The following is a 1153433-nucleotide window of genomic DNA, read 5'->3' as shown; positions in this document are numbered from 1 at the left end:
TAAGTGCAATTTCAGTGACATCTGATTAGAACCTAAATACTAAATGGTTGGAGAAACTGGAAGTGAAATCTTTTTAACGCATCTAGGATGTAACTGGGGGTCATGAAGAATGTTAAAAGGGACATTAATAAAATCACTTTGCAGAGCAAAACAATCAAGGAGGATTTGCCAGGAATTAGGCCAACATGATGAAGCATAACAGGGACAAAAATTACGAGTTTATTTATTAGATATAACGCAGAGTGGTTAATGAGGGCTCCTATCAAGGACTGATAAATTTTAAATCATCAGTACAACTACTGCATATTCAATCCCTTTTTAACTGCCTCTTGATTTTAAATTCACCCTCTGTTGCAATCATTGTTACAGGTCTTGTCTGCTTACTGAAATAGCTAATAAAAGCTAATAAATATCTCAAACTAATATTTATTCCAAAGAACTCACACACGTGCTTCATATTTATGTGATTTCACTGGGAACCAGAGTGAGAGGAATAGCGAATTAACTAGCCATCCCAATGGGGTGAATAAATTCTTCCAGTAGGCCTGGAAACCATTAAGTCCCAGGAAAGAGTTTATTTACTAAAGAGTAACTTAGAAAAGTTCATTCATCTCCCATGGGTAAGTAGTCTGCTCCCAAGAAGTAATAGATTTACCATGGGTCACCTTGGCATCGAGTTCATTTCATTTTACCACTTAAAATTTTTTTAGAATAAACATCTGCTCCCGATGGACAACTTACCCAAGTTAACTATGAGAATGGGAGCAATTAGCCACAGGAAGTCATTACCCAGAGAGGTTGGATAGTTTGGCAAACTAAGCAATGAATATTCAGCATAAGCGCAGGCTACTGATTTACTTCATGACCTCGATCGAATCAATGCTTCCTTTTTTCTCAGGCGTCCCACAGCGCGCTGCCCTCCAGCCCCAGAGTCTACTCACAGAGTCAACTGTTACGGTTGAGTCCAATGAGGGTCTGATCTGGCATGACATTGAATGGGCTCAGGCCTGTATTATCCTTAATTCAACTTGATCTGCTATCTCCAGTGTTTATATGACCCATTCGAAAGGTTCATTAAATGTAGACTCCATGCCGGTTACCTTGTTACCCCCCAAATCCTGGGTCTGGACTGGGACCAGGAAAGCCACAGCCTTCCCAGGTGTTTTCACAATGTTTTTGGTGCCTTTCAAATTCTAAACGTTCTCATTTTCAAGACCCAATCCAAAAGCAAACCTCCCTCGGCAACTCTCCTCATAAAGCTCATGTAAGAAATGTTAAATTGCTGGTAAAACTCTATAAAAACAATGGAAAAAAAACCCAGAAAAATTCAATTACTCATTATTTGTTTACAACAAAGACCCAAGAAGTGAAAGTCCATGAACTGTGAAAGAACTTCACAGCTCTTCTAGAATACTCATAGGACTAAATACAAACTGAAATCTATTCCAGGAGACCTACATTTAACTAGAAAAACACAGTCTGTAAAATATTTATTTGACCTAGGATGCCCTTTTGACCCCCTTAAAATAAATCTGATAAAATTTTCATTTACTCTCCATCTCCAACCCTCACAGGACAACGTATTTTCCTTTGAGGCTGGAGTAATAGAGGCATGTGAAAGAACTTTCAGGTCTCAGTGAATTGGATCTGCTTAGTGAGGAGAGCTCACTAAACTAAATATTCCCTCCCTGACCCTAGGCAGGCTCTCCTCTTGCTGATTCCACAACATCCTGTTTCCATATCCTACTTGGTGGTATTGTCTTTTCACTAAAAATATGGGTCACAGTTTCAATCATTATGCACAATAAGGTATTTTGAATAAATATTTGGCTATACAGATGGATACAAGGAGAAAGAGAAAAAGTGAATGTAAATATATTTCCACTATGTCAGGTAGTAAAGTATTTGGTAATATTTGGAATATCTTTTCATAGAATAAGAAAAACTATATATCACTGCAAACATAATAAATTCATGTTTTTAAAGCCTAAAAGTGCATTTAATTGGATTGCACTGTTGATACAGTTAAAGTGTTTTGCACACAGTAAGCACTCAATAAATATGACAATGAATGTTAGTTCAGTTTTGAAATAATGAAAATCACAAATGACAGGACAGATATAGGTTTATGATTTTAAAAATGACTATCTGGTAAGAGTAAAACGTTTTCATCTTAATATTCATGCACATTCCTCCAATGCGTAAAATGGGTTACCACTGAAATTTACTATCCCTCTCAATATGCTTGAAAACTGAACTTTTATTTTGTGTATTTGACCACTGTACACATTTTTAAGACACTTGTTAACCTACAAAATTGATTGGAAATCTTTTTTAAAATTTATTTTAGTCCTGTTTACTTGAACTTTGTCCATGGAAATTTTAAATCACTGAATGACACTAGCTTTGTTAAAAAGGTCACCTAAAATCCATTGCAGATATTTCGCTTAAAACTTGCCACTCTCTTTTAGAAGACATTGTTTCTCTCTTTCCCCATGATTTTTGGACTAAAAATGCTTTGGTTTTCATCCACGCAGCCAGCTTATGTTTTGAAGCATGTAGGTAGAAACATATCTTAGTCACTTGAAGTTTTACAAATAAGCCTTGATTGCATACATCATCCTTACATGTGCAAAACACATTCTTCTTGGAATAACAGAATGCAATCAGTTTCTCAATATGAAAAAGAAAACCTCAATTACTTATCAAAGAAGTCTTTGACTGGAGGGATTCCACTGAGAGGTTAAAGAATACGCTATATCGTGGATCTAGAGTTGAGTATTAAAATACTCAATACCCAGAATAAAGGACTCAGTGATAGGTAGAGCATGGCACCCAGAGTTTTTGCATGGCTGCAGTGTCCTGGAACAGAAAATACTGAAAGGTAGGAAATAGGGAATGGGAAACAGATATATGATGGGAAGAGAATGGCATTGATGAGAAATTGAAGAATGTCGGTTTATTTTATCAGGAAAAAGGGAACAGACATTCAGAAATGACAAATTGAAATAAATGCTTTCAATATTGCACTCCAGGAGGCAGAGCCTGGGACTCGGGCAGTGCTGAAAGTCATGGGAAACAGTGTCAATCAAAACAGCACGTAACCAGTCATGTCTCACAGCGCAACCAGTATCCTGCCACTCTCCAGTCCCACTATCTGTGTTCTACAAATGCTGGGATAAATAAGGATCTTTAGAGGGACAGAGGAAGTCAACATCTGAAATTTACTCTGAATTGGCTAAAGACATGTGGCCAGAAAAAGCAAAATGTTGAGAAGCTTTTTTTTGAGGTTTCCAAGCAGCTACTTCTTCTTCAAATGGATGCTAATGCTCCCTTCTGGTAAATATAAGCACAATCCAGACAGTGAGGGTATTATGTCACCATAAGTTTGGATTTTGATGGAAGAGCAATTCAGAAAAGACACCTGAGAGAGCTGGTTGGTAGGCCTATCACACATCAGGCTCAGCAGCTGCAGAGGACTGCATGAAAACTGGAGCTTTTGTTCGTAATGGTGCTAACCAGAGCCTTAAAATTGAAGATACCCACTGCCGGCAACTGAAGATTTCCCAAGGAAGATTCACCAGCTGCAACAAAGGGCTAGTAGGGTGCTTTCTGGTAAAATTTGCTTCAAAGAAATCAATGCATCTCATATATTTTAATGAACAGTAGCTGCCTGAATCAATCACTTTAACTGATTTTATATTCATTTGACACCTCTCATTTTTAATGCTTATATTGGCTAACTTGCTTCAGTGACCAATAGAAGTGTGTACATTTCAACTTACCTAACTAGAATTTATTCAGATGAGTTGGCCTAATTGTGTGTTGAGAGCCTACATATACAATGTAAATCAAATGGAACTCCTTTCCCACAAGAATGACTTAAGTTAGGGTCAAGGAAAGAGTGAGAGAGATCACCATTTTATTTCTATCCCAATGTGGTAAAAGCCAAAATCAAATTGCCATTGATTCAAACAAAGAAAAGGGTATCGTTAGAGAGTTTGGAGTCAAAGTTAGGATATCTATTGCTAATGGAAAAGATGATTGGAACCAACAAGTTATAATGCAACGACGCTCTGAAAAAGAAAAGAAAATATCTGTATGACATTTTCTGTCTGGGGAAAAACAGCTCAGGCAATGGAGCATACATTTGGATAGCTGGGCTGAGGGGGTGGGGGGTGGGGGGGGGGGAGAGAGAGAGAGAGAGAGAGAGAGAGAGAGAGAGAGAGAGAGAGAGAGAGAGAGAGAGAGAGAGAGAGAGAGAGAGAGAGAGAGAGAGAGAGAGAGAGAGAGAGAGAGAGAGAGAGAGAGAGAGAGAGAGAGAGAGAGAGAGAGAGAGAGAGAGAGAGAGAGAGAGAGAATGAACCTATAACGGCATGAGGTTTTAAGGATCACAAAGGGATGGAGTCTCCCATCAATTAGTCAGTGTTATTTACTGAGTGCTTACTATGTGCAGAACACAGTACTAAGCACTTGAGAAGTACGACCCCCCTTCTAGACTATGAGCCTGTTGTTGGGTAGGGACTGTCTCTATATGTTGCCAACTTGTACTTCCCAAGCGCTTAGTACAGTGCTCTGCACATGATTAAATACGATTGATAATAATTGTATTATTATTTATTCGCATTTAATATAATACTAGTATTATTATTTTATAATAATATTACATTATTATTGTATATTATTGTTTTATTATTTTATTTTAATAAATTAGATTATTAAATTATTTATTAAATTATTATTTATTAAACTATTTTATTATTATATTATGTTATTTTATTATTATATTGCAATAATGCTATTATTGTTATTATTATTATTATTAAATTAAGTGCTCAATAAATACAACTGAATGAATGTTAGACCTGTTCCCCGCCCTCGATGAGCTTACAGTCTAGAGGGGGAGACAGATATTAACATAAATAAATTAGGGATATGTACATAACTGCTGTAGGGCTGAGGGTGGGGTGAAAATCAAGTGCTTAAAGGGTACTGAGTCACATAAGGAGTAACAGACAAAACTAAGCTCTGAGACTTCAGACCTGAGAACCTGCCTGGTGCAATTGATTATCATGATAGTGGTCTCTGTTTCATCACTCTCGCTCTTTTCTGCCAGTGATATATCTGCTGTGGCACAGAGTTTTATAATCTGTACTTGCTTCTAACTTAATCCTCTGGGTAAACAACCATCCCAGAAGCCACTGCCTACTTTCCTCTACAGTTCCCTGTAAGTGTGTACTTTCCACTGGTCATTCCCTGATAGTTCTCCCTGCTGATTTCCAGGCTTTCAAGTCCAGCCTCCCACCAGCATCCCACTGCCTCTCTCTGCCTGAGTCTGCCCTGTAATTGGCTGCGTTTCAGATGATCAATCAATCAATCAATCAATCGTATTTATTGAGCGCTTACTATGTGCAGAGCACTGTACTAAGCGCTTGGGAAGTACAAATTGGCATCACATAGAGACAGTCCCTACCCAACAGTGGGCTCACAGTCTAAAAGGGGGAGACAGAGAACAGAACCAAACATACCAACAAAATAAAATAAGTAGGATAGAAATGTACAAGTAAAATAAATAAATAGAGTAATAAATATGTACAACCATATATACATATATACAGGTGCTGTGGGGAAGGGAAGGAGGTAAGACGGGGGGATGGAGAGGGGGACGAGGGGGAGAGGAAAGAAGGGGCTCAGTCTGGGAAGGCCTCCTGGAGGAGGTGAGCTCTCAGCAGGGCCTTGAAGGGAGGAAGAGAGCTAGCTTGGCGGATGGGCAGAGGGAGGGCATTCCAGGCCCGGGGGATGACGTGGGCCGGGGGTCGATGGCGGGACAGGCGAGAGCGAGGTACAGTGAGGAGATTAGTGGTGGAGGAGCGGAGGGTGCGGGCTGGGCAGTAGAAGGAGAGAAGGGAGGTGAGGTAGGAGGGGGCGAGGTGATGGACAGCCTGTGGACACCAAGTGAGTGACTGACATCATCTGTAAACCAGCTTTCTCTCTGGCAGAGGTGCAAAGGAGAGAGAAATTTCCCTTCTCACACCCTTACCTATATATAGCCTACTCGGACAGTTACAAAAACTTCTACAGCTAACTCCAGTAGACAACTGTGCATAATCACACGTGAGATTTCCAGATATCCTTCACTCCACATGCTATTGAACATCACACATTCTCTTACAAACCATTAGATGAGAATGTTAGTGAGAATAAACACTATTGAAGAGAAAAATACTCTTTTCTCTATGACATATAAAATGCCAACAACTTGCTTTTATGATTTTGCTTTGACCCTTTCCAAATGGGGCACACTTCTTAATTCAATCAAGCAATGGCATTTGCTGAATGCCTACTATGTGCAGTGCTCTGTACTAAACACATGGGAGAGTGCAGTATAATAGAGTTGGTAGACCTGATCCCTGTCCTCAGAGAGTTTACAATCTAGTTCAAAATGAAATTGAATGCGGAATAGTTGGCAGTTTTAATAGGGTTTTGGCAATCATAGTAGAGTCTCTAAGAGAGCTGGACCTCTATATTTCTTGGGTGCCTATACTATCCAACTATATCTTGTCTGTGGTGGGCAAAGCCAACGTGAGCCTAAAAGCTAATCGGAAAAAGGGGGTTTGGGAATCCCGGCCTTTGGTCACACTGGGTACCTCTACTATTACTAATAATAGTACTTATTAAGTGCTTACTATTTGCCAAGCTCTGTTCTAAGCACTGGGGTAGCACTGTGGGACACAGTCCCTGTCCCACATGGGGCTAAGCCACATTTAGTGGTAAAGCTTGAGAAGCTCTGTGATGGTTCAAAATAAGCACTTTTTAGCAACACTACACATGATAAATATGAATAATAAAGCATTTTTTTCCTTTATTGTTTGCTGTATTAGTATTAATGAGAAAAAAATATGATTTTTTTGTGTGGTTCACTGTCAGGTAAGCTAAGTTTCCTTACTCTTCATAGAATTGCTTTTCATTTAGGGGTAGTATTACAGACAAAAAATAAATAAAATCACAACAAAATTAGGAGTAAAATATAAGTAATTCTCAACAATGAAGAGCACAGGGTATGGCTGAATGGGAAGTGTGACAGCAATATACCTTCATCCAATTTCCACAGTGGTAGATACCATTGGTGGCCAGACAGCCCAACCACTTTGAAATCACTAGTGATGGGTTGATAATAGACCATGCTTTGCAAAGCTATTTACTAAATATGCAGCATAGTATTCCTCATATTAAGCTTAGATACTCAAAACCATGATTGATAAGGGACAGCTGTCTCTTTTTCTTTTTCTCTCTTTTCTGGAGAGAGAGAGAGTTGTGTATGTGTGCTTCACATAGTAAACTATTCCTTACCCATCATTACACACACATACACTCACACACACGTAAAACATATAGATGTTGAAATGTATGTTGTAAATTTTTTTACTTCTGTAAATACCCATAGCTATTATCATCCATGGCCATTTTGATCCGAACTGATACTGGTTCATTATCTAGCATTTATGAAATGTGGCAATCCTGAAAGAATTTTTCAGTGATGTTCAGAGGTCATGACCCAACACAAACAGCAGAATCTCATTTTTGCTTTGACCTTGGATGCTATTCAAAAACCTCTTGAATTGTAAAGGAAGTTTGTGAGAGTGAATCAATTTTATGGCTCTTTCGAATTTGAGACTTCTGTTCATAAAGATGAGTTAAGCAGTAAGCATGCATTTTGAAAAGAGAAAATGTCCCTGAAATACTTTTGTTCTAGGAGTAAAAAGCAAGCAGCGAAGATTCTAGGACTACTAGGACAAAAAAAAAAGCCCCCAATTAAAAAGAGATTAAAAAAATGATTGCGAATATGTATGGAGTTAGTAGAGGTGAATGATGATTGATTCTGCCATAGGAAGACATTATAAAATAGGTAATCTGTGACTCTAATCTCCCATAAATGGCAATATATGTTCAGCAATTATGGATATTTAGATTAACATTTTCTCAGTTTCATTTCTTATTAAAATAGTAATGAAGGTAATTTTCCATTGAATTAAAATAAGCTGTAAGCAGCGCTTCATGGATCATAGTGCACTTTAATGATAAGGTCTCCTATTACTAACAGGGTGAGAGTGATTCCGCAGGATGGCAAATCTGATAAATCCATCAATATCCATTTGCAGTAGTTAGAGGAAGTTAGTAATTTGTCAACAATAATCAGCATTATTTACTGAAATTTTACCCCCATTTTTGTTGAAGAATTCCGGACAGAGTTTTACTTGAATTGAGTAATGGGTGATTTTTTTTAACCTTCTACTTGGCTAATTGCCTCTTTTTAATTAGTTGTGCTTTGTACTCGAAGACACAACTGACATGAAATTCACTTATGAGTGTGAGTGCTGCCCTAAAGGCCAATCAATGTGGGACCCGAAGTCCTGGCCACATTGTGCACACAAAAACACTGTCCCTTGAATTATTGTGTCTGTTTAAACAGTAACTGTGCAGAAAGAGGTTAGGGATCTAATTTGCTACCTCTTCAAAGGCTTCAGTCTTCATGGTTGTACTATGTCCTCAAATCGAATGCTGACCAAAGTCACTGTTTAATCAATATTACAATTGCAGAGAATATCAACAGAGACTAGTTGGCAGGGAATGTGTCTTACGCTTCTATTGTATTTTCCTAGGGATACAAGTTCAGATACAGCGCATGGTTTCTACTAGGGACTAAATAAATACAGTTATTACTACTACAATGGCTGTACCACTACCATAATGAACTCTTACTTTTTTCCCCGCCACAAAGTCCAAGACTGAGATTTCCAGAATGTTTTAAAAAACCAGTAATACTTAAAGCTGCAAAAGCTCAGCTTGAGTGCCTGATTACAAAATCTACTATCCAAATGCTGGGAACAACAAGGCAGCCCTGAGCCTAAGACTTTTGCTGTGAGAAAAGTGTGGAAAAGACTCAGAACTGCAATAAACCAAATTAGATCATTCTTGCCTGTTTTAGCAGGGGTACTGAAAGCTGTAATAATTCCAAATCAGATCACTCTTGCCGCTTTTAGCAAGGGTCCTGAATAAACATTGAAAATATCTTCTACCGAGGTCATAGGCAAGAACAGATCAGGAAGCACCAGCAGGACAAAAAGACTTTTCCCAGGGACAGTCCCTTAGAAAACAACAGCTACGTGCAGCAATGCACCTATAGTGACAATAAGAATAATAATTATTATATTTGTTAAGTGCTTACTGTAGAGGAGGTAAACTCCTCAATGGCTTCTGGCAGCTATAGGTAAAGCAATAGTATTAAATTAGCGCTTACTGTTACCAAACCAAACCACTGTACTAAGAACTTGGGGGAGTTCAGAGAGTTAGTAAATCTATCAATCAATACTATTTATAGAGCAATCACTGTGTGCAGAGTACTGTACTAAATGCTTGGAAGGTTACAATATATCAGAGTTTTGGTAGTCACAATCCCCACCCATAAGGAGCTTACAATATAAAGGGGAAGACATCCATAATTTATTTTAATGTCTAAGTAGATAAGTGCCGTGGGGCTGAGGTTGAGGGAAAATCAAATCCTTAAGGGTACAAATCCAAATGCAAGGGTGACCTAAAAGGGAGAGGGAGTAAGGAAAACTATGTCTTAATCAGGGAAGGTCTCTTGGAGGAGATGTGATTTTAAGAAGACCTTGAAGGTGGGGACAGTGATGGTCTGTCAGATATGAAGGAGGTAGGAGTTCCCAATGAGATGGAGCACACGGTGAGATAAAAAGAATCTTGGCTCAAAAGGAAGTTTGCAATCTAGCAGAAGAGACAGATACTAAAAGAAATTACAAAAAGGGGAAGGTGTAAAGCTAAAAATATGTACATAAGTGCTGTTGACAGGGGAAGAGTGGTGAGGAGTGAGCGCCCGAATGCTTCGGTGAGGCAAAAGTTGCTGAAGTAGCAGCAGAAAGGGATATAAGGTGTGAAGACAAGAGGTTAATCAGGAAACTCTTCCTTGAGGAGATGTATTTTCAGGAGATGGGGAGAGCTGCGGTCTGCTAGACGGGAAAGAGGAAGGAGTCCCAGACAACAGGGAGAGAGAGAAGCAGCATGACCTAGTGAATAGAGCATGAGTCTGCTCTGTGACCTTGGGCAAGTCACTTCACTTCTCTGTGCCTCAGTTCCCTCCTCTGTAAAATGGGGATTAAGACAGTGAGCCCCTTGTGAGACAGGGACTGTGTCTGACCTGATTACCTGAAGCAGCGTGGCTCAGTGGAAAAGAGCCTGGGCTTTGGAGTCAGAGGTCATGGGTTCAAATCCCAGCTCTGCCAATTGTCAGCTGTGTGACTTTGGGCAAGTCACTTCACTTCCCTGTACCTCAGTTACCTCATCTGTAAAATGGGAATTAAGACTGTGAGCCCCCTGTGGGACAACCTGATCACCTTGTAACCTGCCCAGTGCTTAGAACTGTGCTTTGCACATAGTAAGCACTTAAGAAATGCCATTATTATTATTATTAATATTATCTACCCCAGTGCCTAGAGCACTTAAATACCGCATTACCACTATGATGGTGTGACCAAGAAATTGGCAGCAAGAAAGGTGAGAACAAGGGACAGTGAATGGTTTGGTTGAATTCTGGGGCTTTCCTTTCTAGCAATTTCTTGACAGCATTCAACCAAAAGAATTTCACAACTCACCGCTTTAACTGTGATTTAGCCACTAAGAGTATGGATTCCCTGATGCAGTGCAATACAGCAAAGAAATGCATCATTAACTTGCAAGTTTCCAGTATGTGGTTCACCAGAAAAAGGCACTAGGTAAGTAGCCAGTAAGTGGAAAATGCATAAATAATACCAGATAATGCTGATGATTTGAAATAGGTAGCAAGAAAAATGAGATTATTTCTTTCTTTGTGACCTACAGCCATTACTGTATCTGCAGTTCAATAACCTAGAAAGAGTCCTTGGCACAGAGTTAACCATGTAGTAAGGGCTTAATAATACCCCATTATGTGTAAAACCAACCTTCACCTCAGAGGATCCATTCACCTCTCTGGCCACTCCCTGCATATTTGGCTTTCAATGTATTTTTATGTGAATAGGAAGATCACCATGTATTAGAAAACTCGATTATCCCAGTGTGCTTTTTACCCAGAATTGTAAATTGGGCATCTATAAATGGTGCAGTAACTCTTTAAGGTCAATATGGTACAATTGAATATATTGAAATTGTGTAGAGGGCCACATTACAGATTTTCCCCAGGTGTCTGCAGTACCAATACCAGGTATTAGAGAGAGCTGAATATGAGGTCCCAGGTCTAAGCAATAAAACACTTTTCCAAGGAATGGGAACTCACCCATGTTAAAACTGAATAGGTTGTGTAATGAGCTACATTATATTGGACTCTGCGAATTTCAGAGTGAATACAAACGCCTACAGAATCCTGCTCAATTTATGGGCTGACATACAGTTTATACTCAACAAAATTCTGAGAGAAGAAATTAGTAAAGTCTTGTCTGACATTCATAGTATGAGCTAATTCCTGCGCATAACTGTTATTTAACTAAAAATCATAGCTTTACAAAGCTGGAACATTTTCGGACTCATTAGCTAGCAAATGCATGTGTCTCCATTATAAAAGACCAAAAGGAGGCAAATTGGTTTCTGTGCACTTATTTACATTTATTATAGATGAGCATATAAAACCTGTCTATAAATCAGGATTTGAATTTTACTATAATTGTGCTTTTCAAAGTAGATAATTAAATTGCTATGTCTTTGGGAAAAGGTCAGTCTGTCGGGATAGCATAGATTAATCTCTCTAGGGCATTTGCCCTTATTAACCATGAATCGTTGTTTCATAAGCTTGAAGTCTTGGCTGGATTCCATCTCCCCTAAAATACTTTGGAAATTACAGGAATTCGCTAAGAACTACTTTAGTAGTTTGACTTAATCACCAATTAACCTGAATGAGCACCTTTGTGCTCCAGCTAACCAGAGCTGGGAGAGTATATTTAGAAATAGACAGAGAGGTAGAAAAACCTAATCGTTCCTTTAAAAGACCCATTTCCTTGGGTGGGAGTAGCAGAGCTGGAGCTTAACTGTTGGGTTAGATGCGGTTTTGGCTGGGGCAATTTTTACGTCATTTGTCATGTTATTTGGACTGGATTGTGGGAAAGATCAGGAAGGAAAAATTCATGATTTACCAAAGGAGGCTGTCTCCTGTGGCAACAAAGCTATCATAAATCCTGAGTGGGACAGAGACTGATCTCATTATCATGTCCTTACTACCATGCTTAACAAAGATGGACACATTAGGAAATGTTTAATAAATATCATACTAATAACATTGAAGTGGAGGGTCTGTACTGTTACGTGGATGATCTGGACCAAAATTGTACAGTTATCCAAAATAACTGGGTGATTCCCCATCTTTCCACTTTATTTGCTCAGGTAGGTAGATTCCAAGAGGGCAAGTGGTAAGAACAATATAGAGAAGCACCATGGCCTAGTGGATAGACATGGGCCTGTGAGTTAGAAGGACCTGGGTTCTAATCCTGCCTCCACCACTTGTAACTGTGTGACCCTGGGCAAGTCATTTCACTTCTCTTTGCCTCATCGACATCATGTGCAAAATGGGGTGAAAACTATGAGCCCCATGTGGAATATGGACTGGGTTTACTCTGATTATCTTATATCTACCCCAGGATCTGACTTAACACCATCAAAAAGTATTAATTGCTTTATGAGGGACACTGTACTAAGTCTGGGAAAGAATACGCAGGTGGGAATTAAACAAGCAGTAACTATATTACAGTGTGAGATCTATTAGTGAGGGAAATGATGTCTCCATGTCTTTTATTGATAATAATGAGCCTGTTTTTGCCCCTTGAGCTGTGGGAGAATGGGCTGTCCTGAGATACATTCACTCCTCATCACAGATATGTACCTGTAGACTTAAAGCATCATTTGGTTAGGGGAGGACTGGGACCAGAAGTGGATTGGTGTTGAATAGGCAGCAATTGAAAGAACACAAGAAGCAGCATAGTCTAGTGGATAGAGTATGTGCCCAGGAGTCAGAAGGACCTGGGTTCTAATCCCAGCCCCACCACTGGTCTGCTGTGTCATGTTGAGCAAGTCAATCCACTTCTCTGCACCTCAATTACTCATCTGACAAATGGGGATTAAAACCCTAAACCCTATGTTCTGAGTCCAACCTGATGACCTTGTATCAACCCCAGAGCTTAGAACAGTGCCTGGCACATAGTAAGTTCTTAAAAAAAATACCATAAACTGTTCCCCAATGCCCCCCCAAAAAACAGCAGCATCCTAAGGAGTAATTTCCACTTTCAGCAGTCACATACCTTCTATAGAGAGTAAGGGTTGGGGACAAAGAGGTAGTTTCCCTCCTTAATTTCCTTGGGATGCCCAGCTGCACCTGTCAACAACTCCAGCAGGAAGATTGGTATCAACAAGAATCCCTTTAATCTATGGAGCACTTCTATTCTTTAAAAAGATTTTCTTATCACTTATTTGTCCTCACGTTATCCCCAAGAGGGAAGGAGAAGAAGGGGGAGAGAGAGGAAAAGGGAGAAAGAGAGAGACAGGTAAGACATTTCCTATTTTGGTCTGAGGAAATTAAGCATCGGAGACATTTAGCAACTGTCCTAATTCCCAGTGCAGTGCTCCTTTTGGTAGACAACGAACCCTTCTGCACTAGCCATTATTCTAGTAATGGGCCTCCATGTGCACATTATAACCGAAGCCTTTGACGAGATTTCTATTTGAAATATCACACGTGTACGTGTAGTTCATTATAGATCAGGTCAGAACTGGCAAAGTGGAATATTGAGGACATTTTCCTTGTCAACTATTTTTCTCTCAATCATCTGAGTGTTTGAGGATAAAACATTTCTTTCCCTGAATTATTCAAGTTGTTGTCTCAATTCGCTACTTTCCGGTTCACGGTAAAACTGACCTATTTAGATGAATATCCGCTAACACTGACCTCTCACATAACCTTCACTGTCATTTTCACAACATTAAAAGCATTTTTCCAAAGGTGAAAAAATCTTTATGCAATGTCTCAAAAAGATTTCTGACCTAAACATATGGTAGGTCATTACTAAGCAGGCTCATTTCATGGGCAGGGAGGGATTGGTAGTTTGTAAACCCAGGATAGTGTTCTAAAATGGATGTGTGTTTCTGGATTACCCTTCAAGGCTTCATTGCAACAGAGCAGCTGGTGGCTTGTAATAACTTTCTGTGGTCTCTCTGGGAGATGAAAGAGGATTTTCCTTGACTTAATATTTGAAGATCGAGATGATACCCCATGTCCTATCGCCTGCTCCGTGCATACTGGTATGAACAGTAGGAGACATAACAGCAAACTTGTCTAGACCATCAGAAATGTCAGCATCTAAGAATATGCATTCTGAGAGAAAAAATGCCCTAGGAAATTAAAGCAAGTCTTGTGTTTTCCATTCATTTACTGGCACAAGAGCCACAAATAATTTGATTTTCAATGATTTTCCATTGTAAGCTATTAGGGATGCTTTCCTCAACGTAAGTAGACATAAATAAAAAGAAATCTCCTAGAAGTTCTCATCTTTTAAATGATTGCTTATTATACACTCACCTGTCAGCAGGAAGAAAACAGCATTGAGTATATCTGAGTACTAGTGGAAAGAGCAATCTTAGTTTTACTACGTATATCATTTTCAGAAATATACACAGTTTACAAAATTGCTGTCTGACACTTCTTTCCATGCTGAAGTGAAGAATCCTCCATGGTAGAAAGCATAGGTTTAATCCCATCTGCCATATTTTAACTCATCACCACATTATATTTAGTAGATGCCGCCTTTTATCACTTGTTGACAGGACGGATTTTTTTTTAACTGACATTTATTACTTTTGAAACTTTATTCCTGGTTGGTTGCCAGGCTACTCCGAAAATATGTGAAGTAATGCTGAGAGCTATTCCAGTTAGATTTAGGAACCATAATAGCTAGCTGCTGTAGCTGTGAAGAAAAAGTTTGATCGAACCGTCCTCCTGTTAGGAGCCACGTTTTCCTTTGCTGCCTCCCTTTGACTTGTCAAGGGAATTAAAGGGTTAACCCAAAACAGTTCTGCAGCCCTGCTCAGCTCCTGGGTGAGTCTGAATTTTTCAACTGACCATCACCTCCAAGAAATTCTACCTGGAAAAGGTAAATGTCTCCAAAATATTTGTCACTTCCACTTGATTCATTGATTATAAGCAAAAATAACACTGCATAAGAGTCACTTGGAGACATCATAAAGAATAATAAAGGCTGTCTATAAATAGAAATATTTGGCTCTCACATGGATTTCTGCAAAAGGATATTTCCTATGCCCAGTGCTTTAGTCCAGCAACAAAAGCCCCTGAACGGTTAAGAGTCCCAGTACAAATCTGGCCGAGAGAAAGATGGCCAAGGTCTTCAATAATGATAATTCCAGATTCAAGAGGTTGTGGCTGTAATACTACTACTACTACTACTAATAATAATAAGCAGTCACTGTGCTAAGACGAAAAACATGAGAAACAGCATGGCTTATTGGAAAGAGCACAGGATTGGGAGTCAGGAGACCTGAGCTCTAACCTCTGGTCTGCCACTTGCCTGCTTTGTGACTGTGAGCAAGACTCTTGAATTCTCTATGCCTCAGTTTTATCAACTCTAAAATGTGGATAAATACCTATCCTCCTTCCCATTTAGACTGTGAGCCCTGTGGAATAGAGATTATGTCTGATCTGATTGCATTGCCCCCGAGGCTTAGTTCAGTGCTTGGCACATAGTAAGTGCTTAACAAATACTATAATTATTATCGTTATTATCAATATTATTATTATTATCATCAGAGAGCTCTTCCCTCAACACACACATAAAACACACAGCACTCGTGACCTAGGAAATAGGGAACCTTATTCCCATTTCACAGATGAAATGAAGTGACTTAACCAAGACCACACAGCAATAAAATGGCAGAGTTGAGATTAAAACCCACGTTTCCCGGTTCCCAGCTCAAAGTACTTTCCATTAGGCCCTACTGCCTCCTAGGCCCTGTCAGCTATTGATAATGTTGTTGTCAGGAAGATTATTAATAAGTCCCTTTCTCCACCAACTTTAAAGTGATGCAGACTAGGAGTGTGCTTTTCTTTGCCCTCCTACTCTTGACTTGTAACAATTTTTGAGTGGCTAATTATGTACTTTTCACCGCAGCCCAGCCCTAAGATGACATATACGTTTCTAGTCCATTTCTACAGGAATGCCCTCCCCACACCCACAGGTAAACTTTAAACAGTTCAAAATGATTTAATTGCAAAGTGCTTCTTATTCACTCAAATCAGAGATACGCAAACACAAGTGATTTGCACATTCCAGATCATCCTTAACACCATGAAAAAAATTCTAGCACTCCTATGCTAAATTAGGGTCTGAAAAAATGCATTCATGCTCTAGATCGATTCTAATCTCTTTCAATACTCCTCCCATTCCCCTACATCAGATCATGTATTCTAGTTTGAATGTGTAATGGCATTAGCCTTAAGTATGTAATGATTCAGTCATTCATATAATGTGCCTAGATCTCCACCTAAAATTCAATTGTTCACATTGAAGAGGCCAGTGGACTTACTGTGCCTTCATTCATTCATTCAATCGTATTTATTGAATGCTTACTGTGTGCAGAACACTGTACTAAGCGCTTCGGAAGTACAAGTTGGCAACTTATAGAGACGGTCCCTACCCAACAACATGTACCATGGTACATGGTCTTCTTGACTGAGGCTGAGGGCTAAGAAACTTGTCAAGGACATTTATGAAAGAATGATCACCTTCAGTTAGTTCTTCCAAGGTGCAAGAGAAGAGGCCCAAGTCATCATCTTCTGTATTGGGAAACCTCAGTAGCTTCTATATAAGCTTCTAACAGCCTCTATGCAGCAGGGATTTAAAGCTAAATAATCACTCTAATTGGTTCAGTTGAGGGCATATTTATTTACTTCCTCCTCTTTTGCATTCTGGTCATATTTAGGATACTACAAGAACCCACCCAACTTGGGCTTGAAAGACCCTTGGATTATGGTAACTTCCTTATTATAAAGAACCCTATGGGATTGATGAAATCCTTCCATTAGTCTAAAAAGTCTTTATACTGAAGACCTAAAGAAAGTCACTAAAAACAAACACAAAACAAAGCTGCTAATCCACTCGTTGTGCCCCACTCTCATCTCTCCCACCTCTAGCCTCTTGCACTCACCCTCCCCCCTATCTGGGACTCCCCATTCCCACCTAATGGATCACTTAATACTAATAATGATGGCATTTGTTAAGTGCTTACTATGTGCAAAGCACTGTTCTAAGCACTGGACACTGTTCTACTTCTCTCCCATTCTTTGAAGTCCTTCCAAAATCACAGCTCCTGGAAATTTTAATCTTTTTGAATTGCAAGTCTCCCCAGTTTATATCTCCCCTACTGCTATTTCAGCATTTTCTCATCATCTAGCCACAGGTATAAACCGTCCTCCCATCCGGACCATAGTACCTATGGACATAGCTTCATAATTCATTATTTCTTCCTACAGGTAATATATTTTAGCCTATCTTCCCCAAGTTGAGGGGAGAGGTCACACCTACTAAGTCCATTGCACTCCTCAAAGCATTTAGGACAGTGTTCTGTACAGAGGTTGCTCAGTACTTTTTGGTTGATTAGACAAAAGAATGTCAAAACACAATCATCTCCTCAACTTTATTTTCACTGAGGAAGTTTAGTGCTGTTCCGGAGCACTAAAGTCTTAACCCAGCATCACACTGCATTATAGTAAGCTGGAACCACTATTCCCAGGCTTCACCTCTTAGCACACACCCCAGCTCAACGCTAACCATAACCTACCTATCTTGTTCTGTGATTGAAGTTGTGAGATTTAGTCCAGATTTTGGAGCAGTTGCTGATTGGATTTAATTCATTCATTTTCAACAATGTCCCATTTCTACCATTTATAACCATGATGTGTTGCAGAACAGGTGCAGATAAATAAAGCAGAGAATTACTAACTTCTAATTCAGGCTCCAGCTCTGAAGAGACCTGTGTGATTTCACACAAGGTAGCTAAATGTTCAGATTCCCCTCATCTGCACAATGGGGCTATTAAGACTCCCACCTCAAAATGATGTTGTGAAAGATAGCAAGTGAAAATGAGTGTCAAAACAATCAGAGGGTACAAAGCATAAACATTATATAAAAGAATCCATCAGCAGAGCTAGCCAATAAAATGACAACTCCTCAGGGGAGGATACACTCCCTGGGATGGGAAAGAGGGAGAGCAAGTCTTCACAAGATAAAACCACCGAGCCCCTGAAATTAAAACATGAAAGTAATAGTCATTGGGGGGAATCTATCAAATAACAATATTCTTAGGGAGACTCCCTACTTCGGGCAAACATTTTGCCCCTGAACTAAAAAATATGCTTGAAAACAGATGATTTGAAGGGCCTCTGAAGACAACCAGGTTGCACCATATGCCTAACACTGGTTAAAAAGTTGAGGCTGTTAGGCTCAATGTTTCACGTTACTGATCGAAGACTGAAGAAACTGGAAAGTTCAAGAAAACATGATTCCATTGGAAATTCCCTGAAAGTCCAAATCGTTTCTAGATCTCTTTTTCAAACCACTCATCCCAAAGGACTTCTCAAAAACAAGTGAAATATATGGCCCTCCATGTTGGCTGCTTTCCATGGTTCATTTTTTTTTTAATGATATTTTTATGGTATACTATGTGCCAGACACTATTTTAAGCATGGGTAGATACAGTCCCCGTCCCACATGGGGCTCACAATCCTAATCCCCATTTTACGGATGAGGTAACAGGCACAGAGAAGTGATTGCCCAAGGTCCTTCTGACTTCTATCTACTAGGTCATGCTGCTTCCCATGACCAGTGAACTAAAGCTGGTTTAAATCCCAGGGCTGTATGAATATTGTCCGTTTTTTTTTCCTCAAGTTTCCCAGGTATTATGGGAAACTAATACAGCATGAGTCAGTGGAAAACCCTGGGCTTGGGAGTCTTAGTTCGTAGGTTCTAATTCCGGCTCTGCCACTTGTCAGCTGTGTAACCATGGGCAAGTCACAACTTCCCTGTGCCTCAGTTACCTCATCTGTAAATGGGGATTAAGACTGTGAGCCTCACGTGGGACAACCTAATTACCTTACATCTTCCCCAGTGCTTAGAACAGTGCTTGGCATGTAGTAAGCTCTTAACAAATACTATCATTATTATTATTAATACCACCTGAATCACTTGTCCTTTAGCTATGAAACATCCCAAGAAGCAGTGACACTGTGACATTCACCTCAGTCCAAAAGGCAGGAACTGATTACATTGTTTTTTGTGGTTCTCAGCATTTCTCCACTGAGGGCAGAGCAAAGGATACAGGACCAGAAGCTAGAAAACATGGATAATGTTTCCAGGGCAAGGTTGTTTTGGGTTTTTTGTTTGCTATTTAAGCACTTATTTTTTACACTGTTTTAAATGTTGGGGTAGATACAAGTTAATTGTCGGACACAGTCTCTGTCCCGCTTGAAGCTCACAATCTAAGTAGGTTGGAGAACTAGAAGTTCAAGCTTCTGAATGAGAATCAGAGGCCAGAAATCACCAAGAGTCATATCTTATCAACAGTCTTTCCAGGGCTTGGCTTAGATCTGCCCAAGGTTGTGAGGTGAGAAAATTAGGACCTAAAATGTGAATGGGATGGTACAGCTAAGAATGTAGCATGCTCCCACTTTTCTTTTTCACTTTTTCCTTTTTTCCGTCCAAGAGAGCGTTCAAGTCTAATTCTTAAACAATTATTTCTCATCAAATTCAAATGCCCCCGAAGATGTCTGATGAGAGGAATGACCTGGTTCAGAGTGATACCATCAGGGGCACATTTCCCAAGAGATTCTTTGGAAAGGATGGGAAAGGAAGCAGATGTTTTCCATCGGCAACTAATGCTGGAGAGCTACTCTTACTCCCTCACTAACCACATGCTCTAGGCCGTAATCATGTGCTCCCTTCTTCTGCTTTCATAGACACAGCAGCATGTAATAATTCAAATTCTGTCTTGTTGACACAGCTTGCTTCAGCTGTTCACATAGCAAATTGTTTGTTCACTGAAACTGAAGACACAGCAGCTCTTTGTGGAGTGACTAAAAGGAGCTGCTGATTTCAGGATGATGTTTGCCATCGAATGTGCTGGTTTTCAGGGTCCAGAAACATTGTGCTAATATGTTTAAACTATTTAGAAAGCTGTTACATATGGAACATTTCCACTGCTGCCATTAATATTACTTTCATTAGCCAAAATAGGGCTCCTAAAGTCATTTGGGAAGTGTTTTTTCCATGAGCTATCAAGCCTCCACGCCTGTGAATTAAATGGTTTGCTTTATAGCTTTCAGTCAGAAAAGGGTACCATTTCTAGATATGCACAACCATAGACCACTGGCCAAGTAAAGCCTATCATTTAGGGAACGTGGCAAATATATTGTTTGCAAGAGGCAAGCGTCAGGCAGACAGGTATTATTCAATTTGTTACTGGCCTATTGGAAAGAGCATGGGATTGAGATTCAGAAAACACAGGTTTTAGATCAGGTAAATGCACTGTGCCTCAGTTTCTCCATCTATAAAATGGGAATAAGGTACCTGATCACCATTCCATTCAGACTGCAAGCACTCTGTGAACAACAGACTGTCTGACCTAATTATCTTCAATTACCCCAGTGCCAAGCACAGAGATTGACATGTTAAACTCTTAATACCACTGTTATTGCTATTAAGATGTTATCACTAAATAAGCTATGGATTTCCTAAGGACAGGTGCTTTTTGCTATGGGAAAAAAAAGAATATCATGACTCCTTTGAATGCAATACAAATCTAAGCTTATTCATTTTTTTCCTAAGGATTCTGCCTACCAACCTAGGCATTTCATCATATTAGAATGATATTAAACTGATATTTTAGTCTAAGGTATGTTTAAATTGCAACTGAAACTGCAAAGGACATTTTAGTGCAATCATCTTTCCAAATAATTTCAAATCATTTGCAAAGGTGACACCCACTGTCTAGCTTTCTAGAAAGGTCTGAGCAAGGTAAAATGAATCTGTCTCAGAAGAACTGGGCTACCTGTGTTTAGGCACAGCATTGCCTCTAAGGTTAAAAAAAAGACAAAACCTTTTTTCTAGTTTAGTACTAATGTTTTTACCTCTCTTCTGGTTTTACCCCATAGAGATTAGTTCCTTTGTCTCAGGGGAGAGCCTGGCCCAGGGACTATTCAGGAAATGGAAGGTTAAGGGCTTTTTCTCCCTCTCCATCTAACATGGCAGGAAGATGAAGTCCATCCAGGTTACCTCAGGGGGTGGGAAAACTCTATGGATTGTCTTCTGGAAGTATACAGGTCAGTAAAGATGTACGTCTTAGAACCATCTACCACAGATCTATGAACCGAGATCAGTGAAATGACTGAGGTACGTATCAACCTGGGAAAACCTACACCAAGTCAAATAATAGTAATAATAATAATAATAATAACTGCGGAATTTGTTAGGCATTTACTATATGACAAGAACTGTATTAAGGACTGGGGTAGATAAAGGATAATCAGATCCCACATGGGGCTCTCAGAATAAGTAGGAGGGACAATAAGCGGAACAGTTGAAGATGAACTCTATCACTCTAATGTTGAGGCAGCATGTTGGCCAACAATGTCCCACTTGCCAAAAGTGTATAAAACTGAAACAAAATGGACAGCATAGCCTTTGGGAGGCTGTCAGAGAGGTGGTGTCAACCTAGCATTAAATTCCAGAGAAAATTGAAAATCTACAGAGCACTAGAGTTTCACACCTACCACAGCCATCTCTCGTATCTGATTTCTTGAGAGGTGTCATCTACAAGTCATCCATCACGTAAATGGCAAGGCAGGATGACTGAACATTAAGGTCCGGGAATGCAACACGTATATCAGTAACCAAGTAATGATCGCTGAAATTAAACTCTATTGACAAACAGAGGCCAGCTGTTGGGTGAAAGAATTTCAACCAGGGGCAAGGGAAAGTCAATCACAAGCAGTTTCAAGTAATATGGTTGGGAGCTGATGGGAGAAAACAAGTTCCATTTGAAGTGTAACGATCATACATAGGAAACTCCAGTGAGATATTTATCAGTGGGAGGGTGCTTGAAAATGCAATGCATGAGTGACAATCCCTTATACACTGTACTATAGACTGTGAGCTCATTGTGGGTCGGGAATATGTCTACCAACTCTGTTGTACTGCCTTTTCCCAAACACCTAGTGCGGTGCTCTGCTTAAGGTAGGCACTCAGGGAATACGATTAATTGATTTTATGCACGTAAAGATTGACTCTTGTTGCACTATTTGCTATGCAGTGTCTGGCGTTCTTTTTATCTCATCTTTACATTCTTAATATGTTGCACACCTGCATTCCTTGTCTATTCTCCTGCAGGACAGTGTCTGGCAGGGACAATGAAGTGAGAGCAATGCTGTGCAAGCCACCAGCACTACAATTAATTAGTCTGGCAGGTTCATCTGTCGCAGTCCTGGGACTCAACCATCATTCCTGATGGAAGCTCCCACCCACGGTGCTCTTTCAAAGCATCAGTTCGAAGAGAGAGTCACCCTAATTCTACTTTCTGTACACCAGGCTAATGTGCCTTCCGCTGCTGTATCCCTACTGTCCAAAGCTACACCACTGTGTGAGGATCTATTTCGTTGTGAATGTTTTCTGGCCCTTCTTTTTCCAGTTAACCCACCTCGGATTGCCACGGTCCATTTTCCTCATGATTCACCCAACCAAATTGTGTGGTGATAAGCATTTCTAGGGAGTCACTGGTCTGAGTGCTTAGAGGAGGAGCATGGCCTGAAAGAGCCTGGGTCTGGAAATTGGAGGGAATAATAATATAATAATAATAATAATTATTATTATTATTATTATTATTACTAATTCTAATCCCAGATCCACCACTTGCTGGCTGTGTGAACTTGGGCAGTTCACTTAATAATAATAATGATGGCATTTGTAAAGCGCTTACTATGTGCAAAGCACTGTTGTAAGAGCTGAGGGGAGTACAAGGTGATCAGGTTGTCCCACAGGGGGGCTCACAGTCTTAATCCCCATTTTACAGATGAGGGAACTCAGGCTCAGAGAAGTCAAGTGACTTGTCCAAAGTCACACAGCTGACAAGTGGTGGAGCCGGGATTAGAACCATGACCTCTGACTCCCAAGCTCATGCTCTTTCCACTAAGCCACACTGCTTCTCAGTTCCTCATCTGAAAATGGAGTTAAGTACCTGTTTGCTCTTTCCTTGAGACTGTTAACCCCATAAGGGTGGGGCAGAGACTGTGTCCATCCTGACCATCTTTTCATTCGTTCAATCATATTCAATGAGGACTTACTGTGTGCAGAGCACTGTACTAAGCGCTTGGGAAGTTGGCAACATATAGAGACGGTCCCTACCCAACAGCGGGCTCACAGTCTAGAAGGGGGAGACAGACAACAAAACAAAACATATTAACAAAATAAAATAAATAGAATAAATATGTACAAGTAAAATAGAGTAATAAATATGTACAAACATATATACAGGTATATATCTTGTATCTATCCCAGTGCTTAGTTTAGTGCTTAGTTCAGTGGGCTCCTTTAGACTGTGAGCCCACTGTTGGGTAGGGACTGTCTCTATATGTTGCCAACTTGTACTTTCCAAGCACTTAGTACAGTGCTCTGCACACAGTAAGCACTCAATAAATACGATTGATTGATTGTTTAGTACACAATAAGCACTTAGCAAATGCCATTATCATTATTACTACCAGGAACACACTGTTTGTGATCCTGCTTTTCTGTATGCTAACTATGGCTTGAAAGTGGCCTTGTTATAACGTGTCTGGTAGTAATCAGCAATGAGGTGACTCTTGAACAAATCCTTTTCAAATCAAGAGTTCAAGGGACAGAGTTGAAAACAGCACTAGGAGGCAACAAACTGAAGGACCATATTTATTACCTATGTGCAGAGTGTAAATGGCCAGTGGTCATGCATGAGTCTTTTCAGTCATACCCCCACACAGAGACAGGAGAAACCCACATGTGGCATGAAGCCTCTACATTCATAAACACCCGTATATTCTCACACTCACAGATTTGATATTCACCATATCTCACGAGAGGAAGACAGACACTCATTACAGCTTGAAAGTGGTAGGCCCAAAACAAAACAAAAATCTTCCCCCAGCTGGAAAACAGAATTCACTACTGCCAGAAGTCATGGAATCTATGATTACTGGTAGATTCAAAAGTGGATTGGATAATTTAGTGGACATAATAGGTTTAAAGAGGGAAAGTTAGGAACAGAGAGGCAAAAGTTAAGGATAATTGCTGACACATCCTTAAATATTAAGATGGATGTCAAGGATGGCAGCCATCCCTCTACACTTCTCAGCATCCTGTGGCTGCTCTTAAGAGTCCCTGAACATTGGACTGGATAATCCACTGGTATTTTTTAAGCTCTTTTTGTCTTCTACTGCCAAGCACTGCAGATGTTCAAGATTACTATGTACTTGTATATGCAAACACATACAGCTCAGGATTAAAGTGTGGGAGAGATGTCAGGAATATAAACAAAACATAACTCATTACTAGCTAGACCAGTGTGGGGAATCTCAAAAGAAATTTAAAAATCTCTGTCTTTTTCCATATACGTCACTTTAATCTCCTTGAAGGCAGGGATTTTCATTCATTCCTTCAATCATATTTATTGAGCACTTACTGTGTGCAGAGCACTGTACTAAGCGCTTGGGAAGTACAAGTTGGCAACATATAGAGACGGTCCCTACCCAACAGCGGGCTCACAGTCTAGAAGGGGGAGACAGACAACAAAACAAAACTTGTAGGCAGGTGTCAAAGTCCTCAGAACAAATAGGATTAAAGCTATATTCATTCATTCAATCGCATTTATTGAGCACTTACTGTGTGCAGAGCACTGTACCAAGCGCTTGGGAAGTACAAGTTGGCAACATATAGAGACGGTCCCTACCCAACAGCGGGTTCACAGTCTAGAAGGGGGAGACAGAGAACAAAACAAAACTTGCAGGCAGGTGTCAAAGGCCTCAGAACAAATAGGATTAAAGCTGTATGTACATTTCTCCCAAACACTTACTATAGTGTTCTGCATAGCCTCATGGGAAAAGCACAGGCCTGGGAGCCAGAAGACCTGGGCAAGCAATTATTATTATTATTCTTGTTATTATTATTATTTTCATTTGGCATTTATTAAGCATGTATGTGCCAAGTTTTGTACTAAGTGCTGGGGTAAATACAAGATAATCAGATCAGGTGGAGTCCTTGTTCCATACTAGTCCCACAAGCCAAAAAGGGAAGGAGAACTGGTATTTTTTATCACCAGTTGACATATGAAGAAACTGAGGCACAAAAGTTAAGGGACTTTTCCAAGGTCACATAGCAAGGAAGTGGTTGAACCAGGACTAGAGCCCAGATTTTCTGACTTCAAGATGCTCACGATCTCTCCACTAAGCCCTACCCAAAAACGGAATCACAGTCTAGAAGTGGGGGAGACTGACATCAAAACAAGTAAACAGGCAGCAACAGCATCAATGTAAATATAAATATAAAACCCAGCTCCCCTGGCTCCTAGGCCCGTGCTCTATCCACTGGGCCAAGCTGCTTCCCTCTCCTGTAAAATGAAGATAAAATAAGTATTCTTGTTCTTATTTAAGACTGGGAGCCCTATGTGGCACAGGAATTGTGTCTGCCCTGATTATGCAAATATTAAGTGCTTACCCACTGTTGGGTAGAGACTGTCTCTATATGTTGCCAACTTGTACCTCCCAAGTGCTTAGTACAGTGCTCTGCACACAGTAAGCGCTCAATAAATACGATTTATTAATAAATAATAATTATATTAATTTATTAATATTAATATGATATTGTTAATATGATATTATTAATTAAATAACGATAGATTAATAAATGCCATTATTATTATCTCATATCTAAACCAGTGCTTAGTACAACACATGGTACACAGTAAGTGTTAAAAAAATACCACAATTATTGATCGATCAATTTATTAATGTTCTACTTGGACCCACTTTCATCCATTTTGCTTAAGTGCTTGACCATTGTTACAGCCTGCTAAGTACATTTTCACAATTAGCTATGCATAGCATTTAATATTTATTAATATAAATGATTTATATACATCAATTATATGCTTTACTTGAAGGAAAGTATAGGTCAAGTACAGATGGGGGCTTGTTTACAAGCAGAGAAATTGGCAGGAACTGTGTCTGCCCTGATTATCTTGAATCTATAGTCAGTCAATTGTATTTACTGAGCATTTACTGTGCAGAGCACTGTACTAAGCACTTGGGAGAGTACTGTATAACAATACAACAGACACATTCCCTGCCCACAATAAGCTTACTGTCTAGTAAGTCTATACCAGTCTAATAATCTCTATACCAGCACTTAATTTGGTGCTTGGCACATGGGGCATGCTTAACAAACAGCTGTGCAGAGTATTTACTATTTATTTATATGGAGGATTTATACATATTTATTCAGCAATTGTATGCTTTATTCTAAAAAAATTCAGGCCAAGTACAGAGATGGAACTTGTTTAAAAGCAGAGGAATTGTCAGAAAGTGGAGATCTTTGGGGGATACTGGCCTAGTGACAAGAGCACAGGCTCGGGAGTCAGAGGACGTGGGTTCTAATCCTAGCTCCGCCACCTGCTGCTGTGTGACCATGGGCAAATCACTTAACTTCTCTGGGCCTCAGCTCCCTCATCTGTAAAATGGGGGTAAGACTGTGAGCCCCACGTGGGACAACCTGATTACCTTGTAACTCCCCCAGCGCTTAGAACAGTACTAGACACATAATAAGTGCTTAACAAATACCATAATAACTTAGCTCAGTGGAAAGAGCATGGGCTTTGGAGTCAGAGGTCATGGGTTCAAATCCCGACTCTGCCACTTGTCAGCTGTGTGACTTTGGACAAGCCACTTAACTTCTCTGTGCCTCAGTTACCTCATCTGTAAAATGGGGATTAAGGCTGTGAGCCTCCCGTGGGACAACCTGATCACCTTGTAACCTCCCCAGCGCTTAGAACAGTGCTTTGCACATAGTAAGTGCTTAATAAATGCCATCATTATAAATAATGATAATTGTATCTACTTTTTAACAAGATTTCATTCTGCTTCCTTCTCAAGATGAATCTGATGAGGTTTCTCCAGCCATTCCATCAAGATCTGTACCCTTTAAGCACTTTCCTCGCCCTCTCAGCCCCACAGTACTTATGTAAATACCGTTAATTTATTTATTTACATTATCTTCCCCCCGCTCCCACACACACTCGATTGTAAGGTCCTTGTGGGCAGATGAACATGTCTACCAACTCTTATTTCACTGTCCTCTCCCAAGTGCTGAGTACAGTGTTCTGCACACAGTAGAAACTCAGTAAACACCAATTATTGATCTAGATTTATTCACTCCTGCATGCACCCTTTCACATTCACAAAGCAACGTTCTTAATCTGAATGGTCTTCAGTTTTCCTGGATTTATTTTGCCTTCCCTATTTAACGAATACTGTCTCAGACTTCATTCTGAAGGAGAATACCGAGGCCACCCCATGCATCGGTAATGTTTATATAAGTTCCTTCAACTCTAAACTGCATGCCTACAATGGATACCTCAGCCATAGCCAGCCTGAAAGAGTTAATGTTCAAGGCTGATCTATTCCAACATACTGTAATTGCTACTGATTACTTTTATGTTGTAATGAAGCAATAATGATCAAAGCATGGGGCATTTCTTAGGGATTCATGACTGGCTAGGTTTGCCGCGGGCCATTAACCCCGGTCATTAATTCCTCTGGAAATGCATTGTGCTGAGGTCGTTGTTGTTAATAAGTCGAGCTATATGAAAACATTTACACACTCTGTGAAGTGAAACTGTTGATTATTTTCTGCCTGTGCAAGTTTGGCGATGGAAAATCTTAGACTCGTGAAGTTTGACCGCTACCGGCAGTAAAATACCTAATTGTTCAGTGGGGTAGAACGCCAGGTAAAGCCACTGTCTTCTTTCCCAATTTGCAGTGGGTGAACATGTGTGCAAATGTTTCCATGCATTTTTATTTGTACACACATATTGATTAGCTGCATCTTCATATTGAGAGACTATTTTGCTTCTCACTGCAGGAGTTTAAAGGCATCCCTGCTCTTTCTAGTTGTAATTAAACCAAAATATCAATGTTCATTTTGTTCCTCTAGATATTTGTTCCATCCCAGTACTAATGGGAGTATGAGAAGGAATAATAATTCTTTCATGAATTAATTCACCACTCATTAGCCAATCAAAAATGTAGGGTTGTTTTGGTGCCTGATTAAATGTTCTTAAAATAATGCCAGTAGATTCACAGACATAACTGTGCAATACAGTTTATTTTTACTTTAAATATTTCTTATTCATCATCAGAGTCTCCCCTGAAATGAGCAATAATCTGGAGTATGACAGATGCTGGAAAATATATTGTTTTCTAAAAACTAAATTCTGCAGATCATAATATTGGCTCTAGGTAAACTACAATGCAACTGTAGGTCTTAGGGCTCTTTAGGGGTTCTAGCAATTCATTCCAGTTTCCACCTTCTTCCTCATCCTCTACATATAATATGTTTCATATAATCCCTCTGTACATAGCATTATTTTACGTGCTAAGAAATATCTGTTACAACCTTTAGTCACATACTATGGCAAAGGCACAATCCCATAGATGTCCTCTCCATTCTGCACTTCTATTCCTAAAAAATAACCAGGCAACACTAAATAGTGAATTAATTCAGCCAGATAAGACAGTCACTTATAGTTTGCAATTACCAGTATTGTAAATAGCTGTTAAGAATTTGTCATTTCCTATCAAACCTGTACACTTGGCAGCCTTAGTAACAGCACAAACATTTCCTGTATTTAAATGTATTTTTCCACTAGAATCGCTGATTCCTTTAAACTTTCAAAGAATTTACGTTGGAGAAAGATATCACACATAGGAAAAATTGTGACAGGGTTGATAAGTGATTTGTTAACCTCTGGACAATTTGTGGGAGAAAGAAACAGGATTTAGCCTTGTTTGTTAATAAGGCCCAGAGCATACAGAGGCTAAGTCTGCATGGGGACAAAATCAATTCGTTTGGAAAAATAACTCCAAGCCCACCAATGGATGCCACTTCAGCACCCCCACACACAAAAAAATAGCATTGTTAATATGTTTGTCTTTCTTCATCTGGCCAGGGCAGCTGAAAATAGCATGCGTGAGTCTGTGCTCCAGTGAGCCATTGGTTACTTACATTCCTGATTGATGGACGGATGCTGTCTAGGAATGCTGGATGTTCTCTTCTCTTCTGGTGACTCCACAACTAGCCTGCCACAAGGCTCCCAAGGGCTGTGCTCGAGAGGAAGGACCGGGCTGGAGGCTGCAAAAGTCCAAAACATTATCATATGATAATCTGGGGGACAGGCCTGAGGGTCAGACTAATATTTTATCATTTCTTTACTGACATTCAGGTCTTTATGATGTTTTCTCCCAAAATCTGATGTGATCCTGGGGTTTAGCTTCCACTGTGCATTATAGGGTATAAAACGAGTAGCTCCACTGTAAGATATATTTCCTCAAACGATACACTTCCCCTAGGTTGCTCGGGTACTAGATGACATCAAATTTCAATAATCAACAGAGAGAAAGAGGGCAAAGCCTGCACCTGAGAAATGATGAGTGAACATTTCTTGCCCAAGTTCCTACCAGGGAAGCAGCATGGCTTATGGAAAGAGCACGGGCTTGGGAGTCAGAGATCATGGGTTCTAATTCTGACTCCACCACTTAGCTGTGTGACTTTGGGCAAGTCGCTTAACTTCCCTGGGCTTCAGTTACCTCATCTGTAAAAGGGGGATTTAAGACTGGGAGCCCCACGTGGGACAACCTGATTACCTTGTATCTACCTCTGTGCTTAGAACAGTGCTTGGCACATAGTAAGTGCTTAACAAATACCATCATTATTATTATTACTACCAACGAGCTGTCTAGACTCCCCTATTTTTGAGTTCCATGATCTACAGTAACATCCTTCTAGACTGTGAGCCCACTGTTGGGTAGGGACTGTCTCTATATGTTGCCAACTTATATTTCCCAAGCGCTTAGTACAGTGCTCTGCACACAGTAAGCGCTCAATAAATACGATTGATTGATCCTTACTGCCTTTCATTAGCCATCTCACAACTGGCCTCAAACCCAATACTCAATAGTCCCAGAGCATCTCTTAATGTAGTAAAAACAACACAGATATAGTACAAAAGCTATTACCATATACTTTATCGCAGAGTCCAAAAACACATCTCTCTAGTATTATGTATCCTTATTACGTTTAGGATATACTCAGTGAAAACTCATAAGTATTACAATTACAGTGATTTTGATCGAGTGTGCGCATACATTTCTGAGCAGGCAGGTTTCAAATAACATTACCCACAATTACAGAAAAACCTGAATTACTGGAATTTCCATCTTATGTCCAAATAATTGAGTATTTACCTCATTTGCCTGTTTTTATTTTAACCATATAGGTAATCATTTTTCAGTTTATGAAATCCACAGTTAAATCTGCAGTCCAAAACAGCAGTAATTGGAAAGGGATAAAACAATACACACAGGAAATGTTTGCAATAAAAATCACTGAAGTTGCTAACTGTGAGTGCTTTGCATTGAATGGTATATCATTAGTAACTTTATACAAGTAATTGAGGGTTATTAGTGGCTGCTGTGTCCTGTGTGGGTTGACTTTCTTTCAAAATTCACAGCACTTACATTTTAAGAGAATTATGTAAGTGTATGCATTATTATGTGAATGATCAGTAAATATTCTGTGCACTCTTTAGACCCCACGTAATTCGTAAATAAATCAGTAAAATGATGCTACTTCTATCAAGTCACTTTCGGCTGAGAAGAAAAAGGTCCCTGTAGCAGTAATCAGAATCTAAGATGTCCTGAATATGTACATATAAATTCTGATTGTATGCTGCGCTATCAAGAAAGCTCAGCTGAATACAACACCTGGACAGCTTAAAAGTGGTGGTGTGAAAATGGAAACATTTTTCCATCATCAGTTTGAATGAGTTTCTGCTCCAGGGAGTCCTAAAGCCAGGATATAGAGTACAGGACCTAACATCCTAGCAATAGGAGTTAATTTTCCTGTTATATTCCACTCTTGTCAGACTTTCTAAAGTAGATGTTAAATTCAGGACTTCAGAATCAAAGAAGGATGCTATAATCATGGAGGCAAAACAGAGATGAATGTGGGTCTCTCTAAAAGGATAAGCAGTAAAATGAGAAAGCTGAAGAATTGATGCTTCCCAGAACGCACTTCATTACTTTTCTGAACTTTGTCAACGTGATGGATATAAATTATGAAGGAAAGGGTCCAAGCACCCCCTGGTCATTTTTCCCCCCACCAATCGGATTTGCCCAGCTTAATCCTGACTTGCTTAGTTTTGAGAGCTGGGTTTTCCCAAACCCATACCTGAGCTCAATTAATTTGCTGAAGTCTCACTGGTAACCCCTTACCATCACCTAACATTTGATCCTATTTCACCCAATCTTGATTGCCTGAGTGTCTGAAATTGAGAAGCAGGGCGTCCTGGAGGATAGAGCAAGGGTCTAGGAGTCATTCATTCATTCATTTATTCATTCATATTTATTGAGCACTTACTATGTGCAGAGCACTGCACTAAGCGCTTGGGAAGTACAAGTTGGCAACATACAGAGACGGTCCCTACCCAACAACAGGCTCACAGTCTAGAAGGGGGAGACAGACAAGACAAAACATGTGGACACGTGTCAAGTCATCAATCAATCAACCATATTTATTGAGCGCTTACTGTATGCAGAGCACTGTACTAAGCGCTTGGGAAGTACAAGTTGGCAACATATAGAGACAGTCCCTACCCAACAGTGGGCTCACAGTCTAAAAGGGGGAGACAGAGAACAAAACCAAACATACTAACAAAATAAAATAAATGGAATAGATATGTACAAGTAAAATAAATAAATAAATAAATAGAATAATAAATATGTACAAACATATATACATACATACATCAGAATAAATAGAAATAAAACTAGATGCACATCAGCTTAAAAGAGTCAGAAGGACCTGGGTTCTAATTTGGGTCTGCCACTTGTCTGCTGTGCAACAGTGAGCAAGTCACTTTACTTCTCTGTGCCTCAGTTCCCTCATCAGTAATACAGAGATTAAGACTGTGAGCCCCATGCGGGACAGGGACTGTGTTCAACCTGATTATTTTGTATCATCCCCAGCACTTAGTACAGTGCCTGGCATAGAGTAAGTGCTTACTCCCTGACCTCATCCTGCTTGCTCCTCCCCAGCTCCGCAAGTGCTCAAAAAGGCTTGCTCCTTCCACTCCTGGACTCTAATTAAATTTCTCATACTATGTCATTAAGTGAAAAGAGAATTCATGATGCAAATAAATAATCATGGGACCTTCATAATTCATTTTCACTGTAATTACTTGCAGGGATGTGTTTATATTGTGATAAACTCTAAAGAGACAGACACCTTTCAGCCAGGGTCACTATTGAGACAGGTAAAAAATTAAATGCTTCCCCACATACAATCCAAGCCATCAGACCAGGTTCTGTGTGTGAATCTTCCTCTAGAAAGACAAAACATGTTGTTGCTTAAATAAGCACTGGTTGCAGGGTCTAGAATTGGGACTGATGCAGATTTCCTTCATTTTTTTTTTTAGACCTCTGAGTGAAATGAATCCAAAATATGGAAAACCCTTGTAGTATAAGAAGTTATTTTAAAAATGTACATCTCTGTAATGCACGAAAATATTTCTGGCGACACGTCTGCACTGTGACTTCAGGCCACCGGATAAAAGCAGCTGTGCCACTGTAGAATACAAGGAGATCCATCTTAAAACTTTAATTAAAGAATAATCTGTCACTGACAAATTACCAAGGGGTGAACATGGCATTCATAGCCTCTGCACATAATTTCAAAGAACACAAGACACCAAGAGATCTGCCTATTTATTCGTAATTAACAGATAATGATAGAATAATTGATGGGAAGCATTTTCGAGAACTTTTCCTGTACTAAGAGATTAAACAGAAATTACACTGCAGAGAGATGTCAAAACCCACTCTGTTGCTCAGTCAGGGGTTTTAAGAAAATATACAGGCACCCAATCAGTTTTCCCTTCTCTGTATCCATTCTCTTCTTCCACTGTGCCCTAGCTATGAATCTTTATTCCCTCAAAATAACCTATTCATGGTGGCATGATCTAGATCTCTCTAGCCACCGACTTCTTGCTCAAACCATTATCTTGCCTGGAATTCTCTCCCCCTTAAAATCTAGCAGTTCGCAGCCATCTTCCAAGCCCATCTGAAGCACATCTCCTTCAGGGGTCTTTCCCTGATTAATTTCTCTTCTCCCAATTATGTATTCCCAATAGTTGCCACTTCAATACTTCTGTGCTGTGTATGCACTCATGTACTTAGTATTTTTTTATGGTATTTATTAAGGGCATACTCTGTGCCAGACTCATCATATTTACACATCTTAAATGCTATATTACTTAAGCACAGTCATCTACATATCCCCTTTCCCATCTTCCTCTTTTTCAGTATATTAATAATAATAATAATAGTATCTGTTAAGCACTTACTATGTGCCAAGCACTGTTCTAAGCGCTGGGGTAAATATAAGGTGATCAAATTGTCCCACGTGGGGCTCACAGTCTCAATCCCCATTTTACAGATGAGGTGACTGAAGCACAGAGAAGTTAAGTGGCTTGCCCAAGGTCACACGGCAGACAAGTGGCAGAGCGGGATTAGAACCCACATCCTCTGACTCCCAAGCCCATGCTCTTTCCACTAAGCCATGCTGCTTCTCTACTTAAGTAGAGAATTAAGTAGAGAGCTTAATTTAGCTTCTCTAAATTACTTAAATATCTTTCTATACTAATAGATTGTAAATTCCTTGAGGGCAAGGATCATTTTTCTAATTGTATTGTACTCTTCTAAGCACAGTAAGCACCCAAAAATACTGATTAAATGACTGATAGGTTGAATGGAATCATTTAAACAGGGTGTAATTGTCATCATCAAAAAGGAAAAAAATCAAAGGTTTGTGTGAACAGGAAGGATGAATATTTCCCCGCCCTAAGAAGTTTACTGTTCTCATTTAAACCTATAATCCTTAAATCCATAACTGATACAAAGGAACATTCTAACTGAACAAGTTCATAAATTAAATTATAAATAAATGTTTGAACATATTAAATATAAACAGAGGCCAAAAGACTACCAGATAAGGATTTAACCCGCAGAAGTGCTGAAAGCAGAAATACTCTTCTTTGATATGGGTAAACTTCCTGAGGGAAACTATTTTTTTTCTAACAGGGTATGGAACAAACGTTATATTTTGTGTGTGCCCTGAAAAGTGCACTGAACTAAATATTGTGGTGTCGTAGTAGAGAAAGGTGATAAACAACTCCAAATCACATCACATTCTTTTCATGTGGTTCTGGCTATGGAGTGACAACCTCAAACTGTCACTCAATGATGTGGTCTTTAAAAGACAGTGCTTTGCACATAGTAAGCGCTTAACAAATGCCATCATTATTAAAAGAGCCCAGCAGGAAGGAGGAGATTCCGGAAGACCCAGCTACCAAAAGCCATTATCCAAGGATACACCTTTGCAAAGTTGTCATCCTAACTCAAAGCTTTTTTAAGGAGGACCATTAGCAACATTTGCAAATACTGAGAGGCCTTTGGCCAACCCATAGAAACAGCAATTTGTTGGGTAGCATGCATTATGTATGTTAAGGAGAATGACGGTAATATCACACTGAATCTTTTGCAGAATTAAGGTGTGGTCCCCGGTGGGAATCCTGACTTACCCTTGAGACCCCACTGTGTTACTGCAAACAAGGGCACTGCTTCTGAGCCTTGGGACTCAGTAGTAGCAGTTGAGGCAAACAGGGATTTGGAATTTGGAACCCTACTTGTTCAATCTCTCATCCTATCCCGACTGGATTACTGCATCAGCCTCCTCTCTGATCTCCCATCCTCCTGTCTCTCCCCACTTCAGTCTATACTTCACGCCACTGCCTGGATCATCTTTGTGCAGAAACTTTCTGGGCATGTTACTCCCCTCCTCAAAAATCTCCAGTGGCTACCAATCAACCTACACATCAGGCAAAAACTCCTCACTCTCGGCTTCAAGGCTGTCCATCACCTCGCCCCCTCCTACCTCACCTTCCTTCTTGAGCAATCTGAGGAGAGATAATCAGTAATATTTATTGAGCACTTCTGTGTGCAGAGCACTGCACTAAACACTTGAGAGTGTACAATGTAACAGAATTGGTAGACATGTTTATGGATGAGGAAGAAGCACACAGGGAACTAGGATCTACAGAGAAATTCTGCGGGCAGGAGGGCCCGGCCTTTCTTTTCTTTCCTTTCCTTTTTTTGTTTCTTTTCTTTTCTCTTTTCTTTTTTTCTTTTCTTTTCTTTCCTCTTTTCCTTCCCTTTCCCTCTTTTCTCTTCTCTTTTCTTTCCCTTTTTCCTTTCTTTCCCTTTTCTTTCCTTTTTATTTTCCTTTCTTTCCCTTTTCTTTCCTTTTTATTTTCTTTTCTTTCCCTTTTCCTTTCCTTTCTTTTCTTTTCTTTCCCGTTTCTCTTCTTTTTCTTTCCCTTTCCTTTTCTTTCCCTTTTCTTTCCTCCTTTCCTTTCCTTCCCTTCCCCTTTTCTTCCTTCCCCTTTCTTTTTCCCTTTCCTTTTTCTCTTTTCTCTTCTTTCTTTTCTTTTTCTTTTCTTTTTCTTTTCTTTTCCTTTCCTTTCTTTCCCTTTTTCTTTCTTTCCCTTTTTCTTTCTTTCCCTTTTTCTTTCTTTCCCTTTTTCTTTCTTTCCCTTTTCCTTTCTTTCCCTTTTCCTTTCTTTTCTTTCCCTTTTCTTTTCTTTTCCTTTCTTTTCTTTTCTTTCCCTTTTCTTTCCTTTTCTTTTCTTTTTCCCTTTTCTTTTCTTTCCCTTTTCTCTTCTTTTTCTTTCCCTTTTCTTTCCTTTTCTTTCCCTTTTCTTCCCTTTTCTTTCCCTTCTCTTTTCTTTTTCCCTTTTTCTTTTCTTTTCTTTCCCTTTTCTTTTTTCATTCCCTTTTCTTTTCTTTCCCTTTTCTCTTTCCCTTTTCTCATTCCCTTTCCCATCAGCTGTATAACCTTGGGGAAGTCACTTCACTTCTCCAGGCCTCAGTTACCTCATCTGGAAGATGGGAATTAAAACTGTGAGCCCCACAGAGGACAATCTGCTTACCCTGTATTCACCCCAGCACTTAGAACAGTGCTTGGCACGTAGTAAGTGCTTAACAAATACCACCATTATTATTATTATTATTATTATTATTATTACAGGAAAGGCCGGGGCACATTTATCAAGCCACTGGACTAAGCAATTGCTCATTAACACTAACCAGGAATGATTGAAATTGCAAACATCTCATGTGATCTGTTCTAACAGGTGTGCTGCTGTATTCATCACTGCCTTTGGCATATGTGTGACTTTTCTGCACATGAGTGTGTGGTAGGATATCAAATATGCCTCAGGGGACCCATAAAAATCAACATTACTATGGGCCACTGTCCATAACCCAAGGACATTTTTCTCAAGTTAATGGCCACTGAGTCCCTATAAGTCATAGGGATCTGAGTAGCCATAACACTTCATCATTTTATCCACTTGGCTGCTGTTGAATACCTCCAGCAGCATTCTTTGCCAGCGCTCCTGGTTCATCCTATACATTCTACTTTCACATTGATTCTCATAGAATATTAATGAGTGCAGGAAAGTAGCTGAGGTGGATCACTGGTAGGAAAGGAATTAGGAAACTCATTGAGTATTTAACAAGCTACCAGTCGAGCACAAACGAAACGGTGAAATAGCTTCTCTAGTTTATTTTCTTCAAAAATAACTACATTCTCCATTTAAAAGGAAGCAGAGCATTCTATCTGGTTGCATCTGGTGGTACTTCATCTTTGTTTCTAATCTTAAGTAATCATTCTGCTTTTAATTAAAAAGCTGATTTTAGGTGGCTAACAAGTTTAAGGGGTTTATAATGTACTGTACATGATTATTTGAAAATGACACCCTATTGACTTCTGTGGGGGGAAAGATATGCATTAGGAGAGTGCTACTTACTGTTGTGTTAATTCTTTGATAATTAAGTCAGGCCCTGCAGATTATAACTACAAATAACAGTTTCCTTGCTATGATTTACATTATTTACATTTCAGCTGTTACTGCTGCGGCTCTATTCTTAACTCCAGCCTTTCCAGTCTATAGCTGGAACTTTTCTAACTCACATGGCCTATTCTAACCTACTTTGGTGGTCTTCTTCCCCACTAACATTATGAAACATAGTGCAGTGATTAAGCAAAGAAGCTGGGAGTCTAATCTCATATGCTGAGCATGTAAAATTCTCTAGGGGTTGCTAAAGGCCCATTTCTGTTTACCTACCTAGGATTTATGTTTTTAAAAAAGTCTAGTTGTCATGACCCCTCTTCCCCGTTTCTCCTGCAACTGAGTATTTGAAGTAACCGTATTTCCATATTCCAGGTGGGTTGCCCGAATTACACTCTGCATCCCTTGTTGGCCACCCAATTAACTCTCACTGAAGTGACCTGCTTCTCCCACATAAACTGGCATCTTGTGGCCCTGGAGAGGCAAAAGACCGAAACTACTGGCAAGATTTAGTATCTCATCACTCACACATTAAGCCGCTTGCATGTTAAAGGCAGTGCTAAATATAGTAGCTCTCCGCCTAGATGTTCACTCGGATAAGTGAAGTCAAGGACTCTAGGGTCCAACACCACCAGGGAAGAAGGTGGTTCAGAAAGAGAACTTCTGGAGTGGATGACATTTTTGCCCTTTTACAATTCTCTCTCTCTTTTTTATGGTATGTGTTCAGCGGTTAATACATATCAGGCACTGTACTAAGCACTGGAGCAGATACAAACTAATCAGATTGAAAGAAGTCCCTGTCCCACATGGGGCTCACAGTCTTAATGCCCATTTTATAGAGGAGGAAACTGAAGCGCAGAGGAGTGAAGTGACTTGCCCAACATCACATGGCGGACAAGTGGCAGAGCCGGGATTAAAACCCAGGTTCTTCTGACTCCTAGGCTCATGCTCTATTCATCTTGTCCCAAGCCTGCAACAGTAAAATGTCCATTTTCTTGAGGCCAAGAAAACTTGAGGCCTGGAGAGGCAGGAGAGACACCGGGACGGCAGCTTTCTGGGGGTGGCGGAGCCCAGAGAGGGGTAAACTCTAAAAATTGGCAATCCTGGATCACCCAACCACTTCAACCATCCCTAAAACCAACTCTGCTCCTAATTACGCAAGTCTTCAATTACTCTATTGTCTTTCACATATTTACTCCAGAAATAAACACGTTTTTCAGTAGTAGTTACCTCACTTCTACACGCAGAAAAAACACACTCAACTGAAGTTGGTCATACAAATGGAGGGACAGACTAGGTCTAAATAATAGTCGATGGACAAAGCTTTAGCTCACTTATTGTTAAGAGAAATCCTTTTATTATAGCCCAGAGATTCTGCAAACTTCTTTCCTACTTCAGCCCTACTCTGAGGCCCCACAACATTCTCCTTCTTTCTCAACTCCCTCCCTCCCTCTCAAAGATTATACCAGATTCTTTGTGCAGTTGGTAAAGGGAAAGGGATAGTGATGTCTTTTCTTGTTCAATTAGGAGATGGGAGGTTACCAGAGAGAGGTTGGCAACAAGGTGCTAACATGTTAATATAGGGAGTCATTTTGTTAGGCAGATAGAAGAGGGGAGTGGTGGAGCTGGCACGTAATAGTATTACATTTTTGTGGAAGTGAGTCAGTCCTAAGGGCTATTCATTCTGACAGAAGGCCTTCTACTATTGTTTTGCTTTTTTCCTCTTGCACTTAAAGCGATTATAAAATTTTGTTAGAAAAAAAGATAAAAATTAAAAACATCAGCCTCTGATAGAAAAATTTTGCATGCTGCCAAACATTGCTGTGTATCTAATTTTATCCTTGCACTTTATCATTCAGTTTTCCAGTTCAATTGCTTCTTGAAATGAAACCAACCTCAGGTCACAAATATGAAACTTGGAAGCAGCGAAGAAGAACTAGACAAAGTTCAGATTCTCGTAATGCTAATTTCCTTCGCTTGGCAAAACTTCTGGTGAATTCAACTGGCTTTCAGAGAGATTCGAATATAGGTTATTTAAACAATGGAAATTCACCAAGCAGAGTTGGTTCATAATTGACAAAGCATTTCAAAGGTTAGATTCTAATTTCTAAATCACAGCTCCACTATTCAGAGATACACAGTTCAGCTCACTGTGTCCCACCAGGGCTCACAAGAGAAGACCATGGCTTCACCAGTGCAGCCCTTTAATGTCATTTTCATCAAGAGGGAGGAATGGTGCCCCGGATGGGATACGATAGACCTGGGCAAAACAAAATTTGCTCTTTTATGAAGAGTTCCATTCCCTGGTTCGTTTCAAGCTATAGGCATCAGCTTTAGTCAGAGATTTACTTTTAATTAAATTACATTAATAAAAGTCCATCTCAGCTACACAAGACTCTATAAAGGTGTTCGATAAAGGCCTGATATTGCTTTGTTAATTAATTCCCAGTGAGAAAGCCTCCAAATGATGACATTTTTCCATGGCATGCTGATCCTACATAATAGGCCATCATTTCAGCAAGACCAAAACTATTATCTACAAGGTTTGTAATGCTCAGTGGTTTCTGCTATTGAGATTTTTAATTTATATATAATACTGACAAAGCATATTGTACATTCTGAGGTCAATCAAATTAAGAATTCCACCCCAAAATAATAACCCTGGACTGTTTATGAAATCTCATCCAGCACAGTCATTAAACAAGAATTGAATTATGGAGATTACGGTTCCACTATTAGAAATATTTGCTCTGTTTTAATTGCTTTTATAAGTTATAGATCATTTTTCCATCTCAAAGTTAAAATCAGTACAGCAAAAATAGCAATGCCGGCGGCTTTTTCAGGCACTACAGCAAAATAGGCTCATTTTCCAAGTCTTCCTGCCTTTTAATTGCATAGTTAAGCTATTTAAAGTTAAATTAAGGCTAACGGTGATGGTTCTTTAGGATAATCTTTTAAGCACTAACTCTCCTTCCCAGAAATGTAAATTTTGAAAAGCAATTGAAAGTGGCTAAAATATTATCTGATTTCATATGCAATTGCCGTCAGTATTTTGGGACAATAGTTACAGCCACAAAGAAAAAATATTGCCAAATAATTGATTACAAATGGATCTCTGTCCCTCAGATTAAATGTTCATGTACCAATGTACTATAGCACATAGTTTAATTCTTTGTTCTTAGTACGGTATTTGTTTACATATCCTTACCTATATACACACTAGTGTCAACACCGATAAGACTGTAAGCTCCCTGGTGAAGGGGTCAGTGATGGTTTACTTCCCTTTACAGTGCAGTGCCCCAACAAGCATGAGAACAAAAAAAAGGGGGAAACCCAAAACAAGATGTCCAGTAGTTTGCAGAAATGATCTCATGTGCCTATTTGGAAAGGCCATTTTTCCCTTATTTACACAAATTAAGGACCATTGACAAATTATAATCAAATCCCAACCTGTTTAAGTCAAAACTGGTTTCTTTCATTTACAGAGTTCTATTGTGACACTTATCTGAAGTCTATAATAGAACAGAAAAATCGAATATTTTTATGGTATTTGTTTAGTGCTTACAATGTGCCAGGCACTGTTCTAACAACTAGGGTTAATACAAGTTATTTAGTTTGGACTCTGAGCCCCACATGGGACAAGGACTAAGTAATAATAATAACATAATAATAGCATTTATTAAGCACTTACTTCGTGCAAAGCACTGTTCTAAGCGCTGGGGAGGTTACAAGGTGATGAGGTTGTTCCACGGGGGGCTCACAGTCTTCATCCCCATTTTACAGATGAGGGAACCGAGGCCCAGAGAAGTGAAGTGACTTGCCCAAAGTCACACAGCTGACAAATGGAGGAGCCGGCATTTGAACCCATGACCTCTGACTCCAAAGCCTGTGCTCTTTCCACTGAGCCACCCTGCTTCTCTTCAGTGCTTCTCACTGTAGAAGTGAGAATGTGTTAATACCCGTTTTACAGTTGAGGAAACTGAGGCACAGAGAATTAAGTGACTTGCCCAAGGTCACCCAGCAGGCAAATGGCCGATCCAGGACTAGGACCTAAGTGTTCTGACACCTAGGCTTGAGATCTTTTTGATAGGCCATGATGCTTCCCAGGAAGTATCTTGGTTTGAAATCCTTGGAGGAAGGTGTCTCAACTCATCTCTCTCATTCTACCCAAAATCTGCCTCCAAATCCTGCCAGTTCTGCCTTTAGAAGAGAACTAGAATCCACCCTTTCCTCTGCATATAATAATAAATAATGATGGCATTTATTAAGTGCTTACTATGTGCAAAGCACTGTTCTAAGCGCTGGGGAGGTTACAAGGTGATCAGGTTGTCCCACGGGGGGCTCACAATCTTAACCCCCATATTACAGATGAGGGAACTGAGGCACAGAGAAGTCAAGTGACTTGCCCAAAGTCACACAGCTGACAATTGGCGGAGCCGGGATTTGAACCCATGACCTCTGACTCCAAAGCCCGGGCTCTTTCCACTGAGCCACGCTGCTTCTCTGCATCTAAACTACTACTACCATGCTGATACATATGCTTATCATTTCCCTCCCTAATGCATCAGCCTCCTCACTGACCTTGCTGCCTCTTGTCTCTCTATGCTTCCTTCTACTGACTGGATCATTTTCCTTAAAAATCCTTCAGTCCATATCTCCCCACTCCTCAAAAACCTCCAATGGCTGCCCGTCCACCTCTACATCAAACAGAAACTCCTCACCATTGATTTTATGGGACTCAATCACCTTGTTCCCTCCTACCTTACTTCACTGATCTCCTACTACAACCCAATCCGTACATTCTGCTCTTCTAACACCATCATCAATCGTATTTATTGAGCGCTTACTATGTACAGAGCACTGTACTAGGCGCTTGGGAAGTACAAATTGGCAACATATAGAGACAGTTCCTACCCAACAGTGGGCTCACCGTCTAAAAGGGGGAGACAGAGAACAAAACTAAACGTACTAACAAAATAAAATAAATAGAATAGATACTTTGATCTCATCAGTCTCACCATTGAACCCATGTCCACATTCTCCACTGGATTTGGAACTCCCTTCCCCTTTAATATCCAACAGTCCACACTGCTCTCTCCACAATCAAAACCCTCCTAAAAAATCACACCTCTTCCAAAAGCCTTCCCTGACCAAGCCCTCTTTCCCTCTATCTGCACGCCCCTCTGAATCAATTACAAACTTGGTTGTGTACCCCTTAAGCACTTTGACACTCAACCTAGGCCCCAGCCTTTATGAACATATTCTTACACTTTACTCTTCTCCACTCTCTCAAATTTATTTTAATGTCTGTCTCCTGTAGCCTGTAAGCTTCTTATGGGCAAGGACTTGTCTGCTGTGTGACCTTGAGCAAGCCACTGAACTTCTAGACTGTGAGCCTGCTGCTGGGTAGGGACTGTCTCTATTTGTTGCCGATTTGTACTTCCCAAGTGCTTAGTACAGTGCTCTGCACACAGTAAGTGCTCAATAAATATGATTGAATGAATGAACTTCTCTGTGCTTCAGTTACCTCATCTGTAAAATGGGGATTAAGACTTTGAGTCCCATATGGGACAACCTGATTACCTTGTTGTCCCAGATTTTAGAACAGTGCTTGGTACATAGTAAGTGCTTAACAAATACCATAATTATTGTCATTACCACTTCTATCATATTTTCTCAAGTGTTCACTGTAGTACTCTGCATAGTTTTGTTATTATTATTATGTACTTGTTAAGAGTTTACTATGTGCCAAGCACTCTTATAATCTCTGGGGTAGCTACAAGTTAATTAGGTAGGGACCGTCTCTATATGTTGCCAATTTGTACTTCCCAAGTGCTTAGTACAGTGCTCTGCACACAGTAAGCGCTCAATAAATATGATTGATTGATTAATCAGGTTGGACACAGTCCCAGTCACATATGGGGCTCACACTCTTAATCCCCATTTTACAGATGAAGTAATTGAGGCCTAGAGAAGTTAAGTGATTTGGCCAAATCACATGGCAGACATGTGGCAGAACTGGGATTAGATATGTTTCTGATATTCATGGCATGCTTTTTAACTCTTTTAGGGTTTTTTTTGTGCTTTATCTATCTTTTGGGATACTTCACTGGATGGGCTCACTAATACTCTTAAAGATAGGAATAAGGCTCCAAGTGACCTTTTCAAACTGGAAAAAAAGGGGCTTGCAAAGTCAGGATGAAATACAATAGTGGCCAGTGACTGGAGAGGTGAAAAACCGACACAAATATAGTACAGGGAAAAGCTGGGTGCCAGGAACAAATACAGAAGCAAAGGACCTGAGGGGCTTAGATGACAAGACGCTAAATAGGAGTAAGCCAAAAAACACTGTTATTAAATTGTCTTACAGAGAACTAGAGGTAGAAACATGAGTGTGATTCAGGAAGTAATCTTTCCACCCTCAGTCCTTTCTTGGGTTATAGTACCTAGTATTGTTTGCTGCACTTCAAAGAGGGATATGAAGAGAAAGGATACGAGCAACAGAAACAATTAGTGGCTTGGAAAATAGGTCCTCTGAAGAACATTAATAAGAATTGGGATTTTTTTTAGACTAGTGATGATTTTAAGTGTTTATTATATGTCAAGCACCGTGCTGAGTCCTAATCACATTGGACACAGTCCTTGTGCCTTCCAGGGCTCTCAGTCTTGGTGACGGAACAGGTTTTTAATTCTTGAGAAAACAGAGGCACAGGAAAGGTAAATGACTTGACTAAGGTCACACAGCAGACAAGTGATGGAGCTGGGACTAGGACTGAGTCCCCTGACTCCCAGTCCATGCTCATTCCACTAGGACTAGAGAAGTGAAAACTAAAAGATGTCCCAAAGGCTGTCTCCAAGCAGTTTGGCTATAAAAGGTGTTTGCTCGAGAATCTTTCCCAACAGGGTAACCTGTTTTATGTTTCTTCGGCCTCACTTCCTGTTTTTAATGTCTCCCAGTACTTATCTCAACACTTTGCCCACAGAGGTTACCCAAAAACTATTATGTATCAAATGATTGACTGCTTTGGATCTTCATTTCTTAATAACTACTACAAGGAAGAGCAAAAGAATTAGCCAAGGAACGCTATCAACTGATTAAAAAATTGATATGTTAAGTTTTAATCATTTCTATTTTTGAGAGTCGGCTTTATATCATTTCCTGGAACTCAAGTATTACTATATTCTAGCACATTCCGTCTTCTTTCAGTGTTAGATTGTTATCCGGCAAACATTCAAAAGCAACGTGAGGAAAATGACTGAACTTGAGTTTCATTCAAAGACTAAAATGTTATCATTTACCTTAACAATGGCTGGAGTGCATTGACTATTCTAATTTTCTCCTTAGGTTTGTGCAAAAAAAAATGGTCCTAAAACTTCAGGTTCACTTTTTGGCATGGAAACTGTGTGGAGTGAAACTATTTCTTGGCTAAGATTGGGGAGTTTAAGGAGAAAGGATTCAATATATTTTTTTTGCCACTGAGATCTCAGAAATAGGGGCAGTTTCCATACGATATGAACAGTGCTCTAGCACATAGTAAGTGCTTATCAAATACCATAATTATTATTATATATTAAAATATATATATTTGGAGTCGGAGAACACATTGAGGAGCAGCAGGGACCAGAGGAAAGAGCAGGGGCCTCAGAGTCAAAGGTCCTGGGTTCTAGTCTTGGGCCTGCTAGTTGCCTGCTGTGTGACCTGGGGCAAATCACTTAACTTCTCTGTGCCTCAGTTTTCTCATCTGTAAAGCAAGGATTTGATTTGCCTGTTCTTCTTCCTACCTAGACTGTGAGCCCTACTTGGGACACCGACAGTGCCTGACCTGTTTAATTTGTTTCTACCCCACCATATAAAAATAATAATCATGGTATTTGTTAAGCACTTTCTATGTGCCAAGCACTGTTCTAAGAGCTGGGGTAGATACAAAGTAATCAGGTTGTCCCACACGGGGCTTACAGTTTCAATCTCCATTTTACAGATGAGGTAACAGGCACGGAGAAGTTAGGTGACTTGCCCAAGGTCACAAAACAGACAACTGGTGGAGGCAAGATTAGAACCCATGACCTCTGTCTTCTTTGAGCTCCGGAGAATGATACTACATCATTTCCCGCTAGTTTCCTCTTCGTGATTATCACCTTACTGCCTCCTGAAACTGAATCCTCCACTGTCTGGCTACCCACAAACCAACTTCTACTATCCTCCAAAAACATCCACCAAGAGACTGTAGCATTCAGGTTGGAAGAGTATGGGCTGGCTCACTCTCTGCTCCTCCTCCCTTCCCTTTTTCCCTGATTCCCAACTTTAAGAGCTCGCCATCTGGGGTGTCATCAAGGAGACTGGCTGTTTAGCTGCTCTACACCGGAGCAGTAGGGTTAGCCACTCTCTCCAGGTAACCTACCCTGTTGAATTCTTCCCTTTGGGCTCATTAGGGCTTTTTGATTTCTATTTTAGGCCCCTTTCTTACCTCCACCTGCCCAGTGTTCAGTATTTTTTTTACAAGTTTTGAAAGAATCAAATTGTTCCTGAAAGTTGGGAAATGGTGTCATTCATTCAATTGTATTTATTGAGCGCATACTGTGTGCAGAGCACTGTACTAAGCGCTTGGGAAGTACAAGTTGGCAACATATAGAGACGGTCCCTACCCAACAGCGGGCTCACAGTCTAGAAGGAGGAGACAGACAACAAAACAAAACATGTGGACAGGGGTCAAGTCATCAGAATAAATAGAAGTAAAGCTAGATGCACATCATTAACAAAATAAAAAGAATAGTAAATATGTGCAAGTAAAATAGAGTAATAAATCTGTACAAACATATATACAGGTGCTGTGAGGAGGGGAAGGAGGTAGGGTGGGGGATGGAGAGGGGGAGAGGAAAGAGGGGGCTCATTTTGGGAAGGCCTCCTGTGTCAGTGTCAGAGAGTAACACAATCTACATCCCTGTTTGGGAATTCCTCCTACCACTGCTGGGAGGTTTTTACAATCATTTCTCCCCCTAATGTTATAAAAATAATACTTCATTTTTTTCCTGGAGTGGAGGCTTGTTGCTGATTTCTAGTGACTACCCGAATATATTGATGCTATTAATATTTTTCCACATTTAGAGTTCAGAACACTTCACTGTACAAGATGGAATACTTTACCAGGGGAATTATTTTTAGCCTAGTTCAAAACTACTTAGCTACTGGAATACATTTCCTAAATATTAGTCATCCTGGGATATAAAAGACTATTTGGAGGGAATGGTGTTCAACTACTGGTCATTTTTATGGTAATAATAGTGATAAGAATGACATTTGTTAAGCACTAACTATATAACAAGCACTGGGGTACTAGAAAATGTGTCTTGCCTAATGCTGTGGAGTTGACTCTGACCCATAGCGATGCCATGGACACATCTCTTCCAGAATGCCCCACCTCTATATGCAATCATTCTGGTAGTGCATCCATAGAGTTTTCTTGGTAAAAATAAGTGGTTTATCATTGCCTCCGTTCGCACAGTCAACTGGAGTCTCCATCCTCAACTCTCTCTCTCATGCTGCTGCTGCCCAGCACAAGTGAGTTTTGACTTGTAGCAGATTGCTTTCCAACCGCTAGCCACTGCCCAAGGTAAGAATGGAATAATAATAATAGTACTTGCTAAGTGCTTACTATGTTCCAAACACTGTATCGGAGATTATCAGGTTGTCCCACACGGGGCTCACAGTCTTAATTCCCATTTTACAGATGAGGTTACTGAAGCATATAGAAGTTAAATGTCTTGCCCAAAGTCACACAGCTGACAAGCAGCAGAGCTGGGATTAGAACCCATGACCTCTGGCCCCCAAGCCCTTGCTCTTTCCAATAAGCCACGCTGCTTCCCCAACATATGCCTCTGCTTGACTCTCCCTTCCATGGTCGAGACTGGTACAATATGGGAAACTCTCCAGGTACAACCCTGAGAGGGTACTACAGAACTACTATATACCAAATATCAATTACTTGGGTAAATGGCATTTGTTAAACACTGGAGTAGATACAAGATAATCTACTCACCTGAGGCTTACAGAAGGAGGAGGGAGATCAGATATTTAAATCCCCATTTTACAAATGAAAAAACTGAGCCAAAGTTGCCCAAAGTTAAATAGCAAGTTAGTGGCAGAGCCAGGATTAGAACCTAGGTCTCCTGACCCACAGTCCTCTTTCCCCCTAGGCTTCAACTGAGTATTTTTCTTGTTCAAGAGAAAATAACAACACTGTAAGGTTAAATTTTGAGGCTACCGAAGGATAGTAGCTGCAATATAAAGGAACATTCCTCCATTCTTTCCCTTTCTTCAGCCATTACGCACTGCTAAAAGCCCTTTTAGGATTTAGGACAGATTAAGGGATTGCACTAGTTAGATCCCTATATCCCCTATTTAGACAACATCCCTTCCCCTCCCAGGCCTTCCCTAACAGACTTAAACTGCATTGCTGGGAGCTCTACATTCTCCTCCTCCTGGTTGAAACCAATTAAGGAGGAATCTTTGTCTCCCAAGCCTGTACTAGGAGAGAAAGAGAGAGAATATATAACCAGCTAGCTTGGATTCCATGCATACCACCATTCATATTTGAATGATCTTGCTGAATAAGAGCAAATTTCCATCTTCCATTTTTATTAACCAGAAACTATCTATTTCCAAGAGCTATTACAGCTGTGAGTCACTCTTGCTGAAGACTGGAAATAGGATAGCTTGTGTTAGGCACTGCATGAAATTAGCTGGTGACAACATTGTAAACTTACATTTGCAAATGTAGAAGAAAAATCTTAAGACAGCCAGTATCCAATCTACAAAATAGATAAGAAAAGGCAAGTCCTTGAAGAGATTCCAGATTAATGAGGCAGTCTCCTTGAAGGCACACTCCCTGAAGAGTGAGGAGAACCCAATTCAACTTCACCTCTGCTCCACCACAGGGCTGAGACAAAAACTCGGGTTTTATGATTCCTAGCCCCATTTTTCTTTCCATTAAAATGTGCTGCTTTGGAAAAACATTTAACTCCCCTTTCTGTAGGCATTCTCTCCCACATTCCCCTCCTCTATACATGAACCTGCAAAGAGGCCACCTGTGGTGGTTAAACATCCTATTCCCAAACAGGAGGGAGAAGAGACTCTCAAAGACTGAAGAGAGAGTTATACATCTCATGAAGTAAAGGAAAATCTGTGTGATTCACTATCCTTTGTTTCATATCAAAGTCCCACAAAAAACTCAGAAAATCTCACTAATCTGAGCTATTGCAATCCTCAGATCAATGAATCTGCCCTCAAATTAGTAAGGAAAGTAAAAAGCATATGTCTGCCTCCAGCATTTTCACCCTGAGTTCTTTTAGGAGTGCTAATTCCCATGCAAACACAATAGGTTACATCATTCATCATAGATCATCATCATTAATGATACTTATTGCAAGTCTACTCTCTGCAAAGTGCTGAACTAAACACTTGGGAGCCTAAAGCAGGAGAAAAAAACAATCTTTGCCTTCTAGGGCCTTCCAATCCAAAGGAGAGGCTGGTAGATTCAATTATTTACAAATAATTGGAAGGAAAAATGGAGATATAATAGGAGCAAAGAGAGTTATTTGCTGGCTGCAAGGTTCTACCCAGAACCCTCCTCCTTTTTATCTGTTTTCTTCACCAGCTACTCTCAGCCCACACTCTACCTCCTCTTAAATGTTTCCAAGTACATTTAAGTACAAGCACTGTGCTAAACGCTGGGACAAATAAAAGATAAGTAGAAAAGATACAATCCCTAACCCACACAGGGTTCTTACCATGAAAAGGGAGGGGGAGCAGGTAATTTATCCCCCTTTTACAAGTGAGGGTATTGGAGTACAGGGTGATTAAGCACACCTGGAAGGGTGTACACTCCAAGTACATTCCAAGCGCTTAGTACAGTGTTCTGCACACAGTAAGCACTCATTAAATATGATCGGATGAATGAATGGGTGGATGAAATGAACCTTGAGAAGGTTCCCTAGCTGTCCTGTCCCTAGCTCTCACCTCTCTCTCTGTTCGGGCTCCTCACTTTCCTACTGCTATCCTATCATCTTTTTGCTGCTTTATCACAGGACATTTTCAGCTGCTTACAAGTTGAAAGCCAGCTATAATGAAATAGCAATTGCAGGAGCAATTCCCTCCTAAGCTTCCCACTCCCTCCCTCCCCATGGAATGTAGAAGAGAACTGGGACAGGAGTAAAAAAGTAGCTGGGTTGCATTTAATGGATGGGAACTGGGGATGGTGGGAGTGGCTGAATGGATTTCTGTTGCTTCGGCCAAGGTCAGCACTGAGTTAGGGACAAGAGATCTCCATCTCTTCCATTCCAGTCTAAACTGTGCTACCCTCCCTCCTGAGCTCCTGCCAAAGCAGCAAACCAAATAAATCAGTGGTATTTTAATAATAATAATAATGATGTTGGTATTTTTTTAAGCATTTACTATGTGCCAAGCACTGTTCTAAGCATCGGGGTAGATACAAGGTAATCAGGTTGTCCCACGTGGGGCTCACAGTCTTCATCCCCATTTACAGATGATGTAACTGAGGCACAGAGAAGTTATGTGACTGGCCCAAGGTCACACAGCTGACAAGTGGCAGAGGCGGGATTTTTGAGCATTTGCTGTGTGCAGAGCATTGTAGCATGCACTTAGGAGAGTACAATAAATACAGTTGATAGACGTGATCACGTCACTGACTGGAAAGTGGCTTGATGGAGGTGTGGGGAAGAAAGGATGGAGAGGAAAATGTCTTCCAAGCAGGGATTGGACGTAATATCAAGTGGGGCTTAAGGATCAATCAATTAATGGTATGTATTGAGAGCTTACTATCCACAGAACACTGTACTAAGTGCTTGGGAAAGTACAACAGAATTAACAGAGACAATTCCCTGCCATAACAAGTTTAGAGTCTAGAGGATCCTGGGCTATGTCAGCAATTAGTTTCTTATGTAACTCTGAATTTCATGTATTGTGGTCAATTAGAACTGGGTTGAAACTGCACATAAATTCACTGTGTTTGCGTTCAAAAACTCTAGTTTTGTAGAATTACATGTATAGGGCACAGAGAAATCACCTGATTGGTTCCTCTGCCACCAGTAAGAGGGGATTCAGATGGTCAGGTTTTAAAATATTTAAAATGATGACAATATAACTACCAGGAGCTCTACTAGAAACTATAGTATGGGATATAATTACAATGTATCTACACAGCTACTCAAGATAATCACGGCTAATTAGAAATTATGATTCATTAAAATGGCATGCTTTTCCATCAAAATATGTGCACATTACATTCATTTTATTAACCCCCAAAATTCTATATCTGTAAATCAGGAAGACCCATATTATTTATAATATTTTTATTAAGCCTATTCATTTAGGAAATCAGTACCTCCAGCAGAAGCTTAAAGGTTATTCAGAGTAGCAAAATGCATAAAAAAGTTAAACACATATAATTAAGTGTTGTTAAATTCAGCATTAAACTTTTGCTCTGCTATTCAGTGAATTTTCAAAAATCAATTATTTACTTGGGCTTGTCAAACAGAGACTGAAGAGGTTCTCCTGGAATTTTCCAGATAATTTCAATATTGAAACAGCCCTGGGTAACAAAGTATTCTTGATTTTTAAATATTTGCTCTGTCATCAATTTAATTATGCTAAATAACTATGATAATCACAGCAATTAATTCAGATAGCCATTCATTGAGGAATCTGGAGTTTAATTCTCCGAGATTTGGAAGGCGTGTAATTTCAACTCTATTAAACTGGTAGGGCAAAGGGGTGGAAACACATGACTAACACCATTTCCATACACATCTTTTCCCATGGAGCCCAAAGTTTATAGACTCTTCAAGTTAATACAATGTTATACCTGTCGTAAAACGGGAGATAAGACTCACTGCATTTTATAATGATGGATGGAGAAGTGAGAGGAAAGTGTCAAGGGCAAAGGAGAGAGTGAAAGATAGATGATGAGGGATGGGAAATACTGGTAGTGGGGGATAATATGCAGCTAATGGGGCAGCCTGGGGAGTGGCAATTAGGAGAGAAGTTGCTCTCCATTCAAGTGGAGGCTCTGGGAAAATTGGGATACCATCAGGCAGTTTCAGGAATAACTGCTAACCCCGAAACCCTGAAGTATGGAACTATCTCGGCATAGTCACAGTTTGGATAGGATTGCCCATCTCACATAGTTCTGTTAAGTCACACCCACATGTGAGGTCTATAGCATTAATGATATTTATAGAACAGCCAGTGTGAATCACTCTACTGAGCACTTAGGAAAGGTAAAGAGAAGCAGGAGACATTTTCCTTGACAACAAGGAGGTTTCACTCAAAAAGAAGTTCTTACTGTAAATAGTGTTGCTTTCAAAAATTAAAAAATTGAATTAAGGTTACACTTCAGAAAACCCTCTTATAGAACTGGAAGCATTATACACCATACTACAATTATATTATTGTAGGTATACAAAGGTATCCATATTTATTGTCTGGCAGTTCAGGGAGAGAGCATTCCACCATCAGACAATGGCAGAAGTCATTTTATCACCGTGCGTATTTTAACTCTATCCCACCTTCTCTTGTACAGTGAGATTTGTAAACCTGGGAATGTCTAGTTGGAAACCAATTATTTTACTGTGCATTTTCCCTTCACACATCGCTGCTGCTGGAGATGCTGATAATAAAGGCCATGGCATGAATTATTGCTATTTTTAGAGGTAGATTGACACTGGTTACTGTACAAGATAAGTGGTTCAGTGAACAGTTCTGTCCCTGGGCTCCTTATTTACTATTTGGAGTTGCAATATATTTTGGTTAAATATGTTCTTTGGTTTGCTCCAGCTGCCTGAAGTCCTGCTTGACTGGGGAGAGCGAACTCTGAGCTCACCGTTCTATTTGGAGGAGATTCAGGGACTCTTGGAGACCATGAAATTTCAAATTGCTCTGTCGAAAGGTTTCCTTTGGCACTGCAATTGCATGAGCAATTCCCCACCATGAAAATTCTCAGCTCTCTAAGTCCAAGTGCTCCACTATGGAAATGCCATTGGTGCCTCAATTCCCTCCCCTCTCCCCCAACCCCCAGAGTGGCAATATGGTATGGCTCCATCCAACTGGACTTTGTGACTTCTTTCAGACGGGTCATATGAATAAGTCCTATTTGAATATACTATTTCTGGTGTCCTTTAGTAGAATTTGGGGAGTCATTTATCGGTACGGGGAAGCCTCTGGTTAAATTAAAAGGTCCTCGTGGGGAGGGAATTTGTCTACCTAAATTATACTCTCCCAAGTACCTTGGGGGTTAAGACTGTGAGCCCCCCGTGGGACAACCTGATCACCTTGTAACCTTCCCAGCGCTTAGAACAGTGCTTTGCACATAGTAAGCGCTTAATGCCATTAAAAATAAGTACCTAGTGGTCTACACACAGTTACTGATTGAATGATTGAAAGGTATATCAGGTTGAAAAAAGAATCCAGAGGTCAAAAAGCACATCCTCACTCTAGTTTCCCATGCCCCTGTTACTTTTTCAAACTTGGGTGTGTCAGATCAATTGAACACACCTGGTTCTGATAATGCATAAGAATACCGGCATTTAAGGGGAGTGGGATGGGGATGCTAGATTATGTTTTTATGCAGCTAATTATGGAATAGTTCTACAGTTCATACTAGGAGTAGAATTTCTCAGGGCAGTCAAGGCTGCTTAGAATCTATTGGAGCTTAGGTGAAATCTTTTGGGATACCAGCAGATTCAATGGGGATAATTTTCTATAGTGGCCTTCTCCTTTTCTGTATCTTTACAGCAAAATAAAAAAAACCCCAACATGTCTGTTAGGAACAGTTTATATCCACTCTGTGGCTGATGTAATGTATTGTCAACTTTTAATTCCATTTATTCTTTGCAGGCCTGCAGTTGAAATAATTGAATTGGCTTCTAGAATGCATTTTTAATATGATGCTATTGGGAAAACTTTTGGGGAGGTAAATAACAGCCATAATAAGCCCTAGAAGACTGCTGGTGGATAGCAAATATATTGGCTAGCAATCTGTAATTGCAATGAGTGAGTCCATTTGCTGGTTCTGGCAGTTTTGGCCCCTCTGCAAACAGCTCCCTAGAATGACCCTAGCTATTCCTGTATTAGATTAGCCTACCTCCCCAAGAAATTGCTTTCAGTTGTGATTCAGAATGCTTCTTTATTGAATTCTAAAATGCTTCTGCTCTTTCTATTGTTCAGTGTTACAGAAATTATTAGAACCATTTTTGTTTGTTTTTTATACTGTTGTTATTTCTATTGTTCAGGGTTACAAAGTTATTAGGAACATTTTTGTTTGTTTTCTTTTACTGTTCCCACAGCAGACTGAAGTAGTAACAAGAGGCATGAATGCACTATTATTTTCATAAACTAATCCCACTGTAAGTGGCAATGTTGATCATTGGAATTGTTTTTAAAAAAAAATGTGTTTAAAAAATATGATTTAATTACTACAGCATTTTATGCCCTGGAATTCACAGACTCTCTTATTCAGTTAGCAAATATGTCTTTCATTATAAGCAGAGAACTGGTCTTCATAATGAACTCTTTAGCGCTGAATAAATAAATAAAAGTAACGGTCAATGCATACAAACCACCTGAAAGGTAGTAGCAGCATTTCTTGTAGGCATCATACTAGGTGCTTGGGAAATGCAGAATAACTGTGACATGTTCCCTGACCACAGGTAGTAGTAGTAGAAGAAGAGGAAATAATAATAATAATGGCATTTATTAAGCATTTACTATGTGCAAAGCACTGTTTGAAGTGTTGGGGAGGTTACAAGGTGATCAGGTTGTCCCACGGGGGGCTCGCAGTCTTAATCCCCATTTTACAGATGAGGTCACTGAGGCACAGAGAAGTTGAGTGACTTGCACAAAGTCACACAGCTGACAAGTGGCGGAGCCGGGATTTGAACCCATGACCTCTGACTCCAAAGCCCGGGCTCTTTCCACTGAGCCATGCTGCTTAATAATATTTATTAAGTGCTTATGGAGGTCAGAGTACAGCAGCAAGCACTAGGCAGTAATGCAGATGTGGAAATTAGACTTGGTCCTTGGCTCTCAAAATCAATCAATCGTATTTATTGAGCGCTTACTGTGTGCAGAGCACTGTACTAAGAGCTTGGGAAGTACAAGTTGGCAACATATAGAGACAGTCCCTACCCAACAGTGGGCTCACAGTCTAATAGTGGGCTCACAGTCTAAAAGGACTCCCATTTATCCTATACCATATTGATTACTGCATCAGCTTCCTTGGTCACTTCCCTGACTCCACGTCTCTCTCCACTCCAGTCCACACTTCACTCTGCTGCCCAGATCATTTTTCTACAAAAATGTACAGGCCAGGTTTCCTCACTCCTCCAGAACCTGCAGTGGTTTCCCATCTACCTTCACATCAAACAGAAAGTCCTCACCATTGGCTTTAAAGCACTCAATCACTTTGCACCCCCCTACCTAACCTCACTACTCTCTTAATGCAACCCAGCCCGCACACTTCGGTTCTCCAATGCTAACCTTCTTACCTTGATCTCGTCTATCTCACCACCAACCTCTCACCCGTGTCATTCATTCAATCGTATTTATTGAGCACTTACTGTGTGCAGAGCACCGTACTAAGTGCTTGGGAAGTACAAGTGGGCAACATATAGAGACGGCCCCTACCCAACAGTGGGCTCACAGTCTAGAAGGGGGGGGGACAGAGAACAAAACAAAACATATTAACAAAATAAAATAGAATAAATATGTACAAATAGAGTAATAAATATGTACAATCATATATACAGGTGCTGTGGGGAGGGGAAGGAGGTAAGGGGGGGGGATGGGGAGGGGGAGCAGGGGATGTCCTTTCTGTCGCCTGGAATGCCCTTCCTCCTAATAATATCCTACAAACAACTACTCTCCCCCTTTTCAAAGCCTTATTGAAGAAACTTCTCCTCCAAGAGGCCTTCCCCGACTAAGCCATCCTTTCCTCTGTTCCCACTCCCTTCTGTGTCACCCTAACTTGTTCCCTTTATTCATGGCCTAGTGGATAGAACATGACAGGCCTGGAAATCCTAATCCCAGCTCTGCCACTTGTCTATGGTGTAACCTTGGGCAAACCACTTCTCTGTCAGTCATGTGTAAAATGAGGATTAAGATTGTGAGGCCCATATAGGACAGGGACTGTGTCCAACCTTATTCTCTTGTATCTACCCTGGGACTTAGAATAGTGCTTGACACATAGCAAAAGTTTAACATACTATAATAATAATAATAATAATAATAATAATAATTTTGGTATTTGTTAAGCACTTACTACATGCCAGGCATTGTACAAAGTGCTGGGGAGGTTACAAGCAAGTCTGATTGGATGCAGGCCCTGTCCCAAGTGGGGTTCACAATCTCAATCCCCATTTTACAGATGAGGTAACTGAGGCATAGAGAAGTGAAGTGACTTGCCCGAGGTCACACAACAGACAAGTGTCAGAGCCAGAATTAGAACCCATGACCTTCTGACTCTCAGGCCTGTGGTCTATCTGCTAAGGATACTATCATCATCGTTATTATTATTATTAGCATTCCCCCAACCCAGCCCCACAGCACTTACGTAAATATCTATAATTTACTTATTTATATTAATGTCTGGACTGTAACTTCACTGTGGCCAGGGAATGTGTCTGTAATATTGTTATATTGTTCTCTCCCAAGTGCTTAGTGCTGTGCTCTGCATACAGTAAGTACTCAAAAAATATGACCGCCTGACCGACTGAATAGTGGGGACAAGGGAATGGCAATTTAAGGAGTTTAGCCTAGAAGGGATGAAAGAAACATCAAAATATTTACAACCAGAATGGACAAAATCAATCAACTGAGGTGAGGTGTGCCTCCATGAGTATGCAATTTATTTTTCTTGTGCTTATTTTTTTTCAGTACAAATTTTCAGCTGACTTTAACAGACATGTAAGGAAGGAACCAGAAACTCCAGCTAGGAAAGGCAGCCACAGTATGTTACTTGCCCAGGTTTATGCTATGCTATAATATCAGGGATGGTCAAATATAATGTCCATAATTGAATTTAGATGAAAGAATATTTGAGAAGAATGCATCTACTAAAAAAAATTAATTAAGGATATGGTTCATTGTTTAATCTGTGAGCCATTTATTTATTTGGGCTCTATGGATATCAGAATGCTGCCTAATTTAACATAACGTGATTGACAAAGGACATCCTTATTTTTGACATCTACCTTCCTGGAAAAGCTAAGCATTATGGATATTAAATGGATATCAAATGGCATTGCTATACTACAAAAAGTCCTTATGTTATACTATTTCATTGTATATGAGTTTGATCATCAATCTTTTGATAAATGCGTAATTGTAGAACAAGTTTATAATATAGTGATGCAATGTGATGGAACTCATAGGATAAGCGGTTAGAACACCAGCCCTATCACTGATCTATCACATTCTTGTTTGTTCAGAATTTCAATTACCAATCTCATTGAGGATATATCAGCCTGACGCTCGGTATCAGTAAGTACATACAAGATCCGGATGAGTTCATGCCCAGAATCTTATTAAAAATCTTCTTTTGTATCTTTTATAGAACAAAGCGAGGTAATATGCAAGTGAAAGGAAACTAGATTTCAATAAAAGCCTTCAGATTAAATTTATTAGGCTCTAGTATATCAATCTCAGAAGGTGCATACCAAAGATTTATATCACACCAATATTAACATTATAGAGAATATCAACAATCCAATACCTAAAATATCCTCATTCATGAAGTTAGATGAGAAATGGCAATGTCGGCAATTATGAGGACAAGGACACATATTTACTTATTAAAACAAATATTCAGGGCCCAGAAGATAGGAGGGACAATGCTACTGCCCCAAAGAGATAATTTAATGGATGAAATCGAGACAGTCTGCTTAGAAGATGCTCGCCTATCTTTCTTTTTGAAAACAGAAATTCTCTTCCTTAGAACATCAAAAGAGGAATTGTTTGAGATATGAGTCCTCAGATTTTTGTGAGGATTCTTTCAGCCTGGTGCGGTAGCTAATAATGGCTTCATGCTGACTTTGCGACATGTCGGAGGAGAAGTTGAACTGTGGTTCACACAAAGAATTTTCTAAATATGAAAAGAAAAGGGAGTTTATCTTTCCTTCTATTGATAAGGGAACTTTTATTTTTAGATCTCCTAAACAGAACTCCGTTGAAGAAAAACTACTCAATTAAATGAAGAGGATTACGTGGAACAAGAAGGAATGATTGAGAAAACGGTTTAAATGAATCCTTGGGAGCTGCTATTTTCCTTCAATCACACGCATTCCCGAAATAGGTAACATGGCTGCCTGCCTTCCCCCTATTGGAATCTCGATTGCAAAGGCACACGATGGATGTGATCGTTTTAAAAGCCACATATACATATCAGAATCAGAAAGCCCTGGATCCTAATCCTGACTCTGCCATTTTCCTGTTAAGTGACTTCCCCAAGTTCATCCAACTCCTCTGTGCCTCAGTTACCTCATCTGTAAAATGGAGGTTGAGACTGTGATCCCCATGTTGGGACTTGGACTTTGTCCAACCTGACTAGCTTGTGTCTATCCCAGTGCCTAGTAGGGTGCCCAGCACATAGTAACTTGGAACACGCTATTCATTCACTGCATCCCCTGTTCATTCATTCATTCAATCGTATTTATTGAGCGCTTACTGTATGCAGAGCACTGTACTAAGTGCTTGGGAAGTACAAGTCGGCAACGTATAGAGATGGGCTCACAGTCTAGAAGGGGGACACAGACAACAAAACAAAACAATGTTCCAATGAGAACATGACTGTCAGGAGAGTTCTCCCCCTTCTCGACCGTGAGCCCATTGTTGGGTAGGGACCGTCTCTATATGTTGCCAACTTGTACTTCCTAAATGCTTAGTACAGTGCTCTGCACACAGTAAGTGCTCAGTAAATATGACTGAATGAAATGAATGAATGAGAGGGCGAATGTCGCTGCTCAAAACACTTTCACTTAAGACAATTTCTCCCCTAATGTTCCAGTCCTCTAATCTCAGGATTAAGGCTCACCCTTCCTTCCCAATCAATCAATCGTATTTATTGGAGAGTCCAATAAATAAGTCCAACGGGAGAGTCCGACATGTTAATGATGAATTTTGTCAGTCCTGCATCCTGCCGTGACTCATGTATGAGTAACGTATACGAGGAAGCAGTGTGGCCTAGGGGGGAGGGCCCAGACTTGGGAGCCTGAAGACCCGGTTCTGCCACTTGTCTACCGTGTGAACTTGGGTAAGTCACTTCTTTGAGCCATAGTTACCTCATCTGTAAAATGGGGATTATGCCTGTGAGCTCTATTTGGGACAAGGACTGTGTCTAACCCGATTATCTAGTAACTACCCCAGCGTTTAGTAAGCACGGTAAGCACTTAGCAAATACCATAAAAAAGTGCTTAACAAATTCCATTTTAAAAGGAATGACTAAAAGTTTACTCAAGAGGGAGTAGATACTCTCTCTTCCCATACTGCCAAGGAAGCACCGCTCCTGAGTTTTCAGTGATAATAATAATAACGATAGCATTTATTAAGCATGTACTATGTGCAAAGCACTGTTCTAAGCACTGGGGAGGTTACAAGGTGATCAGGTTGTCCCACGTGGGGCTCACAGTCTTCATCCCCCTTTTACAGATGAGGGAACTGAGGCCCAGAGAAGTGAAGTGACTTTCCCAAAGTCACACAGCAGACAATTGGCAGAGCCGGGATTTGAACCCATGACCTCTGGCTCCAAAGCCCGGGCTCTTTCCACTGAGCCACACTGCTTCTCTGTAACATTGAGCTGGGCTGGATCATTTTCTGTTTAAGTAATAAATCCTTCTTTGATTAATTTTTTTGAGAACCAAAGCCACTGAAGTAACTAGAAATGACTCTACTGTCATTTTATGCTACTGGACAAAAACCTGCTCGACTGGAATGTAAAGAGCAATTTAGCATGATGATATTTAAAATGCTTCAGTAGCTGAAGACAAGAATGCTTCTTTTACCAGTCCAGCCAAAGATCCATTCTTTACAAAATCATTTGTCCTTGGTGTTAATTAGTGCAAATGTGAACAAAAGGACTGTCACCGGCAGACCCCTTTCTGGCCTCCTCAGTGGTAGGCACTTCCCCAACAGACACCAGACAAAGAGATACGTAACATCACAAGAGTCATGCCACGCAGGCGGCTTGATGCAATGCTGCCCTACCTGGCATTTTGCAAAAGTATGCCTAATTCACCTGATCCTAGACAGTTTCTCTGGAGATGACTCCCGATCCACCAGCCTGTTCCAGATCCCCTTCTAGATCCCCCTGAACACAAACGGCCCTTTCAAGCCACAAAACTCCGAAACACACACGAGGCAGGAGGAGGATGGGTCCTTAAAGATAAAACAGGATTTAAAGCATCAGGCGCCAAATCCGGACTGGACGAAAGGAAAACCAGATGGAAATCAGACCAGTTGTCTCCCTATTCCTTGATCTCTTCTCCAGCTTGACAATAGAAATGGTATTCACTGAGCATCCATCTGTAGTTCACTTATTAGATCTGTAATTATTTTGTTAATGTCTGTCTCCCCCTCTAGACTGTAAGTAAGCTCACTGTGGGCAGGCAATGCGTCTGTTAAATTGTTATATTGTACTCTCCCAAGTGCTTAGTACAGTGCTCTACACACAATAAGTGCTAACTACATATGTTTGACTGACTGACTGACTAAATGATGCACTGTACTAAGTACTTGAGAAAGTACAACAGACATGCAGGGCACATTTCCTACCTATAAATTGCTTATATTCTAACACAAGAAGATAGACATAAAATATGAGTGAATTCACTAAAATATGGGACACTGCACTTGTTCTCCAGACCACTGCTCACTTGATTTTCATCCTAGCCCTCCAGTCCTAGCTTCCCCAACTCCCTAGGCTATTTCTCTCTGGATGCTTCACTACCACCACAATTGTCCCATCTTCCCAACTCCTGATATTTGACCTACCATATCACCTTAGCTTTAGGCTGAATTACTGAAGATTGTTTTGCCTAGGACCTGATGATTTGATTACGCATGCATAATGCACAATAGCATCTTTGTCATCTAGCTGCCTCCACTGTCATTCACAATGAAGAACAGAAGAGCATTTATCAGAATGCCTCTGATAAGACAGCACTCCAAATTTCATAATTTTTGAGTGCTTACTGTGTGCAGAGCACTGTATAAGCACTTGGAAGTGGACAATACAACAGAGTTGGTGAAGGAAAAAATTCTCTTAAATGAGTTAACTGCATTCTGAGCAAGATTCTCCCTTTCACACCAGGCAAGGCACACATTCTGGGACTGAAAGCAAACAATCTTTATCTTTCCCCATCCTCTCTTTCACCCAGAATTGTTTGTCAGTTTTAGGTCATATTTTGTGTACATTGAGCAGACTCCTACAGACGGAAGAAAGTCAAGATTGTGCCCAGGTTACTATGCATACATTTTATTAGTCCCCCTGGATCCTTATCACCTTTCCCTGAACTGAATACCTCTAAAAAGCTGGAGTTTGGGGATCAACCACAGACATGGAAAGTTCTACAACATTCGAATGATTATCTCATGTAAGCGTATTTTTTCTTTGGCCATCTTTTACCAATATTTCCATTTGCTTTTTTCCACCCAGCCCATTCCCCACCCTCCTCTCCAAGCACCAACTTAGCCTCTGCATAAGTTCACCAAGTTTTTCAAAAGTAGTTTTCTGGATGTTAATTTTTCACATTATAATTTATTAATTTTCCTTCATATTACCTGACATTGACATGCTTAATATCTTTCTTTTTCCTGCGAGTTGCTCAAATGAAATCTTTAGAAAGGTTCAATTTTACAAAAAAAAAAAAAAGATTAACAAGACTAAATCTATGCCCCTTTAGAAAAGGAAAAAGAAACGTATAGTGAACTTCAAAGAAATCACATACCGTGCAGTGAACTGCAGACAGATACTTTGAAAAATGACTCCAATACAAAAACGTCAATGAAAATCCTTCTTTCTAATGTTCACAAAGAATTCATAAAGCGTGCAACTTTCTGTTGCTTAGAAAAAATGTATTAAGAAAAGGGTGAGTTATTTTTACCCATTGATACAAGTACAATACAGTTTCCTAAACTTACAATGTATATATGGTATTATGAACCAAAGTGAATCCCTCTGGTTACGCTGGCAACATTCACTTTCCTATAACATGGGTTAACCATGAATTGTTGCCAGCGTTCTTTAGCAGAAAATGGATTTAATAAGATAGTGTGATGAGTAATTGAATCAGAAAATAGTGGACTAAATGTTCCTTAAATTAAATAGGTGTTGGAGGCGAGGATGAAATCAAAATATTTCGAGTAGGAATTCAACTGCAATCAACTTTGAACTTGAGTATTTAATAATAATAATAATAATGTTGGTATTTGTTAAGCACTTACTATGTGCAAAGCACTGTTCTAAGTGCTGGGGTAGATACAAGGTAATCAGGTTGTCCCACGTGGGGCTCACAGTCTTCATCCCCATTTTACAGATGGGGGAACTGAGGCCCAGAGAAGTGAAGTGACTTGCCCAAAGTCACACAGCTGACAAGTGGTGGAGCCGGGATTTGAACCCACAACCTCTGACTCCAAAGCCCGTGTTCTTTTCCTTTGAGCCACGCTGCTTCTCTAAAGTCACTCAATGTCAAAGATGGGAATAAACAGACATCAGCTGTGTCCAGACTCAATTCTAACCCTTACATAAGAGTTTTCAGAACAGATTCAGGGGATAAATCAGAGAACTCAGTCGTGGAATGTATAGGAGGGTTAGAAAGATAAAGAATGAAAATCGAGGTCAACAAAAGCAATATAATGAGTACAACAAAAAGGAAAGAAGGAAGAGTCAGTCCTCTAATACAAAACAGAAAGGTCGACCGATTCAAAGACTTAGGAACAGCCTTTAGTTGAATTTGAAAAAATAGATCAAGTCATGCTGTAAAGCGTAAGACAGACCCCGAAGACATTCACTGAAATCTACTGGACAACAGAAGGTTAAAAAGAAAAAGATCCTGCTGAAAACCAAAATGCCAGTACAGCGTGAAGTTCAATCACAGCATATGCTGCCCTCTATGGAGGGGAAATGAAGGCAGTGCTGAAAAGGCAGAGAATTGAAAATAAAAGGCCGCTCACTTCTACTCTGGACCCTAGCCTCAGGAGAGCCGGAACCAATTTGTATCGAATGGCACACGAATGAATTTGGGAGTCAGAGGCCAGCATTGGCACATGAATTCATTCTTCTCATTGATCACTGGAAAAGGATACCAGAAATAACCTTCTCGCCATCGACCCCCGGCCCACGTCATCCCCCGGGCCTGGAATGCCCTCCCTCTGCCCCTCCGCCAAGCTAGCTCTCTTCCTCCCTTCAAGGCCCTGCTGAGAGCTCACCTCCTCCAGGAGGCCTTCCCAAACTGAGCCCCTTCCTTCCTCTCCCCCTCGTCCCTCTCTCCATCCCCCCATCTTACCTCCTTCCCTTCCCCACAGCACCTGTATATATGTATATATGGTTGCACATATTTATTACTCTATTTATTTTACTTGTACATTTCTATCCTATTTATTTTATTTTGTTGGTATGTTTGGTTTTGTTCTCTGTCTCCCCCTTTTAGACTGTGAGCCCACTGTTGGGTAGGGACTGTCTCTATGTGTTGCCAATTTGTACTTCCCAAGCGCTTAGTACAGTGCTCTGCACATAGTAAGCGCTCAATAAATACGATTGATTGATTGATTGATTCTCATCCTTGATACCGTTTTACCCTAACCCAATGATTTTCATCGGTATTATTTAAGATTCTGGGGTAGAACCGTAAAATGTAATTGAACAATATAAAAAAATGATGATTTTTGAAGGCTGTTCTTTGATAGGTTCATGAGGCTGGTATTAAACGCTTCACACTGAAAAGGTTACATTTTACATGGAAGTGTAAATTACACACTCGTCAGTGGTGATTTCCTGCTATGGAAATCAGCCAAGACCCGGATCCAGAACATTTTTGTACTCTAATGCGCAGAACTCTTTTGGAACTATACCACTAAAGTTTAAAAGTGGCATAGAAAGTGAAATGAAGTCTACATAGGAGAAATCCATGTAACAAGTGGAGAAGCAGCGTAACTTAGTGGTTAGAGCTCAGAACTGTGAGTCAGAAAAACCTGGGTTCTAATCTCGGCTCTGCTTCTTGTCTTCTGTGTGATCTTGGGCAAGTCATTTCACTTCTCTGTGCCTCAGTTACCTCATCTGTAAAATGGGGATTAAGACTGTGAGCCCCATGTGGGCCATGGACTGTGTCCATTCTGATTAGCTTGTACCTACCTCGGCGCTTACTGGGGTGTCTGGCACATAGTAGGCACGGAGAAGCAGCGTGGCTCAGTGGAAAGAGCACAGGCTTGGGAGTCAGAGGTCATGGGTTCGAATTCCGACTCCACCACTTGTCAGCTGTGTGACTTTGGGCAAGCCACTTAACTTCTCTGTGCCTCAGTGACCTCATCTGTAAAATGGGGAGCCCCAAGTGGGACAACCTGATCACCTTGTACACCCCCCAGCGCTTAGAACGGTGCTTTGCACATACTAAGCGCTTAACACAATTATTATTAATAACTACCATAAAAAAATAGACCTTGCCCTGCTTCTGCTCTCATTCTTATCTTTTCATAGATATGGAGTTAATCTGGTCCCTTCTTTTTTGAGAAAATTTCTGCCAACCTTAGACAAACCCATCTGCGATAGGAAGAGTGAGAAAGCCGATGAGCCACCCAAGCTCCCTATTGCCAGTGACATGAAGGTACGTGTTTTTCTGCCATCTGCCATCTTAGCTTGCATTCCCCAAATCACAGTTAGCCTTCCAGTAACATAGCAGCAGAGTCGATTTGAGGGATGCGTTGTGATGGCAACTCCTTGGGTCATCAAGGTCAAGGGGCCAAATTTCCATCCCTGCCTTAGAAGTGGATCCTGAGGTTCCCTATCTCTCTCTCACACCCTGATAAGGCTGGGGTTTGGTTGGCCTCAGTTGCAGGTCTGTGTATTGGGTATCACGGCCATGCATGAAAGGAAGAGTGGAACTATCTTTTGCTATGGTAGTGCATTCCCTAAACCACCCTCTCACAGATTGGGATTGGGACAACATGAAAAGCAGGAACCAAGGTTTCCCAGATTCAATCTGGGAAGGGACACTTCAAGAAAGGCAACCACTGACATAGTGGTCATGTAATTCCATCTTCGCAAGGATGCTGACTTCATGTTTCAACTGTGCTCTCTGGAGTCTGAAGTGTGAAAACACTGAACCTAATGAAGCCCTTAAACTCTAAAGTCTCTAACCAAAATTTCTGGGGCTGAAGACGTGTGTTGCCTTTCAGACTAGATGGCACTTATTCTGTGCCATTCCTTATCACCCTGGGCAACAGTCTCAATTATAGTCAAAGTGTTTCATGGAGCTGTATTTGAAGGTTTTAAAAAAATGGATTTGGAAGCTGATGTTAAGAAACAACAAAATGAAAGTCAGTTTAAATATGATCAAAGCCGCATTCCAGCGAGGACTAGATTGAACCAAGAGGAGTTCAGTCATCTATTTTTATGATACAGAACTAATTGTGATAGAGCAATGCTATCAGAAGTATCATCTTTATGCCAACACTTAATACCTATCACTTGAGCAGATTGAGCAGCTAAGACAATTAGGCCAGCACTTAGAGAAACTAGGGGCAATTAGGCGTTTTCATGAAAACTGAAAACTCTACCCTTTTTCCTGGTAATGTAATTCTTTAGCAGAAGGAGGGCACAGGACCTTCTGACATCAGGTACAACATAGCTATTACAGTGATAAGAAAGCACAACAGAAAATTTTGCTGGCTAATAGCTTGCTTTTTTTTCCTCTACTTTCCAAGCCATTCTCAGCAACACATGTGTAGTAAAAATGTGTCACAGTACCCATATGTACAGCTTTCAATAAGATTTCTCCTAAAGATCTTTTTTGAGCTCCCTCTCCTCTTCCTGTGACCAAATATCTGAAAAACCAAAGCTTATGTCTTGCTGTGTTCTCTTCCCTGAATCATTCATCCAAGTGTGTAACTCCTCTGGGAAGAAAACACGAGTTAATGGTCAAGGATGATTTCAAGGTTGCAGACACTCAAGGTGAATAGAAGTCTGAGTTCAGAAAGAACAGATAGAGTTGTTTTTGAGACTTCAGCTCTTGCCCGAAAGAAGTAATTCTGGGTTCGTTCGTGTCTTAAGCTCCTCTGGGATCTGTGTGTTTGGATGAGCTGTTCAGAATTCAGAGCAAGACCGAAACACATCCAGAATGACTTCATCAACCCACTTTCCCCTTTGGATCCTCCGGCCCAGATTTTGCCTATCTGGCACAGGTTTATGCAGTGCCTCTGTTCCCTTTTCCTTGAGGGGGGTATGAGTCATTCTGACCCTGTAGTAAGGAAAAAGTAGACCCAAACTTAAGCTGTCTCTTCTTAATTTAAACATTCCAGTAACATTTCATATTTGAGTAAACATGAGATTTCCAGCTTTTGTGAGCCTGAACTGTCATGACCATTGCCACAGGGCAGAAGAAACACGGTTATCACAACCCCCATCCCAGAACAGGGTGTGGGCCCAGCTGGTGTGGATGAATTCCAGCTCTGAATTCAGCGGGGCACACTCCAGGACACACTCTGCTGCTTCCCTAGGACCACATGGAGGGGTTTTTTTTGCAATAGAAGGGTTAGAGTTGACCACAATCAGTTTTTCACTGCACTATCTGACCCATAACTGACCATTCCCAGTTTCAGCCCTGCCCACGTCTGACAGCAACGAGAATACCGGAACCTGATTTGCCCAAACATCTGGTAATAAATAAATAAAAAGATTTGCTTTAGGCAGGGAAAATTTGTAAAGTGGGAAAAGTTTGTGTTTGTTGGGAAGGGAGTATTGGGGAGGGAGAAAAGAGGTGCAGGTATATTCTTCCTTGTAAAGGATGCGTATGTGTCTCCGTGTTATCATTTCCTGCTGTCTCTGGGACTACCCACTGCCTTGTCAACTGGGCCCTTGAACCACATTCTCTTTAAAAAATAGTAATATTTCTTAGTTTGATCTGAAAATGGTTCATGTAAGATGGTGGGAGGAATGTGGATGGAATAGTTGTATTCAAGTCAGTGGAGGGATTTTTATGAGAACATTAGCTGATCATTCTTATCTGCCAAGGAATTAAGGTATCAAAGAGAGAGATTAGACATTAATAAGAACTTAGTCATGAGATGTGCTGATGTAGCAATTGCCACAAAAATACAAATTGGCAAGTCTATGGTGTTTCCAGTGACACTGTGTGGTCCCTTCTAGACTGTGAGCCTGTTGTTGGGTAGGGACCGTCTCTATATGTTGCCGACTTGTACTTCCCAAGTGCTCAGTACAGCGCTATGCACACAGTAAGCACTCAATAAATATGATTGAATGAATGAATGAATCCAAAGGCTAGACAGTGAAAAAACAGGATAGAAAGAGCATTGATCCTTTTGAAATGTGGGGCTGGAAAAGGCTTTTGTGAATACCATATGCTGCCCAAAAAACAAACAAGTGGATTTTGGAGTAAATTAAGCCAAAGTGGTCTTTGGAAGGCCAAATGACTCGACTTAGATTAGCATATTTTGGACATATAATCAGGAGGACTAATTCTCCGGAGAAGACACTAGTGCTAGGAAGAGTCCAGGGAAAACACGGAAGAGGCAGACCAGCAGCTAGATAAATAGAGACCATAACAATGATAATGGAAGAACCGTTAGAAAGGTTACGGTTTATGGCAGAGGACAGGACGTTCTGGAGAAAATATATCCATAGAGTCTCTATGAATCAGAAATGACTCGACAGCACTTGATTATAATAAAGGAACTATCAGGGAGATGAAATACCAGAAGAGGCAGCTGAGGAAGTTTGAATTCAACATTCCTTAGAACTTTTACAAAATGGAGGACATCATTCCTTATGTTGCTATAGACAAGGTTCTCAAGCATTAATTATTTCCATTTTTCTTTTTTGGAAATTGAATTTCAATACTCATTCATTCATTCATTCAATCGTATTTAATGATATGTGAACCAGACATTAAGTCTATAACCTGCATCCTACCCAGAGATTACAGAATAAGTAATATGGCCAAATGGAAAGATCGCAGGATTGAGAGTCAAGACACATGGAGAAGCAGTGTGGCCTAGTGGATAGAGCATGGGTCTGGGAGTAAGAAGGACCTGGGTTCTCATCCCAGCTCTGCCACGTGTCTGCTGTGCAACCTTGGGCAAGCCACTTCATTTCTCTGGGCCTCAGTTACCTAATCTGTAAAATAGGGATTGGATGGGTTCTGAAGAGCGTGTGTCCATGGAATCACTATGGGTCAGAAATGACTTGACCGCATTTGAAGAAGATGAAGAAAATGAGGATTAAGATTGTGAGTCCCCTTGTGGGACAGGGGCTGCATCCAATCCAATTTGCTTGTATCCATTATAACACTTACAACACTGCCTGGCACATAGTAAGCACTTAACAAATACCATTGCAATAATAACAATTAATAATAATAATAATCTTGTCTCTGTAACTTGCCTGCTTGGCCTCAATTTCTAAATCTTTAAAATGGGAATTAAATATCTGTTCTTCCACTTCCTTTGACTGAGCCCCATGTGGGTTAGGATCTCTGTTCAATGTGATTGTCTTGTATCTACCCCGGCACAATGCTTGGCACACAGTAAGCTTTTAACAAATGCCACAATTACTTCATTTTATACACAAAATATGCATTATATAATAAGTAATATGTATATAATGTAATTGTAAAGTAATGTATCCAGGCCTTACCCTGAAGCTGAAAAAAAGATGAACAAGTTTAAAAATGGTGAATTTTCAGTCATTCATTCAATCGTATTTCTTGAATGCTTACTGTGTGCAGAGCACTGTACTAAGCACTTAGAAAATATGTTTCCACCAGGTGACCTTTAGCATGTTAGGCGAACGTGACAGCCACTACACTACGGAAACCACGTATTTTCTGGACTTGATAACGTCTGTGTTACTTATCAACATGGATCCTTTCAGGCTGTGTCACAGTAGAAAGAGTGAAAGAGAAAAGTAAAAATGTAGTAAACTGAGTAATTTATGAAGAAATCATCCTTTTTTGTAGATATTTCAGAGTTGACTTCCCTGATATTTTGCACACCTTCATTGAATTTTCCCTGTATTTTTGAAGACATTCTCTTTCTTCATTACCATTTCCTTCTCCACCCAGAATGTCTGTTTGATTTCAAACTTATTGGCCTAATGCTGACTGCTGTCTGGGCATTTCTACTAAAGAACTTAATCCAAACCATTAGAGCAGAAAGGCAAATTTGCCCAACTAACTTCTGTTTGCTCTTTTTCTTTGCTTGCCATGCAGACACAATTAGGACTTGGAAAGAGACATCCTGGGATAAATAACACTATTTCTTTGGCTGTACTTGCTGCATATAATGCAGACAATCTTACTGACTTTCAGGGCAATATAGAGGTGGAAAATGGAGGAAGAAAAAGAGAGAAAGGGAAGGAAGAGATGAATAGGGAGGTGGCTAGACAAGAGAGAGGTAAGAGAAGTGGGGCCAGGATAAAAAAGAGGAAGGGGAAGAGCAGGGGTATGACCTCATGGAACGAGCATAAGTCTGAGCATCAGGAGATATGGATTCTATTCCAAGATCTACAACTGGTCTGCTGCGTAACCTTTTTTCATGGTATTTGTTTGGCACTTACTATGTATCAAACACTATTATAAGAACTTGGGCAGGTACAGGTTAATTAGACCACTTAACCTCTCTATACTTGAGTTCCCTCATCTGTTACGTAGGTACAGATACTTGCTCTCCCTGCCTCTTAGATAATGAGCCCTTTATGAGACAGGAACTGTGTCTAATATGATGATGGTTTACCTAGTCCAGAGCTCTGCACCCAGAAAATGCTTAATACATTAATAATATTAATGATATAATTATTATGACAATGATTTTGTCTCTACCCATGTTATTTATCCAACTGAATTTCCTAGTAGAAACTTCTCATTAAGCCACCATTCCACTGAGTGAAAAACAAAGTAGAAATTGCAACGCACATACACAGCCAATAATATCTAAGTGGATTATGTTCATTTTTATCAAACTGCCTTGCCATTCATCTATCAACGCATCCCAGACTGAGCTCCCTTTTTCCTCTCCTCCTCCCCATCCTCCCTGCCCCACCTCCTTCCCCTCCCCACAGCACCTGTACATATGTTTCACAGATTTATTACTCTATTTTACTTGTACATATTTACTATTCTATTTATTTTGTTAATGATGTGTATCTAGCTTTATTTTTATTGATTCTGGTGACTTGACACCTGTCCACATGTTTTGTTTTGTTGTCTGTCTCCCCCTTCTAGACTGTAAGCCTGTTGTTGGGTAGGGACCGTCTCTATATGTTGCCAACCTGTACTTCCCAAGCACTTAGTACAGTGCTCTACACACAGTAAGCGCTCAATAAATATCATTGAATGAATGAATCCCTAAGTGTGTCAAACTGAGCTCAAGTTTCTACATTGTGTATTCCTCCCGGAAGGTTTACATGTGACTCGACTCATTAGCTAAGGAAACAGAAAAGAGCTGTCAACCTACCTGGCCAAGATGTAGCCACAGCTTTGCCCCCAAAATCACCTTTGCCTTTCTAAATCCCAATTCACCCCTTAGAAAGTGAGGAGGGGATGCCTTGCTATTTATAAAGAGGAGTATTGGTTTATTGGATTAAACCAGTTTGACACGATGCTATAGCAGAAGGATTAAATCTAAGTCTGAAAAATTTTAAAAATCCATTTAACAGCCTGGTCATACACTGCAGTCAGGGCCTAAACCGAGCTTCTACAAAAGGAGAAAAAATGGTAATGCAGCTAATCAATTACCCCCATATTACAATCTGGAACATATCAGGGGTAATTTTATTCTGTGTTCATTCATTCATTCAATAGTGTTTATTGAGTGCTTACTGTGTGCAGAGCACTGTACTAAGCGCTTGGGAAGTACAAGTTAGCCACATATAGAGGCGGTCCCTATCCAGCAACGGGCTCACAGTCTAGAAGGGGGGAGACAGACAACAAAACGAAGCATGTGGACAGGTGTCAAGTCATCAGAAAAAATAGAATTAAAGCTAAATGCACATCATTAACAAAATAGATGGAATGGGAAATACATACAAGTAAAATAAATAGAGTAATAAATCTGTACAAATACAAGTACAGGTGCTGTTGTGGGGGGAAGGAGGCAGGGTGGGGGGAGGAGAGGAAAAAGGGGGCTCAGTCTGGGAAGGCCTCTTGGAGGAGGTGAGCTCTCAGTAGGGTTTTGAAGAGAGGAATAGAGCTAGCTTGGCAGATGTGTGGAGGGAGGGCATTCCAGGCCAGGGGAAGGTTCCTGATGCTCCTGGTGATGCGGAAAAATCTAATCAATATCATGGTTTATGTAGTTAATAAAATGGTATACCTTTAGACTGAACTAAAAGGTTTATAAAAAATGTTCAGTGAAATATATGCCTTGTAAAATTTGTGTGCAGATGTTCTCAGAAACATTAAGAATTAAACTAAGGCCATCAGGAGAATCTAGGTAACAGGGACTAAGGTTAAGTGTTCTGTTTCAGTGAAGAGGTAGAAACTTTGCTTTTGTGATGAAAAAAACTGAATGTGGTTCTAATGAAAGTAGAGGGGAAAACTGCCTCCAGTTTAAATGTCCCAAATACCCTCAATAATATTTAAAGCGGAATAGCTTTTGTGGAGGAGAAAAGCTTCCTTAGAGACCATATCAGGAATGTTTAAGTCTTCTCACATAATCCCCAGGAAAACTGGGAATTAAATAAGCATTTAAACCTCAGAACTTCTCTTCTTACATGGCCTGTCAGCAATTCCCATTGCTTGAAGGACAGAGTAGTCTGTCCTTCACTATACGACATGGATATTTCATACTCCCCTCTGGAAGAAATGAAACTCCTTAAAAAATATGTGTGCCCAAATCCAGAAGGCCATGAAATTTGTCATGTTAATATGCAATGCCTGACCCAGATTATACATTTCATTCAATTCAGTTTAAAGATGATCTCTTTCCCTTTTGTGGCCCTGTGCTTTCAGTTACAAAAAGAGAAAGAACTGATGGTAAATCATCTAAACTATAAACGCTCCAATGACCTGACCTCTAAATGCTGAGTTAAAGAATACATTTTCCAAATTTGGCACAGGGATTTTGAGAGACTGTGTGACTCCTGTGGGACATTAAGAAGAATCTCATGCATAAACTCCACCCGTATAAAATACTTTGAAAATTAGTCTATAAACTGATCCAGGCTTAACACTCTGCCTTTCTTCCTCATTGGATCTTTCTGAAGCAAAACTAGTTCTCTTCCATTTCCTTCACCTTGAACTTCAGTCTGTAGCGTTAAGCTTCTATGCAGAATTAATGTTCCTGATTTCCACAAACATGTTGGAAATACACACACACACACACACACACACACACACACACACACACACACACACACAGAACAACCAGTTGTCTGTATTTCCAGACCATAGCGGGCAGAGGTAAAAATTAGGTTTTCATACTGGACGTCTATCGTGTTGACATGGAAGTAATATGATGATAAGGGAGTATAAAGTACATGTATAAATAGCTGGTTGTTCAAATTTCAAGATGTACTGGACACCTTTGGATCTATTTTCACTTAAGTACCTGGCGTTTAAAATGTATTTCTCCCTGTGATACAACACTGCTACACAGTAACCTCACAGCAATTGCAATAAAATATAAATCTCAACTTTGTCAAAGGAGAGTACAACAATAACAGGACAAAACTGCTTGCAATTGGCTTTTTACAGTTGGCCAACACAAAAGGAAATAATTGGCTAAACACAATAAGCTAGATTTAGAAAACGTGCACACAGGAAGTATATATTACATATGTATGTACACATTTATATACATATAGATATGTATGTGCTGCTAAAACAGTTCATACTGCTGAGAAATGGATTTGTGCAGGTCAAAGGCAGTGCACATTTATAATGTTTTTTCTGTTTTCTAAGTTTCACATAGCACATTCTTTCATCCCTTTGCCTTTTTTTAATAAAATCAAAGACCTAGCTTTTCATCTATAATGGTTCCATTTCTTTTTAAAACCCAGAGTAATTTTTGATGGAAACAAAGATGACGATTAACAAAATGCAGTGGGAGACTGTGGTAATAGGTTTGTCACTTTTCTTTTCAGTGTTCTCCAGGGTTGTTGTAAAAAGGAATCAGCTACCTCTCAGCAAAACGCACCAGGCAAACCCAGAGGCCAACTGGAGAGAGGAGGTGAAGGCAAACCATTGTTTAAACATGGCTCCTCCAGCCTGCCTACTGGGATGGGGCAGAAAAAAGAAAAGTTGTCAGGAGGGCACAGGGAAGAGAAACCCAGTATTTGCTTTTCAAAGGTTAGGTCTTCTCAGCTGTAAATGAAGTGGAAAGTTGGCCATCTCCGATCAACTTGAGCTGTTCAGACAGTCCAATATGATCATTCACAGCAAACAGTTTGCTGAAATCAGTGAATTCTGAAGCAAGAGGAATGGATTGGCTTTAGTTTTCCTTTTGCCTTTGATAGGTAGAAGTAACGGCATTTGTTAGGTGTTCATTGGGTGCAATGCACTGTACTAAGTGCTTGTAGCCAGGAATAGGGAGAGATTTTACAGACCAATGCATTTGACTGGGGGTTGGGGAAGCAGAGTGCAGAGCTGAACAATTCCTGAGGGGTGAAGTATTTTTCCAGTGGTCAACAGGGGACCATTTTTAGACAGGTGAGGCTAGCTGTCCAGTTAATATTCCTTTTCACATCTTCCTGAAAAATTTGGGAGCAGCTTTTGAATCCAAATCTAGGAATCCTGCTACTATACTACTACTACTACTAATAATAATGATATTTGTTAAGCATTTAGTCTTAATCCCCATTTTACAGATGAGGGAACTGAGGCACAGAGAAGTTAAGTCCCAAAATCACCCAGCTGATAAGTGGCAGAACTGGGATTGGAACCCATGACCTCTGACTCCTAAGACCATGCTCTTTCCACGAAGGCTTCTCCACAGATGCAATTCCTCCCAACCTGTTCCGCGTGGAAAGAATTCAACACTGGACAAGAAAGACTTTTGGGGTCAAATACTTCCTGTGGGAGGGATTGGCTTAGATCCTTCAAAATAATTGTGGTTTTAAGCACTTACTATGTGCCAGGCACTGTACTAAGTGTTGGGGTGGATACGAGCAAATTGGGTTGGATATCCTATCCTGCATGAGATTCACAGTCTTAATCCCCATTTTACAGATGAGGTCACCGAAGCACAGAGAAGTTAAGCAACTTGCCCAAGCTGCCACAGCAGACAAGTGGCAGAGCTGGGATTAGAACCCATAACCCTCTGACTCCCAGGGCCATTCTCTATCCACTATAGAGAAGCAGCATGGCTCAGTGGAAGAAAGCCCGGGCTTTGGAGTCAGAGGTCATGGGTTCAAATCCTGGCTCCACCAATTGTCAGCTGTGTGACTTTGGACAAGTCACTTAACTTCTCTGTGCCTCAGTTACCTCATCTATAAAATGGGGATTAAGACTGTGAGCCCCCTGTGGGACAACCTGATCACCTTGTAACCTCCCTAGTGCTTAGAACAGTGTTTTGCACATAGGAAGCGCTTAATAAATGCAATGATTATTATTATTATTATTCTTACCATGCTGCTTCATGGAAAACAGGTGCCTGTTGAGTCAGCCTTGACATCATCTCATAGTGAAAAACAGCTTCCCTGATGAAATTCATGTCTAATTTAATAAAGTTACAGCTGAATAGTATTTATTCCATTACTCCCTCTTTATGTCCATTTCACCTACAGAATCTTGGCACTCCCAGCATAATTGTATTAGGAATGGTAACAAAGACAGTTAGTTTCGATAGAAGACCAAATGACCCAATTTCTGCTGCTAAGTGCTTTCGACTGCTGTAATTTGTGAACACTGGTTTGGTCCTCCATGTATTTCCAAATCCCCTCCTCGGACTTTTATCCCACTCAGATCATAAACCCTCTAAGAAAGCTAATTCTAGTCCTAATCCTTGTCCCTGGTGCCTTAAATGCAGTGTAGAGCTGATTATGGTTCAGGAAGTGACTGTAGGTCACTCTCCCTAGGTGGGACTGCATTTAAGTCATTCCAGAGAATAAGAGTGCCCTTAAAGTTCTTCCTAATGTCTAACCTAAATGTTCCCTGCTGCCACTCAAGTCCATTTTCCCCTTTCATTAGTGAAAACCAACAACTGCTGCTCAAGAACTATCTAAGATTTCTCTTCACAACAGGAACCCTTTCTGCTCCTCCCAGGAAATCTCATTTGAGTCTTCTTTCTTCTCCAGCCTAAATAACCTCATTTCCTTGAGCTCCTCTTCAAATGGCAGGGGTATTTTTAAGTCCAATTTATAATTAAAAAACCGTGAAACTTTTAACAGCCCCTGACTAAAGACTTGTTGTACAAGATAACGAGCTCTTGGGTTCACTTTTATAACTGAATTTTATAAATATTAGTTCAGTGCTTTCTATGTCGCAGGCACTGTATTAAGCACTGGGGAAGATACAAGGTCAGACACAGTCCATGTCCCCTGTGGGGCTCAAAGTCTTAATCCCCATTTTACGGATGAGGTAACTGAGGGACAGAGAAGTGAAGTTACTTGCCCAAGGTGACACAACAGAGAAGTGGAGGAGTGAGAACTGGAACCCAGGTTCTTCAAACTCCCGGGCCACTAGGCCACTCTGCTCATTGCTGATAGATAGGTAACTAACCTATTTTTCCATGCTATATGTCATGTATTCATCAATCGATACTATTTCTTGAATGCTTTATGGTGTGCAGACTACCATACTAAGTGCTTAATTAAGTACAATAGAATAGACCTGTTATATAATAATAAATAATGATGGCATTTGTTAAACGCTTACCATGTGCCAAGCACTGTTCTAAGCGGTGGGGAGGATACAAGGTGATCAGGTTGTCCCATGTGGGGCTTACAATCTTCATCCTTACTTCACAGATGAGGGAACTGAGGCACAGAGAAGTTAAGTGACTTGCCCAAGGTCACACAGCTGACAATTGGCCGAGCTGGGATTTGAACCCATGACCTCTGACTCCCAAGCCCTTGCTCTTTCCACTGAGCTATGCTGCTTGCAGTCTAAAGAGAAAGTCAAAGATTGAAATATATAACAAATAGGGAAAATAGTAGAGAATGAGGATATGTACGTAAGTGCTATGGAGTTGGGGTATCAAAGTGCACAAGGGGTACAGAGATAAGTGCATGGGCAACAGAAAGGAGGGTGGAATGGGGAAATGAGGGCTGAGTCAGGGATGGCCTCTTGGAGGAAATGGAATTCATTCAACTGTATTTATTGAGCGCTTACTGTGTGTAGAGCACTGTACTAAGCGCTTGGGAAGTACAAGTTGGCAACACATAGAGACGGTCCCTACCCAACAGTGGGCTCACAGTCTAGAAGGGGGAGACGGAGAACAAAACAAAACATATTAACAAAATAAAATAAATAGAATATGTACAAGTAAAATAGAGTAATAAATACATGCAAAAGATCACTATGGCTTAATTATGAAGTGGGATTTGTGCCCTGCCAAGCACAAAATGAGAGTCAAAGGTCATAGTGGAGAAGCAGTGAGGCCTAGTGGAAATACCAAATGCCTGAGAGTCAGAATAACACATGTTCCCTTTCTAGATACCACAGTGAAGGTTCAACATGAATCAGAGCCAGCTTACGGGGTCCACTGGAGTCAGGCATGTGAAAGCCCCGGTGAGCATAAACGTCAGTTCCTCCCTCCCTAGGGTCCAAGAATGTGACCGGATCTCTGTGCACATCCCTTTCCCACTTCTGGGCTCTGCTCCTTAACCCTGAGTCACAACTGTAACACAGTTAAGTACAGGAATGCAGGTAGTGCCATAGGTTAAGCTAATGTTGGCCCCACTGGAGGTCATGGAGAATGTCTCTAGGCAATTGCCCAGTTTACCCAGGGGTTAAAGTGGTCCTGGCATGGAGAACAGAGTTGCCACTAGGATAGAGGTGAAATTGCTCCTCCACCACATTAGGTTAAGTTGGCAGCTTTCCAAGCCTCTAAATCAAGTCCCCCTGCTCCCACATAGGCAATCGGCCATTGTGTATTTTTATTCGACAATGAACAGGGGCTCTTCCTTTTTTCTCCAATCTGTTCAATCCCTTACCCTTCCCTACAATTCTGCCAGCCTTTCAGTCTCCTCTCTTGGATTCTCTGCGGTTGCTTTCCATGTAAATAGGTCCGTTGAAGGATACAGCTTGGAATTTCCATGAGAATGCAGCCATGAAAGCAAAGACCTAAATTGGCTTTTGCATCCACCAGCACTCATGAGTGCAAGCAACACTTCCAGCAGCCTCTGAGCCTGCAGAGTGACTACTTACATTCCCTTGCTTTTCTCATTAAATAGCTTCAAGGTGAATGAATGTGTGTTCCTAAATTTATCTCCCTGTTTTAAATCCTGCCCGTTTGGAACCATCTCACAGTCAGTCCATTGATAGCATCTTGACTGATACACAGTTGGAAATTTTCCCCTTAAGCATTTAATGACATTTTTCTTTAATACTCTGACTCCTTCAATTCCCTCTTCCTAGGCAGCCCAACACCCTCTAGCCTGATTTACACCAGGATACTGGCTTTTCTTTTCTTTTCTGGGTCCAGATTTTATGAAGGTCACAGTGAGCAGTTACTTCCCCCATGTGCTTATTCAATATTGCAGAAGTTACAGCATATCTCCATTTGAGTTTATTATTTTGTGATTTGAGTCCGGCCTGCTCTGGCTGCGTGATTTATCCCTTGCCCACCCCAAAGTGTGAATATTGCTGGTGTCTATGTAGTTCTCTCTGTGTGTAAATGTGATTTTTCTGAGGCTTTTAAAAATGCCGTTTGCTTTTTGCTGTCTGGCACTCTGGTGACCGTGAGTAAAGAATGACTTTCAGTCACCTCCTTTGCTACTATTCAAACATTCCAAATCACTTTTTACCCCACAACCCTACATCTTCCCGTTTTGAATTGACCAGTTCCTCTAGCTCTCTCGCTTTGGATTCTTCTAATATAATATTAATAATAATAATAGTATTTATTAAGAGCTTACTATGTGCCAAGCACTGTACGGAGTGCTGGAGTGGATAATCAGGCCCCACATGGAGTTCGCCATCTGAATCAGAGGAAGTACTGGTATTGAATCCCCATTTTGCAGATGAGGGAACTGAGGCATAGAAGTTAAGTAACCTGCCTAAGGTCACACAATCGACAAGTGGCAGAGATGGGTTTAGAACCCAAGTCTTCTGGCTCCCAGGCCGTTGCTCTTCCACTAAGTCATGCTGTTTCTGATGATATCTATTCAACTCCACGGCTAGGAAACTGGACAGGGTCAAAGCTGGTTTATATTTGTATTTCTAATTAGGGATTGTTTATACTGGGTTGCTCATTAGAAGGGGTAGGGCAAAAGCACACTCAAACGGAACAAAATCTGAATGGATGCTAAGCACAGCAAACTGGTATGAAAGACAGGATGGACAAAGGCACCATATATGATAGATGATGCCCGACATTCTTTCAGAGATGTAAAATTGCTCTGACTTAATTGCTCCCATGAACAATGAACAACATTCCCAGAGAAGATGCATTAGGTACGTAAGAATAATTGTGAGCATCATGACCATGACAGAGCTCTTGGCTGTGTCTGCTGAATATTCACACTCTTCCCAGTAGTGGGTTCAAAGACCAATTCTGCTCTCTGCCAGTAAGTTTCTGCCAACTGAAACTGATGAGATGAACCAAGAGGCACATACATGACACATAAAATATCAGTTTGCATATACCCTTTTACACTACAATTAACATTCACAGGTTTGAAAAATTAAAGCTGAAGTGATTGCTTATCCCCAGAAGCAGATACCACAAAAATTTATTTTTGTTAGTGCATTTAGTCTTTCTCTGACAGTCCTCTGACCTAGAGTTTATATTGGGTAAGATTTGGGGGATAGAATAAAATCTGTCATTAAATACTGACTAACGGACTGATTGGCAGACATTGTCAATTCTTAATACTTGTGATTTTGTACTCCTATTGAGACTTTAAAAAAATCTCCATAGCAGCTGCTAGCCATCATTTTACAAGGAGCCTATGAGAAGATTTTTGCTATGTAACTTGACCTGATACAAAAGGGTAAATCTTAAATAAAAAGAGTGGAAACAGACTGTCTAGTGCTGGCTCACCAAGATTTACTTCAAGAAGAGATTTTGATTCATAGTTTCCTTCCTCATTTTAATATTCTCATAAAGCTTCTTCACTGTCAAAAACCAGTTCAAAATCTGAAGACTCAGCCTGAACACAATCTCTGTAACTTTGTTTGGAAATCTTCTTGAGAACAGAGACTTATCATTATTATTATTATCATTATTACTATTATTATTATTATCATTTGTTGAGCCCTTACAATGTTTAAAGCACTGCTCTAAGCACTGGGATAGATACAAGTAAATTAGGCCAGACACAGTCCCTGTCCCACAAGGGACTCACCATCTAAGAGGGAGGGGGGTTAGGTATTGAATTCCCATTTCGTAAATGAGGAAACAGAGGTACAGAAAAGTTAAATGACCCGCACAGCAGGCAACTGACAGAGCCGGGATTACAACCCAGGTCCTCTGACTCTAAGATCCATGCTCTTTTCACTAGGCCAGGGAACTCCTTATTTGATATTCAAGTAACGAGAAAATTTCTAGACATGTGGTTTTTCTCAATGACTATTACTATTTGGGGGAGAATAACATTGCAGCTCAAACTCCATAATAAAAAAAAACAGTTGTGTGAGCTTAGAGAAAATTTAAAATGCTTTCTAATTTGAATTGCTTATATCTAATCCCATATTTCTCTTTATTCAATGTTTGAGAATGATCTCTGTACAGTTCTCAGTTGAGCTCGTAGAAGAGAACATCACAGACTATCATCTAAAATGCACAAGTCTGGAGCCAAAGTCCTCTCGCAAGTTTTAAAAGGTTAAAATATATTCAAGAATGAACTCACTCCTAGAGCAGAGAGTTCGGCAAGGGTGGGAGAGGGGAAAGAGACCAAAAGGGACCAGTCCTAACTCAGACTTTTATTCTGAGAGATGAACACAAATTTGTGGGTTCTGGGGCTCAGCAACACCATCTCAAGAGCTGTAAATTAAAGAGTAAAGTCAGTCAGTCAGTCAATTGTATTTTTTGAGCACTTAACTGTGTGCAGAACACCGAACTAAGTGTTTGGAAGAGTGCAATATAACAATAAATAGGCATATTCCCTGTCCAAAACGAGTTTACAGTCTAGACAAAAGTCCTTCAACTTCCTTCCTGCTTATCCCTCTCTGAGTTTTCTTTAATCAAGGAGTTGGTCCGTTGCTGGGAATGGTCTATGTTCCATTCCCAGGTGCTCAACACCATACTGTATACATGGGATGTGATCCATGAAATGCTACTTACTGGTTGATTGGTAGTAAACTTTTGGAACTGCATGGAAAAGCAGTCAGAAGAAAGACCATCACAGCTCTAGCATTCAAGGTCGAATTATCCACTATTATTCAGGAATACCCCCACAAACATGATGATGATAATAGTAATGATGATGGCATTTATTAAGTGCTTATTATGTGCAAAGTACTGTTCTAAGCGCTGGGGAGGTTACAAGCTGATCAAGTTGTCCCACTGTGGGGCTCACAGTCTTAGTCCCCATTTTAGAGATGAGGTGACTGAGGCCCAGGGAAGTGAAGTGACTTTCCCAAAGTCACACAGCTGACAAGTGGCGGAGCAGGGATTTGAACCCATGACCTCTGTAAGCCCGTTGTTGGGTAGGGACCGTCTCCATATGTTGCCAACTTGTACTTCCCAAGCGCTTAGTACAGTGCTCTGCAAACAGTAAGTGCTCAATAAATATGATTGAATGAATGAATGAATGAATGAATGACCTCTGACTCCAAAGCCCTTGCTCTTTCCACTGAGCCTTGCTGCTTCTCTCTGCCCCCCATTACACAACCTCAGGTCCCCAACCTCTGGGAACTATGAGAAAAAGAAAAGAAAAAGAAAAAGAAAAAGAAAGGAGGGAGGGAGGGAGGAAAGAAGGAAGGAAGGAAGGAGGGAAGGAAGGAAGGAAGGAAGGAATGAAGGAAGGAAGGAAGGAAGGAAGGAAGGAAGGAAGGAAGGAAGGAAGGAAGGGAGAAAGAAAGAGAGAAAGAAAGAGAGAGAAAGAGAGAGAAAGAGAGAAAGAGAGAAAGAGAGAAAGAGAGAAAGAGAGAAAGAAAGAAAGAAAAAGAAAGAGAGAGAGAAAGAGAGAAAGAAAGAAAAAGGAAGAAAGAAAGAAGGAAAGAAGGAAAGAAAGAAAGAAAGAAAGAAAGAAAAAGAAAGAAAGAAAGAAAGAAAGAAAGAAAGAAAGAAAAAGGAAAGGAAAGAAAGAAAGAAAAAGGAAAGGAAAGAAAAAGAAAAGAATATACGTTGCCAACTTGTACTTCCCAAGCGCTTAGTACAGTGCTCTGCACACAGTAAGCGGTCAATAAATACGATTGATTGATTGATTGATCTCCCCACCTTTGCCAGGTGGAAGCCTGTAGAAGTTTCCTTCCATGAGCTTCTCTATTCTTAGGCAGGGAAATGGGCGATTTTTAATAAAACCTAAGCCCAATATGTGTTTGCATTTTTAAGTGTGTATGGCCTGTTGCATCAGTGGATGTCCGGGAAGACAACCATCTCATGGTTCCTCCATCCATCCCGTTACTACTGTCAGAGACAAACTTCTGGATTGGATAGGCATTGTTTCTGTTCCAGTGCTGGCACTGCTCTTGGTCTTCTAGGGCTAGAATGGGGAATCAGGAGCAGACATCTATGGCGATGATGATGTGGTATTCACATCTCTATGCCCTTAAAATCAGAATAAGGGGCTCTTTTCATCCTTCAGTAATTAAGAGTGCAAGCATATAGCGGCTGAGTGATTCTCTTGAGAAAAGCACCATACTTCGTTACATACCAATTTGCTGAAGTTGTTTTGGTGGTATTAAAATCTAACAAATCATGGTAATTCCTTTGGGGGTAAGTTTTTTTTAAGTCCACTAGCAGATAAATAAAAGTCTTTAAGATATGAGGCCAGTTCTTTGAGAAAAATTACTGATTGCATTTCTGATGTGCTTAGTACAATGCTAGCTTTGGGCAAAGCACTATACTAAGAACTGGGGAGAGTTATATGGAAACCTAAAAGAATTATCAAGATAAGTCAGTCTTTGAACACTTTTTCTCTGAAATAACCAGTTAACTGAGGGAACAAGTTTTTCAACGAACCACAGAGATATCTGCCACAGTCCTCTACTTCACTCTGCTAGTTTGGACTTGGCCTTATGGAATTTAAAATCCCTTCAAACCCTCTGCTCACTTAGGGAAGCTACTTTTTAAAACCAGAGCCAAATAGGCAAAAAATCTGAAATCTAGGAATGAAGAATTCTAAAATCCAGATGAATGGATCACCTGCATTTTTGACTCCAGTCTCAGGAGCTGAACCAGGGAGTTATTTTAAATTATCTTTATAACTTGAATGTCAGACTCGGGAGAAATGCCTTGAAATGGGATCATCCAGCCTTTCCTTTCCTGGGCAAGCTGGATGCACCTTGCCTTAACCTTAGTTTGGCCCAGTTACAGGCTCTAGAGAGAACTTTCAAGGGCTTTAAAACCATTTTTCTGAAGGTAAAAAGATCAAGTAAGCATATTCAAAATTGCAACTTTTCTTCCAGTGAACAGTGCAGGCTAGGACCTCAGAGACGAGTCTGTACTCTGCTTCTAAGATCAGTAGGTGCGGCCCTTCATGAATGAGAAAGTGAGTTTTCTAAAAAAAAAAAAAAAAAAAAAAAGAAAGGGCACCAACGAGAATGTCTTCAATATAAATGGACCAGGGGTCAGCAGTTGCAAGCTTTAGCAAAGCGCACAGAATATTAAGTCTGCCGCTCACCCCAAAGAGTCCTTGTTGGCCGTATTTTGCAGAGGTCACCAAAAATTCCATTATCACATTGAGCGCCAGAGAGGCTACCCAAATGTTCAAAAGACACTAGGTAAATATCCTTCTAAAGATGCAGTGTTCTTGCTCTGTAAATAGTGACGTGATTAAGAAAGGATGTTAAGGTTTCCTGGGACACACAAAAATCCATAAACTGAAAAACAAACAGTTGAAAAATAATCCATCTCCTTTGTTTTTCCACAATATTGCCTCTGATAAAGCATGGCTATTCACCAGAGCCTCTGTTTGCAGAGAACACCCAGTAAAGGAGCATTTCTTAACTGCCAATCTGGTTATGAACAGGGTTTTAACAATTCTCCTGTTCATTTACTGTGACTGCTACCTCATTGTTAGCAATTTCTGCCTGTAGAATTACTAAATAAAAAAGTAAAATGTTTAGCCCTGGTTTTTAAGATTTGAGTTTGTTAATGCAAGGCAAAATGGTTGTTTATGGGAATTAATTACCTGTGCCACATTAAGGATACTTAGTTTTGATTTGGGAACAGTAATCAGTTGCTCCTCAGATTTGTATTGGTAAAACGATTCCTTTGCTATGCAAGCAAATATGAAACATTAACCCATGATCCAATTTTCTCCCAACCACAGTTTGAGCTAATCCTCGCATTGGCTTTCATGTCCTAAATTTGGGCTGCTTAGCAAGCCAGTCCGTGTTTGAAATAACTGTTAGACCATATCCAGACCTTTACTAACTGCTTTCTGCTCAGTTGTTCAATATTCCAAATTCAAAAATTCAAATGGTGCTAAAATGCTTTCAACCATTTCATTCACATTTACTCATTTAAAAATAGTCAGTCCTTGTCTGTGTCAAAAGTGGTCACATGAGAGTGGGTTGTAGTTCACATCCGACAGCCTAATAACAATTAAGTTCTTAGTAAGTTAAAAGAGCTGTGGTAAAGACTGGCGATAGATAGTCCTATTCTTCCTCCTACTTAGACTGTGACTCTGGAACCTAATTATCATGTTTCTACCCCAGTGCTTAATACATCACCAATGGCATATACTGAGCACTGCCTGTGCACAGAGCACTGTACTAAACACTTGGGAGAGTACAACACAACAGAGTTGACAGACACGTTCCCTGCTCACAGTGAGCTTACAATTCTTGGCATAGAGTAAGTGCTTAACAAATACCACAATCATTATCATTCTATGGAATAATCAGAACCAGTTCCTGTCCCGCACAGGACTCACAGTCCAAAAGGGAGAGGGAGAAGGTATCTTGTTCCTATTTTACAGACAGGGCAACAGGCACAGACAAGTTGGTGACTGACCTAAAGCCGTAGGACAGTTAGCTAGTACCAGAACTTTAGGCTCCTAATTCCCAGGCCTGTGTTCTTTTCAGTGGACTACACTGGCTCCCTATGCTGGCTTATTCCTGTCCACCACAGTTAGCTTTACAGAGCTCTGATTCCCCCGACTCTTTTATAATAATAATATTAATAGCATTTATTATGCGCTTACTATGTGTCAGGCACTATACTAAGCATTGGGATGGATATAAGCCAATCGGGTTGGATGCAGTCCCTATCCTGCATGGGGCTCACAGTCTTAATCCCCATTATACAAATGAGGTAGCTGAGGCAGAGAGAAGTGAAGTGACTTGGCCAAGGCCACACAGAAGACAAGTGGGGAAGCCGGGTTTAGAACCCAGCTCCTTCGGATGCCCAGGTCCGTGCTTTATCCACTACACCATGTTGTTTCCTCTAATCTATGACTAGGGGTAATGTTCCTCCAAAGAAGCAGTCAGGTGAGCTCGATACCCTACACTGGGGCAGTGAATGCTCTCTGTAGTTCCCACAGTAGGAGGGAGCCCAGTTTTCTGGTGTGGTTTGGCTTTGCCAAGACTCCTGGGGAAGTCAGTAGGGCTAGGACAACCCAACCAAACTGGCAACAGATTTGGCATCTGGACTGGCTGCAGATGGCCAGTAATAATGGCATATCTATTCAGTGTCTAGGAAGATTGGAGACTAACTTGTCATTTTTCCCTACCTCCCAGAAACTGATTTTCTGCCCAAGTGCCTGTCCCTTCCCAAGTGAGCCTGAAGACAAAGGCAATGGGGGAGCAGACTAGCACATAGATCCGATATATTCATAGATAAATCACCAGAATGCAGGCAAATGTTCTTTCAAACCTGAATAGATGCTAAATTCTCTAGAATGCAGTACACTCTCCCCAAAATAATCTTCACATATTCCACCTCATTTCTTCTTTGGAAATGAGGAACTCATTTGGAATTTGGAACAGGGTGAGGAACTCCTCACCCTGGGCTTCAAGGCTCTCCATCACCTCGCCCCCTCCTACCTCACCTCCCTTCTCTCCTTCTACTGCCCAGCCCGCACCCTCCGCTCCTCTGCCGCTAATCTCCTCACTGTACCTCGTTCTCGCCTGTCCCGCCGTCGACCCCCGGCCCACGTCATCCCCCGGGCCTGGAATGCCCTCCCTCTGCCCCTCCGCCAAGTTAGCTCTCTTCCTCCCTTCAAGGCCCTGCTGAGAGCTCACCTCCTCCAGGAGGCCTTCCCAGACTGAGCCCCTTCCTTCCTCTCCCCCTCGCCCCCCTCTCCATCCCCCCATCTTACCTCCTTCCCTTCCCCACAGCACCTGTATATATGTATATATGGTTGTACATATTTATTACTCTATTTATTTATTTATTTATTTATTTATTTTACTTGTACATTTCTATCCTATTTATTTAATTTTGTTGGTATGTTTGGTTCTGTTCTCTGTCTCCCCCTTTTAGACTGTGAGCCCACTGTTGGGTAGGGACTGTCTCTATGTGTTGCCAATTTGTACTTCCCAAGCGCTTAGTACAGTGCTCTGCACATAGTAAGCGCTCAATAAATACGATTGATTGATTGATTGATTCTTTTCTGTCTCACCCCAATATGAAAAGAATCCCACAGAAGAAATTATATTAAAAGGCTGACATTTTTCCCCATCACCCTATATATTCCTTATCATCATGCATTACAACATACAACTAATCCTCAGAAAAACATGGTGGTGGGCAGAATTTCCTGATAAGATAAATGTCAGCATTTAAACAAATATATCACACCACGACAGGCTTTATTTAGGCATTTTCATCTGATTTCAGAGAGACTGCAGCTTCAGAAACATTTCAATTAACAATAAGAATGTAAGAACCAACTATGGTCATGGTAAGCAGATGAGAGGAAGCCAGAGTTTCATTCTTGTGCCATCTCGTAGTTCTGTGCCTATTAATGGGTGTGACTGATTTAGGACTAGCAAGATCAGACACTTGGACACATGACCCAAAATTTAACCCACTTCCTGTTTGTGGAAAATCCTTGAAAGTTGCATAACTCTTTCAGGTTACTCTTAAAAAAACACCTCAATTTTACTCTCTTCCATTATTATCCCCCAGGGTACAATTTCTAATTACTCAAGATATGCAAGTAGCAAAATCTAAGACTAGTTCAGTATAAATACTAAGCATTCTGAACCACTAACTAAATTACACCAAAGGCAAGAGCCAGCATTTTCTGGAAAATAAAACATCATTTTTGAACCCTATTCTCCAGAATGCAACCTACTCCCTGGAATAAATTAGATACCAATGGAACCTACATTTATTCATGTAGTCAGCAGGGTACCTCTTAATGAAGAGGCAATTTACTAAATTGAACCATAAGGGTCCGAAAGAGTTAATGCAGCGTCTTACAATGTCCATCTTGCTCTCTGGGACTGATTTAGGCAATGCCCAGTTCGTAGATGGTCATAGAAAATATGTGTCAGTGATACTATTTTCCCTTCCTTTAGATGGCTCTTCCAACATGCTTTCGAAACATTAATCACTGTTTGGTCACTTGAGGGGATCCTTCCATTTCTTCCACATCCTGCCCTCTATAGTGGCCTTTAGACGGAATAAGTCCAAGCAGATTCTGGTTTGTTTGTCCCTGCTGTGGTATTTTTCGTGTGAGAAAATTTCCTCTGCTGTTTGATTCGATTTCACCCACTACTAGTCCAATCTCCTTTTACTCACCCAGGAAGCCTCATCAGAGCACAAAACACCCTTTGAAGTCAGAGGGAGCTCCGCACTTGATTGCCTCCATTATGTGAGCTTCACGGAGATATCCAGGCCAACAGCTGAGGGAGGGAACCATGTCTTCTCTCTGTTCTTCCCCCACCCATACACCTGGTACAATGCCAGGGACTGAGAAGGTACTCAATAAATGTTAACTGAATGAATGAATGGAGCCCAATGTGAAAATGCCAGTACCTAAAAATAAAGGATTAACATTCCCATTTCCAACTTGTGCCAACTGCAGGCTGGTTCTGATAAAGTAACGAGGCACTGAGAATAAAAGTAATTGTGAGTGGGACAAGTAATCTGTTTCTCCCTAGAAAGGGAGAGGTTCTGTTTATTTCTGGAATATGCAATATGTCTGGAATATGTCTTATTTATTTCTGCCAGTATTTCTCATGTGTCCTGAATCAGCAAAATAATGTTGGAAACACAGTGGAGGAGATAAAGTAAAACTAGAGTTCATGAAGTATAAAGAAAGACTTGCGAAAGAAAGAAGCAAGTAAATGGAAGCGGTGAAACCAATAACCATTTCTTCCATCAAGCACTTCCCAACAGGCAATTTATTGTCGACACTATAAGTGTTTCAAAAACTACTGGAAATCAAATGTTAAAAACGAGTAGTACAGAAAGGTGACACCAAGACACAAAAGATGCCATCAAGACACAATTTGCAAATGAAAATTTAACTAGTCTGAGAAACATGAAAGGGAAAGAAGGCTAAATTCATGGCAGGGATCTGTTTCCTTTTATACAAAAGCTATAGTGGCCAGTTATCTGGCATTATACTGGGCATTCTGGTGTTTGGTACTGGATGTTTTTGGCACCTAGTCTCCATCCACCCCTGTTCCCACTGCCAAGTTAAACGGCTCAGATGTTAGGCCAGCCTTCACTGGCTTGAGAGAGAAACACAAGAGCACTGAAGCAGTTTAGTGCATCAGAGATCCCCCGATGCATGCTTGCTATTTGTTTGGGCCAATTCAGCTCTAATAGAACAGACATCCACAAAATGGCAACCATGTGACCTCATCACATCATCCCGTAGTTTGTTCACTATCATATGCATCTAAAAAGCTGGTTGTTTGGAGTGCTGTCACTGGCTAATGTAGCTTGAGAAAGGACTAGAATCATGGAAATTTCAGAGAAAAGAAACGTGGAATACGTGAAGAAAGTTTCAGCCTCGTGCTCGCTGCTTGGAATACTTCCTATCTAGATCTACCTAAACTTGTCTTTAGCTTTTGTTTATGAATCAGAGTTACAACACTAGCTGGTAACCCCTACTAGGTGGAGCTAGGGACAAGCAGAATTCCATTTTCTACCCCTACAACTGGGCCATTGTATTCCAATAAAGTGGCCTTCATGGTCACCCAAAAGACTTGTCCCCTACTCTCTACTCGGATCCTCTTAAGGTTTTAAATGATCTGGACAAGTATCTCAGCTCTCCATCCTACTCCACTGCCCATCAACTATGCTTCAGAAACATTGATTTTCTGTCTCTGTAACAATTCAAAATTTAGGGCTTGATTGGGTATGGGTTTTCAGACATAGGCTTAGTGATTAAAATCTCTTATTTGAATGGAAGCTTTCTACTCAGGAGCTCGCACACTTTCCAGAAATGAGTTCCATCAATTTCCTTAAAAGATAGATTTCATAGCAAATGCCATTATCCCCTTTTTAAACTCATTGCACATTAGACATCCATTTGCTTTTTGGAAATGAAATGGGAGAAAATGCATTCTAAAGAAGATCATAACTCTTCATTCATTTGACCACACACTTTGCCTCTCTTTAAGTCTGTTTGCAGAAATTAAAAAGGGTACATATTTTACCTCAATAAGAGCCTTGCCTTTTTGAGAGAACAAAACGTGAGGCAGAAACTGGAAAAACCTCTATTTGTTGGGCAAAAAGCAAGAAGTAGTGTTTCACAGCTAGGGTAAGATTCTTCAGTCTATCTCTCACTATTAGGGTGGTTTAGCTACTGTAAGGAACCCGGAGAAGAGTAGAGTTCATATTTCAATCTTCCAAGTCTTTCTACTTACTCAATTTGTAAGGATGGCTTAGCATGAGAAAAGTGGAGAGGGGGGGATTTAGGAGTGTTTGAGCATGCTCTTAATTCAACATTTTCTGGCCACAACCCATGTCTTTTCCGTTCCCTGCTAGTGACTGCAAACTAGTTTAAATTTGAATTGAAAGAAGAATTAGAATGATCCTATTTCACTTTAAATATGAATTTCATTTCATTTTCAAAAGATCTAATTAAAGCGTTCATATTCTGGAAAAATTCCCAGTGGAATAAAAATCAGAAAATATAAATGTAAAGGAAGATTAAATGCCTATACATGCAAAGTTTGGTTAAGTAGCAACTAAGGATAGGCATAATAGCCATCGATATAAACACTTAAAAAGCATAAACACCTTAAGGAACAAGGAATTATTTACCCATGAGGAAAACTCACTTGAAATTGAAGGGTGTATCTGCATGACAAATCCCTTACCTTCCTGGTTATAATTACTTTCACAAGCACCTCAGCATTCCAATGTACCTGCTTATTTATTCATGATTCATTCATCTCTTTAGTTTTTTAAATCTCTTATCTACTATACTGTATACGTATCCATCACTTTATATCTGATTGTCTTCTCCATTAAATTGCAAATTTCTGGAATGGAAAATCTGCGTTTACTTTTATTCATCTTGGCACAGCTCCACTACCTAGTCCAGGATAATGCCCTGCATAGTGTAGCTGCTCAATAAATCTAGACAATGAAAATAACAATATGAAGTATGTAGCTATATAATCCAGATAAACATCAATAACAATATGCATTGCTTTATTTAATGAAGTATTTTTTCCAAATCACTCTTTTTTTAAAAAAATGGTATCTATTAAGCATTTATTACGTGCCAAGAAATGCAGCATTAAGCCCTGGGGTAGAGACAAGATAATCAGGTTGGACACAATTCCTGTCTCACAAGGGGCTCGCAGTCTAAATATGAGGGTAGGGATTAACCCCCATTTTACAGATGAGCAAACTGAGGCCAGGGGAAGTGAAGTGACTTGCCCAAGATCACACAACAGGGAATTGACAGAACTTGGATTAGAACTCAGGTCCTCTGACTCCCAGTGCTCTTTCCACTAAGCAAAGCTGCTCTTGCCTTTAGGTTTTTATTTTGTTCAAATTTTTTTATCATTTTGATATGTTAAAAATTATTATTCCATTCCTTATAACTAGCTGATATTCCCTGTGCCATGGCTTTTGTGTCTGATTTATACCTGACTTTTTCATAATCAGTACAGGAAGATGACTTCGATTGAATATCCACCTGCAACTCACACACTTACATTTCACAGAATGTTCAGTGACACAGAGGGAGAACACTAACAAAGCCAACCTCAGTTTTATTCTACTGTAAACTCCTGGCCAATACTTTCTCTCCTTTTGGCCAAGTGTTCTGCACACAGTAAGCGCTCAATAAATACGACTGAATGAATGAACAAGAGTCAAATATTTCCAAAGTGAAAAAATGGAAACCTAAAAGCAAGGTAATATTTGGATTCAAAGGTTTAGACACTGTAGACCAAAGGCCTAGGATCAAAAACTCAGCTCTTTCAATTTATAAAGGAAGGCTGTGAGATTTTTCAAACTCCAAAACCATGAACTGGAGAGAAAAATAACTACGGTTATTAACATTTTAAGGGAAAATAGAAATGCAGAATTGTTACCAGGGAGATGGGAGAATGGATCAGGGACGTGACAAGGGCAGTGGGAATGCAGAAAAAAGAAAGCAGTATGTTGCATTCTCAAGACATAGAGGCAATATGAACTGACTTCAGAGGACTAAAAACATATCCAAATAAAGAAAACGTTATTACTGTCCTCGAGAAAGGAAACTTCTCTTCTGAGATTATCTGTCGGCTTCCTGTCTCTTCTGCACTCCCAGTCCATGCTTCATTCTGCTATCCAGATCATTTTCCTAAGAAACCTTTCAGTGCATGTCTCCTCGCTCCTCAAGGGCCTCCATTGGGTTTCCCCTCCACATCAAAAAGAAAGTCCTTAAGGTTGGCTTTAAAGCTCTCAGTCAGCTCACCCACTCCTATCTAAATTTGCTTATTTTCTGCCACAATCTAATCACACACACTGCTCCTGCAAAGTCAGCCTACTCACAGTACTTCAATCTCATCTATCTCCCTGCTGACCCCTTGCCCACATCCTCCCTTTGGACTGCAATTCCCTTCCCCTTCGTATGCCACTGTCCCTTATTCTCTCCACCTTCATAGCCTTATCTCCTCCAAGATGCCTTCCCCAAGTAAGTCTCATTTCCCTTACTCCCTCTCCCTTCTGGGTCACCTTAGCACTTGGATCTGTATCCTTTAAGCACTTAATATACACCCCGCCCCCTCAGCCTTACAGCAGTTATGCATATATCTGTAATTTCTTTTAATGCCTGTTTTCCCTTGTAAACTGTAAGCTCCTGATGGGTGGGGAACAAGAGTTTAGTACAGTACTCTGCCCGCAGTAAGCACTCAATAAATAGAGAAGCAGCACGGCATAGTGGCTAGAGCCCTGGCCTGGGAGTTAGAAGGTCATGGGTTCTAATCCGCCTCCACCACTTGTCTGCTGTGGGACCTTGGGGCAAGTCACTTCACTTCTCTGGGCCTCAGTTTCCTCATCTGTAAAATGAAGATTGAGACTGTGAACCCCACGTGGGACAGGGACTGTGTCCAACCCAATTTGCTTGTATCAACCCCAGCGCTTAGTACAGTGCCTGGCCCTCAGTAAGCACTTTACAAATACCACAATTATTAATAAATACCACTGACTGATTGACTAATCCCTCTGCTTTCCTACTGCTTGTCCTCACTTGTTCACTCTGGTATTTTTCCCTATTTGTGCTCCTGTTTAACCTGCTGCCCACACTGCAATCACTGGTGTTGTTTTCTCTTTGTTTGGTGGTGTAATTTTATTGAAGCTTGTGCTCTAAGAGAGTCACATCATTTCTAACAGGCACATCAACCTGCTTATGCAACATCTCAGTTGTCTGCAGTTAGACCATAACTACTGAGGTTTTCTTTGATTGTGGCTTTAAAAAATGCTTCTTCTGTCTTCCTTGTTTTAGGTCTCCCCATTCCAAATTGCCATTGAGCAAGTGCTTGAGTACCCTGCTCCCTGACTTCTTTTCACTCCCATGCAACAAAGATGTGACATAGGACACATTACTTCCAATCTGCAGGTGATCCTGTCTACCATTGATGTTATTATGATCTTTAGAAGACATAGGAGAAATTTCTCTGCTGTAACTGAGTCCCTCCTACTCTCATTCTGTAATCACCTGACATTTTGTATAGGCTTCAGAATCATTACAACCCCAACGTTTTTTAAGTTCCTTCACTAAATTCTCCAAGAAATTCAGGTAACATTCCATTCCATAGAAAGAGAAAAAGGTAGTGAATAGCCACAACAAGGCTTTTATGAGTCTATACAACATAGATGTATTTCTCAAAGTGTTTACAGTACCTATTCTTTCAATGTAAATGTTCAACATTTCACAACCAACTGAGCATATCATCGTCAGAAGCAAAAAGCAATAGAGAACATGCCTTGAATGATAGAACTGAGAAGCTGTTTCAGTATTATGAAATCGTTCTATAAGTTTTCACAGTGTATAATCACAGAAATTAGAAATTGAAAATACTAGGGCAGTATGGTCGAAGAGAGAAAAACCAGATAACTGAAGGCAAGAGATGTGAACTGTAGCTCCAATTTGGCCATTCACATTTTGTTTGATGTTAAGTCATCCCTCAAGTATTTTGGGGCCTCTCTAAAAGGCAGACCCAAATACCTATTCCCTTCTCACCAGCCAAGATTGTTGGCAAGACTGTTGAGGTTATATACAATGTGGAAAGAACAGAAGGAAAGGCTAATATGAAATCTGCTGTCATAATTCTGAACCATGAAGATACCCTCTAGAAGCCAAACTAGAATATGTTACAAAGGAAATCAAATTTCTTTGTGTAGACAAGAGATATAGCTAACATTTAGAATTTTGCTATGACCTACGAAAGATTGATGAATCTGATTGTGAAGGTGATGAGGATGATGAAAACAATGATCTCCTTGAAGAGGGAGGAGATATCTCTTTCTATTTTCACAGTCAAGAGACTCTCTTGGAGGTGAGGTCAAGATTAACCCTTCTTCCCTCTTTGGTCAGGAAAAGGATGGGTTATTAAAGACTTACAGGATTTTCAGTGTCAGGGATACAGTCAAATTTCACAGCCATGAAATAAAAAATAGATGAAAATAGGTGGCTTTGTAAAGCTGTAACTAGGAAAGTTAAAGGGTAAAATGATATAATACAATCTATGTCTCAGTGCTGGATGAATAAAGCAGACTGAATAAAATTTGACCTAAATTAGCCAGAGAAGCCTGCCAGTTGTGCAGTATTTCATTAGTTGACTAGGAGACCATGTGCCTGATGTGGCACAGACTCTTGTAGGCATTGGAAGCATTTTTTGTAATGATAATATTAATAATAATAATAATAATAATTGTGGTGTTTGTTGAGTGCTTAGTTGGGCCAATCACTTCACAAAGCAGTGGGGTGGATACATGATAATCAAGTTAGATACAGGCCTGCCCCACAAGCGGCTCACGGTCTAAGTGAAAGGGGGAACAGGTATTCTTTTTTTATACTAAGTAATAATAATAATAATAATGATGGTATTTCTTAAGTGCTTACTATGTGCCCAGCACCAGGGGACAAGAAATGAGTCTCTTTTTAGTAGACAAACTTACAAATACTTTCTCAAAAATAATTTGGGCCATAAAACTCTCATTTGGGATGCAACATTTGAATAATCTTATTCAAACTTCAACCCACATACCAACACCCACGCAAATCTAGAAGGTTTTTTTTTTTTTCCCCTCTTAGCCCCTTGGCAGGGATTACCAAGGGAAATGTATGCAAAGTAGTTTGAATTTAGGGGAAAGTGAGACTGAACTATGCCGAGATTTAAAAATGAGAATCTTTACAGTTGAGAAAAATATGCTGGCAGTGTTCTTCATTTTTGGCTTCCAGAATCAGTCTCATGCAAATACTCTGCAGATAAATTATCTAAATTCCATCATCTAAAATCATTTACAAAAAGTTAAATATCCCCTGTTTATTAATACCTTGTTCAGTGCTAAAAGGATTCCGCCTTGATTTATCTAAAACAGAAGTTTGAAAGTATTTTAAAAGTTTTAAAATTCAAATTATTCCTTCTCATTTTTTAAAGCATGTATTATGGAAAAAAATAGATGATCAGCATCAAAAGGCTAGACTGTCTTTGATCTTCAAAGAGCAAGCGGTGTGTTTGTTCTGTAAGACTTGTAATAAATGAGAAGAGCCTTTCTTGGATTTCTCGAGGTAAGTAATGTTGTTCTAAATTACTTTTGAGCATATAGGCTGCTGTTAACAATCCAAATTGAGTTTTTCTGATGAACTGGTTGATTGGTATTGAAAAAGATTGCTTATGTGTTGTAGCTTTCGACTCTTTATCTGGTTACAAGTCATCAAGAATAAAGCACTGAAATCCAAAGATGGAAATGGAAGGAAAAGATGGTACTCAGATTTTCTCCATTCGTAGACTTGCCTAACTGCATAGATTAACCAGCATCCCTGGTTTATATAAATCATGGCTCCAACGCTCGCCATTTAACCTCAGATCTAACCTTGGTATTTCCCTTTCTTTGTTCCTCCATTCATCCCCATATTTCTTATTCATCACATCCATATCAACATTCTTTCTACCTCATTTAGTTTAACAATGTCGCCAGTCACTGTTTCTACATTTATCTGCCCAGAATCGCTTACTCATCTGGCTGCCTTTACGTATTTTGTGACTAATTGGAAATCACTGGGACTATGTCACCCAGAGCCATGGGCACTTTGGATTGCTTGCTTTTTCTAAAATTTCCAGTCACACCCAGTTCTGTTTTAATTCATGTTGACTTGACACATTTTGGGCAAGATTCCTGTTAGCCCTGTTGTTGGTCCAGTGGAAAGAGCATTGCCCTGGGTTCTACACTCAATTCTGCTAGCTACTGGCTACTGTGGGCCAAAACAACCCAGGCAGTTGGGAGTGAGCTGCATCCCTAGCCACCTTCTTAAATGTTGTACTAAGTACCCCAGGAAGAATGTGACTGGCAGGGATAAAAGAGGGTAAGAGCGCACGAACCACTGATAGTACAATCAATTTCTCTGTGTTGAATTCTCAGGTCTGATGGTTCATCGATCAATCCTGATGAAGTCTCGATCATCCCGTCATCAGACCCCACTTAGAGAACGATGGACATTTTGGATAATGAAGTTCCACGATGTCGGAAAAAATAGTTTGCTCGTATGTGCTAGTAGTGTGCATGGCATCAGGTCGGGTGTGAACTCCCTTAGGGAGTTTTGTTTAAGTGCAAGGATGCAGCCTCATATTAGAAGATGGCAGGGAGTCAGTGTGGTCCTAATGGAAAGAGCATATGCTTGGGAGTGAGAAGACCCAAGTTCTAATTCCAGCACTGCCACTGGTCTGCTGCATGAGCTTCGGTGAAGTCACTTAACTTCTCTGTGCCTAGACTATAAGCTCCTGGAGAACTGGAATCATGTCTACCAATTCTATTGTATTGTGATCTTTCAAGCACTTAGTAGAATGTTCTGCAAACAGTCAATGCTCAATAAATATCACTGATGGAAGGAATGAATTCCTCACTGGTACAATGTGGAAGACAATTACTTCTTTCCCCTCCTCTTAGACTTTGCCAATCAGAAAAAGACATCTAAGAAAACATGATTCTTGCCTCCATACCCTGCAAGTCAGGTCGTGGACTTTCACCAACAAGGAAATAAGTTTCCTGTGGTTAAAAAGTACTCTGTCACTATAAAGGTGAAGAGGAAAAGAGGTGATCAGATATCAAATAATGGTTTGCATTTCAAATTGTGTGTAATTTTTTTTTGTAACAAAGTATGGAAACCAATTAGGTTTAAACTGATCTTCTTTTTCAACTAATCTCTATTATATACTACTGAGCCCCACTTTAATTTTGACTTCCAAGATTCACCTCAAACTCAAACTCAGTTCTCCAAGCACAACATCAATTAGCGTACTCCCAAATTTAGAACAATAATTACATGCACCTTCCAACATTTTTCTCCCTTCCTTTTCTTTAGTTCCTCTGCCCTCAGCTTGGGTCTGCTATGGCATCTAAAATCCTTGCTCCACTTTGAGATCTCTTCCTGTGAAGCAACATGGCCTAATGGATAGAGCACAGACCCGGCAGTCAAAAGGACCTGGGTTCTAATTCCAGTTCAACCACTTGTCGGCTGTGTGACATGGCCAAGTTGCTTCATTTCTCTGTGTCTCAATTACCTCACCTGAAAAATGGGGATTAAGACTGTGAGCCCCCATATGGGTCAGGGACCATGTCAGACTTTTCATTCAATCATATTTATTGAGCACTTACTGTGTGCAGAGCACTGAACTAAGTGCTTGGGAAGTACAAGTTGGTAACATACAGAGACGGCCCCTACCCAATAGCGGGCTCATAGTCTAGAAGGGACTTGATTAGGTTGTATCTACCCCAGTGCTTAGTAAAATGCTAGGAACATATTAAGAGCTTAACAAATACCATTGTCATTATTGTATTCTAATTCTTACTCTAATAATGATGGCATTTATTAAGCGCTTACTATGTGCAAAGCACTGTTCTAAGTGCTGGGGAGGTTACAAGGTGATCAGATTGTCCCACGGGGGGCTCACAGTCTTAATCCTCATTTTACAGTTGAGGTAACTGAGGCCCAGGGAAGTTAAGTGACTTGCCCAAAGTCACACAGCTGACAATTGGCAGAGCCGGGATTTGAACCCATGACCTCTGACTCCAAAGCCCGGGCTCTTTCCACTAAGCCACACTGCTTCCTCTAGACTCTAAAATGTACTCAGTAGACAGTACAGAAAGGTATCTTGGGCATAGTGGATAGAGCCCGGCACTGGGAGTCAGAAGGTCATGGGGTCTAATTTTGGCTCCACTACTTGTTTTCTGTGTGACCTTGGGCAAGCCACTTCACTTTTCTGTGCCTCAGTTATCCATAAAATGGGGATTAAGACTGTAAGACCCAGGTGCGACAGGGACTGTGTCCAACCTGATTTGTTTGTGTCCACTCCAGCACTTAATACAGTGCCTGCCCCACAGTAAGCACTTAATAAATACCACAATTATTCTTATCATTAATATCCCTGTAGTTTCCTGACACTTTCTTTCATTTTGCCACATTTTCTTATTCCTTTTGACTACTATCCTCCTAAAGTAAAATCAATTCTCTCCCACATGTTTATGAGAAGCATCGAGTTGTTACCATCACAAGCTGGCCTTCCAATCCTGCATTTGACATTAAATATACTTGGATTCACGGCATGTAGGTGGTAGCAAAAAATCTGCATTGTCTTTTACTACTGATCCCAGAGCAGGATTCAATTATTTGACATAGTGGGGGGGGGGGGGGGGGGGGGGGGGATAAAATAAATTGTCAGATGTGGTGAGAGCAGACAGAATTTGGCATAGTTTCAATTAGTTCTGGGCAAAAAAGGACATTGAAATTTTACTAACCAAAATGAGGTTCTGACCGGCAGAGATGTCTTTAATTCTAAGAAACACTGCGTCAAGAATTTATTATTCCATGTGGCTGTCATTTCTTTTTCTCATTAAATTAAAGCAAAATGACAGAAATAAACTTCTGTATTTGTTTGGGAAGCTCTCAGACTCTCCCAGAGGAGTTGTCAGGGAAGAGACCGATTGGATTGAGCTCTCTCAGAGTCTACTCTAATAGGATTCTTATGTGGAGGAAAAAGCAACAATTAAAAAGGGAACAATGCATTCCCTCACCCCACAACCAGCAAGAGAAGTCATGGTTGGACTGGAAATAGTTAAGTCCAAGCCAAGAGATACCAAATAGCAAAAGCAATCATCCCTAATAGCCCTCAAATTCTCTGGGGGACAATGCTTGCAGAGAGACCTAGCGGGAATGACACTTTTTTTTTTTTAAGCATTTGTGTTCTGGTAGAACTGTACTTACAATTGTGCTTCCCAATTTCCTCTAAAAGACTCTCCTGAGGAACTTTCTGAAGTCTAGAGGAAAATAAACAAAAGGTTCTTGTGCTTTATTAGAGAAAAGCATGTTATTAGAAAAAAAAATCTTGAGAGGAAAAAAAAAATATATGGGGCTCCTAAGGCAAGGAGAAGAAATTGTATAGGAAAACTGAGTTTCTTAATGATCACAGGATCACAGGATGGCTGTTGTTTATTTGCGTTTCATTCTTAAGGCAGTGAAATTTTCAAAAGAGCTCACGTACTTTATATGATGAGGTTTGTATTGGAATACCCTTCCATTCTGAACTTGCTTTCTGTTTCTCCTTTAGTAGAATGATCCCTGGAAATAAATCTATTTTTATAGGCCTTGAGAAGTGGTTCTAAAGCTGGTTGTTTTTTGGGGATGTGATCTAACTTGTCCTCATCCTAGAGAAGAAAGGAGAGGTGTACAGACACTGTTTGCTTTCCATTCTTAAGTGAGTTGTTAAGCGCTACACATTGAAACCCCTGACAGTGACAAAGAAAGTCTGGGACTACTCAAGGAGTACAGCAAGGGCAGTGATCCCAAGACAAACAGGTGTCCATTACGTGATTCTGTGAGTCTTTGTAAGGTCAGACTATAGCCGCATGAGTAATCCTATTTGTTGTCCCAGACATAAATCAACATGTAATTCCTTTTCTAATTATTTGTTGAGTCTCGCTTTCGGTTTTACTGAGGACTTTGAACTCAGAAAGGCTTTAGAGGGAAAAGCCATAACAGCACCTTAATTAGGTCACATTTGTTCTTTAACTAGTTATCCAGGAAATTATTTACACAAGTGATATATCACAGCCTGCAGACCTTTTAAGAAAAAGAGCAGACATATTTACTTATCCATGCCTACATGATGCAACCTAGACTTTTTCTCATTTTCAGATGGGGAAAAAAAATCTTGACCTTTCTTGTAATGTCATAATATTTTTTAAAAATTTTTTGTTGCATTTTTTGATCCCTTGTGTGGTGGAAAGCACTGCATTCAATGCTGGGGGAAAATATATAGTCAAGGTCCACAGCCTACAAGGTTTTCAGTTTTGTAAAGAGAAGGCGTGCCAATAGATGTATAAAGCAAAGAGACAAAAGGAACAAGAAGTCATAATGTTCCAATTAATAATACTACTAATAATGGCATTTATTAAGCACTTATTATGTGCAAAGCACTGTTCTAAGTGCTGCAGAGGTTACAAGGTGATCAGGTTGTCCCATGGGGGGTTCACAGTCTTAATCCCCATTTTACAGATGAGGTAACTGAGGCACAGAGAAGTTAAGTGACTTGCCCAAAGTCACACAGCTGACTATTAGAGGAGCCAGGTTTTGCACCCAGGACCTCTGACTCCAAAGCCCGTGCTCTTTCCACTGAGCCATGATGCATCAATTGTGATGGCTCTCCCCACTGTCAGAGTAGGAAAATTGTCCAGAGAGAAATGGGCATAACAGACATTATTACATGGCAAGAGATGTAGAGGACTAGAGGGGGATAGAATGGGTTAATGTAAGAATTTGTGATTTTTGAACTTGATGCGTTAGAAATTTAAACCTCTGAGGACAAATTCCTTGTGGGCAGGGATTGTGTCTACTTTGTTATATTGCACTCTCAATCAATGAACGTAAATATCATTGATTGATTAATCATTGATTGGAGGTGATATTCAGAGCAATAGGAAAGGAACTGACACTTGAGATATTTAGGACAAACTGAAGAATAGAGAAGCTAGTGGAGGGTAATTCTTGGTCACGGAGGGCCAATCGTAACAGTAATAACTGTGTTATGTATTTGTTAAGCATTTTTTTAAGGGCATTTATTAAGTGCTTACTATGTACGAGGCACTGTTCTAAGCTCTGGGGAGGTTACAAGGTGATCAGGTTGTCCCACGGCGGGCTCACAGTCTTAATCCCCATTTTACAGATGAGGTAACTGAGGCACAGAGAAGTTAAGTGACTTGCCCAAAGTCACACAGCTGACAATTGGCAGAGCTGGGATTTGAACCCATGACCTCTGATTCCAAAGCCCGTTCTCTTTCCACTGAGCCACGCATGCACTGTACTACTTGTTGGGGTAGATTCAAGGCAATCAAGTCAGACACATTCCCTATTGTACTCTCCCAAGCGTTTAGTCCAGTGCTTTGCACACAGTAAGCACTCAATAAATATGATTGAATTAATGAATTCCCTATCCTGCATGGGGCTCACAACCTAAGAAAGACAGAGAACAGATTTTTAATTCCCATTTTACAGGTGAGGAAATGGAGGCACATACTACCCATAGTCATGTGGCAAGTGAATGGATTAGAGCCCAGGTCTTCTGACTCCGGGGCCCATTCTCTTTCCTTTAGGCCTTGCTGCTTTACAAAAGCAATGATGGATTTCAAGAGGAAGAGTTGATATTGAAATAGAGCCTATTGCTGACCTGACAAAATGCTGCCTGACAACCAGGTGCTAATATAATTTCTGTTGGAAAAATTATTCTGGAAAATATAGCTTTGTTACCATCTCAGAAACAAATTGAAATGTCCATTCAAACCAATTTGATCTGTCAGGTTTATTCCCACTGGCCAGTTGAAACACAATCCTAAGAAGATTAATTTGTTGGTTTTGGTTTTTCTTAATTTGAAACTTTTCATCCATAATAGATTAGTGATTCATGGATTTGTATACATGAATTGATTAAATCAATTGTATTAGCATATTATATGAAACGGCATGGAATAATGGGTAGAGCAAAGGCTGGGGAATCAGAAGGTCATGCGTTCTAATCTCAGCGCCATCACTTGTTAGCTGTGTGACCTTGGGCAAATCATTTCACTTCTCTATGCCTCAGTTCCCTCATCTGTAAAATGGGGATTGAGACTGTGAGCCCCACATGGGACAGGGATTGTGTTCACCCCGATTTGCTTGCATCTACCCCAGAACTTAGTACAGTGCTCAGCACAAAGTAAGCCCTTAACAAAGACCCTCATTATTTTTATTATTAAATGGGAGTGAGTAATCAGAATTCTTGAGGTAAACCAGGGTGTCAATAAAAATGACAGTTTATCAAAATTCAGATGCATCTCACTATATTTTCAGTGACATAAAGTTTCCTGAACCTAAGGTAAATGATATGATTACTTGTTGGGTTTGCCTAGAATTCTGCAATTTTTAGTTTCCTTGTAGAGAAAAAATATGATTTATACCATATATACCCAGGTTCATGTATTCCTAAGTTATTTATTTCACTGTTATAAATCTGAAAAGTAATTTGCAAAATATACAAATTTTCTAACCACTTGATTCATAGCCGTTGAATCAGCTAGCTCGAATATCAACTGGGTGGCAATTCAGGGAAAGTCAATAATATCCTGATGATCTAATCCTTTGTGTCCTAAATTTTTTTGCTGAAATATTTGTGCAGTAAAGATGCTAATGAATATGCATAATTTCAGCATCACAGTCTTTTTATGAGGCTGACAGTATTTTTTTGAACTCCTAGGAAATCTTCAAAAGAAAATGTTAGTTTATCTCAATCAATGATTTCCCACCAGCTTTAAAATTGTTCTTTATAAACTGTTTGATCTGGTTTCTCGGTTTACAGTAATTGTCATTATTTATTAGATTAATGTTGTAAGCACATTATTGATTCTTTGTGCTATGCTCTTCGTAAAATATAGTTTACTATAAAGTGGAGCAGTAAAAATGGGAAAGGAAAAACTCTCAATTTCATAATGTCTCTAAAATCCCACCCACTGCCATTTCTGCATCTTCTAGTACAACTGTAGAACATAGATTTTTTTTATTCCATTGTCACTGGCATTACACTATCGAATATATTTGCATTCATTATCTTATTTAGGCACGTTTCCATCTATCAAAGAGTTTCATATCATAAAACTTGTCCTTTCTGTCTGTAGCAGGAACAGAACCCACATACTTTGTATGGTGTGCCGTATATTCTTTCTGTTTGTTTTGTTTAGTTTTTTATAGTATTTGCCAAGTGCTTAAGTTAATTAATTAATGATGGCATTTGTTCTATGAGCTGAGCACTCTTCTAAGTGCAGGTCCATGTCCCACATGGGGTTCACAACATTAATTCCCATTTTATAATAATAATAATAATAATGGCATTTATTAAGCACTTACTATGTGCAAAGCACTGTTCTAAGCACTGGGGAGGTTACAAGGAGATCAGGTTGTCCCATGGGGGGCTCACAGTCTTAATCCCCATTTTACAGTTGAGATAACTGAGGCCCAGAGAAGTTAAGTGACTTGCCCAAAGTCACACAGCTGACAATTGGCAGAGCCTGGATTTGAACCCATGACCTCTGACTCCAAAGCCCATTCTCATTCCACTGAGCCACGCTGCTTCTCCCAGCGATGCTGAGATGAGGTAACTGAGGCACAGACAAGTGACATGCCCAAGGTCACCCAGCAGACAAGTGGCAGAGCTGGGATTAGAACACTGGTCCTTTATATTTATATGTCCTTCGGCCTCCCAGGCTCTTGAACTATCCACTAGGCAAACACTGGTTCTGTTCAGTATGAATAGCTTAGAAAATTGTTTCAAAATAAAGAATCCTTCAGGTGGATTATTATCACTCATTTTTTCCCTTTCAATATTACAGCTCTATTTCTATACTTGGCTAGATTTCCAGTTGCTCCATTCACACCATTATCTGAGACTCCATGAAATTTAAGTGGTATAGCATTAGTAAGCTAAGAGAACAGCAGAAGACAGATTTATCTGTCAGGCAGCAATCAGAAATGGTGTAGCTACCTCAGACCAGAGGGTTTAGTAAGAAAATAGACCGTGAACCCGTTGTTGGGTAAGGATTGTCTCTATCTGTTACCAAATTTTACTTTCCAAAGGCTTAGTACAGTGCTCTGCACACAGTAAGCGCTCAATAAATATGATTGAGTGAAAATAATGCAATAAGAGACAGACAGAACAAAATGCAGCAAGGGGCAACCTTCACCCATACACAGTGAGGAAGGGATTGCCATCTTGGATTGGTAATTCATTCATTCAATCATATTTATTGAGCGCTTACTGTGTGCACAGCACTGTACTAAGCGCTTACGCAAGTCTTACCACACAAACACATTGAATAAAAAAAAATTGTCTCTCGACTGTAAACTTACTATGGGCAGGAAATGAAGCTATCAACTGTATCATATTGTTCTCTCCCAAGTGCTTAGTACAATGCTCTGCACACAGTAACTGCTCAATACAGTTGATTTATCTCACTATCACTAGTGTTATAAAAGTTAAAGAGATAGATATACCATAGGTACCTATGCCTATATAAATGTGTACACAAACGTAACTAAGGATATATGAATTTAATTTTAGTATTTCAATTTATTCTGCAGAAGTAGCTTGCAAGGTGTTTTCTTACATAGAAGATATTTCCTAATGTGAATTCCTTTCAGTTGACATCCAGGGGTCCAGTGAACTAAAATGTTTTTTTCCTAAGAATTGCTTTTTGATCATTTCAATTCAAGGGTCAATGTATATGATATGCATTTTGGGGAAAAAGAAGATAAATATGGACTAATACACTTGGACCCAGAAAGCTAAAAATTGTAAGCAATTTTCTAGGCATAAGAATCAAAATCTATCTGCATCTAGTCTCTAAGGAACGAGTATCTACTCATTTACTCTTTTCTATTCCTTATTCTAAAACTCAAGGAATGATCATAATAATTGCATTCCTCCAGTTCTATTAAGATCAGAGCTATACATGTACTCCAGCACCTGCTATTTCCATGCTAATTTAATTTTTAATTAGAAAGGCAATCAATTAATCATATCAACGGACTAATTTTTAGGCAAAACGCTTGTCACTATTTTTTTTTTATAAAAGTTAGCAATTAGATTTTCCTAAAATAACGACTTAAGAATCAGGCGGCCATTCCATGAAATGTCTAGTGAGGAGTACTTGAAATGGCAAAGGAGGAAATACCCATATATTGTTTTCACTAACCTGAATAAACCACTTCATTTCACTTCAAAATTGAGACCACTAATAATAATAATTGCGGTATATTTTAAGTGCTTACTATATGCCAAGCATCATGCCATACAATCAGACTGGACACAGCCCCCACTCAATAATTCATTCATTCATTCATTCAATTCTACTTATTGAGCACTTACTGTGTGCAGAGCACTGTACTAAGCTCTTGGCAAGTTCAATACGGCAATGAAGAGAGACAATTCCTGCCCCCAGCTGATGCACAGGGAGAGAGAGGAGGTATTTAATCCCCATTTTACAGATGAGGAAACTGAAGCACAGAGCAGTCAAGCGACTTGCCCAAGATGATACAGCAGACTAATAATGAAGCTGGGATTTGAACTCAGATCTCTTGACTCACTGTCTCGTGATCTTTGCTACTCGGCCACACTGCCATGACCATGACTATCCAACACCTACTGAGACAGACCAGTACCCTGGGCAAACAGGTAATTTTTCCAAGGTCTGATGATGACAATGGTACTTGTTAAGTGCTTCTTATGTGCCAAGCACTTTTCTAAGGACTGGGGTAGTTACAAGTTAATCAGGTTAGACACAGTCACTGTCCCACACGGGGCTCAAACTCTTAATCACCATTTTACAGGTGAGGTAACTGAGGCCCAGAGAATTTAAGGGACTTGCCCGAGGTCACACAGAAGACATGTGGTGGAGCCAGGATTAGAAGCCAGGACCTCGGCTGACTGAAGATTGTTGGGCCTTCAAGAATCGGGGGTGACACTGAGCAACTAGTTTCCATCCCTTATTCACCTCAAAAAGATTACCTCAGGTCTTAGTAGAGCAATTCCTTTAAACTAAGACCCTCCCAGAACTTCTGGGGAGCAGAAGATCAGGCTTCTCTGGAGGTGCTTGAAGGATATGATGAGAACCAGAAGCTCTATCAGCCGTGTCATGTACAAAAATGTTTTACTACAGCAGATGTGCCATGGGACCATGGACATTCTAAAAAAAAAAAAAGATTTTAAAATGAAAATGCACTTAATTCAGAAGAAGGAATGGTTTTGGTGAGCTTAGAAATGGAAGGCACACATACACATACACACACATTTGTTCCCATGCATAGGGTGGTATGGTCATATGGGGCACGCAAAGGGGCTACTTTCTTATTTTCTGTCTTTGCGGTGGGAAAAAAAAATCACTACCCGTTTATCTGTTTGGTGTTTGTCATACAGAAAGGAATTCATGATAAGGCAGGTGAGGTGTGTGGACAGAGCTGAGGGAGGAGATAATTGCCTCAGAAAATAGGAGACCTGGGTGAAAAGAGTTAAATAAATAACCCCAGAGATACCACTGTGTCTATATTGTTGGATAGACTTATACTGATATTGCAGTAGTCCCTACTTAGTGGGTGGAGCTTTAATATTTATGCTGTCTTCCTTTTTGTATATTTAACCACAATCCCTACTTTGAGTAAAATATCTGTCCTTCTAAAAGCTTCTTAAAATACTACATCCCTTCTACCAGGTTGAAAATTCCTCAGCCAAATTGCCAGACTCAATTATTCCTTCTCTTTATTTATTCCTATATCTCACCTTTTCCAGTAATGAGATCATATTTGTAAAGTGTTCAGAATATGTGGTTTGGAATTTATATGAATAAAAATTTAATTATTATGATAGTAATGAGCATTGCATCCTTTCTCCTCTCCTATGACCCTGCAATTACTCCTTTCGCTTCTTAATTTTTACACCATTTACCTTATTACAGAGAGTTTTATTACCCTTTTCATCCTGGCTTCACACATTCAGTTATTGAAATCTTTCTTGCACATTTTCCTGTCAAGTTAATCAACGAGGAAAGGCTCCGGGTTGAGAATTAATTGGCTTAGAGAAAAGCCATCTTTGTTGGCTCAGAAGCATAAAGTAGTAAGTTCTGAGAAGATGGATTCTAAGCAAGGTAAGTAATCTGATATACTTGTGATTTTTTTTCTGTTGATTTGAGACCCTCTTCTGTGTTATCAATTGAGAACCTTCTGGCAGGAGTGTATTTTCTAAATACTGGTTTGTTTGATGTACAAGATTCAGTCAGCCAGTCGATGGTATTTTTAATTCAGATTATTGGTATTATTGATTCAGACATTCATTGTTAGTTAATCCTACCCATCCCCAGCCTGACCATTTTTCTAAGTCTTTGTTCACTTTGTGCTTTGCTGTACTTGTCAGTCAATGATTTATAAATACAAACAAATTATTTAAAGGTATATTGATGTTCTGGTTACGGTGGCAACTGGCACCCAAAATTAGCCAAGAGCCAATCTCATTTCAGAGCTATATGCAAACTTCCAAATGCTTATATAATATATAGATGACCTAGATGAACTAGGAGAGTTCATAAGCTACATCGAACAGAAGGAGAGTGATAGTCACCACTCCATTTCAATTGTTGAAAAGTGTATGGTCCAAAGAAATATGTAGTCATGCATATACTGACCTATACAGGTATTATATGTGTTTCTTTCTCATTCATCTCCTATATTTCTATACATACATTACCCTTTCAGAGCTATGCACCTTCATATATAAAAATGATAGTGTTGGTGCATTTCGTGAGAACGCTCAATGTGCACTAAAAAAATAATTTAATGCTGTGGGAGTTCACATACTATTCAGATGAGCAAATTGCAGGACTAAACTCCCTTGTGCATTTGTTTTAGCTGTGGCCTCCGGAATGTTTTCTGCATTCAAAAGATGAATCCATCTTCCTCACTAAAACAATAAAAATTTCTCCTTTAAATGTGCTTCCAGGGTCTTTTGACAATCTCTCTGATATTGGACAGTAACATCTCTTACTCGAGCGGCCGTCCAAGTGAAACACATGTCATTGTTTCTTCAAAGAGACAAGCGGCTGAAAGGTCCAAAACCACCCTCACTGTACATGAGCAATTTGGACCATAAGGAGTCCAAACATACCTGAATTTTTTGAAGCATATCAAAATGCTGTCAATACAGAAGCGCCACATTTTGTTGAGCACAGTGAAACTTATTGGACTCTGCTGAATTCATTCTTACAGCTGTGCAATGATAATGATAAACTTCCTTCATTATTATTGTGTTTCGACTTCTGCTAGCACAAGTGCACAAAATCCAGATCAATGCTAGCCATAATTATTGCTGTAGCTGTGTTACCTTGAGCCCCCAGGGTCACACCAAAGATGGGCATTTTATATAGATTTTTAAAGGCTGCCATTGTTTTATTCTCTGAGCCTTTAATTTTACTCGAGGAACATTCCTAAGAGTGAAGCAATAATTAATACTAAAGTTTAGATTAATGATGTTGTAATCTTAACTGAGCTCCTTTTTAAGGTCTACTTTTCATCTAGGCAGAATTAAAGAAATAATTTTATCAACAATTTCTATGGGGATATCAAAATTTATAAAAACATGCAGCATATTTCTTTATTAACTACCACTTTCAAGTCTCCTAATAAGTAGAATATGCATCGCAACTAAATTTAATACAGTTATTTATTTACTTAATGGAATATTCTTGATTAGAATAACAGATTTCTATCCCCACACCCATATTTCATATTCCCTCAGTGTGTTCCCAGTTGCATTTCCAATCCTTATTTCTAGACATCTTAACTTTAATCATGTTCATTTCAGCTCTGTGATCTGAATACCAATGACTTATTTTGCAACACAGGCAGATGAAGAACATTTTCCTTTTCCTCTTCTTCCCAGTCAAGCTTCTTATTCTGCCAATCCATCTTACCAGGATAACAATAGATCAAGTTCATTTTTAAATTAGTTGTGAAACTCTTATAGGCCTTGATGTTCAGGCTCTGGGAGAACACCACTTGGGCGCTTTGAATACCAGAAGCACCCAAGTGGAGGTGTTTTTTGCTTTCTAATTTGTCAAGGGAACCAATGACATTTAAAATCTCCCATAAATCAAGATGCAGCAGTCCTCTGTTATGGATATAATAACTCAAGAAGCTATTAACCAAAGAGAGCATGGGACACATTTATCTCTCATGGATCATGTCTACTAACATTACCATATTGTACTCTCTCTAGTGCTTAGTCCAGTGCTCTGCACAAAGTGCTCAATAAATATCACTGATCTACTTATCAATCAATCAATAAATTGTATTTATTGAGCGCTTACTGTGTGCAGAGCACTGTACCCAGCACTTGGGAGAGTACACTAGAACAGAGTTGGTATACACATTTCCTGCCCACGATGAGCTCACAGTCTAGAGAGGGGGATAGACATTAATATAAATAGAGAATCAGTATGGCTTGGTGGAAAGAGCACATGCTTGGGAGTCAGCGGTCATGGGTTCTAATCCCACCTCCGCCACTTAATAATAATGATGGCATTTGTTAAGCGCTTACTATGTGTGAAGCACTGTTCTAAGCACTGGGGGGGATACAAGGTGATCAGAATGTCCCAAGTGGGGCTCACAGTCTTAATCACATTTTACAGATGAGGTAACTGAGTCTCAGTGAAGTGACTTGCCCAAAGTCACACAGCTGACAAGTGGTGGTGCCGGGATTAGAACCCATGACCTCTGACTCCCAAGTCTGTGCTCTTTCCACTGAGCCATGCGCCACTTATCTACTGTGTGACCTTGGGCAAGTCACTTAACTTCTCTGTGCCTCAGTTACCCCATATTATTATTATTATTATTAAATTACAGATATGTACATAAGTGCTGTGGGGCTGAGGATGGTGGCACTGTCTACAGTGATAGGAAAGTCAGGGGACTGTTGAGACTGATGGGTTCCTGATGCTTTTTCTTGCCTTGGTAACTTTTGTGCCCATGTGAACAAAAGTGTTTCCCAAATCTATCAATCAATTTTATGTTTTGAGTGCTTACTATGTGTAAAATTATTGGGAGAGTATAATATAACTGTTTGTAGACACAGTCCGTGCCCATAATGACAAAAGAACAATAAGGGCTTCCCTGCCTGCCCCTGCTACATCCTCTGCTTCTGAACGGGGAGGTTGGAGGGGGAGATGGTCTGCAGTCAGAAGGTTCTTCACTTGCTATTGGGAAATTTAGGGACAGTGCACAGCAATGACCTAAATTTAATCGTGCCCTTAAAGTCCTTAAAATATTTCAATTCCCATCAAAATGGCACTCTCTCCTCCCACCTTGCAGGGTGCTTTTCAAATGAGGCACCTGTTTTACTGTAGGACAAGTTGAAGAGGAGGGTGTGAGGAGAAAAGGGAGCAAGAAAGGGAGCCTTTCCTTCCTCTCTCACTTCTCTGCTTTCCCCCTTTCTGCCCCTCTCTTCACTTTTCTTCTGCCCTTCTCATTTTTCCCCATTTTCCACTTTCCTGCTTCTTTTCCATTCCCCTCTCCTCTTTCTCCCTTTTTTTCCTCCCTTTTTCCTTGATTCTCTCTATCCTCCTTAGTACTTCTTTCTTCCTGCCCCCACATCAGATTACCTGGAGAAGGGGAAAGGGGCCAGAGGGACTGTCAGCTTTAGAGCTCTGTGGCAGTAGGAGGCAAGTAAGGAGGAAAGAAGGGAAGAGTTGTAGTTTTTAGAAAATTTCTAGTTGTCCTCCGTGTCCCTCCCTCCCCCGATCCTGGGTTTGGCTGCCCTGCAGAGCTCCATGCCTGATTTCTGGTCACTCAGGGCACCAACTTGAGTCCAACTGTCATATTATAGTTTGTAAAATTATGTCAATTAAAAGTTTAAAGGTCAGTAAATTTTTACATGCTGGTTGTCAAAACCTTTCTCAGCAGTGGGCCACCCTGACAGGCAGAGATCCAGAAAGGTCAAAGTCCCGACTGAGGAGGAGGTGGGCAACACCCTTGGGGCTGCCATACTAGTTTTGATATTTCATCCCCTTCAGCAGAGACCATGGAACAGATAAAGGAGTCCTCCACAACCCCAGAGGTCTGGGGCTGTGAACTCAAAGGCAAAGAGCATGTCTTGTTCTTCCTGTTCGGGTCTCATATGATGGTGATGGAGACCCCCATTACAAAAGATCACTGGGCCTCTATCCAGGCAGGAAGTTGTTGGGACTGAAAAACGTATGTGAAGGAATTGAACCTAGTACTTGGCGGTGTCATTCACGGTTTCTCATCCCTGCCTGTGATGCTCCCACTGAGCTAATGGGGACAGTTTGTTATGGCCCTTTTAGAGCCAGGATGACAACAGTATAAGCCAATGCGGTGTCAGAGGGTTCCTCCGGTGCTGCTTTGGTCCTTCTTGCCCACATTAGCCAGCTATTTCGAGGTTCCTTCTGAATCTGTCCACCATGCAAGAGGCCCCTTTATCTCAGTCAGAGATCTTTACCACTGATGGCAGAACCCCATCAGAAATTCTCCTACTTCTGCCTTCACCTCTACCCCCACTGCGGTAGGGCGAGTCTGGAACCCTCAATAAAGCTTGTCGCACACAGTGGAGACTGAGTCAATATTGTTGACTGACTGTCAGACTGATTGAAAGTCATCTGAAGCAGATGTCATGATTACTCCAGAGAGCACCTCTGCTCACTAGCTGTGACAGTTTCCTTGGCAGCAGAATCCAGGAATAGCAAAAAGTATAGGCACTGTAAAATTACGTCAACTGCCCCCCTCCCCAGGGGACTTTCATGTCTGTTCATCTATAAATGGGATGCACTAACACTGACTCAGTTTATTTTAGGAACATATTCTGACAACTGTGTACTTTAACATCATTTTAAATATGAAAAATTTGTTTTTCAATATGAAAATTTTGAACTGACAGTAATGCATGCAGTTCTCCTACAGTTTGGGGATTGTGCTTTTGCCAAATGACACATTATGAGGAACTTACACTGTAGAATTTAAGATATTTGAAGGAAGGGACTTGTATATGTGCCCACAGAGGCGTGTGTCCCAGAATTTTGGTCCAACACCCTGGTGCACACTATCCAAGCAGACCCACATAGTTCCCTAATTCTCTAGCAGCATCCTAGCCAAAGCAAATAGCAAAAACTCACGTTAAAGGAGGGCTAAGTGCATTATTTTCTTTGACCCTCACCCCTGTCTCAAAGACCAAGCCAATATGTCAAAAAAAAAACCAACCACACAGGAAAAAATGTACAGAATTTGCATGCTTCTCACAGGCCTCGCGGTGCCCGCTTCAGTGGCTATCGAACAACAGGGAACTATGACACTGCTTTTGATTCCACCCCAGATTTTCTTGGGTAAGATTTCATTTGAATGGTGCTGCTGGTTGTCTGAAAGGCTGCTTGATTAGTAGTAGCTGGGGTTGGAATGTGCTTGGCCTTTTTCCCTTGACCTTCTGCTGACAGATCTGGAGTATGGGGAGTTGGCTAAACTCAGCTACCACTCAGAGCAAAGGTTGGACAGTTAGGCTGATTTCCAAATTATGCATTTAGTCCTGTATTGTAATTTACTTTTAAATGGTCGCCTGGGTAAAAAGTGCATTATTTTCAGGCAGTTTTTTTCAGATGTCAATGCAAGCGGACAGTTACAGCTCAGTCTCCAATTACCCCCAAATCTAGGTCATGAACAAGAGGGTGCAGCCTCCTCTCAAACTTTTATGAAACTGCGCCCAACATCCAATTTGTATGACAACCATTTTACATGGGATTTAGCAGTCGGAGGAAACGCCCGTCTAGACTGTTAGCTCTCTACTCACTCTGTTGAATTGTACCCTCCCAAGCCCTTAGTACAGTGCTCCAGACACAAGTGCTCAATAAATACCACTGATGCAAATCAGGAAGCAGCTGAGGAGTTTGAGGTTTGGCCAGTTGGTTTCAGCACATTATGTGGTGGAGAGTAGGGAGAGTGAGGAAAGGGTTGACTTTCTGGATTCACCATTTGGACAATCTCTTGATTCAGTACAATTGGAATACAGTAGAATCCACTTGATGGCCCTGGCAGTAGAGCCAGAGAATCAGCTTCAGCTAGCAGAGGTGGAGAAGAGAAAACCAAGAAAGGGCAGCTATTCCTCAGAACCCCTCATAATTAGTATGCTTAAGCAGCTTCAGGCTCTTGTGAATGTGGAGGGATCCTGGGTTCCAGCACTTAGTACAGTGCCTCTGGCGTTTTCTGTAGTGTCTGGTACATAGTAAGTGCTTAATAATAATAATGATGATGGTATTTGTTAAGCGCTTACTATGTGCCAAGCACTGTTCTAAGCACTGGGGTAGATGCAAGGTAATCAGGTTGTCCCACAAGGGTTCACAGTCTTAATCCCCATTTTACAGAGGAGGTGACTGAGGCGCAGAGAAGTTAAGTGACTTGCCCCAAATCACCCAACTGACAAAAGGCAGAGTCAGAATTAGAACCCATTACCTCTGACTCCCAAGCCTGTGCTCTTTCCACTAAGCCACGAAATGCCATCATTATTGAATGGAATTGGTAGGCAGGCCATGAAACCTATGAAAAGTGCTCATCTGGGCCAACTGCAATCACAGTTTTGTCCTACTTTGCCACATGAGGTTCTCTTTACCAGCACCTGAATGAGATCACCAGCATTAGGAAGTCATCAGTTTATAATGACTTTTAATCTGATCTAAGCCAGAGTTGAACTAGTGACCCAGAGGTGAAAGACTTTGTCTTTCTTTTCTCATTTCTTCATACATTCATTCATTCAAATGCATTTATTGAGCACTTACTATGAGCAAATCACTGTACTAGACTCTTGAGAGAGTACAATATAACACTAAACAGACACATTCCCTGTCCACAGTGAGCTCCACTAGGGTTGTCTACTTGCACATTACATTGCAGTAATAATAATAATAATGGTATTTGTTAAGTATGTTAAGTGCTTACTATGTGCCAAGCACTGTTCTAAGTGATAAACAGTAGAACTATTTAGAAATGGAATATATTACCTCAGTATTTTAAGGGACTTTTTATATATTGGCTACCAAGTGGGTCTCTCATTACTTTCTTCAATGAATTATTTCAGAAATACATTAATATAAAGAACTCTGCAAAGATGGAAAGATATATTATGGAAAGGAAGGATTTAGAGGATTGGTCTACCCAATTATTTAGTAAAACCTAATTGGCTATTCTTTATACTGCATTGTGTTAATGAAAAGGATGGACAATGATACAGCAAAAAAAATTATGGGCTCATAAGGCGTGCAAACCATCTCAAAGTTTCTGAAGTCCAGCAGCTAGCTAAACTAAAGATCACACTCTCGTTGATATTATGACTGGTATAAGCTGAATTTATCATTGAAGAACAGAACTATTATGAGCAAAAGTCACACTGAAGAAGTAAGGAACAAAAGTAAGAAGCCAAGTCTTCTGGGTTTGAAGTATTTCTGCACATAGAGCTCCTCTTAACTAGAAAAAGAGTTTGAGGTGAGAAAATGTGCTTTGAGGATAGATCGGGTGGCCTAACATTTCCTAGAGGGAGATAACATAATTAGAATGAACTCAATGATCAGATGTTTCTAAAAATGCCTGAAAATCCTTGGAGTGAGAAGATTTGATTCTATCACTCCTTATTTACAAGCACATATTTCAGATTTCGAAAGTCTATTTTTAAATATTTCACTGCCAATTTTACTCCCACTTTGAAGTATGCTGAAATTATTGTGCTTCTTAACCGATCTTTTTCTTCCTACTGCTCCCATATTTGCAGATAGTTTGCATTTTGTCTTCCCCATTAGTGTTTAAATTCCTTATAGGCAGGGAACAAATGTTTCGCTTGTGGTGCTTTCCCAAGCATTTAGTTTTGTATTCTGCATTCAGTAGACACTCAACAAATCAATCAATCAGTGGTATCTATTGAGCACTATTACTACTACTACTACTAATGGGTGTGTTGCTTTACCACTTGTTGAGTTACTGGCATACCTCACCCTCCATCAAACATTTATACATTTGTCAAAGTATAGAATTCACTTTTGTAAGGTCCCAGTCAGGAAAATAACCAAAAAACCCCAGACCCCAGAAGACTAACTGAATAAAAAGATTTTATATTAAAGGCACACATTTCTGAACACCTACATACTTTCTTCTCTCATTTCTCACCTTTCCAATATTTTTTTTTAAATTTCCATCTTCTAAAAGAGGTAGGGAAGAAATCTTTGGAGACGACTGTAAAAAGTTTCTTTAAACTGAATCTTTAAGAGGTAGTCAAGAAATGAGTTAACCTTAGGCTTTAAAAGGTATCCAAATCCAACAAAACTGCCAAATCTAGAAAATGAATGAAAATAAGGATAGCAGCACATTTCTTGACTCTTGACATTTTCACATAAAGATGTCAAAATTGTCCAAAGGTAATTTACCCAGCCTGAAATGACTGCCACCTCTTTTTGTTGCTCAAAGACAAGTTTGCAATTAAAGTTTGAGCAAAATACTTAGCCCTTGGAAAATAATAAAATATATTACACACCCTCCCACCTGGTATTACACCATGCATAGCAATAATGAAGACAGATTAGTGCTATTTATTTACTGACACTGACAAGAGTAGCTTGTCTGTTCTTCTATTTTATCATTAAAGTGTTGTTTTTCCATTACATGGTCCCAAGATAGAGCCCTGTAATGGTGAGTACAAAAAAATGTGTTTCAATAGCATTCATGAACTGGATTACACTGACAAAACCCAGGAAAATTCAAACAATGCTGACATCTGTCCTTTAGTTAGTATTGAATGGAAATAAAGAAAGCTCTGAAAAGTCATTGGTCGTGAAAAAATGTCATAGATATATTTCTCTTACTTGTTTGATTATGTTGGCCTTCTTTCCTCTGTTTTAATATCTGGTAAGACAGTGTGGTGATTGTTATGGTTTGACTATGGAAAATGAAAAAAGTTTGCAGCTTGGAAGATGAGAGGAGACATGATTAGAGCTTAGAAATCAAAATGACTGGATCAGGAGTTGCTGTTTTCCAAATCCTTTCCATTGAAGTTTGAAGGTGAGTAGCCTCATGAGGTACGAAAGAAGCCTCTTTGCCCTGTCCCATTAAATTCATTTTCTTGGGGAACTGTTCAGGTAGAAACCATCAGTAGGTTTGAAAAGGTTGTAAATACATTTATGGATGGTAGCCAGTTCATAATGAAGTAGTGGAGAATTAGGGCTAACTTTTAAAAGTTCTACACAACATTAAGTTGAGCTTTAGCTCAATATAATTGATGGTGCTAAGCTCCAGTATCATAGATAAGTCTTTAAACTTAAATGTTATTTAACAAGAAAATTACCTAGTTGGATGGATAAGAAGGGTTTAGATAGATTCATGACTGTTAAGTTTATGAAGGATTCTTAAAGGGAAACGTTAGGCATGTTGAAAGAAGTAGCAGGCCACAGTGGATAGAGCATGGGCCTGGAAATCAGAAGGTCATGGGTTCTAATGCCAGCTATGACACTTGTCTGCTGTGTGACCTTGAACAAGTCACTTCACTTCTCTGTGCCTCAGTTACCTCATCTGTAAAATGGGGATCAAGACTGATCCCCACATGAGACAGGAGCTGATTCCACCTCCATTCGCTTGAATCCACCTAGCACTTAGTACAGTGCCTGGCACATAGTAAGCAGTTAACAAATACTGTTATTATTATTATTATTATCATTATTATTATTATGTCACATTCTTAACTGCGAAGTTGTGTGTCAAGGAAGTCTACCATAACACCAAATGTTCTTTCAAATACTGGCTAGTCTGGCCCTGGAGGAGTTTTAATGCACTTAGAGACTGTTGTTTTGTGTGCTATGAATTCCTTTATTTATTTATTTTAACAAGTCCATTCTAGACTGTGAGCCCATTGTTGGGACCATCTCTATATGTTGCCAACTTGTCCTTCCCAAGCGCTTAGTACAGTGCTCTGCACACAGTAAGCACTCAATAACTATGATTGAATGAATGAACAAATTAGTCATTTATGCATGTGCACAGTAACATGCTGACTGGAAAATAATTACTTGTATGAACATATGAGAATGCAACATTTATCCTCCAGGGCATACTATTTTGAGTAAAATATTTATTTTTCTACTCTAGCAACAAAAATATTCCTATAGAAAGTTTGAATTCCCTGAACATTACTGAGACCTGATTAGGGAATTGAAATCTGAATTACCTCTTCTTCAGTTTGTTTTAATCTGCTGGAATAAGTTTGGTTTTTAATTGGCTAAGCAGTATTTTGTGTTAGTTTTCTTTCTAAGTTGGGCAGTCTCAAAAAATTGGAGATAATAAACAAAATAAACTATGTTTTGTGCTCCCTCTGCTGGACCCTCAGAACAAGATAATTGTCCATTTACAAATGATTCATCAAAATCCTTCCTTAATGACCTCAGTATTTCCAGCTGTTCCACACCCACTTATAGGCTAGAAGAGAAATAGCTAGTAGGCTATACATAACAAGCTAAGGCAGATAACTTAAAAAGTACCACATTTACCTTTTAAGTTTGATCAGGAATTACTTTTAGGTTATCGCAACTCTATGTAGACACCAATTAGTCTTACAGTATTTTCTTTATATGATGCAATTTATGTGTCCTTTATTTACGCCCACACTGATGGCTATTTTGGAAAGTAAATGCTGAGGAATCAGGGATCCAGACTGTTTAACTTGTATTCCATGGGGTGAAGCGTGAGCGCCAAATACACAAATGATGGTGTCACCAAGAAACTAAACCCGAAGGAAACGAGATATTTACTGAAGACTTTTACAAATCCTCCAGAAATCTACTAGTCCAAACTCAATGCTACCATTTAATGGGAAATATTGGAGCAAGATCATTGGCTTATTTAAATAATAATGATAATGATATTTGTTGAGCCCTTGTTATGTGCCAGGCATTGCGCTGGGGTGAATACAAGCAAATCAGGTTGGATACAGTACCTGTCCCATGTGGGGCTCACAGTCTCAATTCCCATTTTACAGATGAGAGGACTGAAGCACAGAGAAGAAAAGTGACTTGTCCAAGGTCACACAGCAGAAAAGTGACCTTCTGGCCCCCAGGCCTGTGCTCTATTCACTACACCAAGCTGTTTACTGACTTGATAGAGAACTCTGTTAAGCAAGGATGGTAAATGAGAAGGTGGTGATAACAATAAGCTGATGTTATATGAATAGAACAACATGAATCTAGAAATGTTATTACTTTAGAGGATCTTTTAAGCTAATCCCTTTGCTGTCAGGGTAATGTGCATTTTTTTATTCCTGTGAAATTCCTTTCCATCAGGCTTTGCAATTGTTTAAATTTTCTGTTATATGTGGAAAAGCAGCTTGGCTCAGAGGAAAGAGCCCAGGTTTGGGAGTCAGAGGTCATGGGTTCTAATCCAGGCTCCACCACTTGTCAGTTTTGTGACTTTGGGCAAGTCACTTCACTTCTCTGCACCTCGGTAACCCATCTGTAAAATAGGGATTAAGACTGTGAGCCCTACATGAGACAACCTGATCCCTGCAGCACTTAGAACAGTGCTTAGCACATGGTAAGCACTTAAATACTATTCTGGTTATTATTGTTATTATTATTATCATCATTATTGAATGCAGGTATTTCTAATGACTGGGAAAAATGCTTTGTTGAAATGGATCTTGTTTTAGGAGATAGGTGTCCATTCCATGAAAATTAACATGACATCCCAAGAGCATTGGCCTAGTAATCAGAGGACCTAGGTTCTAATCCCAGCTCTGCCACTTGTCTGTTGTGTAACCTTGGGCAAGTCACAACTTCTCTGTGCCTCAGTTCCCTCATCTGTAAAATGAGGATTAAGACTGTGAGCCCCATGTGTGAACTAGATTGTCTCCAATCTGATTATCCTCTACCTATCCCAGCACTTCATACATTTCCTGGCACACAATAAGTGCTTAACAAATACCATTAAAAAAGTTTTCATTGGTATTATTATTTTTAAGATATATTTTCCAGAGGATTTACCCTAACATCAAATAGCAAGAGAGTATTTTTCATTTTCAGGGGTTACTTTCACTTAAGAATGGAAATTGGGAATTTCCTCTTGGAGAGTTATTCAATGAAAACTTGGTCCTTTTAAAGGAGGGTATTAATATCCTTGAAATTTCTCCTTCATATATTGGGAAATTATTTTTATCACTATTATTATCATCATTATTACTGATAATGACGATAAGTATAATATGCCTACTAAGTGCTCAACTAAATGATAGTACTATTGTATTTGTTCAGTACTTACTGTGTGTCAAGCCCTGCTATTACACTGGGGCAGTTACAGTTTAATCAGATTGGTCAGAGTCCCTGTCCCATATGAAGCTCACAGTTTACATTGGAGGGAAAAAAATTAATGAATCCCCATTTTATGAATGAGGAAACTGAGTCACAGAGAAGTGAAATGACTTGCCCGATATCACACATCAGACAAGTGGCAGAACTGGGATTCATTCATTCAATCATATTTATTGAGAGATTACTGTGTGGCAAGCACTGTACTAAGCACTGGGGAGGGTACAATGCAACCGTAAAGAGACACATTTCCTCCCCACAATGACCTTACGGTCTAGAGAGGGAGACCAGCATTAAATAAATAAATAAGTTACATATCTGTACATAAGTGATGTGGGGCTGGGGAAGGGGGATGAATGAAGGGTGCAAGTCAGGGCGATGCGGAAGGGAGCTGAAGAAAAGAAAAAGAGGGCTTATTCAGGGAAGGCCTCTTGGAGATGTGCCTTCAGTAAGGCTTTGAAAGGGGAGAGAGTAATTATCTGCTGGATTTGAGGAGGCAGGGTGTTTCAGGCCCTGAGCTGCCATCATAAAGCATCCTTTAAGTGCTTTTGGGCAGTCAGAGATTTGAGGGGGGAATCTGGCCAGTCAGCTGAGAATATGTCTCTTTCTAACTCATGATTCTGAAAGTGTTGGCTTCATCCCTGGGCAAAGAGTCTAAAACCAAACTGTCTACAACCCAGCCACATCTTCTGAACCATTCCCACTATCCGCCACTTGAATTTGGCCTGAAGTAAAATAAAATAAAAATGAAGGAACAAGACACAGAGGTAGTGGGAGGTTCCAAAAGAGACTGAGACAAATAATATATAGGGTAGTAAATAGAAACAGGATTGTTTAGCTGAAAGAAGGGAGAAGCGTGACAGGGAGAAGGGTAAGATTCAGTTAAATGACTGTGGAGGAGAAGGATTAGAACCCAAGTCCTCTGATTCATTCATTCATTCATATTTATTGAGTGCTTACTGTGTGCAGAGCAGTGTATTAAGCGCTTGGGAAGTACAAGTTTGCAACATATAGAGACGGTCCCTATCCAACAGCGGGCTCACAGTCTAAAAGGGGGAGACAGACAACAAAACATATAAAGCAAATAAAATAAATAGAATATGTACAAGTAAAATAGAGTAACAAATATGTACAAACATATTTACATATATACAGGTGCTGTGGGGAGGGGAAGGAGGTAAGGCGGGGGAATGGGGAGGGCGAGGAGGGGGAGAGGAAGGAGGGGGCTCAGTCTGGGATTTGTGGGTGGGGAGATTGCCAGTCTATCAAATATGACAGGGGAGGGAGTTCCAGGGCAGAAGGAGGTTGTGGGCAAGGGGTCAGCAGTATGATTAATGAGATTGAGATACAATGCATAGTTTGACATAGGAGGAGCAAAGTTTGTGGGGTGGATTGTAGTAAGAGGAGATCATGGAGGTAAGACAAGACAGGGAGAGTTAATGAAAAAGAGTTTCTGTTTGATGTGGAAGGGGTTAGGTAACCACCTGTTCTTGAAGAATGGGGAGATGTGGACTGCATGGTTGTTGTTGTTTTTTTTTTTAAAAAAAGAGACCAGACAGTAGAGGGAAGTATAGACTGGAGCAGAGAAAGACATGAGGCAGGAAGGTCACCTAGGAGATTGATGCAGAAGTCAAGGCAAGATATAAGTCTGGTGCTGTTTCCACTAGGCTGAGCTGTTCCTCATGGTAAATATAGAAATCGTAGGAAACACTTGCACTTTCAGGCCTACATAATTAGAGTAGACAGTCCTGATGAGAAGAAATACCAATCAACCACTGATGAGCTCTAAAAGTTGCAAGGGGAAAATGAATCCTCAAGAAATGTATTCTTTCTTAGGTTATCCTGGTATTTATGAATTTTTTTAAGAAAGATGAGAAATATGCATGTTGCTTGCTTAATTCCTCAGTGGATTCTATTTTGGGTGGCATTCAATCTTTTTTTCAGTAAGTGTGAAATGCATGGAATCACTCAAAAAATAAACTATAAGGCATGCATGTCTTTAGAGGAGAAGTGAGGTATTCCAGTGTCTCCAAATGGCAGAGCACACCAACATAATGAGGCGTGACACATAATTATCTGCCTGGGAAGTTTCAAATAGCACAGTTTTACTGTGCCGTAATGATCTATGTTTTATTTAGTTTCACCCCTCCACACAAGAGTGGATCTATGTCTGTTTATTTGGGCAGCATTGGGATATCAGACTTCATTATCAAAAGCATTTTTGCTGAAAGGAAAATGTTACAGGTACTGAACTCCTAGGAATGAAAATGAGCTCCTCCTCCTCTATTTCACACAGTCCTATGAAATGATTCAGTCCATATCTATAAATCATGTATCCACAGTAGCCTCAACAGTAATAATAATGACAATAATGCTATGTGCTAAGTGCGGGGCAAAATAATCTGAGGAAATACAGTTCCTATTCCATTTGTAACTCATGAGCTAAGAAACGGGGAGAACAGGTAGTCTGCTCCATTTTCTAGGTAAGGAATTTGAAACTCAGAGTAGATAAATCACATGTCTAAAGTTCCCAACAAGGCTAAGTGGTAGAGCTGGGATTGGAACCCAGGTATTCTGATTCCCAAAGGTTATTCTGACTCCCAGCCCCATGCTCTTATCACCAGGCAATCTGCTTCCTTTGGCAAACTTGTTGGGAATAATTCCTGATATTAAATTCCACAAGGAATGTAACAATTATAAAAATAATAATAATGATAGTATTTGCTAAGTACTTACTAAGTGTCAAGCACTGTTCTAAGCACTGGGGTTGAGATAAAATAATCAGATTGGACATAGTCCCTTTCCCACATGGGGCTCACAATCTTAATCCCCATTTTAAAGATGAGGTGACTGAGGCCCAGAGAAGTGAAATGACTTGCCCAGGGTCACATAGCAGACAAGTAGCAAAGCCACGATTAGGACCCAGGTCTTTCAGACTTCCATCAGGCCATGCTGCTTCCCATATGCAGAAGGCAATGCTCCTGTCCCTGAGAGGCTTGCAATTTAGAAGAAGAATCTTCATGTAGGAAGATTTTAGTCTTGTGGCCAGCAGAATAAATGCATAAAGGAAAAAAAGACAGTAAAACCTAAACAGCATATTGTGCTTCCAGAGTCTTCCGTGGTTGGAAGGAAATGCCCTCACCTGGTCTAAGAGTCTCCGGCTTGTTTTTATGTCATATTTTTTAGCAATGGTCTAACTGCATAATGTACAGCATGAAGTCCTGCTCACATGGTAGTTGGGCTTTCAGAAAGGAGGAAGGACACTGCCCAAGCCATAAAGATCACACCTTAGCAACACCATTGGTAGGCACCTTCTAATTTCCCCATTTCTTTTTTTAATAGTTCCATTTTTATTGGGGAAAGACCCCAATTTCACCATGAGTCTCAGAAAGAGGCCAGAACTTAACTTTTACTAGCAAAACTAGGAAAACAGCAATCACCAGAGCATTCAGAGTTCAGCAGGGCAGTCTCCCGTTAGCTCAATTGCACCCGCCTGTGTTGTATAATCTAGAATTTAGTAAAAACATGACTTTTTAAGAACCATGCATGTGCTTTGAAATGTCTATACTGCAGCCTTGGAGGTTTGCCATCTCTTCCAAACTAGCAGGCCGAAAAAAGTTGGCTCTAGAAAGGAAGTGAATCAAGACGATAATCCAAAGGAATCAAAGTGGTTGTAAGCAGGTGATTAATGTAAACACCCTTCTATTTGTTCATTGTGGTTTTGATGTTGAAGAAATCGTTTAAATATGTTGCCTGGCTACATGGTATCCTATTTCTGACCTGGGGAAATAAATATCGGCACCCAAACCTATATGGTTTGAATTTACGTGTAAACCACCACGAGAAATAATAAGGAAAGGTTTATGTGAGAGGGTGATATTTGATCATTTAATTTTTAAATACCAATCCAGTCCAGACCGGACCATTTGACAGGTGTGAAAGATCAACAGCTGTAGAAACAGACTGTCTACTACATTAAAGTTCCACACCTGCATGTAGAGTCACTCATCCTTACAATGAACTTTGTACTTTCTAATCTAAACTTATTATTTTTTTAAAGCGCCTTGCTACTGTTTCCTTAGTAAGCAATGATAGTAATTAAGACCAGTACGTCTCTTTCAGGCCTAAAGGAACACCAGTAGTAAAGTTGCAAAATATATAGTCTCAACTTTAATTGGCTAGATTTGCAATTCTTCTACTGTACATGATGAAATGCTACCAAATGAAAAAAGCAGCAGTAAATTCTTGTTATTGCTCAGGAAATTGCTGCAGCACTTAGCTTTAAATGCAATTCAAAGTGAAATGCTATTAATAAAAAGGCTCCTGACAGGAAAAGTTTATTTTAGTATGGTATAATGTAACTTAATGTAACACTGGAATTTCTGGGGTCTGTGGTGGACTATCTGCAGAGCAGGAAATGACTTGCACTAGGGGAAACTTGAAAATAATTGAGATCAGTTAGGAGAGATGGGGAACACAGAGCTTAGTTTGTTAGAATGAACTAGTAGTCCCACAGGATGTTCACTAAACAGCTAAGGGAAAGGATCTGAAATGTCATTCATAGCGCAATTCTAAATAGCTCACAGCTATGGAAGAATTTGGTCTGTTTCTTTTGAGAGCAATGAATGACAAATGCCAGATACTGTTTTGTGAAATGTGAAAGAAAGGAACAAAAAGTTTAAACCCAACCACATGTCTGTTGCTAGCCAGAAGAGAAAAATTGAGGCTGTAATCATATCGCCTCCAAGAGATCTTCCCCGACTAAACCCTCATTTACCCTACTCCTTCTCCCCTCTGAGTCACCCTTGCACTTGGATTTGTCCCCTTTATTTAGCCCACCCTCAGCCCCACAGCAGTTATACGCGTATCCGTGATTTATTTTCTTGTCGGTCTCCCCCTTTGGACTGTAAGCTTCTTCTGGAGCATTAAGTCAAGAGAAGCAGCAGCTCCTGATTGATTGATTAACTGATAGTATTCTATTATAAAAGGGAACACCCCTCTTGTATTTTCGGTAGTGATAGGCCACTATGTCCAACATTTTGCACCGTGGGGTTGCTTGTTGGTTTTAAGGGTGCAGTTGGTAGATATTGAACAGACTGTCTTTGTGCAGTCTTCTCAGGAATGCACACTCCTGTGGTCCCCATTTCTTAAAATGCCATTGTGAAATATCACAGCCACATCTATCATACAAAACTTTAAGGTCTTTACTACTTTCTCAACCCAGTGGAATTTAATGTGGAAATGTACATGCGATTTAAATAATCTCTCTGTGAGAATGAGGAGAGACTCGGGGATTTTCAGTGATGTTCTTAATCTGCTGAGTTCCTTTGAAGATTAGAAACATTGTGTAACATGAACCTCCTGGTCTTGTGTTGCACCCTTAAGCAACTGCTTTGACAGATCAGCAGAGTGCTGTCTAATCAAGCTTGATGTTCCCAGTCACTACATTCTGTCAGTGTCCCAGTTGACTATTTTAAAATATCTTGAACTTACAGCATGTCTTGCTACCCAAGAACTCTAAGTCTTTTCACATAAATAACCTGTTAGGCTGTGATATTTCGGCAATTTGGAGATACCGTTGGGCAGGAAATGTTTCCTTCTATCGATACTAACATGAAGTGTGATATCTCCAGAAGTGCTACCATGTGCCGCTGGTTTCCTTCCAATCCAGACACCCAGAGCTCAGGCCAATACTAGACATCCAGGGACTCCAGAAGATCCAAATCTCAGGTAAAATGGAGTCTTCCCCTGCACTTGAGAAGGTCTCCTGGATCATCCTGGGACTCAAGACAGCTATCATGGGCCCTGGGGTTTATCTTGGGGATGCCCAATCCATGCTTTGGGATCATATGAAGGGCTGGGCATGTTTGGAGGGATGGAAATGGTGGGCTGGATTAAATGTCACTCTGTACTTATAAAACTTAGACTACTTTAACTCTTAGAGTTCACCCACTTATATAAACCATGATTTGCGCTTTTGCAAAACAATAGGTTAAGGAAAACTAGCGTTGTATTACCCACCTCAGCCATACCTTAAATAATTTGGTAAGGACTTTAACCAATTCTTCTCTAGCCGTCTGAAACACCTCAATAGAAAGCCTATCAAAGCCAGGTGCCTTATTTTTGGCAAAAGAGAAGAAGATTTGAAGGGTTTATTATTAAAAATTAAGGAGCAGAGCAAAAATATGGGCCTTCATTTGAATGTCAAGAAAACATAGATCATGACAACTGGAAGTTTTAACACACTTACAGCAGATGGAGAGAAGACTGAAATAGTCGACAATTTTTCCCTCCTGAGATCAATAATCGATAATAAAAGAACCAGTAATCAAGAAATGCAATGAAGATTAATGTTAGGAAGATGTGCTATGAGAACCTGGAAAAAAATCACGAAATATGCTGATGTAACAACTGACACAAAAATACAAATTGCCAATTCTATGGTGTTTCCAAGCAACAATGTATAGGACCAAAAGCGGGACAGTGAAAAACCAGGATAGAAAGATTATCAATTATTTTTAAATGTGGTGTTCTAGAAGGCTTTTGTGAATACCTTGGACTTCCAGAAAAACAAACAAATGGATTTTGGAGAAAATTAAGATAACCAAATAACTCGACTCAGATTAGCATATTTTGGACACATCATCAGAAGGACTAATTCTCTGGAGAAGACACTAATGTTAGTAAAAGTCCAGGAAAAATGTGGAAGAGGCAGACCAGCACCTTGGATGGAAAGCATAACAATGATAACAGGAGAACCAAGCGCTTAGTACAGTGCAAGTGCTTAGTACAGTGCCAAGCACTTAGTGCAGTGCTCTGCACACAGTAAGTGCTCAATAAGTACGATTGAATGAATTAGCAAGATTTTGGATCATGGCATGAGATAGGACATTCTGGAGAAAATATACCCACAGAGTCGCTATGAATTGGAAATGATTCGACGGCACTTGATAATGATAATATTGCTCAGGGTATCTGATGCAGTTTACTGACACACGAGCACATGCACAAACGTTCTTCTGACAACACGTTGTGCTGTACTCAGAGAGGGTCACGTTATCAGAAGAACAATACCTAATACTGCACTTACATTCTAGCCAAAACCCAGAGTGAAAACACATGCTCTGGCAACACATGGATCTCATTCATGCTCATTCCATCATGGTCAGATAACTATGGACTCGGGGCACTATGATCAAACTAATTTTACAGGTGAAGAAACTGAGTCTCACAAGATTTAGTAGCTTATGTGCAGACACTCATCCAGAAAGTGACAGAGGCCCAAAATAAAGACTACCCTTTGAATGATAAAGTGTCAAAATTTGGATGACTTCCTCTATCAGTAGAAAATCCTGCTACAAAAGCAATGCAGACTTGTGTTTTCAGATTTTTAAATTCAATCTGTGCTATCAATGTGTGACCATATGGGGAAACCCCCACCCCACTAATTTCTTAATTTCATATTTCTAAGAACTATATACAGGTCAGTCTGAATCCTCAGAGGCAGGTTCTTTCACCTTGATCATCGAGGGATTCAAAAGCCTGTGGGTTCTAAAAAATTCAATTCATTAAAGAAAATTGAATTGCTCCAACAATTTACTTGCACCAATCTGAGTCGTTGCTCTGAAAAAGCTCCGAGCTAGTCCACGGGGCCGATTTCTGGCTTTGCTCCTGACCGCTTGAACAATTGGTCTCAGTTTTAATAAGCTTCACTGTTTGGGCTAGTGCCTACTAGTAAAATCCCATTTCGCTGATTAGTTAGATGAAGTATGAAAGAACTCAAATAACACTAAATAGAAAAAAACTTAATTGAACATAGTCACATCAAACAAGCCATACCTATGGCATCATGACATCTCAAGTTCACTTACAGAGACACAGTCAAAAGACAGACCAAAAACCATATTTTTCCTTCCTTATGGAAATAATAAATGTTTACGCTTTGAATGGGAAAATTCACCGCAGATTAATGTAATCAATTAACCCATACTTTATAAAAACCATAATATTGAGACCAAACACAAACCTTGGCAGTGCTGTCATTGAGTCACTAAGGATATGATTTTATCTCCCTGATGCTTGGTGATTTTCCAAGGGATCAAAACATAACCCTGGCCATTTTTCAGAAGATGTTGAACTTCTACTACACATAATTCTATTTTTAGTCAAGAAAATTTTAGTAAAGATGACAATTATGGTAATTTCATTCTAACAGATAGGAATGTAAGATCCCAGTTCAAGGTCAATTTACAAGGATCCTGATTTTCCAAACCAACTTTTTAAATTTTTTCTTTATAAATTCAACTCTCTTGTAATGTAACCCAAGGTTTAAATGATGAAAAGAATAAGGGAAGTAATTTTTAATGTTTTTTATTTCCAAAAGGGAAGTATAAAATTCTTCTAGTTCCAGGTATCTGGAGAGCTCTCATTTCTATAAATGTGGGCTATGATAAGAACATAGATAGTTACAGTGCATAGATAGATACAGGCCCCCAACTCTCCTGTCAAAGACACACTTCAAAGGGGACTCCTGCTTATAAGGACCTATTTTAAGGATATTTTGACATTCATGAACAATCTATCCATAAAGGTTTCATGAATAACGTATTTTATACATTACATATTAACATTTCACTACTTTCCTCTAAGCTCTGACCATTTCCTCTTCACTTGTTTTCTCTATCTACTCTCCTGACCTAATTAGGCTTCCATAGGAAGTCACACATACACACCAATTAGTATGTTATCGTAACCATCAGTTTCCATTCAAATTAAAATTAGACCCCCCAAAGATAAAGTCTGTCCTTTGGTTTGATAGTGTGGGCCATTTGATCAAAAAGGTCAAAGTCCTAACTTGTTTCTGCCAATTCAATATTTCCTTCCTGCCGATTTCACATTAAGGTGCTAAACTATGATTTATGTTTCAAATCCTTTTATACTATTTTATTGTTCAGAGTTCAGGAGCACTGATCCTTGGAAGAAGCAAGCCTGGAATCCGATTTACTTCTCACTTCCTGTTTATTAGCCACGTACCAACATTGTGGTTTCTGTGTGGTCTATAAATCTTAGAAGTACCTTCTGTTTCAAGTTTTTTTGGACATTCCACTTCTGAACAGTTAAAAAAAAATAGCATTTTGAGGTAAGAAATTAAAGCTGCTTTTGGTAACACAAACTCCTGAGAAAAATCTACCTTTCCAGTCATCAACATAATTAGTCATTCCTCAGGTGCCAGATATTTAAGTGCAATAACTTGTAAGGAAGTGGAAATCAAAACCTAATGGTCTTCTTCCAAAGGCTGGTCTTTTTTCACACTGCCTAATTTTTGAAAGGAACAGTTCTGACTCACAGAGGGCTTGCAGGCCAACGAGACTTTCAAATTGAAAAGACAAGACAGGAAAATGAGAGCAACATTCAAAATCCCTAACCACCTTACTGCATGGCGAAGGCACAGTGTCAAACATGTGGGTGGGCCAGAGTCTTATTTCATCAATTCAGAGGCAATAGATGATTGGTGATGCATGATAGACAGAATCGGTTCATCACTTCCTTTCACGGAGGCTTAAACCCAAACCAAGTCCAAAATTGTCTCAGGCCATGCATTTACCGGATAAGCACATAAAGATACTTTTGATTCCTCTAAGGGAAAATGTTCTCTTACTTAGGTCAACGATGTGGATATCAGTAATGGATTGCAAGCAAGAAAAATGGAGGATCATTCACTTTGAAAAGCTGCCCAAGGAATTTTAAGACATCATCAATGATTCACTGGAGCAATTTCTCCTGCCTGGATTTTTCTTTTTCTTTTTTCAAATTTAGAGTTTTTTCTTTGTAATAGAGATTTTTAAATACGTGATGTCAAATGATCTGATACAGAGTCAACTGTAATAATGGAAGTTCGTATTGATAAGAGTAGGCACTCATAGAAGGGGAAACAAGTATGGCCATATATTTGTCCATAAACCTGCTCCCCAATCCTTTTCCAAAAATGATATAATTTAAACAGATGGGAACAAACCTATTAGCACAACTCTATCTCCCACTCCCAAACGACATATTGTTGACTCACAACAAGAGATGCTATTGCGTAAAGACAAAATTTGTGAGAAAATTCTCGTCTGAAAACTAAAACAGTGATGGCATTTTTTAAATCCCATACAAAATGTTACCTAAAACGTTGTCTCTTTTGTTTTCAAGAGAAAACACATTTTCTATGAAGTGAACAAAGCCTGTTCAGTTCTCAGAGACTAACAGTTGTTCTCAGCACCCTGGAGTAACTGCCCTTTCTATGAACAGTTTGTCTTGATCCCAAGCCAAAGAAAACACTTGAAATTTAAGTTCTTTGGTTCAAATATTTCAGTATTCTTTCCCAGTAGGTTTTTGGGGCCTTTCAATAGTGTTTTATTAGGACTATAGGTGCATTGTTCGTGGTGGGTCTTGAAAATGTCTATAAGAACAAATGGTCTTATAAGACTGCTCTCCCAGGATTCTTGCTCTAATACTGAGGTCAAAGTCTGCAGACTTTTGAAAAGCTCCAAAACCAAGCACTTTCATATATTCCTTTTCTTACATTGCCACGAATTGCTTGTATTTTGGCTTTAGTGACTATTCTCAAAAATTCCGTTACGGTTGGTCCTATTGTCAGCGTCCCAAAGTCTACTAATAAGCTTCTCATACTTCATGTGTTTCATTATTGGGCATTAAGCTGAGCAACTTCTTACATTAAACCAGAAATTTATATTAAACCAAGCTCACTTTCAGGAAAGCTCTAATCTCTCTGGTACTTACTTTCCATACCTCTAATATGGGACTGCTTTAATGTGCAATCTATCAGTTTCATGGGGATATATTAGAAATAACGAAAACAATTTCAGAACCCTTCGATGGACTTGGACAAAGGGCACTACGGGGGAGACTAAACAAGTAACCGATGCACAGGGAAAATCTGCACAGGGAAAAATGAGTTTGAAAGAATTTTGCAGACTACATATTTCCTAGCAGCCCTAATAAAATCCATTTCAGTAGCCCGCTAGCAGTAGGGAAACGGCCTATAGCATTTGATCTTAGTACTGTTTGCCACAATTTATCACAAAAAGACTGAAATCTATTGGTCTGAGGTCATGCGGGCAGGACTTTTCTATGAAACACTGATTTTTTGTGTGTGTTGCTTGGCCTGTGGGCAAGGGGGGTGGGGGAGTAAAAATTAACTCTGAGAATGGGGCCTGGGCACTTATATTTATAATAATAATGACAAAACATTTTTCAGTGCTTGCTCTGTGCCAAGCACTGAACTAAGCAGTGGGGTAGATTCAGGATAATCAGTTCCCACCTGGGGCTCACAGTCTAAGTAGAAGGGAGAACAGATATTGAATCCCCATTTTGCAGCTGAGAGAACAGAGGCACAGAGAAGTTGTGACTTGCCCCAAATCACACAGCGGATACATGGTGAAGCTGGCATTAGAGCCCAGGTCCTCTGACTCTATCCACTTGGTCATGCTGTTTCTTGACAACTTGAGAAGGGGGATCAGTCCAAGAATACCCTGTCTCCCCAAACTGCTATTGATAACTTGCCCACTATCCTAATTCAGTTCTTGCTCAAATAGCTGTACTTTTGTTCCTTCCCCGAGTTTATATGACAAAGGTATGTTTCATGTTCATTATCTCAGTGTGATTAAATGGCATTGAAATAGACGTTGTCTCATCAACATTGAAAACTCCTCACTAGGAAGCAGAAGAGATTCCTTAACTCGATTCTATGTTCCTTCTTATTAATTGACCTCCCCTTCAAACAGCCATAAATCAACTAATGTGATCTACAATCTGGAGGAATTAGCAAGGCCCACCTGAATAGTGTATCCATCCAAAAAGAGTCTCTCTGCCTGACAATCAACAAATTACCAGGGTTAGATAGGAATCCATTATCACTTTGGAAGAGAGAAGACAAAGCAGTCTCTTTCCATTCTTGCTCCAAAGGCATGACTCCCAGTTGTTTGTCTTCTCTTCCTTAAAAGTCTTTGAGGCTTTGTGAAATTCTCTGCCCCTCTGAATCTTTCATTTTTCCTGAATCTACATAATCTAAAAGCTGTTTACTTTATCTTGAGTTCTCTCAGAAATGCACAACAAAATGGTCATTCTCTGTATGATCAATTTCTTCAGCATGATCGGGTTCATGCTGAACAATCAGCCATGAGGCAATGCTTGGCTGGGAATGTCACATAGGAAGAATGGATGGTAGAAGGACAAGTTGTGATGCATGCTATGTTTTAAAGACATAAATAATATGGCATAGTAGTTGTGGGCAAGAAAGGTGTCTGCCAACTCTGTTATACTGTACTGTCCTAAGTGCTTAAAACAGTGCTCTGCACACAGTAAGCACTCAATAAATATAACCAATTGATTGATAGTAGCAGCAAGCAGGAAGGGATTGACTTGATATATCACAATCAGGAAAGGAATTGAGCTATTTGGCCAAGACTGAAAGATTGGGAGACCAAGAGGCACATTTTAAAAATGACAACAGGCACCGCAATTGGTAAGCACCCTCATCATCATCATCATCATCAGTTGTATTTATTGAGCGCTTACTATGTGCAGAGCACTGTACTAAGCGCTTGGGAAGTACAAATTGGCAACATATAGAGACAGTCCCTACCCAAGAGTGGGCTCACAGTCTAAAAAGAAGCAAGAAGCAGTGAACAATCTTTCCATGCACCTCATGTGGAATCGCATGTCAATCGCATATCTGGCTAAACTCTTACTGTGCACTAATCTCTTACTATTTGCTAAAGCCCGAGGTAAAATGAAAGATAATCAGACCTGACAAGGTCCCCGGCCCACATGGGGTTCACAGTCTAAGAGGGAGGGGGAATAGCTATTCAATCTCCATATTACAGATGAGGAAACTGAGGCACAAAGAAGATGAGTTGCCCAAGGTGATTCAGCAGTTAAGAGGTGGAGCCAGGATTAAAGCCCAGGAGCTGAACCTCAAGCCCTATTCTCTTGCCACTAAGCCACACTGCTTCACACCCACTACATGACAGATCCTTTCCATAAAAAAAAACCTTATACATGAATTTGAAGAACAGTTGTGGGCACGCATTTAAGTAGATAAATATATGCTTTTAAAAGGAGATCCACTTTAACATTTGATAATGGAGTCTTTGTCTTAGAGGTGGGCAAAATAAAGTCTGCAGACCACAACTAGCTCACAAAGGGATATAATCTAGCCTGTGTATTAGATCCAGTCTGGCTCTGGCATGGGGGATCATGTAGGAGGATGGGGGGCTAGTGATTGCATCCATCGTTGTCTGATAGCCAGGGCTCTGGGAGTTAAGTAGCCTCCCCTCTAGAGTTAAAGCCACCTCCTCTACCTACTCCGGTTACATTCTGAAGATCAGGAAGACTTGGGGTACAGCTCTCAAGCATCTGAAAATAGTTTAAGTCAAAATAACTGCAGTGCCCCGATTTAGATCATGAACAGAGTGCCAGGAGTAAAAACCCATCTGCTCTAAGCAAAGGCGGTAAAGGCTGAAGTAGCAGAAATAGTTGATGTGTTTTCAGGCCACCTGCAAAGGTTTTCTGATTATTTGACTTATTCTGCACAGTTTAAATTCTATAGTAGCCCAACATGTGTCTCATTTTCCTGGAAGGAATAATCCCAGACAGTCAGCCTTTGTCATTTAGCAATGAGGATAATATCAGTGGAAGGAAATGCACTGCATCACACACAAAACAGTAGTTTGCCTTATTATCAAAATACTTCACGCTTGTGCAATACAATGAACTGATGCCCTAATCAGACAATACAATTTGCATCATGGTTCACTTATCTGGTGAAAAGAAGAGAAACAGCTTCTAAATGTAATCTTGATAAAAGATTTTTAAGAGGCTTTAAATGTAATACTAATTATTTAAGTTATTGTAGGCTGAATCAAAATTACTATAAATGTCCCTAGTTAATTCCATGTTTCTTTCTGTGACTCAATAAAAATATTCTCTTTTGCTAGATGGGAATATTTTAACTGTACCACACGTCTTAGGCCCAACATCAAACTAGATCAGATTTCTTTTTAATTGATTTCAAAATTTACAACCAAATCACTTGGCGTATTTCTTCATCAGGTGAATATCATTGAATAAATATAGAAATATGAATTTCAAGAAAAGGAGAATTTTAACTACCTGATAAAATACTGAATGATTCCTTGACACTGACCTTTGTGGTGGCTGAAGCGTGGAAGTAGAGGGTCAGGAACTTTCCAAGCTGGTCCTCATTCACATGGTTGTGAATTTTTATTAGGAAGCATTTGTTCATTGGCATCCAGGCATCTGGAGTGAACAGAGATATCAGGTTAGCAGCCAGCGGCCATTCCAGTTCATTCAGCCATGCTTTTGTTGCAGACTGGCAACATTCATTCATTCAATCGAATTCATTGAGCACTTACTGTGTGCAGAGCACTGTACTTAGCGCTTGGGAAGTACAAATTGGCAACATATAGAGATGGTCCCTACCTAACAGTGGACTCACAGTCTAGAAGCATCTCCAACCACAATAAGCAGATAACATGGAAAAAGTTGGTCAGTGATGCCAGCCCAAGTGCCTTTTGGACCTGATTTGACTTTTCCTACTTACCCATATCCCAGTCCAGATCTGCACTCCTAAGGTAGCCTCTGAAGATGCCTAAACTTTGGAGACATGGTCCAGAAAACTTCGTGACAAAGCAGCAATCCACTGTACGTGGTCTCTGCATTAGCAACTGGGGCAAGAACTCTGGCTTCCTAGGGTTTCTATGGATTGAAGAGGAAGAGATGATTTTTCCCTATGGAACTGCTACCCTACGAGCTTACTCTCCCTAATCATCGGCTTCCTGGCCACTCTGTCCTAGAGAAAACTAAATAAATGGAGGTTTTTGTCCCAGGTTCTGCTGCTGTCCACAACGGGCATTCAGAGATCACAATCCCCAGACTCCAATTGCTTCCAGAAGCACCAGGGGTGGGGGCAGAGGACAAGCCTTTTGAGTGTATCAAAATATCAGGTGGCATACTAGAAACACTTTTACCTACCTAATTTCATCATGAGTTTCTATCCCATGGATGTTTATACGAAAATTAATTGCAGGCATTTTATGAAACATCTCTTATTTCTACCTTGTCCCCATGTTGGCCAGGGAAAAATAAAGTTATATACCATCATCCTGTACATCGTGTCACTCGTAGGCCAATGTGAAAGATGTTTGAGTCCTAATTCAGTAAGCTGTCAAAGTGTACGTTTGCATCTGTCAGAATACTGGACAGACCGTGGTTGGATAAACTCTACTGAGACACTAGTTTTGTCCCTCACTCTGGGATTTCTCTGGAATTCCAGGTTGCTATACTAGACACAGGGTTAGGATCTACATGTGCCTAAGGCTACAGTGGGCTCTGATGAAGGCTCTTTGGACCACAGAAGGGGAAAGTTACAGGCCCAGCACTCTTCACTTTGACATTTGCTCAAGTGAAAAATGGCCAGTCTGGGAATTATGCCCCATTAACCTCACTAATGTTTCACCTTATTGGACTTAGGCTGGTCATAGTGAATGGACCACGTTAAATGCTTCATTGCGGAAACCAGCAAGTGTTGAAGTCAACCAATCCCACAGGGGTTTAAAAAGTTATTCCCATGAGTGTTTCCTTACCTCATAAATCAACTAAACCTCCCTCTGTCAACTGAAGAGAAGTAAAATGTAGCTTTATTTGTCTTTCTTCCTATATAAATAATCCATTCTATCTAAGTTTCAAAGTGAATGGATTCTAAACCAGCCAGTTTCAAATGGAAAAAGAAGTCATTTTAATTCTGAAGTAAATTGGGCAGGTACCCTCTCATTTCTGATGGCTTTTTTCTCATTAGTGCCAGTGAATTCTCCCCAAGAGAATTATCTTAATTCATCTTAAAAGAAAAGAAGAGAGGGGCAGTAAATCCCCATCTACTCCACCCACCTCTAAGCATCCAAATTTACCTGGCTTGGAGGAATCATAGCCCTGTCAATCTATTTATTTCTATCCTTGAAAATAATTGAGGCTGTAATGAGGAGAAGAAGAAGTGGAAAGAGTAACATATCTAATCCAAACCTAGACTATTGAACATATCAAAGTATTAGTCCACTGCACATTGCTGTAATCGATTGTAGTGGTGGTGCTTGCAGTTAACACTATGCCACCACTTCCATGCTTCAGGAGGTTTATAACTTGGCTATAAACATTTGCTCTGAACTGATCTGCACATTGAAGGTGTCAGCCTTTGAGAAAATTGCTTTCATCAAATTGGAAAAAAAGAAAATCAGTCAGGACTTTTTCTCCTGTAATACTGTTCAGTTTGTGTTTTTCTTCTAGCCAACATGCACCATAAAAAAGAAGCTTCATTAGAAGTTTTTTATATGCATGAAGCATAATAAAATGGCTATTTAATAATAAGCTTGGAAAACAATGCCATTATAATGTTCTTAAATCTTCCAGATGATCCATTTATTTTCCCACCAGTACTTATACAGTGCTGAAGCTGCATGAATCGTTATCAGGCAAGAGCACAATCAATTCCTCAAAATCATCAGGGTCTTTGATAATCCAGTAACTGAAAGGATAAATTTTCAATATCCCCAAATTCTACAACTTTCAATTCTGATAAACTCTAAGCGTGGGTACAATTGTGTTTGCTTGTGTCTATAGTCTATTCAGTTTGAGAGGGAGGGAGAGTTGTTTTACAATGAAGATATTCATCTTTCTCATTTTGTAATCGGAAAGCAAACCCAGTCTATGTCCTATATCATACCCAAAACTCTTCAGAAATAACACCTCCTCTAATATGCCTTCCCTGACTAATTCCCAGCATCCCAAGTCATATAAACCCATTCGTCTTTTCGAGCATTTAGGTACAACTTATATGCATCCTCAGAACTTTTGTATATATGTTTGGTCAATTGTATTTTCAACAATCTATTTCTATTACTCTGCTTCCAAATGCTTTGATGTCTGTTTCCTCCATTATTGTGAGAGCATCTTGTGGGCACTTTCTTGTTTTGTACTTTTGAAGCACTTAGTACACTGCATTGCTTCCAGGAAGTGCTCCACAAATTCTGACTCTTCTCACCACTGTCATGTAGTAAATATGGTCATGGGTTCAAATTCTGACTCCGCCACTTGTCAGCTGTGTGATTTTGAGCAAGTCACAACTTCCCTGGGCCTCAGTTCCCTCATCTGTAAAATGGGGATGAAGACTGTGAGCCCCCTGGGGGACAATCTGATCACCTTGTAACCTTTCCAGCGCTTAGAACAGTGCTTTGAACATAGTAGGAACTTAATAAATGTCATCATTATAATAATTATTATTATTATTACTAAATAGCCTGAGGATCATAGTGAATTTCACAGGAAGTCAAACATACTTGGCTCTTCCCAAGAGACTGGGCTGTTGAAGGTGTCAGGTGCTTTTGTAAGGTCAATAAAGCAGCATGGCCTAGTGGATCCGAGCATGGGCCAGTGGGTCAGCAAGTCTTGAGTTCTAATCCTGGCTCCGCCACTTTTCTGATGTGTGAATTTGGGCAGGTCTCTTCACTTCTCTGTGCTTCAGTTACCTTATCTGTAAAAAAAAATAAGGATTAAGAGTATTAGTCCAATGTGAGACAGGGACTATGCCCAACCTGATAAACTTGTATCCACCCCAGCACTTATAACAGTGCTTAGCACACAGTGCTTAACAAGTACAATAATAATAACAACAACAACAATAATAATAATAATAATAATAATAATAATAATACAGTAGAGGTCTTGCTGATGCTCTTTACCCTTTTCCTAGATTTGTCTCACTGCATAGATCACATCTTGTGTGATTATAATCATTATCACCACCAGTATTTACTGAATGCCTACAGGTTACATAGCATTGTATTGCTCGCTTGGGGCACATAGAATGAGGGAAGACTTGCTTCATACCCTTAAGTTTGCAATTTAGTGGGAAGAATTTACAAATGGAGCAGAAATGAAAATATAAAGGTCCATTGTATAAGGGTCCATGGAATTGGCAACTTCAATTGATCAATCAATTGTATTTATTTAGCTCTTACTGTGTGCAAAGCATTGTACTAAGCACTTGGCAGAGTACAATATAATAGAGTTGGTAGACACTTTCCCTGCCCAGTTTACATGCAAACACAAAAGCTGGGAGGATGACGTGTTAACACAAGCCATGTGAGTCCCTTTCCGTAATTAGATATTAAAGTTGAAGCTGATTTCTAGTTAGGATTAAAACAAAATAGTTTTCCCCGGCTGAATTTTTGGTTCTCCACATCAGTGCCATGCAACCATCAAGTCACCACACTCTGCTCTTCTCCCTAAACCAAAGAAGGGGGTTCCTTTGCCTAATCAAAACCCACAGTCAATATAAAGTTCCATGAAAAGTAACCACCTCTCTTATTTTGGGGATCAGCTAACCGCAGGCTTCCTCTGTATTACATAATAATTTCTGGATCTGATTTAGCTCTTAGATTCCCTCCTGAAATCATTCTGACAACATTGAATTTTCCAGCATCCTCTCTAGCTAAATATTTAAAATCAAACACAAAGTTACTGGCTTTCTTATTTGATTTGCTCTACCATCTGCCATATCCCTAACTGCACTCAACATCTTGTTTGCCAGTGTGTTTCATCAATCAATCAATCAATCATCAAATGGTATTTCTTGGGCATTTACCATAACCAGAACACAGGACTCAGTTCTTGGGAAATTACAATATGATATAGTTGGCAGACATGATCCCTGCACACAAGTTGCTTAGAGACTAGAAGGGGTGACAGACATTGAAGTAAATTACAAAAAATGGGAAATGGCAGAGTGTAAGGCTATCTCCGAAAGTGCTATGGGGTTGAGGGTGAGGTGACTACCAAATGCTTAAGGGGTAAAGATCTGAGTGCATAGGCAATGCAGAGGGGAAGGCTGGTTAGCGGAAATGAGGGCTTAGTTAGGGAAATACTCTTGGAAGAGATGTGATTTGAGGAGGGCTTTGAAAGTGGGGCGAGTGGTGATCTGTCCAGTATAATGGGGGAGGGAGTACCATTCACTCATTCAATCGTATTTATTGAGCGCTTACTGTGTGCAGAGCACTGTACTAAGCAGCTGGGAAGTACAAGTTGGCAACATATAGAGATGGTCCCTACTCAACAATGGGCTCAGAGAGAGATGATATGAGCAGGATAGACAAGACTGAAGTACACGGAGGAGGTTGACATTAGAGAAACAAAGCATATAGGTAGGGCTGTAGTAGATCAGCGAGGTAAGATAGGAGGAAGAGAACTGAGTGATTGCTCTCAAGTGATGGTCAGGGTTTTTTTTTCCCCAGATGCAGAGGTGGTTGGGCAACCATTGAAGGTTTCTGAGGAATGGGGAGCTATGGACTGAACTTTTTTTGAAGAAAAATGATACAAAAAAATCAAGATGATAGAAATGATAGAAAAAAAATCAAGTAAGGACTGGAGAGGGGAGAGACAGGAGGCAGGTTTGTCAGCGAGGAGGCTGATGCAGCAGTCATGTTACAGTTTGACAAGAAGCAATGAGTTTTATTCCCTCTTCCATTTATGGCTACCATGCATTAAACTTTCTTCAGAATCACCACTTCAGCATTTAGTACAAACTACAGGTTAGTTCATAGATACAGAAGGTTAGCAACATTCAAGTTCACCAGTGATGTCACCTTTGTCCTTTTTCTATAGGACCTTAAATCTGCTCCAGCTTCTAAAATATGACATTAACAACTTTAGTTTTAGTTTGACTCTAAGGGCAGTTAAAAGCTGCATCATTTGTGAAATTAACCTAATAGACTGTAAGCTCCTTAAGGGCCAAGTAGCATGGCTTGTATTCTCCCAGATTCTCAATACAGAGCTCTGCACACAATAGGCAATCAGTAAATACTGATCGATCGACTGCTAATACATGCTCAGTTCTGCCATCATATGTGCTTTTCCTATGCTGTTAAAGAATAAGGGAACATCATTCAAAAATGCAAGCCAACAGTGAAGCTGTAGATTGCATAGATTCTGACAAGGTACTTATTATAACACAAGCTTTCCTTAACTTGGAATTTGTCAAGAATGCAAACTCTGTTGTTCATTCATTCGATCGTAGTTATTGAGCACTTACTGTGTGCAAAGCATTGTCCTAGGTGCTTGAGAGAGTACAATATAACAAACACACTCCTGCCCACAGTGAGCTCACAGTCTAGAGGGACTACATAATAGGAGAGTTGGTTAAACATAGCATTCATTTTTATCTAAAATAAAAACAGCTGAATGTATGATTTTGAGGGGTTTTATTCTGTTTTTCACTTAAAGCCTAGTATAAAAGCATTAGATGAATAAGGACTGAAAGGTGGGGACCAGATGATAAGCACATGGCTACCAGTCAAAAACACAGAAGCCCTATTCTTCAAACTCAGTACCAAGTGGTGATTATGGCCTATTTATCTGGGTACCATTTTTTTGATAGTTAAATATAGAGGGGTGAAATTAAAGCTTTGAGAAGGTGTTTTATTTTTGTTTGTTTTCAGCAGCCTCTATACTGCTTTAAAAGGGAGGAAATGGTACATGCTATGGTTTTCCCTTGGATCAGCTAATCTCCCGCAGCTCTAATGGGCACCATTAAAGAAATCATTTCCACTGCTTGTTTATTCTGCTTCTTGCTTAAAAGGAAAATAAATGAAATCAGTACCAAAGAGACCTGAATGAACCCAGGTAGGAACGCTGGGAGTCAGAATAGGTAGGAAAACAATTTTATTCACATAGCTATGTTTAATACGGCATTAGACATTTTCTTGGGGAAATCAGCCTGAGGCCCCCACTCTCATAATAAATTCCCTTTTGAAGTAGTAGTACAGTAAACTAGCTTTCATGCTCATCTTTATCACAGAACCTTTTGTCTTACCTTCCAGTGTCTACAGACTATGTATTTAATTGAATAATAATAATAATGATTATAGTATTTGTTAAGCACTTACTACGTGTCAAGCACTGTTCTAAGCACTGGGGTAAATGCAAGGTAATCAGATTGTCCCACTCTGTGAGGCTCACAGTCTCAATCCCCATTTTACAGATGAGGTAACTGAGGCACAGAGAAGTTAAGTGACTTGCCAAAGGTCACACAGCAGACAAGGGGCAAAACCAGGATCGGAACCCACGACCTCTGGCTTCCAAGCCAATGCTCTTGCCACTAAGCCAGGCTGCTCCTCATAATCGTAATAATGGTATTTATTAAGCACTTATGTGTCAGGCACTGTACAAAGGACTAGGGTGGATACAAGGGAAGCAGCGTGGCTCAGTGGAAAGAGTGCGGGCTTTGGAGTCAGAGGTCATGGGTTCAAATCCCAGCCCTGCCACTTGTCAGCTGTGTGACTTTGGGCAAGTCACTTAAGTTCTCTGGGCCTCAGTTAACTCATCTGCAAAATGGGGATTAAAACTGTGAGCCCCCCGTGGGACAACTTGTTCACCTTGTAACCTCCCCAGCGCTTAGAGCAGTGCTTTGCACATAGTAAGCGCTTAATAAATGCTATCATTATTATTATTATTATTACAAGCAAATCGGGTTGGACACAGTCCCTGTCCCACATGGGGTCACAGCACAGTCCCTGTCCCACGTGGTGTCACAGCCTCAATTCCCATTTTACAGATGAGGTAACTGAGGCACAGAGAAGTGAAGTGACTTGCCCAAGGTCCCACAGCAGACAAGTGGTGGAGCCAGGAGTCGAACCTAGGACCTCCTGAGTCCCAGGCCAGTGGTCTATCCATTACACCATGCACAGTTAAGCGCACTTTAACTCATCTCTCCATTCCCCAGCTCCTGTCATCAACCAGGACTAAAAACAGGTGTTCATCCTCTCCACCTCTTATTCTTACTTCAGCCCAAGTCGTCTCTTTTCTTTTAAACAATGGCTTGCTCTGCTCAACAGTGAATGACCGCAGACAACTTTTGCTTCTATCCAGGTTAACAATAATAATAACTGTGGTATTTAAGTCCTTACAATGTGCCAAGCACAGTACTAAGTGCTGAGGTAGGTAGAAGATAATTGAGTCAGGCTACTGAGGTAGTCCTAAATAAGTGAATTATAGACTATAGTCATCTCCCACTTCCTTCTGCTTCATCCTGACTTGTTCCCTGTGCTCTTCTTCCTTCCCAGCTCCACATCCTTTTTTTTTTTTTTGTATAAACCCAACCCTTGCTGACACAGGCATCTCCCCTTGGCCATCCCGAAGATGCTCCCGCAGGAGCGAATCCCGATTAGTCCCCATACTGTCCATCAGGTTCTGGGGCCTTCTATGATTAAGTTCTAGGCCAGAGGGAGGACTTTAACATTTACCCTTGTTGCTGCCTGTACCTAAACCAATACTGATTAGCCTACTTATCATCATGCAGCTAATGGGCTTTTTTATTGTCCACCAGATTAACACTATTTTATAATAGGCAATAATATTACGGTATTTGCACATTAGCTTAGTATGAGAAGTTGCAGGTTGAAATGTTCATGACTCTTCAGAAAGCAACCAATCCATTATCCAAGCAATACGACTCTCATAATATATAAACATTAGCAGCAGCTTATGCCATTAAGCAAATACACTGATTTGAATTTAATTCCTCAATGCCCCTTTTGTTTTTATCTATGTAGATTTTTCTGAGACAATTAAAGGGTGGTTATTTTTAGGAACATTTCCATAAAAATTGCACAGTGGGAGCTCATATTTATTCCCCCTCAATAGCATCTACATTGAATTTTCTTATCTTAACTATTTTCCTTCATTTAAAGTCACAACCTTTTTTTTTTTCCACAACTACAGTAATTCTAGTATAATGGAAATGGGTCCCCAGTATATTGGATGGTTTTGCTGAAAGTGTCTTAAACTTTTTTTTTAAACTCTGAGTGTTTTTCTCAGTACTAGAATAACACTCTCAGAATGATAGGTTTGAAACACTTGAGGGATGTTGTTCATTTTCTGCCTCCATGTTAAACTACCTGCTGCAGACCATTTATTCAAGCAGTAATTACTGAACAGCAATGGTTTGCCTGGGAGACTGCAATGAAAAGTAAAATATATGGTCCCAGAACCTTAGTAGCTTCCAAGCTAAAAGGTCAATCAATCAATCAATCAGTAGTATGTATTGAGCACTTAGGTGTTTATTACTGCCTGGGAGAGTAATAATAATAATAATGATGACAATAATAATAATAATAATAATAATGGAATTGGTTACATACTTACTATGTGCCAAGCACTCTAATAATTGCTGGAGAAGATACAGGGTAATCAAGTTCCTCATAGGGCTTGCAGAGCAAGTAGGAGGGGAATAGGTATTGGATCCCAATTTTGCGGATGAGGGAAATGAGACACGGAAGAAATAAAGTGACCTGACCAAGATCACATAGCAGGTAAGTGGTGCAGCTGGGATTAGAACCCAGGTCTTTGGCTCCCAGCGCTTAACAAATGCCATCATTATTATTATTATTATTTTTCACTAGGCCACACTGCTTCTACACCATAGTTGGTGGACCCGTTCCCTGGCCATGACGAGCTTACAGTGTAGAGACTGAGACAGACATTAATCTAAATAAATTATGGACATGCACAGGAGTACTACGGGGCTGAGGGTGGGATGAATATCAAGTCCTTAAAGGGTACAGATATAAGTACCTAAATGGGGAAAGACGGCTTTATCAGGGGAGGCCCCACTGAAGAAGAATTGACCTTAAAAAGGATTTGAAGGGCGGGAGAGTGGTGGTCTAGAGCATATGGAGGTGGAGGGAGTTCCAAGCCAGAGTAAGGAAATGGGAAGGGAGTTGGTGGTGAGACAGATAAAATATGGGCAGTGAAGTGCGTGGGCTGAGCTCAAATAGGAGATCGGTGAGTTTAGGTCGGAGTGGGAAAGCTGCCTGAGTACTTTAAAGCAGATGGTAAGGATGGCAAAGATAATGGATAATCAATCTACTAGTTTTATCATCATCATCAGTGGTTTTGAGTGCTTACTATGTAGAATCCTGTACTAAGCACTTGGGAGAATACAGCAGTAGACAAGTGTTGGTTAGCCTGCTTCCTGCCCACAATGAGTTTACAATCTAGAGAACAGGCTTAACATTCATTCATTCTTTCAATCATATTTATTGAGCGCTTACTGTGTGCAGAGCACTGTACTAAGTGCTTGGGAAGTACAAATCGGCACCATATAGAGACGGTCCCTACGCAACAGTGGGCTCACAGTCTAGAAGGAGACAAACAACAAAACAAAACAAGTAGACAGGTGCCAATACTGTCAGAATAAATGGAATTATAGCTATATACACATCAATATAGCTATATACACGTCTACAGTCTAGTTTTATAAGTGCTTAGGATAGTGCTCTGCACACAGTGAGCACTCAATAAATACGATTGATCGATTGTGTTGAGGATACAGCAAATGGCCATACTTTCATAGAAAATCAATCACAGTATTAAGGTATTGGGGTAAAAATCAATCAATCATATTTATTGAGCGCTTACTGTGTGCAGAGCACTGTACCAAGCGCTTGGGAAGTACAAGTTGGCAACATATAGAGACAGTCCCTACCCAACAGTGGGCTCACATCTAAAAACCAAAAAGGAAGACAGGGTTCCCTGTTGCACAATGAACCTGATAAACACAGATATACAAATAGTGAGAGTAGGCAATAATAGAACTTCGACTGATAGTAGCAGGAGTATGGTGAGGTGTGTAGATACAATTAATCTCGGCTATTCTTAGTTCCCCTGTTTTTCAATCTTGGCTGTATTGTGGGACCCTGCTGGTGTATCAAGCAACAATAACTTGAGTCTTTACAACTTGTCATCTGTGAAGGCTTGCAAAGGGTAGTGGATAGGGAACAGTGATTCAGTAATTGCTCACGTGGACTAACTTGATTGGGGTTGATGTGCTGAAGAGACTAGCCCGGACCCTGACCATTCAAGAACCACTCAGTATGAAATAACTCATGACAAAGTTTCATCGTTCTTCTTGGTGGCTATCTAGTTGACACAAGAACCAAAGTATCGCCTAAACAGGACTGCGTATTTGCCATCCTGATGGTGGACTCTCAAATCCAGCAATGGCTTGTGGGGCCACCTGGGGGTCTTGGGAAGGGCCCAGGTAGGCCTTAAAGGATGTACTTTAATCACTCAGTGGTATTCATACAGTACTTACTACTGTATGCAGAGCACTGTATTGAGCGCTTGAGAGAGTACAGCGCAATAAAGTTGGTCAACACACTCCTAAGAATATACAGGGGAATACAGACACTAACCTGAGGAATAATGCACCTTGGGCTAGCTTCCATTTTTCGTGCCTCCTCCCACAACCTTCCTGCTTCTGGGTGCTGAAAAGATTCATAATCTCTCAAAGATTTTCCACACTGACTGTAGCTCTAGGAAGGCCCTGGAATTATTGCTGTGCCCTACTAGAGAGGAGGTAAACTGCGAAAGGAATATTCTCATCCGGGAGAACCCTGACTCGAGGTTAGGATCAGAGTACTTCCTTTAGAACAATTCTAGGCCTTCTTCGCCAATTCCCTCTGTTGCATAGCTCATAGCAATGAGGTCTACCTGGAGTTCAGCATTATGATGCTGTTGCCTTTGATCAAAATTCCATCATGTTTCCTTACTAGTGGAAGCCACAGCAAAAAATCCAATTAGGTTCTTTGTGAAGACACTGAGTTACTCTATCTCTGAGCAGAGCTAGAATTTAATAGACTATGCCTTTCCTGATGGAAAATGTCACATGTACAAGTACTTAAATGGGCTCTAATCAGGGACCCTCTCATTTACTCCATATCATTCTAACTTGCATAAGTTCATTTATCATCAATGACCTTCTGGATGCTGTTTTCCAAAGATGTTTACATTTTCGCTTTACTTAATGCTCATTCCTAACGCAGGCCCTTTCAACGCATCCCTCATTTAACACGATCCCTGTGTTGGGAGGCTCTTTGAGCGTTGTGAACATTTAGTATTTCTAATCTCAGCTGATGGATGACAATGTTCTTTCCAGAATATTGCACATTTGTGTTACATTCTGCTTCAAGGCTTCAACAAATCACAGTTTTTTTCATTTTCTTATTGTATCTGTAGTATAGCGTGACATCAGTGCCTACAGTTTGCAACCCCACTTCTCTAGCTTTCATTTTGCAGTGTTTTTCCTTGTATTGTGCAATAGAGTCCGGCAGTTTCAGGCACTGTTGAATTAATGATAAAGCACGAACCTGGGAGTCAGAAGGTCATGGGTTCTAATCCTGGCTTGGCTATTTGTCTGCTGTGTGACCCTGGACAAGTAACTTTACCTCTCTGTGCCTCAGTTTTCTAATCTTGCCTATGCTTTATCCACTATACAGTCATATCACACAGCCTTGATGTATCAGTGGTACTGATCTTTGGGAATGTCCCTTTTTCCTTATTTTCTGCAGCTGGTGGGCTCACCAATTTTCATTTCTAATATGTTCAGTATGAACAATTTTCAGGTAATCGTTCCTTTTCCTCTCCTCCTCCTCCCCATCGCCCCCACTCCCTCTGCCCTACTTCCTTCCCCTCCCCACAGCACTTACGTATATTTGTACATATTTTTTACTCTAGTTTATTAATGATGTGTATATAGCTATAATTCTATTTATTCTGATGGTATTGACACCTGTCCACATGTTTTGTTTTTTGTCTGTCTCCCCCTTCTAGACTATGAGTCCATTGTTGGGTAGGGATCATCTCTATATGTTGTCGATCTGTACTTCCCAAGCACTTAGTACAGTGCTCTGCACACAGTAAGCGCTCAATAAATATAATTGAATGAATGAATGTGTAAGGTGAGAAAAGGGAAACTATTCTGAGGACCATCATGATTTCACTTAGATTTTTTTCCCATTTGATTTTCTCAACAAAACACCAAGGTCAATGGACAAACGGAGGTAAGGGGAAGTGAAATTTCTTGTCAAGAAGATAAATCAAACAAATTACAGAACTGAAAGGTTAGAAAATTATTTAAACATCTGAGTGAAGTCTTCGGGGACTAATAAACATTTTTTCTATGATGAAATGCAATGATAAGACTTTCTTTTATGAAAGATGAGGCTGATGATATCTTTCAATTGCCTTAATGTGTGTTTTGAAAATTAAAAATGTTCTCTACTGCAAAGGAATGCAAGGTTTTATTATAAAAATGAAATCTCTTATGAACATCACCATCATTCTGTAAACAATGAGGTTTCCATGAAGCATGAAATGTATTTCAAAGCACATCAGAAATGCTGTAACAAACTACAATTACATTGTCCTATGGCTTCCCTCAACTAAATATATTCAGTTTCAAGATGAAAGCCATTGCTTATGACATTCAGTTTAATCATAAACCAATACTAAACTTGTTAGTGCAGTGTTTCATATTGTTACTGCTCTGAATCTTTTTAAAAAATGCAGCAGCCAGCCCATCTTAATTAAAAAAACAAAACAACTAAAAAACCCCACCTATCCTTTAGAGAAATTAGCTTCAAATTTGGGATTTACTCTTGCCAGTGGCAAATGTTAATGAGAAATAAAGCAAAACACGAGTTATCTCTGTGGCAATAGGGATTCTGTTCTACTTGTACCTTGTGGTTTTAAACATAAATAGCTGTATATTTATGCTTAATGGTATTTATTGAGTGCTTACTACGTGCAGAGCACTATGCTCAGCACATGGGAGATTACAATATGGAAGAGTTGGTAGACACATTCCCTGCCCAAAATATGCTTACTGTCTAGAGGGGGAGAAAAACAATAATATAAATAATGTATAATACATAATTTAAAGGTATATATGTAGTTTAAAGATATATACACAAATATGTACATACACCTGCATTATATATATATATACATATATATATATGTATATATATATATATATATATAAATAATAAAAAGTTAAAGAGGAGCAGAGGACATTGGGTTTCTTTTAAGTTCAATTCTCATTTGTCCAGATGCCCAATACTCATTAAAAGTACGTATTTTTTTCATTCATTTTTATGGCCATATTGCCAGGTGGATACCTGGAAGAGAGAGGACATGCAATAATCTTAGGATAAGTCATGTGTTTCCCATTTAATGGACCATTACATGAATCCTGGGGTAGATGATGGAGTGGGACTTCAAAAAAAGAAGTTTCACTGTCACACTCTTTCAACCCTTGGTCTCTCAGCAGAAGATATCAACAGTATCAGTACGTGGACACCTGTCCAGAAGGGAGAGAGCAGAGATTGCTAACTTATTTCCAAGTGTTACCAAGCTGGTATCAAAAAGCAGAATCTCTTGGTTATTACCATCTTAGATCAGATTCAAACTGGTAGCTCAACGCTAAAAGGTTTAACCTATAGCCTTATAACCCTATGCCTCTGCTGCTCTCTCCCAAGAGGCAGTTTTTAATTAGTGGTGCAGGGGAAAAGATTAGAAATCCCTGAATTTCAGCAGATTTCCTCTGGTGAGCTTTTCCCTTACAGAATCTGATTTTCATTCTTTCAAGTGTAATCTCTTTGTTCATTTCAGCAGAGTCCACGCTAGCAAATGAGTTGGGTGCTTCTGGTCCCAAACAACACTTTGGGGGCAATTATCTATCTATTTTAGCAAGAGAGACCCAGATAATTGTGGTGAATATTGGACCCATGGCAGTTGAACTCTGGGGCAATTTGAGGAGCAGTTGGCTTCCTGCATGCTCCTTAGTAATTCCCAGCCATGTTTACAAATAAATGAAACAGAAGGGGTTTTTAGACACCTTTGATCCCTGTTCATCTCAAAGGCAGTAGTTGGATCTGTTGAGATGATAATAAGTGGTGACCAAGTTGCCTTGTATGACTGAGGTCACGGGAATCATAAGTGCCTTGGCTCCAATCAATCGTATTTATTGAGAGCTTACTATGTGCAGAGCACTGTACTAAGCGCTTGGGAAGTACAAATTGGCAACATATAGAGACAGTCCCTACCCAACAGTGGGCTCACAGTCTCAAAGGGGGAGACAGAGAACAAAACCAAACATACTAACAAAATAAAATAAATAGGATAGATATGTACAAGTAAAATAAATAAATAAATAGAGTAATAAATAGGTACAAACATGTATACATATATGCAGGTGCTGTGGGGAAGGGCTCCACTGCCTTTGGGTTGCAGGGAATGTTGAAGGTTGCCCCCATAGTGAAAACAGAAAGACCTTTGGAGGCCTTCAGGGGACTCACAGCGTCCTTTCACTCATCCCTCTATTATTCATTCATTCAATCATATTTATTGAGCGCTTACTGTGTGCAGAGCACTGTACTAAGCACTTGGGAAGTACAAGTCGGTAACACATAGAGACAGCCCTTACCCAACAAGGGGCTCACAGTCTAGAAGCGGGAGACGGACAACAAAACAAAACATGTAGACTGGTGTCAAAATGGCTAATGCTAATGTTGTAGCTAATGCTTCCAATATTTACTCAGCTCTGTCAGGGAGGGAGATTTGGGGATTGAGACCTAAGGTGGTTACAACTTGCTTGCCAGGAGGAAAATTTGGCTAGAGATTTCTGAGAGTCTTAGGTGGGTTAACATGGGTAAATAAACTTGAGTCTGAAAATAAGCATCTTAAGCAGGGAAGCACGGAAGGAGAACAGGCCTGGGAGTTAAAGAACCTGGGTTCTAATCCCACACCTACCACTTTCCTGTTGTGTGACTCTGGACAAGTCACTTAACTGCTTGGTGCCTCAGTTTCCTCATCTGCAAAGTGGCGATTCAATTCTTGTTTTCCCACCTACTTAGATTGTGAGTCCCACATAGGACAGAGCCTGTGTCCAACCTGATGTAACGGATATACTTCTGTACCTTAGCTTAGTATATCAATCATATTTAGTGCGGAGAACTGTACTAAGCATTTGGGAGAGTACAATACAAGAGTTGGTAGATGCATTCCCCGCTCACAACTAGCTAGTGCTTGTCACATAGTAAGTTAATACCACTATTATTATTATCACTATTATTATGAAACCCAAGAACTCAGCAAAAGAAAACCCTGGAAGCATGACAGCTTTGCCTATGGAGGGCATCTGCATTGACTGTCAAAATTAATACATCTTCAAAATTATTTATACATCTTACTTCAAGTTTCAAATCAGGGAACTGAGTTCGTCTCACTCCGCTCCTACCAATCTCATTCTTTTTATAATTATAAAATTACCATCTGTGCCCTTTATATTGCCCCAAATCAGGGGCAGTGCCCCCTGCCTTTAATGAAATAATGTTTTAATAACAAAAAAATCCAATTTAGCTATCACCGGTTTAGCTCTATTTACTGTGTTAATGGTGTAATAGCTTTGCTGTTTAACATTTTTTAGATCCTGAGAGAATTGGTGGGAGTGAGAGGGTCAAAGATTTGATCCCTGGAGAAAGATACTCAATGCATATAATGTTTTGTGAGATAAACTCTAAAAAGATCCTTTGCCAGTGAATGGGCCGACCCCAGGATTCTCAGAACCACTGTGGATTGCAAACCTTCCCAGGTCTTCTTGGGTCTCTATAGGGTTAATTGAGAAGAATTCATCCAGAAAGAGATGAAATCCATATGCTCTACTAGGAAGACCTTGCAAGGTTTTCTTATAGAATCCCTTCTCTGTGTACCAGGACCATCTTTGGAGAGAGGAAAAAAAAAACAACTATATTGCAGATGGCGAGGTTCATACTGGAAAAAAAAATTCCACTCTACCAGTGGAGCAAAGCATATGTTCTAAATCAATACCTTATGTAGTAAGAGCAGAGAAATGAAAGGTTTTAAAGAGAGTTATCTGCATTCAAAGCAACAATGAAATTAGTTAATATGCTTGCAAATTTTTCTTTTACCTTATATACATGAAATGGCATTTTTTTTTTTTTTTTGGTTAGCGTATCCACTAAAATCCAGTGTTGTATTCAAAGTAAAGCTAATTTGCATTGGCAGAGTGACTTAACTCACTGGTTCATTATTACTTTGTAAGCAGGTGTGCCAGCGACTGCAAATAAATGCTTGCTGATGGAATCTCAGCAGGGTTTCTGATGAGTTTTCATTTTGTTGAACCCAACCCAGGAAATTACTGTGCAAAAAGCTTCACTATTAGTTCGTTGCCTGAAATATCATTTAGCTACACCTGGCCAAATCCATGGCAATTATACTAACTATATATAGAGGACATTCCAAAAATCCCATCGGCTTTTTAAAATAATTGTCTTAAATTTATCTCTGCAACAGGAAAACATAAATAAACCATCACATGAAAATTAACAATATACACACTTCCTAAGGAGCCCAATATAGAACATACCTAAATGAGGTATTAAGTCATTTTTTTCCCACAAATTTCACAATTGTTCAGGGAGACAATTTGAAGATTCAAATGAAAATAAACTAATGACTAAGAGCTTTCAGTCCAATATATCTCTTTATGTTCAGAAATCATGTCATGTGAAAGTGGCATTATGAACCCAATAATCCTAATTATGCCAAGTTGCAAGTAACTAGTTCACATAAACAGCAAGATAGCTCAGCTACCCAAAAATACATCAAGATATGTCAACAGTTTGGGGATTTTAAAAATAATGCTGTAGTATACAGAAAAACAAACAGACTTTTTAAAATTGTATTTGCCAAGTTTTTTTTTCTATTTGAGTGAATATTTTTAACAAACAATATAAAATTGTGCTTTATAGGAGAGAGAAAACTGATCTCTATTTAAACTAGACTAGTCTGCTTCCATATGCCAAATATCAGTAGAAGGGATGGAAGGATTGAGTGTTTGTATGTAATGAATATATTCTTCTAAGTATACTACATCCCTATCAAACTCTCCCATCTTTAACAGCAAGTTGCAATTTGCATTTGAATGTAAAGTATTCATTTCCATGTGTGCTTTGGTTAATGTTGAGTACTCTAGTAAACATGCCATTCTAACAGCTGAAAAATAATAATATCAAGAAAATACTTGTCTGCCATATGGACTTCACTGGAAGGTGTAGGACACCAGTTTAAAATGTTTGTATCTGAATACTGTTGAAAGCACTTATCTACGGCACAAAGACAAGAAGTAGAATATAAAGTATGTTCTACTTTATGTTTGCACATATTTATTACTCTATTTATTTTACTTGTACATATCTATTCTATTTTGTTAATATGTTTTGTTTTGTTCTCTGTCTCCCCCTTCTAGACTGTGAGCCCACTATTGGGTAGGGACCATCTCTATATGTTGCCAACTTGTACTTCCCAAGCGCTTAGTACAGTGCTCTGCACACAGTAAGCGCTCAGTAAATACGATTGATTGATTGATACAGTATATAGAAGGAAATTATTTGAAAACTATTGAAAGATGAAATTTTGAAAGCTTCATAACTTGAAGCAATTGTAAACCAACCTATGTCCCAGAAGACTCCAAAACACTACCCGTTTATGGATTGGGCATTTGGAAATGACTAGAGAGAAAGGTCCCTAATGAAATTCATTACTTCTCCTGAAGTACTTCTTCGGTACTTGGAGAAGCAGCATGGCTCAGCGGAAAGAGCATGGGCTTTGGAGTCAGAGGTCATAGGTTCAAATCCCAGCTCTGCCAGCTGTCAGCTCTGCGACTTTGGGCAAGTCAGTTAACTTATCTGTGCCTCAGTTACCTCATCTGTAAAATGGGGATTAAAACTGTGAGCCCCTGTGGGACAACCTGATCACCTTGTAACCTCCCCAGCACTTAGAACAGTGCTTTGCACATAGTAAGTGCTGAACAAATACCACTATTATTATTATTATTCTCCAGATATTATTTTGGAAAGCACAATCCCAGTGTAATAGCTCAGAAGGTACAGAAATATTATTATGCGACAATGAACAAATACCCCATGGGATAAGGTATAAAATTTCATGCCTTTCTGCAAACCTATAGCTGAATAGTAAATGCCAAAGGAAAAAAAAAAAAGAACATTCCAAGCAGAGAAATGAATTCCAAGCCTCACTGAAAAGACTTCGAGGCTTAAAGCATGAAGACTTGGTTCAGTCCAATTAAGTGAAATTCTGCTCCAGAGAAACATTTATACCATATGTGTTGGCCTCCAGACTTGAAATTCCAGTTTTTCTCTAAAACTTGTTGCCCTCCTTCTTGCTATCTGCTCTCTCCTGATCCAACTGCTTGAAAAGATGAGACCCATAGGGAAGCCAAAGCCTCAGTGGTTCTCTCTCCACCTACCTTGCCCCATTCAGGTTTCCATCCTACAGCTCTCAAAGGTTCTGTAACCAGTCTCAATGAACAAACAAAACAAAAACCTAGTTTGCTATAATCTCTATTGACAAAATAAATCATGTATTTCCTCCTCAAAAATTGAAGTGGGGAAATTCTCCCTGCTGGAGAGCTGCCCAGGATACAGGTCCTTGCTGCTGGTGAAACTGCCTCTAAAGTGTTTGAACAGAGTTCACAGGGGATTCTGGTAAAACTGTTTTAGAAAGCCAGATGCACTTTCCATGAGAAGACCAGTTCTTGCAGCTGAATAAGAGACTAGGTTGAATTGATACTACTAAATCTAGAGAAATAATGGACACTCCTCTGTGCCTTAGTTACCTCATCTGTAAAATAGGAGTGAAGACTATGAGCCTTATCTGGGATGGGGACAGTGTCCAAACTGATGCCCTTGTATCTATCCCAGTGCTTAGTATAGTGCCTGGCACGTAATAAGTACTTAACCAGTACCATGGAAAAAAAATTGGGATTTGGAACAGTGGGAAGGATGAAGAACAGGAAAATGAGAAAGGGTTATTGGAGTGACTGGAGTGGCAGGAAACTGACTCTATTGACCTGAGGAAACTAACTCAGTGATGTCAATCTGAAATGTTTGGAATGAGGGGAGAGACATAGCAGAAAAGGGAGAGTTGGATTTAGGTCATTTCACCCTTGGGCCTTTCATCCCTCGCTAATATATTTGTGGAAAAGAAGGAAAATATTTAAAACTGTAACATGACTATATTAGAATCTGGGATTGGGAGGAGAAATCCAAGTAAACTGGAATGATATACCAAAAACAGTAGATGCTATTTAATTTTGTTGAAACTAAAACTATATGATTTCTCTGTTAGAAGGGGATGGGACACAATTTTCTATTCCTCCCTCCAACCTCAGCCCATATATAATCTTCTCTCACTCTACTTCTTTGATTCTTCTAAAACCCTCTGATTTCCATTTCGCACAATTAAAACAAGATGTGATTTAGGGTTTTTTTTTTTTTTTAGTGAACATTGTTTCAGTTTCCTTTGTTTAAAATCACTTAAACAGACACCTTGCAAAATCTGTTCCTCTTCTTTAAGACTCCCCTATCTGGTGCTTTCTCTCTTGTGAGAGAATTTCCCTCGATTTACTATAAACCAAACAACAAAGAATAGGCAGCTGTGACCACACTCTGCCCATGCCAAGTTCTGTCCCAATTAGTCTCATTCCCACTGAACAGTTTATTGGGTGTTTGTTTGGAAGTGGCCACGAGAGATGTACCATTAGTCCACCTGCAGTGTCAAAATCCTAAACTTAATTTCCCAGTATGTGCGCAAAGAGAGAAAATATGCAAACTCCACTGTGTAAAGATCACACTTCTTCTTACAGTGCAGCTTTGAACGCCTTTAAATATTCCTATTTTACACAATATTGCCATTATAAAAAAAATTGCATTTAGACATTTCTGAGGTTAGTGTAATGGATGTGATGATGAGGAATTAGAAAGAGAATCACTTGATGCCTTGAAGAGCTACCCTCAGGAAGATCAGAAATAAAGGAGTCAATCAATAACTAAGTCTGCCTCAGATGCAGATCCTCATAAATCGCCTAAAACATTTTTTTATCATGTCTTCTGGGGGCTGTCCTGCTAAAAATATAGCTAACCCAGAAAAGCAACTAAACGTCTCTCTTAAATTGCTCTGTTTTGTTTGCATGGCTGCGTGTTCTTAATAACAAAAAATAATTTGATCTTTTTTAAGTGGAAATCACTGTTGTGCTCAATCACATTTCACGGTCCGCAATTCTCACATTCATCTTCTTCCAGATGTGATTATGTAGGATGGGTGCTAACTTTTCTTGTGGGCAACAAGGGCTCAAGATTTTCAGTTGAATTTGCTTTTCTGTGGCTCTCCTGGGATTGGGATTGGAGGGTGGTCTAGCTGAACTAAATACAGGTGAGTAGCCTCTAAAGAGAAGCATTCTCTTGGGCTGGCAGTAGCAGCCCTGAACTCCTCTTGCAGTTCAGCTGATATACCCTGGGGAATCTCCCCATATTCCTTTGTTCTCTAGTTCATCAGGTGTGGTGTAGACATCTGTTCCCACCTCCAACAATGTTCCTGAAAGATGACCTGGTCTGTTAACTCCAAAAATGGTCATGCCCTGAATAGAAATACTTCACAGAGCCAGATTTGAAAAGCTTTCGTGATTAGCAATGGGCAGAGTTCAAAAGGTTTTATCTTTTGGTTTGGTTCAGATGAGCAGCCAAGATACATGTTTATGATTTTCATTAGGCCTCCAGGATCATGATCCAAAACCACATTGCTTTTTTGTCTTCACTCCAGAGAACCTCTCACCAACTGTAATACAGTTGTCAACAGGAGGTCTGAAATCTCTATGACCCTGAGAAGTGATTCAAAGTGTAACTGTCCTTTGGCTTTTCCTAACTTCCATTTTCCTTATGCATACAGCCCACCCACTGCACTTTTATACATATCTATTTACATAATCTTGTTACTGGTCCATTTCTCCATTTTCTTCTTCTTCTAATCTAGAAAGTATTTTGTCTCACTCAGATTATAAACTCACTGAGGACAGGGATCATTCTTACTTCTCTTGTATTCTCTTAGGAGCTTTCTGCAGTGCTTGACCCAAAGAAGACACTCATTTAATACTATCAGCTTCAAATAATACTACCATCAACAAGAAAGTCTCTCAGAATGAGTGAGAATTTGACAAGGATATCCCTTATTGCATGTCAATCCCCAAAAGTTTTGTCTTGCTTCTAATTAATAATAATAATAATAATAATAATAATGGTATTTGTTATGTGCTTGCTATGTACCAAGTACTGTTCTAAGCACTGGGGTAGATACAAGGTAATCAGGTTGTTCCTCGTGGGGCTCACAATCTTAATCCCCATTTTACAGATGAGGTAACTGAGGCACTGAGAAGTTAAGTGGCTTGCCCAATGTCACACAGCAGACAAATGGTGGAGCCAGGATTAGAACCCACATCCTCTGACTCCCAAGCCTGTGCTCTTACCACTGAGCCACGCTGCTTCTCCATTCATTGAGAGTTTTTATCATATCAATTTGGCTTATACTTGGCAGTTTCAAGATGCATCAGTGACTGGGAAAATACACCAAAGTGCGGGCTCAGACAATTTATAGTTTACAAGTCGGTGGCAAAGCCAGGCAGGCAAGTGGGTACCAGAAGTTCAATTTCACTCAGATGTGAAAATAACACTGCTAAACTGGAGAAGCTGCCAGAATCCAACAGAATGGTAATAGGTAAACAATTTCAAAAAATTTGTAATGTGCATAACAAATGCCAGGCACTGTTCTCAGTACTGAGGTAGATACAACTGAGTCAGCTTGGACACATTCCCTATCCCAGATGGGGCTCAAGGTCTAAGTAGAAAGAAGAACAGGCATTGAATCCCCCTTTTATAGGTGAGGAAATGGGCAAGGAGCAGTTAAGTGACTAGAGAAGCAGCATGGCTCAGTGGAAAGAGCAAAGGCTTTGGAGTCAGAGGTCATGGGTTCAAATTCTGGCTCTGCCAATTGTCAGCTGTGTGACTTTGGGTAAGTCACTTAACTTCTCTGTGCCTCAGTTACCTCATCTGTAAAATGGGGATTAAGACTCTGAGCCCCCCATGGGACAACCTGATCACCTTGTAACCTCCCCAGCGCTTAGAACAGTGTTTTGCACATAGTAAGCACTTAATGAATGTCATTATTACTATTATTATTATTTGCCCAAGGTCACACGCAGGCAATTAGCAGAGCCAGGATTAGAATGCAGGTCCTCTGATTGCCAGGCCTGTGCCCTTTCCACTCTTACTGAGAGCCAGGCCGACTCCTTCGGACCCTCAATGGGGAGCTGACGGTGGGGAACTTTAGACCCATGGCTGACTCATCAGACCCTTCTCCAACTACCTACCAGGGAGATGATATCTAGCTGTTCATTCATCAGCCTGGACCATACCTTGTCTGAAAACCCAGCTAATAACCTGACCATAGAAGGGCTATCTGCCACAGAGGTGAGAACTAACTGTTCACACATAAACACAGACATCTAATCCACATGAAAATTTGCCTATTTACTTTAAAAGAGCCCCCTGGGTTGGGTTGGGAGCCGCTGGGTGTTTTCCTTTTCACCACCTGAAGAACCTGCAATTCAGTCCTGCTGGAAACCCAGATTAAGCTTCCACTGCTTTGAACGGTTCTCTCAAAGCACTCTGTTCTCACAATGTCTCTTCACTTCCTTTCCTCTTATCACCCCCAAATCCTTGTCATCCTTACCCATTGCTGTCCCACAGCTCCCTCCCCCCTTGTTGGCCACCATCAGCTCACTCCCGTTCAAACACTCCCCACCTCTCTCACTCAAGAAATACCATTGATTGACCGATGGATTAATCAATCAGCTCTCAGACTCCTACAAACTTTACTAAATCTCGTACTACAACCCAAACCGCACAATTCACTGCTCTAACACCATCCTCTGTACCTTGATCTTGTTTATCCCACCACCAACCCCATGCCCACGTTCTTCCTTAGGCCTGGAATTTCCTCCCCCTTCCTAACAGGCAGTCTATCACTTTCCCCACCTTCAAAAGCCTCCTAAGCAAACATCTTCTCTAAGAGGTCTTCCCAGTCTAAACCCTTTATTTCACCTATCCTCCCTGCCCTCCGGGTATGCAGTTAGCTGTGTACACCTTAAAGCACTTTGGTATTTACCTCAAACCCACAATAATAATGTAAATATTATTAGACTCTACTGTATCCCCTATCTGTAGGCTATTTTAATGTCTGTCTTCCCCCTCGCCCCTCCGTAGACTTTAAGCTCCTGGTGGACAGGGATTGCATCTACCAATTCTGTTGTATTCTACTCTCCTAAGTACTTAGTGCACTCTCTGCACACTGTAAGTGCTCAGTACATAGCACTAATTACTTGTCTCCCTCTAATGGACTGTAAAATCCTTGAGAGGCAGGGATTATACCTTCCAATTCTACTGTACTCGCCCAAGCCCCAACTATAATACTCTGCACACAGAAAGCACTCCATAATTACCTTTCAGATTGCATGTATGCACACGTTATGCAGTTATATACATATATATATATATATATATGCATATATATGTTCTTTGTTGTTGATGACATTTCTGCTCAATCATTCAATGGTATTTACTGAGCACTTACTGTGTGCAGAGCACTGTATTAAGCACTTGGCAAACCACAACAGAGTTGGTAGAACATATTCCCTACCCACAGTGAGCTTATGGTCTAGAGGGGGGACACAGACATTAATATGTAGAGGTCATTTACAAATATAGATCTGATCGTGAGAGCTTCATAAATATGTGTTTTGCATTTGGCTGCTATCCCCAATGTGTAACTTCTTCCACATCAGTGCTTAAAACTGTGCTTGGCACAGAGTAAGCACTTAAATACCATCGTTATTTTGTGCATTTAAAGATTGTCCCTTGCTACACTGTTATACTGACTACCCACAGTGCTGAGTGTCATTGTCAGTGTCTACTCAAAGTTTCTGTTCTAGGATATTCTCTCCATTTCTAATGACCTTCTGCTGCTGTCACCTGTCTACTGTTCTGTTTAGCTCACTATGTCTTCAAAGTGTTTCTTCTGTTCACCCTATTTGTGGTTATTGCCATTTTAGCTCACCAAAGAGCAACCGGGTATCTTGCTCCCATATAATAATGATAATAATCGTGGTATTTGTTAAGCATTTACTATGTTCCAGGCACTGTACTAAGTGCCGGGGTAGATACAGGGTAAACAGGTTGGACACAATCCCTGCCCCACACAGGGTTCACAATCTTAATCTCCATTTTATAGATGAGGTAACTGAGGCACAGGGAAGCCAAATGACTTGCCCAAGGTCACACAGCAGACAGCTGGTGAAGCAGGGATTAGAACCCATGTCCTTCTGACTCCCAAGCCCATGCCCTCCCCATTAGACCACACTGCTTCTCTTTCTAGCAAAAGTGTGATGTGTTGATCATTGCTCTGAGGTTGGAGGACTGGATGCTTCCTGGACTCCATTGTGTGTGATTTCATCTGGAGAGGAGCACCACTGGGTCTGCATCCTCCTCAGGGAGTAGAAGGGTGAGCTAAAATGGTGAAATTAATTCTAATTTGAGTCACTGTGCCTTTGTTCCTAAGTCAGTGGGGAGCAACACAGAGTTTCCTCTTACTCGGGCAGTGAGTCAGAAGAACCCAACAGCTGGTGGAAGCTGGAAGGGGAGCGGAGAAGGTGGAGGCTGAGGTGAAGGTTCCGTATAATCTCACGCTATCAGACATTGCAAGAATCACAAATGCAGTTAGCACCAAGTCACATCAATCTTAAAATCCCTTGGCTCCTGTCCTCTGCTCTACAGCCCAGGCATACTCCAAACAGACCTCTGGGATGCTGAGGTGGTCACCATTAGCATTGTCATTTTGAAACATCTGGTAAACCTAAAGAACGAAAGCTCCTTCTCTATAAGAACTCTCGCTGTAGGATGAGAGAGAGATAAACCCACAAAGGGGAAAAATAAAGCTGTCAAAGGGGGGATTGCTATAGCAACCAGATAAGAACAAATTTTGGCATAGAAAGCAACCTGATTATTTCTCTCCTTTTAATCAAAATTATATATCATCAAGTTCAGTAACAGAACAATTGGAAACAGTAAAACGTTATGTCTTATTGAATTTAAAAATACATTCCATACACATTTCAGGTTTTAGGTTTAACTCTTTCACTCCCAATGGTAGGTAAACCTAGTCAGCCAAAACGTGGTATAGTTTGTTTCTAAACAATGTGGAGTTTCACTGGCAACAGCCAGCTTTGCTTTTCTCACTGAATGGCCTAAATTGGTGCGTAGAAGTCACGAAGGGGCAGTCGGATGACAGAATTTCTATGGGGACACAATTATCAGCCATTAAGTACATTAAGGTCAGTATAGCTCAGTGGAAGGAGCCCGGGCTTTGGAGTCAGAGGTCATGGGTTCAAATCCCAGCTCCGCCACTTGTCAGCTGTGTGACTTTGGGCAAGTCACTTCACTTCTCTGGGCCTCAGTTACCTCATCTGTAAAATGGGGATGAAGACTGTGAGCCCCAAGTGGGGCAACTTGATTACCTTGTAATCTCCCCAGTGCTTAAGACAGTGCTTTGCACATAGTAAGCGCTTAATAAATGCCATCATTATTATATCCTTCCTAGAAATGTATAATAAATTTAATCCAGCTTTTTGTAATTTTTCAGATCATCAGAACTTCTTCCTCAAAATAGTCATCCCAATTTCCAATGCATATTTATTTTCCTCCCTGGGTGTATATTAGGTGCTCCAGAAAGTCCATTAACTTCAAACCATCTGAGAGCTGTGGAGCACCTTGCCCCTTCTTAAAGTGCCTTAACACAGTTTTGCTGTACCTCCTCTGATACCATGTTTCTTAGCTTGGTCTGCAAGCTCCATTCCAAATATCAGTAAACTTCCTGTCAGGAGGAACTTACAAGGTCCTACTGGCATAATCCATGCTTTGCTACAAGCTACGGGCTACACTAAATGACAGGTATGCTGAGCTGAAAGAGGAATATGCAAGGCCAGAGGACGGAAAAAGAACAGTTTTCTAAACACAGTGAAATACTGTCTCAAACCACGTGATGTAGCAGCAGATTAAGGGAGCAGAGAGGCCATCAGGAGAGGGTATGCACTAGCTTACCAAGAGCAGGATACTAAGAGGTAGGCTCAAGAACCGATTGGTGCTGTAAGCATTAAAATCTACCAGGTATCAAGGAATGAACTTATCTTACAAAAAATGTTGAATGAACTATTGGTCCCTTATGAATCTTTCCAGCCATGCCTGGATATGGTCTCACCATTAGGACTACGAAGGACCTAGATTATATGTCCCCCTCATCCCCCTCTCCATCCCCCCCCCCCATCTTACCTCCTTCCCTTCCCCGCAGCACCTGTATATATGTTTGTACATATTTATTACCCTATTTATTTATTTTACTTGTACATATCTGTTCTATTTATTTTATTTTGTTAATATGTTTGGTTTTGTTCTCTGTCTCCCCCTTTTAGACTGTGAGCCCACTGTTGGGTAGGGACTGTCTCTATATGTTGCCAATTTGTACTTCCCAAGCGCTTAGTACAGTGCTCTGCACATAGTAAGCGCTCAATAAATACGATTGATGATGATGATATGTTGCCTCTCCCTCTACGTTCTTGTTCGGGTTCTGGAACACTGTACAGCCCTGGTTGACAACATATTACTACTACTAATAATAATTATGGTATATGTTAAGCACTTACTGTGAGCCAAGCACTGTTCTAAGCACTGGGGTAGATACAAGGTAATCTGGTTACCTCATGGTCCCACATGAGGCTCACAGTCTCAATCCCCATTTTACAGATGAGGTAACTGAGGCACAGGGAAAGTAAGTGATGTGCCCATGGTCACACAGCAGACAAGTAACAGAGACAGGATTGGAACCCACTACTTCTGACTCCCAAGCCTGTGCTTTTTCCACTAGGCCATGCTGCCAACTTGTACTTCCCAAGTGCTTAGTACAGTGCTCTTCACTCAGTAAGTGCTCAATAAATATGATTGAATTGAATGAATGAATGAATGCTGCTTCTCCACTCATTACATTGATTTTCTAAGTCCTTTTTTCTTTGGGTGGGGGCAGAGCTAGACTTGGAATTCTGATTAAGGAAATAAAACAAAAATCATAAAGTCCTCAAATTATTCAACCTGAAAAAAATATAAGTATAATAAAAATGTGCCTGGTCTTTGCCAGCTATCTTCAAGACACCAGTAAGAAGTCTAGAAAGCTTCACCACTGATGTTTTTCAGCAGAAACCAAACGAAAATGCATATCCTGATTTCAAGGTTGTTTCAGCGGACATTCTACAGCCATTTGAAGGGATTAGAGCAATTTATAGATTGTAGGCCTCACGTACTGAGACTTCAAGTACACCCCAAGGCTTTTCACAAAACCTACCCTAGCTTGCTACACTTCTGAGAAACAATCACAGTGATAGCCTTACTTAGCGTGAAGGAAAAGATCAGTATAAATTTGGGAGGATAGTTTCGTAAAATGATACATGGGCCAAAGCAGAAGAGGCTCTCTCCAATATTTCACTGAGTTTAAGGCTGAGTTGACTTTAACTTTGCCTCTTTTTTTTTTCCTTCCTGATCTTTGATAGATTGAAAACTCCTTGAGAACAGGGATCTTCAAGCTCTGGTGTACCTCCCAAGCAGTGATTGACAAGTATAATAATCCGCACAAGGCAGGTGATCAATAAATACTAATAAGTAGTTCTTTAGCCTTTTTTTCCTCCACACTCCAATTTTCCTTTCCACAACTCAGTCAAAAGATGGAGTAAAGAAGGTCCAATGACGGATATAGACTAATGGATAGGATTTAATCCAGCCTCAAAATTTGATTTATTATTTATTATTTATTTATTTAGAGAGCAAAAATATAAGGCATGGAGGAGTAAGACTTTTTCCTATTCAGGAGTATAGTCTCATTTCAAGCTGGGAAAAATTGACCTTGTGGTATTATGAACAGAGAGATTTGTTAAAAAAAAAAAAAAAGCTTCCACAGAGTGTGAAATTCTTGGTCCACAAACGGACCATGCAGAATGCACTGTGGGGACAGAGATGACTGGCTTTATCAAGCCACAATTGATTTTCTAGTACAGGTGAATTAGCCATTTTAACAGAACCTCCCTAAAATTTATACCTGGATGGATGACATGGATTTTCTGAAGTACTAAAAAGTAGAAAAACAGCTATAAAAATATATAAAAATCCAAAAGTCCATCCTGGGGGAAACGAGGATTTAACAAATCATTTATAATTTAGTTTATCCTGCAGACCGCTAGGCACAGCAGTATCTATGATTACAAGATTTAGTTTCTCTCATTTTGTAAGCTCCTTCTCCTGTGTTTTCCCTTCAGGATGATTCCATCTTTTATCTTGAACTAACTTATGATTGATGTATTCTGCTGGGTTTTCTTTTTGTGTGTGTGTGTGTGTGTGTGTGTGTGTGTGTGTGCTTCAGTATCTGAAGGGGATTTTCTCCTTGCTAATGCTTTGATGTAAAGTTCAGGTGATTTTAATTTTACTGCAACTTCTTAGTTGCACTTAGTGTCCTAGTTGAATGTTAGTGGAAGAACAAAAATCATGTTCTTTCATGTCTCCTCCTGCCTCATTCTTTTGCAAAGCTTCCACAGTTTAAATTGCTTCGCTGGGGAGTGTTCTGTATTTTTTCCCCTTTAGAAATATTTGGATGTCTAATAGATTTATGCAATGTTTATACAAGACCAAGGACACTTCAGAATAAAATTGAATCAGTGTAAGTACACTGAAAAAAAAATGTAACATGAAGGTAACATGACAAGTGCCGATTGTAAAAAAATACTTTTTTCAAAGAAAGCAATTTTTTTTTGAAAGCCAAGCATTCTGGTTAAGGATCCTTTCTTGTTGGGGATGTGGAAATGTTACTGTAAGCATGTCTTACACAATAGGGCTCTAGGAATAGCTTGGTGATTAAGCCAAGGGAAGTTATAGGAAAGAATCAAGGGGAAAGTGTGGGGAATCATTCGCAGGATTATCCCCGCCCCTGAAGATGACAATGTTGAAAGTTAAGATGATATGTCTGGGTAAGACCTTGCACTGCAACTGAGGATCCTCACTGCTTCTTCTAAGTGTACAGTACAAGAAGACTTTCAGTGTGACCAACCCAATGAAACTGCTCCATTGGATCAAGGCTTGCGTGCTTAACTGTATTCAAGACTTGTTCATTAAAGTTTTTCCTGTGACCATAACTCCAAATGAAATCTCCTGAGTCTGTAAACTGCTGAATGCTGGACATGTCAAACTATTTTTGTGATGATGATGGTAAGCTTGTCTCTAGACTGTAAGCTCATTGTTGGCAGAGAACATGTCTACCAACTCTGATGTATTGTAATCTCCAAAGCACTTAGTATAGTGTTCTGCACAAAATAAGTACTCACAAAATACTACTGATATGAAGTGATAGTTTCACAAGAGAACATTTTCTCTATGATGGCAGGGCATGGTTTCAGTCACTGAGAACTAAGTCTGTACTTATCCATCATCACCAGTCTGAGCGCAGAGGGGTAAGTTTCCCGAGAGGAAGCAAGAAATCTCAGTCCCTTTCCAACTTGCCTGCAGAAATATGTACTGGCAAAACAGACAGACTCATCAGGCCCATGTGACTTAGACATTAAAAAGACATTAAAAAGCAAAAACTTGTTTTAATGTCATAAATGAGGAGAGAGAATCTGCACGTATGTCATTCAACTATAATGTGGCTCAGAATTAGAAGCAAAGAAAGGGTGAGGTGCAGGACTACATGTCACCACCAGCACAACATAGACTTTTGAGGTTTATGGTGGGTTTTCTCAGAATTACACTCTTTCAGAAGTAGAGGCTGTTCAGTTGGCTGTTTGCAATAAATGTCCTGATATTTTACCATATTTTAATGGTATTTGTTAATCACTTCCTATGTGCCAGGCACTGTACTAGGCGTCAGAGTAAATATAAGATAATCAGGTTGGACAAAGTCTGCATTCAACATAGAACTCACAAAATTAATCCCTATTTTACAGCTGAGACAACTGAGCCACAGAGAAACTGTGACTTGTCCAAGGTCATAAAACAGACAAGTGGAGGAGGCAGCATTGAGAAGCAGCGTGGTTTACTGAGAAGCAGCATGGCTTAATGGAAAGAGCACAGGTTTGGGAGTCAGAGGACATTGGTTCTAATCCCATCACCGCCACTTGTCGCTGTGTGACCTTGGGCAAGCCACTTAATCTCTCTGTGTCTCAGTTACCTCATCTGTAACATGGGGATTAAGACTGTGAACCCCACATAGGACAACCTGATTACCTTGTATCCACCCCAGTGCTTGGCACATAAGTGCTTAACAAATACCATAATCATAATAATAATAATGATGGCTTGGTTAAGTGGTTACTATGTGCAAAGCTGTTCTAAGCACTGGGGGGATACAGGGTGATCAGGTTGTCCCATGTGGGGCTCACAATCTTAATCCCCATTTTACAGATGAGGTAACAGGCTCAGAAAAGTTAAGCGACTTGCCCAAGGTCACAGCAGCCATGTGGCAGAGACAGGATTCGAACCCATGAACTCCGACTCCCAAGCCCGGGCTCTTTCCACTGAGCCACACTTCTTGGGAGTCAGAGGATGTGGGTTCTAATCCCAGCTCTACCACTTGTCTCTACCACTGGGCAAACCACTTAATCCCTCTGTGTCTCAGTTACCTCATCTGTAACAAGGGGATTAAGACTGTGAACCCCACATAGGACAACCTGATTACCTTGTACCTATCCCAGTGCTTAGAGCAGTGCTTGGCACGTAATAATAATAATGATAACAACCCATTCATTCATGCAACCCACATATTCAATCCCTCACTAACTCCTGTTGGTCCCACCTCCACAACACCATTAAAATCCACCCTTTCCTCCATCCAAACTGATACCAGAGTTATACAATCACTCATCCTATCACAACTGGATTACTGTATCAGCCTCCTTACTGACCTCCCATTCTCCTGCCTCTCCCCACTCCAGTCCATATTTCACTCTGCTTCCTGGAACATTTTTCTACAAAAACATTTAGGAAACATCACCCCACTCCTCAAAAAACTCCAGTGGTTGCCCATCCACCTCCGCATCAAAAAACCCACCTCACCATTGGCTTTAAAGCACTCAATCATCCTGGCCCCTGTTATCTCACCTCACTACTCTTCTACTACAACCCAGCCCACACACTTTTCTCCTCTAATGCTAACTTTCTCACTGTACCTCAATCTCGTCTATCTCTCCACTGACCCCTCACTCATATCCTGCCTCTGTCCTGGAACGCCCTCCCTTCTCAAATCTGACAGACAATTACTCTCCCCTCCTTCAAAGCCTTATTAAGGCCACATTTCCTTCAAGAGATCTTCCCTAAGCCCCCCCCGTTCCTCTTCTCTCACTCCTTTCTGCATCACCTTGACTTGCTCCCTTTGTTCATCCCTCTCCCAGCCCCACAGCAGTTATGTACATATCTGTAATTTACGTATATTAATGTCTGTCTCCCCCACACACCTTAGAATGTAAGCTTGTTGTGGGCAGGGATTGTGTCTGTTTACTTTCGTATGGTACTCTCCCAAGCACTTAGTACAGTGCACTGCACACAGTGAACGCTCAATAAATATGAAAGAAATACGATTGAATAAATGAACCCAGCTCCTCTGACTCACAGGCCCAGCAACCGTTTGGACTGTAAATATATTTTCCATTTGGACTTCATTTTTCATCTGACCTCTTTCTGGCTCCACCCCCTTATGGTATCTATATCTTTCAGAGAAAAAGGGATTCTGTTAGTGAGGTAGATTGGATTTTTTTTTTTTATAAAGAATAAGTGGGTCTCCCAAACCAAATGCCAAATATTGTCTTCTGTGTGTCACAGCAGGGTCCAAGCAAACTAATTCACTGAGGATGTACTGCAGTCTCTGGGCTGGCAAAAGACCACAAAAATCAATAATACATTTAATGTCGATGTGTTCCAAGCTTTGCCCAACTACAGGATACATTGGCAACTTGCTAGAAGCCTCAGGCCTGGACATAATTCATATGAAATGGAGAATTCGCTCAGCCCAAAGAAACAATTTCACACATGGGCCAAACATCACCTTCCCCTCTTCTAATCTTTAGGAGGAACATTTACTAAAAGCTGAGTCCACACACTCGCTACAGAATTGCCCATTTGATCATGTGCAATATTGATCAAATGTCTGTATTAGGACAGAGATAAATACGGCTAACTCCACAAGGAGCAGGGCATCCTGAGCACCGTAACAGCCATTTTGCATTTGCATTTTCACCCAGTCTCCTAATCCATTGGGGATTTTTAAATTTTGGTTTTTCATTCAGTTTTTAATTTAGAATACTGCAAAGGCCAAAAGGTCACTCATTCTACAACACAGCTTAGCTTCACCCAGCCCACACAACACTGTTTCATTCGGCAAAACTGTCTTTTTCTTCCTCCGTTTAGGTGATCTATATAAAAGTAGCATGGCTGCCTCAGAGGAGGCACAACAAGTTGTGATGTTTCACTGGGTAACCAGCTGGGGGAACAGAGTCTAATCCTGCAAAACTGCCACAATAGTAAAGGAGCTTGCGACAGTGTTAGCACTGAAAGAGATTGTGACATTGTAACACTAAACCGGGAGGCAGGACTGGAACTGGACTTCCCCAACCCTCACCCGAATCCTCTCTAGCATCAAGAAGTGGGTACACCCCTTGAGGATTGCAGCTGAGTCACACAACAAAGAAGGAAGGGAGAACTCCATAAATGGTTAACTGGAAACTCTCTGGAACTCAATCTCCTCAATTCACTCTCCTTAATCTCAGAAAACACACCGGTCTGAAACAAAGATTTGAAGTATGAACATCTGAAATATTTTAGAGAAGCAGCATGGCCTCGTGGAAAGAGCACAGACCTGCCTGTCAGAGGACCAGGGTTCTAATCCCAACTCCATCATTTGTCTACTGTGCTACCTGCGTGGCTCACTGCAAAGAGCCCGGGCTTTGGAGTCAGAGGTCATGGGTTCAAATCCCAGCTCTGCCAATTGTCAGCTGTGTGACTTTGGGCAAGTCACTTCACTTCTCCGTGCCTCAGTTACCTCATCTGTAAAGTGGCGGTTAAGACTGTGAGCCCCCCATGGGACAACCTGATCACCTTGTAACCTCCCCAGCGCTTAGAACAGTGCTTTGCACGTAGTAAGTGCTCAATAAATGCCATTATTATTGTTATTATTAACTTCTCTCTGCCTCAGTTCCCTCATCTGCAAAACGGAGATTTAATATCTGTTCCTGAACTGTAAAATTAGGATTCAGACTGTGAACTCCATGTGGGACAGGGACTGTGTCCAACCTGATAAACTTGCATCTATCCCAGTGCTTAGTATAGTGCCTTTACTAACAAATAACATTAAACAAGTGCCATTAAAAAAATCCTTAGTAAGAAATTCATGCCAAAACTCATATTTCCTTGATAATTCCTAAACAAAAGAATTGAATACAGGTATGTCAGAAGTGGCGTACAAAATACATTTTCTTCCACTCACCATATCTAAGTTTTATTACCAGTGATCCAGTTTGAGTCTATATTCTAGGAGCAACATCAGTGAAAACACTGAGAGGCTTTTTTCTTGAAAAAATTGAGACCACCCAATTCTTAATTGCTCTAAGCACTGATTCAGCTTCACTCATCTACATTTTACAAGCTTTACTGACCTCTGAGAACTCAATTTATCCCTAACAACCCTCAGAGTACATATTTGGGGGTCATTGTGTGGGAAGTCTGTCTGGACAAACCATGCACATATTTTCTCCGACTACATTTCAACAAAATGAGTAATCCCAACTTTAGTTACCAATAAAGTCTTGTGATTAAGCAGATTCATTACTCATTTCCTTCATTATTTGTGACTGTTAGTCCCAGGCACATTTCTGCTTCTATTGTTAGCTTTACATGCCTTAGATTCAAAGACTTTACATTTTATGAGAAACAAAAATTTACAACCCAAGTTTCTCTGCATTCATCTCTCCCATAAACTTTAGGAAGTTCATTTCCCAAAATTGCAGTTTGAGCAATAAGTAGCTATGAAGAAGGCTGTTGGATCTGATGACTTGAGAATAAAATCATCCCTCAAATTCTAAATGATAAATTAATACAAAGAGTAACAGGCAATGTAAATAAATGATTTTGGGAATGCTTGTCCTTTTCTTCTGTAAAGACACAGGAGAGACAGTAGGAAAGGAAAATAAGAATAACTAGAGAGGCTTCACCGTAGTATTTCTTGCATTTCATTCATTCATTCTACCTCTTCCCTCCCTCTTACATTGTAGCTCAGTACCACACAAGAAATAAACATTCTGAAAGAATATTTAAACATAAAGAAAGCTGATAAATCCCCAACTAAATGGGATCGAAGAAGCCACCCATAGTCTTCCAGACCCTTGAGAGAATTATTTTCAATGCTAAATGTTCCCACATATCCCCCCTGTTTTGCAGGACACTGGGGAAAAGCCCATATAATAATAATAATAATTTTGGTATTTGTTAAGCGCTATGTGTCAAGCACTGTTCTAAGCGCTGGGGGACATACAAGGTAGCTTGTACCTGTAATTACCTGATACAAGGTAATCAGGTTGTCCCACATGGGGCACAGTCTTAATCCCCATTTTGCAGATGAGGGAACTGAGGCACAGAGAAGTTAGGTGATTTGCCCAAAGCACATAGCTGGTAAGTGGCGGAGGCGGGATTAGAACCCAGGACCTCTGACTCCCAAGCCCACACTCTTTCCACTGAGCCATGCTGCTTCTGTATGACCATATGAAAAATAGGTCAGAAGTGGAGAATGCCACCAATGTACTTCTCCCTTGCCTTATCCTCCATGCTCCCCCAATTTTAAAAGTGAAAAAGAAAAGAAAATCTTGACTTTCTCCAAATGGAAGCAGGATTTTTGACTTCTTTGCTGAGTTGGGAAAAAGGTAAGGGAGTTTTTTTTTTTAAGGATGAGGCATGTTGGAAAGCCACATTTGAAATATAAATGGAGTTTTTATTTTATGGTATCTGTTAAGTGCTTACTATGTGTCCAACACTGTTCTAAGCACTGGAGTAGGTAAATCAGCCATGGTCCCTGTCTCAAAATTGCTCCCAGTTTTAATAAAAGGAAGAAGAGGTATTTCATCCCCATTTTATAGTAAAGGAAGCAGAAGCACAGATAAATTAGGTGACTTGTCCAAGGTTACATGGCAGACAAGTGGCAGAGGTGGGATTAGAACACAGATCCTCTGATTCACAGGCCCATGCTGTTTTTACTAAACCACACTGCTTCCTTATTACCACAGTGTAGCAAAGTATAGCATGTTGTTTCTCCCATTCTCTGATGAAAGAAAAAGCCAAAGCTAATAATCACAAACGTTCATATTTCTACTGAATAGCTCTATCCCATACTGTTCATTCATTTACAAATCCAGATCTTGGGGATCCACAGGAATCATTTTTGAACTTTCAGATATCATACAGTGAAGACTGTCGTATTACATTGCAGAACTCTCTATTAACAATGACATTTTAAGGGTCAATAGCTTTTATACTATTGTGTATCTGTTGGTACCCAACTCCTGAATTAGTCCTTTAATCCCTTGGTTCAAACATTTCCAGTCAAATGGAAAATTTAGCCTCATTTCTAACTGGCGTTTAAACTATTTGAACAAAATCGGATGTTTTGTCTATAGAGTTTTCTACCCGCAGCCAAGTATCATCAAAATTAGGTGTTACTTGCTTCAGAACTGAACAGAACTGAAGCCCTTATATTGAAGGTCTGAAGTTTCTTTGTATACATTATTTCGTCTCCTGCAGTAGTACATGATGTTTAGTTGATCTGTCAAAGTATTTCTTTCATCACATTTTAGCTGTCTATTTTTGTGCGAGACTTCATAGTTGAGCTGCTACTGATGCAAAGAAATCTTATATGCAATTTCCATCCCATTAGCAGTTCCACAGGAGATAATCCTAATTCTAGCCTCACAGCAAATCACATCAGCTGAGTTGCAGTTTGATCTTCTGTTCATATGTCTTCTGACCCTTTGTGACATTTCAGTCACCTCCTTGTTTTTGCTTTTCCATTTGCTTAGGGGCGTCATGGAATTGTGGGAACATGCTGGAACAGAATTGGATACCATCTTAATTCCACTGCAATACTGTAACAGAGGAGCAGTGTTGTCTAGCAGAAAGAGCACAGGCCTGAGAGTCAGAGGACCTGGGTTCTAATCTTTGCTCTGTCAGTTGCCTGCCATACAACCTTGGGACTCAGTTTCCTTATTTGTAAAATGGGGATTAAATGTCTGTTCTCTCTTCAACTGTGAGACCAAGTAGGACTATGACTGCATTTGATACGATAATCTTCTAACAGCTCCAGGGATTAGTTCAGGGTTTGGCATGTATTAAGTGCTTAACAAATATCTCCGTTATGATGATATTGAGGCTGATGGGCTGGGGTCTGTTCTGCATTGACTGGGAATCCTCCAGGGCACAGGAGAGTTGAGACAATCTCCATCCCAGAAAATTTATTAAAGAACACAAATTCCATTTCTGCCTCACGATATAAATTAACCCCTGTGAGTCTTAACCCCCTTTGGGATGTGAGAACCAAGGGACGTGGCTAAGAGACTTTCCAGTCTGTTCACAGATAGGCTACCGCCAGTCATTTTAACCCCACAGCTTTCAGTACAGCCAACATGGTGATATAAAACAAATGTCTTGCTAAAACGTTCCTATACAGATGCAGTCCAACTGAAAGATATTGTGATCCCCGAAGGTAAGTATCATGTTATTCCTTGCCAAAGTAGTTAATGCCATTTGGTAGAATTGACTTAATCTCATTAACTATCATTGAATCCATAGGAGGGGCAGGTATACAAATATGCTATTACGTATTAGACAGCTATACTATTATCAATAACCAATGATAATATTCATATAGCACTGCTTATTCTCCAGGCCCTTCTTGTGTTCATATTTTAATTATCTTGTCAATTTCATTCCCTTCATTGTGAGGTGGATGGGATTGCTGATTTAGGTTTTAGACTGATAGAAGCCACCAGTTTGCCACTCCTTTCCTAGAAGTCTTTCCTCAATTTCCTTCAGATGTGTTCCTGAAAAACAAGCCATCCAAAAAACTAGAACTCTCTGGCACTGTATCCTTAATGTGCTTAATGACAGTGTACTGCTTAATCCCATTCACTCTAGTCCCAAATGCTTCTCAGTTTGACAGGTCACAAGTGGCATTTATATACTATACACGTGGCAAATGAGCTGACATTCCTATTGCAGTTCTAATAAGTCCAATTGGAAGGCAAAGAAGAACTGAGAAACATTCATAACTAAATAATTTTTTAAAAAGTTTTACAGCTCTAGTCATTACCAGAATATAGTCTTGGAGGCTGCAAATATGTTCATACTTTAGAGGAAAGCGTTTGGAAATTAAGTTCTTCCTTTGTACCCTTGCCAAGACTTCAATTTCTGTTTGATGCCATCACTAACACCTAAAACAGCAGGGAACATTTGGAGCCAGGCTGTGACAAGATGACAACAGATCCAAAATGCACAAGACGTGGGTGAGCTTAAATCTGGCAGTTGTAAGTTGAGGTCTTCCCTTCCATTCACCTTTATAAATTGAAATCCTTCCATAGTGAATATCTGACATCACTAAATCACTGTACTGGAGCCAAATTTTGAGAAGTGAAAATGAGAGCAAAAAGAAAAACGTTGGAAGGCAAAATGGAATAGCCAATCGTATCGCTTTCCAAAAAAAATAATTCAGTTTGTATCTTCCCACTCCACAAAAACCTCAAATGGTTGTCTATCCTATTCCACATCAAGCACAATTCCGTACCATAGGCTATTATGCAATCAGCTCTGTCCCTCCTAGTAATAATTAATTATGGTATTTGTTAAGCACCAGGCACTCTAGTTTATCTTTTGTTATAACCTAATCTGCTCCCTTTATTCCTCTAATGCCATCCTAGTCTCTGTACCTTGACCCTTTTGCCCAAATCGTCAATCAGTGGCATTTATCTAGCACTTACTGTGTGAGAGCATGAAGTACTTTATGCTTGGGAGAGAACAACTGAACAAAATTGGTAGACATGTTCCCTGCCCACTAGGATTTCATGGCCTAGAGGGGCATGTCCATAAATGCTGTGGGGTTGAGGGTGGGGTGAATAAAGGACATGGGATCTAACAACCTCATTTGGGAAATGGGCTGTGTCCAACCTGATTAGCTTCTATCTACCCCAGTGACACACAGTAGGCATTTAACAAATGCCATAAAAAATAAACAAAATAAAGAGAACGAATCCAAGTGCAGGACACAACACAATAGAGTTGGTAGACGCAATTGGAGGGATAACCAAGGAACATGCCTGGACTTTCCCTATTAAAATGAGAAGGCTTAATGAATTTCCTAAACGCTTAACCTCTTCCTTCCAAAGAGCCCTAGACCCATCCCTGCCAGTTTAGCCTAGATCCAAAATGCCTGCCTAGAGGGTTTTCTCTATTTTCTCCTCTAACTGTCTTAGGACATGATCCAGGTCTTTAAGATGGACATTTCAGTGCCTTATTCAGTAATACCTTCCACCGAGTAGACTGCCAACAAATCCAACTGAAAATCAAAATAACCCTCAATAGTATTTCTCTCTCCAGTCCGTACTTCACTCTGATGTCTCCACTGGCATTTTTGTGTCTAAACTGTGGACTGATATTGCTTTTCAGTGCAACTTCTACTAGACACAGAGATGGTCCTTTCATTATGGTGAAGTACCTCAATATTCATCTGAGAAATAAGTAATTCATCAATTACCAGGAGCTGAGATCATTTGGAGCTTGGGATATTTAAGGGGACATATAGAGGGCACAGGGCTATGTTAGGCCCTTGATAAAAGTAATAATAATTATGATATTTGTTAAGTGCTTACCACGTGCCAGCCACTGTACTACGTGCTGGGGTGGATACAAGCAAATTAGGTTGGACCCAGTCCCTGTCGCACATAGGGCTCACAGTCTCAACCCCATTTTACAGATGAGGTAACTGAGGCACAGAGAAGTAAAGCAACTTGCCCAAGGTCACACAGCAGACAAGTGGTGGAGTCAGAATTAGAACTCATGACCTTATGGCTCCCAGGCCCATGCTTTATCCACTTCACCTTACTGCTTCTTGATTTGAGACTAAGCAAGCAATCTGTTGGTTCAAAACAAAGTTAGCTAATCCTAAATAATAATAAAACAAGACAAAGACCACCACTAAACGTGGGACCTATTTACAGTGCAAAGGGGCTCTTTATCCTAATACTAACGCCGATGATAATATTTCTGAAGGACAATAGATTTTCACGTCAGGATTAAAGTTTTTATGTATGAATTACTTAACTCATGCTCAAAAGTTGATTCCCTTGAATCAGTCCTCTAAAATCTTACAAGAAAATCATCTTGTCCTTTATTTATTCTGCTGAACCCCTGGGGTTTTAGCAGATTGCTTCTCTAGGGTTACAGTTTTTTCCTTCCAGACTTTCTATTTCCAAAGTCATTTGATCAGATTTACCAGAAAAGAAGGGAACTTGGGAGTGAAGAGGTTAGTTATGCAGTTCAATGGCTTGATAAATTTTTATTGCATTATCCAGCTTGACCCCTGGCTCTCCTAGCCATTTCAGTGATTTTTTTTTTCCACAAACTCCAAATGCAATTGGATTTTGAGTCAGTTGTGTTTGAGCACACAAAGTTTACATGATTTTGTTCCATCCCTCAGAACTGCAAAGTATTGAATGTTTCTGCTCCCTGCCTAGCTGTTTAGAGTAAAGAAATGCACATTTCTCCTCCATTCTGGTAAACTGGATGCATCAGATTTTGCAAAATCATATCCTCATCCCTTTTTTCTGCTGCTGCATCTAATTTTGCTAGCAATCCTAGAACTACGATGAATACTGGTTCCTGGTTGTTAGTTACGGTCACTATAGGCAGAGAATATGCCTATCAACTCTGCTATATTGTACTCTCCCATGCAATTTAAATATTTACTGTGTGCAGAGAATTGTTCTAATAGGATTGATAATGTGCTAACTTCAGACTGGCCCTGGGCAAAATAGCGACTAAATGTATAATTTCTACTGAAAAAAATGGTCTCCCAGAAACAAGGTTGCCTTGTGCAGAGAGATCTGTAGATATATGGAGCTGAACAGGGGCTCAGTGGAAAGAGCATGGGCTTGGGAGTTAGAGGTCATAGGTTCTAATCCCATCTCCACCACTTATCACCTGTGTAACTTTGGGCAAGTCACAACTTCGCTGGGCCTCAGTTACCTCATCTGTAAAATGGGGATTAAGACTGTGAACCCTAAAGGGGACAACCTCATTACCTTGTATCCACCCCAGTGCTTGGCACACAGTAAGCACTTAAATACCATCACTATTATTATTATCTCATTGTCAGTAATGTCAAAGGTCAGCAATCTCTATTAAAATAATAATGAAAATAATGCTAATTGTTAAATGGACAACCTGAACACCTTGTAACTTACCCAGCACTTAGAACAGTGCTTTGCACATAGTAAGCGCTTAATAAATGCCATTATTATTAGTAGTAGTAGTATGTGCCAGACACTGTACTAAGCACTTGGGTGGATACAAGCAAATTGGTTTAACACAGTCCCTGTTCCACATGGGGCTCATTGTCTTAACCCCGTTTTACAGATGAGGTAACTGAGGCACAGAAAAATTAAGTGACTTGCCCAAGGTCAAACAGCAGACAAGAGTTGGCTAGCAGGTGCCTCAAAGGCTCACCAGCTTGTCTCACACAATCTCTGGACTATTCTTGTGCAAGAACTGCCCCTGACTAGGGTTGATCAAGTTCAAGTACAAATCACCTTTGTTTCTTTTGGCCATTCAGTCACCACAGCCAACTGAGGTGTCACCACAGCCAACTGAGGTGTCACAACTGGGAGTGAATGATGGTCCCAGAACAGATGCTAACACAATTTGCACCCAATCTAAGAGGCACCAATCCTTGCTCAAGAAGGACTCAAAACATAAAAAGGTTGGGGAGGGGACAGGGAATATCCCCCAAAATAGTCAGCCCTAATGGGCAGTGTATGGGCCGAGGTATCAGAAGGACCAGGGTTCGAATCCCAGCTCTGCCACTTGTCTGCTTTGTGACCTTGGGCAAGTCACTTAACTTCTTCTTGCCTCAGTTCCCTCTTTTGTAAGATGGGTTTAAGACTGTGAGCCCTATTGCGGGACAAGGAGTGTGTCCAACCCAATTAGCATGTATCTACCCCAGCCTCTAATACAGTGCTTGGCACATAGTAAGCGCTTAACCAATTAGGAAATTCTGTATCCAGAAAGTATTAAGTTCAACAAGGAGTTGGATATATTGATGGAAGAGAAGTTTCCTTGCTTGAAGGACTCAAAACATAAAAAGGTTGGGGAGGGGACAGGGAATATCCCCCCAAATAGTCAGCCTAATGGATAGTGTATAGGCCTAGGTATCGGAAGGACCAGGGTTTGAATCCCAGCTCTGCCACTTGTCTGCTTTGTGACCTTGGGCAAGTCACTTAACTTCTCCTTGCCTCAGTTCCCTCTTTTGTTAGATGGGTTTAAGACTGTGAGCCCTATTGTGGGACAGGGAGTGTGTCCAACCCAATTAGCATGTATCTACCCCAGCCTCTAATACAGTGCTTGGCACATAGTAAGCGCTTAACCAATTTTATTAGGAAATTCTGTATCCAGAAAGTATTAAGTTCCACAAGGAGTTGGACATATTGATGGAAGAGAAGTTTGTAAATGGTAATAAAAAGAAAATTTGGGAATGATAAGCAGGCCCATCCAAAACTATGTGGGAGAAATAAAAGAAGAGCAAGCATTACTCTGTTCTTCTAAGCATCCCTTTGTGTCACTGGTAGAGACAGCGACAGGGTTTACCTGGACAGAATGGACCACTGGTGTCACTTATAATGGCTTGGCTCTTGTTCTGATATTTCGATCTGGAAACTAGTTTGGAGGAAGGAGTTAGGCATTTTCTGAGGTAGGAGAAGGAAGCTTTAGGTAATGAAAGAGTAAAAATAAATTATGGAGAAGAAGAAAGGAGCCAAGATGATTATACTGGGTTCTGAATAAGCAGAGGAAAAAAAGGACAGTTATACTCTAATTGTAATTGCAAATGTATTTTCTTTATAGTTTCTACAGATTCTATTTTCATTTAAACTGCCTTAATCTGTCTTCCTGCTGTGACCTATTTCCAGCAATGCATACTTAGTATAAAAATAGTTGATCAAATCATATCACAACTGAAGCTACTCCTTGTCGAGTAGAAATATGTACTTTTATGTAACATTAAAATCAGCTCTCCTTTAACTAATTATTTCATTTCCATAATATACTTGAAAAAATCATTTTATTTTGCACACATATCTAAGAAATGTTTAACAATAAACTGTAGTAGTTACTCTTCCCAACAATGCTGTTGTCATACCATCACATTTTGGGCAAAATGTAATTTAAATATGGATGTTTTAATTTTTTTTTCCATTCAGGTATACTTTTGAGAGGGTGTTTCCCAGTGACAATACACATTCTGGGCATGAATCGGCACAGAGCAAACCTAAGTGTTGGCCCAAACCAATGCCTGCTGAAAATAATCCAGGTAGAAATATCTGCTGCTTCTGAAGTAAGACACTGTCTACCTCAGGACTGAGGACAAAAATGAACACTGGGATGTTATCCCCATTCTCTGCTCTGATACCTCTGGGTTGCCAGAAGTGAGTGTTATATTGGGGTGAATCTTCACCGAGCTGCAGACTGCAGAAGAAAAGACTACTGAGGGGGTACAGGGATGCGGTGGCCCAGTTTTCCACTTACTGAAATAAGTTTTATAAAACAGGTTAAGCAACCACCTTCTCCTGTCCAGGTAGGTAGAGTCGGTGGCATCACTCCCTGGGCAACAGTTTGTTGAGGCCCCAGGAAAGGGTTCAGATAATGGCCTTTCAGTGCTGACAGGACCGATTCTTTCTCTACGAGTGGCCTTGGGATTTTGTTGAATTTTACCAGGAAGTGAACATGTGGCTGAATGAATGCCAAAGTGAGGCATTCATTTGGTGAGGACACAGATTTTTAGATGGAAGTATAGCTGCAGGGTACTCTAAACCAGATTGAAGGCTGCAGGGAGGACTAGACACATTCCCCCATCCTCTCCAGAGACTCTGCTCTCAAAATTCCTGTCTCCACAGGCACAACTTCCAAAATTGAGGCCAGCCCGTAGTAGACATGGACTGATCTTAGAGGGTTTGTTGATGAACTTTCAAATGTGATGACTGATAATAATAATTGCGGCATTTTTTAAGTGCTTACTATGTGCCAAGCACTGCAGTAAGGGCTGGGGTAACACAAGCTTAATTAGGTGAGACACCTTTCCTGTTCCACATGGGGCTCACAGTCTAAATAGGAAGGAGAACAGGTATTGAATCCCTATTTTACAGATGAGAAAACTGAGGCACAGACAAGTTAAGTGAGTTGCCCACAGCAGGCAAGTGGCACAGATGGGATGAGAACTCAGGCTCGTGCTCTTTCTGGGAGGCCATTTACTTCTGGACTATGGTAGGACCCGATCTTACAGCCATGAAGAAATTGGATGTCAATACAGTTTTGCTATTTAGAAGTAAGCTTGACACCCTAATGCCCTCACCTTCTTTCAGTCTTCCAAAGATGAGCTGACCTTCTTGGCACGAATGAACAGAATTCACAGGTGTCCAAATTAAATGGTGCAAATGGGAAACTCTGATCATGTGTAGGCTTATAACAGTCTTCAACAGGCTTAGTGTTTTAGACTGTGAGCCCACTGTTGGGTAAGGACTGTCTCTATATGTTGCCAACTTGTACTTCCCAAGAGCTTAGTACAGTGCTCTGAACACAGTAAGCGCTCAATAAACACAATTGATTGATTGTTTACTATCATAAGCCCCACTTGGAGATCTCCCCCCTAGCCCCACAGTATCAGATGCTTGACCTATGAGCCCTTAACCAAGAATCTGACTCCGTTTTTAATTCGGGCACTCAAATGACATGTTCCAAAAGTAAAACCAAACACCACTGCTTCAGTGGAAAGCTTTGTTTTATACTAAAATAGGGGTTAGGCACAAAAGCAAGCATACACGTACACACACACACACACACACACACACACACACACACACAGTACAACACCTATAGTTACCAATACAACTGGCTTTCCCCAAGTCTTTGTGAAAATGATCCTACGTTTCTAAATTTGCTCCTCAAAGTTGCTATTTGTTTTTCAAGAAATGTCAAACTTCCAGCTAATAAGAAATGCAAGTTTGGGTTTTTTTGATGTAGTTAATGAAGCAATATCCTTTCACATCTCTGAGATAAACTCTAGGTCAAAAGCATACAAATTAGCATAACATTCATATTAATACATTTCAGAATCAGATACAGAAGGAGCTGTTACTCTGATATCTGTGCAATCAAAAGACATCTAATTTTCAAAGGGGATTTGGGTGCTCATTACGGTGATGGATGACAGTTCAGCAAACATCACCACTTTTCCAAGATTTCTCTCACTCAGTTTTTTTCCTTTTTGGTCTTGGTGAGTGGCATTTTGGTTTCTCTTGTTTTACTGTTTACATGGGGTTGCTTTATTCCCTCTGCTTTGGTTGTGACTCCCTTGGTTTATTTTCTTCTTCCTCCTCCTCCCTTTCTTCCCTTTGCGTGGTTTCTCTAGTACTTTTGCACACTGGTATCCCCTACATTTATTCTGGTCTGGTAATGGTTATGTTCCTTACACAACTTTGTCGATGCTCTTTTAAGATAAATGTCATTAGGATCCGTCATCGCTATGGAAATGAACTGATTGGGTGGGGGGAAAAATAGTCCCCTTGAAACAGAGATATTGATGAGGCACAGATTCACATATAAGGACTCCCATGCAGTTCACATGAGACCTTACAGTATGGTGGCATCATGCTAGGCATAGAAAGGCTGAAGAAACTGGGTGAGCTCCCCAAAGAAGTAACATGCTCTCAGAGAAGCTGGCAGGACTTCCAGGCGGTGATCGCAAGACAAAAGAGTTGCCTTGTAGATCAGGGCACCTCCTAGACCCAAGGCCAAGATTGTGTCCAGAGGGATTGTCCCAGCGGCCAGCTCAGTGGAAAGACCATAGGGTCAAGGATAGCCACTGGGACCAAGTTGATGATGGCATGGGTGTGTCCTTTGGTTCACAGGGGTCATAAGGTGGAGAGTGTTAGATTGCAGCATGGCTCAATGGAAAGAGCACGGGCTTTGGAGTCAGTGGTCATGGGTTCAAATCCCAGCTCCACCAATTGTCAGCTGTGTGACTTTGGGCAAGTATATGTCCAAGACTGAACTCCTTATCTTTCCTCCCAAACCCGGCCCTCTCCCTGACTTTCCCATCACTGTTGACGGCACTACCACCCTTCCCATCTCACAAACCCGCAACCTTGGTGTCGTCCTCGACTCGGCTCTCTCGTTCACCCCTCACATCCAATCCGTCACCAAAACCTGCCGGTCTCACCTTCGCAACATTGCCAAGATCCACCCTTTCCTCTCCATCCAAACTGCTACCCTGCAGGTTCAATCTCTCATCCTATCCCGACTGGATTACTGCATCAGCCTCCTCTCTGATCGCCCATCCTCCTGTCTCTCCCCACTTCAATCTATATTCCATGCTGCTGCCGGGATCGTCTTTGTGCAGAAACACTCTGGGCATGTTACTCCCCTCCTCAAAAATCTCCAGTGGCTACCAATCAACCTATGCATCAGGCAAAGACTCCCCACTCTTGACTTCAAGGCTGTCCATCACCTCGCCCCCTCCTACCTCACCTCCCTTCTCTCCTTCTATGGCCCAGCCTGCACCCTCCACTCCTCTGCCACTAACCTCCTCACTGTGCCTCGTTCTTGCTTGTCCCACCATCGACCTCCAGCCCACATCCTTCCCCTGGCCTGGAATGCCCTCCCTCCACACATCCGCCAAGCTAGCCCTCTTCCTCTCTTCAAAGCCCTACTGAGAGCTCACCTCCTCTAGGAGGCCTTCCCTGACTGAGCCCCCTCCTTCCTCTCCCCCTCCTCATCCCCCCGCCTTACCTACTTCCCCTCCCCACAGCACCGGTATATATGTATACATGTTTGTACACATTTATTACTCTATTTTACTTGTACATATTTATTCTATTTATTTTATTTTGTTAATATGTTTCGTTGTCTGTCTCTCCCTTCCAGACTGGGAGCCCATTGTTGGGTAGGGACCGCCTCTATTTGTTGCCAACTTGTACTTCCCAAGCGCTCACTACAGTGCTTTGCACACAGTAAGTGCTCAATAAATATGACTGAATGAATGAACTTAACTTCTCTGTGCTTCAGTTACCTCAACTGTAAAATGGGGATTAAGACTGTGAGCCCCCCGTGGGACAACCTGATCACCTTGTAGCCTCCCCAGCACTTAGAACAGTGCTTTGCACAAAGTAAGCACTTAATAAACACCATTATTATTATTATTGTTTGGAATTGCAAGGTAGCAGAACAATGACTGAAGCTGGGTTGGGATTTTGCAAGGCAGCCAATCAGGTCCTTTTTTGAAGGTGGGCTAGACAATTGCCTGGAAGGATAGTGACAACAATTTCCCAATAGGCAAAGACACTGCTTCACTATTTCACAACAACCAAACCAATAATTGATGAGGCAGTGGGGTCTAGTGGGAAGGGCATGGGGCTTGGAGACAAAGGGTATGGATTCTTATTTTAATACTCATCTCTCCCTCTATGCCCAGAACTCCTTGTGGGTAGGGAATATGTCAGTAATCAGTTGTATTGTACTCTCTCAAGTGCTTAGTAGAGTGTTTTGCATACAAGTGCTCAATAAACAACATTGATAAATAGATGTCTTCGGATATTTTCAACAAGGAAAAGAGTAATTGTATGTATTGTGCACATAGTTAATAAGAGAAGGGGGTGGGCAACAATGTTGAAGGCAGCTGAGAGGTCAAGGAGGATTAGGATGGAGCAGAGACCATCGGACAAGTCACTTCACTTCTCTGTCCCTCAGTTATCTCATCTGTAAAATGGAGATTGAGACTGTGACCCTCACATTGGATGGGGACTGTATCCAGTCTGAGTTGCTTGTATCCATCCCAGTGCTTAGTACAGTGTCAGGCATGTGGCTTAGTGGCAAAAGCCAGGGCTTGGGAATCATAGGATGTGGGTTCTAATCCCAGCTCTGCCACTTATCTGCTGTGTGACCTTGGGCAAGCCACTTAACTTCCTTGTGCCTCAGTTACCTCATCTGGAAAATGGAGATTAAGTCTCTGAGCCCCACGTGGGACAACCTGATTGCCTTGTATCTACCCCGGCACTTAGAACAGTGCTTGGAACATAGTAAGCACTTAACAAATACCATTATTACTTCTAGACGGTGAGCTCGTTGTTGGGTAGGGACTGTCTCTGTTGCTGAATTGTACTTTCCCTGCGCTTAGTACAGTGCTCTGCACACAGTCAGCACTCAATAAATACGACTGAATGAATAGTAAATGCTTAACAAATACCGCAATTATTGTAATTATTATTCAGTAAATATTATTGATGTTGCTAACTTTGATAATGGGGAGAATAGCCTGTATATCACAATGTAGAGCCTAGTATTGTAAGGCAGAAAGATTCCATGGGAAAAATAAGGGAAATGGAAAAGCAACCATTAATGACATTTAAGTGTCGTGGTTGTCTGGGCTAGTGATCTAGGCTCCATAAAGCACAAAAAGGAGGTCAGGCCATTTGGCCGAGAAGCAGAATGACCTAGAAGAGAGAGCACAGTCCTGGGAATCAGGTCAACTGGGGGCTATTCCTGGATCTACCACTTGTCTGCTGGGTGACCTTGGATAAAGTCACAACTTCTCTGTGCTTCAGTTTCCTCATCTGTAAAATGGGGATTAAAGACCTGTTCACCCTCCTCTGTAGCCTCTTCTTGGGACAGGGACTGTGTCTGATGAGATTGTTTTCTATCTACCCCAGCTCTTAGTAAATACCACAATTGCTGTTGTAATGACTAGTCTCCAGGTTTGGTGTCCATTTTAAAAGAAAGGCTAACTAAGGAACAGTGAAGTATCACTAGGAAAGAAATGAGGAGCATCATGAAAACAAAAAGCCCTAAACAAAAGCTAAGAGAAGTGAGAGAACTGGTTAAGTAAAAATTGAGATGAATCCTTTCAAGTTTCAGAACAAAATGGGGCACATGCGAAGTAAAGCTTAAGCAAAAGGTGAGTATGGCACTAAAAGCAGAAGAAAAACATGAAAAATGAGTAGAGAAGAGGCAGACTGTAGCCCACATTAAGCACCATCTAAATCAGGGCTTGATCGTTTTTGCCCTCGCTCTCAGTCAGCATTTTATAGATTAGCTAGACTCAAGCCAATGCAGTGACTGCTCTAAAGACCTGTGTATCTCATTAGCAACAAGAGGAAAACTGCAGGAGGGGATACAATATTCGGAAAAATGGACCTGCCCTCTGAGAGTGATTCCACCAGCATGGCTACCCTGAAAATAGATCTTTTCATCCAATATAGTCTCTCAGGATAGCCTCCTCTCCTCTCACTGGATTCTTTATGGGCTTCCTCACTACTATAAATTCAACAGGAATTTGTCAAATCTAGAGTCTGGAAACAATATAGAAAACATGACACTAATGTGTTACAAATAGCTAGGCTCACATTGGAAGTATTCTGAAAAGACCAAATTGTCAGGATGTAAAAGGTCATTGGGATTCTTAATCATTAGGCAGTATATGTCTGACTTGTTTCAGATTCATTCCTTTTTCGCCGATGGCTGCCCCTGAAATATCCAGTACTGGGAGATCTTTTTTCAGTGCAATTCAATTCCTGAGGAAGGTGTTCTTCATCCAATGCAATAATATCCAGCCTCTACCCCTTATTATAATGGTCTTCATTCTCAGAAGCACACAATGGGGAAACCAACAATTATTCTAAACTGTAAAACACTGTGACCCCATTTCTATTAAAAAAATATATCCCAGCATTTCAGGAAATTGGATGTGGATCCTAAAGGGTTTGGCTGCTCTGTGTTCACAGTTAAATTTAGGAAGAAAAAAAAAAAGGCCAGAGGTAGGTGTGGTGAATGTCATTACTGTGGGATCAGAGGGGAAGAGAGAAAGGATGCTTGATGCAGGGAGATTTGTGGTGAGCCCAGAACAAGCTGCCTTAATAATAATAATAATGGCATTTATTAAGCACTATGTGCAAAGCATTGTTCTAAGCACTGGGGAAATTACAAGGTCATCAGGACGTCCCAAAGGGGGCTCACAGTCTGAATCCCCATTTTACAGATGAGGTAACTGTGGCCCAGAGAAGTTAAGTGACTTGCCCAGTCACACAGCTGACAATTGGCAGAGCTAGGATTTGAACCCAGGACCTCTGACTCCAAAGCCCATGCTCTTTCCACTGAGCCATGCTGCTTCTCTTACCTTGCCTTACCAGTGAATGTCTGTGACCCCGCGGACAACAACAAAGAAGAGATTGGTGAAGGCCCTGATGGACTTTACTTGACAGGTGATTGTTGGGCTACTGGGGCAGAGCATGGAGGGAGGTCTGGCCTTCTCTCCCTGCTCTACTCAGTAATGGGCCTGGATCAATGACTGCCATATAGAGCCATAGCTGATAAAAGACTGTCGTTTTAAACCGCCTGAAGCAAGAGAAGCAAGTATTCAGGAAAGAAGTGAGCCAACAGGACAAGCATGCAGAGGAGAAGCATTCAAGCAGAAGCAGCAGGAACAGCAAAAGCAGCATTCAAGAAAGAAGAAGCATTTGGCAGAATGGGTTCCCTTGACCCGCAGACTGGTACTGGATGCTTGTTTGAGCGGAGTGAGTGAGAGTGTGCATATGTCACTCCCCTGCACGTTGGAGTAAAAAACCTTTCCATAGTAACCTTGGTGGTGTGGTCTGACTGCCTATGTGTCACCGAGGCTACACCAGGGGGAGGCTTGTGACAAGACGCACTCAGAGTGATGAGGAAATCCATGTTTCCATTTCTCAACTGGGTAATGACATTAAAAATAACGACCAGGGGTCCAAAAAAATGTGCCATCTGAGGATGAAGAGATGTAAAGAACTCAGTAGTTAAGTGTTTACCTTGTATCAACCCCAGGGCTTTGAACAGTGCTCGACACAAGTTGATCAGGTTGGACACAGTCCCTGTCCCACATGGGGCTCACAGTCTAAGAAAGAAGGAAAACAAGTACTGAATCGCCATTTTACAATCCAGGGAAGTGAGGCACAGAGAAGCGGCTAGAGCACGGGCCCGGGAGTCGGAAAGACCTGGATTCTAATTCTGGCTCTGCCAATTAATCAATCAATCGTATTTACTGAGCGCTTACTGTGTGCAGAGCACTGTACTAAGTGCTTGGGAAGTACAAGTTGGCAACATATAGAGACAGTCCCTACCCAACAGTGGCCTCACAGTCTAAAACGGGGAGACAGAGAACAAAACCAAACATACTAACAAAATAAAATAAATAGAATAGATATGTACAAGTAAAACAAATAAATAGAGTAATAAATATGTACAAACTGCCACTTGCTGCTGTGTGACCTTGAGCAATTCACAACTTCTCTGTGTCTCAGTTCCTTCATTAGTGAAATGGGGATTAAGACCATTCGGGACATGGACTGTGTCCAACTTGATTAACTTTTTTTTTTTTTAAATGGCACTTGTTTAGTTCTTTCTGTGCGTCAAACACTGTTTTAAGCACTGAGATAGATACTAGTGAACCAGGTTGGACACAGTCCCTGTCCCTCATGGCGCTCACAGCTTAAGTAGGAACTTGGATCTATCTCAACACTTAGTACAATGCCTGGCACATAGTAGTGCTTAACCAATACCATAATAGATAGATAGATAATACTAATAATAATGTTGGTATTTGTTAAGCGCTTACTATGTGCAAAGCACTGTTCTAAGCGCTGGAGATATAGATATACACCAAGTCCTCTGCAATTCAGCTATTAGTTTAATGCTAAAATCTGCATATATGGGGTGGACGATAATTATAATAATGATGGCACTTGTTAAGCGCCCACTATGGTGAAGCACTGTCCTAAGCACTGGGGGGATACAAGGTGATCGGGTTGTCCTACTAGGGCCTCACAGTCTTCATCCCCATTTTACAGATGAGGTAACTGAGGCCCAGAGAAGTTAAGTGACTTGCCCAAAGTCACACGGCTGACAATTGGTGGAGTCGGGATTTGAACCCATGACCTCTGACTCTAAAGTCCAGGCTCTTTCCACTGAGCCACGGTATGTGTAGTGTCCTGGTTGTGGGTAGCTTACATAAGAAATGATTGCCACATAATCTACTGTTCGTCAGAAGTTAAAAGCTAAAAGTTCATAGAAAATGAACACAAACTATTTTATTCCCTAATTCTTTTTCTTTAAAGTTGCATTTCTGCTTCAGAAGGCAAATTGGTCTCACGATATAGGCACTTACATTCACTTCAATTTAAACTGCGATGCAATTCCTGACTAGGCTAAATAGATATGGGCTAGAAATGTGTCTTCTCAGCCTGAAAGAATCTCCTGCTTATTTCTGAAGGTATGGATATATGATGTTTGCATTGGTTTATCTTTCTTACAGAAGTTACCATTTTCCCAGAGTATTGTACCATCTTCCTTGGACTGTAAACAACCAGAATTATATAAATTATAAAAAGAGCACCCTGGCCTGGTGGAAAGAGTCCAGGACTGGGAGTCGGAGGACCTGGTTTCTAATCCCAGCTCTGCCCCATGTCTGCTGTGTGACCTTGGGTAAGTCACTGAAATTCTCTGTGGCTTGGTTTCCTCAATTGTAAAGTGGGGATTAAGTATCTGTTTTTCTTACTAAGTAATCCCTGTCCCACCTAGGGCTCAGAGTCTGTGTCCAACTTGGCGCTGTAAGCTCATTGTGGGCAGGGAATGTCACTGTTTATTTTTGTGTTGTACTTCCCCAAGCACTTAGTACAGCGTTCTGCACACAGTAAGTGCTCAAAAAATACGATTGAATGAATGAATGAATTAACTTTATCCACCCTAGCACTTTGAACAGTGCTTGACCCATAGGTACACGCTTAAATACCATGAAAATATATTGTCTTGATTGATATATTTACTTATATTTTGTAACTTTTCAAAACACTATCCATTGTTTTAATTTTGATATTTTGGGGGGATAGTACAGAGAAATAGTTAACCATTTATTTCCCTTGATTAGAAATACAGATTTTAATCTATAGTAAAACTACTTGGGAGAAATAGCATCATGAACTATTCTTGTAACTTGCACAATTTAGGTAGAGTTCAGCTACAGGCTGGAAGAGACAATGACTTCCCTCAGTGAACGAGAACAGTTTTCCCAAAGGCAGATCAGCAGACAATTAGATTCCCTAGTAATGGTGTTACATGAAAATGAGAACTAAATAACACTTAGAGATGCAGTATAGCCTAGTGGAAAGGGCACGGGCCTGCCAGTCAAAGGACCTGGTTTCTAATCCCGGCTCCACCACTTATTTGCTGTTTGACCTTGGGCAAATCGCTTACCTTCTCTATGCTTCAGTTTCCTCATCTGTAAAATGGGAATTAAGACTGTGAACCCAACATGGGACATGGATTGGGTCCAAGCTGATAAACTTTTATCTACCTTAGTGCTTATGATGGACATAATAAACATTTATATATCATTATTATTTTTTAGTCCTGTAAAGAATGCACAGATATGATTAAAATTTAAATTTAACAATATAAAATCAATATGAGTTAAATAATTCAGTTGCTTGCTCTTAGAGTAAAATTAGACCCTAAGAAATAAAAATCATAACAAAATTCTAACAGGTTGCTTCTTTCAAAATAATTAGCTTCTTTGAAAACTGCTTTATTTCTTATCCCAGTATGAGAACTTTGATGGGCAAATTAAGGAGGAGGAAATGAGGGGAAAATAATGCGCTAAGAATCACTTCAAACTATTTTGGAATTTAAAAGCATTTGTTGTCAGAGATTAGATAACAATCTTTGTTGTAGTTTGGGTAAGGGCTTTGTCATAACCGATGAAGTTCCCTTCATAACCTAAAACCTCTCATGAATATTCATTTGAATTCCAAAGAGAACCTCATTATCTCATCCAAAAAAGGAATTAATGATCCTTAATAGTACTGACACTTTGTCTTTGTCCTTTCCCTAACTATGCAAGAGACTTTAAGTGTACAGATGTTATGGCTAATTCTTTGACCTCTAAAGACTCATATCTGACCATGCTCTCAAAAAAAAAAAAAAGGCTCCATCTTCATTGAGCTTCCTAGTCATTTTTTAGACATTTGACAGGGGAAAGTAGCTCTTGATCATAATAAATTTACATGTATAAAATGCACAACCATTTCTTTTTCCAGGAGCAATTTTCTAGAGAAAAAAATTAATAACTCACTTCTGCCGTTTTAGAAAAATGGCTGCTACCATGGAAATATTGACCACTGTCCCCATTTTACTTTTAGGCTTGAGGAGCTCTTTCCAAGGTTTTCTTCTTTCTTTTGTTACTACCAGATCTACCACTAGTAATAGTAATGATGGTCTTCATTAAGTACTTAAATTTGTTCCAAGCACTGCACTAATTGCTAGGATAGAGACAAGATCACCAGATCATTCACAGTCCATATCCCATGAGGGGTCAACAGTCCAAGAGGGAAGAAGGGAGGACAGGCGCTTTATCCTTGTTTTACAAATGAGGAAATTTGAAGCACAGGGAAATTCCACTTCCCCCAGATCACACAGAAGGCAAGAGTAGGAGCCAGGACTAGAATGTGGGTGTCTCTACTCAGGATCCCATGCTGTTTCCATTAGACCACACTACCTTCCCTTCACAAAAATGTTATAACACTTTCTACAAGCCATCTCTTTGCTAGAGCTGCCACAGTCCACCTTGATTAGGTTGAACCTATGTCCTGCTGAACCCAAATAAATTGAAAGTTGTTGGACATGATCCTGCGTAGTTTCAGAAAAAACAAAATTGTGTTTGAATTGGAACCATCAGGGATAACTGCCCACCTTCATTCCATCAATCCTTTACTGCTCTTTTGCCCTTTAAATGCACTGACTTCTGGATCTGGGATGGAGACATTTAGATTGGTTTCAATTTAGATACTAGAGGATCCTAGGAGTTGTAATATCATCACTCCAAAGTGGTGGGGGAATGTAGACCAGAAGGCTCATGTCGATTTTCTGAGATATTTTTCCTGCATTTGCTGCTCTCCCTCTTTACTCTGCATTCAGCCACAGAAATCCCATTTTGGAGACTTAATGCCAAAGAAAATCTAAGACACTGGTAGACACCTTCCCAGCTCAAGGGGAAGAGTCAAGTTCCTTAAGTCATTTGAAACCAACACCCAACAAATCAACTTTATCACCCAATGAGTTATGATTCTGTAGTCTTTAGGTCGTACCAATGTTAGTTTACAATTTCGCTGGATGATTCTACAGGGTTGGTCCCAAGCAACCCATTATATTCAAAATTTCATATATTCAAGGTATGCCACATTTTATATCCTTAGGCATTATAGATTCATGAGCATTATGCAAAACATTGCTAGGATAATTTGCACAATGGGGGTTCAGTTTTTAATAAAAGTAACTCTTATTTTTAATTATAGCAATTAAGATCATCTTACTGTCAGACAGAATATAGCTTCCCAGATTTGAAGATTGGCTCTGATGAGTCTACAGGGCTTAGAAGATATTTCACATATCTCTTACTACAAAGGGGAATTTCCCCATTTCAGGACTATTAGTTTATCCTCTATAGTGGACAGAGAAACAAAAATTGTAAATGCCTCCTGATATGGATTTGCCTAGAGAGGTCATATTTGAATCATTGTTTAAAAGAAATAACAAAACAGTAAGGTAAAGACTAGAGCTTAGCTGAAAATATTTGTCACCATAGCCTACCATATAAATCAATGACATATTTTGAACAAATTTCAGATTCCTTCTTTTGTCCCTTTTCACATGATTGACTCAAACACACACTACATAAAGGGATTAAAACAGTCTCAAATACTAACCTTTAATATGACACATAAGCTTCTGGTGCAGATCTAATTAAACTCAAAAACTTCTAATATTTTCACTGACATCATTTATGTTGTAATTAACACTTTTTACCGGGAAAGAAGCTTGTTTTCAGATGAAGCCTTTCATCTTGTTGTGATTAAATCTACACAACTTAAATAATAAAACCATAATTAGAGAAATTTCCCAACCACAAGTTTGTACATGAGCCCTCTCTACACCTGACTGAAAACAAAAGGTAATTAAATGCAGGCGTAAAGAAGATTGCAAAATCGTGGAATGCTGTTTAATGTTTCTATCTTTTCTGTATATTTAAACTATTTGCAGTTTGGAAAGCTGTTTACATGATGCCATTATTATAAACTTATAAAATGTATATTTTGAGCAGATGGTGCAGCTAACCACTACAGTGAGAAATTTGAGGACTACGTATAAATATTATAGTTACACCTGGAAGCCTGCACAGTTATCTAAAAGAAGGTGTCAATTGAGAGGGCTTGTCCTCTAGAGGAACTAAAGCATGCCTCTTTTCTTTATGAGAATCAAGAGACATTTTAGCCCCTACTGGAGTACCTAAGTACTTAGAGGATTAGGAATATGAACACAGATAAAGGAATAGGCTGAAATAAATAATAGTGATAATAATAATGGCATTTATTAAGCACCTATTATGTGCAAAGCACTGTTCTAAGTGCTGGGGAGGTTACAAGGTGATCAGGTTATCCCACGGGGGACTCACAGTCTTAATTCCCATTTTACAGATGAGGGAACTGAAGCACAGAGAAGTTAAGTGACTTGCCCAAAGTCACACAGCTGACAATTGGCAGAGCCGGAATTTGAACCCATGACCTCTGACTCCAAAGCCTGGGCTCTTTCCACTGAGCCACACTGCTTTTCGTGAGGAGAATACCATGAGGAGATGAGGGATTAGCCAGGCAAGTCTTCCTGGATGATACTTTATTAGAACTTTGAAAACAGGGAGAGTGGTGGACTTATGGATATGAAAATACGTGGACTGTTTCACAGACGTGTCTGTCATTTGAGGAGTGTACAGTGAATGCACTCAACATGAAAATGCATAATGAAAAATTCTGCTTACCCAATGACAAACACAGAGAGCTGGTTATGAGTCTCTGCCAGAACATGTTGCTCTCTTGTCATTGGGTGAATTAGGCAGTAGAATTTAATGATAATGTCAAGTTCATTCATTCAATCGCATTTATTGAGCGCTTACTGTGTGCAGAGCACTGTACTAAGCACTTGGGAAGTACAAGTTGGCAACATATACAGATGGTCCCTACCCAGCAGCAAGCTCACAGTCTAGAAACTCCAAACCAAACCAAATCAAGGTTCAAACCAAAGCTCCACAGAGCAAGTGTAGCATCAACCTTGTTCATGGCCTAGAGGTCTAGACATAAGCACTGCATCTGACTCCTAGAAAAATGCCATCATTACTTATCACCATCGAAAATAGCACCCGGTAACTGCCTAATGACATCTTTCCCTTATGCCACCATGGGTCCCTACTCTCCACACGTTCCGTGCACACCGGCAAGGGATAAAAGTTTGTGCCAGATTGGGAAGAAATGGTGCTCCCACGTTCTCGCAGTCTCCTCTACTGCCAAGTAAAGCACAGAAGCAGTATGGCTTAGTGGCAAAAGCCAGGGCTTTGGAGTTAAATGATGTGTAACCCTGGCTCCGCCACTTGTCTGCTGTGTGACCTTGGGCAAGTCATTTAACTTCTCTGTGCTTCAGTTACCTCATCTGTAAAATGGGGATTAAGACTATGAGCCCCACATGGGACAACCAGATTACCTTGTATCTACTCCAGCGCTTAAAACAGAGCTTGGCACATAGTAAGCACTTAAGAAATCCTATTATTATTATTATTATCTTCTTTCTTCTAGCTACTAAGCTCCCGAACTAACTAGAATGCTAAACCCATATTTGACCCATTCAAAATTCATGCTTAATAGTTAATCTTTCCAAAGCAGCTATTTTAAAAAGCAACTGAAAGCCTTGTCTCATTTTGAATAATATAGAATCAGCTTTTGGAATAAAGACATTTCTTTTTCTGAACTTCTGCCTTTTTCCGCTCCACACCCTTTTAAGCTGTTCTCTAGGCAAATTTCCTTGTGGGGTTCACAGAAGCTACAGCTCGTGAACAACTCCGAGATCTGAAACAAGGTGAACAATGACCTCTCAGATCTCTGGAGAGACAGTTCTATCTGGTTTATATTTACTCCACGTAGAGCTATCTACTCTGAGCTGGGCCTCAGGGCAGAGGTACAGTACTAAATAGCATCCATTTTTTAATGGAATATGCTGGTTTCCTCTTACCATTACCTTATCATACACATCAATCTTTTAAAAGCCCCTAAGATCTTTGATGTTGATTTGTGGCTTCTGAGTGTTCATTTTAGGTGTTCTAAGGCCATTAGGCTCTGAGGAGCCCAATTTAGGAATGCACTGCCTACCTTAATAGGCCAAAGGGCCATAAAAGATGTCACTATTGTTACATTTACTCAGGGTGGAAAAGGCTGGGTTTTTTTAGCCACAAAACCCAAAGAGGAAATGTTACCATCGGTGACATTTACCCTAATGGGGCAAAGGATGTGATGCATGTATTCATTGTTGGATACTATACAGAGGGTTATTTATTCAGTTTAGAACAATGTGACCAGTGTTAGTGTGGGTGTTAGCGATCTGAGCAGAATGAGGATAGCCCAGTAGATACACTGTTGGGAAGTATGGCTCCCAGTGGACCCAACTGCATATTAACATGGACTAGAAGCAGCACCTCACGTAAAACTCCTCTCATTCCTTCCATGCAGCCTATTAAAAAAAAGCCACTGTCCTAAACTTTCCCATAAATTGATTGAACTATTCCAGGCCACTCAAAAAGCATTGACAGATACCTGTCCCAGTCATTACAATGAAGGGCCAAAATAGAGAAATATAATTTGGCATTGTCCTCTATTCATTTGTCATTCAACCCACGTAATCTGTCACCAAATTCTATCTCTTCTACCTTCACAATACCACTAAAATCCACCCATTCCTTGACATCCATCCAAGCACTTGTTCTAGTCCACCTTGACTACTGCACCAACTGACCTTGCTACCTCTCATCTCTCCCCACTCTAGTACTACTTCATTCTGCTGCCCAGATCATTTTTATAAAACAAAACAAACCCACCAGTCAACAAACAAACAAACAAAAATCCTGTCTATGACTCCTCAGGAAACTCCAGTGATTGCTTATCTACCTCCGCATTAAGCATAAACTCCTTATCATTGCCTTTAAGGCACTCAATCAGCTAGCTCGCTCCTATCTTACCTCACTGATTTCATGCTACAACCCAACCCACACCTTTGGCTCCTCCAAAGCCAGCTTACTCACTGTACCTCAATTTCCTCTATCTCACCACCAATCTCCACTCCTAAATCCTCCCTCTGTCCTGGAACTCCCTCCCACAACTCACCCCACTGTCAAAGCCTTATGATAATCACATATCCTCCAAGAGGTCTTCCCCAACTAAGCCCTCCTCCCCTCCAAAACCAACTTCCTCTCCCTTCTGCAATGCCTTTGCATTTATATCTACAATCTTTAAGCACCTGATATTCATCCCTCCCTCAGTCCCAAGGCACTTATGTACATCGGCATAATGGATTTTAACATCCAACTACCCACTCTAGACTGTAATCTCTTGGTGGATAGGAAACATATCAATTCTGTGGCACTGTACTCTCCCAAGTCCTCTGCATTAATGCCACTGTTTGATTGAGATAAAATAGGGCACAGAATGATGTTAATGAAATCAGCTGGTACAGTCATTTGTAACTATTACTAACAGAAAAGCAGCATTGCCTAGTGGCAAGAGCCCAGCCCTGGGATGCAGAGGACCTGGGTTTTAATTCTGGCTCCATCACTTATGTGCTATATGACTTCGGGGCACAGAGAATTTAGGTGATTTGCCCAGTTTCCTCATCAGTAAAATCGGGATGAAATCCTACTTTCTACTTAGACTGTAAGCCCCATATGGGAAGAGACTGTGTCTGTACTTAGTACAGTACTTGGCACACAGTAAGCACTTAAGCACCATAAAAAAATAAATTACAGGCATATTTTATATGCTCTCACAAGGGGATTTTACCTTTCTAATGAAGGTAGGCATCGGTCCATTAAAAATGACAAATGCAATTTTAATGTATTTCCAGTGGAACTTGTTGACTCTGTAAAAGCAGCAGGGAAAAAGTAAGGATGGGAAGAGTTGTTTTAGCTTCCAAAAGTTCCCAATTAACCCTCTAGGAATAACTGAAGTACTCACTGGAGAGTCTGACTTCATCATATTACCCACCATAAAAGAATCTTGCCCAAAGCTTGCTCTGATCTTTTGTTTATCAGTGTCAAGTCACATAAACCAAAGCTTTATTGGTCTTGAGAAGTCTTCCTTTGAGTAAGCTTAGATTACTATTCTTTAGAAGGATGAATAAGAGCTTGGACACACAAAGAAAAACAAAAACAACCACTTAAAGATTTCTTTGAGAAGATTTAATGGAAAAAAAAAGCAAATAAGGATTTTAAACCTCATGTCCTCTACCCAACCGCAACCTAAATTCAACACTTTTAGGGCATGGGAAAAGCAACGCATGATACTAATCCCCATCTTTTCTGGCTATGATGACAAAATGGCCTAGAGTCATGTAGCAAACCAAAAACACTATGTTCTGGTCCCTTTGTCATCTATGAGTTAGCTAAGCAAGACTGCACTTCACAATGAGCTAATGTGCAAACTACTATCAATAGAGTTAATTACAAGGCAGACCTGTCTCAAGGGCAGACTCCATCACCAGAAGGAATCATCATCATCGAGTTCAAACAAAGGATGATCTCTATCTCCATGTGGGGAAAAATCAGGGGTCATGTCTAATAATTCTATGATACTTTATTAATTGCAGTACAATGCTCCACACATAAATGACACAACAAACATGCTTGATGGATCAAATTTGGGGCATGCACAGAAAGCATCTAGAAGAGTACTGATTGCTGTCAATTTCAGGGTTTTCCCAATGAGTTAGGGTAACCAAAAGTCATTTTATTCATTCAATTGTATTTATTGAGTGCTTATTATATACAGAGCACTGTACTAAGCACTTGACGGGGGGACAGACATTACCTCACCCTCCTTACCTTCTTTAAATATCTCACTCTTCAAGCCCTATTCCTTTGTTTCCTCTCTTCTTTTTATAACAATAATAATGATGATGGTATTTGTTAAGCGCTTACCAAGTGCCAAGTGCTGTTCTAAGCGCTGGGGGAGTGACAAGGTAATCAGGTTGTCCTACATGAACCTCAGTCTCAATCCCCATTTTACAGATGAGGGAACTGAGGCTTAGAGAACTGAACTGACTTGCCCAAAGTCACACAGCTTATAAGTGGGGGAGTGAGGATTAGAACCCATGACCTCTGACGCCCAAGCCTGTGCTCTTTCCACTAAGTCACGCTGCTTCTGTTTTGTACCCTGTCCACATACATCACTCTTTCTTTGACTTCACTTCTCCGCCTTTCCTTGATTTTTCCCTATAATGTACCCAATCTCCAAGGGACACAACTTAGCACGACTTTGGGTTTTCAGTTCTGCCAAGAATATCAACAGTATATAAATTCCAGCTTTATAAATATTATAGGACATAGGAGTTTCATGGGAATGCTGCAACTTTAAAAACATTTTAGAGAAAATACAAATAATGGCATGAGTGGGCTACATAATCAAACTGGCAACATTGGGCACATTTTTTGCCCCTTCTGAGAACTACTTGCTGAGTCCTCTGTTTTGTTTTTTTAATTGAAACAGGTGATCTCTTACCTATGCAGTGAGGGCACTGCCTGGAAGGACTCAGGGATTGCAGTGATTGTTTGATGCCTTTTTACGGTATTTGTTAAGTGTTTGTGTGTCAGGCACTGGCATAGACACAAGCTAGTCACATGGGGCTCACAATCTTAGTCCCTGTTTTACAGGTGACGTAGCTGAGGCACAGAAAAGTTAAGTGACCTGCCCAAGGTCACACAGCAGACAAGGGGAGAGCCGGGATTAGAACCTTCAGGTCCTCCTGACTTCCAAGCCCATGATCTACTAGGCAATATTGTTTAGACTTGAAGAACAACATTCCAGAGTCCTGGGGATCATGGTTTGTGGGACATTCCTCTTAAGGCTCAGAGGAATATTTTTGAAATGTGCCATTTCCTTGAATGTTTTGGAAAGTAAGTCACCAGAAGAACCCAAACATGTTGGCTAAGAAAGTTTGCAGTCCAGATCGGGCTGATGGACTTCATTATTAGGAAAAGAAAAATTACATTTTTGTATCTAGTGGCAGCCTAATTCTCCAGTATCACCATAGGGGTTGCAAACAAGGCTTTCTCTTTGGGCAAAAAGAATGGAAGCAGAAATCACTCTGTCCCCTGACAATTCACGACTAGGGATTGTTGAATCTTTTTGTCTTCCAGACAGTCCCACAACCCCATTTTGTTGCTCCCACACCTATGACTTGTGTCTCACCCTCTGGCGTACAGGTAGCTTTGAGACTTCAAGATACACCTCGTACTTTTGACAACATCCACTCCCTTCTCAGTGTATAGACAGATCTCCTGCCCGGACCCTCTCCTGCAGCTCAAGTCCCCACAGCATTTATGTATATTTGCATATATATCCATAATTCTATTTATTTATATTGATGCCTACTTGTTTTGATGTCTATCTGCCCCCAACCCCCCAGACTATGAGCCCGTTGTGGGCAGGGATTCTCTCTATTGTATATTGTACCTTCCAAGCACTTAGTACAGTGCTCTGCACACAGTAAGCACCCAAATATGATTGAATGAATGACCACCTGAAAAATCATTCAATCATTTATTGAGCACTTACTGTGTGCTGAGCACTGTACTAGCCACTTGGGAAATATAAGCCAGCAACATATAGAGATGGTTCCTACCCCAATAACGGGCACACAGTCTAGAAGGGGAGACAGACAAAACAAAACATGTAGATAGGTGTCAAATCAGTTCAGGGAGAATTACAGTTGGAGGATTTTGGTCACTGCTTTAGCACTCTTTGGGGGACTTCTGCTCCTTCCACCACTGGGACCTTTCCAGAGGTCTTGTGGTAGTATTGCATCCCAAGGGAGTGTGTCTTTAAAGCCTTCTTTCATTTGCAAATGAGCTACCAGTGGCTTTTCCCATAATTTAACTGTAGTACATTCTTCTCCTGATGCTTGGCACATAAAGAGTGCTTAACCAATGCCCAAATACTTATCACCACTGGTATTTATTGAGCACTTACTGTGTGTAGAGCACCGTACTAAGTGCTTGGGAGTATAACGATCAGTATTAGTTCTACTACTATTTTGTCTGTGTTAACCCTCATTGGTCAATACTCAGTAGGGAGAACCAATATTTTAGTTCTCAGTTCCCACAAATGATCCCCAATGGAGAAACCTGGGCAGGTCACAATTATTTTTAAAAAGTGAAAGGAAATGAATGCGATCTTGGGCAGCTCACTTCTCTGTGTTTCAGTTCCCTCATTTGTAAAACGGGGATAATACTGTGATCCCCATGTGGGACATGGACTGCGTCCAACCTGATTAGCTTGTATCTACTCCAGTGCTTAGTACAGTTCCTGGCACAGAGTAAATGCTTAACAAATACCATTTAAAAAAAAGTGGGAAGAAGATAAACGCAGAAGGACAATGCAATTCAGGAATTCACCAGAATTGACTGGTTGCTATTTCTTCTGCTAGTGGCTTCTTCTGCAGGTGGCCTAGGAGAAGAGGAAGGGTGGATTTGGGGAGGGGGCAATTAATCCTTCCCTCAACTCTGGGGGCTGGTCCGCTTTTTCCCTTTCCTTGGCCCTTAGAATAAATTGGGGGGAAACTTGCACTGATATTAACAAAACCCAAGTTACCTTACTATATTAACTCTGAAAAATGGTATCATTAAACTTTAATCCATTACTATAATATGTGCGGGGTAATCTGAGAAAATGGTATACCTTTCATAATAGAAAAAGATTAACTCACTTAAAATGATGGTTGCTCTCTAAGTAAACTCCCTGATAGCAATGACCCCATAGACATTTCTGAATTGTACTTTTAGAAGTTTGATAAAATCTTCAAGGATTTCAATATAAAAATAGCAGAATCCAGATGAATCCTTATGAAGCTTTATATACTATGAGCAATGAAGGCTTGTAAATTTCAGAATGCATTTATATTTAAATGCAGATATTGCTTTTTCTCCTGAATAGCTCAAAGCATACATTAGTAATAAAGCAGTTAACTCTCTCATCACTAACACTGAACTTCTCCAGAAGGTATATGAGATTGACAAGGAAGTGGCAGACAGCTAAAATGAGAAAGAGATCCGTACTTGAGGGAAAATGACCTTGGACTTTCTGTAATAGTGAGCATGCAATTCAAATTCTACAATCCTGCCATAGTTTGCCATATTATTCTCCATTCTGATATCTTTCTGGGTTCAATTTCCTGGTTATGAATCTGCAAGATGAACGTTCAGCAATGAATGAGTCCTTTCCCCTCTTCCTCTCCTAAAGACTCTTTCTCCTTCTGCCTGGGAGGGTGAGAGCATTGGAGCCTAAAGTAGAAAAGGCTCAGCCATGGACTATGGCAAAAGTGGGAAAAAGAGAGTGGAATGCTATTCCCACATCTCACCACCCTCGACATTGCGGTGTTGAACTGGGCTACAATACAATGTTGGCTTTTCTTAGGTCTCTACAGGAGGTCTCTTTTAGCCTTACTCTCCAGTTCCTGTCAGCAGTGAAAGTGAAATAATTATAAATAGCTGCAGTGTTATTTGTTAAGCACTTACTGTGCTAAGGGCAAGACAATCAGGTCAGAAAAAAAAAATCCCTGAACTACAAGAGGCTCCCCAGAAAAGCAGCATGGCTTAGTGGAAAGAGCACAGGCTTGTGAATCAGAGGGTTCTAATACCAGCTCTGTCACTTGTCTGCTGTGTGACCTTGGGCAAGCCACTTAACTTCTTTGTGCCTCAGTTTCCTCATCTGTAAAATGGGGATTAAGACTGTGAGCCCCACGTGGGACAACCTGATTACCTTGTAGCTACCCCATTGCTTAGAATAGTGTTGGGCACATAGTAAGCACTTAATAAATACCATAATCATTATTATGATTTAATCACTTTACAGATGAGGAAACTAAGGCAAAGAAAAGTTAAAGTTGCTTTCCCCAGCTCACACAACAGGCAAGTGGCAGAGGTATAATTAGGACCCAGTTCTCCTGATATCCAGCCCTGCACTCTTTCAGTCTCTCCCTGTTGCATTCAGTTGGTGCCATTTTCTTCCTTTATTAGTCTCATTATTCCTCTCTGCTCAGACCACGCAAGGGAATTTTTATGAAGATTTGGGATATGGGAGGATGGATGCTTGGGCTCAGGGACCAGGATGGTTATTGGTTGGCAGAACAAAGGGAGAGAAAACTGTTTTCCCTAGCAACAGTGAGTCACAACAGGAAGATGACGCGATTCAAGTTGCCCAGCCTGAGAGGAGAAAGAAAGAGGGAACCTTGAACATCTCAATACAAGTTTTCTATAAAATAAAATATTATGTTACTACAATAGAACATGGACTTTTTTTAATAACCAAAATTTAACAAGGCCTTCCTCAAAATAAGTCTGTGTCATCCGCCCCTCAACTTCCCCACCAGCACCTGGCCAAAAGCTCCTAGGGAAACAGCCCCACAGCCTCAGGAGCCTAGGACACATGTGAAAATTCCCTCTGGCCACTCCCTTCTAAAGCATAGACCTCCTCCAAATGAAGAGCATGGATGAAGTTGTCTCTGAGCTGATGGAAAATAGAGCACCTTCCAACATTTGCCTAAAGCACCAGAGGGATAGATAGGAAGCTGTGATCCATAGGCTGTAGGAAAACTAGAGAAGGTGAGAGAGACTCTACTAATTGAAGTTAAAATCTTGAGACAGTAAAGCTTTTATTGTCTACTACAACACTAAGAAAATGGTTGGCATATAGTGTTTTACAAATACCACTATTACTATTATTATTATTATTATTAATAAGATTGCCTACCCAAATCTGGTGATTTGAACCAAAACTGTGAACATCTAAATTTAAAATTTGAGATCCATTGAAATCTAAGGGTTGGAATGAATGGTGCTTTTTGAGCACTTGTGCAGAGCACTATAATAGCACATAGGAGAGTACAATACAATAGAGTTGGGAGACCATTCTTGTACATGAGTGAAGAATTAAATGCCAAATGGGACAGAGTTCAAAGCACTGAGTTGTGTAATTTTCTCTGCCTAAGTCAAAGGATTACTTATCTAAATTTTAGTCTTCCACCTATTCCAGTGCTTAGAACAGTGCCTTACACATAGTAAGCGCTTAATAAATGCCATTATTATTATTACTCAATGCCTCTCCCACTCCTCTCTATTTCCACATATGACTTAGAATTTGTGCATAATCAAAAGGTTGAAAGAGACAATTTGGCATTCTAAAGCAGTGGTGTTAAAGGAAATAGTGCCTGATGAATTCAGAATATGCAATCAAAGCTTCTGAGAAAACAATTAAGGCAAGGAATTTTCTAAGCCTAGAATTTTAAAACAATCAATGGTATTTATTGAGCACTTACTGTGTGCAGAGCTCTGTGCTAAGTACTTAGGAGGTTGCAATGCAACTGAGATGGTAGCCATCTTCCCTGCCCAAATGTCTGTCCATATGGGACTTCCTGAATGCTACCTTCTCTTTATTTAAGCCTTTCCTAGACTGAAGGATGCTATTCTTTTAAGATTATTTTTGGATCATTCCAGTGTCGTATACCACCAAAAAGATTTAAATGTTGGATAAGAGGAAATTGAACATCAGAGGAGATAAGTGGGAGAACACATTTTTCAGGGTGCAGTAATACAATTCTATTCCTGGATATTGATTAGACAAGAATCTATATGATTGACAGTCACCTCCCTGAAGGCCTGGTTCTCTTCAATGTTTTCTCTTTCACAGTGTTAACCTTCCTGGACTCTGGAGATAGATAACATGAGGTTCCCTGGGCATTAACAGCAGGGAAGGAAGGGAGAGTTGAGAACAGGAAAAGCCTGAAATACTCAATACCAATTAGGGAAAACAAAGTTTTCTAGGGTAGATATAGGCTTCACAAACATTAGTCTACATAATGCCCTGGCCAAGTAATATTTTCCAGAAAATTAAAAAAAAATGCACTTGACCCCCATCTGAAACAGAAATTTGGTGACTACCCACTTCTACTCCAGCTCCTGGCCAAAGATTGTTGGTTGCCTCAGAAATCATTTGCCTTAAGCCAATGCTAGTGTAGGAGAAGAGGACTTATGACTCTCAGCAGAATCACTAGTTAAAATCATTCTTACATCCAACACCATCATACTCTTTCTCTCATGTAGTTTTTGGACCGGTCCCCTAAGAAAGTTTTACTCCCTCGGAATCACTCTTAGGAAGGTTTTATTTCCTTAGTGTAATTGCATCTGTTTCTCCCCCCAGGATGTTTCTACTTTTCAAATAAAAATTCATAGATGTAACTTTCCACTTGAGACCTGATTCTTTTTCCTAGGAAGAGTTCTTGTGTTGTAGATGACAAATGTGTTTATTACATTTTCTGGATCCAACCATTGCTTATTAGCCTTTGGGAACATTTACAAGGATGAGAAAGGAAAAAAAAAAAGACAGTCCCTGCTATTAGTACTTAGGATCTAAGAATCTGAGATAATATTTCAAATGCGAGAGAGAGAGAGAGAGAGAGAGAGAGAGAGAGAGAGAGAGAGAGAGAGAGTATATGACAGAGAATGTTGCCTTTTACATATTTACCACAAGGAGACAGCAATTCCATCATCTCTGCCATTTGGGGAGGTCTCTGCTTTATTTAATGAATTTTCATTTTTATCTCATTATTTCTTTAGTGACAGAAACCTGTGCATTAAAAAGAGTGTAAAGGGGTGGCTCACCATTCTCGGTAAGCTCCAGGCAAGCTACTTAATCAATTAGGTGTCAACAGATTTCGTAATTATACTAGGGTCATAACCTTTTGTGAAGACTTTCAGAATCCAGGGGAGGTGGTGCATAACTCACAGCAGGGAAAAATCCTGGTCTTTAATTGGTACATTTCATACCCAGCAGTTGAATTGACTAAAAAGGATCCATCATGAGAGAAAACAGAAAGGTATGAAGCTTCAGGAGTAGTCCCTCTACTGGTATGTGAAATAGAACAAGGGAAATAAGAGTACAAATATGAGAATGGATGCCATGTGGACACTGTCACAAGCCATCGGTTCGTACCAAACAGGACTTTTCTGGACCAGAGGAGCCTCACTGACATCCTTGTGTTTTATTCTAAGATTGTGAGCCCCTGGAGGGCCTGGGATCATGTCTAACTTTCACTTGTGTATTTTTCCCCCGCCCCAGTGCTTAGTACAGAGCTCTACACACACTAGTTGTTTAATAAATACTATTGCTATTAGTAATAATAATAATGATGGCATTTATTAAGTGCTTACTATGTTCCAAGCACTGTTCTAAGTGCTGGGGAGGTTACAAGGTGATCAGGTTGTCCCACAGGGGACACACATTAATCCCCATTTTACAGATGAGGGAACTGAGGCCCAGAAAAGTGAAGTGATTTGCCCAAAGCCACACAGCTGACAATTGGCAGAGCTGGGATTTGAACCCATGACATGACTCCGAAGCCAGGGCTCTTTCCACTGAGCCACGCTGCTTCTACTACTATAGTAGTACAGTAATACTACTACTATTACTCCTCCTACTACTACTATGTTGCCAATTTGTACTTCCCAAGCACTTAGTACAGTGCTCTGCACACAGTAAGCACTCAATAAATATGATTGAATGAATGAATAAATAAATACTAGAGTCCAACTGTACCACCAACCAAGGTTACTGTGGAAAGTTTGTTGTTGTTTTTTTACCCAATGTTGCCAATGTGCAAGGGAGTGACATACACACACATTCTCAATTCCTCCACTCCACCAAGGATCCAATACCAGTCTGCTGGCCAAAGGAGTCCATTCTGCTGATCCCATGGCAGAAGACTGGGAGAAGTTCCAGCGACATGGACCGCTGAAGCTGCAAACCTCCTCCACATCATCATCATCATCAATCACATTTATTGAGCACTTACTATGTGCAGAGCACTGTACTAAGTGCTTGGGAAGTACAAATTGGCAACATATAGAGACAGTCCCTACCCAACAGTGGGCTCACAGTCCACCTCCCCAAACGCTGCTTCCCTCTCCGCTTCCGAGGGCTGCCGCTTCTTTCTTGAATGCTACTCTCCTTGTTCTCCTGCTTTTTCTGCTGTTCCTGATTCTCCTTCCTCGAATGCTGCTCCTCCTGTTTGCTAGCTTCTCTCCATGTGCTTACTCGCAATTCAAAACGACCAGCTTTTATCTGTCTTAGGCATCACAGCTGTGGCACTACTAGGCAGTCAGAGAAGCAGTGTGGCTCAGTGGAAAGAGCCCGGGCTTTGGAGTCAGAGGTCATGGGTTAAAATCCCGGCTCCGCCCCTGGTCAGCTGTGTGACTTTGGGCAAGTCACTTAACTTCTCTGTGCCTCAGTTACCTCATCTGTAAAATGGGGATTAGGTCTGTGAGCCCCACGTGGGACAACTTGATTACTTTGTATCTACCCCAGCACTTAGAACAGTGTTTCGTACATAGTAAGCACTTAATACATGCCATCATTATTATTATTATCAATAGGTCCAGGCCCATTAATGGGTAGATCAGGGAGAGAAGGCCCCACCTCCCTCTCTGCTCTGCCCCCACAGGTCGGCAGCCACCTGTCCTCCTCAATTAGAGTCCATAAGCACCTTTACGGGTCTCGACTGTGTTTGTTGTTCATGGGATCATGAACAGTCACTAGTAAGGCAGCTTGTTGTGGACTCACCACAGACATCAGAAACAAGAGCAAGAAGAGGGGAAAAAATGGTACAGAAACAAAAATAAAACTAGTGAGAAAGTTCTCTGATCAAGTAGAAAGTTGATGCTCTCTTCCTCACACTGTACCAAGGTGGTCTTGGAAGGTGATATGTTTAGTGTGCATTTCCCCCACCCCATGGTTGCCCAAATCCTATTTCACTGATCTGTTGCTATTCACAATGGCTTTTCCTTGATGAATTTCGTGACACAAGCAGTTTCATTTTTCCATTTCAAATGGCCATTATCCAGGTCCTGGTCATATCCTGACTGGCTACTTCATCAGCCACTGATCTCTCTGTCTCACCATTCCTTTTTCCAGCCCATTCTTCACGCCACTGCCCAAATAGTTTTTCTAAAGCTTTTGTTCAGAACGCCTCAAAAACCTTCATTGGTTTCCCACTCCTCTCACATCAATCTGAAGTTTTGATTCACTCAATCAGCTCTCTCCCTCCTACTTATTCATTCTTCTCCCACTACACCCCATCGCCCTGTTCTTGTGTCATCCAGCAGACTTCTTCCACACGTCCTCTCCCAGTCTGTAACTCCTTCCTCCTTTGCCCAGTGTGAAAGGGGACCCTCTGACCAATGCAGAATACTCTTTCCCAATCTTTAAAGCCCCTCCAAAAGTACATACTCTCCAGGAGACTTCCTTGATTATTTTCCCAACTCTCCATTCTATATTCCTTCTTAACACCATAGGGCCATCTAAGCACTAGGTGATGCCCTACCCCAACTTAGCACTTACATGCATATATTTATGACTTTATTAATTCCTTCTACTTATGATATGCCTTAGTGTCTGCCTGCTCCATTAGATAATAAGCTTCTTGAAGGCAGGGTTCAGATCTGCCCATTCCGTTGTACCCTTCCAATTTTCCAGTACAGTGTTCTGCACACAGAAGGTGCTCAATTGACTGATTCAGAATTGACTGATTCAGAATTTATTTTGGCAAATTCACCATGAGAATTTCAAAATAGGGTTTGGTTTACACTGGTGGCGCTTCCATTATTTAGGATATGTGAAACTGTTGTAAGTTTTGAAATAACGAGAAAAAAACCACATTACTCATAAAAACATATGGTAGAATTGGACTAATTTTCTCCCTTTAAAAAAAAAAAAAGACTCTCAACCCACCTAAATCACTCTTGTTTTCAGAGTCATAACACTGCTTTTATTTACACAGATGCCTGTCCTACGCACTCCTTGAAATTAATTCAGCCCTGGTTGAACTGCCAGTCTGTACCCCGATGCTACTAAGCATTTTTAGTATATATTTGGATGATGGAATAGAGATTGCACTCATTAATGTTACCAATGGCAGTTTCTAAACAGGACAAAAACAATGCTTGTTGAAAAGAAAAACATCCCCCTTTAAAAACCAATAAAGTGCCTCATCTTCAGTTTCAAGGGGAGAAAACTTGCAGCTATTTGGTTCGACACAATTTACATGTACTAACCAACCCAGACAAGGATTTTTGGCAGTGAAATTTGTATGCTGTATGTGGCTGCTTGGACCCGGCATCTTCAACTGATGAAAGTTGATCAAAGTGTTGCGTTTTGTGCTGTTTCTTTCTATGCTTCATCGCTACACCATCCTAACTTAAGTTCCCTCTAGGCAGCAGCTAAGTGGAAGAAACAGGACCGGGGGCTGGAAAATGAAAATTATCGACCAGGATGACTTCAGGCCTCACAAGACAAGATCTGAGCAGCATTTTATGGAATGTCACGCAAAAGTTTTTCGCTCTGTCTGTAGGCACACTTTGCTAAAATGTTGACATGACGGAACATTTTATTTGCCTCAGGTAAAAGATCCCATGTCAACAAGCTTCTCAAAAAGATGCCTTACTCAAGCTGAGACAGCAAAGAATCAATTGTGTTTATTGAGTGCTTACTGTGCACAGAACACTGTACTAAATGATTGAGAGAGTACAATATAACAGAGTTAGTATCAGGAAGGGAGGATTAGTAGGACCAGGTAAAAATTCAGAGGGATCCCTTCACACTGAAGAATTGGACTAGCCATAAATAGAGGAAAGGGGATGAAGAAACAACAATAAGAGAAAACAAACTTAGAGAGGAAAAAATGAAGTGCCCAAATAGAAGATAGAGCAGTGTGGGCTTGGAGCAAGTGTAGCAAGAAAAGACTGGGGATGAGACGTTCACAGTGGATTTTCAGTGGAGTGAGAAGCAAAGATGAGCCAGGCATGTATGAATAGAAGTTTGATAACCAGGAACTAAACCTCCCAAGATGCTCAACAATTATGAAGTCTTCAATAATAATAATAATAATGATAGCATTTATTGAGCACTTACTATGTGCAAAACACTGTTCTAAAAGCTGGGGAGGTTACAAGATGATGAGGTTGTCCCACTGGGGGCTCACAGTCTTAATCCCCATTTTACAGAGGAGGGAACTGAGGCCCAGAGAAGTTAAGTGACTTGCCCAAAGTCACACAGCTGACAAGTGGCGGAGCCGGGATTTGAACCATGACCTCTGACTCCAAAGCCCGTGCTTTTTCCACTGAGCCATGCTGTTTCCCAATGGAAGATTTCACTGTGGGGTTCCTCAACTGAAGTATGATGACCACCAATGATAATTTTGAGTGTTTGCTGTGGATGAAGCATTGCACTTCAATCTTGGTCCAATACAACAAAGTTGATAGACACATTCCCTACACCCAACGAGCTTACAGTCTAGAGAGGGAAAAGGACATTAATATAAATAATTCACAGTATATAATTTATAGATACATACGCAAGTGCCATATAGAGAATTTTTGAGAAAATCTGGACAACAGCAACAAAAATGAGTAAAGTTTCGGAAAGTAGCCCTTCCAAAGCAAGGCTCAAAGATACTGTTTAGAAAAAAGCTTACCTCAGAGGGGTTAAGGAGGAGGGAAAGTGGGAGACAACTTAATAACAGTCTTCAGTTCAATGAAAGGATATTATACATGTATGGAGAGCAATTTTCTCTGTCCACCAGTCACAAAACAAAAAGGAATGGGCATGAATTGCAGCAAGCAAGACTTAGGTACTTCATGAAGAATTTGCTGGCTGAGGGTGTATGAAGTAAAACGTCCCTTTGAGAGGGAAATCTTTCTGAGTGCATGTTTTTCTGAGACAGAAACATTGTCAACCTAATTTTCAGTGCAATGAGTGGATCATTTACAATGCTGTTCTGAACGCCGTTTGAAAGGATTAGTTTAAATCTGTTACACTAAGCTGGACAAACAAGCCTTTTGGGGACTGAGAATCTAAGTTGCTGGCATAGTTTGTGATTGATCCAGAGAAGCAGCGTGGCTCAGTGGAAAGAGCACAGGCTTTGGAGTCAGAGGTCATGGGTTCGAATCCTGGCTCTGCCAATTGCCAGCTGTGTGACTTTGGGCAAGTCACAACTTCTCTGTGCCTCAGTTCCCTCATCTGTAAAATGGGGATTAAGACTGTGAGCCCCCTGTGGGACAACCTGATCACCCTGTAACCTCCCCAGCGCTTAGAACAGTGCTTTGCACATAATAAGCACTTAATAAATGCCATCATTATTATTATCATTATTATCTAAGAGAGTCTATTTTCAAAATGTTGCCTAAGTATTCTGCCAGAGCTTCCCATTTTCATTTTCTGAAGAAGGCTGGTGTATAGCATAGCTCAAACATTTTGTTCATTATGCATTCAGAAGGGAACTACTTTGTTGCTCAGAAACGCTGTGGAGTTAACGTACAGATCAGTCTATCTAATTTCCAGGTAAACACTGCAGGTAGGTGGGGAGGTTTCGACCAGTGATGGAAGTAGGCAGGTACAAGCTACGAGTCAGCTCATGTGTGGGGACAGAGGGAGTGGTCCTTCCCTTTTAATCCACTGGCCATTTCTGTCCTGCCCCCCAACTCCTCCCCACTCTCAGAGAGCCAGGTCATTGTTACCACCACCACCTCCTTCCATAACCCCTGCACCAATGAGAAAGCCACATTATCACCTGGGGCTTTTCTTTTTAGAACTATTTTTTTCTACTTCTAGCACTGGCTTTAAGGTAAATTTTGTGGGTTAGTGCAATACTGGCATTTTGATAACCTCCTTAGTGTTCAGCAGCTACAGACATAATCTGAGATTTACTAACAGTAGCATCATCTTTGGTTCATTGCTCTGCACAGAGGAGGTCCTCAATGAATGATGGTTGAGGTGATCCCTCTCCAAGTCTTAGTTTTCATCATTTTTTCCTCTAAAGCTTTTAAATTTTAAAGCCAAATTTTTAATTAAAAAATTTGTCATTTCATTTTCCCCTCTGAACTCTAAGCTCACTACGGGCAGCAAACGTGACTACTTCCCTACTTTATCTTAGCTAGCATGCTAGTTACAGTAGCACAAACACTCTATTACAAGATTGACTCTGTGAAGATTATCCATTTGAGTAGCAAAGTCAAAAGCATGGCTGTGCTTGGTCCCCATGGCCATGATACTTCTTCTGTACAAGAAGTTCCTGCTTTTTCCCCAATGAACCTGTCCCTGCTCCCTCCAAAACCACACTCTCTTCTTTGAGGCCACTTTTCTGGCTTACTCTCCTGGTTTTCTTCATCATCAAAACCATTGACGTAACATCTACCATGTGAACGATACTTTATGGAGTACTTAGGAATATAGGAAGAAAAATGGTTCCTCCCTCCCCACAGTTCCTCCCCATCAGGAGCTCAAAGTGAGGGCAGGAAGACAAACAAAGAAGACATTTGTAATGCAATATTTGAGAAAATAGGTGGGCAGGGAATATATCTACCAACTCCGTTGCATTGTACTCTCACAAGCAGTTAGTACAGTGCTCTGCACACAGTAAACGCTTAATGATTGGTTGATTGAACTAACAATTGCCAAGATCACTCAGAATAGCATGGTGGTCCCCTCCCCTTCTCTCTCATCCAACAAGTAGAAAAAAGTAGAATCATCCAAAGTTCTAAGTTTTATGAAGACCACAGTCATTCATGTGGCCTCCATTTCTGTGGGCTGTAGATGATATTTTTGGGCTGGGAGACTCAATAAATCAGTCAGTAGTATTTACTGAGCTCTTACTCTGCCAAGACACTGTGCTAAATTACTAGGAGAATAAAATAGAGTTGGTAGCTTATTTGTTTTCCAGGTATTTACAACCTCAAGGGCTTGAAGTCTCTGTACAGGCCAAAAGCAGTGGCAGAGAGGTTAGATCACACTGACGGCTTTCAGCTTCCCATCTCCAAGACCTCTCCTTCCTCGTTTCCTCTTCCTCTTGTAAGCAGCACCCCCACAGCCAACCACTACTTGGGAACCATCACCAAATCAACCGGTGGCTTTGGAAATGGAGACTAAGTTGGATATAATGTCTGCTTGCCATGTAGATACTTGTATAAAAGTACACTGCTTCCCTCTATATTCTTATTCTGTTCATTCTATCATTTTGGCTAACAGAAGTCAAATATCACTGTACACCTACCCTTCCAATTTTATATTTAGACAAAGTAGCCCCCTCCCTCTCTCCGCCGCCCACCTCCAAATAAACCACCATTCCCTTTTCATTTTCAAAAGGAAAGAAACTTTAAAACTATTTCATGTGCCTGGGGTCTCAACTTCTAACCTCATGAATCGCCCCCCGATGCCACCTCCCCCCACCCCCAAAAAAAACCTATTTCAGAAATTCTGCCTTGATTGCTGGGCTTTTATTCATTAAAGCATTAGGGAACTAGTGTGCCTGTGGGCAAAACGCTACAAATAAGGCATCTTCTTTTTTCAAAGTTCATAATGTGAGTGTGAACCATACATCTAAGAGTCTTTTTCTACTTTGCCCACAGGCACAGTGGGATAATATTGAAATGATTAAGTTCATTCTACTGTCAAGCACTTTTAAATGCAGTTTGCTCAACAGGAAAAACACATACACACACACACACACACACACACACACACCCCACACACATACACGGTATTTAACTGCAGAATGCAATTCACACCAATGCTAGAGGTGCATGTGGTCAAGTAGATTACTGTTTTTTAGATTACTAGACATTTCAAGTTGAAAAAGGCCATGTCACAGCAATGGAACAGGCCAGTTTAAACATCTTCACTAAATCAACTTTGACTATGGTTCTGGTCCTTTTGTGTTTAACTGTCATAAATTTAGAGTGCACCTTAATCCTTGCTTTCATTCCGGCACCTGCACAGGCACATTCAAAAGCATTTTTAATTTCACATTACACTCCTCCGGCTTGTTTTGATTAATGGTGTACTGGCAGATTCTCACCTCTTTCTCAGCTAATTAGAATAATTTTGCTATTGAGAAGAACAACATGGAGATAGAAGTAGAACAATGTCAGGACGGTACAGAGCAGTTCCTTTGCACTCAGGATAATGATTTACTATGGAACGGATCTTTTTTATACAAGCGTTCATTCTTCCTGCAATTTCAAAAAATGCTGATGCATTAGTGAAAATTGGGTCAAGATTTCCCTAATTTATGCTTAAACTGCCAATGCCAACCACAGAGCTTTATATAACCTCAGGAGCTACAGACTGAAATTTAGGGTTCAATTTCCATTTACCTAATGTTCACGTTCTTTGGTAATAAAGACATGTCTGTTGAGGACATCTGTTACTATTTGGTAACCTCTAATTTTTATGTAAAATAATGGAGTTCATCTCTGTAAGATTAGAGGTTATGGGATGGATCTTTAAATTGCTTTGGCTTCCCTGCTGAAACATCCTGCCAGCCAATCTAATGTGTGCTCAGAAGTCCCAGTGGTGTGAAATTCTCTAGCTAAAATTTTTTAAACCCACTAATTTGACACTTTGCTCACTGAACTGCTGAAGATCTGTCACTGTCTGCTTTGATTTGGCTAATCTTTTTTTTTTTGCATTGAAATGAAATTTGTATGAAATGAAGAGGAACTGGCCACTAATTATACAGTGGAAAACATGTGCTTTGCCAAAGAAGAGTACAAATTAACAAAAAAATGTGTCCGAGCCAAAAGCACGCCCTCAAATTCTACTATTGCCATTCTGGTTTAAAATGTTTTTCCTTTAGAGATTCTGATGCAACAACCTCCCATCCCAGCTGAGAGCATTTAGATATCACAGAAAATGCATCTGAGAAAACCATTATCTGCCAACTTCAAGGTTGGCAACAATGAAGTCTTCTTTTTTTCCCTCCTGTCTCCCTTCAGCTCCTTGTTAATAGAATTTATGAATCTCCTGGGTATTATTTTAGCTGAATATCCTATATTTGCTATGCCAAGGAATGTCTGAAGTGAAAAAGGCTATCATTTTATTCAGCTTTCAACAAAAAAAGCAACCTTGCCAGTAAATCACTGAACGAAACTACCAACTTCCTATGACATGCATGAATAACGCTGTTGCAGTCTGCTCACCGGAAAGATTAGAATGTATGGGAATAAAACCCCGTAAGAAAATGTCTAGAAACCTGGGCAGAGAACTCCATCAAAATCAATTTCTCCGGTTTGACAGCTGAGTACTTTGAAATGTTCTAACAGGAAGCAAACGAATCAGATTTCCTTCCGACTTGCTTTGAGAGGAGAGGAAAAAGGAGGTGGGGAAGTTGGGGGGAGTACTGACAGCCGACCTTACCTGCTTTTGTTTCTTGTCATTAATTTCAAGAATAGATGTGGGACCCTTTTAAGTGGTAAAAGGGAAAATGGAAAGTCTAACTGAGATAGTGAGGGGATAGAAAGTATTATGGGCCCAATAAGACCTGTAGATACTCTTGGTGATTCAGTTATACTTTCTCACAGGTGTGAGAGGAGTCCAAATATTTTTCTGAGTGCTGAGTGAAGGAAAGCGGGGGTAGCCCAAATGTTTGCTCATTTCTTATTGCTAAAAATAGGACAAATAGTTTGGATTACTCCAAAAAAAATTGGCAAGTAGGTTTTTGAAAGAGTGTGGAGATGAAATCTTCCAACCTTACTCTGTCAATAGCCATAACTCAGTAGACCCTCATGAAAGAAACAAAATACCTACAAATCTCTGGAGCAATTTGGTCTCTAGAGCAACCTAAGGAATGAAGAGAGTTTTCTTAGGTGAATGTGCCATCAGAGATGCAGGCAGAATTGCCTCTCCTTCAAAGTCTAGAGTAGATTGGGTCCAAATAATGGTTCAAAAAGCAATGAAAGGTATCTAAGAAAAATGTAACAAATGTACAATTCTTATGCCGCTTGTCAAATAAAGGCAGTTTTTCTCTGATTTTCTAGAAAATGAAGTCCATCCAGAGGTATTCAGAAGCCCAAATAGAGAGCGGTGTGTGTCATCGGGCCCCGGGGACTGACACAAGTGGCACCCTATGTCCTGCCTTTCCCCCAGGGCTGCCCAATCATGCATCCCATGGGTTCACACCTGATGCCATGGTTTCAGAGTTCTCAGCTACACTCTACCTTCTAGACAATGAGCCCGTTGTTGGGTAAGGATTGTCTCTACCGGCTTGTTCTGAGACTTCCTAGGAGGATCTAATAGAAACTAGATGCAGTGTTTTCATCATTTGCAGCTTTCTTTAATGTTCCTCATTTTGATTTCCCAGTTCACTTTGATTACACTCGCAATAGGTTTTGAATGCTTACAGCTCTCTATAAAAATAAGGAAACTTGATTCCATTTTTCCTTTACTGCTCTCAGGGCTCTGTTTTTGAAACGTGGATTAATCAATCATCCAAAAGATTAAAGGCCACTTATGCACAATAAACTGCTTCTGGCTGTCACGAATCACGTTTTCTAGATTTAGTGGTAAAGGCTGTAAATTGTCAGTCATGTTATTACACAAATAAATCAGATAGTTATTTAAAATTGATTAGCTGATTCCCATTTTTAGGAACAAATTGTTGCTCTTGTCAATTTTTCTCCCTTTCCTGACCAGATGATTCAGCTGTGCTCCAAATGAATGATTGCACCACTGAAGTACCCAAGGCCATGATAATGCACTCAACCATTTCCTTGCACATCAACATTCTTTCAGGTCTGTAAAACCACATTCTGCCTCCACATGAATTCAACAGTGGTAAATTTTTTTGTTCCTCCTCTAAGTAGGCTGACTGATACAGTAATTGTCCCAGGTGTTGAAGCTAATAAATTTTAATAACATAATTGCATGATATTTCCTGAATTTAAACGATGGAGACATGTCAGGACAGTTCCAAACGAAACACCTTGCAGATGGGCTCCCATAGTTAGCTTGGTCCCTTAGGTACTCAATGACAAAATCCATTTATATAAAGAAATAAACGTTTTAATGAGAAGGAATATGAACTATACGTGTTTGTGGGTTCACAGACATTGAGATAAACTATTTGTGGAAGGATATGTCTGCTATTTATTTATATAGTACTTTGAAGATGAAAAGAACAATGTATGTACTGAGTATTATTAGGAAGAAAAAACTAGGATGATGATGACCATCAGCTTTTTTTCCATTACAAACAGTTAACAAAGACTTACTTTCTAAATAAGTGAGTCACTGTTTTCCTAGAAATGTCCATTTTTGCCCAAACCAAATGCTCCATTTATTCATCCCCACTCCAAGACCCATAGGACTTATGTGCATATCTGTAATTTATTTATTCTTATTTACTCATATCAATGTCTCTCCCTCTAGACTGTAAGCTCACTGTGGGCAGGGGATGTGTCTGTTTATTGTTATATTGTACTCTCCCAAGTGCTTAGTACAGTGCTTTTGCATATAGTAAGCTCTCAATAAACATGATTGAATGCTTTGTGGGTAGTAAGCACTCAGTAAATACCATTAATTCATGGATTGATTAAGAGGCCATTAGTAGAGTTGAGAATGCTGGTCAGCATGAATGAACTAGGATTGCCTAGTAGGGACCCCCTGGTACAGGGCCAAGGAAGAGAGAACTCCAGATTGACTCCTTTGACCACATATGCTGGAGAATAGTTCTTACCCAAAGGGAAATAGGAAGGTGGATCCCAAAGAAGCAGTATGACCCAAGGAAAAGGGCATGGATCTGGAAGACAGGAGACCTGGGTTCTAATCCAGACTCCACCACTTGTCAGCTCTTATCTAGGACAATTCATTTAACTCTTCTGTACATCAGTTATCCCTTCTATAAAATGAGTATTTGATACCTTTCCCCCATGATGATGAGAGCCACTGGGACAAGATTGTGTCCAGACTGATTTTTTTTTTTTTTTTATAGGAGAAGCAGCGTGCCTCAGTGGAAAGAGCCCGGGCTTGGGAGTCAGAGGTCATGGGTTCTACTCCAGGATCTGCCACTTGTCAGCTGCGTGACTTTGGGCAAGTCACTTAACTTCTCTGTGTCTCAGTTACCTCATCTGTAAAAAGGGGATTAAGACTGTGAGCCCCAAGTGGGACAACCTGGTTCCTTGGTATCCCCCACCCAGTGCTTAGAACAGTGCTTGGCACATAGTAAGTGCTTAACAAATACCATCATTACTATTACTATTTACCACACTGCTCAGTAAAGTGGTTGGCCCAAAGCACTTGACAGATGCTATTAAAGAAATGGAAAAGGGACTGATCTGGTTTAGTAGGAGTGATACTGTTTAGTGGCAAGTCCCTGAATCTACAGCAATTAATCAACACTATGATATAAGGATCCTTCATCAATGTCTGAACCTGTATCTCCTGAGGGAGATCAACAACTAGATCTTTGCAATCTTCCAGAGGACCACTGCTCTTCTTGAGGCTAGTTACTGGCTAGCTCTCTTCCTCCCTTCAAGGGCCTACTGAGAGCACACCTCTTCCAGGAGGCCTTCCCAGACTGAGCCCCCTCCTTCCACTTCCCCTCTTCCCCCTCCCCATCCCCCCGCCTTACCTCCTTCCCCTCCCCACAGCACCTGTATATATGTTTGTATGTATTATTCTATTTCATTTGTACATGTTTATTCTATTTATTTTATTGATATGTTTTGTTTTATGTCTCCCCCTTCTAGACTGTGAGCCCACTGTTGGGTAGGGACCATCTCTATATGTTGCCAACTTGTACTTCCCAAGTGCTTAGCACAGTGCTCTGCACACTAAGTGCTCAATAAATACGATTGAATGAATGGCTTGCTGGAACCATCAGCATGTAGCCTGGCTCCTAGAACACTGGTTTTGTTTTTGGTATTTGTTAAGCACTTACTATGTGCAAGGTACTGTACTAAGCACTGTAGTAGATACAAGGTAATCATTTTGGACACAGTCCACGTCCCATATGAGGCTCTGAGTCTTAATCTCCTTTATACAGATGAGGTAACTGAGGTACAGAGTAGGTAAGTGACGTGCTCAAGGTCACACAGGAGACAAGTAGTGGAGCCTGGATTAGAATCCAGGTCCTGAGGTTGATTGGATTAGGTTAACTGGCCTGACTGTCCTACTAAAACTCCATAAAAAATCATCCTTATCTCATGTTTACAAGTGGACACTCCCACTGATGGAATCTCAGGGCCCAACAACGGCCCTTTTTCTGAGTAGGGGGTGAAGAGGTCAGCTAAATGTTTGTCAAGAATAGCTAGGTCCCCTATCTAGAAGAATGCTCACATGGGAATTATTAATAATAATAGTGATAATAGTACATATATTTGTTAAGCACTTATTCAAGAACAGCTACATCCCTTATCTAGAAGAATGCTCACACGAGAATTATTAATAATAATAGTGATAATAGTACATATATTTGTTAAGCACTGCTCTAAGCACTGAGGTAGATAGCAGTTAATTAGGTTAGTGATAGTCCCTATCCAATATGGGATTCACAGTCTATGTAAGAGAGAAACCAGGTATTGAATCCCCATTTTACAATTGAGGAAACTCTAATACAGAAGTGATTTGTCCAAGATCACACAACAGGCAAGTGGCAGAGTTGGGATTGAAACCCAGGTCCTTTATTAATAATAATGATAATGGCATTTATTAAGTGCTTACTATGTGCAAAGCACTGTTCTAAGCGCTGGGGGGGATAGAAGGTGATCAGATTATCCCATGTGGGGCTCAGTCTTAATCCTCATTTTACAGATGAGGCAACTGAGGCACAGAGAAGTTAAGTGACTTGCCCAAAGTCACACAGCTCACAAGTGGCAGAGCCGGGATAAGAGCCCACGACCTCTGGCTCCCAAGCCCGAGCTCTTTCCACTGAGCCATGCTGCTTCTCTACCAGACCCATGCTTTTCTAGTAGGCCACACTACTTTCCAATTGCTTAATCAAAAAAAATCTTTAATTTAAAAGTGGGTTTACATAATCAGCACTATAATCCTTAGAATGCCATGTGCTCACCTTTTAAAAAGACGACATCTACCTGCCTCTTTTTTTATATCTTCATACGAGAGCTGAGAGAAATGCAGTAGACTGAAAAAATAAAGCTCCCATCACATTGTGAGAGATTTCCCTTGAACAAAAGTTTCTACTTTATTTCCCTTGAACAAAAGTGCTACAATGCCTTGATGATTAAAAAGTCTCTACCACAAACTTTCTGAAGGTTGTTCTTTTTATCTGTATTAATATCTTCTCCTTGGGTGAACTGTTTCATATGGATTATTTTCCCAGTGAAATAAAATAGCCCCTTGGTTGAAGAAAAAAAAAAACCTTGTTGTTATTCTTAATTCTTATACCAACATTTGCTTTAGTAATATCATAATGAAAGCTCATTTATAAAACCCAGCTGGGGGAAAAAATCCCTTCAAAACTTCAGCAAAAAATGTACACCACCAACCAAGCTTACTGGAACAGATTCGTTCCTTTCCCCCCACTCACCCCACCCAGACAAAAAATTATTTGTTATCTCCATAACACTCTTTTAAGGGACACGAAGCAGAGCTATTTGCCAAGGTTAGCTAAAGTTTCATTTTTATTCCTTCTGCCTTGATACCTTTGAAAGTTGAGAGATTAAAAAATGAGCATTCAGAATTTTCTTTCCACTTTAAGACACAATCCTCAAAAGCCAAAGTGCAGAGTCTTAACCACCTGAAAGGAGGAGTCGCAAGACAGCAACCAGGATTTATGCCAGGACATCGGTTTGCCAAAGCCCAAGGCCTGTATCGCACCTGGCTTGGCCCAGTACTCTCTTCAGAAACAACTCAGAGAGGCCAAAAGGAGGCCTTCAAACAACAAGCAATTAACATCCTTCCATCTCTGGAGCCTCAAGGAACTCTGACTTTGTCAGGTGCTTTCCCCTAGAAGATTTTCTCTAACGATTTGCCAGGCTCCATTACCTGCAGGTTTCACTAGAAGGGGTCTCAGTGGTCTGTAGCTTTTTGAAAAACAGTTTAAGATTATTTTTCAAATCATTCCAGAAGAAAAACTAAATCAAAACAGAGCACCAAACATCAACCTCGGAATGCCAATTTCTGCATAGGGTCAAGGCAGCGTGTGTTTGTGCAGCAGACAATGAGAGATTCAGATGGCTGCCCACTGTTTAGTTCTTGGACTATCATGCCAAACTGAGGTCGACTCATTAATCTTATTTTTTTTTAAGATTCCAAATTGACACCCTTATACAATTTTGCAGTTACAGACATGATTAATAGGTTTCACCAGTGCTAACCTAATCACTCTGACACTAAAGACACAAGCATTATCGAAGATAAAGCATGGAGCCTAGACTACTTCCCTTTCAGGTAGCAATCTGCCATTGGGGGAGGCAGCGGTTAGGATCCACAGAGTGACAAATAGCTCTGGCCAGAATGAAAATCTCCTTATCCCCCTTCCAGCTCGTATCTTCAGGGGTAATATCAAGAAGTTGTCCACTTGCATATTCTCATATGTGCTGATTACGGCCCTAGAACTCTTATATGAGGAAATCTTCAGATGGCCAAATCTACCTGAGTTTCTGCCTTTAGCTTCCAAATATTGACCGTTTCACTATATGGTAGAATACGTTTCTCTGCCCTTTTGGTGAATGTTGTGGAGATCATCCCTGACAATCCACCAGATACTGAAACTATGCTACGCTCATACTCTTCAATTTCTATCGCTTATAATCCCATTTCTTTTATGGAAGGAATCTAATACAATCGGGAATTATTTAAATCAATATCAATCATTCTCTGCTGCCTGCAGAGTTCAACCCCTCTAAAATTAGGGAGTTAACTCTAGTATACTTTGAACATGAAGTACATTTTATTCATTATAAATCAACTTGTCAGAAGATGCCTGTACTTTCTGTTAAAAGTCACATGGACAACCCATTTGAAACAAAAAAACAATTTAAGTGTTCATAGTGTTAACTCTATATTCAATCCCATCACTTTTATAATAAAACCATCACACCTGTAATTTACTCAAAAAATGAGTTTGCCAGTTTCAAGAAAAATATTTTCTTTCCTTTTGTAAATGTGCTAATATTTCATTATGCTGTTAAAAAAGACATTCTAACCTTCTTTAGGGTCTCTTCTTGGGGTTTTTTGCCACCACTGAGTTTTTATTATGCAAATTATTGCAATCTGGTTAGCTCCTTCCTTATTTTTTCTTAACAAAAGGGGTCTGCAAGTGCTAATCAAAATGCTGCAATTTACATATTAATGAAGTTTTCATAATGGCATTTCCTTCATGCACCGGGCTAGCGGAAAGGGGACTTTTTCCTCCCCTTTGCATCAGGCAATCCCTGAATTTTGTTTCTTATGATGTACCAGAAGTGCATTTTTAAAACTTTCAGAGCTAATGACAAAGTGTAGTCATTTATATATTTTAAATTGGCCTAGAGATTCAGCCCACAACCTGAACTTAAAACAAATCACACATGAAGCCCAGTGACGCTAATTGTTAGTACACTCTCACTTCAAGACACAGTTGCAATCATACTGGAAAATGCTAAGGACACATTTTCCAGTGAGGATGCTGTGCACAATCAAAGTTGTTAATCGTTTTCAAGTAAAGAAAGAAAAAAATCCACAGAGAAATGAGATGATAAGTAGTGTTCAAAAGCCATATAAAAAGTGTCCAGCTGTTTTCAAAGAGAAAAGGGGATATCATGGTGACAGTTTATCTTTCTTACGCTCGACTCCACAACCAATTAATGATCACGAGTTCATTTCCCCTTTAATAATCCCAATTTCCCTCCAAGTAATGGATGTGGAGTCTACTTTTGAGGACTTAATATCTCTAGAGACATTTATTACAAATGTTCTTGGATTAATTAAGTTTTTTAAATATATAAAAATAACTGAACGAAATGCCTAAATAAAAAAGAACAGAATTTAAATCATACTAATGGTGAGGTCTATCATCTTAAAGACTTAGTAGTAGAAATTGCAGTAGCAGTAACAGCATTTACTGAGCAACCACTGTAAGCAATGCGCTCACTTTACTAAGCACTTGGGAAGTTCAAAATAAAGCAAGCGACATTCCATTCCCAAGGAGCTTGCATTCTCATGGAAGGTGTTTAGGATCACTAGAGTACATGCCATTCAAGGCAAGGATGAATAAAGAACAGGAAGGAAGGAATGATTCACCTGGGAGAGTGCATTGCAGTAGCGGCAGCCTAACCAGGATTTCTAATCCTCATTCCTCGTATCATTAGTAAAGGTAATCTCTCGGCACCTTGGCTTTCTCACCCACGGGGATGTGTCTACCAACTCTATTAAACTGTCCTCTCCCAAGTTCTTAGAGCAGTGAGTGCTTACCGTGTGCAGAACACTGTACTAAGTGCTTAGGAGAGTACAATACAATAAGGTTGGTAGATACATTTTCTGCCCCAGAAGAAACTAATAGTCTAGAGGGGAGAAACAGACATTAATGTAAATAAATAAATTCCAGATGTGTACTTGAGAAGCAGCGTGGCTCAGTGGAAAGAGCACGGGCTTTGGAGTCAGAGGTCATGGGTTCAATTCCCAGCTCCTCCAACTGTCGGCTGTGTGACTTTGGGCAACTTCTCTGGGCCTCAGTTACCTCATCAGTAAAGTGGGGATTAAGACTGTGAGCCCCCCATGGGACAACCCGATCACCTTTGTAACCTCCCCAGTGCTTAGAACAGTGCTTTAAACATAGTAAGCATTTAATAAATGCCATTATTATTATGATTATTATTATTAAGTTTCCTGAGGCTGAGGAAGGGGTGGATAAAGGGTGCAAATCCAAGTGCAAGGGCAATACAGAAGGGAGTGGGAGAAGAAAGAGGAAATGGGGGCTTAGTTGAGGAAGACCTCTTGAAGGAGACGTGCTTTTACTAAGGCTCTGAAGACCAAGAGAGTGATCATCTGTTAGATAGGATGAGGAAGGGAGTTCCAGGCCAGAGTGGATCAGTAGCGAGGTTGACAAGACTGAGGTTCTGTGAGTAGACAGGCCTGGTAGGAGCCAAGGGTGAGGGCTAGGTTGTACTAGGAAATCAGGGAGGTAAGGAAGGAGGAGGTTAGTAATAGTAAGGTAGTGGGACTAAATCAGGAAATTCATGCTTCCCAAGACCCTTGAAATGCTCATTAAATAAGGGAACAATGATGGGATAGATGCCAGAATCTATTTTATTTTATACATTCTAATAGCTGGACAATATGGAGCCACAAATCTTTACCTCCAGAGAGCAGTCTGAATAATAACTGTGGAAAAGGCATTTGCTCTTCAGTCCTGAGGGAAGAGCCAACTCTGGTAGAGAAATGATGGAAAGGTGCCCCAGAAAGTGGAACAACAAGCTATGCCATACTTCCTCTCACAGCAGGGCAACAACAGCAATTCAATTGGATTATAGAACACCATGCCAAGAGCCATTAGGCCAATTATTGACTTGAGCCTCCAAGTGCTGACTCGTAGGCACATGAAGGCACTTTCAGTCACATCTGGCCATTTGGGTCTGCATGTTGGCACCTGCGGGCACATGCTGATTGGGAAAGAGATGGGTGTCTACTCCTGTCTATTTAACCAGAGTCCTTAGTGTAGGGTTAGTTGTTAAATGAAGAAGAATCCTTAAAACTGAATGAAATGCTCAGCTGGGAGATCACAGTTCAAACGGCCTATTTTGGGGGATTTGTTTTTCCTCTTTCTCCTTCCATGTCCTGACTCATGAATAGATCCAACTTACCTCCAGGCCTTTGAGCCTTCAATTAGTCACATTCATTCACTGACTGTAGCCGAGGCCACTCCATCGAAATCGTATTCAAAGGGCCCAGCCCACTTGCTAGAAGACCAGTTTGGGTGAAAGTGGACAAATGACTTCCTTTAAGGGAAACTGACTTCTCCCATCTACAGGTAGACTGGGGCTTCTTCATGACAAGGAATAATTGGACTAATATTGAACTGCTTAACCACAAATCTAATGCATGCTCCAAACATTATTACAGGATTACTTAGGAATCTTTAAAGATTAATACAGTAACTAAAACTGGGGTGCTTTTTTGATCACCTTCAGGAATTCAACCCAGTGATACCCATTGACTCTACTAATGATGATGGTATTTGTTAAGCGCTTACAATATGCGAGGCACTGTACAAATGCATTTCTACTCATTTGTTGTTTCTTGCTTTCCATTGAAACTCTGAGCAACTCTTTGCTATTGGCTTGGTTCTTTTATGTTATTTCACAAAGCAAATATATAATTTTGAGCAACAGACACCTAATCTAATTGTTACATTGGGCTGGTTTCTGATATCACTTCAATCACTGAATGTATAAACCTTTGCGTATTCCCGAAGAGGACGAGTCTCTAGACTTGTTTTAAACCTCTTCCGAAACACAATGAACATGCTTTAGTTGAAAAGAGGAAGGGTTAGGAGAATCATGGCAGAAGAGTGTTGTTCCAACTGCTAAAACAAGCTAAACCTCAGTTGCTAAAACAGCTGGTTTCATAGTGGAAACCTGATGCTATTATAACCTGCTTATCTTGTCATTTTCATAGTAGAAGTGTTATTTATTGAGCATCTTCTGGGGGAAATACACTGAGGTCCTACAAGTTTTCTTTCACACGTGGCAGATAGTGGTACAGCCAGGGCAAGGGTGTAGCAGGAATGCCACAGGTGCCAACTCTTTTGAGAGGCAGAGAGACTAACCCAGTCTTATATGAATTTGAAAAAAATATAAATCTGCAGGTCTAAATAAATACACATAAATTTGTTTCAATTTGTATCTTTTTCCTATACTACTTGTTGGCTTAGATGGAGGGAGATGAGATTTCTGGATAGTTGGAGAGAGAAACCAAGGAGAGATGAAAGCTGCACACGGATATGAGAAGGATAAAATAACAATTTTGGTAAGGGTTCAATCAGAGCTGTGGTCCAGTGGAGATCCTGTATGGACTCTCTGGTTCATGACCTGCCTGGTCAATATTGCCTTATAGAAGCTTCCAGAATTCTGGTCACTTTAGGTGGATAGGGTGGGGAGGAAGGAAGGGAAGAAAGGAACAAATGTAATGATAAATACATTTATTTCGACCTATAGATTTTGTAATATAGGTACTTCCCCCACAGCCAACTGCCTTGTGGGCCTGCATTGTGGTTCCTTCATCCAAAATAACACAGGGCGTTTGCAAAATTGATTAATTTTTCCTTAGTTTCACAGCATGTAGTAAAGTATATAACTTGTGTGGTTAGAGGTTTGGACGGAATACAACTTTCATTTTATCCAGGAAGTACCCCTGCTTTTCTAGTGATTTCACTTCAAAGAAGCTGGTATTGTTTTACTTAAGATATTTTTTCCCCCAAAATACTCCTTAAAGCATAGAATTTCTTAGATGCAAGGCCTGTGTATTGCTATAGCACCATTATTATGGGACTGATGAAGGTAAAGTCAGATGATTCAAAGAGCAAGCAGGGGTCTCTGAGCATATATGCAAGAGTCACTTGCTTTTAAGCCTCCTGAATCTTTGCAGATAACTAAAACAACAGATTAACCCCATCAAAATCTTCATCAGTGAGTAGTAGATCTCATAGCAGTTGTCCTTTAATTTGCCTATCTAATTAGCCATTTTCTTTCTTATAAATGAGAAAAAAGGTTCTCTTTTGTCAGGTTTTCTGCATAATGTTGGGTATCATCACTCTCTAAACACATCTTGGCAGCATGTTTGCTAAAGCAATTATCCCCAGCAAACAAAGGGTATGCATTTGCACAAATCCTTGAAAAAGCTTTCAGCTTTGGACAACCTTTCAATGAATTATTTGTATAGGTGTAAACATTCAAAGACAATCTGGTAAAATGCCAGACAACAGCCAATTTTGATGTTACCATAGCTTAATAACAAGGGCATTATTAATTACTATTATTACTGCTCCATGTTAGTAGAATACCAACAATGGTCCCAGACTTTTACTGAACATGTAATTTGTCATGGTCACTGTCTGATGTGGTTACAATTTAAATTTGAAACATGGATATGCTGAAAGAAGTCTGGAGCTGGGCAAATGGCCTGGAGTCAAGATGGGGGTCACGTTACAGTAGCTAAACTTTGGCTGACTTTCTCTGCTATTACCCAATCTGCAGTTTAGATTGTGTTTAGCATTGGGAGAAGTCAGGAGAGTGCTAAAAGCTGAGCAGGACCTTGCAGGGGCCACTGAAATACCAAGACTCCATCAGGTTAAGGTCAGCAGCAGCACATGTACTGTCTTATTAATGACTCAGAAGTCACTATTTGGGTGGGTTAGTCATTCATTTGGGGATTCTGCCCTGCCGCCAGACAGGCATAAAGTAGACTATAGCAAGGCAGAGGAGTTGGGATAGGCTAGGCTCCCTCAGTTGTGACGGTGATGGTAGCAACTGCATTGCTAAGCAGAAGGAAGAGGAGCAAGAAGGAGGAAGGAGAAAAGTAGTCCTACCCTTTTTCGTCATTGGCTTCCACCACCATTTTCTTTATAATTGAAGTATACTTTCTAGGCTGGAAATGGGAGTTTGAGGCAACTGAAATCCACTATATGACGGGGCTGGAAACTCCCGTCCTTGGCCAAGAATGACTAATTACCCATGTCCAAGTGGTTTATTGGTCATAATTGACATCATTGCCGCCGCTCTTAGCTGCTTACCCCATTAAGCAGTGCCCATGGCTGCCTGGCTTGAGGCAGGAGTACAGGTGGACAGCAATTGCTTCTGGCCTGGAGAGAAATGCTGGGGCTGCATGGGTCAGGCCAGGATGCAGTAACAAACATCAAGGAAAAAGATTTAAGTCCCTCAGAACTTTATACTTTCCCAGCCCCTCCTCGTTCTGGTCATTTTCTCTCTCTCCCTTTGTTTCCCTTTCCTTCCTCTCTACCCTAAAGTGACCAGAATTCTGGAAGCTGCTAAAAGACAACCTTGACCCAGCAGGTCATGAACCACGACGGTCCATAGAATATCTCCACTGGACCACAGGTCTGATTGAACCCCGACCAAAATCATTATTTTATCCTTCATGTCAGCACCTAGCTTTCATTTCTCCTTGGTTTCCTCTCTCAAACTACCCAGAATGTGGGCTGGGGGCCAGGGGTCGACGGTGGGATGCGTTGAACATGCAGTCTTAAGAACGTCTCACAGCAAGGTTCAAGACAGGATGTGAGGGAAATCAAGGCCTCGGATTCACACAGAAATAAACCCGACACCAGAGATCGCTCAGAGATGGCGTAGGGTCTGAGGTGGTGTTACTGAACAGCTCGATAGTTTTACCCACGTAAGCACCATCACTGCAATAAAAGATCTGCACTACAGGACTGAGATGCTGGAGGTTTAGGGGAGGGACACGGATCAGTGAGAAAGAGTTCTTGGAATTTGAGAGCCCTTCCTACTACGTCTGTTCTGGGCTGACAAATCTGCTGGTCTCTGAGTGTTAAAGGGAGGTCTCAAACCTCAGCTGTAACTCAGCAATGCCAGCAGCCACTGGGATACAAGTCCTTTGACACCATGATCAGCAGCATCAGCAGCTTCAGCTCTGATTGAGCGTTTATCGTGTGCTAAGCACTTTCTGGGAGCATAAATGAAGAGGACAGTGGTATCCTCGAGAAGCTTACAATAAGAATGGAAGTGCAAATGATTTAAAGTCAAAGCAAGGAATTAGAGAAGGAATAAGCAAATGGGAAGCAGTGTGGCTCAGTGGAAAGAGCCCTGGCTTTGGAGTCAGAGGCCGTGGGTTCAAATCCCGGCTCCGCCACTTGTCAGCTGCGTGACTTTGGGCAAGTCACTTCACTTCTCTGGGCCTCAGTTCCCTCATCTGTAAAATGAGGGTGAAGACTGTGAGCCCCTTGTGGGACAACCTGATTACCTTGTATCTACCCCAGCACTTAGAACAGTGCTTTGCACATAGTAAGCGCTTAACAAATACTAACATTATTATTATTATTATTATATATATGTATCCATTTATATATCCATTCATTTTTATTTATATATATATATCATTAGTGGGAAGATGGGGTAAACAAGATGAGGTCCTGCAGAGATAGGTACAAGTTAATCAGGTCCCATATGGGGCTTAAATTCTAAGTAGGGGGGAGAACAAACATTGAATCCCCATTTTGCAGATGAGGGAATTGAGGTACAGAGAAGTTAAGTGACTTGCCCAAAGTCACACAACTGACAGTTGGCAGAGCCGTGATTTGAACCCATGACCTCTGACTCCAAAGCCCATGCTCTTTCCACTGAGCTACGCTGCCTCTAATGTAAGGGGATACTTGAAACAACACTGGGGTTTGCTCCCTTTTCTCAACCCTACAGCACCTATGTACAAATACAAAATTTATTTATATTAATATGTGTCCCCCCCTCTAGACTGTAACCTCACTGCTGGCAGTGAACTTGTCCACCAACTCTGTTATATTGTACACCCCCAAACACTTTGAACAGTGCTCTGCTTGCAGTAAGTGCTCAAAACAACTGATTGAGCATAGGCACTGAACATTTTGAAGCCATCTCCAGGTTAACAAACCTTGACTAACCCTCAGGAATAAAGCTATGCCCAGAGCACTTTTTTTTAGCACTGCTTTCATACTTCTTATACAGCACTAACTTCAAGATAATGCTGTAAAGTTTACTTGGGTTAAACAAAGGACTGTCTCTCTTCATCCTTTGAAGTCTTTGGACCTAGTTGAATAAAAGTGATTAAAGCCCAATTTATCAGATCTACTTATCGCAAGACAGATCTTTGGTGTGCTCACACTGGATGCCTTTTTACTGTATAGGATGTGAGATAGCACTGGAAATGAGGTATTTTAATACACATGCACGCGAAAACATCTAGCTCAGATTGTTTTATAGATACACATGTATGTTGCATTTTGAAACATGTATCACTTACAATATAGTCATATAATTTTGGATATTAGGAACAAATAAATACATTTTCTTTCCTATGGGAAGTTCTGTTTCCTCTTTACTATTCTATTTATTTTGTTAATGATGTGCATATAGCTTTAGTTCTATTTGTTCTGATGATTTTGACACCTATCTACATGTTTTCTTTTGTTGTCTGTCTCCCCCTTCTAGACTGTGAGCCCGTTGTCGGGTAGCGACTGTCTCTATATGTTGCCGACTTGTACTTCCCAAATGGTTAGTACAGTGCTCTGCACACAGTAAACACTCAATAAATGCGATTGAATGAATGAATCTTGCACTTCACTCAATTTTCATTGATCCAATTTAGAAAGCTAGCTGTGTTTACCATTTCTTCTTTTTTTACAACAGACTCGTGACTGCTCAATGAGCTTCCTATCCTTTAAGGATTTTTGGATGCCAGAATTAGGCATTTCAGGGGTTGGCAATTCATTATTCTTGATTTCATCCCCCTCCCCCCCCAATTTTCTCCCCAGATTAATGGGAGAATTGCTCAAGGTTTCCTGGGAAAGATCATTTGAAACCTCATATCTGTAACTGGGAAGGGGCAGGGGAGTAATTAGTAGTTGGTGGAGCAGCTTGCTAAATACCTTTTCACCCTGGGGAATCCAAGACTCAGTGCACAAGTTCTGCACTGAGTGTACTTCTGCACAAGAAACATCACAGATTAGTGGATAGAGAACAGGCTTGGGAGTAAGAAGGACCTCGGTTATAATCCCTGCTCCACCACTTGCCTGCTGTGTGACCTTGGGCAAGTCCCTTCATTTCTCGGCACCTCAGTTTCCTCATCTGTAAAATGGGGATTAAGACTGTGAGCCCCATGTTGGACTGTGTCCAACTCGATTTGCTTGTATCTACCCCAGTGCTTAGTACAAAATAATGATGATAATAATAATGATGGTATTTGCTAAGCGTTTACCATGTGCAAGGCACTGTTCTAAGCACTGGGGAGGTTACAAAGTGATCAGGTTGCGCCACGTGGGGCTCACAGTCTTAATCCCCATTTTATAGATGAGGTAACTGAGGCACAGAGAAGTTAAGTGGCTTGCCCAAAGTCACACAGCTGACAGGCGGCGGATCTGGGATTTGAACCCATGACCTCTGACTCCAAAGCCCGGGCTCTTTCCACTGAGCCACGCAGCTGAATGGTCTGCTTGCCTCCTGCCTCTAAACTATTGCCTTCCACTAAACCAACATCATCATGTCTTGGCACTCATATCTGGAAAGCTTGGCTAAAACACACATTTAATACCCATCACAAATTATATACAAACTATGATATAATTACAATTGCTTGATTAAAATAATAATAATAATGATATTTGTTAAGCACTTATTATATGCCAGGCTCTATTCTAAGTGCTGAGGTGGATATAAGCAAATCAGGTCCCTGTCCCACGTGGGGCTCTCAGTCAATTCTCACTTTACAGATGAGGTATCTGAGGCACAGAGAAGTGAAGTGACTTGCCCAAGGTCACACAGCATACAAGTGGCAGCGCCGGGGTTGAGTCCCAGGTCCATGCTGTTTCCACTAACCCATGCTGCTTCTCTTAAGTATACAATGATTTCAGAGAGTGTCACCGGGTATTCGATTAATCACAGTCACCTCAGTTTCCTAGAAAAATGTTCCACACAGGATGTTGAACACTTTTTATGAGTTCAAAAGGAGACAGTCTTAACCTGGTTTTCATTCTGGATACTAGTCTAGCTATGTCCCCCCAGAATCCTTTGTCTTTGGAGAATCTTCTTTTTATTATTTTATCTGCCCCCTGTTTGTGATGGAGGCCAAAACAAATGTTTTTAACTTACGCTGTATATGGTTTTTATATCCAAAAATACATTCACTTCAACTAAATTCCCTTTTCCCTCCTTTGTTGGATGGCAGTGGAGGTTCTAATGAGCTCAGTCCCCTGGGAAGGATTTTAATAGTTCTTTGCTCTTCCCATGATGGCCATGTTTATGCTAAGTTTTGATACTTTATACAGGACTCAGAGTAATTAGCATTCAAATGGCCCAGTGATTTCCTTTTCAGTGTGCGGATTGTCTATTTCCAGCCTCAGGAATGGATCGTGTGAGTTAGAGTTCATAATAATCAAGACAGATTAACAATTCAAATACCAAATTAAGCATCCAGATAAAAGAATTAGACTCATCCATGTCACTGGCAGGTTCTACAGTCTGTAGTGAGTTATATTTTTTTTTTAAAAGCGTGCTTATATGCTTAATGGTCTAGAAACAAGCTCAAGGAACTTGCATGGGAGATAACCAACATGAGACTAGAGTGATAGTGAATGACAAACAGGACTACTTCTTAGGCTTAACTAAAACTTTGCAATACGGTTATTGATAAAAGTCCAGAAGAATTGAATTTCTCTCTTCAAAGGCCTGACTGATATATGTCTCAGGGTATAAAAGGAATTATCTAACAATGAATCGCTCTTAATTATTTCCAGTTAAGCTTAAAGAACTGTGACAACTTTCAAAAGCCTTTAAGTCTTTGAATTTCATTCATTTGCATATATATATTATATGCACACATAGATATACATGCATATACAAATGTACATATAAATTCAAATGAAATTATATGATAATAATTAAATACATATATTTCATTCAGCAGTAAAGTCAAGAAATGAGGGCAGGGGGAGAATAGGAAGAGGAGCAAGGGTCTCATGAACAAGGTCTCAGAAGAACCTTTTATCCAATTTCATCTGAAATTTGTAAATAGACAAAAGGTCTTACTAAACTTCCCTATACAACCCTTATGACATAATCAAAGACCCAAAATAAGTGGAAAATAATAGCAAGAGGGCAAAAAACAAAAAAGATGATACCAAATATTGCCTAATAAATCAAACATATGCATAGTAAAATCAGAGCTGGGAAATCAACATTACAATTAAGAGCTAGAATAAGATATAGAAAGCCTATTAAATTTTGTGTGGAATGCTTACTAAAAGTTGTGAATGAAGTACCAGAAAAAAAACTGTAAAAGACATTTTTTCTACATTGATGCATTATCCACCTAGCACGATTATATTTTTAACAAAATTAAACAAATACCATAGTGTACACTTATGGCTTTTGGCTGGTTAATGAAAAACTTAATTTGTGCCAATTTCTCCAAGATTAGTTGTGTGTGCAATACACTGTACATGGGGTTTACCCACTATGTCAAGAGCCAAGTGAAAAGTACAATGTTGAAATAAAAGTGATCTTGAAAATTGCTTTCTGCAAAAGTAGCTTCAGTGGAACACTATCGCTAGGTCTGTAAATAGGGTCAAGGGTCTCAAGCAAGAAGTAACAGAGAGCTATAAATAGATCAAATTTTGGGAATGAATACTGGAGGGTATTAAAGGGATCAGAAATCTGGAAAGGTCTTGTCAACCAGCAAGGTCCAAACTGCTGTTTTTATTTAAAGCCACAATCCCAGGTAACATCAATAAGGCTGTGGAACCCCTATAGTTACTGTAAAGAACTCAGATATTGATGAAAAACAAGCTCCTCTGGTCCTGAAAGCCAGTAATCTAACAATGAAATCTAGAAATGTCCCTTTCTTCAGACACTCATCACTAGCAGGCTCCAATCATTCTGTTGTAGGATGACTCTAGTCGGTAACAGGAGGAATTTAGAAGGAAGAACAGGAATTATATCTGCCTCCTGGAGAGCTTAGAGGGTGGAAGAGGAAGTCAGAAACAAAAATGCAGTGTATAATTAACAGAAATAGGGAAACACAGCAAGGACACCAAAACCTGAAGCACATCAGTCTCAGACACAGAGATATACTACAAGCGCTGAGAGCACTTGCCCTCAGAAATACACCTTTCTAAGCTCTTGTTGGTTACCCTAGTACCTGGGCTCTGTATTTTGATTCCTATGGACACTAATGACCTTACAAAAAGTTTTGAAGACAGAGAAATAACATAAAAATAACCTACAAGAGGAGGAAACTGTCTAGTTTCTACAATTTGTCTTGGAGAAAATAAGGAGAGATTTCCCAAAGCATAAATACTTAATGGGAGAAAAAAACTTGTAAAGAAGTATGATATGAGACTGTGAGCCCACTGTTGGGTTGGGACTGTCTCTATATGTTGCCAACTTGTACTTCCCAAGCGCTTAGTACAGTGCTCTGCACACAGTAAGCGCTCAATAAATACGATTGATGATATGAAAGGCAACAAGGCAAAAAATGAAGTCAAATTTAGGGTTAGACATGCAATGACAGGATATACCCGACCAGGAAGGAATAGGTGCAATAAATTCACCATTCCTGCTGAGCACACATTCTAGAAAAGAGAATATAACGAGGCAACTGTATGATTCAATAGCATACATGCCTGTACATATGCATAGTTGGAGGTGTTGGTAAAGAGAAGCCCAGACAATATATAATTTGTTTCAGAAATCAAGAAAAAAAACCCTTTCAGTTTCTACAGAAGATTCAACCTTGTTTTCTGTTATAGAAAATTCCTTCTGATCTTTAAATGTCCATTAAATGATCTCCTTGGAAAAGTAGTAGAAACCATATCACTGGAATCATTTCAACTTGGTTAGAGAAAATATTCAAGAAATGCCCTAGGGAACTGTCAATATCACTCTACACATTTGCAGATTCCTCTCTTTTGTTGTGTAATTTTTAAATAGTCAATATCTCCTCAAGCTTTGATTCATTCAGTGTGTTCAATGTTTTATGGCTGCTATTTTCATTTTCATCAAAAGGATCCCTAAACAGACACAAAACGTTTGAGGCTCCTTGTCTATCTCTGTTTTGTAAACTTTAAAGATTTATTTTGTTCACTTGCGTATGGGACCTGATTTTCCTTTCCAAGTTTCAAAGCTTCCAAGAGAAGCAGCTTGGCCTTGGCCTAGTGGATAAATCATGGGACTGGAAGGTAGAAGGACCTAGGTTCTAATCCCAGCTCTTCCACTTGTCTGTCTTGTGACCTTGGACAAGTCACTTCACTTCTCTGTGCCTAAATGACTTCATCTGTAAAAAAGGGATTAAGATTGTGAGCCTCATATGGGACATGTACTGTGTCCAACTTGATTAGCTTGTATCTACACCAGTGCTTAGTACTGTGACTAGCACATAGTAAATACTTAATGAACACCATAAAAAAAAAAGTTGTAATGATCAATTTGGCCCCACGCATGGATTGTCCTTTAAAAACCAAATTTCTGTTTTTTATGATAATAATAATAATAATTAGTTTTTTAATCACCTGTTGAATGCAGATATAGCTATAAGATCTAATCTGCAGGCCTTCCTACACCACTGATGTCCCTATTGTGCAGGCAGGGAGGGATGGGGGAAGGGAATATGGGTATGTTTTCCTGGATAAATGGACATTTGACTACTTTAAAAAACACCAGGGAGCACTGTGTGAGTTTATTTCATTCTCCATTTTAAATTTAAGTTTTTAGTAGTAAAATAAGTTTTGGCTGAAGATTAGTTGAACTATCTGTATATATTTCCTGTAAGTTCTTACACCTGATTTTATAATTCTATTTCATGTTTCTATCTTGGTTCTAAATTCCCACTGAATCAATTACAAGTTGACAGGTGTGCCTGGGAAGCAGCATCACCTAATAATAATAATAGTATTCATTAAGTGTTTATTAAGTGCCAGGCACTGTACTAAGCAGTGGAAAGAGCACAGGCCCAGGAGTGGGATTCATTTAATCATATTTATTGAGCACTTACTGTGTGTAGAGCACTGTAACCTGGATTGTAATCCTAATTCCACCTCTGGTCTGCCATGTGACCTAGGACAAGCCACAAATTTGCTGTGCCTCAGTTTCCTTATCTGTAAAATGGGGATTAAATCCTACTCCACTTAGACTGTGAACCCTATGTGGGACAAGGACTGTGTCCAAAATTATTGTCTTGTATCCACCCCAGGGCTTAGAACATTGCTCAACACATAATAAGCATTTAAAAACACCACTGTTATCAAACTATGTGGTGATCAGGAATGCAGAGCAGGCATTCTTGAGTTGTCAGATACATTTGAAAATTAGCTAGTGAACATCATTATCTACATTTTCAAACACTAAACAGAATTTGGAGATGTTAAAAAATTGACTCAGTTTGTGGCTGAAGCATAAAATCAGTCTTAACCCTACAATAATCTGTACAATACTGAACAGTTTACTAGTTGAGATGAATTTGAAACTTTTCAAGAAGTCATGGCTTCTGTTGATTTGTACTTCAGTTTGTCAGGAAATGCACCCTGATAGCCTGAATAGGCATACAAGCCTAGGCATTTCAATCCTGCAGCCCACAGAACTGCGAGCTCTGGGGACTTTTGCCCTGTAACTCCAAATCATTTTCTGCTACTGTAGCATAACCTTTCCATTTCCTGTGTACACTCCAAACTTATAAATTCACACACCCACTCTATCAATTGCAGAGAAACTTCAAGAGATCAAGGACTTTTCTATTACTACCCTTCCTTCCCTGAATAAAAGGGAATGACCATGAAAACCTATACTTTTTAATTATGTGATGTACTAATTGTTCAATTTTGATTTCTTTTTCTTATTCTGTGGTGTAGTTTTCCAATTGCATTGTGTTGCAGAAACCTGTCAATTTGTAAAAGTGAAGTTCACTCCTTATCTGGAGATAACCAGATAATTAAGAGATAAATGATTCCCACTCTTGTTACAGTGATCCCTAGAATGCATTTAATAAGGACTTCATCTTCAAACACTATTTCATTCTGTCCAGAGACTCTGGGAGAGAAGTAGAGGCATCCTCTTGACGGGGTATTCCAACTAAATGAATGTGGAATTATTGGTGTTGTATCATCTGGGTTGTGCCCAAAGGACATCTACTTTACCATCTTCCACAAATGGATATGTCTGCCTGGAGAAATCAGCCCTACAGTAGCAGGAATTATTGACTAGAGTATTCCAATCCCTGCCTACCCTCTTGGGTAGATGTGGCTATATGTCTGTATCATCCCCTTTTCCTGATGGAACATGGAAACAAATGATTTGAAAAAGGTCAGAGAAAAACAGTCGCAAGGTCCACCTTATTCTCCTTCCCTGGAGTGCCAATTGAGAATGCCACCTACATACTTACTCTGCACATTATTGAAAATGTCAAAGACCAGATTTTGACTAAAACTGAGCCAGTCTCCTACTGTTATTTGAGGTTGGCTCTACTCAAAGCTTGCTTGACTCCCTGTTGTTGCTCCTTAGATCCACCACTAATTTTCAGTACGTACAAACCCTTTTAAACCTTTTATCACTGCCGACATCTCGCCCACATCCTGAAATGCCCTCCCATTTCATATCCAAGAGATGATCATTCTCTCCACCATCAAATCCTTACTAAAAGCACATTTCCTCCAAGAGGTGTGGCCTAGTGGATAAAGCATAGGCTTAGGATTCAGAATGACCTCGGTTCCAAACCCAGCTCTGCCACTTGTCTGCTGTGTGACCTTGCCCAAGCCCCTTCACTTCTCTGTGCTTCAGTTCCCAAATCTGTAAAATGAGAATTAAGACAGTGAGCCCAAATTGGGACATGGACTGTGTATCTACCCCAGCACTTATTAGATTATCTGGCACATAATAAGCACTTAACAAATATCATTAAAAAACAAACTACTCTCTCAATCCCAGGTCTTTTCCCTCAATTGTGAAGAACTCGTCAAAATCCTTCAATTCAAAATCTTAGTAATGAGAAGCTTTTAAAGAATTCTACAGAGAACAAATAATGGAAGGGAACAATGTTCTCATTGAAGGATTAATAAAAATAAGTCAACTTACAGAAGTGAGGTACAAATAAATCCACACTTACCCCTCACCTATTTCATCAAGAACCTTCATATAAAGTAATATCATAGTGTACCAGTCCGTTCACCAGCAGTAGAGTATGCTCACAAAAAATAAAGCTAGCATAGTCTAGTGAAAATCATGCAGATTTTGGGAGTCTGGTGACCCAGAGAATTCTCTCACCCAGCTCTGCCACTGGCCTCCTGTGTGATTTTGGACAAGTTACTCAAACTCTCTGGGCTCCAGCTTCCTCCTGTCTAAAATGGCCGTAAAATTCCTATTCTCTCTCCCTCAGATTGTGAATCCTGTATGAAACAAAGATGATGTCTAATCTGATTCTCTTCTATCTGCCCCAGCACCAAGTGTACAGTAAGAACTATTTGCAGAATCAGGGTTATTGGGATACAGATGACTGGCCACAATTATGCAAACAGGAAGGTGGGCTACATAAAAGACACAAAACTTAAAGATAGATTGGTTGAGTATTAAAATTAGCATCATGTGCACCCAAAGCAGCACATACTGTGGATTCAAGACTGGCTTGTGTGTCCCCTAGGTAGTAAAGTGAGTGTGGGCAGTCAGGATGTGTACACAGCTGTAGTAAACTCTCAGCTATCCCATCCCCATTAACACCCCCATACACACACACACACACAAAAAAAAAAAAAAAGACAAAAAAAAAGGGGAAACCAATTTTTACTAAGGATCAAAAGGCAACCTGATTTGGTTTCTGCTTCATGGACCCCTGGACCCCCATCTTTTCCTGCAACTCAAATCATGCAGGAGGTAGATTATTTTCAGCCCATTCTTGCTCCAAGCCCCAGGCTTCTAGAAAAAGAGTGTGCCATGAACTACGTCTGTGTACAGTATGCCATAAATACACTTCTGAGCATCAGGTTCTTCCCAGGTGGCTCAAAAAGAGCTTTCTACTGAAAACGCCATTAAAAGCACGATGGTCTGATGTAGCTGTACTAGTTTTGATGGATTATTCAGATTCAAGAAAGAATCTAGCTGCATTTAGCCTCTGTATTATTGCAGCCCTAAATTATAAGGGGGGAAATCTCATTTTTAGTGTAAGACATTAATGGGTCATAAATTATTGCTGGGCAGGAAAAGCCTATTTGAATGCCAAGTCTTAGTTAACAATAGCTGGAATCGCCAGTCCTCAGAGTCTAGTCATAATTCACTTCCTCCCCACGTAAGTTGATGGCCATTTCTACGTGAGAAGAGGAAGGGTATGATTTGGAAATGGCTTCTGTATAAAGTTGCTTTTGCACACACCTGCTAGCCATACCACATATAGAAAGCAAGAGATAGATGATGTTCTGTTTTAAAGTCCTTTATTGCACAAGTACCTCAATTTCTATCTTCTCTTTGCCAACTTTTCTGGCCTATAAAAGCCTAGGCTCAAGTGTATTCACTGAGAGCTGCGTCTGAATTTTTTTTTTCCCCTGAATAAAAATTGGCTGGGTAGGTCCAGCTCTTATTGCTCAGACTATTTATTTCCAAGGCTAAGGAAAGAAGTTAGGAAATTGGACTTTCAATACAGGATTCGATTAAAAAAAAAAGGGCATTAAATGTGACATCCCCATACAGGTCTTCTTGGTTCCAGGAAAAATTGGCAACCAGTTATTCCAGAAAAAAACAGGGAGTAACAGATAGAAGTTGATAGATATTGGTGATGCCGAGTCGGGGGGGAAGGGAGGGAAACTTTGACTTTTAAGTGTTTGTACAGGGAGGAGAGGGGATAGATGAGGAAGCAGAGAGGGGGAAGTAGAGAAAAAGTGGAGAGGCAACTGTGGAGGAAGCTTGGCTCGGGAAAAGGTTTTCACCTCATCCTGAACACTTAGTTCTTTCAGTAGTATTTATTGAGTGCCTATTCCGGGCAGAGCACTATACAAACACATTTGTAAGCTCTCTGTCCGCAGGAAACCAACTCTGTTGTATTGTACTCTCCTAGCACTTAGTACAGTGCTCTGCATGTAGTAAGCACTCAATAAATACCATCCACTGGAGAGTACAATAGAGTTAATGTACCTGACCCTTGTCTCCTTGGTGCTTACAATAGTGTGTGTGGGACAATTAGATTATCTATTAAATTGACACAAAAATTAATTTTTCATTTTCCAATCCCTAGGCTGACCCAGAAACGTTTTGTCCTCTTCCAATTCTCTGATCTTCTCATTACTCTCCCTTCTCACCTGCAAGAGTTCTAGATGGGCTTAAACTGTGTGTTTGTCCTAAATCATCTGCTATATCTGCAGGAAGCAACATGTTCTGACTGGGGCAAAGAAAAGTGTTTAAGATGACACAAATGAATGAGACAATTACCTCATCTCCCATGCTTTTCACCCTGATTCTCCCCTTCTCCCCTTCCAAGTCTTTCTCTGTCATTTCCTTGACTTTCCTAATTACCACTTAAAAAGGTAGGGAGATTATGCACAAGGTCTCAGTTTTTAAGATCCTATTTCTTAGGAGTGTTAGACACCTTATTATTATCAGTCTCTATAACACTCCAGGTTATTAAACTATTAGGTGAATGCAAAGGAACATTTTCACTTTTGCTATACATTAATATTATCACGAGGTACACTTAAGAATTATATAGCTATTTCAAGCACCACCAAATGCTGCTTCCATACAAATCAGTCAGAACTATTTTTATTTCTTCCTCAACCCTAAAGCAAATTTAAAACCTAAGGATATTTTGATAATTATGCCAGATAGTAATGATCTTCAATTTCAGCCTTATTTACCATACTTGGTGTCTTCTCTAAGTTTTAGTCCAAAATAGCCTCTAACCATCTAGGTTGTTCAATGAAGTATAGCAGAAAGCAATCCCAAAATAGCTCTCAAAATACATTCTCTTCTTTCACTGCATGCCAATCAAGAGCCAAGCAATTAAAATCCTGCCAGGATCAAAGAACGTCCCTTGTTACAGCCTCTGCCAATCTATAAAAACATTTCCTCCTCTCCTTTCTTTAACAGCCCTGGCAACTCACACTCCAACAACTCCAAGAATCAAATTATCTTTATTGTTTTTAACTTCTGTCCAAATAGATGTCAGCCAAGGCCTTGCTGTCAAATAGATCCCAACTCCAAAGGGTCCCCGCCCCAAACTCCTCTGTTTTCCTTTTCTTAACAAGACACCTGTCCTAGTGTCTGGGTTGTGTGATTATGTAGATAGATAGGTAGACAGAGACAGACATATATATAGATATGTCAACCCTATTTATTGAGCACTTGTGTGCAGAGCACTATATTAGGAGCTTGGGAAAGTACAACAAAATAACAGGTTCCCTGCCCACAATGAGCTTACAGCCTAGAGCAGGAGACAGACATTAATATAAATAAATTATGGACATATGCAAGGGTGCCATGAGGCTGGTGAATCAAAGGAGCAAGTTAGGGTGACAGAAAGGAGCAGGAAAGGAGGAAATGCGGGCTTAGTCAGGGAAGGCCTCTCGGAGGAGATGTGCCTTCAATAAGGCTCTGATGGTGGGGTGGGTAGTTTGTCAGTTGTTTGTACTTCCCAAGCGCTTAGTACAGTGCTCTGCACACAGTAAGCACTCAATAAATACGATTGATGATTGATGATGAAAGGAGATGGCATTTCAGGCCAGAAGCAAGATATGGGTGAGAGGTCGGCAGCGAGATAGTCAAGATCAAGGAACAGTGAGTAGGTTGGCATTAAGAGGAGCAAAGTGTGTGGCATTGCTGGTAGTAGACAAGGAGTGAGGTTAGGAAGGGGCAAACATACCTCTACACACACACACACACACACACACACACACACACACACACACAATATATTTGCAGTTTTGTTTCTGGAATGAAACTTTTACAATTATTGTAAAGGATGCAGTTTCCACAGTCATCAGTTCTTTCTAGCAACCCTGGCTGGAGATTTTCTCTGCCTGTCCGTTTCAGTAGGAACAGTATCTCTTAAGTGCTTACTGAGCACTGACGCCAGCACTGGAAGAGATTATCCAGGTTGGAATTCCGCATAGTCTTCTCCCTCGTGGGGCTCACAATCTAATGGGATTCTGTGCCCGTGGTCCTGTGATAATCTCTGAAACCAAGCCTATGCTAACATCAGCTTCAACTAGTTAGAGGGGAGCAGCATGGCCTAGGAGAAAGAACACAAACCTGGGAGTCGGAGGATCTGGGTTCTAATCCTTGCTCTGGGACTTGCCTGATGGGTGACCTAGGACATATCACAACCTCCCTGTGCCTCAGTTACTACATCTGTAAAATGGGAGTGAAATTCTTGTGCTCCCTCCCTCTTAGACTTTGAGCCTCACGTGGGACGGGGACTAGTGACCAAAATGCTTAAATTCAATCAACCACAGATTTAGGACAGTGCTTGGCACCTAGTAAGCACTTAAATCCCCAAATTGTCACTATTATTACTTGAAGGGTTATTGAGCTTTCTTATTAATCATCTAAAGCCCTGGCTAAACTATCCTCTAATCTCTCCAGAAATCCACTGAACCTGCTGATATAGGCGGTATGCAATACTATTATACCATTCCATTCAAGGACGCGGCCTGACCTTGGGCAACTCACTTGACTTCTCTGGGCCTCAGTTTCTTTATATGTAAAAAGGGCATTAAATACCTCATCTCTCTCCCTCCAACTGTAAGCCCCAAGTGTGACAGAGACAACTGTGTCTGAGTTGACTGCATCAACCCCATTGCCTAGGTACAGGGCTGGGCACAAAAGCATGTAAATATCACCATCATTACAGTACACCCACACACAAAACTCTGGCTCAACCAGAATTTGGCAACACTTGTGAAGTAGGGGCCCATAGGGAAACTTTGCCAAACCCCTGTGGAATACATGGAAGAGCCAATGTGTGTGCCCACATATAGGGCTCTCCGGTTAAGTTATTCCTGGGACAGCTTTGCCCTTCCCTAGTAAGCCATATGCCCGTGCATGAACACATTTAATTGAATTCTTATACTCCACTCTGCCTTTTCATCATTCGTACAACTTTCTTGGACCAGAGTCAAACCTCATGTAACTTCAGCAGTCCGTTGGAATAGTCTGGTAATACAGGATTCAGATTGGACCCATAATATCTTTCCTCCAGGCCAGTAGTCACTTGCATCAATTTAACATCCCCCTGCCAGCCATTATTTTCAACGGGCCTTTTGGTTTAGAGAAAATTGACAGCCAGTGAACCCAGAAAAACCCAGGACTAGCAGGTATTGTGTGTGGGGACTCTGAATTTCCAGCATATGTTCAGGCTGGAGAGGGGAGCACTTATGTCCATATGTATAATTTGGTTTTACTACTTATTAATTATTATTTTATTATTTATCTATTAATGCCGGTTTCCCCCTCTAGACTTTAAGCTTGTTGTAGGCAGGGAATGTGTCTGTTTACTGTGGTATTGTACTCTCCCAAGCACTTAAAGTACTCTGCATGCAATAAGTGCTCAATAAATGTGATTCAATGAGTGAATGACAAAAGAGACGGCAGAGATCAATCAATGGTATTTATGAGTGCTTTCCAAGTACTGTACACTGTGCTAAGCACCTGGGAGAGTACAACACAACAATCAGGGGACACATTCTCTGCCCATAAGCTTAGAGTCTAAAGGGGAGACAGACATTAATACAAATAATTTATAATATGCAATTTGCAGATATGTACCTAAGTGTTGTGGGGTTGGGTGTAAGGCAAATATCAATTGTCCAAAGGTCACAGACCCAAATCCATAGATGACACAAAAGGAGAGTGAGCCAGGGAAAATAATATTGAATGATTATTCTCCAAAATCCTTGATCATCAAGTTCACTTTAGTTTATCTCGGTATTATGAAGTTCTACTGTAGTCTAGGCTAGGCCAGCAAGGCATACTATCACAAGCTTCATGTCTCCTTTTCCTGCCCTTCAAATGTTGTGACTGCAAAAGCTGAAATGATTAATGACAGGTTTGATTCTGGGAGGTAATTACAGGAAGTCACAAGAAGTTTGAGACTTTGGGGATAAAAGTTGATTGAGATGAATCTGAAAGTTTTGGTGTTGAAGTCAATATCTGACAGCGATAACGTGCTCATCATGGACATTTTGAAATAGAATGAAGAAAAGTTAAGCCTCAAAGAGTCTGCTGCAGCTCAATCATTAACCCCTCGGCTACCAAGATGAGGTGCATGTCCTGTGTTGAAAGCGTGTTGTGATTTTACAAGACTAATTATTCCTACCCCTATAATTTGCTTCTGTTTCACATCTCTACTCCAAATTGTAGTTCATTGTATATCCCCTCAAAGCGTGTCATTTTCACTCACACTAAGTTTCATGGATAACTAAATATATGGGTGTTTTTTTTTTAAAAAAAAAATCTAACTAGAACAAATTTCACTAGGCTGATTTTCTCCTTGAGGGTACCATAAAGAGAAATGGGGAGAAACAAAAACTAAAATATTATGACTTTCCTCCAACTGTTCAAAGATATTTTATAATAATAAAGTGAAATGAAGAGAAGTTAAGTGACTTGCCCGTGGTCACACAGCAGGTAAGTGGCAGAGCCAGTATCAAAACCCAGGCCCTCTGTCTTGCAGGTGCCAGCTCTTAGAGAAGCAGTGTGGCTCAGTGGAAAGAGCACGGCCTGTGGAGTCAGAGGTCACGGGTTTGAATCCCGGTTCTGCTAATCATCAGCTGTGTGACTTTGGGCAAGTCACTTAACTTCTCTGGGCCTCAGTTCCCTCATCTGTAAAATGGGGATTAAGACTGCGAACCCCCCATGGAACAACCTGATCACCTTGTAACCTCCCCAGCATTTAGAAGAGTGCTTTGCACCTAGTAAGCGCTTAATAAATGCCATTATTATTATTTCCCCTGGACTACACTATATAGATGAATAACCCTGGGCACACACTTTATAATTTTTCTAAGTGGCATCAGATAGTAAGGGTCTATCCATGGAAAAAAGTAAAGATTCCCGCTCACAGTCCTTTGATGAGCCAGGAACAAGGTTAGTGTGGCAGGCACTGACTATTTAGGGGAACTTTTCTAGTCTTCCCCTCAACCAGGATGTGCAACATGGTCTCAAATAGGGCTGCTCAGAACCCCAGCCTGCAGTCAAGCCCTGATGATGCCTTATCTGTGAACGAATGACCAAAATCCTACGCCGCCTCCTTGCCTGAAGCCTTTGATTTAGTGGTCTCTCGCCATCAGTAGGACACACACTTGTTTTTCTAGTCATGGTGATGGCTTCCCCAGAGTCATCCACACTCCCTCATCCAGTCCTCTTGCTATCTGCAACACACCCTGTGAGACAGATTATTGACTTCAGAGGTTCAGTCTGTGGCACTGGGACCGCTTAACTCTGTGTACCTTTGGCTGGAGCAGGCCTAGCTATGTCCTTGATGGCTTTTTGTACAGTTCTAAGTGTGCAACTCATATCCGCTATGTAAAAGTTAGGGTCTTTAAATATTTAATCAAATTCAAGTCATAAACATTTATCCACTTGCCTGAAAGCTATGGCAGTAGAGATCGTGAGAAAGGCTTGCCAAAATCACTGGCTGACAAAGAGGATGTCCTGTAGAGACTGGCGAGGAGGGTTGTAGGCTTGTTGGGAAGGGGAGAGGCTCAGTCACACAATATTTGAAGATAAGGAAATTTAGGGCTGCATGTTTACAAACAAATGTTTACAAATGTTTCAACTTTGCCTTTGAAATCCATATTTTCATTTCATCCCGAGCCCCTGAGAAACATGACCCTCAGAATATGAGTTAAACCATATTCAACCTCAAAAAGATGCTTTTCCTCTATGTAGACACATCCAAGACGAGTTAGACAATATATAGTACAATATTTTATGTGCAAAACAGAAGTTTTACTTACTGAATATAAATTATATGGAAAATCATTATCTGTTAACAGTGACAAGTTTTTAGTCAGACCTATTATCATTCCAAAAGCCTTGGCTGTGGCCTCTCTATAGCTAATGCAATCAATTACATCCACTGCACAATTTAACAGGCCCATATAGAATTTGTTGTGATGTCTTCCAGTAAATCAGGAAAAGAGTTTATAAATCAACTACTGCAAACGGCTATGCTGGTTCTTAACATACCTTGAAAGCTACTGCCAAAAACATGCTTTACTTAATAAAATACAAAATTTTCTTTTTAACAACTTGCCTCATTGCATAATTTTATTGCGGGGGTGGGCATAAGGGAGGAGTAAAACAATTTGCTATGAAGAATCATCCAATAATGGATCTATCACAGAAGGAAATTTTAGTGAGGTAAACAATCCCAGTTATATAATTGGTTAAAAGAGAAGCAGCGTGGCCTACGGTACATAGCATGGGCCTGAGTTCAAAATAACCTGGGCTCCAATCCCGGCTCTGCCACTTGTCTGCTGTTTGACACTGGGCAAATCACTTAACTTCCCTGTGCCTCAGTTACCTCATCTGTAAAATGATAATTAAGACTGTGAGTCCCGTGTGGGACAGACTATGTCCAACCTGAGAAACTTGTATCTGGCTCAGCGCTTAGTACAGTGCTCAGCACATGGTAAGCATTTAACAAATTCCTTTAAAAAAATGAAACCTATAAGGTTCAATGCCCAACTACTTGAAATGGAAAGGTGGAGCCATATTGGAGATCCAAGTCTAAATTCCCAAACCCAAATTAGCCCCAGCCTGGTTTTGCTTAGAAACATGCAACTGTCTGCCCACATATAGGTGTTGCAACATGTATAGGAAACTCTTTTCTATTTCCTTTTTCTCTTCTACACCAACATTTTTTTGCTTTTTACCCTCTTCTGTCTCCCTAACCTCACTGATCTCTTATTACAAGTAACATTCATACTTTGGTCCTCTAAGACCAACCTACTCTCTATACCTTGAACTCCAACTATCTGGCTAACAACCCTTTGTCCACATTCTTCCTCAGACCTGAAACTTCCTACTTAATACCCAACAATCCTTCAGTCTCCCCAATTTCAAAACACTCCTAACAAAAAAAAAATCACATCCCCAATAGGCCTCCTGAGACTAAACCTTTATTTCTCCTCTGCAAATCCCACTCTGCATCAACTATGCACTTAATTGTGTGCCTCAAACACTTTGATACTCATCCCAGCCCCAAAGTAATAATAATAATGATGGTATTTGTTAAGCTCTTACTATGTGCAAAGCATTACACAAATAGTTGTATACTCTATTTATCAGATCCCTAATCTATTTTAACGTCCATCTGCCCCTCAGAGTGATGTAGCTTACAGTTTACAATGGTGTAATACTTTCCCAAGTGCTTAGTAAAGTGCTCAGTAAAGTGCTCTGCCCACAATATGCCCTAAATAAATACCACTGATTTTCTGTCTCCCTTACACACATTCTTTCTTCTTCTCCCACTCCCTTCTGTGTCACCCTTGCAGTAGAATCTGCTCCCTTTATTCATCCTTCCCTCAGCCCCACAGATCTTATGTCCATATTGGTAATTCATTTATTTATATTCCCTTCTCCCTGTCTCCCCTTCTAGACTGCAGGCCCCTGATGGGCAGTGAATAAGTCTAACAACTCTGTTTATTATACTCTCCCAAGTGCTGAGTATAGTTTTCTGTGCACATTAAACACAAATAAAATTGATTGATTTTCTTATCTGCACTCTGGTTGGGTCTGTTCTAATTTATGAAAGAAAGTTGCCACAAAAAAAAAAGAAAAATGAAGGGAGGGGGAACATTCTCTTGGGACAAGCCTCCATTTAAATGAGTCTCTTGGGATCCGGAGCCAGTGTCTATACCTCAGCTGCTGGTACTGAAATAGACTTCCTAAATACTTCCTTTTCAGTCCACTACAGATCCTGCCAACACCAATTCCTCTCTCCTTTTTCCCCCCCTCAAATAGGCAGAGCACTAGAATAAACAGTATTTAAAATAACTTTCCAAAATGAATGCAGAAAAATCCTTTAAAAATTACTAAAGACTCATGGAAACCAATATTCCATAAATATATTCAATTATCCAACTATGCATACATTTGCTATGTTATTGATGAGCTTTCATAAGGCTTTTGTAACTGTTGTGCTCTCACTCGTGAATTAAAAACTTACCAACAGCTCATTGAGTAAATAATTTATTCTCAGTCTAACGATTAGGCTGCAATTTCTCATGTCTTGATATAAATGTTCAGCATACACCAGTTCACAAACATCCTAATTTTATAACTTCTCTTAGAATGTAAAGTACTATCCATTTATTTAGGTTTTAGAGGTGAGTTGAAAACAGAGCACGTTATTTCAAACTTGTTTTCCGGAGAAATGCCATTTCGTATGGGTATGTAAACATGGAATTCCTTTTTGTTCTTTTCCAATAACCATGAAAAAGTAGTTTTCGCCCATTTTTATATCCAATTTTTGTAGCAAAAAGAGAAATTCATTTTGTGGGAGGAGTTCAAAGGCAGCCAGAAGGAGATGACTGGAGACACAGATTGGTTAATTTCATCCCTCCATTTTCCCACCACATATCCAAGATTCTCATTTTGAGTCTGTTGAGGGAAAGGGACTGTGTTTAATTTCCAACTGTGTATTCTCTCCCAGCGCTTAGTACAGGGCTCTGCATCCAATAAACACTTAATAAATACTCCTGCTATTCCCCTCCAATGCTGTAACTAGCATCCTCAAGAACAGTGCAACCATCTGAAGATGAAGCAGTGTGGCTCAGTGGAAAGAGAATGTGCTTTGGAGTCAGAGGTCATGGGTTCAAATTCTGGCTCTGCCAATTGTCCGCTGTGTGACTTTGGGCAAGTCACTTAACTTCTCTGTGCCTCAGTTACCTCATCTGGAAAATATGGATTAAGACTGTGAGCCCTCCGTGGGACAACTTGATCACCTCGTAATCTCCCCAGCACTTAGAACAGTGCTTTGCACATAGCAAGTGCTTAATAAATGCCATTATTATTATTATATTATCTGCAAAACTGCTCCCCCCAAAGATTTCCTTTTGGCTTGTCAGCTAGTTAATGAAAAAGCCACCCTTACTGCTTTGCACTCAAAATCTCAATGATTGCTTGCTGGACACAAGACATTCATTCAATCATATTTATTGAGCACTTACTGTGTGCAGAGCACTGTACTAAGACATCTAAACTGTTGACGTATGTGCCGAGTGGTTTAAAACTATGCCTGACAATTCTGAGCTGCATTTCTCTGAAAAACAAATTAAAAAAAGCATTTGTGCTTTTTTTAAAAAAAATCTGGGATTATTCTGAATTCTGCGTTAGTAAGGGTCAGAATAAGTTATATATTTCTGTTAGCACATACTGCTCTTTATAGTCTGTGAATTGAATCATGCGATCATTCCATGTATAAATGGCAAAATTATTCATTCTACAAGTTGGTGTTCTCTCGAAGATAGAGATCATAAATAACTTTTATATTTTGTCAAACACACACTCACCATTTTTGTTTCATTAGCAGGCTTCTGCAGTTTGAAATCAGATGTTACATTTTCCCAAATCATGTTCTAATAGAACCCGTAATGGTTCATTTGTAAAAATACATTAAGATTCTGCTCAATACACACCACCATCAATTTTCCACCCTTGTCATCGTTGGAGTTATTTAAAAATTAAGTGTAACTTTGGTGGCAGATTCTGTCCTAATAATCTCAAGGACTTTTGTGCTCTCTTTGTGGGATTCAGTTTTCCGATCCTTTATCCATCCAGCCTTAGAGTTGTCTAATTAATCAATCTCTCCTCATTTGCAGAATTCCTTGACAGCGTTTGTAATAATAATAATAATCATAAGGATGGTATTTGTTAAGTGCTCACTATGTGCCAAGCACTGTTCTAAGCACATGGAGGTGGGGGAATACAAGGGAATTAGGTTTCCCCACATGGGGCTCATAGTCTTAACCCCCATTTTACAGATGAGGTAAATGAGGCCCAGAGAAGTTAAGTGACTTGCCCAAAGTCACACAGCTAAGTGGAGGAGTCAGGATTAGAACTCATGACCTCTAACTCCCAAGCCCATGCTCTTTCCAGTGAGCCATGCTGCTTCATACAAAGAACTTTGTATCCAAAGTCTTAATGAAAGCCTACGATTTTGTCTACATACTTCAGGTTTAAAGTGATTCATGATCACTATTGAGTATTCACTGCTATTTAAAAACTCAATTTTACCTGTACTTTAAACATTTTAAGATGCAAGTCAACAAGGCCTGTAGCTTTACATGTATCATGTTTATTCGAGCATTATTCACCAACAAGCTCTTATGCTAGCTTTAAAATTTGGGGTATTTGTTAAGCACTTACTATGTGCCAGGCACTTTACTATGTATTGGTGTGGACACAAGTAAATTGGGTTGACACAAATGAGGGTCATAATCTCAAACCCTAGTTCCAAAAGAGGTAACTGAGGCCCCCAAGAAGTGAACTGATTTGCCCAAGGTCACACAGCAGACAAGAGGTGGAGGTAAGACTAGAACCCATGACCTTCTGACACCCAGGCCCGTGGCTGGCCATGCTGCTTCTCATTCAGCTTTATTTTTGGTTCTCCCAATTCTATTGTTTTCCTATCCCTCTATCTCCAGTGCACTACTTTTTAAATATAAAGGTTATAGAAAAATAAATTAAAAGGGCTTCCTCTTAGTTGTCACTGGCTCTGAATCTTTGACCCTTCCCAGTAAAGAGGGAGCCCCTTTTGCTGGCTTATTTTTATTCCCAATACAGTCAGATTTTTTTCACCCTTTTCTTTTTAAGTTTTGGGTCATTTTCTGCATCATCTTGAATCACTCCCACAAACTTTTCCCCTTTTTTAAAAAGACATTTTGCTGATACTCTGCACTCATTTCTATTTGGGATGGCATTTATACCTTTTACAGTTTACTACTCTAGGTCTTTGTATTCCTTCCACTTTTTGGAGAATGCGGAGGCATTTTTCCTGTGTTTTTAATATTGTTTAATATATCCATCCTATCTACCCCAGCTCTTAGTAAGGCTTACTGTGTCCCACAGCCTATAAAGAAATAGCACTAGTATTATTACTATTATTATATGAGAATAAGCATGCTGGACTGCCAGTGTAGCACCAGACGTGTTAGTAGTATGAGGATGGCTGCAGCTGCACTATAAAACCCAACCAATGGTATTTCATTCATTCAATCGAATTTATTGAGCGCTTACTGTGTGCAGAGCACTGTACTAAGCACTTGGGAACTACAAGTCAGCAACACATAGAGATGGTCCCTACCCAATAACAGGCTTACTGTACTAAGTGCTTATACTAATGGAGGAATGCAAGTGCCTGCTAGGGTCCAAGCACTAATAAACATTGCAGTAGATAGAAAATCTGGTTTAACACAGTCTCTGCCCTTCATAGAGGTCACAGCCTACATAAAAGGGAGAACAGGTGTTTAATCCCCATTTTACCACTGAGAAAACTGAGGCATCAAGAAATTAGGTGACCTACATTGTGGACAGACGCAAATCCAGTTTGCTGTGGTTTGTTTTCCTAACCCCTAGGAGAGGATGGCATAGGTTATTTTGACTCATTAATGAATAATGATCATTTTGATTTTTTTCTGCTGTCTGGATCATTAAACAAAAAAGTTGAGTCCACCTTGCCCCGCTGCTCAAAGTCTAGTGGTAGCCAAACCAATCCTACACAAAACAGAAACTCCTTATTAGCTTTAAAGCACTCCTTCTCTTACCTCTCTAACTTCCTATTACAACCCAGAATACACACTTTGAGATATAGCGTGTAAACTGGTGTTGGAGGAGCAAACACATCCATCTAGCCACTGCCCCTTTGCCCATGTCCTCCCTTTGGCCTGGAACTCCATTTCCCTTCACATACAACAGATCGCCAATCTTCCCGCCTTGAGCGCCTTAATAAAAAAAAAATCACGTTTCTTCCAAGAGGCCTTCCACAAATTAACCCTCTTTTTTTTTCCTCCCCCTTTTAATGGCACTTGTTAAGTACTTACTGTGAACCAGTCACTATACTAAGTATTGGGGTAGGTACAAGGTATTTTATCTTGGACACATAAGACTCACAACCTAAGTCCCCTATTCCTCCTACTGCATTTGGATCTGTACCCTTTAAGCACTTGATATTCACCCCTTCCTCAGCCCCAAAGCACTTTGGCACATAGCTGTAATTTAGTGTTTATCTCCCCCTCTAGACTGCAAGCTCCTTGGGGGCAGGGAATTATCTACAAACTCTGTAGTATAGTACTCTCCCAAGCACTTAATACAGTGCTCTGCATGCAGTAGGCACTTAATAAATACCATTACTACACCACTTAGGTGCCTTCTATGTGCCAAGCAATGTGCTAAGACTAGCACAGACTAAGCCCCCTTTTCCCTTAGCTCCCCCTCCCCTCCATGTCACCTTGACTCGCTCCCTTTGCTCTATCCCCCCTCCCTGCCCCACATCACTTATGTATATGTACATATCTATAATTCTATTTTATATTGATGCTTATTTACTTGTTTCGATTTCTGTCTCCCCCCTTCTAGACTCTAAGCTCACTGTGGGCAGGGATTGTCTCTATTGCTGAATTGTCCTTTACAAGCACTTAGTACAGTGCTCTGCACACAGTAAACACTCAATAAGTACAATTGAATGAATGAAAGTGCTGGGATAGACACAAGAAAATCAGGAGAACGAGCATTTAACCTTCATTTTACAGATGAAAAAAAATTAGACATAGTGAAGTGACTTGTAAAAGGCCAGTGAGCAGGTACCTGGTGAAGCCAGATTTAGAACCCAGGTTTCCTGATTCCCAGGTCTGAATTCTTTCCAGAATGTTATGCTGTTTCCCCAAGGAAGCAGCTACTGCAGATGTTTGAGGAGAGTAAACACCATTTAGTTGATGAGGTGGGGGAGTTTTCCTTGAAGCCATGGGCAGGATAAATCCTCAAGAAATCAACTTTTGACATTGAAAGCCAGTCAGTCAATGAATGGTGTTTATTCAGGAGCACTGTTGCCTAGTGGAAAGAGCTCAGGCCTGAAAGTCATCTGACATGGGTTCTAATCCTAGCTCTGCCATTTGCCTGCTGTGTTACCTTAGGCAAATCACTTCATTCTCTGTGCCTCAGTTTCTTCACCTATGAAAGGGGAATTGATATTAATATTCCCCCCTACCTTAGGCAAATCACTTGATTCTCTGTGCCTCAGTTTCTTCACCTATGAAAGGGGAATTGATATTAATATCCCTCCTACTTAGATTATGAGCCCCATGTGGGAAAGGACTGTGTCCAATCTGATTAACTTTATCCTGTTGCTTGAAACATGGCAGTTAAAAAACAAAAGACTAAAATGATAATATAATTCAGGGCATCCTCTGTGCAGAGCTCATTATTAAGTGTTCGGGAAAGTACAATAAAGCTAATAGATGCAATTTCTTCCTTCCAGGAATTTACAATCCAGGGGGAACGTCATGGCCTCCTTCTAAGCTCACTGCTATCTGGGTCATCAAGAACAGGCACAATTCACTTTCAACACATCACTGTGATCTTGCTGAAAATTTTTCCCTTTTCATCCCTAACTTCCCCAGTCTCAAGGCAGGGAAATCTTGGTGGCGTCTCCCCTCTACATTTCAAGTCCTATGGTCCAGTTACAAGAACCACCCTACTCTACTGTCATCCAGCGAGTAAGGTCATGATGAGTTGTACTGATGTATTGGGTTTCTTCCCCTAAAATTGTCAAGTAAACAGAAGTCAGCTAACAGTGAGACATGAATATCTGTCATGTTGAACTGAGCCAGCGAGAACCTCACCTTGCCACCTATCTATCCATCACCTGCCAAGGAGCTGTTGCAATTTGTTCACAGTCAACAGAGAAAGAAATCTAACCTCAGCCAGATGAGGAAGATGCAAGAGTTACAGACAATTGACAAATGACTCTGGAATGAGAATGTATAAAGAAATAGCCTACAGTATGCTATTATGTCATGACATAAATATATGGCCTCTTCCCCCAATTGATGCTAGAGGCAAATGAACTATGTTGCTGCCACTAGAGTCATTTCTCATCTACCATACTTTTGTGCCTCTCTTTCCGCTTACGCTAGTGATATAGAAAGAATTATAATACGAATATTGACAATGAAGAGTATATATTCCAGTTCAGTTACTTTAGATTCATCCAGAAAGGGTAAGTATATATTAAATCATCGTATGTTTGCAACTTCAAATGAATACTCTTTGATTTATCTACAGTATACTTTTTCAATCATATGCTATATTCAAACATCTAGGAGTTGTTACTTGAACACTTTCTCACTGCTGATCTAAGGTCATTGATTCATTTGAAAACATTCACCATATACGGCCTATCACATTGAAAATTATGGTGTGGGGATAGGTTGGAAGATGTGGACACTGGAAAATGGGAAAATAGTTAATCCCAAACCACACAAATGCTTTCATGCAAGTATGAGGGCCTAAAAAAAGTGAAATTTCTTGTTAGCCCGTAAGAACCTTGATAGAGTCTTCACCTATGAGATGGCAGAGTCAAACGCTGATGAACCACAATCCACCAACCTATACAGTTTACTGATTGGAGAGAGATAGTGGAGATATGGCCCACTGAATGAAAAAGCACAAAAAAAGCTTAAGGTAGAATTCCAAACTTACTAAGTATTTAGAAGAAATCTACTTTAGACCTCCTAGCTACGAGGTAAATGAGAGAAATGTTAGAAAGAGTTGAAAAAGCTACAAAGCTAGAGTTGGTAGTAATAATGAGAATTTGGTATTCACTCCCCATCAGCCCCATAGTACTTACGTACATGTCTATAAATTATTTATTCATATTAACGCCCACCTCCCCCTCTAGACTGAAAGTTTGTTGTGGGCAGGGAACATGTCTACTAACTCTGGTGCATTGTACTCTCTCAAGGACTTAGTACAGTGCTCTGTACACAGTAAATGTTCAGTAAATGTCACTGATCAATCGTATTTATTGAGCACTTACTGTGTGCAGAGCACTGTACTAAGTGCTTGGGAAGTACAAGTTGGCAACCTATAGAGACAGTCCCTACCCAGCAGTGGGCTCACAGTCTAAAAGGGGGAGACAGAGAACAAAACCAAACATACTAACAAAATAAAATAAATAGAATAGATATGTACAAGTATTATCTTCATGGAACAGGGGATTTGGCCACCAAATGGAGCTCCTAAGCCCTTTAAGGGCAGGGATTCTGTCTACCAGCTCTATTTGTGCTCTCCCAAGTGCTTAGCACAGTGCTCTGCACACAGTAAGCTCTCAATAGAGTGAATAAAGGTAAGATCCATTTGCCAGAACAAATTTGGATTTGCATACTGTACCATCTTTAGAGCTACTGGACAAGCAAGTCAGAGCTAACCTATGACTTTCTGGTGGCCAAGAAGAATCCCTGTTCCAAAGGTTTAACTCAATCTTTCAGTATGACTCCACAGAATCAACTGAACAGAAGCAAGACCCCATTCATCCCCCTTTCACTCCCCAGCAATGTGGAATAGATTGGACAGAAAGATCTGACCTGGCCAACCACACCCTCATGAACCTTGATGAACTTAGCTAACTAATTTCCAGAGCTCAGATATATTGATGGTATCAAAGCTCCTTGTGGACAAGGGAATATGTCTACAAACTATTTTATTGCACTTTCCTGAGTATTTAATACAGTGCCCTGCGCACAGTAAGTTTTTGATACTTGCCATGGAGTGATTTTTTTTCCTCTGCCTTACAGCAAGGATTATGTCAGACATACTTAATTGTGGTCCCAGGCCACAGTCGGATGCAGGGAAAATTCAGTAGCTAATATAGTAGTCCTCTGGTAAGGACCTCACCAGCAGTGAAATCTCAAAGAGACTATTTTGCAGTTGAAAGATGTTCAGAGACTTAAAACATTGTCGGAAATAGACAATTGCTGTCTTTTAATGTGTTTAGGATATGTCTGCTGCACTCCAAGATCCCAAGGAAATTCAAGTTGCATCCCTGTCATACGACTAGCCCCTGAAGCCAGGGAAGAAACTGGAGTGAATGGGGATGGGTGGTAGAAATGGGAGATATCCAAAAGGCAGATTCACTATATGGATGGTGTTCAATAATACTCTCTCATCAGCAAGAATTCTCTTCTGCATTTCTCTTTGTCCCAGAACAATTTGTTTCCTTATATGGTTATACAATTAGCTAGAATTAAAATGAGTGTTATGTCTTGAAAACAAAACTAAATTAAATGGTAATGCCACAATCCATCAATTACAGTGGGGCAACTCATGCCTTTAAGTGGTTCAGTAGGAAAATATCTTGTTGGATTAATAATATATTTAATGCGGCACTCTCACCATTACAACAGGCAAGAAAATATTGTTTTTGTTTAATCTCCAGTCATCACTGCTTGGAATTTTTAATAATCAGAATTATTGTGTTTTACCACTCATGGAATAGGGAACGCAATCACATAGTCATCTTTATTAAACACAAAACCATTCAAAATATTAAATTCAAAGAGGCACCAAGAGGAAGACAACTTCGCTTACGTGGTGTTATGCAATAAATATGAGGAGAAATATGTTGAAGACACCCCAGTGCCTACAACATATTCAATAATAAAGCACTTGTAAGTTAATATTCAGTTTGGTTTGCACCATTTTCCTTTACACCCCTTGACTTGATTTTCAGTTTGGATCTGTAGTCTTTGACAACGGCCAGCTGGGCCACATGTCAGCAGGCGGTAAGGTGCAGTTTAAAGTCAAAAAGAGTTAGTTATCCAAAGGCAGTAGTTTCCCAGCAGGTTTTTTTTTTTCATTTCTTACTTTACTACCAGAACTGTTTGCCCCCTTTCTCACTATTGTTTTCAATATCACATAAAGCAGCACTTAGCTCAGTCAGGAGAAACAAACTGCTCTGCTGTACATGATACATGCAAGTCTTCAAGGCCCTAAGGTGTCCTTCTTAGAAATATCTTCAGATGAATATAACCACTACTTCGGGCAGTGTTTTATTAGTTGTGTTACATTTCTTTCAAATTCAAATGTGAATCCATCAAATTTGAAGCCATGTGGGTTTTTTTTCCCCAAATATTTGGGAGGTTTCTTTCAAAGGAAATCGCTCAGCCTGGGTAATTCACAGAGAGATGTTTTAAGGCAGAGCACTGGCTTTGGAGTGAGAGGTCATGGGTTCAAATCCTGGCTCTGCCAATTGTCAGCTGTGAGACTTTGGGCAAGTCACTTCACTTCTCTTTGCCTCAGTTACCTCATCTGTAAAATGGGGACTAAGACTGTGAGCCCCCCGTGGGGCAACCTGATCACCTTGTAACCTCCCCAGCACTTAAAACAGTGCTTTGCACATAGTAAGCACTTAATAAATGCCATGTGGGTGGGATCTTGGGGCTACCAATGAATGGGAATGGACCACAGACTTCCAGACTCACCCAGAGGAAGGAGTACACTATGAATGCTTGCTCTAATATTCTTACTGCATCCCCTGAAAAGCAGCACTGCCTATTGCAAAGAACAGCCTGGCCCAGCACCTCCACTTGTTGCTGTGTGACCTTGGGAAAAATCACTTTAATTCTCTGTTTCAGTTTCCTCATCTGTAAAACAGGGATTAAGACTGAGTAGGATGTGAGACAGGAACTATGTCCGCCCAATTACCTCACATCTACCCCAGCGTTTAGTCTAATACCGTTCAAAAAATAAAAAAAAATTGATTTTAGGTCACCTAGAGTGATATCAAAGGGAGGCTTTTTTATCTTTAATTAAAGAACGGTAAAGAGACAGAGACAAAAGAAAAATACTCACCATGAAAAGGAAGTTAACATGATTTTATTGAACTGGCTGGATTCCTAGCTTCCTTCTAAACAAAGCAATAACCATCACTCACATTACCTTACGTGATTAATTCTCAAGACTAAACTGCAGATCCCTCACTTTCCATCTATGGGTATCTCTTAGATTAGTGATTAACTGTTTTTCCCAGAATGGCTGTCCTCTCTTGAAGCATTATGATTTCCCCTTCCCCACTTGAAACTAGCAGTCAATGCTGCAGAGGATGGTAAGGCAATAAAACCATTGCTACTCTGGGGACACTCACCATGGCAATTGAGCACCCAGGGAACATAGCTATAACTGCTCAAGGTTAGAGAATGATATTTATTAAGCGCTCACTATGTGCCAAACACTGTTCTAAGTGCTGGGGTAGACACAAGGTGATCAGGTTGTCCCATGTGGGGCTCACAGTCTTAGTCCCCATTTTACCGGTGAGGTAACTGAGGCACAGAGAAGTTAAGTGACCAAAGTCACACAGCTAAGTGTCAGCCCCTCCTACTAAATTGACAATTCCTTAAGGGCAGGAATCCTGTCTATTCGACTGTACTCTCCCAAGCATGTAGAGCAGTGCCCTGCACAGAGCAGGCATTCAAACACTATTGATTGATAAAGTGACTGAGGCAAAACTTAATGGTTGAAGCACGGCTTAGAGATAGGCGCTGAATATACTTTATTTTGGAGAGGTCTTCCCTCTTCACAATGGGACTAACAGGTTTAGGGTTTGTAAAATCTAACATTGGGCCTTCCAAATCTCTTTAACAACAGTCTGGTGATGTCACAGCTGCCCTTGAAGAAGTACTTTGCCATCATCATCATCATAAATTGCGGTATTTGTTAAGCCCTTACTATGAGCCAGGCAGTGTACACAAGCAAATCAGGTTGGACAAAGGCCCCTGTCCCACGTGGGGCTCACAGTCTTAATTCCCACTTTACAGATGAGGTAACAAGCACAGAGAAGTTAAGTGACTTGCCCAAGGGCACACAGACAAGTGCCATGCTGCTTCATCGTAACTGAATTTAACCTAATGACAAACACAAATTAAGAACAATGTTTCTACAAAGATTTAGACAAACTCATCATCAGAGTGCCTACCTCATATAAACTAAGTGTAAAGGATTTTAATGGAGTGGGTAACAATGCCCACATCCGGAATAAAGTCATTTGGGTCCATGGGATTGACTAACAACAACAGCACTGGCCTTTCTAGGCGGAGTGAATGCACCAAACATTGTGTCATGAGCCCAAACATCTTCTATCTGCATCCCCCAAATTAAACAGGCATCTGATTGTCTTTACCATAGTGCAGCAGAGGGACCTCAAGAATAACAGCAGCCTTGTCTGGACAGTCCACTGTTTTAAATGATCCAAGCTTTCATTGCCTGTATAACCTTTACCTCGAAAAGTTGCCTCCAAACTACCTGGACAGTTAAATGCTTAATCACTTACATATTCGGCTTCACGATTCATCTTTGCAGTAACTGCCACCCATTAACAGTTATCCTAAGTTTTGGGCAGGGTGGGGAGGGTTGCATCATGCAAGATGCCTCCCACCCCCCAGAAAACTAACATCATTTTCCAGATAATATTTATTGAGCACATACTGTGTGCAGAACACGTTGTTTATGTGAGGTACAAACTGTAAACTTCAGGGGCCCATTTACTGTCATAACATAGAAGATGAATATGGAAAATACCTAAACCTAGAACTTCAGTTTCTTCTTATAATAAACATGTATGTATATTTGTATACATATATGTGTTGTTTCAGGTGCAGTACAGATCAACAAAAGCTATAAAATAAGTATTTCCATCCCAACACCTTAAATGAGGAACTCAGAAATTCATTAAAATATTCTGCTTTATGATTTCTATAAAGTTTTCGATTGAGAAGCATTTCCATACAGAGGTCAACTGCACCTTTAAAAATATACATATATTTTTAATGATTTTTTCCAGTTCCTGAAAATAGAAAAATGCCTACTTTAATTGCTCCAATCTTTGCATCGCTATAGTGCTCTCCCCCTTGATTGTTCTTAATCTCCATTTTGGGCTATACCTCAGTCAGAGAAGCTGCAGAGTCCATAAACATAGAATTATGTCCATCAATCATTCAGTGCTTGACACAAAGTCATCACTTAAATGCCATAAGAAATTTAAAAATGGCATTTTAGACTGTGAGCCCACTGTTGGGTAGGGACTGTCTCTATATGTTGCCAACTTGTACTTCCCAAGCGCTTAGTACAGTGCTCTGCACACAGTAAGCACTCAATAAATACGATTGATTGATTGATTGAGCACAGTATTCAGAGCACTGTAATAGTAATAATGGTATTTGTTAAGTGCCAAGCACTGTTCCAAGTGCTGACATAGATACAGGGTTATCAGGCTGTCCCACATGGGGCTCACAGTCTTAATCCCCATTTTACAGATCAGGTAACTGAGGCACAGAGAAGTTAAGTGACTTGCCCAAAATCTCACAGCTGACAAGTGGTGGAACTGAGATTAGAACCCACTACCTCTGACTCCCAAGCCTTTGCTCTTTCCACTAAGCCACACTGCTTCTCACTAAGCACTTGGGATAGTATAGATTAAGCTTGTTGTGAACGGGGAATGTGTCTATCAACTCTGTTATATTTTACTCTCCCAAGCACTAAGTACAGTGTTCTGCACACGGTAAACACTAGACTAAACCAGGTGTGGGCAGGGATCGCCTCTCTTTACTGCTGAATTGTACTTTCCAAGCGCTTAGTACAGTGCTCTACACACAGTATGTGCTCAATAAATATGATTGATGGCTATAAAAGCAATGGAGTTGGTAGGCACGATCCCTGCCCACCAATAGTTTCAAGGGATTTGTGCATGTGTGCAGTCAGATGAAACAACAGGATGATAAAAAGTCAAACTCCTCCCATATCCTTACAAGTGGTAAAGTCAAAGAAACTCAAACCAGGGCCAGAACTGTCGTCCCTACTGTTTTTTTATCCTTAAACTGGGAACTGAATCCAAGCTATAAATTCAACTTTGCCTATAAAATCATTTAAACCTGTAAAATGACCTTCTCAGATTTTCTCTTTTGTAGTAAGTCAGTTTGGAATTGTTTCTGGGCTATCAGCTAGTTGTTTTGTTTCTTAAGCTTTGGATCTAGACAGAGTAGAATCTTATCCAAATGATGGCCCAAAGCAGCAATTCAACCAATGCAATTTAATAATGACAATTGGAGTGGATGTTTATACAAAGAACAGATATAAATTGCAATTATGAGTGAGTACTCAAGAGTAACTCAATGATTATCCTCCATCAAACATTCAGTTTCACAACTGGCGAGAAAGGAGTTCTTCCTACCAAGAGTCCAAGAACAAAATGAGGATCCCTAAGAGCAGTTGTGCTTCTACCACAATGAGCCCCATGGTTTATGATACGTGATCTTCCTTCAAAATATATACTGAGAAAGATGCATGTACAGAGGGATGTGTGATTGGCCAAGAACAATACAGGAACTAGAATTCCATTTCTCCTCAATCTGGAACTTCATCTTAAGTGAGTCACTGGGAATTCCAAGAAAGACAATTTCCCTATTGTTGCCATAGCACTTGAGAATGAGGGACCAAGTTGCAAAAAGGCTGATCTTTTTGGTCCCAGAGAATAATTCAGTTTTTCATTTTTGTTGCCTGGCAGAAATATGGACCTCGGATGAATGAACCAAATCTTTTCCCCCTCTTGAGCAGCTCTGTCTTCATAAGGCAAGCAGGTCAAGCAGAGAAAAAAAATCCATTGAAATTATTGACATGGCCACATTTCTACATGCAGCAAGCCCAAGGCTAAACTATCCAAGTTTTAGTGTTTCAGCCAAGGAGATGAAATAATATCCCATCTTTAGAAGCCTGCCTCATCAATGCAAAATTCTTAAGCTTTTTCCACACTCCCCCATCCCTGTCACCCCCAAGATTCCCTGCCGGGATTTTCTCAGAGCAATCTCTCATAATTTATGCCTCATATTAACTACCTTCCCCCCCTTCCTCCACCCAATACTGCTGTGAGTTTGCCACATGCAGACACATTTACTGGCTGCATAAGATGATAAGGTACATCAGGGGGGTGGGATCGAGGTGTGACTGACTAACCACCAGGTGACAAAGACCCAGCTTCATGCGTTACTATATTTCTAAAGCTGTCTCTTTTCTCATCTACTCTGCCAAACCCAGGCAGAGTATATTCCTACTCTATGGTCTCTTGACTCCCAAGTCCCTAGGACAATTCAACCATCCTCTCGAGATCCCCCTATAGACTGGACCCTTCACTCTCCAAGCCCCAGGGCTCCCCTTGTCACTGGCCTTTTCACACTCAAAGGCACAAGGACAATTCAACCAACTCCTCTGGGTATCACCAGATTAAATTGTTATTGCTGTCACCAATGCCCTCCTCCTGTCAGCCCAACCCAGTCTTCCTCTCGCATCACACCTCCTCCACCAATCAATCGTATTTATCGAGTGCTTACTGTGTGCAGAGCACTGTACTAAGCGCTTGGGAAGTACAAATTGGCAACATATAGAGACAGTCCCTACGCAACAGTGGGCTCACCACCCAACTTCTCCCCTCCCTTTGTGCGGCCCCCACTCCTCTTCCCTGCTTCATCTCTGTAATCCATCCTAGTGCCAACCACTGTTACCCTCACTGGGACCCCACCCTTCATCCCCCTCCCTTTCCATGGGCCCCATCAACTCCCTCTCATCCAATCCTCCTCATCTTTTGCACCCCCCCAGCCCTCCTCCCCACTCCATCCCTGTCATCCTGTCCCAGCACCACCCCTCTTCCCCCTCCCCTCACACCGGCCCCTGTTAACTCACTCCCATCCAAACCATACCCATCCTATGTACTGTCAACTCCCCCACTACTTCCTCTAGAGCTTCTTTCAAGTGTGGCCTGTGGAATTCCTGCTCCATCATGCCTTTCCTTCATTGTTGAGCTGTTCCTGTCTCAGTCAATCCTTCTCCTTGCCAACACTGAAACCTGACTCTCCCAAGGCAACACGGTCTCCCCTGCTGCTCTCTCCAGAGGGCCCTCATTTTCTCCCACTCTCCCAGACTCACCAGGAAAGGAGGTGGTGTTGGCTTCCTTCGCACACCCCAATGCCGCTTTCGCACCATTCCACCTCCCCCATCCCTTTATATCCCTTTCTTTGAAGCCCCTACCACCCTCTCCATATTCTAGTATCTGTCACCTTTCATCTCCCAGGTCCCACCTCAAACTCCTTTTTGATCCCTTTCTCACATTTCTTCTCATTCTCACATTGATCTTTGGGTACTTCAATATCCACATAATAATAACAATAATGGTATTTGTTAAGCACTTACTATGTGCCAGGCATTATACTGAGCACCGGGGTGGATACAAGCAGATGGAGTTGGACACAGTCGCTGTCCCATGTGGGGCTAAGTCTCAATCCCCATCTTACAGATGGGGTAACAGCACAGAGAAGTGAGGAGACTTTCCCAAGGTCACACAGCAGACAAATCACAGTGCCAGGATTAGAACCCATGACCCACTGACTTTCAGGCCCATGCTCTATCCACTACGCCATGCTGCTTCCCTAGCTTGACCATTTTTGAAATGTATTTAACAAGGGAACACACACATGGAAGAAAGAAGGACCCCTTAGGAAAGGGAAGGACCAGTGATGGGGTATGTTTCAAACACTCATCACCTTCTCTGAGACACTTTGGAAATGCACTCCAGTATATCAAATATGTAATAAGTTATATGTTCATTTAATTATAAAATATGATATAATATATAAAAATAATCTTACCACACAGGGCAAGTGAAGCTGTAGATGTCCGGTTGGTCAGATTAAATTTGCGCAATTGCGATAACCTGTTTTGGGCTCCCAAATATATTTTTGAATGGGCAGTTTGGCCACTTTAAAACACATTAATCGGGTTATTGCCAACTTGCCTCTTCATTTTTGTTCTGGGCTGGCATAGCCCGAGAGGCTGGAAGGAAAGAAGGATTTTCTAAAAATATTTAGCCTTTCATCCAGAGAGTACTGGGTCTATTTCCCAGAAGGGACCAGTCCTTTGTTTCTGGAATACAGTAAGGAATCATATGGCTGCATCCTGATAATGCATTCCCCATCATGACTAGGAGAAAAGCTGTTTTTATAAATCCACCTAACACACGGGCAACAACAAAGCTTTTCATTTCTATACACAGACTGCCTACCCGCTGTTGCGCGAGAGCAAGCAGCAAACGCTGGTACAGGTGGCTCCTCCACAACTGGGCACATAGAATGGCTAAGTCATTTTCTGATTGTGAAATAACATGCAATGTCAGACTCTCAACACCATCTGTGTCACTCACTGCCATGGCTTCCGGCAGAATTGCCAGCAGTCTGGGCCTGGCGCCTCATTGCCGGAGAAGTCGCAGGAAGACGTACTTGGCAGCAGTGGCAAGGCTTAAATCTGTTCCTGGTATTGAACCTGACATATGCCCCGAGGCAGAACCTGGGGAGTGCACCCTAATTACATCTCCAGCTGGCTGCTAAATCTGAATCATAAAGGGAATGTTATCATTTTAGTGGGGTAGCAGTCAGTTTGCAGGAGTTGTTTTCAAGCCAAGAATAAAACATTTATATTTTAGAAAACAACTGTGCAGATTTCCTAAGCCTAAAGATACTGCACTATTTCCACATCCTTTTTGGGTTCAAAGCTGTTGATTGTCATGTATCCTTCCTCACAGCTACTTGGACCTCTCAACCTCCACTACTCCTTCTGGAAAATGGTGTTCAGGCTTGCCATCTGACTTCCTGCCTGGACTTGATCACGGGCAGTTCAGATGGATTTATGAATGAATTGGTGGGGGTTACCTCTACAGCTAAAGTATCTGCAACCCTGGAACAACAGGTGGTGGTAGTCCTTCATTAGCCATTTCTGCTCAATCTCCAAATTTACTTTCTCCTTCCAAATTCTACAAGACAGCCAGCCTTATCCATATTTAGAGTCTTGCTGAAAGCTCACTTCTCCAGCATACCTGTCCTGGTTAATTCTCAGCTTCCTCTAGCACATTTAAATGCAAACTCATCAGCTACCTCTAGCACATTTAAATTTATTTAGATCCCTGAAGGAGATGTCTACTCCTGCTGCTTCCCCTTCCTTCCCTCCGATTCTCTCGGTGACCTCTCAAATCTGGCTTTTACCCCCTTCATTATAAGGGAACTGCCCTTTCAATAAAATCACCCCGATCTCCTTCTTGCCAGATCATCATCATCAATCGTATTTATTGAGTGCTTACTATGTGCAGAGCACTGTACTAAGCGCTTGGGAAGTACAAATTGGCAACAAAATCCAATGGCCTTTACTTCATCCTAATCTCCCCGACCTCTCAGCTGCCTTAGACACTGTGAACCAACCCCATTCTCCTTGAAACATTGCCTAACCTTGGCTTTACTGACACTGTCCTCTCTCTGACCACTTAATCCCAATTTCTTTTGTGAATTTGTCCTCTGCTTCACACCCTCTGTGGAAGTTCCTCAAGGAGAAGTTCTGGGTCCACTTCTAAACCCCCACTCCCTTAGACAACTCATTCACTCCCATGGCATCAACTACTCTGTCCCTCCAGCCCTGATGTCTCTCCTATCCTACAGTCTTATTTTCTCCTGCCTTCAGGACATCACTACTTGAACGTCCCACTCACACTTCAAATTTTAACATGTTGAAAACAAAACTCTTCATTGTCCCATCCAAACCCAGTCCTCCCTGTGACTTTCCCATCACTGTACACAGCACCACTATTCTCCCTATCCTTTGTCTTTTAACTTTTGCATTATCCTTGACTTCTCTCCCATTCAACCCACATACTCTATCACCAAATCCTGTCAGTTATACCTTCACAACATTGCTAAAATCCACCTTTTCCTCTCGAAACTACTAGTGATGATCATCATTTTACAACTCAAATAATGCATCAGCCTCCGTGCTGACCTCCCCGCCTCCTTTTTGTCCCCACTCTGGCCCTCACTTCATTCTGCTTTCCAGATCAGTTTTCTAAGAAGAAAAGAAAGAAAGAAAGAAAGAAAAAAAGACATTCAATCTATACTGCCCCACTCCTTAATCTCCAGTGGTTGGCAATCCATGTCCACAAAGAGAAACTCCTTAACAAGGCTTAAAAGCACTCACCATCTCCAATCTTTAGGCAAATCATTTCACTTCTCTGTGCCTCAGTTCCCTCATATGCAAAATGGGATTTCAATACCTGTTCTTCTTAGACTGGGAGCCCCGTGTGGGCCTGGATTACCTTGTATCTACCCCAGCATTTAGTACAGTGCTTGGCACATAATACGCACTTAAATACGACAATTATTATTTCTCATTGGTTCCCTACTAAAACCCAGCATACTCACTTTGCTCCTCTAACACATATCTATTCACTTCATCTTGATTTCACCTGTATCACCACCTACCCCTCACCTATATCCTGCCTTGAATGTCCTCAGCCTTTGTAGCCAACAGGTCATCATTCTCCCCACTTTAAAAGTCTTATTGTAAATCTCATCTTCTCCAAGAGGCCTTCCCCAACTAAGCCCTCATTTCTCCTGCTCCTTCTCCCTTTTATGTCACCTTTGCACTTGTATCTGTTCCATTTAAGCACTCGACATTTACCCCACCTTCAGGCCCACAGCACATATGCATGTATCTGTAATTTGAATGCCAGTTCCCCCCACAAGTCTGTAAATTCCTCGTGGGCAGGGAATATGACTACCCCCTCTGCTGTATCATATTATCCCAACTGCCTAATATAGTGTTCTGCACACAGTAAGCCTTCAAATATCATTGATCAATTTTCAAGGGTGAAACTCGGGGGTAGAGCGATTCATTCGTGGAAGGAGAAATGTTTGGCAAGGATTTATACGTATTCGGGCCTTATCTGCTATTTCCATAATCCATATTGAGCATCCCCCATTAGTATGGAGAAGTGAAAATGTAGTTCAGCTTCTTGGCTGTTGCTTCCAAAGTGGCTCTTATTAATGAAAATGGAAGTACCTTTGAAGGGAGTAGTTAGCATTTGTAAATATGCTAATGAATACAAGGTAAATTGCTCTGCCATGAAGTCCACATCTTGAATTACTTGACTGAGCCAAAAACAACGGGACCCCCCTGTGTTAATCCTGTGGGATACACACACTCTCTGGCAAATGAGAGCCAACAGACAGGGCACGATCAGTCACAACAGTGCTAAGAAAGTATTTGTGCTGCCCCCAGTTCATAATAGCAGGTGATGTCATTAGTCCACACAGTGCTTGTTTGAAACCTAAACAGGTACAGCAATTCACCATTAAGATCAATCTATTACTGAATTATGAGAAAGACTGAATTTAGCAACAAATCTGTGCCAACATTACTTCTAGCAGCAGTAGGTTTTCAGCAGCAGATTGGCACGGTGACAGAGTCCGTAATTTTCACAGTATGTGTTGGTTGATTTGTCATGCACACTGATTGCTTGGCACATTGGCTGCGTCCTGAGTTGCCTCAAAATGTCAGAGAATACATCTGAGGACTTGTCAAGCACGGTCTGAGCAAGCTACACCACACCGCACATTGGCTGAGTTCAGAGCCGACCTCTGCGCTCACTGCAGGAAAGTGTGAGAGGGTTCAGTCGACAGAGACGGGACCTCGCTGGGCTCCGGAGCCCTTCTGACTCTGCCGACAAGACCTAATTCCCCTTCAAGGGACTGCACTGACGCTGCCGTGAGAAAATGGGATTTCATTGAAGTACAAATCGTGTCAGCAAAGGACTTGTTCACTTCTAAAAATCAACCCCTTGTGTAATATTTTGCATACCCAGAAGCAAGCCGCATGAAAAACGAGAAATAGGGAACAAAGGGAGCTATATTGGAGGAATAAATTAAATGACAGAAAACTGGCCCCACCTTCTCTAACCCATATTTGGTCTTCTCCAATCTAGTTATGAAAAATGGATTCAAACCTCTAGTTATGTCCCCGGCTATATTGCATTCATTCAATCGTATTAAGCGCTGTGTGCAGAGCACTGTACTAAGCGCTTGGAAATTACAAGCCGGAAACATATAGAGATGGTCCCTACTCAACAATGGGCTCACCGTCTAGAAGGGGGAGACAGACAACAAAACATGTAGACAGGTGTCAAAACCATCAGGATTATAGCTATATATACAGAATTAGTAAAATAAAATAAATAGATACTGCATGATACTTTTCGTGCATAGTTAAAGCTTCAAGATCTATGCTGGCTGCTTAATTTACCAAATCTTAAAGGTGTTTTTTAATACAATTTTCTTGTTACCACCTTTGAATAGGGATAGGGTAGTGCCAAAAAGCACTCCTCAATATAAGAGCCTGATAGGGTACGAATCAGCAGAATCTGAAGCATATCTCTCTTTAGGTTCAGGATAGAAGCTGCTATCATTTGTGTTGCTTTAGAGAGCCAGCTCTTTCTACTTGTTAGTAGCCCACAGCAATGGTTAGATCGGAAATATCAGGCATTTAATATAGTCAGTTCTATTCTAACGCAGTAGTTGTGTTCTTGAAGAACCCTATTATAGGGTGATGGTCTTGTAGCAGCCATGTATTTCGTGGGAATTAATCTATTAAGAGGTAGATGATATCATGACTGATACTTTTCAATGCAAATAGCAATATTATCGTCATGACCACCATTAACAGACTGTTTTACATCTTTGCCACTCAAAGTTTACCATATTAATTGTTGTTCAATTGCAAAAATGCAAAATACAATGCAAATGCATTTAGAGACGTAGCTTCGCTTAGTGGAAAGAACACGGGTTTGGGAGTCAGAGGATGTGGATTCTAATCCTGGCTCCACCACTTGTCTGCTGTGTGACCTTGGGCAAGCCACTTAACTTCTCTGTGCCTCAGTTATCTCATCTGTAAAATGAGGATTAAAACTGTGAGCCTCATGTGGGACAACCTGATTACTTTGTATTTACCCCAGCACTTAGAACAGTGCTTGGCACATAGTAAGTGCTTAACAAATATCATCATTATTATTATTATCAAATGCAGCTTTTACTTCCAAAGTCTGTACCATTTGTCTTCCATTTGCCATTTGTCTTCCTTCCATTAACATATGCACATAGTCTAGGACACACTGTCACGATATCACTGTGCTAGTTTCAGGCTTCTGAAGGTGAAAGAGTCATCTGGAAATGGCTGGAGAAAAGGGGGTGTACCAATTGCTTTTAGGGGGAATATTTGTTAAACCTTTATGTGTCAGGCACTGTACTAAGCAGTGGGGTAGATAAAAGCTGGTCAGGTTGGATATAATCCATGTCCCACATGGGGCTCACGGCATTAATCCCCATTTTACAAATGAGGGAACATAAGCACAGAGAAGCTAAGCAACTTACCCAAGGTCACATGGGAGACAAGTAGTGGAGCAGGAATTAGAATCTCAGTCCTTCTGATTTCCAGGCCCATGCTCTAACCATGAGGCCATGCTTCTTACCACCATTGGCTTTAAAGCACTCATCTCACCTTGCTACTCTTCTACAACAACCCAGCCCTCACACCTTATTCCTTTAATGCTAACATTCTCACTGTACCTTGCATATCTTGCCACCAATCTCTCACCCATATCCCACTTCTGGCCTGGAACACTTTCCCTCCTACATCAGACAGATAATCGCTCTCCCCCACTTCAAAGCCTTAATGAAGGAATATCTCCTCCAAGAAGCCTTCCCTAACTAAGCCTCCTCTCCTCCCACTCCCCTCTGCCTCACCCTGACTTGCTCCCTTCATTCATCCTCCCTCAACACATATGTTCATATCTGCAATTTCTGTATTTATTTCTAGTAAATGGCTGTCTCCCCCTTGAGACTGTGAGTTTGTTGTGGGCAGGCAGTGTCTATCGTGGTACTGTACTCTCCCAAGTGGTTGGTACAGTGCTTCCTACAAAGTGCTCAATAAATATGATGGAACAAATGATAAAGCTTTTCCCATTTGGGGACTCAAATGCACTCACAATACCTCAATCAAGATCAACATTACTTTTGTACCGGAAGTAATTTATATAGTGTTGAGTGGTACACAATATTTTGAAGCATGTACTCTGTAGATGGGCCATCAGGGCACATCATGGCCAAGAGCCTGCTAAAAAAAAAACAAAAACAAGAAAAACCCCTGAACCTGAGGGATATTAAGGATCCTCATTCTAGTCACTGTCATCTTTGGTGCCTCTGGGCACAGGCAGTGAAAGAAAGGTGGATTGTCCTGAAATTCCAGGGGAAGGGTGATGGGTTTGCAAAGCAAAAACAAACATGTCACTTCTATCCATTTGGAAACCACTGTATTAGATGACCTGGTGAAGTTCCTTCAATGCAAGACTGTCCCAATAAAGTGGAAACAGGGGTAACTGCAATTAGCAACTTTCATTTTGAGATGTGGTAAATGGATTCCCCAGAACAACTGAGAAGAAAGCAGGTAGCCCTACTGAGAGCTCACCTCCTCCAGGAGGCCTTCCCAGACTGAGCCCCTTCCTTCCTCTCTCCCTCGTCCCCCTCTCCATCCCCCCATCTTACCTCCTCCCCTTCCCCACAGCACCTGTATATATGTTTGTACATATTTATTACTTTATTTATTTTACTTGTACATATCTATTCTATTTATTTTATTTTGTTAGTATGTTTGGTTTTGTTCTCTGTCTCCCCCTTTTAGACTGTGAGCCCACTGTTGGGTAGGGACTGTATATGTTGCCAATTTGTACTTCCCAAGCGCTTAGTACAGTGCTCTGCACATAGTAAGCGCTCAATAAATACGATTGATGATGATGAGGTAGGTATGAGATGAGGATGGATGAATATCTTAGGCCAGGGTGGGCACTCCTACCCTGTCACCACCACCCAACTAGGCCGCAATAAGGACAAGATTACAGGAAGGGAGTAGTCAGCACAAGATGGAACTGGAGAAAGAAAATGATGAACCTATATGGGAGTTGTGCCAAACTGCAGGAAGAAAGGGGGCTCAGACCAGCCACTATTCCCATCAGCATCCTAGGCAGGGGCAACTTAGGGAAGCCACAGATGATGGCAGGAAACCGGAGCAAAGTGCAAACTCACGAGCCCAATTCCATAAGCAGCTCTTGATTCTATTCCTTATAACTCGATGATCTGCTGCCTGAATAACCCACTAAGTTATGGACTGGGATCCAAGACATGATGACATTGATGGATGCCACATGTACTTCTGCAATCAAATATAATAAGACAAATATGTTTCCCACTGCTTCCAGATATACTTTAAAAGCCATGTAAAAATATGCTTATGGCATGTTCAGTTGCTGTTTAGTACATTATTCACCAAAAACATTCCAGAACAGACCATAAATTAGAATTATACTCAATTCTGCCTCATTTGCTCATTCATCAACAATAAAGCAAGGAATGTATCGAGGAGTACGAAGGCTTTGACTTTCAAATGGTAGGCATAGTGGATAGAGCATGGACCTGTGAATCAGAAAGTCATGGGTTCTAATCCCTCCTCCTTGGACTTGGGAAAGTCACTTCATTTCTCTGGGTCTCAGTTACCTCATCTCTGAAATGGGGGTGAGCTCTTGTTGGGATAGGGACTGTGTCCAACCCGACTTGCTTGTAGCCACTGCAGTGCTTTAAGTACAGTGCCTGGCACATAGCAAGCACTTAATGCCACAGTCATCATTATTTCACAGCTAAATATATGTGACCTGTACCCCACATACACGATCCTTGCCCTAATTCCAAGTCCAGCAAACCCTCCAAAAGCACTAATGACCCTTTCTTCATAGCTGCTGCTGGCACTATAGCTCACTCTACAATCCACGTATGGCAGTGTCTCCTGAGTAGAGTTCTGGTAAATTCTGGCCTGGCTTTTGGGCCATTGAGCTCCAGTACACCACCATTTCAGATAACTGTCTGGGTAGGAAACAGAGTAGAACAGACCCTGTATGGGTGGCACCAATCAATCAGTTAGGGATAGTTATTGAGCACTCACTCTGTGCAGAGCACCATTCCAAGTGCTTGGGAGAGTACCAAGATAATAAGTAGGCACATTCCCTGCCCACAATGTCAAGAGGACCAGATGGACCTCACTGGTTGAGACACAGATTTTTCATCTGTAGGAGATGGAGATACGATACTGGCCTACCTCAGATGCAGCCCCTTATGGGATGGGATTTTGTCTGATCTGCTTATCTTTTACCTACTTTGGTATTTATCACTGATCTTGGTATAAAGGATGTGATGAAAAACCAGTATTTTTCAGGCCATTTTCTCCCTTAAGTCTGACTAGGAGTAATTTCTTCTGAAGTAATTTCTCTGAAGACGGGTGCCAGTTTGTTTTAATAATAGGAATAATAGTAATGAACTATGTTTAGTATTATGTGATAGGCACTGGATTGAGCAGCAGGGAGGATACGAGATCAGTTTGGCCACAGTCCCTGTCCTACACGAGGCTCACAGTCTTAGTAGTGGGGAGAAAAGATACAGGTTAGAAAACTGAAGTATATCGAAGTCAAGTGACTTGACCAAGGTCACACAGCAGGAAAGTGGTAGACCTGGCATTAGAATCCAGATCTCCTGACTCCCATGCCCATTCTACTACACCATGAGGCTTCTCTAAACTAGGGAAGAGTTACTGTTTGGGGGATGGTCATTTGTAATGACATGTTTGACAACATGTGGAAACCATGATGAAGGGGAAAAGTGCCCCCTGCTTCTTATTCTTGGGGCACAGAGAAGGAGAGAGGGAGGGTGACAGGAGGCAGTCCCCTGAGACCGTATTTGTGACCGAGCCTCATTAAATCTGTCCCATTCATCTGATAGTGGTTCCTAATATGCAGCACTGAACCAAGAAATGACCGATTCACTTGGATCTATACCCTTTGGACACTTGGGTGTCCAAAGCACCTACTTAAGTACCTCTAATTCGTTCATATTAGTGTCTGTCTCTCCCTCTAAACTATAAACTCATTGTGGGCAGGGAACCTGTCTACCAACTCTTTTTGCAACATACTCTCCCAAGCTTAGTTCAATGTTCTGCACACAGTAAGTGCTCAATAAGTAGCCCTGATTGATAGAGAATAGAAGTAAATACATGGTCCCTGTCCTCAAGGAATTTTTACATGGTTGTCTCCTGTTTCTGCTCCCATCTGATCTCTTTGCTGGAGATTGGTTGGAATGTAATCATCAACCTACTCTGTCTCCACTGTCTCAGCTCTCCAATGGGAATAAGAATGTCTGCCACCTACCTCATCCCTACAGGAATGCTGTGAAGATCAATTATATTTTGAAAGAAAATTGAAGGTGAGAGAAAACATGGAAATGTGCTTCCTAATCTTTTCATTACATCTCTCCAGTGAAACTTAAAACACTTTGAAGCCTACATAGAAAGATGCAAAACAAATGTTTTGAGAACAATTTCTAAATTTTTCAAAAATATATGCCAAGGACTCTGCCTAGAGAGATGGTAGTAATTTTTCTCCTAGTGTGAAAGACATCTACAATTCCTTGAATTGTTCAGGCAAACAGTTATAGCGTTGGGCCTGTTTAATATATTAATGCCTGTTTGCTTATTTTGATGTATATATATCTATATATATATAGGTATATATATATAGATATATATAGATATATATCATTCTATTTATATTGATGCTACTGATGCCTGTGTACTTGTTTTGATGTCTGTCTCCCCTGTTCTAGACTGTGAGCCCGTTGTGGGCAGGTATTATCTCTCTTTGTTGCTGAATTGTACTTTCCAAGTGCTTAGTACAGTGCTCTGCACACAGTAAGCACTCAATACGATTGAATGAATGAAATCACAGAACTGCAGGGCTTAAATGTGGCTTGAATTCCCCCCCAAAATGTCTTGACCAACCACAAAGTAATCATTACTGAAGTCATATTTATTTTTACTTCAGGTCCATGTCCTTTGTAGTTGTATGTATGTGCTATTCTAATCAGAGAAACAGTGCAGGTCTAGCGGAAAAGGACAAGTCAGAGTTGGAGGATCTGGGTTCTAATCCCAGATCTGACATGCCTGCTGTGTGATCTTGGAAAAGTCAGTCAAACATGGTATTTACGGAGCACTTATTGTGGGCAAAGCACTATACTTAGTGCTTGGGAGAGTACACTCATTCATTTAGTTTGTCTGTCCCCCTCTCTAAACGGTAGGCTTACTATGGAAAGGAATGTTTCTACTACTGTTGTACTGTCCTCTCACAAGTGGCTAGTACAGTGCTCTGCACATAGTAAATGCTCAAAGCATTGATGATGACTGCTGATGAGGAAACAAACAGAGATGTTTAGTGTCTTGACCAAAGTCACACAGCAGGTCAGTGGCAGGACTGAGATTGGAACCTGGGTTTCTTGGCTTCCGGTCGATGAGGCAATGGTGACTTCCAAGCTGTAATGTCATATGCAAACCTGTTCCAATACCTTCGAATGCAGAAGAATTTTATCAGATGAACAATGTGTAGTTGTTTAGAAAAATAAACCCATACCTATGTTTCCATAGAAATTTTAAATTGCATTCCTATGAAGGATTTTTTCCCCATATATCTGGTTGTTAGTCTCCCTACAAACTCCAAACCTCAAATTAAGTACATTTGCTTTGCTAAAAACATTTTCATAATTGGAAACTTCATATAATTTTGTTATCAGAACCGTGAAGTTCCATGGCCTGGGACTGTTCGTTCACATTTCCACCTCCTCGGAGGTTAAGAGGGGTTGCTTTTGATTTCAGAGACTGTAGGAGAATGCTAGTTTCCATACCCCCCATATTTTGAAGCAGTTAATGCATTCAAGATGTACACATACAATGCCTTTGGGGGATTTATACTTCTCATCCATTTCTTTCAAGTAACCTCTGCGTAGTACCTGAAACAATCTACCACGCTCTGCTCATAACCCTTTTATTCTTTTGAATCCTTTCCCTTCTCTAGTTCTCCTAAAGAAAGATTAACAGGACATGAAATTCACCACATAAACTTTTCAGACCCCTTATCTCCCCTGGCTCCTGCTAGAAAGTAATATCCTTTAAGCGTTGACATGAGGTTGGAGTATTTCAGTAACAGGATAGCACCACGGGAGCTGCCCATCACTACATCCATGAAACATAAACTGTCCCATAATTACTCATCAAAAATAATAAATCATCACTGGGTCAGCTTTGAAAGCCTCCTGTGCTGCTCATCTGGAATTTTCGCTAGTCATAATGACTACAGTGAGAAAGCTCAGCCAGAAATAGAGGTGGAAGTCACATAATTCTGTAACAAAGTCTTTAGTTTCCAAAACTGCCAGAGACTGAAAAAGATATTGAAAATAAAGCCTAACCAGAAGAAAAAAAAAAAAGCCAGAACACCCTCAAAAGCAGGAGGTTTCAAGTTTGTGTGGACAAGCCACTTGAAAAACAGGCCACAAAAATCTTAGGGCAGATTTTTTTTTTTGTTGGCCTGTATAATTCTTTGAGATCTAAAACATATGTTTCCCTCCATCCATTTCAGATAGTATAATAAAGGAAGTAGACATGAACCCTGCTCTCAAGGAGATTGCACTTAAGCTGGAGAAACAGGCAGGGGAAGCCGCCAAATACACAGATATATCTGGGCATAAGTCCGTCAGGGTGGGATGAGGGCCTAAGGATTAAGGGGTAGGGGTTTTAAAGTAGAAAGACCACCAAATAGGGAGGGAAAATAAGGTGGTGGAGAGTTGGGGAGTGGGAAGGGAATAGAGAATTGATTAAAAAGTCAAATAGAGTGCATCTGTGAATGCATACGTAGGTGACATGAGAAACAGCTTCTTGGGAAGGTATAGGAGACTATCCCACAGGGCAGCTCGCACAACAGACAATTCTCCACTGTGTAAATCATCTTTTTCCACTTTGAAGTTTGACATATCATGCAATACCTCCAAGGCACTACAACCTAAGTCTCAGAAGTCATCTCATTTGCTTGGGACGAACTGTTCAGTTGCTGTACATTGCCCAAGAAATCACCTTCTCTTGTCCCATTACTATGCAAGTCAGACATGTGAAATTAACATTCCAGACCTTTGATCTAGGATGTTCTCTGCCTCTTTTTGAACAACGGAGAGTTGATTCATAGAAAGCAGCTTGGGATTCATTTTGTGACCTAGAGCCATGACCGAGTCATTGGGTCAGTTTGCAGCTGTAAAACTGGATGAAGATGGCATTTACATTTCAGGAACAGTTTTACAAAATTTGGGCACTGAGGCTTAAACAGAAATGATCCAAATGATTTCCAAGTCATTCTGACACTAACGTATTATTTCAGGGTTGAATAAAAAAAAAAAAAGACATTTTAGCTAGAAAAGCAAGAACTGATACTTAAAAGATTTGAGGGGAAAATGTGTTCTCATTTGTAGTGCTCTAACAATAACATACTAGCAATTCCTGAGTTTTTCATTACTTCACAATTTATCATGCTCAAGTTAATACTGCTAATAGTCAATATGAAATGTATAGGACGTTAAAGAAAAATGTTCCCATATCTAATTTTTTTTTAAAAGGACAGAGCCAATTTTATTCCAATTCCTATTAAAAAAAACAAATTCCCTCCTTTCTATGCCTCAGTTTTTGTGTTGTAGATACTAAATTTCAGCCTAGGGCAATTTTCTCAACTAAATCATAAACCCTTCAAAGGTAGCATTTATAATGGAAATGATGACAGGACCATTACTCTAGTTATAATATAGTTATCCCAAACCATTTTCAGGATTACTTCAATGTAGCAAACATAAAATTGCTTTATAGTGGCCAGGAAAGATCCAATAAACATAGCCACATGTATAAAAAGCCCGAAATTAAACTGCACTGAGGTTGTACAGAAAGATGGCCACACAAATTCTAGTGATGGTAATGGAAGTCACATGAGAAGCTACTCCTCACACTGATAAAAACCCTGCCTTGTATTCTATGACATGATTAAGCAAAAGGGCTACGAACCATGCTCTATCATATATAGGGTGTTCTGTTCAAGTTCAAGGTCACTCTTCTATCCACTTAATACCACAAAGGAACTCACAATCCATGCCCTAGTGCACAGCAGGACAATTTTCCTATTGCATTGGGAAAGTGTTAATTTTAGCAAATATATATGCATATATTTGCTAAAATTAATATATGTAATAATATTTAAAATGTATATATATATATATATAAAGTTCTTAAGTAATGGGGCTTGGAGGTGCTGAGCTGTGACTGTAATCAGCAACTATTCACCATGCAGAAGTTCAGCTCAGTGAATAGTGTTGATTACAGGGAAGACTCACAAAGCTCAGACAATCAGATCACTATTTCTCCTGCCCATTTGATCATTTAACCAAGGAGGGAATGACATCTAAGGAAGCAATCTTTCAAATGATTACTTTATCCCTTATTGTACTTGGTGGAACCATTGTTGGCACAGCTAGCAATCCTAGCCGCTCCACCCTTGAAGGGTAAGTGATCTTATTTTAAGCTTTGACCTTGCCTCAGATGCCTTCTGAGTTGATTTGTTATCTAGGTGCGTGTGCTGTGTAGTATTTCAGCAGAGAGAAGTAGTGCATGATCCCAGCTTTGAAGCTCTTTTATCCCCTCCTAATGACTTGTGCTCAAAGATCTGCTTCAGAGCACAGCTAAGAGTCCAATGCACTGACTCGTCTTTAAAGAGGACCTGATTTTATGAGCAAACAGGGAGTCAATCCTTCCTTCGTTATACTGCCTGGGTACCTGAGGGCCAATGGGATCTTTCTCTGTTTCAGGAAAACCACTAGAAATTCTTTATAGGTTGGAATGAAGTTCACTGTAAATGAAACAAAAATAGGTAACAAATTTGTCTCTTGCCAGTTGTAAAATCATGTTATTTGCAATTTTGTCATGTTTGTAGCGGTAGCGCAACATAGAAATGCTATCATGTATCTAAATTGATTTCTTTTCCCTATGCTGGGGGTATACAGAGAGCAATTTAGATGCCGTGAAGTCACTGGTGCATTTGCTTAGCATCTTCAAATGCTACAACGAAATCGCAGGCAGAGCATAATCAAATTGTTATTTTATCCTTAATAAATACCAACAACATCCTAGAACAAGTTCTAGAGAATCAAAATGCTAATCTTTATAAACCCAATTTCACACTTAAGGTCTTTGTGGGCAAGGATCAGGTCTACCAAGTCTATTATATTGTTCTCTCCCAAGTGCTTAGTAAAATGTACACATTAAGTGCTCATTAAATATCATTGGTGATTAAAGACCCCGATTACCATTTAAAATGACCATGTACCACAAAGCAAAGGACAAAAATGTATAAAACAAAAGTTTATGGAAATGATAGATTTACACTAGTAAGGTAAAAGAGTCAGCAAAAAGCAATGTACAGTCTTAAAACATTTAATGATAGGGAACTATCATTAGCACAAGTCCCTCTGATTCTCAGAATAATCCTATACATTTTGGAAGAGAGAGAGATACATACAAAACAGTTAGATGTCTATGCCCCCTTGGAAATAGGAAAGGGAGACAAAAAAACAAGACCAGACAGGAGATATGAATGTCAACATTAGCAGTTAAAAGGGAGGCAGGCTGACCTAGTGGAAACAGAAGGAGCTTGGTGGCAGTAAAATGTGGTTTCACTTCTCCACTCTACCACAACCTGCTGTGTTAATTTTCTCATCTGTGCACTGGGAATTCAAATACCTGCCTCTCTACCTCACAAGGATACTGTGTGGGTCAGAAGACATGACTGGTGTGAAAATGCTTTGGGAAATACTAATGAATTACCTAATTTCTAAGTATTATACAGAGGAGAAGTGAGAGTTGATCTTGATAAATGGAATATCGGATGCCATAACTCCTAGGATAAGAAAACGATTACTATTATATTTAACATTGGCAAAGATTGAATATTACGTGAAGAGCATTTGAACCTGTCTCAAACTGGGTTCAGAGTCCTAGAGAACGGATATTTTCTGCCCATTTTGCAAATCAAGAACTGAGGCGTAGGTGCCACCTTTTCATTTTGAGCACAGGGGACAGGCTTTTAGGGAGGAATGGGAGAAGGCAGGCCTCAGAGTGAATTGGTCAGAAAGTTATTATTGAGGCTTTTTAGTCCTGAGGAAACTCTCCGCTCTTCAGAAATGTGCTGGTCCAGCTGAGAAAACCTGTAGGGAACTTAGTCCTCATGATTGGAGGCTAGTGGGCACCTATGAAACTCATTGTGGACAAGGATTATGTGCCTACCAACTGCTATATTGTGCTCTTCCAAACAGCATGGTGCTCTGCACAAAGTACTCAATAAATATGATTGGTTGATCGAACTGAGTACCAAAGCTGAAATGAGTCCCAAAGAAATGACTTGCCCAAGGTCACATATCAGGCAGTTGGCAGAGTCGGGAGTAGAACCCATGAATGAATAGTTACATCCCTGGGGAGGTGATTACAACGACAGGTCTACTGTGGGCAGGGAATGTCATTTTATTGTTGTATTCTACCTTCCCAAGCACTTACTATGGTGCTCTGCACACAGTAGGTGCTCAATAAATATTGAATAAATGAATACTGTACTTGTTTAACATTTACTGTATGTTAAGTACTGGGGTAATCTGGCTGAGAGAGTACCTTTCCCATATGAGGCTCACAGTCTAAATAGGAGGGAGAACAGGTATATTGAATCCCCATTTTACAGATGAGGAAACAAAGGCACAGAGAAGTGACTTGTCCAAGGAAACATGGCAAGTAAATTGCAGACCCCGGATTAGAATACAGGTTCTCTGACTCCTAGGCTCATGATTTCCTGTAGGTCATGTTGTTTCTCTGCCCAGAATTCTTCACAGAGCCAAATGGATTATTGCCCCCTTTACATTAGACTTCATTCTTAGAGAGGGAACTTGAAAAGAAACACCTTTTTCCTCTACTTACAAAGCTCTTCCCAGTGACCTTGTTCAAATCTTCTTTGAACCTATTGATAATTTCAGCTTGCCCAATTCATGGGGTAATGACTTATGCTTTCCTAACCCTGACAATTTTCAAAGGGTGCCCTTCAAACCTTGAGTTGACTTCAAAATTTTAAAAATAATTAAAAAATGTTAGAACTAACCTTCCAAACCTAAGCCCCTTTTTATGGTATTTTTTAAGTAACTACTACATGTCAAACACTATTCTAAGAGCCAGGGTAGATACGACTTAATTAGGTTGGACACAGTCCCTGCCCTGCATGGGACTCACAGTCAAAAAAGGAACACATATCCATTCCCCGCATCTTACCTCCTTCCCTTCCCTTCCCCACAGCACCTGTATATATGCTTGTACATATTATTACTCTATTCATTTATTTATTTTACTTGTACCTATCTATTCTATTTTATTTTGTTAGTATGTTTGCTTTTGTTTCCTGTCTCCCCCTTCTAGACTGTGAGCCCGCTGTTGGGTAGGGACTGTCTCTATATGTTGCCAGCTTGTACTTCCCAAGCGCTTAGTACAGTGCTCTGCACTCAATAAATACGATTGATTGATTTAAATCCCATTTTACAGCTGAGGATACTGAGGTACAGAAGAGTTTAGTACCTTGCCCAAGGTCATACAGCAAGCAACTGGCTGAGCTGGGATTAGAATCCAGGTCTTCTGACTCCTACTCCTGTACTCTTTTGACAAGGCCTCATTGATTCCTCCTGCATTAGTGTCACATAATTATTCAATTGTATTTATTGAGTGCTTACTGTCTGTGTGCACTGCACTAAGCTCCTGGGAGAGTAAAATACAGCAGTAAGTAGACACAATCCCCACCCTTTGGACTGCGTATATTGTATTTGTTACCACTAAACTGTTTGGCCTAGCATTCTGTGAATTTTTCTGTAAATATGCATGCACTTCTGTTCTCCCTGTGGTTTGTCAGCCCTTGAGCACTGAAGCAAATAAAACATTCAGAAGGAATGAATATGGAAAGATATACTATGTACAACTGAACAAAGACCGGTGGTGTAGTTTTATTGAACTCATTTCATTCCAAAAGCTGAGAGGCAAAAGAACCACTATAGATCTATCAGGCTTCTGTGCCTTTAATATTTACTTTAGTCATAAAGAGCAAGTGACATGATTAGGACTCACTACCAGAGTAGAAACTCGGGTTGTCAGTACCAGAAAATGAAAATTTTATTTACGACCATTTTAAGCTTCAGAAATGATGTGTATTATTTTTCTGTCCCCTGCTGATTTATAGTGTAAATGAATTAGTTGCTAAGTTGCAGCTACATATTTTTTCCTCACCTAGCATCAAAGTTGCTAGAATCCCAGTGTGGAAGTTTCTTCAAGATGGTGGGGAGGGGAGAAGGGGTTAAACAGATTTTAAAAGCTGAAACTTCATTAAGAAAATAGATTAATTTGAACAGACTCAAATGCAGGCTTTATTATTACACGTTTCCAACTAGGTGTTAAGCTGAAATCAATCAGACTGAGCCCCCTCCTTCCTCTCCCTCTCCTCCCCCTCCCTCCCAGCCTTACCTCCTTCCCCTCCCCACAGCACCTGTATATGTTTGTATGTATTTATTACTGTATTTATTTTATTTGCACATATTTATTCTGTTGATATATTTTGTTTTGTTGTCTGTCTCCCCCATCTAGACTGTGAGCCCGCTGTTGGGTAGGGACCATCTCTATGTGTTGCCAACTTTGTACTTCCCAAGCGCTTAATACAGTGCTCTGCACACAGTAAGCGCTCAATAAATGTGATTGAATGAATCAGTAGTATTTGAAAACCTCTGAAGTAGCTTCTCTGAAAAGCTATATATACATAGATTCTGGGGGGTGGGTCCTAAGTACTCAACTGCTTAGGTGGCAAATGGCAGCTAAGGGGTTATTTACTGGGGAGTTGAGAATTGAGGAAGGCCTTTTGGAAGAGCTCTGATTTCAGAAGGACTCTACAGATGGGGTGATTAAAATTGCCCTTTAAACTGAAAGCTCATTGTGAGCAGGGTACAATCTGGGGTATAGTGGGATGAGAGAGTGGATAAATAGGGTAACAATAAGAATGGTATTTATTAAGCAGTTAGTGTGGAAAAAAACAATGTGCCAAGTACTGGGTTGATGTAATAACAATGACATTTCTTAAGGGCTTGTGTCAAGCATTGTTGTAAGCACTGGGGCAATTGAACGTTAATCAATCAATCGTATTTATTGAGCGCTTACTATGTGCAGAGCACTGTACTAAGCGCTTGGGAAGTACAAGTTGGCAACACATAGAGACAGTCCCTACCCAACAGTGGGCTCACAGTCTAAAAGGGGGAGACAGAGAACAGAACCAAACATACCAACAAAATAAAATAGGATAGAAATGTACAAGTAAAATAAATAAATAAATAGAGTAATAAATATGTACAACCATATATAGGTTGTACAGGTGGTAATCAGGTTTGACACAGTCCCTGTTCCACAGTTTAACTAGGCAAGAGAATAGGTATTTAATCCCCATTTTACAGATGAGAAAACAGAGGCAAAGAAGAGTGAAGTCACTTACCGTGACCTGTGGCATGTATAGAGCAGGTGAGGGGCAAAGCACAGGCCTGGGTTCTAATGCCCTTTCCTAGTGCTGCTTCTTCAAGTACAATTGGATCAGACACAGTCTCTGTCCTACATAAGCAGTGCAGGCTAGTGGAAAAATCAGAGTCCTGGGAGCCAGAGGACCCGAGTTCTAATCCCAGGACTGTCATTTACCTTTTGGATGACCTTGGGCCAGTCACTTCACAGCTCCGGGCCTCAGTTTCCTCATCTGCAAAGTATATTTTTCTCCCTCAGACTGTAAGCTCCAAGTGGGACCTGATTATCTTGTATCTACCTCATCACTTAGTCACTGGCACATAAGTGCTGATTATTAATCATTATAAAGCTCAGATACAGGCTGAGGGAAACAAGGATTTAATCCCCATTTTACAGATGAGGAAACTGATATACACATAAGTTAAGGGGCTTGCCAAAGGTCATACAAGTGGGGGAAGGGGTATTTGAAACCATGTCTCCTGACTTCCAGTCCAGGGGGGAGGGAGGGAAGGGAAGAAAAGAGACAGAGATACAGAGTACCTGTACATAACTGGTCAAGAATTTTTGTTTGATGTGGAAAGAAATGTAAGTGGGAGTTGAGAAGAACAGGAAAGGCATTCTGTATTTGCTTCCCAAGTAGCTCAAGTGTTTTAGGAAAGATTTCCTTGTTAAGTGCATGTTTTCCAGCTTTTCAACCAACACACTCACATGGGCCAAGTCTCTCCATCAAGAACTCCATTTTCAGACACATGAGAGCATAATATCACTTATATTACAGAACATTTGGGTCTCAAAACTCCTTTTCAATTATAAGTTTTTCCTATTAACAGCCCAGTAGGAGGGAGAAACACTAGGGGAAGTTGCACCAATTTAGGCATTTCCCTATTTCATCAAAACTCACAAAGCTCACAACAGACCCCCATCAAACCACAGAAACATTAACACACTTTCACTTCTGAGCAGATACAAAATATCACCACAGGTTGAAAAATTGAGAGGAAAAACAGCTCTCCTAGAGAAACACTAAGCTAAGGATATCCCAGGTAAAAAAGACCTTCACTTATTTTGCCACACATTATCTCAAATGGGGAATCTTACCTTACTTCTCATGAAACTTGTTCGGAAATCATGTCTCTCCAAAGTCACTTCCTTCTACTTGAATTCAGTGGGTCTGCTCCAGGTAGCTTTTATTCTTTCTTTGCCGACCTGACTGGCACAAACTGCATGTATTTTGAATGAATTCCCTGCCATTACTGCCTACAACCTTCCTCTCCAGCTACCACTTTCTAAAGAGCCGTTAGAAGCGGCCATTTGAAGAAAACACAGCTGACTATAACGAGCAATTAGAAGATGTGAATCACCTGGGCCCAAACTTAGCCCTGCTTGTCAATCCAACTCAGGTGTGATCCACGGGCTTTCTACTAGATTCTCAAATGGTTTCTTTGACTAAGATGGTGCTTTCTGGTCTTCTGGAACAAACTTTTCCATAGCTTATACAAACAAAAATTATGTTGGTAACCAGCTCTTTTCTCATGTCTTTCCCTACTAGTGACCTGCAAGAAGTGAGAGTAAATGACATTTTCAGAGCACGTTACAAAGCATATTTGTGGGGTTTAAAATGCAGTTAGGTTTTGATGGGTACTTCTCATTTCCTTTCTTCATAGTCTTGTTTCACATGAAGTAGCATATTTTCCTGGGTTTATATGTAAATCACCCCTACCAGGTAAGGCAGTTTTCTTTTCTACCTAGTTTTGGTAAAACTGGATTCAGAATACTGGTGCTTGTTTATTTTCAAATGTATATTTCATCATGAATGTTAATTTTTGCAAAATAATGTTTCCCTTTCTAAAACCTTTCCAGTTTGTCAAAGAAAGTTAATAGTAAAATGTTTTTATTGCCTTCTGGTTCAAGGCAGGTGTCCACTGGCAGTAATTCAGATAAGCAGTAAGAGATTAAAAGACTGTTCCTGAGACAATGGGCTGTTTAGTTTTCATTGAAATGGGCAGTTTTACATACTGAAGGTTGTCAATATTAATTGGAATTATATACAATTGTAATGAAACTCCTTTTTGAAAAGGTGAAGATAACATTTGATGATAATAGGTTTTATGAATACAGCTATATGATTTACAAGGCTTTTTATTATTGCATGGTATGTTAATGTTAATTTTCTAGGCCAGAAAGGGCATTACAACTGTTGACTTTAAAGTGTGACCCCAGAGGTCTGGGTCAGTTGAGTAAGATTCCTGGAAAAATGTTGACTTTGGAGAACAGAACTGGGAATCTCTAGCAACTGGGGCAGGATAGCTTTTTCCCCTTATCCACATAGATATTTGCTCTCCCTTTTTGTTTGACTATTTATTGAGAGCATACTCTGGGCTTATCTTCTCCATTCCCAGAGATAGCAGCATGCCTTTCTTCTACACATTATTCAAGGTAGAAAAACACTAGGTAAGTGCTTAAGCTCACTGGTTGAATGCTGTGCCCTAAGGCCTGATAATCTTAAAATTGATTTGTGCATTTTATTCCACCTTCTTGCATGTCATCTTAGACTGATACCCCATGCCTTCTCTGCAGTAAACCAAGCAGTCTTTCTGATCCATCTTCATTTTCCTAATTTTGTTTTGCTTTTTTATTGCCTTTTGCAAGAAATAGTAACTTTCCCTTTATCCTTCTCCCCTTGACCATTACTACACCTAACCTCGGCAACATGGCTTGATTTGAAAGAGCACAGCCCTCGGAGTCATATGACCTGCGTTCTTCATAACAGTGCTTGGTACATAGTAAGTGCTTAACAAATACCAATATTATTATTATTATTATTATTATTATTACCAGCTGTTATCTTGGGCAAGTCGCTTAACATAATTGTGCTTCCATTCCCTCAATTTCAAAATGAGGATTCAATATCTCTCCATCCTACTTGAACTGTGAGCCCCTGGGGGACCTGATTATCTTGTAAATACCTCAATGCTTTAGGCAGTGCTTGGCATATAGAAAGCACTTAAATACTGCAATTATTATTCTTACTGTATTCAAGGGTACTTAATGAGCACTTACTGTGTGCAGAGCACTGCACTAAGCAGTTGGGAGAGTACAGAGAATTAGCAGAAATGTTCCCTGACCATAATAATAATAATAATAATTGGCATTTGTTAAGCACGTACTATGTGCAAAGCACTGTTCTAAGTGCTGGGGAGGACACAGGGTGATCAGGTTGTCCCACGTGGGACTCACAGTCTTCATTCCCATTTTACAGATGAGGTAACTGAGGCCCAGAGAAGTTAAGTGACTTGCCCAAGATCACACAGCAGACATGTGGCGGAGTCGGAATTCGAACCCATGACCTCGGACTCCAAAGCCCGTGCTCCTTCCACTGAGCCATGCTGCTTCTCTATAATAATGGTTTATGAAGTATGAGAGGGCCTAGAAGTGACTATTGTTAATGAATTAGTAGAATTAACAGTGTGGCTCAGTGGATATATTTATTACTCTATTTATTTATTTTACTTGTACATATCTATTCTATTTATTTTATTTTGTTAGTATGTTTGGTTTTGTCTCCCCCTTTTAGACTGTGAGCCCACTGTTGGGTAGGGACTGTCTCTATATGTCGCCAATTTGTACTTTCCAAGCGCTTAGTACAGTGCTCTGCACACAGTAAGCGCCCAATAAATACGATTTATGATGATGATGGAAAGAGCACGGGTTTGGGAGTCAGAGGTTATGGGTTCTAATCCCAGCTCCCCCACATGTCTGCTGTATGACCTTGGGCAAGGCACTTAACTCCTCTGTGCCTCAGTGACCTCATCTGTAAAATGGGGATTAAGACTGTGAGCCCCACACTGGACAATGTGATCACCTTGTATCCCCCCACAATGTGGAAAAGATGGTGGTCTAATGAAAAAAACGTGGATAAAATATGTGAACTGCATCAAATAATACCTCAAACATCCAGTTACAATATATATCCACCATCCTTCTCCTACCCACCTGCTTATTGAAGCTCTTTTTCTATCTCTGTTTGTCTCAGCCTCATTTCTTGTCAGTGTCTATTTCTATTTGTGTGTGAGTATATCCTATCTCTTTGTGTCTATATGATTTCTGTATCTGTCTTTGTGTTGCTCTCTGCCATCGCATCCCTATCTTTGTTGACCTTTTTTTGTGTTTCTCCTGGGTCCGGGCTGTGGCTGTATGCAGTTGATGTATATTTTTTTCCCCTTCATGTTCTCCAAATAAAATTCTTCCTCAAAAGGCTCAACAGCAGTAACTCACCGCTGTCAGCCGAGGTCTGCCAGAGCAAGGGCCTGGTATTCCTACCTCCATCTTTCTGAGCCTGGAGACGTTGTTTGCTCTTTTTATTCTCATGTTTATCTGCCTCCTGCTGTTTGCTGTTTTAGGCCAGGGCCAGGAATTCTTATTGTGTTAAATCACAAGTAGCACAGTCACTGGAATGTTTACACACTCAGGCTGATTTTTTTTTATGGGAGATATAAATCCTGTGTGTGTGTGTGTGTGTGTGTGTGTGTGTGTGTGTGTGTGAGTGCACACCAACTCAACTAATGGTATTTATTGAGAGATTTCTGCAGCGTGGCTCAGTGGAAAGAGCAAGGGCTTTGGAGTCAGAGGTCGTGGGTTCAAATCCCCGCTCTGCCAACTGTCAGCTGGGTGACTTTGGGCAAGTCACTTCACTTCTCTGGGCCTCAGTTACATCATCTGTAAAATGGGGGTTAAAACTGTGAGCCCCACATGGGACAACCTGACCACCTTGTAACCTCCCCAGGGCTTAGAACAGTGCTTTGCACATAGTGCTTAATAAATGCCATTATTATTATTATTACAATATAACAGAGCAAGTAGGCACCTTCACTGCCCACAAGGAATCTTACAGTTCAGAAGGAGACTCCCAAATATCAGATGATCTGGATTTTCATTAGGGGGGAGAGGTTACTAAACAAACATTCCTAGGAGGGGTCTGAGCTGGAGTTTTTCCACTACAGGAGGAGAGTAACCCTGGGTCCCGATCGGTATTGATTAACTACTTATTGTATGCCAGGCATAGTACTAAGCTCCGGGAAAGTGTGTTTGGGATGATCACCAGTCTTTTACATCATTGAAGCATCATGTCCTAGTGGAAAGAGCAATAGGAGTCAGAGGTTGTGGGTTCGAATTCTGGCTCTGCCAATTGCTTGCTGTGTGATGACAGGCAGGTCACTTAACTTCTCTGGGCCTCAGTTTTCTCAACCGTAAAACCGGGAATTAATATCTGTTTTCCCTTACACTTGGACCGTGAGCCTCACGTGGTACAGTGACTCTGCCTGACCTATGATAATAATAATGATGATGGCATTTATTAAGTGCTTACTATGTGTAAAGCACTGTTCTAAGAGCTGGGGTGGTTACAAGGTGATCAGGTTGTCCCACGGGGGGCTCGGTGTTAATCCCCATTTTACAGATGAGGTGACTGAGGCACCGAGGAGTTAAGCGACTTGCCCGAAGTCACACGGCTGACAATTGGCAGAGCTGGGATTGACCTCTGACTCCAAAGCCCGTGCTCTTTCCACTGAGCCAATTATCTTGTACTAACCTCAGTGCTGGGAACAGTGTTTGATTCATAGTAAGCACTTCATAACTATAATTATGATGATAATAGTAGCACAAAATAATGCAGACGGACACAGTCTCTGTTCTAAGTGCTGGGGTAGGCAGAAGTTAACCAGATTGGATTCTGTCCCCGTCCCACATGGGTCTCACAGTATAAGTAGGAGGGAGAACCAATATTAGGCCTTATTGTCTTACGCTGTCCATCAGCGAACCACAGCAAGTCCATGGACACATCTCCCCCAGAACATCCCACCTCCATCTTCAATCGTTCTGTTAGCGAATCTAAAGAGTTTTCTTGGGAAAAACCCAGAAGTGGTTTACCATTGCCTTCTTCCGAAAAGTAAACTTGTGTCTCCGCCCTCGACTCTCACTCATGCGGCTGCCACCCAGCACAGGTGAGTTTTGACTTGTAGCAGACTGCCTTCCACTCACTAGCCACTCCCCAAGTTAAGAATGGAATGGGTATGCCTCTGCTTGACTCTCCCTCCTATAGCCGAAATTGGTACTACAATACTTAGAGGGGAAATCAGGTATCTAATCCCCATCTTACTGGTGAGGAAAGTGAGATAGAGAGAAGCCAAGTGACTTGCCCGAGGCCACACAGCAGGGAAGTGGCTTAGTTTGGATTAGAACACATGTCCAGTGATTCGTGTTTTTTGCACTAGGCCATGCTGCATCTTCAGAAAGAGATGTTGGCCATATTTATTTACTGGAAACCCCGAGAGGACCTTGCACACCTCTGTTTGATTCATTTCCTGTGAAAATCATTTCCTATTTTCAATTCCTTAAGGCTGGCCTAAAACCTGATGTGAAAAACTTAGCATCACTAAGTCCATAGAAATGCAATTTTGTAATTTTATCAATGCCACCTATGTGTTGTTTGTCCATATCATGGGCTAGCTGGGATAGGTCTGGATTTTTTTTTAGACTGTCAGACCAGTACAGAAAAATATAAAAATGTCATAAAGTTGGGGCTGCCTTGGCTAAACTTTGTCACGTTTTCTGTGAGTCAATGAAACTTATCAAACTCCCTCTCACTGCAGAGTACAAGGTGCACGAGAGAGCACAACAGAGGTGAGACATGCACGAGATAGACAAAATTTATTTGTACAGATTGGGAGCTGGAGGAAAAATGAGGCTATAGCAGGAAGAAGTACAGATAAATCCAGATGAAATAGCTGAATAATTGAACATGCCATTATTCATATGTCTAAAAGAGAGGAATAAACTACATAAATGGTAAGGCAAGCTCTTGGGTTGGCACAATTAGCATGTTGTGTATTGAATGGGGGAAGACTCCCTGGAGGAAGTTGGGTTTTAGAAAGATTTTGTAAATGGGGAGAACTGTGGCCTGGGGGAACTTGAAAGGCAAGGGAGTTTCAAGCAGAGGGAACAGTGTGAATGGAGGTTAGAGGTGGGGGAGTTGAAAGCAAAGTGCCAAGTGGGCTTAGGAAAAGTAGAGAGTGCTTCACCCAACTGCGTTGGGTGAAGAGATCTGATGCAAAAGATGAGGAGAGCCTGCAGGCAACTGTGAGGAGTTTTTGCATGATAGGCAGGGATAAGGGTAATATGGAGGGAAGTGTGTGAGGTATGGAGAGAAGTGTGTGGAACAATGTTTTAAGACGACTGACTGTGAATCAATAAATTAAATGCTTACTGTTTGCAGAACACTGTATTAAATGCCTTAGAGAGTACCATCTAACAGAGTTGGTAGATATGTTCCCTGCCCTGGACTGGAGTTGGGAGACACAGGCGACAGGGAAAAGTCAGGCAGGTCAGAGAGGAGGCTGATGCAGTGAGGCAGAACAGGGTAAGTGCTTAGATTAATGTGGTAGCAGTTTGGATGAAGAAGAAAGGGTGGAGTTCAGCGATGCTCTGAAGTTTGAAATGACAGGATTTGGAGATAGACTGAATATGTGGGTTGGATGAGAGAGATTTTTGAGGATAATGTCAAGTTTATTGACTGTGAGACAAGAAGGATGGTGGTGCTGTCTCCAGTAGTGATACAAAAGTCCTGGGGAGGACAGGGTTTGGTTGGGAAGATAAGGAGTTCTGGTTTGGGCAGGTTAAGTTGGTGGTGTTGGTGGAACATCCAAGTAGAAACGTCCTGGAGGCAGAAGGAAATGAGTCTGCAGAGATGGAGAGATTAGGGCTGGAAATTTAGATTTAGGAATCATTCATTCATTTATTCAATCGTATTTATTGAGCGCTTACTGTATGCAGAGCACTGCACTAAACGCTTGGGAAGTCCAAGTCAGCAATATATACAGATGGTCCCTACCCAACACCAGGCTCACAGTCTGGAATCAGCCACACAGAAATTATAGTTGAAGCCAAGGGAGCAAATAAGTTCTCCAAGGGAATGAGTGTAGATGGAGAATAAAAGGGACTCAGAGGTGAGCCTTGACGGCCTTCCACCATTAGGGAATGGGAGGCAGAGGAGGGGCCCATGAAACAAAAAGAGAACGCCTGGTCAGAGATAAAAGGAGAGCCAGAAGAGGACAGTGTCAGTGAAGCTAAGCTTGGATAATGTTTCCAAGAGATAGGGATAGTTGACAGTGTCAAAGGCAGCTGAGAGGTCGGGGGGTTTAGGTTGGACTAGAGGCTACTGGATTCAGCAAGAAAGAGACTCATTCATCCAACTGTATTCATTGAGAACACAGACCTTTGAGAGGGCAGTTTCTGAAGGCGGTGGAAGACCAGTTAGGAGGTTCATAAAATAGTTTATCTATAATATGACCAGAGCTTAGTCCAAGATCGCGGCTCTCTGGAGAGAGTAGATGGAGCAGATGTGGGAAGTTTTGTGGAGGAAGTCCCAGAAGGATGTAGCAAGTTGACTGACTGCAGGAGATGAAAGGCAATAAGGAGTCAAAGATGACACTAAGGCTGTGGGCTTGTGGGACAACTGAATGAATAGGTCGCTTTCTGGCCGAATCCAACAGCCTCTACTTGATCCTAATCCCCCCTGACCTCTCAGCTGCCTTTGACATTGTCGATCATTCCTATCTCCTGGAAAAATTAGCCAACCTTTACTTCACTGGCACTCTCCTCTTCTGGTTCTCCTTTTATCTCTCTGACAAGTCATTCTCGGCGTCAGGACCACCACAGATAGGAAAGTTGGGAGAAGTAGATTTAGGAGCTTCAGTTGCTCTTGCTCACTGTAAGTGCTGGGACTTTCATGCCTGGGCTGGGCCATGCTCAGAAGGTGCTCAGATTGTAGCCCTCAGCATTCAGGATAATAACAATAATCATACTAATGGTAATGATAGGAGTATTTTTAGGGCTTACTATGTGTAACGCATAGTACTAAGCAGATACAAGGCAATCAGGTCCCCCATGGAGGCTCAAATCTAAGTAGGCATCAGTAGGAGAAGTACTGTGGAGTCTCAGTAACGCTGAGAGATTTTAAGATCACTATCTTATTTCTTCTACACATATGTTGAGAAGGAAGCCAAAGTTGTGCAAGCCTGCAATAGTGTTTAAATGTCCCATTTTCAACAAAATGCTGAGGAGAGGAATCTACCTACCTACATACTTTCCTTTTCTGTCAAGTGTGCTGGAGAGGAGAGGAACCTTCATACTTACCTTCCTTCTTTCTTCCCTGTCTGTCTGAAGAGGAGCATTAATCAATCTATTTTCTTTCCTCTGTCTTAAGACAATAATCAGTCTCTCCTCTTCTGACACCCCCTTTTCCCTTGATAATAGACTCAACACAAGAGAATAATGTATTTGAGAACATTTTTAATAAATAATGTGACAAAAATTACTTTTCTGATTATTGGATCTCCAGTATGCAAAATTATGGCTAAAAATAAGAAGTTTCTTACACGGACATACTGAAAACATTAATCACACAGATTGTTCCCTTAGTACTGAACACCCTTTCTATGTAACCTCTTTTAAAAAAATTAACTAAGTGAAAAAGTCTTTTCCTTGGTAAACATCAAACTCTTGTTTTCCAGTGGGGCTCATCCTGATAGTTGTCCACAAATAAATGTATGTTTTTCAACCAGCACCAAGAACAAATTCATAGACTTACAAATCATAGAGCTTATGGACAGAGGACATTATTTGGCAATCAAAGAAATGGCTCTATGAGCTTATAAGAAAATTCATTTTTTTTTTTTGCGAGGCCACAGCAAACATGAGAGTTTTCCATTAAATCCAGGAAAAGTGAGAACAAGTTGTTGTTGGTTTTTATGGCCCAAGTTTAAGTAAGTTACTTCACCATCTGTCATCATTCAAATATTCCAAATACAAATATCAAGCATGAACAAAAAGTTGAAAAAACTGCTTCTGAACAATTTTCAAAAAGACAAAAAAAAAAGGTTAATAGTTACAATGGTTTACAAATAAAGTTTAGTGATTGTGCTTTTAAAACCAAAAAGGAGATTTAAAACAAAACAGTGCATTACAAAAAAAAAAATTAAAAAAAATCAAACAAAACTTCTTTATGTGGCACTTCTGTTAGGTGAATTGACACTACCAGAGGAGATTTGATAGTGATAATGATGTCCTTATTCAACAGTTGGTCATTTAAAAACATCCAGTTTTTTTTAATGCATTTATACTTGTTTTTGAATTGAAAAATAGAACAAGGTTTTTCCTAGATTTACTTATGACATGACTAGACCACCAGAAAGATCCAACTGGCTCAACTCCTACCTATCCAAAAGGACATTTCCAATAAGAATGTACTTCTGTGATTGAAATGGAGACAAAAGTAAGTACCACCGGGGTAAAAACTGGTATATATATTTACAATAAGGCCCACCCCAAATTGCTTTGCATTGCGCTTAACCACAATTTTTCACTAAAAGGTGATGGGCAAAAAAAAGGGTTATCATTTGCATTAAGTGAATAGCCCTTTGTGTGAAGTTCACTCTATGCATCTTTGTATGCTTTAAGTCATTTTTTTACCACTGACAATGAAGGGTCTGGAATATCAGCAGTCCCAGGACTGCCTGGGTGGGGTAAGGGCAGGGAGGAAGTTACCACAGATCCAAGATTTCCATCTTCCCCACTGTCCCAACTTTGCAGCGTTAACACAAATCATCTCCGTAGGCAAAGCTGTCATGGGCATGGCAAGGGGTGACCATTTGAGCTGGCAACCAGGGAGGGAGGGAGGCTGGGGGAAGGAGAGAGAAAGAAAAAGCGAGAGAGAGAGAGACACACAGAGAAACGGAGAAAGAGAGAGACAGACTCAGGCCTCTCAAAGGGGACGGGGCTCAAACAACGATACCGCCAATAAAATTAAGAAATGGTATTCAGAGGGCGTGAACTAAAATTAAAATGTGTACACTCTGATTGCACTGAACATTATTTCTGGCGTCATCCGTCACTTGGCAAGAGATTGGAGCACACGCTATCTCTCACACTAGATCTCAGGAGTAAATGGAGCATCTCTTGTCATCATCAGCTTTCGGTTTCCTGTAAGAGAAGAAACCATTAAAGATTTTAGAATAGTTCTAGCGCTTCTTTTGCTTGTCGACTCCATGAAGGGGCACTACAATGGAATTAGTAAAGAGACGAGGGGAGCCTACAATCTCGTAGGCAAGACAGATGCAGCAGACAGAAAGAACAAGAAAAAGGAGTAATGTATGTTAAGTGCTACGGGGTGGGGGTGGGGGGGGCATGAGAACCCTCCCCCTCTAGGTCTCAAGCTCCCTGTGGGCAGGGAACATGTCCGCTGACTCTGCTGTGTTACACAGAAGAAGCCTTAGAACAGTGCTTTGCACATAGTAAGCGCTTAATAAATTCCATTAAAAAAAAAAAAAGCCTGCACCCTGCTCCACAGCAGGAGGGTGGATAGAAGAGAGACAGGTATTCTTCCCTTATCGGTGGGACAGATCAGCAGACACTGTTTGCAGGGCTGGGAGGGAGGGAGATGTCCTATTATAGACCTAAATTTCAATGGCTAATCTTTTAACTTCTTAGCCTTACAGACAAGGTGAGCAGTTTTAATTGCCAAAGCCACCGTCTTCTGGCAATAGCCCCTAACTGTGGCACAGTTTCCATTACTGCCGAGATATTACCTCTAATTCTTCTTCATCATCTTCCCTCTCATATGCTCCCAGGACTTGCATTTCGGCCACATTCCTTCGACCTACATTTCCTTGATCCCTCTGTCTCCCTCCGGATCCTCTAGATGACATTGAGCTGGAGGAACTGGGATCTCTAGGATTATTTGATGTGGGAAATGTAGGTCTACAGTAAGGTAGGATATCTTCTGTTGGGGGGAAAAAAAAGAAAAAAGAAAGAAAAAGAATGTCAGTTCACACTGTGAATTACAAATGACTTGGCAGAGATGCCTTTGACCAGCTCCTCTTTTGGCTGATAACTGTATTTTCTTAGAAAAAACAAGTCGGGGAAGGGAGGAAGGGGGTGACTTTTGCACCAAAGGGTACAACACCACGCTTCTGGGATCCTGAGGAGAAAACCTTTGTTGAGTTAAGGATTCTCTACTTGAACCAAACTTAAGCCTCACTCAAGAAGAGAAGGCTGACAACGACAACAACATCCATGCCCAGCCACTACTAAGCTCCTTTATGGGGTATTCAAGGAACTGATAATAACTGTAAAAAAAATAAATACTTGAGGGGCTGGGGGAGAATCAAAAGAGTCACTTACACTCTGAGCATAATATGCTCAGGGAAGAGAGCTGCGCTTTGAGAGTTACTCTAAGGCAATCATTCCGATCCATATATTCTTAATAATCCTTTCATATGTGCTGTCTCCCTTTCTTGAAAATATCTCTGAGAAGAAAGGGGGCTTTAGCCTTTCTAAATCTTTCTCTCCTTAATTTGAGGCCCGTGTGAAACAGGGACTGTGTCCGATCTGATGATCTTGTATCTAACTCCTATACTTGGGCCCAGAGTAACTGCTGAATACCATCATCCCCAATAATAACACCAAAAAACATCTGCGGTATTTAATAAGTGCTTAGGATCTGCCAAGCACTAAGGTAGATACAAGATAATCAGGGCAGACATAGTATCTGTCCCTCATGGAGTTCATACTCTAAGAAAATGGGAGAACATGTATTTCTATTGTAAGATAATCTCCCAAGCACTTAGTACAGTGCTCTGCACATGGTAAGCATTCTATAAATACCACTGATTGACAATGATTTAAATCACCATTTTAAGTCACCAGAGCAGCTAAGTGACTTGCCCAAAGCCACAGAAAAGCCAAGGGATGGGGCCAGGATTAGAACTCAGGGTCCATGGCTTCCAAATATATGGTCTTTCCACCATGATATGCTGCTTCTGGTACTCAGGTTAGTGGTGGAAAGTCACCAAAACCCCGTACACACTGCTGTTCCTCTGACAAGCCAGATCCTGGTGGTTTATCCTTGTCACACAGGCATTCATTCATTCAATCGTATGTATTGAGTGCTTACTGTGTGCAGAGCAGTGTACTAAGCACTTGGGAAGTACAAGTTGGAAACCTATAGAGACGGTCCCTACCCAATAATGGGCTCGCAGTCTAGGCATGGGACAAGGGTAGGATAACGGGCAGGAAGAGTGTTTTGTACCAAAATCAGCAAGCTGGGAAAAGCTACCCTCTACCGCCTTCCCCACTGAAGACTCTCTCAGGGTTACCTTGGATGAGATGAGTTTTTGTTGCTGGAACGTCTCGTTTGGCTGCCTTGCTTCCTCTCCCTTTTCCGTCACCTTGGAGTTCCTGGATGTCTCGATGATCTCCCGGATTTGTCCGCACATCAGAGTGCTGTCTCCCATCTGCCCCGTCTCTCCCTTTATAATTACCTCCTTTTCTCTCCGAAGACCTGTCTGTTCTCGGGTCTATCGAAGGGAGTTTTGGCAACATTACAGATCGTACCTCCAGCTGGGTCTTGGATTGGACAGTGGGTGATTTGATAGCGGGTGGGGGCACTGGAGGTGGCGGCAGATCTACAAAATGCAAAAAAATCAAAATTCTGAAATCCTTTCATGGAAATAACCTACTTTGATAACCTAGGTCAATTCTGCCCATGTTGTGTTCCTAAAAGTTCCAAGCCCATTTATTCCATGAATCCATGCCTAGTCATCAGAACAGGGAGGGCAAAGAAGAGGGAAGGAAGGAGATAATCCCAACTTAATTTTGGTCCAGGTGGGTCTTAGTGATGGCTTCTCCTATAAAATGGGGAAAATAAATTATGAGAGCTCTCCCTAGCCTCAAAGATTGCTAAAATTTCCATTTAAACCAACCACTGAAAATTTGAAAGGAGGAAGTGAGTCACGGTAAAAAGGTGAATCTAGTAACATAAAAGAGTTCTGGGGAAAATGGATACCCTTTTGGCAGAGCCTGGTTGTGGAAAGGTTCAAATCAGAAGCAAAAAGTTCTCTCCTGGGACTAGGTTTCCCACAGTGCTGGGAGGAGGAGGAGAACACACCAGAAATACAAGGAGGGTTTTTAAATTCAAGACTAGCAAGGCTGCCCCTTTACTGTTGCTGGGTCATGACAGAAGTCACCGTGAACCTGTTCCTGATTTCACTCCGAATCTTGGCAAATGAACTTGCACAGAATGCCCCATGGATTGTAAAACGCAACCCTCTAGTGTAGAGGCAAGCCCTGAGATGCTTGAGAAAAGTGTCAGACTCAAAGCTCTTTATCGCAAAATGTCAACAATGTCACTGGGACCCGGGAATTGGGACCGGGGCTTTGTCTTCCTCGGGTAAGGGCTATCTGTGTTTTCCGGGGGTTAAGTCAAAGGGAGGAAATCCACTTCCTGGGGATTACAAACCTCTCCCCAGAGGAAAACTTTCTTTTTTTCCAATATCTCCTCATAAAACCCAAGCTATCCAAGCAGTGAGATAAGGATAGGTTGAGAAATGCCTGCATTGAACTTTAATTTTTAACCTTCTAGGAGCCTAAAGCCTAGAGGAAAAGCAGATGTTCTGAAGGATGGTAAAATATGACATTAGTTGATCTTGCTATACATTCAATCCGTGAGTCCTGGAATAGTTTTCACATGGCTTTTCCTCCAAAAAATCCCCATGGTTCCCTTAAAGATGGGAGTTTGGTATGTTCTCTTGTTAACTTTCATGTTCCTAGATGAAGTTTGCTAATTTGGGATTTGTTAAGATTACAGCTGGATAGGAAGCTATTGAACAACCAACATCTTGGGATATTCAGTAGCTTATTAAAGTAAAAGATGATGAATGCATTTGTACAACTGCAAAATGTTATTTTCTTCATGTAGGATTCTAACATCCCGTAGAGAAACCAGAGTCTCCACTATGGGAGGTAGTACACAACGTGGGAATATTTGTCCTTTATCTAGTTGTAGGAAACTACATAAAAGGAAAATTAATAAAACACCAATACTGCACCTATATAATACTGTACTGGGAATTGAATAACAAGATTAGCTTTTCCCATAAATATGATAGGCTCCTTTATTTAAAATGATAAGGATAAAAGGGGAAGAACATTCTTTTAAATGGTCAAACTATATCAGCATCTCAAATGCCATTGTGCTCCTGATTCATTTTGTTCCTGGATAAAAAAAAAAAAAAAAAAAAATCAATGCTGCATTGTTGTCAGCTTAAAGAAAACAATATAATCGTATTCTTTGATGGCATATTCTTTGGGGAAAAGCTTCCAATATGCTATGGAAATGAACGGTAATGATTTTCGGCAAGCTTGTAATGAGTTATATACATATATCAATCGGGGGAAATGTGCTTCTTAAAAAACAAATCAATCCAGGCCTAGGCTGTTTTTTTTATTTCAAATAAGCTATAAACTAGTAAGCATCTATTTAGGAAAAGAGATTCACTTTTGGCAAATACGAAGAAACTATAGATTACTATCTCCCAAACCTGAAGTTCTGACAACTACTATCAAGAGATAAAATGGGGTCAGAATTGTGAAGTCCCGAATACATTCTCCGTATCGCTGGGCATGACAGCCAGAGGAACCGATTCTATTCTGTCAAAGAGTCAACTTTGGGAGTCACGCTTTAGACAATTCACAGCTTCAAAAACCAAACAAAATCCCAGAGCAATGTTCCACCCCAAGGAAACCTTAAAGCGCTTAGAACAGTGCTTTGCACATAGTAAGTGCTTAATAAATACCATTATTATTATTAAAGGGAAGAACTTAATAGACACAGACTTCCGATATTTTAGAGTCGCTTGTTGTACTGGTGGTGCTACAATATATCAGTTGGGTTTGGGAGTGTCTACCAGGTTCAACTGAAAAGGTTTTAAGATTGCTGAAGTAAGGAGAAACTGCTTTTCTCTTCCTATATCAAGAGAGTAAAGGTTTTATTTCAACAGATAACTTCTTTGCATTTCACACACTGCCTACCTATATAATGTAAGAAAATTTAGCATTTGGTAGACACTGATACTGGCAGAGAAATCTACTTCACGGCAGAGATTTTGCTCTTTGCTTATTACCTAAAAAGTGTTGTAATCAGCAGTAAAGCAGGTCCAGACCACACCACTCCAAAGAGGGTCGGAAAATGTCTAATTTACGAAAAGTATAGTGTATGTGGTTTTAAATCAAATATGTAAATGGTCTGAAAAGGGGGGGGGGATGAAAAAAAAGAAAACTTTATCGAGTCCTGGCACTGCACTTCTTTGTACATTTAACTCTGACTAGGCAAAAACAATTAAATACTTAAGCTTTTAAATACAAACCTTCACCTGACTTTAGAGTGCTAGCTACAAACTTAGAAAACACTGCATTATTGGGTGAGAGCAAAAGCCCATCATACTAAACACTGGTTATCCACCCTACAGGGAGCATAAATACTGTTTTCCTATCAGAACTTATAGTGAGCTACTACCAGTTTCTGTACGTTCAACGATAATCGCCACTTTTCAATTAAGAAACTTACTCCCCTGGAAAGGGCACTATTCAAAGCACTTCAACAGCTCTTAGCATGCATCAGCCACTCAAAACGTGGCCGTGCTCTACAATAAAACTTAAAGGCACAGTATTTAGCCTTCTTGTCACAGACGTTTAGTAAAGTAGAAAAACAATTTCCTTCAGTGGCAAACACAATCAGTATTAAAGGAATTTTTCTACTGACAAACAAAACGTAGAGTAATAATCAGGATTCCTGTCCTTTGGGTAGGACCAATACAATGTTGCTGTGGAGGAGGGAGGTGAAAAACAAAGAGCTGGGGCTCAACAGAGGTCAACAGCAGGAAAGGTAACATCTAGACTCCGAGAACGAAAGTGACAGTAGGAGATGCTTTGGAACTATCCTCCCGTACTGGTATCACAAACAGTGCTTTAGACCCCACTTAGTGTACGTGTCTAGGACCCCTGACTTGGATACACAAAATTACAAAAAACAACAAGTGCTTCAGGAAGCTCTCGCCGTTTAGTGTCTGGATGCAATTCACAGAGTTTGCCCTTTCCCCAACCATAAACATACAGAAAGCTTAATGATTTTGCTTGACAAAAAGAACTCCAAGATGGTGATCAAAACCTTTTAAGGAATTCAGAGATCTGTGGAAAAGGTCAGTTCTTTCCCAAAAGTCCACATGGATCTGCATATACAATATGAAGGGATGACCTTGCATGTGCGGCCTCCTGGGATAAACCAGCCGCCTTTCTCAATTACTAGGAAGATATATGAAATTAGCCATTTTTTTTAATGGTATTTGTTAAACACTTACCATATCCCCAAGGGGGGCCGGGACTGTGTGCAACCTGATTTGCTTGTATCCACCCCAGTGCTTAATACAGTGCCTGGTACAAAGTAAGTGCTTAACAAATACCACAATTATTATTGTTATTATTATTTAAGTGCTGGGGTAAGTAGAAGTTAATCAGGTTGGACACGGACCCTGTTTCAGATGGGGCTCACGGTCAAACCAAGAGAGAGAACAGGTATCAAATCCCCATTCTGCAGATAAGGGAATGGAGCCACAGAGAAGTGAAGTGACTTGCCCAAGGTCACACAACAGGCAATTGCCAGAGAAGGGATTAGGCCGCAGGTCCTCTGACTTCCAGTCCAGGCTCTAACCACCTGACCAAGCTGCTTTACCACCTAATATTTCCTTATTAGTTGGGAGTATCTTAGCATTCAATAATTATTATGGAAGGGGTCGGCAAGAATCCATGCCTAATTAGAAAACCTGCTGAAGCCAGCACAGATGGAGAAAAGGCTACAAAATAAATGTCCATTAGATTTGTCAAATCGACTGCAATTTTTAACTGTGGAGTGCTGCATTCTAACAGCATAATTACACTAATACCTAAAAAAGTCTTCCATTTCAACTACTTTAAATCAAAGGAAATTGGCCCAAGAAAAGCTTTAGTGCAGACCTTCTCTTGCATGTCTCCTACCTAGCTACATTTCCAACAGGGCTGGATGCTGATCCAACCTTTCTGTTAAGAGTGTTTTCTTCCAGAGAATAAAAATGGACCCATGACATCGTATAACATGCCAACACAGGGGTCCTATAAATGTAAAATATCTGGTACAGTTTGGGGATTTACACCTTGGATTTGTCCCTTCGGAGAAGCAAATGTGTACAGAGACTCCGTAATAAACCCCTCGAAATCAGATAATGTTCTGACAGCTCAGTTTCCCTGACAAAAGGGATCTGGGCCAGAGCCAGAAGGCCCAGGTGCACTGTGTCATGCCAGTATTTAATGTAGTCTAATATCAGATAGATGCTGGTGAGAGAAAATACTCAGAATAAAGTAGAGATAATAGCACGGACAGCCACTCATTGTAAAATTACTCGTGCTCATCACGCTGTGAGCTTTGTATTAAATTTTTCTGTCAAGTGGCAGGAATCACAGGGAGAAGTGGCTCAAAAGACCCTCCTTGTAACCCTGGATAAGGATCTATAATATTAGGCTTTCATAGGATAATGGCAAATGATGCCCCTCTTTGAAAAATTGCTGACTGGTAATGAAAGTCCTAATCAGATTCTTGTTGCTGAGAACCAAGGAGGGGGATAACACTCATGACACCCTTCCTCCTCCCCCTTTAGCAAATTTAGCAAACTTGACAAGATGGGTAAGTCTGGGAGAATTTATCTTACATGAATTTCCAACAAAGCCCTTGGGGTGGTTGAATAAAATGGGAAGGGGGTGGTTTAATAAAAATTGGGCCACCTGAGGCACTTTCATTAAAGGCTTTCCCGAGACAACATCACAGTGTTTGCATTATCCTCCTAAACTCCCTTGGGATGACGAGCGTCACCTTTTCAGTGGGAGTCGATATTCTCTGTGAAGGCATGAGGGCAGATGATTAGATTCTGTCTTTTGCCGTGCACAAAATAACTGTTTGCAACCTACTGTCGTTAAAATTCAAATTCAAACAAGTTCTAGGTCCAGTATTTGAGTACCAAATTGTTGGGAAATAAAGGACTATCACCGAAGCACGTGTTGCTCCGTCACTGCGATGAAGGTTTTAATCTACTGAGCTATTTCTGTGATACGTGATGAAATTGGATTTTCCCACAGAAACCCGGGCATTTTTCTAAGTCTTTTAAATATTGGCAAAAATTAGCTCATTAGGAAATTGTAGGAGCAAGAATATTTCCGAGCCTGAGGGCTATCGTCACAAAAGGAATCATCTGCTACCCGTGACATCAGCGAGCTCAATGGTCCACTGACAACTAGTCTTCCTCTGAGGCCACTCTTCCTATCCTGCGCAACAAGGAAGGATTTACCAAATATCTCCACGCATTTCAATGGACTTACCGTCCGTGTAGACTTCTCTGCGTAAGTGTCCGGGCTGGTGCTTCTGTTTCTTGGGGGGTCGGACCTTCTGTATAACAGCAGCGCTCATATTGCTGTCTGTAGAGACGGGGCTCGTGGGCCGAGGTAAGTGCGATGCGTGAAAATGCCTGCGACCTAACAAAGCAAAACACCTTTAATAGTTAAGCCCGCTACTCGGGTCATTTGTTGGAGAAGTGGGTATAAACGGAAATGAAGCAGTCACCTATTTGTCACCAAGTAACAATATTCCATTCAACTTCCAGTTTTAGACAGCTTCTTGCCTAGACCACAATTTGCCTGACTGAAGACAACACACTCTAAGTGTATGCTGTAGTCCTAGCCCAGCGAGGTTGTCTTTTTTAAACCGGTCAATGAAATTCCACATTAGCCGTCTATTTTTCCAAAGCCAACTTTTTTTACTTCTTGGAGTGGACTGTGGAAAGTTGGACTAACCTGGAATTCAAATGCAGAGTAGGCATTTCCCAATCTACCCTTTGGTTAAGAACAGAATATGCTCTTTTTTTGCAACCAATTTCAAGCTTAAAGGTTATCTGGCCAGGTTTTGCTACTCCACCCCAAATCATTATACTGCAGCTCTCAGGACTCGAGAGAAGCTCATTATTTAAATCTGCCCTAAGTCACCACTATTTACCAACTGGCCAGAAAGAGCACTGAGAGGACAATTGCCCTAACAGTCACTAGCTGCCTGGTGAAGACATAAAGCCATGAACCAATATCTTCCAAAACAGCCTCAGGTGTTTTTTCTTCAAACTGCCAATGAGACATGACCTCAATGGACCTCGCTTCAATTGGGTTGAGCAACAGGATTGCCAAGGTCAGTCTTTTCTACTGATTCAAAAGAACTCCAAGGACTGACCTGCTCATCTGACGAAGTGGGACATTTATCAGATGTCTCTATGTATGCTGTGATAACTGAGGCATTCTTAACGGGTAAGGATTAAGGGAGCCAAGAAGCGCAATCTGCTTGCAGATTTCTGTTAGTTTCAATTTCTATATTTTAAAGGAGCAGCGATTCCTAAAATAACAGAGCTGGAGGGGGACTGACTGAACCTGTGTATGGTTCATTATAACTATGCTTTAAGCAGAGATCTAAAATGCTTTCAATGAAAATAAAATACTAACCTACATGCAGCTCAGCTGTGATGAAACCAATTATGTCTAAAGCTACAAAGCCACAAACAGCACTGCACAGAAATCCTGTTTTCACTCCACTGTGACAGATCATCTAGTGTTCAGAGACCCTGAGGCACAATAAGGTACCTACAGATAATATTCTAAATTTATTTATATGTTAGGTTCTACTCAGTGAGCTGAAACACACCCTTCGTGACATCTGCAGATGGTATTTAATTTTCTTTTCCTTTATATTGTGTTGACTTTTGATGTTGACAAATTAAAAAAAAATTCCATTGATGGCATGTAGGATTGCTTCAGTTTTCACTAAGATAGGTTTAGGCCCACACACTCACGTGGTGTTGTCTTTTTAAATATCCATTTTACTTAAAGGCCAACCAAAGAGCTTTGGCTGAGTGATCTAAGTATCTTGTGCAAAATAAGGATCCACATACTAGAGCAGGATGAGATACCTGGGAAATTACCCTTCTGCAACGAAGTACTGAATAAGAGGGTAAAGGTTCCTTTATGAAGTGGTTTCACCGTAATGGCAAACTGATACATTTCATCCCAAAAAACTTGCAATATTTTAATTTTAACAGCTACCTTTTAAAAATCCCTTCCCCTGTAGCATCTTTGAGTGTCCAATTGGTGCAGTGTTCTGAGTGACTGGGGAGTACAATTAACAGGTGACATGCTCCCTGTCCAGAAGGAGCTTATACTATAATGGGATAGACAAACACCAATATTTACAAATAGAGTGGTCAAAATAAATAACTCAGCACACGCACACACACACAGTGCTAAGGAAGGTGTACCTAAGTTTAAGTGCTAAAGTGGGATGAAGCGATGTTGACTCAAGGTGCTGTCAGATTTATCACTGGAAGCTTACCGGATGAGGTGGGGTTTTAGGACAGCTTTGAATGTGTATAGAGAAGGAGCTCCAAGCTGGGAGAATGGTGTGATTGAGGGGATGGAGGCGGAAAAGTGGAGAGCACAGTAAGCACGTTAGAGAAACGGTGTGGTCTGGTGGAAACTGCATGGGACTGAAGGTCCGAGGACCTGGGTTTGCATTCCAACTCTGCCACTTGTCCATTGTGTGACCTTGGGCGAGTCACTTAACTTCTCTGTGCCTCGGTTTCCTGATCTGTAAAATGGGAATTAAATTCTACTCCCTCCTATTTACACTGTGAAACCCTCTGGAACAGGGGCTGTGCCCAGCCTGTTTATCTTGTATCTACCCCAGCACTTAAAATAAATACCAAAATTATCATTCTTATTATTACCATTAGGAGGAACAAAGAGAGTGAGGTAGGGGAGAGTGAATGACGAGAGTCAGATGGTGGAGAGCCTTGAGGTTGATTATGTCATCCCTTAGCCAAACTAGCATCTAAGAGTGCCCTTGATACAGTCCCCAGTGAAGACTTATGCTGCACTGGCCTGTATTTGCTTCACTGATGGATCGCTCAGAGATTGAACCTTTAATAACCTCGATCGCCTGAGGACAAGACGTGTAAAAACTTAACATTCCAAAGACTGCACAACTCCAAATCAGCCAAAATGAAACTTAAAAAGCTAGCCCGTCTTAAATCCTGTGAGGGCAGAGTGGTACTCTCCCCAAGCATTTCATCCTTTACAGTGTCCTGATCAGTACAACTGCTTTAAATAACAAAATCACTGAATTGATTAAATGATCTGATTATTGCTTTACTAATGATGTGAAATTTCACACACTGTCACTGTTTCACTGAATTTGTCCAATCTGGCCTTCTCAACCTACGTATAGAGTTAAATTAACAAGTTATAAACCATCCAGGTGGGAAACCATTTTTTTTTTTTGTAAATCCCTTACTCAGTAAACTTTTAAGCTCTTAAGGTAAAGGATGCCGAAGCAGCTTTTCAGCCTCTACCGCTTTCAAAGACATCTCCCTTCCACCTTCTGGTCCCTGCCAAGATATGATATTTGAAGGATGACTGCTTTGGACTATCGCCTCGGACGTTCAAAGCTCCAAGACTCTAATTCTAAAACGGTACTTCCTGATTGGGCAATCTGCCTTGATGAAGGACGCTGCAGCATAATGTAAATCTCATAGAAGGGATTAAAAATGTTCATCTCATTTACAGTTTGTTCAGTACTCTCAGACTACAGGTCAAGGGCTCCCATCCACGAGGACATCATTTGATGTTCCTCCATCTGTTTCTCTACCTGCCGAAGACAATAATCCTTGCAGCCTACCTGACAAAAAGGAAAGAAACTAATCCATCCATGATGTGCTGTGAGTGAAGGATAAGGTCGACTCTCCCCCTGAGACTCTATAATAATAATAATAATGACATTTATTAAGCGCTTACTATGTGCAGAGCACTGTTCTATAAGTAGTAACAGTCTTGGTAAGCTCGTCCCTCGAGACTGTGAGCTCCTTAAGGGCTGGGAATGGGTAGGTTATATTGTTATACTGTACTCTCCCAAGTGCTCGGTACAGTTCTCTGCACACAGTAAATGCTCAATAAATATAATGGACTGACTGACTCTTGGAAGCCACAGAGTAGTCACAGCATCCATAGTTACCTGGTTGGCCTCCCAACGTGACTCTTTAAACCTCACTGAGTTGCCGTGATGGGGACACAGCAACGGTGACTCCAAGAGGCCTGCCAACCCTCAGCAATGTGTCCCACAAAAATAGCACTTTCCATCCTTGTGCTGTGGCAGTTTGGGATGGACATTTCCCCTCTCCCTCCACAGTGTGTATGAGTAATGGGGGCCAAGGGTAGCCCACTCTCCCACTCTGCACAGATGCTTTACAAAACGATCCCGATTCTCCCCACAGCAAATGCCGTTACCTGCAGCATCCTGCATTTGCCGTCTTGCTACCTTCAGACCGGCGTATTCGGCCGCCGCTGCTACAGCCTGTGCAAAATCGGCATCGGTGAAAAACGAACCATCAGAGGAACTAACGCTGGACCGTCCGCTTGAGATGTTGTCCTCTTCTGAGGCCGAACCCCAGCCGTTGATCATAGAGCCCGTTACGGAGCTTTCCAAATCTCCGACGCTGGAGGCGGGTGTCTGCTCTAGCCCCCGCAGAAGCAGCCTTCTGGTTTGCATCTTGGCCACCTCCATGTCCGCTTCATCCTCTTCCTCTTCCGGAGCATCGGTGTCCATATCCGAAACCAGTGGCCCAGAAATGTAGCCATAAGTGTGCGGTGGGGAAATAGGCCTTGGTGGGGGAGGTGGGCTCCCAGGCTGGCGTCTGTTTGGGCAGAAATGTGTTGTTTACATGCGTGTCTGAAATTATTTAAATAAAACACAAAACTTTGCAGTGATGCACCCACACTTTCCATTGTTCAGAAGGAAAACACAAAAGGAATGTCTAAAATCACCACGTTTTCAAGTTTGCTAAGCATAATGGGTTGGTCCCAAAGAAAAATCTACCATGAAAGTTCACCTTCTCTAGCAGTGCCTTGTGATCCGAGTCTAATAAAAACACACTCAGCGGTGCAGAAATAATATTGTGTCTCATCATTTGGCTTCTGCCTGGATCAGAAGGGGGAGGAGATCATTTATGGCAGGTTAAAAATTACATGACAAAGCCAACTCCTGCAGATAGGAGTAAAGAGAGGGGGGATTCAGAGTATTCTCAGGTGTCTGGCATTCCCAGAGACTGTAGACATCGGTATCTGAACGGATTGCTCCGTAAACATTATCTTCGTAGATTCTTCTCCACTTTCCCATCTGTCCCCCAACGCAACCTGTCATGGCCTATCCCCACCGTTCCACACAAATGGACCCATCTGTTTTGAAAACAGATCAGAAGATATCATTATAGAGGGCAGTTTTGATAGGATTAGAATGCACACTTTCACCACATGAAACACATTCCTTCTGCTTCTGTTGTTTTATTATTATAGAAAGAAATGTCTTTTCAATTCTAGTTATGGTTGCAAAGGACTACCACTCTTTTCCCTATATTATATACTGTAGACTTTCTAAATACAGATGGCTATCTATATAGAAAACATTCATTCCTTCAATCATATTTATTGAGGGCTTACTGTGTGCACAGCACTGTACTAAGTGCTTGGGAAGTACAAGTTGGCAACATATAGAGACGGTCCCTGCCCAACAATGGGCTCACAGTCTAGACAGGGGAGACAGACAACAAAACAAAACATATTAACAAAATAAATAGAATAGTAAATATGTACAAGTAAAATAGAGTTATAAATCTGTACAAACATATATACAAGTGCTGTGGGGAGGGGAAGGAGGTAGGGTGGGGGGGATGGGGAGGGGGAGAAGAAGGAAGGGGCTTAGTCTGGGAAGGCCTCCTGGAGGAGGTGAGCTCTCAGTAGGGATTTGAAGGGACGAAGAGAGCTAGCTTGGCGGATGGGCAGAGGGAGGGCATTCCAGGCCAGGGGGAGGATGTGGGACAGGGGTCGATGGCGGGACAGGCGAGAACGAGGCACAGTGAGGAGGTTAGCGGCAGAGGAGGGAAGGGTGCGGGCTGCGCTGTAGAAGGAAAGAAGGGAGGTGAGGTGGAGGGGGCGAGGTGATGGAGAGCCTTGAAGCCGAGAGTGAGGAGTCTTTGCCTGATGCGTACGTTGATTGGTAGCCACTGAAGATTTTTGAGGAGGGGAGTAACATGCCCAGGGCGTTTCTGCACAAAGATGATCTGGGTAGCAGCATGAAGTATAGACTGAAGTGGGGAGAGACAGGAGGATGGGAGATCAGAGGAGGCTGATGCAGTAATCCAGTTGGGATAGGATGAGAGATTGAACCAGCAGGGTAGCGGTCTGGATGGAGAGGAAAGGGCAGATCTTGGCGATGTTGTGGAGGCGAGACTGGCAGGTTTTGGTGACGGATTGGATGTGAGGGGTGAATGAGAGAGAAGAGTCAAGGATGACATCAAGGTTGCGGGCTTGTGAGATGGGAAGGATGGCAGTGTCGTCTACAGTGATGGGAAAGTCAGGGAGAGGACAGGGTTTGGGAGGGCCTTCCCAGACTGAGTGCCCTCCTTCCTCTCCCCTTCCTCCCCCTCCCCATCCCCCCCCACCCTACCTCCTTCGCCTCCCCACAGCACTTGTATATGTCTGTACAGATTTATTACTCTATTTTACTTGTACATATTTACTATTCTATTTATTTTATTTTGTTCATATGTGTTGTTTTGTTGTCTGTCTCCCCCTTCTAGACTGTGAGCCTGCTATTGGGTAGGGACCGCCTCCATATGTTACCAACTTGTACTTCCCAAGTGCTTAGTACAGTGCTCTGCACACAGTAAGCACTCAAAAAATATGATTGAATGAATGAATGAATAAGGAGTTCAGTCTTGGACATATTGAGTTTTAGATGGCGGGCAGACATCCAGATGGAGATGTCTAGAAGGCAGGAGGAGTCACGAGCCTGAAGGGAGGGAGAGAGAGAAGGGGCAGAGATGTAGATTTGGGTGTCATCAGCGTGGAGATGATAGTTGAAGCCGTGGGAGCGAATGAGGTCACTAAGGGTGTTAGTGTAGATAGAGAATAGAAGGGGACCAAAAACTGACTCTTGAGGAACCCCTACAATAAGGGGATGGGAGGGGGAGGAGGAGCCCGCAAAGGAGACTGAGAATGAATGGCCGGAGAGATAAGAGGAGAACCAGGAGAGGATAGATAAATCGAGACAGATGGATAGATAGATTGATAGATGATAATAAAAGCTCAGTTCTCGAGGACACCAAGTTCATCCAGCCTATATAACCTTAGTTCTTTTTTTCTGTCAAAGATTCTGAAACTTACTTTAGGATGATAGAAAGTCTATTAACTGCCATAGACCTGTGACAAAAAACTACTAGATGTTGATGTATCCGGATTTTGACTCTCTTCATTAAAATTCCCTGAATTTGTTGTTTCACTACAAATACTGTACAATGACAGAAGGGCTGAGATTTAAATTTTAGTACACTGAAGAAATATCATACTAAGTACAATCGCATTAGTGGAAGGTGACCATTTCAAAGATGTCCATGTAAAAGTGACCCCTTTCATTCAAATATCTTAACTGATCCATGAAAATTAACTGTGGGACTACGAAGAATTTTCAAGAGTTGAAGCTATTTAAGAACTATAAAATGAACAGTGATTTCAATAGGAAATATGGTTTCTAAATGAAAAAATACTAGTACCTCAAGGCTCTGAAACCAAGATAAAGTTGACTTTCAGGGAAAAAAATCATAATTATGCTTCAGAAGAGAAAAACCATTCACTTCTCCATTCGACTTTCTCTAACTCTTGTGCTTCTATCCCCTGTCTCTAAGTCATCCTTCTGTTTATATTTTGTCTCCTTTTTATCCATCTAACGGATATCCCCACATACATATTTTTTGCATGTTTGCAGTTGAGTGGGATGCATCCAGAAGGAGAGACACTAACATAGGCGGGAACCAAGGCAGATAAACTGAATGTTAGAGTCAAAAGACAAAGAATCAGGTTAATAGAAAGGAGTTCAGAAAGAGACAAATATTCATAAACACAATGGCAGGACAGAAAGCTAACAAAATGGTTCTGTCTTCTTCCTTCAGCCCTGAAGCTCTCTTTTGTGGAGTGCTCACTCTGTACCTCTTACCTGCTCCTCCTACCTGCCCCAACATGTCCCAAAGTTTGCTTTTGGGAGGGAGGGGAAGAAATTACTCCCTTCATTTTTGGATCATACCCCCAACTCTCCCCACCACGGCATTTCCTCTGGCACGAAGCCAGAGGAGAACAGAAGGTCTCAGCTACCAGGAGATAATTCCCAGGGAAGCTGTTCACAATTTCAAAACAATATTGTGTTACTGAGACCTAAAATAACGTCCCAAGAAAAAAAAAGTTATTGGTTTTAGGACAATCGGTTATTGTTCTATTGAAGTTACAAAAATGATTCACAGCCTTCTTGTGTGTAGAGATAAATCAAACTCCTGTTCACACTTTTAAAGTAACTGAACAATGAACACAAAAGTAAGGACTGTGAGAGGCCATAGAGGAAAAACTCCAATCACTGCGATTGGTATTGTCAAGTTCAAAGGGATCCTCTCTAAGAGTATCATAGCGGTTGGGTTTAACCATTAGTGACACTCACATGGTGTTACAGAAAGAAATGGGGATTAAGACTGTAAACCCCACGTGGGACAACCTGATCACCTTGTAAACCCCCCCACCCCAGCGCTTAGAACAGTGCTTTGCACATAGCGCTTAACAAATAACATTTAAAAAAGAAACACAGGGCTGACTTGGAGGATCTGGGTTCTACTTTCAGCTCTGGCACTTGACCCCTCTGTACTTTGGTTTATTCATCTGTGTAACAAGAATGATGATGATGACGACGATGATGATGATGATAATACTGGGATGTTGTGGGAGAAATAATAATTTAAATTCTATCAGGGTGTTTTGATAATAAAAGTGCTCAACAAAATCCTTAACCACATCAAATGCCTAAAAGACAAAGAGGTAATGAAGCATGTCGCAATTTTAGGATTCAATTCCCCCTCAAATGAATACGGAAAGGGATTCATTGACTCCTGCAAAAATACATAAATGGCCTTTTGACATGCCCAAAACCAAAATGTAACACTTATTTTGGGAAAGAACATATGGAACGATTAAGACACAACTTTTTTGTCTCCTTTCCTTTCAATTCCCGGGGTTTTTAATAGTTATGTCTACACATTTAAGGTCCTCTTTAACTATGATGGCCAACTCATGCTTATTCAAGGATGAGTTTTCCAATTATGGACAGCCCAGTCCCCTGGCCCACGCTGAGCCATTTCACAGCTCGTTATCAAGTCCTCAGTGGATTAGGAGAGAGACAGAATTTACAGGTCTGAATTTTGCATCCATCCACTGGACTAAATTGTTTGTAATCTTTTCTGAACTACTTTAGAAAAAGAGCTCTTTGGGGCTGTTAAATTACTTTTCCTACACAGTAACTGCAGGGCTTTGGACTGTGGAGAAGAGGTTTTGAAGTAATTTACAGACATGCTTACAGATGTTTACAGCTCAGCTGGTTGTTTACAGAGAAATCCAAATAAATGCTCGGAGGGAGTATCTAACTTGCTTGTTGGGAGGTTCTGTATCCCATGTGAGCCCTGCTGCCCCCTCCCCTGGTAAGGGAAGCACACTCTTTGCTCTGCCTCTTTTGTGCTCTACTCTCCCAAGTGTTTGGTGCAGTGCTCAGTGAATACCACTGATTGAGGCAAAGTCCAGCTGCCCTCTTCTCTGACATCCTGTTTGCCTCATCTGTTCCTGTCTCCACTGCACAGTAATCGCACAGACAATTATCCTCCCCAACTTCAAAGCCTTACTGAATGTGCATCTCCTCCACAAGAACTTCCCTGACTAAGCCTTTACTTCCTCTTCTCCCATTCCCTTCTGAGTCACCCTTGCATTTGGCTTTGCTCCCTTTATTCACCCCTTCCTCAACCCCACAGTACTTATGTATTCATCTGTAATTAATTTTAATTATAATATCTGTCTTCTGTCTCCCCCCTGTAGGCTACATGCTTGTTGGGGGCAGGGAACATGTCTATCAACTCTGTTACATTGTTATACTGAACTCTTCCAAGTGTTTTGTCAGTGCTCTTAACCGCTTAGTACAGTGCTCTGCACATAGTAAGCACTCAAATAAGATTGATGATGCTCTGCACACAGTAAGTGCTCAATAAATACGATTGATTGATTGATTGACCAAGACCCTCAGCTCTGCTTGTACAACACAAGGAATCTGAAGGCTATCTGTGATCTACTGCCCATATTTTAAGGGCAGTTTGAGGGACAACTTCCCGAAGGCACACTTAAAAACATCTCTTTTCATTCACTGGAGAAGCGAGTTACAGCAGCATTGATTCAAGTTCAGCAAAAATCCTGTTTCTCCACCCACAATGTGCTGTTTACACATTGAGGTTTATAACCACTCTTTGAGAGGAATTTCCTTCTCTTTTATTCCCACTGTCATTTGACTGAAAAGAAAACAGAACACATTCAGCAGAGGGCCCTCATCCCTAAACGTAAGAGTCTCTTGAAATGTTACAGATCATGTCCTTCCTCCCGCCGCCAAACTCAGGTCAAAAGAGAATATTGTTTCAGTTGATAAATGAGAGCAGGAAACTGAAAAACTGCAGGTAGATCAACATATCAAAGAGCATTGGGTGGGGGTAGGAAGGGGAACTCCAGACTGAGTATCCCAGTCAAGGTTATGCCTTGCTACCCAAACAAGCTACCAAGCGATTATTAACAATTGTGGTATTTGTTAAGTGCTTACTATGTGCCAGCATTGTACTAAACCCTGCGGTGGATACATGCAAATAGGGTTGGGACACAGTTCCTGTCCCATGTGAGGCTCACAGTCTCGATACCCATTTTACAGATGAGATTATTGGAGCACAGAGAAGTCAAGTGACTTGCCCAAGGTCACACAGCAGACAAATGACAAAGCGGGGATTAGAACCCATGACTTTCTGACTCCTAGGCCTAAGTTCTAGGCACTACGCCAAGCTGCTTCTCTAGCTGAGCACCAACTGTGTAGAACACTGCACTAACAGCTCAGAAAAGTTCAACAGAATTGTTGCAGGGTGCCCAATTCATTTCTACTAGTGACTGAGCAGTTGCATAAAGAAACTTGAAATTCAAATCAATTTATTTTGCTATTTTCTAGCGGTTTGGTAAACAACCTGGTGTTGGCAAAGGCCGAGAGCATTGGCTAGAACAGGGTGCACGGAATTCATGTGGTTCTCAATCATCCACGTTATCTTACCTTAGCCTCTATTCCCATTACCAGAAGAAATGGATATCCTACAGTTCCAACAAAATGCCCTTAAAACATCACTGACAATCATTTCTGGTCACTTCTATTTTCTTTAAAAATTAAAACCATAAAATCCGAGCCTAAATTTATGGAGAGCCGCTAATAGCAAGTCATTTTGCTACACATCCAAGAAACCTATCTTGTACAAATGTGATAGTATCTGTGGGAAACAATTGCCAGAGCCTTGAACCTCTGTGAAAAGCAGCTCTGACTTCAAAAACACACTTCCCTCAGCCCATAAAATGGTATTTTAGGTAATTATAATTCTTTAGAAGAAGTGCATTGATATCATTCCTGAGGCTAAACTGATTGTTTCAATGATATTGCATGTATTTATTGCAATCCTTCATTAACTCATTTTTTAAAAAAAGGGTTGATCTACCTGAAAATCTTCCCCCCCGGCATACTAACTTCCAAAGGTGGCATTAGATTAAAAAGGAATCTGAAGTAATAGAAATTTATCAGGTCAAATCATTTCCTCAAATTCTGTTTTGGTAATCCGTATCACATTTTCAACTCCTCCAACTCCAAATTCATCATCAGCTATACTCAAGGTAACTTTTCTTTTTGTTCGTCTATTGTAATTTTTTTCCATAACCATCAAAAGGATCCCTTGTTGACACAGAAGCTGTGTTTAAAAAGGGTATTTTATTTATCATCTCACTAAATTCCTCAATAATTACTTGCCATTCTTAAAGCGGAGAAATAATAATAAAAACTCTTAGACATTTGAGAATTACACAAGGCGACAGGATGAAATAAACAATACCATCCAGTCAAGCAATCCTCAGAAAAAAATGAACTGATAAAATGTGTCAGGGGCAATAACAAAGTTAGGTGTAAAATCATGAACAATAAGAAAAGCACCTCGCTGATGCAGTAATAGCTTACGAGCTATAGAAATGACAAATGAAAAAGCTGAACATAACCCAGAAAAGCATTACTTTGCTTTAGGTGCAATATATAGACTAATGAAAGAAATCTAGAACACATACTTCCTCTCTTAGAGAAGCCTATCCAAAAGGCCAACTATCCAATACCTCAACCGAGAAGCAGGGTAACCAAGGTCAAACACAAAGTGCAGTGGGCCAAATTCATTCTTTTCAAGCAACAGCACAGGCACTAGGTTAAACTATCTGTAAGAAAGCAAACTTTCCCCAAAACAGACTTGAAAGACCAGGGTTCCCAGGAAGAGTCGCACTTCAAGTTGAATGCTTCGGATTTTTCTAAAAACCACACAACATCTGTGCCGTGTGATCTTTCACGCCCCGACACAAGGGTGAAGATAGATGATTCCTATAATGTGACGCGCATTACTGTACGATAATATACAACAGTGCTGCAAGTTTACTGGGGATGATGATGCCATAACTATCTGGTACCTTCCTTTAACAATAGCTGGTGACTCTTCCATGACCTTGTTCCACAGCTGGCGGTGAATCTGCTTCATGAAAGAGCATGAAATAAGTGCAGCCTACAGCTACTCAAACCCGAGGTGGGAGCCTCCAGATCTGTAAATCGTGATGACAGGTGACTTTTCAGAAAGGCTGGAACCACTCACCTTCTGTCCGGCTGGTGCTGCAAATGGCCAATTTCTTGTGGGCATTCTTGTAACATAGGTTGGAGCTCTTCTTGAGGGGAAGGAGTTAGTGTGGCCGTAGACTGGTGACTATAGGACACGGCCGCCGGGGAGGAGGCTGCTCCTCGCACTGGTGGAGTAGGTCCCCGTTCATCTTCTTCCTCTTCTTCCAGCTCGTCTTGCTGTAAATACATCCTAGCTGGAGGCACTGGCCCTGGGACTTCTTGGTCGTAGCTAGAAGAGAGGATTTCACAGCGGCTTACAGTTCGCAGAGGACTCATTCTAAATGTGTCATCAAAGACCCGGGATCGAGTTCACCCAGGGATGACGTCAGGACAAAATTCCAGCGCATCAAACAGCAGGGAAACATCTGCCTAGCAGCCAAAATGGTAAAGCGATCCACCCATTTAAAATTCGGGCAATAATAATAATAATAATAATAATGATGGTATTTGTTAAGGGCTTACTATGTGGGAAGCACTGTCCTAAGCACTGGGGGGGGGGGGATACAAGGTGATCAGGTTGTCCCACGTGGGGCTCACAGTCTTAATCCCCATTTTACAGATGAGGTAACTGAGGCACATAGAAGTGGCTTGTCCAAGGTCACATAGCTGACAAGTGGCTGAGGCAGGATTCGAACCCATGACCGCCGACTCCCAAGCCCGCACTCTTTCCACTGAGCCACGCTGCTTCTCCAATACTACGGTATCGTACCGACTGTCGCAGCAGGAACACAGCCAACGGGAACAAGAGACTGTGACGTGCGCTGCTTAAACCGCCAACGCCATAATAATTTTCTCAGTGCAGGTTCTCGATCCTGAAGTCTTAGGAGCTGGCCAGAGGCTCATCCAATACTTACAATGGGAGGCCCTGCCATCAAACGGTGCTTGGCACATAGTAAGTGCTTAAGAAATACCATTATTACAATTATTACTATTATTATCAGTCTTTTCAGCCTGCTAGTCATTGGTTAGCCTTGGGGCGTTTGTAAAGATAGGAGAACATGAAATCCCACCGGAAAAACTTTCTTAAAGTCCTGCTTGACCACAGATGGCTGCCTGGCAAACTTCTACAGTGGTGAAAGAGCAACGAGACTTCCTTTCTTCCCGTCCTCCACCAGCATTAATGACATTCCATCACGGAGGCTTGGCTACCAATCGGCAGATGTGGTTCTCTTACCTTTCGTCGACAGAAAGGCTGAAATCTTCACTGTTGCTGTGTGGAGGAGGATGTGCTGGAGGAGGTGGCAGCAGATCTGCCCAGTTCATACCACCTTGTTTAGGTAACTTGGGGGTTCGGGCTCCTTTTTTGTGCCCTTGGCTCCCTTGAAAGGAAAGACAAAAGGACCCATTGTATCTGTGGCCTTGATTCTGCCATTCGGAGATAAATTATTCCGTGTAAACAGTTCATTATTGATTTGCGAAATGAAGTAATCAGATGATTCTCCCCATTTAACCAGAAATATTTACAAGCCGAGCAAAGCCACAGCATTCCTAGCTTAAATTGCTAGTACCCCTAAAAAGCTTTGAAACATTAAATGAATCTTCAAGGAATATCATTAAGAATGATCCTCCTATGGCAGTTAATTGCATTATGAATTATCATCTAAAACAAATGAGCTGTAGACACACTTTCTGGAGTGCCTATCTATTATTTAATTGCTGGGACCTAAAACACAATATGATACAGATATGATCTATTAAAGTTTCACTGTTGCATTAAGGTCCTGAATATACATAATTTGTACTTGTCCACTGAAATGTTTTAGGCAGAATGAAATTACTACTTTTAGTCAGAATGGCAGGTGCAGACGAAAATAATTGCTGGAAGAACTAATATAACTACCAACAAAAGAAAGAGAAAAATGATAAAGTAGGGAGCAAATGTTCTCAGCCACCGCTCCTAGAAAATTATGGCTTACGGCGGAATGACGTTGCTTTAACAAATCTTAGCAGGTCTGAAAGACCAATTACTCAGGTACTGCACTATTCTGACTTTAAATCTGATATAAGGCAAAATCAAAACTAGCGGTACATTTTCCATGTGTTTATTTTTAATATACTTTTGGACCACAGTGTTCCTCACTTTCTATTAATATCAGTTAACGTATATTTCAAGTTCAAATGCAGTTAAGCTTGGAGATAACCCTTCGGTCCATCCTTTACCTTTCATGCAAGTCAAAAAATAAATATTTATTGAACCGTAGTGAGCGTTTGAAAGAGTCCAATAGCATTAGTAGACAAGATTGTGTTCCCTAAGAACCTTACACCCTAGTAGATGAGGCAGACACAACAAAGTATCACTGAAAGGAGGGAAAGGACTGCACATAAAGGCAAGATGGAGGAGGAACAAGATAAGGGACAGGATAAGCACCCAAATGTTCATGTAGGGAGAAAGTGCAGAAGTGGCTGTTGAGCGGCTATACCGTGGGGAGATTTAAAATTAAATAGGGAGGTTCTCCTGCAGATGTCATTTCAAAAGGGTTTTGAAGACGGGAGGAGCAGTGTGGCTTGGTAATAATTATAATAATTAATAATAACAATGGTATTTGTTAAGCACTTGCACTGTTCTAAGCGCTGGGGTAGGTACAAGGTAATCAGGTTGTCCCACATGGGGCTCAGTCTTAATCCCCGTTATTCATTCATTCAATCGTATTTATTGAGCGCTTACTGTGCGCACTGTACTAAGCGCTTGGGAAGTACAAGTCGGCAACATATAGAGACGGTCCCTACCCAACAACGGGCTCACAGTCTAGAATACAGACGAAGTAACCGAGGCACAGAGAAGTTAAGTAACTTGCCTAAAGTCACACAGCTGACAGGCGGCGGAGCCAGGACTAGAACCTGTGACCTCTGAGTCCCAGGCCTGTGGTCTTTCCGCTAAGCCACGCTGCTTGGTGGATAGAGCACAGGCCTGGGTGTCAGAAGGACCTGGGTTTTAATCCCAGCTATGACACTGATCTGCTATATGACCTTAGTTTCTCTGTGCCTCAGTTGCTTCATCTGTCAATTGGGGAGTAAGACTGTGAGCCCCACGTGGGACAACCTGCTTACCCTGTATCTACCCCAGTGCTTATCAGTGCTAGGCACATAGTAAGCGCTTAATACCATCATTATTATTATGATTGTTGGAAATTGAATGAAAAACTCATTTTCAACCCAAACAAGCGTAGATTACTATGGTCTAGGAAGATAACACTTTTCTCAGCAAGAGTGAAGGTGATGGTGGGGCTCTGTGGAGGTGGAATCCTAGTAGAATTAATTTCATAAGCAACTCAGCAGTGTAGTAAAGAAAGCAGTATGGTGGATGCCTCTTTAGTTTATCTCCAAAGAAACTTTTCTATAAGAAGTTGATGGCCTTGGCTTTACTGGCTAAAATTTCTTCTTTTCATCTGAAAGAATACATTTTCTCCCTTTACCCGACAGTTTGCTTATTTTGATATCTACTTATGAGTACCTGATTTAGCTTTGACTGAGTTCTTCATTTCAGGCAGAAGGTCGAAGAATTGGAAAAGCAGAAGGGCAGTAATGAAACTGGTTTTAACAGCCACTGTTCCTGACAACAGCTTAATTTCCTAATGTGGTCCAAATTTACGAATAATTCTATAGTCACTTCACTGAATCAGAATCTAAATAACGGCTTTAGAGTTACCATTGCCAAGAAGTCACTTATTTATAAAGATATACATAAATTTGGTTGCATAAACATTTTAATGAGGGAAAAGAACACAATCGGTACATCACCCTCTGAATAGAAATAAATAATTCTATTCTTTCAATAAATATTTGGATCCAGGGTTCAAAATGTACCCTTGCTGAAAACCTTGCATTTTCAGTTTAAATATATTTAGTCCCCTGGATAAAGTGTTACATTTAAGACTTTGGGAGCCAGGATAGTTATTTAGTTTGTAGTAAATCTGTGTATAAAATTGAGAGCCCAGAGTCCAAGAGATCAAAGATCTCTAATGCTGTATAATAACCTTTTGTCAGGCTCTAATTAAAATGCTTTTTCCTTTCATTAAAAAAAAAAGCAACCAAATTTAATTAGATGTCTGGAGAAGTGAGTAGATCAATTAATCCTTAATTCAGACAGTTGGAAAATGCCAACATTTGGAAAAAATCAGTATATACTTGTACTCACCAGATGTACTACTGCCTCGATCTGAACTGTTGTAGGATCCCCCGGTATTCTGGTCATAGGCTTGGTTGTAAGGAATAGTTGGGGGAACAGGGTCATTTACTCTGTAATCTATAGGTGTAACAATACAAGTAGCATTATTTTCTCCTCTTATGAACCGTATCTTTTAGTTACAAAATAACTATCAATTATTCTTAATGAATTTCCCTTTATAATAATTAAGCTTTTCAGGATCAAAAATGCAGTGGTTTGAAACAAAACAGATAGTGATTAAATGTCTAGACCATAAATAACAGACATCTCGATGGCCAATGGGTTTTAATTTTCATTGCTTACATCTTTTCCCCTTTAATTAAGAACATCTCCTGAGTCTGTGTTCTTGTTTTAGTAGACTAAATTCATTTTGGTTGTCTTAAAAATCACCCACACTCTGAAATATAACAGTTTCTCTGGTGCTGACAATAAATATGAACCATTTTTTTCTGTTCAAGGATGTGCGCGATTTATGCAAGGCCAGGAAGAGACAGTGTTCCTTTACTTTTGTTATGAGACAAAACAAAACTCATAATTCACTGACTTAAAGACGACCGAGTCAGCACCAAGACATTAGAAAACTCATCAAAGTGCTACTTTTGATTACAAAAGACAAAACAAACTGGCCAAAGAGAAGATTCTGTTCCGGAAAAAAACAAGAAATCCATGATCAGGATACCAAGGCTCATGCAGCCATATAAAGGAGTTAAGAAAGCAGTCCCCATCTGCTGCAGAGACACTTCTAATGTAAGCATGGAAAAAAAAAAAAAAGGCAAATGATTAATTCAACACGGGAATGTATTCAGCAATAATCTGTCAGTCTAGTTGCATTCCAGAGTCTGTGTTGTAGTCTTGCATACCACGTCTGTTTACATAGAGCATAAACAATAAATCAGTGCACTGAAGTATGTGTATATGTGACTGTCAGTGGACAATGCTTTAAAGTGGGGGGACGGGGAGGTCTTTCCAAAGCTGAAAGTAAAACGGTATGTTTCGGAGGCATATAGAGAAACAGCGTGGCTCAGTGGAAAGAGCACGGGCTTTGGGGTCATGGGTTCAAATCCCAGCTCCGCCAATTGTCAGCTATGTGACTTTGGGCAAGTCACTTAACTTCTCTGTGCCTCAGTTACCTCATCTGTAAAATGGGGATTAAGACTGTGAGCCCGCCGTGGGACAACCTGATCACCTTGCAACCTCCCCAGCGCTTAGAACAGTGCTTTGCACATAGTAAGCACTTAATAGATGCCATCATCATTATTATTATTATATAATTCCAGCAGCAGAAGTGCACCAAATTTGAAAGATGCTCTGCTTCTTTGGGCCTACGAGAACCATCCTAAGCTGAAAACACCATATGCGCATTTATAAAAGGAAAGAAAACGCTTTAAAGAAGTGAAATCTGGTATATACAGGCAATATAGCGCTCAGAACATTGAAAGTTTGGCTCTCTGTTGAGATATCCTGAGGACTTGGCTACATTTTTGCTCTCAAGAGGAGTAATAAAAGAATTCACACTTCTATAACAGGATTTGTCCCTTTGCTGTACCCCTTTGCCAAAAATTATGATGATCTATTTAGAAGATTTAAATTTAGAAGCGACCCTCTTCCTTGGGTTGAAACTTGGCAAATCAGGAGACGAAACCTGGTAGCTTGAAGGAGCTGCCAGTTATCAAATAACCTATTTCTTCTACCTCACACACATCACATTAGAGAAACAACTCCTTCAAGCCTAAGAGGCGTACTTGGCCGGTTCAAACTTTTCACACTCAACTCGATTTATCTTTAGCTTCGGCCTCCGCAGATTTCAGTCAGCTCAACAAAGGAAATTTAAGTTTCTGAACTGGATACTGCAGCAGGCTCGACGAATACATGATACACCAAAACGAGCTAGATCAATCCATTTCTTTCTCCAGTTCATATGTTTAATTAACTTATTTTTCTAATATCATGTCTAAATGCCATTAGTTTACATGAACATCGAGAGGTAATTATCTTCTGTTCCAGGGTGGAAAAATCGGGATAGTTATTTGAAACTTGAGCTGCAATACAATAAAGGCTGCCATGCATCTGCCTTATGAATAAAAGATTTTCCGTCCTAACCAATCCCTCACCTACTATTAAATTTAAATTAATCTCAAAGCCATATGAAAATATTTTTATTTAATTCTCCTTCCCCTACAGCTGCTTATTTGTTATAATAAATTCAATCTTCAAAGGCTATTGTAGTGCTAATTAACACTTTGACACAACTAATGGGGAATTTTTAAACCCATGAAATGAGAAAACCCCGCAATCCTAGAGGTCTGGAATTGGAGGCTAGCAGGTTTAGGCCCCGGATGATAAAAGATTAAGGTGCAAGCTTGCAGGAAGAAACAGGCCTGTGGGGGGGAAGGGGAAACGCTTTACCTTTGTTTAATTTGTTTTGCTCCATAATGTTATACTGAATGGGTGCCACCTCCTGTTTTGGTTGACTAGGGGGCTTCCAGTGTTTCTCATTCGCCTCCCCGCTGCCATTGTTCATGTTATTGCTGATGTTTGACTGGATGAGCTGAGTGGTGGCATAGGGAGTGGGCTGTCCTGACGGATTGACAAATCGTCCATCCTTCAGATTTGGGCTATTGAAGGTTTTCATCTCGTTCATTTTGTTGCTCAGGTCCACGTCCCCATAAACCGATGATTCTGGAAGCATCAGGTTTGTTTGCTTGTTTTCCAGCTGATTGTTATAATTCGCTATACAATCAGCTAACCACAGGGAAAAGAAAAGAAAAATGGTCATTCTGCTCGATTAATGCCCCTTAACCACGCCCTTCCCCTTTGTAAATGGCTTCCTGAGTGCTATAACGCCTGGGTCTGGGAAGCAGAAATGGGCATATTCACTTGCCAGGAGTAACCGCCAGGCCAAGGGGATAAGGAAAAGCAGAGAAGGATTCTAGGGGAACTTAATCACTCTACGCTTCTTCTGGATATTAAACATCAGTGTCAAGAGTATAGATAGCACCTAATTTGAATTTCTATTGGAAACAATCAATTTTAACTAGATTGAAATCCTAAATATGGGGACTTGAAAAAATCGGTTGGGTTTTGGATGGTGATGATAATCACGTAAAAACCAAAATTACTCAAAACAGAATAACCTGCAATTTCTAGTCATAAAGAAACTTAGAATTTGATTTTGTACTTGATACTTATATGAGCTGGCATTGATAACGATAAGCAATGCTTTCTTATCACTCTCGCGGCAATGGTTTGCATGTTTTGTCACCTAGGACAACATTAAGCAAATTCATTTTTATGCATATCAAATGCCCACTAAATTCATGATGTTGACTTCATGTACCCATAATGAATCACATTACGTATCCATAATAAATAACAATTCAAAGCCAAACAATTGATCGTGGCCAAGGGAAATAGGTCAAATGGAGTCCGGAAGCAGGTCCAGAGAAAAGGTCCAAGACTTGGCTGCTTTGCCAGCATTTCTCTTGGCACCTCAATGCTCACATCAGAGGCATAATTAAATTGTACAGCCACTTAAATAGAAGAGCTGTGGCTACTGCTATAAACCAGAAGGTCCAAAATTCACTGGCCAGACCATCGTTGTAGAATAACCCGAGAAACTTTTGTAACAGAAATGGATATTGTAACAAATATGGTTACACTATATGCACATTTTCCTTGTTCACAGAGGATACCCACCTCAAAGAATGAATTTTAATCTAAATTTTAATACAATTGAATATTGTGCCATATTTAGTAAACTAACAACAATCCAATGTACTACGGAAACTATATGGCTAAGCATTTCTTGATAAGTGTGGATCTTCTGGCAATCGAGAATTGTTACTCATCATTTGAACCAGACATGTTGTACAACAACCCCATATCTTTGTTCTGGAGACTTCCATTAAATATTTGAGCTCCCAAATACACTCAGGAATGAAATAAGTGACCGAAAAACAACCCTTGTCCTCACCAATCCTTGTGTTCATTTCCAGTCATTAAAGAAATATTACAGCACATAAGAGGTTTGTTTTGAGTGTCTTTCTTTAGGATATATCTTTGTTCAATATGGGACCTGTCACAGATTGATCTATGTTGTTTTCTGTTGCTCTTAATGTGTAATGCCTTCCCCTGGATGATTTAAATTCTTTTTTCTTCTTTCCTCTGACCTTAATTGCTCATCATCTGGTACAGTATTGCCACCATTTGTTTTTCCATTAATTCTAGTGACCTTACGTCTTCTCATGCCTCGAGTACTACTTTCCAGGATTTCTTTTTATTATCAATAGCTTTTTTTCTTTGATTTTCTTGGTGAACCATGTTCAAAATTTGCATCCTTCACTCCCATCTAGCATCTTTTAAAATAATCATTTTTTTTATTCCCTTAAAAGACCAAATTGACTTAAACAGCGTATCATTATCTTGAGATACACAATCCAAATAAATGTGTGATCGACTCTCAAAGGAAAAAATACAAATATTTTACAAAATTGATGACTCTATCCCCATTTTCACAATTCCAGAATTCTGGCAAAAATGTCTGAGAAATAGGAAAGTGTTCTTTTTTTTGTTTCATTTTTTGCTTTGGGAAGTGTCTATACTAGTCTTTTTAAAACAATATCATTACAAATTTAGGTCAAACTTTTTTTATGCAATTTCCTAAGTGCTTACTATGTGTCCAACAGTGTTCAAAGTGCTCGGGTAGATAAAGTTAATCAGGCCAGATACAGATACCTGTCCCTACATAGAACTCGCAGTCTAAGTAGGCGGGAGAAAAGGTGTTGAATCTCCATTTTGTAGTTGAGGAAACTGAGGCCCAGAGAAGATAAGTGACTTGCCCAAGGTCACACAGCAAGCATGTGGAAGAGCAGGTGCTAGAACCTGGTTTCTCTGATTCCCAAGCCCATGCTTCATTTTTTTTTATAATGGCATTTTGTTAAGCGCTTACTATGTGCAAAGCACTGTTCTAAGCGCTGGGGAGGTTACAAGGTGATCAGGTTGTTCTACAGGGGGCTCACAGTCTTCATCCCCATTTTACAGATGAGGGAACTGAGGCACAGAGAAGTGAAGTGACTTGCCCAAAGTCACACAGCTGACAATTGGCAGAGCCGGAATTTGAACCCATGACCTCTGACTCCAAAGCTCTTTGGAGCTCTTTGCACTGAGCCACGCTGCTTCTCTACTTTATTAGGCCATGCTGTTTCAAAATCCCCCAAAACTTAGCAACATTTCTTTTTAATTTTATTTTTTACCCGCAAACTCCTTGGGCTAAATTTGAGAATAAAGGTTGTTATATTTAATTTTATCTACAGTATTTCCTCTGTATTGTCTAGAAATGGAGAAGCTGTAGAATTTTGCCACACAAATATTGCTTTAGAAATGGCCAAAAAAGGCATAAAGGTAATTTTTTTTTCAGACACTATATTCCATAATGGGTTGGGGTAGAGGGTGAAGGAAGGAGAGGGCGAGGAGGTGAGAGAAGAGAGAACTTGTCTTTTTATGTTTAATTTGACATCAACCAAATCCGTATCAGGTACATACTGACTAACCTGGCCGACTGTACGTAGTCAGATTGCTATCGCTGTTTCCGTTCCCTGCTGTGCAGCAGTTAATAGAACAGTCATTGTGATTGTTGCCAGTGTTAGGCCAAGTATCTGCCAGCCACGGCTGAGTGGCAGGTTCGCTGATATTGAGAAGTCCCGGCCTAAAAGAAAAGAGGAGACAGCTCTTAAATACGTGAATAATGAACTGCTTCACTCTACCTTTACTCAAAATTAAAATAATCCTAAGCATCAAGCACAGCCATACACTATTCCCGTTCGGCACTATAAAACCATTTTGGGCCGAGCCCCACCCCTAAAACTCTGGTCAACCCAGAGGGTTTCGATCCTTTGATCGTATTTCATGCTAATCTGTGAAGAATTGTCGTGCTTTGGGTTCTCTGTGCGTTTTTTAAGCTGTTGAGAACAGCCAATGGACTTCCCTTATTGAGGACTGGGTTCTCCACTGCTTTCCAGAATTGTGTATTCCAGAATTGCTGGATCAGGAGTACTGTGAGCCTTTTTTATTTTAAAGATGAAAACCTTGTAAATGTTTCAGTTTATATTTTTGAAGCTTCTTCCAATTTTCTGTTGACTATACGTAAAATGCCAGAGAGTTCTACATAAATATAGTGAAAGCCAGATATTTAAGTCTGGGGGAAACAAAGATGACCACCAAAGCTTTTGCTTTTCCTTGGCATACCAGGTGAATGACCCTCTCTCACAGAGTCAAAAATGCAAAAAAGAATCTGTAGTGATTAACTGCAGCTTTGTAGCCCCAGTACCTGGGACCTAAAGCCGTGTCAAAGAGCGTCATTTTTAATGTCTTTCTTCAACATATACCCCACCTGATAATTACAGTGATACACGGCTTGGTTTCAGAACAATAATAAACACTTTGGTACAACCCACCCTACCAAGATTTTCTTTATAGTTTCCTTTTCCTTGTTAATCTGAAAAAAATGTATTCTACTTTTACCTTATGGGAATCGACCTGTCATTCAACTTCCCTAGATATACACTCTTCCTCACACACAGTCTTAGAAACACACCACAGGAAAGAATATCATTTTATGGCAAATGGTTTCAAATTGAAACGGTTCTACTTGAAAGTTAGGAAGATACTGTTCGTAGCACTAGTTTGGGGACGATGCTGAATTTTCTTAATGCCTTGAAAAACGAAAGGATGGTAATCAACCGTGAAATGCAGGGTAAGGCATTTTTTCCAATTGCTCTGCCATTGGAAAAAGTAATGCATTCTGGATAAAGGGGGAACTGGGAGGTTCAATGCGGTGGATTTCTGAATCGTAACCTAACAGAAATATGTTCCCCACGTGAATATCTTCATCTGAAACTCAAAGTACAAACACACCATCCAAGAGATGGATAATTATATGAATTTCTATTCAGAATGTTTCCTCTGTAGGTACATGATGGGATGTGTTTAAAGGAGGATGAGGTGTAAATAGGACAGATTTGAAATGGATTTCTCGGAAATCAGACAGAAACTCCTTACCATCATCATCATCATCAATCGTATTTATTGAGCGCTTACTATGTGCAGAGCACTGTACTAAGCGCTTGGGAAGTACAAATTGGCAACATATAGAGACAGCCCCTACCCAACAGTGGGCTCACAGTCTAAAAGGGGGAGACAGAGAACAAAACCAAACATACTAACAAAATAAAATAAATAGAATAGATATGTACAAATAAATTAAATAAATAGAGTAAAAAAAATATGTACAAACATATATACATATATACAGGTGCTGTGGGGAAGGGAGGGAGGTAAGATGGGGGGATGGAGAGGGGGACGAGGGGGCGAGGAAGGAAGGGGCTCAGTCTGGGAAGGCCTCCTGGAGGAGGTGAGCTCTCAGCAGGGCCTTGAAGGGAGGATGAGGTGTAAATAGGGCAGATTTGAAATGGATTTCTTGGAAATCAGACAGAAAATCCTTACCATCAGCTTTAGAGTAATCAATCACCTTGCCCCTCCTACCTCAGCTTACTGCACTCTGGCCCACACACTTCACTCCTCTAATTCCAACCTACTTGCTGTAACTGCATCTCATCTATCTCACTGCTGACCTCTTACCCACGTCCTGCCTCTGGCCTGGAACATCCTCCCTCTTCATATCAATCACCTTCTCCACCTGCAAAGCCTGACTGAAGGCCCATCTCCTCCAAGAGGCCTGCCCTAAGCCCTACCTCCCTTCCTCTTCTCCTGCTTCCCTCTGCATCACCCCGATTTGCTCCCCAGTCCCACGGCACTTAGGTTCAGATCCGTAATTTATTTATATTAGTGTCTGTCTCCTCCTCTATACTGTAAGCGCCCTATGGGCAGGGAATGTGTCTACCAACTCTGTTATATTGTACTCCCCCAAGAGTTTAGTACAGTGCTCCGCATACAATAAGCACTAAGTAAAAATATCGGACTGGAATTCTAAGCGTCATGATGTTTGACAGCAGAGATGAATCAAACTTTGCTCCAGATGCTTAACACTCTGAAAATCCAATTGTAATTTTATTCATATTATGTGTATACACATATATACATACATACTCGTATACAGACACAGATGTCATATTTTTGGTGTGTGTGGCATGTGGAACATATAGATTGCTCCTTGTTGATTTGTGGAATAAAGTATCAACTCCCTGAGGAGACACACCTCTCTACTCATAAGCTTCCAACAGTTACCCATTTCTGACTGCATCAGGTACAAGTTCTTTCTTATTGCCTTGTACTTCCCAAGTGCTTAGTACAGTGCTCTGCACATAGTAAGCGCTCAATAAATACAATTGAATGAATGAATGAATGAATTGGCTTCATTGCTCTCCCTTACATTTTGTAGCACATGCATTTTGTCTGATCTGATTATTTCTTATCCACCTCCATACTTGGTGTAGTGTGTCTGGTACCTAGTAACCACTTCACAGATACCATAATCATCATTATGGTTTTTTATCTCAGCTCTCTTCATCCACTACTCACACACTTTACTCCTCCACGAACAGCTTCTAACTACCTTCACAACATTGCTAAAATCCTGCTATTCCTCTCCATCCAAACTGCTACCACATTAATACAATCATTCATTCTAGCCCAGCTAGATTACTGCACCAGCCTCCTTTCTGACCACCCAACCTCCTGTCTCTCCTGACTCCAGTCCATACTTTACTCTGCTTCCTTCACCATCTTTCTACAAAAATGTTCTGGACATGTCACCCCCCCTCCTCAAAAATCTCCAGTGGTTGCCTATCCACCTCCACATTAAACCAAAACTTCTCACCATTGGCTTTAAAGCACTCCATCTACCTCGCCCCCTCCCACTTCACTTTGTTTCTCTTCTACAACCCAGACTGCACACTTTGCTCCTCTGGTGCTAACCTTCTCACTGTGCCTTGATCTCTCGTCTTGCAGCCGACTTCGGCCCAAGTCCTGCCTCTAGCCTGGAATGCCTTTCCTCCTCAAATCGGCCCCAAAATTACTCTCCCCCACTTCAAAGCCTTACTGAAGGCACATCTCCTCCAAGAGGCCTTCCCAGACTAAGTCCCACTTTTCCTCATCTCCCATTCCTTTCTGCATTGCCGACTTGCTCCCTTTGCTCTTCCCCCATCCCTGACCCACAGCACTTATGTATATATCTGTAATTTTATTTATTTGTATTGATGTCTGGTTACTTGTATTGATATTTGTCTCCCCCCTTCTAGACAGTGAACTCGTTTTGGGCAGGGATTGTTTCTCTTTTATTGCTGTATTGTACTTTCCCAAGCATTTAGTACAGTGCTCTGCACACAGTAAGCACTCAATAAATATGATTGAATGAATAAGTTCTTGACTCTCTTGACTCCAACACCATGTGCCCACATAGCACTTCCAGTCCAGCACTTTCTTCATCTTGAAATTCACCAGACACCATAACTCTCCCCATCTTCAAAGTCTTTCTGAAAGCCTGCTTTCTCCAAGAAGCCTTCCCCAATTAGTTCTACCCCAACAACACATATGTCATTTACATATTCAGTTATTCCAGCCTTGCATATTTACGCTACTTCCTATCATCTACTTATGCTACTTCCTTCTGCTCTCTGCATTTGTAAATAAAGTATGTCTTATCTCCCTCATTAGACCGCAAGCCCTCTGAGGGCTTCTTAACTCTTCCTTTTGGTATTCTCTCCCTAGGCCTTAGTAATAATAATAATAATTATGGTATTTGTGAAGCACTTACTGTGTGTCAAGCACTGGGGTAGTTACAAGGTAACCAAGTTGCCCCATGTGGGGCTCCCCATTTTACAGATGAGGACACAGGCACAGTTAAGTAAAGTGACTTGCCCAAGGTCATACAGCAGACAAGTGGCAGAGCTGGGATTAGAACCCAAGTCCACTGACTCCCAAACCTGTGCTCTTGTCACGAGGCCATGATGCTCATGATCATATATGACATGATCCTAGAGCTTCTTCAGGTGAACCCCCTCAGCTCCCAGCCCTATCCATGAGGAGAAGTGAATGTGGACATGTGGGAGGAGAACAAAGGAAAGTAGATGTTATCACCAGTGCTATGGTGAAAGAACAATGAGACAAAAGCACTAAATGGCTTTAATACCTGGGCTACATTACAGTGTTAAAATGATTTTTAGTTTGCTTTTGAACTCAGGCTTGGGTGGAAGTTTACTATACAGCTTTACTGAAAACGAATGCTTATCTGGGGAAAAAAAAACCCTCTCATTTTATTTGAGAAATTAAGGCTCATGAGAAGTCCGCTTCTTTCATTCATTCAATCATATTTATTGAGCACTTACTATGTGCAGAGCACTGTACTAAGCGCTTGGGAAGTACGAGTTGGCAGCATATGTTGCCAATTTGTACTTCCCAAGCGCTTAGTACAGTGCTCTGCACATAGTAAGCGCTCAATAAATACGATTGATGATGATGATGATGATGATGATGATATAGAGACGGTCCCTACCCAACAGCAGGCTGCTTTGTAATCTAGTCTATTAATCACAATAGAGTCTGTTTAAGTCAGCTACAAGTAGATGTTTAGAAGAAAAAGCTCTTGAATAAATAAGCTAGATTCCTTTTTTCTTTAGCAAAACACCTTTGCAAGTGACGACTGGAGCTGCTCTGCATTCACAGCAAGACAAAAACAACATCAATTTATGAGCTACTGCTGTGTTCAGCAAGTTTTCCAATGAACATTTTTTCTTTTGTAGTATCTGTGAACCAGCTATATTTCTTAATCTTCATAAATGCCACAACTTAATTACTTTAACTCCTTTAATCATCTGCTAAATCAGCAAGTCCTTTTTGGCGTTGTTGGAAAGTTAAAGTGCTCCCTCTGGTGTTCTTTCTCTGAAATGCAGCCCTTCTCATCACAAAAAGCAACTATTCTGAAAACAGTGTCAATTAATTTGAGCACTGAAAACAGAATATAGTTCTCAAAATATGACACTGCAATATTTCCTGGATAAGCATAGGAAACAGTGCAATTGCCAACAAAATGCTAATTCCAGATTTTTCTTTCTAGGACATATCCGCGGCCCCTGTAAACAGAGCCAATGGGCCGAAGTTCCTGTTTCTCTTCTTTGAATATGATTGTTTGCAACCATCCCTTTGGGACCTGCAAATAAGCCACATAGTTACCTGCCTCCGCTGCTCACAGCTTCGCCTCCTCGCTGGTAAGTTACTAGAATAGTTAAAAGAAAAAGAACCATTGACAATAGCCACGTTAGACATTGACTTTTTTTAACATCACATTTGTTATTAGTTTTTAAATGCAGGATTGATCGCTTTCAATCATAGAGTATATGGAAACTTTACGCCATTCAGGATATAGATTTACAGATTTATCAGCATCACATTTAAAACAGCTCTACCATTCCTAAATATTTTCGTTTCTGAAGAACACTGTACAATCATTACATTTCGGCAAACTGCTCCACCAAGCTGAGACCAGGCAAGTAAATTTTCAAGATATTTCAGGTGCCTTCACTATGACATTAGCCTTGGTTGTACTGATATTGGGGGGAAAATGCGTATATGTGAAGTTGAAATATCTGGAGCGTAGAAACTAATCCTCTTTTCCTCCAGGAGGAATGCAAGGAAAAACAGTCAACTTTGTTAATGGGGATGTGAAAAGCACACAGTAAGTTTTCAATCAATGTTAACAGTAATATAGAAGAGCCAACAAAAAGGCTAGGAAAGATAAATAGGAGAAAGAGACTTTGCAACACAAATCACCCATTTCCTCATTCTTCCTCCACTCAACCAAACCCAGAGTCCTCAACTGGTATTACTGAGGAATCACCACCTTTCACCTGTACTACTACCACTATTGGCCTAGACTTGGAAGCCAGTGACTTCAGGATCTTTGTCAAAGAGAAACAATGGCAGCAGAAGCCTGTGAGTAGGCCTGGATTATCAGGATAATTTGCTTACATAGACATAGCCAAAAACCAAGTGAACCCTAACAAAATGTAGCATAGCCAAAACAAACATAAAAAAAACCCTTTTGCTACAGTTACTCTGAAAAGTGAGGTTTGTATATATGTCTGTACATATTTATTACTTTATTTATTTATTTTACTTGTACCTATCTATTCTATTTATTTTATTTTGTTAGTGTGTTTGGTTTTGTTCTCTATCTCCCCCTTCTAGACTGTGAGCCCACTGTTGGGTAGGGACTGTCTCTATACGTTGCCAGCTTGTACTTCCCAAGCGCTTAGTACAGTGCTCTGCACACAGTAAGTGCTCAATAAACACGATTGATTGATTGACTGATTATTTCCTGCACCAGGTAAATAAATGATTCAATTCTGCACTTCAATTTGCTAGTGTGAATCTGACCTAAAATATCCACTTCCCATTTACACCACCCCTCCGCCCCTCGGCCTCCCCGTATTTAATTTCTGAGGATACTCCCACGGCTAACACACACTTTAATAAACTTTGAAAACAAACTCTGAAGAGCTAATGAGGCTTCTTACTGCTGGTTAGGACCCCCGTACACGTTTCCAATCACCATATAGAACCTAAATTGTAAGCAGTCAATTTCATGAACGCAACGCGGCAAAAAGTTAGTTTTAAGGAGACCCAAGTACTGGGTGACTAAAAACTTTCTTCTTTTCTTTGAGGTTTGCACATAGCTAGGCAAGGAGTTAAGAAGATTAGCACCCTGAGATTGCTGATGGATTCAACAGCTATGCACTGCCTCACTAAGAATGCCCTTTTAAAAAAAGCAGCCAAATTCTGCTCCTTAGAAGAACTCCAAACTGGGAGCCTGCAAGAGAAAGATAAGTGCTCCCAGTGATTACAATAAAAGGATTAAAAATGCAGGAGGTACTGATGCAGGTGAGGTACCAGTGAAAAAGGAGAGGTGGAACCAAATAAAATGAATGGGGCAGAATATGACGATTCTGAATTTAAGATGGAAAGTTTTTTTCCCCTTTTTTACAGGTTTCTCCTTTTTTAAAAGCTGAATTTCATAACAGAATATTGCAAGTAGGAAAGATTCATCCTTTAAAAAATAATGTAAGTTTACGGTTCAGGGAAAGAATGCAGAACTGAGTCATCCAAAATAATTAGCATGTTAAATCACATTTATATAGGTCATGGAACACATGCAAACAGATAGTTAAGATGCAGTGTGGAAATTACAAATTGGTCTGTAAAATCTTTTAAAAATCCTTCCTCCTCGAGTATACTAATAACAATAAGGTCTGCCACTAGAAAACAAATAAGGCTTTCCCGCCCACCCCCAGAGCCTTAGGTTGTTATATTAGAAAAAACAAAAACAGAAGCAAAAAAATAAACAAAACCCATAAATACAATAGTATAACACATGCCAAACTAATAAAGAAGAACGGGGTAGGGAAGTGCAAATATATACCTGTTGGTGTGAAGGTAAAAGACGGGACTGAAAAATCAAAACAAAATATAAACCAGTTATTAAGTCAGAGAGAAAGGGAACATATCACATTAGTATAAATCAAGCAGACAGCTGAACATAAAACAAATGTAAATGACTAACCCAGTTGCCCAGATCTATGAATTAGACCAAAATTCTGGTTGGAAAAAAAGAAGCCTGTCTCTACAGGTACCATTTGGGAACTCTGTCATTCTTGTAGGCCCGGGGGGAAGCGGGGGCAGGGGAGAGAGAAGACCTGGGTTAGCCTGTAAATGACCCTCCACTTAATAACATAATTTTTGCTTGTGGCCTTAGTACAAACATGAATCCCACACTATTAATCATTTCAAAACACTGGATGATGGATTCTTAAACAAGTATTATCAAGGTCTTACTTGAAAGTTATCTACAGATCAGTAAGTAAATGCTCATTAAATTGACCTAATAGGGGCACTTAAGCATGTGGAATAAAAAAAATAGCATTCTTTTAAAGGACCAGAGAGAACTATTAAACTGAAATGTTCCTCGGTAGGAAACTTCACCAAGGAAATGCCTGACACCTCATTCCCACAAATCGTGTAACGACAGAATTCCAATTGTTTATTTTGTCATTGTAGAAAAGTCAGACAGACAAAATTAGAGATTTCTGAACTTCATTTTCTGGGCTTTAATGTACAGTAACAGGAGACCTCCGGATACACTTTTCAGCCTTAAGAAAATCCCACACAAGGTAGTCTACCAACCGTACGATAACGTCTCTTTGAAAACCTTAACTCGGTGTGGTTATAAATCTTAATCTAATCAATAATGCCTGAAATTGAACTGCAGACCTCAAAAGTAACTGCTCTGCCTCCCCCGCGCTCCCTATCATCTCACACTCCCTCTGCACGTTGCAAGATATTACAGCAATTTCTGAATCGTTTCACAGAGGGAGGAGATGGACTTATTTTTCAAGCCCTTCTAATTGATTTGAAGCAAAACCCCGGCAGAGCAAGGGAGAGGCTATAGGAACTGATTAATGACCGAGGTTCAGATTAAAAACCTGACACTGGGAAAGCGGATCCTGGTTTTATATTTTACATAGAGAAACACTAACTGTGTATTTTCCATTTCACTCAGTCCTAATGTCTCCTGCAATTTTATTTTGGTATTGAGGCCCTCAAGGTGCAAAAAAAATATCATGGGAGGAACACTTCAGTCTGTCACTTTTTACCAAGCCACTTTATTTCTCAGCATACTACAGCAAAACAGAAACAAGAGCCTCAATGCTATTTACTCATTTCATCCTCTGGCCTTGATTCACAGCACAAAAGCCTCTATCTCAGGAATTCTACTGTGTGATTCCTTCATCCAGGCCTTTTCACATAATCAGTGTAATCTGACTACCTTCAAATGGACAGTGCTGGTCTTCATAAATAAAGTACATTTCAAACTACAGCTATTCAAGCAAGGATGAAGTGTTTCACCATTAATTCGCAATCACAAGGACACAAGGAAAAATACGAAAGGTCCTCATCATTATGTCTTCCCTTAGCTAACTGCTAAGTCTACTTTGAGGAACAGAGGAACAGATGAAAAGAGGTCAGACTAAATGAAATCTTAACAGCAAGCACACCAAAGAACAACTCAATTCTCAGAGCCTCCATTAATTAACTGTCGGTGTACCCCGTGGTGCTACTGCAATATACGTATGTATATGTGCATGGGTACTGAAGGATTTTAACAGATGTCAAGACTGGAGCGAATTGGAAAATATTGTTAATAACGTTCCCTATTTCTTGCCTTCACACTACTGACACGATATCTCACAGACTGATAGGACTCTGTTTTTACTTCACATCCTTTTGTCTTGAAAATCCACTCGATTTGCCTAGGCAAAAGTGTCGTCTTCTCTTTTCTGCACCCCAAAATGCACAAGGTCATTTTAAGGACTGGACGGTAAACTTGGAATTTATGCACCATATGCCTCCCAAGTCAGTGGGTAAGAAGCAGAATCAAATGCTAATAGAATTACATTTGTATTTATGTCCTATGATTTCTGCTTAAAAACAAAAGAGAGGTGAGAGGACAACAATGTTAGTTTAACAGGGTGTGTAGGAAGGAAGGCTCAGGCATTTGCCAGCATGCTTAAAGCATATTAGTAAAAGAACAAGGAGAGAATTGATCATTCCAGGAAGGAGGAAGGGGAAAATTGATTTTACTTCACCTCTTCAAATTTCCAGATAATTTTAAAAGTTTGTTTTAATCCTTTCTAGTGGCTCGCACACTGTGATTCATAAGAGAACCAATCAAATCCAAAATGACAGCAGTAGTAAATACTTTGCTTAGAGGATGGGAAAACAAGTACATACCATAGCTCCCAAGGTAACTGGTTCCCTACACACACCAGCTAAAAAGACATGAAAACTACCCAAACTGGTACCTTCCCATTTGTCCTTTTGTGTTTTTAATGAAAAAAAAAGAAACACTCAACAAGGCAATTCGTCCCTCTTGGCCGAATTTCTTGACAATGTCAGCAATGGTAGGTCAATGGGATCAAGAAAATAAGATTTTGTAAATCTGAATGGTGGGCTGGGGCTCTCTCAGTTGAACAAAAATGGTGAGGTCAGGATTAGGAATGAATGCAGAGCTTCAGCCTCACGGAATGTCAATCAGTTGCTTTCGTCAGTGTTTCAACCTCCTTGGGGGATGAATGCACGTGTGGAAAAGGTGTTAACTCAAAAAACCTGCCAGTACTTTTAATTTCATTCAATAAGATTGTGAATGATGCAAAGCATATGTTTTCTTCAGAATAGGCAATCAGCATTTGGAAATGATAACCCAGCAAAGAAAATCAAATACATATGCACTATTATAACCCAAAGGTATTTTATGCTAAATAGGGGCAAATTTGATAGCCTTTACTCCCAGTTGTCATAAAAACATTAGGATTCAATAATGATCAAACCCAGCATTACTTAGACCGTGAGCACCATGTGGGATAGGGGCTGTGATTAAATGGTATCTACCCCAGAGCTTAGAACAAGAAAGCACTTAAATATAATAATAACAATAATAATAACAACCTTTCAAAGATGCTGTATCAAAACTCTGGGAAATCAGGTCCACTGTAAACCCCATTAAAGTTTATATGTAGGTGAATACATGGCTAAAATATATGTACAGGACTCAAATTTAAAAACATTAAAGTGAGATAATACTTAATAACTGTGGTACTTGTTAAGCCCTTACTAAATGCCAAGCACCGGATGACGCGTTGGAGTAGATACAAGATCACCAAGACCCACATGGGACTCACAATCTAAGCAGGAGGGAGAACAGGTATTGAACCCCCGTTTTGCAAATGAGGGAACTGAAGCACAGAGAAGCAAAATGACTGCCCAAGGTCACACAGCAGATCAGTGGCAGAGCCAGGAATAGATTCCAGGTTCTCTGACTCCTTCCACTAGGCTGTGCGGCTTCTCTAATGTAAGCTATAATAAGGTACAATCAATCAATCCCCAATACCAACACTTCTGAGGGACCACTTAAGAAATGTCTTGTTCCAGCTCAGGAAACTGAAAATACCTTTCCGGATCCCGGCATAAGTACTGGTCAGTCCATTTCGCTTTTTCCGGTGGCGATACAGCCAGATGCTGAAGACCATAAGGATAATCCAACAGGCTGCACCGATGCCAGCTATGAAGGCTGGCTGCTTCACGACATCTGAAATCTGCTGAGCAAGGCTAACTTGGTCTTCCGGTGAAACCGGGTTCCCATGGGAATCTAAAAAAAATTCATCTTCTTGTTAGATAAGCTTTGAGATTCAACACGTTCAAAACGCATCAGAATGAATAAAAATGTTCTGCACTCTATCAAGTGGCTCTCCCTGTTATGGTACGTGAAGGAAAGCCAACAGAACCATTCTACCTGAGATAACTACAAACACATAATCCCCATAACCCGTGCGTAGCCACATCGGCAATATGCAAATGATTTAAGGTTCTGAAACAGGTGTGGAAGATAGTTTTCCTCCAATCTTTTCAAAACCCTCTCTTGATGCCCAAAATCTTGAGAGTGAATATAAGAGAGCGTTAAGAAGGCAAAACAAAATTATCTTCAAAAAGTAAAGGCTGAAAAAGAAAATTTAAAAATAGAATTTTGGACCAATTTGAATCGAACCTTCTGTAGGGTCCATATTTTCTGAGTGCTTTTCTTCGCCCTGGGTTCCATCAGACTGGTATGATAGAATGACAAACCAGAAAGGGGAAAGAAATATAGATGCTACAAATGGATAAAGAGCTCATCTGTAAAAATAATACAGAACTGGAGGTAAGAGCTGTGGAATACCTTAACATCATTCATTCATTCATATTTATTGAGCACTTACTGTGGGCACAGCACTGTACTAAGTGCTTGGGAAGTACAAGTCGGCAACATATAGAGACGGTCCCTACCCAACAACGGGCTTACAGTCTAGAAACAGGCTCACATCATGTTGCATAAAAAATAGAGTCAAAAGGCCAACTTTTTTTCCTTAATCTATTTTGACCAGAAAAACAGAACCAAAGGATTGCAAGCCTCTTTAAGGCTTGCTCTTTTCACATGGAAGCATTACATCCTCAAACATATTCATTTTTTATACATTGTACACATCTTTTGTCCTTTTCCCTAAGTTCAGCTCACACACGGCATGCCCAAAAGGACCTCTCGGGAATACTGTTGTTACTCATCACCTACCAACCAGCATCCTCATTTGGCACTGAATGGCACCGGTATCGAGGACAGTCACTGGGAAGAAAATTCCTACTTGTGTGCTGCGGCTTTATTAATTTTGACATAATCAAATGGCAGTTCTCCCCTGCAACAACTGGTGACAGATGAAGCTGGTCCTTTGCCCACTTTATTGAGATTGGTACTTTTAGATAAGAAGAACTGCACGTTAACAGAATTGGATAGACCCACCTGAGTTCATAATACAACCTGCTTTGCAGAGAAAACTAAGTTCTCTTCCAAATTTAGCAAAAAAAAAAAAAATTCAATAGCCCTATCTGGTGTAACTGGTTGCAGATGGAATTTTTTTTTTACACTGATGTTCTCCAAGTTTCTTTTTTTCCCTCCAAGATGCAGTTTTCTCATCCTGACAATTAGTATATACAGAGGAGAAATATGCAAGCCACATTCTAGGAAAACATTTACTTTAGGAAAATGATGGCTTTTTTTTGTTGTGAAACCGTTAAATTGCAACTAGTTGTCATTTGCTTTCTCTTGGAAGGAATTCCAGATTTAATTCTATGGCAGGTCAAGGCTAAATACTGACTTTCACAAGAGATAACCCGCCTGCAACTATTTGTTGACTGAAAGTTTTATTTCATGTTCCAGACTCTTTTATCTTTAGTTTTCCTAAGAGCACTTTGTAATCTGAAAGTTAACGAAGCAAAACTATTCTTTTCTCCTTTATACACTCTTTGTATCTGCTAGGTTTATAGATTTCATGGCTATTTGTGCAAGGTTAAGTTGGGTTGCTTCAGATTTTATGGAGACAGCCGAGTGAAGTTCCACACAAGTGGCCAGATGGGCTTAACAGTATATAGTGCTGTGTGACTAATGAATTAAAACTGCCACTCTAGATCTCATCCTTTGCCTCACTGCAGCTGAGACTGTATTAAGATATGGAAGCCCAGCACACATTTATACATTTCAAGATAAATGGTTTTTCCCTTTAAAGCCCTGTGATTTAAATTTTAAATCAAGGACATTTTACATAGCTATTTTCCTCAACCCATTCTCCAAACACAACCTGAGAAACATCAGGTTTCTGTATAACTGCAGTGCATCAGACACAATGCAAAGCAGTGACAGATAAAGCCTTGAAACAGTAAGTATGTTCTATAGTGAGAACTTGATCAGCAAGTAGGCACTATTGTAATACATGGCCACATTGTTTAACTCGATATAATGAGCACTTGCTATTTAAAATAGGAGCATTTTTTTACCACTTTAAGAACTCCCAACGGTACTGTGGTTTTTATCTGTACCACGAAAATCAAATCTTCTTAAAATGAGAAGCAGCTTGGCTCAGTGGAAAGAGCCCGGGCTTTGGAGTCAGAGGTCATGGGTTCAAACCCCGGCTCCACCAATTGTCAGCTGTGTGACTTTGGGCAAGACTCTTAACTTCTCTGCGCCTGTTACCTCATCTGTAAAATGGGGATGAAGGCTGTGAGCCCCCTGTGGGACAACCTGATCACCTTGTAACCTCCCCAGCGCTTAGAACAGTGCTTTGCACATAGTAAGCGCTTAATAAATGCCATCATTATTATTATTACTAATTATGATGATGCTATTTATCTATCAACACAGATACTGTGAACACCAATAGAAACTACTTATGCTTGAAAACACACATTTTTTCCCCCGTTTTTGAACTGACTTTCCTAATCATCCCCATATTAAAGTTCCATATCCAATGTGCAGCAGAGACTTTGGAAAACATTTGCAAAGAGCCTGGTTGACATGCAGAAATAACAAGAAAAATCCATCCAATACTCAAAACATGACCTGCTTTCTAGACATGTATGTGTATGGTGACTCCCCGATTTGATCTTCGTTTAGGAGAGTCTTAGACTCCAAGCTGGTTCTGTGGCTGAAGGCTAACAGTATTGTAAGAAGGTCAAAGAATCATCTTCAAGACTTAAATAAAAGTATAACAGTGACATTTTTTGAGAGTTTACTATGTGCAGAGCACTGTGCTGAGCACTTGGAAGAGTAAAACAAGCAGAATTAGCAGACACGTTCCCTGCCCATAATGACCACACAGTCTCTACTGGAGTCCCATTTCAGGGGCATTGCCTTTTTCCCCTAAGGATGCAACCCTAATAATAATAATTATTATTATTATTATGGCATTTATTAAATGTTTACTATGTTGAAAACACTGTTCTAAGCGCTGGGGAGTTTACAAGATGATCAGGTTGTCCCACGTGGGGCTCACAGTCTTAATCCCCATTTTACATATGAGGGAACTGAGGCCCAGAGAAGTTAAGTGACTTGCCCAAAGTCACACAGCTGACAAGTGGCAGAGCTGGGATTTGAACCAATGACCTCTGACTCCAAAGCCCGGGCTCTTTCCACTGAGCCACGCTGCTTCCCATAATAATGACGGCATTTATTAAGCGCTTACTATGTGCAAAGCACTGTTCTAAGAGCTGGGGAGGTTCCAAGGTGATCAGGTTGTCCCACGGGGGGCTCAAAGTCTTACTCCCCATTTTACAGATGAGGTAACTGAGGCACAGAGAAGTGAAGTGACTTGCCCAAAGTCACACAGCTGACAACTGGCGGAGCCGGGGTTTGAACCCATGACCTCTGACTCCAAAGCCTGGGCTCTTTCCTCTGAGCCACGCTGCTTTTCTACTCATTTTCCTCATTTTACGAACTAATATGTGTTCACTTACTATTGGCATACACCTCCCCAATGAACAAGGCCATTTCTGATGAGGCTGTGGCAGCTTTGACAGTTATTTTAGTGGCAATTTATATTTAAACTATTCTAAGTGTCCCAATTTCAGGCAACGTCCACAAATCTCTCAAACGCACTACAAAAAAGTCCAGCTAAAATCTTCTGCTATATGGTTTGCCTCTAACAGAAGCACTTAAAAATTTTCAATAACTCTTTATGTGATTGAGTTACCATAAACTCCATTATTTCTACTTTTATCAAGCTGCAATCATTCCTGGAGAACTCGATATGTTTTATAAATGGAAGGCATTGCAAAATCAAATTCATACGTAATCCATGAGGTTCTCAGACAGAGAATTAATCCCCAAAAGGTAGGACTGTATTAATTCAGAATCCACTTCAGAGCAAAAGATGACGGCTCCCGCCGTCTAAGACAAAGAGGTGATCTCGAGACTGGTTTGGCAAAAAAAGTAGGTATGATATAGAGGACCACCTGTTGATTCTCTCTAGCCTCTTAGGATTTTTCGTTTCCCTTAACACTGTGTGCATTCAAAGCCGATGAAACACTGGAGTGTAACCAAGGAGAGGCAGTCCAGGGTTGCCTTGCCTCCACTTCCTACTTTGTATGACTGATTTGCCCCAAGTCCCAAGGACTAGGACAATTTGCATCAGCATGGACAGTGTTAGCAGGGTTGGCATTATCTGCATGTAGGAGATGCACAGGACTGGCGGCATCTGCACAGAAGAGCGGTACAGCACTGGCAACTCACTGCACATTTTGAACCCTCAACTTCCAGTGGTTGCTAATAAGACTGCCAGTTCCGTCTGAGGTGTGAACCACCTACAAATCCCACAGTGGAGACAGCTACCGATTCGTTACACATGAAGCCGCTAACTAGGTTTCAAGGGATAATGACTTTCAATCTCTATTGACCTGGAGCAAATCCAGAAGCATAATCCAGATGTGCGAGATGGCACGTGCCATTAATGGTTTGGGAGGCTATCTGTTCAAGAAGGAGTTTCATTTTTAAAAAGCCTCCAACCTCATAAATCTCTGCCAGGTATTCTTGGACACCCATTTTTCACCATTATTACCTCTTAATTGTATTAAGTTCTTTATGTCTGTTTCAATAAAATCTATTTTGGCCCATGGATTTGGAAGCTGGATTTTACAAAGAGTTGGATAATTTAATCACTAATAACAACAATCACATTTACACATGCTGAATTAAGGGTAATCAAATCCCATGCTTCAGGCTGAAAGTTGATTGTGGCAGGAGTCAGGAACAAGCAATCTGGACAAAATACATTCTGTTTTCAGATTGGACAGGTAAACAGGGAGGAGGGGAACATTTCTATTTAAAACACTCAGTCTTGGCTCCTGCCGGATTTCTAGTTATTAGTGATTCTCTATCTCTCTCAAATGTGTTGCGGTGAACTGAAATGCAGTGGCCAATTAATTAATCATATTTATTGAGCGCTAACTGTGTGCAAAGCATTGTACTGAGCTCTTGGAATTAGTAGACACATGCAGTGCCCACAACGAGAATAAAGGCAAATGAAAAATGAATCTATGACTTTTTACTGTTGTCTATTGACAAACCTAAACCTCAAACTGCTCCGTAAATCCATTCACTTGTAAAATTTCCAACAGTAGGTGCTTAATTGGATTAGGCCTGGAGGACAAGGGCCTGGGAGCTGGAGAAGTTGGGTTCTAATCCTTGTTCTGCCACATGTCTACTGTGTGACCTTGGGCAAGTCACTTAACTCTCAGGGCCTCAGTTTCTTCACCTGTGAAATGGGGATTAAAACCTACTCACTTCTACTGAGACAGTGAGCCCCAGGAGGGACATGGACTGTGCCCAACCTGATTATACCTATGACAATGTTTAGCAATAATAATAATAATGATGACATTTATTAAGCGCTTACTATGTGCAAAGCACTGTTCTAAGCGCTGGGGAGAATACAAGGTGATCAGGTTGTCCCACGTGGGGCTCACAGTCTTCATCCCCATTTTACAGATAAGGTAGCTGAGGCCCAGAGAAGTTAAGTGACTTGCCCAGAGTCACACCGCTGACAAGTGCCGGGATTTGAACCAATGACCTCTGACTCCAAAGCCTGGGCTCTTTCCACTGAACCACGCTGCTTCCCCAACAGTGTTGGCACCTAGTAAGCCCTTACCAAGTACCATTATCATCATTAGTAGAAGCATCCCCAAGATTTTAAAACATCCAAGTTTGTTAAGACTATGGCGGTGATGCAACATCTGCACGGTTGCAGTGGCCAATAATCCTTTCTCCCATCTCAGTGCCGAGATTAAGCTATTCCTCATCCATTCCAACACTTCACACTGCCCACACAAGCTAGGCAGAGTACATAGGTGAAGTCTAATACCTCGAGACATATTCTGAGTCTACTCCATTGCTAATTTTGGCAAACAGTGAGGAAGGCAACAAGGCCTTATGGCAACAACCTGGAACTGACAGTCAGGAGGCTCAGGTTCTAGTGGTGGTATTACCATTGGCCTGCAGTGCCTGATCTCTCTTTGCTTCCGTCTGCTCATCTGTAAAATAGGGATAAAAGAGCTGTTCTCCCTCCCTCTGGGATAATTTTCTAATTACCATGTACCCAGCCAAGTGTTTAGCACAGTGCTCACCTGGCATATAGTAAGTGCTTAAACACGTTACTATCATCATCATCATTAATAACAATAATAATAACAACCCGATACTACCAACTGAGCTCACTTTGTCCTGATTTAAATGATAATTTATTAGGTTCCCCAAGAGGGAAGGAAGGAAACACCTTGTAGACATAATTACCCACAGGATGTGAACTGATACTTACCTAACTGGATAAACTGGGGTTCGCTTTTCACTCCAGGTCCTGCACCAGTTCCAGCTGCTACTTCCACACTGTAACGGATCCCCGGAACCAGCGATGGAATGACTACAGAAAAGGTAGAGCCATCCACTGTCTTGTTTATATGGTATCGGCTCTCATTGCCTAAGCACCAAACCTGCAAGAAGAACCTGGCTGTTAAGACTGTAACATTACTCTAAAACCATCTAAGACTGAGGCACGGATGGCATTACTCAGTACCCTTGCATCTTGGCAGAGTTGCTTCCAGGATGCTGTAATCCCTTCCAATTGCAAAGGTAATTCAGAAAGAAAAAGCCCAAAAGCAGCAGAATATTCGAAACAGTGGAGGCTCAAACTGGAGGTTTGAATGTAACTTCACTTTTTCAAGGTTCCTGCCATTTAAAAATCTGGACTCTAAATTGATCTAAGAAATATTTTCCCCCTAAAACCTTCTGCAAGACAGGAGGCTCAGGAGCTTAAATGCTAAAAGGCATGTTTATCCCCCCTCTTGTGATTTTTTCAACTACAATTCCAGCTGATGTCTGTTATCATTTAGGTTCCACATGTTCATAATAGAATATGAAATCTTTCACCTTGAAGTTGCTGGTTTCCATCAGTCTATGATGTAAGTGATTAACAATCATTACCAACTAACAGCTCTTCAGAAGCTTGTGGAAAATGAATTACTGGTCTCTAAAAAGTTCCTAGATGAGTGCCCCATGCACAATAACTCAGCCTAGTTGCTTCAGCCAAGGTGCCTGGGACTGTAAGAGCACTGAGTATGACAAACTTCTCATGCCTTGACCCAATCCTGACCCACTATGGGAATGCTGTATGTTAAACTTGTATGGCATAAAGCAATCAGTCTGCAGAGTGTACGAGTGTAAAAAGCATTTTCATAAACATTCCAGTTGACTCAAACGGAGTCAGTGTCCTAGGATCCAGTGACAACTGTTTTCCATAACATTATTGTAACTATGGTGATGAAAGCAGGGGCTCAAATGACCTTAACACAAAGAGAGAGAACCACTGTGGGCCCGTTGTTGGGTAGGGACTGTATATGTTGCCAATTTGTACTTGCCAAGTGCTTAATACAGTGCTCTGCACACAGTAAGCACTCAATCAATACGATTGAATGAATGAATGAATAATGAACAAGGACCTTTTGCAAAACTACCTAGGATCCAGAAGTGGGGCATAGATTCAAATTTGTTAGCTTATGACTGGCCAAGGACCCACAAAACTCAATGAGAAAAGGGTAACACATTTGGATCAGCAATCATAAAGTGGGTAATGATCAAATACGAACTCATTTAGCCATGATCAAGTGGGATTGAAAAATGCTGAACACCAGTGAAAATACTTTGCATTTAAGGTTTAGGCTTTGGTATAGATGTATATGTCTGTTATTTTATTTATTTTTATTGATGTCTGTCTCGCCCACCTCTAGACTATGGGCTCATTTAAGGCAGGGATTTTTACTCTTAATTGTTGCATTGTACTTTCCCAAGTGCTTAGTACAGTGCTCTGCACACAGTAAGCCTTAATAAATACAGCTGAATGAATGAGTGAATGGACAGACTACAATTTCCCAATTACATTAGGTATCTGAAATTAAACCACAAACTGATTCTGTGCCAATCAGTTTTGAAAGGCATTTTACTGTTTTAAACTGACCATGAAGTTAAGTGATCTTCAACCTCCTGCATTTCTTCAGGGGCAAAATTAGTTTTTGTCTCTTGGGGAAAAATGCCTATATTGCATTGTTTTACTTCAGAGCTGAAACAAACTCATTTCATATCTCTAAAAAATAAATCTTTCCTTTAATAATTCCAACTTGATAAACTTAGGCACAGCATCAGTTATGGTTATGGTTAGGAAGCTGTGACGAAGTAGGGTATGTCCACTGAATCTAGTATTTATTGAGAACTAACTGTGCGCAGAGCACTCTATTAGGTGCTTGGACGATGCAAGCTTACCTCAAGACAACACCCCATGGTTTTAGAAGACATAGCTTGTGTGCATGTGTGTGTAAATAAACTAATGGACACCCTGAGTACTTCAGCGATAGTTTTTTCTGATGTGGGATTTTGCGAGAGCACGACCTATTTTAGGAGACTTAGTTATACTATATTTTTCCCTTCAGTATTTGTAATAATTCATTATAAATGAAAACACATACATAATGTGAATACTATATACATATCTACATAAAAGTTGTGTTAATCTGAATGGTGGCAGTAATACGTAAGTTTGGGAAACAGAGCACAGTGTCTAAAATGGGTTCCACCTTAGTTTCAGGTAAATCTGCATGTATTTGTGGATAATTAAAAACTGAAACAGTGCGGAATTAAGGTCCAAGAATTGAGGTCAATGATCCATCCTCCTATGCTCACCTAGAGAAGTGGAGACTGCTCCCCAAACCAAAGTAGGGAGAGCCTGAGGGGGAAGCCCTGAAAAAACAGCCACCTTATCTCTAGGCTAGTTAAATACTATCAAAAAAATGGATGCTCTGAGAATCTGGGCAGATATTTTACCCTAAAAAAGGCTGTTTTCAGTTTTTCAGGGCTTTATTCCCCATTTTTCAGTCATTAAGGACTTAACTCAGGTTCTAAAAATATGACTTTTCATTTGTCGGTTGTCTTTCTCCACTTCTATCATAGAAGCTATATAACCCCTGCTAACGCTATTTTACCCAGCCTCTAATACAGTGTTTTGCATATTGACACAGGTTCAATCAAAGAACGACAGCTATGATGTCAATGATAATGGTTGTTTGTCCTCAAATCATTAGACTCAGAATCTTGTCAAACACAGTCTATCCTGTGGGGTGTAAGTCATTTTCAAAAACTAATGAAGTCCATAATAACTTAATCAACAAGGGCCTTGATTTTCCTCTTTGCATGTGTGTTATCTATGCACCATCTGGAACACGGATGGAAGGAAATTCCATCCATTCATCCATCCATCTCCTTCTTCCAACTTCCATCCTTCTCTGACACTCTCTCTAGCCTTTCTCTGATCCAACTGCCCTAAACAGTAACCTGGTCAAGTTAAAAACGGTTTGGGAATCTGTTAGGAGAGCTCAAATAAAGGCCATTGGATTAGCAGAAATTTTTGAGCAAGGGGATGTTAAAGGACACCTTACTTCGAGCTTAAATGAATCATATCAATACATAGGTGTTTCTTAAAAACATATACATTTCTCAGATAAGATTAATAAGCCTCAACCCCATTCCCAAATATTGTCGACAAGCACTTTGGCGATTATTTTACAATACACGGGAAATTTCCTGCTTGCAGCAGTTGACTCCCCCCGCCGCCTTACCTCCTTCCCTTCCCCACAGCACCTGTGTATATGTTTGTACGTATTTCTTACTCTATTTTACTTGTACATATCTATTCTATTTATTTTATTTTGTTAATATGTTTTGTTCTCTGTCTCCCCCTTCTAGACTGTGAGCCCACTGTTGGGTAGGGACCGTCTCTATGTGTTGCCAACTTGTATTTCCCAAGCGCTTAGTGCAGTGCTCTGCACACAGTAAGCGCTCAATACGATTGATTGATTGATTGACGACTTGCCCTGTTTTGCAAATGTGTATACCTTTCCCACTTAGAATTTGTTGTACCCTGATGCTTTCGGTACAACAGAGATAGCTAATGGTCTGCAGGAAATTCTTCAATAAATGCAAAATGTTCAATTCCTTTTCTTATTGTGCTTTGCTTTTTGCCAGCAGATGGAGCCAAGTAACCACAATCAACCTAAACATCAACCTTAAACTCTCTTCAGTCCAGTCCTCGGTGCCGTTACCTTATATTCCTGGACCATTCCATTCTGGGTATCTTCTGGGGGCGGCTGCCAGGTAACCAGAATTGCAGTCCCGTTCCCATCATTCTTCGTCACAGTCACGCTCTGGGGCGGAGCACTGGGTGCTGATGGAGGGGGGAAAAAACAACAACCATCAGCTGATACTTAGGAAGAGAAAATAAGGATTCAAAAATGAGGAGTGCCCTCATCTCAAATATCTGACTGATTTCAGTTCAGAGAATAACGAAAAATTAATTTCTAACAAATGCCATGCTGTACCTGTATATGTTTGTACATATTTATTACTCTATTTATTTATTTATTTATTTTATTTGTACATATCTATTCTATTTATTTTATTTTGTTAGTATGTTTGGTTTTGTTCTCTGTCTCCCCCTTTTAGACTGTGAGCCCACTGTTGGGTAGGGACTGTCTCTATGTGTTGCCAATTTGTACTTCCCAAGCGCTTAGTACAGTGCTCTGCACATAGTAAGCGCTCAATAAATACGATTGATGATGATGATGATGTACGCGAAAGTACCTTTCAGAGCTACTCACCTTCCTCCAGTGTTTTGGCAAATCTGACTTCGCTATCGGCACCTTGGAATTCATTAAAGAAGGGCCGGGCCTTGATTTCATAGTTAACTCCTTTTTTCAGTTCTGGTATCACGGCACTGTTTTTGGTCGGGGTCCTCACTTCAAAAACCAACCACTCCGATTCTCCATAACTTGCTGCAAATGGTCTGTACAAAATTTTATACCCCTGAATATACTGAGATTGCTGGTCCACCTACAAGGATAACGGAAATGTTAATCCCTCGTAATGACTTTTTTCAGGCAACAAAATAGTAGAAGAGATTCACTCATTCAGTTGTATTTATTGAGCACTTATTGTGTGCAAAGCAATGTACTAAGCGCTTGGAAGAGTACAATACATGAAGCTCCCAAGAAGCAAAGTGACATATAAGTCAACCCAAGTTTTCCCATGTTTCTTTCATCAAGAGTTTTCTAAATTCATTTATGGCATAAATCTCAGTTCAACTTTTTTCATTTAAAAGGAAAAACTATTCAGAAAAGGAATCCAATGGAAAATAAATGCATTTTGGAGTATGGGATCCTTTCTGGGATGGCATTCATGCATCACGATTTGAAGCCTTTATTCTCAATGGATGAAACTGTTGCTCTACTACACAAATAACGGGGTCATAAGGAACCGCATCTCAACTCTGTTTTAGGCCACAGGTTTTTTTTTTTAACAGACTATTTTTCCCTAACTGAGAACTCAGAATCGACAAGTTGAAAGGTCAAAAACAATCATTTCCCATCAATATCAATACCACAGAAGACCAAAAAACATTTTCCCTACCTTCCTCCACCTTTTCTACACCTCACGTAAGTTCAATGATTGCTGATATGACAGTCCCGTTGATAATGGTTTTCATAAACGATTGAAGTGTGTAACTGAACATCAGATAGTTTGTTGATTGACACCAGATTTAGGTAAGCTCCTTGAGGGCATGAATCATGTCTACCACCTCTTTGTACTGTACTCTTAAGAGTCCTCAGTATAGTGCTGTACATATAGTAAGCATTTATTAGATACCATTGATTGATTGACACCAACTTAATTTTCAGCACTTGCAGTTTTGAGTCTTGTACTCTAGTCAAGCTGTGGTAATTTTTTTTTTTAATAGTACTTTTTAAGCACTTACTATGTGCCAGTCACTATATTAGGCACTGGAGTAGATACAAATTAATCAGGTTGGACACAGTCCCTAACCCACATCAGGCTTACAGTCTTAAGCCCCATTTTATAGATCAGGTAACAGGCACAGGGAAGTGCAGTGACTTTCCCAAGGTCATACAGCAAATTAGTGATGGAGCCAGGATTAGAACCTAGGTTCATCTGACTCCCAAGCCACACGGCTTCTCCTTTAGGATGACATTTACAAAGGGATAGAATAAAAATAATAACGGTGGTATCTGTTAAGCGCTTACTGTGTGCCAAGCACTGTTCTAGTGCTGAGGTAGATACAAGGTAATCAGGGTGTCCCACGTGGGGCTCACAGTCATAATCCCCATTTTACAGATGAGGTAACTGAGGCACAGAGAAGTTAAGTGACTTGCCCCAAATCACACAGCTGTTAAGTGGCGGAGTTGGGATTAGAACTCATGACCTCTGATTTCCAAGCCCGGGCTCTTTCCACTAAGCCATGCTGTAACTGAGAAGCAGCGTGGCTCGGTGGAAAGAGCACGGGCTTTGGTGTCGGAGGTCATGGGTTCAAACCCCAGCTCCGCCAATTGTCAGCTGTGTGACTTTGGGCAAGTCACTTCACTTCTCTGGGCCTTAGTTACCTCAACTGGAAAACGGGGACTAAGCCTGTGAGCCCCCCGTGGGACAACCTGACCCCCTTGTAACCTCCCCAGCGCTTAGAACAGTGCTTTGCACATAGTAAGTGCTTAATAAATGCCATTATTATTATTATTATTTTTGTACCAGTTGTGCACCACACTCCCACTACTGTGCAAGCAGGCGGGTGGCCCCAAATTATCAACAGGGTCCCTTGGACCTTGGGATGGGAGTAAAACAAAACCCCAGAAGAGCAAACTGGTAACCCTTTGCACTTACACAAAGGCAAGACTGCCATGTCAATGTCTGCATTATGATGCCGACTTTGTGGAAGCAGTTAATGGAGCACATGGGCTTTTGGTTTAGAAGCTGGCACTGCACTGGAGTTCAGATATATTTTAGGAGTTTTCCAGATTATTTTTCTCCTGACTCTTTCCTTTTCTAAAAATCAATCATTGGTATTTATTCATTTTCTTTTTAATAGTAGCTGTGAAGCCCTTACTACGTGCCAGGCACTGCACTGAGCGCTGGGATACATACAATCTAATCAGGTGGGACACAGTCCAAGTCCCACAGTTAATTCCCACTTTACAGACGAGGTGGACTGACTTGCCCAAGGTCACACAGCAGACAAACGGTGGAGCCGGGATTAGAGTTCGGGTCCTTTTGATTCCCAGACCCATGCTCTATCCACTAGGCCAAACTTCTTCACTGAGAGACTACTGTGTGCAGAGCACAGATCAAAGCAGTTTGGAAAGCACAATAAAACACAGTTGACGGGGAACGTGCCCGGCCCATAAGGGGAGCCAAGTGTGTATTTCTTTTGTTAACGTGGCTGAGCTGCCTTGGTGCAGACTTTCACTGAAATGAAGAGCATGTAGACTTACTGTCCAATGAACTTCAACTGAAGAGGAGGAAAGGATCGTGGGGTTGTGGAGGTGCAGGACCACATCTCCTAGTTCTCGCTGCACCTGCTTGTGATCCACTCCCTGGCTTGTTGGTGGGACATCTGCAACGATTCAAAAGATCAGCCTAATACCTCAAACCAGGCTGGCAACGTAAAAATCAATTCAAAACCAGACTGGCAGGTTAGACTCCCAGTAGCTCCTGGGAAGGTTGGGCAACCTGGAGAAATTAGCCTCCTTCAGATTCATAGGATTCACATTCTAGACCTGCGAGCCCGTTGGTGGGTAGGGATTGTCTCTATCTGTTGCCAAATTGCACTTTCCAAGCACTTAGGACAATGCTCTGTAAGCGCTCAATAAATACAATTGAATGACTAGGAAACAAACTTGTTTTTTAACGTTAGTAATCAGTGGGGAGGGTCAAGCAGGGTGAAAATAAGGCAAGAGAAAGAGAAAAGGGCAGCGGAAACAGCAGTAAATACAGCAGATTTGCCCATCAGGAAGGCAACTATTAGTTTCCTGTTGTCCAAGGGAAACTTTCTGCCCTCCCTTTGGAGTTGGTTATAACCAAGGTGTTGACCCTAATTAGAGCAACCAAAAATGGCAGCAATATCACACTTTCAAGAAAAATGAGCCAGTGTAAAGAAAAACAATGGAAAAAATGAATAGATACATGAATCTACATGAAATGAAGAAGTCAACACAGGTCAAATGAAGTCAATACATCACTGAGTAGCATAAGATGAGGCAACTAATTTTTTGCAACTAAGCTGCACCGCCACTTCTAAATCGTATAGAAAAGCCTGGCTGGGGCAGATGCCAAACAGTACAGGATCCAACTGGTTCAGATGCAACAAAGGTGTAAAACAGTGGGGTGAATGCCATATCTGCAATGAGAAGTAAGGGGAGCCCGTATTCTGAAACAGTCCAGAAAGAGACTCGTGATATCTCTTTTATCTTGCTCTGCTAAATGCTCAATAAATGAGACACTCAGGGCAACAAAGTTTGCGCAGCAAATACGAGATTTCAGCCTTGCGGTAAACATCTGGGACAAAAAACAAAATGCACAGTTTTGGACCGGTGACTGTAAACCTTGTGGGTACTAATAAGGAAGTCAAATGAGGCTCAGGTTCACTGACTTTCTTCTGCTCTCCATTATACTTTCAAATGGGTAAATATACACAAACTTACATGTCAGTATTCACACTGCCATACTATGTGCGATACTGTTCACATATTTATGCACATTTGAGAGGGTGGGTTTTGTTTTGGTACAGCTGGAATGTCTCTTTCATTCTTTAGAGAGGTGGGTCTGAGAGTGGAAAAATCTACCACACCCTAAAAAGGTTCCACTACAGTGTTAAATCTCCCATTTAGATGACTCACAAGAACAAATTTAGGCTTAAGGGTGTGTAGCAATCACACACACACACACACACACACACACACACACACACACATGCATGCACGCACATGCATTCCATTGGGTTTCAATGGAATATTGAAATGAACAGACACTCCCAAAGAAGCCTTGCCCAGTTCGATCCCTGATGGGAGAAATCCGCAGAGGGCAGGTACCATCACAAACAATTTCCAGGTCTGGGACTACCTGGAACCCAGAAGCCGGCCTCTGCACTGCATTTAGTAACTCAAAACATTGCTCGAGTGCTACCACGGGGCATCCACACAAATCCATGCCCAGTAGGAAAAATGGTTTCCATTTCCCACCAATTAGTTTGGAGGTTGTCTGTCCACTTTAACATAACAGTGGCCCCACATTTTCAATGTCGAAACACATACTGATACCCGTGGGCTGAAAAAAGGCAAATCATTTGGAGTTTCAGACAGCTTTGCTAATATATACATTCCATAGAAGTTGAGTTTTGGAAACTAGTGAAAGTGTGTGGTCAGTGGAGGCTTAAGCTAACGAATGAGGCTGCCATAACTGAAAATGTGACAGAAATAAAATACATAGAATGAGCGATCAGACATGGCTGTGTATATATCTTTCTCCATTGTTATCCATCATAACATTAAAAAATAAAAAAGTTACTTTCTTCTGCCATCTTTTTTCCCATCTCTTCTTATATTTCCCTCCCAAAGCAGTTTTTCACACAGAAAAGTGGGTATACATTTCTTATTTTGGAGTGAACATCCCCTAAGTTCTATTTGCATTTTAAACGAAACTCCTGGCAAGTGAGTATTTCTGAACACTCAACAACACCCTCTACTAACTACATTAGTATAACCAGTGAATAGCTATGACTATGATCTACATTGTCTTCTTAATCCAATTTCTAGAAAGGTACTACACTTCCTGAATTACATTAAGATTCCTCATAGAAGAGAAACAACAAAAACCCAAATTATCTATTCCGTAGAAACTCTTGGTCAGATTAAGAAAGTGGACTAATAGAATATTCAAAAGCACAACCTGAAATTTCGATATATCAACTTGGACACCCTACTCGTTTGCAAAATCTTAACAGCTGTGGAAAACTAAGGTCCAACACTGGTAACAGGTAATATTTACCTTGTGTTTTCACTGGATCTGAAATCTGGCTCGGATCACTAATTCCATATGCATTTGCAGCTCTCACAAGGAAGAGGTAAATTGCATTAGGCTTGAGGCCTTTAATGGCGAATGTTTCCATTTTCACATTTTCTGCTACTGTCTGCCAGCTGCTGCCAGATGCATGGCTAAAGACAGACAGATGCAAGTTAAAACAAATCTACTAAATGGCAAATCCAAACCAGGTACCACTAGGACCATCATGTTCACCATACCTGAAGGCTTCTATGATATAAGATGTTGGAGTTGCACCTGAATTCAAATTTGGTTGCCAGGATAATGTTACTGTATTTCTGCTGACATCAGTGACTTCTGGCTTTGATGGGGCACTGGGGATTAAATTCGGGTCAGTGGGTCTCGGAGGCTGAACTGGAACTCCAAATTCTTCACCAAGGAAACAGAAGATTAAAAAAATATATTGGCACATACAGAAATCGATCTCCTAAGGCATATATTTAAATAGATCTGCCCCCAATCGTTTTGTCAACTTTGCCACATGGGAAGAAAGCAATTGAATTTTACTTTCCGGGTGAATCTTCCTGAGCCAAGAATATCTCATTTACCTTGAACTTCAATGTACGCACTCCATGTAGCTTCGCCACTCGGGGTTGAAGCGATGCAGGTGTACCGACCGGTGTCACCCAGCTGAGGAGACAGGTGGAAAATAAATATTTGGAATGAGCAAGAACTCAGTGGGCTGGAAAAGCAATTACGGTTTTGAACGCGGCCCATGAATATGTTTAATCTCATTCGGATTCTCTAATCCGAAGCTTTGCCTTTTATGGGATTTGCTAAGTGAGGAACGTTTTAAAGAAAAAAAAATGGAAACATTGCCCAGAGAAACGTTCCATAGTAAAGCAAATGTGAGGGCTCACTCCACAACTCTGGTCCGGAACTGTGAAGAGGAGAATGGCCCTACCCCTTCACCACTCTCTTCTATTCAGAATTTGACGAGAGAAACGACGACTTCAATGTGGCTGGTTACCTTTGACGGTCTTGCAGTAATGTTCAGAAACCTGAGCAACGCCCTTGCAGCTGTGCCCCTGGGGAGCTATATGTGGTTGCAAAACAACTGCAGGTGGGCTCCTGGGGACAGGCTGCCACCCTCACTTCTGGGCACCTTTAAACGGGGGTTCCCAGTCTGGTCTGGTCTTGTGCCTGTACTTCCCTCTGCCCTTGGGGCACAGTCAACCCAGCTCGGAAACCTATCTAGAACTCACCACCGGGTCTTCCAAATCCCATCTTCCCTTCGAAAAGAGGAGACGAGTTTACTACCTTGAAGCTTCCATCAACCTCCTGTCTAAACTTAAAGGTAACAGTCAGCTATAAAAAAAAGATGTGGTCACAGGTTCAAATTTGACTCGAAGTGGTAATGCTAACACCTCTAGACCACTCAAAGTAAAAACACTATCAACTGGTCATCTTTCTCTCACCTAATGCCCTATGGTATTTATAGGGGCAGCAATAGGTGGGCTAAAAGAACCCCTCAAAACAGCATAGTTTGACCACTCCACACAGCTAGGCAGTGACATCATCATTAACCGAGTTTATGGAAGTCATGATCATCCTTCCATATACTATATTCATTCAATCGTATTTACTGAGTGCTTACTGTGTGCAGGGCACTGTACTAAGCACTTGGGAAGTGCAATTCGAAAACAAATAGAAACAATCCCTACCCAACAACGGGTTCATATGTTCCGTGCTCCTGCCTAATCTTGGCCTCAAAAGCGAACTCTGAAAGAACGGATATAGGCTGTGGTGTTAAATCCTTAAACCCCAATAATATTCATTTTCTAACACTGTTGCTCTGAACACTCAATTGGCAAGGACGTTATTTTTTGGTTCCGTTTCATTTGACGCATCCTGAAATTGGGAAAGTGAACCCACAACTGATGAAGCATTTAGGGATTATTGTCGCCCGGGGACTCACGTTCCTTTACAAATACTTCATTGAATTTTGGCAATGAGCTCTCACTTGCAGGGATTTCTTCTTCTAACAAGCCATAAATATTTTCCCCAATTTATCTTTGACGTCCTTGCTCCAAAGTACTTGTCACTAGCCAAATTCGTAACATTATCTTGAACACACAGGCCAGACCATCTGAAAGCCTAAAGCAGCCAATTAAAAGCCTGTTAATACAATTATTTAACATCTCATTAATTCTTAAATTAGTGAGAGCGACGTCTGGAGCTGGAGGCAAAAAAAAAAAAAACACACCGCCACCAGACAGCCAGCTCCAGTGGGTCATTTCCCATTACCTTGGCATAGCGAATCTGCAATACCCCCGACTCCAGCTGCTTGATGCGGGAGTCCTGTGTGGAAATGAGGACCCCGTCCTTTCTCCAGAGGATGGTGGGAACCGGGCTGCCCGTTGCCACACAGCTGAGGGCTAACGTGCCATCCACAGCTACCGTCTGATTCCCAGGACCCTGCCGAATGACCGGGGGAGGACGGTCTGCAATCACTGTCAGGAGAGACCACAGGAAATAGATTTCTCTAACTGGATGCAATTTTCTCATCGCTTAACCAGCAGCACTGGCTCCGGGTTTCGCAACAGGCTAAAGCTAATTAAACAAGTAAAGTAGGAGGCATATAGTATTCAGAATGCTAAATTTAAGTTGTGTTCAACGTGAAAATTAGAAAATGACACACAAAATGGTATTTTATTAGGGTTGGATGCTTCACTGATGGACTTGCTTTTTTCAAGATATCAACGGCACACCTAATACCCCTCGGTTCCAATACAGCTAGGAAAATGTGTTGGGTAGGATGAGGTGGTTTCACATTTGCAAAATCAGGTGCGGTGGGTAGGGAACTGGTCTACCAACTGTGTTATACTGTTCTCTCAAGGGCCTAGAACAGTGCCCTGCATTACAGTAAGTGCTCAATAAATACGACAGACTGATTCTCATCACACTTAAGAATAAGAGTTTTTGATAAGTTGTATATAAGACATCTCATACTGGACTTTAATGATCTATTGCCACTCAGATTCATCAGATGTACATGAGAGACTGTTACTCTGTCCATGGCCAGCTGTTTTACATTTACTTGGCTTTCAGGGTATTGTAATAATAATAATAATAATAATAATGATGATGATGGCATTTGTTAAGCACTTACTATGTTCAAAGCACTGTTCTAAGTGCTGGTGGGGGGGGATACAAGGTGATCAGCTTGTCCCACGTGGGGCTCACAGTCTTAATCCCCATTTTACAGATGAGGGAACTGAGACCCACAGAAGTTAAATGACTTGCCCGAAGTCACACAGCGGACACGTGGCAGAGCCGGCATTAGAAGCCATGACCTCCGGCTCCCAAGCCCAGGCTCTTTCCACTGAGCCACGCGGCTTGTCTTAATTCATTCATTCATTCAATCGTATTTATTGAGCGCTTACGGTGTGCGGAGCACTGTACTAAGCGCTTGGGAAGTAAAAGTTGGAAACATATAGAGACGGTCCCTACCCAACAACGAGCTCACGGTCTAGAGGGGGAGACAGACATTAATACAAATAGATAAAACAATAAATTACAGATATATACAGATAGATACATATGTGCTGTGGGGAGTCATTCAGTCAGTCATATTTATTGAGCATTTGCTGCACTCAGTGAGAGCTCCAGCATTTGCATATAGTCAGAGATGTTTACATTCAAAATAATTAGACTCAGCATACTCTCCCTACCCAGATTTCCTCTGGACTTTCAATCAATCCTCATTGAATGACAATGACTGAACGAGTTGGAGGTGCATTAGGAGAAGAGGACATGTGGAATAGGGAAAGGAGTGCTGGAGAAGATTAGGTACCAGGGTAAATACCCATTTCCCTGAACAACTGAGGTGGCCAGAACACTCAGGAGCCAGGGAAAGCAGAATGAAGTTTTAGCTAAGCTGGGAAACCTGCTCAACCAAAGTAGCGACAGATAAAAATGTAAAAACAAGCCTGCAGCCTTGGTGACGGTAAAAAGAGCACAGTGTGTTCGCAGGGGCTGTCGAGTCAGAGGTTTTATGCACAGGAGTTCTTCAAAGTGGTCCTGGATTATCATTCAGTTATCAACAGAGTATAAACATTCAATCACAGCAACAGTGGAAAACAGAAGAGCAAGGAGAATTCAGAAACTGAGCACAGCCTAATGACGTTCTGGCATTTTTTTTCCCCCACTGCTGCCTTCCAATTCTCTGCCATGCACTACTTGTTAGTGTGAAATTGGCTAATAGCTGGGTGGAGTAGCACAAAATTGATGGCTGAAAGCTTGGCAGGGTAGAGCCAACAGATTTTCAGAACCTTGAAAATGTTTGTCAGCTATTCCTTACCTTGGTCATAATCATTCAATCACTGGTATTTATTGAGCACCTATTAAGGTGCAGAGCACTGTATTAAGCTAATAGCTGGGTGGAGTAGCACAAAATTGGTGGCTGAAAGCTTGGCAGGGTAGAGCCAACAGATTTTCAGAACCTTGAAAATGTCTGTCACCTATTCCTTACCTTGGTCATAATCATTCAATCACTGGTATTTATTGAGCACCTATTAAGGTGCAGAGCACTGTATTAAGCGCTTGGAAGAGTACAATACAACAAAATTAGCAGACATGCTCCCTGCCCACAATGAGCTAAGAGAATTTATCAACTGAGTTCCATTTACGCATGATGAAAAAAAGGCTCACATTATTATAACAGGTATTTCATAAAATAACTTGCATGCCATCGCTCAAATAAAGCACTCCTGTACACTGAACACCATATGCTCAATCTAAACACTAAGGAAGCTACTGCAAGGGCGTTTTGATATACCTACATAAAGAAGCACCATGACTTGATGGAAAGAACACAGAGCTGTGAGTCACAGAACCAGGGTTCTCATCCCACATCTGCCACTTGCCTGCTTTGTGACTCTGGGCAAGTCACAACTTCTCTGTGATTCTATTTCCCCATTTTTAAAAAGGGATTCAATTATCTTATTTGGACTGTGAGTGCCATGTGGGTTGGGGACTGTGCCCCAGATGATCATGTTCTTGGAAATGGCATAGCTTTGCGGATAGAGCCCAGGCCTGGGAGTCCTGGGTTCTAATCCCACCTCTGCCACATACCTGCTGTGTGACCCTGGGCAAATCACTTAACTTCTCTGGGCCTCAATCACCTCATCTGTAAAATGGGGATTAAGACTGTGAGCCCCAAGTGGGACAGGGACTGTGTCCCACCCGACTGATTACCCAAGCACTTAGAACAGTGCTTGACACACAATAAGCACTTTACAAATACCATCATCATCATCACATCAAACTGGGGATTCAATACCTGTTCTTCCTCCTACTTAGACTGTGAGCCCCATGGGGGACCTGATTATGTTCTATCTACCCCAGAGCATAGTACAGTGTTTGTTTGTTTATTTATTTATTTAAGCTCTATTTATTCTGACGATTTTGACACCTGTCTCCATGTTTTGTTTTGTTGTCTGTCTCCCCCTTCTAGACTGTGAGCCTGTTGTTGGGTAGGGACCATCTCTGTATATTGCCGACTTCTACTTCCCAAGCGCTTAGTACAGTGCTCTGGCACACAGTAAGCACTCAATAAATACGACTGAATGAATGAATGAATACAGTGCTTGGTATAAAATGAGTGCTTAAATACCACAATTATTTGAACAAAGTTAACTGGATTTAGGATAGGAAAACTCCACTCCCAAGTCTCATCTCATGCATACTGAAAAGTTTTGGCTCAGTCTCCACAGAACAAATTTGTTATAATAAGGATTTTTTTTTTCTTGAGGAAATATTTATTTCAGATCAGCACTTGTCTATTGAAAAAAAAAGGCACACACAAGCAGGTGCCAGGGAAGACTGGGCTGCCCAACTAAAACTAATAATTTTACAGTCCTACACCAGCATCCTTCTTGCAGCAAAGCCATCCCCCGGGAAGCTTGATACCATCCCGGCACAGTTGGGCTTTTTCACCCAGTCCTTGTATCCCATTTCCCTCTGGGATAGCTCCGAAGGAGGACTGGCAATAACAAGAAACAAATTTACTGGGGCAGTTGTTGTTTACAACTTTACTAACAATAATGCCTATCTATGGTTTACTGAACCTGTGGGGGGGAAAAAAAAACAATGACAGGAAGATACTGTTTTGGTATGGAACAAACAAACAATTTCTCTGATTGTTCTCAGATTGTTAGCAGATAAGGAATAGCACACAGATAATGAACAATTAGCACAATGGGAGATCAGAAACAGTGATGATAAGAACCTTCCCTTAGACCAACCCTCCTCACCCTAAAAGTGTTAACTGTATTCTCAGGTTAATCAAGAGACACATATAAGAGAACAGATCAAAAGCCCACTAACGATCCTGAACAAGTGGAGTACATCTAATCTGCATGCATTTTATTTTTTTACAAAAAGCCCAAAAAATAAAACAAAAAAAGTCACAAATTCTATTTTCATTTGTTGAAAATGTGCACTTCGGTGTGATCTTTTCCCCAAACAATGGTTTTGCCCTGAAAAACGGAGCCAATATTACATTTCCACAACCTTGTCACTATTTTCTAAGACCATATTATTTTTGTGACAGTGCGACCCATTGTACTTCTTTCACTGATGTGGTACAAAACACAAGTTTTTAATAAATTCTGATGTCATGGTGATAATAATAATAATGACATTTATTAAGCACTTACTATGTGCAAAGCACTATTCTAAGCGCCGGGGAGGTTACAAGGTGATCAGGTTGTCCCATGGGGGGTTCACAGTCTTAATTCCCATTTTACAGCTGAGGTAACAGGCACAGAGAAGTGACTTGCCCAAAGTTACACAGCTGACAATTGGCGGAGCCGGGTTTTGAACCCATGACCTCTGACTCCAAAGCCCGTGCTCATTCCACTGAGCCACGCTGCTTCTCATGATGATACTATAATACTTCCAACAGTTTAATGGAAGTGTTTATTACCTTAGTATTTTAGCATTCTTTGCTGTAAAAATAAATGCTTGAACAAATATTCAGATTTAATGGCTGTAATGAAAGTGAAGCTTTATATAATTTTGAAGAAAAGGATATTTCTACATTATTTTAGGGGCATGTGAAAATTAAAATGCTTTTTTAAAATTCATAACGTTTTAGGAAACCAATTTTTGAAAATGACTCATTTTCACAGTTTCAAACTATCTGCATGGCTGTTGGACAATAAATATAAAACAAGGTGGCTGTAATTCTAAAACTATTTCATCAGTCACAGTGGAAAATCCTTAAATCTATTATTGAAGACAGATGATAGAAAATGACAACGATGAATCAACAGTTCTCTTTTGTTAGTGTGGCAAAGGCATTGAAAGAACAATATCTAACCCTCCTTATAGTCACGTAGCAAGAGACTTCAATCATAACATACCTCCAAAATTTTCAGCTCTAATCAGATTTCACAGTAAAGAGTAAAAGGAATATAACAACTGAATACACAGATTGAAAAACAGCATAAGGATGCTTCATTTTCTAAGTGGGATCTGTAGGCACTTTCAAGCACAGCCCTTTAATTAATAGCTGGTTTTCTACCAAAAACAACTCTAGACAAGCAACACGGCAGTCCCACGAATATTAAAAAAATGTCCTGAGCCCACAGTCGTATTTTTAAACTATCCGATTCTCCCTTCAACGACCAGAAAGGTAGGATAATTAAATAGCTCATTTTACTACTTATTCGGCACATTTCATTATTCATCCAACAGGCTGCACTAGGCTGAAAATTGACAATTTATACTTAACTCCTCAACAGGTCAAAGGAAATTTGGTAGAGAAGTCCTTTTCATAAAAAGGACAAGTGGAAACATTTTTTAAAAGTCAATCCTATCCATCAAATGTTGCTCAAAAAACCAAGAAAAACTATCTTTTCATATTCTCAATTTTGGGAGGGTGAAACATGTTGCTCAAAATTTACCAGAAAAAGGAATGCTATCGACTCTCCCTGCCAGCAGCTTAAAGGCCTGACAACAAGGTCTGGTGCCATCTCAAGATGGAGCAGGGCCAAGTCACTGATTGCCAATTGGCGACGGTCAGGGGGGTCAGACTGGTGACCAACTCCCTTATTGTTCATTTTTGACAGGTCTTCCTGTGCCTCGACCACTTTCACGTGGGTACCCCCTCACCAGAACCCACACAACGATCCTCCTCCTGAGCATGGCACCTAGCCCACTCCGACAGATCACGGGAAAAAGCGCAAAAACAGGCTTCCTTTCTTCGCTGGGGATAGAGAGGGAGCCCAGTCTTTTTGCGTTCTGTCAGAATTCCTTTTCTTCTATCGTTTCTTATCCAAAGTCCTTTATCTCGGTTTTGGGTAGTAGTAGGGTGGGAATGGAGGTGAAAATCAGTCTTTTTTGGAGTATATCACTCTTTGAGCTATCTGACAAGTAGCAGTTCGTTAATTCCTCTTCTGCCCTCCCTTTTAAAGACGAAAGATTCCCTTCACTGAATCTTTTTCCATCCGCTGCCTGTTAGGGCGAGAAGGACAGCGTTCAGGTCCTTGCTGTCACTCTTTCCATTCCCATAGATTAGGCAGCTCTGTTTATATATATATATATATATTTTTTTTATTTTTATTTTTATTTTTTCTGGCAATTCTTTTTATTTTTTACTACTTTCTCTATTTCCCTCCCTGTTCTTTCAATCTCTCTCTCCCACTCTCCCACATCTGCTCCTTCCCACCAGTTTTTGCCCACTGCTCTCCCTCCAGAGTTCTTTCATTTGGCATTACAAAACGGTGAAGTCATTCAGGGCTGAATTTTTTAGATTAAGGATTTTTAAATTGGGAGTCTACAGGGGATTGAGCCTAACCAGAAGGGACATGCTGATCAGGGCTATCACCCATACACACTTGTTTTCTTTCCCTGCACAGCCTTCTTTGGAAAAGCAGTGGATTATGACTCCAAGCAATTATTTGGTCACTAAGCAAATATCCTATTCACTATCACGATGGCAGAATTCCAAAGTTTAGGGGTAGGAAAGTACCTTCTTTTCCTTTCCCTAAATGCTATCGGAAGAGAGCAGATGATAAGGTATACAAGGAAGGGGAACGAGAAGTAAAAAACACAAGGAATCTTCCCCAAATTTAGGAGCAATTGCTTGGAAGAAGGGAGATGCAAAATTTGAGACTGCATAATTTGTGCAATCCCCACACTACGAGATGAAGCTTGAGTTTCAGATGAGAAATGAGGGTCAAAATCACAGTACAACTGATCCGTCCACGGTAAAGCCTAGAGATATAAGATAAGCGTTCATCATCATGACATCCATAAAATGGTTACATTCTAAAAGTAAAGGGGTGCCCTGGCACGTGGATGAGCTTGTGGCTTAAACCTCGACATTTTGGAATAAAAGTCTCTCTACGTTACCATCAGTAACCTCCAAATAGGCTTTCGTTGTGATGCTTCCCGCAACGTTTAAGGTCTGGCATATATAGTATCCCACGTCAGATCTCTGGACGCTTGTGATGGTGAGATCCCCAGTCTGGGAGACGGAGAAGCGACTGGATGACTGTGGAGGCTGATATGAAAAAAGCAGGTTCTAGGTATTGAAATTAGAGTGTAGAAGGGGCGGGGGGGGAGAGGAGAAGGAAGAGAAAGTAGTGAATGATTAATCAAGTTAAATTTTCCAACATTTATTCATACTTACTGATCAAAAGCTGAGGGTTTTCTCAATATTAGTGTGGCTCATAAATATACTAAGGCATTGGAGATGATTTATTCAGAGCCTGGCGTTCATTTATATTGCAAATATAATGCTGAAAGTGTTGGTCTTCTATTATCACCTGACTACTGAGCCAGAAAAACAAAACACAGTCTCTGTAGTGGGCCACCCTGAATGTGCTCTCCTGTACATACTGGGTGATATACACTTATGGTATTTCCTAAGGTGAACTGACTCAATCTCAAAAACATTGTAACAAAGCCTCAAAGCAGTTAATTACTCCATTAATATTAATCCGATGGATAAGATTCTTTAGACTTAAAAATAAACTCAAGTGTTAGGCTAGAAGTTGACTCTCTATTTTGAATGATGCATGTATGGGAATTTCACAGGTTCAAATTCAACTGGAAAACAATTACAAAATCAAATTAGGAGACCAAATATTAGGAAACAATGGATTTGGCTGGCCGAAGAGAATATTTAGAATCTATTCAAAGTTAGCAAGGTTTTAATCCTGACCAGCAAGACATACACATTAATAACGGGCAATATTTTGTCAAGACCATCCAACTACTAGAGAGCGCACAATGGTCTGGGTAAACCTGAAAACGGATAACATGAACAGATTGACAATGGGGAAAAGTTCCTTGAAATTTAGAATTTTATTCCAATCTCAGAAACACTTGGAATATATAATTCTTTCTAAGAGGCTTATGGATTTTTTGGATTATTATCTCTGTCCAATTGCTAATTTACGGTTTTGATGTTTTGAAGTGGTAGGGTTCAGAATAAAAGGAAGTAAAGAAGCTCCACATTAAGAAGCACTGGGCACAACAAGAAGACATCGGCTGTCCGGCTCAGTTTCCCCATCCCTTTGAGCATTATGGGAGTAAAGCCCCAACACGCCTTTCTCTCAAAGGAATGGAATATTGACAGAGACCCCCTTCCCAACTTTTTCAACAATGGGCAGGCTGTGACAGTAACTGAAGACTGTCTGAACCAGTGATGTTTACTCCCTCCAAGAATGCTTACTGATATATTGTAGATTTTTTTTTAGACGTTATATTTTCAACTGTTTTCACTGTGCACAATATCCATCTATCTAATGTGTTATCCTCCCTCACTTATATCGTGGGTTCGAGTCTTATCTTGGTTTTACACTTATCCTAGTGCTTACAAAATTACCTCTTTCAAATTAAACCCTTAAGAAAGTCAGCAAAAACAACTGAAACTTTTTTAAAACAGAGTCCTATTAAACACAAAAGAAGATCTTTGAGATATCGGTTATTAACTACTCTCACTTTCCCACAAAGAACAAGACTGGCAGGGATGAAAGAGCAGGAGTAATTTACTCATGCAGATTCTTGGTTTTTGTAACTAGACCAAAGCTTCTACCTGGTTTGCAATGGGAGACTCCATCATCACTGTGAAGTACTGACAAGGACTATGAACTTTTGGGAATTATTTTTTAATCAGTCAGGGTGATGCTACAGGTACTTAGATGAAACACGGGGACTTGGTAATGAGCCTAATACCTTTATGGTAGATTCAGCAGGGCTGTCTTGCTGTGTGGGAACAAGAATTTAAAAAACTGAACCTGTGATACTGGGGACATTCTGATGATGTCATAACCAAGCACTTAGAACAGTGCTTTGCACATAGTAAGCGCTTAACAAGTACCATTATTATTATAACCAAGTTTCTGTTTGTTTATTTCTTAGGATGTCCTATTTTTTATTTGGGATTGAAATGGCCATGAGCTGGTTGAAGAACTGGAGATAAGGGTTGCATATTTTCTCCCACCACATTGCTAATACTCCCCAGACCTCCTCTGGTCCTCCCTGATCATCTCACCTCTAGGGCATGATAAATGTCTCAATTTTGCTCTCTGGTTGTCCCACAGCAGCCACTGCTGAGCAAACAGAGCCAAAGATGGCCATACCTGACTTCCCTCTCTCCTCCAGAAGATAGCCGGCTGAGGATTTCCGGTTGCTTCACACTGGAAAGTGACAGTGCGCCCCAAGGCAGCAACCTGGTCCCGAGGTTTCACAACAAAATGTGGAGGTTCTGAAGGAGGAAATGATAAATGATTCCAAATCAGAAGAAAGAAAGCTTTTTCCAACGGCGACAAGTTTCAAGGAGCTTCAACTATCTTGCCCAAAATGGAACCTATTTTTTAAGTACCGCTCATCTCTAATGGACATTAAGTTGCAAATGATTACCCATTAATTGCTGGGCACTTTTACAGATGTTTTTACCCCTGTACAAATTCATAACATACATTCTTAAAACTAACCTACAGAACCATACCTGATATCTGTGAACTGAAACTCATCCACACATACACTGTCATTTCTGATTCAGAGCACTGTAATGTGGCATACTTTAACAACCCACACCGTAGCCCCGTTGAGGTAGATTGATACTAAAATTATTTTAATTTACCTCAAAAGCCCCTGAAATGCTACCGTGCAAATTATAAGCATTTAAATTCTTCAAACCAATTATTGAATAGAAATGAATTTAAAGCAATAGTAGAGTTGAATGCCTGCTTCATTTACATTGGCAAGGGCGCGTTCAAACAAAATATATATGGAAATGATGGCAAATTTGAAACATCTGCTCATCCTGACATTATAAATAATGCCAGCTTTGTCCAAACTGTTTGATTTATACAGCCTTAAAAGACCACTTCATATAGCAGTAAATAAGAGTGTCAGAAAATTATGTCAGTTACATTGAGAGCAATGGCAGTTAAAAACATTTAGGTGTGCTGATGGAGCTACTTGGGGGGAAAAAAGTAAAACATGCTTGTTTTTAGGATGTACCCCCTGCTTACAAAAATGCGCCCTAGATGAAAGCCTTCTAACTTACTGTTTACACATTTCAAATTCATTTCTTATCAGCTGTTTGAAACACCCAATTATTCTCCCTTCTTGTCTCAGTTCCCAATGGAGTGAGTGTTTCAAGTCAGACATTTTAACAACGGCTTAGTTTGCTCCCCCTCCCCTCCATCTAATCATTTCCCCTTTTTAGGGCTTTTTCATTACTTATGACCTTTGCTTAAAAAACAGCTTCAGTTACTCATGTCATTTAGGGTAATGGCTTGAGTGCAATAGGATGTGATTCAAACCTTATTTCATTATTAATCAAACAGTTGGCTTATTCACAATGAGCCCATAAATGCTGCCCTTCTACTGCAAACTATCTATTTTCTTTGTTAATGCAGGTCGGCATCTGCAAATATCCATTTCTCTGCTTAAGACACTCATATAATCTCAATAACAGTAAAAATGCATCTAAAACATGTATTGTTTTCCTGAGGAAAGTTTCTGAGGTGACAATAGCGTTAAACGTATGGCCAAAAAGGCCTCAGGTAGCCTAGATCTCCCATTGATTTTATGGTACCCTGAACAGGACATGTATTGTTAATGGGGTGGGTGGACCTCAGGTGATTTTCTATTGGTCCCACCTCTATATAACGCATAACCTGAAAATATAGTTGTATTCAAATGGTTTTGTGGCATTCCTAACTTTTATTGCACCTCAGTAGTAAGGATGAGTACAAAGTACCCCAACACTGAGGCATGTCATATCATGTACCTACTCATGCTAGGAAGCTGATCAGAAAGGGGAGGGGGCTTGGGAAGCAGAACCAGGACTGATAGAGTTCAGAAGTGTGTAAACTAGTTAAGTGATCACACAGTTGTAAAGAAGGATTTGGGCTGTTTCACTGTCCCAAATGCACATAAAAGCATGTTAAAATATATCACATGCAAAGGGATCAGCTTTTTAAACAAGAAAGTGAGAGCTGTTCATAGGCACAGAAGACAATGAGGCATCCATTTAAACTTCAGAAAGTGCCTAAAGGCTAATGCAAAAAAAAAAAAATTCAGACAATAAATTTTTAGACAGTTGTCTTTACCCAAATATTTTTTGTGGAAAGGGATAAAAGAATTTGCACTAACTACTATTTTCCTGTTCTGATCCCTCAAAACGGGGTATATGCCTATAAATTACATTACTGTATTTTGTAGACAGTGGAGCCAATGACAACACTGACATCAGATTTAAGTCCTTTCTGCATAAGTAACAAAATCTCTTCTACTTAGAGGCAGCATTTCGTGCAGAGAGGCTTCTTTGGGAAATGATGATATGAGCTTGGATGGAAATGTCTGCGTAATTTTAAAAAGACCAAAAAAAAAAAAAGGACTGTTGATAGACAATGACTTGGATTTTTAGAAATTATATCCATCAACCCAAGTTTTGAAAAAGATCTTAGAGACTGATTTCTATGCAATAACTTGAGCAGGATAATGAGTGAAATTACTTTAGGGTGAAATGACTCTCTGGTGTCCCATTTAGTTCCCTAATTCTGTAATTTCTGAAATGATACCCTATTGCACTCAAGGAGCTGATGGATCTCCTAATGGTGCTTTCCTTTATTTACAGGCCACAGTTTATGGGCTGGGTGACTCTGACTCTAAATACCGGGAGAGCTTCAAAGAAAAGGAAGGGGGACACCATATTTTTGCTTCTGACAGATGTGACTTTTGCCTTGATAAATGGAGATGAATACAAATGACCTGAGCCCCTAGGGCCCCCTCCATTTCTATTCCAATAGGCATTAATGGCGGATAACTACCAGAAGTTTAAGTGAACAGATAAATTGCCAGATGCCTTTTCACACTCCAGTTGTTCAGTAAGCATCTCCTTTCCATTATACCATAATGCAAGATGAAAATTTCAAAATTAACAAATGTTGGCTTGAATTTTCATACTTTTAAATCCTCATGAATGACTGCATTCCACTAAGGGAGACTTTGCCCACCTCTAAATTAAAGCCAAATTAGCTAATGACAGGTCAGAATTTACTGGGGGATAGAACAAAGCAATGGCAGCAGGATTCAACTTGTACATTATTCAAAGAAGATAAAAAGGTTAATCGACCCCATTACCTTTACTCTTTGCCACAAAGTTACCCATACTTCATGCAGAATCTATTCTGTGCAGTCTGTCTTTGTTCCCAATGACAAGTGAAACATGGATGTTGACTGGTTGAAGGACATGGAAGGGTATGGATGGAAAGGGAAACAGGAAGTCCAGTCACAGTGATACGGTGATTAGGAGATGGCCAATAAAATTTCAACTTACCAGACACAACTAAAACGAAAAAGAAAACATGTAATAAATAAAAGTAAAAAAGGCCCATAAAACAAAACCAAAATGGTAACTGGTTTCTATTTAAATACGATCTTGATCTTTAAATTAAATTCAAAAGAAGCACATTGACATTTGACTATATGAAGCATGCGGTTCCACGAATGAAGAGTTAGCCAACATTTCGAGGTCAGTTATAAACAATAAAACCAATAAAAGTGAATCTCAAAATGTCTATAATCTAATGGCATAATGGTATAATTACAGTGGTTGACACTTTAAAAAAAAATATTTTCAGTTAACTTTTAACCTAGGCATTTATCAGCACAATATAAAGTCTATGTTGAGTAAAATACTGTACACATCTAAACAGCAATACATCTATACTCACCTGCCTTTTAACCCTGGTTAAATTTTTATAACTCGATAACATATTTAAATTTGCCAAAGCAGTGTGCCACCAAATGACTTATGTGGAATATTACACAGCAACTCTTGGAAGATTTTCAAAAAGTGAGGTAAATAGATAAAAATTTGAACCTTCATGGAAATTATAAGCTATTTAGTTTAATGGAGTGTGGAGCGTAAATAATCTCATTATTTGTGAATACTAATTCCCCGTTCGCTTTAAAACCTGGGGGTTACAGATTGCAAGTCATTGAGCACTATTATTTCATTTTACCTTTTCACATTGACAGCAAAAATAACAACCGCCCAATATGAGATGCCTAAAAAAGCGAGCCAGTAAACACCTGCACTAAACCTCTTAGAGATAAACACTGAAAACTTGCAGACAAATCTGAATTCACTAAATCTGGATCCTGACACAATCTCAACATTGGCAAGGAATGGTGGGTACTGGACCAAGGCCAGGGCATACCCTCTGAAGGGTAAGCTTTCCAACTCCCACAGCCAACTGCCTTTTCCTAGATCTGGTCAAGACCCAGGCCCAGCACTTATTGATTCTCCATGCTCAGGTCTGACCTGAATTAGGTAGCGCAAAATCCCCAAATGATGCACTCAGTTCTCCTAAAAACACTGGGGTTTTATTGTTGCAAAACACTCAAGGGAAAACTCAATGCTGTAGCATTTCATTAATCAATCACATTTATTGAGAGCTTACTTTTTGCAGAGCACTGTATTAAGCACTTGGGAGAGTATAATCGAACAGAGCTGTAGATGCGTTCCATGCCCACAATGAGCTTTCCGCGTCCAACACCACACACCTGAGAACAAACTGTTTTTTCCAACATCCTATCGTATTTTAGCAAACAGTTCACAATGCCAGATGTATGTTCCCCAATTCCCTAAGATCATTCTACCCAAAATGTGTAGTTAAAAGACATGCATTATGTGAGAAGTGCATGTTAAAACGTGGGTACTTAGGGTGGGTCGATAGATTAGCAGCAAAAATTTAATCCTGCCTACTTCAAACAATCCCCATGAACATGTGATCGTTGCCTAACAATATGTTAATCCTAGGCACATTAGGTTACCCAAAAAAAAAAAAAAAGAAGAAGAATTTCATAGGAAAAAGTACTGCCAATTTTAGGTGATCAATGAGATAACCATTTATGGAATGTCCCATTTACATCTTCACCCCCTGAGTGGCAATGCTTGAGAAGTGACACTACCAAGGCATTTTTAAATAAACAAAGATAATATCTGGGGAACTTTTAAGGTCTAATGTCAAGAGCTTTGGATACATTTTCATTTTCTAATCTTAGGAATTTTTCTCCACTCTCTGATAGTCAAAGATGAGGACGAATTTCTATTCCACTAGTTCAACATTAAAACGAGGGACAAATTCATGCCTGAACTTTTATATTCTCCATGGATTTGATTTATGAAGTTTTGGTAAGGGACCTCCCCTTTCACAGAGCAGGAAATGATCACAAGTTGGGGAGAGAAAAAAAGACCTCATCCAAGTTGCTGAAAAGATTACTCTTTTAAAGTGCAACAGGGGACTTTGATTAACTATCCACTTTCCACAGATCCAGGAACATTCTGAAGCTTGCAGAATCTCCTTCCTCGCATATGAAGCTGAGTATCTGATTGAATGGAAGAGGCAAAGCCTTACCTAGACTAAGAGGAATAGGTAAGATAAACTTCGGAGATTCATTTTACGGATATGGAAATCAGTCAGTCAGTCATATTTATTGAGCTCTTACTGTGTGCTGAGCACTGTACTAAGCACTTGGGAGAGTATAATATAAGAGAGTTGGTAGAAATGTTCCCTGCCCACAGTTAGCTTACAGTCTAAAGGGAACTACCTTGGCGATGGATGAATGGAAATTGAGGGCCATGAGGGACAGACCGGTACTCTCACATGGAGTGAGATGACATGCTCCCTGCCAACAAGGAGTTGACAATCCAGTGGATGTACAATCTAGTGATATACTGCTGCTTTTGTTGGTGAAGTTGAATTCTTGTGTTTATCCTATGCTCCCGGCTAATTCTTTCTCTATATGTCTTCTCAGTTATCTCTGCTTTTGGAGGGTCAACTTCCTAGCACTTAAATCATTTCCTCAGGGCTTAAGAAATAATAACAACAATCCACATGGACTAGTCCCTGAAAAAGCTTACCATTTATTTGAGATGGTGGTCTACACTATCTCAGACAGATGAAATAATATCCTGTTCTAATGATGCCTAAGGAAGGCAGTTCCACACTTGCTCTCAGTGACCTCCACCAATATTTCAACAGCTCTTATTGTGAGAAAAACCTTACTGACCTGTAATAACAGTGTTTTCCCTGGCTCTAATGATGCTCAATGCGTTCTAGGCCAGGGACAGGACATGGGCAAGAGGTCGGCAGCGAGACAGACATGATCTCTAGGTTCTGTACCTAATCCTACAGTGTGAAATTAACTACTTGACCTGACCCATCTTGCCTTTCAAAATGTTAAGAAATACGAGTTCTCCCCTATTTATGTTTTCTAAAATCAACTGAAAGATTCATGAGAGTCATTGTTCATTATTATCCTGTAGTCACGGTAGTACAGTGGTTTACGTTATTTCTAGTCAATCTGAATGGCGCTCTGCAATCAAGACAGTTTGAAACTCCTAATGCTCGCAAAATGCATATTTTAAAGCAATCATTTTATTAGCTCTTGTTTTCTAGAAATAATAAAGGAGATAATCTCCAAAGCTAACCAAAAAAACCCAACAACAAAAAAAGGAAAATTCCCAACTCTTCATTAGACTACCCACTCATTTTCGGGGAGACATAAAATTATTACAGTGTTGAAAATAGGATCTACTTGTAAAGGCCAAAGGGACTTTAGATAATTAAGTGTGGGGGAGAAAGGTGCAAGGGAAAGATGGACACTTGTCTTAAGGAAATGAAGAATTAATTTCTAGAGGACACTGCTTGTATCCATTTCCCCTGGGAAGCAAACAAGAGGAAATGAGCAGAAACTGCATTAGATTTCAAGAACACCTGCCTTCCTCTACTTCACAGAGATGTTATGAGGTCAAAATGAAAAAGCACTGTGGAAAAATAAGAATATTATTCAAATACAAGGGATTAATATTACAAGAAGCCATTTCCTTGATTTTGAAATTCTTCACTATATTAGCCTTTATATTTCAAATTTTCCTCTCCAGACCAATCATCATCAAAATAAGTGATGAACCCATGGTTACGAACTATTATAATAATAATGATGATGGTATGTGTTAAGCACTTACTCTGTGCTAAGCACTGTTCTAAGTGCTGGGGTAAATACAAGGTAATTAGATTGTCCCACATGGGGCTCACAGTCTTAATACCCATTTTACAGATGAGGTAAATGAAGCACAGAGAAGTTAAATCACTTGTCCAAAATCACACAGCTGATATGTGTCAGAGCCGGGATTAGAACCTATGACTTCTAAACCCATGCTCTTTCCACTAAGCCACACTGCTTCCCTAGTTCAGTGATAATACCTGTAAAGCAGAAACGATGATATGATAATAAGATTTCACAATGGACACTACAGCATTTGAAAAATAGCAAATTATGATTACTTAACCCAGTTAGAGTCTAGCCCTATAAATGAAAGTATTAAAGTGGCCGGAATTCTCAATTAAGAACTATTTCCTTTATAAAGTATGAAGTAAGAGGACAAAAGTACACCATGCGGCTAAAGTTGAGTTGCAAATTCAAGATAAATCAGAATTCGTTTCCAGGCATAGTAGTGAATAGGTAGAAGCTTCCTTTGGTAAAAGTCTGGTTTTGTGGGTATGCTGGGGCTAATAAAAAATAGTGTAATATGGAAATAAGTGGTTCTCGACCTCTAACCCAGACTGAAACAAATCAAAAGTATGCCAAACTAATTTTAGACAATGTGCTTTGCTCAAAAAGGAATAAAATGCAGTAAACCACAAATTTAAAGATCTTGAAAAACAAAGATCCTTACAAAAGGATCTTTGGGCCTTACAAAATGGGGACATTATAAATAATTTAACAAATTTCCAAAGTGCAAAAAAAATCCATCTTGAATAGCCACTATCCAGTTACAGTAATTCTATACAGGTTATGATCAAAACTATACCTACATCAAGGTATCCAAACATTTTCAAAAGCTTACTTTGAAGTCTTTTAATTCTGGGTAGTGTTTTCTTTTAGAAGGTGGAGCTCTATTATAAAGGATAACAATCAATTATACCTGTCAACACTTCAAATTATATATAGAAAGATTTTGGGAGAAAAGGCAAGAGCTACTTTTTATCCACTTTACCCTCTGGCTCATTTTTCACCCCCAGGCATCCCAACTTCTTCCAATCCCACTTAGTCGTTTGTCACTGAGATGATGTCTCCCTACAATTTGTAAAAGTCTTACAACCTAAACCAGATGTCTCACTACCATTTTATACTTAATCTGCTAAAGATAAAAGTGTTCAGTACACTCCCAAACCTTTCTCTTTTCCCTAATTCTCCAGTTCTTCTGTAGAGAACAAACTCCCTTCACTAATCTAAGGGAAAGAGAAGCAGGGTGGACTAGTGGAAACAGCACAGGACTTGAAGTCAAAGTATCTGGGTTCTAATCCTGGCTCCTCCGTATGCTCGCTGTGTGACCTAGGCCCAGTCATTTAACATCTCTGAGCCACATTTTTTTTCTCATCTTCACACATTATTGACCTTTCAAGGAAGGAACTTTGGGATTTTGTGAATGCTCAATACAGTGTCTTGCATATAATCTCGTTTTAGATCTCAGTATTGGATGAGGAATGGTGGGGATGATGGCATGATGATGAAAAAAATAACTAAAAGTATAAAACATTTAGTGGCTTTCCTATGTTTTTAGTAACTTTTTTCAGTGGACTACTTTTATGTGATGTGCTTCATGTTGAATTGAAAAATCCTAGAATTTACAGAGGTTGACAATCGCTCTACTTTTACAAATGACAAACTAAAACAGTTTAGTGAGGTGAACTTACTGGTAAATGGAATGGTGTGCTGATTCTCCCCAATGTTAAAGGAGAGGACAAGGGGAAGGAGCCTGGTGGAGTGGAAAGAGCTTGGGCCCAGGAGTCAGGGGACTTGGATTCTAATCCTGCCTCTGCCACTTGCCTGCTGTGTGACCCTGGGCAAGTCACACATTCTCTGTGCCCCACTTCCCTCATCTGTGAATAGGTAACTCAATCCCTGTTTTCCCCCCAACTTGGTCTATCAGCCTCATGTGGGACAGGCACTGTGTTCAGCAGGATTACCTTGGATCTACCCCAGCGTTTAGAACAGTGCTTGACACATAGTACTTAACAAAATGCCATTTAAAATAAAAGTATATGTGGGGGAAGTGGGAGAAGGGGGCAGAAAGAAGGAGACCATCAAAGAGAGAAGGGGAAAAGAAGCCTGGCAAAAAGAGTGTAAATGCTGCACAATAACACACTGAGAGGGAATTTAAATTTAAATCTTTAAATTTCACTCTCTCCGGGAAGGTGCTGACAGCTGCCTACATGCAATGCTTGGAGAGCCGGCCTTGGGGCAGCAGCAGGAGAGAAACAGAATGGTCTCTATTGCTAATCTGGGGCATTTTTTCAACCCTGCTCTCCCCCGACTGCCCCCAGACACCGAAACCTGTAGCATAAGGGCCCTCTTGGGACAGGTTGACAAGGCTCATTCCTCCTCCACCCCATTTGGGGAATTACGCTTCCTGAGAAGGAGCGACTCCATTTCATCATTTAGACTGAGAAAACAATAGAAAAGGGCACTCAGAAACTGGTTCAATAACCCTATCTACACTGTAACAACAAAAGACACGCAGAGAGACCTACTTAGATGGTCTCTAATTTCAATGCCTAGGTAAAAATCAAGATTGCCCATTATAGGCTATCTTGGGTAATTAGCAGCAGTTGATAATACCCAAGGATATTCACAGAATCACTGCACATCTGTTTAATTATAATCTAAACGGACACTAAATGAGATTACCACCCCAACATCTATAAATTTAACAACTACACAGATACCTGTGTAAATAGCCATATCAAATCCGATTTTTAAAATGCTCGCTTAATGGCAACAGCAAAACAATCTCAACTTCTAAAAGACACCAATGCTTGCAACTTATCTATTGATTTTCTTGGCCTTGAGGACTTTGAAATTAGCAAATCAGTTAGAAAGCAATTATTTGGTCTTATAATTGTTTTTGTTTTGTATTTTGCAAGTGCGCGTGCCTTCAAACAATTTATCAAACGATGAAAGCAACCTTTTTAAAAGTGCCTAAAAGTAGTTATGCTATTTTAATCACTTTTGCTAACTTTAATTGTAAGGGTTTTCAAAATATCTGATTTTTAGTCCAGTAAAAAATGCTACTCCAAAAGAGTATTGAAGATGATACTAAAATTACTTTACTAATACTTACATTTGTGCTTAGGATAAAAACATGAGATTACTCTCAACTACTTTTTTAATATTCACAATGATTTTGCAAGGTATGAAGAAAGAAATTGAATTAACTCACTTACAGAAAGCCACAGAGTAATAATCTTTAATTTGGGAATTTTTTTTGTTCCTTTTTTCAAATGTGTGTTATGAATCTTTGCACTGATGTCATCTACTTAGCATGTAAACTGCTGAAGGCTAGGTGCCATTTAATTTCCTTAATCCTAAATGGAAATTTAGGTAGTGCTGTAAAGGACACATCTCAAAATTAATTAGCCATAGTGGAGTTCAGTATGGAAATGAGGACCATGAATCCCAAATATGGGATTTTTAATGATACTTGTTCAGTGTTTACTATATGCCAAATCCCATACCAAGCGCTGGAGTAGAAACAAGATAATCAGGTCAAACACACTCCCTGTCCCATAGTTTAAGTAACAAGGGGAACAGGCATTGAATCCCATTTTGCAGATGAGATTACTGAGGCACACAGAAAGTAAGTGCCATGCCCTAAGTCAAACAGCAGGCAAGTTGTGGAGCCAAAAATTGAACCCAGGGCCTCTTACTCCAAATCCTGTGCTCTTTCGTTAGGCCAAGCTAGGATTCCTTCCTCATTTCTTCTTCTTTATGTGGGACAAAAATGTTCAGTGTATCAATTTATTCCTCCCTCCTCACTAACACTAAAGGAAATTCAATATGATTTGCAGGCCCTTGCAGAATAGCACCTTCAGGGCACCACTCTCTTCAGATTTTTTTGCCGGGTGCAGAGTTCCTCCAAGTGTTTCCAATTCTCCTAAGTTAGGTCATGCGGTAAATACTTTTCCTTCTGATTACTTTTTAAGATTTATATTGATTCACTTGAAATAACAGAAGGCATCCACAAAGCTCTCTGGATCGCGGATAGAAACCTGAGGCACGGCCACAGTTTATTGCAGTCATGAGGGTTAAAACAGTTGTCCTTTGAGCTATTAAAGGACAAAAGGTGCTTTTCTTTATCCTTTCATGGAAAAAAAAAATGGATCGAGAAGCAGAAAACTCTGTAAATTGAGAACTCTGTGCATCAAAACAATCAAGCCAACCAATCAAGTGAGACTATAGATCCTACCTAGTCCCTGCACCTTCTCACATGTGCAGGACTTACTCCTTCAAAACAGGCCAGAATAATAGGGTTTTTACCTTGCCTGGATTTCAAAAGTAGCCAGATAAGCTTCCTGTTATCAAACTGCAAGTGAAATGGTGGCCACTCAGTGACTTGACGAAATCCCTCCGAAATACCCCGTCCTCCATGGAGGACTCCACTCTAAGAGATAGGACGTGACAAGAAAGGTGGAAAAGCCAAGACCAAAAACTGATCATCTGTCTTAGGGCTTGCACAAAATGCCACCCAAGAACAGATCTCCCTAGATTGAGCATGACACTAGATCAGAACAGAAGGGAAAAAACAACTATTCTTACCCCTCTTTCCCCAGTTCCATTTGAGAGGGACTTCACCAAACCACTGAGAGACACCATTTCATTGTCAGTTTGATCACGGAAAGCTCAACCGAGACTTCCTCGTTTCTTGACTGCCCTATGTCATATTTTCTATTACATTCATCAGCCACAAAAAAAACCAAAACTTTAAAATTCTTCAGTTAATTGGGAATTGGGAATTTCTTTTTCTGATGATATTCTGAAGATAACCTCCTTTCAGTGCCTTTTGTGATGCTTTCTGCAAGTGACTATTTCTTCAATACTGAATGAAAAGGGCCTCACACAAATCCAGCAAGTAACTGAGCACACACGGCTCACCACTTTTTCTAATAGATGGTGATTACTGGGGATCACGACTGCTGACTCTGATGGGACTCTGGGTAGTGTCAATACAGCATTTCTACATGAAGACACATACCCCATGATAGTACACTCTCTGGGACTTAGCTCTTGAGGATTGGTTGAGACTTGGTCCCGGTTTATCTCCCTCTCTATTTTTTTAAATTGTATTTATTAAGTGTTCACTACGTGCCAGGCGTTGTATTAAGTGCTGGGTTAGATACAAGACAATCCAGTTGAACACAGTCCCTGTCCCACATAAGGATCACGGTTTTTACCCCATTCTGCAGATGAGGTAACTGAGGAACAGAGAAATGGAGCGACGTGCCCAAGGTCACACAGCACACAAGCAGCAGAGCCAGGATTAGAACCCAGGTCCTTCTGACTCCCAGCCCCATGCTCTATCCACTAGGCCAAGTCATTTTTTCATCACAGCCTAGTAAGACTGTTAGACGTGAAGCAAACCTGCTGTAAGCTCTGATGGTGAGGGAGATTCCTAGTGTGACACACCACGTTTTGGCTAGTTTCATATTACATATTCAAAGGCACTGTGTTAAAACACTGTTTGGAAAAGCTTAAACCAAAAGAACTAGCTTGATCCAAGAAACAGACTTACTATCATGGCCGTTGCACTGACTCAAATTACATGAATTACTGAAGAGATGTAGTCCAGCTTTCTGAAACAGCTATTTAAGGTAGTTACCCCCAAACAAAAAGTCTGGCTCAAAGGAAAGGCTCTCAAAATGGCAGGACTCACTGTGCCCTCTCATTAGCCTTGATAATGTAGCTCTTCTGAAAGCTCCATCATTTCTCTTTCAATTTTATACTCTGAGGGACAAGCAAGGCAGCAGTCACCTCTTAATTAGTCTTTATGAGCTGGCTTCCAAATAGTCTGGGCCTCATTTTTATTTCTCCTTCCCTACTACCGGGCTTGGATCCATTTCACAGTGTGCTAAGGCCTCTATAAGAGGTTTAGAACAGTCAGGGAGACCTGGCCAAACCCAATTTAGATACAATCTGCAGCAGCTCTGATAAATAATTTGTTGACAGAAGAAACACAATAGAAACTAATGGTAAAAGGAAATTGTTGAATATTTGCAGACTCTAAGATTCTCTGCCCTTTGGCACTCCCCTTCCCCAGCAAATGCAGATAACAGAGTTGGCTCTATATTAGCTTGCCATCCTTATATTCAGAACTGCCTTGTGTCTCAATTTAATGCACATTTATTGTTTCCTCCACTTACGACCTCCCCATATACAACTTTTTGCATATACCATGGAATGGATTGTATTATCTCCAAACAAGAATCCTGAGTAGGAAAATTCATGTGATTCAAGTGTGATTGCCTGGCAGGAGAAGTGTTTCTCAAAGTGGTAGTCATTCATTCAGTCGTATTTATTGAGCACTTAACTGTGTGCAGAGCACTGTACTAAGCACTAGGGAAGTACAAGTTGGCAACATATAGAGATAGTCCCTACCCAACAATGGGCTCACAGTACGATCTGATTGTCACGAAGACTGTGGCTGGTTTTTAGGTGAGAGAAAAATGAGGTTCAGCATATTTGGCAAATAGAAGGTGAACAGAGAGAAAAAATAAATATACCACTTGAACAGCTGCATGCAGCGAGCAATTTCACCTCTGACTGTGAAGTCACCTGTGGGGATATGAACTAAACTGCAGTCACTAATACACAGAACAGCTGGAGCTTGCATAGACTCAGACACCTTCTTTGCAATCTTTGCCTTAACAGCATCTCAGGACTGCCCAGTCCTACTTCAGTGTTAGTCCTGAGATAACCAAGGACACAGCATCCCCAGGATTTTCAAAACGATAAGCATGGGCAGAAATCACTAGATGCTACTGTCCTGGATTGGTGGTGAACGCCAAAACTCCCCATTATCAATCTGAGACTCCTTAGACAAGCAGCGTGGCCTAGTGAAAGAGCATAGGCCTGAGAGTTGCAGGACCTGGGTTCTAATCCCAGCTCTGACAATTGCTTACCTTGGGAAAGTCAATTAACTTCTCTGTGCCTCAGTTTCTTCCACTGTAATATGGGGATTAAATCCTTCTCCCTCCTACTTAGACTAAGAGCCCCATGTGAGACAGGGACTGCGTCCGACCTGATAAACTTGCCTCTACCCCAGAGCTTAGAACAGTGCTTGACACACTGTAAACGCTTAACAAATATCATTAAACAAATACCACGAAACAAACTCCTTCCTAATGACTCGGGGGATTCGGGGTTTAAAACTGGGACTACCACAGTGCAGTTTAAGTGGGAAAAGTAATACTACACCAGAGCCAGTGGGGTATTAAAAACTTGCACTGACATTTGCCCACATGAATAAATGGTCCAGAGTTTCCTATTTGATCCTTGAGCCTGATTTGGGGAGGAACAGACTGGCTCACTTGGGCAAGGGGGAGTAGTTGGTGACAGTGAATTATGTGGTTTGAAATGAGCACTTTGCTTACAGAAACAGGAACTTCCCTGCTGATACTGGGCCTTGTGGGTAATTAACATGGCCTGTTTGTGGGAGTGGGTCCCGCCTCCATCTCTGCGCAAGCTTCTTCTGCCGGCCCAGAAGACAACGATATAACAATGAGTCATCCCATGAGGTGGCCATCTGCTTACTATTTAACATGGTAGTAATGGGGGCCATGACTTCGGTGTTGCTTCTCAAACAATGCCATCTTTCCATAACTCATAACTCACATTTGCACAGCACATCGATGATTTCAAATCACTCCCATAACAACTATCTCATCCTAAACCCAAATCCCTGGGAGGTAGACATTATTTTCTCCATGTCACAGATGAGGAACCTAAGAGGTTAAGGTTAAGTGACTTCCCTCCCACCACACAACAGACCCAATGGCAGCTGGGAGGAACTAGAACCCAGATTGCCACTTTGAAGTGACTGCTTTGAAAATTCTGATTCCAAGCAGCGTGTTTGCCTTTCAGTGGGAGAGTAAGAGAAATGCTTAATTTTCCATAGTTTAATGTGCCATGAAAAAGGTCCCAGGTCACTGGATATAGGAGTGAAGGGAATTAGAGAGTGATGTGAGAGAGAGGAAAAGAGGAATTTGGCTGACACAAATTCAGACCCTGATTTCCCCATGACAGCATTGCCTGGGTTATCTGTGTCTGCCAATTGCCCTATTACTAAAACTGCCTCCATAGGATGGGAAAGTCTATAAAGCAACAATTTTGTGGACTTCAAAAATAATCAGTCTCTATGAAAGATCTTGCAAGGGTGCATCGAAGAGGTGCAAATACAGCTGTAAGTGGAGAAGCAGCGTGGCTCAGTGGAAAGAGCCCGGGCTTTGGAGTCACGGGTCATGGATTCAAATCCCGGCTCCGCCAATTGTCAGCTGTGAGACTTTGGGCAAGTCACTTCACTTCTCTGTTCCTCAGTTTCCTCATCTGTAAAATGGGGATTAAGACTGTGAGCCCCCCGTGGGACAAACTGATCACCTTGTATCCTCCCTAGCGCTTAGAACAGTGCTTTGCACATAGTAATCGCTTAATAAATGCCATCATCTGATGATGATGATGAGTCTCTAAGAGCTTTAGAGACTCCAGAGTTAAGTGTTACGCCCAGCACTTAACTCCAAAGGGAAGCAGGGGGCTTTATTAAGCCTTTACTTATCAGAACATTAACAAAGAAAAAAACCCCTAGTAGTAGATATTTTTAATGGTTTAGGACAGGACAGATAAAATGTGATTGCTTGGCAAATAGGTGAAGGATGAAAATCCTTTTTCAATTCAGTTGAAGGTGCTGGTTACAGTGAAGGGAACATGATCACTTTGGTGATACAGAGTTACCAATTTACTTTGGAAATGAAATTGGGGCAGTAATAAGAGCTGCTTTATCTATGAAATTGAAAAGACAAGAGAGAGGTTAAAACTGTCTTCTAGTTTGGTAGGTTTAAGGAGATGAATGGCACTACAGCACAGAATCACAGAGACTATTAAAGTCTGATATAAAATCAGAAATGTTAAAAAACAGGACAAAAGAAATATACTTATTTTATATACTGTATCTTTCATGGGTAATGTTTGCTGTAGGAGAATTTCTCATCCTTCAGAAACAAATAGCACAATAAGGATGGAGCTCAAATATTGATTAATTTTTTCCACGTGGCTTTGCCAAAAATATTACCTTAAAAAGAGCATCCAAAATGTTTTGCCTTAATCCATGTCCAAATTAAAATGTGCTCATTTTAAATTCCTACACTTAGGACTTCTCATCCTGGTCTATGATATTTGTCTTAGGATTTTGGATCAACTGCTACCTTTTCGGTGTTTATTAATACCATCCCTTAAAATGCTCTTTTCTGCTAAGGAATCTGCTTCCTAGGGTGAAAGTATGCTGCCAATGCTCTCCTTAAACCTGACGGCCCATTTATCACAGACATGCACAGAGCTTTACAGAAATTAAAATACTGGCAAAATGTGTCGTAACTCAGCAACTAGAAACAACACCGGAATCCAAACTGGGATCCTGTCAGTGTAATGTCAAATAGGCTGTCCGGGTCCAACTGCCCTACACCTGAAGAAAGCTTTATGGGTTTCAGCCTTGTTTTGTCACACATAGTCAATAAAATCAGCCTGTCCAACATTTCGAGAAAGCAATGGCACAAGAGTAATTTTCAGGGGCTGCCATGACATATTGTTTAGAACTAGTCAGCACACCTCTACGCATCTGTTCTATTGTTCTGGTTAGAGCTCATAGACCGTGCAGTATATTACAACTATAAAATGCTCAAAGAACAAGCTATACATCAAATCACTGAAACTATGAGGGCACTCCTGAAAACACAGCCCCTCTGAATGTTTCATAAGACAGTTCATCCAAACAGGGACAGAGCCTTTCAGTTCTACTTAATATATTGAGCCATTAAAATGCAAATAAACAATAATGGAGAGGAAGAGTTTTGTTTTGTTTTATCAATGGGTGGTCATTGAGAAAGCGAGAAAATGATTTTGTGCCATCACTTTATTTGGGGGCTTAAGCTAATGCCTGATTTTGAGTTGCAATCGGATGACTTCAGCCTGTGTTTAACTGTCAGATCAGCTCATGGATCAAACATCCATGCTAATCAATCATCAATCGTATTTATTGAGCGCTTACTGTGTGCAAATCAGCACAAATCTATCTTGTTTTCTATTCAGCTGTGAGTCTCTTTTGCCAAGGCAGGTCTGACGGCATTGTGTTGATGGTGAGGAGGGGAAAAAAAAAAAAGAACAGACAAAACAGAGAGCTTGGTTCTGTATGACTTTGAAACCTATTTAAATTCAGTTCTGCAAGATCATAAGTGATTTCTTCCTTTTAGCATCTGTCTCTTGCCCCACACAACTATGTGTAACTTTTTTCAAGCTCATTAGCTAAAATAAGTCCTCTGAATGAAATCCACTATACTAACTGTAATGTGAGTTTTGCCTGGAAAAAAAAGCAGACTACATGATGAGTCTTACAGTGCCAAATCCAGATGAGCCTTACTAAAACAAGTAGAGCACGTAGTGAAAACTTCATTATAAGAGAAACAAAGTCCCCATTAAATGCATAATGCTGCGTATACAAGGGAATCATGGGGTTTCTGAGAGCTGTTTTGCTTATAATCTTAGCACAACACACTGCAGAGAAGAAAAATATTCCCTCAGACAAAAAAAACCCCAGCTATTTAATTAATCTGCCTGATTCAGAGTTATCAAAATCACATAGAAATTATTCCTTTAAAATAATATCAGTCTCCCTCTCTAGACCGTAAGCTCGTTGAGGGCAGGAAACATATCTACCAACTCTTGCAATGTACTGTCCCAAGCTCTAAGTACCAAGCTCTGTAAGCAGTAAGCGCTCAATAAATACCACTGATTAAAGTGATGATGTATCATCAGATAAAATCAAATTACATCCATCACCTTAGTCATTCATTAATTCATTCAATCGTATTTATTGAGTGCTTACTGTGTGCAGAGCACTGTACTAAGCGCTTGGGAGATACAAGTTGGCAACATATAGAGACGGTCCCTACCCAACAGTGGGCTCACAGTCTAGAAGGGGGAACAAAACATATTAACAAAATAAAATAAATAGAATAAATATGTACAAGTAAAATAGAGTAATAAATATGTACAAACATATATACATATATACAGATCCACCCTCAACATGGCATGTACATTTAAAATATTCTTGACTTGTGAATTACACCATCTAATTTTCTCTACTGCTACTGTTTCCTCCCAACAACTGGCTGTGTTTTTCATTAGTTTTTCTCTACATTTTTTTGACACAACTTTTCTAATTCCCTATGAATTATTTCTTTGAATCAGTTACATCTCTAAATTTGAGATCATCTGGAACTTTCATTGGCACACCGTGTACTCCCCTCTTCTGGCCTGCAAATAAGGTGGAAAGTGAGTGGGAAAAGGTCCATGCTTTCTACTTTCTGTGTTTGAATAAAAGGACAGCTGTAAAAACAGCATTTCCATCCTTTGAAACCTTGATGAAAATCCCATCAAACCGTACTCAGGATTTCCAAATTTCTCTATCAATGTCCGGTTTGGGTCACTGCCCGTCTAGTCTAGACTGGGAAGCTTTACCCAGAAAGACAAAGGCAGACTTGACCCCTGAATTAAGGGCAAAGAATGAATTGTAGCCTGATGTTCCTGGCTACTCCTGCCTCTCTGTTTCAGAAGGATTTCTACAAGCACTGATTTATGGCTGGAAAAGATGGCACTTCATAAAATGAAGTCAAACACCTTACTACAATCAACCCTCTTATCACAAATCCTGGTGCAAGGGACAGACCTCTTTACGACTTGATTTTTCCTAAGGGCAGCTGGCACTAACTCTGGACAACATTCTCCACAGGTTTTGGCATTCCATTCTTTTATGTTTTCTTTTTTTTTCCTTTAGTACTTCTAGGCATTTCAGGGGTTAGAGTCTAACAGATTAAACCAAGAAACATAAGTCTCAGAAATTCAATGCCTGTCTTGATTTCTAATTTTTTTTCCCTCTTTTTTTATGAGGTTGAGCTAGAAGTCTAAATGAGGGAGCCTAATGGGTTTGGAGACAGGAAGGAAAATTTCTCTCCGATTGTAAAAGCCCACAAGGCTCTTTTTATGAAAACCCACAGTAGAAGTATTCCCTCAAAAACCACCTTCTTCTTCTTAATAGCCTAAGAGGAGACAGTGTTGAGAAATGATGACAGCACCAAATGTTTTTAATGGTAGACACAGGAACAAACTAGGCAGTTCATGGCCAAGACCCTTATTTACTGTACTTGTGTCAAAATAAGGGTTTGTTCACCAGTTAGATGCTTTTAAAGCCATCATCCCCCTGAATTCCATAATGAACAACTCCAGCAGAACAGAGAAAGAGACAGAAGGAAGATCACAGCCACCGACTTAATAAGGAAGTATCAGAATGATATCATTGACTGCCTTTGGGGAAAAGGAAAAAAGGGATTATCTGAATGGTGAACATCTGGATTATGTATACAAAGGCAGTGGAGGAAATATATGTATTTATACATATCAACACACTAAGTTCCACTAAACGTTTGCCATATGAAAACAATGAAAAGCTGATGGAACACAAGATTTCTTTGTTAAACAACAACAAAATCTTATGATTCTGCCTTTTTTTGTGATTTAACAGTCACACCCTAGCAACAGCCACTACCTGTTTTGGCTGGGTTAAACTGAGAGCTAAACATCACATTTAGTTCTTATTTAACATTTTAAATAAGGCTTAAATAACTTATATGCCATTAAAATGTTTCCACTCCCATTTGTGGGAAAAATACCGCAGTTCCTAAAATGAAAAAAAATTGTTTTCAGAGTGCCAAGTGCCATAACCATTATTGCCATTAGAAAATAGAGGGTGAAATTGATGATTGCAGTTTTTTTACTTTTCATAACTGACAAATGCTCAGGTCTCTTGAAAGTTCACCTCTCATGGCAGATTTTGGACTTCAGTTCGAGAAAATTATTGCTAGTGCTTGTGGATACGCTGCAAAAGGTACATCTCAGTCTGCCAACTTCAAATCAAAGGTTAGAAATGCCCCATTCTTAAGTGACACGACATAGCCATTTCGAATGTTGTAAGCTACTTGAGGGCAGGTCTGGGTCCCTTCATATGCTGTAGTCTACTAAGTGCTCAATACACTGGGTGGTCAAAAACACTACTGATCGGTCACCAAGGAGGAATTTTTTTCCACACTTTTTGAAAATACAACTGAAAAGCTTCTGTAGTTTAACTGGACTCAAGTGCTCAAACTCAATCATCTTTCTTGATTTTCACACAACGTTTTTGTATTCACAGACTGCTAGTGACGGCTCCACTCCAGTTACTGCCAAGACCTGTACCTCTTCGACCTCTAATGTTTCATGCTTTATCAAATACCAAACCCCAGTCCGTACCTTGGACAGTGAGAGTTGCTGATGCTTCAGCTTTCCCAACCATATTTTCTGCAACACAAGTGTATGATCCCATATCTCCTGCCGTCACTTTCCGGATTTTTAGGGTGTGATCGTCCCGGATTTCATATCTTAGAATTAGGTGGAAAAAGAGAAGAAAAATATAGGTATGAGAACGTTTTGGTTTCTATAAAAGTAAGCTGCATCCATGCCTGCGACAGCCCCATTTCTGCCAGGAGACAGGGTCATCACCCTCCCCTTCAGTGAGACATACAGAAGAAAATCAGTGCCAGGATGATCAGGCTGATCCAGAGGCCACTGGGAAAACTGAGCCTGGGATCATCACCATCATCAATCGTATTTATTGAGCGCTTAGTGTGTGCAGAGCACTGTACTAAGCTCTTGGGAAGCACAAATTGGCAACATATAGAGACAGTCCCTACCCAACAGTGGGCTCACAGTCTAAAAGGGGGAGACAAAACCAAACATACTAACAAAATAAAATAAATAGAATAGATATGTACAAGTAAAATAAATAGAGTAATAAATATGTACAAACATATATACATATATACAGGTGCTGTGGGGAAGGGAAGGAGGTAAGATGGGGGGGATGGAGAAGCGGACGAGGGGCAGCTCTCAGCAGAGGACTCCAACGGTACCTAGATTTTGGCAATTCCCCGTCATCTTTTCGCCATCGGAGTGTGGGGATGGGGTCACCTCGGGCTTCACACTTAAATTCTGCACTGTCATCCACAGTTACAGCCAAATTACTGGGTCTCTTCACAAATGATGGTCGCTCTAAAATGAAACACAAATAATTCCATGTAAGGAACAGGGAACTGAGAAGCAAATAAGGCCTGTATAAAAGACGGTTTTTATTTTAGAATCTGATATACCAGGGGAATGAGAGTGGAGTAGTGGGAAGAGAGCAGAAACAGAAAATAGCCTCTAAGTGTTTTTTCTGAGCCTAAATACATTACATGTGTGTCATGGAAGGCACCAGCTATGCACTTGCTTGCCCAAACAGCAAAATCAGAACAGGATTTCTACTCTCCAGTTGCATATTGATAGGTTTCATTTCCTCCATCCAAACTAACACTGTGTAACAACAGAGCTGTCTCCCTGGGATTCGAGTCAAGCTGCTGTGGAATGAACCAATAATAACAATAAAAAAGACAAAATTGAGTCAGAATGTGTTAGGGATACATTGCAGCATTTATCAGTATAGCAGGACTTTATTGCAACATTGGGAAGCACCCAAAATTGCTAGCTTTAGGTTCATTCATTCATTCAATCGTATTTATTGAGCACTTACTGTGTGCACAGTACTTTACTAAGTGCTTGGGAAGTACAAGTTGGCAATATATAGAGATGGTCCCTACCCAACAGTGGGCTCACAGTCTAGAAGGGGGAGACAGACAACAAAACAAAACATATTAACAAAAGAAAATAAATAGAATAAATATGTACAAGTAAAATAGAGTAACAAATATGTGTCTCTAAAGGCATCTTTTCTGTCAGTAGTATATGACCTTCTTATCCCCCAGATTCCTGGGAAAATTTCTTTAGCTCTCCACTTCATTGTGCCTTTGTATAATCAGGGAAATGTGTTTTCTTATAAAAGGTGCTGCCTCCACATTCTGTAACATCTAATACATCCTCTGAAAATTTGAGAATGGGAAATCTTAGATAGGTGAAGGCCACTTCACTTCTCAGATTCTAGGACTTGAAAGTGAATAATATAAATACTATATTAATATATCACTAATATATATTAAAATAATATTCTGCTAACCCCTTCAGTGGGCAAGGGTCAAGTCTACCAGTGGTACTGTATTCTACCAATGTCTACCAATTATATTGTACTGTATTTTCCTAAGTCCTTGGTATAGTGCTCTGCAGACAGTTACTGCCCATAAATACAACTGATTGAGTGATTATATCAAAAACACAAAGATCAGCTGACTAGGTTTATAGAACAAACAAGAGAAGGAAAAGCTGTATATTTGAAATTGAATCAAAATGGGAATAAAATATAAAATGACTGATAAAACAAAAATAATGTCAATTCAAACATAAAATGTCATTTTCATTGGAATAGCCCAATAGAGTATAAATTGCCCTGTGGACAGGTAATATGTCAAATTCCCCAGCAACTAGTGCAGGGCATTGCACACAGTGGTAGCTCCATAAATACTATTACTGTCATTAATATCATTATAAAGAGCTACCACAAAATTCAGGCAAATGCATATATTAGCTGATTTTCCTGTATAGTCCAATTATTTTAGAATATCTTTCCTTATTCCCTGCAACCATTAAGTTCTGAGAAGTCTACCATGACAAGTCCTGATTTTACTTGGAGTTCGTCAACCATTCATATATTGGAAAACTGCACCATAGCTTCTTCACAGGTCACCAACATGGAGAAAATCTGAGGACAGATGACACTCCCCATTTCCTGAAAATGAAGGTCTAAGGAGAATCATGATGCTTAAAAGTATGTAGCATTTGATAAAAAGTGTCACTTACCCAAAACGGTGAGTTCAGCCACCTCACTTTCTCGTTCCCCCACCATATTCGTTCCAACGCAAACATATTTGCCTGCATCACTCTTTCGGGTATAGGTGATCATAAGCTTCCCTCCACGAATCTAGTAATGAAGAGAGCACGACAACATTATGATCAAAGAATAAAGTTTATTAAATGGCTCCATGAAATGTAATTTTCCCATCAAGAAGTCTAATCCCCTGTACTTTTAGTTCAGCATATGACAGAATCAATTCCTATAATTACAAATGTAGCTAAAGTGATCACTAGGTATGCCAAGCTCCTTTCCAAGTGACTAAATGGAAAGGAAAAAAAAAATCTTACAATGAAGGATCACTGCAAAAACAAGATTAGCACACGACCAAAAATTATTTGTTGGGATGAGAAATAATTCAACTACAACTAGATTCACGACCACAGTGATAGATTCCTCCGAAGACCCGCTACCTTCTTTTATCTAAATCATGATAGAAGGCCACTTAATACCATTTTCTTTTTCAAATGTACATGTACAGAATTGGCAAGACTTTCCCCAGAATGCCTAAAAATGTATTTCCTCCAGTCATAAAGTTTGGTCTTTTGTCGCTTGATAAGGATTTCTGCATGGGGACAAGGTGTCTTGCCAATAGAAATTTTAGGCAAGTTAATTTTTTGGCAGACAGGCTTCAAAGTGGTAATATTACAGAAAGCCAGCCTCTGGAGCCTTTTCATCATCAACTGGAAAGTTTCAGGCTTATCAGAGATCTTGGAGAGGCAACTTTGGAAGACTACCTCAAAAAGCTATAGGGGCCACTGTCCCCATTACCCTCCTGGCCTGTCTTTGCTTTGGTTTCTGCCTCTTCTTTGACCCACCTCTCAGGTAGAGATGTCCAAGAACCAAACAAAGAAAGGCAGGAGGGAAGAGCAGGAACAGTGGAGAAGCAGAAAAATAAAGTGAGGAATCAAAAGGGCCAGGAACTAAGAGTCTAGAGTTTTCAGGACAGCTAGGAAGAAAGAAGCAGTAGAGCTGGCTCTTGGAAAGCATATTCCTGACCTGGGGCCCATATGAGGTGAGGTGACTCTGGGATATAATCCCTATACACAAATTTGGGAGAGGGGGATGTGAAAGATCAATATTATTATTCTATGTGTTATGAACTTATTATGCGCCAAACACTGGCATATATATAAGCTCATCAGAATGGAAACAGTCCCTGTCCTACAGCGGGGCTCACAGTTTAAGTATGAGGAGAAAAGGCATTAAATCCCCAGATGAGGAAATTGAGGTCTCTGGTCATAATGAAAAGTTGGACCCAAGACTGCTGTGGAAAATATTATTTGGCTTCAAAGGCACTCTCTTTTGGGTAATTTTGAAACCTAGGCTCCTCTCTGCTGGGCCAGACACTAGAAAGTGTGTTTCATTCTTCGTTCCATAAATACTGAAGGAAGGGGACATCCTTAGCCTAGATTAATCTACCATCCATTAGCCACAGAGTTCATTATCATCATCATCATCAATCGTATTTGAGCGCTCACTGTGTGCAGAGCACTGTACTAAGCGCTTGGGAAGTACAAATTGGCAACATATAGAGACAGTCCATTACTCTCCAAAATATTCTCACCACTCTTACTTATAGAGACAGTTTATAGAGACAAAAAGAATGACTGCCATATAACCATTCCCCATTTAATACGAGAACTAGCAGGTATTATTCAATGCCTTAGAATTTTGTGAAGTGATCAAACTTATCTATTGAACACTTACTGTGTACGGAACACTGTACTAACTGCTTGGGAGAGTATGATAGAATTGGTAGACATGTTCCCTGCCCAAAAGGAACTTACAGTAATCTGTCTTGGAATAGGCAGATAACTAGTAAGGGAAGAAAGTTACAGTTTTAAAATATAAGACAATTGTATTTCTTTTTCCACAAAATATCGGCTTGAGAAAGCATGTAGGCAATCAAAGGAATAACGAACACAATAGAAATGTCAAATGTGGTCTGTTGGTAGATGGAGAATTACTGTAACAAGAAACTCTCTGCCAATAAAGCCTATGGAAAGAAATCTTTAGCGGAAACCAGACATCTTGAGAACCACTGCTTTTACTTTGTAAGACCTATGTATCCAAAAATGACAGTTATCAAGACAGAAATACAAATCTAAAACACTGAGTGGTTCGTATCAACTTAATTCCTTTACCTTTATCACATGTAGTTGGAGAAGATGAAGAAATGCAATGTGTTTCCTATGTAGGTCTGTAGTATTGTCCCCCTTAGTAGTTTCTATGGATCTGAACCTGGAAAAATAAACTACTAAGGAGGGTGGCTATTCTAATTTTAATCAGAAAATTGTATTTTTGTGTTCCAACTGCCCCAAAGAGCAAAGGTTTTCCTCATCCAACAGCAAACGATACTAAACTAAATTGGTTCCTTTCTTCACTCAGATCAAAGACATTTTCTTTCATATGATGTGTCTGGGCAAAGACCACACAGAGTATGGGACTCATATGAGATTTTTATCAAGGTTGCTAAATTCCAAACACTCTTACCTATCAATCTTGCATCTACATCAACCCTACATATATTTACTTTTTTTCATGGGCTACCAAATGAGAAACACACTTGCTTTGTGGGTTGAACGCTTGAGTTTATCGTTAAATTTAATTACTAAGTTGGCCCTGGCTCAGTGGTGATCATGCCCAGTTTGATCAAACAGCAAAGTCTTAAAAAAGAGTAATTGAGACTGTAACACATTCAGAAGAGGCATATGCTCCTTTTGTTTTCCTCCCTTCCATTAAAGATTGGCTGCAGTCGGAGGAAATAGGCTGGGTAGTGTCCTCATATGTTCTGAGCTTGGATGACAATGCTTATGCATCTAGAAAAATCAACAGTGAGAGGAGGGGAAGTGCAGCAGGATGTGGAGTGAGAGGGGAAAGGGAGAGGAGAAAAAGAGAGAGGGAGGGAGGGGCAGAGAGAGAAGAGAAGCAGCGTGGCTCAGTGGAAAGAGCCTGGGCTTTGGAGTCAGAGGTCATGAGTTCAAATCCCAACTCCGCTAACTGTCAGCTGTGTGACTTTGGGCAAGTCACTTAACTTCTCTGGGCCTCAGTTCCCTCATCTGTAAAACGGGGATTAATACTGTGAGTCCCTTGTGGGACAACCTGATCACCTTGTAACCTCCGTAGTGCTTAGAACAGTGCTTTGCACATAGTAAGCGCTTAATAAATGCCATCATCAAGAGAGAGAGAGGAAGGAATCAGCCTGAGAGAGCATCACTGTATTTAGAAAGAAATGCATTCATTCATTCATTCAATCATATTTATTGAGCACTTACTGTGTGCAGAGCACTGTACTAAGTGCTTGGGAAGTACAAGTTGGCAACATATAGAGACGATCCCTACCCAACAGCGGGCTCACAGTCTAGAAGGGTACCCATAGGGTACCCATTCCTACCCATAGCTGGATAGGAAAGGGGGGCAAAGCCAGCAGAAGTGGGCCAGACAGGATGGCCAGACACACCATCCTTCAACTGGATGACCCGAAGCCCATTCTACGGAGATATTGAGGTCTAGCCCAGAGCCTTCATGAGTGTATCGCTGGGAGTGTATCGCTTAGAACAGTGCTTGGCACATAGCAAATACCAATCAATCAATCGTATTTATTGAGCGCTTACTGTGTGCAGAGCACTGTACTAAGCGCTTGGGAAGTACAAGTTGGCAACATAATACCATCATCATTATTATTACTCTTCACATGAGAAGTGAGTTCATGAGAGAGGGAAGTCCAGAGTGAATGAAGGGAAGAAATTTGAAAGCGTGGAAGAAAATAATTCCCTTCTCCTTCTGGAAATTTCAGTCAATAATTTTCTGTCTCCCCCTTTTAGACTGTGAGCCCACTGTTTGGTAGGGACTGTCTCTATATGTTGCCAATTTGTGCTTCCCAAGCGCTTAGTACAGTGCTCTGCACACAGTAAGTGCTCAATAAATACGATTGATAATGATGATGATGATCTAAGCACTGGGGGGGGGGGGGGATACAAGGTAAACAGATTGTCCCACGTGGGGCTCACAGTCTTCATTCCCATTTTACAGATGAGGGAACTGAGGCACAGAGAAGTGAAGTGACTTGCCCAAAGTCAAACAGCTGACAAGTGGTGGAACCAGGATTAGAACCCATGGCGTCTGACTCCCAAGCCCGGCCTCTTTCCACTGAGCCATGCTGCTTTTCGCCTTTGTATGATTACACACTCTCTATGGGTGTTGTTACCCACTCTTTTGGATCTTTATGAGCCCATTCTCTGAGCAGCAAGAAAACACTTTCCATTGGACTTCATCTCATTTTCCTTATGGTTCCCTGAATAGCAAGATAACTGTAAGCTCGTTGTGGGCAGGGAATGTCTCTGCTTATTGTTGTACTGTACTGTCCCAAGCACTTAGTACACTGCTCTGCAAACAGTAAGTGCTTAATAAATATGATTGAATGAATAACATATTCTGGGATGCAGTGTGGCCTAGTGGGTAGAGCACAGGCCTGGGTATTAATCCTGGCTCTGCCATGTGTCTGCTGAGTGACTTTAGGCAAGTCACTTAACTTCTCTGGGCCTCACTTACCTCATCTGTAAAATGGGGATTGAGACAGTGAATCCCATGTGGGACAGGGACTGTGTCCAACCTGATTAACTTTTAACTATTTTTTTATATATAAAAACAATCAAACAAGCAACAACCACCACCACAGCAAAAGACATCAGCAAATCAGGGATTCAGAAATAGAGTTATTCAGGTATCAAAAGAAGCCAGGGAGCCCCATTCAGATCCCTGTTGTGAACGAGACAGCTACGATAAACACTTTTCTTCTTTAGAAGGGAACATACAATTCCTGCTGACTCGCATATATGGGTTGAAGACTATTTCCCTAAGGCCATAAATCAGGTTAGCTTTTACTCAAGATGTTCTAGGGTGTCTATAGTGTCCTTTGTAATCGGTGCTTGAAATCAGAAATAACGATGAACTTGAATTGAACTCGGTATGTCTGGTATGTCTTCATTTTTCTTCCCCCAAGCAAGTCAGAAGACTTGAAGGATCTGTTACACAAGAATTTTTTTCAAGCATCGCCATAACATTATCCACACACCTTCAGGTTAACATCCTACACCAACTGGGGCTAATTAACTAGTTCAGCTACACACAACTGCTCCTGTTTTTAATTATATTAACCTAAAGTACCTCAAACTCAAAAGACCGAAAAAAAAAAGGAAAGTAAAGAAACCACTAATTATGTTAAGACCCTCAAAGAACATTTCATTCATTTATTCAATCGTATTTATTGAGTGCTTACTGTGTGCAGAGCATGGACTAAGCGCTTGGGAAGTACAAGTTGGCAACATGTAGAGACAGTCCCTACCCAACAACAGGCTCAGATTTCTAATGACTGAACCATTGTGTTGCTTAAGTTATCTTGTTCCTTCCAATAAAATCTGGATGCAAACACTGTATTTCTTATTAGGAAGACCATAAAACCCACCACTGTAATAGTTTAATAAAGTAGCAATTTTGTAAGCCATATAGATGGTTATAATTTGTGCAACAGAGTTATATGCACAACACACAGAATCTCATTCACAGGCTATACACTGCAAAGGTAATTCTGGGGAAATGTACTTTTTTCCCCCCCTCCAAAAACTTCAGGGTTGGAAAACATCTAATACAGGCATATGGGCTGGCTTAAGAAATTTGACTTTTAAAAGGAAAATGAGAAAATATAAAAACAACCCTGGGATTCTGCACTGTTACTTTTTTAAAATCATCAACGTGAGAAGCAGTGTGGCCCAGTGGAAAGAGCATATGTCAAACTCATTGGCCTTGGTTCTAACCGCAGCTCCGCCACTTGTCTGCTGTGTGATCTTGGGCAAGTCACTTAACTTCTTTCTATTTCAATGATCTCATCTGTAAAATGGGGATTAGGACTGTGAGCCAGTCAGTTATTCAATTGTATTTATTGAGTGACCACTGTGTTCACAGCACTATACTAAGCATTTGGGAGAGTACAATATATTTGAAAGAATAAGCAGGCACATTCCCTGCTCACAACAAACTTACAGTCTAGGGCCTTATGTGGGACAGCGATAGCATTCAGAGATTATCCTGGATCTATCCCAGTGGTTAATACAGAGGGTGGCACTTAATACTATTTTAAAAATCAACAGGATTACTTCACTTACACATCAGCAGAGATACATAGTTATATAACTGTGCACCATATTAGCCATGTCTTTCATATGCACTACGGACAGTCATAGGGCAAAGCCAGTACCACCAACCTAAAAACCAAAGCATGACAATGTCTATTAAGTTAGCCCATCCGTATTCAACAAAGAATCCAAATTATGGATTTCAAACCAATCCTAACAAATTGATCTTTAAGCCATTTGAAGGGGATGTAGGAACAGGTTTTGCACTAGCTAAAATGTACCAGTGAAGCAATCCCAACAAAATAAAGGATAACCAACACCATCCAGACCTCTAAGACGAGGCACAATTTTTTTTTAAATCAGCACTGCAATATGGTCAGATGGAGCAGAAGCAAAAATCAGCATGTATAATATTTCTGGATTCTGATTTTTGACTGTCAGGATAACAATATCCGAAACCCTTTTAGAGAAGTATTTAGTTATGGGCAGGGCATATGTTGGTTTATTGTTATATTCTACTCTCCCAAGTGCGTAGTACAGTACTTTGCACACAGAAAGTGCTTAAATACGACTGAATGCATGAAAAGTACTGAAAACATGATGTAATAGTTTGTGAAAGAAGCACTGAATATTTCTAAAATCAATTTTATTAAGGTTTTTAAGAGTTCATAAATCATTCTTCAGGCTCTTTGAAACCTGAAGTTGAGAATTTTTGCTAGGTTGAAAACTAGGACAGTCTAATTTGGCACTAAATGGTGCATCGCTTTTTACCAAGTGACCAAAGACCACAGTGTATTTTCTTGCCAGCAGCTCAATGGAGACATGGTTATCTTACATCTACTCCAACTCTGAATTAGAACATGGACAGTAACTGCAGATGGGGAAATAGAATGATGTGAAAATTGAACTTTTCCACCATGAATTCAAGATTTCTGGGGTTTCTGGAATGGGCCCAGGCATCAGACTTTGAGTCCTTTGCTCCACTTTTCAGGGGTCGCCCACTCAATCCTGGCCTCATGGAAGGCACTCAACCTTATGATGGTACTTAGATAAAATAGCATATCATGACAAGCTTTACCACTCTATTCTTTCAAGAGTTGGTGACTGATTCTCCTCACTAGAGGTGTTCTAACACATTGCCTAGAGGCAGATATTTAGGGACAGTTAATCCCATCCTCAGTATTCATGTAATACTTAGATATTTATTGATACTTCAGCTATTTACTCAACTGTTTCACCCTGATGTGCTTGCACTAATTTACCCTTATTATTGCTCTAGCTTGTATTCATAAATAATTTTGATCTGTCTCTCCCACTGAACCGCAAACTCTCCAAGGAAAGGAAACGTATGTACTGTGAGGATTCCGGGGGCGACCGGGAGTGGAAGGGGAGAAGGTTAGGGGCAGTGAACATTTATAAACATTTTAATGTACTATGAAAAGGACCCTATTGGGACAAAGAGCTCGACTAGCTTTCAAGACAGTTTAACTGCAGTGAAAATGAAGAGGAAAACTGAGCAATTACTATTGACTGTCCACAGTGGAAAAAAATATCACTTGGCGATCATTTAGCTTTTTTTCCCTCTGGATTACTTTTTTGCCCCCAATTCAGTTAGTAGGATAATATTTTAGGAGAGAATAAGATAGGGAAGAGCAAATTAAGAGATTCCCAGTGCACACGTGTATGTCCGCGCACATCAGTCCTCACTTGCCCCTCATTCAGTCAAGTTTATTTGTTAAAACAGCATACAAAATAGTTCAAATAAAACCAAGAATTCAGCCAGGACTAGGCTATCAGAGGAAAACAGCAAGAAACGAATGAAGAAGAAGTAATTGACCTAGCATGGACTGGTGGCCCTCTCTACAATGCCAACTGAGAGCTCACAATGGAGACAGTCACTGCCCAAGACAGCATGTCAGCAGCTTATCTTTATTATTCCCCACATTTCCTTCTCTTTTACTTGCTTTTGCTTAGTAATCTTCACTTACAATGGATATAATAATAATAATGGCATTTACTAAGCACTTACTATGTGCACAGCACTGTTCTAAGCGCTGGGTATGTATAGGCTGTGTGCCATAATTACATTACAGAGTGACACTCAGAAACATCTCTTGCAATATGGTCATCACTTACTTTATGAATACCTACAGTGCTTTCCAGTGGGTTAATGAAAACCTTATGTGACAGTTAAATCAGGGAGAGGGTGATTTGATTTGAATGGATCGGAGGTATTAGACAGTACTTAGTTTTTGTTTTTAAACTATCTGGTATAGATCACCACAGAACCATGACAGGGTTCTCAATTAAACAGGACCAAAATATACACAGGACGGAAGAACACCCATTGTAGTATAGGGTTTCTGTTTTTTAAGCTTAAGGATAGCCTTGTGACTTGCTGAGGACTCGCAGAAAGTGAATGGAGAGATATTGGTAGAAGTAGTAGTAACAGTAGTACCAGTATTATTATGATTGGTATGGTATTTGTTCACTGCTTACTATGTGCCAGGCTCTATTCTAAGCACTGAGGTAGATAGGAGTTCATTCATTCATTCAATAGTATTTATTGAGCGCTTACTGTGTGCAGAGCACTGTACTAAGTGCTTGGCAAGTACAAGTTGGCAACATATAGAGACCGTCCCTACCCAACAGCGGGCTCACAGTCTAGAAGGGGGAGACAGACAACAAAACAAAACATATTAACAAAATAAAATAAATAGAATAAATATGTACAAGTAAAATAGAGTAATAAATATGTACAAACATATATACATATATACAGGTGCTGCGAGGAGGGGAAGGAGGTAAGGTGGGGGGAATGGGGAGGGGGAGGAGTGGGAGAAAGGAGGGGGCTCAGTCTGGGAAGGCCTCCTGGAGGAGGTGAGCTCTCAGTAGGGCTTTGAAGGGAGGAAGAGAGGTAGCTTGGCGGATGTTGGGAGGGAGGGCATTCCAGGCCAGGGGGAGGACGTGGGCCGGGGGTTGACGGCGGGACAGGCGAGAACGAGGCACAGTGAGGAGGTTAGCGGCAGAGGAGTGGAGGGTGCGGGCTGGGCTGCAGAAGGAGAGAAGGGAGGTGAGGTAGGAGGGGGCGAGGTGACGGAATCGAGCCTTGAAGCCGAGAGTGAGGAGTTTTTGCCTGAATCATGTTAACCAGGTTGGACACAGTCCCTGTCCCACATGGGGCTCACAGTCTAAGTCCCCATTTTACAGCTGAGGATATTGAGGCAGAGAGAAGATAAGTGACTTGCTCAAAGGCACATGGCTAGCAACTAGCAAAGTCTAGTCCTCTGACTCTCAGGGCCATGGTTCTGCCACTAGACCATGCTGCTTCTCTAGTAGTAATAGTAGCAGTAGTTACTGTTATAATTCACTGCGCGCTTGGGAAAGTACAAAAGATGCAAAAGCCACTTCATAGCCACCAGGAGTTTACACTCAAATTGGCAGGTTCTCCTGAATATTCTCTTACTCCAGGAGAGAGCTCCTTTACCCAGACACTTAACTGAGGGGGAATCACACTCCATTTTATAAGAGGAAACTTATAAACTTTAACTATGTGACTTAGAAAAATCATACGAACATATGCGATCCTGGGTGGGACGAGCGGTCTACCGAGACCAGGATTTAATTTCTCTCTGATTGAAGAACACTGCAGAGCAAGGTATGTTCCTTCAAGTATCCCTAGCTTTTCACTCAGGATACCTTCCCCATGCAATTAGCCAAGTACTTCTTAATCCTGTTGCTATGATCTGGCTGCACAGCTTCCTTTACAAATGCTTTCCAGCTTCTGTGAGGAGGTTTGTTGAGCAACAATTCTGTGCTCACCCTGAAGCACCAGAACTCATCCCACAATATGATCTGAATAATAATTATAATGATAGCATTTATTAAACACTTACTATGTGCAAGCCACTGTTCTAAGTGCTGGGGAGGTGACAAGGTGATCAGGTTGTCCCACAGGGGCTCACAGCCTTGATCACCATTTTACAGATGAGGGAACTGAGGCCCAGAGAAGTGAAGTGACTTGCCCAAAGTCACACAGCTGACAAATGGCCAAGCCGGGATTTGAACCCATGATCTCTGACTCCAAAGCCCGTGCTCTTTCCACTAAGCCATGCTGCTTCTCTATCCCACCGCTTAGTACAGTTCCTGGGACACAGTAAGTACTTAAATACCATAAAAAATTGAAATAAAAAGTACGTAATAAGCACATTCCATCATATTTATTGAGCACCTATTGGGTGCAAATCACTGCCTGGGAGAATACAGAGGTAAAAACATGATACCTGCCCTCAAAAAACTTACCATCTAATAGGGGAGACAGACATGAACTGATTTACAGGTAATAAGTAAAGAAGAATAGAGAGATGGATGAATTGAGTAAGTGCATACAGAGTAGAGCATCTAAAGTTGATATGCTCAGAAGTGTTACGAGTGACTGAGTAGGAAGATGGTATGTGGAGGGAGGAATTGAAGAAGGTTATTAAGATAGAAAGAGGTGTGGTGGATTTAAATGGGGAAGGACTTCTAGGCACGACCAAGGGGTCAGAGGTGGAAATGTCAAAAGGCACAGTGAGGTTAGAAAGAGTGAAGAAAGAAAAATGTGAGCTAGGATGTACTGGAAGAGAGATGATATGACAGAGAGAGAGAGTACAGATCAGTAAGAGGGGGGTGCCTGAAAGATGTCTGATGGAGGTTGATGTGGAGAATGAAGTATAGTGCTCTACATACAGCAAGCGCTCGATAAATACCAGTGGTGACTGACCGATTCATTAGAAAAACGATCTGGGTGGCAGAGTGAAGAATGAATTGGACAAGAGAAAGGCTGGGTACAAGGAGACTACTGCATGGGCTGATAAAGGCATATATCTGGCATATTTTGAACACCTGAAAGTATGGTGGTCATTTGTTCTGCAAAGGAAGGAGTGGAGAAGGTAAATTGATTAGTTGGGTTTTTTTTTCAATGCATTCAGCAATATAGTTGTTAAGCTGAATTTTACACTTGGCAGTCATCGATATAACAAACAAAGAAAAACTCTATGGAAGAATTATGACAATTCTGTAGGACCAAAGTTGACAGATATTAATAGGATTGATGGAGAAAGCTTGATTTCACAAACACCTCTTCAATGTCACTAGCCCTGTGGCAAGGGAATACGTGAAAAAGAGTATATTGTCCGCTTTTCCATGTGTTCTAGTGCTTATTTCCTCTTCAACATTCCCTTAAAGTGTGAAGGAACTTTTCACTATGGAAACACAATTTCACTGGTAAAATAATGCCTTTTCCAGATACTAGGCAATAATTTCAAGCCATAAAATAAAATGATTTCATTCTCTGCCAAAACAGAATGTTTCATTGTATTCTGAAAAGGCATGTGGTCAATACTGGAAAGGTCAAATCTCCCATCAAGTCTGGGGATCTAAGTGGCTCCAGAATCGTGGACCCTGTGCTGCAAACAAATTCTGTTTCCCTGGTGAGTTTTCTCTCCAAATAACATTTCTTTTCTCTCTCCATGGAAATATGTGAGAAAATATCCAAAAACAATAGCTACACTTCTAGTAGTATTACTTATTCTCATTTGGGAAACTCTTTAACCTCGAACTTGTTAATCAGTTGGAAATTTACCAGATATCTGAAGAATAACATCACAGAACCTACTAACATTAACAAAATAAACTTCTAGTTTTATTCAGTTATAGAATAAAATCAAACCACCAGATTTTCTGACACGACTTGGCTAGACAGGTACCAAGACCGTGAGGGGTGGGTACCACCGGATGAAAGCGATAAATTTTGTCGGAGAAGGAGGAAAGTGGAAATACAGATTTCCGCTGCACTTAGAGCCATGTTCGGCTTACACTCTCACAAGGACAGTGAAGATCCTTCAGGCTAATAATGAAAGTGCCGCCTTAAGATTGCTGGTAACCTGCTCTCATTCACTTACTGCTCAGGAAAAATGATTTTGACTTAGCAGAAAATAATTGTTTTTTCAGCAATCTACTGAAAACATATCTCTATGTATTGTAAAGAAACCAATAAAATGACTGTCATAATTTGCAAAAGTATGGCGTTGGCTTCTTGAGGAGGTTTCATCCCTTAGGACCTAAGTAGTCTCTTCACTCATATTATAGTTCCTGTTATTGTAATCCACTGCCTTATGCAATGATGCAATTAGTATCGCATAAAAAGACAATGTGTGGATTGGTAACCTAAAAATGCTGTGATGCAAAAAAAAGTATTAAAATATACTAGTTCAGTGGTGATAATGCAAAGACAGGGAACAGCAGATTTTAAAATAATAGTATGCCTTAAAACTATAAGTAAAAATGTCTTTGAAAGACTTCTACAAAGTGCAGGCTTGGGCTTATAGTTTAAAAGTAAGAACTTGGACCATGATATATCATTAAACAATTTCTTTGGACACATACCACTTATTAGAAAAAAATACAGCACATTACTTCCTTAAATTAAGGAAGCCTTATAATATTCAAGTGCTTCTTCCCATTTTAAAGAGTGGATAGCAACATTATATAAGCATGGTCCTTGGCATCTAATAACATTTTATAAAAAAAATCTGCAGGAGGCTCTCTTTCAGAATTTACATTTAGAGGCTTAATACTTAAAATCTGGATTTCAAAAATGCAAATGACAAAGAAAATCAAGCACCTAATTTGCCTACAATATGAAATATAAATTATTGGAAACTAACATGCAAATTCTCTATAGTCTTGGATGGCTATTAAGCAGAACATCTAAAAATGTTCCAGCATAAAGGAGATAATCACTTCTCTTGAAAATATAATGGAATTTGAAATCCACTTAAGCACTAATTAAATAAGAGGGATTGTTTTAGGTTAATTCTCTCTCTCTATCCAAATTGATACCCCACTAATCCAAACATTCATCATATCCCGCCTTGACTTCAGCATCATCAGCCTCGCTAACCTCCTTATCTTGTCTCTCCCCTCTCCAGTCCATACTTCATTCTGTTGCTTGGCTCATTTTCTCAAACACTGATCGGTCCACAACTCCCCATTCCTCAAACACGTCCAGTGATATTGCTCATCTACTTCTGCATCACACAGAAACTCCTTATCATCAGCTTCAAGGCAGTCCATCGGCTCTTCTCTCTGCCCAGACCCGGCTGCTCTACTACAACCCCACATGTATGCTTTGCTCATCTAGTGCCATCCTATTAAATTTAATCTCTTGTGTCTTGCCACCAAGTCCTTACCCACATCCTCCTCTGTCCTGGGACTCCCTCTCCCTTCATATCTGACAGTGCCCCACTCTCCTCACCTCCAAAGCCCAACTTAAATCCCATCTCCTCCAAGAGGCCCGCCCCGACTTCATTTCCCGTATTTGACCACCATCCTGAGATGCCTCGCATTTGGAGTTGTAATCCTGAAGTACTTGATACTCACCCCACTCCCCACCACTTCTATATTGATGTTTGTTTCCCCCTCAAGACTGTATGCTCCTTGTGGCCTAGGATTCTCCCTACCAACTCTGTTGTACTGTATTCTTCTAAATCCAGTGCTCTGCCCACAGAAAGCACTCAATAAATACCACAGACTGACTGATCAATATGTTAGCAGTACACCTTCATGGGTAAAGATGAGAGAAAAGTCTCCTTCCTTTAACTATTATTCCATCAGCAGCCCACTCTGGCAGGAAAGCGCATATATGCTAAGTTCAAATATGTCTGTATGCAACCCAGAAGGGATGTAGTCACATCCAAGAGGTATAAGGAAGAATTATCAAATAAGGACATGCCCAGTTTCTCCAGTCCCTTAGGCCACCCAGGAACTTTGTAGTCTGAACTAAATCTAAGTTATGATGGCCTGGACTGAAGTCCTGAGAGTGGGAGGGGAGGAAAACCCTTCCCAGGCAAAATGGCATTGGGTACTTTGTTAGGTTTACTGCTTTAAAACAGTCAATCACCTTGCCCCCTCCTGCTTCATGTCTCTACTCTCCTCACACTGTGCTCCTCTAATGCTAACCTTCTCACTGTGCCTCAGTGTCTCATCTATCTCACCACCGACCCCTCACCCATGCCTTGCATTTGGCCTGAAATGCCCTCCTTCTGGAAAGTCAACAAACAAGTACTCTCCCCAACTTCAAAGCCTTATCGAAGACACATCTCCTCCAAGAGGCCTTCCCTGCCTGACTGAGCACCCTTTTCATCTTCTCTCAATCTCTTCTGCATCACCCTGACTTGCTCCCTTTGTTCATCCCCATCCTAGCCTCACAGCACTTCAGTACATGTCTGTAATTTATGTTTGTTTATATGAATGTCTGTCTCCCCCCCACACCTCACACCAGATGGTAAGCTCACTGTGGACAGGAAACCTGTCTGTTTATTGTTGCACTGTATCTCCCAAGCACTTGGTACAGTGCTCTGCACACAATAAGTGCTCAATAAATATGTCTGAATGGATACAACAGCCCACTTGCCCAGGGAATTGGGTTAATGGACTGTATGTACCAATCAATAGTATTTACTGAGTGCTTCCTTTGTGCTCAGCATTGCACTAAGTGCTTGGGAGGAAACAACAGAATTAGTAGACATCATCCCAGCACTCAAAAATCTGACAAACTAGTGGACAATAATGATGGCATGTTAAGCACTTACTATGTGCCAAGCACTGTTCTAAGCACTAGGGAGGATACAAGGTAATCAGGTTGTTCCATGAAGGGCTCACAGTCAATCCCCATTTTACAGATGAGGTAACTGAGGTCCAGAGAAGTTAAGTGACTTGATCAAAGTCACACAGCTAACAAGCGGCGGAGCCGGGACTACAACACATGACCTCTGACTCCCAACCCCTGGTTCTTTCCACTGAGCCATGCTGCTTGCAGACACTAAAATAATGTATGCAACCTGATCTTTTTCATAGGTATTTCCCGATTGAAAACAGAATGGCATTACCCAGAATAAAAACAGTAAAAATACACATTTTCCAAAGCTGTAGTTTAAGGGATCTTATACCAATAAGTATTTTATGCATCAAGGAAATATTTTTCCACTACTTTCAAAGGAGCAATATTAGGGTGAGGTGAGAGAACAGAACTCCACCACAGAACCTTTAAGCATGAAAAATTGTCTACTTAAAACCATCCAGATTTTCTGATACAATGGGCTTATAAAGCTTCATCCACCTACATTTGTACACGTCAAGAATAAGAGCCATCACCATCTGGTAGTAATTTTGTTAGAATCCTGCAGAATTTCTTATAAACTTAAGATTGTGTCATACTGAAATCCCTCAGTTGTAAAAAGATAAAAGTGAGTGGTCAGCTGTTGCCTATTGAATGAGTTCTTTTGAGATAATTAACATTTAAATACAAGAAATGCAGAACTAGGCCCTGGATCAGAAGAGAATGGAACCCTCAGATAAAACTGGGAAATATTTTAAGAGTATGTCTCGAAATGAAAATGCAAACAGAATGGATGAATACCTAGTGCTCCTAAAAAGGAGAACCTACTCACATGTTATGAATGACTAAAAAGTCTATTTGAAAAGGGGGAGAGATGAAAAGGAAGATAGAAAAGCAATTTAAAATGCAAAGGAATCAATGGGATTCAATGGTAATATGGATTTCATAGAACTGTACCTTATAAAACTGAACTCAAAAAGCATTTAAATATACATCACTAAAAATAAAATTAGGGTGTAACTTTTTTTTTTCAGTTTAGTCCTCCATGGCCTCAAATTCTATCTTCCAAACTTTGATATTGCTAATGGAAAATTGGAGAAAGACATACTTATCTTCAAGGTAGACTTTTGTTAACCCATAGCAGTAAAAAAAAACAAAAACACCCTTGTCAGCTTCAAAACCCTTTAATATTGCACTGTTTTCATATAAGAATTTTTTCCCCCAATTGATCACGTCTCCGCTAAACATCGCTCTAAGCATAGTTTCTTTTTAGAAATGTCTCACCTGAAGATAACAGAGTTGGACACAATGTCATAGACTTCAACCTTGAATATCTGAGGCAATCATACATTTAATTTGGCTTCTACTTTAATAATCAATTGAACAAAATACCCAGGTCAGCACTAAAAATCTAGCGATCAATGAATTGTTTTATTTCTTCCCTAAGTAAATTTAATGGGCCGATCAGATAAATCACAGCTGTTGAAAACTGAAGACACTCAACTGCTTGGCGACCCTTGCAGGGTGAAGATAAAACAGAGTGGAAAACACGTCTGCTTTCAATACTCTGATGAAATTACGTTAATCTGAATCTCAATCTAGATTTATCCTTTGGCCATCTGTATTTATTTTTCAGTGCTCCAGTATCTTTCCTTACTTAACTGATAATGACTTTGAGCTATAAAGCAGAGCTCTTCAGATTGGTTACCCAAATCTCCCAAATGTGTAATTTGAGAATCATTCTCTGCTTTGTTTTCCATCTGTCCTTGCAAAGGAATTCTGGATGCCATCCAGCCACTTGTCGGTCAGTATCATTCTTTCGTACTGAGGATTTCGGTTTTTGGCAGAATCCCAGCTGGAAGTGGTGCCCTGAGATCTGGAGAGGCTGTGCTCTAACTTAACTCTGGATGGAATTCATTTTTGGAACATTTAAAGAACTCTTTTCAGGAAATCTGCTGTGCAGAAGGACTGCAAAGGACTCGAGAATTTGCTGGTGATTCAGAGGACGCCAGTAAACCAAACTGCAAAAATCACATGATGAATAAGCTAAAATCTTTGGGGAAAAAAGCAAAACAATAAAAAAATTCAACTTTTTGAAAATGTTGAATTTGCCATCATATGCCAACTTGCAGTTTCTTTAGAAAGAACAGTGAATGCAGCATTTACAGGTGAGAGAACGTATCCTTTCTGTAGGACAGCCACAACTGATAAAAAAGAAAAAAAAAACGGGTTAGTTCTAGAGAGTTCTCTAGCTTCCCTTTGGTCTTCAACTGTTTCTATTCGGCATTCCAGCCTCTTAATATAGAAGCAAACAAAATGTTTGTGGCCATTCCCCCTCAATTAATGACCTCTCCTTCATAAGCAAAACATTCAAGGAAAAATTTGATTGCAGAGGACTGGTATGTTTGAATTTCATTTCCCCCAAACTCTATCAATAATCTTATTTTGTTGTCTCAATATCCCTTTGAAAGAGACAGTTCGCCCAATCTTACACAAAATGAAGCAAGACTGTGCAAAGCCAAAAACAAAAAAACTTTAAACTCTAATGAACACTGAGTGTATGAGCAATACAATAATGGAAAAAAAAACTTGTAAATTTAAACTCTGGGCAATGCCACATAACTTTCACATAGAGACACACTTGGCCCAATCCCTTCATATGGTCACTTACTGAGTCATTTACAATATCTGGTGAATTAATCATCTGCTACAATAAACTAGTTTTCATTCTTGAATATACAGGATTTCTTATCCCATCCATCACAAAATGATGATAACTTTTTCAGTTTGGCATTAGCTGAAAGTATGACCTAAATCAACTTGGGGATCCTTAGATTTCATTTTCACAGGTCAACTTTCATTTAATAAAGCTTCCCTAACTTTTGCTAATACCAAAAATAACATCTTCCTAGTTAAAAGCTATTAGCTATTTTTTTTTTTAATGGCTATTTTATGCCAGTAGTCTCATTCTTTAAGTGAGAATAGACAAAGTAAAAGAAAATGAATAAAGAATATTTCTTTGGGTAGATATTTGTTAGGTTCAAACCCTAGATGTTCCACAGAAGTTTAAGAAGTTTAATGGTAACCTGCCACTCAAAGTGCCATTTTTCTTCATTTAATGCAATTATGCTCTAGCCAAGTGAACTCATCTGATTGCTAAAGACAGTCAGAGAGGTCATTTGAGTTTTTAATGTTTTTCTTGCCAAACTGGATCATGCCACAAGTATCACATTATCAGTGAAAGGAAACTATACAAAACCCACCAAAAATATACCCATTTACCTATATTTCGTTAAAGGAAATAAATATTCTTATTGCTTTTGTTGCTCATGTCAACTTCCCTGAATCACATAGCCTTATTCTCAAGATAGTAACAATATCCTTGTGGCCGAAAAGGGTTAATTCAACTTCCAAAGTTTCTAATTCATATCCAAGGTGCAGCTATACCACTGTGAAAATCTGACTCAAGTCAAAGTGTATTCACCATTACAATGCTTAATTCATACCGGGGCACCTGTATAACCACAGAGATTAATGCATATGTCAATACAAGATTCCTTTGGATCTAATGCAGAGTCAGTGCCTGGAAGCGGGCAGGTGAAATGTAAAATAGATTAAAGGCTGGTTTCTATTGCTTGCTGTTCACAGAGTGCTGAGAGTATTCTGCTTGGGAGTCAAACTATCACTAGTGGTGACTGAATGTCCTGTATGTCCTGAGCAGAGTGGGAAAGTTTCTGTAGTGTTGAGGTTTAATGGGCAAATACAGATACTCAGACGGCTGAGCCCTTAATCCTAAACCTTCTCCATCCCTATGCTTCACTGAGAGGGAAGTAAAAGATATTGGAGTTTGGGAGAGTGCCCTGATTTTTCAGCAAAAAGAAATAAGATCATCCTCTTTGTGCTGCAGGGCCATACACATCATTACCTTCAGCAAAAGTACTGATTGGGTACCAAATGAGAGCTGAGAATCATAGTTCTTGCCCTCAGCCTGGGATTTAACAGTTCCATGACCTTAAACAATCAAACAAAATCTGGAACCAATGAGTATGTCTTAAAAGTGTCCCACTGTATGGAGCTGGAAGGAAAAACTGGGAAGGAAAGTACACATTTCTGGTTCTAAACTCTTAAACTGTTCTCCTTTAGACTCCTACAACAAACCATGAGTTCAGATAGATGAAACAATTTCATTTAATGGGGAAAACTGGCTTACTAGCAATAGGAAGGACAACATAGAAACACTGCAAAAGAACATGAAGAAAAGTGAGAACAGAGAAACCAGACAGACTTGAAGGAACCATTTGGAAATTGAGAGGTTAGAAAAAGAACTATTGGCTAGACACAGGCAGACTACATTTTAAGAGGACCTGCAGGTCACGTATAGGATTTGGAATGGATGCAAGACAGGATTTTCTACCATAAGAATGAAACTAGACAGGGGTGAAAAACCTACAAAGATTCCCAGGAAGTTGGAGAGGAAAAATAAACATTTATGAGAAACCACTGCATTCTGGTAACTTGTAGCACTTCCATGAAGCTAGTCCCTTAGAGCGTGGAGTGTTAATCTGCTGTTACAGCAACCTTCTGCCTGCCCCTTGATAAGTCTCCCCAAACCTTAGTTAGTCTCATAAAAGACCTGGTATAGATGAAACTTATTTTCTTCTACCTCAAGCCATAAACCTTTTTATTTCTCAATCTTGAGGGCAGAGTATGAAAGTGACCCCTTTGGAAGAACTATTAGGTGCACGGGTTCTTTCCCTAGAGCTCACTGATGCTCTGAAGGTTTTCCAAATATGCAAGTGATAAAGACCAATGAAACAACAAAATATGTTTCTGCAGTTGGGTTCCAGTCCCGAGGAGAAGAGGAGAGGAGAGACAATTTTCATATTCAAAATGTCTTCAGTGTATTAGAAAAAAATAAAAAAAAAACATTTCAAGGCACAGAGAGTGCGTGATTTGCTTCTTGGAGGTCAGGTAGAAACAGGAATAGAGATTTCAAGCTACAATGTATTCCAGATAAAAATACAAGTCATTCAAATATGTTTATGTCACAAGGCAGCCACACACAAAGGGAATGAAAAATGGACATTATTCAGCTCTCTAACTTTTATCTTAAATTCAAAGAACCTGAAACATGAAAAGATGAATGGCTTTTCAAGTTCTCCTTTTCAATACTCAAATGAAAATGATTCAGGATAAATGATAGGCGTGAGGTTTTATAAAGGATTTTTTTTTAAAAAAAACCAACCTTGAGATTTCACAACTAGGCCTGGAAACAGCTTAACTCCTTGAATTGAAATCCATTTTCTTGTGTTGAATCCAAAGATTGAGCAATGCATTTTTTGTCTAATACAAAAAGCATGCCAAACAAATTTTAAGTATTTTCTCTTACTATTATTTTTCCATGTCATTTCCTTTTATCTTTACTTAGTAATTAATAAAGACAAATTCACTATGCTCAGCATACACATATGATGTTGTCAATAGCAGCTGGAATGAATGCAGCAGAAATGCTGATGCATGCATTTCTACAATTAGCAGTATGCATGATGTCTGACTTGTAGTTATAAGAACTGGCAATTGGCCACTCTGCCATACACAAAGGATCATCATTCCCAGTGAGAAGGCAAAGAGAAGTGGTGGTGGAGTTACTTTTTCATATCCGTAGTATTAGAGATCAAATTCAGGTGCCCATTATGACAGAGGACATTTTCCCAGCCCTTGTATTTGAGAAATTCATGGAGAGCATCTATTCTCCATTATCTGCAGAAATGGGCAGGGTATGGCTAATTATTATGGCTAATGGACAGTCTCAGTACAAGATCCTAATTTCTGCCAGAAAAGGTAATCACCTACTCTATCAAACCATCTAATAAGTATCAGACAGGGACCATTTTGTAATTTTAATACCCCAGTGTTAGATGGCAAATGCCAATCATCAGTTCATGAGCTACATGCAGCTCCTCTTCACTCACTGTGTGGTTCATGATGAAAAGTTGGTACCAAAGGCTTAATGATTTAGTTTTTGTATACTGTGCAAACCATCCCCCTATTAAATCACCTAGGGATAATGTGTCAATATTTGCTTCTCAGAGGCACATCTAAAGAGGTAATGTTTTCAGGGCACAACATTTTTCCTTCTCTAGAAATTGTGATCTTGGTTTCAATTTATAGTGCAAACTATTTTCTTGACTTTATTGGAGGTAAAAAAACAAAACAAATAACCCCTCCTCTAATGCTCAGTTACTTCATCTGTAAAATGGGGATTAAGACTGTGAGCCCCACGTGGGACAACCTGATCACTTTGTATCCCCCCTCAGCACTTAGAACAGTGTTTTGCATATAGTAAGCGCTTTGCAAATGCCAACTTCATTATTATTATTATTATCATTATTATTATTATTATTATTATTATTATTATGCGCCCCGAAACCTAACACAAAACAAAACAAAAAAAATGGAAGTGGGTGAAAAATGAAGATGCCTTCACTTCATTATGGAAAACATTCTGGGATATTTTCTCTACAATAAGGAAAGACAACATTTAACTATTTACATTCCTTCCCCACAACCACACCTAATAAAATGCTTCATTAACAACCCACAACCCAGGAAGGGTAATTAAATAGTAAGACACTGTGAGCATTGGAAAGATTTGATTTTTACATTCCATTCAAATTTCAGTTCAGCCTCTTTTTCACTTGCATTGTTACCACAAATTATGGACTCAACGCAGTAGCTAAACGGCCACAAATTCAGGACAAACATCATTCAAGGCTGTGAAGTTTGGGGAGGAAGTTCTTGTGCGCCTTTTATCTGGGGAGTTATTTGGGCTCCTAAATGCCTTTTTATTGAGTAATTTGGCTGTAGCATGGTTGAAGCATTAGGGAATGTTTCTCCCACAGCACAATTCAGATGCGTTACAACACAATCCACAGGTTGGTATACATAAATCTTGCAGAGGAAGAAATGGTGGTGTGTAGGATCACAACACAGGGCAAGGGATGATACTGCTATACTTCCTGGCTCCTGCCTCAGGCTTCCAATATTGTGCTGATGGGTACTCTGCATTTCTTTGTGATTTTGTAACTTTATAGTACTGAATACAGTAAAATTAGATGAGTGGCAAGACTGTAAGCATTCTGCTAGCAGTGGTCATTACAATAATAAAATTTTTTCACAAAAGATTTGTCATAATGGTATCTTTGAACAATCTCTGTCCTAACATTAATTCCCATTGAATATAGAGTTACTATAGTGTGATTATTCTTCCCATAAGAGGATGTTCTTCAAGAATGGAACAAGTGCATTATAGCAGAAATGTAATGTTCACCTAAAATACTCCTCCTCAAAATGAAACCTATCCATCAAACCCATCTGGATGCCTGGAGAACACGTCTTAATTCTTTCATATTATGCTACATTGATTATTCCCTGGTCATGTTAGTGTCTGGCCCTAGCATGTGGTCTAACCTGTGGGCCCTCAGGCCTGATTTGGCTGTTCTGTAGCCTTATTATTCATTCACAACATGTAACAAGGTGGCAGCTGGACATCCCAGGTGGAATGGAAATGACACTTTGATTAGAAGGTTTAAAGAGACAGTCAAACAGAAACTGTTCTGGGTAGATCAACTTTCTTTTAAGGTTACCTAGAATTCAATATAATGTTGACAAATTTTAAATTTTTTTCAAATGATATTTACGATACATGGAAGGATAACTTTAACTTCAATTAAATGATGAAACAGAAGTATAGATGCTGGAGATTCCAAAATTCTAACAGCTAGAATTCTAAGCCGCTAGATGTATTACTTTCATCTCTAAACTTTTTATATTCACTCACTCAGCAATACTGTCTCTTTTTTTCCTTGTGTTTACTTCTGGACAGAAATGAAATGCTACATGAGTCTATACAAGCTTTCTTTCACACTCCATGTTCTTATGCTGCCTATGAAGCCCCATTTTCATTTTTATCTCAGTCACTACAAAGCAAATATAAATTTTTCCTTCAAAACTGTAAAGATGTACTACTAAGTACTACTAAGTATGAACATCAACCTATTGGCAAAATTCCTCTAAAGCTGGACTTGAACGGAGAACTACGGTACACTGCGCTTTCTGCTTTTTGTCTGTTGAGAAATTCTACATTATTAATAGTGCTATTAGGCAATGCAAACAGATATGACAAATTTATTCACTTACGTTTGCTGCTTAAGCTATGTTTATTTTCCCATCTCAATGTAAACCCTCATTTCAAAAGAAAGCAACAAGAGAGGCAAGTTAATCTAAGATCATGATCAAATCCTCCTATTTGAAAAGAAGAGGCAAGACAATACAAGAAATTCTTCTGTCGCCAAAGACAGTGGAAGTGTATCTTCTAAAGAGGCAAGGTATGGAATATAGTGATTGGAATGGACTATAACAGCTCAAAGTCTAGAACTAGCCTAAATTTAAAATCATCAAAAAGTATAGGTGCAGTTGCAAATCAATGACATATTTTTCTTTGTATAGGGTGAGTTTTTGTTCACACAGGTGGGAGATGAGCATTAGAAGTTCAACAGACAAAGGCCCTCATTAAAAAAAATCAGAAATTCTTTCAACAAAAAAACTGTAGAAATACATTGGCAAATTGAAAATTCCCTTTATAAAGACACAATGTACTGTAATCCCCTCTTCATCTTCATTCACCTCATTGGGAAATATAAAGAAAATGCACACATCACAATGACAGAAGAAATTAGGGTGAGCATTTGAGAGCAAAGCTAGAAAAAACTAACATTCTTTGCGAAATCTATTTACCATTTCATGAGGATTTATTTTTAAATTGTCTGAAAATTAAAAGAATGACTTTACTTAAAATATCATTTTTTTTCCAGAGTCACCATACTATAAACCAAAACTTGGTTTTCTTAAGGAAGAATTATGGCCTGTAAGGAGTCATTTCGAACCAGGAGGATTGATTTGTAATATGTGCATTTCTTATATATGTAAATGTGCATCACAACTTCAATATTTCCTTTCAGCTCAACAGTTCTACTTTACACAACCCCACAAGTAGCCTTAAAAAATAGAACCGCTTCAGATGTTGCCACTCCCATCATGAGGAAATGTCTCCGATTTATCATCTTGGCAGCATTACGTCTACATTTATCTTGGACTTTCGAAGATGAAATTACCAGCAGTGAGATCATAACTGTGTGTGAGTGGGTCAGAAAAAAATGATGAGTGACTGACACTCCATTCCACATTGTTTGCCTATAAAGAGATTTTTGCTGCAATCCCATTCTTATCCTATACAGGACTTGCTTCCATTTTGGAGACTGCCTCATATATGGATATAACAGTATTGCTCGAGAGCAAACCCTCCGTGGACTGATTCCCATCAAGATGGATACTGTACCACAGTGGTCTCTGCTATGTCAACTTGTTTGAGACTTTCCTTCCCCACATTCTGCCCTCCGGGCTTGTTTATGCCTCCTTTCAGTGCCAAACAGCCGCTGCATAGGTATCCAGATAATAATAATAATAATTACGGTATTTGTTAAGCACTTTGTGCCAGGCACTATACTGCTGCACGGTATCCAGATACTAATACTAATACTAATAATACTTATGGCACTTGTGAAGTACTTACTATTTTCCATGCACTATACTGCTGCATGGTACCCAGATAATAATAATAATAATAATACTTATGGTACTTGTTAAGCACTTACTATGTGCCAGGCACTATACTAAGTGCTGGGGTAGATACAAGGTAATTGAGCTGGACACAGTCCCTGTCCCACACTGGGATCACAGTCTTATTCCTCATTTTAGAGATGAGGTAACTGAGGCACAGAAAAGGGAAGTGACTTGCCCAAACTCACACAGCAGACAAGTGGCAGAAACAGGATTAGAACACAGGTCCTTCTGACTCCCAATCCAACACTATCTACTAGGCTATGCTGCTTCCCTGCTACTATCCACTCTCCTCACATTTTCCATCCATTGGCTACCTTAGCATCATAACAAATGTTATGCATACAACAGGCTAACACTTTTAAATAATATATATTTCAGGGCTGTAGGTACAAATTTACATAGGGTCTACATGATTTACTTATTTGGAAAAGCAGTGTGGTCTAGTGGAAAGAGCAAAGACCTGGTTATCGGAGGTTTCCAATCCTGGATCTGCCAGTGTCCTGCTGTGTGACATCGGGCAAGTCATTTAAATTTTCTGTGTCTCGGCCCCCAAGGACTCTATTCTATTATCCTCCCCTAAGCATTTAGTACAGTGTCCTGTCCATAGAAAGCGTTCAGTAAATACCGTCGGTGGATCGATAGGGCTGTGAAGGAAGTGGCTTAGCGGAAAGAGGCCGGGCTTGGGAGCCAGAGGTCGTGGGTTCTCATCCCGCCTCCGCCACTTGTCCGCTGTGGGACTTTGGGCAAGTCCCACAACTTCTCCGTGCCTCAGTTCCCTCATCCGTAAAATTGGGATTAAGACCGTGAGCCCCATGTGGGACAACCCGATTGCCTTGTGTCTGTCCCAGCACTTAGAACCGTGCTTGGCGCATAATGAGCGGGTAACAAATACCGTCATTATTATCATTATGATCATTATGATTCCAGCAGTCGGGAACTAGTTTTTCCGGGAATGTCTGAAGCAGCGGGGGCAACTCGGAGGCTTGGCGGGCTGCCTGTTTTGTTTTTTTGCCTGTCTCCCCCCTTCTAGACTGTGAGCCCTTTGTTGGGTAGGGACCGTCTCTATATGTTGCCGATTTGTACTCCCCAAGCGCTTAGTACAGTGCTCTGCACACAGTAAGCGCTCAATAAATACGATTGAGTCTCAGTTTCCTCATCTGTAAAATGGGGATTCAATACCTGTTCTTACTTAGACTGTGAGCCCCAAATGGGATAAAGATGGTGTCTGACCTGATTAATTTGTATCTACCCAATGCTGAGAACACTTCTTGTCATATAGTGGCCCCCGCTGCTTCCGGAAGGATCCTTTCCTCAGAGCGTCGCCATAGACGCCCGGGACTCCGTTCCCGAGAGGCCTGCCCGCCCGCCATCACACCACGCGGCCTTGCTGCTCCCGGAAGGATCCTCTCCTCAGGGCGCCGCCACAGACGCCCAGGACTCCGTTCCCGAGAGGCCCGCCCGCCCGCCATCACACCGCGTGGCCTTGCTGCTCCCAGAAGGCTCCTCTCCTCAGAGCACGCCGCCATAGACGCCCAGGACTCCGTTCCCGAGGGGCCCGCCTGCCATCACACCACGTGGCCCCCGCTGCTCCCGGAAGGCTCCTCTCCTCAGAGCGCCGCCATAGACGCCCGGGACTCCGTTCCCGAGAGGCCCGCCTGCCCACCCGCCATCACACCGCGTGGCCCCTGCTGCTCCCGGAAGGCTCCTCTCCTCAGAGCGCGCCGCCATAGACGCCCGGGACTCCATTCCCGAGAGGCCTGCCCGCCTGCCCATCATCACACCGCACGGCCTTGCTGCTGCCGGAAGGCTCCTCTCCTCAGAGCGCACCGCCATAGACGCCCGGGACTCCTTTCCCGAGAGGCCCGCCTGCCATCACACCGCGTGGCCCCTGCTGCTCCCGGAAGGCTCCTCTCCTCAGAGCGCGCCGCCATAGACGCCCGGGACTCCATTCCCGAGAGGCCTGCCCGCCCGCCCATCATCACACCGCGCGGCCTTGCTGCTGCCGGAAGGCTCCTCTCCTCAGAGCGCACCGCCATAGACGCCCGGGACTCCGTTCCCGAGAGGCCCATCCGCCCGCCATCACACCGCGTGGCCCCTGCTGCTCCCAGAAGGCTCCTCTCCTCAGAGAGTCGCCATAGATGCCCGGGACTCCGTTCCCGAGAGGCCCGCCCGCCCGCCCACCATCACACTGCGCGGCCTTGCTGCTGCCGGAAGGCTCCTCTCCTCAGAGCGCGCCGCCATAGACGCCCGGGACTCCGTTCCCGAGAGGCCCGCCCGCCCGCCATCACACCACGCGGCCTTGCTGCTCCCAGAAGGCTCCTCTTCTCAGAGAGCGCCGCCACAGACGCCCGGGACTTGGTTCCCAAGAGGCCCGCCCACCCTCCCGCCATCACACCGCGTGGCCTTGCTGCTCCCGGAAGGCTCCTCTCCTCCGAGCGCCGCCATAGACGCCCCCTGCTTCCACCCCCCAACTTAAGCGATCTTCCTTCTAGTGCCCCCCAACCCCCTTCCCGGTCCGGTCCTGGCTGACTCCCTCCGCCCCCCTCCCCACCCCGGGAAAAAGGCCCTTGTTAGCACCAAGTTACATTAAGGACAACCTCATTCGCACCTACTCAGCCTTCCTGTCCCGCCATCGACCCCCCAGCCCACGTCCTCCCTGGGGCCTGAAATGCCCTCCCTCTGCCCATCCGCCAAGCTAGCTCTCTTCCTCCCTTCAAGGCCCTACTGAGAGCTCACCTCCTCCAGGAGGCCTTCCCAGACTGAGCCCCTTCCTTCCTCTCCCCCTCGTCCCCCTCTCCATCCCCTGCATCTTACCTCCTTCCCTTCCCCACTGCACCTGTATATATGTATATATGTTTGTACATATTTATTACTCTATTTTATTTGTACCTACCTATTCTATTTATTTTATTTTGTTAGTATGTTTGGTTTTGTTCTCTGTCTCCCCCTTCTAGACTGTGAGCCCGCAGTTGGGTAGGGACTGTCTCTATATGTTGCCAGCTTGTACTTCCCAAGCGCTTAGTACAGTGCTCTGCACACAGTAAACACTCAATACGATTGATTGATATAGTAATCATCTCAAAATACAATGGGGATGAAGACTGTGCGCCCCATGTGGGACAACTTGTTCACCTTGTAACCTCCCCAGCGCTTAGAACAGTGCTTTGCACATAGTAAGCACTTAATGAATGCCATTATTATTATTATTATTCAAAACACTCAATCACCTTGCCCATTCCTACTTTTCCTTGCTGATTTCCTACTACAACCCAGCCAATATACTATGCCTCACACATTTCTCATGTCCTCCTTCTGTCCTAGAACTCCCTTCCCTGCCATAGATGGCAGACAACCACTCTCCTCACCTTCAAAGGCTTATTAAAGTCATATCTCCTCTAAGAGGTCTCTTCCAATTTTACTCCCTCTCTTTTATGCATCACCCTTCTATTAGGATTTGCTCCCTTTATGCATCCCACCCTCTGTCCCACTGCACTTATGTATACATTCATAATTTATTTCAATGTCTGCCTCATCCTCTACAGTGTAAGCTCATTGTGGGCTGGGAAAATACCTACCAAATCTGTTATACTGCACTCTCCCAAGTGCTTAGCATAGTGATCTGCACACGATAAGTACTCAAGCAGTTGATAGATTGATTGGGAGGAAATTACAGAGTTAGCAGACATGATCCCTGCTCTTGAAAGCTTTTTAGGTCACAGGAGACCTGAGTGGTGAGGAATAGTGAGGTAGGAAGAGGAGTTGATATTCAGGACATATCTTTAAAGGAACTCAGAACAGCTGTAATTTTTTTACATTTTTTTTTTATCAGATCAGACCAGGACTGGATCTGAAATACTTACCAAAAATCCCAGTAAGAGAAAAGGGAGTAGGCAGAAGTGGACTGGAATAGCCTGCTGGGGCATTCTCCCTTCAAGCTTGCTCCCGACATACAAGTACCCTTCAGAACCAGGTGTGGCCAACACACCCTATGCCAGCTTTCTAATCTTATCCAGTATCCTAATGGGCCAGCCCATCACTGATGAGCCTTAGAAATAAGTTGGCACCATTTTGACAGTTTGGAACATGGAACATCTTGCTCCTGACATGCCAGGATCCAAAATCTCTAGCCTTTCCGTTTAGTCCTTTCTCAATTCCAACACATATCCTGTCAGAGCTACGCTGCACTTCTGCTGCTATCTCAGTCCTAGCCTTGTCCTCTCAAGATACCACCAACAACCTGGACATGGTGGCTGGCAAAGTTTACAGTCTTGCCTTCTCACCACAAGGGGGGAAACAGGTCATTATCATCAATCGTATTTATTGAGCGCTTACTGTGTGCAGAGCACTGTACTAAGCGCTTGGGAAGTACAAATTGGCAACATATAGAGACAGTCCCTACCCAACAGTGGGCTCAGAGTCTAAAAGGGGGAGACAAAACCAAACATACTAACAAAATAAAATAAATAGAATAGATATGAACAAGCAAAATAAATAAATAAATAAGTAGAGTAATAAATATGTACAAACATATATACATATATACAGGTGCTGTGGGGAAGGGAAGGAGGTAAGATGGGGGGGAGAGGATGGAAGGGGCTCAGTCTGGGAAGGCCTCCTGGAGGAGGTGAGCTCTCAGTAGGGCCTTGAAGGGAGGAAGAGAGCTAGCTTGGTGTGACATTTGGGGCTGAGGCCAGATCCCTGAAATCTTACACGGCCAGATCGCCACCACCACATTTGAGTTTAAGCCAATCACGGATGGACGTCATGCCAATTACGGAACCATCTTGGGGACATCTCTTTGGCCTGACTCCACAAGAAGACTAAGATGCTGACTTTGCAGAAGAAAGGACACCACACCTAGAAGAGCTGGATCAGGTGGGTGTAGAAGAAATGAATCAGGAGGCAGGTATTAGGCCTTATCAAGAGGCCAGGTGATGCTAAGACAAACAGGATGAATGGGATGTTTCAGACCCTGAGATCATCATCATCATCAATCGTATTTATTGAGCACTTACTGTGTGCAGAGCACTGTACTAAGCGCTTGGGAAGTACAAATTGGCAACATATACAGACAGTCCCTACCCAACAGTGGGCTCACAGTCTAAAAGCGGGAGACAGAGAACAAAACCAAACATACTAACAGAATAAAATAGGATATGTACAAGTAAAATAAATAAATAAATAGAGTAATAAATATGTACAAACATATATACATATATACAGCTGCTGTGGGGAAGGGAAGGAGGTAAAATGGGGGGATGGAGAGGGGGACGAGGGGGAGAGGAAAGAAGGGGCTCAGTCTGGGAAGGCCTCCTGGAGGAGGTGAGCTCTCAGTAGGGCCTTGAAGGGAGGAAGAGAGCTAGCTTGACGGATGGGCAGAGGGAGGGCATTCCAGGCCCGGGGGATGACGTGGGCCGGGGGTCAATGGCGGGACAGGCGAGAATGAGGTACGGTGAGGAGATTAGCGGTGGAGGAGCGGAGGGTGCGGGCTGGGCTGGAGAAGGACAGAAGGGAGGTGAGGTAGGAGGGGGCGAGGTGATGGACAGCATTGAAGCCCAGGGTGAGGAGTTTCTACCTGATGCGCAGATTGATGGGTAGCCACTGGAGATTTTTGAGGAGGGGAGTAATATGCCCAGAGCGTTTCTGGACAAAGATAATCTGGGCAAAGATAATCTGAGATGCCTGGGAAGGGTTGCTGGATAATACTTGGTTCTCACCTGCCACTTTCGGGGTGAGGAGAAGCTACTTTCCTAAGGATTTTAACCATTTCCTCTATCTAAAACATGGATATTTTGCTTCCACTTCTCATTCAATTTCTCCCATCCCTACCCGACAAACTCCCAAGAGTGTCTTCAGAGACCGTAAGCATCTAGGAAAGTGGAAGGGACCCAATCAGAAAGGGACCATGAGTCATCCTTTTTGAATAAGGATGGATGGAGAGAGCAGGGCTGCAGTCAGATGCTGTTTTTCCTTACATCAGAAATACTTCTCCATATAATTTCTAATACGCTCTCCAAAGTAGGATATCTAATCATCAGTAGTATCAGATAGTGATTATAAGCGACAAAATACAATTTTAAAATTCAGTGTAAATCTGAATGACTCCCTGAGCAACCTCCAATAAGTTTACAGAACAGGCAGGTTTTAGGAGAGGACTGCCTTACTGAAAACGAAGAGTCACATAGGAATGATAAAAAAAGGGTTAAAAAGCCAAACCCACCATAAAGAGTATATGGGACAGGGTAATTCCTTGCAAATCTTTAATTTGACATATGGCCACACTGTGCCCATGATTGATTAGTGTGCAATCAATCCAAGATGTACAAACAAGAAGTATAACTTTCATTGCCCCCACCCAAACCCAATAGTGTGTGTTCATTTGCTTATTTGGGGGTCTACATATCCCCCCCGCCCCCCAAAAAAAGGGAAAATGAAGAAGAACCTCCTGAATAAATAGGCTCATAATGCCCCAAAGACATTTTTACTCTTTCTTTATGGACTAAAGATCTTTCCATCTATGTTGAGGCATATTCCTCACTGTCAAATCCATACTAACCGTAATCCTTTCATCTTTATCGTCCAGTGACGATCCGTCCTTCTTCCACGAAATAGTGGGTTCTGGATGGCCTCGTGGAGGTTGGCATTCCATCACGGCAGGTTCTCCGACAGCCACCATTACATCTGCGGGGTTTTGTCTGAAATCATCGCGTAATACTGAAAGGAAACAAGAGTAGATCACTTTCTTTAATGGTGATATATGTACCCAAGCCCCTGGCCTAACCCAGCATGGATGCTATGATGAGTCATTGCAAAGAGCTGTGGTGATGCACGATTCAGTGTCCGGCACATCCAGGTTGTTCCTGCTTCAAGAATATCTTATAATGGCAATTGTACCACATTTCCGAGTCAGCATCTGTTCCAGTGTCTCACTTTTCGAAGTCAACACTTCTGTTAACATTCAACTGGCATTTTCCTTTCTGCAAATCAAGGTTGTAATCTTCCACTTCCCACTTGCTTAATGGAACAAACTGATCACAGTCCTATTTCTAACACCCAGATGAAGACCTGAATAATTGTTTGACCTCAAATTACAATACTGGTGGATCGCAAAAACTACAAGAATAATAGGAGGAAATTGAGTTTCATACCAAAACCCACTGATTTTTTTTTTTTTTGTGTGTGTGTGTGTGTGTGTGTGTGTGTGTAGTAATTTTGGTTGTGCATCTCTTGTAGTAGCTGATGTTAATCAAGTTAAAAATGTGGAGGATTTTACAAAGGAATTAAACGAAGATTCCATTGTGGTTCTTGGATCCAAGTTCATTGTCAGGGGAGACAGAGATGTTTACAGTGATGTGGCCAAGTTAGGGTTATGATTTATTTTCTGGATAAAAAATATTTACAGAAGACACAGTCTTCTTATTCTCTAAGCTTAATTAATTCCAAAACTGTTACACAGTAATAAAATTCTAGACTGGACAATTGTACATAGTACATATGAGGAGGCCTGCTCAGCCAAGTTGGAATTGAACAAACAAATTTTCCACAGAAGAGTATTGCAGGCTGAGTTGCTGTTAAGTATTTTCCCAAAACAAAAGGAGTGAACCAAGAAAATGTGAAGAAAATAATGCGGGTAATCAAAAATTAAAAACCAAAGAGACTCCTCACATATAGTAAATATGTAAAAGAGAAGAAAGAGATTTAAGCAACAAATTAATAATGATTTTGGTTAAATCCTGACCCTGAAGTAGCCAGTTTAGGTACTGGAAAGATAGTGCAATCCATTTGGAAAGTGGGAAACTAATAATGAAGCTGGGGATTTTTATTTCATTATTATAAATTCCAGAACTCCACAGAGATGAGGGTTAGCTTTTTTCTATTAAAATATACAGATGGCTTATATTATATTAATAAAAGATTCCCCCCCACCATAAAAGCTCCATGTGTGGGGTAAAACTATGAGTATTTTCAGTATGGATATATATATATATATATATATATATATATATTTATATATAAATGTGTGTGGGCAGACATTCCCCTGCCTCCCTCCATAAGTCACCAACCCAATATTTTAAAATAGCCTCATGGATTACATAACTAAAGTCCACAGTATAGTACTGTAACCACTGGCTCCAAATCTTACTTGCATCTGGGGTCCAAAACCTCAAACAAGTTTAAAAGATTGCAAAGCATCTTTCTTTCTCTTCACTTCTTGCCCTCTCTTTTCTCCAAACCAGACACACACAATGGATGAAGTGATAGATAAAACTAGGCCACTGCAGGCCCAGAAATGTAAGCTTACTTTTTAAATGACATAAAGAGGTGACTGCTTGACGTAAGAATTTATTGTAACAGGGAGTAGAGAAATTTCAAGTATACAACCTTGCCCTTTGCCTACTTGGTGATAAGGCACTCAATAAATATCACTGATTGATCGATTGATAACGTGAACTGCACAAATAGAAACTCAGAGGGAAAACAAAGGCGTTACCAAGATATTTCCAATACAAACTAATGCAGCATTAACACCTAAAACGATAAAACACCCAAAATTATACTGCACTGAATATCTACCTATTGTTACTGAATAACAAAAGGAAAACTAATGTTTATGAGACTGTTACACAAGAAACTTCACAATACCTTCTCTTAAATGAAATCAAACCAAGAAGGTTTAAGAAAATTGCTCAAACCTAGAAAACAGCATAAATCGATAGCAGCAACTCTTAGGATTTTCAATACTTTCAAAAGCAACAAAAAATGATAATTCTTGCCTAATAAACGCAAACTGCTTGTGCAATTTGTCCATTCGTTTGCTTTATACTTTGTCTGACAACTGACACCATTTCTCAAACTAAATCAATGAATAATAAAACGCCAGAGGAGAAAATATCAAAGGTCCATGCCATAGGTACATCAAAATATTTTTTTTCCATTTACTATAAATTACTTTGCTCTTACATTACATAATGAAAAGCTAACAAAATGTAATCTATTAAAGATTACTCGACTGATAAAGTCAAGTAATTATTTTTTCAGCTGAAAAGTATGCACATATTCCGGTTTTGCCCAAGGCTCTGACAATCTTGCAAAAAGTCAAAAAAAGTATTCAGTATTCATTGTAAATTGAGAATGTTTCATTATGAAGAAGGTGTATTACCAGAAAATACTTCCTAATACAAAACAAGCCCTTTTAGTTTTGAAGGGGGAAACACATGCACATTTCTCTACATGAAGCCACTTGGAATAAAACCAAGGTAGATCACTGAAATGAATGTAGAGAGTCTTGATTAAGAGAGCACCTTTATTGTTATCCGTGACTTTGACACAGTGTTTAACAAATGTCAAAAAATAAGCACTTTTCTAGGGTAGATGCAAGTCAGTTAGGCTGGACACAGTCCCTGTCCTGCATCATTCTGTTTAATTAACAAATTGATATTAAAAAGTCATGTCCAGTTGCAAATTTTGCTCTCATTGTATCCAACAATTACTCCAATCATGAAGCAATATGGCCTAGTGGTTAGAGTCAGAAGGTTATGGGTTCTAATTCTGCCACCTGTCTGCTGTGTGACCTTGGACAAGTCACTTAACTGGGCCTCAGTTATCTCATCTGAAAAATGTGGATTTAGACCATGAGCCCCACGTGGGACAAGGGACTGCGTTCAACCCAATTTGCTTGTATCCACCCTGTGCTTAGTAAAGTGTCTAGTACATAGTAAGCGCTTAACAAATACCATCATGATAATTATAATTCTTATTATGGCTGTCATTAATCAAGTGCTTATTGACCATTTACAATGTGCAGAGCACTTGGGAGAGTATTTTAATGTTGTCTATGGACTGAAAAAGGGAGCAAATACGTTCCACGCACTTCACCTGTTATCACAATTCTTCCCTTTGAAAAGTGCCTAGTACATAGTAAGCTCTTAACAAATACCATCATGATAATTATAATTATTATTATGATTGTTATTAATCAAGTGCTTATTGACCATTTACAATGTGCAGAGCACTTGGGAGAGTATTTTAATGTTGTCTATGGACTGAAAAAGGGAGCAAATACATTCCACTCACTTCACCTGTTATCACAATTCTTCCCTTTGAAGAAGTAGGAACACTTAAAGGGATCAAACTGCATCCATTTCTAGGGCTGAATAATCCCTGAGGCTTTCTCCGTGAGGCAAAAACAACTGGAAGATTGCTCACACCTCTGTTTCCTTGAGCTATGGAGACCAGCCATAGACTCCGACTCCAGAACTAGTCATGAACTATATGAATTAGTCTTATCCTACTCGTTTCTTTCTGAAAGTGAATGCATCATCCTACTTACAGTGAAACCTTATTCAAATACAAAAAACACTCTTCAATCAGCGTCTTCTCACTGGAGAATTCCACAAAGTCCCAGGGAATTGAGGCCCATAGAATTCTTGGTGGCGTAGTCTGTACTGACTGTATTCTGAAACACCTGTTTTGATTATGGAAGTTGTGTAAGGCAACACTTGGCATGAAAACAATGTTAAAGGAGTACAGGGCCACGCAATCAAGGACAAGGCCTAGAAAGTCCAGTCCCTACTCCTGCCTCTCCAACCCACCATTCTGCCTGCAGGTGCCCAACAGGCAAACACAGGATAAGAAGGAAGTTTGCCTGAGCACACAATTCCCCACTCTAAATCCCTGTCTGTAATGGCTAAGACAGACCTGATGATGGCAATTTTTAAAATAATGATAGTATTTTTTTAAAGCTATGTGCCCGGCCCTGTACTAAGCGCTGGGGTGGATACAAGCAAATTGGGTTGGACGCAGTTGCTGTCCCATGTGGGGCATTTTACAGATGAGGTCACTGAAGCCCAGAGAAGTGAAGTGACTTTCCCACAGTCACACAGCAGGTAAGTGGCAGGGCAGGATTAGAACCCAAGACCTGCAGATTCCAAGGCCCGCACTCTATCCACTACACCACGCTGCTGCTCGACTTGATTCAAGTTGTTCCCTAAATATTGGAAGAAAAACCTGTGAATCTCTCTTTCAGTTGATTGAACATGAAGCTAGAACTATTTAGACTTTTTCTAGCTTTAGAATAACGCTACCAACAGTTCTAGGCCAACTAGACAATCTAGGCCATGGATTGTTCGGCTCCGGGAGACACTAGTTAATAATAATGATGGCATTTATTAAGCGCTTACCATGTGCAAAGCACACAGCTGCCCAACTCTACAAACCCTGTGCTCAAACAGGGGAGTAGCCCCAATCATCCAACGTACATTTTTGGGTAGGCCCATATATACGTGTGCAGGCATCTGAGATGACACAATATTGTTTTGTGATAACATCTTTCCATTATAAAGGCATGACACTGGGATGTCACACATTTGGGTTTTTAAAGAAGAAAATAAAACTTGTTCAGCACTGCAACCTGCCTTGGTCAAGAGCAAGCAAAAAATAAAATTCCCAGCAGAGAATATTCCAGGATGCTATACAGAAACACCTCTTGTTAAATACGAGAATGAGTCGCAAAGGGGCCCAGCAACAAGCAGCTTTAATTAAAAGTAGGCATTTTAATTAGAAATAAGCATCCTGGGAAAAATTGATGAAGTTGATAAGCGCAGTACTAGCCTATGTAGAATGCATATTGAGGGGGAAATTCACTTAACATATCTCTATCTTTTGTCAGTTTATTTTCTAAAACTGAAATTGCATATGTACCTGCCAGTGCATGCATAAGAACTGTATTCTTGGATTTGAAATTACATTGTCATGCACTACACTGCAATAATCATAGGAAAATACAGTTTTAATCTAATGCAATTATATTATCAGCAACTAACTTTAAATCTGCTCTGGTTCAGAAGTGCTATTTGTTTACATTTGTAGCACTTCATAGTAAACCATAATTTCTTAGCTTAACAAATATCACTATTATTAGTATTACTGATATTTGTTAAGTATTAATATTAAGTTCTGGGATAAATACAAGATAATCAGGTTGGATACAGTCCCTATATCCGCAGTGTGTCTCTTAGTCTAAGTAGGAGGGAGACCAGGTATTTAATTCCCACTCCCATTTCAGTTGAGAAAACTACAACATAAAGAAGTTAGGTGACTTGTCCAAGGTCAAAGAGCAAACAAATGGCAGAACCGGCATTAGAACCCAAGTCCTCTGACTCTCAGGCCTATGCTTTTTCCTGTAGGCCATGCTGTTTCACAAATACTAATTATTACAATGACACTAACTGTTCACATCTGTTAAGCAGCAGTTGGAAATTCTAAATAATACAAATACTATCCAATTATACTTGAATTCCTGATAAAGCGCCTGTACCAAAAAAAATGGTTGAAATTTACAAACTGTCTTTCAGGATACCAAGTGTCATGGTCACACAATAGGAAGTGGAAAGTATCAACTAACCTATCAACATAAATCATTCCCTCTCTTCTCTCCTCTCTTTTTCACCCCAACAGCACCCCATCCCAGCTTCTATATTCAGGAGTCCAGTGAGGCATTTCAACAGATGGGGCATAAATATGTCAACACTACAGAAAGTCTAGGGTTAATTAGGAGTAGTTTTTAAAAGGCCATGTATTTTCTCTGTAATTTGAAGATGAATACACTTCTGGGTCATCTTCCATAATTATGTCCTTCTTCACTTTTTTATAGCTTGTAACTTCTTCTATTTTTAAATCTTAAATTATACCTTGGTCAGAGTCATGGCATACCATGTGCTGGGTAAGAAATATATATTTTTTTAATGGCATCTGGTTTTAGGGGTTCACAAATATCAACATGACTAGATTTCCACTGCAAACAATTTGCAAAAACAAAGGCCCTCCAAAATTCACATGGACTGCCTTTTATTACACCACCTGTATACCCTTCTATTGCTTCCCAGACTAAGTGATTACGAGACTACAAATTTAGGTCTATAGCAAATAGAGTACGATTGCCCCAATTTGGACTAAGGGGAGAAGAGTGCAGAGCAAAGAGCTCTCTGAATTAATAAAAAGTTTGGATTGTAGAAGGATCTTTTTCAACTGTGCATTCAAGGAAAGTTACAGGATAGTATTATAGGGGTTAAGACAGATACTTCTGAGCCCTGACCTAACAATCCTATTATGTGACAAAGCAGTTTAGCAGATCTCTCTCTTTCAGAATCCTCCTCTACAATAGTGAAGAGTGCTGGGCATATCTTCCTGCCCGAGCTCTTGTGAGGACTAAATTATTCAATGTTTGTATGGCACTTAGGGTATACATCGTTCATTAACTCTGAAAAACTATAGTATTGCTATTAGTCACTGGCTAGAGAACTGCCAAATTTTTCAGCTGCTCGAAGGGGAAAGGAGGACAAAGAATCCCATTGATAAGGGTTGGTGAATGTAAAAGTGAAAAATGGACTCAGGATAGCCTGCCTTTCTACAGAGCAAATAACCGAGTCAGCTAAATTCTAAACCCGTTTGCCAGGGACTCAATGTGTGGCCTAAGACTCACTATGTCAGTATACTATAAAATCAGGTTATTTTTTCTCATGTTAGCAATATTTTATGAGCCAGTCGGCTCCTAAGGACCACTTGTCCTTATTCAATAAGGATGGTTCAGGATTTTTGCACATTAGGAATATGCTGAAATCCTAGGATTGGGATTGTCTAGGCTACACTGGTGAACCTGCCTTGTACCAAACCTCAGGAGCTCATTTTAAACCCACGGCCTTGAAACATCTAAGCTGGAATATCCTCAATACAAACTCAAACTGAGTCCCAGAGAATTGCGGGATTATGATATTGGGGTCCCAAATTGATAGAGAACTTTGACTCTCTCTTCCTATCTCTATTTTCTCTTCTACTCAATGGGACGGAAGAAAAGATATGTGAATTTAAGCTGGTTTTCCAATGCCCCAATTTTTAATAAAAAATAATGATCACCTATCAAAGAGCTGGAGTGTGTTTGGGGGGATAAGAAGAAGTTGAAAAGTAAGTCTGTCTCCAGAACAATTTTCCAGTCTCCCTGTATTTCCACATTTGAACAACTTTAGAAAAATCAATAAACCTAGGAATGACTAAAAGAAAAGAGGATGAAGGAAATAGAAGGTCAGAGTTGGTGGGCGATTAGGACAAAATTGACCTGGAGGAGAAGATGATGTTGGGAAGAAATACTAATGAGCGATAGAAAGACACAGAGTGATTATTCACAATTTAAAAGACATTGTGAGGAGAAAACAGCAGGGAGGAGGGGGAGAGGAAGAGATGACTGCAGAAACAAAGCAAGGAAGTTATATTTCAAAGGATAGATCCTCAGATTTTAAGTACATTACATATACATATATATATATGTCCTTTGGGAAAGGTATTTATCTTCAGAGATGAGATTTAAACCTGGGATTGTATATCAATTATTCTCATCTCAATGTCATCTTAAAGATGAGTTGCTCTAATTAAGATAATGCAGTGATCACATTTTAATTCTACTGTATTTCTTTGAGTAAACATTCACTTGCCTTGAATATCCTCCTATAGATTTCCCTATGTCGGGATCCATTTATGGCAATGTCATGGATAGTTTCTCAAAAATCTAAATTTTGTTAACATGAAAATCAGCTCAGTATATCTAAACTTCTTAAGAAAAGTTTCAATACCCCAGTACACTTTGCTAGGGTAATTTTTTCTTTTGAAATGTTGCTAGTACAAAGAGAGGTTGTAGTGCTGAGGTAGGTGGAATAGGTAGGAAACAAAATCCTAAATGAAATAATCTGGGAACCAATTAGATCATGACAGCAAAGTCAGATCAGAAACAAAATTCATTGCTCAAGGAATTAAAATGGTTATTTAAAACACAGGCTGGAAAACAAATTAAACTGGGGGAATCTCAATTAGAACACAAATTTGAAGAACTGGAAGCAAAAGCAACCTTTAAAGACCAAACTTCCGAACACTGAATGAAGTGGATGACTGAAATGGTTCAAAAATACAATGCTTCCCTGTTCTTCACTTTAAGAGGTACCACATGATTTGTTACAAAAATTTAGACTTCCGTCATTCATGATACCACTATTTTAAGACAGACCAAACCTAAATAAAGAATTACCACATTCTCTGATCAACTAAATTGCTACTGGGGGCATGCTAATTTTTTTTGGAGGTTAACTATAATTGCTATGATTCAGTTTGTAAACAGTGAAACACAACTTTCGTTTTAAAATACACAAACCACAACTATTATGAACCATTATCATTATGAATGAAAAGTAGAGTGTATACAATAGAGGAGCAAGTAACAGAAGCCGCATTGAACGCTTCAATAATTTGACTTTTCAAGGAGTCTTCAAAACGAGCTCACCAAGACAAGTGAATTTTATGAACCACTTATTTCACCTAATTCTCTTGCTCCCAAAAGAAGTGAAGGCGTATTACGGCCTATATTTAGAGCTCTTCATCTACCCCTTTGCAGCTCCCATCCTAGTCTAATACTCCAGATTAAGAATGTAAAAAATGGGGAGGCATTGGGCAATAAGAGGTCAGTGAAACATTAAACCACTGAACTAAAATACCCATCTAAAACATACAAAGACCAATACCTTGAGATTTATAGCCTCAAAGAAATAACAAAAAATTATTGTGAGTACTTCCTTCTTTTATTCTAAGAAGATGCACAGCTCTGGGGATTGTTCACTTTCTGGTCAGCTATTCAACAAATTAACTCCCCTTGCTAGCAGTTAGATTCATGCCAGTAAACCCTGGCTCCAGGTACTTAAGAGGTTAAATGGCTATACAAGCAGCTTTTTCTTTTATAACTGTTTATTAAAGATACTATCTTAAGCAGGAAGAATGACAGTTTCATTCAGTGACATACATTTCCCCTCAAAAAGCATTAAGAAGCAATATGGGATCAAACATGATAGAAACAAAGCCTGCTCCACCAAGATTAAAATTTTGAGCCACACATATGCTTTTTCAACAGTCTGACTGTTCATTTCATGGGTTTGCTCTGTTAATTGTTCATCAGAGAGAACACTGAATAAATTGTCTCTTTTCATGTACAACAAGCTCACCTCTTTGTGAAGTGGCGAGTCAACTGCTCCCTAGTTAGGTCTTCCAGATCTCTGGTTTCTCAGTTTGTGGTTATCAGGTGTAAAGCAAACTCATTTAGAGGATGGATTACAGATTGCCAACGGGTGGGCTATAGAGAAGCAGCGTGGCTCAGTGGAAAGAGCCCGGGCTTTGGAGTCAGAGGTCGTGGGTTCGAATCCCAGCTCCGCCACAAGTCTGCTGTGTGACCTTGGGCAAGTCACAACTTCTCTGAGCCTCAGTTACCTCATCTGTAAAAATGGGGATTAAGACTGTGAGCCCCACGGGGGACAACTTGATCACCTGGTATCCCCCCAGCGCTTAGAACAATGCTTTGCACATAGTAAGCGCTTAACAAATGCCATCATTATTATTATTATTATTATATATGCTCTACAGGCTGCAGCCATCCCATGATAACTACTTTAACCAGCAGCAGTGTGGCTTAGTGGAAAGAGCACGGGCTTGAGAGTCAGAGGTCAAGGGTTCTAATCCAACTCTTCCGTTTGTCAGCTGTGTGACCTTGGGCAAATCACTTAACTTCTCTGTGCCTCAGTTACCTCATCTGGAAAATGGGGATGAAGACTGTGAGCCCTGTGTGGGACAACCTGATTACCTTGTACCTACCCCAGCACTTGGAACAGTGCTTGGCATACAGTAAACACTTAAATACCAACATTATTAACATTATTATTAGGCTAATTCTGTTGTATTGTACTCTCCTAAGTGCTTAGTACAGTGTTCTACATATCAATCAATTGTATATATTGAGGGTCTACTGTGTGCAAAGTAATAAAGGCATTTATTAAGCGCTTACTATGTGCAAAGCACTGTTCTAAGTGCTGGGGGGATAAAAGGTGATCAGGTTGTCCCTGGGGGGCTTACAGTCTTAATCCCCATTTTACAGATAAGTAACTGAGGCACAGAGAAGTGAAGTGACTTGCCCAAAGTCACACAGCTGACAATTGGCGGAGCCAGGATTTGAACCCATGACCACTAACTCCAAAGACCGTGCTCTTTCCACTGAGCCACGCTGCTTCTCCTGCTTCAGACTGCTGCAGAGTACTGTACTAAGTGCTCTGGAGAGTACAATATAACAGAGTAGGTAGACAAGTTCCCTGCCTACAACAAGCTTACAGCCTGGACGGGGAGACAGCCATTCATGTAAACAAATTGTGAATGTGTACACAAGTGCTATAGCAATGAGGGAGGGATGAATAAAGGGTGCAAAGTCAAGTACAGGGGGATGCAGAGGGAATGGGAAAAGAGGAAATGCTCAACAAATATCATTGACTGACTTTGATAAGACACTCCACGACTATATCCATTCATTCAATCGTATTTATTGAGTGCTTACTGTGTGCAGAGCACTGTACTAAGCGCTTGGGAAGTACAAGTTGGCAACATATAGAGACAGTCCCTACCCAACAGCGGGCTCACAGTCTAGATGGGGGAGACAGACAACAAAACACATTAACAAAATAAAATAAATAGAATAAATCTGTACAAATAAAATAAATAAATGGAGTAATAAATACGTACAAACATATATACATATATATATATATATGTATAGGTGCTGTGGGGAGGGGAAGGAGGTAAGGTGGGGGATTGGGGAGGGGGAGGAGGGGGAGAGGAAGGACGGGGCTCAGTCTGGGAAGGTGGGGGATTGGGGAGGGGGAGGAGGGGGAGAGGAAGGACGGGGCTCAGTCTGGGAAGGCCTCATGGAGGAGGTGAGCTCTCAGTAGGGCTTTGAAGGGAGGAAGAGAGCTAGCTTGGCGGATGGGAAGAGGGAGGGCATTCCGGGCCAGGGGGAGGACGTGGATCGGGGGTCGACGGCGGGACAAGCAAGAACGAGGCACAGTGAGGAGATTGGCGGCAGAGGAGCGGAGGGTGCGGGCTGGGCTGGAGAAGGACAGAAGGGAGGTGAGGTAGGAGAGGGCGAGGTGATGGACAGCCTTGAAGCCGAGGGTGAGGACATCCCAGCTCACCAGCTGCTGCAGCTGGGTTTCTCTACTATTACATTTCCTCTTGTATGCAATATCTAACTAATGAATAACCTTTCTCAGGGTACCTGCCCATGGGTATCTAGTAAGACAAACCGGGGATGCTGAAGTCCACATTTGACAGCTGCCAAAACTGGGGCTAAATATGTAAACACTATCTCCTCTGCTAGTCCTCAAAAAATATATTCCAAGTATAGTACAAAGCAGGAAGTGTTTTGTGATCACGATCAATCAGATCAACTTTAAAATGACAACCCACCCAAAATATGAGCAAGTTTAAAGCCACAATCAACTTTTAGGTACTAGGAAAAACATGAAAAAATCTGTGTGTCGTTTTGGCAAAACTGAATTACTTTCGTCCTTTAACAGATCCCAGTTGGAACAGAAAATTTTCTTGTAAACTGAATGAATACAGTTTTCCTTTTCCAAAGAGAGCAGCTGCAACTCCTACCTTTGTACTGGCCAAATTTTTGTCATCACATCATGTCTTAAGAGCTGAAAATTATGATTGTTCTACATTGGCTCCAGCAGTTTATAACTAATAAGAGACCTCCGATTACATCAACTGTCTTTCTATATTTTGATTATATTGCCATTGCCAGATCCTAATTAGTTTTCCAGACTCTTTGTTCTATGCATTGACTAGAAAGTCTTTCTGAATCAGCATATCCAATCTCTGGAACCCTTCAAGGGACAGTTGCAATGGACACCAGACTCCTATATAAAAATATTTGATGTCTCTCCACCAAGATATAAAAAACAAGTGTACAGAGCAGCCTAGGGATCTCATCTTAGACCTGGGTGAGCAATTGAGATATATCATTCATAATATAGAGAATTTGCAAGGACAGGAAAAAAAAAGACAATTTAACACCAACACAAGGATTCGATCTATTTTCAGGGTGGGAGACAACTAGGCAAAGGGAATTCATTAATGTATTGTTTTTTTATCTGGCCCGATAAACAACTCAGAACCCTCTCGGATGGCAGCCACAGACTGGGCATGCATTTTCACAAAGTGGGAGGGAAAGAACATTCTCAAGGCTGCCATTGCGATAAGGTTGTTTCAAGTCCTGACACCTAGTCAATGTGACCGTTACTGAATATTTTTATGAAAGTAGTCAAATTGTTTGCATTATTCGGGCCCCGTTTAACAGTACAAGAGGGAAGGCAAGTATTTTCTTCATATTTTACAGAAGAGGAAACCAAAGATCAGAAAATTTTAGTCACACCGTGGGCAGGTGGTGGAGATGGGACTGGAAGCCAGGCATCCTGATCCCCAGCCTTGTTCTCTTTCCATAGGCCAGACTACCCAACTTTCTACTGAGATTTGCTGATCTTGGAAGCCTTGTTATTAAAAAATCATGTCTCAGAACCTTAGTGGAATTCTCAGATTAACATTAACCAGTTATTTTTATATAGCAGTGAGAAGCAGTATGGCCTAGTGGAACTATTAATAATAATAATGATGATGATGGTATTTGTTAAGCACTTACTATGTGCGAAGCACTGTTCTAAGTGCTGGGGGGGATTCAAGGTGATCAGGTTGTCCCACGTAGGGATCACAGTCTTAATACCCATTTTACAGTAAGATGAGGTAACTGAGGCACAGAGAAATTAAGTGGCTTGCCCAAGGTCACTGTGGGGCCTAAGCCAAACTGGTAGTGAACATGCTCCAGATTGGATGGGGTTGTCCACTGGATTAAAATCAACAAGAGCAGCTAGGTCAGAGGAGGGTGGAGGGCATGGGATGCAACTGTTAGCAGAGAGACCCAATTCAGGACATTTATTGATTTTACTAAAATAGTCTGAGATGGCCTGCTAGAATCTATCCAAGTGCTTAGTACAGCGTCCTGCACACAGTAAATGCTCAGTAAGTCCGGTTGATCGAGTCTAACCTGCTCTGGCCACATGGCTGGTAATTTTCTCAACAACCATACCCTTCATCCAAAGTAGCATGGCTCAGTGGAAAGAGCATGGGCTTGGGAGTCAGAGGTCATGGGTTCGAATCCCAGCTCCGCCCCTTGTCAGCTGTGTGACCTACAAGCCTGGGAATCAGAGGGCCTGAGTTTTAAGCCCGACTAACCCAAGGTCCGTTGGGGGACCTTGGGGCAAGGCACTTAACTTTTCTGTACCTCAGTTTCCTCATTTGTAAAATGGGGATTAAATCCCATTCCCTCTTATAGAGCCCCATGTTGGACAGGGACTGTGTCCAACCTGATTATCTCGTATCTTCCCCTGTACTTAGAACAGTGTTGGGCACATAGTATGTGTTTAACGAGCACCATAATTATCATAATAAACAACGTAGCTCTTTATTAATATATTGTTTTTCTCTGCAAATGGAACCTGGAAAATAACTGAGACAAAATGATTTCAGGTGCCTGATTCCTCTTCTAATATTCAAGTCATTAAAAAACAGATATGTAATACAATTCAGTTCAGGGTGGGGAGTTTCAATAAAAAAAACCCTAAATTCATGCAGAAAAATGGAACACACAGAGGCCCCTTACTAAATGACAATAATTCAAACTGGCCATGTGACATTAACTGTACTAACTGCAAGAAAACCATCACTACTAAAACCCAATTCATTCATTCATTCAATCGAATTTACTGGGCGTTTACTGCGTGCAGAGCACTGTACTAAGCACTTGGGAAGTACAAGTTTGCAACATATAGAGACGGTCCCTACCCAACAACAGGCTCACAGTCTAGAAGGGGGAGACAGACAACAAAACAAAACATGTAGAACCCAATGTCAATTAATTCCTGATGACTTTCTTCAAGTAAGCTCTATCTGAATAATATTATATTATGGCCATTTAAATTGTGTTATGTTATTTTATTTACACACACACACACACACACACACATGCGCATGTGCACGTTCCAAAGCTATCTCCCCAAAGGAATAAAACCTTTGAATTATTGTTTTGGCCAAGATGTTCCCAGAACTCGGGAGTCTGGAAATATAATTAAATAAGGAAGCTGAGAATGAAATAAGCCTTACCCGACAATCAGAAACCCATGGACACAAGAGACACACATTATTCCCTAACAGTATAAATAATTGATAAGCTCCTCACTGTAATTAATCTAAATTATACTTTAGAAAACACACATCACCAATACCATTTGACAATAAAAGATGGCCAAAAACCAAGAGAGATAATTAGTTGCTCTATCTGGCAACATGCTGAAGTTTTATTGTTAAAACTGATGACAGGCAAACAAATGAACAAAGGCTGAGAAGACAGATACTTCTGTGAATTTCTGATTGTCAGCTGTTAAGACGAAGGCTGAGTTTCTACTCACCTGATTAGACAATCTGTTAAACCTATTAACAACTAGTAATTTAGCCCACATATGCTTAAAGTGTTCTTTTCTGTCATAGCTAATGGACTTACCTTATATAAATATGGAAAAAAAATTAGATTTGCCAAGAATGCCAGAAAATATTTTTTTACTCTCCACTACCTCAAAAGTCTTCAGCCTTTCTTCCCAGATGAAATATCAACTGCTTCAAAGGGAAAAGCTATTCATGAAATCTTAACCTTCCCTTTGAACCATGTCTTTCTATCTAGGATCACCTAGCAAGTCAGATTACACAACATACTGAGAAATTACTCTAAACTGCCATAGCGAAATATTGAAAATGAAGATACTAAGCATGAACCTGCTTCAAGAAGGATATGCACATTACAATTTATTTATAGGGGTTTTCACCCTGTAAGCCATCTCCCTCTCCATTCCATTCATCTCCCCAACCCCCTTCCATCCCCAAATCTACTCTTTCATCATTGTCAGCCATCTTCCAAGAAATCATCAAAAATCTACCTCCTCTACCTAGGCCTCTGACACTATTGCTTATAATCTCCTAAAAACCCTTGGGCCCACTTATTTCCCCACTCCTTGACTGCTACCTTCAACCACTCACTCTCCAATGGCTTATTTCCCTTTGCCTTGAAATATCCCCAGGCTTTCCCTAACCTAAAAATTCCTTCTCTGGATGCCACTGCACCATTAAAATATCGCCACACCTTCCTCGTCTGTCAAACACCTTGAATGAGCTGTAGTCACTTGAATGGTTTAGAAGCAAAAGAGTGTACATATATGCGAATAAAGATCCCTATGTGGGAAGATGAGATATCACTGAGATGGAATATCAATAGTTGGGCTTTGGCTTAGTTACTGAAGGAGGCCAATATTCAGGCATTCATGTAGTTTTGTATTAGTTTTCAGTAGCCAATGTTTGTTATTTACGTTTTAAACTCATCCTCTTAAAAAAGAAGAAAAAGGCATTTTTGAACCAATTGGGGTTCGATTCAACCTACCTATATTTTAACGTACAGATTGAAGTTCTTAACTCTTTTAGTGATACTAAATACTGTGCTATTTTCATTTAAATACACTCTTCATTGACAGTATGTCTTTGATACCAGACCATACAATTAATTGTTCAATCACATAAAGCAGAAGTAATTGAAGGGTGCAGAGGGTGGGGGGGAAGAGGGCGGAAGGCCTTTCCTTTTGTACAATAGAATTCAATGGCAGTTACTGTTCCTCATTTCAATATTCAAGATCTTTCACCTTGAGGAAGTTAATTCTCAATCATATGAATTTAGATAGAAGACAATGGCATCCTAATCTGTACCTGTCACCCAGATATAAGATCTTTACTGACAAAATAAATTGCTCATCCTGCCACCATGACAATTGGAAAAGATTTCGACGACAGTTACCTTAAGAGTCATTACGTCTCTTTGGTTAATAGCTCAATACATAGAAAACTTAGATGATTTTGAGGTGTTAATATTAATAAAAGTATGTTGAAAAGAAAGTGACAAAGGCATTTTTATTATAAATTTCGACCATTAAGGTGTAACTATGTTAAATATCAGAGAATATACATGGTTTTCAGCCCCACTGAGTCCTGCAGACATCAGGATGGTGTTACAGGATGGAAGGATGGGAAGGAAGAAACAAAAGGGGCAGGGAAAAAGGAAGGAGGTAGAAAATGACAATGATGTTCAGGCCCCAAAAGGACAGAATCAGAATTCAAGAGATGATGCTATCACGGAAATCAATAGGAGAAACTACCATTAAAGAATTAAGTTCATGTGTAGTTGCTCACTAGAGAAGAAAAATGAAAATGCACCAAAAGACAGGAGATGACTACATGAGCATAGCAAAAAAAAAACTTGAGGGTTCAATGCTATTAAGAAATACAATAATCATGAGCTAATACTTCATTACTTTCGGGTTGGCAAAACCTGTACCAAAGTATTGTGTCCATTTCTTGCCTCTACAACTAAAGAGGGACAAAGAAAGGATTAGGATTAGCATCAGAAAGATGACTGAAGGTTAATGGAATGGACATCGTTTAGCCTGGGGAGGTGAACACTGAGGGTCTTCTATTTAATCATGTTCTTCAAGGATGTGAGTGGCTCTCACACAGAAGACTGGGTGACCAGCTGTTCCCCAACTCCACTGAGACTAGAACAAGCAAAAATGAGTTTTATCTGCAGCATAAGGGGTTTCAGTTAAAAGTGAGGGGAAATGTCCTGACTGCAAGGGTTAAACAAGTTGGAATGGTTACTAAGACTTAGTATCTCCTTCTCTGCTGCTCATCCAAAATAGAATTCCCATTCCTTGTCAGTCTGGGTTAGCTCTGGAGTGTCTGAAAGTACAGGACTGGGTTGGAGGAGTGTCACGAAGGCACCCACTAACAGTTAAATTCCTGAACCCTCAATAATGGGGAATGAATGAATGAATACAGAAAGACCCAGTGGGTTCTGTGGTTCTTTTGCTCCTCCACTAGGATCTTTGTCACTGTGCATCCAAATATGCAGGGTCTTCTCCCCTACAAGTCTGACACCTTCTCCCATTCTTACTGTTCTACAGGAGACACAACACAAATTTTGGGCATAGAGATTGAATTATTTTGTTCTGTCATTCCTTGAAAAATAAAAAAACAGAAGAAAAACTGTTTTCAGGTTAAGAAAGTCGACCTTCTATTTTACGGAAAAAAAACCATGCAAAACCGGTCTATAAGAAAGTGAAAAAAACATTTTAAGTACTCTTTTGCAATCCAAACCACCAGCTATGCAGATTGTGACCTCTCTGGAACCTAATGCTCAATCAGAACTGCTCTCTTCATGTCCTGGAAGCAAAAGGTCGGCAACCCAATCATCAAAAGGGCTGGAACTCTTATCTACCTGGGGTAGGTATTTTCAAACTGTAACGTTTGACTATATGCTTCACCTCTTCCCCCATATTGCTCAACTAAAGGGAATGATAAATCCTCAAAGAACAGAATCAGTGGTAACCAGTTAGGAAGGTTGGAACTATGTTTGAGCAGGAAGCAAAATAACTAGATACTTTCACAAATAGTGTAAATTTCAAGAATCGGCCTCCATTTCATACAGAGTAAAGCTCTGGGCTGTGCCTCAGGTAGCTACCATGGCCTCTCTGCCATAAGAGAAGCAGCGTGGCTCAGTGGAAACAGCATGCGCTTTGGAGTCAGAGGTAATGGGTTCAAATCCAGGCTCCGCCACTTGTCAGCTGTGTGACTTTGGGCAAGTCACAACTTCTCTGTGCCTCACTTACCTCATCTGTAAAATGAGGATTAAGACAGTGAGCCCACCGTGGGACAACCTGATCACCTGTAACCTCCCCAGTGCTTAGAAAAGTGCTTTGTACATAGTAAGCACTTAATAAACACCATTATTATTATTATTATAAAGCCTTGATGAAATATTGACAGTCCATCGGTAGACTTCTTTCTGAAAAATATAACCTTACTGAAGTGACAGATAAGGTTTGGAAATAAAGGTGAAAAGAGGGTCAAAATGGGCACTGTGATACATGCAGTCACTTCTACAAGAAATGTTGTATGTAACTATATGAACTCCATTATCTAAGACTGCTCTTAATGGTTCCTATAAGAAATCTTCTTTCAGGCATTCACCCAAAAAACCTCACCACAACTCCAAGAAAATATTAATTAACAACCAATGAAGTTCACTTTCAATTCTTCAATGTGAATATTTGTATAGGACGCTTATGTGGGTAAACAGGAGAACAGCAGCCTCAAAAAAACATTTCCCAGAATTGAAAAGTAAAGTTCAGTTCTTCTAATTATATTCAAAATTAATATCTAACACTCCTTAACTCAATATTAATGTGTAATTGAAAATATTGTATTCTGCATGATAAATACATGAGCCAGCCAAAAGGATCCTACCGTAGTTTATCACGTATTTTAATAGAGGGTAGAGCTAGTTAAACAGATGGCACTCAGGATTTCTCAATGAATTCAGCATCTGTGTGTACATGTTGCATAAATGCCAATTAAAATGTGTCCGAGTATATTTAAATCCCTTGCTGACAGAATGTAAGCCAATCTTGCTGGCTCAGGATCAAGGTTAAACTTAATCATCTGCTGAATTTGCAGCAAGTTGCTCTCAAATTGTACAGATACTCCCAAAGAAATAATAAAAACAGAGCTCCTATTGATTTGTATTTATTTACATACATAACTCTTCCAAAACCTTGGACTGCAGCTCAAAGGAAAGATAAGTTACTGTGTGTATAGTTTGGCTGAGTAGACTTCTGACAAATACTTCTTTGATTAAAAACCCTTCTCCAAATACGTTTTTCGAGAGTCCCCCCCACCAACCTCCCAATACCTTTGAGTTGAGATAGCTTTGATTAACAATTATCTTTCAAAAAAGATATGGGACAAAGAAAAATATGGCCTTCAACCAGGTATTCTAGAAGTGACTGGGTTTTTCATGGAAGTTTCCAGTAAACCTTGAAATTAATTATTAAAAAGGAATTTGGGAGGAGTATAAAAATGCATTTGGAATCAGAACATCATGGAGTTAGCCTGGCCTTGGAAAACTTCCATTAAATATTTACATCAGAGAAAAGGTGCAATGTATTCTACACGCTTAATACAGTTCTCTGTACACAGTAAGTGCTTAATAAATACCATTGATTGATCAATTGATTGAGATACTCTGAGAGGTATCTAATTGTGAATCATTGGCAGAGAAGTTGAGCACTCTTAAAAGAGGTATATTTTCCAATTTGAAAAACAACTGTCCTCAAAGAATGCATTGAGCCTTGTTTTCAGGAAAACAAACATCTGCCATGAGAGCAACAGACAAAAAATACCCAAAACGTCCATCTTTTCTGTCCTTATTTGTTCATCAGTGGGTTTAAATAAGTATTATCGTTCACAGGAAATTTCAAAGTCTTACGCCCCATTTTTTTTACTCACTTTGAATTTGCTGTTCTTAGGTGTATAAAAATTCCTGAAATCAAAAAACCAACATTAAAATTCTTCATTACTCTATTGGCAAGTAAAACAACACAGAATGAAGAATTGTGGCCACAGGGGTGGTCTCCTTCTATGATTCCACAGTTAGGCAGCAAGGGGAACTCATACTAATTCCTATACCCTACTCCCAAAACTGACATCACATTTTTTTAATTAAGATTTAGCAAAAGGTATAAGGCTGCTAATGCAAATGAGTCACGGTGCAATTTGCTAAAAAGCACTAAAAATAGACTAGTTCCTCTCTCTGTGGTAACTTCACTCATTTTCTAAGTGAAATGTCTTCCTATTCAGTAGCAACTGACCTTCTGGTAACCTTGCTTTGAGAGAATGAATGATTTGGAAATGTGTATTTATCTCTATTCAAGAGCAGGATAAAAGAAGTGACACCACAGTGATATTACCTCTTGATATCACTGTGCCAAATATTTTATTCATTTACTAAGTGCTAACCTGATAAGGCATTTTCAAAACAAACAACAGAACTCAATGACAGGAAATTGTTAGTAATTGAGGAAAAATGAGAAGGCTTTTCCAAATTGCCTTCATGTTTAAGTAAAGATTTGTAAAATTTTAGTCATTTTCTGTGAAGAAACAAATCAGGCAATGATAAGTTTATCGTTAAAAAAAGCTGATCCATGAAATACATTATTTTTAATTAGAGCAACACGATCTGGAACATAGTCTTAACAAAAATAGCTGAACTACAGGTAAACCACTGAATGCTTCCTTTGGACTAAATTTTCCAAAGAATAGTAATAAGACTTTTTCCATTAAATGACCCAGATCAATAGAAACCGTGCACAATTATATCCTGCTATCTAAAACAGCACATGATCTTTGCTCATGTAACTGAATGGGTGGAAAATTTCACCAAGTGTGATGGTACAGATGTTCTTTTTCAGTCAACCAAACAAAATGAAAGAAAACAAGGCATTTCTGCTCCATACTGAGATGTATTTTTTTAAGACAGGGAACTTTTTTTTAGAGTCAAGCCATTCTGCTCTGATAATATTTATTTTGATTTTTTTTTTATTTTTTTGCAATGGAAATGAAAGGTTTATAGTAAGAATTTAGACTAAGGTCGGGGGCAGGCAAAACATTGCAATGTGAGAAAAGTCTTATTTTTGGAACCTCCAAAGGAATATGTTTGCTCTATTTATTTTGATATTGTCTCTGACTAAATAGAAACTGTGAACGATGATCATCAAGACAGAGCATGCATGGGATTAGAACATTAAATCATGGAACCACCCCACTTGAAAACTGTATGGACAACCTTAAGATAACATTTGAGAGCAGTTGGACTAAAAGAAAGACTCTCAACAAGAGTAAAATACTGATCTGGAAATTCCAAGAACTGAAACTCAATTCTTCTGTAGAAAATGTTTAGATTGCTTCAATGCAATAAATAGTACTTTATAGTGCCGAAAGATTCTCTGATTGCCAAACTTACTTCCAAGGAGTAAATAGCCATTGGCAAAGTTGGGAGGACAGTTAATGGTAGGTCTGCACATTGAGCTGCTTCTGAGAAGATTATAGTAACTTTTATAACCTTTCATTCTGTTTAATTTGCTACTACTCTCCATCATTTTGTTTGGAAATGAGCTTCTAGTAATTACAAAAAGACTTTGGTAAGGACCCAAAAAATGAGATGTTAGGACGAGTGGGCCTAGTGAATGCCATTTCATAGATAACTGCACTTTAATATGACCCTAAAGGAAACTTACAGACCTGCAAATTATTTAAAAATATAAGATGAAGTACATATCCAGTGCATGGATTAATCTACGGATATGATATCTCCAGCATGTTGGATTACTATGAGTTGATTATTAAAATAAGATGAAAGTAGTGGACTAGAAAATGTCTGGTTTGCAGTCTGCTGCTCCAATGATCAGACTGCTATTCTGAATAATACAATGTGGTTGAGCCATTTGTAGTTGTTAAACACACCAGTGGCTATGCAATAGCTTATCACTATAAAATGTAGCTCTAATTCATTAAAACATGCTCAAGTGACTTTTTTATAATAGTACCAAGAAAAATGAATGGATGTTTCTGATTGAAACTGTCCACATGATCCCCTATTGAAGACCAAGGGAATGAGTGTTTGCAGTAATAGTGTCAGGAACTGATTTAATGTCCAAAATATGTCATTTTGCAACTTCTGCTTATAAAACAGAAAATGTCTAAAATATGTTTGGAAGAATGGGGCAGCCTTTGACTTTTTCTTCTAAGATAAAACTTACTGAGCACTCCACATAGTTACAGTCATGACTGGAGTGGGAGAGGTAAGCAGTAGTTGTGGTATTTAAAATGATAAAAAAAAATTGAAACAAATTTCAAGAAAATTTGGCAAATACAGATTAAACTTCAGTAAACATATGGTGAACACCAGTGAATTATCTTAGTGGTATTTTATAAATAAATGAAATCTTAATAATATGAAACAACACTACCATCCTCTCATTAAACATCCTGGGACAAAACTTACATTGGGCTGAAATTTTGATTTTGAGCTACACGCGCTTCTTGTTGGTCTTTGTGAAATGCGGTGTGTTAGGTGTTGATAGGTGGACTTACTACTAGTACTTTTGATTTCAAATGTCACAGAGAAATGATTTATTCATTCATTCAATCCTATTTATTGAGCGCTTACTGTGTGCAGAGCACTGTATTAATCGCTTGGGAAGTATAAGTTGGCAACATATAGAGACAGCCCCTACCCAACAGCGGGCTCACAGTCTAGAAGGGGGAGACACACAACAAAACAAAACCTATTAACCAAATAAAATAAATAGAATAAATATGTACAAGTAAAATAGAGTAATAAATATGTACAAAGATATATACAGGTGCTGTGGGGAGGGGAAGAAGGTAAGGTGGGGGGATGGGGAGGGGGAGGAGAGGGAGAGGAAGAAGGGGGCTTAGTCTGGGAAGGCCTCCTGGAGGAGGTGAGCTCTCAGTATGACTTTGAAGGGAGGAAGAGAGCTAGCTTGGTGGATGTGCGGAGGGAGGGCATTGCAGGCCGGGGGAGGACGTGGACTGGGGGTCGACGGCGGGACAGGTGAGAACGAGGCACAGTGAGGAGGTTAGCGGCAGAGGAGTGGAGGGTGTGGGCTGGGCTGTAGAAGGAAAGAAGGGAGGTGAGATAGGAGGGGGAGAGGTGATGGGGAGCCTTGAAGTCGAGAGTGAGGAATTTCCGCTCGATGCGTAGGTTGATTGGTAGCCACTGGAGATTTTTGAGGAGGGGAGTAACATGCCCAGAGCGTTTCTCCACAAAGACAATCCGGGCAGCAGCGTGACGTATAGATTGAAGTGGGGAGAGACAGGAGGATGGGAGATCAGAGAGGAGGCTGATGCAGTAGTCCAGTTGCAATAGGATGAGAGATTGAACCAGCAGGGTAGCAGTTTGGATGGAGAGGAAAGGGCGGACCTTGGTGATGTTGCGGAGGTGAAACCGGCAGGTTTTGGTGACGGATTGGATGTGAGGGGTGAACTAGAAAGCAGAGTCGAGGATGACACCAAGGTTGTGGGCTTGTGAGACGGGAAGGATGGTAGTGCTGTCAACAGTAATGGGAAAGTCAGGGAGAGGGCAGGGTTTGGGAGGGAAGATAAGGAGTTCAATCTTTGACATACTGAGTTTTAGATGGCGGGCAGACATCCAGATGGAGATGTCTTGAAGGCAGGAGGAGACACAAGCCTGAAGGGAGGGAGAGAGAGCAGGGGCAGAGATGTAGATTTGGGTGTCATCAGCGTAGAGATGATAGATGAAGCCGTGGGAGCGAATGAGTTCACCAGGGAGTGGGTGTAGATAGAGAACAGAAGGGGACCAAGAACTGACCCTTGAGGAACCCCTACAGTAAGGGGATGGGAGGGGGAGGAGGAACCAGCAAAAGAGACTGAGAATGAACGGCCGGAGAGATAAGAGGAGAACCAGGATAGGACAGGGTCTGTGAAGCCAAGGTTGGATAGCGTGTTGAGGAGAAGGGGGTGGTCCACAGTGTCAAAGGCAGCTGAGAGGTCGAGGAGAATTAGGATAGAGCAGGAGCCGTTGGATTTGGCAAGCAGGAGGTCATTGGTGGACTCTGAGAGGGCAGTTTCTGTGGAATGTAGGGGACGGAAGCCAGATTGGAGGGGGTTAGGAGAGAGTTGGTGTTGAGGAATTCGAGGCAGCACATGTAGACGACTCGTTCAAGGAGTTTGGAAAGGAATGGTAGGAGGGAGATAGGGCAATAACTAGAAGGTGAGGTGGGGTCAAGAGAGGGTTTTTTTTTAGGATGGGAGAGACATGGGCATGTTTGAAGGCAGAGGGGAAGGAACCAGTGGAGAGTAAGCGGTTGAAGATGGAATTAAGGAGGGGAGGAGGGACGGAGCGAGAGATTTCATAAGATGAGAGGGAATGGGGTCAGAATCACAGGTGGCCAGAGTAGCACTTTAGAGGAGGGAGGAGATCTCATCTGAGGATACTGCTGGGAAGGATGGGAGAGTATTGGAGAGGGTTGAGAGCCGGGGCGTTGGAGAAGGGGGAGGAGTGACTTTGGGGAGCTCAGACCTGATGGATTTAATTTTATTAATGAAGTAGGAGGCCAGATCATTGGGGATGAGGGAAGGAGGAAGTGGAGGAACAGGGGGCCTGAGAAGGGAGTCAAATGCATGGAAGAGCTGACGGGGATGATGGGCATGGGTGTCAATAAGGGAGGGGAAATAGTTTTGTCTGACAGAGGAGAGGGCAGAGTTAAGGCAGGAAAGTTAGGATCAATTCACACACCTACAAATGGTGTGTGTGTGTGTGTGTGTGCAGGTGTCCTAACACAAAGCAGTAGAGTGACTGGTGAATGCACATCTCTCCTTGCTGCTGTCCTCTTCTTTACCTAGGGCACATATGGGGTCGGGGGATGGGGGGCAATGGCACATATAGCTGGCCGTCGTATTTGGAGAAGAAGAGATCAATGATGTTAAAACTCCCTGCTAAGCCACCTTGATTGGAAAGGCAAATGTGGAACCCACAGTCCTGGTCACACTGTACATACGAGACGGCTGACTCTGGTCGTGTTCTCATGTTTTGTGTTTGAAGCACCTGCAGTATTTTCACTTTCGCCTTCTTGTCTCTTTTCCTTCAAAGCTTTTACTGGAAAAGAGGCACTTTCTCCATAACAGAACACCAAGCTGGTCTGTCCTTGGTAAAGGACTTTGCCAAATGGGATGTAGCATTTTGTGAGGCTTTGTTTCACTGTGTTCTTAAAACAATTCCTCTGTCATCCTTGCTTTCTTGGCGTCAACTCGCCACTGAGTCATTATTTGGGTTTAGGTGTCCTGCTGTACTTCATTCTCCCTGTGTGTTCCTCCAAGCCAGCTGCGCTGGGGTGAGCTTAATTTCTCACCAACCTAGACCTACTGGTAAATCAACCAGTGCTAGACACAGAGGGAATTTACCAGCAAAGTATATGCACATCCTTGCCCTTGAGGCGCTTAGAGCATAATGAAGAATCTAAACTCTACTGCACTTGCCAGAGAACGTATGATAAAGCATGACATTCCTAAATAATTATTCCCTCCTCTTAATACTGTCAAAATTGGAGGTTTCACTAGCATCTTCACAAAATGTGTCAGTAAGTATCTCATCTTCAAATTATGCCCTGGGGTCTAAATCTCCAAAAATGTTTCAAATGGAAAGACTTCAAACTGCATTCCATGCCATTCTTCGACACTCAAATTCACCATTAAAAAGAACTTTATTTTTTCTTGACACCCTACTATTACCAGACAATCTTCAAAAAAGGCATTATTTAGCTTGTTTTCCCAACTTCCCCTATAGCATATCATTTCTCTCAGTCCTCTATTTCTTCTGATTGCTTTATCTTTTATCTTCCATGCTATCTCACCATTGGTAACAACAACTTGAACTGGAAGACACCTTTACTACCACCTCCCTTATCAAATTTACAAAGGCATTTTTGCTGTTCCTTCACTGTTTTTCTCCTCTCACTGTCAAGCCCTCAACAACACTGTTCAAAAGTCCACTTGGGGGAAAATACCAATTTATGCTTCTCCAGTGAAATTCAACCTTACCAGAATTTTTTTTTAAGTCTTTTCTATGGTTATGGCAGCCCTTACACAGTCACAAGCATAGACCATCTCCGCTTGCTCCAATGTTCTTTGTTCCTTCACTGATTCATTCAATCGCATTTATTGAGCACTTACTGTGTGCAGAGCACTGTACTAATGGCCTCTCCCAATTATAGGAGTTCAACTCCATGACTTACAGCCAAAAACATCCCCCGCTTCCAGCATGTCTGCAAAGTCAACTCCTCCATAATGCCTGTCCAGATGCAGCTTTTAATTCGGTCCTGATCTCCATTCTTCCCCTCTCCCTGAGCACTTGACAATTACAGGTCTATATACAACTGAAATTGGTTGGGTGCCCACTATTTGGAGTTATCTGAACGACTGATATTTTGCTTTGTCTAGTCTCCTTTGTTAGATTATGCATCTCTTGAGGGCAGAGACTCAATCTTTTACTTCCTTTGCATTGCAGTGTCCTCTCCACATTCAGCGCTCAATAACCTTATTGTTAAAATCAATGCCAATGACAGATTCTCATTCATTTCCATCTTTTCTTTCCATTTCAAAAACTTATTCCAGATGATGCACACACACGCTCATACACACGTGCACTCCTTAAATCTATCTCCAAGACAACCTAAATGAAAGGGCAGCACTGTTTCTCAAAAAAAGTACTGCTCTTCCATTCCTCTGCCTTTATTTATCCCCATCATGGAGGTGATCTCACTGACAGATGTGCTTCTACGGTGCATAACAAAGTTTAATCATAAAGAATGCAAGTAGAGACTCAGATAAAATTATTGGTAAGCACTTGAGGCATAAACAGTTCTCTCAAATTCGAGCCAAACTGCTTTCCTAAAATCACAGGGTAAGCTTGGTTGTCCTCAAATGCTACTTTAAATGAAGAAGTTTCAAAAGAGGGTAGGCTGGCACTTGAGAGGTTACAATGTAAAAACTATTCAGTGGCACTAAGTAATCGTGATAGATTGCTACCTGAGACTCTAGTTCCATTACGTTCCCAAAGTTGCTATCATGCTAGCAGAATTGCAGGATGAGGCTGCCTAGTTCTGAAGATAAAAATGCACTGCAGTTTCACATCAGCAACTTTTACTGGGTAATGAGGCTAAAGCATATATAAATCTGGATTACAGAGCTACAATTTGGCCCTAACCACAATTACAGTTTGAAGAGCTTGTTGTAACTTACACTGGGTATGCTCTAATTATTGTGCCATTCTTTGATTTACCATTAACCAGATTAATGAAAATTAAAGTCAAATAAATAATTATAGTTCAGGGGCTGATGTAAGGAGCATGGCAAAGAATTCCAATTTAAGATATTCCATGAGTAGATCTGAGAAACAAACCATTATGCACTCCTCCTCGTGTAGCTCACTCCTCCTTGATGTCTTCCTATAGACTTGAGCCGGGATTTCAGTTAATTACAGCATCATTACCTAAAATGAACCTTGGAGCAGTATTGTTAAAGGAAGCCTAAGGTTAACCTGCGGTGGTTTGAATATTTGAACTTGGATCAGCCTTGCAGTACATGTATTTCCAAGATAGGAGGGGGTTCCCTCAAGGCTTAAGAAGGTTACAAAGTAAAAACTATTCACTGGCACTAAGTAATCATGAGAAGAAGAGGCGTGGCTCAGTGGAAAGAGCACAGACTTTGGAGTCAGAGGTCATGGGTTCAAATCCCAGTTCTGCCAACTGTCAGCTGTGTGACTTTGGGCAAGTCACCGCACTTCTCTGGGCCTCAGTTACCTCATCTGGAAAATGGGGATGAAGACAGTGAGCCCCCCATGGGACAACCTGATCACCTTGTAACCTCCCCAGTGCGTGCTTAGAACAGTGCTTTGCACATAGTAAGTGCTTAATACATACCATTATTATTATTAAGGATCTGTCCTCAGATCTTCTTGGTCTCCTCCTACAGTGCATCAACACTCACTCCTTTGGAGAACACATTTGCTCCCTCAGCTTCAACTATCATCTCTATCATGAATCCCAGATCTACCTCTCCAGCTCAGACATCTCTAATAATAATGGTACTTATTAAGCGCTAATTATGTGCCAAGCATGTTCTAAGCAATACAAGTTAATCAGGTTGGAGACAATCCCTGTCCCACATGGGGGTCACACTCTTAATCCGCATTTTACAAATGAGGTAACTGAGGCCCAGAGAAGTGAAATTACTTGCCCAAGGTCACACAGCAGACTTATGGCAGAGCTGGAATTAGAACCCAGGTCCTTCTGACTCCAGGCCCATGCTCTATTCAATAATAATAACAACAACAACATTTACGCTTTTATTATGTTCCAATCACTGTACTAAGCAGTCAAATTTAGCATGTCCAGAACAAAACTACCTTCCCATCCAAACGCTATCCTTACCATCAACTTCCCATTCATTCATTCATTCAGTTGTATTTACTGAGTGCTTACTGTGTGCAAAGTACCATTCTAAGCTCTTGGGAGAATACAATATTACAATAAACAGTCATATTCCCTGCCTACAATGACCTTACAGTCTTATTTATTAATATAAATAAATGACAGACATGTACATAAGTGTTGTGGGGCTAGGAAGGGGGACAAATAAAGGGAGCTTTCACACAAGCCTGTGAGCTTCTCATTATCTCTTCATTCAACCCGCATATATTGTCAGCTGTGTGACTTTGGGTATGTCACGATCTCTCTGTGCCTCAATTCCCTCAGCTGTAAAATGGGGATTAAGACTGTGAGCCCCCTGTGGGACAACCTGATCACCTTGTAACCTCCCCAGTGCTTAGCACTCTCCCCACCTTCAAAGCCTTATTAAAATCACATCTTGTGCTCAATAAATACGACTGGATGAATCTCATCCAAGAGGCCTTCCTCGACTACTAATAATAGTAATAATGATATTTATTAAGCACTTACTATGTGCCAAGCACTCTTCTAAGCGCTAGGACAGAAACAAGGTTATCGGGTTGTCCCAAGTGGGGTTCACAGTCTTAATCCCCATTTTACAGATCATCATCATCATCAATCGTATTTATTGAGCGCTTACTATGTGCAGGGCACTGTACTAAGCGCTTGGGAAGCACAAATTGGCAACATATAGAGACAGTCCCTACCCAACAGTGGGCTCACAGTCTAAAAGGGGGAGACAGAGAACAAAACCAAATGGCAGCAAACCTTCTGACTCGCAGGCCCCTACCCTGTCCCCATGCAGCAGACAAACGGCAGCAAACTTTGTGACTCCCAGGCCCCTACCCTGTCATCATCAATCGTATTTATTGAGCGCTTACTATGTCCAGGGCACTGTACTAAGCGCTTGGGAAGTACAAGTTGGCAACATATAGAGACAGTCCCTACCCAACAGTGGGCTCACAGTCTAAAAGGGGGAGAAGGAGAACAAAACCAAATGGCAGCAAACCTTGTGACACCCAGGCCCCTACCCTGTCCCCATGCAGCAGATAAACGGCAGCAATCCTTGTGACTCCCAGGCCCCTACCCTCTCATCATCAATCGTATTTACTGAGCGCTTAATATGTGTAGAGCACTGTACTAAGGGCTTGGGAAGTACAAATTGGCAACATATAGAGACAGTCGCTACCCAATAGTGGGCTCACAGTCTAAAAGGGGGAGACAGAGAACAAAACCAAATGGCAGCAAACCTTGTGACTCCCAGGCCCCTACCCTGTCCCCATGCAGCAGACAAATGGCAGCAAACCTTGTGACTCCCAGGCCCCTACCCTGTCATCATCAATCGTACTTATTGAGCGCTTACTATGTGCAGAGCACTGTACTAAGCGCTTGGGAAGTACAAATTGGCAACATATAGAGACAGTCCCTACCTAACAGTGGGCTCACAGTCTAAAAGGGGGAGACAGAGAACAAAACCAAATGGCAGCAAACCTTGTGACTCCCAGGCCCCTACCCTGTCCCCATGCAGCAGACAAGCGGCAGCAAACCTTGTGACTCCCAGGCCCCTACCCTGTCCCCATGCAGCAGACAAACGGCAGCAAACCTTGTGACTCCCAGGCCCCTACCCTGTCATCATCAATCGTATTTATTGAGCGCTTACTATGTGCAGAGCACTGTACTAAGCGCTTGGGAAGTACAAATTGGCAACATATAGAGACAGTCCCTACCCAACAGCGGGCTCACAGTCTAAAAGGGGGAGAAAGAGAACAAAACCAAATGGCAGCAAACCTTGTGACTCCCAGGCCCCTACCCTGTCCCCATGCAGCAGACAAATGGCAGCAAACCTTGTGACTCCCAGGCCCCTACCCTGTCATCATCAATCGTATTTATTGAGCGCTTACTATGTGCAGAGCACTGTACTAAGCGCTTGGGAAGTACAAATTGGCAACATATAGAGACAGTCCCTACCCAACAGTGGGCTCACAGTCTAAAAGGGGGAGACAGAGAACAAAACCAAATGGCAGCAAACCTGGTGGACTCCCAGGCCCCTATCCAGTCCCCATGCAGCAGATAAATGGCAGCAAACCAGGTGACTCCCAGGCCCGTACCCTGACATCATCAATCGCATTTATTGAGCGCTTACTATGTGCAGAGCACTGCACTAAGCGCTTGGAAAGTACAAATTGGCAACATATAGAGACAGTCCCTACTCAACAGTGGGCTCACAGTCTAAAAGGCGGAGACAGAGAACAAAACCAAATGGCAGCACACCTTGTGCCCCCCTAGGCCCCTACCCTGTCCCCATGCAGCAGACAAATGGCAGCAAAACTCGTGATTCCCAGGCCCCTACCCTGTCATCATCAATTGTATTTATTGAGCGCTTACTATGTGCAGAGCACTGTACTAAGCGCTTGGGAAGTACAAATTGGCAACATATAGAGACAGTCCCTACCCAACAGTGGGCTCACAGTCTAAAAGGGGGAGACAGAGAACAAAACCAAATGGCAGCAAACCTGGTGGACTCCCAGGCCCCTATCCAGTCCCCATGCAGCAGATAAATGGCAGCAAACCAGGTGACTCCCAGGCCCGTACCCTGACATCATCAATCGCATTTATTGAGCGCTTACTATGTGCAGAGCACTGCACTAAGCGCTTGGAAAGTACAAATTGGCAACATATAGAGACAGTCCCTACTCAACAGTGGGCTCACAGTCTAAAAGGCGGAGACAGAGAACAAAACCAAATGGCAGCACACCTTGTGCCCCCCTAGGCCCCTACCCTGTCCCCATGCAGCAGACAAATGGCAGCAAAACTCGTGATTCCCAGGCCCCTACCCTGTCATCATCAATTGTATTTATTGAGCGCTTACTATGTGCAGAGCACTGTACTAAGCGCTTGGGAAGTACAAATTGGCAACATATAGAGACAGTCCCTACCCAACAGTGGGCTCACAGTCTAAAAGGGGGGAGACAGAGAACAAAACCAAATGGCAGCAAACCTGGTGGACTCCCAGGCCCCTATCCAGTCCCCATGCAGCAGATAAATGGCAGCAAACCAGGTGACTCCCAGGCCCGTACCCTGACATCATCAATCGCATTTATTGAGCGCTTACTATGTGCAGAGCACTGCACTAAGCGCTTGGAAAGTACAAATTGGCAACATATAGAGACAGTCCCTACTCAACAGTGGGCTCACAGTCTAAAAGGCGGAGACAGAGAACAAAACCAAATGGCAGCACACCTTGTGCCCCCCTAGGCCCCTACCCTGTCCCCATGCAGCAGACAAATGGCAGCAAAACTCGTGATTCCCAGGCCCCTACCCTGTCATCATCAATTGTATTTATTGAGCGCTTACTATGTGCAGAGCACTGTACTAAGCGCTTGGGAAGTACAAATTGGCAACATATAGAGACAGTCCCTACCCAACAGTGGGCTCACAGTCTAAAAGGGGGAGACAGAGAACAAAACCAAATGGCAGCAAACCTTGCGACTCCCAGGCCCCTACCCTGTCACCATGCAGCAGACAAATGGCAGCAAACCTCGTGATTCCCAGGCCCCTACCCTGTCATCAATCGTATTTATTGAGCGCTTACTATGTGCACAGCACTGTACTAAGCGCTTGGGAAGTACAAATTGGCAACATATAAAGACAGTCCCTACCCAACAGTGGGCTCACAGTCTAAAAGGGGGAGACAGAGAACAAAACCAAATGGCAGCAAATCTTGTGACTCCGAGGCCCCTACCCTGTCCCTACGCAGTAGACAAATGGCAGCAAACCTTGTGATTCCCAGGCCCCTACCCTGTCCCCAAGCAGCAGACAAGCGGCAGCAAACATTGTGACTCCCAGGCCCGTACCCTGTCATCATCAATCATATTTATTGAGCACTTACTATGTGCAGAGCATTGTACTAAGCACTTGGGAAGTACAAATTGGCAACATATAGAGACAGTCCCTACCCAACAGTGGGCTCGCAGTCTAAAACGGGGAGACAGAGAACAAAATCAAATGGCAGTAAACCTTGTGACTCCCAGGCCCCTTCCCTGTCCATACGCAGCAGACAAATGGCAGCAAACCTTGTGACTCCCAGGCCCCTACCCTGTCCACATGCAGCAGACAATCAGCAGCAAGCCTTGTGACTCCCAGGCCCCTACCCTGTCATCAATCGTATTTATTGAGCGCTTACTATGTGCAGAGCACTGTACTAAGCGCTCGGGAAGTAGAAATTGGCAACATATAGAGACAGTCCCTACCCAACAGTGGGCTCACAGTCTAAAAAGGGGAGACAGAGAACAAAACCAAATGGCAGCAAACCTTGTGACTCCCAGGCCCCTATCCAGTCCCCATGCAGCAGATAAATGGCAGCAAACCTTGTGACTCCCAGGCCCCTACCCTGTCCATACGCAGCAGACAAATGGCAGCAAACCTTGTGACTCCCAAGCCCCTACCCTGTCCACATGCAGCAGACAATCAGCAGCAAGCCTTGTGAATCCCAGGCCGGTACCCTGACATCATCAATCGTATTTATTGAGCGCTTACTATGTGCAGAACACTGTACTTAGCGCTTGGGAAGTACAAATTGGCAACATATAGAGACAGTCCCTACCCAACAGTGGGCTCACAGTCTAAAAGGGGGAGACAGAGAACAAAACCAAATGGCAGCAAACCTTGTGACTCCCAGGCCCCTACCCTGTCCCCATGCAGCAGACAAACGGCAGAAAACCTTGTGACTCCCAGGCCCCTACCCTGTCATCATCAATCGTATTTATTGAGCGCTTACTATGTGCAGAGCACTGTACTAAGCGCTTGGGAAGTACAAATTGGCAACATATAGAGACAGTCCCTACCCAACAGTGGGCTCACAGTCTAAAAGGGGGAGACAGAGAACAAAACCAAATGGCAGCAAACCTTGTGACTCCCAGGCCCCTACCCTGTCCCCATGCAGCATACAAATGGCAGCAAACCTTGTGACTCCCAGGCCCCCACCCTGTCATTATCAGTCGTATTTATTGAGCGCTTACTATGTGCAGAGCACTGTACTAAGCGCTTGGAAAGTACAAATTGGCAACATATAGAGACAGTCCCTACCCAACAGTGGGCTCACAGTCTAAAACGGGGAGACAGAGAACAAAACCAAATGGCAGCAAACCTTCTGACTCCCAGGCCCCTACCCTGTCCCCATGCAGCAGACAAATGGCAGCAAACCTGGTGACTCCCAGGCCCCTACCCTGTCCTCATCAATCGTATTTATTGAGCGCTATGTGCAGAGCACTGTACTAAGCGCTTGGGAAGTACAAATTTGCAACATACAGAGACAGTCCCTACCCAAAAGTGGGCTCACAGTCTAAAAGGGGGAGACAGAGAACAAAAGCAAATGGCAGCAAAACTTGTGACTCCCAGGCCCCTACCCTGTCCCTACGCAGCAGACAAATGGCAACAAACCTTGTGACTCCCAGGCCCCTACCCTGTCATCATCAATCGTATTTATTGAGCGCTTACTATGTGCAGAGCACTGTACTAAGCGCTTGGAAAGTACAAATTGGCAACATATAGAGACAGTCCCTACTCAACAGTGGGCTCACAGTCTAAAAGGGGGAGACAGAGAGCAAAACCAAATGGCAGCAAACCCTGTGACTCCCAGGCCCCTACCCTGTCCCCATGCAGCAGATAAATGGCAACAAACCTTGTGACTCCCAGGCCCGTACCCTCTCATCATCAATCGTATTTATTGAGCGCTTGCTATGTGCAGAGCACTGTACTAAGCGCTTGGAAAGTACAAATTGGCAACATATAGAGAGAGGTAACAAAACCAAATGGCAGCAAACCTTGTGACTCCCAGGCCCCTACGCTGTCCCCATGCAGCAGACAAATGGCAGCAAACCTTGTGACTCCCAGGCCCCTACCCTGTCATCATCATGCACAGAGAAGTTAAGTGACTTGCCCAACGTCACACAGCTGAAAGTGGCAGAGCTGGGATTAGAACCCACGACCTCTGACTCCCAAGCCCGTGATCTTTCCATTGAGCCATGTTGCTGTGTTGGCCTTGCATCTGGAGTTATACCTTTTATTCACCTTATCCTCAGTCTCACAGCACTCTAGTACATTTATTTTAATACCTGTCTTTTCTTCTAAACTTTAAGATACTTGTGGGTAGGGAACAGCTCTACCAAATCTGCTACACTATATTCTCCCAAGCACTTAGTATGGTGCTCTGCACACAGTTGATTAATTGAGGAAAGATCCTGGAATTGAAAATGGGAGTTCCAATTAGGATATTCAAAGAACATGCCCTTGGTTCAAGATGTAATCACACTGCCTGAACTGAAATTTTCCTGCCTTCACCCTCTGACACATCTCCCCAAAAATCTAACTTTTCCCTTAAATGGGAAATGTTCAAGTCATCCTAAGCATCTTATTAAGACAAAAAAAATTAAGAATGTTAAAACCATCTTACATTTATCAAAACTATTCTTTATACACGGCCCAATAGATGGGTCATATTCATATCAATCGTATCATTCCAGTGGTAGCCATTTCAAGAACAGTGAGAATGTCCTAAGAACTTTCATTCTGAAATTTTCTGGTGTATCCCTACAGGAACCTCAGTCACAAGAACAAGGAAACTAGATCAGTGAAGTGCCACTGCTACTCTCTACCTAACCAGCAGCAGATGTCCTACCTTCAGGACATCTCCATCTGGATGTCTGCCTGCCACCTAAAATTCAACATGTCCAAGACTGAACTCCTTGTCTTCCCTCCCAAACCCTGCCCTCTCCCTGACTTTCCCATCGCTATTGACGGCACTACCATCCTTCCCGTCTCACAAGCCCGCAACCTTGGTGTCATCCTCGACTCCGCTCTTTCGTTCACCCCTCACATCCAAGCCATCACCAAAACCTACCGGTCTCAGCTCCGCAACATTGCCAAGATCCGCCCTTTCCTCTCCATCCAAACCGCTACCCTGCTCGTTCAAGCTCTCATCCTATCCCGTCTGGATTACTGTATCAGCCTCCTCTCCGATCCCCCATCCTCCTGTCTCTCCCCACTTCAATACATACTTCACATCGCTGCCCCAATTGTCTTTGTCCAGAAACACTCTGGGTATGTTACTCCCCTCGTCAAAAATCTCCAGTGGCTACCAATCAACCTACGCATCAGGCAAAAACTCCTCACCCTTGGCTTCAAGGCTGTCCATCACTTCGTCCCCTCCTACCGCACCTCCCTTCTCTCCTTCTACAGCCCAGACTGCACCCTAGGCTCCTCTGCCGCTAATCTCCTCACCGTGCTTCATTCTCGCCTGTCCCGCCGTCGACCCCCGGCCCACGTCCTCCCCCTGGCCTGGAATGCCCTCCCTCCACACATCCGCCAAGCTAGCTCTCTTCCTCCCTTCAAAGCCCTACTGAGAGCTCACCTCCTCCAGGAGGCCTTCCCAAACTGAGCCCCCTCCTTCCTCTCCGCCTCCTCCCCCTCCCCATCTCCCCCGCCTTACCTCCTTCCCCTCCCCATAGCACCTGTATATATGTATATATGTTTGTACGTATTTATTACTCTATTTTAGTTGTACATATTTATTCTATTTATTTTACTTTGTTAATATGTTTTGTTTTGTTCTCTGTCTCCCCCTTCTAGACTGTGAGCCCACTGTTGGGTAGGGACCGTCTCTATATGTTGTCAACTTGTACTTCCCAAGCGCTTAGTACAGTGCTCTGCACACAGTAAGCACTCAATAAATACAACTGAATGAATGAATGAATGAATTTAGGAGAGTTAGGTCAATTGGTCACTGACTCAAAAAAAATGGGGGGGGCGGGGATATGAACAGATTCTCTCTGTTAGTCATCTCAACAGTGCTCAATGCTAAGACCTGAGAGATCAATGCTGCCTTCCAAAATAATAAATCTATTTAGGGAGTCTGAACAAAACGTTGAAATCTATTTTTAATGAGTGTTGACTGATCTTGGCAAATAGAGAGAATGAGACCACACATCCAGAATTCAACAAGTCATCACTAGCCCCTCTGCCCCAGAGGGATCAAATAAGAGCAAGTTTGCTTCAACTTTTTTTTAAAATGCTATTTTATCTCTAACAACAACAACACAGAGAAAATGTGCTCTTAAAAATGGTTCAGAGAGAAGCATTGTAGCTTTGGTCCAACTTGCAAAAGGAAAAATATACAATTAAGGGGATTAGGCTTGAAATCCAACTGGCCTTTTATTCCCCAAATGATAAAAGGTTCCCTGAGGGCTTGTGCCCACCAACCTACAGTAAAGAAACATAGAGTGGTACTTTCCTGTGATTCTTTTTGACCCAAGGAGGGGCCTTAAGAAGTCAGAATAGGAGAGAAAAAATTTAGGAGGAGAGGAAGTGCTGTCACTTATATTAATGCATCTGCTCTCTGGGCAAAAAGACAACTAGAAGATGCATTTTTTTATAACTACAAGTGTTCGGGAAATCTGAGGATGTGAGTCAGTGAGCTCTCTGTCAACAGTCATAAGCAAATATGCAACATCTGCCTTGCACATTTTCCCCTCTTTTTGCTGCACTCCAATGAGAATTTTGCTAGGAGAATTTTATTCCAAAATGGTTTCTGTTGATGGAATAATTAATTTAAGAAAAATAAAAATGAAAACAATGCTTCTGAATGGCACGAACATACTTTCACAGATTAGATTCACTTTGACTTACCAATCAATAATAATTATGGTGTTTGTTAAGCACTTATTAACTGCCAAGCACTTTTCTAAGTGCTGGGGTAGATACCAGGTATTCTGGTTGTCCCACGTGGGGCTCACAGTCTTAATCCCCATTTTTACAGATGAGGTTACTGAGGCACAGAGAAGTTAAGTGTCTTGCCTAAAATCACACAGGAGACAGGTGGAAGAGCCGGGATTAGAACCAACATCTTCTGACTCCCAAGCCTATGCTCTTTCCACTAAGCCACACTGCTTCTCTAATCAATCACATTTAATGAGCACCTACTGTGTGGAGAGCTTGGGAGAGTACAATATGAAAGAGTTGATAGACAAGTTTCTTGCTTACAATGAGCTGGCATCACATTTGCTTTCCAACTAATGTAATAATATATAACTATAGGTAAGATACCAACAGAAGAGCTGTAAGCTCCTTGAGAGGGATCATGTCTCTAATAATAATAATAGTAATAATTATGGTATTTGTTAAATGCTTACTATGTGCCAGACACTGTACTAAGTGCTGGAGTGGACACAGGCCCCGTCCCGCATAGGGCTCACAGTCTTACTCCCCATTTTTCATCCCTCCTGCAATTTGTTACGGTCATGGGTTCTAATCCCTCCTCTGCCACTTGTCTGCTGTGTGGCTTTGGGCAAGTAACTTCACTTCTCTGGGCCTCAGTTACCTCATCTGTAAAATGTGGATTAAGACTGTGAGCCCCAGGTGGGACATGGACTATATAATAATAATAATAATAATAATAATAACAATAATAATATTTGTTAAGAGCTTACAATGTGCAAAGCACTGTTCTAAATGCTAGGGAAGATACAAGGTGATCAGGTTGTCCCTCGTGGGGCTCAGTCTTAATCCCCATTTTACAGATGAGGTAACAGGCACAGAGAAGTTCAGTGACTTGCCCAAAGTCACACAGCTGACAAGTGGCAGAGCCGGAATTTGAACCCATGACCTCTGACTCCCAAGCCACTGAGCTACGCTACTTCAGTAGCTATATCGTATCCAGTTTGCTGGTATCTGCCCCAGCACTTAGTATAGTGCCTGGCACAAAGTAAGCGCTTAAATACCACAGTTGTTGTTCTTATTATTATTCCTACATATAGCTCCACCAATTAGTGTCTGGGAAAGTACATCAATTTTCCTCCAGTGATGAGCACCATCCCCTATTGCCTCGCCACAGAACATTTAGTCAGGCGCAAGTGATTCTCAGCTAACAACTGTGATCTTTTTATGATTCAGGCTGCACTCCAGTGTGCTTTGGAAGAGATTCATCTGTTCATCCTGTTCTTAGCTACTTTTCATCCTAGCAGAGCTAACGTTCAGGATATGACTTCAAGGCTGAAATGACTAAAATCTGGTCATGTTAGGGGATATAGGGACTAAAAGTGGCAAGCCCTGTAAGTGAGAGGAAAATTGAAAAGAAAGTTGAGAGAGGTGGGGGGGAAGAAAAAAAGGGGGGAGAATGGGACACCTGTGAGCAAAGCAGTGGGAAGAAAGAGGGGGTAAAGAGGAGGACATGAGAAGGAGACGAGTTCCGGCCACCTCAGTTATATCGTGCTGCTGCCGATACGGTATGATAAAGTGTCAGCGATTGCAGCCTCCAATCTAGAAAGAACCATCATCATCATCATCAATCGTATTTACTGAGCGCTTACTGTGTGCAGAGCACTGTACTAAGTGCTTGGGAAGTACAAATTGGCAACATATACAGACCAGCTTAGCTGGGGCTGTTGCTTTCGCCTGTGATCCCAGAAGAGGAGGGAGACTCCAGCTTTGCAACCCGACTGGCTTGCTGAGCTGCTGCAATCAATCATCAATCGTATTCACTGAGCACTTACTGTGTGCAGAGCACTGTACTAAGCGCTTGGGAAGGACAAGTCGGCAACACATAGAGACAGTCCCTACCCAACAGCGGGCTCTCAGTCTAGAAGGGGGAGACAGAGAACAAAACCAAACATACTAACAAAATAAAATAAATAGAATAGATATGCACAAGATAGAGTAATAAATATGTACAAACACAGATACATATATACAGGTGCTGTGGGGAAGGGAAGGAGGTAAGATGGGGGGGATGGAGAGGGGGACAAGGGGGAGAGGAAGGAAGGAGCTCAGTCTGGGAAGGCCTCCTGGAGGAGGTGAGCTCTCAGTAGGGCCTTGAAGGGTGAGGCAGGTCTCAGTGGGCCTGCCTTGCACAGGGCATTCATGGTCCTGTACCTCTGTCTCCCTTCTGTCCCTTCTATCCCTTATCTCTCTCCCTCTGCTGTCTCTTTATTTTCTGAGATAACTGTGCATCTCAGGTTCCATTTCACCTCCTGCAGTAAGACCGATGCTCAGATTTTCAAACAGTTCCACCAAAATCAAGATAGCTAGTCATTGCAATCAAAGGGCAAGAATAGCATTTAAAACCTTGACTATTATTATTAAGCCTCTATTCAATCAGTTTATTTTCAACCCACCCTAGATGCACGCAAATAAACACACTACTCCTCAACTGTAGCGGTTGCTAGCTAGTTCAGGAAAAATTCCTGCATTTCCATGAATTTTATTAAATGCATGCACAGTGTACCCCTTTCCTGCTTTAAAAAAATCCTCTGCCTTTAACATAAAAATAATTTGTGTGTCCAGCTGTACACAGTTAAAGCAGATTTAAGGATTGAAATATTGACATAATTACCTTGATTACTGAGTAAAGAAGTTTCCTTGCCTCCTTCACTTTTTTTCTGGCTACAAAGTTCCAAGGATGTGTTTATTGAATTAAATATGCAGAATGCTGCAATACATTTCATAAATGAATGGTCAACAATTACCTGTAATGAGGAACTTCTGAGAGAAGAACATGCAATTTAGGGACCATGGAGAAAAGGAAAGAAAAAGAACAAAGTAGTCTTGGCCTCAAAACATTTACAAACCAATGGCATCGCTAATTTGACCGCTATACTACTTTACCTGGGCAGATAGCAATAAGAAAAACGAAGAATGACATGTCTTTCTACTAATTTGTATGGTATTTTTCGGCCCCACCCCCCAGCAATTTGTTTTCTGTAAATAATGATAATAATAATAATGACATTTGTTAAGTGCTTACTATGTGCCAAGCACTGTTCTAAGGGCTGGGGAGGTTACAATATGATCAGGTTGTCCCACGGTGGGCTCACAGTCTTAATCCCCATTTTACAGATGAGGGAACTGAGGCACAGAGAAGTTAAGTGACTTGCCCAAAGTTACACAGCTGACAAGTGGCAGAGACGGGATTAGAACCCACGACCTCTGACTTCCAAGCCCATGCTCTTGCCACCAGGCCATGTTGCTTCTCTGTGACCCTTGAGACCATCAGAATCTAGAAATCACCAAATTTGGCCATGGTCAGCATTATTTTTTTTCCATTGATCCAGCTAATATACCAAAGATGCGTTTTCATTTTACAAAGCTCTTTCCAAGCTTGGAAAAAGGAAATGTTTCATCTAATAAGAAACAATGAGAGCTAGGCTGCAATCTCTAACCTTTGTTCTCTAACTACCAAGATGATCTATTACGTAGGAAAAAATGAAGCACAATAAACGTTATAATACCAATTCACACCACAGGGATCCAATTTAATTATTCCCACTATGCAATGTGAAGTATTTCTTAATGCAAATACTGGACTCTTTCAAAACACAACATCTAAGATGAGTACACCCCTCTCCTACCCCTCTGCCTTCCCAGTCCACAGGGGGAAAAATGCATAATATCATCATCAATTGTAGTTATTGAGCACTTACTGTGTGCAGAGCACTGTACTAAGTGCTTGGGAAGTACAAATTGGCAACATCTAGAGACAGTCCCTACCCAACAGTGGGCTCACAGTCTAAAAGCATATCCCAAATTATATAATATTATCCCATAATATTATCCCATAATATCCCAAATTAGGGGCAATGCTATTCCAGTAGCATTGAAACTTTACAGTATTCATTCAAAAAACTTGTAAGACTAATACTATGATAGCATAAGTAACAACTTATTAATTAATACTGTGTTCTCAACAAGCTATTTAATTTTAAACTTAGAGGAGTAAAATCTGACAGTTTCTGGACAAAAGAGGTTTGCACAGACCTCCTAGTTCAGCAGCACACAGAAATAACTGGAACCTTTAAATCCCAGGGCTAAAATTGGGGAATACTGGTTGCTGCATTTTAAGGAACAATAAAGCTTGAAGTGGTTCACAGAAGGTAAACTAGAATGTTGTAGTGAAGTAAGATGAGGCAAAGCTGGTAAAAAAATATGACGATAGACTGGAAAGTTTAAATCCCTATTGTCAAATATGAAGCTTGAAGTGATTTAAATTAGATACCTAAAAAACTGGGAAAGGAAAAGCACGTAGGATACATAGTCACCAAATCTCACAGCCCCAGGACTAAAGGGCATCCATTAGAGCTTAAAGGTGGCAGGTTCTAAACAAATAAAAGGAAACACTTCTTCACCCAAAGGGAAGTGAGCATACGGACTTCATTATCACAGGAAGATGTGCAGTCATAAAATATCAATAGGCTTAAAGGCTGTATGGATACAGTCATGAACAAAAGGTCCAAAATGGAGTATTATAGAAAAAAAAGTCAAAGATGTTAGAAGACATATCCCGAGTCATAGAGTTGTTGCTAAGGGGGATGCCAGTAATCACAATGTTCCTCACAAGTGCCCTGGGGTGCTTCTATCAGACTGAAAATATGAGGCTGGATTTACCTTTGAACTTATCCAACACTGCATTTCTTATACTGATATGCATATTGATGTGTGTGCGTGTGTGTGTGTGCATGTACAAAATAATATCAATCAATGGTATTTATTGAGCACTTACTAGGCGCAGAACACTGTACTAAGTGCTTGGGAGAGTACAATATCTACAGCTACAGCAAACACTATATTTCATGGTGGGTCAGTTAGGCTTGTGAGAGCACCAAAGCTCTTTTTTGAAACAAGTCCATTAAATAATTCCCTTCAAATGCAACTGTTAAAATACTAATAAGTCAGAGGTCATGGGTTCAAATCCCAGCTCCGCCACTTCTCAGCTGTGTGACTTTGGGCAAGTCACTTAACTTCTCTGTGCCCACAGTAACCTCATCTGTAAAATGGGGATTAAGACTGTGAGCCCCACATGGGACAACCTGATCACCTTGTAACCTCCCCAGCGCTTAGAACAGTGCTTCGCACATAGTAAGCACTTAATAAATGCCATTAAAAAAAGATGTATTCTCAGTTTTTTATGAAGGAAATTTACTTAAAACAATACTTGCATACTAAAATTAGTATGAATCTCAGATTGAGGAGATGGAAGGATTTGTAAGTTTTGTGATTTTGTAGTTCCTTTCAATAATTTTCCATTTTCAAAAAATGAATCTGTGTTTGGCATTAGCACAAGTGAAGTTGTATTGAATGAAGGAGGTGAGTTTAGCTAAGGTGATTAAATGTACATGATGTTTTCTTGACAGTTTTCAATAAGCATGTACAAACAGATTTTCAAAATAAGCTAACTAGGCAAAACTTGTAGATGCTGTCAAAACTTTTGCTAGACTTACAATTTATTTTCTCAGCCTTTGCTTACTAGAGCCATGAGCTTAATAGTTCCGTTTAAGAAAACAAAGTTAGACAAGCTGAATGCAAAGGACAAATATAATACATGAACCAGTTCTTAACTTGTGTACACTTGCACATACACATCTTTGTATTATCAGCATGCAACCAAATTAAAATTGTTCCCACATGCCAAGTAAACTTTTACAGATGTTCAACAAAGGGGATCAAAAGAGATTTCATCATATCTCCTTAGATCTGTTACCAGCGAAACATATAAGAACACAGACATGTCAAAACATCAAGTAATCCAAGATAGGACCGCTTAGTAAATTTTAACTGAGCACAGCCTCCAGAAGTATAGTCAGTAGTTTCCATTTATTTTCACATTCTTCTTTCAAGCAAGATCTACACTGTGCTTTTACAGAGTGCATGACACATCCACTGTGCCATTTGGACAGGCGGCCAAGAGGAAAATACAAAATGTTCTTCGCACATCACATGTCAGACTGGACTGAGAGGACTATAGACTTTGGGGCATTGAAACAAAGAGCTAATACTAATTATAATAATTGTGGCAATTTGTTAAGCACTTAGTATGTACCAGACACTATACTGACTCGCCTTCCAATGACAGAGATGATTTTCCATAACCCAAAGAGAAAAAATTGCAGACTGGTACAAAAATAGGCCACCAAGTTAGAAAAAAGAAATCCCATGTTCCTCCCACCCTTTAGTGATGCACCTCACCAGAGGGCTTTCCATTAGTATCTTCCTGTGTAGTGCATCCTGGTAAAGCTGAAAAATTTTAAAAGTGGTTGGGCAAGCAGGACATTTTTGCAAAAGGGCTGGGGACCCTTCTGTGCCTCCTACTTGGCTAGGAAGACCACCCATCTGTCAGACAGGCCCTCCACTCCAAAGTCAGGCCCCAATGTGCTTGGACTTTGGAGACTGTCTTGAGGCCACCCAGCGAGGCAGTGTGGTGGAAGAGGTTGGGTAGAATTGTTACTTTTCAGGTTTCAAAGGAGGTGATGTCAACATTTCTGAGGTGGGCGGGACAGTGGGCCTCCCCAAATCCTGCCTTCACCATGCAATCCTGCCAAACCAGAGCTTGGCAATTAAAGTAGGTTTGTTTGGGACAGACTGGGGCCAAAATGGAGTTTTCTTCGGAAATTCCATTTTAAAAAGACATGATCTACTAGACGATGCAGTTTCTTGCTATTCACCCTTATCCTAATACCCGTGTACGAAATTAGGTATTCCAAAGTTCATGACACCTTCAGGTGAACTGAATGAGACCGCTACAAAAAGAAAAAAATACAGAAAGTTCTGCAACAGAAAGAGTTGTCCAAGGAATACAATACTACTTTAAGTGGAAGCTTATGTTTTCAGTTCCAACACTAACTATCTAGTTTGCTTCTGTTTCTTACTAGAAGCAGTATTATCCAACTGGGTGGAGTGATGAAAAGGAAAAAGAAATAATGCACTACACTGTAAAGTCTCAAATACATTGTTAGCAAGAAATCAATATTGAATTTTGGTAACCTGCAAGCCAAAAGGAGATTGCTTAAATGAATGTAGCAGTGACTTAAGCTAAAAGTTTGATGATTTTACTGCCGCTGTTTATTCACTGTAGGGCATCGAGCCATGAAACTATATCTCTCTAACCCACATATTCCATTTTGAAAAGAGACTAAAAACTGTTAGGAACTAATTTTCAAAAGTGTCATAAAAATACCAAAGGCTAGAAACAGGCTGGAAACATTTGGAACGATTGCCTAAGCACGTGTGGTATCCACGGCAGGGAATTATCAGGAAGAGGAAATACTTCCAGTGGCTTTGCGGTGATTGTCTGTGTGTTTGATGTCACTACAGTAACCGATCTATTTTTAACTTGGAACCTTTCCCCCTCTACATTGAGTAGGCAACAAATATAGAATCATGGCATTCTAGAGATGATAGGGCCCCCCAAATGTTATCCAGACACCCCCCACACCCAGGCAAAGTAATCTAGCTCCCTAACCAACTCCAACCCAGCAAATAATTAACCCATCTACTAAAGAGCTGCCTGAAGCAGTGGGTAAAAAAATTGAGTACAATCATGACAGTATATTGCTTATGTGCACTTAGCTCTTGAAAATGATAATCTCAGTGGTGCCCAAGGCTTCCGTGAATCGATAATGGTCCACAAGTGCTTCTGAACATCAGTATTTGAAGGGAAGAGAAAAACACCGCCAAATCTTATATAAACTACTGATCCACAAGGCTCCTGTGGATTTAAAGAAAATTCTGATGCAATATAAAGCATAACGTACATCAAAAGTGTATGCAATCATCACATGGGATCTGGCACCTACCTCTCCTCCATAACTCATGTGCTTCACACTCTACGCAGTCCAATTCACATTTTTCTCACTGCTCTAAAGGCCCTTTGGGAGAAATACTGCCAACACCTCCCTTAGTAATAATGCTTGTAAAGTCTACATTTGCTAAACACATTAGAACACTTCAGAGACGGTCATCTGTTTCTTTTGCAAGAATCTATCATCGGCTGTGGTCTAAGCCAGAAAATCAATGAGAATGGAACAATAAGCAAACGCTTGTATTTGTAACTCACTTGAAGTTAAGCCATAATCCTCCTCTGGTCACTTGAATTCAGTTTCATTTTCATACTAAAATACCCTTTGGGTATACAACACGATTAGCATAAACTTCAAGAGCTATTTTTGCTGGTGCCAATGGTTCTCTAACTTTTGATAAAGGATTCTATTTTATCCCACTCCAGATCTACAGCCAGACCTTAATTTTCCCTTATTTTTTTAAAAAAGGAGCTGAGAAAAAGACTTAATGAAGTTCTGAGTAAGGCACTTCTCTCTGACTAACCATCTGGCATCCCGAATGATTGCCTGGTTTGGATATTGGGTCTCTGTTCCCTGGCCCTTAACTCACTGGAGGGAAAACAAAAAGAAAAATTTCAGAGCCTGGCAAACATCCTTCCCTTTGGAGGCTTTCCATTGGCTTGTGGCTCCCGGACTTCACTTTCGTGGAGCGGTCTGTCGTCTCTGGGATTGGTTGTCTGCTTTAGGCATTTCCTCTAGTTTTCAGCTCAGCATTTCTCAGTTTTGCTTCCCTGGCTTCAGAAAGCTTTTGTGGTCTCAAGTGTTCCCTCAGCATTTTTTCATTGTTTCCTGCCTATTTCAGTTGGCCTTTTGGATCTATTCTGATACCAACTGAGGGTTGTTTTTTTATTCTCCAATCCTCAAGAATTTCACATATACACACACATATATACGCATATGCATGTGTATATATACATATATACACATGTATGTGTATGTACATATACATATGGGTGTGTATGAAATTCTTGATACATTATATATACATATGTATATCATAGAAAGAGAATCAATATATATTGTGATTAAAGTAACTAAGATACTGAATTAGGTCTTTAGAGGAATGAATTTTCCATGAAAAATATCTAAGGCAGTGTTGCCTACCTACTTACAGTTTGAAATTTCAGTTGCTGATAAAAAGGGTGCTCACTGTGCTGGAACGATACCATTGGGACATCCCAATGTCAGCATATACAATCTTTGTTGTTTTTGAGATACAGAAACTTTTAGTTGTACTTTGACATGAGCTCCGAGGGTCTGAACATACTCAAAAAGCAGCTCATGACCAGCTGTTCAGAACCTCTGTGGCTATTTCAGATATGACAGCATGGCTCATTGACAACCAGATATAAGTATTTAACTGTATGTTTACTGGGTGGAAGGTGGAGTTCTATGATGCAAGACTTTCATCCTTAGACCCCACATAAATTCTCCTTCCCTTGCCTCAGCCTTGACAAGCTGGGCGAAGGGCAGCAGGGATAATAGAGAGGTAAGAATGAGGACCAAATTAAGCCAAATTTTGGTCTTTGGAAGGCCAAATGACTCGACTTAGATTAGCATATTTTTGACACATAATCAAGAGGACTAATTCTCTGGAGAAGACACTAATACTAGGAAAAGCCCAGGGAAAACATGCAAGAGGCAGATCAGCAGCTAGATGGATAGAAACCATAACAACGATAACGGAAGAGCTGTTAGCAAGGTTACGGATTATGGCAAAAGACAGGACGTTCTGGAGAAAATATATCCATACAATTGCTTTGAGTAGGAAATGACTCGACGGCACTTAATAATAACAATAAAGAATGAGGAAATCCACAGCAGAAGATTGCACTTTCACCTTCACGCTTCGCCCTTTGTTGGACAGCTCTCCCACTCATTGACTTTGGTCTGTTTCCATTTTGAAAGAAAACTAATAAAATGAGGTAATTGTAAACAATGATAATAAGGATGTTCCTTCTATCCTCGGCAGAATGAAGTGATAAAGAGGTCTATATATCTAGTTAGGCCCATGTGTGTAGGAGATGGTGTTAGCCAGGATGGCTTGGTTGCCAGAGAGAAGCCCCCAGATGAGAACAGGGCACCTGTGCTGAATTTTTCCCTCCACGGAGAGCTTCACACTCTTCTTAGTGGCCAGGACTTTGAGGGATAAATGCCAAGAACAGTGGGGAAGATTTGAGAGGTTTTGATAACGACAGCATTAATTCAACATCTCCAAGGTGCCATGGGCTGGATTAAATGCCTAGGAAAGATAGTAGGCATGATCCCTGCCCTCAAGGAGCTTACGATCCCACAAAAGATGAAGATACTAAGATAAATTAGAAGAGGGGAAAATAATAGAGTATAAAGATATGTTCATAATAGGTGCTTCAGTGGGGATTGGGGAAGGGAAGCAACATGATAAGTACCTACGTGCTCAGATGGTACAGATGTACTTCTTAGATGTACAGAAGTAGCAATAGTGGGGGAAATACTCCAAGGAGATGAAGTTAATCAGGGAAGGCCTTCTGGAAGATGTGTGATTTCAGAAGGGCCGTGAAGATGGAGAGAACAGGGCTGTGTTGGTTGTGGATCAGGAGGGAGTTCCAGGCAGAAGGGAGTGTTGACTCAGGGGAAAGGCAAGAATAGGGCACAGTGAGTAGGTTGGCTACAGAGGAGTGAAGCACATGACCTGGGGTGTAGTTGGAGAAGAGCAAGGCTAAGTAGGGGAATGAGAGCTATCGAGTGTCTTAAATGTCTGTCTCCCCCTCTAGACTGTAAGGCTTTGGTGGGCAGGAAATGTGCCTCAATTAATTTGTACTGTACTCACCCAAGCGGTAGTTCACTGGTCTGCACAGAGTAAGTGCTCAAGACCACTGATTGGCTGATATATCTGGATTTAACTAAGACTTTATTTAAAAATACAAAGTAAAAAATTCTGGCATGGATAGCCTATTCCTTAGCTATAGAATTTAACTGTGCTATAATGTTTTTATTAGTCTTAAAAACTAACACTCACATTCCTTAAAGGTTTGTTAAGTACATTACAAGGCTTCCATTTATAACTGTGTCTGAACAGCAGTAAATACAGTTTTTATCAAGTAGTACCCAATTAATTTTCCTTCTTGTAGATTGCTGGATAAATTTGGACAGGAAGACATATAAGATGATGTGTTGGAGAAAACAGGTCTTCTCATTGGCATTATATGTCATGTGATTTTCATATTCCATTACAACTCACTTTTCTGTTCACTAAGTAGGTTCTAGCCAATAGATTACTTGCACTAGACGTGGCCTTTTAAAGTCATTAAACAAAAGTACGGTCAATAGCACTCAGGAAAAGCGAAGGGAAGAAATAGGGGACCATGGTTTTTAAATTGATTCAAAGAAGTATAAAAGGCAGTGCAGGCAACTGTAAGCATCATTGAACCGAGTCATAGCCACAGCTATAAAGACACGCTCTCTTCTACAACTGGTTTCATAATTCAGCACTTAGGTTACATGTAACATTTTCAGGTTGGAGTGGAACTGGGGGAAACTTGGATGAAAAAATGTGAGACATATGGTCTTAATTGTCTCTTGCAGTTAAGTTAGGGCCCAGTGTAAAGAAAAGGGTGCCAAACACCAGCTTGCAAACTGAGTTTTTATGTGCCCCTACCTAATAAAACAGCAGCAGATGTTGCTATGGCTATTGGGACATTTTGGGGCAAGGTCATTCCAAATCAACTGTTTTTCCTTGTTTTCCAACAACCATAACGTTCTTTTTTTTTTTTAGGTGGAGGATAGAAGCTTTTCTTTTAGAACGCCTAGTGAGCCAACTCCTGGAGGTTCACATGGGGAAAATAAGTGCTTGTCCCATTAACATTTTTGGGAAATGCATTTGGATATCTATTGAAAGGCGCCTCTCAGTGTTTACTTTTACCTGGTGAGAAAACAAAATGGCTCTGGGATGGCATCAGAACAAAACCTGAAGAATGTGTAGGCACCCCTAGAAGTGCTACAGAAAGTAATGGGGCAGGCTTTTATTCTAGGTGAAGTTGCTGATCAAGTAAAGCTTTGACATTTGATTTCTAGGTCTAGTGTAAGCTCAATTTTCTCCAACTGCTTTAGCCGGATAAGGGAAAGCCTATCTTACAAAGGAATTTTTATGACTTCAAGGTCAAAGTGATTTTCTTCTCCCAGGAGACTGATGGGCCATTGCACAGGGCTAAATGTAGCAGGTATTTATCCACTCTTGGCTCCCCCAAAAGCTGCAGAATCTCAGGAACTTCCAAACTCATGGGAGACGGAATTCTCCTGAGCACTGCTATTTGCTGAACCAGCTGCTTTTGCAGAACTTTTACAATACAGTTTGTCCACAATACCAAACCTCAAGTCAACCCTAACCATGGAGGTCTTTTCTGACATTAGTAACTGGATCCCAATTTCCAGGGGTGGGGCATATTGGAGATGAAAATGCATTTAAGGGGCCAATCCTCAGAAGCAATTAAACCAACTCATTCATGCAGCAAAGGACACTTCTTACCAATAAAAAGCCAAAATTGGAATCATGGGGGAAGCTTCCAGATGCTCTTGGGAGTACCTGAAAAAGTACCTTATTTCTCAAAAGAACCAAGTTACTTGGGGGAAATTGCTTGGGGGCTTGTTGGTCTCAATTGCTCTCCAAAACAAAGCTGCTTTCCAAAATAAAGCTTCATTAGCAAAATTCAACTGCAAGGGGTCCCAACCCCGCAGGTCTGCACATGCTTGTGTGCTTAAAAATGAGGAACTTTTAAAGCCCTGGAATTTTCTATAAATATCATTTAACATAAACATGTTTGCCACCCGGAGAATTCTTTGGTAGCAAAAGCCAAGTAGGCTTTGCACACTATTACGAGCACAGTTGTTTCTCTTTAAAACTTGGGAGCCCTGAATGTTTCCAGGAGGAAAAATAATCAATTTGTAAGATTATTCACATCATCACCATTTTAACATCCAAATTTCTCTATATTTTCAATATAAAACTGACAAGAACAGGGGTTTGGCCTTTGCAGAATATTCTCCAAAACAGTCCTCTAGCAGGGGCAATAAATACTGCTGAGTGATGAAGGGTGCAGCTTTCATACCTACCTGTCACGTAAGTCAAGCTGTTTCCCTCATTGTCTCCTGCACAAGATCCTGGCCAACCTTGACTAAACTGTTCTGCCCAGGTTACAAGAGCCTTCATCCTCTGAGTGATGACGTGGTATTTGAGGACGAGAGTTCATGAAACTTGAATTTTGCAAAATTGCATTACCATCTCTGCTACTAACTCTGTAAATTCAAGTTCTGTTTTGCAATGGCAAGAACATGGGATTGGAGAGTTTGAAGAACTGATGTGACCAAGTGGAAAAAGAAGGGTCCTGGGAGTCAGAGGAACCTGGGGTCTAATCACTGTTGGGTGATCTCAGGGTGACTGGGCTGACCGCTTAATTTCTTGGTGACTCAGTTTCTTCATCTGTAAAATTGGTATTCATTACCTGTCTCCCTCCTACCTAGACTGTGAGCCCCATGTGCTTACTACAGAGCTCTGCACACAGTAAGCGCCCAATAAATACAATTGAATGAATGAATGAATGTGCCTGACCTGATTAACCTCTAACTACAGCAGTGCTTAGTTCAAATGGGTATTATTTGACCAGAATTGAGAGAGGCTTCCTGGTTCAGTCAGTCAGTCAACTCCTTCCTCACGTGGGACTGTCCACCCTATTCAGGCCCCTGTGTTCTGAAAGTCCAGCCAGAATGGAGACTTCTCTCAGGAACTTTTTCCAAGAATTAATCACCTGAGTGTCAACAAGTTCCTCCTTGCGTTCAACTAACATATCTCCTGCTTTTGCCGTAACTGGAATAAGAAATACCCCAAGGCAAAATAAGCAGAAATCAATTGGGAGCATAGAGGCCCATGTCCTCCCCCTGGCCTGGAATGCCCTCCCTCCGGCACATCCGCCAAGGTAGCTCTCTTCCTCCCTTCAAAGCCCTACTGAGAGCTCACCTCTTTCAGGAGACCTTCCCAGACTGAGACGCCTCCCTCCTCTCCCCCTTTCCTCCCCTTACCTCCTTCCCCTCCCCACAGCACCTGTATATATGTTTGTACATATTTATTACTCTATTTATTTTACTTATACATATTTACTATTCTATTTATCTTATTTTGTTAATATGTTTTGATTTGTTGTCTGTCTCCCCCTTCTAGACTGTGAGCCCGCTGTTGGGTAGGGATCGTCTCTATATGTTGCCAACTTGTACTTCCCAAGCGCTTAGAACAGTGCTCTGCACACAGTAAGCACTCAATAAATAAGATTGAATGAATGAATGAATAGTTTTAAGCATTTTGACCCATTTTCAGAGTCTGGAAATGATCGTCTGGAAAGGTATCACAGGGCTACTATACACACAACCAAGTTTGAATAGTTTTTATTTTTCTTCCTTTATAGCCCATTTCTTTGGTTGCTATTGATAGAGAAACTGTGTAGATGGGAAACATTCTTGGTGATCCCAGTGTGTTGCCAGAAGTGAAAAGCTGTGCAGAACCCAGGTTTAGCATCTCCAAGTCCACCAAGGCATCCAGAGTGGAATGCTGATTGCTAATGGGGTTTATCATCACTGGAGAATGGATTGTTGCTGCCTAAACTGTAATCAAGATGGAGATAACGCCTGACAGGTTCAACTAATCAAAGATATTTACAAGAGGGTTTTTATGTCTAAGTGGTTACAAAAACTATTTCTGCAAAGAACCATGTCTCTTTTATCTATAATGTAAGTTTGATAAGCATCAGGGAAAAACCAGTGGAAGCCACTGCCTAGGGAATGCCATCCATCCTCGACCACCAGGAGCCTGCCTAAAAAGAGTATTATCGGTATTTTTTTTTCAGAAATACGGTTTGAAACCAACAATTTCTAAATTTCTGCCATTCCCGACCACCTCCAAAATACATTTACTGTCCTCATAAATTAGTAATTTTGAAAGAAAGAAATCGAGACACATAATAAATTTAGCTTTAGAAAAATTATACTGACTCAAGGGATGACTATAGACCATAATTAGTCTGCAAAACTGAAAAAAGCCAAGGATTTATGGAGGTGATTACCCAACACCTTCCTTCTCAGTATAAATCCTCCTTTAGCCCTCAAGCAAACAGGAACAATGTAACAAAAGGAAAACCCCAGAAAGAAAATAAAGGGTATCAACAATCAAGGGCTGGAAAGCATTTCTTAACTCTGAGATAACATCAATAAGTTGAACAGTGTCAAGAAGTTCCTAATGACACAAAGCAAGAAGATAAATTCATTTCCCTACGGAATGTAAAGCTCAAGGAAAAATAAATTAATCAATTGATCAATGGTACTTATGGAGAGCTTGCTGAATGCGGAGCACTGAACTGGCCACTTGGGATTGCATGATACAACCGAGTTGGCAGACTCCTTCCAGGCCCAAAAGGAGCTTACAGTCTCTCCCTATGGAGAGACAGACATTAAAATAAATTAGAGATATATACATTAAGTACCATGGAGCTGAGGGTGAGATGAAAATTATGTGCTTAATGGGTACCGATCCAAGTGCATGAGTGATGCAGAAGGGATAGGGAGTAGGGGAAATGAGGCTTTAGTTGGGGAAGGTCTCTTGGGGAAGATGTGATTTTAATCAGGCTCTGAAGGTGGGGAGAGTGATGGTCTGTTGTAGGCAAGCAACTGCCAAGTGAGATACATGAGACAGGTAGAATGAGTAGGTTGATGTTAGAGGAGCAAAGTGTTTAGGCTGGGTTGTAGCAAGAAATCAGTGAGGTAAGATGGGAAGAGGAAAGGTGATTGAGTGTTTTAAAGCTGATAGTAAAAGTCAAAAATTACATGTCTTTGACCTCTTGAATGAGTGCAAAGCTATCTGTTGTCTGCTTTAATAATACTGAATCTTTGAAAGGGAAATTCTAAAAGAATGCTATGGGGTGTTGTTTTTAAGTGAATTATGACACCAAGGCAATTCTATTATGGGGAATTTTGAACTATAAAGTACGTCCTCATTCCCAACAATACACTTTCATTAAGATACCTCAGCATGGCCTAGTGAAATGAGCAAGGGCCTGGGATTCAGAAGGTCTGGATTCTAATCCAGGTTCGGCCACTTGCCTGCTGTGTGATGTTGGGCAAGTTACTTCATTACTCTGTGCTTCAGTTTCCTCACCTGTAAAAATGGGGATTCAATACTTTTCCTTAAGCATGGGACAAGGACTGAGTCTGACCTAATCTTACCCCAGTGCTTGGTACAATGTTTGGCAATCAGGGCTTACTTAAAAGCCACAAATTATTAATATTATCATCATCATCATCATCTACAGCAACAAATATCCTCTTCAAACAATAGATGAACAGATGGCTTCACCACAGTCCTTCTAAAATGTAGGGAAAGGTAAACTTTCATATTTCTGGGGAAATCCATTTTACTATCACACAGGAAGACAAAGATCTCCCGGCAAACTGTGTTTTATTTTGATCCAAGTCGATTGTTACCTCATGGTTTTTCCTATTACTTGGATGAACTAGGCAAAAAGAATGTGTCCCTTTCTCTCTAAATAATGTAGAAAATGTACCCATTTTCCAAAGCAATAAAATGTACTAAAAAATAACAAGAGCTCTGAAGAATAGGGGATACACAGGTGTCATAGGCAGTTGAGTCTTACCTGCAACACCGCCTCAAAGTCTGCTTATAAATATCTGTGACCTACAGCAGAGGTGGATCCGAGTGACTGCAGTCTCTTCCAGGAACTGGGGCAGCTCCTCACTACTGTCACCACACTTTCAAGGGGATAAGAAGTAGAAACCTGGCAGAGAAGTCAGGTCCACATGCTACTGCTCTTTCACTGGAATCAGCCAGTAGCTAGAAATTAAATCTCTGAAGTTGCACACGGGCCAACAATCCCACTGGTCCAGACACTGGAAAGACGTCTGCAACAGACACTGTAAAATCATGAAATCTAAGTGCTGGCCCAATTCCTTTTAACATATTTAAATCAGCGATTTATGAGGAAAGATTCACCTCTACTTTTCCTCAACCCTAACTTATGAAACATTTCAACACATCTCCTCCCTGGGACAACATTAAATGATACTGTGTTGGAGAAGATGCGAGATATATAAGCATCAGAACATCAGCAATGTGATGATCACTGAAATAAACCAATGGTTTTGTCCAGGCCAGTGTCATGTCTCTAACAATGGCAGTAAGATAGAGATATTTTAAAAAGGTAGTGGTGACCCATTCTAATAATAATGATAACAATAGTTGTTTATTTGTTAACAATTTATAATAATGAAGGTATTTGTTAAGCACTTACTATGTGCCAAGCACTGTTCTAAGCACTGGCACTGTTCTAAGTGAAAAGCATGGTTCTACGTCCTAAATAGATCACACAAAATCCTTTATCTTTCCACTTAAACTCTGTCCTCTCCCTGACTTCCCATCACTGTAGGAAGCACCCCCTGCCTGTCTCACAAGCCTGTAACTGTAGCTTTAGCCTTGATTCATCCTTCTCACTCAACCCTCTTATTCAGTCACCAAATCCTGTTGGTTCTACCACTGTAACAACATTAAAATCTGTCTTTTCTTCTCCATCCAAAATGCTACCTTACTGATCCAAGCACTCATCCTATCTCACCTTGACTAATGCATTAGCCTCCTCACTGACCTCTCTGCCTCTGTCTCTCCCTACTCCAGTCCATACTTTACTCCACTACCCGGATCATTTTAATTAAAAAAAAAAAAAAAATTCAGTCTGTGTTTCCCCCACTCCAGTAGTTGCACATCCACTTCTGCATCAAACAGAAACTCCTTACCATTGGCATTAAAACTCTCAATCACCTTGCCCCCTCCTGTTACCTTAGGGATTTCCTGCTACAACTCACCGCTATATCATTCCTCTAATGCTAACCTATTCACTGTATCTAGATGTCCATCAATCAGTAGTATTTATTGAGCACTTACTGTGTGCAGACTATTGTACTACTGCCAACCAACTCACTGTACCAAGATAATGATCAATTGTATTCACTGATCACTTATTGTGTGCGGAGTACTGTACTAAGTGCTTGAGAAAGTAAAATTATAACAGAGTTAGCAGACATGTTCCCTGCCCACAAGGAGCATACAATCCATGTCATTGCCAAACCATAGTCCACATCCTTTTTCTGGTCTGGAACTCCCTCCCGTGTTTATATGCAACAGATTATCACTCTCCCTACTTTCAAAACCTTATTAAAGCCCTATCTCCAAGAGACCTTCCTAGACTAAGCCCTCATTTCCCCAACTCCTTCTGTCTTTTGCATCATCTTTGAACATGGATCTGTGCTCTTTAATCACCTCACCCTCAGCCCCACAGCTCGTATGTATTTATCTGCAATTTATTTTAAGGTCTGTCTCTCCCTCTAGAGTGTAAGATCCTTGTGACCAGGGAACATGGCTACCAAATCTGTTATATTGTATTCTCCCAAACTCTTAGCAGAGTGTTCTGCACATAGTAAGTGCTCAATAAATATGACTGCTTGATTGATGGGACTCATAACCTAACAGGGACGGAGGATAGATATTCAAAACACATTTTACCAATGAGAAAATTGAGGGGTATAGTACAGTCATCTGACTTTCCCAAGAGGAATTGGGATTAGGATCTTCTGATTGCCCTCCTGTGCTTTTTCCACTAGGCCAAGCTGCTTATTCAATGAACAGTATTTATTATGCCCTTATGAGCACAGCACTGTATTTAGCACTTGGGAAGAGTACAAGAAAAAGTACATCCCTGCTCTCAAGGAGCTTATCATTCCACTAATCAATTAATCATATTTATTGAGCATTTACTGCATGGAGAGCACGGTACTTAAGCCCTTTAGAGAGTACAATATAACAGTTTTTTATGGTATTGGTTAAGTACTTAATATGTGCCAAACACTGTATTAAACACTGGGTAGATACAAGCTAATCAGGTTGGTCATGTCCCAGTCCCAGGCGGGGCTCAAGGACTTAATCCCCATTTTACATATGAGGTAACTGAGGCCCAGAGAAATGAAGTGGCTTGCACATGGTCACTCAGCAAACAAGTGGGAGAGCCAAAATTAGTCAGGTCTTCTGACTCCCAGGACCAAGCTCTATTAGGTCACACTGCTTTTCTGAGTTGGTTGACATGTTCCCTACCCACAGTAAGCTTGCAGTCTAGAAGAAACTCACATTCCTAATCTTTCTCGCCTACATCCCTAATTGTGGACTGTTCTTCCTTAAGTCTGTCTACACGTTTTGTTTTGTTGTCTGTCTCCCCCTTCTAGCCTGTGAGCCCGTTGCTGGGTAGGGACCGTCTCTATACATTGCCGACTTGTACTTCCCAAGCGCTTAGTGCAGTGCTCTGCACACAGTAAGTGCTCAATAAGTACGATTGAATGAATGAATGAGTGAATGAATGAAAAGTCTAAACTCTCAACTTAATGACATTTTCAGCCTGCTAGAAAACAAATCTCACATGCTTACTTCCCACTCTGTGAAGAAGTATTTCCTTTAGTTTTGAACCTACCATCCTCAAGCTTCACTGGAAGTCCCCTTGTCCTGGGGAGAATATAGTAAACTGCAATCCAATGTTTGAAAATTAACCATTACCCCCTACAATCCAATCATATTACTCCTCAGTCTTCACTTATCCCAACTGAAAAGACCTAAACTGTTTCAGACTATCCTCTCACGGAAGCTTCTCTATCTTCCTAAAAGTTTCCCTTGAGTTTCCCTATTTTCCGCTCCATTATGCATTTCCTAAAATGCAGAAACCATACTTGCACGGATTATTTCAGGTGTAAATTTACCATGGTTTCATAAAACGCCAAAATGTTGCCTTATGTTTTGTTCCCTATCCTATTATGACCAGCGTTTGGTTATCCTTTTCGGCATATGATAATATTAATAATTGCAGTAGTAATAAAAAATAATAGAAATAATAATGAATTGCAGTATTGTTAATGTGTTAAGCCCTTTTTTCTCTATCTTCTGTGTCATTAATGCACCTGGATCCTTGCCCATTGGGCAAGCGCTTAATACAGTGCTCTGCACACAGTAAGCGCTCAATAAAAACGACTGTATGAATGAATCTGGCATTCACCCCACCTTCAGCCCTACAGCACTTAAGTATGTATCTGTAAATGTATTTGTATTAATGTCTGCCTTGCCCTCTAGAATGTAAGCTCACTGGAGGGGAACGTGTCTACTAATTCTATTGAACTGTACTTTCCCAAGCGCTTGGTACAGTAGAGAAGCAGTGTGGCTCAGTGGAAAGAGAATGAGCTTGGGAGTCAGAAGTCATGGGTTCTAATCCCGGCTCCGCCACTTACCGGCTGTGTGACTCTGGGCAAATCACTTCACTTCTCTGCACCTCAGTTACCTCCTCTGTAAAATGGGGATGAAGACTGTGTGCCCCACGTGGGACAATCTGATCCCCTTGTATCCCCCCAGTGCTTAGAACAGTGCTTTGATGTAGTAAGCGCTTGACAAATACCATTATTATTATTATTATTATTACAGTGTTTTGCAAAAAGTAACCACTCAATAAATAATACCGATTGTCTGATTACGTGCTTTCAATGTGCCAAGAACTGTACTAAGCTCTGGGCTAGATCCAGTTTGATCACATTGGATCCTGTCACTGTCCCGCTTTGGGCTCACAGTCTATGGGCTTTTGCATCACAATGAATCCACGATTTGAAAAACAAACAAAAAACCACGATTTAAAACTTGCTAGTTTCAAGCCAAGTATTCCATACTACTTAAATGGATTACCTTATTGTGTTATTAATAGGGTTAATACATGACAAATATTTCAAAAGAAAGGGGGCCGTTAGTTCTCTCCACTAGAGAGTTAGGAATTAAAGTAATTTATTTTAAAATAATAAAAAAGCCAGGAATGGCATTATTCCAAGTTAACTAGAAAGATGCACGGTACTTAATATTTCATGAAACATGCAAGTGTTTTCCAGTCAATGAAAATTAATATTTACAAATTTAAACTGAATACATTTTGTACAGGCACAATAGTGCATTTGTTAACAGTGACATATTTATCTGGCCTTATCCAGTCTTAGGAAAAAATTATGTCAATTTTCCTTCAGACCGCCTTCCTCTTCTGTCACACAAGTTATTTCATGAAACATGAATCCAAATGTTCTGCTCCTTTTCAATTTCCTTTCACCACAAATTCCAGAGTTCTGCACTTCATGGCTTTTCAGTAACAATTCAGTCTTTCTATTCTAATGGCAAAAACTCAATACTGCTGTCTTTAATCAAGCTCTTTTGACATTTTTTCAATAGGGAAGATTCAGTTCTTTGTGTTGGGGGTAAAAACTTGAAAATAATTCTAATGCAACAGAATGAACCATTATTGTATTTTCTCTTTACTATTGTTAGGCATTACACCATTTTCATACTAGTATCTGCTGTGCTCTTATACTACGTCTTATGCTGAATCAGGCTCAACATTTATTAAAACCACAGGGGGGGGGAAAAACACTTTTTATAGCTTTAAACAATAACCATCAAATATATTTCAACATCACATACTCTTGATGCTTGCCAAATAATTTCAACCTACTAGCTCCATTTCTTGTCCCCAGGAATAGATAGGAACTACTTAGGAGAAAGAAAAGTACTGGGACCATGTTTATGGAATTTTATGATAAATCTGATCCCTAAAATGCTTCTGAAAGATTTATAAAGGAATAAAAATAATAAAAATCCCTCAGTGGTACCTAGGCATAGATTGCATGGTGAAGTGGCTCAGTGGAAAGAGCACGGGCTTTGGAGTCAGAGGTCATGGGTTCAAATCCTGGCTCTGCCAATTGTCAGCTGTGTGACCTTGGGCAAGTTACTTAACTTCTCTGGGTCTCAGTTACCTCATCTGTAAAATGGGGATGAAGACTGTGAGCCCCGCATGGGACAACCTGATCACCTTGTAACCTCCCAAGTGCTTAGAACAGTGCTTTGCACATAGTAAGCGCTTAATAAATGCCATTATTATTATTATTATTAAGTGGATACAGCAGAGGCCTGGGAATCAGAAGGTCATGAGATCTAATCCTGGCACTGCCTAACAATAATAATAATAATAATAATAATAATAATAATAATAATGGTATTTGTTAAGCATTAACTCTGTGCCAGGCACTGTACTAAGTGCTGGGGTGAATACAAGCAAATTGGGTTAGATACAGTCCCTGTCCCAGGTGGGGCTCACAGTCTCCATGCCCATTTTACAGATGAGGTAATTTAGGCTCAGAGAAGTGAAGTGACTTGCCCAGGGTCAAACAGAAGACAAGTAGTGGAGCCGGGATTAGAACCCATGACATTCTGACTCCCAGGACCATGCTCTATCTACTACACCATGCAGCTTCTCTTGTCTGCTGTGTGCCTTTGGGCAAGTCACTTTAATGTGCCTCAGGTACCTCATCTGTAAAATGGGGATTAAGATTGGGAACCCTAAATGGGACAGGGACTGTGCCCAGACCGATTTGCTTGTATCCACCTCAGCGCTTAGTACAGTGCCTGGCATATAACAAGCACTTAAGTATCACAATTATTATTATTATTATTATTATTATTATTATTCCAAAGGTCCTAGACAAGACATCCTCTCCTTCCACTCAATTGGAATCATACAGCTGGAATTTCTACTGGGATGACAAATTATATTTGGGTGAATTTGACATCTTGAATATAATCCAAATGGGAACTCATGCTTTGCATATATGAGGCCCTGGGTTCAATCCACAGCATCTCCACTCTTTTACGAGAAGCAGCGTGGTTTAGTGGAAAGAGCACAGGCTTTGGAGTTGGGGGTCATGGGTTCAAATCCCGGCTCCACCACTTGTCAGCTCTGTGACTTTGGGCAAGTCACTTCACTTCTCTGTGCCTCAGTTCCCTCATCTGTAAAATGGGTATTTAGACTGTGAGCCCCCCTCCGTGGGACAACCTGATCATCTTGTAACCTCCCCAGCCCTTAGAACAGTGCTTTGCACATAATAAGCGCTTAATAAATGCTATCATTATTATTACAACCCAAAGGAAGTCTAGTTGTAATGATATTACAGGGTAGTATGAGATCTGAAACAATCACAGATCCAGTGAGCATGGAAATGGACAATCTCTTAGTAGTCTGGGTCCTTTGACTTCCGGTTAGCAACGACAAAATTATACCTAATGGTTATATTAAATATAACTTCTGTCCCCTCCCAGGTTTCAAAATGTACTTTCAGTTATGGTGGAAAGGAATGAAATAATGTAATAATAATAATAATAATGGTATGTGTCAAGCCCTTACTATGTGCCAAGCACTTTCCTTGTCACAGGCGGGGTTCACAATCTTAATCCCCATTTTACAGGTGAGGTAACTGAGGCAGGGAGAAGTTAAGTGACTTGCCCAAAGTCACAGAGATGACAAGTGGCAGAGGCAGGATTAGAACCCACAGCCCCTGACTCCCAAGCCCGTGGCTCTTTCCACCAAGCCATGCTTGATTCTGGCACATCCGTCTGGAACCTGATGGTGAAGATGCTCCATCAACCGAGTATAATTTTGCTATTCAAACAGCTCAACCTCTACTTGCCAAAGAAATTTGGTTTCAGTTGGATAGCTCTTTCACCAAACTGCTTTAGACATTTCCATGGTTTTTATTCCCCAACAGATGCCCTGTTCCAACTCTGTAACCTAAAACTCCTCTAAGTACAAAATGTCAACAGCTGACTACAAAGGAGAGTCTAAGATGATCTGAGTGTCATTACTTATTCTCTAAAACTGCTAGCAAGGTCTGGTGGAAAGGGCACAGGGCTATGCGAAAGGAGGTCCAAGTTCTAATCCAGCACTACTACTGGCCTGCTGTGTGACCGTGGCAGTTCATTTTAACCTCTCTGTGCCTTGGTTTCCGCATCTGTAACATAGGGATAAGGCACTTGCTTTCCTCAACTCCTACACTGTGATTACTCACTGGTATCTACTGACTGCTTACCTTGTGCAGAGTACTGTGCAGTACTTTCCTTGTGCAGAGAAGCAGCGTGGCTCAGTGGAAAGAGCCCGGGCTTTGGAGTCAGAGGTCATGAGTTCAAATCCCGGCTTTGCCAATTGTCAGCTGTGTGACTTTGGGCAAGTCATTTAACTTCTCTGTGCCTCAGTTCCCTCATCTGAAAAATGGGGATGAAGACTGTGAGCCCCCCGTGGGACAACCTGATCACCTTGTAACCTCCCCAGCGCTTAGAACAGTGCTTTGCACATAATAAGCGCTTAATAAATGCCATTATTATTATTATTATTACTGATCTGTGAGCTTGGGAGGGGACAATATAATTAATAATGACAAATGTGCTACTTAAGCTCTTATTTGGTGCCAAGTTCCATACTAAGAGCTGGGGCATATGCAAGATAACTCGAATGGACACAGCACCCACCCCACACGGGGCATGCGCGACCCCTGTCCACAGAGCGTTTACAATCTCCTGGAGCCCCAAATGGAACATGCCCTGAGTCTGGTCTGATTATCCGTATCTACCCCAGGGGTGGGCACATAGTAAGCTCTTCACAGATGCCGTGACCCTGGTTAAATGGCATTTCCTTGATTTTGTTTCTCATGCTCTGCCATAAAGGAAAACAGAACTAACACAACATGAGCTCCCATGAGATCGTTCCAGTCTATAATCAGCTTTAAACCCATCTTTTTAAAAGTTAATTTCTGCACACATGTGTTAGTAGTTAACTGCAGAGATTTGTCTCTAAATATGGGGAGATACAAGCTAAAATTTTAAAAGGGTAACCTATAATCCTTTCCCTTAGGTGAAAACAAACATAAACACAACTATATAAACCCAATACAAAAGCTGGATAAAAATATCAAGGCCTATATGGTTGCTGACAGCAGAAAATATTCACTTGAGCAAAACGATCACTAGCCTTAACTCATTGTGTGAGGCCTGCTTTAAAAAGCTAAATCAAAGAAGAAAAAAAGATATAAAACAAGTGTGTCGAACACCTTGAACTGAGGCAAATGCCTGAGGGCAAGGAGCATGCCTACCTACTATAATGTAGTCTCTCAAGTGCTTAGTACTGAGCTCTACACACAGTAAGCATTCGATAATGCAACTGATTGACTGAATGCTCAATTCAACATGCAACTGTCACAGTTGGGGTACAGAAAGATTTATTTGCCATCTAAAAGGCCTGCCCGAAACAGCAAAATTTACTCACAAGTACACTAGTAATCTTCAGTCTTCCGGTTATGCTCAGTATCCCAAGTCTCTTTAATTTAAAGGATTCTCTGTTGATTGAATAGTCTTTGAGCACCCGACAAGCACCCTGCTTTCAGCTCTCATCTTCTCTACCTAGTACAGATATTTTAGGATTTCTCCTGAGGGCTGGATATATACGAGAGGCCCCCCTTCAGTCATCCTGCAACATCTCAAAGAAATGTCTGGGCCATCAGATTCCTGATGGCTCCCCATACCTAATGGATCCTACTTCTCAAAGTTCTGAACACTCTCAATTATCTCTGAGACCAAGGGGCAAGATGGATAGGCTTCCCCCCCGCCCGCCTTCTCTCTCTCTCTCTTCCCCCCTCGCCCCCCAACTTCAGTCCAGGTAGCCTACAATGTGCAATGATAAAGTTGACACCACCGACACCCCAAATGGAATTTCCAAAACAAATCTTCCCACCTAAACCATTACTGTAGATAGCACCACCGGCCTCCTTGTCCATTATCAATCATAATCTCCTCCAAGAGGGTTCCCTTACTAAGCCCTCCTTTCCTCGTCCCTTGCTCCTTTTATTTAATCGCCATTCCCAGCCCCACAGCACTTAGGTACATAGCTCTAATTTATGTATTTATATTAATGTCTGTCTTCCCCTGGAGACTAAGCTTGTTGTGGGCAGGGAATGTGTCTAAGTGCTCTGCATACAATAAGCGATCAATAAATATGATTTGAATGAATGAATCATGGTATTACCCTTGAATCATCTCGCTCATTCAACCCACACGTTCTCTCTGTGACCAAATCCAATCTTCAAAACATCCCTAAAATCCGTTCTTTCCCCTCCATCAAAACTGGTACTACACTAATCCAAGTATTTATCCTATCATGCCTTGACTACTGCATCAGTCTCCTTGCTGACCCCCCATCTCCTGTCTTTCTCCACTCCAGCCTTTAGATTACTCTGCTAACTATATCAATCGTATTTATTGAGCGCTTACTGTGTGCAGAGCACTGTACTAAGCGCTTGGGAAGTAAAAGTTGGCAACATATGGAGACAGTCCCTACCCAACAGTGGGCTCACAGTCTAAAAGGGGGAGACAGAGAACAAAAGCAAACATACAACAGAATAAAATAAATAGAATAGATATGTACAGGTAAAATAGAGTAATAAATATGTACAAACATATATACATATATACAGGTGCTGTGGTGAAGGGAAGGAGGTAAGATGGGGGGATGGAGAGGGGGACAAGGGGGAGAGGAAGGAAGGGGTTCCATATCATTTTTTCCCCCCAGCTTACACACCTTCTGTAGCAAGGGCAATGAGGATGGGGATGGAATCAGTAAGTCAATCAATCAATGGTATTTAGTGAGCACTTACTATATGCAGAGGACTGTACTAAGTGCTTGGTAGAGTACAATACAACATTTATCAGACACATTCCCTGAGAGGACATGGCTCATAACCATGCTGTAAATTAACTCCTGCAACTGAATGAGGAAAGATCAGAAATGGGCACGAAATCCAAAAAGACAGAATTTATAAGATCTTTGACTCACGGCTTCAATCCTCTGAGGTGGCTGAAGGAGTGGCATAATGCTTTTTCTACAAAGACAGAATTTATAAGTTCTTTGACTCATGGCTTCAATCCTCTGAGGTGACGGAAGGTGTGGCATAATGCCTTTTCTACCTCTGATCTTTTTTTCCCTTCCATTAATATCACGAAAAATGAGACAGGGTGCATGCAACATTGGAAGGTGTCAATCTACATGAGATGTTAAACTGAAGCTTTCTGCGACAAAATATCTTACCTACATGTCAGCTCTATTTCTAATTCAAGATACTTACAACCTCGTGTATATCTGATTTGGAGATTAACCGCCCAAGTGAGACTCTCTGGGACAATCACCCAATATAAAATATGCCACTATCGTTAAGTCCTAGTGCCTCAATTACATGTGTCATATACCAAGGATCTATTTTAAATAGATGGATTGGTGAGTTCTTTTCAGAGATAGAAATATTTCAAGTTCCTTCAGTGTTCTCTGTGGCCTGATTCCTTTTATTTTCTTTTAGCCTTAAATGGTAAGAATTCACTTGAAGGCATGAACTACATTTTGTTAAAAAAGTAATGCATACCGATTAGTTACCTAAATTATTTGAATCAGTGTATAACCCATGGCCCTTGACTTACTGGAACATTTTCTGTTTTCTCTGATAAGTCTTATGTCAGCTGTAATTCATTAAAGAAGTTGCTGGAGCCAAATTAAATTTTCCAGAAACTGCATCATCTGACATAAAGTAACTGCTCTGGTAATGACTTCAATGAAAGACTAGTGCTTTCTGAGCTTTACTGTTTTAATCTTCAGTGAACGTGCAATGAAAACAGAATCCACATTATATTCTGCCCAATAATCAGCATGCACTAGCTCATTACTGTTCAAATGAACTTCTTGTTTGTTGAACCATTAGAGAACCATCTTTCTCAAAAACTGTTCCAACTCTGCAGTTTGCTTCATTTCCCAGCACACTGGTTCATGATTTGGGGAGAAAAAAAATAATAATAGTGACTGTGGAAATGAATTTCTTTGGATGAAAATTTCATATGTGTAAAAACACGGGGTTCCTAGAGCTCAGGCAGAGATTCCAAAATACTCAAGATAAAAATCAATAAATCAACTATATTTACTGAGTGCTTACCACGTGCACTGCACTGTACTAATGACAACAGTACTCTCTTTTTTTTTCCCTCAACACCCCATGGACAGACTAAAAACGGCATCGAAGCATTAATCCCTTTCAAGCTGAAAAAGGAAAAAAAATAAACACTGAAGGACTCATGTTTGTTGATAGGCAACTGCAATACTGGGTTAACCATTCTACTCTGCCCTTTTGCAGACTCCGTCTCGGCCAACATGGTCTTTGAGAGCAGCCTTATGCTCTTCTTTCTCTCTGTTTCAATTTCCTCCGACACAGCATGGTTGCCTATACCAATACCCCCAACCCTGACCCCCTACCCTGTCTCCCAATGCCTGGATTTTAGGCTCCCTAAAAACTGTATCTATTCGGATGTCCCATAATCTCCTAAAATGAATCAGCTTCAAGTAGAACTCAAGTATTCCTTTTGGTCAAACTGTGCATCTTCAGCTCTACCTTGCTACACATCTAGGTAATAATAATAATAGTAACAATATCTGATAAGCTCTTTGTGTGAAAAGTACTATGTCACAGTCTGGGGTAAATACAATGCTATCAGATGGTACCTAGTCCCTGCAGCCATGGGGCTTATTTAATCACCTGAAGAAAGAGGCACAGAGAAGCCAAGTAACTTGCTCTAGGTCACACAGCTGGCAGGTGGCAATACTGGGTTCAGGACATGGGTAAACACAATAGTCTCCTTCTCTACCATTTACCCACAGCCTCTAATCATCCAATATATCATCATCATCATTAATCGTATTTATTGAGCGCTTACTATGTGCAATCTATCTCACCCAACAATCTCTACCATTTATCATTTTGATATGCCACCTCCTTTTCTGGACTCCTGCAATGACTTCTAATCACCATTTCATTCGAAGTAAAACACCTAACCTTGCTTTAGGCACTTCCATTAGTGCAACTCTTTTCATATCCTGCTATACTCTGCCTCGTATTCTCCAATGCAATTATGCAAATGTTAGCATCTTACCTTCACAACTCACTCTGTCCTCTGGCCATCTTCAATCAATCATTTACCGTGTGCAGACTACCGTACTAATGGTTTGGGAGAGTACAAGAGTCCACGGACATGATCCCTGTCCTCAAGGAGAGTACAGTCTAATAGGCATTAAAATAAATTACAGACAGGGGAATGGCAGAGTATAAGGATATGTACCTAAGTGTTTTGGTGTTAGGGTGGGGTGAGTATTAAAGTGCCCAAGAGATATAGATCGAGGTGCATAAGTGAAGTAGAAGGGAAGGTGAATAAATGAGAAGCAGCATGGCTCAGTGGAAAGAGCCTGGGCTTTGGAGTCAGAGGTCATGGGTACAAATCTCAGCTCTAATTGTCAGCTGTGTGACTTTGGGCAAGTCACTTAACTTCTCTGTGCCTCAGTTACCTCATCTGTAAAATGGGGATTAAGACTGTGAGCCCCCTGTGGGACAACCTGATCACCTTGTAACCTCCCCAGCGCTTAGAACAGTGCTGTGCACATAGTAAGTGCTAAATAAATGCCATCATTATTATTATTATCATTAAATGGGGAGATGAGGGATTCATCAGGGAGACCTCTTGCAGCTACTGTCCTATCTCCCTGCTCCCATTCCTATCCAAACTATTTGAATGTACCCACTGCTCTACTACTCTGATCCAATTTCTTCTCATATCATGGTTAGATTATTACAACAAGTTTTTCAATGGTCCTCCTGCCACCAGCTTCCTGCCATTCCATCTCTACTCCACTCTACTGCCTTAACTCCCTGAAATCTCATTCAGAGCATATTGCTCCAAACCTCCAAAATGGTTAGTGGCTACCTATTTCTCTCTGCACCAAAAAATAAATAAATAAAAACATACAAAAAAAACCTCGTAACAGTTGACTTCAAAGCTATCCAGGCTATCAGCTCCCTTCACCTGGTACTCCCCACCACCTCACTCCCTCTTCTGCCACAGAACTCCCTTTCCTTCAAATCAATCAACTGTATTTACTGAACACTTACTGTACTAAGTGCTCGGGACAGTACAATAGAGGTAGTCCACAAAGGGTTTACAGACTAGAGAGATGGGCACGCAATAAAATGAATTACAGATAGAGCAAATGGCAGAATACAAGGATGTGGGGCTGGGGTGAATATCAAAGCGCTTAAGAGGTACAGACTCAAGTGCACAGATGACACACAAGGGAGACCAAATAGAGGAAGACAGAGTTCAGTCAGGGAAGGTCCCTTAGAGGAGATATGGTTTTACTAGGGCTTAGAAGATGGGGAGAGTGGTGTCTGTTGGACATTAAGGGGAAGGGAGGTCCAGGCCAGAGGGAGGATGTGGACAAGGGTTTGGTGGTGAGAGAGATGAGATCAAAGCACAGTGAGTAGGCTGGTGCTAGAGAAGGGAAATGTGCAGGCTGGGCTGTAATAGATCAGCAGGGAAAGGTAGGAAGGAGAGAAGAGAATAATTATCAAGCCACTGCTGAGTGCTGAGCTGAAGTGGGTGGAGCATAAACACTGAGGACAGAAGAACATTTTAAACAAAACGAAGCACAGTCTAAGAGATGAGATGAAGCTAGGGACTCCTAAGGGTTACCAGCACAGCCTAATGAGAAGAGGAGGTAGGCACAGAATGACAGTAGGAGACAGAAAGCACAAGCAGAGATGATTTTGTGTGTGATGGGGTGGAAGTGGTCACTGGTTAGCCTTTTCACTGGCATTATCTTCCAACAGAAAAGGGTGTGTGTGTGTGCTTGTGAGAACGAGAGAGAGAGAGAGAGAGGAGAGAGAGAGAGAGAGAAAGAGAGAGACCACGTCTACCAACTTTATTATACTGTACTCTACCAAGTGCTTAATACAGTGCTCTGTACGTAGTGAGTGCTCAATAAATATGACTGGGAGTGAGTGTGTGTGTATGTGCATGTGTGTGAGTAAAGTCTGTCAGCTGATCAATAAATACGATTCAGTGTGTGTGCGCGTGTGTCAAGTCTGTCAGCTGAGATTGGATTTGTGTGCTCTGTTTTTCACATACAGCATTCTTTTTTCCTGTTTATTTATAGGGAGACAAAGGTCCTTTCATTATAAATTTAATAAATCCCTGCATTCCAAGTTTTCAACTTTATGAATGACTTCAACAGCCTGCAGATAGAAATCTTTGCAGAAGCCTCCTCCTTCACCATTATCAATCAATATTTGAGCTCCCACTGGATGCATAATACTATACTAGTTAGTAGAGGGGGGATATTGCCCCAGTTCTTCAAGAAATTATGATATATGACAAAATATGGAGACTGACATACAGAGTATAATAGCAAGGGAATAAAACTACCACTCTGGAACACTACTTACCAAAACTAAGACCTGAAAAGGAACCTTGGTGAAAAGCAAAACAAGGAGATAATTTTTTATTAAGTTTTTGTTTTACTGCTTTTCCAGGTGGGGACTGCAAAATTAAAACCATATTTTTATTTCATTTGCATCCTTGAATTTCCCCATCAAGACAGTTTTACAACTGTTCTGAAAAAGAAAGAAATGAATATGTCCTTCCTTATTAAGGTAGTTGACAAAAGCAACCGGCTTACTATTCTTTTTCTGTAATCCATGCCCAAGACTACTTCCTCTAATGAATAACGGAAAGTCTTGCTTCATGAGAAAATAGCTTCAATATGTGGCCATTGGTTTCCAGACACTAAAAGTTCTGACTGCACTATTAACTATTCTGATAGATCGATATTAAAGTTCACACCTGTAATTTGATTTCCATTAGTGCTATATTATTATGGTACATAGTGTTCTAGAGAGCAGCACTAGTTTTGTTTAAATACCAAAATATCAGAATCATATGAAATTAAGTACTCATTCAATCTCTTGAAATACGTCAATTTCTCTGTAAGGAGGATAGTGACCAAGGAACGAAAAACGTACTTTAAATAATAATACTTTTACCAATAATAATAATGTTGGTATTTGTTAAGCGCTTACTATGTGCCAAGTACTGTTCTAAGTGCTGGGATAGATACAAGGTCATCAGGTTGTCCCATGTGGGGCTCACAGTCTTCATCCCTATTTTACAGATGAGGGAACTGAGGCCCAGGGAAGTGAAGTGACTTGCTCAAAGTCACAGGGCTGACAAGTGGCAGAACCAGAATTAGAACCCATGACCTCTGACTCCCAAGTGCGGGCTCTTTCCATTGAGCCAATGAAGTATACTTTGAGATCAGCATTTTACTCTTTTGATTTGAAGGTTTAGGTCAATCAATGGCATTTATTGAGGACCTACTGTGTGGAGAGCATTGTACAAAATTTGTGGCACAAACACACAAAATATGTGGTACAACACAACAGAGTTAGGAGACACAATCCCTGACTAAGGAGCTCGTGAAGGTGTTTATCTTTTTTTCTCTCTCTCTCACACACACTCACAAAATGACATAGCATAACTGAGACCTGTGTTTACTCTCAGAGAGAAAGCTAATCAACCACCTTGCAATTACATGACTTAGAAAGGTTTGCAGTAACAATAATAATAATAATAATAATGGTATTTCTTAAGTGCTTACTATGTGCAAGGAACTGTACTAAGCGCTGTGGTGGTTACAAGCAAATCAAGTTGGACACAGTCCCTCTCCCACACGGGGCTCACAGTCTTAATCCCCATTTACAGATCAATCAATCAATCATATTTATTGAGCGCTTACTGTGTGCAGAGCACTGTACTAAGCGCTTGGGAAGTACAAGTTGGCAACATATAGAGACAGTCCCTACCCAACAGTGAGCTCACAGTCTAAAAGGGGGAGACAGAGAACAAAACCAAACATACTAACAAAATAAAATAAATAGGATATGTACAAGTTAGAGTAATAAATATGTACAAACATATATACATATATACAGGTGCTGTGGGGAAGGGAAGGAGGTAAGATGGGGGGATGGAGGGGGGGGAGGAGGGGGAGAGGAAGGAAGGGGCTCAGTCTGGGAAGGCCTCCTGGAGGAGGTGAGCTCTCAGTAAATGATGAGGTAAATGAGGCACAGAGAAGTTAAGTGACTTGCCCAAGGTCACACAACATTCATTTCTTCAATCGTATTTATTGAGTGCTTACTGTGTGCAGAGCACTGTACATGGGGAATAAAAGTAGGCAACATTTAGAGACGGCCCCTACCCAACTACGGGCTCACAGTCTAGAAGGGGGGAGACAGACAACAAAACAAAACATGTAGACAGGTGGCAAAATCGTCAGAATAAATAGACAAGTGGCGGTGCCGGAATTAGAACCCAGGACCTTCTTACTCCCAGGCCCATGCTCTATCCACTACATCAGGCAGTAGCATCTTCAGAGTGCATCTGTCTCACATGGAGGATTAGGTCTTATGGTAGCAGTGGACCCAAGTCACAATATAAACGATGGATTCAGAAACAAGCACTACCTATATCTTTGGTCCTTTAGTGTCGTCATCTTTGTTTTAATAGTGGTCAGGACTGGCCTCCACAATCCCTGTCTGGACTCTGGTTGGCCAAGGAGGTGGCATCTAATGGTAATACTATGGCTGTGACCCTGCCACCCTGCCACAGGTGAGCTGCAGCAGGCACAGGATGCAGCCACAACCTCCAAGTAAGGCCAGGTCCCAGAATCTGGGCCCACAGAAAATCAACTGGCAAAGCAAAACATACACACTAAGTGAAATCATTGGAATTCTTGGGCCAGTAAGAAAGAGGCAGAAACGGGAGGTTGGGGGGTGGGGGGGGGGTCTAGAAAAACAGGATACATTTTGGGGAGAAAACATGGCCTAGATTTAAAAACAATCAATCAATCGTATTTATTGAGCGCTTACTGTGTGCAGAGCACTGTACTAAGCGCTTGGGAAGCACAAGTTGGCAACATATAGAGACAGTCCCTATCCAACAGTGGGCTCACAGTCTAAAAGGGGGAGACAGAGAACAAAACCAAACATACTAACAAAATCAAATAAATAGAATAGATATGTACAAGTAAAATAGAGTAATAATAAACAAATAGAGTACCTCCTCCAGGAGTCCTTCCCAGACTGAGCCCCTTCCTTCCTCTCCCCCTCGTCCCTCTCTCCATCCCCCCATCTTACCTCCTTCCCTTCCCCACAGCACCTGTATATATGCATATGTTTGTACATATTTATTACTCTATTTATTTATTTATTTTATTTGTACATATCTATTCTATTTATTTTATTTTGTTAGTATGTTTCGTTTTGTTCTCTGTCTCCCCCTTTTAGACTGTGAGCCCACTGTTGGGTAGGGACTGTCTCTATATGTTGCCAATTTGTACTTCCCAAGCGCTTAGTACAGTGCTCTGCACATAGTAAGCGCTCAATAAATACGATTGATGATGATGATGATGATGATAGAGTAATAAATAAATAGAGTAATAAATTACAAACAAACAGGAAATTGGGAGTCAGGAGACCTAGGTTCTAAAAGCAGCTCTGCCAACTGCCCTCCTGTGTGACACTGGGCAAGTTGTTTTAACTTCTCTGTGCCTTAGTTTTTCTATCTAAAGGGGGATAATATGCCCGTTTTCCATACTTCTAAGATTGTGAGTCCCGGTTTGGACATGGTCTGATAGGATTCGTCAGCTCTTAAGAATCACCAAATGATAAAATGATTTCTGATATATCTGTAGCTGAAAATACTGCTATTTGTACACTGTAAAGTTCTTATACGCAGGCATTGTTTCTATCAACTCTATTGCATTGTGCTCTCCTAAGTGCTTAATGTGTGATTGGCACACAATAAGTGCTCAATAAATAAATACCACCGATCGATTAACATCTTCAATATTTGGTTTATAAGCAACAGAAAACATTCTTCGGAGTTATTTGGCAACTCGCTAAAATAGCCTGGTTTTACAAGTACTAAGGATTTTGACAACTAGGTTTGTGTACAAGGTTCCACATCAAACTAATGGCAATGCTGGAATTAAAGCTAATTGACTGTGTTTCTGGTCCAATAAACAATTCTTAGAGTCACACTGCTAGGCATGAGAGAGAAAACTTGTAATAGAATTCAAAGGCAGGAAAATGTTTTGCTAAGAATGTGATAATAGAATAAGGAATTATCTGAAAAGGAAAAATACTCTTTTTCTGTAACTCATTTAATGCTGGCACTGAAGATAATGAGAAAAACATACCAACATAAATTTCGTTCTCAGTTTGTAAGCCATTTAAAGTGAAAAGGAGTTTTCCCTATTAGATTTCAGTAAAAGAATAACTGTAAAGTCTCTGATTCACTGTATTGCTGCCTCCCCCTATACATTCTTTCAACCGTTGGATATGATTCTAGATGGAGTTTTCCCTATTAGATTTCAATAAAAGAATAACTGTAATGTCTCTGATTCACTGTATTGCTGCCTCCCCCTATACATTCTTTCAACCGTTTGATATGATTCTAGATTTATGGTTAGGGAATGAGTCTTCCAACTCTGACATATTGTTGTCTCCCAAGCACTTAGCACAGTGTTTTGCAAACAGTAAGCACTCAATAAATACCATTGAGTGATTCTTTCAAAACATGCATGAAATAATCAAAATTCATGGATATTATTTTCATTAAAATTATGTATCATTTATACATAATATCATTTAAAATCATTTTTCCTACCACAAGACCAATGAAATCAAGTACTTGGGTTTAAAGAGCAAATGAAAGGCTAAAGAGACTAAAAGGAAACAGCAAAAGGAGCAAGGATTCCCCTCCAAGGCCACAATTTGAAAAATAATAAATATCAGGTAGGGTGTGGCTCACTTCATTAATTGTGATAACTCACTGCCTTGTTGTAGGAAAAATGATTTTTGTGTCATGTTCAGTATCAATTTACTATCATAGCATTTTTAATTGGAAGTTTTTGATGTTGCACAAAGCTCAGTCCTACTTCCTACCCAAATATAATTTTCTAAAATTGGAAGAACAATCTAGTCAGTGATGAGATATATTTACAAATATTTATTGTAAAAAACTCTTTACATGGTCTTTGAGGGTAGGGATCATTTCTATCAAATGTATTGTATAGTACTCTACCAAGCACTTAGCAAAGTGCTCTGCACACAACAAGAACTCAATAAATACCACTGAGTGATTGACTGATTGATTTATCAAAAGAAAGAAATGGGGTTAGTTGAAACTTCAACTTAAAGGCTGGCATTCAGTAAGGCCCAACACCATTTAAGAACAGATTTAATGGCATTTCCTCACTGCAGTGACCTTAAAAGATAAGCAGCAGGAAATATAAACTCTGAAAATCTAAGTCAGTGGTTGTGCCCCATCATGTATTACATGGGAAAATTTTGATTATGATAAGGAATATGACTATGCAAATTAGAATAAAATATCATTCCTAAGAGCTATAAATTATTTACCTCTAAAACAAATATGAGCTCTTCATGCTATAAATCACCTTGTAGGTTGCTTACTGTATATTACGACTCTAAATTATCTCTGGCTATGTGTAAGAAAATCTTCGCTGCAGAAAGGAAAGGTGTTCATACACAGATTTAAAGGGAAACAAGATAACTGACTGATGAAAACAATGTTTGGAAACAATGACTCAGTGACTAAAAACATCTTAAAATTTGCTGCTGTATCCTACAGGGCTTTTGTGAACTAAGATTACAATAATCAAACATCTCATGTTCATTCCAATTAACACTCTGGGTGTGGCACTGCACTTGGGATATACAAGTTAAACACTCAGAATCAAAGACACACACACACGATAAGAGCAGGCACTGGGAAATACCATAATCAATTACAGCATGTATCATATCTTGGATGGTAGAGAACCAGAGGTTATGAAGCCAAACAGTAGAGAACTATCGGATCTTTGCATGAACCAGTAAAGTGTGTTGTCAGAATGAAGAGCACAACAAAGACTAAACAAATGGCTGCCTTCAACACAATGACAACAATCCACGGAATTTACTGAGCAATTACTGTGTGCAAAGCACTTTAATATGAGCCTGGTGGAGAGTGTAATACGCTAGAGCTGGTAGACAATTCCTGATCATTACACGCTTACGGTCTTATTTTCCAGCTGCTGTAATTATTTTTAACTTCACAACAAACAGGAGAGGTTCCATTTCATTAAAAGATATATTGTGAAGACTGCAAAACACCAGTAGGAAAATAACCAACCACCTACTAATGACTTCTTGATATTTCCTATCTATAAGAGAAAATGAAAAAGGATAAATTTAAAAAAAAAATCCTAACTGCAAGTTTGGCACTGAAAGTCCCTTAACATTTTCAGTTTTGACCAGAGAGTGATTTTTATCTCTTACACCTTGGTAGGGCACAAAGGCAGGTAAATAATAGTAATTGTAATAATTATGGTATTTGTTAAGTGTCTATTATGTCCCAGGCACTGAACTAAGCGCTGGGGTGGATATAAGCAAATCATGTTGGACACAGTCCCTGTCCCACATAGGGTTCAGTCTTAATACCCATTTTGCGAATGATGTAACTGAGGAACAGGGAAGTGAAGTGACTTGTCCAAGGTCACGTAGCAGGCAAGTGGCAGAAGGGATTAGAACCCATGATCTTCTGACCCAGAAATGTGCCCTATCCCACTCCACAATGCTGCTTCCCACAAGTAATGAGAATTTAAAATTATTTTTAAAAGTGTTATAATTAATGGCTCATTCTATAATTTAGAGACCCCTTGACTTTCACAATCCATACATCTAATGTTTCCCACCTGAAAACATACACCAAATGTTCTCAACCCATTTTTCAAAGCATGTGCCTGACAAGTGATGTAATACTCAGTATTATTAAAATTTCACACCTTTGTAATTAAGTGTGCAAAATGCTATTAAAAGAACACTTGTAACAAGATTTTTTTTTCTTTAAAACATTGACAGTTTTCTCTGGGTCTTTCCTATCACCAGAACAAATGAGGTTGGCTCTGCTCTTTTTCAAAAAATAGATGGTCATTTTCAGCATCTGTTGAGATTGCAGCTTTCAATATTTATGCTTGATTACTCTGTGCATTGGGTGAAGATATGCTGAGATAATTAGTACTAATTGGGATTTTCATCCATCAGTTAGGAATACTCAGAAAATAAAACCAAAGGGAACCACAGTTTGCAGGGTACAGATGAAATCAGCTGCTGCTGTTCATCACTTTACAGAATTTAGAGCACAGAAAACAACAACAAAAAAGAAGGTATAAGTCAGTTCAAATGGCAGTCTGGCTTTGGAGATTTAAGAAAAAAATGAGTTCTGAAGGCCCAACTGAAATGTCTTTGGTGGCTTTTTTTTTTATGATTGTCAATGAATTTATATTATGGAGAGGCATCATTAGCAGAGCAGGTTTACTACTTAAGCAGAACTCAATAGATTTCTTAGGAATATGTCAACAGCACCAGGAAAATGAATATTCTTTACCAACCTTAGCCCACCGGCTGCCCAGGCCTTCCTTTGAGTCCAAATGAAAGTTTCTGATTCCTCAAGCTGTATAGGGTTTTAGAAGTGAGAGAAGAAGGGAAGGGCAATAATCCTCCTCCTTCTCCAACAGAAGATGAGTTTCTCAAGATGGGGAGAGGAAACAGAGGGGAGACTGATAGGGCTCGAATAAATAATTCTTAACTATATTATTTGGAATAGGCAATAGTAGTGCTGCATCCCTCTTCTGGTTTCTGTGAAAAACCACAGATCAGTTACATAAATTAATGGCATTTAAGGAGTATCAGCAAAGTTTTGAAAAGTTATTTCAGAGAGCTTCCTCCTACCAATTTTTCAGGAAGCTATGTCCCTATGGCCCATTGCAGAAGTCTTTTATTTCCCTTGTGGAAGAGGGATATAATAACCCTCCTTTGTCTCTGTCCCCCTTTCAGGGGTCAAACACCCACTTGATCTATTTGGTAGTTTCATGGCGATTAAAACACAGTTTCTCTTCTAGTGCCATAATCCCACCACATCCTGGAAAAGTTAGCATACCCTCTCTGGAGAGCTTCCCACATAATTAAATGAACATTCCTGGACAAATTAAGGAAACAAGCGCTATTCATTTTCACAAAAGGCAACAAGAAATTCTTCATTAAAGAGATTCTAAAGATATAACAGATGGTGAAAATTAAAATTTAATAGATACATTTTTCAATACTTTTTTTCTATATGACTTTAAAACTAATGAAGTATCTCTTGTACAAAATGAAGTCTAATTAACCTAGGGCTTGGCTTCCACTTCTTCACGACCAGAGAGGACTTGTCATTTTGCTGCCCAGAGACATTCAGCTTATTGCTAGAGTTTAATTTAAAGCAAAAAACAAGTGATGTCTCACGTTTGGGATGGCTCTTTCCCTGAGGCAAGCTCACTTCTGAGCCATCACGGTTGTACCAGGAATCCTACTGCATTGGTTGCTACTGCATTTCAATGTACTGAATGATCAAATAGGCTGTAGGCAATAACTATAATTTTTTAAAAAATGTACTCAGGTACTCTGCATTAGTATTTTAATCAAAGTGTTATTTTTTGTTTTTGTTCTGTTTCTGAAAAACTATTTGTTGTTCATTCCCTTAGTCCCCTTTCTAAAATTGGAGACTAGGGACTGGAGCATGTATGAAAACCACTACTACTTATGACTTCTGAGGGGAAGGTTGGGGTAAAGAAAGGAGCAAATTCTGAATGTGCAGTGGGGATAGTAGGAATGGTGTCAGGATTAGATAATATTAATTTTCCTGTCAGGCAAATGACATTTTTAAGCTACTTTACGCCGCTGATGAAGAAAGCTCATGGAGCACAAATGAACTAACTGTCAAACAAAACTCTGAAAGGACCACATGGATAACCAAACTCTTTCAGCTCTCAACTGGAAAGATAGTGCTGAATGGCCACATCCACTTGGAAACCAGGAACTCTGTGCCTATTCTTGTTCACTTCTCTATTTTACAGTTGAATCAACCAAACAGAGCGTAGGATTGGAAAGGAAATTTTAGGAGAGGTTTTGCCCAAGCCGCACTACTATCAACCACAAATTCCTCAAACAGGTCTACCCATGTAGAAAAGCTGTGCAAACTGAATTATTCAGTTGCCTTAACTTCCCAAATCATATCATACCCATAATTTATTTATTTCTATTAAATTCTGTCTCCCCCTCTAAACTGTAACTCCTTGTGGGCAGAAAACATATCTCCAACTCTGTTGTACTGTGCCCTCCCAAGAGCTCAGTACAGTGCTCAATACACAGTAAGCACTCAATAAACATCACTGATTGACTGAACAGCAGTAAATTACATTTTCTGTGGTGCTGAAGGATTTTAGAAGCCCAGTAATTCCAAAAAGACAGAAAATACACCTTCAACTAATATAATGAAAAGGTGTTTTCACTTTCTACTACTTAAGACTTACTAGCGGATTCGAAGTATCTAGGTAAAATTAATATCTACTTGAATTGAAGTCACCAAGAGGGATTAACACTACTTTCAGATTTCCTAAGTGTTTTCCTTGATTTCAGATTCACAGTGAAAGGAAGTCATGGATGTCAAGGGAAGCAATCTAGGAAAAGCCCTACTCAATAAAGACAGGGCACACTTCTGAATTGTATTCTTGGCTGAACATTCTAGGCCTGATTTTGTCGCTTTTTCCCTATGTGGTCTCAGGAAAAGTATTTCAACTCCCCATGCTTGTTTCTGCATCTGAAAGTCTCGGCTAATGGCAGATTCCTTCTTTGAGTCCAGTGAAAAAGAACTGATAAAATGGTTGTATAACATTCTGCACAATATAAATGTTTATATAATCCGGGAAACAATTGACATACAGAGTGTGATTAACTTTAGGCCCCACAGTTGATTGAATCATGAAATAGTTTGTGTGTGGCTACTGAAGACTGTGGGAACTATATTACACTAGGCAATAAATTATATCGTACTCTTTATTGTTCATTGTGCTCTTATATGAGCATATAATTATTCCCAATGCTACCCTCAACAAGACTACAGATCAACTGTGGGCAACTCAAAACAAGAGACTAACAAAATATACTTTGAAATTAACGAATACCACCATCTATTTCCTCCCTTCTCAGGGTCACTTTTGAGGGGAGGCAGCGGTGGCCAATGAAGTGGGAAAAGAACTGGCAACAGTGGGAGAAGAGAAGACAACATCACAGATTGTCCCAACTCTGTCACAAATTGGCTGAGTTACAGATCAATCAATCAATCGTATTTATTGAGCGCTTACTGTGTGCAGAGCACTGTACTAAGCGCTTGGAAAGTACAAGTCGGCAACATATAGAGACAGTCCCTACCCAACAGTGGGCTCACAGTCTCACCTAAGATGTCATGCTGTCTTTTTTTTACTTCTCTCGGGGTGAATAAAACATCTTTAGATTTTCCTTCTTGCGACTTTCAAAGAATTCCATTTTTTTATTTCATTTAGCTTTTATTTTAGCTTAAAGGGAAAACATTTTTAATCAATGAAAAGAGTCCCTGTTTTCTACTCACATGAACAGGTTTCTGCGTCAGTATTAACGACTTCTAAAATTTGTCCTCAGTCCAAACCAAAAATATTTTCTTTCAGTTTTATTGATTATGCAGGGGTCACTTTGCAGTGTATAAAACAAATGCTGAAATTGTGTTTGTGAACCCAGAACAGTTAAAGATAGTGTTTGGACTAATAGAGTCCTGCTGAGGCAAACACTCTACTGGTTTCACACGTAGTGGTCCTGTACATGTGCTACTATACTAACAACTCTGGGAATCCCTCAGGAATTGCCATGTATGTGCAGTACATCAAAAATTCAAGTGCTTACTACCTCTCTCAAAGTGACACCGGCCAGTATCACTCTCAGCTTCAAGGCGGTCCATCACCTCACCCCCTCCTACCTCACCTCCCTTCTCTCCTTCTCCAGCCCAGCCCGCACACTCCGCTCCTCCGCCGCTAACCTCCTCACTGTGCCTCGTTCTCGCCTGTCCCGCCGTCGAACCACAGCCCACGTCTTTCCCATCCTGGAATGCCCTCCCTCCACACATCCGCCAAGCTAGCTCGCTTCCTTCCTTCAAAGCCCTACTGAGAGCTCACCTCCTCCAGGAGGCCTTCCCAGACTGATCCCCCTTTTTCCTCTCCTCCCCCCCGCCCTACCTCCTTCCCCTCCCCACAGCACTTGTACATATTTGTACAGATTTATTACTCTATATTACTTGTACACATTTACTATTCTATTTATTTTGTTAATGATGTGCATCTACCTATAATTCTATTTATTCTGATGATTTTGACACCTGTCTAAATGCTCTGTTTTGTTGTCTGTCTCCCCCTTCTACACTGTGATACCGTTGTTGGGTAGGGACCGAATATATATGTTGCCGACTTGTACTTCCCAAGCGCTTAGTACAGTGCTCTGCACACAGTAAGCATTCAATGAATATGATTGAATGAATGAATCTGGGTATGGATCCCACAATATCAGGACTTAGCTCGAGCCAGTTAGAAAAAAAATGAACCTAATACAAAGAAAATGGTTCAAAGCGCTTATGTGTTACCTCCATAAAGCTTCCATAACTACACAGGGCAATCAATTATATGTAGTTCTGAGATGTATACAAATATAGGATGTTGCATTGATTCTGGCACTGTAATGTACATCTATACCAAACCCAGAGAGAACATATACAGCACTTCATAGCACTGACTTCTAAGAATGTTAAAACACACACAGAAAAATAAACTGTATTATAAACAAGCTCAGTTAAACACAGCTGTTGTCCACTGTACAAAAAAAATTATTAATACTGTAGTAATCTCTGTTAAGGACATGATGAATGTTTCCTGCAAATAAAGCAGGCTGCAGAGATATTACACAATTAAGTCAGTGAAGTAACCAACAATAAAATGAAGGTAAAGAAAACACTAACTGCCAGATCTTTCCCTTATTTTCAAAAGAGTAAGAAGAGACAGATGAAAGAATGAAGTTAACAAGGGAAAATAGAGTAAATGGGAGATGATGAAAATGGAAAAAAAAACTGAGTCTGAGTCCTAAAACAGCCCAGGGGCAAAACAAACAGGATTTATCCTTCAATCTGATGCTAAATAACTATGAGAATATTATTATTATTGAGTCCATTTTAAAGAATTTGCTGAGGAATTAGAAAAGCATAGTAGCTCCCCAAATCTCCGAGTACAATTTAAATGGAAGATGAGGTAAATATTGACATCTGACAGCAAGGTCATATAAATTGGATACAAAGACCAACTTGGAAGAGACAGACTGTAATGATGTGAATAGAGGTCTTAACTTATGACTTGCCCCCAGCATATGAAAATAAAGACCCCGTTCTAATCAATTCACATTTTGTTCATCTGCTTATTTCTTCCCAACCCAGAACCAACATGTAGTTCCAGGAAGTCAAGCCCGCCCTTTGGAAACTTGATATAATGCTTAGGTCCAGTGTAAATAGTTAAAAGAAGTATTCTGGAGAGTATGCATATCTGTGGACCATTTCATCTCTACTAAGGAGACCTTACATGTTTACAAACAATGAAGACAATGATTTCCTTCTCTGAAGGACGGAGAATTGTGGGGAGATATGTACACTGAGCTGCAAGACAACATGGTGAATTTACAAGATTCAAGATGAACTGTCTCCCTAAGAGATTCTGTGAGTGTGTATGCTACAGGAAGAGGAAGGGATTTTTCCTGACCTTTAACTATCCATAATTGTTTTCTACCTTCTCTTTCTGAAATATCCGCCTGTTTAATATATTCCCACAGAGGCTCTTGCCCTTTCAATGTATGAAAGACATATTAGATCTGAAGCCCGAGATACACTATAATTTCACAGGAACAAATAAAAGGCCAAAGGGCTTGAGCACAGAAATGACAGGATGGTTCATTTGTAAATCAATACTGGGCTTTGTGTTGACCACAGTGATAAGTTTATGAGCAAAGGTCAAACTATTTAGAGGGTTCAGGAAAAGTAATGAAACCTTGTGCCTAAACAAGACCTTTTGGCTTCTTCCTGCCCCTCACTAGCTATGTGAAAAATTTGCCTTCCTGGCATAATAGACCATGGCTATTTAATACTACTGAAATTAAAAAACAACTGAAAAGATCCATACTGAATAGGACCAAGGTAGAGATATTCTCAGGAAGGACTCTTTTGCAGAATATAATGGTTGAATAATAATCATTCATTCAATCGTAGTTATTCAGCACTTACTGTGCGCAGAGTACTGTACTGAATGCTTGGGAAAGCACAATATAGTAATAAAGAGGGACAAACCCTGCCCACAACAAGCTCACAGTCTAGAGTACTTACTCTGGGCAGACCACTGGATTAAGCACACGATAGAGTTAACAGAGCCCTTGCCCTCAAGGACTTTACAATCTAGCAGGATAATTGGATGAGGTTCCATTTGAATTTTGTTCTCTCTGACATTTCTCTTATGTCACCTCTAGAATGGGGTTATTTGTTCCATTAACTAAGCTTCCTTGACCAACATTTATTGATGGCTTTTAACCACCAAGAAGGAAAAAAAACCCAACAACATAAAAATCACGGGAAAACAATGCCGATGTGACAGAAAATAAGTGTGATATAGTCGAAGGAACCTGGGTATGGAAGTCAAAGGACCTGAGTTCTAAACTCCATCACAACCTTTTTGCACCAGTTTCCTCACTGGTAAAATGGGAATAATAATTTCTAGCTCTCTATACCCCACAGGGATGTTGTGAAGTAAAAAAAATGAGTCCATGTGAAAATGTTTTGGAAAACAGAAAGGTCACACAAATTCAAGGTAACGTGGAAACACTGCTATCTCCCTCAAATTTCCTTTCTACAATACTGCCAGAGGCTCTGCTTATATAATCCTGTTCACATATAACCATTGGAAATACTCAAATTAATGAAGTGAGAAGGATCAGCTTTTAAGAACTATCTGGTCTACAAGTCCAGCTCAATTTAACATCCAACGACACAAACTTACAACTATAAAGAGGAGGTCATGCTGACTTGGAAAGGCCAGGTTCAAGCTTGGATCGGTGGAATCTAAATGTAACGAGCAGACCGCCTGAGCCTTTGCAGGGGGATGTGATAACACATCTACAGGTTTTAAGCTCTCCTTAGCGGAAGCAATATCTCTACTGGATTCCGGTTAAAGAAATGCCAACCTTTACAAACAGAAGATTAGAGTTGAAATTCATATCATTAAGTTGTTTGTAAGATTATTTTAAAGTCATTGGAATAAAAATTCCTTAATGTAAAGAAGTTGCATTTGGTTCTCTTGTAAGAGACTTGTCTTCAAAAAAAAGTTAATCAAATTTATTTAGTTTCAATGATTTCTTAATACTTATAGATCACTTATTAAAGCTCTAGATTTCTCTTCTGCTATGAATCACATCAGTCTCTTGCTCAACATCCTCTTCATTTAATCAAGTCATCACACAAACAATAGTATCTACTGTGTGCAGCACACTGGGCTGAGTGCTTGGTAGAGTCCAGAAGAAGTTGTATTAGCTAGTTCAACCATTCCTAACCATTTTCTTACTTAGCTTTTCCTATTACTCGGAGGTCATCCTAAGTGCAAACATACACACAGGTACACAGGCACAAAAACTCTATTCTCAACTCCAGAATAGAGCATTTAGCATACCTTGTTTTGCCTTTTGATGTTACTGTGTTCAATCTGAAAAGTTAATCTGATGTAAATGTTCGCTCAAGCGCCGTGCCCTGTGCACAGCGTGGCTCAGTGGAAAGAGCAAAGTCTTAGGAGTCAGTGGTTGGGGGTTCTAATTCCAGCTCCGCCACTTGTCTGCTGTGTGACCTTGGGCCAGCCACTCAACTTCTCTGTGCCTCCATTACCTCATCTGTAAAATGGGGATTAACACTGAGCCCCACGTCTAGTCACCTTTCTAACTTGTATCTACCCCATAGTAAGTGCTTAATGAATACCATTATTATTATTAGTAGTCGTAGTAGTAATAGTAGAAAGCACTCAAATATCACTGTGTCATGCCCATATTTTCCTGTCACTACTATTTATTGAGCACCTATGCTCCCAACCTTCTACGAAGCACCTGTGAAAGTACAACAGAATTAGTATACATGATACCTGCCCTTAAGAAGTTTATAATCTAGCCAAGGAGACAAAAATAAATTACCAGCAGGAAGAAGTAATGTTAAGTTTAATTTGTAAATTCCTTCTCTCTGAGATCATCTGAAGTATTTTTTATCATCCTGTTGTTTTCTGGTCCCTAGTGTCTAACAGACAGACCCACGCTGATTTCCTATTGTGTCAAATCCTCTGACTGTTGACCTCATGTGGTGATTAATTTTTCCATTTAAAGGTATAATGCAAGGGCTGAATTTTTGAATAACCTTTCTGTGGTTTTCCAAAAGCATTCCAAAGAGGTTACTTACATGGTTCTGAAACTGGTTTAAATTATGGGAAGACCATGGTCGCAGACCAGCAGCTGAGACAGCAATGGAGATGAAAGTTTCTAGCTTACAGATCCAAGGGGAAACACAGCTGTTCCGGCTGGTCGTCTCAGATCTCAACGCTTACTACCATGATGGAGAAGGCGATAATGTGCTGTGCCTTTGGTTGAAGAGTGCATTTATAAAAGCAATCTTTACAGAGTGTAAGGAACCAATTAATCAAATGCCTGGACCTCTGAGGTACAAAAGAAACCTAGGGGGTGGGTGGTTCCGCTCTGTCCATCAGGAAATACTCACTACTGAGAAAACCTTTTGACTGAAATTTATCCTGATAGATTGTTACATTATTGAAACAAGTCAATTTTACCGAGGGAAAGGTCCCACTGAAATATTTCCAAGGTAACAATCTCTACAACCAATAAGGATGAAAGTTTACATAAAGCTGTCAGCAAACTTACTAATAACAATTCAAACAATAGGTATTATGGTGGTAGTTCAGAAATAGATCTCCAAAACTGATACAGTTTCATGTCAAAAGATTCCAAAACTTACCACACCTGAAACTATTTTCACAGTGGTGGCCTAGAAATCTGTGACTGAATCCACTGCCCGTACATAGGCATGCTAAGGCAAAATATTTAGGGAGGATTTTCCCAGAACAAACCCTCTCTCCTTTATCTGGTATTTTCTTCCAAAGACTTCAAAGCCCTTCACAGTCATTAGCTCATTCACCTTCTCAGCAACACTGAGAGGAAGGCAAAAAAAACCTAAAACAATACTATTATTTCCATTTCAGACAACAGAAAGCAGACTCAGAGAGGTTAAGTCATTTCCTCAAGGCCACACAGAGAGTTAGTCCTGGACCTGAGCAAAAACCTAATCTTGCTTACTCCAGAGCCAAAGAGCTTGCTATTCACTTGCATTAACTGCAAGGGGAAAAATAAATCCATGCTCCAGTGTTTCAACTGAACTATCCAAGTTGTGTCATATAGACCGATCAACTTTCCTGATAATAAGGGGCCAGATCTACCTTTATTAAACATGGTAGGCAATCCACTAGCTCTTCTTTCATGCCAAACCTAAGTAGATCTTCGGACACTTCCACATCAACAACATTGTTCCTTAAAATTCAGTCTATAGGGAACAAGTGAAATTGGCCATGTCAGCACATCTGTGTAGATATATACATATATCTAGTATAGGTTTCCCAATTCAAACATTGTGTTTATATAACACTTTAAAGCAATGCTGGCTGACTAGACAATTACACAAATCAGAACTACTATGTGATAAAAATAAACTATAAGCATAACTATAAATTATTTCAAGAAGACTTTTTTATAATATGAAACAAAGTTTTCATAATACTATCTTTTATAGTTTTTATTTACTGAATCTTGTTTCCACAGAGGAAGCCACAAAGTTTCTTTCGAAACAGGTAAAGGTCAGAAGCTTGAAGAAAGACTTCATAATTGAAGGGGAAAACATAAATCAGAAACTTTCAACCTACACCTAAGTATCTAAGGACTTGATTCATTTGCATGCCTTTCATTGTTTTCTTTTATATTCATCAAATAAATATCAAATTAAAGAGCAGAGAAAGGTAAGAAAGATGAAGGACAAATATCGGACATTATACCAGAGTTTGAGAGCACTGAGAAATAATTTAAGGAAACAGCAAAATCCTTTACAGAAAGTTTAACTGAATAATCAAGAAAAGTCCAAGAAAAAGGAGCAACAGGTGTGGAACTACAGAAAATGAACCCAGAAAATTGAGGATGGAAAAATCTTTGAATTTGAAGAAAAGTTCATAATCATCAATGAATTAGTGAGAGAGTTGATAAGGAGAAGTGGAAATAAAATAAAGAAAGAAAATTAAGGCTAAGAAGGAGCATTCACTGAAGAGTTCTAAAGAATGGGGGAGATATAAGAGTGCTTAAATTCAAAGGGAACTCATTAAGAGATTATCTCTAAGAAGGGGAGAAAGAGAAAGAGATAGACAAGAGAGTGATTAAAAGATAAGAAGAAACTAAATTCCGGAGCCAATTCAAGGTTGTTCTTACAGAACTCATCTCTTTGGGGAAAAAATTACTATTTCCCCTTTATATGAAATTTCAAGAATAACCATAGATCCTGAGAGAGATTTAACCAACAGAAATCACTTGGTTCCAAAGATATCTCGTGTACCAAACAGCAGTTTGCATTATTCACTTGTTTATATAAGTTTTCCAAAATCTGAGATAATTTTAGGGGAAAAATCTGATAGAGAATTTAGGTTTGTTCTCCCTGTGCTACGCCACTGAGAGCATCAAGTCTTCTGACACTCAAACATGGGCATCAACATATGCTGGGAGTGCTTTAAAGCAATAGTCTTACTGGGACAACTAATGAGTGTAGTAAACAGTTGGTGTATTTGCCTAGTCTTGCCAGTTAAGGGTGGGCAATTTTAAAAGCAAATAATAACGGGAGATTTAAAAAGTAAAAGAAAAAGCATATCATTTTCAGAATTTTATCTTTTGAAACAATTTACATATTATGTTTTCCCAATGACTGGGACTCCCAAAACATTCTAGGAGATGATCAAGAAAATTGAGCATGATGTCTTGCTAAGGATTCAATAAGCTACATACTAATATGAGGAGGAAATGGCAAACTAATAAATAGGTAAAGGCAGGATACTTTAGTCACGCAGAGAAGAAGAAGTAGCTGGAAGAGGTAGTAGAGAGCAGGCAGGAAACCCAATTAAACAAAGGTACTTATTGAGCACTTCTCCCATGTTACTCATCAATTTCCCCCAAAGGTCCCTCCAGCAACCTTTCTCCCTATCCCTCTATTGCCCATTGAAGATTTATAATACTTTTCTAATGTGGCAGGACCATGATAGGCCCAAAACTCTGATACACGCTTATCTGATAATTAAAAAACATCCTTAGTTGTACAGCATATACGAGTATTAGATCCTCAGAAAAAAGTACACATATGAAAATTTCACTCATCTATTAATATTTCAAATGCTTTTCATAACAATTTAAGGTTGGTTTAAGAAACTATGGTTGAAAAGAACTCGAACTCTTCTGAAACAAAATTCTCTACCATTGGCAAAATCACTGCTGAGATCATTTTAATAGATGATGTAACAAAGAGAAATGTAGCATTACCATACAAGTAACTGGATGAATATCCAAACTCCCAAATAATGTGCCATTTGGAAAAATTAGGCGTCTTTTTTTTTTTATTCAAGACCTATAGGGCCTAAGAAAGTAATGAATCAAATGATTTGAGTAATGCCACTTTGCAAGGAACCATTGTTAATAAGCTTATGGGACTAAAGCATGGAATAAAATGATTCACATTAAGAGATAAGTAATTTTCTAAGAATCATCCTAGCTAGAATTTTCTTTCATGTCTATGTGAACAATGGAAATAGGACAGGGCAACTAATGGCAGATGAGGATGCAATTTGGTGATCCGGAACAAAGTCAATGAATGCTGTCAAAGATTGGGGAGGGAAGGACAGAAGAGATGAGATCAAGGGGGCAAAGGTGGGCTACTAATACATGACCAGCAACCCTTATAATTGTTGAGAAAGAGAGAGAGAGACAGAGAGAGAGAGAGAGAGACAGAGACAGAGAGAGAGAGAGAGAGAGAGAGAGACTGAAAAGGGAGCTCATATCTCCAGCACCAAATTGATTTACTCTAGCCTTGAGCATATTAAGTGGGCTCACTGAACAAACATGCAACCTACAGACTAACACAAATGTCAAAATGAAAAGGAATCCTATTTGAAAGTCATATTTTAGAAAATTATGAAAAACATAAATGGTTTTAAACTCATTCTTTGAGATTCAAAGCTTAAAATTAAAAAAAATTCCACATATTCTCAGTAGCAAAATGCATAATTTTACACAATAGTTTCTCCCTGGAATACACTCAGAAGAGCAACATTTAATATACTTTATTTTACACTAACTGTACTGAAAAGAGGCTTTTAAGCTTACTTGTGGAATGGAGTGGAGTGATTGATAGGCCTAAGGTATACAACACAACATTTCCTAGTTTAGACTTGAACTTATTTAAAATGATATATGTAGCAGTTCCCAGCCATCTCCTAATTCATCAAAAGGTGTCAGGAAAAGGAACACTAATTCTTGTATAGTCTCCTCTTTAACTGTTCCTGTCAATCTGTGAAACAATTTAAGGATCTCATTTAGGATTACGGAATATTCATAATTAGGCTTAGCAATTTAATATGTTTTAAACAGAAATGAAAAGATAATTTGTGGAAAATGTACTTTAACATCTTGAAACATATTTGACTCTAATCAAGCAAGATTCTTTATCATTGAAACTAATTTCTTTTCTTTGACTGTCCATGGCTACCCTAGTTATACTGAGCCCATTTCTGAAGTAATGCATTACTGAAAATACTCTCAATAGGACACTCAGAAGTTTCCTGCTAAAATTAGACTAAGTGATGATAAAAATCCATGTGATATTAACATTATCTTGAAAGGAAGATGTCGAAAAATCCAGAAGTGACCACCTTAATACTACAATTCTTCAGGACAGCAATTTTCCACCACCCACACAGACTACAATACAATTTTCCACTAAAGATAACTATGCAAACCAAGAAGTGAATTCCTTGATACTTCAGTGATTCACTATTGATCGCCTTCCAGTTGTCTGATATTCCCGGTTTGTGAACAGTGTTCAATTCCAAAATTATTATATGAAAGGTCAGCACCAAAGTATGACATAGAAGAAGTAAAAACAGAATACAATAATAATATTGATGGCATTTGTTAAGCGCTTACTATGTGCGAGGCATGGTTCTAAGCACTGGGGGGATAAAAGGTGATCAGGTTGTCCCACGTGGGGCTCACAGTCTTCATCCCCATTTTACAGATGAGGTAACTGAGGCTCAGAGAAGTTAAGTGACTTGCCCAAGGTCACACAGCAGACATGTGGAGGAGCCAGGATTAGAACCCATGACCTCTGACTCCTAAGCCCGTGCTCCTGCCGCTGAGCCACGCTGCTTCTCAAAGCTCTGGGATACAGGCAAATTATTCCACTTCCTCAGTTTTCTCAAAAGCCCCTTTGCAAGGTGAGGATTGGATCCATTGTCTATATTACTTTGTCTATATCCGTGGTCTATAACCATTGTCTGTATTCTCCACCCCCGCCCCACCCTCTTCCCCTCCCCACGGCACTTGTGTATATTTGTACAAATATATTAATCTGTTTTATTAATGATGAATATTTAGCTATAATTCTATTTATTCTGACGGTATTAACACCTGTCTTCTTGTTTTGTTGTCTGTCTCTCCCTTCTAGAATATGAGTCGCTGTTGGGTAGGGACCATCTCTGCATATTGCCAATTTGTACCTCCCAAGCACTTAGTACAGTGCTCTGCACACAGTAAGCACTCAATAAATATGATTGAATGAATAAATTACTTAAGAATCCGCATTAGCTAGATCGGGGCAAATAGCATCTACAAGAGGAGGCAAAACTGAGTAAATGGAACAATTTGCCCATATCCCAGAGCTTTCATATTAGAGATTTCTGTTTTCGCTTCTTCTGTGCCATACTTTGGTGCTAAAACTCTCATATGATCGCCTGGGAATTGAACACTAGCCACACACCTGGAATATCAGACAACTGGTAGCCGATTAACAGTGAATCACTGAAGTATCAAGGAATTTGCTTCTTGGTTTGTCCTGGTACCCTAAACTCTAAACATGTGGCAGGCCAAATGCCCTTCCAGGACCCACATGGGGGAGTTTGGCTCTGTCAATCATTTTAAAGTACACAGGATACATTTCCAACCATAAATGAGGTCCCATGATTCTTTGCTACTAGCCTAAAAATGATTCCTGTGGAAAACAAAATGCCTGTCTTTAAGATTATATGGCATAATTGAATAATAATAATAATAATAATAATAATGATGGTATTTGTTAAGCGCTTACTATGTGCAAAGCACTGTTCTAAGCGTTGGGGTAGATACAAGGTTATCAGGTTGTCCCACATGGGGCTCACAGTCTTAGTCCCCATTCTGCAGACTAGGGAACTGAGGCCCAGAGAAGTGAAGTGACTTGCCCAAAGTCACACAGCTGACAAGTGGTGTGGTGGAGCCGGAATTTGAACCCACAACCTCTGACTCCAAAGACCAGGCTCTTTCCACTAAGCCACGCTGCTTCGTGTTATTATAATTATTGTTATATTATACATTATATTATTACAATTAATAATATTATTATTAATATAATAATTATTATATTAGTTCCTCAGTTCCCGCAACTGTAAAATGAGGATTAAGACTGTGAGCGCCACAAGGGACAAACTCATTACCTTGCATCTACTCCAGTGCTTAGAACAGTGCTTGGCACATAGTAAGCGCTTAACGAATACCATCATCATCATCATTATAAAAATGCTGAAATGGGCTGCAAAGAGAATTTGTGCAGTTTCCACAACTGGATAGCTTCAATAAATAAATACAAAACCTTCATTTTTAACTGGTTTGTCCATTGCACTTGGATTTTCACCCTTTATTTGCCCTTCCCTCAGCCCCACAGCACTTACGTACATATCCATAATTTATACTACTGTCTCCCCTTCAAACTTAAGCTCCTAGTGGGCATGGAATGTGTCTACCAACTCTGTTATATTGTACTCTCCCAAGTGCTCAGTACAGAGCTCTGCAAACAGTAAATGCTCAATAAATACAATTGAAATAGAGAAAGTTGAAAAACAGCCAGTGGTCTAATCTCAGAGACGCTTCTATATTAGAAAGGACAAATTTATTTAATCATATTTATTCAGCTCAACAAACAAGCTCCACCTCAAAGTTGCATTTATGTTTTTCAGGCATGAATCAAGTGTTGTAACTGAAAAATTTAGAGGGGTTAACTGCCACCCTTAACCAACTGATGCTAACATCTATTTTTGAATAAATATCCATTTTCAAGCTGCAACCACTTGTGACATGTTAAGCTGGGGAGTAAACTTCCATAGATCCCAGTTCCATATTACACGCGATTAATCCAATGGGAAAGAGCTGAGGGTGTGCTTGCATATTGTTAGCTGGAGAAAGGACAAGCCACCTCCTGCCAAAACAGATCAAGACCTGAAGCGTTCCGGGCGAAACGGCCAGGACCGTAGCTCTGCCAATTCTTCCATTCATCCTTTGCACTCCACGACTCCTGCAAAACCTGTCTCGACGCTACTCGCATATCACCCCGGTGGAAATAACTATGCTTGTCGGGGCATAGCTATTTTCTTTCGGTCAACAGCAAAAGCATTGGTATTGTAAGTGTGAGCTAGGTTTGAGGGAAAGGGAGGGGAGAAAGAGGGTGAACTCATTCTTCTTCAAAAGGGAGCACTGTCAGTATTGGCTGCCGTGACGAGTCTAGCTCAGCTGAATTCAGATCACCTGCTAATTCTGCAGTTTTCTTATCCCATATTCACCCCACACCTCTAATGTAATAGGCGAAACGGTATAATCCTGAGTCAGGAATAATTTCAATGTTCACAAAGAAACAAGGAAATTTGTGCCAGTAAAATTTGAGCTTTCCTTACTTCTTTGGACACTTTGCCTCCAGTTCTTCAAATGGATTTTACAACATGCAAGCGTAATATATCATACAACTCTGCTTTTTCAATCAAAGGTATCCAGCCTTTACTTTGTGTGGAGCACTAAACATCTGGAAGAGCAAAATAGACTTAGTGGATACTACCCTTGCCCTTGATAAATTTACACTCTAGAGGAGTTTGTTATCTAATGTTTACGATTTACTAGATTTTACAATCAACTGCCACAGCCTGCCAAAGCCAGAGGAATTTCCTTTTTTACACAATGTCATCTAGGATGGACCCCAAGGTGTTGCTATCTTTCTGAAAGGGTAGAATTCTACCTTTACCACTTCTGTCAAATGAGGAGGAAGCAGCAGGAGACTATAACAGAGTCTCATCCAGAGTAAAGTTTCAACAAATATAACTGATGATGAGGCCAGGAAAAAAGGGGATTAAAAATGAAATAAATGCTTAATAAATATTTGAGCCTACCAATGAAAGCGAACCTAATTTAGAAAAGGTCTTCCCATTTCTGGCAGTTAAATGAGCAATACCTATACTATTAGGTGAAGAAAAAGTAATGTTTTTTTCATTACGGATCTCAAATTTTAGATTATGCAACTAGGTATTACTATCACTACTTAGTACTATTAATTTCAAAGATATCTAAACTCTGGTTAGCACTCTATTCAGAACACTGTAAGAAAATCTTAACAACGCTCAGAATGATGATGATGGTATTTGATAGGCGTTTACTATGTGCCAGGCACTGCTCTGAGCACTGGGGTGGACAGAAGCACATCGGGTTGGACACAGTCCCTGTCCCATGTGGGGTCACGGTCTCAATCCCCATTTTACAGATGAGGAAACTGAGGCCCAGAGAAGTGACTTGCCCAAGGTCACGCAGCAGGCGGGGGCCGGAGTTGGGATTAGAACTCATGAATTTCTGACTCCAAGGCCCACGCCATAGATCCACTATGCCATGCTGTTTCTCTAGCTTCTACCCTCATCCTATAACACTCTAAATCAAGGAAGGGCATTTCACAAAAGGGAAATAGATATAATCTGGGTTTCCTACAGTTCTACAGTAGCAAGGATTTGCAGAAACTTGAGAAAAGTCTGTAGCAGGCACATTTAAGTGAATTAAGGTATTCCTGTGGAAATAACATTCAATTCCATTGATGTGATAATAGGGATTGTATTTTTAATTTCTGAGTTATCATTAACTATTATCCCACTGAAATACAACTACTAATGTTTAAACAAAGGATTCTTGGTGCCTAGTCTTTTCCTCATTCTACACTGCAATGCAGACCAAGATTGTTTTCCTTTATATTTCCATTTAGATCAATGTCATTTTACATAAATCAGTGGATATTCCAAAAGTAACACACATGCTTTGCTGTGGTTTTTGTTAACGAAGCCATCTTTAAAGAAGGAATGACCTCTATGAGACACTCAGGTCTGACATAGTGACTGTTCTGTCCCTTCACAGGGTTCACAGCATAAGTAGGAAGGAAAACAGAATTCCCCATTTGCAGATGAGGAAACTGAGGTACAGAGAAGTTGAATGACTAGTCCAACATCACACAGCAGATAAAGGGCAGAGTTGGATACGACCCAGGTCTTCTGACTCCCATGGCTGTGCTCTTTAAGCTCAGCTGACATAGCTTAATCTTCCAGGGTTGCTCTTGGCAGCACCAAAGCCCCATCCCTAAACTGAAAAGCAATATTGACTTTTCTCAGTCTGAGGCACTAGAAGGAGTAATAGGCTAACATCTGTTCTATTTTTCTCCCTCTCTTAACTAAATAGTATTTCCATTGTGGAACAACAACCACCAAAAAAAGAGTATTAGTACAGAAAGAACAAATGAACAACATTTGATTAGTTAGGAACCTCATTTGGCAGGGGACATAAAATATGTGTTAAAATAATATAAAATCAATGACCTTTTCAACTTTACATAATTCTTTATTCTCAAAATAATTGGACTCACATTATAAGACTGTACATATTCAGTCCCTCAAATATGACATAAAAAATATGACAGATTCTGTTGGTTGATACAGGTCCAGTATCAAATGGATACTAGAGACCACTTTTACTTTTATTCATTTAGCACTCAATAGAATGAGTATATCTGACAAAATATTAAAGGAAGCATTAAACATTAAAAATATTAAATTGGAATATGCACCTAACTGAATGCCTTCCATCACCCTTGCCTTATGAAATGAATGCCTTTTATAATTTGAATACCTGTTTAAGCAGAGAGAGCAGTCACACTTTTACACATTTAATTTACAATCCATTGCTGGATCACAGATATCAAATAAGAATTCATGAGAAAACATAAATCCATGAAAAAAAAACTAGTTAGCAGTACTGAATTTGTGCTCTATTTCACCCAAAATGTTGGTCTGGAACTACAAACCACACTTAGACAGGAAACACCCAAAACCACAAACAACCCACTCAATGAAGTTGGAAAAGACACAATGTCATGAAAACCTGCTGCTTTCATCTTTTCTGTTTCAGTTGTACAGAAAACACAGCTCAATTTCTAGGTCCCATGAACAACCACTACTCTAAATGCTGCAAATAGATTGTTAAGGAAAGTAAAATAAGAGAAATGTAAAAGTATAGTCTTAAGAGAAAACCTTTAATGGTGTTTGTAAACTTCAAAGCTTCCAAGGCTGTAAGTTATCTTAAATTATTTTTAAAGGTGAGTTATAATATTCAAAAAGATCCATATCATGGGGTATTATTGTATGGGGTAGAAATGAGCACATTCATATTTGGCCACTTTAAGTTAAGAAAAAACCCCAACAAAACAAATTAGCAAAGCGATTTAGCCTTCATCAAGCATGTAATCCTAGTAGAAATAATCAAATCCTGTAAAACAAAGGTGAAGAATGAATACAGACGTACACTATTCAAATGAGTCTCTAGCAGAAAAGGTAAGCTATATAAAGCTGAATAACATCACATTGCTTATTATACAAATGTCAACATGGCAGATAAAATAGCATCATAAATTTAAAGGTCACTGGGTTTTTCAAGGTAATGCAAACATTGTAAGGGCATACAATTAATTCTCCAAAGGGTCTATTGTACAAACATGAATTGCAGGAGCCTCTGCAATTTCTAGTACTCTACATCTACTTAAATGCAGTGGCCCCTTTGTTTATTCTGACCTAATGAAAGCCTTCAGACCAAATGCCTAATAAAGTTTGGTTTACTGGCTTTAAAAGACAAAATGCACTCACTATATGTAGCTAACAGATAAGAATCTACTCAGCCAATATAAATAACATTTTTTAAATCAGCACACAGAAAGTATTAAATACATTTTGGAAATTCACATCTGATACTATCTAGAATCTAACAAGTCTTTAATCTGGTAAAATGGGATGCATAAAAATTATTCTAAAACTCGTCTATGAAATGTCTTTCTGCTTTTTCCTACAATTTTATCAGCCCAAAATAAAATAAAATAGAACAGTAGTGCTGCCACTTGCCCAGTGTGTGACTTTGGGCAAATTATTTTCATTATTATGGTATTTGTTAAGTGTCGAGCACTTAAGTGTACTATATGTCGAGCACTATTCTGAGTGCTGGGCTAGGTACAGGCTAATCAGGTTGAACACGGTCTCTGCCCCGCATGGAGCTCACAGTCTGAGTAGGAAGGAGGATGGGTATTTAATCCCTGTTTACAGTTGAGGAACCTGAGGCACAGAAAAGTTAAAGGACTTACCCAAGTTCACATAGCAAGCAATTGGGAGAGACGGGAGGATTAGAACCCAGGTATTCTGACCCCTAGGCCCGTGCTCTTTCCACAAGACCGTGCTGTATCTCGGAGCCTACATATCCTCATCTATAAAACGGGGACTCAATATTTATTCTTCCTCCTTAAACTGTGAGCCCCATGTGGAACAGGGACTGTCACTGGCCTGATTATCTTAAATCTCTCCACGAATATCAAATGCACAAGATGGTAAATTGTGCAGGCTGCGTGCTATTTACAGATGATAATGATGCAGCTAAACAGCAAGTGACCTTAGGTAAACCCACTAACCTCTTTTGGAGGTACACCATATCTTCTTGTTTATTTTGGTCACAAAGTCTCTTACATAGCCCGGCAACAAAATGAGGGGATGCAAGGAGGCATGGTTTGGGTAAATGGGCTGGGAATGGGAGAGATGTGAACCAGGTTACCAAGTTTGCTTGGGAGGAGCAAACAGCAGCATTTGAAATATAGCCGCTACATAAGGTATTGCCTTGTAGAACCAAAGCACGCACTGCCTTGCAATGACTGAAATCAAGACAAAGCAACCCACTTGCACCTTGATGTGAAGCAGAAATGGAAGCATTTGCAGTCTTTCCTAGTATATGTGCAATTGGAGTACAATGAATGGAAGGTTACATAAATGCTGTTGAGGCTAGGGGTGGGGTGATAATCCACTGTTTTAAACATAAGACCTAAGCATACAGGCAACCTGGAGGATAGGAAAAATTATTCATTTATATTAATCATTTATAAATATATATTAATGTCTGTCTCCCCTTCTGCACTGTAAACTTGTTGTGGGCTAGAAATCCTGTAGGTTCCATCTTCACAACATCCCTAAAACCTGCCCTTTCCTGTCCATCCAAACTACTACTACATTAACACAATCACTTATCCTCTCCCACCTTGATTACTGAATCAGCCTCCTTACAGACCTCCCGGACTACTGCCGCTCCCCACTCCAGTCCACACTTCATTCTGTTGCCCAGATCACTTTTCCACAAAAATGTTCAGGACATGTTTCCCCATTCCTCAAGAAACTCCAGTGGTTTCCCAACCACTTCAGCAAACAAAAATTCTTCACCATTGGCTTCAAAGCTCTCAATCACCTTGCCCACTCCTACCTCACCTCACTACTCTCCTACTACAACTCAGCCCACATACTTTACTCCTCTAATGCTAACCTCCCTGTGCACCAAGGGCACACCTCCTCCAAGAGGCCTCCCCTGATTAAGCCGCTCTTTCCTCTTCCACTCCCTTCTACATAGTCTTGACTTGCTCCCTTTATTTGCCCACTTCCCAGCCCTAGATACTTAATGCACATTTCTGAAACGTATTTATTCATCATATTAATGTCTGTCTACCCCTCTAGAATGTAAGCTCACTGAGGGACGAGAATGTGTCTGTTTACTGTTACATTGTACTCTCCAAAGCACTTAGTACAGTGCTCGGCACACAGTAAGCACTCACTAAATATGATTGAATGAACTGCATGAATGAATGAATGAATGGAATGTGTCTATTTATTATTATTTTGTATTCTCCCAAGTACTTAGTACAGTGCTCTGCACACAGTAAGCGCTCAATAAATACAATTGAATGAATGGCAAATGGAAAAAGTGAGGGCTTAGTCAGGAAAGGCCCCTTGGAGAAGATATAATTTTTGTAGGGCTGTGGTATGGTGACTAACCATTAGCAGGCTTTGTTGGTATTTTCCCTCTCCTCTGGTGAGATTCCCAGATGGCACTCCATTTTGATGACTTTGAAGCTATGAGTAACTTAATTTATGCATTTTCCAACCATTCTGAAAATTTGGTACATCTATAATCTATGTAATGGTAACATAATATGCTATTCATAATCTAGCAATTTGAATCCCTTTAGGGATATTTTGGATAATATTTGCTGTTTGAGCAAATTACCATCTTGAAATGCTTCTGCCTTAAACACATGAAACATTACTGCTCAACTGACTAGAATTTCCCATTTTATGTATTACAGTATAGTTCAACTCCGTGCTCTGTATGCAAACTTACACTATGTTATTTATTCCCAAACGGTCACTGAAAACATAAATTAGTCAGTTCAAAGAAGGTCTGAAATACCAAATGTAACTCAAAGTTTGTGAAAGAAGGTAGTTTACCTTTTCCTGAACTCATTCCTCTATCCTAGATGATCAGTGCATTAGATCTGAGCCAAAAATAACTAGCATTTAAAATGTTTACTGAAATGAAAATAAACAAATGCAGAGTTTAGTATAGGGCCATATACTCAGAGGACACTCAGTGAATATTAATGATTGATGATAAACATATCCTATACATGACCTAGTTTTGCAGGATATGCATATAATAATTTGAACCATTGTATTAAATTTTGCTAAACACGACTAGGGATATATAAACCCAGATAAATCCTTATTTGGTGGCAAAGTCTAGACTCAGTAACCTGTTCCTCTTATTTGCCAATCCACTGTCTTCTAGGAGCAGCTAATTTGCTGAAAGTCTCTAAATTGAAAGATGAAATTAAAGGTCTTTTCACCTAAATTGTTCACAACTACAAAAACCAATTTTCAATAGGTAGATGTGATTCCAAACTGAATACAACTGTTAAAATAAACATTAAAATATTTCCTTTTTAAATTTACTAGTAATAGTAGTTATCTGGAGTACTTCACCCCTTTCCCTTTCGGTTGTGCATTTGTTTTTCAATACTTATAAGATTAAAAAAACTTCTCCCTGTTACTCTCTCATCTTCCTGAATGACTGTTCACAATCTTATTTGCCCCTGTCCTATTCAGCCAAAGAGTGTTGTTGCCAAGATGCAAGAACAGTTATGAGGGTATATAAAGATCACACCCACAAGGCATTAACTAATTGTATGGCCTTTCTGTTTATCTGATGGAGAATATGACTATGGGTTTCCCACTCCTAATTACAGAACGCACATTTATGTGACTTTTAAGCCGACAGCAAATATATCTTCCAGCAGATAAACTGACTGTATGGTCATCAAGATCATTTGTCTTACTATTTATCAGTACTGTGCTATGCTGACACCAAAAGAAACTTACTTTAAGAGGCTTCCTAGAAGCTTGCAGTCCAGAAGGGGAGACAGACATTTAAATAAATTACAGTTGGGGGACTAGATAAATAGGTATATAAGTGCTATGGTGGGAAGTGTGTGCGTATGTGTGTGCATGTGTTTCCTTTTTATGTGGTGGGAGAGAGGGTAGAGAGCAGTACATACCCAAGTGAATAGGCTTCAATGATGCTGGAAGGATGGATGCTTTTGCTAAGTGTGTTTCCATTTTTTCCTAAGAAAACTGAATTTTCTGTGCATGCGTTTTCCTTGCAAATCTGACTTCATTTCCATCCAATCTTTCTTCCTTTCGCTTCCACTTTACTCGGTCTTTCTGCTTAGCCTTCCATAAGAATAGTTACTTTTACTCCTCGATCTGACAGCAAATCAGGTAGGGCTAAGCATTCATTCTTGGGCAGCATTTTACCTATTTAACTTAGTGAGCACTTGCTTAGAGTTCCAGCACATTATAGTCCTACTACCATGCCGAGTCAAAATGAACAGCAAATGACTGGGTCCCTTTCTTTGTGAGTTTAATTTGCAAAACTCTATGTGTTTGGTCTTACTGAGTGCTGGAAAGAAACGTATAAACACAGACAAAAGGTATGAAAAAATTAACAAGACAAGACACTTCTGTAAAATACAATTTTAAGAGGGGAGGGGAGACCTAAATCTTAATTTCAAATCTCTATTTCATTACCAGATTACTATTTTAATGATATTAAATTGGTTATTTCAGCCACTCAGGACAGCAGCACTGGATACAGTGTGGTCCTAGGAGCCAGGAAGACTATGTTCTAATCTTGGCTCTGCCACTTGTCTGATGTGTGACCTTGGGCAAGTCACCTAACTTCTCTGTGCCTCAGTTATCTCATCTGTAAAGTGGAGAATAAAACTGAGAGCTCCACATGGGACAAGGACTGTGTCCAACCTGATGTGCTTCCATCTATCCCAGCGCTTAGGACAACACGGGGCACATATTAAGTGCTTAAGAGATATGATAAAAAATGCAGAGTAAAGTGCTTAACAAATACCATCACTATCATTATTACCATTATTGATCACAAATGATAATTTTGCCTGTCGACCCAAAGAGGATAAGGAAAGAAAAAGAAAGCTAATAACGGATCAAAAATGCTGTATTTATCCGAAACCAGCAGCTCTGGCAATGGATATTATTTACTAGATTGAGAGACAAAACACTTGTACAAAATCAGTTTGCCTCTGGAGCACTGCTGAATCATGGCTGCTTCTTGTCTCTCACGAAAGTTTCTGTTTTATTTGAATTAGTGGGAGGAGGAGGGGCACGAGGAGGAAAAGAAAGAGAATCATAGGAGAGTAAATAAAAGCTAACTGCCTGTTAGTTTCAAATAATACAAGTTTGCTTCAAAGTCAGTGCTTTTATAAAACAATTTTTTTTTGTTTTCAGGCATAACATACGTTCATTTATCAATTCAAGTGAAAAAACATAATTGATTTGAATGATAGAAAAATAAGTCATCTAGATATTGGCACCTTTGAAAGCCGCACATGGAGATAAGCGTATCTCAAATTTAAACACAAGTTCATGTCCCTGTTCAAACTTTTAAGACAAAAAGACATTTCATGGACAACTGTTTACTTTGGTCTCATATTTGAGAGGATCAATCTGTTCTTCAAGCAAAGACCACCTACTGAACTGACTTTGTTTTGGGGGAGTGGGAAAGAAGAATGGAAAAGGAGGGTTGTATTGGAAGGGGTGGGAAGGGAGAAAATGCAGCCTGGATTAGCACACCAAGAGAGTCCTCTGGTGGAATCAAACTGTGCCTCCAGATGTACAATGCATCAACTTGCAGACAAGAGGAATTTCCAAGCTGTAATAGAACCCTTTGTGCTTCAGTTAACTCCTGTCGGGAATGTAATCTGGATAGGAAAGTTATGCCCACATTTTTTTTTTTTAGCTTTTTCAGCAATCAGATGCCACAAATATGTTATGTTCCAGATGATTCAAGATACGAGAGTCAAGAAGAACCTGGTACACGTTGCGGGGTAAATCAGTACTGGATGTTTTACTACCTGCCATTTGAAGATCTACAGTGATGATGTCTTGCCCACATTTTTCAGTAATAAAGTCCAGTGCTGTATGGTCCTTATTGCTAACAGGGTATGCATAGTGAGAAAGGAAAAACTTTTCCTTTCTTCAGGCTATTGTTCCTCGGATCTACCTTCCCAGGAAACTAGATGATTTCCTTTCTTCATTTATAATATTATCTCTTAGGTACTTTTAGTTTGCGATCATATCTTTCCTTCCTCCTCCCAGGGCAGAAGAATGTAGCGCTGGCATTAGGAGGAGACAGGAAACTGAAAGTTTGTCACCTATGGAGGATGGAAAAAAGCATTTTTTTTTCCTTCTGCGTTAAGAAAGAATCCGTTGTGAATGAAAGAAAATTGCATTCATTTTACCAAGACACATCTGGAAATAGTCTTAACTGTGGTCTTTCCTGAATGACCAAGAAAGCTGATACTAATGTTTGGGTGATTTATTGCAAGGGTGCAATGGACACTTTAAGGGATTTTTTTTCCTCAACTATGTGCATGAAAATCAGGCAATGAATGTCAAAAACACAATGCTCCATCTACTAAACACCATCTTCATTCAACATATCTGAGGGGCATTTGGGAAATATGTTTTCTAATTGGAAGTTCCCTTTTCGACCCAAATGGGTACAGGGATTGGGGCAGACAGAAGAGATGAATCGGATTAGAGTTCAGGTACCACCATTTCCACTACGGATCCCACTTCACAGGCCCAACTGTAGAGCTTCCCTCTAGACTTTAAGCTCCATGTGGACAGGAAATATATTTGCTTTCTCCATTGTACTGTACTTTCCCAAGCACTTTGAACAGTGATCTGTACACAGAAAGTGCAAAACACACCATTGATCGAATGCAGTTTAAAGATAGCATTTCGGACTTTCAAAGTTCCAAGTCCTGTTCTCTCCAAATGTTTCCACTCTGGAGAACCCCAGAGAAGCTCCCCTTAACCCCAGAGTGTTCAGGTAGCGGCTGTTCATCAGATGCAAGTTTAGCAATGTTTAAGAAAAAAAATACTCTTTAGGTAAGATACACTAGGTCGCTGAAGGCACTGATGTCTTCTGTCTCTACTGTACTCTCCTGAGCGAATCTACAGCCATTGACAGACTGACCACCCTCAAATTCACTTCAGTTCGTCCGGAATGAAGGCTCCCCCAAAAATTCTCAGTAACAAAGCCTCATTTGTTAGCAGAGTGCTTACTAATCCCCTGCAATACCACTGGGGATGACGATGGTGATGCTGAGGCTGACTACATTAAAGTCGTTCAAGAATTTGTTTATTCTGCAAAAAAGTGGGTAAACTGTTCAGTATATATTCTGACAGTTGCCCATTACCTCAAACTAGATGTGAAAGCGTCATCTTTTGGCCATCAGAGTCAAACGTTTTATGAGCCAAGTCAGCTTCGAATTGCATCCAATGGACAATAATGGAAACATCAATCACTTATTCATCACATACTCCTGAAGATTTTTCTGCCATCTCACAAGGTCTCATGCTGTGTAGGCAGAATATGCGACTACAGAGGAACCCAATTTGCCTTAGAATTGGGACTAATAGCAGATCTGTCTGTCTATTCTTGTCCTAAAGGCTTGTTATACTCTCAATGGGGAGGGAAGTTTCCCTGCTGATAGAGTTGCAGCTTCTCAAAAATGAATCCCAAGTACAAAGAAAGATCACTTTGCTCAATGAGACATTTCTTATTCCCTTATTCAAACCTCAGCATAGCTGGTTAATTACCCAATTACTACTGCTATAAGGTATCCAGATAGAACTGAGAGCACAAGGTAAAGGGAGAGTATGGATGAATCTAGAATTATTTTGAAGCATTATTCCACTTTTTAAAAAAACGCAAAATTGGGTCTTACTACCAAGAACTAACAGTTCAGCAGACAACAGTAACAAGAGAAAGGTCACAATATATTGAGAAAAGTTCCTCCTTCTAAAACAGCGTATTATATTAATTAAGCAGGTCCTACACAAGATGTGTGGCTCTGCTTTGTGATGATTTAACAAAACTACCTTAACGGACTAACAGTCCTTGTCTGAGGAAACAAGTTAAACAAATGCTTGGCCCACAAATGCAATCAAGCAAGGTAATTTACTGAGTTTTTACTGGGTCTAGGGCACTCTACTAAATGCTTGGGAGGGTGCAATACAACAGAGTTGCTAGAATGCATTCACTTCACCTAAGATGCAGAACCTCACAGAAAATATGAAGTTGTAAAAATGAAACCTTCCCATCAAATACATTCAAATATCTTGCTTGTCTGCAACTGGTTATTTCTTTAGTTAATAATCTAAATGTGGCAACACATATACAGCTTGGTCTGATCTCCAAAATCCTTACTCTAATATCTCAAGGAAGCAGTGTGGCCTAAAGGAAAGACCACAGGCCTAGGAGTCAGAGGACCCGGGTTCTTACCCCGGCTCTCCCATTTGCCTATCTGCTATCTTGGGAAAGTCACTTAATCAATCAATCAATGGTATTTATTGAGTACTTTGTGCAGAGCACTATACTAAGGATTTGGAAGAATATACTATAACAGAATTAAGAGGCATGCTTCCTGCCCACAATGAGCTTACCGCCCCTCAGTTTTCTCAACCTGTAAAATGAGGATTCCACATTTCGTCTTCCTCCACTAAGAGCATGAGGCCACTGAGGGACAGGGATTATGTCTGACAGAATTATCTTGTTTCTCTCCCAGTGCTTAATACAGTGCTTGACACAGAGTAAGCATCTTAAGTACAGCCATTATTAGGACAAAATACGCATAGTAAACCAGAGTCTTACATAGAACAGAAATATGAAGTGAATTACTCATTCAAGACCCAGATAAAAGGAAAGAATACCCTTAGTCCATCAGAGCTGTCTCTCAATATACATAATTACCTATTTGCTGGCTGCATTAGTGGCCAATAGCTAAAAAAGAACAATTGGGATATGGCTGTCAACAAGAAACTGTCTTTCCAACTACATGATAATCTCCTGATCAAAGAGAAGTGGGGATGTAAAATAGCCTGTGTCTAGGCCACAGATCATTTTGTTTTCACTTGCATGATCATCATCATCATCATCAATCGTATTTATTGAGCGCTTACGTTGTGCAGAGCACTGTACTAAGCGCTTGGGAAGTACAAGTTGGCAACATAATGCATGATGCAAATCCAATGTTACCAATACACCAAAAATAGCAATAGCATGCAACTCTTAAAAGGAGTGGATTAGTTGGACCTTCTAGGTGCTTGTTCAACAATTTTCTCTCCGGGTTACCACCCTCTTAAGTAAAACCAATCCTTTCTTTACTACGGTACATCAGGACTGTATCACGGTTCTTTCCGATATGCGCCCAGTGTACAGCATTTTCTCAGGTTTTTCCTTTAGACATCCTTAAATCATTTCCTCTGTTCCTTTAGCCTCCCTATTTCCACTCATCATTCAGAGTTTAGATAGCACTATCCAATGTATGCTCTTGTCCCACTGAGAAGGTATATTAAGGTGAACAATGCTTTGACTTGGAGAGATTTTGTTCCAAGACCTGTTTGTGATCCTGTCTTCCCTGTGCATGTTAAGGGTATCCTAAGACGATAGCAAAAGAACTACTTAAGATGTCTGATGTGACAAAAGAAAACACAGGATATTTCAACCGTACAGCACTACTTGGCCCTTGATTACTCATCTCTCTGCTCTCTAATAATAATAATAATAATGATGGCATTTGTTAAGCGCTTACTATGTGCAAAGCACTGTTCTAAGCACTGGGGAGGATACAAGGTGATCAGGTCGTCCCACGTGGGGCTCACAGTCTTAAATCCCCATTTTACAGATGAGGGATCTGAGGCACAGAGAAGTTGTCACTTGCCCAAAGTCACACAGCTGACAATTGGCGGAACCGGGATTCAAACCCATGACCTCTGGCTCCCAAGCCCGGGCTCTTTCCACTGAGCCACGCTGCTTCTCTAATTGTTCCCCAAAGAGTATATTAGGGTTTTTTTTGAGTTAGTTTTCTATAAGATGGGGTCTTACACAATCAGTCAAATTTATTGAGCACTTACTGTGTTATAGTACTGTACTAAGCACTTGGGAGAGTACAATAACGGAGTTGGCAGATGCATTTCCTTCCCACAAAGACCTTACAATCTAGAGGGGAAGACACACTAAATGGTATCTTCAATAACCACGAATGAAACGTTGCTGTTTGCAATTTGAACATGAAGATACTCTTTCTATAAGTAACAAATTGCATTTTCCAAAAACCCGTAAAACAATAAGAATATGAATTTCACTATTTCCCTATCGACCAGACCGAACATGATCCCAGCCACCCTGTCACCAGAAGACCTTGGTTCTTAGCAATATTAGAGCAAGAATACAGATGAAGAAAATCAATCTTCCTTTGCTGCACTACAATGAAGCCATTCATGGGGTGTATATCTTTGTGAGCAGTTTCCTAAAGATTTTGGACCCAATGGGTTTCTACTGTCATTTGCTTTCCTAAATGCTTGCAACTGAGGTATCCTTCAGTGTGGGGTATTGGCATCCTTCCAGCTCTCTTTGGAACTTACTTTTTTGCTTTTTTGCATTCATTTTTATTATGTATAAGAATACTTTGAACATGTGTCTTCACTTCTATGTATTTGGAGACTTGAGATTGGAGGTTTTCGGCCTTCGAACAAACACTCTTCTCTGGCTCTGTACCCCCATTAGATGATTGTTACAGAAAGGGGAACCCCTTCTCCTTAAGGAGCTTCGGCAATTTTCCCCATAACTGGCTGTGCTCCTTGATAAGGAAGTGATTCCCGTGCTACATCGGGGGAGGCAAATTGTCGAGGCTGATAAATCTTGTCCCGACTTTCCAACTCTGCTCTTGTTTCAACTTCCTCTCAGGCAACCTGAATCTATTCTCAAGTCCTAAAGGACTCCAAAGAACAAAAGAAACCTTTCTTATTGTTGTAAGGTTTATTACTTTGCTTTTGATGTTTGACAGCTGGGAAGGGTTGTTTCACTTTTGCTAGAGTCTCAGTTACTACCTTTTTAAATGTATTACAATGTTTAATATAGAAATAATTTCATGGTTAAACTGTGCTAGGTTCAGGATTTACACTCCTAATCAAAAAATCACTGCAATTCAGCCTGTTTACTTCATTAAAAGCCATTTAATTCTGGCTTCTCATCCTCCCATTCATTAATAAAATGTAAGGAATTTGATCATATTTTCAATTTCTGAGCCAAGCTACAGGAGCTTTTCACGGGCATGAGAAAGCAGTACAGGAATTGTATTCACATATACACACTCTTTTCTACTAGGATGACAAAGTTCGATATTGATGAACCCCACATTCAGAAAAGAAAACCTTATAATTCGAATGCCTTGACTAACAGCATATGAAAATACACAATTGTTTCTTCCTACACTGTGGCATTCTATTTGGATGGTCACGCATATCTAGATTAACGTTTCCTAATTCCCTATCAGCGCTCTGTCTGAAACATACAACAAAAGCTGGGATTACTGAAAAACTGAGTTTACTGCATTTTTCCTTCACCATCTATGTGTACTAAAGTTTTTCTTCTAAACCAAGCCTCTGATTGATTAAAAACTAGTGTGCCCTCATTTTCCTTTTTAAATGGAAAAAAATTTTAATTTTGTCCATCAAGTGTCATTAATGGTAATGAAATATTATCATTGAATAGTAATGATAACGATGAAGTTATGAGTTAAGTGCTTACTATGTGCCAAACAATAAAATTAGATGAGATACTGTCCTTTTTCTACATGGGGCTCACAGTCTAAGGGGGAGAAAGGGCGGGCATTTAATTCCCATTTTAAAGAACAGGAAACAGGCACAGAGAAGTTAAGTGACTTTCCCATGATTGCATAGCACACTAGTGGCACAGCCAGGACTGAAACTCAGGTCTCGATTCCCAATCCTGTGCTCTTTCCACTGGACCACAATGACTCTCTTTACAAAAATAATTTTACTGTGTTTTAAATTACGCTCCAATATTGAACATAAAGCTAGGACAAAAAAACATGTTTGCATAGAAATTACTCACATAAGCATCCATTTCCATTTTTCCCTTCTTGAGTCAATTACAAACTGGGTCTGCTTTCTAATGTCTTCCAACTTCAAATCTGAAATTTTTCCTTTCTAGGAAAGGACACCTATCTGTTCCTACATTTCTGATTCCCTTCCCCTCCCCTACTTCATTTTTATTTATTTTTGGGAGGGTAGGGGGAGAGGGGGAAAAGACTTGGGTAGCTATGTCAGTTGAAAGGGAATTTATTGTGCTACTGTGCTTAGACGTCCCAATGGAGATATCCAATTTTGCCATATCTCTTCCTCTCAAAGTGAAATAGATGGACTGGCTAAATTGTTAGATCTTATTTCTGGATTCTCCATTGCTGTCCATGAATTGAAATCTTAGATGCCATAACATCAAAGGCCAAATCTCTTCCTTTCTGCAGTGTTATATTCCATTCTAACAGTCTTTTTAATACTGGAAGAATGTTTCACACTAAGAACATCATAAAACTTCTCTACTACTATTCTTCTCCCCAAAGTCATTAAAATCATATTTAAAATATGAAAGCAGGTAAAGACACCATGTTAGCTAGAAAATAGCTAGAAATCTTGGATTGGGTTTTGAAGAACAGCAGTGTACAGCCAAAAAAAGGGATTGCTACACTAAATACATACATATATATATGCATATGTATTTGCCATTAGCAAATTCTACCCAACAAGGAAGGTGAACAGCTGCAGCCTGGGACCACAGAGAAATAACAGTGCCACTGGCTTTCTTTACTTTGGATGTGTGTGGTTGATTGTAACCAGGACAATTAAACTCGAATTCTTACTTGGGGTTCTTTTGGATTTAAGAACTACAAATAATTTCAAAGGTTTTGTTGAGAAAATCTGTCAGCAAAGTCATATTATTGGTGAAGTCCCTAATAAAATAGTGGGAAGATCATATTTAATGCAAGCAGAGACTACAAGTCTGGAGAATTTCAAAAGTAGTTTTTGATTTCATAATGCATAACAGGTAAATTTCAAAGGTGTTTGTAACTGGAGAATTGATCATCACAAGTTTACTGACAATCAAAAGCATCCGTTTTCCTGCCTGGTCAACAAATAGACATGAAAGATGCAAATATGGCTGTGAGGAAGGCAATCTTTTCAATTTAATAGGCTTTTTCTTAAGAAGCCCCTAGCCCATTCAATCTGGCTGATTAAAATGGCCTCAACCTTTGTCTGGTTCACAAGGCTCTTCAGACTGAAGTAGCTCATTCACTTAGGCCAAGCCATTAGCAGTATTTCCTCTCCCTAATTCATGGCTTTACTTCTGTTAGACTGAAAACACTGCTCCCCAAAATGCTATTGTCTGTAGGTAAATGTGCAGGATTTCAAGTTAAGGTCTGAGTTACTCAAATGCCTTTGAAGGTTAAAGGGCATCTTCAAATAATGATATCTGAACATCAGCAGTATGCAAATAAGGTCAACAGCATTCACTTTTATTGCCAGGGTGAAATGCACATGCTGGTGGGGACAGAAGGGGAGCATAAATTGCATTCTCAAAAAAAAAAAAAAGCAACCAAACACCCTCACCCAATCATTCTTTCAGCATGTATTTGATTTTATTTAAGTGTCTGCAAATAAACTCACTTGGTAAAAATGTCATCCTCTATTTACATTACATTTCACATTTCTTTCCATCCAGCGGTCTGGCCCATATACAAGTTGGAAAAAATGCAAAAAGAAAAATCCAAGTAGCATGTTTGATCTTATAAAAATGCATGAATATCGTTACCACATGCTTTCTCCACCCAAAAAAAAAAAAAGTCTAAATACCATCTGTGCAAGATAGCCTAATTAGGGGATTAGGACCACGGCAGCTCTGTTGGCTCACATGTTCAAGCACAATGCCCTCTTGACCAAATAAGAAAAAATAAAAATGAACAATAAAGGGGAAGAAGCATCCTACTGAATTCAGCATCGACAAACTGGAGTTAACTAAGCCCACAGAAGTTCACTGTCCGGCTCTCCCCATGAGATTCTGCTTTTCTCTTTTCCTGATGCACAAGCCTAGTGAATAAACTTGGCACTGGATGAATCAGGTTTTAATAAGTTCAGACAGTATTCTACAGCAGATTGGTATTTAAAGACTGCAGGGTACTATAGGGGCCAATACTTTCAGGTTTTGGCACCAGCAATAGGAAAGAAATGATAAAAAAAATATAAGTAGGTCTGAAACAAAATAAAAATACGACCACATACACATCAGTAAAGACAGAGTCTTTCATAAATAAAAACTGATTAAAGTTCAGATACCTTGTCTGACCTACTTATTTTAGAAACAGAAATAATAAAAACACATGTACCTTGTATGAAAGGGATTAGCCAGTATGTTTCACAATCAGTGCTTCCTTGAATTCTGTGGGCTTTTCTCTTTCATTGTGGTAAAAACATCAGTTACTTATTGTGGAAACGAAATTCATTCATTCTGGGGATCCAAACAATGAGCCTATAATATAGCATGTCCTAGTGGATAAAGCATGACCCTGGGAGTCAAAAGGACCTCGGTTCTAATCCCAACTCTTCCATTTGAACTTTGTGGGACTTTAGGCAAGTCACTTAACTTCTCTGTGCCTCACTTACCTCATCTGTAAAATGGGGATTAAGACTGCAAGCTCCATGTGGGACAGGACCTGTATCCGACCTGATTAGCTCGTATCTACCCCAGTACTTAGAACAGTGCCTGACACATAGTAAGTGCTTAAAAAATACCATCATAACAAACAGAAACATGATTCTTAAGTAGGTCATGAAAGCTGATAGCATTGACTTTACCTCTGTGATAGTCATATACAAATCACTTTAGATTTTGCCTACTGAAGTCTGGTTATATCAAACCTTCTTTCCTATATTCCTCAATCCCTATATTACAAACTGAAGGAATAGAAATAATCAATAACTACATTACCTTACTGGTGATCACTGAGCTAGGCCATTTGTTACAAGAAAGTAGGGATGTTTGTCAATAAAGAAAAATCATCTAGAGCTAATAATGAAAATTCAATGGGGGCAGTACTCGCAGGCAGGTACTATTTAGGAGTTCCCATACTTGGACTCCAAAGACTGGACTTTATCTACAACATCACCACTATTCCAATTGGAGATGCTGGAGCCCAGAAATTATTCTGCCAAACTGTACTAAGTTACATGGTGGCTTTTTTTAAGACAGACAAATGTCCAATTGAGACCAAAGTTGAGACCACTGAAATCATGATACTTTCTTTCCTAAGCCAAACACAGCTTTAAAACAAGACCTCTAAAACTGAAGCCAGGGCATACGACAGTAATTCTCTACAATTAAGCTATGCATGAAAAAAAAAAATTAAAGATACAGTAACTTCAAGAATGTGGAAATCTGTGGCAGTGGTCAGACTAGGCTAATTATCAACTAATGTTCTCTCTCCGGGTTCTGTAGACTTCTCTGTTGAACATTGGCTGCTGCAACCATTTCATATTGTCAACAGATGCTAGGATGCTGCTTATTCAGCTTATGAGTGGTTGCCAATGGAGGCTTACTGCTGCAGGCTGCAGTAAATTAATCCCAGCAGACCAGAGTTTTATTTGCTTCTCTAATAGTATGAAGAAATATTGAAGGTTCTGGGCAGACTTTAGAACTGTAGCTACAAGAGCTCTTCCCTAGCTCATCTAAGAAATCTAACTTGTCTCGGATGAACAATGTTCTTTTAGGTCAGCCTTACCTTTAGGGTATTCATTTCACTTTCAACACTGAACATGCAGTTCTTTTGTTCTTCTGTTTAGGGGGGAAAACCATCTGTAGAGTTGCAATCAAATTTAGTAAGAGGAAAAAGTACAAAAGGACACAATCAAAATACTACTGATATAATTTTGAAAGAAAAATACAAACACTTTAGAAAGTGAAATGTATTTCTGAATTTTTAGGCATTAAACATTTACGTATGTTTGCTTTTCCCAAGTTCCTCCCTCTTTTAAAATGTTGCTCCCTATCCCAACTAGCAAGCTCAACTAACTTACAAACTAGTCATAGCTGAGAGAGAGAGAGAGAGAGAGAGAGTGTATGCATGCTGTCAAGGGTAAAAGAAGCTAAGAGGGAGAGAAAGCATATTTTCTAAAGCTAAATGTAAGAAAGCTTATTAAAATCAAGCATGTTCCTTTCAAAAAAATTTTTAATACACTAAGTTTTTAAAGTATTTACAACTATTCAATCATTTCATGAACTGAAAGTCAAACAGTAGGAAATGAAAAAAATATTTCCAAGGAAATATATGTAATTTCTATCTTGTTTGGAAGCCTTTCTCTAAATAACAATCATAAGAATCATGTCCAATATTTTGAAATGACTTGCCAATTAAAATTTAAAAAAATGAAATTTCTCAATTTTTTTAAAATTGCATCATTTTTTAAAATTTCATTACTTACTGCAACACATATCCAAACCTTAAGTTGTGTTTATTAAAATAAAACCAGAGCATGACTAATGGCAAATAAAAACTATTTCTTTTGATATGTATGAAAGTAACTTAGGTCAAAAATATTACATCTAATTTTGATTTGTTTAAAGGGGGGTGAAAATAGAGAGAAACAATAATTGAGGGTTGGATATTGAATAGTGGAAGTTATTTATCTAGTTAGTTATCTTTAACAACATGAGTTATACTACAGAGGAAGCAGATCAGTTTCTCTGCACCACCAGAGGGTATAAATCGAGGAGTCAGCTTAAACTGGAATGAGAAATTTAGGTGAGAAATGAGGGCGACCTTTTGACTGGAGTCCTTCTAAAACCCTATAATGAGAAGGGTTTCTCCCACGTGGCCCAACTGATCTTGAGATTTCATTCATTCATTCATTCATTCAATCATACTTATTGAGCGCTTACTGTGTGCAGAGCACTGTACTAAGCGCTTGGGAAGTACAAGTTAGCAACATATAGAGACGGTCCCTACTCAACAGTGGGCTCACAGTCTAGAAGGGGGAGACAGAGAACAAAATATATGAACAAAATAAAATAAATAGAATAAACATGTACAAATAAAATAAATAAATAGAATAATAGAGTAATAAGTGATACTCTCATTGCCTAAATGGTAAGCTGCAAAATTAACCATTTAGATAGTACACAATTTAGAAATAGAACAATTATTAATTACTGTGGTGTACTCAATACCCTCATGAAGAAGAAACCTAAAAGACCTAAGGCCTCCACACATTCAGACTGATATTATGAATATAAAACAACAGATGCCATTAGGGAAACAAACTAGCTTGTTGCAATAATTTTAGTGTGATTTTAAATCTATATGTCCTTGACTGGCTGGTTCATGCTGGAAGTTTGGGCTTTTGGAGGGATTCTTCTGGAACTGCTAATGGCCTTGGACTTTCTTCCTTTACAAAGGGGAAATGTAGCTGCAGATAATTGGAGTTTTTGAGCATAGCACAATTCAAGGAATTTAAAATCCCAGAAACTTGTGTAGGGTATAAACACCTCTTCACTTACTAGAGTATGAATATATATATATATATGGAGGGAGAGAGGGAGAGGGAGAGAGGGGGGGAGAGAGAGAGAGAGAGAGAGAGAGAGAGAGAGAGAGAGAGAGAGAGAGAGAGAGAGAGAGAGAGAGAGAGAGAGAGAGAGAGAGAGAGAGAGAGAGAGAGAGAGAGAAACACAGGAAAAAATGAGAAAAGAAACGCCACAGAACTTTTGGAACACTGTACCTCTGCATACTATGAATTATATGGACTTTTACTTATGCTCCAGCTATAAATGATGTTTTCAGCATTAGCTCATACCAAAGAATCGACTTTAAACATTACTTTTAAGTCTTTTAGGATTATGATTTAATTGAAATGTACATCTTATTTCAGGCTATTAAGGTGGTGAACATAAATTAACTGCTTCAGGCCTGAAAATGAACTTTTTCAATAAATAAATACAGTTATATGAGGTCTTTTCTCCACCTCGGAACAAAGGGCCTTTTCAATTCATTAAGAGTCTGTGGGCTATTTTCTTGTTTTGACTTGAAAGAGATGCCTATGCTCAAATAAACTCCTTGCGGGGGTGGGGGAATAGCGAGAGACACATGCAGCAAAATGAAAAGGTGGCCAATAGTGTCCTTCAGTGCCTACTGAGGGCAAAGACAGTATGAACCCTGATTTGTTTGATTTTCCTAAATTGAATTTAACATTCTTTTACGCTATTTTGCAAGCATTCAGTAAGAAATAAAACATCTTTTAAAAAACAGCTGGACACAAAATTTGGCATTTCTTTTGTTCTAGCTGAAAAATAAAACATTCTGAAAGGGGTAAAAAAAAGCTCTGAAACACTTCTAAGAGGGTAGGCAAAACATTTTCTTCTCATGCAATAGTCACCACAACCAAGGCAAGCTTTAATCTACCATTATCCAAAGCAGTCAGTAAGTTAGGATGACAAGGGCTTGGTCTTGGTAAAAACATTCATACATAATATGAGAAATGGCTGTATTAGAGAAATTACTGAAATATGAGTTGTATTGGGGAAAATTATATTTAGGCTTTGATTTATTCAAATTAGTCTAATTCTTTAATAAAAAGTCAATAAGTCTTGCTGTTTCTTCCATGGATAATTATTTTTGAAAAAAAATCATGCAAACTAACATATTTTTTCCATATGTCTGAGTAACAATTGTGGGAACATTAGGAAGATTTTGTTTTCAAAATAGACTCACATTTCAGGATTTAATATGTACAAGCCAATGTAATTTGACTAAATTTCCTTCATTAGAGAGCCAGGATAGGAGGAGGGGCATATATGCAATGAGAAGAGGGGAAAGGGAAGACAAAGAGTTGAGATTTTTCATTCAAGTAGACAAAACCCTCCACCTCCACTAACAAAGTGATGGATGCATACATGATGTTTCCACCAGTTTAACAGAAAAGTTGGGAGTCAGCAATTTGGCAGGAACAGAACCTACCATGCATCTCCCAGTTGGGCAGATGACAACATGATTTCTTTACTTATAGCTTTAGAAATGTTCATTACAAACTGGGAGTATTAAAGGGGTAAGGGAACTCTCCCAAGTAGAAGAGAGGAAGTGAAAACCCAGTGAACCTGACCTCCCCTCCACTCATCCCTTCCATTTCATTCATTCAGTCATATTAACTGAGCACTTATTGTGTGCAAAGCAGTGTACTAAGTGCTTGGGAGAGTAGGATACAACAGTAAACTGACAAATTTCCCACCCACAACAAGCTTAGGGTCTAGAGGGGGGAAGACAGACATCAATACAAATACATACATTACAGGTATGTACATAAGTGCTGTGGGGCTAGGAGGGGGGAAGAACTAAGGGAACAAGTCTGAGGAGTGTGGTAGAAGAGGAAAGGGGGGCTTAGTCTGGGAAGGCATCTTGAAGGGGATGTGCCTTCAATAAGGCCTTGAAGAGGGGGAGAGCAATTGTCAAATTTGAAGAGAGAGGGCATTGTAGGTCAGAGGCAGGATGGGGGCTAGAGATAGGCAAGATCGAGGCCCAGTGAGATGCTTAGCATTAGAAGGGTAAAGTGTGCGGGCTGGGCTGTAGAAGGAGAGTGATGAGGTAGGAGGGTACAAGGTGATGGAGTACTTTGAAGCCAAGAGTGTGGAGTTTATGTTTAATGTGAATCTGGATGGGCAACCACTGAATCTTAATCTTCCTTAACTTAGCTGTCTTTGACACTGTGGCTCACTCCCTTTTCCTGGAAACGTTATCCAACCTCGGCTTCACTGACTGTCCTCTCCTGGTTCTCCTCATCCCTCTGGCCGTTCATTCTCAGTCTCCTTCATGGGCTCCTCCTCTGACTCCCACCAACTGTGGGAGTCCCTCAAGGTTTAGTTCTGGGTTCCCTTCTATTCTCCATCTACACTCACTCCCTTGGACAACTCATTTGCTCCCATGGCTTCAACTACCATCTCTATGCAGATGATACCCAAATCTACATCTGCTCTCCTGATTTCTCTCCTTCTCTCCTGCCTCACATATCTCCTCCTGTCATCAAGGCGCCTGTACTTGGATGTCCTTCTGTCACCTCAAACTTAACATGTCCAAAACAAAGCTCCTTACCTTCCCACCCAAGCTCTGTCCTCTCCCTGACTTTCCCATCACTGTAGACAGTGCTTAGTACAGTGCTCTGCACACAGTAAGCGCTCAATACGACTGAATGAATGGACAGACAGCACCACCATCCTACCCATCTCACAAGCCCATAACCTAGATGTCATCCTTGACTCCGCTTTCTTATTCAACCCACATATTCAATCTGACAGTAAATCCTGTCAGTCTCACCTTCATAACATCACCAAGATCAGCCCTTTCCTCTCCATCCAAAATGCTACCACATTAATACAAGCACTCATCTTATCCAGCCTAGATTACTGCATCAGCCTCCTTGCCGACCTCCCAACCTCCTGCCTCTCCCCGTTCCAGTCCATGCTTCACTCCACTGCCCGGATCGCCTTTCTACAAAAATGTTCAGGACATATCAATCAATCAATCGTATTTATTGAGCGCTTACTATGTGCAGAGCACTGTACTAAGCGCTTGGGAAGTACAAATTGGCAACACATAGAGGCAGTCCCTACCCAACAGTGGGCTCACAGTCTAAAAGGGGGAGACAGAGAACAGAACCAAACATACCAACAAAATAAAATAAATAGGATAGAAATGTACAAGTAAAATAAATAAATAAATAAATAAATAGAGTAATAAATATGTACAACCATATATACATATATACAGGTATCACCCCCTTCCTCAAAAATCTCCAGTGGTTGCCTATCCACTTCAGTTTCACACAAAAACTCCTCACCATTGGCTTCAAAGCACTCCATCACCTTACCCACTCCTACCTCCCCTCAATTCTCTCCTTGTACAACCCAGCCTACTTACTTTGCTCCTCTGGTGCTAATCTTCTTGCTGTGCCTCAATCTCGCCTTTCTCACCGCCAACTCCTAGCCCATGTCCTGCTTCTGGCCTAGAACACCCTCCCTCCTCAAATCCAACAGACAATTACTCTCCCACCCTCCAACACCTTATTGAAGGCACATCTCCTCCAGACTAAGCCCCACTTTTCCTCATCTCCCACTCCCTTTTGTGTCCACCCAGACTTCCCACCTTTGCTCTCTCCCTTCACCCAGCAGCACTTATGTATATATCTGTAATTTTATTTATTTGTATTGATGTCTGTTCCCCCCCCATCTATACTGTGAGCTTGTTGTGGGCAGGGAATATCACTGTTTATTGCTGTATTGTACTTTCCCAAGTGCTTAGTACAGTGCTCTGCCCACAGTAAAACCTTAATAAATACTAATATTAATAAACCCCGGCTCCGCCAATTGTCCGCTGTGTGACTTTGGGCAAGTCACTTAACTTCTCTGTGCCTCAGTTACCTCATCTGTAAAATGGGGATTGACTGTGAGCCCTCCGTGGGACAACCTGATCACTCCGTAGCCTCCCCAGAACTTAGAACAGTGCTTTGCACATAGTAAGTGCTTAATAAATGTCATTATTATTATTATTATTAAATACAACTGAATGAATGGATGTTTGTTATATTGTTGGGTTGTACTCTCCCAAGCGCTTAGTACAGTGCTCTGCACATAGTAAACCCTATATTTTTGATTGATATTTGACTGATATTTTTGTACTGAGGATTTAAATTAACCTGTTATCATCAGCAACTGACTTTAAAGAATATTTCCTATTTAGTCTTAGAAATGTAGCACTACTTCCTAGCAGAAAAGTAGGATCTCACTTCCTCTCCACACAATCTCCCTATCCTTTTAACTTCAACAAAACTAAAATGGAAAGCATTCAACTTCTGCTGCCTTTTCAGATATGCACGTATTGAAAAAAAAAAAACCCTCATTGACATTTTTGGAACCCTTTTTCATCTTGATATTTTATAGTTCCACACCCATTCTGGGCCCAGCCCTGCAGCAGAAAGAGCAAGATGCATGCATGGTATGAGCAATGTTTAAACAGGGAGATACACATATATTCCATATTCATCTTGCATTTAGTGCTTGTGGGATTTGGAAGTGAATTAAAAAGAAAAAAATTGTATATTTGCATGAGGCTGTAAAACAGCATGTTTCCTGGCATTTTTTTTTCACTCTGACTAGAGCCATTCCCAATCTGCTCTTCAGCATGAAGTTAATTAGGAGTGGCATGAACCTTACGACTGGGTGTAGAAATCTGAAATGGAGAAAAATTATCTCTTTTTTTTGGATCCAACTAATAAGTGCTAGTAAGTCTACAAATTTTTTCATGCTTTCAATAGTTTAAGCTTCAACTGTATCCCATCCAATCCTCTAAATCCTCTGAGGAACAAAAACTGACATACCAACAGAAAGAACTAATTATGGGATTTCTCAGTGGGTAGCACAATGTACTACTACTATGCAGAAGATTTCGTTTTGGAAGCCAACATTTGGAACTCAACATCCCTTAGGGTTTCTAACAGTACTGTACGCTGTGGAACTATGCTCATTTCTAAGTCACATAACTTGTCAGGCAGGAGGGTTATGTCCATTGGGAGGGCTGAAGCAAAATGTCTTTTCAAAATTCATTTGCTTTTGACGAATCTAGGTTAAGTTTTATACTTCTAAATTTTACTAAGGCCTGTGTGAACGTTCATATGACTACATATAGGAGATTTATTTTGGGCCAGTTTATTCACCATCAGAGAATATGATGGACCGACTGTGAGAGAGTTGTAGAAAAAGAATAGATGAAAGGTCATTTTAGAAAAAGTTTAATAGGGTGAGCCACTGTCATATGATGACATATGAGATTACTCCTTTGTGACAAACTTAATGCACTGAATCAAAGGACTGGTATCACTTACAATAGTTTCCAAAGGAATTCAATGTATCTGCTCCTGAAGCCATGTAAATCAAAGCATAAGATCCTCCTACTATGTCAGTTACGTGATATTTCAATAAAAAAAATTCTGATTCAATAAAGAGAAGTACCCCAAGATATGTTCACCTGTCAGAAATGATTTAGAAAGACAATAGTTTACCTGGAGTCAAAGTAAACACAAGTCTTTAAAGCAAGACACAGCTTTGTTAACCGATGCCCTTCCAACAAATTCTGCTGGCATGATAGGTCACAAGGTGATTCAATTGAGACCCACGCTATGCAAGTGTTTTTAGATAACATTAGTGATTTGGAGAAAAAAAATCTGATAGCTTGCATTCAAGGCAAATTACTGTATCACTCCAAGAGACCAGAATTCTTAAGCACACCAACACGTCAAGAAAAACAAAACCATGCAAATTATATCAGCTATGAACAGATGAGAAACCTGATCTGGGCACCTAAATGACAGTGCTGGCAATTTCAAGGGGAAAAGACTATTGTCTTTAAGTCTAAATGGGCTGTAATAAGGAAAAAAAAAAAGAGAATTAAATGGATAAAACATTTTTCAGCAAAACAGTTTACAGCCTATGTTTTCACAGACTGCAGACTGGTTTCCTTTCCTACCTCAGATTTAATCCCTAGTGAAGTTGGTATTTGGGACACATTCCAAAGTGATGATGATGGGACTGACACCCTTCATTATTTGGTTACCACCAGGGGCAATGCAAGTTTTCTTCCATGTCCCGCTAATGTACTTAGTTTCTATTCCTGGGAGATGATCTCCTGAGGGAAGAAGGGTCTTCTCTAAGGGCATGATCATGTAGCTGAAATTTCCTTTTGGCATCACATTACACTGCAATGGTTACAAAGGTTTCTCTGGGGCCAGTGGCTTGGTTCAGGGATCTGGGGACAAGAGATAGCAAACGGGCATCCTGTTCCTGGTTCTAACTCGCACAACTGTTTGGATCTGGACATGCCAGTCAACCTCGCAAACCTTAATATTCTCATTCCAATAAACAGGAATGAACCAGTAAGCCTTCTGGTGGATGAGAGAAGAACAACTCTGAATATCATTTCATTGCCAATTACCACAGACTACCGAATGGCTGCTAAATTGATGTCAGAATGTATTTCTTTCAGCCAGTCCATCAAGGAATGCTGCGAACTGGATTTGAAAGGAGGAAGGCTCTGTAAAACACCCAATTCTGTGAATATTCTAATCCCCACCTAAAGAGTCCCCTCCAACGAATAAACAAAACACTGAAACAATAATATCAGGATTATGTTTTTCAAAACAATTACACAAGAACATCTGGGAGCGTTTTCTAAAAATAAACTCTTAAAGGGTCCTAAGAGCCCAACAGAAATCACGTCTTCAATATAAACAATATTCTCTTGTAGTGATCTGGCATTATTCTATCAGCCTGTTGAATTGTATAAGTTTGTTCATAACATGAATTGAAGGTAATGAAGTGAACTTTCTGAGAATATGGCGGGCACTGGATGGTGTCTCAGTGGTTGCCTAACAATGTCCACAGACAGACCATGTTTACAATTGCTGCAAACATAATGAAAAGTTTCTCACTGATGATCCAGTGAGGAGGAGGGTGGGGATGGGATACACTACCTAAAATTTTAGTGCTGAAGATTCTTGCCAACTGTAGAGCTGTATCTAGTTGGATAAAAAGTATACACAGTGTAAGTTACAGAAAAAGAAAACAGCATGGGCCCCAGCAGTGAAAGAGGCCTCACTGTTCTGACTATTAACTAACATATGTGCCTTCTGGAATCCCCAAAGACAAGAATAGGGTCTTTCAAAACCCCTCATTAGACCCCATTTTAGGCCAACTCCAGGCAGCCTATAGGTTCTGGTAATCAATTAGCTGAGGTCTGTACTAAGCCCAGAAAGGGAACACTTTGGTGGGGAGTCAGGGAGGACGGAGAGAAGAGGATGCAGCATTTGGAACAAAGCTATCTATTGCCATTGAAGAGCTTTCTTGGGCATATGAACACTGGCTATTGTTCTATTCTTGAAGAACTACATTAATCAATGTTTGGGGCTGCACCATTGAAATAAAGAGATGGCTGTTCATCGGTAATTTATTACAGGGCCCAACACGCATTTGACTTGAAACAAGTTGGTACTCTGGAAGCTGCCACAGAGACATGAGGTGTGTGTGTGTGTGGGGGGGGGGGGGGAGCTAAAGGAGGGGAGGGGGCAAGAGGACAATAAAAAATGCTAATGCAGAAACAAATGCTAATGCAGAAACAAAACAGCTCCATTCAGTAGTCACCAGGAGAAAGGAGAGATTTTGGACAAGCAGGTATAAATGCCCATAAGATCTCAGGGACCACAGTCTCATTTTGATTAGCGGAATTATGTAATTGTTGAGATTTTAGAAGGCCAAAATACCTTTTTTGTGTATGAACAGAGAAATACACTTACCTACACACCCCTAGAAGTACTTACACTGTAACAGAACTCTATTTCCATTTTACAAACCAGTATTTTGCTGATTAGCAGTTCTTAGTATACATTTCAGCCCCCATTGCACTGTGTTAATATGTAGCCAAACTGAAATAACATCACCATTTTTAGAAAAGGAGACTCTCAGCCACTTGAAAGAAATTTAACAAATTTTCTGATGACTACAAAGAAAGGTTCCAAGTGTGCCTGCATTTTCAAAATGATTATATCTAACTGCTCACAGCCACATTTCTAACTGCTTTCAACTTGGAAAAAAAACCAAACCAACAAAGAACAAAAAACCCAATACCTGATTTGACAAGTGGACAACAAGCCAGATGAGGCAGTTGGTTGCATGACACTAAACTAATGAATATTACCCTGATTTGCTGGCCCTTAGTGTCTGCGAGAGAGCCCCCAGTTCTGCTCACTGAGGGGTCTCTTGTCTAACACAATCTTTCTAAATTTTATACATTTATTTGGTCAACTCTACTTAATACACTGTAACTTCATTTCAACTACCCCTTATTTGGAATGAAAAAAATAATCTCCATAAATTCAAAGAAATTCACATAAATGTCACATTGGGTCAGGCGTTTTAATTCTGAAATCTTTCCAGTCTAATTGCTTATAAACCAAATCTCGCTCCTTCATCCTAATTTCATTTTAGTTATTTTCTGTTCCTCATTTAGCTTTATGTCATTCCTATAACACAGTTTCCAGAAATCCTCATGGTGATAAAACTTTGCTCTCATCTTTGCTTTATGTGATAATGCTGAGGATACATGGTATTTTTTGCATGGGGGTCTTTAACACAGCTATCATTGAGCAAGTGATGTGAGGGATTGTTGAGCCACAAGACCCCAGGAGTAGGGAGAAAGGTGGATGGTGGCCACACTGACAAAGATCATGACAATTTTCTCATTGAGAATGAAAGACAAGCCTTGGTTCTTAAACTGAAGGACAAAGAACCTCTAAAAAGGAATTGATTATAATGATGGTGGTTGAGGGATGTGTTCTAGACTAATAATAGTGATAATAATAATAATGATGATGGTATTTGTCAAGCGCTTACTATGTGCCACACACTGTTCTAAGCAATGGGGGAGGACGCAAGGTTATTAATCCCCGTTTTCCAGATGAGGTAACTGAAGCACAGAGAAGTAAGTGACTTTCCCTAAGTCGCACAGCTGACAAGTGGCATAGCTGGGATTCGAACCCACGGCCTGACTCCCAAGCCCGTGCTCTTTCCACTAAGCCATGCTGCTTCTCTATTACTGAGGACTTTTACTATTACTATTACTGAGGACTATTACTGTCTTCTTTACTCTACCGAGCCTATGGAGAGGGTGGCAGAATTGTAATCTCTTCAAAGAGGAGTATCTATCTCAGAAAAAGCGTAACATCAAAAAAAATCTACATCGGTTGAACCAATGTAGTTCCCACCCCGAGACTGTGTTTCCATAAAGGCAGTTCTTCAAAAGGCAATTTACATTCAGAATAGTGTTACAAGTATCATCATTACTGGTCTGGTAAACAGTGACATGATCCATGGTGCTTGAAGAAATAACAGCCCAAGACCAACTACTTAATTGTTGAAAAACGGCATTATTTTTCTTCCATGTTGTTATTTATCATCGAACTTAGTCTATCAGGCAGGTTGGGAGGTAAAGCGGCCTAGTGGACAGGGATGAGATATAACAATAATAATAATAACGATAATAATAATATTAAAAAGTACTTACTATGCACCAAGGACTATATTAAACACTGGAGTAGATACAAAATAATCAGGGCAGTCGTAGTTCCCATCCCACAAGGGGCTCACAATCTAAGTAGGGGGGAGAATAGATATTTGATTCCTAGATAAGGACACTGAGGCAGAGAAAAACTGTGACTTTTCCAGGGTCACCCAACAGGAAAGTCATGGAGCCAAGATAAAACCCAAGGTCCTCTTATCCCTCGGCCCATACTTTTTCCATTAGGCATGCTACTTCTCCATGGGCCTCAGGGTCGGGAGACTGGGTAGTTCTACTGTCTATGCCTGTTTCTTCATCTGTAATATGAGGATAAGATATCTGTTCAGCTTACCTCTTAAAACGTGAACCCCTTAGAAAACATGGATTCTGTCTGATTGATTGTATCCTCTCCAGCGCTAAGGCCTCAATAAACTATTAATAAATAATATTTACACAACTTACATTTAGTTAATAGTGCAACAGTTCTACAAATAACATGAAGCACTTTTAGAAATCCAATTTTATAAACTCAAATGAATAAAGGTTTAATGTTCAACTACCAGTTTTGAGGTCAGAATTCTGTTGAAAAGAAAAAAGTTCAGTGTAACTTACTTATTGTTTTAAATCACATCCCTTTCATTTCCAATCAAAAACTTTTCATCTTACCGGCTAATACTCTAATTCCCTTTCATTCGCAACTTGTTCCTTTATAGACTGGAAACACTGGGGAACTCTTATAAGCGTCACATAAGTAACTCTTAAGCACTTAGTCCAGTGCTCTGTACACACTAAGCGCTCAATAAATATGATTGAATGAATGATATAACATATTGTTAGTAATCTCCAAAGGAAAATGTGTGCCATAAATTTTGTAAGCAGAAAAATTACTATTAAAAAACCGCAATCCTCATAACATTCCTAATGCTTATTATTTTCTTGAAAATGCCCCAGAATACTTAATGTTATTTTGATGCATCAAATTAATAGAAATCTCATGAAATGATACCTGAGAACATAAGTTTAAAAATATTTCAGAAGCCTGGATTCTAATATAAAACAAAAAAAGAAATGGAGTCTAGAACTTCATTACACAGTTTAAATCATGCAATACATATCAGTCACATTTACTAAAAGCTTACTATGTGCAGAGCACTGTACTAAATGCTTGGGAGAGTAGAATACAATAGAATTAGCAGACGTGTTCCCTTCCCATAATGAATTTACATTCATAAGCTTTACACTGTTTGTCGAATGAATTCCTTCCGTTCACAATAAGTGAGACATTTTCCTAAAAGGCACACTTCATTCTTTTAAAATAAGGATTTTTTTTTCTCAAAAACTATGGGACGTTCATAGAAATGCAAGACACATGAAGGGTCCAATTTCAAATAAGTTATTATTCCATCTATGTTATATGAGCCAATTTAAGATCTTGTAATTTTATTATAAAATGGAACAAACTGTTTTTAATTCAAAATGAAAATCTGAAGTTGCTCTGAAAGTTCAAGCCATAAAAAGCTTTTGGGAGACGTTGCATGTGTGAGACTATTATTTCTGGGCTTTGGCAGACAGAAATGTGATCTGAGGCCCAGGCGAAACACTGAAACCAGAAGACATGGCAATTTAAGACTCAACCACAAGAAAACAAAAAGTTTAGTTACGCACAATTGTAGTCCTCCGAGACGAAATCAATACTCCCACATTAACATGTAGCTGCTGAATTAATATTTCGTTTTATTTATCATTGAGTCTAATACCAAAGTATTTCACGTTTTTTAGAAACACAAATGAATATATTCTGATACCCTTTTATAGATCGAACCTAAGAATATACAGTAAATACATCACTACCATTAGGGATTTATTCAGAAAACCTTTCATCACTTTTTAAAACACTGAAATAAATTAACTTTTCAGCATCATAGGTAGGATTTATTTTCCTCCCAACAATGTGAGACACTAAATTATAATACTATTTTACTGAACTAAGTGCAAATTAAATACAATTTTGATAATGGTACGTTCATAGAAATGCAAGACACTTGAAGGGTCCAATTTCAAATAAGTTATTATTCCATCTATGTTATACGTTATATGATCTAGATGAGCAAAAAAAAAGAGTTCTGTCAAAACAGTAACCAAAGGGTCTTCCCCTTTTTATTTCTTTAATCCACAGACCCAACTGCTTAAAATCTCACAGCATAATGCTCTGGGAAAATGGGTGAAAGTGTGAAAGTTTGTGTGGGAAGTTGCTTATCTTCATTAAACTAGCCTTTGTTCTTTATCCAAACCAAGGCACAATCCTGAGTCAGCACAGACTTAAGTATTTCACCAATTGTAATAGTAAAATGATCACGGCCTTTTCTCCTCTCAAACAATGCTTGTTTACAAAGAAAGAAAAGAATGAAAATAATTTTATGAAATTGATTTAAAGTGCTACAAAGGGATTACAGTGAACAATGGGGAACCTTTATTCATGCCCTTCTTTCTTCCCAACACCCATTCTTCCAGAACCATTTTAAATACATGGCAATTTGCATCAGCCCTAGCCACGTGGGCTAATGCCTCATCTGGCACAGTGTAGCATGCAATTTAGCACACAATGTCATTCTGACCTGCGGTAACTGGAATCTATTGCTTGCACAGAAAAACAATAGATACTAGGAATGTTCACATCCGTTCATCAGGAGCACACAATTCCATTATGACATGACAACCATGGGTTCCAGCATATGCCTCCCCTACAGATTTTGGGGCTAATCAACCCATAAAAGGCCACTGAAGCTCTTCATTCTCTTTACCAATCCAAATGTAAAGGCTGCCCACATTCATATCAGCTCAAGTTTTACACAACTTCGCACCTCTGCAATTCACTATTAAGAAAAGTAGCTTTCAAAATCAAAAAATTGCTTTGGAGTGGAAAAGGCAGAGTAGTTTAAAAGTTAACAAGAACCTTAAAAATCTCTGAAATGCTAAAACTTATCTGCTAATTAAGGATAATTTGAAATACTCAGGAGGGATTTTGAAGTAGTGCCATTTATTTTTAAATGCTATTTTAAGTTGTCAGAAAGCTTTTAAAAATGGTTTTTATTCTGGAACCAGGGGAGAAATCTTTACCAAGATGGGAGTAAAGTATCCTCCCTTAACAGAAGTGATTTAAATACGTGAAAAGTGAGGCATGACAGGAGTAAATTGGCTGCTGTCTTTTGATATTTAGAAGATGCATTAGCAATCATTTCCTGACAGAATGCACCTTACCTTGGGTAGATTAGGCCCCATCAAATGTCTCCACTAATAACTTCAGTGACTGCCCCATTTTTCCCCACCACAATGACCATTTTAATGCTTGTTTTCTTTCTGCCACTTAATGCTATTTTTTTCTCTAGATTGATTTAAATAAATGAAAAAATAAAGTTAATGGGTCTCTAACATTTTGAGTTACCCTATTTTTCTTGTTCTAGTTCAAAGAATTTTTCATTTTAGCTTGAATCAAAATTTCCAGTGTCTGTCAGGGGAGACCTTCGACATCCATTTGACAATGAATTAATGCCATTGATTTCTTCCCTTTAATCAATGTCATTAATCTTTTGCATTACTTTTTTTAGTTAGGTTCAAAGGTTTTCATAAGTGTCAGTTCTTCTTCTTGATATTATTAAAATAAATTGCTAGATCATGAAAGAGGGTCTACTTTTTAAAAAGTCACGAAAAGCACAACCAGAAAATAAAAGAAAAAGGAAAAAAAATTAAAAACCTGCACTCTAGCCACATTTTCAAAAGCTTATTTTCCATAAATTTTTCTGAGAATAAACTGAGACACATTTAAACTTCTTTAATGAAATGCATAGTACTATTTTCAGCTACACTTGTACTGATGGATAGTGCCTCACTGTTGGAAGCACCATCTCAGAAAAATAATGGACAGTGGACTCGCTCTCTCCCCCGACATTTATATTTACACGATACACCAATGTACGGGTGCAAATCACGATGTTAGCTGGAAAAGACTATTTCTTTGTAACTGTCCATACTGTAACACTGTTAGAGTAACAGGATTGGTGAAGAAATAGTGTTAGCACTTCTAGAAGTGCCTAAAATGAAAAATACGTAAAAAAAAATCAATTGTAGTAAGTAAATAAAATATACGATGACATTGATTAAAGATACATGGATATTGAATAATGATCCAAATATGCATTTAGATCATCAAGAGAAATTTGTATGATCAAGGTTAAATCAATCCTAATAAGAGAACCTGCTTAATTTTCTTCAAGGTTAATATAAAATATTCTTCAAAAGCAAATCCAATTATTTTTCCATAATTATAACTGTGGTATTTACTAAACACTTTCTCTGTACTAAGAGGTGAGACAGAAACAAGATAATTTCATCAGACAGGCTCACATTTGAATAGAGAGGGAGGACAGACAGCTCTTCCCCATTTTACAGATGAGACAGTGGAGTCACAGAGAGGCTAAGTGACTTGCTCAAGACCATTCATCCTGCTAGTGGCAGAGCTGGGACTGTGACTGAGCTGATTATCTTAAATCTACCCCAGTACTCAGTACAGTGGTGGACATATAATAAGTGCCTAACAGATATTAGTCCTCAAATCCTGATTCAAGTATTGTGCTCTTTCTCCTAGGCCACGTTACCTTGCCATAATTAGATGATGAATAAGAAAAGAACGAAGACGTTTATTGGTCTGATTAACCAGATGGTTCAGTTTACCAAGAACTTTCTCATTTTGTGGGTATTACTGGTGCTTGCCCAGCTAAATTAGTTTTGATCCAAAGCTCTTTTTAATAGCTGGACAGAGGGCCAACATTTCTTCTGCAACAATTTCTACCTCGTATAGATTCTCCTGCCTGGATCTCACTACCTGATATCATACGGAACGCTCGTCACAGATGATTTTTTTCTGCCGGGACCCAGTGGTGCCTCATCTGCCAACCATCTAAATGATCAACTGGCATTTTGAAATATCCACACAAGAAACGAAACCCATCTTGCACTGCTGTTAATTAAAACAATCTTGACAGCCCTTCACTTAACTTTTGTCATCTGACGTTCTTCCTTGTTTGTCAAGTCAACACATCTGCATTTGTAGGCTGCATTCAAGACAAATCAAATACAAACGAGGAATTGCTTTGTCTGCTCATAGCATGGCAAAACCAAATGTTTGCCAAATGGCAGTACTTAGAGCACTTCAAGTTTTAAAGTGTGAAGTACGTCTGTCACGCATATATTAGTATAACAGGGTTTGCCAAAATTTCAGACTTATAAGGTATCACTGGAAAAGGCCAAGAAATGATCAGAGCTGACCAGAACACCATAAAGTGCTCTTGTGAACGCCATAAAGTGCACTCTACATCAAGAGTGACTTGGTTCATGCACTCAAAGATGGCAGATTAAAGACAGATATATTGGTTCATAATGATTAGCAAATCAATCAGTGAATGGTATTAATTGAGGGCTTACTGTGTACAGCATACTTGGGAGAGTACGGAACTTCCCTGCCCATAAGGAGCTTACAGTCTAGAGGGGGAAGCAGACATTAAAATAAAGACACATTCTATATCTAATTCTTATCCTTTCATGTCTACCTATGTATTTACCCCTTTAAAGTACGTAATACAGGAGGGTGGGGATAACGCTTCTGTGAAAGTGCTTTTTCCCTCATATAGTTCATATCAAAAAAATTGAACCACCCAGTTAAAGAACTGGGTATGAACAAGAGAATAGAGAAGGATGAAAAAAATTGGGGGCTAGTGAAAAGATTATAGGCCTGGGAGTTAAAGGACTGTGCTCTAATTCTAGCTCTACCAATGTGGAGCAAGTCACTTCAATTTTCTGTGCCACAGTTACCTCCTACCTAGACTGTGAGGTCCCTGCGGGATAGGAAATGTGTCCAACCTGAGTATCTTGTATCTACCCCACTTCTAAGAGCAGTACTTGGCACAAAGTGCAAGCTTAACGAGTACCATTTAAATGGCAAACATCTTTTTTTTTAATCCCAAAATGGCTAATATTCTCCATTCCCGAAATAGTTCAAATGATAAATGGACAAACAAAATACTCAAAACACTTTATTTCTATATTATAGCCCACCTTCCCTTGGTTAGACAAACCTATGATTTTGTGGACAATTTAATGAAATGAGCAAAATGTCAAAAATAATAAATTGAGTAAATTGAAATAAAACCAGATCCTGATTTTAAACCTAATTACATCCATTATTCCTTTAAAATTAAGTGCACTGACTGATTTTAGATTGCTCACATAAAGCAAAAATGCATCAAAGTGGGAAGAAATTTACTACTGAATCAGTATTCTGTAAAGATTAGTTTCTATCTCATTGCTCTTTTAATTTATTATTATACTATTCCATGGTTGATAAAACCATCACTCTATTGAATGCTCTCTTATTCATTCTATTTTCCTTTAGTTACACTGCAAAATTCATTTTTACCAACCTCCGCCCTCAATCAACTCAGCTAGCCATTTTTTCCAATATCTACTGACCAGAAGGCAGAGACCAAAAGCTAATGAGCTGCTACACGCTTTTCAGAGGAAAGAGCTGTATTGTGAACATGCAATTTTGCAAAACAGTGCAAATAACTAATGATTCCTGTCAGAAGCTGCTGCCTGAGATTAAGATCGACTCTGAGATAATAATTAAAACAGAATACATTAAAACTGGCTATAGATAAAAGAAATCATAAAGCTTACCATGTGCTTGTTCTTTACCATATTCTGAAAACATCTGTTCCTCTGAGGCTAAGGCAGTCTAATCACATTCTTCAAGTTTTTCAAGTTGTACTTGTCTATACACTCTTGGGCAGAAGTCATAATTCCATTTCCTTTACCACTAGTTTTCCTTTCTACTAGTTTCTTTGGTCCCACTCAAATACTCGCCAACCCTCAATGATGTTGGGAAGCAAATTTGGGAGACCCGTCTCAATCTGGAGGGCAAAATTTGTTGTCTTGTTTGAAGTACCCCTCAATGAGAAACAACATAGTTCATAACTTTCACTTTCTGATGGGGCATTTTTCATGTGCTGTAAATCTAACAATATTTTATCTCTAATGACAAAAGTACCGAGATTTAAATTAGTTTGGGGCCACTCTCCGGATATTTTTTTCTGTAAAAAAGTAACAAATATGCAAGTCTGCACTGGGCAGAATTTTAATTGCAAATATCAAATATGATCCCTACAAAGAAATAAATCCCAGAAAACTCAAGCAAAACTGCATAAAGGTTCTTAAAAATCCTATACTGCAGTTGGATTTCAACAGCAGACCTTGGTAGCATTTAAGCTACTTACAGGCAGGCAATGGCTTTACCAACTCTACTGAACGCTCCCAAAAGCTTAGTACAGTGCTCTGCCTATAGTTAATGGCTCAATAAATACCAATGATTGATTGATCTCTGCTGTGAGAATGTGCAGTCAGTGGAAATATCTATATTTGCCCACCTCAAGCATCAAAATAAATCTTCTCCATTTATCAAGGCACCATTTTACCAGAACAAAATGAAAGAGATGATGGAGAGTTTTTCTCCATGGCTCCACTCTGATACAGAAATTGGCAATATTTACCATTGCTTTGACAGATGGTTAAAGCTCTTATCTGTTAACCTTTAAGCAAACCCCAACAGGAAAGACCCAGGGCCATACATGTTGAACCATTTCCTCCAGGAAGAAAAATGAAGATAACCTTAAAGATGACACTGCTATTAAGCTGCTACTTATTTAAGTGTTCAAGCTCCCAAGAGCAGTGTCTACTCATGCTCTTATGGTAATATTGCTTAGGACACCAATTTCTAAATTTTGTCTTGCAGACATGCATAGAAAAGATGTAAGTGAATCAAAACACTATTTTAATCATTTTACGTGAATTATTTTATTCTTTAGCAAACCTGTAACATTGCACAGAACTTGATCTCCCCCCCTCAAAGTCACAATTTGTCTCAAGGGTCCTATTCATCTAAGATGTCCCTATGCAACAAGATGTACATTATGCAAGAGTAGACAGCTCAAATTCCCCAAACTTATTAATATGAAGTCAACTATTGACAAAGGCTGTATGTAGCCTTAAATTTTCATTCATTCAATCGTATTTACTGAGCGCTTACCGTGTGCAGAGCACTGTACTAAGCGCTTGGAAAGTACAAGTTGGCAACATAATAGAGACGGTCCCTACCCGACAACGGGCTCACAGTCTAGAAGGGGGAGACAGACAACAGAACAAAACATGTCGTCAGGTGTCGAGTCATCAGAATAAATAGAAGGAAAGCTAGGTGCACATCATTGACAAAATAAATAGAATAGTAAATATGTACTTGGAGGACATGGGCCTATCTTGGAGGAGATGGGCCTTTGATAAGGTTTGGAAGTGGGGGAGAGCAATTCTCTGTCTGATAGGAGTAGGGAGGTCATTCCAGGACAGAGGTAGGGTGTGGGCGAGGGGTCGGCGGCGTGACAGACGAGATGGAGTTTCAGTGAGAAGGTTGGAATTAGAGGAGCGAAGTTTAAGGACTGGGTTGGAGAAGGAGAGCAGTGAGGTGAGGGAGGAGCGGACAAGGTGGTGGAAGGCTTTAAAGCCACTCCGAAGTGCTTTATGTACTTAGTGCAGGAACTGCCTCCATGACTCCTATTCAGGGTTCCTCTTAGACTGCAGGGCAGTGGATCCTTCCACACACCTGGAAACAATCAAGTTATCACAGTTACTGAGCTTTCAATTAGATGGCCTATTAAGCAGTTGAATTCAAATACCTTGTAAAATGTTCCAAGAATCAAAATATGGCATGCATTCCATTTAGAATATGTAGTACAGAGTGTAGTCCCAGCTCTCACGCTCACTTAATGTTAGTGGAGGCACCCAAAGGATCTAAAAAACAATTCAATTCATAAGCTACTTAAAACCAAACTGAAGTTACATATGCTACTGTCCATGAATACACATACACACATGCATCAGGAACTTTCAGACCTATATAGCGACATAATCAATCTTCTGATGACGAAATACGTGTTGACCCTAAATGAACTGAGAAGCAGAGATAGAGACACCTCACCACTGCACCACCCATATTTACAAAAATGTGTTTTTAGGGTTTAAACTGATTGACTGATCTATATATGTACCACAGAGTCCCCGTTTCAGAAAAGTAACTTTTGTTTAATTTCCATCACCCCAAGTCCCAACAACCATCTCTAGCATTTTTGGATCTATTTATACTCCTGCTCAGCACTTTTTAAACAAGCATAATGAAACTGTGCATTCAATTATTTTTTCTGGTTCCTAAAGTGTCTTTACATCTTGCTCTCAAAGAGTCTATATTCTTTATGGTCCGGAATTGAGATTGATTCAGGTTTCTGCTGAACTTTCCCAAGCACTTAGTACGGTGCACAGCATTCAGTACAGTGCATAGCACCCAGTGAGTGCTCAATACATTCCACCATTGTTTTTAGTATTATTGGTGGGCTAAACGTGATCTGGAAATTTCACTGTGAGAAGGATAATAGATTTTTTTTCACTCCATTTCTATAGGACTGTTGACCTTATAAGGAACATTCATTTCCAATGTTCACCATTTCCAGAACATGAGACTTGATTAGGATTTATGTTTCACCTAAACTTTACTATGAAGAAGTTCGGAAGGCCTGCCTTAAATTTTGGAATCTTCATATATATATATATATATATATATATATATATTCTCTCCATAGTAATCTTGATATTCAAGATCCGGTATAAGTCTTCTCTATGCAAAACACACTTTAGAAAAAAGCATGGGTGGAAAAAATCCACAGAGAATTTACAGCAAAATATTAGTTCTTCCAGAGCCTCAAAAATCCTGTTGGATTTTGTAGCCTTTTATTTCATCGGCAAGAATCCGGATTAAAGGTTAGCATAAACTAATCGGTACCATGGAAACATTCATTCATTCATTCAATCGTATTTATTAAGTGCTTACTGAGTGCAGAGCACTGTACTAAGCACTTGGGAAGTACAAGTTGGCAACATATAGAGATGGTCCCTACCCAACAACGGGCTCACAGTCTAGAAGGGGGAGAATAATCTAATTTTATCTTCATCATGAGCTCCAACAACATCTACTTACCCCATAGTTAGTTACTCTATGTATTGCATTGTCAAAGTGTAGAAACCAATTTCCTGATTAATATTAAAGTTGCTATTCCAGAAACTAATTTGATCAAATCTGCAAGAGATTACTTTTGGTCTCTCATACAACTTTGCATTACAGACTTCCTGTGGGTAGAGAAGCCATTGCTCTGACTTGTCCAAACCTTGATTTACTTTTCTTTTTCCTTTTCTTGAAAGTTCAAGGTCTCTATTCTCAGTTACCCTCTCTGGTTTATGCGTTAAACACTTCTTGAAAGCAGCGTAATTTGTCATTCTCTTCCAATTTGGCTGAAGTCACGATTACCCTTCAGGAATATTGTGATCAACAATGCTCCTCTTACAGACTGATTCCTTCCGAAAGCCTATGTAAATCACTTGGCACTCCTTTGGTCTGAAACTGTATTGAATGAGGAGGGAGAGAAGTATCTGAAGCCAAAAGAAGTAGTTCTCCATACAAAAAGTGTTCTAAAATCTATGAGGTTTCTCTTCAACAAACTGTAGAGGCTGAAAGAAACACAGCAACTTGCTAGCAAATCACAGAAAAACAGCACCAAAGTCTTGGGGAACTTTTCAGTGAATGTGTTTTTAAACCCACTCCCAAGATTGCCTTGAAAATATCATTGTTCTAAAATATCTTTTTACAAATGAATATTCTCCAAAGGGAATTTAAATTTTAAAATGGTTATTCTTAAGTCCTGAGGAGGAAGATCTTGTAGTCAGTTAGTTACTTCTTCAACTGAAAGAAAACTTCCCAAACATATATGACATCACACACCAAAAAGTAGGCTGGGGAAAAAAAAACAAACAGTTTACTTGGACAAGTGTTACCCAAAGCCACAGACTGCAGCAGTCGAAACTATTTTTGTACCTTCTCCATTAATCAAGAGTCCCAATCTGCCTGATTTCCCACTTCTCATCTGGGAGTGTGCTAGCAACATGTTCTCCTCTGTGCAGAGGAAGAAAAGGCAGCCTCCATCTGCCTTAACTCTAGGACTGCAACTAGCAAAGTGGATCAATTACACCCAACCAAAGCAAGTCACTTTCAGTCTGAAAGGGATTGGGTAGGTATGAGCCTCCAAATGTGGAAACCAGAGATGAACTCAAGACAGACCGTTTTCAGACACACTCCCTTTCAGGTCACGACGTTCAGGTTGAGAAACAATACCGAAGCAGAGAAGAGAAAATTATCTTCAGCTAAAACCCAGGGTATATCATAGCCCTTGAGAGAGAGTCAAGCAAAATAATATATGCTCACTCCGCAACTTGCAGTAAGTTCATGAAGATTTTTCTCTGAGTGGATGGCTCCCCTGAGACACTAAACCCAGCAGGATATTTAGTGCACTCGGCTCAAATCAGCCACTACAAGTTTTTAACCCTCTCCCAGAAAGTAGCAGACACTAAAAGAGTGAGAAAGAACTTTGTATATGCTGCATATCAATGGTCACTCTGGCCAGAAATGGGTCCTGCATATAAAATACACTTAGCAGCCAATGTGTTGCACCTCTGTTAGCCTTCTTGGTTGTCATAATTCATGCCCTAGAAGGAAAAGGACTGGCAGGGGCAAGAGAGTGCAAGTGGTGCCGTGCAAACCACCGACTCTCTATTGAATTCTTTCATGCAGGTCCTCGGTCCTGAAGTGTCAGGACTGAGGTTCATCTGTCATTCTCAACACGAGACTTCACAAACAGGGATTCTGAAATACCTCTAGTCCCTAAACATGCAACAAGGTGAAGAGTCAAGATTTCAGATCTCCTTTTCTTTCTTTACTCCTTAAAAGCATTTGCAGAAAAAACCAAAATGTTGAGTGTCTACTAAATGGGTGAATTCCAGTGGAATAAGCTACAGTGGCACACTAGGGAATTTGAAGTTAGTAGAATGACTGGAAAATGTCAAGCTCTGACAATGAGAACAGCGCTTAGAACAGTGCTTTGCACATAGAAGACACTTAATAAATGCCGTTATTATTAAATATTTAAATTGTGTTTTAGTTTCCAAGTGCCCAACAACCTTAATTTGTTTACTATTTTCTTCCTCTGGTACAGATGCATTCGGGATCATCATCTTTATTTTACAGATGAGGGGTCTGGGAAATATGCAACAGCTTGCCCAATAATTAATCGTGAGGAAGAAAAGAAAATGCTAAGTCAATATGCCATGGGAATTATGTTGCTACTGATTTTCCAAATTGGTCGAGGGTGATCTGCTCTATTAATCTGACCTCTAACCAGGATATCCCCCTGGAAATTTAAAGACTGACCAGATCAATTCAATGGTCACTGCAATTGAAGGCCCTGAAGATCCTTACAATGGGCAAAAGAAATAATTGGCAGCAACTGCTGACCTGTGAGGCTGAACTCCACAGTCCCATTCAATGAATCTACAGTTCAGCATCTTTCCCATCACAGCAAGCATCCAATAGTTTCAAACAACAAATGCAAAGTCATTTTGTAAATTGTTTGGCTTTTAAATGTGGCATATGATGCCAGCTTTGCCACTAGAGTTGCAGCATGATGGAAAGCTGAAAGGTAAGTTGTGGTTTAATAGAAAATTCATCAACTCTGAGACTAGTATAGCAACAATTTTGCTCTTACACTGCCAAGTACTATATATACTTAGTGGAAAAGTACAAGAAAATGATTTAAGCTTATAGAAAGAGAGAAATGATAAGTTTGTCTTATTCTCCCATACATTAACCCTAAGTTTACATAACTTGTTCATATGTTAGGTAAATACATAATGCAATAATTGAGAAGCAGGATGGCAGAGTGGATAAAGCTTCTGGGAGTCAGAAGGCCATGGGTTCTAATCCTGACTCTGCCACTTGTCTGCTGTGCAACCTTGGGCAAGTCACTTCATTTCTCTGTACCTCAGTTATCTCATCTGTAAAATAGGGATCAAGACTGTGAGCCTCACTCGAGGCAGGGACTATGTCCAACCCAATTTATTTGACTCCACCTCAGCGCTTAGAACAATGGCCGACATATTGTAAGTGCTTAACAAATATCATAATAATAATAATAATTAATATGATGCTTAGGTCTAAAGTTGAAACAAATGTTTGAGAGGAATGGTACAAAGGAATGGCTAGGAGTAATACATGTTTTATATTACACTAACAATATATCAGCTAATAGGTGAGAGTACACTGAAAAGCACTGCTGCCCATCAAAGAAAAATGCCAGCTGTCTCCACTCCGTGAAGACAGATTACCACCTGTCCTGTTATCTCCCATACACAATACAACGCACATTGGTCATTTTAACATGGATAACTGTACCCATATGCTGCTTAATTTTCAGCTGCACTCTGCCTGCACCTAAGTATGCGTGGTGTCTCATTGTAAATTGTAGATTAGCACAGTGGTGATGTTTTGAGAGAGATTAAGCTTCAGTCTCATTTAGCACCTCCAGCCTGCCCAAACCATATTTAATCTACAATATATTATGGTAGAAACAGTACTTTCAACAAAGGATAGGAGGATGCAGAGAAGCTTGGGCAAAGCACAGTAGTCAAAATTGCACTTTGGATTTTATGGGACAGGCGCTCCAAAACAGTTGCAATGGTTAGCTAAATCAGGGTCCCCTTTATGCGCCATAGAAACCTTTTAAAAATCTTCCAATCAAGGACTTACTAGAAATAGTACTGCATACTTTTAGAGGTTCAATATGAAGTGCTCATTTGTCTTCAGCTCGAGTCATTAGAATTACAAGGCAGTATGGTTCCTGACAATCTAACCTTCCCATGATCCGTTCTCATTTCCCTCCTACAAGCAGACATTATGAAACAGTGTTCAAGGTCGCCCAGTGAGTTTGGCATTAATGCACATCACAGGGAAGGAAACAAACATTCAAGATCAAGTTACTTGGCAAGAACTAAATATCCTGCACTTGATATTACTGTTGAGAAGAGTAACTGTTTTTATTTTTTAAGTGTTGGCTTTTTTGGCCACAAGACTATCACTGTGTAAAACAAGGGGTGGGGGACTTTAGTGAACGGCATGCTAATACCGAGAAAGAGCTGACACCAAAAAATAACACACTTCTCAGGAGCGTATCAAGTTAGCAAGTTGCTAGTCCAATGCCTCTGTCAATCACTGTATGGTTGTTTTAACCCTTTCTCGCTTCCCCTAATACCAGCCCCCAACACACAGCAAGACTGATCTCTGCTATATCCAACAGCCACACAGAGCTTGAAGGCTTCTTGCTTCTCTTGTCAAGTGAGATGGGCCTCTTGGCATCAATCTCTGCTGGTTATCATGAGTAACAATATCCTTCAGGAAATACATTTGAATGGAAATTAGGAAACATATACTTTAATCTCCCCCTCTAGACTGTAAACTAATTGTGGGCAGGGAATGTCTGGTATATTGTTCTCTCTCAAACTTTTATTACAGTGTTCTGTACACAGTAAACGCTCAATAAACACAACTGATCGATAATCTGGAAAAAATGCATCTTTTTTTAAATGCTATTTGTTAAGGACTTACTATGTGCCAAGCATTGTACTAAGCAGTGGGGTAGACACAAGGTAATTAGGTTGGATACAGTCCATGTCCATAAAGTGTTCACAGTCTTAATTCCCATTTTACAGATGAGGTAATTGAGGAACATATAAATTAAGTGACTTGTTCAAGGTCACACAGCAGACAAGTGGTAGAGCCGGGATTAGAACCCAGGTCTTTCTGACTTCCAGGCCTGTGCTTTATCCACCATCAAAAAAGAGAATTAACAGAATTATAGAAACATAAGGTTACATCATTTGTAAATGCAATCTATTTATTTTCAAAATCCAAGACAGGAGCCTATAAAAAGTAGCATACACATTTAAACATACCCAGTCAATTCTAGCTATATGTTCACTAAATACTGAGGAACCCCTCTTCAGTAGATGCTTTAAAGAATTGCTAACTTCCTAATTTTTGAAACAGTAAGAAATGTGTGTCACGGATAATATCATTTAATCCATTAATTTACAAAGGGGTTTTTCAAGGTCAAAGCCAAGATCTAGTGTAAGGGAAAACAATGTCCTACTAAGTCACAAATAAATCATTTCCAGGTGAGGGTCAGTTTTTTTCTAGAGAAGGGCTGGTAAAATTTAACTACAAAGACCATGTTACAGAGAAAATACAGCTCATTAATTGGGTAGAGTATTGGGATTCAATAAACTAGATGAGCTGTGTGAAATCCTTTACTTGCCAAATGACATAAAAAAATACCAAGTCAGAAAAGAAAAATAATTCAGCTCAAGTCATGGAATCATATTTAATTGACTGATAAACCACTGCTCTTTACACATTATGTGTTCAATAGCTGCAGTTGGTATTGATATAATCCCCTTTCCTTTCCACTATAAATTCTTCCAACTCGACTGTAAATGCCTTGAGAGCAAGTGGACAAAGTTCCTACTGGGATTTTAAACTCTTTACTAATAACCTAGCTAAGAAAACTAAATTAAAAAGACAGTTCCTCTTACTAGAATACGTATGATAATTATAGGGTGGTGTGGCAATACGAACAATCTTAATAATAATGGGGGCATTTGTTAAATGCTTATAATGTGGGGAGCGTAGTAATAAATGCTGGGAAGTCTCAATATTGTCAGGTTGGACAAAGTCCTTTGCCCCATATTGGGCTCACAGTTTAAGTAGGGGAGAGAGAACAGGTATTTAATCCCCACTTTACAGATGAGGAAACTGAGGCACAGAGAAGCTAAGTGATTTAGCCAAGGTCTCACAACAGCCAGAATTAAAACTCAGGCCTTCTGACTCCAAGGGCCATGCCCTTTCCTCTAGGCCGATCTGCAATCAGATTTATAACAGATTGTTAATGAATTGATATTTCAAATAACCAGCACCTAAAATATATAAGGTGAGGAGGCTCGGATGCTAATCCCACCTCTACCAAACGTCTTCTCTGTGGGCAAATCACTTGACTTCTTAGTGCCTCCATTTCTTCATCTATAAAATGGTGATTAAAACAACTGAAGCCCAAGTGAGACATTTACCCAAGTACTTGGCACATAGTCAGAACTTAAATATCACAAATATTACCATATTATTATTAAGGGAGAAAACAAAAAAATTTATTTAACCACAACTCCCTTTCCAATAATTAGAAAAATGAAATTCTTTATACATACCTACATCTTTCTTTTTATACACGTATGTTATAGTCATCATTTTGGCATGGGAGGTCAAAAACTGTCTATTTGATCCATGTCCATATGCTTAAGTGCCTAGCTCAGTGCTCTGCACATAGTCCTCAAAAACTCTAATCGATGTTGAATATTGATGATGAGTTAAATATTAAATGATGAGATGCTGAGCACTAAAAAGCAATGAATTTTTAATCATGCTGTTAAAGGCACAGAGATGTTTATGTTTAGTAAATCACTTAACAGCAAAATAAAAAAAAGTTGTCTTTTTTTCCCATTTACTAATTCTCCTGGGACACAAACTTTTAGCCCTGACATTTCCTTTTGAAAATTTTATCTTTTGAATCTTTATCAGCAAATACCAATCTTGGAAAAAAGACAGCAATCTTCCAAGTATCACAGACAGCTACGGTGGTCCTGAGTAACACATAAAATGCAGAACTCGTTAGCACTAAACTATCTGGCCACTTTGGTATGCTAGTTTGGAAAAGGGGCATTTTGTTGGTCAGTTTGGGAATAGTGGAGTATGACACTCCTTTTAAAAAGATGAGGTTTTGTGACTGAAATTGCTCCCATCAACTAGCTGGCCTTCCTCTTTGCAAGTCCTTTCCCTTCAATTTTTACAACTACCAGTTTAACAGTTCTATTTTCTGTTTGCCCTTACTCCCACTGTAAATTAACAGACAGTAAAATCTATTCTAAGTTTATGAGCTGTTCATACAAAAAGTCTATAGATTTTCCCTGCCCCCTCTCACCCCATTCCTTTTCGCCCATTTACAATGAGCCTTTCTATTCACCACACCCAGAATTTATTAAATAGGAGAAGAATAAATCTATGGCTAAAAGAGCTCCAAATAAACAGTAAGCCACCACATTCGATATGTATGAAGCAAAAAAGACGGAAAGATGGACAGATCCAGCAGCCGCTTTTTTTTTTTTTTTCCAATTCTGTCTTTTTGAAAATGTTCCAATGACATTAGTAAACCAGAAATACCTCTTGTGGTAGGAGACAAAAAACCAAAATCAAACCAGGGGTAGGGATGGTTGAAGAGTATTCAAATACCAGATGGATTCTAATCAGTAAGGCCTCATCCCATGAGTCCTAGGGGTTTGGTGAAAGTTACTGCCAAGCAACTTCTCATTATTTTTTAGACCCTAACAGGGTCCGGTTTTGATCTCTATATATCAAAACTGGAAAGCATCCAGAGACGAGCAACAAAAATGATTAAAGAGATGGAAAACAGGTCCTATAAGGAGCAGCCAAGGGAGGTAGCGTGGTTAAGCGGGGAAAAGGTGGAGTAAGACATGACCATGAGGTTGTGGCCACACATACTGGGTAGCAATAGATGTCAAAAGAATCAAAGGATCAATTCTACATGAAAAGATGAAAAGCAAGGAATGGAAGGATGAATACTAGGACCACAGTGATTACTGAGCTCCTAGAAAAAAGTCTAGACATGAATATATACCGATACAGCTTGCAAGGCATAGGAACGCCATCCTATCTGTTGGCCTTTGACAAGACCACACAATAAGGTAGGCTATTTCTTGGACACAAAATTAATGGTTCCAGCCTCATATTTCTGGGATTATATCTTGCTGTGAGCTGGCTGGCCAGGCATAGGGGAAAGGGAGTGAAAGAGGATGGGAAGGTAACCTCGTACCAAGCACACCAGGACTGAGAAATAGGCACCAGCACCACTTCCCTACAAAAATTACACCTGATCAACGGAACTGTAAATATCTCCCATTTTATCAACTTGTCCAGCGGCGCAAACTGTCTCAGGCTTTAAGTACATTCTCATCACTCCTCATTTCCTTTTTTAACTCTGCTATTTTTCTTGGAAACACATTTATACTCATTTCTTTCCACATGGGAAGCAGCATGGCGCGGTGGATAGAGCATGGGCCTGGGGGTCATGGGTTCGAGTCCTGACTCCACCACCTGCCTGATGGGTGACCTTGGGCAAGTCACTTCACTGTGCCAGTTACCTCTTCTGTAAAATGGGGATTAAGACTGAGCCCCAAGTGGGACAGAGATGGTGTCCAACCTAATTTGCTTGTACCCTTCCAGTGCTTAGTACAGTGCCTGGCACATAATAAGCGATTAACAAACATCATTATTATTTATTATTTTTACGTGCTGGCCTCATATATGTCTTTTCAGTTCTAGGTACTTGCCCCTCTCTCAAAGCCTCTTAGAATTCAAAACACAGACAACATGTATTTCTCTCCAGTTGGAAACATGTTCTGAATCAATGTATGGATAAGACTACAGTTGTTCTTGTACTACTAAGCAAACTAATGGTACCATGGGTAAACGCTTGATCATCCCACCCTGCCTCAATTGCACAGTTAGGTGATAAATTGATGGTAAAGGAACCATGCTTCACATCAGTCCAGCAGACTTATGCCAAGATGAGCATGTTGGCCTGAGTCCAGTATGATCCAATACGGCAGTGATATAGATTTCTATGCCTTTTTAAACAAAAATTGTGCCACCACTGACCTACCATTTGACTCATTTTGCTGAGCCTGCCCTAAATTGCTCTGGAGAATTTACACTTCAAAAGTCCTTTAAACTGTGATGTTTGGTATTAGCAATTCTGAACAGATGATGCTCAGATGACATTAGAGAAGCAGCGTGGTTCAGTGGAAAGAGCATGGGCTTGGGAGTCAGAGGTCATGGGTTCTAATCCTGGCTCCGCCACTTCTCAGCTGTGTGACTTTGGGCAAGTCACTTCACTTCTCTGTGCCTCAGTTACCTCATCTATAAAATGGGGATGAAGACTGTGAGCCCCCCCGTGGGACAATCCGATCACCTTGTATCCCCCCCCAGCGCTTAGAACAGTGCTTTGCACATAGTAAGCACTTAACAAATACCATCATTATTATTATAAGAAAAAAAGCTTACTTTTAAATATCAAATGCCATGGCTTCAAAGCCAATAAAATACACACTATAGAAAAAGTAAATAAATGTTCCAAGGCCAATGGGCTAAAGATGTAGATTTGAAATGCCTAGATGTTCCTTGAATAAAATAGAATATAAAGTAAAAAAAAACCCAACAAAATTAAAACATATTTCCATGCATTTTACATTCATTCATTCATTCAATCGTATTTATTGAGCACTTACTGTTTGCACAGCACTGTACTAAGCGCTTGGGAAGTACAACTTGGCAACATATAGAGACAGTCCCTACCCAACAACGGGCTCACAGTCTAGAAGGGGGAGACAGACAACAAAACAAAACATGTGGTCAGGTGTCAAGTCATCAGAATAAATAGAAGTGAAGCTAGATGCACATCACTGACAAAATAAATTGAATAGTAAATATGTACAAGTAAAATAAATATAGAGTAATAAATCTGTACAAACATATATACAGGTGCTGTGGGGAGGGGAAGGAGGTAGGGCGAGGGGGATGGGAGGGGGAGAGGAAGGAGGGGGCTCAGTCTGGGAAGGCCTCTTGGAGGAGGTGAGCTCTCAGTAGGGTTTTGAAGGGAGGAAGAGAGCTAGCTTGGAGGGAGGGCATTCCAGGCCAGGGGGAGGACGTAGGCCGGGGGTCGGCGGGACAGGTGAGAACGAGGCACAGTGAGGAGGTTAGTGGCAGAGGAGCGGAGGGTGCGGGCTGGGCCGGAGAAGGAGGGAAGGGAGGTGAGGTAGGAGGGGGTGAGGTGATGGAGAGCCCTGAAGCCAAGAGTGAGGAGTTTTTGCTTGATGTGTAGGTTGAATGGTAGCCACTGGAGATTTTTGAGGAGGTGAGTAACATGCCCAGAGCGTTTCTGAACAAAGATGACCCGGGCATCAGCGTGAAGTATAGACTGAAGTAGGGAGAGACAGTACATACCAATCGCTATCAATAAAGTTGCATTTAAAAACAGGAATACCTTAGATTTCCAGGATGCTTCATAACTTCATTAAAAATATATAATTCATGAATGAGAAAAATTGATTTGACCTTAAAAAATAACATTCAACAAGTTTCATACACTTTAATAAGGTATTTTACAAGTTTATTCCTCAGAGCAGCATTTCACCTTCATAATGACATTGTCTCCCCTCTTCTCTTCTTCCCTGCCCCCCAGTAAGCTAATGTCTTATCCACCATCTATGAGGGGAAGTGATATTTCATTCCACTAAGCCATACACAAAGTAAAGATAAACTTATTAGGTTAGCCTCTGTATTAAATGGTAAAGTTCTTATTCTTTGAGCCAGTTCAAACAAACAGTCTCTCTGAGAGAGTTTTCTAAAAAAACTAAACACCATCTCCTCAACATAAGTACCCTCTCTGTGGTGGCTAAAAGCTTCCTTGCAGCCCATAATGTATTTTGTGCAGTTTGATTAGACCCTTAGGCCACATAATTGAACAGTTTTCCGTAAACATCAAGTGCAACAGAGTCATTTCACATTTAACTGGGGCATTCGCTCAAGTACTACTACCAAAAATGGCATGATGTATTCCTGAAATATCAGAAATTTATCTTATCTTACAAAAATCTCCAAAAATTGAAATATATACAGACTCAGTAAACCCCCTTTACTGAAATCTGTCCAAGTGTAATAAAATACCAGTGTGACAGGTAGGAAACTGTAGAAAAATAACAGATGTCACAGAGGAAAAAAGTCCAACCACCTCTTCAAATTCCTATTGGTCACTGATAAAGGAGAAGAGTGTAAGTGTAAATTAAAGCTATCTGTGAATGTGAGTATTCAACGCACAGCAGAAAGCCACCACATATTTTGTCTAGGTTTATAACATTTTCAGACTGGATAATTTTATGATGCTCTCTTCGAAAGGAACAAATTATGAAAATGGGATGGGAAGGAAACTTACTCCCATGAATGCTTTTCTGCAAACACATGCTTTACACCTGCAAAAACTACATGATCCCATTAAGATACACCAGATTTTCTCGGTGTCACCTCACCTCATCTGGCCCAACACTAGAAAAGGGAAAGGAAACAAACACCCAGGGAATGAAACAATTAATTGGAGAGGCAAAGCTTTATCAAACTTCTTTCAGATCCACTACCACATGTTGCTAAGTGTTGACTTACCTTTGGTGCTCTAGGTTATGTTAAATTTGCATGCCTGAGTTAACACATTAAGAACTGGAATGGCCAAGGACATCCTGAACAATTTATCTTTAAGGAATTCAAAGCCTTTTATAGTCTTTATCTGATGATTCAGACTGGAATAATGATATTTATACAAAGACAACAGTGGAAATAATTTTTACATTGAGCAAATCTCTATCACATAAAACCAATAGGAAAATAACATTTATATATTTTAAATTATGACTCCAATTATCCTTAATTAAAAAAAATTCAATGGTTTTACAACCTTCAATCAAATCCAATCACCAGAGTCTACTGAAAGTATTAAAAACCAAAATACTGAAAGGGTATTCATTTCTACAGAAGTCCATTAATGGCTTCCTTAACCAAGATAAAGCCTAGGAACAATGGGCCAGGATTACTCTTACTTAGAGAAAAATAAAGGACGGGTTCTTTTTTGTCCATTTACAATAAGTTCTTCTGTTTTTTCACCACACCCAGAACTTACTAAAAAGAAAAAAAAAAAACTCCACAATTCCCTTATCCGAAACCTTGTGATACACAGATAACACAAAATAGAAACTGACCTTGCTCACTCTACCTTTTAAAAAATATAAAAGGACCTACTCCACTCTCTCCCTCAACAAAAGAATAGATGTATCAAATGCACTGGTAACAAGACCCAGAAGACCTAGCAAAGAATTGCTGTCTTCACTAAACAGGCTTAACTGAAGTTTTTAAACAGTGCTACTGTACAGTGAATGACTTGTTTTTGTCACACAGGCATAATACAAGACACTACTAAAATGGGATCTAAGAGGTTAGGCTGCACATATCTGGCCTACTCATTTTGTTCTCTTGAAACTGCATTTTCTTCTTCAAACATGAGACTTTTTCTTATACAAAAGGAAATGAAAGGGAAACCAGAATTAACTGTTTTGATATTTGTTTTTGGTTCTTTTCCTAATAAATGATACAAACATGTCCTAAAAGCCATAAAAGGAAGATATCTGCCCAACAAATTGCCAGCCAAAAGCAATTTGCTTGTTAGAATTCAGTGTCCTCAAGAAATAATTTTCAGGATATAAAATATCATTCAACTGGAGAGGTCAGAAGAAATGGGTCTTTATTCTTACAGTCACAATTCTGGTTAGAATTGTACGTTACGTGCGAACTTCCAACATGACTGCTTGAAATAGTCTTTATGGCTCTCACCAGAGGGAAACTGGTCCAATAAAAGATATTACATTAAAGAGGGGGGAAAAGGGCAACAGCTCTGCACCAAATAGTTCCAGTAGTGAGACTAGAAACGACAGTGTCATTAAGGTGCCAGAGGGAGTAACAAAATGGCCGGAAAAAGTCATCCACTCTTACCCTATCATGGTGCAATCCTCATCACTCTCTCATACCAGGGTCCAGTTCTGTTAAACCAATTAAATTGCCTGCCCATTCACTAGCCTGTCCATCTTTACCCTTTCCACTCAGTTCAATTCAATCATATTTATTGAACGCTTACTCATTCTGTTACCCCTATGTCTTGTGCTATTTTTCAATTCTGATGCTTGATTTTTCTTGATGATGTTCTCTCTCAGTGCCCTGAGATCTGGTGAGCAAAGTGTAATATAATGACAGACAGATATTTCCTTTAAGAAGGCAAATGGATATAGCTTATGTGTGCTGGTTTAAATTGAAGAAAAAAAAAAAGAATGGGTGCCAAGATAGAGACAGAATATTTAGAGTTAAGAACAGAATGCACAAAGTAAAAAAAATTTCTAATACTTTATCTTAAAATGAATATTATTGAGGTAATTTCCCTAACTATTCATTACCTTTATACCCTGAATAGCTTGAATGTCAATCATTTTTTAATATGCAGGCATGATAAAGAGCAAAATATTCACATGAAATATATAACTTCATTTAGAACCAGTTACTATGATTTTGTAAAAATAACTAAAAGAATCATGATAATTCTGAAAAGAAAGAGCAAACTGTTAAAGGTTTCTTACATAAATCATCCATCCTAAAGTTCCCAAATACAATCATGGGCCTGCTTCAAACTTTAGTGTTAGTATTCCCCAGCTCTCTTTTACCAAAGGGTCAGAAAGTGAAAAACACAAAGAGGGTTTTAAACTACAACTGTAATAAGCATATTTAAATCTTAGCTCTACTATTTTTGGTTCTTCTGGCCACAGAACAACTCCTCTAACACTGGAACCACTTCACTCTAAAATTAAAATTCTTTCCTAACTTCTATAAGTGGCACTGACTCTAGTCTCTTATAAAACTGTAACCATCAGCACAACTCTGCCACTTAGCAAATGACAGAGTAAAAGATGGATGTGCCAAGCTTTGGTTCAGAGTTTCAGCATAAACTGTAAACTGAGGTCTAAACTGCTTTAAGTATGTAAATAGTAAATGTTCATTTCATTATGGATAATGTTCAAAGGCAGGCAGCAGTGAATTGAATCATTAAATGCAGTCTATAAAACTGGTCATATAACACTAGAAATTTAGCAGGAGGTACATTTTAACTTGGATGGATTGGAATTATATGGAAAAAATAATGGAATGGAGGAATTACTGTACCAACATGAATGCTCTATAGTGTTTAGAGCTAAGGCCAGCACTGGCTTTGAAAAATCCTTTATTTTATCTGAACAAGTCTTTACTTAATGTATGTATTTTGTTTTCCTCCTGAAAGACACATTTTTATTACGCAAAGACTTTACTATGGTGAAAGTTTCACTCGGTCTGCTATAATATAGTAAAACCTGCCTGCTAGTTCACTGCTGACTGCTCTGTTCAACTCAGAGAAGTCTCCCAGGTGTTGCCTAGATAAGATGGACTTGGCCATGAGAGGGATGACAGAGGAGATTGTGTCTGATAAAGGGATAAGGGAAAGGAGGAGAGAGCAGTAGGGAAGATAGAGAACATTAGGGAGACAAGAGGTCTGGGAACACCAATATGGCCAGGGGATAGAAAGAGAAGTGGGAGAGTCTGCCCAATGGAAAGAGAGTCTGTCTTTTGATGTAAAGAAAAGAGAGGCAGAGTCTAGAGTAGCTGTACGAGCAACAGCAGGATCATGGGCAGGGAGAGGATATAAGGTAGGGGACCCTAAAGAAAACCAAGTATTTTTGTCAAATAATAATAATAATGTTGGTATTTGTTAAGCGCTATGTGCCAAGCACTGTTCTAAGTGCTGGGGTAGATACAAGGCAATTAGGTTGTCCCGCATGGGGCTCACTGTCTTAATCCCCATTTTACAGATAAGGTAACTGAGGCACAGAGAAGTTAAACGACTTGCCTGAAGTCATACAGCTGATAAGTGGCAGAGCCGGGATTAGAACCCTATGACCTCTGACTCCGAAGCCCGGGCTCTTTCCACTAAGCCACGCTGCTTCTCTAATGTATTTAGGTGTAATTTTTCTCTGATACTGAAATGTTCACTAGATTGTAAGCTCCTTGAGGGTAGGGATCATCATCAGTGGTATTTATTGAGTGCTATGTGAACTCAATATGCACTGTGTTGCCAACTTGTACTTCCCAAGCACTTAGTATGGTGCTCTGCACACAATAAGTGCTCAATAAATACGATTGATTGATTGATTGCAGAGCACTGTACTAAGTGCTTTGGAGAGTACAATACAACTGAGTTGGCAGGCACATTCTCTGCCCACAAGGAACTTAGAATCTAGAGGGGGAGACAGATATCAATATAAATAATTTATAAAACCTAATTTAAACATAAGTATATAGGTGCTGTGGGGTTGAGGGTCAGGTGGATAACAAAAGCCCAAAGGTCAAAGATCCAAGTGCATAGGGCAACTCAGAAGGGAGTGGGAGTAAGGAAAAAGAGGGCTCAATTGAGGAAGGCCTCTTGGAGGAGATGTAACCTTAATAATGCTTTCAAGGTAGGCTAGAGTGGTGGTCTGGCATATATGGAGGGGGAGGGAATTCCAGGCTAAGGGGAGGGTGTGGAAAAGGGGTCAGCCGGGAGATGAGAATAGCGAAGTGTGCACCCCAGACTGCAGTGGGAGATCAGTGATGTAAAGTAAGAGGGGGTGAGCTGACTGATTCAAAGCCAATGGTATGGGGTCACGTTTATAACTATTTTATTGTAATCTCCCAAGTGCTTCTTTCAGCAAGCATTCAAAAATACCACTGATGGACTCATTCATTTGTGTGTGGACAATATATACCCAAGGACTACCTCTCTGACACTGATACCTCAGTTATCAATGCAACTCAAGATATGAAGGCATACAACCAAACCTAGATATTATTGTTAATTATGGTATTTACTGTTTTTTATGTGCCAAAGCACTGAGCTAAATATTAAATTATTATTATTGTCATCATTACAGTAGTTACAGAATAATCAGATCAGGAATAATCCTTGTGTCATCTGGACTCAAAATCTGTAGATGAGGAAACTGGGGTCTCAAGAGATGACTTGTCCAATCAGGCCATTGTAGAGCTGGAATTAGAACTCTTATTTCCTTGCCTGAATCCCAGGCACTTCCACTATTTTTGCAGAAGAGTCAAACAAAAACAAAACAAAACCCTTTGAGAAGCACAGAGAGTCATCTAACTGGTGAGCCCCCATATCACATCATAACTAGTGGGCCCTTCACATCATTTCATTATGCCATTACAGCACAATGTAATGATGGAGAGGAGGGAAAATTAAGGGATGGGGATGGGGGAAGTTAGGGGAGGGAAGGAAAGTGGGAAGAGGGGAGGGGAATGAGGGGAAAGGAGAAGGGAAGCAGGAAGGATCAGAAGGGGGAGGATGGGAAAGGAAAGGGGAGGCGAGGAAGCTGCCGTGGTTCTCTCTCTCAAATCAGCTCCCTTGATTTGAGCCTCAAGAAGGTGGGAGGGCAGAAGCAAGCCTATATTCAGGCATACAGGGCAGAGGCATTGTCCCCAGAGTGCTGGAAAAATACCACCCTTACTGTCAAAAACTCGTTCACTCTCGGCTTCAAAGCTCTCCATCAAATTGCCCCCTCCTACCTCACCTGTCCTTCTTTCCTTCTGCAGCCCAGCCCGCACCCTCCGCTCCTCTGCCGCTATCCTCCTCACTGTGCCTCGATCTCGCCTGTCCCGCCATCGACCCCCGGACCATGTCCTCCCCCTGGCCTGGAATGCCCTCCCTCCGCACATCCGCCAAGCTAGGTCTCTTCCTCCCTTCATAGCCCTACTGAGAGCTCATCTCCTAAAGGAGGCCTTCCCAGACTGAGCCCCCTTTTTCCTCTTCCCCTCCCCATCCACCCCGCTCTACCTCCTTCCCCTCCTCACAGCGCCTGTATATATGTTTGTACAGATTTATTACTCTATTTATTTTACTTGTACATATTTGCTATTCTATTATAATATATTATTCTATTATATTATATTACTATACTATTATTTTGTCAATTATGTGCATCTATCTTTACCTCTATTTATTCTGATGAGTTGACACCTGACCACGTTTTGTTTTGTTGTCTGTCTCCCCCTTCTAGACTGTGAGCCCACTGTTGGGTAGGGACCGTCCCTATATGTTGCCAACTTGTACTTTCCCAAGCGCTTACTACAGCGCTCTGCACACAGTAAGCACTCAAATACGACTGAATGAATGAATGAATGAATGAACTGTCCCCATGCCCCACTAGCTCCTCTGAAGTATTTGGGAGAGACTGAGGTAGTTGGAGGGAGCAGGAGCGGAAGACACCTCCCTATTACCTATACACATTCACACACACACATACCACTACTCCCCCTCATTAGCTGCAAAACACATCTGTTTCTATAAACAGCCACATCTGTCTGAGGAGCCATACAAACCCCCACACAAGACCATGTACAACTACAGGAGTACTTGCAGGAGCCAAATTCTGGTAGTCAATTCCTCTCTTGTGGGAGCCTCATGGTGACATGAGACCCATGAAGATAGTATCACCTGGAACTAGAATCAACAAGTCACATGGGTGAAAGAGAAACATGAGGACAGTCATGGATCCTGAGTCTTGAACCAAATAAACTCTTCAGTAAGTTAAATGTCCTTCCCAACAGCCAGGGCCCAACCCTTCCTGAGTAGCTGTCAGGGCAAACACTATGTAGCATAGATGACTTGCGAGTGAAAATTACCTCAGAATGAAAAAAGTGATATTAAAAGAAGGATTTCGAATAATATATTCTCCCTATATAAGATAATGTGCTCAGATACAAATTTCATCTCAAGAAACATCTTTACACTGAAGCTTCCTATGTGATGCATGTAGGGAGAATAGACTGGAACTCAAGTGACAGATGGATCTTTCCAAATCCAATCAATAACGTCACAGGGATTTTCTGCATTCCTCTTTCTAAAATGAGGGGTTTTCTTCTCTTTGGCCACAAAATCTAGAGAAGCCAATCCCGAATTGGCAGTAGATGGATTCATCAGTGCTGCCTCAACTTGGTGACAGTGTCAAGTATCTGTCTCTGGAAAGACTTTCGTTAATTTTGCAGATAAGATCCATTACATTTGCGTTCATATGATATGACCACTGCTTTAGGAAATGTCTTTTGGAGGGGGAGGTGAGAAATAAAATGTTCTTTATGAGGAAATTTTCATCTGGTTTTGCTTTTTGAAAATCTGGGTGGGTTTTAAGGAGTGTAATTAACTCTCTGCAGGAGGGACCAATTTCCTTGATGATCATGAAACAAAAGCCTCCACCATTTCTAACTAAAGTGGCTGGGGGAAAGGAGATATCAACTGGCCAGACATTTAAGAGCTTCATCATATCCAACAGATGATCACTCTTCCCATCTTCAAAGTCTTACTGAATGAAGGCACATCTCCTCCAAAAGGCCTTCCCCCACTAGGCTCTTATTTCCTCTTCTCCCACTCCCTTCTGCTTTGCCCTTGCACTTGGATTTCCACCATTGATTCTCCCCTCCCTCAGTCCCACAACTCTTATGTACATATCTGTAATTTATATTAATGCCTGCCTCCCCCTCTAGACTGTAAACTTGGTGTACGCAGGGAACAAGACTACCAATCTACAACCTAAAAAAATTAGATGACAAGTTTACCCAACCTTCCTACAATGGAGGGGTTGGGTTCTTTCAAAATTTACATTAAGAAAAACTTTTGCTGTAGTATTCACTCATTTCAACTCCATGCTGACACAGTTTCTTCCGATACTGCACCACCCTGTATCCAAATGGTCTCATGTTGTCGCGTCTACATGCCCTAATCCCTAACAATATTCTAGCCAAAACGTCTGGAGAAAATAGCCATTATCACAGAACTGAGTATACAACCACTTGGAAGTTAAGTGATAAGAAGATAAGCCCCTCTCCCTCACCCCTACCCTTTTCCCCGCCCCACAGCACTTGTATGTATTTGTACATATTTATTACTCTATTTTATTAATGATGTATAGATAGCTATAATTCTACTTATTCTGATGGTATTGACACCTGTCTACTTGTTTTGTTGCCTGTCTCCCCCTTCTAGACTGTGAGCCCACTGTTGGGTAGGGACCATCTCTATATGTTGCCGATTTGTACTTCCCAAGCGCTTAGTACAGTGCTCTGCACACTGTAAGTGCTCAATAATAATAATAATGGCATTTATTAAGCACTTACTATGTGCAAAGCACTGTTCTAAGCACTGGGGAAGTTAAAAGGTGATCAGGTTGTCCCAAGGGGGGCTCACAGTCTTAATCCCCATTTTACAGATGAGGTAACTGAGGCACAGAGAAGTTAAGTGACTTGCCCAAAGTCACACAGCTGACAAGTGGCAGAGCCAGGATTTGAACCCATGTCCTCTGACTCCAAAGCCTGTGCTCTTTCCACTGAGCAACGCTGCTTCTCAATAAATATGACTGAATGAATGAATACGTATCATTCAGGAAAGGCTGAGCATACTCCAAAAGTATCTCCAAACCTAATGCTTTGAAAACAAACAGTCTCCTGATCCCTTAAGGGGAGAAGATGATGCTAAGTTAATTCAAAGATTTTTAAAGTACTAAATTTAGTCTTCATCATCATCACATTTAGTATCTGCTGTATAAAGCACTAGCACTTGAACCGGAGGTGCTATAGGAAATCAAAGGGAATACGACTAAGCCCTTTCCCACAAGGAAACAAAGGCCTTAAGGTTTTTTGAAACAAAGAGAACCAAGCTCATAAGCTCCAAATTGTTGTACCAGGGAAATGATTCTATTTGCTAAGTAGGAAACATTTTTTCTGCTTTACTTGGCAGAAAATTTCTTAGGAAACAATATAGAGACATGGCTTAATTGACCTGAGACAGATTCATAAAAAAAACAGCCTTCCAGGTTAGATACTAAGGATGAACTACGCTAAAGCTGCAGTTCTAATAAGAGATTTCTAGGAAAATAATGAGGCAGTAGTTTCCCTGCCTGAAGATATCCTCATTTGGACCACTGAAAAGGAGTAGAATACATGCATATCTCCAGACAACACCACCTCATAAAAGGCATAAGGGTCCTAAATTTGATTTCAAGGTTGTATGGTCTAAGTGGAAACATATAAAATCAGGTTAATTGTCACGTGTAAGACAAATGAATAAGGTTGGTGGCAGGAGGGACAAGAGGGAGGGAGAGGAAATGAAAAGTGATTATTTGACTTGAGGATCTATACAAGAGGAAATAGGTTTCAAATACTAGAAAGCTTGTCAACCTCTGATATTTGGCAAGAGCTGTTTAATATTCCTGCAGAGGTTCAGCTGGCATTTCTGAAGCAGCTGAAAGGCCACAAAGAGAGGTAGCTAAAGAACAAAGGAGCTCCTTTTGGCTAGCATGCAAGGCACCCAAGCACAGTGCCTATGGAAGGGAAAAAAAAAGATGCTATAGAAGACCTCAGTATGTCACTATTTATAACATTTCCTTGTAATTTGTTGGTCTAAAGATTTAGCAAACTAAAAAATGAATATTAACCTACTTTCTTTTCCTTTTCAGCATGATAAAATGATCAAATACACTAGTACAGCTACACAGTCTCCTGTTCACTTAAAAAATGGACCCCAAATTCAAGCTAGCATAATAATTTTTCCTGATTTCTACTACATCAACATTCTGCCAATGAGTTTGCGTTCACAAATTCAGGGTTATAAGCATTAGTTTATATAAGAAGGAATACTGGAAGAACTAAAGCATTTCTTTGGTAGCATTTCATTTGCTTCCACATATTTTTGAAGTTCGAAATTTTGATTTCTCGTTTTTAGAAGTGATAATATTTTACAATCTTTCCACATAGAAAATAAGTATTCCCACTTATAAAAGATAAGCACAGAAGCTCTCTTTGCTCTCCTTGACCTTTTGAACACAAGCATTATGCATTGCTCTAGTTTCATCTGAAAAGGTGAGATATCTGAAATGACAATAAGAAAACTGTCAATTTGGGGCACAGAGTGTCTTCTCTATTTCTGCCTCACAATGCAATGAATAAATAGCCACTCAATAAATACTAAGGAGATGATGCTTAAGTAAAGTGTATGCATTAAAAGCTAAGGGAGACCAGTTTGACTCCAGTTTATATGCAAAGTACTCAATATTTAACAACCGACAAACTGAATCCTACTTTACTATGGAATTTCCAGGAAAGATTTTCCTCTCTTAATCCTGAATTGAAAGTGGATTAAAAAGCATGTACGAATGGGAGAACAAATGCCTGTTTGAGAGAATACCATTTTTTGGAGATAATATTCTTCAAAACAATATAAAAGTGATTTTTCAAAGGCATGAGAAACCATTGTCAACACAGTTCCATAAATAACTCAGTTCATTACTATTCAAAGAAGCAAATATTAAATTGATTCTTAGACAGTGTCCAGAGAGTTTGCATCCAAGCTTCAAGTTTTGTTACAAATAACCATCCTATTTCTTTGCAGGATGCATAAATGTAATCTAATTTGCAATAAAATAAAGGGGGAGAAGCAAGCAGTGATGCTCATGGGATTTATAATGAATCAATGCACCTTTAACCTTTGCATCATCATTCATTCAATCGTATTTATTGAGCACTTACTGTGTGCAGAGCACTGTACATCAGGCTATATGTAGTCCACGTTGGTGTATCCAACACTAACTTATGACAGCTATTCAGAGGCTTACAGTGTGCAAGGTGAATTGACTGTTTCCATTTAGTCTTAAACATATAATTGGGCCCAAGCTACCTAAGCCATTTTCCTTTTTTGTTGGGAATCTAAGAGGGAAGGAAAAAAATTGAATACTATCCTTGTCCCTAGACAGGATTACTACAAAAAGATAGCAGGGATGTTCCGGGGGAACCATATGGGAGAGTCAAAGCAGTTAGTATCCATGCCACAGAGGTTGGCAGTTTCCAAGGTTGCTGTCACTGAGGCTCCTCCTTCTTAAACTGGGAGAAAGGAAGTGAGAGGAGATGGCAAGCAACACAAAGAAGAGCTAAAAAGAACAATTCAAAATTGCATAACATCAAAAAAAAGAACCTTACCCCTCATTTCTGGGATTTATTTCATAACTGACAATAGGAATCAGGCAATACTTCACTCTGCTGACCGGATCACTTTTCTACATAAGCGGTCAGGGGTGATATGAACTCCAGTGGTTGCCAATCCACCTCCACATTAAACACAAACTCCTCACCAGTGGCTTTAAAGCTCTCAATCACCTTGTCCCCTCCTACCTCACCTTGCTACTCTCCTACTTCAACGGAGCCCTCTAATACTAACCTTTTCACTGTGCTTCAATTTTGCCTATCTCTCCACCGACTCCTCGCCCACCTCCTACCTCTGGCCTGATACACCCTCCCTCCTCAAATGCCACAATTACTCTCCCCCCCTTCAAAGCCTTATTGAAGGTACAGCTCCTCAAAGAGCCCTTCCTTGACTAAGCCCCACCTTTCCTCTTCTCCCACTCCCTTCTGCATTGCCCTAACTTGCTACCTTTGTTCTTCTCGACTGCCAGCCCCACAAAATTTATGTACAACTCTGTAATTTATTTATTTATATGAAGGTCTGTCTCCCCACTCTAGACTGTAAGCTCAATGTGGGCAGGGAATGTGTCTGCTTATTATTACATTGCAATCGCCCGAGCACTTAGTACAATGCTGTGCACACAGTAAGTGCTCAATAGAGACAAGTGAATGAATGGATGAATGAATAACCAGTGTGGTGCCAAGATGTATCATTATGGTTACCCGGGCTTCCTTTTGGATGTGAGCAGGATGGGGATGGAGAAGGGATATGGCTGTTGGAAAAAAGGATCTACATGTAAAAAGAAAGTGGCCCTTTCTCCAAGGCAACAATAAAAATAAAGCAGCAATACGTTGATCTATTAAAATCTTGTCATCAACTGGAAGGAAAAAAAAAGATCTTTCTAGTGCAAATGGAGTCATCCAAATTATCCTCAAATAAAGGAATCTTTATAGACAGTACTTGTGGCAGAACCCCTCTACCCTTCCCTGCCCCAGCAACAACGAAAAATAATAAATATAAAAACATTCTGGGATTAGGAAAATCTCTTTAATTACAACCATACTGGATTTCAATCCACATTCTGAGTTAACCTTAGAATGAAACAGCTGTTGTGCTTTAGGGCCATAAGAAAAAAATACCACACATGGAAATTTTAAAAAGGCCATGATAATTCAACCATGAGGTCATCTTTGTGACCGGAAAGAGGAGAACATAAAAACAAAAATAGTCCTTCAGAGCATTTAGCATCTGTATGAAACACAATAACTCACAATTATGGAAAAAAAATCAATGAATGGCATTTAAGGTGTGTTTACTATGTGCAGAGAACTGTAGGTAGCCCTTGGGAAAGTACCACACAATAGATTTGGTAGACACAGATCCTGCCTAGTACACAGTCTGGAGGGAGTGTATGGAACATGGCTCTCTTCAAAGAAAGCCCTCCATCCTGGAGCAAGATCCATTCTCTCGAGAAACACTCCCTGTTCAGAGTGTACCCTGGATCCAACCTATTCAAGTCCCAACTGTGTTTCTATCTTCCTCTCCGCAAGGTCTGGTTTTCTTACATGCTGGGTGACCTTGGGTAAGTCACAATGTCTCTGTGCATCAGTCTCCTTACCTCATTGATTACAATTAAACAGGGAGGGAGGTTCTGGGGAGTGGATGTGTGTATGGGGGGAAAGGAGGGGGTCATTAAGTTTAGTAAGAGAATTTCAATTCATTCTGCAGGAAATTTAGGGTGACAATAAACTGAGGGTTACATGAAGCAGCATGGCGTAGTAGACAGAGCACAGGAATGGAATAATAATAATAATAGTAATAGGCATTTGTTAAGCACTTACTATGTGCAAAGCACTGTTCTAAGCGCTGGGGAGGATACAGGCTGATCAGGTTGTCCCACGTGGGGCTCACAGTCTTCATCACCATTTTACAGATGAGGTAACTGAGGCCCAGAGAAGTTAAGTGACTTGCCCAAGATCACACAGCAGACGGTCAAAGGTTCTAATCCTGGCTCTGCCACATGTCTGCTGGATGACCTTGGGCAAGTCACTCAACTTCTCTGGGCCTCAGTTACCTCATCAGTTAAATGGGAATTGAGACTATGAGCCCCATGTGGGACAGGGACTATGTCCAACCTGATTAACCTTTATCTACCTCAGTGTTTAGAACAGTGCTCAGCACATAGGAAGCCTTTAACAAGTACCATAATTATTATGGTTCTTAACTCAAGGGAACTGCAAGGAGGAACGGGATACATGACAACTGAGTTCTTTTCTGACCGAATCACTCACGGACTCTGATCTGGAAAAACCTCAACTGCAATTTCCTTTCTGTAACACTTGGAAAAGACAAGGTGAAGTTGGACTGAAAAAGGTTGGAAGCTTCAAAAAACCTTAAGAGAAATTACTTAATGTCTGAAAGTCTATCCCATCTTCAATTAAAATAGAATTTCCTAAACTGACACAAGTCATTCAAATTTTCTACCTGAAATTACACATTGACTCACTGATACTTTTATAACCATTTTAATCTGTCAAGTGATTTTTTTTTTTTAACAAACACGTACGTATACAAACTGGATCATGGAGCAGAACTGAGTCCCTGGAGATCACTACTCAAAAGCAGTGGTAACGATTCATACGTATTGTAAAGATTTCCTTCCTAACAAGACTGAAACATGTTTCTTTGAATGTAGGCCACAATTGGGTGGCCAAATACGCAAAAACAATCCCGTCAGGTTTAGTCTGGTTAATTCAACATAAATGAGAGTTGGTCTCCAGACGTGTCTTTTTTTAATCACAGAAATAATATCTGTTCTGTAGCTTCACCAGTAAGAGAGCCAGCAGATGTCTCTCTGCTCTGAAGGGAATTTCTCTCAAGAGAAATAGAAATGGAACAGCCATATGCTGAACCTACACTGCTTAACAGATGACGTAGAGAAGCATCTACTACAATAGGGTGCAGGGGGGTTAGAGCCCAAATTAACTTTATTTAAAATTCAATGTAATCAACAAAGAGAATTTACATATTGGATGTAAGCTATGTCAAAAGGACTGCTTTATTAACTACAGGGGCATTGACTTAATTATCTGACTCACTGTGTATGTAGGAAAACAGACCAATAAAATTTTCCATTCAATATTTGCTTCTCTTTATTAAAGCTAATCCTTGGAAGACCACCAATTTGTGGAAGCCCCACTTAAAAAGCCCATATCTGGGATGAATATGACCATCGGGTTTTTGGGTTTTTTTCCCCCCTCTAAGAAAAACTGGATTTTGGCTAAGGAAATCTCTTTTCCCCTTCACTGCACAACTTGAGATACATATGCACATCTTCCTTGATCCAATGTTTTTCCCACTGGATGCGAGGTTTCACATATGATTTTTGCAACCCTAGGGGAATCTTCTTTTCTTTCCATCAACTCATCCTCACATCTACCATTTACCAGAATTGCTTGAGGGTGATTTTCTGTTCCAATTGACAGTTTTCAGAATTCTGTAAGGGGTTTTGCTGTAGAGATGCACAAACTCTCCCTTAGGGCCAAGAGCACAGCCCTAAACTACAGATTCAAACATGTATTCATTGTCTATCCTAGACAGGATTTTAATTTGATTAGAAAAGAAACTAAAAATAAAAGCTAAGTATAATCCTCCTTTTATACTATGAAATCTAAACAAAATATTACCAGAATTCACAAACAGTTTATCGTTGCTGCACAGCAAGCAGAGTTTTAAATGACATTCAATCCCATTTGAAAAATGCTTTAGAAGATGGCAAGTCCTAGTAACAAGGATTTTAATTGTTGTTACAGCTGTAAAATTTGGACTGAAAGCAAACAACAAACTGATAAATGTTTCTGAAAGCATTACCAACAATTATGCTGGGAAACCTGTGTTGCCTCCAGCCACTTTGGGTGAAGCTTCATTGCGATTTAAGATTCTACCTCTGTCTGCCTGGATCCGAGGTTTTTTTGGGGGGAGGCGGGGGTAAAAAAAAAAAAAGGAACAAATCTCTTAAATCTCTTAAAAAATCAACACCAATAGAGCATGAAAGTATTTATGAATTACTTTGAGAAAAAATTTCAGGTTGTAGGTTGCAAGTAATGTGTGTTCCTGGATTAATTTATGAATTTCTTCAAAATGAGCTTCACATCTTATGAAAAAACATGGACCGAAAAGAGTGAATAATTTTAAAGGATTTTAGATAAGAGTGAAAGCCTTCTGTGGACAAACTAATCTTTGTCCACTTTACCATAAAAAAAGACATTTTCCCAAAATATAAAATTGCACTTTGCAAGTGAAAAGGTGTTGAGATAAGATTAGCCATGATGGTTCAGGTGCCTGGCACTGCAAAAAGCCTCCCCACCATTTAGAGTGAAACTGTAGCAAATGCCCCGATGGAGGCGGAGGGCAACTAATTATGAGTCTTTCCGTCTCTTCCACCCTCTATTTGTTATGTTGTACACTCCTAAGTGCTTAATACAGTGCTTTGCACACAGTAAGTGCTCAATAAATACGACAATGAATGAACAAACCTCTGCAGCTGCTAATCTTCATTGGCGGGGGGGGGGGGGGGGGGGGGCGCGGGGAGTGGGGGAGAAAACAAAGGACAGAGCAGCCTCAGCTCTTTAGAATTAGGAGCAGGGCTAAAATAGTGGCACACATGATAATAATAATGTTGGTATTAAGCGCTTACTATGTGCAAAGCACTGTTCTAACATGATACCCTAGTGGCCATAATGGTGACAGTGGAGAATCCAGCTCAGAGCTGGAGCATCAATAACTGACAAGTGGAACTACAGCTTCTGCCACTAACTTCTCAAATGATTTGCCATCTCCAAGAGGCTCAGCCAAAAACCTGAAATAGAAACTCTGAGTAACTGCAATTTTGGCTATTGGGGCAGTATTCTCTTACTTTCTCTTGAATGATGCTCTGAATCACTAAAGTTTTGGGCAAGCTTGGCTTATTTCTGCAAAACTGGTTATGCTATTTTGTTACAATATTGGCCCTGCAGAACCCATGTGATGCCACATGTGTTACCACGTCTGGTATTTTCTAATGACATCAGTGGCCAGTAAGCCTGTAATTTATTTATTTAAAGGGGCAGGCTTTAAAATATATATAGATATTCTGGTATATATCAACCAGTCCACTACAGGGGAAGAACAACTTATTTATGAACAATGGAAAGTTGTTTTTTTTCCCCTCCTCACAAAGACTGGTGGAAATAATATGTCACCATAAATCCTAAAGGAAATGGAATGTCTAGAATTTAGAAAGACGATTTTGCAGGGAACTAATGGTCTCTTAAATAGAGTCACACAAAAGCCAGATTACAAAAGCCAACTTTCCTAAACCCCTGCGCATTAAAGGGCTTTGGCACAAGGTATCTTAGATCAGTAGTGCTGAAGCTGAAGGTGTTTGGAAGAAGAAGATATATGGTTTAAGTAGTCAATGCTGCCAGTCAGGTTCACACACCAAATCCTTCAGGATCAGCTAAGTAGAGAGGAAGAACAGGGGGAGAAATGCAAACACAAGGCCACTTCTTCTGTTATTGTCAATTCCATTTTTGAAAAGCATGTCCAACAAGTTTCAAAGAGGCTTGATCCTGTGCTTTCGAGACTACCCCCTCGCTTCCAAATGGTACATTGAAGGCTTTCGTTCCTGCTGGCCACGATAACCAGATTTCTTTCCACCTAAAGGAACCTATTACCTGCCACTTTTCCCCACCAGCTATTCTGCAGGAACTTCTGGAGTGAGGTCCGGCTGTCCACACCTGTGACAATCACCCCTCCTCCAAAAGGCCTTCCCTGACAAGACCTCATATCTCCTATTTGTCCTCCCTTCTACATCAGTTAGGCACTTAGATCCATACCCCTTAACTATCAATCAATCAACCAATCATATTTATTGAGCGCTTACTGTGTGCAGAGCACTGTACTAAGCACTTGGGAAGTACAAGTTGGCAACATAGAGAGACATTCCCTACCCAACAGTGGGCTCACAGTCTAAAAGGGGGAGACAGAGAACAAAACCAAACATACTAGCAAAATAAAATAAATAGAACAGATATGTACAAGTAAAATAAATAGAGTAACTACTTGTTACTCATCCTATCCCTCAGGCCCATGACAAGTATGAACATATCCCTATACTCTCCCATTTCCTCTATCAGTAATTTGTTTTAAAGTCGGTCTCCCCAGCTGGATTGTAAATTCCCTGTGGGCAGGGAACCTATCAACTCTACTGTATTTTTCTCCATGAAGCACTTAGTACAGTGCTTGGCACAAAGTAAGCACTCAATAAATACCACTGATGGATTATTGAGCCTCTCCTAGAAGAGTTGGGATTTAAACTGTTTGAAAAACAAGTCAATCTGTAAACCCTCCAGCTTTTAATAATAATGATGTTAATAATTTTGGTATTTGTTAAGTGCTTACTATGCACCAAACACTGTTCTTAGCTCTGGGGGAGATACAAGGTGATCAGGTTGTCCCACGTGGGGCTCCCAGTCTTAATCCCCATTTTCCAGATGAGGTAACTGAGGCACAGAGAATTTAAGTGACTTGCCCAAAGTCACACAGCTGGTAAGTGGCAGAACTGAGATGAGAACCCATGACCTCTGACTCCCAAGCCCGTGCTCTTCCCACTGAGCCACGCTGCTTGTCTTATAGTATTAATATTTACTAAATACCACTTCTAAAAATGAAAATGATACATCTTATTAAAATATTCAGGTTGAGTATAACTGAGCAACATATACCCATCAAAAAACTGTGGTGAAAATTATAGTTTACTTTAGTCATATTCCCATCCACTCTATACTTTTCAGTAAAAATATGTTATTAGTGATGATACTTTTGAAAACTATATCTTCCTGAGAAAACAAGAACATATTTTACCTCTAATAACATTATATTGATTCAAAAGGAAGTTTTAATGAAAACTGATTCAAAATATAAATAGTATGGAATTCTTATTACTGTAGAAAGGGCAGGTTGGCTACACTTTTTCATACCCACTTTTCCTCATCTCCCACTCCCTTGTGTATTAACCTGACTTGCTCCCTTTGCTGTTCCCCATCTCCCTGCCCCTTAGCTCTTACTTATGTATCTGTAATTTTATTTCTATTGATGTCTGTTTAGCTCAACACACAAAATTGAACAGAAATTTTAAAGCACACCAACAAAAATCAGTACATGACAAAGAAGCAAGTCATTTACTTTAAGTACTTTGGATTCTGAGCATAGCTTAATTTTTCTGTTAGCCCTTCTCTCAATGCTTACAATAGCCATTTTAAAAAAAATCACCTGATGATATAATAAAAGCACACAACACATTTTATTGTAAAGCCAATGATTAAATGATGCTAACTATACTACAAAGCTACTAAACATAGCCTTCAGCGAGAACGGGGAATTTTTTTAATTGGATTCGCAACATAATGTTCTTTCATTATTTCACTGCAAACTATGAAATCTAGAAAAATCTTCAGACAAGGATAAAGGATAAACATTGAGGCACTTAAAAAAGTGGTCTGTTGGTATCAATGTGTTGTATACATTTCCCTTTATCATAACTGCAACTGTCATGATAATATACTTGAGGTATGGATCACAAATACATTTAAAAGCTGAGAAATGAATTAGATGCAGATCTGGAAACCAATTTTGGTTAGAAATAGTCTCTTGAGATCACTTAATGGTTGACTGTGCTGCAAAGTAAAGAAAAAAAACCCTGAATGTTCAGTATATGGCAAATATGAAACAACGAGTTGTTCTGATTTGCTCGATATCATCCAGATTTGAAAGCTCTGTGCTGTGAAAATTCTATACATTTCCAGATGCATTTTATGGAAAAAAATGAAAATGTTCAATTAATGCATAGTAGCAGTCACCTTGTCATGTTATATAACTTTAAACACATTAGTTACTTTAAATTGTGTTCAAATTTAACTTGCTATACTTCCCTTACCCCAACCTATCTGCACACCTGGACACTTCAAAACAAACTGAAGTTTACCCTACCCATACTTCGAAAGCTTATGGTGTGATTCTTTTGAAAAATCTATGACTTTACATAACACTAAACAAACGCCAGCATTTGTGAGGTAAAATCTAAAAATCATATGGTTTAAGAAGCCATTTCAGTTCATTCATTCATTCAATCATATTTACTGAGCGCTTACTGTGTGCACAACACTGTACTAAGCGCTTGGGAAGTACAAGTCGGCAACATATAGAGTCGGTCCCTACCCAACAACAGGCTCACGGTCTAGAAGAGGGAGACGTACAACAATACAAAACATGTGGACAGGTGACAGTTCTCAGTAGAAAATCAAACCACCTCCTTGGTTGTCATCCTCCCTCTCTAGAACTCCTTCAGCAAAATCCTGCAACGCAGCCCCATTACACGAGAAACATATTAAGTTGTGTGAGTGTAACTGCTTAAGTGAACTATGTTTCTGAAAAATGGCGAGGCACCTGGACTTGCTAACAGAGAAACTTTAAATGAACAAGTAGGTATTATAGGTATTATATTAATATATTATATTAATTAATATATTAGGTATTATATTATATTAATACCTAATATATAATATATTAGGTATTATAGTAGGTATGAACGAGTATGCTCTGCACACAGTAAGCGCTCAACAAATACGATTGATGATATTTACTACATTACTGCTGCAGGCTGAATTTGAAGTGCTTAACGGGTACAAATCCAAGGGGGTAAGTGACGTAGAAGCGAGAGTGTACAGGGGAAATGAGGGCTTAGTCAGAGCAGCCCTCTTGGAGGAAATGTGATTTTTAGGTCGGTTTTGAAGGGAGGAAGAGTGATAGAAAGTTTCTCCCAAACCCAGAAAGATAATTTTACTTACTAGCTACCTCCAGCGATGCGTTGTGGCTCACGGCTTCTCCCAGGTAATTCCTTGCTACACAGACATAGACCCCCTCATCGGGTCTACTTTTGCGTCCGTGGACTATACGTAAGAAAAATAAAGATCCACTTGGCAGCAACATCCGGTGGGAACGAGGGTCATCTTTGTCCGTCTCCACTCTGTCTCCCCCTTTATACCACTCAATAGTTGGTGTTGGCCGGCCTTCAGCTTTGCAGTTCAAAGTTGCTGGTTCTCCCTTCGACACAATGAGATCTGAAGGATGCTCAACAATTCGAGGTGGGAAATCCTCTTGACGAAGCCGGGAACCTAGAGAAGAATTGCAATTCTTATTCAAGTATCATCAGGGAATAACTTTAAAACTGGGCTAAAACTGCAAAAGTTCTTAAAATAAAAATACTTGCAATTTAGAAGTTAAGATTAAAAGGAAAGCAGTAAGGAGAATGTAGTGAAAAAGGTGTGGGTCTTCTAAATCGTAAATTCTGTCTCTAAGAGGCCTATTACCACAGATGTCAACCAGGTAATAAAATGGACAATGGTAATAAAAGTATCAACCTTGAGCAAATCAATCTACCGTTGCTTTCTTCCATATGGCAAAAGGAGAAAACTTCTATAAAACTGCATTTATAGAGATTCAAGTTGAGATTTGGATGGTACTTTAGAGAGTCTCATTCTGATACTGGACACTTCTTTTGCATTACTTTGAAAACTCTAAAAGATAAATTCCATTCTGTTGAACACTAAAGAATGGCAATATTCACAAGTTGTTAGGTCACCATGAACGCACAAGTTTTCATCTAAAAGTTTGAGTAATTACTTAGAATTGTTCAGAACTGAAACCTGGCCGAGGTGAAAGAGCAAAGGACTTCGAGTCACAGAACCTGGGTTCTAATGCCCCCTCTGCCACTAGTTTGCTGGGTGACCTTGGGCAAGTCATTTTACTTCCCAGTGCCTTATCTTCCTCGGCTTCCTCAGAATTAAATGTCGATTCTCCTTCTCCCATTAACCATGAGCCCCATGTGAGACAGGGACTGTGCTCGACCTGATCATCTCACATCTACCCCCGCAATCAGTACAGTGCTTACCACGTAAAAAGTGCCTAACAAATGATGATGATGATGATGATAATAATAATCTGAGGAAAGCAACCACAAATTTTTTCTTCAAATACTGAGGGCAGGGAGCTGAAGATCAGCATCAGCGTGGATTCGTGGTTACGAAAACCAGTCAGTCACCTATTTGTATTTACTAAGCACTTACTGTGTGCTGCACAGCAAAATACTAAATGCTTGGGAAAGTACAATATAACAATAAACAGACACACTCCCTGCCCTTAATGAGCTTACAGTCTAGAGGGACTATAACCAAAAATTACTTTGAATTAATGGAAATAAAGAAAAGCCATCATATACCTACTTGCATGATACAGATCTGAAATAGTCTTTTGGAGGTCATCCTAACCTTCTGGCTTTGGTCAAGGCTGCCCTACAGCAGACTCAATGGCAACACTACAATGTTCCTAAGAGCTGCACATTTCGTGACAGGGAATGACCAGTAACCAGTGCACACTCTCCGAGCCCTCTGGGACTTGAGCTCCGGGCTTGGTCTAAACTAAATATCATCAATCATATTTATTGAGCGCTTACTATGTGCAGAGCACTGTACTAAGCGCTTAGCACTGTACTAAAAATATGTCTTACTTGAATCCTGGGTCTAATTCACTTTGCTCTCTTCCAAGTATGCTACAGTTTTTTGCTTTTTTTAAAGAAAGGTATTTACAACTAAAGTGCAGTATTCTGTAATTCTCACTAGAATGTAAGATACTTGTGGTCAGGAAGCAAGTTTAACTCATTTTATGTTCCCAATCATGTACTACATTACTTAGCACATGGTAGGTACTCATGAAATACTACTGACTGGTTAACTAATTGCCTTTGAAAGAGGTAAGGGAAATATTCAAATAAATACTGCTGGAAAATGTATTGGCAAATGTAAGCGCTTAACAAATGCCATCATTATTATTATTATTAAGCCCAGGACATATTTTCAAGCAATCACTTGTTCTTTCTTGCACTTGATGAAGTGGTTAGTATTCATGATGATGGCATATCCCCTTGAATATATATATACTATATATACACTATATATATATACTATATATATACTATATATATACTATATATATACTATATATATATATATAGTAAGCACTGCATTTGTTAAGTGCTTAGTATGTGACAACCACTGTACTAAGTGCAAGGGTAGGTACAAGCTAATTAGGCTGGACAGAGTCCATTGTCCTAGATGGGGCTCACAGTCTTAATCTCCATTTTACAGATGAGGTAACAGAGGCACAGATAAATTAAATGACTTGCCCAAGTTCACATAGACAAGTGGCGGCGCTGGGATTGGAACCCAGATTTTTCTGACTAAGGGGCCCATGCTCTATCCACCAGGCCATGATGCTTCTTTGGTATTAGTTCTGTACTGAGGAAGTTTCCAGGTCAGCGTGAACAGCGCCTGCGGATGACCATATCTACGTAAGGCCAAAGGCCAGTTTCTTTTTGAGTGAGGCCTGAATGTGTAAACCCCAAAACAATTTTAGTGAAAATTGGGTCCTGGATTATCGCTCCTTGGTTCTACCCCTCTAGACTGTAAACTCCTCTCTAGGATACAAATTCCTTGTGGGCAGGGAATGAGTCTACCAACTCTGTTATATTATTCTCTCCCAAGTGCTCAGTACAGTTCTCTGCACACAGTAAGTGCTCAATAAATATGACTGATTGATTGACATAAGCAACTCCAAGTCTACAAATCACAACGCGCCTTTCCTCCCATCTCAAGAACTGAATGTTTTTCCCCATAATTTAAAGTAATACTATGATTTTCCATCATTGTTTTACAATTGTGGTTTCCAATATGGATAACTGCAATACAAAGTAGAACTTAAAAGTTCACATTTTTGACATCTACAGAGTAGTTACAGAAATAGTCTTGATCGTCCTTTCAAACAAAGAATGAGGAATCATGAAAGAAATGCTCCCTTCAGAAAATCTCCATTCTGAGATCTTGGAGGAGTGGAGCAACAGGACCTTCAATCCCACAGGTCAGGAAATGAAACACCTGCTGAAACCGTGAGAATACCTGTCAACTAAGTTTCAGGGCACTGTGACATAGGTTTCTCTTCATTGCAATGGCTGGAATCAGAGAAGCAATTTACAAAAAATCTATGGATCATTTTTATTGCCTTGAAAAGCCACAATTAATGATAACTTTGCATCTTTGGTATGCCTATAAAGTCAAATTATATGGTATAGCAATCATCACGAACATACACTAAAATTCTCTTGTGTGTAAAACCTAAATAGCAGATGGATGCAAATTTTAGAAGAAACAACTATGTAGTAAGGAAAACACCGACTGCTAAATTGGTACATCAGGGCCTTCCAACTTTACAGCTTGAACCTGTTCACAAAATCTTGCTTTTCAAGGTCTTTTTCATATGTTCTGACTTCAGAGAGGCTAAGTAGAACTTCAAGTATCAGCTTGTGAAAATACACCCCAATTTAGTGTAAGTCTGCTACTATGTTAGTCAACAGTGAGTTTTGTAGCAAGTCGAAGTGTATAAATTCAAGTGGCAAGTCAAATAAAATTCTTCATGCTGAATCAAAGGCATCTCAAGCTAGAAGGGTTTTATGTATACTGTTCCTGGACAGTCATGTCAAACTTTTCACAGAATATTTAGCTAATTAGCTAATATACAATAGCCTAAAGTCAATTAATGCATCCAGAATGAAGTGGTGAAACTGACTTTTGAGCAAAGTAGTCTCACTTGAGCCATATTTAAACAGCATTAGTTCCAGGTGAGGTATTAATGTCTGCAAGAGAGAGTACTCAAATGCAATTTTAAGGATAATTGTCTAAAGTCAATTATACTATCAGAAAACAAAATACTTGAAATAGCCTTTTAAAGGATTAGTAACAAATCCTTAGAGGAATGCAGCCAACTTCAATCATCTTAAAAATGAAATCCATTCTACTGACACATATAGGGAATTTCTTAAGAAAATGCTTTGCCCATTTGCAGCCTGATTCACATCCTTGCCCCCAGTACACCGCTTTAGTACAGAGGTTTTCACATTATCTAGAGTTCTCTATTCAGGAAAGAAAAGAAACACCTAGAGATCTCCATTCAAGAAAGAAAATAAACTTCTAGAGTTTTCCATTAAGAAAGAAAAGAAACAGACCCTATGAATGTGAGATGAATAGTCCTCAACATTTCATAAATCTCGATTTGAAAGCTTTTTTTTTCCCCCGTCACTGAAAATATTAACTTAAGAAGTGGCCTTGGCTCACTATATCATTTTGCAAAGTAGTGACTGATCTTTCTGCTACAGAGCCAGCCACCTGGATAATATGCAATAATTACAAAATAGGTGTTACAATAAAAAAGTATGCAGCAATATATGAAAATATTTGGAGGTTTAAAAGTAGGAGCCACAACATGGTACCTTACCATTAAGTGCTCTTTAATTACGGGTAATAAAATCTCTCTATATATTCACACCTTATTTTGTGCCTTAGTGTTTGTTTCACAGGCGTGCAGTATATTTATAGCCACTGAAGTTTGGTACCATTCCATATATATATATATATATATATATTACAGAACTGTTCTGCCTCAGAATCTCATTGAGAAATACACATACAATATTCATCCTCTCTTTGTTTTAATTTTAGAGTTCTAGTATACTGCTAGAGTGAAAAGTCCTAAATCTCCTAACAATGCTAATCCCCCAAATCATGAAAATATAAGCATTACAAAACATCCAAAACAGACAGGAATGGTGGGAAGTAGGACACTGGTTTTTACTGTGAAAACCCCCATCACTTAATCTACTGCTCCCTTAGAAGAATGTTATCATAAGCACTTAATAAATGCCATTAATAAAAAGGTAAGCAATTTGTTCTCAAATTTGCCAATTCTAAGTCTTAATTACTCTAGCTATCGTTAAGCATAACTAAACCAATCCTTTAATAAGGGTAAAGGAAGCTTTGCAATTGTGCTGATAATATAGCAATGTTATTCTCAAACTATACATACTGTCAGCTTGGCTATAACACATTTCCCATTGCATGTTATAACATAATGAAAGAATTAGGAAATGGTCTTCCCACACTACTTGTCTCTTTTGGGAATAACCCAATCTAAGTTGGGGCAAGGAGATTTGGTGCAGGTATAATCAAAAGAGAGAGAGAGAAAGTTAGTATGTGTACACACACACCTGGTGTGAGGCTGCTCTGTTTCACAACTTCCACCTTACTTTACCTTACCTCCCTCATGTTTCTTTGTGGCTTTGAACTTTATCAGTAAAAAAATTTAAAAAAGGAAAATAACTTTTAGTGGCAACAGTTAAAAGTATTCTGCTAGTGGGGCACCTAACAATACTACACTATTTGTATTGAGATAAGTCAGTCAATGATTTCCTCTATTTACTCCCAAATCCAAAAGCTTCCATTGATTATTAGAGTAGAATTTTTTCCAGTACAGAAAGTTCAAGAACACAATTACCATGTTATAGAAAAACTGTATATTAAATGGAAAAGGAACATAAATTATGAAAACTAAAATATTTGCAAAATCTCTCTGTACAGTTATTCAAAAACTGCTGTTATCTTGAACTTACTGTATTAAAATCATCACGCAGTTATAGTGTGCTCTTTAGAGTGTCACTCTCAACAATGGCAATTAAAAATAATAAGGACCTAGCAGAAAGTCCTAGTTGAGAGATGGCACACATATTCTGTTCCACTGATCCAAACTACATCTCTAACCCAGCTAAATGACTCACAAGACGGGCTTTTGTCCACAATGGGACTGCACAAATTCTGCTGACAGATTTTCCCACTAAGCAAAAATCCTACCCAAGTTAAGCAGCCCATTCATAGTTCTGTTCAATACTGCTTCGCAGTGCTCTGGACATCTGACTGGATGGAAACTAGAAAAAAAGTTGTAAAAATTGTTTGCCTCACCCCAAAACTTGACTGCAAAACCTTACCCTTACAATTTTCTTTAATGGTATTTGCTAATACCGCAGTAAGTAAAACACAAAAAACAAACGGAATCCTTCAAACCTAAAGGAAATACTCTACTGCATCACTGGACTGCAGGATGATGTTTCAGGTCATGAAGTATGACCCTTATGGACCTTTGTGCAATGAGGACTGTCAACCAGCCATCTTATCAGCCATCATCAGACACACAGATAAGTCTAATCAACATTTCTGTATGCTTTGAACCCTCAAGGACTGATACACATATATGTGTGGGCATGTGGTTGTGCAGAACTATGGATTTACACACATGTGCAGCTGACAGTTGTCATTTAAGCATGGAATGACATACAAGTTGATGGTAACTATTCAAAACCTAAAATTGGCATTTTGTAACAGCACAGTGTGACAGTTTTTCCACTCTAAGTGAACGATTTCCAAAAACAAATATATCTCTGGCCTAAAATTAGCTCTCCTAAAAAGAAGTAGAAAGCTTTTGGAGGCAATAAACACTAGCCCAAAGCATGGGGCTTTACAGCTGCTCACTGGTGCCCTGTCTGATCACTGGGAATTAAAAGTGAGGAGGGGTTTAAACTTATTAGCTAATATCACTTGTCACTCTCTACAGGAAGCAAATGTATCTTGATTTTTAAAGACCATATCTACTGTGTTATTACAACCTCATCACTGCTTTACAGCACCTTGGAAAATCAATTTAGTTTTTATTTTCCTCACTAGAATTATGATTATTTCTCACTTATTTCACTAAGTGCCAAAGTGACTAAAGCCTTAGCAATTTCCAGTCACTAGATGAGTTTTTTAGTCAAACCCCACCTACCACAAGAAAATGTGCTTATTTTTTTGAAGTAAAACTAGCTTTAATTTTCCATTGCTGGGCACCGATGCAATTGTGTATATACAGTCATTTCAAATTGCATCACCTGAGAGAGGTTTCACAGAAATTTTGGTGGCATTTTCAGTCCATTCATTCATTCACTTAATATTTACTGAGTGCTTACTGTGTGCAGAGCACTGTACTAGGTGCTTGGAAAGTACAATTCAGCAATAAAAAGACAATCCCCACCCACACTGGGTTTACAACCTAGAAGCGGGGACAGATGTCAAAACAAGTAAAGAGGCATCAATATAAATAAAAAGAATTATAGATATGTACATATATACACAAGTGCTATGGGGCAGGAAGAAGGGGGTAAAGCAGAGGGAGTAAGTTGGGGTGATGTGGAGGGGAAGGAGAGCTGAGGAAAAGTGGGGCTTAGTCTGGGAAGGCCTCTTGGAGGAGGCAAGCCTTCAGTAATGCTTTGAAGGGGGGAAGTGTGATTGTTTTGCAGATTTGGGGAGGGAGGGCGATGCAGGCCAGAGGTAGGACGTGGGCCAGGGGTCAATGGTGGGACAAGCGAGAACAAGGTACAGAGAGAAGGTTAGCACCAGAGGAGCAGATGTAGGACAGAAGGGAGGTGAGGTAACAAGGGGCAAGGTGATGGGGAGCTTTGAAGCCAATAGTGAGGAGTTTTTTGTTTCATGTGGAAGCTAACAGGTACCCACTGGAGATTTTTGAGAAGGTGGGTGACATTCCCCGAACGTTTCTGTAGAAAGATAATCCAGGCAGCAGAGTGAAGTATGAACCCAAGTGGGAAGTTGAGAGGTCAGATCCCTGGTTTAATAGAAAGTTGATTTTGTAGAAATAGGTCCTTGGAAAATATCCCAGTTCTCTGAACCCTGGATCTATGTGTAAGGAAACAGAAGAAGAAAAAGAGAAGGAAAAAAGTGTTTGCCCTGGCTGGACAAACTAAAATGAGTGGAGATAAGCTCATTTTATAGAGAAGGAGAGATTGAAAGAAAAAAGAAAATATGACTCAGAGGCAGGCATTCAGTAAATATCACTGACTTATCATAGGCGACTTTCCTGGGGAGAAGAGAGACAGAGGTAGGACTTGGAAATCCCAACACCCAGGAAGTGGTAACCTACTTCTTGTCCACCCAAATAGCAAGAAATCTACCTCACTGTTCCAGGTCTGTGCATAATTAGATGTGTTGCGAGGGGAGAAAAAGAGGGGATTTTGCTGCTTTCCAGCATTGCTTCTTAGGAGATTTTCCCAAGGTGAGAAACAGTTTGGCATAGTGGATAAAGCACAGGCCTGGGAGCCAAAGGACCTGGGTTCTATGGCAGGCTCCACCATTACTTGGGGTGTAACCTGGGGCAAGTCATTTAATTTCTCTGTGCCTCAGTTTTCTCAACTGCAAAATGAGGATTCAACATCTATTCTCCCTCCTACTGAGACTGTGAGCCCCATGTGGGACAGGGACTATAACTGACCTAACTTGATTAATAGATTAACTACCTCAGCACATAATACCATAAAAGGTGGAGATTTTGCCCACAGAACTGGCAAGAAGAGAGTTAGCTTTACAAATATAGTCAATGAAAGTTGTAGGCCTTCCCCTAACCACTTACTAAGGCCACAAGATATGGGTCTTCATTCCCACAGTCAAAAATCCACTGGAAAATGAAAGACAATGAACATTTAGAGAACAATTTAAATATTAGATTAGAAGGGCAAATTAGCGTTTAACTGTGTTTAAATTTAAAATGCCATCTTAGAAAACAGGAAGGCTCACAGGAAGTGCAGATTCTTCATGTAAAGGATTCATTTGGCAGAAGTAACAAAACTACATGAGAAGCAGCATGACCTAATGGACAGATCACAGTCCTCACAGAAGGAACTGGGTTCTAAACCCAGCTTTGCCATTTGCCTGCTGTGGGACCTTGGGCAAGTCACTTCACTTCTCTGTGCCTCAGTCACCTCATCTGTAAAATGGGGATTAACCCTGTGAGGCCCATGTGAGACAGGAACTGCAACCAGCCTGGTTACCCCAACACTTAGTACAGTGCCTGACACATAGCAAGCACATAAAAACCAAAAAAACCCCAACATACTAATTGTCTTCTTTTTCTCTGCCTCAGTCAATAATTATTGATTGCATTATGGGCTAAAAACTGTGATAAGCCTTGGGGTAGGCACCAGATCAGACAGTCTCTATCTTATGTGGGGCTCACAATCTAAGAGGTAGAGAGAGCAAGTACCTTCTCCTCATTTTACAGATGAAGTAACTGATGCACAGAGAGGTTAAATCACTTACTGAAGGTCACACAGTAGGCCCGGTTCAGATCTCCTCATTCCAGGTTTATCCTTTCTTTACTAGGCCACACTGCGTCCTTCTGCAATTTCACCCGATGCACTGCAGTGGGACTGAAGGTGATCTGCCCCAGGGTAAAAACTCAAAAAAAACTAACATGATAGTCCTCCTCCCAATGGAAATGCCTTGCAGCTGGGGAAATGGCATAGCAATACAGTTGCCCACAATAAACTGCCATCTGAATGGGAGGTGGGTTGAGAGAGAAGAATACAAAGGAAAACTTTCCACCTTGCAGGTCCAATCTTGCACCAACATGACAACTGAATTTCAGATGCAGACAGTGCCTAAAAAGCACAACTTTCTCCACACTGAGCTTGGCAATTATTCAGCCACAAGCTGAGTGAATCTCCATCTGGGACAAAGCACAGTAGAAAGCAGTACTTAGATACCATCAAGCTGAATACAGCACGTGTCATGAGGAAGGAATAACTTCATTATCAAGTGTGTCTTGAAATGACAAGCTCATTATGTCCTTAATGCTGGGATTTTTTCCCCCCTCCGCAAGCCGTCTTAATACTCATGAAGCCGGACTGATACAGTAAAAAGGCTGAAACCAGCAAGTGTGTTTCATCCTCCGAAAAGCATTTACCTTTTGGATAAAATTATATAATTTGTAAAAGAACTGGAGATCAAGAAGGGACTTTCAGGAAGTAGATGTAAATCAAAAATAGGTGTGCCGAAACATGTTTCGACAGTAAAAGTATCTGCCTGCACAAGCATGGTCTGGGAGAAGTGTCAAGAGGAGAGTATGATCTGGAAAAGCAATGGGCAGGCTATGTTGCTGACTCGTTTTGTAGTCTAGGGAGTTCCAACTTTTCTGTGATTCAGCTTTCCCATCTGTAAACTTGAGATAAAGCTTATCGCCTACTTCAAGGATGTTGTGCAAACTAATGAAGTTCATGTTTGTAACGTCTGGAACACTTCCATAAGTGCTTCTAAATAGAACCAATATCACAGTTAGCATGGCAAGAAAAAGTCACTGACTTGTAGCTTTTGGCAATACTTTCACATATCTTTGACACAGTTTCTAACCAAGGCTCACTTGGAGATAGAAGCAGTACAGCTGTGCAACCAAGGACTCTAAAGGTGAAGGTGAAAGGGAAGAAAGTAATCCAGATCCCAGTTCAAGAGCAAAAAATAAGTCCAAGATAGAGGGACTCTTTAGTTTTACCCGACTCAGTCGTCAGCTCCACAAAGAAAGATCAATGCTTACTGAATTAGACTCCCTGTCCACATAAATGCTAGACTCAGGCAGCCAAACTGCCTAACCCTTTCCAACTGGCTTTCGCCAACTGTCAACTTAGTTTCCTGTTTGCAGAAATTTGTGAACAACACATAGAAATACTGAAAAGGGCCTCCTGCCACCTTAAGCAGAAAGGGAAGAAGGGAAGATTCTATGTTTTCAAAATGAGAAAATCCAGAGGTGCAAGGAGAAATTTCCCATAATGACCGAAAGTCAAGGAGCTTAAAAGTATGTGGGGGTGTAGAAGGTGAGGAGCCAAGTCAAGTAGAGAGGGGAGACAACTGTTTATGTGCCTCAAAACACATAATGTTAGGAATCCTAACACACATGGTTAGGATTGGTTCTAAGGAAAGGGCAATCACTGGAGTCTTTTGAGAAGTGCCGGAAGATATGCATTAAATAATATTTTAGAAAACGGAGCCAGGCAGCAGAGTAAAGGAAGACTGGAGAAACGAAAGACTAGGGAAAAGGAGATCTGTGAGGAGGCTGTAAGTTAGTGAAGGAAAAACCGGCAGAGTTTGGTAGCAGCCTGAATAAGGGATTTGAAAGACACAGGAATCAAGGATATATGCAAAGATTGTGGGCTCAAGAGATGGGGAGGCTGATGGTGGCCGTGTTAAACAGTAACGGAAAAGTTGGGGGAGGATTTGGGATGGAAGGTGAGGAAATTAGTTTTGGATGTATTAAATATGAGTTGCCAGCAGAATATTCACAAAAAGATAGCCTTAAGGTAGGAGGAGATGGGAGACTGCAGAGAAGAAGAGAGGTCAGGGCTAATGAGGTAAATTTGAAGGTCCTCTTTGTAGAGGTGGCAGTTGAAGCAATGAGAGCAAATGAAGCCCCCAAGGGAGTGAATGTAGACTGAAAATAGATGTGGACCCAGAATTGAACTTTTTTCCTAGTTTTATGGTTTGGATCACTAAACATTAACAAGTGTTATCCTTGACTACATTCCACTAAAAACCTTCACCTCTGAACTGTTTTCACAATAAACATGTACATTTGTGCCTCAAAAGTTTGGAGGTGTTTACTCTGTTACCACTGAGCAAATATAGAGCTCTTACGGCAGAGATGGTGTTGGCAACTGAAAACAATAGCAAAACCTCATATTTTCCATTCTCTCTAGTGCTCATGTTTAAAAAACATTGTTGTTGTTTTCCAATCACCACACAAATACAAATACACACTGGACAGAGAATGGATTACAATTACACTTCAGTGAACACTGAACTAGTATTAGGTATTTCTGGAACATTTATTTTGCTACAAGACACTATTTGAAGATTTAGGCTTTAAATTTTTCATGGTAAGGTAAGTTTTCAGGTGTTTATTTGCATTTTAATTTGAATGAAGGGTAGGAAAACAGTTTTGAAGACATGATGCAGTTTCTACCAAAGCACCATAAAATCTCCCATGCAACAAATTAAACAAGAATGTGAGATAAGATATGCAATATTATTTCATTTTAAAAATTACATGGGAAGTAAAATTTTTCTTTATTCACTTTAAAGAAAATAATCATTTGGACATATTTACTATATGTCTCACCATATAAAGGATATAGTGATGGCAGGATATAATTGTTCTGACATACTGGTATCAACTGAAGATAAAGTCAGTGGGTCCCAAAATCTGTGCATTTGCTTCTATTCTAAGGATGCTGTGGAATATTACACTGCTGTTCTCTAATGATAAATATGAATAAGAGTAATCAATGGCATTTACTGTTTACTGGGTGCAGAGCACTGTACTAAGTGCATGAGAGAGAACTGATCAATCGACAAAAATATCTGAATTTGAAATTTGAAGAAAAAGAGGGAAAAAACCCCACATTCTTCCCTGGATGGAATGAATGAAATACAATTAGAAGAAATGAACTCTCCACAATAACAGAAAACCTTACGAGAGAAATTTCATTTCTTCCTCCTCAGCATTATGAACAAGAGTAAATTAGTTTACGCTCTCAAACCCTTTTGTATCATTCTTATCACTTGACATATATCTTTAAATAGATACTGATTTTTAAAGTATATGTTAGAAACCAATTGTCATCTTTCTTTACCACTGTATGCAGCAATAACCTGTTCACTTCATTGTATTTTCTTGTCAACATCCCCCTCACCCAATTCTCTGCCGCTACACATACTTTTATGTAAGCCATCTTTGGATTATCCCCATGGCCAGTTGCTTTGGGAATCAAACACTCAGTTTATGAATACCTGCATACATCCAACTCCAGAAGGCTTACGTCAGAAGCAGAACTAAGCAGAGGCACTGAATTTAGAACCATGCTGAAAATGTCTAGTAAATTCTGAGCAAAACTCTAACCCAACCACCTCAATAGCTCCATAGCTTACAAGCATTACCATACACACTTCTTAGAAGCAAATGTCCTAATGACACCTATTACTATTGATATTATTTGGTTTCTATAAATCATTTCAAACTGCTGATTAGAACATGTACTATTGTACTAACCCAAGCGATTAATACAGTGCTCTGCATACAGTAATTGCTCAATAAATACCATTTATTGGTAAAAATATCCTGAAAACATTGTTAATGTCACTGATGAGGCATATTTAAGACCTGTGAGACAAAGTTTTTATTTTATCACTAAAAACTAAAATCCACTAAAAACCGAAGTTCTGAAAATGTATCTTATTGATAACAAGATGCTGGCACGGGATTCACAAAAGAAAAAAAAAAATTTTAAATCACATAAAATGTGTTCATTTTTTTTCCTGTTTGTATTTTAGTAAGTAGAAGGGGGCTGGAGGAAACCTTTTTTAAAAAATAAAATATAATAAATTATATATTGGAATTCATACACAAAAAGCTTCTGCTTGTGTCAGCTGTAAGAAAATGAAAACACAAAGCAAGAAAAGCTTTCCTGGACTGACTGCCACCCATGTAATGTTGCTTATTATGTTGCTCTTGCTTGTATGGATTGGGAATGACGCTTCTTTAGCCCAGATTTCCCAAGTGCCACAAGTTGGGTGCTTAGGAAATGTAGCTACTGCTACCATTCCTCCATCCAACCCATCTCAAATCTTTTCTCCTTTTCACCATGAATCTGGGCAAGAACAAAATAGATAAAAATGCTAATGAGGGAAAAAAACATTTTCTCCATTTAATATGGGAATTTGTCATCCAAATTTATTAAGATATTTCTATCAATCATCTGTGTTGCCTCAAATTAAGTCCCTGAAAGTGGGGGATTGAAAAGGCATGAGTTGTCACAAAACCTAGTCATAAGTTCTTAATGAACATGCCATAAATACCTGGTCACTTACTGGGATATATTTTCCTTATAGACAATTTTGTTTAGAATGGCTACTATAACTGCTTGTATCTCATGCAGAACCCTGGAAACCACTGCCATAATAGAAGGCTGTATATAATGTCCTTCATCAGAAGACTTAGTTTTGGCTTCATAAAATTGTCTACTGCCATCCACAGAAGAAAAGACATGGGAAGTGCCCCCCACTTCCTGAAACTCTTGGTTAGGACCAGAGAAAGACGGGATCACTTAAATCCTCAATAATGTGTGTGTTACACTGAAACAGCAGCCTTTTGTGATGTATCTGGCAGTTTCACATATGGAGATTCAAATGTCTGTTTTCTGAAGTTTGTCTTGCAAAAAAATGCACAAGCCAAACACATGAAAATGATTATTTTGTGAAAATCATATGGATACAATTAAACTTAATTCCCCATTTTCCGCTGCACACAAAAACCAAAGATTGAAGTATTTGCTGCTTGCAGACAGAGTCAGAATTACTGCTATTAAATTCTCCTAACTTCTCAGAGGGTGCTGACATTATTGCCAACTCCACAGGACACAGTGGAAAGTGGGACTAACCACTCCGCCTGGAGACTGTGCTTTGAGGCTCAAAGAGGAAGGTGCAGCTGAAGAAGGGAAGCCCGAAAACCAAAGTCCAAAATTCACTGGAAAGGGACTTTCCTCAAACGGTTTAGCAAGTGAGGAGAGGAGAAAATAGGAAAAAATTAGGGTTGAAATGAGAAAAATAAACTGTTTTAAGTGCATTTAAGAATACTGCCCCTTCAAATAACAGAAATACTATCTCAATGACCGTACAACAGGCTCTCCTGAGCCTACAAAAAATGTCCATAAAAAAATTAGTCTCACGTGTGATAATAGTGAATGAGCCATGTTCTCTCCATGTCAAATCCCTCCGTGGTAGTAAACTGAGCACTGAGGGAGAGGCATCCAGGCTTCGAGGGAATCATTCAGTGGCTGTGGTAGCAATGCATGGCCCTGTGAGCTAACTGAAAAGTTTAGGGGCTAACTGGCACAGCACGGGGAGAACAACTTGAGTGTGGACTCCAGCGCAACACTCCAAATGTTCCCACAGGGAAGAGGAAGGGAACATTATCTGTAGCAGCGAACTCAGCTGGGGAATGGAAAGGTGCAATGAGGGTGCTGACAAGCACCCCTTTCCTTTGTTCACTCTCCTTCCCTACTATTTCTTTGCCACTGCAGCCAATTTAGCCCCACCCTCCCCTAAAAGACATAACCTGAACAGAGCCTTGGAAGCCCTAGCGGTTCTTCCAAAACCCAACCTATTGCTTCATGGTTTCTAGCCAAGATAAACAATATGATGAACAATGCTCCCAGTGAACTCCAAAAGCCTCCAGATTAAGGAAGTTTATTTTGTCTAAGAAGACACAGACTTTATTTCCATTTATGTATTTTACCACGCTGGCCAACCAGGGTGGTTCCAATTGGCAACTCATCAAGTTGGACCATTTTTCTCTGTGAAAATTAAAACTGGAACACACAATTTGTGAGATTGGGCCTTGGAATTCACCAACATGGTGACCTAAAGAAAATATCTCTACGGACAGCTGCTCTGGATAGTGAGACTGTGAGCCCGTTCCGTTGTTGGGTAGGGACTGTCTCTGTTGCTGAATTGTACTTCCCTGGGACAACAGTCCCAGAAGAATACATCAGGAGAGACTTATTGAATTCTCTAAACGGCTGTCCGAGAAGACAAAATCAGGAGCTAATCTTCCTCAAAGACTCCAAAACAGAGCAAGAGCTGTGGGGACGACACCTTGATAGCAACAGGTGTGCCTCTGGACACATTGGCAATGTCCTGCAGCACTGCCCACCCTGCTTTCTTGCTGCATTCCATGTCCCAGTGGAAACATAAATGGGAGGTTCGAGACATTGTGAGGAGACTAGTAAACCACTTTCAATATAATCAATTTCCCCATGCATCAATTATAATGAATTTCCTTAGCTTTTTAAGTTTCAGGAATAAGGCACATCTATCATTCAAGAAAGGAGCCTAGCTTATTATGGCCTATATTATTATTAAACAACGCAGTGTTGAACATAAAAACAACTACATTGTTGGACCTTTTTTCTAATATGCTAAATTTTGAAAACGTAGGTATCATGGGGTAATACTGATTAGCCCTATTTTCAAAGTTAACATAATTTAACCATATTTTGGGGAGCTAGTACTCGGATGAAATCCCATCCTTCATTTTAACTCATGGGATTTTGACTAACATAGCTTTGCATGACTGGACAAAGAGAACCAAAAAAAAAACAACCAACTCCACAAAAATTCCAACCTAAACATTATTGCTTTGTGGTAAACTATCCTACTGCAAGAGTTCATGAGACCTGGCTGGCCCGTATATCCACAGCCCTTGGGGCAGGGTCAACATAAAATTAAGGATTAGGTATTAGGATCAGGTGATTACCCAGGTCCCCACAGTCAATCAATGGCTAATCAATATATTGAGCACACAGCACTTAGGCACTTGAAAGTGTATAGTAGTAGCGATATTCAAGCCATCACTGAATCCTGTCAGTTCTACCCTCAAAACATCAGCAAAATCTGCCCCTTCCTCTCCATCCAAACTACCACCACATTAATGCAAGCATTTATCCTATCCCATCTTGATTATTTTATCAGCCTCCTGTCTCTCCCCACTCCAGTCCATACTCCATTCTGCTGCCTGATTCATTTTCCTTCAAAAAATCATTCACTCATTCATTCAATCATATTTGAGCATTTACTGTGTGCAGAGCACTGTACTAAGCGCTTGGAAAGTACAATCCGGCAACAGTTAGGGACAATCCCTACCCAACAACAGGCTCACAGTCTAGAAGGGGGAAACAGACAACAAAACAAGTAGACCAGGTGTCAATACCATCAAAATAGATAAATAGAATCATAGTTATATACAAATGTTCATACCATGTTTCCCCACTCCTCAAGGAACTCCAATGCTTGTCCGTCCGCCTCCGTGTCAAACAAAAGCTCCTCACCATTGGCTTTAAAGCACTTAATCACCTTTTCCCCTCCTACCTCACTACTCTCCTACTACAACCAGCCTGCACACTCCGTTCCTCTAATGCTAACCTTCTCACTGGACCTCAATCTCATCTATCTTGCCCCAGACATCTCGCCCACATCCTAACTCTAGCCAGGAACACCATCCCTATTCATATCAGACAGATAATTGCTCTCCCCCACTTCAAAACCTTATTGAAGGCACACCTCCTCCAAGAAGCCTTTCCTGACTAAGCCCTCCTCTCCTCTCACTCACTTCTGAACCATTCTTACTTGCTCCTTCATTCATCTTCCCTCCCATCCATACAGCACATATGTACATATCTGAATAGATCTGTAATTTATTTATTTATATTAATGTCTCTCTCCCTCTAGACTGTGCACTCATTGTGGGCAAGAATGTGTCTGTTGTTCTACTGTACTCTCCCAAGCTCTTAGTACAATTCTTTGCCCACTATAAGAGCTTAATAAATATGACTGAATGAATGAATGACCCCAGCTCACAAGATTCCTACAATACATTAGCAGCAGACCAACATTAAAATAAATTTTAATTACATAGAAGCATTAGGGTATAAAATATCAGTACTATGGGGACTGGGAGTACCCAAGTACTTAGGTGATGTCCCTCTTAGAAGGAGAGGCTAATATGGTACAGGGCCTATGACCTAGTTGATTACTGTCTATCTGCTCCAGTACATAGTACAGTACCTGGCAGATAGTAAACACTCATTCATTCATTCAATTGTATTTATTGAGTGCTTACTGTGTGCAGAGCACTGTACTAAGCGCTTGGGAAGTACAAGTTGGCAACATATAGAGATGATCCCTACCCAACAACGGGCTCACAGTCTAAAGGGGGAGACAGACAACAAAACTCAACAAATACTATTACTATTATGTAGTACTATATAGTATGTAGTGTTGAGAGATGGAGGAGAAATGCCATCAGAAGGTCTGAAGCCAACAGCGCAAATGCCACAGCTTTCCCAAAAATTAAATTTCAGTCAAGCTGATTTCAGGTAGTGTCACTGATATGGACTATTCACTCCACCTTGTACATTACTTTTAAAAAAAATGATAAAGACACAGATAACAAGCTGCCCCTGGCACATCCACACGGATGGGATACTGTATTAAATTTTACATTGGTTGAGAAAAGAATTTGTTTAAATTCAACCGAGTACTCCATTTTAGAGAAGGCTACTGACCCTGAATTTTTGAAGTAGAAAATTAAGAGTAAGTTCCTTGTAGGCAAGGATCATGTCTACCAATTCTGTATCACGCTGTCCTAAGCGCTTATTACAGTGCCTGGCATACAGTAAGTGGCCAACAAATACTGGTTTTAAAAAAACAAAGCAATAAATAGAATAATAATAATGATGGCATTTATTAAGTGTTTACTATGTGCAAAGCACTGTTTTAAGCACTGGTGAGGTTACAAGGTAATCAGGTTGTCCCACATGGGGCTCGCAGTCTTCATCCCCATTTTACAGATGAAGGAACTGAGGCCCAGAGAAGTGAAGTGACTTGCCCCAAGTCACACAGCTGACAACTGGCGGAGCCGGGATGACCTGACTCCAAAGCCCGTGCTCTTTCCACTGAGCCACACTGCTTCTCCTAATGATGCTACCTCAAAGGTGGAGACTGGAAATGGAACAGGGTTGACAAAAGGATTTGTAAAGTGGAACATGGCTGAAGCAGAAGATGCTATTGCTGCGTGTGATTTATTATAGACCAGCTCCCAGTAAAATTGTCAGTGCTGTTTTTATCAGAATTGCTTTATTTTTTATATGTGAGCCTAAAGTGGCACACTTACAAATTAATGAAAGACTGTCAGAAGAAAGGTAAATGCAACCTCTTAGCTCCTTGGTGATATTACCCATGGACTCAAGTTAAGAGTTAAGAATGTACCTAACTGCTGCTAAACTTATTTTAAATAATGCCTTCCTTCAAAATAACAAAGAAAAAGTAAACAATAAATTATACTTATGAAAAACTCTGATTAACAATATTCCCTGGACATAAATTACATCCTGGAGGTATTTTTAACACTAACAGAAAAAAAGTCAAAGATGAGGGAGTTGCTGCTGTAAAGAACCATGTAGTCCTATATTGATAATAATAATAATAGTAATGATATTTCTGTAGAAGGTCCTCTGTGCCAAGCACTGAACAGAGTACTGGGGTAGATACAAAGTAATCAAGCAGGACCCAATCCTTAACCGAAATAGGGCTCACAGTCTAGAGAAGAGGGAAAACAGATCCTTAACCTCCATTTCACAGCTGAGGAAACTGAGGTACAGAAAAGCTGTGACATGGTCAAGGTCACTCAGCAGGAAGTCCCAGGCCTGTGGTTCTTTCCACTAAGTCAAGCTGTTATTATGGATGAAACCCTTGGAAGGATGGACAAATGTGGCACATGGGTGGAATCGAAAGGACAGTAGATTTTCTCCAGCCAAAGGGACTAGATCAGAGCTCAGACTGATGTTTGGAAACAACAACTGCATCTACGGTGTTCTGAGTCATCAGACTGCCAGCCACCTCGCAGCCACCCCAAGACACTACTGCTCTCAGGGCTGCGGCAGGGGTTGCTGACTTACTTGTGGCAGGTTTAGAACTAGGGGTGTAGTACCTCCGGTAACTGGAAGCATGACCCTCGCTGCTGTGGGTAGAGTTAGCATTACCGAGCTTGGTCCCAAATGGTTGGAAACATAATATGAGGCCTTGTACCGCCTCCAAAAAATATACAATATACTAATCATCTATTGTGATATTAGGAACATCATGCCAAGAATAATAATAAATGGTATTTACTGAGGACTTACTGTGCACAGACCACTACTTCAATTAATTACAGTAAGCCCGACATCTACGACTGTGTTGTAAGGAAAACGTAGATGTAGGGACACTAAAACTGGATGTCAATACCCAATTATGTGTGAATGATGTCAGCATTTCCTTCACTAAAAGTTCAGTCTAACAAGCACTATATCCCAGGATCAATTTCAGGTCCTCTACAGACAATATGTGATCACTGTGAGTGACTCACTAGATAAGTGATACTTTCCAGGTTCCCATTTGTTAACTAAATAAAATAACTGCCACCTATCTTCCTTTCAGCTGTTGTGGGGATAAATGAGTTAAAGTTTGAAAAGGAATTTGAACCCTTCAAATGAAAGGTGTTGTATTAAGTAAAAGGTACAGTTATAATCAATGTTTAGGAAATTGCTTTGAAGCATTATCACCCACAATGTCTGAAATGGATATTTAGTTCAAGTTCAATTTCTTTTGTAAGGAATTCATTTCCAGCTCTTATTTGGCATAACCAGTTTTCTCCTGGTAAAACCTAAAACCAGTTCTAGACAGGTGGGTCCCAAATTAACTGTGAAAGAACCAAACAAATGGGAGCTACCTAAAGATATGATATGTAATAATATATACATTAACTACAGCATAAGCAGTGTATCTTCAGAAACTCTACTCTTCATATACTTTTCCAGAAAGAAGAAAGTCAGGACAGTGAGAGGATGAGTCATCAATTGATCTATTCGTAAATGTTCCTGGCCTTCCATAATGAATTTACAATACTTGCCAACATATCAACTTTTTACTGGAGTATCAACATTGTACATGGTACTTAATTGTCTCTAAACACAAGTTACTGGATGAACGATAAAGGAAGAAAGAACTCTGGGGAATTCCGATATGAATCACCACATTGCACTTTGGGGGGGGGGGTAAAAAAAAAAAAAAACCCCTTTCCCAAAAAGAATGCTTTTCTATTGAAAACTGAACCACGCTTCAAGGGAGCGGCTGTGGATTCCTCAGACAGATGGTGTCAACAGGCCACTCTATTAAGTCAGTTTGGCAGTGGAAGCCCGAGAGACGATTTTGAGAAATACCACCAAATTCAAGACAAAAAAAAAAATAAAGTCTTCAGCTCTACCACCTGATATGTGACACTCTTGCCTGCATATCTTTTAGAATTGGCTACTGCAATATCTAAGACACTTTATACTTTCTTCAGTGTATTTTCACAGAAGTGGAATTCTTAAAACAAAAGCTGAGTCCCAAAGGGACAGCTGGGTTTAACAGGTGAAGAGATCATATCTAATGGTTTTCCTATCAAAGCCTTGCTGCTAGTTTGTTTTTGCTTTTCTTAGAAGAACTGACACTTTTTAACCCTGTTTTCTTGTTGACATAACATTTGAGAAGTTATGCCCCCAATAAAGCTAAGAACACATGCTCGATCTAACACAAACAAGGTTTCCACTTGCATTTATAGACAGCTTATTAGATACTATTATAGGCTTTAACTTCTCCTCATAGCTCTTAATTGAAAGTCCGGTAATTGGTTATGCAACCGCAATCTGATAAAACTCATATCAGATGAAAACATATAGATTTGTTCAAATGATCTGGAATCTTTTTTCCATGAAGAGAGGACACCAATGATCAGTCCTCTGGACAGGCAATCTTCTTTGGAAAAATGTTTGTGGCCCAATTTTATAATGTTACATCAGGATTAAATACCCAAGAAAGGATGAATTTGCTTTTCTGCAACTCACACCATCATCGACACTGCCTCAAAAAGAGGTAACAGTTCTGAGATCCTTTTGAATTTGACAGTATCAAACTTTCTTCTTTACCATGCTATAAGCTGCTTTGATTTTTGCCTTTAAATTGAATCATCAACCTAGCATATATTAAAGGTTTAATTACAGACTTTTGTTCCTTTCTGAAAATACGGTGAGAGAATTCCACTCCAAAATATACCAAGCTCTTGGATTAAAGATAGGCTAAAGTAGTTGGCCTTACATGAACTGTCTTCTAGACTTGCATTTCTCTAAGTAAGCACCTATTGTAGTATCCTCCTAAATATTTCTATTTTCATATTTCCAGCCCTCTAAGTTAGTGATGCTGAAAGCTACTGTTTTTGTCCTAAAATCAATGCCAGTTCAGACAGTAGATCTGTGGTGTACCAAATGCATCTCTTTTACCACTTGTGGATCAGAGTGTGGATCCCAAGTGGCTTTGCTACTTCTCCTGGACTCAACTCCCCTGTTCCTCCACCCCCATCACAAAGGGCCTAGCTCCCCAATTCAATCTCCCACCATCACCCCAAAATTATATACTGGCAGTTTTTTATTTGATAATTGACTAAGTTCGTTGTGGCAGGGAATGTGTCTGTTTATTGCTATACTGTACTCTCTCAAGAGCTTAGTAGAGTGCTCTGCACTCAGGGAGCACTCAATAAATATGACTGACTGGCTGACTACACCCTCACAAATACCTGTTAGCAGTGCCAAGTGGGGCCAGAATGGGAGATTTGTTCATTCATTCATTCAATTATATTTATTGACCACTTACTAAGTGCACAGCACTGTACTAAGTGCTTGGGAAGTACAATTCAGCAAGAAATGGAGACAATCCCTACCTAACAACAGGGCTCACAGTCTAGAAGGGAGATTGCACAAGTGATCATAGACATATAGCTCTTTCTCACTTTTATCCCATCGACCACTCTCCCTTCCCATACTCCCAGCACCTTGTATCTCACACCTCTAAAAGATGATATACTGCAGCTGCCAGGGTCAGTAAATTTGATGACCTCCCCTACAAACCTCTAAAATTCAATAGGCATGCTCTCTTTGTTCACTCAAAAGCCCATGTTCTTAAATGGCACAGAAAACAACATAAAATGGGAAGAAAAATGATCAGAATTAAAAATTAAACACAAGACAGCACAGTTTCTAATTAGTGCTGTTTCTTCAGCGTAGACCATGTCCTGAATTGAGTTGTGCTGAGGATGACATCTCTAATGTTAGCATTAGCACCGACTAAAACAATTTCAGTGGCCTGCCTGTTGGTCTATGAGAAAAATGAAGCTATTATTTGGAGTAGCTTGACTTTGAAGGAAGAATGAACTCGTTTAACAAGTCAACACCAATAGGGCAGTGCTCAATATGCACACAGAGCCAATCTCCCTTCTATGAATTTATTTGGTATGGCTAGTGACTATCCAAAGAAAGAATGATTTCAAATTTGTGGGTTTTGGTTGTGAATATTTGCAAAGTTGTTCAATCCTTAGTAACACCCTGGAACCCAACCATAAATCCTTGACCCTCACTGGCTTTTAAAGAACACAATCACTCACTGGTAATGGTAAACGGTATTGCGCTTTTTTTCTTAAATGAAATGTGGCATTATTTTAGTTGCACAATCCTCAAGAACTCAACCTTCTCCAGAGGACAAGGACCTAAAAACAGATAAAGTTGAACTCAGCAGAAATGTTGGCAGACAAGTATAAACATTCATCCATATGGAAACATTAATAACTGGAGATCTTGAGGCAACTGATGCTGACTTGTTTCAAAATCATCCTTCCTAACCATTAGAAATTATTGAAGGGCTGCTGACAACTTTGCATTTAACAATCACTGTGCGGCCTTTTAACCTATTTTGCAAGGTTGTTCTAAATGTATAAATCAAAAAATCAGTACACTTAAACCTTTGAACTGATTGGACTTGGAAAAGGTTAAAGTTAACACCAGCAGGACCCTAAATATAAACCTCAACTCTGAATTTACAAATATACATGGAACCTTATTTAATCACCATCTGCCCCACCAGCTCATAATTTAGAAATAAATTCAGTACTCTCCCAAACCACAGTGGGGCTCTGATAGGTGTGAATGACTTAATATTTCCCTTGCAAAAACCCCAAAAGCAAAGACCCAAGAAAAATCTGTCAGCTCTAACTATATTAAATATTTTTTTGCTACTAAGATCTGCTTTCCTTAGGGTGCATTAATGCATACAGAAAAAAGAAAATCAAATGTGAGTATGCAACAGCTGTCTCTCAATTACTCAGGGCAATGACATAGAGACAGCACAACCTCAGGCCTAGGATCTTCCCTGTCCTCTATGGATTGGTGGTGGGTGAGAAAGGGCTGCATTCTAGCACAATGGCCTGGTATAGCCTGCTTTCACCCTTCCACAGAAAGCCAATGAGAAAACCTTATTTTCCCCTCAAGAAAGCTTTAGAAGAATGGCTACCACAGCAAAATTTAATTTTGTTTCCTCAATGTTCTTTTTTTTCCTTCCCCGTTGCTGGGTAGGGACCGTCTCTATATGTTGCCAACTTGTACTTCCCAAGCGCTTAGCACAGTGCTCTGCACACAGTAAGCGCTCAATAAATATGATTGAATGAATGAATGACATGAATGAATGGAGCTGCTCCCAAGCAATGAAAAGTCCCAAAGACAGAAAACAGGAGACAGAGAGGATAAATAAACCAGAAATCCCATACTGGACATCAGCATTCAGAAATGAAGAATTAACTGCACTGGTGTTCAAAAAAGTATGATATCTTCCACAAGACCTGCATACTGGAGTCATGACTCCTCATCTACCAGAGTTGAAGTAGATTTCCAACTAGTTGAAACCCCCTTAATCCACATTAGTTCTCTTCAAGTTCTGACATCTCCCTTTCCACCATGAGTATTTAATCAACAAGTACAGCTTGAGCAGCATTAGGCGCTTATTTATGGCTAACTGATTAAAAATGGAAAACACATCACCAACTGGCTAATATATGCAATCACTAATTGGTCCAATTGGTGAATGTTTCTACAGGCTGCACTTGCTTCTTATGTGGATGGGTGCTGTGTTTCTGCCCATACCTCACAGCTTTCAGAACTTGCTAATTAGGAGTCCCTTAATCCTTTTCAGAGCACTAAAGCAAGCTTTGGTCATAATAGTTCCAAAAATGGGTGGTCATTTAGATTAGGTCAAACCGGATCAGACTACAAAAGCATCTTTAATCAGCCAATGTGAAATAAAAATGAGACAAAAATCCAAGCTTTTATCTGACACTGGCTTCTGAGCTAATTAAAATGCACAGAGTCCTTATTTGTAGAATAGCCCTGCTGTTGTCCTGAGCAGTAATAAGCCAACAAAAGGTGCTGAAAGAAATGGCCTAAATAACTTGAATTTTACCACTCCTAAAATGAACTATTTAATAATTTTTGTCCCCTACCTATGCAGATTCCATTCCTAAGTGTCATTTGAGAATTTTCCTTCCTACTTTAGAGGATCCTAGGAAATGATGAACTTTATGTACCAAGTTGGATTTCCATTCCTCTCGATAGCTAAAACTGAAGCTACATAAGTCTCGGGTCAAAATCAATCCTGAGAGCATGGAGGGCCTCTGCTATTTTAACCCAGCCTATGAAAGACCACTGGCACAATACCCAGAAAGCTTAAGTTTGGAAGGAGGAAAGGGGAATGAATGAAAAGAATGAATGTGGAAAGAGAAAGAACGAAAATCCTGTCAATACCTCCCACCAAAACAATAAAGCCAAATTATTTTATTTAGGGCCACTGGACCACAAAGTCACTTCTCCTAACAAATAAATCCTGACATTATTAATCACCTTAAATAAAAAAAAAACCTTCTAAAATAGCTCGAGCTTTTGATCTTACCTTTCCTCTGCTCATGGGCATTCCTTCACATTTATAAAAATATATCTTGAGTATGTTACCGGGAGTAAAACAATAATTTCCTAAACTTTAATGAACACACAACCATATAATTTTAGGAAATGGTTGCCAAAGAGTGACACATGTTCTAAACATACATACTATATAAAAACTCACTTTATAATTATATTCTAGAATCAATACATTAAAAAGCAAAACTTGACATGTTCAAAGAAGTGCTATTAGCTAAAAACTATAATTACATGAAAACTAGTTTCCCTGGGGCATGTCAGGATGTCTGGACAGAATGTTAGGAAGATGAACAGACATGCGCGTACCCGCGCGCGCGCACACACACACACATAAAATCTTGATGACTTAGAAAGACTACTAGGAAAGTGAATCTCACCCTGCAGTTTAAGAAATCCAGGTGTTTGGAAATTTCACAACCACATAGAACCAGTTTGGGCCAGCATGCCCTCACAGTTCCTCAGATCTGCAAAATCTACAGAGGGAATTTATGTGGTTGAAGCTAAGCAACATTTTCCAATGGGAAATATGGTTAACAACCTAATCTTTTTCTAAGGGGTATTCACTGTAGTGTTCCCATTTTTGATGAAAGCACTAAAAGAAATGGGTTCCCACACTTGGCCAAAATCATCATCAGTTATATTCTGCTTCACACATTAAGTCCTCCCCAGTAGGAACTGATAATAAACCAGGGATTATTATCCACTCCCATCCTCCTCTTTGGCTGGAAACATGAGTTACTAAATGGGTTTCCAACAGCCTGAAAGTGAATACACACTGCACAGTGCTTCATTTACTGCTCTCTACTACTCACTGTAAGCGGACTCACTTGGCAATATAGGGGTGAGTAATTCGGTGAAGGAACCAGGACGAGACACAGCTCCTAGAAATCCTGCCCGCTAACCAGTCAACCATGTTAACCAAAGCCAGTCTCCTGCATCCCTTTGTAATTTATACTATTCACCCCTCAACTGGCCTCAAAGACAACTATTCATGAGTCCCATGCTGATCAAATGCAGGGATCTGTGATGTGGCTTGTTTTGACTGAATGAAAAGAGAATTCTTCTATACTGTCGTGCAGAAGTTATTTAGAAGTGACTGGATGTTATTTAATTGGGCTTTTTCCGAATGGAAGAATTGAAGAAATCATTTCCCAGCGAGGGCAAAGTACAGTACGAGCTTACTTATTCTTCTCTCAGGGCCTTTAGGGCTGTGGGGTTCCTCGATTATGAAGAAAAGGAGTGAAAGAAAAGTTAGACTCTATTCTGGGCAGTCCTTGGCCTCTTTTAAGGAGCAGCCACTAATTATGCCAGTCATGCTGAATGATGAGTAGTGGTTTTGTGATCTCAACCATTCTTCAGCAGGCCTGAGATCACCAACTCATTTTGCTAGGTACACAGAATTTCAAGTGAAGTGCCCAAGTGCCCATTATCTCTTTGTTTTCTAAAACAGTACCTGTTTACAAACTTTTCAGCGGTGAGGTAAAACATTTACTGGTAATGAAATGCCCTAGCCTTTCAAAGTGTTAACACAGCCCTCATTATAACAAATACTTTAAAAGGTGGCCAGCCCTGGTTTTACATGGAAAATAAATATTGTAAATGACAATGTTCCTAGGCCATTTTTACCACATAAACAAAAAAAAAAATGATACCCCAAAACAAGCAAAGGTAGGAAGTTAGGAAGGAAGAAAGGAAGGAGGGCTGTTCAAAGAGACTTCTGAAATATCTGCTAAGACCAATAACACTTAATGGCTTCCTTTTATCCCAGATCTCTCTTTCCTGAGCAATATGAAAATACGCATTATCTTGCAGTCTTTTGAAAAGTCTTACAAATTAAAAATTCAGCATATACAGACTATTTATCAAAGTTTACCACCCTCCTCTACAGCAAAAAAAAAAAGACTGAAGTATAATGGACTCTACGTTTTTATACAAGTGTGCTTATTTGGCGGATTTGAGGAGGGAGGGCATTCCAGGCCAGAGGTAGGACATGGGCCGGGGTCGACAATGGGACAGGCAAGAACAAGGCACAGTGAGAAGGTTATAATAATGACGGCATTTGTTAAGCACTATGTGCCAAGCACTGTTCTAAGCACTGGGGAAGATACAAGGCAATGAGGTTGTCGCACATGGGGCTCCCAGTTGAGACTCACAGTCTTAATGCTCATTTTACAGATGAGGTAACTGAGGCACATAGAAGTTAAATGACTTGCCCAAAGTCACACAGCAGATCAGTGGCGAGCACAGGATTAGACCCCACGATCTCTGACTCCGAAGCCCGGGCTTTTTCCACTAAACCGCGATATCGCTCAGTATAGTCCTTGCATTTTCCTCACGGCTATTGTAAATAGTTACTCGATTTGGATGTCTAGGTGAGAAAATATTCCCAAGGTGGCAGAGACCAGAAAACTGGCAAATCACCTAGAAGAAAAAATGTGTTGCAGCCTGAATAACTACCCACAGGACATTTTGAAAGGGGAGTGAAATGTTTTGAGCTTTCTCAAGGTCATACTAAAGCGGATATTACGACAAATCTGACTAAGTCTTCTCCAGCACCTTGATCCAAATTTGTAAAAAGCATAAATGCCATTGCCCAATTTAAAATGTGTGAAGGAAATTTTGAATTTCACTCAAGACAGTAAGTGGCTCAATGCACAGACAGTTTTTTCAATTGACTGAGTCAAAGGTAAAATCTACGTGACTGCTCGCTGGTAGAGGGCACTCTCCCAAAATAGAAAATAAAAACTGAGATACCTCATATTATTAACTCCAGCAGATAGTTGATTTGAATATGTTTATGATTTAAAGAGGGAAAAAAATCTGGCCCTCCTTTATTTATCCTTAATGGAGACAGAAGCTGGATGCCATCACAACAAAAACTTTTATCTCCACCTGCTGGAAGTTTGCAACATAACTGTGAGCCACATCGCCATAGAAACATTTCAAGATAAAGTTGGAGTATGCCTCTGCCTGAGAGGTTTGGACTTCATTTTCCTTATCAGAGCCTAGTTTACATACCCTGAAATGAAAGCCCTGACTCTATGGGATGTCCATTTTAAAAGGGAAGTTGACACTTCATCATGATATTCTGAAATAAAAAGAAAAATACCCCTTTCTCAGAAGTGGCAGGAAAAAAGACTAAAGTAAAAGTATGCCGATTCATTTTTTTCTACAAAATGAATCACTAAGGAAATAGAGGATAAATAAATACACAAGAGCAATTTTGATGCTGAGGCAAATGGGGTAAAACGTTCATTGATTCTAAACAGACAAAAGAAAAATGACAAAAGCTCTCCCAAGTAAAGGCTCAAATGTTTTTCCCCAGGCTATTGCTTAATACATATTCCTTCTTCAAGACATTCATCTTTCAATGTCTCAGCGTTTCAAGGAATGTAAGATGACTTGAAGATAAGTTTTATACAAATGGAACAGCCGGTTCTCCCTTAATGTGTGTTTTCACCACGTGTTTTTGGAAAGACTGCTGCTGGAGAATTAGGGAAGGTATTTCGGGTAATCCGTTCATCTCTCAATAGAACGCAATGTAGTGTCATTAGAAACAGACATGGCAATGATGAAGGCATATCTATTATGACAAGTATTCCTAAATGTTTTTTCTAAAAAGTAACCCCAATATTATGAGAGAACTGAATATACTGTTTTCCAGTTTTATTCTTCTTTCTACCATCCTGCAACCTTCTTTCTTGGAATACCTTAGCCAAGCTAATTTAAAGCATCCAAAATTAGGGTAATATCACTAGATTACAAAACTAATATACACACCTCTTGCTAAATTGGGGAGAAGGATGAAAGAGCAATAGGATGGCTGGGAAACATGCCTCATGACTACAGAAAGTGAGTGCGTGTATACATATATGCAAATAATTATGGCTGTCTTTTTTTTTTAATGACATTCCTGATGGTGAGGTCCTATCTTGGCATTCAATTATGACGAAAAGGCCAATGCTTGATAGACATTCCACTCTCCATCACATACACATAAATATAGTTCTTCCTAAAGGCCTATCTTTGTTTTCAAGTTGGCTTCTCCGTATCCTAATCTCCACAAAACTTTTGCTCAAGGAGAGCAAACCCTCTTCCTAACCCTGCCCACACTAGACTGATCTGTCTGCTGCTGTAATCTCCAAGCGATACCCTGCTAGGTTTCATTTTTAGTCTGTGCTTCACTATGATGATAATAATTGTGGTACTTGTTAATAGTAATTACGGTTTTTGTTTGATAAGCACTTACTACGTACCAAGCACTGTTCTAAGCTCTAGGGTAGATACAAGGTAATCAGGTTGGACAAAGTCCCTGTCCCACATGGGGTTCACAGTCTCAATCCTCATTTTACAGAAGAGGTAACTGAGGCCCAGAAGTGAAGTGACTTGCCCAAGGTCACACAACAGGTAAGTAGTAAAGCTAGGATTGGAACCCAGATCCTCTGATTCCCAGGTCCACGCTTTCTAATAAACCAGGCACTATGTCTATAAATTGTTTATTCTGATCTCCTGACTTGCATGTATCTCTTTATTAGTTTGCCAGTCAGTAATTTCTTGGGGAATCTGCGATCATTAACTTGCTAAAGGCAAAGTCCAAGAGTTTTTCCTTCTTTCTAAATAGAAGAATGCACCACTATTAATAACTATCCCAAGGCCACTTTAAATATCACCAAAAGAAAAGCAACCATCTGCCCTCCTCTCTCAGCTTCACTCAGGACTCAAGGTTCAAACTAGGACTCAAGATCCACACTTATTCTGACCAAATTCTTACCTAGGAATGAAACATGCAAATCCATATAAAAGGACCTAAAGGCTGCAGAGTTGGGAATCTAATATTCATGCCTGAACTCATGGGCTTGGTCCAGTTTTAAAGAGGTTACAAATTCAGGATCCTGACAGAAGCTTATATAAGTAGCATTTTCAGGGACACCCAAATTCTATCTGCTTTTAAAAGCAGGAGGCTCTGACAGATCTTTTTTTCTTTTTTTTGATTCAGAGGAATAGAGGAATGCTTATTTCCATCACAGTCAACTTCACAGTACATCTTCCCACACCCAGTCCTCTAAGAAAGTAGCTTAGAAAGCAGAAAAACAACACACCTACACTATTTATCCCTCTCAAAGCTAAAGTTTACACCCTGGCATTTTACATGACATTTCTCCTTTTCCCCAAACAATGCCTGCCATTTTTAGTCTTGTCCCTTCAGATAAACTTCAGTAAATACTGAAAGCCAAGCTGTTCCAATAAGGAGGAAGAAAATTAGCCCCGCAAGCAAACATATTTATTAAGTGCTTACTATGTGTAAAACACTGTACTAAGTGCTTGGGAGACTTCAATATAACAGAGTTGGCAGCCTGCCATCAGTAAGCTTATGGTCTAGAGGGGAAGTGCAATAGGGCTGAGGGAGGAGTGAATAAAGGAAGCAGATACAAGTATAAGGGAGACATGGAAGGGAATGGAAGAAGAGGAAATGAGGGGTAAGTCGGGGAAGATCTCTTGGAGGAGATGTGCTCTCAGTAAGGTTTTGAAAAAGGGAAGAGTGATCATCTGACACATACAGAGAGGAAGGGTTTCCTAGGTCAGAGGCAGGATGTGGACAAGAGGTTGGTGGCAAGAAAGATTAGATCGAGGTACCGTGAGTTGGCATTGTGAGTGGCATTGGAGGAGTGAAGTGTGCGGGCTGGGTTGTAGTAAGAAGGCAGTGAGGTAAGGTAGGAGGAGGATAGGTGTTTTAATACTTTAAAGACTATGGTAAGGAGTTTTTGTTTGATGTGGAGGTAGATGGGCAACCATGGAGATTCCTGAGAGTGGGGAAACATGGACAGAATGGTTTTCTGTAAAAATGATCTGGGCAGCAGAGTTTAGTATGGACCGGAGTTGGAAGAGACAAGAGGCAGGGAGGTCAACAAGGAGGCTGATGTAGAAATCAAGGTGGGATAGGATAAGTGCTTGGAATAACACGGTAGCAGTTTTTGATGGGGGAAATGGAAAATCAAGAAATACTTATTTTTTCAACTAGGAACTAAAGAGTTTTTAAGCTGGGTGGGTGAGAGGAAATGAGAGGAAGGGAGAGGGTGAATGGTGTATCTTCATCTGAAATCACAAGTACAACATCTGAGGGCCCAGTTGTAGTTCTTTGGGAAAATAATTTACAAAGAAAAAAAACAAAAATAAATCCCTGATCTGAAAGGATAGTTAGTCATCAGGAATTGTGCTAGAAATATGAAGGCATGATTGATAATACAGAAAAATCAAGCCAACAGGCCTTTTAAGGAAGCTGATGATGCAGTTACCATCAGGATATCAAACTCCAGAAAACTCACTGGCTATAAAGTGGAAATAATGACCAATCTTAATGGATCAGAACTTTAGCATCTTGCTTCATGTCACTGGCACCTATAAATCATACGTAATATTAGTTGACAAAACAGGATCACATGGTCTCCCAATAATAATAAGCATTTGTTTAAGCCCTTACCATGTGCTGAGCACTGTTCTAAGTGCAGGGGTAGATACAAGATAATCAGGTTGTCTCACGTGGGGCTCACAGTCTTAATCTCCACTTTACAGATGAGATAATAGGCACAGAGAAGTCAAGTGACTTGCCCAAAGTCACACAGCTGATCAGTGAAAGAGCTGGGATTAGAACCCATGATCTCTGACTCCCAAGCCTGTGCTTGGTTCACTAAGCCACGTAAAGGTTTACTAGTAAAAAAATCAAATCTGCTGGGCCATAGGAGTTAACATGCCACACAGGCAACCTTCATCCAGAGATCTCTGTTTAGTTGTGAAGATACCGATCCTGTGAAATGGAAGTCTGGCCCAGATGGCCTAGAGACCCAAGCCAGGGGTCATCCAGGAAGTCAATCACTAGCTAATCTTCCAAGGATCCTCCAAACCATCAGGGCCACACAGAGAACAGATGTCCTGAACTGAATTCCAGTCTGGGTTCCCAGATTGTAGTCTGGGCCCTGTGAGTGCCCAGAAGCCCAACATAAGCTGCTTTGGCACCTATGTCAAATTCCAGGTACCCCTTGGCCTAAAAAAAATTATCCTCACCCACTGGACCCTTCACTTACTCTATAGCATATGGGGGAATATCCTAGAATTCACCTTTACCAATTAAAAACAAATACTACTGGAGGGAACACTATGATGATGATGACAGTATTTGTTAAGCGCTTACTATGTGCCAAGCACCGTTCTATGTTTGAATAGTCTCAACAATAATTTCTACATTCATTCTTTAGAAAGCAGAGCCAACTGGAAAGAACATGTGACTAAGGAGATCCAGGGTCTCGATCTCAGCTCTGCCACTGACAGGCTGTATGAGCATGGGCAAATCACTTAACCTCTCCGTGCCTTCATATCCTCATCTGAATATTGGAGTTCGGATAACTGTTCTCCCTCCCCCTAGACTGTGAGTCCCATGTGGGACAGGGACTATGTCTGGTCTAATTCTCTGTTGTCTATCTCAGAATGGTGCTTGGCTCCTAGTAAATGCTTAATAAATACCAGCTAAAACAATAAAGTAAGATATCCAGAAAGGTGATCTTCCAAAGCAAAATACAAGTTTAAAACTTTAGACGCTCCAGTTCTCCTGCACCGCAGGGGTTGCATTCCTGCAGAACCCCACATAAGGAAAACAAGCCCTGTAGCATGCCCCCCAAAACAACACCCCACAGTTGCTCAGAACTATTTTTTTCTGATACCGAGCCCCCGATTACATCCAGAGAGACAAGTGTTGTCGAAAGAAAGTTCCTGACATCTGTCCTCACGTTCAGTTCAAAACACAGTGAAAACACGTGCTCCACCAGAACTGACCCTATTCTGAAGAAAATGAGTAAGAAAAATAGTTTATGCTAAGGGAAATAAAATAGGTTAACTGTCCTAGCAATTTGGTCAAGCGTGCATTAGAGTCCTCTTTTACTCACTCGTTTTAGTTTCCTCCCCATGTAAGGAGTGATGCGGTGACACAACTTGTTTGGGGAAAAAAAAAATGGTTCAACACATTCAAATCAATTCCTAAAGCTACTAGGGCATGACATTGTTTACACAAGGCTAAGTGCAAAGCTCTGACCTCTGCATTTCCTCCATGACCTCAGAGAATGGAGTCTTCTCATCCCAGCCCAACCCTTACAGCTTTAATGATGTCAGAGCAGGGCTGCTGGGTCTTATAAGTGTCATTTACCCAACTGAAAGCTGTTTATTTTGCCATTTCCTGCTAATTCTGAGTCTTAAAGTTAATTGCCTGAAAGTAATCAAAGCGATACTATTTCTGTAAAAACAGCATTCCCGGCATCCTTCAAGCTAAAGGCCTAGGAGGACAAAAGGTTTCTCTCAGTAAAATCCTGTCATATTTTGACACAAATACTAATCTCTGCCCCAACAGCCAACAGAGAGAGATATTAGAGAGGAGTTGGGAGGACAGTTTTGAGGGACAGAGTTGGTAAGAGGGACAAAAGCAGGAGGAGGTTAGGGAACCTAGAACAATATATAGCACCCAGTACTAGGGGGACATTTCATAAAATTAGTATAAATTTATAGGCACGGGTCTCATCTTTCTTTCATCTACTTTTACAACATCTTGGGTAACTGAACTAACCGATCAAGCACGTTTAGCCTTTAATACCATTTGCCTTTGTCAGTTTATGCTCTGAAAGGTCCTTCCCTCACTTAAATCCAGGTCCCATATATTTAAATTCAACAACGAAGGACTAGAGGAAACATCATAGGGAGATCAAATTTCCTTGAGCATTAAGAGGGAGAACATTTAAATGGAAGAACTTTCTTGGGGGATTGATAAAATGGACTGAACCTTTGGACTAACAAAGACCCAAGGGTTTTTTTTTGTTGTTGTTGTGTTTTGTTTTTTATTCAAATCAATAAAATGCTAACTTTGGAGGCCCCAAAACTGTGACATATCTGTAGCCTGACTACAAGCATATTTAGAGTCTAAGTTGCCCAAATATCACTGCTACTATCCTGAACTTAATGGTCCCTTGAATTTAAAACAGAAATTAAATGAGTGCACATAGCTTGAGTTTTACTGTGGGAACCACCTAATTTTCACATTTTCCTTTCTGTAGTTGGCAAGTCATTTTCTCCCCTCACTTAGAACTGAAGGAAAACAAGAGTTTCTTTGTTTGTATATATCAACTCTATGCCATAAAAGTCATTCAGCCAAGGCTCACTATACTTTCACCTTTAAACCTTAACCTGACTTGTAACAACATTTGGAGCTCTAAAATTACACCGGCTGCACCCAGACGAAGTTAATCACCCTTCACTGTCTCGATGCAACGTGTAATGATCTACTTTTAATACTAAACCATTAAAATCCTAGAAAGGCCGGGAATTCACGTGGCTTTATAAATGCCTCCTAGACACTCACTTAAGTGCCCACAAACCTGGCTGCCTATAAGACCCAAAAATGCTCTGAGAGATTCACGACTGTTATGCATTTGATAGACAATAGATGTTCATTATACTCCCCTTCTAGCTCAGCATACACGCTAACGTACACACTGAATTTACCTCTCATGACAAACTCTATCTGGACTCTCCTTTGCACTTCTGGTGCCTGTCTCAAGGAAGCCAAGTGGCTCAGGCCTAGGGCTCTGCTCCCTGCTGCTGTGTCCAGGCACTCCCTTGGCCCAACTCCTGTTTTAGATTCCTAGATGGGTGAGTGGCAGGAAGCTCTTTAACCTGCATCACTGACTTCTTAATCTGATGGTTTGTGGCTGTATTTTCAAGAAGGTATTTGGCTCACAAGTCTGAAGTACAAAGATTTCAGGGATTTCAATGCTGATCATGCAGCCTAGCGGGAAAGTATGGCAAGACTGGGGAACTGGGGTTAAAAGGGTAATTTGAATAGGGGTTCTCTTGCCCCGCTATTGCAAAACAGAGACTGTCATGCTTACTGCCCTTCAAAACCTACATCCTGGTGTAAGATGACTTGGAGGAGCTTTGAAAAACAGTGTTTGTGTCAACTGTTAAATTTATCTTGTTACATTTGTGCACTTCACCTGTGGTCTGTAACTTCAGATTATGAACTCCTCGGTAAGTAGTCTGTGTCTTTACAGATGATAAATTCAGCCGCCCTTCGAATCCCAAGAAGACTCTCCTGAGAGTGAAATTCATGCAATACCGTATGGGGCTAGAAAGGCCTATGCCCCAGTCTCAGTGGGTACACAAAAAGGTTAATGAGATTAAGTGCCATCGCACAAGGACACAGTCTGCCCTCAAATCTTTCTTGACTGATAAAACTTCATATTTGCACAACTGATTTGGCAAAGAAAATGTTGATTGCCACTTTTATCCAAAGATTGCCCAGGTTTATGACACCAGTGATGATATCTGAGTTGCCAGCCTGAAAGCGTAGGAGGAAGGAAACTGTTGGGTGAGGTGGGGGAGAAGAGGAGACAGCAGCTGGTTGGGATACCCTGCAACAAGATGAACACAGAATTAACAATGAACTAACTAAATAAAATAATCTGTGGACTTTCTACTAGGTAGGCAAACTTGCTGCAGAGTAGGAGGGAGCTAGGAGGGAGCGTGAGAAAAAGGTGGAAGGAGGAAACAGGCAGATTGTGAACTAGGAAAGAATTATTTCAGCTTGGATAGCATCAATTGTGGTTAACAGAGTTGTACTCTTGTTTCTTTTTCTTTTCCTTTTTTTTTAACCAATGTAGTTTTTAATAACTTTCACATGTCATATTCGAGTTAATCTGAAGAATTTTGTAACAAATTGAGGGTAGAGGAAAGGAATAGGATATTAGTGGTAAAAAGAACTGTGGATTAGTGAACAGAGGAGAAATGAGAAAATTTATCTGAGCCGAGAGTATGTGGGTGAGAGTGAGAGAGATTTAAAGGGGAAGTGGTAGGAAGGAGAATGAAAAAGTAAAGGAAATGAAAAGAGAACAGTTTGCCTAGCACTATTCAGGCTCAATGAAAGATCACCTTGGTTGTTGTGAGAGGCCTCAAAAAAGTACCAGGGGAATTGAGGTACTCCCTAATGAGGAAACACTCAAGGGGTTAGGCCTCTTCACTCTTGGAAGGATGCCAGCTGAGAAGGGGGACATAAATTTAATCTATACAATGGTGAAGGGTGTGGGCAAAGCAAATAAAAAACAAACAGTTCATCACACCCCACATCATCAGCACTAAGAGGCTTCCTTTGATGTTTAAAAAGGTCTAAACAAACAAAATGAACCATTTTCTTCACAGAGAGAAGGGTGATGGAATTCATTATCACAGGAATTTGTGCAAGCTGAAAATATCAGCAGGTTCGGGAAGGTAGGTGAATTTGGAGCAATCCAAGGATGAGAGAGGTCTGCAATAGGTCACAGAAGCAAAGTTAGAGCTGCATAGGAGAAAAATTACAGATGTTAGATTTTATGTCCCCATCCACGAAGATAGATGTTTGGGATTACAATCATTTCAATTCCTTCAAGCACCCTGTTGCCACTCTCAGAGACATATTAGTATGGACCTTTGGTCTGAGCCAGTAATGACATTACTTAAATGTTCTTACGGGCCTTTCCTCTTCCATGTGGTATACCAAAAATAGCATCTTTGGGTTTAGGGACTCACTTTCCCCCCTTCATTCTGCTCTACCTGCCATCTGTCACTGGGGTAGAACGTTTTTTTTTTTTTTCCTCCCAGAAGGTGTGCTCATTAGGGTCAAAGACACCAATATACAGATCCTCTTCACTCTTGCATCCTGAAGGTGGATTAAGGTAGAATCCCCTGATAGACTTTTGATCAGCTGGATATGTTCTTTTATGTATACTGAACTGCCCCAGATACAAATTTAATGTCTTCTAAATTTCCAATTAAGAACATAAGAAGGGAAGGATTGATCATCAGAACTGAATTCGCATCATGCCACCCTATCAATCCTCCATGCCATGGGACAGGCTGAATGGGCCAGGTGGCCATCCAAAAGCTCATGTGCATAAGGAGAAATTCCATTCCCCAGTCCCCATCATTTCTTCGATGAGGAGGAATGGAGAATCGATCAAAGTACTACAAGTGTTCCTGTTCTTGAGCAGGATTTCTAATACCATGGTAGGAAACCCCACCACTTTCAATTTCCAATATTTCTAATGGATAGAAATGTTTTCCTTTAAAAACCATTGGTCAGTACTAAGAATAAGCAATATTCGTGTTAAGACTGAGGAAGGAGAAAAAACACCGAAAATTTGCTGTGACAAAGAAGTTAGTTTTTCCAAGTTCTGATTTACTGAAGGACTGTAAGCCGCACTGTGATCCAAGACCTACCCCATCAATAAGTGCCTAGTTGAGCCATTGAAGCCCCACAGAAATCCAGGCATGCAGATGGCCTCTGCCATTTAAGAAGGGCCCTCCATAGGATGACGTCTCACCAGCCAGTTGGCCTAAGAATATTTAGGAACTATCAGAAATTCAATAGATGTTTATGAACGAAGGTCTGAGGCCATCACTTGGGTGGCTCCAGGACAGCAGTTGTGGCCTGCAAAATCAGAATCGGGGAGGGGGTGTGGCCTTCATGGATTCCCTAAATCAAAGAGGGAAGCCTGAATTCACCTGTGTAACTTCACTGAACACTCCCAAGTCCTCTCTGTAACAACAGGAGTCTTCATTCCCCTTTTCAGATTGAAGCTTCTACAACCACGCCAAGGACCTTGCAGGCCCCATGCGGAGGGAGGGAGGGAACTGTTGGCTGCCAAAGGCTTTGGTCATGCATGTGACAACTGCTAGCTAAGCAATGATGCCAGTACAGCACAATGAGGCATGTAAGACAGCTACCTGCACGTTACACTCTTGGCACCAGACCCCAGATTTCTTTGCATTCAGTGAGCAACACCATTCCTTGGATATGAACAGGAAGGTGAGGAGGGGGGTGAGGCGTAAAATATACTATCCCAAATAACAATGATCTCTGGGGTTCCAAGAAAAGCAGCAGTTCCAGCCTTCTACTGTGGCCCAGAAAATCAAACCAGATCAGAGGTATATAGCCACATACAGAGGAGTCTGGAAATTTTAAAAATGAGTTCTAAACAGAGAAGGAGAAATCATTTCCTTGGTGGGATAAAAATATTTCCTACAGGCATTCACATTTTGGGTCCTAATAACAGCTACTGCCAAGTTTCAATATGTCTTCTGCTGACAATGTAATGGGGTTGCAGGTTGCCAAACTTCAAATGACTCAGCTTCAGTTGCTCAAGGCACATTGCTTCCTCTGACCTCTTCCCCTGCACCTCCCCTGACCTCCTACTGAACCATTCTTTCCTAGCTCATGCCTACAAGCACCTTGCATTAGACATTAGCAGCAGCTCTAGAATTTAACATGAGCAGTGTCGCCAATGATAGATGTCTAACATGAGCAATGCTGCTAATGATCCCCAGTGGGACTGTGGGCCACGCTACCTCAGGAGGAGGAGAATCACAAGTACAGACAGGAAGAGATTCCATGCCGAGAGCATAAACCTGCAACCTGTCGTGAGCCACAATGAAATTCATTCATTCAATCAATCGCCATTTATTGAGCACTTACTGTTGTTTTTACACACAAGCAGACACATGGAAATGCAGCTGAGGATGCCCAATCTTAACCAACCATTAAAGGAAAATCAAACACCACCACCCCCACACACATTTGCATTAATAAACTAAGCTTTTAAAAAAATCAAATGCAGGATGAGTGGGAAACACTCAAGAAATGCAGATTGACAAGCCCTCATTATAACATATGTACCAAAAAATGATCACAAGACAATGTCTCTGCCTTTCAAATAATTGTGCCCATGAGACTGATTTCAGTATTAAGATTTGTTTTTAATTCATCCTGCTACATTCTTGTAAGGAAATATCCACAAAAGAATCAACATATTCACTAAAGACTCAGAATACAATGATACTGAGCTACACTACTAGAAGACAAGCAGGATTATTTGATTCTATTTAGAAATTAATTAGCAAAATAACAAGTAAATGCAACGCATTAAAATAAAATTAAGGTAGTTAGGGCCTTAGAACCTCTCCCATTTGGCTCTTTTCTTTGAAGGGCCTGGAAGTATATCCTTCAAGGAAAGCTTTCCCCGAAAAACCTTTGAATCCTCTACAACAGGATGCAAATTAACCACCTTACCTTCACTTGAGGGAATTACTAAAAAGTCCACAAAAACCAACTGAAAGTCATCAGGCCTACTTCGGAAAAAATTAACCATACCTAAGAAACAGTAGTAGACTCCAAGTCAGACGCATGTCTAAGAAAAGCTAAAGAATAACATTACTTAATTCAACCACACTGCCTCCTGAAAGTCTATTGATTACACAACTGCTTTTGATGGCTATTACAGACTGCACGCAGATTTCACTGGCAGGAACAACATAAACCACAGAACTGTACTCTTTGTATTTTAGAAAACCTATCATGAGAAAAATGATTCTTCAGTTAAAAACAGAGTCACAACGAATCCAACAGAGCTTATGTTACACCCATTTAATTATCAACAAACATTTAAAGCCAAAGACCTAATTACGATGCAAAATGAAAATTCACAGTTTGTAAAATTCACAATCACTTTTCCCTGAGAAGCTAGTTCTTAGAAAAGCCAACTGAGTAACACAGGGAACTCAAATTCTCCTCTCAAATGAATGAATCATAATCAAGTTTCACGTTACATGGTTAAACAACCCCGACCTCTCCAGTGAGGGAAAACTCCGCTATTTGGTCCTCCGGATCTCAAATTCACACCACAGAGTGAAAAGATTTGAATTCCACAAGACCACTTTGGTGTACTCGAAAAGAAGCCCTAGAGGGATATATACTAGGTGCCAAATGTCTGTAGTTTCTGATCCTGTTTCCAGGTGCTCTAGCTACAGGTGTTTATATAATTGAGCATTCTGCAGAAAAGTTGAGACAGGCAGACTCAGACACAGTCAAGTGGCTTAAACCTAAACTGATTTAAACACCTTGACCTACCAATCGGTCTCCATGCAAGTCAAAATTTCACATTCTATTGGCATCACTTCCTTTGCCCCATTGCCCCTTTTCTGCCTTCCTCTTGCTGTTCAGCCCCTTTCAAGTTCCTATGGGGGCAGGGGACAGTCACATTTCTGGGCCCTTGAAGCTACTTTCTTGGCCTGGTTGGATAAAAGAACAGCTGTGCTAGTCCATGGACATTAGGGTGTAAGGGAGGCACTGTCCTTAATACACTAAGCTCAGGGAGGAAGGTATGGATCCCACTGCAGACAACTCAATAGGACCTCCTCCAACTCCCAAACTCCTTTTCATCTCTGAAAGAGTCACTTCTTGGATTCCTAGGAGCTCCTAGTGAGTGTGTGGCTGGAAGTGCTTTATGCAAAGTGGGAGGAAGATGAAGTTTGGCTCAGAAGGGCCTCCCAAACTTGAAATGTCTGGGCCTTCCACAGTACCCACACCCTTAATATGACCCTGCCTGTGAGTACTAAAAAACACCTAAGCAACATGACCAGGAGTCCACAGCAAGGCCGCTGCCTGTGTCCGATGGGGCCTGCTGCATGGAAACCAACTGGCCCACCTCACATCCTTGAGATTCCGGCCAACCACTGCGACCATCAAGTGTGTGAGATAACAAGAAGCCATAACTGGTCGTCTTACACAGAATCAGCAGTGTCTAAGGCAAAAAGTAACTTTCCCCCCGTCCCCCGCCAGGCTGACGCCGCCAAAACAGTATCAGCATCAAAGATGTGCCTTTCTGAAGTCCTGACTGCGGGTGGCAAATGCTGACAAGCCCATCATGGCCTGCAGGTAACAAGATCCAAAACACATTTGCCTGAATTGAGTTCAACCTCCAATGCACATCATTTGGATTATCACCAAAATATTTCCCCAGTGATGATGATAGAGTGTCTCATCAGGAATGATAGATGTGCCTTGGTCCTGAAATTCCAGAATTCAAGGATACAAGGGAAATATTTGTGGAGGTAGTACTTTGCCCAGGGCCACTCCCACTCACCCACCCCTGCTTCCGCTAGGGCACTGAGTGCAATGAGGGAGTAATAATAATAATAACAATAATAATAAATAATGACATTTGTTAAGCGCTTACTATGTGCGAAACTCTTCTAAGAGCTGTAGTACTGTCACTGAAGATACCTTGGGTTGAACCAAATTCACATTCCTTTCTTCCCTTCTGACTTAGTACTAGAGATGAGTTCTGAGCCAGCCCGGGTTTTGGTTACAAGTAAAAAGCTGTGTCTTTGAGAGGCTCTCATTCTTCTCGGGTTATAGGAGCAAAAAAAAATTAAAGTACATTAACCCAACTTATTCTACATAAAGCAATTAACCATGCCCGGGTTACTGGGCTAATGAACCACTGGAGGAGTAGCTCTGACCCACTGATCCTATTCCCTAAACAAACTACTGAAGTAGTTTAAGCACACACACTCATAAGTGAGTCTACCTTTGGAGCTGGATTATTAAGGTTATTGCCCATACACAGGCTGTGCTTTAAATCAGGCCAGAGTCAACAAGACTAGTCTTACAGAACAAAATTATATTTGGACATTAATCCTTTCAAACAATACATCTGCCTTGAAGATATTTAACAATTTAAAGTTGGCCTTTGTAAGACATGGATGTAGGGAGCTGGCCAAGTCAAATCTTTGGCTTTTAAAATGGAATAGTATGGTAACATGAAAGATGAAAATTTAAGTTAAATGGATTTCGTCAAATCCATTTTTAAAATGCACTTGAAATTCTCAACAGAACACAACATAAAATGTAAACGGCAATAAAATACTAATGAAACAAGTTCCATAACTATCTCCTTTTTATCTCCCCTCTGTGCCTAGAATTTTCAATGGCTTTAAAGGAAATGAGAATTTGGCCTTTTCTCTCCTGAAGCCAGAAACTGAACCTCTCATTTCCTTTTCTGCAAAGGTTGTTTGAAGTCATCACTGGCGCCTGGTAGGGCAAGGATTTGCACATAGATCAAATGGTGTTTTTTCCACATTTATTGATACCCATCAAGCGTCTCTCCATTTTACTTACTACAGATCTCATTTTGCACTGCCTTCAAAAGGACAGAATGATTAAAAGTGTAGTTGCTACAACTGGCTTAGATTGGATCAATGCATGATAGAGCGAAGGATGACTTCCTGCCTCCTTCAGGTCACTCTCCCATTAGTGAAAAAGCCGGTCTTGGGACAAGGGTGGATGAATTGTTACATTGATAATTAACGCTCTATTTGAGAATAACAATGTCCCCAGAACTCTCTTGCTGAACTTATGATGAAACAGTCTTTCCCATGACTTTTTTTTGGTTCTTTCTTGTGCTCAATAGCACGACTGTGCCCTTGTTTGGATCAAATTTTATCTTTTTTTTTTAAATAAGGCCACTTTATCAGTTAATCATATTCATTTTGGATTTTACTGAACTTCCCAATTGTTAACCAGTGCTGCCTACAAAGCTCATGAAAACTTACTAATTATTTATGCAATCAGTTATGACATTCAGTAAAGCTGGACCCAGTGATTCAGCCTTATGAAACTCAAAATTTCCCTGCAGGTAGGATGTCTACTAGATGAGTGGTGAATCATCAGTACCTCCTCTTTAGGGGTGATCCTCGGGTGAATTTACCCAACAGAAGACTAAACACTCCAGTTTGCTGTTGAGAGTGGCATATTGGACAGAATCTAAAGCCTAATGAAAATCTAGATAGAGTTGGGAGAAGCAATCGATTTTTCTCTCATAGGAAGAAATTCCATTCATCTGGGAAAATTTGTTGTCTACTAAATTATGTGGATTACTTCTTAATACCTAATTCTCTATTAGAGGGCTGGTTACAAAATAATCGTTTGGTTTGTTGTAGGAGTGACTGCCACACAACTAGAAGCAACTTTAAGTTGACTAGCCTATGACTACCAAGGTTACCCATTGTCTCTTCCCATCTGGCCCCCCAAAATTGAGCTTGACATTGGCCTTTCTACATCATCTAGGGCTTAGTGATAAGAATATGTCATTTTTTTGTAAGGACTTATAATTTTACCAAAGCACTATCACATCAGGGTGAGGAGGAGCCATGGCTTGTATTTCAGGGGTTTCCCTATCCTCTCGACACCACACAGTTAATAAGAAATCAACTGAATCAGGACCAAACTGGCTCCCAGAATAAATGGTTCATGAATTCAGTCTATGCTTGGGAGAGGGAGGGAGAGGTGTTTAAAGAATGAAACTTCAGGACTTAAATTTTTTTAAAATATTATCTCATTCTAGCCTCACAACAGACCTGTGAGGTACAAAGGAATGTATTATTTCCCTTGTTTTATAGATGAAGAAACTGAGGCCCAGAAGCATTTAACTACCTTACCTAAGGTCACACAGCAGGCTGTGTGAGAAGTCAGGACTGAAACCAAGGACACCTGACTCCCAGTCTGTCCTCCAGGAATCTACTGATCCAGGACATGTCCTGTCCTCCACAGGTTCTTAGAAATAGGGAAATCAATGTTATTTACTGAGCACTTACTACGTGCCAAGCACCACACTAAGTGCTTGGGAGAGTACAACGGAATGGAGTCGATAGATATGTTTGCTCCCCACCAGGAGCTTACACTCTAGAGGGGGAGAAATCAACAGTAATATAAATAATCAAATTACAGCTATGTACATTAGTGCTGTGGGGTGAATAAAGTGCTTATTAGGTACAGATCCAAGTGCACAGGTGATGCAGAAGGGAGAGGGAGCAGGGGAAAAGAAGGCTTAACCTTAGAAGTCCTCTTGGAAGAGATGTAATTTTTAATAAGGTTATGAAGGTGGGGAGAGAGGTGGTCTGTTGCATACTAGTACTAGGGGCGGGGGGGGGGGGGGGGGGGGGGAGGGAGTTCCACATCAGAGAGAGGATATGGGCAACGGGTCGGCAGCAAGACAGATGAGACCGAGGTTCAGTGAGTGTGCAGATTGGGGTCCAGTACGAAATCCGTGAGGTAAAATAGGAGGGGGCAAGCTGACGGTAAGAAGTTTCTGCTGGATGCACGTGGGGATGGGTAACAACTTGAGGTTTCTTTTTAGAAAAATGATCGAGCAGCAGGGAGGCAGGGAGGTCAGTGAGGTTGCTAATATAGTAGTCAGAGCGAGGTAGGATAAGTGCTTGGGGCAGCGTAGCAGCAGTCTGGACGGAAAGGAAAGGATGGTTTTTCAGATTTGGTGACAAACTGAATATGGAGGTTGTATGAGAGAGATGAGTTGAAGACAATGCCAAGGCTATGTGCTTGTGAAATAGGGCGAATAGTGGCGTTGCTTACAGCACTGGGAAAGATAGGGTTTGGGCGGAAAGATGAAACAGCACGGCCTAGTGAAAGAGCACCGGCCTAGGAGTCAGAGGACCTGTGTTTTGATCCCAGCTCTGCCATCAGTTTGCTGTGCGACTTTGGGTAAGTCACGTAACTTCTCTGTGCCTCAGTTACCTCTTTTTTAAAATGGGTGCTGTGACTGAGAGCCCTTTGAGAGACATGAACTGTGTACAACCTGAGTATCTTGTATCTACCCCAGCATTTAGTACAGAGCCTGGCAATTAGAGCTTAACAAGCACCATTAAAAAGAAGGAAAAAAAAATGAGGAGGAACTGGAAGATGCAGCACCATCGGCCATTAAATCATGCCAACAGGACCTACATCATCATGTACCACTCTTTTAAATGCAATCCATTTTTTATGAACATATAGTTTTATCATCCCCAGTTCTAAGTTGGTTTCCCAATCTTCCATTACAAGTGGCATTTATTCATTCCCGCTACTGACTGCTTTATTTTTAAGAGAAATGAAAGGCAAAATACATAACATCAGCTTTCTTAAAGACATATTCGTTAGCTTTCCCTTACTGTTGATCAAGGACATTTTTCTAATATAATTAATTATTGCCACCCTTCATGCTACTTGTGTATCTCCTCTCCAGAACTTACTACGTTTTCTGCAAGCAGGAGGTGCTTAATTAAATACTATTTATAGCTTTAATTTTCTCTCATTTTTCTCCCTACACACTCTTTTCAGTTCTTCAAATTCCCCTTTATGGATGTGGCCTTGAACTCCTTCCTGCTGTCTCACAACATAACAGGGTCCTGAGATGTTTTCAGCTTCTCTTACCCACCATAATCTTCTGATATTTGCATTAAACATTTCAGTTTTTTGTGGATTTTTCAGCTCATTGCCTATTCACCCCACTAGAACCACCCAAATCTATTCTCCCACTCAGAATGACATCAAGTTCATTTTCCTTTGGCCTCATTTCCCCTTTATGTGAGACAAAGATTCCCCTTCCCAGCTAAGGAGGTCCAATTTCCTATAAAATATGCCAGCATCAAGGAACATGAATGAAGCACTCTCTTCGACCCAATCACCCAGACAGGCATTCAACTTCGAAATATGAAGATATTCAAAGATACCCCCTTCACCTCTGAGGGAAAAAAAACACATTAATCCTGTTCCCCGCATACTCACTACCAGGCCCTTTTAGCTACAGGGGAGACCAGGCAGATTCATATACTTCCTGAAGTTCAAGAACATCAAGGCAAGAGTCACTGCCTCTGGTGAATGTGCCCAATTGCTCTGGAACACACTACACCTGGTATCCAGAAGGTAGCATACCCTCCTGTACACTGACTCAGCCTGCCAGATTGGTGTCTCTGCCTCACACGGGGAAGAGCTATTGACTACAAGCACCTTTCTTTTCTTCCTGCAGGCTGTAGTTTAGTCATCTGACTATTTATCTCTATTTCTCCCTCTCCTTAACTCATCTCAGTCTCTTCTCAAACTATCCTAGCTCCTGAGTTGAGTCTAGTAGGAGAGGTACACTGCAGGATGGAGGGCTGCTCACCTATCAATGTCTATCTGCCAGGGAAGCCTCTTTTTCCTTTCTGTCCAGTTCTTCCAGACCTCTCTTCCTCTCAAGACCAATTTCATAAAACTAAGTGCCCAGCTAGCCTTTGGACTTGTCACTTTGGGGAAAACAGCAATCCATGGGACTTGGAAAGCAGTTTTCCTGAGTGGATACTCAAAGTATTACTTTTTTTAAAAAAAGTTAAGTACTGCTAGAAAATCTTGCACCAGTTCAAATGTGAACTCTGTACTAAATACAACAATGAGAAAAATTATAATAAAAAAACTAACGTGGCCTAAATGGTGCACGCTAATTCATCATTTGGCAATTACCACACATTTTCACTCAACACAACTCTGCTGCCGCTTAGAACAATATCTTGACATTTGTTTGTGCCTATTGATGGTATTTTTAATGCCTCATTTAAGTGTCAGATTAGATCATAGCTTTAAAACTAGACTACTGGGCACCAAATTCAGGTTCCCAGCACCCCTCTAAAGCTTCTTTTACCTTCCACTCAATTGCACTAGCCTGAGTAAATAAACAAAAATTAACTTCCAAGGCAGGGAGCCAAGGATGGCTGTGAACATAGATGATTCTCAAATCTATACATTCAGCTCTGATCTTTTTCGTTTTCTTCACCCTATTTCCTCCTGTCTTCAGGACATCTCTACTCAGAGGTCTCGCCGACTACTCAAACTTGGCATGTCCAAAACAAAACTCCTCAGCTTCCCACCTAAACCCTGTCTTCCCTTTGACTTTTCCACCACTGTAGACAGCACCACCATCCCCCACCTCACACGCTGGTAACTGTGGCGTTATCCTTGACACATCTCTTTCAACCCACAGATTCAATCCATCACCAACCAAATCCTGTTGGCTTAACCTTTCCAATATCTTGCTAAAATCTGTTAAAACTGCTAATATGGTGACCCAAGCACTTATTCTACCCCACCTTAACTGCTGCATCAGTCTCTTTGCTGATCTCCCTGCCCCGTCTCTCCCTACTCCAGTCCATACTTGGCTCTGCTGTTAGGATCAATTTCCTAAAAGGAGTTCCGTCCATGTTTCTCCTCTCCTCAAGAACTCTCTTAGGAGGGGAGAAAAGAGAAGATCCACCTCCACAAACAGAAACTCCTTGCCATGGTCAGTCAATAGCATTTGAGTCCTTACTGTGTGCAGAGCACTGTACTAAGCGCTCAAGAGAATACAATATTAAAATAAACCTGTAAAATGGGAACTAATACTGTGAACCCCATAAGGGGCTATGGACTATATGTACCCCAGTGCTTAGTACAGTGCTGGCACAAAGTAAGCACTAAAAAGTACCATAAATTTTTTTTAAAAAAATAGGAACTTCTCCTTGGATGGAGTCTAAGATGCAGTCTTATTCTTCCAAATATTATGTAGTGCATAGATCTACCACTGCATACATTTTTTTGGAAACCTCTGCATGTCCCCAGGTTAATGGCAGAAGTTAGCGGTGATTGAAAGGAAACAAAGCTGATACTTTACCCAAAGTAGGAAGCAACCTGAAACCCTGAGGCACTGGAAATACCCCTTTATAAAAATGGGAGATGAAAGCTTATCTTCTAGGCCACATCAGACAATCTTTTCTTTCTCCAAAAAAGAACATTGGAGGAGAAAAAAAGAGAGGAAGAGAGAGAGAAGGAAACCACGGTAATCCAAACTCAAAATGAAAAGAGGTGGATCTTTTGATCTCTGCAGGATGGCAATTTTATTGGCTATGCCTAAGTAGCTTCCAACCAGCTGGTCAACCAGGTATTTAAAGCTCAGCCCCATCAAGATCACTAACCATGAAGTCAGTCATATGTGAACAGCAGTCATGCAGAAGCTTCATTTGCTGGGACTGACCATCAGTCGGCACATCAACGCGGACAACAACTGTAACCACATTGAAGAGGGACTGCTTAGACACAGTGACCAATTGTTTCCCTCAATCCTCAAGGCAAAGACATTTCTCAAGTGATTATGGAAAGGAAAGGCTCACTTTCCACTAGTAAAAGCATAAACAGAAAAAAGTGACAGTATCCTTTGCAAGCATAAACATTTTAGGTAAGGTTACCACATGTATACATTTTCTGGGGAAGTCCTATATGTCTAACAGAAGGACACATTGTGAATAGAACCTTGGGAAGTAGACAGAATATAATGAAACAACTTTGTATCATCTTGGATGGAAACTGAAATTTCAAGACGTCATTGTGCTTCCTTAAAAAGGATCTTCTTTCGTCAGTCTATCACCTGGAGCCATTGGATGATCGTTTTTACCAATCTCTATAAACAAAGGAGGTTTTTAGTATTATGACGGCACACTTATTGACCATATAATAGGGAGTCGGGGTGATGGAGCAAAGGAAAAGGAGGGCTCAGTCTGGGGCCTTAGATAGGAAATGCTGTACCATGATGTGTCTGTTTATTAATAATAATAATAATAATAATGTTGGTATTTGTTGTGTGCCAAGCACTGGGCTAGATATAAGGTAATCAGGTTGCCCCACGTGGGGCTCACAGTCTTAAGCCCCATTTTACAGATGAGGTAACCGAGGCCCAGAGAGGTGAAGTGACCCGCCCAAGATCACACAGGTGACGAGTGCCGGAGCCGGGACTAGAACCCACGACCTCCGACTCCCAAGCCTGAGCTCTTTCCACTGAGCCATGCTGCTGCTTCTTCTTTATTCCTCTACCATCCTCTCCCAAGCGCTTAGTAGCTGAGAAGCAGCATGGCTGAGTGGAAATTGCCCAGGCTTGGGAGTCGGAGGTCGTGGGCTCCAATCTCGACTCTGCCACTTGTCCGCTATGCAACTCCGGGTGAGTCACTTCACTTTTCTGGGCCTCAGTAACCCCCTCCGTAAAATGGGGGTGAATAATAATACTATAATAATGACGGTATTTGCTAAGCGATATGTGCCAAGCACTGTTCTAAGTGCTAACGTGGATACAGGCAAATCAGGTTGGACACAGTGTCCACAGTTGATAAGATTAGAACCCACGACCTCTGACTCCCAAGCCCGAGCTCTTTCCACTAAGACACGCTATGTTTCCACCACTGCTCTAAGCACTGGGGTAAGAATCAGATTAGACAAAGTCCCTCATGAGACTCCTACTCTATTGTATTTTATCATTTCTTTAATAAAACAAGTTCCTCAACACCCAAAGCATGTGCACATCAACCACATACAAACAGCTACTTGGACCTCTACTGTAGCTAGTTTACCTTCAGAAGACAATCTTGGCTACTATAAATCAATCAATGATATTTATCGAGTGCTTACTGTGTGCAGAGTACTGTACTAGGCACTTGGCAGAATACAATACCATAGAGTTTGTAGACATGATCCCTGTCCTCACAGAGCTTCAGGTCTAAAGGGGGAGAGAGGCATTAAAATAGATTACAGATAGGGGAAATGACAGAGTATAAGGATGTTTTTCAACCTCTTTTAACGAGGCACAATCACTGAAAGTTTGGAAAATATTAAAGGGTAATAGGTGCATTTTTTTTCACTACACCAGCCAAGACTCAAATCACAAAGGCACCTAAATAGGCTCTCCATATAGCTTTACACCATAAAAACTAATTTAAATGTGTGCTCCTGTTTAGAATACTGCATCAAATCTCTCGAAATTTGTCAACTTACAAATTGTGATTTTTTTTTCTGTACTTAAATCACCTTACAGATTAGACTTGATTACCATCTAGTATGCGGCTAGGGAGGAAATGTAAAAGCCATAAATGCTACAAGAAATATAGCCCAATTATACAGCAACCCTGCGTGGATATTTCCCTACTCTTGTCTGGTTCTAACCCTCTAATTGTCTCCCATCCCTTAGACTGCTGGGGAGTTGAATGGATGACTGATCTCTTTGGATGCTGCTTCCTTCTAGCTGCAGGTTTGCTTTACTCCAAATGCGGTTTCCCCTTTCAGCAGAAAAAGACCTAGTTTATTTTTTTTTCCCTTCTCTAGTCCTTAGGACAGGTGAATTGAGTTTACATTTAACAAACCCTCTGTCTACAACCTTTCCTACATGCTAATATGCCCAATTTACATTTATTTAAATAGAAAAGAAGAAAGGCCAGAAAATTTGACTTGAAAGGAGGATATCAGAGGAATTGCTTCAGAACTCTTTCACAGAATGTAGGTGAAGTGGGGATTCAAATGGTCATTTGGAAAAAAGTTGCTTTCCCAAATCTCTTCCACCTTCTGTTTCTATTCACTATCTGTGAGCCTTATCAGTTTCAGCTTTCAAATCTGTACTTGAACTGCATGGGAGGGAACATATCTACCAACTCTGTTATATTGTACTCTCTCAAGCGTTTAGTACATTAAGCGTTCAATAAATATGACTGATTTGATCATGTGAAGTAAGAACTTCACCTGGAGCTTGTCACTGTCTTGAGCTCGCCACTGCCTTGAGCCCACCATTGTACCAAGCCAATTTTAATAACAGCTTCCCTCAACATGTAGGGTCCTTCTGACCCAAATTGAAACCTCACCCTTTTCACCATCAAACCTTTAGAAAGCAAGAATCAGATTATATGAGGGAAACCTGGATACGACGAACACTGTGTGACTCAAGAGCACACACGGGTGTTCTCTGAGCAGGAAAGGAAAAGAAGGAGCCAGTTCGATGGGGGTGATGTCCACATTGTGCCTAATTTCCCTTGTCAGTGGGTTGGTAAGTACTTTTGGGGTGAAGGTCGGGTGGGGGAGAGAGTAGAATGATACTGCAGTGCTGTAGGAGAAGCAGCAAGACTTAGCGGATAGAGCACGGCGGGCCTGGGAGTCGGAAGGTCATGGGTTCTAATCCCAGCTCTGCCACATGTCTGCTGAGTGACCTTGGGCAAGTCACTCCACTTCTCTGAGCCTAAGTTACCTCATCTGTAAAATAGGGAGCAGAGTATGAACCCTATGTGGGACGGGGGCTGCATCCAACCTAACTTGTATCCACCTCGGTGCTTAGAACAGTGCTTGGCACACAGTCAGCGTTTAACAAGTACCATAATGATTACTGTATTAGAGCATCACTGCAAACTGTTGTGCAGTGTTGCTATAATAGTATTAGTAACAGAAGGCAAGAACAATGCCAAAAACCAAGAAGATTGCTGAGTGTCTTTGAGTAGATTACGGTGGAAGAGGCAGAAGGACATAATACGGAGGAAAAAAAAATCCAGAAAAACACAGAGTACTGGCATCACATACTACTTTCCCAACATGGGCCTAACCAGCAGTCTGTTTTCATGTCCTCAAAGAGTCTGAAGGCATTAACTTCCTCACCACTCCCACTCTCCCCACCTTCTGCAAGACTGAGTCCTCTTTACCATCTGCCTTACACTACTATTTCTCAAAACTTCAAGATGAAATGAGGGACAGCTGTAGGCATTTACACAAGTGGGAGTCTAAATTAACCTCCAATTTGGAGAAAAAAAACCTAAGTAAATGAACAGGATTGTATCTTCCATCCAACGGTCTTTTTAAGCCAAAATGAAACATACCAATGCAAGAATTTCCATGATCAAGTAGGTTTCCACTGACATCTGTCCTCTTTCAATAGCAACCACATAACTCAACAGCAAGGTATATAAACTCAATTACGAGGCCTAGTATGGAAGCCAACCTAATATTATTGGTCTTTCAAAATTCACTTGCCAGCTTGCTATAATGGAAAACAAACCTCAACCTAAGTAAATGGGATAGGCAGAGGTTTGACCAAATGGCTCATACAGAACAACTAACACAAGCCCATATCCCTCTCCCCTCTTTCACGTTTGGGGGAAAAACAAGTCAGCCAAAATACCACTCTCCTCCCTCCCCCCTGCCCTCCCCCACCATGGAAATTTCAGGCAATACCTTAGGCTGGAATTCACCATTTAACCCTATTAAATCAACTTGTCCTCTTGAAAATAAGTCTGAGTTAGGTGACTTGACTAACCAAGCAGGCAAAATACAAAGAATAAGCTGCTCACAGACCACACAGATTTCCTTCTATTATTTTTCCATATTACACTGCAGCTGTCCGGGGAAGAAATACGGGAATCCAAAAAATAATCAAAGGTTTTCAGAAACCACACTTACCAAAAAAAAAAATTAATTCACTTGACAGACGCCATATGTTGTAGCACTATGCTAATAAACAGAACTTAAAAAAAAACCAACAACAAATCATCTAAACCCAGTGCTTCTCTTAGCACTTGGGTTCTATCACACACTACCAACTACAGATTGTTCATAGTATATAAACTGAACACGATGGTCCATCTTGGCTAAATGGGCAAACAGTATAAGAAAAACAACTGCCTTCTCAGCATTATTTAAACACATTTAGTTAACTCATTTCCCTCAGTCATTCTATAGATCTGTGATCTGGCCTAGGTCTGAAATTTAATCTTTCAAAAACTTCATTCATTCATTCATTCACTGACCAGGTGTCTTCTATGCCCCCTCACTTTTCTCACTCCTCTGGGTCCTCTGACATTGTATTTAAATGGAAAAGAATGGTATGTCCTGATGCAAATGCTATTCAAGTGGCTAGTTTATGGTTTTGTACTCCCAAACCCAGGATTTGCTGATTTGGCTGCTTAAGAGTCCTCTGATGGATGATGAAAAGCTGCACGTTAAATGTGAAGGAGCACTTCATAAAGACACCTCTGGCCTACGGGCTGACAGGAACAATAGATAAGCACATATGCTGTAGGAAAACAGCTGTCTAAAGAAAAAAAAAAGAAGTGCATGCTTAACTGAAAATTTAATCGCAAAAAGCCTTAACAAATAAGACTCTTCAAAACCGCAAGATATCCCAATTTTATAAATGAGAAATATAACCAATACAAAAAAACCGCTTACATTACTAACTGTGGACAGCTGTAAGATCTGAAATTCATAGACATTAAATGGTTTTCTATAGAAGGCAGAGCTTGCAAGCGGACACAAGGTGCTATCAGTGATACCCTATTAGTATGACCCTATCTTTAATCTACAGGCACGATAAGATGTCCCAACACATACAAACCAAACTCAAACAGTGACTAATGACCATTAATCCCCCTATCTCCAATAATCTCTTCTTCCATCATTTATCACGATGACACTTCACTTTACACACACGACTAAACTTTAACAGAAAAGGTGAATCAAAAATAATCTCAAAGCCATCTGAGGCTATAAACTGGAGAATGCCAGGGAAAAGCGGAAAATTGAGAGATCTACTATTGGTGATTTTGATTTGCATCACTGGGGAAGGGGATGGGGCGGTCAGGAGAAAGAAAGATACACTCAATCAACCAGACATTCAAACTACTAGGACGTTTCTACTACGGAAGGGGAAGTAGGCGGGGAAAGGTAGCGATAGACCAGAGTTAAAGTTGCGATTTAACCCCCCATTGTGATACAAATGGGGTCTCCTCTAAAATACCTTAAAAGTTCTATTTTTTTTTTTTTTAAACAAAGAACATCAGGCCGGTGGAATTCTTCCTTGGATCATCTGGGTTTCCTTCTTTGTGTGATCCCTGATCGCTGGACCAAGAGGTATCACAACTGTTGGAGCTAATCGGTTTTCACAGCCTGATCACATACTTTCCAAATCACTGTTTACACACATTTGATGGTACCAAAACAAAAACAACAACGATTGTTCCGGGGACTGAAACGCTTAGCCTTTGGACAATCGCAGGCCGTTAACGCCCCCCACTGCTGAGAACTTTTATTTTTGGTTAAAAATATTAGTTTGGGGGGAGGAGGGGAGGGATAAGGGGAACCATTCAACTTTTGATCAAAACCAAAAGGAACAGGAAAAAAACAAAACTGGGGCACGGGCTGAGAAACGTATCTCTGTGCTTGTCGTAACTGGTATGGCCCAGGAGCCCAGCAGTGGGATTGTTTTAGGAGCAGACAAAATCCGGGTGATCCCTGCCAGCTGGGCCCGTGGGAAGCCAAGCACAATAATAATAATAATAATAATAATAATAGCATTTGTTAACCGTTTACTATACGAAAAGCATAATCCCAAAGGTCCCGGAGGCCGGGCTAACAGGATCCCCAGGGCTACTTGCCATCTCCCTTCTCGCCCGCCACACTTCCAACCCCAGCCGGAGAGAAGAATTAATAATAATACTAAAAATAATTAATAATAACAGTATTCATTAAGCGCTTACTATGTGCCCAGCACTGTTCTAAGAGCTGGGGTGGATACAAGGTTATCAGACTGCCCCACGTGGAGCTCACAGTTTAACTTGCATAAACCCCTGCGCTTAGAACAGTGCTTGGCACGTAGTAAGCGCTTAACACTCACTCATTCGTATTTATTGAGCGCTTACTGTGTGCAGAGCACTGTGCTAGGCGCTTGGGAAGTACAAGTCGGCAACACAGAGAGACGGTCTCTACCCAACAATGGGCTCACAACCATTATCATTATCAATCCCCATTTTACAGATGAGGTTATTGAGGCCCAGAGAAGTGAAGTGACTTGCCCGAAGCTGACGAGTGGCGGTGACGGGATTAGAACCCACGACCTAACTCCCCAGGCCGGGCTCCTGCCGGCTCAGATGGTCTCGTAGGAGGGACTCATTTCTTGCAGTTTCTTTATCATCGCATTGAATTACAGCTTTGACTTCCATGAAACAACGCCTAATAAGCCCCTTTAGCCCAGCGTGGGGGAGAGGGGGGGACAAGGACCGGTTTGGGGATGATCCGGACCGCCCCCCAAACCCTCTCTCCGCCCCCCTCCCCCTAATCCAGGTTGAATAATAATAATAATAATGATGGCATTTGTTAAGCGCTTACTATGTGCAAAGGACTGTTCTAAACGCTGGCTTGCATTCGTCCAAAGGGCCTCGCACAAGCCTCGGGGATACCAAGAAATGGGGGAGGAGAGTAATAATAATAATGGTACTTGTTAAAGGGGGAGAAGGAGAGTAATAATAATAATAATAATAATGGTACTTGTTAAGCGCTGACTCTGTGCCAAGCACTGTTCTAAGCGCTGGGGGGATACAAGGTGATGAGGTTGTCCCCCGTGGGGCTCATAGCCTTAATCCCCATTTTCCAGATGAGGTCGCTGAGGCCCAGAGAATAATAATAATAATAATAATGGCATGTTAAGCGCTTACTATGTGCCAAGCACTGTTCTAAGCGCTGATAGGGGGGATACAAAGTGATCAGGTTGTCCCACGGGGGGCTCATAGCCTTAATCCCCATTTTCCAGATGAGGTCGCTGAGGCCCAGAGAATAATTAATAATAATAATGGCATGTTAAACGCTTATTATGTGCCAAGCACTGTTCTAAACGCTGGTAGGGGGGATACAAAGTGATCAGGTTGTCCCACGGGGGGCTCACAGTCCTAATCCCCATTTTCCAGATGAGGTCACTGAGGCCCAGAGAATACTAGTACTACTACTACCAATCGTATTTACTGAGCGCTTACTGTGTGCAGAGCACTGTACTAAGCGCTTGGGAAGTACAAGCTGGCAACAGACAGAGACAGCCCCTACCTACTACTACTAATAATAATGGCTTTTGTTAAGGGCTTACTATGTGCCAAGCACTGCTCTAAGCGCTGGTGGGGGAGATACAAGATGATCAGGTTGTCCCACGGGGGGCTCACTGCCCTAATCCCCATTTTCCCGATGAGGTCACTAAGGCTCGGAGCAGTTAAATGACTTGCCCAAAGTCACCCATCTGACAAGCGGCGGGGTCGGGACTGGAACCCATAACCTTAGTCCGGCGCTCTGCACACATTCATTCCTTCATTCAATCGTATTTAATGAGCGCTTACTGTGGGCAGAGCACTGTACTAAGCGCTCGGGACGTACAAATTGGCAACATTTAGAGACGGTCCCAACCCAACAGCGGACACACGTGCTTAATGAGAGCTTACTGTGTGCACAAATTGGCAACATCTGGAGACGCTCCCAACCCAACAGCGGACACACGTGCTTAATCAATCAATCAATTGTACTTAATGAGCGCTTACTGTGTGCAGAGCACTGTACTAAGCGCTTGGGAAATACAAGCTGGCAACATATAGAGACAGGCCCTACCCAACAGTGGGCTCACAGTCTAGAAGGGGGAGACAGAGAACAAAACCAAACATACTAACAAAATAAAATAAATAGAATAGATAGCACCGTACTAAGCGCTTGGTAAGTACTAGCTGGCAACATCTAGAGACGGTCCCTACCCAACAGCGGGCACACGTACTTAATGAGCGCTTACTGTGTGCAGAGCACTGTACTAAGCGCTTGGGACGTACAAATTGGCAACAACTAGAGACGGTCCCAACCCAACAGCAGACACACGTGCTTAATCAATCAACTGTATTTATTGAGCGCTTACTGTGTGCAGAGCACTGTACTAAGCGCTTGGGAAGTACAAGCTGGCAACATATAGAGACAGGCCCTACCCAACAGTGGGCTCACAGTCTAGAAGGGGGAGACAGAGAACAAAACCATACTAACAAAATAAAATAGAGTAGATAGCACCGTACTAAGCGCTTGGGAAGTACAAGCTGTCAACATATAGAGACAGGCCCTACCCAACAGTGGGCTCACAGTCTAGAAGGGGGAGACAGAGAACAAAACCATACTAACAAAATAAAATAGAGTAGATAGTACCGTACTAAGCGCTTGGGAAGTCCAAGCTGGCAACATCTAGAGACGGTCCCTCCCCAACAGCGGACACACGTACTTAATGAGCGCTTACTGTGTGCACAACACCGTACTAAGCGCTTGGGAAGTCCAAGTTGGCAACATCTAGAGACCAACAGCGGGCACACGTGCTTAATGAGTACTTACTGTACGCAGAGCGCTGTACTAAGCGCTTGGGAAGTCCAAGCTGTCAACATCTAGAGGCGGTCCCTCCCCAACAGCGGGCACACGTATTTAATGAGCGCTTACTGTGTGCAAAGCACCGTACTAAGCGCTTGGGAAGTCCAAGTTGGCAACATCTGCAGACGGTCCCTACCCAACAGCGGGCACACGTACTTACTGAGTGCCTACTGAGCGCAGAGCACCGTATTAACCGCTTGGGAAGTAGAAGCTGGCAACATCTGAAGGCAGTCCCTACCCGACAGCGGACACACGTACTTAATGAGCGCTTACTGTGCGCACATGGGTTCAAATCCCAGCTCCGCCACTTGTCAGCTGTGTGACTTTGGGCGAGTCACTTCACTTCTCTGGGCCTCATCTGTAAAATGGGGATGAAGACTGTGAGCCCCACGTGGGACAACCTGATTAACGTGTTCCCCCCCCCCCGGGCGCTTAGCACATAGTAAGCGCTTAATAAATCATCATCATCAATCGTATTCATTGAGCGCTTACTATGTGCAGAGCGCCGTACTAAGCGCTTGGGAAGTACAAATTGGCACCATATAGAGACAGTCCCTACCCAACAGTGGGCTCACGGCCTAAAAGGGGGAGAATAAATGCCATTATTATTATTACTATTATTATTAAGCGCTTGGGAAGTACAAATTGGCAACATACAGAGACAGTCCCTACCCAACAGTGGGCTCATAGTCTAAAAGGGGAAGAGTAAATGCCATTATTATTATTATTATTAAGTGCTTGGGAGGTACAAATTGGCAACATATAGAGACAGTCCCTCCCCAACAGTGGGCTCACGGTCTAAAAGGGGGAGAATAAATGCCATTATTATTATTAAGCGCTTGGGAAGTACAAATTGGCAACATATAGAGACAGTCCCTACCCAACAGCGGACACACGTGCTTAATGAGCGCTTACTGTGTGCACAAATTGGCAACATCTAGAGACGCTCCCAACCCAACAGCGGACACACGTGCTTAATCAATCAATCGTACTTATTGAGCGCTTACTGCGTGCAGAGCACTGTACTAAGCGCTTGGGAAGTACAAGCTGGCAACATATAGAGACAGTCCCTACCCAACAGTGGGCTCACGGTCTAAAAGGGGGAGAATAAATGCCATTATTATTATTATTAAGCGCTTGGGAGGTACAAATTGGCACCATATAGAGACAGTCCCTACCCAACAGTGGGCTCACAGTCCAAAAGGGGGAGAATAAATGCCATTATTAGTATTATTAAGCGCTTGGGAAGTACAAGCTGGCACCATATAGAGACAGTCCCTACCCAACAGTGGGCTCACAGTCTAAAAGGGGGAGAATAAATGCCATTATTAGTATTATTAAGCGCTTGGGAAGTACAAGCTGGCAACATATAGAGACAGTCCCTACCCAACAGTGGGCTCACAGTCTAAAAGGGAGAGACTAAATGCCATTATTAGTATTATTAAGCGCTTGGGAAGTACAAGTTGGCAACATATAGAGACAGTCCCTACCCAACAGTGGGCTCACGGTCTAAAAGGGGGAGACTAAATGCCATTATTATTATTATTAAGCGCTTGGGAAGTGCAAATTGGCAACATATAGAGACAGTCCCTACCCAATAGTGGGCTCACGGTCTAAAAGGGGGAGACTAAATGCCATTATCATTATTATTAAGCGCTTGGGAAGTACAAATTGGCAACATATACAGTCCCTACCCAACAGTGGGCTCACGGTCTAAAAGGGGGAGACTAAATGTCATTATTATTATTATTAAGCGCTTGGGAAGTACAAATTGGCAACATAGAGAGACAGTCCCTCCCCAACAGTGGGCTCACGGCCTAAAAGGGGGAGACTAAATACCATTATTATCATTATTAAGCGCTCGGGAAGTCCAAGCTGGCAACGTGTAGAGACAGAAGAGCGGGCAGGCAGTAGGCGCTCAATAAGTAGGGCTGGGGGAATCACCTCCTGCAGGGGGGGAGGGAGACGGGGCTGGGTTACCTGAACAGAGGCAGATTAATCCAAAGAGGTAAAAGTGCGCAGGGTCCGCGGGGATCATTGTCCCCGACTGTTGGTCGGAGGTGGGCTCATGCCACGGAAAGGGGGCCGGGCCGGGCCGGGCCGGGCCTCCCCAGCGACGCGCTCAATCCACGGGGCGGGCGGGCTCCTCTTCCTCCTCCTCCTCCGCCCGTGCCTCAGTTTCCCCGCGGGAGGGGCGCGGCGGCCGGGCCCGGCTGCGAGCTGGGCGGCGGAGCCTCCCGCCCCGCGCCCATCGCCGGCGGGGGGATGGAGCCGGGATGGAGCCCCCCACCGCCCTCCACCATGGCCCCCTCCCCGAAACGGGGGGCAGTGCGTGTGTGTGTGTGTGTGTGTGTTGTGTTGTGTGTGTGTCCGTGTGCGTGTGTGTGTGTGTGTGTGTCGGGGCGGGCGCTGGGATGAGCAAACCCCAAGTTGTCCGGCCCGGTGCTGGGGCCCCCGCCGGCCTGGAGGGAAGGAGGGAGGGACCGACCGACCCCGCCCCCCCGACGGCCTTAAAGGGGCCGCGTCCCCGCCCCCCACTCAGTCATTCATTCATTCACATTCACTGCGCGCGCAGCACCGGACTAAGCGCTTGGGAAGCGCAAGTCGGCAACACATAGTCATTCAGTCGTATTGATTGAGCGCTTACTGTGTGCCGAGCACCGTACTAAGCGCTTGGGAAGCGCAAGCTGGCAGCACATATTCATTCAATCGTATTGATTAGGGACTGTCTCTATGTGTTGCCAATTTGTACTTCCCAAGCGCCTAGTACAGTGCTCTGCACATAGTAAGCGCTCAATCAATACGATTGATTGATTGATTGATTGATTGAGCGCTTACTGCGCGCGCAGCACCGGACTAAGCGCTTGGGAAGCGCAAGTCGGCAACATAGGGATGACGGTCATTCATTCATTCAGTCGTATTGATTGCACGCTTACTGTGTGCAGAGCACCGGACTAAGCGCTTGGGAAGCGCAAGCCGGCAGCATATAGTCATTCAGTCGTATTGATTGAGCGCTTACTGCGCGCGCAGCACCGGACTAAGCGCTTGGGAAGCGCAAGCTGGCAACACATACTCATTCAATTGTATTGACTGAGCGCTTACTGCGCGCGCAGCACCAGACTAAGCGCTTGGGAAGCGCAAGTCGGCAACCTAGAGGGACGGTCATTCATTCATTCAATCGTATTGATTGAGCGCTTACGGTGCGCACAGCACCGGACTAAGCGCTTGGGAAGCGCAAGCCGGCAGCACATATTCATTCAATCGTATTGATTGCGCGCTTACTGCGCGCGCAGCACCAGACTAAGCGCTTGGGGAGGGCAAGTCGTTAACATATAGAGACGGTCAGTCATTCATTCATTCAATCGTATTGATTGAGCGCTTACTGTGCGCACAGCACCGGACTAAGCGCTTGGGAAGCGCAAGTCGGCAACATATATTCATTTAATCGTATTGATTGAGCGCTTACTGCGCGCGCAGCACCGGACTAAGCGCTTGGGAAGCGCAAGCCGGCAGCACATATTCATTCAATCGTATTGATTGCGCGCTTACTGCGCGCGCAGCACCGGACTAAGCGCTTGGGAAGCGCAAGTCGGCAACATATAGAGACGGTCATTCATTCATTCAATCGTATTGATTGCGCGCTTACTGCGCGCACAGCACCGGACTAAGCGCTTGGGAAGCGCAAGCCGGCAGCATATACTCATTCAATCGTATTTATTGAGCGCTTACGGTGCGCACAGGACTGGACTAAGCGCTTGGGAAGCGCAAGCTGGCAGCACATATTCATTCAATTGTATTGATTGAGCACTTACTGCGCGCGCAGCACCAGACTAAGCGCTTGGGAAGCGCAAGCTGCCAGCACATATTCATTCAATCGTACTTATTGAGCGCTTACTGCGCGCACAGCACCAGACTAAGCGCTTGGGAAGCGCAAGCCGGCAGCATATAGTCATTCAGTCGTATTGATTGAGCGCTTCCTGTGCGCACAGCACCGGACTAAGCGCTTGGGAAGGGCAAGTCGGCAACCTAGAGAGAAGGTCATTCATTCATTCAATCGTATTGACTGAGCGCTTACTGCGCGCGCAGCACCGGACTAAGCGCTTGGGAAGCGCAAGCCGGCAGCACATATTCATTCAATCGTATTGATTGCGCGCTTACTAAGCGCGCAGCACCAGACTAAGCGCTTGGGGAGGGCAAGTCGGCAACATATAGAGACGGTCAGTCATTCATTCCGTCGTATTGACTGCGCGCTTACTGCGCGCCCAGCACCGGACTAAGCGCTTGGGAAGCGCAAGCTGGCAGCACATATTCATTCAATCGTATTGACTGAGCGCTTACTAAGCGCGCAGCACCGGACTAAGCGCTTGAGAAGCGCAAGCCGGCAGCACATATTTATTCAATCGTATTGATTGAGCGCTTACTGCGCGCGCAGCACCGGACTAAGCGCTTGGGGAGGGCAAGTCGGCAACATATAGAGACGGTCATTCATTCATTCAGTCGTATTGACTGCGCGCTTACTGCGCGCCCAGCACCGGACTAAGCGCTTGGGAAGCGCAAGCCGGCAGCATATACTCATTCAATCGTATTTATTGAGCGCTTACGGTGCGCACAGGACTGGACTAAGCGCTTGGGAAGCGCAAGCTGGCAGCACATATTCATTCAATTGTATTGATTGAGCACTTACTGCGCGCGCAGCACCGGACTAAGCGCTTGGGAAGCGCAAGTCGGCAACCTAGAGGGACGGTCATTCATTCATTCAATCGTATTGATTGAGCGCTTACGGTGCGCACAACACCGGACTAAGCGCTTGGGAAGCCCAAGCCGGCAGCACATATTCATTCAGTCGTATTGATTGCGCGCTTACTAAGCGCGCAGCACCAGACTAAGCGCTTGGGGAGGGCAAGTCGTTAACATATAGAGACGGTCAGTCATTCATTCATTCAGTCGTACTGATTGAGCGCTTACTGTGCGCCCAGCACCGGACTAAGCGCTTGGGAAGCGCAAGCCGGCAGCACATAGTCATTCAATTGTATTGATTGCGTGCTTACTAAGCGCGCAGCACCAGACTAAGCGCTTGGGGAGGGCAAGTCGGCAACATATAGAGACGGTCAGTCATTCATTCATTCAGTCGTATTGATTGAGCGCTTACTGTGCACACAGCACTGGACTAAGCGCTTGGGAAGGGCAACTCGGCAACCTAGAGAGAAGGTCATTCATTCATTCAATCGTATTTATTGAGCGCTTACTGTGCGCACAGCACCGGACTAAGCGCTTGGGAAGCGCAAGCTGGCAACATATACTCATTCAATCGTATTTATTGAGCGCTTACTGTGCGCACAGGACTGGACTAAGCGCTTGGGAAGCGCAAACTGGCAGCATATAGTCATACAATCCTATTGATTGAGCGCTTACTGTGCACAAAGCACTGGACTAAGCGTTTGGGAAGCGCAAGCTGGCAGCACATATTCATTCAATCGTATTGATTGAGCGCTTACTGTGCGCACAGTACTGGACTAAGCGCTTGGGAAGGGCAAGTCGGCAACCTAGAGAGACGGTCATTCATTCATTCATTCATTCAATCGTATTTATTGCGCGCTTACTGTGCGCACAGCACCGGACTAAGCGCTTGGGAAGCGCAAGCTGGCAGCACATATTCGTTCAATCGTATTGATTGAGCGCTTACTGTGCGCACAGCACCGGACTAAGCGCTTGGGAAGCGCAAACTGGCAGCACATAGTCATTCAGTCGTATTGATTGAGCGCTTCCTGTGCGCACAGCACCGGACTAAGCGCTTGGGAAGGGCAAGTCGGCAACCTAGAGAGACGGTCATTCATTCATTCAATCGTATTGATTGCGCGCTTACTGTGCGCACAGCACTGGACTAAGCGCACTCTTACTGTGTGCAGAGCACTGGACTAAGCTCTTGGGAAGCGCAAGTTGGCAACATATATTCATTCAATTGTATGTATCGAGCGCTTACTGTGCGCGCAGCACTGGACTAAGCGCTTGGGAAGCGAAAGCTGGCAACATATATTCATTCAATCGTATTCATCGAGCGCTTACTGTGTGCCGAGCACCGTACTAAGCGCTTGGGAAGCGCAAGCTGGCAGCATATATTCATTCAATCGTACTTATTGAGCACTTACTGTGCGCACAGCACCGGACTAAGCGCTTGGGAAGCACAAGCCGGCAGCATATATTCATTCAATTGTATTTATCGAGCGCTTACTGTGTGCACAGCACTGGACTGGCAACAGCCTTCAGCCCCATTTTACAGACGAGGGAACAGAGGCTCAGAGAAGCGCCTTGCCCAAAGTCACACAGCAGACAAGTGGCGGAGTCAGAATTCGAACCCGTGACCTCTGACTCCCAAACCCGGGCTCTTTCCAATGAGCCACGCTGCTAATAATGATGGCATTTGTTAAGCGCTATGTGCAAAGCACTGGCTGAGCAACGGGCTGAAGCGCTGGGGTGGACAGAATCAATCAATCATATTTATTGAGCGCTTACTGTGTGCAGAGCACTGTACTAAGCGCTTGGAAAGTACAAGTCGGCAACACAAAGAGACAGTCCCTACCCAACAGCGGGCTCAGACAGAAGGTAATCAGATCGCTTCAGAAGGTAATCAAGCGCTTAGTACAGTGCTCTGCACACAGTAAGCGCTCAATAAATACAATTGATGATGAGATCATCCCACGTGAATCAGATCATCCCACGTGGGGCTCACAGGCAGTGTGGTTTAGTGGAAGGAGCACGAGTTGGGGAGTCAGGTGGTGGGTTCTAATCTCGGCTCCGCCACTCGTCTACTGTGTGATTTGGAGCAAGTCACTACACTGGGCCTCAGTGATCTCATCTGGAAAATGGGGATGAAGACTGCGACCCCCCACGTGGGACAACCTCGTTACCTTGTATCCCCCCTGGCGCTTAGAACAGTGCTTCGCCCATAGTAAGCACTTAACAAACACCATCATTCTCATTATTAATCCCCATTTTACAGATGAGATCACTGAGGCCCAGAGAAGTGAAGCGGCAGGCCCAAGGGCACACGGCAGACAAGTGGCGGGAGCAGGATTAGAACCCATGTCCTCTTCACTCCCAAGCCCGGGCTCTTGCCGCGGAGCCGCGCTGCTTCACGCTGCCGAGGGAAATCCCAATTCCGGCAAAAGATCCCCATTTCCTTCTGTAAATGGTCCCTATTTCGCTCTGCAAAAAGGAGGCAGCGAGTCGGCCACGGTCGTCAAAATCTCAGTGACTCCCCAAACAAAAGTTCCCTTCTCTGTGTGCGGCGATGAGGTGGTTGAAAACTTTAGACAAATCACCCAACAAAGCAATCTGAAGTCAACTCAGGGGGCAGGGGGAGACTTTTTTCTTCTTCCTAACTGCCGCACGTTTCACAAGACATTCTAGTTCAACCGACTTGGCTCTAAGGTTATTTTTTTTTTAAGTGGCAAAAGGACTGGAATTTTAACAAGAGGAAAGTAATTAAAGAAGAAAAGGAAACATGGAAAATATTCATGACTACGCAAGAGTAATAGGCTGCTGTTATTGTGAAATTCTTCAGCCTTTCGAATGGAAAGCGGAGCTTGAAATTTTTAAAAACCAAAGCTCCGGGTCCAGCCCAAAAGACTCCAGAGTCTAAGCGAATGTATTTCTACTGATAGACAAAGACCTGGAATATTTCTCTGTGGTCATCTGTATTTCTATCAGCACTTCCCGTAACTTCAGATCAACACCCAAACATCCGCAGAAAGACGCTTGCCTTAACAAGCTCCTATGCTGGATAAATAGAATAGCTGAAAGGTCATAAACGGAAGGTCTCTAATCCCGAACAAGCAGACTGAAAAGTTGGCTAACAAGCTTGAGATAAGGATGCAACAGCTCTAAAGAAATCACTCCAGAGCTGATGTCTAGAAGTTGGTATTAAAGCTAAATAATAATAATAATAATAATAATGGTATTTGTTAAGTGTTTAACTATGTGCCGGGCACTGTACTAAGCGCTGGGGTTGATACAAGCAAATCGGGTTGGACGCAGTCCCTGTCCATGTGGGGCTCACAGTCTCCATCCTCATTTTACAGATGCGGTAACTGAGGCCCAGAGAAGTATAGTGACCTACCCAAGGACACACAGCAGACAAGTGGCCTTGTCTTGCCACTAAAATACGTGGCCTAAAAAATGCGTTTATTCGTGTATTGAAAAGACTAGTGACCTTTCACTTGCCCTGGGATAAAAATACACTTTTCAGGTGAGTTTTTGCCTCCCTTCAAGGCCCTACTAAGAGCTCACCTCCTCCAGGAGGCCTTCCCAGACTGAGCCCCTTCCTTCCTCTCCCCCTCGTCCCCCTCTCCATCCCCCCATCTTACCTCCTTCCCTTCCCCACAGCACCTGTATATATGTTTGTACATATTTATTACTCTACTTTACTTGTACATATTTATTCTATTTATTTTATTTTGTTAGTATGTTTGGTTTTGTTCTCTGTCTCCCCCTTTTAGACTGTGAGCCCACTGTTGGGTAGGGACTGTATATGTCGCCAACTTGTACTTCCCAAGCGCTTAGTACAGTGCTCTGCACACAGTAAGCGCTCAATAAATACGATTGATTGATTGATTGATAGTAGCACGTGGTAAAGAATCAAGCCAGGGTAACCCGCAAGGGCACTAGCAAAGAGACCAAAAAAAGCAGTACATTAAGAGTACTCAAAATAAACAGCACATTCACCTAAACATTAAAAGTACATTGGTTAGAATCCAGACCCTTCTCTCCACACCTACCAGAAAGCTAAATAAGAGTTCAAGAGCAGATCCGATTTTACATAAACTCAGACCTTGGAAGACAAACAAATGGCAGTTTCACTTCAGGGTGCTTTCCCCCTAAGGTTGTTCCTTGCCAAGTTAGCTCATCTCTTCATGTTCGCTTTCTCTTCACTAACTGGGACAAGTGAGAGAACCGCAGTCTTTCCTCTAGGAAACAAACCCTTACAACAAGTCCTGGGTAAGAGAGATCTTAGGAATGAGGAATCAGTAAACTGACCAGCTGATGAGGATCGCTAAAACTGGGCTCTTTGGTTACTCCTATATTCACTCATACATAGTTATTTTTTTTTCTCTCTCCCTGTCTCCCTCCCTCCCCTCTCCCCCCAAAACCGCACTTTTTCCCCAAACCCTCCACCAGATGATCATTGTTGTCAGGTGCAATATTCACGGCAGGTTCTTCTTAATTAGTTCAGATATTGAGTTCCACGAGTATTAGTCCCTGAATTTCCTAACTCTGTAAGTCTTCGTATGAGGGCCACTGTCAACAAAGGGCACATGAAGCGGATAAAACTGTGTCATGTGCTGCTGCTGCTCCTTATGGCCAGGGAATGTGCCTGTTGATTGTTAAATTGTATTCTTCCCAGGTGCTACATACAGTGGTTTGCACATAGTAAGCGCTCAATAAATACGTTTGAGTGAGCCCACTGTTGGGTAGGGACTGTATATGTTGCCAATTTGTACTTCCCAAGCGCCTAGTACAGTGCTCTGCACATAGTAAGAGCTCAATAAATATGATTGATGATGATGATGATGAACGAATGCTGAGGAAGATATCACAGTCGTCCGTGGCAAGGGTACGTAGGGAAACTCTAGTCAGGCATCTCGAATTGGACATGTTTAGACAGAGAGAGGGACTGGGCAAGAGAATGTGAATGACTAAGCACGAAGGAGCTAAGTCCAACCTAATTTACTTGCATCTACCCCATTGCTTCGAATACGAAGCGCTTAAAAAATACCATTAAAAAAAACCCCTAAGGTATGTCCTACTGACTATATGATTTTTCTCTACCCAACTCTAGCCCAATTCTTAACCCTAAAATACACACTCATATGTGCATTCTCACTTTCAATTCATTTCTTTCTCATTTTTTTTTTCAATTTCTATTTTTGTCATTTTCTATTTCCACACCACCACATGGGTGGTCCATTTCCCTGTGTGAAAATTATGGACTATGGAGCTTGGATCCGGAAGTCGGATTGATTCTGACACTCTTTTAGGATTTGGATCTTTTGCAGAGGAACTGTGAGAGTCTGGATCAATATGACACTCCCTAAGTCGATCAATGGTATTTTTTGAATACTGTGTTCTGCAAATAGTACTGGCACTGAGACAGTACAGTAATATTCATTCAATTGTATTTACTGAGTGCTTACTGTGTGTAAAGCACTGTACTAAGTGCTTGGGAGAGTACAATATAACAACAGAAAGACACATTCCTGCCCACAACGAGCTCACAGTCTGGAGGATAGCATAGCCTGATCCTTGTCCTCAAAAAGCCTATAATCTACTGGAGGGAAATGGGAAAGACCCTGGACCCATATTTCTTGGTTCCCTCCAGTGTGGGCCAGAGTGGATCCTGGTGACTATCCCCAAACATTCTGACAAACTCCAAAAAACATCCTGGGGGAATGGGCTGGGTCATCCCACAGTCTATCACTGTTATCTATTGAGCACTTACCATTCATTCATTCAATCGTATTTCTTGAGTGCTTACTGCGTACAGAACACAGTACTAAATGCTTGGGAAGTACAAGTTAAAAATAAATAATGATGGCATTTATTAAGCGCTTACTATGTGCAAAGCACTGTTCTAAGCACTGGGGAGGATACAAGGTGATCAGGTTGTCCCACGGGTGGCTCACAGTCTTCATCCCCATTTTACAGATGAGGGAACTGAGGCGCAGAGAAGTTAAGTGACTTGCCCAAAGTCACACAGCCGACAATTGGCGGAGTCGGGATTTGAACCCATGACCTCTGACTCCAAAGCCCGGGCTCTTTTCCACTGAGCCACGCTGCTTCTCCAGGGCGTTCTTCAGAGCACTGCACTAAGTGCTTGGGAGAGTACAATACAACAGAGTTGGTAGATGTGATCCCTCCTGACAAAGAGCGTAAGCCTTCCTACCATCTTAGAACACAAGACATGCTAAAGAGGCCAGCAATTTTACTCTGGCATATACCAGAATAAATATACCCTTACTACCTTTGTATGCCATCTGGGGAGGAAAGCAATAACCTTTGTCCTCAAGAGGTGACTCCAGGTCAGAGCCGGACAATGATCCTAACCACTGGTTTTAAGGCATTAAATCAGCTCTCCCTCCCCATTGCTTATTCTCACTCCTTGCCCACTACAGCCCTTTCTTTCCTTTCTCTCAAGCCAACCTATTCATTGTGCTTTATTCTCATGTCTCTTGCCATTCACACCCTCCTTTCTCCCTGGAATGCCCTCCTTCTTCACATTAGGTAGGCCACTGTTCTCCCCCATATAGATTCAAAGCCCTCCTGAAATCACACACCTCCTGAAAAGCTCCCCTGATTACCTCATCTTCCCGGCCCCATTCCTCCTAATGCCACTTCAACACTCTGAAATCAGTTAATCATATTTATTGAGCGCTTACTGTGTGCAGAGCACTGTACTAAGCACTTGGGAAGTACAAGTTGGCAACATATAGAGACGGTCCCTACCCAACAGTGGGCTCACAGTCTAGAAGGGGGAGACAGAGAACAAAACAAAACATATTAACATAATAAAATAAATTGAATAGATATGTACAAGTAAAAAATAGAGTAATAAATATGTACAAACATATATACATATATACAGGTGCTGTGGGGAAGGGAAGGAGGTAAGGCAGGGGGGATGGAGAAGGGGAGGAGGGGGAGAGGAAGGAGGGGGCAATGGGTTCTAATCCTGGCACCGCCATGTGTCTGCTGTGTGACTTTGGGCAAGTCACTTTGCTCCTCTGGGCTTCGGTTACCTCATCTGTAAAATGGGGATTGAAACTGTGAGCCCCATGTAGGACAAGGAATTATGTCCAACCCGATTTGCTTGTATCCAACCCAGCGCTTAGTACAGTGCCTGGCACGTGGCGCTTAATAAATACTATAACTATTATTAAGCACTTGAGTAATCACATACTAATAATAATGGTATTTATTAAGCGCTTACTATGTGCCAGGCATCATACGAAGTGCTGGAGTGGATACAGGCAAATCCTGTCCTGAGTGGGGCTCATGGTCTTAATCCTCATTTTGCAGATGAGGTAACTGAGGCACAGAAAAGTTAAGTGACTTGCCTGAGGTCACAGGGCAGACAAGTGGTAGAGCCATCTGACTCCTACACCCATGCTCTATCCACTAGGCCACACTGCTTCCCAATGCTTTGCTGAATGTGAAATTTATTTTAGTGTCTACCTCCCCAAATAGATGGTATACTTCTTGTGGATAGGGATCTCCCAAGCGATTAGTACAGTGCTCAGCATATAGTAAGCCCTCACACTGATGACGATCAGGGCTACGGCTTCTATTATACTCTCCCGAGTGCTTAGTACTGACCTCTGCTCGGCATTAGTGCTCAATAAATGATATTGATTAATCTATTCTGACAAACCACTTGAGTTCTGGGGTGCTACTGAGGGCTGCATACAAAGTAATAGGAGAGGGGCTCGGGGCTGAAGACAAATGTCTCAAGCTGCCAGTGGCGTTTCTTGTAACTATTATAGGGAAGAACAGTAGCTCTGGTGGTGGATAGGGCAACAGAGATTGAAAAAGCTGCTGAACACATTCCTTGCTCTTGACATGGGGTTAGATTGAATTAACTTGGCAGGCCAACGTGGAGATAACAAAATGAGCCACTCTCATGGATCACTGAATTATTATCTTGGAGAAAATGCGCTCTTTACAAAGAGTATTTGTTGTGAGTTGGCCCTCTCAGTCATTTCGACCCATTTCTTTATCTAATTTTTGATGGATAAATTGTACAGAGACTAAATACCCCAGCCTAGAACCAACTACCAGAGCAGAACTGAGAGCACAAAGGGGAACTGTTGTCTCCAGCATTTCAAATAAAAACACCTCTGGGGAAACTGAGGACAGTTACAAATGCTATAGCAGGAGCTGAAGCCTAAACTGTAGTAAACCCGAATGAGAATTAAATTACTTTCAAGATGTTTATCTCGTTGATGAGGTATCTTGCATATAAAAATAGCGTATCTATGGCAGGACTTTGTTTTTTCTGCAAGACTTGTTACCACTGTGCAATATTTTTAGGTATAGGGCTGTATACGCGAAAAGCCACTCTGCCCATCCACTGAGTTGAAACAGAAAGCTAAATATTATAATCATAAGGGTGTTGGGCATTGCGAATGAGTGAGTAGTTAACATGGCAATGCAGAAGGTTTACCTGAGGAAATTCTAATCACGTTCAAATGAGTTACAGACATATACCTCTTATAAAGTAAAAATTCATTGATGTACCACACATATATACACACACACACATGTATATGCATGTACACATATATATCATAAGCATATATATGAATTTTAAATATAATGTCGAGGAAAACTACTTGTTTTGCCCTCTCTCCCTTTCTCTCACTCTCATGGTCTTCAAAGGCATGTTTTGATAGACAGGTCAGTTCACTACTATAATTGCACAGTTCTTACCATTTGGGAGCTAATCTTGACAACCACTTGTACATTTCACCTAGCACAGAACATAATTTCTCAAAGACTCATGCCCACAAAAGCCAGTACTAAACCAACTGCCAGTGGGCTGCATCTGTGGCCTCCTATCAGAGTGGACTTCAATAGCAATAAGTGTGATACGTGCAGACAGGGAGAGCAGATGCCTTATTTTCTCTTCTGTTACTTCAAATCAGCAAGGTCAAAACTACTCTCTACTGTCTAACCTAGTCTTGAGGTGTTAAGCACTTCTTAACTGAGATCCAACTACCATAGAACAAATGGGATTCATGTGGGCATATTCTCAGATCTTCATATAAAGATCTTTTTGTTCATTTTTATCATTTTTTGTATGTGTATCTTTTAAGAAAGAGGACGTAGGAAATACATCTGTGGCTAGCATAGGGAAATATATTAAAGGACAAAAAAGGGGAATGGGAAGAGGGAACCTATTTTCCTATAAATATGTAACGCTATAAAGCCATTCAATTCCTTTTTCTTTGGCCTCAGTGAAAATTCATAAGACTATATTTTGTAGGAAGTGAAAAAGAGGTATTTATTACATTTGTGTCTGTTTTAACATAAGGTTTGGATGTTTAGCTTTTTTCCTTCCAGATATAGCCAGGGCTTAGTATATACTATTTTAATCACGAATTGTAACTCACTTAAATTGTGATCATACATAACAGCTGCACAGCTGAGAGAATAACTTCTATAGGCTTACAATTTGGACACAAGCTGAATATTTTATAAGCAATTTACATTATGTTTAATTCCACAGATGTGTTTTACAAAAATGTTTAGCGTTTAGGTTTTTCTTTTGCCTTCCTTGCTACTTTTGAAATTCTTTTGAGAAATGTTTACAGGGATAAGATGCATATGTTGGGGTTTACGAAGCGTGCTTTTATATGCATTAAATTCAATCCCACCTGCTGCCTTGCTCATTTTGGTGAGGGGAGTTATATCCATTCAACTTGAGATGAAGCCACAATGTTGGTGAATTTTGCAATTTCTAAAAACCCTAGTCCCATTAACAATTCAGGGCCAAGTCACTTCACTTCTCTCGGCTTCAGTTACTTCATCTGTAGAATGGGGATTACAACTTGGAGCCCCAAGTAGGAAATGGACCGTGTCCAACCTGATTATCTTGCATATACCCCAGAACTTAGAGCAGTGTCTGGCACATAGTAAGCATTTAATAAATATCCAATTATTATTAATATTATTACTCATTACTTGAAAGTGGTGAGCACCTACTTTAAGAGGATACCGTGAATGCAGCCACTTGCAAGGCCCTGTTCTCAAATATCACTTTGGGACCTGTTGAAGAGATGCTGAAGGAAGCAGAGAAGCCACAGCTTCCATTAATCAGTCCAATCACATTAATTTGTGTCACTATCGAACAACAAGATGCCTATGTGTTGCCGACTTGTACTTCCCAAGCGCTTAGTACAGTGCTCTGCACACAGTAAGCGCTCAATAAATACGATTGATTGATAGCTTCCCTGAACTTTTCCTCTTACCACTGAAGTCCCTGCTTCATTTATAACATACATCAATATTGGTTCATATACATTGTGCACTCAAACAGGAGAACTTCCTTAGTCACTGAAGAAGTAACTTATAATGCTGAAGACAGAGAAATTAATATCACAGATTCTATAAAATAAAAATTGAAGGCCCCAAATCTTCTAAAGGAAATCCTGACACTAAAGCACATATGCAATCAAACTTTTCCTTTAAAACCTACACAAGATTAGAATCTTTTGTGCTTGGATCCTATGCATAAAGTCTTGATAATTCAAGAATTATAGGCAAAATAATAAAATTAATCATGACAATAAAGACTACAGCATGTAAAAGAGGGTCATTTTTGGTATTCTGATAGTAGACAAATGCCAGGCTTCCAGAATTTGTGTCTGCTATGTTTTTTCAATGACAGATTCAGGCAAGAAAGAGAACAAGAAAGCAGAGGGAAAGTGTCGGGGAAAAACAGAAAGGGTAGGAAGGTAGAGGTAGAGAGAAAGCACAGTGAGAAAATGTGCTCTCGATTCTGTCTTGTCAAACCAAAAACAAATTTTAAATGCATAGTCACATAATAAAAAGCCCTTACAGCCACATTTTAGATGACAGTTTCTGAAGTCATGTCCTCAAGACATAATCTCTATATATGCATAGGGAGGATAAGTAATTATACATGTATATAGTGTGTGTGTGTGTGTGTGTGTGTGTATCTATATACATATAGTACAAGTATTATATATGAGAAACGGGGAGAAGTCGGCTTTCTTCTCGCTCCCCACTGTCACTTTCATACCATTTCACCTCCCTGATACCTTTCTTTCCCTTCCTTCAAAGTCCATATCATCTGCCTCTACCACCCACTCCAGATTCTAGTAATAGTCATCTACTGACCTCCAGGCCCCACCTCCAACTTTCTGTACCACTTTGATCTCTTTCTCACATTGCTTCTCTCTGTAAGTTTGTTTTGGGTAGGGAATGTGTCTACCAACTCTGTTATTTTGTACTCTCCCAAGCGTTTATACAGTGCTCTGCACATAGTAAGCGCTCAGTACAACTGACTGATATGTTTGATATATAAACTGTAAGTAAGCAAGAAAGCTCAGCTGTGCCTATATTTTCAACTACTAAATGAATCTGAACTAGGATTTTATATGCTTTTTCAATGCTTGTAAAGATATACCTCTAGAATATTTATCTTTGTATTTGGCCAGGACACAATATTATCCAATAGTTCTAACCTTCAAAGAAATATCAGATTTAATCTTATGCCACTGTGGTCAATTATGACAACGCTATGCATATTCCTTCTCTATCCCACTCTAAGGGAACTGCTGAATCGTGTGGCATTTCTAGGACACAATGGAGTAAAGCCTCTTTGCTTACAGACTAGTCACCCTACTCATCCTCCAACAGCATAAAGAACTGTTTAAAATGATAATCATACCCCAGAATAATATCTTCTTGGGGTTTAGACAAGGATAGCTTTAGTGACAACAAAAAGTGATAGTGTTGGATGCAAAATTTACATATAGATAAAACACAGTATTTGTTCCTCAACCATTGTTATCTCAGACACTGTTTAAACAAAGAGTAACCTGTCCCTGAAATCTCAGGATTTGGTTTATGTTTAACATGTGAAAGACTTCTTTTGGTAATAAAGGAGGGAGTATTAAGGTGTCACCTAGTGGATCACTCAAATACCTAGAAAACAATCAATTTGATACAAATATTCAGTACATGCACCTAATAGCCAAGGAAGTCATTTTTCTAAGAATTAACAGCTGTCACAGCACTTTCCACCTTGTTATCACTCAATAAATCCTTGTTGAGGATGATAATCTATTTTTAAGGAGCCAGTTGAGTGTCATGTGATGTACTGGAGTGCAAGAAAAACTGACCGAAAATGTCTAATATTTGTGGAGGGAAAACGAGTGCAATAAGAGGTCAAATATCATGAGCCTGTTATTTTCAAAGACTATGCATTCTTAAATTCAGAGAAGTAGTAGTAATAGTATTTATACACAGCAGAGAAAACAATTTTTTTAAAAAAAGATCAGTTTCATTAAACAGAAATGGAATAAATTATATGCCATTAGCTTCTGTCAATTACATTCAACTAGGGAGGTCTGTAACTAGTCATCAAACAATTGCCATATAAATAATAGATTAATCGGGAAACCGTGGGAAGAGTTTTACAACCCACCCAGAGTTAAACTTTCCACTTTGGTGATGTGGAATTGAAAAATAGTGTGACTCTCCGTTTTCTTTCTGGGACTTAATGAAGGTTCGTGTTTGAAACACCGCTAATTAAAAAGCTTTAAGTTGCTAGTCTGGCACATGCAGAGCATAAAGTCAAACAGGAAGAAGAAAAACAAAGCCTCGGTGGCTCTACCACTGAATGCTGAGTACATAGTTTCTTACATGATTAGTTATTCTGGGGATGTGGACACAAGGATATGAAGAAGTACTTACTAAACCAGGAATATTTTTCTTTAAACTTGCAATACTGATATATATTATGACTCAATTTAAAGGCCATGTTCAGTTTTATTCATTCTTTTGTGCCTGAAAGGTCCACTAGCACTTCAAAGTTGATTTGTTTGAGAAATACTGTGATAATATCAATAATAATCAAAACGTATTGTTTACAAATTGCCTGACACTGAGAATTTGAAAGAACTTTATGAACGACCTTACAGTACCTCTCCTAGTTTCTCTGAAAAGTAGGTTTCATTAATTCACACGCGTACATTATTTCAGTTGGAAGAACGGGAATAGCCCTATTCTTAAAACAGACAACATCTGTAAAAACTTCTTCAAACCAGTTCAAGGACTATAGCTTCAAATCTATTCAAAGATATAGTGTACAGAAGTTACTTGGCCTAGCAGGGAATGGGACTGGAAGTCACAGGACCTGGGGTCTAGTCACACTACTTGCCTGCTGTGTGACCTTGGGCAAGTCACTTAACTTCTCTGTGTCTGTTTTCCCATCAAAAATGGGGATTCAGTACTCCAGTTTAGACCGTGAGGCTCATGTTGCACAAAGACTGTCTAACGTGATTAACTTGTTTTCACCCCAGTGCTTAGAACACTGCTTGACACAGAGTAAGCATTTAAAAAATACAATATTAATAATATCAATTGAATATAATTAGAAACTATTTGCAAGTGAATATTCAGTACATTTCCTGCAAGTTATCACGTGGAACTAATGACCAAAAATCAAGATATTAATTCAGAAGTTTTTATAGCTTCAAATAAAGCTATCTCATTTTCTTTTGGGAATGAAACAGTAACACTATATTTTTTCCCCATTTCTTTGGGAACAGAATAGTGAGCACGTCAACTCATTTTTCCATTAGGCTATTTAAAAAGACATCAATTTTTGTCTGTGGGTCACTTCTTCCGATCTAGACAGTCTATCACGACACATCTTCAACAAAGAAGAATGTTTTCAAAACACGGCTTGTGAAAGGGCTATTAGAATATATGGGACCAGGATCTCCAGTTCCTAGATGCTGAATTCATAATGCAAATCATATATAGCTACTAGAAACCGGGTACTTTTGGGGGAGACTTCTTGGGCTTTACATTTCCCGGGGAGAAAAAAAAAGGGGGCTCACAGGTAGGAGTGAGGACAGATAACCCCAAGTCAGTTCCATTTTGTATCCGCTTTCATTTGCTTGTAACCACCCCAGTAGTTAGTATAGTGCATGGCACATAGTAAGTGCTTAATAAATGCCATATTATTATTATTATTAATAAAAAAACCCTGTTCCTATCCTTTCCACAGGGAGTGGGGCTTTATAGTGTTCAATACTGTAATGCCCTCTGCTGGTATCACACATATATTAAAAACCTCCCATCTGCAGTTTAATTATTTCAGGGGATTCAGAGAAAGCTGACTGTGGTGGGGAGGTGGAAGACTCAAAACAGTATGTTGTTCTAATGTGAAACAATATATACATACGTACACATGCACATACATTTAAAATCAAACCCGGCCCAGCCTGGCTCGGAAACGTGATGGATATCACCCCCTTCTTCTCGAAGAAGTCTTTTAAAACCTCCGGAATTAATCTTACCAAAATATTTGCTGAGCTTTGTAGAGCTCTGTTAAAATTCTGATGGCTTAAGAGGTGAAATTTTGCGTGCGTTAACCTTTAAATCCATTCTAATTCATGAAGAGTAATTTTGCTTCACGAGAAGCCTTACAGGGATAAGTGCAGGAATACGAATATCATCATCATCAATAGTATTTACTGAGCGCTTACTGTGTGCAGAGCACTGTACTAAGCGCCTGGGAAGTACAAGTTGGTAACATATAGAGACAGTCCCTACCCAACAGTGGGCTCACAGTCTAAAAGGGGGAGAATATGCACAGAACGTTGGGAATATTGCTCATTTTTTCCCCTCCTAGTGTTGCCCTGCTTCCATCTCCAGTCCAACATATCTGAGCATACTCAATAGCCACCCTATTTATGAAATCATAGGATAGGAACAATACTGTTTAATTCATTTAATAGTATTTATTGCGCGCTTACTGTGTGCAAAGCACTGACTTGCACTGAATCCAAATAATTAATTGTTCATAAGTACATGGTACGAAGGCTTAAAAGCTCCATGGCTGAATATCAAAATAAGAAGTTACTTTCACAGGGGACGGGATGCGAGAGATAGATCATCTGCTGAAGTCTTTTTGAAGAATTAGTGACAGGTTATTCACATCTCGGTGTGGAAAATGTAACATTGGAATACAATGGTGTTTAAGTTCTTTAATAAAAACAGTACTGGAAAACCCTCAGGGTTATCAAGTACATAAAACAATCATCTACCTGTTTGGGTTTCAGCACTGCAGATCGCTTTTGTTCTTTACTACATTTATTTAAAAAACATATCTTAAAAGGGACCTTAATAATCATGATGTAGTATGCTGACTTTTTGTGAAGGATGCTTCTTTGGTTTAGCATGACATACTGGTGTTAACTAACAGAAAAGAAACACATGATTGTGGTTTTGGAAAAAAAGACTTTAGACTAAGGAGCATTTTGGTTCTGGGATTCATTTTGCATTTTCAATAGTTTCCATCAGTTGAAAATGAAATCTGGTTTCAATTTTTTAAACTGCATTTCTTTGTTAAATTAGTAAAACTTTGATAATAGCCCCTTGAACTTAGCTTTCATTTTTTATGGGCTAATCCTTCCCATCAGATGCTCAGAGCAGATCTTTGTTAAGAAGCAGAAGGAACGGATTTTTCTCTTTGGCTGCAGTGCAAAAAATGTCAATCTTTCTCTGTCCCAAATAGGGTTTTATCATTTATTTTACCCTACCTCATAGTTGGAGGAGCTCACCACCCAAAAAGTCCCCAAAAGAATGCTTTCAGTCCAACCTATCACACATTTGAATTCTATTAGCCAAAACAAACTCCAAGATAAGTAGTCTAGCTCCAGCGGAGTTGACTCTAAGAATAAAGTGAAAGATTGAATAAAAAGATATATTTTCATTTCCCAAGGGAGCTTTACAAAGCCAATTAGCTTAGGTACATGTCCCAGCCAAGTGGAATGAGGAATGAGATTCATTTCATTCACATTTGTAAGTTGTGTAATAACTTCGTGGTTGATTTTTTTTTTTAGTTCCTTAATCTTTCAAATGCCTTAGAGACAGGACTGGAAGAAGCAAGGAGATGGAGTGGAGAGGTGGGAACTGCCACAGGCCTGGGCCAAATAAGGCCCCACGATGGCCAAGGAGATTAAGGTAGCCATGGACTGCCCTCTGGCAATGGTGCCATTGGGTCAGTGCAAGTTTACCTCATTTGTAGACTTTCATATCTGGATCCACAGCAGCCTGAGGTCCCAACAGCAGTGTGACACCTCTCCCAGCTCTAGAGCACTGTGACATACCAACTCACTCCTCCAAGGGGCCAAGTGGACCTTTCCCGTCAGCCTGAGTAACCCAACCACGGCCGCTTCCTTTAGGCTCAGAGCAGTGTTGCCTCCTGGAAGAAGCTTCAAGCTGGGAGGGAGTTCTCTTGGGAAGCTGGTGATGGAGGGAGAGGGGGATAGCCGCAAGTGATGGTAGTGCTAGCTAGTGCGGTAAGAATGCTAATCTTCTGGCCAATGTGTGACATTACCTTAACTCTAGGTCCCACTCCAGAGTTGAACTCTAAAATGGACAAGGAACATGTCTACCAATTCTGTTATATTGTTCCATTGTACTCTCCCAAGCGTTTGCACATAATAATAATAATAATAATAATAATAATAATAGCATTTATTAAGCGCTTACTATGTGCAAAGCACTTTTAGACTGTGAGCCCACTGTTGGGTAGGGACTGTCTCTATACGTTGCCAATTTGTACTTCCCAAGGGCTTAGTACAGTGCTCTGCACATAGTAAGCGCTCAATAAATATGATTGATGATGATGATGATGTTCTAAGCACTGGGGAGGTTACAAGGTAATCAGGTTGTCCCACGTGGGGCTCACAGTCTTAATCCCCATTTTACAGATGAGGTAACTGAGGCACCGAGAAGTTAAGCGACTTGCCCAAAGTCACACAGCTGACAATTGGTGGAGCCGGGATTCGAACCCATGACCTCCGACTCCAAAGCCCGTGCTCTTTCGCACTCGATAAGATCAATAGATCTATTGATTGATTGAGCTGACTTGCTCACATAAAACTTTAATGTTCCACACAAAGACCCACTCCTCTCAAGGTAAAGGGGGGCCCGACAGTTAGCAGTAGAGTCAAGAACAAGAAATATAAATTTCCTTCCACTTTCCTCTTGTGTTTTCAAAGGTAGCTTAAGGACTGCTTTTTCCCGTCGCCTCTCTAAGCTAAGGAAGAGTCACAGAATCGTCACAAGAAAGAGCCTGAAAAGCCAAGTGAGAAAGATCTCTGGCCTGAGTTCCTTCTGGGATCCGGGGAAACTGAGCTAACTACAAGAAAGGAAAAATATGGCCAGTCAAGAATGAATTCACAACTCAGACAATGCCTAAGCTTTTAAAAGTTTCTGTAAATCAAATCTGAATCTTGGTGCTTTAGGGGTTCCCATTCTTTTTTCTTTTGACCTTCTTAGAAAACATGGAGATTAAAAAACACCAGATCCATGAGATATTCTTATAGGTAGTTCCTTCTTCCTTGCCTTTTCTGGATGTCTCTTAGAAAGGATGAAGTGTTTTTTTTTTAATCAACACTAGTCTCAATATCAATTCAGGGAAAAAAAAACGGAGGGGCAAGGGGTATAAAACAGTGATTATGAAATCACATCTCCACAAAACAACATTTTCACCAAGTGGATACTGAAAAAAATGATGGAAATAGCAATGCATTTGAAACCATTAATCTATATTTAACTTTACATAGGAGGGAGTGGAATCTCAGAGGCTTGAAAGCAGGTCCACGCTACAGATGAAAGCCAGGTTTGAATGGATCCCTGCTCCATTTCTGTGCAGGTGTGTCTTTTGATCTTGTTGACAGTATGTTTTCACCTTAAATGTAGGCACATATATGGCATGGATTAAAATGTGCTCAACTCTTCCACGTAGTACTCTTGAAAAAACTACCTAAACCTCTTCCAACGAAAGTATTCATGAGATAAAGGGTCCAGGACATTATCAGAGAAAACAAGTAAGGAAATCTGATTCAGTTTCCTTTGTTTATTTTTCATCTTTTCCTGAAAGAAGCTGACTGGGAATGTAAGGGTTTTATTGACTGGCCCAGAGGAGAGAAACCCTCCGCATGACTCACATTTGAAATTCCAAGTTTGTCAGCTGTAAATAATTACTCCATGATCCAGGGCAGAATCTTTGGGATGGCTCAGATTACAGTGACTTGAATAGGAAAAGCATACTCCAAAGGGTGAAAACTTCTCAGTGATTAAACTAGCCTGTGGGATAGGATTGTAGATGCCAAGAACAGCCCTTGGAGAGCAATGTGGCAGGTTCTTGGGTTCTCAAAGTAAGTTGCATCTGTAAACTAATCCAATGAAAGGTTTCTCAATGAGAAAAGCTCAATGAGATTTTCATAATAATTTTTTGCTCTCAAGGGTAGGAGAATTAAACCTGCATGACTAGCAAAAATATTAATGTTTACAGAACTTGGACATTTCTTGAGAATCAACAGATCTGGCTCAGGTTCCAGAAATCAGGGTGTGGACATTTTCCTAAGTCTCATTTTACCTATTGTAGGAAAACTGTCCTGCTCCAGAACATTTAATTTACTCGGTAGTTTTTTTAGCATTTGGGTCCATATGCACGGTTTTTTCATGTGCCAATAGCCCTTCCTTCTGTATTCTTTTGCCTTTAAACATGTTCAGTCAATGCTAGTTTCTACTGCATATAAAGACTTTTCTTTCAAATCATCTTCAAACAACCTGTGAGAGTGTTTTCCCATTCTTATTTCAGGTAGTTGTTTGGATTTCCATCTACTGAACAATCAATCAATCAATCGTATTTACTGAGCACTTACTGTGTGCAGAGCACTGTACTAAGCGCTTGGGAAGTACAAGTTGGCAACATATAGAGACAGTCCCTACCCAACAGTGGGCTCACAGTCTAGAAGGGGGAGACAGAGAACAAAACCAAACATACTAACAAAATAAAATAAATAGAATAGATATGTACAAATAAAATAAATAAGAGTAATAAATATGTACAAACAGACAAAAGAGTTCTTTGATTGAGCCTCAGAATGAAGGTACATTTTTTCTGTGTGACCCAAGACAAGTCAGAGAATCTGAGGAACAACATGAGGATAACATCCCTCCATAGGATTAATGGAAAAGTGGTAGTATTGAGATTGCCAAGATAGCCATTAGGAAGAAAGAGTATTCAATTGGTCAAAGGCACTCTGCGTTTTCACCGCCTCTATAAAATCTCATTATAGAGCACAGGCCAAAATCATTATTTAGAATGAAACTATTGTGGTTTAAGAAATGAATTTGGGAAGTTCCCTGTTGTAAAATAGAAAGTGAATTTCAGCAAGGCAGAACTAACTCACTCTCAAGATAAAGAAACTGTGATTTCTATTCCTTTTAAGAAGGGAGAGGAAATTAAAACCGGTGCCCCAAAACAGTTACAGGACTTTTAGCCGCCATGGCCCTAATAAGTTTTCAGTCTAAATCAGTCTAAGTTTTGGATATAATAACAATGGCACTGCATTTCTTCGGCCCTTTTCAACTCTTTCTAAACACAGCATACCTGTGTATGCTGTAATCGGCAGAGAACTTTCCCAAGGAATGAAGTGTGGTCTACAGTATGGTCTAATTAGCACAGCAGAGGAGACAACTCTGCCTGTTCATGCATGAGCTGAGCCCACTGTTGGGTAGGGACTGTCTCTATATGTTGCCAATTTGTACTTCCCAAGTGCTTAGTACAGTGCTCTGCACATAGTAAGCGCTCAATAAATACGATTGATGATGATGATGAGCTGAGAATTCTTCACAGAGTCAGAGGAGGGCCCTCATACAACAGGGGAGCGGATGGCTGCACAAACGATGGGTGATTCTCCATCACAAGGCTTTGGCCTCTCCACTCCACTGCAGAGGCTGTCCTGCACCTCTTTAGAGAGAGAAGCCAGAAAGCTCTTCAGCTGACACTTGTGCAAGCTTATAACCTAATGATGAGAGAATCCAGGAAGGAATTCATCCCTCTTCTCCCCGCTACTTTTGGAGAATGAGCATTGCCTGGCCTAAAATGAAGACTCAGCACACAGTAAGAACCTCTGCACAGAGTAAGAACTTAATACCACACCGACTGATTGATTCAGCTGCAACGACTCAGGAAGATCACCTTGGTGTCATCCTCAACTCCGCTCTCTCGTTCACCCCTCACATCCTATCCGTCACCAAAATCTGCCGGTCTCACCTCCGCAACATCGCCAAGATCCACCCTCTCCCCTCCACCCAAACCGCTACCCTGCTCGTTCAATCTCTCATCCTATCCCGACTGGACTATTGCATCAGCCTCCTCTCTAATCTCCCATCCTCTTGTCTCTCCCTACTTCAATCTATACTTCACGCTGCTGCCCAGATCGTCTTTGTGCAGAAACACTCTGGGCATGTTACTCCCCTCCTCAAAAATCTCCAATGGCTACCAATCGACCTACGCATCAGGAAAAAACTCCTCACTCTCAGCTTCAAAGCTCTCCATCACCTCACCCCCTCCTACTTCACCTCCCTTCTCTCCTTCTACAGCCCAGACCGCACCCTCCGCCCCTCTACCGCTAATCTCCTCACTGAGCTTCGTTCTCGCCTGTCCCGCCGTCGACCCCCGGCCCACGTCCTCCCCCTGGCCTGGAATGCCCTCCCTTCGCACATCCGCCAAGCTAGCTCTCTTCCTCCCTTCAAAGCCCTACTGAGAGCTCACCTCCTCCAGGAGGCCTTCTCAGACTGAGCCCCTCCTTTCTCTCCCATTCCTCCCCCTCCCCCATCCCCCCGCCTTACCTCCTTCCCCTCCCCACAGCACCTATATGTATATATGTTTGTACATACTTATTACTCTACTTATTTTACTTGTACATATTTATTCTATTTATTTTATTTTGTTAATATGTTTTGTTTTGTTGTCTGTCTCCCCCTTCCAGACCGTGAGCCCCCTGTTGGGTAGGGACCATCTCTATATGTTGCCAACTTGTACTTCCCAAGCGCTTAGTACAGTGCTCTGCACACAGTAAGCGCTCAATAAATACGATTGATTGAATGAATGAATGAATGAAGATACAATCCCTATTTTCGAGAGTTGACAAATCTAGACAGACAAGACAGGCACCCCCTCAAAAGATCTTTAAAAAATGTTTCTTATTCAGCTCTTTTATTATTCTTCACTTGGTTTTGGTGAAGCAGAGGGATGAAAACAGGACAACTTAAGAAAATGAGAGGAATGATCAACCTGTCAACTTGCAATCATGAATCATTAGAATGTCACTATGCTTAGGCCTAGTAAGTTTCATTTAAAATTCCATTTTAATGCAACGATTTTTAAAGAGATGTTCTTTTCACTAAAGTTCGGTGAAATCACTTCCTTTCCATTATTTGCTGATATGTCAGTTAGCGATCAGATGTCCATCTTTTTCCAGATATTCAGGCAGCAGTACAACTCAATATGATTGATGTAACTTGACAGTATGTTAGGTATCTAGATGCAAGTTGTCACTTCTAAATAATATTTTAAGACATCTTTTAAAGGATGACATTTGAAAGTAGCCTGCGAGAATGTCTAACCACCAAACCCCACTTTTCTCCTATTGTATCGTCATTTCCTTTCCTATTTTTGCTCACAGAATTGTCATTTTGTATAGTTTCAAATATTCGCACATTTCAGTATGTTCAAAGAACAAATTCATATACTCTACCATTGTTAACCAAGTATACATTTTTTTTTTTTTTGCCTGAACCTTGCCCATCAGTCAGAAGTACTTATTGAGCACTTACTGGTGTAGAGCACTTATTGGTGGCAGGGCACCAGTGCAAGTGCTTCAATCCCTCATGTGATCAAGAAATTTGTCCCCTTGAGCAGATGGACATGGGTCCAAAATGCCAGTCAACTCTGTCTCTATCCTGCACCAGGAGGCAAAGGTAATGCTTGAGGGTGGGAATTCTGCTTTACTGACAAAATTGATCTGCAAAACCAGGCAGACTCCAGGTTCCTCAAGAACAACACACCAAAGACCACATGTCTAGCCAGCCAACCTCAACAGGATGCACGCTCAAACACAGTCCCAAAATGCTGGCCATCAATTCCCTTTCCACTAGATTGAAAACGCGGTTGGAATCACAACAGCCGGTAATTGCGGCAGACAGAGCTGCTACAGATTCCTTTTGTTTTATTGCTTTCAAATGCTCACACTATTCACTTCTTAAACATTCTACACGAATGTCCTATAACAGTGCCAAGACCTAAGCACTATGTGTTCCCTAGCAATGGTGTGGGTAGTTATTTCCCTTGATCTTCCAGTTGGAATGATTCGGAAGTCTCCTATTTGGACACAGACATAGCACTTGGATACAAAACACTATATTGTTTGTTTTTTGCCCCAGAGGTCAGTGAGCTGCTTCAACAAAATATATTCCCCAGATGATTTTTCCACCTACTGGCCTCAAATGGCTGTTCTGGTTGCAGAGTTTCAGATTCTTTCCAGGCACCTTTGCCCATAATTCTGCTAAGGAGGAAGATGGGAGGGTCAGTGCATAAAAGATAGTTAAGAAGGCAGATATTATAAGTCTAAATGTCAACCCAGCTCATAATTGCTCCTTTTTCATCTAAGGGTTTTTATGGACTTAATGTGCCAGTTATCTGTTTTGGTGGAATTCCATAAAAACAGATTCTTTCTTCCCAAAGGAGTTACTTCTGGGGTTGGTTCATCTGGTTAGCCCACACAGATAGTATTTAACATTTTACTTCCTGGGAAACTCAGCATGTCAGAGGATTGCCCACTTTCTCTGGGTGGATAAACCATTGTCCCATATGGTACAGTCCTCTGAAAGAGAATTGTATGGGAAGATCCTAGTGCTGATATTGTCCAAACAGGTAGGCACAAACATAGGGACTTTGGTTTACTGGGGTCAGGGGAACAGATTAAAGAACGGCACTACTGCCAAACTCTTCTTTCCTCACACCCTTTTCTGAAGGAGGAAGCAACTGTTTCTAGTAATGTATCACATCTCATTAGCACAGACATGCTTATTCTCTTCAGAAGCCTGCTCTTAATGTTACTCTACTTTGGTCCTGTACAATCAAAGGTATTTACTGTATGCAGAGCACTGTACTAAGTGACTGGGAGAATACAACACAACAGGGCTGGTAGACACATTGCCTTCCCACAAACAGCTCAGTCTTGAGGGGAAAATATTGGTCCAACCTCAAAGATCCTCCTCAAGGGAAAAGACTGGGCAAATGTCAGATATGTAAAATGCATGAAGAAAATGTTCTAGTTTACTACCAAGGGAAAACAAGTGATAAACTTTCGTACTAGGCAGTTATCCGGGAGTATTCACTAGCCATCCGATTCAGAAACATAAAAGGAAATAAGTGTATACAAGGAATTAAATCTAAATTCAGAATCCACATTTTGCTTCTTAAAAAAGCTTCTAATAATAATAATAATGGCATTTGTAAGTGCGTACTATGGTCCAGGCACTGTTCTAAGCGCTGCGGTAGAAACAAATTAATCAGGTTATCCCACGTGGGGCTCACAGTCTTAATCCCCATTTTACAGATGAGGTAACTGAGGCCCAGAGAAATTAAGTGACTTGCCCAAAGTCACACAGCTGACAAGTGGCAAAGCCGGGATTAGAATCCATGACCTCTGACTCCCAAGTCTGTGCTCTTTCCACTAAATATCTGATGATAATAATAATAATAATAATGGCATTTATTAAGCGCTTACTATGTGCAAAGCACTGTTCTAAGCGCTGGGGAGGTTACAAGGTGATCAGTTTGTCCCACATGGGGCTCACAGTCTTCATCCTCATTTTACAGATGAGGAAACTGAGGCACAGAGAAGTTAAGTGACTTGCCCAGAGTCACACAGCTGACAGGTGGCGGAGCCAGAATTTGAACCCATGATCTCTGACTCCAAAGCCCTGCCTCTTTCCACTGAGCCACGATGCTGACAATAGTATTTACTATATGCCTATTAGGAGCCAAGCACTTTGCTAAGTGCTGGGATAGAAACAAGATCATCAGGTTGGACAAATTTCATAACCCATATGGGGCTCACAGTTTAACGGGGAGAGTGAACAAGTATTCAATTTCCATTTTACAGAAAAGGAAACTGAAGCACAGAGAAGTGAAATGACTTGCCCAAGGTCACCCAGCAGGCAAATGGCAGGGAGGGGTTTAGAATCTAGGTCCCCTGATTTCCAGGCCCATGCTCTTTCTAGTAGGTCACTGACTCTCAAAAAGCACTTTTAATTTTATTGTGGGCAGGAAACATATCTACCAACTCTATTGGATTATACTGTCACAGTGTTGAGTACAGTGTTCTGCACACAGTAAGCCTCAATAAAATATGATTGATGGATTGATTTTAGTTGGCTCTTAAGAACATTACCCATCCTTTCAGACCTGTCTGATCCTCACAGTTTCTCCCTGGCAGTAAGTTAGTCACTTTGGGAGGAGGGAAACATTTGTATATTTTAAAAGTACATGAAAATAATTTGGAAATGCAGGCAGCAATGTTCTAAAGTCACCTAATGGTTGGGAGTGAAAGTACTCCTCAAACCAATTACCCAAGGTCAAGGAGAAGCAGCATGGCTCAGCATGGCTCAGTGGAAAGAGCCTGGGCTTTGGAGTCAGAGGTCATGGGTTCAAATCCCGGCTCCGCCACTTGTCAGCTGTGTGACTGTGGGCAAGTCACTTCACTTCTCTGGGCCTCAGTTCCCTCATCTGTAAAATGGGGATGAAGACTGTGAGCCCCCCCGTGGGACAACCTGATCACCTTGTAACCTCCCCAGTGCTTAGAACAGTGCTTTGCACATAGTAAGCGTTTAATAAATGCTATCATTATTAATTACCGGGACACCAGGAGACATGGGGACAATTGGTCCCGCTGAGCAGGACAGATACATCCACATCTTCCCTTTGGCCAGGATTTCAGCCAGCCACAGAAATTGAGTGTCTGTCATATTTAATTGTTGGGAGAACATATAAGAGAAAACATGCAGAGCTAGATATACAGAGGTACTTTTTTCATGGAAGTGGAGAATGGAAAGAGATAAGAGAACATTATGGGCTTGTGGGAGAAGAGGTGACTAAACAGATCTTGCTTGATTGGGCTTGGAGCATAACTGAATTTATTGTTTGTGCTTGGAATGAAGTCTGGGCATGTACACTTACCAGGGGGTCCCCTCTAATTCTGAACTATCAGTTCTTTTTTTCAGATCCCCAATCCAGGATTTAACACTATGATGACGGCATATACGTACATTCCTAATGTTCAATTTCATGCATCCTAAGAGGCTTATTTTACATGTTTTTACATGAGGTTAGATATACTATATTTTGCCATCTTTTCCGTACATCTTTCTATTCAGACCATCAAATGATAGTGAGAAATATAGGTCACTGAAATATTTACCACAGTCAAGTGAATATGATCACGCAGGGTTCAAGATCACTGCCAAGGGAAAGGACTAAACGGGACATCAAATGTTTTAATGCAAGACATAATTAAAGGTTTTCTGGAATTCAGCCCTAATAGGTTGCAAAGAATAAATCACATGAAATAAAGGCACTAATAACCCAATTTAATGCAGAATTCCAACTCCCCAAAGATTTGAGGCCTTGGGCTTTTAGAATTTACTATCTTCATTCACAGAACTGATTTGCAGGTCTAAATGCATCATTTAAATTTTTTCATCTTTTTGGAAAATGATCCATTTGTTTATTTAAATGATCCAGGCCCAAGCCAGCTAGGTCACTGCAGGGCAAAACCTACATCTCAGTTGGTTTAAGCTTAGGGTAACCCAAACAGTGTGTCAAATTGGGCTACTAGAAGTATAAAATGACATTAGATAATCTTCCATTCTGCTCAGATTCTACATTCCTGGAGCACAGCTACTCTTGAAACAGACTTAAAGGGAGACTTTTATTGGAATGTTAAGGCACATTAACAGTTGTTTATATTTCCACATCATTATGTTAGATTTACGATGTCAAACAGGGTTGATAACAAATGTTATGCATAGAAATGTATATACCAAGCAGCCTAGTGCCAAATCAGACAAAGAACTCCTCTGTTAGGGGCTCCGGATACAACGGCTCTGTATCCAAAAGTTAAAATTCAGGTAACAGTGCAAGGCTTGCTTTGCAAATCCTTTATTTTTGCCCACTGAGATGGTTTCTTTAGAAGTATGCAGTTTGTCTAGCAGGGTAAAGAGGCTTACATTTTCTGCTTGATTTTCATACAGTGAACCAACAATTAGACTAGATCCAAATAAATGTGATTTTGTATCATTGTAGCCAAACTATTCGGATGGAGAAGTTGATTCTATTGTGTGAATGTCTTGTTCAGTAAGTCAATCAATCATTGGTATTTTTTGAGCACTTACTATTTGCATAGAACTGTTCTAAATCAATAAAGAATTAAAGATGTACACATGAGTCAGATTTTTTCTGGGCATAAACTTTTTTCTGGGCATAAACTTCTCCTTTGGGATGAATTAGGCAATTTTGAGAAGGAAAAAGCAGGTATGAAATTTTTCTTCCTGCTCTTGCAGATCAAAAGTGCTGCTTTGGATCAGGGAAAGGGGAGTTTGAAGGAGAGGAGAATGTGGGATAGGAAAAAACCCTCTCCACCTAGGTTTAATCCATAGTTGATTTGTAGAGTCTACCTGTTGATAATAGTTTCACCCTTTTTTTGCTGTTCACTTTAATCCCTATGTGCTTTATTTCTCTAGCTGTAAAACAAGGAGAATGTAATACTGGTAAGGGAGGCTTAGAGAGAGCAGGAAGCATGTTACCTGACATGAGGCAAAACTGAACTGTGTCACTGCTTGGTCACCCTGAAGGAAATGGTTATATAAGTGCAATTTAATACCCATTATCCCTTATATTATGTGAACACCATGAATTCCTCAGCCTCCTCCCCTTTCTAGATTCAGAGAAATAGAATTCCAGAGACCAAATACCTTCTCAAAGGTAATTACAAATTGAGCAACGTATCTATATTTAGCACCCGAAATCAAAGTTTCGCTTATCGATCACTGAAGCACACTGTGATTTCCAGAACTATTTGTCAACATGAAGAAGATAGAAGAGAAAATTAGTCAAAGAGATTTTTTATTAAAAAATTGGTATGTGATGCCACATGGATTGTAATGTAGCGTGAAGCTCAGGTTAAACATAACTGAGCCACAGCTTCATTCAAGAGCTGAGTGAGCAGCTCTGGTCAAGAACTGAGTGAGCATGTAACGCTGGGCTGGAAAAAGACTAATAAAGCAATGCTCATCACTGCAAGGAGTGCTATTCATTCCAAGACTCTCCACATAACTGATACAGCTCATCCATTACTCTGGAGGACATTTCAACTCATCCTCAAACACTATTTTGAATCAAATACAATTGCAATGATATCCAAAATTCACTGAAAGAAAAGTGAATCAATTAAAGGCAGTATTTTCTAAAAAAAGCTTTCAATGGGGCCCTCATGAGATAATTGTCAAAATACCACCCCAAAGTACTATAAAATAAAAAATGATAGAATGACACCAAACATTTTCTCAACTTCAGTCATTAATATAAAAGTGTGGGCAGGGATCATTCTGGAATATCCCCCACTACGATAAAAAGTCCCTCTGTAATGAGATCTTGGAGCAGGTTAAAGTGTACCTAAAGCCACATTTCAAGGAATAGCATTGTAGAAGAAATAAAGCAGGAGGGGAGTTTCACTAGACACCTTTGCTAGCTTTCCGAAGCACTAATTATTCAGAGCAAATAGGCATTTTGACTGAAATGAATATAAGATGCACGTCTTAATGGGAAATGCAAAGAGGCAATCAATCACTCATATTTACTGAGAGGTGTGTGCATTCTCTGTACTATGCACTTGGGAGAGTACAGAGAAGTATTAACAACTAAGAAATCTTTATGGGTACTTTCATATTGTCAGTTAACACATAAAACATTTAGGGGGACAACCAAATATTATGACACAGAATTACATCTTCCTCACTGAGCCTTCTGAAAGCAGTAATACCTCCCAAAAGCTTCCAAAAAATGACTTGGAAAGCCCCTAACATGAGGCCTGCCTCGTTTGTCCCACGCTGTGTTGGGTGGGAGTTGTTACAGGAATGCATAGAGTACAGTTTCATTTCCCTTCTTGCCTACTGCATCAGCCTCCTTGCTAACCTCCCAGCTTTATGTCTCGCCCCATTCTAGTCCATACTAGAGAAGCAGCATTGCTTAGTGGATAGAGCAAGGTCCTGGGAGTCGGAAGGATATGGGTTCTAATCTTGGCTCTGCATTTGTCTGCTGTGTGACCTTGAGCAAGTTACTTCACTTCTCTGTGCCTCAGATCCCTCATCTGTAAAATGAGGATGAAAACTGTGAGCCCCATGTGGGGCGGGGATGTCCAACCGGATTATCTTGCAGACTACCCCAGCATTTGGAACAGTGCCTGGCACATAGTAAGCATTTAACAAATACCATCATAATTATTATTACTACTTTATCTTAATGCCCAGATCAATTTTCTAAAAAAAAAAAAAATCAGTTCATGTTTTCCCTCCTCTCAGAAAGCCCCAATGGTTGCTCATCCACCTCCATATCAAATAGAAACTCCTTTAACATCAGCTTTAAGGTATTTAATCAGCTCTCCCCTACCAACCCAAAGCTGCCCACACATTTCATTCTTCTCAGGTCAATTTACTCACTGTACCTCAATCTCACCTTTCTCACTGCTGACACCTTGCCTGCATCCTCTCTTCAGCCAGGAACTCCTTCCCCCTTCATACCTGAAAGACCACCACTCTTCCTACCTTCAAAGTCCTGCTAAAATCACATCTACTCCAAGGGGCCTTCCCTAAGCCCTCATTTCCCCTGTCTGTTATTTATTTCAATGTCTGACTCCTCATCTAGGTGGTAAGCTCATTGTGAGCAGGATTTGTGCCTGTTTACTGTTACATTGTATTCTCCCAGGTACTTAGTCAATGGTATTTATTAAGTGCTTACTGTGTGCAAAGCCCTGATCTGATGTTCTTCGCATGGCATTGTTTCTTGATGCTGTTTCCCAAGTGTCAACTACTATACCATCTATGAAACTTGCAATTAGTTGGAGCTTCAAAATTTGTCAAAAAAACCCCCTCCACAAAACTGAATAATTCACATATAGGGTGAAGAGGTGGCCATGGTCTGTAGATGTAGTGAAGAAAAGGTCAGGTAAAATGGCAAAATGTTCCTGAACAGTACAATCAATCAATGCAACTTATTTATGCGCTTACTCTATGCGCTGAATTCAGCGCGTGGGAAAATACAGTACAGAACTGAGTGATGTGGTGATTTAGGGCTGCAGAAGATTTTTGCAGTAAGAGAAAGGCCCTTCAGGTAACAAAGTCAACAGTGCAACAAAGGGCAATTTTTCTGCCAATACACATGGAAACAACGTGGTGGCATTGTTCTTAACAACCTTAACTGCACATACTGATAAAATCTCATTGTCAGTAGCAACAGGATCTTCAAAACCCAAAGGGAAGTGAGAAGATCAGAGAGAAAGAGAAACAGAGACAGTGAGTAAGAGACATAAAGAGAAAAAGGAGAGAATGCACAAGAAGGCATATTATAATGTGCTAGATTTGGGGGGCAGGAACTAGAAAATGTAATACAATTTAGATAATTCAAAATTCTCTAAATACCAATGTTTCTGTTAATTCACGGTTAGGATTATTCAAACCCTTCTCCCTCAGTCTACCTGTCTTTAGTTCAGGTACCACTGTTGGGTAGGGACCGTCTCTATATGTTGCCAACTTGTACTTCCCAAGCGCTTAGTACAGTGCTCTGCACACAGTAAATGCTCAATAAATAAGACAATGAATGAATGAATGAATGATTAGACCCTAAGACCTTGGACTCCCATGCCCAAGTAATTTCTATTAGGCTACACTGCTTCCTAAGTACTTAGTACAGTGTATTGTACTTAATAACTGCTTAATAATTTATTTGATACTATTAGTACTACTACTAAAAACACAAAAAGGCTGCTTGAAAAGAAACAAAATTTTATGAATGCCAAACTAACATTTCTTTCTCATTTAAATAATCAAATTGCAGTCATTTGGATCATTCTTCTGGGGTACACAGACAGGGAGTGTAAGGCCATAAGCATCTTGACTTTATTCTCACACTTCATTCTTGTTGAGGTTCTATTGGAGTTACTTTAGCAGGTTTTATGGGCTTAATTGGGAGGTCTTTCTCTAGCTAGTCTCCTGATCTTACCTTTTCCAATCTTAACTCTGCCCACCACCATTTCAATTTCTACATTTGTGGCAATGCCCCAAGATCCAGTAACAATGTCTCCCTCTCTCCCCCATCCCCACCACTGTCTCAAAAATATGCAGCCTGCCCTGCACCCAGTAGGCATCATTAAAAGACATGGAACAGAGCCAAATGCAAGTCTAATTTTAAAAATGAGCCTTGAGTCTTTCTCTGTCAACATGGTAAACAAGACTATTTTTAAACACTGCATGTTCTCAGCTTGAGAGCTTATGTTTTTTTTTTCCATTTTTTCCCCAATAAAATGACAGTTTTATTAGTGCACTAAATTAGTGCACTCTGCAGTGACTAATTTCTTGGGATTTGTATTCCCTTGACTAGACGTCTGAAAACTCAGTTTACTGTGACATATGCCATTTGAAGCTAACATGCTCCTGGTCTGGGCTTTTCCCTCTATTGTGCATGGATTCATTTGGATCTGTCAGGGCACTAAAATTATAGACCTATCACGGACTATTTAAATGGCTGATTATTTGGCATCAAGTTAACAACTGAACTGTTACATTTCCACTTCTGTGAGTCCATATCACACTATAATACTCCTGCATGTGGCAGGACATCAAGTGCACAGGATAGTGGTAGATTAAGGGAAGTAGGAGATTACAGTAGGTGAGCTGGTGAAAAATATCTTGCAGCTAAAAGCCTTGGGGAGTGTGGAGAGCCAAACAAGATCCCCCAACCTGGGCAATGTGAAGTGGAGGGACTGAGAAAGGCTTCAGTGCTGCTTCTGGGATGGAGGTGAGCAGCGTGGGAAGGAGGAGTGAAAAGATGAAGAAGGCTGGAAAGAAAGAATCAAAAGGTCTTAAGGCAATCCCTAGAGGGGAGGGTGAAAGGCCTTAGCCAGGGGTCTGCAACGAAGGGACATTCTTTAAGCTTCTTAAAAGGATTTCTAGACCTCAGATAATACAGTGCACGCTGTCTTTCCACAGGATGTGGAAGCTCTGTATTTCCCAAATGTTTAAGAAGTTTGCTTTTTATTGGGCTGCTATGATCAACATTTCTTTCGGGATTTAATCAACACCATCAGGAGATGTCAACCAAAATAGCTCAACAAGGAAGAGCAGTCTTATGGCACACACCAAAAGCTGTGTGTGTAGATACACAAATATACACGGAATATTGATTATCTTTATAGCTGCCCTGTTTTAAAATATTGCTACTGATCATTATCTTTTTTCCATCTGCCTAGGCCAAGACTGGTATGTGTCCAGCAGAGACTATCCTTTATCTTGCTTTAGCATGCAGTTTGTAGCAAGTCTCACGATCTCTTTAAGGGCTCTGCTTAAAAAAGACTCTCCCCAGTGCTGATCTGTCCCTTGCAGCCACCTTCCTATACCCTCAGCCATGTGGCATCATTTGTGTGGTGCTCCCCTGTGACTTAAATGAAACCTCTGTCCTCTCGCTTGTCACCCACTTTCAGCTCCTCTCACAGCCTGGCACCTGGATGGCACTGACAAACTTGCTCAAGAAGCTGGTGATGGTGTCTCTGATGGGTCCTGGTGGCTGTGACATCTGGAACTGAACTTCACAGCATGACATTTTTGTGGGATTCAAACTCTGGGCCACAGGACTTATTGCCTCACTGGAAACTCTGCTTACTCACTGCCATTTTCAGATCATTAAGGGAGAAACACAGCGAGAATAGTCAGTGTTTCCATTTGGAGTAGGTGATTTTTTACTTAAAAATAACACTAGGCGAATAGAAAGACCCAGATACAAAACAGCACATGTTTTGAGGCAGGGAGGATGTTATTGTGCTGGCTACCCCATAAAGGGGCATGACTGGACTATATCAGTAGCTGCCTGCAACTGAAAATTTGCTCAACTTTGAACTGATTTTCTAATGGCATAGGCATGGTGCATAGCTAAGGGGTGACTGCAATTGTTGGGGAAGACTTTAGGAGGGTTTTCTCTAAGGTACAACCATGGGAGTAGATAGGTTGGAGGCTTAGATCCAGATGCGTGCGTGTGTGTGTGTTTTGCAGGACTAAGTCTTTGTAATCCTAGGAATAGAAAGTTACACAGGTTATTTAATAGGCTGACTCTCAGAAGTTTTGCTCTAGGCCAGATCAGGAATAATGGATGAGTCTCAGCCCTGAGACTTCATGACTGTATTGCTAATGGTTCATCCACCAAGCTCATCCCTTCCAGATGGAATGTGGAGTGCAACAAGTGAGAAGACAGGCAGGGATGCAGCACACAGCAAAGTGAATGGGTGATTTTTGCCCCTGCTAGCCAGCTACAGGCAGCACCAGGACTAGAACCCAGGTCTCTTGATTCCCAAAGCAGTGGCCTTTCCACTGGATCAACAACTACAGCAGAAAGGCTATTATTATTATTTTTGTTTGGGCTTGCTCCTTGATCAGGTTATTTTTTTGTGTCACATGCTCTGCAAGTACGTCACTTGTTCCGACTCAGTTCACTACTCTCCGCTTGAATACAGCAGGACCCTTTTTAGGCATTAAAAAGCAATTACCTCAGCAAACTAATCCCCAGAATGATGCAGACTACTGAATAATCTGTTTTTTTTTTCCTCTGGAATAGTTTTCAACAACTGGTTCTCAGGGGCTTTTTTTTTCTGAATAGACTGATTTTACCCACCTTGCTTATTTCAGAATTATGAAACACAATCCCTTGAATTCTTACCTGGAAGCGTTCAGTAGTGCTTAAATGTTTTCTCCAAGTTTCCAATGAATTCTACACCAACCATCATGTATGTCCCAAATCTAGAGACCCCAGTTTCTTCATTAGGGATTCTCAATCTATCCTTCTACGGTAGTATTATCCGAAGCATGCTAAGGCATTTGTGGGCTTTGGACAAAGCGCTAAATAGGGGTCTGGGTCCCACAAAACCCAAAATTTGCCTTCTTGAGTCACGGTGGTGTCTGAAAATGGAAAGAAGGATACTTCTGAGTACTGTTTAAGCAGTTCACCTCTCCACTCTAAGCATGCTCCTGAGTCCCTCCTAGCCCCATTCACTAAGTGGAGAGAGGAGGTGGGCTTCCCTCAGCAGGGACATAGCTTCCATGTTGAATCAACCCATCAGTGGTATTTATTGAGGGCTTACTGTGCGCAGAGCACTGTGCTAAATGCTTTGGAGAGCAAAGTACAATAGAGTTGGTGGACATAATACTTGCCCACAAGGAGTTTACAATCTAGAGGAGGAGAGAGACATTGAAATAAATTACAGATAGGAGAAATGACAAGGAATAAGGATATTGTACATAAGTGCTGAGGGGCTGAGGGTGGGGTGAGTATCAAGTGATTAAAGGGTACAGATCCAAAAGCATAAGTGAAACAGAAGGGAGAGTGAGGAGAGGAAACGAGGGCTTATTTGGAGAACGCCTCCGGAAGGAAATGTGAAGACAGTGTCTACGCTTAGTGCCTACGCTTAAGTTAGGGATAGTTATTGTTTTGATCTTATGGAAAGAATGCACTTGTGAAAATTCTTTCCAGATAGGATGATAGTATATCATGGTGTTGAATATCATTTTAAAAACACCTTCCCTCAACAACTGTAAAAATGAGATGCAGGAATTTGGGGAAAAAACATCCTATGAGTCCCAGATTGCTGTAGCACCTAAACCGATCAAGTACTGGCCTGCTTCAGCCCAGATGCCCAAAGACAAACCCCTTTAGAGACCGAGAGCAGGTAAGGGGTTAGTGTAAGGTAGAATGACCAGATGAATAAAGATAATCCCAATTTCGGGACCCTTGTCTGTTTTATCTGTACTGCTCACAAGAGGTTATAAAACTCAGGATGGGTGCTATCTAATGGAATTATGGGACTTTCTCAATAAAAAGGAAAACACCTTTCGGGTTAATTCTAAACCAAATTTTGACAAAACACTTGCATTTTGGCCTCATTTGCACATAGTAAGCGCTTAACAAATGCCATCATTATTATTATATAGCAAACAGCAGGATAGAAATTGAAACAGACAGATAATTTCTGAAATGTAAAATGCACAAAATGTTTTCTTTTCTCATTTTAACAACAGATTGTTACAAAAATAAAATGCTTTCATTGATCTATACTATGGCATATTGCTTTGTTATTATTTTTACTTCTCAAAAATAAAATCAGCCTGACTCTATCTAAAGGCTGTGTATTATGCACGCAGTCATTTTCATACCATTTTGAATGAAACCATGTGTTGTTTTGTGCCACTAAGTACCAATACAGCAAGATAGGAGAGACTGGCAGGTTACTTTGAAATTGTTTCCTGCAGAGCTTTAATAAGGTCTTTGCCAAAGTTACATTTACTAACACCTCTACCGTACGGGTACATCATAACATGTCAAACAGCACTGAAGCAATAGCTTAACAATGTAGAGAGAAGGATAGAGAATGTGTCAAGGATGCACTGAAGTGTGCTGACCCTTGGAGTATCTGTACTGAATCACAAAGCTCCCCTTGCATTTTCTTCTTTTTGTAATCTGCACGATGAATTCTACTAAAAATGAGAGTTTTAAGAATGATCCAGCTAAATAACACACTGAAGTGTGACCTATTCATAGAAAAACATCAGTCAAGAGTGTTTTTTCCAGATAAGCTTTGAGCAATTATTCTAAATTCCAAAACACAAGCTTTAACTGATTTAAATTTCAAATTATGCCATACGATACTGTCTCTGTGCTGGGAAACAGAATTTCAGGAGAGGGAGTAAGCTGACAGAAATCAGCACAGGGTTAATTTCTCCAAGGCATAACCAGAGTTTCCGTCACCCAAATGTTTCTTTCCAGCTAGTGTGTTGTACGTTAGGGGAGATATGTAGTACTAAGCTGCGGTTGTGGAGTCGGTAACAGTTGCAAGCAGACTCTCTATCCTCATCCTCATCATCATCAATCGTATTTATTGAGCGCTTACTATGTGCAGAGCACTGTACTAAGCGCTTGGGAAGTACAAATTGGCAACATATAGAGACAGTCCCTACCCAACAGTGGGCTCACAGTCTAAAAGGGGGAGACAGAGAACAAAACCAAACATACTAACAAAATAAAATAGAATAGATATGTACAAATAAAATAAATAGAGTAAAAAATATGTACAAACATATATATATATATATCCTCATCCACCTTACTGGGCAGTAAGAGCTCATAAAAATGTACTGGGTTGGGGAACATTCAGGAAAGGGACCCAGGAAGCAAAGGGGCTAGACTCTAGATGAGTGCCAAGCCAGAGATATCAACTAGAAGGAGGGCAAACATGTAGGCAACTAGGCAATAGATATACCCTTCTTCATACTCACATTGTCATGTGAATAAAAAAGGAAGGAGCATTTGCCCTTAGTGCCTGCCTGTAATGGGGAGCTTTCGCTTTCCTAAACATCATATAGTGTCTGTTTATTGTTTGTGCTGTACTCTCCCAAGTGCTTATGACAGTGCTCTGCACATAATAAGCGCCCAATAAATACGACTGCACGAATGAATGAATGAACAGGCAATGTACTTAGTGTGATCCTGATCTCCACTCCCCCATATTTGACATTTTCCCAACCAGCCCAGAGGTCATGGGTTCTAACCCCGGCTCCGCCACTTGTCAGCTGTGTGACTTGGGGCAAGTCACTTCACTTCTCTGTGCCTCAGTTACCTCATCTGTAAAATGGGGATTAAGATTGTGAGCCCCACGTGGGACAACCTGATGATCTTGTCTCCCCCAGTGCTTAGAACAGTGCTTTGCACATAGTAAGCGCTTAACAAATTCCATCATTATTATTATTATTATTACAAAGCCAAGAGTAAAGCTTTACTGCTAATGCTAGAAATGTAAATCTGAGGAGAAAGAAAGATCACCTCACTCAGCTAGGTGTTTCCTACCTTCGACTGTAGCATCTGGTATTAAAAAAAACTGATCTCCCTGTCTAATTCGGTCATCCCTAGATCATCATCATCAATCGGATTTATTGAGCGCTTACTATGTGCAGAGCACTGTACTAAGCGCTTGGGAAGTACAAATTGGCAACATATAGAGACAGTCCCTACCCAACAGTGGGCTCACAGTCTAAAAGGTACCATCCCTAGATGGTACCTATTCAGGTGAAGGACTAAGAAGATGAGCCTGGACTTTCCTAAAGATGCTTCTTTCTCTTCTTCTGTTTCTGCTTTCACGACGGGAGATGCCAAGGTGTATGGTGGACCTTCACCAGTCCAGAAAGTCTTTAAAAAGATGGGGAAGAGATTAACTTCTGAATTTTTCACTTGAAGAGGTTAACTCTTTATGTGGGCGATGGAGTTTAAATCACAATGAAGGCAACCGCATCCGTGGAGCTGACGCTTGAGGGAGTGCCACCATCTAGTGGTTATCAGCTTACAAAATCTATCAACCGATAGGGATATCACTTAGTGAAAGGTTTTTCTTTCATTCTACATTTGGTCCGAAGGACCCACAGGCCTGGCTTCAATGCCTTACTACTCTGGTTCCTCTAATTCCTGTTATCTGGTATCCGATGTGAGCACTGCGTGCATTCCAGACAGTAGAGGGCAAGGGGTCTGCCCCAAAACTTTGCTAGCTCATGAAACAGGGATTTTTTGTTAAAGAGAATAATAATAATAATAATAACTATGGTATTTGTTAAGCGCTATGTGCAGAGAACTGTTCTATAGGCGCTGGGCTAGATACAAGATTATCAGGTTGCCCCACGAAAGTCTTCATCCCCATTTTATCCCCATTTAGGAGAAGTAGCGTGGCTCAGTGGAAAGAGCACAGACTTTGGAGTCAGAGGTCATGGGTTCAAATCCCAGCTCTGTCAGCTGTGTGACTTTGGGCAAGTCACTTCACTTCTCTCAGTTACCTCATCTGTAAAATGAGGATTAAAACTGTGAGCCCCCCGTGGGACAACCTGATTACCTTGTAACCTCCCCAGCTCTTAGAACAGTGCGTTGCACAGAGTAAGCGCTTAACAAACACCATTATTATTATTATTATTTTACAGATGAGATAACTGAGGCCCAGAGAAGTGAAGTGACTTGCCACAAGTCACATAGCCAACAAGTGGTGGAGACGGGATTAGAACCCATGACCTCTGACTTCCAATCCTGGGCTCTTTCCACTAAGCCATGAAGTGTGAGGGAGAGCAGGTCAGGGAATGTCGTCGAAAATCGGAGGATGAGAAAGCTTCCTCAAATAGGGCAACTTAAAGCCTTAGAGGTCTACTTCCATCTAGCCGTATCTATCCTCTAGATACAGGGTAATCGGGTTGTCCCACATGGGGCTCACACTTTTAATCCCCGTTTTACAAATGAGGTAACTGAGGCACAGAGAAGTTAAGTGACTTGCTCAAGGTCACACAGCAGACAAGTGGCAGAGGTGGGATTAGAGCCCACATCCTCTGACTCCCAAGCCCGGGCTCTTTCCACTAGGCCACGGTGCTTCATATCCACGTCGAGTTGTAAATCAATTAAAACACTAATATTTTGCAGTTTTTCAGGATACAGTGGATCAGAATGGTACCTCACTTGAGAAAAAAGCTGAGTTACTAATTTGGAGTTTGGGAAAAAGTATTTTACATAGTCTATATGAGCAAAGGATGGTATCTGTTCGATTCCCAAAATAATTTGCTTGCATTATCAAATATAGAATGCAGTTAGCTTTTCCTTAAATTGTTTCAGGGTTCATGTTGGGACCCTTATTTGGAAGAAAGTATTATTAGAACTATTGATTCTGATTCTGAGTCAGTCCAAGAGGGAACCCTACTGTCTGGTGGGGAGGAGAAATACATTGTCCCCACAGAGCAGTGTTGTTTGGGACCAGGAGCGAGGTGGCAGCTTCACACTGCCAGTGAGCCTGGTATAAGTGGGTCACTTCAGCTGGTCACTTTCTCAACACAGCCCACTTAGCTGCATTTGGAGGTGGGGCAAGGATGGCAGGGCAGACTGTCTCCACCCAAGGAGTGATTCTTCATTCATCAATCATATTTATTGAGTGCTTACTGTGTGCAGAGCACTGTACTAAGCGCTTGGGAAGCACAAGTTGGCAACATATAGAGACAGTCCCTACCCAACAGTGGGCTCAGTCTAAAAGGCTCAAAGCCAGGATGTAGCAGCTTTACGAGGAAAACCATGTTTAACAAATCCTCTGGCTGGTCTCAAGAATAGAATAATACTTGAAATAGAATGATTAGTGTTCATTTTAATTTTCCATTTTATGAAAACTTTAAAAGTCAAAGAAGAAATTTCTTAACCCTGCCCCAGCACTTCTTCCTTTATATAAGAAAAAGCCTTAAATAGGATCAAGAGCTAAAAAGGAAGGATAAATGATCAAAAATTACACACAAAGAGGCGAGGAAAGCAACACTTACTGTAGCTGTTATTAGCATTAATACCAATTAAAACAAGGTTGCTCTTTCCTTGCAACTGGTAAGTAGTTGGCAAACTTTTTCAAAGGTCATTACTCTCCTCCAGCCTCCTTGTTTTCAAATTTGGGGATTTTTAAAAAAGGTCTAGTTAGATCATTTCAGGAATCAGACCCGGAAAGAGATTCCCCCGGGTGGTAACAGTAATATCGGTCTGGGGAAATTTAAATAGTCAACAATTTCTTAACCTTTTCTGGAGGCTGTGAAAGCAGAGCTATTGGTTGGGACTGGGATGGTAGCCAGTTAACCCCTTTAAAAGATGAGGCTCTGCTGATCTGGAAAGAAAAAACAAACAGCCAGTTGCCCTTGGTCGAGTAAATGGATCTTTAATCTGAGATTCTAAGACTTGGGCTTCCTTTTCACCCACATAAAATGACAGCAAATAGAAATTTAAATTTGTGGCCAAAAGACATTCTCGGGAGTCGTTTCTCATCGGGACAGCCAAACTGGGTGAGGAAGTGGGCAGTGAATAGTCGGTCTTTATCAGAAGACTCCCATAAGTCTTTCTAGGAAGGCTGAAACATGTTCATAATAAAGCTAAATGTCTGTGCACATCTTTGTTCCGGAGCAGTTAGATTCAAACAGTTGGTCAGCCAGGAAGTACTTGCCTGATTTAATTTGTATTCTTGGGAGAGAGATGAAGTTTCTATAGATGAAATCTCCCAAGGTCCCTCCCCTGGCCATGCTCAAAAAGCTGCCCCTGGCCTGATAGAAAAGGCCAATCGTTTGGGGGGCATCATGTCTCTTTAAAATGTTCCCACACTCAGATGGCTGTCAATGGTAGTGCCAGTGAACCGTTACGCAAAGCTCCAAACACTTTGTAAACTAGAATCTTGGAAGACAATAGTAAAGTTCAGAGCTAGAAAGAGATAGTGTACTGAATGCACAATGACAAGCTTTGTCCGTTTGGAGGTTCTGTTGAGGGAGAAGGCTACTTAATCTCCCCATTTGCCCTGGGGATTCTAACTGTTTTAATGTGTCCTTTTTGAGAGCCTGTCAACTGTAGAATATCAGCTGGTAACAACTTTCTTCAGGCCTGCCTCAGTAAAACCCAAAGCCGCCAGTGTAAGACGCTAACACAGTGGGGCTAATGAACACAAAGGAGACCTTTAGCACTTTTTACAGTTTCTCTGGCTAGAGTTTCGAGTCATTCCTTGCCGAAGAAACTGATTCTCTGCCTCGTTTTATACAGATCTGGCTTTTATTACAGGGTTGAATCCCAGCTTCCCATCACTTTGGACAAAGGTGAGATTCTGCGGCATCTTTGGCAAAGTGGGCGACTGATATTGAGACAGAATTCTGGAAGGGAGGAAAAAATGCTTAAAAAGAACGGCAAAATGCTTAGCTAGCTTTGCTTGAAGTTTCACTGTCACTTTTAAGAATAGTTTAATTACATTTAAAATGAAGAGCCAGTTCTGCTCTTCTGAAGGAGAAAAATGGGTTGTTAAAAATCAGAGGAAGAACATGCATCTGGGTGGGTGGGGGAAGATATGTATCCTCCCTGTGCCCAACACAATGGTGCCATGCTTTTATAGAAGCAGCGTGGCTCAGTGGAAGAGAGCCTGGGCTTTGGAGTCAGAGGTCATGGGTTCAAATTCTGGCTCCGCCAATTGCCAGCTGTGTGACACTGGGCAAGTCGCTTGACTTCTCTGTGCCTCAGTTACCTCATCTGTAAAATGGGGATTAAGACTGTGAGCCCCCCGTGGGACAACGTGATCACCTTGTAAACTCCCCAGCGCTTAGAACAGTGCTTTGCACATAGTAAGTGCTTAATAAATGCCATTATTATTATTATTATTATTATTTCATGAACAAACACATGATAGCACATAGCACTGTTTAGGGGTGGGGTGCCACGACTGCCAGTGCTCAACTCCTGATGAGATGTTCCCATTAAGATGTGGATTTATTGTGGGTGGGTGTGGCAGTACATGATGATGATGATGATGATGATGATAACAATGACAACAATAATAATAATAATAGTATTTGTTAAGCACTTACTGTATGTCAAGCACTATACTAAATGCTGGGGTAGATGCAGGATAATTGGATCAAAAACAGCCTGTGTCCCACATGGGGCTCACAAACTGAGTAGTTGAGAGAACACTTATTTTGTCCCCATTTTACAGGTTAGGAATCCAAGGCACAAAGAAGTTAACTGACTGGGAGTCAAAGGACCTGGATTCTAATCCTGCCTCCCAGGATTTTACAGGTGAGGAAACTGTGGCACACAGAAGTTAACTCACTTGCCAAACCTCACCCAGCAGGCAAGTGGCAGAGACAGGATTGGAATCCAGGACCTCTGACACCCAGTCCTGTGCTCTTTCCAGTAGGCCCTGCTCTTTTGAACAAACTACACTAAAACTTCAACAGGTATCCCCTTGTTCTGTGCTGTGGGATCTGGACAACAATCACATACATTTTCCCTCTCTGCACCCTACATGACTTGGTCTCGCCTGCATATTCTTAGATTTAAGAGTCCTAACTCCTTTGTATACCCTCAAAAGGGAGAGCAATCAATCATTCATATTTACTGAGCACTTACTATGTGCAGAGCTCTTAACTAAGCGCTTGGGTGAGTATAACACATAATGAGCTTACAGTCCAGAATATCATCTTAGATAATCTTAGTTACTTTCCTAGACCCTTTTTCCAGCTCTACTTTGTCATTTCTAAAACGCAGCAACCAAAATTGCACACAAATATAATAAAAATAAATATATGGATAGGCAAATCAAGAACAAATAAACAGATAAGTGCCAGAGTCCTGCAGACAGTGGGATCCATCAGGGCATGTCTCAGTGAGAGATGGCTATGTAGAAGGGTTTTGAAGGAGGGGAAGGAGTTCCAGAAAACATTAGGGTAAGGCTCCCGGAACAGCAGAGGGGGACGAGGGCCTAAGATATTTTTACTATGACCTGCATTTTGGTGATAGAAATTAAAGACCTCTTCACTCGAGAAACTCATTGCTATTATTTACGGTCCTTTCTTGATATACATTGGGTACCACAAAGCCAATCTGACCATAAGAGCCGAGAGCCTTCTGTTTGGTAAACTGCCCGAAGACTGACCATTTTGAAGGGTGGTCAATCCGGGGTTCAGACTGGCACACCTTGCATTTTTTTTTTTTTGGGGGGGGGGGGGGTTGTTTCTTCTTTCAGAGGAATCTTCACAGTGACCCCTCTGGGTTCTAGACCCACTCTTCACCTCTCCCCATCACTGGGGTGGGTCAGAATTTGGCCTCCAGTCCAGGCTGGTGAGGGTACGAAGACATGAGTGTGACTCAGTTCGCGTACCCTCCCAGTCCAAATGAGCACACAACAGCTCCCCACCTCCCATAGGTTTTCTTTGGCTAAAGAAACATCACAGCACTGGTAGTCGGGAGACCTGGGAAATAGAGTGTTGGCTGCCATGAGAAACAAGTTATAGCAGAGGCTGAATGCACATCATCCTCCCTTCTAGGCTGTGAGCCCGTTGTTGGGCAGGGGTCGTCTCGAAATGTTGCCGACTTGTACTTCCCAAGCGCTTAGTACAGTGCTCTGGACACAGTAAGCGCTCAATAAATACGATTGAATGAATGAATGAATGGTTCAGACAGATCCTGAATGAGTGCGACTAGGCTCAGATTCCTGCCATTAACTGGGAGTCAGAGGACTTGAGTCCTAATCCCGCATCTGCAACTTGTCTGCTGTGTGACCTTGGGAAAGTCACTTAACTTTTCTGTGCCTCAGTTACCACATCTATAAAATGGGGATTAAGACTGTGAGCCCTATGTGGGACAGGGACTGTGTCCAACCTGATTATCTTGCATCTGCCCCATTGCTTAGTACAGCGTCTGGCACATACTAAGTGCTTAACAAATACCATTAAAAAGAAATTTAAAATTGCATTTAGCTTGCCTCCGCATCTCCTGCACATTCTTTTTTGGCTAGGGAACATATATGAAGCTGATAAACAGGAGCCATGACAAGTAACATACAAAGTTTCTGAATGTTCACCGTACCCACTCTCCCACATTAAAAGCCAGGAGAGGTTGTGTCACTGTGGTAGGGAACCCAAAAGACAGATTTGGCCACCAAACACATCCTGGCTGGGGCAGTCAGAGTAGGGAATGGGAGGGGCAGATCATAAACTAATATTTTAACTGGAAGAATACAAACAACAGTGGTTGGCCTAAGCCCTTCTTTTTTCACGAGCAAGCCATAGATTTAGCATGTACCACTAGGTTGCATTGAAAGCCAGATGAAAAGACAGAAGGAAAACTAGCGGGCTAGGCATGAGTGTCAGTCTATCTAGTTGTTCTAATCATTAAAATATGGCCCTGCCCAGCAAACTTGACATAAACCAGTCTGTCAAAGTACCAGAATCCTGTATTTCAGAAAACACATTTGGTACAAATAAGAAACATTTTTTCAATTTATGCACATACAATTTTCATTTAAGGCTGCAAGACTAAGGCCAGTGGCTGGTAAGAGGCCCAGCCTCTAAAAATGAAATAAATGAAACAAAACTATTGAACATACTGTGTGGATAATAATTCAATTCACCAACAGACAAAGACTTGAGTATTTCTTTGAAGTAACTAAATGGAGGAAAAGAAAGAAGAGAGAGGGGGTATCAAGGACATGGAATTAGCTGAATAATACCACACTCCTGGGGAGAAATACATTCACACAGGGTTTTGAAAATACTACGCTGTAGACACCCGGCAAGCAGTAAACTGAAGTGATAACTAATCCTTCTGAGGCTGCAAGTCAAACTGAATGGTAAGGTTTCCTCCTCCAGGGTACTCACGCCAATCTCAAACTCTACGATCACTCAAGGATCTTTTTTTATTTACTTGCACTCGGGACTCAAAAATGACTATTCAGGCAAAAACAAAATAACGGGTGTGAGCTATCTCTAGATAGCTCTAGAAAGATAAAATATAAGTTTGTCAGAGAGGTTGGAAGGCAAGAGATCTAAGTCCTAGTTTTCCACCTGAGGTTTTGGGCAAATTATCCCCTTCCCACTGCTCCCGTGTCCTTATTTCCAAAATGACAGCCTTGGTATTTTGGTCAAAGAGCAGCTAGCAGAATACAGTACAATCTATTTTAAAACACTATGTAAAAGCATATGCTCATCCATATATAGAGGCGCTAATTTTTAGGGTGTCCAGTGGAAGGGCAGAGAGGGCTCTCCGTAGCTCCAGTAAAATACCTTCAGTCGGTGGGGAGCAGAGACACAGCTTCTTCATGGTGGGATCCCATGTTGGGATCCCTCACCAGGACCCCATAGGTTTCTCCTGCTAGCCTGCAGTCTTTTTAATCAATCTGCTTTTGCAAATGGTGGTGAAAAGACTCCTCAACCAAGCCTAGGGACTGAGTGTGAAGGTAAGCTTGTGTTGTGTGGGTGTCCATTTATGTCCCGTTCCCCATGTCTTTACTGATCTCCATTCTTAACCCTCTAGGTTCACTCTCCTGCTGTGTCTCTCTAACCCTCTGCAGGACTCCCGCTTCCTTAGTTCACCTGTTCTGGAATGCCACCCTGACATAAAGACATTGTTCTGGCTTTTATTCTCCCCCCTCCTCTTCCAAAAGGCTTTCCCTGTCTAAGCCCTCCTTTCCCCTATTCATCTTCCCTTCTGCCTGGCCTAAGCATTTTGATCTGTATCCCTTAAGTACTCCATATTCACTCCACCCTCAGCCCCGCAGCACTTTTGTACAGTATCCATTTCCCCCTATCTGTAGTTTATTTAATGTCTATCACCCTATCTGGACTGTAAAACCCTTGTGGGCAGTGATCCCACCTAACAAGTCTATTGCATTTTACTCTTCCAAGCACCTGGTACAGTGCTTGGTACATAGTAAGCATTCAGCTATAATGCTGAATGATGGATTGGTGGAGGATATCATTGAGTAAATTCAGGAGAATAGGGGTGGTTTGAGCTGTCTTGCCTCATGCCTCACGCTCCCTCTGCATACCGGGACTCATATGTATCACCACAAATCATCAGTTGGAGAAAAGCCGATATTCAAACAGCCTGCCCCATTGCTTTGACTTTACTGCCACCAAAAGTACAAGGTATCGGGTGCAAAACTGAATGCCAGAAAAGTTTTAACTCATTTAATATCAATTATTGAGCCCCTATTGGGTGCAGAGAATTTCCTAAGTACCTAGGCAAGCACCACAGATGCTAAAGACACAGTCTCTGCCTTCAAATAACTTTTAATCTAAAATATGGAATCAAAAAGGAGGAACTAATGCTTATGTAATTTTTGTAATTTGTGTTTCTTTTTTTCTTTTCCATAAGATGACATATAAATTCCTGCTTACAGCAACTGCTTGTAGTCCTTAGGGAGATTATGTTTGTCATTTTGAAATAGCGATTAATATAGCCTCACCCAAAAGGGAGGATTCATTCATTCACTGATTCAATCGTATTTATTGAGTGCTTACTGTGTGCAGAGCACTGTACTAAGCGCTTGGGAAGTACAAGTCGGCAACATATAGGACGGTCCCTACCCAACAACGGGCTCGTAGTCTAGAAGGGGGAGACAGACAACAAAAACATGTAAACAGGTGTCAAAATCAACAGATCATATAGAATTAAAGCTATATGCACATCATCAACAAAATAAATAGAATAGTAAATATGTACAAGTAAAATAGAGTGATAAATCTGTACAAATATATATATATATATATAGATGCTGTGGGGAGGGGAAGGAGGGGATGGGGAGAAGGAGAGGAAAAAGGGGGTTCAGTCTGGGAAGACCTCCTGGAGGAGGTGAGCTCTCAGTAGGATCTCGAGTTCTGTCATGACGTTACTGAAGTCCTCAGTTTTGGAAAGGGTTAGAAAGTTCCAGAGGTTTGGGATTATTTTGAGGGCAAAGGAATAATACTTCAGCCTGGGGAGGAGAAGGAAGCCAAAGGGACCAAATGGAGACTGGAATGGACAGTTCCTGCCATCTCATGTCAGTGTAGGGATGCCGGGCTATGTTAACTGTTGGGCAAAGCAGGGCAGTGGATCAGCCCCCACTGAAAAATGAGGTCAGCCACACCTGCTAACACAGAGTTCCCCTTCTCTGCTCCTCTATTACCACCCTGAGATAGCAATTCCAGAGAGGGAAGTATACTTTTGAGAGCTAAAGAATCATTTTCTCAAAGGAGCGTGTAGAATTGGGCAGGGTGACTGTTAGTGAACATTGTCTGGGATCCCCATTATCTTAAATTCACCTTGAGTTCAGGCGCTTCTTCCATCTGTTTTTACTAAATAAGCAACAGGCCCTGCCATTCCCTATCTTTGATTCTAATTCCCGATCCTGTCTAAGTGCCAAGACTCAATTCCTCTTGAATGTAAACAAACACAGATAGAGCAGATTGGGAAGGAGAATTTGAAAAGCAGTTGCAAAACGTACGGTGAGATTAACTGAGCAAAAAATTCCACCACAGAACGTTGATGTAAATGAAGAATGCCAGGGAACTATTTGTTAAATTACCTCTTCAAGGGCCATAAGCGGTTATACTAGGGGGTGTGAGGGAGGAAAGATTCTGGCATAAGCATGCCAGAGGTCCCAAACTACCATGGCAAATTGACTAATATGGTTAGAAGAAAAAACTCCACAGGGTTTGGGAGGAATGTTACCTAATTTAGTTTAACCATATAACCTCATGGGCAAACTGTAACAAGTTCCATACTGCAGGAACATGTGCAGACATTAATCAATCCTTTTTACTGAACACCTATTAGCACTCAGTATGGTGTTCCCACTGAGCACTATATAAATATCTTCATTCATTCATTCAATCATATTTACTGAGCACTTACTGTGTGCAGAGCACTGTACTAAGCCCTTGGGAAGTACAGGTTGGCAACATATAGAGATGGTCCCTACCCAATTAAGCACATGGGAGAGTGCAATAGGGTGAAGACAAGATCCCTGCCCTCTGAGAGCTCACAATCCAATGTCAGAAACAGACCCAAAATACATTTGAAGAGAACTGAAGAGAATGGAAAGATGGGTATATGCTTAGAAATACAGCAAGTTGATATGTACAGAAGTGTTATGGGTGGCTATGGGTGCAGAAGTTGCATAAAGGTGCTGAGGTGGTTGGTGGGAGGATACGATCAGGGGAGAAGAATTATTTGAAGGGGAAAGCCTCCTGGAGGAGGTGTGATTTCAGACATAGTATGGACACACACTTTACTAGGTGGGCTGGTTCGCCTAGCTCTAACATAGCCCTAAATTGCATTGTGACAGTTAGATCCATTCTCATAACTGATCACTTTATTCTCTGTTGGTGCCGTATTTACAATCAGTCTTTGGTCAACCAAGTGTTAACAAAAAGATTCTACTAAAGGTTGGCAAGGGAAGTATATGGATACAAAGGAGAATTTACATTTCCCAGGAAGAAATGTCTGGTCTTGGATTTCTGCTCTCTTTCCTTTTACTCTCTTGGCACAGATCTTCAGAGCTGGCTCCAAATGGGTAAGCCTACAATCTTTAAGCTGAAACTTTTACGATTAATAATTGAGATATTTAGGCCAGAACTATGTGCCAAGCACTTTATCAAGCACTCGAGTAGATACAAGATAATCAGGCCTGACACAGTTCCTGTCCAACAAGGGGTTCATTGGCTAAAAGGGAGGGAAAATAGCTACTGAATCCCCACATTACAACTGAGGAAATGGAGGCACAGAGAAGTTATGTGAGTTGCCCAAGGTTACACATCAGTCAAGAGGCTGAACTGATATTATGGATGGATTGACAGACTGATTTGAACCCAGATCTCCTAATTCCCAGGCCTGTGCTCTTTCTGCTAGCCTTTGCTGTTTCTCTCCTACGCTGATGAGAACTTAGGCTGGAGAAGCTGGGGGTGATGATGTATTTTGGAGTTTTTCTGGCATTGATCTTAGTTCGTGGTTTCTAATCTTTGTTTACATTCATACTCTGGCATTCTTTTTAATTGTTTGTCCTATTAAAATATTTATTGGTAGCAGACGGGGTAATCAGAGTTTTATGGTACTTCAAAGTATTCAGGAAGAATCCCTTTTCATATTTTGGCCAGGCTCCACATTACTTTTATTACTTTTAAATTTCTGGTCTGTTGAACAGAAATTATTAATGCTTCTCATTCTAGATATTTTAAGCAAGGTGCTTATCTAACATTCCCAGAAAATAACTTGCCAAGTCCTAGCTCACACTAAGATTAGTTGGGAAGATTCCAATCTTCTTTGGCTCCAAGTAACCTGTTCCTTTTTACCAACTAGCTCCTCTTGAACAACACCATGGAATCCACTTGATGAATGCAGAGCTACAACTGTGACCTTTTTTTTTTTTTTTAGCTCTTTGGATCATTTAGAATTGAATTGGACCCATGGCCATCATGAATTACAAAGGTCCACAGGACATGCCAACTCATGCATACTTAGCAGAAAAGTTGTGATATTTATGTATTCTCTGTCCCATATCATGGAACAGACATTGCTGAATCCAGTTTCTCCAAAAGGCAGCTGTGTAGGAATTGCAACATTCCTTCACTAAATAGCGGTATGTTCATAACCATGGAGGAGAAGTTGCCAAAATTAATATTTTTACTTCTAGCTTTACATAAATCATATTGCAGCAGAGTTCCATGTAGTTATATTAACAATGGAACTCCAGCCCCTGCAGAGTTAGGAGTGCTTAGAGTTTTGCTCAGGGGTGGAAAAATAGAATGCATTTACAACTTTTTGTAACTCTTCCCAAATCTTAGTCACTGTGGCATATGTTATGGGCTTAGTATATGAAAGCATTGTAGACGATATAAGTTAATCAGGTCAGACACAGTCCCTGTTCCACATAGACTGTGGTAAATGGCCAGTTCTGATTAAGTCCACAAAGGGTTTACGGAAGAGGTAACACTGTGGTTACACTTTCAGTGTTTGGTGTAGCAATAAAAAGGTCAGGGACTTAATGAGAAGGAAGAATACAATAGGTAGGAATAGTGAGATGAGGTTTATTAAGAGGGAAGAAAAAACAGCAAAAAGGCCTTAAAGTTTAAGATCAAAAATATTTTCTGACTCTAGTGACTGAACTAGAGAAGCAGTGTGGCTCCGTGGAAAGAGCACAGGCTTGGGAGCCAGAGGTCTTGGGTTCTAATCTTGGCTCTGCCACTTGTCAGCTATGTGACTTTGGGCAAGCCACTTCACTTCTCTGTGCCTCAGTTCCCTCATCTGTAAAATGGGGATGAAGACTGTGAGCCCTACATGGGACAACCTGATTACCTTGTATCTACCCCAGCGCTTAGAACAGTGCTTGGTACATAGTGAGTGCTTAACAAATACCAACATTTATTATTTTTATTATTTCTTTACTTCAGGATCCTGTGGGAGAAAAGATATGCTAGAAGCCTTTGTGCTCTGCAAACAATTCAGATCCCTTAGATCCTTTTTTCCCCACCTTGGGACATGAAATTGAGATAAAATTCAAATTTGAACATGCTATTCAAGTAGATTTTCATACAGGCCAACAATTCTGATGTGAGTCCTACGAGAATGTCACTGATAGTAAGGTTGTCCAAAGTTGGAGGCTTGTTGGGAAATGAGAGAAGCAGCCCCCATTGGGTCAGAACCTTACCCACTTCGCTCCACCCTCCTAACCTCCATGCTTTGAGAAATATGTTTTCAGGGGGTATCCTTGTGTTAATGAATTCACTGGATCCTTTTCTTTCTATTGATATATCTATTGAAAAGTCGAAGGTAAATTTAATTTTCCATTTGGATACTAGAGTATGAAATCATATCACTTGGAGAATTTTTGTATCCCCGGATAATTCATATGATGGTCCCTCAACTGATCACAAAATCTCCATGTAAGGCAATACCACCGAACATACGAAAAAAATCTCAAAGCAGGTATAATCAAAAGTACTAGGACAGTGGAGAAACTAAGTAACAGACATACTTTGGTTTAAAGTCTCATGGCAAGTCAGAAGCAGCTATGAAAACGTACTGTTTTTGTCTCTGTGGGAATCAGTTTGGAATATTATTCAATTGGCTCTTTCTGGATGAATTTTAGTGTGTCTGCTCTTACGGATATAAGCAGTTTTCTAGAATTGGGTTACCTTAAAGGCCTTCAATAACTTAAGAAGGTCTGAATAACAAATCACGATGTAATGTGCTCTTTGTTCACATTTTTGTTCAATTTTTGATTGGCACACCTGATAATAATAACAACGATGGCATTTATTAAGCGCTTACTATGTGCAAAGCGCTGATGAACATAAGAGCCCCTAGTTTTAATGGTAGTTAAACACGTGGATGACTTGAGTGCTTGACTGACTTTTGCTAACTGAAATCACACTTGGTCTTCCAGCTAAAGAGTGTAGTGGTTATTTGCCGGCCTAACTCGGGAGGTTACTTTATGCTGCAGTACCGCTGCCCTGAAGATAATAGGCATGTGACAAAAATGAATGTCCATCATAATGCATCAGAGTCAGACTCGAAACCTTACCACCAGAGGGAGATCACTAGAAAGTGGAGTGAACATTTTCTTCAGGCCACAGAGAACAGGGAGTGAAAAAAAACCTTACTTCCAATTATGCAGGCTTTTTAAATGCTTGATGGAGGATTTTTAATTAAATGGAAAGTTGCCCATTTCTCTTCTCCTCGCTCAATACAACAATTACAAAAAGTACTCATATTTTATTTATTAGTGGATTGTACCTCACGCACCAATTAATGCTGTTTGGAAATCATGAAATTTTAAACAGCTACCTAATTTGGGGACGGCCTGATTTATTCGGCCCCTACATTATGTTGTGAATATCTAATTGTTTTAATGATTGCTTTTGGTCCTACATATTATCATAGGCCAGATTTGGAATCGTCATGAAAAAGGACAATGACCTAACCAAAAGACAAAGTATGTAAATAATTGAATAAAAATATACACAATAATTTAAGGCTTTCTTGTTTTCCTCACATTAATTCACTATAGCTGCTATAGTGACAGAAAATCTTATAGGCGATTAAGCTTCCAAATACTACAAATCTGTTTTCACAGTAGCTCTACTTTATCACAATTATAAACTGAAGGGCTGATATGGATATTAGTGCAGAGAGAGAATTGCAGTCTTTCATCTGGGCCTGTATTTACTCATGAATCTAAGTCTTTACCAAAAATGGGAGAACTAATTTGGAATATTTACGAGCAAACCTAATTCGTTTCCCCTAGATATAGGATGAATCTTTTACAATTTTTCATTGCGCAAGTGATTTAATCTAAACAGACTCTTTAAGAGAAAAATTCCATGACTCAAGGTAGTCCTAAGTGCCAAATAAAAATAAAAACAATCCAAGTGAGAATGGGACACACCTCTCCTTTTCTTCAGATTGAAACCGGTGAAGATTAAAACAAAATGGGCTAAGCTCCACTTTACACAGAACTCCTGGGTTCATTTCATCAACCATACTTTTGATGTACTTTTCATTATCAATCCAGACTCCAGAGACACATTAGAATGTAAGCTATTGCTCCTTCTGATTCCAAAAAAAGAGCCCAAAATAAAGAAGTAAAATTATGAAGTGGAAGCCTTAGAGATAGTCTTATCTTTTCTTGAAGGGCAAAGTAGGAAAAGGGTTTTTAAGTAAGCCACCTCATTTTAATCCTTTCAGATAGTATTGATAAAAATGGTGTTTATAACAGGATGATTGCTATAAGGATGAAAATTTCCTAAAGACTTTATTAATGAAGAGGACATTTTTTTGTGATTTTCTGATGCCTAGTTTTCTTAATTTTCATTTAAATTTATTGGGAATGTTGAGAAGAGAGTTCAACGGTTTGTAAAGGAAAGATGGTTCTTTCTGTTACCTTCTGTCACAGAAACATTGGCATCACAATACTGCTGTGTCCATGTTTATTGTGTTCAATTTCACACTGGATTTGGAATGGTTCTCATGCGGTAAAACTAATTCTACAGAACTTTTAAATGGAGAATAATCTCTTTTAGTACCATTTTTGCTAAAGGAATTATGAGTGGCACATTATCACGTTAAATGCTATTTTAAAAGCAATTATGACTCATTCCATATCTTGGAGTCAAACTGGTTACAATTTAGTTTATCCATGTGAAAATATTTCAGGAACTGAGGCACAGAGAGTTTATGTTACATTCTTGGGGTCACACAGAGTGTAGATTAGAATGTCAAGCGTCTAACAGTTAATTCAATGGGTCATACAAAAGTACAAGCATGGACCTCAGAGTCAGAAGACCTGAGTTCTAATCCCAGCCCCAGCTCCTGTCTGTTTTGCGACCTTGGGCAAGTCACTTAACTTCCCTGTGCCTCGGTTACCCAGTCCATAACATGCGGAAAACGACTGTGAGCCCTATGTAGGAAGGAATTCTGTCCAATCTAATTATCTTGTTTCTACCCCAGTGCCTGGGACATTGTAAGTGCTTAACAAATAGCATAAAAAGTACAATTTCAAATGACTGTAATACCCTGTCATTCAGTTAAAAAGATGGGTTTGAAAGTTTGCTCAAACACGTATTGAGACAGCATATCACAAAGGCAATATAGTCTACAGGACATTGTGCTGGGAGGAAGGCAACCTGGATTTTCAGCTCTTCTCCTGAGCTCAGCCAGGTCATTTGACTTGTTGGTGTTTCAGTTTCCCCATCTGGGAAATGAAGATAATTGTCTTTTTTCCTCCCCACCTCAAAAGGTGGCTTAAAGATAAAATGGGATAACAAAGGTAAATGTCTCTCTGGTTCTCATCATACAAGGAACTGTGCAAAGCAGCAGCATGGCTTAGTGGCAAGAGCCCGGGCTTGGGAGTCAGAGGTCGTGGGTTCTAATCCCACCTCCGCCACTTGTCAGCTGTGTGACTTTGGACAAGCCACTTGGCTTCTCTGGGCCTCAGTTACCTCATCTGTAAAATGGGGATTAAGATTATGAGCCCCACATGGGACAACCTGATCACCTTGTATCTACCCCAGCGTTTAGAACAGTGCTTTGCACAGGGTAAGTGATTAACAAATACCATTATTATTATTACATATCCTTATTAATGGGTTGAGGTAAAAGTCTCAATTTTCAAATAGTTGAAATTATCTAACATGAAGTATCTCTCTCACTCCATCAACAGAACACTCTTCTTTTTTGTGCAAGACACAAGTGGTTTAATGATCATAAATTATAGTTCCTCCCTTGCTGGATGAAATCCCGACTCGTGATTAATAATAACCAATTATTAATGAAAAATGATCATCCTGGGATCTGCTTCTGCTTTGGAATGTTTGTGATAGGGAAGAGATGCTTAAATCCTTGAATCTGCTACGAGCTTTGACAGATGTAATTTCTTCCTTGTAAATACAGGTCTTCCTAGTTAAAATTATTATAAGGGAATGGAGCTGATAAATACGGATTTCTCAGGCCCCGATTCTCTTGTCTTGTTGGGAAGACTGGAGAGGAAGCAGGAAAGGAGTCGGCTTCTGTAAAACCGTTCAGAGAAAGTATTTTCTGTGGGTGGGTGGAGAGACATGGCTCCTATTTCCCACCTCCTCCCCACCCTTGGGAGTACTGTTGCTTCTCCGAAAGAACTAGGGTTGAGGTGGAGCAGCTGCAGGGCCCCCATAAAATAGCCCCCAAACACAAGTACAGTGCTCTGCACATAGTAAGCGCTCAATAAATACAATTGAATGAATTTGCTGCAGCAGGTGACTATGAACATGGTTCAAGGAGAAAATTTAAATCACTGCTATTAACTGAGCACTACTAACTTTGTGGAGAGCACTGTACTAAGCTTGGGCCTGGGGAAGAGGGATGTTTTTCCTACCCTATATACTTGGAGGACACACGTCCTCTGGTGTTCAGGAAATAAGCTCAAGAGTATTTTTCCAGGATACAAACGTATCCTCTCCCTCCTAAGCTGAGTACCATGATCTAGAATGATCTTGGGAAGTGATATGGAATCTGAGCCTATAATATTAAGAACACACTATTTGTCACTCATCCTGAAACATTGCCCTGTCTTGCCTTAATACATTGATCATGGATAAGGAGGAGAACACATTCACAGAATATAGTTTTCTCAGAACCTCTCACTCTCAGTCAACCAGTAGTATTTACTGAAAGTCCAGTGCAGACTGTATTAAGCTCTTCGGTGAGTACAGTAGAGGTAGTGTAAACGATACTTGCGCATTCATGGAGTTTACAATGGAGTAGACGAGACAGACTCTAAATTAATTGACAGAAGCAGGAGGAGGAGGGGAAGGAAGGAGTGGATATGTATACACCTATACTGTGCCATACAGAAGTTTCCTTTAAATGTAAAACAGTCATGTTTACCTGAGCTAAACCGGTCATTCTCCTGGCATCTCATCAATTTCCAATTTTAATCTGGAGATGGATGAATATTTTCTTGAAGTCTTAAGTGGAAACTTCGGAGGAACACAGAACCTTTGCCATTTTCCACAATAGGGGCACACATTCTAACCTACCCAGATCTAGGAGAATTGGCTTTTTCAAATATCAAGTAAATGCACTGTGAGTCTACTGCTTCATCTCTTGAAGGTGAAAGTAAAGGGACTTAGGCATTTCATCTTGGCTAAGGAGTCCTTGAATGTGACTTAGCAGACAACATTTTCCAAAGAAGATTGAAAAGCTGAACGAAACTATCGAGGACACCATATTCATTCCCCATAGGGTATTAAGCTTTCATTTTGACCAACAGGCAAAACATTTCATTTAAAACACTGCTATGTCCTTGAATAAAATGTTTATCTTGAGACTGGTCGAACTATGGGAATGACACTCTACTGCTTACTGCTGTCTCGGCCAAGAGAACGGTACATTTCCATGATGGCTCCAAATTACGCTCTAAGAGAGAGGATGAGGTGCTTCTCCATGCTAAGTGTTATTAACTCAAAATGTATTTAAAACCCAGATCTTCATATGGTGTCTTCAGTTTTCCACTTAGGGGCATAGGGCAAGAGGCAGTCTTCAGGGAGAGACTGGTGGTGTTTTGTGCCTTAAATGACCTTAGCTTTGATATGACAAAATTAATTCTTGGGCTCTTTCTTAGTGGGATTTTCATGCAGCCAAGTTTATAAGAAGTATTTAGTTATATGGAGAACTCTCCACAATGACTTAGTGACTCTTTACATGATTGTTGGACTGTGATTAGAGTTAAGCTTAGGAATTTATCAGCAATTTAAATCAGCAAATCACAAACACTTTAAGAATTTGATTTCTTTTACACCCATTAAAAATTCCTCTGAAAATTTTTATGTTGAAAAAACATTGGATCAAACTCAGGAAACTCTCCCATTTCTAGTAGCACAGTTATGGAACAGAACAACTTATAGAAGGAGAGGTGGTTGTTAGGAGGTGTTTGAAGTATTTTTATAACTTAACAATTTACAACTGTTTTAGAGCAGGGGCCTGGGAATCAGAACATCATGGGTTCTAATTCTGACTCTGCCACTTGTCTGCTGTGTGATCTTGGGTAAGTCACTTAACTTGTCTGTGCCTTAGATACCTCATCTGGAAAATGGGAATTGAGACTGAGAGCCCCATGTAGGACAGGGTCTGTGTCCAACCTGATTTGCTTGTAACTACCCCAGTGCTTAGTACAGTGCCTTGCACATAGTAAGCACTTAAGAAATACCATAATTATATTATTATTACTGCAAACGTTTCTAAGTCATGTAATCTCATATGGGTGATTAGCTTTCCTTCGGAGAGTAAACACAAGTCTCAGTTTTGATAAATACCTTAATGACTTGAAACAATTAACTCAGCTTCCAAAAGTGGCTAATTTCCTGGGGAGGAGGATCTCATATGCACAACAGAACAGAATCAATACGTTTCAACACCAATACATTATATTTATCCTGCAGCCACATAACTGTCCCTTGTTCTATTCTGAGGAGGCTCAATCATGACAAAAATCAACCCTCACAACTGCCTTAAGAGGTGTCCATATTCATTCATTCATTCAATCGTATTTACTGAGCACTTACTGCGTGCAGAGCACTGTACTAAGCGCTTGGGAAGTACAAGTTGCCAACCTAAAGAGACGGTCCCTACCCAACAGCAGGCTCACAGTCTAGAAGGGGGAGACAGACAACAAAACATATTAACAAAATAAAATAAATAGAATAGTAAATATGAACAAGTAAAATAGAATAATAAATATGTACAAACATATACACAGGTGCTGTGGGGAGGGGAAGGAGGTAAGGCGGGGTGGGATGGGGAGGGGGAGGAAGGGGAGAGGAAGGAGGGGCTCTGTCTGGGAAGGCCTCCTGGAGGAGGTGAGCTCTCAGTAGGGCTTTGAAGGGAGGAAGAGAGCTAGCTTGGCGGATGTGCAGAGGGAGGGCATTCCAGGCCAGTGGGAGGACGTGGGCCGGGGGGTTGATGGCAGGACAGGCGAGAATGAGGCCCAGTGAGGAGGTTAGCGGAAGAGGAGCAGAGGGTGCGGGCTGGGCTGTAGAAGGAAAGAAGGGAGGTGAGGTAGAAGAGGGTGAGGTGATGGAGAGCCTTGAAGCTGAGAGCGAGGAGTTTTTGCCTGATGCATAGGTTGATTGGTAGCCACTGGAGATTGTAGTATTCATTACATGCTTACTATGTGCACAGCACTGTACTAAGCACTAGGAAATAGTTCACAGGTGGAAACCAAGTAGTCTTAATAATGTGCTCTTGTATACATCCCAAGACCCCAACTTAACGGATGTAGCTGAGCAATGCTTAATTTGTGACAAGGTTCGGCATCTGAGGGAGGCTGTAGTAGACTCATGCTGGAGTTTGGGACAGAGCTGGCTCTTCAATTGCTCTACTACCCCAGGCTGAAACGTGGGGCCAGGAAAGGACCATCTTATCGATGAGTACTTTTGGGACCCAATATGACAGTGCTGCTGGTACTTGGCACTCTGGAACCTCTAAAACATTTCCCATTTTGGACTGAGTATCTTTTTTGAGTGCCAAACTCCAATCAAGGCTAGACTAGGAATGAGTAAAGAAGTGGGAAGGCATACTACTTTGGTGGCAAATCCTCTCTTCAAATTAAATTACTTTGTCATTAAAAGAGAGGAGAGAGAGATGAGGAGAGAGAGGTAGAAAGGGAGAGAGACGGTAGGGAAGGAAGAAATGGGGAAAAAGACAGAAGAAAAAGGAGATAAGGAGAAAGTGAGTTGGTGGCACTGACTTCTTTAAATTGCAGTGCTTTTTACATTTCAAGAAACAAGTCACTTATTTGATCCGGATAATATGGAGTGTGATTATAGAACAACCTATGCAAGGGGATCTTGAAATTCAGGCTCAAGAAGGAAGGTAAGGGATTTTTTCTTAGCTGCAGTAATTTCTAGTTAGGTCTCCATGTTCACCCATCTGCAGTATAACTGATACTTGGGCCGATATAAATAAAAATCAAAGGTGAACCAACTTCCCTTCCCCTCTTTGTTCTCTCCTCCTTAAAAGGGGCCTTTTTAATCTTTTCAGTTTATAACTGTTCCTTTATACTCTCTGGGCCACCCCATTGGATTTTCTTTCCTTAATTGTCCTATTAAGTGCTTATCTAACCCAGCAGGGTGAGGCAAACAGATTTATTCTGAAGCTGAAGGGAATGAACTAACAGTAAGCATTACATTATGTTCTAAAGCTGACACTTTCTTCTTTAGCAGGCAATGTACAAGTCAGTACACCAAACCAAACAATATTCAACATCCTCCTCAGCACTGTGCTGAAAATTTGATTTTACTTTTAATAGGCTGAGCTTCCATGGATTTTAGTTAAAATCCCACCCCTATAGTGGAAGTGAGCTACATAGACCAGAAAATGAAAAATCTGCTTCTTTCCTCAATTTAGACACCTCTAGCCATTACTGAAACTATTTTCTAATTGGCATCTAGGTGCAATATTGAATCCCCTGGAATAATAATACCTGTTATATTTTAATTTCTGAAATAATTGGGATATAACTTCTCTTTGGCTCTCTACCCCCATTTCCACCATTCCCCTTCTCCTGGCAACTAATCAAGGAAAAGAGCAGAATAAACTCACTTAATAGTCAAATTTAAAAAAATTCTGCCAGATTCTTCCTGTCCACCTACCAGAGCTTAATAATCAATCCTTGTGGACACACTATTCACTCAAGTTCTAACAAAGAAGGACAAATGAAGTGGCCATTTTACATTCTGAAATGGTTGAAATGAGGGTAAAGGGGACCTATTTCAAAGAGACTATCCCTATTTAGAAATTAAGGATGAAAAATCTTACTAACTTTTGTAAAAAATGAATTAGGAAACTAAAAATATCACTCCTATTAAAATTATTAATTTTATCCCTTCAGATGCCTGGCGCTACACATGAAAGGAATACCGCAAAAGGAACCAACATTTTCTCACTAGCTATTCCACAAAGACTAATTCTCAGTAGTTATTCAATGGACTAATTATTGAAAAAGACCATGGTGGCAATTAGTTGAGGAGGCAGAGGGCCACACCAGGGGCTTTTTCATTTCCAAAACTAGATCTGTCCCACTAAGGGAACTATGGTATGAGATTTCTCACTGACAGGTGGTTGCCTGCATTGTCTCAACCAACAGAATCCATGAGTTCATTTAAAAAACTCATTTAAAGTATGGAACAAATCCCTACTGAGCACAATGGTGTCATGTGTGGTCCATTGTGTTTAGAAACTCTCACATATCCTCACTCTTAATTTTAGTATAGTGTAAGCAAATTCATTTCTTCCTCAAGTCAGTCTAAAACTACATCTTGGAGACAAAAGGTAAAAGTCTAATGCAGTAAGTCACTGTTTTCGTAAAACACTATTCAAGCTTTTAGTGTAATGATTAAAAAAACCCATTAATAGGGAATCTAACTTGATTTCTATCCTGAAACCTTTTTCAAGATAGTCTTATGCTTCCATAGGTCCTCGCTTTTTAGAAATGTATATGACAAAGATGTAGCTTGATTAGACATTTACAAATACGACACTTGAATTTGGATATTTCTTTTAAACTCATTTGGGTTTGTGGCCAAAAATGATAAGTTAAAAGAACTTTATAGCAACAAAGGAAGTTTTAACAGCAGAACTTTTACATTTGGTTTTACAACTTAAGCATGCCACCTGGATTTTGTGTTGCTCATAACTCCTATAACCGCCCCTAAATGAAAACTTTCCATGGATGAGCTGTAAGATCATTTTGAGGGCAGGGAGTAAGAAGTTAAAACCAGACTGCTCATTTTCAAAGTCTTCTTTATCTGAGGATAACACTTCTATGGTAGGGAACTTTTTCATTCATTCAATCGTATTTATTGAGCGCTTTCTGTGTGCAGAGCACTGTTCTAAATGCTTGGAAAGTACAATTCGGCAACAGATGGAGACAATCCCTACACAACAACAGGCTCACAGTCATGATCAGTTCCTCTTGCCCCCCTTTACTGGTTATTATGCATACCGACCAGTCAATATGCAGATTCTCCTTCATCGACATAAATGCTTTAGGATGGAAAGAGAAGAAATCATTACCTTTCCTTGGTCTCCCTCACAACAAGTGGGGGTTTTAAGAAAATCAATCCTGGTTCAGAATTTAAATTGGTAATGAGCAGTTGTTCCTTGCCGGATGAAATCCAAATGTTAGAAAAAAAGCCCTCAAATTCTGTAAATAAGAAGTTTCAGGCCTGCATTGACCATGCCTGTGAGCGACTAAGGACTCACCCTGATGACATGATATATTAAGCACGTTGAAAAGAGCACTGATATTGACATAAGCAAGGGCTATTCTCAGGGGCTGACTGCCTCTGCGTAGCACATTTACCTTAAAGGAAAACACACTTGGTTCCAGGCTAAGCCTGCTAAGCATTTACTGAGTCTGGATCAGAAAGGTTAGGCCCAAAGGGAATAAATTTCTAAACTACGTGGCATGACTACCTATCGGAAACAGATGATGTTCTACCTCATGTGGTTTTACATTAGGTCTCGCTGTGCTCTGCACGGCCGGGATACCCGACTAAAACCTGAGAAAAGGTGATACATGTGAAAATGTGAAACACACAAGTCCCTTCTGACTCATGATTGCTTTCATAGGCATTTCTTATCATTTCACATTTTCTTGTTGCCACTACCTTCCAGGAGAGTGCCTGTTACAAATTATACATTAGGACTACATAGGCCATAAAAAAAAAAGAGACTTACAATTTTCTGGCACTATAAAAAAGGGCTAGTTATGGCTATAAAATTTCTCCCTATAATGCCAGCTGATAATATTAGCTGCATCACCAGGGATTTAGTAAGGTAGTAGATGCAGTTACTTTAAATGTATTGTTAGTTTTCCATGAAAACCATAACAATTAAGGCACAAGATAAACTTCCCAAATGACTGTTATATATAACAGCACCCTCTAGGTTCACCCACTTTTTATTTTTGTTCTTCCCTCCCCCACTAATACGTTATTGGATCCTTCTTCATTGACTTGAAAAAGATTTTTCACATCCTATGAGTTTTTCCTCTAAAAGGAGACTACACTGTTTCATTTAAATGGACTGAACATAGACCCACTATGGTAAAATCACCCACTATGTGATAGGTACTTCTACTGCTGAAATCATTTTTCACCTGGTTTCTATGTTCGCAAAGATCAGTACATATCACACCCAAAATCAACAAAACCCATATTAAACACTGAACACTCAAGAAGGCTGCAAAGACTTTCTAATGGACCTGGTAATAATAATACCAATGATGGCATTTGTTAAGCACTTACTATGTGCAAAGCACTGTTCTCAGCGCTGATGAAAGTGGGCCCATGTCTGCCACTAGAACCCAGGATCTCAGCCAAATTATACAGTTTTCGTTTAAAGGTACCAGATCCCCAAATAAGAATGCCTCAGTAATCCACTGCTGGGCCATGCATGACTATATACACCCTCCAACAACCCACTGCGTCTTCTGCATCTGCCAAAGGGAAAGCCCAGTTGGGGTGCACCTGTCACCCACAATTTGCCAAGTTGTCTCCTGAAGAGGCAGGATTTTTGTTCTTAAGACAAATAGCTTACACGTTAGCACTCAATTGAAATTGGAAACCTCTACTTGGTAAATAAAATATTTGCTCTTTTCCAGTCTTGGGCTCTCTGCTTGAGTTCTTTGGAAAAAGGTGTTAGAGAAATCTGAAAAGCAATCATATTTATTGAGTGCTTACTGTGTGTAGAACACTGTACTAAGCACTTGGGATAGTATAATATACCAAAGCCCGTAGACACATTCTCTGCCCACAAAGAGCTTACAGCCTACAGGATCAATCTTTGATGGCTAGTGCAAAATGGCTTTGGTCACCTGAACAATGCCATCTTTGCCCAGAATCTGAAATTCAGCTGGCCTGTGAATTGGTATTTTGTAATAATAATAATAATGGTATTTGTTAAGCACTTACCATGTGCCAAGCACTGTTCTAAGAGCTGGGGGGGGATACAAGGTGATCAGGTTGTCGCACTTGGGGCTCACAGTCTTCATCCCCATTTTACAGATGAGGTAACAGAGGCACAGAAAACTGACTTGCCCAAAGTCACACAGCTAAGTGGTGGAGTCTGGATTCAAACCCACAACCTCTGACTCCCAAGCCCAGGCTTTTTCCACTAAGTCATGCTGCTTCTACCATCCAGAGTCACTCTGTAGGGGCGCTTAATTAAAAGAAAAAAAGTCATACACAAAAAGAAGGAACACCAAGAAAAAAGGATGCAGTCCCCTAGAGGTCTTCGGTAAAGTGATAGCCATCCTTCTATTCTGGGATCAGTGAAATCAAGTTATAATAAATAATAATAATAATAATAATAATAATAGCATTTATTAAGCACTTACTAAGCACATAGTAAGGTTACAAGATGATCAGGTTGTCCCACAGGGGGCTCACAGTCTTAATCCCCATTTTACAGATGATGTAATTGAGGCACAGAGAAGTTAAGTGACTTGCCCAAAGTCACACAGCTGACAAGTGGCAGAGCTGGGATTAGAACCCACAACCTCTGACTCCAAAGCCCATGCTCTTTCCACTGAGCCACGCTGCTTAACCCAGTTATCTGTAACCTCTAGTGGTTTATCCTACCCCTTTAAGTTAATCAATCCAGATAATAATAACAATAATGATGATGGCATTTATTAAGCACTTACTATGTGCAAACCACTGTTCTAAGCACTGGGGAGGTTACAAGGTAATCAGGTTGTCCCACGGGGGGCTCACACTCTTCATCCCCATTTTACAGATGAGGTAACTGAGGCCCAGAGAAGTGAAGTGACTTGCCCAAAGTCACACAGCTGACAATTGGCGGAGCCGGGATTTGAACCCATGACCTCTGACTCCAAAGCCCGGGCTCTTTCCACTGAGCCACGCTGTTTCTCTATTACTATTAGATGGAAGCTAGTAATAATAATAATAACTGTAGTATTTGTTAAGCACTTCTTATGTGCTAGGCACTGTCCTAAGCGCTGGGGTGGATACAAGCAAAGCAGGTTGGACACAGTCCACAGTCTCAATCCCCATTTTATACAGATGAGGGAACTGAGGCACAGAGAAGTGAAGTGACTTGCCTAAGGTCACCCAGCAGACCAGTGGCAGAGCTGGGATTAGAACCCATGACCTTCTGACGCCCCAGCCAGGTAGAGGAAAAAAAGTGTACTTACAGAGAGATCCACATGCTGCCTGTGCCATAAGGAGGATGGCACATGACAGGGTTAGACATAACAAACTTTAGTGTGAAGAGTTTGGCAGATCCTAGCTGGCAAATTTATAGATATCTTCCATGGCCTGAAGATAGGGTTAAATAGAAATGGGCAGAATCCAGTTCAATCATTCACCTAACCAAATGACTCACACTTTGGATCTGTTATTTAAGCCAGTTTGAGGGCTTAAATAACTATTTTTAAGAGGCTACATCCTCCTATCTCCTTTCCTTAAAAGCTGAATATATATTTGCCATGTGACCCCCCCACCCCAACACATTCAGGTACAAATGTACACCCATATTCATTTTTATAGATTTATGTCAAAAATATAGATGTGTATGCAGATACATACCGATATACATAAACCCCATGTAAATTATATAATAATGATATATTATATAATTATATATTAATTTTTATAGAGCTATGTCAAAATCTCCATTTAGATGTGTAGGCAGAAGCATACCAATATACATCCACCCTACATAAATTCTCCACAAATAAAGCTTGAATTTTGTTCACTTGCAATATGTTCAGATAATTTTATTTCTAAGCATTTTGAGCTACTCTTTTCACAAGACCCTTAAGGATTTTGGTGCTGACCACCATAAAAATAATTCTTTGTAATAAAGAATGCTCAGCAGGACAATAAGAGGAGAGGGGGGTTAGGGATACAGCTATTATTCAAGTTGCTAATTAACAGATGTGTCCCACTGAAAAGAAGCTTGAGGCACTAATGTTTCACTTCTAGCCCATAAGAGAGATGTCTTAGAGGATAATCTATAATTTGCAGCACATTTTAGTCTGGCTAGACAAATCCATGATGTCTAGCATCTATAGAAGGGCCCTCTCTTTCAAGCAGGCACTATGCCAATGTAGCAGATGGCCAGAGGTTGGGGAACATGTCCGTTGCATGTAATATATTTACGGACAAGATAGCTTCTAGTTAGAGTGATAGAAAGCATTGTCTGCATTGAGCTTCCACCTGCACCCTGATTAAAGTTCAGAATTGAGTGTTTATTTTCCAACCCGGGAAATACCTCCTTTTGGCACAAACGCACATATTTAGTTATGGGGAATTGGGAAGTTCTGGAGAATGAGCCAAAAGGCACTATGGATGGAAATCCAAGTTTCTAAACGACCACATTAACCTGAGCCCAGATATATTTTCTGCAGAAGAGACCAGAGCATTTGAATATTATTATTATCATTATGGGGTTTCTTAAGTGCTTACTAGGTGTTAAACACTGTCAGATAGTCAGATCAAAGACAGACTCTGAGCCCCAAGTGGGGCAAGAACTAAGAAGAAGGGAGAAAGGGTATTAGTTTGCTGCCTCACCCCTTTTAATAGGGCCTTTGGGAGACAAGATGGGGGCTCTATTCCTCACCTGACTTTGACTTGGATTCACTGGATTTGAGTGTGAGCTCAAGCTGGCCTTGTGGCACCCTCCCCCATCTTCCCCTGCATGCCAATCATATTTATTAAGTGCTTACTATGCGCAGAGCACTGTGCTAAGTGCTTGGGAGAATACAATATGACAATAGACATATTCCCCGCCCACAGCAAACTTACATCCTCCTGCAGCAAGCAGCAGCCATGTCATGCCATGCAGGAAAAAGAGACTGCTCCTCCTGACGTGCAGTGGGGCCAAGAGGTCCCCCGCCACATTGGGAGCCATACACATTGAGAGCAGATGGGCTAAGCATCGGTAGGAAAGCACTGGTTCAGGGGGAGACCTTAGCCACTCTGCTGGGTACTACACACATTATTGATGGGCCTCCATGTGGGCCAGGTGATGTGGCTACAGTGGATAACGGCCAATGGTGAGTCCAATGTGCCACAGGATTTACAACCAAAATGAAAACCTTGTATCTACCTCAGTGCTGAGCTCTAGTAAATGCCACAGTGATTACTGGAATTATTATGAGAACAAAACCACCGGATGTAAATTTGGTTCCCTACTCTCTCTTCCTCTCTTTTCCTCTTCCCTTTCCCTACTTTTTCAGGTCACGGAATGTGGCTCAAATTGTGATACTGTACTTTCCCAAGAGCTTAGTCCAGTGCTCTGCACAAAGTAGGCACTCAGTAAATAAACATGATTGATTGAGTGATTCCACCAATCCCTCCTTCATTATCAGGGTAAAACAACTTCTAAACAAAGAGTCAGCTCCCTCTTAATCCAATTAAGAAACTACCTTCCTGGGTGAATCTGGGTGAGGAATCTCCACTCAGAATGGGGTGAATCTGGGCCCCGGCAACACCTGGGACCTGATGCCTGTTGCCAACTCAGTCGTCTTGCCCTCATTCATTTTTACTTTTCCTCCCCAAGCCCCTCTTTTTTCTTCCCTGTGGTGTCATCTGTCACAAGGTGGAGTTGGGCAAAAAGTGGCTGACTCTTTGCACACCAACTGTTGAAGGGTTTCACTGTGTTTAACTCCGCTGCAGAAAAAACTTGGTCAATCCCTAAGTTATATTCATCAGGCTTTTCTATGATGGAACAAATTATGCATATGAGTGTAAATAAATTTGGAAAATAAAGTCAGTCATGTGTGTTTTTAACTGAAGTTTGCAATTCTCCCTGGATTATGTGCCAATTCATTAAAATGAATTTTAAAAACATGACTCATGTAAACCAAGTCATTTCACTTGTCACAAAGTTCAGAAACTGATCAAACTAATGTCTCGGGATTCCAGTTAGAGCTCTGACACACCTAATTATTTGCACTGGTATTGAATACTGCTTTGGCATTAATGCATCTCATGATTAGATCAGACAAGAAATCATTTTTTAAAGTTTCCAGCACATATTTTTTAAATTGGAACTGATTCCAACTCTGAAAGATGGGCTCCAGTTTTCATAAACTCAAGTTGCCATGCTTTTTCACAACAAAATTATGATTCTGTTTCTAATTCCTCATTAAAAAATCTCATAAAAATACACATAAATAAGTGTATGTTATTCTTTTCAAAGCGAGATCACAGGTACAAAGCTAATGACCCTGCCTGGAAAGTGGCATACTTCATGTATCCAGAGCAAAAGCAACAGGAGAAAACTCACACACCACACTTTCAATTATGAACACAGAATCAAAATGACTAAATAAAATAAACTGTGGTCATAAACATGGACAGCAAAAAGATGTTACTCTTTCCTGAAAGTAATCACTAATACACCAACTACATCTTGGTTCTTAGTTTACATGAATCACTAGTATTAAGCATTCCTTTTATGACTGTATACTAATTATGTGAAGTATGGGAGCTACCAAAATCATGACAGTGGATATCAAAATTAATGACATTTAGCACCGAGTTGTAAGGTGTTTAGCATATGGTGCTTTTGCTTCACTGGTTAGAAGTATTTAGTTAGGGTCCTATTGATGATCTGCAGTTCCTAGAATAATAATAATAATAATGGCATTTGTTAAGTGCTTACTATGTGCAAACAGATCTGTGTGCTTCAGGCAAGGAGAAATGAAATGTATTTGATCCTATACGAATTTTAAACTAGTTATGATTTATATCCCTTTCAAGTTCATTTTTTTTTTCAAGAAGAATTCCATTTCCTTCCAAATTATACAACTAAACTCCCGTCCTCAAAAATTCTACAGTCCACTGCTGGACAGTTCTGATTTTGGTGTCTCACCTAATGCTCAAAAACTTGCAAAGACAAAGCCTACAGGGGTGACAGAAAAATAACAGAAATACTGGTTAGATTCCTCACTGGATACCAGACAAAGGACCAGGTGTATTAGACCTATTCATATTTGAGAATATCGTCACTGTCCATTCTAAATATAAGCAAGATGCTCTACTGCGCACTGCAGTGAATATCAGCAGAGAAATCAAAATATTCGTTGAGTAGCCCTGCCCCTGAAATACGTCCAATCATGGCTAGTAAATCAATTCTCTCTCCATTGCCAGCAGGAGTCCGGCAGGGAAATATCACCGGAGACCCAGCTGGGCCCCTTTGTGTGTAGGAAACCCATAGTCTGCCTCCTTGCCATCAACAGTGCGGAGTCAGCTTGGTTTTACCCCACTATGTCCCCACTCACTGCTCTCAATCAGCTCCAAACCTACATCCTCTAGAAGCAGTGAGAAGCAGAGAGAAGCAGCGTGGTCTAGTGGGAAGAACGTGGGCCTGGGATTCAGAAGACATGGGTTCTAATCCCCGCTTCGCCACATGCCTGCTGTGGGAACTTGGGCAAGTCACTTAGCATCTCTTTGCCTCAGTTAAAACATCTGTGAAATGGGGATTAAGACTGTGTGCCCCATGTGGGCTAGTGACTGCGTCCAACCTGATTCCTTGTATCTACACCGGTGCTTAGAACAATGACTGGCACAATCGTAAGTGCATAACAAATGCCACAATTATTACCCTGCTACGTGGTCACCGCTGCAACTTCTTCCTTGGTGAGCTGGTCTCTGTGGGTTACCCAGAACTCTAGTCTTATACAGTACTGTGGGGTGTGAGGCCTGGGCTGCCCTTCTCCTCTTGAGGGAAGGGAAAGGGACAAGGACTGAAAAAGTCTGAAGAGATGATGATGATAAGAATAAAAATAAACGTGGTATTTGTTAAGCTTTTACAGTATGTTAAGCACTGTCCTACGTGCTGGGGTAGATGTAAGAGTAGCAGGTCAGCACAGTCCCTGTGCCACTTGGGACTCACAGTGTACGAAAGATGGATTTTATGTCCATTTTACAGGTGAAGAGACTGAGGAACAGATAAATTAAGTGACAACATCGCAGAGCAGACAAGTGACAGACCTGAGACTAGCAACCAGGTCCTGGCTTCTGGCTGACCGACTGACATGCTCATGTCAGGGATACAGAGGAGAGAGGACCAGTAGCACATGGTCCAATTCATTATTAAAGTCTGCCTATGGGCTCTCCTCATGCATTGAAATGGCATGGGGAAGTTCATTCATTCATTCAATCATATTTATTGAGCGCTTACTGTGTGCAGAGCACTGTACTAAGCGCTTGGGGAGTACAAGTTGGCAACATATAGAGACGGTCCCTACCCAACAGAGGGCTCACAGTCTAGAAGGGGGAGACAGACAACAAAACATATTAAAAAAATAAAATAAATAGAATAGTAAATATATACAAGAGTAAATATGTACAAGAAGTTGATGTATATGACGCAGATTTGCGAGAGGAAATTTCCTCTGCAAAATATCCTTTGGTAATATATTTTTTTGATTACAGACTCAACCAATGGAAAGGTTTCTGAAGTAAAAGACAGAGGAAAAGGGATGTTGCAGTGAGAAGGAAAGCATATCTTAATTAGTAGATTTCCATCAGGGGTTCACTCACAAAGAGTCCAAGTCCTTGTGCCCTAGTCAGGTCTTATTTGAATGATGGCCTGACAATATGGGAATACGATTATCACTACCATCGTCAATTAACAGTAATTGAGCACCTACTGTTCTTGGCACCTTACTTGGCATTGCGGGAGATATTCATTTTCATGAGATAATCTATCTGTATATTGGTCATAAGTGATATTTTTCAAGTTAAACCCTGACTTAGGCTGTAATTCCTAGACTTTCTGTTGATGCCAAAAGCCTGAAGTATGATTCACATAAGAGAATTTACAGGAAGCCACTGAGCATCAAAAAAACCCAAAACCCATGTCTTTAACAACATCTTAAACAGAAATAATCAAAATTTAGCAGTGATTATAGAAAACTCAAATAATTACTTTGAGATACTTCGGTTTCAAAATAACCATCTCCTGAGGCACTTCATATAGGAAAAGGCTCTAAAAAGATAGTGTTTTCTATTCTAACATTTCAAAAAGAACCAAAACATGAAACAAAAGGTACTATGCTTGATTTACTAGTAAGGGTTATTTTGTAGCAATAAATCGGAGAAAGACTGTACACAATATATATCAGGTCCCTGTGGGAAACATAAAACTACCTAGTTCTATTAGAATCTAATCATACGGTTCATTTTATTATTTTAATGTCATGTTCCCAGGGTTTCATTAGATTAGCAGCACTTTAATGAAAGTTAATTGCTCCAAAGACCTTTCATTTCTATTGATGATTCTTCTTCCAGAAAAATACAATTTCACCATATTGATGAAAAATAGCTCCTAGTCAATAAAAACACCAAATTCATCTCACTGATTTTATGGTATTTACGATGAATTTACATCAATGAATTGACTACTCAAGTGTATTCGATTCATTGAGCTATGAGCTTATAGAACCTTTTATAATGACAGAAAGTGTGAAACCAGAGGCACTGTTAATAAAAGGTTCTTAGTACTACAGGACCAACTATTTTAGCGACTTGGTAGAAATGCAGGTTAGCTCTGATGAGGATAAGGTAAAATTGACAGAATACTGATGGGACAAAGTACTAGGGGATGAACTCTCAAAATATTTTCTATGGAAAGATACACATGATTTGTTTCTAAGATCTTGTTGGAGTTGCATATTCCTTTCTTATGGAACTTAGGAAGTGGATAAATCAGGCTTCAGTTAGTTTATTTCTAGACCAGATCTCAAAAAACTGAGGTTATGTCTGACCTGAATGGACATTAAAACCTCCAGAGTACCAACCATATCGTTCATAAAATTAAGGGCATGCCCTAGAAATCTTGAAGATAATTTCACCTCCTTGAGTTTTTTGTGCTTGCTAACATGGCTTGTTCTCATCCTCGTACATGAAGCTCTCTACCTTGGAGAAGGTTGCACTTTAATGACTAAACAGTTCTTCCCTATTTAATGTTTACCCCATTGAAAGCTTGAGATGTCATATATACAGTGATGTAGACTATCCTCATGACATGCAATTCTTTGTATAGCCATCAACTCCATGGAAACAGATTCTCTATATCTTGGTGATCTTTTTTCCTTCATCAACTAAATTATCCTAAGCATTTTAAAGGGAACTTTAAAAATGTGAAGGGAAAATAAATGTCTCCTATGAAAATTGTTTTCTGTTGTCAAGCTCATGTGTAAACAATTAACTTGAATATAAACCTCTTTCTAATCAACTGACTGACATTCCATCATATAGAGATAATGAGCTCAAGACCCATAATTTATTTTTCCCCTCGCAACCAAGGCCCATGTGTTCGTGGAATAGTAAAATGAAAACAGTTGGAGTATCTGTTTTATGCATTGGATGGCAAAAAAAAATTAGAATGAATGGTTTTAAATGAACCTGTGTCCCTTTAAGAAATTTTCTACATTATGGAAGGAAGTCTGAAACTCGGTAACACCTAAACCGTTTTAAAGAAAATCTCAAACACATCTCAGAATCCTCCTACGTGTTGTCAAGAAAGAACCACTACCATATAATGAAGAGACATTCACGATCTAATGTCACAAAGAAAAATATCAGGTCACCAAAAACAGCAAAGTATTCCAGACTGATATTCTGTATTGGGCAACTCCTTCCTTGAAAGAGTGAAATCTTTCAAATTATTAAATAGTCTCTCCGCATCCTCCCGTCCCTTCCCCAAATGAATCAAGATGAATCATTTGGATGATACCCTAAAGGCTTTTTCCATTGTTCTAGGATTTTTCTTGGGACACAATTATTCTCTTTAAAAAAATTCACATAATTGCATAATTGCATTTCAAGGTTAAAACCATTTTTTTTTCCAAACTAGGGAAGAAACTGGGAGCCCTCTGAGCAATATTGGGTATAGACTACAACTGTGTAAATCACCTGCTTTATGATTTGTCCATGTCTCCCCTAACTAGCTAAGACCAAAAACTCCAGAGGCTTTTAGACTTCTAGACTGTGAACCCACTGTTGGGTAGGGACTGTCTCTATATGTTGCCAACTTGTACTTCCCAAGCGCTTAGTACAGTGCTCTGCACACAGTAAGCGCTCAATAAATACAATTGATTGATTTTAGGGGAGGCAATCATTTGGCTAGGGGATTGAAATGCTCGGCTCTATGCCTTGTAAAAGAAATAACTTTACTCTTCCTAGCATGTAACTGTACATTTCAGAAAGCAACGTGGGCTGGTGGAAAGAGCACAGGCCTGGGAGTGAGAGGTCCTGGGTTCAAATTTTAGTTCCACCATTTTCCTGTTATGTATCCTTGGGCAAGTCACAACTTCTCTGTGCCTCAGTTTCCTCAACTGTAAAATGGGGATTCAGTACCTGTTCTCCCTCCTACTTAGATAGTGAGCCCCACGTGGGACAGGAACTGTGTCAAACCTGATTCATTTGTATCTACCCCAGTGTTTTAGAGAACAGTGTTGTTTGATTTATAGTAAGCCCTTCACAAATAATATAAAAACCCCACAAAAAAGAATTTTTTAAAAAGTGTGCCTTCCACGGCCTCCCAACTGTGTATTCTTTCCCAGCGCTCTGAACACAAGTGCTTAATAAAATCTATTGCTACTACTACTAAGGTGGCTAATGTTTATGAATCTTACAGTTATATTTTATGTGGGGAAATATGGTTGAATTGCACGAATGACTTATGGGTATGGATCTTTCATGAACCCAAGTAATAATTTTTAGCCTGCTTAAATAAAAGTTATCCAATTGATATTTCCATCATCTTAGTCAAAAGCATATTTCCTATTTTTCTCCATCCCACAGGGTAGAAAGTAGATCTTGGATCTCCTGAGATTCAAACCCTGTCTTTATAAAGGCTCTTTTCTTTGAGGGAGTCAAAACACTGCATAACCACTACCTAATTCATCTTTTAAACATCAGCATGAAGCACATGGGGGCAGGTATCATGACCTCCTTTTCATAGATAGGGAAACAGACACAGGGTGGTTAAGTGACTTGCTCAAGATGATTCAAGCAACAGTATATACGGGATGCACAAGCCAAAACTGGATCAAATCACTTCCAGGCAACAGTGGAGCAATCGACCACTGTGGAGTTGGAACCAGAATCCATATTTTCAGTAAGAAACAATTTTCAACGTCAAAAAGTTTCTCAAGCAAGTGGTGGAGGTCCTCTCCTCTGGGACATTTAAAATTAAATGAGGTGAAACAATAGAAAATATATTACAGAATAGCCAACTGGCACTGGGAGAAATAAACAGGCTGATCTTTTCCATCTGTCATTTTTTATGACCATGTGGATATCCCACTAGCCCTCTGGTAAATGGTGGGTGTGTCCTGCATCAGAGAGGCTGTCCATCTGTTTCCTTCTAAAGCCCTTTAAACCACCCTGCTGTCCAAGAGTTAGTTTGTATGAACAAATTGATAAAATAAATGGGAAAGATTCTTATCCAAGGTTCCAGTCTACTGAAAGTGCACACACATTTAATACGTTTTAATATTTAATTTTGTCAGTATGAATAAATGTCAAAGCTGCAGCTGATGAACCACAATTGCTATGATCGAAAGACTACCTTCCCACAAATAACACACTCATAATTTAAGCTTTACATACCAACTACATGCAAAATCACAAAATGTGTACCCGTGGGCATGCAAATTTTAGGTGCTTGGAAAAATTGCCAATATCCTGCTTAATTTTAAACAGCTTCAACCTTAATTTATGGGTCCAAAGATTTGACAGCTCACTAAACCCTTAATTTCTAACAGATATTTTTCTGTTAGAGAGCAGCATGGTCTGGTAAATAGGGCACGGGCCTAGGTTCTAATGCTGACTCCACCACTTCTCTTTGGTGTGACCTTAGGCAAGTCACTTAACCTCTCTGTGCCTCAGTTACCTCATCTGTAAAATGGGGGTTAAGACTGTGAGCCTCATGTGGGACAATGACTGTGTCCCACCTAATTAGTTTTTATCTACCCCAGCACTCAGTACAGTGCCTGGCAGATAGTAAGTGCTTAACAAATACCATTAAAAAACTGTTCAAGTTGCCTCAAAAAAATATTTAAATATCGGGAAGAGCAGCTGTCTTGTGAGAAACAGGGATCTTGGCCCAAAGTAATAAGGTGTACATTTTATTTTGTAAGAATTAGAAGACTGAATTCAAGAAGAATTAAGTCCTGTTGAGTTCAGGGGTGGGTGAATATCAAGTTCTTAAGGGCAAAAGACCTAACTGCACTGGCAAAATAGAAGGGAGAGGGAATGAGAGAAATGAAAGTCCGGGGAGGCCTCTTGGAGTAGGTGTGAGTTGAATAGTGCTTTGAAGTTGTGGAGAGTGGTGGTCTGCCAAATATGAAGGGGGAGGAATTTCTAGGTCAGAGGAAAGACATGGACAAGGGACTGGCAGTGAGACAGATTAGATCGCGGTTTAGAGAGTAGGTTAGTGCTGCAGGAGGAGGGAAGTGTATGAGCTGAGTTGTAGTAAGCTATCAATGAGGTATGGGAGGATGGGGAGAGCTAATTGAATGCCTTAAAGCCAAAGGTAATTTGATGCTTTTTGATGCAGAGGTAGATAAGCAACCACTGGAGGTTTATGAGGAGTAAGGAGATGTGCTCTGAACTGTTTTTTAGGAAAATGAACCAGGAATAAGGCTGAAATATGGATTGGAGTGAGGATAGATGGGAAGCAGGGAGGTCAGTGTGGAGGATGATGCATTAATCAAGGTGTGATATGATAAGTACTTGGATAAGCGCTTAGTACAGTGCTCTGCACATAGTAAGCGCTCAATAAATACGATTGATGATGATGATGATCAGTGTGGTAGCAGTTTTGATGGAGAGGAAAGGGCAAATTTTAGCAATATTGTGAAGGTACAACTGTCAGTATTTGGTGACAGATTGAATATGCGGGTTGAATGAGAGAACTAAGTTGAACCTAATGCAAAGACTATGGGTTTGTGAGACAGGGAGGATGGAGGTGTCATCAACAGTCATAGGAAATTCAGTGGGGAGACAGGTTTGGATGGGAAGATGAGAAGGTCTATTCTGGACATATTACATATGTGCCAGTGGGGCATCCAAGGAGAGATGCACTGAAAACAGGAGGAAATGTGGCACTGCAGAGAAGGAGTGAAGTCGGGGCTGCAGACACAGATTTGGGAATCATCTGCATAGAGGTGGTGGTTGAAGCCATTGAATGGAATGAGTTCTCCAAGGGAGTGCAGGTTGGAGAACAGAAGGGGATCCAGAATGAATCCATCAGGGACTGATGAGGATCATCATCAATATTACTAACTGAGCATCACCACCTCCCTGATGGTCTACAGAGCCATATGAAAGTAACACAATTTTTGCTTTCTCGCTTATAAGCTCCCTGAAGGTAAGGTCTGTGTTGTATATTTACTCTTGCCATCATCTAGTAAGCATTCAGCTGAAAAAGGCACCCAGATAATACTTGATGAATGCAAGGTTAGTATTTGTGTATGTTGGACAGAAATGTAGGCAACCTCAATTGTTGAGGACATTTTGCAAAGGTATAAGGCAATAATAATAATAATAATAATGATAGCATTTGTTCATTCAGTTATTCAGTCATATTTATTGAGTGCTTACTGTGTGCGAGCACTGTACTAGAGCACTGTTCTAAGCGCTGGCAATGTGAGGTAGCTTTGGGAAAAGCACAAAAGAAACAGTCCAAACTTTGGGCTTTGTCTCTAGATGCAAACTAGTGTCCTAAACACACTCTCCTTCTAATCTCTCGCATCCTCTAGACTGTGAGCCCGCCTTCTAGACTGTGAGCATGCTGTTGGGTAGGGACCATCTCTATATGTTGCCAACTTGTACTTCCCAAGCGCTTAGTACAGTGCTCTGCACACAGTAAGCACTCAATAAATACGATTGAATGAATGAATTGGGCTGCTTCTTATACTCCACCTTCCCTTTTCCTGCGACACACTTTATTCGTATAAAAGGTCAGTAAAACGTTCAAAGAGGAGGAAAAAAAACATTTAAACCTCAAGGTTGATAGTTCATGTCTGGGTAGTTCTAACCTTGCAATTTTGCATCTATTGGAATCTATTTTGAAAGTACAGTTAAAAAGGCAGGAACTGATTTTTTTTTTCCATAAAATGAAACAAATTCAATAATAGTGAAGTTGACAGAACCAAGCTCTTTTTATGTTAATTTAGGATTCCTACAATTCTATTCAACACTTGACTAAACACTGGTAATAGATATGTGCTGTAGTGCAGCAATATTTCCTATTTAATCGACTAGTTGACTAGTCAAAAATTCCCCTTTAAATAAATCCTTTCCTTCTTACTATTTTCAATATAAGAGCTCATTCCGCACAATTCCTTACAATATAAGGATTTATTTCCATTTTGTGCAAATATACCTCTTTTCAGCTCTTTATTTTACACTGACAGACTTTATTTCCAGTTTGGGTCTCAAACATCACTCTCTCCTTACTATGCATAACTGGGTTCATAAATGGGTTCATTTACATAGATTCTGCCTTTTTTCCCCCCAAATGTGTACCCAATGAAAAAGAAAGCACATTCCTGCAGTTGCAAACACCAAGAAAACAAAAGATCAGAAGCAGAAAAGGAACGATTAAAAGAAGAAATAGAAAGATTAAAAGACTCATTAGTGCTCAGAAAATGTCAGTGTGGAGGTCCAGGACTGAGGCCCTGGTGTCTATTTTAGAAATCTACATTCTGGACATATAAGAGGTTGTACAGTCATTCACCACAAACAGGTATTTGGAGTAGAATAACTGTTGTAGTGAACTCATGTTCTAAATACTATATTACATTTACAAACCCATGTTAAACAGAAAGTCTGTCTGATTGTCTTTCCTAAGGAACACAGATAGTAAATTGAGCATTCTCTACATCTTACATGGCATAAAATGCAATTCAGGAGCATTAGGGGGCTATTTGCAGGGCAGGAAAATGCTAATGATCATTCCCCCTTCTCCTCCCCACCCCCACCCCATCAACTTCAAAGCATTCCTATTTAATACAGTAGATGTTCTCTGGCTTGCAGAAGAGAGGTTCTTTCCTCTTTTTGTGATCATCATCATAATAATGTTGGTATTTGTTAAGTGCTATGTGCAAAGCACTGTTCTAAGCACTGGGTGGGGGGGAATACAAGGTGATCAGGTTGTCCCACGTGGGGCTCACAGTCTTAATCCCCATTTTACAGATGAGGTAACTGAAGCCCAGAGAAGTTAAGTGACTTGCCCGAGGTCACACAGCAGACAAGTGGTGGAGTGGGATTAGAACCCACAACCTCTGACTCCCAAGCCTGTGCTCCTTCCACTGAGCCACGCTCAGTGGGAAAAGTACATCTCTAGGAACCAGGAGACCTGGATACTAGCTCTGGTCCTCACTGTGGCTGACTAACATGGTCCAAGATCCCAAAAGCATTCTTCAGTGTGCTGCGTCACTACCTGTCTACCTGCTTGCTACATGTCCTGCCCCAGTAGCAACAGGGCTATGGCCTAGTGGATAGAGCATGAGTTTGGGAACCAGAGGATCTAGGCTCTAACCCTGGCTCCACCACTTGTCTGCTGTGTGACATTGGGGAAGTCACATAACTTCTCTGAGTTTCAGTTACCTCCTCTGTAAAAATGGGGATTAATACTGTGATCCCCATGTGAGACATGGACTGTGTCCAGTTCAACTGCCTTGTATCTATCCCAGTGCTTACAACAGTGCCTGGAACAAAGCAAGCACTTTTAATACCATTAAAAAAAAGAAACAGAAAAGACCATGCGTGGCACCAAACAGCCACCAGCACTATAATCAGTTCCTCGGCTAAGGTACTTGGTCCTGAAGTCTCAGTGGATTGTGGGCTCCGCAATCGGTAAATGCTAAAATAAATACCATTGATTAAGTGATGGATTGGGAAGAAGGAGAAACCAGTTTCTGGAGAGTCCTGAAATCCATGGTAAAGAGTTTTAATTTGTCCCAAATACTCAAAAGAGGGAATTTTGGAAATTGTCAGAGCTCTAATTTCATATCTTGGAGTTACTTCCCTTACCCCACTGCTTCCCCAGTCCCCACATCAAATCTCCTCTAAACCCCACCCCTAGAGGAAGCCTTCCGAGATTAATTTCCCTCTACCCCCGTTACACCAAATACTCCAGCTACCCATCTCTCTGTAAGTAGATGCATTTGTATAAAAATCTCATGTCGATTTTTTAATTATTTCTTCTACAAAATGTTAAGCCCCGACACCTGTACTACTTAGCTAATTTTAGGTTTGTGTTTGTTCTCCCTTCCCCTCCCCCCACAATTTTTAGCTGCTTTAGAGAAGGGATCATGTTTTATTCTTAATTTCTAATTTTGGGGGAACAGGTCAGTGCTCTGAGCAAAGCAGGGACTCAGGAGAATTCTGAGGGAGTTGGAAAATTACGACATTGTCAACAACGGTGGAACTCTCCGATGCTAGAGTGAAAGAGAAAAATAGAGTTATCTGCCTTTGCCCAACCAAATGATTTTAAGTGCGCTGAAAACTAGTTTACAAGATACTGAGCTGGAGGTAGGTGGGCACTGAGAAAAGGGAGTAGAACATTTACTCTCAATTATTTGAATCTCTTAAGAGAGATCAAATCCTTAATCAAATCTACCTTAAAAATTCCACATGGGAAACCATCTGATATTTTCACATGCCAAGTGACCTCTCTTCTCCTCTTAACACATTTCTTGGGTAAAAACTTTATATCTACAAATGGATTAAAGTTCCACTTTGCTGATTTAACCGATATTACATACACCTGAGTTAGGCTGCAAGTCCTTTGAGTTTATTTTTTTTTTTTGAGATATTTGAGATATTTATTTCATATCTCGAACTATAGCAAATCTATAAATAATGCTTCTTTAAAAAGTTCCTTTTTAAAGGAGCCCATTGACCAATCCAGACTGAGGCTATCCAAAATAGGTTTCTGATCTATATAGTACTGATTTGAAATGCCATCATACTAGTTTTTGCAACACAAGCTGCATATTGTGAACTGTTAAATAGTCACCAATATTTATGGCATAGTTGGTTAAACAGGGAGCATGTTACTTGTTTTCTTATGATGCCGAAGCACACTTCAGTAACAAAGAGTAACTCCAGTTTAGAAACAGCTTTGCAGTCATTGATCAGATGAGAAATTCACTGACACTTTTTAATGCTGTGTAGATATACAGTATTTCTAGACACGGGGGTGAAGGTGATTCAATACACAGTTTCCTGCTCTAATACTAAACAACAGAAAACAAAATCCATAACCCTATGTGCCCGCATTATGAACTGTGCTTTTAGTGCCAAAGAAACTAGCATATTCAATTTGTCTAAACTAGTCAATCTGCCTAGCTTACTTCTCATTAATGAAAATTCAGTGTTTTTGATACTAAATCCACAAAGTGACTGGACAAATCGATCTGATAGTGATGGTCCCAACTGGTTTGTATTCAAGAGCAGATGTGCCAAGGAGTAACTTGCTTGCAGTGAGAATTATGCCCTTTCAATGTTCAAATGGAAAATCGACCTAGTAGATAAGAATTTCATTTCTGGCAAACTGGTGAAATTCATCTGGCTCCTTTGGGAGCTGTTTAGACTGCCCCACGAAGGAATGCCATTTGTTCTTTGGTAATAAAGCATCTTCTTTGGCAAGTTCTTTTTTTCTTTTCTCTTTTGGAACATATGAAGTGCTATTTAATTCAGACAAAACAAGAAAACACAGACACACTAAGGAAAATGAGTGTCTGCTTTTGAAGAGAAATAATGTATGTAGAGTAAATTAAAATATACAATACTTAGAGCTCATTATGAGCTAATGTATTGTCAATAAGAAACCTTCAGTGTAGTCTCTATAATTCTTTTTTATTCAGATTTCAAGTAGCATCGACCTGTGGATAAGTCATTTGAGGGGTGCAACTGCCTGTTGCAGTAAACATGCTCTAGGTCATTGTATTATTAAAGTTTGAGCACCAAAGACTCTCTTGGTGCAATATACAAGGAATCCCATTTTAAATAGGCTTTAAGGCAGCTCTGAAGATAAGCATGCATTTTTACTTTATTATTCTAAGAATCCTTCGCTCAGTAAGCTGCCCTCCAAAATATGCAGCCTGAACTAGAGGGAGATGAGGAGAGGTTAAGTGAAATTCCACCAAAAAGTCAGGCATTATAGTCAATAAACTCAAGCTAACAGCCCCCTCCCACAACTCTCTTTCATATCAGAGCTTCTGACAACTGGCAAATCAACTCATTTGTTTTCCATTCTGTTTCACTTTTCTGCCCAGCTATGATGGCCTTTCAATAAGTAGCAATGACAAAAATGCAGGATGAAGAAGAGAGGGGAGGTACACTAAGAGCATGGATCTTTCAAAATGAAAATAGTCAGACTCTGAATGGCTAGGTAATGGGAAAGGTGGAAATTTCAATTAAATGAACATCGTATGCTTAAGGACTCCTCAACGATTACTACTGGCCCCAAGAACAAGAAGTCATGTAAAGTCTCATTGTGTGAAGTGGGTGACTCTGTGGGATACAGAGGGTAATCCACAGCTTCACCGTTCAGAATGGCTTATTCTCATCTTCAATTTGTACTACAAGCAAAATCGACAACTAATTGATTCTTTCTTTCAACCAAATGCTGAAACAAATTTTCTGGGGAAAAATGATGAACGACCATAAATAAATCAAAAATGCAAATTTGGGGCACTGAAAAAATATTATCTGGGATGTTTTCATTCCACAATCCTACATGATATACTTTTTCTACCAATAATTTGGAAGCCAACTTCTCAGGGAGGAAGAGTGAACATCCTGTGTGACTAAATTCTACCATCATTTAGCACATTATCTATTTATTTAGCACAAAGTAGTGTATGTCAACAGCAATGGAAATTCTGATAAGTTGGGGATGTCTGTAGGCACCAATAATGACTCAGATGCACATACAACAATGTTTGGTCATCACTTAAACGTAACAGGGTACTGAGCTTTCCAGCATATTAAAGAATTTCTAAGCCCTGACTCTTGGTGTCTGTGCATATCAGTATGAAAGGGATGAAAGCATGAGAAAAGGTGACGGTTTTTGCCACTACAAAAGAAAAGCTTGTATGGTTTCCTAAATAAGTCTAAATAAGAAGCCATTTTCAAGAACATTCAACAAGAACTGAAATGCTCAAGTGAAAAAGATGGGCAAAGGTGAGTTTTGGACAAGGGTTTTTGTGAGGGGAATAAGAATATGTCTATTCCAATAAATTAGCCTTTTATTCCCCAGAGATCTACTACTGTTTATCATTATATATCCGGTTATAGGAATAGTAGCAATATCAGTATTTTTCAGTAATGATTTTATTCCTAAACTACGGAGGCCAATTATATTAATAGGCAGAAATGTCAAGGGCAAAAAAGTATTTTCGCAAATTAAAGTACTTGTCATTACTGGTAACAGACCAAAACATTACTATCACCTGGTAACCTCCCCAGCACTTAGAACAGTGCTTTGCACATAGTAAGTGCTTAATAAATGCCATTATTATTATTATTATGAGTCAGACTTTAAAGTGACCAACTGAAATACTGCATTTTTTCCCCTCTCTAAATCACCTGACAAGTATTTCTTAAAATCAAACACTGCTTTTAATTTTCTTTAGCTTTTCTCAAAGCCCAACAAAAAAAAGCTCAAAAGTCTATATATCACTTCTGGATTGTTTTTGAGATAATCAGTTGACAAAATAATTATAATCCACTGACTAATTCATGAGCTTCACAACATACATGTGTAAATAATGCTACATATTTGAGTAAAAATAAAGTCAAGTACAGTAAGCAAGTAAATAGGGACCCTGTGGTCATGTTTTTACTTAAAGACTACATCATTTTACAAAGACCAATACTATTATGAGTGTTCCTTTCTAAGTATGGTGTGGTTTCCACACAGAAAATATCTTGTTCATATAAAAACAAGAGCAACAGCAAAACAGTTGACACTGTAACTGTCAAAACATCGGATACTGAGAAATTACTCTGAAAAAACTTTTGCTGCAATTGCTGAAGCCGCTTAATCCACGTCATTGTACTAGCAGCATAAAGGCTTAGACATTTTTTCTAGGCTGAAAAAAAATGTGAATAGTTGTCATGTGCATTTCTAAAGAGCTTAGATCAACAACCTTATTTCCAGCTAAAGCATGAATTCTACGAAATGAGGTGGATAAAAAAAGCCTGCTACTATTCATGACTGGTAGCTACGATGGTTAAAGGGTTTTGCACAGGTGGTGGATGGCTGAAGAAGAAGATAATGTTGGAAGAGTAATTAGGTTATTAGGATTTTGGAAAGAGACACTCTACCTGTATAGCCCAGCGAATTGTCATCGTTATCAGAGGTGGGAAGCGGTGTCCCGTTGTCATTCCCCCTCTCTAGGTCGTCAGAGTCTGTCGGAAACAACACCAGAGCTGCTGATGGGGTCACAGTAGTAACAGTAGTTGCCAATTCGATCACAACATGTCCAGACACAAGTAAATCCACATATGACAGAAAGACACACAGAGACAACACACAACACTCTCCACCCTTGCCCTGTCTGCGCTGCATTAACCTCTGGAAAATATTCAGTGCCATAGTATACAATTCTTAATTTCCCTTTCAGTTGGCTCTCTTTAGCTCCCTCATGTTCTTCTTTACTGCACCTTTGCTGGTACTTCAAAGCTTCTGAAGTGCTCTGACTGCACTGTGCAAAGCAGCTCACGCAAGCTGTGGGGAGCATATGGGGAGGAGAAGGCAGGGGAGTTGAATGCTAGCATTGCTAATTTTCTACCGTATTGTTAATCAAAGCTATTGACTGTGATCACTCCCCATCATCGCTTCATCTCCCAGCAATTACGGACTCAGGGGACTCCACTTCTCTGCGGGGGGAGAGTGTGGGGAGTGGGGTGAAACAGTGTCATGGCAAATCTGGGGGAGTGTTAATAAAAGTACCATTCCTTCTTAAGGAGAGGGAAAGTAAAGGAGCAGGATCATAACGTTGGGATGGCAACAGTTTATCCTCCTAAGAGATGGACAAAATGTATTGCACTGAAAGCTAAGGCAGAGCAATCCTGAATTTCTAGATTGCTAAGTGATAATCAAAATTCCAGATGTCTTCCATCTTTTTTCCAGAGAAAATTAGCTTGTAAGTTGAAGAAGACTAATCTAAAATTTCAGTAAACAGGCTGATAATAATTGTGGAACAAACCTTAATGTATAGGTAATAAATTGCAGCTCATTAGTGACACGAATATTATTAGCTATAGAATTGGTCCTATGTATGTACACATAAATACATCTCTATGCCTTTATAAACAAATAGCAACATATAACTCTGTATTTCCACATTTAATTAGTAACAGACAGATAGAAAGAAGCTCAATAGGTAAAATACCATATTTAAAATACACTCTCAAAAAGCTGCAGCATTCTTTTGCTTTTTACTTAGTTTAAACAGTCCAAATGACAGCTGATCCCTCTTGGAAAAAAAACAAAACCTAAAAAACAAAACTTTGATACTCCTGAACAGCACAGACTACAACTAGGTAATGATGCTGTGGGAGCACCATAAGGGCAATTAATTTTGAATCCGAAAATAAAAAGGACTACACCCCTCTGTTCGTTAAGTATACTTAGAAACCTCTAACTACAGAGCAAGAGCCTTCTAAGTAATAAGATCATGAAATCTCAAAGAAAATACAATCCTTCCCATAAATCCACATTGTGGACCGGGATAGTGGCTCTGGATCCAGCCCCCTGCCCCAGAATGTCATATAATTAATTTGATGATGGGCAAAATCAAACAAAGAGAAGAAATTTGGTCCTGTGTTTTGGGCAGACACAGTAGGGAAATGTGGTCATTTTCCGTTCATCTTTGTTGTCTGAGTATGGCTGATATCCGTATCCTTAAAATCTACTCTGAAAGTGACAGTACAGAGGGATTGCCCAATCCAGCCCCTCCAGATTGTTAATTTATCCATATGCATGGGTGGATTAGGTCAGCATTTGAAATTGCATCAATAAGCGAATGAAGTGGGCTATTTCTCTGAATTTACAGGCAATGCTTTCTCTGCATATTCCCCAAGTAAAGCATTCCTGCTCATGCAGATGACTCATCTGAAGCCAGATTATCAAGCTTGATTTTAAAAGACAAATAACAGATGCTCATTTGAATGCAGGAAAGGGTTTACTTGGGATTCATGATTTCTTTTTTGAAGTTCCTATACATCACTTCATCTCAGTCAAGTGAGTTTCCATCTCTAGTGGATAACCATTTCTCAGCAACACATAGAATGCACAGAAACACAACTTTGAGTCACTCTAAGCCACACTTGCTACAGTTTATGTTGATGTAAATAATCAGGCCCTTGATAAAAAATGCCATCCAGAATGTCACTGTCATTGTTGACAGGCGTTCAATAGGCCCCTTCATACACAACTTGCAAAAATAAGTTGATGTGACATTTTTTCTTCTCCCTGAATCACCTCTTTGTATTAATCACTTTTCTCTTACACTTTCTGTTTGGGATGAGAAAAATGTAACTTCCACAGAGGACTGAAGAGAAACAGGGAGGCTAAAATGTGATGGGACGCTAATATAACTTAAAGAGCTTCACTTCAGTGCCTTTGTCAGGAAGAAATTTTCATCTAATTTTTCTAGGTCAGGGACTATGTACACTAAATCAACGGTATTCTCCCTTGTGACCTTGTTGTGACCTTAGGTAAGTCTCTTCATGTCTCAGTGCCTCAGATTCCTCATCTGTAAAATGGGGATTAAGACTGTGAGCCCTGTGTGAGACAGGGACTATGGCTGACCTGATTATCTTGTATCTAGAAGCAGCGTGGCTCAGTGGAAAGAGCACGGGCTCTGGAGTCAGAGGTCATGGGTTCAAATCCCGGCTCCGCCACTTGTCAGCTGTGTGACTTTGGGCAAGTCACTTAACTTCTCTGTGCCTCAGTTACCTCATCTGTAAAATGGGGATTAAGACTGTGAGCCCCACGTGTGACAACCTGATCACTTTGTAACCTCTCCAGCACTTAGAACAGTGCTTTGCACATAGTAAGCGCTTAATAAATGCCATCACTATTATTATTCTCCTTGCCTCAGTTCCCTCATCTGTAAAATGGGGATTAAGACTGTGAGCATTTAATAAATGCCATTATTATTATTATTATCTACCCCAGCACTTAGGTCAATGTCTGGCACATAGTAAGCACTTACAAATGTGACAATTATTATTATCATGGAGATGAATGCCTACCCTGTTTTGTTTACTATTTACTATATGTATGTGCGTGTATATATATATATATATATATATACACACAAATGCACGCATAATGTTGGATCTGTTAGAGGTCCTGGGGAGCTGGATGGACAGTAAATTCCCTTGATTCTCTGACCAGGAGGATGTAGTCGGTAGTCCTGTCTGCTCTGCTCCCTTTTAATGCTTTCGGGTTTCAGGCATTAAGAAGGTGTCAGAGGAGAGCATACTTGTAGCTGTTAAATTGACTGTTGCGAGTCAGTGGCAACATTGCTGGCAGAAAGCAAAGGTCAGTCCACTCACCTCCTAACCCAGGCCTTCCTTCTTAAAAAAAAAACCCTTTGAGAGCTACCTGGAAAACTGTGTGAAAAAGAGCATAGGCCTGAGAGGGACCTGGGTTCCTGCTTTTTTTAAAAAATGGTATTTGTTAAGAATTTACAATGGGCCAGGCACTGTTCTAATCTCATTTAATCTGTTCTAATCTAATTTAATCTAATCTAGGGGCCTAGCCCTAGCCCTACCACTTGCCTGCTATGTGACCTTGGGTAAGTTACTTAACTTTGTGCTTAATAAATATGATTGATTGATTTTCTCTGCCTCAGTTTCTTCATCTGTAAAATGGGGATTCAATCCCTATTCTCTTTATTTTTTTAATAATGGCATTTATTAAGTGCTCACTATGTGCAATGCACTGTTCTAAGCGCTGGGGAAGTTACAAAGAGATCAGGTTGTCCCACGGGGGGCTCACAGTCTTAATCCCCATTTTACAGATGAGGGAACTGAGGCACAGAGAAGTGAAGTGACTTGCCCAGAGTCACACAGCTGACAATTGGCGGAGCTGGGATTTGAACACATGACCTCTGCCTCCGAAGCCTGGGCTCCTTCCACTGAGCCACACTGCTTCTCTTCCCTACTTAGGCTGTGAGCCCCACATAAGACAGGTAGGGTGTCCAATCTAATTAACTTGTACCTACTCCAGCACTTAGTAGAGGGCTTTGGCAAATAGAATGTACATAATAATAATGATAATAATACAGATGCTATTTTAACATCATGCCTTGGAAGTGAGGAGCAGGTACATTCTCTTCCCCACCTTCGTTCCATCCTCCCAACTCATGGCAAGCCTCTGCAAATATTCCTCCACCAATTAAGACATCCCAAGGGGAAGCCCTTCACAGACATGCCAGTGAGGATGGCTAAATGTAACATGCAAAACATCGGCTAAATGGAAATTCTTTATGAGGAAGGAAAGTCAATCATTTAGTCAATGTATAACTTATTGCATTCACTGTAGTGAATGCTCATTTTTAGTCTCAAGGAGCCAAACTATTTCAGAGAGGGAATCTAGTCGCAGGTGAGAACAGCTCATTTAGCTTTAGGTCCTTGCTGCCTATGAAAATGTTCCTTTACATTTACAAGCGGGAAGTAAGTGAAAAGAACACACTAAAAGTTTGCTGCTGCTCAGAACTATACAAAGCTGAGAGATGGATGTATTCGGCAATTCAGAAGTTTGCCTCAACATGTTACAATATTAAGTTTAATTATCTCAGTTCTGCTCCCTGTTCAAGAAGAGAATGGACTCCCTTAATTAAATCCAGACAGAAGCAGCTTGATGAAGGGTGAATAGAAGGGGAAAAGAGGTACCATAGCCCAGGGGATAGAACAAGAGTCAGAAGGATCTGGGTTCTAATGCTGGCTCCACCACTTGTCTGCTGCATTACCTTGGTCCAGTCACTTCACTTCACCATGCCTCAGTTACCTCACCTGTAAAATTAAGACTGTGAGCCCTGTGTGAGACATGAACTGTGTCCAAACTGAGTAGCTTGTATGTACTGCAGCACTTAATACAGGCTCCTGGCTGTACTAGATGCTTAATGCCCCCACCGCCCCGCCACCCTCCATCCAAAAAAAAGCCACACAAACAACAAAAAACCCAACAACAAAAAATACAACATTTCCCTCCCTTGTGCACAGTGCAAGAAGAAGATATAATAATAATAATGGCATTTGTTAAGCGCTTACTAAGTGCCAAGCACTGTTCTAAGCCCTGGGGTACATACAAGGTAATCACGTTGTCCCCCGTGGGGCTCACAGTCTTAATCCCCATTTTACAGATGAGGTAACTAAGGCACAGAGAAGTTCAGTGACTTGCCCAAAGTCACACGGCTGACAAGTAGCAGAGCTGGGATTAGAATCCACGACCTCTGGGTTCTTAGGTGGTGGTATGGAATTGATGTCATGTAAATTCCTCCTTTAGACTGTAAACTCTGTGGGGACAAGGAATGTGACTACCAACTCCATTGTATGGTACTTTCCCAAGCATTTAGTTCAATGATCTGCACAAAGTACTCAATCAATACCACTGATTCATTGCTTGATTGAAAGTGCAGCTGGTTAGGAAGATTAGAATGGGGGTGTAGGGAAATGGAAGAGGGGTAGGACTGTGGGAGGGCAGTGCCACTTGACTGAACCACTCAATCAATCAATCATACTTATTGAGCGCTTACTGTGTGCACAGCACTGTACTAAGCGCTTGGGAAGTACAAGTTGGCAACATATAGATACAGTCCCTACCCAACAGTGGGCTCACAGTCTAAAAGGGGGAGACAGAGAACAAAACCAAACATACTAACAAAATAAAATAAATAGAATAGATATGTACAAGTAGAATAGAGTAATAAATATGTACAAACATATATACAACCACTCTCTTTCACATCTCCTGAATTCACCTCCAGGAGCACAGTAATGGGTAGTAATGGGTCCAGAACTCAGTCAGCTCCTAACCACAGAGAGATTTTCTGTTTCAAGGACTCTTGTGCCACTGGGAACTTCGGGCAGTACATCAAATCTAAATTTACTTGCACTTTACATCTTTATTCTTTACTGAAGTATCTGTGTTTTAGTAGATACATTGTATATTAGTGTTTACCTTATAAATCATTTTTCCTAAAGTTATTTTCTGACTAAAATTTTGATATCTTGAGGGAATTTCTCTGGAGAAGAACTAATTGCCTCATTCGTATATTTAAGCTGCGTTTCAGTAGTTGTGTCTAATTTCTTTGTTGATGTGTATAATTCTTTGGAAACCAGGTCTGCAGAGTGAGCGAAAGCATTAATTGACATTTTGAAGATGACCATTAATAAAAGATTAGGGCAAAGCAAATGAATATAAACTACTATCAATATGAGAATTGTGTTCTACAAATTGGATCAATTTACATTGATTCTTGCCTACTAATCAAGGGGAATGCAGTAAGCAGACACTCTAAATGGAGTCCCAACCACATTTAATTAGAAACCTAGACAGAAAGTACAAAATTAAGCACAAAACCAGGTTTACATACAAAAAATATCAGGTAAAAGTTTAACCTTGACTACCCAGCAATGCAATCACCATTGCTACGGTACTGTTCACTGTACATTTAAATACATCTAAGGACCTTATTACTTATGATTTTGCTTTTTTTTTTGAAACTGTCAATCTGCTTTATAAACATACACTTAAAATGGAGACAGAAGATGAGGACCTGATTATAGCGGAAAGATAAAGAGCTGGAGAAATAATTGGGAAACTCATATGAACTCAAATTAAGACTTGAGAAATGGAAAAAAACAATCACCTTCGGTGGGGTGTATCATAATAATAATAATGATTTTGGTATTTGTTAAGCGCTTACTATGTGCAAAGCCCTGTTCTAAGCATCGGGGAGGATACAAAGTGATCAGGTTGCCCCATGTGGGGCTCACAATCTTAATCCCCATTTTACAGATGAGGTAACTGAGGCACAGAGAAGTTAAGTGATTTGCCCAAAGTCACACAGCTGACAAGCGGTGGAGCTGGGATTTGAACCCATGATCATGCTTATAGTGCTCATATAGTACTTTCTTCTGAAAAACCACCATAAGAGTCAAACACACAGCTAAGAAACAGGGCATCATCCAAAATAATTTCATCTAGGCAATTTGAGACCAGGCAGCATTTTCTGGGGCATTATGTAGATATCTTGAGACTGACAGAACATTTGGAGAAATATCCACTGAATTAGTATTATATCATGTCCACAGAGTCTTGAGTAAATGTTAAGTTGCCCAAAACCCTACGATTTTCACAAGAAACATAAAATTTACTCTGAGTTCCTTGCATCAGACCAAAACTTCATTTCTGAAAAGCAGCCCAGGAACAACGCACTGTGAGTTTTGGGCCAAGATCAGACATAATTCATGTGGTTGTCCTTCCAGGAATCAATATCCCAAAATTTGATGAACAAGAATTTTTGCCTGTCTTTTGCTACAGGTATGAAATGTATTAAAACTAGGAAACAAGCCTCTTTCACTGCTATCATCAAAAATGATTTGTTCTGAAGACCCTGGGAGATATGAACACCTGAAGCTCTGAAGAAAATAAAAAAGCATTAATATTATATTTAAATAACAGAAAATTTTATCAAATACCTTGAATTTACTAGGAATTATGTGGGACACAACTTTGTTATGCCTGCCTGATATAGGAGCCAAACAACTGTAAATCCCACAGAAAAATAATTTAAAGAGTTATAAAGTTATAAAATATTTGACATCTCTTTATCCTTGTATAAGTTAGGGAATGGGATAGAGGAGTACTTGGTTAGTCACCCATACTAGGTCAAAGATGAAAAATCTTATAGGATCAGTCCACCTCATGACATTTAGCCTGTTGCGGTATTTGTCAAGCGCTTACTATGTGCCAGGTACTGTATTAAGCACTGCGGCAGACACAAGCAAATCGGGTTGGATACAGTCCCTGTCCCACATAGGGCCCACAGTCTTAGTCCTCATTTTACAGTTGAGGTAACTGAGGCACAGAGAAGTGAAGAGACTTGCCTAAGGTCACACAGCAGACAAGTGGCAGATCTGGTATTAGAACTCATGACTTTCGGATTCCCAGGCCTGTTGTCTCTTCACTATGCCAAAAGCTGGAATTCATAATTCTTTCCTCTGAGTAATTAGATAAACTCACCTTTCTTCATAGATCCCTCTTGCACAGTAAGAGGACTAGAGTGAGGGCAAGACTGACATCTGCAAGGATGTTTGAAGGGATGGGGTCAAAAAGAGGAATAAATCAATCATCAGTATTTACTGAGTGCTACTGTGGGCAGAACACTACACTGACCACTTGGGAAAGTATAATGCAAGTAGTCAGGAGGCAAAAATAATGGCTAACTGAAAAGTTAGACCATATAGGCATAGAGGGAAATGACAAAGAAGTACAATTGCTTTACCAGATTTCTGTTATCTCCCTTTATGGGTAACAAAACCATTTCATTAGCAATATAATTAACTAGGATTCAGCAGTCAGTTTTCTCAGAGACACCTAATAATGTTGGGAAAGCAAGAGTAAATGTTTGTGAATAATGGGGGAAAAATGGATTAGGCTCCAAAATCGTATACCACCATCACTAGAAGCCTCATGGGCTTACCACAATCACAAACTAAGACAAACTGTTCACTTTTTGCAAAACAGGGTTATTTCAGAGCTATATTGAAAAGGAACAAAAATATCAAAATCTAAGACGAAGAATCTCTCTGGAAATGAAATTTACCTAAACATATAAAACAGTTCTCTTCCTATTTAAACATTACAGTAACTGTAGCACAGATGACCCAATGGTTTGAAAATTAAATCTACCAGTGAAATTAAGGCTTGGAATATCCATGAAGATAACCTGCTCCATGAGAACAGACACAAAAGGAAATAAAAAAAAATAACTTCAGTCCAACTCAGTTCACATGCAGATGTGGAAATTTTGTTAATGTGCACACTAGTTAAAAAACATTGTTTTTCATTTTTCCTGGAAAAAGCACTTGCAATTTGGTGTCAAACTCATTTTCAAATATGACTTCAGGCCATAATAATGAAATTGTCCCTTTGACTTTTGCCAAGAGTTGACGTTTTCCAAGAGTTATATGAGAACTAACACAAATTATAGATGGTAATGTTTCCAGTATTACTTAACCAAGCGATCTGTATTGAAGAGAGATGCTACTTGTGGAAAGGAAATCATAAACCACCTCACCTAAAATACTCATCTTAAAACCTTCAATTAAATCAAACAGTTCAGAAACAAAATGGAGAAAACTGTCATCTTTTCAGGGCAATCGAATATGCAAGGATTTCCTTTATTCATGAACTATCAGGGCGCTCAGTGGTAGTTCATTTCCTACTATTTCCCCATGACTTGTGGCTCTCCCCGTCTGTTGATTTCTTTGTTGTTCTGTCCACCCCTTTTGCTCCGCTATTCAACAGGCTTTTCTTTATGGTGCATGGCATCTGCTACTGTTCCCTTTCCTTGCAGTCAAAGCATAAGGTAACAGCTACTCAGGCTAATGAAGTGGTGCTTGAAGTTAGTTAACAGGTGGGGACCCCAGCTGCCCTAGCTGCATAAACATTTAGGCCCCACACTCTACAGCATATCAATGGGATACTATTAATATGGGAATTTACATAGGGCCTTTATTCTGAGGCACTCTCAGAATAAAGTCCTCTCATCAAAAGAAAATATTCAAGTGAGGCTTTAGGCAATACTGGTCAACCTAATTCTTCAGGCTAAGATTAAGGAGGTGTAGTTAAGCCTGTCTTGAAGCCATGCAGTTTAACTGCAGCCATACGCCAGACCCATACCTGCCTCAGGGCAGGACAGCTAGGAGGAAGGAGTGCTCTGACCCCAGTTGTGCCTCTGAGAAACAGCCACCCCTCCTGGAGTCCCAAAATGCTCCACAGTACAGGAAACCTCAGGTGCACAGAATCCACTCAGCTCTCTGAAATACAGCAAAGCCAGCCCTGGGCACAATTCTTTCAAGTCGCCTTTCATTTAAAGGAAGCACATTCAATCTCTGAAGATTCTGGGCCCTGTGCAACCCAGCTGCAGGCACCACTGAATCACATGGCCAGTTGAGAAGGGATGGTAGAAATGTAAGAATTCCTCTTAGTAACTCTATCCTCACCCCAAATGAGGAAACATACTGTCAGGGGAGAGAAGGGGGTCATGTGCTCCCCTCATATACAGCAAGTTCATTGTTCTTATTTTAAAGATGGAAAACCTGGGAGTGGATAATAGTATCTTATACAACCATTTCTTCCATAACGTAACCCCTTGCCCACGTTCTTCCTCAGCCTGAAACTCTCTCCCACTTCATATCTGACAGTCCACCACTTTCAAAACCCTTCTTAAAAATCACATCCCCTCCAAGAGGCCTTCTCTGGTTAGGCCTTCATTTCCCCTATCTGACCTTCCCTCCAGGTCAACTAGGTATTTGACTGCATACTCTTATGCACTTCCATGCCCACCCCAGCTCCACAGCACTTGTGTACATATCCTTATACTCTATTTCCCCTTTTGGTAATTTATTTTAATGTCCGTCTCCCCCTGTAGATTGTAAGCTTCTTATTGTAAGTGTTCAATAAATACTATCAATTGATCAATTGATGTACTTTTACCCCCCTTTTTGGCTGGAAAACTGGCAGGGAGTTAGGGGACATTTCCTCTAACAGCATGCATCCATTTGGATAGACTGTGATGCCAGAACAAATATTTGTGTGCCTGCACATACAGCTCATCAGTGAAAGCAAGTTTTCCTTAAAACCTGGGTTGGTCAGCAATATAACCCCAGCACCATCAGAGAACTAAATGCATGAGTATCCAGTCAGTCTTAGCACTGATCCAATCAAGAACCCAGGGCTTTTGAAACTTTAGGATTCCTTCTACTTAAGAATGGAAAGGATTGCCATCTCCCTGGGTCTGCTCTGGTGTGCAATGCCCTTGGATGATAAGGCTCCAGTTGTGACTCATGGTTGTGATGGGGGCAGAATCTGTCACTGGGGTCACTCACCTTACTGTGTCTGATCCGATTTTGTGCAGCAAAGATCTCTAGGGAATCTATCAAGAAGGGGCCCGGCCACTGCTGGAGCAGGTGAGAAGGAACTAGCCAAGTCACTGCTCTCACTGGAAGCCCAGGAAGTAACGGAGTCAGTGTAGCAGGAGCAGAAAGGAATAGAAACTACTCTTTCCTGCCAATGCCTCTGGCTTTGAACCTCAGCAGGCAAGATGATGGTGGTGATAGCTGCTGAGTTGGTCTCTTGATTCACAGTTTCACTTTTTCCTGGGCTTCCAGTGGGGTAAGGAACCACAGGCAGTGGGCTGTGATGGCAGCAGCTGCTGAAGAAGCAACACAAATATATGGCTATTGTTAGTGTCGCAACTGCTGCTGCTCTGAGGCAGTGCGAGGGTGTCAGCTAAGCTCCAGGGAATATTTTGAGGGGGAGTGGTGGAGAAGGGTCAAAGGCTGGGATGTGGGTGGGGTATGAGATACGGTGTCACTGAGGAGTGGAAAGGATAAGTGTATGTTTCTGGAGGTGTGTGTGTAGGTCATCAAGGGTGTATGTGATCACTGGAGGTGGATCTCTAGCAGTCGAGTGTGCGGTCTGCTCCATGCTCCCGTCTCACTAATGCCAGGCAATTCACATGCATTACGTTATGACTAGAATTAGTTAAATGTCTTTTTTCCAAGGCAATGATCAAATTCCACCCACCCTACCCACCTCCCCCAGAAGATAAAACATCTAATGACCAACTTGATGATAGCCAGAATTACCATCTGGAAAGCAGAGTTAACTTTATACTTACACGAAATGAAATAAGTAATCTTTAAAGGAATCATTTCATAAATAATAAAAACGATTGAAGACTTTATCAATTCATTCCTGTGCACCCTCAGACCATTTTCCATCTAAGGCCAAGGAAAATAAAGAATCCCAAGGCACAGTGAATGAGCTGCCTTATAAATTTCCACCCACACAGAAAAACAACTGGGAATTGTGTTCTCCTTTAAGCCTTGGACTCTGTAAAACAGATTAGTTGGGCTACTTGTGAGGTTATTTTGTGAAATACACATGTGTCTAGCAAGGACTAGAATGAGTTCATTATTTTTTTATTGGAGGGGAATGGCTATTATATTTTCACTATTTCATCATCTTCATTTACTTTTTGAACTCAGATTAAAAAAATGCATTCTCTGGATGGGCTCCTGGTCAAACTGGCCTCAACTCGACTCCTCTTTTCATTCCAAAGAGAAATCCCTGAAAGAGAGATTTGAGGAGCCAATACCATGTAACCAGAAAGATTTGGCCATCTGACTCCCAGCCATGCCCTGGAATACTCTCCAAAGCAAAAGAGTCTGTGTTCGGGCTGCAGCAATTGCTGGCGTCGCTTTGGCTGCATTCACTGGGCAGCCAAAGGGACAAATTTTCTCGTCGCTCCTTTCATTGTCTGCCTTTTCTAACCACAGTCACGGTTTTGCTCTCCTCTTTCTAATTGTGCTTTTGATTACTGGGGTCATCTTATGCCTTCAGCTTCCTAAAAGGTCATAGGGATTAGCTGTGTCCAATTGAGAAAGGGGGGTGGAAAGGCGGGTGGAGAGTTTCCTCCTATTCATCTGCACACATTGATTTTTTTTTCACTGAGCCTAAGTGGCATGAGTGGTCCTCCTCCATCTCCTCCAGCCCCTTTATTTTATATTTATGATACAAGAACTTAGTTTTTCCTCCTACGTTGGCTTTTTGCATATACTATAATCATGGTGTAAGGAGTTCGATTTTAAGTAAATGTGCATAGTGGGTGGGGGGGTAAAGAAGTGGCAACGTCTGGGAGCTGTGGTGCCTTTTCATCTCTCCCTCATTGTTCAAACCCCACTATTCCTTTGTTACAACCACAAACTCTATCCTACAGCACAGAACTCTCAGTTGTTCATGATTACAATGTTATCTATGCAAGATTGGAACTGTCTCTAATACATTTCACTGGACCTAATCTATTTCCTTAGTAGCTGCTAGACCATAAATGTATTGCAGACTATATATTAGATGTATATGTATTGTAGATTGTATGTGCCACTCAGTTTTGGGTAACCATTCAGAAGGTGGACAAAGGAAATGAAAAATTATTTAAATGAAATATTTTCCTTTAGTTCAAGCTGATTTCTGAATCTCTATTCAAGAGTTTTGTCCTCACGCTACAAACATTTCAGGAGGAAATTTCAACCTCTATTACTCTCCTAAGTGATGTCTGGGATAGCTATTGAGATGTGGCTGGGGAGTGAGAATGAATATTACTCTTTTCTGCATTTGTCGAAAGTATCCTGTAGTTGTTCAAATCCAGAGGATTCTCCATACAAAATTTCAGGCTCTTTTTTAACTCTCACAAGACTTTTAATAGCAACAGTATTTGTTTCTCTTCCTCTATAAGCACCAACAAAGAACTATAGTTGCAAGTGGACTTTTAGGAGGAGAGAGCTAAGGCATCACAATGGGCAGTTGCAAACCAGTGTAAGGATTAATGGCCAAAGGAAGGATCACACAAAGTTTGTGAAGATGTTCATCATGATATCTAAATTCAAAAAATTTAGAGACATACTACTAGGTAAAAGTGATTTCTACTCCCCAAATTTGCAAAGTGGTAAAGAATATGAATGTAAAATTAGTTCATTCAATGTCCCAGAGTTTGTATATTTTTTTTTCCTTTTTGGAATCTGATTCTGAATGTAAGGCTCAGACAGTGTTCGAACACCACTGAACCACTCCCTAAATGATAAAGATTGTAATGGTGTTAAGAAATCAAATATTAAAAATTAGAACATTTAAATGAAGAACACAATATATCTAAGGAACTCTTTCAATGACCAGGAGCCAGTAAATAATAATTGTGGTATTTGTTAAGTACTTACAATATTCCAAGCACCACACTAAGCACTGGGGTAGATGCAAAATAAGCAGGTGAGACACAGTTCCTGTCCTACATGGGGCTCACAGTTCAAGTGGGGGGCAGAATGGATACTGAATTCCCATTTTATGGATTAGGAAATGGAGGTACAAAAGAGTTAAGCGACTTTCCCCAAGGCCCACAGCAGGCAAGGGACAGAGCCAGGATTAGAATTCAAGACTTTGACTCTCAGGACTGCTCTCTTTCCACTAAAGCACACTGTTATCTCTGCCACCTTGGCAACACATTTCATACATTCATTCATTCAATTGTATTTGTTGAGCGCTTACTGTGTGCAGAGCACTGTACATTTCCCAATGATGCAAGCATAGACAAAGATCGATCAGGAATACTACAGATCAATTTGTTTTGGCCCCCACAAAGTATTAAGTTTAGGCCAAATTGAAGCTCTACAGAAGAGTTTTGTAAGGCACCTGTTTAGCCAACCCTGATTACTTCTCAACACTTAGTATTAACTCGCATGCTGAGATGAAAAAGAAAGAGTAAAGGTAGAGACCACTCACTTCAGAATAACATCAACCATATCGGACCTCTGCTGGGTGGGACATGCAAGGAGAAAAGATAACAGCAAGACACTCAACTACTGCTCTATGGTGCGGTGAAATAGGGTAACTGTAAATATGGTATATGGAAAATAACACTTTAACACACAATGAATGAAAACCTCAAATGATGTTAAATAGCTATGGACAGGTGAGAGAGACCTAGAAGAAAGATGAGCCTGGAACACAATAATTAGAAATGGAACAGAGGTGGAACAGAGGTGTCGGGAAGATTTTAACACAAAGAGAGAGAGAACTTAAAAGATCACCAGGCCTTTATGGGTTATAAACACAGAAGGGAAGCAAAGGGTAATTATTACATATCTACAATGAAATCTGTACAGAGAACAAAGAGACTCAATCAAAATATACACAAAGATATTTATGCTACTCTATGCCCTTTCAAAGGCCATCATATTTCCTACACACCTGTTGTTTGAGCTGAAATTATCTGTCCTGAATTCAATTTAGCACTTGTACCCTGCACTTCAAAAGAGTTTTTAAAATTGGGGGGGGGGGGGGGGGATTTAGTCTTTTTCAATAAAATATTCCCTTATGCTTAAGAGTGTTTTCCCTGAAAATGGAATCAAAAAGGTTGGCTCAAATTTAAGCTGATCCATCACTCCATTATTTATCATATCCAGCGGGTGAGTCAGTTAATGACTCTATTGATTCACCTGTGTGTTCAGTTTTATATACATTATTTAACCAAGGTGAAACTGACCACTGAATCTGTTTTTCATTTGTTACTGATGCACTGAAACAGCTTTATTTGCACCTGTAAACATTTCCAAGATAAAGTTTATAGATTAATAAACAGTTTATGGCTAAGAGCCTTAGGTACTGCTATTTTTACTCATTTTGAGCCATACCTTTTTCATGACAGTCTAATTTCTGAAGAAGTTGACTTTCTTGGCTCATAAAATGCAGCTAAACCCACAAATACAGTCAATAATTAATACTTTTTTTCCCTAATGTTACACAGGTTTGGATTTGGAAGTTCTCCTCCATCCTCTCCCTCTGCCTACTTTCCAGTTTGAAGATGCCTCTCACTTCAAAAGTCTTATGTTTTTTTGGTCTGTAGTTGAGCATCCTCCTAAGTAAAGTATCTGGGCAAGATATTTAAATGAATGAAGCACAACTGGCACACAAGTGAAGGGAGGAAAAACTGAATGCAGAGGGAAAGCTAAGAAAACCAGACTATGTAAGGAATAATAAAAAACCTTGAGAATAACATTTGTGAGGATAAAAAGAGTAATGAATGAGGGTGCAGGGAGATATAAAGCTAGAATGAGAACTGGCAGGTAGTAGAAACATTGAATGCAGTGGGGTTTGAGACAGTATTCAGCAGGGCTTGGTTGAGAAAGAATATATTAGAGTTGAGATAACGAAGACTCACATCATAGGGGAGGTCTTCTGTAAATTAATGTAATTGTCATTTATAATGTAGTATTTCTGTTTGTGTGCACATAGAAGGCTGTGAACTGCATTTGAAGTGAGAACTGAGAATCCTGGTTTTAATCTTAAAAAGAAAAATCAACTCATCCAAAGATTGAGGCACAGAAGAGATCGGAAATAGGGATTCAATTTTGCCAGTCTCCTTTAGCTCCAGAATCTGAATGGGAATGGACTATTCTTACTCTGTTTCCTGCCCAGAATGCAGAGCAAAAGAGAGATGGAAGGAGGGATATCTGGTTAGGATTGTCAGAGTCTTCATCTGGTGATGTCATCTATCAATGATCAATTCTGCCTTGTCTTGAACTGCCAACTGTGATCCTACTTTACCAAACCCATTAGCTCTAGTCTTCAGTAAAGAAATGTAACTAACTGATCCAACAAGGAGAGCATATGATTGGACTGTAAACAGGTGTTTACAATCATTCTGTTGAGATTACTCAGGAGCATAAGGGAGAATTTTGACATTTGGACGTTCAGAAATAATGCCTGCAGAATATAAAATTAAAATTTGTCTTGAGCAATGAAAGACAGTCTTGGAGCAACAAAATGGCCTGAAGTTAGGTGACTGTAGTCATAGCCTAAGCCCAATTTAAAAATCCATCATTGGATGTACTATTGGTATTTGTTTTCAGGGTTACTACTGGGCAAAGTTTGATTATCCAATAACCTTCCAGCCTTTCAGTAATGAATTAATGGAAAACAGGCCAAAGAGAAAGTGTTAGGAGCAGGCCCTTAAGGATTTCCCAGGGAAGAAACACCTCAAAAGCGGACTTCGTTGTTCAGGGATTTTTTTTTTCCCTCATGTACAACTTTCTACTCCTTTATTGCCAATGTGTTTGCTTTTAGAGAACAGTTACTTAAAATAGATGAAAATTGTGAGCTGTGAAATGTTATTGCCAATTCAATACAAGTTGGTTATTTTTACCTCTAGATCAAATCTTTGGAAACCTGGTTTTGTTGAGTTTCTTGGTTAGTACTTTGATTACCCTGTTTCCTCTGTCAATAGCAAAATTCTTGCTGATACATCAAAGCCTCCTGGCACCTCTTCAAACAGAAACTCTATTAGATTTAGTTAGCAGGAGAGAGGAAGAAAGAAAATATGTTGAAGATGCAATAGAGGTAACTGTGTTCAAATTGACTTCCGATAGAAACAGAAGGTCAGCTTACTGAAGCAAACTGTAGATTGCTAGATAAAAGCTGATTTCCAAGCTCTAAGTGGTAGTCCTTGGCCTTTTCAAGTGCCTGTTTTTAATAAAAAAAAAAAGGAATGAACGAGTGCTTCATTTTTCCTACAAGGTAATATTGTAGCTCTCCTATCTGAAAAACCCAGAGTCATCACACCTTGAAGTAGCATCTTGGCTAGTGATTTTACTAATCAGTCCAATGACTTATGTAGCGCAATTCACTATCACACTAAAAACCTGGGCTTCCATCTAACCTTATGACTCGAGCAGCTGGGACTAGGAGTAATGCAGAGGTCACAGAGGTGCCTCTTGGCCTCAGGGGAGATCATTCCAGCTAGAGGGACAGCACTAAGATGCAGCTGCTAAGGGAAAAGATCTTAAAAGCAGTCCAAAGCAAGCAGGAGGTTGACAACATCCTTGAACATTCATAGCAAAAAAATCAGGGCTTGAAAGTCATAATGTAAAAAAGGGGAAAACAGTGCTCCTCTGGCAAATAATGATTTACAGGGTGACACAGAGAAAGACCATACCATGAGGGATATTTCTGCAATAAATCTCTGATGGAGAACTGCCTTCCCTTTTTTCCTATTGCATGTTTCTTTCCATAGGTCTATGGGGATGCTGCAACTTGCATGTCAATTTACCCCACTTACTCTTGATTATTTTATGATACTTGCACTCCTCTAACCCTTCTTTTTACACTAGACACACAATCGCTTTGCTATTGACATTGGTAACATTAAGAGGACCATTCAAATCACTAGGTGGTTCAATACCTCTTGCTTTTGGGGCTAGTATGTAGGTCCTCTGGGTTTTGATTAATTTTTTAATGTCTTGCATTTTTTGGGACAGTACTGAACGTTGTCCAACACGTCACTAGTAATTTGATTAACTGTTACCATTAACTGGCAACAGGTTAAAATAATTTATTGGTCTGTAATTTTTTTCTACTCAACCCCAAAATAAGATCTGATCCCCCTACCCTTCTTACCATTGCCTACCTCTTCTTGCTCCTTCTAGCCACGTAAAGGAGTCAGGAGCACCTGACTTGTAGCCCATTATAATCTCCGTCACCCAGGCACAAACTGTACATCGTGTCCTTTCAGTCTTATTTATTGGGCACTTATTGTGTTCAGAGCACTGTACTAAGTGCTTAGAAGACTACAATATAACAATAAACAGACACATTCCCTGCCCACAACAAGCTTACAGTCTAGAGGACTGTAATATTCATAGCCAGGAGCTAAGAAAAATGGTGAAAGAGGGATAATTACGCTGGTTCCCAGGACCAGATTTCTGCAATTCGAGAAAAGGTTTCTGACCCCAGTCTCTGACTGAAACCAGTCAGGAGGCCTGGCTGTGGGACCACCATAACCCCAATTAAACCATCTAGGGTAGTTATGGAATAAGCACTAAGGCCTAGTGGAAAGAGCATGGACTTGGGTGTCAGAAGAACCTCGGTTCTAACCCTGGCTCTGCCACTTGTCTGTGCTGTGACCTTGGGCAAGTCATTTAACTTCCCTGTGCCTTAATTAGCTCATCTGTAAAATGGAGATTCACACTTTGGCGCATGGACAGTGTCTAACCTGATTAGCTTATATCTACCCCAGTATTTAGTACAACGCTTGGCACTAGTGAGCACAAATATGATAATTAAAAAAAAAAATGAGTCCAGGGAAGTCAAAGGGCCTGGTTTCCAATTCAAGATCCGTGATATTCCTGATGCATGACCTTGGGCAACTCACTTATCTCCTCTGTGCCTCAGTTTCCTTATGTGTAAAACTGGGGTGAAATACAATTCTTCCTTCCCCTTACATTATGAACTCCATATGGGAAAGGTCTGTATCTACCCTAGAGCAAAGCACAATGCTTAGCACGTTAGTACCACAATTATTATCATTATCATGTGCATTGTGGTCTAACCTTCTGTATTGCAAGGATTTTTTTACGCAACTTGAAACCAGTTTTGGTGAGGGGATATCTGACAATTACCTTCCCCACTTTAAAAGCTTTATTGAAGGCGCATCTCCTCCAAGAGGCCTTCCCTGATTAAGCCCTCCTTTCCTCTTTTCCTACTCCCTCTGCACTGTCTTGACTTGTTCCTTTTATTCATCCCCCTTCCCAGCCCCACAGCACTTACTCACTAATAATAACAATTATGGTACTTGTTAAGCACTTACTATGTGCCAAGCACTGTTTTAAGCCCTGGGATAAATACAAGTTAATCAGATTGGACACAGTCTCTGTCCCACATTGGAATCACACTCCTAAATCTCCATTATACAGATGCGATAACTGAGGCTTAGAAAACTTAAGTTTTTACTTGCTTAAGGTCACTCAGCAGACATGTGGCGGAGCTGGGATTAGAACCCAGATCCTTCTGACTCCCAGGCTGAAGCTCTATTCACTAAGCCACTCTGCTTTTATAACTTTATTTATTTATATGAATGCCTGTCTCCCCCTTTAGACTGTAAACTCATTACAGGCAGGGAATGTCTGTTATACTGTTATATTGTACTCTCCCAAGGACTTAGCACAGTGCTCTGTACACAGTAGACACTCAATAAATACAATTGACTGCTAAGGAAACTGTCATTTTTCAAAGTGAATTTGTGAGGATACAACTCAATCCACCGTAGGTAGGAGTTTTCAACCGAACAAGTCGTACTGTTTAAATATACTTGTCCTGCACTATTGATGAAGTGGAAAAAAAAAAATCACACTTTTTACTGCAGTGCTTTCAACTCCTTGCAGTTGCTTTTTTGGACAGCTGGTATGGTGGCAATGATGAAAATAGATTTATGCACAACTCTACTTGAATGTACACTTGAGTGTCTCTCAATGTACCTATTGACTCCCATTGCTATTAATGCATGTCATTCGCATACATGGCTAGGTAGGATATCAGATCCAAAACAGAGCCATACGTGGCACTAACTCAGTGCATACCACACTGAAAATAAAAGGTTTAAAAGCATATATTTTGTAATCGTGCTTTACAGATTGATTCATCACACTCGCCAAAAGAAAAGAAAGCACAAGACTGGAATGAAACAGAGGCAGTGTTTTTTAAAAGTACACCTGAAGTAGAAAGAGGCCTAAACTGTGGGAAGAATTTTGATGTAGGAAGTTGAAGGTCTAAAAATATAACCATCACCACATTAAAGTCTACCTATGCTTCAGTTTTAAAAATTAATACAGTGGATCATAATAGTTAAAAGCTAAGTGCACTTCTGATTCCCAGGCCCAGCCACTCTGCTTCTGTAATTTCATTTATTTATATAAGTGCACTTCTGACAAGAAGTTTTTAACCCCAAGGCAAATAGTTTTCTTCTAAGCATACAGGTTACATCAGTGGGTGGCTTATGTACATACCCTAAGTTGAAAAACTCTACATAACACATTCATAATTAACAATGGCAGGGTGTTTTTAGGATCTGTGACAGCTGCAGTTGTTTTAGCATAAATAGTTCATAGAAAAGTTAGCAGAGGAGAAGCAGGATTGTACGCGCGCACACACATCCCTCTCAAATAAATACACACACAACTGACCTGGTTTGAAGATGACATTATTAACTGTGAGATACTATCCAAGACAGTAGGCATGGATGAAAAACTTTGTGCACATATGAAACCTCAACCCTTATAGTATATGTAACATTTGTCCTGTGATACATTGATGTCTGAAACACAGAGAAAGACACTAGTTTTTCATTGGTTGTGTTCTCTCTCATCCTACCAACCTGTCCTTATCCCACCCTCCACTTCACAATTAATTTGAATTTTCATTGACTTCATCCTCTTCCCCAGAAATGTTCCCAGAAAGGCATTAAAACTTTAACATTAACCTAATGACCTTGATTCATTCTTCTAGACCGTGAGCCTACTGTTGGGTAGGGACCATCTCTATATGTTGCCAACTTGTACTTCCCAAGCGCTTAGTACAGTGCTCTGCACACAGTAAGCGCTCAATAAATACGATTGAATGAATTCACTCAATCATATTTATTGCACACCACTGTAGTAAGCGCTTGGAAAGTACAATTAAGTAATAAAGAAAGACAATCCCTGCCCACACCAGGCTTACAGTCTAGAAGATGGCATTTGTTAAGTGCTTACTATGTGCAGGGCACTGTACTAAGCACTCAGGTGAATACAACTAAATTGGGTTGCACACAGTCCCTGTCCCATGTGGGGCTCACAGTTTCAATCGGCATTTTACAGATGAGGGAACTGAGGTCCAGAGAAGTGAAGTGACTTGCCCAAGGTCACACAGCAGACAAGTGGTGGAGGCAGGATTAGAACTCATGACCTTCTGATTCCCAGGCCCATGCTCTATCCACTATGCCAAGCTGCTTCCCAATAATAATAATAATTATTATTATGGTTTTTGTTAAGTGCTAAGTACTATGTGCCAGGCACTGTACTAAATGCTGGGATAGATGCAAGCAACTTGGGTTGGACACAGTCCCTGCCCCACGTGGGGCTCACAGTTTCAATCCCCATTTTACAGATGACATAACTGAGGCCCAGAGAAGTCAAGTGACTTCCCCAAGGCCACACAGCAGACAAGTGGAGGAGCCTGGATTAGAACCCATGACCTTCTAACTCTCAGGGCCATGCTCTATCCACTATGCCATGCTACTTCCCAGTTCTCTTTTAACAGGGGATCAAGGAGAAAATCACAGCGAGTCAATAGGAACAATTCATATTAATAGCATTTTAAGTACATGGCGCTGAAAAAATAACAGTTTTTCAAAGACTAAGGTGAAACTTTTACAATTCAATGCAAATTTCATGATGAGGCCTAGAGGAAAATGAATGCATACAAGTGGCTTCTAAAGTAGGCAGACTATAAGAAATCTATAGATACACTGATTTAATGAGCCCTATGAAATTTCTAAGTCTTAAAAACTTCTCATGCACAGAATCCACTGGTTGAAGTTTACTTGCATGTAGTTTCAGAAGAATACCACTTATTTGTTTTAATCTAAAAATAAAAAAAATAAGAGTTTCATTTTTATGATTTCCAGAATAGTTCTCTGGAGAAATTACCATCTTTATACCCCGTTTCCCCCGCCCCACCGCAATGGCTTAGACGAACGTAATTTTTTATTGTCTACCACTGGTGACAGAATGGGCCACAGGCACAAAATTTCCATGTCATATTACAGCTGAGGCTGATGCTGATTTATTGAGGAGTTGAAGGAACTGAAGCATGACGGGAGGTGGCTGGCACACTGTGAAAATGGCCTCTAAACGAGGCAATCAGGTATTCTGTGAGGAGACTGTGTAGGCTTGTTGGCCAACTAAGATAAGTGTGCTCGATGGCAGTGTCTGTCCTAAAGAGAAAAAAGTGCCTGGCAAAATGATTTAAACTCTTGGGACTTCATATCATTCAGAAACAACAGTATAAATGATGGGATCAAAAATGATCTGGTTCCAGGGTTACGAGATTCCGGTCCAGAACAAGAGAAAATGGATGGCCAGCTTTTCCTCGATGTATCTAAGGATGTTCAAGCATGTATTTCTATTTAGAGAGTATTGTCCTGCCTCTGTGGGCTTCATACGGCCAATTTAAAGGTAACATTTAAGTGTGGTGGCGAGTGTAATTTGGGAAGCACAGTGGCTATTTTTGTCAGTGAGCTGGAACATGGAAATGTATTCTCCTAATTTTTTGTGGAAGTAATGAACTGATGCCAAATTTTCTCCTTCACAACTTTAGCTTCCCTGGGTTCCCTGCGTGTGGGTGGCCCAGGTAGTTGGGAGACTTCTGTGATTAGTAGAAAATGATGGGAAGCAGCATGGCAGAGTGGATAGCACATGGGCCTTCGAGTCAGAAGGTCATGGGTTCTAATTCCGGCTCTGCCACTTGTCTGCTGTGTGACTGTGGGCAAGTCACCTCACTGGGCCTCAGTTACCTCATCTGTAAAATGGGGGGGTAACATGGAGGGGCGAGGGGGAACTCTGTGTGTGTGTGTGTGTGTGTGTGTGTGTGTGTGTGTGTGTGTGTTTGTTTTCTTAGAGGACTCTGAAACCCAAACAAGTTGCATCACTGATTCAAGTCTACATATCCTACTTCTTCCTGAAGGCCAGCAAACTGCAAAGCACTGATCAGCATGGGTCTATTGTCTCCCATTTGTATGCGATTCCCAGGCATTTCCCTTGTCTCACTGCTTTGAAAGTCTATGCTTATGTTTTTTAATCAGGAAACTGTCCTGTTCCAAGGTGCTCTACTTCTGGCAACTTCAAGCTAGGGCATGAAAAACCTACTGAATATCCATTTGGAAAACACGCTATAATTACTAAATGCCTCCCAGTTACACAGAAGTAACATGGCCTTGTAGAAAGATCCCAGAGCTGGGAGTCAGAGGGCCTGACTTCTAATTCCAGATCTGCCACTTTCCTCCTGTATAACCTTGGGTAGGTCACTTTACTTCTCTGGGTCACAGTTTTCTCATCTATAAAATCAGTATTAAATACCTGTTCTTCCTCCTGCTTAGATTATGAGACCCATATGAGACAGGGACTGCATTCAATTTGATTATCTCACATCTACCCAACTGCTTAATACAGTAATGGACATATAGTAAATGTCTAATAAATGTTATTAATATTATCATCACCACGTCCACTTTCACCAATTTCTTCAGGTATCAACTTGGAAGAGCAAGAATCTACTACAAATTATAACCAGAGAAAAGGCTCTCTGTGCTTTAAGACTGGATCTCTTCTTTCTCTCTGACCAAGATGATAAAACCACGGAGGGTGTTAGAACTACATGCAGAAAAATGAATTAATTACAATATGCTAACAAATATGAATAAACTTTCATATGAAAGAAAAATATATTTCAAGTTGCAGTTTAATGGAAGTCAAGGAACTTAGAATGAACATATGTAGTGTGGCTTAGTGGAAAGAGCCCTTTGGGCAAGTCACAACTTCTGTGTGCCTCAGTTCCCTCATCTGTAAAATGGGGATTAAGACTGAGAGCCCCCACGTGGGACAACCTGATTACCTTGTATCTACCCCAGCGCTTAGAACAGTGCTTGGCACATAGTAAGCACCCAACAAATACCACCATTATTATTATTATATGTTTTATCGGTAATAATAGTAATAATAATGATGGCATTTGTTAAGCACTTCTAAGCGCTGGGGAGGATACAAGGTGATCAGATTGCCCACGTGGGGCTCACAGTCTTCATCTCCATTTTACAGATGAGGGAACTGAGGCACAGAGAAGTTAAGTGACTTGCCCAAAGTCACACAGCTGACAAATGGCAGAGCTGGGATTTGAACCAATGACCTCTGACTCCCAAGCCCGTGCTCTTTCCATTGAACCACGCTGGTAAAAATGCATCTTAGAAAGCATTAAATAAGATGCAAGTGGAAGTGAAGTAGTTTATTTGGGAAGGGCAGGGCCTCCTGCCATTTGTTATAATTAGTTTAAACTCTTCAACCGAAGTCTGTTTTTTCCTATTCCTTTTATGTTTTTGCAATTCCTTGAGTGTGGCATCATGGTTTTATATTCATTCGATGTAACATCTTTTAAAATAGTCACGGGCATATTATGGTCATGTAATAAATATTTAACAACGACCATTAAGAGCCTTGGATGCTGGTAATCCTCCTCAGTTATCATAGTGATTCTATCCTCACCTATAAAATTGAAAGGAAGTACTTGACCTCTGACTCTATGATGCCAACACATCGCAATATGAGGAGCATTATTAGAAACATTAAGAAAATCAGTTGGCCAAATCTTTTGGCTTTGTCATTTTTAAGCCATATCAGCCACTTGAACAGAATGCTGATACATGTGTCTGTGAGCTACAAAGGTATACAGCTCACACATACTAATGGACAGGTATTTCAGTAAACACCTTCTAATATTACTCTGTTGATGTCTCATTATGCCTGTCGGAAAAAAAAAATGAAAACACCTACTATGAGTAATGTTTCTCTTCCAGAAAAGAAACATCCTCTTTAATAATCAAGAACCATTTTTTGTTAGAAATAATATGATTTCCCTTAAACTTTCTCATTAGAATGACACATAAGTAAAAGTCATTTTGGAAATACGAAGGGAAAACTGGCATAAAAGCATCATAAAGAAAAGCCAGCTGAGGAGCCTGCTCCAGACCAATACTATGTGTAATTGGTGTTTCATTATGCAGCTCAAAACAAATGTCAAAAGCACTGGTTCTGTTACTTGACCACGGCTCTTTGCCAAGTCAGCAAGCTGGTATAAATGAAGGAAGTAACCCATTTGGCTATCTGATGTTTCTGAGTGGTCTCCTAACTGCTGTGTTTTCAATCTGTGTTGCCAAAAATGTTTAGCAGAAGAAAGAAATCTTGATTTGCCATAGCAAGACAAATTTTTGTCACTGATATGAATGAATGCATCAATAAAGTCATCAGAAGGTTTTCTAAACATTTCATTCAGCTCATATCAAAAGTTTAATAACACCAAGAGAAACCCAAATACTAATTAGTCTAATGAATTTGTACCCAAATAACACTAACTCACATAGATGGTGCTTGCTATGTTATTTATAAACATTATCTCTAAGAAGCTTTCTTGTGCTTCAACAAAGACTTCTATGTTTGCTGTCTGACATTCTAAGTATTAGCATTCCTATTTATTGAACACCCACTTGGAACAGTGCAAGTGCAATAGAGAAACAATATGATCTAGTGGATAGAGCCCGGGACTGGGTTCCAATCCCTGCTCCACCATTTGTCAGCTGTGTGACCGTGGGCAAGGCACTTAACTTCTCTGTGCCTCAGTTCCCTCATCTGTAAAATGAGGATTAATGCTGTGAATCCCATGTGGGACATGAACTGTGTCCAACCTGATTATCTTGTATCTCCCCCAGTGCTTTGAACAGTTCTTGGCACCCAGTAGGCACTTGACAATTATTATTATTATAATTATTATTATGACTGTAGGAAGCATTTGGGAAGTACAACATTAAGATGTGACATGTTCCCAGTCCACAAGGAGCCTATCCTCTAATGGGAGCAACAAACATGAACATATTTGCAGAAGTAATAAAAACGATGGGATATTCAATTTTATAGAAATACATGCATGTCTTGGGATTCTACGTATATTTTATCATTATCCATATTTTGAACTTAAATGGATCATAATTTTACATGAAATTACACATACACATATACACGGAGTCGTAATGCTATCTGTTGGGAAATGCTTACTGTACACATTGCATGCAGACAATTATGCAGTCACACACACCTGCACAAATACATTTAAATGTGTATTATGGATGTTTAATCACTAAACTGAAATATAATTCCATGAGGCTAAACCATTGCTGATTAGAAAATCCTTAGTGGCACAAATGTAATTAGTTTTCTTTTCAATCAATTGAAAGACATTTGCATTACTTCTTTTGGTCACAATTTTACATATCATCAGATCTCTATAAATTCGCAAGTATAAAAAGTGACAGTGAGAAGAATCTGGGGAGAGTAGGAAAAGCATTTCAGAGAGTAAATAGAGACAGAGTAGGGCAAGAAAATGTACTTATCTGCCGTATTTCTGACTTGCTACCAGGGTAATTCTTCTTGACCTGTTCTAGTTTCTTAACAACTAGGTGAGATCAGTTAGGAAGAAAATTTAGAGTTGTGTATTTTCCTTGAAATTTGATGAACATTGTCTAAAAACAGCAGCTACTTTCCTTTGTTCAGCTACTTCCCTTTGTCTTAGCTATAGCTAATAGTCATTTCTGATTTTAAAAAAGTTGTAAAAAGCTTCAGGTAAACTCTGAATTTTTTATATACATATAAAACATTTGGCAGAACCTTGATTTTCTCAAACCTTCCCTAGTGGCAACAAGATTACGAGAATGAATGGCTGTGGGTGGGGAACCCTGGCATGCAGTCCATCAATCAGGCAGCAGTGCTGATTTAAGAGTTCCTGGGTGAACTCTGGGGAGGGATTAGAGGTTCAATGGCTCAAAAAATACTCACTTCGTCTCAATGAGGCAATATGGGTAGGGTTTTTTTGTTGTTGCTGCTTTGTTTTTTCCAGCACTGGATTTTTCACTCCACCCCACTCAGATTCTGACCCAAATCATACCTTCCAGTGAAAAAATTCTCTCAAAAAATTTGTTTGCCTCATGCAAACAGGATCATTTTGTGGTTGTCTCTACTCTCAAAAAAACCCTCTTGGTCTTGAAGAGAATCTTTAGAATGATGAGCAACACAATGTTTCAATGCAATAAAAACATGATAGCAAATAACATACACATGTCAAGGAACAGTCTATGTTTTGTTTTCATGAAAACAAAATCCACACTTCACAACATACTGGGAAATATTCAGCAAATTATCTGTGTGGACAAAACATATATAAACCTATCCTTCAGGTTAGGTTAACTATTTTAAGTCCTTAATGCAAAAAATGCTGAATATATAATTAACGCTGATCAATTATAACTCTGCTCTGTAAGCAAGTCTTGTACTATGGCTTAAAAAACTAAGAGCAAAAATTTGGAATGAACTTTTGCATAATTTTTCCCCTACATTTATACCAATTTTGAGGACTGTAAATATGCATTTGTCACACCTCTGAAGATCCTAAAGAGTTCAAAAAAATCATGTATACTGTAAGCTTATTGGGGGCAGGGCACATGCCTGCCAATTCTATTATAATGGTATACTGAACCCTCCCAAGCACTTAGTACAGTGCCAGCACACAGTTAGTGCTTGATAAATATGATTGATAACAGGGCAAAAAATAAAAACTATTATTTCTGGGAATCGTATTTACATACTACCCTATCACTTCCTTCATGAAGCCTTCCCAAATAAACTTAAAATGACCAGTTTCTCTGATCACTTCTGCTTCCTCCAAGCACTTTCACTTAAATTTTCACTGTAATTTGTGCTATATAGTTGTATTTGTCCTGGTTTTTTCCATTTAGATTATAAATTTTTGTTTGGGTTAGGATGTGTGTCATGGTCTGCTTTAAATGCCAGTTAACATTACATATAGTTCTCTGTTTAGAGTGGATGGTCAATATATAGATACGTATTTAGGTAATAATAATAAACTGTGGAATTTGTTAAGCACTTGGGATGTGCCAAGCACTGTCTTAAGCACTGGGGTAGATGAAAGATAATCAGGTTGGACACAGTTCCTAATCACACATGGGGCTCACAATCTAAGTAGTGTATGTGTGTGGGGGGGTGTTTGTGTGTATACATGTACATATATGTAGTTGTTCATATTGAAAAAAACACTAATGATGTTGAAGTTCACTTTTGGACTGAATGTGTGCCTAAAAAGACCATGAGAGAGTAAACAATCCTGAACTCATTAAGCCACAAAAAAGGTTGTCCCCTGTTGTGCTACTACGGTTAATGTTTATAGTACTGGAGCTGCTTTCTCTTTTGCCGCCTTGTCTCCCTTAACAATAAATAGATTTTGCTCAGAGAGCCACTCTCTTCTGGATGGCACTATGCCATGCAAGGCTGAGCTCAGCAATTGACTCCCAGTTTTCAACTGGGATGCAGAATTGTCTTTCAAATAAAAAACCAAAACAACTCTTTCCTAAAACAGCTTCTACTGTCCTGTTTCTCAATCCCAGCTCTCCAAATTGCAGCTGTTAAGGTACCTGCTGTGGCCAGTTCTTCACACATATCCTGCTCCTCCCTCCACTCCCACCTCTCCTGCAACATAGCCGTGTTACCGTGAAGTTAGTTTCAATGCTAGTAGACTATGTTCCAAAACCTAATACTGTTGTATTACTGACTGACTGATTTGAAAAATCTTCCAGGCCCAGTGACATCAACTATTCTTTGATAAATTATTAATTCTCCAGTTGGTCAATGAGTCAATGAAGACATAGCTGAATCCTCCAACGAACTGTCAAATCCTCAGCAGACACAGCCAGAGGAAAAGGGATGATGATCTATGCCTGAGGAAAGAGACTTTTTTTGCAAGCCAACTCATCTTTCCTTTAAAGGAGAAATGCTCAGAAACTAGTGACTGAACCCCAGATTTTATTGTTGCGCAATCCTTATTTCCTCTGAGTAATATGAATTTTGTTTTAAGGTTAAAAGTCAGAATCATAAATCAGCAGTAGTGAGCCTAGTATGCTTGGTTTTCAAACTGAAAGGAAAACATCTATTTCAAGAAATACAGGCATAGAATACATCTGGGACTTTAAGGCTTTGGGGTTTTTTTGTTGTTTCTTGTTTTGTTTTGTTTTTGGAGTGGAGGGAGGCAAATATAGGTTCCAACATTCCCACTTTGGCTTTATTCTACCAGCACAGTGGAATCTGAAGCACATTTTCCATATTTTTTTTTTCTTTTATGGGACTCTTTTCAAGGTTGGCCATAATAATTAAATTAACAGATAGCATCCAGTAGTTCTAAGGCTTCTGAACTGCTATTGGATTACTCACAAGGCACTTCGTTATGCAATCCAGTTTCCTCGGATCAAATTGCCACCCTCTCAAATCTCAAGATTCTTTCCTTCCCCGTTCAAACAGACTGCCCGAAATCCTGTTTAATACCATTCTTATGATCACATCCTGCCCTCGCCAAACTACAGGCCCCCTGCTACTTCATGCTGGCTCATAAACACAATCTTACATAAAAGTTAACTGTGGGCAGTGAGGCAAAAGGCAAATGAGCCTTTATAATTTGTAGTACGTTGTCAAGGTCTCCACTCAGCTCTCATAGAACTGTGTCTTTCCAACAGTGAATCTCCAAACTAAGCAACACACCTAAGCTCAATTTGTGTCTTTTCTGCAGGGAACATAATGTGAAAATGCCACTGAAAATGTTTTGTTCCCTGGATAAAGCATCTCTCACAGGTATTTTATTAGGCCTGGAAAATAACACCTTAGAATTTAAGTTAGGGTTTTACAGGGAGTGAGAAAAGGCATTTGATCTGAAGAGAGCCTTGGGAGGTCAGGTTGATTTTAAAGCAACACTGGAATCTCAGCTTAAGTATCTGCCCCAGGGGATCTTGAGACCCCAGACACAATCAGATGCCGCAACTTGCACTAGAGCAATCAGTATAAAGAGACATTCCTGATTGAGAATGTCCCACAATTTGTCCAGTTATTCTTGGGTTTTGCTGGACTAGGATGGACAGAAACCTGGTCATTTTAGGTGAAACGGAGCAGGTTTAGAATAACGGGGTGAATAGGGCAGAAAGAGAAGACAGGATGGAGAGAGGGCCAAGGAAAAGGAGAAAAAGAGGAATATAGGGAAAATGAGAAAGGTGGTCAGGGAAAGAAGGGAGAGAAAACCAGAGCAAGAGATAAAGGAGAGGGACAAAAGGAGAGAGAGGGGGATGGACAAGGAGTAGCATGGTGAAAGAAATTCTTGATTTCTGTCATTCCCTGTTCTTCTTCCTCCTCCTCCACTTCAGCCCAGCAGTCTTAGAAGTGACTTGGCACTAAAGCTAGAACTTCTGCTTGGGATGGGATGGTTAAAAGCCACCTCCAGATCAACCTGTCCATCATGGGGCATGTCTGTGCTGAACTGGTTTTGGCATTTGCAGAAACTTTGCAAATATGAACCAGTGGGACTACAATTTGCACAGCCCTACATACAGGGATGAGGGATTTCCAGGAAGAAACCATCCCAATCCTTCCTCCTCCCTACCTGACCCTTCCTGCTGGCTGAGATGGGCACATTGAAGACAAACTTTTTTGCTGTTGTTGTTGTTGTTTTTCCTTGGGGCTTTTGGGGACACAAATGAGTCCTGATAGATTCTGAAATTTGGAGGCTCTCCAAGCTAAATCAGGATGCTTCAGTTAACCTAATATGGACTGGACTAAATGGGTCCTTTCTCAAGGATATTCTAGAACAGACCATCCTTTGGGGTTGCCTGAGTGGCTGTAGTGTATGTATACTGAGGTGTGTGATCATCAGGATGTCATACAAGATCACTGCCTTGGAATAATCCTGTCAGGATGGATTGGCAGGATGATAGAGTACGGGCCTGAGAGTCAGAGGTTGTGGGTTCTAACCCAGCTCTGTCATATGTCTGCCATGAAGACAAGTCGCTTAACTTCTCTGGGCCTCAGTTACCTCATCTGTAAGATGGGGATTAAGACGAGCTCCTTGTGGGGTAGGGACTCTGTTCAACCTGATTACCTTGTATCTACCCCAATGTTTAGAACAGTGCTTGGCACATATTAAGCGCTTAACAAATACCACAATTATTTTTATTATTATGAGATGTCAAGTGGACATCAGAAACAGTATCATTTATTGAGCATATACTATATGTTGAGCACTGCACTAAGTGCGTGGGAACATATATTAAAAAGAGAAGATGCAGTCCCCACCCTCAGGTAGCTTACAATATAATCAGCATGGTAGAGAGGCCCAAATTGCAGACATACAATAGTATAAGAATAAGAGCAGAAATATACCTAGCAAAAACAAATGTAAGGAATTAAAGTTAATAGTCACATAAGTACTAAAGTGGCTGACAGAATGACAGGAAAACTAAATCAATTTATGGTATTTACTGAGCTCTTACTACAAGCACAACACTATACTAAGCACTTGGGAGACGGCAAGATTCTCAAATCCCTAGTCTTAGATTTATCATTTAGTTGATGGCCTTTTTAAAAGATGAATTCTAACACAGAGAGGAAGCTTAACTAACTTTTGTGTTGACTGATTCTAATGAGCTCTCTGAAGTACAGAGTATAGCGCTCTGCAGATAATATTGATGGACTAGCACAGAATTATGTTCCTAATATGATTTAGAACTATAAATGATTATACTTGATAGCCTAGTAGGGCAAGCAAAGCACTGTCATAAAGGGGTTATTCTCCTTTTATGACACCTTCCTCTCAGAGAGAGGCAATATCGGTGCCCCTCCATCTCCTACTACAACCCAGCCCACACAGCTTCGCTCCTCTAATGTTAACCATCTCGCTGTGTTTGATCTCGTCTAACTTGCTGTCTACCCCTTGCCCTTGTCCCGCCTCTGGCCTGGAACACCCTCCCTCCTCAAATCCGACAAACAATTTCTCCCCCCACCCTGCTTCAAAGTCATATTGAAGGCACATCTCCAAGAGGCCTTCCCTGAATAAGTCCCACTTTGTTTTTCTCCCACTCCCTTCTGTGTCACTTTAATTTGCTCCCTTTGTTCATCCCCCATCCCAGCCCCACAGCACAGTACATATCTATAATTTATTTACTTTTTTATTTTTATGTTGACCTCTGTCTTCCCCCCTCTAGACTGTAAATTCATTGTGGGCAGGCAATGTGTCTGTTTATTGTTGTATTGTACTCTCCCAAGCACTTAGTGCAGTGCTCTGCACATAGTAAGCATTCTATAAATATGATTGAATGAATGAATGAAAGAATCCTCATCACGTTTTATTTAGCACCCTGTGGTACACGGATTTGTGGTTATTATTGGCATATTTGGCTCAAGGACGAAACCTTGCCGCAAGATATCTTCACAACCACTGAAAATTCTAGGATGAATAGCTCATCTTTAGAAGGGATCTAGTTCAGGGTTTGGAAGGAGCAAACTTCTAGATGGAGACTATTCTCAGAGTTCTTCCACAACACCCAATTATGTATCCCTCACTCTCGACCACTGAACCGAGGTCAAAGAGGGAGGTTTGAGTATATAATGAGGGTGGATCCAAGAGAACTCTCTCCATCCCTCCTATTCCAATCTTTCCCCTGCCATCTTCTACCCCTGTCACTCTCTGCCACTCCAGTTCTGTGTTCCTCCCACACCCTGGGAACCTCTCCAAGTGTCATTTTGCTGCAATCCCTGTACAATTTATAAAACTCATTATCTTACATTCAGAAGGAATCAGAGGAGATTTTAAGCTGGCAAGAATAGCCTTGATTACTTAAGCTGTTTCTTTTGCATAAATCAAATGGTACATTTTAGAGGCTGACACAGATATCCAGGGTGCATTGGCTCACCCCATTCTGCTTGATCTTCTACAAAGGATTACCGGGCAGCTGCTGCTGCTGCTGCTGCACTGACTGCCCTGTTTTCTCCTCCTTCCTGGGATACTTAGTCCCCAAGGCTACATATGCCTTTGCACGGTCTGGGTTTCCGCTCAATCTTTCTTGACCTCACTGATGCTTTCTCATCAGCTATGTTGAATTCTGTGGAAAATCAGTATAATTAAAGGCCTGGGTTGATAACCCTAGGCACTGATACCATTTAAAATATTTTAATACCTTGAGAGAGCAATTTAAGAGATACTAAGAATAGTATGAATTTTACAACACATGAATTTCTACTAGAAAATGCATGAAGAGAGGCGTAGATTCCCTAATTATTTGGCCAATTTTCATACGACTTCCATAAGTTGAGAAATCTACATCAAATTATGCCATCTCTATTTTAAAATTCTTTCAAGACTGGAAAAAACCCTACTCATTCGATGACAATAACTCTCAAGAATAGAAAGGTACAGAATTACCTTGCAGAACAAAGGATCTATTCAAAGTCATTAGTAAGAAATCATGGCAATTCTCTGTCCATAAGCTAAACACACATAGGGACACACAATCATAGAAAAGTTAGCCTCTTGGACTTATTTTTCTTCATCTGATAAACTTGTCTATTTCAGAAAACACTACTGGGGAAGGAAATTATCCCTGAATGATAAAGAGAAAGAAAAGAATCCTAACATCCCAGATGGCTGTCAGGACAAAATGATGCTTGTGTCTTTTGAGGGAATCAGACATTACTGTGAAATCTGAAAAGAAAGGCACACAGCATAAGGTAACAGTTGGCACCAAGTGGCATTTGGAGGGTTAATTTACTGCCAGAAACTGCCAGACCTCATTCTCTGAAGACACACAATAGACAGATCCCAAAAGTGCCCATCATAATCACAGATGCTGGGGATTAAAGCTAAAACGAAAGCCTCATGAATATTAAAAGTATCAAAACTGCTAATGATGTTGCAGAGTTTGAAATAACATCCAATCCCCAGAACTAAGAGTATGGCACGCAGACATACTAGGACACTGCCTTCTTAAAACCGATGAAAACCTACTCAATTTGTAGCAAAAAGAGGCTTACGTACATTAAGACCTGAATTGATGGCCAAACTTTGCAAATTACACAGACTAATTACCATAATTAAGCCTTGGATTGAAGAAGAAAATTCTGTTTATCTCATGCTGACTGTGGAACTTCAACAAAAGAATAATGCAATATCAGATGGGCATTCCCCCCCTTCTCAGTGTTTCAAAGCACCAATAAAGCCAGAAAACCAGTATCAATGAGAAAGTCCACAAACTTCCAAGAATCACATCCTTCAGCTGGGGTTGAAGGAAGAAAGTTTTAAAAGCTACGTGGTTAGATGAGAAGCAACCAATGTTGTTCATTAGTAGGCAGTAAGTGCATCCACTAGAAAGTGAGGCCTCTGCTGTATAATGGGCCTCATCCTGGTAGGGATCTAATACCTCTGTATTCTCAATCATCAGCACCTCTTGTCCAATTTAGAAAGCAGCATTCTTTGAAAGATCTAGTGTTTCCTTTAAGTCTTTCAGAATGGTGAAGTCTTTTTTTTGGAGTGGGGCAGAAAAAGAAGGACTAGGAGGGAAGGGAAATACAAATTCTGACCCGAAATAGTCAAGTATAAAGGGTCCAGAAGAGTGACAAAGAACTGGAGCATTGGTTTATTTGGGTCATCATCATAATCATTTTTTTCAAGTTGTTTGGAATTCAGAGGAATGCATTTCCTTCCTCAGTATTATACATAATTCTTATCCATTCAAGTCAAGCTTCACTTCATTTTTTTTTTGGGGGGGGGGCGGGTCAAAGATAGGGAAGCAGAGTGGCTCAGTGGAAAGAGCACGGGCTTTGGAGTCAGAGGTCATGGGTTCAATTCCTGGCTCTGCCAATTGTCAACTGTGTGACTCTGGCCAAGTCATTTAACTTCTCTGTGCCTCAGTGACCTCATCTGTAAAATGGGGATTAAGACTGTGAGCCCCCGAGGGACAACCTGATCACCTTGTAACCTTCTCAGCGCTTAGAACAGTGCTTTGCACATAGTAAGCGCTTAATAAGTGCCATCATTATTCTTATTATTATTATATGGTATTGTCTTTGTCTAATCTATTGCGCCATTTCATGTTTTCTCCATAACTTTAAATTTGTAATATTTTTTGCAAACCTATTTTCAACATAGTTATCACTTTGCCTTTGCTTTAACACAAGATGCTGTTGGCATGAACTGTTTAAATTCATGCTTAGTTGGCATCTTATTCATTCAGTTCTTAATTGATGAGAAGCATTTTGGGTTTTTTTGGTGTGAATAGGCGGGCTATTTAGAATGTATAATTTATTAATGAAATTTTTATTTGGTTCATTAATATTCCTCATATTATTGGAGCCTGCCCCCATAATCACTCATATTGGATCTGAAAAAAGATTTTTTTTTAAAAAAATACCATGTTATAAAGGTTTTATAAAGATAGTGCATAATGCAGTTTTCTCTGAAATCTCACAGGGTTCACGCATTGCTTATTTGTGAATACTCTTTATGCCTGTCTCCCCAACTTGGGGGTAAGCTCCACATGGGCAAGGAATAGGTCTCTTCTTTGTGTTTTACTTTCCTAAGTTCTTAATAAAGTGCATTACAGAGGATGGGACTTTCATCAGGAAATGACAGAAGCCCCAATTTGCTGGAGCAGAGGAGTCTGTTCTGATCCATACAAACTCCTCCATTTAGATGGAGAGAGGTTGAGGTGAACCACCTTCCATTTGAGAAGAGTAGGAAGCTACTGTAGACTGTACTTGGTATGATGTTTTCTGAACCAATGGATACTTCATAGATTGATATAGTTTGGATTTTAAAAATGTCACACTGGAACTTTTTGATGATTTACTGTTGGATGTTTGAACATGGATGATTTATCATTTCCCCATTGCCACTTACAGTTTAAGAACAGCCAACACAGCCCACAGGGCTGAGAGTCAGGAAATCTAGGTTTTAATTCCAGCTCCACCATCTGCCTGCTGCATGACCCTGAGCAAATAACTTACCTTTCTTCAGTTTCCTCATCTATAAAATGGATGAGTTAACTCATATATTTTCTCCCCATCTTAGACTGTAAACCCCAGGTGGGATAGGGGCTGTGTCTAAACTGATTGTATCTATCCCCTGTGCTGAGTATGGTGCTTGGCACATAGTCAGTGCATAACAAATACAATAATTATTTGCAGTCAAAATCCAATAATGAACTCTTTATTTTAGGGTAATCCTTTATCACTCATGCTACTACAAACACTGATGGTTTTTGCCTGGACCAAGCAAACTTTTGGTGGATTATTTCCTAGATAAAATTCTGGCTTTGCCTTAGCCCTGAATAGGGAGAAAGTAACATTAGTCAACATTAAAGGAGATTGTGCTGCGAATAGAAGAACAATGTCCTACCTCCAAAACTTCCTCAGGAATTGTGACATCAGCACATCTGCCTAACTGTCAAGCACTGGAGCTCCTGGGTACAATCCAATAAAGGCAGGTGAGAGAGGGAATGCTAAGGCTTCTACGGTGGCCATTTCTGCATTCCTCAACTTTAGTCTGCCAAAAGGGTTTTTTTTCCCCACCCTCACCACTTCTTGCTCTACAGAATTCACATCTCTTACATCTCACACCTCTTACATCTCAAAAATGCTGGTTCCAGGCTTCTCTGCCTTTGAAATGAGATGCATATATTGCATCATTTATAAGATGCCTTTCATGGGTAGATCCCAGGGACAAGAGAGAGTACACCCTTAAACAAGATAAAGAAGGTAGCAGGAAGTGACCTAGTGGAAAGAGATGAGACTGGGGTAAGAACCAGATTGTAGATCTGGACGAGCCGCTTGCCTGATGTGCGACCTTGGGCAAGTCACTTAGCCTCTCTGTGCCTCAGTTTCCTCATCTTTAAAGAGGGGAAAAATGCACTATTTCCTTCCCTCTTAGATTGTGAACCCCTGCAAATCAGGGGATGTGTCCCATCTGATTAGGTTGTATCAACCCCAGCACTTAGTAAGCACTTAACAAAAAAATCGCTATAGGAAGAGAACTATTTCTAGCAACAGAAAGGAGGAATCAGATCCACTTTATATCATTTAAGTTTATAAATAATTTGCTGTTTCAAAAAAACGTGTAGCAACTTGCCTACTTTTCAGAAAAGGCAAGCATTCATGGGTTTCGTGGATCATCATACTATCCTTAGTTGACGTCTCATATCAAAACAGATAATTAACTCTTCTGAGAAATAAGCCTTATCCTCAAAGGGAAAAGGGAATCTTGATAGTTTCATTTTTTCACAGTGATTACAATAGCCTTCTGGAAATTTTTTAAAAAACCAGCTAATGAAAGCAGATGGTTTAGAAGTTTTCCAGTTCCTCACTTTACTCTCCCAACTTACTTTCCATCAAACCTTATTTCTTCAGAAATATACTAACAATACATTTTGTCTGGATCCCATAGACACTGACAAGCAGAAATTAACTGTCATGGGTATCTTTTTTCCTATGTCTAATTTGCTGATGTGTGATGGAATAAGGATAAAAAAATGCACATGCCAAAGGCCTAGATGAGTGGAAAAATCAAGGGTCTTCATTTTTGAGAATAAAACTTCATATAGTGATAAGAAGTTTCTGAAGAATACTTTTTACAATAAATACTCATTATCCAAAGGTCACCTAGGATAGGTTATTTTGTACTTTTTAAATAGAAAGCTGGGACATCTACTCATTTCTGATATATATTAGTATGTTTCTATATAGTCAGTCTCATATTTATTGAGTGCTGTGTGCAGAACACTGTACTTAGCATTTAGGAGAATACGATATAACAATAAACAGACATTCTTTCAACTATAATGAGCTTATAGTCTAGCTAATATACCTTGATTATATACCAGAGTGGTAGACAAAAACAGTATATTTTCAGGGATGTTAGCACTTCTGTGGATTTGGGCATTATGTACAAATTTGACAGATCATATTTTGTGTTGCTAAAATGGGCAAAACCAGAAGTATTCCCATCAGCTGGACTCCCCTTGCATCTGTCCTGACTCAACACTGCTACATCCATCACATCAAGTGTTTAATACAATTACAAGTGCTAGGTACAGTGCTCTGCACACAGTAAGTGCTCAATTACTTAGAAGCCTCCTCGAACAGGAGAGAGAGAGACAGAGAGAGTGTAGTGTGTGTGTGTGTGTGTGTGTGTGTGTGTGTGTGTGTGTCCATATATGTCTGTATGTATCTACGCATGTGCATCTGGACCTAGTTGTGGACTATTTTTCTTTAAATTTTTACAGGTTTTTCTTAGGCAGAAGGTGGAGGAAAAAAATGTATTGATAGCAGCCTGCCCTGTTTGTTTCAAATCAATATTTCATCTGTATCTATCTGTCAACTGGCAAGTTATTGTTCTTCATATCACTTCAAGTAGTGGGAACAACCCAAAAGCAAGAGAGAACAGGGTAAAATGTTCAATTTCTAAGGATCCACTGGAGAAAATCCAATCAGTTGTGTTTATTTGGAATTTATTGCACGCAGTTAAGGCAAGCAATCAATTGCATTTATTGAGTGCTTGCTATTTGCAGAGCACTGTACTTGTACAGCACTGTACTAAGCAGTTGGGAGAGTACAACAGAATTAGCAGACACATTCCCTGCTCATATATTAGTGCTATAAAAACCTCAGAATCGGCATTTAGAAGGCCCCTCATATTCCACTTGGCATCCTCATTCAATTCAGGATTTTGAATGTCAAATATCAAATATAAGAAATCCTTTACTCCTGTTGCTTTAGCTGTAGTTCCTCAACAGACTTCACTTACCTTAAGATACTATTTTTAGTCTTCCTCTTAAAATAACATTTGTATTTAGGTAGCTGTGTCAGCTATTTAAGACAAACTGAAAAAATGAACTTTGGAAACTTTCAGTTAAAATTGTATGTCATTCTTAGGGTCAACCAAAACACAGTTGTTTTGGATTTCCAAACCATTACTAAAATAAATGCACCACTCTAACTTTAACATATCACCCTCAAAAAGAAAAGCATCCCCCCCTCTCATTTTACTACCAATTCTGAGGCTCTTAGTTGCAGCAGGCAGAAACACACAATGACCTAAACCAGATCTTGGAGGATAGCTGCTTCAAGTCCCTTATCACTAAAACATTGTTTCTTACTAGTCACTGTTGCTCATCAAATATTGCTATAATATTCACATTTTCACATACACATACTTATTTAATATTCACAAAATTACTTTTTTCTCTGAAGATTTATTGGGACCAATGTCAAATTATTGAAATCTAACAAGTCAAAGAGTCTGAAAATCTGAAATTCTTCAAGTCCTCCAATATTAAAATCAACATAAACTTAGAAAGTCATGCATGATACAAATTATGGAAGAGAAGTGGAAAGCCTTATTTGGTCTTTTTTAGTTTGTTGTTCCAGAACCTGGGAAGATAGGGCAAGTCGTTTCTAAATACTTTATTTACTCTTTTTTTTTTTTTGAGGACTTATCTCACAATCATTTTGCTGCTTTTAAGTTTGAAGATGCAGCACCTTATCCAAGAATCACAGACATCAAGACAGAGGAGCATTGCTCAGAGTGAGGCCAGAAATAAACATATGACTTTGAAATGCCCCAAATGAGGGAGGATTAGACAGCCCTTGTTGAAAGGCTACTCTAAGGATGTTAATGCTCTGCTGTTTGTTCCCATTAGCCCCTTTAATCTAGCCTCTTTTCTAAAGACAATAATCCTATCAACAAGAAACTCTGAAATGTGGGTCTGAGCAAAAGAGCTCAGCCATCATTTAAAGTGCTTTATAGATTTCAAGTTACTAAAACTGACAGGCTGCATTTTTTATAATTATTTTACGGCCCTTCTAGAAATCTGTTCTGAATTGTCAAGAATACCAGAATTGTATGGATTTTAGAGAAACAATATGGCATTCCTCAGAAAGAGAACGCAGATAGGCAAAGGCTTACATTTTACATCATTTACACTTAAGGATTATACCTAATTTCAGATCACAATTCCATATGCGGAGTCTTTACTCATCTTAATTCCGGAAACTGCCATAAGAATACATACCAGATGATCAGTGGATATGGACCAGATGATTAGTAGTTGAGGAGATTAGAAAGAGGGGATGGAATTTTTGTCTCTAGGGTTTCTGATCAAATCCAGTTAGATCAGAAATGACATAAAGTCAATACAGGCTCATGTAAGCTTATTGGCAAATTTGAAATGAGTGTGTGGCTTTGATTTTTAGTGAATAAGTTTGTCTGTTTCACATTTAAAACTGCCACAATCGGAGGACAGTACTAGACCAGGGGTCTGAAACCATGTCATGTAGATGAGCCAAACAAAATGAAACTTCTGAGCAGTCGGTGTGCAAGGAACCAATCATAAACTTCAAAGGGAGCAGAATGAGGGGAAGGAGAAGAAAGAAAGAAAATCGGGGGGAGAAACCAAAAGAAAGAGAGAGGGGGAGAGAGAAAGAGATGGAGAAAGAAGGGGGGTGGGGGACAGACTGAGAGAGGAATAGAGGGACAGGAACAGAGGGTCAGAAGGATGGAGGAGAAAGGGAGATAGAGGGAAGGAGAAGGAAAGAGGGAGAGAGAAGGAGGAAGAGAAAGAGGGAGGAGTGGGAGACAGAAATGAGGGAGAAGGAGAGAGGGGGAGGGATAGGGAGAAAGGGAGAGAGGGAGAGAGAAGGAGGGAGAGGGAGAGAGGAGGGAGATGGAGTGAAAAACATTCTTAGATCATCTGGGAATAGGGAGTGCAGGTTCCAGAGTAACAGAATATCATGCCGGCAGCTGTTATTCTGCCACCATTGTTTCTACTTTCAACCTGACACAAGTTAGGGGTGAAAGTTACCCTCCAGAAAATGTGGGGAGAGTGTATTTGGAATGGGGATTTTTCTTCCCTCCTCATTTCCTTACCTGGGCATTCCACAATGTCACAATTTGATCAAATCACTCCTCTTCTTACAATGCTACAGAGGTTCTGCACCTCTCGTCTCACTAAGAGATGATTATTATTCTTTTCTCTCTAAGGCTGCTCCAGATTAATTTTCTTCCTCCCTCCTCCAGCTTCCCTGACACAAAATTTCACTCTACTCTGAGTCAACTCCTCTTTGTTCCTGTCACTGTCCATCTCATGTCTCTGTACCTTCTCACATGGTACTCTTTAGGCCTAGAATTAAGCCACACTCATATGGGGATTTAATACATTTAGTTATCTAAAAATCTTCAGCTTAAGGAGTGGCAAGAGGGAAAGATGGTCAACCAACAATTGTATTAATCGAAAAGGACAACCAAAAATCGCAGTTCTGCATACCTGCGGTACTGTGTAGAGTAACAATATGACAGAGCCAGAGAATGTGGAGAGAAGGGAAAGTCAAATCAATAGTGTTGGAACAACTTCCATATAAGAAAATGCTAATAGTAGTTAATGAGAACTTGTGAAATGAGAAAGTTGGGTCAGTGATCTATGAAGCCCCATAGTCTATCTCTGATAGTGACACTAAAGGGCATCTATGAATCACACTCTGTTCTGGCTCCCTAGTTCCCCCCTTTTTTGGCTTCAAATAATAATAATGGCATTTGTTAAGCACTTACTATGTGCCAAGCACTGTTCTTCTGTATGAAACTTAGGAATACACAGACACACAAAATGCAGAAACTATCTTTCTTTAGCCTCACTTCCAGCCTTGGCTCTGGAAGGCTGGGGCTATGTGTATAGGTTTGTTTCTTTCCTTTATTGCCCTGTTGCAAATAGATTGTAAAGGGAGAGGAGTGGATAAAGCAATGGAAGAAGGCTTTACATTCATCAACCTGATTCCATCTGCCCCTTGCTCTTTTACCAAGTGGAGATAGCCATGCCTGGAAGAACTGGAGCAATACATCTTTGGAATATCGTGAGGTCAGTGGGACAATGGGGTTTTATATTGGAATTCAAACTGGTGAATAATTTTTCAGGAATACACAACTGATGCATACTGGTGTCCTGAGGGCTGGGGAGATGACATTTTTTTCTCAGCCTCTTGTTTGGTGGCTGGCACAAAAGGGGGAATTTAGAAAATGCTAACAATGGTGATGGTGATGATGACATCAAATGTCTGTTTTGAAAACTAACCCACATTTTTAAGTTTTAGTTAAGCACTTCCATGTGCCAGGCCTGATACTAAGCACTGGGACAGGTACAAGCTAATCAGGTTGGGGCTCACAGACAATCCCCATTTTACAGATGAGGTAATTGAAGCACAGAGAAGTTACATGACCACTCAAGGTCACGCAGCAGACAAATGGCAGAACCAGGATTAGCACCTAAGTACGTCCGAGTCCCAGGCACATGCTCTAACCAATAAGCAACACTATCTTTGGATGAAAGGCATTTATGTCTATCAATAATATTTGCTGAGCACTCACTGTGTACTGAGCACTGTGCTAAGTGCTTAGGAGAGTAAAACAATACAGTTGGCAGATGTATAAGACAAGCACACTTATTCTGTGGCCAGTGAATCAGCATTTTCATTGAAAAACACGTTCTGTGAAATGCTGCCAAATGAAAGTCATATTCAATGTTAAGAGAAAAGAGCAGAGTTAAGGGTAGGCAAGATGTCTATGTCAATAATTCTGTTAGAGTTTTATTCCACATTTCCAAGTCATCTGGAACCAAACCACTGGCTAAAGATGGAACCTTTAAAATGATTTAACAGATAATAAAAAGGCCTTAACTCATAAAGTTTCATAAGATCCAGTTTCTTCATCATCATCAATATTCATTCGCCAACAATATTCATCTTTTCATACATTAAATTAAGAAGTATCCTATGCTTAAGCTGGAAAATGTGCTCAGGCAAAGATCTATAAGGAATCCAAGATATTCACTGACATATTTTACAGCCTCACAATTTTGCCATCCTCAGTGAAGCAGCCATGATCCAATCTTTTCCTTAAAAAGATGCAAGCAATTGATTAAATCTACTTGGCCAGTTGCATGCCCTAGAAATATGATTACTCTTTCAAGTTCATAAAACTTGGCTCTTCCCTGCTGAGGTAGGTCATTTCAAGCCCAGGGCAGTTGGCAATACCTTTGCTGAATTTTGGAGATTCCCAGGCTTTTTTGATTAATTTGCTACATACTCATTACTTCTCCTTGACAGAGTTGGCCAAGGTGGCTACGGTACTTGTTGCTCCGTGGTGGCCAAGATGTGATTCCTTGTTGTCTCTGGCCCTGTCCCAACCTCCTCTGTCACTGGCCTGCTGAATGTGAACTTGGGCAAATCACTTAAGCATTCTGTGCCTCAGTTTCCTCATTTATACTTAATGTTCTTCTTACTTAGATTGAGACTTCTGTGCAGGGTCACAGGGATTATCTCATATCTATGCCAACACTTAGCATAGTGCCTGGCACCTAACGTTGAGGAACACCAGTTTCTATTTAATTATTCTCCACACCCAATCCTTCCACACTTCTCTTTGCTTATGTGCCTGTTGGCACAGCTTGGTCAGCTAGTTTGGTCAGGAGTGACTTCATAAATATTCCAACTGGGCTACTTTTGCTTTACACTGTTGGAGAAAACACAAAAGCATAAAAATGCTAAAACTGTTTCAATATGACCATTACTTTATTATCCAGCAAAGGACTGGCTTTTATTCAGGCATTTGGTATATGGTATTTTCCTGTCATCTGTGAGGCATATTTTAGAGTTTTGTGGAAGGGGAGCGGAAACCATCAAGTCTGCTAGGGAGGGTGTATTAAAGCATGTCAAATATGTAGAGAAAACCAGTTACCCCACCAATAATTCTGATTTCATCCAGCTGGACTGGAAAAGTGTTGTTCTGTTTTCCTCCCATGATCTTCACCCAACAAACTGGCCTGTCTTTCTCTTTTACTGGTTTCACATGGCAGCTGGGCTGAAATATGAGTCTCTTTAGCTGTGAGCCCTGTGTGCCGCAAGAACTGTGTCCAATATGATTGCCTTGGATCTATCCCAGGGCTTAGCACAGTGCTTTGGCACACAGTATTTAATAATCATTATTATCCTTAGTAATAGTGGTAGTAATAACTGTACAGCGTATGGCAACCCCATAACTGCAGTAAGTCATTTGTTATGGAAATGTTCAGAAAGAAATGAGAATTGGATCTTTTTATCTCACGTGTTTTACTATCCAGGTTAGATGATTCCGAGGATCCCTTCTGAGGGAATAATGAAATAGAGGCTTGCAAACTAACTGGCTGCTAACCCCCCCTTGGATTATTTAGATATTTCATTTATGAGAACAGGTCTGTAGTAGGTAATTAACCAAGCAAAGCCTGTTGGTAATGATCCACACCATAAAATATTAATGTAAAATATAAAACATTTATACACATGCTCACTGTATGAGTCAATATCCAAGCAAAGGGATATGTAGTTACTAATTTTCCCCAGAAATTAGTTGGCAAACAGCAGCCAACTCTGACCTCCTCTGTACATATTCTCACCTCCTGGGACGGTGGTATGAATGTGATCAATGGGGAAAGAGTCATAAAAGGAAGTATTTCTTTTTTAATGCCTTTTCATTAAAAGTAGTGACATGAGTTGTGTTCACATGCATTTCACAATTAAGGGGCTTGGTGGGCATTTCACTACGCTATGAAGTGTTTCTTTCTCAGATGTATTCAATTTTTAGTGTTCACATTTTAACGATTTTGCATTTTCTATTACCTTACAACACTGGAAAAGGATTAATAAGTCAGGACAAAGTCCTGGCCTTTGTGTGTCTCAGTTTCCCCAAATTTGATATTGAAATGAACCACACTCCTATCTACTTCACAGAAATGGTGTGAGGATAAATGAAAGTGCATGTGATGCACTCGAGTATAATAAATGCCAATATAAATTCCAGTAATTGTCATTATCACATACCTGCATCTCACTGATATGCTTCAAAGCAATGAAATACCTAAACAGTTTGAAGCACTGACAATTTATACGTATATCAGCCTAGTTAATGATTCAAGATATTTCTAAGAACTGAAATGTTTACATTTAATAGGGTATTTGTAAATGTGGGCTTTTTTTTTATAATTTTGAACCGATGTATCTGTTCTGGTGTCTAGAAGAATCGACTTCTCTTCCATAATGATGGAAATCCAGTCCAGTGAGTCTAGTCCAGTGTGTAAAAATCAATTTCTTTTATAAATGTGTCTTAGAATATTCAGCAAGTGGGGAAATGTAGTGATACAACTTCTCGAGATTGTGTGAGGACTTATTGCAATAAAACATTAGAATCCTTGTGGTTCTTCAATTAAATGAGCAACAGACACTTGGGAAATATAACAGAAGCACAAGACACTTTTTCTGACCTCAGAGAGCTTACACTAGAATGGAGGAGAAATAAACAAATGGACAATGCTGAGGGCAAGGGATGTTGTAGCATTAATGTACATAGTAACAACACATAGTGATGGGTCTTGCATTCTCTAACCGATGACTTAGAGTACAATGGTTGCTCCGATATTCTTCTACACTGCCCACAGCAAAGGAAAGAGCTGAGTGCTTTTAGAGAGACCACCTGTGAAAAGGTGGATAGGCTATTTGTGTTCTTCAAAATAATAATAATAATAATGATGGCATTTGTTAAGCGCTTACTATGTGCAAAGCACTGTTCTAAGTGCTGGGGAGGATACAAGGTGATCAGGTTGTCCCACGTGGGGCTCACAGTCTTAATCCCCATTTTACTGGTAACTGAGGCCCAGAGAAGTGAAGTGACTTGCCCAAAGTCACACAGCTGACAATTGGCGGAGCTGGGATTAGAACCCCTGAACTCTGACTCCCAAGCCTATGATAATAATAATAATGGCATTTATTAAGCGCTTACTATGTGCAAAGCACTGTTCTAAGTGCTGCGGAGGTTACAATGTGATCAGGTTGTCCCAAGGGGGGCTCAAAGTCTTAATCCCCATTTTACAGATGAGGTAACTGAGGCACAGAGAAGTTTAAGTGACTTGCCCAAAGTCACACAGCAACACTTGGCAGAGCCAGAATTTGAACCCATGACCTCTGACTTCAAAGCCTGTGCTCTTTCCACTGGGCCACACCGCTTCTCACAGGCGACATGAGGCTCATGGTCTTACAGAAGAGGTAGCTCATAGTCACTTCTAGACTGTGAGCCCACTGTTGGGTAGGGACCGTCTCTATATGTTGCCAACTTGTACTTCCCAAGCGCTTAGTACAGTGCTCTGCTATGATCTTTCCACTGAGCCATGCTGCTTACCAATTTTCCACATTCTTTTCTGCTGTCTACTTCAGAAGGCAGGGAGCAATAAGGGAAGAGAGGGGAGATGAGGGAAGGACGGAAAAAATACGAGGAGGGAATACAGGAATGGAGAAAGAAAGGAGAACATGACAAGAAGCAAAAAAGGGAGAGATTCATTCATTCATTCAATCGTATTTATTGAGCGCTTTCTGTGTGCAGAGCACTGTACTAAGCGCTTATGAAAAGGAGCAGTAAAATTATGCTGAAAACTGTGGATTCATCATGTTCTTTTTGGCCTCTGCCCTATCTCTAACCCTCCACTTTTTCTACTCTTTCAATCCACACATTCTGATCCTACCCATTAGCAAATTTTAAGCTGCCCATGTATTTTACATGATAGATTATTATGCATATCAATATTTTCACTGAGTGTTTACTGTGTACAGAACTCTGTATCAAGGACTTGGGAGAATACAATAGAGTTAGTAGATACATTCCCTGCCCACAAGGAGCTTGCACTCTGTGGCCTTTCCTCTGCCAATTCTGTGGAGGAAACATTTCAAAATCAAAACGTTCATCTGCTGCACACAAAGATACACTACTCCTTAGAAGGGCACAGGAAAAAGAAAAAAATCTTTAATTCTAAAGTTGAGTTTTGACAAGTTCTGCCAAGCATCATGTTTCTTTTGCTCAATTTCCTCATTAATATAGACAGCCATCATCCTGCCTTTTCTCTAAGAGAGGAACTTCAGATGTGGTGAACTTTCACTCATTTTTAAGCCCTTAACTATGTGTCAAGCACTGTACTGAGCACTGGGGTAGGAAAAGGTTAAAATTAGGTTAGACCTCGTTCCTGTCCCACTTGAAACTCCCAGTCCAAGATGAAGTGGGGACAGGTATTTAATTCCCATTTTACACATGAGGAAACTGAAATGTGGTGAAGTAAAGCAAGTAGTGGCCAAGTAGCCACCTTGGCCAACTCTGTCAAGGAGAAGTAATAAGTATGTAGCAAATTAATCAAAACGCTTGGGAATCTCCAAAATTCAGCAATGGCACTGCCAACTGCCCTGGGATTGAAATGACCTACCTCAGCAGGGAAGAGCCAAGTTTTATGAACTTGAAAGAGTAATCATATTACATATTTCAAGGGCATACAACTGGCCAGGTAGATTTAATCAATTGCTTGCTTCTTTCTATGGAAAAGATTGGATCGTGGCTGCTTCACTGAGGTCGGCAAAATTGCGAGGCTGCAAAATATGTCAGTGAGTATTTTGGATTCCTTATAGATCTTTGCCTGAGCACATTTCCAGCTTAAGCATAGGATACTTCTTAATTTAATGTAAATTAAACATTTACCTGTAGGTAAATCCCGATGACGGGATTAAGCTGGGGCTGCAATTAGAAAATAAGTCCCCTGACTCCCAAGCCCATAGTCTTTCCACCAGACCAAACTGCTTACAGAATCCTCTAGGCTTACCACGAGCTATTTGAAGAAATATTTTCTATTTGTTTTAAATCTACCACCTTCAAGGATCTATAGCTGCCCTTTATTCCGAGTATTGTATAGTTAGCATTAGTCTTGGTTACACTTCTCTATTAATACTCTCGCAAACCCTTAATACAGTGATCCTCATAAAGGAAGGGCTCAATAAATAACACAGATTGATCGCTTCTGAAATGCAGCAATCAGAAGCACACAAAGTATTACAGGGGCATATATTCGTAACACGGTCATCCAGAATCCTGGCTTTCATAACAGTCTCAGGTAGCCTGATGGATTAGAGTTCTAATCTCAAGTCTGCCACTGGCTTGCTGTGTGATCTTGAGCAAGTCACCTCTCTGGGCCTCAGTTTCCTCCTCTGTAAAAAGGAGACAACACACCTGGTTTCCTTCCCTCTTAGACTATTAGCCCCACAGGGAATTTATCAAAATCTAACTATCTTCTATCTACCCCAGAATTAGGCAAAGACTTCGAATTTAATAAATACCATAATTATTATTTAAGAGGATTATGGTTTTTACTAATGTAGGCAGGGAGGGCACCCTTTTTCTTCATTCTCGGGGGTACAGCTCAGGAACTGAGAGATTTCAGTTTCTCACAGACTGGATTTCACTAGCTGCTAGGTTGTTTTAATGAGCCACCACCCCCTCTCCCTCGCAACACACACACACATACACACACACACACCCCCACACCCACACCCCCCCACACACACACACCCCCTCCCGCCCCACGAAGACCTTGACTCCTCCTGTGTGGAGAGACTTGTACCGTGGCCAAGGGGATCGGTGAAGAACTCACTCCACAGAGTAAGACATCAAAGAGAAAGTACTGAGCTTAAATGAAAACTATTTTAATGAAGTTATGGCCGTGAATCAAAATTCCTAATCCGGTAACACAGCAATAAAAACTCTGCCTTTTGCTTTTGGTCACTTTCCTACATCATTTGCACTGCATTGGCTACAATGTGCAAAAGTGCAGAAGAGCATTTTAATATCAGGAAAGGCATTTGACAAGGACGCATTATGTCATCACATCTGCGGCATCTGCACTTTGTGATAGTTAAGTGGAGTACAAACAGGAGAAAATGGACATCAACAATTTATTGAGTCTGTAAGTTGCTTGAATACCGGATTTTAAGAGCAGTTAAAGCAAAAGTAGATAGGCATGTGATGACCATGGAAAAGGTTAATACTTTCGACAAACATTTATCATGTGTCCCTGGGAAAAAAAAATCTACTTCTGCCTCTTGAGTGAGGGGTAGGTTTCTAAAGGGAAAAAGGTAGCCTCTACTACCAAAAACATCTGGAAATGATTAGCAATAACCGACTTGTCATATGACCTTTGAACTGAAGAACTTTTGAAACCGAAAGAATGTGCAAGTTAACACGGAAGCCTGATATGTCCAACTGTAGATATGTTATAAGCCTTTTTTTCACGGGTGCATGTTACATTCTGAAAATGGCATGTGAGATTAGATGAGCTCCTATTACAAATATCACCAAAAATAGCAATTGAACAATTATTGAAAAATTGAAAAAACAAAATAACTGCAGTAGGAATCCCTTCTCATCATCACTTAAAACTGTAAACTCCTAGAGAGGAGTCATAGGGCAAAACACTCTCTAACCAACAAAAACTGTGTGGATTTTCAGAAATACTGGAAGCTGGTTGCAGCCTATATTGAATTTGTTTTGATGTGCCATGAATTCATGACATTTTTTGAAATACAAGTCTGATATTTAGCCCAACTAGAGTTACTAGCAAGCTTGGCTGTTGTGATTAACCACATGAAGGTTACCACATGAAGGAAGACCATTTTATCAAGTTATAAGAGTAACTAGCAGTAGTACTGATTTCTTTCTGCCTGAGTTAAGGCTTAATAAATACGCAAAACAGACAGCTCCAAATAGAACTGAAATAAAATGGCACGTCCTATTGCCTTGTTCAGGCTTCACATTCTTGGGAATGCTGGGATGAAGAAAAAAGTCTGCAATGCTCCCCCGATCCCTATCCTCTTTTCTTATCAGACCCATGCTTGTTTGAGCAGACCACTGCTGCCTTTCTGTCAGGACCTCCTCTGGCCACTGGCGACCAATCTTGGGAATTCTCTTCAAAAAATTCTGATACTGTTGTGTGTTCGGCAGACAACTAAAATTCTGCTTTTGCTCATGACCTGGGGAAACAGGCTTATCCCGGAGATGTCATACAAGGCGACTGTGCTTGGCATAAATGGGGAGACATTTTCCCTCTCACCTCTGTGCTGATTGCCCAGGGGAGGGGCTCTTGGCAGTTCACTACTCTCACGCTTCAATGCGGAGATAAAATAATTGGGCTAATATGCTAACATTATTTATTTAGAGAGGGCCCGGGCCTTGGAGTCAGAGGACTTGGGTTCTAATTTGGGCTCTGTCCCTTGTCTGCTGTGTCAACTTAGGAAAGTCACTTAACTTCTGTGTACCTCAGTTTCCTCATTTGTAAAATGGGGATAAAACACCCGTTCCCCCTTCCTACTAAGACTGAGCACCGCATGTGGAACAAGGACTGTGACTGACCCAATATCTTCTACCTACACCCACACTTAATACAGTGCTTGCCACATAATAAATGCTGAAAAATGCCCCAATTATTATTATTATTAGCAGAAAAAAAGTACTTGGAATACAATGGTCTTGGTGTGCTGAACCTCTGGCCAAAGAAAATTATGGGCAAGTACATTCTGCTCGAAGAAATTACAAAACTTTTCCTTTTCAAATCCCCAGAATGACAAAACAGTTGATGGCCTAAATTTTGGTCTCCCAAGTCAAATACATACAAAAACAGGCAGAACTAGCCATGAACTGCTTTCAGAAGAGCTGCAGCAGCTCTTTTTGGGGAAAAAAAAGGAAGCCCGGAAAGATCTTGAAATTGATAGTATAAGACAGTCTAGCATCCTATCTCTCTTGTTAAGTTGAGACTTCAACTCAGATTGTTTACTGAATATATAACATTACAGAAATAAAACCTCAAAACTTCTACAACAGTTGGGCCATTCCAAATAACTGCCTTCAAACTTTAAGGCCATTAATTGAATAGCTATGGTTCTCTGTGGGTTCCAATCAAATTCTCTCAGTGCATGGAACTGGAAAAACCCAATTTAGAAAAAAAGCATGTTCTAAAATTCACAATTTAAGCCTTAGTTCCTGAAATCGAATATAGGAGCAGTTCAAAACTTTACACTGTGGATAAGATCTTAGATTTCATCAAACTCTACCTTAGAAAACTACCCCACCTCTTTACTGACCCTTTCCTTTCTTCTAAACACAATATTCCCTTTCCTTCTATCCTCTTCACTTTATATAACCTTGTACAATTTTCTTTTTCAAGTCCCTAAAGAATACATAGTTACCTAACTCACAGAGGTGTTGTAGGGAATTAATGAATTCCTAAAACACCTGAATATCTCCGATAAAATGCTCTCTGCCAGCACTACCTACAGCCATTATGCAAGAATCACTTCCAGTTGTTACAGGTCCAGATAGTGAATCTGGAAATCAGATTCAAAGCTTCTAAAAGCAGAATTACTGCTGATCAATGGACTTCATTTGGATATTCAAATTTCAGTAGCTTGAGATCAAAGAACTATTTTGCCTGAACAAACCAAGCATCTGAACTGGCACACCAAAGTCTACCTGCCTTCAATCATTGTTGGAACCACTTTCAAAACTACTCCATGGAACTCCTTTATCTCAGTTGGAATCAGGTGTGGCTTCCCCTTCTCTTACATCTGAGTAACTAAAATTATGAATTATTTTAATAATTACAGTTGCTATTAGGTGCTTGTTTATTAATTCAATCATATTTATTGATCCCTTACTGTGTGCAAAGCACTGTATTAAGTGATTGGGAGTGTACAACAATAAATAAGACACATTTCCTGCACACAGTAGGGGCGCAGGGAGCAGGGGGAGACAAACATTTATATAAATAAATAAATTACAGATAAGTACATAAGTCCTGTAGAGCTGGGAGTGGGGATAAAGAAAGGGGCAAGTCAGGGTGACACAGAAGGGAGTGGTAGAAGAGTAAAGAGGGAGATGGGCCCACAGTAAGGCTTTGAAGTGAGGGAGAGTAATTGTCTGTCAGATTAGAGGTGGGAGGATGTTCCAGGCCAGAGGCAGGACATAGGCTAAGGGTCGTCAGCGAGATATACAATATTGGGACACAATGAGAAGGTTAGCATTAGAGGAGCCAAGTGTGTGGGCTGGTTAGTATTAGGAGAGTAGCAAGTTGAGATGGGTGGGGGCAAGGTGATTGACTGCTTTTAAGCCAATGGTGAGGAGATTTTGTTTCATGTGGAGGTAGGTGGGCAACCACTGGAGTTTCTTGAGGGCTGAACGTTTTTGTAGAAAAATGAATCAGGCAGCAGAGTGAAGTATGGACTGAAGAGGGGAGAGACAGGAAGCTGGGAAGTCAGCAAGGAGGCTGATGCAGTAATCCAGGTGGGATAGGATGAGTGATTGTAGTAATGTGGTAGTAGTTTGGATGGAGAGGAAAGGGAAGATTTTAGTGTTGTTGTGAAGGTGGGACTGACAGGATTTAGTAATGGATGCCAAGCACTGTTCAGTAAATACAGAACAGTGATTAATTTTAATTAAGGTATTTGTGAAGTGCTTACTACGTGCTAGGCACTGTAGTAAGCCCTGGGGTGGATACAAGCAAATCAGGTTGGAAGCAGTCCCTGTCCCATATGGGGCTCACAGTCTTATTTCCCATTTTACAGATGAGGTAACTGAGGCATAATGAAGTTAAGTGTCTCGTCCAAGGCCGCACAGCAGACAAATGGCAGGGCCAGGATTAGAACCAACGACCTTTTGACTCCCAGGCTCAAGCTCTATCCACTACGCCATGCTGCTTCCCAAGAAGAAGAGACACAGGGACTCGGCCCTATCATACATAGGCAGGGAGACTCTAAGAAATAGGGAAAGCATGTACTTCATGCCCATTTTACAGATGCAGACACTGATAGGCAGAGAGGTTAAGGGACTCACCCAAAGGCGCACAGATAGCTAGTGGCAGAGATGGGATTAGAATCTGCATCTACTGAATCTCATACTCTTTCCATTAGGTCAGGCTGCCTTCCTTAATTTGAATTTAGGACATTTTTACACAATTAAGAGTCATAACTACCTTGACATTCAGGAAATCTCTCTAAATATAGGTTGTCTTCTAAACAATACTATCCAGAAATTTGGGAAAATTCAGGCTTGAAGTACTAATATCTAGATTTCATATATCTTTTTTCACCCACATATGAAATGACAAAACTCATTCATTCTGAAAACTCTGATTACATACAGATATATCTGTCCTTTATTTATGAAGATGACTCTAGTGAGGGCAGCAATCGACTGATGCATGTGTCCTCATTGTGAGCATGGAAAGGTCATTCCCTTTACTCCAGGCCATAGGACACTTAAAGGGCCTGTTGCTGTTTTCAAGACTGGCTCTTTGGATCTTGACTTTGAAAATCTTCTGCTTCAGCAGAGCAATCCCCATCTCTGTTTGGGCTACCCATGCTAGTCAACTTGTCATGGTTCTATCATGAGTTCACTCCTCGCTGTTTGACTGAAGCAGTGATTCATTATATCTTGGAAATATTTGTTTTGCTCTCCCTGCTTGTGCGGGCTTCCTTTTAGTCCCCTCACAGAGCAGCTGCTAGTGATCCCCATTATATCCCAAATGACATCTCTGTAGAATAATTTACATGTTCTCAAATTGCTTTAATATCCTAAAACTGTTTTCCCCAAACTTTCTCACATTGCCACAATTCTATGCTGTCTGTAATGTTCCATAAAGGATTTACTTCTTGACAAGTATAGCAAAGAAAGTAGAGTAGAGCAAAGCAAAGTATAGCAAAGCAAAGTATAGCAAAGCAAAGTAGAGCAAAGAAATGTTTTCTTCATTAATCTACTTCAAGCAAGACTATTGGTTGAATAATACTGTGTTTTACCTTAATCTTGTATTAAGGGCTTGAGATTTTCAATCAATAAAATCAATCAATGGTATTTACTGAACACTTATTATGTCCACAGCACTGTACTAAGTGCTTGGGAGAGTACAACAGAATCAACAGTCCTGTCTCCTGCCCATAATGAGCTTTTAGTCTAGAGGGGGAGACAGACATTAATATGAATAAATAATTTATCACATATAATTTAAAGATACGTACATAAGTGGTTTGGGGTGAGGGGTGGGGTGAATGTCAAAAGTCCAAAAGTCATAGATCCAAGTGAAGAAATTTTCAAGGTAACTAGGATTTAAGTAAGCAAGACTAATCAAGCATCTCCAAGACCAGACATTGACCTTTTCCTAGGTACAAATATTCCACAGTATACTTTGTGAACTTCAAATTTACAACTCATAATTGTTAACATGGAAATTGCATTCTTATTATAAAATTTCAAAGTTGCATATCCTGATACTCCTGATATCAAACTTAGTGAACTTCAACTTAGATTTTAACTTCCACCATCAATGTATATTTCTAAAAATCCAGGGTTTAGGAGTATTTTTGCTCCCCAAGATGAAAGAGATGGATTTAAACTTTTTGCCTTCAAATATTAGAACTCAATGATAAGGGGATGACCCCTTTTTTTGATGGACTAAACGAGAAAGATTCATTTTGAAGAAAATCAATAAATTGCATGACCAGTTTAGAAAACTACTTTATAGAAAATTTCAGCACCTGGGGAAGATCTGGTTTCACAAAAATAAATGTTACAATTTAGAGCTGCAACAATATGGGTCACTCTGTATCAGTTACCAAACAAATTTGCATTAACATAAAAGGAATTTCAAATTATTTTCATAAATCCTTAGGATTACTTCTACACAGTGATACATGAGAAAAACGCATCAATATAATCGCATAAAATAAAACAGTAAATTGAAGCCAAAATCATTCTAAATATAAACTAGTGTGAATTTAAAATGATCAAATTGTTATACAGCTGTATAAAACTAGATCAGATGCCTAATCCAAGAATTTTTGAAATTTTCAAGAGTTCCTCTAAAGTGAAACTTGGTCTCCTTCTCTACTACTTTAGGCCATTTTGAAGGCAGGAGTGAAGATGGGTAGGGAATTTTAGGGGATTTGAGGACTGGGAAAGGGCAGGATTCAAAGAGCTAGCAGGCCAGAAGGTCTCCATTTTAAAATATAAAATAGAAGACACTCTTACTCTTCTCTCTGCCCTCCGCTTTCTTTATTCAGCATGTCGCTATGTCTCCTCAATGGACTAATAAAGGAAGGGAACAAACGAGGAGAACGCATCCTCTTCCCTAGCACACATCATAAGAACAGTATGTGACAGCTTTTGCTGACCTGGACACATCCACAGGTAAACTCACTGTGAGCAGGGAATGCATCTGTTACATTGTTGTACACTCCCAGGCGCTTAGTACCGTGCTCTGCACACAGTAAGCACTCAATATATGACTGATCACTAACTAACATCTGGGGGTTTGTGAGGGCCCTCGTCAGGGTGGCTGTTTCTGATGTTTCACCTGCATTACCTGCTAAATGGAGTCTGTAGAGCCTCACTGAAGATAAGATGGAAAAGGCATCAGAGCAGTTAGCTGCATCTTGGACCAAGGCTTGCTGCTACAAATCGACATATGCTTGTTTCCAATGACAAATCAAGAAGCGGAAAAGAGGAGGTAATTTTGCCCTTTGTGATTCTCAAAAGATGTGTTTTTCAAACAAGAGAGTTGAACTCAACAATAATAGTGAATAGTTATGATATAAAATGGTCCCTGAAAATAATAAATATTGATCTAAACATCAACCTCTGGGTCCCAAAATGAACAGTTAAAGATCATTTAACTGATGGCTGAATTGTTTTATGGAAAGAGGTAGTTTATGTAGTGCGTTCAGAAGCATGAAAAGGAAGTTGACTACTGTCATTGTAAGCAGAGAGGCAGTTGAAGGGCGCAGTGGATGGGGGCAAAGGACATTTGAGATTTGGAGGGAGTAAAGGTCCCTTTTCTTTTCTTTTCAAAAGGGGTCTTTTTCATGTCCAAAGTGAGGCAACTTCCTCGAGACTCTCTAAAGGTTTTAAGCCCGGTAGTTAAATCTGGTTGGTCATTTACCCTCTATTCAACACTTACTTATAGAGCCGAATGCACATACTGCAAATTTGCTCCCCCCAACAAAAAAAGAGAAAGAAGATTAAATATTTTTCAAGAAAAGTATTTTTCATGAGAACAAAAAGTTACTGCTGACCGGAGCACGTTTCTAAACCTAATACGCCTCTGCTCCCTAGGGATGTGAGCTGTAGATTCAGCCAAGATATCACTCCCTGGGTGTCTGCCATTCTCAAGGTATGACCTTAAGCATGCACCACAGTGTGGGTAATATGATACATTTTGCTCTGGTTATAGTCTGAAGGGAAACATTGTTTTCTCTACAGACACTATCTTGTGAATTACCAGTGCTCAGATGTAGAAAAGCTTGTGGGAAAGGGTTGGCAGGTGAGGAAATGAGACAGGAGCATGCTTCTGGAAATAACTTTACCAAAGACATTTGTGCAGTTCAGAACAGTGATACACGAGGATCAATATCAATTGCCTGGGTTCTTACTTGACTGAACAGAAGTGACAAAGTACTTTGTTTTATACTCACCCACCCACACATTCCCTTGTCTGGGTTCTATATATTTTCCATGGTTTGCACTTCCATTATATACGCATAGATGGGGAGAAAACCATTGCCAAATTTCTTTCAAGTCTGATTTCCTACAATAAAATTCCTAACACATTCTTTCTGCATCCATATACTGACTAACTGAAAAGAAATATAAAATGCTGATCACTATGGCCTAAATAGGGTCATCTAGACAGAAAATACTCATGCAAATCTTATGTATAAAATTCATTAGCCAAGTGGGAAATATGTGAAACGTGCTCATGATACTCAGTGAGGGGTTCAAGCCACTACAATGTGACACATGGTAAGAAACTAATTTTTAACTGGGTTTGAGTTACCAAAAAGAAATATTTTTAATACAGGGTTCTGCATTCCCAGCATTTCTATGACTACAAAGGGATTCCAAAATTCCTAAGGCACAGTTACGATTCCTGCCTTGGAGTAAGTCGTAAAAAGCTGCTTTGTGGGAAAAAATCGGTGCAGTCTATAAAAAGCCAGGAAGGAGAACTGTTACCGCCTGCATATTTTACTGAGTGAAACTGAATAGGCATAGCTAAAAAGGTTCAAAAAGGGTCTACTCACATAAATTTAGACCTGCCGCAATAATCCCTGGGAATGACAACCTGTCTCTGTTACACATTAACTACCTTGGGGAAATGATTTTGAACCCACAGAAGCACAAGAAAATGCTTTTGACACAAGATAAGCCAAGTGCAACATGCGCACTTTTAAAAATACAGTATAAACATTGCAAAATGCAACTCTCTCTTCTTACAAGGCCCAATGCTAATTCAGCACCAAAAAAGTGCGAAGTTCTACACAGGACATGAAATTACAGTCAGCGGGGGTGTTAAACAGTGTTAAATTGCCAGGCAAAGCACACACCTCAGGAAAAGACATGCTACGACCTGAGTTTCCCTTGGCATTTCCCAGATGCTCTTGAAGTGCATATGGCTCAGAATGGCACCAAGCTCTATTCAATGTACTTGGGAGAGAGGCTGTATGTATTCTTAAAACATCTGGGTTACCAGTTGCCTGGGTGGCAACATGCCATTGAAGCCATGATGATTTTCCAGTGTGGATTCCCAGCAGACTGGAGCTCACCCTGCATCTTTGGGGACAGAAATTTTACAGACACCATGGGGCTTTGATTGGGAACCTTGGAGAGCCAATGCAAGTCACAGGCACCCGAACAGGGCTTTGGACTCAACACTACTCCTGGATCACTAAATGCCTCTCCCTGGGAAAGGCATGGAGACTCTCTGGGAAACTTCCTAGAAACTAAAGAGCTCATTCAAGTGGGGTTCTGACAAGTCTGGACCATTGGGCCCTTCAAGACCTTCCTGGAGCCTTTCGACCCTGCACCACTTGGGGATAAAGAATCCAGCCCGGTAGGGACTCCCAAGGACACTTAGATTCACCACACCTAAGTGAATGAGGCCAGGGGCAAGAATCCTGAAGCCAGCCAAGACCTACTACAATCCCCGGAGGGATTGGCGAAACTCTCAAGGCCACAGGAACTAGGAAACCTTTTGGTTTTGATGGCTTGATCTGTCAGTATTTGAGAGCTGTCACACACACCCCTCTCTCAGCTACTTGGTGACTGGGTGGGAGCGACCATCGTCCTTTTTTTCCTGAATAAAAAAAGATATCCTTCAAAAGAGTAGGTGGTGAAATTTGATATCCCATACATTTCTCTGACCAATCTGTCGGCACCCAAGGCAGGGGGCATTATGACAGTGAATTGGGCCTCTTATCCCTCTGATTAGGCTCAGTGGAAGGAGAAGGACAAAAAAACAAGACAAAGCTGTGTCTGCATGAGGAGAATTACATGGACTGTGTCACTGGTTCTGTACTTTCATTATCTAAGTGAAAGTACACTACTCTGGCAACCACCTGATGGTCTATGTCACTCCAGCAGAGCATCATACCATATTGTGGTCACTATGGCTGTAAATAAGCTGCTGTGTAAACCTCTTGTAAGCATTCAGCAATGTGCCACACCACTGTTTATGTACTAGTTTATTACACCAACTGCCTCAGGGGAACATGGCTGGTGTGTAAGCGAGAGTACGAGCGGCTCTGGGCAAACACTACCACTGTAATCGCTCCTCTGCACTTGGTCCCTGAGTCTTTATGACTGGACTGAAGCTCATCTATTCTTTACAATAGGAAATTCCATCACTGCATTTTATGGTCTTTGTCATTTCTCTCACTTGATGTTGTTAGCGCTTACCGAAAAGGAAATGGTTCAGAAGTGATCTATTTCCATGCATAACGATGAGTAAGAAATGATGTAATATGAAAACATGTTGGAAAAAAATCAGCATAAATGTTGTCAGGTGATAGTTTGGATTGCCTGAGATCATTATTATTTTTGCATATATATCAGTGCGATACATCAGTGCTCTGCACACAGTAAGCACTCAATAAATATGATTGAATGAATGAATGCTACAGGGATATATGTGACAATCTTCACTAGTGACTCACAAAACAGCTCGCCACTGTGCTTATAACTATGGCCACAAACCATGCCCCTACCTATTCACTCTACTCCTAAAGACATAGTTGCAACCCTGAAAAAAATGGAATAGTAGTGTGGATTACCATCCTTAAGTTTATCTTTTTTTCAGAAGACCTTCAGAAAACTCTAAATCTAATAACTCGGAACACCATGGCTTAGAAAATTGAAGGGAATTTTAAAAGGCTTCTTTGAAAGGTATTAAGGTGATGTGGGCTGGCATCTGAAGGTGACTGTCTGCAGGTGGGTCGCTAAAGGTACATGTAAATTGGGGTTGTTTTCCTGGCTAAAGACAGATCCCACTGGAGCCCTAGAGGCACCAGAATATATTAGCACAGTCACACTGATATATATGCAAAAATAATAATGATCTCAGGCAATCCAAACTATCACCTGACAACATTTATGTTGCTTTTTTTCAAACATGTTTTCATATTACATCATTTCTCACTCATCATTATGCATGGAAATAGATCACTTCTGAACCATTTCCTTTTCGGTACTGCATATTTCCCTCATGTACCTGGATTTATCATCATCTTGCTGAAGTAAAAAAAAAAACAATTTTCTTTTGCCAACATTATTCAATTGCTGAGGACACAAGTCATATGAAAGTAGACACAATAAGGTAAATGGGAAAGGCAGTGTGGACCTTTTTTTTTTCCTTCTCCATGCAATTTATATGTAAATAAATGGAGCTAAGACAGTTACTAACTTGCCTACGTTAAATGACGATCAGTCTCTCAGGACTCTTGTCCAGGACCTGAAGAATTACATCCTGTCACTTGGAGCATTCGATGGGATAAAGGTTTCAGTGGTATTAGATATAAGGCCCAAACTCATCCATGTATTCATTAAAAAAAAGAATTTGGAAATTCCAACAAATTTTCAAAATAAGTATTGATGTCTTTCCAAGTTCACAGAGCTGAACAGCATTACTTTCATTCTAATCCAGTTCCTTTGTATTTGTCCAAATCAGTTTTTTTAAGAACGATTATATTGACAAAAATGTAAATGATTTATACATGCAGGCATACGTTAGCATGAGTAGTGTAGTATTCAAAAAAAAAAAAAGGAAAAAAGCTGTACTCATATTTGAAGAAAAATACACTTTTACTCTAGTTTGTGTCTCAAAGAACAAGGAAATGATTGTCAAGCCAGGAAAAATGCTTGAAAGGAAGCAGCCAGGATCATGCCCATTGATTTTTACTTGCCAAGCATTTCATCTAATGAAGATCATACATTCCCTTAAAGTACTAGTGAGCCTTACTGTTGGCTGATAAAGCAGTATGCGTTTTCTTTTGATTTTCATAGTAAAACTTCAGTAAAAGTAAACTATCCATTTTATCATTAAAGACATAAAACTTGAATTTCAAGGCCAAAGTTGTGACACAACATACATTCTCTAAGTTTGTATTATAATAATTATAAGGACAATGCAACATTTACAGTGCAAAAGTCCTTCACAGAAATAAGAAGCCAATGGCTCCTAAAATATGGTGTCTTCGAACTCAGAAATCAAGTGGGTATATAATCCACAAGCAAATTGATATTGTAGTATCTGGGAATTTCCTCCTAATGATATTAAGAGCAAAGAGTCTATTTTTCCCTGTGCCCAACAAGCTTCCAGTAGAGTTTGATATTTTGGGAGGAGTGTTAACTTTTTTGTTCCACTCTGATTTAGTGCATTGCTACAGCAATTGTGTACACATGCATACCATGCTACTAGAGTGCATACCATGCTACTAGAGTGCAAAAAGACATTTGCCAACACTTTAAAAATCAGAAAGTTGTTCAGTCACCAACTATCAAGGCACAGTTCAGGAAAGAGAACAAATAATCATAATAATCACAATCATAATGGTATTTGTTGAGTGCTTACTGTATGCCAGGCACTGTACTAAGCACTGGGGTAGATACAAGCAAATAGAGTTGGTCATAGTCCCTGTCCCACAAGGGGCTCACAGTCTTAAGCCCCATTTTACAGATAATGTAATTGAGGCACAGAAAAATTAAGTGACTTTTCCAAGGTCACACAGCAGACAAGTGGCAGAGCTGGGATAAAAACCAAGCCCCTCCTGGTTCCCAGGCCAGTGCACTATCCACTCAACCATGCTAGGGTGGGATATACAGTTGCCCTTTAAAGGTTGAGGGGAAACTTTCCTCTGTTACCTAGTGATTTTGGCTAAAGTACTTATATAATAATAATGTTGGTATTTGTTAAGTGCTTACTATGTGTGAAGCACTGTCTATCAGGGTATATTCAATCAGCTGGAATTGATCCATGTTCTTCCTACTGCTCCCACTAGTAGAAGTAATAATATTTATTAAGCACCTAGTATGGCCAGAGCACTTTAGTAAGACCTGGGAGAAAATACATAGATGGAAATTAAACCTGGTCCCTGTACCTTGTGGGGCACAAAAGCTAAAACTTAAATAGGGAGAAAGGATTGGAGACACGCCTAACGGGAGTGATGAAACATTACAACACAACACAAATAGACAAAATAGGCTCAAAGTCTTGGCAATCATGGAGAAGTCAGAGAACATGCAGAAGCAAAAGAGTAGCAGGGCCCTTCGCTGGAAGTAAGAGAAGTAGCAGCCACAAGGTGCTTCTCTCGGCAGGGTGGACTACTTGCCAGTATTTTGTGTAGCGTGCCCATTAGATGGAAAGCTCCCTATGGGCTGGGAACATGTCTTTAGCTTCTGTTATACTTTCTCAAGTGCTCTGTACGGTGTTTTGCATGAAGAAGGTTCACAATGAATACCATTACTACCACTACTATTACCACGTATCATCCCACATTCTTCAGATTCTCTGTTAGATTCTTCAAATTATCTGTGTCAGATTTGACTCATGTTGCTAACACAGCCCATGGCACTATGTAAACCTTAATAATAAACTGTCTGTCACTGTCAGCACTTTCCCTTCTCCTTCAGCTGCAGATCTACTGGATCGCCGCTACCCACTTTCTCTGGGAGGAAAGAAGCGGAATGGTGGATTCTGAATACAGAAACAGAAGGTCAAATGAGGGTACTCAATGAGAAAAGGAAAGGGGATTATGTTGGAACTGAAAGTTAAAGAGAAGGAAGGAGAAAGCTGAGAAGAGCAATGGGCATGGAGAGGCAAGGATAAGAAAAGAAATTGCAAGGTGCCGAGGCTAGAAGCTTTCATCAAAGTGAGTGGAATTGTTTGAATGAGGGGAAGGGGAAATAAGCTCTTGGGTAAAAGAAATGAACCCTGGGAGAAGTGATTTAGAAAAATAAAAAAAGAAGGAACACAGCGGAGGGTGACCTTCCAAACAAAACACAGACCCAAAGTTGCCATTTACTGAAAGTTAATACTGTAGGTTAAATTTTGTCTTTCAATTGTGTCCTTAAAATGCACTCACAGAACTCATAGAAACACTGGCTCTGAGCTCCAGTTGCTTACCAAGTGAAAGAGGCAGTGCAAAATGATTAAAGAGAAGTCAAAATGATGTTGTCTTAGAAAGTATTCCCTCTGTTTTTCAATGCACTCTTGATCCTCATAGGTATGGAAGGAGTGGGGAGAAGAACCATAAGGGCATGCAAAGGTGAGAATGAGTGAGAGAAGAGATCCCTGGAGACACAATAAATATGAAAGGAAGGGTCAAGGTAATGAAGGAAATAGGTTCTAATAGGAAGACAAGGGGGAAGGAAAAAGAACAAGGTAGTCAGTCAAAAGAAAGTCCAAAAATGCACTTTTAGATGTCTTTCAGAAAACATGGCCATACTGAAATAAGGACATATAGTACCAGATAGTCTCTGGACTCTGACAGATCATCTGATTGGTTTCCTTATGAGGTAGGAAGGAAAAATTTTACAGTTCACCCTCTCCAACTCACCTCTGTCCCAACACTGTACTTTCCATTTTCCAGTTTCTTGATTCCATAAAGAATTTAATGAGCTAACGAGTTAAGGCCAAATCCTCCAATTATTATTCACTCAGGTATAAAATGCTCATGCTCAATCTCCCTGTGAAAAATGCTAGGAATATGATGAGAAAATGTATCCAGGAAAAGAGAAGAGAATGCCAGGACAGAGTCTTTGCTGTTGGGGATGGTCACGGTATGTTACTGCCCCAGGTGGATGGGCGAACTGGGGATCTTCATATACCCTTCCAATGGCTTCTACTCTATTTTACTCCTCCTCGACCTCTCAGCTGCCTTCAATACTGTTGACCACCCCCTTCTCCTCGAAACATTACCCAACCTCAGCTGTACTGGCACTGTCCTCTCCTGGTTCTTCTCCTATCTCTCTGACTGCTATTCTCAGTCTCTTCTGTGGGCTCTTCACCTGCCTCCCATCCCCTATGGGCAACCCTCATGGTTCAGTTCTGGGTCCCCTTCTATTCTCCCTCTACACTCACTCCCTTGGAGAACTCATTTGCTCATATGGCTTCAACTACCACATTTATGTGGATGATTGCCAATTCTACATCTCCATCCCTGATCTCCCTCCATCTCTAAAGTTTCACATTTCCTCCTGCCTTCAAGACATCTCTAATTGGATGTCCCGCTGTCACCTCAAACTCAGCATGTCCAAAACAGATCTCCTTATCTTCCCACCCAAACCCTGCTCTTTGCTTGACATTCTCACCACTGTAGACAGAACTACCATCTTTCCTGCCTCCAGAGCCTGTCACCTTGGTGTTATCCTCTACTCTTTTCTCTCTTTAAACCCACATCTATCACTTAATCCTGTTGGTTCAATCACAGTACATCCTTTCCTCTCCTTCCAAACTGCTATCACGTTAATCCAAGCACTGATCCTATCGCACCTTGATTACTCTATCAGCCTTCTTGCTGCCCTCCCTGCCTCTCCCTGCTCCAGATCATACTTTACTCTGCTGCCTGGATCATTTTTCTACAAAAACATTCAGACCACGTATCCCCTCTCCTCAAGAACATCCAATGGTTGTCCATCCACTTCCGCATCAAACAGAAACTGCTTCCCATCAGCTTTAAAGCCCTCAATCACCTTGTCCCCTTCTACCTCACCTCGTTACTCTCCTACTACAACCCAGCCGCCCACTGTGCTCCTCTAAGGCCAACCTACTCACTGCACCTTGATCTTGTCTATCTCGCCACCGACCCCTCACCCATGTCACACTTCTGGCCTGCAACACCCTCCCTTTTCATATCTCACAAACAATTACTCTCCCTACCTTCCAAGCCTCATTGCAGGCACATCTCCAAGAGACCTTCCCTAACTAAGCCCTCATTTCTCCTTTTCCCATTTCCTTCTGCATCATCCAGCCCTACAGTACTTATGTACACACTCATATTTTATTTATATTTATTAATGCCTGCTTCCCCTGTCTAGAATGTAAGCTTATTGAGGGCAGGGAATGTGAAAAGTGTTTACACTTTTGAGAGTCTCCTACGTGCATCACAGACTCCTGGGTATCCTTTTCCAAGATACTTCATTGGATGCTTCACCAATGATCAGGTTACTCTTGGAGAGTTATTCACCATATTAGTATCAATAGGAATGAAAAATAAAACCAGTTAAAACAAATGGCAAGAGCAAGATTAAGGATGATTTCCCCATTAATTTGGCTATACTGAAATTGAGCACCTCCCTTTGCAGACCACTGATAAATTCTACCTTACATATGTCAGAGCCAACATTTCAATATGAATGGTATTTTTTCTATTCCTGTTTTTTTATTAAGCCATAAAAAAGTGTCAGTGCAAAACCAAATTTCCATGTATGCATCACAGTATTTTAGCTGATGAATTGCTTTGTACTCTAATCTACAGCATATGTGCGTAAAATAAATCGAACCCAATCCCCCGTCTTCATTACCTCTTCCTGAATGGGCCTATTAACTGTCAGTTATATACATAATTCTTGTTACAATTTGTTTATTGCTTTTCAGCAACTCTGTAATCCTGGAGGATGAAAATATTTTCCATTTGTCACAGTGACACGTGCTAAGAGTGAAAATGTGAACAGCTGCAAGGTTCCCCCTCACCCCCATGCTGATATCAAATGGCGAACTGTTCAGGATCCCATCCCATCTTTCTTTGGGAAAGCTCCTATTTATTTTGATTATTACTAAATGAGGCTTCTGAGTTCTGAACTTGAAGTTTTTAAGGTAAATAAGAGGTATCGAGACAAGTACGGTTCACCTGGGACCACCTGCCTTCACACATAATCACGCCTTAACAGGCCTCCAAATGCCTGAGAAAACCAATATTCCCTTAGTACTGTGCCCCTCTGCCCCCCCACTCCACCCTCTGGTACACACACGCACGCACGCACGCACACACACACACACACACACACACAGTGATTTTAAGGTCCCAATTTGCAGTGGTGGGCTTTGAGTGGCTGGAAAACAAATACTTTCAGAGAACTTCTGCTTTTCAGCTGTTTTGTGTAGGCACTTTGGATTGGAAGCCTTTTGCCCTCAGGCTGCTGAGGTTTCTCATGCCCTAAAACACTCTCGATTGTGAGGGTAGTTTAAGTCTGCTAAGAATGTGTAATCTCACTAATATTGGATTGTGTTCCAAATTGGCCCATATTAGGAAACAAAGGGTTTTCTTCACAGGGAAGTATTCTGACAATGGCAAACATTCCTTCTCAATTAAATCTGCATTCTTTTTCTGAGTCACTTTTTCATTTCTGTAAAAGTAGAAAGACCAATTGCAAAGTCAAAACACCTTTGTAGTTTTCCTAGCACCATAGATGACACTGCAGAGGAAAAATATAGACACTTAAAAAGTGTCCTATGACCCCACTAACAGCTGAAATCTGCTAATCCTTAGTTGGAAGGGGGGGAGGGATTACAAGCAGTATGCTCTTTTTTGTGGGGGTGAATGTGAGAAAGTGTTCATTTTCCCCCTGTCCTGGATTTTTCTCTTTACTCAGGCTCAGATTTAAAAGGATAAAGGGTGTCTTCAGCAGCTATCCAACCCAGCTGTGACCTCTGCACCAAAACCACGACAATCAGGGCAAGCACCATAAGACAAAGATGCCATAGGGCAGCAAATTTTTCCCATCCCTTAACCCCTGCCCACATGCCTTGACAACCACATTCCTGCCCCAACTTGTCCTTCTAGGGTAATGAGGTCCAAGATCTGGACTCTGGCACTGTCAGCCCTTCCTCCTCAGGTTTTAATTTGGACTTTTTGTTGGGCTTCAAGGAGGAGTTTTCTGGAGCCTTGCCTGGCCACCTGACTCTACTTGTGCCCAAAGGGACAGTTCAGGCATCCAGTTGGGTTGAGTCTCCCCAGTCTCCTGGAAGTTGAGGTTGGCACACCTGCCCACTGTCTGCATGGCCAAGGTTTGGGGGAACTGGAGAGGCAGATTTGGAGAAAGCACTCAGGTGGACTCAACTCATCCCCTTAGGTGTTGATCCCCTTTACTGATTGCAAAACTGAATTCAATCTGTGAGGCTCAATGGTATTTACTGAATATCTATTCTGTGCAGGACACCGTGCTAATCTTTTGACAGTCTAAGATAAAAGAAGCCATAATCCCATCCCACGACAAGTTTACCATGAAGCTGAGGAGACATAAAATAGTTTCTGATTAGTTGGAAGAACTAAATGGCATAGGTAGTAAAGCAATATTCAGATAAGCTGACTTGGTAGAATTAAATACTCATAAATAATAATGGTATGTATTAAATGGTATTTGTTGAGCACTTACTATGTGCGAGGCACTAGACTGAGCACTGGGGTAGATACAAAGCTAATAGGTTTGGACGTAGTCCTTACCCCTCTTGCAGAGAAGCAGCACGGCTCAATGGAAAGAGTATGGGTTTGGGAGTCAGAGGTCATGGGTTCAAATCCCAGCTCCACCAATTGTCAGCTGAGTGACCTTGGGTAAGTCACTTAACTTCTCTTTGCCTCAGTGACCTCATCTGTAAAATGGGTGGGACCCACCTGCTGACATAATTCCTGTTTTCTCCAAACCTACAACAGTGTCATTATAGACTACCCGGATTTACAGTCAAAGCACATTTATTGGAAACATGAGTTTACTAGTATAGTAGTGGTGGTGGTGGTGGGGTTTTACCTAGGTTTGATGTTAACCTAGGTAACACAAAGACTATTTTTACCTTCATAATTAAAATGGTAATTGGATGGTGCCATGGCTGAGCCTCTCTGTGATGGGCAATTCCTAGCCCCCACCCCTCTGACAGGGTCTGGTCATTATGCTGGCTATCAATAACTCAATCGATCCATCGTACTTACTGAGTGCTTACTGCGTGCTGTGCACTGTACTAGGCACTTAGGTGAAAAGTATAGGCCAAGAATTCCGCTAAACCCTGGGCTACAAGCAGTGTGGCTCAGTGGAAAGAGCCCAGGCTTTGGAGTCAAAGGTCATGGGTTCAAATCCCAGCTCCGCCAATTATCAACTGTGTGACTTTGGGCAAGTCACTTCACTTCTCTGTGTCTCAGTTACCTCATTTGTAAAATGGGGATTAAGACTATGAGCCCCCCGTGGGTCCTCATCACCTTGTAAGCTCTCCAGTGCTTAGAACAGTGCTTTGCACATAGTAAGTGCTTAATAAATGCCATTATTAATTAATACGAACGGAACTGAACAGACTCAGCCCTTGCTCCTTCTGGGAAGTGAGGAAAAGATCAGCAGAGGGAGGAATGAGAACAAGGCAGGATGAAAAGGCTGGTTTAAGAGGAAGAAAGTTTGTGAGCTGGGGCGCAGAGGATAAAGACTGAGGATAGAAAGTGGGGAGAGACCTGATGGAGCGCCTTGACATTGGTGGTCAGGAACGTGTGAGGCAGAGAGGAACAGGTAGCCACTGGGAGAATGTGAGGAGCAGAGAGATATTCACTGAACACCACTTTGGAAAAATTTCCTGGGTTCAAGAAAGTAAGATTTGGACAAAAGAGTTTCCAAAACTGGTGGCTGAAATGTCCTTTCAATGCCAATTCCACCATATCCTGTTTTTCAACACACCATGATGTTTCAAACATTAAAACAAATGACAAAAGAACTGTCAAGTGTTTTTATATTTCTGCATAAATCCACTATTAACAAGAATATACAAGTCTTGATTAATAAAGATAAAATGTGTCCCTGAAAAAGAGTGGAGGTGAACAATTCCTTAATACTTTATGAACAGTCTAGATTGTTTATGAATGTCCAACTTTTCTTTTTCTCAAACTAGGTTCTCTCAAATTTAAAAACAGAACTCTAGATTTTTATCTCTTGTAAGGCTACAGAGAAGTTGTACCTCCCATTCACGTGAAGATCAATTCAATATAATCTCTCCATACAGAAGGGCTTTATGATTATGCTGGACTTGCAGGAATGCAGGAAAATTAAAATCCAATAGTCTAAAATCTAGTGAACTGCAACAGCAGTAATGTTGGCCTGATGTCACGATACTTTGCTCATACCTGTAAAATGAATGATGAAGCATCGTAATATTGATTCTAAAAGCTTATCAAAACTGTGTTAGAAAATCATTCTTTGAGGGCCTACATCACCATTATACTTCAACCTTCTACTGAAAGTGAAAAAGGCATGCCACTACAATCTTTAAGGAGCTTTAGAATTGTAGCATGTACATGAGAATCTTTGGATATCTCTGCTCCTACTGTGCGCACTAACCGGATTATCTAGCATTAATCTGTGGTCCACAATAACCGCTATATGCAGTGTGACCTGAAACCCTCCCCTGGGATCCCACAGGTCGAAGTTGAAACACGCAAGATTTCAAAGCAATTCTCAGCACAATTAACTGCTTGACCTGCAGAATGAACAAGCATATCATTCAATTAATTGCTAAGCCCATTTGAACAGTGATATTTCATTTTTTTTGGCAAGAGTGGGACAAAGCTCAGGTGCTGGTTTTTATGGAAATGATGAAAAGTTGTTCCTTAACTAAACCGACGGCACTTTTCCTGTCACTTCTGTTCCTTCCTGCCATTAGTACCACTTTCTGGGGTTGAACAGTCATATATATAGCAGGAGGAGCAGCAACTACTTTGTCTATTAGAGTGAACACAAGTGGTTTGTACTAAATAATAATAATAATAATGGCATTTATTAAGTGCTTACTATGTACAAAGCACTGTTCTAAGCACTGGGGAGGTTACAAGGTGATCAGGTTGTCCCATGGGGGGCTCACAGTCTTAATCCCCATTTTACAAATGAGGGAACTGAGGCACAGAGAAGTGAAGTGACTTGCCCAAAGTCACAAAGCTGACAACTGGCAGAGCCAGGATTTGAACCCATGACCTCTGACTCCAAAGCCATGCTCTTTAAACTGAGCCACGCTGCTTCTCAGGGTATATGATGCCACGTGCTATATGATGGCATTCATCAAACGCAGGCCATAACGGAGTAATTTCTGGTCATTTATAGGATGAAATGAAGAATTTATTGTTAACTTTTTAAAAAACAGGATTAATTTTAGAGCACCATTCATCTAACCCCAAGTTATCAGTGCAGGTCAAATACGCAGACACACTGAAATATATTCATTTATTCATAAAAAATTCCTTAAAAAGGTGGTTTTATTTGAAAAGACATATTTCTCAACTGATCAAAGCCAAAGGGATATAAGTTATTCAGGGAAAAACGATTCTGATCTTAAATCTGTGTATATCTAGTATAGCATGAACCTATTTTGCATGCTCAATTGGGAGCCTCTTTCCTGACCAGATGGTTGAAACACTAATACCCTAGACAGGGGGAAAGAGAAACTTGGAAAATATGCCCCACAGAATTTATACCCTGGATATGCTCTGTCAGATGATTAATTTAGCCTCTCACTACTTTACATCTTTGTGTTCGTGTCTTGTTTTTGTAAATTGTTTTCAATAATAAGACCACAGATTAAGTTAACCCTAGCTGTATTTCTAAGGGAAAACAATGGAATGGTAATCCTTCAGAATGGTATTAAGTAATAAAATATGCAAGGTTCCAAAACATTCTTACACACATCATTTAAGAGCATTCCTGAACAGCAATCACCCCAGGGGGTGAACGGGAAAGGTATTTGAGCCAGGAGCAGAAGACAACACACACTTGCATAGAAAATTCCATGGGCTCTATATGACAACTGACAAGAAGCAGACCAGAGTTCCATTTTCAAGATTTAATTCAGACCTTGCCCATCCACAGGGACACACTGTCATGTTGAGTGCATCTGCTTAACGTACTCAAAATAACCACTTAACTGTTTTAGAAAGTTTGACAATATTAACTTTGGTCACCCTAGCTTTCTCTTTCCCAACCTGAGACTGAGTGTCTGAGTACATCTGCCTGCTTTAGAAACAGGCACCATCATGATCAAAACGATATTCAAGGAAGGCAATGATTCTTACACTGAAGCATGGCTCTTATAATCCCGAGGAAATAAAGCTTCCCAAATAATTCCCTGCACAAACAAGGAGATAGTAAAGAGGCAATTAGTTTCCCAACTTAGACTACAATAAGCCTAGCCTGGACCCATGGAGGAAAGGGAAGGGATGGATTTGATTTCCTCCTCAGGTTTAGTTCTACTGAGGTAACATGATCCTATTGGACTAAAAGCAGGATGTGATATTTGAAAAACTCACTTTTTCTAGTTCTTGGTTCGTATGGCAGCTACAAGAACGATCACTATCTTAAAAAAATGTTTTTCCAGTTGCTCAAGTAGATCACCTTTTGAAAATTAGTTTCAGAATATGAGAGTCACTATTAAATGAATGTGCGGAAATTTGCTATTTACTAATCAGCCTTATTCTTCCCTATTTTCTCCTGGCAATGGGGAAAGGTTTTTAGTTTTTTTTTTTTAAAGCAAATGCTACCATTCGAGGTGTTACTGGGAATAAGTGGGGAAAACAGCTCCTTTAGTCAAAATTATTTGGGTCACAATCTTCAGCCCTCCCCTACACAGTCCACAGGACCCATGCTATCTCCCACATTATGAAGGAGGTGGGGAGGAGTAAAGTTGGAGTTTGAATTATTATTATTGTTACTGTTAATGATAATAATAATTCTTAGGCACTTACTATGCACTATGCATAGTAAAATCTTGGGGTAGATTCAGGTCAGGCACAATTCAAATTAAATGTTAACACCCATGAGGTGCTTGGACTTCTTCCAAATTGAATGTTAACTTTCATGAGGTGCTAAGCCATTCTTCCTATAAACTGGGTTTTATGCCCAAATTTAAAAGAAAAACAAGAAATTTCTCATCTTCACATTCTAGAAACTCCACGCAAATAGTGACCAGAGAGGGAAAAAAAAATTCAAGCCAGAAACACCAAATGGGGAGTTCATGATTTAAGGGTTAGCCACCAGCTAGATATATACCATGACTTGTCTTTATCATTTCCTTTAATGCCCTCCTAAAAGCACATATTTTCCAAAAGGCCTTTCCTCACCAAATCCTTGTTTTCCCCTATTTGCCCCGCTTCTGTGTCACCTATGCGCTTGGATCTATACCCCTTAAGCATTTGATATTCACCCACACAACATTATGTACATATACTTATTCTCTTCCATTCCTCAGCTGTAATTTATTTTAATGTCTGTCTGCCCCTCTAGATTGTAAATTCTTTGTGGTCAGGGATTTTGTCCAACAGCCCTACTATACTGCACTCTCCAAAGTGCTTAGTATAGTGTTTTTATAATGTATAACGGATAAGTGTTTAATAAATGCCACTGATTGATTCATTCGTTCAATCATTTGATTGAGCACTTACTGTGTGCAGAGCACTGTATAGTACAACAGAACAAGAAACAGTGACATTCCCTGCCCACCATGAGCTTACAGTTTAGAAGTGGGGAGACAGACATCAATAGAAATATATAAAATTACAGATGTTGATTGTCTTCATGGCATTAAGGTGGATTAATCAAGGATTTCCATGACATCTTTTAATAGTTATAATTTCTATCATTTAGAAAAGTACATCTGAAGGATGCTACCATTTGTTTTTATGCAACAAAAATCACTGTGCTCTAGGTACCACTGGGATAACCATCCTGGAAATCCTTAGAGAAGTTTCTGAAATGTTCATAAAGAACATTTCAAATTGGATATTTCAAATTGGATACAGCCTTCCTAACCTTGGAAACTTGCTGCAATACTTCAGTCTTACTTTTGCATGAGACCTTCCCTTATATTTTGACCAGCCATAAGGTTAATTACTTTAAGCAAATTCTGACATAGTAAACATTTTTCCAGGTGATTACCTGCCGGCTGCAGACAAACAAGAGACATGTTGAAAATGATAGTCTGTGTTCACTTTCCCCTCATTACCCACCAGAACATGAATACAGTTAGCTTCTATTGGGGAAACACAGCAAAAAATAGCACTAAAGTAGCAAGATGTGTCCATTTCTTACAGTAACACTGAACCCAATGTGAGGATATTGGCCAGAAGTAGGGGAAGATATATTTCCAAGTCGTTTGACCATGCCTCAAATTCTATTTTTATTTTCAACTATCCAGTCACTCCAGATAAACAGCAGTATCTATCACATGTGGCCGAAAGCTGGGAGGAAATTGTCCAGCTGCCACTCCTACGTCTTTCGCTAAGCAAATCTAAAGAATCCAATACATCTCGAGGAAAGGATATTCGAGACAGCAGGGCAGCAATGGGAATAACCTGAGACAATTCGCCCTTTGAATGATATACGGTGCACAGGAATATACATTAACATTAACAGAGTAAAATGGCTGATGGCATGTGACTCATCCATATTTATTTGCCCAATATTGGACAGACACCCCATTGATTTGTACAGGTCATTAGGTATGATAGCAATCTAACCCAATCCTGCTCAGAGGGAAATTTGAAATAAGTAGGGAATCCTTTTTGCAGATCTCTACTAAGGTACATGTTGGGTAGACAGGCAATATTCCCTCAATACTGACAACTCTTTTTTTTTCCAAATTGACTATTTTTGAATATTTTGCACATGAAACACTTATTGTTATGAAATATAAACGAAAATATTAAACTAGAAATATTATTTTCATTTTAGTAAAACCACAGAAAATACATAACGCATTTTTAACTGTTTTTCTCATGGAAAAATGAAGTCCATAATTTTCTTTTAACAAATTACTCTCATACTATTTAGATTTCTTGATCATGACTCTTTTTAGGGAATATCCTCAATGAGATTTTACTCTATCAATCATATTCACTGAGCGCTTACTGTGTGCAGAGCACTGCTCTACATTTGATTATTTGTACTATAATATATTTGACATTAACTTCTTGGAAACATTTAGGTAATTTAAACACATAAAATTAGAATGTACTTGAATCTATCAAAGATATTGACTGAGAACCTATTATGTGGAGCACTACACCACGCATTTGGGAGCCTCAAGAACCCACGTATTTTTCCCAACCACTTACTAGAATACTTTACAAAGATGAGGATCTTAAAAATAATTTAAAAATTATATTTAATTAGCATTTACTATATGCCAAATGCTGGCTAAGTGTGGAATTGATACAAAAGAATCAGATTGGATACAGTGCATACCTCACAGTGTGGGATAGGGGAAGAACAGGTATTTTATCCCAGTTGAACAAATGACGAAACTGAGACCTGGAGAATTTAAGTAACTTGTTCGAGGCCACAGGGTAGGTAATTTGTGGAGCCAGGGAAAGAAGTGGGTTTCCTGACTTCCAATTCTGTGCTCTTTCCATTAGGCCACACCAGTCCTCCTCCTAATATAATAATGATGGTATTTGTCAAGCGCTTACTATGTGCCAAGCACTGTTCTAAGCACTGGGTAGATATAAGGTAATCAGCTTGCCCCACATGGGACTCACAGACAAGCCCCATTTTACAGATGAGGGAACTGAGGCACAGAGAAGTGAAGCAACTTGCCCAAAGTCACACAGCTGATAAGTGGCGGAGCCAGGATTAGAACTCACAACTTCTAACTCCCAAGCCCGGGCTCTTGCCACTAAATCATGCTGCTTCTCTACTATTACTACCGGCACCATCCTCAAGCCCCTCAAAGGTCATTTTATCAGCCCCAGTGATATCAATAAACACTAAAGAGCCTATCCTATCCCAGATTACAATGAGACTTTGCAGCAATTTCACCGTCACCTTCAGTTCTACAGTCAAATTTCTAGAAATCTAAGACTAGAGAACTGTTAAGATCCTGTACATGACTGAGAAAGACCAGTGAAGATAGTTGTTTGATAACTAGTTATCTGCACTAATATTTCAGCACGATGCCAGCACGATTTCCGCATATCCATAATTTATTTATATTAATGTCTGTCTCCTCTAAACTGTAGGCAGGAATGTGCCTCATACTTCACTCTCCAAAGCATTTAGTACAATATGACTGGTTGATTAAAAAATGAATAGGCACATGAATTCATTTTGGTTCACAAAACTTTAGCCCAGTTCAAAGTTGGATCTTGAATAGCTATGAGTGAAATAGAGTACTGCTGTTTAAAAAATTCTCGTGCCACAAAGTTCCTGAAGGTTAATTTTTGCTGAGGGAGAAACTGGAAGGCAGTCCAAATCAAGGCAGTAATGAGCACAGACATAAGCATCTGGAATAAAATTATTTTGCTTTATTTTATTTTCTAAAGAGGAAAGGGTGAAAATCCACCAGAAGGGCTCCAGGCATTGGATTTTTGCTGCTGCTCAAATGACATGTAGTTTTCCTTGAAATCCTAAGGTCAACAGGACCTATAAATAATGTATTTTTTTTTTTTTTGTAAGGGTCCTCACAACAGGAACCACTTGCCAGCAGAGAGGCTAGATAGTTGCTGAATCAGGGTTATTTTGCTACATCCGCCCCACCTTTCCTGCCCACCCTATCTTCCTCCACATTAGCGCACTGTCAGAGATGGGTTTTGTGAACCAGAGTGTGTGATCTGTCAAAGTTTGCACTGCATTGTACATTTCGGGAAAGTAGGAACAATTTGTCTGCGATTTTCTAAACTAAACTCTTTTTCAAGGGCTAGAGGAAACTCACCATTTTATGTAGAAGAAAAAAAAAGATTATACAGGGGAACTAACACCGGACATAAGAGCCTATATGACACCTTTTCATTTTTCCATTAAGCTTATTGCACCTAGCGTAGTATTTTTATTGAATCTCCGCATAACTTGAAAATGACATGTGCATAGTAATAAAGCCATGCCCAGAGAAAAATCTTATAAATTACATGAAATAGAATCAATCTTCTCCGGTCAAACTGTTAAACTCGTGTTTAACATCCTTCCTAAAAAAGTGCCATGATTTATTTTAACACAGGGATTTATATGTGCCATTGCTAAAATTCCAAAAGCATTATTTTAGTTGTAGTGCTTTTGGCAGACACTGTAAGCTACCTTTTTTTTTTTTTTTTTTGGCCTAGCTGAGCAATAACTCATTGACTAAAAATCCTAAATAAACTAAACTGACTGCCATGGAGGAAAACCATCAATCATATTGACTAGCATCAAAAAAACCCAGTGCCATGTTAATCACATACAAACTCACTGGGCATTGCGAAGGCTTTCACAGTAGACTATTACTGTTAACATACTGAATTCCTATTTTCATGATAGTTTGGAAAACCACAAAATACAGGAAGATGGGGGCATGGAGAATTTGTATGCAGGGCAAGAATACTGATAATGTAGATAAGTAGTGTAAATACCGGACTTGCTCTTTTAATTTGCAGAAAAGGAAATAAAAAATATGGCTATGTGAAAACAAAAAGGGTTAACCACTAGAGAAGTCTCAACTGTGGGACTGCTAACCCTAGTTTATCAGCTACTAAAAGATCACAGTTCAATTTGAGTCATCTGCTCCTGACAAATCCTGTAAAATTCTTGTTCTTTCATTTGAGTGTCACACTCTACCTTCAATACTGTGGTCAGTTTTAGAGGGGAGGAAGTCAGAGGAAGGTCATATGTGTCGTTTTTAACCACAGTATTTTCCTCAAAAATATTTAACTTGTGGTTTGGATTTCTGGACTTTTTAGAAGTTGCATATTTTCTAGGGGGCACGTGTTCAGAAAATCAGGCTATTGAACTGGCAAAACCACTGTATTTTGGATCCATGCATGATTGTTTTTCTTCCTCCCATGGTCAAAATGTGCTATACAGGCACTGTCTATATAGGAGAGGTGATCTAACAAAGTCTACCTTCTCCCACAAAGATGCAAGAATCAACCATAAAGTAATAAACTTTCCCTCTACAAGAGAAATTTTATCTCTGAGATATCTAAACAATTTAGGAATTTTACAATAAGTAGCTGAAGGCTAGGAAAGCACATTCTACTGACAATGAACTAAGCGCTGGGGTATATACAGGTTAATGAGGTTGGACAAAGTCCATGCCCCACATGGGACTCCCAATCTGCCACGATCTCACCGCCGACCCCTAGACCATAACCTGCCTCTGGCCTGGAACATCCTCCCTCCTCAAATATGACAGACAGTTACTCTCCCTGCCTTCAAAGCCTTATTGAAAAGCACATCTCCTCCAAGATGCCTAAGTCCTCCCTTTCCTCCACTCCTTCTGCATTGCCCTGACTTGCTCTCTTTGTTCTTCCCCGCTCCCAGCCCAGAGTATTTATATGAATATCTGCAATTTATTTATATTAATGGCCATCTCCCCCACTCTAAACTGTAAGCTCATTGTGGGCAGGGTATGTATCTATTCTTGTATTGTACTCTCCCAAGCACTTAGTTCAGTGCTTTGCACACAGTAAACTCTCAATACATACAGAAGCAGCGTGGCTCAGTGGAAAGAGCACGGGCTTGGGAGCCAGAGGTCATGGGTTCTAATCCTGGCTTTGCCACATGCCTGCTGTGTGACCTTGGGCAAGTCACTTAACTTCTCTGAGCCTCATTTACCTCATCTGTAAAATGGGGATTAAGACTGAGCCCCACATGGGACAACCTGATCAGCTTGTATCCCCCCCAGCGCTTAGAACAGTGCTTCGCACATAGTAAAGGGCTAACAAATGTCATTATTATTATTATGAATGAAGATGAGTTAAAAGACCTAGAGACATTACATAATTTACCCAAGGTCACACAGCAGATAAGTGGCAGAATGAGGATTAGAATCCAAATCTTTGCCCTTTCCTCTAGGCAACACAGCTTCTTGCCCGAGTTGTGCCATTAACTGTGTGATCTTGGACATGATACTTAACCTTTCTGTCCGTCTCCATATCTGTACGATATGGACATTAACGCCTGCCTCTCCCTACCTAAAAGGAATTGTGGGAAAAATGGACAAATTAATGGTGACAGGTTTTTGAAATCAGTGCTAGGTAAATACAAGACATTATTTTTGTTGAATAACCTAAACAATCAGCAATCTGAAAATGTCTTTATGAGTTTGCAGAAAATTCAAAGCCAGCAATATATTTGCTCAAGGGCAAGGCGGTGACTTTTACTCTTTTCAGTCTTAATGGACTTTCCCAAGCACAAAGTTCAGTGCACTGTACACAGTATGTGATACTGATAAATACTTCCCTTTGTATGGCCCACTGCCCTATTCCATCTAAAATGACCAGTTATCAAGTCACCTTTACTTCTACCTCCATCCTTTCACTAATCCCCTCAATCCAACTGCTTTGTTTCCGCCCCCACTCCCCTGCTTTCTTTTCCCTCATTTTCTTCTCTTGCTTTTTTCTTTCTTTTTTGTTTTCCTCTTTCTCTCTCTGTCCATCCATATCTGTCTTTCTGCATTTCCCACCTGTTCCATCCTGCCTCTAGTCCCATCCTCCAATCTTTACCTTGGCCCGCTGTGACCCGCCCCCCCCCCCCCCAGTCACTACCCAAATCCTACTATGTTTCTCTGAATACACCCTAAATCATAAATAAATCACCAAGGCTTTTGAAGTAAAGCGGTGAACTGAGCCAGACCAAAATAGGCTAGGTGGTGAGAGACTAGGAGAGACAACTGGTTTGATTGAAAGCAAATCACTTTATGGAAACTCTAGATGAACTTTTCTGAGACCCTCAATGTTGGCCATAGGCCTTGCGTATGTTCCATTGGACAAAGTCTACACATGGCAAAGAGAAAACTCACAATTACCTGCTGCAATGAGGGACAGAACTCAAGCCTTCCAGCTCATCTACTGAAGCAGGCATTAACCCAAAATCCTTTAAGTCAATCACCAATAGCAAGAAAGGATTATCCAAAGGGCCTGGATAATTTCCCAAGGGAGACGTCTAACTATACCTTGTTCTCGACACTTAGCGCTCTCTCAAGCCTGGAACTCTAGGTTTTGAACTTTCTCCTTCCCCAAATTCAGCACACCACACGCTTCCCTGAATTTAGAGGCCTCCTTTCATTCATTCATTTGTATTTACTGAGTGCTTACCGTGTGCAGAGCACAGCACTAAGCGCTTGGAAGAGTACAATGTAAGAACAGACACATTCCCTGCCTGCAATGAGTGGTCTAGTGGGGGAGACAGACATTAATATAAATAAATAAATTACAGACACACACATAAATGCTCTGGGGCTGGGGTTGGTGGGGGGAGGACAAAGGGAGTAAGTCAGAGTGACACAGAAAGGGGTGTGAGAAGAGGAAAAGGGGGCTTAGTCTGAGAAGGCCTCTTGGAGGACATATGCCTTCAATAAGGCTTTGAAGTAGGTGAGAGTAATTGTCGGTTTTGAGGAGGGACAGCATTCCAGGCCAGAGGCAGGATGTGGGCAAGTGGTCAGCAATGAGACAGATGAGATCGAGGCACAGTGATAAGGTTAGAATTAGAAGAGCAAAGTGTAAGGGCTGGGTTGCAGTAGGTGAGTAGCAAGATGAGGTAGGAGGGGGAAAGGCGATTAAGTGCTTTGAATCCAGTGGTGAGGAGTTTTTGTTTGATGCAGAGGTGGATGGGTAAAACTGTGAGCTCCATGTGGGACATGGACTGTGTCCAACCTAATTAGCTTCTAGCAACCCCAGTGCTTAATACAGTGCCAGACACAAAGTAAATGCATAACAAATACCAGAAAAAACAACAACAACAAAAAGCCTGTAAGCTGCAGGCTTGTCTACTAAAACAGGGCCTAAATATCAGAAATGTTTAATTCAGCAACTTAACCAAAAGTCACATTCTAATTAATCCAATTAGGGCTTTTCTGCCTCAATAAATATAAACTGAAAATGTAAGAAGCATCATTCAAGTTATATATTCCTGGATTTACTCAACTGTCATTTCAAAGCAATACCCAGACTTGTTATTCTTCGGTGAGAAAATTTAAAGTCAATTATCTGGTTAAAGCAGACTTTTCTTTAATTCCAAAGAGCCCTTAGACCTCAGTAACAAATTTCAAATAAAATATTTTTACACAGAAAAAAAATTGATTGGAATAGGCTCTTCTTCTAGACTATATGCTACTAGTGGGCAGGGAAAACGTCTACCAAATCTGTTATATTGTACTACCAAATCTGTTATATTGCACTCTCCCAATCACTTAGTAAGTGCAGTAAGTGCTTAATAAATTTGATCGACTGACTGATTGGAGGGTAACTACGTACTCATTTGAATTCATGTTTCATAAATGATTTGTAATACAATCAACAAATTACACTAGTGTTTTGTCATTCATTCATTCAATCGTATTTATTGAGCGCTTACTGTGTGCAGAGCACTGTACTAAGTGCTTGGGAAGTACAAGTTGGCAACATATAGAGACAGTCCCTACCCAACAGTGGGCTCACAGTCTAGAAGGGGAAGACAGACAACAAAACACATTAACAAAATAAAATAAATAGAATAGTAAATATGTACAAGTAAAATAGAGTAATAAATATGTACAAACATATATACAGGTGCTGTGGGGAGAGGAAGGAGGTAAGGCAGGGAGATGGGGAGGAGGAGGAGGGGGAGAGGAAGGAGGGGGCTCAGTCTGGGAAGGCCTCCTGGAGGAGGTGAGCTCTCAGTAGGGCTTTGAAGGGAGGAAGGGAGCTAGCTTGGCGGATGGGAAGAGGGAGGGCATTCCAGGCCAGGGGGAGGACGTGGGCCGGGGGTCGACGGCGGAACAGGCGAGAATGAGGCACAGTGAGGAGGTTAGCGGCAGAGGAGCGGAGGGTGTGGGCTGGGCTGTACAAGGAAAGAAGGGAGGTGAGGTAGCAGGGGGCGAGGTGATGGACAGCCTTGAAGCCGAGAGTGAGGAGTTTCTGCCCGATGCATAGGTTGATTGGTAGCCACTGGAGATTTTTGAGGAGGGGAGTAACATGCCCAGAGCATTTCTGCACAAAGATGATCTGGGCAGCAGCATGAAGTATAGATTGAAGTGGGGAGAGACAGGAGGATGGGAGATCAGAGAGGAGGCTGATGTAGTAATCCAGTCGGGATAGGATGAGAGATAAAACCAGCAGAGTAGCGGTTTGGATGGAAAGGAAAGGGCGAATCTTGGCGATGTTGCGGCAGTGAGACCGGCAGGTTTTGGTGACGGACTGAATGTGAGGGGTGAACGAGAGAGCAGAGTCGAGGATGACACCAAGGTTGAGGGCTTGTGAGACGGGAAGGATGGTAGTGCCGTCAACAGTGATGGGAAAGTCAGGGAGAGGGCAGGGTTTGGGAGGGAAGATAAGGCGTTCAGTCTTGGACATATTGAGTTTTAGATGGCAGGCAGACTTCCAGATAATTTCTAAACTTTGAAGTCAGACCTTTTTGTTATGCCTGCCCACTTCAATACTCTTCTACCTGTATGCCAGAACTTTCAGTACATCTTAAGGGACTTAATTTTATTTGGTCAGACAACCTGCTGGCTAGTGGCCTTTCCAGATGGAGAAAAAGAGTATGGATTTGGAGAAAGATGTTGGAAAGAAAAAAAATATGAAGGTAACAGTTAGTCATGACCTTAACAAAGTTATTTTTTTTTAAAAAAAAGAAAGTCAGTAGTACCATGAGGAAGCCTAAATGCAATGAAGGAAGTGTCATTAGGAGATCTGCCAGCCTCTTTCACTGGAGACCTTGAAGGAAGTGCTTTATCAGGCATAATGACAAGTCAACTGCATAGTCAAAAGTAAAATGCCTAAGACTCACTAAAATTGACTGAAACAAAACTGGAACAATTTTGTATTTTATGACCAAGTAATATGTTTCCTGAAAAGAATTTGGACAGGCTAACAACTTCCATTTAATTAAGCTTCCTCTTACCCTTCAGTTAATTTAATTCATTGAAAGTGAAGTGCCTTTGCTCTTCAGAATCCAACAAAACTCATTTCCAGAGTTTCAGGAATCACTCTGGAAATACAGCACCATGAATGACATATTGGGAAATGAGAGAACACATTTGAAATGATGACTAAAGTTAATAATTAGAAAGTTCAGTCTTCCAACCCCTATAACTATATGTTCTGTACAGATGAACCAAGCTAGCAGTAAGCCTTCTCAAGTAACAGGTCAATGAACCTAAAATTGAGGGGCTATATATATATACACCACCTAACATCCCTAACTTTCCTATCTACACCTCTTACTTCTCCACTAGAGATCCATGATGGATCAAATACTCGTCCATATGCAAAAATACTCTACCATCCTGTATTTATAATGCACCAATCTCCAATGAGTTGAAATGACTTATACACAATTACATCCCAATCCTGGCTAAATCAAAATTCTCATTCTAGGTCAATCAGTGGTACTTACTGAGCACTTACTGTGTGCAGAGCACGCTACTCTCTTCTCTCCCAACTGTTCATTCATTCATTCAATCGTATTTATTGAGCGCTCACTGTATGCAGAGCACTGTACTAAGCGCTTGGGAAGTAAAAGTTGGCAACATATAGAGACGGTCCCTACCCAGCAGCAGGCTCACAGTCTAGAAGGGGGAGACAGACAACAAAACAAAACATATTTAACAAAATAAAATAGAATAAATATGTACAAGTAAAATAAAGAGTAATAAATATGTACAAACATATATATATATATATATATATACACACACACATACAGGTGCTGTGGGGAGGGGAAGGAGGTAAGGCGGGGGATGGGGAGGAGGGGGAAAGGAAGGGGGGGCTCAGTCTGGGAAGGCCTCCTGGAGGAGGTGAGCTCTCAATAGGGCTTTGAAGGGAGGAAGAGAACTAGCTTGGCGGATGTGTGGAGGGAGGGCATTTAAGGCCAGAGGGAGGACATGGGCTGGGGGTTGACGGCGGGACAGGTGAGAACGAGGCACAGTGAGGAGGTTAGCGGTTAACTGTTAACTGTTGGGTTAACTGTTGCACCATAGTCTCCCAAGTGCTTAGTACGGTGCTCTGCATATAGTAAACGCTCGAAAAAAATTATTGACTGATCCACTTAGTGCTAGTTCTTGACCATGTTTGATCTGTCTGTATAAAAATTTTGAAAGATACTCATATTAATTTGTAGTGCTTACGAAAACCAACCTCTACAGTTGGCAACCATGCTCCTCAGTTCCCTGACCTCAATTCTGCTATCACTAGGAGTCTGACCATTCTCACAAGCAGGCTCTGCCAACAGGGAGCTATGGAAACCATAGTCATTATATTAGCTGTAGTATTTGTAGAGAAGCGGCATGGCTCAGTGGAAAGAGCATGGGCTTTGGAGTCAGAGGTCATGGGTTCAAATCCCCGCTCTGCCAATTGTCAGCTGTGTGACTTTGGGCAAGTCACTTCACTTCTCTGTGCCTCAGTTACCTCAACTGTAAAACGGGGATTAAGACTGTGAGCCCCCCATGGGACAACCTGATCACCTTGTAACCTCCCCAGCGCTTAGAACACTGCTTTGCATATAGTAAGTGCTTAATAAAATGCCATCATTATTATCATTATTTGTCAAGTATTTACCATGTGCCAATCACTGTACTAGTGTTTTTTTCTATAAAAACATTCAGGACATGTTACCAGCTCCTCAAAAAACTCTAGTGGTTGCCCATCCACTTCCATATCAAACAAAAACTCCTCATCATTGGCTTTAAAGCACTCCATCACCTCCTACCTCACCTCACTTCTCGTTCTACAACCCAGCCCATATACTTCGCTCCTCTGGTCCTAACCTCCTCACTGTTCCCCCACCTCACCGCCAAACCCTAGCCCACATCCTGCCTCTGGCCTGGAATGCCCTCCCTCCTCAATACTCTCTCCTTCCTCAAAGTCTTACTGAAGGCCCATTTCCTGCAACAGGCCTTCACAGACTAAGCCTCATTTTTCCACATCTCCCACTTCCTTCTGCGTCACCCTGCCTTACTCCCTTTGTTCCTGCCCACCCCCAGCCCCACAGCACGCATATAAATATATATATATATATATACACATATATCTGTAATTTTTACTTGTATTGATGTCTGTCTCCCATCCTCTAGACTGTAAGCTCATTACGGGCAGGGAATGTCACTGTTTATAAGAATGATGGCATAGCTGTATTTTTCCCAAGCGCTTAGTACAATGCTCTGCACACAGTAAGCACTAATATAAACACAACTGAATGAATGAATGTGAACTATGTGGTGGAGCACATACAAGATAATCAGCTTAGAAATGGTCCCTTTTCCACAAGGGGCTCACAGCCTAAGGGGGAGGGGTAACAGGCATTTAATTCCCATTTTACAGATGAGGAAACTGAGGCCAGAGACATTAAGCAATTTACCCAAAGTCACACAGCAGGCAAATAGCAGATCTGGAATTAAGAATCCAGGTGCTCTGATTTGCAGGGTGATGCATTTTCCAATAGGCCATACCTCACCACTGACTTCAAGGGCAGAATGGTAGACTGTGTACATCCTTTGTATTAAATACTGCTCCTCACTATTTCCCTCAACTCACTGATAAGCACAGCATCTATAAAGAAGCAAGCATAGAATGGTAAGAGACAAACAGGGAATCAAGAATGATTAGAAATGCTCCAATTGAACTAAGTTTCGTTTTTGTTTTTTTAATAATTTCTCAGTGTGTTGGAAGGCAAGCCAATATGTAGATTCCATTTACACTACCTCTCCCCCAACCACCATACCAGTATGATCAACAGCACCTTATTAAGTTGATCCATTTCAGATGATTTGTGAAAGAGAAAAATAAAAGCCAAATTCAACAAGAATTGGAAAAAGATTGGAAGCTGGTGTAATGACGTTACATCTGGCAGGCCCTGTGTTTGAAAAAGAAGCAGTAACTAAGGAAGTGCAGCTAATGAAGGGAGTCTGTTTAATGGACAATAAACAGATAAAAAGAAGATGGAAGAAAAAATAAGAGAAATTGCATAACATGCTGGGCTATTTTCAGCTGTGCTGACAACAGTTTTACTGACTGCCACTCATAAGCACCTGGGAAAGCTCGCTTTAAGTTTCCGTACCGAGCTCTTCAAAACGGTGCTACAATGTCCTTAAGTTAACTTGGGCCTTTTCTAAGCTCCATGATTTACTCCTTCAAATAATATGTGAAAGCACAGAATCAAAGAAAAAACAATTTATACACCAAGCATAAGTGGACACAGTAATGAAGATGAAGGACTATAACCTAGAAAGCCACAGACACAGAATAAATAATCTTCTTGGCAGAAGAGACAAGGATTTCAGGGAGAGCATGTGGATACAGGAATGTGCTTCCCTGCCGGAAATCATTCAATTATCAAAATTCTTTTCTCCAGAGACTTACAAACTGAAACCTTGGACCTTGTTTAGCTATTAAGCATTAATGATGTCCTCCTGATGTTCAATCTTTATAATGGTTGAATTAGAGGGTTACAGTTTTCTTTTTTGTTAGGGACGATTTTTCCAAATAGTTGTTCATGGGTTGAGGAAAAATAGGCTTCTTTGACTGGTGTGCACAAATTGCACTCTATCTAGACTGCAGTCAGTTAATTGCCAGTGTAATCAACCACTTGAAACCTCAAAATAACGAGTTAGTGCCAAACTACCAAGGATGTAAGTGCCCATATATAGTTAGAAGAAGGAACAGAAAATGAGAGGAAACTCTTGGAAAACTTAAACAGGTCATTTGTTTAGAAAAGTGACACACAATTCCTATTTTCGGTTCCACCAGCTTTTTATCAAGAACAGACTTAAAAACATAAAAAAAAATCACGTTGATGTGAGATAAACCTAAAATAGCATCTGTGTCAGCAAACTTTATATGCATTTTAATTGCTTTATTTCCTATTTGAACCTGGTCAGAAATGGAAATTGCAAAGTGCTTCATGGTCTGTGAACTTTGAAGGCAGTTCAGTCTCATTGGAAAGTGACCCCAACTGTATTTATTCTATGAGCATGCGGCATAAAATGTGCAATGCTTTTATTTCCTGAAACTTAACTGTTGGCCTACATGACAGAGGAAAAGGACATTTAATCCCCCAATTCTTAATCTTTATGTTCTTTTCTCTGGAGAATAGTTGCAGGGTACACTATACTGCTGATGCCTTAAGCATCTCTAGCACTCCATCAGAGCATGCCCCTTTAAAAGGATCAGGTGACACTTCAATTACCTAAATTATAGACACTGAACTCTGGGAAACAAAAACACTGATTTGCATGTTCTAGAGCCTTGTGCATACACTCGCTCAACAATCAGAAAAGACCCAGTTTAGATTTTGCAGAAACATATAAAAAGACTGGGAAGCAAAATATGCATATTAAAAAAAGTTATACGGATTTACAGTACCTTATCAAATTATGGGGATAGAGAAGATCTGGACATTCAGTTAGGTTTAGTCTGCTGTACTTTTCAGAGCATTTGAAATTCCATCATAAAACACCACGAATCTTCCTGTTAATCAGTGGTATTTTGGGGGAGTGTGCCATATCAAACAGTGTACCAAGCACTTGGCAAAGTACAATAGAATTTGTAGGTATGATCCTCACCTATGAGGGCTTTACAATCTAGCAGAGAAGTTTACGACCTATACACACTTTCTATGTTTTCTCTGACTGAAAATCTTTTCTCAATGCTAATTTGTGCTTTTCATCTCCCTAATTTGACAAAAAAACATTTTTGGGCAGAGAATCTACCACCTCATATATTGTACTCTCCGAAGCACTTTGTACAGTTTTCTGCATACAGTAAGCACTCAAAAGCAGTGTGAGAAGCAAGGTGGCCTAACAGATAGAGCATGGGCCTGGGTTCTAATCTCAGCTCTGTCACTTTTTTATGGTATTTGTTAACCTCTATGTGCCGGGCACTGTTCTGAGCACTGGGATAGATACACTCTACATGTCTTTTTGTCTTGCTTGCACTCCAGAATTTAGCATAATGCTTGGCATGTAGTAAATGCTTAATGCCATTTAAAACATATTATTAAAGCAACTGCCAAGAACAACCAATACATAAATCAATTTATGCGCTCTCTCTGTCACTTTGTATTCTCAGCCAATTTCTGCAGGGAATGTGACAGGAAAGGATGCTGTGAAACAACAGTAACAGTACACCATCCATCCCATCAAGATATCCTTCAGGAACACGCTCAGGGTAGGTCTTATAAAGCTAGAAGAAGTGCAAAAATGTCACACTGAATAGCTTAGGATGGCTGTGTGGGGAGACTGTAATCCTTCATCTCAAGTAAATACCTAGTTTTTACTTGCACCTTATATGTATTTCATATCACCCCTCTGTTCACTGCATTGACAACAATGCTGTAACACTATGAGAGAAAGTTGTAGCAACTGGACTTGCCACTTTATGTTTGATGGCAAAGTAGCAAAAAAGACCCCAAAACAAAAAAAAACTGCAGATCAAGGGACCCGTCTATGTTTGCAGGAACTCCTCCATCCCAATTAGTTCTTGGATAAACAATATGAACCTTAAAAGCCATAATTCCCCGGAAAACTGAGTTCCGAAGGAATCCAGTCAACATGAAGACTAGGCCTTTGAAAGATATCAAATTGCCACAGGTGGTGAATCTGAATGAAGGAGGGGAAAGGTGGTGAAAGGTACAGTGGCTAGTTATCTCAGATCTTTCTGGTTCCTCTATAATGATGAATGTTCTAAATATAATAAGAAACTCAATGGTGAGAGCCCTATAGAGTGTTCCCTAATGATAAAAGCTAAAGACCTGAGTTCCGGCACACGTCTCGTTATTTAGTTTAGGTGACGTTATTTGATCTCTAAAATCTTCCAATTTCCAGTGTGTGCAACTGAGGAATACTGATAAGAAGAACTTTTGCACTGGCACCAAAGCAACGCTTTACACATAAACGCAGTCAAGACTTGAGAAACTATTCTTAGGTATAGAAAAGAATTACAGAGGTAATTAGTATGGAAAGGAAAATAAATTTTATATTGGAAAATTCAACCTCTGTTCACACTGGATAACATCTTCAAAGCATCAATTTGAATATTTAAGAGCAATGAGACACCTGGTTTTACTTGTCAACAGCAATCCTAGCTATTAGGATTTAAATGAATCACGCAGGAGGATGAATCGTTCGCATGCATTTAACTTCTCTTTGGTCATTTCTGACAGTGCTCATTGCAATCTCATTATCCAAGTGCATCTTGTAAAAAAATATACATTTATATGTGTGTGTGTGTGTGTGTGTGCGCGCACACGCGCATGCGTGCTGGATTTATACACTCATGCATCTTCTATGCTTTTGCAATTTAGTTGATCTATACTTTCCCATAGTAAGGCTCCTTGTAATATTTCACTTCTTCTTGTACATTACTTGCATAAACTGGCCATTTATTAGCGTTGACTAGATGAAGACTTTTTTTTTATAGCCATGAGGCACCAACTACAAAATCTGACTGGGGAACAAAAAAACTTAGTTCATTCCTCTCTATAATAAGCCAAAACTAAAGACCCTGGTTTTAAGGCACTGTCAGGTCTCTCCCTCCCTTTAAGCTACTTTGTGCTCCCTTTCTCTCAATTTAGCCTACAGACCGTCTCATTCTCACTTCTCCTGTCTATGACTCTTTGCTCTGAAGCTTGCTCCTCCCAGAAACTCCACTTCCTCTTCTAATTAACGGATCACAGTTCTCCATCTTCACTAGCCTTCTTGAAATCCCACACCTTTCATGAGAACTTCACCTTTTTTTTTTAAACTCCCCAGGCCACAACCTCCCAATCACCACATCAGCACATTTATGCCACCTCTGTATTTATGGATTGAATTACCTGCACATATTGACTTTTCCACTTGGTTATTTAAACATTTACTCATCCACATAGTCATTTCTCCAGTTATTCTTTCCTATGTTCAAATCATTTTGTACCTTTCTCCCCGCTTAGGTTGTAAATAACACCAAGGGCAGGTTTTGTGCGCTTTCTTTGTATTCTCCAAAATGCTTAACTCATTATTCTTCAAACAACAGAAGTGCAACCAATACCACTGATTAAAAACATTTGTTCTGAAATCTCAGAGTAGATTTTTAACACTTACCAAAGGTTGCAAGTTCACAAATAACCTTAAGTTCACGTATTCTAGGCATCTATATGTACTCAGACATGAACATAATGTTCAAGGATTGGGCAACATATAACTGAATTAGGAGGCTGTAGGTATATACCAGAGTTTATAAAACAAAATATATATTCAGAGACAAACATGAACACAACTGGAAGCTTATAGTGTATGTTTCCATCCTCATATGAAAGCAATGCAAGTGCAAAAGTTTCATTTTTTTTTTTTTGTTCAGATTTTGCCTCCTGTGATAGGGTGATATGTTTGTTGTAACAGTTGCTTGTGCTGCAGAGCTAGATAATTTTCTTAAAACATATGTACTGTTCATATTAGATCACCTGTTTGGTAGGTTAGTAAAGGAATATTTGTAGAGACAAAAATTGCTTTTGCCATTTCTATTTCTACCCTCTTTTTCATTCATTCATTCAATCGTACTTATTGAGCATTTACTGTGCACAGAGCACTGCACTAAATGCTTGGTAAGTTCAATTTGGCAACAGATAGAGACAATCCCTACCCAACACCGGGCTCACAGTATAGAAGTTATTTCTTATCAATAAACCAGGCATTACTTTTAGATCAGTAAAGACTGCAGAAAAAAGGGATCATTTGTAAAGGCACAACATGAAAGGATATTTCAGTAGTCAAACTTACTTAAAAACAGAGTATACAGTCAAATATCCATCATTAACAAGACCTCTACCCTGCCAAGACAGCAGGAAGAACCGAGTTAAAAGAATTACTTTCCGGTAAGTGGTACAACATCTGTCTGAAAGATGGGCTAAACTAGGGCTCCAGTCAACTCCTATCCGAGTTTTCTGTGCATATTTACTAGGAAGAACTGGGAATGAGGAATACATATGAGCCGAGGTCAGGGACTATCGGAATATATACTTCTGCAGAACTGAACACCCACAAGGAGAAATTTGGGACAAGGATTTTGAATTATAGTTTGCAATTGCCTAGCCCCTTAAGGAGGGCCTCTTTATAGGATTACAGATTGGGGATATGTTTCTTGGGACTGGGAGACTCTTCATTTGGAAACACAAATCTTGAACCACTGTGTTTTCAGCACCTCCCACAGCGGAAGCCACCTTTCCAGGCTAGCATAAGAAGATTTTGTCATGAATGCTCAGCTATTGCCATTTCCCTCTATCAGCTCTAATCTATTGTTTCTGCTTGTGTGGGTGTGGAGTTTCGCCTGGTTACCTCTGTGCTCTTTGTCTGCCCCACTGACTGCTTGCTTCCAGGGATGTTGGGTGCTCTGGTCTGAGCCACACACGCCACGGCCAATCCGGCAGGGCCTCCGGGACTACCACGAGAATAAGAAATGGGGCCAAGGGAATGAAAATTTAAAATGCTCCACAAATCAGGAATCCTGGGGTGTTTTGGGCCAGAACTAGTGATATGGGGCGCCAGATCATTTTCTTGTGTAACCTGTGACATCTCCACAAACAGTCAATTTTGACACAGTGTTAGGTTTCTTCTCTGAGTAGGTGAATCAAAAGTAGCAATTACCACTAGAAACTCCTTTTAAAGAAACACATACACCATGTGCAAAATCAACCAAAGATTCACCTCGGCCTTGGTAACCTATATCATCAATCGTATTTATTGAGCGCTTACTGTGTGCAGAGCACTGTACTAAGCGCTTGGGAAGTACAAGTTGGCAACATATAGAGACAGTTCCTACCCAACAGTGGGCTCAAAGTCTAAAAGGGGGAGACAGAGAACAAAACCAAACATACTAACAAAATAAAATAAATAGAATAGATATGTACAAGTAAAATTAATAAATAGAGTAACAAATATGTACAAACATATATACATATATACAGGTGCTGTGGCGAAGGGAAGGAGGTAAGATGGGGGGTGGAGAGGGGGACGAGTGGGAGAGGAAGGAAGGGGCTCAGTCTGGGAAGGCCTCCTGGAGGAGGTGAGCTCTCAGTAGGGCCTTGAAGGGAGGAAGAGAGCTAGCTTGGCGGATGGGCAGAGGGAACCTATACATTCCAAGGGAAAAAAAAAAAACTATTTCAGGTTGTGGGGCATGTTGTCTTCTGAGCCTATCACAGATTTAAATGAATATCACACCTAAATCAACTGAGCTGTTTCAAAAACATCAAGCTAGGAAAAAAGTTGACCCTAAGTGGTGAGGCAGGATCACAAACAACACGGCTTGGGAATGCAGTCAAAGCTTCAGTCCCGAAACAATGCTCTTTGCAACACATCTTTGCGAGACCTGTGAGGAAAGTGGATGTCAGCAGAACAGCCAAGCAGCTGCTATCTGGTAAGCTGAAATGGGGACAGGAGGTCATTAGAAAGGAAGTCAGAAAACATTTTCATGATAACGTGAAGGTCAAACTCAAATGATGAAGCATGGTTTGAGACTACTATGAGACTACGGTGGCAGACAGATAAGCCTGGTGGGTGCAATCAGATATAGAAAGGCTCTTCTAACGCTGAAGAAGGGCCAAATCAAAAACAGCCCTAGCCACTGCAACTAGACAATGGAACAGCACAAGAGGGATCATCTTGATTTCTGCCCAGTGTGGAAGGGATTTTCAGTCACGCACAAGTCTTTTCAGCCGCAGTCCAAGCAAATGAATAAACACGCACCATTTATGAAACTACCTTGGAAGAAAATGGACAGGTACATCAGACACACATACAAAAACACCCTCCCACACATACAGAGTAAGCGCTCTAGAAATACAATTGAATGAACGAAATGCCCTATTTCACCAAGGAAGTCATTGGTATGGAAGATTGAATTTTTTAATAATTTCTAACAACTATATACTTGTTAGATTTTATTGCGACCATTTATTGGAAAGAGTAATCCATAATTACAGGCATCCAAACATAGAGACTCAGATATCTACTGAATATGAGCCACATATACCAGTTTGTGGTAAATATTTAATCACAGAAAAATTGATGTAATTAAGTACATTAAGTCAATTACCAAGAAAGGGACAGCGGTAGGAGTCAGCAACACAGATTTCCAGTGATCAGAAAGAATGGCAGTGATAGACCTTCCTCATGTTTAACTTAAAGGTCACTTTGAAAATGAAATAATCCCTATGCAAAAAAAAAAAAGGAAAAATATGCTTTCTGCTTAAATTAAAATTACTAAAAAAAATCTTCTTTGCCAATGTATAGCTACCTTCATTTAACAAGAGAAAAAGACAGTCCTCTAACTTTTCCATACAAATTCTGGAGGTAGAGCCTGAGATCAATTCAATCAGCATAACCATCCACTGGAACTGATTCTGGTCTTGAGGAGAAGATACAGACTGAAATGAACCTGTGTGCTATTTACAGCCAGATCCACATCTAAACTTCCTTAACAAAAACTCCTCACCATTGGCTTTAAAACACTCCACCACCTTAACCACTCCTACCTCACCTCTCTCCTCTCCTTCTACAACCCAGCCCTCACACTTCGCTCTGTAATGCTAACCTTCTCACTGGGCCCTTCATCTTCCCTAGCTCATTGACATCACCTAACCCATGTCTTCCCTCTGGACTGGGACACCCTCCCACGTCAAAGCTGACAGATAATTACTCTCCCCGCCTTCAAAGCCTTATTGAAGGCACATCTCCTTCCCAGAATAAGGCCCCCGTTTCCTCTTCTCCCACTCCCTTCTGTGTCATCCTGACTTGCTCCATTTACTCTTCCCCCCCTCCCAGTCACAAAGTACTTATGATTTATTTATTTGTATTGATGTCTGTCTCCTCTCCTCTAGACAGTAAGATCGCTGTAGGCAGAGAATGTGTCTGTTCATTGTTGCACTGTATTCTTATAAGTGCTTAGTACAGTGCTCTGCACACAGTTAGTACTCAATAATATGATTGAATGAAGGAATGAAATCAGCTTGAATGCTTTTTTAAATTCAGAAGAAATCTCGTTAATTGTCCTTTATGTTAAGCTCTGAGGGTACAGTTCACATCTTCTATATTAAATCTACCATATTCTCCCTAACACTTAATATAATGCTCTGCACACAATAGGATTGATTTGATGATGAAATGCCCACAGTGACATTTTACCTAGGTGCACAGCAGGGACTGAACTTAGTGACAACCCCTTTGATACTGTTCATAAGTAAAGACTATCTCTTGCTATACTATATTATAATTATTCATAGTAACTGCCATGCTTGGTCTGCTTGTTAGTTTCACAGATTTTGTGAGGCTGCTCCAACAGTTATGCCCTTTCTGATACCAAAAGCCAGGCTGGCCTCCCACCTGCTGTCTCACAGCAATCTCAAACTAAGTTGCCTCGCTTCATGTGGTGTTCCATTAAATTTTAAAATATTTTCTTCTGCCCTCCCCTCCCCCCACACCAATTTATGTTGCAAGAGGCTGGGTATTTATTTTCTTCTATGCAGATGATTCCCAAATTTATCAGTAATCTATTTTTATGCCTACCTCCCCCTATAAACTGTAAGCTCCATATAGGCAGGGACTCTGTCTACCATCTCTGTTATATTACACTTTCCTAAGCACTTAATACAGTGCTCTGCATGTGGTGAGTACCCAATAAATACCATTTATTGATATGTTGAAAAGAGAAGCAGCGTAGCCTAATGGCTAGAGCACATGCCTGGGAGTGAGAAGGACCTGGTTTGTAGCCCTGACTCTGCTACTTGTATGCTGTGAGATCTTGAGCAAGTCACTTAATTTGGGTGTCTCATCTGTAAAATAGGGATTAAGGCTATAATACATACATGGGACAGGGACTTTGGCAACATAATAATAATAATTGTGGTATTTCTTAAGCACTTACTCTGTGCCAGGCACTGTTGTAAGCGCTGGGGTAGATACAGGATAATCAGTTGGACAGAGTGACATACCAGGACCTGGTAACTGTCCTTGTCATATGACAATAAACAGGTTATGTTGGTTTCACTGATGAAATTGCTGGAGAAGGAAAACAGTAGATCCAAATTACACAGTCCCACAAAAAGACATTCACTTTTACTGATCTGTAAATATTCCGGTTCATCTGGAATTAAATGTATATTACAGGACATTCAGACTAACATATTACTAGCTCTGTTTGTGTGACCCTACCTCTTTATTGTATTAGCCATACTCCTTTTTCCATCTCAACCTTTGTTTCTGTTCTGCCTCATTTTAATTTTGCCAATGATGAAAGTCTTGGTAATTTTTTTCTAATGTAGATGGGAAATTCATTTCTTCTCAATCAATCAATCAATCGTATTTATTGAGCGCTTACTATGTGCAGAGCACTGTACTAAGCGCTTGGGAAGTACAAATTGGCAACACATAGAGACAGTCCCTACCCAACAGTGGGCTCACAGTCTAAAAGTCTACTTTCTCAGAAAGTAGGGTAATGAAGAAAATATGTTTGGTATACTAACTCATGACAAAAAACAACAGTCTCATTTAATAATAATAATAATAATAATAATGTTATTTGTTAAGTGCTTACTATGTGCAAAGCACTGTTCTAAGCGCTGGGGAGGTTACAAGGTGATCGGGTTGCCCCATGGGGGGCTCACAGTCTTTGTCCCCATTTTACAGATGAGGTAACTGAGGCCCAGAGAAGTTAAGTGACTTGCCCAAAGTCACACAGCTGACAGTTGGCGGAGCCGGGATTTGAACCCATGACCCTTGACTCCAAAGCTTGGGCTCATTCCACTGAGCCACGCAAGCGCTTACTATGTGCGAAGCACTGTTCTAAGTGCTGGGGGGGCTACAAGGGAATCAGGTTGTCCCACAGGGGCGCTCACAGGGTTCACCCCCATTTTACAGATGAGGGAACCGAGGCCCGGAAAAGTGAAGCGACTTGCCCAAAGTCACATAGCTGACAATTGGCGTAGCCAGGATTTGAACCCATGACCTCTGACTCCAAAGCCCGGGATCTTTCCACTGAGCCACGCTGCTTCTCCAGCTGGAGAAGCACATTCTCAAAATTCAGAATTTCAGAATTATGTTTGGAACATCTTATTTTCACTTAACTATTTAAACTGAATCACACTATTTCTTTCATTGTCTATTGTGGCCCTATCCCAAATCTCTGTAAACAAAAATGTGCACACCTATCTCTATTGTATCTGAATACTTGTGGTTATCACAGCCTTCATTTCCAGACTTCAATGCCTTCTGTGCCAACATTCATATTCCCATGGATCGTGTCATACTCGCACTGTGGGAGTAACAGAGCCTCAGTGTGATTTCTTCCAGAAATTAATCACCACCTTGGCCTGAAAGATGGTCTGGGATTCAATTACACAGCTCTCCTGGCTCTCTCTGTTTAATCTCTTGAATATTCTATTTACCCTGGGATATAGTAAAGGCAGGAGACCACAACGTTTGTCACTTCCAAACTTCAAAGACTAAAACACTCATCAAAGGCTGATTCAGGAACAGTGATGTCATAGCATAAGTCAACTTATAACAACAAAGTCAACAGGGTGACCTTTTAGGCCCAAACACCTGGAAATACATCCCAATACCAATATACTCAAAATCGAAATTGTTTAGAGTAAAAGTATTTTCAGTATGATGATTGTATTATCTAAATACAGCCCTTACAGTTTTAAAGAATTTTATTTTTTTTTTTTGATCAACATCTCTGGAGTGTTTGTTTCCTAAGGGACCTCAGCGGGGAGATGAGAATTCAAATATCCATCAATCGAGCTTTGCTCTTGATTTGGTAGAAGAAAATGGTCTTCAGTTTGATTTTAATGTGAGTCCCATATTCCTAAGTAATGACAATCTAGTCATTCAGCAATTCTCAAGTGTCATTATCAATGACCGAATCAATTTTTAATTCTAACCCATTCAAATGCCATACAGTTTCTACTTACTACTCTCTGGTAACCACCTTACCAAACAAGAGATTTTAAAATATTTTATTAGTGGCAGTGATCAACAAATTTATTAATCAGGAATATAATCTATACTCCTTCGGTTACAGACTTCTAATTCCTTAGTGTTTCACTGAAATAGCCTGCTGATTTAATTCAAGTTTAATTTAAAATTACCTAATTATTCCTAAAAGTTCCCTAGGGATTATCTAGAAACAAACTACAGAGTCTCATAAATATCATATTACTTCAAGATAAAATGTTCAGAATTCAACAGAACATGTCATCTTGTCTGGCATTAGAAAAACTGATGGTTGAACAGCATGGCATGGCACAGTGGGTACAGCATGGGCCATCACTCTCCCCACCTTCAAATCATCATCATCAATCGTATTTATTGAGCGCTTACTGTGTGCAGAGCACTGTACTAAGCGCTTGGGAAGTACAAGTTGGCAACATATAGAGACAGTCCCTACCCAACAGTGGGCTCACAGCCTAAAAATCAAATCACATTTCCTTTAAGAAGCCTTCCCCAACTCACCCCTCATTTCCCCTACTCCCTCTCATTCATTCATTCATTCATTCAGTCAGATTTATTGAGTGCTTACTGTGTGCAGAGCACTGTACTTAGCGCTTTGAAAGTACAGTTCAGTAATAAAGCTACATTGGTTGGATTTGTACCCTTCCCTCACCCCACCCTCAGCTGCACAGTAGTTTGGTATGAATCTGTAATTTATTCTACCGTCTCTCTCTCCCCCTCTAGAATGTAAGCTTGTTGTGGGCAGGGAACGTGTCTACCAACTCTGTTGTACGCGCACTAGCCCAACCGCTTAGGGAACATGTCTACCAACTCTGTTATATGCACTATCCCAATCGCTTAGTACATTTCTCTCCCCAGAACGAGCACTCAATAAATGATAGATTATTATTTGCCTGCTTTTTCCTCTCCTCCTCCCCACCCCCCACCACCCTACCTCCTTCCCCTACCCGCAGCACCTGTATATATGTTTGTACAGATTTATTACTCTATTTTATTTGTACATATTTACTATTCTATTTATTTTGTTAATGATGTGCATTTAGCTTCAAATCTATTTATTCTGATGACTTGACACCTGTCCACATGTTTTGTTTTGTTGTCTGTCTCCCCCTTCTAGACTGTGAGCCCATTGCTGGGTAGGGACTCTCTCTATACGTTGCCAACTTGTACTTCCCAAGTGCTTAGTATGGTGCTCTGAGCACAGTAAGCACTCAATAAATGCGATTAAATGAATGAATGAGAGTCAGGTGGTCACGGGTTCTAATCCCAGCTCCGCCACTTGTCTGCTATGTGACCTTGGGCAAGTCACTTTACTTCTCTGTGCCTCAGTTATCTCATCTGAAAAATAAGGATTGATACCGTGATCCCCACGTGGGACAGACACTGTGTCCGATCTGATTTGCTTGTATCTACCCCAGAGCTCATTTCAGTACCTGGCACTTAAATATCATAATTATAATTTGTATTATCACTTCTCAATTACAATACCCCTATCTGGGAACATATGACAAAACAGTCAAAAATTGGTTAAATTTTCATTGGACAATGATTAGTAAATGACAATGTTTCATATTCTATCTTCTCAGAGAACAGAGTCTGAGAGGCTTACTTTTACTAAATGCAAGAAGGCAAATAATTGTTTTGGGTGATAATTCCTACAAACAAGATCAAGAAGGAGTTTGGCATTATTATGTATACTCAAATAAATGAGAAGAGTATTTATCTCAAGTTTAGGATGATTAATTTAACACACTGAGACACCTTCACATTTTAAAAAGTGAAGCAATATAACTATGTTCATTTTCTCTTCTCTACTACTCCTGAAAAATGTATTTCAATGAGAGATGGAAACTATGTTGTGCCAAAACACAGGGCAAAAAATAAAACAGCACCAAGAAATTTATGTGACTCATTTTTGGTTAACTATGACCAATTTTGAACCTCCTGCAAAAAGGCAGTAAAAACCAGAGGGGAAAAAATCCCTGATTTATATAGAAACATCTTAATATGGTACAAAATGATGTGAACATATATACATATATACTATCTGCACACACATACACACACGCACAGACAAGAAAATGTTAAAATAAGTTACTATGGAAAAATAAAGATTTACACATTAGATATAGAATATTATTTCACCAAAATGAGATTTTTGCCACCACCATTAACACAAACAAAAATGAAGTCTAGATTAGCTCCAACAACCTGCAAAGATGATCTTTGAAAGAAGTGTCTGTGCCGAACAGATGCTGGGAACTATATGAAAACCTTGGTTTGCTTTTTCTTGTTTTTGTAGGGTTGTCTAACATTTATGTATATTTGTAGCTTGTTGCTACATTAATTTGGCTGAATTTCAAACTAAAAAAATACCAAAATGTGAATATCCGTTTTCAGACTCTGTAGTCATATCAGGTTGAGGAGCAGCTGCAAAAACATTCCTTGTGTTTGACTTTCATTTGTAGTCCGAGTGAACTAGTGGATGCAATAACTGTACAGTATCAAATAGATATTTCACTGTAATGGATAGTGCATGTGTTGTATGGTTGTCTTCAACAGTATCTGGCACGAAATGGGAAATGTTTGGTGTTTCATTCCTACCGTGAGTTTCTGAATCCCAAAGAAGAGTTCATCATCAATCGCATTTATTGAGCGCTTACTGTGTGCAGAGCACTGTACTAAGCGCTTGGGAAGTACAAATTGGCAACATAATTACTATTAACTATTTATTAACTATGTTAACAAAAGCAACAAAAACAAAAAACAAAAGCAACATGACTAACTACAATTACTCAAGGAATTTAGATTGATAATAGTAGTGTCATCACATCAGCCCCCATGCTTCTATGACCAGTGGATTGTTCTCGAGACTGACCCAAGGACATCAGTCAAGGAGGAAGGAGGTCCAGCCTGCAGCATTTCAGGTCCATTTCAGTCCCAAATTACCCTTCTCTCTTCCCCATGTCCCCAAGCCTGGCTCTAGCTTTTTTGTGTGTGCTTGTTTGTTATGGTATTTGTTAAGCACTTAGTATGCTCTAGGTACCGTACTAAGCCCTGGGGTAGATACAAGCTTATCATGTTGGAATCAGTCCCTGTCCCATATGGGCCTCACAGTCTTAGTGCCCATTTTACAGATGAGGTAAGTGAGGCACTGAAAAGTTAAGTGACTTGCCCAAGGTCACACAGCAGACGAGTGGCAGAGCTGGAATTAGAACCCATGTCCTTTTGACTCTCAGGCCTGTGCTCTATCTACTAAGCAATACTGCTTTCCACATCATCATCATCATCATCATCAATCGTATTTATTGAGCGCTTACTATGTGCAGAGCACTGTACTAAGCGCTTGGGAAGTACAAATTGGCAACATATAGAGACAGTCCCTACCCAACAGTGGGCTCACAGTTTAAAAGGGGGAGACAGAGAACAAAACCAAACATACTAACAAAATAAAATAAATAGAATAGATATGTACAAATAAATTAAATAAATAAATAGAGTAAAAAAATATGTGTATATACATATACATATATATCCACAGTTATAGCTTGCTCAGAGTCTGAACTGCGGCGTTCTACAGAGAATCCTCCCTAATGGTTTCCTCAACCTTCTGAACCTTACAGTCAGCCCCAGCACACTCTCAACATGGGTGTGATTCTTTGGGACCAGCAATTCTTCAGATGACTTAGAAGTTAAATCCCAAAGCAAGTCAAATTACCGCACCAAGTCCTTTGCCTTATGACTTTTTCCAAAGAAGGCTTAGGGCTATAATAGGTTTGTAAAATGGTATCATAGATATGTTTCTCCTTTTCCAACAACTCAGACACTTTCTACCTCTTCATCATATAATTCCTGAAATTGGGAACATTCATACCTGTCCTTCATGTTCAGGGCAGTGGCAGCTCCTTCTCTGACAAAATGCTTCTTGAAAAACAGCCCAGACACCTCCCCACCCACAACCCCGGCCCCAGTTGCACACTGCAGCCACTTCAGGTTTTGCTCTAACTTTCACCATGTTAAGCAATTGTACTGTCAAATTTCTTCCAATCCAGCTGCTTATTAACCAGGTACCCACCAAATCATTGGGTTATGATACTTTTTTTCCTCACTGCTTCCTTTCCTCACACAGACTTTTCTATTTCTGAAGGTGCCCTCCTTAGGATCAGTTCACCGGTTTTTAGCTTATGCCCTACATCGATGGATCAGGAAAACAAGTGATTCACAAATCCATTGGCCAGATGAATAGAAATCCTGACGGATGAGAATTCAACCCAGTGGATGACATGAGACCACTCACACAACCAGCTGTTCAGTTCCAAGACGAAAATCGCTTGCCCTGGCCTGAAAGCATTCAAGCCAGCATTACCTGGGTCTCTGCTTTCTTCCCCTCTTTCCCAAAGTCATACAGTCCTTGGGATCACAGTGTTGGCTTTTGCTTTCGGGACAACACAAAAAAACTACCATGGGTAGGATCCATGGAGCCCAATAAGTCTGGGCTATCTTTTTAATCAAATGAGGCTAACAGTGCATCCCAGTTTACCCAGATCAAGCCTGGCCTTTGTTTCTAATTCTGGAAATTTCAGAAAATTACACACAATCTCCACAATTATGACTGCCCTAACTATTAATCACATGATCAATGGCCCCCCTGGATACTGCCCACCATATTAAATGCTTGGGTAAGTTCTGTTTTAACCTGTACAGGATTCCACACTTAGTAGGTGCTCAATAAACATCAGTAGTTGTAGTAGTAAGACATAGGAAAACAGCATGGCCCAATAGAAAGAGTTTGAGCCTGGGAGTCAGAGGACCTGCGATCTAATCCTAGCTTTGCAACTTGCCTGTCGTGTGACCTTGGGGAAGACACTTAACTTCTCTTTGCCTCAAGTTCCTCATTTGTAAAATGAGGGTTCAATACCTGTTCTCCGCCCCACTTGGACTGTGAGCACCATGTGGGACTGTATCCAACCTGATTTTCTTCTATCTACTTCTCTTTGCCTCAGGTTCCTCATTTGTAAAATGAGCATTCAATACCTGTTCTCCCTCCCACTTGGACTGTGAGCCCCATGTGGGACTGTATCCAACCTGATTTTCTTCTATCTACTCCAGCATGCAGTACAATGCTTGGCACACATAATACGCTTAACAAATACCATCATTATTGTATGTTTCCTGCAGTCAAAGAGAATTCAGTTTCATGGGGGATGAACATCCTCGAACATTCCCCAAGCAACTTTTGCTCATTTTAAGTACTCAACTACAAGGCTGGTTATGTTCAGTTTGTCTTATTCACTCAAGAATGACAGAGGACTTTAACCTAGATGCTGCGGTCCTTCCTATCCCTTTCCCCCTCCTCGAAGCTCCTACTTGCCTGGTAATATGGTTGACAAGAGGAAAGACAATCAGTTTAGCCATGATATTTAATAGCTGGGTTTGCAACACAAATATGGTCTGCAGACTCCTAAGAATGGCAAAACATAAGCCACAAATTTTTGAAAATCAAATTCCAGAGTCTAATGATCTGCTATGTAGAAACAAACTCAGACAACCATTCCAACTGCAGAAATTTTCCTCTTAACTATACTTCATTTCTATGAAAATCTATGTGACTTCAAAGAAAACAATATAATCAAATTACCAGAGAAAGAGAGACAATGTTATGCAGCATGCCGGGATGATTAAGTACATAAAACAGACGCAAGAGTTCTTATTGTTGGCGGCTACAATATGGAACACAGAATGAAAAGCACTAGATTCAAGGCCCATTTCTTTTGGACTGGATGCAGGTCATCTATCTCTTCTGGATTTCCATTTGACCATCCACAAAAGGAATATATTTGCCCATCTAATTCTAAGGCCACCAGAAGCTTCAGATTTCTAGGATTAGCACATGATTTTTTTCTTCTGTCTGAGAATTGCATCTGGCAATTCTACTACAGATACTACTTCTACAGATACTACTTCTACAGATACTACTACTGGAGGGAGTGCCTCATCATGAGTCCTAGAAGGACACTTGGAAACAGTTTTTAGATGGTAAGCTCAGTGTCGACAGGGAACATCTCTACCAACTCTGTTGCAGGGTACTCTTCCAAACACTGCACTGCACACAGGAAGTACTCAATAAATACCACTGATTGATAAACATGTTTTTTATCCATTGCCACACTGGACATGAAGCTATTTATTCAATACACTATGAAAGGCCATGCACTGCTGATATTGGAAGGGTAATTTTAGAACATTAAAATTGCATTTCAAAGCTGCTTTAAGTGAGTTGGGGGTTTATGTTCATCACGGTATTTGCCTATACGATAGCATCAGAAGAATCCCATCCCCTTCAGAATTCCCAAAGCATTTCAAGGGATGTCATTCTTGTATAGTGCTAGTATGACAAATTCAGATCCGGAAATGTGTGTTAGTAGTGATATTTCAATCAACAAGTTCCTACACTCAGGAAAATCAATATACTACAAGAAGGTATCCAACAAACAAAACAAACATTTCCTTTAAGTGTTACACTCCAGGCGTTGGAACAAGGTACAAGAGAAAAAGAAAAAAAAAAAGGTCAACAAGCTATCATAGTAGCAGAGATAAATTAAAACCCTTCTGCTTTTTAAAGAGTTGGCTGTGCTCTATAAAATGGAATGAATGGCCATGTCTTGATAGACTGTGCTACACTGTTCTGGGAAGTATAAAAATGTAAAAATATACAGACTGTCTTAAGTCTACCTTGTAGCAACTGCCAGATGCTCTAGTTCGCTTTAAATATTTAGATCCTCAGGGCTGGGGGAGAGAGCTTGCTGCAGGATCAGAAGATATTGCCATGACATTCTGGAAATGTTAAGATTCAAGTCCTTAAGTGCTAGAGGACTTTAACCCCATACTTTAACTTCATTCCCACTTTCACAGACACACATCAGTGGGTTGGGGGGTCCCAATTTCCCCATTTTCAGACCAACAGCAATCCACATATATTATGCTCTCTCTCTCTCTCTCTCTCTCTCTCTCTCTCTAGTATATAGTATAGTATATATATATACTATATACATAGTATATATATACACTATATCTATAGTCAATATGTAGTCTATTTATAGTCTATGTATATATACAAATATATAATCTATTTTTATGTTAAAAATGTGTGTATATACATATATACATACATATATACACACATTTTTAACAAAAATAGACTACATATTGGTATCTAGAATATATGCATACCTATCTCTATATATGCACGCACACACACACACACACACATATATATTTTTTGTTTTTGCTTCTTTTCTCCAAAGCCTGCTTCAAATATCCTGTGGATCTTCTGTTAAAAAAATAACTGCTTTAGCTGCATATACCAATCAGAATAAAACCCTCTATACCATAATAGGACCCAAATGAACTAATACATTTACCCGTAATTGGAACTAATCTAGCTGTAAAGGGCACTTATATGTGAGAAAAATGGGGAAAGGTTTGAGAATGAATCAAATTATTTCAACACATTGGGATGACATAGAACGCAAACGCTTATCTAGCTACCGTATCTTTTCCTGACACGTGATTCCTTTTCCCGCTCTGTGGGTGGTTGTTCCTGCCAGACTCAAGAATCCAAAATATTCCACGGTGCTTGAGATCTTGGATAATGCATTTAAGCATGGATTTCCAATTTCACATCAAGAATGCCTTTTCTACTAATTGTGAAGGGTTGCAAAGCACACTGCTGAAAAACTGTTACTTGATCTAAAACAAATATGACCTCAGATACTGCTCTGATTCTGTTTGGTTGGCTTCCAGTGAAAGTACCAGTAACTAAAGGTATGTGAACTACTAGCACTTGGAAAAAGTGGATTCTTCTTGAAAACCAGCCCAATGTTGTTTCTCACACACTAAAAACTGGGTGTACATCTCTTGTTGGTTCAGAAATGCATGATGCAAGTTTACAACTACATCAGACCAAGTGGCGAGGTAGCTTAATATACCTGTAGCCCTACATTTGATTGTAATAATAATAATAATAATAATAATAATTGTGGCATTTGTTAAGCACTGAATTCAGTATTGGGGTAGATACAAGACAATGAGGTCAGACACAGTCACAGCTCCACATGGGGAAGAACAGTTATCTAAGTAGGAGGGAGAACAGTTATTAAATCCCATGAGGTAACCGAAGGCAAAGGGGAATTGAGTGATTTGCCCAAGGCCACAGAGCAGACAAGTGGCAGAGCCAGAATGGAAATACATGTCCATCTCCCAGGCCTGTACTCTTTCCAGTTGTCCACACTGCTTACTTATGTCTTACTACTTGGATAAAAAAAAAAGGTGAATTTTGCCTGTCAGAGTATGTTTGTGCCACATACCTAGAAAGCAAGAACGACTGATAATTCATTTGGACAGCACGTTCAAGAGATGTGTTGAGTCTCTCCTCTTTAAGCACTTTAAATAAGGCCAAATTTTTGTTCAATATATTTCCATAGAGACAGAGATGACTTCAATCAATGTCACCACCAATGAACCTCAAATTACTCCCTGCCGTTTGAATACCGATTGAGGTTTTAAAGAGCTGCAGATCTGAGTGCAGTATGATGAGCTGAAGGAAGGTAGGAATGACATAGGGAAGTGTTTATGAAACATAAGAACCACACTCTTTTCATTGTTGCTTTCTGCATCCTTTCTGACCCATCATTTGTACTCTCACACCACCCCTCTTGCTTGTAGAAGACTTCCAATCATTTAGGGACCTATGCCAATTGAGAGTCTCTTTGAATGTTAAAGAGAATCACAGTTCATTTTGGAATTGAAAAAACACCTTTAATATCAGTCCATTTTGCACAGGCTAAAAAAAAAACTATCAAGGTCACTGGGGAGTTTTTCCATTAAAAATGCTTTAATTCAAAGTTCAACAATCACAAGCAAAGCTATGGCAAGTCTCAAGTGGTTTTGAGTTCAAAAGGAAATGCGTTCCATGGTTTTGTTAGAGATTTGCCACAAAACAAGTCTGTTCATGCTAATGCTCTTAATGATGAAAGTTTAATGTCCCAAAGTTTACAAGCTGAAAACTCAGTTTTAAAAACAAAAGCTATTACTACTTAAACCAGAACCTTAGCTTGCAAATTTGGAGTACCACCCAAAAAATGAATCAAAATCCCCCAAATTGTCTGGTCAGAATCTGGCTTGAGGAATCAATTCTACTTCAGTTTAGGTAGGGATTTAGAGGCACAAACTATACTATTTCAGCATCTACCTGAAATAGTCCAAAATGGACTCTAGTGTGCTGGGTTTTGTTTTTATCTTTTTTTATATCAGTCATGTGAAGCATATATCCTAAGAATTATGAAAATTCATGACAGCATTTACTGGGGCATTTTTCATGCATTCTCCACTGCAGACCTCAACAGGTTTATACTAGTTTAAGGATGGAGTGTGTGAAAGTGTGGGTTCAACTTTCTCTCTACAACTGTCTGCCAATGCTCCAGCCAAGGGCTATGATGGACTCCAGAGAGATTTCAATTAATTTTCCATTTTGCTACTGAGGAAGTTGAATTACCTGCATAGGGTAACCCGCCATAGGGTCGTTGGCCCACAATAGGGAAGGCTAGCATGCGAAGCAGAATGGCACGCTAACTAGAACATGGGGCTGGGAATCAGGAGAGCTGGGTTCTAATTCGAGCTCTGACTCCTGCCTGCTGAGTGAGCTTGGACAAGTCACTTAACTTCTCTGGGCCTCAGTTTCCTTGCCAGTAAAATGAGGATGAAGAACCTGTACTCTCTCCCCCTTCAACTGTGATCCTGCTGTAGGACAGGGACTCTGACTGTTCTGAGTATTCTGTATCTACCCCAGGTCTAAACACAGTGCTTAGCATAGAGTAAGTACTTTAATACCATTGTTATTATTATTACTACTACTACTGAGTAAAACAGGGCTAGTGACAATCATTAGGACCTGGATTTGAAATCCCATGACATGTCTAAATCACAGTGGCACTTCTGAGGTGCCCCACACTCCATGGACACTGAATTACGAACCTCTGACAACCATTATCATATATGACAATTGAGGCAACTTAATTTAAGGATTAAAGAGCAGCTTCATTTGCAGTTTCTATTGATTCAGGGTAGACATTCCCTAAGAGGTCATATGAGCAGATCCTCCTCCATCGAGGATAATGACTGTCGTGTTCTGCTGCAGGGCAAACAGAATTTGAGAAGATTAGGATGTTTCCTAGTGTGCAAAGGAAGAGCTGAATACTGAAAATAATCAGTCATTTTTAATTACAGTAATAGAAAGTCTTTCATATATAGACACTTTGAATTAAAACCCTGAATTGTTCTAACGCTAATTACTAATACTAATTGAATATCTTTCCAAATTTAAAGAATCATAAACATGAAATCAGAGTTTTGTTATAGTCATCTTTTCCTGTTCTATACTTTCATATTCTCCTTTAGTGTATAAGAAGATTAGATTGTAAACTCACTATGGGTTGGGAACGCGTCTGCTATATTGTTATAGTGTAATACTGTGTAACAGTGTTGGAGTGTAATAATTGTGGGTAGGGAATATGTCTGTTTATTGTTGTATTGTACTCTACCATGCACTTAGTACAGTGCTCTGCACACAGTAAGTGCTCAGAATGTTACATTTCTCATCCTTTGCATACAGATTCATTACAATTGCAATTTGTGCATTGTTTAGAGACCAAGAAAGAAACTCGACTTTTGGGGATTTTTAACCTGGAAAACTAACTCACTAAACATCAGCTGATTCAGTTGTAAACTCATTTCAGTAATCTTATAGTGCTAATGTTTTTTTCCCCCTCTCATCGTTGTCTAGACTCGTATTATGAATCTCCTTGAGTTGTCAAAAGGTGTATGCCAAGATTTAACTGAAAATTAAATATGTGTCTACAAAACCTCAAAGGAATAGCGTAGGTGATTAAAATGTAATTAGCACTGATTTTTTTTTCCTGCAATCGAGACTGTTGCTTCCCCGCAATCATGAGGAACGTGATCTGCAGATGTACTTATTCTGGCATAAAAGTCAAGATCAAAACAGCTACCATAAACAAAGAATGGAAGAGCCATGTCTACTCCATGCTCCTCTACACACTCTTTCAATATTTGTTTTGGAAGGAAATTGCTTAGTTTAACACTGAATAGGCATGAATGAATGTTAAGCAGCATGACTTAGTGGAAAGAGTGCGGGCTTGGGAGTCAGAGGTTGTGGATTCTAATCTGCTGTGTGACCTTGGGCAAGTCACTTAATGTATCTGTGCCTCAGTTACCTCATCTGTAAAATGGGGATTAAGACTGTGAACCTCACGTGGGACAACCTGATTACCTTGCATATACTCCAGCACTTAGAACAGTGCTTAGCACATAGTAAGCACTTAAGAAATACCATTATTATTATTATTATTACTATGAATGGAGTATTTGATGAGCTGTTTTAAACTGATCAATTAAATAATAAAGAAATGAACCCCCCTTTTTAATAGATCTTTAACTCTTTGATTAGGCTTTACAGGGCAAATAATGCTTTGAGTTCATTTATACTGAAAACTGTCTGTGGAAAAAATAATTAAAAAGCAAAGATGATGGTAGATGTAGACAATGACACTTTGCTTCAGAATAAACTATTAATAGTTTAATACATCCCATAAGGCACCTCTATACACAGCCCAATAAGAAACCCCCAAATATCATCAAATGAGAATTTTAATAATATCTTTAACAGCAGAAAATCATTATGCCAGCATATGAAAGTGAAAATAAAATAGGTTATTCCTTTAAAGAGTAAATTAGGAAAATGTTAGATTGGAGAAAGGCTTAGTAATCCAAGTTAGTAAGTACATTGGAGAAAGTCTTAGTAATAGAAAATTCTAAATTGTCAGGAGAAAATGAAGATGACTGAATATTAGAACCTTGATCTTGTTACTTCCAGTGTGTTCTGAGGTGCACATGAAAGTTGAGGCATAAAGTATCTGACTGCAGAAGGTACACAAAAAATAAGGGGTTGAAGGAAGTAGCTCTTCCTGAAGACCAAAGGTTCAGATGAATCACTAAACTGGGGCACTGGGGTCATGTGAAATTCCCTAGTTTCTGTAACAGCAGAAAGAGTCCTAAAGAGCCTTTGTAAGAATATTATATAAGAGCATGATAGAAGAATAATATTTTCTTATTGAAAGAATATGAGTTAGGGGGCATAACAGGAGTAGAGAGGAGACTTTAGGAAGTAGAAAGAGAATCAGCATTGAAGCTTTTGATGATGATCAAATCCTATTAAATGTGATCATCATTATTATGATTATGATGACTGTATCCCTGCTATTGGTCCTGTCAAAAGGGCATTGCTCTGAAGACCAAGAGACATGGGTTCTAATCCATATTGTGAAATTAGGGGGATGCCTGGTCAGTGACAGTGTCAGTGGTGAAGGTCTCTAACAGAAAGAACATCTTGACAAGTCACATGAGGTGGCATGGCCCCGGAGTCAGATGTATAAAAATGTTGGCTAATACGGCTGGGGAAGACAGTGGCAACTACTGAGAGAACTGCCTGCTGTGTAATGCCACTTGGACAAAGATCCTGAATTATGCTCTGTTCATTTAATTGATATTAATGATGGTATTTGTTAAATGCTTAATACGCACCAAGCACTGTTCTAAGCATTGGGGCAGAAACAGGGTTATCAGGTTGTCCCATGTGGGGCTCACAGTCTTAATCCCCAGTTTACAGATGACTTCTCTGTGACTGAGGCACAGAGAAGTGACATGCCCAAAGTCCCACAGCTGACAAGTGGTGGAGCCGGGATTCAAACCCATGACCTCCAACTCCCAAGCCCTTGCTTAGACCAACAATAGGTCCTGCATGCAGTACAGTGCTCTGCACACAGCAAGTGCTCAATAAATTCAATGAAACGAATGAATGTGGAAAAACCTTTGCAGACACTTTACAACATGCAACACTCCTGTCTAACTACTCACTCGTTACACTCCACGCTCCAGCGACAACACGACGGGCAAGTACAACTATAGGGGAGTGTGGTGAAGCACAAACCAGTTTCTACAGGCATGCTCCTCCTCTGCCTTCCACCCCTAACTGTGGAAGTCTCTCAAAGCTCACTTCTAGTCTCCGTCCATTTTTCATCTACACCCACTCCCTTGGAGAACTCATTCTCTCTCATGGCCTCAACTATCACCTCTATGCGGATGATTCCCCAATTTACATCTTCAGCCCCAATCTCTCTCCTCTGCATTCTCCTATTTCTTCCTATCTTCAGTATATCTTTACTTGGATGTCCCACTGAAACCAACTTAACATAGTTGATATTTTGGAAGCTAATGTTCCATAGCAAATGTATGAAAATAAGATGTTTAATCTCTTTCTTTTTTTCCTCTTTTCTTTTAAGGTATTTGTTTAGCACCTACTATGTGCCAAGCACTGTACTAATCACTGGGGTAGTTATGCACTATTCAGGTTGGGTAGATACATTTCATGTGAGCCCGCTGTTGGGTAGGGACCGTCTCTATATGTTGCCAACTTTTACTTCCCAAGCGCTTAGTACAGTGCTCTGCACACAGTAAGCGCTCAATAAGTACAACAATGAATGAATGTCCCACATACGACTCGCAGTTTTAATCCTCATTTTGCAGATGTGATAACTGAGGCACAGAAAAGTTAGTCAACATGTTGTGGGCAGGGAATGTATCTGCTTATTGTTGTAGTGTACTCTCCAAGCATTTAGTATAGTGCTCTGCACACAGTAAGTGCTCAGTGAATATGAGTGAATGAATAACCAAGGTCCCATAGCAGACAACTGGTGGAACCAGGATTAAACCAAGGTCCTTTTGACTCCCATATCCGTGCTCTATCAACTAGGCCACACTGTTTCTCTCCAAGGGAGTCAAAGCGAACACAATGGTTCACTACAGAATCTGGAAAACATTGAACCAGACAAAGCTTGATTCCTGATTATGAATGCACGATTCTGTGGTGCAGAATGTAACGTTGGAGGGTTTGCAACATTAAAATCATGCAATAGCAAAACAATAACCATTAGTCAGTGACAATGATGAAGGTAGTTGTTTGTTTATTCAGAAACCCTGTAAGATCCAAGCCCCCATGCTGAAGTCCATTGAACTCAAAGCAGCATATGTAAGAGCTGGCAGCAGAGGACTTTCTGTCTGCTTTCCAGACAAACAGTTTTGTCACAGCGAGTAAATAAAACCCCACAGATTTTTTTTTTGTTCCAGCTGTTTTCATCAAGGGATTAAGACAATTACCATGCTTTAAACCATGATAAATGCAGGGGTGAATAGATATTGGGTCCTTCTCCCTAATGCTTTATTTTTGTTTCATTTGGATTTTTCCTTCAATTTATCACCCTTATTTAAATTTCATTCAAAATCTAATATATGAAATATTTAAATATCTAGTCTACATGCTAGAGGGATGAAGTAGTGGCCATCCATTCAAAATCAGATGCTGCTCCCTCTCGCTATACGGGGGATTATAGATCTCCCACCTTTTACCAGCTCAGTCCCCAAACTGTTTTGGATGAGTAGCTCAAAATGAAGCCATGATGGCCCTATTTGAAGTTCTATATGGAAAAAAAGTGTTCACCAATTAGAGTTAACAATCATCTCCTTTTGCCTTCCTTGATCAGATCGCTCCTATGACAGTATTTCCTTCATTCAGGGAAAGGCAAGAGTTCATGTTTTCTAGAATTTGAAAGTTTTACCTTTCTAAAATGACAGATTGCCAAGAGAATTGAGCTACTCCTGAGTCATGACGTCTCCGTGCTTCAACCTGGCACTCACTTGCCTACGCTTTGTATGGTAAAATATATATTTTTTTCTCTCATCAAGCCTTGATCTTCATTTACTTGATCTATAAAAGTAGGCGTGTAATAGTCATAGGACCTTAGATTGCTTTATCTGGTAACTGAAGCCCTGTTTAGTTTCTTTAGTATTTTCCTTGGATAAGAAAGTTATTGATAATGAGTAGGCTCAGAGTTGGATGAAAGGAATAATTTATAGCAGTAAGTAAAATAGAGCTAGCTTAAATGTGCACCCACCTCACAAATATATAAATATATATATATAGCCCTGTTAAAAAATGATATTATTCTGTGTTGGATATTTTAATAATAATTTTACATGCTTTGAAGTCTTGACTGGGCCTTCTGGACCATAGATTAATGCTATATTCCAATTGCAGGTGCCTTTCTTATTCACCCATTACCACCTGGCTGGGATTAGCCAGAGCGCCTGCAATCTCCATTCCCTACTCCTTGCTATCAGCTTTTCCTTTACCCACCACCTAGCTCTAACCAATCTGGAGCAGTATGAGATGCAAGATTGGGGTGCACTAGGATGTTGGGGTGGAGAAGCTGAAGGAGTCACTTATAGACTCAATCCCTAAGGCCTAAGAAAACTACGCCTTTGGTTTCAGTAGAAAGATCTGTTCCCCTACCTCTTTCAACTCACTCTACTGGCAACCATAAAAAAAAGGTGTGTTCTTCATCTTTTCTACCCAGCCCTGAGAGAGAGAATGAGAGTGCCTCCCCTCTTCACCCCAAATCCATCATCATCATCAATATTCGCTGTGTGCTCACTTTGCACAGAGTAGAAATTCCCTGATCTTTCTCAAATAAGTAGGGAATAGAATGTGCCCCTTACTTTGAATCACCCCTGTGCTTCCTCTAGCATCTCTCTATGGCGTCACCTTCCTACTCCAAGAAACTGTCCTTTTGACAGCACCTTCTGCCCGCTTGTTGCATAATTCCTTCCATTTCCCTTCCTGGCATATGCTGAATATCAATGAGGGGGGGAAGAAGACATGCGCACAGAGAATTTCAAACTGCAGGATACTTGCTTACATGCTCATACAGAAAGATTCCCCTTGGAGTTACACACAGGGATCTATTGAAAGGACCACACAAACAAAGGTAGTATCAAAGCCTGCACTGCAAAAATCAAGGAGTGCAGTTTAAATGCAGACCAATTTCTTTACTCCATAAATCAAACAGGTAACTCCTCACTTCTCTAAACAAAGAGCTTGGAAGTACATGATATTACTCTGGTCCAATTTCTATAATTGCTACAAAATAGCTTCTCCACAAAGGAACACAAAGAAAAGAATGGTAATCAAGCTTATGAAAGTATAATCTGTAGAAAAATGAATTAGAATTGACTCGCAGAAAAAGCATTGTGAAGATAAATGGAAAAGTAGCAAAGCACTGTAAATGCCATATTTAGGAGGATTTTGTTTCCTTTGAAAGAAAGTGGAGAAATTGAAGTAAATGGAGTGATGCGCCTATCGATTATCCATCTTGTGTCTCAAATTGTCATTCTGAATAAAACAGGTGGTGTCATAAGGCAGGAGGCACAAACACTACTGCGGTTTCAAATGACCGCAAAAAGAAAAGAAACAAAAAGTCAGAATTTTTTTAAAAAGTAAATGTGATCACATATTTCTTCATCATTTTAAGATGGTTCCCTTTTAAGTTATTTTTAATGGTAAGAGGTATCCATGACTCTACTGTTGTAAACCATATTGTTCCACTAAAGTCATTTTCTATTTAAACAACATGCAAAAAAGGGAGAGGTGAAGAGAAAAGAGAGAAAAGTCTACCTGAGGAAATGAATGCAAGGGTATAAGCATGCAGTCCTTTGATTTGGATAGGACTGTATCCTATCATATTCATAATCCCTTTTAGACTGTGAGCCCCCTTTTAGACTGTGAGCCCACTGTTGGGTAGGGACTGTCTCTATGTGTTGCCAATTTGTACTTCCCAAGCGCTTAGTACAGTGCTCTGCACATAGTAAGCGCTCAATAAATACGATTGATTGATTGATAACATGGTCCAATATGTGACCAGTATTCTCTCCCAACATGACACATGCTTTTTTCTGTTCTCTTGCATTTGTCGTGTATGTTATCAGGTATCATTTCTATTTATCACTTTATATAACATTTTTCCTAGAAGATGCTGCTCTAAAATAGTGATTTCATTATTGAATCATGCATGCCAGGCTGCTCTGACAGCTTCTATTGTGTTCCCACCTTGTGTCAGGCTTTGCTTCATTACCTCTTTAAAATTACCTCTGGCTTACAGTCCCTCGACTTTAGCTCACCATTCAGCAGCTGTTTAAGTACTCGGCAACATCCATCCTCTTTATGTGTACTGGAAAACAAAGGTGTGACTAGTGCGGATGCTGGAAGATAACTCTGTGCCAAGATCTCATTCTTTATGAAGCATTCTTACCACTTCATGTGTAAACATGTAGCTTGGATTAAATTACCCAATACCCAGGTATAATGCATGTAATAGGTCCAAGTCTGGTAACCACATAGAATGGTAAACAAGATGATTCCTTAGATCTCTAAGTTTAATCCAAAATACAACTGCATAATAATAATAATTAATAGCGGCATTTATTAAGCGCTTACTATGTGCAAAGCACTGTTCTAAGCGCTCGGGAGGTTACAAGGTGATCAGGTTGTCCCACAGGGGGCTCACAGTCTTCATCTCCATTTTACAGATGAGGTAACAGGCACAGAGAAGTTCAGCGACTTGCCCAAAGTCACACAGCTGACAAGTGGCAGAGCCAGAATTTGAACCCATGACCTCTGACTCCAAAGCCCGTGCTCTTTCCACTGAGCAACGCTGCTTCTCCCAAACATGAGTAGCTTTGTCACTCGAGTCAGATAAGCCTTATGGTATTGCTTATATTTTGCAGAGGTTATCGGGTCCTCCTGGGAGAAGTCTGCTTGCTCTGTCACAGGGGAATAATAATAATAATAATGATAACATTTATTAAGCACTTACTATGTGCCAAACACTGTTCTAAGCACTGGGGAGGATACAAGGTGATCAGGGTGTCCCACATGGGGCTCACAATCTTAATCCCTATTTTACAGATGAGGTAACTGAGGCACAGAGAAGTGAAGTGACTTACCCAAAGTCACACAGCTGACAATTGGCGGAGCCAGGATTTGAACCCATGACCTCCGACTCCGGAGCCCTTGCTCTTTCCAGAGCCATGCTGCTTCTCTAGCCACGCTGCTTCTCTGCGCTTCCTATATGCTAGGCACTGTATTAAATGCTGGGGTGGATTCAAGCAAATCAAGTTGGATGCAGTCCCTGTCCCACATGGGACTCACATTCTCAATACCCATTTTACATATGCAGTAACAGGCACAGAGAATGAAGCAACTTGCCCAAGGTCACACAGCAGACAAGTGATAAAGTCAGAATTAGAACCCATGACCTTCTTACTCCCTAGACCATGTTCTATCCACTACGCCATGCAAGCTTGTCCATGCTAGCAGTCAACTCTCAGCCTCCAAAATATCAAACTACCTTTCTGGACTAGTTATTGGCTCAATGTTGTACAATGCCAGGCTTAGCAGCAGATTTAATTAATAATAGTTTACTTATTTACATGAATGTCTGTCTCTCCCTGTAGACTGTTAGCTTGTTATGAGCTGGAAATATGTCTTTTATAATGTCATATTGATATCTCCCAAGCACTTAGTACAGTACTCTGCACACAGTAAATGCTCAATAAATGTGATTGACTCACTGACTGACAGAATTCAGTGGCATCATTCAATTTTGCAACCGTGATGAGAATCTATGATTCTTGTGTGGTTTATTAGCGTGAGCAAGCTAGAAAATGACTTTGGTCTCTTTTAGGACAATCTTTAAACTGCAGCACTTTGATGATTCAGGAAAGCGGATCATAAGCATTTTGTTTTGTATCCTTAATCACGGCTGTGTGGAATGGATTGAACAAGGCTCTATCTATACACAGCTTTGCTTTACTCCATGAGTGATGAGAAAAGTTCTAGACAAGGGATCTTCAACTTTGACGTATTTCATTGTTCAGTCAGAAAGTCATATTTTAAGAGCTGAGTGCATAGCACTGTACTAAGCACTTGGGAGAGTTCAGTGTAATAATGAACAGACACCTTCCCTGCCCAAAACGAGCTTACGGTCTAGAGGGGAAGACAGAGAGTAATAAAATTAAATTTCAGATATGTACATAAGTTCTGTGGGGCTGGGAATGGGGATGAATAAAGGGAGTAAGTTAGGGCAACACAGAAGGGTGTGGGAGAAGAGGACATGAAGGCTTAATCAGGGAAGGCCTTTGGAGGCGATATGCTTTGAATTAAGCTTTGAAGCGGAGGAGAGTAATTGTCAGATATGAAGAGGGAGAGCGTTCCAGGCCAGAGGCAGGACAAGGGCAAGAGGCTGGCAGCGAGATACACAAGATTGAGGTATGGTGAGGTTAGAATTAGAGAGAAAAATGTGCAGGCTGGGTTACAGTAGGAGAGTAGCGAGGTGAGGTAGGAGGGGGCAAGGTGATTGAGTACTTTAAAAGCCAATGGTGAGGAATTTCTCTTTGATGCAAAGGTGGATGGGCAACCATGGAATTTCTTGAGGAGTGGGGAAACATGCCCTAAAGTTTGTGTAGAAAAATAACCTGGGCAGCAGAGTATGAAGTATGGACTGGAGGAGGGAGAGACAGGAGGCAGGGAGGTCAGCAAGGAGGCTGATACAGTAATCAAGGCAGGATAGGATAAGTGATTGGATTAACGTGGTAGCAGTTTGGATGGAGAGGAAAGGGAGGATTTTAGTGAGGTTGTGAAGGTCAAACAGACAGGATTTAGTAATGGATCGAATATTGAAACTTCCATCATGACATTTCCTGTGATAACCCATTAGATTTTTCAGTAACTGAATGCTATGCAAACTGTTACATTCCTTATGTTGATATATGATTCAACATGGACTATTTAAAAGTGTCACATGCCTGAGATTTTGCATAAGGTGAAATTTAAAAGTCTTCATGTTGTTTGAGGTGCAACCTAAATGAGTGAGCCTAGAACATAAAATCTCATTATCAGTTTATACTCTTCCCAAGACAGAACAAGTACTTGTGGAAAAACACTCCAATCTTTGCAACATTTTCCTCATAATATTGACGGCACCTGTTAGCAATTATAATTTTCCAAAGCATTACTTAGAGGTTAAAGGTTATAGAATTACTTCACAAAGAATAGGGCTTTAAGCCAAGAATACTACTTTCTTTTTTGGCCATTCTTGAAATTGGTGTCTAAAATTAGCTATGCAAGGAATGTTGTCTAGCCAGTCATGGGTATCATGCTTCGTATCTACGGCTGGAAGAAGTCTCCATCATTAGATCATTGAAGGAAATCTAATGAAGGAGACAGTACAAAAAAAACAGGAAACAGATCAGAGGAATTCTCCTTGCCCTGCTGAAGCTTTTCTATTTTATCCTAAGGGTCAGATCATACATCAGCCTCCTCACTGACCTCCGTGCACCCTCTCCAGTCCATAATTAGCTCTGCTGCCTGGATTATTTTTCTGAAAAAACATTCAGTCCTATAGCTGCCTGCTTCTCATGAACCTCCAATGGTTGCCCATCCACTCTGGATCGCACATAAACTTCTTACCATCAGCTTTGAGGGGCTGTCTCAGTTCTCTCCCTCCTAGAAAACCTCAATTATTTCCTCAACCTGTACCCTCCCTCCACTTCTCTGACACCAACCTATTCTCTATACTACAATCCCCACCTATTCCACCACCGATGCCTTGCCCACGTTGCCCATGGGACCTGGAACTCCGTCCCCATTCATATTCATTCAATCTTATTTATTGAGTGTTTACTGTGTGCGGAGCACTGGATTAAGTGCTTGGGAGAGTACAATACAACAATAAACAGACACATTCCCTGCCCACAATGAGCTTACAGTAGAGAGGAGGAGACAGACATTAATATAAATAAATTACAGATATCAACCTAAGTGCTGTGGGACTGGGGTGGGGGGTGAATAAAGGGAGCAAGTCAGGGCGATGCAGAAGGGAGTGGGAAAAGACAAAAGAAGGGCTTAGTCAGGGAAGGCCTCTTGGAGGAGATGTGCCTTCAATAAGACTTTAAATGAGGGGAGAGTAACTGTCTGCCAGATATGAGTGGAGTTCCAGGCCAGAGGCTTGATGTCAGCGAGAGGTTGATGGCAAGATAGATGAGACTGAGGTACAGTGAGAAGGTTAGCATTAGCAGGGAGAAGAGTGCAAGCTGAAATGTTGTAGGAGCGTAGTGAGGTGAGGTAAGAGAGGGCAAGGTGACTGAGTGCTTTAAAGCCAATGGTGAGGAGTTTTTGTCTGATGCAGAGGTGGATGGGCAACCACTGGAGTTTCTTGAGGAGCAGAGAAACATGACCTGAAAGTTTTTGTAGAAAAATCATCCATATCTGACACTGGTGGAATGTCAGCTATGAATCATACTTCCCACCTTCAAAACTCGTCTAAAAATCACATCTCCTCCAAGAGGTCTTCCAGACCAAGCCTTTTATTTCCCCCATCTGCCCTCCCCTTTGCAACAACTATGCTCATCCATATCTGACACTGGTGGAATGTCAGCTATGAATCATACTTTCCACCTTCAAAACTCTAAAAATCACATCTACTCCAAGAGGTCTTCCAGACCAAGCCTTTTATTTTCCCCATCTGCCCTTCCCTTTGCAACAACTATGCACTTGGCAGTGGACCCCTTAAGCATTGGATATTCTCTCCATCTCTATAATACTAATGTAAATATCCTTATGCGCTATTATTTCCTCAATCCATAATCTATTTTCAAGCCTACTGCCACCTCTAGACCTAATGGGCAAGCATCTAGTCTACTAATTCTGTTAAAATTTGCTTTCCCAAATACCATAGTACAGTGCTCTGCATACAATAAGACCTCGGTAAATAGTATTGATTAATTAACTGAGGATAAAGGACATTTATTAATATTCTAAAATGGTCATTATATCACTGTATCTCTCAACACCACACAGGCCTTGTTCATCCTGATTTTCCAGAGGTAACAAAGTGAATTCCGAACATAGGATCCTTTAAAGAAGTAGATTATTCATTTATTCATTCAATCACATTTATCATTCATTCAATCATATTTATCGAGCGCTTACTGTGTGCAGAGCACTGTACTAAGCACTTGGAAAGTACAATTCGGCAAGAGACAATCCCTATCCAACAACGGACTCATATATCTATTGTTTAAAAATCTGGAAACCATCTTCCCTTATAGAGTATGAATAAAGCAAAAATGGGAGCTCACTCAAACTCTATCTGCCAAGTCTATTGTACTGTACTCTCCCAAGCGCTTAGTTCACTGCTCTGCATACAGTAAGTTGCTCAATAAATATCATGATTGATCCAACAGGAAACAACAGGCTACAGGTATGAAAAAGCAATGGGAAATGATGGAATAACAACATGCAAGCAGGCACTGGCAACAACACGTGCTAAGTTGATTTATGTTTCTTGGCCCTAGAAACTGAATAAAATGTAACCCATTTATAAATTATTAAAACATCCATCCATGTGTTTATGAATGCTTAGCATGCAAACATCCGTTACATATTGGAAATACGTGTTTAGGAAGGAAATGTCCAAAACTTTGTGCATGGCAAAAATATGGAATACATGTAATATTAGGACCAGATGAGTAAAAAAAAAACCCAAAAAACAACAAAACCCTCTATTATAGATCTGCATAGCCAGCTATTCCGGGAAATAAGCAAGTATCACCACATGATTAGCCTTCTTTCACTAGGCAAGCAGGATTCTTCCTTCACCATTACAACCACAAATCCTGACTACTTTGGAGAACACTCCTGATGTGCTTAATTCTGGTCCGGTTACACATCACCCACATTCATACTTCATACCCACATCCTCTATGTTTTCTCTTTTAGAGTAATTATAGTACTATTTCTCTAGGGGTCTTGCATCAAACAATGCATTTTCTGTTTAAAGGCAATGTTGACAGGGGTGGGAAATTTGGTCCTCATTGTTACCCAATCTGTCTGGATTCCTGAGCCTACCCATTTACATCTCCCAACAACTCTGAAATTGCCAACCTTATGTTTTAGGTGGCTGCTGAGAAAAGACAACAAGTGGACATAATGGGTAGAAAACTGGGTTTAAACTTACAGACTGAACTGGAAAAAGGAAGGGGCACTTCAGGGAGGAAGAAGGGCTGGTGGGAAACAGAAGAACAGTGCCCACTGATTAGATAATTTCTCGAATCACTCAGGCACTCTCTCGGAGCCACCATTAAATAGAGAATGAACCACCTAACTACTTTATTAGAATGTGGGTGGATAAATTCATTTAAGTTTTTGGCAGTTAAGATCTATTTCTTCAAACACTTAAATTGAAATTTTTAATGAGGTTAATTAAAGGGTGCCAGGAGGCAAAATACTAGAGAGAAAGTGAATTCTGGAAAAAAAAGTCCTCACTATCAACACACAAATCTTGTCCAGACTCATCCTAGTATGTTTCAATTGGTTGAGGAATGCCTATATGCAGATTTACAACACCACCAAAAAAAAAAAAAAAATGAAGGTGTGACAACCCACACTTGGGAAATCTCTCTCAAACATGCAATCAAAAACACAACATTTAAACGAGTCACTAAATTTTACATCAGTAGTGCTTATACCAAGATACTCAAATGGAAAAAGAGGTAAATAAACACAAGCATGACTTTCAAGAAAGAAACAACAAGACGGACTCAAGCTCTATACCAAATTGCAGGTCTATGTGGCTTCTGTGGAGTCTAATATTATATGCGACAACAAGATATGGACAAAACATATTAGCCAACATCTGGGGCTGTTTTATCAGCAACATGACAAAAGCTTGACCTGCCCTAAAATAGCAGCATAGGATTGCCAATGAGATTTTGGCACTGAAGCCAAAACGCACGGCAACACACCTCTGTAAGGTTAAGTGGCAAGGTGAGTGAGGAGAATGGATAGCACCCAGGAACCCAAGCAACTGCTCCATGGTCAACAAAAAGCAAATGCATAAGAGCCAGATGACAACTTAACCAATTTAAAGACACAATTTGCCTTTAAGCATTGTCTCAAATAATGTGACCGAACAGCAGACTGATACAAAAAAGCACTGAAGTAGACAGATCAGCTTGATGGTCAGTAATCAGGACAGAGGTTGCTCCACTCAAAAATACGCTTCAAAACGTTTGGGATGGGAGGAGATAGGTTCCAAAGCAGAGACAGAATTGACAAAGGACAAACCCATTAGAGCAATAAGGAAGTTAAAAATAGTTACTGTTAAACAACTTGCTATGTGCTGAAGGATAGTTAAAATACTATCACATCAGATTAAGTCCCTGTCCCACACGGGGCTATCACTCTAAAGGGGAGAGAGAACAGGTCTTAATATCCATTTTACAGAGGAGAAAACTCCCATGAGATTGCAAGCTCCTTGAGGGCAGGGATCATGTCTACCAGCTGTAAATGTACTCAGTAAATCCCACTGATTAATTGACTGGAGCAAAGAGAAGTAATTCATTTGAGGTCACACAGCACAGGCAAGTGATGGAGCTAGGGTTAGAAAGCACATCTCCTGATTCCTAGTACTGTAGTCAGTTCAGTAGGCCATGTTATAAGTAAACAATGAAGAAGGAAGGGCTAGTTTTGGGTTGGCATATTCAGCCACACATGGTTAGGTTTTCACCATCCCAAGTGACACCTCTAAAAATGAAGGACAACTATATACCCAATATGTAATTGTATAATATACTTTGTATAAAATAAGTTTACATAAATGTAAACATATGTCAAACTTTATTCCAGTTAGTTGGGATGCCTATATCTATTTCATAACCAGGTATAAGAGAGTAAATAAGCTTCAGTGGAATAATATATGCTTTGCAATTTATTCTATGCAGTGGTACACATTAATGCTATTGTATGTAGCACACATTTATTTTATTTATATAGTGCAAGTGTACATTCACCTTCTATATTTGGTCAAAAATGTGGACACTCAATCTGATAGCATAACTAATCCATCTGCATGCTTTGGCTATTTCCTAGGTAACAGGCTCAGACACAGACTATGGAAAGTTTCTACTCTCCCCTCCTCCCCCTGCCCCATTATTGTGTCACCACTATAACTACTTTTACATTGCAATGATGATTTTTGAAACTGCTCTGGTGCCATCTAAAACAAAATATTTCCATTTTCTATCCTAAGCCCATGCTATTGGTATGCACTGTTCATAAAAAATGAACACAGGAGAAACTAATCAGGATTAGTTAGGAGTCCTCCATTTGAGCCCTATCCCTGAGAAATCTATTCATTCACTCATATTTATTGAGCACTTACTGTGTGCAAAGTACTGTGTGTACTGTGGGAGGGTAGGGTATAACAATAAACAGATTTCCAAGATGGCACCACTGCTTGGGTTATATACTCATTTTACACCATTCTACTTATTTCAGTGTTTACAGAAACTTCCCTCTTGATTCTTTCACATTTCTTCTCTATTTGACTTCCCCCTAGATAGCAGAGAAAAAGAAAAGTGTGGGCATTGATAAGTAATGCCTCCCAATATACAACTGCCCTTTTTCTTTTTCATGTCATTTTTAGAATATATTATCTGTGTTTCCTAAGTAAACATTCTGGACATAAACATCAATTATATACAGCCAAAAGAAACCAGATTTCCCTGTTTTTGTTATTAGCTCATCTCTCACATATGGCCAACCCAGCTGATAAAAGCACAAAATAAGTGTTCTTTATATTTAATATTCCTGATACCCTTGTAAAGACTGTCCAGTGCAGCATTCTGGGAATGAGGTGACAATGGATTCTAGTTCCAGATCCGCATGTAGGGTAAATCCCTCCTGGAGCCGTGCAATCAGTGGCCACAGTTTCTGACCAAAGGACCACCTAAGGGGATTCATAAAATGGGCATGCCCAGCAGAAATCCTGAAAATACTGGCAAACACGGAGGGCAAAGACCACAGCAGTGATAGAAGCAACTGTCTCCTGGGTTACGGCATCATGGCATCGCATCAGTGTTATTGCTTTTTTCATGGTATTTGTTCAGTGCTTACTATTTTGCCAGGCGCTGTTCTAAACTGGGACAGATACAAGGAAATCAGGTAGCCCCACATGCGGCTCACAGTCAATCTCCATTTTACAGAGGAAGTCACCGAGGCACAGAGAAGTTAAGTGACTCTCCCAAAGTCACACAGCAGACAAGTGGCAGAGCCGGGATTAGAACCCAGATCTTTCTAACTCCCAAGCCCATGTTCTAACCACAAGGCCATGCTGCTTCCAGTCACTCTGGCCATAAGTGGGTCCTGTACTTGCCCACCTACTGCCTCATTCCTCTCTATTCCCTGGGAAGAACACAACTGACAAGGGTGAGAGAGATGAAGTGGCCTTCTCAATAAATACGATTGAATGAATGAATGAACTGCACAAACTACTACCCTTATAACCAATTCCTCAGGACCGAAAATCATCCATCATCTGCATCAGGAGGTTAGATCACTGGCTCCTTGAAACTACCTGATCCTGAAGAGGAGTCTCACCTTCACATCATTCTGCTCTGACTGGTTTTACTCCTATGAGAACAGAAAATGACTGCTCAGGAGATAGCTTACAGGTCCCCTGCTTTCCTGGGAAGGTTAAACTCGAATGTATTAAAGTTTCAACATGAAAATCAGGTACCTGTGAAATATTCCTATAACTACACAGATAGCAATATTCGGCATTAGCTATAATTTACATTAGGGATCCCCCAAATGTTATAAGCAGGGGTATTGTAATAGTGCTTTCAGATCATGATAACCATGAGAAAGCATTTTCTCTTGAAATCAATACTTCTAAAAAAACCTTATTATATTACCCACGACCTCTATAACCTATTGAGGAAAGTCTCTCCTTACTAAACTATTTAAATGCTTCTCAAAAATCTTAAGAGCAGCTTATTTTGCTTTTTAATCCAATCTGAGTTATTTCAGGACTTGTCACAGCTCTAGCTCTGACAACTTATGTTTTCAATACAGCCTATAAAACTGGCAGTCAAAAAAAAACCACACACATTGGCCTCTGGAATTCACAACTCTGAATATTTCACCAATTTATGTAAATTTACCTAACAGCCATATCATATGTGCACATATGTAATTCACATATGTATTTTGGCCTTTCTACAATTTTCATTAAGATTAGGTGAAACCCACATTGTTCAAGTGACTGCGAGTTTTGCACTTAAACAACTGATATGGATGTAAACAGTTTAAAATCTGGAGGTGTTTGAAATCAAGCTGACCAGATGCAGTAGCAGTATTAGCAATCAATCTTTCCATTCAGAATCTCTTTTATTGAACTGGCCTCCTTCAAAACTCTACAGCTGCCCAGTAAGCACAAACATCAACCTTCTGTTTTACTCTACAGTACTATTATCAACACTGGGTATTTTATTTCTCTTCACCTGTTGTCTTTTTCAGTTTTGTAATTTGTCTATTTCCTACTGAGAATGGTCACTAACAGAACTTGGACGTCACCTACAAAATGATTTTGAGTATTCCAAAGAAACTGTTGAATAAAAACCTACATTTTCTCCATTTCAGGATTGAGAATGATCATTCTTTGAAAAAAAATCACCATTTTGTACAGTTATGTTCAAAGAGCCCTCTCGGGTACATTTATTTTTAAGAAAAAAATAAATAGATGTTAACCAGTTAGGTACTTAGGTAATAAGGTATGAATTCAGGAAAACAAACAACTGTAAATTTATACACAAAAAACGGGCCACACAAAAAGCCCTAATCAATCCTTTCCCTTGCTTCTTCCCTCTGGTGCTTGCTCCCTCCCAGGGGCAATTAGGTACAGCTGTCAATATCTGGGCATTGGTCTGTTATAGCCCTGATAAAGGTATTTATCTTAGCTGGTTCTCCCCTAGAGGCTGATGTTCATTTCAGGTTTAAAGAGAGGTTGGACACTCTTTCAGGTAGAGAAGATGGACAGCGGGAGGAGGATCCAAATACGTTTCCTAATAAATTTCCTTCTTGCCCCACTGGATTTAGAGTTTCAAGGTGGAACATCAGCCACATCCCTGAGGGTTCCAGACCTTTCCTCTCTCCCTTACTTCATGTTCAAGACCTTTCCAGTTATAGCACAACTCTGGGATATAGATATAAACGAGAGTTGGGACGGAGGTGGGGAGAGGTCAACACCCACTCCAGGTAGCACTGATCCTGAGGCAACTAAAACAACATGAGTTCTTCCCAATTGATAACAACCTTGGTACTTGGCTCTATCCTTCCCACTGCATTGTACTTCATTCATCCAGCGCTTAGAACAGTGCTCCAGCGATTAGAACAGTGCTTTGCACGTAGTAAGTGCTTAATAAATGCCATTATTATTATTATTATTCATTCAATCAATCGTATTTATTGAGCGCTGTGTGCAGAGCACTTTACTAGTGGCTTGGAAAGTACAATTCTGCAATAAAGAGTGACAATCCCTGCACCCACCCGGCTTACTCCCCCCAAGGTCTTAGCACAGTGTTCTGCAAACGTATTTGTGCCTACCAACTCTACTGCATTGTGCTCCCCACTCTGCAAGCACTTAGTATAGTGCCCTGCATACAGTAAGAGCTCAATAAATGCCACTGTTTAAGTGATACTGGGATTCCAGTCCTCCCTTGAGAATTCCAAGGTCTTTCACTAGTTAGGGATTGATTTGGTCTGGAATTTCCAGAGCTACCCTGGCTCTGCCATTGTTACCAAACCCCAACTACTCTTCAGGACCCAGCCAGTCCACCCAGGACATCCTGCCCCAACCAGAGTGGAAAATGCCAGGGGCATCTCGGACTGGACTTGTCAAGAACATAACCCACTGAGTTGAAGATGGGATCTAACCAACTTTGGATATGTGGACTGACCAACAGTGTCTATCTCACACCACTGTCTTTACTGAGTGTGGTTCAGCATTCCATTTCTCTGTAGATGAGTAAAAGGGGGTTATTCTGACAAGAGTGAGAGAGTAGTTTCCAGAGTCTATGCTTCATTTAATCAGCTACAGTAGTGTTTCAGGGAGTAAAGTTATGAGAAGAAAAACTGGAAATGCTACAAGAACATAATTTGGAGAGGTCCATGAAGGCAACATAACTATTTAAGAATGACTAAATTCCCTAGTAAGACCGGCAAACAGTTTTACATTTGATTTTCTGTTTTTAAAAAATAAAATAAAGTAGCTGACTAAAATGCCTTAATTTACTTTTCTTTCATCCATGTAGCTAAAAAAGATCATTCTTGTAGTTGGATAAAAGTATAAACACTTAAAATAAACGGTTGGAAAGATTCAAAACTCAATTTCCTTCCAGGCAAGTTAGCATATGACTCCTCAATGGATCATTTATTATGTCAACCTCATACACAATGCATCAAAGGATCTTGTCACTAACTGATCGCTTTCCTCTGCCACCAAGATTCACAGAGTTATAGGGATAATTATATAACTGACTTTACTGAAACAGTAAGTTTAAATAAACACAATTCTTTTGTTATTATAATCTCTAATGGGCATACATGCTGCAAATATCATAGCCTGAAACTGGATAGTGCTGTATCGTCTAAATGTCTTGTGACTCACAAAGTCCCTCTCATGTCTAGAAACTGGACTTTCTGGGAAACAGCTGCTGATCTCACACTGAAATTAAAAACATTTGAGTTGTTTTGATTTATGTTAATTCCCGTGGGAAGAATGAAATGAAAAATGGACACTTATAGTAAACAATATGCCATTTCCATATGCAATAAAAAGAACCAGTTCTAAATATACTGACATGTTTCACATATACATAGATATATAGATAGAAGGCTAATGAGAAAGGCACCTGGATTGTTTTGGATTTGGGTGAAACACAGTTTAGCACACAAGCTATTTTAACAGAGATCACTATGGTGGGAAAAATGTTGCTTTCATAAGGTCAAGGATGTATTTTTAAGGACCTCTTCCAGCTGACAATACTTGACAAAACAATAAATTTGTTTTGTTTTGTTTTTAAATTTACATTTATGATCCTTTTGAGGATCACTGAAGGGGAGCAAAAACCAAAATTTTCTCAGACAGTGAAACAACTCAGACCCAGAAATCAAATGCTATATTTAGCTTTTGCTTTAGGAAAAAATAAAATAAAACCAGGACCTAAACCTATATTTAGGGATCCCAACTTGAAGAGCTACAGTGGTGAAATGTTGGCCAAGGGCTTAGTACAGTGCTCTGCATACAGTAAGAGCTCAATAAATACCCCTGATGATAATTATAAATGGTGATATTCCACACCCTCTGACTCTTCAGTGTCAGATCTGGTATCTTCAGAATTCCTTGCTGGCTGATATATTATTAGATAGCTTCTTATAATAATAATGATGGCATTTATTAAGAGCTTCCTATGTGTAAAGCATTTTGTAACATTCTTCTAATGCAATACTGATCCCATCCCCAAACAGAATATTCCCTAAATAAAATAGCTTTCTAAATCATCTATCACCAAATCACCTTTTCTGATGCCCGACATTTTCCTTCTTTCTTTACCAACACTTTGTACACATATTTAGGATTTAAATTATTAAAAAAGCCGTCCACAACAGAAACTTTTCACACATGAATGCTTAATCAAAACTCCTTAAATGAGTCCAGTGGTATTATTTTTTGTTTGGTATTATACTATTTGCAGCTAAACGTATTTTCCTCAAATAATAAGATGGCAAAGATGATAGTATTTTTTTGAACACTTACTTGGTGTCAAACACTGTACTCTGTACTGGGACGGATACAAGATAATTAGGTTGGACACTGTCCCTGTCCCACATGGGGCTCACAGTCTATGAGGGAGAATCCATCCATCCATCCATACTGCACATAGCAAGTGCTTAATAAATACGATTGAATGAATGAATAGGTAATGAATCCCCATTTTAAAGATGAAGAAACCAACACACTGAGAAGTTATGTGGCTTAATGAAGATCACAAAGCAGGCAACTGGCAGAGAAAGGATTAGAAAGCAGGTCCTCTGACTCCTAAGCCCATGTTCTATATATTTAGAGGCATAATTCCTCTCCCCAGGTGGAACAGGATCTCTGCTGATGCTTTGCTGAATTAAATATTCAACAATTAAAATAAAAAAAATTAACCAATTCACCTAGCTAGAACAATCTGTGAAGGACTTCATTGCTGTGGCACTGTTCAAATAATATATAAAACACTTTCATAACTACAAAAACATGTGGAATACTGGCTCAGCTTCATCCTGGTATTTCCTAACAGGATAGTGAACCTCTGTATTTTTGGATCCATCAATGTTAGAGGGTCACAGGCCACGAATCCAGTAGCATTTTTCTAAGGGGAATCTGTGGCATGTAAACTCCTTGTGGGCAGGGACAGATTCTACCAAATCTGTTGGCATTACACTCCCCAAACCTTTAGTTCCAAAGCTCCAAAACACTGGGTTGTATTTATATCTGTTGATTCTGGTTAGGTTTTGGAGAAAATGCTGTTAAAGTTTATTATGAAGAGAAGAATGTAGACAGTATTTCATCCAGGTGTTTTCATTAATGGTTGGCAATTCAACAGCACATGGAGTATAATTATTAAAGGTCCTTGAGTAGTGGCAGGAAGTAAAATAAACTCAAAGTAACCAATCAATCAATCGTATTTATTGAGCACTTACTGTGTGCAGAGCACTGCTTGGGAAGTACAAGTTGGCAACATATAGAGATAGTCCCTACCCAACAGTGGGCTCACAGTCTAGAAGAACTGTACAAACAAAACAAACTGCACAGAACAAACTGGTAAGGAAAAGTGAATCTGTTTTGTTTCATCACCATAAAAATCAGGAAATGAGTTAAAAACAATAAGACTGCTCACAAAGTTCAGAAATGAAATTTAAGTATTTAAGGAATTAAAATATACAAAAAGGATTCCCAGCAATATGTAACAGAAGGATTAGAGGGAAAGTGGTATCTTCTGCCAAATCATTCAGTGACATTATTATGATGGAAAAACACTTGTTTCCTATCTCTTCAGTGTATGTACAGAAGTCCCAGTTACATTCTCAAGTTGATTTCCCAGCAACTAACTTGCCACTGCAAGTTTTCTGCAGGTGAATTCCTGATGTGCAGGAACTTTCACCAGGCTGCCTACAGGTAAACACCTGGGGAGAACCGCCTGCAGTTACTCATCCAGTTAAAGACCAAGCCATTTTGCTTGGGAATTTGCTTGGGTTTGGAACTCCCCTAATGGGCACACATTAGGGTATGTGGTCTAAGAACACTCCATCTGCCTGAATGCCTCAAGAAGGAGAGATCCAGAAGAAACAGCATTTTCTCTCCAGCCCTTTGCATTTTAAATGTATTTGCACTACTGTGGCTCAAGCTAAGAAGGGATAATCAAAAGAAAATAAAGAAAATGCAGGCCTGTGCTGACATACGAAAACCACATTTAGAAATAGATTCAAGGTTGTTTACCGATCTCAAGAATTAGAATGCAGTGGCATGATGTTTATGCGATGTGACCTGAGAACTATCGCCCATGAAAATGATCTATGCACTGATTATGGAATTAATTTATTTATGATTCAAACTGAGGTAAGTATTGTATACCCAAACCATGGGGTTTTTTTTAAGGAAACTGCTCCTATCTAGATTTGTTTTTTGTTGCTGTACATAGTCCACATTCTCTGAGATTGCACACAAGAGTTAAGTGAAATAGGTAGAGAAAGCAGTCACAACTCAAACCATCTATTTTTGTCCTGAGCAAAATAGAGGCCGGACATAATTCCAGGAATTGACTGCTACTCCCAACAACAAACTTGACCTACACATGACTGATTAATCTAAACAACCTACACTCCTCTTCATCATTCTTCCTCCTCTGCACTTCCATCTTGACATTGTTCAGTACTTGATGCACTCCATTAGTAGAAAAAGTGGCAGCACTCATATTAGAATTGAATCACTGACTATTTTAGATTAAGTCCATCTTAATACATAAAGCTATGAGCTTTGATAAGGCAAATTTTGTCCTCAAACAAGCGATAAAAGTCAAAATTCAGAAAGGACTTTAGTTATTAAGAAATCCTGATCACCCAAATGGAAATTAAGTTACATCAAAGTGTGACTCATGCATTGTGGAATAATTAGGAAATAGGTAGGGGAAGAATTTGACAGAGACTGGAGTGGATATCTACAACCAAAATGAATTTTTTATAGCTCCAAAAATTATCTTGGAACAGAAGTATGAACAAGTTCAAACTGAGTAATTTTGCATAGAGTACGGGGGATTTTTCTCTAGAGGAAAAAAAAATGAAAATTCAGAAAGATAGTAGGTTGAGAATGGAAATCTTGGGCTAGCTTATTACCCCAGACATATTTTATCTGAGGACACAAAGAAGAAAATAAGAATATATTTATGCAGACTATGCAGACGTCATTCAGGAAAAAATATGGTTTTACTGGGGATTTTCTTGAGAAAACTTAGGAACTTTTAAAGAGCAAACAATCAGGAAGCTCAAATTTCAGTCAGGCTAAGTCTGTTTTTTAATACTTTCATTGTGGGTTATCAGTGTGTATAGCTGTTCCATTTGCAGGCAATTGCAATGTCTTACAAGAGACGAGTAAGTTCTGCTAAATGTTCATCCATAACGATAAGCAGAATGTTCTTGGAACAGTTGCCTGGAAGGGAAGAATGAACTTGGACAACAGAGAGTAACACTCCCTAGAAGTCTCTGCTAAGATGAAAACAAGCCTATTATTGTAAATATCATTTTCAGTCATTTACATCATCTCATGGGCATTCTTGATAGTACATTCAATTTTTACCTGCAGGTGTAGATAACTCAAAATTTTCCATTAAAGATTATTCAAAGTAAATTAGTCATAAGCTGCTAGTTGCTCCTGAAAGTTTTAGTTATCAGGTTGAGGAAAGAACAAGTGTGTGTAAACCTAAAAAGAAAATTATTTAAATAGGCTGTAGAGCCTATGAAGGAAAAGGTGCCCTGCCAGCCAGGTTTTGAGTACTTTGTACTACAGCATTTCATCTCTTCTTTGGCGTATATATTATACATAGGACTTGTATGTAAATGGTAAATATCAGCCCTAGTGATACCTTTATTTATTTGTTAATATGAGGAAAAGGAATAGGGGTGGAAATGGGATGAGGGAGGGAGGCGGGGGGGGGGGGGGGAGAGAGAGAGAAAGAGAGAGAGAGACTGACGTCTGCTGTGTAACCTTGGACAAGTCACTTCACTTCTCTATGCCTCGATTACCTCATCTGTAAAATGGGGATTGAGACTGTAACCCCCATGTGGGATAGGGACTGTGTCCAATCTGATTTGCTTTTATCCACCTTAGCACTTAGCATAGTGCCTGGCTCACAGCTCTTAAATACCACAATTATCATAATTATTAGGTAGGCCTTTAGGAGCACAAGTATGCAAATGTAAAATGGGCTTACGTAGACCAAGAATGCAAATTGAAAAATTCAGAGTAAAGTTGGTCAAATGGTTTTATCTTTGGCCATTTCTCTGTTTCCAACCCAATTTGTTGTATCCAACTCAGCACTTATACAGTGCTTGGCAAATGGTAAGCGCTTAACAAATACCACAATTTTTTTTCTCTGCTCATAATCAAAAGAATGACACACATCTAGTAACAAAAAGTGTCATCTCACAGCACTCATTCAAATTGAGAGCAACTGCATTGGTGGGATGAAGGAGCTAATACAAAAATATTTAAATACGACAAATTCCTGGATGTTTGTCCTATGGGTATGCCCAGTGTTAAGTCTCTTGCAATAAGAAAGAAAAGTACCTCCCATTAACAGTTTCTGAAGCTTCCTCCAACTTAAGAATGAGGAAAAACTCCACAGGCAGCTGTCACATTTTGTTCTTCCACAGCTATGCCTACAAATATGTTTTTTGAAGAAAATTCTTTAGAAGGAAAATATATTTTTGAGCCCAAGTTATAAGGCACATCCAACAGTCTGTGGGTATCATACAGTTTAGATAACTCCAATTCATTCATTCAATCATTTTTATTGATCACTTACTGTGCAGAGCACTGTACTAAGCACTTGGGAAGTACAAATTGGCAACATATAGAGATGGTCCCTACCCAACAACGGGCACGTGGTCATGTTTTAGAACCACATAGTCTTGCTTGGCAGTTGAACTCAGAATACCTGCTTGATTAAAGGACTCCATTTTAGATTTCTTCAAGCTCCCCATCTGCCTGAACTTACCCCCTGCTGATGCCTTTGGTGACTTTAAGGCAGTTTCCATGGTCCCAGCAAACTGGCAACTGGACTGGGCAGGAGGTCACTAGCTCCTCTGTGAAGAAACTGTCAATTAGACTTCTAGGGTTAATTAGGAGACCTAGAAAAGGATATATGTTCCAGGTAATGATCCTATCTGCACAAACACCCTGCTATCTTTACCCACCTCACCACACTAGTTAAATGAAAGATATTTGCAGCAAATATGCCTGTTAGCTATTAGCTGGCTGTTAGCTGGCTGACAACCTCAGAGCCAGATTCTGTGGGTTTTTTTTTTCAGTTTTCTATTTATTTTATCCGTATGAGACATGGCTGTTGACTTCTCTTTCACAACATTTTGTTTGTAGTCATATTACTGAAACGTATACAAGAATATCTCCTTCAGAATCACAATACACCCAGCATTTACTTATTTTTATTTATTTAATGTCTGTCTTTCATTCATTCAATTGTATTTATTGAGTGCTTATTGTGTGCAGAGCACTGTACTAAGCGCTTGGGAAGTACAAGTCGGAAACATGTAGAGATGGTCCCTACCCAACAACGGGCTCATAGTCTAGAAGACTGTCTTCCCTCTAGACTGTAAGCTCACTGTGGGCTGGGAATGCGTCAGTTATATTGTACTCCCCCAAGAGCTTAGCACAGTGTTATGGACAGAGTAAGCAATCAATAAATATGACTAACCAACTGACTGACAACAGACCCAGAAGTGGAATAAAAACTGGAACAAACTATTTCCAACCCTCATTTACTGGCCCAGTTTAATGTTCAAGTTCCTGCTTCATTTTCCTTCACAGGTATTATACTGCTCCACCTCATAATAATGGTGTGAAAATTAATCAAGCCTTACATTTTTCAAGATATAGAATCCATAATAGATGAATTGATTAATATTTCTAAATCTGAGGAAAACACTTTTTTTATCTGGAGTCACTAACTCACTCGGAGTATCTTTTAAAATGAAAGTAAGCCCACAATAAAAGTGAAGACAATACAGTTCCCAGTTCCTTTATAATAATTTGTGACTCGGGGGGGGGCTCTCAATCACTTGGAACCCCCAAAAGATTTGGAGATATGAAATAGGTATCATGGTTGGGCCAGACGGACTCTGAAGTTTTTCCCAGGAAATCTTGATAAGAACACCTAGGGAGTGAGGGAAAGGGGAGGAATCGTTGGAGCAGAAGCTACTCTGCTTCTGACCACCCTATCATTCACACAGGCTCTGAGCTAGAAAATTGACAATTATAACCACAAGTGGCCATCTTGGCCCACACAGGCACTGACCTACTAAGATTTTTCTAGTATCCCAATGGGCCAGTCTAGCCCTTGTTACAACTGGAATGAGTAAGAGTAATATGGTATTCCCTGGGAAATCATACAGCTGGATTGAACACAGCTGTTAATTCTTACTGGTTTTTTGAACAGAGACAAGGACAAGCAATAACACTGCATTCCCTTCATATTGGGTATGTGTAGTTCTCTTGACAGTGGCAGATATTTCACACTCAACACTAGCAGATGCTATGTCTTCTTTAGCACTAATGTTATAGTATCCAAATCCAAGGAGCTGAGTTTTACACATTACAACTAAAATATTATTTCTTCCTGATCTCAAACGATCTATTCCCACATCAGAGGACAGCCTCCACATTCATCCAACCATGGACCGTCCAAAGACATCACTGTCTAGTGTGTCGGGTAAAATGGGATTATGGGAGATTTGGGCATTTGGGAGCAGGAAATGATCATTCAGTGGCATGAAAACCTTTCAGCTGGGACTTGAACTAGTGACCTAGAATAAGACAATCTCATATTCAGCTTCTGTACTTTGGAATACTGCCTTCCCTAAAAGAAAATATAATTTAAAAAGATTACTCTATTGGCTATATTTCCATCCCAGTACATTAATGACAATTTAACACTGATGACCAGCTGACTACTTCTGCAGCCCTCTTTATATTAATTCACCATAGAAATGCAGAAAGCAAATAAATTATTCAGTATAACAATGGTCATATACCCAGAGACACCTTTTTGTGAGGTTTAGAACAATGCATCAGGACAGAAGAGAGTCACATCTAATATGCTACACTACAGTTTTTTTTCAAAGAACATTTATCGTGAAGTGTTGTCTTCTGGTTTACCAATGACCTTGCAGGCTGTGAGACTGTATTTAGTGGTGTGTCAGAGAGAATTTGTTATGAAAATACAGAAGTCCATTTTTTCTGCCCCTTGGCCACTTGGGGATTCGCAACAATTACAAATGGTGGAGAGGACAAAATGACATCACACTGTAAGCAGGACGGGTGACTGAGTTGTTTTTGCGATAGTGATGATGGCTTATACCGAGTCATACACAATCTCTTTTACGGTCTCTCTGTGCCCAGTGGCATGTATTGTGAGATGACTGGTAAGGAGAAAGGGTGCAATCTATGGTCACAGAACTAACTTTGATAACTCAAGAGTCTTCTTTTGTCTTATGCCGTCATCTCCAACCCATAGCAACACCATGGACACATCTCTCCCAGAACGCCCCACCTCCACCTGTAATCGTTCTAGTATTGGATCCATAGAGTTTTCTTGGTAAAAATACAGAAGTGGTTTACTGTTGCCTCCTTCCCCGCAGTAAACTTGAGTCTCTGCCCTCGACTCCCTCCCGTGCCGTTGCTGCCCAGCACAGGTGAGTTTTGACCTGCCCAAACTAAGAAAGGGAAGGCCTCTGCTTGACTCTCCCTCTCGTAGTCAAGACTGGTAGAGTACTGGAAACTCTCCAGATGTGACCCTAAGAGGGAAACTCATGAGTAGCAGACATCAGTGTGCCCTAATCTATTCCACAGGCCATTACTGTGCATGATTCTGAGAGGTTTAATATGGGTCAAAAAGAGTCTTTTCTACTTGCTTGTAAATCCAGGGTAAAAGCAAAAACAAACAAAAGAGCCTAACAACGTACAACAAAAAAGCATCTACAAAATATATGCTATTGTATCCCACACACCAAAATAAAATAGAGCCAGAAAGTCATAGGAAAATCTGAGCAGCAAAGATAAAGACAACAGCAGTTGTTTCAATAGCTACTGCAACATTTGTTAATGATGTGTATCTACCTTTATTTTTATTTATTCTGGTGACTTGACACCTATCCACATGTTTTGTTTTGTTGTCTGTCTCCCCCTTCTAGACTGTGAGCCTGTTGTTGGGTAGGGACCGTCTCTATACGTTCCAGAGGAGCATTTGGTTGACAATCATTACTATGCATACCTTCTGAGTCTTATCCACTGAATTAAAGGAACTGTTTTTAGTGTTTGAACGCCTCAAAACAGAGGTATTTAAGAAGCAATTCAGAATCCTAAACTGCAAAAGACAGCAAACCTGACTGTCCAATGATGATAAGTAATATCTCTCCAGTCCACCAGAGAAAAGTTTAATATAAAACAGAACAATATTGCTGTTACCACTTGTAATTTATCTCTGAAAGACAAGTATCTTAAAAGTACTGTGCTACCACACAAGCCTCAGGGAAACATTCTATTTTAGAGCTTGCTGTTTTTAGGGCAACCTTATTAAATGCCTGTTCTCTTTGTTCTCTGTACTTGTTCACCCCACTCTTAACAAGCCTTGGAACTATTGCAGGATGTGTTTGGAAAAGTCTCCTCACCATGCCATTTCCTGCCCAAGAGATAGTAAGTACCCGATGAGTGCAGTGGCCGCTAAGCCACGGAGTTTACATCAGACTGTAAATCATCTGGGTGGACTGGAGCCAGGGCCTCTCCAAGGTGTCCATTTCGGCCTAGACATTATCCATTTACAAGCTTTTTTTCCCCGTGAGACAAAAACGCATAAGCATTTCAGAAACAATTGTGTTTACAGAATCAAATGATTTCACATCTGGTGAAATCCAAACCACCGTTTTACTATAAACACAATTCCAACATGCTCTGTTCACAAAACAGAAACAACAGCTTTTCAAGTATGCCTTCAAAACAGATCACAGTTGGATTCAAATTCATGGATTCAACCGATGGCATTAACCTTTAAGATGTAAACCACGATAGTTATGTGCCTTACCTACATTTTCCACACAACTACTAGCATTATTTCCATATTTCTGATAATAAAAAGATGGACCTATTCATTCATTTATTCAATCGACCCAGAAAACACACTTCTGGAATTACCAGGAAATGTGAGGATAGTTGAGTCCTAGTTCCTCACGGGGACTGGTAGGCCACATGTGACAGCCTTTTGTACATCCTAATTCTCTTAGCCCTCACAGCTGCATTTTACACTGTTGGACCACCTCCTTCACCTTGAATATTATCCAATCTTGGCTTCACTGATGCTGTCCTCTCCTTGTTCTCCACCTATCTCGCTGATTGCTCCTTCCCATTCTCTTTGGCAGGCTCTTTCTCTGTCTCCCACACTCTGACAATGGGGGTCCCTCAAGACTCAAGTCTGGGTCCCTATCTATATTTTCCATCTACCTTGGAGAACTCATGTGCCCTCATGGCTTCATCAGCCATCTTTATGCAAATAATCCCCAAATTTATCTCTCCAGTCTGACCTCTCTCCTTAGCAGTTCCTATTTCCTCCTGCCTTTAGGATATCTCTATCTTGCTGTTGCTCCAACAACTCAAAATTAACATGCCCAAAACAGAATTCCCCATCTTCTCACCAAAATCCTGTTCTTCCCCTGACTTCCCTATCACTGTAGACAGCAGCATCATCCCTCCTATCTCACAAACCTATATCTTGGCATTTTGTTAACATCTCTCTCACTGAACCCACATAGTCAATCTGTCACCAAATACTGTTGGTTCAACATTTTGTTTTTTATAGTATTAAGTGCTTACTATGTGCAAAGCACTGTTCTAAGCACTGGGGTGGTTACAAGGTGATGAGGTTGTCCCACAGGGGGCTCACAGTCTTCATCCCCATTTTACAGATGAGGGAACTGAGGGCCAGATAAGTGAAGTGACTTGCCCAAAGTCAACACAGCTGACAATTGGCAGAGCCGGGATTTGAACGCATGACCTCTTACTCCAAGCCCATGCTCTTTCCACTGAGACATGCTGCTTCTTTAACATCTTTTAGACTGTGAGCCCACTGTTGGGTAGGGACTGTCTCTATATGTTGCCAACTTGTACTTCCCAAGCTCTTAGTACAGTGCTCTACACACAGTAAGCGCTCAATAAATATGATTGATTGATTCACAATATCACCAAAATCCTCCCTTTCCTATCCATCCATGATTCTCTAAAACTGATTCAAGCACTTATCCTATCTTCCCTTGACCTTGCTGACCTCCCTGTCTCTTCTCACTCCAGTCCATACTTCACTCTGATGTCCAGATCACTTTTCTAAAAAATTAGTTCAGCCCACTTCTCAAAAACCTCTGGTGATTGTCCATCCACCGCTGCATTCATTCATTCATTCAATCGTATTTATTGAGCGCTTACTGTGTGCACTCCTTACCACTGGCTTTAAAACACTCAGCTTGCCCCATCCTACCTTTCCTCACTCATCTACTAGAGCCCAGCCCACACATTTTCCTCTAGCCCCAGCTTGTTAAATGAGCCTTAATCTTATCTATCTTGCTGCCAATCCCTTTCCTATGTCCTTGCTGTGCATGGAACTCCCTCCCCCTCCACAGACACCAGAACACTACTCACACCACCTTCACATCCTTTATAAGGTCACATCTTCTCCAAGAGGCCTTCCCTGATTAAAGCTTCTTTTACCCAATTCTCTCTTCTGCATCATCTCTGCACTTGGATCTCTACCCTTCAGGCATTTGATATTCACCCCTCCCTCATTCCCGCAGCACTTATGTATACTTTTGAAAATCATTTCTTTATATTAATTCCTGTCTCCCCCTCTAGACTGAAAGCTCCTGGTGGGAAGGAAGCATGTCCACCAACTCTGTTGCACTGTATAGCAATAATAATGATAATGATGGTATTTGTTAAGGTAATCAGGTTGTCCTACAATGGGGCTCAGAGTCTTAATCCCCGTTTTAGAGATGAGGGAACTGAGGCACAGAAAAGTGAAGTGACTGGCCCAAGGTCACACAGCTGATAAGTGGAGCCAGGATTAGAACCCACGACCTCTGACTCCCAAGGCCATGTTTTTTCCACTAAGCCACGCTGCATCCAAGTTCTTGGTATAGTACTCTGCACATGTTAAACACTCAATAAATACCACTGACTGATGACATCTTTTTTATATCCAGTGCTCTGCACACAGTAAACATTCAATAAATACTACTGATGGATTCATTTGGAATACTGCTAACTAAAAACCCACCTCTAAGTCAGGGCTCTATCTCCTCTAACAAATAGGAATAGATCCTTTGGAGCCACTGTAATTCTGAAGTCACTTCACACATATGTAGATCGTTTTATGTTTTGGTTTTGGTTTTTGTTTTAAATCTTGCTCGGATAATTATAAGGAATATGCAGATGGTAGTAGTTTTATAAGAAGTTATTTGTATTAAGTAGAACGAGAATGTGATGTTTAAAAGACGGGTCTTTGGGGTTTATGAAGGTTTACACCACACCATACATAAAAGCTTTAAGGCATTTGAGCCACCCTGTGCCACTGACTTTAGACAAGTTCTCTTTTAAAATTCAACAGGGTATCATATGTCAGCTATTCAATAAAGACATCTTATTTTCATATACTGCCCAATGGTGAATTTAATGTACTGAAGGTTTTCCTTTTTTCTTCTTCTGAGTTGATGATTTCAACAGTAACATTTAGCACTCTAAGTGAGTTTTTTTTCAAGTCTTGAACTTTAAATTGTACAGTTTGAGGCTGTTTATTGGTTTAGTAATATAATGGACAAAACAGACAGACTTGTGGGCTAAAATCACCGCTGCATTATTGATGGGTAACTTAAGTCATACCTTCTCTTCCTGTGCCTTTCCACCTGTGTCCAATTGACACCTATTTACTGAGGCTCAGGCTATGAATAATTAGAACTTTACTGAGTCATATTAAGGAAAACAATAAAATCCAACACCATGGAAGATGAGATTCCTCTTGCTTTTTCCCACCTGCACAGATCAACCTGATACCAATGCTACTAGTACAAAAGGGAGCAGGCTTAATTGCAACATCATTCATTATTTTTACAAGCACCGTTCTGCCAGAGTAAAAAGTTGAGACTAACCATGTTTAAAACATAACTCATATAACATATCTTGCCCACCAAACCCCGCCTTTCCCATCATTGTGGCAGTGCCACGATCCTCCCTATCTCAGAAGCCTGTCACCTTGGCATTGTCCTCAACTTGTCTCTCTCACTTAATCCACATATTCAATGTCACCAAAGCATGAGAAGCAGCGTGGCTCAGTGGAAAGAGCCTGGGCTTTGGAGTCAGAGGTCATGGGTTCAAATCCCAGCTCCGCCAACTGTCAGCTGTGTGACTTCGGGCAAGTCACTTAACTTCTCTGTGCCTCAGTTACCTCATCTGTAAAATGGGGATTAAGACTGTGAGCACCCATGGGACAACCTGATCACCTCGTAACCCCCCCAGTGCTTAGAACAGTGCTTTGAACACAGTAAGTGCTTAATAAATGCCATTAAAAAAATCCTGTCAGTTCTACCTTCACAACATCACTAAAATCTATGCTTCGCTCAATCAAACCATTACTATGTTAATCCAAGTATTTATCATATCCTGCCTTTACTACTGAGAAGCAGTATTTATGCTTTATGAGAAGCAGGGTGGCTTAGTTGAAAGAGCACAGCCTTGGGAGTCAAAGGTTGTGGATTCTAATCCTGGCTCCGCTGCTTGTCTGCTGTGTGACTCTGGGCAAGTCTCTGTGTCTCAGTTACCTCATCCATAAAATGGGGATTAAGACTGTGAGCCCCACCTGGGACAACCTATTTACCTTGTATCTATCCCAGTGATTAAAACAGTGCTTGGCACATAGCGCTTAACAAATACCACCATCATCATTATTATTATTATTATCGCTTCAGCCTTCAGTCTGACCTTCTTCCTGCCTCCTGTCTCTTCCTACTCCAGTCCATACTTTGCTTTTCTATCATTTTTATATTAAAAAAAAGTTTAGTCCACATATCCCCACTCACTACTCTAGAATTCCCAGCAGTTGCCCACCGATCTCCACATCCAACAGAAACTCCTTACCATTGGCTCCCAGACTGAGCCCCTTCCTTCCTCTCCCCCTCATCCCCCTCTCCATTCCCCCCATCTTACCTCTTTCCCTTCCCCACAGCACCTGTATATATGTATATATGTTTGTACATATTTATTACTCTATTTATTTATTTAACTTGTACATATCTATTCTATTTATTTTATTTTGTTAGTATGCTTGGTTTTGTTCTCTGTCTCCCCCTTTTAGACTGTGAGCCCGCTGTTGGGTAGGGACTGTCTCTATATGTTGCCAATTTGCACTTCCCAAGCGCTTAGTACAGTGCTCTGCACATAGTAAGCACTCAATAAATACGATTGATGATGATGATGATGGCTTTAAAGCAGGTAAGCAACTCACCCCTCCTAAATTCACTTGCTGATTTCCTACTACAACTCAGTCCACATATTCACTCCTCTAACACCAATATAACTCACTGTACCTCGATCGTATTTTGCCACAAACCCATTTCCCACATCTTCCCTTTGCCCTGAACTCTGTCGCCCTCCATAAGACAGACCACCACTCTCATTAAAACAACATCCCTTCCAAGAGGCTTTCCCTTATTAATCCCTCTTTTCCACTACTTCCTTTCCCTTCTGCATTGCCTATGCACTTCAAGCACTTGATATTCACTACACCCTCAGTCCCATAGCTCTTAGGTATATATCTATAATTTATAGTAATGTCTGTCAAACGTGTTATGGGCAGGGAACATGTCTACCAAATCTTTTGTACTATACTCTTCCAAGTCTTTTAGACTGTGAGCCCACTGTTGGGTAGGGACTGTCTCTATATGTTACCAACTTGTACTTCCCAAGCACTTAGTACAGTGCTCTGCACACAGTAAGCGCTCAATAAATACAATTGATGATGATGAAGTGCTTAGTATAGTGCTCCACACACAGTAAGGACTCAGTAAACACCACTGATTGGCTAAACCACAGAAACCCTTTCTCGCCCTGCTCCAATCTAAATATTTTGCCACCTCAATATTTTAAGGGGTGGTGACGACATAGAATAAGAGGAAGTTCTTAATATTTCTTGGAAGAAAAGAAGAATATGTTGCATTCACGATGATTTACTTGAGATTTTGCCTGCCTGCATGTCTTGCTCTGAAGAAGGAAAAGCTTCATTTGAACTTGATGTGCTTCATAGTTGATTCATATTAATTCCACTTGATTTTGCGGGCTAACATTCAATCTACTTTTTTGTGGAGCTGAGAATTTTCCTGCAGTGGTAAATTCCCAAGGCAGCATTTAGGGAAAAAGTCCTTATTATTTTATGACTATTTGTAACAAGATTGTCTATGGAGATTAGAGTTATATAGTATTTATACTATAATCTCAGTGAAAATCTTATGTATAGAGCGATTTCTTTTTCTAAAGCAAGGGAAAGAAACACCAGATTGAGTGTTTATGTTTAACCTAGGTGAATTATCCAAACTGAAGTACTAAGTGAAAACAAGAACACTGCAGTCATTGAAAACTGAAACCATTCATCTCTTTCCCTGCCTTACCTCTACCCACCTGCCCAAACAAGAAAGCTTCCAATGAAGTGTTAAGCCCATAAAAATTCAGGTAACATAACCAAAGGCAGATTCCAGAAGCCAGGCTATGGATTGTAATTTTCTTACTCTTCCCCCCACCAAACTTACAGGGATAGTTTTCCATTTTCTATAAGTAGAAACTTATTTCAGAGCATCCTTATAGGCTTTACATTTTCAGTCCTTTGGAACCTTTCCCTTGATTCTTGTTACAAATCAACCTCTCTTTATCCTGTTTTCTTTTCTCTCCTTTTCCAATTTAACAAACTTGCGAGATAAACACCTTCTACAGAAGATAAAGATGCTCGCCAAAACCAGAATTCACATCTCTTTGGCACCATCCTAAGTTTATGTCTCAATATGACTGCTTACGACACTATTTCAAGTCCATTCCTAACACTAAAACAAAGAGGATGGTCTCTTACAACAATTGAGATGACATGGCAGAGAACAAACAGTCTTAAAACCGAACATTCAAGTTCAACAGTGACTGAAAATACATGGGATGAAACATACTTTTTTAGAAAGGAGTTTTCTAGCTGAAAATTTCTCTCATGATCTAAACCCAGAGCTTGATGCTAGTCCAAATAAGGCAGTGGGGAAAATGAGGACAAACTTGGTTCCCTGACTGTCCAAGGCATTTGAGGTCTTCTGGTCCCTGGGTTGCTTCCTATCCCATCACAAACTTGAAAGCTATGTGGTTGTCTTCAGAACACATTCAGGTTGGCAAATGGGCAAGGGTGTACCTGGTGTGCTCCAGCATGGCTAGAGAGCAATGCTGTACCTCCTTCTCACCTGTCCCACCATCGACCCCCGTCCTTCCCCTGGCCTGGTATGCCCTCCCTCCACACAACCGCCAAGCTAGCTCTCTTCCTCTCTCAAAGCCCTACAGAGAGCTCACCTCCTCCAGGAGGCCTTCCCAGACTGAGCCCCCTTTTTCCTCTCCTCCTCCCCATCGTCCCCCCCGCCCTACCTCCTTCCCCTCCCCACAGCAACCTATATATATATGTTTGTGCAGATTTATTACTCTATTTATTTTACTTGTACATATTTACTATTCTATTTATTTTGTTAATGATGTGCATATAGCTTTAATTCTATTTGTTCTGACAATTTTGACACCTGTCTACATGTTTTCTTTTTGTTGTCTGTCTTCCCCTTCTAGACTGTGAGCCTGTTGTTGGGTAGGGACCATCTCTATATGTTGCTGACTTGTACTTCCCAAGCGTTTAGTACAGTGCTCTGCACACAGTAAGCACTCAATAAATCATCATCATCATCATCATCATCAATCGTATTTATTGAGTGCTTACTATGTGCAGAGCACTGTACTAAGCACTTGGGAAGTACAAATTAGCGCTTGGGAAGTACAAATAAATACGATTGAATGAATGAATGATCAGACAACATGTCAGGCCCACTGGGAGGGTCCTAAATACGACTAAATGAATGATCAGACAACGTCAGGCCCACTGGGAGGGTCCTAAATATAATAACAGAACCAAATAGCCCTATCTACATGGAGGACCCCAAGTAAGAAAAGTCAAAATACTTGACTACAATTTAACTTTTGCTCACATCCATCTGGTATGGGTCAAAAAAGGAGCAGGGCATATTTGCATCTTTAAGGCATACAGGGCTGTGAGGTATGGAGGTAGAGCAGGTTGGATTTTCCCTTACAACCCCATACAAGGCTATTGGAGATTTATCTTCTATGTGATAAATTGTGCCATCTTTGGAGCATACCCAGAGGGCTCTACTGTCATCCCCTATTAGTCTTCTAGATACACAGAGAAGGTAGAGGATACAAACCATAGCACACTAAACAGTTAAGGAGGTATTTCCTAATAGTTTCTGGGGATCTGAGAATGATGTGAACTTAAGTGGGATCCTCAGATGGAGGCACAGTTGAGTTTCAGAGCCCTGTGCATAATACATTTTTGCATTTTTGGTCAAACTGGCAGAAATACCAAATTTGGTATACCTACATACCTGGTATGGTATACCTAAAATACCTACATTAAAGAAACAACCTCTCTCCTGCATCAAAAAAATCTATGCACCAAGTACTTAAAACCATTATTATTTCATATATGTGTGAAATGGTTAAAAATGACAAATAATTAAAGGACAAAAGTTTGCTGGTAAAGCCACATACTTATTATTGTAGTAGTGAAAGAAAGATATTAACTGCTTTTCCAAGCCTCTTGATGGCTTATTCATATATAATTAAGACCCAGAATTATGCCTCTAACTTCCACTTACCACACACATTTTGAAAAGCTCATGGTGATCAGAAAATTTTAAAAAGCCCTGTTCCTTCCCAAGTTAAAGGAAAGGCTCTGATCACAACAGCAAAGTTAAAACAAACACCAGCCTCCTTTTTGAAGATTAGTATAACTCTTTGACTCATATTCAAGCAGATGTTGTGGATTTAAATCACAGTCCTTCAAATCACATTTAGCTCTCATCAGACTTACTTATTTTTTTTTTATAAAACTGTCTAATTGAGCATTAACAATCTAATAAGAAATACAACAGGACCTGAACAGGACTTCCTTAGGACCTGCAGGGGAAAGGTTTATAACACTTGCAGATTTTAAGTTAGCTCCTAATTATAACATGCCTCATTTGGAGCTACAGGAATACTGACCCTGTCAACACTACTGGACCATAACGTGTCTGTTTTAATTAGATCTGATTAGTTTTGGACCCAAGTCTCATTGTAAGCCCCAGCAGAGTTAAAGACTGATCATCTGTTTGCCAGCTGCTAGTAGGGTTGAATCATATTCATCATTCTGTTAGGCAGGGCCTTCTTCTACCTCCCTCTCTTGGGATCCCGGCACTTGCTATAACACAGCCCTACATGGTCAATCGGATAATGCACTCTACTAATTACCCACGATGTGGGAGAATTAAAAATGGGCATCCCAGCTGTTCGGCTGAGGCTCTTGGTACACAATCCAAGCCAACTGAATTCAACAATCAATGCCATCGTATGTCATTGTTCCAAGAACTCAATCACATAAGATTGACTGTTTCAAGAAATATGAGATTGATTGAATCTTCCAATTAGTCTTTGCATGGAAACATGCATTTAATACTGGTATGTTACAAGAGAACCACACCAACATTCATTTTCTGCAGTCATTTTTCAGCTCTAACCTGTAGTAAGACCAAAGGGCAACAACTTGACTGAGGTGCACAGGCCTTTCGAAACTATTGGGCCAGAGCGGATCACAATTACTGACGCTGGTAATTTGTTTCTAAAACATAGACATAAATATGCCTTTGATTTTGTCCTCTGTAACTTGATCCCCTAAGCTTCTTTCTCCACTAATGATTCAGAGTCAATGGAGAGTTCATTTGCTCTGCTTTTTTTCTAGACAGCACTGCTAATTTTGATGGAATTAGCCTTGAGCAATTAAATCTTTGGGTTATTTAACCCATTACTATAGCTTTGGGCACTCAGATCCAATACTCTTATCTATGGCAAACTATCTCTCCACTTTGTCCTCTACTGTAAGAACAAAAGGTAAAGTATTAGGGCTAGAAAGGGTCTAAAGGCTTCCTGGTTATGTATGTATGTCTTACTCAAGCAAAGGAAGGTAATTTCCACAACACATTTGTTATCTTCTATATGACGGCTATTTTGTTCCCTTTCTATTCTTTATTAGATTCAAGAGAAGCTAGTGTTTAACCAAAGTTGAATCAGTTTTGCTGAAGCAATATATTACAAAGTAGAAAGCAGAGATTTTGAAAATAAGGTTTCTCTTCCAAAAATGTCTGTTATACCAGTTATCATAATCATCGTCAGCAATCATAGTATAGGAAAAAACAGCTCCTTGGAATTCACACGCCAAGAATAATTTACTGAGCCTTAAGATCTGACTCGGTGTAGATTACTTTGTCCCAAAATGCTAAATAATTCAGCATGGCCAACAAATTAACTTTCAGGTTAAACTAGACAGTTGGTTCCAAATACTGTTTTGTTATTCAAATGACTTTAAAAATCATGCTTCTGGAGGGCACTGGCAATTAGTAAAATGCAGCTTTTGTTTACAGGATTAACATTCCAAATGTTGAAATGCTACTAATAATTTGAAATTAGTGTTTATACTAAAAATTAGAAGGCAATGCAAATACGAATGACTTATAAAAGATCAGTCAACAAACAATGCTCATTAAGAAGAATGATGAATTGTCATTCTTCAAGGTTTCACAGCCTGCTTTTTCCCCCCCTCAATTTCCCCTGAGGTGGTTTATCACCCCAGTCCCCTGAACTCAATCAATAGCCACTTTAGGAAGATTTGAGGTGCCCTGAGGCTCAAAGACAAAAGTGACCCATAATAATAATAATAATAGAGGCATTTGTTAAGTGCTTACTATGTGCAAAGCACTGTTCTAAGCGCTGGGGAGGATACAAGGTGATCAGGTTGTCCCACATGGGGCTCACAGTCTTAATCCCCATTTTACAGATGAGGTAACTAAAGCACAGAGAAGTGAAGTGACTTGCCCAAAGTCACACAGCTGACAAGCGGCGGAGCCGGGATCTGCATCCGTGACCTGTGACTTCCAAACCCGGGCTCTTTCCACTGAGCCACGCTGCTTCTCATACAAAAAAACATGCCATAAACAAGGCATCTGTTTCAGGGAATTGATTCTGGGCCTAGATGCCACCCAGTTCAGGGAATCCAAAATGGGGATTCCACAACCCTTCTTGGGATTGATGAGGTCCCAATTCCAGCAAAATTCCCAGAGAATACCTTCAGTGGTCACGAGGTTAGAGGGACGCAGATCCTTATTGCCTTTGCCACCGCACATTCCTTCATTCATTCAATAGTATTGGTTGAGTGCTTACTGTGTGCAGAGCTCGGTACTAAGCGATTGGGAAGTACAATTCAGCAACAAATAGAGATAATCCCTTCCCACAACGGGCTCACAGTCCAGAAGGGCGTTTGGGGGATGGGTATGATGGTATTTGTTAAGTGCTCACTATGTGCCAAGCACTGTTCTGGTGTAGATACATGGTAATCAGGTTGTCCCATGTGGGGCTCCCAGTCTTATTCTCCATTTTACAGATGAGGTAACCGAGGCACAGAGAAGTTAAGTGGCTTGCCAAAAGTCACCCAGCAGACAAGTGGCAGAGCGGTTATTAGAACCCACATCCTCTGACTCCAAAACCCATGCTCTTTCCATTAAGCCCCCAAATACTTGTCCAGCCTAGAAGGGATTGTTCCAACAGCCGAAGAATTCCCAGCAACCAGATAAGGGCCCATGCAGGGTAGTCCTGGCATTCCCCTCAAGCCACCTGGCGCACTTCACATGCATGCAAGGTCATCTACTACTAAATTTATTTGTGTATGGCCACTGTAGAGATTACACTCTTATACCCTTTCTTTCAAAACCTTATAAAAGTCACATCTCCTCCAAGAAGCCTTCCTCAACCAAGCCTTCATTTCCCCCTCCTCCAGTTCGGCGCAATGTCAACTTCGCACTTGGATCTTACCCTTGAAATATTTCATATTCACCCCACCCTCAGACTCACAGCAGTTATGTACATCTCCATAATTTTACTTTAATATCTGTATCTGCCTATAGACTGTCACCTCCCGGGGGCAGAGAACATTTCTACCAACTCTGTTGTACTGTATTCTTCCAAGCACATTGTAAAGCGCTCCAATACCTTTGATTGACTGATCTTTCACAAAAGATGAGAAAACCACTTTTAGAACCCAGACAGCCTGGACAGGCACTCAGGCTAAACTTTGAGGACTTCACAAAATGTGTTTCCTGGACTAAGTGGCACCAATAACTCGGTCACGGCCAACAGTTTGTGCCCAAAATGGGGCTTAACTACCCCATTCAAATGGGAAAATTTTCTATAATTTTACATATCTCTTTCCACAGAGCCCACTATGGAAGACAACCACATTCTGCAGCATTTCTGTCTTTCATTCATAAATCATAGGACTGTTGAAGCTTAAATTTCCCAAGCTGAAAGGTACCTTGCAGGGAGAGTCAGGCAGTCATTCTGTAGATGAAACATGCTTACTCTCTATTATTTCATCCAGTAACATTTCTGATGATCAAATTCAAAGGGTTGGAGGAAAATGGACACTGAGAAAAACCCCAAACTGTCTCTCCAAGTTGCTCAGATACCAAGGGGAGAAAATCTGAAATACGAAGGGAGAAGCCTCTGCCGCTTTCACAGATCATGTGCTATTTCAAATTTCAAGTCAAGGCTTTTATCAAACATGCCAAATTTCCCAGGAAAAATCAGGTAAAAATGATAAATCAGAAACCAAAGTAGAGATGAGTGAAATCTTACATTTCCACTGGAGATATGTGAATCTACAGGATGTTTGGGTGAATGTCTGTTTTCATAGTTTTGCTTAATTTTTGTATTTATAACAAAAACTTGAATCAAAATTGGGGAAAAATAAAATCAAACAGATGACTACACAGTAAAACCACTAGCATCATGGTTCCAATTAAACTCTGAATTCCAAATTATGTATCCTCCTCCACCAACATTAAGGTCACAGGTAGAACACAGATTAAAGTTAATTTAGAGTGTAAATTCCTGATGGGCAAGGAACATGTCTACTAACACTGCTATACTGCACTGTCCCAGGCTCTTAGTACAGTGCTCTGCACACAAGTACTCAACAAATATAATTGATTAATAATCTGTTAGTGCATTAGTAAACCCAAACATTTGCAAAAATACTCTAATCTCTTTTCGATGGAAGGCTCGCAGAGTTTCAGAATGATTTTCAAATTTCATTCCAGTCCAACACTTGTTCTAACAAATACCACATACGGACCTTTCCCTCCGCCCTTCCGCCTTCCCCTCCCCACTGCACTTGTATATTCATTTTATTAATGATGTGGATATAGCTATAATCTTATTTATTCTGTTGGTATTGACACCCGTCTACTTGTTCTGTTTTTTTTTTTGTCTGTCTCTCCCTTCTAGACTGTGAGCCCATTGTTGGGTAGGGACCGTCTCTATATGTTGCTGATTTGTACTTCCCAAGCGCTTAGTCCAGTGCTTTGCACATAGTAAGTGCTCGATAAATACGACTGAATGAATGAATAAATATGAGAACTATACGTAGATACTTCTGGTTGAAAATATCTTTACTGTGGGCTCCATGTGCTTCAAGGACTGCTACCCGCCTCAATATCTTCTATCTACCTTGGTGCTTAGTACAGTGCTTGGGCCATAGGGAACGCTTAAAAAATGTCACAAGTATTATTAATATTTAGTCTGTGGATAATCAAGGGGATCACAAAGAACAGAAAGATTTTTGAGTAGAATCTCTCATTAAAAATAATGGATGACACGATTCTGAAATTTCAAAACTGAGATACCAGGCAGAGGAAATAATTATAGTGCTCAAAGTTCCTACAGTTCAAGCTCATGCTCTTTTGTCATTTTGTCTTTTGTTCTCACTGGCACGTGAAAAGCAACAACCAAGTAGGGAGGGCAGTTAAGCAGCATATCGGTCATTTTTGGCCAAAGTGAGTTCAGCACAGTTCGTTTCATTCAAACTGCAAATGTGCTTGCAGTGGCCGCATCCAAAATATTGACACAAGTCTCAACCCATTTTAGTTACTACAACATTGGTCACATAGTAGAGAGAATTAAAAAGCAAACACCCAAAAAGAATTGTGGATAGAACTGAATTTATGACTCTCAGAGATCGTACAGCACAGTGCTGAGGTGCTTTGTACACAGTAAGCGCTTAATAAATGCCATAGTAATACAGAACAGCAGGCAGTTGCCTCTGAAGCTATCGTTACCTTCGTGACCAATGTTAGCCAGTAATTTTCAGTCTTTCTGCTATGTCCACCATACATTCACAGTTTTATAACATTATTTCTGATAGCTAATTTTCAATACTATTGTCACCTCACGTTCCTACATTTCTTTTCCAGAACAACTATAAAAACACAGTCTGCTAGTAAAGGAAAGGCCTTTTGGCTTCCTGACATAATCACTATAGGATTTTAAATGCCTCTCACTTGACTGGTGGCAATAAACTTAAGAACACTGTAATTTGTTCAGGTGGGGTACCAACATAGATGCTCATTGGAATGTGAAGATCTTTCTCTCTTTGTAATAGCAAATGAATAAATACTTGTAGGGTAGTATATTTACTGGATAAATTTGATGCTTACATATTCATAACAAGAAGAGGGGGGTGATGGGCTCCTGATAATTCATTGCTTGATTTTATAATATTTTTAAAGTTGAACAGACAGCCTGCAGGCCTCAATTTTACCATCATATGTCACAGACCTAAACCTGCAACCTGAAGCCATTAATCAGAACCCTTTAACCTAATAGGAGACTTCGGAAATAAATAAATTATCTGGCAGGAGAACAGGAATGTCCATAATGTGCTCTATTTTACTTGTGTAAATCAACATCTACCTCTCCATCTAATTTTTTCTTGTGGTAAACAATAAATCTCACTAGGCAAAGGTATGGTAAGGGTGGAGTATTCTACTTATCCAGTCTTATACGATCTTTGCCAGACTTTAGTCAAGAGATTATTCTGCTCTGTGAATGATTCATGTGACAATCAAAAATCTTGAGACTGAATCGGTTTCTTTTCAATTCCTACTGACAAATTCAATAACATAATACTGAAACTTTTTGTGCAGCAGAACATTATGGCTTAGATCACATTTCAACTTGTTCTGATGGAGGAGAACAATTTAAATTTTGATTTTCTACTTCATAACCTAATAGAACTTTGACTGGCTCTATGCTGATGTGCTACTTTTAGAATACGCTTTCCTAGAACAAGGGAGGGTGTCCAAAGTCAAATAAAAAAATAAAGCAAATTTCATGACAAATCTTTTCCTGATTTGAATATGCCACTAATAAAAATCTTTGTAAAACAAAAAATTGGGTGAGTTAATTAACATGTAAAACATATATAAAATTGAAAGTTACTCACTGAAACACTCTGGAATTTGAAAATTCTTGAGGACAGAAATTATATCTACTATTTCTACCGTACTCTCCTAGCTACTTACTTTGCACAGAATAGGTGCCCAATAAATATTACTGACTGGCTAGGAGTAAATTCCACAGTATTTGCACAAAAATCTTAAGAATGATCAGGTCATTTCCCCCTTGCTATTCATAATCATAGATACTGCAGTTCAAATACCTAAATTTTAGTTGTGACACTACTTTGGAAATTACTTTTATGATTCTCAAACTCAACTGTTTGATAGCATAAGTACAAAAAGTGACATGGGAACAAAATTGAACCTAAATAACAATTCTGAATCAAGGAAATACTCAAGTTGGTTTCATTCAAACTGCAAATGTGCTTGCAGTGGCCGCATCCAAAATATTGACACAAGTCTCAACTCATTTTAGTTACTACAACATTGGTCACATAGTAGAGAGAATTAAAAAGCAAACACCCAAAAAGAATTGTGGATAGAACTGAATTTATGACTCTCAGAGATCGTACAACACATTAAAGAAAGAGCTTGTTGCAAAACAACACTCAAGATATGGCCTAATATCCTAAATATTGGACCAAATCCAACCAGATTCTTTCAAGGAAGATTTCTCGTACCCCTGTTAAATTAGATGTTTTCACACAGTAATGCATCAAGGAAAACAGGTTGTTTTCCCCAGATGGTTGTAACCTAGACTAAGATATATCCATAGGGATATATCCATGGGCCATGGATGCACGGACCATCGAGTGGCTGTAATATGGGGTATGATCTCGAACAATGTTGGTGGTATCTCCAGGTTGTACATATAAAAGAATGGCTTGATGATTATTTCAAATGATAATGGTTAGCAGAGGTCTTTCTTTGCCTCATTCATTACTTAAATTGGTTAATGATGAATCAGGTTTGCTGGAGGTATTAGTTATTTAATATATGTACCACTGTCAATTATTGCTGCATTCTGGTTGCTAGGGCAAAAAATAGGAGGGAGCTTTGGTTCTAAAATAAAGCTGTTTTCATACAAAGAAGATTTCTGCAGATTTATTCTTCACCCAAGTGATATTTCATATGAAAATTCATATTTTTCCTAACTATAGCCTTGAATCTCATCTGAGGTCTATATACATCTGATAGAACTGAGACAGAGAAAAAATAGTTTGGGAGGGGGCCGGCAATATCACTTTTTCTCCAACACTATTGACACCTGTTGGCTGCTCAGGTTTTCAGTTTGACACCCAAGAAAGGTGGAAGGCTTTCCTCAAGTGAAGATGACTTCACTTGTTTACAGCATGATGGAGAGTGGCAAAATCATTCTGGACTTTATGTCTGAAAACACTAGACCTCACCAGGCTCTAAATCACAGTTTTTGAGAATGTTAGGTAAAATTAGAAGAAAAAAACCCCTTCACAACTGTATTAATATTGCTCAATAACTCTCCTCAGAAGAATAAGAGAAGCATAGGCTGTCAGTAGCAATTGTACCTAGTATCTTTTTCCAGCCAGAGAAAACGAGCCATGTCAATAAAGAAACAAATCTTGGAAAGCATTAATACGGCAGTTGGCATCCCTTTGCGTATTTACAAGGGATACATATTCAAATGAAAATTGTTACGCTTTGAAGAATAGAGTTGCTACTTAGAAAAACTGATGCCACATATACACAAATAATGACCTTCAAACCCATATAAATGTAAATCCAAATTCAATGGAAGATTAACTACTCTCAGGAAATTACCATTAGATCAACAATTTGGCCCTAAAAGCAAAACAATTTGTTTTACTTTTTAGAGGTGCTTTCTTATTTGTTTTTCTTTTGCCCAAATCATTCTTGATTACAAAATACTTGCGGCTAAAAACGCCATAATGATTCAGGTTTGTCTTTGTTTTCACTCAAATTATTAAGGACAAAGCAAAAAGCCTGAAAACAGTTTTAAAATACACCTACTGTAATACAGACATTTGAATTATCTTTTTTATTATTAAGTGTGGACATCACCATTTTCTGACCTTGTAGTTAGAAACTAACCTTACCAAATAGCTTATTTAGACACATATCACCTTCTAGTTCTCTAATATGTTTTATTAAAATGGGTATGTCTTTTAATCTTAATTTCATTTTTAATTACAAAAAAATGAGTTCTAAATACGTTTTGAACTTATGGGGTTCCCAATGGAAAAGAGGACACACTCACAGAATGATCTTACCAGTCATTCATGGTTCTATAGAATTTTGGACATTATCTGGGGGACTCTACCACCTAAAAATGTTACGACAGGTCAAACTAACAACAAACGAATTGGGTTTTGTTGGAGAACCTATATAGATTCTGAGCCCCTAACAGAAGTCTTTGCTCCAGAGATCTTGCATTCCCCTGCCATGTCCCTAAATTCACAAAACACAAAGGTGCAGCTACTAAGACTATAAACCCCTCCCTCTAGACTATGAACTCCTCCATGTCAGGGAAGGTTGTCTACCAACTCTGTGGTACTGTACTCTTCTACTTGCTTAGTAGAGTGTTCTGTACACAGTAAGTGCTCAATAAATACCACTGAATGACTGAGATCAGAAGTCAGTAGCAAGAGCTGGGGCAGAGAGAGACTGCATTCAAAAACGAAAAATCCAAACATAAAGCCGTCAGGTGCCGTATCCATACCAAACAAGGAGAAGACCAGATGAAAACTGGGCAAATGCCCACAGTGGGTCCTAGAAACGCATAAAAATACAATGATAAATCCCAATTAAGTGATCCTGCCTCTGAAGCAGCCAAACTTATGAAAAATGAGGATGAAACTTTCCGCAAAACAGAATCTTAATAGTTGACTTCTGACTTCTTTGAGTTAATGAAACAGATTATGCATCTCCTTAAGGTATTAGAAAAGTGCTTCAGATTAATAATTACCTTGAGTATTTCTTGAGAATATGTGTTCCTGTCAGTTATCAACATATGGGAATTCCTGAAACACTGTTTCAAAGGCTTTTGTAGAAAGATGATGGTAGGATGTTAAGGTACAGCTGTTCTTCAGAAGATTAAAAGACATTTTAACATAGACCCTTACCACTTACATAAAACAGGCTGAACTAAACTGTACACATTTCACAGCTCTAACAGCTTTTACTTCATTCAGTAAGTGATGATGGGGAACAACAGACAGGAGACAGGAGGATGTGGATAACCCATTCGTAATTCCACAGAGGTGTTGCACACCATCAAGTTGGGGAAAAAAAAGCTAAGTATGCCATTTGGATTCTCATTTTCAGGGTCATAACGATTCCGGACACAGGATAATAGGCAGCACTAATGAATGTTTAAATTATTAAAGGCTTTAAAACTGAACTGAAACATTGTTAGCATTACTAGTTCTGAGATTAATTGCTTATGACTCTACAGCTTTACCTGCGATTTAAAAATTTGAAATGTAGCACTTGTAAAAGAATGATCTAATCTTAGTTGTGTGTATTCAAAGAAGCAAAATTTGAAAGCAAATAAAGAAAAAAAATACTACACAGCAGTTAGGGCTGCCCCCTAAAAAAAGTGTGTATTCTTCTGGGCTTCACGTGCCTTCATTATCAATCTTATCAAGGGAAAAAACAAAAATGTGCCTGGTGGTCATAAAGACGTATAAAATACTTCATGTAAAAAGACAATCCAATTTCTGTGGGGCCTAATGTTAGTCTGTGGTTACATTAGACACCTTTTTAGGGAAGATGATCATCATTCATATTGGAGTCCCCCAAGGGACAGGAAGAACCATGTCTAATCCCCACTTTTCCATTCTTTCTCAGCACTCAGTACAGTGCTCTGCACGCTTGATGCACAGACCATCAGGTGAGAGTTTAATGTATTTTCTCTCACACTGTGTGTACACTGCGGCCATGAGCTAACCAGGCCTCTGGATGGTGAAAACTGATGAAGGATGAAAGAGTTGATTTTCCTACTTCCCAAGCGCTTAGTACAGTGCTCTGCACATAGTAAGCGCTCAATAAATACGATTGATTGATTCCTCCCAAAGTACCTAACAGACAGTCAGAAAGTTTGCCAGTCCTGCTATTCTATGCACTTGATCCCGAAGCATGGCCTCATGAGTGAAGCATGGCCTCACGGCCCTCTCCATGTCCAATGTGTTTGGCATGGTGCCCTTCTTAAATTCCACCCTGGGCACCATGGTACCCATGCTGGGCATGGCCAAGCAGGACCAGATGAAGTGTGGGTTCTGTTATGCCCTGCGGCATTTCGGCGAGAGCATCCTGGAGTACCTGGCTAACCTCGACAAAGCCCCGGACCCCACCGTCAGGAAGGACACTTTTACCTGCGACCTCTTCCACGCTTACGACATGCTGTTCCTCTTTTGGCTGCCAAGCCGAGGCACCAAGATGCTCGCGCTCCCTGGAGCGGTCTAGCATTCCCCTGCCCTTCCCTGCCTTTGGGAGGGGGAGGGTGTGTGTGGCCCCCAAACCGCTTCTCTGAGGCTGGTGGGGTGCTGCCTTCCTTCTCCCCTCCCGAACCTGCCAAATGGTCGGCCTGAGAAGCGTCGTGGGCTCCAGCTGTCCCGGAAGCAGCCGCCCATCTGCCTCTGGCTCTCTCCCTCCAGCTACGGCTATCTATCAAGCAATCGTATTTATTGAGCGCTTACTGTGCGCAGAACACTGTACTAAGTGCTTGGGAAGTACAAGTCGGCAACATATAGAGACAGTCCCTACCCAACAGTGGGCTCACGGTCTAGAAGGGGGAGACAGAGAACAAAACCAAAACATATTAACAAAATAAAATAAATAGAATAGATATGTACAAGTAAAATAAATAGAGTAATAAATATGTACAAACATATATACAGGTGCTGTGGGGAAGGGAAGGAGGTAAGACGGGCGGATGAAGAGGGGGACAAGGGGGAGAGGAAGGAGGGGGCTCAGTCTGGGAAGGGCTCTTGGAGGAGGTGAGCTCTCAGTAGGGCCTTGAAGGGAGGAAGAGAGGTAGCTTGGCGGATGGGCAGAGGGAGGGCATGATGGTGGAGGCCCTCGGGCCCATGAGTCAGTTGCTGCCCTGCGAGAAATTGGAAGAGCGGCTTCCCTGGCTGATCCCAGGCATCCTCGCTCTCTACAAGAAGCACGCTGAGGCCTTCTACCTGTCTAAGGTCGGCCCTGGGCTCTGACAACAGCCACGCACCTCATCCTTCTCCAGCAAAGCCCTGTGGGGGGAATCAATCGATCCATCAGTGAGTGGTATTGGCTGAGCGCTTACTATGCGCATAGCACTGTACTAAGCGCTTGGGAGAGTGCAATATAACAGAATGAGCGGCCACGTTGGCTGCCCATAATGAGTTTAAAGTCTAGAGGGGGAGAAGTTGGGGTGAGGGAATGAGGCTGAAGCAGGAACTGCCATCACCTAGACTGCTGAGGGGAGGAGATGGCTACGTTGGCAGGGTAGATTTAGGTTAGACACTGGGAGGAATTTCCTGGCCGTAAGTGAGCGGCTCGATGCGCGCCTTCCTTAGGGGCTTAGTGGACATGTGATGTTTTGTTTTGTTGTCTGTCTCCCCCTTCTAGACTGTCAGCCCGTTGTTGGGTAGGGTCCGTCCCTATATGTTGCCAACTTGTACTTCCCAAGTGCTTAGTACGGTGCTCTGCACACAGTAAGCGCTCAATAAATACAATTGAATGAATGAATGAAGGAGTGTCACCAATGAGCCACAATTTACATTTAATAATGAAAATGATGGAAAAGCAATCTGCCACCTCACTGTAGCTCATCTTCTTGGAAGGACATCTGTAGAGGACAATAAGCTGCAGGATATCCACGCAGCCGCTGCACAGAAGGCAAAGAAGGGGTGACTGTATGGTGGGTTGGTGAAGGACACAAACATAGTAGATGCTTCACAGCTATGTGATGATGGGAAAGAACCTGAACAGATTATGGAACCAAACCTAAGGGAACAAGAAGTGGGAATTTCTAGAAATTCCTAGACTGTGAGCCCTGTCTCTATATGTTGCCAACTTGTACTTCCCAAGCGCTTAGTACAGTGGTCTGCAGTGGTAAGCACTCAATAAATATGACTGATTGATTGATTACCTTTTTGCAAAACAAAAGAAAAATAAAAAAGGCATTAGGCGTTCTGGAATAGTCACCATATGCACATTTATGTAATTTATTTATTAATTTATGTATGTAATTTATTTAATGCCTGTCTCTCCCTTTAGACAATAAACTCACTGAGGGCAAGGAACATGTCTATTCATTCACTCATTCATTCAATCGTATTTATTGAGCGCTTACTGTGTGTATCAACCCTGTAATACTGTATTCTCCCAAGCAGTTAATTTACAATGGTATGCACACTAAGCACTCAATAAATATGATAAACTATAGCTATGTCAATCCCAGTTTTGATGAATGAAAATGACATGCATCATGTGTTTTTGTGCACATGTGGACAGAAAGCACCACTGGCGGTATCAACTTAATACAAAGGAGACACCGAGAGCAAATTATATTAATATTTTAAAAATACAACTCCAATGACAAAGTGGCATGTGGGAAAGGAACTATACCTTTTCTCAATGAAAAGGTTAGAAAAAGAATCTCTCTGCCCTTGGGGAACCTAGTAATTGCCAAATACAAGTTACAAACTTGTTAAAAGACACGGAACACTGTTTTATATGAAACGCTTAGTAGGAGCACAGATTAAATCCTGGAGAACCATTATTTTTAGAGGGCTACATCTTTCAAGTGAGCTCAACCCAGTCCAATTGTTAACCTGCCTCACATGAAATCTGTACTCTACCTATGGATATTGAATTAGTCACTGTGTATCTTTCTTTAAATTTAAACTATTTCACTTGAAGCAACTTTATTCCAACAAAAAGCTAACCACATCCTCTAGACTGTAAGATTGTTATGGGCAGGGGATGTGTCTCTTAATTCTGTTTTATTATACTCTCCCAAGCTTTTAGTACAATGATCTGCATATAGTAAGTGCTCAATAAATATCATTGATTGATTGGTTGATAAGGCAAAAAAAAAACATTTCCTGTTGTAAAGCAGCAGCCTGGCCTAGACGATAAACCATGGGCCTGAGAGTCAGAAGGAACTGGGTTCTAATCCTTGCCTGCTAAGTGACCTTGGTTAAGTCAGTTAATTTCTTTGGGCCTCAGTTACCTCATCTGTAAAATGGGGATTAAGACTGTGAGCCCCATGTGGGAGAGGGACCGTGCCCAACCTGATTAGCTCTTATCTATCCCAGTGCTTAGAACAGTGCTTGACACATAATAAGCACTTTATTATTATTACTACTAATAACAAATCAGCCAGAGGCCAAGTCACATCTCCCTAGGGAAGGCATACTTTCTGGAAAAAAAAATCCTGATGAAAATTACATTTTTTCTCCCTAAAACTGCACTACTGTTCTAACTTAACCTGGTGATATGCCCTTTTAGACTGTGAGCCCACTGTTGGGTAGGGACTGTCTCTATATGTTGCCAATTTGTACTTCCCAAGCACTTAGTACAGTGCTTTGCACACAGTAAGTGCTCAATAAATACGATTGATGATGATGATATCGAGTTACAGACACAGGACCAAAGGTTTTGCAAGCAATCAATCACTAGCCTTTTTCTGAGCCCTTTCCAGGACCCTTATCATCACATCCTCCTGATGGACAGACCTCATTTCAGAATTTTCAATCCTGTCTCCCTGAGCAGTTCCTAATCACATAGGGCAGTATCAGGAAGGCTGTGCAGAGTCACTAGCACCATAAGAAGCATCCATTCATGAACAATTTCTGGGGGCAATTAGGAATCTCCCTGCCTGCCCCCCAGCTCAGTGCAATACTTTTTTTCTAATGGTATTCGTTAAATACTTACTATGTGTTAGGCACTGTACCAAGCGCTGGGATAGATCCAAGCTAATCAGGTTGGACATAGTCCATGTCCTACATGGGGCTCACAATCTCAATCCCCATTTTACACATGAGGGAATTGAGGCACAGAAATTTAAGTGACTTGACCAAGGCCACACAGCGGACTAGAGGCAGAGCCTATTTGGAAAACTGCTGAATGGCAACAAAAGGACTAATATCAAATCTTCATAACACAGATGTCAGAGAACTTTTACAAGCATCCTGGACAAAGTCAGTTGGTAACCCCAACACTTAGCAACTTATTAATTTAACTTCCTACTGTTGATCGGCATTATGAATACAAGATAAAATAAAACATCATTTCAAAAGAAATTATGTGAAGGAAATGAGGGATTTTCAAATGTACCCAGGGTCACTTTTAAAGAAATCACAGGAAATACTATGTTTAAAAGAAAAAAAAAAACAACAAAGACAGGAGATAATCTTCCTGCTATGAAGGAAACACTAAATAAGGACACGTGTTTTTGCTAAATTATTTCTCAAGTGGCAATCAGAAGTGACTTGTCTTAGTAGTCTATGATTAAATTATTTAAAATAAGGTACTAAAAATATTTATTAAGTGCCTCCCCAGTGTAGCATTGTACTAAACAGTAGGACTGTATCTTCTAAAGAAAAGAGTTTCCTCAACATTGAAATACTGATAATAATGCTTGCTTCCACTGTACACCACAGGATTCTGCGAAGAGTATCACATTCATTGTTCTCGAAAGTCTTGTGAACACCTTGTATAGAACTGCTGCACAGAGTGAGTTTGTTTGTGACTCTTTCAATCAAAGACAAAAGTAAAATCTAAAAATCTAGTGGTTATTTCTAATGATGGGGTGCTAGTAACCTGGGAGAGCGTCTGGAAAATCGCAGAGGAGGGTCCTGACAGAAATGCTGTCTGCACATGTCTGCATTGTTTTTGTAGTTTGGAAGATGATTTAAGATGAATCATGTGCAACCTGTTTTTCAGGTAATTGAAAATTAAGACATAAGTCTAAGTGTGGACAGACTGTCAAAAATAGCAGCAGTTAACGACTACCCTCTGCTAGACAAATCTATAAATTTAATTCAATCACGGTAAAGGAAAAGTCACAAAGGTCATTTTGAAGTCAAATCTGCACCACACATTGCTTTTACAGAATTGATTTCCACTGGAGGGCTCTACCCAGGCTTTTTTTTTTTAAAAAAAAACAGGGTTCCAAAAGTTCTTAATGAGTCCAGGACTAGCTGGGAAGTGGGGTGATTGGTAAGGTGCAAGGAGGAGGAGGCTGATTTCTAAAGTGGGCATGTTTGAAGGGAATCATCAAGGGAATGATGATGGGCCTCTGGCAATGATCCTGGGAAAGACCTTTGGAATTTTCCTTGTGAGGCAAATGGCTCTGTGGACATTTTCCCTATTAAAAGGGAGGCGAGAGAGTTCATTCTTCCATTATTAACCTGCCCAAGAATTGCTTTCAAATTGAGAAACAAACTGTAGGAAGCTACCCTTTCCCTACACCGAGCTCACCACCCCGGGGTTGCAAACTGTAAGACATCTGAGCGTTGGACAAAGAGACACTAATATTCCCATTCTCACCATCATTCAGTGAGGAGAAATGCACACTTCTGCAGATGAGAGAAATTCTGTACTGCTACATTATTTTTCCACCCTCATATGCACTGATTTGTCACCTTAAAGGAAACATTTCTGAATCCTCACTAATTACAAATGTAGTAGACAAAATGTGCCACAAATATATTTTGGTACCATTCATTCCCTAAGCATAGTGCTTTCTTTCCTCCATGAAGATGACATGATTGACAGAAGTTGCCATTTTGGTGCCTGTGGTATATAAGGCAATGCTTGCCCATTACACATGAAAAGATAACAGGGTTGAATGTGCTAGACTCTTACTCCATCATGAGTAGTACCTTTCTGAAATAAGGCTGTTTGCATACCAAAATGTGCTTCCACTGCTTCATCAACCAAAAATCTTGAGGGAGAGGTTTCAGCTTAGCCATCTGTCTACTGTGTGATCTTGGGCTAGTCACTTACCTTCTCTGTGTGTCAGTTCCCTCATCTGTAAAATGTGAATTAATACTGCGAACCCCATGTGGGACATGAACTGTGGCCAACCTGATTTGCTTGTATCTATCCCACTGATTAGTACAGTGTCTGGCTCAAAGTAGGGGCTCAACAAATACCATTTAAAAAAAAGAAGTAGTACAATTTTGGAACCATTTTTAGCATTTGGAGAATTCTAGCAAACAATGTTATTCATCCAGCAGCATTTCAGGAGAAAGCAGAGTAAAAAGCATGTGAGATGATACCATAAAAATAAAACAAACATTCCCTACCCACAAGGACCAGTGGGTCAGAGTACTGAGTGTGTAATGAGTGTTTACTGTGTGAAGAGCACAGTACTTAATTAATCAATTAAGTACTTGAGAGCCTACTATAGAGCTAATAAGCACCATCCCTGCCCTTGGGCAGTTTACAATCTAGCCAGAAAGCATCATGGCCTAATGAATAGAGCACAGGCCTGAGAGTCAGAAGGAGTTGATTTCTAATCCTGACTCTACCACTTGTTTGCTGTGAGATGATGGGCAAATCCCTTAACTTCTCTGTGCCTCACTTACCTGTAATATGGGGATTAAGACTGTGAGCCCCATGAAGGACATGGACTGTGTCCAACCTGATTAACTCATCTATTGCAACCAATCATATTTAGATATGATTCTAAAATATCCTATCTTCTAGACTGTGAGCCCACTATTGGGTAGGGACTGTCTCTATATGTTGCCAACTTGTACTTCCCAAGTGCTTAGTACAGTGCTCTGCACACAGCAAGCGCTCATTAATATGAATGAATGAATATTTATTGAGTGCTTACTGTGTGCTAATCACTGTACTAAGCACTTGGGAGAGTACAATACAACAGAAGCAGGAGGTGGGAGGTCAGCAAGGAGGCTGATGTAGTAATCTAGGCGGCATAGATGAATGACTGTATTAACATGGTAGTAGTTTGGATGGAAAGGAAAAGGCGGATATTAGTAATGCTGTGAAGGTGGAACCATGAGGATTTGGTGAAGGACTATGTGGGTTGAATGAGAGAAAAGAGTCAAAGATAATGCACCCTCCCTCCTCAAATCCACCAGACAATTCAAAGCTTTATTGAAGGCACATCTCTTCCAAGAGGCCTTCCAAGACTAAGCACCACTTTTCCTCATCTCCCACTCCATTCGAGGTCACCCTAACTTACTCCCTTTGCTCTCCACCCTCCCCCGGCTCCACAGCACTTATGTACATGTCTGTAATTTTATCTATTGCACTAATATCTGTTTATTTGTATTAATGTCTGTCTCTTTCCGTCTAGACTGTGAGCTTGTTGTGGGCAGGGACTGTCACTGTTTATTGCTGTACTGTACTTTCTCAAGCCTGTAGCACAGTACTCTGCCCAGAGTAAGCACTCAAAAATATGATCGAATGAATGAACAGAGGTGGTGGATGCATTCTCTGACCACAACAAGCTCACAGTATAGAGGAGCACTTAGTATAATGCCTGGCACATATGAAGTGCTTAACAAATGCCATTAAAAAAAATGAGACAAAAGGAGAAAGACAGTAAAATAAATTAAAGATAGTGGGAAGTAACAAAATTGAAAGATATGTTCAAAAGAAGGGTTTAGGTGACAATGAAGCGCCAAAGAATCAGTAGGGAGGAAGTTGGGGACGCAGATGAAAAGAAATTACAAATAATGGAAGCAGGAAGAAAAAAACCCAAGGAAAAATACGTAGAGTGAGTGTAGTAGAATATGCCAGGAAGAATAGTAGAATATGCCAGGATGAAATAGCAGAATAAAGCATAAAAAATGCTTGAATGTACAACTGAATATGCCTGCAGTATCCTGCCATCAATGGGACATGTGCATGATTTGTTTTTCCTGTAGTGATGATAGATGCACTCTCACCCACCTCTTGTAGCCAACAGAACAGAAATTAAATTCTGTTTTTTAGTATTCTGGGACTAATATCCTATCATTTCTGGATCTCCCATCAAACTCGGGAACAGGACAGGTCATAAATTAGATTTTAGCTTTTTAACAACTTCTCCCAAAAGGCTTTGGGGACCTGGACCTAAATCTGCTAAAGTTCATTCTACTGGTTCCTTTTAATTAGTGCTCTCCAGAAGTATTTTTCAAGCAAGATATTCATTCACTCTGCACCAAGTATGCCCCATACAATTCAAGCCCCTTTGTAAAAAAAAAAAAAACAAAACCCCAAAAAACCCAAGATGTTTTCCTAGAAGATAAATGAATTTTTTTCCAAAATAATCACTGTTAAATGAGAGGATTCTTTGTATTCTGAATGTCAGCCTGCTGATGTAGGACTTAATTAAACATTTGCCCATTTAACAATCTCCATTCACCTCTCTCATAAGCAGTATTTTCAACATAATTCCTTAGAGAAGAATGCAGACAACAGGGAAGAGGGCATGTGTAGTTCACTTGGACTTAATCATTGCATTTGGAAAAGGAACCAGGGGATAGAGGAAGAGCTCAGGGTTGCATAAAGTTCACTAGTCTAACAAGGAATCCTTCACTACCCTTAGTCACATATTCAAGATTAGGCTTTAGCCTCTGGTTTCAAGACTTTATCTTTGTAGAATAACTTCAGATAGTTTTGTCTCTTGGAGATTTGAATTTTAGCTATGAAGAACATAGATGGAAGTTGGGGGGCGGGGGCACATGTACCCACGTGACATGTGTGTGTGTTTTAGAGAATGAGATGAGTAATTTTAGGTGCCACTTCACAGGGCACTGTCTTTTAAAGCAACCTCTTGAAAGATAAAAGTATGGATGGTAGGTAAACACTTTTATCCTATACTTAATAGTCTTCTCCTATTAGCAAATACCAATGGATACAGAAAAACGGAACTGAGGGCTTAATGCAATGATTTTTCCCCCTCTTTGAAATTTAGTGTCTCCACCTCCTAATAAAATAAAAAGGGCAGCTATTTTCACCCAGAAATGTATATTATTAGGTGCTGCAAACATCAATACTAATATCACATAACTAGACTTTTATGAGAAAATACAATTATCCATATTATTTCAAGTCACAATGTTGTTAAATAGCGATTCGGGCTTAGGGTTTTGAGTTTGTAACACAATTATCTTCTGTTACACAGAAGAACTAATAAGGCTGCTTATCTAAAGTAATGTATTTACCTGCAATATTTAAGTAGAGGCTCACTGGATTCACATCCATTTCAAATAATATTTTGGACTGGATCAGCAGCTCCTCGGGATGCAAGGTAATGAATTTCCCAAAGCAGAGTGGTTTGGCAAGAACACAAGGCTTTTTAGAGTACAGCATATCGCTGAATCAGATTCCTCAGTTCTGATGCTAAGTGAACACTCATTTGAAGATAATTGCTAACTCAGAATAATAGCCTTCTCCAGGTGTGGAGCTACTGGAAGATGAGGGGAAGCTGATATTTTCTTGCATGTAATATATGAAATGAGTTTCCTGACAATATAAATAAAGGAAATAAAATTAAATTGAAAAGATCTCATGCGATCAGAATAATTTTGAAAAAGAAAACAGGCCACCCACCCACAACTGCACATCTAATGCTGCCCACCTTCCTCACCTCACTGAAACTCCATTCTTGCTTTTCAGACAAAAGTTGATGTGGATCAAGTGCTATAGTCACCCCAGCGCTTAATACAGTGCTTGGCACTGTAAGCGCTTCACAAATACTATTATTGTTATTCCAGCACTTAGTACAGTGCTTAGAGAAGCAGCGTGGCTCAGTGGAAAGAGCCCGTGCTTTGGAGTCAGAAGTCATGGGTTCAAATTCCAGCTCCACCAATTGTCAGCTGTGTGACTTTGGGCAAGTCACAACTTCTCTGGGCCTCAGTTACCTCATCCGTAAAATGGGGATTAAGACTGTGAGCCCCATTTAGGGACAGTGTCTGACCTGATTACCTTGTATCTACCCCAGCACTGAGAACAGTGCTTGGCACATGGTAAGTGCTTTACAAATACCACAATTATTAGGAACAGCAATACAGATTGATTCGGACTTTCTTGCTTAAATTCAGAAATTGATACTAGAATTTTAACTTTCCCTTCTGCAGGTAGATTACCTTTTTTATGATATTGGTTAAGCATTTACTATGAGCCAGGCACTGTACTAAGCACTGGGGTAGAACAAGCTAATCAGGTTGGACTCAGTCCCTGTTCCGCACTGGGCTCGCAGTCTCAATCCCCATTTTTCAGACAAGATGAGGCCCAGAGAAGTTAAGTGACTTGCTCAAGGTGACACAGCGGACATGTGGCTGAGCTGGGATTAGAGCCCAGGTCCTTCTAACTCCCAAGCCTGTGCTCCACCCACTAGGCAACACTGCTTCTCTAGGTCAGTACTGTATCAGGGCATTCAACAATATATAATTTAACATATACTTTATGGTCCTGGCCATTAAACCTGGTCATTAGGTTTAGTCTGAGAATCAAAATAAGTAGAGCTTCAAAGCAACTTTAGAATATCTAAGCCTAGGAACAAGGTGGGGATTTCTTTCCTAACAACTTTCAGTTTATAAACCATTCTTTGTGTGCCTTTAATACTGAAATTGTTTAATCTAGATGTCCATCACTTTGTGGACTTCAAACTACTAAAATTACCTCCCTCTTCATCTGTGTTGGGATAATTATAAAAGTGCTTGCAGTAAGGAAACATTTTGCTTGCCTCTTCAGCACTTTAATACAGATTTATCTTCTAGCAACACTTAATGGGAAACTAAATCACACATCAACATGCTCTAACAATATAATGGTGAAACAGCAAGCGAATCACTCAATTTTGATAAGTAAAGGATACCTTGCTCCTGAAATTTGTAATGCAAAAAATCTCCCTTCCACTCCTTCTAGCCTTTACTTAAAAAGTGGTAGAAATGGATTTTGCGGTGCAAGACAAATTTTGCCTGTTGACACAACTAATTTATTCAAGGACTATTTATTGACCATCCAAGCAGGCTTCTAGGCCTAGTGAAAATAATAAAGAATTGACAAAAGATGAGGGTTTGAATCCCAGCCTTGCAACTGGCCTCTTTATGTCTCAGTTTTTTTGTCTGCAAAATGGAGGGTGTGGGTGGGCGGTAGGATAGATTGTGAGCCCTGTGTGGGACAGGAACTGTCTGATTTCATAACCTTGTATTTACCCAAATTTGTAGCACCTAATAACCATTTAATTAGTCAATCAATGGTATTTATTGAATGCTTACTGTGTGCAAAGCTGTACTAAGCCCTTGAGAGGGTACACTACAACAGAGTTGGTACACACTTTTCCTGCCCGTAAGGAGCTTTCTGTCTAGAGCGGGAGACAGACTAGCAAAATCATTTTATTTAGGTATAGCCCGCAAACACTCCTCTTTCACATATCATTTAGGAGATCCTGTACTATAAAACTTCAGTAGAGTTGTAGCCCCATTTTCATTTTCAGTAGTAAAATATCCAAATTAGAAAATTATCCTATGGCAGAAACCATATTTTTTCAATATAAATACATCCAATGGGGGCAAAATTAACTTATGAGGTGATTATGGTAAATGAAGTTCCTGCTCAGAAAAAAGACAAGTAATTGTTCGTTTCCTTTAGATATTATTATTATTATACATTTTTATATATGGTTGATAGAAGCCTCTTCATCTGCACATATGTATTCTTAATGGCACTATGATTTTTCTATGGAAAACTTGCCTTGGGGTACTAATGGTAACGTTAATCAATCAATCATATTTATTGAGCGCTTACTGTGTGCAGAGCACTGTACTAAGCGCTTGGGAAGTACAAGTTGGCAACATTAAGTTATTAAATTTACTTTATATATGCAAAGCATTGTGCTAAATGCTGAGATGTGACACAGTCTAAGAGGGAAGGAGAACAGTATAGGTGGTTGGAAAAAAGAAAAGCATGCCACACTGGAATGCCAATGTTATTTTACAGGTTTTTAGGTACTGGCTTAAATAAATGAGTTCTAATATAGAGTCTGAGGTTCCTCATTTTAAAAAGGAAGTTAAGAAATTGGTTAAAAAAATTAAGGCAAATCATTGAGGTTAATTTAAGGACTATTCAATGGAACATCTTGGAAAAAGATAAGTAGATGTTTGGGTAGGAAATAAAAGAAGGCTAAGGCCTGATGATAAAGTTAACTTAAAGAAACAAAGAGGTTTATGGAAGGAAGACAAAAACAAAGTAAGGAATCAGTGGTATCTGTTGAGTACTTCCTAAATGTGGAGCGCTGTACTAACCACCTGGGGAAAGTCCACTAGAAGCAAAAGACATGCTCCTTACCCTCAGGGGATTTACAATCTAAAATACTTCCTATCAGTCATATTTATTAAGCACTTGCTGTGTGAAGAACATTGTACTAAGTGCTTGGAAGAGTGCAATATAACAGAGTTGGTAGACATATTCCCTGCCCGCATCTAGCTTATGGTCTCTTCTGATTGCCTAAACTGTTTACACTTCCCTAAGGGAGGGGGGGGATGGACTATTGAGTGACTCTCCTGCATTCTTCCTCCTTCTCAGTATGGGGACAGTGAAACTGGTCATCACAGCATCACATTTAATTAACTGTTCAATATTTTCCTCAAGCATAGAACAATAGGAAAGAACACAATTTCAAAAGTTGACTTTCAGGCTCCAACTCCTGACCTTAAAGGAGGCTGTAGATCTTTGAATACAGAATAGAAATCCACTTGCCTAGGAAGATTCAGGTACGATCCTGTCTGTAGTAATGGATTGGATTAGGTGGATTTGAGATGTCTTTCATCCTAGTGACTGTATTAAAAGTCAAAAAGGAATTGCTTAGCAATTCTCTCTTTGAAATTTTGGAAGATAGGCCATTTTGCCCTTACTGAAATTTTGCTTTTCATTAATAGTCCTTATTCTCAGGTTAGAATTAACTAAAATAAAACTTCAAGAAAAAAAAATATTTAGGTCAAAGATGAATTCAGCTAAAGATGTGGTGATAGATGAATCACAGCCAACTGTTCCCAGAAGTTTCCCAAGGCTGCAAAAACCACTTGCTGTCTAAATATGCTTCAAGCCTGTTTCTGGAGTTTAAGGTTGACTGACATTGAAGCAGTACCTAAACACGGCCTTAGGTAGAGGCAGTTCCTTCATTTAAGATGTCACCACTAAAGGTAAGGGCTTATCATTAGCAGCAACATTGGAACATGCTTTTCTTTACTCCTCCTAGTAACAGAATGGTAGAGATCTGCTTTTACTATTAAAAAAAATAAAGAAATGAAACTACAACTTCCAAGATTAGGGGACAGCTTTTTTCAATCTGTCCCATTTCATGATTACTCTGCAACAAAATTTACCATCAAAGTGAACTAAGGCAAGAGAGGACTCCAGTATCATCTTTTTTCCTTGTAAGCAATGCTAAAATATCATTTTTCATTTGGCAAGCAAATTGATATATTAATAAAAAATAATGTTTTTAATACAATATCATGAGATAGCCAACTCAGGAATCATATGATTATGGTTTGCACACAAATTTTATCCTGATCATGGGTAATTAGGATATTAAAGTTAGCTCTTGATTGTAAGGTCCTCAAGGGCAAGAACCATGTATATTACTTCTGTTGTACTCCTCCAAGCAAATAGTGTCTTACTCTCAACTCTACTCAACTCAACAAATACTACTGATTGACTGATAAACGAGATCATATTCCTCATAGATTGACTTCCATTCTCCATGCACAACTCTACTTTTATAAATGAAGGTAAGGAGAATACCTCACTAGCATGGCCTAGTAGAAAGAGCAGAGGCCTCGGAGTCAGAAACGCTGATGTCTAATCCTGGCTCCACCATGTGCTGTGACCTTGGGCACAGTATTAATTTCTCAGTGCTTCAGTTTCTTCATCTCTAAAATGGGGACTGGCTGCCTGTTCTCCCTTCCCTTTAGACTGTGATCTCCATATGAGAAAGTGACTATGTACAACCCTATCAGCTTCTATCTACCTCAACACAATGCTTGGCACATACTACATGCTTAACAAATACCACAATTATTGTTTCATGCCATATTCCTCTGGAATACTATGAACTCCACAGAGGAATACTTAAAGGACCTGTCAGATGAGGAGTTGAACAATGAAGACTGTTCCCCTAGGAGAATAATCAGAGGGGGTACGTGGCACCACCCCATCTCAACTCCAATCCTAATTCTAAATATGTCACCATCTGTGTGTGAATGTGGCGGAATGACTTTCCTCCACCTAAATGTAGGGGGGACAAAAATCAGGCTTTAGGATTTGACTGTCCATCCTATCACTCCAGAGGATACGCAATTGGGCAAATGAGCAGGAAAAAAGTAAAAAATAATGGAATCGGAAATTTTGATTTTTTGGTTCTCTTTTACATCACCCTTGAAGTTTTGGTATCTTGCCTCCATTTCCAACAATATGAAAGTTAAACACATGTTTCCAGGTTCCCTAGTCCCTTCGGGGTTGGAGAGATTCTTTCTCTTCCCATCACCCAAAATAACTTTTCTCTTTGCTTACCCACTCATTTCTTATAAACGACACTGATCTACATGCTTTTGTTACTTAAAGTGTCTCAATTCAACGATTCCCCTGTGCTCTTTCAGCTAAAGCTCTTGGCCAAACCTTAGTTATTTTATTAACTGCATCTATAGTCTCTATTCTATTCTCTTTGCTGGAAAATCCACATTAAAGCATCATCTCCCTCTTCCCTTAAAGTCGTTCTGAAATTCATATTTCTTATCCCTTTACCTATTTGAAGACAAGCTGTAGCAATTGTTTCCCTCCACTTCCTATTGTCCAATTTCCCATCTTGCCTGCTCTGGTACCACATAATCTCCCCAGATGCTTTTTCCCTGAACCATCTCCCTAGTAGACATCTGCCAAACTGATTGCTTTTTCTCTTTAAGATCTCCTTACAATAAACTCACTTCTTCAAAGCCCTTCTTTGCCCTCTTCAAGCCACAAAAAAGGAAATGACTGTGGTTGAGGCCCACAGGAAGTAATCAAACTAGTTGCCAACAAAGTATGGGACTCCTAACCATTCCCTTTTTTACACTAAACCCGAAGCTCTATTCGCAGAGGGATAAGAGTCAACGGTTACTTCAAACTTCAAAAAAACTTCCTGCTTTCAGAAGTTGAGATGAAATTAACATGCATGCTTAAATGAAGTAAAATGTAAATGAAGGAGCTTCTTAGTCATGGGACATCTTAACTAAAGCAGGTCTCAGAGTTCAGTTCAAATCTGGGACGTTCAAAGCCAACTTCAATGCAGATGAGCTCCAGAATGCAACCGGCTTTCTGAAAATCTTTCAACATGGAGACACCCCCATACCTAAATTCACACATCTAAGTTGCAGACATTAGATGACTAAACTGTGAGGGAGGGCAAGGCAAATTTATGAGACTTGCAATATACTGCAAGCATGAATTACCCTTGAAGTTTTAATTGAAGTATCTCCTAAACTTTAAATGCTTCTGTCATCATCTATCAAATTATACAATTATCCATTATAATTATTTACATTTCTTGTTAAACATCTGAATTATGCCACTTCACCTATTTATACAAATTATGTGATTATATATAATTACATTAGATAGTTGAACAATTTTTAAAATGCATACATGTAAAGTGAGTCATATAGAGCACGTTAATTTATTTCCCTTCTCACCACATTTAATAGTGATACCATGGAAATTTTGCATCTCTAACATTTACCAGAATAAAATATCCATAGTTTAGGGCTTTTCTAACTATAAAGTACTTGGATAAGCTTTCTCACTATTGTGCACCAGCAAATGCATCACAGAGAGTAACCAATAATCTAACCCATCAGCTACTCTAGTCTTAGCAAACTCTAAAAATGGAAATAAGGGATGCTTTATATAATGATAAAACAAGCATTTTTTTTTAAAGGAAATACTAGAAGCAAATATTTTCTGAACAAAGTTTATCTGAAGTTCCAAATACCATTACGGTTCATATACCACTGTAGTTTTAGATGAGCATGTTGAACTGCAAAGAATAACTTTAGACAAATATGCTTCAATCCACATTAAATTATCAGTTACAAATAAACTCTTGAGTAAAGAACCCGTATTCTAAAATGTGCTAATTGTCACCTTTTTAACTTTCTTGGTTCTAACCAGTTATTTGACTCCTATATTTACAAATTCTAAAATGAATACTCATTGAAAGTTGTTTTATTGTTTTAGGTTTTTTTTTAATATCAAATGGCATAAGCGTAAGGCATGTGGAGAGAAACTTCCTCCACACCAATGGAACTCTAGTTTCTTGATGAGGATGAGCCTGATAAAGAGAAACTTAAAAGAGGGATTTTTCACATCTACTAAATCAACTCATGGCTGCAAATAATATGCTGATCTTAATGGTTACAAGGATACAAGAGGACAACAAAAATTGACAATAGACTATTTTTCTTTATGCTCCCAGGGAGTGTAAAGAGTCAAGTTCCACAGAAATCCTGCCTTCTCATATATAAAAAAATCAAAATGGAAATAACCAAATAAGTTCCATGTGTGAGACTATCCCAGTTCGCTTTGGCATTCTTTCACGTCCAACTTCCTGAACACATTTATGGGAAAAAAATTGCTAACACGTAGCAAACATCAGCCTTTCCCAGGGAACTGATTCTACTCTCAAAACACTTTAAACACACACGGAACATCTTAAAATTCTGACCACCACATTCACAAGAAGTGGTTTGACCTAAGCAGTTTGTCTCAAGAAGTTTTCATGAAAGAAGTGTTCTTTTTTCTTCTTTTTTAGAGGGGAAACTGTGGCAATATCCTATTTGTTATATTGCTCTGCCATCTGTAGGTCAGTGAGGATATTCCACAGCAAGTCTTTTACTACATTTTTAGATTTTGTTAAACTGCCGCAAGAAGCACGTTAATAATCAGTTTTACACTATTTTAAAGGATTCTTCTTAGTCCTGGAGAAGCCTCAGGGTCATGTCATTGTTCCCTGCCCTCTCTCACCAAATTTGCAGAAGATTAGAAAGACACAGGCACGAAGAGGCAAAAGGAATGATTTGAAGAGGTCACCACATCAACGCTATTGTCCAAAGAAAAAACTATCTTTACTGCGGAACCAATTCTTTCAACCAATTTTCTTAAACGTGGTGAAATGACTAGCACTTGACCCTCCTCACCTTATTATCATAATATGGTGAGTGTGCCCAATGAGATCTTGGTTGCTGGAAGACACCTCTCAAAATTATCAATCCTTATATAATAAAAACATGTCAACACACCACCTGTTAACACCACTCATGCTGCCAGAGAAGCAGTGTGGCTCAGTGGAAAAGAGCAAGGGATTTGGAGTCAGAGGTCAGGGGTTCAAATCCCGGCTCCACCAATTGTCAGCTGTGTGACTTTGGGAAAGTCACTTAATTTCTCTGGGCCTCAGTTACCTCATCTGTAAAGCGGGGATTAAAACTGTGAGCCCCCCGTGGGACAATCTGATCACCCTGTAACCTCCCCAGCGCTTAGAACTGTGCTTTGCACGTAGTAAGTGCTTAATAAATACCATTAATATTACTATTATTATCATCAAGCTATTTAATGAGGAAAATAGGCAGATAGCAGTACTGCTTAGAGAGCCATCCTGAAAATGTCCAACAAAATCTGGACAAAAATCAGACTGCAATAGTGTATTTAAAACAGTGCTCTGCACATAGTAAGCGCTCAATAAATACGATTGATTGATTGATTGATTGATTTAGAAACCATTCACGTGAAGCCAGTGATAAAAATATAAAGCGCTGTGTGTATGTTCTTATGTAGACTTTTGACATCAGTGAAATTTAGTCTCCCAGAGTGATCCAGTATCATGCTTGGCAACCAGAGATGACCTGATGTCAATTGACACCTCCAGGACTTCGTGTGAAAAATCTGAAGCATCTAACGTAGAAAAACAGAATCAATGTTTTGATAGACCGAAGTCATGTTTCATATTAATTTCTGAATAGTCATGAGCAAACAACAGGAATAAGGAAAACAACGGGAAATATTTGGTTTTAACCGAAGGATTATAGATCTTTTGCAATCAAACCCCTCATCTGCACATCCAGTTGAAATGTGCTGGAGACATGTGAATGAGTACCTGCTTTACTCCATTTCAATCATTTTTCAGCTAAGTTAATTTTCGCTACTAATGCTGAATGTGTAGGAGAAAATTTCACAAATTTTACCTAATTTTGTTCTTCAACCAGAATATGTACAACTGATGTGAAGCAGTTTGTGTGCCTGGATTTACATCACTTTGACAATCATTTGATTTATCCTGAGTGGTACGTCAATGTAGTTGTTGAGCGCTTACTCTGTGCAGAACACTGTCCTAAGAGCTTGGGAGAGTACAATATAACAATAAACCGACACATTCCCTATCCACAACGAGCTTACAGCCTAGAGGGGGAGAGAGATAGTAATGTAAAATAAGTTACAGATATGTATAGAAGTGTTATGGGGCTGGAAGGGGGGATAAAAAAAAGGGACCAAGTCAGGGCAATGCAGAAGGGAGTGGGAGAAGAAGAAAGGAGAGTTTAGGGAAGGCCTCTTGGAGTAGATGTGGCCAGCTTCGTATATTTTATTTAGGCATATATCACTGCATTGTCACCAGTTCAGATAGGCCTAGTGTGTCACCAATTCAGATAGGGCTATCATCACTCAGAATAGATGCACCACTCCACACTTCAGAGAGTGTCAGCATTTCTACCAATCTGCATAAAGTAATGTGAAAGAACCCTCTTTTTTCAAATGCTGATCCACTGAAATTCTGCCATTTCCCTAAAATTACCACTCACACCTGATTTTTACAATCCGTAATGGGGATAGCCTTCTGTTTGACAGAGATCTAAAGTCAAACTTATTTTGTGCAATTCACTACAGACTCAGACTGAATTAACTCGCCCTGGATAGTCCTAGGGCATGCATCCAACAGAGATCATATGCTTTTTACAAATCTTTCTGTTCAACAAAATTCCCAAATGCAAAGTCTTATTTTCTGGTTCTGCATGTGAATTTTTAAGGATTCTCTGGAGAGTACTAAAGATCAATAAACCAATAAGCTGATTTTACTTATCCATTTATGCTATTTGCTTTCTACCTCCCTTCTCCCTTATTAACTGACTGTATTTTATATTGACAATTTAATAGAGTTATTATTCTTATTTGATACTTTCTGTTCATTAACTGTACCACAGTGCCCAAATACTGGTGGAGGAAAAGTTATCATTAACTATTGGAGGACTCAACAAAAAGGAGATGAGGATTCATTTCTAAAAATGAACACAATAGAATGATTCAGCATCCTGTGTTCATAGCGGATTTCACCATGTAGAGGATGAGCGACAAGGTTTTTGAAATAGCCCAGTTTCAGTAAATCTGTTTCCTATATAATTCTAATTACAGTCCTAAGGGTATTACCTCTGGTATTCCCTTGTAGAATAATGTTTGGTCTAAAATACATTCTGGAAATAATCTCACAGGAAGCAAAATGGCCTTGCTCAGTCATTAAAATACTGGATACACTGTTTTGAAATACAAATCCTAAGCTCTTGAAAAAACACTCAATAAAATTCACAAAGACATCTGAAGTGTAATGATGAACAATTAGGATCCAAAATCAATTCTAGATTTTACTTAACATTTATTTCCTTATATTTTTTTTCTCCTGAAGGAGGCTTTGGTCTTGGCAAATTACAAAAACATTTAATTTTCTGAAGAATTGAAATGGGGTGAAGGTATGTATTTTAGGGAGTTGTGACAGAAATGATGATCTGTCCAAAGAAAGTGCAAAATGGTGGCCATGATCCCTCTCCTTCCTACCTCTTTGGGATGACATAAAGATTAACAATGTAACGGAGAAAAGAGGTTTAGAAAACGTGAATACATAGTACATAATCATTATTATTACTTTCTCTCTAGCTGATGTTTTACAACAACATCCTAGGCAAATATCATTGAGGACATGGAAAAGGAAAGTAAATAATGCTTGCATTTGCATAATTACTGCAACAAGAAATTATTTTTTAATGTCACATAAAGATAACACCAAGCAACATGGCACGCAAGGCACCAAGAAAAAAAAAGAAATTGATAAGGCACTCGTGCAGAGCACTGGAGGATTTAAGTCGCAACATCGAGCCCTCGGCCTGTTTTTCCCATCATCATCATCAATCGTATTTATTGAGCGCTTACTATGTGCAGAGCACTGTACTAAGCGCTTGGGAAGTACAAATTGGCAACATATAGAGACAGTCCCTACCCAACAGTGGGCTCACAGTCTAAAAGGGGGAGACAGAGAACAAAACCAAACATACTAACAAAATAAAATAAATAGAATAGATATGTACAAATAAAATAAAATAAATAAATAAGATTGCAGAGGTAACCACTAAAAACCCTGCCGCTTTTTCACCATGACACATGGGCTCCCGGCTCCTGACATGCCAGGTGCATATGGCGCCTTGGGGGATTAAAGCTGCAGTAGTGCAAGGCCTCCAGAAATTTTATAATTTTAAGAAACTTTGATTGTGACTGCACTCTTCCTTACCTGAATAGGTGCACTCTGAAGCCCCTTTACCTCAGGACTTGATGTATCTGAACTTTGTCTTTCATGTTGTTTTATGTTTATATTATTTCATCGTTCTTAGTGTACTTGTGGCCAAACCCCAACCTGCCTTATTCTTACACTGTCCTCCCTGAAGGGCCAAGAAATGCATCTAACTCTTCCCTTTGTATTTCTGCCCAATAAAGCGATTATGTTGCTGACCTACATTAGGTTCAGTGTTGAATTATGATTCTACATTCACAGTGCAATTTTAAGACACATTCTCAAGGATAGAACAAAATCAGAAAAGTCACATTATGGGCAGCTGAAAGCAGTTCTTTCAAAAATAGCCAATTACTCATTTATTCAAACCATGACTCTATGTGTGTACTACTCCTAGTTTATTTTTTTCAAATACTCTTCCGCTTACCCGTCCTCATTCTTCAAAGCCTCCAGTGGTTACCAATTCTCTGCATCAAGCAGAAATTCCTCACCATTGGCTCTAAGGTACTCCATTACTTATACATTATCTTCCCCTACTGCACCCCACCTTGTACTCATCCTTTCTCCCAAATTTCAGCTTTTGATTAATCCACCTCTGATTCCTTGACCATACTGTGTTCTCTTTAATCCTGCACAATGGGAGCATGAAAATCTGCTGCTCCGAATACTTGACACCCTCATCCATATCCATCTGGGCAGGGCAGATTTCAGATTGAAGACTTCCCTGAGGCAAGAACAAAAGAAAAATGACCACCTTTTCTGAGACACATGGTGTGCTCATTAGCAATGCTGGGAACGTAGTTTGGTTCAATGACATCATGCAGAAATCCACCTGAACCTAGAGTGTCTCTCTATAGACTCTAGACTATAAGCTTTGTGTGGGCAGGGGCTGTGTCTGTTTATTGTTGCATTGTACTCCCCTAAGCACTTAGTACAGTGCTTTCCACACAGTAAGCGCTCAATACGAGATTGAATGAATAAATGAATAGGGAGCCCCCTGACCTCCAAATTCCCCTTTCATTTATTCAGTTATATTTAGTGAATGCTTACTGTGTGCAGAGCACTGTACTAAAGGCTTGGAAGAGTACAATACAACAACAAATGGGCACATTCTCTGCCCACAATGAGCTTACAGTCTAGAGGGGGAGACATCCCTGTTGCTGACCTGTCAGGAAGACTGTGGCTGTCATTACTGCCTGAGTTATTAGGAGCTTGTAAAACAGCTCCTTTAGCCACAATATTGTGCAGCAACTTTGTCTTTGTCATTTTAATCTTTCCTCATGCAGTTTTAGCCTGCCTCCAGGCCCCTTTTTAGATTGAGATTTCCTTGAGGACAACAGACCATATGCAATTTATCCTCTATAATACTCAACTGAATTGTAAATTCCTTGAGGGAAGAAATCATTTATACAGACTCTACTGTACTCTCCCAAGTCCTTATTAGAGTGTTCTGCCTACACTAAATGCTCAGTAAATACTATTAATTGAAAAATTGGTACTTAGCACAGTATTTTGCACACAGTAGGACCTCAGTAAGTATTATTGAATGAATTGGCTTACCATGAAGCCCACAGTCCCAGATGGGTGCTCTGGGGCACATGTCCTAAACTCTAAGTTCATTTTCAACACTACCATTAACAGTACCAGCAGCAGTGCTGAACACCAACCCTCTGGAATTAAGGGACTCCCCTCCTTCCTCTCCCCCTCCATCCCCTCCCATCCCCCCTGCCCTACCTCTTTCCCCTCCCCACAGCACCTGTATATATGTTTGTACAGATTTATTACTCTATTTATTATTCTTGTACATATTTACTATTCTATTTATTTTATATTGTTAATTTGTTTTGTTGTCTGTCTCCCCCTTCTAGACTGGGAGCCCTCTGTTGGGTAGGGACCATCTCTGTATGTTGCCAACTTGTACTTCCCAAGCACTTAGTACAGTGCTCTGCACACAGTAAGCACTCAATAAATACGATTGATTGAAAATAAATGATTAAATGAATGAATGAAAGTGACTCAGTCAACCTATGGTGTCTTCCATGCTTGGTCACTTCCTGATGCAAAGGAATCTGGGGTGGCAAGCTGGTTCTAATCTCTCTTGGTAATACCAGTAATAGTAATTGTGGTATTAATTAAGCACTTGCTATGTGCCGAGCATTGTCTCTATCCCACATGGGCCTCACAGACTCAAGAAGAAGGAGAACAGGCATTTAATCCTCCATTTTACAGACAAGGAAACGGGGTCATAGAGAAGTTAAAAGGTTTGTCTGAGACCACATAGGAACTGAGTGGTGGTGTTGGTATTAGAACCCAGGTCTCAACACCCTGTCTGTGTTCTTTCCACCTAGTCCATACTACTTTTCCAAAAAAACAAAAACGAACAAAAACAAAAAGACCCCAACAACAACCAGCCAACCAAACAAAAAAACACTGTAGGGTTTGGGGAGAGCAACAGAGGAGAGTAACACAACCTGGTTCAATTTGGATTTTGGGAAACACCTTCCCAGTGAGGATCTTTTGAGCCCTTTGGACACTACTGGGAGCCAGGGGAGATCTGAAGAGAATCATCCGGGGAATCTGACAGTCAAGCACTGTCAGTTCAAGCTAAAATATGCTGTCCAGAGATCTAGGATGTTTCCAGTGAGAGAACAAGAGGTGACTGCTTATGGTTATTGGGTCTGAATAAAATAATCTTCTATCCTGTCTTTTTGGCATGATCATTCACTCTGAATTCCAGAAAAGCAGAGTGACTGAGTGGAAACAGTCCAAGCCTTGGGAATCAGTAGACCTATAATCTAACACCAGCTCCACCACTTGCCTATGGGAAAGTCACTCACCTTCTCTGCGTCTTGATTTCCTCATGTAAAATTGGGGTTTAGACATCCGTTCTCCCTCCCCCACGCAGGGCGGCCTATATTGTATCTACTCCACACTTAGTACAATACTTGGCAAATAGTAAGGCCTTAAATAGCATTATTATTATTATTACAAAGCCCCCACAGGAAGAATGGCAGACATCCATGAGTTTAAAGCAATGGGCCCATTTCAGAAAACTACTCCCTGGATCATGTTACTGCTACAGCTGAAGTCATGTCCTTAGAAATGGAAATTTCGGAAAGGAGATCTCACAAATCAGAAAACCCAGAGGAAGGCAAATGGATTGATGCTAACAAGCTACTTGAGACAGCAGCTACTTTGATTCAAAAATAGAGGTCATCATGAACTGCTATTGGAAAAGAGTAACATTAGCAATTCAAAAAAAAAGCCTACAACTATAATGCAAAATCTTTATATGCAGGTTAATTGCCTGCCAAGCTTTCCTCTTAAATCAAAGGTAAGTATGCAGGATCAATGCAATAAGGTGAAATGTCATTATTTCTGACTACCCAAGTATTACAAACCCTCTGAACTGATTTTTTTTTTCAAATGAGAACTGTTAAGAATTCCCCCTCCCCCTTCCCCAACCATCCCCTACCACCTTTTATTCAGCAGGCTGGAGTTAGAAAGGGAGTGGTAGAGCAAGATTTTCAGTGTTTACTAAGGGAGGTACAACCTTTCACCTTCAATCTTTTTATTTTGCCAATTAAAGCATGGCACTTTGAAGTGGTAGAACAGTTGTGAGGTTAATCAGTCAGCTCAAGGTCAAGCAACACATTTTGCTTCTGTTATATACTTCAAGTCAGTCAGTCAATCGTACTTACTGAGGGCTACTGTGTGCAGAGCACTATAATCAGCACTTGGGAAAGTACAGTACAACAATATAACAGAGACATTCCCTGCCCACAAAGAGCTTCCAAGTGCTTAGTATAGTGTTCTGCACTCAGAAGGCCTTCAATAAAGAATACTGATTTACTAAATATCTACTGCACTTGGATCAGTGACCTTTGGACAACTGATATTAACCCTACCCTCAATGCCACTGCATTTATGCATACATCTTATAAATTATTTATATGTCTGTCTTCCCGTCTAGACAGTAAGCTCATTGCGGGCAGGAAATTTATCTACAAACGCTGTTGTACTGTAATCTCCCAATAATAATAATAATAATAATAATAACAATAATATTGGTATTTGTTAAGCACTTACTATGTGCAAAGCACTGTTCTAAGCACTGAGGTAGATACAAGGTAAACAGGTTGTCCAACGTGGGGCTCACAGTCTTCATCCCCATTTTACAGATGAGGGAAGTGAGGCCCAGAGAAGTTAAGTGGCTTGCCCAAAGTCACACAGCTGACAAGTGGCGGAGCTGGGATCTGAACCCCATGACCTCTGACTCCAAAGCCCGTGCTCTTTCCACTGAGCCAAGCTGTTTCCAAGCACTTAGTATAGTGCTCTGCACAGGGTAAGCATTCAAGAAATACCATTGCTGATGATAATGTGGGCAGAGCATTGTAAAGGTGCTAGGCAAGGAACCAGAAAGATCTTAGAACTACTGCTTTTGAAGGATGTACAATAAAATGAGAAAGACTTAGATCGAGTGTATGTTGAGCTAGGTGAGAACTGGAGGAGTAAGATTCAGAAGGAATAATGTGATTGTGGCAACCTGACCAGAAGGTTGTTAGGGACTGGGATAGGACTCTGGCTGGTGGAGTAGAGGGGAAGGGACAGGTCAGAGAAAGATTCCTGAAGGAGAAAGTCTAATAATAATCATATCCTCAGCCATAGGTGATCAACAAATATGATTGACTGATCAACTGATACATAATTGACTCTGGAAAGGGCAGGAAAGAGATGACCAAGAAGATGGTGTTTAGTGACAGAAGAGAAATACCAGAAATTAGGGAAGAAGTGAAGGACTGGTCAGTCAAGGTGGAAAGACTTGTGTATTTTAAGTGCTATTTTAGGATTCATTAAATTCAGCACATATTAACACAGTGCTTTACCAATAGGTGATACTCAATACAGTTGCTACTGATATTACATAGCAAGCAGGTATGCATGCACATGGAACAGCAACTCTATATTTTATCCTTTCTGTTCTACTTTTTTAAATATTGGAATTAAACTACAAACCCTTTTGTTTTGGCCACAACCAACGGAAAATGACACATCTGAATTAGTCACCTTAAATGAACATGGATCAGGAACAAGGTGTGATAATCCCAAGAGTCCACTATGGATCTCCAAAGCTTTGAGGCAATACTGAGTGTATTTTCCTAGCAATGAGTAAAAAAAAAAACCCTCTACATGACCAAAGTATGTCATATCTGAAAATAGCCCAGACTTGAGCAATTATATATATATATATATATATATATATATATATATATATATATATATATATATATATAAATCATTTAGTGCTTGTTATATGCAATCACTAAGCTAAACAGTGGGATAGACACAAGATAATAATGTCAGACATATTTCCAATCCACAGGGGGCTCACACTCATTGGCACAAGATTGGGATATTCACTCCATAGTCAGACAAACCATTATAGCGCAGGCACTAGGATACTGGCAACTAAACTGAAAAATGAAAGCTGAGCATGACAGTCCAACTGTACTGCTAGTATCCAAAGTCTAAGCTTTAGCGCTATTGTTCCTTCTCTCCACACCTCCAAGCAAATGTTCCTTTCCCTTCATCAAGTAATACTAAATTAGATAATGAAAACTGTAGTATTTGCTAGATGCTTATTAGGTGCCAATCAATGGGATAGATATATGACAATCTGGCCAGATAAAGCCTCTGTCCCATATGAGGCTCAGTGTCTAAGTATGAGATTAACTTCAAGATCATAGCCAACTCAAGATGAAGTAGGTGAATGTGGAGGAAGTAGATCCTCTTTTTCTAACCAGGGCTATTTTGTAACAGAATCATAATTGTTATAATGCTTCCCAGTAGGGCAAATATTTCTATTTCCCCTACATTCATCTATCCAGGGGGCTGTCTAATCCTCAAGGCGACATAAAACCTGGTGAATGGAAATTGGGAACTTGAGACTCCCTCACAATGGCGAGATTTGATCTTGCTGACGCACTTCTAAACAACCTCCAGCTGAATGGGTAGACAAGGAAACATGAGGCAGTTCTGCCTGTTTTCTTCATAGGCAAAATCAGCTAATATGTCCTAACATCCATGGCAATGGCTTTGGTAGGCATTACTCCTTTCAGATAATGACAAAGCCATGACAGAAGATTTTCCTGGCACACAAGAAAGTTTTAAAGGAGGATCGAAAGCATGTTCTAATGATGAAACTAAAGATCTTGGGAAAAAAAACCTGTTTGAAAGATTTTTAGGGTGAAATATTTCCGTGTCATTTTACATTATTCGACACTTGCCTTATACCTATGACTATTTCTAACCCATGAACTGAAAATCCATATGGCACCACAATACTCCTCCATCTCTCCCCACCACCACTGTGCATATGCTTTTCTTGCTTTGGAAAAAATCCAAAAGAAGTTTTATTGTGAGTTTTTCCACCAACTATGCCCTTCATTTCCTCCTGGACTTTCCCCATCTTACCACTCTTGTTACTTCCTCTCTCAGCCAGTCTAAACATGTAAACAGAGAAACCAACATATGATACGCCATGAAGCGACAGGATAATGAGCGTAGTTGAGTGTTCCAGAAAAATAAGAATACTCCAGGACTAGAGGATCCAAGATGACAAAGCAGAAACTATAGTCAACACTTTTCTACTTCTACAGTGTAAAACTAAAGACACCAGGAAATCAGAAACTTCTGAAGAGATGAACCTGGTAAGAGTTATTCCAGTTGTCTATATCGACTGCTTAAGACAAATATGAAAAAGCAGCACCTGCATGAGTCTGAGAGCGCTGGCATGAAAATGACTGCTTTTGGACGTAAAAGGAAACTTTCTATTGATATTCTGAATCCGACAAGAGCAAAAGAATGATATTTCAGTGTCTTTTTAAAAAAGTGATAGACCAATCAAGAGACATGTTAGCAGCTAGGCAGCGTTCCAGACCAAACATTAGGTACCAGTACAGTGCCAAAGTCATAGTTACATCAATCTGGAAAAACCCACAAGTTTCAGCTCAATTCTGAGTGAGCTGAGCGGATACTATAATGGCCTCTATATTGATTATTTTGCAGTTAGGGTGTCAGTTCAAACTGGCCTATTGGGAGGCCCTTAATAATAATAATCATAATAATATTGACTGTAATAGTATTTAAGTGCTTACTATGTGTCAAGCCCTGTTCTAAGCCCTGGGGTAGATACAAGATCATGTCCCTGCCCCAAATACGGCTCAGTCTTGACCCTCATTTTACAGATGAGGTAATAGGCACAGAGAAGTTAAGTGACTTCCCCAAAGTCACACAGCAGACAAGATGCAGAGCTGGGATTAAATCCCAGGTCCTTCTGACTCCGAGACTCGTGCTCTATTCAATAAGACATGCTGCTTCCCACTACAGTAGTGTCAACTTCAAAGACGAAGTGATGTGTCTTTGTGTCTGTGTGTATGTGGTGTAAGTTGAGCATAGCTATATTATACATACACACAGTTATAACTGTGCTAAACTTCCACTACATTCTCCTTATACTTTCTGCAACCTGTTTATTCCCTATATCTCTTCTTGCCTCCAAGTCATTGTATATCACCCATCACTTCTCTCTGTAGAATCCCAATCTTTTCCCTTTTCAAATTTCTACTGAAAATTTACTTCTTCTGAGAGATCTTCTCACATTAACTCTGCTCACTCTATAAATTATGTACAACTCTGGGTACACAGTACGGCACATTATAGAATACCCATTAAATAATAATAATAATAATGATAATGGTATTTGTTAAGTGCTTACTATGTGCAAAGCACTGTTCTAAGTGCTGGGGGGGATACAAGGTGATCAGGTTGTCCCATGTGGGACTCACAGTCTTAATCCCCATTTTACAGATGAGGGAACTGAGGCACAGAGAACTTAAGTGACTTAACCAAAGTCACACAGCTGACAAGTAGCGGATTTGGGATTAGAACCCATGATCTCTGGCTCCCAAGCTCTTTCCATGAGCTACGCTGCTTCTCTGACAAGCTCAACAATAAATAACTGTTATGCTGCTGAAGCTCCTTGCGTGATCTGTAGTCATGTTTATTTTATATTACAGTTTCTCTGATATTTACATGTCTACTTGCATGTTTGGGCTTTATTTTCGTATACAATGTTTTGTAATCCAGACAGCGCCTAGAACATTGATGTTTGTGTAACCTTGGCTCTAGAGAATAACGACTTTCCCACTGGCTCCTCATTAGACTGGTTTGCCTGCTGCAGTGGTCTCCTGACAGTCCACTGTTAGGCTGCACTATGATACTGAGCTTCGCTATTTTTTTATATCATTTTTATGCCCAGCAGACTTGGGGATTCCACTTTCAATTTTCACCATCCATTAGATCCCTAAGAATCCTGCTGTTTTCCATTTTCCCTATATGTCCATCAATAGCACTATTGTCAAAAATGAAGTATTTTTGCCTAATGGGAAGAGCAGTCAGATGACCTGGGTTCTAATTCCGACTGCCAAACGTCTGCTGTGGGATCTTGGGCAAGTCGCTTTACTTCTCTGTGCCTCAGTTGCCTAATCTGTAAAATGCTATGTGGGACATGGACTGTGTCCAATCTGATTAGCTTGTATTTATTCCAATATCTAGTACGGTCTCTAGCACCTAGTAAGTGCATAACTGACACCATTCAAAATTGAAGGTCAAGTCACATTTACAGCTATAGTGTCTAGAACAATAATAATAATGATGATATTTGTTAAGTGCTTACTATGTGCCAAGTACTCTCCTAAATACTAGGGTAGATACTGTCCCACACGGGGCAGTAGAATTTAATCCCCATTTTAGAGAGCAAGTAACTGAGGCTCAGAGAAGTTGTGTGACTTGCCCAAGGTCACACAGCAGACATATGGAATAGTGGGATTAGAATCCAGGTTCTCTGACTCCAGGCCTACTCTAAGGGAAAGGGTCTTTCCCTTAGGCCATGCTGCATCTCTATAGCATGTAATACTGAACTTGCTACCACTAAAGGTTTTAATAATAATAATAATAATGACATTTGTTAAGCACTTACTATGTATGAAGCACTGTTCTAAGCACTGAATATATTTTAATTTTAATATATTTGTTTTGGATTTTCTTCTGAGCAGGTGATTATAATGATATAATATAATAATATTATCTAACATCGCAATATTTCATTGATCAGTTTTTCCAATCTTGTTCATTATTTCTCCTTAAATGAAACCTGTCCAGTTAGCTGTGATCTTCCTGGAGAATGCAGTCAGACATGATGTACATACCCAAGGAAGAACAGATGTCAAACACACAGCTACTCTCTGAAAGAACACTTTTCCCCACCCTTCCCCATCACGATTTTGAAAAGAGAGTTTGATGCATATTGAGGCTTCAAGTTCAGAGATGGGATTTTGGCAGCAGATAGTCAGGGTGTTGCTTGTCTGAGTAAAGCAGAGAGAAGCAATTCCCAGAGTGGTTGTATGAGCAATGCTTTATTTCTTTTGATACAACTGCCCTAATTTTTTCTTTTCCCCTTTCGATCAGACTGGATTCTCAAAACCAAATTAACGGAACATTGGTTCAGATGTCAACTTTTCAATTTGATTTGGTGGGCCAACTGTCTACCATTATGAGGTGATGAAGGAATGGCTTCTCAATATCCCCATCCGGTGAGAGGGGTCTTAGGTTCATTGTGAGATAATCAATTGAAATCGATGTTCACAACTTTTGGCAATAAGCATTATGTTGTTGATTTGGTTTCCTGTCTTTCATAGAATATTTGGGAGCAGGAGTTAAATCTTATTCCTATGATTGTATTACACAGGGCAATAAATAATTGTTTACTACACTGGTGTTGGCTTCAAGAGAAGCAAAGATTAAAAAAGGTGGGACTGGACCAACTGGGGATAAATACGTTCATAAAAACCACAGTGAGAGGAAAACTTATTTTTAGATTACCAAAACTAAAATTACTACAAAAAGAATAATGAACAAATAGACTCTAAAAAAGTACTTAGTGTACCAATACACTATAACGTAAGAACCTCACGTTCTAAATTTACCAAAAAACCTCCCAAGTCTTTCCCACCTTATCTGTCATCCACCCAAAAGATTCAGTGATTATCAGTGTGACAAAAGAAGTGAAAAACAGGCCAAGAGTCTAATTAGAGCATCATTTACAGGAATTAGTTGAGTGGGAGGTCGCTGCTAGTTTACAAAACATTCAGGAACATTTTTGAAAGCTTAAATAAATTAAACATTTTTTTCTATAATTATGAGACCATACTCCACAGGCAGTAACGAAAAGTGGTACTCAGAAGACAAGCTGCTCCATAACATTGCCTTGCAGATACATTCCAAACAAATCACCCTTCACCAGAAAATATTTTCACCAGGTGCAAAGCTGCTGCTAGCTCTTCCCCATTTTTGATAATTACAGGGACGATGCATGCCCTGAAAATAGGCAAAAGATGGGAAAAAACTGCTCATTTGGGGATCATAATTTCACTCAAAAAAAAAATACACATTTGTTTACTATTAGATTTTATCTGGGCATGATCAAATTTACTTTTGAGCTGATAAGCTCTTTTTTTGGGTAATGGTACCGAGGAAGCAATTTGGGAACTGGCTCTTTCTATTTGATTACTTCAAATTGTTACAAAAGATGTGGACATGATGGCTCCATCTCTAAGTCACTGGGGCCCACTCGGTCCCCATCATTATCATTATTTTGGCATTTGCTAAGCAATTTAATGCACTATTCAAAGTGTTACTGCCCATTTCCCATATTCTTGTTTGTAAAGTCCTAGGGAGGGGAAAATATCTACATCCAAAGTGTTGGAAGAAAGTTTTAAGAACTTGACTGGAGACTAGCAAACCATTTTAACAATGAAACAATAATTCCATTCTTTTGGCCTGACAGCTTCAGGCAAGGCAGTGTTCACAGCTAAGAATTTAAGTCTTCAACATGATAAAAGGGTCCTACTATTGCTTTTCCCTGCCATACGTCGCTTGTAAGAAACAAGAAAATATCCCCACTGAAACACCAGAATTGATTCTTGCTATACAACATACACATGGGTTTAGTAAACACCCTTTACAAAACTGCACACAAAGGTTAACTCTCACCACTTTGGCAGCATAAATCTATCTGCTCATATGTGGGTTAGGAGTCTAAATGAATCTACCAGTATATTCTTCAAAGCAGTAAAAGAATGAACGTTACTTTAGATGTACTCAAGAGGAAACTTACCTCCGATTCACATTAAATTACTCGAAAAATTCAACAAAAGGTACAGTATGTAGCTTTCCTTTTATATCATTAGTGTAAAATGTGCAGTAAATTAGTAAGTTGCACGTTACACTACCAAATTAGAAAAAGCCTCAAATCAGTCCAAATAAACTCTCTAATTTGCATAATTTCCTTCATCTAGAGCCTGGGAGGGTGGGTAAATTTCAAAATCAGGTCTTACAAGACTTTCTATCAATACATACTTCTCCATAAGAAATGGATTGTTAGGACACCTGAGTAGCCTTAAACTGTAAATTTAACAAATGCCCTTCAGGGACTTTGGCACATTTTTAATAATCATATGATAGCTGGCATATGCCTGGTAGTACAGAGTGTATGGTCCCAGATGCCTAAACTAAAATTCTTCATAAACTTTTCTACCACTAAAAGGCACCTCTTCCAGACATTTTTCCACTCACTGCTAAAATGAGCTTGCCTTGGTTAGGTGAACACTTTACAGCCTGTCATGCCAAGTTTTACAGTGGTGGAAAGACGTTGTGCTTATTTTCAGTTTTTCCTCTGTGAGAGTCAGGGTACTTAGCATTTTCCCCAATAAAATCGCTTCCCACCGTAAACGTCTTTGAAAGTCAAGGGGCCTCGAGACTTCTCACCTTCTAGATCTCCTTCTCTGGGCCTGGTCCCCAGTTGTGAATAAGCACTTGGATTTCCAATCTTTACATCAGAAGGGCATATTAAGTTGAATGTAGTTGTCAACTACTCAATTTCCAAATGGAAAATCTGGAGTCATATTACCTTCTATGGTATAGAGCTCTCCAAATGAAATGCCGTATATATGGTAGAGGTTCAATGAGAGATTTGAAGCAACAGTAGATATTTTTTCTCCTTACATCTGTGTGGAAAAGAAGAAGTTGCACAGAAAATTTCCCCTATTCACTCTTCTGCCTATGTGTTTACTATGCATTTAGTGTGTACTCCGTAGGCACTTCGATTCTCACTCTAGTCCCACAGTACTTACATGCAAATATCCTTTTATTCTACTATTTCCCCAAATAGTAAAAGACAGACATCAATTCAATAAACAGACATAAATAAAATTACAGATAGATACATAAATGCTGTGGGACAGGGAGAGGGTGGAAGAGTAAAGGGAGCAAGTCAGGGTGAGGCAGAAGGGAGTGGGAGATGAAGGAAAGTGGAGCTTAGTCTGGGAAGGCCTCTTGGAGGAGGTGTGCCTTCAGTAAGGCTTTGAAGTAAGGGAGAGTAATTGTCTGATGGTCCCTGTCCACAAGCACCTTATAGTCTAGGGGGGAGACAGATGTAAAAAATAAATTACTGGTATGTACCTAAATGCTGTGGGGCTGAGAGTAGGGTGAATAAAGGGTACAAATCCAAGGGTAAGGGCAATGCAGGAAGGAGCACAGAAGAGGAAATGAGGGCTCAGTCAGGGAAGACCCCTTGGAGATGTGCTTTTAAAAGGGTTTTGAGGTTCTGAAAACACCCATCAGGAACTAATCCTATCATCATATTTTCAGAGCTTCCATTATAGTGCCTGAGAAAGTGGGCTATCTGATAAATAGAATAGAAAGGCAAGTATAAAGACTTGCATCAATTTGAGGTGAATTTCACACTCATCACTTCTTTTTCTCAGGTCAAGGGCATCAAAAATAATTGACAGATTAAAATAAAGGAAGCTTCCCCCTTTTTTCCATTCATTCATTCAATTGTATTTATTGAGCGCTCACTGTGTGCAGAGCACTGTACTAAGCACCTGGGAAGTACAAGTTGGCAACATATAGAGACGGTCCCTACCCAACAGCGGGCTCACAGTCTAGAAGGGGGAGATGGACAACAAAACATATTAAGAAAATAAAATAGAAAAAATACATATAAGTAAAATAGAGTAATAAATATGTACAAACATATATACATATATACAGGTGCTGTGGGGAGGGGAAGGAGGTAAGGCACGGGAGGGGGAGGAGGGGGAGAGGAAGGAGGGGGCTCAGTCTGGGAAGGCCTCCTGGAGGAGGTGAGCTCTCAGTAGGGCTTTGAAGGGAGGAAGAGAGCTAGCTTGGCAGATGTGCAAAGGGAGGGCATCCCAGGCCAGGGGGAGGACGTGGGCCGGGGGTCGACGGCGGGACAGGCAAGAATGAGGCCCAGTGAGGAGGTTAGCGGGAGAGGAGAGGAGGGTGCGGGCTGGGCTGTAGAAGGAAAGAAGGGAGGTGAAGTAGGAGGGGGCGAAGTGACGGAGAGCCTTGCAGACGAGAGGAGAACAATGTGTTCTCCTCTAACAATATGGACTATTATCGGTATTCTTCATCACCATTGTAATCCTGAAGTGATACTTCATATGAACGGTTCATATGAAACTTTACTAACACCATAAGAGAGCAGTCCCAACCTCAAAGAACTATTATAACTGATTATGTGGCAAGCTGGGAGGTGTGGGGCCCACAGAATATCTGCAGCAAATAGAGCCATGGGGGTTCTAAGCATGGTGCTTTTTTTTTTTTTAGATTAAGGACACATTAATTATTTGTAAAAATTAATTGATTTTCTTCCAGAAAATTCACCTTGGAGTTGGCCCAAATTTAGTATCCCTGTGAATTATCTAAAGATTTTCACTGGGGGAAGATGACAGATATGATCTGCTTGATGACTTCATTTGTGCTAGGAGAAATTTCGTCACCTAGAGCAAGAGATGAAATTTCAGACATACTCTGATGGAGTTCATGGCCCTCATGCCCATATATTTCATTCAGGTCACAAAGATATTCTGTGATAAACTACTCCATTAAGAGGAGATTCATTCTGGTTATGGGATTCCTGGTGCTCTCTAAGATGATTGCTTTCTCTCAATTTTACAAGTCTTGCATTTTTCCCATTCCAATGAAGAGCCAGCTTGCAGCTCTCTGGGCTAGAAAATAGTAAACACAGTAATGTTTTATGGATTCTTTGACCCACAGTGAAAGTTAGAGGTGGACTGTCTAGTAATCTAGAGAAAAACATGAAAAAGGTTCTCAAGCTGGATAATTTCCTGGGCACAGAAATGACATGCTAAAAGTTATAATACAAACTAAATAGTGATTATTCTTTATTTTTATGAACGATGAGACATAGGTACCTACAGCAACCCAACTAAAACCATATTATGCCAGAATGCTATCCAAGTGAATATATAAGCCCCAAATATAAGCTTACATTTAGAGGTAGGGTATAAAGGCATATGCTTCACCATAAATTATGGGAAATAAGCTATGATAAGCAAAACTTTTTCTACCAATGAAGAAGCAATCCACCAAGGATGGCACTTTTATGCCGGCTCTATTAATTGCCTGTAATATTCACTTTGTGATGTATCACAGCATAGACATGGTGGCAATTCCTTGTGTGGCTAAATAAACCAAACTGCCACTGAAACGTTCACCACTCTGCATGGAGGTTTAAGTTCTGTAAAATGGCTCTACCTTATATGATCAGTTGCAGACTGAGCTCTGTCTCTCCGTCAACTAGAGAGCCTATCCACTCTGCCTGGACTGAGCCATCATGTTCCAGAGAGCAACAAGCCAGCATATCATATCAACTGCAGTTGTTTCCCAGCTGTCTAATGTGAGATGAAAGGGTTCTGGCTGTGTTTCCATGTATACTGGAAACTACTATCTTCACATCAATATCTCCCTTCATTTATTAACTGCTCACAATGTACTGTACTGATCAGCGTGTAGAAACGCAAAGCCACAGGGTCAGATCCAACATGTGACTCAAACGGGGCACACAATGTAGATGGTGGGTGAGGTAAGGGAAGGACAGGCACTCGGAAGGAAAAAAAAAATAGAGTTAATTCAGTAAAAATAAAAATACATTACAAACATACAACACCAATAGTTCAATAGTTCCAGGTAAAAATGCTGGTGAAGGCAGAAAGAAGGTGGAGTTAGGTGGAATAGAGGATTGGATTTTTTCTTTAAAATAGCTCCAATAAATTCTCCAACTGCTCGATTGCTCATGAGGAGCACCCGATCTTTGAGAGGAAAAAAGGAAAAGATGGTGGAAAATGCAGATTCTATAGTGGGATAAGAGGCAGGACTGAGAAACTGTGGAAACACCTAATATTTAAATTGTCAATCAGGTGGGGTGCTGAGGTCAGGATGCTTGGTGCCACTTTCCTATCAGATGTTATCCGAACTACATTTGTTAGCTTTTGTTGCTTTTCTGGTGGATATTGTTGTTACTCAACTGCCCCATGATAGAACTGAAGAGCATAAGTATTACATAATTGAATATTTTAGGTGTTTGTGTTCCTCAGAATTCTGGTGATGTGACAGTGAGTAAAGCTGGGCACAATGTATTTAATAATAATAATGACGGTATTTGTCAAGCTCTTACTATGTGCTAAGCACTGTTCTAAGTGCTGGGATAGATTAAAGGTAATCAGGTTGTCTCATGTGGGACTCACAGTCTTAATCCCCATTTTACAGATGAGGTAACAGGCACAGAGAAGTTAAGCGACTTGCACAAAAGTAAATAAAAATAAAATGATGGCATTTTGTTAAGCACTTACTATAGATGCAAAGCACTGTTCTAAGTGCTGGGGGGATACAAGATGATCAGGTTGTCCCATGTGGGTCTCACAATCTTACTCCCCATTTTACAGATGAGGCAACAGACTCAGAGAAGTGAAGTGACTTGCCCAAGGTCACACAGCAGACAAGTGGCAGAGCTATGATTCGAACCCATGACTCCAAAGCCCGGGCTCTTTCCACTGGGCCATGCTGACTTCCAAGCCCTTTCCTTAAGCCAGGATGCTTCTTAGGGTGAACTGTTTTATCACCTACTCCATATTACCCTAGCAGTATACTTCCAAGAGCTATTTTTTTAAACTTCCAAATACCGCTTAAAGGTTCATTGGCTGATTTGGTGAATGTTCCTATGTGTGAGTGGTGGGAAAAACTGTAGTTATAATCTAGCATGCACAAGTTTGAGGAACCACAATTGCTTAAGATCTTTGAGTATCCTATTAATAATAATGATAATCACGGCATTTACTAAACACTTACCACATGCTAAAAGTGGGAGTAGATGCCAGGTTATGATAAATCTAGTCCTTGCCCCAAATGGGAGAGAAACTGAGATATGCACAAAGTTACACAACAGACCAATGGTAGAGCTGGCACTCATTCATTCATTCGTATTTATTGAGCGCTTACTGTGTGCAGAGCACTGTACTAAGCACTTGGGAAGCACAAATCGGCAACATAAAGAGACGGTCCCTACCCGACAACGGGCTCACAGTCTAGAACCCGGGTCTCTGGTCTTCCATTCTCATATTCTTTCCCCTAGGTCACTCTGCCTCTTTTTAAAAAGACTCACATTTCTTGAGATTATTTTGAAATACTTCTACTTGGATTCTGCTAGGAGTTCTTAAGGACCACTAGATTGTAAGAGCCTTGAGAGCAGGGATCATGTCTACCAACTCTATTCTATTGTACTTTCACAGGTGCTTACTTTGGTGTTCTGCACATAGTTAGTACTCAATAAATACCACTGATTGATTTCCTTCTACAATTTCCTATATAGTATCCAATAAAAGAGTCTTTATTACAGCATGAGAAGTTACCAATGTAACTTCTTTAAGCACTCGCATGCTCTATCAGTAAGCATTCCCTGATGCTCCTCAATGAGGAGGCCTTTTAGACAAAGGATTCAAAAGAAAAGCTGACGGTACTTATTGAAAAGGTGATTTTAAAAAGTGCCTCTCTATCCACTAGAGACTAAACTCAAACCACAAATGGATTCCACCTAAACTACTGGAAAAATGTTCACTGCCTTAGCATAACTGCTCATTCATTTATCTTAGAAACCTGCTGTGACTCCAGCATTATGCACTGGAAAAATATCTCCTTTATCTCATTATTAATTCCTTGAAACATCCGGTCATCATTTGAAAAAGATATAGGAAACAAGATAGCTGTGGAAAGGGACCAAAATCTGCCATTAGATACCAAAGCTTAGAAGGTTTAGTTCTAAATATCTGATAGCCATGTTTGGCTAATCAAGGATCAAGAGTTATGACCCAAATTTCAAAAACATGAATGCTGAACAGATAAATAATTTAGCTCCATTAAATTGGAAGAAAATTTAAATGCTCAGCTACCAAACAAAATCATCCATGGTCAAATCCTGTGAACCCAGAGCACCACTCATAAGAATATGCTCAGTCTTATTTTACCATTTTCTTTATCCCAGGAAACTGTAAGTGGGAAAGCAAGGTTACCAGTGTGCTGCACTTACAAATGAATGATTATGCATTCTGAATACAAATGTCTAGAGCAAGCTTAACATTTACACAAAAGAGTTAAGGATAAAAACATGCACTGCGTCGCCGACTGCCTGCCAAAAGTCTTTATAACTCTCTGGGATTGTTAGAGTTAACCAGAAAAGCCACTAAAACCTTTCAGTGAAATGTAGAATTGTGTTGCAGATGTGTGGAACAAACAGTAGGTGTGGCCCATTTATTCTGCATGCATATTTAATGTCTAAAATTATTCTAAATTCCAAGTCATGAAACAATCTCCTGGAGATGCTGTGACTTGCAAAGCTCTACAAGGCTGAGCACATTCTTAAGCATAAAGGGAAGGAATGGAAAAAAAGGGTTCAGAGTGTAAACAATCCCAGTTTACTCACGATTCTTTTCGGCTCTCCACCTTGACCCGGCTTTCATTCTGCCCGAGACCCCCAGGGTAGCAGTTATTTCTGCCACCCAGAGCAGCAGCATCAGTGACAGCACAGCCATGCCAGGTAAAAAAAAAAAAAAAGAAAAAAACACCTCTACATGGAATACTGACACAGACAAACCCGGAGACTTTCACAAGGAATGAAAATCTGGAGCCAATCCCTTCATTCACATTCAGCAGAGATGCAAAACCCTGCTTCTGCTGAAAATGGTAGAAAGCAGGTACATTTTCATCATCTTTTCCCTTTAGCTTATTTAGGGCTTTAAAAAGGGGGAAAAAAGAGAAAAACGCTATAAATCCTTCCTCTAAACACAAGGATCACATGCCAGGAGAGATGAACTGACAGCTTTCTTTGGCATATCTGCAGCTCCTAGGTCCTAACCTCCTCCTGCAACCTCTCTGCTCTTCTAAATGTTTGTCAACAATCGCTTCAAAACCAGAGAGAACAACAAATGCCTAGACAGATTTCCCTTTTCCTGCTGCTTTGCACATTGCTGGGCAAATAACAGCATTTAATAAAATAGAACATTTAATTTTGGCAGTATAAACTCACCTCATTTCAGAGAGAGGTAGTCAAAAAATACTTTTGTGAAGCTCTATGTCACATCAGAGAGAGGGAGGAATGTGGTTAGAGAGGTGGCGCTAAACGAAGATAAAAATATCTTTGCAAAAAGGAGATGGTAAACAATGTCTCTCCCACTGAATCATCCTTTCGGGAGCTGTTATATGTGAAAAGCAAATCTGCCACCCCCTCCACCCACCCCCTGGCCTCCCAAGGATCTAAAATCAGTACAGCAGGAAAACATAATGTACAGTTATTGCTCTTTCACAGATTATCTGCAGTGCAACATATAAAAGCTTTGAAAAACGATACTAGAATCTTCAGAACATCTTGAATACTGCCTAATCCTTTTATAGCCTCACAAGCGGAATAAATTTCTTCAGCAAAATCCTATTTGGTGGTTTTGCACTTAACTTCATCTAGTCTCCTATTCTGCAGGTCACTTCATGTGGTCTCCTGTATCTCCCCCAAAATATAAGTACTTAAAAGCAGGAATACAATGTTAAACCTCTATTCAAATAGTCTTGCCCTAATGAGGATTTGCCACTTGTCTGCTGTGTGGCCTTGGGAGTTCCCTCATCTGTAAAAAGGGGATTAAGACTGTGAGCCCCACATGGGACAACCTGATCACCTTCTAACCTCCCCAGTGCTTAGAACAGTTCTTTGCACATAGTAAGCGCTTAATAAATGCCATTATCATTATTATTACTTCTCTTACCATTTTTTTTTTAAAACTTCTAATTTATTTTAATGTCTGCCTTCCACTCTGGAATGTAAACTTCTTATGGGCAAGAACCATGTCTACCAACTCCATTATACTGCCCTCTCCCAAGTATTTGGTACAGTCCTCTGCAAACAATAAGTGTTCAGTAAATATAAGTGACTGACATTGCCCAGTATGGTGGACATCCCCCATTCATAAACTGGTGATAGAATGATTTATCTCTATCTCACAGTGAAGGTATTATAGCATAATGAATGAGTTTAATTTAGTTTTCAATAACAGCTGGCTAAGAATAGGACAAGCATTTTGTAAAAAAAATAAAAATAAAAAAAGTTTTGACATCAATTTCTTAAGAGGAGCAGGGGTTTCTGATCTTAGTGATGGGACTGGACACTGACATCTCCTTATAATTAAACAGCTCATATGACTGTGATTCTTTGGGTTTTTCTTAAAGGAGGAGAACTGTAGATAATTAGTTGGCTACTAATATTCAAAAGATAAATGCACATACATACAAACAATGTAATCTCAGACTCTAGCCCTTCCAGAACAAAATAGAAAACAGTAAGTCTTGATTCAGTTCCTCCATTTGGTCTGTATGTTGGGTACTCCTAGACCTTTTCATAGAAATAGATCTCTAGTCAACTTCAGACTTTCAAATGACCCAAATGGTTAGCAATAGGAAAAATTAATTTCTTGCTTCCCATCCCCAAATTTCTGGCAGAATAAGCCATTCAACCCAAATCTGCCCGTAAAAACAAGGCTGAAGCATGATAGCACTTTAGTAATGTAGCAATCCATTTTATATTACATGTAGTGTTCCCATTTTTACACCACTTAGTTTGCTAACAAACATTATACACTTTCCCATTAACTGTCCCTGAGGAAGCTTTTATATACCTATTCTGTCAAACATTCACCTACCTCACATTTCATGGCCTTTGTTCAATACAATTAAGACCAACAGGGTTCCTCTTTAAAGATGCTCTTAAGATGTAAGACTTGTTTTATGGAGCAATAGCAGAGCATCTCTTCATGTACTTTGTCTTTTAGGATCTACAGAAAGATCTACATGTCCTGCCAGTTTCTACTTCATCTCTAGCTAACGTAACTGAATGAGTGGAATTGCAGAATAATGCAAGATGCTCAAACTGCCAAATGTAAAAGGAACTTTAACATAGATAAAAATCTAGTCAGGGCCACCTTTTCATTTTTCAGTTCATTAGGGGAGGAGATATAAAATAGATTATGTCGACTATCAAATAGTATACTCTTTTATCTTCACCCCCGTCCCTGAGCTAAAACCATTGGCCTAATTTGTGAGGGACAGAAAAAACAAAACATTTAAAGTTCACTTTATAATCTTTCTGGAAGGGTGAAGGGTGTCAATATGAATACAATAGACTTTTACCTTAGTATGCATTTCTTTAATGGCATCATAGGTAGCATATGGATTGGCCAGGTGCTGAGTTCTTTTCACAGAACTGAGTGAGAATGGACAGGCTTATGAGGGTTGGCTTATAGAGATTCCAATCCAAATTGTTTTGTGAAATTTATTAAATGCCTACTAGGGGTTAAGAACTGTGATACAATCTGATTAGGCACAGCCCCTATTCCACAAGGGATTCTCCATCAGAACGGGAGACAGAATAGATATTTAATTCTGGGAAAAACATGCTCTCAGTAATATTTTTCCTAGGGACCAAAGCTGGAAAACTCCAAACAGCTCTATGGGGACAACAAGAGCAGGATGACTTTTAAACACCCCGTCCCCTCCATTAGACACTTCCTATCAGAGGTTTTTCCTTTTCACGAGCACCAAAAGATGGATTCTCACCTTTCCTAACGAGGTTCTAAAATGCTGACGGTGTGATTCTCTGATCTTCAGATGTGAGATGATGCATGCCCATGTATTCCTGCTGTTGCCATAGCAAAGTACAATGGGTGAGGTCAGAGAGAACACATGCTAAGAATCTGGGAAAGACAGATTCACAGTTGGCATGGTAATAGACAAACAATGATGTCATAGATGTATGAATTAATGTTGTCATAGAGTCCCATATATCTTTCCCAAAGAACATAATGAATCAATAGTATTTAAATACTCACTGAGTGCAGAGCCCAGTACTCAGTGATTGGAAGAGCAAAGCTGAATTAGTAGACATGATGCCCGTCCTCAAGAAGTTTAAAATCTAGTTAACAGGGAAGCCCTCTTGGAGGAGATGTGACCTTAATACTGTTTTGAAGGTGGAGAGATTGGTGGTCTGGCATATATGGAGGAGAAGGGAGTTCCAGGCTGGGGGAGGATTAAAGAGATGCCTGGAATCAAAATCAACAATGTGTTCCACATCTGCAATGTTCTATAAATACTGAGGGGATTTATGCCATCAATCTCCTATTTTATTTATTCTTGTTAGAAAAAGCCATGCTTCAGAATTCCACCCACCAACGCATGTTCTGTGCCTGAAATAGTAAAGGAAAAAAAAGACAATCTTCCTACACTCTTGACAATAAAAGACTCCTACAATACCGTTCAGTGCTGCAGAAGAGCAGTCTTATTTCTTTATTTCCTATCATAATATGGCTTCCTGAAGCATGCTGATAAAGAAAAAAAATTGGAAACACAATGTTTCTGAAAAGTCCTTCTTTGAGGCAGTGGCCCTTAATGGCACGGTGATTGATTAATCACCACCAATACATGGATAATACAAGTTAGTCATTTATCACTATCCATTTTGACAAATCGGAATCCACTTTGTTATAAATGTAGCCAATACCTTTGAGAATTATTGCTTTTTAAAAATGATTCCCACAGAAAACATGATTGTTACATATTTAAAAAATTACAATCTCCAAATAGGATTTGCTTTTTATCCTTCACTTACGTTGATGGGGAGTATTTTGGGGGAATCCTTCTAGAGGCTCAAATACATTTTAGTGCAGTACAACACACTGCACTTCATCTGCGATAATATCACTGATGCTCAGTAAATAGTTGTGGATGGGGTGCGACAGCCCAAAGGGCAAATCAACTCAATGGGCCAAGCATTTCTTTGGCATCAGGGTGCTAGGGAATGTGTCTGTTAAATTGTTGTATTGTACTCTCGCAAGTGCTTACTACAATGCCTTGCACACAGTAAGCACTTAATAAATATGACTGATTTGGACTTAGGTACTGCAGATTTTTCAGAAGTCTTAATAAAATGTTTTTTAATTAAAATTGATTTGATCAAATTACCAAGCAAAAATAAAGTCTACCAGAAATTTCATTTGTTCTATGACAGATAATTGAAACTGGAAACTAAATGTTCTGATTTGAATATAAAGCTGGACTTCTTAGTTTCCAGCAAAAAAGTTAAATCCTGACACCTGGTGCCTCAGCTGACCACATTTCATTTAATAATTATTAATATTCTACCATAAAAAAGAAAGCCCTATTATCTTAGTCCTGGCAGTTCTCTTTTCCTCCCTCACAGATTCTCATGTACCTCAGCCTCCCATTTCTAATTATTTTTATTTCATATTTCTGCTTGTAAGTTTCATTCTATTCTATTTTTTTTTATTATTTTGCTTTGCTCTCTAGGTTGTCATGTAAACCAAGTAACACATTTCTTTTTCACTTACAAATGGACTTGGTGACTGACACAGTTCTCAGATTTATTCACTGCTAAGGAAAGTTATTTTTGATACAGTGTGAGATATTTTAAAGGAGAGTTTGAAGCACTGAAGAGGATATCTGGGCCAATCCAAATGAAAATTCTGTACCTGATCCTCAACAATCAAGAAACTCAGATTAGAAATCCCTGAGTCCAAAATGACTGTGCAGGAATAAAGTCCTGGGGGAGAAAAATGATATAAATTCACATATCTAGGAATTAGGGAAAATTTCATTGGCTAGCTTAATGAAAACATTATTCTACGTCCATTCTGGTTTCTGAGATGTACCTAAAATCTTCTCTTTTTTCCCCCTCAACTAGAGGGTAACTAGGTTAACTAAGTGAAGCTAGGGAAAACCTCATCTCCTCCCAAAAATCTATGAAAGATTATATCAGAAACAGCTACAGAAGGAGAAATGAATCCAGTGGCTCTTTAAGGTATTCATTAAGTGCTTACTATGAAATAGGCATTGTGGTAGATGCATCCTGATCAAATTGGACACAATCCATGTCCTGCATAGGGCTCAAAGTGTTAATCCCCATTTCCCAACTAAATGACTCACCAATTAGTTAAATAATTTGCCCTAGGTCACACAAAGGAGCAGAGCTGGGATTAGTAATAATAATAATAATAATGGCATTTATTAAGCACTTACTTTGTGCAAAGCACTGTTCTAAGCACTGGGGAGGTTACAAGGTGATCAGGTTGTCCCACAGAGGGCTCACAGTCTTAATCCTCATTTTACAGATGAGGTAATTGAGAAGCAGAGAAGTTAAGTGACTTGTCCAAAGTCACACAGCTGATAAGTGGCAGAACCGGGATTAGAACCCATGACCTCTGGCTCCCAAGCCCGTGCTCTTTCCACTGAGCCATGCCGCTCTTATGTAATACATGCCTGTGTCCAATCAATAAATCATTAGTATTTACTGAGATCCTACTGCATGCAGTGTTTGGTAGAGGACAAAATAATTAGTAGACCAGATCATTGACCTCAACAGCTTGCAATCTAGCAGGAGGGGCAGACAGTAAAGTAAATTACAGAGAGGATAAAAAAGGAAAAAGCCATATGGTCATGTGTTAGTGCTTATGTAGATGGGGTAAAAAAAAACTACAGGGAAGTCAGGGAAGCTCTCCTGGAGGATATGGAATTTCAGATGTGTTGTCCAACAGAGATTAGTTGCAATGATTCAAGGAGAAGCATAGGCCTGTGAGTCAGAAAGATCTGGGTTCTAATTCCTGCTCTACTTCATGTCTACTGCGTGACCTTGGGCATGTCACTTAATTTTTCTGTGCCTCAATTACCTCGTCTATAAAATGGGCAATTCGTTTGTGAGCTCTAGGTAGGACAGACACTGTGTCCAAACTGATTAGAGTTCATCTACGTCAGTGTTTTACAACAGTGTCTGGCATGTAGTAAGTGCTTAAGAAATCCCATTAAAAAAATCACTTCAATGCTAGCGAGATGACTACACTCCAGGATGATGCTGTTGATGATCTTCTATCTAATGTCCAGAAATGGGTTGTAGTGGATTCAGTGATGCTTTTAGGTACACATCCTGCAGGCATCATTCAATCATATTTACTGAGCAATTAACTGTGTGCAGTGCACTGTACTAAGCACTTGGAAGAGTACAATACAAAACAATACAAGAATAGACACATTCCCTGACCACAGTGATGGAGGCAGACATTAATATATATAAATAACAGATATGTACGTAAGTGCTGTGATACTTAGAGCCACACTATTTGTAATACAGACTATTCTGTTATCTATTAGACGATTGCCTAATTATCTATCAGTTAAAGTACCTAAATAAAAATAATATAATAGCAACCTTCAATTCTGTGTTGACTGTCTTTGGTTTTCTGTAGAGTTTTCTAGCTCTGCATTAGTACATGATCTGAACCAACTCCAGGGTAATTTGGAGGCATAGTAAAATTCTCTCCTTGAAGAACAGTTCATAATAATTGCATTTATTTATCAATTAATGTGTGCCAAGCACTGTACTAAGCACTGGAATAGATATACTACAAGTAGATCAGACACAGCTCCTGCCCCATATGGGGCTCACAGTCTAAAAGGGAGGGAGAACATGTATTTCATCCCCCTTTTACAGATGAGGAAACTGAGGCACAGAGGAGTTAAGTGACTTGCCCAAGATTTCAGACCAGCCAAGTGTGGTTTGCAAGTGTTTTTCCAGGGAACAATCACGATCTTATAACAACTCTGGAAGACTGTTTCCAGGATTTTGACGGTGTCCTTAGTTTGTCATTTCAGAGAGAAATGGAACGGCATTCTTACTCTAGCTTCCAGGACCCTCCACTGCATCCTCAAACAAAGCTGCATAAAATACAACAGCCAAGTATAGACTTAGCCCATGATTTAGTTTTACACCATTAGTGATGGGGAATGGTTGAAAATAAATACTTATATGCAAGAGATGCTCTTATTTCAACCATGTGACTTCCCATAGCTTCACCATAATCCTCCAGCAATTTTATCAACAGACATCATGTAAAGTTAACACCTTAGCAAAAATACCACAGCAAAGGTGTCAACTCATTTTTCAGTGCTTTAATATAATATCATGAAGAAATTAGCATCATCTATAAGGGACTGAGACAAAAAATTAAAAAAATGATACATGAGGGCTTTTTCCACCCTTCAAGTCCACTCCTTCAAACTGCTAAGCAGTTTTGAGAAAACATCTGTTCTTTATAATCCATGATATACAGTTGTTCTTGATGTGCATACCAATAACAGTATCATAATATGTCATGGTTATGTTTATCAAGCTCAGCCACTGTTACTTCAGCTAAAGGTTTCAAACTCTTGGTACTTGGAAATTCCATATCTGATTCTCACACTGAATTCACAGCTAAGGAGATTAGCCTGGTTCAGCGGAAAGAGCACGGGCTTTGGAGTCAGAGGTCATGGGTTCAAATCCCAACTCTGCCAATTGTCAGCTGTGTGACTCTGGGCAAGTCACTTAACTTCTCTGGGCCTCAGTTACCTCATCTGTAAAATGGGAATTAAGGCTGTGAGCCCCCCGTGGGAAACCCTTATCACCTTGTAACCTCCCCAGCACTTAGAACAGTGCTTTGCACATAGTAAGTGCTTAATAAATGCCATCATTATTATTATTATTGTTTAAATTAGTTTCATTTTTACATACTGACAAATTCCAAAATACATCACACTAGTATGATCAAATACAGTTTCAGCTAAAGTGAAATCGACTTAGTAGTCTTATTTATATTGTAACTGTATTAACTTGAAAATATTAATAGGATAGAGAACAAGAAATATTTACTCTATTTGTATGGTACAAAGTGAATTCTGGTTAGCTTTTAGCCAGGGTACGTGAAACTGGATTACATTTGTTTATCAGATGATTTACAGTCTAAACAAATCATCCCCAATATATATGCACTATATACATATACATATATATGTATTTCTGTGTATATATATGCATACTATTAATAGAATAAAGGGTATTTTGATGTTTAACAGCATTAAAAGAAGAAATGAAGTGAGAAACTACAAAGAGTTAGGGAATGATACAGTGGTAAAAGGGAATGTAGTAAGAAAAAAACCTTCAACTTTCTACATGGAAGGAGTAAAAGTAGACTGTAAATGATCTAGTTTTGGTTATTCAATAATTTCATTAAAGAAAAAAAACAGGATGTCTAATATGTTGAAACTTGTACGAACTACTATTACTTGATTTTTCCATTGAGAATTTTAAAGTACAGAAATTGTACAGAATCCTCTTGTCTTCTGCAACAGATAGGGTTAGAGGAGCTTCTGATTATGGTATTGGCTACAACTGCAAGTTGAACCCAAGCTTCACCGCTAAGGGATGGTACTCTAATATGTTTATATTGAGCCAGTAAAAATAATACCTCTAATACTATTCCAGTCAAGTTTTAACAAGAAATATAATACTGAATTGAAATGAACTAATTTGATTTGGAATAGTATTTAATTTGAATTACTTTGCAATGGTGTTAAGAAAGTTCCAACACCTTGGCTTGCAATGATATACTGGATGAAAAGAAAAATGTCACTTCAAAACCCCAAAGGGTATTGCAGGTTGACAGGCTACCCCCAAAACTATTCCCCGCAGCACTGGAATAGCTATTCATTCATTCAATCGTATTTATTGAGTGCTTGCTGTGTGCAGAGCACTGTACTAAGCGCTTGTACAAGTTGGCAACATATAGAGACAGTCCCTACCCAACAACGGGCTCACAGTTTAGACGGGGGAGACAGACAACAAAACAAAACATGTGGACAGGTATTGAGATGAATCTGTTGGGGAAGATGATATGAATATCACTGGTGAAATTGAAAAGTTTCTCTTTGCCAATAAAATACACTTGTCAGTAAATGCATTTTTACAATCTAAGTCTACTATATTTCATGAAGACTCTAATCCTTCCATGGGTTGGGAGCGTGTCTACCAACTCTGCTGTACTATACTTTCCCAAACAGTACAGTGCTCTGCACACAGTAAGCCATCAATAAATATCATTGATGGACAGACATTTTATAATAAAAAAGTAAGTGAAGCAACTGTTACAGAAATAAAGGTCCATCAGACTTGAAGTGAATATAAAGACACAATGGATGCATTCCGTTTGGAAAGTCCTATTAATATCACCAGATCTCAAACTGAGGAACTCAACAGTAACAAATGACTTGGCCAAGAGAAGTACTGCTAATACATTTGAAGGAGTGTGCAGGAGGAAAAAGGTAGCTTGGCACAGCTTTAATGAAATAAAAAACCTAACTTCGAGACCATGAGTTGCCTATGAAAATCCAGAGAATTATTCAACTCTATTATTTTTAGTAATATATGATGCCTAATATTGGTCAAAAACAAAAGCTGCCATGCAGAGAAAAATGGCATTATTTTCCAGAGATCCTGTTTTCTGTGCAAGCACTTGAACAGGTGTGAAAACATGACTAATACATACTAAGAAGTGAAATAAAATTGACCAGACACACATCACGATGCCAAAATCGAAAGGAACATCTATCATATTAGTAGGACTCCTTTTGACAAAAGATATCCAGAGAAGCAGCATGGCTCAGTGGAAAGAGCATGGGCTTTGGAGTCAGAGGTCACGGGTTCGAATCCTTGCTCTGCCACATGTCTGCTGTGTGACCTTGGGCAAGTCACTTAACTTCTCTGAGCCTCAGTTACCTCATCTGTAAAATGGGGACTAAGACTGTGAGCCCCATGTGGGGCAACTTATCACCTTGTAACCCCCCCCAATGCTTAGAACAGTGCTTTGAACATAGTAAGTGCTTAACAAATGCCATCATTATTATTATCCTCTGGCAGTTCAAAAATGCAATGACTAATCCACTGTTTAGACTCTTCAACCACTATTAGAAGCAAGACCATGCCAAATCAGAGAAGACCCATGTTTTAGCAACACGTGTTTCTAGCTCTTAGAGAGATAAGTCTATCAGTCAATCATACTTATTGAACATTGCTGTGTTCAGGGAACTGCCCTAAAACCTTAGGGGAGTATTACAGAGCAGAGACAGTAGACATATTCCTTGCCCAAAATGAGCTTACTGTATAGAGGGGGAGAAATCACACAAGGCCAATTTTGACTGCCCAGTTCAAATAACATCAGCTTCACAAGATTTGATCATTTTGACTTTCATTCAAGTTTTATTTTTTTCAGTTTTCTGCCAAGTGGGAGCTTGAAATCATTGACTTTAGACACATACTTCTCATGAGATTATAGTCACTTTTAAGAAAGGAAACATATAAATAGGCAAAAATCACTAATAAAAAACTGATCATAAAAATGAATCAAGGCAACCAAAAAAAAAAAAACTCAAACTGCCTTCTCCTCAGATAGAGACACATATTCATACACTGCACAATTATGCAACCCTCTGCATTCTACTACCCAGAAGTTATAGGAAAATGCATTTGCAATTCTCACAATCTACCACAGGACAGCTCTGACACAAATCTATACAATTTCGTCATCATCAACATTACATTCACCAGAATGACTCGGAAGAATGCAAGAACAGCATTATCTACAAACTGATTTGGAAGTGACAATCAATGTTATTAAGAGATCCACATTATTTTAAAACTACTTATAGAATGAATTACCAAGAAATAACCATTTTATAATAATGATATGCCACCAGAATTTAAATGCTTAGCTTGCACATAGGAATTCAAGGAGTTCCTAATCTCATCTGAAAATGAATAAGGGACAATATTTTAGCAGTAGAACAGAAGTACGTATGTACACAAGAAGATATCACCAAATGCTTTTTTCCCATTCTTATACACACTTGACATATTTGAAAACTAAAAATAACTGCAACTCAATAAAAAAGGAGCTGAATACTTTATGACTTATCTCTGTAAGATAGACGACCTTCAAGAGGAAATGTTCAAGAGAGGGTCAGAAGTACAGAAATAATCAAGCAATGCCCTGCCTAAAGGAAAAAGACATTCTTTCTTGAATTCTAGTAAAAGCTTTAACCAATAATTTTTGTATTATTTGACTATGCAGTGACAATTGAGCTACGGCACAAATAACACCATATCAATATTATAAGCTTATGAGTTGCCAATGAAACTTTAGGTCTTCTAGAAGAGGTTATCTTACTGACCTTTTGTCCCCACTGCTGCATTTCTGATGATGGATGCCTTTCTCTCTTTCCTACTTTGTTATTATTTAAATTGATCCTTGGAGGCTTAACATCCACTTTGATGAATGCTCTGACCGCCCCAGCTGTCCATTTCCAAATACAATTCCAAACTCTTCCCATCAGCTGCACACCAATTTGGACATACCCTTGAGTTTATCACTGAATGTGGCACTATTCTCACCTCTCCAACTCTGAATTACCATTCTCTGGCCATAACTCACTTTGCCACCTGGCTGGCATATTCTTTTCAGTCATCTAAATTTGCTTTCTGTCCCAAAGAGACTTAGATTTTCATCATCTGAGGACTCACTACTCCTTCCTTTGATGATCAAGTCCACGCCCTTAATATTACTGCTAATTCTTAACTCTCATTCTCTGCACCATCCTGTACCATCAACCTCCAACCCGAGGTCAACCCCCTCCTCTGACCCCCCCCCACCACTCCCAGTGTATTTCCTCCACTGTTGCACACATATAACTGAGCATCCTTGACAGAAATCTAGTCAGCTTGAATTCTGGCACTTCAAATTCACCTTAAGCCTGTTAAAATATAGTCTTCCCTTCTGCAATACACCTTTTCCTCCTCAATTACTCTAGATTTTAAAATCAAACTTGAGGCCCCCCAGTGCTTTTACCTCCTGCTGCTCCCTCTAGCACTTTACCCATTTGACTACTTTAACTGGGAAAACAGACACCCGAGGAACACTTTGCTAAGTCCTTCCTGTGCCTTGGATCCTTGTGCTTAGATTATTTTTTCTACAAACATCAACTGGTACACATCTCCCCACTCCTCAATCACATCCACTGTTGACCCATCCATCACCACATCAAACAGAAACTCCTTACCAACAGATGTAAGGTATTCAATCGATTATTTTCCCCCTACCTGTCCTTATCGCACTACCAATACAGTTCAGGCTGTGAACTTCACTCCTTTTATACCAATGTATATCATCAATGTTATTCCCTGCTTGGAATTCCCTTCCCATACTTATTCGACTGACCAACACTCTTCCCAACTTCAAAACCCTCCTAAAGAACATACCACTTGCAAGAAGATTTTCCTGATTAAGCTCTCATCCCACTAACCATTTTTTCCACTCCATATTGTTTCACCAATGCTCATAATCTTCCTCAACCCACTCCCACTGCATTTATATACATATCTTTATAGTTGCTTCTCTTATCTATAATTTATCTTAAGGTATTTATTAGGCATTCACTAAGTTCCAGGCACTGTACTAAGCACTAGGACAGATCAAGCATTCAGTCATTGGCATCTGAGTGCTTACTCTGTGCAGAGAGCTGTTCTAAGTGCTTGGAAGAGTGAATAATACAAGAGAATTAGCAGACATGATCCCTGGCCATACAAACTAATCAGGTTAGACACAGTCCACATGTCACATGGGGCTCACAGTCTTAATCCCCATTTTAGAGATAAGTTAACTAAGGCAGAGATGAGTTAAGTGACTTGCCCAAGGTCACAAAACAGAAAAAGTGGCAGAGCAAGGATCTGCCACACAACTCTGAAAGCTTCTTTCAGGCAGGAATCACGCTTACCAACGCTATTGTTGAATTTCTGCTGAAGACTGTAGGTTGAAGAAAAGTTTCTGCAAGCATCTAAGAAATCACCCCCTCTTCACAAATATATTTCAGCAATGTCACCAGATCCAGGAGCCATCCATGTCATCACTTTGACAGTGGAAGTTAATTCCAGCTTGAGAAGCAGCATGGACTATGAAAAACTTTGTGCCTACTGGAGAGAGCATGGGCCAGCAAGTGAGAAGACCTGGGTTCTTACCCAGGTTCTGCCACTTGTCTGCTGTGTGGCCTTGGGCAAGTAACTCAACTTCTCTGTGCTTCAGGTCCCTCATCTGTAAAATGGGGATTAAGTCTGTGAGCCCCATGTGGGAAACTGGCCCGTGTCCAAGCTGATTATCTTGTATCTACTGGAGTGCTCAGTATATTGTTTGACATATATTAAGCAATTTAATAAATACCATTAAAAAAATTTGGTGCTCAGATGGTGCCTTCTCATTTTGACCCATTTTCTATGTATCAAAGGGCCACCACCTCAGTGGTGGAAAACAGGTTCATGAGTCCACTACAGAGGTACTGTGGTGTGCCCAATCACTGTTCACATCACTACATTAATGATATGCTCACCATTTTTGGATACTTTCGAGGTTTGTAACTTTCTTAAACATAATTGTAAGAACTTTTCTTTGTTTATTATTACCCAAAACTGTGGCTGCCCACAAGCAACTCTGCCCTGTTGAGGAAACAGTTATTTAGGAATTACAGATTATTTTCTGAACACCTAACATCATTATCCTGAGGTCAGGGTCTCAACTCGGGGTGTGTGTGTGGGGGGTGGTGTTTAGTATGAAATAACATATTTGGTAATATTCAGAACAGCACTTAAAATAGGTAGCTGTGGGATATTTCATATCAGTACCTCTATATTCTTAGTAACTATATTTAGGTTGGTTCCCTCAAAACTTTCTGAAGTTGAAAGAGCTTAAAATCTAGAAACCATACACACATTGGAACAACTGCACATAAAGCATTTTAGAATCAAGCAAACATGGCAGATTATTTCTCCCCAACCTCTGAGAGAGAAATATTTTACACAGAGATATACTGGATATGTATGACCCTAACAGACACTTACCTACTCAACACTCCAACAGCTGACCCCAGCTTGATTTACAGGGGCACAGTAAAGGGAAGACCATGAAAATGCAGCACTAGGCATACCAGAGCAATTTATTAGCTTGCCTGTCACTTTTCAGGCTATTTCAAATTCACAGTAATGTTTCCAAAATGACTTGAAGATATGTCAGACAGAGTTGAAGAAAAAATAGAAAGGTGCTCTGAATTTGGAGGTCAAAATCCTCAGTCCTCATCATTGCAGCCTCCAGAAAAAAAAAAAAACCCACAAAGACCACTGCAGACATTACAATTGAACTTGAGCTGTCTCTAAACACTGCTCCCTTGGGATTCTCCTCATTTAGGATACAAATGGTCATTCCGTCCATTTCTCATCTTCAGCTCACAAACTGGTAAGTTTTTCTTGATGTACAGATTAATTATTCCAGGTTGAACTGACTGGCTTCAACTTGAACCCAAAGGTTGGGTCTGAATAGCACTGATGCCCGGAATAGGTAACAGTCTCTGTTAACCAGAAAAGCACTGGCGTTACAGTACCTGGCAGTTGAACTAAGTTCCACTACTGCCCTCTAATAATAATAATAATAATAATAATAATGGCAATTATTAAGCATTTACTATTTGCAAAGCACTGTTCTAAGCACTGGGAAGGTTACAAGGTGATCAGGTTGTCCCACAAGGACTCACAGTCTTAATCCCCATTTTACAGATGAGATAACTAAGGCACAGAGAAGTTAAGTGACTTGCCCAAAGTCACACAGCTGACAACTGGCAGAGCCAGAATTTGAACCCATGAACTCTTACTCCAAAGCCTATGCTTCTTTCCACTGAGCCACGCTGCTTTTGCCTTAACCGTGGAGCAGGCTACTTTACACTCCCTTGGGGTGAGACAGTAAACCATGGTGAGGTTTTCTCAGAGTGGAAAGAGTTTCTCAGGGTAAATGCTAAGCATCCTACTTTTCAGAAGGGATCATGATTTAATAGACTTACTCTGAATATATTTTCTTGTTACCTAATTGGCTGAGCTCATTAAAAACTTCTAGTAGTTGGATTTCAGTTCACACCTTTTAAAACAGGCTGAAGTATGCCCACAGAAGACTTTTATAACAGAGAAAACAGTGTTGCACTTCACAATAACTCATTATAGCACAAAATGCAGGGCCTGAAGCTGGAACGTGCAATTTTGCACTCACTTCAATCAAAAAGGTAAAAGTACAATTCTTAATATCGACCTTTACTTTTTTGGTAAATACAACTCAATACATGAATAGACTGTTCTACCATTTCCTGAGTAATTTTTCTAAGACTAGAAATGTGCTTATTATTATTTTTTTAAAGCAAATGACCAAAGCAAAAAGTTGGGCAAGGGGGAAGCAAAGAAAGTCGGAGTTATTTAATTCAACTACAGCTTTAACAACGCAGAGGCAAGTTCTAGGAGAGAAGTGTTTCTATGAGACCTTTAAAATCTCACCTGCATTGTCATCCATATTATAACTGTCTCAGTTCGAGTTCTGAGGCAGTATTATCACACAATTTCAAGCTTGATAAGAGTGAGCGGGTTAGGATATTTTGATTCAATGACGAAAAAGTTAGATTGTCACTTCTGTTTTTTTTTCTGCTAGCAGAAAATTTGAATGATATTAATCTGAGGCACTTATAGAGTGCTTACTCTGCGTAGAGCACTGTACTTAGTGCTTAGGAGACGACAACTGAGTCTGACAACTCCTCTTCTCAAGTTTGCAATCTAATATTAACTATAGCACTTAAGTACTTATTATGCGCCAATCACTGAACTAAATGTTGAGGGAAACACAACTTAAGCCAATTGGACCCTGGTTCCAGTCACAACTGGAACTCACAATCCCCAGGGGAGAGAGAAAAGTTATCATATCCTAAATGTACAGATGAGGAAACTGAGGAAAACAGCAATTAGTTGACCTGCTCATGGTTACTCAGCAGGCAAGACACCACAGTAAGGACTACAACTTGGCTCTCCCAATTCCCAGTCCCAGGCTCCTTCCACTCTGCTCAATTTTAAAGACACTAAATACAAGTGTGAACATAGCCAGTAGACCACTGGAAATAAGAGTAAATAACATTCACATTGATTTGCTATTTACTGCACTATGGTCTAGCGGATAGAGCATGGGCCTAGGACTCAGAAGGACCTGGATTCTAGTCCTGGCTCTGTCACGTCTGCTGTGTGTCCTTGGGGAAGTCACTTCACTTCTCTGGTCCTCAGTTACTTCATCTGTAAAATGGGGATTAATACTGTGAGCCCCACGTGGGGCAGGGACAGTGTCCAACTTGATTAGCTTGTATCTACCCCAGCGCTTAGTACAGTGCTTGGCACATAATAGGCACTTAAATAGCATAAAATACTGTAAATACTTTCACAAACGTAATAACATTACCATGATAATCATTAATGGTATTTATTGCGTACTTACTGTGTGCAGGGCCCCATGCTAAACATTTGGAAGAACAATCAAATGGATTTATTGAGCACTTAATGTGCAAAGCACTATACAAATAGCTTGGTAGAATACAACAGTGTTGGTAGACACGTACCCCACACACAATGAGCATACAGTCTAGGGGAGGGGGATGCAGATAGTAATATAAAAATAATTGATAATATATTATTTACAGATATTAAATTAATATATAATTTACAGGTACAGAAGCATACCCATTCCACTCCTAGCTTGGGCAGTGGCTAGCAAGTGGAAGGCAATCTGCTACCAATCAAAATTTACCTATGCTGGGCAGCAGCAACACAAAGAGTCAAGGATGGAGACTTAAGTTTACTACGTGGAAGAAGGAAATGGTAAACCACTTTCATATTTTTACCAAGAAGAATCTATGGATACACTACCAGAGTGATTGCAGATGGATGTGGGTCATTCTGGGAAAGATGTGTCCAGGGTGTTGCCATGGGTTGGAGATGGGAAGTTGGGAAAAAGACGGCTTAATTGGGGAAGGGCTATTGGAGGTGATGAGACCTCAACAGGGCTTTGAACATGGGGAGAGTGGTGGTCTGGCATATTTGGAGAGGGAGGGAGTTCCAAGCCAGAGGGAAGACACAGGATAGGGGATATATAACTTAATTCAATGAAACTAAGCATTATTTTATTCTATGGTCATACGCATTTCATAAAATAACTCAGAATATAATCTGATCCAGTATCTATTTTTGTAAACAGAAAAATCTACATTAAAGGCTTGGAGGAGGTGACTCAGAGAGGGTTCATGACCCGGAATTAAACTGGAAAAAATCAATACACATTTATGGTGCATTATAATTACCAACAAAAAACTCTTCATTAATATTAAAGACTAATGAATCTTCCACAACAGCACAGAACACATATTACGCCTTAAAGTTAGGCATCTGAAATGACTGCTGATTTACGTATAAGATTTGCTCACCACTCTATTCTTCATGCATTTAAACAATCAACAACTGAATGAAGATGGTGACAATATTGTTGGGTACAAGTTTAAAAAAAGTCAATAAGACAAAAATACATAACCTATATAAATCTTAAACAGCGATGAGAAAGACACACAGTTGTCTTCTGGAAGAAGTCTACATCATTTGCACTTTATACAGAAAAGAAATGGGCACAAATGAAGTAAAAGGGCAATACTACTGAGAAATTGGATTGATTTAGTTTGTATGCCTGATTTACCTCAAGAGAAGAAACACAGAACATAAATATCTTTGTGTATAATACCTTTATTACTAGAACAGGGCTTCATGTAACAATGAATAATAATCTGCTAGCTGGAACATTTCTTCTGATAGGTGAGAGATTACTAGCTGTGGCTTCTGCGTGTTTGCTTATAGAAAAATCAATACATCATGAATAAAAGGGTGATAAAGATCGCCAGAACAATGTGTATTGTGTATAAAGCAAATGTACTGCAAACTTTCATATTTCCTCTCATTCCAAGTCTTCTGTAAAGCTAATGCTTTACCCAAATGAAAATAGGATACTTTATAATAAATTCAGAGCATTGAAATAGATTACTAGTGAAAAGTGGACAGTTTACATTTCTTTTCTGGTTAAAATTAACTGGGAGATGAGGACATTGGTTTTACCTGCTTGAAAGAGATGAATATTTAGAAGGGAATCCATTCTATTGAAGTGTGGATCCAGGGTTAAAAAAATGGCATCCTAACCAGTTTAGATACTTGTGAACAAGCTGATTTTTTTTTTTTTGTTAGTCTGAAAAGTGAAGCCCTCCAGTGAAGGAGAGAACTCATTGATCACTTAGACAGATTAATTCTTTTGGAGCCTCTTTAAATACTTTGTCCAACCTCCCAGAAGTTTTCCCTGTCACAACTTGAAATCACTTCCCACTTTTGCACAGAGTTTGAAAAACTGGGATTTAAGATATGAAATGTTCATACTAATGTACAGTGCAAAGGCATTCCATTCACTATAGTTTCTTCTTAGTAAAAGTTAAATATATCAGAGAAAATTGTGCTCTTTTCAGAAAAAGTGTGGAATAAAGCAATCCACTGGAAACAAAGTACTGGGATCAATTTGATCATTTGAGAATGAAAGACAAATGTATAACTCAGGAGTCAGAAGGTCTTGGGTTCTAATTCCAGCCTCACCACTTGCCTGCTGTGTGCCTTGGGCAAGTCACTTCACTTCTCTGTCCCTCAGTTACTTCATCTGTAAAATGGGGATAAGAGACTGTGAGCCCCATATGGAATAGGGACTGTGTCTATCTTGATTTGCTTGTACACACCAAGCAAAACAGTGCCTGGCAAGTAAGTGCTTAACAAATACCATTATTATTATTAATAACTTTGGTTATTATTATTTATATCTTCTAGACTGTGAGTCCGCTGTTGGGTAGGGACCATCTCTATACGTTGCCAACTTGTACTTCCCAAGTGCTTAGTCCAGTGCTCTGCACACAGTAAGCGCTCAATAAATACGACTGAATGAATGAATGGTCCCAAAATTTTACATGGTTATGTACAATGATTACCTGCAGAATTCATGAATTGTAAAACAGTTCACAGGTCTGTGCTAATATATCCACTTTTAAAGTACCCAAGGAGGAATATTAAGACCCATTCATATATCAGTTTAAAAAATGTCAAACTCCTTGGTCTACAGATGTAATACATAATCCAAGAAGACTCCTATAACTTTGCATTAATTATTGACCTTCACTGTATTGTTAAATAACACCATCTCATTAAACTTGTGAAATGAGCCCTATTGATTTCTTTGTCTTTATAATTGAAAGGGACAGTCTTATTAGGTCTCATTATGGGTTGTTTGTCCTTCAATAAATCATACATGATTTACAGTTTAAATACTGGGAAAATGCATTAAATAGCACAAAACTCGAGTGTAACATTCAAGACGTAATCCGTAATGCCTTTCAAATAAGCTGAAGCTGAGTGAAGAGGATGTTTCCCTGAAACATTATCAGAAAAAAGCAAAAATTACTAAGAAATACAAAATTACTTGTTGCTAATAAACTAATTATCCTGTGAATGACTAATAATCAGTATGCTATCTAAAATTCCTCATTTCTTGCTTGAGTACCCCAAACTTCGTTTTTATTTACTCATTATGAATCTCATCTACAAATGTATCTAAATTCTAAAGCCTACTGATAGTTTCAGCTTGCACAACTTCCTATGGTAGTTAATTATATTTGCTTACCATCCATATGTGAAAACTTATTTCCTTTCATTTGCTTTGAACTTCAGTCCACATCAATTCTGTATTTGCCAAATAAACAATCTTCATTCACCCTCCTTTCTCAGCCTGTATATTTTCAGGCTGAAAGTCTCATCTGCTTGGTTTACTTGCATGTTCCATGATCATCTTAGTTACTCGTTTATTCCTCCTTCAGTTCTACTATGTCTTTTCTAAGGCATGGCAAACCATACTGCACAGAATTTCCAAGTTGTTGCCACAACCCATTTTTTTTTATAGAGCTAATAAGAAGTTTAATTATTCTTGTTATAACATTCTCCTTAATTGCAAGCACATCACCTACATAGAAGTGTGGAATGCTTTGAGACAAATTTGGTACACAAGAAAACAGGCACAGCATAAAATCAAATTTACCAAGTTTCTAGCAAATACACCCACAGTACCATCTCAGATATTTATATTGCTTTAAATTGAGACTATGCCTACAATAATAATAGTGATGGTATTTGTTAGGCGCTTACTATGTGCCGAGCCATGAGAAGCTGCATGAATTAGTGGCAAGAGCCCGGACTTGCGAGTCAGAGGATGTGGGTTCAAATCCCAGGCCCGCCACTTATCAGCTGTGTGACTTTGGGTAAGTCACTTCACTTCTCCGGGCCTCAGTTCCCTCATCTGTAAAATGGGGATTATGTCTGTGAGCCCCCCGTAGGACAACCTGATTACCTTGTATCTATCCCAGCACCTAGAAGAGTGCTTGGCTCATAGTAAGCACTTAAATACAATACAGAGACCAAAGTGTTAATGTTGCATTTAACACAGAGCTGATTATTCTCAGATTTAAAAATGATTGGGGACTGATTACTTTAGAATGCATTACCATTTCAGGTGCATTAAATGATTCCTCCAAATGTTTGGCAGGCTGCCATAATAAATCACCAAATCGTACTGCTTTCTTGGAAAGGTACATTATTTTCTTGTAAGCTCTTTTTGGGCAGGGATCATGTATCCTATCTTTATTGGATACTACTACTATAAATATTACTACTCGGTATATGTTAAGCACTTACTATTTGCTAAATACTGTTTTAAGCACTGTGGTAGATACAAGTTAATCAAATTGGACACAGACTCCATCACACATGGGGTTGACAGTCTAAGTAGGAGGGGGGACAGGCACTATCACAGGCTTGGAAGTCAGACGTCATGGGTTCAAATCCCAGCTCCGCCACTTGTCGGCTGGTGACTTTGGGCAAGTCACTTCACTTCTCAGTGCCTCAGTTACCTCATCTGTAAAATGGGGATTAAGACTGTGAACCCCACGTGGGGCAACCTGATTACCTTGTATCTACTCCAGTGCTTAGAACAGTGCTTGGCACGTAGTAAGCGCTTAACATATACCATCATCATTATCTCCACTTTAAAGATGAGGAAACAGATGCAGAGGAGTTAAGTGATGCTGTGCCTCAGATGAATCAGTGGTTTTTATTTGAACCCTATCTGATGTACAATGTTCTTCACAAAGTAGGCACTCAAATGTTATTTATGGGATGAATGGATTTTCCCGGTTCTGTACTCAACATAGGGAGGTGGTCCTGTTTCCATCCAACCTATACAACAAATGTATACTTCCCAAGCACTTAGTACAGTGCTCTGCACACAGTAAGTGCTCAATAAATATGATTGAATGAATGAATATTAGGTAAAATGAGCAACAGCAGCACACTGCATGGCTAATATGACCACTCACAGCTTCTACTCCTGAACTGGGGTAAGGGAAGAATTCAGTTCCCATATCACATGGAGCTGACAGTCTATGTAGGAGGGAGTAATACCTGCCAAGCAAATGTTTATTAAAGCCTAATCAATACTATTCGTTGAGCACTCACTGTACACCAAGTGCGGTACTAAGAAGCACTTGGGAGAGTACAATATAGTAGGCTGATCCTATCTCTGGCTGCAATTATTTTACAATCTAAACATCAAATTTTCAAGGTTTCTTCTAGAATAATAAATGGCTAGCCCATATTTTGGTATAGTTTGAAGGTTTTCTTCGAAAATGGGCCTTTAAGTAATTATAACAGTCGTCATATTCCTTATAAAGTTATTAAAACAAATGTCTACTGAGTTCTGCCTTAATGCATGTTTTCCCTAGACATATGGTCTAGAAAGCTATAAAGAAATTAAGGAATGTTCATCCCTCGGTAAAAGCCTGTTTACATACCATGTGTGCAGTGCCAGATCAAGTGGGTTGTATGCTGAGTGGCAACAGACCCAGGGTGAATAATTGATTAAAGTGAATTGAAAATTCATACCAAAGTTATTTGAATTTAAAGCATAATTTCATTACACATCAATCATTACTACATCATTTGTCTAAAGAAATGAAAAAAACACCCTGAAAGGTATGAACTGAGTTCATTATCATCAAGCGTACATTTATCTAAGGCCAAAAGTTCTAAATGTATTTCAAAATTTGTTTCCAATGCACTTCTTGATTTCTAGAAGCTGTCATATTGAAGACATAGTTACCAAAAGCTGTACTTGGAAAGTGCTCTCATGCTTTTAAGGCATTTGAAAATATTTCACTTCATATTAAAAATAAAGATAGTTTGCATATGGAGCACAAAAGATATATCGTGTAGTTATACAGTGATAGCTGTTGAATAAAAAAGGTTTGTTATTGATACCAATTTTGATTTTCATTTTAAAAATCAAATAGAGATCAGTTTTAGATTTTTTTTATATAATTTTACACTTTTGGAGTGAAATTAAGAGTCTAATGTTAGGGATTAATGTCATCAATAAATCATATGTACCATGTTTCAACTGACTTCTCCTGCCCTACTGATGTAATGTGCTTTTAATTGTATCTTCTATTTAACACTATCAGATGGACTTGGCATAATCCACATTTAATACTGGGATCATTTTAAAGAAAAGCAGAGTGGAATCAACTGCTTCATTTGAAGTCATTTTAAATTTCTCCTTTATCTGTCTAGACACTGATTCCACCTAAATGCTTATGCTTCTATTTCCTACCTCTCCCTTTTAAAAATATAAAGAAAATTTCCATTTATAATGATTTTGTAGTCTTCTGCAAACACTAATCAAACACAAATATCCAACTTCAATAAAAACCTCTGAGCTCTAGCACCTACGTTGATGGTTTCTTTGTCATTTCATTAGATTCAGCAAGACATTTTCAATATTTTGGATGATTATCAAACTTGGAAAGGTTCAGAATTGCTATTATTTCAGTCTAACTCTACACTCTACCTTCACCCTTAAGCAGAGGCTCCTGGGATATATTTTTCCACAAATTAAGCTAAGGGCTTCTTTAACCTTTAAATAATAATTCTCTAGTAAACCTATTGGAACTCCCCTTGGATTTTCCAAATCAATATAAGATTAACGATTTTTCCTACTACAGAACGGTATTCTTTACATGTTTTTATTTTTTTGCTGATTATAGTCAAGGATGCATCAACCTTTGCCTCCTGCATGTACTCTTTCAGCAATCCTAATGCAGTTTTCAGTTCACACAGAGATTGTCTTTAGTTCAATATTGCTAAAGTGGCTATTTCACTTCCCAGAGCCTTCCAAGAAATAAATAAAAGATGTTTGCTAAACCAGTTTTAATTAATTTTAATTTAAAAATGACATTTTAAAAGCTCAGAATCTTAAACTTGATAACTTGCTTTTGTCAGCAGTAAATATTTCACCATTTTTTTTTTATATGGCACAGTCTCCATACCCTCTTGTTTGTGGCAAATTCTAAATATTTCATTGGAGATCATTTTATTTTATTTCTAATATTATCTACACTTGCAGCTTCAGGGGTCAGGCATAATATAGCAATCTTTTCTGCAAGAGAAAGGAACAGGAGATCAATTTTTTCTCATTTACTCTTTTTTTCCTCTCAACACACAGTAACTAACTGTATATGCCAGGTTTTATGTCCTTTTATCGCTTATGCATTTTATTTATATTCTTGCTTGCTACTAATTATCAAACTCTGCATAATTTATAACGCATTCTACTGATGTCAACATATGAATAATGAAATTCATGTCTACTTAGAAATTGACTGCCTTCCAGTGAAACTGCCAAATATAATTTTAACAGAAATTTAAAAGATGAAGTTAGCTCATTGCTTTTGTGTTCATTTTCTTTGAATTCAAGACCAAAAAAAAAATCACTAGTACACACTGGTCCAGATACTTTGTCCTAGCCAGACTGTATTATTCCATCAGCCTCATCCCTGACTTTCCAGCCTCTGGTTTCTCTCCTCTCCAGTTTATACATTTTTTTTTTTAAGTGGCATGTACTAAGTGCTGAGGTTGATACAAGATAATCGCATTGGACACAGTCCCTGTCCAACCTAGGGCTCCCACTCATAATTCCCATTTGACAGATGAGGTAACAGATGAAGCCCAAGGTCACACCATGGTCAGGTGGTGGATCCAGAATTAGAACCCAGTTTCTCTGACTCTCTCTCTACTATAGGCCTCATGCCTTCTACTATAATAATGATGGCATTCACTAAGCGCTTACTATGTGCAAAACCCTGCTCTAAGCGCTGGGGAGGTTACAAGGTGATCAGGTTGTCCCATGGGGGGCTCACAGTCTTAATCCCCATTTTACAGATGAGGGAACTGAGACCCAGAGAAGTAACTTGCCCAAAGTCACACAGCTGACAGTTGGCAGAGCGGGGATTTGAACCCATGTCCTCTGACTCCAAAGCCCTTGCTCTTTCCACTGAGCCACGCTGCTTCTCTAGTACTGCTTCAGTACTAGGCCACACTATTCTCATTACTTCACTCTGCTGTCCAGACCATTCTTCTCAAACATCTCTGCACAACTCTCTCTATTGACCCATTCCATTCTGAAACAAACTTCTGCCAACCAGCCTCTATGCACACAATCAGCTCCTTCCCCACTGCTTACCCCCACTCTCATCCTTTATAGCACATTTCACCTGCTTCACTCAAGGCAATCTGCTCACAGTATTGCACTGGCATCCCTCCCAAAGCTGACTTCTTGTTCAGAGCATATATTCCACGTGGGATTCCTTCTTTCTACACATCTAGGAGATCACTGCTCTACCCTCTTCAAGATCCTTTTGTAATCACATATTCTCCAGGAGGCCTTCTCTGATTAATCTCCCATCTCCCTTCCAATTGCCACTTCAGTACTTGTGAGTCAGGCAGTCGATTGTATTGATTGAGCACTAACTGTGTGCAGAGCACTATACTAAGCGCCAGAATGAGTACAATACAACAGTAAAGACACATTCCCCGCCCACAATGAGCTTACAGTTTAGAGGGGGATATAAACATTAATATGAATAAATTACAGATATATTAGGGCTGTGGGGCTGAGGCGGGGAATGAATTAAGTGAGCAAGTCGGGGCGCCAAAGGGAGTGGGAGAAGAGGAAAGGAGATCTTAATCAGGGAAGGCCTCCTGGAGATGTGCCTTCAATAAGGCTTTGAAGTGGGGGAGAGTAATTTTCTGTACTCATTCACACCCTCAGCCCCGTTGCACATAGGTTCCTTTTTATATATTCCATTGCTTCCTCCTACCGGCATTTTAAATGTCTGCCTCATACATAGTTCCCATACGCAGGTATCAAAAATGATGTAGTTTAATGTCTTTTTGTTATGAAATATATGGATTACAAAACCATTTGAGTGTATTTTCGGGATTTTAGATGTTTTTCTTTTAAAATCAAGTGTCAGTACATTAGAGTGCTTGCACAGCTGTTGATTTAAAAATGCTCGTCTCTTCCAAAATCAATTTGATTAGAAACTGATATACTTCCATGGTAACTGACTGGAATGGAGATGTAGTGACAGTTAACCATCAGAGTGCCCACTCTCTGCTGAGCACTGCTTTAGGATCTGTGAGAAATTTCCCAGAGCAAGATACAATCCTTAACATCTAAAAGCACATCTTTTAATTACATATTGGTACTGGATGAAACATTCATAGGACATGAAAGTTCTACGAAAAACCATACCAACAATGTATCTCTATACATACACAGAGATATTAAGAGGTAGGTAAATACAACAGTATCCCTTGAATTGTTGAAATGATTTCTTCCTTTAGGAAGTGAGTTTTCAAAAGATTTTTGAGGAGGAAAGGAAAGTGGTTTGGTAAAGAGGAGTTGAGAAAAAGTTTAAGGCGAATGAGATGCCATGGGCCCCCTTCCTTCCTCTCCCCCTCATCCCCCTCTCCATCCCCCCATCTTACCTCCCTCCCTTCCCCACAGCACCTGTATATATGTATATATGTTTGTACATATTTTTTTACTCTGTTTATTTATTTATTTAATTTATTTGTACATATCTATTCTATTTATTTTATTTTGTTAGTATGTTTGGTTTTGTTCTCTGTCTCCCCCTTTTAGACTGTGAGCCCACTGTTGGGTAGGGACTGTCTCTATATGTTGCCAATTTGTACTTCCCAAACGCTTAGTACAGTGCTCTGCACATAGTAAGTGCTCAATAAATGCAATTGATGATGATGATGATGATGATGATGGACTTTCAATGATTCCAATATGCCCAGCAGGCCCTCAGGGGGATGAAGAAAGGATTCTTCACTTTCCAGTGGAAAATGTCTCTCTATGCTCTCTTCCCAAACTTCTCTTATTCCTTCACCAAAGTAACCTGAACAACCATCTGGCCCTGTCTCTGAACTGTGGAGATGCCAGTTGATAATTACAGATTTGGTGTATAATCATACCACATGCCTAAAGAAGTGATCACATCAGATATGAAACCATTAAACAAGACAGCTGCTGCTTATCATCATATAAAAACTGTCTAGTTGCATTATGATGAGACCACAGAATCTTCAACAGGGACTAACTGCTAGACATTTAAATAATTTGTTCTCTAGATGGTGAGCTCGTTGTGGTCAGGGAAAGTATCTACCAACTCTGTTATATTGTACTCTCCTAAGATCGTAGTACAGTGTTCTGCACACAGTAAGTGCACAATAAATATGATTGATTGAAATGGAGATTATTAAACCATAATAGCAACATAATAAATGCAAGTAGGAATTGTGCATATTTTAAAGAAAGCCTAATAAATGCCTAATAATGAAACGTGGCAACAACACTGCAAAAAATGAGCTAATATGCTGCTATAATTAAGCTCTTTAAAAAAAAACCGATTCTATTTACAGGTAAGGCTGGCAGAACATTAAACACATATTGCACTTCACTGCAATGTGAATAAATATATTTATAAAATATAAATATAAAGGAAAAAAACCCTCATGTAATGCAGAAACTAACTTGTTTTGATGCACAATGGAATAAATATTTCTACTACTGACAACTATATTTCGCTTTTCTTAAAACAAATTCTAAAACTTTATAATTTCATTTTTGCTTGTCTAGTATACTCGCTAGGAAGTTACCAACTAAGTATGAAAAGGAACGAGAATTTAATAAAAATATACCCTCAAGAGGCTTTGAACTCATTTCTTGTGAAATACAAATCAGACACTTATCCTGGACTATACAGTGCTTGATTAATATCCACGGGATTTTTGAGGTGCTAAATTGGCCACTGGAGAGAAACTATATTGTTCCATGAATCTAACAGACGTCTATATTGAGGATTAGGAAAACAGCAGATACAAAATATAAAGGCTTCACAACCCACACAAAGCCCAATTCAGCATCCACCTCCAGATCTATATATGCTTGTAAAGTAACAAGGAAATCAGACTTAATTTGCTGTGGGTCACATCTTGCCCTCAGATGCTTATGCATAACTCTTGCTGAAGTCAATAAGAGTTACCCTTGAATCTCCAAGGTCAGCACTGGGCTCATTGTCTTCATTTTTTCCAATGAAAGCATAAGAAGAACAATTTGGCCCCATGCCCCCAACTTCTAGCTCAATTTTCCATGTAGATAGGTCTTTTGTTAATGTTTATTCCATGCTTTAGAGGAACTGATGTAAACCTCTACTCTTGTTGTCAAGGAAGGGACTTGAGAGGAGATCTTGCAGCAATTTAAATACCTCTAGTGAGCTAAGCAATGCAGAAGTCAGAAGTGTTATGAACTCAGCTCTGGCATTTAAAAAGAAGTCCAGAATGAGGCTTTCTCACAATTGGCAGAAGGGCAGTGGAGTGAGGGAGCAGCATGAAACCAGCTAAGTTTAAAACAGGAAAATCCTGTACCCCTAATAATTTCTCTATCGCCCTGCTCATTAACAGCTGAAACTTCACCTCTCCATTTTATTCCACCTCAAGGCCCGGGGTTTCAGGCCTGACATCTTACCTCCTTCCCTTCCCCACTGCACCTGTATATATGTTTGTACATATTTGTTACTCTATTTATTTTACTCGTACATATCTATTCTATTTATTTTATTTTGTTAGTATGTTTGGTTTTGTTCTCTGTCTCCCCCTTTTAGACTGTGAGCCCACTGTTGGGTAGGGACTGTCTCTATACGTTGCCAACTTGTACTTCCCAAGCGCTTAGTACAGTGCTCTGCACCCAGTAAGCGCTCAATAAATACGATTGATGATCATGATGATGACCTCTTCAAGCAGCTGGCCACCACTGCCCTCCTCCAAACCAGTTTCCTCACTCCTGCAGCTAACCCACCACCGGCCTACCCTGACACGCTTTAGGGTTGGAGGGAGAGGGGATGGTGTCTGCAGCAGGGAATGCCACCATTTTGGTTATAATTTTTTTCCTTTTTTATATATTCACTGCTGATGAGAAGGAAAATGGTAGTGATACTTGTTACTGGGATTCAAGTTTTTACTTTATTTCTCAACAGAACCTTCTGCTCTTTAATTCACTGGCACTGGTGGGGACTTTAAACATCTGAAAGTTGAGGTGAATGCTGGATGTCTAAACTGGGTGACCTACCTGGGCCTATAACATATGATGATGATGATGGTATTTGTTCAGCGCTTAATGTGTGCCGAGCACTGTTCTAAGCGCTGGGGTAGATACAAGCTAATCAGGTTGTTCCACGTGGGACTCACAGTCTTAATCCTCATTTTACAAATGAGGGAAATGAGGTTCAGAGAAGTGAAGGGACAAGTCCAAAGTCACACGTCTGACAAGTGACGTAGTCAGGATTAGAACCCATGACCACTGACTCCCAAGCCCGTGCTCTTTCCACTAAGCCACACTGCTTCTCCTTATGTCTCTCCCCCCGTCATCTCAACAAAACCAAAGGAAAGTCTATCAACTTCCAAATTCAAAACTGGATTAGGGGAATAAAAAGACTGGAAGAATAAAAACCACTAGTAGACTGAGGGTTTACTATGAGCAAAGCACTGCACTAAACACTTAGAAGAGTACATCTACCTTCTCTCTGAAAGATTATGTTCTAGAAGGAGAGACAGATAGTAAAATGATTTATGAATAGGAGGAAAGTGGATATGCTGAAGTAGTGGAATATGTACAGCCATCCTAAAGTTACTTGTGAATATACATTGCACAATTGGCATGGCATTTGAAGGGATCAAACTTAGAGAGAGAAGAAATTAATTGGGGATGACTTTCTGGAAGAAATAAAATTTCAAAAGGGTTTTGAAGATGGGAAGATGCTGGAACAGAATCCTAAAAATTTAATCTTTTTTTTAATGGTATTTGCCAAACTGTTACTCTGTGCCAGGCATTGTACTAAGCGCTGGAACAGATACAAGTTTATGAGGTCGGACTCAAGACAATGTCTCACAAGGGGCTTGCAATCAATCCTCATTTTACGGATGAGGTAACCGATGCACGGAGAACCTAAGTGACTTGCCCAAGGTCACACAGCAGACAAATGGTGGGGCTGGGATTAGAACTCAGGTCCTTCTGATTCCCAGGTTCATGTTCTGCCCATTAGGCCACACTGCCTCTCTTGAATAAAACTCCCTGCTTTTGTATTCACCCCTTATTCCGTATTCATTTTTACTGCTATCTGCATGTTTCACATTGATAGCCATTAATAGCAATCTATCCTATTTTCAAAGGTTGGAATAAGAGTTACTGCATCTGATTTTAATTAATTACTAGTAGGGATTAGTAGTCAGTTAATGTAATGGCCTCACTGATGACGGAGATAATTCAGAGCCTTACAGCTGTTATGAGTTTCTTCTTGCTGCAGATAATTTCACGGATCCACTGAAAGTTTCTTAAAGAGTAGAAATGCGTGTGTGGAATGATGCTGGGGGAAGGAAATAAGATTCCTCAACACTGTGACATAAGCAGTAGAGATTCTGATGAAAGCGCTATCACATGGTTGAAAAACTCTCTTCCTCTCCCCTTGTCCATTTCTACTCTAGATATTGGCTCTCCCCGCTATTGATGATCAGCATTAATTGTCATCTAAGGGATAGTTCTCATCTAGCGCTTAGTACAGTGCTCTGCACACAGTAAGCGCTCAATAAATACGATTGATTGATTGATCTCCCCTATGAACAGAAATAACAAAATAACTTTTTGGCACATATCTACTAGAGTGAACCCACCATACACTGAAATGCCTGATATTTTGTGTCCCTCAAAGAGTGTTAATTTAGTTCCAACTGAGTGGGGGTGAAATTATTTTTTAAAGCTAAATTTGGCCCAATTGTAAATATCTTATTAAATGCACTCTATTTGGTTTGGAGTGCTGGGTGGTCTCAGCTTAATGTGGAACATCCATTCTATTAGTTTGTCTTTTCCAAAAGAATGAGCAAAGAAATGCCAGCAATAAAAACAGAAAGCAGGCACTTTGGGTTCAGTAAAGGGGTGTAGTTTATGGGTTACTCAGTTAAGGAAACCATAGAAGTATTCAATGTCTTTAGGAAAAAGTCAGTTGTCTCAGACTCTGCATACCAAGAGTCTTATAATTATGGATGAGTTTGCAAGGGGCAGTTGTGGAGATAGTTTACATAACTTTTAAATATCTGCAATCCAGAACAACCGCATTAGATCTAGAAAAGTTATGCCTAATTTTGCTAAATTCTAAGTTTTATGAGCATAAAACATTTTTGAATGAACACTCTTACAGTGTCTTTATCCTATTACAAAAGCAGACATTCATTTTTATAATGATTTGCCTCATGATGTATTTCAGTCTGCACTTGAGGAAACTTCATTATCAAGTTTATTCCCCCCCGCCATCGTATTTTGTCATAGGAAATATTCCCCAGATTTCCAAATGCTCACTGTCTTAGCTTTTGTCATGCTGAGGTCTATGCTAACACCATGCACACGGCAAAAATACAATTTTTAATTATCTCTCATATTACTGTACACAAATACAAAATTAAATTCCCTTTTTTAAATCTTAAAGGTGGGTGGGAAGACTTAAAAAACCCACCATTTCATATCTGGTTATCTTGGTTCCCAGTGGTTATACAGTGCTTGGCACATAGTAAGCACTTGACAAATATCACAACTTTTATTATTACTCTTATTGTAACTTTGAAGCACGGAGAGCTTCAGACTTCAGCTTACTTCTCAGTGTGGATTAAAACAAAGTAATCTGACACACCATTTGGAAAAAATGTATGTTGGTCTTTCCTGGAGGTTGAAAACTGTCCTGGAACGGATATAAAAAAGAGTATCTTATTTCAGCTAAGTTATATTGCCTAGGTGAACATATAATAATAATAATGGCATTTATTAAGCACTTACTATGTGCAAAGCACTGTTCTAAGCGCTGGGGGGTACAAGGTAATCAGGTTGTCCCACGGGGGGCTCACAGGGTTCATCCCCATTTTACAGATGAGAGAACTGAGGCCCGGAGAAGTGAAGTGACTTGCCCAAAGTCACACAGCTGACAACTGGTGGAGCCGGGATTTGAACCCATGACCTCTGACTCCAAAGCCCAAGCTCCTTCCATAGAGCCACACTGCTTCTCCTATGACTTTTTAGATACACGTGTATAGCCCATTTGATATTAGGTAAATTTATTCAAACATCTTCTAACTCATGAAATTATGCCTGCGCTAAAACTGAGGCTATTACATTAACGGACTATTCATCCCTAATTTTAATTAATTAAAATCAGATGCAGCCACCCTCATTTTCATAACCTTTTAAAATAAGACAGATTGCTATTAACAGTTATCAATGTGCAACATGCAGATAACAGGGAAAATGAATACTGAATAATGTTATACAAAAGCTTTGAACTTTATCCAAGTCAGAAAATAAAAGCTGTATTTGTACGATTTTCTTTCAGCCCACTACAGAAAAGATAAATTCCTGGTTAACGTTGCCCTCTGGTGGAAAATTCAAAAATATAAACTCAGAGGAAGTTCTGTCCCTAACCTAAGTTCTGTGAAATAAACCTAATTCAGTGCCTCTTTGTAGGGCAAGACAATGAAATTAACAACAGGGAAAAATATGGCATTTCGGATTATACCAACATCTCTTTAGTCAGAAAGAAGAATTACTCATTTGAAATAGAAAGCAGGACTTCACAGAACTCAGGTATGTTATTGCCCCTTCTTTCCTCTCCCCCTCGTCCCCCTCTCCATCCCCCCGTCTTACCTCCTTCCCTTCCCCACAGCACCTGTATATATGTATATATGGTTGTACATATTTATTACTCTATTTATTTATTTATTTTACTTGTACATTTCTATCCTACTTATTTTTTGTTGGTATGTTTGGTTCTGTTCTCTGTCTCCCCCTTTTAGACTGTGAGCCCACTGTTGGGTAGGGACTGTCTCTATGTGATGCCAATTTGTACTTCCCAAGTGCTTAGTACAGTGCTCTGCACATAGTAAGCGCTCAATAAATACGATTGATTGATTGATTGATTGATTGATTATTTTCTTTACTTTGGATCTCTTCCCCAGCTAAATATACTTAAGATGGTTGTGCAAAAACTCCTACTGCAATATTCATGTTTTCCTACCCCAGAATGAATTTCACCGAGTCTCCGGTTAAGAAAGAAATTAGAGAGATTGTAAGGCAGCAAATGAGAAAGAGTTATTTAGAGTGAATCTGTAAGGAGCACTTTTCTGAAGTTCACTCATTTGCTTTGCAAAATACTTCTCATCATGTTGATTTCCTGCAACCTACTAATTTAATTTCAGTTAGTATTAGTGCTTTCCCTTTACCCATCACTCTTCATTTTATTTTGTTAGTACGTTTGGTTTTGTTCTCTGTCTCCCCCTTTTAGACTGTGAGCCCAATGTTGGGTAGGGACTGTCTCTATATGTTGCCAATTTGTACTTCCCAAGCGCTTAGTACAGTGCTCTGCACATAGTAAGAGCTCAATAAATACGACTGATGATGATCACTCTTCACCTGAACTTCAGGTCACATCCACCCAAAAACAATTTTCACATGAAATGATGATACAGTCCAGTTAGAAATATTCGGAAGCTATTATTGTTCCATGATTTAATAATAATAGTTATGGAATTTGTTAAGCTCTTACTCTATGCCAAGCAATGTTCTAAGCACTGGAGTAGATACAAGGTAATCAGGTTGTCCCCTGTGGGGCTCACGGTCTTAATCCCCATTTTACAAATGAGGTAAATGAGCACAGAGAAGTTAAGCGGCTTGCCCAAGGTCACACAGCACAAAAGTGGCCGAGCGGGGTGAAGAACCCACATCCTCTGCCTCCAAAGCCCACTTTCCACCAGGCCACTGTATCATTCACACAGACTCGTCCCTGGTACTCACAGTCTCTCTGGAACAACTCCACTCCTCTAACACCAATCTACTCTGTTCCCCCAATCTCATCAATGCCACCGCCGATCCTTGCCCATGTCCACTCTCTCCAGGCTGGAACTCCCTACCCCTTCATACCCTATAATCCACCATTCTCTCTACCTTCACAACTATACTAAAATCACATATATATATATATATATTTTAAATGGAATCTGTTACAGGCTATGTGCCAGGCTCTGCACTAAGCACTGGGGTAGATACAAGCTAGTCAAGTTGGACACAGTCCCTGGCCCAGATAAGGATCACAGTCTTAATACCCATTTTACAGATGATGTAACAGAGGCAGAGAGAAGTAAATTGACCTTCCCACGGTCACATAGCAGACAAGTGGCAGAGCCAGGATTAGAACCCAAGTCTTTCTGACTCCCAGTTCCATGCTCTATGTATATATGTTTGTACATATTTTTTACTCTATTTTATTTGTACATATCTATTCTATTTATTTTATTGGTATGTTTCGTTTTGTTCTCTGTCTCCCCCTTTTAGACTGTGAGCCCACTGTTGGGTAGGGACTGCCTCTATGTGTTGCCAATTTGTACTTCCCAAGTGCTTAGTACAGGGCTCTGCACATAGTAAGCGCTCAATAAATACGATTTATGATGATGATGCTCTTTCCACTAGCCATGCTGTTTCTCTCCCAAGAGCCCTTCCCTAAGCCCTGATTTACCTTATCCACCCTCCCCTCTGCATTAGCTAAGCACTTTAATATTCACTCCACCCCACTGTCTTGTCTTATGCTGTTGAGTCGTCTCCCTCTGGGAAACATCTCTTCCAGAATGCCCCACCTCCGTCTGCAATCGTTTTGGTAGTGTATAGAGTTTTCTTGGTAAAAATACAGAAGTGGTTTACCATTGCCTTCTTCCATGGTAAACTTGCACCTCCGCCCTCGACTCTCTCCCATTCCGCTGTTGCCCAGCACAGATGACTTTTCACTTGTAGCAGATTGCCTTCCACTCAATAGCCACTGCCCAAGCTAGGAATGGAATGGGTACGCCTCTGCTTGACTCTCCCCTCCCATAGCCAAGACTGGTAGTGTACTGGAAACTCTCCTGAGAGGGGACAGCCCCATAGTACTTATGAATATATTCTATAAGAATTTCCTCCATCTCTAATTTACATTAATGTCTCCCTTGTAGGCTCCTTACAGTCAAGGATTGCTGCATTATACTTTCCCAAGCCAAAACACCACCGACTGACTGATGATAAACAGGTAGGAATGCAGCACATTGCACAGTGAATACACTGGTTTTTGGACAAAACTTATTTAGGGTCGAAGGTACTGCTGCATACTGCCGATACTATGCTGCAGCAATATGGGCCGGCAAGCACTGCCAAGGTGGCTGCCATGGTAGCCAATGTGGCTTTTTCACCTCTCACAGTCAGCTAATTTCACAGTTCCTGGCTAGAGAAGCAGCGTGGCTCAGTGGAAAGAGCCCGGGCTTGGTAGCCAGAGGTCATGGATTCAAATCCCAGCTCTGCCACTTGTCAGCTGTGTGACTTTGGACCTCAGTTACCTCATCTGTAAAATGGGGATGAAGACTGTGAGCTCCCCTTGGGACAACCTGATCACCTTGCATCCTCCCCAGAGCTTAGAACAGTGCTTTGCACATAGTTAGTGCTTAACAAATGCCATAATTATTATTATTCCTGCTGAGCCTGAGTACCTCATGCAATGTAATGGGTGGTTTTCAGCCAGAAAACTTCACTACTGAAAGCACAGCCCTCCCCAGAAGTGCTCATGAAGTAGACGCTTTCTCTCATCATTTGTCCCACCTCCCCAATCTTCCACATTTAACATCTTAGATTGTGAGTGGGTTTTAAATTGCATTGCTTTGGTTTGCCTCGATTATTTCACTATCCTGTAAATTGCACTTCCAAGCTAGCCCAACAATTAGTTCCCGAGTAACTGAAATTGAATTGTAAACAACTGTAGCAGCAGCGTGGACTAATGGATAGAGCCCGGGCCTGGCAGTCGGAAGAACCTGAGTTCTAGTCCCAGCTCTGTCACTTGTCTTCTGTGTGACCTTGGATAAGTCACTTCACTGGGCCTCAGATCCTCATCTGTAAAATGGAGATTAAGATTTTGAGCCCTGTGTGGGACATGGGCTGTGTCTAAACTAATAATCCTGTACCTACCCCAGCACTTAGACCAATGCTTGGCACATAGTAAGTGCTTAACAAATGCCAATTAAAAAAAATCATACAAAGCATTGGGGACATTACATATCCTATATTCCAAATACATCATTTGTGAGAAATTTGAACAAGTGAAAACTGAATTATTAACATTAAGGAATTCCCAATGACTAAAAACAGCTATGGGTGAACTCAAGAACTACAAATGTATTTTAAAAAGCCATTTGGTATACTTAAAATGATTTAAAGCAGATGAACCACAAATATCCCAAATACATTCTGTTGTTCATTTTTTCCCCTCCTTGAATTGGTATCTCACTTTCATTCCCTAGATTACAAAGGAACAAAATGAGCCTGTTTAAGATATTCACAAAGATTTTCTCTGACGATCCTTTCATAGTTAATCCTCTTTAAGACGCACATTCGTATGCGTTTGTATATTGCCTCTTACAGAGCTGACCTGGTGCAGATGTTCAATTCGAGACAATAAAGGTCTTCAGGAATGAGGCATTTTTTACTGGCACTGTGCCACAAGGGGTAGGTACAGTTTACCCTCCATCATTTGGTAGCTGACAACTTCTGCTCTCCCATCTTCACCCAAAACAGATCAACTGGTTCATTCTAATGCACAGGAATCCAACAAAAGCACTCATTACCTTAGATAACTTCCTCACCTAGAAATTGAAGAATGGCACTGGCTTATTTAGTACAAACATAAGGTGCATAAAGATCTAGATCCAGATGGAAGAGAAACAGTCCTAAGGCTGTGAGAGGGAGTTTTCAACTCATAATCCATTAGAAAATGGATTTCTGAAAAGTTGCACTGCTAGTTTTGCCCAGGCTGGTGGAAAATTCAAAGAAAAAGCAGGGAAGCAGCATAGTCTAGTGGAATAAGCCTGTCCTAGGAGTAAGAGGACCTGGGTTTAAATCCCAGCTTTGCCAAATGCTTGCAGTGTGACCTTGGGAAAGTCACAACTTCTCTGTGCCTTAGTTCTTTTGTTCTCCCTTCTATTTAGACTGTGAACACCATGCCGGACAGGGACTCTGTCCAATCTAATTAACTTGATTCTACCCCAGTGTTAGAACAGTGCTTGATATAAAGTAAGCACTAATCAAATTGCATTTAAAAAAAGGAACAGGAAGAGAAGTTTGGAGGAGGGTGGCTTTGTTTTTCTAGGTATGATCATTCAAAGTAACCTCTCGGGAATCTTCCCCCCACAGGACCACCACCAGGATCATCAACAAGAATTTTCTACTATCAACTGGCTGGGTTGAGAAGCGGCGTGGCTCAGTGGAAAGAGCACGGGCTTGGGAGTCAGAGGTTATGGGTTCTAATCCCAACTCCGCCACTTGTCTGCTGTGTAACTTTGGGCAAGTCACTTAATTTCTCTGGGCCTCAGTTGCCTTATCTGTAAAACGGGGATTAAGACTGTGAGCCCCATGTGGGACAGCCCCATTACCGTGTATCCCCCCAGCGCTTAGAACAGTGCTTGGCACTTAGTAAGCGCTTAACAAATGCCATTATTATTATTACACAGCTCTCTACCAGGGGCTCCACATGAGCTAAAGGAGTGGATCCCTCACTTCTACGAGCTTGTAGCCTAATGGGGGAGATGAGCAGAGGTGAATTGACAAGTGTACAACGGGTAAAAGAGTAAGAGCACAGCTATTAAATAAAACCAAACTGAGCTATTAAACAGTGAAATGGATGAAATACAAATTCATATAAACACGAGTGCCATAGTGACTGAAGACCTAGCTTTATTTTACACCTCAAATTTGAGTACACTACAGTCTTCCCTTAACCCTCAGAATTATTACCATTAAGGAATTCCCAATGACTAAAAACAGCTATGGGTGAACTCAAGAACTACAAATGTATTTTAAAAAGCCATTTGGTAAACTTAAAATGATTTAAAGCAGATGAACCACAAATATCCCCAAATACATACAAGGGATAGCTCTATCTGGCGATATAGGTTGCTGCTCCCCAGGTGGTGAATTGCTGTGGACCCCCAAAAATCTTTGTAATTCATTCTGCTGAACAAAAACGGATAAGGGAAGGAGTAGAGACTTTTCATTCATTTCATTTTTAAAACTAAGATCATTGGTAGACCAAGGTTATCATCTAGATAATTTCTCCTGGAATGACTATAAACAGTCCTTTCCCGCAATAATGTCCAGGCCGTTCAAGGAAGATTCCTTTCAGTTGGGAAAGGCCTCGGTACACTGACCATCTGATGATTTGTGAAAGATGTTTTATGTTCTTATTATCTAAATTTATCAGCTGTTCCTTTACAAGGTACAGACGGAGACAGCTCCTAGTTAATAGAGCTTCCAAGGTCTGCGTTCCTTTAGGTCCTTTAAAATCATGGTCTGACATAAATCAATATGAGGTAATGTTTTGAAGACTTCCAGGCCTAAACTTTCTGGCTGCCTGGAAGTCCTAAACCTTCTGCCTTAATAATACAGAAGTAACAGAGACTTATTTCTTACAAAAGATTTCATTCATTCAATCATATATATTGAGCGCTTACTGTGTGCAGAGCACTGTACTAAGCACTTGGGAAGTGCAAGTTGGTAACATATAGAGACGGTCCCTACCCAACTATTGGCTCACAGTCTGCATTACACAAGTATTCAAAAATTACCTTTATAATTTAACCACTAATGAGATCTATTTAATTACAATCTTCTTATATAGAAACTTTTAAAGGAGTTCATTAATTCTCACAAAACTGTCCTGAAATTAATGATGAATAACGAACCTCACAATTAAAAAACTAATTAATAGGTGAACCTTTGGCTATTGATCTGAACAGTGAATGAGAAAATGGATTTGCCTTGTATTAGTAAAGCTTGGGAACAGACCAAAGAGAGGGAATGTTAAATGACAACCAGTCACATCAGAAATTAAATTTACTTCTGAAGTTAACCCAAATATAACTAGAGTTAGTTCTAGCATTACTTGTACACTGGTACACTGTTGTACACTGTACAGTGGGATTAAGACTGCGAGCCCCACGGGGGACAACCTGATTACCTTGTAACTACCCCAGGGCTTAGAACAGTGCTCAGCACATAGTAAGTGCTTAACAAATACTACTATTATTATTATTATTATTACTACAGCGCTCTGTGGGCACATTGAGTGCTCGGTAAATAGGATTACTGCCCCAGTGCGCTCTGCCTGAAGACATTTTTACTATTCTATTTATTTTGTTAATGATGTGCATCTAGCTTTACTTCTATTTATTCTGATGACCTTATACCTGTCCACATGTTTTGTTTTGTTGTCTGCCTCCCTCTTCTAGACTGCGAGCCCACTGTTGGGTAGGGACCGTCTCTATATGTTGCCAACTTGGACTTCCCAAACGCTTAGTACAGTGCTCTGCACACAGTAAGCGCTCAATAAATACGATTGAATGAATGAAATGGTGAGGAATTAGAATGAACTTTGAGCCCATTCTCTAGACTGTGAGCCTGTTCATTCATTCAGTCGTATTTATTGAGCACTTACTGTGTGCAGAGCACTGTACTAAGCGCTTGGGAAGTACAAGTTGGGTTGTTGGGTAGGGATTGTTTCTATCTGTTGCCAAATTGTACTTTCCAAGTGCTTAGTACAATGCTCTGCATACAGTAAGTGCTCAATAAATACTGTCTGGCTGGCTCAATCGTGTGTAAAGCAATATACTACACTGGGAAAGTATAATACAACACACTTGTTGGACACCTTTCCTGCCCTCAAAGAGTTCACAGTCTAGATGGAGAGAGTCATTAAAATTCATTATGGAGATGTACATAAGTGCTGTTGGGGTGAAGAGGGGGTGAATAAGTGCCTAAAGAGTGCAAATCCAAGTGCATAGACAATGCAGAGGGGAGGGAATAAGGCTTAGACGGTTGGGGGAGTGGTGGTTTGGTGAATGTGAAGGGAGAGGGAATTGCAGTCCAGAAGGAAGAGGTAGGCAAGGGTTCAAGGTACAGTGAGTATATTGGTAGTGGAGGGGCCAAGAGTGTGGACTGTCTCTGTTCTCTGTCTCCCCCTTCTAGACTGTGAGCCCACTGTTGGGTAGGGACCATCTCTATATGTTGCCAACTTGGACTTCCCAAGCGCTTAGTACAGTGCTCTGCACACAGTAAGCGCTCAATAAATACGATTGATTGATTGGGTTCTAACAGGAAATCAGCTAGGTAAGATAGGAGGGAAATAGCTGATTGGGGCTTTAATGTGATCTTAAGGAGTTTCTGTTTGATGTGGAGGTAAATTTGCAACCACTGAAGGTTACTGATGAGTGGGGAGATGCTCACTGAGAGCCTTTTTTAAATCAATCATATTTATTGAGCGCTTACTGTGTGCAGAGCACTGTACTAAGCGCTTGGGAAGTACAAGTTGGCAACATATAGAGACAGTCCCTACCCAACAGTGGGTTCACAGTCTAAAAGGGGCAGACAGAGAACAAAACCAAACATACTAACAAAATAAAATAGAATTTAAGTACAATGATCCAGGCAGCAGAATGAAGTATGGTTACTGATGAGTTGGGAGATGCTCACTGAGAGACTTTTTTTTTTTTTAAGCAAAATGATCCAGGCAGCAGAGTGAAGTATGATTACTGATGAGTGGGGAGATGCTCACTGACTTTTTTTTTTTTTAAGCAAAATGATCCAGGCAGCAGAGTGAAGTATGATTTCTGATGAGTGGGGAGATGCTCACCGAGAGACTTTCTTTTTTTTTTAAGCAAAATGATCCAGGCAGCAGAGTGAAGTATGGACTGGAGTAGGGAGAGAAAGGAAGCAGGGAGGTAAGAAAGGATGCTGATTCAGGAGTCAAAGAGAATATGCCAAGTGCTCAGATGCAGCAAGGACTAATGGATAGAACAAAGGACAGAGAGACAGAAGGACCTGGTTTCTAATCCCAACTCTGCAACGTGTTTGCTGTGGGACCTTGGGCAAGTCAACTAATTTCTCTGTGCCTCAGTTCCCTCATATGTAAAATGTGGATCAAAACTGTGAGCCCCATGTGGGACATGTTTTTTTGTCCAACCTGATTAGCTTGTATCTACCCCAGCACTTAGTACAGTGCCTCGATCATATACAGTGAGCACTTAACAAATATAGTAAAAAACTAAACAAAACATTAAAAAAAAACCCAGCATAGTAGTACCAGTTTGGGTGGAGAGGAAAGGATGGCTTTTAGAGATGTTGTGATTAGTGTTGGACTGAAAATAACACAGTAGTGAAATTGTGACACTGGTCAAGCCATTCATACTATCAGTCAGTCATATTTATTGAGTTCTACTGGGTGCAGAACACTGTTCTAATCACTTGGTAGAACACAACTGAGTTGGTAGATACTATTGTTGTTCACACTACTGCACATTTTTTCCATAAGGGAAGGCTCTTCAAGAACACAACCCTGCATTTTTGGAGAGCTGACTTCTTGGGAAAGTACAAGTGATGCATTTATTCTCATGTAACAGGTGCATAGCAAATAGTGATCAGTGTTCCGGGGTAGCAATGAACATTTGACCTATTTGTCGCTTGCTCCGCATTTTTAACAACAAACCATCTTCTGCTTATATCTTTTCATCTTCACACTTGTCCAGTCCAGATTTTCTATCACTGTGCTCCTTTAGGGAAGGAAACCTCTACCCCTGATTTTGCTAAACCACCTCTTCTACATATCCTTAAACACAGACAGGTTAGCAAAAGCTAATAGGTAGGGAAGGTAAACTGAACTAGGAAGAGTTAGAGCACTGAGTTTGGTAAAGGGATTTAAGATCTGTTTTATAAGATGGCAAAAAATCATGTAGCATGTGGTATAAGAAAATAAGCATCATTAAGCTAAAGAACAAGTGTTCAAAAACAAGGAACAGGTGACAGAGTTTCTGCAACAATTGCTTCATAATTCAAGCCAAAGGTAGATAAAAAGGGGAGAATAACACAATACTGTTTAGGAAGATTTACTCCAACAAGATCCCTGAAAAATAGACCAGGAATTATTCAGGTGATTATTATTTCTGTATGTCCCAGAAATAATTTCTATAGGTCCCTATGAATAGAACACAAACATACACAAGATAGAAATATATGTGCATGCTCAGGCACATAATTCCTTCATATTCAAAAACAATATCACTGAAGATGAATGTCTTTCAAAAAAAAGATACTTGAATGCCACCAGGACACATGCAATGATTGCTCTACATTGGCTGATGTAGTTACTATTTTCAAAACTTGGCATGACTTCTGATTTTGTCTTTTAGAATCAATCATCCCAAACCCCCTCTACGCCAGATTGGTCTAATCGCTGTCATTACCTCCCAATATTCTCTTGCTGCTATACTGCTTTGTTGTGATGTTGGGTTGCACTGTAAATTTACAACTTTTCTTCTGCCCTTCCTGTCTGTGGGCACCCCACTTCAATGAAAAATTCAGTAACAGCTGCAGTGTCCATTATCTTCTTTATGTTATATTATGACCAAGTTGTATCGAAAATAAATGACTTTCTCCAGAAATCCAACGAGGAGAAGGCACCTTGAAGATGATATATATAGTAAAAGTGGTCATTTATGTTGAAGAAAGGTATTTTATAGAGGACTGTGGAACATTCAAAGGAACAACCACATATTTGGAAGTTATCCAAAGGGAATGAAGGAACAGAAGCCAAGTGAGGCTAGATTTGCTTACACAACTTTTTCACCCAAGGCTGGTTGTATTTGAAAAAATTTCAATAATGAGTCCTAGTATCACACACCTGCAAAATATTGCTAGGATAAATGAATGGCAACAGCAAGAGCAATATATATATATATATATATATATATATATATCTACATATATATATATCTACATATACATATATATATATATATATCTACAAGTTTTTCATAGTCATTCAGGAAACCCTGCAAATTAACATTCTTCTAATCTTTGAAAGCAGATGCATTTTAGGAATCTCAAGGGTTCAGCAGGTGCTCAAATCAGGCAACTGCATATACTTGCCCACCGTACTGGCCATAACCCCCTATTTAGGTTGTCCAAAAAAGGTACCTTAGTTACACGTGTATAGTTTGCTTTGAGTTCTCAAAAGGCATGCTGAATGAACATTTTGATTTTGAGCCGTCAAGAATTTTGGGGGGATTGATAGTTTTGAATACCTTCTTTCTTAGAGAAAGTTAATATACTTGAACAGTACTGGGCCAAAGTACAAAAAATGCAACATTTGCAGTATTATCAATGGAATTATTGTGGGCTTGCTGTGTGCAGAGTACTGTACTAAGTGCTTATAATATCCAAAATAATATATACAATATTAATTACACATTATAAATTATTTATTTATGTTAGTGTCCATCTTCCCCTCTAGATTATAAGCTTGTTGTGGGCAGGGAACCTGCCTACCATCTCTGTTGCAGTGTACTCTCCCATGTGCTTAGTACAGCGCTCTGCACTGTACTAAGCACTCAAATGCCATTGATTGATTTGAAATGTTTCAAATATTACAATGAACACTAGTTTCTTTCCAAAAGCAATGATACTTGAATGTTGTGCAAACATATTTTAAAAGGATTCTTTTCACAAGAAAAACCTATTCTCAAACATTAAAATGCAGTGGACATGTTCCAACCTCTAATCCTTTTTATGAGGAAAAAAGTTACATATCTGCCTACTGGATTCTATTTTGCCCAGTTAACCATTCACATTATCCCTCTTGTAATTCAGTCAAGTGGATCAGGTCAGGTAACATCAGTAAATAACTGCCAACTCTCATCAAATGGGCATTCTTGACAAATTCTTGAGGTTTTAGAGTTTATCTTTCTTAAAGATTCACATGTTTAATTGTGTGGAGGGAGGAAAAATAACGGGCACAACGAGTCTGGATTCTCACAGAGGTACATTGGTTGAAATGAAAAGTGAAAGTTTCCTTATTGAAGAAATAGCATGAATCACTGAGGATAATTTTTTTTTTTTTTTTTTTTTTACAGATTCATGCCACACTAGGCAAAGCCATTTCTAGGATCCAGGGAAAAATGGTTAATCCATACACCCAAATTTTTGGTTTCAGACGTCACATCAATTATGACCCCTTCACATAAAAAAAGCCTTTCAATTACAGAGCTGGAAGACATTAATCATATTAGGTCTTGTAGGTCATCACTGTCTTCAGACAGCTACAGTGATGATCCAAGCCTGATAGCTTTCCATGTCTATTATATGTTATGGAAAGGAAAATTTGGCTAACACATTTATACAACAACTTGATGTCAATTTCTTCCTTATGTCATGCATACATCTCTGTTGCTAGTACTTGAACCATATATTTTCTTAATGCAAGCTTCCTCCTAGGGGAGTAACCTATTTGCTTCAAGGTTAGTCCAATCAATCAGTCAGTGGTATTTGAGTGCTTTACTGTATGCCAAAAACTGTATTAAGTGTTTGGCAGAGTACACTATAAAACAGTTGGCAGACATGTTTCCTGTCCACAAGGAGCTCATGATCTAAGACAGCCAAACACTGAAAGAAATTATGGATATGTACATAAGTGCTGTGGGTGAATATCAAGTGTTTAGAGAGTTTAGAGAGAGAGAGAGAGAGAGAGAGAGAAAGGCCTCTTGGAGGTGACAATTTTAATGAGGGCTTGAAGGTTGGGAGAATGGTGGTCTGTCATAAAGGGGAAGGGAATTCCAGGGCTAAGAGAGAACTTGGTGTTTTCTACAGTGATGGGAAAGGTATGGGGAGGACAGAGTTTGGGTGGGAAGTTGAGGAGCTGTGCTTTGGACACATTTAGTTTGAGGTATTGGAGGGACATATAGGTAGAGATAACTGGATTGCAAGAAGGAATGTAAGAATACAGAACAGGACCGAGGTCAGGACCAGAGAATTTGACTTGGGAATCATCCATGCAGAGATGGTAAGGAAATGAGTGCAGTTGGAAAATAGAAAGGGACCCACTACTGGGCCTTTAGGGACTCCCACATTTAGATAATAATAATGTTGGTATTTGTTAAGCACTTACTATGTGCTAAGCACTGTTCTAAGCACTGGGGGGATACAAGATAATAAAGGCTGTTCCACATGGGGCTCACAGTCTTAATCCCCATTTTAAGGGAACTGAGGCACAGAGAAGTAAAGTGACTTGCCCAAAGTCACGCAGCTGACAAATGGCAGAGCCGGGATTAGAACCCAGGACCTCTGACTCCCAAGCCCGTGCTCTTTCCACTGAGCCATGCTGCTTCTCATGGTGGGAGGTGGAAGAGGAGCCCATCAAAGAGTCTGACAAGGAGCAGTCACAGAGCTAGGATGAGCAACAGGAGAGGATAATGTCAGTCAAACCAAAGTTAAATAACGCTCTCAGAAAAAGAGCGTGGTCTACAGTGTCCAACACAAGGCGTTCTCGAGTGTGCTTTATTTGAAGAAAACAAAGGAATGCTATGTGGATAAGCAAATCTTCTCAAAGGCAGTGCTTATTTGGTGCTTCCTAAAATGTCCAGGCACTGGGGCAACTCTTGGTAAAATGGCATAAGTGCTAAAATGGTTCCATCTACTTTTCTCGCTGTGTCCCACTTTCTCAAAAATATGTCATATCACCATTATTAATGGTATTTATTGAGCACTTAATACGCAAAGAACACTGTACTAAATGCTTAGGAGAGTGCAATACAATTGGAGTTGGAAGACATGTTCCTTGCTACAAGTTTACAGTTCTATCCATCTATATTCTTCCAAAAGCTTAGAACAGTGCTTCAAAGTCAGAGTGTGCTCAATAAATGCCACTGATCGATATCTGTCACGTTATTATCTTTTAAAATTTAAGGGTAAAGGTCCATATCTATTTAATTAAATTTTTACAATGTTTAATCCATCATAACAGGGTTTTAATAAATGCCTTTTCAATGATGGCTATATTCAACATACAAACCTGAGATAAGTGCTAATAGATCATTTGAGGGGAAAAAAATCAATATATTATCAACAGTGGTCAGAGTGATTTTAAACATCATTTTCAAATATCAGTTATAATGCATCACTGGTGTAAAACTCTAGGCTAACATGTGAAAACTTTCAATAATTTCCAGAGTCCAAAATTAAGTCAATTTTCCTATACTGGCTTTGCTAAATTCAGAAGTCCTCTAACGAAAAGGTTCAGTTAATTTTCCATTGTATATTTTAAAAGAAAAATATACTGCTCCCTCAAACTGGTACATAGAAAATATTAGCCTTTCAATTAATTTGGGATGGTAGGAAATTCTGGGTTTGACTTCCTTTGAACAACTTTTATTTCAATAAACACACCAGTTCCATTTGACTGGATTTTTCGAAGACTGGATATTACCCTAATATTCCTTATGACTCTAGGAGGAACAAACAGCACATATTAAATGTGGCATTCTGTTTTTAATTAACAGGAAATATTTCATTTGGAAATGATTTAGCATCCTCACAGTTTTATGCATACTGACAATTTGATAATCCTGCATTTTGATCTGTGATGTAATAAAAATAAACAAGATGGTGAAAATTACGGGATAAACCAGTTAAATCTATTCAGCAATAATAAAAATAATCCCTTAAATTAAGTAGCAATTGTGTTTGAAAATTTGCATAACAAAGCAGTTGTGAGCAAAAGGAATGAGAAGAAGGCTCTTCTGTATCCTGCAATATGAATCAACCCTAACCTGACCTTCAGATGGAATACTTAATACGTCTAGTCCCAGAGTTAGGAGGTGAACAACAAAATCTCATTTCAGATTACTCATCTGTGAAATTCTAGAAGACACTAGGAGAGCTTTAGGGAAGATAACAAATACACCAAAAGAAATACCAGCCAATAAACCAAATGTCATTTGTAATGAAGCAAATGTCACATTTTTACCTTTTCTGACTTACCAATCAATTTGCATTTTTTAAATTTCAAGAATATCGATTGAGGAACAAGGCAAAATATTGTTGAGTGTTGAATAAACGTCAAACATCTGATTTTAAATTTATTAAGTTTCTTATGAGAAAACTTCTAATGGAAATGGAGTAAATGATGCAAATTTTCTCCATATTCCAACAAATACTTAATTTGCAATGGCATCCTCCTAGATGAAAAAGTCATTTTCTGACCTTCATCAGCCAGGATGAATGCCTTGTCACAGTCAGCATTTACAACAGTGGGAAACCTAATAGTAAAATCCTGAATTTGCAGTGGTATGGAAAGGAAGTTTCATTCATCAGGTCAATAAGATTTCATAATGTTGAGGTATTGATTCAGCAACTTGAATATTTAGTGATTTTTCAAGATATGACTACAGCGTGGCTCAGTAGAAAGAGCCCAGGTTTGGGAGTCAGAGGTCGTGGGTTCTAATCCCAGCTCCGCCACTTGTCAGCTGTGTGACTTTGGGTAAGTCACTTCACTTCTCTGTGCTTTAGTTACCTCATCTGTAAAATGGGGATTAAGATTGTGAGCCCCACGTGGGACACCTGATCACCTTGTATCCCCCTCAGTGCTTAGAACATTGCTTTGCACATAGTCAGCGCTTAACAAATACCATCATCATCATTATTATTATAAGAAAATCCAGTTTCAGATCTGGCCAAGTATTTCTCTGGCTAGGAAGTCAAGCTTTAGAGAGGAAAAATGAAAACATGTATGCAAGGAAACGGCATAGCATGGATGGAGCACAGGCCTGGGAATCAGAAGGACCTGGGATCTAAGCCTGACACTGCCACTTGTCTGCTGTATGACCTAGGGCAAGTCACTTCTCTGTGTCTCAGATACATAATCTGTAAAATGAGGATTAAGACTTGAGCCTCGTGCATGATATGGACCACATCCAGCCTGCCTTGTATCTACCCCATTGCTTATAACAGTGCTAGAGACAGTAAGCACTTAAATATCATTATTACTATTTCCCTTTAGAATAGAAATGAAATATTATTACAGCCTGACTGCTTTTCTACTCATTTGTATATTAGTTTTCAAGAATCCTGACTAGATAAAAATGTCCTCCCCACAGCTGTGGAATCTGTTGTACAGATCACTGGATTTAAAATTAAAAAATACATGAAAATAAAACGAGACCTGTTCCTTCAAATAAGCTAACGTGGAACAATTCCTCAAATCTCATGTTTGCATCAGTTCCCTCCCTCAATCATATTTATTGAGCGCTTACTGTGTGCAGAGCACTGTACTAAGCGCTTGGGAAGTACAAGTTGGTAACATATAGAGACGGTCCCTACCCAACAGTGGGCTCACAGTCTAGAAGGGGGAGACAGAGAACAAAAGAAAACATATTGACAAAATAAAATAGAGTAAGTCTGTACAAGTAAAATAGAGTAATAAATACGTGCAAACATATACATATATGCAGGTGCTGTGGGAAAGGGAAGGAGGTAAGGCGGGGGGGATGGAGAGGGGGAGGAGGGGGAGAGGAAGGAGGGGGCTCAGTCTGGGAAGGCCTCCTACCCACATCAAGATTCTGTTACGTGGATTAGTAAAACTGAAAGCTCTCGGAAAGTCTTGAAAGACTCCTGAACCACCTGTTTCTTGTCCCCGCCATTACAGTTGACCATCAGGCAAGTATTAGGTTACCCGTTTCTTCCATTCTCTTCATATTTCCTAACCAATGACAATGTGATGCAATGAACACTGCTCTGATGCTTTGTCAGCGATTTCCATCTTGCCAGTTGATCATCATCATCATTAATCGTATTTATTGAGCGCTTACTATGTGCAGAGCACTGCACTAAGCGCTTGGGAAGTACAAATTGGCAACATATAGAGACAGTCCCTACCCAACAGTGGGCAAACAGTCTAAAAGGGGGAGACAGAGAACAAAACCAAACATACTAACAAAATAAAATAGAATAGATATGTACGAGTAAAATAAATAGAGCAATAAATATGTACAAACATATATACATATATACAGGTGCTGTGGGGAAGGGAAGGAGATAAGATGGGGGGGATGGAGGGGGGACGAAGGGGAGAGGAAGGAAGGGGCTCAGTCTGGGAAGGCCTCCTGGAGGAGGTGAGCTCTCAGTAGGGCCTTAAGTTGATGTTAAGTATAGGTACGAAGCTCAAAGACTATTCCTTTTCTCCAGGTTTGCATAACTCTGTGATGATTTCAATTTTGCTGCTGTTACAAGATTTAATACATGTTAGAGGTTTAAAAAACTCTTCTAATCTACAATCATTCCCTATAGTACTTTAAGAAAGGGTACAGTTCATGTTATTTAAAAAATGGTTCCAAGGTCAGAGTCTAAAACAAAGGATTTTATCACTTGAGAGAGAAAAGGCTTTGGTGAAATAATTAGAAATATAAATGTCCATCTTTGATTAGAGCCCATAAACCCAAACTCACAAACAAAATTTGATTCCAAAAAGCATAACAGTTTTCAAATCATAGTGTACTCAAGCAAAAGATAGGCTTTCAAATTTCTCTTTGCAAATCTACTCAGAATATTTTCATCTTCCCCCATGGAAGTTAGCAGGCTCAATGCTTCTCTTTCTGCTTCATCTCTCTGGTGAACAGAATAGTGAGATATAAAAAGCACTGGGTTCTCTTGGGGCAAAGTTAGCTCCTGTCGATTGTAATTGGCTTTTTGCTGATTGGCCTTTATTTAATTACACTGCTTTCCTCTCCTTAAATATGCATCAGAGGAATATATTTTGCTTCATTTCCTTACTCCAATCATTTTCTAAGTAGTTTTGATAAACAAACCATGTAAACATCTGTCACTAATATTTTGAATTATTTCCTTTGACAATCGTGAAGCCCCACTTCCCTCAGGAATCTGAATTTTTAAATGAAACACCGACCAATACTGCTATGGGACTTTAGGAATGCTTTGGTGATTTGTTTTTGGTGCAGCTGAAGTTTTCTATTTGAAACACTGGATGGCAGGGCAAACCAAGAGCATTTCTAATGCGCCCTCTCAAATCGTTCAAATAGCCTGCAATAAACAAACCTCCGTTACCCACACATCTAGTTCGAGATGATTGTGAGTCTACTCTGTAGTATCTGCATATAGATTAACTATTCCAACTAATTACCTGAAAGTCCTATTTAAATTAAGCCAGGAATACTGCTTTCCTTTGTCCTGGCTTACTTGGAAGCTCGTGATACCTGGAGGTTCACCTTTTTCATTAAGTGCTTTTCTTGCTACTCCAGGGTCAGACTGTTTCTCTTTATCTGCACTGCAGATGCCCTGTGCTTATTCTCTCCCCATTCTGGGCACGGAGCTCACATTCACTTTAGGGGAGGTGCCGTTGCATGGAGGGAGCTCGGAATATGCTCTGAAGAGCTGCAGTGCTGGTTTGGAAGGGGTAAGCTGTCCTTGTATGGTTTAAAGGATGCCAATTTCCAACAATTCCACATAGACTAGAGACCTCTGAAAGAAACATCACTATTCCTCTCCAGTCTTTGAAAGAATTGTAATCATGCTTTGGAAAACACACACAAACACATATGAGAATGTAAAAAAAAAAAAAAAAAAAACACAAGGTAAAAGTAAATTGTGACTTAACAAGTGAATCTGATCCATAAATCAATGGTATTTATTGAATGCTTACTATGTACAGAACACTGCATTAAGCTCTCAGAACAGTACAGCAGAATGACTGGACATGCTCTCTGCCCATAACAAGCTGATTTGGTTGTCTAATAGGTTTCAGATTGATACTACTTTTGGGACCTGAGATATGTGCAATACTTGTGGCTTAATTGGGTTAATTCAATCTTACCATTCCCGGAAAGGTTACTCTGTATTTCAAACTGGGTTTCCTTTGTTTTTCTAATTATAATAATAAAAAATGGACCGTGAACCAGATTTCAAGGACAACACTGAAGGCTGTTACTTCTGTGGACTTTCATGAGAACACTAGGGTCCCACGAATATGAACGGCAAAGGAGACCATTCCCTGAAATGGGCTATTCATAAAGTGTCCAGAGTAGCTACACCATGTGGAACTGAATCATCTGAGATACCTGGGGGGCCACAGGGTCAAAGGTACCCAGTCACCGTGACCACACTGATGGACAAGTGTTTGTATGACCCTTGCTTTCATTCATTCAATCATATTTATTGAGTGCTTACTGTGTGCAGAGCACTGTACTAAGTGCTTGGAAGGCACAAATCAGCAACATATGGAGACGGTCCCTACCGAACAACAGGCTCACAGTCACGAAGGGGGAGACAGACAACAACAAAAAAGTAGGTGTCAATGCCATCAGAATAAATAGAATTATAGCTATATAGATTTCAATAAAATACAGTAATACATATGTACAAATATACACAAGTGCTGTGGGGAGGGGAAGGGGGTAGGGAAGAGGGACGGAGTGGGGGCGATAGGGAGGGGAGAAGGAGCAGAGGAAAATGGGGGGGCTCAGTCTGGGAAGGCCTCCTGGAGGAGGTGAGCTCTCAGTAGGGCGTTGAAGGGAGGAAGAGCGCTAGTTGGGTGGCTGTGTGGAGGGAGGGCATTCCAGGCCAGGGGAAGGACATGGGGCAGGGGTCGATGGCGGGACAGGTGAGAACGAGGCCCAGTGAAGAGGTTAGCAGCAGAAGAGGGGAGTGTAAGGGCTGGGCTGGAGAAGGGCAGAAGGGAGGTGAGGTAGGAGGGGGTGAGGTGATGGAGTTTATAATCTAGTGACAGAGTTTGGGTTTTAAGGGGATAGCTCAGAGACAGGTTCAGTTTCTGAGCTGGTTTGGCCCTTGCAGGCTGCTCCCTGATCTAAGCCTGCCTATAAACATGAGAGGATAAGCTCTTCATGTGATGCCAATTTTTATTTATGGCATTTCATAAGATCTAATACGACTACATATAACTGTGTGTCACACCCTGTTATAAGCACTGGGGTAGATAGAAATGAATTTGGTTGGACACAGCCCCTGTCCCTAATTGGCTCACAGTCTCACTGGGAGGGAGAACAGGAGAACTGAGGCACAGAGAAGTTAAGCAGCTTGCCCAAGGTCACACAGCAAGCATTAGGCACAGCCAGAATTGGAATCCAGATCCTCCATCTCCCAGGCCCAGATTCCTTCCACTGGGCTAAGCTGCTTCATTTCCCTCTATTTAATACCCATGCTAAAAGGGGTCTTAACTCTCTCTCTATGGAGACACAACCTAATGTCAAGAAATCTTTGGAGTGTGAGCTCAAGGACAAGGACAGTCATTTCTAGCACTTATAGATGTTTCTTCTTAACATCTATAGGTACTTCTGCCTATATGCTTATCCAAGTGTATGTTTCAATATCAACGCTGACGACTCCATATACACATATTTATGACTGTCTTCCCCATTAGATTCTTGTAAGCAGGGAGCCTGTCTTTGTTCAGCTGATTCTGCACACATAATTAGTAATGTGCCTTACATCCAATGGATGAACAACAAATACTACTACAGGGTGTCCTAACACGTCTACTTCTATGGAACAGAACGATGGGGCTGAATCTCTCTCAAAGGATAAGATATTTTATGCCAAATCTTTGTCATTCACTCTAAAATATTATTTCAACTTCATGGTACAGAAGAAAATTTGAGGGAGCAATATTTAATGCAGAAAATGTTTCTTTTGTAAAAAACACGTGTCCACTAGAAGGCGATATTGTCTAGCTCTTCAATCAGTGAATTTATGGATTTATTACCGTTTATTTGCTAGAAAAATACAGTGAAATCAGTAAAAATAATTGTTCTACTTATTCATGCTCAAATATGAAGGATGATAAAAGACTGAAAAAAATCTACCCAAAGATAGAGCAGTAAGCAGAGTACATATTTTGATATTTCCTTAGTCAATGCCTTGTTCTAGTTAAGTGTAAGGCATTAAAATTGTAGCACACAAATACTTTCCAAATAAGTAATTGTCAGGGCTTCAGATAAAACTGAAACAGCTCACCACTGTTATTTTTAGCTTCTTCTAAAGAGTGTTTGTACAAAGCTAACATTTTCCTGTTTTGCTCCCTTATCCTTAAAGCAATCTCACCGAGTACAGGAAATACAGAATGATTTCACGATTGTCGCGATACTGAGACCAAATTAGAATTCAAACACTAATGTTTTAATTTTATTTACTGTTTCAAATATTTAGGAAAACCTTCACCTTAATCCAAAGGGAAAAGGACAGTTTTTGCACCTTCAATGTTTTCTATTCATTCACTCAAACTTAAGCTTTTCTGAAAAGCAATTTTAAAAACTCCATCTTCCAATGAAAACACTGGAAAGAGTTGATTAAATGCATGAAGTTAAAACATTTAAGAGATATGTGGAGATATGAACAAACCACTCAAAAACATACAGGAAAAGTTTCTTTACTTACAGTGTATGAAAGAACACATTCTAGGAAGAATCGTGAATCCTGACAACTTTTCAATACCAAAATTTGATATTCTTTATCATCAATCGTATTGAGCACTTACTGTGTGCAGAGCACTGTACTAAGCGCTTGGGAAGTACAAGCTGGCAACATACAGAGACAGTCCCTACCCAATAGTGGGCTCACAGTCTAAAAGGGGGAGACAGAGAACAAAACCAAACATACTAACAAAATAAAATAAATAGAATAGATATGCACAAGTAAAATAGAGTAATAAATATGTACAAACATATATACATATATACAGGTGCTGTGGGGAAGGGAAGGAGGTAAGATGGGGGGGATGGAGGGGGGACGAGGGGGAGAGGAAAGAAGGGGCTTAGTCTGGGAAGGCCTCCTGGAGGAGGTGAGCTCTCAGTAGGGCCTTGAAGGGAGGAAGAGAGCTAGCTTGGTGCTAAATTAATTTCCCATTATGAAACACCACGCACTCTGCAGGAATGATTCAGGATACAGTTCTCCGTCCATACACAGTAGACTCTATTTTCAGCTGAACACATGGGGAGTTCAACATATAATTCCCGTTAACACTAACTAGTACTTGAGTAAATCCTTGGTGCATCAAGAAAGAAGATATTCCCAAATCGGTTCTCTATGCTAATCTTATTTCAGTGTATTCATATATGCTGAACTAAAAGAAAGTGGAGCATTTGAGAGAATTCTAGGGTCGGCACTTGGCACCAACAATGAGGGGTAATGGACTCTCAGGAGCAGCTCTATGACTGATTCATTTATTCATTCAATCATATTTCTTGAGTGCTTACTGGGTGTGGGGCCCTGTACTAGGTGTTGGGAGAATACAACACTAAGCAGACACATTCCCAGCCCACAGTGAGCTTACAGTCTAGACAGTGTAGTCAGGCCAAGCAGGCCTACTGCCCTTCCACTGGGGCAACTCGACAGCATCAGGAGAAACCACGGCTCACGATTTAATATTCTGGGAAAATGGTCATCATCATCATCATCAATCGTATTTATTGAGCGCTTACTGTGTGCAGAGCACTGTACTAAGCACTTGGGAAGTACAAGTTGGCAACGTATAGAGACAGTCCCTACCCAATAGTGGGCTCACAGTCTAAAAAAGTCATGGCACAGAAGCAGAAGTGTTGCTTCTGAGTTCCCCTTCCCCTTGAATTCGCAACCTTTTTTCACCCCTCTATCAGCCCCACAGCATTTAAGTACATATCCTTATTGTATTTATTTATATTAGTGTTTGTCTTCCCCTCTAGACCGTACACTCACTGTGGGCAGCGAACGTTTCTACCAACTCTGTTAAACTGCTTTCTACCAAGCACTTAGTACAGTGCTCCGCACCCAGAAAACAACGAACACAAATGATTTATTGATTTTCATTCAGCCATTCCATTGTGTTTGAGCGCTTACTGGGTGCAGAGCACTGTACTAAGCGTTTGGAAAGTACAATTCAGCACCAGAGACAATCCCTGCCCACAGCGGGTTCACAGGATAAGTGTGTTTCTCCACTGCCTCTATAGAAAGCTCTACTATGGATGTGTGTTTTCTGACCGAGTTGCCAGTGGTGATATATGATGAAGTTGGTGGTAGTGCTCTTTGACTCTCTAGAGAAGGCTCTGTGGTCAGTCCCTTTCATCTTGGCCCAAGGCATATGCTGCTGCCTGACTCACTTTCCACCTCTCCTCAGTCCTGCCTATACTCAGACAAGTTCTGGCCCATATCATTATTTTGCCTTTAGTTTTCTGCTGCTTTTATACTATTTAAAGTATATAACGTATTCAAGTCCTGTACTACACACTTATTTATTAAGTAGGCATATTTCTTTGGTAGTTTTACTAGATGAATTAGAATTTAACTCAAAAATGGTTTAGGCGCTCAGAACTGGAAGTATGAGTACTGATAATTTTGAGGATGCACAAATGGAAAGTCTACTGTACTAATGAACTAAATTTCCTTGCACTTGAGAATGTGCATAACTTCATGCAAACCCTCTCACATATTAACGGATGTTGAATGGGTCCTCTGCATGCAGGACTGGGGAGAGAGCAAGGCCCAGAAATGTTTAGGGAATGTATCAGTGGGGCCAGGGAGAAAACAAGTCTTATGAGCCAGAGGAAATTGAATAATTAGGCCAGTTAAATTAATTGGCTGTGCCAGTCTCCCTCTGGTTCTTCTAGCTCTCATCCTTCAATACACCAATAGTATTTTGCTGAGAGTCTACCAAATATACAATACTGAACTTGCTTGAGAAGGAGTTTTAGAAGACAAAATCTTAGCACAAAACAGAAAGAGGAGAAAAGTTAAATGGATCTGTTGGAAAAAATGGACATTCCCTACCAGTCCCAAGCTGATTTTCTCTACCTTTTCTAATCCCTGGTAAAACATAGCTCTCTTCCCTCCCTCATGCTGTTAAAGTCCCAAGTCACAAGAACAGTATTTCCTACTGGCTCACGAAATAGTATTTTATAAAGAACTATATGAGTAGTAATAATAATAATGGTACTTGTTAAGTGCTATGTGCCCGGTACTGTACTAAGCGCTAGGGCTTAAACAGTGCTTTGCATATAGTAAGCACTTAATAAATGCCATCATTATTATTATTATTAGGGCAGATATAATCAGTCGGATTGGACATAGGCCCTGTCCCACATGGTGCTCAAAATCTTAATCCCCATTTTACAGATGAGGTAACAGGCACAGAGAAGGAGAGTGATTTGCCAATGGTCACACAGCAGACAAATGGGGGAACCAGGCTTAGAACCCATGACCTTCTGTCTTCCAGGCTCATGCCCTATCCACTATGCCCTGCTGCTATTTGTTTCATAAGAAAAATAGGCCAGGAAAGCAAAATTCACATTTTCTAAAAAACACAAATGGAGTTACTGGAGTTCAAAACCATTGATAATGATGATGAGGAAAACAATTATGAGAAAATGGTACAGGTTTAATATTAGACTGTGAGCCCACTGTTGGGTAGGGACTGTCTCTATATATTGCCAACTTGTACTTCCCAAGTGCTTAGTGCAGTGCTCTGCACACAGTAAGTGCTCAATGAATACGATTGAATGAACAAATGAATGAATGAATGAATGAATGTACCTCCTGATGCCTTGCTTAAGTCCACCCTCCAACCTGGAACTTCCTCCTCCTTCATATATGCTAGATTCACCTCTTCCTTCCTTCAAAGTCTTATTATGTTGCCAATTTGTACTTCCCAAGCGCTTAGTACAGTGCTCTGCACATAGTAAGCGCTCAATAAATACGATTGATGATGATGATTGATGATTAAATGAAATACGACAATGAATTAGACAAGCAGTGTTCTAAGCAATGAGGTAGATATTCATTCAATCGTATTTATTGAGCGCTTGGGAACTGCAAGTTGGCAACATATAGAGACGGTCCCTACCCAACACCAGGCTCACAGTTTAGAAGGGATATGAGATGATCACCTGTGACACAGTCCTTGTCCCACATGGGACTCAGTAAGTAGAACAGTCTTTGAATTCCCTTTTTAGAGTTGGGGAAACCAAGGCCCAGAACAGTTAAGTGACTTGCCCAAGGTCACACAGCAGGCAAGGCACTGAGCTGGCATTCAAAACCAGGTCCTCTCAATACCAGACCCTTGATCTTTCCATCAAGCTACACGGCTTCTCCAACAACTTTCCTAAATGTTAAATGGACAGGGACAAACTTCTTGGGTTCTGACAAGACTGATGAAAACAAAAAGCAGCAGTTTCAGTAATACTAAAAGAATTGTCCCTACTTCCACAGTAAGAATATGTTTTTTTCATTGCAAGTTGACAGCATAAAGAAATTACAATAGAACTTTGTAGCCAGAAAATGTCCATACAACCAGTCTTACAAATTAAAATACCCTAATATCATATCAGAGAATATTCATTCACTCATTCATTCATATTTATTGAGCGCTTACTGTGTGCAGAGCACTGTACTAAGCACTTGGGATGTACAAGTTGGCAACATATAGAGACGGTCCCTACCCAACAACGGGCTCACAGTCTAGAAGGCTATCTTGCCATATTATAGTGATAGCATTTAATAATAACATTTTCCTGCACTAAGTGCTAGGAAAAAAAAAACAGGTGGAAATTAAATCGGCCCCTGTCTCTGGTGGGGCTCACAGACGAAAAGGTATTAGGGAAAGAATTAATTTAGTGCCTTTATAGCCGATGGTAGGGAGTTTCTGTGTGATGCAGATGTGAATGGGAAACAATTTGAACACGTCTTTTTCTGTCCCATCACCCATTGGTGGGTAGGGACCATCTCTGTATGTTGCCGCCTTGTACTTCCCAAGCGCTTAGTACAGTGCTCTACACAGAGTACGTTCAATAAATACGATTGAATGAATGAATGTGCTAAAATACAAGGTACACATGACAGAAAAAAACCCTGTAGTCACTCATCTGTCCATCCACTTAATAGAAGAATAGTCAAGGCATTATTATCCCAGATTGTCAAGGAGAGTGGAATGGAATCCAAGTTTTATGTAATCTGCATTATTTGTTCCAATTCACTTATATGCTAATTCTTGCAATATTTCCAAATATTCATTTCAGGGGAAACCCGGGTGTCTATTTCCTCATGGTGTTAACCTGGAACATGGAATCTCAATCTTTTGTTATGCCCCTAGTACTTGAATTTTCTCAACAGAAACTTCTAGCAACATTCTGAAAACTCAGCTCTCTGCCTTGGGCCTCTCATCTCCCCCATCAAACATCCCATCCCAGGTACTGACAGATTTATTAAGGCTATTTTAAAAATTACATCTGCTCGGTTTCTAGGCCTCATCCTTCAGGCACTCACCTGACCTTCTCTTGAACCTGTTTCATGAGCCATGCAGTCTCGATCTTGGCCTCTCCTTGGGCAACATTTAAGTCCCTTTTCTTATTTCTGCACTTGGCTTTAGAGGATTAGTGAACTCTATGCACCTTTTTTTTAATTCATCTTGTTATTCCTTCAGAGCAATCTATTTTCCCAACTGTAAAGTCATTCTTATTATACCATTACCACATTAATATGTATTAAGGGCTCACAAAACTGAAGTAGTCATATAAAAATCAATTCAGATGCAACAGTTCCTGGCCCACAATAAGTATCAAAGCAGATGACAGACCCTTAGAACAATAAGGTCATCACCAAAGGATAATTTGTTATGGGAAAGATGCATGTGTTCACTAAACAGTCTATCCTGGTAACCCCTCCAGAATCACTAACCGACTCACTATATCTGGATCTCATCTATCTTGCCACCGACACCTTGCCCGCCTCCTCCTTCTGCCCTGGAATTCTCTCCCTTTTCTATCTGACAGATCGCTACCTTGAAGCCCTACTAAAATCATATCTCCTCCAAAAAGCCTTTCCCAAATAAAAATTCACTTCTCCCTACATCCCCTCCCTTCTGTATTGCTTATTTGGATCTGTACCTTTTATGCACTTGACATTCATCCCACCCTCAGTCCCACAGAACGTATGTTCATAACCAAAACTAATTTTAAAGTCTGTCTTCCCCTCTTCACTGTAACTTCCTTGTGGCAGGGCTCTTGTGCAGCAACTTTATGGTACTGTACTCTCCAAGAACATAATACAGTGATCAGTACATGGGGAGTGCCCAATAAATACTAGACTAATAATCACAGCATTTCAAATTCTAGTTGTATTAACACTACATTAGAATGAAATATTTGAAATTCCCTCAATTCCATAATGCCCCAAATTTAGAAAAGCTTTTCTCTAGTCACATTTTTCTCAAAGGAACTTATATGGATATAACATTTCATTTAGTGAGTGTGGAAGGGGTTATCTTTATCCATTTATAGACAGTTTTCACTCAAATCAGGAAATGGGATTAGTGAGTTTCCCATTGCATTTCAGAGTGTTTTTAGAACTATATGATGCAAATGCCATAGGACAGTGTCAAATGACATATAAGTCCTGCAGAATTATGAGTACTTAGGAATATGCTTTTTATTGGTAATTTCAATGTCACATTTATTCTGATTCCAGATGTGACTCCTAGGATTAGAGAGAAAAACACCAACATCATGTTAAGACCCTAAAGAATTGATAAAATCCACAATTCATGGACAAACTGAAAAGGGGGAGGCAACTTAAATAATAATTGTGGCATTTGTGAAGTGCTTACTATGTGTACATCATTCTACCAAAAACAGAGGTAGAAACAAGATAGTCACATTAGAGACAGTCCCCGTCCCACAAGAGGTTCACAGTATAAGTAGTTAGGAGAATGGGTAACAATAATTGTGGTATTTTTTTAGTGACATTTATTAAGCGCTTACTATGTGCAAAGCACTGTTCTAAGTGCTGGGGAGATTAATCAATCAATCAATCAATCAATCGTATTTACTGAGCGCTTACTATGTGCAGAGCACTGTACTAAGCGCTTGGGAAGTACAAATTGGCAAGGTGATCAGGTTGCCCCACGGGGGGCTCTCAGTCCTAATCCTCATTTTACAGATGAGGTAACAGGCACAGAGAAGTTAAGTGACTTGCCCAAAGTCACACAGCTGACTACTGGCGGAGCTGGGATTTGAACCCATGACCTCTGACTCCAAAGCCCATGTTCAATCCACTGAGCCAGGCTTGTTAAGCGCTTACTATGTGTCAGGCACTGTGCTAAGTGTGGATACATGCAAATCGGGTTGGATATAATCCCTATTCCATGAGGGGCTCTGTTACCTATGTTTGGTTTTGTTCTCTGTCTCCCCCTTTTAGACTGTGAGCCCACTGTTGGGTAGGGACTGTCTCTATATGTTGCCAATTTGTACTTCCCAAGCGCTTAGTACAGTGCTCTGCACATAGTAAGCGCTCAATAAATACGATTGATTGATTGATAGTAAGCGCTCAATAAATACGATTGATGATGATAGAGTCAAATAGGGAAGGCGGGGTGGGGGGGGGCGGGGTTGTGACAGCTTTACTTAGGGAATAAACCATGATATTCAGTATCACAGAAGAAAACATTTATTAACATACAGAAAACATCAAGCACAATGAATTCTGCTTCTGTGAAGCTTTCAACCCAGGGGCGATAAGATCTCCGACAGTAATTTAAGTCCTCTACCCAAGGGCATTGAGACTTTCCTACTGCAGGATTAGTTCCCTGTAGGTATTCACTCTGAGTAAGGGCTTTAAGACTAACACGAATGTCCCCAGTTAAAAGGTCTTCTTCTGCCAAGGCTTTCCCTGCCATCCTTTCAGATAACAACGAGCAGCCAAGTATGGGCTGAGACCGGTATGGACAATCCCATTAAAAAGGTTTCTCTCTGCCTGGGTTGTCTCAGTCATCTTTTCAGATAACATCAAGCAGCAGTGACAGGTGTTTCCTCCCAGCCTTTTTACTATGCTTCTAGATTGTGAGCCAGTTGTGGGCAGGGATGGTCTCTATTTGCTGCCGAATTATAATTTCCAAGCACTTAATACAGTGCTCTGACATGGTAAGCGCTCAATAAATACGACAATGAATGAATGCTTGTTGACCGTTATATCAAGACTGCTCTGCAAAGTGGCCCTAATCTACCAATTACAGTTCCATTGTCCTCTGCTCTTAGATGACAACTCATCTGGGGCCCCCCATGAGTGTGGCAACATTTGGTCTCCTCTTGGAGCCAATCTGTGTGGCTCACGTGCAATCGCAGGAAGCGATATGCCAAAGGGCATTAAGTTTAACATGTTTACGCAAGGTGCAAACTGCACACTTCAGGCTCACAGTCTCAATCCCCATTTTACAAATGAGGTAACTGAGGCACAGAGAAGGGAACTGACTTGCCCAAGGTATTACAGAAGACAAGTGGTGGAGCCAGGATTAGAACCCATGACCTGCTCAATCAATTCCTATTTTGCAGATGAGGAAGCTGAAGCACAGAGAAGTTAAATGATTTTTCCTAGGTCACATAGCATGTGGCATAGCTGGAGACTATGAGCCTGTTGTTGGGTAGTTACCGTCTCTAGATGTTGCCGACATGTACTTCCCAAGCGCTTAGTACAGTGCTCTGCACACAGTAAGCACTCAATAAATACGACTGAATAAATAAATGAATGATTCAAACCCAGATGTACTGCCTTTCAGGCCTGGGCTCTTTCCATTAGGCTGCAATTAAAGTCCAAGCCACTCAAAGCAAGTTGTACTCTAACCCTAAAAGAAAGATCTCCAGGGGTGATGATTCTAGAAACTTTGTTGAGAGCCTGTTGGTACTATCACTCCTGAAGTCAAGCAGTCTTTATTTCTTACACAATCATTTCTGAGCACACTATAAATCCATTTCCTCTTTTTCTTCTAAATGGATTTTGCAGGTTTTAATAAGAACTCCACAGGCTCCACTCTTATTAACTTGAATACCCAGGCACACATGCATGTGCACGTGTGCACACACACAAAAACACACTCTAAACATATATGTTGTTTACTGGGTACATACATAGAGGGAGGCAAAAGACACAAAAGGAACCCATGGGAAAGCCAACTACCCTCTCACTACCCTAGGAAATCCCTTAGACTGGTAAGAAGCATAATTCCTCTTTTTGGTTCAACAAAATCCCCACTGTAAAAGAGTCTGAAGAGAAAAACCTCAATTCTACTTGGCAGATATGAGTATTTTTCTAGAGAAATTCCTCCCAATCGTGTAAAGGGTAAGGGCAGGGGTGGGTGTTTTTGCCTTGCTTATGAAAGAGAATAAGGGTTAGCCAAAAGTTAATCCACTCCTTCAGCTCTTTATTCATTTACTTTCATTCCCTTCTAATGATCATCTCCCACCTTTCTTTACAGCTCCCCAGGGGAACACAGCTAGTTGCCTGAAGCATGGAAACACTGATTTAAATCCACAGAGACTCCTGTAAAAGTCAAACAAAAAAGGGAGTGGATATGAGAAGTGGAATATGGCAGGTTTCTGAAAAGCTCCCAGACCGTCATTTCTCAGAGATACGCATGAATTGCTTGATTAAATTCACTAAGATACTAATTTGCTAGTAGCTCTCTAAATCCATAAAATACTTAATCCAGCTTTCAAATGTTTCCAAATTAGACCTTAAGAATAGTTAGGCACTGGGCGACTATGAACTGATGTTACTGTAAACCATGTCTTTACTTCTATACTGCTTAATAGGTTACTTGGAAACTTGCAATAAAGAGCTCTTCCAATTTATATACACTCTAGTCACATTTTACAGATTTAAAATTGCCTTATGGGAAACCTAATATTTTACTTTTTTATTCCACCATTGCCTGTAATTAGCCTGCTTCTTTCTTTCATGCATTTTACAATATCTCCATACATCTGACCATTGTAGTTTTTCCAAGATTACCATTGGAAATAAAAGTACAGAGATGGACTTTGGACCTCTGTCTGAAAAATCCCCATCTGGTAGTTTAATAATATCACTGCATGCTTCACTCACTATGTCTTCATCATCATCAATGGCATTTATTGAGTGCTTTCTGTGGGCAGGGCACTTGGGAGAGCACAAGAGAGTTGACAGAAATGCTCCCTGCCCACAAAGAGTTTATAGTCTACAACAGGAGACAGCCATTAATAAAGATCATTTGTAATATATAATTTATAGATATGTACAACCACTGAAACAAGGCTAGCATCTCCTAGCCTCAAAGCACTTACGTACATGACTGTAATTTATTTAATGTCTCTCTCCCCCTCTAGACTGTAAGCTCATTGTGGGCAGGGACTGTGTCTGTTATTGTTATATTGAACTCTCCCAAGTAGTAGAGTGCTCCGTACATTGTCAAAAAATATGCCAATGACAATACCATCACGTTCGTATGCGGTGTTTTTCACAGTGGCATTTGTGAATTTTTTTTCCACAGTGTTTTTTCCACATTGTCTTGACAAATTTAGGAATTCTCCAGTTCAAAAAAAGACCCCCAAAACATGTATCTCCCAAAGGCCTGAAACGTATGTGTATATATTTCCTTTTAGAACTGTATGTAAATGTAATGTCGAATTTTATTTCTGTAATCTCTTTAATCAGAAACAAGGGAATAGGCCAGCTGTTGGGAAATCATGTTAAGATGTAATTAAGCATCTGATTGGGGGGGTTTTTGCATATCAAATAGCACAGGCTAGTATTTGCACACAAGGCAGATCACTTTCATTAAAAATAAAGTCTCCGTAACAGATGACAATTGAGGGAGGCTTTTGCTGGTGGCTTGTGTCTGAAATACCCCTACTTGAGAAGCCACATAGACTGGCAAAAAATGTGGCTTCATGTGTCAATCATACCAACATGATTCCTTATTGACTGACACCAAGCTTTTCCTTACATCTGAACTATACAACAGTACAATACACTAAGGGATTTCCTGTCTTGCCAGCTGTACAAAATGAATTTCACAAATTAACAATTATTTCAGTGCAGGCAGAAACTTAACACACACCTGTGCTTTAAAACCAAACTCTTCTTCCTAAGTAATATTTGACTAGTTTGATTTGTGCAGGAGTAACACAATCAAGTTTCACCCAAATCCTGGCTTTATTGGTTCATTTTAAAATATTAGTGTGATATATAACCCGAATTAATGGACTAATGAATGTCTCTGACATTCAAACTGTATTAGCTTTAACCAGAAAATAACTTCAAAATCAAAAGCTACAGCAAGAAGTCATATCTACATTATAGGACTGCTCTACTCATGATATTAAATCTTTTCCTCATTAATTTCATGCCCAAAAAGTCAGGAGGCCATAGCTATTTTAAATCATCTGAAATTTGAAAGGAACCAAACTGTTTCATATTTTGCCTTTAGAGATAGGTTTTTCAGACTAAGATCATTCAACCTTACACAGTGCAAATACATTTGTGATGTTTAAAAAGAAAATAAAAAACCCTAGCATGCATAGGCAATTTTGTCATGAGATTTCATGTCTAGTATTTCTTATATGTGAAAATGACTATTAATTATGACATTAGATTTTATGATGTGGACTATTGCCCAGAGGAGTTCTAAAAAGATCACAGTATTAGTCACTGAGTTGGATTTGTACCCTGACTTCGACCCTTGAAATATATTGAAAAAATATAATTGTTTTCGGTATCCTGTTTCATGGAGGTCATTGTAATTCTTGTCCATTACTCTAAATTGCCTGGAAAGTAGAGTAGAATTCATATTTCTGGAGCTACTGCAATATGATACACCTTACCTAGTAATTGCAAAGTCTAAATCTACTCTTTATATAAGGTCACACTCTTAGATTAGTGTCTCCAAAGATAGCTTTATTCTATTAGCTTGATTTATAAAATGCTCATGAATCAACCACTATGTACTTAACCTAAAGAAGAGGTTTCAGAAAACATAGCTCTAATGTCTACTCCAAAAGGTAGCAGGTCCCATAAATTAAGAAGCAAAGGAGTTATAGAAAATCATATTATCAATTCACCTAAGAACCACATTTCATCTTTATGCCCACCTACATATATCCCTTAGTGTGTAATATATACAATCGAATATATAGCAATAGCAGTAGTTCATTAGGACCCAAAAAATAATTGGAAAGTCTGAATAGAAAAGAACTCCAAAAATTCCCTTGACCTTAGTAATAAATAAGAATCTAACAGAGATGCAATTAGTTTAGATTTTTTTTTTTAACCCTGCTGCCTCCCCTATTCCTAATTGGTTTTAACATCTCTCTCACCCACTAGATTGTAAACTCCTTGACGGCAGGTATCATGACGGTCAACTCCATTGTATTGTACTCTGTGATGGTCAACTCCATTGTATTGTACTCTGGGTAGGGACTGTCTCTGCTGCCAAATTGTACTTTCCAAGCACTTAGTACAGTGCTCTGCACACAATAAGTGCTCAATAAATATAACAATGAATGAATCTATGAATACTCTCCCAAGCACTTAGTACAGTGGTCAGCATATTGATAGATGGTTCAATGGTATTCCTAATTTAGAACTTGCTCTCTGAATTTACTTGACCATATCACTTACGTTCAGACATTGTAAATGTCGAGAGCAAAATAGAATAAGTAGTGGCATCAGAACTTGAACAACAGAAACTAAACCAGTGGCTTAGTATTTAACAGCACTGGCCTGGGATTCAGAAGTACCTGGGATCCAATCCTGGTTCCTCACTTGTCTGCTGTGTGACCTTCTTCAAATCACTTCACTTCTCTCTGCCTCAGTTGTTCACTCCATCCTATTTATTGAGCCCATACTGTGTGCAGAAAACTGTACTAAGTGCTTGAAAAGTACAATTCAGCAATAAAGTTATCTCACCTGTAAAATGGGGATTGAGACCATGAGCCCCAGGTGGGGCTCTGATTAGCTTTTATTTACCTTTGCACTTAGTCAAGTGCTGAAACAGTAAGAAAAATAGCCAATTGCCCTTCTTATGTTTCTTAGATTCAACAGGCTGTAACAATTCAAATGGAAAAGAAATAGCAATTATTCAATATTTGCATGAGTTTAAGTAGTTGGTCTTTAAGAAAAGTTTTGTGGTTTTTGCATCCGGTAGAAATACACCACGAAAGAATTCTGTACATCTAAGTACCTCTGCTGATAAAAGAGGTGAATTGTACTTGCTTAATAAATGTCAGGAGCACAGCAGGAGAACAAACACCTAGATAGCAATAGGAGAAATAATGGCAGGAGCATTATCACAAAATATCAGTTCCCTCAAGACTTTGTGTCCCAGCAACATAGGCCAGTTTCAGAATCTTTTCTCCAAAAATAAGGACCATTTGATGATAATGCCTTGGTAGTAGTGAAGTGTTGAGGATTAGTATACTTCTAGTTCCTTGAGACCTGAACAAGTGATAATGGAATCTCTCAATACGAAATGTAATCCATTTAAACAATTGTTGAATCTTGGGAAAATTTATATGAAAATCTTTTACATTTAAAGCTCTGGATAGAGGACTTACCTGAGTCAGTATTGTCTTATTTATGGGTTGTGTTGCCATGAATTTGTTTAGTGGATCCCTTTCAACCATACCTTTGGATAAAATATAATTGTTGTGATTTCGGTTATCATCCTGCTGTCTTACCATAAGCCATAATGGAATTTTAATGAGAATGCTGGCCTGGGATTCCATTTGGGGCTCCGTAACTACCGTTAGCAAAGTTTCTTACATTTTTAGGAAGAAATGATGTAAAAGAATTCACTGTAACCTCCCTGGGGTCAGGGAAAGGATCTATAAAGCACTTCGTAGTGACTGATTGATTCACCTCAGGCCTTCTTGTGTGGGCATGAGGGCATGTGTGCATGCACTCATACGTGTTATGTCTTTGTGTATCACGAAAGTGAAAGCCCTAAGAATAACTCACTCTCACTCACTCTCAGCTTCAAGGCTCCCCATCACCTTCCCACCCTCCTACCTCACCTCTCTTCTCTCCTGTACAGCCCAGCCCACACCCTCTGCTCCTCTGCCGCTAACCTCCTCACTTAGTTTATTACTTTTTTTTTGATTTGTACATATTTACTATTCTATTTATTTTTTTATGACGTGCATATAGCTTTAATTCTATTTGTTCTGACGATTTTGACAACCGTCTCCATGTTTTGTTTTGTTGTCTGTCTCCCCCTTCTAGACTGTGAGCCTGTTGTTGGGTAGGGACCATCTCTATGTGTTGCCAACTTATAATAATAACAATAATAATGGCATTTATTAAGTGCTTACTATGTGCAAAGCACTGTTCTAAGTTCTGGGGGGATACAAGGTGATCAAGTTGTCCCACGTGGGGCTCACAGTCTTAATCCTCATTTTACAGATGAGGTAACTGAGGCCCAGAGAAGAGAAGTTCCTTGCCCAAAGTCACACAGCTGACAAGTGGCGGAGACAGGATTTGAACCCATGACTTCTGACTCCAAAGCCCGTGCTCTTTCCACTGAGCCACGCTGCTTCTCTTGTACTTCCCAAGTGGTTAGTACAGTGCTCGGCACACAGTAAGCACTCAATACTTTTGAATGAATGAATCAATAACAAATTTATTATTGTATCAATATGGGCTCTAAATGGTACTCGGGTAATTATTTCACGTATTTTCTCTATTTTTGATTCTTTCATGAAAACATGCTAATGCTCCAATACTAGAGGCAAAATGATAAAGATTTATTCTCTTCAAGGCTGCAAATCAGGTCTTATGGACTGACGCCACACTCGTTCTGAATAATCCTCGGCATTAAATCAGGCATATTTTTCCTTTCAGGTTGATTTATGTCGACGGACATAAAGGCATCATATTTCATGGGGATACCAACATGCCCTTGATTGCCTAGTGGAACCATAAACTTGGGAACGCGCAAATCACCACAGAGTCCAATTTTTGAGAAAGCAGCATAGAAAACCCATTGATTTGACCTGTTAAATAGAATCTGAGCTGCATAGATAAAAACTCCTCCTATTTTCAAGCTATCAGAAAATTGATATATGATTAATGCCGAGTGAACAGTTCAGCAAAATGAGTCTGAACTTCATCTATACAAAGGTGAATACTATATTTACAAGAGATGCAAGCTCTTTTTATTAGCTAGGTTCAGATCTGACTGGTCTAACTGAAATCCTTCACTTTTGCCCACTTCTAGTTCAGCAGGAACTCACTTCACGTTCCCTTTGGAGCCCACAAGAACTTTGCAGGCAGCATAGGGAAGGAATGAGTGGAGGACACATGAGGGAGAGGAAGGGGAGAAAACCAGCCTGCTTTCAGTGGAAAAATACAGAAGTACAATCACGGAGCAGGTGAAGACCAGGATGGGGAAGGAGTGGGGAAATGTCAAAGCGCCATCTTCACAGAATACAAAAGAGAGTAACAAGGGCCATGTCAGCACGGGGAAAAAGTGGAATTTTCAGACAAAAATCCCTTGTGGAGATGAATCTTCTTGAAGAAAGCCTAACACTCAGCTGAGTCTTCCCTGGGAGCATCTAATGCTAAGCAATTGCAAGCAGAGATGGGGTGTCCAGGGCTACTAGGCTTGCCAGGGAGTGTGCCCCAGAAACCTGTTGGGCATTGAGGATTTCAGAGTTTTCCACTCCTAAGAACCAGCACCTCTGCCCATGTAGCCCAGAGTGGCTTCAGCTCAATCCTTAGGTCAGGCAACACACAACTGGATAAGGCGGCCCAGTGGAGGGTCATGATTCCCTGTCAAGTAGGAAGACTACTGCATCAATTAGGAATTCTGCACAAAAGCTCAGGTCTATGCCTTTAAACCTGTGCCAATGACCTGTCATTTCTCATCCTTAGAATACAAGCAAAAGCACTAGTAGTAAATCCCCTATTCATTCATTCGTATTTATTGAGCGCTTACTGTGTGCAGAACACAGTACTAAGCACTTGGGAAGCACAAGTTGTACTATCATTAGCTGACTGTCAAGTGGGAGTCCACGAGTGCCCTAAGACACAGGCAGAATGATTTTTTTCTTCTAACCTGATGACATTGCCACATATTCTGTTGTGAACTCAGAGTTTAATGATTGCAGAAAATGAAAACTGAGGGAGATTTCACATACCGGAGGGATTCGAAATGAAATTTTTCTCAAAAGTCTCCCAACTTTGATGACTCCCCCACCACTCAAAGAGAACCCTTCCACTTTTACAATATTTCAGAAAAATGATATTCATCTGAATACGCTCCTCAGATTTCAAAAACTGCCAATGAAGTGCTATTTATCTAAGAGAGTGTATCAAGTTTCTAATAATAATTTCCTAACCAGATTTCCAAAAACAAAATGCTACTGGGATTCTCTTTACATGAGCCAAAGTCAAAACATTTTAAAGGAATTTGGAATGGGATTCTCTTTACATGAGCCAAAGTCAAAGCATTTTAAAGGAATTTGGAAAAACCAAAGTTAATGTTATGTTTAAGCAATAACAACAGTATCTGAAAGGGTGACGTGATTATTTTCTAGATAAGAGGATTAGTCCACACTGCCTATCATGGCAAGAGTCTTAAGTTGCTTTTCAAGAAATAATGAGAAATATGATCCTTGGTCTTTTGCAGCACTGATTTCAAAGCAACACTGTCAAACTGGGGGTGTTTACTACTAAAGCCACAATGAAGGGCTAATTGGTCACTTAACCATCTTGGAAGTTCTCTAAGAGACAGAAGCTTAGGAAGTTGATTCCCACTCATAAGAGTGTAAAACTGTCTTGCTCCTAAAATTACCCGCTCTTGCAATATCAGGTTAACGGGCATGAAACAATGCATATCAAGCAACTGAAGTTCCTATCAGCATCTTGCTAGTTAGGGTTCCAAAGTATACCTTATATGACAATTTTATATTAATATTGTACTAAATAGTACAATGCATTTCTTCCTCTGTTGAATGATTTTTATTTTGCTTTAAGAAATCCTTTTCCAAATTGTCTCTACAAAAGATAATCTTCATGGTGATATATGTGGTCTACACAAGGTTATTGTGTTGACTAGTCCTATCTGACTGAGACACTTAAGTCCTGAAGCTGCTCCACCAGTATCATCTATGAACCACAGTTAACATCCAATGGCAAACAGGATCACCAACAATGAGCTCGTGGAAAACAATCAGCTCACTAGCACTGAAGCGATGGTCAGAGCAATGGGACTTCACTGGGAGGGATATGGGAGAAGAATGGATGACAGGAGGATCACCACAAACCTGCCGTTTGGAGAATGGAAAATGTGCACACACTGAAAAAAGAACAATTTAGAGCCATGGTAAGGTGCAGTCTCTGCGGTCTCATTTTATTTTTATATTTTATTTTATTTTGTTAGTATGTTTGGTTTTGTCTCCCCCTTTTAGACTGTGAGCCCACTGTTGGGTAGGGACTGTCTCTATATGTTGCCAATTTGTACTTCCCAAGCGCTTAGTACAGTGCTCTGCACACAGTAAGCGCTCAATAAATACGATTGATTGATTGAAAACATAACCACTTTAGATTATTCCAGGTTGCCCCACATAGGGCTCAGTCTTAATCTTAATCCCCATTTTAAAGATGAGGTAATTGAGGCACAGAGAAGTTAAGTGACTTGCCCGAAGTCACACAGCTGATAAGTGGCAGAGCCGGGATTAAAACCCACGACCTCTGACTCCCAAGACCACGCACTTTCCAAGCCATGCTGCTTCAACAGACAAATGAACTTGGCGATCAGAAATCAAGGAAGGGTTTGCTCTCCTTGAGCAAAAGCTTTCATGAAAATTCGGGTGCCAGAAGGTAAATGTGAAATCAAGAAATGGACCTGCTTTAAAGTAGCAAGGCTCTACCCTCACTTGTACGGGAGTATGTGGTTGAATCTTTTCAGAGGCCTTGAGGTGATGGACAAAACCTTACCATCAGTAATGCCTGATACATGTGACCAGTTTTCCTCTAACACAGGGGTTGTGCCCTTCAAGAACCCCAAATTTAGAAAAACTAGTATTGCAAGTTTCACAACTGTTTCTTGTAAAAATCACATTTTGAGCTATCTGGGCAGGGATGCACTGTCGGGAGAATGTTCCCGAATTCTGTCATTCGCAGAAACATCATCATCATCAATCGCATTTATTGAGCGCTTACTATGTGCAGAGCACTGTACTAAGCGCTTGAAATAGGAATGAATGACAAGTGGTGGAGCCGGGTTTCGAACTCACGACCTCCGACTCCAAAGCCCGGGCTCTTTCCACTGAGCCACGCTTACTGGATAGGACATGGGCCTGGTGTCAGAAGGATCTGGGTTCTAATCCCAGCTCTGCCACTTGTCTGCTGTGTGACCCGGGAGAAGTCACTTCACTTCTCTGGGCCTCAGTTACCTCACCTGTAAAATGGGGATTAAGAGTGTGACCCCATGCAGGACAGGGTCTGTGTCCACCCATTGTTGGGTTAGGGACCGTCTCTATATGTTGCCAACTTGTACTTTCCAAGTGCTTAGTACAGTGCTCTGCACACAGTAAGCGCTCAATACAACTGAATGAATGAATGAACCTGATTACCTTCTATCTACCCCAGCACTTAGAACAGTGCTTGCTACATAGAAGCACATAAGTACTATTTGCTACCAGAAACAGGTAATCAAAACTTAACTAATGGCAGAACTGTTTACATAAACACTAGAGTTTTACAGCATCTATTAGATGAATATCATAAGAACCTTTCTTTCTATCCTTCTACAGGCCAGTTTCACAAACTCTTCTAGTGCTGAGGTGGCAGGTGGGTCTACAAATGGCTGCCCGTCTTCTCAGAAGTGATCATCAATCGTATTTATTGAGCGCTTACTGTGTGCAGAGCACTGTACTAAGCGCTTGGGAAGTGATGGCAACAAGTCAGCAAGTCTAGAAAGGCAATGCCATAGTATACAAGGAGAGAGGTGCTAGGGACCATTAGTCTCCTATCCCTCTTGAAGAGCGACATCTCCAGAATGAGGTAGGTGCCAATTTTTTTTTAAATGTGGTTATTCAAAGCCTAATTTGAGCTAGCTAACTTCTAAAGTTTCAGTTGGGGAAATGAAGTTGAAGTATAGTATGTACAAGGTACGGTATGATATGGTGCTATAAGGAGGCATCATAGGAAGAAGCATTCAAGGAAGAACCATACCTGATGGTTACAGGTATATCACCACGCCTTGTGCAACTTGAAACATTTTTTCCTCTAGTGATTGCACTAAGGCACTTTATTCTATCATTGTGGAAACATGTCCGAAACAAAGAAAAAACTTGAATATTCAATAAGGAAAACAGTGAATGCCAGGGCTTTCACTGAAAAGTATCCTGCAGATTATGTAGTTTTACAGCTGAGTTGGCCCTGAAATTATCTCATGAGGAACAATTTAATTTGCAAGATCATCTTCTTATTAAATACACCTAACTATGCAGGTTATACTCGACAGTCATTCTTGCATAGCAGGCAACATTTAAGATCTGAAATAATCCCACCTCCTTATTATCAGAGAAAATTACACAACTTTTCCCAAAGCCTCTCTTCTGTTATGTGTTGAATGCCAACAGATCACATTCCCCATATTTCAGTGCTATATTAAGATTCAGCTAAGAGTCCCAGTTATAAATCATTTTTAATACTTTAGTCAGTGAGCTGAGAATCCCCAACCATGAAGAAGGCTCTTTGTACAGGTTTTTTTAATTCTGTTTTATGAAAAACCATCACTCAACATTTTCAGGGTATTTTTCCAGTTAGTGTTAAGTGAAGCACTAACTATCCTATTTCATAGTGGTGGGCAGAGTGACTTTTATTTTTTTCCATCTTCCTTTCTCCTAATTCTGGAGCCTATAGTTTTCTGCACACCATTGCTTGCTCGGTAAAATAAATAGGGATGTTGATGAAATGAGCAATGGGAAGAGCAAGAAGTGGAATACACTCAATCCTGCACACCTTGTACATGTCTATGTTAAATATAAGCTATTCACATGCCTTCTGGCCTTCATATGTGTATAAAGATCCCAAGTTCATTGGATCAGGAGATAAACTGATCTCTCTGTGGACAGGTCTCCCCATCATCTACCTCCAGTTCAGCAGGAATCCGAATATGGAGACCATCAGCTAGTGTACAAAGGGACTGTGTCTGCCTTTAAACTGTTTTTCTCCTCTTCACCCTTTCAAGTTGGGATCATAACTGACATCTGTAGCGCGGGTGTAGGAAAACAGATGCACTCTTCACAATTTTTCCTTCTCAGTGTGTATATGACAATGAAGAAACCTTAGAAATGGCCCTTGAATCCAGGGTGGTGGATTTAAGATGATTCAGTCTTCACCCTGTTAGTGTCTATTCTACACTGTTTGGATTCACTCTTCAGCTGCATTAATTGCTCTCATCTCCTTAAACCCTATTCACCTGCAACTTTAATCCCCCCAGCAAGATATTGCCAGCAACACTAAGAACTGACACATCAGAGTTGAGGACAGAAAATAAACAGCCCTTTTGGAGAGTTCTTGGGACAGAAAAAGGATAAAAACCTGATACTGTGCCATTTAACTCGATGCAATTTACCTCATACTTGCAAATTGGCATGTGGAGCAGTGTAACAGATACTGTCTAAACTGTCAATGCAAAGAAAAAAAAGTTTTCTTCATGATCAGGCTCATGACTTAACATTCCCACAGATCCATAAACAATGAATGGAAATCTGGTATCACAAGGTGACAGAAGCATCACAGCTGAAGAACAGGGAAGCAGCATAGCATAGAGGATAGAGCACAGACCCGGGAGTCCGAAGATCTTGGGTTCTAATCCCAGCTCCACCATTTGTCGGTTTTGTGACCTTGGGCAAGTCACTTAACTTCCCTGGGCCTCACCTACCTCATCTGTTAAATGGGGATTGAGATTGTGAGCCCCACGCACTGTGTCCATCCCCACTTGCTTGTATCCACCCCAGCACTTAGTAAGTGCCTGGTACATACTAAGCACTTAAATGTCACTTAAAAAAATAATCCCCTTTCCTGAAAACTGAACTTCTAAAATGAGGGTTTATAGTCTTAAAAAGAATTCCAAAGGACCTAAGTTTCCTAACCATCTTCAACTGCTCAGGTCTGGGACTGCTAAATTGCTCACTGAGCCCTAAGTAAATTGACATGGGAGAAAATGGCAAATCACATATCATAATGAAATCAGGTTATATTTTCTGTTTTGCAGTTATCAGATGTAATGCATCAAAACAAATATATACCTGTAAGACATCTCTACATATTCAAAATCGAACTCTTCCATCCCAAATCCTCTCCACCTAAAATTTCCCACAGTTGGCTCCACCACCATCTTGTCCAAAACAAAACGTCTGCCACATTGACAGTTAACCAGAATCACTTTACAAATGCAAGTCTATGACTTCCTTTAGAAAAAACAGCATATAACTTTATATTGTTACAATATTTCAATACCAAGTTACAGTTAAATACAACAGTGTTAATGATATGGTTTGTAAATATCCTCAATTCAGTTCTACTTGGTCAGGTGATTTGTAGTATTGCTGTAATTAATCAGTGTTCAGGTATTAGTATATAGTACTTGATTAGGACCATACTTACACAAAAAGAACATTCTCCACAGCTCAGGTTCTTACATCTTACATAAATAAATGGAAATCTCTTGCAAATGGTTTAACTAAATACTAACTCGGCTAGTTCAGCAGATGTGAAATTCCACTTTAGGAACAAGCTACTTTAATTTCACAGTTGAACCGTGAAGTTCCCCCAGAGTCCCCATTGAGTAAATTTCACATTTGCATGCATTCAAGTTCATTAATGAATGTGATCAAAATCAGACATGACACTTTCATTTATTTATTGTGTCTTGGACTAGGGTTGAAATTGCTACACACTCTCTAATCATGCAGATTCAATGTCCAGGTCTATTCACTTTTGACTTGTTAAAGAAATAAACTACTTTCTGAAGGACTATACTTGAATAATTGTAATGTTTGATCAGATTTCTCAGTAATTCTGCCACAGATACTGAATTTATATTATATGATATAAAACAGTACACAGCTTTATCAGTTTATTTCACTTTCAGGAGATACTTCTGAGTGTTGTTTCTATTACAGTGTGCTTAAGATCCTCTTTTGATGATGCAGCTCAATATCAATTTCAAGGGCTAGGAAGGGGAATTTCTAGAAACCATTCACTTTGCAATCAGAAAAAGCTCACAGATGTGTCTTAAAAGATATCTATACAGATAACTATAATAGATACCTAGAATAGTGTCTTCTAAACAAAACGTATTGTTACAGTTTTGACTTTCATCTGGTCAAACCACTCCCTACAACAACTTAACAAAAGTAAATGTAGCTTCTTATAAAGTGTTTTAAAAAGTACTGAAATAATTTACTGAAATAAGCAGTGTCGCCCAGTGAGTGAAATAAGAGCCTGGAAGTCAGAAGGACCTGAGTTCTAATCTCAGCTGCACCACTTGTCTGCTGTGAGACCAAGGACAAGTCATTTCACTTTTCTGTGCCTCAGCTACCTCATCTGTAAGATGGGGATTAAGATGGTGACCCCCATGTGGGGCAGGGGCTGTGTGCGACCCAATTTGCTTGTGTCCACCCCAGTGCTTAGTACAGTGCCTGGCACATAGTAAGCACTTAAAAATACCATAATAATAATAATTATTAAAATTCCACTAATGGAATCCACACACCACAACTCCAAATATCAGGTGGATTCATCATAATTTCATATGATCTTTTTTCTTTAATTTAGCTAATGACTTGGTGAAATCAAGCTGGGAAGGATAATGAATTGATGGGAGATAAAGGAAGACAGGCCAATTCACTGTAGGAAGTTATTAGATTACTAGCTTTATCATTCATTGTAATTGTGGAATTATGGAATTGCGCTGTCACCTCATTTCTAAATTAAGCAACAATTTTGACACATGTGAATTAATTTTCACATTTAAAAATTATGAATCAGATGAGGGCATTGTTACAACTATTGCTACCCTCCACAGGAGGGGAGAGATTTGAGGTGAAGCACCTCAAAAAAAGGTCTATCAAGCCCAATGGCCTGTTTCCTCAAAGGAAACAGAGATGAGAAGGATAAAGTTCACTGGATCCAAGCTTCTGGTCGCCACCACAGATTTCATAATAATAATGGCATTTATTAAGTGCTTACTATGTACAAAGCACTGTTCTAAGTGCTGGGGAAGTTACAAGGTGATCAGGTTGTCCCACGGGGGGCTCACAGTCAATCCCCATTTTACAGATGAGGTAACAGGCACAGAGAAGTTAAGTGACTTGCCCAAAGTCACACAGCTGACAATTGGCAGAGCCGGGATTTGAACCCATGACCACTGACTCCAAAGCCCGGGCTCTTTCCACTGAGCCATGCTGAGACAGACAGATGTGTGATTTGTTTGCACTGTTTAATAAGGCAGCAAACAGGCTGTATAGGTAAAGGAATGACTAAAAAAAAAGAGTAAGGGAGGCGAGGTAACTTCTAACAAGTTAGAGCAGCAGCGTGGCTCAGTGGAAAGAGCCCAGGCTTTGGAGTCAGGTCATGGGTTCAAATCCCAGCTCTGCCAATTGTCAGTTGAGTGACTCTGGGCAAGTCACTTAACTTCTCTGTGCCTCAGTTACCTCATCTGTAAAATGGGGATTAAGACTGTGAGACCCCGAGGGGACAACCTGATCACTTTGTAACCTGCTTAGAGCAGTGCTTTGCACATAGTAAGCACTTAATAAATGCCATCATTATTATTATTATTATTATTAACAAGCAACTTCACCTTAATAACAACAAAATAATGTATGTTTAGCTCTCTCTTTGTGCTAAGCCTGTACTAAGCACTGGGATAGGTATCATCAGGTAAGGAATAATTGCTGTCCCATATGCAGTTCACATCTAAGATGGATGGAGAACAGCTATTTAATCCTCATTTTTACAAATGAAGAAGCTAAGGCACAGAGACGTTAAGTGACTTGGCCAAGGTCATACAGGAGGCAAATTCCGGAATTAGAAAGCAGGTCACTGGACTCCCGGGCCCTTGCTCTTTCCACTAGTTGATTTAGCCTGGGAGAGTTAAAGAAATCCACCTTCCATTTTCTTATATAAATCAGTGGAAAAACACGTTTCCAATTGTGGAATTTCACCTTTTAGGAAAGCATCTATTTTGTGTGTTAGTCCAGTACATACTGTTATTTGAGTTGTGGGTAGCATGCAGACAACAGCTATGAATTAATTTACCATTGCTCATTCTAAAGCTCAGTATTGAGCAGTAAATTGGTAAGTGTGAATAGTGTCAGTATCTTCTTGGAGGCTTTAGAAGCTATTTTTCTAAAGATAGTGTTTCAAGTTCCATGCATTTCTATGCATTCAGTGCCAGGAAATGAAAAATAGAGTGGTGTTAATCCAATATTGATCAAGGTGTTATAATTATATAATTAAGATGTTATATATCAACTCCTTTGCAACTTTTTAAAAGATTCATTGCAACTGCAAAACAAAACCACCATTCTAATTTTTTTGTTTTCGTTCCACTGGGTAAGTCAGACTCTTGATCAGAATGTGGATGAATACAAAGAATATAATCCACCATGAAAAGCTTCCTCCCAACTTCTGATTGTTTCTAAGATTTTCATTAGTGGGAAAGGCAATTTTTTTTCTATGAAAAATCATTTTCAAGGGCAACAGAACTGGTGACAGCATGACAAATGAGAGCAAAATGCAAAGGTCTGTTAAAACTCATCTTTTGATAAGGAGTTCTAGGGCTTCCACATTTTGCATCTATAAAGTTTAACAGATCTGTGAGTGCTTCAGTCAAGCATCTAATCAATGCTCTATTCACTGTCACCCAGCTATTGTCTCATAATGAGCCTGAATAGAAAACCCTGTCAAACTCTAGGAACATTTATTTATTTATGTGAATTTGCATCAGCTTTGTGCAAGGGGATGTTATCAAAGGTTGATTTTTATCGGATTAAAGTGAAGATTTTTCTATTTGTACAATTCGGCAATGTTAACACTTTGGCTAAAATTGGCCCCCAATTCACAGTTATACTTTCAAATAATATTTTGAGCCTTTATAGCGTATACATATAAAGACAACATTTTTAAAGCATGCCACTTAAAATCTGAAAAGCAGCATGGGAGGTAGCACTAAGGTCTGTAGAATAAAATGATTTAGAGGCAGTTTTGGTGATGTTTAAGAACAGGTTGCACTGTCCTTATATCCAATCATTTCTCTTAATCAATCAGGACTTTAACAGCCCTTTAGACTCTAAACTTAGTACAGTGCTCTGCACATGGTAAGCATTTAATAAATACCACTGATTGAATGATTGAGCATTGCACTGCACCAGCTCTTTGGGACACAGGTTGGAAGACACATTCCCTGCCCACAACAAGCTTACAGTCTCTCCACAAAAGCTGTACTACCTTGGTTCCTGCTTGATACATCATGGCTGGACCACTCTATCAGCCTCTGTGCCCATATCCCAACCTCTAGCCACACCAATCTATATTACACAAGGCAGCAATGGATCACCTTCTAGAAGCATCACATCTCATCTCTCTCCTCTCTTTAAAACCTCCACTGGTTTCCCATTTCCTTCTGCATCCAGCAAAAACTCTTAACCATAACTTACAGGCTATCCACCAACTCTCCTAGCAAGAAATCACAGAAGAGTCTTACAGGAGTTTCCAGTTTTCCAAGAGGAATTAATCATATCACCATAGAAAGAAAACCAATCTTTCTGCTCTGGTTTTTCAAAAGATAGAAACAACATGTGTGGCTATATTTGCATCCATCCAGAAAAGATGTCCAACAGATCATTTTCCCTTTATTCACATACATTTCATTTTCATTTTCAGACTTGCTGCTGCAATCTGAAGCAAAGTTTCTTGTCTACTACATGAAATGACTGAAAGGAAAAACCAAAAGGTGTTCCTGAAACAGAAAGGCCATGAAGGTTTTTACTTCTGAAGCTGCTTAATTAGAATTAATGTCCTCTAGGTGACTAGTGGCCTTATTTTTTATCTTCCTGATACCTGATGGTTTACACATGTGGCCCATTTAGATAAACTCAGCCATTAATCTTTACCTCTTCTACATGTGGCTACTTGTTTTATAGATACAGTGAATGAAAGGGACAAAGCAAAAATCAAGCACCATGCATCTATGAAATCTCACCATTTTTATACAGAAAAAAAAAAAAACCAAAGTCAAACTAAACTTAGTGGTCTCTCGGCCTACTTTAGGTCAGAGGATTGGTAGAGGAATTGATAGAATTTAAAATATTTTCATTTATGCCACCTCTCAAGTCAGATGTCTTTTCGCTTAATAGATGCTTTAGTATGCATACTATATGCATGTGAATGTGTAGACTGCAAATGTCTCAGAGTTTTTCTGGATAATCATTGTGGTATTTATTGGTGTGTACTAGATGCCAACCAATATGCTAAGCACTAGGGTAAGCCACAAGAGAATCAGACTGAACATAGTCTGTGTCACACACAGGGTTTAAATCTAAGGGGGAAGAAAAGCAGATATTTTGATGAATGGCTCATCCAGGCTTCATTGCACATAGTATCCATTCAGGGCACTAATTGCAACAAAGAGCAAGCCCATGTGGAAGAAGATCAAAATAGAAAAATATATAATGCAGGCTGAGAAACTGTACTCAAATACATATTTTTACATATTCTGCAATTAAAAACGCCCACAGTGATGAAGGAGCCAGTCAAGAAAGAAAATGAAAACCACAATTTCTATTTCTGATTTTTAATTATCCTCCCTTAAAACTGTATTAAAAATAGGTGGTTTGCTTCAGAAATGGAACAGATCTAAAGTTTAATTTCCACTGAACAAGTGAAATTAGATATTAATGCAATCGAACCAACAACATGGAGAAAGATGTCATTGCTCTAAATGTTCATTAATGGGAATGCCTGCTTGGTAGAGAGGAAAATGTGGTTGGAAAGTACAACCTTTTGCTTGGCCAGATTAAGGATATCTGTGATTAGGAGAGTGGTACTTGAGGAGTTGAAGTCTTTTTACTTTTTGTGAGCTTCTTGAAACAGCCAGGTAGAGCAGCTTGGCAGGATTAAATAAACTGGGCCCAATGCAAGTCACAGTGGCCCCTAGGATTTTCCTGATTCTTGAGGGTTTTTGAGGGGAGTCTGGGGGGGTGGTATTTGTTAAGTGTCAAGCATTTTTCTAACCTCTGGGACAAATATGAGATAAGTGGGTTGGAAAGAGTCCCAGTCCCACATAGGACTCACAGTCTAACTCAGAATGAGGGGAATTTAATCCTCATTTGACAGATGAGGTAACTGAGGCACAGAGAAATTAAGTGAATTATCCAAGGTCCCACAGCAAGCATTTGGCAGAACCAGGATTAGAACCCAGGTGCTCTGACTCACTAAGACATGCTGCTGTTCCTGAAATCCTTTTCTCACCATTATGTGATAAACCTTAAAAAATGCATTTTAAATGAGGAAAATGAAACCTCAAAATAAATATAAATTCAGGGTATCAAGCTATTTGATTATTATTCCTTAACAAAAATGATCTTTGCTGGGTTCTAACACCCTGTGCAAAGTAAGTGAAGATGCATAAGCAGAAACTTGTACTTCCCAAGTGCTTAGTACACTGCTCTGCACACGGTAAGCACTCAATAAATACGATTGAATGAATGAATGAATGAATGAATGAAAGAAAGAAACTACTTGCTGGTCCATACTTAAATCTTCCCTAGCATACCACATTCAGGTCGTAAGCACATTAAGTGATTTACCACAATATCTTGTATGCATACAGTAAATATCAATAGGTTCAAAAAGAGTTTGGATAAATACACAGCTGAAAAGTCCATAATGAGTTGTTAAAAAGGGAGAAGTAAAGTTTCTAGAGAGAAACATTATCACCATAACACACACCAGCATTTACCATAAACACAGACTTGTCCAGCATGAGTACATGTGTGTACAACATTTAATGGGTGACACGTTTATATCAGGTTATATATTAAAGGATATTAGGAAACTGTATCCATAACCTTGTTGTCATCTTCCAAATGTGGGAATTAGTGCTTTATTAGTCTGGAAGCACTTAATAGTGGCATTAAAATGGTTGTGTACAGTGAACATTACAATTGTGCAAAGTGCTACATAAATACGATTGATTGTTCTGTTCTAGAGGAGAAGAGGGTGTTTTAATGTTTTCATAGTTCTCATTTAAGTATACATTTATTTATTTAAACACCTCCCAGAGCACAAATTTTTAATCTGATTATCAATTTGAGAAATAATTCTTGACAATATCTGGAGTTCATAGCCCTCATCTCAAAAAAAGGCATTAGTACAGGAAAATCTCTTGGAATTTGAGTCTTCCAGCTGTTATCAACCCACCCAGCTGTTCTATGAGCAGGGATGAAGAGAAGGCACAGCAGGAGAATGACTGCATGGCTGCTACTAGGGTCAGGCAGGTGAGAAATGGAGGCTTGGAAACATTAATCGTTCTCCATTGTTAATGAGCTCCCTGCAAAACCTCTGATGTGGGAAAGGAGAGGGAAATCCCCATGAATGTCAGGTCTAAAGTGAGTAAGCCACACACAGCATCAAGAGACAAGGAAACAATGAAAAGATTTAGAAAAAAAAAAAGGAAAATAATTTGCATTTATGAGGCACTGATGTCAAATGGCAATCTAAGTGCCTATTTAGTACAGTGTTGTCCAGAGGAAGAACTCAATAAATATAGCTGATGGATTGATTCCTAACAAGCAGAAGAGAGGCAGTTCTGCTTATGTTGAATGGGACCAGAAAACTGAAAAATGCTCTACTTTGTGCAGCACTCGGCAAAAATAACTTCAATTCCATGTTTCTGGAGTGTCACCATTGCTAGGTTCTACTATTCAGTTCAGTGCATTTTTAAAAAATTCTGCTCTCCTTCACCCTGACAGATACCCACAAAGTAAAACTAACAAACTGCAGGAAGCTTTTGTTTCCAATAATGCCTAAAGAGCTCAAAATAAGTCCATTGTTGTATGCTTCAAAAACTGGAATTTACCACAAAATTCTACTGGGGTTTTAGAATATTATTTGGACTTTTTACCTTTTATAGCTAGATGAAAATATTTCCAGTCCCTTATCACTGGAATAAGAAAGGGAATGAGAAGAAAGTGGACGCCATGAGATACACTATAAGATACAATCCTGGGTTGTTGTGACACCCATTTAATACATTCATTCATTCAATCTTATTTATTGAGTGCTTACTGTGTGCAGAGTACTGTACTAAGCACTTGAATACATAGATTAGCAATATTTCTTCATTGTTTTCTGATACTACTTAAAAATGAACAAGGATTCCTCATCTTTGGAACACTTAACTTCCAGAAGGCTTCAGTTTAAAGTCTTTAGCTTTAGTGAATATGAGCCCAAGGGTGTTACACTGTACTCTCCAAGGCTCTTTGGACAGTGCCCTGCACACAGTAAGTGCTATAAGTGCTCAATATATATGATTTATAGATTGATCATCAAAATTCTCCTTGATTCAAACTGGTCATTTAAGCTGAGGCTGGGAAAACATTATACCAGCTCCTTTGCTTCCTAACTCAAGAAGACATCAAGGGAACACCAAATAAACAATGGGAATGAGAGGTTTCATCATCCTTATCTACTAGAAATTGACCTTATTACCCACAGCACAACATTTCTGCTGGGGAACAAACAGAAAGTTGCTACTGCATGAGACAGATGGCCAGAGCAGGCAACATCCGATGGCCTCATTCCTTCTCAATCAATCAACAATATTTTCTTAAGTGCCTACTGTATAGAGAGTACTGTTCTTTGGAGAGTACAACAGAATTATTAGACACAGTTCTTGCCATCAATAAGCTAACAATTAAGTGCAAATAAGAGTTTGTAATAGAGCATAAAGAGTAGATATATATCACTGTGGCATTTAAGTAAACCTGGGGACTCGGACTCAAGATCAAGGTACACTAAGTAAATTGGCAGCAGAGGAATGAAGTGATATGCTAGGTTGTAGTAAGAAATCAGTGAACTAAGGAACAAAACGTGCAGACTAGGTTGTAAATATGATTGATGATTGTAGGAAATCAGCCTTTTATCTTTAATACTTTTCCAGAATGAACACTTGAGGTATGTTATGTGAGATATCCTTCTCACCTATGACAACAGGGGTGCAATGATTAAGGGTGAAAGAAGTGTTTCTTTATTTTCTGATGTGCAAGAACTCCTGGTAGTTATTAATCGCCTACAGTAAGCTTTGTAAGTTGTTCAGATAAGATCTGTGCCAATGAGGATGGTCTCTTTTTTCACTGGATGACATCTCTATTTCTTCAGGAAATAGTAAATTAAATTTACTACTTAAGCTCTAAAAATTCCATTTCAAATCAAATAGCAAGACCAAATGAAATTTTTAAAAACGCCTGTTTCCACCAATATTTGTCACAATGTTTATAAGAGTGTAGGTCAACATATTCTTTCAATGGTATTTATTGAGAGCTTACTGTATGCAGAGCACTGTACTAAGCGCTTGGGAAGTAGAAGGTGGCAACATATAGAGTCAGTCCCTACGCAACAACAGGCTCACAGTCTAGAAGGGGGAGACAGACAACAAAACAAGTAGACAGGTGTCAAAACTGTCAGAATAAATAGGATTATAGATATACATTATAGCCACATATAGCTACATAGATATAATATATCTACATACTGCAAACCAATCATTTATAGGATTAGGTTTTTGGCATAAGGTAGGAACAGTAGTAGAATGAGATGGCCATATTTCCTTTTCTGGAACTTTATTTTTGCATGTGAATACTTAAACTAAACTCTGCCAGGATGTAAACTGATCTTTAAACATTATTTTAAAATCCTATCTTTTTCAGAAAACATGGGTATGTTAGTTTAATTTACTAAATTTACCTCACTCTATACATTGTAGGTGTGCAGCATTGAAAGAGGTGATGATACCTAGATGCCCTAAGATAGTCAATAGATTTTGCATTCATTCAATATGTATTGAGTACTTACTGTGTATATGCAGGGCACTGTACTAAGCGCTTGGAAAGTACAATTCAGCAATAGAGTAGCTACTCAGAGTAGCTTGCATACTGAGAATCTGATTTAATATGGCTCAGTTTTTGAGGCAGAGGAAAGCAAGTTAACTGTGACCACATTAAAAATGGTTAAAATCTAACTGAAAATGTTCCTAGAGGTTCTGAAACAATTGTTAGTACAACAGAAAGTGGAATGGTGGGAGAGAAAAATGGAAAAAAGATTAAAAAGATCAGAAAATGTGATTATAATTGAATACTATTAAACTGATTTTCTGGTTGTGCTTGTTTTCTCCATTGAGCTTAGTCTCTGGAGGGACCAGGGTCTCAGTCAAGGAAGATGTCCAAAGAATACATTGTTTCCACCACGCATTCTCTCTTCAAATATTGGCTGTTAAAATAAACATTAGAAGAACAAATGTTGAAACTTGCTAAACAACTGAAGGGTAGAATTCTGGAGGGGACACATACCTAAAGGCAATACTCTGAGTCAGGATATTAAGAGAAAGTAAAATATGATGAATATGCACCAAAACGATGAATAAGTTAATATGTTATACCAAGTAAAGTCTGTCAGAAAAAGGGAAAGTAAACCAACAGTCAGAAATGGGAAACTAAGAAGACATGGACCAACCAAGTTTTAAGAAATGTGAACCAAGAAACGGTGAGCCCACTGTTGGGTAGGGACTGTCTCTATATGTTGCCAATTTGTACTTCCCAAGCGCTTAGTACAGTGCTCTGCACATAGTAAGCGCTCAGTAAATACGATTGATGATGATGGAAACCATCTTTTGTAAACCAAAACAAATACAAAGTCTTGCTTCAGTAATTTGTATATGGCATCAAACATTCAGATCTTTAGTTACTTGCACAATTTTTAATCAAATTGTTACCAGACTCTACTCTTACCACTCAAATGAACTATAAAACTGGACTTTGTCTTTAGTATAGAGTGATTTAAAAGCAAATTTCTTTTTGCCAGTCATATATAAACAATGCACTACTACAACAACTCTGGCATTGAAAAGCACTTTCTAATGATTCATTCATTCATTTAATCGTATTTCTTGAGTGCTCACTGTGGGCAGAGCACTGTACTAAGTGCTTGGGAGAATACAACAATAAACTGACACATTCCCTGCCCACAATGAGCTTACAGTCTAGAGGGGGAGAGACAGACATTTATATAATGAATAAATAAATTTCAGATATGTATATAAGTCCGGGGAGCTCGGGGGGGGGGGGGGGGAGGAGGGGGATGACAAAGGCAGCAAGTCAGGGCAAGCCAATGTCTGTTCTATCCATAAATAAAAGAGGATTTTAATAATGCTGAAATAAAATCATTCAACCAGAAGCTTGTTTCATAACCAGTACAAGTGAGCAGTCATATCATACCTGTTATTATAACTTGTACTTCCCAAGCGCTTAGTACGGTGCTCTGCACACAGTAAGCGCTCAATACGATTGAATGAATGAATGATGTCTGCAGTATTGGCTGATAATGCTTCTGTCTACAAATAGTGTGTTTTGGGATGTAGAAGTAGTAAAATGTTGATCACTAACATGTTGAGCCATTATTCAAAAGATTAGATCAATATATGAGTAGTACTAGCTCATAAATAATAATAATACTAATAATGATGGCATTTGTTAAGCGCTTACTATGTGCAAAGCACTGTTTTAAGCACTAGGGAGGATACAAGGTGATCAGGTTGTCCCACATGGGGCTCACAGTCTTAATCCCCATTTTACAGATGAGGTAACAGGCACAGAGAAGTCAAGTGACTTGCCCCAAGTCACACAGCTGACAAGCGGCCAAGGGAGGATCTGAACCCATGACCTCGGACTCCCAAGCCCATGCTCTTTCCACGGGGCCACACTGCTTCTCTAGCCACGCTGTGACTTTCTTCAGGCCGATGATAATCTCAGGGCTACGCTAAACTAGAGATATATATTTGTTTTTGTGAGTCGAAATTTAAGAAAGATATTCTTGGAGTATTGCCTTGCAAATAGAGACTTTGTGGTATATTACAGGTTTTGTAATCCATGAGGAAAAGTAACTAGCATCTTTTGGGAGCTGAGTGTTTTGAGTAGCAAAATATAAAGGTAGATAAAATTGCTAAAATGTGAGAAGACTGAGATCTTGCTGAATGAATATTAAAAGCCCATGTGTGATATACTTGTCACAAAGTAGGTGAGGGTATACTAATTTTAATATAAATTATAACTATGAACAGAGATAAGAATATTTTGAAAGTACACAAAATTCTGCCATTACAAGCTCATATTATGATATAATAATAGTAATAATAATAATATTTGTTAGACATTTACTACGTGTCAAGCACTGTTCCAAATGCTGGGATAGATTTAAGATAATTGGGTCCTCCATAGAATGTGAGCCCCATGTGGGAGACGGAACAGGTATTGAATCCCCATTTTGCAGAAGAGGAAACTGGCACAGATAAGTGACTTGTCTAAGGTCACACAGCAGACAAGCGGCGGAGTTGGAATTCAAACCCAAGTTCTCTGATTCCCACATCTGTGCACAATCCACTAGGCTAAGCTGCTCCACAACTTAATACACAAGTTGATGCAAGTAGACTAGGAAACAGCAGAAATTAGGTTAAGCATAAGTTAAGGCACATTGCTAAGCTTTCTGGGCTCTGCCTTAGCCATACTGAATGGTGTTTTGTGGTTCTTTGCAATGCTGTAAAACTCTAACTCTATATAAACTATTTGACATGAAGGTGACAAAGGTGTCAAATATTTTGTTAATTGCTATATAGCAATGATATGGAAACAGCATCACCTAGCAGATAAAGCATGGTAGCCAGGAGACCTAGGATCTAACTCCAGCTCCGCCACTTGCCTATTGGGTAGACTTATCTGTGACTCAGTTTCCTCAACTGCTAAAAAGGGGATTCTATACTTCTTCTCCCTTCTACTTAGATGTGAGCTCCATATGGAAAAAGCACTGTTTCCAACCCGATCAACACAGAACAATGACTGACACACAGTAAGCACTTAAATGTCATTTTTTAAAAAAACAGTTAGTATAGTATCCAAATAACACCAGTGATTAACACTGGAATTTGTATCAATGTCATTTGTAACGGTATCTTTGCATTTAAACGGCTTCAACTATCATCTCTACGCTGATGACACCCAGATCTACATCTCTGCCCCTGCTCTCTCCCCCTCCCTCCAGGCTCGCATCTCCTCCTGCCTTCAGGACATCTCCATCTGGATGTCCGCCCGCCACCTAAAGCTCAACATGTCGAAGACTGAGCTCCTTGTCTTCCCTCCCAAACCTTGTCCTCTCCCTGACTTTCCCATCTCTGTTGATGGCACTACCGTCCTTCCCGTCTCACAAGCCCGCAACCTTGGTGTCAACCTCGACTCCGCTCTCTCATTCACCCCTCACATCCAAGCCGTGACCAAAACCTGCCGGTCTCAGCTCCGCAACATTGCCAAGATCCGCCCTTTCCTCTCCATCCAAACCGCTACCCTGCTAATTCAAGCTCTCATCCTATCCCATCTGGACTACTGCACTAGCCTTCTCTCTGATCTCCCATCCTCGTGTCTCTCTCCACTTCAATCCATACTTCATGCTGCTGTCCGGATTATCTTTGTCCAGAAACGCTCTGGACATATTACTCCCCTCCTCAAAAACCTCCAATGGCTACCGATCAATCTGCGCATCAGGCAGAAACTCCTCACCCTGGGCTTCAAGGCTCTCCATCACCTCGCCCCCTCCTACCTCCCCTCCCTTCTCTCCTTCTACTGTCCAGCCCGCACCCTCCGCTCCTCCACCGCTAATCTCCTCACTGTACCTCGCTCTCGCCTGTCCCGCCATCGACCCCCGGCCCACGTCATCCCCCGGGCCTGGAATGCCCTCCCTCTGCCCATCCGCCAAGCTAGCTCTCTTCCTCCCTTCAAGGCCCTGCTGAGAGCTCACCTCCTCCAGGAGGCCTTCCCAGACTGAGCCCCTTCTTTCCTCTCCCCCTCGTCCCCCTCTCCATCCCCCTGTCCTACCTCCTTCCCTTCCCCACAGCACCTGTATATATGTATATATGGTTGTACATATTTATTACTCTATTTATTTATTTATTTATTTTACTTGTACATTTCTATCCTACTTATTTTATTTTGTTGGTATGTTTGGTTCTGTTCTCCGTCTCCCCCTTTTAGACTGTGAGCCCACTGCTGGGTAGGGACTGTCTCTATGTGATGCCAATTTGTACTTCCCAAGCGCTTAGTACAGTGCTCTGCACATAGTAAGCGCTCAATACATACGATTGATTGATTGATTGATTTAACCCATTAATTCCCCCTGATTGTTTGGTTATTCAAAATTCACTTTTCTCAGCATTACGTCTAGGTGGATAGAGCATAGGCCTGGGACTCAGAAGGACCTGGGCTCTAATCCTGGCTCTGCCATATGTCTGCTCTGTGACTTTGGTCAAGTCACTTCACTTCTCTGTGCCTCAGTTACCTCATCTGTAAAATGGGGATTGAGAGTGTGAACCCAATGTGGGACAGGGAGTGGGTCCAATCTGATTGATCTAAATGAATGGTTTGTAGGGATGAAAGGGTCATGTCAACACTCTTGCTCCAGGGAATGACCTGAAACAGAACAGAGACCAAGAATAAATGATCTGACTGCTTTAGTCGATCATTTACTCTTGGTCTCTGTTCTGTTTCAAGTCACTCCCTGGAGCACCAGTGTTGAAATGACCCTTTCATCCATACAAACCATTCATTTAGATTACATTTGGGGATTAAAACTTTAAAACAAATCCTGTACATCAAGTGCCTGTTCTGAAAATTCTCAGGAATTTTCAAGTTCTAAAATGTTCTTTTTCTATATTTTCAGAAAGACCTCTTTGGGAAAGATGGAAGGAATAGGATGCTGGCAAAAAATAAAGGACAACACTTGAAGAAATATCTTAAAATTTTAGAAAACACTTAAAGGTATTACCAAACATTTTATCTAAAACATTCACATGAGGAAAAAAAATGAGTGCACCCAAACAAATCAAAAGCCCTGTTCAAAGATAGAGAAACTCTTAGAATTGTGCTGAATTATATAGGGTAGATTAAAAGAGTTTAAAATCCTCAAATTCTTGAAATTAAAATTAAACTATATATTGCCTTCTGCAATATGGCTGTGTAAAGCACTGAACTCGATGGAAGGCATCATTAGTTACTGAAAAGAGGAAGCAATGAAAGTGAATTGTCCATTTATAATATGCAGATCACAAGTATGATCTCAAAATGGGACAGGATATATTATATAATATCAAATAGAAAGTTCTGGGCTTTCATTTTGGGTAACATCAATCAATGGTACGTCTTGAGTGCTTACTTTGTGCACAGCACTGTATTAAGCACTTGTACTACAGTACAATGCAACATAATTAGCAGACCCTTTCCCTTCCCAAAACCTAAAGAGAAATTCTGGCCTTAAGATCTTATGCTAAGAAGAAGTAAGTTTCTCAGATGTAGATATTTAGAAGTAGAAAGCCCAAAGTAATTTGGATGGAAAAAAAAAGTTAAGTAAAACTTTTAGATCACATAGGATGGAAGGACGAGAAAGATAGGGGAACATAAGAATGTCTTAGCCTGCTTTAGGAACAATAAACTTGGTTCAAAAAAATAAACCTTATCAGTTCCTTCAGAAATAATCCCAAACTAATCAACCTAGTGTATTTACTGTGCACCTACTACAAGCAGAATATTGTACTATGTGCTTGGGATAGTACAGTAAAGGTAGAATTAATCGATGGTATTTACTGAGAGCTGGACTAATCACTTGGGAGAGTAATAAAAATAATAGTAATAGCATTTATTAAGTGCTTACTATGTGCAAAGCACTGTTCTAAATGCTGGGGAGGTTAAAAGATGATCAGGTTGTCCCACGGGGGGCTCACAATCTTAATCCCCATTTTACAGATGAGGTAACTGAGGCCCAGAGAAGTTAAGTGACTTGCCCAAAATCACGCAGCTGACAATTGACAGAGCCGGAATTTGAACCCATGACCTCTGACTCCAAAGTCCATGCTCTTTTCCACTGAGCCACGCTGAGTACAATACAACGGAGTCGGTAGACACAGTCACTGCCTACAAAGAGCTTACAGTTTAGATGCTTGATCGTTAACCATAAAACCTTTACAATCTGACGGGGAAGGCAGACATTCATTAATTTACAAAGTGGAGGAAAAAGTGCACAAAACATATGGCATATACTGTCACAAAAGTTGTGAGGAGTAAGTACAAAAGTGTTAAGATGGTGCACAAGTGCTGAAATGTTAGAACAAAGAATGTGGTTTGGGGCACGAAATATTCAATCAAGGAAAGCCACCTAGAAAAGGAAAGATTTTGCAAACACGAAGACCTGTAGTTTGGCATACTGAAAGGGAAGGAGTTTGTTTCAGGCAGGAAGAAAGGCAAAATCAAGGGTGGGGAGGCAAGAGAATTTAAAATAATGCACAATGATAAGGGAGCACAGGAGAAATGGAGAAGGTAAGGTAGGATTTGGAAGGATAAATCACTGCTGAGGTAAGAGAAAAAGATGACGGAGTGTGTTAAAGCCAATAATGATAAGCTTAACTTTGATGCAAAAATAAAGGGGTACAGGTAATCACTGGAAGTTTTAGAGGGGTTTTAGACATATCTAGAATGATTATTCAAGCACCATTTTAAATCCATGACAATCAGAAACACTTAAAAATAAAATTCAATTCTGTGTCTGAGGATGCTGCTTTATAAGGATCCTCAAAAAAGGTATCAATTTAACCACAAAACAATATTACAAAATTAACAAGACTACAGGCTTGGGAGTCAGAAGGACCTGGGTTCTAATCCCGGCTCCACCACTTGTCTATTGTGTGTCCTAGTTAAGTGCAATCCAGCATGAATGCTGATGATAATGGGAGTACCATCAACTTTCCCAGAACACTCCATGACTGACAAACTCCAGGACGTTTGAGGATAGAAGTCTTTTCTCCTATCTTACCCAGATGCTAATAGGGAGTTAGAGGATAAAGCAATTAGACATACCTTCTTCCTTGCTTTTCCCAAAATTAAGTGGAAAAAATGCCTAATTTTTGTAAACCTTAATAGGCTTTTAAACATTCAGTGAAAGAAGCTCTGACTAGAGGAGATCAGAGTGTGCTCTGGAAACAAAGTGACTAGCTGTTTGGGATACCTGTTCAGTGAGAGGGATGACATGGAATTTGGAGCAGAAATAGGGTCCGGGGTGTTCACTCTCAATCCTATTCCCCAGAAGAAAACACATGGAATTTGGAGCAGAAATAGGGCCCCTGGTGTTAACTCTCAATCCTATTCGCCGGAAGAAAACACATGCTCCTTTCCGAACACATCCCAAGTGTGAAGTCTAGAATGAATAATAATTATGACATTTGTCTAAGTGCTTACTAAGTGTCTGGCACTGTACTAAGCACTGGGGTGGATACAAGCCAGCCGGCTTTGACATAGTCCCTGTCCCGTATGGGGCTCACAATCTCAATCCCCATTTTACAGATGAGGTAATTTAACAAGCACAGAGATGTGAAGTGACTTACCCAAGGTCACACAGCAGACAAGTGATGAAGCTGGGATGAATGCGTCAGAGCCCTGTCGACTCCTGCTTCAAAGAGGGACAGGCACTCCAAACCCTGAGTACTTTCTGTATCCCCTACTTAACTGTGTGTGTGTGTGTGTGTGTGTGTGTGTGTGTGTGTGTGTGTTTTCCCTCCCTACTGTGGGTGTATTTCTCTGTGTCAACTTGCATAATTATTTATGTGCATAACTGCATGTTTTCTTCCCTCACGCCTTGCATCTCCTAGACTGCAAGCCCGTTGTTGGGTAGGGACCGTCTCTGTATGTTGCTGACTTGTACTTCCCAAGCACTTAGTACAGTGCTCTGCACACAGTAAGCGCTCAATAAATACGAATGAATGAATGAATCTCCTTATATCTGCGTTGGTATTGTGTGGACAGAGTACTCGCCTTACTGATTCCAGATCTTATTTCAAGAACTGTGTGCAGCATCAAACAAGACAACTTCTTATCCCCTTACACAAGGACATAATACACTTGTAACTCACGCATTCCCCCTGGAACATTATTAAAATCACATCTCTTCCAAGAAGCCTTCCCTACTAAGCTCTTATTTCCCTCTTTTCTGTTACTCTTCTACATCACCCTTGCACTTAGATTTGTACCTTTTATTCACCCCATATCATGTATACAAATCCAAAATTCAGCTTAATGTCTATCTCCCCCTCTAGATGGCAAAATCCTTGTGGGCAGGGAACTAGTGTACCAGCGCTTTTATATTGTATTCTCCCAAAAGCATATTAGTCCAGTTATCTGAACACAGTAAGCACTCAAATATGACAGGTTTAGTTTTTTTTAGCAGAAACATCTTCATCGCTAACCTAAGTTGCACAGAAGAATATGAAGTCTCAAATGCATTTCTAAGCATAATTTCAGTAAATAAAAATCTGTAACATCAGCATGCACTAAATTTAACACTTCAATATAGTTGAAAGAGGTAAGATATATTCAAGTTTTTTCATGTGAGTACATCTGAAAATCTGGATTTGATTTTTCATTAAACGATTAAGTGGATTCCTACTTCTAACTCAAAAATCCTCTCAAGGATACTATAGAAAATCCATGGCTCTGAATAACTTGAATGTAAGCAAGTGATAAAAAATAGTGCAAGAGACTAAAATGAGTTAAGTTGCCAGAAAGGCTTATTATTAGCAGTCTTTATTGAATCTCCTGTAAATATCAGAAAGTCTCTCTAGGTCATAAATAAACATATTTCAGTATGCATAGCGATGACAAGTCATTCTGTCACACTTGCCGGTCATGACCCCTATGTAAAAATAAAAGCTGTATCAGGGTATTGTGATGCTGCTTCAGAAGGAGAAAAATGTCTATTTTATGTTAAACTGGCAAATGGAATAACCATGATTTAGAGATCTTTTAAAAATGATATAAAACATCCCAAATTCCAAGTAGTCCAGCTACTAGATGTCATTTAGCCAGTCTTAAGAGGAAAACAATTTAAAAATCTTCTAGACTGTGAGCCCACTGTTGGGTAGGGACCGTCTCTATATGTTGCCAACTTGTACTTCCCAAGCGCTTAGTACAGTGCTCTGCACACAGTAAACACTCAATACGATTGATTGATTGATCTATTCTGCAAGTTTGGGGGTTATGTAAATACTGTACAGTTTTCAATTAGTTTTTATTCATCAAAATATTGCATTTCTTTTCAAAATATGGAATCAGGTACAGGGGCATGAAGGAATTCATACCTTGCTTTGCCTCCCATAGGAGAAGCTGACAGGGTACCATATGCACCTTACAAACAATGAATATGGGGTCGGGACAATGGAAACATGGCTGTAATTGGAGAAAACAGAATAGATGAATCCTCACAAGTACAGTTAGTAAAATGGTGAAATGAAACACTAATTCAGACAAAAAAAGACAAGAATCTTTTTTAGTAAGACACTGTACCTGCAGATGAAATTTGAACAGATAAACCATAATCTAAAACAGCACCTTTTTCTATTGACCAAGAAGAGGAGAGAACAAAAATTGCTTATAGTAGTCCACATGAGCCACTCAGGTTGCTCCAATGCATTTTGATGGCTTAATTAGGTAGACAGTGAAGCATGTACAATTTTCTATCCAGGTTCTTCCTGAAGGCCACATCAAAGCAGAATTGGTGTGTGCTTCAGAGAGATTAAAACTGCAGATTTCTTCGTTAAGTATCTTTCAGCTGACTGCGCCTCCCGCTTGCCTTCATCTATTCAGACAAAAGAAGGCTCATCCTGGAACACCAAGGCTAATAGATATCCCCAAATTGAAGTACAGCTGGCTATCTTTTCATTTATTAAGATCTCATTGTATACTCAGTGACAGTTCTGAAGGGACAGGCACTTGCTGTTTCTCCATCTTTGAAATATCTCTTTTTAAGAACTGACAGTTCTTAAAGGACAGGATTTACAAACCTTTGTCACTGACACCTAAAAAGGAATAATCCAAGGTATTTCAGAGAATTTTAAAATGTCCCCAAGTCAAAGAAGGCCAAGAAAACATTAAACAGTTCCTCCAAGTAGAATCATCATACTTGTACTTACTAGTTTTAAATTATGTTTTATTTCACTCACACTTTTCAAATACAATTGCCACTGCCTTTTACTACAGATCTAGGGGAGACACGTTGTTGGCGGGATAAAAAAATTCAGTTTCATCAAGGTGAAGAACAATGAATTCACCTGAACTTCACTCTCCCCTCTACCACTCCCATCTAGTGGAAGAGCCAGGTTTCATTAAAAAAATGTAAGGAAACCTCCACAGATCTGTGGATGCAGAACGTATCTCCCTCTGTTTTCCATGAAATTGTTATGGGGGCCCTGTCTACATATTTTATTTTGTCGTCTGTCTCCCCCTTCTAGACTGTGAGCCCGTTGTTGGGTAGGGACCATCTCTATATGTTGCCAACTTGTACTTCCCAAGCACTTACTACAGTGCTCTGCACACAGTAAGTGCTCAATAAATACGACAATGAATGAAGGTGTACCTGCTGTAATTCAATGAGTTCATTTAATTGTATGATTGAGTGCTTACTGTGTGCAGAGCACTGTACTAAGCACTTGAGAGAGTACAATATAACAATAAACAGGCACATTCCCTACCCACAATGAACTTATAGTCTAAAGGATGAGTTAACAATCTATAAGTAGTCAGGGCCTCAGCAGCTACTAAGCTCCTCTGCAAAATCCTCTGAAAGCAGAGCAGAGTTTATCAAGAAGGAGTGGGCAGATATTCAATTGAGTGGAGCTCAGAGCTCTTTCTCTGACAGAAGTAACTGTAAGAGAATCAGGGGAGGACTGCAAGAAGCTGACCCTCTGCTACCTAACTTTCCAAACCACGCGGCTGCATTCAGACTGGAAATCTGGCTTGGGGATGTGACGGAGTGAACAACAACAACAAAAAAAGCATGATAAATCAAGATTATGAAAGGTGGAAAAAGCTAAAACTAGATTTCTTCCCCCCAACAGTGTTGAATCCCTACATCGAGAGTTGCTTTTATTTCCCCAAAATCCCCCTGCTAATACACTTCACAAAGCAGTACCAAGGGACTGCTTTTGGCACTGTGACAACTCTAAGATCATTACAGGCATGTACTCTTCTCAGTCCCTTGGGAAAGCTTTCAATTGGGTAGGGAGAAATTTATCCAAATATTCTTATAGACTATGTTTCATGTATTTTTGTGTGTCACTTCTCTAGAGATGCTCATTAGAATGTGAATTTCATGTCGGGCAATATTTTTTAGCATAGTGAATGACTGCCATGCCGTCAGTGACTAAACAGACTCACTGCTTTGTGGTAGTTATGGTGATGTAGACTAAGTGACTTAATCGGAAGAAAAACTGGTTACTATTGCTGGCCTCCAGGACTGGTGGAATTTTACACCAGCTTGAACAGTGCAAAGATGGTTGAGAGTTAGATTTCTGCTGTACAAATTTCTCCTTCATGATAATCTACTCTCTGAATATTTAAACACTCTCCCATGGTTTCAATTCATTCAGTCTTATTTACTGAGCGCTTACTGTGTGCAAAGCCTACCCATTTGGCCTCCATACCTAACCTACCTTCTCGACACACTCAAGACCACCATCTCCACTGAACTGAGGTCCCTTGCTCCCCTGTGCTTCTGCTGGTCTTGTACCAACCAGCCCACAACCCTGGATCACCTCCACAGTACACTTACTACACTTCTGAGCCTGAGCTGCCAAGTGCTGTTGGAAGAAACCCACATGTCTCTTTGATCTTGTCCACCTTAAATTCATTCTTATCTGTATTAATTTGGCCCTCTCCACTTCCTGACAACAATACTTCTTCTTAATTCACTCCCATAACCACTGCCCACTGATCCAGACATTTAACTCCCTTCTCAGGCCTCCTGTCTCCCCACCCCTACCACCTTTGCCTAATGACCTGGCTACCTGCTTCTTCAGCAAAACTGAGAGCTCCTCCATCCTCCCAATAATAATAATAATTGTGTTATTTGTTAAGTGGTATGTGCCAGGCACTGTACTAAGTGCTGGGGTAGATACAAGCAAATCAGGTTGGACATAGTCCCTGTCCCACAGAGGGCTAGCAGTCTCAATCCCTATTTTACAGATAAGGTAACTGAGGCCCAGAGAAGTCAAGTGACTTGTCCAAGGTCACACAGCAGACAAGTGGAAGGACCAGGATTAAAACCCATGACCTTCTGACCCCCAGACCCATGGTCAATCGACTATGTCATTCTGCTTCTCCCTACACTACCTGCAGTAACTCAAGATGAAATCCTTTGCATTCCTATTCAACCCAGATAGTTGTATGCAATCATAACTGTGGTATTTTTAAGGGCTTACTGGGTGCTAAGCACTGGGATACACACAAGATAATCAGGTCCCACATAAGGCTCATAGTCTAAGTAGAAAACAAGCACTGAATCCCATGTTGCGGATGAAGGAACTGAGGTACATAGAAGTCATATGACTTGACCAAGGTCACACAGCAGATAAGTGGCATGGCTGAGATGAGAATCCAGTTATTCTGGCTTCCAGGACACCCTGCTTTGGTACCCTCCAGCAGCTTGACATTCACATTTTTCATAATCACAAAAATGCTAGAGATAATCTTTTGTATTATATAATTTAAGGACTATGCATAATATTCACTGGGAAAAGTTGACACTTAAAAGATGGAATGGTGGCTCAAAGCATTAGAGAGCAGATAAGCATATATATATACATATATATAGATAGATAACAAGCTCATCATTAATAACTATATAAGAGGCAGGATAAATGTGCAAAAAACTAATCTATGTAGGAATTAATGATTAATGCATTTGGTTTTGAAAGAGGCTATTTCACCCTAAAAATGTCAAATGACATTTGATGTAGACTTATGTAAAATAAATTATAGTACTCCAAGATATGTTAATCAGAAACAGGACATGGAGATTACTGAAAAAAAATAAATGAAACCATCTGTTCAGAACTTTTTCTTAAGAAAAAAATGACAGTGTCCTATATTTATGCAATAACAGAAAACTCAACAGAATAATTACAATTCTACAATAAGGGCCCTTTAATTCTTTTGGAGGAGATGTGATTTTTATAAGGCTTTGAAGGTGGGAAGAGTTGTGGTCTGTCAGAAATGCAGGGGGAGAGAGGTACAGGACAGAGGGAGGACATTAGTGAGGGGGTCATAGATGGAATCACATCTCCTCCAAGAGATCTTCCCCTACTAAGCTCTCATTTACCCTACTCTTTTCTTCTGCTTCACCTATGCATGTGGATCTGTACCCTTAAAATATTTGATATTCACTCCACCCTCACTCAGCCCCAGAGGACTTGCCTACTTGTCCATTATTTTAGTGCCTGATTCTCCCTTTAGACTCTAGGCTCCTTGCAGAGAGGGAACATGTATACCACCTCTGTTGTAATCAATCTGTAATTTACTGTGTGCAGAACACTACTGAAAGCTCAGGAGAGAAAAATATGAGAGATATGGTAGACAAATCTATTGGTAGGTTGCACTCTCCCAAGTATTTAGTACAGGGCTCTGCACATGGTAAGTGCTCAATAAATATCATAGATTTAATCTAACCATCCTGTCCAAAGTGCTTTAATTCATAAGTGTACCCCTTTCTACTTCTACAATACTCATTTAGGATTTCTAGATGAATTCTAAACAGATGGAATGAAAATAACCACCTCTCTGATTCAGTCCTTAAATGAAGTCATTGTGTCATAATAGGGAATTGTACACAGCCTTTTAAGTATGGCTGAAGGAGGGGTAGGACCACTGGTGGCCAATGAACATTTAAGAACCTTTTTGTAGGAAAAAAGGATACTAACCCCAGGTTCCTGGACAAATTCCAGGTTGGATAATTACATTCTGTCTACTAAGTTCTCCCTGCAGTTTGTTATATAGGTCATCTTCACTTGGTTCACCTAACAGTTTTATAGGTCTGTTCATTCATTCAATCATATTTATTGAGCGCTTACTGTGTTTAGCAATCTGTTGCACACTGCTAAACAATTGCAATGGCACTCCCAATTCTGGCGTCCACTGGGAAAATAGCTTTTATTTCCCATTACTCATTTATTTTGAAAACTGTCTTATTTAGGAACACTCAACTCTCTTTGGGGATTAAGCAAGATAAAGATAGGCAGTAACAACGAGCATGAAAAGGTTCCCTATTTATAATTTGCCATAGACACAAAGAGCGCACAACCAAATAATTATTCTTTATAAAATGTGACTGGCTGTTTTATCACTGTCCCCAAATTTGACCTTACAATTTCTCACTTCTCTTTATCAGTAATAAGCTTTGTTATATTTTCCTTGCCTTCTATAAAGGTGAACTTGACACCAATTTGAAAAACAATTCCAGAATAATGCTTTTCCCTAACAGCAATATTCAATGCTCAAGTTCATTAACTTAAAAAGATGATCAAAAAGTGTGAGGAAAATAAATAACACATAAGATTTTTACCAAAAAGTACTACAGGATTTAAGATCAGAAGTCTATTTCAGTCCATACTTCACTCTGCCACACCAATTTTTCTACAAAACCATTCAGTTCATGCTTCCATTCTCCTAAAGAATCTCCAACTGTTGTCCATCCACCTCTGCATCCAACAGAAACGCCTTACTATAGGTTTACAGCACGCAATCACCTTGACCCCTACTACCTTACCTCCCTGCTTACTTACTACAATCCAGCCCGCATACTTCACTTCTCTAAGGCTGGCCTACTCATTGTGCCTCTGTCTCCTCTGCGGACCCACTTTCTGCTTTTTTCTTGGAATACCCTACCTCTTCATATCCAACAGTCGATTACTCTCAAAGCCTTTTTAAAAGCACAACTCCTCCAAGAGGCCTTCCCTAAATCTTCATTTTCTCTTCTTCCACTCCCTTCTGCATCACCTTGCACTTGGATTTGCACCTTTTATTTGTCCTTTACCCAGTCCTACAGCATATATGTACATATCCACAACCTAGACTGTAAATTTACTGTAGGCATTGAATGAATCTAGCAACTGTTATATCACACTATCAATTGCTTACTAAAGTGCTCTTCACACAGTAGGTTGCTCAGTAAGTACAACTGATTGACTGAGGAGTCTCAATAAGTACAACTGATTGACTGAGGAGTCCCAAAACTAAGAGAATCAGCATGGATCATAGGCTTGGGAGTCCAAGGATCTGGATTCTAAGTCTTACTCTGCCAATTACTTGCTGTGTGACCTTGGACAAGTCATTTAACTTTTCAGTGCCTCAGCTCTCGTGTCTCCCTTCTACTTACACTGTGAGCCCCATTTGACCAACCTAATTAACTTGTATCTACCCCAGTGCTTAGAACAGTGTTTGACACGTAGAAGGCACTGAACAAATACCATTAAAAAGAAAAAGAGTATCATTTAATATCTAGATTCAATACTGCTAAATTTTAAGGACATTAATTTCCAAACTACGCAGTCAAATATTAATAACCCAAAGCACATTATATGATATTTCTTCTTTAATATTTAACACTTTCATTTACACTGCTCTTTGAAATTTAACACGAATTGTTTGGAACTAATCTAGGTCAAACACAGACCACTTTCGGCTTTGTCTAGGATATTTCTTCTGTATGCCAAGGTCTGAAGAAGGGGAAGATGAGGTCAGGTAGTGAGTCAATTTCGACCTGTGCATTAGATTTGCTGACAAAAGGTAGGGCAAGAAAACACTGTCAGACAGAGGGTCTTAAATATAAATAACAAGACTATTACATTTACTATTATATATACACACACAAACTTTGTAGGCATTTTTCCTGCTCATCTCAAAATGGTTCAGATACTTTCAAGAAGGAAACAGATCAGTCTATTGTCTGTCTTAAAAATTGAGACATGATTTTTTAGCCAATCTAAAATTTAAAAATTACTCCTATGTACTTTATATAAAAGTCCTAATCATTTAATAGTCTCTTTGCTCAAATTCCTCATACGAAAATGCATACTGTGAAATAGATCACTACTGCAATGAATACACATTTCTCTTTGATAAACTGACTGACAACTGTTGAATCAAGAGTTTGAAGTATTAAAAAAGATTGAGAACTTTCAGAGTTTCTTATCACAAACAGACTAAATAAAGGTGTGGCATGGCAGAGAGCTAGTGAGGCTCTAGAGACAACCACTGTGAAACTGCATATATTTTACATGTGAATTAGAGCAAAGATGTAATGACAAGATGAAAGGCTCGGCAGTGATTTTAATAAAGGTGGAAGGCAACATTTCCTGGTGGAATGTATATGCAAAGGAGGTAGCAGCTAGGATAGATAAAAATACTTAAATGATAGAATACATTTCAGAACATTGGTCTTGTCATCAAAATTAGATCTTCAAAGCCATATTTTTTGTCCTAAAACACAATCCCATTTCCAGCGTGGTATAAATCTCTATAAATGCCTTGCTTAGAGTGTACAGACCATTTTAAAGCTGACATACAAATGAAAGGGGAAATATAGGCTCTGCTTTTTAATCAAAATTAAAAAATACTTCGAGGTAGCTTATACTGCTTAATTTTAATAATTGAAGTGACGTGATTACCACGTCTACAAACGATTTCTGTCTTTGCTAGATTTAAATGAATTTTAAAGACATTTTAATTACCTACAAGTTTGGTTCCAAAGGGCATAGTTAATTGCTCTTTTATTGTGCTAGGCAATGACAGTCACTGAAGCAGAGAAGGGGTTTTGCTAAAAATTGTTTATGCACAAAGTGCAGGTCATAGCAGCAAATTCCCTTATGTAACATCACTTTCCCACTTTAAAGACATTTCAATTTCGAAATAAAATGAAGACAACAAAAGAAATACATTTAGATGTTAAGATTCAAAAAGAAGAACTATACCTTGAGGAGAAAATAAATATTTTTCTTAATTTGATCTTTAGTAATAATCACAACTTTGGCCCCTTGCCAGCCCAGACAGGCACCCTAGGATACCTGATTCAGTAAAGTAACCTGTCGGTTCAGGCCTGGGACATAGGTTGAAAATAATGAGGAAAGGACAAAAAAAAAGCCACCTGTGATTCTATTTTAAGACTCACTTGGTAGGAAAAGCAGTACGACTCTTTTCAACAGTTTAGCAGACTAAGACCCTGACTACATTGTACCAATGCTTATAAAATGGTGACAGTTGTGGAAATGAGTTGGGCTCTGTGGGTGTTCCTCATTCAAGACAGAAGTAGATGCCTTTGACAGGTAAATTGCTTTGGGATCATTTCTGAGTCTGGAGATTGAACTTTCTGAAAGGAGAGTTTAGACATGGCAATCCACTTTCAAGGCATCTTATTTCCTATTCAAATATGGATGGTGTAAACCACAAAACACCCCGACAGTAACCCACACATTTTTAATACAATTAAATTCTGTTTGTCCAACCCAATTAAAAACTTTTATACATAGGGTGCACGGCCATCCCATCCCAAGGTCAACAATTCTTCTCGCTGTTTTCTCTGGGTTCATTTAAAAAGGACAATTGTCTGGTGCTCACAAATCCTTATCCTTATCCTTATGAACCTTTTGAGCAATGCGCATATCTTAACTTCTTGACTAGGTCTTCCTAGTTTGCTAAGCCTCTTCCCTAATAACACATGTCAAAAAAACTGTGAAGAATCTACTTTACTAGATCTGTCAGTGGAAGAAGAGCAGACATTTTTAAGGATGGTGGGAGAGGTTTCGGGGAAAAGCGAAGAAGGGAAATGATAAAGTAATGAACTCAATTCAAGAAAGGTTACAACTGGATTTCTTTCATCTATCACCTTTATACCAAAGAAATTCTCAACAGCAATACTCATGCCTTTAGGTGCTGATAAATGGGTGTAGCCCATATAATTGTGTGCATTTGCTCATACTAAGATAGCCAATTCCCAAATTCTCTTCAATTATTCACCTAGACTCAGAGTATTTCCTTAAAATTTTGAACACTGTTCTTCCCAAGTGCTTAGTACAGTGCTCTGCAAACAGTAAGTGCTCAATATGACTGAACACTGTGTACTTATGTTCAAAATCTGAATGATCCATTCCCGATGGCCAAAAAACAAAATTACCATTTACTTCTTAATTTACTATTTGAACTTTAAAGACACTCTTGAAGTTACAAGGGAAACATCTAAAATATTTTGCTAAAAAATTTAAAAATCAAGCATTCTATCTTGACTAAGAGATTAAACATCTCCCTCACTTCCAATTAGATTCATCCACTTACCATTTTAAGAACCTAATCACTCATTTCTTCTTCCTGCCCCAATAACCTTCTTGAGCATTAATAAAATGGTTAACAAACTAACACCTCTACACCCAATTAGGAAAGATACCTTAGCAAAAAGTTAGTGTTTAATGCATTTTTAATTACCTTTGATCAAAGTCTTTAAATGGCACTGAACTCACAATAAATTCCAGGAAACTCAAGTTCCTGTTTATGGCCATGAAAGGTTATAATTTTTGTTGTTGTTATTGGGAGAAGTGGGGAGTACACATGCAAACAAAAGAGAAACAGCAAGAGCGTAAATATTAATACTGAGTGGTTATACAATTTAATCTATTACAGAAATGTACATTAAGAAGTGTTGGGGCAACTATGCTTCCTTCTCCATTAACCTGAGAAGGGCAATTCAAAAACCTTTGCTATCTTTGGCAAAATTGTGAATCTTAGGGATCAGCTGGGAATGGAAAGATGTCAAAAAAAATTGGTTTTAACAGAATAAGTCAGTGAAAAACCAGCCATCATTTGAGTTCTATCAAGTTGTCCAATTTGTATTCCTCTATGATAAGCAGTCCTTTAGGCACTAAATTATGGTAGGTCTAGTGCCTTCAATGAACATACATATTATAATATGAATGCTGCAACTTCCGAATTACATTGTTTCTCATATAGTAATCTTACACGACACTAAAGAGTGTTCTCTGCACACACAAAAACTTATTAGTTAACATGCATTATTACCACTTCACTGAAAAGAAGAGATTTGATGAGACAGGATTGGATTTAATTTACAGAATTCAGGACGCAATCAAAATCACTGGCTAGGAGGGTATCATGATTTTTCCCCATAAGCACTTGTGTTTTGAAGTGTGCTTTATCATTAAAGTCCTATCATGAGCCATTTCTTGTTCTTATAACCCAAAACGAGAGCACTTTTCTCATTTAACAGTAAATATGCTGATGTACAAGGATTGTAGATGCTCCAATTTAGCTATTTATTAGAATGTGGCTTTTCAAAGCTTTATCATAGAGATGTGCTTTCAATATACTAGCTGCCAGCCTATATTCTATTATACTACACAGTGGTGGAGTATATAGATAAAAAAGTGGCAAGCTGTCATAATATAGAACCACTTTTCCATCCCTGTGACTCATAGGAATATTAATAAGGTGTTTGCTACAAGAAAACTTCTGAGGAACAGTTCTCTCCCACAAAAGCAATTAAAATTTTAGTGGCAACAATAAAGTAGTAATAATAGTATTACACAAACATATTACAATGTAATTAATGCTACTACCCTGAATTTTTCAATCAATTTCAAGTTCTCAATTTTTTTGATATTCCTTCACCTTCAGTGTTGATAAGCTCCTGTTTGCTATTCACTTTGAATTAAACATTCACTTCTTCTTACTATATTTACATAACACTAGTCCATTCATTTATAGGTACGTTATTTCCCTAGTCACTGTGCTATTTCTCCAGGCACCTTCAGGAATGAAGTAGCAAAATGTTTCAAAACGAAAAGTATTTACTGAATCTAGAAACAACATACACACTCATAAAACCATTCACACAGACACAAAATCAGTTACAAAGAAAATTAAGCAATTCATATATAACAAAACATAAAACAAGAAGAAAATGAATCATCAAAACCACGGTCATGTGAACACGCATGCACCTACCTGGAATGAGCTGTGCCTGAAACACAGCAAGTCTGGACAGGCCAAGTACTGCTACCGTGACGAAAAAGGGAAAACATTTCCATTTCATGTTTGTTCCGTCCTTGCATTACACCAGGTCAGCAGATCTTCTGTAGAGGTTATCTAAAAGACAGGTAAGGAAAACAAATAAAGCTTTATGATGTGCCCAAACTAACACTTAGGGTGAAGAAGTAAAGCAGGGAATGATGCAATAACTACAATTTTTAATTTGCAGGAGGAAAAGTCTAAAAACTCTATAGCTTTTAAAACACTGCTGCAGCTTAACAAAGGTCACAACTGATTTTAAAATTAATAAACCACATTTTTCTCAGGAGATACTGACCAAAGCACTGATTATACAAGAATACAAGCATTTCCAAATGTACTTTAATTCATATTAAAACGAGTTATCCCAAATGGAACATCATTATAATTGGTTAGTTTTCCTCTCTTCTCAAATGCTTTTCAGCTTTCTTTATATACATAGTATTCTGCAATCGAGTCAGAGTTGTTAAAAACTGTTATGGGTTCCTGGAGGGAAAGTATGAAAACTTCCAAAGATCTATAAAACTAAGAAGGAACTCTTCTTTGAGAGGGTTTTAAAATATTCTCCTTTTGAAGAAATGACGGACGGATTACATGACTTCCCAGAGGCCCTGACAAGCTTACCATTCCATTTTGATAACCCTATAATAATTTCAGGAAATGAAGCCTATACTGGATCTTTTCAAGCCTTTACTACTTGAAGATGGTCTGAGTGCCAAAACAAAGAGATTTTCTTCAGATATGGTGGGTGCCTGCCCTTCCGCTATCCAACATACCAAAATCTAAATTCGGCCTCATCTCACCCACGCAGGCCCAAATTCACCTCTTCCCAGTCTCCCTGGACTGTGCACAATGCCCACCTCCAATACCTTCTCTCCCCGAGACTGGCAATAACACAGTGATAATATCATCATTATCATCAATCGTATTTATTGAGCGCTTACTGTGTGCAGAGCACTGTACTAAGCGCTTGGGAAATACAAGTTGGCAACATATAGAGACAGTCCCTACCCAAACACTTCCTGTGGGCCAAGCACTGCATTCAGGGCTGGGGTAGATACAAGATACTACCTTTCACCTGGAGCAGCAGTGATGGCAAGATTATGGAAAGAAAACAGAAAGGGGAGGTGATATTGGGAACAGATGTGAGGATCATCCTAAAACCAACTGGGCCTGCCTAAGTGCTACAGAGAATCTCTACAACATCAGTAGGCCTCAACCAACCGCTCCTAATAGCCAATTGTTCCCAGGGTCCAGAGCAGAGGGAGAATGTAAGAATATAAAGCCCATTGTGGACTAATCAACTTTCTATGAAGGAAGGAGGAGAGAGAATTGGGCATCTAGCTAGGGCTGCTTGAGATGAAGAGGAAAGAAACCAGCGGAGAACACTTAAAATGGATCTAAAAGACTTCACCTCCCGAGGTCTGAAGCTAAGCTAGCAGACTGTATGCTAGTACTTCACTGAATAAGACTTGGGACAAATCTATAATCTGACTTGCCCTTTTACCTCTCCTATCCCTTCAAATATACTAACAGAAAGCTCTCTAAAACCCTACTATAAAGAACAGGTTAGGGCCTCCCTAGAAGCATCAAGGGGAGCTGAAACCCCTTTGAAAACATAAAACCAGGTTTAAACAATTATGGTTTTTACTCCATGGAATCTTTTTAAAGGTTAAAGACTCGAAACCATTTTGAGGAGACCTGGTTCTTTTTTCTAACCTGTACATTGTGAAAACCTGCTGAGTTTTTTTTTTAGCTAACTCTAACGCACAGGATTTGTCTTCAAGACAGGAATAAAATGAACAGTCTCAATTAAGTGAATATGCCTGGTGAAGACACTTAAAGTTTTGCTCAGGAGCTGAGGGAAGAACTGGACATCCTCACATTCCCACCCCCTGAGACCTGGGGGTCTTGGGGGGGGGGGGGCAAGGAACCCCATCTGCCCTTCAGATCTCAGGGAGAGTCTCACAAGAGCAGGAGGAGCCCAGGGGGAGCCTAAAACCCCTGGACCCGAGATGGTGGTGGGGCAGCCAGCTCAGCCTGCAGCAGGAGGGCATTAGGCTAGACTGTGGAGCGCACCTTGGCCTGCTTGCCTCCTCCAGGGAAGCTACGGGGTCAGGAAGTTGGGGGGTTTGGGGGAGAGAGAGCCCAGGGTGGGGAGTCGGGGAGCGGGTCAGGGGCAAGGACCACCTGACATAAGGTTAACTACCATCACGTTATCTTGAAAATGGGAAACATAACAGAATAATAAGATGATTGCTTTTGAGCACGTATTTTTTGTTGGGTTTGCCAGTTTATTAAATCCACTGTATTATGTCCCTTCAGAGAACAAGAATTCATAAATATATTTTAAAGGAATAAAATTGGCAACATTTACCTAGCACTTGTGTAGAGAAAACTGTTGTCAGTGTCATGTGCTAGCTGTTTACATGCAGAAGAACTAATAGGCACAGTCCCTGAGGAATCTACAAATCTAAAAAAAAAAAAATATATAGAGGGATGACTAGTACTTCACATTATAATATTAGGTTACTTCACCCTTATTTACAAACTTGCCATTCAACTGGATCATAAGGTGGTATGGATAATTTTGAAGGATAATATAATTTACTTATTATGTAACTGTTTAAGTGATTTTTGGTAAAAATTAAAAATTGAAAGGAGGGACGGTGAAAGCAACTGACTGAAGGCAGGAATGTTGACTGAAAACAGTTCAGAGATTTTCTTGGGAGGAGCAGAAATCCCTAAGTACATGATAATAACAAAATAATGGCATTTATTAAGCACTTACTATGTGCAAAGGACTGTTCTAAGCACTGGGGAGGTTACAAAGTGATCAGGTTGTCCCACGGGGGGCTCACAGTCTTAATCCCCATTTTACAGATGAGGTAACTGAGGCCCAGAGAAGTTAAGTGACTTGCCCAAAGTCATACAGCTGACAACCTGCGGAGCTGGGATCAAACAGAAACTCCTGACAATCAGCTTTAAAGTATGTGATCGGCTCTTTCACCATTACTTATCTTTGCTTCTCCCTTGTAACCCCAAACTTCTGCCTGTTCCTTGCTCTCTCTTCCTTCAGTTGACCCTTAGTTCATTCCCTCCCTGCTGCCTGAAGTTTCCTTCCCCTTCATGTCTGATAGACACTACCTTTTTAATAATAATCATAATAATAACAATAGTATTTGTTAAACACTTCCTGTGGGCCAAGCACTGCATTCAGGGCTGGGGTAGATACAAGATTATCGGGTCCCACAAAGGCTCACCATCTAAGTAGGGGGGAGAACAGTTATTAAATCCCCATTTTGCAGGGGAGGAAATTGAGGCACAGAGAAGTAACTTGTCCAAGGTCACACACAGCAGGTAAATGGCAGAATTGGGATTAGAACCAAGGTCCTTTGACTTCCAAGCCTATACTTCTTCCACTAGGACACATTGCTCCTCATCTTCAAAACGCCACTCAAATTACATCTCCTCCATCTCCCCACCCTATTTAACCTTTCTACAGCTTCACCTGAGAATTGGAGTGTAAATCCTCTTAGGTACTTATACACTCAATCATATTTGAGGACTATGTGTATAGCACATTAAATCATATTTACTAAGTGCTTACTGTGTGCAGAGCACAGAACTAAGCAATTGGGAGAGTACAATATATCACCCCTTCCATACATATGTGCTTATCTTAATAGTCAGTGACTTCCCTGCTACCTGTAATTAATTCTCATTCTATCTCCCTGGAAAGGTTTTAAGCCATTTTATTTTCCAAGCATTAGCTCTGAATATGGGGCAACCAAACAAGAGAGCAGACAGGTAAGAGGAAGCCAACTGATGGAGAGCCTAAAAGCTGATGACTAGAGTTTTTGTTTTATTTAAAGTGATAGTTGTAGCTAAAGGAGATTTTTTGTTTTGAAGAAGGGAGTAAGGTGTTTTCCTAAACAGGCTGCAGCTACAAGTAAAGTGTCTCTAAAGTAGGAGAGACTTTTAGACCTTTAGACCAAGAATCCAGCTATTAAGTTTTCTACCTGGTACACTATGAATCCTTTTGTCAGGAGAATGGATAGGGTGGAGCAAAAGAAGGAATATCTGTGAAATATTGAGGACATTTGGGCAAAACGTATAAACAAATTGAATATAGGAGGAAATTAGAGGAGTCAAAGATGACATCAAGGTTGTAAAGTCTGAGAACACAGAGGATGGTGACACAACGGTAATGGGAAAATTAGGGGACAGGATTTAGGCAAATAGGGTGATGAGTTTCTTTTATGTATCACATAGCTTGCTATCTAAATTCCTAACTTCATTGATTCTCATTCCTTTTGTTCACATTTATGCCTCTTCTAGATCCAGTATGCACCTGTGCTACCAGCACCCTGCAAGGTCACTGAGGCACAGAGAAGTTGAGTGACTTGCCCAAATTCACACAGGCTGACAATTGGCAGAGCGGGGATTTGAACCTATGACCTCTGACTCCAAAGCCCATGCTTTTTCCACTGAGCCATGCTGCTTCTCTACAAATACTACAGCTAATATAATGACTATGGTTTCCATAGCTCCCTATTGGCAGAGCCTGCTTGTGAGAATGGTCAAACTCCTAATGATAGCAGAACTGAGGTCAGGGAACTGAGGAGCATGGTTGCCAACTGCAGAGGTTGGTTTTCGTAAGCACTACAAATTAATATGAGTATCTTTCAAAATTTTTATACAGACAGATCAAACATGGTCAAAGAACAAGCACTACGTGGATAAGTCAATCATTTTTTTTGAGCGTTTACTATATGCAGAGCACCTTACTAAGCACTTGGGAGAATACAGTGCAACAGTTAACCTAACAGTTAACCGCTAACCTCCTCACTGTGCCTCGTTCTTACCTGTCCCGCCCATGTCCTCCCCCGGCCTAGAATGCCCTCCCTCCGCACATCCAAGCTAGTTCTCTTCCTCCCTTCAAAGCCCTACTGAGAGCTCACCTCCTCCAGGAGGCCTTCCCAGACTGAGCCCCCTCCTTCCTCTCCCCCTCCTCCCCCTCCCCTGTCTTACCTCCTTCCCCTCCCCACAGCACCTGCATATATGTATATATGTTTGTACATATTACTCTATTTTACTTGTACATATTTATTCTATTTATTTTATTTTGTTAATATGTTTTGTTTTTTGTTGTCTGTCTCCCCCTTCTAGACTGTGAGCCCGCTGCTGGGTAGGGACCACCTCTATATGTTGCCAACTTGTACTTCCCAAGCTCTTAGTACAGTGCTCTGCACACAGTATGCGCTCAATAAATATGATTGAATGAATGAATGAATAAGCTAATAGAAGGCAAAGAAACATCAAAATAATAATTAGGATTCTAAGAACTTAGTATGTGCTAAGCACTTCATTAGATACAAGGTTATGAGATCAGGTACAGCACCTGTTCCACCTTAGGGTCACAATCCATTTTACCATAAGGAAACCAATGCCCAGAAAGATTTGGCAATTTGTCCAAAGTCACACAGCAGGCCAGAGGAAGACGTGGGATTAGAAATGGATCTTCCTAGTGAAAACAAAATATTATCAGCAGCTATCTTCCCATTTTTCCTAACAGCTCTGTGTAGGAGGGTGAGCTCTAGCAGTGCCTATCAAGCAGTGCCTTGATAGAATTGTAAATAGTCACCCTGCAGTCCAAGACAAAGGGTAAAAGGTAGGAAAGATCAATCAAACATGTAATTATTTTAATACATAGTAGCGAATAATTTCTATCTTTAAGAACGCTTATAAAAAGTAGCAAAATTGACTGCTTTGAGTTTCAATTCTACTCTCTACCTTGGAAAAACCTTTTGTGAAGATTCTAACAAGTAATCACGTGATCCACAGCAGGGTGCAAGAGAAGAAACAAAGGGGACTGAGTAATTTCCAAAAGAGAAATATAGAAAATTACTTGTAGCATGACTGAAATCAGCACAGCAGCAGAAGCAGTTCTAGAGGGTAGACAACAGCTGAGGAGAGGGAGGCAGAAAGGGAAAAAGAGGGAGGCAGAAAGGGAAAAAGAGGGAGGCAGAAAGGGAAAAAGAGGGAGGCAGAAAGGGAAAAAGAGGGAGGCAGAAAGGGAAAAAGAGGGAGGCAGAAAGGGAAAAAGAGGGAGGCAGAAAGGGAAAGAGGGAGGCAGAAAGGGAAAGAGGGAGGCAGAAAGGGAAAGAGGGAGGCAGAAAGGGAAAGAGGGAGGCAGAAAGGGAAAGAGGGAGGCAGAAAGGGAAAGAGGGAGGCAGAAAGGGAAAGAGGGAGGCAGAAAGCAAAAGAGGGAGGCAGAAAGGGAAAGAGGGAGGCAGAAAGGGAAAGAGGGAGGCAGAAAGGGAAAGAGGGAGGCAGAAAGGGAAAGAGGGAGGCAGAAAGGGAAAGAGGGAGGCAGAAAGGGAAAGAGGGAGGCAGAAAGGGAAAGAGGGAGGCAGAAAGGGAAAGAGGGAGGCAGAAAGCAAAAGAGGGAGGCAGAAAGCAAAAGAGGGAGGCAGAAAGCAAAAGAGGGAGGCAGAAAGCAAAAGAGGGAGGCAGAAAGCAAAAGAGGGAGGCAGAAAGCGAAAGAGGGAGGCAGAAAGCAAAAGAGGGAGGCAGAAAGCAAAAGAGGGAGGCAGAAAGCAAAAGAGGGAGGCAGAAAGCAAAAGAGGGAGGCAGAAAGCAAAAGAGGGAGGCAGAAAGCAAAAGAGGGAGGCAGAAAGCAAAAGAGGGAGGCAGAAAGCAAAAGAGGGAGGCAGAAAGCAAAAGAGGGAGGCAGAAAGCAAAAGAGGGAGGCAGAAAGCAAAAGAGGGAGGCAGAAAGCAAAAGAGGGAGGCAGAAAGCAAAAGAGGGAGGCAGAAAGCATCATGATTCCACAGACTACACAGAGTGATGGAAAATAGTCCATAGCCAACTGAGCCAGGCTAGATTTCTTCACTGTTTCTATGTACTTGACTAGTTAAATACTGTTATACTAAATCTCATTAACCATCACATGGTGGTATTTAGGTATATGTTTTAAAATACTGACCAGTAAAAAGCATTTGAAATTTGAAAACTGCATCTTTGGCAACAAAAGGTCAGAGTGACATATGAAGCTCTTTGTGGGCCGGGGGCTTCGTCTGTTACACTGTTCTCTTCCAAGTGTTCAGTGCTCTGCATACAATAAGTGCTCAATAACTATGAATGACTGAAATCCTTCCAGAGTTTACTAGAAAACAAGTTCCCAATGCTACAGCTTTACAGTGTGAATTCTTCCTAAAAAGCAAGCTATTCCACCTCGGGTTTCTTCATGTAATCATTTTGGATTTGATTTCCAGGCAAGTTTGGAACCAATTTAAAACCTCTACTATTTGGGAGAGAAAGTCTTGAGTAATCACAATCTGTCCTTCTCTTCAGACTTGTTTATACATTTGCCATCAAGTCATCTGTGGTGGTCTGAATCTGCTGACCTCTTAGTTTCGATCAGATGTAATTTTCAGACAGGCCTGGAAGCTTCAGATAACTGCTCTCTAGTTCTGGGCTATGCTTTCTTAAGTCTAAATTAGAAAGCTTTATGTCTGAGGCTTCTCCTATCAATCTTGAACTCCAACACTGCTGGGATATCTGTGAAGCATCCTTATAAATGTATTTTCCTGTGATCAGAGGTTGAAATATAGCAGGACTTCAACAATAAAAAAAGGAGAGCTGATTAACAATTTATCTTTTCTTTCTTATGGAATCTGTTCTTACAGAACCTTTTACTAAGCCACCAAGAAGCTCATAAAAATATACCGAAAATTTGTTCTGTGAAGGAAAAAGCAGGATGCTTGGTTCTCTTCCCCCTATCAGTGGCATTCATTGAGCACTTACTATGTGCAAAGCATTGTACTAAGTGCTTGGGAGAGTACAATACAACAATTAGTGAACATATTCCCTGCCCATATTAAGTTTACAGTCTAGAATTGTTCCCACTAGGGAGTAACTAATTGATGGGGAAAACTACAAGCATATTTGAAGAATCAATAGCTTATAAAGTTTGATTTTCAAGTGAAATGTATACATTATCCCCTATAAAAACATTAAGTCTATACTGAACAAGGACTTTGACCTATTCTTTGTGTGTCTGCATTCTTTTATGTAATTTTCCATGAAGATAATTAGACATTCTCCTCAAGAATGGAAACATGGGGGAGCAAAGGGTGAGCTGAGCTGTGCATATTTAAAGAAAATATGCAATGGAGGAGCTTGGTCCTAGTGTAAGCTCGTTGGGGTCAGGGAATGTATCTATTTTTATTGTTGCATTTTAGTCTCTCAAGTGCTTAGTACAGTGCTCTGCCCACAGTAAGCACTCAGTAAATGCAGTTGCCTGACTGACTGAAAAATTAATCAATGGTATTAAGCACTATGTGCAAAGCAGTGTACTAATTTCTTGAATTAAGCTTTACATCCTCCATCAATCCTCATAGCAACCTGGACTGGGACAAACTTACTATCATCTTATCCAAGAGTCAATACCAAATTAGTTTTCTCTTCTCTAGGCACTAGCATTTTTATGCACTGATGAAGCCTCCTGTTAAAAATGAAAAGCCTCAATCCAGTCATTTTATTTTAGGATCCAAAACCTGCAAAGAGGAATTGATTATAGTGTCAGTGGTTTGTACAAGATCACTCACACTCACTGTTGTCCCTGCCTGTCATGTTCCCACTGGGACAGTGAAGGCAGGAAGTAGGAAATCAGTGGTGTAGCAGATGGCAAAGTGCCCACAAGAACTTTATGTTCACAACTCACCTGTGACCAAAGTAACAAGAGGCACAGGGCTGACATTGTGCCACTTGAAAAAATACTAGTAAGCACTTAATAAATATCATCATTATTATTATTACCTCAGCTTGACCCATAGTCTCCCCCCTTTTAGACTGTGAGCCCACTGTTGGGTAGGGACTGTCTCTATATGTTGCCAATTTGTACTTCCCAAGCACTTAGTACAGTGCTCTGCACACAGTAAGCGCTCAATAAATACGATTGATGATGATGATGATGAATACTACCTAATACGGGCTAATGGTACTCTCCCAGCGTAATGACCTAAGTATATTATCAACTGTTTAATGGAAGCTTCCCTTTTGAGTTCTATCGTCCTCTGAATACTACAACTCCAAAATGAATAAATAAATGATTTGAACCACTATATGAAATCACTATTACAAAAGGATATTTCACAACCACAGGCTAGACCATGTGATCAAAATGGCAGAGCAGCAGATATGGTAAAAGATAAGCATAATGTCCTATCAACACAGCGTGATGAAGATCAAGACTAATTTCTTTACTGCAACTATAATCATTAAGGAATCAATGGCAAATTAAACTGCACAAATCCTTTGGGGAAAGAAAAACTGCAGTCAACATGGAAAAACACAAATCAATTTTTCCACACCAAACTTTGTGTGCTATTCTTTAGCTTTGTTTCCTGAGCAGCAATAAGAGTAATTACTTAATAGTTTTGTATTTTCCTTAATATAAAAATACAAACTTCTATTTGTTTTTTTTTGACTGGGGCCCCAGTTTTGTTTTTAATCTCTGCTAAACCCTTGTTATTTAACAGTCTACTAAACAAATAGATGATCTTGTAATGTAGAAACATTAATAAATAATTCAGGATGGGAGAAAATACAATATTTCCTAATCAGCACATTATTTTTGATGGGAAAGCAATATATACTTCAAAGGTATTTTTTGATGATGCTTACAGAGAGCTAAAGAATAACAGTATTTGTTGAGAAAAGTGGCTTAGGTATACCCAAACCCAAAATCACAACAATTTTCAAAACGCAATGTCAAAACCAGATGAAAGCAGCTCAATCTTCCACTCGACTTTCAATTACTTTGTTTTTCAATTCATTATTCGAAAGAAAATAAGGAGAATATATGATATCCTGCTATACTGATTTTAAAGTGAATGCACTTGTGGGCTTTTTTTCTGGTGCAATATTATCTTTCAAGTAACAACACAGAAATGAACACTATCATTCTGCCCTGCTCTAAAATGAGCACTCCTTTGATAAGAAAGATTTACTTAAAAGTTGATAGCAGGCCCAGAAGAATGTCCCCATATTTTTTTAATTCAAGTACAGAATAGTTAATACCATATGTAAAAAAAAAAAATTGGGAATCATCTTAACAACAATTATGGTACTTGTTAAGCGCTGACTATGTGCCAACCACTATTCTAAGGGCTGGGATAGATACAAGGTAATGGTCCCACATGGCACTCACAATCTCAATCCCCACTTTACAAATCAGGTAAAGGAGGATCAGAGAAGCTAAGTGACTTGCCAAGGTCACAGAGTAAACATGTGATGGAGCCAGGATTAGAACCCATTTCCTTACAACTCCCAGCCCCATGTTCTATCAAGTCACATTGCTTCTCATCTGCTTGTAACTTAAGGAATCAACCACAAACCCAATGCCATGTGTGGAGACATAGGCACACAGTAAAGAATATCCATGTCATGATGTATTATAAGGATAATTCATTTTCATTGTTCCAGTTCAACTGAAAATCAAGCTATCATGACTTTTTTCACTTTGGTAACCACAATTTAAATTAAATCAATTGCCAACAAAACTTAGAAGTGAATATATTGAAGAATAAAAGAGTAAATTTTTCCCTGGCTTCATATTTCCAACACTACATACATGAGGGTAGTGATGAAACCAAATACCAGAACATGGTAAGTTTACCACTAAACACTTGGAACTTCTTATGAAGAAAATCAAAACTGATTTTATCTTTTTTCCAATTCAATTAATATGCCAGATTAGAAAAAATACAACCTTTGTGAACCTTTTTTTAAAGGAGGTGTGTTTTGCACATACCAGTAAGATTTTTAGTCAATTTAGGGGTTCATGCAATTGAGAGGATATGCTATGACAGACAGAGAAGGTTAGGAGGAAAATGATCCTTACTCCTATTATGAATCAAATTACTTTCCAATCATGTTTCATTTACTTTTACTTCATAAACTAGTCTGAAATAATAATAAACATTAGTTGTCACACACACAAATAAGCTGATGTTTTGTAAAATCATCATGGACTCTGCTCCAGTGGGATGTAATTGACAGTATCCCTCTGGTGAATACGTATTGCAAATTAAGACAGAAAATGACTGATTTCATTTCCTTTAGCCATCATTACACTTTAGTTTTTTTCCAACTGGAATCCACTATAGATCAGAAATCCTCTCTCAGCTTACTGACAACACATCCTAATTAGTATGCTTCTAATATCTGTTTTGGTTTTTGGAAAAACCTAACACTGAACTGGAAATACCCTCATGAAGATACTATAGGTATAACAGTAAATACTGGCAATTACCACACTCTGCATTTGGTTAAACCTTTAAGATGATATTGGGCAAAAAGCAGACCATTTTAAGAAGTTGTATTAATGACAATACTTTAAGAAGCATATTAACTTGCTGTAAAAGATGAAACATCTAAGGTAATTTCAATATTTACAGATGAATACATGAAAAGAAAGGCTTATCCCTGGAGGATTCATATACAAAAGGCAGAGCAGGGAGGTTAAAAAAAACTTCCTCTGATTACATTTGGACTCTTCTGTTTAAATAAAGGCAAGGGTTTTTCAAAGGCATTTTAGCTTTAAAACATTCACAGTTCTTTTGAATGTCCTCAGCAGATCCAGAAAAGGGGGATTCAATTTTCAAAGATAAATCTGTCAGATAACTGCCTCATCCTTTTTCAGCAACAATCTGATAAATACCTAATTACCAACCAAGCGATTTCAGAGCCACACAGCTGGGCCAGAAAGAAGGCTTCAGGGAATGATGAGGTTCCCCAAGGCCATCAAGAGGAAAAGCCAGTTGGATTGTGCATTTATTTCATTTATTTAGATAATATAATGCATAAAGCAACTCTGGAGAAAATAGAATATTGGAAAAAAGATTGCTATTGCAACATAAAAATCAGTTGAAAAACTGAGATAAGGATGTTCTATGCCAAGACACAAGAGTGACACGTATTACTTTTCCTTAGTCTACTGTTTTAAAAATTCAGAGTGCAAACTACATTTTCTAACTAGACCATACTGAGGTTGCTGGGACTCCATTTTCCTTAGGTACACGTATACAATTCCTAATTATGCCTATTCCAAGGCTGGGACATTTGCCAGAATTGATTTCTAATAATGAGGAATGATTTGAAAATGAAAAAACTAAAGACAGGGAAAGAGTAAATCGGATTAAAATAATTATTAGATGATACTGCCTAGTGAAGAATTTCCAAACTCTCTGGAAGGCTTTTAACATACAAACCCTACTTAGCAGCTCCTCCTCATTTTCCCCATATTCTACAAAGTTATTTATAGCATGAAACCGATAACACATATACTTGCCTGACCACAAACATATATACAATATACACAGTATATAGAATTACACCTTGCAAATATGTCCACACTAACACCTATTACTATTATTATGATTATTACTATTATTATTGAGCACTTACTTTGAGCAGTGCAGCGAGCTAAGTGCTTGGGAGAGTACAATTCAACGAGAGTCAGTGTACACAGTCCTTTCCCACAAAAAGCTGAATTTGCTTATCCTGGTAATTTCCTACTTCACTTCTCTAGATAAATCTGGTCTGGGAAATATCAAGATTAGATCTAGAAAATGGAGGATTGCTTTATAGAATATACAGTTAACTTAAGAAAACATGAATAATCAAACGTTTATAACATGTCACCTATTACTTCCAAACTCTCTGGAAGGCTTTTAACATATAAACTCCACTAAGCTACTCCTCCTCATTTTCCCCATAGTCTACAAAGTTATTTATAGCATGAAACCGATAACACATATACTTGCCTGACCACAAACATATATACATACAATATACACAGTATATAGAATTACACCTTGCAAATATGTCCACACTAACACCTATTACTGAACTGATTGTGACAGTTCTAAGGAACATTTCCCACCTGTTCAGAAGGGCTTTTCTCCTCCATGATGCATCATAATTTCCCCTCAGCCTCCTGGGTGTTGACCAGCTAACCGGGAAGCCTGATGGAAGCAGGGGTTGCTTCTTCTTTCACTGGGGAGCTGAGGCCCTTTTCATTCAGCTACTGACAGCAGGAAAAGATCTGGGCCTAGGTACCTAACTGGACTACCAACCCACTAGAATTCCAGAAACCTCTCTCCTCCTTCCTGCCAATAACTCTGGATACTCCCCTTATGCAGAGAACTGAAAGGACCTCTCACTCTTTACATTAAGAAAACCCTGAAAACTCTAAACTGTAGAGAGCTCTAACTGGTCAGGGGAGGATACAAATCTGTTGGAACAGTTTAGTTTTCAGTTATTACTGTTACAAACATGTATGGCCATTCCCCAATGTAACATTCTGCTTGCAATTGTATACTATTTAATTTTAATGATGGTTTTTAGTTCTCTCTCACTTTAAGATAATGCTGCAAAGCTACCTTCCCTCCCTTCAAAATATTTTGACTGACAAACAGTGGTATTAAAGCCCATTTCAACTTTGCATTTACCAGTACTGTGAAAAGTCTTTTGTATGGTACTTCCTTCCCCTGCATTGCTAACTCCTTATGAGTTAGAACCAAATCCTAAAGCATTTTAACTGTCCTGCCTTCTTATACAATGCCTACAGGGCATGAAAACTTGATTATTCTTCCTTATGTTACCTTATCCACCCTCTGTTTCAAATCTCTTTTAACTACGTTACTCCAATCTTGATTAATTGGTTTCACACTGCTCTGTAATCTTACCACAACCTTAATCTCCACCTGTCAAGCATTTTATCTCCTCTACTGAAAAATTCCCTGAAATGTCACCTCTTCCCCAAAGTGAGATGAAGTTGCATCTAATATTTTAACCCCGAAAATTATTGAAACCACCCCATAACCCATATATTTTGAGCACTTACTGTGTGCAGAGCACTGTACTAAGCAGTGGGAGAGTACAATATTACAGAGTGGGTAGATACATTCCCTATGCACAATAAGCTTATGTACTAGAAGGGGACGCAGACATTAATATACATTATTTAAGGATCTGTACGGAAGTGATATGGGGCTGAGGAGGGGTGAATAAAGGATGCAAATCCAAGTGCAGTGAAGTGGGAGGAGAAGTGGTTTAGGGAAGGGCTCATGGAGATGTATTTTCAGCAAGGCTTTGAAGGTGGGGAGAGTGATCTGCTGTGAGCAGGGAACACCATCAACAATTCTATTATGTTGTACTCTCAAGAACTTAAGTACAGCGTGCGGCACAGAGTAAACACTCAAAAAATATGATAGACTGTTGAAGGGGGAGGACATTCCAGGCCAAAAGCAGGATGTGAGGGGCTGGCAGCAAGATATAAGGTAGAAAGGGACTAGGTAATAGAGTTCTTGAAAACCTAAGGTAAGGAGTTTCTGTTTGATGCAGGAATGGATGGGCTACAACTAGAGGTTCTTTAGGAATGGGGAAAAATAGCCTAAATAGTTTTATAGAAAAATTACCCTGACAGCAAAGTATGGACTTACTCTGACCAAAGCAAAGATTCTGCACCTTGCATTATATTTTACAATGAAATCTTGATTGCCTGGAGTTTGTCTATGAACATCTGAACAGGGCTTTCAGCTTATTGAACAAAGCATGCCTAGGGGCTGCCATTTAGAGTAAGTGGCCTCTTAAAAATACTTTAGTTTGTGACTTGTTCCACTTAAAGTACATTTTAAAAATCACTTTACCATTTTTCTAAAGCTCTTACCAGCTGCTAACCTGCCTCCCCCAGGGCTGCTTTCCTCTGCTGAGGCAGGATGAACCTTCAAGCTCTCCAGGTAGGGTATTCCAAAGCTGCTGCAATTGGTTTCCAGAGCACGTCTGAAGGCCCAAGATTCTTCCACTGAATGTTCTGCCTGCTCTTACGTATTTTCACGTGTTGGCTTGATCATCATATGCTACAGCTGTGAAACCACTTGCTTAAAACGAGTCCAACTCCCAATTATCTACAGCTGGATTAACCCACTGGCCTCTTCTCTGTACCCTCTTGGACGATTTCCCCTTTGCTACACAGTTTGTACTAAATGCACCCTCCCCTATCTGTAATTTATTTTGGTGTCTGTCTCCCCCGTGAGATTTTAAGCTCTGAGGTCAGAAATTGGGTCTACCACCTCTAATGTATTGTACTCTACCATGCACTTACTATAGTCCTCTACACACAGTAAGTGGTTATAATGATAATAATTGTAACTGTGTTATTATCATTATATGCCAGGCCCTGTTCTAAGTGCTAGGGTAGATATAAGATAATCAGGTTTGACACAGTCCTTGTTCTGCATAGGACCCACAGTCTCAATCCCCATTTTATAGATGAGGGAACTGAGGCACAGTGAAGTGAATCAATCAATCAATCAATCGTATTTATTGAGCGCTTACTATGTGCAGAGCACTGTACTAAGCACTTGGGAAGTACAAATTGGCAACACATAGAGACAGTCCCTACCCAACAGTGGGCTCACAGTCTAAAAGGGGGAGACGGAGAACAGAACCAAACATACCAACAAAATAAAATAAATAGAGTAATAAATATGTACAACCATATATACATATATACAAGTGAAGTGACTTGCCCAAGGTCACACAGCAGAAACATGGCAGGACCAGAATTAGAACCCAGGTCCTTCTGACTCCAGGCCCCTTCTCTATCCACTAGACCATGTTACTTCTCTCTAGGTTAACTAATACAAGTGAGTGATGGATTAATTGATCTGAGTGAGGTTCCAGCTACATGGCTAGGGGCAGGTCTCATCTAGTACCTCAAGATGGAACAAATTCTGTTGATCACACTATAAATGCGTCAGTCTTCTGCTCCACAACTGTGTGATGGCTGCTGCAAAGAGCTCTGTAATGGGAGGCTACTGCAGCAGTTCTCACTTGGGCACATTAAAAAAACCCAACAAGCTTTGTGGGCACTGCTTTCTGATCCCAGCCACCATTCACACTTCCAAGAAAAAAGGGGTTGTTTTCAAGGTCTCAAGGGGCAAACAGCAATTGCACAATTCCCATTCATCATCATCAATCGTATTTATTGAGCGCTTACTATGTGCAGAGCACTGTAGTAAGCGCTTGGGAAGTACAAATTGGCAACCTAGAGAGACAGTCCCTACCCAACAGTGGGCTCCCAGTCTAAAAGGGGGAGACAGAGAACAAAACCAAACATACTAACAAAATAAATAGAATAGATATGTACAAGTAAAATAAATAAATAAATAAATAAATCATCAATCGTATTTATTGAGCGCTTACTATGTGCAGAGCACTGTACTAAGCACTTGGGAAGAACAAGTTGGCAACATATAGAGACAGTCCCTACCCAACAGTGGGCTCACAGTCTAAAAGGGGGAGACAGGGAACGAAACCAAACAGACTAACAAAATAAAATAAATAGAATAGATATGTACAAGTAAAATAGAGTAATAACTATGTACAAACATATATCCATATATACAGGTGCTGTGGGGAAGGGAAGGAGGTAAGATGGGGGGGATGGGGAGGGGGACGAGGGGGAGAGGAGGGAAGGGGCTCAGTCTGGGAAGGCATTCACCCCAATTACCACTACTAGGTTTAAAAGAGCAGGGTGAAAGTTACTAGGAATGCTGAACACCTTAAAAAGTGAAGAAATAATAATAATAATAATGGTATCTGTTCAGCACTTACTATGTTCCAAGCACTGGGGTAGATACAGGGTAATCAGGTTGTCCTACATGGGACTCACACTTTTAATCCCCATTTTACGGATGAGGTAACTGAGGCACAGAGAAGTGAAGTGACTTACCCAAGGTCACATAGCAGACAAGTGGCAGAGGCAAGATTAGAAGCCACATCCTCTGACTCCCAAGCCTCCACTCTGTCCACTAACCCACAGAGCTTGGGATAAAAAGAGCCAAAGCAGTTACAGCTGATCACAATCAATGTCATCTAATTAGGTAACACCTGAGCCATGTCAACATAAACTGGTTTTATTTTAAAAGGAATCTTTCAGCTGACACTTCGGTTTCAGTCCCAATCTACATGGGCAAATCCTGATACCCAGAACTAAATTAAGGCATAGAGCTATGGGTTCAAAAGGCACACACCTTTAATCCTTCCTTAAACTTGCCCCAGATATTAATAATAATAATAACGGCATTTATTAAGCACTTTGTGCAAAACACTGTTCTAAGCACTGGGGAGGTTACAAGGTGATCAGGTTGTCCGGGGGTGGGGGTGCCCACAGTCTTAATCCCCATTTTAAAGATGAGGTACCTGAGGCACAGGGAAGTTAAGTGACTTACCCAAAGTCACACAGCTGACAATTGGCGGAGCAGGGATTTGAACCCACGACCTCTGACTCCAAAGCCTGTGTTCTTTCCACTGAGCCATGCTGTTTCTCTTGACATAATTATATTTATTTATATTGATGTCTGTTTACTTGTACTGATGTCTATCCCTGCCTCCCCTGCCAGACTGTGAGCTCGCTGTGGGCAGGGATTGTCTCTATTGCTATACTGTACTTTCCCAAGCACTTAGTACAGTGCTCTGCACACAGTAAGTGCTCAATAAATATGATTGAATGAATGAATGGAGATTGATGGAGAAGATTTGAGGCTCTTCCACTCCCACAGACATGACTTAGACATTAGAGAAGCAGCGGGGTTCAGTGGAAAGAGCCCGGGCTTTGGAGTCAGAAGTCATGGGTTCAAATTCCAGCTCCACCACTTGTCAGCTGTGTCACTTTGGGCAAGTCACTTAACTTCTCTGGGCCTCAGTTCCCTCATTTGCAAAATGGGGATTAAGACTGTGAGCCCCACGTGGGACAACCTGATCACCTTGTATCCCCCCAGCACTAAGAACAGTGCTTTGCACATAGTAAGCACTTAACAAATACTATTATTATTATTATTATTATTATGAGTTAGCAATTGTAGAAATTGTCAGGTTGAACAGGAGACCACACAAGGAATCATGAATTATACTGCACTGCAACATTAAATGCTAGTAAACGCTCTGCCACTTGTCTGCTGTGTGACCTAGGGCAAGTCACTTAACTTCCCTGTGCCTCAGCTACCTCATCTATGAAATAAGGATTAAGACTGTGATCTCCATCTGGGACATGGACTGTGTACTACCTGACTAATTTATACCTACCCCAGTGCTTAGTACAGTGCCCGGAACATGTAGTAAGTGCTTAAGAATAACATTAAAGAAACAACTATCCCTACTAATGTTCACTGTGGTTTCCCTAAGACACAAAGAATTTGTGTTAGAATGAAGCTGTGACCTCAGGAACCATTAGACAGCAGGTAGGACCTTCTCTAATTCTCAAAATGGATTTTTCAAACTGCCATGTAGTAAACTAGTTTAAGAAAAATGAAATTATTCAATAACAACACAGTGCTCTGCACATAGTAAATGCTCAATAAATACCTCTGATAGATTATGTCAACATCAAATGCCTAGACTCAGTCCTTTTCAGAATCCCCCTTAAATTGCTTTACAGAAAGTACTGACACACTAAAAAAAAGATTTATGCAATATTTAACAAAATATTAAAACTAGATTTCACTTTCCTACCTTGCCAGAATGTCTCTACAATATACATATTTAATTTGAGTTGAAATACTAGTCATCTTCCTGAATAAACTATGCACACTTGCAGTTATTCTTAAATATCTCATTTAAGAGGTGCAGTACTTGAAAAAAAAAAAAAGAACACTTTGGTAAAGACTCTGAGGTCAAATATGCAAACAAATCCTCAAAGTATCATCTTTGCTTTAAAGGATTCAAATTGTATTAGCCTACAGGAGTAGCAAAGTTAAGCCTTTTTTTTGGAAGATAATCTAAGAATAAAGGTACATAATAATAAAAATAATACCAATGGAATTTGTTAAGTGCTTACTATGTGCAAAGCACTGTTATAAGCACTGGATGCCAACTCATTCCTAAAACAAATAATTCATTAATGTAAGGAAAACAAAAGTAGTGCTTTTCTAGGTCTCTATTAACACAACTGCTTAGCTTTTTCGCTTGAATGACCTGGACCATTTTAATTAGTGTAAGCAGTAAAAACCAGACCCTTTGATAACATTCATAAAATCCATTTAATGGGTTGACTAGTATCTCAAAATGTATCACTGTTACCCAAAGCAGTGAGCAGTAAATTTAACTTCGTTAATTAAGTGGGTTGAAATTGTATGGAGCTCCTCCAGATTTTCTCAATTAACTAGTTATGCCAAGATTAGTTTTGTTCTAATTCCTCTTAAACCATTTACCCTACTGTCCAAACAAGCATATGGACTAAGGAAAGGCAAGCAGGGCAGAATATTGAATAGCTTCTAACTTCTGTCATTCAGATTATCTGCTATATTTCATGTTCTCAATTCCCATCCTCCCTAGAGAGAAATGAAATTTTAAAAACCTGTCACAGCCAAGCATACCTGCCTAAAACAGATGTTTCTGTGCAAATATGGCACAGTGGACTTGTTTTATTTAATAATGAATACAAGTAATCTAAAAAGAATCTGAAGAAACAATTGGGTTTAAGGCACTCAATAGCTCCTATCTAGCTTTGTTCCTCCCACTACAAGCCAGTCCACGCATTTTGCTCTTATTACATCCACTTATTACCACGACTCAGTTTCATCTCTCTCACTGTAGAGCCTTTGCTCATTATCTCCCTCCCTCCAGAAGCTCCCTTCCCTTTGATATCCAACAGGCTACCACTCTCCAGTTTCAAAGTCCTATTAAATCATACCTCCAAGAAGCCTTCCCTGATTGACCTCTCATTTTCCCACCCTAATCACCTTCCCTTCTGCATTATCTTGGCACTTGGGTCTGTACTCCATAAGTCTTGTGATGCCCATCCGACCTCTACGTTAATTTTGTTTATGTCTTTATACTCTGTTGCATCCCCTATTTATAATTTATGTCTGCTCCCCACCCCCCGGGATCGTGTCTACCAAGTCTATTTTACTGCATGATCCCAAGTGCTTAATACAGCGTTCTGCATGATCTAAGAGCTTAATAAATACTATATATTTATTTAGGAGCAACTCAGTTCATTCATTTAATTGTATTTATTGAGCACTTACTGTGTGAAGAACACTAAGCGCTTGGGAAGTACAAGTTGGCAACATATACAGACGGTCCTTACCCATCCTTTCTGACTCCTTTTTGATCATATCTACTGAAGTTCTGAGGTTTGGTTCACTCAACAAAACCACAGATTTATGAAGTAAAAAACCAAAAAAAATCAAATTTTATTTACTTGCTACTTTTCTAAAACAGCTTTATCATTTTTTAATTATTAAAGATATTGTATGATTTGGAATGCAAGTAGATATTTGTTTCACTGGGAATACCCACAATTTTATTGCTAAACCTTTGTATATGGGGAGAAAGGTAGGAGTTTTCAGGATACCGTGTGCATCTCCTCTTCTTTCCACCATTAGAGAAAGAGAAAACAGCATAATCTAAGCTGCTTTGGTACCCATCACCAAGTAAACTCATCAATCAATCACATTTATTGAACACAATGTGTGCAGAGCACTGTACTAAGTGTTTAGGAGAGAATAATATAACAGAGTTGGTAGACATGTCCTCTACTCACAATGAGCTTACGGTCTAGAGGGGGAGATATAGCATTTCAGAGCCCCCAAACCTCCTCTTTAGCCAAAAATCAAGAGTAATTTCTAAGTAGAATGGTTGATGCAAGAAGACATTATCTGGGAAGTCCTTAGAAAAGACCTGTTTGACTTACCTTTGTATGTTCCCATTTGCTACCATTTGCTGAGAAACAGCATTGCTCAGTGGAAAGAGCAGGGGCTCTGGAATAAGAGGTCATGGGTTCAAATCCCAGCTCTGCCAATTGTCAGCTGTGTGACTTTGGGCAAGTCACTTAACTTCTCTGTGCCTCAGTTACCTCATCTGGAAAATGGGGATTAAGACTGTGAGCCCCCCCATGGGACAACCTGATCACCTTGTAACCTCCCCAATGCTTAGAACAGTCCTTTGCACATAGTAAGTGCTTCATAAATGCCATCATTATTATTACTGTTATTACCATGACTGTAACAGCTACCTCTTTGTGGATGTTTCCTAAATTTACTTCTCCAGCCCAGGCCTCTCTACTTCCCCATAATATCAAATTTCTTCCTGCCTTAAGTACATCTCTACTTGGATGCCCCACCAGCACCTCAAATTTAACATGTCCAAAACAGACCTCATCTTCCCACCCAAATCCTGTCCTCCTACTGACCATCCTATCATTGTAGACAAAACCACCATCCTCCCTGTCTCACAAGCCTGAATCTTAGCATGATCCTCAACACAGCTTTGTCACTTAACCCATATATTCAATCTGTCACCAAATCCTGTCAGTTTTGCTGTTATCTCTAGAATCAGCCCTTCCCTCTCCGACCAAACTGTTACAACCCTAATCATTTCTGATCTTGATTGTTGCACCAGACTCCTCACTGACTTCACTGCCTCCTGTTTCTCCCCTCTCCAGTCCATACTTTCATTTACCTGGAAAAACAATTGGTCCATATTTTCTTTTCACTTTCAATCATATTTATTGAGCGCTTACTGTGTGCAGAGCATTGTACCAAGCACTTGGGAAGTACAAGTTGGCGACATATAGAGACGGTCCCTACCCAACAGTGGGCTCACAGTCTAGAAGGGGGAGACAGAGAACAAAACAAAACATATTAACAAAATAAAATCAATAGAATAAACATGTACAAATAAAATAGAGTAATAAATACATGCAAACATATATACATATATACAGGTGCTGTGGGGAGGGGAAGGAGGTAAGGCAGGGGGGATGGGGAGGGGGTGGAGTGGGAGAGGGGGAGGAGGAGGAGGAGAGGGGGAGATATCTCCCATATCTCCATATCTTCCCACTCTTCAAAAACTCCAATGGTCACCCATCCACTTATGCATCAAACAAACTCCTCACCAGTGGCTTAAGGTGGTTTTTAGACTGTGAAAACAGTGGCTTTTTAGACTGTGAGCCCACTGTTGGGTAGGGACTGTCTCTATATGTTGCCAATTTGTACTTCCCAAGCACTCAGTACAGTGCTCTGCACATAGTAAGCGCTCAATAAATACGATTGATTGATTAAGGTACTCACTCAGAGCATACTCTCCTACATTACTTCCCTGATCTAGATCCCACTCAGCTCTTTAGTCTGGCAGAGCTGGGTTTATTAAACCGAGGGCCTTCTGACTCTCAGTTCTGTGCTGTATTCACTAGGCCATGCTGCCATCCAATATGCCACAGTACTTGGGGAATAAAGAATAAAGAGCAAAAACCTGACAGGTTTCCTTCCCACCAGGAACTGTCCACTTAACAGCTACATTTACAGCTAGAATGCTCAAAATAAACAAGTATCCATATAGAGTAGGGCTGAGGAGGGCGACATGACATGGGTGTCTCAGCAAGTTTGGGAAACAACCCCACATGCTCCTATTCTTCATATTTTGTTCCCAAAATGGGAAAGGAAAAGCACAAAGTGTGATCTGATATACTCGTGACCAGGGACTCAACAGGAAGAAAACTTCATGTACAGTTTTATGTAAAACATCATGTAGACCAAATTGCTGGAATTTCAATTCACTTACATATTTTAAAAAATCTAAATATCTAACAGTATTTTTTAAAGAAATATTATTACAATTGCACAGCTGGGAAAAATAAGATGAGGCTAAATGTCCGCTTTTGATGAGCAATTTTGAAGTGCAGCTGGGGTATGATAGAAAATAAATCTCAAGAGAAATTATGTTGACAAACAGCACTAGAGAGCTTGATTCTGTTGGAAACAATCTTATTTGCATTTACAATTTTAGAAATAATGGAGAGTCTCATTTGCAGGAGATGCTTTTATTTCCTGTTTTATGCCATCACACACACTAGATAAGATCCATATAAAGAGAACTGGACCATGATCATGAGAATGGTATAACACATTTTACAAGGTTTTATTATTACAGTGTGAGCTCCAAATGGCTGCATTTTTCAAGAGAGATAAGGCCATCCCTGAGTTAAACTAGTAACCAAAGAAGTGGCAATAAAAAGTGCCATCATACACCATGTTGATTTCATAAATAGCACAATAGCCACTCAAGCTTGTTATGTTTTAGACTTTATTTCCCTTCACCTTTCATCATTTGATAAGCAGCCCCAATTAAAAAGCAGCAGTTGACACTCTCGTTCATCATTTTACAAGAGCAGGATTAAAATAAAGAACCATCATAATTTGGATGCAAACTGTAAAAACTAGTCCAAATTCAGGAATGTTCCTGGTTTAAAGGAAACTAAACAGAGCTCAATGTAATTGGAAATAATGGGGCACTAAAAATGAGGATCATAAAATAATGACAATGAAGAATAGAGCAGAAGAACAGGTCGCTTGGTTCAATTTTAATGAAAAATACAGACATCCCAAACTGCCAAATTCCCAATCTCAGACATGCCTCATCTCACAAGCTTTATTTACGAAGATATGAGAAAGCAATCTCGCTTTTCCCTACCCACGTTTCAGTGTATTAATCCTGATATTCAACTTCTTACCTGCCCAGATAAAGACAATAAATACGTCCTAGAATCTTCCAAGATCTGATTTCACAGGAACTATGGGCAAGCAAAATAATATTTGGAGAAAGGATATAAATTTTCCCTGGTGCCATTTCAAGAGAAAAAGAACCAATCTGAGAGAGGAGGAGAAAGACTCAATTTTCTTTGCTCCTAACCCTCTCCATACCAGGGAGATTAGCTGATACTAACAATTTTCATTGCTCTCACATAGTAAGAACAAAACTAAGGTTTGAATAATGCATACCAACATCATTCCAATGTTCAGTAGAGTTCACACCTGCCTTGTTCTAGTAGCTGCTAGTGGTTTCCACTGCTGGAAAAAGATGTTAAGGTTTCCAAATCTGAAAGCCTCTAAAATATAAACACATCATGTGTCCATCACCATCCTGGCTCCACTTCATTTTAGAGAGTAGTTTCTGCTCAATGCATTTAGCCATGGCTTTTTTATAATTCATTCAAAATAGCTTAGTTTGGATTCTTTTATTCTCTCCAGCCTGCCCACACTTTATATTATTAAAACATGAATGGAATAATGAGCACTTAGAAAAAAATGAACAACTAAAATTCATGATAGAAGCATACAAGGAGGCAACTTAGAGGCAAAACCGCCCCCCCAGCCCAGAAACAAAAAAAAAGTTCACACAAAGCTGTGGCTGGAGACTGACTAATTTTTGCTAGTTATGTCAAATCTCCACCACTCCACCAATTCATCTCCACCGATGTATGACTGCGGAAGACTGTGAACAAAGCAATCCAGGATTGAGCTTGGTAATTTCTATTGCTCCTTTCAGGAACCTCCAAAAGACAGGACAGATGCAACTACCAGCTCTGTGCCCAGCTCATGGGAATGTGTGTGTGCATGCACACGTATGCATACATACCCACAGGGAAAATATACAAGTCTAAGCTGTAAGCCCGTTCTGAGCAGGGAATGTGTTATATTGTACTTTCCAAAGTGTTCAGTAAAGTATTTTGCACACAGTATGTGCTCAATAAATACAATTCAATGAATGAAAGTCCCAGTTCTCTCCATCTAAAAATAATAATAATGATGGCATTTATTAAGCACTTACTATGAGCAAAGCACTGTTCTAAGTGCTGGGGAGGTTACAAGGTGATCAGGTTGTCCCACGGGGGGCTCACAGTCTTAATACCCATTTTACAGATGAGGGAACTGAGATCCAGAGAAGTTAAGTGACTTGCCCAAAGTCAAACAGCTGACAATTGGTGGAGCCAGGATTTGAACCCATGACCTCTGACTCCAAAGCCCGTGGTCTTTCCACTGAGCCATGCTGCTTCTCTCCTCATCTACTATACTCGTGGTTTCCCACTTCCTCTCTCTTCACTCCCTTCCCAAGTCCCTTTATCTGCTTTTCCTTCTCTTCTTCCCCCAAGTATATGTGTTGGTTGAAAAATCTCACAGGGTTCTCAGCCAGGCTCCGGGTAGTTGTAGTAATAATAATAATTATTATTATGTTATTTGTTAAGTGCTTACTAGGTGCCAGGCACTGTACTAAGCTCTGGGATGGATACAAGCAAATCAGGTTGGCCACAGTCCCTGTCCCACATGGGACTCACAGTCTCAATCCCCATTTTACAGATGAGGTAACTGAGACACAGAGAAGTGAAATGACTTGCCCAAGGTCACACAGCCGACAAATGGCAGAGCCGGGATTAGAATCCATCACCTTCTTACTCCCAGACCCTTGCTCTATCCACTATGCCAGGTTGTTCAGAGAGAGGACTTGGCATCAAATGCTAATATTCAGGCCAAGGCCTTGTATAAAAAAAGCCCTCATGAAGGAGGAGAGAGGGACATTCATTCATTCATTCATTCTGTCGTATTTATGGAGCGCTTACTGTGTGCAGAGCACTGTACTAAGCGCTTGGGAAGTCCAAGTCGGCAACCTATAGAACATTTGGTGTCAGTCAACTTTAATATTTCTATCGTACGTAATTATTTTCCAGTCTGAAGTTTTTAATACAATCAAGGTGACACACTTGTTTTCTCTTGACTGTCCCTCTTTATATACCCTACTACTTGAGCACTAACTCATATTCCTAGCCCCTTTTCTTTCTCGCTGTAATTTATTTTACTGCCTTTCTCCCCACTAGATTGCACAATCTTTCAAAGCTAGGATAACCCTCTTTATCTTTCCCTCCCTACTGCACCACCTGTACACTTGAGTTCTTGCACTGAGCACAGAAAGAACTCATCCCTCCACCTCACATCATCAATCATATTTATTGAGCGCTTACTGTGTGCAGAGCACTGTACTAAGCGCTTGGGAAGTACAAGTTGGCAACATATAGAGACAGTCGCTACCCAGCAGTGGGCTCACAGTCTCACTGCACATAAGTTTTTGTACTTCATTACTTCCTTACCCTGCAATTCATTTTACTGTCTGTCTCTACTAGATTTGAAGTAGTTTGAGAGCAGGGATCTTGCCTACTAACTCTACTGTATTCTCCTGAGTACTTACAACAGTATTCTGCCCAGAGTAAGTGCTCAAAAATACTACTGATTAATTGATTGAGTCTCTAATGTAAAACTTCCCCTACAGTTGGGAGACCTGGGCCGGCTCCATGGACAAATTCTCCTTTTGAGTCCATTCACCCTGAGACTAGGCTCACCCTGCAGGAATACTGGAATTAAGAGAATGGACCAGCTTCTAATGGAAAGCTGTCCACTGCCTAAAAAGGAAGCAGCAAGGTGTAATGGATAGGTACTGCATGGGTCTCAGAGTCAGAAGGTCATGGGTTCTAATCCCAGCCCCACCACTTGTCTGATTTGTGGCCTTGGGCAAGTCACTTAACTTCTCTGTGCCTCAGTTACTGCATCTGTAAAATGGGCATTAATGGCTCAGTGGAAAGAGCCCGGGCTTTGGAGTCAGGGGTCATGGGTTCGAATCCCAGCTCTGCCAATTGTCAGCTGTGTGACTTTGGGCAAGTCACCTCACTTCTCCGGGCCTCAGTTCCTGTATCTGTAAAAGGGGGATTGAGACTGTGAGCCCCCCGTGGGAAAATTTGAGCACTTTGTAACCACCTCAGCGCTTAAAACAGTGCTTTGCACATAGTAAGCGCTTAATAAATGCCATTATTATCAAGTGCTTAGTACAGTGCTCTGCACACAGTATGCACTCAATACGATTGATGATGATGATGATGACTGTGATCCCCATGCAGGACAGGGAATCTGTCCAAACTGATTTGCTTGTATCCACCCCAGCACTTAGTACAGCACCTGGCCCATACATAGTAAGCGCTTAACAAATACCATCATCATTATGATTATTATGATTATGATTATTATTAAAAAGGAGCTGGAAGGCCAAAGAGAGTCTTTGTCTGTCATCTCTCTCCTTGAAGCCTTCTGTGGCATCCTGCTTCTAAGCTAAGCCCCAAATGCTGGGTGTGAATGCAAGTGGCATAAACACAGGAGACTGCACCAACCTGGGTCCTGGTTTATATTTTTAATATAATCCTATCATCAGCAGCGATTTTCTGAAAATAACTGCCATGGAAAGATTAGTCTCTGGCACCATGTTCTGGTGAACATGTCAGCTAGCCTCTCACATTGGAATCACTGGGTCACAGACTTCAGGGACAGCCCTTATGCCCATTTAGAATAATTTTAAATAGTGTTCACTTATCACTTCCTTCCAACATGGATTAAACATTATCTTTCCTATGGTCCTCACACTTCTCTCTTCAGTCAAGACAATGGAAAGTGTTATTCCAAGTGTACATATTTGATTTATCTCAAACATCATGTTGAGCCTTCATTTCCCTATATCTGCTGTTGTCTGTCTCAGCTATCATTACCACATATCTTCCTCCTACGTTCAACTTGACATTACGTGGAATTTTCCATCTTGTGCGCCATTATTGATTGATGGATTTTATGGCTCCCTCAAGTCATTCAGGATGGACTTGCTGTTTTATTCCATCACCTGAGTGTGGATGCCTGCAGCAATGTTTCAATATGTGAGTCTCAAATCAAATTTCAGGAGCAAAATACCTAATTAATTCAACTGATCCATTGCTATAGTCCAGAGCTGTTAGAATTTCCATCATTCTGTTACAGTGAATAAATCTGGGGAAAACGGGGAAGAAGGTCAGAAGCAAAGTGGAAGAATACAGTATAAGAATCTCATTAAGGCGGTCTTAAAATAAATTATTAATATTCTGTATACAATTTGCCCATTTCTTCCTTTTCCCTCTCAAATTTTCTACTTATCTGAACTAGAATAAGGGCCTAGGAGTCAGAAGGTCATGGGTTCTAATCCCAGCTCCATCATCTGTCTGCTGGGTGACCTTGGGCAAGTCACATCACTTCTTTGTGCCTCAATTACCTCATCTTTAAAATGTGGACTGAGACTGGGAGCCCCACGTGTAACAGGGACTGTGCCCAACCCAACTTGCTTGCATCCACCCAAGTGCTTAGTACAGTGCCTGGCAAAGTGCTTATTATTATTTAAATCACTTTTTTAATGGTATTTGGTAAGCATTTACTGTATGCCAGACACTGTTCTAAGCACTGGGATGGATACAAGATAATCAGGTTGGACACAGTCCATGGCCACAATACAGTGCTTGCCACATAGTAAGTGCTTTACAAACACCATGATTATTAGTATTACAGGGGGCTCACAGTCATTATCCCCATTTTACACATGAGGTAGCTGAGGCACAGAGAAGTTAAGTGACTTGCCCAAGGTCACAAGTAGACAAGTGGCAGAGCCAGGATTAGAACCCTACCTCACTTCTTACCTCATACCCAAAATGTTGGAATGCTATTTTATATCCTCATTTTCACTGCGACTCCTCTGCCGCCCGCCTTCTATCTCTCCTTGATGCTGCCAACCTCTTGCTCCACCCTACCTCGCCCACTCACCAACTTGGTCATACCCTCGACCTCATCATCTCCTACCCCTGGACTGTCTCCACCCTCACCAACTCTGAAATCCCTCTCTCTGATCATAATCTTCTCAACTGCCTCCTCCATTCACACTCCTTTCCCCTGTAAATCCATATTACTCCCTCAGAGATCTCTGCTCTACTGACCCCATCCATCTTTCAGAGCGCCTCACACCCCACCTCACCTCCCTTTCCTCTCTACCCAATCTTGATGATCAGATTACTGCTCTCAACTCTACCCTTTCTACTCAGCTAGACTCACTCGCTCCCCTTTCCCTTCGCCGCTCTCGTACCACTAACCCACAGCCCTGGATCACTGCCACTGTCCGCCTCCTTCGCTCTTATGCTCGAGCTGCCGAACGCTGCTGGCGAAAGTCTAAACCCCATGCCAACCTCGTTCACTTCAAGTTTATCCTTTCCTGCCTTAACTCAGCCCTCTCTTCTGCCAGACAAAACTATTTCTCCTCCCTTATTGACACCCATGCCCATCACCCCCGCCAGCTCTTCCGTACATTCAACTCCCTTCTCAGGCCCCCGGTTCCTCCCCCTCCTCCTTCCCTCACCCCCAACGATCTGGCCTCCTACTTCATTAACAAAATTAAATCCATCAGGTCCGACCTCCCCAAAATCTCTTCCCCCCTTTCTCCAACCCCCCGGCTCTCAACACTCTCTGCTACTCTCCCATCCTTCCCAGCAGTATCCTCAGAGGAGTTCTCCTCCCTCCTCTCAAGTGCTACTCCGGCCACCTGTGCTTCTGACCCCATTCCCGCTCATCTCATGAAATCTCTCGCTATGTCCCTTCTCCCCTCCTTAACTTCCATCTTCAACTGCTCACTCTCCACTGGTTCCTTCCCCTCTGCCTTCAAACATGTCCACGTCCCTCCCATCCTAAAATAACCTTCTCTTGACCCCACCTCACCTTCTAGTTATAGCCCTATCTCCCTCCTATCATTCCTTTCCGAACTCCTTGAACGAGTCGTCTACATGCGCTGCCTCGAATTCCTCAACACCAACTCTCTCCTAGACCCCCTCCAGTCTGGCTTCTGTCCCCTACATTCCACAGAAACTGCCCTCTCAAAGGTCACCAATGACCTCCTGCTTGCCAAATCCAATGGCTCATAATCTGTCCTAATCCTCCTCGACCTCTCAGCTGTTTTTGACACTGTGGACCACCCCCTTCTCCTCAACATGCTATCCACCCTTGGCTTCACAGACTCCGTCCTCTCCTGGTTCTCCTGTTATCTCTCTGTCCGTTCATTCTCAGTCTCTTTTACTGGCTCCTCCTCCCCCTCCCATCCCCTTACTGAAGGGGTTCCTCAAGGTTCAATTCTTGGTCCCCTTCTATTCTCGATCTACACTCACTCCCTTGATGACCTCATTCACTCCCACGGCTTCAACTATCATCTCTACACTGATGACAACCAAATCTACATCTCTGCCCCTGCTCTCTCTCCCTCCCTCCAGGCTCGCATCTCCTCCTGCCTTCAGGACATCTCCATCTGGATGTCTGCCCACCATCCAAAACTCAACATGTCCAAGACTGAACTCCTTGTCTTCCCTCCCAAACCCTGCCCTCTCCCTTACTTTCCCATCACTGCTGACGGCACTGCCATCCTTCCCATCTCACAAGCCCGCAACCTTGGTGTCATCCTCGACTCCACTCTCTCTTTCACCCCTCACATCCAATCTGTCACCAAAACCTCAAAGCTTGAGCCTCAACTGTATTTGTTGAGCACTTTCTGTGTGCAGACCACTGCACAAACTGCTTAGGAGAGAACAATATAATAATTTAGCAAACAAAATTCTGTTATATAACCTCCTAATTTAAAGTAAGGTTTTTTCAGTATATAATAATGGTATTTGCTAAGCGCTTACTATGTGCCAAGCACTGTTCTAAGCAGATAAGGACTGAGCACACACAATCAAAAATTCTATAATTGAATATTCATTTAAAATGTTTTCTTTAAATCCCTCAACCTCAGGCCCCAAAGAGAGGAAAGAAAAAAAATCCATTCATTTTTCTATAATCAATTAATCCAAAGTCACTATGTCTGTATTTATAAATAATTCTATGTGTTTCAAATTCAAGAGTATACGTATTTCTGTGGGCATAGACACATAAATCAGACTAACCTAGGCATGGGATATTTTAAACTGACTATTCTAAACAAGATCACTTTTCCTCTGGATAGTTTCAACACCATTTATCACTGTTAAAACTTACTCTTTAGTGCTTCCCAGAATCAGAGTTATTTTGTGCAAACTCTGTTCCTGGAAGCAAAATCAAAACACAAAGTTGCCTACACAAATGCACCCTAAGAGCACAGGGAGACAAGAACTGGCTCTCTTTTTGTCTTATTTCTGTTGTAATTCCCAGCTATACCCATTTTCTAATTCCCTCTCTGCCCATCTCCATAATCTTGAATCTCTTGGCCACGAATTCAGACTTTGAACCTTGGGTTTCTTTAGGGAAGGACTGATATCCAGGAAACAAAGAACGGCTCAAAGAGAAGTAGTGCATGCAGCCTATTTGAATCCATTTACCCTATAAAATTTGGATTTATATGCACAAATACTTTAACATCAATCTTTGCCCACCATGTGTTATTGATTTTATGGGAAATTATATAGGTTCAATTTTGCTTAAACTTGTTGGAGTAGAAAATTTTACACTCTTACCATGGTGGGCTAAAAAAGAAATCTGTGCTTACATTTTAAATCTTATTTTACTCACCATTTACAAGAAGTGAAAAAAATCAAACTCACGCCTATGTAATATAAATGTTGGCTGTCATTTGCATTTAGCACTCTTAAAACTTAACTAAGCTAAAATATAACAAGGAAATGTTTAGTCCATATTCAACAGATGTGAAAATATTCCAAAATGCTTTTGTTTGTATTTTTATTGTATTTATTTTACATTTCTATGTCTCATATTTTAAAGCTTTTGGTTTCTATTTTCTGAAATTGGGTCACATTATCCCATGCCAAATATTACTTTGAGCCTACCAAAATTACAAAAATCCTATTCATTCATTCATTCAATCGTATTTATTGAGCGCTTACTGTGTGCAGAGCACTGTACTAAGCACTTGGGAAGTACAAGTTGGCAACACCTAGAGACGGTCCTTACCCAACGACGGGCTCACAGTCTAGAAGGGGGAGACGGACAACAAAACAAAAACATGTGGACAGGTCATATTTATTAAGCGCTTGGAAAAGTATATTACAACAATAATAATTCTTAACACAATGCACATTTTTTACTTTGTATATGATGCAAATTTCATTCTTCCAAATATGTTGTAATAGCTTCACCTTAAAATCTTCAATTTGGCTTAGGAAAAGAAAAGAGCCTCAGTGTTATCCAAAGGAAAAAAATTACCTAGAAATAATTTTAAATTATCGATAAAAATATACTTGTTTCCCCAATTACTATGTGTAATTATCACTTAGAAAGAACACAAAACTATCCAGGGTAAGATACAAAATGGAAACAATATACAAGAAAGTCTATACTCACTTGAGTTTAGCATTTCAGGATATGAATGTCATAAACAAACGGCTCAGTGCAAAGAGCGCGGGCTTGGGAGGCAGAGGTCATGGGTTCGTATCCCACCTCCCCCACATGTCTGCTGTGTGACCTTGGGCAAGTCACTTCACTTCTCTGTGCCTCAGTTCCCTCATCTGTAAAATGGGGATTAAGACTGTGAGCCCCACATGGGACAACCTCATCTCCTAGTGTTCCCCCCAGCGCTTAGAACAGTGCTTTGCACATAGTAAGTGCTTAACAAATACCAACATTATTATTATTATTATTATGAAGTGGAGGCCACCTCACAGCTTGCACATTGCTCGGAATGATGGTCTTCTGAGATTCTACTTTGGGTCCATTAAATCTCCTGCTCTTAGGGTTCTTCCTCCATCAAGACTGCAGTGCTTGGAGGGAACAAATCTCCTGCAGCCCTTTCTTAGGTGTCCTAAATGCTTTACCATCAAAGTTTCAATTAAAAATAACTCAAGATTCACCAGGGTTAACACCATTCCCAAGAGAAGGAAAGGAATACAGACGGTTACCTGTATATATGTTTGTACATATTTATTACTCTATTTATTTATTTATTTTATTTGTACCTATCAATTCTATTTATTTTATTTTGTTAGTATGTTTGGTTTTGTTCTCTGTCTCCCCCTTTTAGACTGTGGGCCCACTGTTGGGTAGGGACTGTCTCTACACGTTGCCAATTTGTACTTCCCAAGCGCTTAGTACAGTGCTCTGCACATAGTAAGCGCTCAATAAATACGATTGATGATGATGATGAGGAGGAGGAGGAGGAGGAAAAGGGAGGTCACAGCAACCAGGGGCCAAGCCACAGGGAAAGAGTGTAATGATGTGTAATGTTTCATCACTGCTGCTTAAATTTCCAATTCCAAGCATTTCCCTGTGTTAAGGGAGCAGGATCTAATAGGAAGAGCACTCCCCCTTTTAGACTGTGAGCCCACTGTTGGGTAGGGACTGTCTCTATATGCTGCCAATTTGTACTTCCCAAGCGCTTAGTACAGTGCTCTGCACATAGTAAGCGCTCAATAAATACGATTGATGATGATGATGATGAGGAGGAGGAGGAGGAAAAAGGGAGGTCACAGCAACCAGGGGCCAAGCCACAGGGAAAGAGTGTAATGATGTGTAATGTTTCATCACTGCTGCTTAAATTTCCAATTCCAAGCATTTCCCTGTGTTAAGGGAGCAGGATCTAATAGGAAGAGCACTCCCCCTTTTAGCCTGTGAGCCCACTGTTGGGTAGGGACTGTCTCTAGAGGTTGCCAATTTGTACTTCCCAAGCGCTTAGTACAGTGCTCTGCACATAGTAAGCGCTCAATCAATACGATTGACGATGATGATGCGTCAGAGCCAGGAGAAGATGGCAAGTGGGATATGACTCACAAATAGAAAATAAGAACACTGATGGGACAGCACTGCTTGACGGAAAGCAGTCAACTGGTTATTTCGGACCAAAACAAAGCCCTGAGGAAGAAATCAGCCAATTTAAACTGCTGTCTCCCCCAGCCCCAAAGTACACCATTCCCATTTGTTGCAGGGGTCAGCTGCTCATTAACCTAAGAAACGTGACTTTTCTCAATGAAAACACATTGCACATGCAATGACATCTTCTGAATTTTTATCAGAGGACAATTACCCTGAATATTATTTTTAAAATCCTGATTGTCTAAATGAAGGATTGCTGTGTCCCTAAAGACCTTGGAAAGGAACAGAGAGAAAACCAAGACCTCATTTTTCACCATTGTCAATACAGTCTTATCACAAGAATATAGATTTTTCAGACGTTTATATTTTTTCGTAATTCATCACGTGCGAGATAAAGCTAACCCTCAAAAATACTAAAAGTGGTTACTGTATTACTGACCAGGTCATGACATCTTTATAGTTCAGTTTCTCTTGGGTAAGAGAGGGATGAAGCCATTGCTCTTATCAGGATTAAAGTATTTGACCTCAGGAGAAGGAAACGAAATAAATACAAACACATGTAGCAATACTGTAATATTCCATTTCATCAAAATTGTTTTACTATCAAATTTACATGATTATATTTTCTAGTGAATTAAAAAATACAGTTAATTAAAATCAAATAAATGCTAACTGCTTGTTTACCCATTATAATAGCATATCACCTAAATTATAACTTTAATGAAATAAGTTTTTAATTTTAACTGAAGGGTGAAATTAGTCAACCACTGCTAAATGGCCAGATTTTCATTACAGCTGCTTTCTAATTAAGTTCAACTATGAAATGCAGCTGCACCGATGCTATATTCTTTTAGATGAAACCCACTTTCATTTACAAACATGCCTATGTTTTAAAACATAATTTATATGTTATTGCATACCTCAACCTAATGAAATAACTTTTATTCTGGATAGCAGCTGGTCTGAAAGTGTAATAATCCCCCGAGTATCTAATGGATCATATGCAAAACCACTAAAGATTACCAAGGATGGTTCTACGCCTCAATGGTGCATTATTAAAAGCTGATAATTGTATAGACGATCAAAAATGAACTGTTCCTTAACAGAGCTCATTGGACATATAGGAAAATTAACATGCTATTACAATTTGTAACCAAAATCAAACAATAATGTAGAAGATACCTGCAGTGAAATTTGAATAAATTAAATTTATTTATGCAATCTTAAGAAAATGAACACCACTTTTGAGATATCTAGTATATTTATGCTCATATACTTCTAAATTGGGTTTTCAACAAAACTATGATGTGAATTGTCGATTTTAATTCTAACTACACAGTTTATGGCTTATGAGCTTTTTCAATGGAAAGTGATGCATCATTTATTTACATATTTTACTAGTTGCATATATACTGCTCCAACCCGCCTAATGCAAATCTGATTACCAGCATAATGTCAGCTAGTGCAAGAATCACATAAACAGTATTCGGACAAACACTTTGAATCCATTTTTGGGCAAAAGAGGCATAACCCTTTTCCCCTAAGGAAAATGGCATAGCACTACATTGCCATTTTGCCTAGGACTTTAACAGTTGAATCAAAATTTATTTTTTTCCCCAATTATTCCAAGAATCATTGTTTCCTGGTTTAAAGCAATGAAAATGTCAGGTGCTTCGTATTTCTTTCCATATCTGAGGATTACTTCTAGTGTTTGTTTCTATGCCATCACATCAGGGCCCTCAACACATTGTAATGGTAATCATACCAGTTTAGCACCTATCAAAAATAAAGGCCACAAAGAATAAGGACTCCTATGCTATCAAATAGTATTTATTCAATCAATAGGATTTATTGAGGGCTTACTGCTTGCACAGCACTGTACTAAGAGCTTGGGAGACTACAACATAACAATAGACAGACACAGTCCCTGCATACAACAAGCTTGCAGTCTAGAGATGGGGGGGACAGACATTAATATAAATAAATTACAGATACAGACAAAAAACTGCTGTGGGACTGGGGCAGTGAATAAAGGGAACAAGTCAGGGTGGCACAGAAGAGAGTGGGAGAAGAGGAAAGGGGGGCTTAGTATGGGAAGGCTTCATGGAAGAAATGTGCCTTCAATCAATCAATCAATTGTATTTATTGAGCACTTACTGTGTGCAGAGCACTGTACTAAGCGCTTGGGAAGTACAAGTCGGCAACATATAGAGACGGTCCCTACCCAACATTGGGCTCACAGTCTAGAAGCATCAATAACGCTTTGAGGGTGGAGAGGGTAATTGTCCGTCAGATATGAGGAGGGAGGGCATTCCAGTCCAGTGGCAGGACAAGGGCAAAACTTGCCCATCAAAGTTGACAACACTATCATCTTCCCTTGTCTCTCTCAAATTTGTAACTTCGGCTCATTTATTCTCTTTTAACTCTCCAATTCGGTCTGTCACTAAATCCCTTGTGTTATTCCTAGACAACACTTCCTGGATTTGTGCCTTCCTATACATACTGGTCCAAACGCTCATCAGATACGGATAAGTTATCAGCTTCTTCCCAGAGTCATACAGAGGCTATTGAATTTTGTGGATACCACTCTTCCAATGCCCTATGGCTGTCCCCCACTACCTCTCTCACGATGTTTGCTGAGACAATTTACCTACAATAATAATAATAATAATGGCATTTATTAAGCACTTACTATGTGCAAAGCACTGTTCTAAGAGCTGGGGAGATTACAAGGCGATCAGGTTATCCCACGGGGGGCTCACAGTCTTCATCCCCATTTTACAGATGAGGTTACTGAGGCACAGAGAAGTTAAATGACTTGCCCAAAGTCACACAGCTGACAACTGGCAGAGCCGGGATTTGAACTCATGAACTCTGACTCCAAAGCCCGGGCTCTTTCCAGTGAGCCATGCTGCTTCTCTGTACAAGAGTTCAAACATGCCCACAACTTCCAATGCAATACCAAGTGGATGACAAATGTTTTTTAAAATAAAACTGTAGTGCAACCCTACTAATTTACAGACTAGCTCCAGGATATTGCTACCATTTCAAAATGAAGAAGTGGGAAGGGAATATGTCAGTTTATTGTAATATTGTACTCTCCCTAGTGCTTAGTACAGTGTTCTGCAAACAGTAAGTGCTAAATAAATATGACTGACTGACTATTGGAAAGAATCAAGGGTTAAAAAGCCTTAGAATCATCAGAGATGAACAGAAGCAGTCTTACTTATTATAACAAGTACATGAAATGGCAATAATCTATACAGTCTTCAGCATCCTTCCTGTCATAAGAGTCCTAATCAGTGAAGCACAGAATTCAAAGCAGGATGATATTAGGAAAAAAAAAATCTGCAACATGGCTAGGCAGCAGGCGGAGATGGGAAAATGGGTGTTGCAAAAGGTAAAATGTGACAGGTTGGAACTCATTAGTCAATACTCTCAAATTGTGGAGCAACTAGGAAAATAATGAGAATGCATGAAACTGATTATTTTCATGGCATTTACTCGAAGATCTAAATGACAGTTGAAAGTAGAAGGATATGTAGGAATATGGTTATTTTTCAGGGATTTTTTTCCATACTCAACCTTCATATTTTATGAGAAAGACACTGATTATATTTTTCTAGAAAAATACTGACATACAATTTCATTCATCTGAATCTTAAATTTTCCACTAAAATGATTACCCATACTAATGGGCATTCAAGTTGCAAGATATTTTATTCTACTTCCTCTTTCCTAATTTAGAGTATCTAGTATCTTACCTATGTTCTAACCATTAGTTATCCTCCAGTACAACTTGACAAAAAACTAGACACTCATATATGCAGGAACATGTACACCAATGACATTCATATATATGAAAGTCATGTACGGTGACGTGCCAGAATATATGCCATACATTCTGGCATACATTTGCCAGTATATGCCCATCAGTGACATACATATGGTTGAACATATGTATATATGTATACACACACACACATATACATATACACACACATATACCATCTTAACTCTGCCTGTGCATAAATACAATAGTGGCTAAAGTGAAGCAATTCTCATTGCAAACTTGATCATAATTTATGCAAAAGCTAGGAGACATTATTTTGTAGAAACAAATATGCATATTTGTTATATCCCTGAAAGTGCATTGTTTTTATCTGGATAATATACAGTTGCTATAAAAACTATACCAAAGTTACATTTTGTATATTTAACTACTAATATTGCTATAGTCATCAACTGCCCCATTACCATACTACTACATAGATGAACAGAAATAAATACTTCGCTTCATTTGTGTCAACACACAGAAAATAATATGACAGGCAGCATGACTCTAGGGACTCATCTGACATTACTGAGCAACCTCTTACCCTAGGAAATGTCTTTCATCTGCCCTGCGGCAGACAAAATATACAAAGGAAGATCTACAGATGGCCTCTAAAAGTCTCAGATACTGATCTATGCAACTTGAAAAAAATTGAACTAATGGCAATGCAAATAATTCCATTTTAAATCTGCCAGTCATTAGCCCCGATAAATGTTTTCTTAGGGGTAGTTCTCAAAAGGAGCTCTCACAATGACCATTCCTGTCAATGTTAAATCCTTTGGGAAATGAAGATGACTTTGATATAAAATCCAAATTAACATTTTACTATTCCATTTAAAGAGCCATGAAATAGGAGAGTAGTTTTAGTTTCGTAGGAAATGAACCCGAACAGCAGAGGAAAGTGTTCCCTACCAATATTAGATATGGATGTCTGAGTCCAGAGAGACAGGGTTTTTTTTTCCTAGAGCTGCATTTAACAGGAATTGTTTAGGTATTAAGAATAACTGGCCCATGTTCATTTCAACTTCCTAGAATGGTTCTGAAACCTGGGATATTTTTCTCACATATACAAACATTTAGTACTTGAAATCAGAGCTGCTTTGGTGGTACTGAATAATGTGAATTTCAGTCTATCATAAACAGAATAATGTAAATAAGTTCAGCCCCAAATGTGCTTGTTATCCTGTTTAAATGAATTAATTTACTAGAAGGTAAGTGAACAATCAAAATATAAGAACTCTAGATTTAAATTTAAGTATGCATTCATTCATTCAATTGTATTCATTGAGTGCTTACTGTGTGCAGAGCACTGTACCTGGGCCCTTGGAAAGTACAATTCAGCAATAGAGACAATTCCTACCTAATAATGGGCTATAATATCCCTCCCCATTATATCATCCAATAGATGACATCATGGTGGGTCTGACTTGGCAGAAATGATTATTACTATTGGCAGTTTTTACTGATGAATTGCATCAGAATGTCTTTAATGATTAGTGAACCCAGGAGGATACACTAATTTAACCTCGTGGGTATGAATAATTTGCTTCCAGAGAACAGTTTACAAATGGGAGTGCAACATATTTATGTATTGCCTATCTCCTGAGGACCATGAATGAAATTTCACATATGAACATAAGAGCCTGGTGGGAAATGTGTGTGAGTATAGATATACCTATATGTACATCTATATAGATATCGTGTATATATATATATATATATATATATATTTCTCTATATATATATCATGTGTGCCTGTGTATGCGTATATATATGTACACATATATAGTATGGTATTTGTTAGGTGCTTCCTCTGTGTCCAACACTATGGTTCTACGCACTGGGGTAGATACAAGCTAATCAGGTTTGGACACAGTCCATGTCTCACATGGGGCTCACATGATTAATCCTCATTTTACAAATTACGTAACTGAGGCATAGACAAGTCAAGTGACATTATCAAGGTCATACAGCTGACAAGTGGCAGAGCCAGGATTAGAACTCAGGTCTTTCTGACTCCTAGGCCTCTCCTTAATTGACTAGATCATGCTGCATATCCCTGTCCCTGAGACTACCAGGAAAGAGCCTGGACTTGGAAGTCAGAGGTCATGGGTTCAAATCCCAGTTCCACCGCTTGTCAGCTGTGTGACTTTGGGCAAGTCACTTAACTTCTCTGGGCCTCAGTTACCTTGTCTGTAAAATGGGGACTAAGGTTGTGAGCCCCACGTCGGACAACCTGATCACCTTGTATCCCCCCAGCACTTAGAACAGTGCTTTGCACATAGTAAGTGCTTAACAAATGCCAAAATTATTATTATTAAGACAATTAACATAATGGTATATATACAGTGATATAAAGACTTAGTTTGTATATTTTTCAAATATGTAAATCATGAAGGATCATAGTCAGGCAATTGAGATTTTGACATGGTATCATTTGTGTATTTTAATTTCATTAAGTTATTTTTTTTAACGGTATGCCTTACTACAACAAGAAGCAGCATGTTTTAGTGGAAAGAGCACAGGTTTAGGAGTCAGAGGTCATGAGTTCTAATCCCAGCTCCACCACTTGTCAGCTGTGTGACTTTGGGCAACTCACTTCACTTCTCTGTGCTTCAGTTACCTCATCTGTAAAATGGGGATTAAGACTGTGAGCCCCACGTGGGACAATCTGATAGTCTTGTATCTAACCCGGTGGTTAGAACAGTGCACAGCACATAGTAAGTGCTTAACAAATACCATCATCATTATTATTATTAGTCTCAAAAAATAACCACAACTTCCTAAGTGGTGATTCTCAAACTGATCTGGGGGAATTGATCTAAATCGTAGTAGTTTCAGAGATTAAATTGTTGAGTTCCAATTAGCTATTTGGAAACTGCAGGGTTATGTGGTAAAATGGACTTTTCCTTATCTTAAGCATTTATTCACATCCAATTCCTACTACCAACTTAGATGTGAAAAACAGACTAGAGTTACATTCCCCTAAAAAGCTAATTCATGGTTACACAACTAAAGGAACAACTCCAGCTGTATGAAAGGTGTTTGTGGGTGTACAGAAAATTAATGAATTGAATGGATGAGAGCAAAGTGGTTCAACCTTCACAACATCACTACAATACATCCTTTCCTCGCCACTGAAACTGCTATCTCGTTCAACCAAGCACTTTTCCTGTCCCACCTTGATTACTCTAACAGCTTCCTTGCAGACGTCCCTGCCTCCTATCTGTCCCCATTCCAGTCTACACTTCTCTCTCCTGCCTGGACTATTTTCCTACAAAAACATTCAGTCCATATTTCCCCACTCCTCAAGAATCTCCAGTGGTTCCTCAGCCAACTCCACATCAAACAGAAACCCTTTACTATCGACTTGAAGGCAATCATTTTTACCCACCCCATCTCACCTTGCTTCTCTCTTACTACAATCCAGCTGGTACACTTCTCCCCTCTAATGTCAACCTAGTTGATGTACCTCAATCTTTTCTAGCACCTCACCCTACCTCTATCTTGGAATGGCATCCCTCTTCATATCTGACAGACAATCTTTCCCCCCACCTAAAGACCCTTAATGAAGGCACCTCTCCTCTAAGAGACTTTCCCTAAGCACTCATTTCCTTTTCTCCCACTCCCTCCCCACCCTGATTTACTCCATTTATGCAGTCCGCCCCTCAGCCCCACAACAATGAAATACATTGCCATAATTTATTCATTTATATTAGTGTCTGTCTACCCCTCTTGACTGTAAGCTAGCTGTGGGCTATGAATGTGTCTGTCATATTGTTATACTGTAAACTCCCAAGCACTTAGTATAGTGCTCTGCACACAGTAAGCTCTCAAATATGTTTGATTCTTAAACCAAGGAGTTACATGATGAAAAAGTTTGTGAATCCCACTTCTAAAACAGTTGAATCCCATCTTAAACAAGTCATATTGATTATTTCTTGGTACAGACTGAGGAAGCTAATATTCTACAAACATAAAGCAATCCTACCTTAAAATTAACACAATATATCAGCTGTTGACTGTTTTCCCATTACACATTGCCTCCATGGAGTGCACCTTGAATTAACCTAACAAAAATGTGCCTGACCTAAACTTATGTTAATGCTCCTGGAACAGCCCATTTTATTCTAACTGCACACCGAATATGTGTCCTTTGCACATCTAAACCTTGGGTGATGAAGCAAAGAGAACCTTAATCTGCCCATGCTAAGATGAAGAAAATTCATACTGATCTCAGAAACTACTGATGCGAAGAGTCCCCAAATAGGGGAGCCAAATTAGCCAAGGCTCTGGAACTTTGAGAAAGGATCCTATGAGAATAAAATCTCTTCTACAATCTGGGGAAAATTGGAAATGCATTTGAAAAGCAATTCCATATAGTGAAAAGGGATTGGCTTCAATTCTCATGCCTTTTTCCAGTAAGCTCCTCAAAGACCAAACAGACAGGACAAAATGATAGGTGTTTGTGCCCACTGGGACGGATGTCAAACACAATTAAGATTTGTTTCATTCAAGGTAATATTGTAAATCATGCCAAATAAACTATGAGAACAAATTGTTCACTAATAGCTCATCGTATACCTGGATTATCCTTATAGTGGCATCCGTGATTATCTTCCAGAAATGCGTAAGTTTTATCCATTACAGTTACAGGACGCTATCCTCATTTATGCAAATAATACCATAAAAAATCCAAACTAGGTTCCTTCTCTAATCAGTGTTACGTAACAGAGCCTTTAACTATGCTATTTCTTGCTTTTTTTCTATCTCTTTTCATTGCTGTACACATATCAAAACCCGTATAACAGCCTCTCTGGAATGCCTACTCCTTAATGCTTCCAGTATCTTCTGAAATCAATGCATCAAATTGTCATTTTAAAACCAAGGCCCCTAGGGTGTACTGTTAAATCCCATGGCTATCATCAGTTATATGAAATCTTCTTTAATAACATTTTATGTAAAATAAATGGAAGGTCTTTGATCAAAATGCTAGCTGTATGTAATACAGAAATATCACTGGAAAGCTATTTTTTAAATAGTAAAAAATTGCATTTTGTATAAGAAAATTTCAGCCACTCATTGCAAATGAACAAGTCTAATATTTACATGGAAAAAATGCAGAATTACACAACTATCAGTTTAACCTGAATAAATATCAATCCTTGTTTTTGAAGGGAGAACTGCCTTCTAAAATCCAAATATTTGCAGACTCAATTCATGTGCAGTACCGTTCATCTGAGTATAGACTTCTGAAAATGAATAGCTTAATTCAATAAAAAAATTAAAAAACATCTAAATGAAAATATTTCACAGAAAACAATAATTTGAAGTAAACTACTAATATAATATTTCCCAGGCACAACTGAAAGATTAGAGTCTATACAGGTCACCAAACACACAAAGAAGAGCAAGTGCAAACTGCTCCAAAACCCTCTTATCTAAATCTGGGTTCTAATTTTGACACTGCCACACGTCTGCTGTGTGACCTTGGGCAAATGACTCAACTTCTCTGTGCCTCAGTTACCTCATCTGTAAAATGGACATTTAGATTTTCAGCTCATGTGGTACAGGGGCTGTGTCCAACCTGATTAGCTCTTAGCGACCCTAGCACTTAGAACAGGGCCTGGGACATAGTAAGTGCTCAATAGATACCAAAGTTATTAATGTTAGTAACTAGGACTGGTGTTTAGTCTTTTTCCAAAGTGATCGCCAAACAGTCCGGAATCACTGTCCTATTTCAATTCAGTTTCATGATGTCTTTGGACAGTTGGCCACACAAAGATTGAAAGGAACTCTTTAAGAAGCAACTGGAATCAAGTCAATTGCCAGGATATTGCACCCATAAATGTATCACATGAGCACATAATCCTGCACAAATATTTTGCCCAGAACTATGGTCCTAGTTCAGAAATGGCCTCTTGAGACAGACTATAAACCACAATAGAACTAATGACCCTGCAGACAATTAAGCAAAGAATGCTAAGAACAACTATAGATAATCAATGTGGAAGAGACTGGTGGTCATACATTTTTCTTTTAAGCCACCAACCTACACAAGAAAAGTAAAAACATCCGAAATACCTGTAAAAGTATTAGAAGCATAAAAAAGGGTTTGTACTTATGAATGATTCCTAGGACATACTTTATTCTTGATAAAATAAAATTGTAATTCAGAATTTAGGATTGGGAAAAAAGGTTTTGTTGTGCTTTTCTTCCAAAGAATGTCATTTGAATGTTATGGGAGCACTGCTTTCTTCTCTTTTTTTTATATAAATAAAATTCTCTCAGTTCTTTCCATTGTTCTTAACCCAAAAAAGACATCATATGCCAAAATAACTTCTTTTTTGTTCTGTTTCATGTGAATAAATTCTGTAGTCAAATAAAAGCATCTTTGAAAACAACATCAAAATTGACTATGTTAACAGTAGTCATTTGATAAATACCCATGTGCACAGGCACTGTGGAATTACCTTAATGTATTTTACACTTTCATGTTTATAATTATTTTGTCTTGTATCTCTTTCATCACCAATTCATAGCAATTCTCATTCTCTGGGGACTTTGAAAAAACCTCTGCAATACCTCTTTAATTTAAAATTCCAAGAGTAGCTTTATTTTCTGTAGGTCTTCTGTGATAACGCTTAGACTGACTCACTCATACAGAAAGTGTCCTAAATTACTGTGAAATAACCATGAATGCTATTACACACACTTACACTTGTGATTTAAGTTCTCTGGAACTCCTCTGCATCCTGAATGAGAATTACTGGCTTTGAAAGATTTAACTTCAGACTGAAAAATGATCAGATCAAGCGACAAAATGGACATTAGGCAATTCCTCAGGAATGAGATTCCTAAAGCTAAGCCATGCCAAATTTCTTGAACCCAAGTAGTAATTTGTTTTCATCAACTAATATATCACATACTTTTTTTTAACTTTCCCGAATTGTTTCTGTATGTGCAGCCTTTTTTCCCCTTGACTATCCATTCATTCAATCGCATTTATTGAGCGCTTACTGTGTGCAGAGCACTATACTAAGCATTTGGGAAGTTCAAATAGGCAACATACAGAGACAGTACCTACCCAACAACAGGCTCACAGTCTAGAAGGGGGAAACAAACAACAAAACAAAACAAGTAGACAGGTGTCAATACCATCAGAATAAATAGAATTATAGCTGGATATACATAATTAATAAAATAGAGTAAGGGTGGGGTGGTGATGGGGAGGGAGAAGGAGGGGAGGAAAAGGAAGGGCTCAGTGTGACCAACTCCCTTATTCCAAGTTTTACATGTGCATGGGTAATCATTTGGGTGAGTGGAATCCAATTATGTTTTAATCTAAGATTAAGTCTCCCCACTGAACCCTCACCCATGTCCTGCATCTGGCCTAGAATGCCCTCCTTCCTCAGACAATTATTCCCCCCACCTTCAAAGCCTTATTGAAGGCACATCTCCTCCAAGAGGCCTTTCGTGACTAAGACCCCCTTTCCTCTTCTCCCACACCCTTCTGCATCACCGTGACTTGCTCCCTTTATTCATCCCCGCTACCAGCACCTCAGCACTTACATACCTGTAATTCATTCATTTATATTAATGTCTGCCTCCCCCTCTAGACTGTAAACTTGCTGTGGGCAGGGAATGCGTCCATTTATTGTTATATCGTACTCTGCACAAAATAAGTGCTCAATAAATACAACTGAATGAACTTCACCAATTTAAAAGTCCGTTCTGTTAAAGGAAGGTGAGTTACTAATTACTGTGTCAAAAATGTCTGTTATTTAAAGAATCGCAGCAAACATTTCCATCTCATGAAGCTCCTTCTGGCATTTTCCCTTAGCACCTAATGGTTCCCAATAGGCCACACTACAGCAGATATTTGCAAACCTGGTAAGGTTGCTAAGGAACACCACCACAGTTACTGAATAGAGGTGTAAAACGGTGCATTACAGCTGGGATACAGCTGTGGAAAGCATTAAGGGTCTTTACAGAACTGTCACATCCCTGTGGGAGATCAGAAAGCAAGTCATGGGTCCTAAAAAATAATACAACGCTTTGAGAAAGCTGAAGGGACAGAAGTAACCATGGCACATACTTTGACAGGGATTGTCTGAACTAAAATCACTCACTCAAACACCTAATCTGATACTAGAACTCAAAAGCCTAAGGTACTTCCAATGTGATAAGCAGACAGTAACAATTACAAAGCAGCTCGTTTTTAAAATGTTGCTGCGCCTGAAAGGCACTGGTAAATTAACTTCTGTCACAGTGGAAAATACCCTGATTTAAGGTGGCGTTCTACAATCGGACTGCACATCAACAGTAAGAGATACCAGTTTATGGTTTCCGCTATGATACTGTTTTATTTACTTGACAAGCAATTCCCAAATCAGTGTTCACTATAAGTGGGACAATCTCAGACTCAAGTTGCTAGAGATTCAATGCTTTAAGAGGAAGATAAATACTTCTCCGTGGTGGGAATCTGAAGGAAAAAACTTTCTTCTCAACTCCGCCTTGGGTTTCCTGATACCTTGGATCATGCCTTTAATATGCCGTGCCTCAGTCTCCCACTGTCAAAACATAAACAGTGCTACTGCTAATTTCCTCAGGGATCATTCCCCATTCTCAAAGTCTTCCTGTCAACAGCCCTTTAGTTATGAGCATCTTTCCAACTTACAGAAGCAGCATGGCTCAGTGGAAAGAGCGTGGGCTCTGCAGTCAGAGGTCATGGGTTCAAACCCCGGCTCCGCCAATTGTCAGTTGTGTGACTTTAGGCAAGTCACTTAACTACTCTGTGCCTCAGTTTCCTCATCTGTAAAATGGGGATTAAGACTGTGAGCCCCCTGTAGGACATCCTGATCACCTTGCAACCTCCCCAGCGCTTAGAACAGTGCTTTGCACATAGTAAGTGCTTAATAAATGCAATCATTATGTAAGATCGACCACCACCCTTCCCTCCCCTCACCTGCCCCCCCCGCCCAGATTCTTTCCTTTTTATACACTATTCACTTGGGGCTTTACCCCTTAATCACTTTGATAATCAGCCCACTCCAGCCCCATGGTTCATATATGCATATAGTCGGACACTTCACTATTACTATCTGTAATTTATTTTAACATCTATGTCCCCATCGAAAATGTACACTCCTTGTGGACAAGGATCCTGTCATATTGTATTCCACGAAGCACTTAGTACAGTGCTCTGCACTGTACTAAGTGCATAAGAAATAATCCCGACAGATATACTTTTCACCTGTGGTAATCATCCGTGAGTACTTGAAGCATGCAAAAAACTAGACAGGAGTTAGAAGACTATTATGAGGAATTGTGAAATGACCCAAAATACTAATATGATTGGCTTGATTATTCATTACAATTGGAATTAGAAATATGCAAATATTTTCTACTAGACATGTGTTGCCCTGCCCCATAGTGTAACATGTACAGAAGAAAATGGGGCTTCAGTTCTGATGATTTGCCACTGTACCTTCTGTCCTTGCTGATAGCTCCACAAAGCTTACCGAATAACACTGGATTACAGCTCTCAGGAACGGTGGACACTTGGCTTATCCCAGACAGTTATTCAGTTTTTATTCCTTCTAAAGCAGCAAACCAGCCACAAGTATAACAGAAGGAGATGAAAATAGGGAGGGGAGGTTTGGGCCTTGGGTTGAGTTGGTTCACAGTACTTTGTCTGAAAATTCAGAGTTGACCACAGAGGGGTAGTATAAGGGTTTGGGGAAAAGTGAGAGTTTTCTTCCTTAATTTATTATATTTCTTGAGTGTTTAACTGCAGAGGGAGCATGAAACAACAGCAGGAACTGGAGCCCAAGATAGGGTGGTTCAGAGAAACCTGGTAATGGAAGTGAAAACTAAGGATGGTGTTTACGGCCAAAGTCCCAGTTGGGTTAAATTTCAAAATCTCAATGCACAGAGTGACTCATGACAAGAATGGGGCTCTAGCTCTCCGTAGGCAATGGCAGGTTAAAAAATTAAAGAAAAACACTAATAATTAAACCAACTTTCATTGGGAAAGAACCTTTAGACAATTTTCTCATCTTTACACCTCTGTATATCATTTAAATTGACAGCTGGCTAAAGATTCGGAGACAGAAACTGTGAGCACCACATGGGACAGGGACTGTGTCCAACCTGATTTGCTTGTATCCCCCCAGCACTTAGTACAGTGCCTGGCACATAGTAAGCACTCAAAAAATACTATAACACTAATTATTATATATATATATATATATATACACACACATATATATATATATATACACACATATATATGATAGCCTTTTAATAAAAGCAAAAATTAAATTTCATTGCACTGTAGGCTATTGAAATGAATTGAATAACACATGTCAATCAAAAATCTGTTTCCCTCATATTAATATATTGTTAATATTATACCATGAGTTTGTAGAAAAATGAACATGCACTCAATATATTAGGTGTCTTATACAGCTAATGTCCCTGGAAGTTTTCCCTTCTTTGAATTACAATAAAAATTATAAAATGAAAAACCCCTTCAAGTATGCTGATAGTTGTACTCAGCTTCCTATATTCAGGCCTTCACAAACAACATATGGGCTATTTTTCAAACAGATGACAGGGTGGTACTCCACTGGTTTAGAGATCAGCACTCAAAAGCTTCAAGGAAAATGTGGGCTTAATAGGAGATTTAGAAGACAAAAGGGCAAGCCCTTACTGGATGGGATGAGAAAAGCATTTCTAAAAGCAAGTAAAAGAGTTGGGAGTGATTAAGAGGAGCAATAGCAGGAAATGAGTGCAGAGGCATAGGCAGTGAAAACTGTGGAAGATCATAAAAAGCAAAGGTACTTTAGAAGACATTAGTTACTTAGCAACTTAGAAAGTACTCTGAAGGGGAGATCAGAGGAGATTTTAGTGGTAGTAAAATCATGCATAAAGAAGAAAAATGATTTAAGAGGTTAAGATTTTAAAGAAAGTCAAAAAGAACACGAAGTCAAAATAAGAAAAAAATGAGGAGTGTTATGATAAAACAAGAATGATAAAAACTAAAAAGAAAAAATCTGCCTAAATTGATGACTGAGATACTGGAGAACAGACGCATAAAGTTTCACACAAGAGAAAGAAATATGAGGGATACAGATGATATTCTGAGAGTAAGTTCTCCTGAGAGGTGATTTTACTGAAAAAACACTCATAGGAAAAAAAAATCCCATGAGAAATCTGTAAGAAATATTTAAAGGATGAATGAGGTGACATAATAGGAATGCTAGCAAAAAATGTAAAGGAAATTCTAAAAGAAAAATGTATCCAAAGTAGGACATGGGACCTAGAGTCAGGAGATCTGGCTCCCCACTGTGCTGCTGTGATATTTTGGGAAAGTCATTTAAATTTCTCTATGCCTCAGTTTCTTCATCTGAAAAACGGAGATACAATACCTGTTCCTCTCCTTTTTTGTCTTTGAGCCCTAAGAGGGACAGGTACTGCATACAATCTGACTTTCTCATATCTACCTAGTGTTTAGCATAAACACATGATACTATTATTTTTTTACAGAAGTGAGTATCATAAGGGTAAATGATGTGAAAGACATTCTTAAATCCTTTGAGCTGCATGTTAACACGCTTTAGTTTGGGCAGTCCCATTGATAACACACACACAGAAATAAAGAAATATTAATTATTTCAGTGTTTTCAAAATGTCTTCCAGTTCACCAAGGAGATACTTTCACTTTAAAATCCTCTGGCCATTGCTATTATGGTATTTGTTATACATTTACTATGTGCCTAGCATTCTTGTAAGCACTGATCTACCAGCATCGACCAGATCACCTATTAAAAAGCAGATCCTGATTCCAATACCTTATCTACCTATTCAGTTGTACACCTGTCCTGTTTTGCATTTTTAAACCACCACCTGAGGTTCTTACATATCCTTGTCTTCCCTTGACTTTTGATTGAAATTTATGCTCTTAATTATTCTTCTTCCCAGCTACCCCTTAAGCCTGACTTCATTTGAACTCTCACATTCAATTCTAGGCCTGGAATCTGGCCCTTGTTCTCTGCTTATTTATCCTACTCCATCCTGTTGCCTTCCTCTCACATAATGCATCCCAGGGAATACCCTCAAAATGATACGTTTCCCTCTAACGGTGACTGCCATAAAGGGAATTTTTATTTTCTAAGGGACAACGAGGTAGATTTTTTTTTTTGGTTTATACAGTACATTCAGTAGGGTGTAAGAGAACCAACTTGGTACACAGATGGGCAATATGACTTGGCATAAATAATACTAATAATAATAATGATATTTGTTAAGTGCTCTGGGCAAGTCAATTAACTTCTCTGTGCCTCAGTTACCTCATCTGTAAAATGGGGATTAAGACTGTGAGCCCCCCCGTGGGTCAACCTGATTACTTTGTAACCTCCCCAGTGCTTAGAACAGTGCTTTGCACATAGTAAGCACTTAATCAATGCCATTATTATTATTACTATTATTATTGCTGTATGTCAAGCACTGTTCTAAGCGCTGGGGTAGATATAAAATAATCAGGTTGTCCCATGTGGTATTCATAATCTTAATCCCCATTTTCCAGATGAGGCAACTGAGGCACAGAGAAGTTAAGTGACTTGCCCAAAGTCACACAGCTGACAAGTGGCAGAGATGGAATTAGAACCCACAACATCTGACTCCCAAGCCCGTGCTCTTTCCACTCCACCACACTGCTTCTCAAGTATTTGTTAAGCACTTACAATGTGCCAAGCATTGTACTACACACTGGGGTAGATACAAGGTAATAAGGTTGTTCCCTGTGGGGTTTACAGGCTTAATCCCCATTTTTACTGATGAGGTAACAGGCACAGAGAAGTTAAGTGGCCTGCCTAAGATCACACAGCAGACAAGTGGTATAGCTGGGATTAGAACCCACAACCTCTGACTCCCAAATCCATGCTCTTGCCACTAAACTATGGTGCGTCTCATGAAAGTAAAACTAAGAAGAGGCAAGGCAATGAAAACACATTAATTCAGGCTAGAAGGTCATAAGGATGGGTTTGGGTCTGATGGGGCAAGAAACCTATTGACAAGCTGTAAGAATGTGTTCAAAGAAAAGAGAAACGAAAGGAGACTCTTTGGAGCAAAAGGGGAAAAATAGAGATAACATTAAAAAAATCAAATCCTTTTGCTGATGGTCTGTTAATTGGCAATTAACAAAGAATTGATTAAAAGTATATATCCTATATACCAGATTAGAAATGTCAGTTTATGGTAAATAATAACTAACAGCAATTCCAGACCCTATTCTTCATGACCAAAGAAACCTATCTTGTGTGTTAAACTGGAAAGAAATAAAGGTAAATTATAAAAACAAGTCTAATCTTTCGATGGTTACCATCTGAAGAATGAAAGCCAAGTTTAAAATAGAAGAACAATACCATGGCTGTATGTCTTAGAAATAGAAGCCCACGACATCTAATGATGGCAAGAGTGAACTTTTATTTTTTTCTGGGGGGTCAGCAGCAAGAGCAAGTGAGAGAAAACAAAATCAAGAGAGTGAGCAAGACATATTTTCATGTAGAGAACAACTAAACTAGAGAGCCACAAAATTTGTAAAGTCTTCTGGGGTGATCCTACCATGATGAGATTCAAACTATTAAATTTGTGTGATTTACTGCTTTACTGTGGAGTACAACATTCGGAATATTTTTGCCCAATGACTTGTTTTGTACAGGGGTTTGTTCCCACCAAATATTTTTTTCTCTCTCAGTAAGATAATGATTCTTTCCTTAGTCTATCATTGTTTATTCTTGTCAACTATATCATACTTCTGCTTAATTTTTGAAGTGTAACTAATTACAAATTACAGTACATACTGCTTCCTGGGATATTCTTGAGTACTGTTTCACCACCCATATAGGTAAAGTAGTTGGACAGAAGGAGATATTGAGTTATTCCAGAAAAAAAATTCATCATAGAATATTAATTTCTGAGCAATACAACATTAAATTCTTGAAAAGAAATCTACAAAGCCATAACCTACTTCAATGAATGAGGACCTCCTTCTACATTTTTTCATAAAAATATTTCACTAGTAAGTTATGGGTGATAGTAAAAGTTATTCCTATCAGTCAGTCTTTAAGTGTGTTAAATGTGAGCCCTCTGTTGGGTAGGGACCATCTCTATAAGTTGCCAAATTGTATTTCCCAAGCGCTTAGTACAGTGCTCTGCACACAGTAAGCGCTCAATAAATACAACTGAATGAATGAATGAATTTAAAGACACTGGCCATTTCACCAATATCGGTGTGACTACTGCTATATATCAGCTGGTTTAAAACTCACTACAGGACAGAATTTGTACACTTGAATCATTTGAATGCATCTGATGAATTTGTATATTGTACATTTGTACTGATGCTCTCTTTTTCTCTATTCAACTAATAAATCAATTTCATTAAGATAGGTTGGGGCCAAACACTTACCAGGTTCATTTTTCTTTTCCCTTACACTGACAACTAAAAATATGCATTAAACCCAGTTTTACAAATCTAAGTGGTGGCTCTCTATAAACCTGCACCATCGGCAGAGAGGAAGAGCTGTGGACCCGGAAAAAGAAAATTCCAGGAGTTCTGGAATCTTTATTTTCTGATGAAAAACTAGAAGTGATTCATTTTAATTTTTCCCACCTTACCCTTCAAAATATTGCTACTTGTATTTCATATTAATGAAATGAAGGAAGACTTTATTCCTATCTTAAAGTATATCTTCAGTACAAGCATGACTATCCTTGAAATAAAGAGAAGAGATAATGATTAGAGAAGGAAACTGTGGTTTGAGAATGAATATAAAACACCTTTGAGCTTTTCATGCCCGTAGTTATGCTCATGGGTCCCTTTGATAACATTTCCATGATGAACATTTCAAATCGGGGTGATGTTCATATTGGATGGCCCATTCATTTGATTCAAAGAACCAGAGATTTGCAATGAATACAAATTTTTCTGTAAGTTCACTGTGGGCAGGGAACATGTCAACCAACTTCACTGCACTGTAACCTCCCAAGGGCTTAGCAAAGTGTTGTGTACATAGCAAACTCTCAATAAATACCACTGATGGATGAAAATCCCAAGCTGATGCTGGTGAGAATGACTGAGAAAGACTATTTATAAGATTTCTTACCAAGTCAGAAAGTGGGGAAGAAAAGGCTTATCATTCTTAATCTATCAAGGGTTCTCATGACTGACTGAAGAATGGTCTCAGTAACCCAATCCAGATTTTAAAAAGGGTCCAAACACAGGGTTAAGTTCACAAAATCACTCCTGGTTTTTCAATATTCTAATGGTAAAGTTTATAACTCCCAGTATATTTTTTTCTGTGAAACACTGATATTCTTCTGATCTATGAAAAATAGAATTGACAACCAAATGCCACAGGATTTTTTAACATATGTCATTAAAAATATTATTCTAGGAATGTCTTCATGTCAATAAGTAATTTACTTCTTAAAAGCTATGATGCATTTTCATTATTTTTATTTTTTTCAGAGTAAATATCCATCACAAAATAACAGATGCCAATTAGCATAATTAAATGTTCAAAAATAACACTAAAGCCTTTATTACTTATAATATATTCACACAAATGTTTCATTAACTTACTAATGTAATATTAATGAGACAAATAACTAAAATTTGCCAGTCCCAGCAACAGCAAACTGCCAGCTAATCAGGAAATCCCCATTCCCTTTCACTTGGTTTCCAACGCACAGGTTCCGTTACAAATTCCCATTCACAGATCACAAAAGAACAATTTGGGTTGCTTCAAGAATTAATTAGACATTTGTATGAAAGCCTCTAGAACAACTGCTCCTCCTGTGAGTTCATAAAGCTGTTTAATTTGCTCTTGTAATTTCACTCAAAGTCGCCGGCAACACCACAATAAGGCCCAGCATGCACAGACAGTATGCCAAATATCTTTCTTAATTGTTCACTTTCATTTAACCACGCTCATTTCAAAGATGCAAGAACCCACACCTTTTAACGTCACCATTGCCCCAGCTGGGGTCCTCTTCACGCATAATGCCAAGTGGCTTTGCATAATGCACATTTGTCAATCTTCAACAACTTTCTGGTTGAAATTTAGACTTCAATTGAATGGGTGAAGAGAATTTTTAAACCCCTCATTTTCTTGATGATATTGCCACACTCATTAACCCAAATGCGAGTGATTATTGAACTGTAATAACTCATTTCAAATGAGCTGGACGAGCTTGGATGTCTCCTTTGAAATTACTGGTAATTATTTCCCCATCACTATTACCATCATGATCAACCAGTATTTACTGAGCACCCACAGAGTGCATGGTGTCCTACTAGGTGCTGCAATTATGTGGAAGCGAGTTTAACTTCACCACAGAAATAATCGTCCCTTAATTAACTCTCTTTGGGATGCATAATTCTCTTACCTTTCTTACCTCTGATGCAGTAAGGATGCCTAAAAGCTTCATAGGTGTTCAACAGAGGTAAAAAGTTTCCTTTAATCAGGCTCACCTCTGAACTAAATGGCCTATACTCTCATTCTTAGCCTAGAATGATCAACCAGTATTTATTGAGCACCCACAGAGTGCATGGTGTCCTACTAGGTGCTGCAATTATGTGGAAGCGAGTTTAACTTCACCACAGAAATATTCTTCCCTTAATTAACTCTTTTTGGGATGCATACCTCTGATGCAGTAAGGATGCCTTAAAGCTTCTTAGGTGTTCAGAGGTAAAAAGTTTCCTTTAATCAGGCTCACCTCTGAACTAAATGGCCCATACTCTCATTCTTAGCCTAGAATCTCTTCAAGTGCCTAAAACTTGAATATGATGCAATGCACTAATATTCCTCACCATCTGGGAGAATGGCACTTTGCCATGGACGAAGGTACACTGTCAGTTTCAACTGAACAGGACTGCCAGTAAAATAGAAGTTCAGCCTGATAGTCTATGGAACCCATCAAGTGATTCTTCTAACAAAATTCTCCCGATGGTTAGCAATGCAAAACGAGGCCAAATGCTTCATTAAAAGACATCGCATCTGTTGATGCTTGCGGGCATTTGTAACACCAACGAATATTTTCTTCCCCTAGGTCTGCTTTCTGTTTCCAATCTGCCTGAAACCCCAGGACTCTACACAAAGAGGAAAAGAGATGTGCATGCTATTCAATACTTGTCCTCATTTTATGTGTGTGTGTGTGTGTGTGTGTGTGTGTGTGTGTGTGTATAAAATGTATGTGTGTGAAATATACACACATATATATATATATACACACACACATATATGTGTTATAACAAAACTAGTCTTCAGCCCATCATTAAAATTTAAAACAAACTGCTAAAGCTTCATTCATTCATTCAATCGTATTTATTGGCATCCAATTCCCTTCGGAATCATTGTGTATAGTTTGGTGCAACCTACTAAATAAACTTAGCTTATCTACTTTGGAAAACACTAAGATGCACCAACAAACTGTCCGCAGGACAGTCATTTTGTGTGAAAAATACTTGGAAAATACAATGGGGAATTATTTCCACCTTGATTGTTCCTGTGGCGGGCATAAATTACTATTAAACCAACCGAGGCAGTTCAAAATACATACATTTAAGACCAGGGAGTAGTTCTGAGCTTCACTTGTCTCTGCTGGACTGCAGATAACCACACACCCATGGTGATCTAAGTCATTTGATGAGCTATATTTGCAATTAACCATTTGGTGATAACTAGATTACATACATTCTTGCAGGTTCAATCTGCTCATCTGCATAAGTTTTATAAAGGAATTTGAGTATGTTGAGAAAGAGAGATGGAAAAAACAAGCATGAAACAGAGATAGAGCAAGACACACACACACTCTCTCTCTCTCTCTCTCTCTCTCTCTCTCCCCTCTAATAGAATAATTGTATTATGCTGTGTCTGGCCAACCATCACCAAGTTCTTACTCAGGGAAAATAAAAAAATCCATCATCATGTCAAAGGAAGTTTACTAACAGTCCAACGTAGTGACAGAATTAATTTCATTTGAAGGTAGCATCATTTTACCAAAATCAATTCTTGTTGGAAAATAATAACAAAAAATTAAAAAGTGGCATTTTAATTCCAATTATCTGTGCATCTGTTTGTGCACGGCACTTCTGCTTGATAGCATTACAACTTCTAATGATATCCAGCTTGAGCCAAATTTCCTAGTGGCTGTGGGAAAACATTAAAAGGGCATTTGGTCATTAGAATACTACACGGGGCTTGTGTTGAACATTTGCACCCCACAGGAACTGAGACAGAGAAGAGGAAAATGAGCAATGCCTTTGATTAATGTGCATAGCCTGTTCATGATTTCACAAATTCATGTGTGAAATAGTTTGAGAGCAAACATGAAAGAAAATGCAGATAAACAGGAACCATGAAAAACACAGACAATTGAAATCTACAGACTACTCAAAAATCTAATTTTTCATCTAAGTAGTACAGAGTAGCTGCAAGATTTAACAAGTGGAGAAATAGCTAGGTGCAAGAAGGAATGAAAGCTGAAATCCCAACATAATAATCCCAAAGTAGATTAACAGCACCGAACAATCTGGGATCAGAACTTTGACACAACTACAGGTGATGGAATAGTACCGGCAGAAAAGAGACCTCACTCTCCACCTAACAGGAAGAAAGCTAATGGTGATTGAAGATTACACAAAGCAAATTTTGTACTGATAGCTACCCCCAATTTATAAGAAAAAAAAAAAATCACATCCTGCAGTGCAAGGATAAAGAACAGGGTAAAGAAGAAGGAGGGTTTGTGAATTCCCCTGAGTGCTACTAGGGGAAAAATTATGTGACCACAGATCAAAAGGAGCAGCTATTTTCCACCCCTTCATTTGCAGGATACCAGATTTGAAATTGTACCCTTAAAGCAAATCCAAAGAAAGAGCTCCCCATTAGCAGGAGGGAGGTTTAGAATATATTATCAGTGCTTGTCCTTCTGTCCTGAGGATAATGTGTAGGCTTAAAGAACTAAGGAGGAAAGGGCTAGATTAAGGCTGTGATAGGTTTAGGGAAGAATTCCCGGGCCACCTGCTAAGTTTTGCTTGAGACATATGGGCCACCAAACTTTGTGCAAGTCTCTTCTTCACTTGGAAAGCTTAAATTTAGCCCAACAAAAGAAGGGTTTCCTCACTTCTCAAAAATCTTCAATGAATACCCTTCTCCTGTGCATCAAGGAGAAACTTCTAAGTCAGTCCCTACTTAGCCAGTCTTTCCCCATACTAACCCAGCTCCTTTTCTTTGTTCATAACAAGGTAAGCTACTTGTTATGTTCCTCTCTCATTTCTCCTTCCATCAACTTCCTTTTAACCTCCGCCAGGCTTCTTTTTCCCTTATCTTCAAAAGCTTTAGAAAATCCAATTTCCTCCCAGAGGCCTTCCCTGATTGATTTCTAATCTCCCCACTTCATTTCCCCTCTACTAACATTTCATCACTTCACACTCTCCTGTAGCACGTACATACACCAAATTGTAATGCATTTCACTGACTCCCCTGCTAGGTTGAAGATTACACAAAGCAAATTTTGTATTGATAGCTACCCCCAATTTATAAGAAAAAAAAAATCACATCCTGCAGTGCAAGGATAAAGAACAGGGTAAGGAAGAAGGAGGGTTTGTGAATTCCTTTGGCATTGGCATCATGTCTACTAATTCTGTTTACTCAAGCAGTTACAAAGGATGAAAAGGGGAGGAGCAGGAAGATAGAGGGGTACTATCAAGGTGAGAGGACCTTACCCCACTCAATGACCAAGGAGGGTCACTTTGCAGTGGCAGAGGACACCCAGAGGGCAATGATCCTGCTGGTCCTTAATCAGTTTATCAGTAGTATTTTTTGAGCACCTGGTATATGCAAAGCACTGTATTATGCATTTGCAAAAGTACATTAGTGGTACAAAGCATAATGTCTGCCCTCACGGATTTCTCTAGCCCTCCAAACAAAGAGTATGCCTTCGGAATGATCATTTATCTAGAAATTCCATTTTGAAAACTGCAAGAGAAGCATCATATGATCTTATAGAAATATTCTGGATATGTTTAATTACACTCAAGGTTCTTAAATTTCAGAACACTGTTGGCTACGGCCTCCAAATCCCAGTGATGTCAAGCACTGCACTTAGTGGTACTTCTCTGTGGTGATTCAGGCTTACTGTAAACTCCTAGAGGACAAGGATTATGCCCAGTAATTCCATGGTACTCTAGCATACTTTGCTCTGCACAGAAAAAGTGCTTAATAATGACTACTATTGAGTCATCTGCTTCAGATTTGGTAGGCTTCATAATATTCCCCACCAAACTGATTCTCCAATATGTACTCCCTGGCTCTCCTGCATATCACAGACTGCAGGTACTAAATCAGCTGGGGACTTGTCTGGAGCATTCTTCCCTGAAATGTTGGTTGGCGAACCTGTGATCAGTCACAGACACAAACACATAAGCAGAAAATAACCAATGACGAGCTACGCATCTATAGGTGCTTAAGAGGTAAAAGAGGTTCAAAAGACAAAACTTTCAAAGACTGCTAATGTTTAAACTGCATATTAAATAGATGTGCATCCATTCATATGCTGGTCTACCATCCATTAAACCTTCACGAGAGAAAGGAATTACAGCAACACTTCTCTTATAAAGTTGATAGGGACCAAGAAATTTGGGGGTGGGGCGATGTGTTTGCGAGCTGGGGGAGGTGTCAACTTTTTTTTTTTTTGTAAACAGCTCAGGGGAAGGATTATCAATAGTCTTCCTAATGGATGTTAACCAAAACATCCAACTTTCAGAGGTTCAGCAGAATTAGTGAGTCAACACAGAACAACAGCACTCTCGATAATAGCCATTGATAACAGCCATTATCATTTACTCTGGCTTTTAATTTGTCATAGGTTTTTGGCAAATATGCTACAAATACAAACATCTTTTCAGATCTTCGGCAAATAAACCTATTATGCAACCAAGGAACATGTAAAAGTCCTTCCCTCTATTTTATGGTCTCTAGAATGAATCTTTATTCAAGAGTCATTGTCCAATATAATTGAAATAATAACTCCAAATAGCCTCATGTCAAACTGTTTAATCTCTGTCTTTATTAGTTTTCAGTGCAACTGAGTTTCTGCATTCCACAAACCTTAATAATTCCAATTTAAAGGTTTTTGTTTTTCCTTTTTTTAATGGTATTTGTTAAGTGCTCACTATGTGCCAGGCACTGTACTAAGTGCTGGGGGAAATACAAGCCAATCAGGCTGGACAATTCCATGAGCCATATGGTGCTCAAAGTCTTAATCCCCATTTTAAAGATGAGGTAACAGGCACAAAGAAGTGAAGTCACACACCTGAGAAGTGGCACAGCCAGGATGGGAACCTAGGTCCTTTTGAATCCTAAGCCTGTGCCCTGACCACCAGACCACTCTGCTTGTCAAGAGTTACATTAAACTAGATTACATGAATCTAGTACCCAAGATCTCATCTGACTACCATAGCAAAATCAGATAAAACACCAATGAATTTGCCTATTAGAATTACTTTCTTCCATTTTTATGCATGTCATCAAGGGTCGACAGCTAAAGTGGCAATTTAAAATGTAAAATTGATATTTCAGAAATAAATCCAGGTAATACCAGGTACTAGTTACAATTACAATTTACAGAAATGTACTCCCCAAAACAAACTATGTCAGGTTACATTTTTGAAAAATCCCACTTTAAACCACATTCACAATCACCTGTTACAAAACTATTTCTTCCAACACCATGGCCTGCCATAACTAAACAGGCTCACATTGTTTGATGAACCATTCCTAATTCCTTTACAACAGGCCAAAATATGCAGTGAAACTGCATGTTATATCAGAAGTGTATACTGAGTTTGTAGCAAGATTCATCTTAAAGGGCATATGGCAGGGACTCTTGTACACCTACAATTATCTTAAAAAAAGTTGCAATCTTCTAAAGTACATACCTTATTTCTAAATGATCTATTTTCTAGTATGATTTATTTTGTTCCAGTCCAGAAAATATGACACATATCAATATCTTCAATTGTAATGAAACTGGAACTTAACATTAAATCATTACAAAATGTTCAAAGCATGCCAGTGACTGACTCGGTCCTTTTTACACATCATATTCCTACACCTACAGATTAAGCTCATGAAAACAGGTAGGATCATATTATATTACTATATTATGGAATTTTTATTTTCATACTCCCATTTTATCTTATGGTCAATTAATGAAAATTAGATAAAACAAATGTTTCTCACAGGTAACGATCACTGCAACCTGCTTTATTATCTTTTCTATCTTTTATAACAACAACAACTATCTTTTCTAACTGTATACTGATTGTACGCAATGTGGTGGTTATTGTTATTTAGACATTGTTTCTTTTGCTCTCTGAGGGTTTCAGCAGGAGATGGACCAAGGGAAATGTAATTTTCCTCCCCAACAAAAGTAATCTCTGCTTCAGGCACAGAATATTGTAACTGAGTTTTTCTTAGAATAAATATTAAATTAACACCCTATCTCCAATTAAACAGACAATCAGGCACACCTGGGAATGAACACAGAAATCTAGTCTTGCAGAAATCCTGTCAGAATTAAAAAAAAAGACCAAACACTAGCTCCAAAACACCAACTATTAATAGTTGTGGCCAAAATTTTGGAAAGTTAAGCTGACATTTTCTGAAATATGAAAACCCTGACATTACAGGGCTTGAAAATAGCTAAACAAAGACTGCCTGAGATGGAGCTTGAATGACAGCCTGTGATTTCTAGTAAAGGAAAGCCAGTTCTCCAAGTGATTGTTTCATTGTTTCACTAATTTAATTCTGGGCTGCCATATTCTCTAGAAAATAATCTGCAGGAGTGAGCTTTAATGGAGGAGATAGGACAGACAATCTTCTGCTATATATGCTTCTGAGATGACAGATTCAACTAACTATGCTGTCAGACTAAATTGACTTCTTTTGCTCTTCTGTTCAGGAAAAAAAATGTTGATGGAGTCAAAACTTTTTTTTCCTTCTAATGCCAATTTGAGGATCAAAGGGTCATCATATTTTTGTTATCTGTATTAAGGGAATTCTGATATATAACTGATGGAAATGTGTCTGAAAAACTAAAAGACTGAGTAAGGAACAAAACCTTTGTCCCAAGAAGATAAGGATGGGAAGAATGGAGCAAATAAGCAATTCTCTAGAATACACATATAAAATAATACAAACATGTAGTCTCTATACATCAATGGTATTTATTGAGTGCTTACTGCATGAAAAGCACTCTACTAAGTGGTTGGGAAAGCACAATACAACAGAGTCAGTAGACACTTTCCCTGCTCACAACAAAGTAGAAATTACAAAGCAGTTATGGGCACAAGATACACTACCTTCCACACTAATTTAGCAGCTGTGTAAGGAACAGAATAATGATAAAGCAACTAAAACCTCAACAGTAACAAGTGCATTTTCTTTAAAACCCAGAGCCAAAAACTTGTAAATTAATGGAATTTAAAGAGTACTGAAAAACATACTTGCACTTAGAAATGCCACAAGTGACAAAACTGAAACTTGCATCAACACTTGTAATTTCCAGAAATATACTATTTACCTTTGTCGTTGACAATTTGCCATAGGAATGTAAGAATAAATAAACAAGGCCCCTAAATCAGTACAGCAAGGTTTTTTCTTCTTCTAATTGTAATCAAAGCAGAAACTCATTTGGATTCTGGCCAGGCTAAGTGCACTATGCCAAGTTTGGGCAAAATTTGAATTCCAGTGAAACTGGTGAAGCGCACAGTGGGACATAATCAAGGGTAAACACCTATTTGATAAAAATAACAGCTAGGTAAACACCAAAGGTTTCTCAATGGCCTACTGAAATCTGCTTTTCTAGCCAGGAAGGCTATTTGATTAGTTTATTATTCCACCTTTTTCCTCACAACATATCCATGGAGGAAGAACCTCATTAAGTTATTGTGTAGACAGTTTTTGATTTCTCATGTAGACGTGATTTTTCTCTTTTCAACGTTTATAATACTTTGTATTTTATATGGCACTTTCACACTGCTCCCTCATTCCTGTCCTCAACATCTTTATGAGGACAGGAAAGGCAGTCATTCATCAATTCACAGATGGGAAACCTAGTGATAGAGAAGTTAAGTAACCTGCTCGAAGTAGGCCAGTTACTGAGCTGAGAGTAGAAAATCTAGCTTCTCTAACTACCTAACAGGCACAACTACTACTGGCCCAAGAACCTGCTTGACTAGCTAGCAGTTGCTGCTAGGGAATGCTGGCTGATCTATGATGATGATGATGATGGCATTTATTGAGTGCTTACTAAGTGCAAAGCACTGTTCTAAGCACTGGGGAGGTTACAAGGTGATCAGGTTGTCCCACGGGGGGCTCACAGTCTTAATCCCCATTTTACAGATGAGCGAACTGAGCCCCAGAGAAGTTAAGTGACTTGCCCAAACTCACACAGCTGACAATTGGTGGAGCTGGATTTGAACCCATAACCTCTGACTCCAAAGCCCAGGCTCTTTCCAATGAGCCATGCTGCTTCTCTAAGCACTGTACTAAGTACCTGTACTCCTACCTTTCCTACACCTCTTCCTCAACAGCATGTCACAAAATGCCACCCAGGTTTTAAAGCATTTTTAATAATTTTACATTTGCAGCTGAAGCATTTAACTTTACTTAAAGCTCTTCATTTTAAACAGTGCTAAATGGAGTGAGAAAAAGATAAGAAAATACAATGCACACTTAAATCCAACACACGGTCATCTGTCATCTGTCATCTAGTCATTTTTCTAACATTTTGTTTGATGATCAAAATAGAATAATTAAATCCTGAAGTGATTTATTTATTAGCAAAACTCATAACTTACTGAAATCTGTGAGTCTTCCAGGTGTTGAAAGAGCTGCTTATAAGGCTGAATAATGACAATAATAATAATGTGTCAGGCACTGTACTGTACTAAGCACTGGAGTGGATACAGGTAAATCAGGTTGGAGACAGTCCCTTGTCCCCATGGGGCTAAGAGTCTCAATCTCCATCTTACAAATGAAGTAACTGAGGCACAGAGAAGTTCAGTGACTTGCCCAAAGTTGCACAGCAGGCAAGTGGTGGAGATGGGATGAATCCCCAAATATAGTTCCCTGAAACATTTCTTTAATGCTCCACTATATTACTAGAATTCAATCAAAACTTTGTTGCTCCTTAATTCAAGACCTCAGGTGCAAAAGTCAAACTACTTGTGTATCTATTTTCTTGACAAACTCTATAAATGTGCTATTTCTTTAGATGACATTTTTTAAAAGCCATTTATGATACCATCATCTGAGTGCTCTTAAAGTTTAAAATAAGAAGTGGAACTAGCAGTGTAGTACCTGGACGCATTAATCTAAGGCAGAGGCAAACCAACCAGTCAAGATCAGATTTAGTTTATTTAAAGTTCTCCACCATAGAAGGTACTGCTTTCTTTAATGAAAAATGTTTGCAAAACTCAAAAGAATCCCCCCCAAAACTTTGCTTACCTAAAGTGATCTGGACAAACCCTCTGCTCACATAACTGAATAATTCAATCTCAATTTTTTTTCTCCCAATACAAAAAAAGGATTTTGATGTCTTTTTGACACTAGGGAAAGATATGAAGCATACGTGATAGATTTTTAAATCTAATAAGCAATGATTTAGAGATGGACTTTTTTCTTTTAGTTGGAAAATAAAAAGGACAATGTAAATTGAATATATGGCAAATAATTTATTAACAGTGAGCAATATAAGCCTCTATCTATTTCCATATAAACTGCATCTGCTTTGATTCCTTATTGCTCTAACACCATTAAAAGATTTTAGTCCTGCTTTGTCCCTAAAGTGGTTATTTATACCAGCCTACATTTGCACAATATTTTATCTCCACGGTATCTGATGACCAGTATCTCTCTCTGGATTTCATATCCTGCTTCTCGCAGAAACAAAAGATTCTTTCTTCCCAAATGTTGCCAGTTAATGAAACAGATGATCATGGTGTGTTTCCTTTTTTTTTAAAAAAAAAAAAAAAAAAGGTTCAATAATGATTGATATCAATCAAAAGCAAATTGGGAAAGCAAGCACCACATACTGTGCTCTGAAAATGCTTTGAAAGCAGAATTAGCAATAAATAATTGCATGTTATATTCATGGACAGTTATATACATGACTGTATGCAGTGATTATGGTGGTTTGATTATTATATACCCCCAGGGGTTGGTGATTCCTTCTAAAATGCTTGCTAGAAATTTACATCTACAGCCGCTGTTGCAGAGGTCACCGGCCTCTCATAGAGAAAACAAGATACCGCTGAACCCAGAGCAAGAACCCCTGATATCTGCTGGCCACTCTGAAGAGCCAAAAAATGTATCAGATTAAGAAAGTAGGAGAGATAAGGCAGAATGACAGTGTGATGGGGTGAAGTGGAAGCTGCCCAAAGCCCTTGTGTAGACTGAGCTAAAACCTTCTGTTACCTTTCATACACTGCCTTTAAACCCATAGAGTTAAATCCCTGGAAGGGCAAATGGTTGAAACCCCTGGTCCAGGATTTTTTACCCTGAATTATCTATCGTTTTATCTGTCATTTCCATATAAATTACTGAAAACCAATTCACATGGCAGTTTGAGTGTCAATCTTTACTCGATAAGGGAGAGGAGATGAGTCAATATTTTGGTGAAATGAATAACTGGAAGGATCTAATTTACCATGGTAAACTAAAGCCTAAGCCAGTTGATATTGGATAATTCTTTCCAAAATGTTTTTCTATTTCCATTGGAGTTAGAAATGAGCCAATCCAATAATAATAGTAATAATTGCAGTATTTGTTAAGCACTTTCTTTGTGCCAGGCACTGTACTAAGCACTGGGGTGGATACAAGTCAATCGAGTTGGACAGAGTCTCTGTCTCGGGCTCACAGTCTTAATCCCCACTTTACAGATGAGGTAACTGAGGCCCTGAAATAGGGAAGATGCTGTCTCCCTTCTAGCACTCAGTGGCACGCTACTCTCCCAGGCACTTAGTACAGTCCTCTGCACAAAGTTAAGTGCTCAGTAAATATGATGATTGATTGTTGCAGACTCACGAATCTTACAAGAACGGAACTCACTGTCAATGAGCTATTTATTCAACTCCAGATTATTCATGAGATGATCAAACTTCCTATAATGATCTGATTGTGATATTTGTTAACTTACTATGATAAGCACTAGGGTAGATACAAGCTAATTGGATTGGACACAGTCCCTGTCCCACACAGGGTTCACAGTCTCAACAGACCCTCTGATTCTCCTCTGCCTTTCTCCTTAGCAACATCTCTTCAAGATATTTCATTGTTCACAAACATCTTCCCTTAAGGGTGGGCAGGAGATGAGATGAACCTCATTTTAAACATTTTGCTCATCCAGGTAAATGCATGGAAGGAAAGGAACTTGAACTATTAGGGGGAAATACAGATTGGATCATCTAAAGATGTTTTTAAGGTATTTGTTAAGCACTTACTATGTGCCAAGCACTCTACTAAATTTGGACACAGTCCAGTCCCACATGGGACTCACAGTCTTAATTCCCATTTATCCGGTAACTGAGGCACAGAGAAGTTAAGTAACTTGCCAAGTCACACAGGAGACAAATGGCGAAGTCAGGACTGGAATCCAGGTCCATGCCCTAGCCCCTAGGTGACATTGCTTCTCTATTCCCTGGAGCCTCTCTGTTACCCATTAATATAATTCTCACTAGTGTACTTATTTTGAGGATTTTTTTTCCCTCGTGTATTTAAAAAAGACTCAAATATAAAATGTTACTCTACCAAATAAATTTTAGTGTTTTGAAATAGTCTTTTTCTTTCAAAAATAAGAAAGTTCTAAGATAATTTGAAGGTTAGTTTCATCTGCAATATTATATTTTTCATTCCATTAACAAGAAAATTAATTTATACCTCAACAAAAGCAACTGGAAACCATTTAAATGCAGCCTACAGAATTCCTAAAGGAACCCAACAGGAAGAGAAAGCAGAACTGGCATGATCAAATTCTTTTGAGGAATCAAAGTGTTCAAACAGTGAGTGTATTAATAATTTATTAGGTAAATGCATAAAGAAGCCACAGTTGGCTCTGGATAACTAAAGAATAAATCAGGGATCCTTCTCTGGTGATGATGACAATATCGATAAAGTAAAGAGTATTAAGACAAAGTATCCCACAAAAATTTAATAATAATAATGGTATTTGTTAAGCGCTTACTATGTGCCAAGCACTGTTCTAAGCATTGTGGTAGATACAAGGTGATCAAGTTGTCCCACTTGAGGCTCAACAGTCTTAATCTCCATTTTACAGATGAGGTAACTGAGGCACATAGAAGTTAAGTGCCTTGCCCAAAGTTACACAGCTGACAAGTGGGGGAGCCGGGATTAGAACCCATGACCTCTGACTCCAAAGCCCGGGCTCTTTCCACTAAGCCATGCTGCTTCTACTACTTTGAAAGACATGAATTCATGAGTGTGAAGCAAGAGTCATAAACTTTCTAAAACAAGTTTCTGAACCATTTTGATCCCTTTCTCTCAATTTTTATCTCTTTCTCCATCCCTACACCAATCCTTGGATAGTCATCCCAGTACCACAGCACTTATGGACATGTTCATACACTCTTCTATTTCCCCTATCTGTAATTCATTTTAATGGCTGTCTGCCTCTTTAAACTATAAACTCCTAGTGGGCAGGGATCGTGTCTACCAACTATATCTTATTTGCCCTTAGTACAGGGCTCTGGACATGGTAAGCTCTCGATGAATAATATTGGGTGATGATTACCTAAAATATAATGAGATGGGCATTTTTATGCCCTTTCATGCACATTTTGGATTGAAATTAAGTTCTCCTGAAAACAGGAATCATGCTCATTGAGCTTAGTCCTCTTCAACACAGGAGAAACATCTGCATTGGGAGTTCAGAATTCCAACAAAAATCTACATTTCTAAACTGGAACAACTTCTGGTATGGCCTAAGAATACAGTTGGGTTTTATTTTTTTTTCTTTAAGGGAACAGGCTTTTTCATTCTACCAACTGAATTTCATTCAAGTGAATTTTGGAACACATATAGGTGTACTTGTGCGTGGCTCAGTGGAAATAACACGGGCTTTGGAGTCAGAGGTCATGGGTTCAAATCCCAGCTCCACCAATTGTCAGCTGTGTGACTTTGCGCAAGTTACTTAACTTCTCTGGGCCTCAGTTACCTCATCTGGAAAATGGGGATTAAGACTGTGAGCCCTACATGGGACAACCTGATCACCCTGTAACCTCCCCAGCGCTTAGAACAGTGTTTTGGACATAGTAAGCGCTTCATAAATGCCATTATTATCATTATTATAAGGGAAAATGTGCCGTATCAGGTACAGGCAGGTATAACTACAAGACTGACAATTTTGATTTGAAAATACGGCATAGTAACATTTTATAGGTGGCCCCCATTCTTTCATTCATTCATCTAATCGTATTTATTGAGCGCTTACTGTGTGCACAGCACTGTACTAAGCGCTTGTGAAGTACAAGTTGGCAACATACAGAGACGGTCCCTACCCAACAGTGGGCACACAGTCTAGAAGGGGGAGACAGACAACAAAACAAAACATATTAACAAAATAAAATAAACAGAATAGTCAATATGTACAAGTAAAATAGAGTAATAAATCTGTACAAACATATATACAGGTGCCGTGGGGAGGGGGAGAGGAATGGGGGGGCTCAGTCTGGGAAGGCCTCTTGGAGGAGGTGAGCTCTCAGTAGGACTTTGAAGGGAGCGCACATGATTTCAGGCTACTGTTATTGCTTGGGAGAGATTAAAAAGAGCATGGGAAATCCTATGGATAGTGCGCTAAGGGTCAGTTCAAAGATCATAATGCCATTTTCTTTTCAATTTCAGTTAACCTGCTGAAAAATACTTTGGTTTTTTCAGAGAATTTGCAATATAAATATAACTCTAGAATCACCATATAAGAAGACTAAGACATATTTTTTCCTTGTGGTATGTAGGAAAGACTTATAAGGTTCCTGAATAATTCATTAAAAACTTCAAGAACTGTTCCAATTAAATGCTGCCTTGCCCAGACTTTAACTTCTAAAGGCTTTTCCATGAAAACAGGGGGTTTGTTCATTAGAGATGACTATTTCTGTTCCTTCTTTCATCTGGAGTTATAATTCTATATTTGAAAAACGGGAGTTTTGCACTATGGATATTATGAAGTCTCCAGAGTATTAAGACTTAAAACATGAAATTGAAAACTGAAAAACTCCAAAGGAATTTGAATTAAACAAAAATCAATGTGAATTCTACAAATGATCTCATTTCACAATTTTCATGAATTGGTGTCCACGTTGGAAAATATGAATAGAAAAATCAATCCTAATAATGACTAGGTAAATACATTTTTTCATGTTTATTAATAATGGCATAGGTTAGCATCATGTGCTCCTATTCAACATTAATAAATGTGGCACTATATCCTAAACAGAAATAGGCTAGCCAAGATATGAGCTCTAATCCTTAACCATAAACAATGCCTCCTTGCACATGGAGATGAAATGAATTGCTTCTTGCAGATCCCTTGGCAATGAGTTTTTGGTGAATAAGATCATGAACCTGTACCTTGCGTCCAACTAATTAGCTGCTAACCATATATGAAAGAACTTCTGTGGCCTGAAAGGGCAAAAGCAACTTTGAAAAATATAAAAGTGAAGCTATGAGCATTGACGATATCCAATTAAGCCCTTCAGAGCGCCAATTTAAGGAGGAACGCGTTAGCATCAACATATCCACTGTGAAAACTATGTGTTCATGGTAGGTCACTAGGAAGCTTCTGGCCCGTATACACAGTTCGGGGAATAGTTCCCTAGGGCATGGGCCAACCCACTGCTGAGCACAGTCAGCAAGGCTACTGACATCGATGAACTGAAAATAAATAATATGAACCACCGCTTCATTCACCTTGGATGGTTCTGATTAATTTCTGTCAGATCTAAACTTGGAGCTCTGATAACCAGTTCCACTGGTCCCGACACTTAGGGCAAGGATGAAAAATCTGGGAGAGTCACTCATTGGTGCCTCTCCCTAAGGGAAGCTTAAAGACTTAAACTGAGCTAATCAGAAAGGAGGATTGGGGAGGAAGTAGTCTTCTAGATTGTAAGCTCTTTGTGGGCAAGAACGTGTCTACCAACTCTGTTATAGAGTACTCTCCCAAGTGTTAAGTACAGTGCATTGCATACAGTCAGCACTCAATAAATGCAACTGATAGATGGATTGAAGTAGAGGAGCCAGGGAGGATCCTGGATTAGGGTTTGGATCCCAGGAGGTTGAGGATCCTGTGTCTAGGATTCTGGAGGAGTGAGGCACCTGGCCCTGAGTGTAAGAAAGGATGAGTCCAATCGACTCAGAAAGGTGAAACTGGAACCTGGAATGCCCTGACAGAAGAGGTAAAAGGACTAGAGGAACATGAGCCTTGGGATGCCTACAGGGAAGAGCAGCAGGTTTGGAGGGCTGAAGAACTCAGATCTTGCAAGAGAACCTCTGGGGGCTGGCTACATGCACAGACCTGTGAAGACGCGGGAGCAGGAGGGATCGCTTCATCAGCAAGCTTCCTTTAGCAAAGCTCAGGAAGGGCGGGGGGGATAGGCTAGTTTTCAATCATCAATAGTATTTATTGAGCACTTACTATGTGCAGAGCACTGTACTAAGCCTTCAATGACGCCTGTGCCTTCAAGGATATGGCTAGCCATCAGCTGTAGGGTGATCATCATCATCATCAATCGTATTTATTGAGCGCTTACTATGTGCAGAGCACTGTACTAAGCGCTTGGGAAGTACAAATTGGCAACATATAGAGACAGTCCCTACCCAACAGTGGGCTCACAGTCTATAAGGGGGAGACAGAGAACAAAACCAGGTGATGAAACAGATAGGGCCTTGGGAAGCACTGAGCCTATGCCCACAAAACTGCAATAGAAGAATGGGAGCACTGGAGGAACCAGCAGAGGTTGACCCGGATCCTAATTCTCCAGAGGCTTATTCGGCAGGGATTTAGGGCTGAGAATCCCCTGTAATGTCACATATGCAAAGGTCATAGAGCCCAAACTGGACTCCATCATGCTTTATCCATGATCTTCCTCAGCCTTCCACCTCTACGGCTAACTTCAAACAAAACCCGAGCACCCATTAGTGTAACATTTATCTGGAACACTAACATTATTCCCAGCATTTTAATTCTATTCACTTGACCTTCACAATAGTATCCTGGCCCACCTTGCCTCCATCTCTCCCAAAACCGACAAACACATACCCTTAGTCATATTCACACATTACATCATTCCATCACTCCATGTTGCTCATAAATTGCCGGGGACTCCAATCATTATAACCATCTTTGTGGGCAAACCCCCAAAACCTGCTTGGGATTAACCACCAGATTTTCTAAATCACCTGAAATTCCTTCTTGTACGATCAGTTGAAATGGTCATGTTTATTAAAAATGTTTCACTACTCTGACCTTTGTGGGAGCCACTTTTTGAATTCTGCTGGAGGTAGAGGTCATCTCTTTTGCTGATAGATGTTTTCCTCAGCTACGCACTTCTTTACTTTAGTGCTTTGCTTCACAAATTGCAATTGTTGATTATTGACTGAATATGACATTACCTCTCAGGAGCTGATGCTGTAACATCCAAAGCCCCCCTATCATAAGGTAGAGATGTATGGTTCAAATGCTGCTACCTGTAACATACTACTAATAGAGTTAATCTTTCAATCTAGATTGAGAACACTAAACTGTTTCAAAATATGGCTCTATGAAACTATTTTATGTGTTTTGTGGTACGATAGGTAGCATGGCCTACAAATTTGACCTCCCCTTTAAATTGGGTGAATCAATCATATTTGAGCTCTCACTACTTGCAGAGCACTGTACCAAGTGATTGAGAGAGTGCAGTGTGTCAGTTGTTGGACACACACTCTGCCCCTTAATTTCTCATTCACCTCCATCCTTAGAATTTCACACCCTTTGGATGGGCTAGAAATAATTTGTATCCTAATAATAATAATAATAATAATAATAATAATGGTATTTGTTAAGCGCTTACTATGTGCAAAGCACTGTTCTAAGCACTGAGGAGGATACAAGGTGATCAGATTGTCCCACGGGGGCATCACAGTCTTAATCCCCATTTTACAGGTGAGGAAACGGAGGCTCAGAGAAGTTAAGTGACTTGCCCAAGGTCACACAGCAGACATGTGGTGGAGCCTGAATTCAAACCCAAGACCTCTGACTCCAAAGCCCATGCTCTGTCCACTGATCCAAAAGAGAATCACCTTCCTCAATCAGGTTTTTCTCCCTAATAATAATAATGATGATGATGATGGCATTTGTTAAGTGCTTACTATGAAGGGATATAAACATTTGTCTTTCATACATAAATGTTGAAGCAAAACCTATGACAAAGATTTCTTCAACAGCTGTGACCTGAAATGGAACAAAAAATTGCTGGACATTCCTAGAAGTTCACTTCAAGAAAAACACTACACAATCTAGAGTTAAGTGTGGAATAGAGGTGAAATACAAGGAGCAATTTAGGCCCCAAAGAGTGACCTAATAGCCTAATTATTATTTTAAAAGGGTCAGCAATATTTCTTTTGAAGCAGAGCATAGAATATCTTTCTAGTTTTAACGGTTCTCTTTTTCCCAGCACAGGACTTTCTTTCAGAAGCTGCTTGGGGATCCTTTCCCAACTCAGCATTTTTTTCTAGGAAAGGTTAATCTTGCCTATTCTTACTACATCAGAATGTCAAGGGCACTTTTTAGCTCTTTTCATCTAGGACACTTGGACTTCCTCTACATATAAACCTTCAAATTGCACTTGTTTCTTAAAAATGCTTTATAAGACTTTGTTGGTGTTTTAAAATATTCAAGTATCAAATAAAATATTTATGTAAGGAGTCATTCTTTTTTTTAATATATGGTGCTTGTTAAGCATTTACTTTAGTGGCAGACACTATACTAAGTACTGGGGTAGACACAAGCAGCGTGGCTCAGTGGAAAGAGCATGGACTTGGGAGCCAGAGGTCATGGGTTCTAATTCTACCTCTGCTACCTGTTAGCTGTGTGACTTTGGGCAAGTCACTTAACTTCTCTGAGCCTCAGTTACCTCATCTGTAAAGTGGGGATTAAGACTGTGAGCCCCACATGGGACAACCCCATCATTTCATTCATTCATTCATTCAATTGTATTTACTGTGTGAAGAGCACTGTACCAAGCGCTTGGGAAGTACTAGTTGGCAACATATAGAGATGGTCCCTACCCAACAGCGGGCTCACATTCTAGAAGGGGGAGACAGACAACAAAACAAAACATATTAACAAAATAAAATAAATAGAATAAATATGTACAAGTAAAATAAATACAGTAATAAATATGTACAAACATATATACATATATACAGGTGCTGTGGGGAGGGGAAGGAGGCAAGGCAGGGGGATGGGGCTCAGTCTGGGAAGGACTCCTGGAGGAGGTGAGCTCTCAGTAGGGCTTTGAAGGGAGGAAGAGAGCTAGCTTGGCGGATGGGCAGAGGGAGGGCATTCCAGGCCAGGGGGAGGACATGGGCCGGGGGTTGGAGGCGGGACAGGCGAGAACGAGGCAGAGTGAGGAGGTTAGCGGCAGAGGAGCGGAGGGTGCGGGCTGGGCTGTAGAAGGAAAGAAGGGAGGTGAGGTAGGAGGGGGTGAGGTGATGGACAGCCTTGAAGCCAAGGGTGAGGAGTTTTTATCCCCCACACCCCAGCACTTAGAACAGTGCTTCACACACAGTAAGCACTTAACAAATGCCATCATTATTATACAAGATAAGTGGGCTGGCCATGGTCCCTGTCCCACCTGAGGCTCACTGTTCTAAGCACTGGGGTAAATACAAGCTAGTCAGGTTGGACACGGTCCCTATCCCACATGGGGCTCCAGTCTTAGACCCCATTCCATTTTACAGCTGAGGAAACTGAGTCATAAAAAATTGAAGTGACTTGCCAAAGGTCACAAAGCAGACAAGTACTGATCTAGAATTCGAACCCCAGTCCTCTGACTCCCAGAGCTGCCTGTGCTCTTCCCACTAGGCCAGGTTCCTTCCCTACTATTACTACTTTTCCAGATAGAATTCTCTACTTGATCAACAGCTACTCTATTTTACTTGTACATATTTACTATCCTATTAATTTTGTTAATGATGTGCATCTAGCTTTACTTCTGTTTATTCTGATGACTTGACTCCTGTCCACATGTTTTGTTTTGCTGTCTTTCTCCCCCTTCTAGACTGTGAGCCCGTTGTTGGGCAGGGACCGTCTCCATACGTTGCCAACTTGTACTTCCCAAGCGCTTAGTACAGTGCTCTGCACACAGTAAGTGCTCAATAAATATGACACTGAATGAATGAATGAACAATATATTTAAGACTAATCCATAAGTCAAGACGACTGCATTGCTAAAACACACTGTTCATACTAGATTTTTTTGCTCAGGAAACTCATGTGCTAAAAAGGAAAAAAGCAGACAAACAGTATTATTGTCAACATTTGCTTGTACATATTTATTATTCTATTTATTTATTTTATTTGTACATATCTATTCTATTTATTTTATTTTGTTAGTATGTTTGGTTTTGTTCTCTGTCTCCCCCTTTTAGACTGTGAGCCCACTGTTGGATAGGGACTGTCTCTATGTGTTGCCAATTTGTACTTCCCAAGCGCTTAGTACAGCGCTCTGCACATAGTAAGCGCTCAATAAATACGATTGATGATGATGATGATTTCAGTGGTGGGGAGTTTGTTTTGCTATCCTTTAAGCAATGCATAGGTGTAGCAATGCATAGAGAAGCAGCGTGGCTTAGTGGAAAGAGCACAGGCTTGGGAGTCAGAGGTTGGGGGTTCTAATCCCAGCTCTGCCACTTGTCAGCTATGTGACCCTGGGCAGGTCACTTAACTTCTCTGTGCCTCAGTTCCCTCATCTGTAAATTGGGTACTAAAGCTGTGAGCCCCACGTGGGACAACCTGATTACCCTGTATCTACCCCCAGTGCTTAGAACAGTGCCTGGCACATAGTAAGCACTTAACAAATACCATCATCATCATCATTATTATTATGTATGCCCTCATGGGATTTTATCTTTTTTCCTCCAGTGGAAAGAGAATCTTCAATACAGGCCTTCATGTTTACTTTTTTGGTATATATTTTGAGGGTACACCTTGAATGAAGTAATAAGTCCGAGCTCTAGGGTAGTTTCTTTTCCTAGAAATAACAGTAACTACTCAATGGATGGGCACAAGACAATGTTATCTTCTTATTGTGGGTGGGGCATCTGTTTATTGTTGTACTGTAATCTCCCTAGTTCTCAGTACCATGCTCTGCAAACATTAAGCACAATAAAAAGCATGGCAGTAATCCAAAAGAACTCTTCATTTAGGACAAGGTGTGGGTTAGTAAGGAGCAGGCAAGGCAGATCAAGGAAGGAAAAGGAGAGATGTGAAAGGAAAAGTGTTACGTTCATATTTGGTTTGGACTTTTCTGGAATAAAATTAGATGGCAATGAGTAGAACTGCATAGTTTTAGCCTCATATACTAAAGAGCGAAGTCAGAATAGTTAATCGCTAACATCTAGCGGAAAGAGCACGGGCTTGCGAGTCAGAGGGCATGGGTTCTAATCCCAGCTCCGCCGCTTGTCAGCTGTGTGACCTTGGGCAAGTCACTTAACTTCTCTGGGCCTCAGTTACCTCATCTGTAAAATGGGGATGAAGACAGTCCCACATGGGACAACCTGATCACCTTGTACCTACCCCAGCGCTTAGAACAGTGCTTGGCACATACTATACGCTTAACAAATACCAACATTATTATTATCTAAATCCGTGTTTGTGACTGGCTTTGAATTGCAAATTTGGGGATGCTAGGATTTAGCATTTTCCACATAGAATGAATCATTCCAGACTACTTCATTCTATAAACCAAACCTGCCAGCTATGATTCTCCCAAACTCACAGGAAATAAATTGAGCAAGATTTGAGACAATATATTTAGTCTCGGTACAGAGAAACAAAAGGAGACAATCTGTCGTTGGTGAAAAAAACAACACCGCAAGGAGACAGTCAATTGACCCGCTCTCCACTTCTTTGGCCCTTGGCCAGTACTCCCAGCTGCACAAGAAATGGAAGACAGCAGGTGGAATGGATGAACCCCAAATAATGGAATAATGCACTAAATACAAATCTAATAGTAGTCAAGCCTGAAACTGATTAACTGTCTGGGTTATTAAAAGATGTCCGAAGCCTTCAAGAGATCACAGTGGTTTAGAGAATGGTACATATGCCTTTTCCTTCTCAGTAACCAGGACAACCTTAATCTCAGAGATGGCTAAATGTATTCCACACATTCTGCAAACTTTACTGTGTCTTAGGAATTGCTATCTATAACAAAATACTATTTGCTGAAAAAAATTGGAGGAAAACCACCCTTTCATATAGTTTATGGAACAAAATGTATACATACAAGTGAGGTATTTTCAGAATATTCAATATACAGTAGTGCTTTATATTACAAAAAGACACCACTACCTCTCCTCTAATTCTCTCCCTGACTCCTCCTGAACTGGTTTCTGCTTCTCTACTCCATGGAAAGTCACCATTGACTGTTTTTTTCTCTTTTTAATGGTATTTCTTAAGTACTTAGTACTGTATTAAACACTGGGGTATATACAAGTTAATCAGGTAGGACACAGTCCATCTACCAGATGGGGTTCACAATATTAGTCCCACTTTTACAAATGAGATAACTGAGGTACAGAGAAGTTAACTACCTTGCCCAATGTCACACCTCATTATGAAATCCAACAGTCTCTACTTCATTCTAATCCTCATCCTGTCAGCTGCTTTCAACACTGTCGACCACTGCCTTCCACCCTCTAACTTGCGGGTGATCCTCAAGGTTCACTTCTGATTCTCCTTCCAATCTTTATCTACACCCTTTCCCTTGGAGAACTAATTCACACCTATAGCTTCAACTTTCGTCTCTACATAGATGATTCAAATCTCTCCAGGATGTACCTCTCTGGAGGACGAAGGATCGATGAAACAAGATTACAGTGTGTCCTGTTTGATCAAAATTCTATACTGAAGCACTTTAGATACTTTTTTCCCCATTTCTTGACAAATATCTAAGAAATCGGATGAGAAGTTTTGTCATTCAGTTTGTTGAAATTTATTTTAATGTCTGTCTCTCCCTCTACACCGTACACTCCTTATGGGCAGGGATCATGTCTACCAACTCTACTGTACTCTCCCAGGTGCTTAGTATAGTGCCCTTCTTCTCTACAATTCCTCCTATCTACAGAACATCTCTACTAGGATGGTCCTATAACACCTTACACTGAACATGTCCAAAAAAACCTTTCCACCCAAGCCCTATCGTCCGCACCTTTCTCTAGACACTGTTGACAAGAATCTGCCTCTGGGTAGTAATAATAATAATAATAAAAGCAAAAATAATAATGAAATGTGGCATTGTTAAGTGTTCACTACGTGTCAAGCACTGAACTGAGTGCTGGAGCAGAAACAAAATCAGATATAATGGGCTCACAGTCCAAGCAGAAAAGAGAACTGGGACTGCACCCCCATTTTATAGATGCAGGAAACTAAAACCCAAAGAAATTAGGCAAGTGGTTAGGTGTATAACTCAGGTCCTCATTATCAGGCATGTTCTCTTTTCACCTTTCCACACTGGTCCTCATAGTGTAGAAAATAACTTCTGGACACTTAAAGGACAACTGGTATAGCCTTACTGTTGGTGGGGAAAATAAGACCTGAACTGCAGCAATGCTCAGACAATTTCGCCATTAGATGGGATGGGAGTACATCTACTAGCATTTACTTATATCCAAAATATTTTACTATTGGCACATATTTGCATTGATATGTGATCATGCAATTGAGTAGTGTTATCTAAATTAATAGGTTCTTACCTCCTTTAAAATATTTAATTATTTTGAGATATTGAGAATGCATTAATGCACTTTACATTTTTCCTACGGGAAACAATATTTTGCTCAGCACTTTCAATTTATACTCTATTTTCAAGGTACTGAGAGTACTAATGAGGGGTTTTTTTGGTATTCATTCCATGATCTGGATATTTCACATTCTTCAGAAGCTGCTAATAGAAAACCAATATTAACGAAGTCATCCAAACCCACTCAAATGTGCAAGCTTTGAGAAGGTGGATGTATGAAGATCCAAACCCAAATCGTGGCCTATTGGATGATGGCCAGCCTTCTCAATGGGGACAATCTACAAGAGACACCGCCAGGCACTGGAAAGGTTTCATCAAAACTTCCGACAGATGGTCTTTTAAATAAATGGATTTACAGAGTCACATTGGAAGGCTTTGCAGAGTCTGCAAATATTGGAGCCTATTTGCTCTTTTTAAAATGATTCAGGGCCCTACAGTTGCACTCTGTGCTGATTACCATTCAATGTTTGCTGTCTCTATGCATTTCTACTCTACAAGATGAGGTATAGGCAGGCTCCAGAGCAGAATAAATATCGATCAAATATCTGGTTTCTCGCCAGGCCTTCACTTCTTCATCACACACTGCCTCATTCTTTCAAATAAAAATACTGTACCACAGAGAGGAAAACGAAATGAGGAAAAATGCAATTTCCTATTTTGCCTTTAACATTATGTAAGTTCTAGAGAGATAGCATAATATTTTGCTACAACTGTGTGGGCTGTCTACATGTCATTTATTTTGTTTTCCCCATTCTGGATGCTTGCACATTTTTTCCTAGAGAAAACTGACGGTCAGGAAAGAAAGTGCTGTCCCCCATAAGGGTGAGTCCATATTCATCCTTTAAGGCTAATCAGCCTGCAAACATGTTTCGACAGCTTGACTGATTTGATGCAGAGCAAGATTTAAAATACTGAATTGTCTAAATTAATGCTGAATCTTTTCTGGCATTTGTTAAATGCTTAGAATGTGCCAGGCATTGGACTAAGTGTTGATGTACAGAAATTCTAGTAAAAGTTCATACCGAAGTGTTTTCAGTTCACTAAGAAATGATGCAGCTACCTTGTTTATTATCCTTATTTCTCCCTTAAAATATTCAAACTGGACTCAGTTCAGGAGATGTTCACAATGTGACATTCCTGGATCCCCTGGTGTAGGGAACAGGATTATTTCTGTGGGGAGTGGAACTAGATGTCAATCCACTCTTTCTTTCCTCTCTCCCTCATCTCCATTCATTCAGTTCATTCATTCATACTGTATGCAGACCACTGTACTAGGCACTTGGGAAGTACAAGTTGGCAACATAAAGAGACGGTCCCTATCCAACAACGGGCTCACAGTCTAGAAGGGGGAGACAGGAAACAAAACAAAACATGCAGACAGGTGTCTAAAAGTCTCCACATTCCTAGGATGGCACAATATTTAAGGTGAAATTGAGAGTGGGAGGTAGGAGCTAGGCCAAAGAGTTGAGCATGAGAGTCTCTGCTTCCTGCCCAGCTCAAATTAGGGCAGGATATTACAAGTCTGCTGAGCACTTACCAAACTTTCACTGTATCAGTCTGACACTGCAGTGCACATCCACTCTGTTAAATTTAAATGAAAGTGTGGCACAAAAAAATAACTCACTGATTGGCTTGCTATGTATAAAAGCTGTAGCCAAATATTATGTTAACTCTCTCTTGAAATCCTACTATCCATACTGGCTAAAAGACTTGAAGTCAAGGTCATAATTTCAATTAAGCCAAGGCATGTTTATTGTCACCAAAGGTATATCCAAGACTCACATGGCAATCCACCAATCCAGTCATGTGAAATATTTTTTCCAGTTACTGAATAGAGTCTTTATAATGCTACAAGCGGCTTTATGGCATTCTAAAACCTGTAAATAATACAGCCTCTTGGAAAGAGGATTCTTTCCATTTCTTCCCAGGATCAGAGAAAAAACAAATCTACTAAAAGCAAATTTTCATAAAGTGAGATAAAAATGTTTTTACTACATTTATCTCTGAAATTGCTAGAGTTAAGTAGTGTCAAGGGATAAATAACCATAAAACATACCATTAGTGCATCGGGTATATTTTAAATAGGCATGATGGGATCTTTCTCAACCCTTCATTTGTCCTACCATTTGCCCATTAAAACTGCGTGAATATAGATCAGTCACTGTGGCAAGCTAGCATGTTATTTGCCTCTGCCATTGTCATTTTACAGGAGCCAAGATGGCCCAGTTCACAAATGTTGTACCAGTTTGGGAATGTTTGCCTCCTGCTTTGTAGCAATTTGTACTGAGAAATCATTTTCTCTCTGTTAAAAAGCCAAAGCTCCAGTTTTAGAGACATCTAAATTATCCCGTAAAGTAGAACATAAAAAAACTCATATAAATAAATAATAATGATGCTATAAAAGTGAAAGGTAGATAATTTAATTTGATATTCAGAGGTAAATTTCCAAGATGCTGTCAACATTGCTTGGAAACTAACTTCTGTTCAAAGAATACATAAGCTGAGTATGCATTAATACTGCATTTAGAATACAAGATATCCTAAATTAGGAGAAGTGCTTCACAAGCAGAAGGTATAAAAGGAAGATCTGAACATAATATTTTCACTGTAGTAAGCATAGATAAAAATGCCTAATGGAGTGCTCTTGGAAAGAGAAGGTATTCTCTGCTCAGTGTCAGAAGCAGAATTGTTTTTGGCAAGCAAATGAGGGAGGAATGACTTACAAACTTATTAAAGGCATCTGAGTAGAGTTAAATGTACGGAGAAAAATTAGCTAGCACCTACCCGTGAGAATGTTAGCTGGTAAAAAGTGTATTTAACTACATCTCTAGCCATTACTAAAGTGGTCGCTGGATATAAACCACAGAGTACTTCTTTACATAACCAGTATTTGAACAAACTAAGGAAAAGGAAATTATGATCTGCCACCATAAAAAATGCCATCATTTTATCATACTCGTCTGTGAACTTAGTACTGATGCTTTACCAGTATCCATTAAATAAAAACAGATGATTTATTTCTGTGCTACCTGGGCTTGCACTGAAGATAAAACAACAGCATATAATTTGATTTAATGACTTGCAAAACAAGTGAATGAAGAATGAATTTCTGATGTAGAAATATCAATAAATGAATATGCGAAATATTTCAATGTGATTTTTTTAAGTTACCTTAAAAAAATGTACACCCCCCCCCCCCCCCACACACACACACAACCCCATCTTGTTCTTAGCAGTAATTAAGGTAACATTTCTGAGGTTAGGTATACTACACTGGTCTTGGAACCTCTCACATTCAATCGAGACCCATATTTCCAATTTTCATTCTTCTGTACTCTTAACCTTTCCATCGTGAGTATTTATGTCGGGCCTTGAGTCAACATACTCTCCCACAGTCAGAACTGGATCATTAGTCCAACTGTGTGTTTAATTCCCTTAAACAGAATAATTCCTGGCATGGTTCTTTACATCCTCCAACTAATTAAAATATTCTAATCTACTTAGCCCAAGGAAAATATTGGTCTTTCTTCTAGCAGTCATTTCCCTGAGGAATTGTCCTTTCCTCTCATTTTTTACTTCTAAACTTCACTGACCTGAATAAAAGATCTTTTAAATACACTTCAGTTTATTTTATCATTCTGTGCTTTAATAAGACCATCTTAATGTAATTTGGCATTTGATATAGTAGCTCAAATTCCAATTCATCAAATTTCCACAAAGATACTAGAGCTAATTACCTTTTATCTTAGTAAGGCAAGATGTTCTGTCTGCATGTAAAGCAGAAATTAAATGAGAGAAAAGTATGCTATGCCAAATACTCATTAAAACATGCCAGTTTAGCATACATTTTTTGAAGTTAAAGGCACTGTATGACAAAAGCCATTTCAACAGCAGTTTTAATTGTTTACCCTTTCCCTACACATCACACTGTGTGACCTCGGTGGTAGATACAAGTTACCAGTTGGATATAGTCCATGGCCCACATGAGGCTCACGGTCTTTATCCCCATTTTACAGATGAGGTAACTGAGGCACGGTGACATGCCCAAGGTCATACAACAGATGAGTAGTGGAAAAGGGATTAGAATCTAGGTCCTTCTGCTTCCCAATTCTCATCCTCTGCCGCTTTTTGTGTATTTGTGTCTCTCTATAGGAACCTTTTCTATTTTATAATACTTTTGATGTGTATGCTGCAAGACTGAAATCTGACAAGACTTCCATACCATTCACAGGTAAGCACAGCCCTTTTTTTGAGTTTGCTATTTCAAGTGTGTTTAAGTCCCCACTTAATAAGCCACTTTGTTCCTGATTCCTATATTCTAGGCTATCTGCACACTGTTGTTAATTCCCAGTGTTACTTATTCATACATCAGCTCCTCTAGGGGAGGAAATGTGATATCCAACTTGGGAATGTGTCTACCAACTGAATGTGTCTTCCAACTCTCTTCTATTCTCCAAAGCACTTAGTATAGTGCTCTGCAAACAGTAAGCATTTACATGATTGACTGATCATTTGGAGTGTGCTTTACTGTTTCTTTTCCAGCGCTTAGAACAGTGCTTTGCACATAGTAAGTACTTAATAAATGCCATTATTATTATTATCATTATTATTATTTTACCCTTCCCACTTACAGTCACTCACTTTAATTTTACAGCAATTTCTTGGATAACCTTTGATATCCACCTATGCTATGCTTAGGAGTTTTTTTCAGATCTTCTTTGACATCCTGTCTTGCCATTTGGGGGTCAACATGGCATGAAGGTGATCTTGATGACCCAAATCACACATGACCCTTGGTAGTTCTAGGAATCATCACCCCAGAAACGTTGGAAACTACAACCATCTTTTAGATTTTCCAGTTTGAAGCTTGATGCCCCGCTGGTGACAACTTCTCCGTTTTTGCAAGAACTGTCACACAACCACATACCCACATATGAGTTGTAGATGCATTTTCACCTCCATCATAGTCATCCAGGAGATGCAGGAATTTTTTTTAATGGCATTTATTAAGCACTTACTAGGTGCAAAGCACTGCTCTAAGCGCTGGGGAGGTTACAAGGTGATCAGATTGTCCCATGGGGGACTCACAGTCTCAATCCCCATTTTACAGATGAGGTAACTGAGGCGCAGAAAAGTGAAGTAACTTGCCCAAAGTCACATAATAGATGTAGCTGCTCAACCAATATTTTTTGCTTGTAGCCACCCCCGGGGTTCAGCACAGTGCTTGAACCAACTGTAAACGCTTACCAACTACCACAATTACTACTGTTGCTTCATAATCAACAGTAACATTTTACTCAGCTTCCCTTGTACATAGAGAGTTCGAAGAACCACGCACGAGTATAATGTGCAGTCCCCCACCTTCAAGAAGGTTACAATCTAAAGAAAATTCTACAATGCACATGATTTACAGATTTGAATAACTAACGTTTGAAAGACATGGAGTTATTCACTAAATAATCGAAAGTATATAATTATTTAAGAAAAATATAATCAATTTCTGGTTTTAACCCTCATTTGGTACATTTTTAGAGGTTCAGTACTTGAACAGATGGAATACCTTGGGGTAATGCCCTCACTTATGACCTAAAAGCATCCCTCCTCCTGTTGGGGGTCAAAGGTGAATTTATTCTACATGGCAGCTCTCTCAGAAGACTTTACTAAGCAGAATCTCTCAACTGTGCTCTAATTCTGCCAAATTATGTGATGATTTTGTCATGTAAACTGATATTCCCTCGGGACTGAGCATTAATCACACTCATTTTTACAAAACCATCCGTCTTTAAATTTCAAACTAACAACAAACAAAATATGTTATGGGCAATTTGAGACAGCACCATAATTACTTAACATACATTTTCAGGGTACTTAGAATGCATTAAAAACAAATTCAAATTTAATATCACTGAAGAATAAAGATCACAGAGAATACAATAGAATTGTGATTACTTCATATTGTCTATTCCATATGTTACAGAAGCTCCAAACCTTTATGTGCATAGAAATAATTTCCCATTAAGATAATGTAATTTTAGCTGTTTTGACGCAATTGGATTCCATGAGCATAGACAGATATTCAGAATTATTTATTATATAAAATGATTTCACATTGCATAATTTTCTGTAGAGAAAATAGCTATGGTAATATTAAATGTAGCCAAGTGTTTTAAAATTTTTTAAATGAAATTACTTGGTGTGTTCCCTCATTACTAGTTTGAGTATTAATTTGATTTGTCCCAGTTACCTTTTAGGGACAAACCTCTGTGATTTCCTCCAAGCAAATATATGACTCTTGCCTTAAGTAAGAGTTGACGAACATTTTGAGTAGCAAGAGTGAAAGACCATTCATGTTTCCTGGATAGTTGCCCTGATGGAATTAAAATGTTCAAAGTAGTCAGCTGCATAGACATTTACCCCTTCAGCAGTTGATATTAATCCCACAGCATTTCCATATTGAACTTCCCCAAGGGTTTAGTACAGAACAGTGCTTTGCACATAGTAAGCACTTAATAAATGCCATCATCATCATCACCCAGTAAGCAGTCAATAAATAGGATTGATTTATTGATTCTGTATATAAATATATCCTTATACTATTCCATTTCCCCTCTCCATAACGTACTTTAACTCCTATCCTCCCTCTACACTATAAGTTCCTTATGGGTAGGGATTGTGTCTACCAACTCTATTGTATTGTACTCTCCCAAGTACTTAGTGGAACAAATACCACTGATTTACTGTTTGAAATAGGAACTCAAGATATTTCTTTCCCTCCTGCTTGTAAGTGAAGAAGGAGCAAGTTACGGTATTTATTAACGCTTACTATGTGTCAATTGCTTATGTAGATATACACCTAGCATCAGAAATAGTCTCGATCCAAGATAGAGCTCACAGTCAAGACAAAGACAAGAGCAACTGTAGATTTTGGTGTGACTGCAGAGTTACCCTCCCTTCCCCTGTTTCCTCATGAAGAGAATGAGAGAGAGGGTGGGTTGAAGCCTAACTATCCCAGATGATTTTTCAAGATACTTTCAAGATTTTTCAAGATTTTTCAAGATACTTTTCAAGATTTTTCAAGATACTCCCATGTCACCTCCTTACCACTCTAACAGAGCAAGTACCTCTAAACATAAAGCAAAGCAACATACTAAAAGGGGGCAAAGGGGGTGTGATGTTGTTTGTTTCAGACTACAATCCATTCTCAGCTATGGACATTAGGCAGTTCAAGGCCAGTCACCTTGTGCTCTCTTAAAAAAAAATGTGTGTCACTGGGAACCATAGAAGATTTCCAGATACACTCAATGGATATGCTAATCACCCAAGGCTTCCTTGTAGAAGAATGACATCCCTTGGTGAAGAAATGAATTATGTTTTGCAATCTCTTTTTTTCCCCCTCCATTAAAATCATCCATAAATCTATGGAATAAAAAATTAGGTTTTACACAGCAGGGTAATACAAGCCAACTTGTCTCCCTATGAATAATCTTATTTTCTTTGGCAATCCTGTGCTTCTGATCTTCTTACTCATTAACCTATGTTTCATTTGGACCACAGAAATCAAATAAAACATTCAGCAGTTTAAAATCTTTGACATACAAAATTTACTGAACATTTTCCAAGTAAAATATATGCTGAAGTGCTTAATTTAAAGTGTCCAGAAGACAATACGTGGAATGAAGAAAACACCCTCCAACCTAAAAAAAAAATGATCCCAAAGGTATTTCATGCACAGCTTATTTTTACCATTTGTTTTCATGATTTTTACATACTCTTGTCCTTTCTAAATTATTTCATCTAATATTTCTTCTATAGCCCCTTCCCAAAATTAGCACTGCATTTCTAGAATAGTGATGGCCATCTACTCATGGCTGGCTGTCTATACAGATAATGGAAAGACACAGAATCAATCAATCCATTGACAAATGGTATTTATTTATGGTATACTGAATGGAAAGCACTGTAATAAGCCCTTGGGAGAGTGCAATTCACTATAATTGGTAGACAGATCTGTTCCCACAAGGAGGCAGAAAGAGGGAGGCAGAAACAAATTACAGAGAAGAAACATAACAGGATCGAAGGAGATGTGCATAGGAAGCAGTGTGGTTAAAAAAAATTAACACAAGTATTTTTATTTTATGGTGAATTTAGCCCAAGCTAAGTTCTGTATTGCTTTACAGCCTCTATTATCCAGCATTTTAATATGCGATGGTGCCTCTTGGTACAGTAAACCCAGAGCCAAAATTTGTAGTCCAAGGCACTATGGGTCAATGCTCTCATTCCTTTTAACAAACAATTAAAGAGTTATTGCCACTTAGAGTCTAAGAAATGTATCCTGACTGTGAACATTTAGCAAAGAACAACTGTAGGACATATAATCATGCCATCCTGAACTAGAAATTGTACTTAAACATGGATTCATTTTACCTTTTAAATTGGGATTTAAATATTCATGAAGATTGTCTTTGGTAAAAATCAGAGAAAACTTAATTCTGCTCTTATTTCGCTTGATTGATTAGATTTAGAAAAATGTTACTTAGACTTATTTTATTCATAACATTTCTGAATATGAAAGTGTTAACTTTATCATGATAAATTTGAGTTCTTTAGCATTCTGAATTTTCACCAGTTTGATTAGCTTTTTCCCTAAACCCAAGAAAGATTAGTGAAAATTCCTAATTACTATTCCAAATCAGATAACCGGTTGTTAGAAAAATACAAAGAAACCAGAATTTCGGGAACAATGGTATAGGCACCAAGAAATAGACATTAATGCCTATAAAATGAATGAAATAAAGAAAATAAGAGTAAAGCAGAAGTACAGATATTACCATTTCAGATGCAAATTTGAAGAGAGCAACATGTCTGAAAGTAAGCTCCCTCTCAAAGTCTTAGGGCTGACTAATTGAATTGCCATTGATAAGATGTCACTTAAAGAGGCATCACTGCAGAGAAGCATAGGTTTGCTGTAAATGACCTGTCATTAGATCAATGGGTAATGTCCGTGGCTAGACTGAAAAATATTGTACCTAGCAGCAAAATGCCCCGTAGGAGGTAAAACAGCAAGAATGGTAAAAAGTCAGTGTACATGATCCACTAGAGAATTATGCCTCAGGTGCTGTGTTAATTTACTTGCTGGCATAAATTAATCGAAACCAATCAATAAAGCCTGTGGTATAGTATGGGCAATGTAGCAGAAGTAACTGACTGCCATTTACACCTGCTTTAAACTTGGAAAACCGGAATAATTTAGTTTTTAAGATTTCTTTATTCATGTCAATATAGATAGTACAACAACGACAGCCAAACTGAGTGAATGAACGTGTGTACAAATGCACATTTGGAAAGTAGCATGGCCTTGTGGAAAAGAACACAGACCTGGGAAACGGATCTTTTCCAACTCCGGTTCTGTCTCTTGTCTGCTGCAAGACCTTGGGCAAAACACTTCACTTCTCTTTGCCTCAGTTATCTCATCTGTAAAATGGGGATAAAGACTGCAAACCCCAACTGAACATGTACTGTGTCCAACCTGATAATCTTGCATTGTCCCCAACTTTTTATTCAGTGGCCTGGCACACAGGGAGCGCTTAAATACCATAAAGGTTTTTAAAAAAGCAAATGCCACTTGTACTACTATTACTACCACATTTAGTTACAATGCCCATATTCTCTATTTCTGAATGCTATACAGGTTTTCCAGTTACATCGTAGTAGTGTGAAGGGCAAAGGGATGTAGTAGGAGGATGTGGTAAGGGGAAAGGGATTAGGGAAGAGACAGACAAAAGAGAATACATAAAAAGCAAAAAAAAAAATTCTGCTGTCAATAAAAAGGAAGGCTGGCATTTGTCGGCTGCAGACTAATTAAATGTCACTGAGTCCAGAGGCTAAATGTGCATCAGCTGATGATCTGGTGGATTTTATTACCGCATATGTAAATTTAATTACAGAGTGATTGGAACTAATAAAGAAATACTACCACACAGAATTATTTCATTTCTTGGCTCATGTTTTCTTTGCCGGCAGACAAGCTAGGAGTTATAAACACTGTTTTTTAATTTGAACTGGTTAAGTAAAAGCCTCTGAGAAAATGCAGTATGAAAACTGTCTAGGATATCATCTCCTCAGCACAGCATAGCAAAAAGCAATTGTTCTTAGTAAAATAGAGTCCTAATTTGTCCTGTTGAGATCCTAATGCTTGAAATCAAAATGACAACCTTTCAAGAAAAGTCTAGAGAGCCTGCTGAAATAATATTTCAACATATCAATCAGTGGTCTTTATTGAGCACTTACAATGTGCAGAGCACTGTAATAAACACTCAGAAGGTACAATATAACTGAATTAGCAGACATGTTCCTTGCTCCTAACGAGCTCACAGCCCGTAAGTACAAATATGTGCCTTTGTCATCCATATTCAGTGGGCAGTGTTGCTCTCTAGTTGGAAGTATTTACCATTCAGAAAAGCACCTGAGTTTGCCATAATTTTACAATGGTCTTATAACCCCATAATAGAGGTTTGAAGGAAGGTAACCCAAGAAATGAGTAGCAGGGTATGTGAAGTCCCATATTGAGATGCCAATAACCTCACCTCTGTGGGATGCAATGGGCAGTATAGAGGAGCCCCTGTAGCTAAGTAAGGCATTTGAAATGTGAAGCATAGAAAAATCTTTGCTATTTTTAAGCCCTGAGCATTTTCATCACTGTCAGTGGAGCCTGAAACTCCTACGGTGGTCATAAAAGTTAGGACCGCTGTGAACACCTTGCTGGTAGAGTTGTTAACCAGTCCAACCCTTAAGGCTATTCTGGTGAAGCACACTGCCTGATTCATGGGACTTTCAGTGGATCCAATCTTCACAGGTTATGATGACAGAGCATATAACTTCCCTAAGAAACAAAGGACGCTATTATTTGTGCCTGCAGGGCTTGCAATGTGTGGGTTTTACTGATAAAATTCAGACCTGACATGCTACAAGCTACAGCTTTTCCACTATTCTTGAGGTACACTCAAAGTGAGATATTTTATTTCCATCCTAACAAGAAAATACCTAGGAAAAAGAACCTTCAAAGGCAGAATTAATGTTCAGAGCATAGCCACTAAAAATACATCAAATTCTCTTTAGTACTTATTATCCCTTCTCTTATTATTGAAAGAAAAAAAGGCATACTAAATGTCAATGTTCCTGATTTGAGTTTGCAGAGCATTACAAAGAATGATAACACTTCCATCTCTGTCCATAGTATCTAGTTGCATATTAGTGAAACCCATCTGCAAACAGGAATTCAGTATTTGTTCACCCCCCCTTTACAGTGTGAGCCTTATGGTAGACCTGATTATCTTGTATCTACCCAAGCATTTAGTATAGTGCTTGGCATATAGTAAACATTTAACAAATATCACAATTATTACCATTACTATTATCATCATCAATATTAACTTGGCTATGAAGTTAGACATGTTTCAAATGCAAGTTATTTAAATGAACGTAATAGAGAAAATTTAACTCTGCTTCAGGGACAACATTCTTTCAGTGCTGGGGACTGTAATATCCAAGGATTCCACCATGCCTTTTGTAGTTTGTGGATGGCATCTGAAAGATGAGTAAAGAATCAAAATGTTCCCTTTTGAGCTGTTCTCAGTGTTAGAGGTTTGCACCCAACATCCACCCTCTTTTTTAATAAAACCATGCCTTAGATTAGAAATGACTATTTGCTATTAAATCCAATCTCTTTTCTGCTCTCAGAGTATTCCAGCCTTTTCCAATAATAATTATGCTAAAGGATGAAAAAGTACACGCAGTGATAAGGAAGGCCATAATACATTTCCCCGATTTGGATAGATCCATCATTATGCCAGTTTCTCCTCCTAAACTATACCTATCTCTTCCTTGATAAGCAGTTATTTTATAGGTAAAAATACAAACTACATAAATACTGAACTAGGGAAAACTATCTACCATCATTTACTAATGTTACCTCTCACCTGAACTCATTAATGCCATGGACCTGCAGTCCAGGGTGACAGGCAGGTGGAGGGAGACAATGCTAACCTCAAACAGCGGGGAGCCCAAAAGAATGCACTATTTTCCTTTTGTGGACAAAATAGATGTATTCACCTTCATGGATACATGAAGTCTAACACATGGAAGTCTCTAATCTTAGTTCCTGACAGAATACCTAATTCTACAAATTGATAAGATGACACTTTAAAAAGTGGAAATTAGCAGCTTTTACCGTTCTAGCACTGCCTCTGGAAACTGGGCACAGATTTCTTTCATCTTCTTCAACCCCACGTATAAATCACCAAAATAATTTCAATTTTCACCCCTCACTTTCTACTTATATTACCTACATAATTGCAAAGCAAGATAAATAAAGTGCAGGTAACAAAAAAGTTTCTCCTTTGCATGGCATTCATTAGGGATAGAAACTTGAATAATATGCAGATGTCCCTCTATTTTCTCAAAATTTGGTAATGCTCTGGGATGTGCTCAACTTACCTGCCTGATGTTAAGTGGTTCACACTAAAATGCACTCTAAGGTTGGCAACATTTCTAATCAATGGGCAAAGAAATAAAAATACTACAAGTATTGTTCCCCCAAAATGCAGCAACTTCCCAATGGAAGCCTCAGGATCTCAATCACGTTTCTGTTTTCCTTTAGCTGCCAAAATATCTCTCATTCTAATCCTACCTGAAACAGAAATCACAGCCGAAGATAGAAGAGAACTTCGTTATCCCACCATCACACATGGTTTCTCTAAATATCTAGATATTTACCTAATATATATATATATATATATATATATATAGGTATATACCTATATACCTAAATATATACCTAAATATCTAGAGGACACCCCATTGAAAAACAATAGTCATTTCTAGACTGTGAGCCTGTTGTTGGGTAGGGATTGTCTCTATCCGTTGCTGAACTGTACTTTCCAAGTGCTTAGTACAGTGTTCTGCACATAGTAAGCGCTCAATAAATACAACTGAATGAATTCTCACCTACCTTCCAGGGAGAATAACACCGCTCCTACATATTTTGTTATAGTTTTCAATCAGTGGGCATGTACTTTCACATCTAAAATCATCATCAATCGTATTTATTGAGCGCTTACTATGTGCAGAGCACTATCTCTGCAGAGCAGAGAACTAAAATAAATGTTGATGTTAATTTCTTTTTAATCCACAGTATACAGTGGTATGATGATGTCCAGCATCTTCACTAAATGATTTTCCCTACACGTAGAAACATTTTTTATGAATCATTAAAAGCTATTAGAGGTAATGGATCATTTAGATCGCTTTTAAAAATTAACTGGTAATTTGCAATACAAACATCTATTAAAAGGAAAACAAATATTACCCCAATTTTACACAGGCACAATATAAAATAACTACCAAATCAATCTCCCCCACAAAACCCTTAACATTCTCACCACTTCAGCCCGCAGATCCAATTATCCTCCAACATTTGCTGCTCAACCATGCTGAGATTAGTCACCAGCCTTCCAGTTAGACTATAACAGAAGGTCTGTAAGCACATTTGCACTCCAAGGGAAAGGTATAAGTTGTGCTACTGCAATCATTTCCTCCTAAGTAACAAACAGTCTCACTTTGATGACTGGTAGTCTCAATTACCGCTATAACCTCATTTAATTCACGTTACAATTTTTTGGGAAAATTTTTCATTCAATCATGCTTATTGGGTGCTTACTGTGTGCAAAACATTGGAGAAGCAGCGTGGCTCAGTGGAAAGAGCCCCAGCTGTGGAGTCAGAGGTCATGGGTTCAAATCCCAGCTCTGCCAATTGTCAGCTGGGTGACTTTGGGCAAGTCACTTCACTTCTCTGTGCCTCAGTTCCCTTATCTGTAAAATGGGGATTAAGACTGTGAGCCCCACATGGGACAACCTGATTACCCTGTAACCTCCCCAGCGCTTAGAACAGTGCTTTGCACATAGTAAGTGCTTAATAAATGCCATTATTATTACTATTATTATTATTACTAAGCGCTTGGGAGAGTACACCAACAGACACATTCCCTGCCCACACTGAGCTCACTGTCTAGAGAGTTCACAGCCTAGAGGAAATTATCAAAATAAATTAAGGTTTACAATACTACAAGCATTGTAATATTCTAATACAGAGACCATTTCAGAAACTTCATGGAAAACACACATACAACTACTCTGTTGCATAAATTTGGGGCCAAGTAACTCTAGGAGAGTTTCACACCAAACAGCTCTTCATATCTTTGAATCTGTTCTAGTCCTCCACCTCTTCTTGCAGGGAGCCTTCCCTAATTAATTCACAGCACCCTAAAGTGTGTTGACACCAGTCAGTATTATCACATATTATTATACCCATCTTTGTCATCTCTGTATCTGCAGAAACATGGAGCAATATTGGGGAATTGAGAGCCACTCCCAAAATATATGGATTTTGACCAAAATGTGTGTATATGCATTTGCCAGCCTTGAAGTACATTTTACTGTGAACGACTGAGCATCAGGTAGGTAAGTTGAGCACAACCCAGGGCATTCCACAGGCTGCATTATCAAATTTTGAGAAAATAGAAGGACATCTGCATATTATTCAAGTTTCTATCCCTAATGAATGCCATGCAAAGGAGAAACTTGTTACCTGCACTTTATCTTGCTTTGCAATTATGTACATAGTATGGTAAATAGAAGGTGGAGAAGCAGCGTGGCTCAGTGGAAAGAGCACGGGCTTTGGAGTCAGGGGTTCAAATCCCGGCTCTGCCAAATGTCAGCTGTGTGACTTGGGGCAAGTCACTTCACTTCTCTGTGCCTCAGTTCCCTCACCTGTCAAATGGGGATGAAGACTGTTAGCCCCCCCGGGACAACCTGATCACCTTGTAACCTCCCCAGCGCTTAGAACAGTGCTTTGCACATAGTAAGTGCTTAATAAATGCCATTAAAAAAAAGGTGAGGGGTGAAAAATTGAAATGATTTTGGTGATTTATAGGTGGGGTTGAAATTCAGTATATACATTACTGAACATATATATACATGTTACTCCCCTCCTCAAAAGTCTCCAGTGGCTACCAATCAACCATCAGGCAAAAACTCCTCACTCTGGGCTTCAAGGCTGTCCATCACCTCACCCTCTCCTACCTCACCTCCCTTCTTTCCTTCTACAGCCCAGCCCACACCATCCACTCCTCTGCTGCTAACCTCCTCACTGGGCCTCGTTCTCACCTGTCCCGCCATCGACCCGTGGCCCACATCCTCCCCCTGGCCTGGAATGCCCTCCCTCCGCACATTCGCCAAGCTAGCTCTCTTCCTCCCTTAAAAGCCCTACTGAGAGCTCACCTCCTCCAGGAGGCCTTCCCAGACTGAGCCGCCTCCTTCCTCTCTCCCTCCAACCCCCTCTCCATCCCCCCGCCTTACCTCCTTCCCCTCCCCACAGCACCTGTATATATGGTTTGTACATATTTATTACTCTATTTATTTTACTTGTACATATTTACTATTCTATTTATTTAATTTTGTTAATATGCTTTGTTCTGTTGTCTGTCTCCCCCTTCTAGACTGTGAGCCCACTGTTGGGTAGGGACCGTCTTTATTTGTTGCCACCTTGTACTTCCCAAGCGCTTAGTACGGTGCTCTGCACACAGTAAGCACTGAATGAATGAATGAATACACACTAGTTCAGTAATAGTATAGATGAACACAAGCAAACAATGCACGCACGCTTCTATGGTTTGGGAAGTAGAAAATGATATTCCCTATCCTAATATTTTTATTGGAATGTGGGGGTGTGAGAAGATATTTCTGATGGAAGATTGTGTGGATAACAATCCATCCTACATGTGGGCAAGTAAAGGTTTTCCATTAATGCACTACTGCATTCGTTTCCCAATTCCTAGAGCCATCTTTGTTTTCTCCTCTATGTTGTGAATATCTAAGGCAGACATAGTTCAAAGTTGCTACTCTACAGAAACACCATTTTCTGATAAGGAGAGGAAATTTAGACATTCCAATTTATTACTAAAAAAAGTCCTCAGGGATTAATTAGCAATTCATGAAGAGAGAGCCCGCCTGGAATGCTCTGGCATATTCATTACTTGATGACCTTCATCCTTCCAGTTCTGTACTCCTCTGCTCCCCTGAATAAATTACATCAGAAGGGTACAAATTTCATTCCCCTCTGTGAACTTTCAGAACATCTGTAATCGAATGAATTGTGCAAAATCAAAACAACTTCCACATGATAACACTGGCACAGTATTAGGAATGTTTGTACAATGCGCTAGATACACTGCATGAACCGCAGTTAAATAATTTTTCAGACATCTTACACATTTCACTCCCTTCATTTTTGTCATTCTTAAAAGAAACTGGGGGAAGAAAATGAAAACACTACCTTAATGTGATGGGGTAAGTGCTTTGAATTGTACGGGTATAAAAGTCAAAATTGTGGTTACCATAGCAACCAAAACATCAGCACCTGGTATATATACTATAGCAGTTCCAGAAGTTAACACTGTCTACAAGGTCACAGCATTTCAAAGCATTCAAAGAAAGCACATGATGAAAATATGAGCTGAGAGCTGGGCTCACTCTTTTCAAGGGACCTTAATTTTTACTTTATTGGTTCCTTTTCTCTTTAAAAATCTTAATTCAATATCACAGTATACTACCCTTGCATTTGATTAATGAATGTCAATTACTGAAATCAATGAATATGTATAAAATACAAAACCCCCACTTGCATTGCTTATTCTATATGCCCAAGTGGGTAAGCATTTTACATTCCAGTCAGATTTCACAGTTAAGGACTTATCCAAAGTCTCAACTTGCTAAAAAACTTAACAAACAAAAAATTGCCCTAATTATACTTCGAGCTCTAGGTCAACAAGGGTGGCCTTGTAGCTTTGGAAAACAAGCTATGCACAAAATATCAGCCTCCCAGCACCTTCAAGTTTTTGTTCCTTTTAGATATAAAACCAAAATAGGGGAGTTTGACAAAATACAAGGAATAAAGTTATCAGACTATTACTATAGTGGAGTTTGTTGAAAGAAGAATAGGCAACAACCTGACCTGGATAGTTTAGATTTTCACCTGCAAGGGGTCTGACCTTAAGGACCTTCCAATTTCCTCCAAGCTCTATAATTTTATGATTCTATAAACATGACCGTAAATACTCCTGCTAAAAAGACTGTTTGCTGCTCCACTACAATTGGTTGTTGTCTGCCACGATCTGGGCCACAGTCAATTGATTTGATAAACAATCCAGATATGAATAGAGATGCACTGTCCTTTCCCTCTCTTTCATGGTAGTACTGGTTAGGAAGGTAACAATCATTCCTTAGTGTTTCTATGCCAATGGGAGGTAAATTTATTTATTTATTCTGAAATAGTCTTAAAGACATAGCAGAGTCAACCAATTGAGAGTTTCCTGTGAGCAGAGTACTCCAGTGTTGGGGAGAGCAAACTAGAACAGTACTGGTAAACTCAATCCCTGCCCCAAAAGAGCTTACAGTCTACAGGGAAAGACAGACATTAATATGTCTATAAACATAATATAATTACAAATAGAGACTCTGCAATTAATCCAGCAGGATGCACTCGTATCGTAGACACTGTGAGAAAAGAACTATAAACACTGCAGAACAGTTGTATGACTGAGAAGCAGCAAGTCTTATTGGACAGAGCACAGGCTTGGGAGTCAGAAAGACATGGGTTCTAATCCTGGCTCTGTCACAGTTCTGCTGGGTGACCTTGGGCAAATCACTTAACTTCCCTGGGCCTCAATTAAAAGTGTGAGCCCAATGTGGGTCAGGGACTGTGACTAACCTGACTGATTTGAATCTACTCCAATCAATCAATCGTATTTATTGAGCGCTTACTTTGTGCAGAGCACTGTACTAAGCACTTGGGAAGTCCAAGTTGGCAACATATAGAGACAGTCCCTACCCAAGAGTGGGCTCACAGTCTAAAAGGGGGAGACAGAACAAAGCCAAACATACTAACAAAATAAAATAAATAGAATAGATATGTACAAGTAAAATAAATAAATAAATTGAGTAATAAATATGTACAAACATATATACATATATACAGGTGCTGTGGGAAAGGGAAGGAGGTAAGATGGGGGGTATGGAGAGGGGGACGAGGGGGAGAGGAAGAAGGGGCTCAGTCTGGGAGCTCCAGCACTTAGAACAGTGCTTGATACCTAGTACATGCCCAGCAAGTACCATAATAATAATAATGGTTATTATTACTAAATTATGAAAATATATGTAATTGCTGTGGGGTTGAGGATCGAGTAAATACAAAGTGAAGCTCAAGGGTACAACTCCAAATGCTGAGACGACACATAATGGAGAGGGAGTCAGGTATAAAAGAGGGCTTAATTGGGGAAGGCCTCATGGAGATGGGACCCTGATAAAGATATGATGGTGGGGAGAGTGGTGGTCCGGTGCACTTGGAGGTGATGGAGTTCCAGGCAAGAGGGAGGATGTGGGAAATGGGTCGGTGGTGAGACAGTGAATACAGGGGTACAGAGAGCAAGCTAGTAGTAGAACAAAATGTGCAGACTGGGTTGCAGAAGGAAATCAGAGAAGAAAGGTGCAAGGGGGCAAGCTGACTGAGAGATTTAAAGCCGACACGGAGGAATTTCTGTTGAATAAACTCCATTCAAAACAAAAAGAAAAGTTTGGGACAGAGGCAAACTTAAGTGGGAGTTTGGATAATTCAGGCCCAAATCTCCACTTCATTTATATTTATGTGCATATATAGACATACAAGCGTGTGTATGTGTATGCACATAAACACATATATAAATAATATTATATATTTGACTTGAATACTCTGTCCAATGGAAGTATAAACACATATAACCAGCGCTTAGTACAGTGCTCTGCACATAGTAAGCGCCCAATAAATACGATTGATGATGATAACTAGTATTATATATTTGACTTGAATATTCTGTCCAATAGAAGTATAAACACATATAACTAGTATTATATATTTGACTTGGATATTCTGTCCAATAGAAGTATAAATACATATATAAATAATATTATACATGAATATTCTGTCCAATAGAAAGCTGATCCTATAACATTTCAATCCAGATCGATTAACTTTGTTGGAAAGCAGAGTGGGCTACTGAATAAAGCATGGACCTGGGAGTCAGAAGACCTGGGTTCTAATCCTGACTCCACCAATTGTTTGCTATGTGACCTTGGGCAAGTCACTTAGTTACCTCAGTTACCTTACCTGTAAAATGGGGATTAATACTGTGAATCCCATGTGGAACATGGAATGTGTCTAAATCTAATACTTTAATACTTAATACTTTAATACTTAAATACTTAATACTTAAATACTTAATACTTAAATACTTAATACTTAAATACTTAATACTTAAATACTTAATACTTAAATACTTAATACTTAAATACTTAATACTTAAATACTTAAATACTTAATACTTTAATACTTAATACTGTGAATCCCATGTGGAACATGGAATGTGTCTAACCTGATTAGCCTCTACTTACTTACCCCAGCACTAAATAAAATAAATCAGGCACTCTAAGCAATCAGGGTATGCCTTTTTTAAAGTATTTTTTGCCCACCTTTATTTTCATTAGTTTTAACTATATATCTTTTAATTTCTGTTCCCATTTTACATTTATAATTCGAGTGTTTCTGTGCCTCCTCGTAGATTCTATTCTCACTGCGGGCAGACAACATTGCCTCTACTTCTATGCTTCTACTGAACAGTCCTAATGCCTGGTACTCATTTACCTACCCTTTGATAATGAGTTTTCTATGGGGGTCAAAACTTATGCACAGAGCCTGGTCCATAACTAGAATTGCAGCCTTTTGTCAATTAATAGCATTCAGAGCAATTCATATTATTGCCTGCAGTGTTTCAAAAAAACTATAAGAAAGTCTCGAAAACTTTTTAGGGAATCCTCCTTATTTCCTCTAATCTTTTTTCACCTCTACTTGTCTCAGTAGTAGCATCTTACTAACCAAAAAAGTGTGTCTAATGAACATTGGTTCTGTATAAGACCAGTTAAAATTGATGGTTGATACAATGGGGATCAAATACCTCCCAGCAAAATTCATTCCTTTACCCAGGATAGAATTAAGCAATTTACTATTTGATTTTTGAAATAATAAAATAAATAACAATGAGCCCATTTCTCCCAGAGCCTGAATTGCTGCCCAGCCTAAATTTCCTTAGGCCACCAGGATATAATAGAGCAAGGGTGGGTAAAATCAATCCATCAATCGTATTTACTGAGCGCTTACTGTGTGCAGAGCACTGTACTAAGTGCTTGGGAAGTACAAGTTGGCAACATAGAGACAGTCCCTACCCAACAGTGGGCTCACAGTCTAAAAAGGGGGAGACAGAGAACAAAACCAAACATACTAACAAGTCTGTGCCCTGGACTGCATTAATGGAAGTGGTTCTCCTTTCAGCCACAGATCAGTTTGCTGTAGATCAGTCCATGAACAGCCTCATGATTCAGGTTCTATTGGAACTATTTCAAAATACATTCTGAAGTGCCCATTTTTTCCGTCTGGCAAATAAAAGAGATAATTATGCTGAATTTCTAGTCTTCGCATGCAGGCATTTAGTGTGGGTAAATGGCAGTGTTTGGATTACTTTGTGCTAACCAAATTGATTTAAGATCAACATTTATTGTTGGTTAAAAAACAGCAAGAATAATTAAACAATTAATATAAATTCTGTCAGCTTTCAGTTTTCCCCAGAATATGCGCTGCACTCTATTGAATGCTGGTGGCCTGAAAGAGTGAATGTTCTTCAGAGTCAGAGACCTACGACTGGGGAAGTCCTGCAAGGAGAGAATCCCAGCCCAGTGTGAAACCTTGGACCCTCTCTTGCCTTCCCTTGAATCAATAGGGGGCTTCCTTGGCTCCCATCCACATCCCCCTCAGAGAATGTGCTCACAGCTGGCTGGAAGACGAGTTTCTGAACATTCAGTTAATGGTGATCTTAGAAAAATACCAATGATGGATTGATACACTGAAATTCCTTCTCTTTGCTATGACCATGACCTTAAATACAATGGAATAGATTGCTCCCCCTGAACAGGCCTACTAACGACTGATAGTAACAACATAGAAGGGATAGGAAGGAGGGAAAAGGGAGAGCAGGTAGTGGAAAGGGAGAGTGGGGGAAAGGGAGAGCAGGAGTAGGGGGCAGGGAGAAGGAGCAAGAGGAAGTGAGTATTTTCTCCGTATGTTCCCTATATTTTCAGGTGCTCACTTCAGCCCTCCAAATAAACCAATGTGCTTACAACAGTTGGCAGACCAGTATTATTCTACTGAAATTTTACCTTGAAATGTTCAGTTCATGAGTGAAGGGACACAGAACACTGGTTGCTGTTCCAAAGTGTGGAGTCTCAGCTAGGGTTACACTTTCTCCACTCTGCAGTCTAGATAACATGTGAAAAGCCTAGACCACTGGGTGACACTTCCAAGGAAAGAGGCTCCCAGGAATTGTTAACATCTAGCATGATATAACAGAGACAAGGAAAAGGCTCTACTTCACTTGCAGGTAGGTACATAGGTCTATGGACAAATATCCAAATGTCCTCTGGATTCATTGAACACTGAACCCAATAAAGCATTTCTGGAGGTTGACTGGAGACCTAAGCCACCATGCTGGGATCTGCAATGCCCACAACCCCAGCTGCACATGAGCTTCTGGGAAATGCTCCTTTCCCTCACACCATTTTTCTTTTTATAATTCGGATAAATGTTAACCAATTGCTTTAAGCCAAGAACTATACTAAGCACTGGGCTAGATTAAAGATAATCAGGTTGGATACAGTCCCCATAGGACTCTCAGTCTAAGTAGTATTTCCCAGACTGTAATCCCGATAGAGCTCTGTAGGGATAAAGAGGGGGCTTCCTGGATTGCTGGGTATTACAGAACAGTTGAGAAATGCTGGAGACCACCGTGCGTGACTGCTTGAAATGGATCAGCACCAGACCTTGCCTCCCCAGCCTCCAGGAGCTGTAACTAGGTGTGGCACCCGACAGCTAACTAGGAGATTCAGCATTGATTCCAGAGCTTCTTATAGACTGGTCGGCACTGCACATTTCAGCGGTGACTATGATGACAGGCCTGATTCCACTCGAAGTAAATGAACTCAGTCTTACAATTAGAATGTCACACCTATTATTTCATCATGATAACCTCCTTTAAAACGTGATTACTTAATATGATACAGGGAGATGTAGAAAAGATGAACAATAACAATTTTATAAGCTGAACTAGGTAATTAAATTATCACCAGGTGGTGATCTTTGCTTGTACATTTCTGTGTCTCTTCTGATATTACAGGATTTAGAAGAGGAAAATCTCACTGGCTTTCTACCTAGAGAAATTTATTCTCCTGCTGACTGGATGGGACTTCACCTCAAGTTCCATTTCGAGTGGTGCACTGCATCAGCTCATTCATCAAGCTGCCAAGGAGTTGCCATTCTTTTTCCTTTAAAACTCACCTCACCTTGTGCTGTAACTTGAAAAGCTTCACTTCATTAGACCAGTCACAGTGCACAGTTCCCCTCTGTTGTGCAACTGCTCGTGGACATTTGCATTCCTCTGTAAACACAACTAATCCCAGATGCGTCCACTGCTGGCATGTAACAAAATGGGAATTTCCTAACAGCCGAGAACTACAATAGAGTCAAATGTCGGAATAGTTGGGAACTGATGACCCAAAACCTTGATTATCTAAGGTAGTGAAAGTACCATTTGGATAGGATACACCTCGACAACTAATACATCTCAATTACATTTCAAAATAGAATGCTTTTCCTTTGCAACACTGTGTTCATTGTTTACAGAGCAAGTAAACACATACAACAAAAGAGAAAAAGAAAAAACCTAGTAAGTCGTCTTTTGCAGCTGTCACATCTCAATCAGGAGGAGACAAAGCAAGAGTGAAGTCGCAGCAAGCTGTGATCTAAACCAATCCACTGAGGATGCTTCCTCCTCTGCTTAGTCAGGGTATCTGTTTTCTCCAGATTTATAAGTAGTTGAAAGTGTTAGTGACAGCACATAGGGAAATGGGGATCTGGAGGGAGGGGCATGTATTACAGAGTTTCCCCTTAGCTTCCTGTCAGTTTGGGTCCTGTGTGGGATTGGATCAGGGCTGATCCGGGGATTTAAAACAGAATATGACCCAATCCCAGTTTATGCAAGTGATCTGGAAAGTCCATAAGGCCCAAAACGGGGATTTGGGTTTGCTACACGTATAACCAATCATCTGGTTAATACAGTGCTCTGTACACAGTAAGCACTCAATAAATATGATTGATTGAATGAATGAATGAATGAATCTGGTTCTAACCTGAGACCAAGACCATCAACAAGGCTGACTCCAGAACAAACTCAATTCTGACACAGAATGGGCCTTGGCTGATCTGATCTCTACAGAATTCAACCTACTTCTAGGACAAGCCACCTGGATCTCTCTAAACCAGAGCGGGCAGCGTTCCTCTGCCTCTCCTTCCCCAGCCCCTCATTTGAGACAGATCACATTCCAGACTGGACTCAGGTAAGAAAGAAAAGCCAATGGCTGTGAGGTTTAGTGGAAAGGGTACTGGGCTAGCTAACAGGAGACCTGAGTTCAAGTCCCCGCTCTGCCACTGTCCTACCGGGTGACTATGGGCCAGGCACTCAAGACTAAGCTCGTTGTGGGCAGGGGCCGTGTCTGTTGTTGTACTGTTATACTGTACTCTCCCAAGCGCTTAGTACAAGCTTTGCACACAGTAAACGCTCAAAAAAAAAATACAATGGACTGACTTTACCTCTCTGGGTCTAACAAAGGACCGGGCCGATGTGTCAGATCTCACGGCCTTGTGTCTACCCAGCACTCAGCATGGAAGTCAGAGCTTACTACAAATGTCATAATGCTTTATTATTTATTGGAAGGGTGCTAAAAGAAGCCAGACTGTGCATTTCAGGTAAGAGTGATTGGACCACTGCTCTCTGTCTTCCCCTGATGACAGCATTTCCTTTGTAGTGTCACTCACTGAAGCTCAGGGTAGGTCAACAAATGTACGGGAACCCACTGTGGGGGCCTGGAAATGCACATCCTCTTTCCTTACCTTCAGGACTGTTTGGCATTCCGTCTCTCTAAACATGCCACAGGAGTTCGAAGGAACAAATAGGGCAAGGAGGGACCAATGAAACGGAGGCAGCATCAGGGCCCCAGAAAAGGATTCAGGAGATGCGATGGTGAGAATGTGAACTTGCAACACCATTGTGCTGCCTGGCAGGGTCCCAGGCAGGGCCTGTGTGGAAATGTCATTGCTTATCAAATGACTGAAATCCCTCGAGAGAGTTTCCTGACCCCCCTTCTGCTCTGAACAGAGGCCTCCTGCTGCCTTGCTCAGGGCCTCAATTCAATCTTGCAGGTCTGTCCCTAAATGAGCAGGACACCAGAATAACCAGACCAGTGGGGAGGCTTTTTCCTGAATCCTTCATGGCTGCCTGTTTCCCTTGCTTTACGGCTGTGACATGTCAGGGAAGAGCAGGGATGCAAACCATCCCTTTTCTAAAGTGTCTCACTCTCTCTCTCTCTCTCTCTCTCTCTCTCTCTCTGGCAAACTCAGGGCAGGCATGGTTTTCCAATGTGAATCTTCAGAGTTTGGGATGGGATCCGGGACTCCTGTCCCCTAGCATTCCCAACTGGTCGGATTGCTTCCCGCTATGAGGGGTGCAGAGGCACTGGCTCTGCAGCACTGCAGCAACCTGAACAGGGGGCCGGCCGTTGCTGCAGTGAGGTAGCTGTGGAGGACAGCTCCCTGCATCAGCCCTGCTGGGTCCAGCCCTGTCCAGCCCTCTGCCCATTGTGCCCTCTGCCCAGGGTGCCCTCTGCCTGCACTGCAGAGCTGAGCGTCGCCCTTCCACCGACCCCATCTGCTGATCCCCTTTGTCCACCACAGACCCCCACCGTCCACCCCAAAAGAAGGAGGAGGGGGAAGAGGAGAAGAGGAGAGGAGGGGGGAAGAGGAGAAGAGGAGAGGAGGGGGGAAGAGGAGAAGAGGAGAGGAGGGGGGAAGAGGAGAAGAGGAGAGGAGGGGGGAAGAGGAGAAGAGGAGAGGAGGGGGGAAGAGGAGAAGAGGAGAGGAGGGGGGAAGAGGAGAAGAGGAGAGGAGGGGGGAAGAGGAGAAGAGGAGAGGAGGGGGGAAGAGGAGAAGAGGAGAGGAGGGGGGAAGAGGAGAAGAGGAGAGGAGGGGGGAAGAGGAGAAGAGGAGAGGAGGGGGGAAGAGGAGAGGAGGGGGGGAGGAGGAGAGAAGGAGAGAGGAGAGGACGAGGAGAGGAGGGGGGGGGGGGGGAAGAGGAGAAGAGGAGAGGAGGGGGGGAAGAGGAGAAGAGGAGAGGAGGGGGGGAAGAGGAGAAGAGGAGAGGAGGGGGGGAAGAGGAGAAGAGGAGAGGAGGGGGAAGAGGAGAAGAGGAGAGGAGGGGGAAGAGGAGAAGGAGAGGGAAGAAGAGGAGGAGGAATAAAAGGAGGAGGAAGAAGTGGAGGGGGAGGAGGAGGTGGGGAGGGGGAGGAGGAGAAGAGAAGAGGAGGGGGAAGAGGAGAAGAGGAGAGGAGGGGGAAGAGGAGAAGAGGAGAGGAGGGGGAAAAGGAGAAGAGGAGAGGAGGGGGGAAGAGGAGAAGAGGAGAGGAGGGGGAAGAGGAGAAGAGGAGAGGAGGGGGGAAGAGGAGAAGAGGAGAGGAGGGGGGAAGAGGAGAAGAGGAGAGGAGGGGGAAGAGGAGAAGGAGAGGGAAGAAGAGGAGGAGGAATAAAAGGAGGAGGAAGAAGTGGAGGGGGAGGAGGAGGTGGGGAGGGGGAGGAGGAGAAGAGGAGGGGGAAGAGGAGAGGGAAGAAGAGGAGGAGGAGGAAGAGGGGGAGGAGGGGAAAAAAGAGGAAGATGAAGAAGAGGACTATTATATTAACGATGTGTATATAGCTATAATTCTATTTATTCTGATGGCATTATCACCTGTCTACCCGTTTTGTTTTCTCGTCTGTCTCCCCCTTCTACACTGTGAGCCCGTTGTTGGGTAGGGACCGTCTCTAGATGTTGCCTTTTGGTACTTCCCAAACGCTCAGTACAGTGCTCTGGGCACATTAAGCTCTCAATAAATACGACTGAATACATGAATGAATGACGGCTCTCGCATCAACCCCGACGCACCACGAACAATGCAGAAGGTCCCGCGCCTCAAGGCCACCGCCCGATGACCGGGCCCCACGCAGCATGCGCGCACACATGGGCGCAGGGGGTGTGTACGTCTGTTTGTGTGTCCAAGGCAAAGTCCCTCTCGCCGCACGCATCCGCTCCCAACCCTGCTGCAACACGCTCCTCCTCGACGCCTTCCAAACCCCCCTCCTGGTTCCTTCTGCAGCCCCAAGAAGTCCGGGAAAAACCTGGGGTTTAGTGCACCGACCCTCGAGAACAAGCCAGATGCATCGTAAAACTCACACCCCCTTCGCAGTCCGCCCGGGAGATAGGCACCAAGTTCTTTATTAATAATAATTATAACGATGGCCACTTGTCTAAGCGCATATTAGGTGCCCAGGACTGGGGGGGTGAAGGCCAGGTCATCAGGATGCCCACGTGGGGCTCACCCTCTCCATCCCCGTTTTGCAGAGGAGGTCCCTGAGGCCCAGAGAAGTGAAGCGGCTCGCCCAAGGTCACCCAGCAGCCAGGTGGAGGCGGCGGGATTCGAACCCGCGTCCTTTGACTGGCCACTAGCTCAGGGGGCTGCAGCTTGATTTGATCCCCACGGCGCGGGCTGAGCCCCCACATCCCCCAGAAAAGTTGCATCGCTCGGACACCGCAAGTACACGCATGCACACAGATGCACACACCCACACCGCCAGGACACAGTGAGCCCACTGTTGGGTAGCGATTGTCTCTATATGTTGCCAACTTGTACTTCCCAAGCGCTTAGTACAGTGCTCTGCACACAGTAAGCGCTCAATAAATATAATTGATTGATTGACACGCGTGCACACACCCGCACATGGATGCACACGCATGCACACACCCGCACACCGCCAGCACATGCATGCACACACCTGCACATGGATGCACAAGCATGCACACACACGCACATGCATGAGTACACTGGCACCCCCCCCGCACGCACTCATCCTAATGTCCACAAGCAGGAATAAAGACAAAATAAACCGGCAGCTGTAAATCCGGAGCCGAGATGCGGGGCCGGTCCTTGCAACTTCTCGGGGCGCAGGGACAAACTTCCCGGACAGCCCGGCCGCTCCCGCACTCAGAACAGTGCTTTGCACATAGTAAGCGCTTAATAAATGCCATCATCATCATCATTATTATTATTATGTCCCCCTTATCATCATTATTAGCTCCCCCTTCTAGACTGTGAACCCACTGTTGCGTCGGGCCTGTCTCTAGGTGTTGCCAACTTGGACTTCCCAAGCGCTTAATACAGTGCTCTGCACACATCATCATCATCATCAATCGTATTTATTGAGCGCTTACTATGTGCACAGCACTGTACTAAGCGCTTGGGAAGTACAAATTGGCAACATATAGAGACAGTCCCTACCCAACAGTGGGCTCACAGTCTAAAAGGGGGAGACAGAGAACAAAACCAAACATACTAATAAAATAGAATAGATATGTAGAAATAAATTAGAGTAAAAAAATATGTACAAACATATATACAGGTGCTGTGGGGAAGGGAGGGAGGTAAGATGGGGGGATGGAGAGGGGGACGAGGGGGAGAGGAAGGAAGGGGCTCAGTCTGGGAAGGCCTCCTGGAGGAGGTGAGCTCTTGCTCCATAAATACGATTGATTGATCTCCAAGAAACTTGCGGGCTCATCCCCCATGCCCCGGGGGGAGGACTCACCCTTCGTCGGCAGAAAACGGGATGGTTGAGCCGCAACTTTCCCGCAAAGGCGGGAGACACGCTTTGCGAGGGCCGGAGAAAAGCCAACGACGCTCTGCAACCCGACAGGGGCGAGGGAGGGGGAAAGCGGCTTTCTCCGTCCCTGGGAAAAAAAAAGAAAAATCCAATCCGTCTTCAGAAGAGGAGTCTATCCGATCCGTTCTGTGGATTCCTAGTAATGCGCAGGGCAGACGGCATGGTGCATACAAATAAATCCCGGGATCAGCTTCGATTGGCGGCCGCAGAAGGCCCCTGGGTCCTACTGCTCGGGCTCGGAATAAAAAAAAAAACTACAAAGCAACACACCGTAGGAGCGGCTCGGGAGGAGGGAAAAAAAATGGGTTTAATTGATTCGTTACCGCTGTGGAAATCCCCGCTGCGGGGTTTAAACCACAAAAGTGTACACACACCGCACACACTTAGTGCCGCACAATGCATCACCTCCCACCCGCATTTACTGGCCAACTTGTGGGCTGGGTCTACAAAGCTATAATTCTATTTAACAATACCAATATTGATGGCATTTGTCGATCAATCAATCGTATTTATTGAGCGCTTACTGTGTGCAGAGCACTGCACTAAGCGCTTGGGAAGTCCAAGTTGGCAACATATAGAGACAGTCTCTACCCAACAGTGGGCTCACAGTGTAGAAGGGGGAGACAGAGAACAAAACCAAACATACTAATAAAATAAAATAGAATAGATATGTACAAGTAAAATAGAGTAATAAATATGCACAAAAATATATACATATGTACAGGTGCTGTGGGGAAGGGAAGGAGGTAAGATGAGGGGGATGGAGAGGGGGACGAGGGGGAGAGAGTGGAAGGGGCTCAGTGAAGTTTTTGTTAAGCGCTTACTCTGTGCAAAGCAACACTGTTCTAAGCGCTACGGGGGATACAAGGTGATCAGGTGGCCCCACGTGGGGCTCAAGGTCTTCATTCCCATTTTACAGATGAGGGAACTGAGGCCCAGAGAAGTGAAGTGACTTGCCCAAAGTCATACAGCTGACAAGTGGCAGAGCTGGGATTAGAACCCACGACCTCTGGCTCCCAAGCCCGGGCTCTTTCCACTGAGCCACGCTGTATTTGTTCTATTTTGACACCTGTCTACATGTTTTGTTTTGTTCTCTGTCTCCCCCTTCTTAGACTGTGAACCCGTTATTGGGGAGGGACCGTCTCTATCTCTTGCCGACTTGTACTTCCCAAGCGCTTAGTACAGTGCTCTGTGCACAGTGAGCGCTCAATAAATACAATTGAATGAATAAAGGAGAAGCAGCGTGGCCCACTGGAAAGAGCCCGGGCTTGGGAGTCAGAGGTCATGGGTTCAAATTCTGACCCTGCCAATTGTCAGCTGTGTGACTTTGGGCAAGTCACTTCACTTCTCTGAGCCTCAGTGACCTCATCTGTAAAATGGGGGATGAAGACTGTGAGCCCCCCATGGGACAACTTGATCACCTTGTAACCTCCCCAGCGCTTAGAACAGTGCTTTGCACATAGTAAGCACTTAATAAATGCCATTACTATTATTATTACAAAGGACTCAAAAGCCAAATTTTATGAGAAACGTTGACACCAACCAGGTAGAAAATGCTGTCCTCTAAAATAGCCTACCCTTCACAGTTTGGGTTATAATAGAAGGTGCTGACCTATTCAATTACACTTGCAGAATGCCTGGACACTCTAGTGTCATCCGTATTTCTAATAATGATAATTATGGTATTTAAGTGCTTACTATGTGCCAAGCACTGTTCTGAGCGCTGGGAACAAGGGAATCAGGTTGCCCCATTTAGGGCTCACAGTCTTCATCCCTATTTTACAGTTGAGGTAACTGGGGCACAAAAAAGTTAAGTGACTTGGCCAGAATCACACAGCTGACAAGCAGCGTAGCAGGGATTAGAACCCACAACCTCTGACTCCCAAACCCGGGGTCTTTCCACTGAGCCAAGCTGCTTCTAAAAGCAGCTTCTATGAGACTTCCTTCTAATTAATAGGGTCAAAAGGTGGGGCAGCATAATGTAAGGGGACCTAAGTTTATAAGAACTAAAAGTATTCTCATTCAGTTGGTTTCGTTAGTGGGACTGCTCTGTGTATTTGGTTACCCAAGGCAGCAAGATGTACACAATTTCCAGAAAGTGCATTTGATCTCTGTTGCCGAATTGTACTTTCCAACTGCTTAGTGCAATGGTAAGCATTCAGTTAATACGATTGAATGAATGAAAGTATGTGGTAAATATTTAACAATTTTAAAATGAAATATTAGTCCATTAATTGAAATATTTAAATAAATATTCCCTAATTAAACATTTTCCATTAAATGCTCTGATCAATTTTTAAGTGATCAGTCTGTATCATTCCATCAATAATCAAACAACAAAATAACATTTCAATTTACATATGCCCATGGTAACACACTAAAACAATGTGCAATTGTATTAAACTCATCATCATCATCAATCGTATTTATTGAGTGCTTACTATGTGCAGAGCACTGTACTAAGCGCTTGGGAAGTACAAATTGGCAACATATAGAGACAGTCCCTACCCAAGAGTGGGCTCACAGTCTAAAAGGGGGAGACAGAGAACAAAACCAAACATACTAACAAAATAAAATAAATAGAATAGATATGTACAACTAAAATAAATAAATGAAGAGTAATAAATATGTACAAACATATATGTTTATAACTTTATAAACTTTATAAAACATATTTGGTCTTGTATATATCTTGTTATCCTACTTTAACACTAATAAGAAAACTGAAAAGAAAAATTAAGGTACATGGGTCATGTTCTCTTTACCCTTAATTCTGGTCAAGACTTAAAACCCTCAAAACAAGGGACAGATGGAGAACACTGCTCAGAACATTCTATCTAGGATACTTATCAATCAATCAATCGTATTTATTGAGCGCTTACTATGTGCAGAGCACTGTACTAAGCGCTTGGGAAGTACAAATTGGCATCACATAGAGACAGTCCCTACCCAACAGTGGGCTCACAGTCTAAAAGACTGTTAATGACTATTGATATGACAAAGTCTGCAATAACATATGTTTCTTGGACTTTAGTTGAGAACGGACATGGTAAATGTGAATTTAATGACAAATTATGCCTGTAATTTACAGTTGAACACTGCTGGAAAGTGATGCATTGAATAAGGTCAGCAGCAATCATCCCATATATTCACCAGACTAGTGTAAACAAAATACATGAGAATAAAATACTGGTGTTTATCTGTGGCAAGGTAGGGTTTTTTTTTACCTATCTTAAATATCTATAGTATTAAAATCATTCTTAATTAAATGCAACATAAGCTACAAACAATCCCCCCCACCCACCCCCTCTTTTTCCCTCATCAGTAACCCTTGACAACAGAAGTGTTACTTCAAGTCCAGGTTTCTGTTGCTGCTATGTAGACCTAACTTACAGCTTGTGTCTTTATTGCAAGGAAAATTTAACTCTTTCATACCCGAGTTATTGAACCGGGGTGTTTTTTTAATTAGGTTTTTTGCTGGCTTGATAAAAGATGGTTAAAATGTTTTCTCCTGCATATTTACAATGCTTTCCATCTAACCTGCAGGGATGAGAATTATGATTTCTTCATTCCTACCCAAAATGTTACTACAGAGGTTTCACCATATGAGTCTAACATTGAGACAAAGGAACCAAAGGCATGAGGGGAGAAGTTTCTGAATGATGGAATTGGTGGTCAGGATAAGAAAACAATTTCAAAACCTCCTCTAAAAGTTTCCTAGTTTAGGTGTTGACTTTTCCTTGGCTGTTGACTATTAATCAATCAGTGGCATTGATGAGAGTACAAGAGTTGATTGACACATTACGCACACTACTGGAGAAGCAGCATGGCTCAATGGAAAGAGCATGGGCTTGGGAGCCAGAGGTCATGGGCTCGAATCCTTCCTCTGCCACTTGCCACCTGTGTGACCTTGGGCAAGCCACTTAACTTCTCTGGGCCTCAGTTCCCTCAGCTGTAAAATGGGGGTTAAGACTGTGAGCCCCACATGGGACAACCTGATACTTTGTATCCCCCAAGCGCTTAGAACAGTCCTTTGCATATAGTAAGCGCTTAACAAATATTATTATTATTATTATTATGCATTCATTCATCCAATTGTACTATGTGCATGACACAATTAACTTTAATGCAGGTGTGGATCTTTGAATCCACAAATACTCACATTTGAATATTCACATCAAATGACAATGGCAAGATTATCAGTACCGAGGTTCCAAAATCAACTGTATTTACAGAGTATTTACTGTGTGCAGAACACTGTACTAAGCACTGGGGAGAGTACACTATAACAGAGTTGGTAAACACATCCCTGCCCACAATTGAGCTGACAGCCTTAGAGGGAGAGGCAGACATTGATATAAGTTACATATACATATATGTACATACATGCTATGGGCTGAGGGAGGGGAGAATAAAGGGAGTAAATCAGGGTGACACAGAAGGGAGTAGAAGAAGATTCGAAGGCTTAGTCAGGGAAGACCTAATGGAGGAGATGTGGAGAGTTTGGAGTGCAATGATATGGAGAAAATTGGGGTAATAACTGGAAAGAGCTGTGAAGTCAAGGGAGAGCTTTTTCGTTTGTTTTTTAGGATGAGGAAACATGGGCATGTTTGAAAGCAGTGGGGAGGAAGCCATCAGATAGAGAACAGTCGAAGATGGCATTAAGGAAAGGGGAGAGTGTTTTAAAAAGTTATGAAGGGGTAGTGCAGGTGAAGGGGGTGGATTTCGAAAGATAGAAGACCTCCTGATAACTGAAATGCAGTTAGATCAAAACAACTTCACTATGCAGACCATATGAGGTGAGTGGTTATCCAAGTTTCTGTTCTACAGTGAACTGAAAGGAGGACATGTATGAGCTGGAAAGACAGAATAAGCTTTTTAAAGGGATAGTTAAGCAAAGTCTCAAACAACAGGCCAGAAGAAGACGACAATGACTAGACAGAGACAGACAATGCAGTTTGGAAGTCATCAGCTGGGAGAAGAGGTGGTCTACCTTAAGGAGAGACTTTTTAAATTTCAGACAGAATACCAAAATGCAGATGCAGTCTTGAAAGCAGGGACAGTGCAGCAAAAAAAAAAAAAAAAAAAAAAAAAAGCTTAGTTCAGAAGAGAATACTGATCATACATTGATCTTTTCAGCTTTACCTACACACATGGATAAATCTCCACGTTGCTAGTGCCATCTTCTAAAGATAAGGACAGAAACAAATCTATATATTTGTGTGTGTGGCCTTCCTATTTAAAGATGATGCCACTGTCACTAAGATCCTTTCCAGGTGTGTGTAACTGATACTAGATTCCAAACAAAGCAACCCTACTCCTGACTGGTGTTTGCCAGCTTGATAGGAGCTCTCAGGAAGGATTAAATTGAATTCCAAGAGTATTTATGTGTATATTTATATATGCATATAGAATAAATAATGATAAATCATAATAATATAAGTGCTCACTACATGCCAAGTGCTTAGGGAGATACGACGCTACCAGATCTGGCTCAGTCCCTGTCTCTCACAGGGCTCACAGCCTATGTTTATCCACATTTTAAACATGAGGAAACTGAGGCCCAGAGAGGTTAATTAACTTCCCCAAGGTCATACAGCAGGCTAATGCCAGAAATGACTTAGCTAGAACTATTTTTCACTTTCCGAACAACCAAAATAAATATCTTTGATCATCCTGGGAAAGAAAAATCACGAGTCATTTTTAGATTTCAAAACGGGTGATTTTTTAAGAAGTTGTATGGAAACAGTTCCTATTTGTTTTAACCACCACAACATAATATAAACAGTACCTCAGCACTGTGTAGCCTGAAAGTTCCTTACCAGTGTGGGTCCAGAAGCAGTGTGGCTCGTCGGAAAGAGCACGGGCTTTGGAGTCAGAGGTCATGGGTTCAAATCCTGACTCCGCCAATTGTCAACTGTGTGACTTTAGGCAAGTCACTTCACTTCTCTGTGCCTCAGTTACCTCATCTGTAAAATGGGGATTAAGACTTTGAGCCCCACGTGGGACAACCTGATCACCTTGTAACCTCCCCCAGCGCTTTGAACAGTGCTTTGCACATAGTAAGTGCTTAATAAATGCCATCATTATTATTATTCCAGGGTTTTTGGGACGTGGCCTGAGAGAGAGACACTGCAGGATTAATAAATTAATCCATAAATACTATTTATTCTTACTTTGTACAGAGTCCTATAATAAGCATTTGGGAGTGTACAATAAATTAAGAAAAGACTATCCCTGCCCTCAGGGACCTTACAATCTAGTGGAGAAGCTAAGCATTAAAAATTATGGGGGTGTAGGGGGAGCAACAAGGAACACGGATATATACATGAGTGCAGTGGATAGGGATAGGATGAATACCAGATGCTTGGTAGAGCCAAGTGCATAGGTGATGCAGAAGCGAGGTGAGGAGATGAAGGAATAATAATAATAATGGCATTTATTAAGCACTTACTATGTGCAAAGCACTGTTCTAAGCGCTGGGAAGGTTACAAGGTGATCAGGTTGTTCCTTGTGGGGCTCACAGTCTTTATCCCCATTTTACAGATGAGGTAACTGAGGCCCAGAGAAGTTGAGTGACTTACCCAAAGTCACACAATTGACAATTGGCGGAGCCAGGATTTGAACCCATGACCTCTGACTCCAAAGCCCGGGCTGTTTCCTCTAAGCCAAGCTGCTTCTCTAAGTAGACAATTCTCTTAGTAAACAGGGAAGGCTTCCTGGAGAAATGGAGGTTTCAGTAAAGCACTGAATATAAAAAGAATGATGATCTGTATATATGTTTGTACATATTTATTACTCTATTTTACTTGTACATATCTAGTCTATTTTATTTTGTTAGTATGTTTGGTTTTGTTCTCTGTCTTCCCCTTTTAGACTGTGAGCCCACTGTTGGGTAGGGACTGTCTCTATATGTTGCCAATTTGTACTTCCCAAGCGCTTAGTACAGTGCTCTGCACATAGTAAGCGCTCAATAAATACGATTGATGATGATGATGATCTGTAAGACATAGATACAGGGATTTCCAAGCAGGTGGGAGGATGTGAGCCAGGGGTGGAGAGAAAGGAGAGGGAGGCACAGTTGCATTTGTCGATATTAGTGAAATGGATGGACTGGTTTGTACTGGGAGAGGAGTGTGAGTAGTAGGTTTGGGAGAAAAGAGGCTAGGTAGGACAAAAGCTACCTTCTCAACTCCTTGAACACTGAGAAAATGGGCAGTTTGTCCATGGCCAACTCGGCCTGAAGAAGCAAGGAGTCAAAGGAATGACCAGTAATGAACTAATAAACATTTTTCCTTCTCTTTTGTTTACTCTTCAAGTATTAAAATTAGTACAATATCTGGTAGGTCTGACTTTTCTTTCTTTCTTTCTTTTTTGGCCCTTCTCCATACAGTGAGCTCTGTACAGCCCCAGGATTGTGGTTTAATAAAAATTCATCCATTATCTCCAGTGCTCAGAACACCATTTTCAGTACTGTAAACATTTAAATCTTCTGATTGATGAATAGTTGTACTATATAGAGCATTTATGGAATTTAACTCAATATTTCACGTGAGCTTAAAGTAATCATTCTGTGGTCAGTTAAGAAAATAGCTTACAAACTAAGAATGTGGGAAGGATACCTTTGGGGAAAGACTGTTCCCTATTTTAATCAGGCAGATGCTCATAGGGATGTGCATAAAGTTCAGCTGTGAAAGTAATTTAATAGGCAAATTGGATAGGTGAGCAAACATCTGAACAAAGATGATTATGTTCAGTAGTGAAACAAAGGAGGAGAAATAAATCAAAGCCAGCTTATTAACACAATTAAAATTCAAATCACCTGATCCACTCTGTATTCAATAGCCCGATGCAGCACCCCAAAAGCTTATCAGTAGCCTTACATTCTAAATGTATGCAAGTATTTCCCAAAGAGGGAACAACTATTAATACTAAGTTTCCCTAATTTACTCGAAAGATAACAAAAATTTCAGTATTTGTTAAATGCTTTCAATGTATCATACGCATTATAAACTGATCAGAAACAGTCTCTGTCCCTCATGGAGTTCCCAATCTAAAGGAGAGGGAAAAAAGAGATATTTTAATCCTCATTTTACAGATGAGGAAACAGTTCCAGAGAAATTAAATGACTTGTCTAAAGTCGCACAGCAAGCAACTGGCAGAGTCAGGATTAGAACTCAAGTCATCTGACTCCCACGCCCATTCTCTTTCCACTTGACTATTTTATTTGTAAACTTATACTGTTAAAGTTCAATTATATCCTAGCCACACATCTGATGATTCAGGGAAAAGATAACTACTATTTTAAGCCTATTTGAATCACCTATCTCATTCTTAAATCTGAACTATCCAGTTCTTTGTTCCTTGTAAATACCGTTAAATCTCTCATGAGATCAGTGCACTATTCAAGGACAGTATAGACTGTGCCTAAAAATGATTGTCTCTGTGCCCTTGGATCATGATGACAAGGCCTTATTGTGGTCAATGTGAAAAGTTTGAAAACTCATCACCTGTCAGCATTCCAGTCCTACAATCACTTGAGTTAGCTTAAGATACGTAAGTAGGTATAGAGTAAAAAGGAGTATATTCATATTTGCATTACATTATGTTAGAGATATATAGAAAAACGCAGCAAATTTGGCACTAAATACTTTTCAGTTATTATTTATCTCTAGTGTTAATGACAACATCCCTCATTTTCCAGTCCACAAGTCAACAGCCCTAAGGCTATTCTTTATTTCATTTATATTTACTGAACACTTACTGGGTGCTTCTCTCGTTCTGCCACTTGAAGCCACCACCGGGTGACCTTGGACAAGTTAGTTAACCTCTCTGGGCCTCAATTCCTTCATATGTAAAATGGAAATGAAATACCTGTTTTTTTATCTCAGACTGTAAACCCTGTGAGACAGAGTGTTGCATCTGATTTGCATGGAGCTGATGGAGTTGCATCTCATCTCCACTGAGCCAGGCTGCTTCTCCTGGCTCAGAGCCCGGGCTCTAAAGTCAGAGGTCATAGGTTCAAATCCCGGCTCCACCAACTGTCAGCTGTGTGACTTTGGGTAAGTCACTTCACTTCTCTGGGCCTCAGTTACCTCATCTGCAAAATGGGGATGAAGACTGTGAGCCCCCCTTGGGACAACCTGATCACCTTGTAACCTCCCCAGCGCTTAGACAGTGGTTTGCACATAGCGCCTAACAAATACCAACATTATTATTATTATTATTATTATTTGATAGGCTCTATCCAGAGCTTGGTGCACTGCACAAAATGTTTAATCTAGACCAATATTATTGTTCTGCTGGATGGGATTTGCTGAGAACAACGTTTACCAGCAAAAACCTCAAGTCAGCTCCTGCTGATGAATTTAAAGGCATTCAACACAAGCTGAGAGGCAGTAATAAAATACTTCAAGTGCAACAGATAATCTAATAATGTAACAAATGTAGCTGTGGGTTTTGTGAGGCCACATGAGCAGGCAGATTGGGCAGTTGAGGAACCACTGGAAGAGAAGTTCCTCTCCTTGAACAAAGGTTTACCAAGGTTTGTGATACTAGGAGATAAGGTAAACCGCAGTTAAAGGTCCTTTACCACACCAAAGGATTAGCACAGCAGGGATATAGTTTTATCAGCAAACAATGCCAAAGTGAGTGGTAGTCAGAGTAATAAAGCAATTATGGTATTTGTTAAGCCCTTACTAGGTGCTAAGTGAATGCCTTTAAAGGTGCTAAGTATGTACTAAGTTGCAGTAGATAAAAGATAATCAGGTCGGGCACAATTGGGCTCACCACCTAAGCAGGGGAGAGAGCAGAGTTGAAAGCTCTCAGGCATGAATAGCTTCGTCTTTGAAAAAGAAGAGCAACTTCATTTATGCTTCACTATACCTGAGTGATGCGATGCACATTTATATAAAAGGAAATAAGATGGTTTTTCAGCAAATGTTTCTGATTACAGAAAAATAAATTTTAGAAGCTACTGATATTTGACTAGTGGATTTATGAATTCCTTTAAAAATACCAGGCAGAAGGAAAATGATTTTAGGTCTTTTGGGAGACCCAACTCCCAGGCCCAATCAATACAAGTGTATTTATTTTCCTGGAAAAGGGGCTAGGGTTTAGGGGAAAAGTGAACCAGGAATAGAAAATAAAACTGTGTTTCTACTTCCCACCATCAGAAACTACGGGAAAATCCACTGAATGGAATAGTTTGAGGCTTTTGAAAAGCTGTCTGCAGAGCTTCTCTGTTCTTTTTGCTTTATTTTGTTTTGCAAATGGTATTCATTAAGTGCTTACTATGTGCAAGACACTTTGCTAACAGTTCGTACAAACTGGTATGACCTTTGGTTAAATAACTCAATGGAGAGACCAAGATCAGAATTTAGTCAATGCCTACTGTATGCCAAACACTGTACTAGACCCTTGGGCACATAAACGTGGAAGACATGCTTAGTGCTTTAAGAAACTTCAAACATAATAGAGATATTTATCTCAGATAATACAATAATAATAATAACAGTATTGGTGCTAAGATTTTTTATTGTTATAATAAAATTTTATCAGGCACAGCCCCTGTCCAACTTGGCATTCCAGATATGGCACCAAGCACACTGAATGCAGGATGCAAGGACAGTGCTTTGCACATTGTAAGGGCTTAATAAATGCCATTAAAAAAAAGACCCTTGTGAAAGCGGCTATCGGTTTTGGTCGATCAGGTAAAATGGATGACAGAGGTCAAATATCTTCAGCAGTTAGCAATAAGCTACTGAAAATGATTTAAAGGGAACTGAGAAACTGTTGAATAACCAAGGAAAAACAGTTTTAAATTGGAAATGCTTAATATTTATAATTATATTGTGAACACTTTCATTCTAGAGTAAAATAACAGAAGCAAAGTAAAAATGGAAATGTAATTTACAAGCATCTAAGCTAAGGGAAACGTAGTTTACAAAAGCATAAAATAACTAATCAAGGCCCAGAATAGGATCATTTCTTTTCTCCAACATAAGTCCAACACTTGTCTGCTGTGAGACCTTGGGCAAGTCACTTAATTTGTCTATGCCTCAGTTAACCTCATCTGTAAAATGGGGATTAAAACTGTGAGTTCCATGCGGGACATGGAAAACGGTCCAACCTGATTAGCTTGTACATATGGGGAGGCAGCATGGCTCAGTGGAAAAAGCCCGGGCTTCGGAGTAAGACATTGTGGGTTCTAATCCCGGTTCTGCCACTTATCAGCTGTGTGACTTTGGGCAAGTCACTTAACTTCTCTGTGCCTCAGTTACCTCATCTGTAAAAGGGGGATTAAGACTGTGAACCCCACGTGGTGAACCCCACCTGATTCCCTTCTATCTACCCCAGCACTTAGAACAGTGCTTGGCATATAGTAAGGGCTTAACAATTACCATAATTCTTATTATTATTATCCCAGGATCTAATACTGTGACAGGCACATAGTAAGCACTTAACTACCACTGGGGAAAAAACAAAACAAAAACAAATACATTAAAAAAAAACCAGAGACAGAATGGGAAACAATGAATGCAAAGAGTACATGTCGAATCTTTCCAAAGCTATTTTGTAACTAATTCAAACAGGCTTGCAATCATATTGAATGCATGAGTGTTCCCAGAATCTAGGCTACCTATAAAAAGTTTTAACGATCTACAGACTATCCAGTAACAGTAAGGTGTCCAGGAGGGTGCTGAAAAATAATCAATAGTGGGCTCCCTGGATATTTTGTATTAATGATTCATGAATTGGAATAAAAGGAAACAGCATACGGCTTAAATTTGCAGATTTTGATGAGATTATAGGTGTTTCTACAGATGACTGCATTTCTGTTTTAAGAGGAAACTAAATTTAAAGCTGGCCTCAAAATTCAGGATAGAAATAATAATAATGATGCTACTTGTTAAGAACTGTCTATGTGCCAGACGCTGTGTTAAGTGCTGGGGTGGATATAAGAAAGCCGAGTTGGACACAGCCCCTGTCCCATTTGGCCTCACAATCTGAATCCCCATTCTACAGATGAGGTAACTGAAGTACAGAGAAGTGAAGTGACTTGCCCAAGGTCACAAAGAAAACCAGTGTTGAGCCCCTCCTTTTCCTCTCCTCCTTCTCCCCTCCCCATTGTCCCCCCTCCCTTCCTCTGCCCTACCTCCCTCCCCTCCCAACAGCAGTTGTGTATATTTGTACATATTTATTACTCTATTTTTTAATGATGTGTATATAGCTATAATTCTATTTATTCTGATGGTATTAACACCTGTCTACTTTTTTTTGTTTTGTTATCTGTCTCCCCCTTCTAGACTATAAGCCTGTTACAGCCTGTTAGTGGGCTCCAGGGAGCCCACTATTGATTGTTGGATAGGGACCATCTCTATATGTTGCTGATTTGTACTTTCCAAGTGCTCCCCACACAGTAAGGGCACAGACTAGTTCACTATTAGGATTGTATCCGTGTACCTTTACCAAATTTATCAACTCATCATGTAATGTGCAAGTCATTACACTTGCTCTTGGTGATAAGACAAGGAAAAGGATGTTAATCGAAGATCTGGTAAAGACACAATCGGTCATCTTATATTTCCTTTAAAAAAAATCCCTCCTCTACCTCCCTTCTTTATTGCAAACAGATTTAGACTTCTTTTGATGCCATCAAATTGAAATTTAGTACAGCAAAACAAAAATGATAAAGTAACTGAAGAGAATGATTAATGAACAATGATTAAAACAGAAGATCAATTTGGCCTGGAAAAATGATGACTAATGGCAACTCTAATCATATAGACACATCTGAAGGGTAAAAAGTCCAGGAAGGAAGAGCGATTTTTACATTAGTTGAGAGAGAATGACTAGGAATAATGGGATGAAATTGAGTCAAGGAAATTTTTGAGCGACTACCAAAGAAAAAAATTGCTCTATTTGGCCTATTAGGCTATTCAACTGTTTCCTAAGGGACAGAGTGAAAAGCTCCATCACTTGAGCCATTGAAGTGGACCAAAGGACCAGGTAATGGTATATGGAACGATTCTACATTCACCAGGGTATAGGCATTATGATCTAATAGGCCCCGTACTTCCTCTATAGCAGTTCTCTAATGCAAGTCATCTTATGACTTCTAGTTTCTATTCCACTCTGCAGAAGAAAAGTGAATAACATTAAATTCAGACCCTGGAAACCTGAATCCTCATAGGAACTGCATTCTGGTTTGCTGCACTGTCTCTTAGCTTCTCAACATCTAGACTTATAAGTAATAATTGATTTTATTCATTTCTATATCTTTATAAATAAATATAGATATATATCATGCTTTCATCAGAGATCCCCTGTAATTTGATGAAAAAGGTTAGCAGAGAGCTTTATTTTCTGGCTTGGGTGGATGCAGAATGTATTCAAGTCAAAAGTCACAATCATTAGCAAGCCTATTATTTCACTGGTAACTACTAATTTTGTTTTCTGTGAAGTAATACACAGACAGTAGCATGGAAAGATTTTCCTAATATTACATGAACAAAACATTCAAAGACAAAATAAACACTACCATTAAATAACAAGTCCTAGACTTGCTGTCCCATCTCCTCCTGTCTTTGCATGAAATTAAACTTACTTCATTAGCAAAATATACACTGCAATATACACTGGCTTTGATGCAACTTGGGGAACATTCCTTTATACGATACCCTTTCCTATCATCCAACAAATCTTCACATTAACTTTTACAAGAATCAATTCCTTAAATAAATGATGAATTGTGAATCAACCAACTGTCAATCATATTTACTTTCCAATACAATTTATGGTTTTCAGAAGCTTCAAAGCAATCCTTTCTTTTGAATTTACTGACTGCTGGGGAAACTGAAATTAGCATTTTCTTTTAGGTACCTCAAAAAATATACCAGAATCAGTGTGACTGCCATATTCAGCCATCACTGCTTCTTTTCCCATTAGACTGCAAGCTTTTCTATAGAAGGAACTAACAGCTGTATTTCCACTCTTTGACTGCAACCAGCTAGTCATTGCTCTACCCATGGTAGGTTCTCAAAATATTCTACTCTTGAATATGAGGACCCCTCTCTTCAGAGAGTTAACTCTTTATAGGGTACTGAAGATAATGTTGGATAATGTTTCCAGAAGAACAGCATGATCTACAATGTCGAAGGACGCTGAGAGGCCTTTGAGAGCGTGGCTTCTGTGGAGTAAAAGGGATGGAAGTCAGATTGGAGGGGGTCAAGGAGAGAAGTGGAGGAGCGTAGCTGAGTCAGTGGGTGTAGACAACTCGTTCAAGGAGTTTGGAGAGGAATGGAGAAGGGAGATGGGGTGATAACTGGAAGGAGCCAGTTATCCTGGCTAAGGATTAAGAGATTTAAGGGAGGAGTTAAGGGGGGGGAGTTGTTTTTTAGGAAGGGGAGACATGGGAATGTTTGAAAGCAGTGGGGAAGAAGTGATCGGAGAGCAGAGTTGAACATGGTGGTTAGGGAGGGAGGAAGGAAGGGGCAAGTGTTTTGATAAGTTGAGAAGGGATGAGGTCAGATACATAGGAGGAGGGGGTAAATTTTTAAGAGAAGGAAAGAGATTTCCTCATGCAATACTGCTGGGAATGGTGGGAGATTTGAAGAAAGGACAGCACAAGGGTGGGGGGGACTGGGTAGGGGAAATTATAGGGAGTTGACACCTGATAATTTTGATTTTCTCAATAAAGTAAGTGTCCTGGTCATTAGTGCCAAGAGATGGGGGAGGTAGGGAGGCCTACCCTGGATGCTTTATGAGTTACCTTTGTGGATGCCAGGGGCTCTATTTTATGACCTGAAGATCTCTTCCAGTACTAGATTCTCATATGATTTTCTACAGGGAAAGAATGGCATTGCATCATTCCCCAATTGAGGCTGCTTCATTCCCCTTACTATTTTGGAACCGATTCACTGTTTCTTGGCTCCTCCTTCCTTAACCTTAAGTCACCTTTTACTAAGACCTATCTAGGTATGTTGGAACCATAGTCTATTGAATTCAGTACCAGAAGAGCCTTCGACAACTTATCTGTTAATTTTAGTTCTCTCCTCCCCTCTTCTTTTGTTTTCCTATAATGGATGTAATTGTACCCTGAATTTTCTCCTTTGCTCAGTGCCTGAAACATTGTATTTCCTCTCTCCTCTCCAAGCAATAACGGCCTGTCTACGCAGATGTATTTCTCAATGATTTAAACACCACTCTGCTCAGCAGGTTTGTGATGTTCCATATTAGTTTCTCTCTTCAAATAGCCTTCTGAGCCAGTCTTAAATACAGTACAACACAGTTGATCAGACCCAATATGACAAATGGATCTACCACAATCTCAAACTGCTTACCCAAAAGAAAAGTTCTAGTAAAAGATGAAATCAACAGCACAAACAACAACAAAAAAAGGATGTGAGATCATTGTAGTTTCTTATCATCCCTACTGATGGCTCTGTTTGAGCCAACTTTACGTTATGAAGATATTAAGGTCACAATACAATGTTGGTGATCTCTCCAGATTTATCAATATCTATTCAACATCTCTTCTGGACTGAATCCAAGCCTGTCAAACGATTTCTGGAAAATATGGGATAATATTATTTCCAGTTTTCAGGGCATAATGAGGGCAACCCACGTAGCGTAGACTCAGACACAGCAGAAAATAGAGCTTAGAAAGCATTCAGGCTTCAGCTTGTGCTCCTGGAGATATTATCCAGCCCATTCCTCACTGCAAGGTCCAGACTCACCATCCCAACCTGAATTTTCTGGGGCTGCTATGGTAGTAACCAAGGCAGCTTCTGGATGCACTGTCAAACCCCTAGGTTGGACGAGTCCTCTGTAGGAGAATTCCCAGACTGGCAGCAATTCCAAATTATCCTCAGTTTATCTTTATCTCATACTGCATCTTCCAGGTTTTGTGTTCACTGTTATACAGGATTCTTTATAAGACTACCCTGCAGTGGCATTGAAGATAACCTGAAGAATGATATATGAATGATTGAAACCACGCCATTGAGGTTTCCCACTCCAGATCTTCCCTTTTCCTTGAATTCCTTCCCTTCCTCTGTCTACCTTGGCAGCAATTCCAGAGACTCAATGAATGAACTGTATTTATTGAGTGTTTTCTGCATGCAGAACGCTGTTCAAAGCACTTTGGGGAATATAGTAACAAAATCGGTAGATATATTCCCTGCCCATGAGGAGAGGAGTTTCCAGTACAGAGGGGGAGACAGACATTAAAGTAAATTATTGATTTGTACATATATGTGCATGTGTGTATGTGTGTGACAAACCCCCCACGGCTAGTACCAACCAAGACTTTCCTGGTGGACTGGGAGAGCCTCAGTGACACACAGAGTCAAACCACACCAACCAACAAGGTTACTGTGGAAAGTTTTTTACTTAGTTTTACCAACATGCAAGGGAATGACACGTATACTCACTCCTTCCACTCCACGAAGGGTCCAATACCAGTCTGCCAAATGCTTCTTCTTTCTTGAATGCTGCTCCTGCTTCCTTTGAGTGCTGCTTTCTCCGTGCTTCTTTCTCCGTGCTTGTTTTCTCTGCAGGCTTCTGCTCCAGGTGATTCTTAATGACCACCTTTTATCTGCTTTAGGTCTCACAGCTGTGGCTCTACATAGCAGTGATTAATTGGTCCAGGCCTGTGACTGGGTAGAAAAGGGAGAGAAGGCCACGCCTCCCTCCATGCTCCACCCCCACAGTCCAACAATCACCTGTCCTCAAGTAGGGCCCATCGGGGTCTTCTTCTGTTTCTTCCTTGTTGTTGTTCATGGGATCATAAACAGTTACTAATAAGGCAGCTTGTTGTGGGCTCATTACAAAGTGTTGTGAGGATGAGTTGAATAAAGGGTAATAATCATCATCATCATCAATCGTATTTATTGAGCACTTACTGTGTGCAGAGCACTGTACTAAGCGCTTGGGAAGTACAAGTTGGCAACATATAGAGACAGTCCCTACCCAACAGTGGGCTCACAGTCTAAAAGGGGGAGACAGAGAACAAAACCAAACATAGTAACAAAATAAAATAATAATAATAATAAGGTTGGTATTTGTTAAGCGCTTACTATATGCCAAGCACTGTTCTAAGCACTGGGGGGATACTAGGTAATCAAGGTTGTCCATGTGGGGCTCACAGTCTTAAACCCCATTTTGTAGATGAGGGAACTGAGGCACAGAGAAATTGTGACTTGTCCAAAGTCACACAGCTGACACGTGGCAGAGCCGGGATTAGAACCCATGATCTCTGACTCCTGAGCCCGTGCTCTTTCTACTGAGCCATGCTGCTTCTCCCAGATCCAAGAGCAAAGCCATGCAGGAAGGGAGGCTTTAGTCGAGGAAGACCTTTGGGCAGGAAAGAATTCATTCGTTCAATCATATTTACTGAGCGCTTACTGTGTGCAGAGCACTGTACTAAGCACTTGGAAGTACAAGTCCACAACATATAGAGATGGTCCCTACCCAACAAAGGGCTAACAGTCTAGAAGTTGGAAGTGCCAGTGCCTTTTAAGAAACAGCATGGCATAATGGATAGAGCACAGGCCTGGGAGTTGGAAGATCATGAGTTCTAATCCTGTCTCTTCTGCTTGTCGGCTGTGTGACCTTGGTCAAGTCACATCAGTTCTCTGGACCTCACTTCCCTCATCTGTAAAATGGGGGTTTAAACTACAAGCCCCATGTGGGAGAGGGACTGTCCAACTCGATTTTCTTGTCTCCACCCCACCGCTTAGTTCAGTGCCTGGCACGTAGGAAGTGCTTAACAAATATAATCATTATTATTGTTATATTGTCTCTTGAGAAATTATTTTGAGTGCACACCCTAGGCTTAAAAAAGGTTTCCCTATCCTTGCCAGTCTTCATGGAAATAGTTACATAAACCTACATATTGTGCTTTAATTTTTGGTGGTAAGGCCATTGTCAGAATAAGAATAAGACTGCAAGTCAGGATGGAGAGGTTAGGATATCCTATCTATTCTCTTTTACTTCTTGCATCTAGTTAAACCGTGTTTCCATAAACATTGATTAAATCTAGTGAGCTGTCTTGCCTTCAAGAAGTATACTATAGAACAAATTACAAATGAAAAATACAAAAAGTGTTAGAGTAGATATAAATTTCAATTGTAACATAAGCCACTTCTCCAGAAGTATCAAACTGCATATCCAAATGCCTTTTGTCTCGCTGAAAACATAATAAGCCCTTGGCAGAAGTTAGAAAGCTATCATATTGCATTGATATATTTTTAAAATAGATATTCATTTTAAATACTGCACTGCATTGAAGAAAACAATTGAAATAGGTTTAGTTTTATTTCTATTCATTTTCAGAGTACTTTCATAATTTTGTCACTAAAAATGCAAAAGTAAATGAGTACACATCAATATGAAATGGTTTCTACCATGTCAGAGAAGTTAACCTATAGCATCAATGCAGAGGAAATCACAGAATGAGCAAATAATATTCAGAAGCATCTTGAATGCGTCTAAACTATCAGTAAAGGAAAAACCATTTTATGAGGTTCAAAAATATCTCATCGAAGAAACATTTTCCATTTAGTAAGGAATTGGCTTGAATTAGAATGAATTAGAATGTCATGTCTTTCTTTGATTTAAAAGTTAGTTTTCACCCGATTGATCATTTAGCAAAAGCACATTTAATACAAAAAATAAATAAAGAAATTCACTAGGTGAAAACAAAGTAGACAGCCAAGTTACTCATTCCTTTAAATAAGCTTATGTTGGCAATAAAATCAGGAAGCAGAAATCTAAATGGCGGTGTAATGCCTTGGGGAATAGCTATATCAGTTGTGAAGCAATAAAATTTCTCCTTTGCAAGAGTGTGAATAAAGAGTTGTGTACTTTTGTAACAGAACCTTGAGTAATGCCAGCAAGTAGCATTTCTCTCAGTGCATTATCGTTCTCTTTGTTCTACTGCAGACCCCTCATTTTGTGAAGATATTTCACTCAGTCAGTGCACAAAGGCATTAGATTACATGGTTCTTAGTGCTGAACGATAGTCAATAATAGTTCACGACAATAAAATTAAATGTTTTCAGCTTTATTAAACATTGGGGATGGGTGGGGAGTAACTAGTAAGTAACATAACATTAAATGGCAATTAAAAGCTCCACTATGGCAAAATAAAAAGGGAATTTTCTTCATTCTGGTGGATTATAGCTACCTATAATCAGTAAAAAGCTTCCATAAAGTAGCCTATAAAATATAATAAATCATTCTTCTAGTAACTGTAAATATTTTAGTTGTATATAGCTTCCCCATCATTCAACTTTTACATCTTACAACTTCACTCAGGTTGGATTAAAAGGAGTCAAATTGAACTGTACCATTTGACTCTGATCATTTTTCTCCAGTTCTTTCCACTTGTTCACAAAGTCAGTAAAGGTAAAGCTGAGAATTTGAGTCACTCCTTGATAGCCAGCAAGCTTTTTCTGGAACATTCTCTTCACTTGGGCCAGACAGCAGTAGTAATAATATTTATTAAAGTACACATTATGCTTAATATTTATTTATATCAATGTCTGTCTCTAGACTGTCTTCTAGACTGTGAGCCCACTGTTGGGTAGGGACTGTCTCTATACGTTGCCAACTTGTACTTCCCAAGCGCTTAGTACAGTGCTCTGCACACAGTAAGCGCTCAATAAATACGATTGATTGATTGATTGTCTCCCCCTCTAGACTGTAAGCTTGTTTTGGGCTGGGAATATGTCTGTTTATTGTTATATTGTACTCTCCCAAGTGCCTAGTAATGATGATGATGGCATTTATTAAGCGCTTACTATGTGCAAAGCACTGTTCTAAGCACTGGGGAGGTTACAAGGTGATTAAGTTGTCCCACGGGTGGCTCACAGTCTTAACCCCCATTTTACAGGTGAGGTAACTGAGGCCCAGAGAAGTGAAGTGGCTTGCCCAAAGTCCCACAGCTGACAATTGGTGGAGCCGGGATTTGAACCCATGACCTCTGACTCCAAAGCCCAGGCTTTTTCCACTGAGCCACAGTATTCTATACACAGCAAACACTCAATATATACGATTAACTTCCTGATTAGAGAGCACTTGAAAAAAGCAATGGAAATAATACACAGGTGGGAACTGAACAGTGAGCATTTTTTTTATGCTATCAACCAGGTTCCTGTGAGAAGCAGCATGGCTTAGTGAAAAGACCATGGGCTTGAGAGTCAGAGGTCATGGGTTCTAATCCCAGCTCCGCCACTTGTCAGCTGTGTGACTTTGGGCAAGTCACTTAACTTCTCTGTGCCTCAATTACCTCATCTGTAAAATGGGGATTAAGGCTGTGAGCCACACCTGGGACAACCTGATTACCTTGTATCTACCCCATTGCTTAGAACAGTGCTTGGCACATAGTAAGTGCTTAACAAACATCATCATCATCATCATTAGCATCTTCAAATATAAAGCACAAAGGTAGTTTATACCTAAAATGTCCTTGTCCTATAGTATGTAGGTATTGTATATTAGAGGAAAGACACACACACACAAAATGAAAGCAAGCCATTGGTATTCCAAATTCTACAATAGTGTGTTTTTTGACAGTATTCCAATTTCTATTGCTCTGTTTGAAATATTCTTACTCATTTACATTTTAAACCCACCTATTGCTTCTTTCCTTATTCCTAGCAATTCTAATAGAAGATGTTCCACTGTTTTCCTGACAAATTAAAAGCTTCATCCTTCAAGGGTGCAGTGACATTTTCTAGAAATTTCATTTTAGTTATTCCTTAGCTATTTCCTTTAAGCATCTGCTCTTTGAGAAAATTTTTTTTCTCTAAATATCTCTTGATATATGTAATCTTGGTGATGTTCTCTATAAGGGCTGCTGTTCAGCCTTCAGATTAGGAGGGTTGAAATGCCATAGAATAAAAGCACCTTAAAAAAATAAGTGCTTACCATGTGCCAGGCTCTGTACTTAGCACTGGGGTAGGTACAAACTCATCATGTTGGACACAGTCCTTATCCCACTAGGGGCTAACTATTAAACCCCATTTTACAGATGAGATAACTGAGACACAGAGAAGTTAAGTGACTTCAAATCACATATAGTGCAAGAATTAGAAAGGCTAAAAAGGACTAACCACATCATAGTCATGTCAGCACATAGTACCGAGAAACATCATGATTAGCATTACTAATAATAACAATAATTAAAGTATTTGTTAAGCACTTACTATGTGCCAGGCACTATACTAAGCTCTGGGGTAGATACAAGCAAATCCGGTTGAATACACTCCCTTGAATAATAATAATAATAATAATAATGGCATTTATTAAGCACTTACTATGTGCAAAGCACTGTTCTAAGCGCTGGGGAGGCTACAAGGTGATCAGGTTGTCCCACGGGGGGCTCACAGTCTTAATCCCCATTTTACAGATGAGGGAACTGAGGCACAGAGAAGTTAAGTGACTTGCCCAAAGTCACACAGCTGACAATTGGTGGAGCTGGGATTTGAACCCATGACCTTTGACTCCAAAGCCCGGGCTCTTTCCACTGAGCCACGCTGCTTCCCATGTGGGTCTCACAGCCTCAATTCCCTTTTACAGATGAGGTAACTGAGGCCCAGAGAAGTGAAGTGACTTGTCCAAGGTCACACAGCAGACCAGTGGCAGAGTCAGGATTAGAACTCATGACCTTCTGAACCCATACTGCTGTAATGGAAGAGTATTGAAGTAGCAGAACACATTTTCTTACCTTCAAGTTAACCATCTACTGGAGGAAATAGACCCAATTACTATGTACTGATAGTGAAAGCCAGAGGAAGAATGCATACAAGCAGGAAGAACAACACATCAGTACAAAAATAATTTCATATATAAATAAAAATATACATATACTATATAAATGCTGAGGCGGCAACAAAGTACCGAACTACTAATTATAGCTATTGATGTGACACAGCTGGGACATTTGTGACTTAATCCCTGACAGCTTCTTGGAGTAGGTGGGATTTTAGGAAGGTTTAAAAGCAAAGTAGTAACTTTAGGTTTATGTATGTAAATGGTTAATTTTCAAAGTGATATCTTTCATCACAATTCATCGAGAAGGCCCTTGTGAAATTCCCTGTCATTAGCAATAGACGCAGAACAAAGCAGTTGAGATAGACTTTAATCTCTCTATACAAGTCAGTCAGGGTACTTCAAAGGTTGAGAGGGAAGGGAAGAGACAGAGAATAAAGATTTGAGCCAAGATAATCTCTGCATGGATTGTAAAACTAGAGCTTTATTTTGAAGTGAGAAAGCACTATAATAAATACAGGATATTAAAATTCCATAGTGATATAACTGTACAGTGCTCGAACAGAGCTTTATAATAGGGGAATCTCTGTACAAAGTGAGGGAATCACCCAAAAGCATCCGAAAGACAAAAGAAAACCTGAAACCTTACTACTAAAAATGATCATAGGCTGAATACTTAATAGGAATTGCTTTCTAGTGCTTCTAATTAATTTACTGGAAGCATGGACTTTTTACAAGTCAAGATGTATGAAGAGCAAAAAGAAAGTTTCGATGTTTATTCATTAATTTACTTCTGCAAACTTTAAATGATCCTAATGCTATTTTTTCCTGGTATTATTAGTTGCTCTCCTTACACCTGCCTAATCAAATGGATTATTTTAATAATAACAATAAAACATTCAAATCCTGGTCATATGTGATCTACAATCATTATTTTCTTTGAAAATCGACTGCCCTTGATTGAACTATTAAAGCAATCAGTCAATTTGATAAGAAAATACTAGGAGATGTGGTTTAAGCTTATGATTACAGTCTCTTCAAAAGTTAAATCTGACTGTAGTTACAAGATGAGCCATGTATATGCAGAGCAACATCATGTTACCTAGTTCATTCATTCATTCAGTCATTCATTCATTCATTCAATTGTATTTATTGAGTGCTTACTGTGTGCAGAGCACTGTATTAAGCACTTGGGAAGTACAAGTTCGCCACATATAGAGACGGTGGGTCTTCACCTTAATAGATTACATTTTTTTCCTGGAATTCCCAAGATATCTACATTGTAATATCTAAGAAATATTTTTGCTCTCCGACTCAGTTAAAAAATCCTATGACTTGAAAATTATTACATCTGAGCATTGTTCATTTTATATAGATGACTAGCATTTTAAAAATAAATCATTTGCTGTAAATTTGGGGGGAGATAAAAAATAACTACATTTTTTACTCAAAGACTGCAAACTCATATAAGGTATAATGTTAAAACGTTTTAAAATTGCTTCCCACCATCTGGAAAAATAGTAACTTGCTTGGAAAAATATTAAAATACATAGTTACAGCTACCGTTGATTTAGTGACCTAGATTTAGAATTGGGAAAAGGGGATACATTTTCAAGTAAATTCTAAATTATGGGTAAAGAAATAAAGTATGAACATTACAGAAAAAAATAAACGTACGTTTGTATTTTGTTGGGCCTCTGTTTTTAAGGTCTTTGCTAGCATCTTAATTAATTACTATGATAACCGATTAACAATGGTGTTCTGTTGCACAATTTTAAGGTTCAACTGTTCTGAGTCCCAGAGTTAATCAATAAGTCTTTTTATTGGAACATTAGACTATTAAAAGTTATTGAGATACATCTTGTCTATGTGACTTCATTTTTGGTGGAAGGTGCCACATCAGTGGGGAGAAAAATCACTTTTACTCAAAAGTAGGTTCAGATTTAATCCATTTGTCTGAAAGCAAGCCCTTTACTGAACACTTACTTCATGCAGAGCTGTCTATTAAGTGCTTGCTAAAGTACAGTGCTCTGCACACAGTAAGCACTCAATAAATAAGAAGCAGCGTGGCTCAGGGGAAAGAGCACGGGCTTGGGAGTCAGAGGTCATGGGTTCAAATCCCGCTCCACCACTTGTCAGCTTTGGGCAATTCACTTAACTTCTCTGTTCCTCAATTACCTCATCTGTAAAATGGGGATTAAGATTGTGAACGCCACATGGGCCAACCTGATCACTTTGTATCCTCCCCAGCGCTTAGAACAGTGCTTTGCACATAGTAAGACATAGTATTTCTAGTATGTGCTTTGCACATAGTATTTAACAAATACCAAAAAAAATATGATTGAATGACTGCTAAAGTACAATAAAACAGAGTTGGTGAATGGGATCATCTGTCTCCCCCCTTTTAGACTGTGAGCCCACTGCTGGGTAGGGACTGTCTCTATATGTTGCCAACTTGTACTTCCCAAGCGCTTAGTACAGTGCTCTGCACACAGTAAGCGCTCAATAAATACGATTGATGATGATGATGATGCTTCCTAGCAGCTTCCCACCTTCCTTCACACACCCAGGCCTCGCCCTATCATTTCCCATGCCTACCTCTCTCCCGCATCTATTTTTGTAATTTATTTGTCAACGGTGATGTAAGAGGAATTAAAACAGAAATTGAAAAAAAATCTGCCTGCTTTTTGGGTCTGATTTTTAAAAAAATCTATTAAGATCAATCTAGAGTTCGTGTCACTTTTTAACCTAGTGTACCCACTTCTTAAAGATATGCTTTTTTAGACTGTGAGCCCACTGTTGGGTAGGGACTGTCTGTATATGTTGCCAATTTGTACTTCCCAAGGGCTTAGTACAGTGTTCTGCACATAGTAAGCGCTCAATAAATACGATTGATGATGATGATGATGATGCTTTTGAAGATAATTTGATAACTAAGTAAGCCTCCCTGCCCTGGCCACTCTTACAACGGGAAGACCTCTTTTTCTTGGTGTAATAATGTGTGAGTGAAATGAGACACAAATAAGGTCCTTTAGGCAGAGATCTTGCCTACTTTCACCATGGTATGCTCCCAAGTGTTTCCTACAAGGACTGTAAACAGTAAACCTTCAATACATGCCTTTGATGGCAATGGCAGCAGATGTGAGGAAGGCAGAACTTGGAGGAGAAGGCTTTTCAGCAGAGATCTGAGGCTCTCCCCTGAGCTATCCTTTTGTCTTGACTCTCTGCTGCTACCTCTGTTCCAAACATCTGGTCCCAATCTATGCTTCCTGAATAAAGGAACCTTCAGGATTTTAAGTAAGAACTGGCAGGTTTTATTGAAAATAAGAACTCAGGCCATTTACTCCTGTGCTTCATGTCACTTTGATAGATGGAGAATACTAAAAATCCCAATATATGCAGTTTAAATCTTATTAAGTGTTGCGTAGGGATTTATCAAAATAGAAAAGATGCTTATATTACCAAACTATCTCAACTCACAGTTTTTCCTGTTTAAGGGCCAAGATGTTCAAGATTTTGGTAATATTAAAGAATGCGATGAGAGGGGAATAAAGTAATGAGGCCAAGGACCAGAATTACTGAAATGTGTTCTAACATACAATATTTCTCTTCCTACTATTCTGAGGCAAAGTGTCCAAAGAATAATTTGTACATCTCCTTGGCACCACATGCAATAGAAAAAAACGAATGTGATCAAATTTGATATAGGATTCAATAAATGCAAGGTACAAATAAAGGCCTGAGTGGTTTTATAACTAACATCTTTAATAGTTCATTGACATGAGGTACTAACTCCAGTGACTAATGCTATGGTAACGGTTGTAATTTCTGAGAGTGGAAATGTAATTTTGTCTATTCACTTGAATTAGTTCTAAAATCCTGGTAAATTCAGTTCCATGATATGTGTAATTCAGCACAATAAACAAAAAACTCACTTGCCTTCCTTTTCACTCACGAGATTATTATTTTTTCTTTGTTTCAAAACTAGATAGTTTGCTCTGATAAGGTGAAATACAATTGTTGCTATAAGAAATTTGATAGCTAATGCTTAGGTACAGTGTAACAACCAAAATGGTACATTCATGTATATAGTATAGTTATTTAGTGAATAAAGGTTAGTTCACAGAATCAGGATGTAATGTCATTCAAAAACTATGTTTTCTCTCTCCTACGTTACTGTGCCTCTCTATTTCTCTTTTAGAAGAGTTAAAATTTCCAGGCAATGTTATGTTCTAAAGGCTTAATTAACAGAAGCAACATAAGGTTTATATATATATATGGGTCATAAATTTATGGATACACATGAGTGGAAACAAAGAGTAAAGAATGACAATGGGGTAAGCAACACACATCTTGTATTACACTGAGAAGCAGCGTGGCTTAGTGGAAAGAGCCCGGGCTTCAGAGTCAGATTTTATGAGTTCTAATCCCAACTCTGCCACTTTTCTGCTGTGTGACCTCGGGCAAGTCACTTCACTTCTCTGTGCCTCAGTTCCTTCATCTGTAAAATGGGGATTAAGACTGTGAGCCCCATGTGGGACAACCTGATTACCTTGTATCTACCCCAGTGCTTAGAACAGTGCTTGGCACATAGTAAGCGCTTAACAAATACCATCATTTTTATTACTGCAGTTTGGTCTTAGCACTAATGGAGCTGGAAGAAGCAGCCACCAAATAAAAACATGCCATTAACTGAAGCAATGTAAGAGGATACATGAAACTGAGAAATGAGTGGAGAGAAGTTAAATATTACCAGATAGGACTCAAAGGAAAAAGGATAGTTGGGAACAGATAAAGGATGGCATTGACAACTGTTCACTTGTCATTATAAACTGATCACTTGGGAAGAAATAAATGATGCTCCTGACCTGGTGAGGTAAAATAAAACCTCAGAAATACCTTATTAGATAAAAATGTGACATATTCTTAAAGGTCACCATTTTCCTTTTTCTCATAGAGTTCAGTATTCTACATTGGAGAGACTGATATTGCTGCATTCACTGTAGCTCAGTCAGGACTGCCTACATTGCCACAAATCAGAAAATCAATGTTAATATATTATACACAACCTCCTGTATTAGTTCATGTGTTAGACTAGCATGGAGATAAACTTTGCAGGAATAGAAGTTGAAGACAAGGAGACACAACTCCACAGTCAGCTACAGCCACAGCCACAACTTTAAGACACATTTATTCTCCCTCTCCACTCTAAGAGAAGCAGCGTGGCTCAGTGGAAAAAGCACGGGCTTTGGAGTCAGAGGTCATGGGTTCAAATCCCGCTCCGCCAATTGTCAGCTGTGTGACTTTGGGCAAGTCACTTAACTTCTCTGTGCCTAAATTCCCTCATCTGTAAAATGGGGATTAAGACTGTGAGCCCCCCGTGGAGCAACCTGATCATCTTGTAACCTCCCCAGAGCTTAGAACAGTGCTTTGCACATAGAAAGCACTTAATAAATATCATTATTATTATTATTACCTCATTTAGAATATTATCCCTAATGAAATCATTGAAGAAAACTAACATATATACTATCTATATGAAACCAAAAGAGCCAACTCTATTATCCAGGGGCAGATGGTCCAGTTTCAATTTAACTGTACCTATTGCTTTTCTTTCCTGCTGCCTGACTCTTCAATTCCCTACTCATTAGTACATCCCTTACAAAAGGTGAATATGGGGGAAAAGATAGAAATCGAGGATTACTTCAGCCAATTGTGCTACTCATTAGATAGAAGTGCCAGGAAAGGACATGTTCAGTAAGACCCAATGAATAGCTAATGTGAAAATTTCAAATTAGAAGAGAATTACATTCGGGTGTGCAACCCCTTCATTTCCACATCAACAGATACATTGTCAGGTTGATGAAAAGGTTATGTTCATATGATTTACTAATTTGACCAGAAAACATTCTTCTTTTTCCTTCCAATTTTAGAATTCTAGTAGCATTGCAAGAGTGAATCACAGACCTTCAAGTCTACCAATTTGAGAAACAAAAGGAAGCATCAGAAGATGGAAATGACCAGATGAAACTGCCAGAACACTCAGCAGTCATTAACCACCTAGAATGTGCAAACAACTACAATAAAGACAGGGAAAAATTCTTGCACATTTATTCAGATACAGCCACCTGAATCCTTGATGTCGAGGGAACTTCGGGGTTCTTAAAAATTATTTTTACTTGGCATCTTAGAAACAGGTTTCCTAAAATGAATTTGAGTGTGCTTTCCATATTTATTTCCAGTTAAGTGCCTTTATTGAAGTCACTTCCAATTTTTAAATATTTCAAATACTATTATCTCAACTGAAGGTCTCAACTATGCTAGGGAAAAATACAGTGAAACTTTGGGCCATCTTGAATGAAAATAATAATAATAATAATGATGGCATTTGTTAAGCGCTTACTATGTGCAAAGCACTGTTCTAAGCACTGGGGAGGATACAAGGTGATCAGGTTGTCCCACATGGGGCTCACAGTCTTAATCCTCATTTTACAGATCAGCTCACAGTTCAGGATCCACTTAGATAGGCTCTATCAGTATTGGAAGAGTAACCACTCTGGGGACCCAAAATCAAAGCATCACTAGTGGGTGTAAGGCTGGGGTATAAAGGAAGTGATAGGTAAATTCCTTTTAAAAATTGACAGCCTGAATTATAAACAAAACCAGGTACATTCTGACATGTGAGATGGGAAAGTGGATTCAGACATATTTCTGAATTTACTGACAGTATCTCAGGGATCTCAGGTGTGTGTACATGTATATCTGCATCCAGCTACACATCGAGATATAGCAGTGTACAGATTGGAAAAGATCAAAGTGTTGGGGAGACACTACTGAAGAACAGACAGCTGCTAATTTTTCCTTGAGGCTCTTTTGCCAATTTAACAGATTTTCTTCAGGACTCTGATATGACTCAAATTATTATTTTGCATTCAATATTAATGACAAGCAGCATGTGAAAATGTAGAGGATATTTTTCTTATCAGTATCATAATAATTCATATAATTATATTCTCACTGGGGACTTTCAGCCCATCCTCTAGACACTTTAAAGAAAACGAGGAACACCGGCCAAAAAGACGGGGTAAAAAGTAGAACTTTAGTCATTAGGCAGGTACATTTGCATTTTCCAAGTTTGTTACCCTTGGGCAGTTTCAATTTATGCAACAAGCATTTATGCATCAAGCAAACCAAGGTTTTAATAACCTTGGCAACACCGCAAAAGTGATTTATCTACAAATCAGGAGGATAAGGAGTTCTAGACTAATTCTATTCCACTTGAAATTACTGATGTAATACCTTAATTCCTGATAGCTAATTGAGCCTTCAATATTTACTAGCATATGACATGATATTCACTCTTCCGACTACGGCCAAGAGTATATCTGTTTAGGGAGTGGCTGAATGGATGGATTATCTGGATTTTAAGATGTCTCAAATCCAAATTATTTCCTTGAAAAATGGCAATAATTGAGGTAAATGCGCTTTTTCTTCCATTTGGCTAATTGGTTCAGTATTTTCCAAGACAATAATTTTTGGCATCTTATTTTCTCACATATTCATGTATCTCGATGTTCATATAACTGTTCTCCTTTTCTTAGTTCAAAATTCATTTCATCTAGACAATGCCCCAATAAAAATTTTCAGAAATATAGATAAGCTTGCATTATACAGGGGTTTTTATATCTCTCTCTCTTTCTCTCTCTATCTATATAGAGATATACACAAACACGCATATTTACACACACATGCATATACATATATAGACACACACATGAATGTGTGTGTTTGTGTGTATCTGTGATATTTTAGACTGTGAGCCCACTGTTGGGTAGCGACTGTCTCTATGTGTTGCCAATTTGTACTTCCCAAGCGCTTAGTACAGTGCTCTGCACATAGTAAGCGCTCAATAAATACGATTGATGATGATGATGATATACAAATCACTGTCAAAGCTCTCAAACTGACATTTACTTGATAAATAAATAAAAAAATAATGATGGCATTTATTAAGCACTTACTATGTGCAAAGCATTGTTCTAAGCGCTGGAGAGGTTACAAGGTGATCAGGTTGTCCCAAGGGGGGCTCACAGTCTTAATCCCCATTTTACAGATGAGGGAACTGAGGCCCAGAGAAGTGAAGTGACTTGCCCAAAGTCACACAGCTGACAATTGGCAGAGCCGGGATTTGAACCCATGACCTCTGACTCCAAAGCCCGGGCTCTTTCCGCTTAGATACACTGCTTCTCTATAAATCTTGCAAATATTAGCAAGAGCTATTATGCCCTCAATCTCTCGCCCCTTCCCTCCTCCCCTCCTTAACTTCCATCTTCAACCTCTCACTCTCCACTGGTTCCTTCCCCTCTGCCTTCAAACATGCCCATGTCTCCCCCATTCTAAAAAAAACCCTCTCTTGACCCCACCTCCCCTTCTAGTTATCGCCCTATCTCCCTCCTACCCTTCCTTTCCAAACTCCTAGAACGAGTCATCTACACTCGCTACCTCGAATTCCTCAATGCCAACTCTCTCCTTGACCCCCTCCAATCTGGCCTCTGTCCCCTACACTCTACCGAAACTGCCCCCTCAAATGACCTCCTTCTTGCCAAATCCGATGGCTCCTACTCTATGCTAATCCTCCTTGACTTCTCAGCTGCCTTCAACACTGTGAATCACCCCCTTCACCCCAACACGCTATCCAACCCTGGCTACACAGACTCCATCCTCATCATCAATCGTATTTATTGAGCGCTTACTATGTGCATAAGCGCTTGGGAAGTACAAATTGGCAACATACAGAGACAGTCCCTACCCAACAGTGGACTCACAGTCTAAAAGGGGGAGACAGAGAACAAAACCAAACATACTAACAAAATAAAATAAAAAGAACAGATATGTACAAGTAAAATAAATAAATAAATAGAGTAATAAATACGTACAAACATATATACATATATACAGGTGCTGTGGGAAGGGGAAGGAGGTAAGGTGGGGGGATGGAGGGGAGGGGGAGAGGAAGGAGAGGGCTCAGTCTGGGAAGGCCTCCTGGAGGAGGTGAACTCTCAGTAGGGCTTTGAAGGGAGGAAGAGAGCCAGCTTGGCAGATGTGTGGAGGGAGGGCATTCCAGGCCAGGGGGAGGACGTGGGCCGGGGGTCGGTGGCGGGACAGGAGATATATATATATATATATATATATATATATATATATATATCAGGAGTGCAGCACACAAAGGAAAGGCTTCACATATATTAGTTTCTGTTGAGCTCCACTTTGAATTTAGTGAGAAAAACACATGAAAGACCCAATTTAGAATGGAATGAAAATTGGAAGAAAATCAATCCAGTATTTCAATAGTCTTAGCTGTCTCTGTGTAATCCCATAGAAATCCCCACACAATGAGGGACAGTAACTGAATCCTACCTGATTTTCTTGTATCTACCCCAGAATATAGAGCTGGGCACATAGTCCTTCAGAAATATTATTATTATCAAATGCTCTTAGTGAGAGACTCCATGGACAACCTGATGTTTTATTACTTCCAATGCTGTAAGGCCGTTATTGATGGCAAAACTATATAGATTGCTACAGTGGAGTAAACATCCAAAATAAACAGTATTGAGAGGTTTCTTTTAATTTATGATTTGCATTTACTTCACAGCCTTTTAGATCTTATTACATAAAATATTCTGCCTATAAAGTCCAATGAAGCTTTTAGAAGAAATGAACAATTATCTTGCTTGTTTGCTTAAGTGAACATTTTAACAGATAACATTTTCCATAGTGAATGGGACATCTAGTTTTAACTACAATTCATTGAGAAGGCTTTTAATTTTGAAAGACAAATAGTTTATCATATAACACCACTTCTTTCAGTGACAAAATTTCATTGCAAAGCCTAGTTTTTTTTTAATCCAACAGAATGTATTATAGCGTGATCCATTCATTTGGAAGCTTCAAAATGTAATGATATTATTATTGACGATTGTGGTGTTTCTTTAATTGAGCTTGAAATCAGTGCTAGGGTAGTTATGAGATGATAATCAGTCAGACACAGACCCTGCCCCAAATGAAGCACACAGTCGACATAGGGGGAAAAACAGGTTTTGAGCCCTCCTTTTACCCAAGAGAAAACCAAAGGCATAGAGAAGTTGTCACTTGTCCAGTCAGTAGGCAAGTCATGGAGCTATGTACCCACAACCTCTCATCATATTTTTGTACATATCTTACCTGCTTTACTAAGCTTTCCCTCTTCCTGTCTGTCATTGTGGTTTTCCATCCATGCCACCCAACTAGTCTGTAAAACTCCTGGAGGGTAAAGACCATGTTCATTAATTTTAACATACTCTCCCAAGAACCTAATATGGCCCTCCATACAGAATAGGTACCCAAAAAATACTATTAATTGATTGTACCTCAGAAAGTAGCTGGCACTTGACTTAAGATTTGTAGATAAATTCTGCCTAATCACTGCTTTAGTAATAATAATGATGATGATGGCATTTATTAAGCACTTATTATGTGCAATGCACTGTTCTAAGTACTGGAGAGGTTACAAGATGATCAGGCTTTAGTAATAATAATAATAATAATAATAATGATGATGGCATTTATTATGCACTTACTATGTGCAATGCACTGTTCTAAGCACTGGAGAGGTTCCAAGGTTTTCCCACGGGGGGCTCACAGTCTTTTTACAGATGAGTTAACTGAGGCACAGAGAAGTTAAGCGACTTGCCCAAAGTCATACGATGAGAGTAAATACGTTTGTTTTGTTTTTGCTTTTGTATTATACTTAGGAGGCATAATACAAAATTTACAGGAGGTATATTTACAGGATTTACAGGAGGTTCACTGCAATGTTCTCTAGGTCCCAGCATGTGTTCTGTATTCATCTTGAGTCTGCCACTTGTTTCCTGTCAATCATTCCAATGCCAGAAGGATCCCTAAAAAAGCAAAATCAAATGGAAAAAAGAACATTGCCTTAGACAACCTATCCTTCAACCCTCTGCCTGGAGCTGAGACAAGACCAGTGAGATTGATGATGGGGTTTTCTGCAAGGATGTTTAATTCAAATAACTGGTTATAGTGTGAGTCACATAAAAGAGACTTCTAATTCAGTTTCAGAAACTGAGAGTGAGACCAAGACAAAGTAATTTACCTGAAGTCCGGGTGACCCAGTGAAACTTTGGTTTTTCAAAAATTTCCCCTAAACCCTTCAGTCCGTGCACTCTCCTATTTCTAATCCTTCAACCAATGGTATTTATTGAGGGCCAAAAGTGTACTGAGTCTTGAACTTCATAATGCCTCAGAGAGTACAAGAAAATTACTATCTATAATCCCTGGGCTCAGGGAGTTTACAATCTATTAAGGAAGAAAGGTGAAATAGTAAAGATATGTACATACAGGCTACGGGAGATATAAGTATCTGCTTAGCTAATTTTTTCAAATTTTTTTTTTAATGGTATTTGTTAAGCCCTCACTACGTGCCAAGTACTGTACCAAGTACTAGGGAAGAAACAAGGTAGAGAAGCAACGGGGCCAACTGGATAGAGCACAGGCTTGAGAATCAGATGGATCTGGGTCCTAATCCCGGCTCCACCATTTGCTGTGTGACCTTGGGTAAGTCACTTCACTTTCCTGTGCCTCAGTTACCTCATCTGTAAAATGGGGAGTAATACTGTGATCCCCATGTGGGACACGGAGTATGTCCCACCTGATTAGTTTGTCTCTGCCCCAGTGCTTGTAGAGTGCCTGGCATAGAGAAAGTGCTGAACAGATACCATTAAAAAAAACAAATTTGGACACAGTCCATGCTCCACATGGGACTCACAGTATTAATCCCCATTTTACAGATGAGGTAACAGGCCCAGAGAAGTTAAGTAATTTGCCCATAGTCACACAGCAGACAAGTGCTAGATCTAGGATTAGAATCCAGGTTCTGCTGATGCTCAGGCCTGTGATATGACAGTGTTTAAGTGAAAGCAGGGGGTGGAAATAGGATAAAGTGATAAGCTATTAATCAGGGAAGGCCTATTGGAGATCGGAAGTGAGAGGGAATGTTATACATGAGGGAGGATGTAAGAAAGAGGTCAAGAGATATGAGAATGAGGCAGAGTGAATTGCTTGCCCTCAGAGAAGCAAAATGTGTGATGTGGGGGGAGAAGAGAGGCTAAGCAGAAGGGAACAGATTGATTGAATGCTTTTTAATGCTGGTGTTCAGGAATTTCTGCTAGATGTGGATAAGACCGAGCAATATTTGGAGGTTTTTAAAGAATAGGAAGTTGCACGTAAAACAGTGTTTTCAAAAAATGAGCTGGGAAACAGATCTGGGAGAAGCAGCGTAGCTCACTGGAAAGAGCACGGGCTTTGGAGTCAGAGTTCATGGGTTCAAATCCCGGCTCCGCCAATTGTCAGCTGTGTGACTTTACACAAGTCACTTCACTTCTCTGGGCCTCAATTCCCTCATCTGTAAAATGGGGATTAAGACTGTGAGCCCCCCATGGGACAACCTGATCCCCAGCGCTTAGAACAGTGCTTGGCACATAGTAAGCACTTAATAAATGCCATCATTATTATTATTATTATTATAAAGAATGGAGGAGCTGGACTGGAGACGAGAGGTCAGGGAGGAGGCTGATACAGTAGTCAAGCTAGGATATGACAAGTGCCCAGACAACGATGAGGAAAATTTCGGGGCAGATTCTGGAAATGTGGAGAAAGAACCAATAGCATCTACAGGTAGATTGAATATGGGGGTTGAAGAAGGTCTTGGGAGATGGGGAGGATGATGATGTTGTCAACCATGATGGGAAAGTTAGATGAAGAGGATGTAGGAATGAAAATAGGGAATTCAGATTCCAATATGCTGATCTTCAGATGCTGACAAGGTATTCTGAAGGCAGAAGGAATTGCAAGATCGTAGAAGAGGAAAGTGGTCAGGATAACAGTCTCTGAATAATGACTTTGTTATTTGGCAAATTTCTCCAAGATAACCTGAAAAAGTATGACTTCAGAACCACAATACTACTAATTAACATTATTAAACAAATTCAGAGGCAATAATTTATTTCACTCAGAAATAAAATTGAGATTGTCAGTCGTGCTAAGGACTTGTGGTGAAGTAATACTGTGCAATTTTGAGTTATTTAAAATGAAAAAGAACCAATTCAGAAGTTAATTTAAGATTGTCCTATGTATGCATATGCTTCAATTTTATGGGGATTTTATTTTACTACAGTCCTGGTATTATAAGATACTTCTAATTTAATGGAAAACAATACTTTCTGGGTCAAAGTTTTAATAAATGAACAGATTAAATGTTGCATGAAAGGTAACATATGGTTCTCAAAAATCTGAAAATTAGTTGCAAAGTCACAGTTAATTTAATTATCTAGTCTTACTGCCTTGGAATAATAAAGAAGATTGAGAATTTTAATAAACCTTAGTTTCTGAACAGAACCTCAGCTACCTAGATATATTAAAAAAATGGCATGGCTAACTTCTTCAAATGAGGCCGATTATATTCTCAAACAGAGAAGCAGTGTTTTTCAGTGGAAAGAGCACAGGCTTGGGAGCCAGAGGTCATGGGTTCTAATCCCGGCTCCACCACTTGTCAGCTGTGTGACCTTGGGCAAATCACTTAACGTCTCTGGGCCTCAATTACTTCATCTGTAAAATGGGGATTAAGACTGTGAGCCCCTCGTGGGACAACCTGATCACCTTGCATCCCCCCAGTCCTTAGAACAGTGCTTCACACGTAGTAAGCACTTAACAAATGCCATTATTATTATTATTATTATTAAGAGTGTAGTTTGAAAGATATTTTATTTATAACATGATAGACTGAGTTAGCATAGTACAATCCACTAGATTCCATTTTATTATCCATCATCAGCACTCTTTAAAATATATCAAAGCTAAATTTATAGTGATAAATAGGATGCAAGCCTTTTTCTACACATAAACTACTTAAAAAGTAACCAATTATATATTGATTCTCTATCCTATAAATGCCCTTGTATATTATCTAGAAATTTTCTGCCATACAGTAATTGCTTCTCTCTCTAAGACCCCTTAATTCACTTTATCTGTGAAATTGGGTCCCTCAATAAACCAAATATTTAGTTTCATTTTATAAACACTTCATCGCTAAATTGAGAAATAATGTATGGTCTTCACACTTGTGGTAAGACTAAGGAAGTTATGAAAACTAGGTTAAGAATTCAGAGGCATCTACTCTTAATTTCTTTAAATAATAAATGGTATATGTTTTTCCTGACATGTATACTACATTTCTGCAATCACCTAGTTTAGATGATAATGAATCACCACGCCTGACAAATGTATGATTTATGGTCAGCCTGTTTTAAGATAAATCACTAACAATGATATTAATGGCATTTGTTAAGTACTTACTATGTACCAGGCACTGTATTAAGCACTAAGCATCTAGTAGTACACTGTTATTATAATTTTCAGTAGCATAAATTGATATTTTTGTCTTCAGGCAAGAAATTCTCCTATAATATAATAATAGTATTTGTTAAGCACTTACTATGTGCAAAGCACTGGGGAGGCTACAAGGTGATCAGGTTGTCCCACGGAAGGCTCACAGTTTTAACCCCCATTTTACAGATGAGGTAACTGAGGCACAGAGAAGTTAAGTGACTTGCCCAAAGTCACACAGCTGACAGTTGGCCGACCCGGCATTTGAACCCATGACCTCTGACTCCAAAGCCCGGGCTCTTTCCACTGAGCCACACTGCTTCTCCTATAAGTATTCCTATGCTCTTTGTTATTAAATATACGCCTTTAGCTTCCTCTAACTTATTTAAAACATTTAGAAAGTTATGCCTTTTCCAAAGACTATATAGCTTGAAATTGTGACTACTCTCCTTTCATTTAACATTGAATGTGACCAAAGGCAGAAGAGATTCCAGTGGTTATTCTTTGTGAATTCAGTTGGTTTTCTTCCAGCTTCCTGTAGAGAAATGCCCACATAGCAGAAACTAGCAAAATAATTGATGCCCTTGCTAAAAATCTCAAGGGAGTAGCTGTGAACAGCATCAGGATAAACAGAAATGCAAGAACAAACTGAAAATCACAACAAATGGACAGTTCCCAAAGGTGATTTTCTCAGAACTACAAAGTCAATAGCAGTAGGGGGAATGTATAATGAGAATTTGCATGAAAAGCATCCCTTAGCAATAGATTGAGGTTTCAGGTCTGGGCAGGTCATTAAGAACATAGAAAAGTTAATTTAGAACAAACTACTGAAACTGATGAAATGAGAACTGAGGTTTAAATTCTTTATTTACTATACTTTTAAATGTGACTACGCAGAAGAGCAGTTTTGAGCTCATGATTAAATTAAGTTTCTTACTGCATCAGCGGAATATCCATTTCTGTCTACAACAAAAACCTATATTCTGGTTTTTTAAAATCACATTTAAAAATTGAAAAGGACCGGGATTTTTAAAAATTCATTTTCGGTGCATCAATTAGTTACTATACGTCCCTATGCATGTCACAACTCAGGTTCCAGGGCTCTCTTGGATCAATGCTATTAATGTGGGTGAGGAATTAATCAATTCATTAATGATGGCTTTTGTTAAGCGCTTACTATGTGCCAAGCACTGTTCTAAACACTGGTGGGGGGATACAAGGTAATTAGGTTGTCCCACATGGGGCTCACAGTCTTAATCCCCATTTTGCAGATGAGATCACTGAGGCCTAGAGAAGTTAAGTGACAGGCTCAAAGTCACACAGCAGACAAGCGGCGGAGCCGGGATTAGAACCCATGACCTCTGACTCCCAAGCCCGGGCTCTTTCCACCGAGCCACGCTGCTTCTCTAAGGAATCAGAAGTAAATATTGCTACTTGGCTTTATGGTAAGTGCCACCATGTCGGCCCCAGAATCAAATACTTTCCTGAAGTCCAGGGGTGTGTGGGTGGATCAGACCAGGTGCACAAGACACTTTCTAGTTGGTAGCCCAAGGTCATCATCATCATCATCAATCGTATTTATTGAGCGCTTACTATGTGCAGAGCACTGTACTAAGCACTTGGGAAGTACAAATTGGCAACAGATAGAGACAGTCCCTACCCAACAGTGGGCTCACACTCTAAAAGGGGGAGACAGAGAACAAAACAAAACATACTAACAAAATAAAATAAATAGAATAGATATGTACAAGTAAAATAAATAGAGTAATAAATATGTACAAACATATATACAGGTCCCACATAGACCCTCCTCACACAACTTCATGCATACTTAATCTACCACACTGAAATAGATTAAGCTCCGGGAAATAAACAGCTTAATCAAGCTAGAGAAAATGAGTATCTGCCTGGAAGGGAGCAGATGGCAGAAGAAGGGGAACTGAAAGCTGCCAACGCAAAGGTGATGGTGGTTTCTTCCCGCTTCCATATCTTCACCGACCGATGGGAATCCAGGCCTATCACTTGACACGAAGCCCAGCTAATCCCGACTAATAGGATCCAGGCCTATCATTTGACATGTACCTCCAGCTGAATGCATGAATTCAGGCATCAGTCAACCATCACAAATTCTGGGTCTATTTGACATGTGACATAAGACATGCAAATATTACTCAGTGCAGTGAAACTGACTCCAG

The 1153433-nt window shown here is 40.2% G+C and overlaps 1 protein-coding gene across 3 annotated transcripts; it reads right to left on the bottom strand.

The window, feature by feature from the left end:
• Positions 1-285629: 285629 nt before the first annotated feature.
• Positions 285630-1115000, bottom strand: ROBO1 (roundabout guidance receptor 1). Of its 3 annotated transcripts, none has more exons than XM_038766034.1 (32): positions 1114942-1115000; positions 1010465-1010605; positions 715212-715295; positions 572946-573272; positions 411256-411413; positions 380174-380294; positions 378301-378439; positions 377642-377769; positions 360519-360527; positions 357307-357431; positions 355070-355241; positions 347954-348159; positions 346255-346336; positions 345907-346075; positions 345653-345819; positions 343102-343223; positions 340423-340654; positions 339868-339989; positions 336042-336213; positions 329324-329521; positions 325739-325765; positions 323494-323536; positions 317859-318013; positions 314716-315051; positions 312280-312387; positions 309319-309463; positions 308122-308373; positions 299585-299991; positions 295592-295744; positions 289510-289818; positions 287941-288134; positions 285630-287335 (listed from the first exon to the last, which is right to left on the bottom strand). In XM_038766034.1, exons 2-32 carry the CDS (start codon positions 1010550-1010552, stop codon positions 287321-287323), a joined length of 4965 nt encoding a protein of 1654 aa, XP_038621962.1. In that variant the 5' UTR covers positions 1010553-1010605; positions 1114942-1115000; the 3' UTR covers positions 285630-287320. The 3 variants fall into 3 exon arrangements, with proteins under 3 accessions (XP_038621962.1, XP_038621961.1, XP_038621964.1); XM_038766033.1 differs by lacking the exon at positions 1114942-1115000 and adding an exon at positions 1025271-1025355; XM_038766036.1 differs by lacking the exons at positions 715212-715295; positions 1010465-1010605; positions 1114942-1115000 and adding an exon at positions 631998-632101.
• Positions 1115001-1153433: the final 38433 nt, after the last annotated feature.

This window comes from Tachyglossus aculeatus, chromosome 24 (genome assembly GCF_015852505.1).
Source record: "Tachyglossus aculeatus isolate mTacAcu1 chromosome 24, mTacAcu1.pri, whole genome shotgun sequence".
NCBI classification, from domain to species: domain Eukaryota; kingdom Metazoa; phylum Chordata; class Mammalia; order Monotremata; family Tachyglossidae; genus Tachyglossus; species Tachyglossus aculeatus.
Note: the sequence above shows the minus strand (reverse complement) of the source record. Positions and strands in the feature narration are given on the sequence as shown.

Bases quoted from the DNA above. Each gene is read 5' to 3' on its own strand.
- ROBO1 (XM_038766034.1), bottom strand. From the start codon at position 1,010,552: ATGAAATGGAAATGTTTTCCCTTTTTCGTCACGGTAGCAGTACTTGGC. The intron at 315,052-317,858 runs GTTAGTCAGTAT...CCCTGTGGTTAG, and splicing joins GACTACGTACAGTCGGCCAG to CTGATTGTATAGCGAATTAT. The intron at 308,374-309,318 runs GTAAGAGAACCA...CCTCTCTTCTAG, and splicing joins AGCCTTTCTGTCGACGAAAG to CTACGACCAAGAAGTCCCAG.